This window comes from Macrosteles quadrilineatus, unplaced genomic scaffold (genome assembly GCF_028750875.1).
Source record: "Macrosteles quadrilineatus isolate MER2022 unplaced genomic scaffold, UCM_ALF_1.0 Scaffold_9__3_contigs__length_116548681, whole genome shotgun sequence".
Taxonomy (NCBI): Eukaryota; Metazoa; Arthropoda; class Insecta; order Hemiptera; family Cicadellidae; genus Macrosteles; species Macrosteles quadrilineatus.
This window is the reverse complement of record NW_026542602.1, coordinates 44,438,213-45,405,930: the sequence shown is the minus strand read 5'-3', so window position 1 is coordinate 45,405,930 and position 967,718 is coordinate 44,438,213. Positions and strand designations below refer to the sequence as shown.

The 967,718-nt window shown below is 33.2% G+C and overlaps 22 protein-coding genes and 5 long non-coding RNA genes across 49 annotated transcripts; 16 read left to right on the top strand and 11 right to left on the bottom strand.

Moving 5' to 3' along the window:
- Positions 1-11,006: 11,006 nt before the first annotated feature.
- Positions 11,007-50,345, bottom strand: LOC129002452 (longitudinals lacking protein, isoforms F/I/K/T-like). Of its 5 annotated transcripts, none has more exons than XM_054430267.1 (12): positions 50,301-50,345; positions 30,846-30,996; positions 28,973-29,137; positions 27,726-27,980; positions 26,619-27,110; positions 25,028-25,228; positions 21,134-21,266; positions 18,692-18,846; positions 17,773-17,875; positions 16,693-16,983; positions 16,043-16,322; positions 11,007-15,398 (listed from the first exon to the last, which is right to left on the bottom strand). In XM_054430267.1, the coding sequence occupies exons 2-12, from the start codon at positions 30,981-30,983 to the stop codon at positions 15,185-15,187; spliced, it is 2,427 nt and encodes an 808-aa protein (XP_054286242.1). In that variant the 5' UTR covers positions 30,984-30,996; positions 50,301-50,345; the 3' UTR covers positions 11,007-15,184. The 5 variants fall into 5 exon arrangements, with proteins under 5 accessions (XP_054286242.1, XP_054286241.1, XP_054286243.1 ...); XM_054430266.1 differs by lacking the exon at positions 50,301-50,345 and adding an exon at positions 37,269-37,415; XM_054430268.1 differs by lacking the exon at positions 50,301-50,345 and adding an exon at positions 37,269-37,415 and having other exon boundaries at positions 17,773-17,872.
- Positions 50,346-69,875: 19,530 nt separating this feature from the next.
- LOC129004233 (uncharacterized) lies at positions 69,876-84,074 on the top strand. Of its 2 annotated transcripts, none has more exons than XM_054432723.1 (3): positions 69,876-69,958; positions 78,500-80,335; positions 82,897-84,074. In XM_054432723.1, exons 2-3 carry the CDS (start codon positions 78,995-78,997, stop codon positions 82,939-82,941), a joined length of 1,386 nt encoding a protein of 461 aa, XP_054288698.1. In that variant the 5' UTR covers positions 69,876-69,958; positions 78,500-78,994; the 3' UTR covers positions 82,942-84,074. The 2 variants fall into 2 exon arrangements, with proteins under 2 accessions (XP_054288698.1, XP_054288697.1); XM_054432722.1 differs by lacking the exon at positions 69,876-69,958 and adding an exon at positions 70,637-70,729.
- Positions 84,075-93,671: 9,597 nt separating this feature from the next.
- On the top strand, positions 93,672-680,399 carry LOC129003810 (longitudinals lacking protein-like). 11 transcript variants are annotated; one of them, XM_054432122.1, is made up of 8 exons: positions 93,672-93,785; positions 100,185-100,371; positions 102,091-102,835; positions 104,609-104,704; positions 600,399-601,242; positions 602,466-602,696; positions 603,303-603,398; positions 603,625-603,757. In XM_054432122.1, the coding sequence occupies exons 2-8, from the start codon at positions 100,201-100,203 to the stop codon at positions 603,668-603,670; spliced, it is 2,229 nt and encodes a 742-aa protein (XP_054288097.1). In that variant the 5' UTR covers positions 93,672-93,785; positions 100,185-100,200; the 3' UTR covers positions 603,671-603,757. The 11 variants fall into 11 exon arrangements, with proteins under 11 accessions (XP_054288097.1, XP_054288098.1, XP_054288099.1 ...); XM_054432123.1 differs by lacking the exons at positions 600,399-601,242; positions 602,466-602,696; positions 603,303-603,398; positions 603,625-603,757 and adding exons at positions 604,622-605,084; positions 605,733-605,963; positions 606,590-606,742; XM_054432124.1 differs by lacking the exons at positions 600,399-601,242; positions 602,466-602,696; positions 603,303-603,398; positions 603,625-603,757 and adding exons at positions 159,442-159,561; positions 161,614-162,192; positions 163,343-164,177.
- LOC129003821 (uncharacterized) lies at positions 146,955-153,738 on the bottom strand. Its single transcript, XR_008491646.1, has 3 exons — positions 153,655-153,738; positions 149,573-149,743; positions 146,955-147,060 (listed from the first exon to the last, which is right to left on the bottom strand). It is a non-coding gene; the product is annotated as an uncharacterized LOC129003821 (long non-coding RNA).
- On the top strand, positions 154,179-159,435 carry LOC129003823 (uncharacterized). The gene is made up of 3 exons (XR_008491648.1): positions 154,179-154,265; positions 156,436-156,511; positions 158,287-159,435. It is a non-coding gene; the product is annotated as an uncharacterized LOC129003823 (long non-coding RNA).
- Positions 238,558-240,912, bottom strand: LOC129003813 (RE1-silencing transcription factor-like). Its single transcript, XM_054432136.1, has 2 exons — positions 240,599-240,912; positions 238,558-239,685 (listed from the first exon to the last, which is right to left on the bottom strand). Exons 1-2 carry the CDS (start codon positions 240,858-240,860, stop codon positions 238,616-238,618), a joined length of 1,332 nt encoding a protein of 443 aa, XP_054288111.1. The 5' UTR covers positions 240,861-240,912; the 3' UTR covers positions 238,558-238,615.
- On the bottom strand, positions 244,838-246,192 carry LOC129003816 (transcriptional repressor CTCF-like). Its single transcript, XM_054432139.1, has 2 exons — positions 245,989-246,192; positions 244,838-245,124 (listed from the first exon to the last, which is right to left on the bottom strand). Exons 1-2 carry the CDS (start codon positions 246,101-246,103, stop codon positions 244,913-244,915), a joined length of 327 nt encoding a protein of 108 aa, XP_054288114.1. The 5' UTR covers positions 246,104-246,192; the 3' UTR covers positions 244,838-244,912.
- LOC129003814 (zinc finger protein syd-9-like) lies at positions 335,337-337,623 on the bottom strand. Its single transcript, XM_054432137.1, has one exon. The coding sequence runs from the start codon at positions 337,530-337,532 to the stop codon at positions 336,414-336,416; it is 1,119 nt and encodes a 372-aa protein (XP_054288112.1). The 5' UTR covers positions 337,533-337,623; the 3' UTR covers positions 335,337-336,413.
- On the bottom strand, positions 341,242-343,077 carry LOC129003817 (longitudinals lacking protein-like). Its single transcript, XM_054432140.1, has 2 exons — positions 342,969-343,077; positions 341,242-341,545 (listed from the first exon to the last, which is right to left on the bottom strand). The coding sequence occupies exons 1-2, from the start codon at positions 342,970-342,972 to the stop codon at positions 341,268-341,270; spliced, it is 282 nt and encodes a 93-aa protein (XP_054288115.1). The 5' UTR covers positions 342,973-343,077; the 3' UTR covers positions 341,242-341,267.
- On the bottom strand, positions 363,577-369,842 carry LOC129003811 (uncharacterized). The gene is made up of 2 exons (XM_054432131.1): positions 367,801-369,842; positions 363,577-365,382 (listed from the first exon to the last, which is right to left on the bottom strand). The coding sequence occupies exons 1-2, from the start codon at positions 369,776-369,778 to the stop codon at positions 364,664-364,666; spliced, it is 2,697 nt and encodes an 898-aa protein (XP_054288106.1). The 5' UTR covers positions 369,779-369,842; the 3' UTR covers positions 363,577-364,663.
- Positions 415,627-427,215, bottom strand: LOC129003812 (uncharacterized). 4 transcript variants are annotated; one of them, XM_054432133.1, is made up of 6 exons: positions 424,432-425,782; positions 421,892-422,066; positions 420,658-420,803; positions 419,658-419,771; positions 416,294-418,283; positions 415,627-415,754 (listed from the first exon to the last, which is right to left on the bottom strand). In XM_054432133.1, the coding sequence occupies exons 5-6, from the start codon at positions 417,969-417,971 to the stop codon at positions 415,645-415,647; spliced, it is 1,788 nt and encodes a 595-aa protein (XP_054288108.1). In that variant the 5' UTR covers positions 417,972-418,283; positions 419,658-419,771; positions 420,658-420,803; positions 421,892-422,066; positions 424,432-425,782; the 3' UTR covers positions 415,627-415,644. The 4 variants fall into 4 exon arrangements, with proteins under 4 accessions (XP_054288108.1, XP_054288107.1, XP_054288109.1 ...); XM_054432132.1 differs by lacking the exons at positions 421,892-422,066; positions 424,432-425,782 and adding an exon at positions 426,925-427,215; XM_054432134.1 differs by lacking the exon at positions 424,432-425,782 and having other exon boundaries at positions 421,892-423,130.
- Positions 440,124-443,776, top strand: LOC129003822 (uncharacterized). Its single transcript, XR_008491647.1, has 3 exons — positions 440,124-441,097; positions 441,997-442,931; positions 442,979-443,776. It is a non-coding gene; the product is annotated as an uncharacterized LOC129003822 (long non-coding RNA).
- LOC129003819 (gastrula zinc finger protein XlCGF49.1-like) lies at positions 466,093-467,411 on the top strand. The gene is made up of 2 exons (XM_054432142.1): positions 466,093-466,126; positions 467,057-467,411. Exons 1-2 carry the CDS (start codon positions 466,114-466,116, stop codon positions 467,293-467,295), a joined length of 252 nt encoding a protein of 83 aa, XP_054288117.1. The 5' UTR covers positions 466,093-466,113; the 3' UTR covers positions 467,296-467,411.
- LOC129003815 (uncharacterized) lies at positions 614,125-618,427 on the top strand. The gene is made up of 3 exons (XM_054432138.1): positions 614,125-614,604; positions 617,502-617,726; positions 618,104-618,427. Exons 1-3 carry the CDS (start codon positions 614,255-614,257, stop codon positions 618,249-618,251), a joined length of 723 nt encoding a protein of 240 aa, XP_054288113.1. The 5' UTR covers positions 614,125-614,254; the 3' UTR covers positions 618,252-618,427.
- Positions 680,400-689,143: 8,744 nt separating the features above from the next.
- Positions 689,144-689,976, bottom strand: LOC129003824 (uncharacterized). The gene is made up of 3 exons (XR_008491649.1): positions 689,889-689,976; positions 689,552-689,689; positions 689,144-689,430 (listed from the first exon to the last, which is right to left on the bottom strand). It is a non-coding gene; the product is annotated as an uncharacterized LOC129003824 (long non-coding RNA).
- Positions 689,977-696,133: 6,157 nt separating this feature from the next.
- Positions 696,134-715,675, top strand: LOC129003378 (zinc finger protein 875-like). Its single transcript, XM_054431670.1, has 10 exons — positions 696,134-696,182; positions 696,610-696,876; positions 697,643-697,768; positions 701,982-702,149; positions 703,156-703,383; positions 703,641-703,840; positions 711,382-711,496; positions 712,442-712,655; positions 714,440-714,462; positions 715,479-715,675. The coding sequence occupies exons 1-10, from the start codon at positions 696,134-696,136 to the stop codon at positions 715,673-715,675; spliced, it is 1,587 nt and encodes a 528-aa protein (XP_054287645.1).
- Positions 715,676-717,476: 1,801 nt separating this feature from the next.
- Positions 717,477-718,372, top strand: LOC129002927 (longitudinals lacking protein, isoforms J/P/Q/S/Z-like). Its single transcript, XM_054431055.1, has 2 exons — positions 717,477-717,703; positions 718,129-718,372. The coding sequence occupies exons 1-2, from the start codon at positions 717,583-717,585 to the stop codon at positions 718,329-718,331; spliced, it is 324 nt and encodes a 107-aa protein (XP_054287030.1). The 5' UTR covers positions 717,477-717,582; the 3' UTR covers positions 718,332-718,372.
- Positions 718,373-742,282: 23,910 nt separating this feature from the next.
- LOC129003377 (uncharacterized) lies at positions 742,283-746,986 on the top strand. Its single transcript, XM_054431669.1, has one exon. It carries the CDS (start codon positions 742,283-742,285, stop codon positions 746,984-746,986), a length of 4,704 nt encoding a protein of 1,567 aa, XP_054287644.1.
- Positions 746,987-747,061: 75 nt separating this feature from the next.
- LOC129003376 (ATP-dependent DNA helicase pif1-like) lies at positions 747,062-747,469 on the top strand. Its single transcript, XM_054431668.1, has one exon. The coding sequence runs from the start codon at positions 747,062-747,064 to the stop codon at positions 747,467-747,469; it is 408 nt and encodes a 135-aa protein (XP_054287643.1).
- A 6,563-nt stretch (positions 747,470-754,032) lies between these two features.
- Positions 754,033-757,679, top strand: LOC129002930 (uncharacterized). The gene is made up of 2 exons (XR_008491604.1): positions 754,033-754,244; positions 757,422-757,679. It is a non-coding gene; the product is annotated as an uncharacterized LOC129002930 (long non-coding RNA).
- A 5,242-nt stretch (positions 757,680-762,921) lies between these two features.
- On the bottom strand, positions 762,922-764,475 carry LOC129003375 (uncharacterized protein K02A2.6-like). The gene has a single exon (XM_054431667.1). It carries the CDS (start codon positions 764,473-764,475, stop codon positions 762,922-762,924), a length of 1,554 nt encoding a protein of 517 aa, XP_054287642.1.
- A 335-nt stretch (positions 764,476-764,810) lies between these two features.
- LOC129003374 (uncharacterized protein K02A2.6-like) lies at positions 764,811-767,105 on the bottom strand. The gene has a single exon (XM_054431666.1). The coding sequence runs from the start codon at positions 767,103-767,105 to the stop codon at positions 764,811-764,813; it is 2,295 nt and encodes a 764-aa protein (XP_054287641.1).
- Positions 767,106-795,192: 28,087 nt separating this feature from the next.
- On the top strand, positions 795,193-906,336 carry LOC129002925 (longitudinals lacking protein, isoforms A/B/D/L-like). 5 transcript variants are annotated; one of them, XM_054431049.1, is made up of 4 exons: positions 795,193-795,452; positions 796,968-797,829; positions 807,410-807,481; positions 905,849-906,336. In XM_054431049.1, exons 1-4 carry the CDS (start codon positions 795,279-795,281, stop codon positions 906,238-906,240), a joined length of 1,500 nt encoding a protein of 499 aa, XP_054287024.1. In that variant the 5' UTR covers positions 795,193-795,278; the 3' UTR covers positions 906,241-906,336. The 5 variants fall into 5 exon arrangements, with proteins under 5 accessions (XP_054287024.1, XP_054287025.1, XP_054287026.1 ...); XM_054431050.1 differs by lacking the exon at positions 905,849-906,336 and adding an exon at positions 898,450-900,448; XM_054431051.1 differs by lacking the exon at positions 905,849-906,336 and adding an exon at positions 828,793-829,098.
- LOC129002926 (zinc finger protein 780A-like) lies at positions 849,396-853,990 on the top strand. Its single transcript, XM_054431054.1, has 2 exons — positions 849,396-849,471; positions 851,749-853,990. Exon 2 carries the CDS (start codon positions 851,949-851,951, stop codon positions 852,981-852,983), a length of 1,035 nt encoding a protein of 344 aa, XP_054287029.1. The 5' UTR covers positions 849,396-849,471; positions 851,749-851,948; the 3' UTR covers positions 852,984-853,990.
- Positions 872,335-875,108, top strand: LOC129002924 (zinc finger E-box-binding homeobox 1-like). Its single transcript, XM_054431048.1, has one exon. It carries the CDS (start codon positions 872,538-872,540, stop codon positions 874,173-874,175), a length of 1,638 nt encoding a protein of 545 aa, XP_054287023.1. The 5' UTR covers positions 872,335-872,537; the 3' UTR covers positions 874,176-875,108.
- Positions 906,337-921,170: 14,834 nt separating the features above from the next.
- LOC129002929 (longitudinals lacking protein, isoforms J/P/Q/S/Z-like) lies at positions 921,171-924,074 on the top strand. Its single transcript, XM_054431056.1, has 2 exons — positions 921,171-921,260; positions 922,756-924,074. The coding sequence occupies exons 1-2, from the start codon at positions 921,224-921,226 to the stop codon at positions 923,016-923,018; spliced, it is 300 nt and encodes a 99-aa protein (XP_054287031.1). The 5' UTR covers positions 921,171-921,223; the 3' UTR covers positions 923,019-924,074.
- A 2,168-nt stretch (positions 924,075-926,242) lies between these two features.
- LOC129003373 (oocyte zinc finger protein XlCOF15-like) lies at positions 926,243-931,163 on the top strand. Its single transcript, XM_054431664.1, has 3 exons — positions 926,243-926,369; positions 928,431-928,665; positions 930,210-931,163. Exons 1-3 carry the CDS (start codon positions 926,243-926,245, stop codon positions 930,481-930,483), a joined length of 636 nt encoding a protein of 211 aa, XP_054287639.1. The 3' UTR covers positions 930,484-931,163.
- Positions 931,164-967,718: the final 36,555 nt, after the last annotated feature.

Below are 967,718 nucleotides of genomic sequence, written 5' to 3'. Positions count from 1 at the left end.
GCTGGGCTATATTATTTGAACCTTTTTTGGAGTACCTGGTTAAAATCTCCCCTAAAAAATTATGTGTTTCCGCCCATTGGAACTTGTCATAGTACTTACTTGATGATTAATGAACTAATATATTGCCTGTCCTGAACGAACCTATTTCATCTTTATTCCCTGGTTGATTTCCAAGAGTGGCCGTTGAGGTTTATCCCTTTATACAATAATTGATTAAACACCACAATAAATTAATCTAAAATTAAAATTGGTAAAATAAAATATAAAAAAAATTGAATAAATCTTGAACATATGTTTTGAAATTAAAACAAAGCAAAAGTTTTCCATTAAATCCTGAATCGTTTATTTTTTAGTCAATGTGGTTATTTCATGTTAAACATTCCTTCAACACAAAAATAACCTTCAAGTTATAAGAAAAAACTTCATTATTTTTTCAGCTATTCTAAGTTAAATTCCTTTGATTTGAGCCATCTCCGATGATTCTACTACTTATCACGTGTTTAACTAATTTACAAAAAAATACACAAGTTTGTAAATTGCACATTTAAATAATGATTTCAACATTGTAAGACTAACTAAAAAGTCTGAATTATTATAAGTAAGGTTATTCGTGGTTTTATATTGTGTACAGTAGGCTACATTGCAGAATTGGCTGGCAAATAAGTAGTCCAAAGGTAATATATTTAATTATTACTAGAGGTTAAAATACCTTATAATCCGTCAGTGTGATCAAAAAGTCACACTGACGTATTATAAGGTATTTTAACCTCTAGTAATAATTTAGATATTGTGGGAGGAAAAAACAACAAAAATGAAGTAACATATTGCTTACTGGCTTGATGATAAATCACAATCAGCTGTATTGAAGTAAACAAAAATCAGCAGCAAATGACTTCCAATGCTATTCTTATGGAGAATATTTTACGTCATATATAATTTTGTGTTAACATTTCACTATTTTTCCCGCCGTCACGGGGTCAAGACCTTTAATTTGAGCCCTTACCCGTCGTTCTACGATTTCCCAGTCTCTCACCACAATTTTGACGCAAAGAATCTGCTTACGTAATTAATATATAGATAGAATAGATAGAGTGTAGATGTAACAGTTGCTCATACATTACTAGACAAATTTTACTTAAGCCAAATTCAAGTCTGGAAATGTATGAAGCGGCCTTTTGGTCTTTTCAGTTGTATTCCTATATGCTGTTCTTACCATGTACATTCTTAGCGGCCACTATTTACATCAACGTTATTAGTAATGTACAATATTTACAGTTTCTTAATTACAATTAATTAATTATCGCTCAATTCTGTTAGGTTTGAAGGTTTAACTAACCTGTTTTACATAGCTAAATGTAGTAACCAGCCAACGCGGAATACAACGTCGCAATCCCTTGTTAAATATCTTTAACTGTAAAAGTTATAGTAACATATAAATACTATTTTTAACATACACAAATCTGGGTTTCAATCAATGTTGCTTCAGATAATAACGTTGAGCTACCATTAAACATTATTAGTTTTAGGAGACACTTTATTTTGGCTACGTTATGATTTCTGGTCGCTATCTTATGCTGGACCAAAGGATCGAAAGAATACGCAAACAATACCGGTATCATTACAATAGAGACATAGCTCCGTGTTAACGAATACAAACTCGGATAGTAACTATATTTAACTATATATAAGTTTGTTAAGACCAAAAGAACTGACTAATGTAAATAGTTTTAATTTAGAAACTGTACTATTGTAGATTACTAATAACGTTAATTGTAATAGTAGCCGCTAAGTATTTACATAATCAGAACTGTAAATATGAATAAAACCGTCAAGGCCGAAAGACCGCTTATACATTTCCATACGTGACAATTCTGTCTAATGTATGAGCGGCTGTTACATCCAACAATCACATAAGACCAAGTTACATATACATTTATTTATCTCAATAGTAATAATTTAAAAGCGGTATATTTTTATTACTAAGTTTTATTTAATCAGTAAGAACTGATTGGTTGCTTTAGTCAAATGTTAGTCTAATAGTCAACACCTAGCCGTGGTTCTTGGTGGTGTACGCAAACTTCGCTTGTCAAATTCCACTGACACAAAGGCCAGGCCTTGTCTCACCCTCGTCAAACATCCACCTGGCGGGTCGTACGCAGTCTTCGCTAAATTCCAGCTGTACGCAAATTTCGCTGTACGCAAACTTCGCGTAACCTTTAAAGATCCCTCCACAGAGTTGTTTACATTTTGGCCATGTGAATAATACTTTTAGCGAATTTCCCTATAGGGAAGTAGCTATTACCATAGGTGGCACGGTAAGACCTAGACCCGGGACCGATTTACTTTTTCATTTTGATGTCCCCAGAGGCCAAAAACACTATTCGTTCAAATTTTTATATATGTATTTATATATAAATATATATATATATAGACTTATATATATATATACGTCCGTGAACGCGATAACTTGAGTAATTTTTGTCCGATTTTGATGAAATTTGGTTTAAAGGTGTAAAGCGGGATAAACTTGAATGAGTTCGCGAACCAGCACGATCGGACCATGGGAACGGGGCTTTACGGGGGGTTTTATGGGGTAAAAATTGGTTTTTCTCACTTTTGCCCCTCAAAACACAAAATTTCCCAATTTCTGTTTAGACCTTTTTAAAGAGCTTAAAAAAACAAATAATTTAGTATATAAAAGTATTTTTGTTCAATTATTAGTAACGGAGAAAATTTAAAAAATTGTAAATTTAAAATTCCCATGTTATTCTTATGGAGAATATTGTCAAATGTTGTAGTTTGCTTGTTTATGAATATATTTTGATCAAACTTGTCAAATTTATTTATTTTGTACTAAGCTATCAGTATTTTACTAAAAAACACACTTTATTTGTTTCCTTGTAGCAGCAAACCTAGGTACTCGTTAAACCTAATGTTATTAAAATATAATTTAACTGAAAATCAATTCAGACGAATAGAAATTCGCTTAGTCGGCAGGTTTGCTGCGGCGGGGGTATTTAATGAAACAGCTGTTTATTTTTAAATTGTATTTCAAACAACGGAGTTAATGTTATTTTCTTATTTTAAAATTGTTTTTCTTATTTTTCAGCCATGTTTTGCAATGTAACATTCCATTACGAAATCAGTGCAAAATCCTTTTATCACAGCAATTCATAAATTATTTCTTATTGAACTATCTTATATCTATTGTACTGGATGGTGTCTGCCTTTTTCACCACTTTTGCCTACATTTTATCATATTATTCTACACATATCAAATATTTATGTACAAATATCTGCTCTTATCATGTCCAATAAAATCCAAACATAGAAACGTTGCCTAAAATGGTACCTATCTTGACAAATTATTTGCACCTGCCTATATTACGAACTTTGGCGCACTGGGTTGATAACATTATTGAAAATAACACGACATGTTGGATGTAAGATATGGTACAGAGAGAAAATACTATTTATGCAGCTACTGTCATTACAGAAAGGTCATATTCCGTACTAGATCACATAATCCTTTATAAAATACGTTGATTAACAATATTTAAACGTCAATGTATACGTAACAGCCAATTTACAGTATTTTTTTGTTTTTGGAAATGTCCCATTGCTATGTCATTTGCATTATTTGCTGCCAATAAAGTCAAAAGGCCGTATGAACTAGGAGGCCCCTAACAGTTCAAGAATAAAATCCAACTTCACTTCAAGTATTACACTACACCTAACATTCCGTAGAGAGATTATATTGACAACTATATGTTATTGATAAGGCTGAGACAACTAACTGACATCCCCCATGTCAAGAAATTCCAGCTTCAACAGTAACCTCAAAATAAATTTCTCAAAAGTAAGCTAGAGGGTGCATTCGTTGGCACAGAAGTAAGATATGAACTGACGCGACGTGACGAAGGAAAAATCAAACTTACACTGTAACGGATATACCTCCCTTTGAATATGTCTTCCCAAAAAAAGTTTTCTTTTCAAATAAAATCATATTACACTGATGAAATCACGGAAGTGTTTAACTACAAAAGATCCACCAATACGATTTTAATACTATTTAAAGGTTCTTCCAAAGGAAGAGATACCAGATAACATACTTATAATAACTCCGATGACGTACGGTAAGGGGAATATTTTATTCATTGAATTATCAACCGAATTTGGCGACTAACGCAATTAATATCAATATTGTTTTTACATTTATTATTCTTTAAACAATGCTAAATTCTCAAAATATGTAGCCTATATTTTATCCAATTTATCGCAGTTAGGTGAATTAACGTAATCCTTGAAAGTAACCGTCGATTTCGACGGGTTTCACCTAGTTACTATTAAATAGTATTATAATAGTTAATATATCGATGAGTCATCAGCTCTATCCCTAGTCCGTCGGTCATTACCCCTCGAGGCACCGGCCGATGGACCAGGGAACAGCTATGATTTACACTATCACCCTCTACTACGACATTTTTTTTAGGTAAACATTCCAACGCTTATGATGACATCGAACACTCATGCATATTTGTATATAGGCCTAGCCAGTCCAAAACCTGAATACACTGTAGGTATGAATCAGACCGCTTATATCATAAACAACTAAATATTAAGGCTAGTTTCCTAACCAGAGAACACACAAGAATGGGACTTTACAAGACTTTTTATACCAAGCCTTCATAAACTAAAAGTATTTCATAAGTTACGTTGCCTGTGTAGATTTAGACTTAAAATCAGTATAAAATCAGTAATGGATTGAAAATCTAAGTGTTATTTACGTTTTGTTTGCACTATAATGTAGTGTACCTGTTTCTCGAAATCGACTAATTTTTAAGCTATGTGTATTACCAGGAATTATTTCAAAACTAATAAATAAATAACGTCTTTGTTGGGCAGCGTACATCAGATTATAGATCTGTTTTACATAAAAACTTTTGTCATTCAAGGAGTTTAAAAAACTCAACTAAAAGCTTATGTTATTAATAAAAAAATCACACTGTTCATAACAGTTTGAAATAATCAACATTTTTTTGAAAATGTTTAATACTGTGAGTGAAAGAGTTTTTTTTTAGCAACTACCACAGTACTACGTAAAATCAAAACAATATTTAGGTTGATTGGAGGTCAATCACTTTCTCGCAACTACGCGATAGAGGGCTGACCCAACACCCCAATAACTGGAATGGATTGTTGTGAAAGGAAACTCTAAGAATTTGCAAATGAAGTCCATTCGGAGTAACGTGTGGGGATTAACGGGACATTCTGTACGCTGTTTACAAAATATTTCCTTTGCCTTTCCAAGTACCGTACTGAATCTATATGGTTTTGCTTATATTAAACAATAAGTCAAATACGTTGTAGCAGATGTCTTTAGCTGCATTTTACAACAGGTATTTCGTTCACCTTTCTCAGAAATAGCTGTTCATGGCGTGTTCCTGAATCAACAATAAGGTATATTGTGTTATTGTCCTAATAAACACGAGAGACATTCGCCTATCTTTATGGTTGAATTATATAAATAACATTGAACTGATTAATTTAACAAATGATCATTGTTAATTTATTGTAACAATTAGGCTATTTATGTACTGTACATTTATGTTTTATGTTTTACATTTATGTTTTATATGTTTGTTTTGTGCTGTATTTATGTTTTAGTATATATATATACTGTTTAAATATTTATTTATTCAATCAATGTCCTGACTAATCAATACACAACCTAAACGATATTAAATAGAGATTTGATCATATTGTCATAGCATCTCTTTATAAGAAATCTGTCCGGAGTATGTGCAATTTTGGTTTATTAAACTTATTGGTAAATTGGTGTAAGATTGTTTTAGGTTTATTCGTAATCCGGACGCATACGAAGTTGAAGCTTTTTTGGTATTAACAGTCAAGTAAAATAAATAAATAATTAAAATAAATAAATAATTAAAATAAATAAATAATTAAATAATCTTATAAATTTAAGAAAATGGGTTATTCGTTTGGCTCTGCTACCCGACCATTTTTATTATTGAGGTCTCAAATTAAAGGTATGCACGCACAGATTTGCCATCAAGCATCGGCGTATATTTTTCCATTACTGTATCTCACTCGGCTTATACGTAAACGAAATTGCTCCCCATGTTTTTCTTATGGGAGTTAAATTTGGTTTTCATGATTTTCTTCGTTAGGCTAAACAAATCATGTTAACAATTTAATTTTCGAGTTGTTCTAATTCTTATAACGTAGTTTTCTAAAGTTATCTGTTGTGGCTGCCTAGAAATAATCGGACGTTTGTTTCTCCTTTGAAAATGTATTGATAATTATAGTAGTGGTATTTAATTATGTTACAAGACTATGACAAATTTCCAATTATTGAGTCAACTTGGTCCCCACGCACAGGCTTCGCATAGCCTATGTGGGCCCTGTCGATTTTCAGAAATTACGTTCAGTCTGTATCTATTATTCTTTTGTTATGAATTGCTTTTGATTTTATTTATTTGATTTAATTTTACTATGGTATTTTTCCGGACAAACTCCATTAAACATATAGCACGGGTCGAGGTTAATTTAACAACTTAAAACTAATTCATTCAACAATAGTTTACCTGAAAACTATTTTACTAATATTTGTTTAAAGTTTTACAGAATACACTTACACATGATGCTATTGTATGTTTTTATTTATACATGATATAGGTACTTACAACAAAACTTGTGAATTTTTGTGTTTATTTATACATTTATTGTATGGCAACAACGTAAACTTAAAGATAGGAGCGAGTGTATGCAATTCCAAGATAGAGTTTAGTATTCACCGATCCTGCGATAGTTTAAGAGTATATTTCGTACCTAGGGCCGAAAATGACTTTTTTTCAGCTCGGGATCATTTTTAAGTTCGAGACGAAGATGAAATCGGTCCGTGGCACGATTGCTGTTTTTCACCAAACTATACAAAACTGAGAAAATATATCAATAATGTAGGCAAGCATGTTTCTTTACAACCTTTTTATCAGCTCGTGAACATCACAGAGAAAATATCCGCATATCGGTGGAAATGTATTTTCCTGTCGATCTACAGAATGCCTTTATTAATTAAAATAGGCTAAAAAGACATAAAAAAAGAATTACAAATGTTTAAAACTAACATGGGTTTAACGGGTTGCTATGCTGGTGACGAAATAACAACTAATTATGAAAATAAAATCAAAACAAATGGAATATATTCCAATCACATTTATTATTTACAGTGTATGTTAAATGGAGAAGTATGTGTAGTACATTGCATAGTTTTTGTCGAGTTTTCAACCGCTGGACCTCAACTTCATTGTACACTTCATTGTTCATTGATCACTGGGAAATCCATTGTAAACTATAGGATATGCACACTAATCAATGCAAATACTTTAAGGTTATGTGAAAAAATATTTAAAGGAATCAGCAAAAATAGTAATACATAATTGCTGGGCAGCGGTCTATTGCAATTCATTAGGGATATACTGCTTGTATATTTAATGATATATATAAATGTTTTAATTAAATAAGCGATTTTCGGTACTAGGGCTGGAAAATTTTAATCACAACTATAGCTGCCATTTCGACCCTGGACAGCAATGCGTAGCTTTCAGCCTCCAATTAACGTCTGTAAAACTACTAAAACATCGTATTGCGGTGAAAAATATTTGCCAATCATACTCAATCGACTCGGAACACTGCAGTTCCTGATTTAATTAAGGGTATTATTAAAAAGTACTCGTGCAGTAATCAATTAAACAGGGTAACGAATTGAAGGATAGATACAACTAGACTATAAGGACGCAAAATACGCGTAGGTACAACTAGACGTAGGGACTACTAGACGGAGGGACCACTAGTCGTAGAGACTACTAGTCGTAGGGACTACTAGTCGTAGGGACAACTGGTCGCATCCGTACAAGCTAGGCGATACTACTTGTCGGTGGGATACACGTCTAGTTGTACCTACGTCTACTTGTACCTACGTCTAGCTGTACCTCCTAAAAATCTGCAGGTACAACTAGTCGGGTGAGCCACCGTCTACTTGTACCTACGTCTAGTTGTACCTACGACTAGTTGTCCCTAGGCCTCGAGGTACAAGTAGACGGAGGGACAACGAGACGGAGGGACAACGAGACGCGGTCCCTTTCCGAAGGCTATTTCACCTCACGTAGAAAAGTGAAATGACTCTAAAAGTATTAATGATCTAAAATGTGGTGGTTGCAGTGTTTACTATCGTACCATAAAGCCTGAAAATCTTTTGAATGTAGATGAAAATGACAATTTTAAACTGCAGTAACTTATTATAGAATCATTACGGTACTTTAAAACTCTGAAACCAGGATTGCAAAAGGTTGTTCCTTGTTCTTTAAAATCCCGTATATTGTTTTCACTAGAATTTATAGGTAGGTTACAAAGGCAGTTGCCGTGGCCCTCTACAACTAGAAATTTGAATCCGTAACGTACCGAACCTACCAAACGCAACATCGTTATGAGAAATCCGAGCCAAAGGTAGAGCCAAACTTAAGAGTCAAAATTTCAAATTATATTTATATTTCCATTATATTTCCACCCAGTAATTATAAACTCGAAAATTATGACGAAAACTACCTATTCTTTCTCCATACTATGTATAGAAGGAGAAGGTAAAAAAAAAATACCTCTTAAACAAATACCTATCTTAAGTAACCACCTACTTTGAGAATAAGAATAAGAATATCTTTATTGTCATAACAGACATTCTTTAAAAACTAACAAAGCTAGAACAGAATAGATGACATTGTCAATGCAGTAAAGTTATCATAATTGAGTACAACTAGCAATAAGTATCCAGAAAATTAATCAAACCTCACAGAAATCATTTTAAGAACATGAATTATCCCTTTACAAGTTGTTTTCTAAAACTTATCATTTAAAAATGCATCAACTGAATAATACATTTTTTTATCAAAAAATCCTTTTTTCTAAAGCTGTTCTCCTCTATTATTTCCTTCAACTCGATGGGTAGTGTATTGTAGAGTTTCCTCCCCATTAATATTGTGGTGTCTTTTCAGATAGTGTCAGACAGTGTCTTGGATAATGAAAATTTGCAAAATTTGGATACTTTTCATCTGATCAAAACAGTATATACCTACATTTTCAATTGAATAATTTTACATTAATCTGCTTATTTGTCGATATGTTAAAAAAGCCTTAGTGGATGATTTCCACAAGTAGTAACATATACCATTGTCTTTTTGATGCTGAAGTCCATCTCCTATGAATCCCCACGAAACACCTACAACCATTCAACCCTCCGAACTAAAAATGTGTATGTTGTGCTTTGGTGTAATTTTAAAAAGTGTATACTTTTTGCAAGCAATAAATATGTATTCATAACAAATTGTTTGACGCACCCTCAGATTTATGTATCCTTTATCTTGCAAAATGAATATATCGTAATTAAATAGATTCATAGCAAACTTACCTATATGATGAAATGAATAAACTCAACCCCAACAACCCGCCCAAACAAGCATGAACCACACCTTACGCCCAACCTCACCAATATAAATAAAAACCAACCAACCTTAAGGTCCATTTCCTATCCTGCGTTACTACTCTAGTCGCGCGGCTCCAGCCACGCAGCTGAAAAAATTGACAGCTTTCTGACTGAAGCCGTCGCGACTGGACTGCTCCATCCGTGAGCAGTTCAGTCACGCGGCTGTAACGAATTTATAGTTTATACATACGAATTTTGAAGTGTGTACCTTCATAGATGATTCAAAGTTGATGGAACTGGTTCGTCACCACCCATACGTTCACCCCCAATACTTGAAGATGTCTCTGAATAAGAATACTCTGAAACCCCTATTTTCACCGTACCATGAACAATGGATTAGGTTGTTCATTGTTTTTTACCATGCACATTAATAATTCCTTTTCCTCCTTTTCTCCAAGTAATATATTCACTGCCAACTGTGCTTATTCCATGACGGTCAGTAGTGCAATTTCACTAGTCACTAGTCGACTAGTCGTGGGAGTTGTAGGAGTCGCGGCATAGGAATTGAGACAAGCGTCTCCAGCCCAACGGCTCTAGACGCGCGGCTAGAGTCGTAACAGTCGCAGGATAGGAAATGGACCTTTACCCTAACCAGCGGCTGCGGCAGAATTTAAAATTGTAATTAAACTTTTTTTCGTAATGTACACACACGTACCTGCCGTAGCTGCAATCCCTTCCTTGGTGGATGAGGACAAACTAGTCCTAAAATTGCCACAGTAGGTGTTAACCCACTGTAACTTCACATCACGTCACGTATGAACTAGCTTGTAGCCAATACACACAGTTTCATGCAGTGGTGGTCCTAGGATCTTGTGAAGGGGGGCTACCGCGGGTGTGCCACATTCTCAAAGAAAAGAAGGGGGTTCAGGGGTCCCCCCTCTGGAAAATCTGGTATTTTTAAAGCCGTTTGGTGAATTTCCAAAGCTATTTTTAACGTCTAGAACTGTATCCAAAAAACTTTGTTATGTGTTTAGGACAAAATCAATCAAATTGATTTTTCCAGGTCCAATGGGGGAAAGCTTTCCTTCCCCAAAAATCGCTATTTTTAAAGCCATTTGATGATTTTTTTTAGTAATTTTAATGCCTAGAACTGTGCCCAAAAACCTAAATGGGGGGGGGGTTAGCCTCTATAGCCCTCCCCCTGAAACTACCAGTGACCATATGCAAGACCAACAATCAATATTTTGTAAACAACTTAGAACGTAAACTCTTCAGCAACAATTTTTAGAAAGAACCTTTCTCCAGACTTCTGATCCATTGAATTATCAAAAAGTGTATAAATTATAGATTATATGTACACATTTATATGACTTATTTTTTTATAGACCCCCATTTCATTAACTATTATTCCTTTTCTTGACAAATCGATCAAAAGTAATAAAAGTAAGTAAGTAGTTCTGGTAATAAAAGAACAACAAAAGTTGTTTCACAAGTTGTATATTTACAAATGTTACATATTTACAGATTTACAAAATATTTAAAAAATTATATGCAATATAAAACAATATTTTTATATAGAATATTTTACAACTTATATCAACAAATAATAACACATAGGTACCTAACCTAACATAACTTACCGTATTGAAAAGTGTAAGAAAATAGTCGTAGATGATATTTAAGCTTTTTCATTTATAAAAATATCTTTGGTTTGTAAAAAAGTATTTAATATCCGGAAGTTTTAACAAATATTTCATCAATTTCAAAAAAATTAAGTGAGTTATTGGATAGTTTAATACAGATTTCAGAGGTCCAAATTTGAGCAGGATCAATTCTTGCTATAAATACAAATTTTCATTGAGCTATCAATAATACAGTAGAACCTTGATAACAAGACTCTCATGGGGATTATTAAATTAGACTTGCTATCAAGGTTGACTTCTTTCTTATTGAAGTTTTTAATAACATCTGATTAGGCGTAAAATAAATTCAAGAGCATTTGAAAATTACACTTTTTAACAAGGGTGACTTGTTATCGAGGGTCTTCTTATCAAGGTTCTACATCAGATAAAAGGATTATTTTTTTACATTTTTGCTATTATTTGGCAAAAGTACAGTAAAAGCTTAACGATACCACCTCTCACTATACAAATTGAACTTTCTTAATTGCTTTCAGGAAAAATAAAGTAAACGTATACATACATGTACATATTTTAAACATCACAGCCAACGACCAAAATAAAAAGTTCAGATTGAGCCAATTAAAAATTAATAGGCCAATTTTGCTTTGTAACATCTTTAACAATGTATAATTTTACTAAAAATGGACACCATTTTACACATAATATGTATACACATTACATACTCGTTGTCCAGAAAATTACAAATAAACTGAATAGTTGAATATACACAATATGAAGAGGGGGGGGGGATCAAAATAGCACCATACAACACAACTTTGATACTCAAGACCTACTGCTACAAGCTAGATATGAAAAGGTAACTTCACAAAAATGAATATAAAATTCTTGAATATTGTCTAATTTACTTAAATAGTAAAAATTGAGTATTAGTTTATAGTGCCAGTAGGAATGTTGAGATGAGGAAGTTTTATCTAGTTTGGATTTCAAGATATATCAAAATCAAAATTAATTATGTAGCACCGTTATAGAAAACAGCCAGAAAGAAATTGGTAAATAGAGTTTTTAGAACCATCTGGATATAAATTGTAAAATTTGTTTTTATCTGAATCCGCTGATGTTAAACTACATTTTCTCTCATTTTAGAATAACTGTTTGAAGTCCTATATTTGTTGGTTAAAATTCCAGAGAATTAGCTACAGTTCACAAGTAGAGATTGTTTAAAAAAGTCGGTTATAAAAACCAAAAAATACATTGCAAACCGCAAAAAACACTTGACCCTTTGACACCCAATTTTTAATTTCTCTATTAATATTTTTTTAGGTTTTGTCCTTTTATCATATATTTCCCAACAATGTTTAAATTTTTAGCCCAAGTCCCCATCCAAACCAATGTAAAAAGAAACAATGTAAAAAAAGTTTTGTGTGCAATAATTATTACACTTTGGACACCGTTTAGTCTGCCCTCCACTCCAGCTAAGCCACACAATAGCAAATTCAATACGGATTGCACATGTACTGGATTCGAACCTGCTCATGTAAAAGACCTCAATGCTACACTCGTCAGTACAACGCCTTAGCCAACATTACCGAGCCACTGTCGGCCGAACGGGTTGATACCATGCGGTTGGCATTCTGGGTTATAGTAGTATGTTTTCTGTGGTACTACTTAGGGCCAGTGGGTTAGCAGTACGGTTATTTCACGGGAAAGTTTGAGAACAGGCTATTTTATATATTAAAATATTTTTTTTCTTTTCCGAGTTTGTTTGGCTCTGCTACCTGACAGATTTTCATGATTGAGGTCTCAAATTGAAGGTATGCACGCACAGATTTGCCATCATGCATCGGTATATATTTATCTATAATCCCAATCGGCTTATACATAAACGAAATTTGCTCCTCATGTATTTCTTATGGGAGTTAAATTTGGTTTCTCCTTTCCGAGTTCGTTTGGCTCTTCTAACCGACTGATTTTCAAGATTGAGGTCTCAAATTGAAGGTATGCACGCACAGATTTGACATCAAGCATCCGCATATATTTATCTATAATCCCACCGGCTTATATGTAAACATTATTTGCTCCCCATGTATTTCTTATGGGATTAAAATTTGGTTTCTCTTTTCCGAGTTCGTTTGGCTCTTCTACCCTACCCATTTTCATGATTGAGGTCTCAAATTGAAGGTATGCACGCACAGATTTGCCATCAAGCATCTGAAGCATTGACATATATTCATCTATGGTCCCACTCGGCTTATATCTACACAAAATAATCTCCCCATGTATTTCTTATGGGATTAAAATTTGGTTTCTCTTTTCCGAGCTCGTTTGGTTCTTCTACCCGACCGATTTTCATGATTGAGGTCTCAAATTGAAGGTATGTAAGAGCAGATTTGCCATCAAGCATCTCGGCATATATTCATCTATAATCTTACTCGGCTTATATGTAAAAACAAATTTGCTTCCTATGTATTTCTTATGGGAGTTAAATTTGGTTTTTCTTTCCCGAGTTCATTTGGCTCTTCTACCATGCCGATTTTCATTATTAAGGTCTCAAATTGAAGGCATGCACGCAAAGACTTCGCATCAAGCATCAACCAAACTTGACCAAAAAAACATAAGTTTATTCATTTTTGAATTCTTACTTCAATTTAAGATGTATTTCACCAATTATTATTATATAATCCTTAATATTTTGGTCTAAGAACCTTCAGTAAAATGTCCACTTTCATTTAAGCTATTAGTTATTCAAATTGGATGAGTTTCAAGCAAACGCAAGGTGAACAACCAACATAACAATTATTTTTCATAAGGTTTTTCTATGATTGAAAATCTATAGCTCCCATATCGTTCATATTTTTTTATATGTTTCGACTCAAAATAATGAGTAAATTAAATTATAAGTTTTAATTTGAGCTATTGATAGTTTGAATCAGTTAAGCTCAAGATACTGTATTACTCAATCGAAAATCATACCATTCCAGTGACAACAAAATTCTGTCCTCCTTAAGTGTTTTTTTTTCTTAAAGATTTTAAAAGAACACTGCACTTAATTATGAATATTGCCAAAGTACTAGATGAAATAAAAATGTATTTCTAATATATTTTCTCCAGAGAAAATATTTGTTTTTTTTTTCATTTTAACCATCTAAGTATAAAACAAACCTTTGAATAGTATCTAATCTACTATTAATCTAAGGTTTATTTGTTTTTAAAACCACCTATGTCACTATCTTATAGCAAAACCTAGTCTATGATTAAAATTACAAAATTTGTACACATTTGGGATAGGTAGTTTGTCTTTAATCAGGTCATAAGGAACAATATAAGGAACGCACTAATCAAGTAAATGTAAAATTACCCAGTAAATTTTTATCACAATTAGTTCTGATGTAAATTGGCCATTGAACGTAAACAAACATTACTTTATGTTAGAAGCTTCGGACACACAAGGTCACGGTATATATTTTTGTTGGTAAACCATTACAGTTATTAATGTATAATTTAAAATACTGTTTACAGTTAAAATATGTAAACTTCTTAAAATATTGTGCACAATAATAAATGCACTTAATAATAAATTAAAAATATCTATTCTCTAAAATGTACAGCATTTAAATTGATTTTAAAAACACAAATCATTACAAATTAATTTATTTCATACAATTAAAAAATATTTATAAGTTTTAATAAGTTCATAAATTTAATTTTGAACTCTTGAAACTTGTTAAAGGATTTTTTGAAGGGAGAGCACACAGCTTCCAACTATCGAACTATTTTATGAACAAAGGAAGACATTTCTTCTAGCTAAACAATTTTTGGAGGAAATTACGTAGTTTCCCACTAAGTAATTTTGACCAAGGACAACATTTCTCATTTCCAAAGAATTTCTTGAACATAGGTAGTTCTAGTAACCAAAGAATTTCTCAAAGAGCCTTTCGCTTTGACAAAGGAAGACATTTCTACTCGCCAAAGGATTTCTCCGGAGACGTCGCTTCCATTGATGAGTGGCTTACGATGGACTTGTAGAGGCCGAAGCAGTGAAGTATACTCAGCTAGGAGTGTGCTGGTAGAGTGTCGGCTGCTGGTACTGTACCAGCATGATCTGACCTGGTAAACTGTGATGAGTTACGAGTGGAAGTTCCTCATTCTCTCCAGCCGACGGGTGATCCGCCTCGTACTTGACTCGTTTGAAGCGGCCGTACAGAGACGAGTAAGGTAGGTTGTAGTGGATAGCTGCTTGATTGATACTCATCTGACCCAACCTGCAAGGAGAGAAGTGATAAGGATGAGTGTTAATTAATTAAAGCATTGTTGAATTTTATAAAATATAAACACTACAGTGGTGGATGTACCATATGGGCTAACGGGGCTTAAGCCCTCCCCCTTGGACTCATAAACTTACACTAGATAAAACGAGCCTCGGGCTCCTCAACTTACAATTTAGTTTCAACACTAGATCATGCTAGATAAAACAAGCTCAATTCTAAAAAACCCCCCAATTTTTTTAAAATTACGATAAAATAAATGTTGCGCATTAGTTTTGAATAAATAAACTCAAATAGGCAATTTAGGTTTATATTTTATACAATCCTTATAATTTAAAATGAAGCTATCGTCCGCTAGAGGACAATTAAACTATTAAACCATTGACTTCTGACTTGTAGTAGGCAAGCGTTGAGCTCACGCAGATTTTGATAGGAGAGATGGACGAGTCCAATCAGATAATCGAAGGGGAGTCCGCGACGTGATGAGCTCGTCCATCTCTCCTGTCAAAATTACTGCTACTTACACTACAGTACTGTCTGTTGGTCTTTGTTACTGTCACACGTCTGTCAGTGCTCGCACTATTTTCTAAATCTAACCACAGAAAATAAGAAAAATCAAAATAAACGTCACTTAACCCTACCTAACAGCCTCAAGCGCCTCAGTCATTGCATCTTCACTCCAAGGTGTTGGGTTGCTCCTGCTCAGTTCAATGCCTTCCCGCTTGCAACGCCCGTACAGCGTGCCGCTGGGGATGCCAAAGTCTGCGGCAGCCCGTTGCACTGTCGTCTGACCGCTGCGTATCGCCTCCAGCGCTCGCTCCAGGTGCTCGGGTGTCCAGGTGGTGGGGGCAGCGTTGAACGGAGCTGCCAGTCTGATACCTTCCCTCCGTGCAATCTTGTACAGCGTGCTGCTCGGAATTCCTGAAACGCAACAAACAAAAACGGTCAATGGGACAATATTGGAATCCTCATCAAAGCTTCTTACTTTTGGAATTTCACCAGAAATTTACTCATACCACACTTATAAATTTGTTTCAAAAAAATTTATTCACCCAACTTAGATATTTTCATAAGCTCATTGTGCTTAGATATGCATAAAAAAATCAGTATAACCAAGAAATAAAATTAAAGTAAGGATCTGGTACAAATTTTTCAACAAAAGGTAGAACCAGTAAAACATTCCTTTCATAAGTTAAATCACAGTCGCTCTAAGAAATAATTTGATAATGTTAATTGTTAAAAAAACAACAATACCCCTTTTTTGTTTCAACAATGTCCATTATGAACTCACCATAAGCTTTACTGGCTTTGTTGGCGGAGATGGATCCGTTACGCAACGCCTCGAGTGCGACATTGAGCACGTCCTCGGTCCAACTCTTAGCCGGGCCGTCCTTCTTGGGCGTGTCGATGCCGAGGCGATGCGCTCGCTGCCACAGTGTGGTGGACGGAATGCCGAACGTGATGGAGGCCTTGGTGAGGCTCATAGTGTGGTTACGTAGAGCCTCCAACGCAGCATCCATGTCCTCCTGTGTCCACGTCTTGGAGGTGGTCGCGTCTCTCTTCGGACAATCACTCACTTCAGCTGCAACATGCAATTCAATCTATGTGAATCTAGAAATAAATACTCAGGTGTTTATATCAGTTATGCAGGATATAGAGTGCATTTTCCCGGAATATTTGTTTAAATTACTTCACACTAGGCTTAGATGTTACGGTGTTATCACTTAGATAAAATCCATTGGTGATTGGGAGGATTTGAACCAGGGTCCTTAGAGAATGGAATCCCATGTTCTACTACAATACCAGCTCTCTACCTCATAAAGAGACCTAAGACAATCATAAGACAATAGGCTGGTACAAAAAAAGCTCTACTATTGTATCCCCATGGAACTAGGACTATGACAGTTAACTAAAACGGATAACAGAAACTACTTAAATTACGATAACTTGGAAAATTACAATGATTTTGGAAATGAGTAACAGTATGAGAGGAACTACACTTTAGTAGGGTACAATTTATTTATTGTATGTACATACTAAAATGCATGCTGGAAATTCTAGAGTAAAAAAACCTACAGTAAAAGTTATAAAACACACGTTTTCCAGATGACAGACAGAGTTTAAAAAAATGCCCGTTAATTGAGATGTGAAGTCCCATTGTATTTTACAGAGATCTTGCAAAATATCATTTGTCGCAGCTACAGATTACCAAGAGTACTATAAAGAGTTGGATTATCAAATCAAAATATGTTATCTTGTCTGTCCAAACTTTCTTAAGATGACAACATGCAATTATTTCAACAGAAAACAGGTGTTTGATAAAAATAAATAATCGATGTGAAAATCTCCAATCTGGTGACTGGTGACTTACCCTGGTGCCCCGGGGTGTTGGAAGGCATCAGTCCTAGCAGCTCTGGGGTGATCATCATCGTGTGCATCGTATGCTCCACACTCTCCTCTCCGTTCTCCTGCTTCTGACAACATGGCATGATTGTCACTATCACATCGGCAAAATCAGTACTAAGAATATTAAGGGGGAAGACATATGGCTGGATAAGAAGTTTTTTTGGAAGTGGTTAGGGTTCAGCTAGTTAACCTGAGAAAATTAGGTTCCAGGGACTTAAGTCTATAAAGATACACAATGAAATACGGTAGAGCTTCAATTATCTGCAGTGTGGTCATTTGAAACTAAAAGTTAACTAAATGAGAGAAAAAATTTAAATTAAATGGTGCGATGATCACATTCAGGGAGTGACCTCTGATTAAGTATTTCCTGCTTGGATAAATTCTCGTCTGCTAAGGCTGTTTTCACTCTGTTGTATTTCAATCAGGGCATTTCTGTAAGTCAGTTTGTTCTCTATTTTGAAGTGGTGGTCAATTCATTCTTGCGAAGTTGTGTATTGTTTCTTAAAAATTAGGAGTGTAAAAAAAGTATATAACATGTTAGTAAATGGTGCAAAACGATTATACACTCAAGATTACAAGCTAGGAAATGTCACAATATTTGAAAATAGAAATAACCGTGTAGCCATCACAAAATGTGTTTGTGTGCTCAAAAGTGAAGATGGGAATCTACATGCAAAAGCTATTTAAATTACGAAAACCCATTAAAAAATACATGTAAAGACGTAAAAATAAATTTAAATTGTATCAAATGAAGTTAAAATAATAAGTCTCATTTTCTCCGTCAATAACCAAATATCTGAAAATGCTGTTATCCGTAAACCCCAAATTCCTAATTGTTTTGGATCGACCCTCTACACTTTATATTTTATGACAACTGTACTCACCCTCTCGGCTGCACTCATGTGGGCATCCATATCCAGAGCGTCTGTCTGCTCCATGGCGCGCAGTGTCTCAAACTTGACCTTAACGTCTTCCCCATCGTGACCTTGCGAGAGAGGACTTGTGTCCACGGTCACTCGGCCCTCTACAGGCGTCAGGACTGTAACACGGTTATAGCTTGATCAATGTGAGCCTACTGTCGGGGAAAAAAGTTTAGACACTCGAGTTTGGAGCTCTACAGAATAGTAACGAAACTAACTTAGAAAAACACGTAGTATATATAAATTTTTGTTGTCTTATTCTACGTATTCCTGTGGAAACAAAAATTTTTTAGCTCGTTTAGGAAATTTTTTATGACAGTAGGAAGGTAAAAACTCCCTGTTTTTAGAGTATCAAAACCCATCTTATGACTTTGAAAATTCGTACAATGTAAACTAAAAGTCAAAACTTTATCAAACTTTAATACAATATAGACACATATATAATGAATTAATTTTTGTAGTTTCAGAATTTTTACTCTACCCAAAAAGTTTTTGTTGTAACTTTTGTAAATTAACTTTTTCTAAAAAACGGCAAACGCTAGAAAGAAATTGAAAAGTTTGTTTTGAAGGTGATTGGTTTTGTATTTGAAATATTGATACTGCTCAATCACATTGTTACGCATATTATTTATATAAGTTAACATTTTATTTGGATAGTGCGGAGGGCGAATACGGCACTTCCAGACCGCCGCCGGCTCTGACTGGGCGCAAACCCCGTACAGTGTTGCCAAATTGAACACCTGGACACTGGGCAGCGATGGGAGCACGAACTGTTAAGTCAAAACTGAACAGCAGTTATTATTAATTATTAACCATTTCCCATCACCTTTTATAATGAGGGCTTTGGACCTCCAACGGCACTCCCTCACTTCTAAAAAAACATATAGCTCTGGCAATCATTGCATATTCCGAATCTGACAATTTAGATTTAGCACCCATTTTTAGCGATGTGACACTAGCTAAAATTGAAGACAGACTGAGGTGGATTACTGATGACATATTTGGGATGGTAAAACTTTGGACCCTTTGGAAGAATGCCAAACCTGATATTTCCTGTGAGTTAGTCGTCAGTGACACACACTGCGTGAATCACCTTACGCTCGGTCAAGGTCCATCGTGGCAACACTGCACTGGATTCCTGAGCGTGCGATGGCGTCTGCACCCCTTGCAGGCGCGAGATCATCCAGTTTTTTGTTAATTTATATAAATAACATGCATCACAGCTTGGTTGAGCATTATCAATATTTCAAATACAAAACCAATCACCTTCAAAACAATCTTTTAAATATTTTCCTAGCGTTTGCCGTTTTTGAGAAAAAGTTAATTTACCAAAGTTACAACAAAAACTTTTTGGGTAGAGTAAAAATTCTGAAACTACACAAATTAGTTCATTATATATGTGTCTATATTGTATTAAAGTTTGATGAAGTTCTGACGTTTAGTTTACATAGTGCGAATTTTCAAAGTCATAAGATGGGTTTTGATACTCTAAAAACAGGGAGTTTTTAGCTTCCGACTGTCATAAAAAATTTCCTAAACGAGCTAAAAACTTTTGGTTTTCACAGGAATACGTAGAATAAAACAACGAAAATTTATATATACTACGTGTTTTTCTAAGTTAGTTTCGTTACTATTCTGTAGAGCTCCAAACTCGAGTGTCCAAACTTTTTTCCCCGACAGTAGAGTCTCAGTGAAGAAATGTTCAGTGGTTGCTATTGTTTCAATTTTGTTTGGTATGAGGAGCTGGCCTAATATAATGGTTGCTTTGGTTTCCCTCCCTGAGGTTCCAAGTTGAAATCGCACCAATTACTAATGGGTTTGGCTTTGTGATAATTCTACGACCCTCTAGGCATAGCCTAAGTAATGTTTAAAACGGTTTCCAGCAAGAGCTTTAGTATTCGAAGGTAGGACAAAAAAATCATGTTTGGAGCAAATATAACGTGGGTAAGCTTGTAATATCCTTGGCCCACAAATAATTTGGTAAACTCTCTAACAAAACTAACACTAACCCAAAATTAAGATAAGCAAAACAAAGATTAATGATGAAACCCAAAGATACAGTAGACTGAAAAATGTGAATAATTACTTTCATAAAAATAAGAATCTTGCTCCAAAAGCTGATAATTGAACAAATAAGTTACTCAACCAAAATGTCCTCTTACACTATCTATGACTCATCAAACTATAAGTTACTTGACATCTGCTGCAAAATGGAAGTCAATTTTTTTAAACTATACTTGTGCTTCTGGTTGACCAGTTTTGTTAGTGTGTAGTTAAGTCTACTCAATGGTCAAGCAGTCTAAAGCTTTGTCTAATGCCAGTTAGTCAGCATAGATTGAGAGATTTAATCCAGTTAGGTGCGTTGAGGAGTTCACACAATACACAAATATTGATTAAGATGATCACCTGTCATCTCCTGATGATGCTGAGGAGAAGCTAGCAGTGATGAAGAGGTGGGGGAAGTGTTCTGAGTGCCTACATCAGCTGTGAGTGAGTCCACATCAGAGTGAACACTAAGACCTGACGACTCCAAGAGTACCTGAACACCCAAAACCATAGATTAAACATAATTCCTAGTAGATCATCATACATTAGAAGGATAGCATGTAACATGAGTGCAAGACATGACATTACAAAAATTAGAATGCTTATTTATTAATTTGTTAACGGATGCACCATTTTTACATGAAGAATACAATAATCTACATACAGAGGCAGAAAAAAAGATCACAGGCCAGTACAAAAGTAGTGAAAAAAAACTGGAAAACAAGACTTCAATAACAAGACATAAAAAGATAAATAACAACTATAAATAACAAAATATAAATAACTAACTATGAATAACAAACTATAAGTAACAACTATAAATAACAAACTATCTGAACAAGTTGACAAAACGAGAGATTTAAAAACATGCAGTGCCGAGTGAAACTTCAGTAAGAGGCAGAACAAACTTCATAAAAAACAGATAAAACTTGCAGAAAAATTACAATATGATAAACTCTGTACAAGAACAAGATATAACAATAACAACAGGATAGACTATATTAACAAAAATAAATAACAATGCAATAAGCAGGAATTGGAGCTGATACTGCGGAAGCGAATTTTACACAGAGACTCCTTCCAGACAAGTAGCTGCCAAACCAGCTCAAGAGATTTCCTAGGATTCCATAGCTCTTCAATTTAATGAGAAGCGTTGAGTGGTTTAGTTTGTCGAACGCTTTTGCATAGTCCCAGATATATGACGTCGACCTGATTGCCCCTCTCAAAAGCATGCATGTATTCTGGTTTGAAGAGTCAGCAGATTGGTCATAGTTGAATGGCCTGCCCTGAAGCCATGTTGTTCGGACGCGAAGAAAATGTGTTTAGTTGCAGGAACAAGTTGAAGGAGAACAAGCTTTTCGAATACCTTAGAGGGGGATGACAATATTACCACTGGACGTAGGTTAGTCGCTACACTAGGATCATTTGACTTTGGAATTGGAACTATGAAGCCCCACTTAAATATTTCCGGGAAGATACCAACTTGCAGGGATTTGTTGAAAAGTACAGTTAATATTGGTGCTAAGATGTCAGCACAATGCTTCAGTACAGAAGGGGGTACACTATCTGGACCGCAGCCCTTGGATTCATCAAGACTTTTAAGTTCGGTGAGGACATCCTTTTCACATATCATTAAGGAGCTGATGTTTAAACTGGTGTTGACATCAAAAACTAGATTACTTGGGATCGGGGGTGCAAATACACTTGAGAAATAATGGACGAGCAGATTGCACATGTCGAGTGGCTCTGATGCTTCAATATCGTTGTACTTTATCTTTGTTGGGACAGTCTGGACCCTTTTCATCTTATTTATATGGCTCCACAGGGGTCTTGGATTGTTAGAGAATGTCGAGTCTAGATGAGAGATGTAGTCATTGTAGCATCTGGTGGCAAGGAGAGAACATCTTCTTCGAAAGGTCCTGAATTTATCCAGATCGGGATACTGACCATGTAGTTTGAAGTCACGGTGAGCAATTTTTTTCTCGATAGTAAGATGTCGAAGTTCCCTCGAGAACCCAGATGGAAAACGTGCGGTTCCTAAGCGTTTCAAAGGTGTATTCTTAAGTACAATGTGTTGAAGTTTTTCAATTAAAGCTTGAAACAAGAAATCCACATCGGTCACCGACTCGTCCATGGAGAGGTTTGTGGCGGCAAGATCATTTCTAACAGCTTTGACGTCACAGCGGCGAAAATCAGGAATGAAGGAAGGCAAGTCGGACTCAGAAGATTTCTGAATGTTACAGTCAATATCAAAGTTGAGAGCAGGGTGATGGAGTTCCTCCTCAACAATCGGGTCCAAAGCTCTTATGATTTTTAGTGAATGGTCTGAAGTGAAGATGAGGTCAAGTGTTTTACCTCGTGAGTTTAAAATATTATTCATTTGCTTGAGGTTAAACATATCTGCGAGGTTGACAAGACATTGTGCAGCAGGGGAACTAGCCGAAGTGATGGGGGTGGTCCAATCAGTCCCTGGGACATTGAAGTCTCCTAAGATTAAGCATGAATGAGTTGGATAATTTACCAAGGTGGCTGTTACAAGATGTGAAAAATTGAGATATGTAGCGGCTGGTTTGCTGGGAGGAACATAAGCTACACAGAACAGCAGAGGCCGAGTCCCAACGACGATAGAGAGAAAAAGAGCCTCATATTCGCCACACTCTAAACTAATCAGTGATGACTTAATGTCCTTCCTAACTGCAACAAGAATGCCACCACCAGATGTTTTGCTTGTTGAAATGAGGGATCTGTCACATCTGAATAGGTTGTGATTAGTGAAACCAAGCTCGCCATCACTAATTTCTTCCTGAAGATTTGATTCAACAGCAAATATGATATCGTATGAGGTAGAGGGGGCTTTTTGACGAAGGTTCTGAGTCTTAGACCGCAAGCCATTCACATTTTGAAAGTAGACACTCAACCTCGAAGAAGTACGAGTCAATGGTAAATCAATCAACTCTGAATAAATAGAGTTCAGAATAAATAGAGATTCATTGGAGTGTTCTGCCTGTTAATTATTATTATTTGTGCTTTACTCGTTTTTTGAAGGAGCGGGCATGGTGATGATTTTCGGGACGCCTTTGATAAACTTAATTGTCATGTTCTCCTCGCCAATATTCTTCCTTAGCTCGAGTTCATATTTCAAATTATTCAGAAGAGATCGTTGCTGTGGGGTTCGGTCTGGTCCGATAGAAATATTCTTCAATTTGGGATCAGAGCTGAGAAGGTCCTTAGAGAAATGCCTGAAGAAATCTTGATTATCGGCTTCGGTTCTGAAAGCTAGCTTGAGTGGACGGGGCTTGGCTGAATCTCTTCTGTCCAGACGGGACATTTTCACTCCTTCTGTGTTTAGTGACGAGCACACGCGCGAAAAACAAGTCTGAATGAAAGAGACTCTTATCTGAATGAAGTAGAGTCTAATCTAGCCCAGAAACAAAGTTTAGAATTTCAAAGCATTGGAAAACTTTCTGGATTAGTTGACCTGAAGACAACACTTTCAGTAACACATATCTTCTTTAGTTGAAAAAGCTGTCAGTGACAGTGAATATTCTAATTTTTTAATTTAGTGTAAAATATTTTTTTCTTCATTCAGGTAAGTCTGCTCTGATATTCTTGGAAAAAATCTCATTTTAATCTATGTTTATGATAAGTATATAGTGTGTCTTGATAGATACTATTATGTCTTCTTATTTCTGATCTAAAAACTATTATTTGGGCATAAAAACACTATTCCCGAAATTTGTACATGAGAAATTCTTTTAGTTGGCATCATCAGCACACATGAAACACTAAAATAGGTTTAGAATTTTACAATATGACAAGCATAATTGCATTTTAAAAAGTAAATGTCAAAACTATACATGTTGAAACTAGTAGCTCTAGCTAGTTAATAGCCACTAAACAGTTAAGTTAATTGAATTCAAATGGTCTGTTAATTTGTGGCTTAAAAATTAAATACAACTGATTAAGCACCTTTAAGTTGGATACCAGGTACTAATACCAAAACCTGAAAATCAATTTTGGCCAGGAATCGGTAATGCTAACAACACATTACGACAACAACACAACCCCCACAAACACAATCTAACCATTTAATCTAATTAACTGTGATATTTTTTGTTAAGTGACCATAATAATTTATTGTAAAAACATAGCCAAGCATAGGTGAGTATCTGTACATAACTAAAGCTATACACAACTAAAAAAGTAGGCCTAATATAAACATGCATTTCAATACCAAGCGTAACACCCACATACTTGCTGCGTGGAGGGGAGAGCGTGTGTGGACATGATAGGAGGGGGGCTTGTCATCATGATAGCGTCCGTGTGGTGGGGGGGCAGATGCCCCCCGTGACCCCCTACTCGGCTCTCCAGGATTACCACCCCAGAAACATTCTTGAGATCATCGTCTGTGCTCGTGGCAACTGTTATACAGTTGGCCAAACTTTCTGATGATATCTACAACACCCCGTATCGTACACTGTACACTTCTAGTCAACATGTAATTTTTTTTTAGTTGTTATTACGTATTAGAGTTATATCAGATTAAATAAAAGACATCTTCCAGATTTCCAAAATGGATTTCCAAATAGTTGTGTGGCGGAAGTAGTTTTATATCCCTGTGGTGAAAAAAAAATCAGATGGAGTCAGGAACATGAGCTCTCCGTGTTTTAATGCAGTAAAGATTTATCTGCAGTATGTGTAGTTTATCTGTTATGATAGTCGCACACAGGAAAACTTTTTATTTGAATGTGGGTCTCTGTTAACAATACTTTAAGTGTCAAAGACAAAATGTACATTACAAATACCGGGCACCAAAATTAGCATCAAAGCACCATGTATATAACAAACCCACAAATGAATAAAAACCCTAAATTAAGGATGGATGGCCTTAACATCAATAACTAATAAGCCTGTTACATATACATAATACAATAAGCATAATTAATTTATGAGATGTTTGATGCCTTGTCCAAGATACACTAAAACCTCGTTTATCCGGTATTCATTTATCTGCGAAAAGCTTCTGAGAGAAATAATTAACAAGTTTCTATAAAAGTATAGTGCGATACAAATTTACATAAATTAATGTAAGCAATTAATTAAATAAGAATGCCTTCACAAAGAAAACGCAACAACAACGCGCTCCTGTATTGCGGATATTGCAGTGACTTTCTGAAGGAGTTTTTAAATGTCTACATCTCAAAAATTGGTATTATCGGTTTATCTTGCAATTTGTTTATCCGTTATGACCCTTTTCCCGTCTATACCGGATAAATAAGGTTTTAGTGTATAATAAAACCACAAAATTGTTATTTACAAAAAGCATACCCAAACTACTCACTCGGTTTTAAGGTTTGCTGTTGAAAAGGATATTTGACTGGATGGGAAAGAGTCTGTTATGGCACATGAAGTAGAACACACTTTAAACTATAAAAGAAAATTGTAATCTTTCATTGTTACTGAGAGTATTTAAAACCAAGGAATGTTTGGGTTGGAAGGAAAGATGTCTTTAGGTCTTATTTAGGCCAGGATGTCATCGACAGAGTTGTCAATTATGCTATAAACATATACTGGTAACACTGTCAACAATATCTGGACCTAAAGACATCTCTCTCCCAAACTCGACTTTGGTTGAAAATTCTGTTGGTGTGAGAGAAATATTCCAATCAATTTACAAAGTGTTCAAGTGTTTGTGTGAGGATGGACTATATGTGAGGAGACTATGGAAAGAACTAGACATTCCACTCCCGTTGAATTAAAAATGAATGGACTTCTTCCCATTTAGGCAAACACATCCTCCAATTCTTAAACCCAGGCCCTAGAGCCCAATGTTAAATCAACATACCTGATTATGCTGATTTGACGGGTCGTGTACCGTGGTGACCACAGCCTGTATCATCTGCGTTTGCTGCGCAGACTCCTGGTGGGTATGATTCTGTGTCATATGCTGCGTTTGCAAATGCTGTTGAGTTGTCTGATGCATACTTTGCTGCGTTTGATGAAGCGTTTGCTGTTGCACTATATGAACGTTCTGCTGATGAGTGTTCATCTGATGCACTTGTGTCTGCGTGTTCTGTGTTTGGTGAATGCTTTGCTGCGTTTGATGCATGTTTTGCTGCGTTTGGTGCATGTTTTGCTGTGTTTGATGTATGTTTTGCTGATGCAACGTTTGCTGATGGATGTTCTGCTGGTGGTGTACGTTGTGATTAGTCTGTTGGTTTTGGTGGAGGTTTTGCTGCGTTTGGTGTTGAAGTTGATGGCTCTGGTGGTTCTGCAGCATTTGCTGCTGCGGTTGATGTATCGTCTGCGTTTGGTGGACCTGAGGCAGCTCCTCCACCTGTACAAAAAGATGTTATGTTACTTAGTTTTTATATTGTTTAACCTGATGATTTTTGTGTGTTCATTGCTATTAAAAAGTGAAATTACATTTTTGCATTTGGAATTTGTTCAATATTAAAAAAATTATAATAAAACAAGTGCAAATTGTAAATACACATAAAAAATTAAGTAGGCCTAAACATCAAACTTGGATAGTTAAAAAATAGACATTTTGTCCCTAGCTAAAGCTATAAGTCAGTTTAAAATCAAAATGAACAGTATCTGAATTGAAACACTAATAGATTGTGCTCTTTCTATCATAGTACATTCAAATATTTCAATGAAAATCTGCCTACTGCTGGTGCTTATGGATGAGACGTCTTTTTCTATAATAGTCCAAAAATTGAATGATAAAACACATTTATTATATTCTCTAATAATTTAAATACCCTCTGCTAGCCAAGTAATAGTAAAATATTTTTACTTGGCACATAAAGCTAGGTCCATAGGGGATATAAAAAATGTTAATTAAAACCCAAGAATAACTCTAATAACGTACATTGACAGATTCCATTCCGTATTTCCATGTTCCAAAACAATCCATTTTCTAACAAGCCTAATATAGCAAATTAACCTGTTGTTTCTGCTGTGGGTTCTCTCGGTAAAGTCGTCGCTTGGTGTCCAGTCTGCGCTTGGCCTGCACAGTGAGTCTGCGGAACTTGTGAGCTCGCGCCGCCGCAGAGATGGTAGACGGGGGTAACTGCGGGGGGGACGCTGGACGGGGAGGTAGAGGGGTCACTTCAGCTCCTGGCATGTCTTTGGTGTCTGTTCCTTCCGGAACCTCACACAGTCCCTTGATCTTCAGTTGGTCAGCTGTCTTCAGGAGTGACTGTAAAAAGTAGTGTGGTTAGTTGAATTTGCACCATTATTGAATTTAGCTATTATTAAATTATTATCCAAAATGTAAGCAATCTTCCAAAAACACATTGTGTTAGATGCGTTCTTTATTAATTTTCCTACAGTCAACTGACAAAGTGGGCTTAGCACTGATTATAGCTAATTGCTGTATTTACTTACTTTTGCCGAAATCTTATTTTTTTGCCGCACTCTAGTATACCAACCAAACAGTCTGTTTTTATTATGCACGTAATCTGTGTACGCTTCAAAATAAGTTGCCAACACTTAAAGATATTACGACTATGATCAGCTGGCGCAGCGTTTCCCATTTCCTTCAAATGTTTGGATTTAACCTAACCTAAAAACAAGTTGGATAGTGTTTGAAAGACTAAATATTTTATATACTGGTACTTTAATAGTACTGTAACTGTAGTGCCTTTGCTGCACTCACACTAGTTACACAAATAACTATTTACGAATTACTAAAATAATAGTAAAAAGTAATCTGTGTTGACAATAGTCAACCTCAGAAGTCAGTTAGAAATGTCTACTAACTTAAAAAAATATATATTTGAGAACTTTGTCACATTAGTTTTGACTAATGTGGCAGATTACTGATCTATATTTTTTTAATCCATGATTAATGGACAAACGTGGACAAGGATCCAAAAATCTAGCTAGACTACCTGATTTTTTAAAACTGGAGAAGTGAGTTTATAGTTATTCTGTCAGAAACTCCCTACAACCCCACAATACTTCAGTATTAAATTGAGAAGTATTGTTAGCTCTTGACAACTTAAACTGACAAAAATAAAAGATAAACTTCCAAAAACAAAATTCTACTAGGATCCGGACTCACATTTAAAGTCAAACAAGTCATAAATTAAACTCTAAAACTCATAGTCAATAATTACAGTCATTAAATATACAGCAAACATAATAACTTAAGCAAAAAAAGTAACTGTCTTGAGAGTGAATCCTAACCTGAAGTTCCGCTTGGGAAACATCAATCTCTCCTCGGTAAACAAACTCGATGATAAACTTGAGATCCGTGAAACACACATCCGCAGGCATTATGATGGTTGGATGCTGTGAGGGGTTGTCTAGTAGTATCTTTTGGAAGTAGGATGAACAGGCTGACAAAACCACCTGAAACAAACGTAGAAAACTGTCAGTGGCAAAAACTAAAAATGTTAACATTGAAAATAATGACAAAACGTTGGAAGTAGGACAAAACCATATTAAAATTAATAATAAAAATATAATGGGGAATTATAAAATGTTTCTGTACTGATTTTGTACAACCTCACAGAAAATTTAAATATTAAAAAAATCAATCCACAATAACTCTTAGAAAAGAAAATAGTAACTCTTAAAATCTCCTGAATCACTGTGAAAATATCTTGCCCATAAAGGTTTAGATTTTAACCTAATCTGACAAACATAAACATTTTTTACTCATTAAGAATCATAACTCTTTATTTGCTGTTGAAACAGTCACAAACTAAAACATCCATTCAGAATTTACCTTTAAGACTCCTGTAAAAAATTTGGAAATAGGGAAAAAATGTTTTTGCGATAGATGCAGCATTTTGCCTCAATTTCAAGTAGCGTTATTTTACTTTCAGTTTTAAATAATACTTGGATTTGGACTGTTTCTGATACATTTTAGTTTACTGTTGCCAATTTTTAACCATAGTAGTCGTAAATTTTCCAGTCCCTAACCAAGGTCGCAGAAAAATACCGGTCGCTCTAATATACAGGTTCTTTGGAAAAGTAAAGTGAGTTGTTTCCGTCCCACTACATCACTATTCATGACACCTTCATACATTTATTGGTAAATAGTAATTATTGTTCATGTAGCTTTTCTTGTACATGTAATAAAACAAAGGATTTTGAATAGTTTCTTTTCAAGTTGTTTTCACAGGTTACGGTGTAGATAAGCCTAACTTATTAGAATATATCAATAATGGAATTAAGACAATTGATAAGAAACATAACAACTTATTGAGCTGATAAGTCATTCAAGTGGATGCATGGATGAATCTGTCACAGAATGGACTGTAACAACAGTTTACTGATAAGATATTTTTATTCTCATTTATATAGCAACTAATTATACCAACAATTATTAAGGTTGATTTTATTTTTAGTTGGTTTTTGAGTTTTAACATTTATGTAATGCAATACCTTATAATTATTTTGATTTCATTTCACTCAATACTGTCAAATGGACTAGGGATCTCTCCCCCCCTCCCACTTTTAGGAGACAGACAATAAAGAAGCATAATTGCTACTCTAGACAGTAAAACGTTTCTAAGCAATAAAACACCACTGTTATTATGTTAAAGTACCTACATAATAACCTTAACCCTTTGACAAGATAATTTTGCTGATTTGCTGACCAGAATATCAATTTCAGCACGATAAGTCCATATTTAACAAAAAATTAAGTAAAAAAACAAATAATATATGTCCATCTCTACTACTACTACAAAAAGAAACAAAACCGGGGCGTGTAGTTCGTATACTCACTAATACCAACATCCACCCAAGCCAGACTAATCGTTTAAGGTGGATTCTTTCACTTGGCTTTCACATATTAGTTAGCACAATATAGATTGCAGACATACAGGAATTGAGCCTGCACATGTAGAATGAATTACCTCGGAGCTACACTCAAACTAGTCCAGTTAATTAAGTCACCATGTTATCATCGACCTTAGAAGACAAGCGCCACCAAGTCTAAATACAAAAGCACGTGATATTTAAATTACTTATGCGTTAGAGGATTAACGTCAACAAAATGCCTTGACGTACTGGGTAAAACATTGAAGGGCTAAGAGCGACGGCCTACCTTGTGAGCTTTCAGGGAGTCGTTGTTACAAGCAAGTGTCACATCTACGAAGGCCTCAGTGCGCAGTAGATGGTGAAACACTGAGGTCATGTTGGATTGGTAATTGTTCCAGCGCAGGCAGTAATGCTGCCCCGCCATCTCTACTGCCCTTCTGGAACAAGTAACATAAATTGTAGTTGTTGAAAGGAGTGACATATAAGTCATCAGTAGTCGCCCTCTAATCCGCAGGGCCGTCCCTAGGGTTGGCGGGGCCCGGAGCAGTAATAGTCGCATTCGCATATTTTAATACTATGTTAATACAAATAGCTACTGGTGGCGCCCGGGGCAGCTTGCCCCAGTTGCCCCTCCCCCCCCCTTCGGACGGCCCTGCTAATCCGGCTAACTTGAACAAGCAGACATCGTTATTCGTAACACTACCATCCTTTAAACAACCACATAAAATAAGATGTTTTATTAGTGAGGATCTTTCAGCAATGAAAAGTGAGAATGTTCCACTCAACTAATTTATACGACTCTGACGTACCCGTTCTACGAATATGCTTCTATGTTTCTTTGGCTCTGCCTCTTGTCCCAAAGCAAAAACTAATATACTAAAACCAGATTGAAGGTTGTTGAATGGGTACTTTCTTTTTATCTCAAACCCTTGATGTTTAATATTTAAATTCAGCCCAGTTAAGGTTGACACTCGAATAATATAGAATAGCAATAGAGAAATACTTTTCAACTATCTACACTCGTATATTTTGCTAGTTTTAACTTAGATATTACTGTTTTTATTTGTGGTTATATAACCAGGGGACGAGCTATTGTCTAAGATTGGATCATTTATTTAGTTAAACAAGGTTTTAAATAACTAAAATAACAAGAAACAAAATGTAAACGAAAACACGCCCCAAGAAGCACCGGACAGAACTAACAGTAAAATTTTCATCTGATCCATAAGGATGACAAATGACCTAGGGGAGTATGTTTAATCCATGGTTAGACTAACCTAAGTTATCAAAGGTAAAAAAAAATAGGTTAAGATGTTTGGAAGTACACACCATAAATGAACATATAGCAATGATAAAATTAAACTGTTAAGAACAATACCTATACCTTTGAACCATGGGACAAACTGTCACTGTATATTCTATATTCAAAAACACAACTAACAAAACAAATACAAAGCTAACACAGAGCAATAGAAGAATGAGAGACACAAGAGTTAGTCTTAGTTCCTCTGACTTTCACTCTCTCCTTTCTCCTTTCTCTTTCCCCTTCCTTTCCATTCTCTTCATGTAGAAAGAAACTGGAAACTAGATTGGACCACAACTAGCTGCTACTTTCCATAGTTTTTTATCAGTGTTTAATAGTGGAGAAGGAAATGTAAAAAATATTGTTTTGTGCCAATTCTTCCTTTCGTTTACATTGACAGAAACATATGTTTTAGCACTGATATGAAAAAAAGTAATGAACACTGTTCTGTAATTCAGCAGATTTATTCGGTTATTATAAAGCTGGACAGAAAATTGGTTAGAATGCCACATATTTAGGGATCACATATTTAGGGATCATCAATTTTTAAGTTTCGCAATTCTCTTTCATTTAATTTTTTATAGGTAACAGAAGGCAAACTACATGCATTTCATGTTCAAACCTTAAATTTGTAAATAAACCTTAAGAAGTAGGACAAAAATAAGTTTGATATTTCCCAAAGAAGTCTGAAGATTGTTTTTAATTTGTATACAAGATTTTGAGTGCACTACAATACAAAATTTTACAAAATTGTAAAATAAATTTTAAATGAATAATTTAGATAGGCCTAAGCTATGCAACTCATGAACATGTTTCCACAAAGATGAATACATTTAGAATAGAAGGAAACATATACCCGTTCCCGTTGTGAATTTGAAATGTTCCTCCACTCTTTTTATCTGATAAAATAAAATAAAAATTATTAAGTACCATGAGGTACCCATGCACTCTTGGAACCAGATCCAGGTATCCAAACAAAAATCTAACAACCTGAACTCCATTGAATTAGTGCGGAAAACAACAAATTATATCTTACTCGGACGTAATATTCATTCAGTAATTTGCTAATCAGATGCAATTATTTTTGCTTCCATAATAATATAAACAAACTTTTTCAAAGTCTATTTAAACAAATATTGTTTAAATTTAAACTGTTGGTATCCAAAAACTTAAATGAAATAGAAACCGAACATTATGAAACTTATCCGTTCCTTACCTCTGCGAGAGATCTAACATCCGCGGATAAGATTTCCAACGCATCTTCAACCATCAGTTTATATCACTTTAGGCTGTTTGACTTCTATACCATATGCTTACAGTAGGAGTTGAGCTATCAGACTATGCTTTGTAAGTGTTCAACTTTATCAAACACTCGTTATCTGAGCCATTTCATTTCACATTACTCTCAACCACACAATTATTCCCATTCTTTCACTTATCTCCTTCATTGCCGCTATCTCCGGATTATAGAGGTGCTTTGTCAAACTCATCAATCGTATGTGGAAAACAACTTTAATACTTCATCTCAACATAACCTTATTAATTAGTGAATAACTGAATTAATATAACCAACTTTATCAGTGTTAAAAAGAGAATCCAAATTCACAGTAGCTATACAAATCTTGTTTCGTAATTTGAAAAAAAAAAAACTTTAGAGAATATTAACTCTACATACAAAAGACGCACAAAATAGCATTCATAAATCTGTAGAGCTGATTTAGTGATCAATTAGCAGAAGGTTAACATCGGAAATCACAATCTTTTTTCTGGTTCAAAAGTAAACCCAGCTATCTTTATCATTGGACTTGTATGAATCCTCCTCCTAAGGTATAAATGAATAATTGGTCATTGAGAAATCAATAATTATATTTTTTTAACTTACACATTATAATAACGTGCAGAATACAAAAATGTTATCCTTCATTCAGCCTCCTGTGTGGTAAACCAACTCTTGGAACACCTTAGCAACCGTCAACTCTTCCTAATATCAATTGTTTATTAATTTTATATAAAATAAAATTTGAGGATGTCACTAATGACAGATTATAGACTTGCAATGGTGTAATTCTAAGGAATTTTATAATTTACCATTTGGTGTTGAATTGGTGGTTCCATTTGGTATAATAAACTGTGGAACCAAAACAGCAATGTCAATGTCAGTAATCGCGGGGAACGATGTAATGATGTCTTCGCGGCTGCAAGGGCTCAGAATTTTATGGTGATCACGCAACGATGATAATATCCACACGATTGCGGGAAAAGGTCAGTATTGTACCGAGCAAGGAAGAGCCTGAACGGCAATGGCCACATGCATTGATGTACAGCAGTTGTAGCACATGGTCTTACTACGGTGTGAGCGCTGTAGTACATGATGATGAGGGGGAAAGGAGAGTGGGAGGGGAAAACGAAAGGAAATTTGCTCTAGACACCAGCGACTGCTAGACAACACTTAAGAGTAGCATTAAATGTTTCCTCTGTTTCTTCCTTCTCTGTACTGGCACTAAACCCTTAACTCTGACTTCAGCTGAGCCTGGGCGAGCATGTTGCAGCAGTAAGTGGGACTCTTGCAAAGACGTTCTCCGATATTGTGCTCACCTTCACATCTTGAAGTCGATGGTTTGATTCCAGCAAGATCACTATGGACCCAGATGCTATTTGATATTGAGAAATCAATTAATATATCTCAATTAATATATCAATTATTAATATCTGTCAAAAGGTCAATGTTAAATAATTAGGATACCAAGGATTCAACCGTTCCCTTAAGCCCCTGTCACACGGAGCTTGTTTCAGCAGCTAGTTATCGCTGCAAGATTCAGCAGCTTTAGTTGCTAGTTCTCCAGCGCGCTAGAAGTCCTGTCAGACGAAGCTGGAGAACTAGCGCTACAGCTTACAAGTCTGGTGATGTAATTGGAACTGGGTGTGTATTTAAAAAAAATAATGTTGTCTATTGGTATTAGAAGTGATGTTTTGTCTATGATCAGCCATCATCAGGAGTAAAATAGTGCAAGGGAAAATTAATATCTTAAATGTATTTAAACACTATTATTTTGTCTCTACTACGGGCATGTAAATTAACAAATTAAAAACTAATAAGTTGTGGTAGGCCTATAAAAAAAGTGCTTTATCTTTTATCAACACAAAAAGAAACACATTCCATCTATATATATAAAATCCAATGTATGTTTGTTTGTCCTTTATGGACTCCGAAACCGCTCGACAGACTGTAATGAAACTTTCAGGTATTATTAAACAATATTCAAGGATGGTTTGTGTGAAGTTTGGTGCAGATCCGTCAAGAGGGCTCCACCCCAGTGGCTCTGGAGTTTCCCACGTTAACCTTATGAGTACTCATATTTAAATCGAATTAAAGAATCTTAACAGCTGGTTCAACTAAACAATTTGATTTTGTGATCTTCAATAGCATTAAAAAGTTAATAGGTTTACCAACAGGGTGCAGCACAATTATTTTTTTTTTTATTTACGACAATAGCTAATTTGCAACTGAAAGGTGAGTGAGCGTAGCGAACGAACTTCAACCTAGGACGTATTAGACATAAAACCACATTAGGACAGGACGACGTCTGTCGGGCCAGCTATAGTTTAGTTAATAAAGGTGAGATGTAGCAATCGTAACATTGAGAAAAGTATGGCAATGCATGAAAAAATTTCTAAACATGAAAGTTTGAATTTAATCTTGATTAGTTTGTATTAAATAAATTTTTCTTATTGCGAGAACCAGCAGGATATTGTCAGACGGAGCTGGAATGGCGCTAGAAACCACAGCTGGGTGATCACATGGCCTGCTAGTGACTCTTCAAGAGCTTGTAATATTAAAGTGTTTAAAACCTCCAGTGGCTGGAGGCTGGAGATACCAGCTCGCGAGTGTTCCTAGCAGCTAGAGAATCAGTCACACGATGCTGATTTTATGCTGGTTGTAGATGCTGGTTACTAGCGGTGAAAAAACTAACTCCGTGTGACAGTAGCTTTAAAAAAAGCGTAAAAAATCCACATGCGTAACTTATTTATGAAAAAATATCAAATCCTTGTTTTTAATGAAAGGAGGTGTACACATGTGTAGACAAAAAATATGTTTCTGAGTGATATAGGCCTACAAAGGTTTTCAAAAAAGGTGGGGACATAATTTACATAGTGATTCCTAGGGTAATATAGCCTAAAGTAAAAGTCAAGAATAACATTTTTTCTAAAATCGCTTCGTTAACCACATTTTTGTATTTTTTTCATAATTTTTATCTTTAAATTTCTTTCTACCAATCTTTATGAAACATTGGTAAGTATTTTAAGGTAGAAGAGACCCGTTTTAGAAAGAAAATTGTCTTAATTCAACTAAAAATGGCAGCCATTTGAGTTGTTTAGCTTAAATTTAAAAAATTGGCTGAATTTATAAGAAAATGCTAAGAACACTTTTATAAAGCAATTTTATTTTCCTATCAAACAATGCCAAGTTCAAAAAAATCGATAAAGAAATAGGTTAGCTGATATATTAAAAATTTTTATTTGTAAAATGGGATGGAATATGGCTAACTTATGTTAGCCAGGTTTGCCCCATTTTAAAACTAAAAATCTTAATATTTTGCACTGTAATCTAGTTGCACAGTATGAAACCCATTGTTATTTCAAGGCACAAGTGTTAATGGTCCTTCAGAATATTAAACTAGGTAAAATTAAATTATTTTGTTTAAAGTATGCCATAAGTTACCATAAGTGGCAATATTTAATCCAAACCAGCATTAAGTCAACAACTTCAATTGGAATCTTTAATTGAGGAGTTTTCTTAGTCAAGGTAAAATTGAAAATTAGTCCATTACTTTTTCAGCCTTCAATAACGTGGTTACACTTAGCCAAAGCTATTGAGGAAGCATTTATTTAACTATATTTTTTCATAACTTCACACTAGAGTCTAGAAGTAGAGATCGGAGGATCAGAAAAAATGATGAAGGCTAAGGAAAAGGGAAGGAGTCTCCAACGTCGTAGAAAAATAAAGAGGAAAACAACAGCAAATACACGTCTACAAAAAGAAATAAAATGAAAACAGAAAACAGATTTTACGGGCGCCGCAATTCACTCTCCCTTTGCGCCCTGATTTATCGATCTCGCTTTTAGAGTCGCGACCAGAGCATAAAATTTTCATTTTGCCATTTTCATTTCGCATAACCAAAGTTACATACTAAAAGAAAAAGTAAAAATATACGTCTTCTCAGCATCCTTCTGCGGTATAGATAAGGAAGGTGATAAGGAATAGTGTGTAATGTCAAAACACAAATCGATGAAGCTGCAGAGGGCGGTGTTGCATGCAGACGACAATACACTCTCACTTATTTTCAAAACATATGCCCAACTAAAACTGTGAAAAATAAAAATTAGGTATTAAAAATTTTTACTCACATCGTCTAAGAAGATAACACGGAAGAAAAACACTTTGAACACTTGTTTAAAACAAAGTAGAAGATAAGCTATTTTGTTGTGTGTCTATTTCCTCTCAGCTCTCTCTTTGGACTTTTCAATAATCATCGGTTTCTCTTCCACCCATCGCGTCCCCTTCTCACCCCCCTTTCTCCTGTTCAACCCGAGAACTGCGAACACCAACCGAACGGAACCCAACTCTATCCCCTCCAACTCGCCCGGGACGCCACGGAGCGGTCGTATGCTCTTGGAATCCTATCCGTGTTGTCCCGCAACAAGAAAATCAATATGGCGGAGGCAACGCCCCACGGGGAGCGTCTGTGCATCAGACTATATTGACGATTGATTTTTCTGTTAATAACTTCATAATCACGTCAACGTTTGAGTTTTTCTGGTTTTTTTATGGAACCATTTTATTTTTATGGTCGATCTACATCTACAGTACACATTATTGTTTCCATACCAGCATCTCTAAATTAACATGTTAGCCTAATACTGTAAACATATTTTTGATAACAGTGTCAGTAGTTCATGTTTCATAGTTACAATGTATTTACATCCTGAGTTTTTGTACCCTATTTGTCACTTATTTAATGCCTGTTCAATTTAGTGAGTTATTGTTTTTTGTTCATCACTCATCCTATTTATAATGTATCCTCATCCTTTTAGCGAATTTCCCCTATAGGGAATAAGCTATTAACCGTTGTACTCATGGTAAGACCTGGACCCGGGACCGATTTACTTTTTCGTTTTGACGAGGTCCCTAGAGACCAAAAACACCATCCGTTCAAATTAATATATATATATATTTATATATGTGTCCGTTAGCGCGATAACTCGAGCAAAAATCATCCGATTTTGATGAAATTTGGTAAAAACGTGTAAACCTACGTTTATTCGAACGAGTTCGCGAACCAGCATGATCGGACTATGGGAACAGGGGTTTATGGGGGGTTTTATGGGGTAAAAATTGGGTTTTCCAATTTTTTACAAAAAAAAACTTAAAATTTAGCAATTTCTTTCTAAGCCATTTTGTAGAGCTTAAAAAACAAATAATTTAGTATATTGAAGCGTTATTATGCACCTAATGGTTACGGAGAAAATTCAAAAAATCTGTAAATTTAAAATTCCCATGTTTTTCTTATGGAGAATAAGTAAACTGTTGTAGTTTGCTTGATTATGAACATATTTTGATCAAATTTGGTAAATGCATTCATTTCATACTAAACTATTACAATTTACAAAAAAAAACACCTTTTACCCTTCCTGTTGCAGCAAACCTAAGTACTCGTTAAACTAATGTTTTTTAGATAGGGAATAAATGTGATATTTTTAAGCAGACATTTTAGTGTAAATCCAATCAGGCAAATGGAATTCGCTTAGTCTGCAGGTTTGCTGCGGCGGGGGTATTATCATATACGTTATGATAAAACTCCCCCGTAGCAGCAAAAGCAAAACCAAACACTCATTAAATGTAATGTTATTTAGGGATGTCTAATTCATGAAAACTATTTTAGGTAAATCCAATCAGAAATATGAAATCCCACTGCAGGTTTGCTGCGGTGGGGTTTATTGTAATAATTTGACGTTTGATTATAGAGACAAGTCCCGACTTAATACCGGCTTTTATTTCTAAAAGTGTTATGGAGTCTCGTAACTGGCTTTTGTTCTTTGTTGGCAGTTAACAAAATTGACCCAGATTCAAATAATATATTTAGCGTTTCTCTAACAATATTATAGTAACTCTGTAACAATAAATAAATCATCAAAAAATGCGTAGCCTGTCCTATACCAGCTGAACACCAACTACTGTATATGCGATTTACAAAATTTATCTTATGTAGTAGTAGCCTGTGCTAATATTTTAAAATAGAGCAGTTCTCATGGTCGGCTCCGACGACTCTTCGTTGTCGGCATCGCAAATTTGTCAAAATCTTTTCGTCGTCGACAAAATCTCGTCGGCAACTCGAACCTTTGGGCGGGTCGCCCTCGTCGACTCATCGCTGTCGGCATCGCAAATTTGTCAAAATCTTTTCGTCGTCGACAAAATCTCGTCGGCAACTCGAACCTTTGGGCGGGTCGCCCTCGTCGACTCTTCGCTGTCGGCATCGCAAATTTGTCAAAATCTTTTCGTCGTCGACAAAATCTCGTCGGCAACTCGAACCTTTGGGCGGGTCGCCCTCGTCGACTCATCGCTGTCGGCATCGCAAATTTGTCATAAAATCTTTTCGTCGTCGACAAAATCTCGTCGGCAACTCGAACCTTTGGGCGGGTCGCCCTCGTCGACTCTTCGTTGTCGGCATCGCAAATTTGTCATAAAATCTTTTCGTCGTCGACAAAATCTCGTCGGCAACTCGAACCTTTGGGTGGGTCGCCCTCGTCGACTCTTCGTTGTCGGCATCGCAAATTTGTCAAAATATTTTCGTCGTCGACAAAATCTCGTCGGGAACTCGAACCTCTCCGCGGGTCGCCCTCGTCGACTCTTCGCTGTCGGAAACGTAGATTCTTCGCAAAACTTTTCTCGTCAACCAACGTCGGTCGTCGACTAGTTCTCGTCGGCGATTGCGAAATGCGAACTTTGGACGACCCGTCCTCGTCGACGCTTTGCTGTCGGCAACGTAGACTATCCGCTGTCGGCAACGTAGATTCTCCGTCGAGTAATTTTGGTCGACTCTCGTCGTTATCTCTATATAACTGACCCGTAGCGTAGACCTTTTCTCATTGTAAGAACTCTTGTGCATAAACAGCTCCTTCTGGTGGAACTTAGATTCAGGTAAGTCTTAGATCATATTATGTATCATATATGAAAAATAGAAAAATAGGGCTACTATATATAAATAAAGATTAAACATTAATAAACTTAGTACCCAAGTAAAATTATTTATTAAAATATTTACTGACTATAGTTTCGGCTCTAAGGCCATTTTCAAAGTAAACAAAAATCAAAATAAGATATGTAAATAAATAAATAACATATGATATTATAAAAATTTTCTAACTTGTAACATAATTTTGTCTTCATTGATTAATTTATATACTATATGATGTGTTGTACTTATTTTCATTAGTATTTTCTCAATTTTGCAATTGTTTCATATATTGGATTATTCAATTTTGGAATCATTGTATTTAAAATATTTGATTTGTTATTTTTATAGTTCATATAAATATTAATTTCTTCTTTTACATTCAATTTTTCTCTGTCTTTTTCAATTTCTAATATTGTTAAGTTTTCTTCGATCTTAGTAAACTTATGTTTGGATTTTAGTAAATGATCTGCAAAATTTGATTTCATTGATGTTTTGTTCTTCGATTTATACGCCTGTATATGTTCGTTGAATCTAACTTTAAAATTTCGATAGGTTTGACCAATGTAGTAGTTTTTATAATAGTTTTTTATAGTTAGAAAATTTTTATAATATCATATGTTATTTATTTATTTACATATCTTATTTTGATTTTTGTTTACTTTGAAAATGACCTTAGAGCCGAAACTATAGTCAGTAAATATTTTAATAAATAATTTTACTTGGGTACTAAGTTTATTACTGTTTAATCTTTATGTATCATATAATATACACTGAATAGTTATGGTTTATACCATAAAAAATAAATTTTGATTCATAGTAAATTATAATATTCGTAATATTAAGCAACCAGAGTAAAAATAAAAATAAAGAAGGGTCTACAATGCTTATAATGTTTTTCTGCATAATATATCATCCTAGTTTAAACAGTATAACCAACCATAACCAAATAAATATGTTTACTAAATGTGGATATGAGTTATCAATTTCATTAGCTATTTTTTTGCTAATTCAGACATGTAAACTTAACATACCAACAAAATTACCAAAAACATATTTCTACTAAATTTCACAATTTTGAACATGAAACATGACATTTTCTACTGAACTCATAGGCTACTTGTTTCAGTATATACCTATTTCATTAGGTTAGGAGTTTCATCATTAAAATCAGGGGCGTCATTTGGGGGTGGCAGGGCGGGCGAACGCCCCCCCCCCTGGATCCTGGGCTAGAGAAAAAAATATGCTGTACTAGCCAATATACGAATATTTTCTCCTGTCAAATCCTAAAAAGCACAGCAGACAAAAATCTGTATATTCTTTTACAGTAATTTGAAACAAAAATTATTATTGTTTTATTGTCTTAGATAGCACATTTTGAGTTTACATAAATTAGTTGTTTTGTTATTCAATTACTTTTTCTGTTTGGTGCTGTACGATAAACCACTTATTTCTAGTTTATATATATACATAAAAATTCAGATTTTTTAGAAGCATTGCTTTGTTATTTACTTTTATGAATTATTCAAGCATTAAAATTATACATGTGCATTCATTTTACGTAATTTATTTTGAACATTGTAGACTACCAATTTAATATAGTTAAATAGAACCTTCAACCTTTTGTACTTTTGTGTCAAATTATTTTATTGGTGATAAAATTTTATTTACTTTTAAGTTCTTAAATACATGTATTTTATTTAAAAACCAAAATAAACTGTTATAAACTATAGGCTATGAACAACCGTATTCATTGCTAAATGTTGTACAAGAGAAATTGGTCATGAATCTAATAACAAACATAATATTAATACATCATGGAACTATTGATCACGTTTCTTAGATGACTAACTTACCAACATAAAATTATTGTGTTTCTGTCTGTTGTCAATAATAGTTTCATTGTTTCATTAATTTTCTGCCTAAATTTTAAATAAATGTTACTCATATTTTTTTTATTTGAAGTGCTTTTACACAATTAAAATAGGCTTAAACCCCTCTTTTTTGTTTCAAAACTACTAAACTACGAATACCCCCCATGCCCACCGGTGTTTGCCCCTCCAAGGATTTGGTGAAATGACGCCACTGATTAAAGTATTATCCATCGTAATGTATCTTCAGTTGTGAATTTATTCATAGGCCTAAATCACTGCTCTACAGAGGAAAGGCCATTCTTCGTAACGGAAGTCGTCAATTGAAACTGATATTGTTCGATGTCGAAGTAACAGCATTGTTGCGGTGGACGAGTGTATCCATATAGCATGCATATAGCCACCTCTAGGTGGCTGTGGTGTATCACCGCGGTATCGCCGGTCGATGGGCGGGGGCGGGGGGAGGGGGGGGAGCTCCGTCGAGAGCATTGTTGAACTGGACGAGTCTATTTCGTGCGGGAAGGTTGAGTGAGGCTCTTTGAAAACCTATTATATGCAAAACAAAACGTGTACTGGTAAATTTTAATTTACGTTGGACTACCCTCTTGCTGACCTTCAAACAACCCCCTTCTCAATATGTAAACCACCTGCGGACTACCCTTCCTTTAAAGAACTAATATCTGATAAAAAAAAATAAAAAAATAGGTTGTAGTTGTACGCTTATTGGTTACGGAGGAAATAAAAAAATCCCACATTATTCTTAAGTAGTAAACTGTTGCAGTTTGCCTGTTTATGGATATATTTTGATCAAGCTTGTTACTTTTATTTAACTAAACTAATTAATCCTGATAAAAAACACTTTATTAGGTACCCTCCCAGTAGCAGCAAACCTAGTTAATGTTAAACCTAAAGCTATTTAAATAGAATTAATTAAAACTCATCAAAATGAGGCAAATGGAAATTCGCTTCGTCTGCAGGTTTGCTGCGGTGGGGGTATTTACTTTATGTGCCGGCTGCTATTTAAGACAGACTCGATCGTCGCGGTAGTGGTATTGATCGTTATTGCGGAAGCTGAGACAGACTTGTCGTGGTAGTGCGGGTTATTGCTCATTGTTGCGGCAGCTGAGACAAACTCATCGCGGTAGTTCGGGGTTTTCCTCATTGTTGCGGAAGCTGAGACAGACTCGTCGCGGTAGTTCGGGGTATTGGTCATTGTTGCGGCAGCTGAGACAGACTCGTCGCGCGGGGTATTGCTCATTGTTGCGGCAGCTGAGACAGACTCGTCGCGGTAGTACGGGGTTTTGCTCATTGTTGCGACTGCCAAGACAGACTCGTCGTGGTAGTGCGGGGTATTGCTCATTGTAGTGGCTGCTGAGACAGACTCATCGCTGTAGTGCGGGGTATTGCTCATTGTAGCGGCTGCTGAGACAGACTCGTCGCGGTAGTGCGGGGTATTGCTCATTGTTGCGGCTGCTGAGACAGACTCGTCGCGGTAGTGCGGGGTATTGCTCATTGTTGCGGAAGCTGAGACAGACTCGTCGCGGTAGTGCGGGGTATTGCTCATTGTTGCGGAAGCTGAGACAGACTCGTCGCGGTAGTGCGGGGTATTGCTGATTGTTGCGGAAGCTGAGACAGACTCGTCGCGGTAGTGCGGGGTTTTTCTCATTGTTGCGGAAGCTGAGACAGACTCGTCGCGGTAGTGCGGGTTATTGCTCATTGTTGCTGAAGCTGAGACAGACTCGTCGCGGTAGTGCGGGGTATTGCTCATTGTTGCGGCTGCTGAGACAGACTCGTCGCGGTAGTTCGGGGTATTGGTCATTGTTGCGGCTGCTGAGACAGACTCGTCGCGGTAGTGCGGGGTATTGCTCATTGTTGCGGAAGCTGAGACAGACTCGTCGCGGTAGTGAGGGGTATTGCTCATTGTTGCGGAAGCTGAGACAGACTCGTCGCGGTAGTGCGGGTTATTGCTCATTGTTGCGGCAGCTGAGACAAACTCATCGCGGTAGTTCGGGGTTTTCCTCATTGTTGCGGAAGCTGAGACAGACTCGTCGCGGTAGTGCGGGGTATTGCTCATTGTTGCGGCTGCTGAGACAGACTCGTCGCGGTAGTTCGGGGTATTGGTCATTGTTGCGGCTGCTGAGACAGACTCGTCGCGGTAGTGCGGGGTATTGCTCATTGTTGCGGAAGCTGAGACAGACTCGTCGCGGTAGTGAGGGGTATTGCTCATTGTTGCGGAAGCTGAGACAGACTCGTCGCGGTAGTGCGGGTTATTGCTCATTGTTGCGGCAGCTGAGACAAACTCATCGCGGTAGTTCGGGGTTTTCCTCATTGTTGCGGAAGCTGAGACAGACTCGTCGCGGTAGTTCGGGGTATTGGTCATTGTTGCGGCTGCTGAGACAGACTCGTCGCGGTAGTGCGGGGTATTGCTCATTGTTGCGGAAGCTGAGACAGACTCGTCGCGGTAGTGAGGGGTATTGCTCATTGTTGCGGAAGCTGAGACAGACTCGTCGCGGTAGTGCGGGGTATTGCTCATTGTTGCGGCAGCTGAGACAAACTCATCGCGGTAGTTCGGGGTTTTCCTCATTGTTGCGGAAGCTGAGACAGACTCGTCGCGGTAGTGCGTGGTTTTGCTCATTGTTGCGGCAGCTGAGACAAACTCATCGCGGTAGTTCGGGGTTTTCCTCATTGTTGCGGAAGCTGAGACAGACTCGTCGCGGTAGTGCGGGGTATTGCTCATTGTTGCGGAAGCTGAGACAGACTCGTCGCGGTAGTGAGGGGTATTGCTCATTGTTGCGGAAGCTGAGACAGACTCGTCGCGGTAGTGCGGGTTATTGCTCATTGTTGCGGCAGCTGAGACAAACTCATCGCGGTAGTTCGGGGTTTTCCTCATTGTTGCGGAAGCTGAGACAGACTCGTCGCGGTAGTGCGTGGTTTCGCTCATTGTTGGGACTGCTGAGACAAACTTGTCACAGTTGCGTCACGGTATTGCGGGGTTTCGATAATTGTGGTGGCTGATGATGAAAAATAGTTCATCACACGGACAATAGTGTCTTTTCAATCCTCGCTCATTTCCGACTTCGGTTTCGCCTCCTTCGTAAAACTTGGATTCGGTTTGAAAGGTTTTTTTTCGTCCTAGTGATGAAATATACTCTTCCTTTACCCGAGCAGTATCTTATAGATCGATTGATTAAAGCATTTAACGTGTCAAAAGTACTTTTTAGTTACAGTAAAGCTTGTAACGCTATATATTATATTATACAGGGTGTTTTTTTTTTAACTTGCTCCTCTATTTATGTAAAAACCGCAATAGATAATATGCAGTTTGCGGGAATCATCTATTGACGTAGGAGGCCCAATTGTTTTGAATTCAACGTTACATTAACATTCCCCCCTCTCCCCCTGCCCCCAACTTATTTTTTTAAATAGCAAGGAACCCATTGTGACATATCAAATGAAAGAGCACGAAAAGAGAAAATTTTTGGTGAAACAAATTGAATTTTTGAGATAATCCCCCCCTTTCTCCCTACCCATTAATTTTTTAAAATAGCAAAGTACCCCTTGTGACATATCAAATGAAAGAGCATGAAACAAGAAAATGTTTTGTGCCTCTGCGAATTGCCTTCTTGTCATGATAAAGAGTAAATTTAATTTAGGTTCTATTTATTAACCTCGCGTTGTAACAACTCAATTGATTCCAAAGCAGCATCACTGTACAAGGGGTGGAATCGGGCGTTATTCCTCCCACCCTTTATCGGGTTATCTCACCTCTCGTTGGTTCCTTCGTTCTATCCGTTCGTCCTTTTTATTGTCGTTCGTATAGTATTTGACCACTATTATTATGAAGTAAAGTGTTACTATGTTTAATATTCACAAACTAACGTAGGACTACGATTGTTCATAATACACAAAATAGTTAGTTTTTTGTATTAAATGTTGTAAACTTGTAGTGAGTTGAAAAAATGAATATTAACGTTTCGTGGCCCATGTATTTTTACAGAGTGTCGAAACTAACTGCACCTAGTTAATTTGTTGAAGATAATTTCAAAGACACGTAAATGTAAAGCTCCTAAAGCTTATTTTGTTGGTTATAGTTCATTTCTGTACATGTATTCATACATTGTTAAGAGGGGCAAGAGGTGTAGTGGTGTAGTCTGTGTGTGTGTATTTTTAGCGAATTATCCTATAGGAAAGTAGGTAATACCGTAGGTGGTACGGTAAGATCTAGGCCCGGGACCAATTTACTATTTTATTTTCTTGTAGTATAATGTGCTCGATGGTATTGAGCCGATTGTAATTTTCTTTCGATCACCTAAACATAAAGTGTTACCATATAAACAGTCCATAAGGTCCGTTTTGAATATTCGATGGTTCGTTATACACGCTATAGAGAAATACCCCCGCCACAGCAAACCTGCAGACTAAGCGAATTTCCATTTGCCTGATTGGATTTACACTAAAATGTCTCCTTAAAATATCACATTATTCACTATTTAAATATAATTAGTTTAACGAGTACTTAGTTTTGCTGCAACAGGGAGGGTAAAAAGTTTTTTTATGTCAATAGTTTAGTAAGATATGAATCCATTTTCCAAATGTGATGAAAATATGTTCATGAACAGTCAAACTTTAACAATTTACTTATTCTCCATAAAAATAACATAGGAATTTTAAATTTCTTTTTTTATTTCCTCCGTAACCATTATGCCCATTATATAACGCTTCAGTATACTAAATTATTAAGCTCTACAAAATGGTTTGGAAAGAAATTGCTCAATTTTATGTTTTTTGGGTCAAAATGGGAGAAACAAATTTTTACCCCATAATACCCCGTTCCCGTCACCATGATGTAGGCAACTTAGATACGTAGCTTGGATGCGAAATGCTTATGCTAGAGGAAGGGCTGATACAGTATCAGTTTTCTCACCGCATCCGCTGACGTCTTACCACTCTTATAAGTAAGACGTCAGCGGATGCGGTGAGAAAACTGATACTGTATCAGCCCTTCCTCTAGCATAAGCATTTCGCATCCAAGCTACGTATCTAAGTTGCCTACATCATGGTGACGGGAACGGGGTATTATGGGGTAAAAATTTGTTTCTCCCATTTTGACCCAAAAAACATAAAATTGAGCAATTTCTTTCCAAACCATTTTGTAGAGCTTAATAATTTAGTATACTGAAGCGTTATATAATGGGCATAATGGTTACGGAGGAAATAAAAAAAGAAATTTAAAATTCCTATGTTATTTTTATGGAGAATAAGTAAATTGTTAAAGTTTGACTGTTCATGAACATATTTTCATCACATTTGGAAAATGGATTCATATCTTACTAAACTATTGACATAAAAAAACTTTTTACCCTCCCTGTTGCAGCAAAACTAAGTACTCGTTAAACTAATTATATTTAAATAGTGAATAATGTGATATTTTAAGGAGACATTTTAGTGTAAATCCAATCAGGCAAATGGAAATTCGCTTAGTCTGCAGGTTTGCTGTGGCGGGGGTATTTCTCTATAGCGTGTATAACGAACCATCGAATATTCAAAACGGACCTTATGGACTGTTTATATGGTAACACTTTATGTTTAGGTGATCGAAAGAAAATTACAATCGGCTCAATACCATCGAGCACATTATACTACAAGAAAATAAAATAGTAAATTGGTCCCGGGCCTAGATCTTACCGTACCACCTACGGTATTACCTACTTTCCTATAGGATAATTCGCTAAAAATACACACACACAGACTACACCACTACACCTCTTGCCCCTCTTAACAATGTATGAATACATGTACAGAAATGAACTATAACCAACAAAATAAGCTTTAGGAGCTTTACATTTACGTGTCTTTGAAATTATCTTCAACAAATTAACTAGGTGCAGTTAGTTTCGACACTCTGTAAAAATACATGGGCCACGAAACGTTAATATTCATTTTTTCAACTCACTACAAGTTTACAACATTTAATACAAAAAACTAACTATTTTGTGTATTATGAACAATCGTAGTCCTACGTTAGTTTGTGAATATTAAACATAGTAACACTTTACTTCATAATAATAGTGGTCAAATACTATACGAACGACAATAAAAAGGACGAACGGATAGAACGAAGGAACCAACGAGAGGTGAGATAACCCGATAAAGGGTGGGAGGAATAACGCCCGATTCCACCCCTTGTACAGTGATGCTGCTTTGGAATCAATTGAGTTGTTACAACGCGAGGTTAATAAATAGAACCTAAATTAAATTTACTCTTTATCATGACAAGAAGGCAATTCGCAGAGGCACAAAACATTTTCTTGTTTCATGCTCTTTCATTTGATATGTCACAAGGGGTACTTTGCTATTTTAAAAAATTAATGGGTAGGGAGAAAGGGGGGGATTATCTCAAAAATTCAATTTGTTTCACCAAAAATTTTCTCTTTTCGTGCTCTTTCATTTGATATGTCACAATGGGTTCCTTGCTATTTAAAAAAATAAGTTGGGGGCAGGGGGAGAGGGGGGAATGTTAATGTAACGTTGAATTCAAAACAATTGGGCCTCCTACGTCAATAGATGATTCCCGCAAACTGCATATTATCTATTGCGGTTTTTACATAAATAGAGGAGCAAGTTAAAAAAAAAACACCCTGTATAATATAATATATAGCGTTACAAGCTTTACTGTAACTAAAAAGTACTTTTGACACGTTAAATGCTTTAATCAATCGATCACCCAGAAAGTTGTAGCTTGATAACTCCTGCTGGCAATCAAGAGGAGCCTGAAGATATGCCCATGTCTCTTCACAACCAAGTCGCTGCTTCAACCCCAAACCCCATTGGTGGCTTACCTCGTGGACCTTCGCCTACTCATAGCGAAGTATCGTCAATGGCAATAGAATACCCAGAAATTTGTAGCTTTATATCTCTTGCTGACCATCAAGAAGAGTCTGAAGATATTCATTTGCCTGCTCACAACCGAGTCATTGCTTCGCCTCCACACGTTGAGATAGATATAACCATAATCGTCGGTGCCGAAGTGGACTATGATATCCAGGATGAAAATCCCATACGCATCAGATTTCGAGTAAGTTAAACAATTTTTTTCTATCTTTACTTGTGAAGGTTAAATTTGACCATGCATGTTATTAAACAAAACCCTTTCTACATTTATTTGGGAGGCTATCAATTTATTGTACTGTATTTGAAAATCATTACTTGTAGCATATTTGATAAAATATAAAATGTAAAATAGATTAGTCAGTTGAATTTGATCAAACAACAAAATGCAGTTGAGGATAGTCAATTGTATTTGAGAAAGTCTTATATAGAATTGGAAAATCGTTAATTTAATTTCAGAGTGAGGGTTTTTCAATTAGATAAGTTGGCAATTAATAATTCAAAAAAATATCAATACAAAAATCAGCTGAACTTCAAGTTTCTCATTATCAAATCAGAAGTTCTCAAATACATTTCAACATTTCTTAAATAGAAAAATTACTGCTTCAAATTAAATTGATGCCTTATAAAATCGCTACCATCATATGGGTACCAAATAGGGTATTCAAAAAATATTATCAGGCAAGATAAAAGTTTACTTGAGCGTACTTTCGTTAAAACTGACTTCAGTTCTGAGAAAGCCTTGAAGGAACTGGTTTTCTACCACTCCTTATAACTTTAAAACTTGGCTCCAAGCCAAGAACAAACTTTCATGAAGGTAGCTCTGAAACTAACAAAGCCTGTCATCTCAAATTGGCTAAAGCTTCGATTTGAAAGCTTGGATTTGATTTTTTTGGGAAATTACGCAGGTCACTTACTATAACCTATGTGTGACTGTTGCAGACGTTGCAGAGGGTGACAGAAATGAATGAGCTCTCAACAAACGAGCTTCCCTAAACTGAAGAGCAGACCACACTAGTGCTGACAAATGACCGAAATATCGAAGTTGAGAAGAAAACCTTCCTACAACATTCGCTACCACTCACTAGGGCTGACATGCAATGCCGGAAAAACAAAATGTGGTTTTAGTGAGCATTGTATTTTTTTCAAAGTCTAGTTATCAGAGGTGCCCATCCCCCAAGGTCAGGTACGCAATGCCCTTCTCCCAATTTTGTACCGCCCCTTTTTGCAAAGGAATCAGCATCGCCTCCTGAAATCGCTGCAATATATTGACATCCCTCCCCGTGAAGACATTGGGCTGTTGCGAGGAACAAATTTTATGAATAGCAAAAGCTGTGCTGCAAGTGTTAATTAGATGTAAGCATTTTGCAAAAACCATGAGGGTTCTCATAAAAAAACATGATACATTTTTCCAAATACCTAGGAATGTCTTAGGCATATTCACTAACCTGAGTTCCTCTCCTTGGATGTCCTTGAAAGTTTCCAAAAGTAAATAATATTGTTTGGTCTACTATATTTACCTTTGCTTTGACATTTCAACTTCATACAGCTGATCCAAGCAAATATAAATAATAGTTAAGTAGGTTTATTTATGCTAAAACTTTGTGTCACAGATTATTTTTGGATTAGGCAATATAGTACATTCTCCGATGCGAAGCACGGGTACAACAGCTAGTTTAGAATAAAATCCCCTTAAAAATCCCCATCTCTGGGCACCACTGCTAGTTATCCAGACATTTATAATTGTAGTAAGGAATGTCATACCATCAAAATCACCATTCTACACTCATCCTTCACTCATATTTGGGTTAAAATACGCACCTATGTGGCGTCCCCATCTTAATAATGATTGATAATTGAAGATAATATCCTGTGTGCACTTTTTATTGGCTGTAGGCCTACTGTGTATACAAATTGTATTTACTATAGTAAGTTTTCAATTATTTGTATATTTTCAATTAAATAAATATGCTGTTTTACTTTTGAATGTTCTTATTAGATATCCATATTCTTGTTGGAATTTCTATATGTTAAAGGTATGTTTTGTCTATGATACTGATCAAAAAAACAGTAATGAGGTTAATTTATGTACAACATGTTTAGATATTTTGATTTTGTAATTTTGTATTATATTTTAAGGTAAATTTTAATCTCAAAAAGAGTGACGAACAACTTTTAAGTTAATATGTGTGAAGTGTGAGGTATTTTATTAATTATAATGCTTGTTAAAACACTCCAAATTTTTCCAACCACTTAAATTTACCCTAAAACAAAAACATTTTTCTAAGCTTTTAATTTCTGTTTAAATATAAGATAAAAATGAGTTTTTACATTAAATTTGAGAAGAATTATTATTAATTACTTAAACAAGAAATATTGGTTTGGTGGAAAGAGAATAAAAAGATGAGTGTTAAAACACATCAAACAACATATCCTAATAAAGGTGGTATAGTCGATTGATTGGAGTAACCAATGTACTGTATAAAATCTATGTTTTGCTCTGTTATCAACAAAGGTCACTGAGCTCATGGTAGCCATGTTGAGATAACCTTAACGATATCAGCAATTATTGTTTTAAGGTTACATTGAGACAGGCACATACGCATCACATTTTAATTTGAATACTTGAATGAGTGTATAATAAAGCAAGATGATTTTGTACATTGTTAAAACAAGCAAGATCAGCTGTTTCTATAGCCAGATGCATTTATTTACCTCAACAATGAATACAGCTGGATCTAGTGTTTTAAATTACCGCTATTAGTTTACAACTTCAAATCAAATCATTACATATAATTATATACAGAGAAAGAAATGACATAAAATGAACTAACATTGTGGTGGAAAATGTCTCAATAAACGTTTGAACAAAGAACTCACCAACAAGGGTTATTCAATATAGACTTTATGGTAAAAAGTTACACCATTTTGAGCGTTATGTTTATTGGGAAAGGGAAGTTTAAGTTTAAAATCAGTGTTTTTTTTTCGTTTATTAAATATTTAATGCATTATTAAAAAACATAATCTACCGTAAATTTTAAAGAAGAATGGACCTATTCTTAATCATGTTAAAGTGAACAGTTACAGAGTGAAAATGAAAATTTTTAAAACAGTTTTAACGCTTTAAAATAAAAATGACAATTATTATCTATATACAATATCTGTAGATCTGTATATAATAAAATCCAATGTATGTTTGTTTGTTTGTTTGTCCTTTATGGACTCCGAAACCGCTCGACAGATTGCAATGAAACTTTCTGGCATTATTAAGCATTATTCAAGGATGGTTTGTGTGAAGTTTGGTCCAGACCCGTCAAAAGGGCTCCGCCCCAGTGGCTCTGGAGTTTCCCATGTTACCCTTATGAGTAATTATATTTAAATGGAATTAAAGAATCTTAACAGCTGGTTCAACTAAACTATTTGATTCCGTGATGTTCAATAGCATTAAAAAGTTAATAGGTTTACCAACAGGGTACAACACTATATTTTTCTTAATATGTGAAAACAGCTTATTTGCAACCAAAAGGTGAGTGAGCGTAGCGAATGAACTTCAACCTGGAGGTGAGTTAGCGTAGCGAACGAGTTAATCTGAAGGCAAGTGAGCGCAGCGAACGAGCTCCAACCTAAAGATGAGTGAGCGTAGCGAACGAACAACGAACTTCAACCAGGACGTGATTGAGCCATGCGAACAAGCTCATCTTGAAAATGAACGAGCATTTGACAAAAAACACATTAGGACAGGACGACGTCTGTCGGGCCAGCTAGTACATTATAAAACTTTCCAGAGCAATGAGTCTCTAATCAATTAAAAAACTATTCTTAGCCTATATTATCCTCAGCTTTATTACTGTATATTTAATACTTTTGCCAATATAAACGAGTGATATATCTTAATTTTTATTTTTAATGGTTTTAATAAATTATCATCACTAAAATACTATCTTCCGTCTGATGTCGTGTCGTGTCGTTGTCAATTATGTCGTCTGAAGGTCGATTCACACACATCAGTCCAATAGTCCAGTCACAGTTGCATCCGCAATAGTAGGATACCCCCGGATCGGGCCCAAAACCACCCCTAGAGTGGCAGTTTAATCCTCAGAGGTAGTAAATACATATATGTTGGAATGTTAGGGGTATTCTTAACTGTTAGGGGTAGTTTTACCCTCTGTAAGTCATTATGTAGAAGTTGTTAGTTAATCATGTGACTTTTCTGTTAAGATTGTATTGCATACGTAGGTACTTTTATTAAACTATTTTATGGATAAAAAGTGTGTGCTTTGACTGAGGCTGGAACTCTGGTCTTTTAGATGATGGTTAATTGTTTAGCTATTGAGCTATGATAACAGTTATTAGTTTATGTTGGTATTTACCATATGTATAAATCAATAAAATATGTTGCTGTGTTGCAAGCAATTACGGCTAGTGAAAGTGAAGTTTAGGGGAAAGATAAGTATAGTATTGTGACAACTAGTGGTATTTAAAGGAATAGCTAATTAGTTTATCTAATTAGACTATCTGTCCTGTTATCCTTTTACTGCAACTTGAGTTAATTAACATACTACTATATAATTGAGTTACTGTGACATGACTTGAGTTAATTTGTTTTTGTGTCTTCAAGGAGTTTACATCATGAAGGTAAGCATTACTGTTGTAGTATTTTTATGTAATTCTAGGTACTATTAAAACTATTTATTAAAAACAATACCAGTTTGATTGAGTGGTATAGTTATTTAAATAATTGGTGCTGTACTCTAATGGTAAATCTTATAGCTTATATGAATATAATGTTAGTGTTTTTGTTTTAGGGAAAATAAAAAATGAGTTTAAAATGTGTAAGGTGTGTAAAAACTTATCATTAGGTTGTAGCTCCAACGCTGTGTAAATTTGTTTGTAAAATCAGCTGAGAAAAATGTATCAACTTGCTGTTAAAGTTTGTATTTATATATTCTACTAGCAGAGTACCCGTCCTTTGTACGGGGTTGGTATATAAGTATAAAATGCTTATTGCAGTTATACTCAAGCTTTGAGTTTGCAATGGGGGACACAGTTAGATAAAATTTGCTTCTTTAAATTTATAGTTTACTATAGTATTACACACCGACACCATAGCCATAATGTTCTACCAATTTACCTAAACAATAGGGGAAAAAATTATCAAAAATTCGCAAAAAATCACAAATTATTCATAAAATTAAAAACATAAACACAACTGTAAATAATCCTACTTTGACAGTTCTCATTGCGTAACACAGTTTTGTGTTGCTGCTTAGTTCAAATTAGCTGTTTTCATAAATGCAAAAAAATAATAGTGCTGCACCCTGTTGGTAAGTGTTATAACTTTTTAATGCTTTCATATCATAGAACCATCTTTTTTAGTTGAAACAGCTGAGTAAATTTTTTAATTCCCTTTAAATATGCAGTCAATTAACAGACTACAACTCCTACATACACAGTACATAAAGTGAGGTTATGTTACTTGGCAAAAACAGTTGACAACTACAATATTTTATTGATTTATACATATGGTAAATACCAACATAAACTAATAACTGTTATCATAGCTCAATAGCTAAACAATTAACCATCATCTAAAAGACCAGAGTTCCAGCCTCAGTCAAAGCACACACTTTTTATCCACAAAATAGTTTGATAAAAATACCTACGTATGCAATACAATCTTAACAGAAAAGTCACATGATTAACTAACAACTTCTACATATGACTTACAGAGGGTAAAACTACCCCTAACTGTTAAGAATACCCCTAACATTCCAACATATATGTATTCACTACCTCTGAGGATTAAACTACCACTCTAGGGGTGGTTTTGGGCCCGATCCGGGGGTATCCTACTCGCAATTTCTCAGTCAATTGTCCGTCAGTTGGTTAAGTCAGTCTTCCGTCTCTAATATTGACAGTAATTTACAGTCTATAATTTTAAATTATATTATATACCTATATTCTATTAAATTATCATTGTCCATCTTGTGTATTGTTACAACTAACAATACACTGTTAGTAACTTACTCAAAATACAAACGCAACCATTTAAATAACAATAACACTATTTTCTAACCTCAAACAGTTCCGTCAGGCGTCCGAACAATCAAAAAATATCGGTAAAAAGAAATCTGAAATTGACTGACGGATTCCGTCAGATAGACTGACGGGACTGCAACGGATGAGTGTAGATAGCACAATAGAAAATCCATCTATATAAATAAAATTATAGTTTTGTCTGTACATTGCTCAGAATTATAAATTTTTAGGTTATTTTTACGTTTTGTACATTAAAGAATCAGAAACAAGTTTTATCTCTATTTCTGTCTGTCTGTCTGTCTTTCTGTAACACTCAAGATGGCATTTTACGCAATCTTCTCCATGAAAACGAGAGTACCTATCAAGATCCAAGTCATTTTAATGTATTCACTGGATTGGCGAGAGTGTCTTTAGCCATTAAAACCTGGCCTCACTACTTTGTAAATAAAATTACGGACGTTAAAAATGCAGTTTTGTGCGATTTTTGCCAAGTTTTCGGTCAATTTTTATCACATAATAATCATCTATGAAATAACGAACAGCTTTTCGGATCAAGATTATTTTTTCTAGCTGTCACTGATATGTTTACAAATGTTGTTTACAAATACCGCAATCATTTCCGATCACGTTTTGAAAGCAAATCCCAAACAAAGTGAGATTACTAAAAACGTTTTTCTTACATAACGGATTTAATTAATCGCAAGTGCAATATTATAGTGTAACCGTAAATTAAATTAAACTGTACATGTTGCTCGAAATCGAGCAATTGCTAAGAAGTACAGGAGTTATTTATAAACAAATAACTTGTTTAAAAACTAATAACAGTCATAATTTCCGATGATTTTAAAAGAGTCGACTAAAAGATTATTAACTAATGGAAATACTCACAATTTATATAACAGTCCTTTTCCAGTTTAAAGGGTTAATTTTTAACTACCAAAAGGCTGTCAGCTTTATAATGTACCGTGTACTTAAGTTATTTAGCCAATTTATAGACAGTAAGGTGTAGGCTACTTTACTCTACAGAACAGATTTAGGCAAACTCTGAAATTGTGTTATTTATCATAGGCATACTCATATGCCAAATCCTTAAAATAAAAACTCAATAATTAATAACGTTTATCATTAAACACAAACCAACATCCAAAACTATACACATTTTTAATACAACCATAGACTAACCAACATGTTTTATCTATGATACAACATAGATAATTTAAACCTTGACTGTTTACAATTAACATATGTTCTTCTTCTCACTTTTAATTTTTGCTTTGCAACGGGAAAAATCTGTTTCATAATCATTGAAAAAGATTTATAATAAATAATCCATCATAAAGTTTAAGATTAAATAAACCTACCACATAGTTGTTTTATTTATTTTGGATCAGCTGTCTGAAATTGTGAAATAGGCATTTGACAGTTCTGGTTGTTTACATTTAAATGTCAAAGCAAAATGTAAACATTGTGAATTTTCTCATGCTTCCATGGAGACCAATTATTAATATTTAATTTCTAACAACAGCTGGAGTTTCAAAACAATGTTTGTTTTGTTTCCCATGCTAATCTTACGGAGAAATACAAAACTTTAAAGGGCCGCAGGGCCTCACTCTCCAATTATTTACCTAAAAAGAAAGTTTCCTGCACAACTTCACGTTACGCTCTTTCCAATGACACCAAAAATATGTCAATCAGTTCAGTAGTTTCGGAGGAGTAATTGTCACAAAAATCCTGCTTGCGTATTAAATAAGTATAGATAACTAGGCATCATCCAGGTCAGGAACCAGAGATTATTTGTGTATGAAATTGTTCTTGAGTTTTGATAACCAGAAAGAAGACCTTGAATCAGTGTTGTATAGGACTGGGACACTTGTAATGATCGTCGCCAATAGCGTACAAACAAGGTTTCCATTTACTGACGGCGCCTCAATGGCGATTGTGTAAAGTGTAAAGTAAAAAAATGACAACTGCAGTGGGTGATTGTAAGTAATAGAGGTTTACGGATGATGCTAAACTCGCTTTTCCAATGTGTCACTTTCTGTTTCTACTCACCGTGTGATGCAATCGCTGGACCATACAGCCAATAGGCCATAGCCCATCTCTTGGGTACGTATGCCTACCTATTTATTCTATTCATAACAACCTTTTCGATGACGATCCTTGATACCGGTACTTTTCCATGGAATACATGACCTACCTACTTAAGAAATAAAGTTACAAATGTCCAAAAACCCAACACATTTTGTGATTTTTGTCACATTCAACTGACTACTATAAGATCCCCGTGCGTAGAACGGGCACACAGCTAGTTAAAGAATTTTTTTGTTAACTGTGACGTGCCGTAACTGATGTGTTCTGATGGTTCTGACTGACGTCAGATGTTACACTGAATCACAGGGATAATAATTAATTGTAACCTACCACTAGCTTACCTAACTAAGTTTGAGTGTTGCAATGACCAATGTGGGATGATTGCACTGGATAATTTAGCTATCTATTTCAGAAACATAAAGTTTAAAATAAATCAAACACTAGGATCTGTTCTTAAGTTTTGGCCGTTTTGGGATGGATGCTTTCAGGACTCAAGTTAGCCTAGCCTGAAGAACTGGGTTAGTAGCTTGACTTAGTGGTTCATCCATGTTTAGTTTATTAACACTAAGCACCTAATCTAGATTATACGTGCCTTATTCTACTCCGTTTCAAAACTAATATACATAGGCATAAGCCTTAATTTTTGTATTAAATAATGGGTACATCATTAAGGTAACTCGGTTAGATGGTTTGTTTATAAAAATTAATAATTTCATGAATCACTTATACCCTACCTTCCGTACCTTCGTTGACACTGTGCTATAGGTGCTATCCTTATACACTGATACTAAGTCACTACGTCACCCTACACTACGGGAATCGGGAGGTTTAATAAGCACTTACGGTTTAACCCTGTAAAACTGCCAACGACCGAACGGGCTGGAGTTACTCAGGATGGAAGCTGGCTATAACTCAGGTATGGAGATGTCGGTTAACTTCCGGACTCATGGGTTGGGGAAGTGGCGTGACCCGATCGTCCAATAGCATTCGTTTATTCAAAAATATTTAAAACCGGTAGTGGGAAATACAAACGGTTACAGTTCAACGTATACATTTAGATTTTGCCAACATAACCTTGTAAATTATTAAATAGTAAAACCTGTTATATTACATATATAAATATACTAGCTGTACCCGCGGGCTTTGCCCCGTTTAATTTCACAAGTGAGCTCGTTCGCATGGCTCAATCACGTCCTGGTTGAAGTTCGTTCGCTACGCTCACTCACCTTTAGGAGTATTTTTACATATCGTTGGGTTTGAATGTATCACAGATTTTAACTGCGGTTCTCGCAGAAACCTATTTTTTACCATACTATGCCTATTCATGGCTTTATCCAAGGAAGCCAAGCTTATGTACAATGATATATGGTGTATACACACCATAAGCTAGGTGTGGCAAATGCATTTGATAGGTTATGAACACAGACAATGGAATAAACCATTAAAGTATTATATTGCCTGTGGTTATGAATTGCAGCTAAGTTGGTTAAAGGTTGGATCAGCATGATCAGCATGTGTCCGTAGGGTGTCGCCTGTCGACAAATGTCGCAAACCGACAAATGCCAATCTCTAAACTTGCTTTAGAAGCTAATCCATCAATATACTTAAGCATTGTACATACTTTAGTGTAGGCCAACATTAGATGATGATTTATAAAATGTCAAGAGATTTTGTTCTTAAAATAGCCAACACCTAAGTTAACCAACATTTGCTTGTAAATATTGTTTATAGAAAAAGTTGAATATACTAATAAAAATTTGATTATAATTTGTCTCTTTAATGAGATCTTCTTGCTAAATATCAGGAAAGTACTGCGGATAGTCGTAGTACTCACTCGTGCGGACGTTGTCGTTAATCCACACCAGGGAGTATCGCATCCACAGTGCATGCCTATAAATATCCACATCTGTGGTATGGTGAAACGTCTCTTCCAACTCTTCGGCTACCTTAAACCACAAAATACAATTAGCCTACTGTTTTGAAGGATTTGTTAAAGAACCCAATAAGCCAAATACCAAATACACACTCACACATACATCACTTTATCTGATCTAAAGACGATGGTATATGATGCTTGGAGAAGGTGTGAAACTTGTTGTGGTTTTGATATTGTTCCACCAAAGGTTATGGTGTTTGCAACCGATAGAAAAATGGAAAATTGACACATTGACAACAATGTGTCGCCAAAGCTGAAGGAAAATAAACTGGGAGTTAAAATTGCATGATCAATTTTTGATGACGCTATTATGCAGTTTGTAATCGTCAAAAATAAAGATATTTGATTTAATTTTGAAATGACACACACAATGGAATATAACCATACAATAAAATAATCAGACAAGGTTTATTTCCTTATTTGGTGAAAGGTATTATTTTCCTTGTTGAAGTTAATCCAAATCATGCAGCTAGGTTAACCTGAATTTAGAGGAAATATTTTAAAAATAGACGCTATCCCTTGACTATGCTGGCTAGTAAAAATGCAGTGATTCAGTTAATTTTGACAAACCCAATGAAAATGAATTGATATATGATATTTTATGGTACCTTTCAGGCAGGAAGTTACAAATTTATTGTATTCAATTATTAATTCCATATTAGTGGTTAATATTTCTGTATAACTCTAGAGTATATTTTATTTCTGTTCAAAGCTATGTAAATATTAGTTTTACGCTTAACCCGAAAAAATATTTATCATTCTGAACTTCTAATGGAAATACAATTTGTAGAGTTGTCAAACTACATTCATCATAAACAAATTGATATTTGAATTCAATATCTGTCGCGCTGAAAAATTGTGATATCCATTTCAAGGTCGATATCGTTATCAATGAAAACGTGATTTATCAATCTTCGCTGTCGAAGCATAGAAAAACCCCGCCACAGAAAACTCCTAGACTAAACGAGTTTCCATTTATGGTTAAATCAAATATTCCCTTAAAATTGTCAGATTAATTACTTATTTAAATAATATTAATTTTAACGAGTACTTAGGTTTTCTGCTACAGGGAAGATAGTCAAGTGTGTTTGTAATTGGTATGTTAATATGTAACGTAGTATTAGATATACCAAAATTGGTCAAAATATACCCATAAATAAGTTGACTACAACAGTTTGTTTATACCGAATAATAATAACTTGGGTATTTAAATTTAAAATTGGTTGGAAAACCCCCCAACCATTAGGCGTGCAACAATGCTTCAGCATCTATATAATTAATACGCTACACGAAAGTTTGTCGGTTGAACTCCTCCGCCATTTCCTAACCGATTTTATCCATTGACGTCTCATTGGAAAGAGCGTGTCGCGTAGATTTGCAAACTGACCTTACATTTTTGAAAAAGTCCCTTGGGCTCTGCCCCAGTGGCTTTGAAAGTTCCCATGTTATCCTTATGAAGAACATAATTGTTTACATTTTGATCAGCTGTATAATTTTATTGCTATTATTTACTTTTCAATTCAATGAAACACATTGAGTACATTTATTTACTATTTGAGTTTGTGTAAACATAACCCCCAAGACGGATCGTGTTAGTATGGTTGTATCTTAAATTTGTGTATTTATCGTTGTTTTGTGTCGCTATGATGGATTGTGTTAGCATGATTGTAACTTAAGTTTGTGCATTTATCGTGGTTTTGTGTAGCTATAATTTGTTTATTATTTGTTGTTTATTCCTTTTAAATGTCTCTGACGCAACGACAACGAAACATAGACAGGAAGCGCAATCGTGATAACGACCGCAACTACAGAACAGTGGCGCGTAAAAGTCTTAACTCATCTGAACCTGAACCTGGACACTATTAGGTTACAAATGCGCCCTAACACTACCCCAAAACGACTTTTCGTTCTCAATTGGCCCTCTATTAATGACCTGTGTTGCCTAGACAGCGAGGCATTTTGAGAAGGAGAGAACCGTCCGGAATGCTTTAGGTTTATCAATAACGAAGATAAACAGGGTCTGAGTTACACAACGGTAATACTGTATTTGAGTTGATCTTTTGAACTCATTGTAAATATGACTGTTATTCAATCTTAAATAACTCCTGTAATACTTTGTTATTGCTCGAATTCGAGCAACATGTACACTAGTATTAAATTATTTTTTTAAGCTCCACGTCCATATATAAATCCCAAAGTACCCATGAACTTTAGAGAAAACTACAAGTCACACCCTCCATAAACCGTATAAGTTACTTAAAATGTTCTTCATGACGAGAAAACTTCCAAAACTATTCATTATTTCATAAATTGCCCTTTAAGGTCGTAATTTCTTTCGAAAGGGGACTTTACATAATGTTAAAAACACCTCAACTGTACTTATCTGTATGTTATTCTTTCAATATTCATTTGAACAGATGGTGCTTTTTGTCTAGGGGACAACCAAAAAGTAAAGTGGTCCCGGGTCTAGATCCTAACATGAGATCTGGTGATAGCTTATTCCCTTTATTCGCTACGCAGTAAATAATGCCACGAATACTTGAACAGATCAGTAATACTCTACTGTTGGTTTTATTCAATGTCAGAAGCTCAATTTAGCCAATTAGCGATAACTCTTGCTTCCCGACCGTACAATAGGGCAATAGAATTACTAATGACATAACCACATCACAACAACCGAGCCAAGAGTACGATGTCGATGTCGATAGTCACACAAAGAAAAACTCCTTGGTTTGGTACACACACAAGCTGAACTAATTGTATACTCGATATTCGTATAGTGAAGTAGAGGGGGGGGGGGGGTGCAACAAAGAAAGAGTGAAGGCGGTAGAATGTGCATGTGCAAGAGATAATTAGGCTACTCATGACATAATCCCAACCACAACACGCCACAAACAAGTCAAGCCAAGCGGCGAGGCGTTGATGTCAAGTCAAGTCGAAGTCACAAAAGCTCAGTTGTTTCGTTGGAGTTATAGTGTGGCCTTGGTTATGACATAGATAAAACATAAGTACTGATTTGATGCACGACGATTGAACCGCATACACATGCAGCCTCAAGGTTCTTTGCGATGTATGAGTATAAGTGTCTTTAAATTCTGCAGCACGCCGCATCGGCCCTGTCAATTGTTGTCAACATGATCAAAACGAAACCCTCCCCAAAACGCACATGCTGACATGCATTATTTGTTTAGTTTCAAAGCATTATAATAATGTAGGCCTAGGCAAATTATTAAGTATTCACTCATATAATATTAAATGCACTCTGAAATAGTTTACTATTCATAAAAATATAATTTATTTACTATTATTGTAAACGAGCTAAATAATTTTGTGTATAAGCCACACAGTCTTAGTTTTAGCGGGGTGTTCCACGAAGTATAATTTGAATTCATATAATTATATTATTCCATCACTAAAATCAATACAAATCAAATCCCTTTGAATTTGGATAGAAATTTCTGGTAATCCAGACACCCTGGTTGCCACTGCCACCGCACAAACTTGCGGCGTCCACCGTCGGCCGTAGCGACGTGCGGCGCGCCGCAGAGTAGAGGGGTACATAAATCCCTTGTATATGCAGTAGCATAAGATAGTAAAAAAAAATGGCGAAAAACCTGTTATATTGGCGAAACCCCTGATGTAAAAAAACCCCACTTAGTTCAGGGAATACAAATCTAGCACTGACTTCTCATCTTACAATACGCTACGAAGCAGTCAGGATGATGTTTTTACTCAATTAGGCCTAGGTCAGGTCTGAAAATTTGAAATCATTGTTGTGTTAGAAAAGAACCCGACAGAATCTTCACTTCAGCGAAACCCGACGCATTTCGATGTGCCGACAGAAGTTGATTCGAGGCTCACATTTCCCGACAGTTAGTTATGACCTCGAGCAAACCCCGCTAGTTTGTATCGTGCGAGTCGCGACACCACGGCTCTGTGAAAAATTAAAGCCGACACATTTTGCTGTTCGTGCTGCCGACTGAATAACAGGTTTTGCGTTTCAGTCATTTATGACCCCTAGTCTAGATAACCCCGCTGGTTTGTACATCGCAATCGTGAAACTACGGCTCTGTGTAAATAGCTGATAGAATATTCGCTTCCGAAAACCCGACACATTTCGCTGTTCGCGGTTACGTCCGAATAAGAGGTTCGCGTTTCCGACAGTTAAGCAGTGGCTACACTTGCGCGATTTGGTCCAGTCCTCCAAAATACGGAACAATGCGTCCCGTGCTTTGAAATGGAGGCGGCTACACTAAAGCAGCGGCTACACTTGCCCGATTCGGTCCGGTTCGGTCCGGTCCTCAAAAATGCGGAACAATGCTTCCCATGTTTTTAAATGGAGGTGGCTACACTTACCCGATTCGGTTCGGTACGGTCCGGTTCGGCGCGGAACAATCGTCCAGGGAGCATTCATCCGCATTTTGGCGGAAGCATTCGGGGCGGACCGGACCGAATCGGACAAGTGTAGCCACCTACTCCCGAAATTCGGATGAGGATCGGGGGGTTCCGTGAGCGCTCGGCTATGAAAGTGATGAATTAAATTAGGAAAAATAGTTATTTCTAGGACATAGGCCTAAGAATTTAGGCAATAATGTTCATATATTGCCTCGATCATGGAAGACGATAATTATGTCTACATGACCGCGGAAAATAGTCAGAATTTTGTCGCAATATCGGGAGACGATTACAATGTCTACACGGCCGCGACGGATTATAGGAAGTTTACCACGATTGCATGCAAATACAACTACCATTTTTTAATTTTTCATTTTTTTTGGCACCCCCCAAAAAAGCCAATTGCCTCGCGCCCTAGGCACGTGCCTATTCGGTAAATCGGCCCTAGCTAAACACCTTCTGTATTGCTGCACTTGTGCCCCGTGCTCGTGTGTGTCCTCCAAAATATTGTACAAGTTTAGCTACCTCTTCCGGCCGGACCGAAACGATTCGTACAAGTGTAGCCACCCCTCACAAATTCGTGCCGGACCGAACCGAACCGGACCGGACCGAATCGGGCAAGTGTAGCCGCTGCTTTAATGTCCGCTCCGCTCCGCTCCGAACCGATTCGGCGCGGAACAATCCTCCAGGGAGCACTTGGGGCGGACCGGACCGAATCGGACAGGTGTAGCCACCTACTCCCGAAATTCGGATGAGGATCGGGGGGTTCCGTGGGTGCTCGGCTGTTTCCGGATAAGAGTTTCGCGTTTCCGACAGTAATGATTGAGCAAACCCACAGGTTTGTACACTGGAATCGCGACAATACTCTGTGTAAAAAGGCCGACCGAATATACGCTTCAGAAAAACCTGACACATTTCGCTGTTCACTGAGCCGCGGGAATATGAGGTCCGCGTTTCCCACAGTTATGACCTCGAGATAATAACGCTGGTTTGTAGTCTTGTACAGTGCAATCGCCACACTATCGCGTTTTCGTCGGATAGGTTCGCGTTTCCGACATTTTGACCTCGAACAAACCCCGCTGGTTTGTAGTGCGAGTCGCGACACTACCGCTCTGTGTAAAAAGCCGACAGAATATTTCGTTTCTGAAAACCCGACGCATTTCGCTGATGCTCAGTTTGCTGTGCCGTCGGAATTTGATTAGAGGTTCAGATTTCCGACAGTAATTACCTCCAGTAAACACCCCTCAATCCCGAAACTATATGGCCCAGTAAAACCCGACGCATCTCGCTGATGCTCAGTTTGCTGTGCCGTCGGAATTTGATTAAAGGTTCACATTTCCGACAGTAATTACCTCCAGTAAACACCCCTCAATCCCGAAACTATATGGCCCAGTAAAACCCGACGCATCTCGCTGATGCTCAGTTTGCTGTGCCGACGGAATTTGATTAGAGATTAGAGGTTCAGATTTCCGACAGTAATTACCTACAGTAAACCCCCCTCAATCCCGACACTATATGGCTCAATGAAACCACATTTCGCTGTTCGCGAAGCCGACGGAATATGTGGTCCGCGTTTCCGACATTTATGACATTGAATGAATATTGCTGGTTTGTACAGAGCAAATCGCGACACTTTGGCTCTGTATAAAAACACGATAGAATCTTCCATTCCGAAAACCCGACACATTTCGCCGTTCTCGGAGCCGACTGATTATGTGGTCCGCATTTCTGACATTTATGACACCGAGTGAATATTGCTGGTTTGTACAGTGCAAATCGCGACACTTTGGCTCTGTGTAAAAACACGATAGAATCTTCCATTCCAAAAACCCGATACATTTGGCCGTTCTCGGAGCCGACTGATTATGTGGTCCGCATTTCCGACATTTATGACACCGAGTGAATATTGCTGATTTGTACAGTGCAAATCGCGAAACTTTGGCACTGTGTAAAAACCCGACAGAATCTTCCATTCCGAAAACCCGACACATTTCGCCGTTCTCGGAGCCGACTGATTATGTGGTCCGCATTTCTGACATTTATGACACCGAGTGAATATTGCTGGTTTGTACAGTGCAAAACGCGACACTTTGGCTCTGTGTAAAAACCCGACATAATCTTCCATTCCGAAAACCCGACACATTTCGCCGTTCGCAGAGCCGACTGATTATGTGGTCCGCATTTCCAACATTTATGACGTCGAGTGAATATTGCTGGTTTGTACAGTGCAAATCGCGACACTTTTGCTCTGTGTAAAAACCCGACAGAATCTTCCATTCCGAAAACCCGACAGATTTCGCCGTTCGCGGAGCCGACTAATTATGTGGTCCGCGTTTCCGACATTTATGACATCGAGTGAATATTGCTGATTTGTACAGTGCTAATCGCGACACTTTGGCTCTGTGTAAAAACCCGACAGAATCTTCCATTCCGAAAACCCGACACATTTCGCCGTTCGCAGAGCCGACTGATTATGTGGTCCGCATTTCCAACATTTATGACGTCGAGTGAATATTGCTGATTTGTACAGTGCAAATCGCGACACTTTGGCTCTGTGTAAAAACCCGACAGAATCTTCGATTCCGAAAACCCGACACGTTTCGCCGTTCTCGGAGCCGACTAATTATGAGGTCCGCGTTTTCGACATTTATGACATCGAGTGAATATTGCTGGTTTGTACAGTGCAAATCGCGACACTTTGGCACTTTGTAAAAACCCGACAGAATCTTCCATTCCGAAAACCCGACACGTTTCGCCGTTCTCGGAGCCGACTGAATATGTGGTCCGCATGTCCGACATTTATGACATTGAATGAATATTGCTGGTTTGTACAGTGCAAATTGCGACACTTTGGCACTTTGTAAAAACCCGACAGAATCTTCCATTCCGAAAACCCGACACGTTTCGCCGTTCTCGGAGCCGACTGAATATGTGGTCCGCATGTCCGACATTTATGACATTGAATGAATATTGCTGGTTTGTACAGTGCAAATTGCGACACTTTGGCACTTTGTAAAAACCCGACAGAATCTTCCATTCCGAAAACCCGACACGTTTCGCCGTTCTCGGAGCCGACTGAATATGTGGTCCGCATGTCCGACATTTATGACATTGAATGAATATTGCTGGTTTGTACAGTGCAAATTGCGACACTTTGGCACTTTGTAAAAATCCGACAGAATCTTCCATTCCGAAAACCCGATACATTTCGCTGTTCACTGAGCCGATATTTATGGTGAAATCGAACTATCGGAGATTTAGTATTCGAACTGACTACAAACTTCTATCTCCTACTTACATCAAAATATAAAAAAATAATGTATGATACATGAAAGTTGGGGGTTTCATGTTATTTCTATTTTATTTACTTCCTATTATGACTGTTATCCTTTCTTGTGAGGTTTACAAAATTGCCCTGACTATCAAATTAGCTCACATGAATTATACAGTATTTATGAATACAGGTGCTCTCGCATGTTGTAATATTGTGTTCTCATTTGATACCTCTTTAATTGTATCTTAGATCTGTTATTTTGGATGTATTTTTTATATCTTCTGGTACTTTTTTGCATATTAGTACTAATAATAGTACGCGCATTTTCCATTAACGTTGAATTTATTTGTGGCATATGGCTAATTTTAGCTTGTCTTTTGTTGTACCGTAAGTCTTAGGACGACTTTATAACTTTTTAACTACAAACGATATCACAACCACATTTGGTATACCGTTACTGGAAATTGTAAGCTACTTTTCTGTGTACATGGTGGTCGGATATCACCTTTGGGGGACGGCGTCCCCGACAGAAAAATAACTTCGGGCGTGTTTTCGGGCGTCCCCCAAAGGTGATATCCGACAACCATGTACACAGAAAAGTAGCTTACCATTTCCAGTAACGGTATAGCAAATGTGGTTGTGATATCGTTTGTCGTTTAAAAGTTATAAAGTCGTCTTAAGACTTAACGGTGACCCTGTATGGTTAATTTTAAAACACACTGATTTTCGTCTCAGTTAAGACTGCCAATGCCGAAACTAAGGTTAAAGTAAATATTATGATGTTCAATTTAATGAAAAATTGTTCTGCAATGAGATATAAGTGTGTCCTTTATTGGTGATTCTTAGTTCCCTTTTTTGTAAAAGAAATATTATATTTGCCTCGGCACAGTGGGACTCCAAAAACAATGACATAATTCAATACACTGTCAAAGCAACAATAGCAAATTTTTAATCATACTTCTATTTCGAGATGTTTTGTAGTAGCCTTGTAACACTTGGGGTCTTATTATTTAGATAGTCTTTCGCTAAAATTAGGGTGAATTTTGTGGTATTTTATTATAAAACAAAACTATATTGTCTTTTCTTATTTAATATACAGTAATCTGATTCGAGCTGCACCATTGAATCCATTTCACCAATCCCACCTGTTTTTTATCGCAAACTGTGGGCCCAAAATCATCCGCAAAACAGCCAGACTTCCCTTCTGTTATTGCATCTGTTAAATCGTTTACAAAAAAGAAGGTACAAAATGGGGCCCAAATTAGAACCCTGTAGCACGCCTCTATTGGTTAGGATTTACTTGACTTTTGTACTTTTTTTTATCATGTCATAAACATCTGATATCCGTGTTTTTTTAGGTTGGAAATCATCCAATCTATGGGCTTTACTTTTAATACTACGTGTAGATAATTTTAATTCCTTAGAATTCTGTGGTTAGCTTTCAAAAGCATAGTCATAAAAGCTTAATTTAATAGACACAGTATTCCTTCAGATAAGTCAGATAAATCCGATATTTTGGAATCAAAGAATTACAGATTTTCCTGTAACATACTGGCTTTTTACAGCTGAATCGGTGCATCCTATTGCTATCCAGCCAGTTGCTTGCTATGCTAATTAATTTACTATGAGTGCGACAGAGAAGGTTGATTAGTTCCTCAGGCTGCCACTGTGCGCGCAGCTAGGAGGATTAAACATTAAGGAGAGGGCACGCGAATAGGAATACACGTGTTGCGGTGAAGCCAGCTTTAGCAGAACACTAGAGGGGCACGCGGAGCCGTAGAGTGGCAAAAAGCCTCGGCTATAACATGGGAGAGATAGGGAAAAACGCGACGCGCGCTGTTTCGAATTAAAATTGCCGCTAAACTAAAACACCCGTGTTATTCACCGATGGCATTCTTAAAGTAAATTAAATTTCCTATCGAACGGTGTCAATCATTCCTATAAAAACTATTATTTATTATTTATTATTGAAGATCAAAGTTGAAAGAATTTACCTGGACTTTGAACATATGATTACTATAATTACGTTTTTGAAAAAAATATGATGTATCTACACAAATTAACAATTTATTCATGTTCCTTAAGAGTTTCTCGAAATAAAAAATATACATTTACCTATATTTAAAAGTGGTATTTATAAAAATAATTACAATAAAGTTTTTTTTTTATTTTTCCAGTTTATAAAACAATCTTACTAATAATAGGTTAAAATGAAAATTTTAATTTGGGTGGTGAAATACATTTTAAATTTGCATTTTTCATAGTTTTCTCGATTTGTTTATATCAGTTTTTACTAGTTTTAAGTCATTGATGTGCTAGACAGGTGATTTTAAATAGCCAAAGTTAAGAAAAAATGCAAAGCCGCTCTAACTTGTTTTACACCAACAGCCGTTACAATTAAATTATAATCATAAAAAGTAAAACAATTTCTTGGCAATCAAATTCTTGTTTTTTTTTTTATTTCATATTGAACTATATTTGATCTGTTTGCCCAAAGAAACTTCGAGTAAAAAGTGTAAATGTTCAACAATCATCGCGTCTTCTGACCACCTAAGTGCGTTTATCATTATTTTAAAGGATTAAAACCTATTTTATTTCTCTTTAAGAAAATGTTCAAATACACATACAGTACTACTTATGATTTGAGTTTTAATTTATGAACAGTAAAATCCATTGGTGATATGGCGGGATTTGAACCCGGGACCCCATGAACCGGAGTCCCGCGCTCTGGTTAGAGTATTATAAATAATACACAATACAAGTATGGCAAAAAATAAAAACAAGGACAAAGAATTCTAAAATACAAGTCGTCCTTGTGTAAATTACTCACCTTTGAACGTACTATTGGTTCATAGATATGACTTTCCTCTTAATAGGTTCCTAATATTACTTTTAGAATTTAACTTTTTAATTTTCGTAGCATGATGAAGTCTAATTTTTAAATAGTCAATTGATATTTCTGTTACCAAATCTTCCAGTAACGCATACAACGCAGTATGAGAGGGGGGCGGGAGAGTAGCGCTGCCTCCCCCCCTCCTCAGTACGCTGGCTTCAACGAAACTACAGCGTGTCCTCTCCTTAATGTTTAATCCTCCTAGGCGCGCAGTGGTCGGCGTAGTCGCTCGCAAGGTCGCAAAATTTTACCCAATCCAATGGCTTATTGAGCTTCTTGAGCACCCTGCAGTCCTCCCCTCCTTTCCTTTCATCAGTCCGAGTCCAGGAGGAGAGTCACAGTCGGAGAGTCTAGCCTCTAGCCTCTAGCCCCCTGACTCCTTACTGAGTCCAGTCCCAGTCTGATTCTGATAGCCGTAGAGGACACTTGGGCAGTGTTATAGTCGCAGCCATACTGTGTCATTCCAAAAGTTTGGCCGGTAAGTTGAGTCTTTATCCTTACATCACATCTTCAGCAAATCATTTTGATTTTTAAAATATATATTTTAACGTATCTCATTTGGTTATATTTACTCTTGGCCATTTCTCCCATTAAGAAGTAACAGCAAAATGTTTTGTACAAAAATTAAGGCTCCAAACATATTAAAGAAATAAAGAAGATGGTGCATTTCTTGTAGACCGTTACTAGCACTTACGGTTTTGTAAAGTTTTGAAAAGTTTTGAAAAGAGTATAAATGCGCATTATTGAGTTAAGCCTGTCATTTACTTGTTCTATTTACTATTTCTTTAAAATGCGCAATATTGAGTTATTATATTTATAGGTTAGGTACTTGCTTCATTTATTTACTATTTCTTACAACAAGCCAGTATGTAAACGCGAACGTTTGAATACCTACTTAAAGAAGATGGTTTGTAACTTTGTAAGTAGGCCCTACTTTGTATCCACAACCACAACCTAAATTATTACCTCAAAGAATGACTATAGCGCTCCAAGTGAGTGATTGAGGAAGTTTTCGCATGCGCATGTGCAAATCATTATGGCGGGGCTAACATGATAGAAAAGGCGGGAATCCATTGTCACTTTCATGGCCTCCTCCCCCTCTCTGTTCCCTTTCCCTTCCCTCGTTCCCTGTTACTTGAGTTCACTTCATCACTTCCACTCCACTCCCACTTGTGATTCCGACTTCAAGAGTTAAGGTTTCGCTGGGTCGGAGCTAAAATTCTATGTTCTTGGAACTATTAATTCAAAGGTTAGTGTTTATTCTATTTTATCATTAGTAAAGGCTGAACAAATACGAGTTTATATAATACCACAGATTTGTATAACATAATAACACAATTTAATTTGCACCATTAAGTTCACCTAAAAAAATAAATTAGCTCTAAGACGTTGCTATATTTGACAAGAGCTGTGTCTAAAATCCTGTTTCCATGTTGAGATAACGCTTGCATCAATAAAGAATTTCTTAAATAAGTATAAAAATAATTCAAAATTATTATTTATACACTTATTTAAGACTTGCAGTTATGGAGGTGTTGAAAATGGCAACAGTACGTTGTCCAATGTTAACCTTATAGGGGATAAACAGTTTTTATATTTCGCATAGAGATATTAGAGAGTTAGGCAACTAGAATTAGGCCTAAAATAAATCATATTTAATAAGTTTGTACTGCTGAATTATTTTTATTGATACAATAATTTGTTAGTTAAGAATTATAGGCTATAGCACTTTAAAATAAACTAGTGTCCCTGTTGCTCGAATTCGAGCAATTGTTAAGTATTACAGGCGTTATTTTAAAACGAACATAATTTCTGAACAGTCATAATTTCTGATGACTAAAAAAAATTAAATACTCAAGATGTATATAATAGATCGATGTAATCAACATTTCTTGTAAATATCTAATCATTTTTGAAAAGCTAATTTTGTTTTTTCTACAAATATCCTTACTCATTGCCCCATTAGGTTGTACATAATAACGATTATAAATATAAAAAAATACCCCCGCCACAGCAAACCTGCAGACTAAGCGCATTTCCATTTGCCTGATTGGATTTAATAAAAATTAAATCCAGATTATCGCCGCGCGCCAGTTGTGCCTTGATTATGAGTACAACATACTACGGGGTAGTACGTACTAAGAGGGTAGTACGCGTACTAAGAGGGTAGTACGCGTACTAAGAGGGTAGTACGCGTACTAAGAGGGTAGTACCACAGACAAGGGTCCTTAGTCAATGGTAGTACATACTACATCATTTAGAGAACCCCTAGTACTTACGGGTCGTCGGAATTTTATCCCCCTGGAATATTACCCCCTGGGCAATGCTGACGTCACTATGGCGTAGTAACCAGAGTGGCAAAAAGTTTTGGGAATTTTACCCCCGCGGATTTGGAAGTCTAATGAAAATAGTCAGAGCGTGATTAATTAGATTAGCGATAAAAACCGGAATTTTACCCCCTGCCCATATAACTAGCGTTTAGACAACTGGAGATGAACGGACCGGTTTTTTACCCCCGGAATTTTACCCCCGGAATTTTACCCCCGGATTTTTACCCCTCGGAATTTTACCCCCTGGCCGATTTTAGAAATTGAATGATTGATTTTCTTATTTCTGTTTTTAATTAATTGTAAACATGCCATTATTTAGTAGCCTATCTTTATTCATTTATTTTGAAATCTCAACTAAGTAAACAGAATTCGCAGTTTTATTTTGATCAACCAACGATATTAACCAACGATCACATAAGACCAATCTTGAGGTTGGTCTTATGTGATCGTTGATATTAACCAACAGTTGGCTTCAAAGATCGAATCCTGACACTCGAATCTCAAAATTAAAATTAAAAACCTGTTCGATTAGTTAATGTTACAAATAAATTAAGATAGGCTACTTAATAATAAAATGTTAACTATTAATTTAAAACTGAATGAAGAAAATTAATCATTCTCACTAATTTATATATCTGTCCAGGGGGTAAAATTCCGGGGGTTAAAAATCCGGGGGGTAAAAATCCGGGGGTAAAAATCCGGGCCGTACATTCTAGGATTTTATAATTTGATGTGTTCTGATTAAATTCACAACCGTGAAAATATATGTTTAATTCCGCGTTTAATCCATCGAGCTGATGTCGCGAAACTCAAAAGTTCGCGGCCGGAATTTTACCCCCTGGTTTGTGACGTCACGTTTGCCCAGGGGGTAAAATTCCAGGGGGATAAAAATCCGCTACCCCGTACTTACTACCTAGTTCTAGCCGATTCTTATTCACTTAGATTTGAGCAAGTGCTAGAACTACGTAGTATGTACTAGTTTTTATTCACTTCACCCTGTCTTATTCTGACGACGCCGACACTACTCTCCATTTTGCGATCGTTGAGAATCCCAATCATTCAAATTCAAATCTTGTAACACTGTCTTCTTTCTTGAAGTACGGAAAAGAAATGACGCAATGTCCAGAGAAATTCGCGTACAAGGCAAAAGTCACTCACTGATGTTCACTTTTTTACAGAAAATAGGCCCAATTTTTAAAGAAATAAAGATTTTTATATACGATCTCCAGCCAGAAAAACGCAATTTTCCGCACTAGTAACGAAATAAAGCATATGGTTACCACATTGTAGCTTATAAGCAATGTACTATTTAAATATTTGTTTGTATTAAAAATTAAGAATTATAAATAAGTACGGAACATATACTGTGTTAAACATATATACACGAGTAAAGAGTTGATGTTTTGTAAAACTATGCTTTTTCCGATTTGAAATTTCTTCATGATCGCCATTTTGAATTGGTTGAACGTATACATTTGGTAGTCAACAAAAAGTTTAGAATTCATTCATGGATCGATTTTAAAGTTGATTCCAATAATAGTTTAGTGGAATTAAATAAAAATAACAAACAGTCCGACATGCAGAAAAGTAGCCATTTTAGACCCATTTTTTAAAAATAGGTATGTTTTTTATTGTGTTGACAAGAGGTTGACATAAAACACAATGGACAACATTTTTCAAGGGAGTTTTTATACACAAATAACATTAAACAGTTATAAACAATCTGGAAACCCCTATCTACTGAAGTTAGCAGTTGTATCGCACGTGACTTAGATTAGATAAAAATACCCCCGCCGCAGAAAACCTGCAGACTAAGCGAATTTCAACTTGTCTGATTACATTTTTACTAAAATATTTCCATAAATAAGACATATTTTTCCCTATTTAAATAACATTATATTTAACGAGTGCTTAGGTTTGCTGCTACGGGGAAGGTCAAAAGTGTTTTTGACCATATATCAATAGTATAGGATGAAATAAATAAATTTGCTAAATTTTATCAATATATAATTTTTTTTAGGACGCTAGGCACGAGCCTGGGATTGTTTTTCACATTACTTCAAGCTAGACCTAGGGGTTGTGGCATTATCACTTACCACTTAGATAAAATACATTGGTGACTTGGCGGGGATCGAACCCATAAACAAGTAAACTACAACAATTTTCATTTTCTCCATAAGAATAACATGGAATTTTAAATTACACTATTTTTTAATTTTTTCCGTGACCGTTAGGCATACAACAGCGATTCAATATACTAAATTATTTATTTTTTAAATCTCTACAAAAGGGTTTAGAAAGAAATCGCATTTTTTTTTGTTTTTAGGGTCAAAATGGGAAAAGCCCATTTTTACCCCATAAAAACCCCCATAAACCCCCATTCCCATGGTCCGATTATGCTGGATCGCGAACTCGTTCGAATAAACGTAGGTTTACATGTTTGTACCAAATTTCATCAAAATCGGATCATTTTTGTTCGAGTTATCGTGCTAACAGACATATATATATATGAATTAAAATGGATAGTGTTTTTGACCTCTGGGGACATCAAAATGAAAAAGTAAATCGGTTCCGGGCTTAGGTCTTACCATGAGACCTATGGTAATAGCTACTTCTCTACAGGGAAATTCGCGAAACACTAATGGACAGATTTTTACAAACGATACGTCAAAATTAAGTATTTTTTGTGTAGACACCCCCTTTCACCAATTCCTGTAATAAAAGTCATCGGGCTTTGCCCCACAGGCCATCAAAATCCCAATGCATTTCTTGTGGAAAAAGATTTTGTTTACTTAAACAGACGAATAATTTGTATTAATTACAGCTGATCATAGTTAACACATGATACACACATGAATAATCATGAACTCGCTACTTCAGCCGAGTATGTTTTTGTAGTCTGACGATGGCATTGTAATGCCGAAACGGCCGTAACATAGTTACACCAGAAGAATTTGAGCTGCAGCGACGAAGGTAAAGCCTATTTTAATATCTTATTCCCTATACTGTATATGGGAAATTCGCTAAAACTTCACTAATGTAGTTTGCATTCAACTAAATGATTGTATTCTGTTACAGTTATATTTAAGCTAATACAAAATTAATTAATGTGACCACTGTTAAATGTGTATTGCAGTTTAACATATTTTACGCAATGCGGTCAAGGTCAAAATGAGCAGCTACTATGGTTGTTTAGTTTTCTAAATCTAACCATTTGAATGTATGTAAATATTAAAACAGACATTTTAAATAGGGTATCCTGGAAGATGTCATTACGGGATATGTACGTTTTAATTTTATACACTTAACAATCACACGGCCTTTCCGCAAGAAACAGTGTGTCAAGTGCGCTTCCTGGCTCAAAAATTCAATTCATTTACAGTCAGAGGTGCATAACTGCATTCCTTTAAACACAGTCAGCATCCTGCCTGGTTTGTCCACCCCTAGCGGAAGCCACCCACACGGTCACGTGTAACCTCTCCCCCTCTCGCGCCCACCCCCAACCACCCACAACCGATGGCAAAAACTCCGCAGTATGATTTATGAGGAATGCGCGAATGGGGACCCTTTCTACATGATACCCGTTGACAAAACTCCTACAATCGAGCCGCCCGACTAGGGACTTGAAAAATTTAAGGTCAGTTTGCAAATCTACACACCTAGACGAACATTTCGGTACCTATATAATACTAAAAGGCATACCCGTCCTTCGTACGGGGTTGGCATACAAGTATAACAATACCCCCGCCGCAGCAAACCTGCAGACTAAGCGAATTTCCATTTGACTGATTTGATTTACACTGAAATGTCTACTTAAAAATATAACATTTATTCCCAATTTAAATAGAATTAGTTTAACAAGTACTTAGGTTTGCTGCATCAGGGAGGGTAAAACTGTTTTTTTGTAAAATGTTAATAGTTAGTAAGAAATAAAAACGTTTTCCAAACTTGATCAAAATATGTTCATAAACAAGCAAACTACAACAGTTTACTTATTCTCCATAACATGGGAATTTTAAATTTACAATTTTTTTGAATTTTCTCCGTAACCATTAGGTGCATAATAACGCTTCAATATACTAAATTATTTGTTTTTTTAAGCTCTACAAAATGGTTTGGAAAGAAATTGCTAAATTTTATGTTTTTTTGGTCAAAAATGGGAAAAACCTATTTTTACCCCATAAAACCCCCCGTAAACCCCCGTTCCCATGGTCCGATCATGCTGGATCGCGAACTCGTTCGAATAAACGTAGGTTTACACGTTTGTACCAAATTTCATCAAAATCGGATCATTTTTGCTCGAGTTATCGTGCTAACGGACACACATATATATATATATATGAATTTGAACGGATGGTGTTTTTGGCCTCTAGGGACCTCAAAACGAAAAAACAAATCGGTCCCGCGTCCAGGTCTTACCATGAGTACTACGGTAATAGCTTATTCCCTATATGGGAAATTCGCTAAAATGATTATTCCAGTTATACTCAAGCTTTGCGTTTGCAATGGGGCGTACACAGTTTGATAAAATTTGCTTCTTTAAATTTACAGTATAGTATAGTATGGCACATCTACAATAGTCATAATGTTCTACCACTTCACCTAAAAAATAGATAAAAACAAATTATAAAAAAATTTCTAAATATCACTAATTATTCATGAAATAAAAAAATAAACATAACTGTAAACAATCCTACTTTGACAGTTCTCATCGCATATCAGAGTTTTTTGCTGCTGCTCAGTTCAAATTAGCTGTTTTCATAAATATGCAAAAAAATAATAGTGCTGCACCCTGTTGGTAAATATTATAACTTTTTAATGCTTTTGCAAATCATAGAACCAACTTTTTCCGTTGAAACAGATGCACAACTCCAAAAGAGATTCCCCATAGTTACTCAGAATATTAAACACTTTTTTACTTATTAGTTTATAAATAAGAGTAGATGTCAGCTTAATTTGAAAATAAGCCTTTAAGTCGACAGTTTCAAACTTCCTCTAATCCCAACTCCTTCAAATACCCAAAATAGCATTCCCCTTAATAATGGAAAAATGTATATGCTCAACCAGCTCAAGCTGCTGCGGAGAGTGCTATGACGTCATCAGACTATCAGCTGGTGTAGGCGAGTAGGCCAAGGTGTAAGACACTTTTTCAGTCAATTGTGTTAGCTAGAATCAAAGGAGAAAGGATAAAATACTCCCCTCTCAGCAAACTTGCAGACTAAGCGAATTTACCACTTGCCACTATGCCTGATATTTGATGTTTACTCAAATATTTTCTCAAATGTCAGATTTAGCCCATTTCTCATTTAAAATACAAGGATTGATGCAAAACTGTAAGCGTACACCCATCAACTGCATACTTGAATGAAAGGTCTTAATGTGAAACTTCCTGAAAAAATATTAGTTTTTCGATAAGCCCTCTCCTAAAGGCACTTGTTAATTAAAGGGTTGTTTTGATTTGAATTAGGGTGCTGTTACATTTGTTTTTATTAATATTTGTTTGTTTACTTTTCCCCTTAGTTAACCTTATGATTCTTATAGATTGTCCATAATATGTTGACATATTTGTATTAGAAACAAATTACAGTATTTGGTTGATTCTGCTACCGGTACACATCTTATTGATACTACTAATAATAAGATCCGTCATTTTCTATGATCTCTTTTTATTATGTGTATTGTAACAGATGTTTCTTTAATAGTAGATTTTTAAACACCATGCTATTCTCTTGGGTCTGACCCCGTAACAAGCACAGGCAAAGCAACTAGTTAAAAAAAAATTTATTTAAGTTAATATCTTAGCATGACATTTGATAAAAATATATCCCAAAACAAGCTAAGTACAACAACAGTTTGCTAGTTTGTTTTATTCTTTACAAGATTAACAGGAATAAAAGTTTAGAATATTGGATACAATTTTGTTGGGGATTTTCTACTATTAAGTGTACAACAAGGCTTATTTTCTAATTACAACAGTATATGATTTTTTTATATTTTACAATATGCTTTTAACAGAAATAGCAACATTTAATGTGGGTCAAATTTAATGTGCAAAATTTTGTTATTACTATAAAATGTTGTTATGTTTTGGTACTACTACAATAATAGTTGATGAAGTAAGGAACACAATACTTTAATACTTTAATACTTTTTAATACTTTTCAATGAAATGGCGACCATACAAAGTAGGTATTTTAAGCCAAGTATGAATGGAGATGAGTGTAGGATGAGTGGCGCGATCTTGTAATCCTGTTAGTGACTAAGGCCGACATATTCCTTAGACACAGCTGTTGATTAATAGCCCATACAGCTAATGGCGACTAAGGGACCTACAGTTTATAGTGGAATTCAAACCACATTTTTACCTTTGGTATATACTAATTGGTCTAATTATCAGGATAGTACTGCGAATAGTCATAGTACCGGTACTCACTCGTGTGGACGTTAATCCACACCAGGGAGTATCGCACCCACAGTGCAGTATGCATCCAATGATGGTCGTAGATTTGTACTCTTGCTTGACTGCAATGGGAGATTGATGAAGACCTCAATTTATAACCGGATTTAACCTGTGTATTTGCATGATGGATTGTACTCTTTAGTTAAATGATAGTTTAAATATATTTTCTGACACATCTAAGTTAAAAGATGGAACTGTAATGATTTCACAGACCTTTCATTTGTTTCAGGTTGCTGCTTTGGGAGCCAATCTGTCATCCGTCGATAGACTGATCCTACAGCGAAGTTTACAAACCAACTACGTCTTGAACATCCGACATCAAGCCCAAGGTACACATCAAGGTCATCAAGGACATCAAGAACATCAAGGACATCAATGTTTGAAGTATCAAGCCCTTTCTTTAAGAAGTTGTGAACTACCAAAAGTTACAGTGCCTAACTAGTTGTGACATTTATAAGCCAACTACTCTATTCACAGTGACACATCATTAGTTGTGAACTACGAACAGTTACAATGCTTAACTAGTTGTGGCATTTACCAACTACTCTGACTATAGTGAAAATAGATAGATAGTTACACACAAGGTTTGAAGTAGCAAGTCTTTTTTTCTTCAAGAAGTTGTGAACTACCAACAGTTACAGTGCTAAACTAGTTGTGGACTTTATAAGCCAACTACCCTGTTGATAGTGCATTAGGTTTGTAGTGACAAGTTTTTTCTTCAAATATGAGAATGAGGCAGCGTGACCTCGAACGACGCAGGAGAAGACAATCTGTTGATCCGTGGCGTCATCGTACTAGAAATGTGATATTTGGGTCCCCTCGTCGAATCTCTGTGTGTGATATTGTGTTTCCATTGGGGTTTTATAACTTTATGCTGGCATTTATGAATCCAACTGTACAGACAAATTCCCCGGCATCTATTGTGGATTCTCATTCACCAATGTGGAATAGTCCCTGTCCTGAAGAAAATATGGAAATCCATCCTTCTAGCCCATCCATCCCGGAAGGTCGGAAGCAGAAAAAGAGACAACATGACCTCGAACAACAAGGGAGAAGACAATCTGTTGATTCATCCCCACGGCATAGTGGTAGAAATGTGCCATTCGGGCCACCAAGTCAAATCTCCACTAGTGATTTGTTTCCCGAAGACGTTCATAACTCTACGCTACCATCTTTGAATCCAACTGTACAGACAAATTCCCCGGCATCTATTGTGGATTCCCATTCTCAAATTTTGAATAGTCCATGTGCAGATGATAATATTGAAATATCAACAACACCATCTGACCCGCAAGTTTGGGAGCAGAGAAAGATACAGCGTAACCTCGAACAGCTCAAGAGAAGACAATCTGTTGATGCGTGCGGGCATGGTGCTAGAAATATGTCATTCGAGCCACCAAGTCAAATCTCCACTGGTACCGGTAATGTTGTGTTTCCTGAAGATAACTCTAAACTACTACCATCTATAAATCCAACTATACAGGCGAATTCCCTATCTATTGTGGATTCCCATTCTCAAATTTTGAATAGTCCATGTGCAGAAGATAATATTGAAATATCATCAGTCCCTTCCGACCTGGAGGTTTGGGAGCAGAGAAAGATTCAGCGTAACTTTGAAGAACGCAGGAGAAGTCAATTGGTTAATCCTTGGGGTCATCGCACTATAAATGTGTCTTTCGAGCCTCCACGTGCAATCTCCCGTGGTTATGGTGGGTCTCCTGTAGATTATGGAGATCCCCATTCACCAATCAGGAATAGTCCTAACCCATCATCAATCCCCAGATCGCACAGTAACATAGACTTCATTGGTGGCTTACCTCCTGTTCCTTCGCCCACTCATAGCGAGATTTTGTCCATGGCAACAGAATTTTCAAAAGAATGGCTCATGATATCACCAATACATTCCCCTGCTGACCATCAAGAGGAGCCTGAAGATATTGATTTACCTCCTCACAACCAAGTTGCTGCTTCACCTCCACACATTGAGCTAAACATAAACATAATTGTTGGTGTTCAAGAAGATAATCATGTCCAGGATGAAAATCCCATACGCCTCAGAATTCGAGTAAGTTCAACAATTTTCTTTATATATTTGCTTGTGATGACAGATTATACCATGCATGTGATTAAACACTAAACAGTATACTTCAAGATTGGTTATTGGTTTTTAAGAGGATGTGCTCTTGTTTTTCTCCACCTTAAAGTTGGTAACATATACTTCAAAACGTTTAATAAGATTTGGGCCTACAAAACAATTTTTAGAAAAAATCAACCTTAACTAACTTTTATCCCTTTAACTACTGGGTGGTAATACAACACATCATGATTGTGATAACTTGGGAGAAAACTTGTTAGCTGTTTTTCATGATTAACAACGTGTACTAATAGCATGCTTTAGTTTTACACTTTGGTTTCAAGGTAAATTTAATGCTGCCTCAGTATTACAAGGGAAACGCTAAATTCACTCCATTATTCTGTATTATGATTTAGTAGCCATCCCTAGCCAAGCTTTGCCATAGTTATCAATTGAATTGAACTAGAAAATAATAATAAAGGTTTGTTATTATGTAGCCTATATATTAGAGTTACCGGTTACCGATATAGTAGTAATAGTCATTACCTATGTCTATGTAGTTTTTTAAAGACAATTTATAAACAATGCATTTCAATTTGACGACTTAACTATGAAGATGGTTTTATTATTTTCAATGATTAGGTACCTTATAAACTGAACGCATTCCAATTTAATTCATACAATTAAATATTCAGATTTAATTTTTGTGCTAAATCACTGCCCTTGATAATTGACTCAAAAATGCAACAAATTAAATTTGATATTTTTAAAAGTGATATTTTTGTTAATTTTATAACATTTCCCATGATTAAAGACAATATTTACAATTCACTATTGATTGTGTACTGGTAATGTTTTAGTAGCAGCTTTAAAGAATTAGTTTTTATAATATTCATATTCTTTGCTACTAAAATATTACACTTTATTAAGCTCAATATATTACAGTTATAATCGCTGGTTGATTGCTTTGGGGAAGGGGAATTAAGTTATTGTTAAATAATCTAATTTTACAGGTTGTTTTTTTAAATGCAGGCCAAATTACAAGTACAATAGGACCCTGTTTAATTACAAAATGAGCTGACAATCTTTTATCCCTGTTTTCTTTTTTCATTGCCAATCAGCTGATATGCATTGTTGTGAGTTATTGGAAATTTATTGTGAATCAATCCCAACTTTTGAAGTTTTTTTACTTAAGCTCTATTTGAGCATGCAAAAAAACTGTATTACATCTTATAACAGAGAATAGACCATGGTGGTATATTTTCTGTGATCTTATTTACAATAAATTATCAATAACGCTAAGCCTTAACCTGATAACTGGAACTATCCATATACTTGATTGGCAATGAAGTAAAGAAAACAGGGTTAACATCATATGAGATGGTTTTGTTGTTAGAAAGTGTCTCACACTCACATTATAGTTGTACCGTTGTACCTAATTATTTGAGCTGTGTAAAAAACACATTTAGTGTAATTATGTTATCCTTGCAAAGCAGTTTATAGGCTAGCTCATTAGTGTAGCTTTTTTACTGATAAGCCAGGCATGGCTGGTTTGAGTAGAACTATGTATTATCTTATCAGAGAGGTCACCAATGGGCTAGCTTGGTCATGTAACTTGTACTACAACAATACTTCATCACCATCTTTAGTTCAGCACACAGATCATGCTATAAGTGTTTGAAAAAATAATATGATAACCTCTACTATCCATCCGTCAACGGTTGGACCAAAAATGACAGACTAGAAATAACACAATGCAATCTTACACTATTATTCCATTTACTGTACAAACATGTCAATTTATCTACAGTATATTATTCATTTAATAAGCTAGAACTGGGCAATCCCACTGAGCTAGAGATACAAGAGGAGGTAGCATTGAATGAGAGAATTGCGAGACGATGGCCACGTATGTACTAGGGGCATAGTACATTGTAGACGTTCTTACTTTGAAACTATAGGGACTGACTTGAGGATTATGGGATTGTAATGAAGCCTTGAGCTGGTTAATTTTTCTATTTGGTTCCAGCATATCAAAAATTATACAGTCTGTCGAATTTCTAAAAGAGTTGCCCTGCCATTGCTACCTCCAGTTTTATTTCTAGCTCAGTGGGCCATCCCCAGTAAAAGTTATGAAATACACATTTTTAAGGTGACAGAAAACGGATTGACAGTAGAAAGAGTGATTTAGTAGAGACCCCACTGTCTTTACAGTACAGAGTATTTTAAAATTATTCATATTGCTGTCTCCACTTTTTACGTAAATGTTTTGTTGGGAAAGAAATCTGTTCACAGTTGAACATATTTACTAGCTTTAAATAGAAAATGTCCAATCACAATCATCAATATACTTTTGATATAAAGCATTATATAATACTATTTTACGAGTTTATTTGATTTTTTTTGTTTGTTTTCCAGCGGTGAGAACTTTTAAAACTTGTTTGTAGTTCTGTTTTGTACGTCATCTGCCTGCAAGAACATGGCTTCTACAAAAAAGTTAATTTATGTATGTTGTGATCACAATTACTATAACCTATGTGTGTCTGTTGCAGAGTGTGCCAGAAATAAATCGTCTCTCAGAAGATGAGCTTCGCTAGACTTAACTGAAGAGCAGACTTCACTAGAGATGACAAATGATCGAAATATCGTAGTTGAGATTGACTACCACTCACTGTGCTGACATGCAATGCCGAAATAAGAAACGTGGTTTAAGTGAGCATTGTATTTTATGAGAAGAAAGCTTTCTTCCTACAACATTCGCTACCACTCACTAGTGCTGACATGCAATGCCGAAATAAGAAACGTGGTTTAAGTGAGCATTGTATTTTATGAGAAGAAAGCTTTCTTCCTACAACATTCGCTTACCACTCACTAGTGCTGACATGCAATGCCGAAATAACAAATGTGGTTTAAGTGAGCATTGTATTTTATGAGAAGAAAGCTTTCTTCCTACAACATTCGCTTACCACTCACTAGTGCTGACATGCAATGCCGAAATAAGAAACGTGGTTTAAGTGAGCATTGTATTTTATAAGAAGAAAGCTTTCTTCCTACAACATTCGCTACCACTCACTAGTGCTGACATGCAATGCCGAAATAAGAAACGTGGTTTAAGTGAGCATTGTATTTTATAAGAAGAAAGCTTTCTTCCTACAACATTCGCTACCACTCACTAGTGCTGACATGCAATGCCGAAATAACAAAATGTGGTTTTAGTGAGCATTGTATTTTCTTCAAAGTCTAGTTATCAGAGGTGTTCATCCCCCTAAGGTCAGGTTCGCAAATTTTAATTGTGTGGGTCCAAGGGTAAATAAGATGTATGCATTAAAAAAAAAAAAAAATACAATCAAGGCGTACTCATAAAACAATTAATATATTTAAACAAAAATAAAATCCCCCCTCCTCCTCTGAGCACCTCTGCTAGTTTGTATATAGTCATTTATGATTGTAGTAATTAATTATTTACTATTACTATTATTATTGTTGTTATATTATTATTATTTTTTACTACCTATATTATTATATTTTCTTCAAACTTCCATATACACTTGTGGTTGTAGCGTTGGGTTGTAGTGGTTGTAGTAAGCCATGTCATAACATAAAAATCAATACATTTCATGTGTGCACTTTAAAGGACCAAACTGTGTATACAAATTTGCATTTAATATTTGTTTTCAATTACCTGTAATTTGTATTTTTAATTTAATAAAAACCTTTTTTTACTTTTGAATGTTGTTATTGGATATCCATATTACCTTTAGTGTTAGAATTTATATGTTAAAGGTTAAGCATACCTATCTATCTATGAGACTGATACATAAAAAGCAATCATGAAGTTAAGTGCTCAAAATCTCTTTATAAATCTTTGAGTTTGTCATTTGAATTCTATTTTAAGGTAAATTTCAATCGTTCAAAAAGAATGACGATTTACTCTAAGTTAATATGTGTAAAGTATTTTTATTAATAATTGTTGTTAAAACATTAAATTTTTACAACCATTTGAATTCAGTCTAAAACAAAAATTGTTTAAGTTGTATCAAATATAAAATTAAAATGAGTTTATATACACATTACATTTTAGAAGAATTATTATTAAATGCTGTATTTAAATAATAAAAAATTGGTTTAGTGGGAAAAAAAGAAAGAGCTAAAAAATGCATCAACTATCCGAATAAAGGTGGATAAAGGGGGTACAGTGAATTGATTAAAGTATTAAATCCATGTTTTGCTCTATTATCAACAAGGTCAGAAGGTCGAGGTAACCTTGAAATGATATCAGTAATTATTGGTTAAAGGTACAATTGAGGAAGGAACTTGCTTCACATTTTAACTTGAATATGTACTTCGGTGAGTGTAGAATAAAGTAAGATGACCTTGAGCATTGTTGGACCAAGGACCAGCTGTTTCTTTAACAAGTGAATTGATTTTGCTTATTGTTCAAGACATCTGGATCTAGTGTTGAATTGAAAAGCAACTGCCTTTTCTGATCTGTTGTTTCTATACTTTTCTTCTCGATTCAGGAAAACATTAGTGAAATTATGTGAAATGAATCTATATAAAATACAAAATATGTAAGTCATAATTTGAACACAAAAATAATTAATCTGCATAGCTAAAAGTTAGTTTTTTTAGTTTCTTCTTTTAGTTAGTTCTTTGAAAGAAAATTTGACGATTGACATATTGAAACAATGTGTTTCCAAAGCTGAAGGAAAGATACACTGCAAGTTAAAATTGCATTTAAAAGCAACGATACAATATAATAACCAGACATTTCGTTGTCTGTGGTGGTAAAAGTTTCCTTGTTAACACAATCTCAAAATAATGCAGACAGATAAACTTAAATTTAGAAAAAAATATAATAAATATAAATTCAGACAAAACCCAATGAAAATTTAGATTTATTTATTTATTCTATACGGAATAACCATTTACAATAAAATAACAAAAATCTATTATTACGAATGCATATGGTTAAAAATGTAAAACATGGCCTTGGGGTTCGTCCGATAGGTGGCGACATATAATTGCTGCACAGTGCTGCTGATATCGGCACATCCCCCCAAAGTTCATTGCCTTCCAGCTCAGTGACATCGGGGTTTTGAGAGTCTTTATATAGTTTAAGGTAACTAACATTTATTGTGTGTTATTTATACAAATAACAATCTTTTATAACTTAAAAAAAGTTATTTTAAATATTATTTAACGTGGGTTCAAGGTTCACATTGTTTGTGCACAAATATTTCAATGTTTTTAAATAATGTTTACTTGTATAATGTATTTCATTATACACTTGCTATATAAATAAAATAATAATAAATAAATAATTAAACAAATACCTAAGATAATAATTTAATATGAAATATAGATCGTAGTTTATTTCAATTTTAAATAGAAACACTATGCACTTTAAATTTCTTATGCTATGTTATGTTTCTTTATTATATATACCTAGCTATATTTAATAAGAACTTGTTACATACTCATATCAAAATAACATTATAATTTAAAATTGCATTTGTAGTGGTAGTCTGTATTCTTCATTTGATTACCTCTAATAAGTTTCTGCAACCAGCGGATCTCTCAAAATAGTGAAGACAAAGTATCTTATTAAATAAATATTCCTCCATGTTAATCTTACACAGAAAACCCGAATCTTGTAAAAGTAAGTAGACATCTTAAACACTATTTTTGTAGTATATCTAGGTAAAGATTTTTCTCTGCAGAGTCCATTTTCAACCAGACATACTGTAATTAACAGTCTCTGTAGCATTACAGCGGAGTCACAGCGATAAATGCAAGTGAAAGTTACAACTGACGATGATTATGTAATGATTATGATTATGCAACAGTGCAACGGTCCGAGGCGACACATATTACATGACTACACTATCTTACACATATAATCCATCTACAAAGAGTTATTTTTGAGACATTGTCTACTTTTAAATTATATTTATTTGTAAACATTGTAGTTCTAAAGGTCTGACATTGGCCCACTTAAAACCCTCTGGGGGAAAGCCCTTTTGACGAATCTGCTCCAAACTTCACTCAAACGATCCTTGAATAATGCTTAATAAAGTCTGAAAGTTTCATTACAATCTGTCAAGTGGTTTCAGAGTCCATACACACATATATATATATACATAGTTCCTCTTTTATAAATATATCTATCTATCTATATATTAATAGGCAAGCATGTTTCTTTAAAACCTTTTTTCTCAGCTCGTGTGTATCGTAGGGAAAATCTACGCATACCGTTAGAAAGCTATTTTCCTGTAGGTGTGCAGAATCCCTTTATAAATTAAAATAGGCTCAAAAATAAGCACAAAAAATGAATTTGAAATTTAAAAAAATTAACATGGGTCTCATGAGTTGCTATGGTGATGACGAAATAACAACAAAATATAAACAGAAAATCAAAACAAATGGAAGACATTCCAATCACATGTTTTATTTACAGTGTGGGGTGAAAATAGAGAAGTTTGCACAAAACATACTTTTGGTCGATTTTTCGACCACGGGGCGTGCTCTCGTACTTATTTAATACGCAAGCAGGTTTTTTGTGACAATTACTCCTCCGAAACTACTGAACCGATTGACATGTTTTTGGTGTCATTGGAAAGAGCGTAACGTGAAGTTGTGCAGGAAACTTTTTTTTAGGGAAATAATTAGAGAGTGAGGCCCTGGGGCCCTTTAAAGTTTCATATTTATCCATAAGATTAACATGGGAAACAAAATTTGTTATGGAACTCCAGCTGTTGTCAGAAATTAAAAGTGAGACATTTATTGATGGTACCCATGGTAACAAAGAACAAACCCACAAAATTTAAAAATGTAAACAAGCAGAACTAACTGTCAAATTAATTTTGATTTCATAATTCCACACAGCTGGTACAAATATATTAAATACTGCATGATTATTAGAACAGGAACGGTATTGATCATAGACATAAATAAAATATGTCACTCGCCCGAATGTAAACATTTAACATTGATTAAATGGAACTGTCAAACTATATGTTAATGTCATTAGTATTGGATTCTTTCAGTTATGTCATTTGTTGACCGAGTCTGTCCAATATTTTTGAGCTGCTGTAATAATATTTTACAGGAAATAATTGTTATATAAATTCATGGATATAAGTAATAATTTAGATTCTACAATCATTGCTGTTATTAAAATTGTGTATCCGCAGCAAACCTTCAGACTAAGCGAATTTCCATTCACCTGGCTTAATTTCTACAAAGGTATTCCCTGAAAAGTGTAATTTTTTCCTATTTAAATAACATTAGGTTAATTTTATTATGAGTACCTAGGTTTGCTGCTACAGAGAAGGTAGGTGTGTTTTGTTGAAATGTCGATAGCTTAGTATGATTGTTATTCGTTTGCAAATCATGTAATACTTACTTTACAATTGCTCGAATTCGAGCAACATGAACACTAGTAGATAGTTAAAACCCAATGAACTCTATAACCTTCCACATGACTAAAACTCATTAGCTGAGATTTAACATCAAACACTCACTAACAAATTATGAATATAAACGAACATTTTCCGAAGCCCACAGATTATCGCACGGCTTATCGCAGGCTTGGTCTGGTCGGGGTTCGTAGGTTCAGAAACAGCTCGGAGTTCGGAGGGTCGAAACAGCTCGGGGTTCGGAGGGTCGAAACAGCTCGGAGTTCGGAGGGTCGAAACAGCTCGGAGTTCGGAGGGTCGAAACAGCTCGGAGTTCGGAGGTCGAAACAGCTCGGGGTTGGGAGGGTCGAAACAGCTCGGGGTTCGGAGGGTCGAAACAGCTCGGGGTTCGGAGGGTCGAAACAGCTCGGGATTCGGAGGTCGAAACAGCTCGGAGTTCGGAGGGTCGAAACAGCTCGGAGTTCGGAGGGTCGAAACAGCTCGGGATTCGGAGGTCGAAACAGCTCGGAGTTCGGAGGGTCGAAACAGTTCGGGGTTCGGAGGTCGAAACAGCTCGGGGTTCGGAGGGTCGAAACAGCTCGGGGTTCGGAGGTCGAAACAGCTCGGAGTTCGGAGGGTCGAAACAGCTCGGAGTTCGGAGGTCGAAACAGCTCGGGATTCGGAGGGTCGAAACAGCTCGGGGTTCGGAGGGTCGAAACAGCTCGGGATTCGGAGGTCGAAACAGCTCGGAGTTCGGAGGGTCGAAACAGCTCGGAGTTCGGAGGGTCGAAACAGCTCGGGATTCGGAGGTCGAAACAGCTCGGAGTTCGGAGGGTCGAAACAGCTCGGAGTTCGGAGGGTCGAAACAGCTCGGGGTTCGGAGGGTCGAAACAGCTCGGGGTTCGGAGGGTCGAAACAGCTCGGTATTCGGAGGTCGAAACAGCTCGGTGTTCGGAGGGTCGAAACAGCTCGGGGTTCGGAGGTCGAAACAGCTCGGGGTTCGGAGGGTCGAAACAGCTCGGAGTTCGGAGGGTGGAAACAGCTCGGAGTTCGGAGGGTCGAAACAGCTCGGGGTTCGGAGGTTCGGAACAGCTCAGAGTTCGGAGGATCGGAACAGCTCGGAGTTCGGAGGTTCGGAACAGCTCGGAGTTCGGAGGTTCGGAACAGCTCGAAGTTCGGAGGTTCGGAACAGCTCGGAGTTCGGAGGGTCGAAACAGCTCGGAAAACGTGTTATGTAACTGCATCTACCTAGTCAAAGGTTCGGAACGGGTCGGAACACGTTGTGTTATGTAACTGCATCTACCTAGTCAAAGGTTCGGAACGGGTCGGAACACGTTGTGTTATGTAACTGCATCTAGGCCTACCTAGTCAAAGGTTCGGAACGGGTCGGAACACGTTGTGTTATGTAACTGCATCTATTTTTTTATACCTAGTCAAAGGTTCGGAACGGGTCGGAACACGTTGTGTTATGTAACTGCAACTGCCATCCTTGACCTAGTCTGAACGCTTATTCTAAACAACTTTCACTGTCGAGACTATCATTCAATGGTCTTGTACTACATACTACCATAGATACAAGGACGCTCATAGATACTTCAACCAGGACGTGATCAAGCCATGCGAACGAGCTCATCTTGAAAATTAAGAAGTTAAACGGGACAAAGCCCGCGGGTACAGCTAGTCTTTTAAAATCAAACTTTTCAAATTATTTGCAAATCTACACGAATTATTATTTCCAACAACCCATAAATTAACAAAACCGATCCAGTAGATCTGTACATTACCATACATAAAAAAAAATTCTATCTCAGCATTTTTTCACTAAATTCGGAGTCGGTTGCTTAGAGTTTTTTGCAACTAACTTTAAATGCTGAGGAAATTGACCCAAGTCTTTCACTGCAAGAGAATAAAACTTCCTATAATAACTATTATGCATTTCTTTAAAATACTCAATTAGGCAGCCTTTAAACTAAGCTAAGGCAGGCTAAACTTGGCTACGTATAAAAACTGAAAAAATGAATTGTTAATGTATTCTCGTGTTTTTACTTTTTTTACCACAAATATTTGATAAAGTCAAACTCCCATGATAATTTGCAAATCTACACGAACACCACAATGCTTTCCAAAGACAAATTAACAAAATCGATCCAGTTTAGAACTGTAGATTGTACAATAAAGTATTATATTGTCTGTGGTACAATGATTGTACAAAAGAATCTCTAATTTAGTATTTTCTCACCACTAAACATTCCAAGGTCGATTAAAACTCTTTTGTCGAGAATATCGACCAAAGTGGAAGGTGATATTCTGAAAGGGAATGAAATGTCCTACAAATTACTACTGTATACAGGGTGTTTTTTCAAAGCTTGCTTCCTTATTTATGTAAAAACTGAAATAGATAGAATAGAAATATGCAGTTATAGCTGAATCGTCTATTGACGTAGGGGTCCCAATTGTTGAGAATTCTATAGAAAAATTGGGAAATGTTATGTTTTGAGAGTCAGAAACGAAAAATAACTATTTTTACCCCATAAACCCCCCAGTAAACCCCGTTCCCATGGTCCGATCATGCTGGTTCACGAACTCGTTCAAATGAATTTAGGTTTACACGAACTAAAACTTTATCAAAATCGGAGGATTTTTATCAAGTTATCTAAACGGACACATACTAAAAACTTGTATAAAACTTACCACAGCCAGCCTGGCCATAAGTTAAACTTACTACTGGACCGAATTAGCCTACACGCGGTTGGTACCAAATGAAAGACATTTTCCTGTAGATGTGCAGAACCCCTATTAAAAAAGACTCAAAAATATAAGGACAAAACATGAATGAAAAAATAACATGCATGGGCCTTATGGGTTACCATGTTGGTGACAAAATAAGAACAAAATAAAAACAAATGGAAGAAATTCCAATCACATGTTTTATTTACAGCGTGGGGTGAAAATACATACTTTGGTCAAGCTCTGCTCTAAGTATAGGCTAAAACACAAATTAAACGAACGGGTTTTTTATGGCCTCTACTCTAGGACTCGCTAAGGACATCAAAATGAAAAAGTTAAATTGGCCCCAGGTCTAGATCTTACCAAGACCAGCGACGTAATACAGCAGCTCTCTGCTTGGAAATAAGCTAAAACAAGGCTACAACAAAGCTCCTTAGAATTCCTTCCCCAAAAGTCCAAAGACAAATTCAAAGGGACGAAATAAGCTTGGAAGCTTTATGAATATTTTATGAATAAGACTTTCCATTACTCGACTGTATAAACTTAGATAGAAAATAGCTTATTCAAGTTAATGAGTTAAAATCGGCCATAGTGGCGAATATGTCTTTACCATTACCAGTACCACCTAAAGTTGCTAAATCCTATTTGAGTAAGTTAACTCTGGAATAGTAGAATAGGCAAGTTACCTACTGTTGTAGTAGATTACTTATTACGGATGGAAACTTCAGGTGTAAAGATGTGTGTTTTGTCAGCCAATGAGCCAATAATAAGAGTGTGAAATCGGAAATGTAGACTAACAAGTTAGCAGTTTTTCTAGTGGGCCTTGAAGCTAAAATCAAATCTTTGAAAATTTTGACCGATTAAAATTCTCTTTTGGGGAATTTGGCCCAAACCTTTGCCCTGGATTCTGGATTTTATGGAATTATTAAGACAAATGTTAATTATATTAGGCTAGAACTAAAGACATCTCCTTAAAACAACCTTTAAATAGCATAATGAATTCGGTAATTAGGTGCTCCAGCGTAAGCTAAGCTAACAAAGCAAAAATGGACACGATATAACTACTGTAAAGATAGGCTTGGTAATGAGGAGTCTAAAGCCGCGTTTACACCGGAGTTTCAAACAAAAAGTTGCAAACTTTTATTGCAAACTGCAGTTGCAAACAGTAGTTTCAAATAAATGTTTGCAATTTTTATTTAATGATTTGTTTCCATGTTTCATGAAATTGTTTGAAATAATTTTGACCTTGATTATGACTTTCCTCGTTCTGGTTCCTTGGATCAGTCCTTCTGAGGATGTTATTTTAGCCGCGGCGGCGTGTGTCGTGTTGTCAAAGCAACGTAGGCCGAGACGATGCTGGGTGAACATCGGTGATTGTATAAATCATCAAATTAAAATTATTTTTAATTTTTAAAGATTACAAGGACTTAATTATAACCCTTTTAATTCACATGAGACGTTATTGTTATATTTAAATTAGACGACCTTGTCATTTGAGATTAGTGTTAATTCATTGACAGTCAAACAGCATTTTTCCGAATAATTTAACACTGAGTCGAGACACAGGGTCGCAGTGATCACGTGAGTGAGAGTGGATGTGGCAGCGTAGGGGATGGCGGAGAAATGTTTCTGTTTCGTGTTTCAACCGCTCATAGTGACCGAAACTAGTGTTGCAAACAAAGAGTTTGCAACTCCCTTTGATCTTTACCGACTTCAAGTGGAAACAAAAATTTCTGTTGCAAACACTGAAAAACTGTTTGCAACAGCGAAATGTTTCGTCTAAAAATGTGCGTTTTTAAAAATGTTTGCAATTTCTGTTTGCAACTCGTGTTTCAAACTCCGGTGTAAACGCGGCTTAATAAAGAGTTATTTCGCAAAGGGCCGGTACCAGCATAATTATTCGTGGTGATTTAATTAATGTGTTATTGTCTAATAAACATTCATAATAATTATATATTAGCATTTGTGCAAGTAGAAAGTTAATGTTAACTTATATGATTATGATTTTGACAAAAAGCAACAAAGCAATATTGGACGGAGAAATGTAGGCATACGACCGCCACATTGCTGTTGAGCAGTGTTGCCAATCCAATATGGCCCAATTACCCCCTCCAGAGCAAAGAATTACCCGCTTTTTCTCAAAATTACCCTCAACAAACCAAAAATTCCCTTTTAACACACTCGCCTGGGTTAACAATGATTTTATAATTATTAAGTAATGAGTAAGTACTGTTAAACATTAAATTTTTTATTAGTTTTAGGGAGAAAATATAGTTATTATAACCAATAAATATTATTATTCCCCTGTTTTATGTTTTTCATCCTCTTTAGAAGTGTAGACTAGAGACTAGACTAGTACGGTATTTTCCTTCCACCATGGTTTCAGGCATTAAATTAAGGCCAGGCTACCAAAAGTTTTTCCACTCCAATCCAAAAGAAAAGACTACAAACAACCCACTGAGCTAAAATTATAACTGGAGGTAGCACTGCCATGGCAGAAGTCTGTCAAAAGCGAGTCGCTGATTTTGTTAGGTTGGTATAGCAGTAAGTTTTCTTACCATAGCAATAACATGGCTTCTTATAACTAGGTTGTATAGCAGTGAGTTTTTTTTGTCATAGCAATAACATGGCTTCTTATGGACACCCACCTCACGCAAACATGGCGGCTGGCGACACGCATCTTTGACATTCAGTGCTACCTCCAGTTAGAATTATAGCTCAGTGAAACAACCGTACTGACCACGATTACTAGAATTGACTGAAACTGAAACTGAACCGAACGAACCGACTGAACGCTGTAGCCTACTAGTGACTGAGTGAGAACTGAACCAAACTGATGAAGGTTAAGAGAAGTAGTGTAACACAATAAAAAGTCTATGAAATTACTTTAATGAAAAAAAAACACAAGGAAATATTTTTCTTTTTGTGAAATATAAAAGTAATAATACGAAAAACAAATAATATTTGATCAGTTGTCATTTACCCGCTTTTTACCCGCCTATTTGCCATTACCCGCAGCATTACCCCCAGGTAACTAAATTACCCGCTTTTCGGGTAATTACCCGCTTTTTGGCAACACTGCTGTTGAGTGGGGATAGAGATTGAGGCGTGAGCTATGCGCAGAAGCCTCAAATCGCCCTTCTGCGCAGACAAGAAACCGAAATCGGCAGAAAATTTCCGTTTTCGAGGTGTTGGAAGTTCTTGGGTTGAGCAACCGACGCCGCCCGATCTCTCCCGCTCTGCGTCATAGTTGCTTTGAGGGAAGAACGGACAACACGTCGCAGTAATGCTTGGAATCATTGTGATATTTTAAGGTAATTATTTACTTCAATCATTGTCAGATGGGTCCACAAATCATATCTTAATCCACGCTAATTCAATTTGATTTACAAATTGCTGGAATCTTTGATTTTTCTTTAAAATTTAACTCTTTGACGGTTGTTCATGTTCATCACTCATCATGGCGTCATGGCGTGCCTCGTGCTAGGCTTTGTCGTACGGGTCCGTTCGTGGTTCGATATATTTAGAAACTATTAGACCTAAGCCTATGCCCACACTTACTTTTGTTATGTGTTTTAAGCTGTGAACTTTGATAAATTTTGCATTTTTTGCGTACTTTCTGTGCTTGGGTGGTGGCAGTTGGGGCTAGGCCTAACTTAAGCTTAGGCCAGTTGTTTGCTAAAGTCGCGTCTACACCGGAGTTTGGAACACGTGTTGACAATAAATGGTCCTGACTCTTGTCAAACCAAGAAACAAATTAACTTGCTTACTTTTTGAAAAGAAACATTTTGGGAGTTTCCGACCTCAAGTCCTCGGAAACGGTGGTACAAAATGATCTTGGCCTTACTTAGCCTAATCATTTCAAATGAAATCTACCTATGTGGCATTCGGTTAAGTAGTGTCGCTACCGGTATCTAGCAGGAATGAGGTGGGACAAAGCTCTGTTCTAAACGACCCTGGTGGTGATTTTGCGAAACCATACTTATTTTCCATTGTCAGAAAAGTAAGTTACGTTGCAAAGAAATAAGATAGGCTAGGACGCTCGTGACAAGCTGGCTGATCCATGGAAATTAACACCTATGAATGGTGACGTTCCTGGTGCCGTGGCCCGGCTAACGTTCTGGAACGTCCGTAATGTAGCAGTGAACGTGTTTAACGCGGCTTAATCTTAGGGCCTTATGTAGCTAACTTCAGTAGGCCTGCTTCAAGTTTAACTTTTAGTTACTGGTAGGGTTTTTGATATCTAAGCAACTTGGGCTACTTACAAGTTTGTGTTAACTAAACTTAGACTTACGGTACTTGTTCCTATCAATGTCAACTTAGGCCTAGGCCTATAAGGCACCTATAGGTCTCTGAACATGCCTTACATTAACATACTTAGGGCTCTCTTAACTTGTATAACTTACAGTCCTGTATTTTTAGCGAATTTCCCATATAGGGAATAAGCTATTACCGTAGTACTCATGGTAAGAGCTGGACCAGGGACCGATTTACTTTTTCGTTTTGAGGTCCCTAGATGCCAAAAACACCATCCGTTCAGATTCATATATATACCTATTATACAGGGTGTCCTTAAAAAACTTCAGTATTTGGGAAATGAATCCCCATACTAAAAGGAAGAAAAAAGTTTGTCGGAAGGTATGTCCGAAAATGCATATTAACCCAGATATTCGCCATTTTGTTTTTTATTCAAAAATATTGTTTGTTATCTATCAAGTTATTTATAGGACAATTATGAAATTTGGTGAACATGTTAACATATTAAGACCTACCTAAGTATAATAGTAAAAATATGTAACGTAATAAAGTTGTTCCGATTGTAAGTTTCAAAATGGCGTTTGTGGGGGGATTTATAGTGATGAATTTATAGGGATTTTTAGAGCCTACGGAAGGAGGCTCTTAACCCTCCGAGTGTCATGCGTCGCTGCAGCGACTCACGAACACTGTTTACGGCGAAGGCTCTATGACTGACAAAATCGGATTGAACTGGATTGAGTTTGGTATCGTTCTTTTCATTATATTCTAAGCTTTCTCCAGAGGTCTGTCTCTAAGCGCTTTATGTTCTCCGAGCCGATCGTAATTGTAGCAGACAGCTGACGTGCGTATTTGTAAACAGGTTAGTTAACCTCGGACCGATGACTGATGTGTTTTATTATTGTTTTAGTGTTAAAAATCAAAAGTAGTGATATACGTGGTGCATTATAAGAAGATTTAAGTGATTTTGAAGAGCTGGTTGATGATCCTGAAGAAGTAGGTAGTGATATTGATGTAAATTTATCAGCCAGATTCCTAGCTATGGTTAGGCTATGCATTCTTAGCTAAACGCTATGTACTGAAATCTGTTTTTTGCCCATAACTTATTTATTTGCTAATCTACTTCCTTATATTACCTATTATATATTTGTAATCCTCATAACATTTAGAACAAAGTCGCTATTTTCAAATATTTATAGGCCTATAATTTATACAATTTCATTGAGCACGAACTTATTTTTTTTCTTTAATTTTTCAAAAATAATTTTTATTTTTACCTAAAAAATTTTTTTGAAACAAATATTCCTTAGGTTTTATGTATGATATTGAAGCCCATGATTTTCCAAACAAAATGGTATTTAGAACAGTAGAATTAACATTGTTTTAAGCTTTTCAGATCCGTTTTAATAAAACCTTGCAAATGCGCCAAAAATAGGCGGACATTAAGGCCTAAACTATGGACACTCGGAGGGTTAAATTTTCTGTTTTATTTTTAACGAAGTTTAAATCACACTCTGGATACATACAGTCCCTTGCACTTTTACATCAGGATATCGTGCTCCTCTCTACGCGCATGCTTGTTGAAATAGAGTTTACTTTTGACATCCCACAAAGCCTTCTGGTCTCTGTAGGGTTAAATAAATTCTGACCAGAACTGTTTATTATCGTTAAATGACAGTATGGAAAAATGGGACGGTTATCACGCACAACTCGCTAAATACAACTGAAAACTGTGGCTAGTCGGGCGAGCAGTTCGACGGTTTCCCACACACGGTCCAACATGTCAGGTGGATGGCTCGAGTCGGGTGGTGCTACCGGACCGAGCATCCGACCTGACATATTCGTTGAGCATGTCAGGTTGGAACCAACACACTGTCCAATATGTTCGAGAAGACGTTGGATCCCGACATGTCCGTCCAACATGTTGGATAGTGTATGGGGGGCTTTAGGACTAAAGATATCGCTGAATATGCTATTAATTAAATTTGAAAAACACTACATCTTTTGATAGAATTTTTGACATTTATAATTTATTTTATGAACCTTCATTCAATTTTTTCATTATCAGCAAGTTTGGTTGGTTAGGTTGGGTAATGACTGTAACTCCCGAACGCCTAATCCATGCTGCTAGTCTGCTACGTTGAGTGAAGAAAGTAAAATAGATGAGAAAAAAAAATAACTTAGGCACGTCATCCTTGATAAAAAATTATCATTGACTAGGTAATACAAATATTTCGAGTGATTCTCTAGACAATAAACTTTTGGTTACCTACAAAGGAAATTTTGGTTATTGTTCAGTTTCCACAACTCACCTAAAACGCACTTAAAAACGTTCTTAAACTGTTCTTTGACATCGATACTACAACTCGCTTAAATAACTTTTTTGTCGCCGAGCCTTCCTTACTCGCTAAAACAATTTAACTCGCTAAAACATCGAGACATCAGGGTAATTGTTATCAGCAATAATTCCTACTCACTAGGGGACAGAGTGGGAATCCGGGGTTTTGGGTGGGGGGAAAAAGTCTCTTAAACATCGAGACAAAAGGGTAATTCCATGGGAAGATGGGTAATTTGTACAATGAATATGGGATTTTTTAAAATTATGCGGGATAAAGTACCTAAAACGGGATAAACATCAAAATTACTGGGGATAATATCCCCATTTTAGGGATTTTATGCACATATCAGGGATAAATGGCTAGTACCAACCTAAACAGATGTCGATGTGGCAATGACACGTCACTAGGTTTGTTGTCGCGTCGTCCAAGGCAAAGAGTAATAATTCTCATCATACCACTGGGTTGTAGACTATGTAATATAACCTCGGAAATACTTTATTTAGGCATGTGGGGAAGGGGAGACGGGGATTATGCGGGTTCGTGGCTGAGTAAGGTAAAGTATAGGTTATAGTTGGCCGGGTTGTTTATTTATGTAAAATCTACAACGTTTTATCACTATTGGAACATTGGCTTAAACAACGAGGCTACGATTTCAAAAATGCAATGGATTATACGTACTCGTGATTATACGTTGTAAATGTTTACTTACGATATTACTTATTGTGCCTCGACTGTAATGTGACATTAATTTTAGAAACCTGAGACACTATTTTTTAGCCAGTTTTTGTGAACTTCATTGACTGTTTACCAACAACGAATATCACGGGTTTGACTTTATCACTTTAATCGTATTTATTAGTTGTAAAAATTGTACTTATTTAGTTTATAAACTGTTTTATGTGGATATACTTACTTAATTTGAGATCTTGGGCATTACATTTAGCCCGTTTTTGAAACATTTCGTCATAATTTAACAAACGATTTAATCGACAATTATAACTATGTAGCCTATATTCACATGGTGGAAGGAAAAAACCTTCCTGGTGTTTTTTCCTTCCACCATGGTTTATTCATGTAGGGGAATAAGTTTACTTTCATTTTATAAAATGAATATAGTTGGTTTGGGTTTTTAAAATAATATATACTGTGTACGTGTGAATAACAAAATGTTTTTCTAGACAAATATAAACATTTATTAAAAGTCATAAACATCTATTGAAATGATGATCAGTATACATAAACAATTCTTACTTCATTTGATCTCCAATATTATTGCCTAAAAATGTTTACTTTTACTTTATCTCTTGATAATACATTTATTTGGTTTTTATTTAAAATTTGTTGTGCAAAATCGTGATCTTGTCATTTTATTGTTTTTGGGCCATAACTTTGTATAAATGGTAATTGGAATCTTTTTACATTTCCATGTAGGGAAATAAATTCCAAACAATTTGTATATCTTATGAAACATTTTTGGTTCATGCAGCAATTTTTCTACCTACTGACAATATTTTCTAGAACATTTTTAATATTTATTTCGTTGCCATTTTCAAATTCTTCATTTCATTACGAACACTTCGGAAATAATACGGTTCATAATCAAAATCAGAATCATCATTTTTTTTTTTTTTTTTTTTTAGTTACATAGGTTTGATCTGTTGGTTTAGTTTATATGAATTTTCGAAAATATGACTGCAAAATTGCCAAAAATGCCTTGCCACTACAGAGTTCGCCCATTGCAAGTTGGAGGGTTAACGAAACCCACTTTAAAAATCACACTATAAAACTACATTATTATAAACACAATTATTAATATGCGCGTAGATGCCGGGCGACATATGCACTGCCGTGCTAGGCTACCGTCACGCCTCGCGCCGATGCATCTCCGCTACGTCACTGAGGAGTGGCGGGGGAGGGAAGTAGGATCAGGCGGCGACCGCTAACATCAAAGGAGTGAGCCAGCCCTTGTATATCTCTAGCCTAATACCTACGCGTAATATTCTTTCAATGTTAATAATTACGAGATGTTACATTGAATAACATTATAATTACAGTATACGTATAGTAATTATAATTTTATAATTATTATAAAATACGTACACTCTCAACGAGTAGTGCTCCGACAGCGCAAGGCATCAAAGATACAAATTCACAGCCCAAACAAGTTGTTAAGTTTACATCAAAATTTTTTAAAATTCCAACTTAAAAATAAATTTTCCCCAATAAAAGCTATTTATAGTTTTAAATTTTTTTTCTTAAATTAATAAAAGTGTTATAGGTATTTAAAACTAAAATTTAAATAAAAATTTTTTTTAAATTTAAAATTTTATATAGCCTAGCTAGTGATTATTATCTTATTTTTCCACACCTGAATGCCAATTTTGGTGAGAATCGTATTCCCTGTAAATTGGTACTAAAGATAAAAAAATTGCTCCTTTCAAGCTCCATATCTCGCTTGATATTCAAAATAAAAAATGTTGACTTGTATATTTATATCTCTAATTTATTATTAGTACAATTGAACAATTACAAAAAATCAGACATGAAAATTTTAAACCAAACATCCTTAATTCGGTTAACTGGGGCTTTACTGTATTCCTCTAGTGGCACAAATGGCTCAAATTCTCGGCGGTCTCGTATTCGGTGATACCAGTACCTTCGGTTGTAGCTCTAGTTCAGTGCGAGCAACTGTTGCCGCCATTGCCGGTATCGGGACATAATCTTGACTTGACTGCAATAAGTATTAGCGTTTGTGTAGCAAGCAATGGCGGAACTGTGCTGTAGTGTAGACAATAGACGGACAACATACGATTTACACAATACGATTCCCAATCGACACTCGGCTGTGGATTGAATTGGTTTAGTATTTAATATGTTATTTCAAATTTTATTGATAGCATCATTGACTATACTATCGATTAACGATTTTAAAATTGCGCTCCAGTGTAGTAAAATCTAGCACACGTGCTTAAGGGTTAAATGGATGGTGAAGGTAAGATCTTCATAGGCCTATTTTGCAAAGTAGAGAATTTTGCTTACAGGTCTTTACTGAATGTTTTCCATCAGCATACATAAATGTTTTTATGAGCCTATTATCTTATCCTTTTATTTTCTTTCCAGATAGTGACTAAAGAAAATGGCGGATCAACAATTCTGTCTGCGATGGAACAACCATCAATCCACTTTGATCTCCGTGTTCGACACCCTGTTAGAAAATGGGACTCTGGTAGACTGCACACTTGCTGCGGAGGGGCAATATTTGAAAGCACACAAAGTGGTTTTATGCGCCTGCAGCCCTTATTTGGAGGTAAGCAAGTTAAATTTATTTTTGCCTAGGCTTTAAATTTTAACCCATTTTTTGTAGTCAAGTTTTGATTGGCGGGTTGGCATCACTGATCGCGTAACATCTGTTTACAAAACAGGCTGGCTGAGTCATTATCAAGTTAATTCTTTTGAGCAGACAGTTTTGCAAAGCAGGGGTTTATGGAATTTTTAGTGTCTGGTACAGTTTTTTTTTTTAAATGTAGTAGGCCTACACCTCGGGGTCAGTCTCAAAATACATCTGAAATCTGATGTCTAGAAATTTAAAAATTATATCTGAAGAATCTGTCATAATAGATGACACTGAACACTTTGTAAACGAATCTTAAACTTGTGATGTCAGAAACCCCTTATAAATCAAACACTGCCAAATAACTCCAATGTTATTTGAAACTGTTTTGACGATATAAGTTAGTATTAATTTAGTTTGTAAATTTCTCATTTAACACATTCGCTGCTGCACGTCCCCTCAGCGTCGAACAAGCCCGGTTGCCGCGTGTAATTGGCTTTCCAATTTTGGCCTGACGAATTGCAAATAACGTGTGGTGATGTCCTGCTTTACAACTAGGGTCGACATAGTTCACTAAACACCCACAGATAGCAGCACTGCTTGGAACATAGCCGGTCCCATTGTAATTGTATTGACAAATGGAGGGAAAAAGACCGTGACAAAAAATAGGTTTTTGAGATTGCCAGACGGGGATTTTTACTACCAACCTAAGAAACAATTTACAAATTTACAAAAACAAACATTTAAATACATAAAAAAGTCCAAACACGACTAAACACAAGCAGACTAACATAAAGGCAAGCGCGAACATAAAAATCAGCAAAAAATCAGAGCGCACCCGAACTAAGTAGCGGCGGCAAAAACAGATTTCTATTGTATTTACAGACCACGCTCAGCAAGTAGTAACGTTCATCGTCAAACACTAGACTCATACTGGCTGCTTTTGTTTAACAAGGTTGGATGGCTCGGACCCGGGACATGCGCATGCTCAGGACGCTACGCGTGTCCCGAATCCGAGCCACCCGCAGCGAATGTGTTAATGCAATTTTTTTCATTGTTGACACTAGCTCATTTCCCAAGAGAAATAACTGTAAATGTCTGCTTTCTTGCAAACCACTCTCACGCCGAGCTTGATCAGGCATCCGCTGGACAAAAAATAGCGCCACTGGACATCACACTGGCGTGATCTTGGAAACCCCTAGCTTTAGGATCCACACTTAAATGTCTCCTTTAAAATAAAAATATCATGTTTATTTCCTATTGAAATAGCATTATTAGTTTAACGAGTATTCTAGGATTGATGCAACAGGGAGGGTATAACAGTTTGTTTGTAAAATTTCAATAATTAGTATGAAATAAATGCATTTTACAAATAAATCTACACTTATTTAATACGCAAGCAGGTTTTTTGTGACTATTACTCCTCCGAAACTACTGAACCGATTGACATGTTTTCGGTGTCATTGGAAAGAGCGTAACGTGAAGCTGTGCAGGAAACTTTCTTTTTAGGAAATTAATTTGAGAGTGAGGCCCTGGGGCCCTTTAAAATTTTGTATTTCTCCATAAGATTAACATTGGAAACAAAAATTGTTATGAAACTCCAACTGTTGTCAGAAATCATGAGCATGTTACAGAGGTTAAAAAAAACCATGTTGCATACAGTACGGTACTAACAATCTTTCTTGTATGTTTTAGGCACTGCTGAGCCAGCATTATGAAAAGCATCCAATCGTCATTTTGAAGGATGTCAAGTTTTCGGAGCTCAAGTCCATGATGGATTACATGTATCGAGGCGAAGTCAACATTTCCCAGGATCAACTAGGAACGTTTCTGAAGGCTGCTGAATCTCTACAAATCAAAGGGCTCTCGGATAATGGAGCTGATGGAGATGCACGAGATGTCGGATCGACGCCTAAAGCTCCTCCTCCTAGAAAACCAAATGTACCTGCCCCTTCGAGCCGTTCTGAACCTGCCAGACCTGACAGCCCGCTGACGGACGGAAGTATGTCGCCTTCTTCAAGAAAGAGGAGAAGAGTTAGAAGAAGCTCTCAGGATGAAGACAGTCATATAGAAAACAACTGTGATCTTCCAAGTCAAGCTCAATCCACCCCAGTTCCTAACATTCCCGCAGCGACTTCATCCATCACCACCACTCCCATCGTTAAACCGGCCATTGTTAAACCTGAACAGACTGAAATTAATAGGGTAGATACAAATTCGTTACCAGCAGATGTGCTAAAGAAGGAAATAGAGCCTATTAGTGAGCCCCTGCTAGAACCTAAGACTGAGTACCTGGAAGATGTGAATAACGAAGATAGTGTTGAGGACCTGACGCTGGATGATGATGACGACATGGATGGCATGGATATCTCCAATATGTCAAACATGAGCAACATGTCAAGGCCCGGACCATCCCATGGCAACGATATCTCAAATCAAGGTATGTTTTTACATTCAATTGTAAATTGTGTATTTTTTTTTGCAGTACTGAAGTGTCAATTACCAATCTTACTACCATTCTTCACCCTTGCGAAAACAACAAAAACATGCCTTGGACATCCCTTGCTCCGGATAGAATGCGTAAAGATATAATGTTAAAAATGTTCCCTTACATTCACCCAGGATGTAATGCGTAAAGATGTGTAATGTTAAAACTTTTCTCTTAAAACAGATTTATGTTGGTTCTAGGGCCCTCATACATGATATATCCAAGAAAATCAATAGTACAAGTACAAACAAATCTTAAAGTAGGCCTAAAGCAAATTGAGTAACTTTAAAACACTGCTAAAACAATTTTTTTTTAAATTTTGAAGTGTTTTGGTTTGTTGGATGCTACTGCAGCCTTTTACAAAACAGATAAATCACTGACGTTTTGATTTAGTAGTCGTGTGTTAACGATCTTTTCAGAATGGTGTGCATATTGACCTTGCGCTTCCTCCCGCCCATCTTCAAAACCTTGCCCCCCCCCCATTGGCATGTCCCAAAAAACACAACTACACCAGGGGTGAAAAAGACTTAATGGCAAGGGCAAATGTGTAATTGAATTTTATTTGAAGCCATAATGTATTTGCAAATTAGTATTTAATTAGTAAAAACATATTTTGGATGTTGATTTGAAGGGTTTCCATATCAGTTGTCAGATAACCAAAGTAAGGGTAGTAAAAGCTAGGGAGTGTAGGCTATACTGTGATATTTGTAATTGCCTTGTTAGCATTTGTTTATTTTTATCAATACTGTACATTTGTTTTCTGTGGTCAAGCTTGGTTACTAATTAACTGGTGGATGATTACTATTTAAGCTTCCTAAAATTGCAGTCATATTTTTCCTACAGTTACCATTAAACAAATAAATTGGTTAAGAAACGTGCCTTCACATTGCAAATCTCATGTTAACATTGTCTCACTGATAAGCGAATTGGCCACTTTCGTGCCTTCACGTTGCAAATCTGGAGTGAGACAATGTTAACGTTGTCTCGCTGATGAGTGAATTAGCCACTTTGCTTTCTCAAATCATTGAGAGAACATGTACATTGTTAGGTAACTGTAGGAAATAGTTATTTGTGACTTAACTTGAAACAAACCGAATGTCAATGTAAGGAGCAATAGTAATTACAAATAATTTTACTGCTCTCATATTTTGAAAGAAAACTTTTTATTTAAAATCCATACAGTAGACTCCCTCTTATCCGGACACCTTTTAACCGGACTTCACTCTACAAACCGGACAATTTTTATCAATGCATTGGTTTAACCAGACTAAATCGGCAGGAAGTGGGCGGTGGGAAAGATTTGAGACCAGTGACCACATGTCTAAATACAATGCTCTCCTAAATTTAAGTTGAATAACTCCGTAAACGGTCCGTTTTATCGTGTTTTAGGGACGTCAGCTTAACCGGAAAACCCGTTATCCGGACTGGCCTTGATCCTGAGGAGTCCGGATAAGAGGGAGTCTACTGTAATTATTTAAAGTGATGATATACTGTGGAATCTAGCAAGGCATTGTAGATTTATAATTGCATAAAATTCACATAGCTCTCGCTATTGCTTTAATGTCCCAATATTACAGACTTGATAACAAAATAATTTAAATAAAATGGCAAATTGAAATTAGTGATATCGCTTCATAAACTTGAGAGCACAAGGAACTAGAAAATAAGAGGTTGAATTTAAGTTTTTGATATAATTTACTCAAAATATATTGTTTTGTGTTATAGGTTTTGCGGCTTGGAATTTGGGTGCTAACCAGTCAGGTACAGATGAAGTTTTCATGGCGGCACAGGAAGCAGTTAACCAACACAGGGACTCACAAGGTATGCATCAGATTACATGGAATTCATATGGTGTCATCAACATTAAGTACAACTTTGAATTAATTTTATATGTGCAAGCTAACCCACCCACTTGGTGAGATTTATAATACAGTTTTTGTGAAAAATTTGTTATTGAAATGTTGATGATATCATATTCATTAATAGCAGTATTATAATATATAATGTCCTGGATAAATTAGTTGTAACAAAAATTCGGCATAGGAGTTTTGTTGATCATTTTAGCAGCAAATGATACAGCATGTGTTTAACGCTGTCGTTTGATATGCTTCAATCCTCTTAATTTCTTCTCAGGTGTTTATTGTTTCTCAAGTTGTTGATTGTTTTTCAACAAAGCGGGCTTAGTTGTAAAAAGGCCTATTTCAGCACACTGATAAGATTTATCCAAAATGTCTCATACAAGGTCTTAGCAGTGTGTGGAAATACGCTTTCTGTTAATTTTCATTTGGAAGTATGCTTTCTTTTAATTTTAATCCATGAAAATTGGTACTAACAAGCATTGCACCAGTCATCTGAGCAGGAGTTAATGTGATGCCTACTATTTAAATTTCCATGAATTTTGAAATATTTATCTTTGTTGCTGGGATGAATCAACTTAAATCCTTGCATTATCTCTATCTGAGTATATATAATAAGTTAGATTAAGTTTTGAGATTCATTGGAAAATCATTTTCCAACTTAAGATTGATTCTAAGCCTATTTCTAAGCTTAGATGTAAGTAGACTAGAGAACAGGTAAGGTGCACACAGAACTGCTCTCTATAGGAAGTTTTGCCTTATAATACAAGTAGGGCTAATAGTTGAGGTGTAAGATTTTGGTAAGGTAAATGTTCAAACTTTTCTGTGTGGGCCCAGCCTTAGATAAGTAGGTTAAGTTTCTTCCAATGTCTGTCGCATTCTTTCCACTCTTCTTTCTATAATTATTTAATTGACAGACTCGCAACGAGTAATTAGAGTAGATATATCCTAGGCAGGTTAGTTTTATGCTAGGGCTAGTAGGGTATTATTTAAGATGAAAAAGGTAGTTAAGGTTGGAGGGACAAATCGTCTGCAGGTTTAAGTAAGGTTAAACATTTAAGTTGGTGAGATCTTGAAGAAGGAAGAGGACAATTTTAATGGTAATAAGGTGAGTATTTAACTCCATGGTAAGAGATCCAAATTGGTAAACTGATATGAATTCTGAAATGCAAATACATTGTTGCATTTGGAGACGGATATTTCAGTTTTGTTTAAAACTTTAATGAATAACTTAATGTATTTTCAAACAGTTTTTTGCATTTTCATATTTATCCTAATTCGTATCAGTTTATCAGTTAAAAAACCTCAATGTTTTATTATATTTGATAACCGGTATTCTTTGACTCAAGTAGACATTCATTTCCAAGTGTTACAGTTGTAGCCAGATATCCTAAGCTGTTGAATGTAGCTGCTTTTAAGTTGACTTTCTATTACCAACACAGCTCCACCAAATTTAAGAGCAACTTAATATACATCATTTTTAATTAGCAAGAAGAGAAAATGGAACTTTGTGTACCTGAATAATAGACTGGCCTTACAACTGGTAGCCTAAAGAATGTCTACTTGAGCAGCAACGAGGTCTTGCATTTGCGGCGGCGGTATATCTTTTAAGCTGTAAATTCGAAGCTCGGTGTTTTTTGTAATGTTCATTTAATGACACTTTCCTTTATTAATCAATCAATTCAATTCTATGTTTGTTAATTAAACATAATTGACAGATATTAAAATAAAAATTTTCCTTGTGGCGGAGCTTAGTCTGGCTTTTCTGGATGGGAGATTATATTATTGGCAAACTTTTTGAGCTAGTAAAAAAAAAGTGTTGTAAAAAATTTAAAAGGGCGTGTGAATTGAACAAAATTAACATTTTTGGAGAAGAAGTTAGTTGTGTTGTTTCATTGTTGGATCTGCGGAAAGAAGAGTTGCTGACACAATGGCAACCTTGGTTGGTAGGTATAAAGGTCCCGGTATCACTTTCACTTCAAACATGATTTTTAAACTCTTGAAATCTTTTATCCATTTTTGAACTAGGATTACCAGTTAGCCACTTGATAAAAAATCATCAACAATTTCCCTTCCATAATAATAATAATGAGGGTAAATATATTTTTAAAAACTATAAAACTAAACATCTACCCTTTACACACAATCATTAACCTAATAAACACAATCATGCAAAACTGAACACATTCAACAACTATAGGTCTGCCTAACCCTGTATTAAAGAAGGTAAACACAACTAAACAAAACAGTTATATAAAAATGAGATCGACTGCGATTTTATTGGAATAAAAATATAATATATAAAAGGTTTAACACAACTAAAGAAATAAAAATGAGGTTGACTGTGATTTGATAAAAAAAAACAATGTTCTGCCAACTTCTCAAACTTGATTTTGAGCTCATTTTGCGAAGCAAGAGCATAGCTTTGAACGGGTAGGTCTTCAAAAAGAGGATTAATTAATGTGATTTTTTTATTCTTACATTGCTTTTTGAAAAGTCTTGCATTTCTTTTTTTAAAGTTTTGCAATTTTTACACTGATAGGGTATTCAAACTGAACTTATTTTATACTTGTACTCAGTTGTAATTCAAGTGGTGCTATTAATTATTCCTCTTTTGTAAGACTATGTTCTTAAAAATTAAATTTCTGAGAAGGGCAGTCTGGTCCTGCAAAGAGTTGGCAGAAGAGGTTATGGGCATTGTTGAGACATTTTCAACTTGACCAGAGCAGTAAAAAGGTTATGAGTGACCAAATGGCAGCAGATTACAGTAAACATACAAAAGAAGCTACTTATTAAACTGTTGTGAGATAAAACTTGAAACAAAATTGAATTTGCCTAAAAATATTTTAATTTTGTTGTCCCAAGACAAAATTGAAAATGACTGCGTTTTATTCAAAGATTAATGGTTTTTATTGAAACATTCTTAAGTCTTCTTTGTTAGTTCATTGCACTCTGCAGTCATTTGTGATTAGTATAAAAAGTGCACGAAGAAAACTTCAAGATGAAGAAAGTGCTCCTGGGAAGAAGTGTGAGAGTTGAGACAACACCAGGCGGTTTAATTAAACTGTTGGAATTGCTGATATTTTTTGACAGTTTTGTTAATTTGAGAAGATGCATTAAGAGTTATGCTACCACAGAATTATCGGTTGAATTTTTTCCACTGAAAGTCTATGGTCGAAAGTGAGGTTTATTTAAAACATTCTCTTGATAATTATATTTCTAAATACTCTGAGCAATTCCAATAGGTTAATTCAAGCAACACGTAAGTAATACAGTAGTGATAATGTTAGGGGCAATTTTACGGTTGATAGAGAAATTCATTCCATCTAATAAATATAAAGCTATTCAAGGCAATCCAGCTGAATTTGTTGGTGAAATTGTTAATTGTTAACAATTGAACAGTTGTGACTAAAGGTGAAATATGTAATAATTGCGTTTGATCAGTAAATCCAAGTGGAATTTATACCTAATATTTTGTCCTTGTAATTTTGTTGATCTAAATGTACCTCGGGGTTCCAAACTAAACGTGATCGCCTCAAATGACAATGAGCAATATTTCACCCCCTTTTAGAAAACTAAGAATATTAATAAATAGTATGCATATAACCTTCAGTTGCGAAACACCACTTGCAATTTTTCACAAGACAAATTTATTTTACCTTTAAAATTCAGCTTGGATAATTTTTAGTTTAAAAGTATAGTTGAGAAATTGGTCCCAATATTCTAAGTCAGTTGTCAAATTGACAAGACTTAAAAGTTCCAATGAAATAAACAAGTATTGAAGTGCAAATAAATAAGCACTAAAATTAACAAATGAGATTTATGAAGTGAATTTTGAGTCTCATCAAAATCGATGCATTTCCGTTTCTTAAATATAATTTACTGCTTTTAAATTAAATTAATGCCTTCTCAAATACACCTGACTGTTCTCAACTTGGGTGTTTTCTAATATATATTTGGCTAATCTCAAATACAATCGTTTTAAAAAAAAGCATATTTGTTTCTTAAAGTTTAAAAGAAGTAGACATAGTCCAGTCAAGGAATGAGGTGTAGAGAGTGCGTGAGCAGGTAACTAAGCGATTCCTTCAGAAACTTGTTCAGGGGGCTTAGGGTGTTACCATACCAAAAGTCTTGACTCCTAGGTGGAGAGGGGAAAAAGGGGGGGGAGAAAAGTTATAACTCGTAATCTGTTGAACCAAAATAAACACATTATGAACTTTTCTTGTAGAAAATTTAATCTTCTTCAATTTTATAATTAACTATAGTATACAAAAGGTTGATAGTTTTCGAGATATAATAAAAAAAAAACAAAATGCGTTCCGTTTTTCCCCCCTCCACCCCCTGGCTCACCACCTAGGAGTCAGGACTCAGGACTTAACACCCTAAGCCCCCTGAACAAGTTTCTGAAGGAATCGCTTAGTTACCTGCTCACGCACTCTACACTTACTTAGGATCATTCATTGACTGGACTAACACGAATAACTAGCTTCGAGATTCCCGATGAAAAGTGTGTTTGGGTCTATGCTCCTACACCTTTACTGGTATCATTTGAGAATCAGAAAACATTTTGCATTTGGAATCGTCAAATGTATTTGAGAGATGATAACTGTTAGTTGTATTTAAGAAAAGCTTAAAATGAATTTGTGAGCAGTGAATTCCATTTAGGAACTAGTCAAATGTGAGACTCATCTTACTCATTCACTGACATCTCAAATACAAAAATAGATGCTCAAATACAATTGATGACTTTTCAAATAATTTTGGAAAAGGTGTAGATTTATCGACGTATACAGATACGTTACACCATAGATAAAACATGGTTCCACTGAAAAGCAACACTGAGCCAACCACACAATTCACCTATGTAATTTAAGTTCCGGGTACTTTGGTAGAAGAGACAGTCCATATAAATCTATCAGGCTCTGTTGAAAACTTGTATACTTCGTTACTGAATTGAGAAGGTTACAGTCCTGTCGTGGGAATAGGGCGGTGAATTATCAATTCAGCTAAAAAAAAAAAACTGGTCGATTTTTGATGCCTAGAAGTTGTTCATACACGCTACTACATAAGCAGATGTGTTAATGCTGTCAGTCAAAATAGCATTTTTTCGCGCTACTCTTGATTCTTCCCGTTTGGCGAAATTCCCATATAGGAAATAATAATAAGCTATTACCGTAGTACCATAGATAAAACTCACTCCGTAGTACTCACGGTAAGAACTGGAACCGGGACCGATTTTTTTCGTTTTGAGGTCGCTAGAGGCCAAAAACACCATCCGTTTAAATTCATATAAATATATTCCTAAAATCCCGGGAATTGGATATAAGGCTTAGATTGCGACCCCTAATTGCAATCAATTCTTTAGAATACGGGGCTCCGATCGATACCTATACTGAATAGTGCTTAGTGATATTGGTTGACTTCTCATTCGATTGTAAAACCGGCTTGAAAATGCAGGATGTCCCATTAATTACCGTAGTTCGGATTATTTGGCAGTAGGGCTAATGAGTCTGAAGGAAGACGAGAATCAAGATTAATGAATGAGATTTTCTTAAAAATACTTTGGCGAGATCCACCATTTGGTTGTTTTGCTTTATATTCACATTTTAAAACTATTTTGGGTACCTCTATGGCTCTTTATATTGCATTTCGCATTCAAGTTTCTCTAGTCAGATGACTTATTAGACAAAAAAAAACATTATAATCTTTAGGTTCCAAAAGGCTCATGTTTTAATATTAGTGAATTTCTCATATAGGGAATAAGCTATTACCGTAGTATTCATGGCAAGACCTGGACGCGGGACCGATTTCTTTTTTTCGTGTTGTGGTCCCTAGAGGCCAAAAACACTATCAATTTATAATTGATATCCGTTAAAATTCAAATGTGTGTTCGTTAGCACGATAACTCGAGCAAAAATGATCAGATTTTGACGAAATTTGGTATAAACGTTTAAACCTCCATTTATCCCAACGAGTTCCCAAACCAGCATGATCGGACTATGGGAACGGGGGCTTATAGGGGTAAAAATAGGGGTTTCACATTATTGACCTAAAAAAAAAAATTACAATTTCTAAACCATTTTGTAGAGCTCAAAAAAACAAATAATTTAGTATATTGAAGCGTTATGCGCCCAATGGTTACAGAGAAAATTTCAAAAATATACATTTAAAATTCACATGTTATTTTTATGGAGAATAACGTTGTAGTTTGCTTGTTTATGAACATGTTTTGATCGAATTTGGAAAATGTTTTTATTTCTTACTAACTATTAACATTTGGCAAAAAAAAAGAAACTGTTTTATCCTCCCTGATGCAGCAAACCTAAGTACTTGTTAAACTAAGTCTATTTAAATAGGGAATAAGTTAAATGTTTTTTTTTAAGTACCGGTAGACATTTTAGCGTCCAATCAGACAAATGGAAATTCGCTTAGTCTGCAGGTTTGCTTCGGCGGGGGTATTTATTACTTTCCTGTGATAATTTAAGAACACGATTGGCACCTCTAGAGGTCACTTACCCAATAAAACCAAATAGGAACACATCGAATAAAACTGAGAAATCACTGAGAAATCATTTTTAGCTGTCAGTCAAGACAAAATAAGACCAAGCAGTTCACCAACATGTTTCGCCTTTTTATAACAGTGTCATTAAGATAGTTTTTTAATTACTCGTATTAATAGCTTAGTAATTTATTTGCCAAGTTTGATCAAATTATATCCATGAACAAGCAAACTACACTTTGCAATACTCTTCATAAGAATAACACGGGAATTTTAAATTTAAATTTTTTTTAGTTTTATCCGTTCCTAATTGCCGTACAAAAACACTTTGATATACTAACTACTTTTTTTATAAAAGTCTCAATAGAAATTGGGAAATTTTGTGTTTTGAGGGTCAAAAAATGTTAAAAACAATTTCCCCCTCTGTAAAACCCCGTTCCCGTGGTCCGATCATGCTGGTTCGCGAACTCACCCAACTTTATCTCGTCTTACACCTTTAACCAAATTTCATCAAAATCGGACAAAAATTACTCAAGTTATCGCATATACGGACGTGTATATATACATATAAAACTTTGAACGGATGGTGTTTTTTGCCACCATGAATATCAAAATGAAAAAGTAAATCGGTCCCGGGCCCAGGTCTTACTATGCCACCTACGGTAATATAGCTACTTCCTTATAGGAAAATGTGCTAAAACGATCTAAGCATAAACAATAACTCGTCCCCTAGTTATAGCCAATCAATAAAGCACAAATCGTCAAATTAACCCTAAAATAATAGAAACAAAATTTCGTCACACTTCGCAACCACTGTCACCGGACTTTTTATGAACTGGACACGTAAGACTAGCTTCAAAATTTACAATGGGATGAGAAGTCTACTTCTATGATACAGTACAACAGACTAAACAAAAACAGACAAAAGAAGGCCATTTAGTCCATATCAGTGCTTAAAGATGTATCATGATAACTTCGGGTTTATATTTTGTATTACAGTAGGTCTAACAAGTCTTATGTTAATGTTATTATACCACTTCGCTTTCATCCGCAGTTCACACAACATTAATAATGTCCAAAATGTGCTATTGAATCCAGTGCAAGCCAAAATGGGCGCCCATAGGATTTGGAACAGGGGGTGCAATAGATAACGAGTATCCGGGGGTCGGGGGACAATGTCTGAATATATAGTGTTTAATAATGACTTTTTATGTTATTTCATAGAAGCTACCAAATGAAAATACTCGTAGTATATTGTGCATCAAGAAAGGAGGTTAAGCCGTCATTTTTTATACCAACGTAAAAACAATTAAAGTTATTTTGTACAATTTATATGGTTAAATCCACGAGCTAAATAATCAAATACCCCCGCCGCAGCAAACCTGCAGACTTAGCGAATTTCCATCTGCCTCATTGCATTTGAACTAAAATGTCTCCTTAAAAATATCACATTTATTCCCTATTTAAACAGAATTAGTTTAATGAGTACTTAGGTTTGCTGCAACAGGGAGGGTAAAAAAGTTTTTTTTGTAAAATATTAAAAGGTAACTTACTGTGGTTTAGTAAGAAATTAATGTATTTTCTAAATTTGATCAAAATATGTTCATAAACAAGCAAACTACAACAGTGGACTTATTCGCATTCTCCATAAGAATAACATGGGAATTTTAAAATTAAAATTTGTTTGAATTTACTCCGTAACAATTAGGCGAATAATAACGCTTCAATATACTAAATTATTTGTTTTTTTAAGCTCTACAAAATGGTTTAAAAAGAAATTGTGAAATTTTGTGTTTTTAGGGTCAAAAATGGGAAAAACCTATTTTTACCCCATAAAACCCCCCATAAACCCCCGTTCCCATAGTCCGATCATGCTAGTTCGCGAACTCATTCATGTTTATCCCGCCTTACACCTTCATACCAAATTTTATCAAAATCGGACAAAAATTACTCAAGTTATCGATGGACATATATATATATATATATCTCTATATATAGATATATAAAAATTTGAACGAATGGTGTTTTTGGCCTCTGGGGACATCAAAATGAAAAAGTAAATCGGTCCCGGGCTTAGGTCTTATCATGAGACCTACGGTAATAGCTACTTCCCTATAAGGAAATTCGCTAAAAGGGACATAACTTACAGTTGGATAAAGCACCAGCCGGTAAAGTTGATGTTTTGTCTTCTGAAAAGTGTAGTAAATAAGTTTAAGCAATCCGACTTAATAACTATTGACTTAATAACGCATAGACCAATACAAGTAGACTTCTCGTCCCATTGTAAATTTTGAAGCTCGTTTCTCGTGTCTAGTTCATGTATGGCGACACTGATTGCTAGTGTCGATGAAATTTTGTTTACATTTTTTAGGGTTAATTTAATTATTTGTGCTTTACTATAGTTATATAACTGGGGGATGACTTATTATTTGTGACTAGCAGAGTACCCGTCCTTCGTATGGGGTTGGCATATAAGTATAAAATGCTTATTGCAGTTATGGGTGAGGACATGGTTTAAGAAAGTTTGGTTCTTTTGTTCTACCACTGCCCCTGAACCATAGAAAAAAGTAAAGGTCTCATTGTGTACCACAGCTTTTTGTGGCTAGTTGGTTCAAATTAGCTGTTGTCATAAATGCAAAAAAATAATAGTGCTGCACCCTGTAATTATGTAACTGAAAGAATCCTATTATAAATGAAATGACATTAGCGTCAGCTCCATTTAAGTAATGTTAAATAATTTTTACATTCAGGATAGTGACATCATTATTTTAAATATGATCCTTACCCTCTCTGTTCTAATATTCATGCAGTATTTAAATGAATGTTTGAACCAGCTGTATGGAATTGTGAAATCAAAATTAATTTGACAGTTAGTACTGCTTGTTTACATTTTTAAACTTTGTAGGTTTGTTCTTTGTTGTCATGGATACCATCAATTAAAATTTACTTTGAAATCTCTCACCTCCGATTTTTGAAAGCCCACGGGGCATAGCCCTAGGACAATATTGAAGCGGGAATAGTTCTATATGTATCCTCGGAACTGTAGCTTCATGTGTGTGCAATTTGAGCCCATTTGGTTCAGTAGTTTTTGAGATTAGCTCATACAAACACACACACACACACACACAGACACCACCTCTTCTTTATAATAGTATAGATTAGATAGTTTTATTTGGTTAAAATCGAGGTTTTAAATAACTTAGATAACAAGAAAAAAATTGTAAACAAAACACAGTGCACCGGACACAATTACTGTAACAATAAAATTGTCTTTTAACTGATCCATAAGGATGAGAAATCAACTAATGGGAAATGTTTTATCTATGGTGGTGTCTGTGGCTCAACTATTTACCTACTTGAATTAAACATTAATTGAAAATATTTTTTGTAAAAACCATTATGAAAATGACAGAACATTTAAGATAATAAATTTCCTAATTTTTTAGCCAGGGGGGTGCAAGTGCACCCCCCTGTGGGCGCCCATCGTGCATCTCATCCTGCAGTAAAATTCAACTGCTGTTTTATTAGATCTATGCTGCTCATTTGTCGAGGACGCTGATGCAGACTAAATTTTTCTCCCTTTTTTAGAGCACATTATTTTTAAGATTTGTGCTTTGTTCTTGTTTATACAACGTGGTCCAAAAAGAACTGACACATTTTAACATAAAATATAGGTTGTCCAGTGGCCGAAAACTCAACCAAATTATGTAATGCACAGGATTCCCTACTTTTCACCCCACGCTGTAAATAAAACATGGGGTTGGAATTTCCTCCATTCGTTTTGATTTTCTGTTTATATTTTGTCACCAAAATGGCAACCCATTAGGCCCATATTATTATTTTTTTATTTCAAATTCATTTTTGTGCTTGCTTATTTCTCAGCCTATTTTAATTTATAAAGGGATTATCCACATCTACAGGAAAATATCTTTCTCACAGTAAGTGTAGTTTTCTTTGTAATGCACGAGAGCTGAGGAAAAATAGTTTTAAAGAAACATGCTTGCCTATATTAATATATAGATTTTTATTTACAAAATTTTAACTACATGGTAACATTTACATATGTACAGATAAAAAAACTCAAAACGTTTTTAAAAGTGAAATTGAATAAATCTCAATATGGCCACTGTTTATAGCTCTGCCGGTGTTAAATCAAAATTTACACCTTTACTAACCTTTACTCCTTTACTCTGGAGGTTGCATTTCGATTTGATGCCAGCAGTCTTAAACGGTGGCCACATTGACATTTATTGAATACCGCCAAAAACTTCACCAACACTTTTCACCTGTACTTATATAATGTAAGTAGGTAGTTACAATTTTGACAGTAAAATTAATGTTAAAATGTGTCAGTTCTTTTTGGAACTATTTCTTTTAGCGAACTTCTCATATAGAGAATAAGCTATTACCGTAGGTCTCATGATAAGACCTGGACTCGGGACCAATTTACTTTTTGTTTTGAGGTCCCCAGAGGCCAAAACACCCTCCATTCAAGTTCATATATGTATAAGTTATTTATTTATTTATATATGTGCGTTAAAGCTATAACTCGAGCGAAAATTATCCGATTTTGATGAAATTTGGTACAAGCGTGTAAACCTACGTTTATTCGAACGAGTTCGCAAACCAGCATAATCGGACTATGGGAACAGGGTTTCATGGGTTAAAAATTGGTTTTTCCCATTTTTTTACCTTATAAACACAAATTTTGCAACTTCTTTCCAAACCATTTAGTAGAGCTTAAAAGAACAAATAATTTAGTATGAAGCGTTATTATGCGCCGAATGGCTATGGAGAAAATTCTAAAAAAATTTTACCTTATAAACACAAATTTTGCAACTTCTTTCCAAACCATTTAGTAGAGCTTAAAAGAACAAATAATTTAGTATGAAGCGTTATTATGCGCCGAATGGCTATGGAGAAAATTCTAAAAAAATTTTAATTTAAAATTCTCATGTTATTCTTATGGAGAAAATCGTAAACTGTTGTAGTTTGCTTGTTTATGAGCATAGGTATTTTGATCAAATTTGGAAAATGCATTCATTTCAAACTAAACTATTAAAATTTTACAAAAAAACCCCCTTTTACCCTCCTTGTTGCAGCAAACCTAAGTAATAGTTAAACTAATGCTACTTAAATAGGGAATAAATGTGATTATTTTAAGGATACATTTTAGTGTAAATCCAATAAGGCAAATAATGGAAATACACCTAGTCTGCAAAGTTTGCTACGGCGAGGGTATTTTACCTTTATTCCTTGTTATTTTCTGTTTGACAGCTTTTTAGGTAGATTAAATCATTCTCCTTACTGTTCAAACAGCTGGGAAATCTGAGTAATCTAGGAAATTACAGTTGAGAAATCTGTTAGGTTTTTTACGTACCTCCGTCAAATAATCCAATAAATTATATTGCTCTACAGCTTACATGTTTTGTTGCGAAGAGAACATTTTCAAAGCTTGCAGCTCGTCGAGCTTTGAAAATGTTGTCTTCCAAAAGGTGTAAATTATAAATTACCATGTTATTCTTATGGAGAATAAATAAACCGTTGTAGCTTGCTTGCTATGGACATATTTTAATGAAAATTTAACATATTTCTTTACTTCATACTTAGCTATCAATATTTCAAGAAAAACCCCTATTTTCTTTCCTGTAACAGCAAACCTAAGTACTCGTTAAAATTAATTATATTTAAATAGGAAATAATTCTGACAATTTTAAGGGAATAATTTAGTGGATTTCCAGCCAGATAGATGGTAATTCGCTTAGTCTGCAGGTTTGCTATGGCAGGGTATTTTCTTTTTGGAGTATTTGTTGAAAATTACTTATTTAAATTAGTTAAAAATATTAAGAAGAAGTAAAATACAAACTTCAAAGTGCATATACAACCCGAAGAGAAACACTTCATTATACGTGTCTTCAGCAGATCTATTAGCGTTGGCTGTGGATGGAGTAGACATTCACCTGAAATGAAATTGTACAAAACACCATACATATAGCTGAGCTCTCATTTGTAGAATGATTAGATTTGAGTTAAGTTCAAGGGCGCTTGCAAAAATTTTTCCAGGCGAGAAAACCCGTAAGGTGACAACCTGTTTCTGAGGCAGGGAAGTAAAGTTTTCCACCACAAACAATTTTAAGACCAAGAAGCTGTAAAACGCAGTTTTAGGGTTTTTAAGTCAGAATTATCTTACAAGACTTGAAAAATGTACTAAAATAAAATTCAATTCATTGATTCAGAAAAAATTAACATTACATATCACTTTTTTGAACCCAACACAAAGTTTTCTGATGTAAATTACTATTTCTGTCAAATGTGCCAACTGTTTAAGTTCTTATCATCACTTAACTCAGTAATAAGGAAACCTCTTGAGAGAAAGGAGATTTTTAGGTAGAAATTCTCTGACATTGGCTAAATAATTGAGCTACATGTTCTTTTTTTTATAAAAATCAACAACAGTGAGAGTGGCTCGATCAAATATGTTAAAAAAAGGGCTACGGCCACGGCTGGTATATATAGATGATACTTACTGTCTCTAATGCTGTAACGCAAACATTTCACATGTAATTACAACACAAATTGACCAATTTGATAGTTTGTTAAAATTTATTTTTTTATATAATAGCCGTTGTGGGGGCATTTCACTTAGGCAACAAATAATATAAAACGTTAGAACACACTAATTAATTGATGTTCTGTGGGGTATCGGGTTTTTCCTATACTTATTGTCTGATATTTTATCACAACTCACAAATCCTGGAACACTAAACTTTTGTTCAATTTTAACTTTAAGCAATTGTTCTGTAGGCCTACAGTTATAATGACTCAATCAATATCCAGACTATGAATTATTTTGTTTATTTCCATAGACAAAATCAATATCAAATCCTTTACCTGCTTGTTCAGAATAGGTATCTGTAATATCTGGATTTAGGGTCCAAATAAGTTTTTGCAACTTCCAAGTCGTTTAATAAAATTGGCAAATAAAAAAAAAAGAATATTTAGCTCTCATTTTTGCTGTTGCATCACTAAATGTGATGAATTGTATTAATTTTTTCAACTGAAATAGTGTGTCTATAATGTGGTACAGTAGGGAATTATTGTCTAGATTCACCAAACACCAATACAGGAATCACCCCAAACATTGATCTATCAAACTCCTTGGGGTATTAGATGAACAAGCGTTTTAGGTGGTTTGCCTGATCACTATATTTACATCAGTATTTACATATCAACACCAGGTACTGAAGACTCATCCACTAAGACTGGCTTACTTTATACTCTCTGCTGCACTTCACAATAAAAAACATGAAAGTAAACTAATTTAAAAAATACCCCTTTGCAGCTTGTATCTAATTTGTACTCTTAAGTTATATAGGGGTCAAGGGGTTATTATATACAAATACAAACAAATAAAAATTGAAATAGCTACCCATCAATAAGTTCTGATCTTATTAAGTTCATCATACTAGTAGTAGTTTGATGATTAACTAAAAAATACAACAAATGAGAATCAAATGTAACACTTAAAATACTGTACTAAGAAAAAAATAATAATAATAATAATCAGCTTACAGTATTTCAATATTAATATTCCATAAAAGTTCTATCCTGCAACTGATAGCCGCGTGACTGAAAAAATTGACAGCTCCAATGCAAAGTATAAAGGTCCAATTCCTTATCCTGCGACTGTTACGACTCTAGTCGTGCGGCTGAAAAAATTGACTGCTTCAATGCAAAGTTATACTGCTACCCATTCCTATCGAGAGTCCTGCAGACGAAGCGAATTCCCATCTAGCTGGCTGGAAATCCACTAAATTATTCCCTTAAAATTGTCAGATTTATTTCATATACTGCGCCGCGACTGGAGCCGCGCGGCAAGAGCCGTCGCAACTGGACTGCTCGAATCAGTCTTGCGGCTGTAACGAATTTATATTTTATACATACGGAGTTTGAGGTGTGTACCTTCATAAATGATTCAAAGTTGATGGAACTGGTTAGTCACCACCCATACGTTTTCAACCCCAAACACCCTCAATACTTGAACAAGAGGTCTCTGAATGAGACTACTCTGAAACCCCTCTTTTCGCCGTAACATGAAAAATTGATTAGGTTGTTCATTGTTTTTTACCATTCACATTAATATTTCCTTATCCTTCTTTTCTTCAAGTAATATATTCGCTGCCAACTGTGCTTATTCCATGACCGTCAAGAATGCAATTGCATTAGTCACTAGTCGTAGAAGTGGCAGGGGTCGCGGCATAGGAATTAAGACAAGTCGGCTGCAGCCACGCGACTAGAGTCGTATGAGTCGCCGCATAGGAATTGTACCTTAAATACAACCCATTCCTATCGAGCGTCTACAGCTGCGCGGCTGTAATGAATTTATAGTTTATACATACAGAGTTTGAGGTATGTACCTTTATGGATACCAGTAATTCAAAGTGTATTGAACTGGTTCATCACCACCATTCCATTTTCAACCACAAGCACCCCCACTACTTGAAGAAGATGTCTCTGAATAAAAATAATCTGAAACCCTCTTTTCATTTTTGTTCATTGTTTTTTAAACATACACATTAATATTCCCTTTTCCTCTTATTCTCCAAGTAATATATTTGCTGCCAACTGTGCTGATTCCATGACGGTCAAGAGTACAACTACAAGTCACTAGTCGCAGGAGTCGCGCCACAGGAATTAAGACGAGTGTCTAGAGCCGTACGGCTCTAAACTACAGTCGTATCAGTCGCCACATAGGAATTAGACCTTAAGGTTAACATGGCAACTTTGAGGGCCATTGGGGCATAGCCCACCAGGCATTGAGCAAATTTCATGGTTAGCAAAACTCCAGAGTGATCTCTTTTTAATGACGCAAAACCCGTCAAAATCTGTTAAAAACTCTAGTTCTAAGTTTTTTTTTACAAAATAACCCCTTAAAAAGTAATAATAGATGTAGTAAGTGGTACTTGGGTTGGGCTGTCCACCTCAGTTGTCACAAGGACTAAATGAAATCCAATGTACTTGTTTTATATAGCATTATAAATTTATGTCCAAACATCTAGTTCAGAATATCTGTTTGATCCTGGGAAATCTTTGGGGTAGCGGATTTCTACCCCCGGATATTTACCCCCATGAAAAAACGCCTACGTCATTTTGACGTCACGAGGGGCGGGGCCTATACACGATCGAGAAACAGCCCGCGACTGGAAATCTACCCCCGGACATCTACCCCCGGATATCTACCCCCAGACATCTACCCCCGGACATCTACCCCCAGACATCTACCCCCGGAAATCTACCCCCGGACATCTACCCCCGGAAATCTACCCCCGTGGTCAGCTACGCTACGTATCGGCCAAGATTCATTGATGTAATTTATTTTATTAATTGGTTTATGTAAATAAACGGCTCTTCGGTTATTCATTAGCTTCTAATATCCAGTATAAAGCATGCGATATGTTGTTGTCATGTTTAACATGTACATTGAATAGGTACAGTATTTTACATAGCCTATTTGATTTACGTAGCTAAATAAGGTTATAACAAATAACATTTATCTTATGTTATTGGAATTAAAACAACTACAAGATTATGCAGTTTAAAAAAAAAAAACTAGGTATTCTGGAATCAATATGTTTTTTCTAAATATGATATTATGAATATGCTTTCTTATTATTTACTTTTAAATATTTTTGATGATATCATCGTTTTGGTGACACACCTGTTGTGTTGGCAACGACTTGGGGTATATTATTGTCCAAGAAGAATAAAGTATTTTTTGGGTTTTGTTTTTACAAAAAAAAGTTAATTCGAATAATAAGCTAATGAATAACCGAAGAGCCGTTGACTTACATAAACCAATTAATGAAATCAATTACAACAATGCATCTTGGCCGATACGTAGCGTAGCTGACCATGGGGGTAGATTTCCGGGGGTAGATGTCCGGGGGTAGATTTCCGGGGGTAGATGTCCGGGGGTAGATGTCCGGGGGTAGATGTCTGGGGGTAGATTTCCGGGGGTAGATGTCCGGGGGTAGATGTCCGGGGGTAGATGTCTGGGGGTAGATGGCCGGGGGTAGATTTCCAGTCGCGGGCTGTTTCTCGACCGTGTATAGGCCCCGCCCCTCTTGACGTCAAAATGACGTAGGCGTTTTTTCATGGGGGTAAATATCCGGGGGTAGAAATCCGGCGACCCAAATCTTTTAGCTGCAAGATTAAAAAATCTGATATTTAGTCTGGTTTGAGTCCAGCCCAAATTTAACTGTGTAATAAAATGGCATCACAAAGTTCACCCATCATACTTTGAGTTAGTAGAAGACCTCAGGCCAATTTAGTAATTTAATTCTCCCAGCAATATAAAAAATCTCAAAGTTGATAAGCTATCTGGGTTGGGTATCTATACCTGAATGTAGGTAGCTCCCTGAAATTCAGTCAGGTTTTATGAGTAATAACACCACATACATATCATACTACATTGACAAATCTATTAGTGAAATGATGCTAGGACTTGATTACTAAAGCTTTTGACTCAATAGACTATAAAAAATATGATTGCAAAAACTTATTATTTTGGATTTTATTTGGTGCCCCAAACATATTGACTGACTGCGGGTTACCAAACTACCCTACTAAACCTACTGTAATTATCGTAATCGCACATCATACATAAGGGGTTATTGCCCCAAGACTCTGAATCAACCACTAGACGGATTTTCACGATTCTTCGTTTGAAAGAAAGATGATTTTTAGGGGGGGGGGGGGAATGTCCAAGCCATAATTTTGACTATGGTATTATAGTCTGATTATAGTCTGATAGATTTTTTTTTAATTCCAGCAGCTAACAATTTAATCTAGTTTTTCGTATAACGCCATTAGTTGAGTTCACAATTCAACAAGCGTGACCCAAATCCAGTAAATCATTTACTATGTGTATTATCCATGATAATGGTGAGTTTATTCTTCAGGTAAAAGGGTTAGCATCCAATTATATGACTTGCTCTGATATAATTTATCAAGCAGATGACTAACATTTTGAGTTTGTTTTAATGCAATCCACTTTGGTTTAACATGATCTGACACTATGGGAACAAATATTAGTCCAATTTAATGAAAGCTCATCAAAAGAGGGGTGTAGAGGACATGGACATATGGGAGGGAAAATTACTTGCGGGAATGTGTTCGGGGTAGTTAGCAGATCAAAATACTCCCTCAAAATAGTCCCTGCCCCTAGCCCTGCTGCTTCAGCGTTGCGAGGGGGAAAAGACAGGGCAAATTTTAGCGAATTTCCCATATAGGGAATAAGCTATTTCTTTTTTTGCTTCTACACTGAAAACCGTGCATCGTACAGATAAATGTAAACTATAAAAATAAAGAAAATACAATTTTCTACAAAAAGGTTACATTTATTTCTTCTGTATGTATATGCCTTAGTTTCCAACTTTAATGAATATAAACTCTTTTTATAAATTGAGTTTTCCCAAGTTTTTCGTCAAATAAGTTCATATAATCCATCAGCCTGTTGTTTTACATTAATCAGGATAGAACACAGGATTTAGAGCACTAACATAATATGATAATATATTAATCATAATATTTTGTTAATTATGCATTATTAATAAAATATTTTAGCGAATTTCCCTATAGGGAAGTAGCTATTACCGTAGGTCTAATGGTAAGACTTAGGCCCGGGACCGATTTACTTTTTCATTTTAATGTCCCCAGAGGCCAAAAACACCATTCGTTCAAATTTGTATATATGTATATGTATAGATTTATATATATATATGTGTGTCCGTGAACACGATAACTTGAGTAATTTTTATCCGATTTTGATGAAATTTGGTTTGAAGGTGTAAGGCGGGATAAACTTGAATGAGTTCGCGATCCAGCATGATCGGACCATGGGAACAGGGTTTTATGGGGGGTTTTATGAGGCAAAAATTGGTTTTTCTCACTTTTTACCCTCAAAACACAACATTTCCCAATTTTTCTCTAAACCTTCTTAAAGAGCTTAAAAAAACAAACAATTCAGTATATCAAAGTGTTTTTGTACGGTTATTGGTTACGGAGAAAACTAAAAATATAGTAAATTTAAAATTCCCATGTTATTCTTATTGAGAATATTGTAAAATGTTGTAGTTTGCTTGTTTATGGATATATTTTGATCAAACTTGGCAAATTTATTTATTTTATAGTAAGCTATCAATATTTTACTAAAAACACACTACTTTATTAGTTTCCTTGTAGCAGCAAACCTAGGTACTCGTTAAACCTAATGTTATTTAAATAGATCAATTGAAAATCAATTCGGCCAAATGGAAATTCGCTTAGACGGCAGGTTTGCTGCGGCGGGGGTATTTTGAATAAAAAATAAGAAATTTTGTTATTTATTTCCATGATAAATATACTTGTCTTATTTAAATTTTCATTAAAAAAGTAAAAAAAAATCCCCCCCTCCCCCTGCTGAAGCAGCAGGGCTAGGAGTGGGGACTTTAAGTATTTTAATCTTTTAACTATCCAGAATACATTCCCACAAAAAAATTCCCCCCCTCCATGTCCTCTACAACCCCTTTATTGACTGGACTATAATGGGAGTTTTATTGGATAAAAATTTGGTTTTCCGATTCTTTAACTCAAAAAAATAAAACTTTGAAATTTCATTCTAACAAATTTGTAGATGTTACTTTCATTAAATTGGACTTTTCATATGTGTCTTGTGTTTTAAACTACACAACGTTTCTGGAGCGTGGAAGCAATCAACTCCTCCTATTATCAAGTACCTAAGTGAAAAAATACCAATTCCACATTAATCTAAATTGACCCTCAAAATGTACAAAAAATGTTTTTGGGGAGGGCTAGTTTTGTAATTGCTACCTTTTTGTTCTTAGTGATAAAAACCGCTTGCTGAATAATGAATTACTGCATACTAAACTATGTAACATTTCACTATAAAACTCCGTATTATCTTCCCTGGAGCAGCAAACCTAAGTATTCCTTTGAGCTAATGTTATTTGAATAGAGAGAAAATATGACATGTTTAAGGAAATATAGTAAAAATCTAATCAGGCAAATGGATATTCACTTAGTCTGGAGTTTTGCTGCGGCAGGGGGCAGTGGCGGATCCAGAGTGGGGGGCGAAGGGGGCAACCTCCACTCGGGCATACATATATATATTATTTACTGCATGTAATACAGTAGTGCATCGTCAAATAATTTGTCACACCAACTTTGGACAAAGAAATGGTGTAAAAATGCCATTTTGGAGACTTAGTTTACACACTTATTTTTCCCGAACCCCCAGACTCCCCGGTTTGCCCCCCCCCCCTGTGACTGTTCTAGATCCGCTACTGCGTGGGGGTATTCTACTTGTTCTCTTGTCTCTGCCCATTTGATGGTATTTTATTTTCTTCAATCATACCATTCTTACCATCTTACTCTTTTTAGCGAATTTCCCATATAGGGGATAACCTATTACCGTAGTACTCATGGTAAGACCTGGACGCGGGACCGATTTTTTTTCGTTTTGAGGTCCCTAGAGGCCTAAAACACCATCCGTTCAAATTCATATATATATATATATATATGTGTCCGTCAGCACGATAACTCGAGCAAAAATGATCCGATTTTGATGAAATTTGGTACAAACGTGTAAACGTACATTTATTCGAACGAGTTTGCGATCCAGCATGATCGGACCATGGGAACGGGGGTTTACGGGGGGTTTTATGGGGTAAAAATAGGTTTTTCTCATATTTTACCCAAAAAACATAAAATTTAGCAATTTCTTTCCAAATCATTTTGTAGAGCTTAAAAAAAACAAATAATTTAGTATATTGAAGCGTTATTATGCGCCTAATGGTTACGGAGAAAATTAAAAAAAATTTTAATTTTAAAATTCCCATGTTATTCTTATGGAGAATAAGTAAACTGTTGTAGTTTTCTTGTTTGAGAACATATTTTGATCAAATTTGGAAAATGTTTTCATTTCTTACTAACTATTCACATTTTACACAAAAAAAAACAGTTTTACCCTCCCTGATGCAGCAAACCTAAGTACTTGTTAAACTAATTCTATTTAAATCAAGAATAAATGTTATATTTTTAAGTAGACATTTCAGTGTAAATCCAATCAGTCAAATGGAAATTCGCTTAGTCTGCAGGTTTGCTGCGGCGGGGGTATTTTTAATCTAAGCCTTAATTCAATTAATTTTAGCGAATTTCCCTATAGGGAAGTAGCTATTACCGTAGGTCTCATGGTAAGACCTAAGCCCGGGACCGATTTACTTTTTCATTTTGATGTCCCCAGAGGCCAAAAACACCATTCGTTCAAATTTTTATATATCTATATATAGAGATATATATATATATATATATATGTGTCCATCCGCACGATAACTTGAGTAATTTTTGTCCGATTTTGATAAAATTTGGTTTGAAGGTGTAAGGCGGGATAAACTTGAATGAGTTCGCGAACCAGCATGATCGGACTATGGGGACGGGGGTTTATGGGGGATTTTATGGGGTAAAAATAGGTTTTTCCCATTTTTGACCATAAAAACACAAAATTTCACAATTTCTTTTTAAACCATTTTGTAGAGCTTAAAAAAACAAATAATTTAGTATATTGAAGCGTTATCATGCGCCTAATTGTTACGGAGAAAATTCAAAAAAATTGTAATTTTAAAATTCCAATGTTATTCTTATGGAGAATAAGTCAACTGTTGTAGTTTGCTTGTTTATGAACATACAGTATTTTGATCGATTTTGGAAAATACTTTTATTTCTTACTAAACTATTATCATTTTATAAAAAAAATATTTTTTACCCTCCCTGTTGCAGCAAACCTAAGTACTCGGTAAACTAATTCTATTTAAATAGGAAATAAATGTGCTATTTTTATGGAGGCATTTTAGTGTAAATCCAATCAGGTTAATCAGGTTAATGGAAATTCGCTTAGTCTGCAGGTTTGCTGCGGCGGGGGTATTTTTGTTACTTAAAACCCATCTAAACTTATAGCTGCTTGAACATATATAGCTAGATGTGTTGTTAAATTCAGTATATTCATTCGGGTTGAAAAGGAAAGTTAAATCGTTTTTAATATAAGCAGCTGTTACCCGTTGGCTTCAACCCGTTTGACTTCATAAGTATTAATAAAACTATTTGATTGGAAGCTGAAATAAACAAAACAGAGTAGCCTAATACAGAAATACAAACAAATAATCAACCCTGATTTTAATAAAATTAATTAAGGTTATTACCTTATTAATTTATTCAATTTATTAATTAATTGAAAGAATACCATACAAAAAAGTACAGCTGAGGTATTTTTAACATTAGGTATATGAAAGTTCCCTTTAGTGCATGGGTACTTGGGGATTTATACAGGGTGTTTGTGAACTCTCTCGAAAAAATTCACAGGATTATTCCTTGGGTTAATACATGAATATTTTACATTATAAACATGGGTCGCCGGAGCCTCGTTTTCCGTCTGTCTGTCTGTGTGAGTTTTTTATAAATAACCTTATAACTCGAGTTTGAATCAAGGTACAAACTTTAAATTTGACACACTTGTGTAGTTTAACGTGGTACACAAACATGCAAAATTTCATTTCGTTGACTATAGCCGTTTCAAAATGGCGGCCATCTAAAATCTTTGACCTCAAATTACATGAAAACCACTAGAGCTACAAAAAAACTCAAGAATAACAAAATGTAGAAAATTGTATGCCAAATCAAATGACACATAGATCTTAAAGATTGGACAACAAACAGCTGAGTTATTAATTTTTTAAATAATTAATAATTTCTTTACTGGCTAACAGTTATTGTTTATTCATCAAAATCATCTGATACAGAGTACATTACGTAACCTTAAACAGATCTCAATAGTTAAGGTAAAAATAGGACACAAACATTTACCATCTAGTAAAAAAACTAAATGTTGTTGTTAGGGCAAACCAGCTGTCTTACATTGTTGTAACAATTTAGAAAGGATCAGATGATTTAAAGAATAAACAATAACAAATAAAAGCCAGGAAAGAAATTATTTATTATTTAAAAAACTAATAACTCCAAAAAATCATCTGATCATCATCTCAAAATCATCTGTCCAACCAGCTGTCTTACATTGTTGTAACAATTTAGAAAGGATCAGATGATTTTAAAGAATAAACAACAATTAAAAGCCAGTAAAGAAATTATTAGTTATTTAAAAAATTAATAACTCAGCTGTTTGTCGTCCGATCTTTAAGATCTATGTGTCATTTGATTTGGCATAAAATTTCCCACATTTTGTTATTCTTGTGTTTTTTTTTGTAGCTCTAGTGGTTTTCATGTAATTTGAGGTCAAAGATTTTAGATGGCCGCCATTTTGAAACGGCTATAGTCAACAAAATGAAATTGTCCATGTTTGTGTACCACGTTAAAATACACAAGTGTGTCAAATTTAAAGTTTGTACCTTGATTCAAACTCGAGTTATAAGGTTATTTATAAAAAACACATACAGACAGACAGACGGAAAACGAGGCTCCGGCGACCCATGTTTATAATGTAAAATATTCATGTATTAACCCAAGGAATAATCCTGTGAATTTTTTCGAGAGAGTTCACAAACACCCTGTATATGGGTTGTATCAAAGATTTTCAAAGGGCTTTGTACTAAAACCCCCTTCTTAGTTATTGTTAGGTTGGTGTTATTGTTGGTGGTACTTAATTAATTGTTGTGATTTATTTTTGTCATACTGCATCGAAAACAGCTGTTTTACACACATGTTTTGTTGGTCTTAAAATTGTCTTAAGTATCTCTTTTCTCCCCAAGGGGGGGGGTGTATTTTTTTATTTTTAATTTTAAGGAGATCCTGATGTCCTGTGATTGACTACTATGGTCAAAGCTAAATATCCCTTTTTTATTTCCATTTGACACTATTGTCATAAGATATACTCACTACTCAGCTAGTCTACACTATTGTTTATTTTTGTTAACTCTGTTTTTACTGAAGTTGTTTATTTTTGTGTAACACACCTTAAACTACTTTTGGTTTTACTTGTATGTTATAAACTCGCTATTTGTTTCGACAATGAGTTGGCATTGGATTGGCAAACATTTAGCACAGCCGCTGTTTTTACTCAGTACTGTATTTAGATCAAGCTGGTCTGTGCTGTGTGAGCTATAGACGATAGACCTCAAGTATTTGACCGACTCTGACCCTGACCCTGAAACAGCTTGGACCTATCTGCACCAACGATGTAAAAACTACTGGATTGCGCTCTCAGTAGCACTGCGGGCGCTGTTTTCGGTCTAGCTCCCCCCACCATCTACTGGCAGCAGCCGACGCAGCCAATACACTCACCATTGTAAAACGCACCTTTTTAAGTTGCTGCTCTGTTTACAAATATAGATATAAAATATTGCTAATGCATGCCAAACACTTTTTACTATTCTAAACTTTATGTCTTCTTCTTTTCTTGCAGAAAATAACACATTTGAACTCTTAAAAACCCTACTACATTTGTCCAGTTTTTACCGCAAATCTATGCTTGACATTAACGTGATAAGCATACTTTTTATGACCTATTTTGTAAGATACATTGTCATTAAGCATTGAAAGAAAAAAATATCGCGTTTACGTCAAACATAACGTTACCACTGTGGCAAAAACTTAGCAAAATTATTCTAAAAGTTTATGTACTATTATTTTGATTAATAACGTAGAATTTCAATTACAAATATTGTACTTTCTATTTCTCTTTTGTAATCACTTATTATTTTACCATGTACAATTTGGAACTAGCAATATCAGTTGCCTAAAACATCTACAAAACGGGTTTAGTGAATTTGTAGTTTTAAAGAATTCAGATGGGCTATTTTCTGCAAGAACAAAACAGACATAAAAGGTTTAACTAGTAAAAAGAGTTTGACAAGCGTTAGCAATATTTTATCCCTATAAATTTCAACAGTGCAGCAAATAAAAAGTGTGTTTTATAATGGTGAATGTATGGGCTGCGTCGGCTTCTGCCAGTCGATGGTGGGGGAAGCTCGACCGCGCGGCCAACACTGAGCCAGCGATCCATGAGTTGTTTATATCGTTGATCTGCACTGGACATCTGCAGTATGCGCCTGCGCGTATGTGAGTTTCAGGTTTCATTCTCTTCGGATTCAGTGAGAGTGGACAAGGTTAATCCGGTAAACGCAAACGGAAGACTTGGGCCTATCAGCGAGCTCCAGCGTTGTCTAAAATAAATAACTTAAAATTGGTCTATAATCCAATCTTTAGGATGATATATCTAAGAGAGTGTTTTTGTTTGTTTAATTTGCTTATATGAATGACTGGCTAAATGCTGAATGAATAAACAGTTTATTCCATATTGCATTGCTGCATGTAGACCTACATTATGTTGAACATAAAATAAAATAACATTAATTATAACGAAGATTAGAATATAACATACAACACAATAGAACTAAGTTACACGACTACCACGGGTCACAGGAATTTTATCCCCTGGGCAAAAGCTGACGTCACTATGGATTTTTACCCCTGGAATTTTACCCCCGGAATTTTACCCCCTGGCCAGCCAGATATAGAAATTATTGAGAATCATTAATTTTCTTCTTTCAGTTTTAATTTTAAAGAAGTAAACATTTTATTATCTAAGTAATCATTTTTTTTAAGATCTCTCACTTCCAGAACTTCAACGTTTGGTACTGCTACAGCAGATCAAACTGATCAAAATTCAAATTAAAAAGGAAACGTTACAGTTGGAACTTGGGAGTACTTAAACACCCTAAATTTACTATTTTTATTCACTTCACTGAATTGGGTGAACATTTCTTAAAAAATTTATTATACCACCATGGAAAAAATGTATTTCGTTTCTGTCGTAGAAAATCAATAACAAAATATGCCTTTTTGTTTCTTCATGCAAAAACCATGACCTATTTATAGTTTTTACTGAGAAAGGTCATCGAAATACCTGTTGTAAAATGTAGTTGTAGGCATCCGGTAAAAAGTATTCGACCAATTGTTGTGTTGATTATTGCAAGGAAACCCAAATGTGTGTATATACATATTAACCAACAGTTAGCCACAAAAATCGAATCCCGAAACGCGAATATTTTAAATTAAAATTCAAAACCTGTTTGATTAGTTGAGGTTACAAATAAATTAAGAAAAGCTACTTAATATTAAAAAGAAGAAAATCAACCATTCTCTCTTATATCTACTGTATATCTAGCCAGGGGGTAAAATTCCGGGGGTAAAAATCCGGGCCGTACATTTTGAGCTGACTTCATGAAGGGGGTAAAATAAGTGCGGGGGTAAAATTCCGAACCGTCCTTTCATAATTTGACGTGTTCTGATTAAATTCACAACCGTGAAAATATACGTTTAATTCCACCTTTAACCCATCGAACTGATATTGTGCAACTCAAAAGTTCGCGGCCGGAATTTTACCCCCTGGTTTGTGACGTCAGTTTTGCCCAGGGGGTAAAATTCCAGGCGGATAAAAATCCGCTACCCCTAATGTAACAATACCCAATTAAAGTTTTCGTTGACCTTTTCAACTAAAATAGCTACTTCCCTATAGAGAAATTCGCTAAAAACCCCGATTGATGATAAACTTATCAGAAAAGTTCCCGAAATTGTGATGTTGACTGAAGGACGAAATAAAAACCTCAACACAAATCTATTATATTATTAAAGTTATACAATCAAATTTTATGTAAACTGTTAAGTTCATTTACCAAATAAAAATATAGGCATATGGCACATCAAAATGAAGCATAGAGTGTATAGATTTGCCGAAAAGTATCGATATGGACGAATTTCCTAAGGGCTCTGCCCCACAGGCTGATTTCCAAAGGGCTACGCCTGGGATGCTTCCAATGTTTAAATGATTTAATTTAATCATAGACAAATAGAATAAATATTTATTCTATTTGTCTATGATTTAATTTAGTTAATGAAACAGCTGGTCAGTAGCCTACAATGAACTGGTGTTTGTTTATTTACTCGATAAAGATGTTTGTGACGCTAAAGATTGAGGAGGGTTATGTTTGGCTTTAAAGTGAGCTCTCTAGGTCACATTTTCTTCCCGTTGCAAAGCACGGGTATAGCAGCTTGTAATGTTTTAATAAACTACAAGGCTAATTGGTGTAGATTATTTATTGAGAATTAGTATTACCGGTATCGACCTTTGTTGATTCTGTAGGCTGATTGCAACGAAGGCGAAATTTTTACTATTGTGTTAATTACTATGAAAAGGACAAATAAATGTGATTTGGGGACAAAAATGAGTGATGGACGAGAAAGCGATTATTCCGGTGGACAGTAATTATTGCTTTCATGTCACAACATGAACAGATCGTGCCGGTCGCCCAGGTGCCTGGCACCTGCTGGACGATGCAGATGGTGAAGGTCGTGGACAGTGCAATAATTTATTTATGATTGGTTTGAATAAATTTATGTCGCGAATACATGTACACAGTGTGTAAGTATGGAATAAAATCTGTATTTTTAAAACCGAAATAGATATAAATATTCTGTTCATGGAATTGATTGTTAAGAAGGGTTCCGCAATATTTTACATAACAAATATTTTTAACTCCTTAACAGGGTCAGGTGACTTATTATTTTTCAAATTGCAACCCCTATTGTGTGACCTCTCATTTTGAAGAGTTTGACACGAGAAATGCAATGACGCAAACCCGAGGTAGGGGGAATATTGAACCGCCACGATCATTAGAGCGGGTTATAAGGATCAGTTTCGCAGGGTTGTAAAACAATTGAACCGCCACGAAGGTTCTCTGCCAGGTAGCAAGGACACTTTTTGAAATGTTTATCCCTCCAGTTCCCCACTTTGATTTAGGATGGACTTAAGAGTCGAGATTCAAGACTAGTGCGATCAACAAACTGTAGTTCTTAGAACAGGAACCCAATGTAAGTATGGAGGATATTAGTTTTCTCATATTTATTCCATACATACTAGATTTTTTAGAAACATACTACGTACCATATATTATATTTAATTTGTGTATCAAAATAAAAACAATACCTACCGGTACTTCAGATATGTTTGTTTATGGCAATATATAGCTTTGGAAGCTCAATATGGTACTGGAGTGTTGACAGATCTGCTTCTACCTAGATTTTTGAAACCCTAACTTATATCATCTATAGAAAGAAAGAGCAAAATATGATCAGGAACGTTTGAGAAACCATCCGCAAACCAACCACATACCGTACTTGAATGAAATGTTTTGATATGAAACTTCCCCGAAAAATATCAGTTTTTTCATAAGGGTAGGAACCTCTAAAGTTCTGTATTAAATCACATTTAAAATATTAAAGATACATTAGCTGTTAGATTTGTTTTGGTCTTGGTTTGTTTTTTGATTTTTTCTTGAGTTAACATTTTTATTCTACCTTAAGCCGCGTTTACACCAAAGTTGACAACCAGGTTTTCGATTAGTTTCGGAAACTTGTTGCTTTTTCTACAAAATGCAGCAACTTTTTCTGTCGTCAACTAGTGGAGCAACAACTTTTCTACTAAATTTTGGTTTCCCGCGGAGAGTCGGTAAGATCAAAGAAAGTTGACAACAAAAAGTTGAAGACTAGTTGCTACGCGCTTTGCGCAAGCAACTTGTTGAAAACTAGTGGAGAACTATTCCCCCTCCCATATTGTACACATATTGTAAATGTGTATCATTAAATTATGTTAATTATTATAATAGGGTAAATGTTAGCTATCTTTCTATTTAAATATCTTAATTACCGGTATGCCTAATAACTCTGTATGTGTACAGAGCTACACACCACGCCCGTGGTCTGATTTTGATTAAAATTTGTTTGTAGGTTAGGTACTAATCCATAATATCTCCAGGTATTTTTGAATTTTTAGAAATGTTTATTTTTAATTGTGATTTTTCCAAAATACGGAAAATTTGATCTTGAAATGGCCGACGGCATACTTGACACACTGTACTTATTATTACGCACCTATTCTTTGGCAACAAGTTTTCCACTAGTTGCTCTAAATTAGTGAGGAGCAACATTTAGTTGTCAACTTTTAGTTGTCAACTTTTGGTTGTCAACTTTGGTGTAACACGGCTATAGATGTCTTGTTTGCATCATGAGAAGTTACCGTACAATTGAAAATTTATCAAATAAGTTAATAACTCTTAGAAATCGCCAATTTGATCAAACTACATGGAGATAGGGAAAAAGTTAGCCCAACATAATATTAAATAGTTAGTACCAATATTTTATATTGCCTATTGTCTAAGTCTACTCACTGTGAATGCATACATTCTTCTATAAGAAACAAACATAAAATAAATCTTTTATTGATATCAATCGCTTATACTTTACACAATCCACCAAAAGCGTGAACTGCGATTATACAGCTACATGCTCAACTGTAATGCGTGATTGTGACATTTTGATTAGCCTATAGTATGTAGGAAAGGACCAAGGGCGGTCCTAGACATATATTTTGGGGGGGGTCACCGGGGGGTCCGGGAATAATTTGGAAATAACGTGCTAAAATGAGTGGTTTTTAAGCTATTTTGAGGACCTAGTTTAATGTGTTCAAGCTTCCCAGTTTATTTAAAGGTCAAAGAAATGTCTAAAAATAAACTTTTATAATGTCATGTTTTTGCATTATTGAGACTTGTGGTTTTAATATCAAAGGAATACCGCAACATTACAACACATTTAAGCATTATATTGATTTACGAAAACACCCTTCCAACTGGTGCCGATGTGCATGCTAAACAGAAAATGTCCAAAATCAGACCAAGATTTCAAAAAAGGGAACTTATTTTATCTAAGAAGTGTTTAAGAACTTGCACCAAACACGACTGCATTATACCTGCCCAGTAAGCAACAGTTAACCTATAAAGTACACTACCCAACTAACGTTGCGTCGGCGTCCCGTCACTGCTACCGCCTGAAGAATTGTTCTCAGTATTCTCATTTTTTTATACGCCAGTGTCAGTGGCATTTTACAAGGGGTCAACGTGAGAATAAAGTTTTTGTGCAACGTTTTTGTGGTTGTGTCGGGAAATAAATCCGTCCCTTCCACATCTAAGTCTGAGACACGACCATTTTGTTGTTGTTTTGTGGCTAGCAACATGCCTATTAGGTTGTGTTCTTAAATATGATATCACATATCAGGTACTCTAAATATGAATACTATTTAATATTGTAAGTTTTGAAATTTGCTGAGGTAATCATTGAATTACATTACTGTAATTACAAATTCCTAACGCTGAACTCAGATAAATTAATATTCAACTACCTTTCAAACTTTGACTATTGATACAACTTATTTTCTTTATCCAACACCCAATTCAAGTTTTCAATCATCTGGGTTAAAATGAATTATGACATTAAATGCCGAAAAATTAAATAAGAAGAAGAATGCAGCCGAACGTCGAACGCCAGCATCGATCACTGCCGTTGCCGAAAGCGTCCGTTGTCTGCCGATCTTCCCTACTCAACGTACAAAAGCATAGTCAGACTTGAATGATCCCAAGTTTTAGGTTAGGCTTTGTAATTATTAGTCCTTTCGTTCGCTTCAAGTGTAAAGACTACAACAAATTGAAATTTGGTAAAACGATTTGCAATAAAAATTATTAACGTTTCCCTGGTATAATAGTTTATGTATATAAAAAATATTTTGGGGGGGGGGTCATGACCCCCCTGACCCCCCCCCTGGGACCGCCCTTGGAAAGGACTGTAGTAAGGAGATTGTACTGATCAAAAACTTCTGATCTTCTTTCTTGAGCACTCATTATAAATAACTATAAAGTGATAGAAGGCAGGTGTCAAACCTTAATATAAAATAATAGATGCAACTCGATTGCAAATACTTTTTTGAAGGATAACCTGGAAACTTTAAATTGCACTGGGGCAGAGCCCAGATGGAATTTCTTGGAAACGCTTCTCATTGCACAGTATAATATGTACTGTACGTAAATTTGGATCGATAATATTGTTAAAAGTGTTATTTGTTGTGTTATGATTTAGCCATGATCGTACAAAATGGATACACAGTTTACGTTTGTACGTGTTTTGTGTTAGCCTCATTTTAGGGATGAAATTCAAGCCCCAGCCCGTACATCGCCTTTTCTCTGAAACCTTAGGGGGTAAAATTCCGGCAACCCGGGGAATCCACGCATAGTATGGACGGCATGGTATTCTATACAGGGTGATTTGTACTCAGTGTGACAAAAATTTTTTGATGTAAGTACAAAGTAAATGAAGTGTGATGATGCATATCAAATGTCCCAAGTCTCAAAATTAGCGTCCCAAAAAATTATTTTATGTTTTTCAAAAATAACCATGCTTTTAAACTTAATACTACGATTTCTCAATTACCTGTATATGTATTTGAGTAGATAATGTCATTTTCGTGTTCTAAATTAAATTTTGAACAAGAATAATGGAAAATGACGTAGGATCAGTTGTAAAAACTCCATTGTAAATAGATTCAAAGATAAAAATTATGATATTTGATAAACATTTTAAAAACAATGGTCTATTGCATTTTTCACACCCTGTATACAAGAAAGTGTCGGAATATGTTAAAAACTGCGCCATTTTATAAGCTTTCCAACGATATGCTACACTATTGAGGTTTAGATATTTTTTTGTTTGTTTCAGTGGTTTGAATACCAGAAAACAGGGAACGTTTTTACTGTTTTTACTGTTCAAGCTGAATCAAAAATACAACTTTTGCTTAATACATGCCGACTTTCTATGTTTTAAATGTTAAAGACACCATGCTTTGTAGTCTTCAAACCATTAAAGCGTACATAAGCAGACATAAACCTCAATAGTGTAGCATATCGTTGGAAAGCTTATAAAATGGCGCAGTTTTTAACATATTCCGACACTTTCTTGTATACAGGGTGTGAAAAATGTAATAGACCATTGTTTTTAAATTTTTTATCAAACATCTTAATTTTTATCTTTGAATCTATTTACAATGGAGTTTTTACAACTGATCCTACGTCATTTTCTATTATTCTTGTTCAAAATTTAATGTAGAACACGAAAATTACATTATCTACTCAAATCCATTTACAGGTAATTGAGAAATCGCTGTATTGAGTTTAAAAACATGGTTATTTTTGAAAAACATAAAATAATTTTTTGGGAAGCTAATTTTTAGACTTGGAACATTTGTTATGCATCATCACACTTCATTTACTTTGTACTTACACCAAAAAAATTTTGTCACACTGAGTACAAATCACCCTGTATATTCCTAGATTTTTACATGACTTTTGTTATGTTAAATTTGTTATTTTGTAATGTATGCAGTAAGCAGGTTACAACACACACAACATTGTTAAATCTTGATGAGATATTTGTTGTTGTTGTGCATCCAAAATCTACATGCTTTTTCAGAAATCCAAATTATTATTAAATATTTTTTGTTATTATATGTACAACACTTTGTTAATTCTATTATCTGTTATTGTTGTTACGTTGCTATCTTGTTGTTATTATTTTTTGTTATAATGCTATTTTGTTCAATGGTTATATGTAACTTCTCTTTATTTCCAATGCAATTAATTGTTATCTTTTCTGTTCATGTGCTTAAAACACATATTATTTTGTAAATGGAGTATAGTTTGAAATAAATAAATAAATAAACAACCAAACCAGTGCTTGCAATATAAGAAAGCGTAATTAGGGACGAAGAAATAAAAATAAGTTTCTTATATTTTGCAAGAGATACACTTTTTGCATCTTTATTTTTAAGGGTTTCTTCCAAAACATTGAATTTGGACATGCCTCAGGTAGTAGGTTATTTAAAGAATTTTAGCTTTATTAAGAACTTTCAGTGTTATACTGTGACAAATAACTCGGAAGCATTGTTAATTTTCACATACACAAATAATGCGCTATCTTGTCAGTCTGTCGAAAACTAACTAGATTGTTGAACCCCTAACATTAAACGTAATGTTTTAAGTTAGGGGTTTGAAAATCTAGAAAGCAGTAGATTTGTCGACACTCCAGTACCATAATGAACTTACAAAGCTATACATTGACATAAACAAATATCTGAAGTATTTTTTTTTACGTCGACGCACAAATTAAATATAATGTTAGTATGTTTTAAAACAATCTAGGAAGGAAAAATGAGAAAACCAATGTCGATTGGGTTCCTGTACTAAGAACTACAGTTTGTTGATCGCACTAGTCTTGAATCTTGACTCAGTATACTCAACTGACCCTTATAATCCGCTCTAATGATCGTGGTGGTTCAAGTATTTCGTGACGGTTCAATATTTCCCACAAGACTACAAAGAGGTCATTGCAGTGTTATATGCTAAACGACCTTGAATTTGAAAATCTGCAGGGATAGCGCTGGGTTCACAACGATATGGTAGGCATACGGTTAAGTATCGATCGTCGTAGTATGAAAAGAACTACTATCGAATATCGTAAATCGATTGGATTCCATAGCGCCAACCAACCAAAACGTAAACAAACAAGTTTAGCTGCTAACTCATGTTTTCAAATTTTATTTTATTTATATAAACGTCATCATACTTACTTATTGTTTAATGTAAAACAGATTGTAAATAAAACTTTGTTAAAAAACCAAACCAACCAACACCGGCAGACAGAAGAGAGACAGAGACAACAAAAACTAATAGCACTAGCCTAAAAGAAGAGGAAAATATTTTATTTAATTATTTAATTTATTCCAACTTTGTTCCTTTTGATTAGTTTCAAGGTGCATGGTACAATATTACAGTATGGAGGAAATATGCAAAGGACATCTAAACGCAAACCTTTTAAAAGTAAGGGGGGCGGTAATTTATCTGGCGTTAAATGCGTAAGTTACTGGAATATTAATTTTACAATTCATCCGTAATTTAAGTTCTTATATATTCATCATGCTGGTTATCAGCCTTACTGTACTGTAATTGGATAATAAACATTTTCATTGGAAAATTTTATGCCAGGTTCAGATATTATGTTGTACTTATTTATTTGCATTCACTCTCACTGTAATATTGTGAATTAAATTATGGCCTTCCGTCGTCAAGGCCACATTATGACGTTTGACGACAGACATAGGAGTTTGGAGCAGCGAGCAGCAGAAGCCACCAAGGCAATTAATACTTACTTCCACCGTTAAGTTTACTTAGTGAACAATAGTTTACTTCCACCATGAGACAGCCGGTGAGCCAGAGCCGATACTAAAAAGTCGATGTCTGTCATCCGGTAGAAAACAAGCTCGCTATTTAACCGAATGCCTACCATATCGTTGTGAACCCAGACCTATCCAACGCGCAGACCGGTCTGGGACCACGACCACTCACTCAGACAGTGAACCCTCGGGCCAAGGCCAGAGTCGGACTCGGACTCGGATGCTGAAGATAGGTAAGCGTATACACTACTTTACTATTGTACACAGGCCCAGACTTGGGGTAGGCCTCCAGTATGAATATACGATTATATACACAATATAATGTGTCTGACTTAAACTATCAAGCAATGTAATGGCGAAATAATATTTAATCCTGTTAGAATATCAGTAGGTCCTATGCTGCATTTTTGTATAAAGTAATTTTATACAGGGTGTTTCCAAATTGTCTGTACATATTTTGTGAACTTGTTCCTTGGGCTAAGACAAACATAAAATGACACATAAGTATGGGTCTAAAATGCCTAGATTTCATGCAATTTAGTAGTACTTACATATTGTTTATTATTTGTTATTTTACAGAGCAGTATGGTAGTCCTATTAGCCTAAATTGTGTAACCGAATGTAGAAAAAACTGATAACTCGGTTTATTGTCATTCGATATTAATAAACAAGGTCTCATTTGATTTGGATTTAAATTCTCTATCTTTTTGAATTGAAAAAATCTCAATACTTACGTTTTTCACGAAATTTGGTATTAAAGATTTTTAACAGCCGCCATATTGAGACGGTTTGAGATATTGGAAAGAAACTTTGTAAGCTCTTTTTACCTACTACAATACATATTTATACCAATTTTTAAATTTCTATATTGAAAAATGCACAAGGTATAAAATAATACTTAAAAATCACAAAGAGAAATCTAGGCATTTTAGACCCATACTTATGATACTTATATGGCATTTTATGTTTGCCTTATATTATTAGCCCAAGGAACAAGTTCACAAAATATGTCCAGACAATTTGGAAACACCCTGTATTAGAGAATTTCCCTATAGGGAAGTACAGTAGCTATTACCGTAGGTCTCATGGTAAGACCTAAGACCGGGACCGATTTACTTTTTAATTTTGATGTCCCCAGAGGCCAAAAACACCATTATTCAAACTTTTAAGCTTAAAAAAATAAATAATTTAGTATATCAAAGTATTTTTGTACGGTGATTGGTTACGGAGAACATTCTGTTAATTTAAAATTCCCATGTTATTCTTATGGAGAATATTGTAAAATGTTGTAGTTGGCTTGTTTATGGATATGTATTTTGATTAAACTTGGTGGATTTATTTATTTTATACTAAGCTATTGATACTTTAATAAAAAAACACACTTTATTAGTTTCACTGTAGCAGCTAACCTAGGTACTCGTTAAACATAAATGTTAATTTAATAGATTAATTGAAAATAAATCCAGGCAAATGGAAATTCGCTTAGTCGGCAGTTTTGCTGCAGCGGGGGTATACTATTTTAACACTGTTCAAAATATTTTCAATGTTCGATTTTATAGTATGTTGTAACTGTATTTATTTCAATTCAATATACCACATAAGCAGGTATCTTGCAAATTCCTTTGCAATCTATACTACATTAAACCATGGACAATCCAACACAAGTAGACTTCTCACCTCATTTTAGCGAATTTCCCATATAGGGAATAAGCTATTACCATATAGTACTCATGGTAAGACCTGGACGCGGGACCAGTTTACTTTTTCGTTTTGAGGTCCCTAGAGGCCAAAACACCTTCTGTTCAAATTCATATATATATATATTTTTAATATGTGTCCGTTAGCGCGATAACTCAAGCAAAAATCAGCCGATTTTGATGAAATTTGGTACAAACATGTAAACCTAAGTTTATTCGAACGAGTTCCCGAACCAGCATGATCGGACTATGGGAACAGGGGTTTATGGGGGGTTTTATGGGGTAAAAATTGGTTTTTCCCATTTTTGACCCTTGAAACTTAAAATTTAGCAATTTCTTTCCATACCATTTTGTAGAGCTTAAAAAAAACAAATAATTTAGTATATTGAAGCGTGATTATGTTCCTAATGGTTACGGAGAAAATTCCAAAAATCTGTAAATTTAAAATTCCCATGTTATTCTTATGGAGAATAAGTAAACTGTTGTAGTTTGCTTGTTTATGAACATATTTTGATCAAATTTGGAAAATGCATTAATTTCATACTAAACTATTGCATTTTACAAGAAAAAATACCTTTTTACCCTCCCTGTTGCAGCGAACCTAAGTACTCGTTAAAATAATGTTATTTAAATAGGGAACAAATGGGATATTTTTAAGGAGACATTTTAGTGTAAATCCAGTCAGACAAATGGAAATTCGCTTAGTCTGCAGGTTTGCTGCGGCGGGGGTATTTTAAATATATTTTAGTTTGGTAAGGCATTTCCCTAGAGAACAGCCATACCTTAAATCTGACACCAAAATTATAATTTTATAACGGGAAGGTGTTGCGGTCATATGTTTAACATTAGTCTTATTGGACTATCATCAAGGTCGGTGAAATGAGAATGCAACAACTTTGAGAGCTTTATTCTATAAACACTTGTGGCAACAAACTTGGCGCTTTCCCTGATTGTAGCAACATCCACGATGATTTATCGCTATTTTGGATATTTTTGGTGGTGCTCTTATATAAAAATCGCCCCAAAATATGTGGGGATTTGCTACAATCATCTCAACAATTCGTGATGATTCCCCACCATCACAGCAGTTACGTAATTATTACTTACTGCAGAATCCGCGAAAATCTCTCTTGATCACGGCAACACATGTGATAATGTCTTCGATCGTGGCAACATTAGTTTATCTTCCAAACGATTACAATCATCATGTGTAAAATAAAACACAACCGGGCAACTGCAGCAATCGGGACAACACCTGTAATGATTTCACACAATCGCAGCAAACCCGCGATCGTCTCCAGCGAAGTCGGGAAACATTTGTGTAAAACTCTAAAAAATAAGGTCTTCCAAACGATCACAATCATCATGTGTAAAATAAAACACAACCGGGCAACTGCAGCAATCGGGACAACACCTGTAATGATTTCACACAATCGCAGCAAAACCCGCGATCGTCTCCAGCGAAGTTGGGAAACATTTGTGTAAAGCACTAAAAAATAAGGTCTGCTTCTAAAAAATGATAAAACACTTTTACAATCTATATATATAAGATATATAATACGCTAAGCCGATTTTTGTAAACAGAACGCCTCCCACATCCACATTTTTGGACAGATTTTAATTCTTAAGGCTAAAAAATAGCCCTGATCTGTACCTGTAGTTTTGCAAAGTGTTTTTCATTTTTTGAAACCTTTATTAGTTTGGGCAGGAATTTTCTCCCTTAAGATTAACATGGGGGAATCTGTAAACTTTGTTTGTATCCACTAATTTGAGAGAACGGCTGGGCGTAGAAACTTGGTAGAGGTGTCCAAAGAAAGGTCTTGGTCTGTAGGTGAGTTATCAAAAGAAAACGAAGTAAATTCCCTTAGGGTTCTGCCCCAGAAGCCTTTAAAGTTTCCTTCCCAGATTTGTTTACATTTTGGCCATGTGGATAGTACTTTTTCAATGAATTTTTAAATAGTATTTTAAACAACACACATTTATTTGGAGTTACTGAATCCTCCAAAAGAAGTATTTGCAATGTTATTTTCTGATTTTAAATCCTTTTATCACAGTAACTCTTACAATTATTTCTTATTGAACTATCTTATATCTATTTTACGGGTTGGTGTCTGCATTTTTCACCACTTTTGCCTATATTTTATCTTATTATTCTAGACAGGTTCATGAGATTATTGTCATACATGTTATCAATCATTGGATGAATCAATCGATTGTGTAATGCAATACAAAATAATACTATTGCTGAGTTGCAGAAGGGCAAGATGCCCATTTGAGCCGTGTACATATTTTGTTAAATTAATAGTAGTCTAGTTTACAGCAACTGGATAAACCATTTTACAATATTTATGTAGAAATATATGAATGATTTAGAAAGTCATTAAGCTGAAAATTTTCATCTTAAACTAAACTGCAATATACTGCAGACTTTTCAGAGAAGTTACTTCGATGTATTCATTCAGCTTAGTGAAAGCATAATATAGATGTGTATACAAATAAGAACTTGAACTCTTAGAGAGCCTTTGAATGTGATTAGACTAACGAAAAGTGTTCTGCATGTTTACTAGCCCTACTCAGCAACAAAACCCATTTAATTTATCTCTAAAAATCTTCTATATATTAATAGGCAAGCATGTTTCTTAAAAACCTTTTTTCTCAGCTCGTGTGCATCGTAGGGAAAATCTATGCATACTGTTAGGAAGCTATTTTCCTGTAGGTGTGCAGAATCCCTTTATAAATTAAAATAGGCTCAAAAATAAGCACAAAAAATGAATTTAAAATTTTGAAAGATTTAACATGGATATTATGAGTTGCCATGCTGGTGACGAAATAACAACGAAATATAAACAGAAAATCAAAACAAATGGAAGAAACTCCAATCACATGTTCTATTCAAAGTGTGGAAAGAAAATAAAGAAGTCTGTACATTAAATATTTTTGGTCGAGTTTCGACCACTGGACGACCTCTAGTATATTATTAAAGTGCACTGAGCAGCAGCTTAAAAAAATGCTCAAACTCGCATTGTGACATTTATAATTCGGCTTATATTTCTCCAACAGATAATTCATGTGCAGAAGAATTTTATTTTGCTCTTACCGTGTCTAACAGCATCCAAACACAGACACCTAGCCTAAAATGGTACCTACATATCTTGACAAATTATTTGCGGTGACCTATATTACGGACCGTGGCCCACTGGGTTAGTAACATTATTGAAAATAACACGACATTTTGGCTGTAAAAAATGGCTCAATGAGTAAATACTATATAAGCAGCTACTGTCATTACAGAAAGGCCATATTCCTTTTAAACTAGATCAGATCATCCTTTATAGGATACGGTGTTTAACAATGCATGTAAACGTCAATATTTATGTAACAGCCAATTTACAATATTTTTTTTGCTTTTCGGAAATGCCACATTGCTATGTCATTTGCATTATTTGTTGCCAATGAAGCTGCACGACCATATAAACGAGGAGGCCTGTGGATTCCTTTAAGAAGAAAACGGTAAATTTAATCTGTCGTTAATTTATGGTCATTGTTATTGTTATTATATTGTTACGTAGGTACTGTTATCATATTGTTGTTATTGTCATAATTTGTATATTTGTCGTCTTGTTATTGTTACTATTTGTTGAAGTCTATTATTGTTATCTTTTTTGTAAAAGTTTTAAGTTATTGTTATTCTTTTTTCAAAGTCTTTATTCTTCATTTGTTATTGCTTCTTAAAAATGAAATGTTACGACTTTGCCTTTTTTGAACTAATTTGAAAATTTGATTGTTTGTTGGATGTAGTTGTTTTTCAATTCATTCTGTGTATAAATCAAACTGTGAAACTGGACATTGTTTTCAACGCTATCATATCTGTAATACTTTTGTATTGGTGTATCGCCGTTTGTAATAAATAAATAAAAAAAGGCCCCTAACAGTTCAAGAATAACAGCCAACTTCACTTCAAGTATATTCCACTACACCTAACATTCCGCAGAGAGATTATATTGACTACTTTATGTAGTTGATAAGGCTCGTACAACTCCAACTAACTGACATCCCCCATGTCAAGGAATTCCAGCTTTAACAGTAACCCCACAACCAATTTTTCAAATCTGTGCTAGAGGGTTATTTACTCCTGCTGCCTGGGTGCTGTATTCATTAAATACACTTTTTTTTAAACTATTCAACTATACAAATCAACTAAATAATTAGCGAATTTGATTGATAAAATAAAATCAAAACGAAATCATCTGTTTCAGTTATAAACTTCACACAACTGTATTTTAAAGAAGTAGGATTGCCGATATACAAATTATTTATTTTCATTTTAGGGTTCATTCTGGGGGGGGGACTATCTCCCTAATCCCCCCAATAGTTACGCCATGGATTAAAATTTCGGGCTCTTTTCATGTGCTCCGGTTACGCTACTGGTTTGGCGTATGCTTATGCCCTATGGTATGTTTAATGCTTTAACGATAAGATGCCATTTGACAATGTCAATTGCTTTTGTAGAGCTGAAAGACAATAAAGAGATTTGATTTCAAGTTTTGATGTAGATACTGGGTAATATCACGAATTGTGGATATTTATAGGCATGCACTGTGGATGCGATACTCCCTGGTGTGGATTAACGTCCGCACGGGTGAGTACTACGACTATTCGCAGTACTATCCTGATAATTAGACCAATTCGTATATACCAAGGAAAAAAAGTGGTTCGGATTCCACTACAAACTGTAGGTCCCTTAGTCGCCATTAGCTGTATGGGCTATTAATTAACAGCAGTGTCTAAGGAATATGTCGGTCTTAGTCACTAATAAGACTACAAGATCGCGCCACTCATCATACACTCATCTCCATTCATACTTGGCTTAAAATACCTACTTTGTATGGTCGCCATTTCAAAACAAAAGTAAAAAAAAGTTAGAGTGAAAATATCTTATTTCCGATAAAAGATTATCGACAATGAACCAATTTAAAAACCTAATAAATAGCTTATTCTCTATATTGGAAATTCGCTTGAACAAATAAAAAACAAATTGTTCGAGTTGCCAACTCAACATAAATAATAACCAATAATAACAAGATAACAATCAATGTAAAATACAACAAAAATCAAGTAGGCTAATTATTCTACGCTAAGAAACCAGATGCAACAGGAAATCATAAATTGATAATAGATTTGCATGTCTAAAACAAATTAAGTAATTGAATTGCGAAAAAAGAAAATAGTCCCAATTTCGACACTAGTTTAGTCGGCAATCACTTATCTCCTAAGCAACATGATTATTGCGCAATTTCTAAAAATAACTATTACGTAATTTTCCCCTATATCCCCACCACTAACTCCGAAGCGGAAGCGAACTTGGAGGAGGTCTGTTGTCGACTGAAAAATACAGCGCTGTGATTGGTCCGCTCGCAACGTCTGTAAAACGCATATAAGGCAGCGCGCAACTCGGCTCCGTTCAGTCGGTTTAGTGTCTTGTGCTTCAATAGGACCACTTGGTAGCATCGCTTCAAAATCGTTGGTGAGTACTAAAATTATCATAACATAACCTCACTCAGTCACTCGCGGGAGTTTGACCTTCACTTTTAGCCGCTCGGTCTCAGTTCAACTCAATACGTTTCGAATCGTTTGTGTTTGTGCTAGGCACTCCAAACATAACCTCACTTTTAGCTTCGGGTTCGTTCGGCAACCATCGCGAGCGTTTCAGGGCAGGAATTGGACTAGCCTACTGCGCATGCGCCAGAAAGAACCAATTCAGTTGTATTTGGTCTTCAACGAGTCGACTCAGGAGTCATAACTTACTAGTTCAGTTCAGTTTCAGTTCTGCTGTTAGCTACCTCTGTGACGATTGACGACTTGAGTCAGTCATCTCTGTCACCCCCATCATCCGTTGCATTTTAAGTACCTATTCGGTACTTTAATACTGACTATGGGAATTGACTAAAAATTGAGTTTTCCCATTTTTTACCCTAAAAACATTGTTTTTTGTATTTTTCAAGTTATTTTGTAATACTTGACAAAATTAATAATTTAAACTTAATATGTTCAGAATATACCATGAATATTCCAGAATATTCTGAGAATGTTCTCCAGATTTCTAGGCTATATAAAAATTTTCTTAGAATATTTTTTATGAATGATCTGAGTATATTCAAGGAAATTGCCTGGGATGTTGAGAATGATCTCAAACATTTTAGAAAAATTCCAGGAAATCCTATTATTTTTCATGTTGTATTTAAATGTTATACACGGTATATACAAGTGAGTTAACAAATTTTTAGATTTTCTCGAATTTGATGTTGGCAGATATTGATTGCAGTCCATGCCCTGGAATTTGAGTGGAGCAGAATCATTTCAACTATAAAATAAATTGAAACACCATCCAGAGAAAATATAGGAAATAAGGTCAACGATATTTGGTATCAAATTAAACTTACCAAATTCAAAATAAGAGTTTTTGGAATTTTGTACATACTTCAACCTCCTTTGTTTGAATAATCTTTATGTTAGTCTGGAATTTTCAGATTTTATTTAGTCCCTTTATACATTTAAACAGACCAATGCATCTGCAACTACGCATGCAACTTAACGATTGCAATACAAAAACACCAATAAATAATAACAATGGTATATAAAAAGCTGTTGTGTTTACTATTTTATATTTTTGAAAGTGCATATTATGCAAATATTGACTACATCAGAACTTATGTTTAGAAACAAAGTAAAAAATAATTAAAAGAAGTATAAAAAAAATTATTACAGCTGGAAATAGTGGCATTGTAAATGATCATTCAATTTTAATAGTTTATGTAGAACATTTATTTTAGAACATATAAAGTAAATCATAAACAGTGGTAATTTATCACAACAGTCCGTACTATCACACCTCACACTAATAACAAAACATTTTTAAGTCTTCAATCAGTTCACCAGCACCTCAATCAATGACTCTGTAACAAAAAAACTCTGTTTTAGGTTAATTTAATAAACATGGGCAACACATTCAATGTGAAGCCTACAGCGTAGTTCACACTAGTAAACATATTGTATGTGGTACTATGGGGTTATTGCATGAAGTTTCGGCTGTTATTTTTTTATTCGTGTCACTATAACATAGTAAAATGTACAGTACAATAGACTCCCTCTTATCCAGACTCTTGGGACCGAGGTCAGTCCGGATAATGGGTTTTCTCGTTAAACTGACGTCCCACAAACTCATTAAAACTGACCGTTTAAATGCATACTGTATATTGACTAAAATGTAGTAGAGCATAATCACTGTTCTCATATCCTTAACACAAGAACAGACGTTTCAGTAACGCTTACCTCCCACTTCCTGCCGACCTAGTCCGGTTAAACCGATGTGCTGATAAAAATTGCCCGGTTAAAGGCCTATTTTGCTTGGAGCGATTGCAGCGATAGTCGCGTGGCGATAATCGCTCCGCGATAGTAGCCGGGCACTGCTCTGACGGAGTTTGTGTTGTCCTGTTTTGCTTGGAGCGACTATCGCAAGAGTCGCTAGCTACAGTCGCGGACCACTGCCCTTGGGGACCAGTCTGAGCGATAATCGCGCCGCGACTGATGCGCAGAACCTCAAAACAGTGCAGTTCACTCAGTAGGCACATAATAGGGGTTAAATTAACCATAATTTACTTTTTTGTTCACATTAATTTTTCTATTCATGTGCTGTTACGATTCTACTGTTTTGGTTATATTTCATTACACATTAATTTCATTTTCTAAATTAAATTTTAGTAGAAACAGGCGACTTGTTTAAATTTGTTAAGGTAATTTACGTCTATTCAAATTTATTAAAATATAAAATGCTTGACTGTTCCAAGTTGTTATGTGTTATTTACGTAGTGTGGGCGTTAATGCGTTAATACTGTGTCAGTTTTTGTATGAATATTTTTTTTTTTTAATTTAGACTCCAGGTTTTATTTTCCGACATTCATGTACTCTTATTGATATCACTATTTTTTTATTTATATAAATATATTTTTTCATTGATATCACTACAGTTTTCTATTTATGTCCTATCTAGTGACCTCTAGTGATACGTATCCGTCCCTAATCCTACGTATCACTATGTATTTTCAATCGATCGTCCATTGATACTTCCGCTAGGGTCGAGTGGAGCCTCGTCTCCTAAATCCTCACCGAGGAGACGCTTTAATGACTTACAATTCGCACTCATGACTTCACCATTGTGAGTGCTGATATTTAACTAACCATGAAAAATCGCTGTGCGACCGAAAATCAATCGCTCTAAGCAAAACGGCCGCCTTGTCAGCTATAGTAGGTGAGCGATAATCGCTGTGCGACTATCGCTACAGTCGCTCCAAGCAAAATAGGCCTTAAGAGATGTAATTTCCACCGAGTGTTGTCTGGTTTAACCGATGTCAGGTTAAAAGGTGTCCGAATAAGAGGGAGTCTACTGTACCTTATCATGGTTATTAAACATAGTAATAATGTTCCCTAATATGCAGCAAGGAAAATCAATTTTACTTAGCCTAAATACAAAGCGAAGAAGACTGATTCTGAAAATGACATTGCACTGCAACAGCAATGTTATGGGGTAAAGTTCTGCAGAGAAACTTCAATGTATTATACTATTGTTATGCCTGACATGGCCGAGTATATAGTGTGATAACTAAGCATCAGGATTTATAGAAAAGAACGAGAATCTCTTACATGTTTTTAATTGTTCACAAAATAAAATATGACAAATACATTGCAATAGAAACTGAGTTACAAAATCTTAAGATTTAAATTTAAGCAAGTGAGTTCATCTCTAAAAGGATAGAAATTTAACAAGTCTCAAAATTAAACAAGAGAGAGAATGATTGGAGAGTTTGGAGAGAGAACTACTTACTAGATCGAAGTCTGATGTGAGAATGACATGTAAACCTCATCTAGGAGAGTCCGTCGATGGGATCCTCCACTACAATTATTTTATTAATAAAATATTCCTTATAAGGAGAATCCTTGAAAAGGATTGCTCTGATTGGTCATGGCTTTCTCAAACAGTGGGGAGGCCTCACAGGAAACTGGACTTCCTCTGTACTAGCGCGTGTCATGAGATAACTGAATCTAGGCTTTTAATAATTTTGTCAAAACAAAGAAAAACTCAAATATACTTATGGCAATTTTGAAATTAAAATCAATTTTGAATTATTAAAAATAATAATTTAGTTACTCAAATACAATTATAATTAAGGTACTATTGCTCATCATTACACTATCCTATCAAATTTTCAGTTTCTATAAATTAATAGGCCTACTGAAAATAGCTTCAAATTTATATAATATATATTGATTAAGAAATAGGCCTGCTTATTAATCTGTTAGCCTATGGGTCTTTTTAAAAAGAGGACCACCCGCCAATCTTTTACAGACCATTGCGGCGGCGTTTAGGTTATGTTAGCTTATAGGCCTACCACATAGAAAAAAACCACGCACCTGTATGAGTCGTGCATGCAGGACAGCAGGAGAGTCAGAGTGGTGGGGAAAGACACCTCGCCCCAACGACTTATCCCCACCACTGCTCCAGGCCCTTCCCCACCACACCCTTCACCCCTACATGCGCGAGACAGCCATAGTTCTGCGCAGGTTCTTTTGAAAGTGGTAGGCCTATAGTTTATAAACAAACAAGGTATCATTAACAAAACGTTTAGCTTTTTTCTATAAGCTAAGTTACTCATGAAAAGACACGACTAGGTATAATTTGGCGCAATCAGTTTTGATAGAAAACTGTACAACACTAACCCAACCCAATGATGATGCTATTGGAACAATTTGTATTTATTTAGGTGTTACCTGGTTTTTATTAACATAAACTAAACCAAACTGAACTAACCTTGTTTAACCACCACAGCACAGTGTGAAAGTCTATTTAAAAAGAATCTATGGCTTTAAATATTCATATCACGATACAGTACCTTTAATACTAAAAAAAAAAATCGGAATTTATATCGCAGGGAATAATATAAAGTACTATTTGTATAACGAACTGATATTTCACCCAATATATATTGAAGGTATTGAAGGTACTGATATTGCAGGTTCTCTAAAGGACTTTACTGCAGTTCTTAATAGCCTACATTGTTTATAGTAAAACATTCTAGCATAAAATGAAGACTGTAAATGTATTGTTATTTGTTTCATCAAAATTACCCCAACTAAAGAATAAATTGTAGGCCTAGTTATTTTGATCTTTATAATAATATGACCATAACAACCTGTATAATGATTTTTACATCACTAAGTAGAGGACAAATTGTTTATTCCTAAAAGTAGGTAACGGGACAACAGTTTTTGGCCGCTACAAATAACTAGCCTACAATTTAATCGTTTATAAAACTTAACGTATATTTTCCTGTCGTTGGAGTTTCAAATAGCATGTTTCTCATGGCCATGTTACTCTAAATAATTTCAAACAAACCGCTATTTAAATTAAACAAACGATGTTTTAATATTCTGACTATTACAACAGCGCGAGGAAATGCCTCTTTCAAAAGGTTACAGCATTCTTATTAAGTTAGAGACTATATGTGTGTATGAGTAGCAAGTATAATCATAGACAAAAAGAATTATATATAGACTACCAGCCGTGCTGTGGTTGCCATGGTTACCATAGGTTCCGGCGCACACCGCCGTAGTTTACGCAGCACGTACGCCGTAACTACCGTGGTGCTCCAAGCGGTGTGCGCCAGAATCTATGGTAACCGCAGCACAGCTGACGGTCTATATTTAATTCTTTTTGTCTATGGTATAATGTAAAGAATGGGTACTTTCCTGTCCGTTAAACAGCCATTCCCCATTCCTTTTCTGTTATTAAACGGAATTTTGAAACAGTAACATAGTCTATACAGCAAAAGTTAGTTATGTTATAACTTAGGTTAGATTAGCTTAGTTTGATTTTATAATCCAATAAACTAGGCTATTAAATGTTTGCCTAAACAAGGTTCGGCCTACTTCTAAATTAGTACCTAGATAATTTAAATGTGTTTGAAGATAACAGAAGGAATAAGTTATGAATCGTGAAGTAAAACAAAAATATTGATAAGCTTATATCGAAAAGAAATCATCGATAATAATGAATGTTCCCTTTAACAGGAAACTGCCAAAGAGTGAGAGACCCAATATAATATAGTAACCTAATAGGGTTCTATAGTGTAGGCCTCTCTATCGATAGCGGAACCTAGCCTTGCCCTACGCCAGGGTAATGCAAAGCCTAGCCAAGGCCTAAGTTATTTAAATTTTAGTTAGTTAGCCTACACATTTAATTGGCTTAAGGACCATATTTAGTCTACGGCATAGACTTTTTTCCAAACAGTTAATGGTTTACAGGCTATAGGTTTAAATGTGTCAACCTAAAGATTAGGCCTTTAAAATACAACTCACCCAAGGGTTTCTAATATGAAAGTTACACCGCTTGGTAACTTATTTTGTAAGTGCCTTTTACCACACAGCCTAGACAGTTCTTATATAATTATAAGATTCGTCCTTTTGCAATGTTTATGGGAAATGTCGGTAGTCCTAACTATGTCCTAACTGTGTGACCCCACAGGGGTACAACAGTTTCTTAACTGGGCTACCCTAATATCGATTGGAACTATCTTACTTGATACTTACTTACTTGATACTTGTGTGCTGCGCCGTTGACCGACAATGTCGGATAGACTGCGTTATTATATACATTTAAAAATAAACACTACTATTTACATACATATAAACAAAACAACTTAAACAGTCTGTGGCGGTAAATAAAATGTGTTCCCCATTTGTAATGAAGGCTTTTATGTGACTTTTAGGGGTTCTTTACTCAGCTCCTCCAGTGAGTACAGTGGCCTATCCACCAAGCTATTTCCGATGGCAGCTTTGAAGGAGGTGATTTCCATATCCCGCACCTTATCCGGCAAGGTATTAAAAAGCCGTATGGCATAGCGGGGATAGCTCTTGAGGGTGCGGGTGAGACGACAACGCGGCATGTCAAGGTGTAGTGCTTGCCGGGTGTCATAGCGGTGGTGAACTTCTCTTCGGTCAAACAGATGGACATTCTCTTTCAGGAGTACAGGAGTATTAGGATGTTCAATACATATTGACTGAAGACTGTAAGAATGCCCAGATCTTTAAAAAGGGGCCTACAATGTTCGTTGTAGTCGGCTGACATTATGATTCTTACAGCTTTTTTCTGGAGCAATAATATGTCCTGTGCTGCTGGTGAATGACCCCAAAGTACCAAGCCGTACATAAGATGGCTATGAAACAGAGCATGGTACACAGTTATCAAGAATTGCTTCGAGATGATGTTCCGAAGTTTCCTTAGGAGGCAAATAACCCTAGATAGCCGTGCGCATACCCTATCAATATGTGAGCTCCAGCTTAGTTTGGGATCCAACCAGAAACCTAGAAGTTTAACCGCCTCATCTCTTTCGGTTAGTGGCTTCAGTGTGCAGAGCAAGGACTGAGTCTTAGCTGCATTTAATTTCAGGCGGTTTGCTGTAAACCAGTTCTTGGCCAGCTCCAAAAGATGGTCAGCTTCAATATGCAGTTGCTCAATGTCGCTTCCTCTAGATATCAGAGTGGTGTCGTCAGCGAATAGGAGGGTGGAGCCATTCAGCCTCAAATCGTTCACCGCTACACTAAAAAGGAGAGGGCCGAGCACCGAGCCCAGCGGCACTCCATGTGAGATACTCCTAACGCAGGAGAAGGCCCCATTTATCACAACTACTTGCCTGCGATTTGCCAAATAACAGGACAGGGACTTCAGCACAGTTCCGCCCACACCATACTTTGCTAGTTTGCCTATCAGTAGCTTATGGGACACCACATCAAACGCCTTGCTCAGATCGCAAAGTCTGAGGAGGATTGACTCATTATGTTCAAAGGCGTCAGTAATTGTCTCAACAAGACTCAACAGTGCGGTGGTTGTAGATCTACCCCCTCTAAATCCATGCTGTGCACTCGAGAGAATGTTGTTTGTCTCAAGATAGGCCATGAGTTGTCTTTTCATGACCGTCTCCAGCACCTTAGAGAAGACTGGGAGTATAGAAATAGGACGAAAGTTTGATAACAGCGATGGGTCTCCCTTCTTAAATATAGGTATAGTTTTTGCTACCTTTAGGGAATCAGGAAAAACCCCACACTTAAGACAAAGATTTACCAGCCGAGTCAGAGGCTTAAGTATAAACTCAATTGTGCTCTTTAAGATGGAGCAAGAGACACCGTTTACATCTATCGAATACTAAGTTAATATTACTAATATCGAATTTAAATATTGATTAATAATCGATATTTTAAAATATAATGTCTATTATAAAATTAGGCCTAATCTATCATAACCTAACCTAACTAACCAAACTTGTTGATGGTGAAAAAATCGCAGTTTACTAATCGAATCGATAGTTTCAATCGATATTAGTGTAGCCAGTTAAGAAACTGTATCCTTGTTTTATTTGGACAACACTTGGAACAAATCACAACAAACACTTTTAAAGACTAGGCCTAGGCCTACAGTATAAAAACTAACTTTAACTTACAAGTAGGGTGCACGGGGATGGCACGGTAGAACGCATAACAATAAACAATACACCTAAATCCAACTTCAAAACATACGATACTTCGATAAAACCTCAAATTATTTAAAAAAAAAAAAAAAAACACAGCTTAAAGACTTTGAAAACAACAATCGCTGGAGCACAGCAGGGGCAGACAGATGACAGGACAGAACGACAGAACAACTCTTTTGCTTCAATTGTGTGAGTCGTTCATTTGAGATCAGCTCAATTTTACGGTTTGCGCATGCGCAGTAGGCTAGTCCAATTCCTGCCCTGAAACGCTCGCCAACCATCGGTACCAAAGTCAACGTTGGAACTTGGAACTCTTCGCGGGAGTTAGTTTGACGTTGACGCACTTGGCACTGGCGCTCAGTCGGATCGGAGTCGGCTCCCGCTCCGCTCGCGCGCTCGGCGCTCAGTCTCAACCATCAACACGCTTCCAATCGTTAGCGGCCTTGGCGCGTAATCGGCAGTCCGCAGTTCAACGACGTCTTGTAATTGATTCAATTCAAACTTGGTTCGTTGGTTGGAACTGTACTTAACGGTTTAGCACTGATAAATGTGTACTGTTGTTTTCCTCTTAAACTTTAAAGGTATGTAGAATCTTTGCTACCTAACTCTCTTATAAAATAACATTTCCTTTTTGTGTTTAGTTTAGTATCATAACTTGGAGCTATTGACATTTTTGAGTTTTTGAGACAAGTTTGAGTTTTTTTTGCATGGTTTGCACTGTATGATATGCTACTTATTTTATAATCTAAGTATTTTGACGATTGCAATGCATGTTATATGATGTTAAAAGCAATAAAGACATTTCATTTCATTTCATTTCATTTTTTATTTGTACTTGATTTTCTGAAACAAAATTAAGTAAGTTGAATTTTAGTTTGTTAAAAATTCATGTTTCCATTCCCTGGTTTGTTATGTTGAAGACAATATAGGCCTATAGGTTTTCTTTTTGCGTCTGTCAAACATTCGGATGATTAAAATTACTCAGTACCTAGCGATTATAACCTACACATGTTTCGTTGTGAAGGACCCATTTCAAAGCTTGCAACTCGTCAAAAACACAATTAAAACAATATCAATTATTGTCTTTTAGTATGTTCTTTATTGAACCTTAAAATTTAAGATGAGATAATTTCTGGGTTTGGGTTTTTGGGTTATTTATTTTAGATCGTAGTTATGCTACTGTATTATACCAACCAATAGTAAAATTGATACACTTACACACTGGACATAACACTGTAAAAATTAATATGATAAATTATTGAATGTAGGCCCAATGCCAAGAAATAGTATTTCCAGAAAGATATTAAATTAAAGGGTCTTTGCATCACTTTGTGTCTATTAACGGTATTTTGGTTCTGGTTACGACTTTGTTATAATGTCGTAGGTCCCAAAAACGTGTTGTTAAAGATGTTGCTTATGTGATACGGATCAGTGACTATTTTATGGTTATGTAGTAGTTTGTAGTTCTCTTGTGGTGTATCTTGTATTTTATTCCTCTCTTCATTTATTGTGTTCCATACCATTTTTACTTTGTTGTCAGCTTCTTGTATTCTTTGTATTGTTTGTAGTTTCTTTTTATTCCTCACATCCGTGTCGTATTCTTTCTTTAGTCTTGAGAAGTTTTCTTTATCCTCAGGAAGTCCAGTGTCCATATATTTGTGTTGGACCTTAAGCATGGTTTCTTTTAGTGCTAGTGTGTTTTCATCCCAGAATTTTCTTTTTCTATGGCCCGTTGTTTTTCTTTGTATCTTTGGCATTACTTCATCTATTTTGTAGGTTATGGTTTTTAGGAGTGAATTGTATTTGTTATCAATTTGTTGGGGTTCATAGATTGAGGTCCAGTCTGTGTGGCTCAGCTGCTCTTTAAGCTGCTCAAGGGTTGTCTTTGTGTAGCTTCTAGTGGATTTTGTTATAATACAAGCTAACTACAACAGTTTACGTTTTTCCTTATAAGAATAACATGAGAGTTTTAAATTTAAATTTTGTTAGAATTTTCTCCATAGCCATTCGGCGCAAAATAACGCTTCATACTAAATTATTTGTTCTTTTATTTAAGCTCTACCAATTGGTTAGGAAAAAAGTTGCAAAATTTGTGTTTTTAGGGTCAAAAATGGGAAAAACCAATTTTTACCCCATAAAACCCTGTTCCCATAGTCCGATTATGCTGGTTTGCAAACTCGTTCGAATAAACATAGGTCTACACGCTTGTACCAAATTTCATCAAAATCGGATAATTTTTGCTTGAGTTATCGCTTTAACGCATATATATAAATATAAATAAATAACTTATACATGAATTTGAATGGATGGTGTTTTTGGCCTCTAGGGACCTCAAAACGAAAAAGTATATTGATCCTGGGTCCAGGTCTTACCATGAGTACTACGGTAATAGCTTATTCCCTATATGGGAAATTCGCTAAAACGTCTCACTTATTGAGTTGACCTTCACTACAGTGTACCTACTTATAATGATAGATTACAGCCTCTTAAAATAAAATGACAAGTTCAAAAAATGATTAAGAAATTAGAGTTGAATGTTGAACTGAGACCCTTTTAGCGAATTTTCCATATAGGAACTGAATATAAACCTAAACCCAACAAACCTTCATTGTGTTTTTAAATTTCGAGCTTTCTCAGACCTCTCTCCCACTTTAGACGCACAGTGTTCTCACATAATCTAGTTCTATTAAAAGTAAACATAAACTATTATGTATAAAGATTGAAGACAGGTAATTTGTGTTTTTTTTTCAGAAGAATACAACAATGAATCCTAAGAAAAGTAAGATGGCCAGAAGAACTGTGAGTGGGGAAAAGAATCGGAGCACTGGTAAGTACACCTCAACACTTAATTATAAATAAGCTTGTTAAGGCAATATGAAAACATAAACTGCTGATTTATACAATGGCAACCATCAGTTATGGGATATGTTTAAGGTCTACTTAATCTCACAAACATTCTTTTATATTGCTAGCAGCAAGATGAATGCTGTGTTTGGCCATTTTGAAAAATTTCCATTCTTTTGGGTGGAGTAGTGCATAACTTTTGAGTTTTGGACCCGAACACACTTTTGGAAATACTATTAATATATCAACTAAACACACAATATATTTACTTTTTCCAGCATTAACAAATTCACTACAATACATTCAAGAATTCAAATATGAAAAAGTTACTAAGGACATAAGTAATTCCTTTCTAATGAAATAGCTTGGCTAAATTGAAAAAAAAAAAAAAAAAAAAAAACAATTGACAACCAAACACAAGATATGAACAGATTAGAAGCTAACTACTAACTATTATTTGTTCTGAAACAAACTGAAGTTTTAAGAAACAATCTCAGAATCATAGTATCGAGAAAAAAATGTAAGATCGGAAAATAAGAAGAAAATAAAACAACAAAAAACTTAGCAGGATTTGAACACAACATATGAGTTCAACAACACGAAAGAAAATTTAAAAATTCTAGATTTTGTGTGCAAAATATTGAATTGTACCTTAAAGAAAATTTATATCAATCAATCAATCATTTATACAATACACAATAAGCATCCTCAAAACTTACCCATCACAATCAACATTCAGAAATAAAATCCGATATTCCAAAAGATTCAATGAATTAGGAACATCTTTAAGTTAAATTAAGTCCTATATTTTTGGTAAGGAGAATGACTTTTATTTCCATTCAACTTTTTATTTATTTTTACTGTGTTTTTCTGTAAGCTAGTATTTTAAAAGTGTATTTTTTTGAAAGTCAGTATTTCAAAAGGTACAACTAACAGGTACTGATCAAGGTTTAACTACTTCTGGCGGATGGTTGACTCTTTTAATTTTTGTTTACCGTTTTATGGTTTGTTCAGCTATTAGTTTTGGAGTTTTGTATGGTAAAATAATGATATTACAGCTTAGTAATGGTGTATTAACAAGTTAACTGCCACATGGATACTTGGCCTTATCACCTTATTGCCAACTGTAAACCTTTTTATGTTGAGATGAAAACATTCTAAACATTAAAACTGTAAAATTCAAAGATATTGCACATAAAAGAATTATGAAAACCAATCTTTATGAAAAAAAACTATTTCTAGTATAAAAAATTATTGGGAAAACACCTTAAAATTATTAATGCCACTCGGCAGAAAACTCTGATGGTTGGAGACATTTGATTGCCTCAATGGAGGCATCTATTGATTAATCGTTAAACCTCCACTCTCCAGGTTATCTTGTGTTTTAATACATAATATAAATTTTAATTCAATTTCGAATTGGTAATATAGACTGGATCAAACCACCGTGGCAGTTAATATGTTAAAGTGAAGTATTCTGACCTGCTGTATAATCTTATAATAGTCAGAGCTGGCTTTAGGCATGTGCACTGGGCCCTGCAGTGATAAATACAAAAAATTGTTAAAAAGTCAGTGAATTTTACGTCAATTATGAAGAAAGAAGGGGGACTATAAATACTAATATTATACTTCGCAATTTTTGTTAGTATTTTAGGGATACTGCTTTTTTTGGTTTTGGATGTTTGCACTGTGCCCCGCACCTCCCAACGCCAGCTCTGCTGAGTATAACCTTGTTTAAAATGTTTTGTTTGTTTTCAGAATGCTGGCAAAAGTTAAAAGCGCTGCAGCGGTTTTATTTGCCTGAGCATGATGATTTATCACCTTTTTAAACTATTACAGAATTACACTGAATGACACTGAATGTGTTCAAATGAGGGGTTTATTAAGAGAAATGAATAGTTAAAAAAAGGAGAGACACAGCTATGCAGGAATAAGAACCAACTAAAAACCTTCATGATTTCTAAAAGATCATTAAAAAAGTAGAAAACCATACAGTTATATACTTGTTAAACGGTTTGGTATACTGCAACCTTGAATACTATAGGAGGGTATTTAAGCAAGCCTTTTAAAACTAAAGTACACTACCCGTAATAGCAATAAACTATGAGGAATGAAATATAACAAATCAGTGTCACTAGAATTACTTTGGACACATCAAACTTTTCAAAAGGCTTGATTTACAGTTACTTTTGATTGGACCTTAATCCCATGAATCTTCTTGAAACTTGATAATCATGATCAACTTTCACATAAAACCTAGTACGCATACTTTCAATCCAAACCCAGAAGAAAACATGTCTGCCACCCCTCAAAAATATAAAAAAAGAACAGGAGGGATTCAAGTGAACAGAATAACCAAACCTCTGCTGTCTTTGGACACTACACAAAATATTTGGGTTACTCTAAGCAGACGAGTAAGAATCAGTAAAATTCAACTTCAGAAAACCTTCCAAACCGCAAAGAGCAAAGAGACGAGATTTAATTTTGTCACCATGATGTTTGGACGAAATCAACATCAGCTTATAATACTACCATGTTGTAAAATAAATATACATTCTAAATGTGATTTTCTAAACCTTCCTTCATTTTTCGATATAATTTACAACCATTTTAAACATCATCTCTAATGAACGAATCCAGGTTAGTAGTTAGACGTTAGATTATAAATAGACCCTTTTGTATCAGGAAAGCTTTAAAATCAGAGAATATTTCTTACATTTCTCAATACATGTGATCTCTATGTGTTTTTACTGAAATCAATGTTATTAGATTTACCATCTACTATAATTTAGTGTAGTGGAGGTAGGTAAAAGTAATTATGTTTACTAAGAAGAGGTATACATAGATATACAGTATGTGTTTGTTCAATATTTCATAGTCATACAATATTGATACCCTTAACCTTTTTTACAGGTCCAAAGTTTGGCTGTAGGTACTGTGGCAAAGAGTTTATAGCCGAATTTCGTCGCAAACTCCATATCCAGTTTGTTTGTAGATATGGACCGAGCAAGATCCGCGGTCGTCGATTTGTTGGTGGGTAAATTCCTTTTGTATCATTGATAATAATTATACTGTAGCCTGTATGTAAAGCCTTATGCATCAGTCTATTAACAATGTTAACAGTAATTCCAAACAGGAAAATACTATTGAATACCAACCAGTGCCACCCCTTGCATTTGAGCCCGAACTAGTTTTTGTTTAACCATCCCTGAGTTGATCAAGATGATTTCAATGTTAAAGGGATGATAATTATTCTATAGGTCGGCCGGTTAGAAAACGACCTCCTCGTAGAATTGGTGCGAGAGAGAGAGATACCGAGCTGTGGGAGTGAGACAGACTATGGCTCTTTCCCCACTCCGCTGCCGCCAGTGCCGCCCCACCCCCACCCTTCCCGAACACCTTAAATTTTAAGAGCAATTAAATTATAAAGCTGATCAAAATGTAAACAATTACGTTAATCATAACTTGAGGAAAATAGATCCTGCAAAAAATTTTGTATGACCAAATTCGCATCAATATTCGAGCATCATGAAATGTTATTATATCATTGTGTAAGCAGTTCCATTTGGTAACTCAGGATTCCAATTCCCACAACACCGGGGCAGAGCCGTGTCGGTGTCGTGTCGTGCAGTGTGAAAACGGCCATTGGCGGAGAGGGGGAACATACCCTCCCTCGCCGTTACCTCCCCTACATGGGTTAAATTCGCGCAGGTCGTTTTCCAACCGACTGACCTATAGTTTCTTACTCGTACACAAATGCTGCAAATTTCTTATACAGTGGGGTTTTATAGTTGTATAAAGTGGCAGAATATTTCTTTTCTGGCGGGGAGCATGCAACTTGAGGTGGTTATAGTGTGCAATTTTTAAGGACCTCGGTTGTCCGTAATGACGTCATCAGATGGCGGCTGTAAGAGGATGCTGGGTCACAATGAATTGGTTACAATACCCAATTGCCTGAACCGATTTTAATGAAATTTGACATACAAGTACTTGAATACATTATCTCGGCTCAGGTTGTCAATGGTCATGTTTGATCAAGTCGTTTCAAATTGGGGTCTGTGCGGTTTTACGTTCAGGGACTTGTATACTATAACCACCTCAAGTTGCATGTTCTCCGCTAGAACTAAAATATTTTTCCGCTACCCATCCCCACTAATATTTTAATCCAAAAGAGTGGAACAGCGCTTAAAGTTTGAAGGACTACTATAGTGAACTATTGAGAAGAGACGGTAAAACACCTTCTTTGTCACCTTGTTGTTTATTGGTAAATGGTTTTTTTCACATATGGTCCTGTATGTGTATAGTAAGTGTATAGTCAATGATTAAGTAAAAAAAGCCATCTGGGTAAAAACCATTAAAATAAGGTTTAATAAAAGTTCTTGTACTTGTGCAATAGAAAAATAAAATCCTCATGTTGATTCTCTACACTAGTTATTTAGATTGGTTTTATGATTTACACAAGGGTGCGTTGTTAGGGCAAAGGCGAGTCGGCTAGTGAAAGATGATTATTTTAATGAATAATTGGAGATAGGTCAAGTTAGGAGCAGATTGAACCAATATCTCTCTGTATCTTGTGCTAATAAACTACAACTTTTTGTACATTTCGGTATAAATGCAATCTTTCGTAATTTCTGTTTTGTGAAAAGGAATACTGTTTTATAATAATTATAATTTACTTGTTTTATTGAGAGGGATTGTATCCTTGCACGATACTTTCTTGTTCACAGAAGTACAAATCTGTTGGGAGATAGTTGTGCTATTACCATTACAGGAAACATTTTTATTCTAATGTGACTGTTCTTTGTCCTTGTGGTCCTTCTAATGGGTAAAGTAAATTTAATCATTTTTTACTTTCAGGGTTTTTATTCTACCAAGATACATTTGGTAGTCCAAGCAAAATTTATATAGGAATGAACAGTAAGTAAGAGCATTTTGCAAGTCCTGATATCCTCAGGTTTAATTAAGACTGCCATTTAAAATACAAGTCTGTACTTATGGGCACTCTGTACTGTTCAGTGGAATTGAAACCGGTTTATGAGAGATAATTTAATTGCATTTTTCTAATGTAAAATGAATTTATTTCAGAGTATCCTCAGCCCTGCATCTTCTGTGGAAAAAGCGCATTAACTGAGAGAACTTTGAGGCGTCATATCATCAATGATTGCAACACAGATAAGAAGTATGCCTGTGACATGTGCAGCTTCAAATCGGCATGGTTACACAAAGTAAGGAGGCACATAGCCAAGAAACATATTAAGCCCAAAAATCCAAAACAAAATAAAAAAATGCTTGATATGGCTCTGGCTCAGACAGATGTACACCAACCATCAGCCATGAATGATGTTGGTGTATTTGATACAGAAGAGGAGCAACAAGCTGGAGTAGAAAAAGATCATTCAGTTGATCTAGAAATTGAAGATGGAACACTCTACGAAGAAGAATCTTTCTTTTTTAAAGATAGTCCAGAGCCTGAGCCTAAAAAGATCACTTCTGTTGATCTTATAGATTTAACAGAAGATGAAATGTTTGAATCACATGAGCTTGACAATCTGCCTCTTGAGATGGAGGAATTCCAATTCATGGATGTAACAGAAAACAATTTAGAGGAAGCTATTCCAAATAATAAAAGGGAAAAGGAAGCTGCAGTACCTGCAGTGGGATTCAGTAAGTAAACCTACTTTCTTTAAATAATATTTTGTGGACAAAATGTATATGGAAGGCCTAGAGGGGGTCATATTAACTAAGGTCTCGACACAAGCATCCAGCAAGTACAATGAAGGTATGAATTATTGATAGCTGGAATATAACGATTGCTAGATTTTTAATTCAAGGATGAGTGTTTGCCAGAGTTAGATTAAGGCCTCCTTTAATACATTGGCTCCACCACAGTCATGGCCTGCCAAAACAGCTGTTACTCAAATTAATAATGGTAATAATGCTTGTTATTACCATGGCAATAGTCTGCCACGTGAAACGTTGACACACACCAACATTGTGGCCTTGTAATAGAGGAGGCTATGGTTGTATCCTTGTGTAGTTTGTTACTGATGAAAAACCATCTGTTTCTTCGTCACATTTTACTGAAAGTTAAATGGTGAAAGAGAACTATGGGTCCAGTTTTGACCCATTTTCTCAGTTCAGGATCAAACTACAGTAGAACTCCATGCTAATAAGTTGGGACCATACCACATTCTGATGATAAAAAATTCAATTAACTGGATTTTTACTGATATTTATAGGGTTGTATAGAAAATATGTCAAGTCAAGCTGAGCTTTTACCATTACGGTCGCGTATGTGGAGATTTCGCAATAGAAAAATGTACGCTCTCGCCACAATTGCGGAGGCCGGTTGTGATTTTCCATAACCATGAGAGATGAAGGTATAATGACTACAAAACTGCGAAAGATATTCAATACTTTCATGCAATCTTGAAAAAGGATGAGGATGTTTCCATGACTGTGCGAGACGATGATCATGTAGGGTGACTGAGTAGGGGTTTTAGATTTGCCACGATCACAACTTCTGTCTTCTTTAAGAACAATTCTTGTTAATGTGGTTTCATAAGATTTTAAAATTCAGTAAGCGATTTGGATAATCGGTGATTTGATAATTACAGTTCTACTGTAGCAACTTCTATATTAGGACAACTCACCTAAATTGCCTCAATATTAATAATACTTTATCGTCTCCAGTATTTTAGTTGCTATTTATACATTACCATGTACATACTGGCAAGAATATTGTTTTCTGTGAAAGAGTCTTTGGATTATATATTTTAATGCTGTAGAAAAATCAAGGATTATCTTGTTCCAGACATGGACCAAGTTTTGGCTGGATTGGAGACATTGACTAAAGAAGAGTTGGACATCCTTGCAGCCAATAGCAAAACCCACAAGTAATGTTGATAAGTGAAGTTAAGTGAGCATCAGTAATTGTATCATGTCAGCAGAATTAAAAACATTAATACATTTAGAATAGATAAAATAATTGACTACAAAAACTGAATTAGACAATAGACTACCTTTGTTATTTAGGATTGTATATTTTTGGAGTCAGGGTTAAATATAGAGGGATACAAAATTAGATACACAGTGGAGTTATAGTTTGTATTAAATTGCCTTTCCGAATACCTTCAAGTACCGTATACTAAGAACAGCCCCAATACTTTTAGTTGTCGGCCTAATAAGTACCTAATAACTTTATACATTTTTTAAACCATTACAGTATGTCTACTTTTGCACCCCTCTACCAAGTTATTTAAAAATGTGAGTCATATACCTTCAAATGTTGCTTTTCTATCTCAATGTAATTGATGAAAACCTTAAACATCGGTACTTTTGTTAACGTAACTCGCAAAACAAATGTAATATTGAGAGCTGCCTACACTTAAGTAAAGACTTTATTTAGAGAAATTCACAAACATTTTTGTCGTGCCAATATTGTTAAACTACTTAAAAATGTGATCTTAACCCTGGCTGGCTTACTTTGGAAATAAAATTAAGCCTAATTGCACCACATAAGGTTTGAACTCTAAGCTTAAACCATGAAATGTTGTAATTTTAGGAGTGTTATATAAGTTTATCTTACTTTTGCAAACCGGTTGGTTGTTTATTTTTCAATTAATATCATAGGAAATATTTTTTTGTTATAGTAATTGTAAATTCTTAGCTGGAAAATTATTGCAATGGCTTATGTTTATTTGCCTTTTCATTCTAATGTGTATGTGTTATGAACTTGTGGCACAAACTTTAAATGTGAAATATTCTCAATGCAATTCCCAGGTTCTGTGTTGTCTTAGAATAAAGTATTGTAAAATATTTAAAATAGAAGTAGAGAGAAAATACCCCCGCCGCAGCAAACCTGCAGACTAAGCGAATTTCCATTTGACTGATTGGATTTACTGAAATGTCTACTTAAAAATATAACATTTATTCCCGATTTAAATAGAATTAGTTTAACAAGTACTTAGGTTTGCTGCATCAGGGAGGGTAAAATTGTTTTTTTTTTTGTAAAATGTTAATAGTTAGTAAGAAATAAAACATTTTCCAAATTTGATCAAAATATGTTCATAAACAAGCAAACTACAACCGTTTACTAATTCTCCATAAGAATAACATGGGAATTTTAAATTTACAATTTTTTTGAATTTTCTCCGTAACCGTTAGGCGCATAATAACGCTTCAATATACTAAATTATTTGTTTTTTTAAGCTCTACAAAATGGTTTGGAAATAAATTGCAAAATTTTAAGTTTTTGGGGTCAAAAATGGGAAAAACCTATTTTTACCCCATAAAACCCCCCGTAAACACCCGTTCCCATGGTCCGATCATGCTGGATCGCGAACTCGTTCGAATAAACGTAGGTTTACACGTTTGTACCAAATTTCATCAAAATCGGATCATTTTTGCTTGAGTTATAGTGCTGACGGACACATATATATATATATATATATAAATATATAAATATATAAATATATAAATATATATATATATATATATGAATTTGAACGGATGGTGTTTTTGGCCTCTAGGTCCCTCAAAACGAAAAAAAAAATCGGTCCCGCGTCCAGGTCTTACCATGAGTACTACGGTAATAGCTTATTCCCTATATGGGAAATTCGCTAAAAAAAGTAAATATAATTTTTAATAGAAAAAAAAGTTGTAGAGTATTTAGACAAAACGACTAGATTTGGTTTTAATGAATTTTTCAACTTTCACTTTAGAATATAACATATTTTATAATGTAGTTTTTGTGATTTTGTAAATTTTGTTGTTGTATTATTTTTTAATAAATTAAAATTTGTAAATATATCAGTTTTATTCTTGTCAAATCCAATTTTCTATGATTTTTAAATATTGAGGGATTAAAAAAAAATATTTTGCCAAAAGATTACACTTGATTTCAAGATTACAATAGGAAAAAAATACTTTCAATAGTAACATGAACAAACAAAACAATTTTAAATGTTTAAACTATATTGATGGCATCTTCTCCTTTAAGAAGATCATGATTATTCAACCTTATTGGAACAATTTGCTCAATACTGACTACTCCATCGAAGTTGAGCACTGTTCTCAATATTGATCGATGTGGTTCAAGTTTGTGTATGATTACTTCTCTCTACTCCATATATTGGTGGTATTTTGAAATCTAAATCTATAAAAGAGGAGTTATGTATGTACCCTATGGACTCCGAAACCGCTTGACAGATTGTAATGAAACTTTCAGCACAGAAAACGTACTACTATACCCAGAATGCCAACCGCATGGTAAAAAGCATTAAGCGGTTTGAGAGAGCTTTGCCTATGTCAATCCGTAGGCAGCGCCACCAACGTTGCTATGCTATTGCATGGCAACGCTGGTGGCGCTGCCTACGGATTGACAGGCAAAGCTCTCTCAAACCGCTTAATGCTTTTTACCATGCGGTTGGCATTCTGGGTTATAGTAGTACGTTTTCTGTGCTTTCAGGCATTATAAAGCATTATTCAATGATGGTTTGTGTGAAGCTTGGTGCAGATCCGTCAAAATGGCTCCGCCAAAGAGAGTTTAAAGGGGTCCAATGTCAGACTTTTGGAATTATAATGTTTACAAATAAATATAATTTAAAAGCAAATGTTTACTTTCACCAACTTTTTTTTAGATTTAAATAATCACAACATTCTGTATTAGTCATGATTTAAAATAGCCTAGTGCCACACTGTTTCCACAGAATGCAGCACAGAAAACTATTTTTATTTTGGATAGGTCCAAAAATATTAAAATCCAATCGCAGCACACCTGTGCACTCAACAAGTTTTAAATTAGGCTATCCACTATTATATTTTTTGTAAAGAACAAATAAATAATAGTTTTTGTTAACACGCACTAGTTCAAAATACAACCAAAAAGTACCTTACATTACCCTAGTAATGTGTATCGAAGCTTGTTTGAATATATGCAGCTGTTCAAAAATTAACCAGGGGGTGTGTATTATGGGACACCCGGTATAGAACACACTTACACTAGGACCATTAAATCCTGAATTGTGTGTGAAATGAAAAGAAATATTATTTATTCATACAGGCAAAAGTTACTAAATAAATAGGTGTGGTGGATCATGTTGAAAATAAATGTAGATGTTGATTATCAAATGTTGCCGTCTCACCTATGACTATAAAAAAGTACTTACATATGAACACCAATCCTGTTTGCCAATTGTTAACACATCTATACATTTTATTTTAGAGGAAACAACATCATATGGAGTCTAAGATGAACTAAAAAAATCGCTGCGCTGCAATGGTAAGACCACCGATTCGCTCACACTCATCAAGGCAAAAACAAAGTATTTCACTGTCTAATACACCATAATTTAGTTATTACGGCATAATACACATCAATGAAAGACACCCTACCCCGCCTTCCTCACAAATATAACTCTTACAAGTAGACCATCAATTTAACATTAACCAGGTTCCTGTCGGTCGCCCTGTAATATCAATTTGAAGTTACATAGACAATGTGGTCTGAAATGCCAACTCCGATACGATAACATATAAATTCATAACACGGTTTTCCTTAGATATCATAGCCTACATGTTTTGGACAGATTGAAAAGTGACGTTTTAAAGTTGTCTATGGGTTTGCCATCCTTTTGATTGTGTTAGTTTAATTTTGCTTTATCATAAAAGTAAATTGATTTTCTTTACAGAATACTCTTGGAAACACTCTACTTTGAACTATATTGATTTTGATCTTCAACCAATGAAATGAAGCTGTCCAGAATCATTTCAACTTTGGGACACAACACATTGTCAAAATCAGAGTGTTAACCTGATGAGATTCATCAGATTCAAAGATCAAGCTTGATGCTGACTTATATCTTCAAAGGAGCAAAATAAAATATTCCATTATTCTAATCAACAAACAAAAATGGTTTGGGTGGCTGACCATTAAATCTACTTGTTAAATTCTACTACTTACAGAACACTTTTTGTTCTTCAACAAGATTTGGCATTTTCTCCTAGACATGAAGATCTAACACTATATGTATTAAATTACTAACTAAATAATTCTTCTTGCTAATAGATCACACTCTATTTCACAAAAATGTCAACATAAACATCAACAATCAATAACATTTTAAACATATTTTTGCACTATCACATGACAGTTCCCATAGTGAAAAAAACAAAAAAAAAACACAGTATACATCTATACTCAGTGCTCGATTTGCGGGGAAACGTAGAGGAACAGAGTTCCGGTTCTTCTCTTTCAGGAAGATAAATATATTGGCATAAATAGGTACTGTACATAAATATGTACAAATTACATTGAATAGGTAATATGCAAATCTAATAATTGTGTCTGTCTGTGTGTGTTTGACCTACATTCCATCCCCATGTTAAAGTTGTAGCCAGGTTTTTAATAAAATTTGTCTTAGTTGATGTGAGCCACCTACAGATTGTGCTGATCTAAATTACTGATTTCTGCCGATTACACAATGGTTTTTACCAAGTCAAACTGATGGAATGACTCATTATGAGCAATAGCAATTGTTGTGACCCAGCAAATATGTCAGTAACAAAAAATAAGGTACAAAATAGAGTTTTAGACACTAGACACTAACACGATCTGTGACTGGCTCACACAACTACATTCTTTTTTAGTAAAAAATTGGCAACAGCTGATCCATATAGATGGGATGTCTTCTTCTGTAGTCAATGTACAACCTACCTACTGAATCCACTTGACTTATTTCACAAAAATGTAGCAAAAATGCACCAATAAAAAAATAGGACTATTCAGCATCATACTGATTGGAATTGCTTTGCCAAATGGGTGCCCACAGGGTGGTGCGGTGCAAGGGGGTGCACTTGCACCCCAAAATAGGAAATAAATTTCATAAAAAGACTACGACTTGCCCTCATTGATGCACAATATACAATTTTCTTTTTGTAGTCTTTATTAATTATCAAATAGAGTGAAAACTTGTTTTGAAACACCATATTTTCACAAATTTTGGTTAGTGCCCCAAGGACCTTCTGTATGTTCGTTAACTATTGCACCCCCTGTTCCCAATACTGTGTGGGCGCCCATATTGCCCCTTTAGCTTCCAAAGTATCTGAGGTAAGGTTTTTAAAAATAAATATTGATTTTCTCCATGGCTGCAATGAGTAAACTCCTAATTTATACAAATGCTATGAAATCTCAGTGTAAATAAGCAGAACTGTCAAATAGGTCTTGTGGCCCAAAGCTAAACAGCTGATTTAAGCAAATAATTAAAGATTTTTTGCAGTATTTCCTAGAATTTTGATATCTCAGCATTTGTTCATGAAATTTTTGATAGAGTACAGCACATTGCACATTGGACACCAAAAGGCAATTTAGCCCATATTTGAATTGGTTTTTTGTTTTTGGCATATATGATGCTGGCAGGAAGTTTGTTGAGGATTGTGATACCAATCTACGATGGCAACAGCTCGGACGCCACACGTCTATGCTGCAGAGTCCGGGAATTGTCTCTGCCCCTAGTCTCATTTAATCACGGACGTCTCTGCAGTCTGCCCTGCACTAGGGAGCATTCATACTTACAGTCATCTAGAGACAGGGTACAGCGAGCAATCCCAACTCCTGGAATCATTTCTTCGTGAGTCTTTCCTCGGCAACAAAAACAATAGATTGAGCATACTCTTGTTGGTTAGTCCATGCCAAAACTAAGGAATGAAATAAAACTTAAATCGGCAGTATAGCTTTCTGTGAGTGGCTCATTCAACTTTCAATTTCTTTCTCTCTGTGAATGTAAAATACCCCCGTCACAGCAAACCTGCATACTAAGCGAATTTCCATTTACCCGGCTTGATTTCTACTATAATATTCCCTATAAATTTTCAGATTTATTTCCTATTTAAATAACATTCATTTTAGTGAGTAGTTAGGTTTTCTACTACGGGGAAGATATTGAGGTGTGTTTATTTTATTGAAATATTGATAGCTTAGTATGAAATAAACCAAATTGCCAAATTTGATTAAAATATATCCATAAACAAGCAAACTACAACAGTTTATTTATTCTCCATAAGAACACAAACATGGGAATTTTAAATTTACAATTTCTTTAATTTTCTCCGTAGTCAATGAACATTCAAAAACACTTCAATATACTAAATTATTTGTTTTTTTAAGATCTTTAAAATGGTCTAGAGAGAAATTTAGAAATTTAAAGTTTTCGGGGTCAAAAATGGGAAAATCAATTTTTACCCCATAAAACCCCCCATAAATCCCTGTTGCCATCGGGAACTCGTTCGAATAAACGTAGGTTTACACACTTGTACCAAATTTCATCAAAATTGGATCATTTTTGCTCGAGTAATCGCGCTAACGGACACATAAATATATAATACATATACCGGGTGTCCAAAACCACCCGTACACCCCTTTAAAAACGAGGGAAACCTTTTCTTACAAACAACAACTAATACAGAACCAGAGAAATTGGACACGGTCTACCAAATGGTGATATTTTCAAATCCAAAATCACACCGGAAGTGGCTTTTTCAGACCGGAAGTTGACTTTTTTAAATATAAACTACCAATTTTGATTACAGAATCGGCTTCTACGTTAAAAATATATAACTTTTGTCTAAAACGTTTTTTGAAAAAAAAAACTTGTTTTCTACCTCTAATACCCCATTAAAGTCAATAATTTTGAGTCATTCATCTGTCAAAGTTACTCAAAATAATAGAGAAAAACAAATAACAAAGATTACATAAAGACATTATGATGAATAGAATCAGCTGTTTATTGTAAACACCTTAGTAATTGAGTAACAGCTGGTCTACACATTGCTTACTTCTCTGTGATTTATTTTTTTGTAATAATTTGTTTTTACATTTTACCACTTTAATGTAAAAACAAATGATTTATTTTAAAAATAAAATGAAATTAAGGATGTGTAGACCAGCTGTTACTCAATTACTATAGTGTTTACAATGAACAGCTGATTCTATTTATCATATGTCTTTATGTAATCTTTATTATTTGTTTTTCTCTATTATTGTTTCAAGTAACTTTGGCAGATGAATGACCCAAAATTATTGACTTTACTGTAATAGGGGATTAGAGGTAGAAAAAATGTTTTTTATTTTAAAATGTTTTGGACAAAAGTTATGTTTTTTTCAACGTAGAATCCGATTCTGTAATCAAAATTAAAAGTCAACTTCCGGTCTGAAAAAGCCACTTCCGGTGTGATTTTGGATTTGAAATTATCACCATTTGGTAGACCGTACCCAATTTAGCTAGTTCTGTATTATTTTTTGTTTGTAAGAAAAGGTTTCCATCGTTTTGTTTTGTACGGGTGGTTATGGACACCCGGTATATATATATATATATAATTCGCTTAAAGGATACAGCTGCTCTATACCATGGTGGAAGGAAAAAACATAGGTGTGCTATTCCCACATATTCTGACGTCACTCGGATTGCAAACAAAAGATCACCTGATTGTAACTGTCAAATTCGTATATGTATTTGTTTTGATTTGGTTGTTATTGTTTTTATTATTATAAAAACAATAACAATCCAATCAAAACAAATACATACTAATTTGACAGTTACAATCAGGTGATCTTTTGTTTGCAATCCGAGTGACGTCAGAATATGTGGGAATAGCACACCTATGTTTTTTCCTTCCACCATGGCTCTATACAGGGTGTTTCCAAATTGTCTGGACGTATTTTCTGGACTTGTTCCTTGGGCTAGGACAAACATAAAATGCCATATAAGTATAAACAGCCTAGATAATCTGTTCGTCGGTCTGTTTGTGATTTTTAAGAATTATTTTATATATTGGGCATTTTTAAGATGGAAATTTCAAAATTGGTATAAATGTGTATTTTAGTAGGTAAAATAGAGCTTACAAAGTTTTGTTCCAATATCTCAAGCAGTTTCAATATGACAATAATTTAAAATCTTTAGTGCCAAATTTCATGAAAACCGTAAATATTAGGAAAACCGTTCTTCAAATCGTAAATATTGAGAATTTTAATCCAAATCAAATAAGACCTTTTTTGTTAAAATCTGATGACAAACAACCAAGTTGTCAGTTTTTTTCTTCATTCGATTAAGCAATTCAATAGGACTACCAACTCTGCTCTGAACCATGTACTGCTCTGTAAAATAACACATAATAGAATAGAATATTTTATTTACGTTAAACATAATAAATTTAATATACATAGTGTCACATTTAAAATAGCCTAAATTAAGTCACATTCAACATGATTGTCAAAATTAACTTACTACTTAAACAGAATTGAGTCGTGCAATGACAATAAACAATGGAAGTCCTATTAAATTGCGTATCCGATTGTAGAAAAAAAACTGATAACTCGATTGTTTGTCATCCAATTTTAACAAACAAGGTCTCATTTGATTTGGATTTACATTCTCTACCTTTTTGATCGGAAGAAATATTCTCTTAATATTTACGGTTTTCATGAAATTTGGCATTAAATATTTTAAAAGGCCACCATATTGAAACGGCCTGAGATTTGGACCGAAATTTTGAAAGCTCTTTTTACCTACCACCGGTACTAAAATACATATTTATAATAATTTTGAAATTTCTATCTCGAAAAATGCCCAAGATATATATACATAATTAAATAATGCTTAAAAATCACAAACAGACCGACAAACAGAAATCTAGGCATTTTATGTTTATCTTAGCCCAAGGACCAAGTCCAGAAAATACGTCCAGACAATTTTAGAAACACCTGTATAGATGGGATGAAACTATACTTCAGTAATCAAATTCAATGGTAAAATATTATTTGAAACTCTTGTGTTCCATTATACACCTTAAAGTATATGCACCTTTTATATTAGCTTTTTTTGTCCTAGGACGCTAGGCACGAGCCTGGGATTAGGGATTGTTTTTCACATTACTTCAGGCTATACCTGGTTTGCTGCATTACCACTTAGCTGAATTCCATTAAAGAACCCATCTTCTAGTTATATTACTAAACATAGTAACTTAAAGTAGGTACAAATCATGAAATTAACTCTAAAATAATATAAACACAATTTCGTCAACACACTAAGCCACCAATGGTCGGACATGAACTAGACACGAAAAACTAGCTTCAACTTTCAACATCTATACATTATTTGATATATAAAGCCCAAAGTACACATTGACTTTTGAGAAAACTACAAGTCACACCCCCATAAACCATCCATCTATCTTCTATCTATATATTAATAGGCAAGCATGTTTCTTTGAAACATTTTTTCTCAGCTCGTGTGCATCGTGGGGTAAATCTACGCATACCGTTAGAAAGCTATTTTCCTGTAGGTGTGCAGAATCCCTTTATAAATTTAAATAGGCTCAAAGATAAGCACAAAAAATGAGCTTAAAAATTTGAAAAAATTAACATGGATCTTATGCGTTGCCATGCTGGTGACGAAATAACAACGAAATATAAACAGAAAATCAAAACAAATGGAAGAAACTCCAATCACATGTTTTATTTACAGTGTGGGGTGAAAATAGAGAAGTGAGTAAGTTTACATTAGGCTACATATTTTTGGTTGAGTTTCGACCACTGGACGACCTCTCGTACTTATTTGTAATACCCAAGCAGGTGTTTTGTGACAATTACTCCTCCGAAACTACTGAACCGATTGACATGTTTTTGGTGTCATTGGAAAGAGCGTAACGTGAAGTTGTGCGAAGCCCGTGGGTAACAAGCTAGTTTATGTTCAATGGGATGGCTATTTAAATGGTCTAACATCAAAATAAAAACATGTTATCCATCAACTGTACATATGGGGCAAAAGAGCAAAATCGGCTTGAGATTACAAAATAACTCATTTTGTAAGGTATGCTTTTTTACAAAATGTTTTTAGCGAATTTCCCTATAGGGAAGTAGCTATTACCGTAGGTGGCACGGTAAGACTTAGGCCCGGGACCGATTTACTTATTCATTTTGATGTCCCTAGAGGCCAAAAACACCATTCGTTCAAATTTTTATATATGTATATATATATATATATATATACGTCCGTGAACGCGATATCTTGAGTAATTTTTGTCCGATTTTGATGAAATTTGGTTTAAAGGTGTAAGGCAGGATAAACTTGAATGAGTTCGCGAACCAGCATGATCGGACCATGGGAACGGGGTTTTACGGGAGGTTTTATGGGGTAAAAAATGGTTTTTCTCATTTTTGACCCTCAAAACACAAAATTACCCAATTTCTCTCTAGACCTATTTAAAGAGCTTAAAAAAACAAATAATTTAGTATATCAAAGTGTTTTTGTAACGGAGAAAATTCAAAAATTGTAAATTTTAAATTCCCATGTTATTCTTATGGAGAATATTGTAAACTGTGGTATTTTGCTTGTTTATGGATATATTTTGATCAAACTTGGCAAATTTATTTATTTTACACTAAGCTATTAATATTTTACTAAAAAATACACTTTCCGTTATTAGTTTCCTTGTAGCAGCAAACCTAGGTACTCATTAAGTCTAATGTTATTTAAATAAATTTAATTGAAAATCAATTCAGACAAATGGAAATTCGCTTAGTCGGCAGGTTTGCTGCGGCGGGGGTATTTTTTTGTACTAAAATTATCCTTTATACCCATAAAACAAATTATGAGTTATTATATAATATAAATAACATTTGGGTCTCTAGTGAAATATAAATAACATGGTATGATTAGAAAATAATAATATTTATGTCTATAGAGTAAAAATTTTATCTTAACTATATTATTTAACTATATGTTTACATGTTCTTCAACGTACTCTATGAAGCTCATTTTATTCTTTAGTATTCGGTAAAACAAAACAGCTGTTTTTGATGTTAACGGCGTTAGTGTCATGGCGGTGTGTTGTGTTGTTTCTAGTGGGTGTCAAAAGATTATTATTATTCAGATAATTCACTAAAGATTGTATTTTTCGTGTTAATGTTAGTGCAAAGGATGTCTATAAAAGCAGTGGTGCTCTCCAATGGCCAGACCTTCACAACGCAAGTTATAATTATTAAGTTTTTAAATGAATGTTCGTACGTGGAGCTGAAAGGCTCCCTATTTTTAGAATCCCAGTATTAACCATTTACAGTTATTTTGAGTGAAATCAAAGGAGTTGTTACTGCATTGATATACCTAAGTTGCAAACAAGTTTATGGTGAACTGAACACCTCGGATGCATTTTAACATGACCAGGCCTAATTGAGTGAATTAGATTAAATTTTAAACAAGTAACTTATTGCATTATAGCATCTTAATGTTGTAGGTTAAGTTAGCCCTTTAAAGATGCCTAGGCCTATGATGTTAGATGCAATTCTTCTAGACCATCATGAAAGCTCAATACTCTCCACTGAGTCATGTGCAATACATAGACATAAGCTCAAGGGTCTTCAAAATAAACAACTAGACTTTAGGCCTTTAAAATATTAAATGTGCATAAATTTTTGAATGTTTTTCTGACACTGTCGAATAAATGAAATGAAATGATTTGATTGGCAATTCTATAGGCCTATGAAAGTACTTTTTATTTTGACACAACCTAAGATGTAGCAAATCAGTTAAATTGTTCAAAATTGGTGTAAGGCTACGAGGCTATCAGGTAGCACAGAGAAGTAAGATACAGAGATGCCTATGAAACAATCGTGCGCTTTAGCTCTGGAATGGTGGGGCGGAAATATACTAGAGTACCAAACAAGGAAGAGTCCGAATGGCTATTGTTTACAACAGCAGTTTTAGCTCAATCTTTCTATAGCGTGAGCGCTGTAGTACGTTTGGTGAGGGGTGAGAGGAGAGCGGAAGGGGACCACCAATAGAATTAGGTCTGGACACAAGCGACTGGTGCTAGACACGACTTAAGTGTATCATTGAATGTATCCTCTGTATCTTGCTTCTTTGTGCAGGTAGCCTATTGCTGTCATTTTAGGTTGCCATTCGATTATATACAGTACTCCTACGTACCGGTACACAAATTTCTTATGCGTGAAACATTGTGTATACTGTACACTGACAAGGGTTTTGGGGGTGAAAAAGTGGTTTTCTGAAATTTTTGGATGAGCCTCAAGTTAATTAATTGGCTAAAAGAAAAATTGTATTACATTGCAACAATTTATCACGTACACAATATCATTTATCTATCTTGCCTAGGGTAAGTAATTCAATTGCTTTATTTCTAAGCATGGTGTTTAAGCGCAAGAATTTTAACTACGGTAACAAAGTTTAAAAGTTTCCAATCTACAATCCAAATCTATTATAACTTAAATAGAAGTGTTAACTTATAGATAACGCCTTCCAAAAAAGATATAATACATGGGAAGTGCATCAAGAAGTACATTGTCTTTCCTCTAGAAGCACTAGAAGAGTGGATATTTTGTTGATTAAACAAATGGATAATTCTCGATCCAACGATTTTAAAATCAACCTAATGAAGTGAATGAGGAAAATAAATAAATTTATGTCACATTCGTTACGAGTGCAACAAACCTCCGCATTAACCTTTGAATATATTTCAAGCAAAATAGCCTATAAAAAAATGGAGGTGCTTGGATTGTTAGGTAGGTAGGCCTACCTAATTGGTTCTAGAGGAGCATCATCAAAATTTGTTGTGAACTTTTGGAAACAATATGATTTGAACAGATCCTTTTTGAAAATTATTATGATAACTTACATGAAACATGAGGTTCAGTGACTATAATGGGAACTCATTTTTATGGATAACATCAAAATTAATCAGTCTTATAGATGTAATAATCCTTCAATATTTTAAGTGCTAGCCTAGGCTATATGTTTTCTGTGTCATTGGCAACCTTATTTTTTTAAAGCAAACTAAGTTAGTTTATTTTTGTTAATAAATTCTTTTCTCTACAATCTTAATCTATTGTATAATTTAGATATTCAGTTCATTTTTCACAAAGTTTAGGTTTAGAATTAGTTGAGAACATTTTACCACGAGTTTGAATGTGTGGACTGTTTGATAGAAAATATGGATATCACACTAGGTAAGTTCCTTTATTTATCTAACTAGCCTAACCTTTTAGTGCTACAATCTTATAGGCTAATCTCATTTGTGTAGCCTACTTTTAAGCCAACTCAAAAAATTACTACCATGACCATAGTAAAAGGATACATATAACTTATAGGATGATTAAAAAAGAATAGCCCAACTATAAAAATGTGTATTTAATTAAAGAAACATAATAGAACCAGGGGCGGCTCCAGGAATAATTTTTTGGGTAGGCCTGACAAGGATCAAGAAAGCTAGTTTAATTAGGGGACGATAGGTTTGAAGGGCTTTCCCCGCAAAACGGGGGGAATTTTAAAATTTAAATGCAAAATAATTATTTTGAATGCTTTCCCTTTGTTTACATATAATTAATGTGATTTTTTTAGCCCGCGCCTACCTGGCCTGCCCTCTGGAGCCGCCCCTGAATAGAACCTTTTGTTATACCGTACATCATTATAAACTTATACATCTCTAAACTTTTTTTGAATGAAAAAAACTTGTTAAATACTCTTTATAATAATGTACAACAGAAGGCAGGCCGTCACGTGGTTTATTAGCGCCCGGGGCGAGATGTTGTCAAGCGCCCCCTCCCCAAACACACGATGAGTGATGATCGTTATACAAAGTTACGTGGCAGGTTGCGCTGCTATTTGCATTTCAATGCGCAACAACAGTGACGTGAACGGCCGTAAATGATTAAAACTTCATAAACGTAAATAAATTATAAACGTAATATTAAAAATTCAGTTATACATACAGTATCAAGGACAGCTGAGTCAAGTTCCAAATAATTGAAAAGATTTAGCTTTTTCTGAGGACCGAACTGACAACCTTCTGATCACTATACTAGCACTATATTAAGTAGGCAATATTCACTCAACTACTTAGCTTATTTTGTAATTCAAACTTAGTTGGGATCATTGCTGTTTTACATCGTACAATTTGATACCTACCATAAATAGGTATAGGTACTCTTTGACAATATAGTAACTGATGTTTTAAAGTAAAAGACTAACTTACGGATTTATATTATTGTTTTAGTTATTATTCTTTTTGATTATTGTTGTAAAATTAAATTTTTTTACAGAGTTTTGTTTCAGGTTTAGAAAGCTTGGAGGAGTTACGACACTAATCGCTAAGGGAATTCATAAATATGTTTTCATTTTTATTGTTCTCTACAAATTTCAACATTTTCAAGTAGCATAATGCATTTTGAGATGTAGGCCTCCAAATTATTCTCAAGCTTTTAATGCTTAGTGAGGATTAATTTAATTCATTACTTAAAATGTTTCGGTTTGCTATTTTTTTGTAGTATTTTGTGTGTGTGCGTCATTTTAATTAGTTTTCTGTAGTGTCCAGTAATATATTTGCTGTAAGTCAAGTACATTTTTGATCCTAAGCTAAACAAAAATTTAATTGTAATTCATAGGCTAAATGGTAAATTTGTACTTTTAGAATTTAAAACAATGATTGTTTAGATAGTTTAATCTTGTGTGTTGCTTGCAGTAGATTTAAATATGTATTTTTTTGTATATTTTTTTAGTTGAAATGCAGTAGATCAGTAATTTTTAGTATTCGTATCTACAAAAAACCAGCTACGCTCTCAAATCGCATTAATGTCATGCTGTACTAGAAGATCAATAGTAAGACAAACATGTATATTAACAGGTAGACTATTTTCACTGTCTTAATGTATAACGCAGCTAAACTAGTCTGATTATCGGTTTTGCAGTTTCAGGCAGCACTATAGGCCGCGCCACTTGTCAGACGTGCCACCGAAGCTATTCCTGCGTTGACTCGCTGAAACGTCACATTCGCTACGAGTGCAACAAACCTCCGCAGTTCCAATGTCCATATTGTCCGAGACGAACGAGACGGAAGGATGGACTGAAAGCTCACATTACTGTTTATCACCACGAAATGCTTAGAGGAATGTTATAGCCTTAGAATGTAACGTAATTGTGTTTGTCTCAGGTATTTCAGAATGGTGTAAATCAATGTAACTATTGGGTAATTAGTTTAACAGCTAAGCGATTGTATGTTTTTGAACTGTTTAACTTTATTTGTTAGGTATTGTCAAGAAGAGCCACCCTTTTACGGCACGCTGCTGCGTTTAGGTTAGGTAAGTTTGGTTTGGTTTGGTTTTTGTTCGTGATAGGCCTATACAATTAAGGTTTATTTTTGTGATCATGTATTTGTTAAAAATTTACAAAGATATCAAGTTGTATTCGTACCTTCTTTTTTTAAAAGGTAAATGTTGTATTATGTTTGTCATTATCATTAACTATACTGACCAAACTTGTGTAACTTAACCTAACCGCCACAATGTACCGTAAAATATTTTCGGTTGCCCCCTAGAAAAGACCCTTTTGTCAAACGTTTGTGTTATTTAAATATATTGATTGAAAGAGATTTATATATGTTTATTTCGAGGACGTTTCCAAATGTACTTTCTGAATGTCGAGTCCTAACAACCACACAATAACTCAATAATACTAAAAATGTATAGATTTAGCCGAGCTATCTATTATTCAAAACAATTTTTTTAACAAATTTTATCCTTGCCATGAGAAAATCTGAGCATCCTAACATATACTAGAAAATTTATAATAATAATATGAGTCTTATTCTGGGGAACTGTAGAAAAAATTGGTTTTTAATAGTACTCCTCTCAAGATGTTATTTTATAGGATTTGTCTTGTATTTTCTGAGCATTTATCTTAGATATTTTTAAGAAGTCAGAACTCAAGCTCATAAAAATTTCTAACAACTAAAGCTATCTTTTAAGATCATGTAGGCTAATTGTAAATTTTTCAAAATGTTGCTTGTACCTATTTATTTTTACTTAATCAGTTGAATTGGCTTTTTATAAAGATAATTGGTTATTATTAGCTAGGTATGCAATTTTTGAGTACCGTAGTACGTCACTGCATTTATTTTTACACGAATTTCAAGTATGTTTAAATATATGAATAAAAATAATTTAATCTAAGAAACTTGATACTACCTCATTTGTTGTTTATATGTTTGACAAAATGATAATTTATTGCTATAATTTGGCAAAAAACTTTATTTAAATTTTGCCCAGTATATTGTAGTTTAGGTATTTATTATTTCCTTATTTATTGACCCGCTATTTAGTAAGTAGCTTTGTATTATAGATATGACTGATTTTTACTTTTCCAGAATAGATTAAAAAATAAAGAGTTTAGTTTTTTATTGTGTGTTTATTTTATTCCTTTCCAAACTAATATAATTGTTTTTTTTTTTAACTTTTATGAAGTAAAACTTTCAGTGTAAAATTGCAAAGTAAAAGTAAATTACAATTTTAATTGTTCTAACTTGTTGCTAAAATATTGAATTTTTATTGTTATTTTTACCCTTCTTTTAACATTATTTATTCATTTCTTCACCCTGAAAAGTCGAATCTCGTTAAGATTTTGAGTTATTCAAGATTAATTTGTTTACGTGAAAAAAATCTGCACCATTGTTGAATGGCGATACTTAATTATTTCTAAAAGTTTTTTTAACATAGTTTTTATTCTGACCTTTTCTAAAATAGCAAGTTGAGGCTTTACAAGATGTTCGTCCTAAAATATACCTTTGGGTTCAATTTATTTACATTCGAGGAAATTATCTCTCTTTTGGAAATTCTATATACAAATTCATCAAGGTTTCATACAGGATGGACCTCTTTATTTTGTACATAATTTCTTTTATTTCTTATTTCATTCTGCATGTTCTTTTCATATTAATTTATTTCAATTTTCTGTGTTTTCCAAGCGAATTAAAAATTGGTTCTGTGTTTCAGCCTTATGTTCTTTTGGAATGGCTTAATAATTCTGCTTTATTTAAACATTTTCGTTCGAGCGGTTTGTTTTACAAAGATGACTACTTTCCTTGGTCTTGTGGTTTTTAAACCTGTTTTTTCATTTGTTTTTTTAGTGCAGGTTATTTTTGCTTTTTTTCCAAACTGATTCAGTTTTGACATTATAGAATACGAGGTTCATGTTTCATTACATTTTATTCAAAAATGTTTTGAGTTTAAAAACAAATTATTTATATCTTATACAGTAGACACAATTTTTCTTGGAAATATAGTAAAGAGTACTTATTATTCACATCTAAAACAAATATAGAAAGCTATAATATGAATGAAGTATTAACAGACTAAGCTATCGACATTTAAGATTTTAATTCAAGGTCGATCTTTTCTTTAAGGTGCTTAATCCACCTCAAGGTACCTTGTTGGACAATAATGTTCGACAATATCTCCACTGTTGTTATGTTAATTCAAACTATTATGAACAAAGATACAAGAAGAGGAACATTGCAATTTAATACCGTTTCCATTCAGTATGTGCAAAATAAAGTTATAGAGAAAATACAACTTAAAAAGTTACCGCATATTAAAGATTATCTTGGCTACTATTGGCAGTCAATAACGAGACCAAGAAGTTTCATCTGTCTTCTCTCTCTGTCGCTGCATGTTGCGTGATGCGGAGTTTTCAACAAGTTTTGTTCTAGTCGCCCAAGCTGTGACTGCGCTGCGCCACAGTCTGTGGGGATGGAACAGTTGGCGCCTGGAGGGGGAAGAGGGGGGCAAACGGCGTCGACGGCGCCACATCAGCATGGTTGACACCCCCTGGCGCTGTCCTGATTGTAACAAGAGCTACATCTACCAACGAGGCTTGAACTTGCACCGTCGCTTTGAGTGTGGCAAGGAACCGATGTTTCAATGTCCGTACTGTCCAAAGAAATGTCACCAGCCTGGAAACCTCACAGTGCACATCCGCAACAAGCACGGCCAGAACGGAAAAATGGCTTTCTTGGGGAATCGAGAGTTCCCGGAAAAACTCGGTTTGGGTAATATTGAGCAACAAGATTTTGTCAACATTGCTGCTAAGTAGAAAATGGCTTGTGTTAGTTATTAGCCTATAATGAAAGAATGAAAATACTTATTTATTCAAGGCGAATTTAGGATCAAATGGTCCTTTCTTACAATTTTCTAAACTGTTGTAAGCAGTATAATCTGGGTTACTAACAATTTTTGTCTCCATAGTTCAATAATTTGTTATTGACAACTGTATACATTTTGAAGCATGTAGCATCATCATCACTTCTGAATACTAAACTTCATTCATCTGCTAGATACTTCAAAATGCCACATAAAAGTTCAATGACTCATTACTACACACAAGAATAAAAAGTTGGTGGATTGGTGAGGCTAGAGCAAAGCGGAGAGCGTAGCTGACAGGTTTAAAATAATACTCGTAGATAGCCACGCCAAAACATAGTGGATCGTGGTTCGTGGAGCGTAGTGGGCATCCTAGTCTCTCCGTTCAGATATTCTACGCATATGTAGTGTAATCTAGCCTTTTGACTCGCTAACACTCGCTGTTCTGCTATGGGCATGTGAAGCGCTTCTAGCATTGGGGCTAAAAAACTCTCAGCTATGCTCTCTGCAACACTCTAGCCATTCTGTTCCTCTAAGTTTTCACACTAACACATATTAAACAGTTAGATGTTGCCGGTAGTTGACTCCATCTGACAAGGAAATAAGAGATAGGGATATTTCTACAGTCTACACATGGTGAATAACTTGAACTAAACAAAGCTAAATGCTTCAAAATGTACACAGTCAACAACTTTTGAACTGTGAAGACTAAAGGAATAGTAACCTAAATTATTATTTATCGGTGTAGCCAAGGCCACACAAAAAAAAACAGGCCGTAATGCTCATAAAGCATGGCGTCACGATAGAAGACGGAAATGACGTAATGTTTGCTGTTTGTGATCAGCTCCTTGTTTTAATCTTTCCTTGGAAAAAAAATAAATACCTGTGTCATTGCCGTCTTCTATCGTGACGTCATGCTTGACACGCATGATGGCCTGTTTTTTTAGTGTTGCCTTGGTCTAGCCTTTTTAATACTTCCAGAGGTAGGAACACGCACATTCAATCATTATTTCAAGTCAATTTATCACACTGTAGATTTTAATATATGGATATTTTTATTTTGGCATCCATGGATGTACTGATGGATTATTCAACACTTGGTTAAGGAACAACTTGTGTTAGGCTGATTGATGGTATTTTATTATGTAATTTTAACCAATTAAATTAAATTAGTTTAAGGACATTTTTGTCAAAATGTGTAAAATATTTATCAGCAGCAGTCTGATGAGAATTTCAACGTCATTAGATTTGCGTCATTATTGGTCATTGTGACATAGAAAGAAAAATTAATTAATAAATAAAAATTAAGTTTCAATGATAATAAGATCAATTAAAATTAAAATATTCTAACCTCTTATACTAACTATAAACAAAAAGATCCAGTAGCCTAAAATGTAAATGTCAAATAACTAAGACAACATTTAAGATCTAAAGAATTAAAAATTTAACTAATGCAATTAGAATGTCGCCATTTCAATTAAAATTTTTAATATAGATATCAATTGTTGCGAGACAGTTAAATAGAATAATCAAATTGCATACTATTGTTCATAATGAGAGTTAAAATATCTGACTAAAACATTACATTGTTTCAGTTATTAGAGGCTACACTAATAATAATAGGTTGTGTTATTGTATATTTAATGGTGTTTACAGTATTTTAAAATTATAATTTTACAGTATTGTTACTGACTGACAACTTAACATGTATACAGTAATTGTGTTTTCTTATTTTGATAAATTGTAGCTGTAGTAAAACTGTATAATCAGAGAACTAAACCAATAAAAACTAATTTTTGGTATAAATCAATAATTCTCTTGTTTATATAATAGTAGTAGTTTCAATAGTTACCTCTTAAACATTTTAAAATCAGTATTCCATGTCCATTGAAAAATAACCGATAAAATCCTTAGTAAGTCTAATATAAATAATTTTCTTTATTTACATTTAATTTTTAACCACAACTAAGCATATTGAAAATTGTAACATTTTAAGATATTTAATGCTAAAAAAGAAAGTCTGTAAACATATCACAATAGATCAATATATTCTGTAGAATTTTAAATTATTTTTTTACAAATTTTTGTAGGGTTTAAAGGAATTTGAATCTGAAAATATGTACATTTAAGCAAAGAAACCAAAGTGAGCTGTATTATTTTGTAAACTTTGTATAACATTAAAAATAATTTGACAACATTAGGATAATGATAAGTTAGGATAAAATGTATGCTTAATCTTCCTTAGCACTTGAGTTGTTAGGAACTGTATTTGACCCTTATGTAGTTTGTAGACGCCCTAATTTGTAGGTCAAGTAAAATTATTAAAGTTTGTCTGGAGAAAACCATATTTTACAAGAAACGTTTGCCGAATATTAGCCCTCAATTAAAATAAGACTAAGTTTTACAAATATACGATCTCACAATAATATTTATTAGTTTACAACTTAATATGTATATCATTTAATAATCATTTTAGCCTAATACTGTATATTAAGTATGTGGTTACTGTTTCAATGCCCACCAAATGCTGTCTTTCCTAGTTGTATATTTACTTATTGAACCGATACACCGTTTAAAAGGAATATATTTTCTCAAATAAGTCGGCAAATTATGTATTTTTTATGAAAATACCTAATATTGTATATTCTATGGTGGTATTAACGTTGAAAAATATTTTTGGATTTTGGGGGATTTTAGCTTAGGAAAATGTAGAGTAGGACATAAATTGGTGTTAATTGTAATTGTAAAAATCTTTTTTATAATATTTGTTCCTAGTTTAGGCAAAAGCCACCCAACTCTTCTAAAAGAGTTCTTTAATTATTTGTAAGAGGATGGTGTAAGCTATTTAAAATAAATTATAAAATTTAATTTTACAAGTTTTGTATTATAATGTCTAGGAATTATTCTTCAACTTTTGTAGAGTTATACTCTCTAACTTAATGGAGTGTTCAAATTATATATTTAATTATTAGCCTATATTTAATAAAATAATATAATTTGTAATAGACTGAAGGTAATTCTTTAATTTTTTTTTTTTGCTAAAATTCTGCTTTGTCAAAATAATACAGAATATTGAAGATAAAAATGCATAGTTAAAAAAAAACAGACTTGTATACTTTATCTATCAATTTTAGGTAAAAAAAAAAAAAAAACAAGATTACGATAAACATTTTCTCAGTTTTATTAATAGTAGAACTCTTTATACAACGTTGAGATTTTTAGACATATTGTTATGTTTACAAAAAGTATTATTCACTTCTTGGGCAATTAATTTGTTACTTCTTACATACAATGTAAGTTTACTTAATAAGTGTTTTTATACTTATGTTTATTATTGTGTGCAATTTTATTACCTACTAATTTTATATTCTGTGCAATATTTTACACAAGCTTTAAAGCTGTAATGTCATTTAGAATGATGTTTGTTGGCGAACAGATCTATGTTTAGCAGTTGTTTGGAATTAAAATATTTGAATAGTTATTTAAAGTTAAGTATTATAATATTTTATACAAAATATGTAATTTATTTTAAGATTTAGGGCAAGTATATTTAAGTATTAAATATATATAAGAAAAAATTGTATTATTTTGAACGTTCAGTATTTTATAATAAATTTTATATTCAATTACCAAAGTGTTTTTATAATCCAAAATAAAAAGTAATATTCTCTATTACTATTTGTGATTCAAGTAAAGTTAAAAATTATTTTTAGCTGCGATTTATTTAAAAAATCCAGGTTCAGGCTTTAAAAGTTATACTACTCACTCTTAAAATTGACTTAATCATTTTTGAATACTAACAAACACTTAAGTTTTTTTGCCTTTGGCCTAACAACAATAATGTTTTTTTTATTTAAAATATTAAAATATGAAGCAATTTTAATAGTTTTAAATTTAATTTTAAATTTAAATTATTTTTAGGGGGCAAGGAGGAGAGATTATGTATTTTCACAACAAAATTAACTTTATTTAATGGATTTTTACAAACATTGGTTTTAGGGTAATTATAACATCAAAATAGAATATAAACTGATATTCCAATTGAATCACTTTATGGAAGTGTACTTTTGAGACCAACACATTTGAAAATATTGAAAGTTGCTCAAACCAATTACTATTTATTTGTTCTTGTTGTTAAGTTTTAGGCCTACCATTAATTTACCTGTCTTTTTATTAAGGCCAAATTCAGTAGTTTACAAAAGTCTTTGCTTATTCTTTGTAAAGAATTTGATAAGATCATGAAAAACTGTATATCCATACAAGGAGTTATGCTGAATGATATAAAAGTTAGAATCTATGACATTTATATAGTTCAGTATAATTCATCGTATGGATATAACGTTAATTTTTATACGTTATCAAATTTTGTACAAAGAATAAGTAGTTACAATATACAGTACTAGAATTAATTTAGTATAACATGGTTTTACAATTTTTCCACACATTATGAAGTAATATTGAAATAATGAACCAAAAATAATAATTTAATCTTTTTCAAATTTAATAGGATTAAATTAATGTAAATTCAAATCTGGTAGTAAAAAAAAAAAAAATATATATATCACTGTCAAAAACAAATCAAAGCAATTTTATGGTTTCATATAAAATATTTCTTATCATGTTTAAACAATTAAGTAAATTATTAGTGGTTTTTACGGGGAGCGAGCTGGTCTAGTGGTAGATCGTGGGGCTTCAGTGCCCGTGGTCCCGGGTTCAAATCCCGCCTATGTGATAATGCCGCAACCCTCTAGGACTAGTCTGAAGTAATGTGTAAAAGAGTCCCGGGCTAGAACTAGCGTCCTAGGATGTGAAGGTGGGACAGTAAAAATAAGCGGTTTTAACAAAAGAACAACCAGTGAAACATTCTTTTGTGATCATTCATTCTTTACCAATTTTCTTCATAACCCAAAGTACTTGTTTGCATGTGTCTTCAATCCGTTTAAAGATGGTTGATAATTTGTTAAAATTTTACAATAGTTTTTTGTTTGATTTGATAGATAACACAGCATTTGATATCACCAATCCTACAATAATTAATATTTTCCCTTAGTTTTCTTCATTAACTATTTTTGGACACTTAACCTGCAACGTTAAAAATCAAAGAAAGCAAATTTAGTTTTATAAACTTAGAATAACCATTTCAATAGGAAAATCTTGTAAGTTAGAGCCTTTGTTTAAGATCTTAATTTATAACCTAACCTGCTAGTCACAGTTTAGTGTTATGTATTGAATGTTCCGTTTAAATAAGGTTATGTGTGCTTTAAGTTCTTCATACATAACCAATAATGGTATTACAGAGACTTACGCAGACAACGCAGAGCTGAACGACACCTTCTTCTCTTGTCCAAGCTGTGACAAAACATACAAACACAAGACAAACTTATGGCGGCATTTAAGGTTTGAGTGTAGAACATCACCACAGTTCACGTGTAACCACTGCGCTCGGAAATTCAATCGGAACTCTTCACTCCACCGCCATCTGATTCTCGTTCACCGAGAGACTGGAAAGAAACTGAAGCGAGGACGTCCTTCAAGCAACAATACTTGAAACACTTTTTGCTTTTAGAAAACATATTTTTCATTATTGGTGCTTTTTCCAGTTAATACATTGTGTTTATGAGAAGCTATAGTTTTATATTAGATTTGCTTTCTGTTATAATGCTTAAGTTTAGTTGAGATTATGTTGTATTATAAATGCTGATTTTGTGTGGCTTAAAATCGGCTGGTTTATTTTCCTGTGTATTTTGATTTTTAATTGCAAAAAGAGGAATTGTTGAAATAGTTAATGGCCACACAACAAACTTAAGGCGGTAAAAGAGATAACTTGAGAAACTTTGGTCTGGTTTTGATGAAATTCGGCATGAATGCGTAGGGCTGTATAACCAGTTAGAGAAATAATAACCAAAATTTTTAAATTTGGATTTTCTTTATGTTTATCCTATAATTTAGAGCATGAAAGTGGCCAATTTTCATTACAGTCCCCGCATAGAGCTTAAAAAAAAAAATTATTTTGAACTTATGTTACATAATTAAAGGTTACAGAGAAAGTTGAAAAAAACATAACAGTTAAAACTTTAGCAGCAAACTTTGGTAATCTAATGTTTATTTAAATTAGAAATAAATAAGACATGTTTTTTAGGAGATATTTGAGTTCAAATTTAATCAGACAGTTGGATATTTGCTAAGATTGCAGGTTTGCTGCAACGGATGGTCTTTAATTTTATCTGGTAATGAAAAAAGTAATCTGTTAATGAAGTAAAAATTAACAAATTTGTTAAAAAGATGCTGGTTTAACAATTATTTAGTTCTAAAAATAGAAATTAATCATTTCAATAAGAGGACCTTCCATTGTTCTTCATATTTAACCTCATTTGCTGCGTACCTCTTAGTCATTTAGTTTTATTAATTTAAATTAGTGGTTTAAATACAAGGGGTATGTGAGCTTTATGTTCGTAATGCATAATCGATAATTGTATTCCAGACAGCTATGCAGACATCACAGAATCGAGAGATCACACCTTCTCTTGTCCAAACTGTAATAAAACGTACAAACACAAAAAGAGCGTGATGCAACACATGAGGCTCGAGTGTACAACAGGGCCACAGTTCTCTTGTCAGTACTGCGCTCGGAAATTCAACCGGAACTCCACACTCAATCGCCATCTGATCCTCGTTCATCACGTAACTGGTCAGAAACTGAAGCGAGGACGTCCTTCAACTAATGAATTTTGATATTTAATTTGAGCTGAGAAAAAATAATTTCCATTATTAGTGCTGTTTCCAGTCAATAAATAAATTTTGTTTTTGAGAAGTTGTAGTTTCATATTTTATTTTTCTGTTTTAATGCTTAAGTTTAGGTTGGCAGAGTTATCTTTTAGGAAAACTTTCATGTTTACATTATGGAAAGAGAATTAGTTGTTGAGATGGTACATTGAAAGAAATTTAAAAGGTGTCTTTCAATGAACTAAAAATTTAATTATGTTTACATTTTAATTGAGGTTCTCAGGCACTCTATAAATGCATAATTAATTTTGAATTCGGATTTGAAACATTTTGATTTGAAATAATATTGCTTTGAAATTTAACAGGAACTTTTTCGTATTTGATAACGTATTTGGCAAGGCATTGCTTTGGCCAATTTATTTAGGTTTCTTCATTAATTGAAAATGTGTTATGGTAATTTTTAACCTTACATTGTTTGTACGGAAGGTTTTTTCCTCTTTATTTTATGCTCCATCTTTGTTTGTAATCCTTTAAATAATAATACTCATATTCATGCATTTCTTTGACTATCTTAAACGCATATTTTTCTTTTTCAACTCGTAGAATTTTTAACTTTTTACTATCCAGGCTGTTCACAATGTAAAGGTGATACACAATTTTTCCGTCACTGGATCCATGAAAAAAATCGTTTGAACTAAGGTTTTTTTGTTATTTCTTGTGTATGACAAAAGCAGTTTAAGTTTTAAGAATGACTAACGATTTCAAGAGAAAATACCTCAAACCCATCAAATTTGTTGTATAGGGATTGAATGATCCCCTCTTTAGTGTCCCTCATTCACTGAAGACTGAGATGCTAACCACTATGCTCCAAAACTGCTGTACACCTTTAGTAGATAACAGTTGAAGAATTTGTTTACCAATATGATGATTTCAGCCTCCCAGACCTTTGGCTGTGAGAAATGTGGGGCTAGATACAACTACAAACGCAACCTTTGGCGACATCAGAAATTTGAATGCGGCAAGGACCCTCAGTTTCAGTGTTCGTTTTGTGAAAGTCGCTTCAAACACAAGTGCAACCTCACCTTGCACATGGCAACACGTCACTTTAAACCCAACAATGGCAATGTGTTGTAATCAGTTTTGACAATTAAAATATTTTTGGAGAAAATGTTGTACTTCATTTATAAGGAATGGCTCGTGTATTTATCTCTATTGATTTTTGATTAGGAGTAGCATATATTTGAATTTTCCTGTCTTATAATCTGCTATTCCACCATAATTTACTGTTAATGTTACCCAATAGTTTTTTTATATTTTGACACTGGGACATCAGCTGTCCTCGATGATCAGAAGCTATAATTTTGATATCTTAAATACCAACATTTTCTGAAATATTAACATGAAGAGGTAGACCGAGGTCCCCAGGCACTTCCACGGTTGTTTTTTAGCTCTCTACAATGAGTTTATGTACTCAGAAGCTGTCCATACCCAGGTACCTGGTGAGATCCCTGAAGTCTACGTTTAGCTTCTCTCTACAATGAAGTCTACATTTAGCTTCTCTCGACAAAGAACAACTTATTGAGCTGCTCACGATGTCAACAGATGATCTGTAGTCCCTTCTGAACTACCACACTTCATATTGGGACAATAAATATAAAGATTTTAAATAAAAAATAAAGATATTATTTGGACAAGATGAGATTTTAAAAGGCAGAATGATGTCTCCATTACAATAAATAATTCAACACAATGTTATGCAAAAATACTTAATACCAATCATATAAAGGTATTAATTTTTTTAAATCTTTTTAGTACAGAAACCATACCCGAAAATCTCATCTAGAAAACAATAACTTTCCAAATTGAAATGCTAAAACGACCAAATTCCTGTAGTTTTGTTTGATGTTATAAAATTAGAGCAAAGTTCTCAAATTTATCATCCAATTTTCCTTCAGTGAAGCGAGCTAGTTTAGTGGTATGGAACTGGGCCCTGTTCCCCGAGGTCATGTGTTCAAACCTCACCAATAACCAATTAATGGATGTTATCTAGGTCTTAATGCCACGACCCTCTAGGCCTAGCCTGAAGTAATTTGTAAAAGGTTTCAGGTTAGCGTCCTAGGATGTGTAAGTGGGTACAAAAAACAGTAATTTAAATTTTGTAAACAACATATTTTTCCAGGTCAAGAAAGTTTCCCGTGTAACGTCTGTGGAGCGCAATACGCCCTGCGACGGAACCTTTGGAGGCATTGCAAGTTTGAATGCCAATCGGAACCAAGATACCCATGTCTTCTGTGTGGACTTCGGTTCAAATATAGGTTCCGCTTGAAAGCGCATATTGTTAATAAACATTAAAACTTTAAATGCTGAAATATATTTTATTCGCAAAACCTCTAAATGATGCTGTTAAAAATAATGTTAAAAACAAACTGGAGTGTAGCTGGTGAAATGGGTAAAGCACAAAACCTCCTTCCTGGAAGCTCACGGTCAAATTGTGCAATTCACCAACAACAACTAGCTGTGTGTTAAGCCTTGTGGTTCAGAGTCAATAAGCTGTAGATCTATCTTTCAAAAACAAAAATGGAGAGGTCTTTCAGGTGAGAAATTTTTCTCTATTGGAGAAATCCCAAGTAATAGCCAATGATTATTAATGTTCTATTGTGCTTCCTCAAACCGTAGCTCGAAACTCTTGTTACTTAACCATTTCGGCTGTATGATCATTTAAGTTGCAAACCATTCACCTCCGTTTGATTTACCCGTTCTTCGTATCAACGTCAGTGGTCTAAAAGATTTTTTGTAAGTCTTTAAATATACTGAAAATAGTTATACCCAAACTCAATAAGAAACCAAACTCAAATCTACAAAATAAATTTGAACACTAATTATTAACCCAATAAAGTAAATTTAAATAATGCCATTGAAAATATTGTGTTATTTGCCATGAAAACCGATCAATATTTATTTCACAAACTCCACCTCGGAACATTTTCCTCTTTGTGTAAACATACGGCATGTGCCATAATGTACAGTCACAAATTTTTCATCTCTACTTTTCCCTTTCTGCTAGCATAATACAAGGGCTGTTGAGAAAGTAAAGAACGTTTTGGAATAAAATAATAAGTTTGTATAAGACAAAAATTTAATTATGTACATTTAAAAAGATCAACAAAACTACTACTTTTTAAATGCTTGCCAAGTGAATCGAGGCACTTAAGCAGGGGATGAAATTTTCAAATTTCTTTATAAGATTTTGCCGTCCCTGAGCTCAGCCACCCGGTGGAGACACGCAATTGGAGCTGCTCGTCGTCATGCTGCTATCCAAGTCGGAATACCTCCTATTTAAATGAATGAAGGAGATCTTGAGTGCGATTTGCCGTGTAAGGTCGGGTTTTGTCATGGAAAAACAAGATTGTTTTTGGCAATTTTAAAACTGAATTCAGTAGGCCTACAACAGTTTCCTTTCATTCATTACATTATTTCCATACGCCTTATACAATTAACGATAAATTTCTATTGGTTTAAAATTGATCGCCAACAAATACCATACACTGCACCTCACAACCAGTTGCATTTTCAATTGCAGCAAACTTTTTAACATACAGTCAGCACGATGACACTTTCATGGATACAGCTGAAAAGTCATTGAGGAGGCAAACATGCCTGTACTAGAAATCGCTAGATCAGCCCGCGTCTATCAGCGTCAGACGGAAACGTTCCTTACTTTTTGAACAGCTCTCGTAGTTTTAGTAGCTGAATAACTGGCTGGAGAGTTTGTTCTAGGAGGAGTTTACAAGTGTGAACGATGCCAAATGTCGTACCGCCACAAGAGAACTCTTCAAAGGCACCTTAAATTTGAGTGCGGCGTCGCCCCCATGTTTAAGTGTCCTTTCTGCGGACTGGAAAGCAAACGCAAGTGCAACATGGATGTTCACGTTCAACGCTGCAAATTGAGGACAGAATATTTACAAGACGCAGAACTGCTTTCCAAAACCACATCTATTTTGTTTTAAAACCAAAAATGTATTTTTTCTAGTCATTGTAATGTGTACATTTACATATTTATTAGAGCGATATATACTTTGTTTGTTAATTTTGTAACACAAATTTAAATAAAAATGTTAACAGATGAGTAGTTTTTGATGTTTTTGCAAAGGTAAAATCTTGTTTTGTTTAGGTTACTTGTTAATTACAGAAAAAACAATTTGATAAATTTTTAAGTATGAATAATGTTGTATACCTTTTTTAAAAATCCATAAGTCAAAGAATACCAATCAACTAAATCTCAATCCTTAAATTTGTATTGTTTTAAAGAAGAAACAAATTCTGATCACATAATGCTCTCCAGGGAGTGATTTTACATAAATATCTATTGGTATTTAAAATTAATTGTTAAATACCACAAAAAAGTAAAGTATCAGTGATTGAAACTGCCCGTTATAAATAATATCAATATTGTTACTGTTTTCTGTAACAATTCAGACTTCTTTAATAGAAACTTATTAATTTTGATGGTGGTTTACCTCCGCTATTTTACTGCACTTTGCCTCCTGAATTGATCCGATGACTACCATAAAATAGGTGACATACCATGTCCATGTCCCAATCTACTATTTGTTACACTGATAAGTATTATGGGAATCTTGGATTGGCCACAAGAAATCACAAGTCGATAATTCTTGTCCCTCAATGTTTAAAGATTTTGGTAATTTTATTTCTGACTATACCTGTTTTTACGTTCAGATTTGGAAATAGAACTATTAAGCTTTGAAGCTAGTCATCAGAACAGTAGATTGTATAGTCTACTATAACTTTTATGCTATTGAACATCATAGAACAGAACCAACTTGTTTAATTGAAACAGCTGTTAAGATTCATTAATTCCTTTTAAATATGAAAAATCATAAGATTAACATGGGGAACTACAGAGCCACTGGGGCGGAGCCCGAAAGGGTTTTTGAGATAAGAATATGCTTTAATGTTAATCGGGAATGTGAGCTATCATCATGCCAAATTTCAGCCCAATCCGTCCAGTAGTTTATGCGTGATTGAGCAACACACACACATACACACAAACATACACACAAACTCACAAACTTTCAGATTTATAATATTATTTATTTATTTATTTATTTATTTTCCAATAATCACATAACATCATATTCAGACAGGTGATTCGTCATTGTTACAATATTTTATAGTCTCTATTATACTAAAATTATTACTAAAATAAATTTCATTGCTGAGCCTTAACATCTACATAGCTTCCATATATTCCTCCAATGAGAAGAAGGCCTTCTCCAAAAGAAAGTTTTTTAACTTCTTTTTGAATTCAGGGAATGAATCAGTGTCCCTAATTGAAGAAGGTAATTTGTTATATATTTTTGGGCCCATGTACTGAGGAGATAAATGGAATACTTTAAGTCTGTGTTGAACTGGTTTTATATTGTTTTTAAATCTAGTGTTGTGAGGATGGGCATGTTGATCTTCCATGAATGTGTCAAAATCACTTTTAACCATTAAAGCTAGTTTAAAGATATAAGAACTATACAAAGTAAGAATTTTAAACTGAATGAAAAACTCTTTACTGTGAGTAATTCGAGACACTTTCGCTAAGACTCTAACTGCTCTTTTTTGGAGGATAAAAATTTGTTCGGCATGACTAGAAGAACCCCATACCGTTAAACCGTAATTCATAATGGAAGAAAAATAAGCGTGGTATACTGCTAATTGTGTGTCTAAATTTGTAGTATGTCGAATTACCCGAAGAACAAGTATAGCTGATCTGAGTCTCTTTGATAGATTCTTAATGTTTGTTTGCCAATTAAGTTGCCAATCTATATCAATTCCAAGGTAATTAACTGAGTTTTGAGAATATATTGATGTTTGGTTTGAATTTACAACAATGTCTCTATTCTCATTAGTAAGATAACCTCTTTTATCATAATCAAAATATTATTTTTATAAACGTAACCACTCTACTATAATTCAAATATTAAAGTACAGTGAATATAGATTTTACAGAGGATTAAGCTCAGTCCTAAACACTGTGATGGAAATTATTCAATATTAGTATATTTTGCCCTTTTAAAACTACACTAAACTTTCAACTCAAAAATAAAACCTTTCAAGTTTATAGTTAACTTTGAGCGATTTGATTTTGATTTTGAATTCACCTCAATTAGTATTTACCACGCAGTTCTGGACAGCATAGTAAACTAAGGGTTGGCTGGGTTTGTGTCCTAAAAAGTCATTATCGTTAATATTACAAATACAACTCAAACAATGTGATATTGTAATTTCTTTTAAAATTCATGTTAATTTCATACAAAATCAACAGAGACTTTCAGATAAACTTTAATATTGCATTTTCTTATTTTTGTTTATAACAAAAGAAAATTACCTGTCGTTATTGGGCTCTCTAGACTACATTAGTGTGACCTCACTAACTCAGTCGAGTCAGTAATAAAGAACAGCAATGGTGAACAATACCCCACTCAAGACACAAACCCAGGCCTTCATTCACCATAGGCCATCTAGAACTATAATCCCGTAAACAGCCATCAAAGTCAATAATTTGTTGATATTTGCAGTGCTGTGGACTGTCAGGTCTAAGCCTCCGCCAAGTTTCCTGTGCCCCCGCTGTCACAAGGGATACCACTACAAACACCACCTACAGAGGCACATCAACTTTGAATGTGGGAAACCTCCACGCTTTCACTGTCCTCACTGTCCGCATCGGGCCAAGCACAAGTACAACTTGCAGAAACACGTTTATACTATGCATATCAGCAAACTCAACCCTGTCTAGCATCGAATGTCCTGCCTGTCATTCGCTTGGGGTTGACGATGGTGCCTTACCAAAAAATGTAGAGGAAACTTAAGATAACGATTTGCTTGTGACTTTTCTAAATACTGGTATGTTGTTTTGTGTGGGATACAAATGTTGAACAAAATGTATGTCAGGTATTATGAATACTTTTAATTGTATTGTTTGTAGAAAATACTGTAACTAGGAGTTTAACAACTGATTTATTCATTGTGGTTGTCTCCTGGACTTTTGTTTCAAGAATACTCTAGGTAACGTTGCAGACGACAATGAACTTTCGGAGCATGTAGCTCCATCATTGAGTGATATTTTGACAAGTCGTCCCAAACTGATAATGGGGCTATTAGCTCTAAAATGTACATTGTCGTCTGCATTGAATGATTAAACTGTCAAAAAATTAGTAACCTAGATTTTTCTTTACCTACTAAACTTTTAAATAAAGGTTTATTTTCTGGACAATTTTAACCACAATACTTGACCACAAGTACTGCATTCAGATTTCTCATACTAAGAACTGTGCAGTTTGTTTTGATGCAAGTGATTTATGCCTGGTTACGTGAAGGCGTGTTAATGTTTATTTAATTCTATACCCCGTTCAAAAAATTTAGGTGGGTTAGAGGATAAGTTCCCATGCTACTTATTTTGCTTTATATATGACACAGCTGATTTAAGTTTTGGAAAACCTCATCTGTTGAGCTATTATAAAGGAAGGTTTATGTGGAGGGAATAGGTTTCTTCGGCTAAAACCTTCTAAATTTTGAAATTTTGGAGTATAGGTAGCTAATTGTCTGTGTAGTTAAGTGGTTGTGCTCGTCTTCAAATCTAAAGGTTGCTGGTTCGATTTCAAGAAGCATAGATTCTGGATACAGATTATATTTATAGGGCTATCAATTAATTATGCTATCCATCTAAAGGTTGACTAGGTAATGACAAGAACAGGGTTTCTTTTTTGTCCTTCACAAAAAATTAAATTTTGGGATAATTATACTCTAGCTGTATCCCTTCTTCTCTTTCACTAGGAACCAGCAGGACAAGTGATAGTTTAAATAGATTATTTTATTTTGTCGAAATAGTTTTAATGTTATAATAACAAATGCTACATACACTTTCTAAATAATACAGAAAAACATACATAATAATTGATTGTCTAGATAGTTTACAAGACTGTCAAAATTCACTAAAATCAAGAAATAGAGACTTAGTCTTCCTGACCAGTTTTTGGTATGTACAATGGAGTAAAATAAATTTAGGTTCGTGAAATACTTACCCTTAAAAATTACCCATACAGATGCATATCCAATAAAATATATTTTTTAGTTCCTAATAGCCAAGGTAAGCTATTTACTTCTCTCTTTAATAACGTTTTGTTTAGAAATGTCTAAAAAAATGTCAATTAAACAAAAATTTAAACCTTTTCTAAATGTGTTATTCGAAAGCAGCTTTTTTAAGACAAGTAAAATTTGGTTCACACATAGCCTACTGTATCAATGGAATATCCCTGCCCTTCAAATAGGACCAATAGATGAATCAGGCTATCCTATTGTACAAAAAACTCTTTTCACTACGTTGTGAAGACCAGCAGGGTTTTGATGTTTGACACTCACCTATGCCGAAAATCAAGTTTTTTTTCAATAAAGGTTGGCTGCCTCTACCTTACAACCTTCTTAACAAATTACATGCAGCTGTAGTTTTATTGCCCAGCAGATAATCTTAGCAAATTCTAAATGCCTGATTAAATTTTGCTCAAAGTTTTATGCAGTTTTGTTCGTAATTAAAGGAACCTACAATATTGAGGTCTTTGGGTACTAAACAATGCCATATCACTGATAACCTTGAGCTGAAAGTCTGACCCCTTAGGGGATGACCATTTTCAGAGCAATTAGTTTTGTTCCTTAAAAATATTGTAGTTAAGTGTAACCATGGAAACCATACTTCTATATACAGGGTGTTTTTTTTAAAACTTGCATCTTTATTTATGTAAAAACCGCAATAGATAGAAATATGCAGTTTGCGGGAATCATCTATTGACGTAGGGGGACCAATTGTTTTGAATTCAACGTTACATTCACATTCCCCCCCTTTCCCCCCCTGCCCCCAACTTATTTTTTTTAAATAGCAAAGTACCCCTTGTGACATATCAAATGAAAGAGCATGAAAAAAGAAAATTTTTGATGAAAAAAAATTGAAAATCGGTTCATAAATTTGTGAGATATTTCCCCCCTCACCCCCCCGGAACTTAATTTTTTTTTAATAGCAAAGTACCCCTTGTGACATATCAAATGAAAGAGCATGAAAAAAGAAAAATTTTGGTGAAATTTATTTTTCATTTGATATGTCACAAGGGCGGGTACCTTGCTATTAAAAAACAAGTTATGGGTAGGGGAAAAGGGGGGTGATTATCTCACAAATTCATGAGCCGATTTTAATTTTTTTTTCACCAAAAATTTTCTTTTTTCATGCTCTTCCATTTGATATGTCACAAGGGGTACTTTGCTATTAAAAAAAAATTAAGTTCCGGGGGGGTGAGGGGGGGAATATCTCACAAATTTATGAACCGATTTTCAATTTTTTTTCATCAAACATTTTCTTTTTTTATGCTCTTTTATTTGATATGTCACAAGGGGTACCTTGCTATTTAAAAAAAATAAGTTGGTGGCAGGGGGGGAAAGGGGGGGAATGTGAATGTAACGTTGAATTTAAAACAATTGGTCCCCCTACGTCAATAGATGATTCCCGCAAACTGCATATTTCTATCTATTGCGGTTTTTACATAAATAAAGATGCAAGTTTTTAAAAAAACACCCTGTATAAAGACAAAAGTACCCATGAACTTTTGAGAAAACTGCAAGTCACACCCCTATAAACCATATACTTAAAATGTTCGTCATGACGAGAAACCTTGCGCAAAACTATCTATTATTTCATAAATTGCCCTTTAAGGTAGTAATTCCTTCGTAAAGGGAACTTTCCATATACCTAATGTTAAAAATACCTCTGTTGTACTTATTTGTTTGTATTACTGTATTCTGTTTTGTTTATTTCAGCTTAACTTAACCAATCAATAGTTTTATTAACACTTATCACGGTTATGAAGTAAAACGGGAAGAAGCCCGTGGGTAACAGCTAGTTCATTATAAAAGAAAATTGAAGCTCAATTGCAAATTCAGTGAGTAATCATGTTTGCTGCTAAAGGTGCCCAAACAAGTTTTTTCGTAACGTTTAAAAGGTAAACTGTGACAAAAAGAAATTTTGGCTAGTTGTATGAAGTCTTCTCCAGAACCAAGCTATTCTCAGGTCTGTACCAATCAATTGATTTTTCAACACGATAATGCGAGAGACAAATTCTGCGTTTTAATTTCTTGATATCTTGGTAATCAGTTGGCATGGAATAAAACTGTAACTTACTTAACTGTTTGCTGTTTAAACTAATCATTAAAATAGTAAAAAAAAAATAGCTTAAAAGTAAAGAAAAAGTTATTGGTGTACACTTAATCTGTATCTCTCAGATACAGTTATGATACTGATGATAAATAAGTTTCACATATATTATGTTATCAAATACACAGATTTTCATTTAAGTAAATGAAAGATATATACAAACAGTTTTGGTATTTTGTTCACAGATCTACTACTCCTTGCTTCTAAAACTAATAGCAAAATTAACTATTTAATTATTGTTAAATAAGACAGGTTTTAAATTTTACAACAATTACCATGAAAAATACCAAAGTAGGTAATCTCCATACAGTTTTCCTGGATGGGCGTCCACGGTCACTTAATGTAGAATCGTGGTCTTCTGGCGTCGACCGTTTCAAAACACTGACACTCACCGACGTTTCAGCCTCGATACAGAGTACCATCTTCAGGGCGACTGGACTCCGCACGGATGAAAAATTGGCGACTTGATTGTTCATCTGTGCGGAGTCAAGTCACCCTGAAGATGGCACTCTGTATCGAGGCTGAAACGTCGGTGAGTGTTAGTGTTTCATCGTTTTTGACACGATCGTCGCTAGAAGACCACGATTCTCCATACAGTTTCTTGTCCATATGTTTTTGTGCTCTTATCAGGTAAATCCACAAAATCCTGTAAAAAATGTACAACCTGTCTTAATAATAAGAAAACCAGTAATAAAATATTTAATATAAAATATTTAATGTAATATTTAAAACAAAATAGCATGCAGGAAGACAGCGTTATAATACTTTTTATTTTAAATGCATCTTGTCAGTGTAAATCTTTAAACATTTTTGTTTTCAGATGCTTGGGAGTGTGACAAGTGTGGCAAAACATACAAATGGAAGTCAAACATGTTGACACATCGAAAGAGACAGTGCGGCAAAAGTCCAACAATCAAATGTGACTATTGCGACTACAAAACGTTCAAGAGAAACCATCTTCGAAGACACATCTTTAGTCGTCATCTCAATCAAACACTTACTAATACATCACTAAATAACTATACACAGAATCAAATGTGACTATTACTACAAAACGTTCTATAGAAATTATCTATGGAGACCTTTCCTTCATCGTTACTTCACACAAACACTGACTAATACATCACTAAACAATTATACCCACTTAAAGATGACTGTGACTACAAAACCTTCAATAGAAACCATCTGCGAAGACACATCTTTAGTCGTCATCTCACTCAAGCACTGACTAATACATCACTAAAGAACCCAGAAACTAATGTGACTGTGACAAAACGTTCAATAGAAATCATCTATGGTCTTTAGTCGTTACCTCACACAAACACTGAATTATACATCACTAAATAACTATACTCACAACCAAATGTGACTGGGGAGCGAGCTGGTTAAGTGGTTAGAGCGTGGGACTTCGGTCCCTGAGGTCCCGGGTTCAAATCATGACAAATCACCAATGGATTTTATCTAAGTGATAATGCTGCAACCCCAAGGTCTAGCCTGAAGTAATGTGAAAAACAATACCGGGCTCGTGTCTAGCGTCCCAGAAAAAAAAATCCAAATGTGACTATTGCGACGACAAACTGTTTAAGAAATTATCTATTGAGACATATCTTTAGTCGCCACCTCAGTCAAGCATTGGCTAGCAAATAAGTATAGATATATGATCAGTTCTTAGTAACTATACCAAAGCAGTAAGATAAAGTGATACAATTTTCCTCCTTTTACCAAAGAATAGCCAAAAAAAGATTTGCTTTACCAAAGAATATTAATTTTAAAACTCATACCTATGGTAATGTGTAAATATTTGTTTACTATAATAAAGAAATATATTTTTCTCTAAAAATGTTAATACATAGTTACCATAAAATATGGCTCTGTCCTGTTCAGTCAGTAAGAAGGTTGTAGAACATGAATTGAAGAGTGGATTAAATATGTCTAAAAGCTATTACTTAGGAGGCCAATTTTGTTACCATAGGATATTTAATAAGTTTTCTACATTTAAGTTAACCACTTTTGTTTATGTATTACTGGTAGAAAATGCTCTTATGAAGTTGTTACCAAATTTTTATTTATTTTTAAAATTTATTAACTTTTAATTGTAACTGTTACCAGATATTATATTTTTATCAAAGTTTTGCGCTTAAAGTGACATAGGGAGTTCTTAAGAGCTTGTTTGTTTGTGTAGAAATTTATCTGCTGTAAAATGTTCGTTTGCATCTATTAAAACGTTTGTTGAGTGTTATTCTGGGGTCATTACCTAGCAACCACAGGTCATAAATATTCCTAGCACCGCCTAGGTTCTAATTTAAAAGGGTGTTGTCCCATTTCTTAGGATAAACTTTATTTCTAAAGAAAAGTAGGCTGCACAGAATGCATTTCGGTAGGCCCGGTCTGGGACTGACACTTTTGCTTCGCTACAGCCTTGTATTCAACATGATTCCACAAAAAAAAAAAAAAAAAAAAAAAACTAAGTGTGGTAATGATTGCATAATTTATATGCATAATCTTTTAAATTCAATCCATCCAGATATTCTCTACAGTGATGATGAGTAAGAAGTATTATTGGGAAACACTTTTGGACATTTTGTTATCGTTGTGATTATTATTACAACGTTGAAGATGTTAAGCCATTATTACAATAAAATCTTAAGAGACTTTAACCCAAGTTTTTTGCTCAAAACTTAATTTAAGCTTAAAAAATCACACCTCAATGTGGCAAAAAAGTCTAAAAAATAGCATGTTTATGGAAAGCTCATTAATCCCCATTCATTGGACATTCTTCATTAATTAACTTTATGGCCTTTTCGGATTGAAATTTTATGATTTGTTACAATTCCTGTTTAGGATTAGGTTATTTATTTTAGGTTAGGTTGGGGTAGACTAGGTTAGAGTTAGGAACCAACTTAAAAATTAAATTCTGTATTGTTATATACAAACTAATAGTGGTAGTAAATGAAGAAACGGATAAGGTCCTATTCATTTTACCCTAAAAAAAAAAATATTATAAAAATTGCCCAATATTTAAAAAAAATACATTCAATTTGATTGAAAATATAACTCTATTATAAGAACAGCCTCTTTACGAGACAACAACTCAAGACATTTCTAAGATAACTCCTCAAATCATTATTCTAAATAAAGTAGCCACAGTGTGTTTATTTGCAGAGATGTTCGAGTGTCCAGATTGCAGAAAAAGATACAAATGGCGGTGTAACCTGTTGAGCCACCGCCGACTAGAGTGTGGGAAAATTCCTCATCTCGCTTGTGAGTTCTGTCCGTACAGAACAGCGAAGAAGAATAACTTCCGTCGACATGTTGCGACAAGACACAGCCACTTCTTCAACCATTAACTTTTGTGAAACTTTTTGTTACCAAATACCAAATATTTTTTTTGTTAATATTGGAGGTTACTTTTAATTTATGTTTATTCACTGTTCACTATGTTGAACCTAAATATTAAAATTTGTTTGAAGGAAATTTGTGAGTGTATTGAATCTGTAGGGAGAGAAAAAAAGTTTTAGTGGTTCAAAGATGTCTTAACATTTTGAGAAATTTATTATACAATGTTTAAAAATAGTAATAGAGTACTTTACTTTTCAATGAAATGGCGACCATACAAAGTAGGCATTTTAAGCCAATATAAGTACTGTAATAGTTTTAAAGACTTCAAAATCTGGTGAACTTATTATTTTCTGTTGTGATTTTATGCCACTGGCAGTTTTTACATTATTATCGGAAACGGTCCAAACCCTGGTTTTAATACAAAACCTTTAGTTAGATAGCGTCAATGAAAAAATTAAAAATCGTCATCTGGATCCATAATTGTATTCTAACTAGTGACTTTCAGATTTGAAGGCAAGCACTATTTACCAATTGCCTACCCAGACAATTATTTCATACTTGTTTTCAAAATACTAAAACAAGAACCTTGATAGTTGGAAAGCCTTTTACCTCAAATGGCAATATGAAGTATTAAATGTAATAGTAACCATATCAAACCACTTTGACATAGTAATTTTAGCACAAATTGTAACATATTTCACTGTGGAAAAGACAATTTCAACAGGTATCAGTCCGTTCTTAAAATTTTGATTTCTTCAGGGATTTTCTAACGCTCCTTAATGGAGGAATACAAAAGTAGAGTTAAGCGAAAACCGATTGCAAAACTACTGAAACCCTAATTAAAAATTAATTGATTGGCATTGAAGCTGTAATTCTACATTCTGAAGTTAAAACTACCACACATATTAACATGTAAAACAATCTTGATGTCTAGGTCCGTTTGAGTGCCCTCAATGTCATAAGATTTACAAGTGGAAAAGTACCCTGAAGTCTCATCTACGCTTGGAATGTGGAAAGGAGCCGCATTTGATCTGCGAGTTCTGCCCGTATAGAACTGTGAAGAGAGCCAACCTGAAACGACACATCGGAGCTCGACACGGCCTTATTTTTGCGTGAACAATCTCGTTCTCTAAAAACCTAGCACTTGAGGTGTAAAGTGGAATGTAGTTACCTTGACATTCATTTGTCAATTGTTTTGTGAATTAAAGCGAAGACTAAACTTATGCATCCTAAAAATTACCAATAATTTATTTCCCTGCTCAATAAAAATTAAAAAGTGTAAATTTTTGTGTGTTTATCGGTGTCTTTGGCATTTAAAGTTTGTAAGGGAATTCAAACCCTGGTTTAGTTCTATTGCAATTTTGGTAAGCAAATACATCTTCTCTTAAACATTATAGTTCATGGGACCTTGTTTAATGGATTTTTGTATGAACAGGCTTACCCAAGTGGAAAAGTCTCATAATTTAATTTTTGCGTTGTGTTAAGATTTTGTATTGTTTGCACCTTGAACTCTTTCCCATTCAGGTAAATCTATACTCCTTAATTGTCAAATATTTGTTAGTATAAACACTTAAGTGTGATAAATTTGTTACTGATACGTTGTAAAGTTTACTCACGCTTTTTCCAAACATTAACTGTTTGTCACCAAGGACTACTGTACTCTGCGGTAAAGACAGTCTTGACTTTGGATCACCACACAGATCTGGGTTTATTTATTATAACTGTAGGCCCTACTACTACTCTTACTATCCTCTGATTTGTTTAGCTTGCCAGACTAAAACATTACCCTTAACTTCCCTGTCTGATTCCTCAATTTCCTTTGGCTCTTAACGGTCCACCCAATTACATAATTCCTCCTCTCTGCTCCTTACACTCTACCTGATCTCACAACGCCAATCTCTGATTGCCTGAGATGTGTATTAGCTCAAGACACTGCCACAGTGAGGTATTAAGTAGTAGTTGAGTAGTATTGAGAAGTAAATACTGAGTTTAATTCCTCTATTTTCTTTGACTCAGTCTGCTGAAATCCACATTCCCTCCTCTCTATTTACTTCACCTTTCCTGATCTGACACCACTCAATGTTCAATGGTAAACTCTGATTTGTATCGACTTAAGATGATACTTCTGAACAACTGTGTTCAATTTCTCGATTTCCTTTCATCCTAACAGTCCACACTACTCCAAAATTCCTCCTCTCTACTCCCCAGACTGCCTGATCCCACAACAATAATCATCCTTTGGTTGCCTAAATATGTGTATCAACCTAAGATCCTACCATTGAACTGTTGTATTTGATTCGTCCATTTCCTTAGTCCTCAACAACCCACTCCACAGTTTCTCCTATCTCCTCCCTTGACCTATCTCCTCCCTTGGCCTATCTCCTTCCAGCTGACACATCACTCACTGTCGTCTGCTTGCAGGAGATTGGGAGTGCATTCAGTGTGGAAAAAGATACAAGTGGCAAGGAAACCTCAGAGTTCACCAGAAGCTGGAGTGTGGTAGAGAACCTCACCTTTCTTGTTCGTTCTGTCCATACAAGACTCCTCACAAGTCCAACCTCAGACGTCACATTGGTGTACGACACGGCAAAGTCATCAGCATCAACGATCTCATTGATGCTATCAAATAAATCTACGTGCAGAGGAAATTCTACAAAAAGATATTTCAATAGAGAGCAACGTATTAAACTGAAACATGAGGGTAACTGTATTAAATTATAGGTTATTTGGGCTGACGTTTCAGCCTAAAGCAGATGGCCATCTTTTCGTAACCCTACTACTGTGTATTACGACTCAGTATTACTATAGTCCTCGCCACCCTAACTTGAGGCAGCTCAAGGCCGTACGCCGTATATCTGTGTGGTCTTGGGCTGCCTCAAGTTAGGGTGGCGAGAACTATATAAGCTGTAGTAATGTTCCATAACTATTTTGAAGATGACCTTTCACAAGGCTGAAAACACAGCTTAAGAAACCCCAAATAATAATTTGTGTTGATAATTTGACACAGTACTACCTCAAAGATCATGATATTATAGTTAACTGTGACCATTGAAGTCTTACATCCAGGAATGTCATAGTAAAATTTATATTAGCCTCAAAACTGTAACATTGAAAGATATGGATTTGCAATACCTTTTCAGCACTTTTATTTGTAAGCGAGGCTGGTATTGTGGTTAGTTCGTAGGACTTCTGTCCATAAGGCTTGGATTCAAATTTGGTCAACAAGCTTTATAGTACAGTGCAATTAGCTTAAAAAAATAGCAAACCGGGACATCCAAAAAAAAAGTTTCAAACCAGTGCCAAATTGTTGAATACACTTCCCTCAATATGTAAAAAAAAGTTACACTGATTTGAGTGTCGGGTTTGGGGGGGAGGGGGTGAAAATGGGGTGAAAATAGGACTTTTTTACTTTTTTGCAAATACCTCAAAAACGGTGAGTTTTTCTTAAAATACAATGAATTACAAAAATAATCTACATTAAATTTCGAACAAAATGATACCATACAATACCTATCTACTATGAACGGTTCCGGAAATATTGGGGGGTAAATGTGATTTTTTCTAAAAATTCAAAAAAATTGTTTTTAAATGGAGAAAAACCATGGACACTCATAAAAAAAGTTTCTAATGAGTGCCAAATTGTTCAATATTCCTCCCTTAATATGTGTAAAAAAGTTACACTGATTTGAGTGTCGGATTTGGGAAGTAGGGTTTAAAGAAAATGGGGTGAAAATAGGACTTTTTTACTTTTTTGCAAATACCTCAAAAATGGTGCGTATTTCTTAAAATACAATGAATTACAAAAATAATCTAAATTAAATTTAGAACAAGATGATACCATACAATACCTATCTACCATTTACGGGTAAGGAGATATTGAGGGGTAAATGTGATTTTCTTCTTTTAATTCTAAAAGAGTTGTTTTTTTTTTTAAATTCATGAAAACTATGGATACCCATAAAAATCTCCTAATGAGTGCTAATTTATTCAATAAACCTCCCTTAATATGTGTAATAAAGTCACACTGATTTGAGTCTCTGATTTGGTAGGAGGGTTTTTCAAAAAGGGAGGCTCGTAAAGGGTGCTTTTTTTATATAATGAATTACAAAAAAAATCTTTATTGAATTTCAAACACAATCATATTTACAATACCTATCAACTATGAACGGTTGTAAAAATTTCAACTACATTCTAATAAAATAATAAAATACGATAAAAATATTGATTTCCTTGTAAAAAAAATTGCCACCATTTTCCAAAATGGCAGCTACCTTTAATATTGGAACCTTCTGTATTTCATGGTCTGTTTAAGATATAAATGCGATTTTAACTCTTTTTTGTTCTTTGCATATTCTCTATAAACTTATTCGTATATGAGCTACAGGATGCGGAATGTATACAGCAAGCCTTTTTTCCATAAGTGTAACACGTTACGTTGTAACTCCCAAATGAGTAGTTTTTAAGAGAAAATGTCAAAATTAAAAATGTCTTAAAATTGCATTTGAATTATAAAACAATCATAAACCACAGGGTGTTCCATAAGAAATAACAAAGTTGTCAGCCATATTGGAAAATGGCAAACATATTTTTAAAATTGGAAATCATCCCAAAAAACATCTAAAAAGTAAAGGGGAGTGCTCCATAAGAAGTCAACTCTATAACTCATAATAAAAAAGGTGAGTTTCAACGCTATTGGTTCACTTTACGTGAGACATCCTACAGGGTGTCCCGTAAGAACAGCCAAACTCCAGAAAATGGTTCTATGGGTCAAAATAATAAGAAAATCAAGAATAAATTATTTCCCAAAATCACTTCGTTAACCAGATATTTGTCATTTTGTTTTTTTACACATAAACAGTATTTTATCTTTGAATTTTTTAACCGATCATTATGTAACTTGGTATGTATGTTGAGGTAAAATAGACTCTCGTTAGAAAAATAATGATCTTAATCCAATTAAAAATTAAAAATGGTGGCCATTTAAATTTTTTTAAATTGAAATTGCAAAAAATGACTAATTTTATGAGACTTTTATGAACTTCATTTAGCTTTTAAAATGATGAAAATAATAAAAAAAATAAATGAAATATCATCGATTTTTAGTTGTAAAATGAGGCAAACCTGAATAGCGAAGCCTTGATCTTAATAATTTTACAACCAAAAATAGTTATAATTTAGTTATTTTTATTCAATCTTATTGAGCTTGGTGTCGTTTGATAGGGAATTTTAAAACCTAAATAAAAGTTTTCATTACATTTTTCATAAAAATAGCCTTTTTTGCAATTTAAATTTAAAATATTTAAATGGCCACCATTTTAAAATTCTTTATTGGATCAAGATAATTTATGGGTGTCCATGGGTTTTCTCCATTTAAAAAACAATTTTTGTAGAATTTTAAGAAAAAATCTAATTTACCCCTCAATATCTCCTGAACCAATTATTGTAGATAGGTATTGTATGGTATCATTTTGTTCGAAGTTTAATGTAGATTATTTTTGTAATTCATTGTATTTTAAGAAAAACTCGCCGTTTTTGAGGTGTTTGCAAAAAAGTAAAAAAAGGCCTATTTTCACCCCATTTTCTTTAAACCCTACTTCCCAAATCCGTCACTCAAATCAGTGTAACTTTTTTACACATATTAAGGGAGGTCTATTGAACAATTTGGCACTCATTAGAAACCTTTTCTATGGGTGTCCATGGTCTTTCTCCATTTAAAAAACAATTTTTTTTTAATTTCAAGAAAAAATCACATTTACCCCCCAAAATTTCCTGAACCGTTCATAGTAGATAGGTATTGTATGGTATCATTTTGTTTGAAATTTAATGTAGATTATTTTTGTAATTCATTGTATTTTAAGAAAAACTCGCCGTTTTTGAGGTATTTGCAAAAAAGTAAAAAAAGTCCTATTTTCACCCCATTTTCTTTAAACCCTACTTCCCAAATCCGACACTCAAATCAGTGTAACTTTTTTACACATATTAAGGGAGGTATATTGAACAATTTGGCACTCAATAGAAACTTTTTTTATGGGTGTCCATGGGTTTTCTCCATTTAAAAAACAATTTTTTTTTAGAATTTTAAGAAAAAATCACATTTACCCCTCAATATCTCCTGAACCGTTCATTGTAGATAAGTATTGTATGGTATGATTTTGTTTGAAATTTAATGTAGATTATTTTTGTAATTCATTGTATTTTAAGAAAAACTCACAGTTTTTGAGGTATTTGCAAAAAAGTAAAAAAGTCCTATTTTCACCCCATTTTCACCCCCTCCCCCCCAAACCCGACACTCAAATCAGTGTAACTTTTTTTTACATATTGAGGGAAGTGTATTCAACAATTTGGCACTGGTTTGAAACTTTTTTTTTGGATGTCCCGGTTTAGGTCTAATTGCACCGTACTATTAGATTTCAGCCACGTTATAATGATTTGATTCCTCCATTTCTGAACTCTAACAACCCAGAGTTTCTCCTACCTCCTTCCTTGACCTATCTCCATTGGTGGTTTAAATCCCACATTAAGATGTAGGTTCTATCTAGAATCTACCTATCTAAAGAGCGAACAAAGTAAAGGTGTTTTAGGTGGAGACATTTCTTTGTATTAGAGCACTTGCTTTACCAATACTAGCCATTCTGAGAATTTCATTAGTTATCAAGTGTTATATGTTTCAGCGGGATTCCATGGTTAAACACCTTAGTTTAGGAAATGCATTATCCCAGCAAATTAACATATTTCCTGAACTGATGTCTTTGAAAACGGCATTCTGTTAAGACATAAATCTTTCTGTGTGTTAGTATTAGAACAGCTGAAAAGGTTTTGCAAATCTAAAGCCGCGTTTACACGAGACGAGTAGAGCAGGCAGGTTACGAAGTAGTTTACTTGCCTCTAACGTATTTCAAGTGACCTGAGGTAACCTGCAAGCCAACTGTCCTCGTGAAAACCCGGCTTTAGAGTGGTTAATACTACGATAATGAGTTTTATTAATTTACGATTTAAATAAAATTTTGGAGTTAAATAAGTTAACTTACGAATAACATTAAGATCCTAGGAGAGTGTAAACATAGCATACAAAATAAAACTAAGATAGAAATGCTAGAATAGAAATATTTTTCTGTATTGTGCACTACACTGCACAATATTTTTTTACAATAGTTTTTATTTCGATTTTACAACTATGTTTCATTTGTTCAGTATTACTGTATAGCTATATTTTTACTATTTTGCCTACAATTTTGTTACATCAATTATTGCAATTTTTGTATGTTAAAACTATATACTTTTTTATGTTGAACAATCAAAATAAATAAAGTTTGCTCATATACTATGTATATTTTCTCTTTGTATTTTTTTATTCGGTACTATTGAGAGTAGAACCTGTTTAAGTTGATAATTTCTGTACAGATCTCTGCTATCAAAATAAGATCTTTTCCGAACAACAAAATGCCAGTAGTGGTAGATGTTTTAGTAGCTATTATACTAGCATTCCCTATTTAGCAGTTACTTAAGACTAGAAATTGTTAATTAACTTGGAAGTAATGTAGTTTGTCAATAAACAAATTGTATTTTTTTACTATGTTAAAAATATTTTCATAATGAACTCTTTTTTTGATTCAATTACTCAACAGATAAGTATGATTTAGTTTTAAAACCAGCCTTGAAGGTAAGCTAGATTCGAACATACATCGATCAAAATAGAATATGATGTATTGATAAAAAAAACAATGAATAATTTTCGGTACGTTTCATTACCGACACAATTATCAACAACTCTACATTGTTCTGGTAATTGATATGTAATTTAGTCCTTGAATTATAATAAAGATATTTTTTACATCATCCTGTCTCAGACTTTATTTATCCTTACAGGAAAGAATGAGGTAATCCTAATTTTACTATCATAATTTGACCGTTCATAGTTTATTATAGTATAACATTTAGGTAAAGGAAAGTTTTAGGAAATAAGAGTTTAGGTTATGAAAGCAATCTCTTAGACTAGACTGAATCAGAAGTTCCAAACTGTTTTCTCTCAAAATTTTTTTTATAGAAAGCCAAGTGGTTGGTTAGGAATTATTTTGAAAATGTATATGAGTTTAGCTAGCTAAAATAGTCAGCTTATGGAGAAAGTTGTAGAGTCCAGGGACCAATAGATACACCAATAGTATGAGGGATATCATTGATCACAAAACATTACACACTTTTCTTCCTTATATAGAACTTCTCCAGAGAATACATTGAAGAGTAATCTGAACTCTATTTCTTTTCAAAATATTTTTTACTAATTGGTTCATTTTATAAACATCAATTTCAAAACCCTCTTTTAGTCCTTGATAGTATAATTTACTTTAAGATAAGATATTAAGCTACTCTTACAAACAAAATCCTCTACAAAACCTATTTACTAACAGTTGTTGTTTTCCAGACGTGGGCAGTCAGACGCAGATCCCAGCCGATGTCAAACCAGCCGTAACTCTCGCTCTGGAAGTTCCGTCCATTCCAATAATGCATTCCAGAGCGACTCTGACTCTCCCAGTGATCTCAACCCCTCAGATCTACCCTCCAGATATCCCTCCTCCCGGGGTACCCTCCCCCACTGCAGCCACCTGCACCCAGTGTGGAAAGTCCTTCACTACGGTCCGCGACCAATGGGACCACTTCATGTACAAGTGTGGGGGAGTTGGCACCCCTGAATATCACTGTCCCAAGTTCCTCTGTTCATTCGTCAGCGAACACACGTCCGAAGTCAAGACCCACATTGCAACCATGCACGACAAACAGGCAAAGTTCCTTCTGTCTTGTCTTGACTATTAGATTTGATTGTTGGATTTTTTTCACTTAAACTACCTTTCAAAGTGTAAACCAATTTGTGACTAAATTGAAAAAAAAAATCACTGATTTTCAATGCTTAACAGAAAAGTTTTGTTTATCACTCGACCATCGAATTGGATTGGTTTCCCCATTTAACAATTATTTTTTTACTGTAAACCAATAATTTTGAAAAGTTACTTTATTTATTAACATATTTTAAATTTTTTTTTTAGCAGAATAGGTTTTAGTTAATGATAATTTTCTTTTATTTATATTCTAAAGGTGTATTTGATTTTAATTATGTAAAGGAACTATCTTAATTTTTCTTACTATAATCAACTTAAAGATCATATTTTTATTTGTCTTATTCAAACCTTTATACCTTTTACTAAGGGTTGTAACTAAAAGTTGTAGACCTAATTTTCAAGTCAATTTATGGATTTAGAGAAAGATTTTGCTTTGAGTTTTTTTTATCATAAAAACTTTATGACTACTATTTCAAGGAAACAAATGTGATTATCAGGTAAAGTAGATGCATCTGTCGACAATGATCCTAGCATAAACATTACGAACGAACTGGATTAGGAATCCTTTAGTAGCGATTTTGAGCGACTGATGTTTTCATATTTTCTAACTGAAAATATAAAAAAATCAAACCGAGAACGAAATGCTTTATAATGAGAAAGCATTTTAAAATAATATTTAAATCTGTTTCTATTTAGTTGATAAATGTTTTACAGAAATTTAATTTATGATTTATTTTTGCTGTTGCTTTTTTGTGTTGCACCATTATATTTGAAGTAAAAGATTCTATGTTTAGTAATAATTGAGTTTGAGTTTTTTTGTTTTTTTTTGTCCGTATGCATTAACTTGTACATAACACACTATGGATGTTCCTTTTATTCACAGTTAACAATACATGTAATAGGAAATAGCAATAGCCAGTTTTGTTTCTCAATAACATGTGACATTTGTACATGTTTCAAAACATACATTTTTTACTGTAGAGCTTGGATCAGTAAAACAGTAATAAAATGTTAATTTTTTAAAGTTTTTTTTTATATTTAGCATTTGGCGATTTTTAGAGGTATGTTACCTTAAAAAAGTTTAAGTTATAAAACGATCAGTGCATGTTGGTTTCTTAAATGATTACCCATTAAAAATTTGTTAAAGAACAGAGTAGAACTAACACAAAACTTTACTTGCAATTTAAATTTTTTGTTTGAAATATGTATGAATGTATCACTGCCTGTTATATATAATAGATGTTACATGGGTAGAATCAGACTCTAACAAAATATTCAATGTACAATCTTTATTATGTTCATAATGCTTATAACAATAATTCAGAACTTATTTTTGTTCATCAACTAATATATCATTGACAGAATAATGTTTTGTAAACGATTTTTTTTTTCAATAACAAAAATTATTGATTTTCAATAAAAATACAAAATACAATGCTAATAAATTTACCATAGTTTACAATGATTTTTAAAATTTTCTAACACATATATTTTTGAAACATATGTTAAATTTTACTTACCAAAGATAATTTATAGATATAATATAATTTTATTTAGTAAAACAAAATTACAAGATGTAACCAATTACTAATGTTGACATATATTGTTTCTTAAAAGGCTGTGATAATAGTCCAAGAAATATTACTTTTTAACTAGTCATAAAAATCGAGGCTGTTTTTTTGTTCCTTAAAAAATAAACATACATTTTTAAAATATTTTTTATCTATTTTCATAAAAGGGTTTGTTTAGTTTTTGCTTTATGATATGTTGTATGCAACGAGATAAATGTATTTATTTTATGTTGCACGATTTTTCAATTAATAAATACTATCATGTCAAATAAGTATTTTTTATTTAAATCCTTAAATATAAAATATCTTAACATGCTTCTTACTGTACATTGTGATACGTTTTGTTATAAATTAATTGCTTACTATTATTTCAAGGCATCATGGTTATTAAGTAAAGACTGCATTATTACTTTAGACATAATTTTTTTCACTTAATTGATAAAGGATATGGCAATCCTCAATCATATATACCGTACTCCTTAATATATTTTTGAAGCAACTGAATTTCTCAATCAATAAAACATTTTAACAACCTACATACTGTTGTATGAATTTAATAACAAACAAATCAAAATAAATTAAACAATATTAGACAGTATTTAAGGACCGGAAGAGTCCTGCAAAGCTGGAAGAGTATTTCCAAGGACTTTCCGAGGACCGAGCTTCGAAACGAGGAGTGACAGTGGGTTGTTGGGGTCAGGGTTGAAAATGTGCTTCCGTATCAGATACGAGACCTGGAACAAATTTTACCACATAGATATAATTTAGAAAAAAACACAAAATAAATAGTACATTAAAAAAATAACAATGAACGTCTAAGCTAGTTTACAACCAAACCAAAATAATAACAAAATAAACAAAGACAAAAATCCTTAAAAATAATACACAATGGATTTTTCTTGATTTGGAACAGTTTAGGACTACAGACTGACTCAATATATTTGAGTCACTAAAAATTGGTTTTTAACTATTATTTAATTTTATTTATTGTTAGATTTTCTTATAATTAGTCAATAGTCAACAGTTAACTCAATAGTCTCAATAGGTTTATAAATGTATAAATTGGTGTAAATTACCTGCATTTATGCAATCTTGTTTGTAGCTGAGTTGCTACCGGTTTCAACTCACATTGGAGTCATGTTCAGGCAGTTACGATGTCTTCTCGCTTCATTCGAAGGTCTTCAATAGATAATAAATAAACAAAACACAAACACGTACACGTACACGGTTTGTGTTTTGTTTATTTATTTCTTCGAATGAAACGAGAAGACATCTTAACTGTCTGAAGATGACTCCAATGTGAGTTGAAACTGGTAGCAACTCGGCTACAAACAAGATCGCATAAATGCAGATATTTTACACCAATTTATAGTATTTAAATGCGATCAGGAGGCTAAAATTCAATATAATGAAACCATAAATACAGCTAAATGTCATGTTGTCACAAGTTTTAAACAAACATTAGCATAGGTAGTTGATTGAGCCACTGATAGAGCTGTAAATTACCGATAACTGTCAAATAAGCCGGGTTTACACGATGCCAGTGTCGAGAAAATTGTCTGTGCCAATTGGCATCACGTGGTTATGGAATTGTCGTAGGCCAGTCAAGTTGAACGAGAACCTGTTCACACGTGGCCGACAATTGCCTAGGAATTTGACAGAGAAACATGGCTGAGTGCTCGTCTGTCGTGTCCCGTGATAACTTATAAATAATACATGTGCCGGGAATTTACCAGTGAGTCTTGCAAAGTGTTACAAAAGAGTTGAACAAGAAGAGGGAGTGGACAAGGAGAAGGCTTTTAAAAAGCGACAGTCACGGTGCGTAAGGAACTGCGCATGGAAGATCCTTTAGAATTTAAATCATATTTAAGGATGAGTACGGAGAGTTTTGATGATTTTAACAAATGGTTGAAACCATAATATCAAAAAAGGACACGTTAATTATAAAAGCATTACCGTGCAAGTTTTCCAAAATTGCGGCGAGTGCTGTTTGTCGAGCGTTTTTATCTCTGTATAGGTCGTCTTGTTGGTCCCACAGACACCTGTGTTCTTTGTATAGTTCGACGAATTTTAAATTCATATCGCCGTTCCACTTTCGTCCCATTTTTGCTACGAAGAACCGGATGAAACAACAACACTTTTGCTTCGAGTGACACAAAGGAACTAGTGTAATACTGTCAAAAGGAATAACCCACCTGGTCTCTGAGGTTTTGCTGAGTAAGGTGAGTAAGGCCAGGATGGGTTCGGCACCAGAGTGAGTGAAGACGCGCCATGTAGCCCCGCTGGTGAGGGTCAGACGCTATGTAGCTCTCCAGCAAATCTTGCTGCAACTGCGGAGTCCAAGACACAGGTGGATGGCGGGGGGTGCGTAGCTGCGGGGTTTGTAGCACGACTGCTGTGGAGCATTGAGCAATGAGGATTTAGTAAATAATGAAAAATTACTGATAAATACACACTTGATTTTAAACGCTTCTATAGGTTTTCTACAGTCCACATTTTTATCACAGTGTCAAATTACAAACAATTACAAAATTGTTTGACAAATTACAAACATAAAGTAATTTTTCCACCACTTGATATTAAGGTCTTTAATACGTTTGCAACACTCATCACGTACTGAAGTACTTTTTCTAAATGGGGCGTAACCTACCCGTGTACCCGCACTATATAGACTACTGATGTGCATCTTGTATCGTAATGAGTAAATGCTACTCTATTCACAACATTTCAATGGTTTTAGGGAAATAAATCTATACCCTCGACTTGAACCTACCTTTAAAAACAATAGCTGAACAGCTGAGGTTTGCCAAAATGTCAATCAGCTGCAACATACATTAAGCAAAAAAAAAAGTGGTGGGGGAACTTCCCCTCAAACCGCCTAAATTTTGTAAACGGACTATAACAGGGTTGCATTTGGTGTTGACATGTGTTTTTGCGCTAAGCCTATATGTACCCATAAAGTAAATGCGAGACACAAAATACAGTAAGTCATTTAATTTTATAACAAAATGAATCAAAATACATTGTTATACACATGTTATAGAAGAAAGAGTCTAGATCTAAACTACTGCAGGTTTGCGCTGTGAATATTCTATACATGAGTGTTAAATGTTTGTGTTGTGTTAGTTAAAAAATATAAACGCTTTCAAATGAAGGAATGTTTATCATCTTAGTGAAGCCTGATGATTGTTCCATGAAAACTAAAACAATTTGCCCCAACAAACCTATTGGACAGCCAATAATATAGATACTAATACCACCTAGTAATCACAAGGCTATAATTAAAAATGAAGACATTGCTGTTGCAGTTTATAAACAAAATTTAATCAAAATTCATGATCATAAATTTTGCAAATGCCCAACCACAACTAACTGATGCTTGTCTTTGAAACAGTTTAGGCACAATGGCGGGTGGTCTGGACAGGTTCCGCAAAACGTAACCACTCTCTTGGCTCTATTTCTTGCTTCTTTGGTTCCGATTTCTTTCACAAGGGTTTCGTAACAAGAACGGCATCGTTTTCTGCTTTTTCTGATTAGTCCGTCTCCTTTCTCTAATTTGTGGGTCACCAAGTTCCCTCCATTTTGATCAATAGCTGAAATGAGTAATGATGATTTTAACGAACAAAATATTGGGAAAAATTCTATCTGAGTACTTAAACAGGTACACAGCCATTATGAGTTATTCAGTAGGTCATGATAGAAGGCATATAGCTTCACCCCTCTGGTGTTTGTTTTACTTATATAGTTTACTTTCAAAGATCCAGTGATGCTGACCAGCTTTCTTTATAATTATTTTATATGAATTGTAATTATCCACCTTAAAACACAACATTTACTCAACCATCAAAGGCTAGCCTGAAGTAAAGTGCGAAACGGTTCTAGAATAGAAAAAGGGTTCTACAATGGAAACATTGTTGGAAAAGGTAAAACACAACACAATTAATTATTTTGAAATAAATATATTTTTATAAAATACAAAAGTACAAAATTAAATTCAAACATTTTTAGGCACCCTTACGATCAGATTGACTTTAATTTTTCAATATAGGGCAAATTTGTGAAAAAGATAAACAAATTGTATGATTTTTAATGAAACAAAAACATGAAAATAAAATGACGTTGAAATTATTTTCCTGGTTTTTTTGTTATCAACGTTGAATTTTGTTGACGAGTGATGTAAAATAGATGAGGTATTTTCTCTTTTGACTTTGTAAAATGATACTAAACAAATAGGATAGTTACCTCTTACCGATGTCAATCCTATAGTTTTTAGCAGATGAGTATAGTTTCAAAGCTTCTTCTTGCTTCTGCTGAAGACTATCTGTTAAAAACTATAGGATTGACAACAGTGGGAACTAACCTGTTAATTTAATAACAATTTTAAGTCCTGGAGGCAAATAGTATGAATAAATTAGTTTTATTTCAAAGATGCTTTAACAGGTTTTATTAATTTGGTCCTGTAAGGCTAGGTTTGCCGTGTGGCGGACTCGGATGTGTTGATCTAAGTTGCTTTTGACCTTAGACCTATGAGGGCAAAAGGGACATTGGAACGTTGGAGGTTTTCCACACTCCAATCTCTGGTGTCTCTGCAGCGTTTGTTTCCACTGATACGACCGGCCACATTGGTAACAGACAAAGGGGCGACTTTTATCCCCCGTTTTTGATCCTGCAACAATAATTAGATAATTTATAATTTTCTGTTGAATTAAAAAATTAATACCTAGATAAATTGCTCTGACACTGACAAGAGTTACTGATGTCTTCAAGTACGCTAACTTTTCAAACAAGCCAAATTGAAAGGACAACTTATCGTTAAATAAGAATCTTCAAGGTTCCCAAAAATTTTGACAATTTGTACAACTAAAAGAGAAAATTGTTGTAGCACAAGAGGTTTAACTAGCCAACATAAAAAAATAAAACTGGCAACAATTGGTCCAAGAGGATGTCTATTTCAGTATTTAAAATCAATGCTAACAGATTTATATTTATCAGTTTCTCTTTTAAATTTCAACTTTTATAATTAAAGTCATCACGATGACGTAATGTTAATAATAAAGTCAAGTAGTAACGAAAATTATCTCTTAAAATATCCTGAAAGAAGTTATACTATTACAATGTTGCAGTTAATTATAATTAGATTGAAGAAGAAAAATAACGTAAAACCATTTCAATTTTAATTTAAAAAATGTTACAACTAGATAATTATTAATTTTACTGGAAGTTCAAAAAACCTAGTCCAACTAAAAGTGAAGTATTTCACCACCACCAAGCTATATTCATTAGTACAATGTTTGAAAACATATTTTACTGTCAGATTATTTTACTACTTTGCATTCCACTAACCTAATCTTTTTACCAATTGATCATCGACAGACAAAAAGATCAACATACCTAGGCAAATAAAAATTTGATTAGTGTTAAAATAAGCTTCAGGTAATGTAAGCCAGTAATTTGATAAGTAAAACTGGATACCTGAAATATAATAAATGACTAATATAAAAATAGAACACGAGAGATTTTTCTTAAGTTTTAGTAACGATGCATTTTTGACTTACTAACTGTTGTCTCTTGAAGACCTGTTATTGACTAAAAACTAAGGAGGTTAATTACAACATTTATTAGTATTTAGTGTTGTAAAACTGTTGAGCTTGAATTATTGACTTGAAACATTTTATAATTGAATATAAACATTGTAAACAATAATGTAATACCACAGCTGTTTCAGACAGTAAGTAAGGAATAAATTATACATTTATTATTGAATAAACAATACTAACTTGACAGGAAAAGATGAAAAAATCAAACAGTATTTATTAGTTTTATATTGAAATAATGGCTTGCATATCATTTGATTGTTGTTTAATGAAATAACACAATATTTAACAATGTTATGTTTTAACTAAATTTATTGCTCGATGCACTAAAGACAGAACAAAGAGAAAATGCATCTTAAAAGTCAAAAGTGTATTGCTAGAAACAAAATTACGATTTAGGTTTTGGTGGAAAGAGCACTAGGCTTGGGGACAAGTTAAAGAAGAAGGAATGGCCACACAACACTTTCCAGGCAGTTGACAGCACACAAAAAACTAAAGAGCTGATCCATAAGTTTAAATTAATTGTGCAGTGATCTTGTCTGCTGTCAACTGCCTGCACTCTTTTCATGATTAAGTTGTAGCCATTTCTTCTTCCAAAAATACAATTTTTATTGGTAAAGTCAATGGATTAAAGTTTGCAACTTATAGTAAATGAACCCAATTAGAGTAATTTTACCACTTAAAAATGGCATAAGTGGCTTCTCCGAGTGAATTAAAAACTGAAACACAACGTTTAACTCAAACTTTACTTATTACATATTTAACATACTGACAAATCTGGGAAATATGATCAAGTATTTGTGGAACAATAATCGTTGTAGCTTATTTTGTGCTTGATGCCCATATGTCGGTTGAGGTCGTTCTTGTGCTTCGTTCTGTAAGGACAGAATGGGCACGAAAGCTGAGGTTCTTTGCCGCATTCGACGGTGTAGTGCCGATGAAGACTGCGATGCCACCGGTATGTCTTCCCACACATGTTTGGGCATGGGAATAATCCTACAGAAAAATGGTCATTTGATGTTAAAGAGTGATTATACATCCTTATAAGAATGAAATATATTCATTAAATCACAATTGATAAGATTTTATGGATTTGTGACTAATCCATTTTTTACTTAAGTTTGGATATTATACAAATTATATTATAAACACATGAATGTGTAATTCACTCTTTAGTTGTATATGTAGAAAATAATTTATTCATTGATATGTTTCCTCTAAAGCTAATTCTGAGAGTATAAAACTTGTTATACAGTCAAAGCTTCGAAAATAATGCTAAATGCAAGAAAATATTGTTTTTTGAAGGTTTACACGATATTGTCACATGTGCACTTAAAATGTATTTTTCCATTTTGCATTCAAGCTTTATAATTTGGAAATAACGATGGACGTGTTAATGAATAAAAAAATCTTTTAAAATTTTTTTCCGTCTGGATAAAAAAAATTTGTTTGATTATGGAAACTTAAGACCTCCAGAAATTCAACGTAGAGAAGTGACAATAAGTGCCCGAGGGGCTAGCCATAGCTGACTTCTACCTATGTTATTGTAATTAATAATGCTATTTTGTTTCTAATATTCTACCTAATCTGTATAGCAATGCAATGCTGATCGGTTAATAAATTCTAAAAAAAAAAAAAAATTCCTGTTGATACTATGAGACTTGGAGGTTAAATAACCTATACAGTAGACTCCCTCTTATCCGGACTCCTCGGGACCGAGGCCAGTCCGGATAACGGTTTTTCCGGTTTAGCCGACGACCCCAAAAACTCGTTAAAATGGACCGTTTACAGTGATATTCGACTTAAATTTAGGAGAGCATTGTATTCAGACATGTAATCACTGGTCTCAAATCTTTCCCACGAGAACAGTTGTTTCAGTACCGCCCACTTCCTGCTGATATAGTTCGGTTAAACCAATGTGCTGATTAAAATTGTCCGGTTAAAGAGATGTCATTTCCGTCGAGTGTAGTCCGGTTAAACCGATGTCTGGTTAAGAGGTGTCCGGATAAGAGGGAGTCTACTGTATTATGTTTTGCAGAAAATATATGGTAAATAATTTAGAGAGAAAAAATAGCATGTTGTCAATGCACAGACATTCATATACACATATTGGATAATCAAAATGCTTGAAAAGAATACTTAAAGTTAAGTACCTTTATAAGTCATTAAATCTGTCCCTATTTTGCACCTCCAAGAAACCAATAAGTAGGTTAGTAAGACCTGTAATCTATATTTTTGATTGAGTTAAAACCCCAAAAATTGAACCATATTACAAACAAAGAATTTCATTAAATTGTACAGAAATTTAAATTTTTGAATGAACACACAATTTTTTTAAATATCTATCAAGGTTAACCAAAATATTCAAAACAATGTTTAAAGAAAGAATTCTTTAGTTTTGATGAATGTCATCTTTAATGTATAAATGGCCTTAGTAAAAGAGTTTGGTTTGATAAAAAAAGGAAAAATCTAAATTAAATATTTATTAACAAGAAAGAAATTGGTAACATGGTCCCATGAACAAATAGCATCAGTAAGCAGTCTTAAAAGTTAAAACATCATGAACACTTTTTAATACCAATGAAATAAGTTGCTCAACTTATTTTTAAGTTAATACGTTTCGGTAACTATTCCATTACGATTGATTAATCTCTTGTCATTTCCATTGTTCTTCTCAATCAAATATGGAGGATACAAAAGTCTTTGATAAGATTCCGTCATGAGTCAAAGCTGCTTGCTGCTATTGGCTCGCACCACCAAGTTGTTGAACTCTTCTGGATGACAGTTACGGACGTGTCTGATCATGTTGTTGCGTCGCTTGAACCTGTTGTCGCAGAAGGGGCATTGCTGTCGTGGTTCTTGGCCACATTCTAGTCGCAAGTGGCGCATCATGTTGTGTCGCAATGAGTAAACTTGCCCACATCGAGGACAGCGGCATGCGTCTCCGTCTCCGGCTGAAACAGATTAGCTGACCCTGTAATGTAACTTGTAGAGACATGAATGTTTTTACGAGTTAAGGTCTGCATGGTGATTTTTTTAGTTGAGTTTTTGAGTAAAAATTAATATAAGAGGTTTAAATCCTAAAATTTCTCTGGAATTACCTTAAGATAAAATTTTAAAACAGTTGGTAAATTTTAACTTGTGTATTTAATTTTTTTGGGGAAAGCAGGAGCATATTAAAATGATCTAAATTAAAAGACTAACTAAGGGTAAATTTTGTAAGGTTATAGATGGCTCAGTATGTCCAAAATAAATATGTGAAATTTTCTGTTTAATTAAAGTATAATTTTCACCTAAACAAGAAAAAACAAGTCAAAATATAGTAAACAGAAAACCGAAACTCAATGACCTTGTATCATGGTTTTAAATGATCTATATCTTATAAAAAAAACTCTTTACTTTACTTTAAATATAAAATCTTTGTACCAATGAAATAGCAAAATTATTTTGTTCTTGATCATATTTACTCATTGGTCAATCAATCATTTTTGAGCCATCACTTGTCTCCAATTTAGTTCAACATTTTCACTAACACTGTTAACTACTAAAACCTAAATTCTTAACTGAAGTTTACAAGCGTTTAATTTAAATGGTATTATATCGATAAGTAAACAAACCAATCAATCACAATAAATATATTATTTTTGGGTTTGAAATTAAAAAGAAATGAGATCTTACAAAAAATATCACAAATATAAACATAAAAAAATTCGAATGTAACTTAAACAGCGTTCAAGTTAGCCAACTTTCTCTGGGCTGTTAAGAATTGTTCTGACATGTCAGGATGGCAAGTTCGGACATGTCTGGTCATGTTGTTGCGTCTGCGGAACCGCAGGCTGCAGTAGGGACATTGTTGCTGCGGTTGTTGGTTACATTCGAGCCTCAGGTGCCGCAACATGTTGTACCGTTTTGTGTACGCAGTTCCGCATTGTGGACAGTAAGACTTCTCTGTGTCACTGAAAACTGAAGTTTTGTATTAGGGTTCATACAAATTGTCACCCGTTTTGTTGAACAAAGACAATCATTTAGTGACTTATGTTTGAAATATTTTACAAATAACGGGTAGTGTCATCTGTTACTGTTGGAACGATCTGTATAAGGTATAAATCAAGTACAGTGTTAAGATCATGGTAAAGTTGGTTAGATGCAAAAAAAAGTAAAAGAAACAAACACACAAATTTAATACTAGAGGACCAGAGGCAAGTTATACAAGAGGTATAGTTTCAGATCATGGGGTAAAGTTGGTTAGAAGTTTGGAAAAAGTAAAAGAAACAAACACACAAATTTAATACTAGAGGACCAGAGGTAAGTTATACAAGAGGTATAGTTTCAGATCATGGGGTAAAGTTGGTTAGAAGTTTGAAAAAAGTAAAAGAAACAAACACACAAATTTAATACTAGAGGACCAGAGGCAAGTTATACAAGAGGTATAGTTTCAGATCATGGGGTAAAGTTGGTTAGAAGTTTGAAAAAAAGTAAAAGAGACAAACACACAAATTTAATACTAGAGGACCAGAGGCAAGTTATACAAGAGGTATAGTTTCAGATCATGGGGTAAAGTTGGTTAGAAGTTTGAAAAAAAGTAAAAGAGACAAACACACAAATTTAATACTAGAGGACCAGAGGCAAGTTATACAAGAGGTATAGTTTCAGATCATAGGGTAAAGTTGGTTAGAAGTTTGAAAAAAAGTAAAAGAGACAAACACACAAATTTAATACTAGAGGACCAGAGGCAAGTTATACAAGAGGTATAGTTTCAGATCATGGGGTAAAGTTGGTTAGAAGTTTGAAAAAAAGTAAAAGAAACAAACACACAAATTTAATACTAGTGGGCCAGAGGCAAGTTATACAAGAGGTATAGTTTCAGATCATAGGGTAAAGTTGGTTAGAAGTTTGAAAAAAAGTAAAAGAGACAAACACACAAATTTAATACTAGAGGACCAGAGGCAAGTTATACAAGAGGTATAGTTTCAGATCATAGGGTAAAGTTGGTTCGAAGTTTGAAAAAAAGTAAAAGAAACAAACACACAAATTTAATACTAGAGGACCAGAGGCAAGTTATACAAGAGGTATAGTTTCAGATCATAGGGTAAAGTTGGTTAGAAGTTTGAAAAAAAGTAAAAGAGACAAACACACAAATTTAATACTAGAGGACCAGAGGCAAGTTATACAAGAGGTATAGTTTCAGATCATAGGGTAAAGTTGGTTCGAAGTTTGAAAAAAAGTAAAAGAAACAAACACACAAATTTAATACTAGTGGGCCAGAGGCAAGTTATACAAGAGGTATAGTTTCAGATCATAGGGTAAAGTTGGTTAGAAGTTTGAAAAAAAGTAAAAGAGACAAACACACAAATTTAATACTAGAGGACCAGAGGCAAGTTATACAAGAGGTATAGTTTCAGATCATAGGGTAAAGTTGGTTCGAAGTTTGAAAAAAAGTAAAAGAAACAAACACACAAATTTAATACTAGTGGGCCAGAGGCAAGTTATACAAGAGGTATAGTTTCAGATCATAGGGTAAAGTTGGTTAGAAGTTTGAAAAAAAGTAAAAGAGACAAACACACAAATTTAATACTAGAGGACCAGAGGCAAGTTATACAAGAGGTATAGTTTCAGATCATGGGGTAAAGTTGGTTAGAAGTTTGAAAAAAAGTAAAAGAGACAAACACACAAATTTAATACTAGAGGACCAGAGGCAAGTTATACAAGAGGTATAGTTTCAGATCATGGGGTAAAGTTGGTTAGAAGTTTGAAAAAAAGTAAAAGAGACAAACACACAAATTTAATACTAGAGGACTAGAGGCAAGTTATACAAGAGGTATAGTTTCAGATCATTCGGTAAAGTTGGTTAGAAGTTTGAAAAATAATATTAAGTAAAAGAAACATACACAAAAATCCAACACCACTGGACCAGAGGCTAATAAGTTATACAAGGGTTGTGTTATTTGTGACTTTTATAGTAAAAAAAGTGATCTCATTCTGACCTGAAGATGTACTATACTTATCGCTTCACGACACAGCTATTCCTTCAACAGATAGTAACATAAGTCTTTATTTGTTAATCTAAGTCAGATCCATAATGAAATCAACCTATATACTTCTTCAAGAATCAATTGTGTACAAACATATACAAATATTACCATTGAATATGTATTCCCATGTAGACCACCTGTACCTAGTTTTTTAACTCATAAAAGAGAGTTTAGTAAAATGAGTCTCTATTAGATGGCTATGCGTTGAGGTTTAGTTTTGTATTTAATTTTTTCTTTGTCATGAGAACGTAAATTGTTATGGTATAACAAGTGCCCTTTAATTTTTGCCTGGTAAAAAACCGATGGACACAGAAGAAAGTCCATTAAACTTTGGAGCCCATGACGTAAATGCTAATTTGTTAAACAAATGTTAGTTACTTTTAAAATTTATTTTAAAATTTGTCTAGAATTTACAATGAAGGTTTGTATTCTGAGTTTAGATAATAATTTAATTGGATTCTTTATTTTGAGGGTCATGATTTTGAAATACAATTCTAAAACAACTACACAGAAATAAGGAAGCTTCAAAACCTGACTTGTAATACTTTTTAATTTTTTTACAACATTGGGAACAATTTAAATTTATAAACGAAAATCTTACAAAAGTGTAAATTTAAATCTTTGTAAACTTGATCGGCAACTGAGTTGTAGCGTAGTGAATAGATAAACTCGTCATTACCACATGAGATTCTACAACGTCTCTGATCTGTGTACTTTCATGAGATGCACTTTGATGTAATACTTGCGATGGGTCTTGTACGAACACGCAGGAACAGGACACGAGAAGTGTCTCATGTTCCCACATTCTAGTCGGATGTGACGAGACAAGGAACAGTGGTTCTTGTATCGGCGAGAACATTGAGGACACTCGAACACTTCTGGAACAGGGGAATAGTTGTAGAACACAATTCGTTTTTTTGTTAAAAAACAGGGAGGGGTTTTCTAAATAAATGTTGGGGTTGATTCTCTGATTGGGTGTGATAATGTGACTGGTGGTGGTTTGAAATTAATCATCATTGTATAATTTTGTATGCATATTTACAGTCTTGTTATGTGTGTCAGTATGTAAGATGTGTTTTGTTGTATTTGTATAACAGTTTCAACATGAAAATATCAATCAAAATTTTTTTAGTGTGACATTGAAACCACTTTTATCAAAGAAGTAACTGTCAAGTTTATAGGCTAGTTCAAATATTTTTACTACAAATGAGTAAAAGGCTATGTGAATAAAATTTGTACCATAAATCTTTTTGAACCCTAATTTACATATAACAGGCACAACTCAATTTTTGAGTATTTTATAATTGTAAACTGGTTAGGAATCCTTCGAACACAGAATAAGTAAGTTTCATTTGCTCTACCATTTTAACAAAGTTAGTTTTAAATAGAAACAACTTGTCCAAAGAATCGGTCAGTTTTTGAACATTTGTCACTTATGTTTAATCAAGATATCCAAGATCAAGATATTTTATCAAATAAATTGGATAAAAAAATCCTTGAAACACAAAATAGTAAATTTTTACAAACTGCACCATTAAAAATGTTGGTTTTGAAGTGAAACTGTTCCTATTTTGTGTTCATCTCTGTCATTGGCATTTATTACGTTTTAGTTACGGAGTGATCCAAATCCTGGTCTTTTTACAACAGCTTGTACATCAATCAAAATTGCAAAAAAATCCTAAAAATTCTAAAAACATAGTGAATAATAAATTTCACTCAGCATACAGCTCTCTTAATGAAGTGAAAAGTTCAAAGGATCGTTCATGGTTCATGGTTGTGCATTTGTGCATGGTGTGTGGGGTTGTGGTAGCATTGCTCATGTTTCCTATTTGCTGAATAAATTTGATTCAAATCCTCACACAGAAAAAAATTAATTTGACTAACTTTACGTTGGTTTTTAAAGTGAAACAGCTAGTAAAATTCGGGAATACATTATAGTTGCTACAAAATGGAATAAATTCTTTAGAACACAGAATACATTAAATTTTATTCAGGCATTCACTGAAACAGCTCACTAAATGAAGAGAACAGCTAAAAGAAGCGTTTAAATATTGTGTTTGCATCGTTCATGTTTGATTAAGTTGCTCTTCTGAAAAGCTCTGAATGGACAGACTGAGCAGCCAAACATCGGTTCCTTTCCACATTCGTACTTGACGTGTCGCACCATCGTTCCCTTCGTCTTGTAGTTCTTGTGGCATTGAGGGCAACTGAAGTGAGGAAACACTGTAGAAACACGCAGCTGATTAGAAATTGCAGTAAATTTGTGTCATGAAGCCAAGATTAGGGTGCGATTGGATGTTGTAGGTTTAGGGTTTAGTATCCAAACGTACACCAGTATTTTTTCCCCAAAAAGAACTCCCAGGACATTAAGATGTATTGGATTATAAAAATTGTGAAATAATTTTGAAATTACTCTAAATTTAAAGTTAAGTTAATTTAGAAATAATTTTTTTGCTTCAGTGAGAAGATATTACTATGGCTTGTAATATTCACTATTCAAAGCGAATTTACTCGCTTATATGTACATGGTGAAATGAACATCATAGAGTTGGCTTTATTTAATGACATAGACATAATAAAAGTGAATTTCCCAGACATATTTCATGGTTATAAAATCTGCACAATTCTATAATGTAATAGGATATTACATTACTAGTCCTGAAAATAGGACAAGTGACGTACAATATTTTACGCCATAGTACTCTAAGTTAACTTAACAAAAAATCTGTATGAATCCTAATATATTCCCACCGACTAAAGGACTAACAATTTCAAGTGATGTTATGTTTTTGTTTATAACCACTCATTTCCAAATATAATCAGCTGGTTGGTGTCCGGTAAAAACTCATTACAGTACAGTAGTACGTAATGAAACCCCATTTGATTAAGCTGGCGGCAAACAGCTGTTTCCTGGACTAAATACTTAAGTGGGAAGCTCGTTAAAACAATGTAGTGTGGCGTAAAAGTATTTACAATAATGAGTAATGAGCCATAGTTTACAAAAAGGGAATAAGAATAAGAAAGGCACATTTTTAGGTTATAAACAAAGAAGATTTACTCTAAACATTTTTTTTTACCCAGCATATTTATTGATTTGAATATTTAGAGCACTTGCATCTTCGAAAGTTCCCTAAATTATTTTGGGATTAATTATTATTGTTATTATTTAAACTTATATTTTTTCAAGCAGAGGAGAATGAATAACACATTTTTGTTTGACTACTATTCTTTTTATTAAAATTTTTTTTTTATTAAAACAAAATGCTTTATATGTTAATCAATAAATAAATAAAAAATAATCCAGACTATAAAGTAATGCATTAGCAAAGGCACATTAATGTAGGTACCCTAATGTCATGAAAAATATTATGACTTACAAGTTTTCTTTGGAATTTCAAAAATTAAGATGGTACTGGATAAATATCAATGGAACAAAATTGGTCCCTTTATAAAAAATACATTGATCTAGTTTTAATACTCATAACTTAATTCAATATCTTAATTAACTATCTTTGGTTGCAAAAATCTTTAGTATTGTAACTAACATACTATTAATAATAACATATATTATTATTATAGTATAACAATATTTGGTATTACATAACTGTAAAATGTAAAAGTGAAGACAAAAATATATTAATATGTACAATATGTTACTATATTAAATCAGTATAAAAATATCTAAAAATAAAATTTAAATAAATGGAATATTTTTTTATGTTCATTACGATTGAATAGAATTTAATTCAAGAGGTATGTTTGAAAATAGTTACATAGTATAATTATAAAAAAAAAGATTAAAACAGAGAGTCATTGGCTCAGTCGATCGCTCTAAGGACTTGGGTCCAAGCACAGATAATATAACCCCTACTAGTAGGGGTTATAAAGTATTATCTGTGGTCCAAGGCAGCGATTTCCATCATTACAGTTCACCCTTGTATACCGGCTGACCACTTGGTTTGCTGAATACGTTACATGCCCTGGTCTCTGTGGTCAATGTGGACGAGCAAACGCAATATGAAAGAGGCCGCCAACCTCTTCAAAGAAAGTGATAAGAGTTCCACTTCTAGCAACTTTTTGAGTCTAATATTATCCATTTAGCGTTTAACCCAGGTAACAATACTTCAACAACAACAACAAAGCTTTAAGAAGACTACAAGAATTTTAGAAAATAATTAACTTTTAATTTTTTTGAGGTTTCATTTTGTGAAAAATTAGTATTGTTTATAATTCAGAACTGGACCCGCCTGTTTTTGATCATGAATAAATGCTGACTAAATAAACAGCTGATTGAAGTCGGTAGCAAATGAAAACTGATCACCTTACTCCATTTTACAATCACCCTCATCCATTTAGCTTAAAATGAGCACAAGAAAGTATGTTACTGAATTAAGTTATTTTACCTAACCCGCCATGTTAAACTTCCCTATCCCAAGCGTTATGTATACAACTTTCTTACTTCACGAGTGAAGTAAAGTTTCAAAAACTCACTCGGTGAAGTAATAAAACCCATTTAAATAACATTGAGGGCTCAAAAAATATACCTCTATGGAGCCGACGACGTTCAACGCTAGAAATCAGCCGTGAGCTTGAATTTTATTGTTATGCTTTAAAGAATTTTCCTAACCTAGCCTTTGTTTGTAAAAGAACGTTACTGTTAGAAAATGAGTGAAATAGTGAAAAATATTGTACGTAACCTCATGTATATTGTCGGGTCAGGTAAAATCTTGTTTGTTACACGTTACGCAAGAGCATGTTTACATCACTTAGGTGAATTATGCAACTCCCTTCGGCTCGTTGCACAACATTCACCTGCGTGATGTAAAAACACGCTTACTACATTTATAATCTAAATAGCTATAATTATTTAGAAAACAGCTATCTTAAAATTTGGAAATTTCAGTCAGGAGATGATTTTGCAATAACACCCAAACAATGCTACACAAAACTACTGGTTTCTGTGTGTTCATGGAGTTCCTGGTGTCTGCGGAAGATGTGCTTAGTGAGTTCGTCATTCCTCTTGGACTTGTAGTCGCAGTATGGACAGGGGAACCTTGGAACAACGCCACACTCTAGTTTAAGATGCCTCCTGAGTGTAGACATCTGCAGGTAGCGCTTAGAACAGCGGGGACATTGATGGGGCTTGGCGGAGTCATTGTAGGCTGGCGGGGCTTGTCTGTCTAGCCCCCACTGGTAGCTGTCTGGAATAAATTCAATTGTTGTAGCGTTTATCCTAAGTTGGTCTTCAAATTTAGAAATAGTTTTACAAGAAATAAAACGATGAATTAAAGTTTTACGTTAGCTTTGACTATGGAAGAGCTAAGACATTCAATTGTGATTTTTGTTGCTAGTGTTGGAATAAAAAATAAACATAGTTGAACTGATTTAAATTACAGATTTCTGCTGAATACAGGAACTTTTTAAACAAGCTAACTGAAAGGAAAATCTTTTTTGAAAACTACAATATCTTTATAGTAGGAAGAATTATGGTTGAAAATAAATAATTTTACACAGTACTGTCTGTAAGTTGTTCATTTAGAATCCTAAAGTCAATAATAGTAGACATCCAGAGTTAGAAAATATTTCTACAAATCATCTATTTCTTCTAGTATTTTCTATTAACTCGTATTACAAAAAAATTGTGACAATCAAATTTTGTATATTATTAAACACTTGATAGATCATTCTACCAAAATCTTATAACAATTTCAAAGATAGTTATGAGGTAACAATAGTTTGGTTTAAATGTTTCAGACAACTTTTTGGTATTTGAAAAAAAAACACTTGTACAGTAACACAGTATTCATATTAAAACTGTTCTTATTTATTTTTCTTCTGGATACTGGATATAAATCATTTGTGTTAACGTATTAAATTCCTTAGACTATGAACTTGTTTCAATAAAAATGTTAACCCCGGATCTGGAACTAAAGAATATATAGTTCTGTCACTCTACTAAGAAATGGACATTGGCACTTAATAAACTAAGAAAACTGTGGTAATATTGTCTCACTGTATTTTCACAGATTATTTTTATTCAGCTGAAGTTCATGACTAAAAGATAATCTTTTGATCCTAAATAAGATTCCCTCAAATTCAAAGATATTACATAAAATACACATCAGGGTCATAAAGAGGGGGTGAAATGGATTTTCTAAATTTGTGATTCACTCCTTAAGCCAGAGCATATTCTGCCCCCACTTGTTGCTTAAAAATTTAAGGGTAATTTGTAATATGTATGACAAAAAGTTATATTATATTATCAATTAGATTTTTCCTGCTAAGATCCGATACTCAGTTAGGTAAACGGTTGCCTACAGATAACCCAAAAAATAAAACACAAAGTAAGGCTAGTCAATATTCTTTATTGATAGGTGACATTAAAACTTCATATAAACATAGCTCATAAACAGCAATAAACTTAAAATTATTAATGAGATCCATATGAAACAAACATTTACTTTACAAGTACATAGATACTAAAATCAACAACAAATTTATAGTAGTAACAATAGCACCAAAACTGGCTGACTAGCAAAGCAAGTTTGTTGATTAAAACATTAGCAGTGTAATATTAAAAATATTGTTGAAAAAAGGAATGGAATGAAGTCACAAATCCTTTAATTTTATTAAAACTGTGTTTGGCAAATAAAACTGAGCCCATTTCACAGGGTACTGATTGATTTATTTGCATTTTTAATTAAGACACACACACCTCAATAGTAGAAGTACATTTGAAGAGACTAACGTACATTATAAATATATTTGTTTATTTTTGTTGTTGATGAAAAATAAACAAATATATTATTTTCTAAACTTTCTAAATAACCTGTTATTTTTTGGAGATAAAAGTTCAAAACGATTTTTATTAAAGTTATTTATTTTGGCGCATCACATTTTTTAGAATTTTAGTAATATTAGCGATAGATTATTAAGAAGTTATAAATCAAAGATTATTTGTAATAAAAGTGTAAATTAAAATTTTTGTGTCGTGCTTGATAAAACATCACTTAAAATACTAAACAAATAAACTAAAACAATATTGAGCTCACAAAAACAAGTAGAAATAAGTATTTAAATTCTTTGGCACTCATATATAACTGTTGGTAATATTTCCATAATCTTTCTCTAAGCGTAATAATATCCCTACTTACAAAAACGTTGCAAAAAGTCCCTCTTTACAAATTCTGTTATGATAGAATTTTTATAGTTTAATCTAGCACAGACAAATTTAAGACATTTTAATCTTAAACCATGGTGGAAGGAAAAAACATAGGTGTGCTATTCCCACAAATTCTGACGTCACTCGGATTGCAAACAAAAGATCACCTGATTGTAACTGTTAAATTAGTATATGTATTTGTTTTTATTTGGTTGTTATTGTTTTTATTATTATAAAAACAATAACAATCAAACCAAATCAAATGCATACTAATTTGACAGTAACAATCAGGTGATCTTTTGTTTGCAATCCGGGTGACGTCAGAATTTTTGGGAATAGCACACCTATGTTTTTTCCTTCCACCATGATCTTAAACAACTAATAAGAGATTCAGAAGAACTTAAACTGCTTGAATGTGACAAAAAATAGTAAAATTAATTTAATTTTCATGTTAGCAGAAACAATTTTCACAAAATATTAACGGATAGCAAGAGTAAAAATGCCATTTATATTGATTGACCTCTGTATAGCCTACCTAACACAAGGCTGTGGTGTTGGTGTGTGGCAACATTTCACAGAAGCTCCATTATGAGTTAGTGCAACAGCTGTTTCAGTAGGCCTGAACTGCAGCGTTGCCACTTTTCTCTTGCCACAGCCTTGTACTAGAGGAAACCATGACTGTAGCCAAAATCTTGTTCAAATAGGAAGTAGTTGAATGGGCCACGTACAGGGTGTGGTCCTGTCAAAATATTATTTACTTTCATGGTTGTTGATACTATAATTGTTTGTATAAAAGATGAAATTAGTTTACAATAAGTATATACGTTAGTTTGGTCTGCTTGAAAAGTTACTATATTCAACAACAATTGGTGATTGATATCAGACTTAATTCAACTACGTTTGTTTTCATCCTGAAATTAGCGACACCTTTAACATAATATGTACTATCAAGATTCATCACATTTTTGAGTTTGGTAAACAAATTTGGTAAAAGAAATGACTAGTCAACACAGTGGTTGATAACAGCTTGTACCATCTCCGTGATCTTGTGGTGTTTGAGGCGAACGTGACGGTCGAGCGTGTCTTTGCGGTGGCTACGGTAGCTACATTGTTGGCAGCAGTGGTGAGGTGCTCGGCCGCATTCGTCGCGTCGATGTCTCACCATCGTGCCCAAGTTGGAGTACTGTTTGCCACAACGGTCGCATCGATGAGGTCGCGACCACAGCTCTGCACAGATAGTGGTGTTAGGTTGTACACAGAGAATCGTAAAACTAGAGACAGTAATTTGAAATTCACTAAGCTCATGATTGTTAAGCGTGTCCAACATAGTAGAGAGGGTTTTTTAGTGAGTAGCCTTATCAATGTGGAGTCTTACACTACAGACTGGCCACCTGTGTGCGTACAAGCATTTCCCTTCTCTCTCTTGAAAATATATTTCAAGGAAATCAGCTGTGAAGTTTATAGAATGTTTTTTAAGCTGTTTAGGACTGAAAAGTAAAATCTTTGAAGCCAAAAAGTTTGGAATGAATATAATAAAATAGTTACATCATTTTACACCAAAATAGTAACAGCATTTTAAGAAAATTTTAAAGCTAGAGAAGAAGCAGAAAACAAATAATTTTTAAAATCAATGGCGTAAACAAAAAGATATAAAAGATCAGAAGTAAGCAAAACAAATCTAAAAAAGGAGCAAGAGTACAAGTTCAAAATTAGATCAATTGGGTTTATGCCTTTACCATTTTGCTCAACATTATCATTACTAACAAAATATAATGATTTGATAAGGGATGTTGTTTCTTTTTCATATTATCTACAAATAAATAAAGGAGAATTGTGTAAAATAGTCCATTTAACAAAAAATAACTTGAATACATTTTTTTTGTGGTAATGAAAGTATTTTGTGAAGAATCAGCAATAAATACACAATGACAATAAAAATACAATGAAATTAATTACTTGAAAAATAAATACCCTGTCATTAAGCTGTTGAGGTAGATAAAACACCACACAACATAATCACAAATTTATCAGAACATGTGGCAGAAATATGTAAAGAAATCATCATGGATTCCTATGTTTATCATCTATAGTTATGATGGAGTTTTAACTTTAAAGTCAAGGCAAGATAGCAATACCATATTGCTAAGGCATGAAAAACTGTTATTATAAAATAAATTATACTAACCAATCATCTCAATTTTGTAAAACAAAGTTTTCCTCAACCCAGACCTACGCTGATAAAGATGAACAAAGATTTTATAGTATTTTAGGATATCAAAGATGGGTCGCTTAACTCTTTTTTTTAGATTATTGATTGATGACTCAAATCATATTATGTACTCTTGAACAATAAAGTTACTAACCATTCAACCTGTCATCCTAAAAAAAATAAAAACTGTTATACAAAAACATCTGTAAATGGTGACAACTTAAACTATCAAACATTTAACAAATAAATTTAAGACAACCTTCTTGAAAATGGTTACTATTGTGACAACAATGTAAAGGATATTAATGAAGAATATAAGACACATTTATAGTGAAAATATTTATTTACAAAAAGCTTTAGCTAGTTAGTAAAATATTTGAGAACATTGTTTACATGTGCATTCATAATTAATGGCAAGAAACAATTATTTCAGTAAACTTGTACTCTTTGTTCGGTAACACAGCAGAATGAACTATTTTATTAATTAAATAATTAATTAAATTAATTAAGTAAAAACTTTATTTTATACAAAATAATGGCACACATTCTTATTTTATAAAGTACATAAAGTATACGTTGTGTTAATTACATGCAATCAGTTTTAAATGTATGTATGTTAAGAATTATTCTATTAATACTTACAAACATTCTTTATAAAAGAATACATTTGGCTCAAGACAACTTTAATATAAAGAGGAAATAAAGCGTAATGTTAGTTGAAACAAAATTCGTATTCCTTAACTTCATCGACAATAGTCTTGTAATTTTAAGTGAATACAAAGTTTATAATAGGCAAGGTTAGAAAACTTCACAAGTAATTTTACAAATTTAAAATAAGTTTTTAAGTGTCATAAAATATGAAGTTGTGGCTTTTTCTACATGTCATTATCTTTTGTGTGATTTTACTAATCAATTGATTTTGATCACACTTATCTATGGTAGTAGAAATTATCAGAGAATAAAACAATGTTTTGAAGTCTATATAGTTTGCAGCATCAGAAAAATTGAGAAAAGCACGAATTAGTTTTAATCAGATATTTTTCTTGGGTCTTTTGCAAAAGAATATTTTCTCACCTACTATTCTTTGTGTATTTATTTTGTTTTTATTAAATACAGTAATAAATTATATAATACTGAAACTTATGTTTTTCAATTCACATGTTTTTAACATACAATTAAAATGTTTTTTTTTCCATTTTTGGTTACATTACAACACTTTAATTATTTATACATTTAAATGTATAATTGAAATTTCCCTATATTTCTTAGTTAAGTAACATTGCAAACCCGTAATTATTTCATGTACTTTGTTTCAAATTCAGTTAATAAGTGGGTTCAGTTAGGTTGTGTAAAATTAAGTAACACAGTTTTGTAAAACGTTACTAACATTGTTATACAACAATTTAATGGTCTTGAGGGCTAATCCAAAGACTAATTTTTTATCATGATTGATTTGTAGCAAACGGATTGATGTTTAAATTAATAATTACAACTTACGTCAATCAATCCAGTTATGTTAATGGAGGACACACGTTTCGACCTTTGGGTCATCTTCTGCTCCGCTGTTGCACTAGGTTGTTTAGTCGTATAACTTTGCCTAATTTTTTAATAATTAGGCGAATTTCATTCTTTTTTTTTGCTTTAGCATTTAACTCAAACAGCTTAGCATATTTCGATGTACATTTTACTATCTAATTTGTTTATTATTTACACTTTCATTAAAAGGAAACAATTGAAGGTGCGAATACATTCCTTGTTCTTTGTTCAATATTCGTTTTTGTGAGGTAAAGTTTATATTTTCTCCCATATAGTTTCCATCACAAGTAGCATAAAATGATTAGTCATGTTTCTTACCTGTGTGTGAAATTAAATTCCAGATCCTGAAACGTCACAAAACCCTTTGTTTTCTTACTAATCGTGATGTAAATTGTACACATTAACCTGTTAAACATCCATCGTCCCTGAGACCAACAGATCACTCCAATGTTTTACACTTGGATGTTGCCATGTTTGATAGCTATGTGAGCGTTGATGTTGCCTTTCCGATTGGACACATAGTTGCAGTGAGGACATCGGAACGACGGAGGGACGCCACACTCCAGACGGTAATGTCGCTTCATACTGTGGAAATGGGAGTAACTGCGGTGACAGCGGGGACAAAGATGTTTACGGGGCTCTGGATCTTCTAGGTCTGTAAATAGGTGAAATGTAAGCGGAGAAGCGATATAACGGATTTATAGCAGAATGGTTGCAAAATAAATCTGCTTTCTCTTTACGTGTTGGGAAATAAGTTTTTGAAATTTGGAAACTGAACGTCTTATTAGAACGGTAATTTACTCAGAGAAATTTGCATTCTATCCTTAGCAGTGTTAGAAATAGGGAATGTAGGGTCATTTTAATATTGACACAATTTAGACATTTTCCACTGTACCTACTTCTGTTTATCTCTATACAACCTGTTGCATAAAAAACATTGTTTCGGAAAAAAATGTTGACCAACAATACTATATTTGCCATGAAACAAGAGCATGAAATACCTCAGACTTTTTGATTTAGCAAAATAGTAGTGTAAATGTTATCATTGACCCTGACTAACATTGTGTGAAAGTAAGTAAAATATTTGACTGGAAATAAATGTTTTAATAGACCTAATTGATGATACCTTGAAAAAACTTGAAACTTACTGGAAAAGATGACAAAATTGAAAATAAAATAAAAAATAATTTTTCCAGTCCATATTAGAATAATTGATCTAAGAGTAAAAGTGATAATAAAGGCATGCTTACGAATTATACAATTTAGTTGATTTGTATAGTTATGTTTACAACAAAAATCAAGCTAGGCAAAAATTCCTTATTTAAATTCATTTGTACTGAATTTGAATAATGTTTAACTTATTTCGTTCAATTGATTTTTATTTTGTTCAGTAATATGAAATAAATTTAATTATTTTTTAGAAGAATATATTGAAGGAAAACTTGAAGCCAAGCAACATATTTTTTCAGGCCCAAAACTAATAAAACATAAACTTTTATTCTGAAACGTGTGTAGATAAAATAAATGCTGAATAAATTCCTATAAATACATCCAATAATGAAAGTAAATGCAACATCTCACTACAGTAAAACATTTGATAGATAATTGAACATACTAACTCACCATCTCGTAATAAATTTTGTTTCTGTAGTAGTTGATGAATTAATGAAACAAAAAAACACAATGTAAAATAATTGTTTTAGACTTACATAAAAATATGAAATCTAAACAGTTTGATCTTTGAACTGAACAATAATTTTGTTGACATGTTTCGTAGAATTACATGTGTTAAAAAATTGTAAAAAAGAAAATGTATGTAAATGTTGATAGTCATTATTTTGACACAATATTCACATTACCAAGCTTCCAACCACAACTATATAATTTAATTGTAAGTTACCATTTGACTAACCTAGTAGTTTTAGGCACAAGCTTTTAGCTTTGTGATAATATCTTGGCCCAGGCATGTTTAAGAAGCCAATATGCTGTAGGTCCACCTATTAGGTACCATTCTCCAGCCTCAGCAAATTTGCAGACTAGATGAATTTCAATTTGCCTGATTAGATTTTCATAAAAATATTTCAGATTTATTCCCTATTTAGATAAAGTTAGGTTTAATGAGTACATATTTGCTACTAGGGAACATAATGAGTGTTTTTATTGGCATGTACAATAGCTTTTAAATAAATTAATATGCCAAATATGACAAAAATAAATCTATATTTAAGAGAACTACCTACAAAAATTTACTTATTCTCCATGATAATAAAATTCAAATTGTAAATTCAAAGTTTTTTTTTTATTTTCTCTGTAACTACTGAGTGTTTAACAACACTTCAAAAATAAAATGAAATTATTTGTTTTTTGATCTCCACATAATGGTTTATAAAGAAAAGCTAAACGTTTGTTTTGGGGGTAAAAAATGGGAAATAAATTTTCACCCCATAAAACCCCTTATAAAAAAACTCTGTTAACATATTCTAATTACGCTTAGACAAAAAGTTCTTTGTGTACTTTAGAAGTTTCTCCGCCAAAGGGTGTCCAATAATAACTATTATTTATAAATATCACAATCAACATTTGTAGCAGTTTATTTTTATACCTTTATACCTTAGTTTTGAAGATTTGTAGTACACATATCTAATTTGTAACATGACAAAAAACTGTATTCATACAAATGTTTTACCTTATGGTACTCTTGATATTGTAGTGGATTTTACTAATTGGGCTGTAAAATCTTCCGAATTGCTTTGAAATGAATTGTTATATTTTTACTAATATAATATTTCTCAAAGATGGTAAGGAATTAGGCAAATAAATATAGAAATCAATGTTAATTAGACAAAGTATATTTTTGTTTATAATAAATAACCCAATAATGTAGCTATGGTTAAATCTAATATGCTAACAACCTAATTGTATTTTTAAATTTGTTTAAGAAAATAAACACAATTTAAATTACAACTTAAAAAAATATGCAACAAGTCCTCTCCTATGAAAAATCATAATGTCCTAGAATATGTAATGCAGACAGCTCTAAAAAATAAATATAATTGCAAAATTTAATATTTTAATTGAAATAAATAAATATATTATAGATTTTTATTTCACAACACGATTGAATAGAAACTATTACATTGAATCCTAGTCTACAGTTTTTGCTCTTTTATTTTATACATAGGTAAACTGTGTGACAGAAAATATACAAGTTATATGATTTTAAACGTAGTAATATTACAAATATTCAACAATAGGTATTCCTTTCAAATAGTTAATTGATTAATCAGTACTAATATTATTAATGAATTACTTAAACTCAGTAGAAGTTTTTTTTTATAAACATGGTTGGAAAATACATAGAATTTTTTCAAAACTGTATATAGATGAAAGCCAGAAAAATTTACAAATAAATTACAACAAAAGTATGATTAACACATTGCTTACACATTGAGAAATTAAATATTTCATACAAATATAATACATATGTAAATTTGAAATATCAAATGTAACAAATAAATACATAAACACCATTAATTCATTTAGTTTTAACCAAAACATCTTTGAAACTGTTATTATTGAAACTCTAATTTGTAAGACATTCATTTATTTTCACACTGAGAACATATTGTAGTAATGGAGATAAGATATGAACATATTTACTACTAAAAAAACATAAAACACATAAAAAATAAAATGAGCCATAAAAATGATATATTTGATTTCAAATGGTCATGCAAATAGAATAAGATACAGCTGACACATTTGATCGTTGAATCAGTGCAACCCAATTTTTAAAACTGAAATATGGTGCCTCTAAGTCAAAATGCCTGATTAGAGGTTCCTATACACTCTAATCTTTTGGCATCAATCCAGATAACAATGTTGCATAATCTCCAATAACACCACCATCTGCTGTAGACGCTGGCGTTGTTTGGAATGGATCTCTTCCAGCGTTTGACTCCTCAATGGAGTAATCAGGATCTACATATTCTTCCTTCACTGTAACCGTCTCTATAGCATTCCCAGGGAAGGGCGGCCCTTCTCCTAGGTCTTCAGTGGTTTTTCTAAAGGTTTCAGAGTTTTCAAAGCCAGTAGGTGTGGTCAATATTTCTGAGCTTTCAAGAGTATCACTTGGCTCCTGCTTAATTGTGACCGTCTCTATATCATTACCAGAGAACGATGGCTTTGAAAAGTCTTCAGTGGGCTTTGCCAAAGTTTCAGAGTTGCCCTTTGTGGATCTCACGATTTCAGATTTTTTTGGCTTATTGCATGGAGCTTGAGAGATGGTCGCACTTGGCATTTTCTGAGGTTTAGATTTCCTACCACGCGATTTTTTGGGAGTTGATGTTTGGCCGAGTGCAAATTCCTTCACTTTAACTGCCCTTATAAGATACCCAGGGAAGGATGGTCCTTCTCCTGGGTCTTCAGTGGTTTTTCTAAAGGTTTCAGAGCTTACAAAGCCAGTAGGTGCTCTCAATATTTCAGAGCTCTCAAGGGTATCGCTTGGCTCCTCTTTTACAGTGACCATCTCTATATCACCAGGGAACGATGGCTTTGAAAAGTCTTCAGTGGGCTTTGCCAAAGTTTCAGAGTTCTTAATGCCCTTTGTGGATCTCACAGTTTGAGATATTTTAGACATATTGTAGTGAACTTGAGGGATAGTCATATTTGGCATTTGCTGTGATTTAGGTTTTCTACCTCGAGATTTTTTGGGAGTTGAAGTGTCATCGGAAGTATATTCAGGATCATCTGGGTCGTATTCTCCCATATCCATAGGTAAAGAAGAAACTGAGAGGGATTGTTCAGGAGCAGGAAAGTTAACTTTTTCTTCAGGATGGCAAAGATCATAATGTTCCAACAATCGACATTTGCGGACAAATACCTTCAAGCAGAACACACATTGAATCCTCTTGCTGGGATCTGCAACAAATTTGATGAAATTGAAATATTTGATTGAACTTGAATTTCTGCTTTTTGTGGATAGACAATGGAAGTAGACATTTCACATTTAAAAAATACATAATGTGATAAATATGAATTAGAATAATTTCTATTGAATTAAAATCAAAGTAAAGTAAAAACAATTCTTTATTCAATATATTGTTACATTATATGAACTTGAATAGAGTCACAAACTAAATACAAATAATAATTATATTATTTAAAGAATGTGTATTAATATTTTTTTATATCAGCAGATTTATATGTATTTTAGAAAGAGTTATGCAAGATATGACATTTTAAAACAGTGAAAGCTAGAAATATAAACTTAATACCTAAATGTTCTGAAACATTTGAGGTAATGATAAGTTTCAAATTTGAGTCTAAAAAAATCATAGATAGGCCTACAAAGAATTATCAAGTAAAAGTCACAGACAGATAGCTAAGTACACACTTACGAACCACGTTAAAAACAGAAAATATGGTTTTCTGAATAAAAGGAACAAATTTACAGAAGAGAAGCTCATTATTGCATCTAATTCTGGAAGTGTGATAAAAATCTGTGTTTTAGAATACCATTTGATTAAAATCAATAACTTTTCAATGAATCCCAGACTCTGTAGTGATACCAATGACTTTTCAGTGAATTTCCTGATCCCATAGTAAAATCAGTGACTTTTCAGTGAATTTCTTCACCCCAGAGTAAAATCAGTGTTGTTTCAGTCAATTTCCTGAACCAGAGTAAAATCAGTGACTTTTCATTAACTTCACCAATAGACTCCCCAACGGTCCATATAGTCCAATAGGCTAGTAAAGAAAGGTCTCTAGTTAAAAATATCCCATATTTGAACATTTTTCAAATTAATGCTACAGCAAAATACATAAAACCCACCGTGTTTCCAAAGGATGTGGCTCTTGATGTTGTCCTTGCGGTTAGTTCTGTATGAACAGTGTGAGCACTGGAACTTTGGCAGCTGCCCACATTCAAATTTGAGGTGTCTCAACAGAGATCCCTGGTGCATATAAACCTTCCCACACAAGCTATGGGGACAGGTGTATTCCTTCTTGCCAGTTTTGGGGTTCGTGCTCACAATGGTGGTGTTTATGTCTCGTAAGAACTTCTTGAACAATCTCGGATCGAACTCGCTATCCATGCTTGCCTCACTGGACCCACTGACAGATCCGCGGTTCACTTTCTCATATCTCTCATCTGAAAAGAAAAAAGTGTGTTAGTAGATGACAGGAAGTGTTTTGGATAAACATAACTGTTTAAACATACTTCCTGATTTTCATCCTTACGAATTAGCTAAAGAGAGTTTTAGTTCCATTTAATTCATTTAGAGGACATTATTGTATACTATTATTTCCTCTGTGTGGATGCTAGATTCCTGAAAAAGTTTAAATACTTGCCATCAGGCAATCCACTAAATTGATTAAAAATAATTTTTTTGCCTAATAGCAGGTATACAAGCTAATTATGAACAGTAGATTTTTCTATAACCAAGCAGTAAAACACACATCATAAAATCAACACTATAAGGGAATGAAAATTTTGTCAACACTAACGCTAAACACTAGGGGAGCGAGCTGGTGTAGTGGTTAGAGCGCAAGACTTCAGTCCTTGAGGTCCCGGGTTCGATCCCCACCAAGTCACCAATGGATTTTATCTAAGTGATAATGCCGCAACTCCTAGGTCTAGCCTGAAGTAATGTGAAAAACAATCCCAGGCAAAAAAAAAAAAAAAAAAAAAAAAAAAACGCTAAACACTAGGCTACAGATTTGATAAAGAGATCATACGATGAGAAGTCTACCCTAACTATTTAAAGTCGATGACTTAATGTAGTGAGTAAAAGAATCAATGATTATTATCTGACTGAGAGAAAATGGTCCTCAACCGTCTTAGTCAGTAATAAATCTACAAACCACTCAACCCACAATCTGTTTATAGTATTATTAGGGTTTTGTCTTTGTAGAGTCCATACAATTAAACCAATACAAATTTGTGAAAATTATAAGGAAATACCCAATATAATTTTTCAAAATCATTAATTTTTTTAAGTGTTGACATCACATTGGGCCTGCTTGTCAAGCCGGAGTATGAAACTTTTTCAGTAGGTATAAGAGTTGGTTAAAAGCAAGTCAAAAGAAACTTTTTATATTGAAATTTGAATTAGGTAGCCCAAAAGATGTACTGTAGAATGACTAGATTATGTTGTGACGAAAAAAAAAACAAAATATTTAGTGCTACAGTACAGTACAAAAACGATTTCCAACTTTCCAAAGGGGTCAAAACAAAGATACCTCGAGAGCTGGATCTCTACATTCTTATTGCCTCAAAATCAGCTTCATTTTATTTACCCTTATTTTTCACAATCTAAATTTGAACGTTAATAATATTTAAAAAATGGTGTACAAATTATACTGTAAAACATATTGTTACAATAAAAAGAAATAATTATAAATTAGGTAATTAGTTTTTAACTAAACAATGTAGTTGGTGTCCCAAACCATAACGATAATGTCTATGCATTTTGAAATACTGTATGGTAAAAAAATCTCAAAATATAAGTAAAAATAGATTTATTTTTCAAGCCAAATAACAATGATTGGTTTAAAATATGCTAGTTTTATATTAAGTACCTGCAAATTATCAATACAAGAGCCATATCAAGAAACATATAAAACAGTAAAATTGTTTTGATTAAAATCATAAAATAACTAAAATTACATGCTTCATATTAAAATAGAGTAAATACTGTACAACACAGAAAAAGATTGCATGAACTAATCTTACATCTAGATTTTAACCACTCATGATGATAAAACATAATATTTACAGAAACAATCAAAACTAAAACCTTTTAAAAACTAAAATCAATAGCACATTTTTTAAATGTGTAAAACCCTCTATACTAATAAAAGACTGGAGCTAAAAAACAAGTGTTTTATTTTATTTTGAAATCCTTATCACATTTTGAAACTACCACCTAATTATCTAATACCATTTCAGCAAAGAAAAACATTATTGCTTCCATTCAGCCAAGACAACTTGTTTTTGATTTAGTGATAATTAATCATGAATTTGTTTTGATTAAAGATTTATTATACTACCTAAAAAAAAAAAAAAAAAAAAAAAAACTGTTCTTCACTTGGCTGATAATATATAAATAGTTGAACTTGGATTTTAAAAATATAGTTCTATTAATAATATATTTTTATATTTTTTTAAAATTAGTAAAAAAATAAAGTTAAAAACATTTTCAAACAATATAAGACAAATTGGCTTCTTGATCATCTGAAATTCACAGAATTTATTTTTGATCACAAACCTAGAATTAGGGTTGTTTGTAACATGTCTTTATTGTAATACAAACTATGGCCGTATCCCAAATCAATGACAATCAAAATAAAAAATAAAACACACAAGTGCAATAATCTAAAATACTATTTACAAATATACATTAAAAAAATATTGAATATTAAAAGTGTGGCAAAAGAGGATTTTAAATTGTACATTCAATTAGTAGGCCTACAATTTTACAATAAATTAAAAAATAAATTTATTTACAAAATAAAAACATTTTGATTGTTATTATTAACTAGACCTAACACATAATTCTAACTTATTTTTTTACAGGGCATTCAACTGTATTCAAACAGCATGGTCTAGCATACCTATCGATGTTGTTATTTGTTCACTTTGTCTTCCAGGATTAATCCATGCAATGAATATAAGATAGGTCAAATAGGTTACCTTTTATCATCTATTACGAGTTAAAATCATTATTGTTCCATTGTCAAAACACCAGACATGTCTTCATATGAAATATTTAAACAACGTTTAAATGACTTATTACAAGAGGAAAATAAAAATTTGATACAAAATTTGGTAATGTGATCTTGACCGGTTTAATGCAACGATCAATAAATCAATAAATTAATAAATTATTTAAGATGGGGACGCCACTGTGTGCGTATTTTAACCTAAATATGAGTGAAGGTTGAGTGTAGGATGAGTGTGGGATGATCATGTAGTCTTGTTAGTGACTTAGGCCAACATATTCCTTAGACACAGCTGTTAATTAATAGCCCATACAGCCAAGGCTACTAAGGGATCTACAGGTTATAGTGGAATCCGAATCACATTTTTCCTTGTAATTAAGAAATTGGTCTAATTATTAGGACAGTAATAGGGATTCGTAGTACTCACTAGTGCGGACATTAATCCACACCAGGGAGCTTCACATCTACAGTGCATGCCTTTAAATATCCACAATTCGTGACCTCCTAGTAGCTGGATTACAGGATGACGCCACCGTCCCAGTCCAATAAGGTCCAACCAAACCACATTAATTGAGGTGGAGTTGGGGTAGTGAACCTTCTGTGATGATTTTGCTTTTAAAATCTATATATTTAATTCCGTAAGCAAATCGGTCCCCACAAAATTTCTCAAGCTAAGAATAAGGTAGCATGGCTCTTGAGGATTCATTTTAAAGTATAAGGTGCAAGGACGGTGGGAAAAATATCAGAAGCGTAAAAAATTACCCCTGCTCTGCCCCACAGGCTATCAAAGATCCAGTAATTTTATAATGAAAGTACTGCTACAGTTTTTTTTTTTTGGTGGTTGGTGACCTCGCATAGATAGATAGACTACGGATCTGTGCGCGTGGAACGAATCCAGCAAAGCAAGGGGTGAGCCAGTACAGTGCGAAGGTGAACTGTACTGATAAATTTTAGTGGCAGTGACCAGGATCCAAACCCACGAAATCACTGCCTTGGGCCCGAAGTCCGTGACACTACCAACTGAGCCACCGACTCACCAAAGTTGGTAAGGTTGGGATATGCTCAGTTGGGTAAGGTTAGATAGGTAAGATAAGGTTAGGTTAGGTGAGGTTAGGTTATGGTCTATATGGGCTATTAATTAACAGCTGTGTCTAAGATATATGTCGGCCTTAGTCACTAACAAAACTACAAGATCGCGGCACTCATCTCCATTCATACTTAGCTTAAAATACCTACTTTGTATGGTCACCATTTAATTGAAAAGTATTAAAGTATATTTAATACTTTTCATTCACTAATGTGTTCCTCTGTAACTCACTTCTATGTGTTTACAGTAATTGAGCACTCTAACAACCAAATCCAATTTAATTCTAAAACATTTAGACAATTTTAACATGGGGACTGTCTAGTTCGATTGGCAAATTTACATATCGTAGTGAGCCGATGCTATGTGCGTGTCCAAGTCCAAACTGCGACTTGCCACAAACTCACACTTGGGACAAGAGAACTCGACGATTACATTGCTGCGGCACTCACTGCGGTGCTTCAACATGGCTACCTTGTATGTAAACCGTTTGCTGCACTGAGAACACTGGTATCGCTGCTGCTGCTGCGGTGATTTTTCTGCTTCAGCGGCTACACAGAAAATTGGTGGTAATTGGTGGCAGAAAATGTTAGATGGTTTTGACCATTCCATGAAATGCCAATGGTATGGAAAAACAAAATAAGTTGTATTTTTACTTTCAGTCTACAGTGATAGCATTTGCCTAAATAAGAAAGATCCTTGAACAATTTTGATGCTTTCAAGAAAATTCTGAATGACTTGGGATGGTTTATTTATTACTGTACTATTAGTTGAGCAGAAAACAAATAAATGGACAGAGAACCATAGATAATTCTGAAGGTGTTGAAAAAAAAATATTGAACATACTCTTTGAAATAGGTCGCATCCATTTCAATTTGATTATGTAGAGAGTTATGTTTACCAATTATTTTTATTTGACGGTTTTTATCCATAAAAAGGAGTTTATTTACAAATTGTTGGTTGACTGGTGTTAACCAAGGCCCCACTAGAAAAACAGGCCATGCTGCCGCGCAACACTAAGTCACAGTGGTGGAGAGTTGTACTAAACTCTTACCATTAAAATCTTACAAACAGCCAGCTTATTTACATAAAACGTATGGGATATGGCAATGAATTTATCAATGAATCTATTCACTAGTGTGACGTCATGGATCCTGCAGCATGGCCTGTTTTTCTAGTGGGGCCTTGTCTTAACCCACTGTGAAAACGTTAGCTAAAATTAGAGAATAATATTTAGTTGACATCACACTCCACTTAACTGGACACAAAATCCATAATTGATTTTACACTAAAATTATAAACGAAACAATACAAAAGTTAAGGCTAATACTCTTGATAATTTAATAGATTTTAAGGATTTAAAAATTTTAAGATAAAAAACTACTATCGCTCAATATTGCTGTCATAGTACTTACCGTGTTTGATAGCAATGTGGGCGTTGATGCTACCTTTTCTGGTAGATTGGAAGTCGCAGAAGCCACACTTGAACTGAGGGGGTCGTCCGCACTCTAGACGTAAATGCCTCGTCATACTGTGCCAGTGCGAGTATAGTCTGTTACACTGTGGGCATTGGTGCTTGGTCTGACCATTAGCGTCGATTATAGTGTTCGCCAGCAAAGTTTTACCTGGAAATATATTGTTTGTATTAGGAATCAAATGGTTTTTCCAAGTCATGTCTATCACTTAATGAGTATTCGTAAAAATTTATACTAGTTAAAGTATTTGAGTTTGTAAAAGTACAAAAAAGTAAAAGGAAAAATAAAAGTATTGGTAAAAGTTTAAGGAAATGAAAAACAAGAGTAAGGTTAAAGTTTTCTATTTTCAATAAACGATAACAATTTTGACTAATTGCACCTACCATTAACAATAGTACCATCATGAACGCTTTAGAAAAGTGGCCCAAAGCATCGGGCCTAAGGCAGCGATGTCGTGGGTCCGGATCCTGGTTACTGCCACTAAAACTTCTCAATACAGTTCACCCTCATACTCCACCGGCTCACCCCTTGCTTTGCTGGATACGTTCCACGCACAGATCTGTAGTCTATGTGGGCGGGCAAATGCATGGTTAACCTCTTTAAAACCTCTTAAAAAAAAGAAACATTAAATCTGTTGTTGGTATGGGATATACTAATATTACATAGTGTTTTATATTTCCAAATATTTGAAGTTGAAATACAAATTTTTAAATTTTATCACCAATAGAAAAGTTTGCTATATGTCATATTTGAAACATTAATTTTTTAATTAAAATGTTTAGGAACACATTTTCAGAAATTCGGAATTCTAACAAAACCCTTGGGACTCAATGGAAAAAGAATGACAACAACAAATCTAGAGGTAGAAAAACATTGTGTATTTAATAAACTGTAATGCATAAAAATATTCTCACAATAATTTGAATTTAAACAATAGAGTAATGACAATATTTGTACAAACTTTAACAGTGATTAAGTGTTTTTTTGCCTATAAAATAGAGGAAACCTTATATAATGAACTGTTTCAATAAAATGTATAGTGCATTTATTTTATTTGATCACACAAGTTCCTACATCCCAAATGTTGACGAGGTAACTTTTATGAATATCAAAAAGTCGTAAATTTGTAGGTTAATTTACAGAACATAAGAACTTTGTCATAAGGTTTATATTTTATTACAACTGACTAAGAATATGTAAGAAGATAATACAAAATTACCACTAAAATAATTTTTCACAAACAGAAATATTGTTCGTACAATATCAAACATGTTTAGCAGTAATAAAATACCCGTGTGACAAGACATAAAAAGGATTTTCAGTCATAATTTTCCTATCAAGCTTTATAAAAAAACGTAGTTCAATTTACAAAATAAATATTTTCTCTTCTATGAAAACAAATCATAACCTCCATAAAAATTTAAACACCTTACACTTTAGCATCGTGTATTATCCAGTAAAGGATCAAATATTTGTAGGCACTTGGTAAAAAATATTCTCAATATATATTAAATGCCTCATTCTTATAAGTTTTATGGGCCAAGGTCTTGTGTTTCATCATGTTTTGCTTGCGGGGGCTCTGGAAGTTGCAGTGGGGGCAGCAATACTGCGGGGGCACCTTACACTCTAGACGGAGATGACTCATCATAGTTGCCTTCTGGGAGAACACCCTGTAGCAGCTGGGACATACGTGCTTAGACACTGCAAATTACAAAATCATCCAATAATTCCCTTACAGTTTGATTTATGTTAGTTTATAAAAACTAATTGCATACAAAAACTTAAGTAAAAGAAATATATAATGGTTAATATTTCTCAACCTTAAGTCCTAAGAAAAGTAGTCAAGGATTACTAGTTTATGGGCATTTTTGGAAAATTATGGATGAAGGAATGAATACACAAATAGCTTATATTCTTGAGTGTGGCGGATTGTGTAAAAATATGATAATAATATATATATGGTTCTTACCTTCTACGCAATCAGGGGTGATACTTCACTACGACCGTTTCGGAGATTCCATCGTCAGGTGCGTAGTGGTACACTAAACTATAGTCTTGTTACACTTAACCCGAAAAGTCTTCATTTGCATTGCCTCAGGGGTTGAATAAATATTAGACTTGTAAAAACAGGACGGATACACGAGAACAAAAACTGACGACCGACTGTCCTCTGTTGTCGGTCGTCAGTTTTTAAACGCACGTGCTCTACATTTTTTCGTGTATTCGTGTATCCGTCCTGTTTTTATAATATTTATTCAACCACTTACGCAATGCAAATGAAGACTTTTCGTGTTAAGTGTAACAAGACTATAGTTTAGTGTACCACTACACACCTGACGATGGAGTTATCTCCGAAACGGCCGTAGTGAAGTATCACCCCTGATTGGGTGAACGGTAAGAACCATATATATTATTATTACAAATAGCTTTCCTACCACTGAATGGGAATGATCATATTACCACACCTGTAAACAGAACGCAAACTAGCTAATTTCCGTTCTAGAGCGGGAATGGACTATTTCAACAAGCTGAATCAGTTGATATCACAGTTAAGAGTTTCTACACCAACTACAGAGAGTAATGTTAACATTAAGTAAGCAAATAACATAACCTGAAAAAATTGTATATACCGTATCACTAAAAAGTTAACCAACATAAAAAGTTATGACAAGTTAATTATGGTGGTAGAAAAAATCTTGTGTGTATTACGAGCACAAAAAGTTGTTGCCGCTCTCAAATTATAACATCAAAAGATTTGTGTGGTCATCTACAGTTCTCAAGCGGCAATAACGTACTTTGTTTTCTTAATGTTCAAATAGCTATACCTAAGAGAAAAATACAAAATGCAATTTATTTGATATTTTGTCCCTAAAAACTAGGGGGGGGGGGGGCACTTTTTCAGAAGGAAGTAATAGGGTTATGTATCCATTATTTATTTCTTAATGTAGTTTATGTTTCTGTTCATCATTCATTGTCAAATACAACATCATACCTTGGTTTAATATGTCATTTTTGAACCCTACAACATTCATACTTAGTTACCACAATAACACACTTTGTGCATTTTAAAACTGAATGTGAGTACAGGATGAGTGCACAATGTAGTCAATTAACTTGTACCATATTTTTCAATCAAGCAATTTAAAAATTAGGAAACAATAAAAAAAAAACACAGATAACAGACTAAAATATATTTATAAAGCAACATTGTAAACATACACTTTACAACATATTGTTCATGATATTTCCCATAATGCTTTTGATCGTTTCTTTGATGGGTGTTTGTTGATGACAGTAGGCCATGTGACGGTTTACGCTGCCTTTACGATGAGTAACGTAAGGACATTGCGGACAGCGAAACGACGGGGGTAGCCCACACTCCAGACGTAAATGTCTCGTCATGCTGAATCTTTGGGAGTAGCAGCGGTGGCAACGTGGACACTCAAACTTGCGCTTTCCATCTACACAATATACTGCGGTAAGTGAAATGAGGATCTAAGTCATGATGAATATTAGGCACTTTATTCTGCATTAATTACATTTTACCACAGGGAGAGGAAATGAATACACAACTTTCTTAAGTTCACGGACCAGGTGAAAATAAAATTAATTATGTTGAAAATTGTGTATGTGCTGCAAAGGATGGATATCTTTTATTGGGTAAGTTGGTTAAGTATATATTTATTCTTCCCTAATGACTTACACTTTGTTCACAATATTAAGGCGCTTTTAGGGGACTTGACAAGTGGACAAATTTACACACTCGAAATAAGCACAATTAAATTGATTTTTCACTCAATTTAAGTAGATAAATGTACAAACAAATGTTATAAGGGTAAAGTTTTGTTTGGTTCTTGCAGAAATTTCAAATCATATAAGTTGTGTTCTATTTTCTCAACAGGCGATATATGTTTAGAAATATGTAGTAGTTTTTAACTATATTGGTTTATAAATTGTACATGTTTTATTATGTGATGAACCAGTAACAAATGAATATTTTGGAATAGGGAAGTAAGGAATATGAAAATAAACAAACACATGGTTTTATAAAATTGTAAAAAATATAAACTTTTACTTTACAATAGTTATCACATTTTTCTTGTGAAGTCTTCTGTTATCACTTACATTGTTCAATAAATGTGCCTACAAACATTGTAAAACATGCAATTTAATGAACTTATAAATAATTTGTTATGAATTAATTAAAACAAAGTAACAGTGACTATTGTCTTCTGTTGACAGAAACAAAATAAAAATATCAAACAAAATATCACTGGACAGTACTATCAATTAACAAAGACATTCCAAGGAACCAACTTAAATATTGACATATAGAGAGCAACAGTAAAAGCACAATCAAAGATAAAAAAAAAACATAGAAAACTATGCATTTATAGGAACCTTCTTACAATGACCATCCTAGTATAGTTTCACAGCCACCTTGTGACTCATACACGTACATTGTCTTGAGTCATATAAACAAACAATTCACATGTTCTTCTAGCACTATAGATGTTTGCATTACTTTATTGTTCAATTAAATACTGTACTTGACTAATTTAGCAAACGTAAAGTGGTTTAATTCGCATACATTCATCTTATTATTGACTTCATAATATTAAGAGTTTTTAATTCATAATTTATCTGCTGGTATAGATAGCACTATATAAATGTTACAGCTATTTTTTTCAAATGTTGAACAACACTAAATTGATTTAGCACATCTGTGGCTGACAGTATCCATTTAGTATGTCACCTTTTGATAGGATGACTACAAGAGTTTACAAGAGATGTCTTAGGTATCAAGATATTTGAACAAGAGAGATTCCCCTATTTAGAAGTTGACGATGATCGACTTCTGACATTTCCGAATGAGAGTCCACTATTCTATGAAAAAGTTAACTTGTGCTGAGTATTGGGGTATATAAACAAGGGTTCACTGTAAATTGCATTTAGAAGTTCACAAGTTTAGCCGAGTGCATCGCCATGTGACGGGTTACATTCCCCTTCCTGTAGGACGAGTAGTTGCAGACCGGACATTGGAAGTTGGCGGCTCGGTCACATTCTAATCTCAGATGACGAAGCATGCTGCTGCGGTGGGAATAGACTTTGCAGCACTTGGGACATGAGGTACAGCCTGGACCTGTACGGCAAGTAGCAAGTGTGTAAGTGGGTCATTACAGACAGAATTTAACTTATGTTTTGGAAACAAATAGTAACTATTTATAGTACAAATGGGGATAGGTGCAGTGGCTTAGAGCATGAATACTGTCCTGGACTCCAGATGGAAATACTTCCAATCATCAATAGCTTTCAAGTGTATGTTTTTACTTTCTCTTATAAGTATTGTTTTAGACAACATTTTGAGTTTTGTCTGGATATATTCATTTTGTGCCCCCCCTGAACCCCAAAAAGTTGTTTTAGAAAAACATCATTGTGTGTGTGTGTCTGTGTATAAGCCTAGAGCTGTGGCACCACACCTATGGTCCGATTACGATAAAATTTGGTTTGCCGACTTAAAGATGTGGATTGGTTCTTTTAACTTTTTAGAAACCAAAAAAGCATCGGTCTCCCAGTCAGAGATAACTTCCACTATGTAGGAGGATTCCCTTCACTACAAGACCTACAAAAATTATAATTTATACTAAAAATATACCTTCATAATTTACTACTTCTGGTTCCTAGCAGTAAAGTTTGTCTAAGAGAAGAACGTACCTCATATACCACCCAAAGTAAAAAACACTGTAAACACCTTTCACTACTTAAAATGGTGATTAAAAGAACAAGTAATAAAAGCCTGACTAACCTCACTACAATATACACTATAAGCTATTTATTTACGTAAAAACTGTATTGGTCAAGGTTCAAAACCATTTGGAAAAAAAACATTATTTTATCTGGTTTACTGTAATAAAACATTTTCTTACAACTAATAGCTAGCCTATAGTTTTCATAAAATATAACCTCTTATTGACTTCAAATTTTTTCCTCAATGCCTGAGCAATTTTGTAAGTTAGTTGTTCATTAGAGTTTGGAATAAACACTAATTTTGTAATATGTAAAATGTACCAGTTATGTATTTATACATATTAAACTACTAACAAAGATGTTTAAACTAAATATTCAGGAAATTAAAAAATGTATATACTTAATACAAAAAGAAACCTGTAATAAACTAATTTGAAGATATAAATAAGAATAGATACACTAGACTTTCAATAAATACTGACCATTTCAAACTTTAAGAGGTAAAGGATGATTAGGTGTAAACTAATGTAAATATTAACTAATAACTGGTACAAAATTCGGCTTTAATCTAACCATTTCTTTTTAATACCAATTATTGACTGGGATACTCTGACCTAAATCAATTACTCCCAGAATCTGCCAAAAACTGTATTCAAGGCGAGTTTTAACTACTCCAAAACCCAGATTGACTTAGATAACAACAAGAAATTTCCCAACTATTAAAATATCAACTAACTAACAAATATACTCCACTCTATCAAACACAACAATTACAAATGATGATAATAGTCATTCTGGGCATTGAGCTCATGATAATATTGTTCGTAATTCGTAACAGCTGTTTGTCTCACTTAGTCAAAATAGAAATTCTAGGTATTGAACTTATACAATAAAACAAAGTAATCCAAAAATAATATATTTTGTTCAAAATTAACAGCTAATTGTTAGTCACAATATTCCCTTGCACGACAGAGTTTAGTACATTATCTAGAGAATGCTTTATAGCGACATGACGGTTGACGCTGCCCTTACGATGGGACGAGTACGAGCAGAATGGACACTGGAATGACGGCGTAACGCCACATTCCAGACGAAAGTGTCGAGCCATGCTGCCGTGGTGGGAATACAGCTTGTGACAGCGAGGGCAGGGAAACTTGGTACCTGCGGGGAGAAACGTTAAATGATTTCTGAACTAAAATGTTGAACAATATTTTTGGGGGTTTTTCTAGAAGAGGGTTGTCACTATTAAAATTTGCACTATGAAAATGAAGTTGATGTAAATTTTAACTTAATCAAATTCAACCTAACTTGCAGAGGATAATGATGGGAGCACTTTTCTTGAAAAACACCCTATGGTGTTAAAATTTAAATGTAGTGACCTATTTTTCAATCAAATATAACATTTCCATATTTTATATACTGTACATGTTAAACTTACCAGTTACCATACATGTTGTAACTTGAAATGTATGCGGCCAAATGACGGTTAAATGTTTTTAGAATGTCTATTTGTCAACCTAAAAAAGTACAAGTCCCCAGCTGCATTTACCTAGTTGTCAACTACTGTTTTGAACAAAATGATATGTTCATAAAATGATACCAGTTAGTTATAAAATGCTACACCACAATCAACAACCTTAACATTAACAACTTTTTGAAATGGACAGGATTTAAAATGGTAGTAGATAAATATTCAAATGTGAAAAATAGATTTTAATACAAAAAATATAAGGTATAAAAGTTAATTCTACCGTTCTTGTAGAAAAAGGTCTTACATGGTTTCATAAAAATTATATTCATTTAACATAATAAACAACTGATGTTATAGATCAAACAAAAATGAAAAGGATCACTTATAATTGCACATATTGTGTTTTTTTTTTTATTTGTGTAGTCTCTTGAACACATTAGCTAAGCTTTGTTTCAAAACAACTATAAAATTATGTTTTGGTGGACATTTAACGTTTGTAAATATGCTTGTATGTAGAACAAACTATATTTCAAACTAAAAGAACTGTAAAACAATATTGATTTTGCTTTTTAATTTATTACTAACATGGATCTTACTAACCTGGGTATTTTTACTTCCCACCCTAGCTCTTTGGAACTCTTTTTAGAACTAACTTTGCATAATATATAAACAAAACAAAAATCTAACTCTTTTTTCACACTGATAAAATTTTAGTCCTAGAAACAGGACAATTGTAAAATACTGTACACAATCAAACAATCCCTTATTACAATAACTGCAAATCTTCCGTCCTTCCTCGGCTTTTCCTCATATCCTCCGGTTCAGGAAGGTTCGGATGCTTCATCTTGACGTGGAGTTTGAGGCAGTTGTTGCGTTTTGTGACAAAGTTGCAATACTGACAACGGAACTTGGGAGGTTGATAGCATTCGAGGCGTAGATGTCTGTTCATGTTGTACAACTTGGTATAGGTCTTGTGACATTGAGGACAAGAGTAGCGGTTGGGGTTAGAGCTGGACTCGTCTGGAAGTAAATATTGTATGGAGTTATTAATACAAGAGCTCAAAACGTTCTATTTACTGTATTGATCAGCTTGTGGGCTTCACTCACCTTAATTTGTTAATCCAGGCAAACGTCAAGGCCAGTGACGGTGAGGATTAACGAACACGTTAAAAAGGTTAAAAATAAGGATAGGTATGGCTCGAGAATCTGTGAACATGTATTAGAGACAAATCATACAGTAAAATGGGATTCCAGCAAAATTCTATACAAAGAACCGGATTGGAGAAAACGGAACATGGGAGAGTCGCTATTTATGGCTATTGAAGATGAGCCTCTATCACGACCATCGGTGGATGTTAATACTGTTTATTTACCAATAATTAAAGAAGAACTAGAACAGCTGAGAGATAAGGCCAAGGATGTCAAAGGCTTATCTACAATAACCAGTACGTCCACCAACCCCCCTGCCCTCCCCCCCTCTACTGGAACAGCTGATCCGGCAGTCGTGGTTAGGCGTTCGGCTCGCGTACGCGAGAGAAACAAAGTTTTAATTCCCTGAGGAAGCGGGACGTTATCTCGGTCCCGCGAAACGTCGGAGTAAATTAATCCAAGGACGATTTTTATGTGCGTGTATGTGTGTTTGTGTCTTCGTTGTGTTACATTTGACGAGTCCTGGATTACCAAATTAAGGTGAGTGAAGCCCACAAGCTGATCAATACAGTATAATAAACCTCGCCTAAAAAACATGTCTTTCAAAAATAGAACGTTCTATTTAGTGTGTTTTGACGCATAGGGATTTTTAGTGAATTCTGCTTTCCAATTTTAATTACCTACAGCCATTGTTTAGAGCTTAAAAAATAATTTTGTATGTTGAAGCATTGTTGTACAATTTAAGATTACGGAGAAAATTCCAAGAAAACTGTACATTTAAAATTTCCATGTTGGTCTTATTTAGAAAAGGATAACTGACCTACTTTGGTTGCTTTTGGTTATATTTTGATCAAAGTTGGAAATTTATTTATTTAAACCTATAGGCTACTATTAATGTTTGATCACAAAACTGTTTCCTTTCAGCGTAGCATCAAACCTAAGTTCTTGTTAAATCTAGTGTTATTTAAATAGAGAGGAATTATGAATTGTTTATGGAAGTGTTTTTGTAATAACCCAATCACACTGATTGAAATTTACTTAGTCTGCAGGTTTGCTGCGCAACTGCGCAGTTCCTACAGGTTTCAGTGGGACACCATTGTCAAACACTTTATTCCAGGAAATACATTAAATCTGTGTGTTAAATCTTTGTTCAATAAATCAATAAATAGGTGATGAATAAGTAAGGAAAACACTTTTTAAAAACTTAAGTTTGTTATTTAAACTGAGTATGCCTGATTATCCTAAATATCATTAGGCAAGCATGTTTCTTGAAAACCTTTTTTTTAGCTCTCGTGCATCGCAGAGAAAATCTATGCATACTGTTGGAAAGATTTTTTCTTGTAAATGTGCAGAATCCCATTATAAACAATAGGCTCTAAAATAAGCAGAACAATAAATTCAAAATTTCCTTATGGGTTGCCATGCTGGTGACGAAATAACAAAATATAAACAGAAAATCTAAACAAATGGAAGACATACCAGTCACATGTTTTATTTCCAGGGTGAAGTAAAAATAGAGAAGTCTATACATTATATAGTTTTGGTCAAGTTTTCGACAACTGGATAACCTCTAGTTTCTTAGTTTCTAAATAAAATTACAAATATGTAAAGAAGAACAAAGATAAAAATAATAATCCAACAAGTTATTTAAAAATTAGCAAATTTATTAGTTAAGGGTTTGAACATTTACAAAAGAATAATACATTATAAGATAAATATTTAAAAAAATCTCTCTTTGACAAATTCACAGAGATAATATTTAAATACTTTTGATGAATACAAAGATACATTGTGAGGCAGACTATCCGTACCGTACACAATGTATAGCGGCCAAATCAATCGAGGTAGATTTGTTCGTAACGACTTAAACCCCCAATCTTACCCCATAGGGTTTAGGAGAATTATTTTAAAATCTCTAAAACACAGTGAAAGGGTTGTTTTTGGGGGGGTGGGCGTAGGTGAAAAATTTTTAAATGTGAGGGTAAGTTAAGTGATACCTCATTTTAAAGGTATTTGTTCACTGACAGTTTTGATGAAAACAAATTTTTACTTATCTTGGCGCTGTGTTTAAAAATGTCTAAAATTTAACAACCGCGTACATTAATGTAAGGAAACACATGTATCCCAGATTAATGAAAAGGTTGCCCTTTTTAAAAATACCCTAAAATGTACCACTATGCCAAAGTTTAAAAATACAGCAAATTTTGGAAAAAATAAGAGTTTACACGAGTTAAAACAAGTAATATTACAAGAACTCGTTTTCACTGAAAATCTGCAATGTTAGTATAGGGGATTTAAATTTTAATAAACAATTGTAATTTTACACTGAACATTTTTTATTTCATTTAAAAACAAATAAGATATAGAATATAAACATACATTTAAATTGAAATATCTAACGTGTTAACTAAACGTGTAAAATATACCTATATTTGTCCCTCATGCAAACAAAAAGTTGAAAGTTCTCATTTAATCTTCTTTGATTTTTTTCACCGAGTGGTATTTTTCAAAACATTCACCCATATGAAGTCCGGGATTGTGTGAACAAGTTTTACAAAAATACTTTGACCTCTTTCTTTCTTTTCTTCTATCGCTACACACCGCACAGTCCTTTGTTTTACCTCTCTGAAGCGGATAGGGCAGATGCAGTTTCCCATTTAGTCGTTCGTCCTCTACTAAAGATGGTCTTCCTCGTTTTTTGACATATTTTACTTCTCCGACCAGTTCTACGGGATAAAACAGTTTTACTGCAGGTCTAATTATAATCAAAGTGTAGGCTTATATGTAAACGTACAAGTTTTCTTATAATCACCTAAAATGTAGATTCAAACTTAAAACTTAATTAAAACTACAAATAAACACAAATCTCGCGAGAAAATCGCCAAAGCTCAATTAAAATCACATAAAACTGAACCAAAACAATGATGATTATCACAGCACTTGTGCCAGAACAACAGGTGTTAATTTGTTTCCACCATAAATTTTACGATATAATTTTGCAAACCTGATGATCATTAGTTTAACAATTCCTCACTAGGTTGCAGCAAGCATCATACCACAGTTTGGAAAATTACAAACAAAAATATTGTCGTCGGCCAATCCAGCTGGACGCCTGAGCGTTCGCCAAGGACAACTGCTGTGGAATAAATCTGTCTTCCACGCGCTAATGGCGGAGGCCAGTAGGGCTGGCTGCGCGACCATTGAGGAATAGTGGCTAATATTCAGTCCGATCGCTAAGGGTTAATTTTCAAAAATTCCCTGTATTTTTAAAATAAGTAAACTTTGGCTAAGTGGCACATTTTTGGGTATTTTTGGAAAGGGCGTCTTTCATTAATCTACAATAAAATTTTAATCCGTTACATTAATGTAGGCGGTTGCAAAAAACGAACTGTAAAAAACTGAATTTTAGACATTTTTGAACACCCTGTACTTGAGAATCAAGATAAGTTCATAAAAATGATAAGTGAACACACCTTCGACAACCAAAGGTAACACTGTGCTGCATTTTTGAACAATCATTGAAAGAGCCGATTTGCAAACAATGGAAACATAGGAAAGTCATAGAACACCAGCAAGTAGAAGAAATAGAAATAATGTTTTTTTTATTTTTATTTATAATTGTTATTATGGACAACCTAATGCGGCTATAAGTGGGAAACATTTGTAGAAAACAATAAAAAACAAGATCAGCTTTTAAAAAATGATAATAAATGTACAAGAAATGTTGATTATATCAAACTGTTATGTACATCGTAAGTATTTCCATAATCTTTGAGTTGACTCATTTAAATTCATTGAAAACTATGACTGTTATTCGTTTTAAAATAACACATGTAATACTTCGCAATTGCTCGAATTCGATCAACAGGTACACTAGTTCCTATTAAACTATGTTACTCACAGTTAGAAAAATAGCTTAGAAAACTTGTTTAAACACTTTAGAAATTGTTGATTTACACTTTTTGTAAGTCAATACAATGATTTAAAAACCTAGATTAATTTTATCACAGTAAAGCATAACTAAATAGATGAACAGAGCTCAAAAAGCTGATATGAATACTTAGACAGTTATTTTACTTTCAACTCTCAGATTGGCCTGTCACAAATACATTTTCTTAGTCCTCATGTTTTAAGGGACGAAACAATTACAAAATCTGTGAATTAAAAACACAAATTGAGAGGCAGATTGCAAATCAACTTCATCATATTACAAAAACGGTTTTTGACAAATTTTCACCACTCTTTTCAAAAATTTACTAAATTTACGATCAAAAACTGTTGCCTATTTCTTCTTTGCACTGTGGTGTATGAGCAGTATATGTTTAGCGAGATTGTCTTTCCGTTTGGACTGGTGTGGACATTGCGGACATTGGTACATCTTCGTCTGGCCACACTCGTGTCTATGGCGCAACAGAGAGTTCCGCCACTTGTAGTCACATCCGCAGACGAGACAAAGGTATCGGCCGGTCGCTGGGTTGTATCCATCTGCTACAGTATCTTGGCCGTCTGTCAAGTAAAACAAGAATAATGTCCAATGGATTTAATTATTTTTTCAGGAAGCCAGGTGGTCTAGTGGTAATTTTCTCTAGTAAGCTGATTGAACACTATCCCTTTCAAAACATTCCTTCTTATGTTTAACTTGTAATATTTATTTTAAATCTAGAAATATGATATATGTGACTTTTTAAGCATAGAAAACAGGTAGTAAAGACCGGTATTTGGCATTTATTACTTCGTTTTTTTCTCTCTAGTGATCATGCTACAGTAGACTCCCTCTTATCCGGACACCCTTTAACCGGACATCGGTTTAACCGGACTACACTCGGCAGAAATGACATATCTTTAACCGGACAATTTTTATCAGCACATTGGTTTAACCGGATTAGATCGGCAGGAATTGGGCGGTAAAAAAACGACTGTTCTCGTGGGAAAGATTTGAGACCAGTGATCACGTGTCTAAATACAATGCTCTCCAAAATATAAGTTGAATATCACAGTAAACGTTCCGTTTTAACAAGTTTTTGGGGACGTCGGTTTAACCGGAAAAACCGTTATCCGGACTGGCCTCCGCATAAGAGGGAGTCTACTGTACCAAGTTCGGAATTTGATTTTGAATAAAAAAATCAATCCCAATAAAAAATGTATTTAAGGTAACAGTTTGGTTCAAAAGCATTAGATATTTAGATAAAATAAAAGAATAGTTTATAAAATTATAACAAACATGCTATAAAGTGTGCATTAATTAAATGGTAGTCAAACTCTGAAGGATACAAACAATTATTCAAATTACCATCTACTAAAGTTAAATTGTTGTTAAACAATAGTTACTCAGCTTTAGGTCTCTTAACAAGAATTAGTCAATTTAAATAACTTTATAATTTTATGAGAGAGAAAAAAGACATAAGCAATTAATAAACATTTATTAATTCAATATCTACTTACCTTAATTCACAACTATATAATATCAAAGAAACAAAAAAAAAATGTTCTAATTTGCCTTTGAATATAGCGGTATTCAAATTCATTCTTAGCTTACACAATACCATTAAAAATTTACAATTTTTAAGCTGTAAGTTTATCTAAACTAGAAATGATTTTTTTCTCTTTAAAAGAGCCAGTTATTTTTATAATATTTGCTCATGGAAATAGCAATTTTAGTTTATTACGAACCAGGTGTAATATCAAATTTTGTAAGAAAATAAGTTGCTACTTCATAGCAAAAATATATTTGCTAGGTTAATTTGAATACAACCAATTTAATGCTTTAGGTAAATCAATTTATGTACAACACATAATTAACTTCAACAAATATGTTTATTTATTAATATTCTCAAAATATTACAAAACAGCTTTATACTGCCTAAAGTTCACATTTGATACGTATATTTTTTATAAAAAAATAATATTAATTTTATACTGATACCTCTTGTTATCGTATACTATGATAATTACCATTGACAGATTTTACCTTGAATATGGTCACCACTTTATTTCCTATGCAAATGATGTTAGGTTAAATTAAGGATAGGTTACGTTAGGATTGTTTACGTTAGTTAGGGTTCAGTTGGGTCACCCCTTTATATGCAAAGGGTACATTTCAATAGTGACAACCTTCGTCTTGAAAAGATTTCAGTTATCTTCAACAAATACACTCTAACGTAACATAGTCGCTCTTTCAAGTTATTTGTAGAGGTTGATTCTTCACGATGTTGCACTTGTGTATGGCTCGGATGTGTTGCATCCAGTTGTCTCGGCGCTTGCAACGCACCGGACACATCGGGCACTTGTATCCCGGTGCCTGGCCGCACTCCTGTCTCAAGTGGCGCCGAAGTGTGATCCGGTGCTTGTAGCTGCGATGGCATTGCGGACACTGATGGCGCGCTGACACAGCTGGTAACATGGCAGTGCAGTGTGAGTTATATGTTCAAATGTATCAATTTAATTTACAAGTCTTGTATGAAAAATATCTCTTTTTATGCAATCCTTGTGAAAATAATGATTTACTTCAAAGCCAAATGTAAGAGAACATTTTATTAAAGAATGATCATTAAGTCTATTAAAATGATGAATTGTTTTACTGGAAGAAGTTTTTGGATATTTAATTGTTACTAATATTGTTACCAAGAACAGCTGTTTCTCTAGCTAAGACCAATATTAAAACCGCAATAGTTTTTTTTTAAACTAAAGAAAGACTGTTTGATTATTGAATGTTAGAAGCAAAACATTAAAATCATTATTAATGTAGCTAGGGACACTAAACACCTATATATTTTGTAATGTTGGTAGCAAAGAGTAAATCCATAATTTATTAGGAACTAATAACATTTTAAGGTCAGTAAAATAAATTGGAACATCCAGCAACATTTAATTGTAAATTTTTACAGAGATCAATTCAATGGTTTTGTAAAATGATTCCACATAACTACTGCAGTTTATAGTAATAGTTGATTAGGACATGACTGATTTAGAAATTACTACAATTTCTTATTTTATAGTGGACAAGAGTTCTTGTACGTTTTAATAAAGGTTTTATGCATGCAAAGACACTCTACAAACTAATTTTGATGAAAGATTCTTCTGCAATTAATTGTCTTTAGTCTGGTAACTTGCAGACACGTCGAGATGTCTTATCATATGTCGTGTTAGATTTTCCTTCCTTTTGGTCTTGTAGGAACACTTTGAACAGCTGATGCTAGGAAGTTGCCCGCATTCCAACATATGACGTCGTAGGCTGCTTTTTAAAAGGTAAGTTTTGTTGCAAAATGAGCAATTTCCCCCTGAAAGTACAAAAGTTCACACAATATTAAGTACCACGTACAAAAACATTTTTGGAATATTAATATGATTTTGGAGGTTTACAACTATGAAGTTCTTCAATTTTTATGCTTTTACTATTGGTTCTGAATTTAGAAAGTTTATATAAGAATGTTTTATTGTAGTTTGGTTAAACTGAGAATCTGGTGGTAAATAATATTTTTTGTCGGAAATTATAATTTCACCAGTGTTTTCTTATGAAGTTCTTATGATGGTCATTTCTGATCTTGAATCAATGATATCTAAAATTCTTATGATGGATTAAAGGATTTAATGTGAAGTTTAATTAAACTGTAATCCTCAAAAATCACTCTTTAAAGATGGAGCACAGAAAAGTCTTAAACTAAAATGAATTAAAATTTTCCTTTGTCGTAAAGCATAAACTTTTTATTTCCAACTTTTGATTTATTAAATATTCTATCCGTGAAACAAACATTTGAAATATGCCAACATCCTTTACGTCCGTTCCCACTTCCAATGGTATTCGTCAAAACAGTTGACAACGCACAGTCCCGGCCGCTCGGGGCACAACAGACACTCGTACATTGTAGTAGCTCTAATCCCCTTGGAGGAGCACTGTCGGCAGCGCTTGCGACGTAACTGGTTCGATCCTGGAGTCTTCTCCGTCACCTTGGATGGTACATGTCCGTTTCTCCGATGTTCAGGTAGACCAATCTCCATGTTTTCAACAAATTGACACTCTCGGTTCAAACGGTTCATGCTCTTGAGCGAATACGAGTTTTGTCCTAGAAACATTTTTAGGGTGTTTTAAAAATTCAAATGCCTTGTATTGTATGCAATTTGGAAGAACTATTGAGTTTGAAAAACTTTATGAAATGTCTTTAATGTTTGGCTTTTAGTTGGGCGAAATCAGTTGCTTCATGATTAACTAAGTACCAATAGTACTAAGTGTATTAAGTAAGTGATTACTAAGTAGTATTAGTAAGTTACTAATATTTTTATACAATTTTACTTTTTAAATATTTAAGAGATTTTTGGGATATTTGAATTGTGTGGCACAATCACAAAACTCTTACATCAAACTTTTTTATTCGCTCAGGCCAAAGCTGTCAATAATACACTCATCTTAGCAAATTATCTAGGCGGGATTATGGGGGGCTGGTGACTGATTATCTTCTTGAAACTTAATAACTGAAAGTAAATGAATTTTTGAAACATTTCTAGAATAATTTAAACATTTGCTCTCAGCCATCACACTCCTCTGTATGTATATTGTATGGTCTAGCACCACCTGAGAGTTGTGAGAGTTTTAAGTTATTTAAGTGAACGATTTTATATCTTGCTTAGTACCGTAACTTACATTCTGTATAACACATTCTGTATGATTATAACTAGGCATGGAACAATGTCAACTCAGAAAGCAGACAATTTCAGATTTTGTGATTACTAGGTTTACCACTTGATAGCATTGTTAATACTTTAACCTAACTCGCCATGTTAAACTTCCCTATCCCAAGCGTAATGTATACAACTTCCTTACTTTACGAGTGATGTAAAGTTGAAAAAACTCACTCGGTGAGGTATTGAAACCCATTTAAATAACATTGAGTGCTTAACTTAAAAAATATACCTCTATGGAGCCAAAGAAGTTCAATGCTAGAAATCAGCTGTGCGCTTGAATGTTATTGTTATACTTTAAAGTATTTTCCTAACATAGCTTTTGTTTGTAAAAGAATGTTACTGTTAGAAGATGAGTGAAATGGATAATGAAAAATATTGTACGTATCCCCCTGTATATTGTCGGGTCAGGTAAAATCTTGTATGTTACACATTACGCAAGAGCGTGTTTACATCACTTATGTGAATTATGCAACTTGCTTTCGCTCGTTGCACAACATTCACCTGCGTGATGTAAAAACGCTCTTACAACACTTGTAATGAAAATAGCTATAATATAACAATATTATAAGTTTACTTTGTTAAACAAGGTTTCAAGGGTTCAACATCAAGAGAAAATTAAGCTTGGTTTTGTAGTTACATAGCAAATCAGCTTACCAAATAAGATAATGAAAAAATTAACCAAGATTTTTTTTTTCTTTGTGATATGAACAGGGAGGGAGAAACAATTGTTGATTATGATGCAAAGAAAAAATGATTTTGATAATTAATGTAAAACACACTTATGTATTTTATTATTGTAACACACAACAAAAACAACCAACTTCACAAGAGAAAACAGAATAAAAGTAGGTAAAGCTATCTTCAATAAACCCATTTATTTAAAATATTGGTAAAAAGTTCCAAACAACAAATTAAACTAATAAAGAACAAGAACAGCAATTGTTAAACTACCTCTTAAAACAAAATTGGTTAAAATAGTGTGAATCAACTTTTACTGCATAGTTAAAAAAATAATATTTCTTAAAAAAAAAACAGAAAAACACAAAATCCTGTATGTTTTATTGGCTAAATATATATTTTAACCAAGAAAGATGATACAGCATGGAAAATTGTTAGAATTCATAGATGGGCAATGATGGCAATATTATAAGGGGTATTTTACTATTGCCCTAAAAAAATAATCCAGAAGCAGCAGGGTAATATTTTAAGATTTGAAATTGCTGGGTAACTTGAATAATTAATATGAGAGTAATATAGCTAATAATTATTTCAAACAGTCAGGAAATGGTAACCACCAAAGGAGATAATGGTATCAATATGGTAAAATAATTGATTTGTTAAGATAAAACCTTGAGCATTTGAGGTAAAACATACAATTACATTAAATAGTATCCATTCTTCCTGAAAACAAATTATAACAAAACTGAAACACTTAGACAAATCGTAGTAAATCAAAATAACATTTTTAACAAAAATAAAAATCTAAAAAAGTAAACAAAAATAAATAAATCAACAAACTACAACTAAACCATAAAAACACTCCTAGTGGTAAATATTTGTTTCAGTACAACTTTTAATATTGGTAAGACATATTTTTCACTCGTTTTTGGTAACAAAGAGTTTACTATATATCTTTAGTCCCTATCAAAAATAACACTTAAGCTATACAATATTAAGTTAGTAACTTGAATTCCATACAATCATAAATAAATGTTAGCAAATGACTTCAGAAATATGAAGCAGAGCAAAATTTATAAAAACCATTTTAGTCAACCATTATTATTATACAGGGTGATTCAGCTAAAGTTTTGCAATAGGTAACTTGTTAGGCGTTTATTTTACAGAGAACTTTGAATAAACAACTTCCCTTATTTTTTGTAACATTTTGTCACTTTTTTATACACCTCAGCCGTATATTTGGCTGTATCTCCGAAATAGTTAGGAGTATCAAAAAAGCGATAAGAGTAAAAATGTCCTAACATTTTACGTAGAATCCAGAAATATCATAAAAAGTGAGGGTTACCATTGAAAAACTTAGTCTGCTATTTTGGAAAATGGTGGCAAAATTTAAAATGAAAAATAACATATTGTAAAATGTTACAAAAAAATAAGGGAAGTTGTTCATTTAAAGTTTTTTGTAAAATAAACGCCTAACAAGTTACGTATTGTAACAATTAAGGTATATATTTCACATTGGAAAATTTAAAATGTACAGCAAAAGCCTTTCAGAGGAATAAAACAAATTATTAAATCTGAAATACAATAAACCTTAGGAAAGGTTTAATAGCAACAATTTTTTTAAATCAGATTTGAGAAAAATGTTTTTGGCAATGTTTGACATAAAAATAACCATCCTTCTTATACAAATACCAACAATATGATAAATAGGATTTTAAGTTAAATATGACTCAAATGAACTAATTCAACGCAAATAAGAACTGTTATACTCAGTTCACAATATTTAGGTGGTTTGAGGGGAAGTTCTCCCACCACTTTTTTTGTACTTGATTTATGTAGCTTAATCAGCTGTTGAGATATTATTTTAAAGGTAAGGGTAGAGCGAAGGGGAAAAATTTATTCCCCTAAAACCGCCTAAATATTGTGAAAAAAGTGTGTAGGACACACACTATAGAGAACAAATCTCAAAGATATACACATAACAATTAGAACACCCCAAGTGTAAATACATAAAAACAAATCAAAGTTAAACAGGAATAGTTCATCCAGAACATAAATGGAAAACATATTATAAAACTAATAAAAAAAACTTTACAACCCATATTTTCTGAGACGTCAAGATGAATGTTGACGAAGCCTCATGTTGGTTTTTTGTTCTGGAACAAAAAAAAATAGAATCCTGCTTTATTATCTTCAAAAAACAAGTTTTTGTATTCAGGCTTAGTTTACAAATTTTGAAGTCAGCCGCCACCTTAGAAAAATAATGGATAGTGCAATACATTAAAAAAAAAACAAAATATAGACGGAGTTCCACTTTAGAAGTGTTTGGTTAAACTTTAAACGTGGGAATACTGTATAATGTCTAATTTCATTCATAGTCTAAACTGTTACTAACAATACCTATTGCAGTTCACTGACTTTTAGTTCTGCAGGACATTGTGTTTGCGGAACAGATGACTGAGCAGGTTATCCTTGCGGAACGTTCGGTAGCTGCAGAAGCTGCAGACCAGTGGAGGGTCGTTACCGCACTCCTTCATGTGTCTCCTCAACGCTCCCTTCCAATGGTAAACCTTCCCACAAGTAGAGCAGCCTACAGGACTGTCAAGACGACGAGGATCAATGAGTTTGTCTGGAACATTGGGTATAACTTTATTATTAATAGTTAAGATTGTTATGCTTTACGTCATAGCACCGCCTATTTTAATTAATATTGTAATATGAATGATATGAGAGCAGACAAAGGCTCGTGGTCAGTGGTGTGTCTGGAACATTGGAGGATATTTCAAATGACACTTTGCCAAGTACAGGATGTAGCAGATTTGACAGATCAGTTTGTCTTGCTAAGTACTTTTGATGCGATGAGAAGCAAACACTTGTGTTCTTTTTGTCTAGTTCTTGTTTGTAACACGCATTGTTTTAAACCCTGTAATGATTTCGACTGAACAACATCAAGTGTATGATGTGTCTGCGTTTTTGAAACAAGATGTCAGTGATTCAACGCATAAGAGCTTTTTCCTGTGGTTGTGGACGGGTGACGCTTCTAGACGAACACAGTACGATCATGGGCCGAAAAGTCAGAAGAAAGTGGTAGCAGTCTTTAAAACTGAGAAACAGATGATGAAAACTAATGAGAACACCTATAAATGATGAGTTGGTTGGAGCAGTGATGAGTTTGATTCAGAGAAAAAATTCCTTTATGATGGTTTTTAACTCAACCTTGCTATCCTTGACCATTTATTAAATTGTTATTGCTAGAGAAACAGCTGAACATACCATTAACAAAGCAAAATTAAAATCATTTCACTCAATTCTATACACACATTTGATAAGAAGATTTCTGGTTCAATTTTGAAAACAGTCAGAAGCTTTTTGATGGTTTAAACCTTGACCTAGCTCTCCTCGATCAATGGACTTTTAATAAACAATAGTGACTATAGAACCAGTTCATCTTACTCAGTAACAAAGCTGTCCTCTTACTCATTACACACTCATCTTTGCCTTCATGTACCATACCAGGGTGGCTAGTGAAATCACGTTGAAAAATTCCCTGACTTTTCCCTGACAATTCCATGATTTTTTTAAACTTTCCCTGATCGACAAATTCAAAATTACAATTTTAATCCTGACCAATTCTTCAAAAGGACTAATCTTTATCTGAAGAATATCTTATGTTTCAAAAAAATACATAAAATCTATAGATACAGGCTAGCTTATATTCAAACTTTGCAACTTGCCTTAATAAAATTAAACTGAGTTTGATAAGATGAGTTTGATGAGTTTATAACAAAATTTAATTTGTACAAAAATACAAAATTTATTTGTACAGACATTTTTCTTAGTTTTCACCCACACGGCATACGTACTCTCACCAGATAGACCTTTCCTAACAATTATTAAAATTATTTTAAACATTTTACAATTTTCCCTGACTTATGACAAAATTCCCTGACTTTTCCATGACTTTTCCAGATATTTAATATTCCCTGACATTTCCAGGTTTTCCAGGTTTTCCAGGTCACTAGCCACCCTGCATACTCACACCCTGGTGTTTTGAAGTAGTAAAGTTTTAATCGAATCTAATCTAATCGCCAACTGTGTCCATTGGCAATGGAAAACATTACAGCTTCGTAACAAGTATTTGACCTACCTAGGTCTCCACAGTAATCTGCAGGTGCACAGGTTTGTTCATCTTCCTCGAGAATGGTCTCTGGTTCCACTTTTTCCCTGGGATCCTGGTGGCTAGGGGTCGCTGGTGATGGTGATCCTTCCACCAGTTGCTGAGGAAATAGAGGTTGAGCTGCGTCTTCCTCTGTTGCTGCATTCTTCATGTGCTTCATGCTGTGTCTCATCAGGTTATCCTGAAAGAGGAAATCACAGTTAGTTTAAACTATTTAAATCTCCGAGAAAAAATACTAAAAAACCAAACAGAATGATTACTGCCCTATGTGTAATGAAAATTCTACTCAAACTTCAAGACTGTGAAAAGAAAGTTTCCAAGTGCAACTTTCTTTCCAAGAGTAAACTTTGAGGATTGATATAAATTGACATGTCATTCCCATGTCAAAGTAGTTGCCAGATTTTTAGTGAAAATACACAAACACTAAACGCGCAAACTTACTAACCAAGCTAAATTGACAGGATAACTTATTGGTAAAGGCAATTTGTCTCTCTTGTCATATGACAGCACCGCAAATTAAGGGTTTGAATCTTATTTCATCCTGGTTTCATCATCTTGTTCATCCTGGTTTCATCTGGTTATTTTTTTCCTAAAATAATCGACAGGAGGCTCAAGTGATAGTTGAAAGGATGAGTAGATTCTGTGTAAAATCAAGGATTTGGCTTATTTGTTTCTTTATGTGTGTATCCTGGACATGTTTTCAAAATTTGAAGTTTTTTACTCACAAGGTGATATAAAAATCACCCATAATTAAATAGTGGAGTTCAACAGGTTGAAAAGTATAGAGCAATGACAACATGAACATACAAACCTTACGAAATGTCCTGTAAGAGCACTTTGAACAACTCAGAGGAGGAATCTTGCCGCACTCCTTTATATGCCTCATGAGTGCATCCTTGCGGTAGTAGGACTTTCCGCATTTGCTACAAAATGCTGGAGTTTCTAAACGGTAACGATCTGCCATTGATTTGTCAGTCATCTTGTCAATTGGTAACTCTTTGTCATGACCTGAAAATAAAATTTGTTAAAATATGTCATGTTTAAAAGTGTGCCTATGCAAAATTTTTAAGGAATTCTTTAAGATAATTGTTTAGATAGCTATGAGATAAAAAAAAAATTATAACTGCATCTACAGGCTAAAATAAACATTTAATATTTTAGAATGGAATAAAAATATTTAAAAAAGTTTATAATGTTAAAAGTATAACACTTTGGATAAAAAATGTGTAGCCTTATCAATGTTATAAAGCTGTGCACTTAAGGTATTATTGCACTATTTGATTATTAGTCAACGAAAACTCCTCTTTTTTAAAATTGTTCTTACTCTAATATTGTAACTAGAAAAAAATTGTAAACTAAAACTTAAATAATGACAAATTAAAACAAATATATGTATGTGATGATATGTTTTGAGGAATACAGTAATGAGATTCTACAACTAAAATATAATAATCAGATAATTTATAAAAACAACCAAAAATATTGTAGTGAGTAAAAGCAACTTTGTAGTACATGTATCAAGATAAGGATGCCAGATTATGAAATTTCATAAAGAAGGTGTATTTTTCCTATAAAGTTAAAGGATTGTTTTTCTAAATAATCACGTTAATCACAAAATGTTAATAGCTGGTTAGATACAATGATTATGATTTTCTACCAAAAAATATTCTCTATGTAACTATTTTTATAAAGGATGAATCAAAGGTTTGTAGGTTAACCATTTAATAGATATACATAGTTTAAAGTTCAATATTAGAGATAATAAGTTTCTAGTTGTTCAAAGGTTATTTCCCATCATTGATAAAAAAAATATACAATACTCTAACCTGCAAATTTAGTTTTATCTTTATTCATTAACCCAATGCTAGACATAACGATTTTGACTGACCTGCCTAACTACCAAGTAAAGGAGTCCGGGTTTTCCAGTTTTCAACTCATTTTATAGAATATACTATACTTTACTGTGAAGATTTGGGATATTTTTCCTCATTGAAGCGTAGTCACCCTATTGTTCAAATCCATGGTGGTCCAAAAGAAAACTAAAACCTTCTAAACTAATCGTAGTTGGAATTGAAAAAGTCCCAATGATTTCACCTTGACTCTTCCCTCCCTAGATTTGGTTCAGACCATAACTAGCTTCATAACCAGGATGATCACTTCTCTTAACTTTGCAAGACGCACAATACTCTAATACACTACATTTTTTTCATAAATTATGAAAGTTTTAACATAAGTTATTCAAAGTGGTTAACGTCTCGGGTTTCTTCCAGAGAGGCGGGTTCAATCTGCAGTATATCCAAAAGATTTGAGGTTTTTTACCGCCCTTCTTTTCACAAAATTCCAAGCTATTCTTTCATACAAAATTCCACTTGCATACACATTAACATAAGAAAGGATAGATGGGCTAGGATTTGATGTTTTCTTGCCAATGATTTCAGTGGTGATTTTATCATGGTGTTTCCCATCATCAGAGCGACATAGTCACAAGACTATCATGTATTGTATCTTATTGTATTGTATGATGATAAAGTACTGTAATGTATCCAAACCCTCAGCAAGCTACATCATCCATCATCATTATCATCATCTTACCCATAATCTATCACAGTTACAACATTTCTAACTGTAACAATCTAGGTTTTATAATTAAAGGGAAGGTAATAAACAACTCATATGTGCTACATGCAGTTTATGCTACAAACAAGTTTTTATAAGAATGGTAATATTTTTTCTACGTCTACTTGAAAATTGTAGGATAGTTATATTACTAAAATACTTTTTATTGGCAACAAAAAATAACGCCAAAAGTGTATTTTTTGAAAATATTTAAAAGTTATATACAAAATTATAAAATACAATAAATATCATGTTTTGACTAGAATATTTCCTTACAGTAGTTTATAATGATAAAATATCACATTTTTAGTAATCTAGGACCATTTATAAACCTTTTCAAGGCTAACACAATTAACACTATAAAACTAATTTATCACATTTAGTTGCACAACTCTTTTGAAGTCCCAGACAGTAGGTAGTATACAAATATGTATATTATGAAAAGAAAAATTAAATATTATAAATCTCACTAACATAGCTGGTTATTTTTGCATTAGCTTTTAGTAATGGAACAGTTATGTAAAAATTATATTTCCATGTTTTAAATAAAAATTCCTTTTTTTTAACATAACACTTTTTAAGTTATTAGAATGAACAATCATAAAACACTAAATAACCTAAAAAAAAGGCATACTTTGTAAATATAAATATAAAAATAATACTATACCAACAACGGTAACGAAATATTAAATCTACAATTCATTAAATTACAAAGAGATTATGATAAATAATAATAAATCCTGTTAATTAAATCTACAAGCTATGTATATGTAGGAAGTATGTGTATCTACAAAAATTATTTAAAATCAGTCTATCACTTACCTCGATGTAAATTGTGTATAGTCAATGGTTTTACTGTATGGGATTGAAACATAGAAAGTTGCCAATTAAATACATATAAAACTCTAAGTATTCAAAATAAAATAAATTTGCTAAATTATGAACATATATTACTTTGTAACTATTAGCGAAGAAGATTTACTTGTGAGGGTAAATAAGTCACATTTAAGTTAAGCTGTAACTTTCAGAAATAAAGTGAATAGTTAGGTCGCACTTTGAGAAAACAAGTCCAGGATATTAAAAGCTAAGGTAAGTGATAATTGGAATGCAATATGGAAGCCGGAGAGGCATATATCTATAAAAATGGAGAAGAACTATAGAAAGATAACCTTAGGAACGGAATAAAACACAAATAAAACTAAAAGCAATTTAGGGTAGTTGACTACGACTCGAATTAGGAGAGGAGTTGGGGAAGATAGTGGCCGACGTTTCAGATGCATTGCAGCATCTTGGGGTAAACTACAACATTGTAGTTTGTATGTTGAAGTGTGCCCAAAGATGAATTACAGCAATGGGTACAAAACATCGGCCACTACCTTGGTCAATTCAACAACACAGTCATCTCATAGAGATTATGATTGGACAGTCCACTTTGGCCGTTGAAGCCTATTATGAAATTTACCTGATCATTTTTTAAATTAACTCAATAACATTTCTTTTAGTGCTTTTAACAACGAAATAATCCTAATCACTTTTTGTATTCATTTCACATTAAAAACAATTACTTAAACTCAGATAAATTTCTACTTCCCAAATAAAACTAAGCAGTGTCTTTGGCTAGGAACTGTGTACAGTCGACGAACGGAGACAAAGTACGTCGCCACGGCGGGTTATTATGCTTCAGCATGTGCCTCGCTAAATTATACTTTCTCTTGGTCGTGTAGATGCACACAGGGCAGTCGAACGTAGCTTGAGAAGCACACTCGCTCATGTGGCGACGAACGCTGCGTTCACAGGCAAACCGTTTGTTGCACGAGCCGCAGCGATAACCTCCATCGCTGTCTTGATCACACTCTACAAGAAGTATTAGAAAATGAGCTAGGTAATAAATAGAATTTTTTTTTATTAGTAAAATGGGTAACATGTGAGTAGACGTGGTATATATTGTTTCAAAAGTTCAAATTAATATCTTGGGGTATTATATGAAAATGTTTCATAAAGGATTTTTTAAACTAGGTTTGAGTTGGGAGGAAAGAAAGGTATTTTTTTAAACTCCAAACTTCCTCGGGAACTCTTATCAATAATAGTGAATTAATAATCTAAGGTTTGGTATAAAGTTTTTGTGAAAGAATGGACTCTTCACAATTCATGCAACTGTGCTATCTCAACAAAATCTTTTGAGTTTAGGTTCTTTAAATTGCCTTGAAATACACTATTTATTTCCTTCTATTGATTTTTGTTTTTCATTAATTTCTTACACAGTAAAAATCCTTATAGTAATACAAATATGTAATGGATTGTACGGAAGAGGATAATTAGCCTGTTTATAGAGTATCTGTTGGCCAAAGCAGAATTAATGATTTCATGAATGTTTTATTTTAATTATTGAATATTTTATACACATCAAAAACCGTTAAAAAAAATTCTTATTTGCTCAGTAAACTGTTTAATTAGAAACAGTTGATTGTTTTACCTTATTTTGGAGCTAAGTACAAAATCCATTAGGCCAGTTTTAAATGTTTTTCTTTTATTGCACTTTGACAGTTATTTCTAACATTTAAGAAGTACGCAATTGATTTTAGTAGGCAAAGCGCACATGCGCTTAATTATGTTGGTGAGGTATTTTGTATGGAAACACAATAGTAACATAAACAATAGAATTTTAATTTGATGAACATAACTATATAACAGTAATGATAACAGTGAATTAATAGTCTTTCAAATAAAAAATAACAAATCCATGACTAATCATTAATTAACAGTATTTAGAAATAATATAACAAGAAAATAGTATAACTTTCTTTCTATTTTAAGACCAAGTTTTTGCCTCTAAAACTTCAAGCTTTTAATTCTAAATCAAACAATTGGCTCTAAATAACTGGCCAAGATCACATTATTTAATAATTTCAAACCATTTTTTCTTTTATTTACCAACATTGTTAGGGCAAATTAAAGTTCAAGTGTCAATAGAGACCTATAATTAAAATGAAAGAACTAGATACTTTCAACAGTTACTTTCATTCAAGGCACTTAATTTTTCATACAAAACATAGATCAATCACATCCTTGAAAAAAAAATATAATAAAAACACAACGATGTGTGATATCTCTCTCTATTGATCTGTAAAATGCATCATATATCATATCCAATACCCAAAAACTAGAAAGACTAAACACCCGACAAACCTTTATATGCCTAATTCAAACAAATAAATACCCTGTTATTTAGGAGCTAATCAGAATTATTAACTAAATTGTACTAACAACTAACATTCATAAAATATGGTAATTTTAAAGACGATTATCATACAAGTTTTACTGTATGTATAAAATTAGTAGTTTTTTCAAGCGAAACGCTTCATCTCCAAGTACTTAATTTATTTTTACTACTTCAGTTTTCCCGCTTCACAGTGGAAATAACATTTATCTCATTAACTTTTATCAGAAACTTTTCTTCAGTATATTTGCTCATTTTGAATATTTACTCTCTGACCCTAACGAGCACCCTGCGGGGTACAGAATCCCGTACTCGAGGTTATGCCACTTCTTCAAGTGCGTGACCAAGTTGCTTTTCTGGCTGCACCTTTTTTTACAGATCGGACACTCGAACTGCGGCGGTTTTTGGCACTCGTACTTGAGATGGGCCCAGAGACCTTTCCGGTATTTGTAGACCTTGCCGCATTGAACACACGGGAAATGCTGAGGAGATCTCTGACCACGTGACTTCCGAGAAGGAAATATGGCGTCTATGAACTCAACTTGGTCTTGGAGGTCTGCATCATCCTCTAATTCTGCACCACACAACATGGATAAGGTGATAATGCAAGGGGTGTTTTAAGACCACAAAATAAAAACTAAACTAATTAAATTTAAATTAAAAAGTTACTTGAAATAATTTATTGTTTTTATAAATAAAAAAAATAATGCTTTTATAAAAAAGTTAATAAAAACCAGTAAAGTAAAAAAATAGTTAAAAGAATTAGGAAAATACAGTACATTTATATAGCTAGTTATTTTGAAGATAATTATATTAAAATAAATCTGAATGCACAATTTTGAGAAAAAAAGTATTAATGTGATAAAAATACTTTTATATGGTAATTTTGTAGATGAATACATCAAAAACGGATTCTAACAGAATATACGTTTTTACAAGTAACTTATTGAAATATGCATATGAAATGGCTTTAGCCATTATTTTTTGTATGAGTCATATTTTTCAAGTACATTGTACAATGAAAGTGCAACAGTTGTTAAACGCTTTTTCTTCTAGAAACTGATATGACTATATATTTAAAGGGTTTTGTTTATCTCCTTAAATATACACCACCACCCCAATGCACACAAGCACCATTCAAGGCAAAGACTTGGACAAAAGACAAACACAATTAGAGATATAAGGCTCTTTTAAAGAGTTCTTTTATATTATGTAGGTAGTATTAGTTCTTTATTTAAATTTTTTGTCCCCCCTTCACATCCTAGGACACTAGGTTTTAGCCCGGAACTGTTTTACACATTACTTCATGCTAGCCCTAGAGGGTTGCGATATTATCCAATAGTGGTAAAATCCATTGGTGGTTGATGGGATTTGAGCTCGGGACCTCGAGCACCGAAGCCTTGAGCTCTGCAACTAGACCAGCTTGCTCTCCGTATGTTGTATTAGGGAGATGAATTCAAATGGAACGTAATTTAGTATAAATTAAATTTTGGAATTACACTTGGAATATTTTAACATTATTATTTCAAATAACATACAATTTTAAATTTTTGTCAAGTTGTCTATGAATGTATAGTTTTTTTCATATTAGTTCCTAATATCTGCAGCCGGCTTCTACAGACAAAAAATCCCGTTTAAAATTGTTTAATTGACCATTATTGATTAAATTAAAAACAAATACTTGCTTGAAAATAAAAGGAAAACTAATAAAAAATAAAAAGTACTCTAAAAACATAAATTTATTGAAAGTGTCAGTAAAAACATCATAACTAAAACACCAAAGTCACTTAAAACTAATTTGATGGCACATACATCTAGAACTCTTTAAGAAATTCTAACAAAATAACTTTAATCAAAGGAAACTAAACATAGGTAATATGATGTTGATAGATATGAGACTCCAAACTAAACTCTTGAGAGAATCTTCGACTCATTGGGCATAAATGGCAGTAAAAATGAGGTTTCCGAGGACCACGATATTTCTTCCAATGCCAGGGTGGGCAACCTTCCATCAACAAATATCCATTGGACACTGAATCTGATAAAATAAAAATACATAACAATTCTTGAAATCTTTCTAATAATGAAGATGTTCATGAGGTTATTTAATTATTTTGAATCCAATGGTTAGTGTTAGAGGAAATCTTCCACCCTTAAAGGTTATTAAAATATTAATTTCATCGGTATCTTAAAATTATTAGTAACATGAAGCATTAAAAATAGGGGTAAAAGTAAGTCCAAATTCTTAAAGCAAAATGTTAAATAGTTATTATTTATCGAGGTTTAATTCATCAAGATTGAATTCTTTGGTTCTACATTTAAAAATATTTAAAACAACCTTTTTGAGCAATATGTAGTCAAATGGTTCTTTATTAATATTATCACAATTAACAAGGTGAAAGAAGCCAGGATTTAACAAGAAAAAACAATTTAATTGGTAACTAAACACAAAATTCATTTGGTATGGTTAGAGGTAACTTGACTGCTTGCGAGTGTTTACGAGCGAGGTGAGTATGCAGGCTGCTGCGTTGAGTGAACATATGGTTACACAGGTGACAGTGAAACCTCGGCAAGACGTTACATTCTAGCGAGAGATGTCGCTGAAGGTTGCGTTTATACTTGTAGTATTTACCACATTGTTCACATTGCCAGTTCTTAGGGCCTGGAAAGTGACAAACAATCTCAGTTTGAAGAAAATATAATTTATGTTAATAATAAATAATATAATATTTATAGGCCACTCTGGTATCTTGGACAAAGTTTAACCCTTTAGGCGTCGGGTATGATACGAGTGGTGAGCGATGCTGCTCTGATATTGGGTATCATTTAGTTGATGTAAATCTGTTAAAGGTGGCCACGATTCATCTGAGTGGTGAGCTAAGGAAAGCAACACCCCGTTTGGCAAGTATTAGGTTATGGTCCATGGTTTCGAGTCTAGACCAATTTTTGAGAAAACGCCGCTCAAATTAATCATGCTTCGGTTTGTTTTGTTATAAAACACACAGTGCTGTTGTAAACCTACCCTTATCCTCTCAATATTCTATTTCAATCTTTTCAAAATGTAGTGAAAAGTAGGAATGGACGACCTTTTGTATTCAAAGAACCTATCTCTGTCTTCCTTAGGCTACAGAATTAGGTGATGGTATTCCTCAACCAATTTCCCCTTTTGTTAATCGGTTGTACCCAAATTGTAAGATTATAAAAATAGATGCAATACTTCCTGTGGGTCTGCACAGTTTGCCATCTTGAACTACACTGACACCTACAACACGGGTGATATTCGACAAGCGCAAAGAAAATCACAGCTTGTATTGGAGCTACCACCGCCTAAGGTTGCTAAGGTTGCCGCTCACCGCCCGCCGCTCGTGCTGTTACTCCAGGCCTTATTGCTTAGATTATTTATATCTATATTGTCTAAGTAGGCGAGGATGCTGATGAAATGTTTAGTGGACCCAAATGCTGTCTGTTATTTGGATACCAGTTTATAATGCTACCAAAAAAACTTTCACTAAGACAGTACCAACAAATTTTGAATGGTTCCCTTACATCAAACCAAAATTGTCAATGGTTCTGATTATGGTAGTCAAATAGAAAATGAACATTTCTAAAAATTGAACACATAGAAGTTTCATTAAGAAATTGAGGCGTTTGGACTGCTTTCTCTCATAAGTATTTGAGTATTCATCAATAAAAAAGTGCTGGTAAAGAAATCACAGAAAAAAGTAACAAGTTACTTTGTCATCAGAAATATAAGTTTCTAACAATTAGCTAAACTAAAATAAAACCATAAAAAATTATGTCATCTATTGCTTCTTGATATATTTACTTATATTTTAAATATTTACTTGACAATAAATAAAAAAGATGTTACATTAGCGTTTTAAAATGCTGTTCAAGAAATTATCTTCTAAATTAAAACTAACCTAAGTCTTACCTAGGTCATTCGATGGCGAAGCCTTTGTGTTTACGGGAAACATGCGTCTTCAATACATACTTGTACCAAAACATCTGATTACAACAGGGGCACCGAAAGCGTGGAGGTTTTTTGCACTCTATCTTCTGATGACGAATTAGCTCTCGTTTGCGCACGTACACTCGATAACATACATTGCACTCCCAGCCTGCAAACAACAATGAATTGATTCCGTCCATCCCCTGAGGAACTAGACATTCTATTCTGTATTGAAGTTGCAGTCGGTTTTAGAATAAAATCAACGTAGTTGAGCCACCGACAGACTGCACTGATATAAATAACTTTTTAACTAAGCCTGACTGAATGCAAAATATTTTGTAAGCTTGTTTTCTCAGTAACAAAAACTAAAAGAGGAATTATACTTTAACACTGTAGTATATAAACTTTCTTGTTTTAGATTGGCTGCAGCTGCTCCATATATAGATGGAATACCGCCTACTTCAGTATTCATAAGTATAAATAGTCCAAATAGTTCAAATTAAATAGTCCTATTTAATTTGGAAAAATTCACAGCAACAATCAATAAACAAGGCTTAACTTTTAATTGATATTTTATATGAGTTATTTATTAACTATGAAAAAAATAGTTATATTGGACTGATATTCAAGGTGGGGATAAGTGGACCAACAATTGATCTTGGGTTGGCTGACCTTTCTTCAGTTTGGTTGGTCATCTTAAGAGAGTTTTTTATACATAGCATATTATTTGCATTAATAGCTATTGACTATTTGAGTGAGAGTAATAATCAGTTAAAACTGAACTAACTGCCTTTTCAGTAAAAAGATTAAAAAAACCATAGGCCTACTTATGGCAAAAAATGAAACTTCATTAATTATTAGGACCACTAACAGAACAAATTAGCAAGAATTTTATTCATCCTATAATAAAGTTTTTTATGTAATATAACAAGTATAATGCCACCTAAACATTGGGTGAGTCGGTGGCTCAGTTGGTAGCGTCGCGGACTTCGGGCCCAAGGCAGCAGTGTTGTGGGTTCGGATCCTGGTCACTGCCACAAACTTTTATCAGTACAGTTCACCTTTGTACTGTACCGGCTCACCCCTTGCTTTGCTGGATACGTTCCACGCACAGATCTGTAGTCTATGTGGACGGGCAAATGCAAGGTTAAAAGAGGCCTCCAATCTCTTAAAAAAAAAAAAAAAAAATTATCCTTATAATAAAAGGATGTAATAGAGTAACTTTACACTACACTATCCAGCTTCATTTCATTACAAAGCTATAGCTTTATTTATCTGAAAACAATTTTAGATTGTTTTGTACAAAAAGATTATTTTTAAACGTATATGCATTCACCTGGTTTGTGGCATACAAGTAAAGTTTTAAAATAATTAATTAACATTGTTACTGTATTAATCCAATTAAAATTGGCAACACACATATACAATATTTTTTACCAGAAGTGTTTGTTAGATATACACTGTCTTTTGAAATGGCTCTAAAAGTGTAAAACAACGTAATTTCATTCAATAAAAATAATTTGCAAAATTGCTACTCAAAAACATATTATTGAATTCCTTGGAATAACCATTGTTTACCAAGGCGTCCTCTAAAGACCTCTAGCCTCATTCAAGGTGGCTATGGTATAACAGATCAAATAAAAACAGATGTTCAAACAATAGACAAATTATTTATTTCCTCCAACAACAAACATACTGTAATTAATTAGTCAAAATTCAAATTAATAAAAAACGTTGTCTATGTGTTAACAAAATTATATTCTAGCCTATAAAATCATTTTGTAAGCAATTAAAAGGATTACTTACATACAAAGTTTCTCTTGTAATCTGTCTAAGTTAGCCAAGCTTTGGTAAAATTTAAAATAAATTATGTCCTTATACTTATGGTAACATCTGGTTGAATGTGAGCATTGACGACTTTACCCAAAGAAATCTAAAATGTTGGTCCCTACTAAAATAAGTCTCTATTGGGAAATCTGTTGGTAGCCCGTTAAAAGTCAAAGCCTATTGTCACGTATCTTTACCTTGTTAACAAATTAAAGTTTGCTGATGGACGAATGGGTCAACAAACATTGCTCTGGATGCTTGCGGGCAATATGGCAATAATGGCTGAATTTGTGATAAATCGCGTAAGGACAAATGTGACATCGAGCTTTCGGCGACTTCCCGCACTCTAACCTCTTGTGTCTATGCAAATCTCGCATGTTTTTGTAAACTTTTCTGCAATTACATGGGAATGAAAAACTGCTTTCACTTCCATCAAAATGACCAAGAAATTTTCAAATAGGATTAGGTTAATTTAGATTTGGGAATTTTGAAAAGATCAGAATCAATAAATTGATGCCGTGGCAAATAAATAGTTATTCACTTAAAATACAGTTGGTTTAGTAAACACAGAGTATTAATGTTTCAACAAAATGACATACGTATAGGTTTCACATTTCATGCAACTTGTATGTTACTTAGTCTTCAGCTAATTGTTTATACATCATTTTGAAAATATACCTATCACACTGTAACTATTAATAAAAGTAAAATTGTAGATCAATATTTTGCAGTTATCTTTATGAAGTAATCTTTATCATGAATAAATGTTGAGATAAAAATAATTAGCATCTAGTGTAGGTAAAGGTTTTATCTTTCAAAATATTTTTTTTAATTTTAATCAACCTTTCCTACTAGGAGACATGAACTTCTTAGACAACTTCAATGGGTAACTTTTTCAATTTTCCTTAGATATTTTGTGATAAAGACGTATCAACCTTCATAACTCTTATTTATAACCTACAACCTGTGTTAGTTAGGCTTAACTTCAATGTTGGCCTATTATGTTCTTAAATAAAATGTATTTTCTCCTTAAGTTTTTGGCCTACTACACATAAAAAATGCCATAGTTTGGTTAGATTAGTTCTATTCAATTTGGCTTGGTTAAAAGATTGTATACGTTTCTCAAGTAAACAACACTGATTTCATTACAAATGGTACAGTCTCAAATTGCACCTGGCGTATCTTATTCATAGTGTTCACTAAACTGTATTAGGCTGGTACTATACGGACGCTAAATGCGTCGCGTTAAATACGCTGCGCTATTTTTAATTTTGGATGGCAATGCAAGTCAATTTGAGCGACTATACGAGCGCAGTCTACGCGGCACGCTGCCCTCCAAATTCGGCGTCGACGCATTTTACGCGACCAGCCCTGGAAAAACGTTAGCAGCGCGACGTAGATAGCGCTGCGCAACGCTAGGGCCGGACTATACGGACGCTAGATGCGTGGCCCGCAGTCGCAGTCTTGAGTGAGTAGTTATTGTGCTTCTGTCAAGAATCAAGAATCAAGAATTTATTACAACAAATTACAAAAAAACATTTTGTATAGTTGAGGTCAATATGAAATGTCCAGTGGTTAGCATTAGGGCCTATAACATTCAATAACTAGGCTACTAAATAATTTAAACAACAAAGTAAGTTACACAGATTTAAGGCCTACATCAGTCAGAAACTAAAAACTAATATCAATGTCAGACATGAAAAATTCACTTAAACTATAAAAAGGGTGATTTAATAACCAGCAAAAAAGTTTACTTTTAAATAACTTAAGATCAACACAGTGTGCCTCAGCTGGCAAACGATTAAACATCTTTAACCCTATATAAGAAAAAGATTCTTGTGATTTTGTTAGCCTGACTAAAGGTAACTCTAAATTATTCCTATGTCTAGTAAAATAACTATGTGAATGTGATCTCAAGGCTACAGCATTAATATTAACTTTTACATAAACAAGACACACATAAATAAATAAATTAAAAACAGTGAGTATTTTTTCCTGAATAAACAAGGGTTTGCAATGGGCTCTGTACTTAGAAAAGGTAATGATTCTTAAAGCCTTCTTTTGTAGGAGCAAGATTCTGCTAACATCATGACCACAGCCCCACAGCAAAATACCGTAGCTTAAAATACTATTAAAGAAGGCAAAGTAGGCCATCCGTAGGTAGTGTCTAGGGATTAATTTTTTAAGCTTGCGGAGTAAGTAAATAACTCTTGATAGCCTACTACAAACATGGTCAATGTGCACACTCCAGCATAATTTTTCTGTGTGAGAGTCATCAACATGTTTGATACTGAGAAGTTCATTCTCTTAGAAGTAGATAAGCGGCCTCCACTTTATGACGTTCAGTCAAAAGAATATTCAAACAGAAATGTTAAAGCTCAGTGCTGGATGGAGGTAGGAGCAGCTGTGCACGACAACTGGGAGGAAATGACTCCCCAAATGAAGGACGAAGCAGGTAACTAAGTTTGATATATTTATAAACAAAGGTGTAATGATGTAAACATATTTTTTCTAAGCACCAAGTACAACTAACTATCTTTGTTGTTTTACAATAGTAACGAAGACAATAATTAATAATAGTACCGTACATAAATATGGAAAGTATATTAAGACAAAAATGAAATTACAACTTTGTTGTGATAATAACTTAAAACCGTTTTAAATTACTATGTTAAAAGAATCATTAAACTAAAAATAATACATATTCCAGAACTGTTTTTGCGTTTTTTATATAACCCTTACTTCAAACAAACATTCTTCTAGAAGGAAAAAATAATAATATACACTAAATGTTTAAAACCACTTCAGGGTCAATCCATCCCAAGGTCCAGGAAAAAAATATTGGTTGCTTGATAATCTCAGAAAAAATTATATTTGGTAGGTCAGTTCCTTATATTTGGGGGGATGCTTGCAAAGGCGAAAACAGCTAGCGGGCAAAACAAATAGGGTCCCCATTTCCAAATGGATCTACCAAATATGAATGTTTCTGAAAATGTCAAGCAACCACTGCTGGAACACTTGACATGGATCTACCCTTCGATTTAACCCATAAACGGCTTACCTGATGGTTATAGCAAGTCTTTCAGCTGGCTCAATACTCTTTTTCATGTTGGTATCTTTCTTCATCAGACCGTCACTGACAAGATGTAAAAGTTCATCAAATGAGCTAACAGACATCCTGTAATATTGGTAAAATTTGTCTTCATATTGTCTGTGCTTCTCAAACATCAAATGAAACGCACCTGTTGTCAATCTGCTGCTTAGAACGGGATGGGTACCCCAACGTCTATCCTGCCTTTTGGTCTTTTCCAAATACATCTCTAGTAGACACTGAAATCCTACAGCACCGATATGCACTGCATCCATATTGGCAACTTGGAATAAAGTGATCTGGGAAGCAACGTGGCGGTTTCTGCGCTCGTATAGTCTGGCCAGCGGGGCGTTGACGCAAAAACAGCGCGACGCATTTAGCGTCCGTATAGTCTGGACTACTTATGCGCCGAACTTTGGCGTTAACGCGACGCATTAACGCGACGCATTTAGCGTCCGTATAGTACCAGCCTTAGGAAACATACAACCAAGACAACCTTTAGTTAACAAATACCAAACAAATGAACACTCATTGGTGAAAACTGTCTGGAATGTGATTCGCAGATGTTAGGTTATGTATATATCTAAAGTGACAGAGCATTGAGTCTTTTCTGGTAAAACTCTTCAAACATATATGACAGTGAAACTGTGGCTCTTTCCCACAGTTGAACTTCTTGTGTCTGGTCAGATGGGTCTTGTGAAGATAACGTCGTCCACACTCACATTCGTGTCGTTTGCTCAAGTAGTTTTCTGAAACTGTAAAAATATTTGTTAGGAAAAACCTATTTTAAGATGAGAAAGAAAAGTAGTGTTCGTTTGATACTCAGAGAGATCTGTTAGATAATTAAAGGCTTTTAAAATAACAGTTTTTTTTTAGGGATTTGTTAATTACGTTTTGTTTCTCTTCAAAATGTTGGATAAAATAAATTAATATGGTTTTATACAAATTTGGTGAAGATGTATGTCTTTGTTTTTAGATCGTGCTCTTGGTGCAATAGCTATCCAATAATAATTATTTTCTAGTAAACAAAATTTTTTTAAGTAAACAACACTGATTTCATTACAAATGCTGATACAGTCACCCATATTGCACCTGGCATATCTTATTCATTTTGAGAAGGAAAGTATGACTAAATTCTTATACACATCATTCTTACATTATAACACTTATTTTTTACAAATACCACTGGATTTTACCTTTGACCATGCTTATTCCCGGAGTAGACATTACCTCTAGGGACCAGCAGTTCAGCCTATTTCTAATTAAAATAGTACATAGTTGAATGAGCTACTCACAGACTGTGCTGCTATCAAAAATGTATTTTCTCCTTAAGTTTTTGGCCTACTACACATAAAAAATTCCATAGTTTGGTTAGAATAGTTCCATTCAATTTGGCTTGGTTAAAAGGTTGTATACTTAGAAATCAGTAATTGATATGTAAACTGACTACAGCTTTTACGAGGGAAATAGTTAAAGTTAATAAAGTGGAACCTCGATAACAAGTCTCTTGTGGGGATTATTAAAAAGACTTGAAATGAGGTTTACTTCATATTAAAGTTTGAAAAATTAATATGTAATTAGGGGTGATATAAAATCAAGGGGTTTTGAAAATGACACTTGTAATTAAGGGGGACTTATTATCAAGGGCAACTTGTTATCGAGGGTCTTGTTGTTCTACTGTACTGAAATACCGTCTCCATAGCTACTAGACCTGATGGTGCTTCAGGGCGAGGTGTTTGGTGAGGTTCTCTTTCAGCTTGGTGCGATGATCACAGTGAGGACATTTGAACATCGGCTGCACTCCACATTCATACTTCAGGTGACGTTGGAGATGGTTTCGACGGACATAACTGCGATGACACCGATCACAAGGATACCTCAGGCCTGCATAGTGTGCAAAATGCAGTCATCATTATTCTTTATCAAATCCAATATTTTTTAACAGTTTTTACGTATTCAAAATTATATGAGACAGGGACACAAAGCTTGTAAAGCTGAATAGGATCGAACATGTTGAGCTAAAGATGTTTTGTAGTGTTGCTGTCTGAACAGCTGTTTTTTACCTAGACTGACTTTGAATTAGTGAGTGTGGTATAGCCTGAAATGTGTTGTGTTGCTTTGATACTGACTGGTCAACTATTTCTTTAGTTTGTACCAGAATATATCCAGTGAAGTGAAACGTTTTACGTAGCTTTATTACGGACCAAGACCATTTGATTTTTTACCCAGAATTACTTTAATTAATAATATTTTTCTCATTGATTAGAAGAATTCATAGGATTAGTATTCACTCTAATTCTTGATAGATATTAGGGTGAGAGATGTGAACATTTTCATCAAGCTGAATTGATTGATATTGTTTTTGAATCTTAGTACAGAAATAATTTATTGAATGAGTAAGAGTAGAATGAAGTAAAATTCTTAAGCAGCTCTTTAACAGACTAAAGCCGTGATAACATATTGTAAAAGGGGCGAGTTAGCCCGAACATCAAGGATAGGTGAATATCGGGTAAGTGAAATGCTTTGTGTTGCTTTCTTACTGACTAAGACCAGCTTTCTTAGACAGGACTTGGAGGGTTAATGTTTGTGACATATTCATTTTTTTCAAACAGGCTTCATCAAAAATCAAACAGAAATACAAATTTAATTAAAGCTTTATTGTATTATAAAGATCTTTCATTGCATTGACTCTTTAAATAATGTTTGTTCAGCTAAATTACATCAATTAAAAAATATTTGACTGTAGTTTTGTCAAAATACGCAGAAAATCATTTTACATTTTTTTATAAAAATAAAATGTCTAAGTTATCGTTTCTTGAAAAAAATACTGTATAATACTATTAATTGCAATAATACTGTTCGAAGACACATACTCCTTTACTGGTCAAATTATATATTTAAATACGAGTAATAATACTGCTTAGATAAAATAACCAGTCATAGGTTCTAGTTACATCCTTTAGTGTGAAAAATAATAATGTTCACTGTACCCTAGTAGACATGTGATACGGTTCACACCTTATATACCACAATGTTGATCATTATGATCATGGAATCCTTACTTTACATATTTCATGAAATTAGCATATTTTTATTTGCCACCACTCAGTATTGCTAAACTTTCATTGGTTGTTGCCTTTTCCGGATGTTGACCGTAAATGTGCACTTTGAGGTTGCTCTTTCGAGCGCAGCGCTTCGGACAGAACGGGCAGCAAAACAGAGGTTCAGTGCTGCACTCGAACTTGATATGCTGCATCAGATGACCTTTCCTGTGGTAAGACTTCTGACACAACGGGCAGCGGTAGTGTTCTAGCGTAGAACCTGGCAATCATAAATATTAATCAAAGTCTAGTTAAGATGTAAACATATTTAAAAGTTTTGTTTTTTAATACTTCGTGTGACGTTTGAATCATCTTTTGGAAAATAATAAGAGTGTTGTGCCTTTTTTCCTGGTACAAAATGCTTTGGTTACTTATTAGTGTTAGAAGGTAAAGAAATGTTTTAGTTTAAACTGGTTTTTTATCAAGCATATAGCTATCCTTTTTGAATAGGTTTTTTTTCTGGTTTCAATTATTATTCCCATTGATACAAGCTCTATACCAAACCAAAGTAATTTGTAGTCAGTTTAGGAAAATATGTATTTTACATAATACTGTATAGTTTGTAACCGTTTTTATCTATTATTTTAAATAACAAGTTTTTGTCAAACTAATTTTACTCAATAACATCAACATTCTTAGAAACATAATACAATATAACTTAACAACAGACAACCTATGTAGATAGTTTAAATTAAAGCTTAAAATATAAATTCAAAAATATCTTTTAAAAGCAATTATAAAATATTCACAGTTATATATTGGTCGGCATCATGTTATGAGACATTGCGCAGTGGTGAATTAACGTCTCTTTTCTCGTGTATCGCTTCTTACAAACTTCACATTCAAACTGTGGCCCTTTCCCGCACTCGTATTTTCGATGTGTCCAAATTCCGCTTTTGTACTTGTAACTCTTGCCGCAGTCCGAGCAGACAAACTTGTGTTGGGAATCATGATTGATGAAGTAGCCAGTCATTTGATTACCTTTAACACCTGGAAAGTTAAAAATAATTGCAAATAGGAAATCAGAAATTGTTTCATAAACTAATGATGTTGGATAAGATAGCTGAAATAGGTCCATAAATATGAGGTATAGTTAATGTGTTTTATGTAAGTTAATTTTTTTTAATATATAAAATTATCTTGAAAATGTTGAAAATGTTGCATAAATGAATAATACGAGCTATTTTAATAACTTTTTGTAATAAAAAAGATTTTTCCCTCCAAAACTCCTGAAATGTAGTTTTCATTGATTTTGAATTTTTAAGTAAACTGTGTTGTATTGTGACTAAATGTGGACAAAAATTTAAATTATTAAAGACCATTAAGTAATTGGTGCTATTTCCCTTATGAAGTTACTAGTAGAATGTTTATTTCATAGGATACAAATGCTAGAGTAACAACATTTACACCTTACATAAGACTTTGTTTTGTTTTGAGTTAAAAACAGATTTTTCCCTCTAAGTTTTTGTATACACACCAATACTGAAATTGAACCCTTTCAATAGAAAAATTGCAACTTGTATAACTTTTGGGTACAATTAATTTGAACATCAAACGATCTTTAAAGGGAATCAAGGTTTAATGAGTTGAATAAAATTATGTATCATATCGAAAAATGAGACAAAACTAGCTAACACTTTTGAAAAAAATCTTTGACTACATACGAAGATAAGATAGCCTATATTGACAAAAAAATTGTGACCTACAAAAATAAAATGGTGGATAAAATTATCCACCTAAAATGTAAGGGAGCATCTTAATTTACCCTTAGGTGAGCATCACTAAAAAAATGCAATTTAACCAAAGACTCAAATATTATCAAATAATATTTATTAACTCAGGTCATACAGTTTGATGATGAGGTAGAACATCGAGGGGTTCCTGGTTGTGGAATGTGCGCGAGTGCAAAACCAAGCTTTCTTTTCGAGTGAAGCTCTTGGGACAGTAGGAGCATTGGAAAGGTGGTGGTCGACCGCACTCGTAATGTTGATGTTTCCAGAGGCCGCTCTTGTATTTGTACACCTTGTCACAGTTGGCACACTCGAACTTGCCTTCCACTTTTCGAGCGCAGAAACGTTGGTATAGGCTATCTGCATCAGAGTGAAGTATTAATAACATTAAATACAAGGCAGTTTGGGCATCCACATTTGACTACAACCTGTTGAGCGGGTAATGTTGGTATTGATTGATATCAGAATGAGAATGAAATATTAATTTTATTTAGTATTTTAATAATATTTTTTTAAGAAGTGAAAATACTAGATTGCTTCATTTTGTGCACTTAAATTTGTCTTTTACTTTTCAAGTAGATACGTTGAAATATATCAGTAAAGTACAATATTAAGACTGTATAGCATTAAATTGTGTTAAATTAAGTTGTATATTGTTTTGTTGAATAATTATGAATGTTTGTGGAAAGTAAGGACATATAGAAATATTACAGCGCTTAAAATTTGCCTGTTTGAGCAAAGTTTTTTATTTAATTTAAGTTTATTTTAATTTTGTTTCATATGTATCACAGTACAGTCTAGCTATTTATAGACAATTTTTGGCTTTCACTTACTTGTCATAATATAAAATGAGAATGATTAGAACTATATAATTTACAATAATAATTTTTGCAGAGACAATGATTTTAATGAAACTTAAATTTAAGAAAAACTCCTATTTTAAAGTTTAACAAGACAATCTTGAAAAAATAAATGTCTTGGAATACCTAGTCATTTAATAAATCAACTTTTGTAAAGTGTTAGCATTATACTTTAAGTGATTTTGACAGTATTATTTAACCCCTTTTTACTGGATCTTTGTCATTTATTCATTATTATTACTTTCCTTTTTTTACTAGATTTTTTTCTTTTTTTACACCTTTCAGATATTTCCAATGTTTAAGTTATCTGCTGTGGCTTCCCTATAATTGTTTTTCCCTTTTTGTAAATTAGATTTAAGATTATGTTAGATTATAGATTGTAGAATGGATGGACTGATTAACTCGTTCCCCACGCACAGGCTTTGCCTATGTGGGGAGGATCCATTTTTGTTTGGAATTACTGTTTGTATACTTTATTCATGGAATAAATGATGTTTGATTTGAATCCACCCATCTTTCATTATTGTTTAAAACTTGATAACCCATTCAACTTCAGCCATCACTAAAAACATAGGTAAAACCTATTCAGGAGTAAACTTATATATTTAATTCAATTTACACAAATCACTCAATCAGTAAGCAGCAGCTAAAAGTGTCTTGTTGTGAAGCATTTTGTAATGTCTCGTCAGACTTTCGCTCTTGATGAAGCTTCGGAAGCAGATGTCGCATTGGAACACTTTCTTCCGGTTGCAGACGTATTTGCGATGGCGGGATTGTAAACAAGGTGTGTTGAAAGTCCTGGAACAATCTGGACATCTGTATCTTCCGTCAGGAGTCTCGTAGGCGGAGAAGAAGCTCTCCACGTTGTGAGCTATCGTCTTTGCATTCGCTTTTGTTCCTGGAAGGAGTCCAAGTATAGGTTAGAGGATTGAATAAGTTATTTGCTAGCGGCCATCTTGTATAATTTCATACAGCTGCTGAAGAGTTAATTGTCATCCAAAAATATTTTTTCAAACACCAAAGTGATTATAATTTAAATATTTAGGACACTGTGGGATTGTCTTTGTAGTTTTTAATTGTTTTCCAAGGAAATACATGGAAGCCAACGGCCATCTTGGATTTGCTCACCATAAGAGCAATGTTAATTTTGTTGATTTCAAACAGCCGCTGAAGAGCTATTTACTATCCCAAAATATTTTTTAAAATACCAAAGTGATTGTAATTTGAACATCTAGTGCACTGTGAGATTAGAATTTTTATTTGTAGGTTTTGAATTTTTTTTATGAGTTAGAACGTCTATGCTCCTAGGATTTTTAAATGCTTTACCGTCTTTAAACATTTTAGGAAATTATATTATTTTGATTCATTACATGGTGAAATAGACTCTGGATCACTGAATTTAAGCTGAAATGGTTAATATTAGTGTTACAAGTCAGGAGTCAGTTTACAGATCGCCGTGGAATCTTCCGGTGGACGTCAAAGACCCTATTGACATAGTAAGAAATTCAATTGGCTAGTAAGACAAATAACAACAAGAATAATTGTTATTAATTTGTATAATTTAATGAATCATAACATTAATTCTTTCTAGGATTATGTTGAACTTTGTACAAAAATATTTAATGCTTTACAGCTCCCGAGTTTTTGATGTTTCCAAATTCCTGCTCGATATTTGTAAACCTTTCCACAAGCTTGGCACTGATACTTGGGGACTGGTACTGAAAAATATCATAGATCATTAATAAACAATACTGTGAACAAACATGTATAAAATTATGATGGAGACTTCATCTCCTTCGGTAAGCATAAATCTATCCAATTTATAACCAAATAATTCAATATCGGAGAGCACTGTCGACTTCTGTTTGCAGAACTTGGCATACTTAACGTTCAAGGTCAGTTGGTTTTGAATTCAATGTTGCTGGCTCAAGAGAATCTTGAAAGCTACACAACAAGAGACCAGGTAGACCAGTACAACATTCATAACAGGGCCAATATGTCATATCTGTGCCCTCAAGATGTTTAATGCTCTGCTTCAACCAGTCAAGATCCTTCGTAGACAGTTGAAAACAAGAGTCGAGAATTGGCCGGAATTGGTTGGGAATTGGTCGGGAATTGGGAAAAATAGCCTTTACTCTGTCAAGGAATATTTTAAGAAATTCTTCACCGACTTATGAGACCTCCTTGTGGCCTTGGCAACAGAAAAAGGTAACTTTATAACTTTTTGTAAATAGTGTAAATAAATGAATGTGAAAATGAAATCGACACCATTATCAAGGATCAATGATTTGGTAATAGCAATGATGTAAGATATCCTTCATTACCATCCCTAATGCTTATGAGTAAATTGTTCAATACAAGAATTCAAATTTTTAGTTTTGCAGCACACTGTGTTGGAAGGGAAAAAAACAAGCTCATAAAGTTCTCAGCCCTGATTTCCATACTTATTTTCCAATAAGCTGACATGCATTAAATTATGCATAGTTGTCAGCACGGCCCAATGATATTGAGAATTTATTGTCAAAAGACTCACTACTGTGTTTATGCAAGCTAAAAGATCACCAGAAGAATACACTAAAAGTAAATCATTTGTTTTAAGTTAACAAAGGCTTACAATAATTCTTAACTATTAAGGCCCTTGGTCAGATTCTAGTAGCTAACACATAAACTACAGGTAATATAAATGTAAATATTAATAACGCAATATAAATTTTTTCACGAATGTGCATATTATAAATCTTTAAGACGGGTTGAGCATGTTGAGTTCATTAAATCATATTAAATCTTTAAGACTTTCAAGAGAAAAGCATATTGAGTAACATCACAATAAATTCTCTAAAACACTAAACCATGAACCGTGATCAGTAATAAAGTGTAGGATTCAGTAATGCCAACATTCGAGCTTATTTTGCCCCAAGCGACTCTCTGTATCTTGTAATTTCGGTTGCAAAAACACTCTGTATTTTTATATTGAATTCCTTGTTGATGATACACTTGTAGTGAAACACGTAAAATAATCACACTAACAAACTAATGACACAAGGTAACTGTAGCCTATATTATTCAAACGATCACAACTATTTAAAAAAATGAACATACACAAGTTAAACCAGAATAAATTTATTATTCAAACAACACTTGATGTTTGTAACGTTGGTGGACCTGCATGTTGTCTCTCCTCGTGAATGTTTTGTGGCAGAACTGGCACTGGAACTGAGGTAGTTTGCCGCAGCTGAATTTGCAGTGAGCCCAGAGCCCTCGACGGTGAGCAAACACCTTATTACATCGAGGACACTCGTGTACACCCGACGAACTGACGGGTAGTAACATGTCTGCACATACCCAAACAGTCACAAATATTGCCAGGAAATCAGGAATTTTTCCAACGGTGTGAAGTTAGTGACAGTGTCAAAACATCACAAAAAGTTTAAAAACTTTTGAATAAAATAATTTAATTATTTTTAACTATTTGTTTTGTTTGCATTTTAATGTCATTTGAGTTTTTAAAATTTTAAAATCATGTTATGCCATTGACTTTTAAAGTAAAACGTTGTTACCATTGACTTGAAGATACTATACTCCATTCACAAAATTTAGGCCGTTTTATGGAAGAAATCTATCCCTTCCACGTCTAGATTCTACCATTAAACATAGCTCAACAGCTGAGATCAGTCAAAAAGTCAATCAGCTGTAACACAAATTAAGCAGAAAAAAGAGGTGGGGGAACTTCCCCTCCTAAATTGTGAACGGACTAGACAATAGACATCCCATCTATATGAATCAGCTATTTTTGATTTAAATTGAAAATAATTGAATAAGTCTCTTACGGATTATTTTACCATCATAATTTGACTTTCTGCCTTAGTTTTTGTCACTGTGAAGGTTTTTTGTGGCATACAAGATGGTACAGTTACTCATTTGGATAAATTTGACTTCATACAATGAGGGAGAAATGATAAATGGGGCATAACCAATCGATTAAAACTCCTGAGCTCAAAGGGTAACAATAAATAAACAATTAATATTTTAAGATTGTGCTAAGTTTTGATAAAATTATACAGGGTGTCTCAGACCACCCAGCTGGCTTCTATAGCTCCAATATGAAAGCAAATGGAAACCTTTGCAACTGGATCACCCCTATTTTGACCCCAAGGAATTCAGCTAAATTATTTTCAAACCCAAAAAAGCACCCCAAAGGTCATATTTGGAGGTGGGGGTGGTTTTTGGGAAATTTTCAAATGTAAAGGTGTATAAGGTGTGTATGTTGTTTTCGTGTTATACCTAATTTCTAAGGTCCTTGAGTCCTGAGTATTTTAGTGGAAAAATTTAAAATTATGTTCATCCCTATTTACAGGGTGTTCAAAAACGCACAAAAAATTGGATCTTTGAACTATTTTCCACTGCAAAGAGGTGGAATTTCATGGGGGTACAGATTTTGATAACGCTTTGATTGCTAAATGAGCTTTCAAAAAACTCTGGTTTCATCCCTTTTCCTATCTTTTTACTTATGTTGCGCATTTTCAAACTTTTTGAAGTTTCAAAAGCTGTTATCTCAAGAATTTCAAATGGCATCATGGGTTTCATTACAAACGACATTGTAGCCCTTAAAATTAGCTACAATTTTTGTATTTAATGTTTTTTGGTATCTTTATTGGTTAAAGAGATGTAGCGAAATTAGTGTATTTTAATGTTTTAATAAATGGTATTCAAAGTGTTTGCTGTTGTAAATGTCTCAATTAAAACTAATTACCTACCTTACCTCCTTGGCCATTGAAACCTCAGAAGGTTTTTGGCCTCGCCAACGATGTTAAACTAATTATGTTAAAAAAATAAAATACTACCCAGATTGTTAAACTTGGACGATTAATAAAGGAAAAAACACAACTGCAAATATTCTTCGTTATTTTACAATTCTTAAGTTCTGATAAAGCTTTGAATGAATACTGTGTTTAAATGCTAATTGTAAATAAATAAAAAATCATGAAATCAATGAGTGTGTGCGTGAAACTGGTCATGTTTGATGAGATAAAACATATTATAAGGAACACTTACTGGACCTGTACGAGAGGTGAATGCACCTGTGGTAGTAAAATAGCAATACCATAATAGTGGAGAAGATGTACTACGTGACTACGAACAGAGTTGGGGTTTGCATGGAACTAAATGGAAGACACTTTAAGCATTTCTGGAAGTCAATGAGCCCAGCAGTATGTATGCTATAATTGCTGATTCAAACAAATTATTCATTCAAAGCACTATTAGAGCCATGGAATTGTATAATAACTAAGAATATTTGCAGTTGTGTTCTTTCCTTTATTAATCTTCCAAGATAAACAATCTGGGTACTATTTTATTTTTTTTAAACATAATTAGTTTTAATTGAGACCTAGACGTGTACACTTGCACCCAAAAACCACCCTCTGCCCCAAAATCTGCCCTTTGGGGTGCTTTTTTGGGTTTGAAAATAATTTAGATGAATTCCTTGGGGTCGAAATAGGGGGTTCCAGTTGCAATTAGGTATCCATATTCTTTCATATTGGAGCTTTATAGAAGCAGGCTGGGTGGTCTGAGACACCCTATTTAAAGGTAAGTAGAACAAGTTTTAAAATAAATTTAAAACAATTGTTATTTAATTGTAACTTATACAAATGTATAGGAAAATATTGACAGAAAACGTAAAACTGCAAAATAATAAATTCAGTTTATTGTAAATAATATATCAAAAACACTGGAATGATAGTTTTCTCATAGAAACAAAATACCTTCAAAACTAAAAAAACAAAGTTAACAAAAACAAACAAATCTTGCAAAATAAGTTACAAGCACACATACATTAGTTCACAATTTGCACTATCCACAATGACTGGAAAAATAAAAAAAATAATTAAATAAAAAATTAATATCTATTCCATATCTGGAGAAAAAACGTCTCGGTGCACCGTGCGAAGATGTCTTGTGAGATTGTTTTTCTGATGAAACCTCCGGACACAGATGACACACGGGAACCTCGGTTCTTTCCCGCACTCGTGAGATTTGTGTGAGCTCAGAGACTTAGGGTTGATGTAGACTCGACCGCAGTTGTCGCATTTGTAGAACTTGGTCGGAACTGCGGTTGTTCTTGGTCTTGAGATCACTGCAACCAATCCATCTTATGAGGACTCCTACGTTTGATGTTCAATGTACAATGGAATCTTGTTTTCTAACCTAACCAGCCACAATGAAGTAGGATGATACGTTATATATTACAAAACCACTGTATAACATGTTGAAAATTGTGTAATGATTTTATTAGAGACCTACTAATGGGGACATCTAGAAGTAGAGCACATGGCTTTGTCTCTTTAGGTTTCAGGTTCAAATCCCGCCAATCACCAATTTATATCTATGTGATGATTCCGTGATCCACTAGAACTGAAAGTTGTTTGGTACTAAAGCCATGGGGATTTGAAGGCGGAACAGAAAAAAAAAACTACTAGGCTTAAGTTTATCTCCCATTGAACCACTAACTTCTCTGTTTTTAAACCGTCGTAAATAATAACGTCACTAGATCTGTAAAAAGTAAGATATGGTTATACTCATAAATTTAGCAACAAGTCTCTATAATAGAAACCTCTATAAGGGGTATCAGAAAGGAATGCAGGCATGAAAAGTTGAAGAACTCTGTGGTATACTGTGTACTAAAATCAAAAGGTACAATCACACTCTAAAAAAAAACAAAAAAATGGCAGGTAATGTATACCTTGATAGAAAATATAATCTTAATCTTTTTCAAGGCCTCAAATTTATCTTGTTCACATTTCTTGTGTACTTTAAGCAAAGAAAGGTCTCGTGCACACACAAAGAAATTCTTTCATAATAAATAAAATACCCTTAAAATAATCTCATATATGAAATCAAATTGAACACATATTATTTAGATGGTGGGTATAGATTTTGATTTCAGTTCATTAAAGACTTATGGAAATTGTTTATATGACTAAGAATGTTGCATATTTGTTTCCAATTTCTACTAAATATTCCTGTAAGTATATAAATAATGCTGAGCTTAGAGCTGCATAAACAATTTAAAAATTTAAATTAAATTGAAAAGAATCATCAACAATCAGGTATCTAAACTGAAAATAAATAAAATTTCCATACATACACGAATTTACTTTTATTATATTATTTTCACAATAAAAACACATTATAAACTATATGAAACATTAACAAATAAATATGATAGACAAATTTTAAACACTTACAACAGTATAAGTTAAATTAATTACACTAAGTAACTGATAAACATTTCTATAAGCAATATTAGTGTTAAGATAACAATATGGAATGATATGTTATAACAAATGGTAACAGTGATAGACTAGAGCAACAATAAGAGAACAGTAATGTAATGTATATATTTCAATACAAAATTTATAACAACCTTTATACATATTATCATACCACAATTAATACTGATTTTTCCTGTAAATATTTATACAATGTGTCTTCTTGGTAATAAGTCTATCTTTTTGTAGCCAAGCTGGTAAAAAAAAACATTAAAATATATTATATATTCTAATTCATACCATATTTGCACTGACGAGAAATGCAATAAACAAAAAATAAAAATGTTTTCAAGATGTAAACATTTTAAATATTGTGGTTAAAAACATTGCTTATGTATGCATTATTTATTTATGTGATGTATTTTATCCTTATAGTTAGGAGGTAGTTTTGTTTTATACACATTACGGAAACCAAATGTGTATCACCTAATACCCTGTGTTAACAAATTATTTATTTATTTTAAGAGATACCATTACTTGACAGTTAACTTGTTGAAAACTGTGTTCCAACAAATATAGTACAAATCTTAGAATTTACGGTTTCTAAAAAAATGTCACACAGATTTATAAAATGAAATTAGATTGAATACTTTCTTTGATTATATTATGTTACATTTTAGAGACCCAAATTAAAAGTAGCCAGTCTTTTTAAAGAAGAAATCAGTCTTCAAAATTTCTTTGGACCGTCTTATGGAAACACATAAAGTTTTAAGTCCTAATAATGAAATTACAAAGAAAAATATATATTTTTTATGAACAAAATTTTTAAAGCTCCTTCTAAGTTTTTAGTGTTGGTTTTACTTTTTAAATGTCTTTTATCAATATCACATATATTTAAGATCTATATTAAACTTAAAAAGTACAATTGTTTATTTTGGTCAAATTTTTATAATGTTGAGAGTTGATTATCCAAAAGCAATAGTATTGATCTACTTCTTAACATTTGTAAGATATACAGTTAATATTTATTTTAAACAAATATGGATATAAGGTGTTTGCTGTACAGTGAGCCAATCACAAATTATAGGACGGAGGGATGCAAATAATATTTGTTCAATACTGCATTTTTCTAACAAACTTAGAATTAAATACACTGAAAAATTTTCAGTTATAATGTTTTAAATAATACAAATTTTAAAGTTTCAAATAATAACTAATTAATTAATGGCTACAGGATTGTGTGTTATGACAAATTATGGCTAAAACATACATCATCAAACAATTCTTAACATATAAGCTTGTAGACTACTTCATATATTTCAAAATTTATTTAAACTACAAAATCGGGAGGTTGAAACTATCAATATAATGTGGTATTGTCAGAATAAGTTAACATACACTACTGTATGCAATATGTATTATTTTACTAAAAGCTTACACGTCAAGGATCCTTCGACAGGTATGCTTCAGCCATTATTTTTTAAATAATAAATTGTCGGATAATAAACTCTCAGTAAAATTTTAGCTTTAGATGAAGTTGGCGTGTTTCAGATGTATGGAGCGAATATGCCTATAAAGGACTTGTTTCTGGTAGAAGCGTTTATGACACATTTGGCACATGAAGTGAGGCTGTTGTCCGCACTCGTAACGTTGATGCGCGACCAGGTGGTGTAAGTGCATGTAGGACCTGTCACAACGTGCACACGCGTGTCTGGACGTGTTGGAGTCCTCCAGCCTAAACCTCGGCTTGTATGCTCGGCCCCTCCCAGCCTCACCTTCAAAGGAAAAACATCAGCAACTAATTTAGCATTTTTGAATGCTTGAATATTTATTTGTGGACCAAGTAAATTTTGTATGGCAGGATTGGAGGATGCCGTACCAACTTAGGTTGATTTTTAAATACATTGAGGTTGTGATCGGTTTTATTCCATATTTTGTACGTAGTTTTGTTTTTAGAATGAATCATGCTTTTTAAAACAAATTTTGAAAGAGTTTCTCATTTTCTGACAAGAATGGTGTTTTATTAAAGTGATTTAATGATAGAAAGATGGTTACAAATACAAAATTCTTGCAAGATAAGTTAAGAGTTATTTATATTCAAAACAAATTTGCAAAATACTTCAATACTTCCCTTGTGTATAAAAACATGAAGTAAAATTTAAATTAACTGTAGTTTTTGTTCAGCCATAGTCTCAAATAAAAAAAAAGTTATAAAAAGCACAATGAGGTGCAAATTATTTTCTCTTGATACACAAAAATGATTACATAAAACTAAGCAAAAACATTTTAAGGAAGTGTAAAAACATTGATATTTTTATGCATGGTAAGCTGGTATGGAAAAGCAGGTAACAGAATCCGTTGCATCTTTGGTAGGTTATGTCTATTTACATTCGGAATATAATGGCTTCACAAGCAATTGGTCCACAACCAAAGCAAAATACATACTCTTTTTATCCTAACATTGAATTGTATACATACCAGTGTTATACAGATGATGCTTAATATAATCATGGTAAATGTTTAAGTTGCGAGTTTAATATTATTTCATTACCAAAAAAGTAAGACTTAAAGAGAGCAAATTAAGTGGTAAATAACACTATTGTACAGCTCCCATTGGGAGTATCCCTGTGCTTCTATAATTGGTCCATGGTTCTTCAAAGGCTTTTTTGTCAGTTTTTGTATATTTTAGTTCTCCATTTCAATCTTTAGGCACCTTAAAGGCTCGGGTGACTTAGTAGATTTTGCCAGAAATAACATTGTAATCTATGTACATTAAGATTTTCTCGTACATGCGTGTGCACAAAAAAATATGTAGTACAGGGTATTTTTTAAACGCAACCCTAATAACTTATAACTGTGGTGAGACAATTTTCAATAACTAAACCAGCTTGTTAATATCATAGTTTGTATGTAAAGTTTTGATCAGCTGGTATGCATTGTTCTATAGATATCTTAAGTAAATTTAATGTAATTATAATGTAAATTTTTTCATACTCAAATAGATTGTGTAGTGTAGGTCTACATTTTTGTTTTCTACAGATCCCATTAATTGCAATTCTATGATAAGTTGAAAAAAAAATTACAGAGTTTCTGAGCCAGTCACTGAGAAAACATTGCTTCTAGTTTTTGAAAAGTAGTTTTTAATAATTTTCTTTTTGGTAAATTCTCAAGAGACACATTATGAGAGATAAGGACTGTTATTGACGAATGAGTAAATGAGTCTGGATAGTATTAAGACATCAGATAAAATAATGTACAAAACTACAGAAATAAAATAATTCATCAATGTTTTCCTTTATTTTTTATTACAAACACAGAACACAATTTTAACTCTAATAAAATACAATAATACAAATTTTCTTTTGTATACATTAATTAATTTATAGTCCAAGCAAACTAAATAAACTGACATAGGGATCATTAAAAAAATTGATTAATAAAATTAAAGCCAAACATTGACTGAGTAATTTGAGACCAGAAAGAACTTTGTGACGTATTAACAACCCGAGTTATAAATCTTTTAATAAAAATATATTTCTAAAAAGTTAAAATTGATATTGTTCTGAGGTTCGAGGCTGGTCTTTAACTTGTCTGATTTTAATGCTCAAGAGCTCAAATGGAAGCCCTTACATTACTGAATATTTTAAGGCTAGGTTATTTTAACTGCAACCGTTAAGAACTGGAGATATAAGAAAAATAATTTAAAAAAATTATCAAACTACGAAACATCCATAAGAAATGTATGGGGGAGAGTTTTCGTTTGAATATATCTTCTAAAGGAAAAAATATATTTGAAAACGGATTTCGGCATTGAGATCATTGTAAAAATATAGTTTGAAATGATGTGTCACAACACTATCATTACATAAAAAAAAAAATATCTTTGTCCAATATGACAGATCGAAGATGGCGGCCAAAAACGTGTTCCCTATCAAAATGAAGTACTAACTACCCAATAAATATCAGCGGTGGTCCCAAGTCAATTTTTCAAAAAATGGTCATGCAAAATGCATGTGGTATCTTTTTTCAAAATTTTTCTAATGTAGGGAAAAGCCGCCATTTTAAATTGTGATTTTAATGGTTTTCTCGTGCACCGATTTTTGGCAACTTTTAGTATGTCATTCTGCAAACCCAGCACTTCAAAATAAAACCATAAAACGTTTTCTTGCAATTTTTTTAAGGTTCCTATATTTCTCTGACTATTAATTAATTTTTAACTTATGTACTTCTAAAGCTACTTGAAAAAAAACTTAAAAAATAAAAAAACTTAATTTTATTAGGTGTTAATTTACGAGTAACTCCTTGTCACGTCGTATTGCCTCTGCGCTGGTAAACGATGGCTTGGGTGCAGCGCTCGAATGTGCCTGGTCAGAGTCCCTCCCTGATGAAACCTTCGTGCACAAATGCTGCACTCGAACATTGGTTCCTTCCCGCACTCGAGTCTCAAGTGTAAACTCAGCCCGGCCTTGGATTGATAGCGGCGGCCACACTGAGCACAAATATATGGGCGATCCTTGTCATCTTGGTTGCGATAGCTTCCGGAACTCGATTGGGAACCGTCGGAGTGAATGTCGTTATAACCTGGAGAAAAAAGTTGGGATAGAGACACACAGAAAATTTGATTGGTTATGTTTCGACAAGACAACATAATAAGATATTGCACGATATTGACGATATTGGAAGATAATAAAATGTGTAAAACCAAATAAGATTTGATTTAGTGTTGATTTAGGTACATAAAATATTCAAAGTAGGAATAAGTTATTTAAAAAAATTAACCCTTTGTAATGTCTTATTTTTTAAATTAGGTATTGTATTTAAATGTTACTGTTTATTATTGTAGATAGAGCAACTAAACTAAGAGTCACTGTGTTATAGATCAATGTGTTATCAATATTTTTAAGTTATGTATTTTTCACCAATTAATTCCATTGAGAATTAATTTTACTCAAATCAATAGAACATTCTAACAAATAATATATTTATGACAGAATTAAAAAAAAAAACATATCTTTTATAAGTAACCTAAAATATTTCAAGTGGTATGTAGAAATGTATTTGTTTAGTTTATTCCCAGAAGAATATTGCCTGTCATTTGAAGCAATATTATAAGACAAATCTCTCACCAGACAAATGAATATAGCAAACACCTTATTTTGCTTAAAATGCATACAAAATATAAAGAAGTTGAGGAATTGTTAAAATACAAGTTTATAAAAACATAACAATTTATTTTTAATGAAAAATTAAAAAAATACAAACTCACAAATAAAAAATAAAACAACAATATTCATTAACAAAACAAAATCTTCAAACACATTTTAAAATTAACTCAAATTTAATTAGATCAAATTGGGAACTGTGTTCTTGTGTAGGGTGAAGTAATGTCTTTTAAGACTTCCCTTATGGTGGAACTTCCTCTCGCAGTATTGGCAGGAAAACGAAGGAGACTTTCCACATTCGAAGCGCTGATGAAGACGTAGAGACGTGAACAACTTGTATTTCCTTCCACAGCTACACTCGTGTGGGGCAGTTGTCGGTGAGTTTTCCACAAAGTACGATCCAGGTGGCATCCTAGCCAGAATACTTTTATCGCCTAAAAATAATCAAAGGTTTTTGTAAGGCATTTAAAGATTTGCTTCTAGTTTTCAAGACCAATGAAGTTTTTTAGCGGTTTTTTTGTATGAGCTTTAAAAAATATTAGCGTCCACAAACATTGAAACAACAAATAGAACAAGGTCAATATTGTATATAAAAAATTAAAATTTATCCATGTTTTTAAATTAGGGAAAAATATTAAAAGGCTGCACCCAGAATAAGACAATACCAAAACTAGAAAAAAACACTGTCTTGAGTATGAATGTATGTAATGATAGTTAAAAGTGCATTCACCCCATCAATGTCTTCAAAGTACAATTCACAATGAAGAGAATAGTCTTAATTCTGATCTTGCTACTTTGACTTTTAATTATATAGCAACATGATAGCTCAGTGACAAATTTAACAGTATCTCAAACTAGAACCAATGCTATCTCATAACAAACTAGACAACTTTAAATTTGGAGATTATCAAATATATTTCAATATTTTGTAAAGTTGCTGGATCCGATACCAAACTTTTAAACTATTTTGGTTTGGTATATTTAAGTAAAGGATATAATATTTTACATTTTCAATTAGCAACATTCGTAAATTTAGACTTAGGCTAGGATTATACTAGGACGCTGGCGTCCGAGAAGCCAGCGTCCGGGACGCTAGCGGGGCATTAAATTAAATGGGGGCGATTATACTATGGATGCTAGCGTCGGATGCTAAAAAAAGCCACCGAAAGCTCGAAGTTGTTACCGTAGGTGGCATGGTAAGACCTAGGCCCGGGACCGATTTACTTTTTCATTTAGATGTCCCCAGAGGCCAAAAACACCATCCGTTCGTATAGATTTAAATATTATATATATATGTCTGTAAACGCGATAACTGGAGTAACTTTTAATCTATTTTGAAGAAATTTGGTTTTAAGGTGAAGGGTGGGATAAATTTGAATGAGTTCGCGAACCAGCATGAACATACCTTGGGAACGGTTGTGCTAAAAAAGGGGGTTTGTCATTTTTTACCCATAAAACTAAAAAATTCACAATTTCTCTCTAGGCAATTTTAATTGGCTTAAAAACAAATAATTTAGTATATTTAAGTGTTTTCGTACTGTTATTAGTTATGGAGAAAATTAAAAAAAGTATATTAAAAATTGCCATGTTATTCTTATAGAAAATGTTCTTAAGTGTTGGAATTTGCTTGTGTATGGATATATTTTATTAAACTTTGCCAATTTGTTTTATACAAAGCTAATAATACAGTTTTTTATAAAAAACACACTTTATTAGTCCCCTTAAAGCATCAAACATTAGTACTCGTTAAACCTAATGTTATTTAAATAGATATAAACAAAAAGTGACTAAACATTGAAATGAAATGGCAGTCCGAGAGGCTAGCATCCCAACACAAATCATGTAATTTTTCGGCTCGAGGTGGGACGCTAGCCTCTCGGATGCCAGCATCCCGGACGCCAGCGTCCTAGTATAATCCTAGCCTTAGTCCTTAACCTGGATATTATTGTTTTTATTAAAAATCATCGTGATAGTCCTGAACAGTGAAATTATACTTGTGGACTAGACATGAAGTTATATTACTTTGCTCGTCCAATAGTCATCTCATTTCTTTAGACACTATGCACGGTATGTGGTAACAAAACATGAAATTCATAATACAGTATGAAGAGACATATGATTAAAAAGGCATAACAAGTAATCTTTAAGGGGGAAATTTAGAATTCCAAAGTAAGATTTTAGCATACAAGCTACATGAACGTACATAAAAAGTAAGAACAAATTACAAAATTTGAAATTTACAATTTTGAAGTTTTCCTAATATAAAATAACAGGGTGTAGAAAAGGTTATTAATAATCAGTATCAGCAATCTGACACATACTTTCTCCCATAAGCTTGTCAACAACCTTCATCATGGGTAAGCGGTGGGAGTAACTATGGTATTTTTTAAGGAAAAATCACAAAAGTTCGAATAACTTTTGAACCGTAGTTGTTACAGCATTGATGCTCTATTTTGTTTAGAATTATAAGGACCGTAACACATTAATTTTAATCAAAAAATAACTTACTAACTAAAAATAATTTATATGGAAATGGGATTTGTATAATTTTGTTCAAAATTTAAAGGGCTCATAACATACTCATTTTTATTGAAATCGGCTTTTTTTCTAAAATCAGATCTTTTGTTTATTTTTGGGGGTTTTTATGGGAAAATAAGTTACAATAACTTTTGAACCTTAATTTTTACGGAAATGGAATGTGTACCATTTTGTTCAGAATTTAAAGGACTATCAAAATCGTTAAGGCCATTTTTGGAAAAATATGATTTTCCCTTTATTTTATGTGAAAATTACCATTAAAAATAAAATTTTGAAGAAATTAAAAAAACTCATGGAGATACTATGGATTAGTACCTACATACCAAATTTAATCAAAATTTGACTACATTTGTGTTCTGTAGCTCTGTACACATCCACACACACACAGACGTTACTTCCAAAACCACTTTTTTGGGCCCCTATATCCACTCAAAACTCAAACTCAAAAATTTTGACGAAAACAATACTTTGATATGAACTATATACTATGATAGGGGGAGATAGTGAAAATGGACTGGATAAAAAATAGTAAAAAATGTTTAATCAACTTACAACCAGGTACAAAAATAGTTCAAAACATTAATCTTACACTATATTTATTTTTACCTTAACATAATCCTTAACAAGTATAATGGAAGATCGCCAGTTTTCTAACAAGTATGATTTTTTTTATTGATAAAATATTAAAAAATAACAAAATTTAATACAATATAATAACTAAACAAAAACATTAATAAGTTAATATGACAACATCATAATAGGTAAATTAAGAAACAGTAAATTACTTTTATGGTTGAATATATACAATACATTTCACTGTATAAAAAGTCTTATTTCAATACTGTACAGTTAAATAAACACTATTTACATTGATTTGTTTACTTAATGGTTCTCAAAGGCACCAAATTTTATGATTAGTTCTATTTCACATTATTTTACCCATTACTTGCTTTACTATGTCTAAATGTCTAAAATTAATGTTTAAAATGCCAAAATTAAAAAAATATTTTTTTGTTCAATATTACTTTATTAACAAGTTTGTGCTTGATTGTGTTTTAGCTTCATGTTATTAAAATAAACCCAGATAGTTAAAAATTTAAATAAAACCATTATCTTGATATGCTTATTGATTACTCCCTATATTAGTGGGTGTGCCTAAATAAAAAATATTTAAAAATCAATAAAAAAGTAACTTTTATGTTTCTTCTGGTATTTTAAACAGTAGTAAGTAAAAATTAAATGCAGCAAAATAATTTGGTCTGCTTGAATTGTTGGATAAATACTCATTTAATTTGATCAGTTTGTATAGAAATAGCATTATTGATTATAGTCTGTATGAAGTAACCTGTCTCCAGACCTTCAGTCTATTTGGGACTGATCTGGGCCTTAAATAATTGCCCAGTCCTGTAGACAGAGGGTCAAGGAGGAATTAGTTTGGTTGAACCAGAGTTTGGTTTGAAAGGAGTATAAATTTACTGTATATCCCAATCAAAACACTATAACTGAATCTGAGGATGGAAGCGTCTAATATGTTTCTTGAGTGTTCCTTTTTGATGACTCCTCTGATCACAAGCCGGGCACTGAAACATCGGAGCTTTTCCACACTCCAGTCGCAAGTGCTGCAGCAAACCTCCTCGGTTCTTGTAGCCTCTGCCACAGTTTGGGCACCTGTGTCGCTTCAACCAGTTGATAGCTGTTTGCCAGACTGCAACAAAATCTAGCATTACACTTTACTAGAGACAATTCTACTGTCAAATGACACTAAATTATATGATTACTAATTTAGATAATATGTTTTAACCGAAATATGAATAGATTAGTTTGACCGAGTTGCCTTGAAAAGCTTCGTAACCTAATGTTTCTTTATGTAGCAGTATTTATAAACATTTAGTGGTCAAAGACAGTTGGTTCCAGTTTTGAACCATACAAATGTTTATGACTTTTATAAGTGCTTTTTATTAGATGCTAGAATGAAAAAGGTTTTGGTCTGGTCGAATCTAATTTGTACCTAACCCTTTTGAGGGTAGGAGAAGAGAAGATGATTTAGTACGTGGAAGAATGAGCTTTGCTTTCCTGTTAGGTTAGGATTTAAGGTTAGGTTCTCATATCAGGATTACTAAATCAATCTTACAACTGAGCTTACAATCCTCACTGAAGAATCTGTTTCCTTAGTTTTGCTACAGGTTCTATATTATTGTCTTACAATTGTTTAGGTCAAGATGAGGTAAAAACAGTGATTCATTTTGAAATTTACGTGAATATAAGTGACTATTGCCATATTTAATAAATGATTCCAGATTTAGAATCAGTTTATCTTAGTCATAAAGCTAATATATTTATTCATGGTTCATCTTTGCCTTAAAACATGCATTGTAGTATGTAGGTGTGCAAAATTAATCCACTTAGGGTTATTAATTAACCTACAATAAGTATTTGTTGCTTGAAATGTCCAGGCCTATTTAACAACTCCCCTTGTGTTAGTTATTTACCAATAAATATATTCTACTCTACTTTACATATATCCCAGATTTTTATTAGGTAATATTTTGATACATACAGGTATTTTATAGTACAATATTAAACCGATACATATTCAATTTCAAATTTGCCTTAAAGCATAGTTAAGAAGCCCATAAGCAATGAATATCATATATTAAATATTATACATGTTCTTGAGTGTGGCAGATTGCGTGAAAATATAATAATAATATCTATGGTTCTTACCATCAACGCAATCGGGGGTAATATTCCTCTACGGCCGTTTCGGAGATGATTCCATCGTCAGGTGCGTAGTGGTACACTAAACTATAGTCTTGTCACATTTAACACGAGTTTTCTTCATTTGCATTGCGTCAGGGGTTGAATAAATAATACGCATATATGTACAGGACGGACACACGAAAACACGAATACACGACTGAGTCGGTCGTCAGTTTTCAAGCCGTGCACGCGCTCTAAATGTTTTCGTGTGTCCGTCCTGTACATATATGTGTATTATTTATTTAACCCCTGACGCAATGCAAATGAAGAAAACTCATGTTAAATGTGACAAGACTATAGTTTAGTGTACCACTACGCACGTGACGATGGAGTCATCTCCGAAACGGCTGTAGAGGAATATTACCCCTGATTGCGTTGACGGTAAGAACAGTAGATATTATTATTATATTATACATGTTACAATAGAAATAATCAAAATCTTCATTGTTAAAAAAGAAAACAGCTGATTGGATTGCATTATTGAAATTATGCGTGAAAGGAAAAAGGGTATTTTTGTTATGAAGATTTCTCAAGTACACTATTTAATGGATTCTATTACATTTGATACAAAGCTACTTAATGTAATTGGTGGAACTCAAGATCAATGGCAATTTTTGCTCGATAGATTACTACTTTTTTGAAATTTTTTAACTAGGTGCTACTACTGTACAATCTCTTGGGCAAATATAACTGAAAATTTATAAACAATCCAAAATGTTGGGCTACATGAATTGTGTATTTTTATTAATTTCATTAATATAATCTTATAAATATATGATTTTTATTGGTTTAATTAAAAGAAACCAATAAATTGTTATACTGCAGCAAAAACGGTCCAATTCATGCATTGAGGGTCTAAAGAAGCTCTTTTTCTCTCAAGAGAAAAAAAATTGACTAGAGTCAAGAAAATCTGCCCTTAAATTTTATTTACAGCTTTCAAATTTATCTGCTGATTTTTTTGAAAACAACAGTCCCCACATAACAAATAATACTGCGTCATTATTAAAAATAGGTTTGTATTTTCTCGTTGTGTACTATTGTATATTATCTCAAATATAAACCCCTTTATTGATTGGGAGGGGGTAAACTATGTATAAAATTTACATTTTGTTAATTTTGAAAATTTACTTTTGTGAATTTATTCTTAAAGTATTATGCAGTAAAAAATGACAAAGTTTATTACACAAACCAAAAATGTCTGAGCCCTCACTCAGTGCTTGAGCCTATTTAAAAAAGAGCCACTCCTAAGTGATAAAAAAATAGTAGTATAATTCATCACTAGAGCCTACTCTATTGATGAAATGTACTACTATTTTTTGTATTTTCTCGTTGTGTACTATTGTATATTATCTCAAATATAAACCCCTTTATTGATTGGGAGGGGGTAAACTATGTATAAAATTTACATTTTGTTAATTTTGAAAATTTACTTTTGTGAATACATTTCATCAATAGAGTAGGCTCTAGTGATGAATTATACTACTATTTTTTAATCACCAAACACTGACATGAAATAAAAATCCTCACTTTAGAAAAATATGTTTATTACAATAACAATTGTACATAGGTAGAAAATAAAATAAAAATACAATTTACAAAATATCACAAAGAATTAAGTACAAAGGTACCTAAATTAAGAAATAAACATAGATATGGATTTACATTTCCTCTTAAGATTGAAAATAGGGACTGTTTAAGCATGTGTAATTTTTTATATAAATAGAGGTGATTTAGTTGTAAGTTTAAATGTACTTCAATTTTCAAAAAGTTAAAAAAACCTATTTCAATCTGTTTTTAAACTTTTAAGCTATCGATGTTCATTAGAGTTGACATATACGGTTTTTGGATAGTTAACTAAATAATGGTTCTATCAGGTAAAGAAAGACTAGAAGAAAATGGAAATGATACAAGAACGGCTAAGGTAGAGGCAAATTGCAAAAACCTTTTACGGTAAGAGTTGCTTCTTAAGTAGGCTAAGTACATAAAAGAAAAAATGGAGCAACCCAAAACTGTCGCCTCACACTCTTATTTACAGCCCCCAAAGTGTTAAGCCTAGAGCACACAAGTGGTTATTTTAACGCAACTATTTCATCAGCCAATCTGTGCAAAATAGATGGGAAGCGTGAGCACAGGCGATCAAGAATCACGCCGATTTAAAAATCTGTGGCACGTCTCAGATTGTTAGGCGAGGCAATGGTCATAAAGGTCCACACAACTGTCCGCACACACAGTCAACTGAATAGTCGGCCAGTTACTCGTTGTTCTTCTAGCATCAGTTGACTGTTTTGTGAGTTGTAGTGTTTTTAATTGTTAAATCTCGGTTTGCATCTAAATATGGGTGATTTTGACACGGAATTGTTCATAGTTGAAATAGAGAAAAACCCACAGTTGTATGGTAAAATGTTAAAAGATTATAGTGACAGAAATGTGAAAGAAAAATTGTGCGATATGTTTATTCCAAACTTTAGCACCCTGCAAGACTCTGAGAAAAAGGATAAAGGCTTTTGTTCCTTACTCGAAGTAGTAAAGCACAAACACAATTCATTCGACAAAGTACATTGTATTTTATAATAAATTTATCTGTAGGTCTAAACAGCAACAGTCAACAAAATCCATTCCTCAACAAAAATACTTCTCAAGTGTGCGCCCAGACATAATCTTAAGGCGATTTTTAATCGACCGTTCGATAAATCGCCTGTGTGTGCTTAGCCGTAGTCTGAGATTGGAAGTCCTTGTGCACAGAGCGTAAATGTCTCCTCAAGTCTCCTCCGTGATAGAATTTCTTGGAGCAGACGACACACTCCTGACTGGGTTGTTTTCCACACTCTACTCGAGAGTGTAGTTTGAGAGCGGTCTGCGAGCGATAAACTCGTGGACATGAGGGACAGGCAAATGAGGCAAATGGTTCACCGAGGTTAAAACTTGAAGTAAAATGTGCCCAAGGTACAGCTGAATCTGAAACTGTTAGTATACGTTTTTGTTCAGTAAAACTACTATGACATCAAAAAGTGTAGGATATGCTTCCTATGTTTAAAAATAGTCATAGTCAGCCATGGCTGAGTAGTTGTTAAAGGTCTTAAAAGCCTTGATTCATAGAATTTAAGGTCGTGAACTTACTAAAAGTTATGACTCACCCTCCCCATCAATTTTAGGCTCTTATTTTTTAATAATTGCAGAAGTACCTTTTATATCTGCCAGGGACATTTTTGTACATAACACAGCAAAAACATTCAAACAAAACACAGCATCAACATCAATTTAAACATTTTTCTAACAAAATACAGTAAAATGACATAAATCTGGCATCCAAGGCACGGCACTCAATAATCCAGCATGGTATAAATTTGTAAACAATTTTGTATGCTTTTCTATCATTTTAATGGTGTTAGCCGAGTGGAGAACTCAATCATCAGACTTCAGTTGCACTCAGAGGAGTTGGGGGGTGTTTAATTTTTATTAGGCCTACTATTGTATATCACTTCTAAAATAAAACACAATAAAACACAAAAATTGGCCTGCTGGCCCTTTAATAAACTAACACTATTTTTAAGCTAGTTTCAACAACATATGAACGTTAACAAGAATATTTATATGAGTTCAATACAGAATGTTAGAAAATCATTCATCCAAAAATACAACCTTCTCATTTAGATAGATTTTAATAACCATTGCTAAAATATGAACCTCATTAACAACTGAAAACAAGGCACAACACTGTAAAAATGTTTGAAGCAATTTGATCAATCAGACATTTTTTAATTTTAAGACAAATGCAAGTATTGGTAAATTAACAACATAACAAATATGGATTAAAAATACCTTTTCAAAGTTCCAATAGTATAAAGCATGGTGATACATTTCGGCAGAATGCCGAAGTTAAACAACTCAATACAGAAAAACAAGTTATTTTGGGTACCTTTGTTTTCGGTTTATATAGGACACAACTGTTACATAAAAAACCATCAACAAAGCTATTTAAGGGGATTTAATATTTCCTGTACTGAGGCGTTTGCTATTGCCAATCTACTGAAACATGACACACCTTGCCTTAATATTTGATCTGCGGTCAAGGTATTGTTAATCCATATTCAACATAGTTTAGGAGTTTATACAATAAATGTTCACACAAGGAATCGCAATTGCTACATTTTCTTATTGAAAATGCCATGTTTGACACCGAGGTGCCTTTTTAGGTTGCCACGGTGATAGAACATTCTGTGGCAGTATTCACAGTTGAGCTGAGGGTGTTTGCCGCATTCCACACGCAGATGGAGGTTCAACGCAGTCCTGGAGCGATAGGTACGTGAGCACTGCGAACAGATGTGGGCTAACTCTGGGCAACAAGTGTCAATGTTAGTAGACTGATTACATCAGACATTTATTGTTAGCTGGGTGTTAACTATGAAAGTAAAAAAATATTTTCCATGGGACTTTGAACTGTGAAACTATATGAATTAGAATTTACTTTGAAAGGAAAAAAGGAGTCTGTCGTGAAATTTGGCTCAGAGTGAGGTGGAAAAAAACCAGTCAACTGAACTAATCACAAACAGCCTCCATCCTCATATGTCATTTGCTGCGTAAGTACCGGTATTTCTGTCAATGAACCATACTTTCGGCTCGCTTCACTATTTCTATACAAAATCTTTTAATTGAAGGAAAAAGGAAGGCAAAGACCAAATTTGAAGTCAAAGGATCAATTTGTTTAGACATTGGCTTTTAGATTAAGTGTAAACTGCCATGATTTACTTCAAATTTAAATTTATCAGGATAATAAAAGGAATTTCCAACTTGGTTATATTATCAGTTTAATTTTTTTCTTTAATTAAATATGTTTTAACTACTTCTAGCTTCTAGTGCCCACAGTGGACTCGTTGGTGAAGATTATTAATGCAGTTGACTGGTTCCGTCACTACCTGGGGGAATTTTGCTATAGGATATACTAATTTGTTTTCTTAAAAATAAATCTGTGAATCTTCAGGGACTTTTGCATCTAATGAGTTATAAAATATGTATGTTTTAGCTGTTACATTAGAAAAACTCAGTAACGTTCATAGTAAATTATAAGAGCGTATAAATGCATTGTTATTGCGACGGACATTCCTTAACCGCAAACGTACACAATCAGCAAATTATTGTTTTAATTTCCAACAGACTCTCAATAATAACAAACAAGTAAATATTAGCATTGAGAAGACCCTCCATGTGAATTAGTGATACATCTGGTTTGGTAGGTAGGCATTGCCACATTCCCCTCGCCAAGGTCAAATGACTATGGCTAAACCATATGGAAGTATGGCCATTAGTATATTTTACAAATAATACTATTATGAATTTAGGTAAAGCATTAGACAAAAATAAATAAAAGAAAACCTTATCATTTCTTGCATAACACTGCTCAAAGACAAATTGCCGAGAAGTTTCTCAGAAAGCATCCCGTGGCATGTTCTCTCATGGCGTCTCTGTGAACAAACTCTACTGAACTTTGCGTTGCATTGTGGGAAAGAGCACAAGAGACTGGGAGTTTTGCCGCATTCGTACTTCTGATGCCTAGAGAGGTTATGTTGATAGAGATATCGCTTGCCGCAGGGACATTGGAAATGGGCTGCAACGACAGCAACAATGAGAGAAATGTTCAAGACTAATCACAGTCAAGAAATTAATCTATCTCCAAATACAGTTTATTGAATGTAGATTGTAAGGTACCGGTACTGTATAATCGTAAAATTTAATTGTACAAAAATTGGTTTCTAAATGTTTTTAAGGAGTTGTAACATTGAAGTGAAAGTTTATCTCTTTTCATCTCTCCAGTATTAGATGTGTAAAGAAAATGATCTTTAAGAGTAAAGATTTAGTTGATTAAAAGATTACATCTTAACATTTAAAATTTTGGTAGGGGCTCAGTCAGAGCATGACTGACTCTAAAAACCAAGTTTTGTTGTGGGTTTGAATTACAGTGTTTCCACTTAAAGTTTATCCGTACAGTTCATTCTTGGGCATTACCGAATAACCTTCTGGTTAATTATATGCTCTTGGTATGTTTATGTGTAGGCTTTTGAGGCTTTGGAAGGCTAAGAAGCTATTCAAGGTTTTTTTTTCTCCTCCTTAAATATAAGTGTTTGTTTTCCAATGTTCAGGTACTTAGTCTTTTAGTAATCAACTCATGAATTTTGAGACATTGAACAGAATTTTCTAACTTGATTTTACCATCAAACTTTACTGAGTGAGTGGCATACACAATTGGGTAACTTTAACTGGCACTTTTCGTGTACCACATTTTACTCAGCAAGACAATTTAGGGTTTACCTATATGAACCTGCATGGGTTTTCTGAATAAAAATAGAAAACCAACAACAAAAATTATTAACAAATTTTTTATCAAAATAATTTAAAAAAACATTTAATGCCACTCTCTGGCACTACAATGGTAGGTTATGCACAGTGACCATGTGGCGCTTGAGTGATGGGACGTGATGGAACCTGCGCAGACACACAGCGCACTGCGCAGTTGGCTCTTTGCCACATTCTAGCCGCTGGTGTCGCACCAGATTGTGACTATGGCGATAACTCTTGCCACACAGACATTTATGAAGCCATTCGGACGAAGGAGAAGGTCGAGAGTAGACTGCTGCAACATCAAGAGGCTGGGTAACTCATGATATTCTTTGCGACTTTAACTTACCGAGAAAAAAAATGTGTACAGTAATACAGGTTGGGCATGGTTATTTGGTTTGCTAAATATGTTTATTTTTTATTGGATTTAAATAAATTTTTACTTTTCCATTGAATGCAGGAACCAGAAAGGAATAATATTAAATTAAAATAGGGATTGGAATGGTTATTGAGTTGTGAATAAAACATGGATAAACAATAATTATGCATACGGTAACTGTTTTATGATTTATAAAAATTTAAAACATTGTTTTCTTTGCTAATTTCAAATTCAATAGTTAGATTGTAAAAATAATTTGTTATAAGGTAGTGGGAAACAATATACTATTTTAATTCTAGTTTGAAAAATTAAAAAGCTACTGCCTTTTTGAGGGAGATGATCAGATTGTCAATTTGCCTCAATGAAAATGTTTCATAACCTTAAAATAGATTAATTTCCATAACAATTTCATTTAAAAACACTTTATTCAACAATCTAAAATAACAATTATTGCTGTTTCACAAGTGAGGGGGGCAACAGGTCCCGATGTATCACTCGTACGTGTCGGTTCATGCTGCTGGCGTGGTAGAACTTGCGCAGACAGAACGGACAGCTGAGCTGCGGCTCCTTACCACACTCTACTCTCTGGTGGAGGCTCAGACTGGTCTTGGAGCGATAAACCTGCAACGTAAAGTATAGGTGGTAACAGTTTTATTATTCTCAGGTATTAACTCATATTAAATAAGAAAACCACTTTTTAAAACATTTAAGTCTTTAAGGTGCCTTATTCGCGAGGGAGTAAACTACAGTAATAAAAAATCATACACTACTGCATAGTTTCTTTTTTTTTTTGTCTACTGCCCATCTAGTGTGTTCCGATTATTTAGATTATATTGAAATTACATGTATTTAAATTGAATCAAGCAAAGGATTGGTAAACTTACTGGCTGTCTGAAGCTAGAAAATCAGTATGGATAAACCTTATCACAACAACTAAACTGCATTTTTTTACATGACAACATTGACAATATTGTGTTCAGACAACTTTTTTGCTTGGTAAATATTATCAAATTTTAAACAAGTTGAAAAATGCATTTGAGGATTGAGTGGTTTAACACACTGTAATAATAAACTGTAACGTTGTGGCTGTGTGCTTTTAGAGAATTTAAAACTTTTATTTTTATTTACTTTTACCTCAATACCTCACTATCAATCTCCGATTAAATAAAGGCTGTATTGTAGACAAGAAAATTTTGTTAATGAGTACTAAAAATACTCATAACAAAACAAAACTTTTAACTGCCAAGTTTTTTTTACAAATTTAAAAGAGCGTTTTTAAAACACTGAAATAATGGTATTGGTCTATCTTTTTTGGGAGGCTTTGGGTTCAAATTCTGACAAACGCCAATGGTTTTAAGCTATATTGTATCACCATGATGGTTAAGCCTATCTTAAGCTATAGGTAAACAGGTATATATCTATCTCTCTTTCTCCTTATTAAATAATTTTCTCAGCAAAAAGTTTTGTGATTGTTCTTATTATTAAACTACTCAACAACATTAGAACTCAACAACATGAGCTCCAACTTGACAAGAGCTTCTGGCTATTCACCTTACTACACCCTGAGCAGGGCCAGGAGAGCTCAGAAATGGAGGTTGAGGATGTCCCAGAAGTCCAAGGAATCATTCCCCCTGCCAGGTATTTGCTGAAGAAACTGTTGTCTTTCCCTACAACATTCACAACAGTTAGTCTTAGGAGAATCATATCCAGGTTTTCTGTGGTTGAACAGTCCTAACTGTGTACAGGAGTCATAAAAAAACTGATGAATATTTCTGTTGATTTAAAAGCTGTAATGAACGATGTATTTTTTGTTAAGGATTTCAAGAGGAAATTTTTGGAAAATTATTCAAAGGGATAATGGTGAGTCAGTGGCTTAGACGTTAGTGCCCACGTTGGGCCCAAGTCAGATGTTGTGGGATCGGATACTGATACCTGGCACTACTTTTATCAGTACAGTTCACCCTTGTCCTATACCAGCTCACCCCTTGCTTTGCTGGATAAGTTACATGCACAGGCCCGAGGCCTAGGTGGACAAGCAAATAAGAGGTTAAAAGAGGCCGTCAACCTCCATCAAAAATTAAGATTAAGGATTACTGCCGAATTACTTAAATAATTAACAAATATTAATATTATTCAATCAATAATTCAATGAGTAAAAAATTTCTACTTTTGAACAATTGAAAGAATCAAATAATAAATTGACCTCTATTGTACCTTGTTGGTTTTAAGCGCAAACATGAAGTAAGTAGGGCTAAAAGTCTGATTGTAACAATTCCTGAAAATACTATCCCAAAAACAGAGAGGCATATTAAGTTGAATTACTTTTCCCTAAAATCAATCTCAGGTAGTGTATTTCTGACAAGTAAAAGTTTATTCTAGCAAATTTCACAAATAAAAAAAAACTGGTTGATAAAGTTAAAATAAACTTTTAGCAGAAAGACAGAGCAGTACACCTGCCGCTCCTTCCCACAGGTCACGTTGGTGTGGTAGTTGAGAGTCTTCTTTCCCCGGAATGTTCCTCCACAATCAGTTAACTAAGATAAGACTTTGGGCCTGGAAAGGTGTTACATCCTAAATGTCTATCTTTACTTATTTACTTAAATTTATTCTATAACTATTATCAGCTGGTTATAATGTTTACATGTTCACTTTGTTTTTAATATGTGTTGAATAAAGTTGGTTAAAATTGTACCTTGATAAATACATTTATTATTTGTTCTAAATACATACAGAACAATTTGGCGACGATGGAGGTGAGTACAAGTAATTCAAATACCTCTCAAAACATTCAAATGATTAACTCAGCATTGATTGGGCCCTTCAATGAAAGATATGAAACATGGGAAATGTATATGGAAAGACTAGAGATATCATTCATTTATAACAACATTTCGGAAGATAAAAAGAAAATTACGTTACTTCACTGTATTGGATCAGACACTTACAGTAAACTTAGGGATATATTGCATCCTGTATCACCTATAACTAAATCCTATGCTGAATTAGTTCAAACTCTTAATTCACATTTTACACCGAAACCAAATGAAGTATCAGAGACATTCAAATTTCATTGTAGACATCAATATGAAGGAGAAAACATTTCTGAATTTTCATTGGATCTTAGAAAGTTGTCTAGATATTGTAATTTCGGCACATTTCTGTCAAAAGCCCTGAGAAATCAATTCATACTCGGACTAAGGGATGAAAAAATACAGACAAGATTAATTACTCTAAGTGACAGTGATTTGAGTTTTGAAAAAGCTGTAGACATGGCTCAAGTAATTGAAAAGGCTCAAAACGATTCAATAACAATCCAATCGAAATTCAATCATGAAAACAATGAATTGCCGGTTAACTTAAATGTTGTACAACAGAAAAGTTTTCAAAAACCTAAAAACAAAGTGAACATGTAAACATTATAACCAGCTGATAATAGTTATAGAATAAATTTAAGTAAATAAGTAAAGATAGACATTTGCTTCCAAAACACTATCACAAACACAAAAACAGTACAGTGTCATACAAAAAGAAGCCCTGACAATTTATTTTGGAGTTAAACACTTTTACCAATACCTTTATGGACGTCATTTCACCCTAGTTACAGACCACAAACCCCTGGTATCTATATTTGGACCGAAAAATGGAATACCACTTATGGCCGCAACAAGACTACAACATTATGCTATATTCCTTCAGGCATTTTCATTTGACATAAAGTATAAATCAACCAAAGACAATGTTAATGCTGATGCACTTTCAAGACTACCTAAAAATGTTGAAGAAGCTGCTGTTATTGACTCAGCCGATGTTCATGAAATAGAACAAATCTACACTTTACCTGTCACAGCTGAAGAAATAGCAAAAAATACACAATCTGATCCAGATCTTAGAGATATTTATCAATCACTAATCAGAGGGGAGCCAATCCATCACCCGATGTCTTCTAACGAACAAGAATGGTCAATTCAGCTTGGATGCTTATTAAAAGGGAATCGTGTCGTGATTCCCAAACAACTTCGTGCAAGAATTTTGAAAGAACTTCATGAGGCTCATGTGGGTATAGTTCGCATGAAGGGACTAGCTCGTTCGTATGTTTGGTGGCCTAAAATTGATGCAGACATTGAGAATATGACCTTAAACTGTTTGGGATGTCAACGAGTACAGCATGAATCACCCAAAGCACCAGTTCACCATTGGGAATATCCTTCAAGGCCTATGCAAAGAATTCATGTTGATTTTGCTGGACCATTTTATGGCCATTATTTTCTCCTAATTGTGGATGCCTACAGTAAATGGCCAGAAATTATAACACTTACAACCATAAATTCACATAAAACTATTGAGGCTTTGCGTAAATTCTTCGGCTCCTTTGGAATCCCTGACATATTAGTGTCAGACAACGGAAGGCAATTTGTTTCATTAGAGTTTGAAAAATTTCTTAAATCAAATGGAATTAGACACAAGAGATCAGCACCTTACCATCCTGCTACTAATGGTCAAGTAGAACGCTATGTGCAAGACTTGAAAGATACCATCAGAGCCATGCACTTTGAGGAAGGCTCTATCGAAATAAAACTGCAGAGATATTTAATGGCCTATCGAAGAGCTCCACATAGTACTACAGGACAATCTCCTTCACATCTCTTTATTGGACGTCAAATTCGATCAAGACTTGACTTATTGTATCCTGATTTGTCACAAAAAAATGAACCAGAAGTTTGACACAGACTGTGACAGGCAAAAGTCCTTTAAAGCTCAAGACCGTGACAGGCAAAAGTCCTTTAAAGCTCAAGACCGTGACAGGCAAAAGTCCTTTAAAGCTCAAGACCCTGTCGCCTACCGCCTCTATGGAACCTGCAACAAATGGGGGTTTGGAAAGATCAACAAAAAAGAAGGACCAAGAAATTATGAAATAACCACAAGCAGTGGCCCAATCAGACGACATCAAGACCAAATTAGACGCTCAGGGAGGGACTTGTGTGAATTTTCATTAAGGAATGAGCAAAATCAAGTATTCATACCAACAAATTTTGGAGAAGTCAGAGAGGAACCAACCGAAAACCACGCAACAAATTATCACAACATTAATCCAGAGGCCAATGATCCCAACATACCAGATGATCCAGAGACCAGTAACAACATGTCAGATGTTCCAGTGGCACCAGAGACCAGTAACAACATGTCAGATGTTCCAGTGGCACCAGAGACCAGTAACAACATGTCAGATGTTCCAGTGGCACCAGCTTCCGCTATGACAGTGAGACGATCAAAACGGACACATAAACCCGTCGATAGACTTAACTTATGAAACTCACTAAGAAGGGGAGGTGTTACATCCTAAATGTCTATCTTTACTTATTTACTTAAATTTATTCTATAACTATTATCAGCTGGTTATAATGTTTACATGTTCACTTTGTTTTTAATATGTGTTGAATAAAGTTGGTTAAAATTGTACCTTGATAAATACATTTATTATTTGTTCTAAATACATACAGAACAAAAGGCAAGAGTGTTTCTTCAGATTGACCAACTGGTAGAAGAGTCTACTGCAGACAGAGCAATTGAACTGCGGCTCCTTCCCACAGGTCACTTTGTTTTGGTAGTTAAGAGTCTTGATGTGGAGTGTTCCTCCACAGTTGGTTAACTAAGATAGACTTTGAGCCTGGCAAGGCAAGAGTGTTTCTTCAGATTGACAAACTGGTAGAAGCGTCTACTGCAGACAGAGCAGTAGAACTGCGGCTCCTTCCCACAGGTCACTTTGTTTTGGTAGTTAAGAGTCTTGATGTGGAGTGTTCCTCCACAGTTGGTTAACTAAGATAGACTTTGGGCCTGGCAAGGCAAGAGTGTTTCTTCAGATTGACTAACTGGTAGAAGCGTTTACTGCAGACAGAGCAGTACAACTGTGGCTCCTTCCCACAGGTCACTTTGTTTTGGTAGTTGAGAATCATGATGCGAAATGTTCCTACACAATCCGTTAACTAAGATAGACTTTGGGCCTGGCAAGGCAAGAGTGTTTCTTCAGATTGACAAACTGGTAGAAGCGTCTACTGCAGACAGAGCAGTAGAACTGCGGCTCCTTCCCACAGGTCACTTTGTTTTGGTAGTTAAGAGTCTTGATGTGGAGTGTTCCTCCACAGTTGGTTAACTAAGATAGACTTTGAGCCTGGCAAGGCAAGAGTGTTTCTTCAGATTGACAAACTGGTAGAAGCGTCTACTGCAGACAGAGCAGTAGAACTGCGGCTCCTTCCCACAGGTCACTTTGTTTTGGTAGTTAAGAGTCTTGATGTGGAGTGTTCCTCCACAGTTGGTTAACTAAGATAGACTTTGAGCCTGGCAAGGCAAGAGTGTTTCTTCAGATTGACAAACTGGTAGAAGCGTCTACTGCAGACAGAGCAGTAGAACTGCGGCTCCTTCCCACAGGTCACTTTGTTTTGGTAGTTAAGAGTCTTGATGTGGAGTGTTCCTCCACAGTTGGTTAACTAAGATAGACTTTGGGCCTGGCAAGGCAAGAGTGTTTCTTCAGATTGACTAACTGGTAGAAGCGTTTACTGCAGACAGAGCAGTACAACTGTGGCTCCTTCCCACAGGTCACTTTGTTTTGGTAGTTGAGAATCATGATGCGAAATGTTCCTACACAATCCGTTAACTAAGATAGACTTTGGGCCTGGCAAGGCAAGAGTGTTTCTTCAGATTGACAAACTGGTAGAAGCGTCTACTGCAGACAGAGCAGTAGAACTGCGGCTCCTTCCCACAGGTCACTTTCGTGTGGTAGTTTAGAGTCTTCTTTCTGCGGAATGTTCCGCCACAGTTCTGACAGACCCATATCCTTGCAGACAAACCTGTATCACCTGAGTTTATTAGACTAGTCAGAAAACATAAAATGCAATTTAAAAGAGAGTCATACCATTGAATAAACTTATCCATATATGGATTTATCATACTGACCCGAAACATTAAACATGTAAATTAACTTTTCTTTTTCAACATTAAAAAAACATTAAAACACTCACTTCCACGTATTAGGGTGGATTTTTTTCTTCGAGGAAGTGAATGTTGTATAGTTTAGTTGGATAGAAAACTAAGTATTGGTATAGTTTAATTTACATTTTAATGTATATAAAAAGGAAAAATAATTGTATTGAGCCTTAGTTTTGTGTGATGTATACAGTGAAACCCCCCCCCATTTTATAAGATACTCATACATGATCTGGAGCTTATTTATAGACATTTTCTCTCTTGTATATAGAGTGTGTTTGGATGTATACTTTTATTTCTTGTTTTCTAATAATTAATTAAAAAATATTTCTATCATTTAGCTTGTCTGGTTTTGCCAAACAAGTTATATAAGTAATTTTATGGAAAACTCCAAGTAAAAAGTTCTTATGCAAATATATATTCAAAATTAGTAGTCAATACTATTTGACTAATGCAGAGAAAGGAATTTTTACTCTCAATCCTTAAAGTTTTAGACTTTTGAATCTGCAATTGGTAAAGTACTTTAAGGGTATGGATTATTTCCAATTTGAATTTAATTGTTTATTCACTGCTACAAACTGGAATATAATTATTCCACTTCCACTAGAAGTAAATCTATTGAATGCTAATGATTTAGACAATTGAGGGCAAAAGAAACTAGGACATTAGTAAGAACAAAATTTATTTACATTTATAAATCTTAAAAACTAAATGTTTTTACCAAATACTTTAGGAGGTATTATCTGGTTATTTCATTGTTTAACATTAATTAATAACTAATTTAAACATATAATATTTAAAAGTCTCAATTTTCATAATACACATTTTTTGTTTACACATTAAAAAAATAACAACATGAATAAAATATAGGAACATTCTTTTAATAATGAGCATCTTAAAACATATTCATGGTTAAAGCTTACACTACTAATTGGGACTTGTCAAAAACTTCGCTTAAAACAAAAGTAAACTATAATCCTAACAAAATTGCAACATAGTGGGCTCAAGTTTAAAAATGTATAACAAAAGTTAAATGATAAAGATTTCAACTTTATCTCTTGTTGATGACGTCTTACACTTAAAGAAGATCTTCAGTAAAACCCAGGTTGATTCAATCTGAAACAAAAATTATTATTTTGATTAAAAGAAGAAAAGATTTAAATACTATCTTATGCTGATTAAATCAGTCCAATAATCAAAATGATGTTTGAAAACGAATTACAAAAATAAATTAATAGTATATTTTGTACCTAGGGCCGAAAATGAGGTTTTGCCGGCTCCAGATAGTTTTTAAGTTCAAGATGAAGTCGAGAACTTAAAACGATCGAGAGCTGCAAAACTATTTCGGTCCGTGGTACCTACAAATGCTATTTTTCACCACACTATACCTTATTACCACTATTCACCAAATAATAATGCACACTGATAGTCAACACAACTACAACTTTAAGGTTATGTGAAGAAATAATTTGAGGAATCAGCAAAAATAATAATAAATAGTTGCTAGGCAGCGGTGACAATAAAACAATTCTATTGCAATGCTATGGATACTGATTGTGTATTTAATATGCATTCATGTTTTAAGAAAGTAAGCGGGCAGCTGATTTTGCGGCCCTAGGGATGTAAAAACCTGCTCAGCCCCCAAATTACGATGACAGCTGGCATGGCCAGCAAAACGTAACTTTCAGGCTCCAATTAACGTATGTAAAACAGCTAAAAACATCATAGTGTGGTGAAAATATACATACTAATGTTTGAATCGAATTGGCTACAAGCCATTCAAAATTAAACATACTATTATTTTGCTCACAAAGCAGCAAAAATCAGTATTTTGCAATCTGCACTGCATGTTACTTGTTTTAAAAAATAAAAGAATTGGAAGAAAATAATAAAAACAATGAAGAAGATTGAAAATGTACAAAATACACTCGCTTGGTAAACATATTGTTAATCTAGAGAGAGCTTTGACGAATAATAAAATATTGCTATAACTTTATTTGGATATAATTCAATTAATTAAATTAACTATTTTCAATACCTGTACACAAATATTTTTCAAGACGTAAAAAAATTTTTGAAATGTTAAAGTAGAACAAAATATTTACAAAATGTACAGACATAACCTAGACAAGCTTTCTTTATATTAAGTTTGTCCGCATGATAGGGTGTTGGGTGTTCTAATAGAAGATGATAATTAAATTTAAACTTTACATTTTTACCACAGCTATTTTTATTCTTTCCTTATCATACACCCAAACAAAATTATTAGATTTTTTTACATGACAAATGAAACTAAATCAAACCTAAATTACCAATCAATTGAGGATAATGATGAAACATAGAGCACAAGGGCCTGTTTTTAGGGCGCACTTTACCCCTGACGTGCCACCGAATGCAAGGGTTTGCAAGATTTCTGTTTTCACCTGCTACATTGAAGGTAGAATCAAAGTTAAGGTCTCATATTAAAGAGGATGAAATTTTCTATAGTTCTGCGTTTCAATATTTCAATTATTTTAAATACACACCTTATAAACTTGATTTGTAGGACAAGAAAAACGGTCTTTTCAACTAACCGTAACTCATTAAAAAAACGTTATTTGAAAATTTGAAAAACGCAGGCCTATAGATTGGTCTTTGAACTACAATAAGCTGTTTAGAGTGTGTAGCTATCATTATTGGTTAATTCGAAAACAGAAATCTTGGAAACCTCTGCAAACGCTTCTCTCGGCGCTGTCCAATGGTACAACATAGCAACTGAAGCCCGAGCTGAGATTTCCGATCTGAGGTAGAGCGCACCCTTAAGGGTTTCATTAGTATATCCAGCTTACCTAAATAGAAAGAGTTCACTCTGGCTAAAGAAAAACAAAATAAATATACAATATATATACAAACATTTAAATGTTTCACTGTCACTGGCAGGATGATAAACTAAGGGTGGTTTAAGTTAGGAAGTGAGATGTTTTTAGGTTTAATAGTGGCCAGGAACTTCCTTTCCTACTCTAACCTTTCTTATAATAAAAATAGGCGCCTTCCTTATAATAGTAATAGGCAAATATTCATATTTTTACAGTATACAGTCAATTTTTGTGTGTCACTTGTCTCAAAGTGGACTCTTTCACATTCCGATAGCCCTGCTATTCTGACAAAAAAATTCTCAGTTAATAATTGATTCAGTTTTAAGTATTTTACACCAGTATTCACCTTCTAGATCAGCTGGTCGGCCAGTTTGTGAGAGTATCGGATGTGGACGTTGAGATCGTACGGACGGAAGTATTTCTTAGGACACATCGGACACAGCATCGTAGGCTCCTTGCCGCAGAAAATCCTCTTGTGGTCAATCACCGAACGCTGGTTCTTGTAGGACTTGCCGCAGTTTTCGCAAGAGTACGGTTGCTTAGAGTTCCTGTTCCTATCTAAAAGTGCAGACGGAAATTGATAGGTTTAACTGAATTTATCAGATCAATTTTTAGGAATTTCAAACTCTGAAACACATCTTTAAAACTGTTGCCAGTAAAACAACCATTATCTAAGTACAATACCCTCATTCATTTTGGCCTCACTAGCATAAAAATTGTTCTTCCTGAAAAAAAAATCATTCATAGTGCTTGGTGCCAATAAATTTTCCTGTTGAATTCAAAATGTTTAATAGTACTACAGAAATTAAATTTTGCCTTGATGAAATTTATAAATTCAAGGTGCAAGATAAAAGCAACACCATTATTAGGCTTTCATTCTTGAATAGATTCTGATTTGAAACATTACATAATAAATTAGTTTACCAGAATATTCAACTTAATCATGTTTATTTCAGTAGATAGCATTCCTGGGCATGCATTTTCTATATAATGCAAACGGGTTTAACAGTTTTCTACCTTATAAAACCCACCACCAATTAATTAACTAAGTCCCGCATATCCTTGTTATTTATCCTCTGGTGCAAAAATTTAGAAAACATTAACTTAATCATTTTTAAAAACCTGAAGTAACATAATAAATTATCTTGTGCACTTTTATTTGTTCAAAATCACAAATTTCTAGACTTGTCATTAAAAAAAATACTACTTAAATAACTGTTTTATTTACGTTACAAAAGTATTTTAACTGTGCAACATAAATTGGGTAATTTTGTATAGAGTATTATTTTTGAAACTTGACCAGTAGCTCAGGCTGTTGTTTATATAAGTTGCTTTTAAAATTAAAATAACCAAAATCCAATAAACCTTTTCCTTTACACTGAAATATATTATTGAAATGAAAACTACTACTAAAAATTGTCCAGGACCTTATCATACCATTTCGTCATGCCAGAAATAAGTTTGCACATCATACAAAAAATAAAAAGGAAAAGTAATTTGTATTTGTAAGAGAGGAAAACACTTTTAACAATATGAATGAAAGGTTGTAATAAAAATTTATATTTGCACCAGGAAGGAATGTATTACTTTGGGAAAAGTAAGAAAATTAATGATATTAAAAATTGGAGGGACAGAATCTTCAAAAGAGTTTCAACATTATTTTCCAAATCTAAAAAGAAAGTTGACAACTGCTATGCAGTTGTATTACTTTCAATTAAACTACTTCCTTGATTTTTCAAGAATGACGCAAGTTGCTACTTAAATAGTTAAATGTTACAGGTTTAAATTTAAGAAAAAGAGCTTGTGATAACATACCTTTTTCTGATACGTTGCTTCAAAACCTGAGAAAACAAATCAATAACACACAAAAAGAACCCTAAAAATAAAATAAAATATTGACAAGACTTAAGAAGCAATATTTTGACCACTAAATATGAATATGAATATTTTATCAATGGAAATTTAAAAATAATAATAATATAAGTAACTTCAACTTGGCATATAAGTAATAACTTGACACACTGGAGCACAATAATTGCCCTTGAGAAAAGAATAAATTAAAACAAAATAAGCTTTGAAGGGGTTTAGAAAAAATAAAGTTTGTGACAACAAAAACAAACAAATGAGGGGGAGGGGTTTTTTCCAACCCATGGAACTAGATGAGGGTTTGTCCTCCTACCTGAGGAAATTTTCCGCAGGCAATCTCAAATTAATATATTAACAGAAAAATGAATAAATATTGACTAAAATAGACCTTACATTTTACATTAGTGTTTTTAAAGGTTTTACAGGTATACAGGTTAAAGGATCATGTTTTTTTAGTAAAACACATAACATACCTGATAAATAAAATTGCATAGGGTGGCTAAAAAAATACTTATTTTAAACTTTACATCAACAAACTTCTTAATATTTTAAAATATACTATTTTATATTTGCAAAAAAATTATTTAACAAGTTTGCTAACTTCTAACATTTTAAAAGTCATAAATTAGTTTAATTGTAATGTTAGAAGATGGAAATTATTAAAGTTTAATCAGGATAACATTATTAATGCTTATACAAATTGATGCACAGTGTAAAAATATATTTGATGAATACATAACTATTTTTATAACTTCTATTTAATGTTCTGAACAATTTTAAAATGAATATTTTTACTAATGCTTTAGTTTGTTGTGAATGGGGTCAATTTAAAGCAGGTAACCAAGGATCATTATACTGTATGTTAAAACATGTACGGACTGAGGCGCATTTCATCATAAATAAATAAGAGGCCAAGCCAACAACAATTTCTTTATTAATACATTTGTATACAAATATATTTCTACTGGTGTAGCCTATATCTTCACGTTTTAAACTATTTATATTAGTAGGAACATAACAAAAATTAAATAGCTCTTGATAAATTACTATTTACAAAAAATAAAAAATCCTGTGTTTTAACTACTTTTATGTACATTTCTTAAATATTTACACTGAATATGAAACCAAACTGTTTCATAAGATCTAACAGAATATGGCTAATATGTTAAACCAAATAAATAAAAACCTTTTAAAACTATCATACATATAAATAGTCAACATTTATAATAACTCTTATAGAATCTTTAGCAGTAATTTAGGACTAGAATTTAAACTAAATCCTTTTGTTTGGTTTCATAAAAAAAAACTTGGTAAATAAACATCACTGATCAAACAAATTTAAATGTTGGCATATTTTTATTGATGTCCATCATTTTACTAAATTCATATAATCAGAAATTATGTATACTTTTGCCAAAGCTACAAGCAATAATTTTATATGGTTTTTCAGTAGCAGACATCTACGGAAACAAATTATAACTTTGTTGCATTAAATACTATATCTGTTCTGATGTTCATTTACAATTAATAACTAAATTAAAAAAAAAAAAAAACTGGAAAAATGTCCTCATGAATTCATAAACTTAGAGAGCAATAAATTACTAAACATAAAATAAAAAAATAAATAAAAAAATAAATTGGTATGGTTAAAATCAGACTCTTAATAAAAATATTTATGGAATAAAAAAATTGTAAATACTTTAAAAGTAACTATACAACTAAATAAAAAAAAACTTAATTTAAAAAAATAATTAGTTACTGAAAAACTAAAACGTATAAGGTGTTTTACACAATCAGATTTTATTTTGCTATATGTCTTTACTATTAATCCTTACAGAATGTGACAAAAAATCCCAGGTCCAGACCAACAGAGTAGAGGGTATTTTTAATTATCACGGTAGTCTGATCAATTCAGGAGTCTCACACTACAGGCTGGCCAACTTTGTGAATAAAATAATTTTCTCTACTCTCCATTAACGAAAGATAATCTTTACAAAATTTCTCCAGTAGAGCCTATAGTCAGTAAATACCAGTACCGGTACACTAATTCAAAAGGAGTATTTTTAATAAACAAATATCACAGCTATTTACTTAATGGCCTTTAAGAAGATCAGTCTTGCTAAAAAGAATAAAAAGAAACAGTCCTACATGTCTTTTACTGTTTTGAAGTGTAATTTTGAAAAGAGAAAAAAGACATTTTGTTTTAGTGGAAAAAAATATACAGAGCTAAAAAGTATAAATATTTTAATAGTTTTTACCAAACAGCAATAAAAAAATACTTCTGGCATTATGCATAAACAAAATAAATATATTAAACCTACACGGTATGGAAAACTATAACTTAAGTCTTTGTTCATCATTAAAAATACTAACAACTATTTTACTTTGCATTATTTGGTGGGGGTGATTCATTGGTTTTATTTGATTTTTAGCAATTCCAACACATAATTGTTAATATTAAAAATTACTGTGTTTGTTAACCTTTAAAATAAATAAATATATAAATCTGTAATTTCATCATTTAGTACCCCTTTTGAACATTTAAAAAAATATAGTTAGCAGTTTTCATACTAACATTTTTATATGTTTAATAAAAAAAATAATGTATAAAAAACCACTTCAGACCAATAAGGACTAGAAAAAATAGCTTGTCTCATGGTTTCGTCAAATTTATAGAGATGTTGATGACAACCACAACAACTAACACACTTAAAACATCAAGGTGAATAATATTGGTTTAAATTGGAAAAAAGATAAAAAGACTACTATAAATATGATACTTAAAAAAATCATTTTCAAGGGCAACAACATTGCCACCGTTAATGCTTACTTCATTATTAATTTTTATTTCATATATTTATTCTTCATTCTTAACATTTTCATTGTGGATCTTTAATTTTAACTAGGTATAATGAAAATGGTAACTAAATCAACCAACAAATGGTAACTTAAAATATTTGTGTTAAAAATGGTAAACGTTAATTAATTATTTTTTAGGCTAAGTATTTGTAAAACCATAGACCAACCAACACAAGTAAACTCCTCACCCCATTGTAAGTTTTGAAGCTAGTTTTTTGTTTCTAGTTCATGTACGGTGACACTGGGCGCTAGTGTCAATTAAATTTTGTGTTTTTAAGGTTAATTTCATGATTTGAGCTTTACTGTTAGGTTATATGTTGGGGGACGAGTTATTGTGTATGATTCCATTGTATTATTTGGTTAAACAAGACTTTAAATGACTGAAATAACAAGAAACAAATTGTAAACAAAACATGGCCTCTACAATGTACTGTACAGAATTAACAATAAAAATGGCTTCAGCTGTTCTATAAGGATGAGAAATCTACCAAGGGAGTATGTTTTATCCATGGTAAAACCCATACCGTAATGGAATGGCATTCAGAAGACTTAGTATTCACTAACGGTAGGGTATACATTCTGCTTGGTTAACATTTTACCTAACCGCCAAATTGGGATTTTTCATAGATCAGCGGTCAGTGAGATCGAGAGAACAAATTAATTTAAATTAACACATTATAATACCTAATTTTTGGACATCTCTTTGAGTTTTACATTAACAGAAATCACAAATAATACAATGACTACTTTAGAATCCATAGTGCTTTTTGGTGTCAACTGAGTTGTCAGTTAGATATTTCTGGCAGATGTTGATCTTACTTTGAAGAAGTATCCTCAATCAATAGGTTGAAGACTCATTTTAGGCTTTAGGTCTTATCTTAGTCACTGAAAATGTCTCTTCAAAGTAAGGGTGAAATATCTAGCAACAATGTTAAACTGACACAGTTGAGACAAAAAGCACTATTCTAATCACACCGGCCCATAAACATTTTAAAGACAATTACTGTTAAATCAACAATCAAATTTCACAATGATACCAATAATACAACAGATGATTCCACTAGGTTCTAAAAGTGTTAGATGGCCTCGTGTCCCATGAAACATTGGTCTCCGTGTTTCATCCTCATGTGAGTCACCAGGTTGTACCTTTGGGCCGTTCTGAGCGGACAATATTCACATTTAAACTGCGGCGGGGTTCCACATCCGTAGCGCTTGTGCCTGTTCAACTCTCTTCTCCGACAGTAGAACTTCCCACATCCGGGATTATCGCAATAGAACGGACCACCAGGTTCAACCATATTCAACCTTTTCCTCTTTGGCTTCACAACTGTTTCAACAGCTTCAACCTGTACAGGAATCTCAGATTTCTTTTTCCTCCCTCGTTTCCTTTTGACTGTTTCCGGGATTTGCATTGTTGTAGCAGAATCTTCTGTGATCAGACATTCCAAAGCGATACTTGCCAGCATGCCATCGTTTTCCTCTTCTCTTCCTTCCAAAATGCCATCGTCATCTTCTTCTTTTTCGTCTCCACTAAACATGTTGTTCCACAGGTCGAAGGTGGGATAATGCAAGTAAGCTCCATCTGGAAAAGAGTTTTGTCAGAGAGGAAATAATGAGCTGCATAAAACGTTGGAGCTATGTTTTCAAAGACAGTTATAGGTCAAAATTATATTTTATACAATTTGTATAACCATTTTTCCAAATAGTTTCTTATTGGTTTACTTCATTTGTTGGGTACATTTTTTGCTTTTGCTACATTACATCAGTTAAGTAATAATGATTATACATATGAAAAATTACTGAGTGTCCATTGGTGTTGTGAATAAATTAATAGGTCCTTTTCAAAAATAGGCAAATGTCATCAGGTCTTGGCAATCGATATGGGTATGAAGGCAGAAGATTTAAACATAAAGATAAGGTTTACAAGATCGCGCCACTCATCCTACACTCATCTCCATTCATACATGGCTTAAAATACCTACTTTGTATGGTCGCCATTTAATAAGAAAGTATTTAAAGTATTTAAGTATTTAAAACTTAATATAAAATAAACAAATTAAGAAACAAATAAAAATTTGGATGTAAAATAAAATAAATGAAAATAAAAAAGGGAAAGTCTACTCATGTTCATTAATATAAATGTAATGTTTTCACATATTTTTGGAACTTTATTGTTTCAGTAACTAGGTGTCATTTAAAAATTTGAATGACTAAAATAAAAGAATAATTTTTGAAAACTCATTGTAAGATTTTTGTAATGGCTTTAGTGTAACCTAGGAATGTAATATCTTTAGGACACTGCTTATGGTCTAGTGAGTTATTTAAAAGCTAACAATGAATTATTTTAAGCTTTAAACTAGTAAGTGTAATAGTATACCCAGCTTAGGCATGTAACTACATACAAGTACAGTTGTCCATTGGTTTTCTTGACCAATTTTAAACAGCGTAAGTCTTAAACAATTAAGAATTACTTGACAATTGTTTTCTGTACCCTATTTTGGCCTCTGAACTGGTCTACACCAGTCTGAAAGACAATCAGGGATTTTAAACAAATTTGTATGCAACATCTACTTAAAGATGAATTAATCACACATAAAGTACCCAGTTTTTTAATAATTTTTAGTTTTAAAATTTTATAATGATGGGGAGAACCAAGATAATTGAAAAGTCCAAAATTAAAGACCTAAAGGCTGCCAATCTCTCCGAGGAAAACAAAGCAGTAAGCAATTGGAAAGAGTCACTATTACTTTTAAATGCTGAATCCTCAAGAGATCTTCCACTTTTCGAAATATTTTTGAACCCTCAGACCTGTTGAACACTTCAGTGGCTTGCGACTGACTTGGTCTCTGGGTACGTCACTGTTCATCTAGCTAACTTATGGACTGTTCAACGCAGATCAGTTTTCTGTTTGATTAGAGTACAGTCCCAAAGAGCATTTTATTTCCCACTTCATAAATCAAACTTTCTGTGTTAACTTTGTGATCAAAAACCTTAGGCAGTAATTTCAATTTTTCTTTGCAATTTTTACCTCATTCCCTGTGTTTGCTCTTTAGGTGTTCCGTTATAATGTTCACTACCACTAACGTCATATGTTGTGGAAGACTAAATAAACTACACATAGAGGTAAAACAAGTCCCACTGACAAACAACAATTGGCACACTGATTTTTTATTGAACACTTCCCAGATGCGCCGAGATGCACGCATATGGCTGCATGACTAGTGACGTGCCGGCCACTATAGTGTAACAGGCTCCTATACAGCTAAATGCTAAACAGTGCAATTCCACATTTCGGAGAAGCCACGGTCAGCTACTATATATTGAGAGCAGCCACCGTTTCCGTGGCCGTTTTTGCCACCCAAGTGGCCCATTTTCGGCCACACTGCTAGCCATTGTAGTGTAACTGGATTCAATTTGATTGCCTGTAGCCGGTCATCCGCTTGGTGAACCAGGGGTCTTATTGTTACCAGCTTTCACCCCTTACACACTGAAAGGGTTAACCAGGGATAAGACATGGAACCAAGCAGAGAACGGAGGAAAGGGAGTCCAGAGAACGACTTGAAAGAATTTAGCCTCTAAGCCCAAAAAAAAACTTTAAACAACCTTTTTTTATAATTTGTAAAAAATATGGGATTCAGGATGCTAGATACCTGCTCCCTCTTGCATTTCATCCAATATCATCTTCAGACATTGCTCTTTGGGTTTGATCTAAAATCTAGTTTAGACGATCCCCCTTTCCAACTTCGTCTGATTTGGTCTGGACTTAGTTTAAGCCTAATAGTCTTGTGCTTCATAGCATAAAGCTATTATAAAGCAATGCTGTATTTGAAAAAGATGGATTCACAATGGAAAATCAATTCAAAAGATGATTTTTATAGGGCTAGTTCAGGTTAAATAATTATATTTAGAATAAAATTAGCACATAATTATCTCTCCACTGGCTTAAAACCCCTGTTTTGTTTAATGAACTTGTTTTCAAATTTATTATGTATAGTAGTAAACAAAATTGTGTCAATAACTATTTGAATTGTTCACATCATCATTGATAAAAAAAGATGTGAGTATTAAGAAAAGAACTGCCCTACAAAGTTTCATGGCATAAATTAAAATGCAGAATTTTAAATAATCAATATTTTATTGTAATTATATTGCCTATAGTACAATGTGTGTGTTACCTATACAAAAAATATTAAAAAATAAAGGACAACAGTATATACTGCCATATGAATGATAGAATTCAGTAAGTTTGACTACAACGCAATGTTTTGAATTTAAAGGAAAACGTAAAAACAGGGGATCTATGAAATAATGTCAAGTGTTTAAATATTTAACTAAATTTATATTACATACAATATGTGTTAATAAAGACTCCCACTTTGTGAACATTACTTTTAAAAATCCTAAACTGTGGTTACTATGAATCCTTTAAAAAGTTAAACCTTTATTAAAATTTATTTCAAATTGGAATTTTAAATCCAAATTTATTGTTTATCTTACTAATATTATAAATCTGAAAGTTTGTGAGTTTGTGTGTATGTTTGTGTGTATGTTTGTGTGTATGTTTGTGTGTGTGTTGCTCAATCACGCATAAACTACTGGACGGATTGGGCTGAAATTTGGCATGCTGATAGCTCACATTCCTGATTAACATTAAAGCATATTCTTATCTCAAAAACCCTTTCGGGCTCCGCCCCAGTGGCTCTGTAGTTCCCCATGTTAATCTTATGATTTTTCATATTTAAAAGGAATAAATGAATCTTAACAGCTGTCTCAATTAAACAAGTTGGTTCTGTTCTATGATGTTCAACAGCATAAAAGTTACAAGGATTACCAACAGGGTGCAGCACTATTAATTTTTTTTAAATTTATGACAACAGCTAATTTCCAACCAAAAGGTGAGTGAGCGTAGCGAACGAACTTCAACCTTGAGGCGAGTTAGCGTAGCGAACGAGCTTACCTGAAGGCAAGTGAGCGCAGCGAACGAGCTCCAACCTAAAGGTGAGTGAGCGTAGCGAACGAACTTCAACCAGGATGTGAATGAGCCATGCGAATACTTATTAAGTCAAACGGGGCGAAGCCCGCGGGTACAGCTAGTAAACTGATATATTTAAATAAAAAATTAGTTATATCAAAATGTTCTTACTAATTTATAAATGACAATTATAATTTATAGTTGAAAAAAGAATTCACAATTTCATTCTAAAAAATACAGTAATAATAAATCCTTTGTAATGCTTTAAAAATAATACAAATTCAAGCACAGTAACTAAACATTAATTTAGTGCTTTAAACATTTTCCTATGATAAGACAAAACAAAAAAATGAATAAACTTTATAGAATAAATTCTATACATACAAATACTATTCAGCATAAGAGTACTTTGGTGTATCTTAAAAACTAGTATAAAATAATTTTTAAAACTAACAGAAAAACATTTAACAAGTAAGGGTTTACAGCCATACTAGCGACAAAAGAGATCAAAATTTTGAAATATTAACAAAAAATAATACTAGAAAACTAGAATTTAATTGGCACAGCACCAACGACACTATTTTAACAAGTTAATCAAGTAGAATTTGCAGGCATGCCACGGATGGAAATGCTGTGAATGGAAATGTGGTAGGAAATGATTTGCAATTTTTTTTATTTTCTCAATTTTCCCGTTTTATATTTAGCCTACATGAGTTGTTAGCAGAAAAAAACTTTTTTACATTTGTTCAAGTTGCACACTTGCAATTAGCTGCATTTGTTTTATTTGCCCGGTAAACCATTCATTTTAGTGTGCTTCATATCTACAAATTTATAGTAATAATAATACTTATACTTACAATAATATAAACAATACTTGAGGTAATTTATGCTTGAATCCTGTTATAAAAGAATAATTATTGGGCAATACTGGGTTGAATACACAATTAAAATGCAAGATTCTTAGATATCTCATCTCAAAACAAGAGCTTAACAGTCTTTACATTAGGATCTTTTAACACTTAAAAAACTCAAATTAAAATTATAAGTTATAGTGTCGAAAATATACCTAAACCTAGAAAATGTTATACTACTTAATATTGCAATATAAGCAGTTTTGGGTCAATCTCCTGTGTTAAAAAACCCCTAATATTGTATTTTACGCCACTTTTGAATACTTGATGATGTAAATTGTAAGTGTATAATAGGAACAATATGAAATTCAACAAAAATAATGAGTAGTTAAAAATGCATCCAAGCACTGGAACAACTAAGAAAACATATTTTGTTGATACAAAAACACAATGTCAAAATTCTAAAATTAAATAGTTATTTGTGTAACTAGTGGACAAAGTGGCACTTTGCTGCACAAAAGAGAAATTTTGAAGCAAAAGCCGTAGGCGAGTGTAAAAAATTTCTTGAGTGCAGCAAAGGCAGTTTAGCACTCGTGTTACACATTGTCTTTTTCCTACAGTTACTATAAATCATATAAATAATTAGTCTTTCAAAAACACTGTATAACACGTTTTTTGGTTAGGTTAAATTTAAACATCAAACGAAATGGGAAACGCTGCACGAGCTGATTCTTTAAGGCCGGCCACACACGGAACCAGGCGGGGCGGGGCGCGACAGGGCATTTTGCCCCGGGGCGTCTTGTGCGACAGGAATTGCACGGGTGCTTATGGAGCTCCACACACAGGACCGGGCGAGGCAGGGCACGTCGAAAAGACGCCCCCGGGCGCCCTCGGGGCAAAATGCGAAGGTCTCCAAAATTATGCCCCGAGGCAAGTCGCTGCCGGGCAGAACTTTCTGCGCATGCGCGGTCATGTGATTTATTCCCTTAATGGCTAATTTTGATAAGGATTATTTTACAACTGATACAATTTACATACAACACTAACAATTTATACGACCAAAGATTACACCCTTTGATAAGACTATGCAGTGATGATATTACTACAGTGGTTGAATTACTAATAATTTATCTTGGTTGAGAAAAGAGAGGGCCAACGTTCATATCTTAAGGATTTCAAAAACCACTCCTCTGGAGGTATGACTTTGAATTTTGTTTTCTATTCTGCTCCCAAGTATAAAGTCAAATTTAAAATTTGGCTAAATCGGCTCAAGGCTCAGAAATAAAAAATCCTATATTAATTTTCAGGTTTATGGGGGCTAAACTTTTTACTTGACGTGCCCTGCCTCGTTCTGTGTGTGACAGCAACAGGACAGGGCGTCTCGTCGTGCCCTGTCGCGCCCCGACCCGCCTGGTTCTGTGTGTGGCCGGCCTAAGTGTTGCCAATTTATTTTCAAGCGTACGCGGATTACGTGCATAATAAAAGCACACTGTTTTGTGTTGTTTGAAATACTGGTGTGCGCTAAAGTAAAAACTGTGCGCCAAAGTAAGGCTTTCTGTACTATAATCTGCGCAAGGAAGCCCACTTTGTCGGGTGACTGTAGGAAAATAATAGGTATGTCTACTTAAATACTGGTTACCACAGCTGTTTTTAAGGAGTGTGAATGTTGAAATTTGGCGAAAAAAATATTTACTAAAATACAATATAACAATACTGTCAAATAAACATCTTTTAAAAATAAAATAGTTTTGTCAGTCCATTACCAACTTATTTCACAATCTAAATTAAAATATGTACGATTGATATGAAAAATTTTAAATTATAAAAAAGTAGGCAATCTAACACTAAAAATGTATAGAAAATACATTAAACTACAAATAGGAAGACTGGTTTATAGGGTAAACTGTTGTATAAAACTATAGAAGCTGCACATATTATTGCATGGAAGCTTGTATTACAAAGTTTATCTAAGTGTACAAGATTATTTAGACTATTCACAAATTCTCTCAATAGAACATTAACACCAACAATAAAACATTTAAATGAAAAAAACTAACTTTTCTATAAACATGCTCAGAAAAACAATACAAAATAAAAAAAGATACTATCCTAAATGTATGATGTTTTTAATAGTCATGTAAACAAAACTCTAAATAAAATAAATACTGATTCTTACTATACTATATAAGAATTATTTATTAATGTATTTAAATACATTTAAGTCTTTTTCGTGAGTGAAAAATGAGTATTTGAATTGGTGGGACAGAAATACTCTTATCTTGGTTAGAAAGGAATAGAAATACTCCTATCCTTATGAGAACGAAAATAACAACCAAATACTGTAGCTGAGAAAAAATCAAAATGAAAATAATCTTCATTTACAGCTCTTAAAGAGAAACACTAAAGCAATTTTTTTTAAAAAGTAGATTGATATAAATAATATATATTCAGATTGTCTAAAAAAGTCTTAAAGTACCATTCGATTATAGCAAAGGAAAATTCTTTTACCTACGACCTTTTTTTAAAAATAGCCGTTTTAGCTCAGTTCTTAGAATTGAAAAGTTTCACATAGGCTAACAGCATTGTTTACTTACATAACAGCATAGATTTAATTAACAACACATGTAATGGACCAATGAGGTTCAAGGATTCAAACTTCAACTAATAGTGATTGGTATAACGAGTCGTTGCATCAATGTAATTTGCAATGAAAGGTTATAAACAAAAACATAACCTCTCTTAGAAGATTTGAAAAGTGATTATTAGTAATTTAAAAATCGGTCGTAGGTAGAGTAGTGTACACAACTCGCGTAAATAGTTTTTACGCGTAACTTATAGAAGTTTTTAAGGCACACTTGCAGAGGCTCATACCTTAAATTTTCTACTCACGTCGTTAACACTATCTTTACGCGATCGTTGTGTAAACTACTATAACAAAATTGAAAAACATTATACATATTTTATACCAGAATAGTGTGTGCATATGATAACATTTGTGGCAGCATGATAACTATACCAATCCAGCTAAATAAAAAAAGAAATGATTCATATCTTAAATCCAATGATATTCAATACCAAAGATACAGTAGATATTCAGTACAAACTAAAGGCTCATATGTACAGTGTGAAAGTAAGTATTTGCTAAATCAATAAATAGAGTTACCTTCGTCAATCAGCTCATAGTATAATATGGATATATACGGTACAATATGGATTTTAAGTATTTGCTCCTGTGATTGTTATATGTAAAAATCTTAAACATCGTTTTTGTCTGTTGAGTCGGGTATATCTTCATTTTCTACTTCTGTTTTGATAGTTGCTGATTCATTCTCAACATCGGAGGATGTTGAGGGTGCCGAAATAGAAGCATTGAAGGCTTCGACTATTGTTGGTATTGGAGGAACAGGTACGGGTTCTTGTGAGTTTAGTATTCTGGTAAGTTCGGGAAGTTTTTTATCTAAAGTCTTGCTTCTTTCGTCGGAATTATGTTCATTGGAATTTTCCAAATTATGTTCCTCGGAGAGGCTAAAACTCTCTGTTATCGTGATCGAAGGTGTGACAGTCGGGGTGATAGTGATGTCGGATGATAGTCTTTCACTTAAAGGTCGATTCTGAGTGATTGTTACGCCTGGTGGTATGTTTGCTATAGATCTAACTCTGATTTTCCCATTGTTTGAAGCGGGAGCACTGAATGAAGTTGATGCAGCTGAGTTTATCTCAGAAACTGATAATGGAAACTGTGTAATACCCCGAGCTTTGTTCGGTTGTGACAGAATATGACTCAGGTTTGGAGTTTTGTTCAGAGTAGAATTACTTGGACCAGTTGATTTACTTGACTGTGTACGAGTTATCGTCAGTTCTGAGCATATATCTTTGTTTATTCCCAACTGTTGGGCATTAACCTTTCCACTAGCATTAGTCATACCCAATTCTTGAGCTAAAATCGGATTTTTGTTTTTTAACGAATTAGAACTCATGCGGTTCACTTCTGCACTTTCATTAGTGTGTTTCTTTCTTATATGGACTTGCAAATTTCCTTTTTGATGAGTTTTCAAAGGGCAAAAGGGACATTGGAACGCAGGCTCTTTCCCACATTCTAGTCTACGATGCAGTCCTAAGCTCGTTTTCGATCTGTACCATTTCCCACAAAAGGTGCAATTGTGGAATGCCTGAGGTGCGAATTTTGTCTTTCGAGGTTTTATGTTCGCTATAGCTGGTACGTCTGTGGAACTCAATTCTTCTGAATCTTCACTTTTTACTGAGCACATGTCGTTTTCGTACCGGTTCAAAATGAAATGATCGTACATCCCCTTGTTCAGGAATCCGTAGTAGCTCAATATGTTTTGACCCATCCAATCTGCAAAAGTCCTCATTGTCAGTCTCAAGTATTGAAACAATCAGTGTTCTACAACTAACAGGACATGCAAAAGAATATTCATAATCTACATTTTTAGTGTTCACCCATAAAAGCTGTACTTACAAGTGCTGTGAAAATGTTTCATGAAACTGTACAAAATTCCAAACAATGGATCATTACGATATACCACCAGTAGACTAAAACAATGTATATTTGAAGAATATGTAAAAAGTCTTTAAAGCGTAATCTTACAGGTTAAGATTTAATTTTTTTATTGAAATGCCAGGCCAGGTTAGCCTTTAGATAAAAAAATAGGCTTTGTGCACAACAAAACTAACCAAAAACATCAAGCAACAATTCAGTATTTTGAAAAGGGCAAGTAGATATTTAAAAATCTATATCAGAGATTATTTAACTTTAAAAGTGGGATGATAAAAGGTGAACATAAAAGTTTAGAATGTTGTTTAAATATGAATGTCAAGATATTACAAATTGATACTTAGGCATTTATTTTGATAACAGGAAATTTATTTCAAGGAAGTGTCTAGGACTTTGCTACACCTTAACCAAAGAAATGATCACCAGGAAATTTCCCTGATTTTAGGACAATTTATTACATGTGAAAAATCTTGGTTTCAAAGAAATAACCTAGGAACAAAGTACCAATCAATGCACTAGAAAAGTCTGAAGTTACCTAGATTGAAGAAAGCTCTCAAAAACAAATCAAATCCATATTGTTTCTTTCTTCAATTTTTTCTAATTTGAGGATTCTTTTTGGCTAAATTGGGTTTCTAAACATGACCAGAGAATTCCTGTGGTCCATTTTACCTTGCATGAGCGAGTATGAAAAAAACACCCAGATTTGTATTTAGAAGTTCTCATCATAACATCAGATAGCTCTAACTGCACTGATAATTAATTCATTTTTTGTCATGGGAAGTGTATTTTGGAACATCTAAGCATTCAATGAAACTTCATGTGTGATATTTTATCTTCTCATAAGAAATGAAAGCATAAAAAAGAAACCAGGTTATTTGGAAGCTAACTGAAATAAGCAACACACTGTGAGCATGCTTCCCAAGAGTGATTTTAAACATAGTTAAACGGTGGTAAAATCCTTGAGAAAGTGTAGGCCTACTGAAGGGGAAGGTAGTAATAGGGTGTACAGAGGGATAGAGTGAAAGTTTTGGAAATAAATCAAAATAATTATACGCAAAAGTCCTGGTTTTTAGATGTTTCTTATAGCATCTTTTTACCTTAAAATTAGGAAACAATTTTAATTAATTATTCGGGGAGTGGTGGTGAATTAGTGTGTGCTGCAGCTTGTTATTTATTGTTGAGTGGTGAATATTTGAAGTTAAAATTGAACTCACTTGTCCACTACATTTTTGTACAAAAACTAAAAAAAAAACTTGCAGAACACTAACAGCTCAATGAGCCATCACGTCGTTATAAGCCTGGATTGAATGAGGTATTAAAAGGTCTGGATTAGTAATGAGTAAAAAAAAACTCAAATCCCGAACCAGCGAGTTTTGAGATTCAAAACTTCTTAAACTGATCATGTCAACAGTCGGTTCAGTTTCAGGTGTTTGTTGTTAAATGATCCATTCTCAATTATTTCAAATTGTGTTATTAATTATCACATTTACAGTATTTCTTTTTGTTACTGTATTCTTTTGTACATTCTCAAATTCTCTTATTAATATCAGTGTCAGAATTTTAATTTATTTCAATGTACTTTTGTATAAAAAAAGATGATTTGTATATTAGACAAGTACTATTATTCTCATACTACTATTATGTCTAGCTTACATTCTTTCAATTCAAGCGTGCTGCTAGCCTAATGGTTAATGTCTGACTTCAGTGCAGTTTTGATACCCAGCATATAACAAAACAAAATGGTTTTGGACCGCTTGCATTTGACTACTCTCTTCAATATCTCTTTAAAAAATGCCACCAGGGTAGACAACAATAAAGAAACAATAAAGTAGACAACAATAAAGATACACAACATAAAAATTTCATTATGTTAAGTATGAAAATATTTTATTAATTAGCTCAATCTATTTTTTATAACCAGACAAGTGAATTAATGTTCACATTTTTTTGAGATTTGAAATTTCTGGTTTTAAACATTATTAGTGATTTCTGTGAATGTCCAAAGCATCTATAAAAGATTTTCCTTAAACTAATAACACTAATAATAACAGTGAATGTTTCCAATGATGACCTTTATTTAACAGCGTTTATATTGTACTAACATTGATGTACTAAAAGGTTTACAAAAATAGATAATTACAATAAAAGATTCAATATCTACTTATGAATCAATGGACCTAGAACCAATGAATTTTGAATCCTCAAAATTATAGTTTCTTAAAACTATTTAGATATTAAGCTATTCAGGAATGCCAAGCAAAATATTAACTTCAAATTAAAACACTTACAAAAAATTATCATTACTTAAATTTTGATGAATAAAAAAAATATTTGAACTACAAAAAAAGGTAAATATAAAAAAAAACAGGATAAAAATAATATTTAAACAATTTTGCATCGGTAAATGTAATTAAAAGTTAAATCTATTCCAATGCAATAACATTTCCAGGCACATTTCCAACTTGGGTATCCACCTCATCAACGTCATCTGTCAAGTTAGTATCCAAAGTCAATCCAGGATGTTTTAATTTCAAATGCGTTTTCATATTTCCCTTGAGCCAAGTTCTGTGTGAACAGTAAGGACAAGTAAACTGGGGCTGTTTTCCACATCTATAAGTTCTGTGGTTATAGAGAGTTGTAAAGCGAGAATATGATTTTCCACACTCACAAACATATGCTTTCACATCATGACCTAGAATAGTTGAAAACTTTTATTTACTAAACTATAAAGAAAAAATTGGTAAATATTTATGAAAACAATGCAGAACATAAAAAAATGTGTGAAACTGTTTTAAAGTTATTTTTTTAACTAAAACAATTGTGATAGGTCTAATTATGATTATGAATTCTAAAATGAAAAGTAATCAAGGTTACAAACCTTATTAAGTCCAAGCAATTAGTTTGTTAGTACATTTGACTACGTATAAATTATCGTTGAAAAACTAGGAACCAGACAAGGATAGACTTCGAGCTCATCAACCCAACTTAAAATTTTTTTAAATGCTCTATTTTATGTTCAAACCGTTTTTTATGCATGTGTGAGTTATTAATCTGCAAAGAGGATGTTTCATGTTTCTGATGATGTGTTAAACCATCCAGAAATGTTATAATAGTGTTGTAATAGTCAAATGTATACCAAAAAGGAATCGTCTAGACTGAATAAGGTACGTAACATTTATTTCTAATAACTCAGAAATTTGGTGGCTTTCACAATGAAAGAAATTAAAACTTTACTGCCAGATAACAAGAAAGTCTTAAATAGTAGCGTTGCTATTTTGTCATGAAGAACAACTAGAAGCATATTGTGAAATAAACTTTGGAGGTTGTATTTCGTAAAGAAATGTCTTTAGACAAATATAGGTACTAAATGATAAGGGGTTGTGTGAAACTAATATTCAAAACTATACAGGGTAAAACCTTCAAAATTTGAGTTACTACTTTAGACTTTTTTGGGATTATTAGCCTATAAATTAAAAAAAAAAACAATCATTGTAAAATATTTAATTTAATATAGGCCTACAACTTAAAATATAATACAAAAAATTGAACAGAGTAAAAAGTATTTCCAACACTGAAAATTTGTTTCAATGACTCAGTCCAATGATATACTATTATCGGAAATTATCTCCAACTCGGAATCTTGTTCAGAGAGTATTCTGTTAGTGCATATAAACTGCACTTGAGGCTGATCCGAATGTTTGTTCTTGATGTGAACCTTCAAGTTTCCTTTGTGCCAGGTGCGGTGAGAACAATACGGACACGCAAACTGCGGCTGTTTTCCGCACCGATACACCTTGTGGTTGTGTAAAGAGGTCGCTAGAGGATAGGACTTGCCACACTCACAAGTAAACAGGTTCTGGCCGTCTCCACCTAAAACAGACAAGAATCAGAAAAATGCAAGTGAAAACAAAATTATCAACAAAAATTAGCTATAAAAAGTTATTTTTTCTTGTAACGTGTAACTGTTTTCAAAAATGTATTCAATAGAAAAAATCTTTTGGGAAATTACTACACCCTCATATTAAAAACCGCTCTGCCTCTTTAGGGAAATCCGCCAAGAAGTTACTAAAGAAAGAAATTTTTTTATAAAAATTGGATGTCCAATCTACAGTATTCTCTGTTTCATTCCGCCACATATACATGTTTGAAATAGTCCGGCATATAGTCTAAGATAAACTTTAAGCGGTGTGTATGTAAGTTATGCAATTACAATTGTTGATAAATTTTTTAATAAATTTTGTCAATAGGCACATGAAAAAATATCCTTGCCTTGAGACCAATTTTCCCTTTGGGCTTCAAGGAGTATTTTTTTTTTAACTAAAGTCTGTTTCGTGTTATTTTTTTATTCAATAAAACTATTGTGATGTTTTTAAAGAATGTTTTAATGCGATCACAGTTTGCAAAAGAATCTCACTAATATTTTTCATATATTTCTACCCTTATTTCAGGTAACCTAACCATGTCTCACAAAAGCAGGAGAGTCCCAAAGATCCTAGCTATGACTTTTGAAGTAAAGGTAACGAATCTTTAATACTTTAATACTTTAATACTTTACTTTAATACTTTCTTATGAAATGGCGACAATACAATGTAGGTATTTTAAGCCAAGTATGAATGGAGATGAGTGTAGGATGAGTGGCGCGATCTTGTAGTCTTGTTAGTGACTAAGGCCGACATTCCTTAGACACAGCTGTTAATTAATAGCCCAAACAGCTAATGGCAACTAAGGGACCTACAGTTTATAGTGGAATCCGAACCACATTTTTTCCTTGGTATATACGAATTGGTCTAATTATCAGGATAGCACTGCGGATAGTCGTAATACTCACTAGTGCGGACGTTAATCCACACCAGGGAGTATCCCATCCACAGTGCATACCTACAAATATCCACAATCCGTGACCTCCTAGTAGCTGGATTACAGGACGACGCCACCCGTCCCAGTCAATGATGACATAAGTCGACAAACTAAGATTTAGGTTATTTGTGTTGCTGTCAGAAATTACATTGTTGCCATTCAACTACATTTGTTTTGTTCCATTTTTATTGCACAAAAACCTGTATTAAATCACACTACAATTTATTAGTATTCTGACAACAACGGCAATATAACCCTTTATTTGTTAGTTCTAGAAAAATCTATCACAAAAATTGATTTAATTTATGTTATTGGCGTTGATGTCATATTTAAGAATTAACACTGTATCAAAGTCACTAGATTGTACTTTGATACAAAGTCCGTAACAATTATTTTTGCTGGTCAATCTCTTAAGTCTTTACAATATGAACTTACCCATCGTAAAATGTCGGAACAGAGTAATGTTTATTCAGCATTATTCAGCATTGCCAATAAGTTTTTACCGGAAAACATCCTACACAACCATTGAATTTTATTTTACATTGTATTGGCCTGGTTGTTGCCTCTTTGTGTTTCTTTCTGATGACTTATCTCGTCACAAACAAGAATTTTATTCTGTATTATTGCTTTACTGTGGGTGTTACCCCTTTAAGTATTTGGTAAGGTATTCTTTTGACTTCTCTTGTACCAAAGAATATATTTCATTTTGTATTGCTGTAATGCTGCGGATGTCGCCTATTTATGTGCTTGATGAGATTGCCTTTCTGGTGGCACTTCTTGTCACAGTAACTACATTTAAACTTAGGCTCTTGCCCGCACTCAAGTCTCTGATGCAAAGCCAGACTACGCTGATACGAGTAACTCTTTCCGCAATTACAGAAGAACGGAGCTCCAGGATCTGCAACAGTTCTTCTTCCTCTCGTCTGGATTCCAAGGCCATGTAAGTAGCTGATAGTTTGAGTAACACCTGTAAAAATTGACTAGTCAACTTGTTTCTCATTGGTTTTAATAGTTTTAGTTTATTTTATGAGATTTAATTGTTTTTGTTGTTTATAGGAACTCAAAAGTATAGCAAATCCTCGTTAATTTGTACTAGCTGGAGTTTTTAAGTGTATGCATTAAATGGACTATTCTATAAAGAAAGGCAGCAGTATTCTGGATCCTTGTGCATAATAACACGCCTACTTAAGAAAAAGGTTGCATTTTATATTTTGAACTGAAAAATAGAAACATTAGTTATGCTGTAACTATATACATAAGGTGTGTTGTGTGGTTTAAAGTGGAATAATCCTAACATGTAAAACTAAGTTTATTGTAAATGTCTTACAAATGGCTGTCTGGATTTAAGCTAAATCTGAATTAGCAGGTCCTTAATAATGAGGGTTTACCCTTTTTGAATCTATGTTTTTAGTTAATTTATAATCTGTATGTGTAAACTGATTTATAATTTTATTTATTTTATTTTATTTTGTAGATGGAAATAGGTAACCTATTTCAGAAAATTAATATCAAAAGTGTTATAGAAGTAATACTAGTTTTCAAAATAGGTAACATATTACTGTTCAAATTTATGTTCTAAACTTCTGTTGATATACCTAATACAAATTCCAAGCCTATTTATAATATTCATAAAGGATCTTGAAGTCAAAAAATAAAGAGAGAAATACTATTTTATTAATGTATATTCAAATTAAACAAACATATAGGAGGAAATCAAGGGAAAATAAAAAGTGAAGCCATGAAATATAAATATTATATCATAAAAATAATTGTTTTTTAATAATTGTTTTTTAAAGTATTTTATTGAATTTTTGTAAATTTTTCTTGTAACTTAATAACTCACATACACTTTCATTTCGGACTTCCTGAACTTCATTTTTCACTTGTTTTTATATCGGGTAAATCAAACAAATCTTAGTGAGATAACCAGTCAATATCAATCGATATAAGACTAAAAACAAAAACTATGTTAATTTAGTTTCAATTCTCTAGATGCTTAAATTTTGAAAAAACTTTCAAAATATATATTCACTCAGGTCTAATAATTACATGATTATTCTCCACTTCTTCACTAGATACAGAGATAAAATCAAATTGTTTTCTGATTCTGTATTGGCATTTTTTTTTAACTTTTTGTCAATTATTATACTATAAAAAATAATTATGTTCAACCACAATTTTATCATTCTTCTTTATGTCAAAGTAATGATGGTTCTAGTAAGGAAAAAATAAAACAAAATATGAAATAAATAGTCTATATTTGTCTGTATAAGGCAAATGTTTGGTATAAAAAGGCATCTTGTGATAAATACTAATGCTAAAGGAACAACAAAAGAGTCATGGTCTAAAAAATACTGTTTGATAGGAAATGGTCAACACCCTCAGAATGTGGTAGCTTCCTTGATTCTTTTCACTCACGGATTATTGATGACTTATTAATCAAAACATAAATGTTTTGTGTATTTTTTTTATTTATGTATTATGTTATATTATTTTTATTATGTATTATTATTTATGTCTTAATGACATCATTTTTATGTATTGAACATGAAAATAAAAAATAATTTTTAAACTAATTTTTCATAGACACACAGAAAGGGTGGTCAAACATTTGAAAAATTACTAATTAGTGGTGCATCTCACAATGAATCTACTCAGCTTATACACGAGCAGTCAATTTTAAATAGTGTTGCAACCGTTTATTTTATGTAAGCATGTCCCTAAATGGTCTGCAACAGACAGGTAAACTTCACAAAAACTGCATCAGATAAAAAATAAAAAAATATATATAACATAAAAAATATGACCGTGATAATAGAACCCTCAATATACAATGCTGACTCCTGGCTGGAAAGATAACGCCTTAGAACAATCGGCTATTGATCAGACCTACTGGGTGTGCTGTGCTGGCCTAGTATTTAGCGTCTCGGAATTCAGAGCGGGTGGGACACGTTCGATTTTCGGCACATCCATACCACATACAATATGGGTTTGGGTCGCTTTTCCGAAAATCGTTATTTCAGTACACTCACACAAATACATTTTCTCTTGTGTAAAAATGCCACTGGCGTCAACAAAGAAAAGAAGACCTAACTGTCTACGACCTTAACAGCACGGGATAACAAAAGACAAAATTGTGCCTAGTTCTAAATTTGAATCCTAGGTTTGCAGTACATGTACTGGTACAGATTTCAACCATTTTTGTTGGGTGATAATCGCATAAGTAAAAATTTTGGCTTTATTGTTCTTGTGTACAATATATATCAGCCTTTAGAGTTTAAAGGACATAATTTACAAATTTTAAAATATTGTAATCATTGTAAATTACCCTCAAAGAACCTGAAAAAAGAAGCTACCACATACTGTTACAATAACCAAAAATCATAGTAACTCAAGCAAAGCTTAATGTAAATAGGACAAACATAATATCACCTTAAACCTACAAATGAGTATAATTACATAGGATGAAAATGACAACAGAAACTGTGTCATATGCAACATAGTATACATAACAGGAACTACAAAACAACAAGCGGGTAAAAAATTCCTATAAAATTATACAAAAAGCTACTAGCAATAGCAAAAATCCTAATTTTCAAAGGTATGTCAAGCAATAAACCACTATTGTTCTAGTCTATAAAGATAACCAACCAATTTTTAATTGAAACTGCAATAGATTGCAGCGATACACAACCTTATATCAAGAATAGGCACTTATTAAGCTCTGAGTTACCAAAAATAATACTTTAACTAATATGAATTAAATTGCTTTTACACATGAAACAAAATAAAATAATACTGATTGCTTCTTGGACTACATAAAGTAAAACTGAAGTCACCTTAAAAATGATACTGTGAGCCTCTTTTCAAAACAATACATTTCATTAAAAGTACCAAAAATGGCAATTTATGTTATTTTTACACACTGGGCTTAAAAAAAACGGCAAAATTAGCTAGTGTCTATTTCTGTTCGAATTTACATTGTGTTAGTAAAACCAGCTGATTTAGAAAAAAAAATGGGAGAGAAACAGTAGTGTGCATGGTGGGGAAATTGAGAACTAGCCTAATTAAGTGCAAGGTAAGGAAAATTAAGACCTAGGGAAAATCATCTGATCGGTTTTTCCTTGCTGTAAATTAGAGAAATAATCATTTTCTATGATATCAGCTATCGTCAGAAGTAGTCTTTTCGGTACTAAGTAATGAAAGTTAAATTTTGAATTAGTTTTTTGAACCAATTCGGGTTAAGTTTTACAAACTTATTTTCACATTTAAAAAATACCCATAGTAAACGGGTTATTTTACATTGTATCACCGTATGATACATAAAGTCACTTTTTGTTGTTAAGAAATATATCCATTCCTTAAACAGTTAACTGAATACAATATTTCTTAACTATTTATCACACAACAAATACTATTAACCTTTTGTCATGATTGCTATTGAAGTACTTATCAACAGACTAAAATATAAATTATGCTGATACTGACATAAAAACAATTAAGTTTAAAATAGAACCATTTAATCATAGTTACATGTGTTACATGCACTTTAAAACAAGCATTTTAAAATCTAAACTATTTTGGGAATACAGTAAAATTCGTTTTGATAACAAAGAATTAAATAGGTAATTAAATTACATGAAATAATACTTCAGCTAAATACAATAATTTTTCACAGTCATAAAAAGTGGGATAAAAAATAAATTCAAAACAAAACATGAAATTGAATTAATTTTACAAACAATGTAAATACTGCATGCTTACAATACAAAATACAGGGTGTCCACAAAAGAACTAAAACATTTCAAAGGTCAATATCGATGTCCATAAAAAGACAATGTTTAATGTTTTATATGTGCAGGCCTACTTGAAGCTAAAATTCTCAAGTTTTATTATAAACTTAGTATAACTCAATGTGAGCACCATTAGAGCATTAACATCCATCGTTGAATTACTTTTTTTCAAATTTTAGACAATATTTTATTCCAAATTAATTTAACTGTTGGCATCCCTCGTTAATGTTTGCACGGGCTTCATTCTGGTTCTGTGTTTTAATTGTTAAACATAAATCAGCTGTTATTAAATTTAACATGTTACATTTTAACGAGTTCGAATAGACATGTTTATGTAAGTGCAATGGAAACTTCTCAGCAAAAGGTCCAGTGTGTTACCAAAACCTGGGAAGAGGTCAAATTTCACATAAATTTATGCCAGGCCACGAATGGTGCTCATATCAAGTTATACTAAAAGTTTCTAATAAAACTTGAGAATTTTAGCTTTAAATATGTATATAAAATATTAAACATAGTCTCTTATTTGGTATCAGTTTGCCTTTAAAAGTTTTCAGTACTTTTGTGAATGCAACCTAAGTATTATATCTTAACTCGATTTCTTTCAAATTCAACAATGATTGTAGCTTTTAATACACAATATGGAGGGCAAAACATTACATAACTATGAGTAGCCTACTGTAGGATCTGGCTAAAACTAAATAGGAATCAATAAAAGCAGCTCTTAAAACTATGTTTAGCTACAATACTAAAATACTAAGATAAAACAATTACATCTAAATATTACAATTGCACCACTCCAAAATTAGCAACAATAAATAATATCTACAATATAGATTGAACCAATATTAAATGGAAGACAGGCATTTCATTTACAATAAACCTATGAAACCTCTGTTTTGAAAATTGTCAAGCTTAAAAAAAAACATAAATAATTTTTAAATTTTAGTTGCAGGAGGTTACGGTATAGAAAAACTAGTAAAAATGTATTATATCAGTGATCAAATCTTGACAACAAAAATTATGGAACTTATTGCCTTTTACAACTGTAAAGTCTAAATTATAAAATATAAGAAATTTAACATGTTTTGGGTTAACAACTGCCTCCATTTTTAACCCGTTTCATACAGTAACAGTCAGTTTTACATTAACGATTAGTTAACTTAGAATCATAATATTAATTTAAAAGTATCTTTAAAAATAGTACAGTACTACTGGTATCAAGTTGTAAATTTTCAAGTAAGCCACAAACGTGATATTTTTGTGGCATAAAAGAAAAGGAAATAATAATATAATTTGTGCTTTGAAGTGATAGTAATTATTTAAAAAAAATCAATTATAAAGGATTGAGGTAGTAAATTGTAATGTATCACATAAAAAATGACATGATTTGCTTAAACCATAAATTGTAATCGAATCATAGAAAATAAACTTTTCATTTTACCCTGTCTATACCACAAAGAAGAAATCTGAGGACTCAAATAGTGCTTGTAAATTAACAGGACTTATTGCAAAAGGAAGGATAAATTAGAAAGAAATAATTTGACTAACTTCATGACATCTTAATTACCTAGATAACCGAGTGGTTAAAGTGGTCGTCTGTAAGCAGGGTTGCCACCATAGGCCAGGAAAAAATCGTGACGTTGCCCCCCTCTCTCCCGGATTAACATAGTCTTAAATTCGGGCATTAAGGAACCAAAATCAGGACTGTCCCAGCAGAATCGGGACAGGTGGAAACCCTGCCTTTAAGAGTCCTTGGAGGCTAGCGGCCATCTTGGATTATTTCAAACAACTGTTGAAGGGTTATCATCCAAAAATAATTTTCCGAATACTAAAGTGATTTTAATTCAAATATCTAGTGCACACTAAGATCAAACATTTTCTTTGTAATTTTGTAATTGTTTCCAAAGGAGTCAATGAAGGCTAATGGCCATCTTGGATTAGCCCACCATAATTTTCTTAATTTCAAACAGCCACTGAGGAAATATTTACTTTTGTAATTGTTTTATGAGTTATAACATCCAGGCTCCAAGGACTCTTATATCTAAAGGTTGCTGGTTCGATCTTGGAGTTCATTCTGGACTCAGATGCTATTTTAGATTGTCATATCAAGAACTGATGCTGTCTGGCAAAAGGTTGATTGTTAGATGTTGTAACAAGAACAAGACAATACCTACAAAAAAAAATTCCATTGACATTAAAACACAAAAACAGAAGTCCAACCTTTAAAATAAACCTGCTAAAATAACCAGCCCTCTGATTTTACCTTCTTTGTGATATAGCTCGATAAGAGCTTGATAAAACTATTAGGAGGGAGAAGGGGATAGCCCTGGAGTTTTAGGGCCGTGCCGATTTCTAATGTGCGCCAACAAGTTGCCCTTCTGTTTACACTTTTGCGGACAAAAAGGACAACAGAACATCGCTTCCTTGCCACACTCGAAACGTAGATGTCTGGACAGCGTTTGTTCCCATTTATAGCCCTTTCCGCAAGATGGGCAGATAAACGGCTTGTCATCCTTGAAGGATACACCCCCTCCGCCAACCCCCACCCCTCCGTTGCCCCCACTGATGGGCAGGATGGGAGGGGGCGAAGACCAGATGGGTCTACGATGCAGTAACTCCAGGAGATGCATCTTCTGAGCAGCCTGAATAAACCGGTGAGCTACAACATGAACGTAACATTCAAATCTGATCAAATACTACTCCATTACAAAACACCCATTTCAATATGTCTTTGAGGATGTTGATATGTAAAACTCCTTTTAGTCATAACTAGCCTACACATTAGAAATTTGTAAAAAATGTTATAGGGGTATTTTGAATTGTCAATACTGGAGCAAGAACTCAGAATTGGCAAAGGTGTGGTAGTATGAATATTACTGTCAAAAGATTGCAAATTTTAATTAACAACGCTTTGAGAAAGATGTTTGTAGTAACTCAAAATCAACACTTCAGAATTTTAGTGAGAGGAATAAATTATTTCTAAAAGGAAAAATTTTTTAAAAAAGGATACTAAAGGTATATTTAATGTGTATTATTTGTAAATTTATTGATTTTATTTTTATACCGAACCTAAGAAAATGTAGTACATAGGATGAATTAAACTAGCATTTATGTACATACAATATATATTTCTGAGTATTAGCATAAAAAGAATATGGTTTAATTGTTCAAGATTTTTTCTATGCAATTTTAAACTGTTGCAATAACCAATGACCCTCAAAGAATATTGAAACGGTTAAAATAATGGAAAATAAATACAAAGGTAAACCAAAGCGAAACTAGATGAACTGTAATAGCAGGAAATTCAAGATGTTATATAAAAACAAGATATAAAAGCCCTACAAGTATTATTAAGATCAATCAATCCAATCCATTTCATTTTTGCAATATTTTCTACGTAATATACTACAAAACCTTTGTCCAGAAAATTGGTTTTCATAAAGGTTCAATTTAATCTACTGGAAAAAAAAACATGCAAAAAGAAATAATGAAGGGTAACCTGCCCTGAAGACGTTAAGATAATATTTGTATCAAAACTGTTCAGCCAATCCTTTACCTATATGTTTACGGTACCTATGGTAAATAAATAGATAACATTGAGATTTGGAGGTGATTTTTTTTTTATTTAAGAACAATGGTCATCTTTTTGCTACTGCTATTTAAAAGAATAAAAAGTTCCAAATCTTTTTTACATTTGCTAGGAAACCAAACCCGTGTATTTACAAAACTATGTTGTATATTTACAAAAACAATCTTACCTTTTATCCTTGAGGGCATGAAAGAAAGAATCATAATAGTTTAAGTATTTACAAATCACCAAATGGTTGTGGAAAAATAGAACTTAATTTTAATCCTAGAAGTAAATTTTTGAAAGTTGAAAATAAAAAATGTACAATAGCTTGGTTTTAGATTTCAGTTAACAATAATACTTAGCTAAAAAAAGAAAAGACATATGATAAATATTTTTTGGAGAATGTTAAATAATATAAAATAAATGTCCATTGAAATAATAATAATAGCAGTTTGATTAATTTCAAAATCAACTATAGATGCCTTTTTATTATTTCTGTTTAATATCCTGATAAATAAAGACATACAAATTAGTTAATTTAAATAATAAATAAGGTAATCAATCTATGGCAAAATCGGAAATCAAAAAGGCATCATTTAATTGGAATTTGGCAAACATTTTTAACATTACGAGACAATTTCAATACTGAATAGATAAAAGATGAGGAATTAAATAAAACTCGTTGGAATATTGAACAATTTATTAGCACATAACAGTCAACATTGACTAGAGACACTGTAATGATAATCATTTAAAAAAACTTATGGTAGTTAGCCTGACCTACTGGACAGAATTACACGCGGGTTGTGCCAAAAGAAAGGTTATCAGTCCTATATGAGAAAGGTTATCAGTCCTTTATGTGCAGGTTTTATTTTCATTTTGAAAATATTTATGTTCAAAAATGGATTTGGTCAAAAATGGAAATTCAACTTTTTTATGGATATTTAACATGGGGTTAGCCTTGTCTATTAATAAGAATTATAGTAATACCAGAAACAAAAGAACCCTCGGCCGTTTCGAGCCGCGCAGGTTTGAATGGTACGGTCCACCTACCTGCGCGAACCACGTGATCTTTTCGTTTCTGCGCAGGTTGTTTTGTTTGTGGTATATCTATAGTTCTTATTAATAGACAAGCATGTTTATTGAAAACCTTTTTTCAGCTTCTGTGCATCGCAGGGAAAATATACGCATACTGTTAGAAAAATATTGCAGGATTCCTTTATAAATTAAAGACTCAAAAATAAACACAAAAATAAATTTAAAATTTAAAAAAAATAAAAAAAATTGCAACCACGGGGCGGACGAGCTTAGTCATTATAGCTTAGTCTTATGTATTAAAAAACGTTTGTAAAGTTTATGACAGCTAGCCTGGCCATACTATTGGACCGAATTACACGCGGGTTATACAAAAAAAAAAGGTTATCGGTCCTATATGTGCAGGTTTTATTGGTATTTTATAGATTTTTTATTTAAAAATATTATATCCATTTTATTTTTATTTTTTATTTAACTTGGAAACAGGTTTGAAAATATAATTAAAAAATACTAATCTTTAGAAATGAGGAATAAATGTAATAGCCTAAATATTAATATTCTAAGTGAAAATGAGTTACTTTTGATCATAAAGTGTCTATACAACAGATAGGTTTACAAATCAGCTGTCAGATTTTTAGACTTAATCGTGTTTTTCACAAACAAAAATTATTATAGGGCCTAATAAACCACACGTTTAAACTTTTGAGGTCAATAAAGAGTGTTACGACTTGGACGATTACTATGATTTAGGCAGCGTATTAATACACGAAACACTCAAAATAACACCATTTATAGCAGATAAATCTTTGAGGTTCGAGCTCCTTTCTTATGTTGTGATAGAACACTTGTCTAATACTGCGAAGCTGCTGAATTCTCCAGGCCTGTTACGACAGGTCCTAACGTGTTTGGTAAGGTTGTCACGTCTTCGCACTCTACGTTGGCAGAACTGACAAGAGAACGAACCCTCCTTCTGACCGCACTCGTACCTAACATGACGACGTAGGTTGTGCTCCCTGTTATAGGTCCGGCCACACATTTCACATTGAAAACAGCCCGCTTCTGCAACAACAAGTATATTAGCCCTAGTAACGTACACCTAACTTACACTTATATAAACTAGGCTCTATGGGATTGTTTTTTACATTACTTCAAGTTTGGCCTATAGGGTGCAGTTTTATTACTTAGATAAAATCGAATGGTGATAAGCGGGATTTCAACCATGGACCTCGGGGACTGAAGTTACACTCTACCTCGAGTCCAGTTTGCTCTCCACCCTCTCCACCTCACTAGCAAAATAATACAATACAATTTTTATCTAAAGGACCATTGCAGAGATGTTTTATAACAATTATAAAACTATGTTTTCACAATGTTTCAGGCTTTGGAAACTAAACTTGTCCTCAAGATTCATATTCCGGATTTAAATGGGGAGAAAATTTGTTTACAAGTGGAAACGGATTTATCCGTAATAGTCCTTTAAGAAACAAACTAACTGATATGTCTTTTTAATCCATCTATCTTCTATAAAATCCATACAATTAATGCAATAAGGTTTTTTGTAACATACTCTTTCAATTGTCCTTGCAGCACCATCTAGCCAATGATAAGTACTCTGGCAGCTGCGGTGTTTCCCAAAATCATCCTGTCACTAGGTTACAGAGTCTCAAACTTGGTCCTTTGACTATAACAATCGCTCCATTGTTTATGGAACACAAATGATGGATACTCTGTTTAATGGAGGATTGTTATAACGTTTCATTTGTTGTATTATTGCTATAAATGAAATAGGATTTTTTAACTAAAATTCATCTGATTTTTATACTGTTATTTTTTTACAAAAAATTATCAAACTAATGATAATACTTTATTATTTACAAAAATATTATTTCTTTATTTAGTACTACAGTACTTAAATATACATACTTTCTTAGGTTCTTAAATATAAGTATTTCCTTTGATAATTGTATCAAAATATCTATAATCCTACTAAAAAATGAGAATAGCTATTTACCTTACAAGTGTAGTAAGAGCGTTTTTACATCACGCAGGTGAATGTTGTGCAACGAGCGGAAGCGAGTTGCATAATTTACCGAAGTGATGTAAACACGCTCTTGCGTAACGTGTAACGTACAAGATTTTACCTGACCCGACAATATACAGGAGGTTACGAACAATATTTTTCATTATCCATTTCACTCATCTTCTAACAGTAACGTTCGTTTACAAACAAAAGCTAGGTTAGGAAAATTCTTCAAAACATAACAATAAAATTCAAGCGCACAGCTGATTTCTAGCGTTGGATGTCGTTGGCTCCATAGAGGTATATTTTTTAAGTTAAGCACTTAATGTTATTTAAATGGGTTTCATTACATCACCGAGTGAGTTTTTTTCAACTTTACATCACTCGAGAAGTAACGAAGTTATATACATCACGCTTGGGATAGGGAAGTTTAACATGGCGGGTTAGGTAAAATATAAAACATAGCTTTAACATGAAACGTTTATGTAAAAAAGTGTGGCCTGAAGGACCTCCCAGAGACTATGCAATAAAAATTCAAGAATCCATGCCCCCCTTGACCAATTACCCTAGCTCAACCCATGGTGCATGTGGAAGTTACTAGTTAAACTGGGAAAATAAAGGAAACAATCTACTTAACATGATTTATTACAATAAAAGTTATGGTTTTACAACCAAGCTTAGAATTTTAACTACCTTATTTAAACACAAAAATATCAGGGCATAATCATTATTGAAAACAAAAATAAAATAAAACTGCAACTTTCAGTTGGACTTTGTTGAAAATGGACCTTCAACAAAATAAAAGAATAGCAAAAAAATTATACTAATTAATTAAATTCTTAAAAATATACTGTGTGTAAGCTTACAATTGCGGTATGATAGTTTGTAGTTAAATTTTTTTAAGCCACTAGCCAGTGTACTGATTGTAAAAATATTAATTCTGATAGTATTTAGGTAGTAGAATCACCAGTTTGTTGGTTAATTGAAAACGCAAAATAAAATTAAATTACGTAATACAAACAATTTTGCATCCAATTTTATGTTGAATCATTGACTATTGGATACTGAAGTAGACATCTCCTCTACACGGATCAGTTGTTACCAATTATTTATTCAAAATTACATAGTTGAATTAGGCTGTCACAGAAACCTCTATTGTCTGAGATTCTGATTTTTTACTGAGATAGTTTAAGTTATAAAAAGATTCTATAGGTTGATAAATAAGTCATCCTACCAATATATCCCACCAATACTTGGTGAAAAAGACTGTGTACTTGACAGACATTGGTTATTTACATCAGCCCAATCTGTTGGTGGCTTAATTTTACTACCTTCATTTTTATTTTAAAACTGACAACAGCTTTAACATGGCGATGGAATGTCTATTTTTATCTAGTCAACGATTAAATCCATCATAATCCATATTTTCTAGCCCCTGAGCTCGTTCTATAACTAAATTGAAATTTTACCTTTGTCAGCCAGCTCCTAATTTGTTATCAACTAGTTACGGCCGTTTCAGCATCACTGTGCCATCGTCGGACTGTTCAGCCAAAAGGCGTCATTAAAACACAAAAACATACACACGAAACACACACATATTTGTCAAAAAACAAATATGTGTGTGTTTCGTGTGTATGTCAAAAAACAAATATGTGTGCGTTTCGTGTGTATGTTTTTGTATTTTAACGACGCCTTTTGGCTGAACAGTCCGACGATGGCACAGTGATGCTGAAACAGCCGTAACAAGTTGATAACAAATTAGGAGCTGGCTGACAAAGGTAAAATTTCAATTTAGTAAATCTATCAAGCGCACATGAGAGTTTCCTATGCACTTAATCGCATTATCGAGTGCACACAGAACATAACTTCCAAGTCCTTTCAAAAATCAACAAACTAAATTGATGTTAAAAACGGCGCATCGACTGTGATACATCTAGTTGAATACTGCAGAGCAGTCACGTTCAAAGTTATACAAAAACAATTTATATTATAGTTAGTTTTGCCAAATCTTTCCAAGTGTACAGTAACTCTTCTACACTGTGCGCACCATGGAAGGTTCCTGTAGTCTACAAATTCCCAACATAACAACATACCGGTATTCAATAATATATTTGATATACAGTATACAAAATAACAAAAATAAACGAATATTTAAAGTACTCTAAGCTGGTGGATAAAAATATGTCAGTTTAGAGCGATAAATAGCAAAAAAATTGTTTGAAAGATGATCATATCAAAAATTGCTGGTCAAGACCAACTCATTGCTAAAATGATACAAAGTAAGTAATGTTTCAGAAATACCTTCCTGTAAATTGTATTTATATTTAAATACCTGACACTTATTTTGTGTGAAAAAACTATACTTCAAGCCTTTCAATCTTCATTAGGGCACAACTAAGTCTCCATGTTTTCTGTTTATCTGCATATTTCCGCTTTGTCTTGTAAGGGCAATAATAACATCACTGCTTGGGTTCAATCCCACATTGGTTGTTATGACGACAAAAGGACTGTTTGAGATTCTTCGATCACATCTGTCACAAACTATCTTTTACGCGCCTCTCTGTCCACTTCTGTTTCATTGCGTTAACATTTCTTGGCTTGTTATTAACTTTGCCCAAACTTCAGGATGTTTGGTTTTGACATGTATCTTCATCTGAGATTTGAAATTGTATTCTTTTGAGCAGAACAAACATTTAAGTGCGCCACCTGTAATTTGAAATTGACATACATTATTGAGCAACTATGCAAACTCAAGAGATGTTAGGTTGCTATCAATCGGAAATATTAAACTAGTTCAGGAAATATACACTTATTGAAAGTTGCACTCAAAGATGGATGGATTCAGAAGGAAAAGAAGGAAGGAACTAAGCACTGTGAATCACTAAATTTAATCATTCTCCTGTTCCAGTACTAAAAAAGCTGCAGTATCGGCTTTAAGTAAAAATTTTAATTTTACTCTTTTTGAACTTTTAACAAAAAAAAAAGTTTAAAATATGCAGGTATTGATGGATGGAATCCTAAAACCTAAGAAAAGTATGTAACCAACAAATATTTTACATAGTTGAGCTTTTCAAGTTCATAGATTGAAAATTAGCAGAATAATATTAGCTCATTGCAATTAATGGGAGCCAACAAATGGAGGGTCAGCAGAAGGTTAAAAAATCAGGAACCTTCCACCATTCTATACTGAAACAGTTCTTTCCTCGTAAATGCAATATAATTATACATAAAGAGGCCTATCCAGGGTTTTTAAACGTCTGAATGCTAAAAATTTATAACCTTACCAAAATTTGTGATATAATTGTCCACTGATATAACTATTATATTAGGTAGAGGGAAGAGTAGAATTTTCCTAAAATAAAAGATGAACTAAGCTAAAAAAGTTTATCAGTGTTGGGAGGAAAAACACATTTGCAAGAAAATACAAACAAATATGATTTTCAAAATAGCAAAATGAAGAAACCTTGCAAGAAAGTTGTAAATAATCTGATACCCCCCACCGCAACAATCCTGCAGACTAAACAAAATTTCCATTTGCCTGATTTGATTTTAAAATAAATCTATTTCAATAACATTAGGTTTAATGAGTACCTAGGTTTGCTTCTACAGTTGGATGGTGTGTGTTTTTTTTGTAAAATATTTATAGCTTAGTATAAAATAAATAAATTTACCTAGTTTGATAAAAATAGATCCATAAACGAACAAACTATAACTGTTTACTTATTCTCCAAAAGAACAACATAGGAATTTCAAATTTACTATTTTTTGAATTTTCTACGTAACCAATAAGTCAACCATACAAAACATATCAATATACTAAATTATTTTGTTTTTTAAGCTCTTTGAAATGGTTAAGAGAGAAATTGGGAAATATTATGTTTTGAGGGTCAAAAATAAGAAAAAACTATTTTCACCCCAAAAATCCCCCCATTAACCCCATTCCCATGGTCCGATCATGCTGGTTTGCGAACTCTTCCGAATAAACGTAGGTTTACACGTTTGTACCAAATTTAATTGAAATCGGATCATTTTAGCTTGAGTTATCGTGCTAACGGACACATATTATATATATATATATATATATATATATATTTATATAAGTAAGATATATGAATTTGAACGGATGGTGTTTTTGGCCTCTGGGACATCAAAATGAACAAGTAAATAGATCCCGGGTCCAGGTCTTACTATGAGAATTATGGTAATAGCTTATCCCTTATGGACAATTTGCTAAAAAGTCCTTGAGCAGGCTTTGTGGTTCACAATTCGGATTTAGTGGTTATAACCTCGAAAACATTATCTGCGAGAAATAACAACTAAAATTTTAACTTCTAACTACATTAAAATGCCTTACCTCCTCTTGCCTCCCTTTTTTTGAAATGATTTATTTGTAGATGAAATTCTAAAATTGGAAAATCATCAGTTTGAAAACTGCATGAGTAACAAGAGTATTTTCCACCTTGTGTGCTACTACTAGATAGAGGTTGTTCTTCTCTTTCAATTCCAACATCCACTGTTTCAATCTTTTGTAAATTTTCCTGCTTGTCAACATTTTTAGTCTGCTTTTCAGTATAAAACATCTCCCACTGCTGAGGATGTTTCTTTTCAATGTGCCTACGCAACTGAAATTCATAACCCGTTGCCTTCCCACAGTAGGGACAGTTTCGTTTTGCTTCGGCTATCTTATCTTTTCTTTTTGGACATTGATGCAGATGGCGCACTATACTAGCATAGTTGGAATAACTTAAATTTAGAGTGCAGGAATCACATTTCCAACGTCCTGAAAAATAACACAGAACTAATTAAACGATGAAATTGGAATTAGTAGAAATAAAATATAAATATATGTTTCATCTGTGATTTAATATTTTAAAAAATTATTGAGATTTTATAATCAGTGATTGATGTCAGTTTATCAACGTACCAACAAGTTCTGGATTCATTCACGACCACAGCCTCCCTGATTTCATTTCCCCCAGACAATTGTTCCTCAGAATGGATTAACCAGTCCAACAGCATTTTTTAATGGACAAAAAGGCCGCTACAGAAGTTAATTTAGTGCTGCAATTTACATTAAAAGATGGCTGTTTAACGAGTTTATCTAGCTTACAGAATAACCCCAAAAAGTTGTACTTATAACATAACGACATCGAATAAGTTGATATAAGTTGTTGTTGTATAACGACATCGAAAATGAGTGCATAAGTTTTCAGAGCAAACAGGTTAAACAGTCTTATTAACAGGTTATTTCAAGTCTTTGTGAATACAAAAAGCTGTTAAATAAATTTAGCTGTTAAAATGTTTAAGATTATGCTCATAACTTGATTCCTACACTATCTCACTTTGCTTGAAAATTGTTTTTTTCTGCACTTTCTATGCAACATTCATGATCAACCTAGAAACACCAAGTACAGCGTGCTTTTGAAAAACATAGCCCGAATTAAACGTATTGTGAGACCCATTTTAATTGGCAAAAAGCTCATATATGTTGGTATCCCTGTCTTCTTTATTTCATTGTCAATCAGCTGATATGCAATGTTGCATATAATCTATGAGGTCTAGTGTAATTGGGAATTTATTGTAAATACAACACAATATGGCGCTTCCCAAAGTTCAAAGAGTGATTAGAAAACTTGAAAGTTATATTGATTTCATGCAAAGAAAGGTTTGTAATTAAGGTTTCAGGTATGATTCCAGTAGCTAAGAAATCAAGTATTTTTGACATGTGACTATTTTCACCCCACTCTCAATAAAACATGTGATTGGAACTTTTTTCATTTGTTTTGATTTTCTGTTTATATTTTGTTGTTATTTCGTCACCAACATGGCAACCCATAAAGTCCATGTTAATAAAAAAAAAATTAATTCATTTTTTGTGCTTACTTTTGAGCCTATTCTAATTTATAAAGGTATTCTGCACATCTACAGGCAAATATCTTTCTAACAGTATTCGTGGATTTTCCCTGCAATGCAAACGAGCTGAGAAAAAAGGTTTTAAATAAATAAAAACAATAAACATGTTTGCCTATTAACATATAGAAAGGCCTAAAACAATTGTGTTTGTTTTCTTGAATTTGTCAATTATAAACTGAAAATATTATCAATAACATTTTCATCACCTTTATTAAGTAGTCTCATAAAGAAATTAGAAACTTACCTCTTTTTATCTTATCCTCTGGTTGATGGCTTTTTGCAATTACAGGAACATTAATATCATTAGATACCTGTACTGTTTGCTTCCCTTTCACTTTCAAGGAATTTTCTTCAACTTTCTCTTTTGCCTTGACATTTTGCTTAACAGATGCTGTTTTTCTAGCTGTGTTTCTTTTGCTCTCAAGTTTCAATTCAGTATTTCCCTCCACAGATCCTAGATTTCTTCCAGTTAATTTTCTCTTGTACCTGCCTCTTAATGTCCTTTTAAATCCATGGCTAAATTTTTTGTGATAACTAAAAGTTTTGTCTCCTATGCAAGTGTATGAACAAAGTTTGCATTGAAAAAATTGATTGGTACTATTGGGCACTACTTTGTGCTTATTCAACTTATGACTGGTAATGAAAGGATAATAATTTGAACTAAAAGGACATAAGTCACACCAATACAGCCTACCGTTATTTTGCATTTCTTGAGATTGTGGTAATTGATCTTCACCATAATTATGAGTATCAGACAGCGTTTCCGCTTTGATGTATACAATTTCTGATTTGACAGGCAGCTCAGTGGAGAATGGGTAAGCTTCTGGTTCGCTCACTTCACTGTTCAGAACAAGCTCTTGCTCAACAGAACCAACAATCGAGAGTGGATCAACTTCTGGTTTGCTCACCTCACTGTTCAAAACAGGCTCTTGCTCAATAGAATCAACAATCGAGAGTGGATCAACTTCTAGTTCGCTCACTTCACTGTTCAGAACAGGCTCTTGCTCAACAGAATCAACAATCGAGAGTGGATCAACTTCTAGTTCGCTCACTTCACTGTTCAGAACAGGCCCTTGCTCAACAGAATCAACAATCGAGAGTGGATCAACTTCTGGTTTGCTCACCTCACTGTTCAGAACAGGCCCTTGCTCAACAGAATCAACAATCGAGAGTGGATCAACTTCTAGTTCGCTCACTTCACTGTTCAGGACAGACTGTTGCTCAATAGAACCAACAATGAAGAGTGGGTCAACTTCTGGTTTGCTCACTTCACTATTCAGAACTGGCTCTTGCTCAATAGAATCAACAATGGAGAGTGGTTCAAATTCTTGTTCGCTCACTTCATTATTCAGGACAGGCCGTTGCTCAATAGAATCAATAACGGAGTGTGGTTCAGCTTCTTGTTCACTCCCTTCACTATTCAGAATTGGGTCTTGCCCAATAGAATCAACAATGAATAGTGGGTCATCTTCTGGTTCACTCACTTCACTGTTCAGAACTGGCTCTTGCTCAATAGAACCAACAATGGAGAGTGGTTCAACTTCTTGTTCATTCCCTTCACTATTCAGAATTGGGTCTTGCCCAATAGAATTAACAGTGGATGGTGGTTCAACTTCTTGTTCGCTCAATTCATTGTAGAGAACAGGCTCCTGCTTAGTAGAATCAATAATAAGAATATCGTCTTCAAAAGTCTCAGATACAAAACTGCAACCATCGTCTACCACACTTTCATTGTCAGTGACAAAAACAGATTCTGCACCATTATCTACATCTATTTCAACAATATCTTCTCCGTCTTTGCTAGAATAGGAAAAACTTGTTTGTGTGCTCTCAACAGTGCTCTTCAACTCATTAGAAAACAGCAAAGTTTGTTTTTCAAACTCTTTTTTCTTTTGGCCTTTAGTTTTTTCAAATCCTTGTTTATCTTGGAACAGCAGTGTTTGAAGGTTCTTTTTGAGAGTAGCATTTTGAGATTTCTTTGTACTTTTGTTGATTTTACGTTCGTTACAGCCTGCAAAAAAAGGTATTGTTACCAAGATTCTCACAGAAAAATGATTATTCAAACAATGACGAACACAAGAGGACCTACTAAATAATATATAGAAAATATAATCTTTCAACAACCCAACCTCTCATTTATAAAGATCTAAACACAGAATGGACAGCCTAAATATTAATGTTTATGTGTAAAAATTATCCCTTTGACAAGATTGGTGTTGTTGCTTATCCCAATGACACACATTTAACTTTTTTCTGAAACAAAACAAAAACAACTTATTGTAAATACATTAATAAAATATATTAATTGCATATGACAATACATAATTGCATATGACAATTCACAAAAGTGCGTACTATTTACCTAAACAGCTATACAACAATCTAAATCTTTGACAAGGAAGATTAATATATCCTAGCATTAAGTTAGGTAAGTTATGTTCAATGAATTTCATGTCATGCAATTAAAATGGGAGAAATTCACTAAATAGGGGAGGATAGGGTAAAACACAAAGCCCAGTGTTCTTTTTATCTGGAACTGTTGATTGCATGCTTGTATGTGATTAATACTTCGAAACTACAGTAGTTGAAGCCTTTGACCAGCTATATTGGAACAGAAAGAATGACAAATTTTCATCCAAAAATTCAAAAATATACTTGTCCTTTAATTGGTTTCTAGCTGTTACAGCCTGTGTTCAAAGGTAGGACCAATAAGTGGTCACATAGCTTCTCAAGTGATTGGTAGGATTCGAACCAGGGAGACGTTAGAGCAAAGGTTTCACACTCAAACCAGTCATGCCTCCTCGGTAAAAGATGTAAAACAACAAGATGAATGTATAGTATAATAAGTGACGTATTTGGTTGAAGTGACAAAGCAAGTGTAGTCTCTCGCAAGTGCTGTGTTCATGAAAAGGAACTTTCTTCTTCTTCACATCAATCTGAATTTTATTGGTCAATGAATTTTTAGTGGTGTAACCACTGTTACCTAATCCATAGGCAAACAATTTAAAGGAACAGCTGAGCATTTGTTCTAAAATCATTACTAGAGTATGAAAATTTAGAAGTGTTGGATACCAAAGTAGACATCCCAAGGACCAGCTGTTGCCAAATTTTAGATAAAAAGGAACATAATTGCTTGAGCCAGTCGTAAAAATCCCCTAGTGTATAAAATTATATTTTCTATTAATATTTTGTGGCTGACATAGTGTATGGGTCATATCCTATGGCTCACAATAAGTTCATAAGTTTGACTTGTTAAAAAAGTTTGTGTACATTCTAACTTACATCAGCAAAATCTGTCATCGGCTCACATCAACTATGACAATTTTGATTTTAAAAAATATGATAAACTTATTGTCAGAAAAATGCAATAGATGTTCAAACGGTAGATTTCATGAGCACTGTACAGGTATAAAATAAAACTTTAGGCCTACTATTGTTTAAACAAACATATTATTTTGTTTTAAAACCTCCTACAAACATTCGATTCAGCATGCCAATTTGAAGCGAACAGGCAATCTGACAAACTAAGTAGAATGTGTGACTTTAAATGTTTAAATATTTTAAGTCTCTTTATTAAATACTCTTCTAAGTATTTATTAAATTTATGATGGTATAAAAATATTGTAATAGTAGATAGAATGAGAGTCAAAATGTATAGAGAGGAAAATAAAAAGCATAATGAGATATAACAAATTTCTTTGATTCCTCAATTTTCATAAAAATACAACAAATAATAGTAGTACAAATGTAGCAAAAGGTAATAGTACCAAAAGAAGATACAAACAAGCTTAACTATACTACATAATTAGTAATTAGTAACAATTTTATTTATCACAACAATACAGGAACTTGCAAATCTTTTCCTCAAGACATATAAAATTACGCCGACTGTATTTTATGATTAATATATAGATAATTGGTGGTTTTTTTAATCCAAAATCACTCATATAACGAATATTTAAAAGTCAAAATGTTGTATAACAATATTATTTATACTCTCTCACATTCTAATATTACAATAAAAAACAGTTTACTATTTTCTAATCTAGCAGATTTTGTTATCAATCTTAGGGCTTCTATAACACATGAAAATATATCTTCCATAATTCTTTTACAATGTTAACTTTTTTAGTCCTCGAGTAAAAAATTAAAGATCGCCTGAATGGATTTTATCAAAAAGAAATTACTACATTAAGCTACTTCCTATCGGGAAATTTGTTACATAATGATTCATATCTATCTAGTGAGTGAAAGAAAATATATTTCCCATTGTTGAGACATATAATCCATAATCTCATTATGGATTGTATAACAGTAATTGCTAGTTACTGTAAATACCTATAATATATACATATATATAGTAAATTACTGACATCATATAAAATAATGTATAATAAAGCTAGCCAATTATCCTGTATTGAGCGTTTGTTAGCTTTTGTTAGTTTTTTTCCTTTTTTTATGCTGACTACTCTAGACTCTACAATGTTATTTCTAGTATAACATACTAAAATATATAAACCATCAAAACTATTTGAAATTGATTAATACTACACCTGTTCTATTGACTTTTCACATATCACAAGGTAACAAATAAAGTCAGGATGAATTCAAGAACTATTAACTTTAAACTTTACATTGAGTACAAGTCTCAGTTAGTCAATTTGACATCTATCAATCGTTAAGGCACTTTCTTGAGTTGCTATTGAAAAACTTGATTTACTATTGGTTAAGAGAATGTCAAAATCATCCAGGAAGGCCAAATTTGGCATGTTATAGTTAAAGCCTGCATTCATACTTGTTACAACAGATGTAAATCAGACTTGTTTCTTAGAACATCTGGGTGGAAATCTATTACATGTTGGGCATAATCTTTGACACTTGTAGTCTGAAAAGTACAACTACTTGTCGGTTTAACATAGCAAATAAAAGGTTGCAAATTTCCTGTTTCCTTTTTTTGTTCATTCAGACTTTTGGAGATTTGCTCTTTTGGTAGGTTGGCATTTGGCTCTTTCTGGTGATTTTGAATGTTGTAATTTGGATTAGAAGTGCTGGGATTATAACACTGGGAGTTAACGTCAAGGTTTGAGGAGGTACTAACACGCTTCTGGGACTCGGACTTCTTGGAACCAAGCTGAGGAATGTTTTTCTGTTGGTTCTGACGCTTGTTGCCCTGGTTCTCGTGGTCGATTGGTCGTTTTCGGAAGTGGTCTTTTAAACTGACAATCTTGTTAGGACTTCTAGTGCCAAGCGGAAAGAAGCCAAATGGAGGAAATCTTCCTTGCTTTAGGCGCTGACTCATCAAGCTTTGTTTATTTAGTTTGGCTGGTGTCTTAAAATTCTCATCCTGGTTTTGAAGATTGTCAAAATGAATTAAGCTCTTAGGACAATCCCGTGCAACATGGTTCTTCATAGTTTCAAGTGATTGTAGTTCTAATTTGCAAGCAATGCACTGCAAAAATTGGTTATCCGGCAAAAGGTTCTTTCCTGTTGACTCTTCAGTGTTTTCCAAGGTTTTAGCTGAAACACATCACAAAAAAAAATTAAAAGATGGCATTTGTAATTTGAAACGGTTTATGACCAAAATTTAGAGTTTTTTTTAATCAGGTTTTCAAAATACATGGCAACAAGGGCCACAGTAGAGTTATACAAGCAGACGGATACAATTACAGACAACTTTAGGAAAAGGCGAGCAAGATTTTATGGTCACATTTATAGGATGAACTACAGCAGACTCACTAAGAAAATATTTAAATGAATAATAGTAAAATAAAATTAATAGTAAAATGAAAACTGCTTGGATGAAGGAAACGATGGAAGATCTCTGAAGAAGATATATGAAACAGGAGTGAGTACAGAGAAAAAATCTGATAACATAAATTCAAAGAAACACATAAAAAGAAAAGGATTGGAAAGAAGTGGACAGATGAAATTAAGAGAGAACACAGGGAATACATGAGAGGTGTTTGGGAAGAAAGAGAGAAAATACGGAAAAAGGGACCATGATGATGATGCTTGTGTTTTAGCACTCTCCTAAAGGGGAATTATCAATAATAATAATACGTTAAGGTAATTTATACGAAACAAATACTCCTCCGTTAATAGTGGACAGATGTTTTCAAACGATGTGTCCAATACCTGTAATTAAGTCCTCGGGCTTTGCCCCACAGGCTATCAAAATCCAAATGTATTTTTTACAAAGAAAAGATTTTGGTTACTTAAACAAACCAATAATCTATATAATTAATACGCTACATGAAACTTTGTCGGTTGAACTCCTCCGCCATTTCTTAACCGATTTTATCCATTGACGTCTCATTGGAAAGAGCGTGTCGCGTAGATTTGCAAACTGGCCTTACATTTTTGAAAAAGTCCCTTGGGCTCTGCCCCAGTGGCTTTGAAAGTTCCCATGTTATCCTTATGGAGAACTTAGTTGTTTACATTTTGATCAGCTGTATAATTTAATTGCTGTTATTTATTTTTCAATTCAAAGTCTTTTAAACTCATAGGACATTATGATGACTTTTATTTGTTTTTAAATAACTACTTTACTTCTTTGCAATTGCTCGATTTCGAGCAACGTGTTTACTAGTTTGTATTAATTACAGATGTTCATAGAAAACACATAATACCCACAAGAGCATTCGTTTTCAGTTTCGATAACTGGAGTGGAGTGATTGAAATTATTACATAATCTTTTTAAGTTATTGGAAATTATGACTGTTATTCGTTTTGAAATAACACCTGTTATACTTTACAATTGCTCTAATTAGAGCAACATGTGCACTAGTCCTTACAGGGTGATTGATATAAGTGTGCCAGTTATTTTATTCGAAAGTTATAAGAGATAAAACAAAATGTTAAATTGTAACTGCCTTGGATTTTTTATTTAAACAATTTTGGTCAAGTAGAAAAAATAATTTTAGCCACCATTTTTCCAATATGGCCGCCAACTGTGATTTTTCTTATGGAAGATTCTATATTTTATGATTGCTTTAGAAAGTTCTTAGCATTTTTTCTCTAAAGCTACTCGTTTAAGAGTTACAATGTGTTACAACTAAGAAAAAATGACACACAGTTTTCCTATTTTCAAATTTCCCTTCCATTTTTGAAAATGGTGGCCATTTTTTAAACAATGGAATCAGTATTTGTTACGTATGTTATGGTTTTAGAAATTTCTTTTTAGAATCTAGATGCAATTTTAAGACTTTTTTACTCTTTACATTTTCGCTCTAAACGTACTCGTTTAGGAGCTACACGATGCAGAAAGTACACCACAAGTCATTTTTTCTTAGTTGTAACACACTATAACTCCTAAACGAGTAGCTTTAGAGAAAAAATTCCAAAAATAAAAACTTTTTAAAATTGCATTTACTTTCTAAAACAATCATAAAATATAGGGTCTTCCATAAGAAAGTTCAAAGTTGGCGGCTATATTGGACAAATGGTGGCTAACTTGACCAAAAGTTGTTTTATAAAAAATCCAAGGCAGTTATAATTTAACATTTTGTTATATCTCTTATAACTTTTGAATAAAATAGCACACTTATATCAATCACCCTCTGACGGCGGTTTCTACGAAACTCTACTCCTCCATTAATAATTGACGGATTTTTAGAAAGAATGAGTTAAAATTAAGTATTATTTGTGTAGACCCCCCTTTCACCAATTCCTGTAATAAAAGTGCTCGGGTCACAGATCTAGGTCTTTCATGCCTATGTTAAAAGCTTATTCCCTAGAGGGAAAATTCACTAAAAGTCAAGAGTAAGCTTGTATTTTAGGTGTCAGCACATGACTGTCAGGGTATAGCTTTCAGTCATTTTTGCTGAGTTTTAGTTAGTTGAAAGTGGAAGTTTGGTAATGTTAATCTTGATAGAACTTTGGGGCTTACTTGGCTAAAAATCATTATATATCAAGTTTATTTGCTAACTAACTCACCTTTTGGTATGAAGATTTCCTGAATGTGGTATTTCACTCGATGGGCATTAATCCCACTCCAAGTGGACGTAATGAAATCACAAAATGGACATTTCATTTTTCTAATAAATCTGCAAGTGTGTGAACTTTTGTCCTTTATATTATCAGTGCACTTTTCACAGACTAATTTCTTTGCTGAAGGTTTAATAGACTGTAGACATTTCAAGGGTGATTTAGTCAAGGTCTTAGCAGTGTTAGTAGTTCCACTTGTTCCAGGCAGAAATTGAGAAGTCCCACTTGTTCCAGGCAAAAATTGAGAAGTCCCACTTGTTCCAGGCAAACATTGAGTAGTTCCACTGGTTCCAGGCAAAGATTGATTGTCATATTCATTAAGCATCGAACGTGAATTAGACTGCTTCGAGGTTGTGAAATTCAAATAAAAGAAATTATCTTTCATTCTACTCGTTTGTTGATCTGATACCGCTTCCGGCATATAAGAAGCACTGTTACATCCATCTAATCTAGCCGACTGCTCTAGTCTAGCTAACTCATCTAATCTACCAGATCTAATTGATTGTTTACGTGGAGTTGTATTTTGGTTTTCCACTTGATTTATTTCATCAGTAAGTGGGGAGTCTTGCCTAGTGCTAGCAATGTTAGTCACGGACGCATGAGAATTATTGGTAATTTCTGGCATAGAACTATTTCTATTCATGTTTGAAGTACGTCCATCTAAGCGAGCTAACTGCTCTTGTCTGAATAATATGGCAAACGTTTTTATACAACCTAATTTCTTAGATTGTTTACGTGGAGTTGTATTTTGGTTTTCCACTCTTTCTTTTTGTGGTGTGCATTTAGAAGTTGCTGGCTTTTCTTTTTTAGGTGTGCGTTTAGACGTTACTGTCTTCACTTTTTTAGGTGTGCGTTTCTTAACAACACCACTTTTTTTAGTCTTCGGTGGCTTTTTAATGATGGTTTTAGGATTCTTCTTTGTTTGATTTTCAAAACTTTCAACAGAAGAATGCTGCATATTATTATTCAAGTTTCCAAAAATATAAGCATTCGAAGGATTAGGCATTAAGTTCATAATAGCAGTAGAAGAAGGGGTGGATTTGGTTTTGGATGGTGATTTAGGTTTTCTCGAATCACTTTTGTGTTTTCTTGGACTCTTACTAGTTGACTTTTTTCTTGGCTTTTCCCCAGCCTTCTTGACTTTTGATTTTTTTACTTTACTCTTCATTAGTTTGAGACTTTGAACCTCTTTACTCTTACTCTCTGCTCTGTTTAAACTAATATTTGAATCCTGATTTATGTCTATACTAGATCTTGGTTCAAGCAATTCACCTATTGGTCTCAAAGAAAGGGTAATATTTCGATTAGGTAAATTCGGTTCTGGTTCTTGATTTGGTTCTACAGTATCTAATGAAATGTCCATCATAAACTCAGTTTGTATAGAGTCCATTGGCTTCTGCATGTCACTAGCTAAAAATTCATCAAGAGCTTTTTGAGCTATGATATCTGAAATTTCGTCAGCCATATTTTCCTTTTTCTGGACAACTAAAGTTTTTTCCAACATCTCTTCTAAAGGTCTTAAAGACAAGGTAGTCTTATTATTTTCACTATCTGATGATGGTTCGATTGGCTCGACTATCTCTAAAGGTTTTTGCACTGTTGACTCTGTCTGGGAAGATACGATATCAATGACCTCAGGCTGATCTTTGCTGCAACCTACATGAGCACCTTCAGGATTGTGCGAAAGATTTTGGGATGAATGATTTCCCTGGTTTCGTTGATTCAAAGCCACTTCAATTTCTCGATGCAAAGCTACCATTAGATTTTCTGGAAGACTTTTTCTCACAGATTTATTGTTATCATTCTTTGATTTTTCTTCTTTATCGTTATTAGAAGATGGTGTCACCTCTGTTCTTTGTTTATTTTCAACACAGCTGACAACTGGTGTCTTTGTTCCTTGTCCTGTAGAAGTGAAAGATGTTTCCATATCAAACCAAGGATCGTTGATGGTATATTTTTCTTTTGTAGAGTCATACGATTCTGTAAAAATCCAAAATGTTTTAGTAAATTGAATTTATTCTACACAAAGTAACACCAATTTTAGTTTAGAAAATGTACAAGTTAACTTATATAACCTCTGAAAGGTACGGTACATGTAAAATAGCTTATCAGATAATAATATACATAACCATAAAAAAGTAGTATTGTTATAGCTTAAAAATTAATATAACTTATCCTATTTTTATGTAAAATTAATTAATTATGTCTTATTTTACATTATCATTATATTTAATTAAAAATTATTGTATCTAATAGAAAAACAAAAAAAGGTAAAGAGTTGAAACAAAAAAAAGGGGTTGGAACTTTTTTAATGTTACAATTTTTACAATCCAAATCTAAATTTAAATAGTAGAAGAAAATTATTTTGCGAACATCTTGAAGAACAATTTAGATCGCTCCAAATCTGAAATTGTTTGAAGACTACAAGAAAGCCTGAAAAATAACAATAAACCATAAGTTACAATCTTGTGTTCAGCAGTTGTTACCAATTAAAATGCCACAAATATTTTTAAGACTGTCTTGGCGACATTTAAAATTGTTTTCTAATTTAAATCTGAAACCCATATAGCCACTCTGATGTTAGGAAAAATTAAAATGCTTCAGTTGTAAAATTTTGAGTGTACATCCGGAAGTTTTAGCAATTATAATTCATTTTTAATTAACGTTATTAATTTTAACCATAAAAAATCACTTTATAAAATAATCAAGACTAAGTGAATGAATTGTTATTTGCAAGCATTACCAGGTATTTATATTACCTAGATTAATAAATTATTTAGCATCAATTAACAGAACTTAGTATGTTACTTATAATTATTCTTTATTAAATTTTAAAGAATTAAAATGCCTAATTCATTTGGCACAGTTATTTTAATTATGGTACCACACACTTATCAATCCCTTGAGATGGTGACGCACATTTGGCTGAGTATTTAAAACGGAATAAATTCAAGGTGAGTGTAGAATGTGGTAAAATGGAGTAAGATGATCTTTGTAGCTTTGTTACTGTGAATATGATCAGCTGTTTCTAGAGTCGAGATCATTTAAGCCCAATGATCAAGCACAGCTGGGCTCAATTACGAACCATCAAAGAGCTACAATACTGGCGTTTCTAAAGATTGAACCGAGAACCAAATTATTGGTATTTAATGAACTTGGGTGTGAGAAAGTTGATTTGTAAGCATGTAATGGATTGGGAATTTTAAATTAATTTCTATTTAAAAAAATAAACTTTCCCAGCTATCACCTTCACCCATGTATTACTGATATTATAGTACTGAGATTATTTGAACACTTATAAACTTTTTAACTAATCACCAAGCAGTATGGGGCAAATTGATTAAATACAAGGTATTGAAAAGAACATTACAACTTTGACAACTTTTCTTTCTTTTATTTCAACTGAATATGAGCAATATGGCTTCCAAGTGTGATGCAGTAAGAGAAAGTTTTAGAAAAAAATCTATTTTTACAGGAATATATTTTTCACTATTTTGGTAAACCTTTTTACCACAGCCATGTCTATGAATGAAATGGTTAAATCTCTGCTGTAATAGGTGTTTAGCAAAAATCGTGTAAAGAAAGTGTTAACGACACAAGTAGAAATTTAAAGTATGAATCTAAAACAGTGCCTTAAAAACTTCTACAAGAGTCGTTAAGACTATTTACGCTAGTTGCAAACACTACTTTACCTACAACAGTTTTTCAATTACTAAAAATCACTACACATAACTTCTAAGAGAGGTTATATTTTTGTTCATAACCTCTCATTGCCACTGACAGTAATTTTTGTTCATAACCTCTCATTGCCACTGACAGTAACGCAACGAATCATTGTACCAAACACTAATTGCACCACTAATTAACAATTAAATTGGACTGAACAGCTGTTTAGTTGAAGTTTGATTACAATTTTCCTCCTTTTCAATCAATCCTTGAACCTCATTGGTCCGTTACCCGTGTTTTTAAGTAAAAAAAAAAAAAAACAATGCTGTTAAGTAAGTAAAAAATGCTGTTAAGAGATTTTTTTCAATTCTAAGAACTGAAGTGAAACGGCTAGTTTTCAAACGGTTGTAGGAAAATGTTGTTAAACACTCATTTAAAAACGGTGAATTATATTACTGGAAGAAAAGGATCGAATAACAAACAAATCTTAAAACACATTTATTTGATTACAAAATGTATATACAATATGGAAAAATAAACTCAATTGATTACAATAACAATTTTTACTACAATATTAATATAAACTACTTTCTTATGTTTGATATTGTATTTTAAATTAAGTTGATACTGTTGTCTTAGTAGAAAAGAAAGGCTTAATAAATTATTGTTTCAACAGCTGTTTGCAAACCGAATTATTTTAATAATTTGCAGATGATTGTTCTGGCAGAATTTTCTATAACTATAAATGTATTGGATCTTAAATAAATCACCTGTTAAACAATTATTTCATGGTCAAATTTGACAACAATTTTTCCCTTGTAGGTCTACATAATGTACAAAAAACATGTAGAAAACAGTTTTTATTTTAACCCTTAAAATAAAAATGGCAGCGTGACTATTATAGCCTAGTTGTAAAGGAATCAATGCAATTGAGGACAAAAGTGAACAAAAATTTCAAGCAGTTGCACCATGTAAGCGTCACAAAATTGCCAAGCACGGTATGTATAAAAAATCATAACAAGGGATATTACCTGTCTACAAAGAAATGGGTGATACCACTGCCATAGAAAGAGATTTTCAATATTCTGGTGCAATTATCATTTCGATATAGGCCTACATATGGAATTCTCAAGAAAGAAAACAATTCAATCATTTTTTCCTCAAAGTGGCAGTATACAATAGTTGGATTCGTAAAACACATGTTCTTCGCTGAAATATGTAATACACATAACATAGTACAGTAGGCATATCTCATTTGAAAGTGAATTTATTTTTCTCTTTTCTTCTCTTCGCCCATGAAATTCTTTTTTTTGCGGAATTTTACTTTTTTCCACATCAAAGGCATCTGGGGCTGGATTCAAAACTGCCAAAAGTGATTCAACCTTTTCTCAAGATCCAACCACTTTCGGTTCAAGGTACAGTAGAGGTCGTACGGAACGAGGTGAAGCTTGGAGGGGAATAGTGGTGTGGCGGGGGAAGTGTCGCTATTGTTGGCGACGATCGGCTCGTCTCCTACCCCCACCATGGATTTCCCCGCTTTAGACCGTTCCCGCCGAAAATCTCAGGCTTCACCTCGTTCCGCACGACCTCTAGCCAACTACAACCACTGGTAACTCACCTATTCCCAGTGGCAGTTCAAAGGGCATAAATTTTGCCATAAAAACATAACACAGATTTTTGGAGAAAAATTCCAGAGGTTAAAAATGGCTTTAACAAGTCACCGGACGGCTTGAAAATAGTAATTGTTTCATGTTTTAGACATTAAAAAGATTGTTTCACAGTTCAGAACAGAACAATATTACAAAAATTATCGCATTAAGAAAATCAATAACAAATTATCTAAAAAGGTTTTTTTTATTGATCAGCTAACTCGAATTATGCTTTAAATGCATTCTCATTTAACTGCCTGAAAGTAGTAATATTGTTTCTTCATAATATTGCCAAACGGCTTAATCATTTTCAAAATAAACTTATCACACACTTTTATTCTTCTAAGAAGAAGGCTAATGCCGAAATATAGAAATTTCTATAAAAGTGTGTGATAAGTTTATTTTGAAAATGAAAGTACAGTAGTAATAATGATACTAATTTGACTCATAATTGATGTAGAACAAGATGTTGCAACTTACAAATCTAAAACAGGAAATTAGGTATCAGAATAATACAAACAATCATTTCATGTTTAATTCAAGTTTTTATATACAACAATATACATGTGGTCATAGGCCTACTCTAATGTACAATAATTTATTATTTTATGTTGTAGAATAATAAATGTTAAAAACATTTATTTTAACACATTTTCACTCTTTACAAATTTTACAAAACATACAAAATATGTCATGAAACTCAAATGGACATTTTTGATAAATAAAGCAAATATGTAGCCTACTATAGTTTAGATACTAAGTGTTATTACTAAACATTTGACTATAAAAACCTAATCATCAGGCAGCAGACAAAGGTAAAGCTCACAGAAAAAGGAAGTTTAATGTTTTGTAACCAAACAAAATATTGAAATAAAATTACTAAAATACAAGAATATTAAACACTTTTTCAATACTTTAACAAGTTTGTATTCTTTGTAGCTACTGCAGTAAGCCTATTTGAAGCTGTTTGTATTATAATAGGCCTGTCCACCAAGATGGAGGTATCTTGTATTTTATTTTTTATCAGAAAGTTCATCAGCTCACTTATTATCCAATATCCACTAGTAGGTCTAATAATTAATGTACCATTTAAACATAAATATCAAATCAAATTAAACTACAGTATCAAATGATAGAAATAATGTTTAAATTTTCACTAAAACCATAGGTCTGAATGAAGTTTAATAAGACAATCAAACTTTTGTGCCAATAATTACTACCGGTACCTAGAAAATAAAGTATTTTTTTCCAGTCTGAAAAGCTGACTGTACTGGAATCTAAAATTTGTACCAAGGTATTTTGTTAATCAAATTCTATAGGAATATTTAGGATGTTCAAACAAATAATCACATTTTATCATCTTACCTCTATCAACGTGGATGACTCTTACTATACTCTTGAGAACTTCAAAGACTTGTTTCTGGTTGGCATTCCTTCTACCATAACATTCTAAACTTTCAAACTCATAATAATGTTACATGTAATAAATAACCACGACAAATTGAATTATCAACATTTAGTTTAGTACATAGTGATTAATGTTCAGCTAAAATATTACTGTTGAGCAATTGAAACGTAAAAAATACAGAACTGGAAGATAATCAAAATAAAACGATGATGATAAAATTTTAATTGAGTGACGACACTGTATGAAATATTTTTGTTAACATCTTCGAGCGTAGTAACAATATGTTAACGTGCAAAATGTTCTACGTACTTGAAACTAATTTTACATTCCACCCAGGATCACAAGCAGAAATAAAATGAAACACCTACCTTTAGAAGGTCTTGAAGAAATAGCGGAGGGGTTTACAGATCTTGATTACAAGTGTTGAAATTATCAATTTAATTAGAACCAAAAAAAATATATATGCAGAAAAGGTCCTGTGTTTTGTGAGTAAGCATAGGCTACTATTTTAAGACTAACTGTAAGACGCTAAATAAAGAAATATAAAACTTCTAAATATTTTTTCCCACACCTCGGCAAAAAACATAATATAAAAAATGTGGAAAGATAACGTTTACTTTATTGGCACTGAAAACCACTACAAAGAACTTCCTGAGTCTAACTAGACCTTATTATTTACGATTGAGTTTAATTATAAATAGTCCCATCTAAACAGCAATACACTAAAGAACAAATACCAAGATTTTACAGGATCCAAATTGATAGAAAAAAAGATTCTTGACGCAAACAAGTGCAAAAAGGTCTATTTTTCAGATTTGTACTCAATCATTTTTTTATATCAGTTAAAACCTCATAGTACAAGTGTAATACTATAGATAATACCTTAAAGTAGGCTAGGACTACCTAAAAATTCTGGGTGAAATGTAAATATGTGGCCAACTACTTGACAGTTTTTTATTTTTTTTTCAGTCTTACAAAATTATATGGGTAACTACAATAGTACCTAGTTGTTGAAAGGAACTTCATGGGACAGTAAATACATTAATTTACTTGGTGTCATCATGAACATAAAGGAAATTTAATTTATAGTCGGGGCCAGGTTAACGCTGGGCAGACCCGCAGGCCATAAAACCGATAAGACCCTATTCAGCCCGGTCCTCGCCACCGAACCCTATTATGCCGCTTCGCTGGGCGCGTGACTCACTGCATCGGCAGTACAGTACGCCAACGTGAAAATCTTTATTTTTTTAACTACGTGAAAAATAATGTGATATTCTTGTTCGTCTTAAAATTCTGACAAAATTGATATAAAACTGAAATAAATCGGCTTATTTAATAGTTATTAGTAAATAGTTAATTAATGATAAGTTATGTCATGTAATAACACAGACATTGTATGTTATAAATTATGATATAGTATAAAAAGTAGGTCAAAAAGCAGTCAAGGGGGGTCATTACTAAAAAGAAAATCTCTGTCTTTTAACATAAAAAACAATAAACGCGCGGATACTTCAATCCTGATAATGCTTTCCGTTTATTTAAAGGTCAAAAGAAAACTTGCTACTTATAAATGCTTATATCCTATAATAATAATTCTTTTAATTAATTTACAATTAATTAATAGTAAACCCGTTGCTCGAAATCAAGGAAATAAATTTTGATTATTGTAAAAAAAATAACAAAACAATTTATTTAAGAGTCCACTTTACTTGAAAAAAGGGGGTAGGCCTACTGAAACAAAGGTTGGTGGGAAATGACATGAGTAAATCGTTTAAAACCTATCTGATTGAATGTACTGTAGTTCACAATGTACATGCTTAAACGATTTGTTTTACTTCTTAGGCAACAATAATATTTATCTAAGAATCCACCTCACTTTCAGTAAAAATAAGAGTGTATCAATTTATTTGGGGGAAATGAGATTGGTAAGTTATTCAAAACTTGTCTGATAGAACATAGTTCATAATTATACATGATGAAACTATCTGTTTTACTATTAATCATCAATAATAATTATCCACTTCAATTTGTTTGCAAGTATTTTCGTTGGTTTCCAAAAATAACAGGTTTTTTTCAAATATCTTGACAAATGAAAATTCTTTTACGGTTACAAGCTATCATAATGTTATATAGATAGTAATTGATAAAAATAAATTTAAAGTAAGTTTATTGATTTTTTTTAAATTGGAGGTGGTTTATTTAAAAATAAAAACTTAAGTTGTTATTTTATTTTTCTTCTTATTCCTGTTTTCTCAAAGTCGCTGTATTTATTAATCCTGAGTCGTTGACCCACTCTCTTTGGCCGTTTTTTCCCCGGTGTGACCAATGGACCTTCTTCAAATTCTTTCCTTAGTTTCTCTATCGTGCCTCTTCCTGCTCCAGTCAAAACACCAACCCTCTCAGCAACTTCTCTCTTCGATAAATTTGGGTTTTCTTCACGTAACACACCGTAGACATGTAAAATGATCCTGCGTTCACCACTAGTGTAAGACGCCTGACTTCTTCCAACAATGTACTTCCGGGGAGACAATAACTGCTGCTCTGCCATAGCTAAACGTATTCGCAACAGAAACCAACAGCAACTGACCGATATCTCATACAGTGGCGATAAGGAAAACAAACGCCAGGGTAAAGTGCAACATAATCTGAACGCTCGACGAACGCGTTACTCATCGCTAATAACGCCGAACAAATCACCAATTTGTAGAAACGAAACGCGTCATCAAGGAATGAGGGAGACGCACGTCAATTTTGCGTGTTAAGAGACAAACAACTGTGAGTCACTCTTAAAGATCTGATAGTATTATGTTCGTAATTTTCATATAATTTGAAAATACTTGCAAACAAATTGAAGTGGATAATTATTATTGATGATTAGTAGTAAAACAGATAGTTTAATCATGTATAATTATGAACTATGTTCTATCAGACAAGTTTTGAATAACTTACCAATACTATATCATATACTATATCATAATTTATAACATACAATGTCTGTGTTATTACATGACATAACTTATCATTAATTTATTAACTATTAAATAAGCCGATTTATTTCAGTTTTATATCAATTTTGTCAGAATTTTAAGACGAACAAGAATATCACATTATTTTTCACGTAGTTAAAAAATAAAGATTTTCACGTTGGCGTACTGTACTGCCGATGCAGTGAGTCACGCGCCCAGCGAAGCGGCATAATAGGGTTCGGTGGCGAGGACCGGGCTGAATAGGGTCTTATCGGTTTTATGGCCTGCGGGTCTGCCCAGCGTTAACCTGGCCCCGACTATAGTTACCGAGAGGCTATAATTTTTAAGTAAATCTTTAAATCAATGAAAATGAGTCTTGAACCGCTCATAAAAATAATTATTGCACTGATTAAATTTACTGGTAATTACATCATAGCTTACTGACAATAGCCTATTTGAAATTTTAAATTGAATGACGCATTTCTGAATAATTTGCATTTTAAACCATTGTTAAATTATTTTGATGTACAGGGCTATTAAATAGAACCCGTTTCGGGACTTTGTATCTCGAAAAGTATAAATCGAAACCAAATAAGTTTTACATCTTTAGAAAGATAACATTTCCAATTTTTATTTTACACTGATTACAATGCTCAATGTGTCCCCCTGTGCTACACGGCAAACATCGAAGCGATAGCCGAATTTGCCCCACACACTGCCTAAACCAACGAGTTATGCTTTTTCTAGTTGGTGGTTTGATACGGAATTCAATGCGAAAAGCTCGCTACACTACACTGCAATATGAGACTCAGTTTTGGCAAACTCTGTCTCGCAGAAAATCCTATGCTGCATCACAGCGATCAAACAGACAACTGATGGTAAAACTACAGTAAATGGCTGTCCATTGTTGCGATAACTTTATCGGCCATTTACGGAAAACTATGGTCTAAAGAAACTTTTAAATTTCCTTTTTTTAATTGTGCATGTAGGTTTAAATGTCTGCCTGATTTATACTTGTTGGGATACAAACTCATGAAGTTACGTCCATATTTTTGAATAGCCCTTTATTGTGAATTGTAAATATTGCCTTGAACTCTGATCTAGGTGTTGATTATGGAACAAGTAGGCCTAATGATTTAGCTATTTTTAAAGGACTGTTCACACCAGCGTAGCCAGGCGTATTATTAAGTTTTCGGAATACGTCGCTGACATAGCTCTTTATTTTGTTTAAATGAGGGTGTTCACACCAGCGTATTAACACGCGAGCGACACGGGCGCCTTAGCTGCCCCGCTACGACAGCTATCACCGAATACGCGCATGAGCACTAGCGTCCTGGGCTGTCACCGTCCCCCTCAAACCTTTGATATGATCTAAACTTGACAACATCATTTACTAAAGCCGGTATTACACAGTTCCTTCATATATCTATTATCTAATAGGCTATGGTACGATTATTATAGGTTGATGAAAAATCATTCTGTGAAATATTACAAACATGTTTTTCCATTACACTGTCATATTAATTTGACCACATTGCTGTGTAAAAACGGATAAAAAACAATTGTTTTCTTTTGGTGATGGTGTAAGGTCTATATAAAGACTGATTGTTTATTATTACCCTAAAAACCGCAAAAATCAAATAAATAAAAGAAAAAATGTCTTTGGGTTAGTACGTGGAGGGATCGTGGGTAAAAAGGAAGGATCCAAAACGTTACAAAACTATTTAAAAGTATAGATGAAAAGGCTTTTTGCTTTATGGTATAATAAGTGTAAATTGTATTCAAGGGAAAATATTTATTTTAGAAACTTCTTCTTCGATTAATTGGATGGATTCATATAGAGCTTTGGGATTCTGAATACATATGCTGAATATATCAAGTATGGCGCAAGCGGGGCAGGGAGGGGAAAAAGCGGTGCTGGCACACCAGCCACGTAGCCACCAGACGTAGCTGCTGTGTGAACACTCCATGGCTGAAGTATTAATACACCGAACGTCTGCAGACGTCTGGGTATGCCGTTGTGAACAGGCCTTTAGGCATATGGCTACTACCATCCCTTATAGTATGGACTTTAGTACAGTATAGTCAATGCTACTACACTAATTTTACGTTTTAATGCCATTGACATGATTTCTGTTTTTTTATCAAATAATTGTTAGAAGCCACTAAGTATTTAGGTATATAACTTTTTAACAAGATGCCGAAAAACCTCTTATTTAGGTTTTAACAAAAACGTTCAATTTGAATCGAAATTGTCAAGGAAACTGTCAAGTAGTAGGCCAACTCATAATAAAAAAATGTACTTACCCACTCGTTGACAATCCAAACCTGAAAAAAATTTAAACAACTATTAGACATTTGTCATCTGGATCTAAAGCCCATTTGAGCACTGGAGGCGAGGCGAGGTATTGAGAAGCTCAGTCATTTAGGTGCCTAACTAGGCTACGCAAAGGCAAGAAGCAAGGGAACCAAAGCTAGATTGCATAATATTAGGTTAGGTTTAAAACAAATTTAGGCCTAGCATTAATTAATTTAATATTAATTTCATTTAACTTTAATGGACTGTTCCAAGGTTATTTGTTAACATCACCTGAATATCTCAGATTTCAATTATATTTTGTATTTACCGTACCAGTAAAACTTAAGTTAGACTAAACTGGTAAAGGCAACTACCACAAGTAAGGACTACTTTTAAAAGTGATAACAAATTTTAGGCCTATAGGTACCGGATTATAATACAATAAGGGTTCTCTGTGACACGTAACATCCCATTTCAATCGTTCTATTCAAGTTAACAATTTTTTTTTTATTGGAGGTCATTATAAAACTGATCCGCCTAAACCGACCTGATACCTGAAAACTAAAACAGTTTCATTATAAAACTGATCAAGCGGAGTGCCGTATCATAACTAAAAATGTAATTTCCTCTAAGGCTTTCAAACACAACATTGATGCCAACCAACTTCCTTTTTAATGGTTCGTGAATTGTAATCTAACAGCTGATCCTTCAGTTGATTTTTGATCACTGTCGTTAAGACAAGAGACAAAACATCTATGAACTCAGATTTTAAATAGGCTACCTTTTTGACAATTGTAATCTTGATTAAGGTAAGCCAACATAAATTGGTGTAGGGTGGAAATAAAAAATAATAAATTATTGTAAATTACCAGTAGTTGTTTTATTCATCAAATAACTGTCATAGACAGTAGGCCTATGAAAGGTAAGCGTTTGTACCTATTGCTTTATTTATTTTTACTCGGAAAAATGTTTTGAACCGAAATAACTTTTTAAGATAAACACTTAATTGCCACAGGTCCCCTAGTTTCAACATAATTTATCACAGATACAGTAGTTTCAAAGTTAACCTAAACTTTGTCAAAAAACAAAACTGCACTAGCACCTGTCTTAATCAAGGAACAAAGATCAAAGCTATGGCATGAGTGTAATTGTGCTCAAGTATATTGCCGATGTGATAGCCTACCCCTTTTGGTAGTAATTAATGCCTGCTTTGAGCAAGGGGTGTTTCCTCGTGCCCTCAAGACTCCACAAATTGTACCAATATTTAAGAAAGGTGATCCTCATGTAATGTCTAGCTACAGCTACAGACCTACCGTATCTCTATTATACCAGCACTGGTCAAAGTGTTCAGAGACTTTTATGAAGGACCATTTGGTGTCCAATTTTGAAAGGAACAAGCTATTGGCAGATGCACAACATGGATTCAGGAAACAGAAATCAACATTGACTGCCGTGTCAAAACATGTCTCTAATAATTTGGACACATTTGAGGAAAAGAGTTCAGTATCCCCAATTCTTGCCGATTTAATTAAGGCATTTGAGTGTGTTCCTCACAAAGTTTTGTTAAGTACAAAAATTGAAGAAATAGGATACTAAATAAGTAATTAGGCTACTGCTTTGAACTACCGTTTAATGGTAATACCTTACTATTAAACCTTAGTAGGTAGCCTACCGGTAGGTCAAGAGTGTGGGCAACTAACAATGCTTTTTATATTCTAGTCATTTGGGGCTGAATGTGCTTACCGGTACTGTACTTAAAAAGTTAGCTGTTGTACCAAACAGCAGCATAATAAGTAATAGGCCTAACTGTGTTAAAGTCATCACTCAAATGTAACTTACCTCAATAATATGATGGTGGCAAAATATCCTCCGGCCAAATATCCTCCAATTAACTTAGCACTTGACACAACACTGCACCGATATCACAATAGGCAGATGTAATTCTGCACAACCTTATGACATTAGCCTATTACTTTAAAATCCTGTACGTCCGTAAACTACGAATTTACCGGCCTATAATTTAAGTTAAGCTTATCCTGGCAAATAAGCATATTGAACACCTAGAAAATAAGCTGTTGACAGCAACATTCGCAATAAGAAGAATATGCTCTATAACAGACAAAAAAACTGCAAAAATAACTTAGCATATTTTGCATTATTTGAAAGCCATTTAAGATTCGGCATCATAGCATGGGGATCTGCTGCAGACCATCTCATACAAAAACTGCTTACAATACAAAAGAGGGCCATAAGAACAATAGAACAGCTTCAATATGACGAACACTGCAAACCATTCTTCATATCCAATGAAATCCTTACCCTACATACCAACCCTCTACATTCTGGAAACCATCAAATTTTTAAAACTCAACCCCCCAAAAGTCAGAAATGATTGCCACAAACTTAATTTAAGATACTCAAAATGTTCAGCAACACAGACGTAGACTACCAAAACTAGTAAAAATCCTCAAATAATAGGGTAAAAGTTATTTAATATGTTACCAGAGAATTTAAAATTAATCCACAATGACAAAACTTTCTTGAAAAAACTAAAACAATATTTGCTAAACAAACCATACTACGACCTAAATGAATTTTACGTAGATCACAGCATCTACTAAACCATTAAACTGCTCAACACCTACACTAATACACATATGTAGGCTCTACACAAACAAAAGAAGAATGACAATTCCCTGGTCTCAATGACTACGGTGAAGAGGACCTAGCCTAGGTAAAGGTAAAGGTCTAACTTGGAAGGCATAAGTTAGTTTGCTATGCTCAAAGCACACAAAATTAAGTTTTGTTCCACACAAAGGCGTTAAAACTATTGAAAGAAGTTTTGGCCCACTGGTAGCCTAAATAGAAAAAAATTAGCCAAAGTTTTTAAAAAGTTGTTTCAAATTATCAAAAACCAATTAATTATTCGTGCTCATGTTCAAGACATATCTGATTAAATTTACATTTGAAGGGAAAGAAATGTTTATGACAGGGAAAGAAGACTGTTTATGTTAAGTTGTTGACCTAAGCAAACCCCATCCTATTTTAAATGGCCAATAGGCCTAGGTGGTAGTTCTCTAATAAAATACACCACTAATTAATCGTACGATCCATAAAACCAATAATGATGAATCCAAAACATAATAAACGAGGTCATATTGTAATAGGTCTAGGCTACATCAGCCTCAATAATATTAACCATAAAAAATTACACTGGAGTAAAGAAAGACAAGACAGAACCAAAGCGGTAAGTTACTGGAATTCCAAAAGTGTGCGCAAATAAAGGAAATTATTCAAAGAATAAAAATGTTCGGTTTAATTTTAAACAAGTCAAAAGAGTATATTTTTATCTAGATTATTGATATAATTACAAATAACCACAAAGTAATTCACAACACACATTATCACAATATACGCGTGCACCTCCATTTTGACACAGCTGACATGATCATGTGTTTTTTTTAGTTGAATCGAATTCACCACCAGTTGACTAGATCAGGGCCGGGGATAGTAGCTGACTAGATAACCATGAGTGGTTGGTTATTAGTGTTTGAATCACGGCCACCTTTAACTAGTTTGAATCCTAATCAAAAGGTTGCCGAGTCCAACCGTCCAACCAAGGGCCCGCTAGAAATACCCTCCAAATAAAAGAGTCGGATTAGTTATCTTTTCGATGGTTTGAATTTAAACTTCATTAAAAATGTATCTCTAGGAATTGCAGCGGCTTAAAAACAACTCATTCTTTGAATACAGGTTCAATAAAGAGTGGCAAAAATATACTTATATTAGTACATATAGACAAAATGCGAAGGTCCGTAACCTAAAGCATATATCCGCGCTAGTTTACGCAAGGTCTGCGGCCGGCGGAGCATGAGACCAACAATCCCTCCCACTTGCCTCTGAGTCGCACAGTTTGGTTTGGCCGACCTAACCAAACGGTGAGGCGGACAACTGGAGACTACTTCACTCGTAACTACGCCTGCAAAATGTAGGATACTTTACCAAAACACTGCTGTATTGCGGGCTGACTAATGAGACCGTTTTCTGTAAAGTAGTAATTGTACAAATTACCGTACACTTGCTTGGCTACGAAAAATAATTATTCAATTATCATATCTATTCCACGATTATTAATGGTTTTAAATCCATACACCACTTTACTCACTAATATTAATGGTACAGATTAAGCACATAACATTAGAATGATAATTTACTTTAAACACAAATGCAAATTGTTAACGACAAAATTTAATTAAAGACAAATCAATCAAATAACAATAAGCCGTTTAATTATTAACATAAAAGGTTTCGTATGATTAGATTATGCATACTGATAAACCACCTATGGCCATCTATAATAATATTTGAGGTTTCTTTTCCGAGTCGGGTTAGCTCTTCTACTCGACCGATTTCATAATTTTGGCCTCAAACTAAAGGTATGGACGCACTACAGATTTGCAATCAAGAATCGGCATTCATTTTTATTTACGTATATTTCGAGTTATGCACAAAATGTGTCCCTGTACATTTCTTATGGGAGTTAAATTAGTTTTTTTTTCAAGTTCGTTTGGCTCTTCTGCCCATCCCATTTCCCTAATTTTGGTCTTAAAATAAAGTTATGCAAGCAAATATTTGTGATCAAACATAATCATTAATTTTTCTAATGTATTACCCAACGAAAAAATTTAATTTTTTTTACTTCAATTAAAGATGTATTTCAGCAGCTCTAACTAAATTACCCTATATGTTTTGGTCTAAAAACCTTTAGTGAAATACCAGCTTTCATTTGAGCTATTAATTATTAAGATTCCGATCTTAATAATCGTACCTAAAGCACTGTTTTAATCAGTTAACTTCAAGATACTGTATATAACTCAATCAGAAAACATAAATTTGATTATATCTTGGATGTGGAATTTAGTTTGTGATATTTTTACTCAATTCAAATTACGTTATTCTATTTGTTTTGACCTAAGAACCTTCAGTGAAATACCAGCTTCCATTTGATTTATTGATTATTAAGATCGGACGTACCTAAAGGACACAGCTAAATCACGAACAACACAAATTGTTCAAAAAATAGAGTTATTTATCATCGATTTATAGTCAAACGATCTTGCTTGCAACCTCAACAGTAACTGTCGACTTTGACGGGTTTCATCTAGTCAATCTTTAAAAAACCAAACTTTCATAGTTATTAGCAAATCTACACAAATTAGGCTTACCAATGACCTATTAATTAATAAAATCGGTTCAGTAGAACTGTAGATTTAATTGTACAAAGTTTAACAACAACATCTTTCATTCAGTATTTTCTCACCACTATAAATTGGGAGGTTGCTTAACGTTTTTGAAAATAGAGTAACTTTTAAATGGTGAGGAAATCGACCAAAGTGGACGGTGATATTCTTGATAGAGAATAAAATTTCCTACAAATTACTATCATGTATTTCCTGAAAATACTCAATAAAGACAGTCTAAAGTTGGCTACAAATATAAACTTGGAAAAAAGGCGTTTTAAATGTATTATTGTTTATTTTCATTTTTCTCCTCAAAAAGTAGTAAAATCACACTTTCATAACTATTTGAAAATCTACACGAATTAGGCTTTCCAACGATTAAGTAACAAAATTGGTCCGGCAGGAATTTTAAATTTTATGATTTTTAAATAGATTTGTTTTTCTAACAAAATATATGGATGAAGTATAATTTAAAACATGCATGTAAATTAATGGTATGTTTTGGGAATAAATAGTTTTATTTTAAAACGAGCTGTTGGCCCGTCCTACGTACGGGAATCGAGCAGTCCATTAAAATTGTATATAGTTATATCAATATGTATATTCCTAATTCAAGCTTAGTTTAAGCAGTTCAAAGTTTATTGTAAAGAAAAAGCTACCAAGATTAATTAAAACTTCTGGTCGTTGTTACTTTCCCAACCTGTCCTCAAAAATTCGGGTGGTAAAACAATTTTCATAAGCTTTCTTTTGAAGTCTCGTGAGCTTCGATTCGTATAAAGCAATGGTTATAGAATCTTACTTAATTTCTATAATCAATGACAAAATCACAGAGTAAATAAACTAACCTCATAGTTCTTAGAATATTTGTATATTCAACCAGGGGCCCATTTCATAATAAACTACAAGTTACAAGTTACAACTTGTAACTTGTATTTTCCATAAGATTTGCATTGGGCGATCAGCTGATTTACTAATAATATTAGTTTGTAGTTTATTATGAAATGGGCCCCAGCTGTTAGTTATAACAAATTATATTGCACTAAAACAAACTAAAGATTTTATAGACTGTTGAAAAAATAAATTAGAACATCTATTATTTTAATTCCACTTTGTATATTTAAATTATCTCTCGTCCTCAAACCGAATAAATAAACGTATCAATTATTAAAGCATTACACATAGTATAGAAAGTCAACCCTACGTATGTCATTTCATTTTCATCCAAATGCTGAATTTGTGTCGAAAACGCTGATTGTTTACAGCTGTTACGTTAAGCAAATTGTATTATACCATTGACTATTGGATACAGAAGAAGACATCCCATCTATATGGATCAGCTGTCGCCATTTTTTTACTAAAAAAGAATGTAGTTGTGTGAGCCATTCACAGATTGCGCTAGTGTCTAAAACTCTATTTTGTACCTTATTTTTCGTTACTGACATAGTTGCTGGGTCACAACAGTTGCTATAGCTCATAATAAGTCATTCCATCAGTTTGACTTGGTAAAAGCCATCATGTAATCGGCATTAATCAGTAATTTAGATCAGTGCAATCTGTAAGTGGCTCACATCAACGAAGAAAAATGTGTATTAAAAACCTGGCTACCACTTTAACATGGGGATGGAATGTCTAGTTGTTGTATTAATAGTCAAAGATTATACCAAAACCTAGAGTAGCCTAGAATGTTAGCGTCGGCTGCTGGACTTTTTAAAATTTTAAACTTAATAAAAAAAACTGAAACCCTAAACTAAAATTGTGGCTTCGACATTCCCTAGTTCCCAAAATTGGCTTCTTTCAAATCTTTCTTTCTACGCAAACATGATGAAAATCCGTTAAGTGGTTGATTCAGAATCGTGAAATAAAAAAAACCTGTTACGTTTTAATATATAAGATAACGTACACATTTTTGTAATATTCCTGGAATTAGTTTGGATTTTTATTACTCGATACTTAAATTATATAAATAGCCAAAGGCAAGACAACGTCTGCCGGCTTCAGCTAGTTTTTTGATAATCCTATCTCCTCTCTGGCATTATTTAATTCGAAAATGATTACATTGCATTATAAAGTGATTTCATACGTTGTAGGCCCACTTATTATGTCTTACAGTATACCCCTTCAATCACGGTTAAAAGATTAAATACACCTATAAAGAGTTATTAAATTGTGAGTGAAAATAGAATGATAAGTATTTGTTATTTAACTAGAAGAAGATTTACCTAAAAATGGGGCCCATTGGCTTCCTTATGGGGCAAGAATAAGTGACCCAATGTTCCCAGTGTCAATAAGCAAACTTTTTTTAATTAAAAGAAAACTGCTTTTCGTGGTGGGCCATCCATAATAGTAGGCTATTTTTAGGACGCATTCATCCCTTAACCACCTTCCTAAGATAAATAAATTATTACATATGAGATTATGAATTTCAAAATGGAAAAGAGTGTTTCTTCAGCGTGTAGATTCTTAATATAATAATAATACGACATATTATAATAACGAATAATATGACAGATTAAAGTGTTTTCCGTACGTAAATGTGAGTGAGTGTATGTATAATTGAAATAACATAAATTATGGAAGCAGCCAGATTGGGTAAAATAAATATGTAAAAACAACAATTCATTTAATTTGAATTTGAATAACAACCCCTAATTATTCGGTCCACAATGGAATGACATGCCGGGAACGTTATCGGTACTCTTACTTGAGTACCATCTCCATTAATAGAGAATAACTGTTGAGAGACAAATGCCCTCAAACACCAAACACCTACTACAAAACACGGGGTGGCCACAGGGGGTGCAAAGCCTCGTGGGCTGCATAACACCGCAGAAGCGGAGCGGCGCGGCGGTTCGATGACCAGAGGCAAGATGTATGGAGTAAAGGCCAGAGGGTCCAGTTTTGCGAGCAAGAGAACAAAGAGTTTGCGTTCCTTGAAACTCAAACAAAGACTGTTGTGTTGGGGTGCGAGCTTTCTCTCGGCGGCAGGTAGCTACAGCCGCGACAAGGGTCGCTGCAGTTGTAGCTAAATAATATCATCGACGCATTGACGGTGGTGGATACATATTGTTAAAATAAAAATGAATTATAATAATTATCATAGTTCAATGTCCTAATTAAGAGCTTAATTTTTACGCAAAAACCTTATATCAGACAAATGTGCTTTATGGACAGATTTCACGTTTAAGTCCCTACCACGTGCAACACTTGGTTTTTTAGCAAATTTCCCTATAGGAAATCAATAGTTTCTTAGCAAACGTATTGACTGTTTACAATTAACATATTGTAAGACTAGATTACTTACGTCAATAGCTCATTGAATTTCATTTCATGTTTCAGTACATGTTTCGACACATTGTCATCCTCAGCTGAGTACTAGTGAAGTTTTTATTCACCATATGGTTTCGTCGTGGTGAATAAAAACTTCACTAGTACTCAGCTGAGGATGACAATGTGTCGAAACATGTACTGAAACATGAAATGAAATTCAATGAGCTATTGACGTAAGTAATCTAGTCTTACAATAATATCTACAGCTCAGGGGCTTAACAATGAATTTAAATAATTAACATATGTTCTTCTTCTCACTTTTAGTTTCTGCCAACAGTGGTTGGAATCACGTTACGCTCTTTCCAATGATACCAAAAACATGCCAATCGGTTCAGTAGTTTCGGAGGAGTAATTGTCACAAAAAACCTGCTTGCGTATTAAATAAGTAATAGATATACTGTTATAGTGTCCCTGTTGCTGTTTTCTTTTTAGTATATCAATTCGTCCAGGCTCTCTCTCTTTTTTCTATTGTAATATTTGCGCCAACCCAAATTCAAATCTTTATAATTAATACGCTACATGAAACTTTATCGGTTGAACTCCTCCGCCATTTCTTAACCGATTTTTATCCATTGACGTCTCATTGGAAAGAGCGTGTCGAGTAGATTTGCAAACTGGCCTTACATTTATGAAAAAGTCCCTTAAGCTCTGCCCCAGTGGCTTTAAAGGTTCCCATGTTTTCCTTATGAAGAACATAATTGTTTACATTTTGATCAGCTGTATAATTTAATTGCTGTTATTTATCTTTCAATTCAACGAAACGCATTGGGTTCATTTACTGATTTTGGTTGAATAGAAATGAAATAAATGTACTACTTTAATTTACAATTTAAATAATCGAGAAAGCCTTGGCAATTTGATATATTTTACCTCCTATATAATGAAGAACACCTACATTATGAATATTCCCACAAAAAATGAACAAGGATGTTAGTCGAAGTGTTACTATTTTGTAGGAAACACGGACTTAACTTTATGATTATTGGCAAAGGAAAACACTCTAAGGCTGAATTAAACTGTTACGGCAAGGACATTAAATATATGTTTTATTAAAAGTCAAGAGATTTTAAAATAATATGACTACATCCAAAAAACTTTAATAAAACTTTCATTGAAGGATTTGCATTATTCACATTTAAGGGAAACAAAAAAACCATCTGAACAATATTAGGCCTTTCAATTCTGCATTTTTTCAGGTAAATTTATCCATTGAGATACACGTATATGTAATTGAATATACGTGTACTCAATTATATAACATACGTTATAACAGTAACTAGCCAAATTATTGCCAATTGAAGAAAATCAGGTAGTTCTTAAGTAATGTAAACAAAATTTTATCGTTGTAAAAAAATTACAGAAATTTGTAAACGTACTGGCAACAATGGTTAGTACCATGCAGACTACATTATCATTGACGAAGATCAACATGGACAACCTAATGCGGCTATAAGTGGGAAATATTTTGTAGAATACACTAAAAAACTAGATCAGCTTTTGAAAAATGATAAAATATTTACAAGAAATGTTGATTATATGGAACTGTTAGGTACGTGATCTATGATTTGAGTCTTTTAAACTCATCGGAAATTATGACTTTTATTAGGTTTTAAATAAGTTATTTGTTTTTAAACAACTACCGTACTTTACTTCTTCGCAATTGCTCGATTTCGAGCAACATGTACACTTGTAGTAAATGTTTCATTTCAACCAAGTGTTTGTAGCAAACTGTTAAACTGTCAAACTTCCATTACTATCCAAACTATCCATTATTTCGTAAATTGCCCTTTAAGGTCGTAATTCATTTCTAAAGCGAACTTTCCATATACCTAATGTTAAAAATACCTTAGCTGTACTTATTTGTTTGTTATTCTTTCAATTTATTTCCTTATTAAAATAAGTGTGATTTTTTTGTATTAGGTACTGTATTCTGTGTTAAAACATGTAGCACATGAAATGGTTGATATCACCCCATTTTCCAGGATTCTCTACGGAGAAAATTCGTTTGAGTAGGTTGGTGTATGTCTCAAATCAAAGAAATAAAATGACTCGACTTAAATTACTTAACACAGGTTATCAGTAAGGCATATAAGGTTTTCTTAAGTTCTCGATTCTGGAAACACTTTGTTGCAGCATGTTACCTCGAATTGAAGCAGATCGTTTAGCATTTATTAGAAGTCATCAGTTAAAACTGAGAGCAGAAATACCGGTAATGTAAGTGAGCCTTGACGACGCAAATAGAGATATTTATAATTAGTTTCTAACAAGTTTTCTAAGATGTAACTAAAACTATTCGAATTTAAGCTTAATGTTTTTCTTGGTGTTATGTTTCATACTATGCGGCTCATTGAGCCTCACGGGTTCTCTAGTACTATACAATAATTGAAAATATGATGTCATTTTGAAAAATTTTACAAAACTACAACATAGCAGCGCATAAAAAAAATATTATTAAAAGCAAAAAAGATTAACAATCCATTGATTAATGAATGGAAAAGGCGTTCCTATCATCCCACAATACGGCGGAGTTTGCAAAAGGTATACTAGTTTTTGCAGGCGTTGTTTCGTATGGTACTCAGCCATACATATGCAATAAGTGCCGGCTATGTATAACAAGCTTTATTTTTACATTGATTTCCTTGTAAAATTAAATAACTCAATTGTTAATATAAGTGTAGTAAGATGATTCGTTCACTCATCTATTATTACAATTAATACAATAATAGCATTCCCCAAAAATTTAAGTTGCCTTTAAAAAAAAAACTTATTATGATATCTTCTGGCCAAAAGTTTAACTATCGTTCTGATTTTAAAATATTTATTTAACATTACAAAGTTTAAAGTAAATTATTCACCTACTATAGGAGGGTTTTGAAAAGGGTAATTAACTTCAAAAAATACAAAAGGATTTTTTTATTCTAAGAAAATAAGCAGAAACCAGATTTATTTATCTTAGTAGCAAAAATGCTATACAAATATATAGCACGGGTTACTTTTGTATTAGTCTTACTCTTATCCCATTTAAATACTATAATAATGATAGTATCAATAAACAAATGCATATTAGTTATGTAAAGGAGACTTTGTCCTGACCGCACCAGCCTAGATGCGTTGGCCACTGACAACAAGGTCTACCGGCAGCAAACACGACTACATCCCCTTCACCCGTCACGGAACTGGTTCAGCTCGGACATTTCGCACCACCAATCGAAGGTCAGGTTGGTGGTCGTAGACCTTGTTGGCCGCGGACCTTGGCGCGTCCCCTAAAATAACACCCCCCCCCCCCACCAACACACACGCTCAACAGTGGGAATTGAAGTGCTGTTATTGTCATTGTTTTTGGCATTCGACCAATATAATTTATTCCAAACCCATACTTTTGTTTGTTTTTATATCTTACGTTTTTTTTTCCTTTTTTTGTCCTAGGACGCTAGGCACGAGCCCGGGATTGTTTTTCACATTACTTCAGGCTGGACCTAGGGGTTGCGGCATTATCACCGTTATAGTGATTTGGCGGGATTTTAACCTGGGGCCTCATTTGACCCTTTTATGTCACGTTGGCTTTTTGGTCACAGTTTATTTTGTTGTTACCTATTGCCATAGTTTATTATTGTTATATAGTGTTGTTTATTTATCGTTGTTAATTTATTCACAATGTTGTCATTATATTTATAATGCATCGACACTGGTGTTATGGTGTATATGTTGTCAATTTGTATCGTTTTCACACTGGTCCAATTAATAATGTCACTTCACATCAAATGCAAATATCTTTCTCTCACACACTATCATTGTAATCTCAAATCATCGTGTTATTTCTTATGCATCTATACAAGGCCCAACCAATGAAAACGTATAGTGGCCCAACTAGAAAAACTAGTTTTTCTAGTGGGGCCTTGATCCATATAATGTTTTCTTCTATATCTTGATGCATGTATGTCATTTCTCATGTAGTATTTTAGAAAAAGCCGCTTGCCGTTGAAACAAATAAATGTACACACTCCCTTAGATTTCCCATCCTTATGGAACAGCTGAAGCCAATTTTATCGTAGGTTCTGTTCGGTATAAATATACATAAAAGATGGTAAGAGGTGATCGATTTCGATTGGACACTCCAATCATCATCAGACCCAATACCTAGGTTAATGACAAGTGGTGAGTAAATTCAAAATTCCCATTTTATCCTTATGGAGGATGTTGTAAAACGTTGTAGTTTTTTTGCTCGTTTATGGATATATTTTGATCAAACTTGGCAATAATATCATAGATAATATTTTATTAGAAAACACACTTTATTAGCCAGCCTCCCTGTAGCAGCAAACTAGGTACTCGTTTAACCTAAATGTTATTAAAATAAATTTAATTGTATATCAATTCAGGCAAATGCAAATTCGCTTAGTCTTCAGGTTTGCTGCAGCCGGGTATTTTAAGGCAACATTCGAGCTTATTCGAGGCAGCTTGCAGAGTAATGGAAGCGACAGGATTCATATGACTTGACAACAGTGCAGTGTCATCATATCAGCAAACGTTGCAACGTTGGGGATCATATAGGGATGTCTGATGTGTAGTGTACATAAAAAATATAGCAAGGTACCATGGATCAGTGCGGATGTTATAAAAAAAACTCATTAGACAAAAACAGTACTGTTCTGCTGCATTTTTGGATGTACAACGGGCTTTTGACAAGGTGTGGCATGGTGGACTTTTGTTTAATCAAAACGTCTCTCCCTCACTCTTTGAACAACCTTCTAAAATCATTTGGCCAATCGATGCTCTCAAATAAAATTAGAAAATTCTTATCTGAGCTGAGGAAGGCCAATATAGTCTGGATCCAATCCTCTTATGTTATGGATTGTCAATCCCCTGTGGTACTCCTGACTATATTGGCCTTCCTCAGCTCAGATAAAGAATTTTCTAATTTTATTTGAGAGCATGATTATACAAAAGTCCACCATGCCACACCTTGTGCTGTGTGGGATAGTATCCAAATTGTTTGAAAAGATAATACTCAAAAAGTCAACCTCCACTGTAGTTAATTAAATTAAATTAAATTAAATATTAATCATCAGTATGGCTTCCACAAACAACATTCCACCATTACAAAAACTCACAGATTAGTGCGGATGTTCTAAAAAAACTCATTAGAAAAAAACAGTACTGTTCTGCTGCATTTTCGGATGTACAACGGGCTTTTAACAAGTTGTGGCATGGTGGACTTTTGTTTAATCAAAACGTCTAAACGTGTCTTAACATGTTTAATCAAGCTTAACCCAAGCTTGGGTCCACCAGCTTGTTATAGGCTTGGTTTTTAAGCTTAACCCAAGCTTGGGTAACCAGCTTGTTATAGGCTTGGTTTTTAAGCTAAACCCAAGCTTGGGTAAACAGCTTGTTATAAGGTTGGGTTTTAAGCTTAACCCTAGCTAGGGCAACCAGCTTGTTATAGGCTTGGTTTTTAAGCTAAACCCAAGCTTGGGTAACCAGCTTGTTATAAGCTTGGATTTTAAGCCTAACCCAAGCTTGGATAACCAGCTTAAAAGCTGAAACTAGGCTTGTTATAAGCTTGGTTTGTAAGCTGAACCCCAGCTTGGGTAACCAGCTTGTTATAAGCTTGGTATTTAAGCTTTCCCAAGCTTGGGTCCACCAGCTTGTTATAGGCTTGGTTTTTAAGCTTAACCCAAGCTTGGGTAACCAGCTTGTTATAGGCTTGGTTTTTAAGCTAAACCCAAGCTTGGGTAACCAGCTTGTTATAAGCTTGGTTTTTAAGCTTAACCCATGCTTGGGTAACCAGCTTATAAGCTTAAACTAGATTTGTTTTAAGCTTTAAAGTTTACACTTTTTCAACTGGTTTTAAGCTTGGTTTTAAGCCTAACCCAAGCTTGGGTAACCAGCTTGTTTTAGGCTTGGTTTATTAGCCTAACCCAAGCTTGGGTAACCAGCTTGTTATAGGCTTGGTTTTATAAGCTTAAACCAAGCTTGGGTAACCAGCTTATAAGCTGAAACTAGGTTTGTTTTAAGCTTTGAAGTTTACACTTTTTCAACTTGTTATAAGCTTGGTTTTTAAGCTTAACCCAAGCTTGGATAACCAGCTTATAAGCTGAAACTAGGCTTGTTATAAGCTTGGTTTGTAAGCTGAACCCAAGCTTGGGTTACCAGCTTGTTATAAGCTTGGTATTTAAGCTTTCCCAAGCTTTGGTTTACCAGCTTGTTATAGGCTTGGTTTTAAGCTTAACCCAAGCTTGGGTAACCAGCTTGTTATAGGCTTGGTTTTTAAGCTCAACCCAAGCTTGGGTACCCAGCTTGTTATAAGCTTGGTTTTTAAGCTTAACCTAAGCTAGGGCAACCAGCTTGTTATATGCTTGATCTTTAAGCCTAACCCAAGCTTAGGTAAACCAACTTATAAGCTTTAACTAGGCTTTTTTAAGCTTCAAACTGTATATTTTTCAACTGGTTGTAAGCTTTGTTTTTAAGCTTAGACCAAGCTTGGGTAACTAGCTTGTTATAATCTTGGTATTTAAATATAACCCAAACTTGGGTAAACCAGCTTATAAGCTTAAACTAGGCTTGTTATAAGCTTGGTTTTTAAGCTTAACCCACGCTTGGGTAACCAGCTTGTTGTAGGCTTGGTTTTTAAGCTTAACCCAAGCTTGGTTAACCAGCTTTTAAGCTGAAACTAGGCTTGTTATAAGCTTGGTTTATAAGCTGACCCCAAGCTTGGGTAACCAGCTTGTTATAAGTTTGGTATTTAAGCTTAACCCAAGCTTGGGTAAACCAGCTTATTAGCTTAAACTAGGTTGGTTTTGAGCTTTAAAGTTAACACTTTTTCAACATGTTGTAAGCTTGGTTTTTAGCTTAACCCAAGGTTTTATAACCAGCATAAAAGCTGAAACTAGGCTTGTTATAAGCTTGGTTTTTAAGCTCAACCCAAGCTTGGGTAACCAGCTTGTTATAAGCTTGTCTTTTAAGCTAAACCCAATTTTGGGTAACCAGCTTGTTATAAGCTTGGTTTTTAAGCCTAACCCAAGCTTGCGTAAACCAGCTTATAAGCTTTAACTAGGCTTTTTTTAAGCTTCAAACTGTATACTTTTTCAACTTGTTAAAAGCTTGGTTTTTAAGCTTAACCCAAGCATGGGTAACCAGCTTATAAGCTTAAAGTAGGCTTGTTATAAGCTTGGTTTTTAAGCTTAACCCAAGCTTTGGTAATGCAGCTTATAATCTTAAACTAGATTGGTTTTAAGCTTCAAAGTTTACACTTTTTCAACTGGTTTTAAGCTTGGTTTGTTAGCTAAACCCAAGCTTGGGTAACCAGCTTAGGCCTATAAGCTGAAACTAGGCTTGTTATAAGCTTGGCATATAAGCTTAACCCAAGCTTGGGTAAACAGCTTAAAGTGCTTTAACCAGGTTTGTTATAAGCTTGGTTTTTAAGCTTAACCCAAATTTGGGTAACCAGCTCATTGGCTTAAACTAGACTTGTTATACGCTTGGTTTTTAAGCTTAACCCAAGCTTGGGTAACCAGCTTGTTATAAGCTTGGTTTTTAATTATAACCCAAGCATGGGTAACCAGCTTATAAGCAAAAACTAGGCTTGTTATAAGCTTGGTTTTGAAGCTTAACCCAAGCTTGGGTAAACCAGCTTATAAGCTTAAACTTGGGTAAACAAGCTTATAATCTTAAACTAGGTTTGTTTTAAGCTTCAAAGTTTACACTTTTTAACTGGTTGTAAGCTTAGTTTTAAGCTTAACCCAAGTTTGGGTAACCAGCTTATAAGCTGAAACTAGGCTTGTTATAAGTTTGGTTTTTAAGCTGAATCCAAGCTTGAGTAACCAGCTTGTTATAAGCTTGGTATTTAAGCTTAACCCAAGATTGGGTAACCAGCTTGTTATAGTTTTGGTTTTTAAGATTAACCCAAGCTTGGGTAACCAGCTTGTTATAAGCTTGGTTTTTAAGCTTAACCCAAGCTTGGGTAACCAGCTCATAAGCTTAAACTAGGCTTGTTATAAGCTTGGTTTTTAAGCTTAATCCAATCTTGGATAACCAGCTTGTTATAAGCTTGGTTTTTAAGCTTAACCCATGCTTGGGTAACCAGCTTAAAAGCTTTAACTAGGCTTGTTACAAGCTTGGTTTTTAAGCTTAACCCAAGCTTGGGTAAACCAGCTTATAAGTTTAAATTAGATTTGTTTTAAGCTTTAAAGTTTACGCTTTTTTAACTGGTTTTAAGCTTGGTTTTGAAGCCTACCCCAAGCTTTGGTAACCAGCTTGTTTTAGGCTTGGTTTTTTAGCCTACCCCAAGCTTGGGTAACCAGCTTGTTTTAGGCTTGGTTTTTTAGCCTAACCCAAGCTTGGGTAACCCGCTTGTTATAGGCTTGGTTTTATAAGCTTAACCCAAGCTTGGGTAACCAGCTTATAAGCTGAAACTAGGCTTGTTATAAGCTTGGTTTGTAAGCTGAACCCAAGCTTGGGTTACCAGCTTGTTATAAGCTTGGTATTTAATCTTTCCCAAGCTTGGGTTCACCAGCTTGTTATAAGCTTGGATTTTAAGCTTAACCCAAGCTTGCGTAAACCAGCTTATAAGCTTTAACTAGGCTTTTTTTAAGCTTCAAACTGTATACTTTTTCAACTTGTTAAAAGCTTGGTTTTTAAGCTTAACCCAAGCTTGGGTAACCAGCTTATAAGCTTAAAGTAGGCTTGTTATAAGCTTGGTTTTTAAGCTTAACCCAAGCTTTGGTAAACCAGCTTATAAGCTTGAACTAGGCTTTTTTTAAGCTTCAAACTGTATACTTTTTCAACTGGTTTTAAGCTTGGTTTGTAAGCTTAACCCAAGCTTGGGTTACCAGCTCATAAGCATAAACTAGACTTGTTATAAGCTTGGTTTTTAAGCTTAACCCAAGCTTGGGTAACCAGCTTGTTATAAGCTTGGTTTTTAATTTTTACCCAAGCATGGGTATCCAGCTTATAAGCAAAAACTAGGCTTGTTATAAGCTTGGTTTTGAAGCTTAACCCAAGCTTGGGTAAACCAGCTTAAAAGCTGAAACTAGGCTTGTTATAAGCTTGGTTTGTAAGCTGAACCCCAGCTTGGGTAACCAGCTTGTTATAAGCTTGGTATTTAAGCTTTCCCAAGCTTGGGTCCACCAGCTTGTTATAGGCTTGGTTTTTAAGCTAAACCCAAGCTTGGGTAACACGCTTGTTATAAGGTTGGTTTTTAAGCTTAACCCTAACTAGGGCAACCAGCTTGTTATAGGCTTTGTTTTTAAGCTAAACCCAAGCTTGGGTAACCAGCTTGTTATAAGCTTGGATTTTAAGCTTAACCCAAGCTTGGATAACCAGCTTAAAAGCTGAAACTAGGCTTGTTATAAGCTTGGTTTGTAAGCTGAACCCAAGCTTGGGTAACCAGCTTGTTATAAGCTTGGTATTTAAGCTTTCCCAAGCTTGGGTCCACCAGCTTGTTATAGGCTTGGTTTTTAAGCTTAACACAAGCTTGGGTAACCAGCTTGTTATAGGCTTGGTTTTTAAGCTAAACCCAAGCTTGGGTAACCAGCTTGTTATAAGCTTGGTTTTTAAGCTTAACCCATGCTTGGGTAACCAGCTTATAAGCTTAAACTAGATTTGTTTTAAGCTTTAAAGTTTACACTTTTTCAACTGGTTTTAAGCTTGGTTTTAAGCCTAACCCAAGCTTGGGTAACCAGCTTGTTTTAGGCTTGGTTTATTAGCCTAACCCAAGCTTGGGTAACCAGCTTGTTATAGGCTTGGTTTTATAAGCTTAAACCAAGCTTGGGTAACCAGCTTATAAGCTGAAACTAGGTTTGTTTTAAGCTTTGAAGTTTACACTTTTTCAACTTGTTATAAGCTTGGTTTTTAAGCTTAACCCAAGCTTGGATAACTAGCTTATAAGCTGAAACTAGGCTTGTTATAAGCTTGGGTTACCAGCTTGTTATAAGCTTGGTATTTAAGCTTTCCCAAGCTTTGGTTTACCAGCTTGTTATAGGCTTGGTTTTAAGCTTAACCCAAGCTTGGGTAACCAGCTTGTTATAGGCTTGGTTTTTAAGCTCAACCCAAGCTTGGGTAACCAGCTTGTTATAAGCTTGGTTTTTAATTTTAACCCAAGCATGGGTAACCAGCTTATAAGCAAAAACTAGGCTTGTTATAAGCTTGGTTTTGAAGCTTAACCCAAGCTTGGGTAAACCAGCTTATAAGCTTAAACTTGGGTAAACAAGCTTATAATCTTAAACTAGGTTTGTTTTAAGCTTCAAAGTTTACACTTTTTAACTGGTTGTAAGCTTAGTTTTAAGCTTAACCCAAGTTTGGGTAACCAGCTTATAAGCTGAAACTAGGCTTGTTATAAGTTTGGTTTTTAAGCTGAATCCAAGCTTGAGTAACCAGCTTGTTATAAGCTTGGTATTTAAGCTTAACCCAAGCTTGGGTAACCAGCTTGTTATAGTTTTGGTTTTTAAGATTAACCCAAGCTTGGGTAACCAGCTTGTTATAAGCTTGGTTTTTAAGCTCAACCCAAGCTTGGGTAACCAGCTCATAAAATTAAACTAGGCTTGTTATAAGCTTGGTTTTTAAGCTTAATCCAATCTTGGATAACCAGCTTGTTATAAGCTTGGTTTTTAAGCTTAACCCATGCTTGGGTAACCAGCTTAAAAGCTTTAACTAGGCTTGTTACAAGCTTGGTTTTTAAGCTTAACCCAAGCTTGGGTAAACCAGCTTATAAGTTTAAATTAGATTTGTTTTAAGCTTTAAAGTTTACGCTTTTTTAACTGGTTTTAAGCTTGGTTTTGAAGCCTACCCCAAGCTTTGGTAACCAGCTTGTTTTAGGCTTGGTTTTTTAGCCTACCCCAAGCTTGGGTAACCAGCTTGTTTTAGGCTTGGTTTTTTAGCCTAACCCAAGCTTGGGTAACCCGCTTGTTATAGGCTTGGTTTTATAAGCTTAACCCAAGCTTGGGTAACCAGCTTATAAGCTGAAACTAGGCTTGTTATAAGCTTGGTTTGTAAGCTGAACCCAAGCTTGGGTTACCAGCTTGTTATAAGCTTGGTATTTAATCTTTCCCAAGCTTGGGTTCACCAGCTTGTTATAGGCTTGGTTTATAAGCGTAACCCAAGCTTGGGTAACCAGCTTGTTATAGGCTTGGTTTTTAAGCTCAACCCATGCTTGGGTACCCAGCTTGTTATAAGCTTGGTTTTTAAGCTTAACCCAAGCTAGGGCAACCAGCTTGTTATATGCTTGGTTTTTAAGCCTAACCCAAGCTTAGGTAAACCAACTTATAAGCTTTAACTAGGCTTTTTTAAGCTTCAAACTGTATATTTTTCAACTGGTTGTAAGCTTGGTTTTTAAGCTTAACACAAGCTTATGTAACCAGCTTATAAGCTGAAACTAGGTTGGTTTTAAGCTTTAAAGTTTACAATTTTAACTGGTTGTAAGCTTGGTATTTAAGCTTAACCCAAACTTGGGTAAACCAGCTTATAAGCTTAACTAGGCTTGTTATAAGCTTGGTTTTTAAGCTTAACCCAAGCTTGGGTAACCAGCTTGTAGGCTTGGTTTTTAAGCTTAACCCAAGCTTGGGTAACCAGCTTGTTATAGGCTTGGTTTTTACGCTTAACCCAAGCTTGGATAACCAGCTTGTTATAAGCTTGGATTTTAAGCTTAACCCAAGCTTGCGTAAACCAGCTTATAAGCTTTAACTAGGCTTTTTTTAAGCTTCAAACTGTATACTTTTTCAACTTGTTAAAAGCTTGGTTTTTAAGCTTAACCCAAGCTTGGGTAACCAGCTTATAAGCTTAAAGTAGGCTTGTTATAAGCTTGGTTTTTAAGCTTAACCCAAGCTTTGGTAAACCAGCTTATAAGCTTGAACTAGGCTTTTTTTAAGCTTCAAACTGTATACTTTTTCAACTGGTTTTAAGCTTGGTTTGTAAGCTTAACCCAAGCTTGGGTTACCAGCTCATAAGCATAAACTAGACTTGTTATAAGCTTGGTTTTTAAGCTTAACCCAAGCTTGGGTAACCAGCTTGTTATAAGCTTGGTTTTTAATTTTTACCCAAGCATGGGTATCCAGCTTATAAGCAAAAACTAGGCTTGTTATAAGCTTGGTTTTGAAGCTTAACCCAAGCTTGGGTAAACCAGCTTAAAAGCTGAAACTAGGCTTGTTATAAGCTTGGTTTGTAAGCTGAACCCCAGCTTGGGTAACCAGCTTGTTATAAGCTTGGTATTTAAGCTTTCCCAAGCTTGGGTCCACCAGCTTGTTATAGGCTTGGTTTTTAAGCTAAACCCAAGCTTGGGTAACACGCTTGTTATAAGGTTGGTTTTTAAGCTTAACCCTAACTAGGGCAACCAGCTTGTTATAGGCTTTGTTTTTAAGCTAAACCCAAGCTTGGGTAACCAGCTTGTTGTAAGCTTGGATTTTAAGCTTAACCCAAGCTTGGATAACCAGCTTAAAAGCTGAAACTAGGCTTGTTATAAGCTTGGTTTGTAAGCTGAACCCAAGCTTGGGTAACCAGCTTGTTATAAGCTTGGTATTTAAGCTTTCCCAAGCTTGGGTCCACCAGCTTGTTATAGGCTTGGTTTTTAAGCTTAACCCAAGCTTGGGTAACCAGCTTGTTATAGGCTTGGTTTTTAAGCTAAACCCAAGCTTGGGTAACCAGCTTGTTATAAGCTTGGTTTTTAAGCTCAACCCATGCTTGGGTAACCAGCTTATAAGCTTAAACTAGATTTGTTTTAAGCTTTAAAGTTTACACTTTTTCAACTGGTTTTAAGCTTGGTTTTAAGCCTAACCCAAGCTTGGGTAACCAGCTTGTTTTAGGCTTGGTTTATTAGCCTAACCCAAGCTTGGGTAACCAGCTTGTTATAGGCTTGGTTTTATAAGCTTAAACCAAGCTTGGGTAACCAGCTTATAAGCTGAAACTAGGTTTGTTTTAAGCTTTGAAGTTTACACTTTTTCAACTTGTTATAAGCTTGGTTTTTAAGCTTAACCCAAGCTTGGATAACCAGCTTATAAGCTGAAACTAGGCTTGTTATAAGCTTGGTTTGTAAGCTGAACCCAAGCTTGGGTTACCAGCTTGTTATAAGCTTGGTATTTAAGCTTTCCCAAGCTTTGGTTTACCAGCTTGTTATAGGCTTGGTTTTAAGCTTAACCCAAGCTTGGGTAACCAGCTTGTTATAGGCTTGGTTTTTAAGCTCAACCCAAGCTTGGGTACCCAGCTTGTTATAAGCTTGGTTTTTAAGCTTAACCTAAGCTAGGGCAACCAGCTTGTTATATGCTTGATCTTTAAGCCTAACCCAAGCTTAGGTAAACCAACTTATAAGCTTTAACTAGGCTTTTTTTAAGCTTCAAACTGTATATTTTTCAACTGGTTGTAAGCTTTGTTTTTAAGCTTAGACCAAGCTTGGGTAACTAGCTTGTTATAATCTTGGTATTTAAATATAACCCAAACTTGGGTAAACCAGCTTATAAGCTTAAACTAGGCTTGTTATAAGCTTGGTTTTTAAGCTTAACCCACGCTTGGGTAACCAGCTTGTTGTAGGCTTGGTTTTAAGCTTAACCCAAGCTTGGGTAACTAGCTTGTTATAGGCTTGGTTTTTAAGCTTAACCCAAGCTTGGTTAACCAGCTTTTAAGCTGAAACTAGGCTTGTTATAAGCTTGGTTTATAAGCTGACCCCAAGCTTGGGTAACCAGCTTGTTATAAGTTTGGTATTTAAGCTTAACCCAAGCTTGGGTAAACCAGCTTATTAGCTTAAACTAGGTTGGTTTTGAGCTTTAAAGCTAACACTTTTTCAACATGTTGTAAGCTTGGTTTTTAGCTTAACCCAAGGTTTTATAACCAGCATAAAAGCTGAAACTAGGCTTGTTATAAGCTTGGTTTTTAAGCTCAACCCAAGCTTGGGTAACCAGCTTGTTATAAGCTTGTCTTTTAAGCTAAACCCAATTTTGGGTAACCAGCTTGTTATAAGCTTGGTTTTTAAGCCTAACCCAAGCTTGCGTTAACCAGCTTATAAGCTTTAACTAGGCTTTTTTTAAGCTTCAAACTGTATACTTTTTCAACTTGTTAAAAGCTTGGTTTTTAAGCTTAACCCAAGCATGGGTAACCAGCTTATAAGCTTAAAGTAGGCTTGTTATAAGCTTGGTTTTTAAGCTTAACCCAAGCTTTGGTAATGCAGCTTATAATCTTAAACTAGATTGGTTTTAAGCTTCAAAGTTTACACTTTTTCAACTGGTTTTAAGCTTGGTTTGTTAGCTAAACCCAAGCTTGGGTAACGAGCTTAGGCCTATAAGCTGAAACTAGGCTTGTTATAAGCTTGGCATATAAGCTTAACCCAAGCTTGGGTAAACAGCTTAAAGTGCTTTAACCAGGTTTGTTATAAGCTTGGTTTTTAAGCTTAACCCAAATTTGGGTAACCAGCTCATTGGCTTAAACTAGACTTGTTATACGCTTGGTTTTTAAGCTTAACCCAAGCTTGGGTAACCAGCTTGTTATAAGCTTGGTTTTTAATTTTAACCCAAGCATGGGTAACCAGCTTATAAGCAAAAACTAGGCTTGTTATAAGCTTGGTTTTGAAGCTTAACCCAAGCTTGGGTAAACCAGCTTATAAGCTTAAACTTGGGTAAACAAGCTTATAATCTTAAACTAGGTTTGTTTTAAGCTTCAAAGTTTACACTTTTTAACTGGTTGTAAGCTTAGTTTTAAGCTTAACCCAAGTTTGGGTAACCAGCTTATAAGCTGAAACTAGGCTTGTTATAAGTTTGGTTTTTAAGCTGAATCCAAGCTTGAGTAACCAGCTTGTTATAAGCTTGGTATTTAAGCTTAACCCAAGCTTGGGTAACCAGCTTGTTATAGTTTTGGTTTTTAAGATTAACCCAAGCTTGGGTAACCAGCTTGTTATAAGCTTGGTTTTTAAGCTCAACCCAAGCTTGGGTAACCAGCTCATAAGCTTAAACTAGGCTTGTTATAAGCTTGGTTTTTAAGCTTAATCCAATCTTGGATAACCAGCTTGTTATAAGCTTGGTTTTTAAGCTTAACCCATGCTTGGGTAACCAGCTTAAAAGCTTTAACTAGGCTTGTTACAAGCTTGGTTTTTAAGCTTAACCCAAGCTTGGGTAAACCAGCTTATAAGTTTAAATTAGATTTGTTTTAAGCTTTAAAGTTTACGCTTTTTTAACTGGTTTTAAGCTTGGTTTTGAAGCCTACCCCAAGCTTTGGTAACCAGCTTGTTTTAGGCTTGGTTTTTTAGCCTACCCCAAGCTTGGGTAACCAGCTTGTTTTAGGCTTGGTTTTTTAGCCTAACCCAAGCTTGGGTAACCCGCTTGTTATAGGCTTGGTTTTATAAGCTTAACCCAAGCTTGGGTAACCAGCTTATAAGCTGAAACTAGGCTTGTTATAAGCTTGGTTTGTAAGCTGAACCCAAGCTTGGGTTACCAGCTTGTTATAAGCTTGGTATTTAATCTTTCCCAAGCTTGGGTTCACCAGCTTGTTATAGGCTTGGTTTTTAAGCGTAACCCAAGCTTGGGTAACCAGCTTGTTATAGGCTTGGTTTTTAAGCTCAACCCATGCTTGGGTACCCAGCTTGTTATAAGCTTGGTTTTTAAGCTTAACCCAAGCTAGGACAACCAGCTTGTTATATGCTTGGTTTTTAAGCCTAACCCAAGCTTAGGTAAACCAACTTATAAGCTTTAACTAGGCTTTTTTAAGCTTCAAACTGTATATTTTTCAACTGGTTGTAAGCTTGGTTTTTAAGCTTAACACAAGCTTATGTAACCAGCTTATAAGCTGAAACTAGGTTGGTTTTAAGCTTTAAAGTTTACAATTTTAACTGGTTGTAAGCTTGGTATTTAAGCTTAACCCAAACTTGGGTAAACCAGCTTATAAGCTTAACTAGGCTTGTTATAAGCTTGGTTTTTAAGCTTAACCCAAGCTTGGGTAACCAGCTTGTAGGCTTGGTTTTTAAGCTTAACCCAAGCTTGGGTAACCAGCTTGTTATAGGCTTGGTTTTTACGCTTAACCCAAGCTTGGATAACCAGCTTGTTATAAGCTTGGATTTTAAGCTTAACCCAAGCTTGCGTAAACCAGCTTATAAGCTTTAACTAGGCTTTTTTTAAGCTTCAAACTGTATACTTTTTCAACTTGTTAAAAGCTTGGTTTTTAAGCTTAACCCAAGCTTGGGTAACCAGCTTATAAGCTTAAAGTAGGCTTGTTATAAGCTTGGTTTTTAAGCTTAACCCAAGCTTTGGTAAACCAGCTTATAAGCTTGAACTAGGCTTTTTTTAAGCTTCAAACTGTATACTTTTTCAACTGGTTTTAAGCTTGGTTTGTAAGCTTAACCCAAGCTTGGGTTACCAGCTCATAAGCATAAACTAGACTTGTTATAAGCTTGGTTTTTAAGCTTAACCCAAGCTTGGGTAACCAGCTTGTTATAAGCTTGGTTTTTAATTTTTACCCAAGCATGGGTATCCAGCTTATAAGCAAAAACTAGGCTTGTTATAAGCTTGGTTTTGAAGCTTAACCCAAGCTTGGGTAAACCAGCTTATAAGCTTAAACTTGGGTAAACAAGCTTATAATCTTAAACTAGGTTTGTTTTAAGCTTCAAAGTTTACACTTTTTAACTCTCATTACATGAATGTCAACAACAACAACAACAACAACAAGGGCAACAGCAACCACAATAACAGCAACATCAGCAGCAGCAGCAGCAACAACGACAACAACAGTATGGCTGACAATGATAGGCTGCAAATGGTGGATACAACTTTGGATCCAGATCAGCTGCAGCGGCCTGCGCCTGTGTCAAGTGATGGGGGGCAGATTCTCTCTGGGGTTGTGAGTGATAGTGGCAAACATATTAAACCTTTTTTGGAGAAAGTGTTAAAAAATGTGATGATAACATGAGCTATAATTTATACAGCACTCAAAACCTCTCAATTTTCCATCAAAATGTTCAAAATTTACCGACACGCATTGGCATTTTAGAAATTAACCTTGATGAAATAAAACCAGATATAGTTGTTTTGACAGAAATAAATATGCGTGAAGAAGAAATACAATACTTAAATTTCAATAATTATAATATATCCTCATACTGGACCAGGTCAACAACCACAGGTGGAGGTGTCATGATTCTGACAAGCAAATTTATAAAAAATAAAAAATTATTAATTAAAAGAGCTCAAGAATTAACATTGGAGAAGGAGTTTGAGTGTTGTATGGTTGAAGTAACCGTAGATGCCTTTTCTTTTGTATTAATTTGTTTATATAGATCACCTAATTATAAATACAATGATATTTTTTTAGATAAGCTGGAAATTTTACTGGATATATTAACAAGTAAATATGAAAATATAATTTTAGCAGGAGATATAAATATTAATGTTTTAAAACATGACTCTTTGTACTACAATTTTATCAGCACTATTTCAATGTTTAATATGTCCTACCTGGTTGATTTTCCAACAAGGGTAAATGAAATAAGTTCTACAGCAATTGACAATTTTATTACTAATATAGAATCCAAACAGATGAAAGTAACAGGGATTATTACTCATATTTCCGATCACGATGCTCAGCTTCTTGAGATTTTAAATGTTAAAAAATGTGTAACTAATAAAGTAGTTAAGAGGAGATGTAGAAAATTTAATGAAAATAACTTATCCGTATTCTTAAACGACTTAAATGAGGAAACCTGGTTTGAGGTTTTTCAGTCCCCTGTGGATAAAAAATATGATGTTTTTATTTCTATTTTTAAGTACTTGTTTGACTTGAATTTTCCAAAGATTGTTAGTGTTGATAAGGGAACCAGGAATGGTGTATGGAAGTCAAATGAAATATTAGAGAAAAAAAGGCACCTCACGGATTTGGAAGAATTAAGCAGAGTGCAAAAAACAAAAGAGTTAAATAGAAAGTTGAAAATCTGCAAAAAAGACTTAAAAGAATCAATACTTAAATGAAAACAAACATTTTACAATGGGAAAATAAAAAGTGCAACAAACAAAACTAAAATGACATGGAATATAATTAAAAAAGAAATAAAATTAAACCCAAAGAAAAATTCTAACACCAACATTAGCATGTCTCAAAATGAAAAAATCATAACACATCCAATTGCTGTGAGCAATATTTTAAACAACTTTTTTGCTTCTGCTGTGGAAAAACTAATTTTGCCCTCTGTTGCTCAGCAATCTTTACAAAATTGTAATACTCAACATAAAGCTCCAAATAAAATCTTTAAATTTCAAACAATAACAGAGCATTATCTTGAGAAAACTGTTCTTTCTTTTGAAAACAAATTTTCCTCAGGGTATGATGAGATACCCATCACAATTGTTAAAAAATCTATAATTTTTATTCGTAAACCATTGACTCACTTAATAAATTCTTCTCTTATTTCTGGTATTTTTCCTTCTAAATTAAAATTGGCTAAAGTAATTCCTATTTTTAAGAGTGGCAATAGTACAGATCCAACATGTTATCGCCCTGTTTCATTATTACCAGTTTTTTCAAAAATCTTTGAACGTATCGTATATAACCAATTTTCTAATTTTCTTGAAATAAACAATTTGCTAGATAGGGAACAACATGGGTTTGGATCTGGTAAATCCACAATTACTGCCGCTGTTGAATTTATTGAATCCATCATAAATGCAATAGACAAAGGTGAAAATGTCATTGGAGTATTTCTAGATCTTAGTAGGGCTTTTGACAGTGTATCACACTGCAAGTTATTAGCTAAATTGGAGGAGTTGGGAGTTTGTGGTAAGGAGCTGAGATGGTTTTCTTCATATTTAGACAACAGAGAACAGTTTGTTGAAGTTGATTATATTGTCGAGAGTGATAGGGCTCGATACCTTGAAAAATCCAGGTCTCAGTGTCAGATACTGCGTTACGGGGTTCCCCAGGGGTCAATCTTAGGCCCTCTGCTCTTTCTTTGCTACATAAGAGGCATGCCGGAGATGATCCCTGGGCCCGATGCATCAATGTGTCTGTATGCTGATGACTGTATTCTGTTTTCAGGAAAGTCACATGATTATGTTGAAAAATCTTTAAATAAAACAGTTCAGTTTATCCATGAGTTCCTTGATCAAAAAAATCTATTAGTAAATAAAAAGAAAACAAACCTAATATCATTTTCAACCAAACAATCAAAAGTCAAAGTCAAGCCAAATATTTTCTTAAAATCAGATAGAATAGATCAAGTGGGCCTAACTAAATTTTTGGTTTAATCATTGATGAAAATCTCTCATGGGATGATCACATCAATCACCTAGTAAACAAATTATCTTCTGGTATCTATGCTCTGAGACAGATGTCCAGAGTCTGTGATTTGGAAACTTTAAAAATTATTTATTATTCATTAGTTCAATCCCACATTTCATATGGAATCACAGTCTATGGTGGAATAACAAAATCAAATCTTGATAAAGTACTTAAATAGCAAAAAAGAGCAATTCGCACTATTATGAAATTACGGAAAACCATCTCAGTGAAGAATCTTTTTCGTAAATTGGACATTTTAACTGTGTATAATTTATATATTCTTGAAACCATAATCTTTTTGAAACAAAGGGAACTAACAACACCCTCCAATCCCGGGCATAACTATAATACTAGGTTAAAAATTAGATTGCCTCAGCATAAATTAGAATATTATACAAAGAAAACCACCTATGCAGGATTGAAATTGTTACAATATTTACCAATAAACATCCGGCAGGAAACAAATTTAAAAAAATTCAAAAAACTTTTAAAAGTTTTCTTAGTAAAAAATCCTTTTTATTCATTACAAGAATTTGTAGATAAAACAAAATATTTCATTTGAATTTCCATTTAGTTTTCATAATGGACATTTGTGTAGATTTATGTTTTAATGTGTATGATTTGTATATAGATTTTGACTCTATTCAGATACATGTATGTTTCATATATGTTATATATTGAATAAAGACTATTTGAATCTTGAATCTTGAACTGGTTGTAAGCTTGGGTAACCAGCTTGTTATAAGCTTGGTTTTTAAGCTTAACCCAAGCTTGGGTAACCAGCTTGTTATAGGTTTGGTTTTTATGCCTAACCCAAGCTTGGGTAACCAGCTTGTTATAAGCTTGTCTTTTAAGCTAAACCCAATTTTTGGTAACCAGCTTGTTATAAGCTTGGTTTTTAAGCCTAACCCAAGCTTGGGTAATCCAGCTTATAAGCTTTAACTAGGCTTTTTTTAAGCTTCAAACTGTAAATATTTCCAACTTGTTAAAAGCTTGGTTTTTAAGCTTAACCCAAGCTTGGTTAACCAGTTATAAGCTTAAAGTAGGCTTGTTATAAGCTTGGTTTTTAAGCTTAACCCAAGCTTTGGTAAAGCAGCTTATAATCTTAAACTAGGTTGGTTTTAAGCTTTAAAGTTTACACTTTTTCTTATAGCTTATAACAAGCCTAGTTTCAGTTTATAAGCTGGTTACTCAAGCTTGGGTTAAGCTTAAAAACCAAGCTTATAACAAGCTGGTTACCCAAGCTTGGGTTAAGCTTAAAAACCAAGCCTATAACAAGCTAGTTACCCAAGCTTGGGTTAGGCTTAAAAACCAAACCTATAACAAGCTGGTTACCCAAGCTTGGGTTAAGCTTAAAAACCAAGCCTAAAACATTCTGGTTACCTAAGCTTGGGTTAAGCTTAAAAACCAAGCTTATAACAAGCTGGTTACCCAAGCTTGGGTTGAGCTTAAAACCCAAGCTTATAACAAGCCTAGTTTCAGCTTTTATGCTGGTTATCCAACCTTGGGTTAAGCTAAACACCAAGCTTACAACATGTTGAAAAAGTGTAAACTTTAAAGCTTAAAACAAACCTAGTTTAAGCTAATAAGCTGGTTTACCCAAGCTTGGGAAAGCTTAAATACCAAGCTTATAACAAGCAGGTTACCTAAGCTGGGGTTCAGCTTACAAACCAACTTATAACAAGCCTAGTTTTAGCTTTTAAGCTGGTTATCCAAGCTTAGGTTAAGCTTAAAATCCAAGCTTATAACAAGCTGGTTACCCAAGCTTGGGTTTAGCTTAAAAACCAAGCCTATAACAAGCTGGTTACCCAAGCTTGGGTTAAGCTTAAAAACCAAGCCTATAACAAGCTGGTGGACCCAAGCTTGGGAAAGCTTAAATTCCAAGCTTATAACAAGCTGGTTACCCAAGCTTGGATTCAGCTTACAAACCAAGCTTATAACAAGCCTAGTTTCAGCTTTTAAGCTGGTTATCCAAGCTTGGGTTAAGCTTAAAAACCAAGCCCATAACAAGCTAGTTACCCAAGCTTGGGTTAAGCTTAAAAACCAAGCTTATAACAAGCCTAGTTTAAGCTTATAAGCTGGTTTACCCAAGTTTGGGTTAAGCTTAAATACCAAGATTATAACAAGCTAGTTACCCAAGCTTGGGTTAAGCTTAAAAACCAAGCTTACAACATGTTGAAAAAGTGTAAACTTTAAAGCTTAAAACAAACCTAGTTTAAGCTAATAAGCTGGTTTACCCAAGCTTGGGTTAAGCTTAAATACCAAACTTATAACAAGCTGGTTACCCAAGCTTGGGGTCAGCTTATAAACCAAGCTTATAACAAGCCTAGTTTCAGCTTATAAGCTGGTTAACCAAGCTTGGGTTAAGCTTAAAAACCAAGCCCATAACAAGCTGGTTACCCAAGCTTGGGTTAAGCTTAAAAACCAAGCTTATAACAAGCCTAGTTTAAGCTTATAAGCTGGTTTACCCAAGTTTGGGTTAAGCTTAAATACCAAGATTATAACAAGCTAGTTACCCAAGCTTGGGTTAAGCTTAAAAACCAAGCTTACAACCAATTAAAAAAGTGTACAGTTTGAAGCTTAAAAAAAGCCTAGTTAAAGCTTATAAGTTGGTTTACCTAAGGTTGGGTTAGGCTTAAAAACCAAGCATATAACAAGCTGGTTGCCCTAGCTTGGGTTAAGCTTAAAAACCAACCTTATAACAAGCTGGTTACCCAAGCTTGGGTTTAGCTTAAAAACCAAGCCTATAACAAGCTGGTTACCCAAGCTTGGGTTAAGCTTAAAAACCAAGCCTATAACAAGCTGGTGGACCCAAGCTTGGGAAAGCTTAAATACCAAGCTTATAACAAGCAGGTTACCTAAGCTGGGGTTCAGCTTACAAACCAACTTATAACAAGCCTAGTTTCAGTTTTTAAGCTGGTTATCCAAGCTTAGGTTAAGCTTAAAATCCAAGCTTATAACAAGCTGGTTACCCAAGCTTGGGTTTAGCTTAAAAACCAAGCCTATAACAAGCTGGTTGCCCTAGCTAGGGTTAAGCTTAAAAACCAACCTTATAACAAACTGGTTACCCAAGCTTGGGTTTAGCTTAAAAACCAAGCCTATAACAAGCTGGTTACCCAAGCTTGGGTTAAGCTTAAAAACCAAGCCTATAACAAGCTGGTGGACCCAAGCTTGGGAAAGCTTAAATACCAAGCTTATAACAAGCTGGTTACCCAAGCTTGGATTCAGCTTACAAACCAAGCTTATAACAAGCCTAGTTTCAGCTTTTAAGCTGGTTATCCAAGCTTGGGTTAAGCTTAAAAACCAAGCCTATAACAAGCTAGTTACCCAAGCTTTGGTTAAGCTTAAAAACCAAGCCTACAACAAGCTGGTTACCCAAGCTTGGGTTTAGCTTAAAAATTAAGCCTATAACAAGCTGGTTACCCAAGCTTGGGTTAAGCTTAAAAACCAAGCCTATAACAAGCTGGTGGACTCAAGCTTGGGAAAACTTAAATACCAAGCTTATAACAAGCTGGTTACCCAAGCTTGGGTTCAGATTACAAACCAAGCTTATAACAAGCCTAGTTTCAGCTTTTAAGCTGGTTACCCAAGCTTGGGTTCAGATTACAAACCAAGCTTATAACAAGCTAGTTACCCAAGCTTGGGTTAAGCTTAAAGACCAAGCCTACAACAAGCTGGTTACCCAAGCTTGGGTTAAGCTTAAAAACCAAGCTTATAACAAGCCTAGTTTTTTAAGCTTATAAGCTGGTTTATAAGCTTAAACTAGTTAGTGCTTAGCTTTGTTAAAACTAGCTTATTAAACATGCTAAGCTTACACTAACATCCTGGTCATCCCGGGAGATTACGGGATATCTCAACGCTATCCACGATATCCTACAGGATTTCAAGGATATCGTGAGGACATCCAATGGATATCCTACGTTTTTATAAGATGTTTAGATACATTAATGATCTGATTACGTTGTCATTTTACAGTGTTTTTAAGTTTTTTTATGTATTCAATCCAATTATTTCTTTAACACATGCATTTAATCGTTACTCATGGAAATTATGTTAAATTATTAATTAACACTTATATAATATCTTCTGGACTACATCATGATTGTTGTTATGAACTACTATAAGCGCTTCCCTTAAGGGAGAAATAAGTCTTCAAATTATTTGACCCTCCTTCATTTCCTTGCTAATATTGTAACAAATATTCATAATTAAAAATGTGTAAATAATGTTAAGGTACAGGTGCATTTTTTGTGTTGATATTATGAATGGACCATTGTAAAAAATTATCCTTTGTTTTCAGTACTACGTTAAATATATTATACTTTTAAACCTATATTTAAGTGAGATAATAAGATATATTTATTTGTAACCGAATATATTATTTTGTTGCATTAAAATGGTGGTAGTGTTTTTTTTTTTAAGTACGGCAACGCTGGCTGGCAATCACTGAGCTAAAATTATAACTGGAGGTAAGGTAAATGCACCAGTAGCTGACAGTGCTCCAGAAGCTGACAGTTTGAGTTTCTTAACATTATAATGTGGTCTCTTAAAAATATTTACCCATGATTGCATTGTTAGAAGAACATATGTTTATTCTTGATTTGTTTACAAACAAATCAGTGAAATTTAGCCCATACTCGCGGAATGGTGGTGGTTTGAAAGCGACCCTGTCTGTACACATCACATTTAGTCGATTCCCTTAATGAAATTGTTAAGAAAGTAAGTTTGGGTTTTTTGTCATTTCGCTAAATTTCTTAAATAGTATTAATGATTAGGCTCATTATTTTTATCAATTATACCTTTGTTGACAATTTCATGATAAAATTGGGGTGTTAGGGGTTTTGGATTTAAAATTATATCAATGTCAGGCTTTGGTACACAAAAGCCATACAAGTTCCACTAGCTGACAGGGGATATTTGCTACTTGCACAATATTAAATTGGTTTTACCCATCGTAATTTGCATGCTATTTATAATTTATGTGATCTCACATTTTTATAAAATGATTTTAATTTTTTAATTTATAAGCCAAATTATCTTAAAAAAATGTAATTTTTTTAAATATATATATATATTTTTTAATGTAAATATTTTTTATTTTAAAATATGTAAAATAAATTTTCTTAACAGCGTTTTACATGATTTTATAATTTAATTATTAAGTTAGATTTCATTCGTCTTATAAATTATAAAACCCTTAGGTTTAGCAGCTATTACATTTATAGTTCCAGTGTCAGCTACTGGGACAACTGACAGTCAGCTACTGGTACAAGCACTTTTTTCACTGTCAGCCACTGAAACACGTACAAAGGTTGAATTAAGTTTAAAAATTTTATAAAATATATTTAAAAAAACCCTTTTTGTATGACAAATTTGAAAACTATACTAAATTTAGAATCACATAAAATCCGTAATATCTCTTAAGTTCCTATTTATTCAAAACCACGGATTATTAAGTGCGTATAGTTTCTTCTACTGTCAGCTACTGGTGCGTCTACCTTAGCACTGCCATGGCAGAAGTCTGTCAAAAGCGTGTCGCTGATTTTGTTAGGTTGGTATAGCAGTGAGTTTTCTTATCCAATAACATGGCTTCTATAACTAGGTTGGTATAGCAGTGAGGTTTCTTATTCAATATCATGGCTTCTTATAACTCACACCTCACGCAAACATGGCGGCTGGCGACACTCATCTTTGACATTCAGTGCTACCTCCAGTTAGAATTATAGCTCAATGCTGGCAATACTTTCTGTAGTTGTGGCATTTTCTTACACCCACCCACATCTCGGCATCATGTAGCCTATTTTTGTTTCAAATTTTAAATGTAACTGACCATAGTGGAAAATAATTAACATACAATCTGTAAAAAGAAAGTAAGGAAGAAATAACAATCAGAAAGAAGAAAGTGTAGCAGCATCTACGGTACACAAAAGAAATCTGTCCTAGAGGCTGCATGACAACTAGTAAAGCCTTCTGAAAAAGCAACGACGAACGAAGGAAGGGTGCCCATTTTATCACCAACACAGTGTTGACATAAATCGGTTCAATATCGTTCGTAATCATATCGACATATCGGTAGTCGATGTCATGTGGTTCGTGTCGATGTCGATTCGATGTCAACTGAACTCTGCCAAGCCAAGCCGCCTCCGCCTGCTGAACTGAAGCTCTGTCTTGATCTGACTGAGTGCCAGGCCAGGGTGCCCTGCCCAAGTGCCCAGTGCCCTTTGCCTTTTGAGTCGATATAGGATGAGATGTATTTATTTCTTGCTATTGATTTAACAGTCAACAACACAAACTTAAAAGAATTACGAAAATAATAAACAAAAACGAGTAATTAATGTTTCAACTAACTAATAACTTAATTACCACGTCTTGAGTTTACCTAACCTTTTATAATTGTATGATTTTGTAACTAAGTTAACCTAAACACCAAGTAACATGTAGGTACGAAACTTGATAGGCAAGGTTGACTCCAAACTCAAGAGAAGGGACTTACCAGTCCTCTTTTACACATAAACCCATAAGTTAACTAAAATATCAAATGTAAATTGAGATAAAGTTTTACTCAAGTCCTATGCTTACCATGTTCTAATGAACAACCTCAGTTTTTATTTGATTAGGCCAAACTTAATTCTAGACACGACAGTGTCAGATGTAGAGGAAGAGGACCTAGGCCCTAAAAACACTTGGCCGTGGTCAAGTTATGATTAGAATAGGTAGCACATTCGTAAATCTTTTTCTGAATTGTATGTGTAGCCAATTAAATTTGCTGTCGGGATTGATCAGTAGGAGTGCAATTCACCTAGCTGAATGTGTACTATCATTGGCTATTTACCATAAGTCATGGTATATAGCCAATGGTACTGTTCACGTAGCGGAATGGGTACTAGGCCTATCATAGATAAAACATACTACCTATTACCTACTATGCTTAGGTACCCCTAGCTCCCAACTTCAGTTAACTTACCATAGTTAGGCCTAACTTACCATGAGAGGACTCGGTGCTAGACAGCTTGAATGTTACTTGCCTTAGTAATCCAAAGGATCTTGGTCAAATACTATGAGAAAACGTGCCTCAAGTTGAAATTAGACCCATGTTCTGGGTTAGATGTAAGTTAGGGCCTATATCACTAGTCTCGAGCCTACTTTCAATTTATTTATGATCTTTTGCTAAATAATTGACCTCATGCTTTTCAGTATCATGTCAAAGTTTCAATTTTATTCTTCCAATATTTTATTTATATTTTTAAGAGGTCGGCAGCCTCTTTCCACCTTGCATTTGCCGCCCGTGGAGCTTAACTTATCTAGCAAAGCAAGGGTTGAGCTGGTACAGAAGAAGGGTGAACTATACCATAAAACATCTATGTACCGTCACCCTTGGGACTGGGAGCGTGACTGCTAAGGGTATAAGACAGATAGTAGGTATAAACCTGTACAGTAAGTTGACTCAAAAGGGTTTAGAAGAAATTAAACATAGTATACAAGTAAATTGTAAAGAACTGTAAATTTTGTATGTTGTAGACTACTTCTTTAATGTTCGTAAAGGCACACTTTAAAATAATCTAAGTACTGTAACCTAAGCGGGTTACGGAAAACAGAGTGGTGGTTATCAGGATCTGAACCAATGACATTGCTACCTCTTGGGCACAAGTCTGAAGCTCAGTCGCTAACGCCAGAGGCTCATCTGGGTGTTGCGGGCTCCAACAATGCTTGGTAGTTAGCAAAAAAATAGTGCATATGCTGTCCAAAACGATCTATGATACAAAAATAAATTCTGAAACTGTGATACACTATTCATTTCATTAACTAAGCTGTTATTGAGGGAGGTTAAAATAGTATAACAGTGCCTGGTAAAAATACCAGCAGATATTAGTAGCCTACATAGGCCTGTTAAATTAATTTTCAATTTACACCATAGGCTATTACAATAATTACTTCGTAAATAAAAACACTCGGTGAATAATACAAGACTTTTTATATTAAAAGGGTTTTTATTATAAAAGTAAATAAATTATTCGTGCTTCAGACGCTTTGCCCCACTACCTTCTGGAAATTCTATAATAGGCAGTGTACTGGCTTCTTTGAGTAGGTCTGCTGCTAGTCCCACTCTACAATTCTGTCCTGAAAACCAAAATACTTAAATCAATAATTTATCTGTCAATAAACCTTGGAATTAGAAGTAACTGAAATTTTACAGAATTATTTTCAAACCTCAGATATTGAAATTGTTAGTTATTAGGCCTACTTTTGTGTCTTGAGGAGATGTACAGCCCATATGTTCTATAGTTGTATAACAATAATGTCATAGGCCCAACTATTTTTTAATCTTATTCTTGAAAATATAACTAAGGATAGCAAATTGGAATTTCTTGTTTTGAAGGTAAAAACTAACACCCCATTAACACTCACCATGACAACCTGTCGCTATCGTCCGATCTTGCTGGTTTGTTCAACAAAATTTTAATACAAGGAACATTTATGTAACAAATGTCCTTAAAAGCAGATAATTTTTTCATGAGTTTAAAGTTATTTTGTATACGGACACAACCATTGATTGCTTTCAACATAGCCTACGTAAAATCATATCGTATGGGAGCAGTATATAGGCCTACTTACAAATATACTAAAACTAATAGATATGTAATCTTTGGCTAAATTACCTCTTTTTCTATGCAAGGCAAGCTTTCCATAGTTATCCCTGTTGCTAATTTTAGTGTTGTTGTTGCTTGTAGTGATGTTTAAACGGTCTTTAGATGAATGTTGAGGCGGCATTGGCAACCCATTGTCCTTATCACTTGTAACTTTAGCAGTTAAAACTTTTAATGCTTCATCCAATATATCGCAGCCTTCTTGAAGTCCATCTTCATCCAGGTTCCACATGACAGATTGAATTGATCTCAAGGTAGAATTCATCTTGTTGATCATTTGGCGTTTCTTACATCCCCTCCGAGGTAATTCAGCATAGGCGACTATCTCTTCACTGCGGATAGTGGAAGTCGAAGCTATTTCAGTAGCAGGTTCATCAACTGTCATTGATGTACAAATGCCAACATCAGTATCCAAACAAAAAATTGGGTTGTCAAATAACCATTCTTGAATAAAGTCAATATTCCATTCAGGATACTTTCTGCCAACATAAATTATGTGTTTGCAAACCAATCTTTCTTTCTTGAAATCTGGACAGCTACAGCTACCTTGTTTAGCTGGCAATTCAAAGGCTACTCTATAGCTTGTTGCAACTGTTTTTACTTCATAAACACAGCATGATTTCTGAATAACCTCAGTGCTGCTGGGTATACTATCTGCAGCATTTATTCTGCTTAAAATATGGTCTATAAACCATTTAGGTCTCTCTTTAAGAAAATTTGGGAGATCATCCGTGTATTTCCTTGACAATGTAGACATTTTTATATTCTCTCTGACATATGTTAGGAACCTTTCTGGTAAAAACTTGGTTAGTACGACAGAAATCATTTCGCTAAGCGAACAACCTTTAAAACCCTCTAGGAATCCATACTTAAGTTCCTTATTAATCCTTTCCACACCATTGTTGGAGTTTAAAAACATTTCAACAGGTTTGAAAAATAACGCCCAGCGTTTTATTTCTGGAAGCCAAGTTTTCTCAAAATAGTTTTTTAAAGGAGAGTTTTTGTAGTGTTCCCATTCTTTTAAATTGCTGATGGCTTCATTCAATTCTTCTTCACTTACAGCATAAGCTACTTTCCTTAACATTTCTAAGCATTGTTTTCTTGGGACTTGAGCATTTTTTGATTTGGAAACCCACCTAGTCCATGCCTGCTCGCGATGGAATGAGCATATGAACACTTGAATGTTACAAAATACCTCCTCCAAGCTTAAAATCTCCTCCATTGCAAAATCCACCATTCCAAATTTAGGACATATATCCGGATTGAAGGACTGAAAAATTCTCAATCCTTCACTGATAGCCTCCTTTGTTTCCATTTGGGTTATAATTACACCAACAACCTGAAAGTTGACATTGGTGTCAACCACTACAAAATATAGCGGTAACGCATATTTGCAAGTGCGGTAGGTTGCATCCAATAATATTGTGTTTGTGCCATATTTTCTATAGAGGAATTGCATGTTTTTGTTTTGAAAAACAAACAGCAAATGTTTTGAAGTTGCTGGTGTTTCTACGAGATACAAATTAGAGTTTTCATCCTCATCTTCAGCAACAGTGCACGGTCTGAAAAATATTTGATTAGAACTGTCTTTTTGAAACTCCTCTAACATTTGGGAACAATTTTCTTGATCAACAGGGCTCCTTCTTATTTTTAACTTTGTGGCCGATATTAAGTTTCTAATTGATGCCATGTCAGGAAAAAACTTTCGGCGAGATCTGTCTCTTTCTTTAAGGTCATTCTCTGCAAAGGCCTGTGCCAGCTTTGCAACCACTTGAGGATTTCTTTCTCCTTTAACAACTAGTTCAGCAATAAATTTCCTTATTTCCTTAGAAATTGGTTCAATAACTGCAACATTTAACCCAATTAAATGGTTATTGTGGTCTTCTAGTTTTGGTAAGCTATAAATGTAGCACTCCTCTCCAAAACAAGTCTCATCGAGGATCCCCTTTTTTAAAGCCTCAGAGGCAGCTCGCTTTTTCCTTGCTGTTATATCACCAGTCAACTGCAACAGAAAAATATACACTATGAAACATATAATAAATTAAACAAAAATATGTTAGCGTTTAGTGTGTGACTTGCTTTGTACACTGTTCAGTTGGTTCCCGTAAATTTCCCTGTAAAATACCCTTCTGGCAAGCTTAGAAATAAACTTCTTGTCTTGTCTTTCTCCATCCAATCGGCAATACAGTGGGATCTGCTAGTTCCAGACAGTGCTGCTGTCTGTGAGTATTTCAGGAGACTATATCGACTCTTGCAGCACATCACCGTAGGTCTTATCAAATCGTCAGACTGAAATATTTGAAAGCCAAACGAGTTCTCTCAACACTGCGCCACACCGGGGCTACGCCTGCCATTGGTGGGCTGCAGCGAACGTGTTAACAATTTATAGATTGCATGCAGCGCTTTATGACTTTAAACTTTGTACTTAAAAATATTTTTGTTGTTTTTAATCCAGGCCTAAGTAGAGTAGGCTATATTAAACATTGTTCTGAATAAAACTTAGTTTTTTATAAGTAAAATAAACAGTATCAGAAGACTGGCACTTTCTTTTATTTGTTTGACAATGTTGACAAATTATTGATGAAAGTGTTACTTTTTCAAATAGGCCTACTATGGAAAATCAGTAATTTTTTGTATTTTTCTGTGAGCCCCTAGTAAAATCCACATGACTTCAGTGATCGGTAGGCCTACCCTGTACAAAGGTTGAGTTTTCCACAGAGGAACTACCATACCGTGCTAACATGTAAAGTTCTCTGTTAAGGTACTATAGGAAGGAATCCTTTCTTTCGAATTGTACATTGGGTACTTTCCTGTTATATGGTATCTGCGTTTATTAATCAAACAAAAACAACAAACAATTATTACATCTGAGTTTCGGGTGGCCAGAAGTAACGAATTACGGACTCTGGATCGACGAAGTTGTACTTTGGTTAGGTTAGGTTAGGTTAGTTTATCAAAAGCATGAGTATTGTAAGTAACCTAACCAAACCTAGCCTAAACGGTAGTATGTGCTCCGGACTCTGGATCGACGAAGTTGTACTTGTGGTTAAAGAATTTTTTCGCAGGTACCAGATAACAGGAAAGTACCGTATATTGTCTTGCCGATGAAAATTCAATTACTGTGAGTTCCAAATCGGTCAGCCCTTTTTTTGGACTTTGTAATATGGAGTGTATAAAAATGAATAGGTAGTTAATCCTTAAATATTAAGAGATTCTTTACAGACTAAAATTTTATTCTGAATCATCAAAATTTTCAATTTAGGCTATCTAGTTTTTGAATTGCTAAGAGTAGACCGTAACACAATTGGGTGTTTCAGCATACTATGGGCTGCATGCATTTTTTTGTAGGTAACTTTTGTTGCTTTTTTGTACTTACCTTATGATTTTTGAATTGTACTACTCTTTTGACATTAATTCTAGCTTGACAATCCAGTTTTTTTGTTGTTTGCACTTTTTTGTAGTGTCTAGTAAACACATGATCATTCTTAGCCTGAAAAAAATATATTAATTCAATAACGGCACACAGAACTTTCAGCTTATTTCAGGGACATTTACTAAAAAAATCAAAGAAACGTTACAAGGAAAAACAATAATTAATCAAATTGACAGTAATAAAAGGTTGGATCACTCAATGAAAATTTGCTAATAGTATTTAGTTTATTTTCATTTAAGCTTAATAATTGTTGTAAATAAACTGTTTAAATACATTCAGTGTACAGTACTAAAAAATTTAATATTCGTAGCAGAATTCATACTACTTATGGTTAGAATTCTGCTTTAAGTTACAGTACAACCTCTTTAATCCAAACCCCCGTAATCCGAACGTTCACTAATACGAACACCTGATTGCTGTACTCTATACACAGTACAGTACTGTTTAAATTCACTATGTTTACTATTGTAAATAAACAAACTGTATTTAAATTTAAAAAGCATTTTTTAACTTTTCCCATAGCAATTACAATCCATTTTAGCCATGTTTTAGCTATTGTTATGTAAAGACAACAATATGTTCTGTAATCCAAACTATTCAATTGGTTGAACAACCCCCCAACCCAATTAGTTCGGATTAAAGAGGTTCTACTGGTACTTATTCCCCGAAAACAGCAACAGAAAGAGTTAGGCAATGAAGTTTTACAAATGTAATTAAAAAAACGGTTGTAGGGAAAGCAAATTGCGAAATTACCGTTTAACTTACCACACTTTTAGAAGTTTTTAAGGCACTCACTTATATATAACTGTACTTGTGACATAAATACTATTAGGCTAAGATTTTCTGAAATTAAATTACCAAAGTTGGGCCTATTCTTTTACAAAAGTAAAGTTAACATTCTGTTTCAGTAGGCCTAATATCTTTCACTAGTAATAAATTTTACCTTTGATTCCCGATCTTCTGAATACTTCTTTTTCTTATTGGCATTAAAATCTTTTCCTTGATGGCAGACAAACAATGAAGATTCTAGCCAAATATGTGGAATATTTTCTTGCCAATGAATCCTTACATTTGGTTTGGAGATAGCAGCTGTCAACAATAACAGAAACCAAAGTTATAATACATTAAGATAGAGCCAGCTACATTGTGTCAACTTAGAGATTTTTTCAGAGTTTTGATTAATCTCCATACGTACTGTAAGTTAGGCCTATTTAGTTTAGAATCTGTTTTACTCAACAGTTATACGCAAGATCGAACCATTGAGAATAACTATGAGAATAGTATCAGGACTTAAGGATTCCATAAGTTAGGCCGTAAGCGTATACAAATAAATGAGGAACATGAGCGCTTGTGGCACTATCAAGGCTGATGGATCAAATCAAATCATTTATTGATCATGGACATTTACATGCATTGACATTGTCAGTGGAGCAGAACATAAAATTTCAATGTTCATTGTCTAAATAATAAGAGGTAACTTGGGTATGAGTCTTTGTTGTACAAATTCCTTTTCCAAAATCCATTCAATATAAGTTAGGCTAGGCCAAGCTTCTTAATACCTCAATAACTCATTTATTGAACCAAGTATAATAGACATATTTACATCTAGGCCTACTAAAATCCTGTAAGTAGACGATGTCATTTAACTAATACCTAATACCTAATAATAAAATTAACATTAAACATGATCTTTACCGGTACTAATCACTTTGTTTACCGGGATTAAGTTATTATGACTCTAGCCGTCAGTCAGGAAGTCAAGGACGCTGTCACAGTATCCTACTTAGAATTTATTTAATAGAAATTATTTTCACTTCCTTTTGAATTTCAGATGATCTGACCCTGCCTTTAGCCTAAATGTGTTGGAAGATTGTTTAAGAAATTTAATGCATTTTAAGTTAATGGAGATTTTTTTGAACAAAGTTCTTAGGTAGGCTAAACCGTTAGGACTAGGCCTAATTTAATTTAGTTTTCAGGGAGACAACCTGTGATAAATGATAAATGATAAATGATAAATGATTTATTCAGCCATTCAGTATTTACAAATATACAATAGGCATTGTCAAAAAACAGCCAAAATAAACAATACAGAAAGCTGCAATAAACTAAAAACTATAAAATCAGCAAAACCATGCAGGTGCACAAGCAAGCAAAATCAATAAATATAGTACATATACCTTTCAGATTCCTATTCTAAGGTACAATAAATAAATGGGCCATGCTTCATAGCAACAAAAAATTCTTCTGTCTTATAAAAAGGGTTTGCCAATAGCCACTTCTTCAGAATGATTTTAAATTTTGAATTTGGAAGTGATTTCACTTGATCTGGTAGAGAGTTGAAGAGATTGATACCTGTAACAGGGAAGCATTGTTGGGTTTTACTTAGTCTATTATAACTTATGTGAATATTGTTACAGAATCTAGTGTTATACTGGTGTACATCTGAATTTCGAGCAAGTGTGTTTTCTGATTCTTTAATGGCCATGAGACACTGAAAAATATAAACGTTGATAACAGTCATGATCTGCAACTCACAAAACAAAGGTTTACAATGAGCTTGATACTCAGTCCTACAGATTACCCTGACTGCTTTCTTCTGTAGCAACAGAATCTTCTGAGCCTGGGGGGAGTGGCCCCATAGCCTGGTTCCATAAACAACATGAGCCTGAAAGAAAGCAAAAAAGGCAAGTCTTACAAAATCAAAGGGCATCTCATATGAGAGCTTACGAAGCAGACACGTTACTCTATTCAACTTGGAGCACAGTGCTTCAATGTGGTCACTCCACCCAAGCTCAGAGTCAAGGGTGAAACCCAACAATTTTACCGCCTCTTGCTTATTCACATTCTTGCTAAGACTGAAAAGGATTTCCTGTGTTTTCCCTTGGTTGAGAGCTAGTCTATTGCCTGAGAACCAATCAGTGGCAGTATTAAACATTCTACTTACAGCTAGTTTAGCAGCTACAGGATCTAAATCGCTAGCAAACAGGGTTGTGTCATCTGCGTATAGCAGCACATCATTTGACACATTGTAATAAATGTCATTCATGGCCACAATAAAAAGGAAAGGCCCAAGTATCGAGCCCTGAGGGACCCCATGCTTCACTTGAAGAGGACTGGAATGGTCACCAGCCCAGCTTACCACCTGAGACCTGTCTTCAAGATATGAACGGACCACCCTGAGTGCAAACTCCCCCAGTCCGAGTCTCTCAAGTTTATCTAAAAGAATATTATGCGGCATACAATCGAAGGCGCGAGATAAATCACACAAGAGAACAGCAGTAGAAGACTGCCTCTCGAAAGCGTCCAAAACAACCCGTATGAGGGAGTCCACAGCGGTGACTGTGGAAAAGCCTCTCCGGAAACCATGCTGAGCCGGAACAAGGAGACCATGCAACTCAAAGTGGCCATACAACTGGTTTAACATTAAACCCTCAAGGATCTTACTAAAAACTGGTAACAGAGATACAGGTCTATAACTAGCCATGCTATTTCTGGGCCCCTTTTTGTACACAGGTACAGTCCTTGCCCTTTTTAGGACTTCCGGAAAAACCCCTTCTAATAGGCAGCTATTGAACAGATGAGCTAGTATTGCGGCAATATAAGGTACAATTTTTTTCAAAAACTCAGTGGACATATCAAACACATCCTTACTACATGATGGTTTAAAACTATTTACAATATTTACAACCTCAGTGGGTGTAACCATCATCCACTCAAAGGCTACTTGTGACATAGGAATATTATTTAAATAATCCACCTTATTTCCTACAATACCACTCACGATATTGTCTACAGAGTCGAGGAAAAACAAGTTGAAGTCCTCCGCAGAGGCAAAGTCGGTCTCAACATCACTTCTGGGACTGGACCTGCTCCGGTTGATAAGACCCCACGCTGCCTTGCAAGGGTTGGCAGCCCTTGCTACCATGTCAGCAGCCGCAGACTGTTTGGCCACCCGCAGCTGCCTACGATATTCCTTTCTCAAACCCTGCAGATGAGGGAGCATGGACGGATCTGACTTGGTCAAGTCACGCACAGACAGAATATATTGTTTGAAATTGGCAAGCTCTGTAGAGTACCAATTTTTTAAGTTTATTAGGCCTATTCACACTCGACAATGCACTGCCCACAGGGCTTACCGGTACCGTCTTTTGAATTAGCGGAAAATGCAGATCAAATGTATCCTTGAATTTCGAAAAGAAATCCGTAAAGGCCACCTCTGCCGGAAGCGCACACACATCATTGAACCATATTGGCACATGGTTTGCCACGTCATTAATAAAAAGATTCATTCTAAAATCATTAGAGAGTCTAAAAGTTACCAGTTTAGGCGAACGCTTTAAAATGTTACGGGACTTGAGCATTAAGAGAACATGCTTATGGTCAGCTATCTGTTCATCACTAACAACTACATTGTACTCCCATACGTTTAAATTAGTGAGAAAGGAGTCCAAAGAAGCATTGTTCCTTGTAGGGACTAAGACACTGCTGTACAATCCAAAGCTACGTAGGATATTCAAAAAGTCTACAGAATCATTATTGTGCTTCAATAAGTCTATATTATGGTCCGTACCAATAACTATCGATAGATTGAAGGTAATTAAAAATGTCAAACACAGTTCCAAAAGGGAGAAGAATCTTTCAACAGAACCACTAGGGGATCGATACATGGCTACTACGATAAGATCAAAATCATGCATCAAAATTGCAGAAAACTCACCCTCAAACTCTTCACAGTAGTTGCTTAGATCCAAACCTGTACACTTAAGACCAGGCTTAACATATATGGCAACACCGCCACTAGGATTTTTCCTGCAAAAATGAGAGGCAAGACCGAGTTCACCAATGTTGCTGTAACACTGAACTTCTCCGGACACCAACCAGTGTTCAGACACCACCAAAACATCAAGACTATTATCAGCACAGAGTAATTCCAACTCAATAGTTTTATTCCTTAAGCACTGTATATTGATCGAGCACAGGTTAAGGGCAATGTCACTAGGGACAGTGTCTAGGATATCGCTGGGTTGATTTGGTTGCTCGGTAAAAAAGTCTGAGACCTCAAAAAGTTAGGCCTAAACCGATTAACCACAAACTCCCGAACTAGAGTTCCTTGGGGCCAGAAAGCACCGTCCAAGATCTTGGTGAAATCCTCAGGTTTAACACCTATCTTAAACGACCTGTATGAGCTATGTTTCGTTTTCAATTCCACACAGTCTACCTCAATGTCACTTTTCCTTGTATATTGCAGAATGTCTTCTTTGCTCACTTCTTCAGTGAATCTGGAGACAAATATCCACTCCTTCTTCTCAAAGATTCGGATCTTTAGCGAATCACCAGTATCAACTTTAGTGCCGATGATAGGGTCACTCTGCCGTTTTTTTACACTCTTGCGTTTACGATCTTGCCTACTAGGGACAGTTTTCCAAGCCAGTTTACTATTTGAAGTTTCAATTGAAGGGAATTGCTCTTCATAGTCAGTAATAATATCTTCACACTCACTGTTGATGTCGATAGTTTCACTCAGTGTATGAGATTCCGTGTCACCACCACGATTACGATTGAGATTGAGGTTATTGCCTTTTTTCGTCTGCAGCTTCGTCTGGTGGACCCGAGAACTGGCAACTACTGCCGAGGTCAGGTCAGTTTCTTTCGGATAAATCGTAGTACACTTGACTTCGTCAGTATCCGGTTTCACTACTTCTAGACGTTCACATAACCTTTTGTTAGTAATCGATAAATCGTTAATTGACTTATTGATATTAATATTGTCCTGCAATAAGCCGCTCACAGAAGTTACCAACTTTTCTACACAACCACGTAGACTGAAAAGTTCGTCAAGAATTGGAGCACTGGCAATCACATTGTCCACCTTCCCAGCACATGCATTGCAGTACCACTTAACAATGTCTGATAACTCCGTTATTTTGTCATAGCACTCATCCTCGATGTTAACACACGTAGGATGATACCATCCGTCACACAATCCGTCGCAATAAATACCACGACTACCCTTTTTTATCAGCTTTTTACACGAATTACACGGAGCAGACGAGGAGTTAGCACTGTTGTTCACCATATTCAAACCGGGGATGATATATTAAGCTTCTCAGAGGAATAATGATAAAAATATTGTAGGCCTATGTTTATTTATTTCTTTATTTAAATGGCCTAAGTTAGGTATTGTTACTTTTATTTATTAAATATGAATAAACACATAAACAAATCAAATTCAATGTAAGTTAAGTTATACATTGGAAAAAAACAATAAGTTAGGCTAGGCTATTTTGCAAGTAAGTTAAATTGATAACTTATAATGGGTTAACTTTCATAAGCAGGGCTTAAAAAAACCTACACTCATTCGAATTAAATTTTCGATACATCGATTATTTCATTCGATAACTTAGGGTAACTTAAGTTATATCTATTTAAGTTAGTTTGGTTGGATAAGTAGGCCTAGCCTAGAACCGCAAGAAATAATTGATAACTTAAGTTAGCCTATTTCGAATAATCAATTACAGTTTTCATTCGGTTATTTGGTGTCCTGCTTTGAAAGTACCCCTAGTGCCTAGAAACGGTGTAAAGCTCATGAAATCATAGAAGCTGGCACTTGGCCTAGCGCGGGCAGTGTTGGCGGGAGGTGGGTGGAGGTATGGAAAAGACCGGACAGCAAACATTGCCTCTACCTCATAGGCCTAGGCCTAGGACTATTTATATGATACGATTTCTAAGCAAAATAAGTTTAATGCTAATGTAGGCCTAATAAAGTTCCCTCTCTCTCTCTCTCATTAATAAATATGATAGGGCCTAGGCCTATTAGTTAGCCTATTACGAATAATCAATCACAATTTTCATTCGGTTATTTGGTGTCCTGCTTTGAAAGTACCCCTAGTGCCTAGAAACGGTGTAAAGCTCATGAAATCATAGAAGCTGGCACTTGGCCTAGCGCGGGCAGTGTTGGCGGGAGGAGGGTGGAGGTATGGAAAAGCCCGGACTGCAAACATATCCTCTACCTCATTTTTATTTCGGCTTAGGCCTAGGCCTATTTATATGATACGATTTCTAAGCAAAATAATGCTAATGTAGGTACTTAGGCCTAATAAAGTTCCCTCTCTCTCTCATTAATAAATATGATAGGGCCTAGGCCCAATTCTTGTTAGATTTTAGGCTTAGTGGAATTTTTTACTGCTTCAGTAATTTCGACTTAACTTACCTTTCACATCTAAAACCCTTTTGGAACATTTCTGGTAAACAAATCTGCTCTTAGTGGCCGTTTCATGTTCCGCAAGAACGCCCAAAAATTCTTCATACGTGCGGGAATACATGTCCTGATTTTCTGACATCAGTGACATCTCTTCACACTCCATCTTTCTTGACACCTTGGCTTAGTTCCACAACGAGAACGAACGAAACATTAACAGTTAACAAAACATAAAAGGTTCAATTCAATAATCAAACTCATAACCAAACTTAACAACGACCGACATCAACAACAGAAAACTTAACAGATATATTAACAGAAAACTCAAATACGATTCTATTCAACTACCACATTAGATTGCGAAATGCAAACTTGACAAGAACACAGACACCGAAACCGAAAGGAGGACGAGGACTACAGAACAGGACTTAGTCAGTCTTCTCTTCTTCAGCAAATAAAACGATGGTTGACATCGATCACTGGTTGACTAATCGAAAGAAATCAGTTCGATTGGTCGAAATGGTTACGCAAAAAAATGTCAACACTGTGTAGGTGATAAAATGGCCACCCGAAGGAAGACATCAGGGACCATGGATCAGTGCGGATGTTATAAAAAAAAAAACTCATTACACAAAAACAGTACTGTTCTGCTGCATTTTTGGATGTACAACGGGCTTTTGACAAGGTGTGGGATGGTGGACTTTTGTTTTATATTGGCCTTCCTCATTTCAGATAAAGAATTTTCGAATTTTATTTGAAAGGATTGACTGGTCAGATGATTTTAGAAGGTTGTTCAAAGAGTGAGGGAGAGACGTTTTGAGTTTAAAAAAAAGTCCACCATGCCACAACTTGTCAAAAAACAGTTTTACATAAAAAAAATGCAGCAGAACAGTACTGTTTTTGTCTAATGAGTTTTTTTTAGCACATCCAAACTAATCTGTGAGTTTTTGTAATGGAGTGAAAATTTAAAAACGTACGTTTTCATGTCCCTGGCCTTTTACTTCGTAGATACTGGATTTGTAGTTTATTATTATGTGTTTTAATATTTTTTGGGACGGGGGCAACATGTTACACACATTTATTTGGTTTTAAATAGGTTCTAGGTATTTTTTTCGTATTTTTAAAGTCTCAAAATTCACGACCATGACGTGTCCTTAGGGTACATGTTCCAACTTTCACGCTGTTTTTAGACTATTCATGCCGAAATATATAAAGCCATATTTTTATGTCATCAATGGTTATTAAACTTACAAAAAAGGAGCATATTATAATTTTATTGTCATCGCAAACTGACTACCATGACAAAATAAGTCTGTCCCTCGATTTGGAGTCACGACCATTTGGGAAAAAATTTCAACTTTGGAGCACGACAGTGGCAAGCCTGGCGTCGATGGAGTCAGTTGGTTTGAGAGACTAGTTCGAGGTGGGTACTTTCCTGTTAAAGGGAACATTCATTATTATCGATGATTTCTTTTCGATACATCGATTTCTTTTTCTTTACAATACTGTACATTACAAATTGACAGCTGATATTTAGGCTAAAATATAGTCTGTTATATGTAAAGAAATTAATCTGTTCTAAGCTAACCTAACATAACCAACCAAACTTGCTGTACCATTTAAAAATTCCGTTTGGTAACAGAAAAGGTGAGTGGAGAATATTAAATGGAGTTTTTAAATGTTACAGCAAGTTTGGTTAGTTTTGTTAGGTTAGTTTAGATCAGTTTTATTTCAATATTTTTTTAAAATTTTTGTTTGTCGATTCTGAACAATATTTATTTATCGTAGTGTCAGCTGATATGTTTCAATTTGTTAATATCGATATATCGGGAAAAAAATCATCGATAATAATGAATGTTCCCTTTAACAGGAAAGTACCTCGGGGTGTACGTCAGGATTGTAGTGCCGGTCGTTTCGAGTTGAAAGGATGAATTACAAGATTAATAAAGGAAAGATTGTGTTTTTTGTAATTTTGGTGTGTCCATGACCGTACGTAGTCATTCGATGAAGTAGACATGGTGTTCATTTTTGTTTATAAGATATTTCAATCAATTGCTAGATTAACCTAGAAGTCCACTTTATATCCTCGAACATGAGGTGCAGGGCTACCGCCAGAACAGAGCCAAATAACACGTAATTTCACGACCAAAGTTTCACGACCATCGCGGGTTTTTTCACGACCAATGCTGCCTTATGGATTATAGTGTGTTTGGTCATGACAATAACTTTAATATAATTGTAAATTGAACAGTTTAGTTAAATTGAAACACATATTTTTATTATAACTAACAGTATAATTGAAGGATTGCTTAGAAAGATTTAAATTATTCCAGAAAATTCACGACCGTACCGCTTGTCCCTGACCATCACGTTTATGATTTCTATCATAAAAATTTCAAAAATTAAAATTTATAGCAAAACATAGTTATAAAAATAATATTAACCATTTTTAATAATTCATTTAAACGTCCGTTATGGTCGTGACAGGATTTTGTGTTTTTCCACTAAAGATGCTCTTTTAAAAAATAGCTACCAAAGATATTGCGTTACCATGGACATTTTATAAAACTTCAAATGTTAATGAAATAAAAAAAATAATAAAAGTTTTGAAAAAAGGGGAAAAAATTTGCAAAGTGTTTTTCCTGAAAACGTACGTTTTTAAATTTTTACTCAATGGTGGAATGTTCTTTGTGGACTGATGATTAATATTTAATTTAATTTAATTTAACTAATCTACAGTCGAGGTTGACCTTTTGAGTATTATCTTTTCAAACAATTTGGATACTATAGGAAGCGGGCTTATGGGTCTGTAAGAAGATACGCCATTATGGGGTTTGCCTGGTTTCGAGATAACAACTATTCGTACAATTTTCAGTTGTTGAACTAATATTCTAATCGTAACAACATTAAATATAAATTTGGAATGCCTTTTCGGAGTAGTTTTTTATGTAGAATTTTGAACTTATCGGATCAACTTAAGTCAACTATCATTCAGTATAGTACCATCTGTTTTTGGTAGTCATATTACCATATTTTTTATTGTAAATTATTATTATTGTTACTATCGCTATAGTTTCTCATGTTTTATTTCTTGTTATTATTGTATTAGTGAATTTCCTATATAGGGAATAAGACCGTAGTACTCATGGTAAGACCTGGACCCGAGACCGTTTCAATTTTTCGTTTTGAGGTCCCTAGAGGCCAAAAACACCATCTGTTCAAATTCATATATATATGCGTCCGTTTAGCATTATAACTCGAACAAAAATGATCCGATTTTGATGAAATTTAGTACACACGTGTAAACCTACATTTATTCGAACGATTTCACGAACCAGCATGATCGAACTATAGGAACGGTGATGGGGTAAAAATAGGGTTTCCCATTTTTTACCTTAAAAACACAAAATTTCGCAACTTCTTTCCAGACCATTTTGCAGAGCTTAAAAAAAACCAAATAATTTAGTATATTGAAGCGTTATTGAGTGCGCCTAATGGTTACGGAGAAAATTCCAAAAACTTGTACATTTTAAAATTCCCATGTTATTATTATGGAGAATAAGTCAACTGGTTTAGTTGGTTTCGTTTGTTTTGTTTATGAATATATTTTGATCAAATTTGGAAAATACATTCATTTCTCTTTAAACTACAGTAGGTACTTTTTTACCCTCCCTGCTGCAGCAAACCTAAGTACTCGTTAAACTAATCCTATTTAAATAGGGAATAAATGTGCAATTTTCAAGGAGAAATTTTAGTGTAAATCCAATCAGGCAAATGAAAATTCACTAAGTCTGCAGGTTTGCTGCAGCGGGGGTATTTTCCACTTTGAAGTGGCTATGCCGTTGGGAAGTAAATACAAATGTAAATAAAAAAGTAACTTTATATAGTACTTTTGATAGTCTCTGTACAATATTCAAATGGCAGCTTTAAATGAATGAGGCTAGACTCGACTGGCTAGAGGCTGTTTTTTAGTAGTGTAGTTCTGTTCTGGGTTCGTTTTCGTTACGCGAGTGTTGTGTGTTATGTTTGTGCTTCTAGATAATATCTTTGGAAATATATTTTATTTTAATACCATTGTGTGAAATTTATCAATAATTTTCACTAACAATTTTAATTTACGTGATAGGATCCTTTAATCTTGTATTAGTTTGAGCTACTCACCGACGCAATGCAGTGAAATAATGCTCGTGATGGGATATGCTCGCAATGAATGTTCTCAATAATTGTGAAATTTTTAAGATTATCTTTGAAAATTCAATTGATATGGGGTCTTAACATGTCAACATTCTCAAATTTAATCGGAGGATAGTAAGTGCCTTAGTGTTAACCTATAATTGCCGTGAGTGTTTTTAGTGATAGCCTAGTAAAAGTGAGTTGTTCCTGAACATAACCTGGACGCAACTTCAATACCATTTGAGGATCTTGAATTCTGATTAAAGTCACATTGCAATCATCCATATGAATAGAGGTAAGTTTTAATTTCTGTTTTCTATCGATAGTTCAATCTTCATCTTACATCTCTCGTCCCCGTAATGTATGAATTAGGCTATGTTATGCCTATGTCCTAGTCAAGTTTAGGCTAGGCTACTTTAGTTTCAGAGGCCTCTTGTTAGTATGAATCAAACTTTCAGCTACTTTTAACATGCTGTGTCGGTCAAGTTAATTTAGGCCTATGTTTCTTATTTTCCCAATAGGCTAACAGGCCTCTTCATTCAATTTTTACTATCCTCAAGGTCCGAGGTCGCATATTTAACAACATTTATTCGATACAGGGGCCTCCAAACAAATTTGTAATTTTGATAGGCTTAGTTGGCCTATTGTTTATTTATTTATGGTTAGGCCTACACCATTTTTTAGAGTTGACATGCTGATTAATACAAATCCTACAAATACAATATTGAAAAATTGAAAGCCTAGCCTATCTTACTTTAGGTAGGCCTACCATATTTTTTGACTCCTGAATCCAAATAACGGCTGCACTTTACTTTATGTCCTACACTCATTCGAATGAAAATATTGATTATTCGATTGTTTCATTCAATATATTGTTTGGTTAGTTAGGTTAGGTTAACCTTACCTAACTAACTACTTAAATGATATAGCCTATCAAATGAAACAATCGATATAGGCCTATCGATCAGTATTTTCATTCAAATGAGTGTAGGACCTAAAGTAAAGTGCAGCCGTACAAATATTTTACCTTGAATACAGTAAGGTAAAGTTTAGGTTATAATGAATCGAATATAAGCCTGCTTATTCGAGAGAAGCCTCTGTTATTACCGTGGGTCTCCTGGTAAGACCTGGAACCAATTTACTTTTTGGTTTTGAGGTCACCAGAGGTTATAAAAACCATCTGTTCAAATTCTTGTATGGCCTAGGCTTAGAGGTTATGATGCCTATGACATTTTGTCTGAGGTTGACCTGAGCTATAACTTGACACAATCATGTCTACAAAACATCATAGGCCTAATGTCAACGACTGACACTGCCTGTGTTTACATTCTGCAGACGGGTTGTCCAGCTTGCCAACGGCTAATGGCTAGTATTTTTTTATTTATTTTTTTTTTTTGGTGAGAAGGGAAAATGCTTTTACGCACATAGGTAGCCAGCCTGTAGTGTGAGACTCCTGAATTTATCAGACTACTCACTAAAAAAATCCTCTATGCTCTGTTGGACACAGACCTGGAATTGTTTGTCACATTAAGTCAGGCTAACATGTGACCTAAGCCCACTGGTCTCGCACCGTTTCTGGCATTATTATTTATTTTTTTGTTATGACCTACACCGCATCCCGGTCAAGGTCGATCTTCTTGGCGCGAAGAACACCCTGGATGTAAAGTGACACACAGGTCCAATTGTCCTCACCCTCCATCATCATCGGTATGACCGTGTCCACCGACAGCAGTCCTACGAACTGTCGAGCCTCCTTTCCCAACGCTGGCAGTGGAAGAAAGTGTGTTCCACGTCATTGGGAATGCCTGGGCAGTAGCCTATATGCAATCGGGTGACACGGCTTTGCCCATCCTGAACAAGTACGACCGGAAAAAGCCGTGACCCGTCAGAAATTGGGTGAGGTAGAAGTTCACCTCTCCGCACCGCCGATTAACCCAAGGTTGGACTTGCTGTATCAGTCGCCTGGTCCAGAGCCCCCTTGTCTCCTGTTCCCAGCTCTCCTGCCACAGCTGGAAGGTCTGGGTGCGTTCCTCAATTCTTGCCTGGTCCTCCCCACGGCGCTGAGAAATTCCCTTCCTTTCCGCCGCCAAAAGTTTGACGGGGATGACTCCAGCAACCACCAGGACGGCGGGTTCGGACACTGTTCGATAGGCAGAGCCAGATGCTACCCTTAGTGCTACCTGACGCTGCACTCGGGCGAGCCGCATCCTATATCTCCTTATTGAGAGCGTCTGCCCACACTTCTACACTGTACAGGAGCACGGACTGGACCGCAGACATCAACAGCCTACTGCGGCTGGACCGCGGACCTCCGACATTGGCCATTAACCGAATGGCTAGTAATGAGAGATTTTCATTTATCGGTAATAGGCCTACTGAACTTAAATACCGTACTACTTATGTTCAGTTATTGCATTTTTTGCCTTATCTAGGCCTACCAAAATTAGACTATTTTATTTTTTTATTAATTAGGTTTAACCCTCCGAGTGTTATGTGTCGTAAAAGCGACTCATAACACATCCGCTGTAATGTGACTCACAAACACTGTTTACGGCGACGGCTCTGGGACTGACTGAATCGGATTGAACTGGATTGAGTTAGGTATCGTTTTTTTCAGCAGATGATGTCTGTTTCTATACGCTTTTCATTTTAGTTCCAAAAATATTGTAGCAGACAGCTGACGTGGGTATTTGTAAACAGCTTGGTTAACCTCGCACCGATGACTGATGTGTTTTATTACGTTTATCATTGTTTTAGTGTTAAAAATCAAAAGTAGTGATATACGTGGTGCATCATAAGATGATTTAAGTGATTTTGAAGGGCTGGTTGATGATCCTGAAGAAGTAGGTAGTGATATTGATGTAAATTATCAGCCAGATTCCTAGCTATGGTTAGGCTATGCATTCTTAGCTAAACGCTATGTACCGAAATCTGTTTTTTGCCCATAACTTATTTATTTGCAAAGGAACCTACTTCCTTATATTATTATATTTTTGGAATCCTCATAAAATTCTGAACAAAGTGGCTATTTGATCTTATCACGTTTTGAATCCCTACGGCTACTCGGACTCAGGAGTTGTTCCACCGAGATTAAAATATTTGTAGACCTATAAATTATAACAATTTATTGAGCGCAAACACATAAATTTTTTCATTTATTTTATAATTTTTTTAAAGTGTTAACCCCACAAAAATTGTTGAACATTTTTTTTGTAATGTTTTGTATGTTACATTGAAGCCCATAATTTTCAAAACAAAATGATATATAAAACAGTACATACTTTACATTGTTTTTAAGTTTCAAAGCTATACATTTTAATAAAACCCTGCGATTGCGCAATAAATGGGCGAACATTAAGACCAAAACTAGAGACACTTGGAGGGTCAAATAAAGGAGACATTTTTTAGCAACAGTAAAAGTTTCTATTAAAAAAAAAATAACAAGAACTTAATAGAGCACTTTATAGGCTACCTTTGGCACTTTTGGGGCCTACTTCACCCTGAAAACTGTATTTGAGAATCAAGAAAAATGCTAGAAATCGGCGGTTTTAGGTGCATGAAAAACTTCTTGGGTTACAGTTTCTTAACTGGGCTATGCTAATATTGGCTAACTTATTAATGCTATTCATTATAGGCCTATAACATTTTTTAATTGATTGTTGAAACTGAACAATATTTATTTACTGTAGGGGCCTATCCTTATCTTAGTTGTCAACTGTTATGTTTCAATTTGTTATTTAATCAATGTAAGATATTGGATAGAAAAATAAAATTTATCGATAGGGCCTATATAGGGTATGTATAAATCATTGATGATAATGAATGTTCCTTTTAACAGGAAAGTAGGCTACCCAAATGAGTTAAGGCAATTTAACAAAACCACAATTTAAGTTAGGCCTACTTGCTATGTAAATAGGCCTAAGTTATTAGGCTACTTTTTTTGCAACAGGGTCAGTCCACAATCAACACACTTTTAACATATTTTTTACCTTGCCATCATAGATTATGATGGAAATTGTGTTTTTGGTTACAGAGGAAATTAAATCAATTTAAAATTCCCATGTTATTCTTATGGAGAATTTAACTTAGTTAACTGTTGTGTAGTTTGCTTGTTTATGGATAAATTTAGATCATACTTGGCAAATTTATTTACCGTAGGCCTATTTAATACTAAGCTATCCATATTTCACTATGAACACACTTATTTACCATCTCTACTTATTTACCCAATCTTATAGATTTAATTTAAAATTCAATATTGGTAAATTGAAATTTGCATAGTCTGCATGTTTGCTGCGGGGGGGATTTATTTTGATCTCTCATTTCTTAACACAAACAAACAGTTCAACAAGAAAACAGTCCGCTACTAGCACAAAGCATTTGTCTCCGCACGTAAACTGACTGTTTATCCCAATAGTAGATGCGCGAGCATCCATAGTGGCGGCCACTGGTGGCTTTGTCTGAAGGCTCCCATTTATTATCGCTTGTCAATGTTCCGCGACGAGTTGCCGCCACTCCGGTTGCCAGCGATTACCAGCAAGCAGTTGCACGAGGAGACACTGCTCGGCCACTGTCCTGGTTGGCAACCAGTGGCGGACATTGGTGGCCACCACCAGTGGCCTCGTGTGATAGGACCCTAAGACTGAGTGACAGCTTGAGCATCACTAATCGTATGTGTGTGTCTAGACTTGTTTCAATGGATACCAAGCCTGGAGCGACAATTAAGTCGCAGAGCTGTCTCTGGTAAATTGGGTCCAGGAACAACAGTTGCGGGACTTTCCCTCGAAACTGTTTTCTTAGTGTGCGCACCCCAATTTAACTAGGCTTTTAACTAGGCCTCCTTAGTATTTAACTAGACCTAATATGTATATCTTCTTGACAGGTCTTATGTATAAATCACCAAAATATTAGCTAACTCTCATTTTGGTGTTTCAGGTACCTACAATGTGGATAGTAGGCACACCTCTATACAGGTAAGTGAGCATGCTTTTGTAGTACTCTTAAACAGCAGATTTTCTGAGAGAACCAAATATTTGTATTTTGTAATGCATTTCCTCTTCTTTGAACTTCAGGAAATCTTCAGCAGCACTACAGAAGAAAACAATTGACACTCTGATCCCCTGTTAGGTTTTGCTTCGTTTTAGGTTGACATTATGTCTGACTTTTAATCACTGTAGGCTATTTATTAGACATCATTCTTACAGTTGGCCTAGTCATCGAATAAAAATAAAACATTTCCGGTTTGAAATAGGTTTAAAATTCTTTTAGTCAAGCTATGTAACTATTTAAACAGCTTTAAGGTTAGACATTTTAGTTGAGTGTTTAAAAATACTTAGGCTACCCTAGTCTATAGTGTAACTTAATAGACATGTTAAGATTGGTTAATTTCCAATACGCTTTTTGCTTTTGGTGTTAAATTTTCTACTTTTCAATATTCCAGAAAGTTTTCACGGTCGGGCATGGTAACATTTTTGAAGACTAGCCTATAAGTTGATTACCGGATAATTAACCTTATTATCGTATGGAATGTAAAAATTAGAGTAGGCCTACATGAATTCTATTTAAAATTCATAATTTATTTTGTGTTAGGGAATTTTTAGTGAGGGAATTTGAAGATGGAGCGGGATTCCATATCTTTTATAGTGCAAAAATGTATTGTTGAGTTCTAATTGTACTCTACTCTTTTTTGTAAAATTCCCATTTTAATAAATACTTACGTTATTTAGTGTTAGGGTAAGTAGCCTACAATAGGCTAAATAATTGTCCCAGAAGATGCTGCACAGCAAGAAGTTAAGTAAAACGCTTTTCTTAGGAGAAAATATTTGGTTCTCATGAATAACTCAGAATATTGGCCTAATCCTAATACCCAAAATAATATACAAATAATAGGTAATTCAATTGTTAAATCAAGCCTGACTCTTTTTAATTTTTAACATCTCTAAACAATTTTTACCGTCTTATACTGTACAATTTACCCTGTACACTTCAATTTGGCGTAGAATACATTTTAAACTTTTATCACACTTATCAAAATCAAAATTTAACAATTTTATGAAATTGTTACAAAAATTACACCGTAAAAAATTAGTTGATTTTTAAATTATTAAATGTTTCATCAGTTTAAATATCTGTGTTTTACATTAGCTGGATGAATTCAGTTGGTTTGTCAATTATTTGGTCAGTTGTTTTCTGAGTCTGATAGTTGATTTATAGAAGTTGTCGATGATAGGGACAGGTTGATTTCAGTGTTGTCGGTTGGAATTAGACTATAATTTGTTGCTGTTGTGGTTTGGTATTTAGAGTCTTGTTGTGGGTGTCAAAAGTACGGTACACTTGAGTTCCTTAATCGAAAATTCTGGCAAAAGGTTAAAACATAAAATTTGTTATATATTTATGTAACATTTTAAAATAAAATTAATACTAATTGTGTATGTGTTCAACTATAGGAGAATGCATAAAAAAACATTTCCATAAGCTAATTCTTTACAAAAATTCTCATTTTCTCATAAAGTAAACCCTCATTAATCTTGACTTGGGTATTCAAGTTGTCTATTAATCAATTCAATATTGTTTATTCAATTCAAACACAATAACAAAGGGCATTATAACACTAACATACATAAGCCTCATAAAAGGCTTGTCCGTAGCATTTCTAGATTTAACTTAAGTGTCTTATTCACGCATCACGTTGAGTCCTTTTAAAGTGCTGTTCTGAGATTGTTTGGACAACCCTTTATAATGTAACACCTTTCATAGAAACAAAATTGAATAGTGTATACTAATTTAAAAAAGCCGAACAGTGTTCTACGAACTTTGTAACAAACGTTTTTTCATACCTCTACTCCTTCCTTAGGAAACACTTAATTTTTTCTTTAAATTGTTTATTTCATAAAATTTTCAATGGTTTCTTCCATTCTCTAACAATATGATTTTTAATAAAATTGTACATATCAAATGGCTTAGTTTCCAGTGCATAAGCTTGTTGACAATTTTACAGACTGCTAGAAAATGGCTGTTCATTGAGCCAATAGCATAGTAAAGGGGTGCATCGATTAAGGAGGGTTTACTGTATACAAACAATTTTGGGGTTTTTGGTGGGTTATGTGAACAAATACTTTAACTGAATGAATGCTTTTAAACATTTTTTCCTTGCTAATTGGGTCTAGTTTAGGTTAGTGGAACTCAAGTGTATATCTGGGTTTTGTCAGTTGTCGTTGGTTATTCTTTCTGGAAGGATATTGGTTTGATGTTAGGGTTGTTGGATGTTTTAAGGCCTATTTGGGTGGATATTGATAGTTGTCAAATTGATGAGATTGTTGATGTTTAGGGAGTCAGCTCTATGTAAACACAGTATAATGTTTTGTTTTAACTGTAGCTTAAATCAATATTTTTTTACAAGATAATAATGGTGAAATGTTAAAAAACTATACACTAAATACAATTTTAAAAGTTTTGAATGTTTTTTTTTAGCTACTGTACAGTATTTATGCCCAAGCAAGTTGAAAAAATGTAAAATTCATAAATAACCCCAAAATGGCAATTTAAAATAATAGAGTAAACACAGTATAATGTTTTGTTTTAACTGTAGCTTAAATCAATATTTTTTTACAAGATAATAATGGTGAAATGTTAAAAAACTATACACTAAATACAATTTTAAAAGTTTTGAATGTTTTTTTTTAGCTACTGTACAGTATTTATGCCCAAGCAAGTTGAAAAAATGTAAAATTCATAAATAACCCCAAAATGGCAATTTAAAATAATAGATAAGGGCTTAATTCTTTTTAATATGTTCACTGGAACAGATAGCTTAACAGAGTATCATCACAAAACTTAAACTAACCTAGATACATTTAACATAAATTCTTAAAATATTTTTATCAATTGACCTATTTATTTAGCTGATGAAGCAAGTTTAATAAGAACTTCTCTTAAGATTTGTAAAATATTGTCCAAAATTATAGTTAAATTTGATTGAGTTTGTAAACTGGAAATCTGCTGTCTTTAGAGTGCATTTGTGTGACTTCTTTGTAGACTTTATTTTTATACTTTTCAATAAATGATTTCGGTGTTTTGAATGGACAACACTCAAATGTGTCAAATGTCAAATTTGTAATTTTTACCACAAAATTGTTTATGTAAATATTTAAATCCACGGGTTTTCAAGAGATTCTTATTCACATCAACATTTCAGTGTGACCTACAGTATACTCCCTCTTATCTGGACACCTTTTAACCGGACATCGGTTTAACTGGACTACACTTGGTAGACGTGACATCTCTTAATCCGGATAATTTTTATTAGCACATTGGTTTAACCGGACTAGATCGGCAGGAAGTGGGCGGTACTGAAACGACTGTTCTCGTGGGAAAGATTTGAGACCAGTGATTACGTGTCTAAATACTATGCTCTCCTAACTTTAAGTCAAATACTGTATAGAGTATGCATTTAAACGGTCCGTCTTAACGAGATTTTGGGGACATCGGTTTAACCGGAAAAACCGTTATCTGGACTGGCCTCGGTCCCGAGGGTCCGGATAAGGGGGAGAGTCTACTGTAAAATGTAAAAAATAATCTTAACAGTAAATCTCTGTTGCTTGAAGTGTTGTCCAGTTATTACAGTAAAACTTGTTGTACCACTGTACACGTGTACAATGTTCGTGTTTTATTTATAATTACAAATGTACAATGGAAATATTACTTACTAAATGCAAATTTGTATAAGAAAGCCAGAAAGTCGTTGGTGTTTGTTGAATCATTTAATTCAACAGTTTGACCACTGATTTCACCAACTTAACCATTGAAATTCTTCCTTTAACCTGATTGTTTATTTAAGGTAAGTAAATTAGCATTTAATTTTTAAATATAATTATATTATTTACAGCAATATTTTTCATTATTTTGTCTGCTGTAAACTTTCTTTTAAGTACCTACTGTCTAGTTACTTAAGGAGATAATTTTAGCTTAATTTATTTGTTATTAGGCTACCCACATTTACCCTAAGAAGGTCCTTTCCATATCTGTAGTTTTGATTGTGTATTAATTGTTTTACTGTCAAGTAGTTTAAAAATTATTTTGATCTAATTTCATTTTAAAGAGGGACCTTTTAGGTGAATGTGTTACACCTACTAAAATATATGTAAATTTCTCCTTAGCTATATGCAATATTTAAGCATTTATTTTCATTTCTTTAGGTTTTTTGTCATAATAAAAATTTTTCTATTACTACGCTGATACTATACAGTAGGCCTAATTGTATACTAATTATTATGATAGGTTATTTTTATTACGATGCTAAGATTTCGATCATTAGATTTAAATGTGTTTTTGTTAATGTTAATATTTATCATATTCAGTAAAATATTCAAATCAAAATGTTTAAATCTTGTGTTTTAGCTTGAGAAACATATTTTACGGTCAGAATCTGTTTATAACCCACCAACAGTTAAATAACCCCATGAGCAAAAGTTAACTCATCAAAATGGAAGTTTTTCAGGCTGGATAGTTATTTCACTGTTACAATTAAAAAAATATTGTTGGCCTATTTAATATTAGGCCATTATAATAATAATTAAGGTTATGTAACTTATTTAAATAAAATATACTGACTAAACCTTACAGGTTCTAGTTGCTTTTAATATATTTTACGACAGGTAACAGATTCTGACCGGTTTGGGTTTTGTAACTTTTATTCTAGTTCCTGCAGATTCTGTGATGCTATTCGACACAGCAATGCTACAGATCTTGCCTACTACATGAAACAGGCTTTCCATATTAATATATTTTTCAGGTCTTGAAGTTTGCAGCGTTGTCTAGAATTTGTCATAGTCAAAAAATCATTTCTTTTAAAGATGCATGTGTAATTCAGACCCAAAGTGAATGAGTTTTATAGTATGTTCAATTGTTTGAAACATTTAATTGTAGTTTATTTGTTTGGATTGTAGATTGTACTGTATTTAATTGCCTGGATATTTCAAAGGTTTTCTGTTTGGTCAGCCTGACAGGTATAAAGGTATGTTTATTTTAGTTACCATTTTTATTAACCTGATAGACAAACATTTTTATTCATAAATCTTTAAAAGCTAATCAAAAAAATTTAAATGTTTGCAGTTTACTTTTGTTAGTACTGGCCCCTTAACTAAATGAGGGAAAGATTTAGATTTTATATGTTTTTAACAAAATAATATTTAATCATAATTTTTGCTACTTTACTGATTTTTTTGTGTTGAATGTGGTGTCGTTTGATAACAATAAATAATGATTAATTTAAATTGCTGTAAAAAATATGATGGACTGTAATTTTTTTGTCAACATAACATTTTAAAGCTTTCTTATGATTTGAATAAATATACATAAAATTTCTGAATTTCATTTAGAATTGTCTAACATTGGGGTTTTAAAACTAAGTACAGTATTTAGAAATAGCATTTACTATAAAATTAATTTATTAAAGTGTCATATTGTTTCTATCAATGTTGGTTGGGCATTAGATGTTTGGTCTCTTTCTACATCTAAATACAATTATTGTTGATTGGTTAAATAAAACTTGCTCACAAGATGCGATTTCCACATCTTTTAAAACCTCACATGAATTTTCAACAAAAGACTCAAAAGGAGAGCTATAATCATATTTGAAGGTGCAGTCTGAGAACACATTTCCATAATTTAGTATTTATATTGATCTTATTTAACTGTAATACCGGTATGGTATTTTAACACTTAAAAAAAATTTCCCAATAAAATCCAGTGAGCAAAAACACATATTCAAAATTAAAAATTTGTAGATGCAGGCTGCTAACATATACCAAATACTTTCATCTTCCCCTCCAAAATACTAAAGATGGAGACAAATCCTCATCTTTCCCCCCATAGTTTCCCGCTGTTTGCTGGTGGTTTGCGGTTTGCTTGCAGGTGTGAAAGGCGTGTACAAATGTCAACGTTGTCACCGTGTTTACTCCGTGCAGACAACGCTCAACCGTCATATGAGGTACGAATGTGGCGTCAACAACCTCTTCCATTGCGGCAAGTGTCCGAAGGCGTACAAACGTCGCTACTTGCTGGCTGAACATATTAACAAGTATGGCCACTATTGAGAACCCTGAAGAAGCGTGGTGTTAGGTTTAGGAAATTTGAATACGTTCCATCGATATCTATAACTACAACTGGAGCACACGCTCTGTGCTACGTGATTAGTCCAGCCGCTCGGCTCCAAATAATACTAAACTGTCTCTCATTCACATTTCATTACATCTTTTGCTTTAATATTAGGCCTACTGTCCACAATAACTGGATTTAAATGCATTACAGTTATGCATTATATCTGCATGAAACTGCAGATATAATGGTACAGGTTTTATATCAAAATAGTTTGGTGCTTATAATGACGTAAACTATACGATCTACGTACTTTTGTGGCGAGTAAAACAGTGAATCCTGCATTTAAATGGAGCAATATCAGTAAAGATACATAAGTTTTTATCAATGAAAACAAAGTAGCTTTGTATGAAGTGTATTGCTGCAGCCGTACACAGGTGGTTGGACTGATATGAGCCTAGTTTTGAGCGTTATGGCTTGCAATCCAGTCGTAGCTATAGAGATCGGTGGTTCCCTCTGAAGCTATCAGTTTTGACCAATGAATGATTTAAAAGACTATCTTTATATAAATAACGAAAAGTTGTATAACTGGAAGTTGTGACTGTAAAGTATTATAGGAGAGAATGATTAAAGACTGTCAAGCAATAACTTGTCCGGATTTGGTTGGTTTGTATGGGCTTAGGAGGGCACCTTTGAATCCTATTTAGATTTAGTCTGTTTATAAGAGGTCTCAACTCCAAAAATAAGGTTAGGTTGTGAATTTGCATTAAAATCACGTCAACTTCAAAAATAAGGTTAGGTTGTGAATTTGCATTAAAATCACTGAAGTATACGTTTTAATTATTTTACTTTGTTTTACAAGTTAATTTTAACTTGGTACTTATTAGTATTTTTATAAGACAGTATTTTAGAGTCAGTTTTTCTAATCCCTTAGTAGGCCTACTCTGTGATAAGGTTATTAAATTAGTCTGAACTAATGATAAATACTGTTGAGAGAAAACTATTTTATACTGTGTTTTCAACTATCATCAAAGTGGTTTTGCTCAAAGTAATTTCTATTTCTGTAAAAAACCAATGTAATAGGTTTCAATGAGCAAAACATTTTTAATTGTAGGTTGTAGGATTTTGATTGTGTATCATTTTGTATTTTCTAGTCCTATGTAGTCTTTTGTGTGGGTTTAGTTTGTAGTTGTTTTACTATGGTTTAATTTAAATTTAATTTAATCATTGTGTGTTTAGGAAATATTTGTATATATTACTGTTACCATTGAAAACTCCTTTTACAAGACTGATCCTTAACCACTGCAATATTTAAGACTGATATCCATTAGCAATATAAGTTACTATACTGAACAATATGTTTCAACAAATAACATTTATTGACGAGCTAAATAATTTTGTTATTGTCAAAGCCTATTGAAAAACATTTGAGTTTTATAATGGGAGTGCTTTGTTGAATTTTTACGACGCAAACATTATTATATAAAAGATAAGTAATATTCAGTATAAATTAAAAATATTCTTTAATGATTGAAACACATAATGTAATAAATAATTTGTTGATGTCTCATTTAAATTTACCATATTTTACCATTCACAAGACTGATTCAGAATTTGATATTCTGAAAATGTGTTACTTTTCTTTTAGTCCATACTGTAGTCCATTTATTAATCGTTAATGAAGCATAATAGAACATATTGTATGAAATATTTTTTACTTATTTTTTTGAGCATGATTTAGCCTACAATGATTATACAGTAGCTGGATATAATTTGTATACATTAGTTTATCCTAATTCAATTAATAAGACTGTTTACTTATCGTTAACAAATATTTGTGATTTACAAATAAATTATGTGCCATCTATACTCTTATTTATTTTACAATGTAAGTTATTTATTTACCAATAAATTACACTTTATAAATTTTGGTAGTTTTATTTAAACTTTCCTTTAATCATGTTAGTTTTTATTTAAAATCTATAAGGTTTTGGAAATCTCATTCTTACATGCCACCAAGTATTAATGTTTATCAAAAAATTTTTTTTCGGTTGAAAACCTATAGGCCTAAACAAGTTTTGAGATATGCAATTATACATATTGAAACGTTTGAAAATAAAGTTTTTGTGGCTGGTAGTGTTTATTTAAATTAAAATTTCAAATTTCAAATACAAATCGTCAATTCCAAATAAATTTGAGGTTTATTTAAACAAAGGTTTGGATGTGGAATTGAGTATGTGTGTGTTTTAAGGCTAATCACACTCAATGGCTGCTGTTAATCGTTGTCAAAAATGTTTTCATGAGTAATTTTTGATAAGACATATATTTAATTTTTCAGTGCAGCCAGTTCAAAACATTTCTTTTAAAAGAAAGTCGATACCTACCGGTATTTGGTTTAGTAGGCCTTGATACAACTTCATATAAATTATAAGGATATTTGTGGATTAGCTAATGCACTCTATACATGCACTCTATATATTTGGTTGCACAATCTTAGCAAAATTTACTCAAGAACGACCTTAGCATGTATTTATTGTGACAGCAACATATTTTTGAAACAGAAAAAAAAATGGAAAAAATATCCATGTCAAGGCATTACATGTCACGTTAGTTATCACTAATTTGAAACTATTTTAATTTCAAAGTACTTAATATATATTTTATAATTATTGAATGTGCCTCAATAACTAATTATCTTGTGATGAATAGAAGACATACTGTGTACAAATGTATACAGTATTTTATAATTACAAATATAGAAAATTTAAACAAAAAAGGAGAAATGTCTCAAGTGGAAACTGAGAGAGGAAAAATCTAAAGACATTTTTAGCATTTTATAAGCAATGTCAGACTAGCAGGTCAGATGACTTCAAGGCTTAACAGAAACTTGGATTGAAAGTCAAAATAATTTCACCCAAAACTACCAACTTTATGGGACAGATAAAAATGTGTTTCTCTAAAGCCTATCATATGATAAAAGCTTTTAGATTGCTTCAGTTACTTAGTGTATACCCATAATTCTTGGAAATGTAGAGTTAATACTTAGAGGGTAGCCTATATGGAATGTAGGTGCCTACACACAAAATTTTAATATTAAATCTTAAAATAAGTACCATTAATTTTTAATGTAAAAGGTTATAACTAATTCATAGGGTGTTTTAAAAAACACAACCCAATTTTCAAGCACTGCATAAGACTGATTGGTGACAAAATACGCTCATATGTTGGTATGCCTGTTTTCTTTACTTGCTGATTAGCTGATCCTGTATTGATGTATAGTTATCTGTGAGGTCTAATAGTGTTATTGGGAATTTATTTAGACTCAACATGGGGGTTCTGCAAGCTCAAAGTATGTATTAGGTCAAATTTTTTTTACAACAATAGATCTGGTTTTCTTAAACCTTTTTTACCAAGTCACTCTCTATAAATTGTTTATTTATTAGGTACTCGAATCACACATGGAATCTTTTCAAACCTTTCTTAGCTTAAAACCATAGATTTACTTTTAATGTATTTTACTAGGCTACAGTACATACTCTTTGACCTTACGAAAACACCATGTTGAATATTATTTACAATAAATTCCCAATAACTCTTAACCTCATATAATCATGCTACAACGCATATCAACTGATCGGTAATGAAGTAAATAAAACAGGTTTTATGAGCTTGTGTCATTAAATGGTGTCTCACAGTAATTTAATTTGGGTTGGGTTTTAAAAGAAAACACCTTGTTAACTGTTCTAATAAATGACTTCTGGAGATCTGTCATTGACACTACTTACAGTAAAACCTTAATAACAAGACTCTTATGGGGATTATCATATAAGACTTTTTGACTTCTTATTGAGGTTTGCAATAACATGTAACTAAAGGGTAAAATAAATTCAATTGGATTTGAAAATGACACTTGCCAACAAGGGTTACTTGTTATCGAGTGTCTTGTTATCAAGGTTCCAATGTATTACAATAACTGTTCTACTAAGTTGAGGTGAAGATGAAGCTAAGTGAAGGTGGGGTGAAGAAAGTTGAAGAGATGACGAGAAGAAGAATGAGAATATAATTTTTCATTGATTGATTTTATAGTCAATGTGCTTTCTTTAACACGTTCGCTGCTACAGACGTTCCGGAACGTCAAACGGGCCACGGCGCCAGGAGCTAATAAAGTTCCGGAACGTCGCCGTTCATCGATGTTTAACGTTACCATGGATCAGCCAGCTCGTCACGAGCGTCCTATATTTCTTTGCAGCTCGTGGGGATGTACTTTTTTGACAATAAAAGATATAGTTTCCCAAAATCACCACCAGGGTCGTTTAGAACAGGGCTTTGTCCCACCTCTTTCCTGCAAGATAGCGACACTACTTTACCGACTGCAACCTGGGTAGTGCTGCTATCTATCAGAATCACTTAGTACTATGTCCAAAGCCAGTTTTATTGCAGAACATTGCCATCAAACAACTACTGTTTTTACTGTAATTCAGTGTATCGGCAGCAATGTTTACGCAGTGGCGAGCGTTAGTTCAGCTCCTGGCGCTGTCCCGGCATCTAGCGGTCAGCAGCGAACGTGTTAAAGGGAATTTTGTCCCATTAAGGGGTTGTAGATGGACTGGTAGACCAAAATATGGTTAAAATGCCGTACAGTTAATGTGCTTCACTACTTACTTAAAAAAAATCTGAATGCTCCATTCAACCCAATGAAAGGTAGAAGGGGTACCCAAACAGTCCCAGAATATTGGGAAATTCCTTCATATTTAGTATATTTCACTAAATCCAGACTGTCATCAATCCAGATGCTTATCAAAGTTGGCTGACACTGTAGTTTTATGTTAGCGGTTAAGTTACCTACTGAGCTTGTATTAAGTTCAGATTTATTCTACCTATTTTATGTAGAGTATGATTTATTTCAAACAAGGAGTGCTCAAATTGTTTCCGTAAGCTACTGCCTTTCTTCATAAAAAAATTGGACTTGCATTACTTTGCACTACTTAGAACCCTAATTATTAAATTAAATGGATCCTAATCATAAATCACGCTATTTCAAAAAATACCAAACAAATGTTAAAGTCTTATGAAATTACTAGATGACCTTAAACAATAATTTTACCTACAACATATAAACTTGGATTAACCATACTTTCTCATAAATTTACCATTCAGTTCATGTTGAAGGTGTGTATAAATTTACTTGTTTTTGTTATTTCACCTATTTCAATACTGGTTCAACCAAAAATAAACGGATATAAGAATAGCTCGTCCTCTGGTTTTGGATGGTAACCACATTTCACAACCACCGGCTTTATAACCATATTTTGGATTTTTATCAATATTTTTTTTATTTTAATTTTGAAATTAACTCTTGAACTTGATTTTAAGCATTCTTTTTGTAAAATATTATACTGTAAATAACTGTATCTTTTCAAGAACAAATCATAAAGTTGTCCCAAAAATTAGAGAAAATTCTTAAGAAAATAAGCTTCACATTTTTTGAGATGAGAAGTTAACTCTTACACCTATAGTCAATCTTAAACTAAATGGTTTTATTTTCATTAGGAGTCCGCCACATTTGCCCTGATTGCAATAAATCTTACTCTCTGGCCACTAACCTGAATCGCCATCGCAAGTTCCAGTGCCGCCAACAACCCAAGTTTAAATGTCCCTTCTGCCCGCAGAGAACTTGGCTTAAGTTCAACCTTTTGCCTCACGTGAGGAGCAAACATCCCGACAAGCTCGATATTTACTTCATCTTAGACAAAGGAGCGGCTCTTCAGCCCATGGACGTAGAGTTGGGATCAAGTGGAAGATGAAATGTTCTGGTTAAGGGAGGTGAAATGTTGTCTTGATAACCAAGGGAGATTTTTTTAATTGAAGACTCATTCAGTGATTTTACACTTTAGTTTTCGTTTTCTGTTTATTAAGTGCATATTGTTACAACTATTCAATGATAAATTGTGTGAATTGATGACCAATTTACTTAACAACAAAATTATAAAACACAGGAAATTTTTTTCTTTACGGTTAGCGTAGGTAGGTTCACAAAGAGCCAATTGAAATCTTGCGGTCAATCAAATAAGTCAACTTTTTTTTAATCCAACAAGTATTATCAACGTTGATCATAAGATTCCTTCGGCTTAAATAAAGAGAAAATCAAGAATAATAATATCATAGATAAAACATAACCTACTACTAGATTTGTCATCCTTATGGTACAGCTGAAGCCAATTTTATTGTTAGTTCTGTACGTCCAACTGTCGAGGTTGTGTTTTGTTTACTTTTTGTTTCTTGTTATTTCAGTCATTTAAGACACATTCAAGCAAATAAAACGATATAATTATAAACAATAACTGGTCCCCTAGTAACCAATAGTAAAGCACAAATCATGAAAATAACCCTAAAATAATAGAAACAAAATTTTGTCTACCCCAGCGATCAGTATGGACGTACATAAACTAGACACGAAAAACTAGCTTCAAAATTTACAATGGGATGAGGAGTCTACGATGATATTTTTTCCAAAAGGCTTCGTTAACCAGATATCTGCCACTTTGTATTTGTATTTTTTTGTATTTTATCTTTGCATTTTTTAACCGATCTTTATGAAACTTAGTACCTATGTAAGGTAAAAGAGACCCATGTTAGAAAAAAATTCATCTTGATTTAACTTAAAAAATGGCGGCCATTTAAAATTTTTAAACTAAAATTTTAAGGACACTTTTATTTAGCATTTTTAATTCCCTATCAAACGATACCAAGTTCAAAAAGATCGAATAAGAAATAGCTAAAATATTACGATTTTTAGTTGTAAATGGGGTTGAATAAGGCATAAACTAGTCAGGTTTGCCCCATTTCACAACTAAAAATCTTAATATTTCAGCTATTTCTTATTCTATTTTTTTAACTTGGTATTGTTTGATAGGTAATTAAAAGTGATAAATAATGTGTTCTTGACATTTTTTCATAAAACCAGTCGTTTTAGAATAATTTCAGTTTTTAAAACTTAAAATGACACGCCAAATTTTGAAATTGTAAGTTGAATCAAGATGAATTTTTTTTCTTTCATGGGTCTCTTACATACATACCAAGTTTCAAAAAGATTGGTTGTAAAATTTCAAAGATTAAAATGTTAATATAAAAAATACAAAATGGCGGATATCTGGTTAACTAAACGATTTTTGAAAAAATATTATCTTTGATTTTCTCTTTATTTTAACCCAAGGAATCACTACGTAAATTATGTTCCCACCTTTTTTGAACACTCTAAAAAAAATCAAGACCAATAAAAAAATAAAAAAAATAAAAAATCAAATCAATAAATAAAAACACATACAAATATGTGTAATCAAGTCAAAACACGATAACTGGGACTCTGGTTTATTCCAACGTGAAAACATTTTCTCCAACAACTGAAAAGTATAATTCACTATGACATTTCAGGAGGCAATCGCAGAAGTTGTGGCAAATGTGGCAAAACGTACAGCAGACAAGACTCAGTTCTACGTCATCAACATTACGAGTGTGGCAAAGACGCAATGTTCAAGTGTCCTCATTGTCCTTTTAGGACACACTACCGTCACAACCTTACGAGCCACGTGTGGAGAAAACACGGAACTGCCCCAACAACCGATATTGCTGAATTTTTACACCAACTTGTTTAGTTTTTTTAAATCGGACACATTTAAGAATTTTTCTTTCAAAACTTGTTAGGTTTAAAGTTTTTTGTTTTAAAACGTTTGTCCAATCAAAAATGTTCTTAGTTCAGGAGATTGGTTTTACAGGAAATTATTATTTGGGTTAAATGATAGTCTGTAAATCTTTGTCTTTAGGAGGTGACTGAACTGGCACAATTAGGCCTACTGGTTTATGTTTTGGTTTAATGATTGGGGTGGGGTTTTGTTGAATTGTAGCCGGCCCTAGGATGGGATTACTTTAACGCAACCCCAACGTACAGTATTTTGTTATGCAAACATAATTTGTTGAAATAGCTTTAATTTTTTGTTTGGAGAAAAGCCACAGATGATAATGTTAATTTTTTCTTTAAGATGTCATCAACTGATTGCTTTTTTTGGATTTTTACCCTGAAGGCAAAGATTTAGCAGGCTACCAAGACTGAGGAAACCAATTTCTGAATTTCTGAATAAATAGTTTAGGTTAAAATGTCCTAGGAGACCCAGGGTTAAGGATTTATTTTGTGTTTAGTCCTTTTCTGTTGTTTTATTTGTTTGCACTATTAGGCGATATACATGTTACCTATTTTAATAAGCACCTTTTTTGCACAATTAGGCAATATACATGTTACCTATTTTAATAAACAACTTATTAATAAAATGTTTAATTAGATTTTTTAATCTTTAATATGCCTTTTCCAGTAACAATACTCAGGAAAATAAAGTACTGTTTACAAGAATATCAAGTCTCAAATATACTGTATTTGAGAAGTAAGGGTACATTTAGTTTCAAACAATTCTAAAATTTTGTTGTTAAATTTGAAATAAAAAATATTGTAAAACCCAGTTTAGAACAAGTTTTTGCATTGAATTTAATTCAAATGATTAGGTTCTTAAACTGAATTCAGCCTGTTCAACCAGTCCAGTTATCAGTTGACAATCTCGGTTAACAAAGTGAAGTGATTTTCCATTTTAAACTTACCAGGTTGACGTTCTCAGGCATAATAATCTGGAAAATCCAATTTAATTAAAGACCGTACTTACCACTTTGCTAACCATACATCATTGCCTCCTCATCTTCCCTGTTATCACTAAAATAACAAAACGTTGGCAGGACCAGCCAGCCGAGTTATGAACTTGCAAACGTTCAACAACATGTTGGGTCTCGGAGAGCAACATCGATGCACAGTCTGCGGAAAGATGTACAAATACAAACAGTCTTTGGCATTGCATCAGAGAGTGTTTTGCTCCAAAGAGCCGAACGTGGCGTGTCCGTTGTGTACGAAGAAGTGTTACCGCAAGAGAGACTTGCAAATGCACGTTCGCTCTGCTCACCCTGATAGACTACATCAGTTCAACTTCTCAAGGGAGAGAACTGGAGATGTGAATTCCAAGTTTAATTCACAAGATTTCTTCTGATTTTGTAATATTGAAATAAAATATTTTTTTACTGTGTCGTTTTTGATATTTCTTTGTCATTGAGTTGATTTTGAGTTAGAGGGACTTGGAAGGTAGATTATACGGTAATGCAACGTAGACTACGTTAAAGAATGCAGACATTATCCTTTCCGAAAGTTTTCACATTGGACGAGGAATCTGATTCTTTCCTCAAGTACAAAAGTATTTACATCACAACAAGTTATATCTAAGAAATCATTGCTGACATTTGCAATTACGATTAGTAAAAATACATTTTTCATGTCGTTTCCGCATCTTTCTGTTCCCGTTGTGAGGTATGAAAGTACTTATCATAACAAGAACAGTACAAAAGCCCAGTCAAAGCTGGGTGAAAAATACACATCTTGCAGTAGAACCCCTCTTAACCGACCCTGCATTTACCGATAATCGGAATAACTGCCCTCGCTTGTAAAATATTACAGTTTGTTTTAACAGATCTTGTTGTGAGAGCAATCCGGTTTAACCGCTCCTTTCTAGGAATCTCGGCATTTCCACTCCCCCGCTTGGCGATATGAACAATACGCTAAACTCCACAGGATGTTACAGACTATAAACATCCTGTCTCTTAAAGAAATGGTTGCTTGTATCTTTAATTTTGACAATAAGTCCTTTACTGTATTACGATGGATTTGGAAAGCATAAATTAATATTCCTAAAGGTAGGCTATTAAAATAAGAATTTTTATTGACTCTTGACAACAACTATAATTTATTCCACTGTAAGTATTGATAGAAATTTCACATTGATTTCTTAAATTTAAAATTCATCATCACCAAAAAAATACCATAAAAACAAAGAAATAAAAAGAATAGCCAAGTAACAAACCAGTAACAGCTAGAAAATCTTAAAAGTAAAACCACTCGTAGACGAAAAAAATAACAAATTTTATTCTTTTTTAAGGATTTTCTTGTCTTTTGTTTCCATAACTTGTACTTACAATAACAGAAACGTACAATAACATAGAATTTCTATTTAAAATGTTTAGTTGGGTAAGTAAGTAGCCTACCTATATCTCTAGCAGTAAGTTATTTGGCAATTTTTCTACATGAAATTTTTAATTTTGAAGTTTAATTAATAAGTTGTGGGTTGAAATTCAACTACTCCTAACTACTCCTAATTGAAAAACATAATCAATTATTAAAATATTTCTTAATGTTTGATATTGAGAATAGAAATAGTTCACATTTTTGTAGGTACCATACATAGGGTATGATGAAACCTATTTACCCTTTACAAGACCTTATTTCACACATACAAATAGTTTTACTAATCCCATGAGTCAGTAATTCATTCTCAACATATAGAATTAGTAGTATGAGAACAAAATTTGATAGTGCATAGACAACTAGTGTTAGTGTCCTTGCCAGGCTTAGGTGAGTCGGTAGCAATACAGACTTCGGACCCAAGGCAGCGAGGTCGTGGGTTCGGATCCTAGTCACTGGTGCAAACATTTTATCAGCACAGTTCACCTTTGTACCTTACCGGCTCACCCCTTGCTTTGCTGTATAGGCCCCTACTTTCCACGCACGGGCAAATAGTCTATGTGGACGGGCAAATTCAAGGTTAAAAGAGGCCACCAACCTATTTTCTTATTTTTTTTTTAAAGCAATGCAAACACCCAAATTCTTGGAATTCAAGTGATTAAACTCATCTCTCCTGCACCAAGGTCTAAGACACTAACCACTAAGCTAGCAACACAAGAAACCCTAACCGATTTGTAACACAGTGCCCAAAAAATAACAAAACGTCTCCGGGTGTTTTCAGATTCCTGGGAATATTACCCAATCACTCGGGGCCGTTGCGATGGTAGTTACTTCTGTGAAGAGTGTGGCAAACGTTACCGTTACCTACGAGGTCTCCAACAACACCAACGCTACGAATGTGGCAAGGAGCCACAGTTCAAATGTCCGTATTGTCCTCGTAAATGCAATCAGCCGATAAACCTCAAGTCCCACCTTAAGAGATGCAAGTTCTCACCAAAGTCGCAAACGCCTGTTACGTAGCCTCGGATTTTAAAGCTTTACTTTCTAGTCAATTTACAAAAAATGTTGTTAAGTTTTTTTATACCCAGCATTGTTTTATTTTAGGTACTTTATGGTGAAGATGTTACTAACAATTCCATTGGTTTTAATTTTACGTTTGTGCTGTAGCAACACATAAATCTTGGTTTCTATACTCCGTTCACAAAATTTAGGCGGTTTTAGGGGAAGAAATCTATCCCCTCCACTTAATCATACTTTTTAAATAATAGCTAAACAGTCAAACAAACCATAAATCAGCTAGGTCATATAGATTAAGCAAAAAAGTAGGAGGGGAACTTCCCCTCAAACTGCCTAAATTTTGTAAACGGAGTATAAGATTCTTATTTCGGAAAGGTAACCAATATTTTTTACAAATATTTTGTAAGATGTTGATTAAATATTATTTTAACTTTGATACCGCAATTTCACAATACTTTGTTCAAATTCATATTTATTGTAATAATTGGGATGAATGGTAAAATCAATTTAGTTTCTAATACTGCTCGTACTGCTTGTACACTTTGATTAGGAAACTAATCCCAAAATTTATTATTTAAGTGTTTTGAAATTAAAAGAAAGTGACCATTGATGTAAGTTACAATACTGTAATTTTGTGATATGTTGTTCAAATTGAATTGTTATTTTGTTGTGTGCAATATTTTAATGTTTAATAAAGTTTTGTTTTCTATGTAAGGGATGTTATTTACCTATAAATTGCTATAAAATTATTGTTTAGCAATACCTTTTAATGTTGAGGAAGTTATAGTTTCTTTTTACAATTTACATAGTTAACTGCTAGTTTTTCTTTTCTATTTCTGTCATTGTATACTTCAATAGTAGTACATACATACAGATTGTGGGTTGTAAATCCATACAAAAATTGATCATTATACTTCAAACCTATTTATTATTTAAATTTATACTTATCTCATACACATAATAGTAAATACTGTATATACAAACCCGATAAGTAAGAAGATTTTTTCAATTAAACTAGACTGACCGGTATCATATTTTCTTATGTAGTAGAACCTCAATAAGAAGACCCTCAATAACTGTGGCCCTTGATTACAAGTGTCATTTTAAGACACCCTTGATTTCATTTTACCCTTAGGCCCAGCGCACACGGTGTGACTGTAACTGTTTTGTAACCTCGGCAACGTATTGCAGTGGGGAGGCGCACACGGCGCAACTGGTTGTTGGCGTTCTCAAAAAACTTTGGAAACCAGTCACATACAACCGTGGGCCCGCGGTTGCAGTTGCGTTGCAGGTTTCAGTTGTATGAGACCATGGGGTGTTTTGATGGTATTTTGACGGCCGTATATTGTTTATCTCAAAATGAATGATCAAGAATTCAACTTGAAGCTCGTTGTGAGAAGTGGAGAAGCATGAAGTTCTGTACAACTACAAACTGCCAGTATATTCAAGTAAAGATGTGAAGGAGAAAGCATGGCAAGAGATGTTGAATTGGGTTTGTCAGGTAAATATTATAAATTTAATTTTGCCATAACTGAGGTGTTAACAACATAACCTCACAAACACTAAATATACATTAATGACAGCCAACTCTTGCGGACTGTTTCATATTTACTACTTTGCTATACTGTTACGTTTCTGCTCTCGGAATATTTTTTTTCGTTTGTCTTGGAGAATTATGTCTAGAATAGAGTTGACAAACAATAACTATGAATAATTATGATTTAAATTTCCTATCCGACTGTGACAGCTCTCTAGCTGCTACAAACAGCCTAGTACTAACATTCTTGCTCAAATAAGAGTGAACCCAAAGCTCTCTCTGTATCCTTCGCTGTCTTCGGTATTGATAATAGCTAAACGTCTTCTTCGTCTGAGTCTGACATAGTAAGCGCACTTATAAGGCCTTAAAAACAACTTAATTGCATTTTAAATTAACACTCCACTGATTACACAATAGATGCAACTGTAGTTGTAAAACAGTCACACCGTGTGCGGACAGAAGCTTTGTTTCAGTTGCAAACTGGATTCAGACGCAACTGGTTTGCAACAGTTGTTGTAAAACAGTCACAACAATGCGCTGGGCCTTAATTAAATAATTGCAAACTTCTATTAGGTGTCAACCTTGATAACAACTCATGATAATCCCTATGAGAGACATGTTATCAAGGGTTTACTATTTGTATTCAATTAAATTCGCCTTTGACAACTCAACAATCATATTATCCCCTTGCTGAATTTTCATAAATGTTTAGTCAGGAAATCACACTATAAATATAACCTAAATGTTGTTTACAGGTGTTGAAAAACAAGCAAGAACGGAAGTAGGAATTCCCACTGGTTCAAATACTTGTAATACTTGTGGGAAGACATATAAACACTCGGACGGATTGAGAGTTCATTTGAAATGGTATTGTGGACAAGAACCACAGTTCGGGTGTTCCATGTGTCCTAAGAAATTCTACCAGAAAGTACATGTAAAGAGCCATATGCTTCATGCACATAGAAATTTAGGCCTATTCTTATAGAATAAAACGGAAATCCGAAATGTAATACATTGTATATTTATGTTAAGCTAAAGAATTTGGAAGCTTTGTTTTCACTTGCTATAATGTTCGTCTTGGTGCTACGGTACTGAATATAGAAGTTGTTATCAACCAACTTCGTCAAGATTTCAGAATTTCCAGCTGGATTCGTCCTCAAGCTTGAAATTAGCATGTAAATGGTTTACGCTTAGGAAATAATATTAGAAATAATAATATTGTTTTATATAAAAAGAAATGTTTAATGTTTTGCAACATATCATACTGACACAGAGTCCCTCCCTATACATAAATTAAGTCTTATCAATTTACAATTTTTAAAGCTGAGAATAAGTGTTTGGTAAGTAACAGTGTTGATAAGTTTTATTTGTCCGGAAATCTGATATAAAAAGTTTGTGTTCAGAATATTCAAATTGTAATTATTACTTAACAGTTAATATTTCTTTTTCTTATTAACATGGGGGTGTAATCTTATATTCTTTATCACTGAAACAGTGAGAGTTTATTTCCAAGCAGATAGAGATATTAAAATCCATGTTTTAGCACCTGAGCTGTATTATTTGAGCTGCATTGACAAAGGTAAAGCCTATCTTTAGATAGATATACTTATTATCAAGGTTTGCATAAATATCAGGGTTAGTTAAAATCCAATGGGATTTTCTATATTTGTATTATGTAATAGGTAGTTTAATATTACAGTATTAATTTATAAGATATTTATTTGTTGTTTTTATACAAGACACTTTATAATACTTTCTTGGTAATTAAATTTAGTTAATTAAAGTCATTGGGTTATTTTAGGAAATAATGTGTTTTGTTTAATTTACCATTATTATCTTTATTCTCGCTTGTTCATGGTTAAAGCTTTTTAATCTGAAAAACATATTCTTTATTTTTATACCGTATTCCAATTATAAGCAACTTTTCTTTGTAAATTTGTAATTTTTTTTGTAATTTTTTTACTTATGTCTACATGTTGGAGCAAAAAAATGTTGACTGAAGTCCTTTGCGAAATTCAGTATTAAGCCCCTTCTAAGGTTGGGAACCACAAAAGAAAAGTTACTCCGTTATTAAGTAGAAGCTCACTACTATTAGTAAATCATACATCGATGGAAAATCCAAGAACTTTATATAGGTCCAAAGTGAAGATATTATGCAAGAATATTCACTTGAATGCTCAACAAAGCTAAGGGCTGTAGACGTTCAATTTCCCTAAAATTATAAGTTAAACTTCTGGGCCTCTCTGTTACAAATGGGGGTCAAGTGAACCAAAATAGTACATTCTTATATTTGGAAGACACATTGTGCTTTATGGTTTTTCAGTTTCGCAATTCAAATGTTGATACCAATTAATTTTCCCTATTAGAAAAATCATCTTTAGTTAACTACAGTAGAAAAAGCTTTAAACTGTAGGCTTTCACTAAAATTAACAGATTTGAAATTCGAGAAAGTATACTTGTTTAAAATACTACTCAAGCACTACTTTTTTGTGTTAGATAGTCAAAAGAGTCCTAAAATTAAACAAAACAATAACTTGGCACACTCTTGAAGACAAGAAGTCATAAAATGGTATGTATTTTAATTGAATCTACATAGATTTAATGTAAATATAAAATGTACATTTCTCATATAGTTTCATGCTTAGTTGCACCCATTGCTTACATACTGCTTTTGATTAGTAATAAAACAATAAGAATTTTGGTATCACTTCTTCACTGTGTTATTTTTTCAAGGGTGTCGTTCCATTCACATTTCCACCGCACTGTACATTTTTATAGTTAATAGTAAAAAGTTTTATATTTAAGTTCTAGCGTTAATTTTAAACCAAGAAAATTTTTAGAACGTTTAAGTGGGGAAGCGAAAGTTGCTTTTTAGCATCATTGTTACTGAGGTACCCTTTTAATATTCAATGGATCTTTAAAATTTTCTTTAGATAATTTCTTAGAAATGAACATTTCTTATCACTTTTACCAGAAGTTTTTTAACAGTTTTTATTGTATATTTGTTAATTATATTGAGTAACTTAATCATTCTACTTGATCACATGACTACTTTTCATAACTTTTAGGCTACCTCAGTTTTAATAGGGAGAAAAAAAAAATACATATTTGCTCTCCTTGTACAGTACATTGAGAAAGAATATATAGGGAGAACTCAAGTAAAAATTGTGGTTTTAATTAGCCTTACTTTGGGGTTAAGTAAATTTTTGTCCGTAAAAAATCATAACTTTTTAAATTTGAGATGAGTAAACTCTTAAATGTTTCTTTTAAATATCAGCTAAAAGATTTGTCAACACCTTAAGTTTTTGCATGTTTCCAAATTTATCACCGTCATCTCACTGTTCTAGCCCCGCCTGTTTACGTCTGCCCGACGTGTGGTAAAACCTACAACACACAGGCCGGACTACGTAACCACATCAAGCTCTATTGTGGACAAGAACCACGCTTCAAATGTACCGAGTGTCACAAGCGGTTCTACCAGAAGGTCCACGTCCGCAGTCATATGTTTTCTGTCCACAAAGTTACCGCGTTTGAACTGAAAGACGTTGTTCAGGTTAAAGATAATGCTTAGACGTTATTTTAGATAAATAAGTTCACAGTAATTTTTCATTGTTAAAAAATTTTTTTGGTTGAACTGAAAAATTACCTCAGGTTTAAGAAGATGCTAAATAATTAATCTTGAAAAAGACATCTACAGTTCCTGGGCCAGTAATTTAAAATTGACATGTAAGCAAGTGTATATGCCTTACAAATTTCTTGAATTTAAAAAATATCATAATTAATGCACTTTTTTTACCTACTGTTACAGGCACGTGTTGTTATTGGGCATGCCTTTATCCTTGAAACAAAACTTATATTGTAAAAAATCACAGAGGGTTTCACACTTTCACGGATCTTGAAAGATCCTAAATCCAAAATATTATAAAATTATTTGTAAATACAGAATAATGAGTAAGTTGTAATGATTTAGTTAGAAACTCAAGCCTTTACTTTAAGAATGCTACTGCTCTCTTGTTCTCTTATGAACGATTTTAGTATTTATGTATTTTACTAATTTACTAGAAAAATTCACTGATAGAATGTGTTAAATTTGTGTTAAATTTTGGTAGAATAGCTTAGTTGCAGCAAAAAAGTGTGTACAATACATTGTTATTGCTTATTATATTGCATATTTTTTATCAGCACATTCTATTTAAGAGTTCACTAAAGCCATAATTAGGCCTTGTATTTTTATGGGATTATAAGTGTGCTTTATGACTGGCAATTGTGTTTATAATATAATTGTTGATACAGATAGCTAACAATTTTACTTTATAATACATTTATGTATTGCCGGTATTTAAGCTTATAGTTCCACATTTGTTATATCCTAATACATTGTAAATTGTCCAATCATATATGGAAGTGTTTTATGAATAAAGTCATAAAAGGTTCATATGTGTTTTGTTTTATCTTCACTGAAATTTATATAAGTAAATTTTGGTTCCTTGTATTACAATTGTGGATCATTTGAGAGAAGGCCCTACTCTACTATTATAAAAATTATAAATACATGAAATCTCATACAGATGTTGTAAACTACATCAACAACAACAAACAAATTCCCTTCACCTAATGTTTTCACTATCATACACCATCACATTATCAAGGAACAACATTTTGACATTAGTAATAATTGCTATTTAAAACCATTGACAAGTGGAAGGAGTGATTTTTGAGATTTATCAGAAACATTTATCTTGATTGGCAGTTTGTGTAGAATCAAATTATCTTTTCATGCTAACAAAAATAGGGCCTATGGCCTTTGTACCCTAACTACAACAGAGAAATGTTTAACAGCAAATCCATCCCACTTGGAACTGCTGGCCAGGAAACTAGTAATTTTTGTTTGTTCAAAATTAAATTCCCTCGTTGAAATATAAACATCTACCCTAACTTAACAAGACATGTTTAACAGCAGGTCTATCTGCTATGGAACTGCTGACCAGGACTATGACCAGTCAGCTGTTCAACTATCAGCTGATTGGATCAGCTGACTCCCCATTGCAGCACACCTGCAAGCAGTGTGGTCGTCAGTACAAGTACATCCAGGGCCTCAGGGCGCACATCAAGTACGAATGTAACAAACCTCCCAGCTTCCGATGTCAGTTTTGCCCCAAAGCGTTTCATCTTGCAGGAAATCTCAAGAAACACATGGTGTTGATGCATCGACAAACACCTCTAGCCAGTTTACCATTAGTGTAGAATTAAATTTTGTTGGTTATTAAAGTGTTTTTGTTATTGGAAAACCTTGGTGTGACTGGTATGGATGCCGAAGGTTACTTACTGGCCAAAGATAATTACATTTCGTATCACACAATTCAGAAAGTAGCCTATAATAGTTATATTCCTAAATAATATTTGTAAAGAGTTGCATACATAATATTACTGTTTTAACAAAATTCGTTCTTACTTTTGACTGTATGACATTAAACAACTGAATTAAGTAAAAATGGTAAATGTATCATTGCATTAATTGCTGGTATTTTCTACTTCATAATTACACTTTAAAACTACAAATGAATATTAAAAAATGTCTCTTTGTATACCTAATTAGAGAAATTTGCAATAAGTTTTTATATGTAATGGTTTTATAGGCTAGCTTGATTTCATTGTTATTTGAAAACACAGACGTACATATTAATGGGATAAAGATTTAGAAAGTGTTTAATTTTACTACCATTGATCATTTCAGTATATTTTCAGTCGAGCCTATCAGCAGAATTAAATAGAAACAATTATTTTTAATATCTAATTTTAATTATGAATGTAATTATAAATTCTCTCTTGAAGTTTTTCATTTAGCCTATAAAAAAAATGAAAACCATCAAATGAAAGAAATTTCAGCCAACTCGTCTAACCATAATAACACTATGCATTGTTCTTTGGATGAATCTAATCCAAACTACAATCAAATCTTAACTAGTTTTAAAGTATATTTATTGTTACTCATTAAACCTTTTTTTCAGGACAATCGGCTCATCATGTCAATGGAGTTTCTTCTAAGGACCAAGAACTAAAAAAACGCATTCGACGCAAGAAGGGAGAACTCTTCAAGAAAAGAAACCTTGCTAAGAGAAAACTCAAGAACAGAGAAATTGTTACTTTCCACTGTTCGTTTTGTTCTAGAATATTTTATTTGAAGAAGACCTGTATGAGACATATGATCTCAAGCCATCACCTATGCCAGAACTAAATCTAGGCGGATCTAGGTGGGCTACAAGGAAAAATTAGAATGGTTGAAAATTATTTTTGATATTAACTTTTTTGTTTCCTTCCTCTAATTTGTACCAACGAATTTATTTGATGAACTAAGTCGATTTTGATGTTTTGTATTTGTTGTAAACTTAGTATAGGCAATACAGTATTTTATGCAAGTTAAAATGCTGATTTCTCACTTGGTTTAGTAACAGTTTTATGATATTTTAGGTTTATACAAAACTGAAATATTTCCAGCTCTCTCCGGTAGATTTATTCTTAAAACGGGTATATCTTTAAGTTTAATTGTTTGATTTGTTGTAGTTAGCTATATATACACAGATAGCTTAGCAATTTCTTATAACCTGATTTGTTTTACGTTAAGAAAACATGGGTAATATGTGGATATTATTTTAAAATTTAAGAAACTATATTTTTAAGATAGGTAGCAACTATAGGACTTAGGACAGCAATATGTTTGACCAAAGTATTATTTTACGTTAAATTTTCCATACAAGTTTTGTTATATTATCCTTTCCAATAAACGTACCTAAACAGAAGACAAAATCAGCACTTAATTTTACTACTTAATTTGTTATTTTATAAGTCAGACCCATAACTTCACATTCTGTTTGTCCTAATTTACAATCACATCACTAATCAATCACCAGCTGTTAAATTCCAAAAATTAATTTTAATATAATTATAAATCAGTGGTATTTTGTTCCTATTTTACTAATCATAGAACTCGTATATTTTAATTTTTTTTCAAAATTTTCACAACAACCTTTAGCCTATTAAAGACAAATATAAAATGTCTGTTAAAAAAAATTAACTATACATTCTTTTATAATGATTGCTCAATTAAACAGACCAAATATTTAATTGCGCTTTAGATTTACATGTCTTAATCTCATGTTATAGTCAAATAATCCTTAGTTCCTATTTTCTTGAGACTGAAATTGAGTTGTAATTAATTTTACATTTAGATTCCCTGTTTTGTGAGCTAATATTTTTTGCTCACTTTAGTGTTAGTTGTTGTTTTACTATTCATATAATTTTGTAATTTTTTATTGGTCATAGGTTGATTTGTCGTATTCAATGTATGGATACAATCAACATATTATGTGAGTGCCATCCATAAGATAAAGCCTATCTGAAATTGTAGTAATTAGTGAACAATAATTGTTTAACTTGTTGATAATTTAGTGACCTTAGTTCATGAGTGACCTACCATGATTAGAAAGTTCCTGAAATGTCCGTAGTTTAGTTAATCTTACTTTAATTACCAAATTTGTAACCCAAACTTTGAAATAAAATGTTAAATAAGAGTATTTGTTAAACTTCTCCTTTTGCTTTACAAAAATATTTCTTAACAGGTTATTTTCACAAATATTTTATGAAATAATTATTAACATACATTAAATCTTTTTTCATAAAACAATTTGAATATAAGGTGAAATATTTGGTGAGTAACTATATTGTGTTTACTCTTTCGTTGGACTTTTTTAGAAAAGTTTAAATGCTTGCAAAATATATTTTTTACGTTTTCATTTTTCTTTGCCTAACTTATGTGATTATTACGTCTACAAGTTGTCACTAGGTTTTGAGCATTAGTTATTGTGTTGGATATTTGTTTCATGTTTTTAATGATTTTCCTTTATTTCTTGTAATTTGTATATAATTTAATATAATTCCCAAACGTAAGTATGTTAAATTGTTTTCAAGTTCATAAATTGTAAATAAGGTTTTAATCAAACGCCTTTAAAAAGCTAAAACTAAGTTAATTAAACTTAACTTAAATATAAAAAATAATAAATGTTACAAATTTTACAATCCTTGAATTAATTTTTGTACAGAATAAATTATTAAAACTTGTCCTCATTCTGTAAATTATCCCATCGGACAGGGATGAAATAGGCAACACAGGAAAAATCAAAACATTTGAAATAAACAAGGTAAGGAATTATATGAAGTTTTTGTAAACAAATAATGTAATTACATTTTTGCTATTTATTAAGGTTTCAAATTTTAAATTTTACCAACAAGTTTTTTTACATGTTTTAGGTTATAACTTTAGGTGCTGGCGCTGTGACCGAATGTTTCCAACAAAACGAGGCTTAATTACTCATGATCATTACTGTTCAAAATGGGTTCTTGATCTAAAAGCTGAACTTATTGCGAAAGCTAGGACAGGAGTTGAGAGATTTGAAAACAACAATAGTTGAAGAACGGTCATCCGATTCTTTTTTTATCATTATGGTTTACACGCTGCATCTGTTATGTCAAAGGTGTATTTCTTGTTTTGCTTACATTCAGTGCAATAAATATATTTTATGTTACCTTTAATTTTTCTTTTTATCTTTCCTTTTTATGTTTATTTCAATTATTATAATTTTTTAAATATTTATTTTATTATGTTTATTAACAACAAAGGTATATTGAATAATTTAGTAATGCGTTTTGGAAGGATCGCTATTAAACTATTTTTTTCTGTCATATTTATGAATTTAATATTTTTTGAAATAATAAATCTGCGTTATTTGAAAATAATATTGGAGCTTACAGTGGATTTGAATGATTTTAAATTTTTAATTAATTTACTTTTATCATAGAAAACATTAAAAAATTGTTTAAACTCAAAAAAATTGTTGATTACCTTTACAAGATTACAAGGTTTATATTGTCAAAAAATTTAAAATATAGGTTAAAAGGTGAGGTTAGCTTATATTTTTTTTAAACCTCATATCATTCTATGATAACAGTAATAGGTGTAATATAATAGTGTCATAAGGCAAACTGCTAAATATATTTCATATTGTTTGGACCTGGTTTATAAGTTCATACTTTTTGCTATCAGTTCAACAATCCGAGAATTAATATGTTTGTTGCTTGACTCACTAGAGGTGACACAACGAAATGCTGCATACAAAACTCTTCTAATCATTTAAAAATAACCTAGCTTTTCCCACAGGTTTGTTGTTAATTTAAACAAGAATTTTAATTTATAATTGTAGCATTCTAATTTCTTACTATTTGAATTTGCGCTGTATGATTTCCATCCTGAAATGTTGTCAGATATACATTTTAATGACAAATGTTATGAATTAATTTGAATTATGCACATTTTGTTCTAATTGTAGACAATATTTAAATAATGTATTAAAATAAATATTACAACAATTTATCTGTTTTAAATCCAATTCTTTAAGGTCGGCAAGATACAGGAACAAAATTATATAATACCCATCACTTAATAGTAATATGATTTATTTACCTACTAAATCTACAAGGTACTTGTAAACAGAACTTAAACTACTTCTTTGAATATTGTTCCAAGCAGCCTATTTCCAAGTTAAGAATACACTTAAGAAAACATATATATATAACCTTGACATAGGTTTTATGAGTATGTAATTTTACAGGCCTGAAGTGTGTGAAGTGCAATCGGAAGTTTTCCAGTCAAAGAGGACTTTCATCTCACAAGAACTTCTGCGGCAAAGATTCAGCTGCGGAATCTCCTATCCTCACGTGCAGAAAATGTTCAGCAACATTTAACCACACTCGATATCTTCGGCTACATCATAGGTATTGCTTGTTCTGACATTGTTAAATTATTGTTTGTTATTAAACATATTTTTATATTCATGATTGTTTATTCACCTAATTTTTCCATTCAACAAAAGTCCATTGATGCTTGGAGTCACTTGTTCCAAGAACATACTTATCAATACACCAGGAGGAGTGATCACAATTAATTCAATCATTGACTTTTTTATACTACTCTACTTCAGATAATCATACCATAATGGAAAAAAGTTTAATAATAAACCAACCTAACCCAACCACATTATTAAAATATTATTACAAAATAATAAATAACATACCATGTCTATTATCATTTGTCATATAATAAAATCCAATTGATAAAAATATTGTTAAGTTTGAAAAGCTAGGTAATCAATTATAAAAATATATATTATTAAAATTTAATTACAAAATAATAAATAGTATACCATGTCTATTATCATTTGTCATAAAATAAAATCCAATTGATAAAAATATTGTTAAGTTTGAAAAGCTAGGAAATCAATTATAAATATCTATCCATATGATGGAGTCGTATTTCATAGTTCTGTAGACTATGTGATTTGTCACACTATTTTATAGCTACATGACAAATTATGTGACATTTCCGATACTAAACAAAAAATGTTATTAACCAGTGTAAACTGTTTGCTATGAAGGCAAATTCCACCGTCTCTTTCCCGATGACTTGGAGCTTTCAATATAAAAGGGAGAAAGTCAGAGAATTGAACATTTCTTCATTGAGACCATAAAAATTCAGTGGATGTATTTATGACTATAGAATCAGTCTCTGCTTTACATTTTTTAAATTTAAATATTCATCATTGTAAATACTGTACTTAAATGTGTTAGATAAGTAAAAACATTTTTTGTGGGAGGTGTCAATAATATGTGAATTTGAAATATTCTTGAGTTAAACACAGTAAGATGTTGCAATATTGTTCCAAAGCAGGAATGCACTACTGGTAAGTTCCTGTCTATTATTTAATTTTCTATTTTTTCAAACTCAAATTTAAATTGTTGATATCTTAATTGATTTAATAGCAATTCAAAAGTTATCATAAAATATAGAGTAAGATATTTTTTTACTAAAAGACAAAACCAAGATTTTGGGAAAAATTATTTTTGTACGTAGGTACTAATATTTAATTCTTTTCTACACCACTTTTTTAAACAAGTATTTACAGTGTTATTAATTTGTTTTCCGCAGCAGTGGGGGGGAAACCTCTCTATGTGTGTAATGTGTGCAGCAAATCCTACACCACCTACAACGGTCTACGAGTCCACCGGAACCTTTATTGTGGCAAGGAGCCTGCGTACTCTTGTGAAGTTTGCCTCAAACGATTCTACCAGAAGGTGAACGTAAGGAGCCATATGATCAAGGCTCACAGAGCTGTGCTCGTCAACATGAACAACTCTTCGTAAAGAAGAACAAATGTAACAAGTGTGGATAATGTTAAAACTGAGTGAGTGTATGAATTCTGTGGGTAAATTATGCTGACTAACCCCTACTGTCTACTGTTCCTTGTCCAACTTGAAACGGTGTTTGAAAATATTAAATAACTACCTAACCTTAGGGAAATGTAAATAACACTCAACAGTTGAATTAAAATAAATAAACAAGTTTTACAACAATGTTGATGTTGAACAATCTTTGAGCAACGGTTAGAACAAGGAAACACATCAAATTAGTTTTCTATGTAATTACGCTGATGGGGGGAAGAAAAAAGATGAATTGTATCAGTCAATGTTAAGTAGTTATTAATGGATTGTGTTAAATTATTTATTTTATTTATTTATCAGAGGAGTTGATTAAACGTTTATCCAGTCTTTGTGGGTGTGTCTAAATGCTATTTTATATTAATGATCTAAATGCTATTTTTTTTTGGATGTAGAAAATCTTCTACTGTATTTTGTTTTAAATTGTTGTGTTTACAATATTGTATAATGAACTTTTTTCCTGGTTGAATTACGTTTTCAATTTTGGGTAGGGTGGTAATAGTTTTCTAAGAAATAGTATTCTTCCTGTTGGAACATTATGAAGCAGGGAGAACACATTAATTACACCATTTGTGATTTTTTTTAGGAAAAAAACACTTCTACATAAACAAGACTGTGGAAAGTTTTTAACAAATATCAAACAATATTTAACCATTCCTTTAGGTTGGCGGAAATAAACAAACCATAGGTCAACTGATAATTAAAAAATACTCTATTTTATGTTATTTCTAAATTTGTATAAAGCTATCTTAAAATAATAAATGCTTCTTTCAAATATACATTTTTTACTGTGACATGCATAATTTACACTCTACAAAAACCACAATTAACCACGTACATTAATGTGTAGTAGTTGTTTAATTATTTCTGTCAATAATTGACCTCTTGACATTCAGGGTTGTCGGGAACAGCAAGCAACCGGATACACATCGGATCTCGCAACTTCTTCTGTGGTACTTGTGGGAATAGCTACACCACTGCCAACGGCCTCAATATTCACAAGAAGCTGTATTGCGGCAAAGAACCTAAGTTCTCGTGTAAAGTGTGCGGACACAAGTTCTATCAGAAAGTGAATGTGAAGAGCCACATGCTTGCCCTGCATCCTAACATTCCGTTTAGCATGAGCGAGTTGTAGATGTATTGTGATATTGGATCAGTATTATTTGTTGGCTGTTGATAGGTTATTTTTTAATTTTGTTTTTTATAGGAATTTGTATTTATTTTGTCATTGTGTATGCCTGTCAATTTAATTTAAATGATAAAAAAATGTTGATTTTAATTTGTTTATTTTTTATTTTATTGTTATAATTTTTATTTTGTATAAAATATTTGAATGTTCATATTATATTTCTTAGCCCTAAGCTTTATTTTTATTAACTTTATCCATTGGCACTAAGTGCTGTGACATCTAATATGATTTTATTTAAATTGTTTATAAATGTAAGCAGATGTCACAATATTGTACCTATTATATCTGTAAAGAATTGCAAAATGTATTAAGAATGTACAAAATATACGTGTTTTTAATGCAAACTATTGTATTTATTATATCGAGAGATTGAACAAAAAAATTTACGAATTGTAATAATAAAAAAAAATGCTAATTGTGACTGATAACAGTTTAAATTTTTTTGCAAAACCTTCACAATATATTATGTGGTAAATAGCTACAAATAATTTTGTGTGATTTATTATTATGTCCACAAACATATGAATATAATATGTAGTAAGTACTTTTGGAATCATAAAGTAGGCCTAATTATTTGTGTACTGTTGTGCATATTAGGCACACGTTGATTTAGATTCATATTATTTATTTTATGATGTGGTTCTGTTCCTTCATATTTTGACAGTGTGATTATTTATTTATTATTTTTTTATTAAATGTTAGTTATAAACCTACTGAAGATTAATTTATTTGCATATTTACCTCTTTGAATTTACTTTAAACCTAGTTAGTTTACTAACTTTTCTATTTGCACAGTCTGTATACACATAATAGTTTCTATGTAGCCTATTAGAATAATGTGCAGCCCAATTTTATTAATTTAGAAAAGTACGGACACGTTTTACATAATAAAAGATGTTAAAAAAAATCATTAATGATAAATAATAATTAAATAACAAATAATTAATCTATAAATTATAATAAACAATGATAAATTAAATAGGCCTTATAACAAATAAAAAGAGTGCAATGTAAGAAAAGTCTTTCAAATTGCTGTCTCTTATAAAATTTGATTTTGTTTTTAAATATTTTTAAACACAATGTTAGTTAATATTTTGCAGGTGTTAATAACATTACCCTTAAAACCATCCAACTTATAGTTTTATGCACAGATTCTTACATAGACAGTAATGAGGATTTGACGAGGATTTTCAAATGTGACAAATGCTTCAAGTCCTACACCACGAGGCACGGACTGCGGAAACATAGAAAGCTCTACTGCGGAGGACTTCAGCCTCAAGTTTCTTGTGATGTCTGCGGGAAAAAGTTTTACCAAAAGTCAAATTTGTACACTCATCAGAGGATCCACAGTAACTATTCGACTTCCCTTAATTTATCTTCAGTTCTTTAATACTAGGTCATTATTTATTTATAGCTTTTTAATGTTATTTAAACAATTTTTATTTGTTGTTAAAGAAATGTTGAGGATGATGTTTTATTGTTTATCTAGTCATTGTTTTCTGTTGTGAGAAAAAATAGTTTTCCCAATTTGGGATGATGCAATATTTAATATTTAAAATAAAATTATTCTTTTTTGTTTCCTGGAGTAAGCATTAAAATAAAATTCAATGAATTTGTAGTAAAAGGAGAGTTTGCCTGAAAATAAATTCTCTCCATCAATAATAGATATTGGATGTATTAGCAGGCTGTAAAATATTTTGATTAAATCTGTGATCCAATCAATGTTGTGTTTTATTAGTTTCCAAGGATTTTCATATATGCCATAATAGTAATGTTATTCAGTAATTTTTAGTGATAGGGTATTAACCCTTGCCGACAGACTGCCACCGCCCACCACTGCTTGAGCGAACACCTTACCGCAAAGATACGTTGAACAGCTGTAGGTCTCGGTAGTGTAGTGGATAGCGCACCGGGCTGATAATTCGGAGGTAGCCGGTTCGAAACCCACCGGAGGCATTAACTTTTTCACTCAAATTTTTCTTATTATCAGCAAGTTTGGTTGGTTTTGGTTAGGTTATGACAGTTAAATTAATTTAAATTTAACCTACAAACGACATGTTTTGACAGCTACAGTGATAGAGCTAACAATTTCGCACGAAAAGTTTGGCTATGCACGGTATGATGCGTTCTGCACGGCGTGGTGGTGGGCGGTGGTGGTCTAACGGTAAGGTCTCGTGGTAAATATTAGTTACCGGTACTTTGCAGTTTTTACTGCCTTTTTGGAAATAGACATTTTTGCAGTTGAAAATCCATTTCATATTCATTGGACTATTTAGTGTATCAAAATGTTATTAATGACTATCAATATGATAAAACATTACGATACTATTAATAAGAAACATGACTAAAGCTTAAAGAGACTGCCATAATAATGTTCGGCTAAATTTTTGATTTAATTGGTGAACCAGTGTAAAAAACCCCTATATTGTGTTATTTAGTAAAATTAAAATTTATTACTAGAAGCTTTTACTACTTTTGGCATATTAATTTAACACAATTGTTTATGTTACAAGCTATTAAATCTTCTGTTGTGCTTATTCTTATTTAATATGAAATCTTTGTTTACAATTATGTTCTATTAAATATCGATTTTACTTCTCTTTTACATTTTTATAGATAATTCCAACTGGAGTCTACTACAGTGTGAAGTTGTACTTAAAGAGGGTAATGAGGGGGAGGAAAACTCCAGTAAAACAGCTACTTCAAAAAATTTCAAGGCAGAAGTGGATGAAAATATGGAGGCCCGATTTCATTGTCAATCCTGCGGACGAAGTTATAAACACATATTTCATCTACGAGCACACAACAGAGAGTGTAGTAAGGATCCTTTGTTTGAATGTCCTCATTGTGCAAGAAAATTCTTCCACGCGAGAAACCTAAACAGACACCTCACCAACGTACACAAGATACCACAAGATCCACCGAAGATGAGAAGATCTTCGAGGAAATCCAATGAAAACGTAGAGTTCAGGAAGATTAAAAAAGACGAAGCTTTAGAGGATTTTTGATAAATGTGTCTATGTGTACGCCTTTTTGGCATTTCTAACATTTTTTGTTAGGGAACGATCCATATCCTGGTCTTGTTCCTATCTTACTACCCTTTTGTTAGGATTACTAATTGATAGTCCAACAACAAATGGCGTCTTTGACTGGAAACGATCTTGCTTGGAATTGAACCAGCGACCTTCATATTTGAAGGCAAGCATTATTATCACCCAGCTAAATAGATAGATAGTTATTCTTAGTTTATATGGCTAATTGTTTCTTTTACTTGTGATTAGCTTACATAACATCTAGTTTGTAAATTATATTTTGTAAACCTCTTGTTTACAAATAGTTTATAACATTTGAATTGATACTTATTGGGGTTCCAAAACAATAGGTTTTTTTAGGGGCAAGGGGGAAATACAATATTTAAAACATAATGCTGTGTATGGTTATAACAATTTTTAAAACATTTAAAATCAATCCTGGAATATTTACTTTTACTGGGTTTATACACATGACTTGATCATAATTTAAAAAGTAAAATTGGTTTATTTTACATTTAAAATTTTAATCCTCTTCTGTCTGTAAGAAATTAGATTTAGCTCGTTTGTATTACTTTTTCTTAATATTTAATTTGTATCACACACAGGTCTCCCTAATGGCTATAGAAACTATTTTGTTTGTATTTTTAATATTGTATATAAACTGTAAAACTGTTCTTAAACAATTTTCTAATTTTATTTGCTTAATTTGTATCTAACTTATGGTGCACCATTGACTTTAGCTATAGCTTTATTATGTTAAGTTCTGTTTATATATTTAATTTATTTATTATTTTAAAACAATATTTTTCTTGTATATAGGATCAGAGCCAGTGATATTTTTTCCGTACCATTTTAATAAGTATTTATTTGAAAAAAACTTCCTCTGTACAAATTGTAAATGCATCACAATTTATATCCCATCTTTAAAGGTTTTTAATAGTGCCTCCAATGTACATACTTAAAATTCACTATTTAACACGGTTATTTTTAATTCCTACATAAATTAATTAATATTTAAATTACCTTAATTAAGAGAAGAGTCACAAGTTTCTAAGTATCCTTGTTAAATTATGTTATATTTGTACTGTTAAGGACTTTGTAGTTTGTATTGTTTTTTTTTTAATAAAGCTTTTATATTAAATATAATTTTTCACATAAAACCTCTGCATCATTAACAGAATGAGAAGTGTCAAATTTAATTGATAACAAGTTCACCAAATACACTTAGAGTTTTATTGTATGCAGTGTTACCATAGTTATGAAATAGTTTCACATTTTGGTATGTAGCCTTCTCTATTATTTCTTCAGATAATATTGTAATCAAACAGGTGATGTTAGTACATAAGAAAAATTATTTACTAATATTATTTAAATAAGAAAAAAATATTTACTTACTTTATTTAAATAAGAAAAATATTTACTTAATTTATTTAAATAACAAAAATATTAACTTAATTTATTTAAAATAACAAAAAAAAAAATTACTAATTTTATTTTAATAAGAAAAATCATTTAGGCTACTAATAATAAGAAAATTTATTTAAGTAGTAATTAAAAAATTATCAGAGAGATAACTAGCACATAATTTATTTGCAATACTTTAACCAAATTCTGAAATTGTGATTTATGGTAAGGTGCTCAGTTGGTAGCACTACAGATATTGTTAGTTGTTCCAGTTCAGTTTATTATTAGTTATCGATGAATTTCATTTTGACCTAGTATCTTTACTTGATATGTTCCACTGACCGTTTTGACACCTATCTTGATGGGGAAATTTACGATTAAAGAGCCGCCATTTTTAATTAATTATAAATAAACCCAGCTGTTGCTTATTCTGTTATAAGCTACCTAGAGCTATGAAAATAAACTGACATTTCTCACTTGTAATAACAATCACAGTAAAGCTGAAGAAGATGGAAAGGTAAGTGTAAAAATAAAAGTGTAAAACTTTTGTTATAATTTTAAATTTTAAGTATAAATTATTTTCTTCCTTGTATATATTCCTGTTATTTAATAGTTTAAAGTAAAGCCTAATTATTTATCTAATTACTAATTATTTTCAAAGTAATAACAATTAAAATAAGTAATAACTAATTGAATCTTTAAATTTTACATTCCACTTTATATACATTTATATAAATTTTAATAAATAGCCTACAATTTATCGCATTGACATAAAAACTCAACTGATCTAACTGTAATATTGCTTGCAGGTTATGCTTTGTTGTATGTCCTAAGTTGTATATCCCACAAGTTATAACAATACTAGGTTTTACATTATCAGTTATAGACCTCCAAATATTTAGGATCATGTTTACATGATTTAGCTTGTATTTCATGGTCAAAACATTGTATTTGAACACATTAAATATTTGTAATTATAATTAGTAGACTAAGTTATGAAAAGGTATGTAAAATCTAGCTGGTGCCTTCAATGTCTCATGTTGCCTACTGTTTTGTCTAGACAAACCGTTTGTCTGCGATTGTGGGAAGAGCTACAGGTATAAGCGAGGACTATCGGAACACCAGAAGTTGTCCTGCAAACGTTCAACAGATGTCCCTCTGCAGTTTCAGTGTCCTGAATGTCACATCAAGTTTGCCAGACCTACTGATGTCAGTAACCATATACTCAGCGTACACGGACACACATCGCTGTGAAACTGACATCAATAGTCAATGTGTTAACATCACAAGTTTACATAGATTACAGATTCAATTTCCACTTTACATTGAAAAAATCATTGAAATCTGTAATTTATGTTTTTTGAAAATAGTTTAAAATAATTTTAAGTTATTTTTGGACATAGTTAATTCTTGACGTTTATCAAAATATTGAGTTCAAAAAATGTATGTCCTTTCTACCAAAGGTTCTGCATAGCTCATCTCACCTCATCAAAGCGCTAAAATGCTCTATCCATTTGTTCGCCGTTATATTTCCTACTGCGTTACTACACTTTCTCTTAAACTCTTAAAATTTAAAATTGCTTGCCACATAGCTTTACTGTCTGTATTACTATTGATCAAATCTGAAATAGTTTTGTCGTTATATAACTTCTTTTTTAACTTGCACAATTTTTTGTATAGATTTACTTGAGTAAGATACATTCGAAAAAGTTTTGGGATTTGAATTGTTGCGGTAACTTTTTGTTATAAATAGTGATGGAAAATGCCTGTAATACTCTTAAAATAATGTCATAAACTATCTGCTACAAGAAATTAAATTCAAACAGACAACACATATTTATTTTGTTGTAGTTTCTGGATGTAATAACATTTACACTCTATTAAGGGGTAAACAAATTGATATATTGTGTTTTATAAGAGGTTGTTCATAGTTGGTAAAGTTATGTTATGTGTTACTGTATTAAATGTTACATAAATTACAATTTTATGATTAATAATTTAACCTGAATGTGATTGCCATTCTGTTACATATTATGTGTAACTTTAAGTATTGATGTGTTTGTTTTCCTGTTTTAAAGGAAATATTCATCTTCCAGTACACATATTTTTATATTTTTTCATACCTATGACTATTTTAGAAAAATAAATTATATTTTTCTATGATTCAACTACAAATTTTAATTAATAACCCTTTTTATGTGTAATTTTGTAGGTTTAGTGTGGGCTAATATCTTTACAAAATGTAGTACGGAACCTTCATTTTCCTGACTTAAAAAAGTCGATAAGTGGATTGTTCAAAAATGACTTTCTTAGTCATTTAGTGTGGCATAATTATTCATTGAGAAATCTTCATAGTTGTGTTTCAAAATTTAAAATCTAAAAAAAGTATGATATAGTCTTTAAAAATTGTACATCTGATTTTTGTAATACTATTTTACATGTCATTACCACTCAAAAGCAAACTCAATTAAAAGATAAATCAGTTTCAGTATAGAATACTCATGAAACGTAAATATTTTAAATAAATCCTTTTAAAGAAATTTTAAGACATAGAGAACCAAACCTACATCAAATAAGTTAACACAAATTGAGCCCAATAAACAAAAGTCTCAATTAGATTTATTGCAGCCAAACAAAAACATTTTGTAACGGGATTTTTTATAAATTTAACTTAAAACTACCAACAAATGTTTTATAACATGAAGTATCAGTGTCTAAAGTACGTAAAATCACTTACTGATCCGACAATCTGCTATAAAATTGAGATTTATAGATCCAAAATCGGTTAAACCCTAATTTTTAATTTTAGATATTTGCTTAAGCATAAATCATCCAGTGTACTTTCTACTAATGAAATACTCATAATAGCTACTAATACATCTTTTAAAATTTTACAGTATTAGTACAACCTGGAAGACCTCTTCTTCTTCTCCCAAGGTCTCCTCTGAAACTACAGAATATTCGCCGAGTTCGAAGACCTTGCTCCACCAAAGACGTTCCGTTTCAATGTGATATTTGTTTTAAAAAGTTTTGGAGTTCACTTATATTGAACAACCATGTTAAAAATATTCACTGGAAAGACTCACTAAAGAAGAACAAAGAAGTTTCTTAGTTTTACTAAAGGTTTATTTATTTATTTATTATTTTTATAATCAATAAGGAGAGTGTTATAGTCATTCATATGTTTGTTAATGTAATGTATAAAAGAAAGAGACAAACTATCCATATTTTACTATTATTTCATTATTTATATTTAAAAAATGTACTTTTGATTCTTTTTTAAATTTTTCAAGTTTGAACAAATATTGGTTTATGTTTTCAGTGGTGGGAGAAAGCAAAGTTATTTATTTTTAAGAATTCACACAATTTTGATTAGCAATCTTCAGTGTTGAAGTGCAATAGATGTTCATAATGTATTTATATTTGTTTTGTTATTAAATATATATCAATTGTTCCTTAGGGGTAATTTTCTTATTTATAATCCAACATAATAGTTGCAAATCGCAAATTGATTGACAAATTTGTCATATTGGCAGTGAAATCTTCCTCTTTTGTTCTTGTTTGTTAAATATCAATGAATTGGGATTTCCCCCTAGTAAGTTGTTAGAAGTTTATAGGCTGAACTTGTTAGCTCTGTATCATCCAATCAGTAAACCTCAATAGGACAAAACTTTTGAAAAAATAAAATGTATAGGCCTACCGAATTCACTATGAATCCTGAGACTAAATGATACGATTCTAAACAACCTGACAATTTTTTTTCTAGAGTACAGAAGATTGCTCGATCAACTAAGGTGCAACGTTTTTCCACCTCTGAGTTCTTTGCAGTCTCCACTCCACCCTCAGCAATTCCCCTGTCTTCAATGTGGCAGAATGTACAAATACCGTCGCAACCTTCTAGCCCATGCTAGACACGAGTGCGGCAAAGGCCCCATGTATCATTGTAAACATTGTGATCACAGCTTTAGGCAAAGTGGAAATCTTACACGACACATGAAGATGGCCCACAATGATCAAGTCATGGTTTCTCCTTGAACATGTTTTTCGAGATCAGTGTTGACGTTTTATGTTGACTCTTGTAGGTATGTGGAAATAAAGCGATTATTTATGCAACTAAGCGTTGTTCTAAAGCCTGTAAATCAAGATTGAAATTCCATATTGAAGATGTGCAGGAAACACGCATTAGGCATATTAAATTATAAATAGGCTTCCATGGTCAAGATGGACTTTAGTCTTGGGGGACGTTGTAGTTGAACTGGAAAAATCAGGTCAATGTTTTGGATTGCTGCGTTGATTTTTATCAATTATCAATTATCAATTATTTAAGATGGGGACGCCACTATGTGCGTATTTTAACCCAAATATGAGTGAAGGATGAGTGTAGGATGAGTGGCGCGATCTTGTAGTCTTGTTAGTGACTAAGGCCGACATGTTCCTTAGACACAGCTGTCAATTAATAGCCCATACAGCTAATGGCAACTAAGGGACCTACAGTTTATTGTGGAATCCGAACCACATTTTTTCCTCGTAATTAACAAATTGGTCTAATTATTAGGATAGTACTGCGGATAGTCATAGTACTCACTAGTGCGGACGTTAATCCACACCAGGTAGCATCGCATCCACAGTGCATCCCTATAATTATCCACAATTCGTGATCTTTTAAACAAACTACAGTTCAACTTGTTACTGAATTATAGCTTGTCCCGAAGATACACCTGAAATACATCCACAACTTTGGCCAGAATTTTGGCCAGTTCAACACAGTCATCTCTTGAAGACGTGCATAAGATGTTTATTAACTGAAATTCATGTTAAATCACAACACTGGAAGCCTGTCTAACATGCATTAAAGTTTCCATGTAATATATTTTTTTTATACAATTAATTACATTTTCTTCTTGTAGGCCTATAGATTAAAGTATCTTAAACAGTGATTTAAACTCGGTCCTCCATAGAGAATTGCTCAGTCATCACATTCTTTCAGGTTGTCCCAACTATGAAAATCTACCTGCACCACCAGCTGCTGAACTTGTTATAATGCCTCTCAACCCAGAGCAAAGCTTCCCTAGCTGGTCGTCAGAATCGGACCGGTCGACCCAACCAGGGGATTCCTCGCAGGCAAAGTCAACCCGCCCAGTCTACTACTGTCCGGGCTGCAATCGTCCGTACTCCTGGCGGCAGAGTATGCTGCTGCATTACAAGAATGCTTGTGGTAAAGATCCACAGTTTTTATGCCCTCACTGCCCATATAGGGCGAAACAGAAAGGGAATTTGGATAAACATATAGAGATCAAACATTCTTCCAGAACGCTTACTATTTTATAAATATAATTTTCTAAATATTTTTGTTATATGTTTAATTTTAATGACTCATGTGATTCAGTTGTAAACGCTGCAGACTGAAAACCAAGGCATTTTTATGGGCATTCAGGTTCCCTAAGTTGAGTGGGACAGTTGATCTAATGGCTACTAATCGCTACCCCCAACCACATGTTATGTTATTGCAAACCTCGATAAGAAGTCAACCTTGATATCGAGTCTTATTCAATAATCCCCACGAAAGTCTTATTATCAAGGCGCTACTGTACCAATCTATAAAAAAAGATAAGTCTCCGAGTCAATGAACTTTTTTTCATTTTGAGACCTCCCTCCACTAAAAGAGTAGGTATACTGATAATTAATGTAACGTCATCAGTATACATCAGCTCATTGCTTTGCTTGATATAATCTACATTTCATCCGCAAGGCCTACATGGGTGTATATTTATTATTAACCCAAAAAATATGTTTGTTTTTTAATTAACAATGATGGAAACTCTGGCATTCGTGGGTTAATGTAGATTTAAGCATTTTGTTAGCTTTAACTAGTGTCCAGTATTTTTTATAAATTGTGATATTATATAACTATTGAGGTTATTTACAAAATGTATCCTTTACCAAATGTTCCTTCATTTTTATAATTTTATACTTTTATAATATTTATTCTTTGTTTACAAGTTATTTATGTATTATTGTTACTTAAATAGAGTTTTATTACATTTTGTACCATGTATAGTGTAAAAACTACTTAAACGTAAAAGTAATTGATAGTTCCTAAAGATAATGGAATCATTCCATTTAGTGTAATCAGCCTATGATATTATATGCCATTAACACTATTACTAAGCTGATACTGTAATACTACATGTAAAACCAGTTTTAATTGTTAAGTGTTTAAATTGTTTTCAAAAACTTAACCTCCAATGTTTATATACGTTTTTCTTATGAATTTACATTACCAAAAATAATATTTATCTCGCTTGAACAGGTTTTACACCTATGAGTTAAAACTCTGGATAATATATTTCCAGTAGTTATATGATAAAAATATTGTGATTTTACCAATTAAGAATATTTTTGAACTGATGATATATTTTTTAAAACATTCTTTATGTTCCGTGAAAAAAATACACTGTGGAGTCTCTATTATCCGATCTTAAGTTTATCTGATCTTTGGTTATCCGACCATCACTGTGATCAGTTGAGTACTGTGAAAAAGCATTCTATTCCGCGTAGTATGATTGTTAACCATAGCAAAACTGCAACAATACCATTGCTTGCTCCTGCCATTGTTCAGCAGTCTTGATTAATTCTTCTTTGCCATGGCTTGTGTGTTAGTAAGGATGCGAAGAGATCCTTGTGGAGGAGTGGATATGTATTGTCTTATTTCATTTAACTGTCTCAGTTTTTCGCTTTCAGTTTTTTCTTTGTTCTCATGACTTCAGAACAAAAAATATTAGTTAAAAAAATAATAACTTTAATCCCCAGGCTTAACAATGGAAACAATTTTTAAGTTGTTTTCCTCGACGAAGACGATTTAGTAATAGAGACTACTGCCTTTCAATGTATATGATGCATACTTCTGTCAACTTCAAGGCTACTGTATGTAATTTACTCTATCTTTTATGTTAAGGCAAGAGATTGAAAGACTAGTGTACATTTCTAGTTTAGCCTAACCCCAAGTATCGTCCTAAAGTAATGTTTGTGCAATATTGTTCCAGCTCATGTGATGCTTTTTACAGTTTTTTATGTGTCAATTTTTGTTATTAAAATTATTTTATTTTACAAGTTTCACAATTATTTATATCCAAAGTTTTCATACTGGATCCTGTTAAAAGTTACTATTGTTAACTTATGTAGTTCTTGAAATTTTTTAAAGCTTTTGTTATGTGCTGTAGAGAATATCATACAATATCACAAATAAACTACTTATTTTATTTTTGTCATAACCTTTAAAGAAGGAAATTTCTTTTTGTTTTTATCTTTTCTTAGTTATAAAATAATTACTTTGAAAAATATAAGATATTTGAAAACAATTTCAATGTAATTTAGCATATTTGTGTTTGCCATTTTGCTGTTTTACATATTAAAAGATTTTCAGTTTCTTCTGAAGTCTATAACTGAATTCTTTTAGGTGTTGAACAAGTTGGCTGAGTTTAACAGCGATAACAGTTACGTTTTTTTATTTAAGTCACTTACTTTTTTGAAATTATACTTTACTATACTCTTTTGCTTAATTACAATATTCCATTTACTAGTTAAAGCCCACAAGTTTTTTTTTGTGTGAAGCTTTCATTTAAAAAACTTAAGGAAAATTATGTGGCATTTTTCTATGCAAGTAGGCTATAGCCTATGACTAGCCTTAAACACGTTTTAACTGTTAGTCAAATAGTGTATCATTTAACAAAGTTAGAAACACACTAATAACAAATTTATATATTTTTTTGCTTTATATTTAAATAAAAAAAATCCATTTAAATCTTGTATAACTCTAATACACGATTAAATCATTTAAATCTTTAGAAAATAATTGTATAGCCAAACTCAATTACTTGTGCCTTTAAATAATACATGACATTTATTACAGTGTTACTTGAAGATGTTGATTTCATTAAGAAGGAGGAAGCAAGTGGTGTACGATATTGCTGCCTAAAGTGCAACAGGACGTACAAGAAGAGGTGTAATTTGAACAGGCATATTTACTACGAATGTGGGAAGAAAAAGATGTTCCAATGTGATAAGTGCTACAAATGTGTGACAAGAAAAGAGACTTTGATTATCCACATGCATACAATGCATAACATTGATGCTAAAACTGGGGCGTCGCTGCGTTGACAAGTCATAGCAAGATTTCACGATCACTCTAGTTTCACAAAATCTTTATATTATGTATATTATTCAGCAATGTTACGAAGTGTTGAAGAGATTTTTTTCTCATGCTAACAATGCATAAAACAAAAACAGGTCGCTGCATTGACAAGTCATAAGTAAAATTTCACAATCACTCAGTTTTCAAATAATTTTATGCGGCATGAAGTTTTAAAAAGTTCAATACTTTTGGAACAACATCTGCTTGAGGAAAAAGTAAGTGTGGTTGACTTTTGATATTGCAAGTAGACTTTTGATCTTTTTGTAAAATCTGAAATATTGTGTAATTTGTCTCGACTTATTAGATCAACCTCAAATTGCAAGTAGAGTTTTCATTCTTTTCTAAAATGTGAAGTGTGTAACTTGACTCTGACTTCATAAGTCAACCCCAAAACTTTCTTCCAACTTGTTGATTTTAAGTCTTCTGGCAATGACCGTGTCAACCTCCAGCTTATACTAGTTACTCTTCACCATGAGAAAAGTAAGATAGAAAGTGTAAAAATATTGTTATGGGGATATGCATTGTAGTGCAATGATTCCCCACGGTTATAAAGAGAAATAAATTCACAGTGAAATTATATATTTTTTTAGCTGTAGGCCTACTATTTTCTTTGGCAAAATAGGTTAACAAAATGAACAAAGGGATAAATACAAAGATGGTGTCCTCTTCTATCAAGTCGAACCTCTTATGTCCATTCTAAATCTTTTGTACTTGAGAGAAAACGAATCACTTTAGACTAGCAACACATGTTTAAATAGAATGAAGACCATCAGTGTAATCAATAAGCTCATCTACACCAAGTCTCTCTTACTTTCACCCCTTTCCAATGAAATGGCTTAATACACATAATATATTAGACTAATTTTGTTTTGTGCAGCAGGCTACAAATGCCCGAATTGTGACAAGATGTACACGATGATGTGCAACCTACGACGACACCAACGCAACGAATGCGGCGGCCTCAAGCGCTACTTTTGCAACATTTGTGGAAAAGGTTTTACACGGCTCGGGACTGTGAGGTACCATCAGAGGTCTTATCATGATGGTGAAGAGAGCCAAACTACCGATACATGAGAAACTTGTTTTCTTGAAATTTTGTGATAGGGCCTATAGGTTTGAGGAATCGTGAGAATATCTATTACACTTATTTAAATAATTTTCTTGATTGTTATATTAGTTGTAATAGCATTTTATATCTGAAATGCTTGGAGTTTAGAAAAATATAATTTGTTTATAAAAACAATATTATTATTTCCTTCACCCTAATATTGACCAGTAGGCTAGTAAGTCTAATATTAAAATTATATATTATTGACAATTGACATCTAGGTCTAGAAATAATTTTGCTTGGAATCGAACGAGGGATGTACAGTTAATCACATGCGATGCAGAACTACACTACCACAGCAATATGACAGTGAATCGGGAGATGGAACTCAAATACCCTTCTTAAAAAGCTCATAGAATAGTCATCACTCCTTGATTGAAAAAAATGTATTGTTATTATTTTTCCTCAATGTTCCGACTTATAGCCCTTCATTTGGGGGATAGCATTGTTGCAGGAACTTTGGCTATATCAAATTCACTAATCAATGGTAATTTTGATTTACAAATGGTCTCTATTTATCAGGCCTTTTCCTAAATCCAGTCTACCAGTCGGCCGTTTATGCCAGATTATCGAGGTTCTACTCTAATATATTTTAAACTTTTCTTATCTAAAAGTTGTCATTTCAGCTCCTCGGTATTCTTGTCCTGTATGTGCCAGATCCTACTCTTACAAGGCAAACTTAGCTCGTCACATGAAGTTTGAATGTGAAAAAGAACCCCAGTTTTCCTGTGACCTCTGCTCTTATAGGGCGACTCAGAAAAACAACCTTATAAGACACATGTACTGCGCCCATGCTGATAGGCTGGATCAACCAACTATTGTGAAAAATAAATAAACAATTTGTGAAATCTTGTGTATTTTTTAGTTTTGTTTATTATAGGTAAAAAAAGTTCAATAAAAATTTGTAATATAATTGAGTTTGAAAATTCGTATTACATTATCTTCACAGGGTGTTATCTCATTTATGATCTTCTAAAAACAGGTAATAAAACTATTTCATTTCAATTAACTTTTAGTCAGGGACATTTTGAGATATTTATTTCAATGTAACATTCCATAATGTTATATAGTTTTTGTTATGCTATGTTGTTTTTGGGCATGTTTGTGAGTTTAATCATTGTAATACCATGTTTGACTTTTTCTTTTTAATATATTGGAATGACAAATGTAAAAATAAGAAGTAATTTTTTTTTTGTAATGACTATAAAAATGATTTTATACTGTATTAGAATTTTTGAGGCTAATTTAAAATGAGATAAAAATTCTACATGTAGGATTTGGCATTGGATAAAGTAAAAGCTGATTAATGAAAAAAAAAAACAGTTTAAGATTATCTCTTAGCAGTTATTTATAATGGCAATTATTTTTGACATTTTATTTTCTTATTTAATCAATGCTTCAAGTAATAGTTAATAAAATATTCAGGAGTGTAGCATTATTTTTATAATATAGGCAGCTGAATCTGCTACCTTTTTTGGTAAAGTTAATTTTTGTTAAATATTTAAAATTAAAATTATTTTGCTGAACATGATTAAATTAACATAATTTATGTTGTGAAAGTGGTATGTAAAAGGATACAAAAAATAGAATTTAGTTTAGCTAGCTTATCTAAGAAAATTAGAGTCCAGGGGCATACAGGGTTAGGCAAAAGTGTGGAACCCCCCAGTTAACTTTTTAACGCATTGCAGTAGGAAAACCAAACTTGGCACATATTTACAACATAAAAAATTGCACTTTTTCATCTAAGTTACAACTTTGCCCCAGCCCCCAAAATGGGGTATTTTGGGGGCAGTCCCAAATTTTATAAAAAAAGAATTCAACTTTTGGTCTGTATTAAAATATTAAATTTTTAAAGTTAACTGGGGGTGTCAAGACTTTATCTTGCTTGCTCATCTTAAATAATTACAATGGCTGCCATTTTGATTAGGGGTGCGATATTGACTTCTAGTTTGCGCCATTTAATTCGTCTTAAGAAACCCTTTTAAATGAGAGGTCACTTGATAGGTGTTTACATTAGAAAATTTGGGGCTGCCCCCAAAATGGGGTATTTTTCTGGGGCAAAGTTCTAACTTTAATGAAAAAGTGCATTTTTTAATGTAGTAAACATGTGCTGAGTTTGGTTTTCCCATTGTCACATGTTATAAAGTTAACTGGGGGTTTCCAGACTTTATATTACTTGCTCATCTTAAATTAAAATGGTTGCCATTTTGATTAGGGCTGCGATATTGACCTCTGGTTTGCGCCATTCAATTTCTCTTGATAAACCCTTTTAATGTGAGGGGTCACATGATAGGTGTTTTCATTTGAAAAATTTGGGGCTGACCCCAAAATACCCCATTTTGGGGGCTGGGGCAATGTTGTAACTTGGATTAAAAAGTGCAATTTCTTATGTTGTAAATATGTGCCAAGTTTGGTTTTCCTACTGCAATGCGTTTAAAAGTTAACTGGGGGGTTCCAGACTTTTGCCTAACCCTGTATAGATACACAATAAAAGAACACAAAACAGATACTTGTATTTCGTCCTGATGTAAGACTTGTTCAGGGAGTAGGTTGAAAAAGAACTACCTAAAGAGGTCCTATATAGGACCAACCATATCGTTGTTATGTTTTGTGTTCTTTAGTTGTATCTAATAGCCCCTGGGCTCTAATTTTCTTAGGTAAGCTTGCTGAATGCTATGCTTTTCATAATAAATCCCTAACTAGCCAAATAATTTTTTTTTATAAAAGTAGTTAAATACCTTTTGCTTTTTGAAGTCTTTATATTCCAGTGCTGAGTATGGTGCGTACTACTTACCGTGGAGGGATTTGTCAGTTGGCTTCGTCTTCTGCCAAGTTTCAGTGTCCCTGCGGCAAGTTTTACTCCAACCGAGCGTCCCTCAGACGACATGTACGGTACGAGTGTGGAATCGAACCCAAGTTCGGATGCTTCTTTTGCAGCAAGAGATGCAAGAGAAAGAGCAATCTCCTGTCTCATATGAGAATTAGACACACATCTGAAGAACTAAGTGAAGAACAGATAAGGCTTTTGGGGAAAATGAAGAGTTATTAAGTTAAATAAATTTTAGGTTTCCTCAACTATTTCTGGCATGTTATTTTGGGGGCTGAGTCAGCAATAATGTCTGAAGTTTGAAAATTTACTTTGAATACTGCAAGTATACTATTGTATAATCAAAATCCTGTATATGTTTCATGTTGCATTGATGTCATGCTTTTGAGCAAGCTGGTATGAACTTTTTAAATTTTGAGTTAATTTGACTGTGTATGCTCAACCTATTTTTTAGAATACCAAAGTACTAGCGATAGTTGAAAACTTGTATTGGTTTGTGAAACGTAATCATAACGGAATGTTATGTTCAGTAAATATGAATACTCAAAATACTTGGAACAGAAAATCCAAAAGAATGACAAAATGATTAAACATATAGAATCTTTGGATTGAAGTATATATGATTTCAAATTAAGTATCTGTATACGTTTAATTAATTTTGAATATTTTATGCTGTGATAAAAGAAGATATATGTATAGTAATTTTCCTATAGCAACTACAAAAATGGTACAACTTTGAACAGAAAATAGTAATTTTTGGACCATCTAATAATAACTTATATCATATTATGTTTGATAGATATCATCTAATGAATCTATTATTGAACCTAATGCAATTCTGTGTGCATAATTGATGTAATTCTTTTTTTTATTTGATCAGTTCCTACTTTATAAAATGGATTATTTTAGTGAAATCATGTTTTTAGTCCATACAGTTTACCTCAAATGTTTAAAAATTGAAAAAAAAAGTTTTGGCCTATGTGTATAATTCCATATTATTTGTTTTTAATATATAGGCCTAATCAATTATGTCTGGGGACTTTTCAATGTTAAAGATGTATTTATAACTATAATATCTGCGAATTACCTGTGAATAAATGTTATTTTTGGAATTTCCTGGTATTCCACCTTTTTCCCCATTATATATTTAAGTACATTTCACGAAATATTGTTGTAATTTTACTGTTGTCTACAAGTAAACGGCAATATTAAAGTAATGTTAAATTTACATTTTTTACAATATTGTTTCAGTTGTGGTTAAAACAAAGTTATTACGAACTAATTGAAAAGTATAATTTATATATTTACGCATTTAATTAATCTAAACTATTCTATGTATGTAGTTATGAACTCCTCTAAAAAAAGTTTTATTTACACAGAGAGATAAAGTTAGCTAAAAATTTTCTGTTTCTCTGTAAATATATTGTGGCAAGTTATATATTGAAGAGGTTGACACTTAACATGAACATAGGTTGCCAACCTTTTGAACACATAAAAAAAAACAAAAAAACAATGGAAATTAAATTGTCTTACATTTTCCCCCAGAAGTCTACTCTACCAAAGCGTTGAACATTTTATTTACTAAAACAGAATAAAACAGTATAGAACATGTTGAAATCATATGAATTACAATAACAACAAGATTGGATCAAGTCTATATGCGTCCTTTATTCTATGGTTCTGGCAAGAAAACCAATAAAAATAATGTTTTAAATCACTGTACAGATTCAGTTGCTAGGTAGGGTAGTTTGTTTTTTATTTTGCTGGTTTTTAAGTATATAAACAAATATAACTTTACCATGTTTCTTTGTTTTATGAGCTAAACTTATTCTTATTAATTATTTAGATTTGCTTCACTATCAAATTAAAAACCCTGTTAAGATTGACAAAGCATCTGTACCCATATTAAGTGTAAATACCTAAAGAATATTATCTGTATCATCATTAAGTTTTGTTTGATAATATAATTTATCTAAACTTGCATCTTAAAATACTGACTGACTCATAAAAACTCTGAAGTAGTATAAAATTTGCTATTACTGTTTTATAATTATAAAGTTTAGGATTTTTTTAAATCTTATATTGTCTAGCTATAGATTAATATTTTAGTCCTAAACAATTTATTTTTAAAAGGATGGTAACATTATTTCCATTGAAATATATTCCAGGCACAGTACACACTCTGTTAAACATCTGGAATAGTCAAGACAAACCTCAGAAAAATAATGAAGAATTAGAAAGCTTGACTTGTGCACAATGTTTGAAGAGGTACACAAGCAAAGGAAATCTACGAAGACATGTGTTGTACGAATGTGACAAGCAACCAAAATTCAAATGTGACGTTTGTGGGACTTCTACTACCAGAAGAAACACATTACGAAGACACATGAGAGATAAGCATCAGCTGTTTGATTTTTGAAAAAAAAATTTTATTAAGATTTTTTAGTTCCTATTTAACTACGTATAAGTTTATAGTATTTCTAATTTTAATTGTTTGTTTGTGTAATATGTTTTTCTGGAAATTATTTGATTATACTTGAACTATCAAGAATTTGCCCTTTTTAAATATGAGTATTATTATAAACTATAGTAAAAGTGTTTCCCAAAAAACAAATTATTGTTTCATTTTAATTTTTCCTTATTATATTTTGAAGATATTTAAAAAAAAAATTTAAGAATATTAATCCTTTATTATTAAAGTGCATTAATAAAACGAATAATGTTGCTTAATAAACCTACCTACATTGATAAATAGGGTTCAAAAACTATATTTACTCACAATATTTTACCTTTATTTAACACAAGCTCTCAAAAATAATTTTAAACCAGGCTTTGAATTTTGCTGTAAGTCTTATTACTTATGACTTATGTTTTATTGGGACATAACAAGCCAACGTCAGTAACGTCTGGTAAAAAGGGGGAATGAAATAGAAGGGGTCAAATATTGTGAAGTAGAAGTGTTCATTGCCAAACATTGTGCAAGCAAGCAAGTGTTGTCAAAGAATAAGTTGTGCTGACCTACGGAATGTGGCTTTAAATAGGCGGTGTACTTGATCGGGGGTCTGTGTAGTGGTAGTGTTGTGTAAAGGAGGACAGAGTCCTGGAAAAGTTCAAGTGTTTTCAAAATTGGAGTTGAGTTTCTTTTTCCAAATTGGATTTTCTGTTGAATACTATATTGTTAACACTGTTTCGTTTGTTATTAATCTTTGTGTTCTTTGTACGTTTTGTAGGCTATTAATTACATTTGGTTTTGTACTTGAGTGCTGAGTTCAATTACTGATTTATGTTGTTCAAAATGGCTGTGGGTAAGCCTTCAGGTAGCCATGAGTTTTGCCCGCCTTTACAGCTGTTAGAGAAATTTCACCTAGTCCACACTCTCTTTTATTTATTTTTAGAAACAGATTGAACCTTTGAGACTACTTTCGACTTTCATTCTCACTTTAATTGTGGTTTCTCTTAGGCGCCTATAGACTGACTGACCGTAGTGGCCGGTTTGAGTGTGATCAGTGTTCGAAGACCTACAAGAACAAAACACCTGTGCCGTCATCTTTTTTTTCAAACAGAGGTTGGCGGCCTCTTTTAACCTTGTATTTGCCCGTCCACATAGACTAACCGCCCAAGCGTGTAATGTTAACAGCAAAGCAAGGAGTAAGCCGGTACAGTACTGGTGGAGAGCTGTGGTTCAAATGTCCTGTCTGTCAAAAAAATTACCGGAGAAAAGATGTCCTTCACAGGCACACCGTTCTTGTACATTCCATGCTTTTTTGATTGTCGGCTGTTTGAGATATCACAGAAATTTGTAGCTACATGATATAAATTTATTTGAAGTAAAAGGTTTCCTATGTACAGTGGTAAAATTATTTGACTTAAAATTTCTTTTATAGTTTTTGTAAACAGAATACTAAACAACATACATTTTATATCATCATAAATTTTTTTAAATAAATGTTCCTAGTATTATGAATAATGTTTATACTGTCATCTTTTTCAGGTTATGAACTTGTTCCTTACTTTAACGAAAACCTCGAGGAGGCTCAAAAATTTATCTGCACAAAATGTTCGAAAGCCTACAATCACAAACGCGATCTTTTACGTCACGAGAAGTTTGTGTGTGGGAAAGAACCAACTTTTCAGTGTCCATTTTGTTCCAAAATGTGTAGATTAAAATTTAACCTGAAGAATCATGTTGTAACAAAGCATACAGACCAAATTAAAAGTTTTGATGATCCTGCTTTGAAAGACATCTTTAATATTAGGAGGAAAAGATAGTTAACTCAATTTGGATAGATGCATATTATTAGTGGAATTGTTTTAAATAATATTTTTTAATTACCTGTTCTTGAGTTGCTTTCCTATTGAAGATGTTTATAAGTTACCATACTTATGACTACTTATACCAAATATACAGCCAAAACTATGTTTGTTTACATAAAACTTATGTCGTCTCAAGAATAAATTGTCAATGTTTTAGTCATACCACATAACTCAGTGTAGAAGATATTAAATAATTAAATTTGACAATGATGCAAAAAGCACTGCTCATAGAAAATATATGCTGTTTCATACTTTATAAACTTGTATTTCTCACCCACCTTGAGATTCTGTACCTTCTCCCATGAAAAAATACTAGAAGAAACTAATAAAAAGTTGAGTATTTTAATCACATTTTATTGAATTTACTACCAAGTTAAATGTTAAATGAAGAAGATTTGTATTGTTATTTTCAGAAGAAAGGTTATTTATCTGTACGCTCTGCATGAAGACATACAAGAGTAGCCATTCCCTGCGTCGCCACCAAACCTACGAGTGCAACAAGCTACCACAGTTTCAGTGCCCTCATTGTCCAAAACGTTGCAAGCTGCGAAGCAATCTTCAGAAACATGTTGTCAACATGCACTTGGCTGAATCTTTGATCTCCAGCGGAACTCCGCAGCGATGAATTGATATCTGTTACCAAAAGTTGTGTTTAAAATCCGTCGGATGGAATTTGACCCCAAGATTGTTCTAGATGGTTATGGTGCCCAAGTTGAATATTTTGTAAATATTTTGCCAATATTGATTTGATCTCCGGCCATACTTTTCCATTGTTACCTTGTATACTACTATGTATTGAGCTATAATTTTGCCTTGAAGTTTGATGTGAAACTTGGAAAATTAACTTTTTTGACCTCCATGATTACGTATTCATTGATTGATTATAATGTATTTTTTGTCATGATTCAACTCTCTCATAACAAACTAGAACCAAAATGAATTAAAAAAAAATTGTAAACCGACACACACTAAGAAAAGACATAGCGAAATTACTGACAGGGTTGCAACTCGCTAAGTAACAATTTACCATTTCCAATTTCTAAGCTTCCACAGCCTAAGTCAGTTTATCATAAGTATTGATTTAACCCTACCAAACTTTGAGCAAATCCTAATTTGATTGTTCTGATTTTTTAATACAGGAACTTTAAATCAATTCCTTATCTGGGGAAGGGTGCTCATATAAACCAAAAATATATTTTAGTGCATCTGTTAACTGTATTATTATTTAAATATTTTTTTTTGTTATTTTATCATTGTGGCCTACTGTATTTTACTTTCGAAATTCCAAACGTCACATCTAGGAAAATTGACCGTTTGGACTGAAAAATTTAACATCTTTTTGGCTCACGTTGAACATGAGGTCATAAGCTGTACAGATTGTACCCCAATAATTATTAATACATTTTCTTAAATTGAATTTGTATTCATACATTTCTCGATGAGTAAGGTATCTACCACATTTTAACTGTAAGTTTAGCTTAGGATTAAAAACTAAATATAAAATTGTGATATTAGAATACTGTATTTAATAATATTGTATTGTTTGTTATTGCCTACTAATTTACATTTAATAATAAAGTGAATAAAATATTAGTTGTTTTTTTGGTATTCTTACCTTGCACTGATACAGTCTGCTTCTAGGTACCATTGATTGTATTTATAAAATTATTTTTATTCTTCGGTTTGATTTGGAATAATAAATTAAAATGTAATTTGTTTCATTTTGTAGTTAAATTCCCTATGTAATGCTAATGTCAACTGTGCTGACATAAAATAGTGTTCTTAGTTTTGGAACATATTTTAATGTATTTTTTGTAAATTCCTGTTGTGTTGGTGCTCTAATTATTTTGAGAAAACTGTTTCAAACAAGTTATGTTTTATTTTACAATTACACAATAAAATACAAATTTTTGGAAGGTCACCATCATTTAAATTATGATCGATAAGTAAAATTATTTTGATAAAACATTAGTAATATAAACTATAACAACAAACTGTAAATGCAATTAAATTGGTAAATTTTGTAAGAACATCCGTAATAGTCTACCAATTGTACTTTAATTACGTTATTTCTTACTATTATCTTCTAAAGTTAAATAACAACCGCACACACTTTTAACTTTGATCTCTAATACAATTTATTTACTTCTAGCAAACCGTACTAAGAGAAAAAGAAAAAGAACTGGGGCAGATGGGAAGAAGACAGCAAAGAAACTTACCAGAAGCAAGAAACCGGGAGAACACAGTTGTCACATTTGTGGAAATATATACAGATACAAACGTGGACTGCAGCGGCATTACAGGATATACCACAATGAGTACTACACCAGTATTCTTCCGATGGTGGAGACTATGGTGATGGTAGAAGAAGAATTGGGTGCTCCTGACTTTCAGGGTTCGGAACTTAACTTTCAGATGTCAGAGCTCAACACGGACTTAAGTGATCCTGAGACCGATGGTGGTTTAGGTTCCTCCAATAGTAGAACTCCTTCCAAAGTATCCAATAAAGATAGTAATGATAAAAGTAGTCCCTCGTTAAAAATCATTAAATGTGTTTCTATTTGTGAACAAAATAATCTATAAGTGGCGGTGCTTTCAGCAATTTAAGTTTGAAATATTACCAAACTATTATGTAAGTGCATGATTTCGGTTGCATGGAATGTTCTAATGGATTTTAAAAACAAAATACAAATATTTTTCCTCAAAGTGTAGTTGTGTTAATTTGATGAAAACTGTTACAAATTCAATAGGAAGTGGATATATTAAAAAGTTTGAGTAAAAAAATGTTTTCAGTTAAAAAATCCTACAATGTAAGTAAGTACTGACTACAATTTTCCTTAAAATTTTGTCCATTTTATAAATTAGACTTTTCTAATAATAAAATATAAATTACACAATTATTACAAATAAAAGCAATTATTATTGACAAAAAAAGTCATTTGTATAACAATAAATCTAGTAATCATTATGTATCCATCCACTCTCCAACCTATTTATCTGAACTTTTTAATAGTAAAAAAACATACGGAAAGTAAATAAAAGAAACGTCTCATAACACTTAAAACATATATTTACGCTTATACTGTTACTCACAAGACGGTAAATATACAAAAAAGATGGTAAGTGGTGATCGAATTCGATTGGACACATACATTCGCCTATTGGGTCTGATGATGATTGGAGTGTCCAATCGAAATCGATCACCACTTACTATCTTTTTTTGTATATTTACCGTCTTGTGAGTAACAGTATAAGCGTAAATATATGTTTTAAGTGTTATAAGACGTTTCTTTTATTTACTTTCCGTAAATTTAATAACACGTACAATGCTGATCAAGAAGTTATTTAAAAAAACATTACAGAATTAATTTGTTAGAACAATAAAAACGTGTTTTCTATATAATATTAAAACTTATTATCATGACGTACCTGTTCTCTGGAATTCTAGACTGCTAATTAAGTTTATAGTTTTATAATTGTAAATTTATATTTATACTTTTATGTTCAAGCATATATATAAAGGGTGTCCCAATAAGAACGCCGGATATGAAATGTTAATGAACCATATATTTTCACGCTAAATTTACAATATGAAACATGAATCTTAAAGCATAGTATCTCCGATTAGTAGAATATTATGTCTCGTAAGTGTCCACCTGCTGCCTGCTGACAAGCCCGACATCTCTTGACAAAGTTTTCCATCACTTTTTCACACACTTCCTGTTGAATGACAAGATCAATTTCCTCCTTCAGGTCTTGGATTGTTTGAGGATTATTGGCGAAAACAAGTGACTTTAAATATCCCCAAAGAAAGTAGTCACACGGTGTTAAATCGCGCGATCTTGCTTAGATGGCTATGCAGCGATGTGTGCTTCATCGCTGAACAGCAAAGTTTTTGTCATTTTCTTATTGATTGCCAACCACCCAGTTTACAAAATCAAGCCGTTTTACGGGATCTCTTGGCTTGATCTCTTGTGCGAGTTGAATTTTGTAAGGGAACATGTGAAGGTCTTTTACCAAAATTCTTTGTACTGTGCTCCGAGTTAGGCCTAACTGCTGACTACGCCGACGAATCGATGTTCTTACGTTGTCTTCTACACTATCATGTACAACCTCAATATTTTCAAGGGAGCGAACTGCCCGACTGCGCAATGGTCTTTTAATGTCCAAAAACTGAGCAAATTTTTTCGAACTTAGAAGTTAATCTTCGGACAGATGACTCATTTGGTGCATTGTCCCGGCCGAAAATAACGCGCATCTTCCGCACCGTTTCAGCAAACCGTTTCCCGTATTTGTAGTGCACTTTAACTATGATCAAGCGTTGATCCGTCGTGTAGCGATTCATGACAAAAAATGGGACCTAATACTGATAACATAGCTGATAATTTGGGAATTCCTATCGAAATACATATAAGGATAAGACGCTCTTGAAATCCGGCGTTCTTACTGGGACACCCTTTATTTTAAGAACATACCAAGGAAATATTTCATATATGTATAATATATTTTTGTTGAATTTTTCTGCAAATAACAAGTCCAAAGAAATTGTAAATAGTTTTATGTAATAGGCCTACTACCATTTACTTAGCTTAAATTTATTTCTTGTGTACCATGTCTGTTTTTAAATAATATATAAACTAGCAGCTTGTGTCAAACCACTTAATAATGTCCCTTTCCAGGTATTTTCTAGCACTAGTGCCAACCTTTTAAATTTGATTACTAGAACTTAACTCTTTGAGGTCGAATTTTTTCCACATTTTTTGGAGAATCTAGCTTGCCATTCAAGCAGTCAGAAAAATGGCGCCCAGTGACCTATACTCGCCATTAGACCAAAAAAATTAACTTTTTTGATTTTTGAATTTTTATTTTATTTATTTTTTTTTTGTCCTTGTAGGTCGCCATTTTTGAGCAGTCGGCAAAATGGCGGGCGGCGACCTATACTCGCCATTCGACCGCAAAGGGTTAATCTATAACATTATTAGTCTTCAATACTTCAGGTGAAATAATATTTAACTTATAGTAACCTTGTGATGATTAATATTGATGAATAAGAAATTTAATTGCTCTTTTCAAATTTCCTATGTTAATGCAGTGGAACATGTAATAAATATATTTATCCGTACGTTGGGGTGTTAATAAAGTGTGTAACTGTAAAGAAATGATTATTTAATACCAAATTCCTTTTATTGACTTTTTACTGATAAACTATACCCAGTATAATGGAACATGTCTCCTTAGCCTGCGTCTACCTGGAAACTGGCCAATGGTTTAAGGCCCGGGCCTGTATCATCTAAATATATAAAAGGCAAAGCCCTCACTGACTCACTTACTCACTCATCACTAATTCTCCCACTTCCCATTTACCTAGGAAGCTGAAATTCGGTACACCGATTCTTTGGGCATTAAATAGGAAAACTAAGTATTTTTTATTCTGATCGGGCTTTCGGGCTCCGCCCCAGTGGCTCTGGAGTTTCCCATGTTAACCTTATGATTTTTCATATTTAAAAGGAATTAATGAATCTTAACAGCTGTTTCAATTAAACAAGTTGGTTCTGTTCTGTGGTGTTCAATAGCATTAAAGTTACAAGGATTACCAACAGGGTGAAGCACTATTATTTTTTTTAATTTATGACAACAGCTAATTTGCAACCAAAAGGGGAGTGAGTGTAGCGAACAAAATTCAACCTGGAGGCGAGTTAGCGTAGCAAACGAGATAACCTGAAGGCAAGTGAGCGCAGCGAACGAGCTCCAACCTAAAGGTGAGTGAGCGTACCGAACGAACTTCAACCAGGACGTGATTGAGCCATGAAAATACTTATGAAGTTAAGCAGGGCAAAGCCCGTGGGTACAGCTAGTACAGTATATAATATATAAATTCACTGAAGAATATTATACAGTCCCCATCAGAAAAAAACACTGATTGTTACTGAATAATAAAAAACTCTCTTTTAAGGAATTTAAATTTTTTTGTCAGAACATATTTTGCACAATTTATATACTGTTATTAATCATAAAGGAGCACTGGTGGTTTAATGAAAAGAGAACGATTTCTGCCCTTAAGTTACTGACTTAAATCCCAGCCATCTCCGACGACTTATGGCTGGAAAGTATACCATAACCCGATAATCTGGAGCCCACCTAAAGCTTTTAGGTCTACATATTATGTAAAATCCAAAGCGTTTGAGGCAAGGAAAACTTTCCTTTTTTTAGAGATCATCCACAATTTAAAACAATACTAATACTTATTGGCCAATCACATAAAAAAATTTATTTACCTATTAGTGGCACATAGGTATACATGGTGGTATATATTTCCCATAGCTTAGATAATGTTTTAGTACAAACATAACTAGTTTTAGCTTAACGGTAAACACTAGCCACTTCAAAAATATTATAATGCAACTTAATTCTGAACACTAAACATTATGAAACTGAGGTTACATTAATTGAAATAATTAAATCAATCAAACCAAATTAAATAAAAGATAAATAAAATTGATCATAACAACTTATGATTAGGTTTTAAAATTCTAAAACCAATCGTAATAATTAATAATAAATAACCAAATTACTTGTAAAAACTAATAAAAAATTTTTAAACAGATAATTAAATAATTTGCAAAATTTAATTAGGTTACAATAAATGATCAATGAATGAGTTAGTCAATTAAATATAAAATATAAATTAACCGTCAGGATTAATGAGATAAATTTTAATAATTAATAAATTATAATGTAAATATTTAAAATAACTAAACAATTAAAAAGTGATTTTAATATAAGAATAAAAAAACTGTAAAAGTAATAAAACTAATGAAAAAGATAAACACAACTCCAATAACCATAAAAAATAAAAGAAATTTATTTATGAAACCCACAAATACAAAAAATTAGAATAATTAAATATTTATAAAAAAATATAGTTAAAAAAGAAATCTGAGCCGTTAGAAGAAACAAGTCATCAGAATTGCAACTATTGTGGTATGCTCTTTATTTTTATTATCTTTGTACTACTTTACTCCACTACTGCATTTCTTTTTTGCTTTACTGTACCTAATTCACCATTTTTAATTTTAGATGTCTATCCGGAAGAAAACTTGGATTTGCTTATATGTTCGGTTTCCTCTCTGGAAGATCCTCTTGGTGCTCGCTACGGGGCAGGCAGTTACAAGTGCGAGAAGTGTGACAAAGTTTATCGGTACCGCCGAGGACTTACAAGGCATCAACAGTTCCAATGCGGAGGAAAACCGCCCACATTTCAATGCCCAATATGTCCCAAGAAATCTACACTCAAAGATAATTTGTACAAACACATAGCGCTTAAACATAATTGCAGCGTAACAGATAACACATTATGTAATAACAAAGATTAATTATTAATTTATTTTTTGAATACCTTCTGGTGTTGGAAGTTTTTTTTTGTCAACTAAAATAATGGAAATTATTTTTTTATGTTGAAGTAAGATTGTTCTTTTGTCTTTTATATATGTAATGTTGTCTATTTAGAAAATTTATTACGTTGGAACCTCAGAAACAAGACCCTTGATAACAAGTCACCCCTAATGACAATTGTAGTTTTCTAATCCCTAAGACCTTGATAACAAGTATTTTTTCAATAATCTCTATCTCTTGTTATCAGACTCTAGTATCAAGACTCTTGTATTCATTTTTAATGCTTGTTAAATGTTTATAGTTGTTAAAAACTACCCATTGTGCAATATTGTTAACTTAATATTGTACATTTTAGTGAGATTGTTAATTAGTTGAAAGCCTATGTTTTAATTTGTTATCATTATTATAGTTTTTAGTATTATGTTACAGTATGTCATCAAATGATTTATTTGCATTTTATGTTTATTTATTCTTTTGGCCAATCTATTTCTTCTTAGATATGGAGAGTTTAAAAATGTGTTTATGTTGTTTCTTTTAAGTTTATTTATTGGATTGTGAAGTAATATGAACAAAACAATATTGAAATGTTTAACTTGTTGTCTATCCAATTATACAATTAGGCCTATACACTAAAATAATATAATTTCTTATTTATTTGTTTATCTTGTATTTTTATTCTTGCCTGGAAACAAAACAATTTTGCCATGCATCAAGTTTCAGTTTCTTCAAATATTTTTGAAGTGAAAATGTTTTAAACACTATGGATTTGCAGTTATCACAAGTAAGTTTGATTCCTTGCATTTTTAGTTTATATTTAAAGGGTTAATCCTTGCGTCTCTATCTTTAGAAATTTAGTGCATGGTGTCTTCTGTATTCTATCCTTTGAAATTTTAAAATTACTTTTCTCGTGATTAACATGATATCTGTTCCCAGTGACTGCATGATGTAATGTGTACTTTATATTCTTAATTAATTTAATCAGTTTATTTATTATGAAATCATAGATTTTGCTGATGAGGGATTAAGAGTCAAGTTGGTTTTTACCCAGGACTGTGATTTTAAATAATAATAACAATTGTCAAATTACTGAAGAAAGTTTGGATTAGTGTGTTTTCTGAATTGAATAATTTGAAATAAAAAAAATACTAATGACCATTATTTTTAAAGATTATTTTTTTATTTGTTTATAGAGATTCGAGGGGAGTTGGAAGTAATTTAAACATCAAACATCTATTTAAGGGTGTAAATGTATATATTGTTATCCCCTTTAGTTTTAAACATTCTTATATAAAAAAAAACTTAAAATGTGTTTTAATGTGAGATATTGTTAATAAAATACAGTTTTCCGTATACACACATTTCTATTCAAGATTTAAGAAATCTTAAAACATTTTACAAGTACAGCTGGAAAAATAAATAGCAAATAAATCAGTTATTGAGAAAAAACTTTCAATAAAAAAATATTAGTATTACTATTTAAAATAATTTCTTTATGTCAGTAAATTAAAAATTTAAATAATATCAATATTGCTAACACTACAAACTACCAACAAGTATATCAAAAGTTAATTGTTGTTTGCTGATTTAATGTGTTTTGTCTTGTAATGTCTTGTCTTTTTCATGAAATATAATCTATACCAAAAACACAAAAAAAAAACAAAAAAAAAACAAAAAAAAACAAAAACTATACCAAACTTAAAATTTTACACCAAACTAATCCTTTCACTAAATGTGTATGCTGGATAATTTAGTTCTACTTCACTTTCAGAGCTGCCCCCCAACTTCAGCGCTAAGACGTCAGACTACCAATGCAAACAGTGCAAAAAGTTCTACACCAGCAAGCAGGGGCTGGCTAATCATATTCGATACATCTGCGGCAAGACGCCCAAGCTTCAGTGTCCGTTTTGTCCGAGAATCTGCAAGCTGAAGCATCAACTGGAGAATCATGTGTATAACAAACACATGCCCCGAGAATTCCTCGGCCCTCCTCCTAATTTGGACTTTGCCGCTAATTTGTTGTCCCAAAATCTTCCCAGTTTGCCGAACATACCCGGGTTTCCACCACATTTGTCTATCAGTCCTGTTCAACAGAATTTTGGGAATTAGGGTTTTCCAAATTGTCAAATTTGGATTTATGTGCTGGTTGCTTCAAACATTCGTTAGTCTGGAAAACATAATTGGATCTATACTACTTGTCTATTAGTGCTGTCCAAAAGAATTTTTTGAATTGATGTTTCTTTAAAACTGGGAAACTCGTACTGAAGTTGAGTACATGCAAAAATAAAATAATTAATAAAAAAATATTAAAACTCATAAACACTTAAATAAGAGCCGTCTTAAAATATGTTAATTTTTCTACAGCAATGTTTAAGTAAAAAAATAATTTCTTTTGCACACATAATGGAGTGGTACTCAATTATATTTAGTCATCAATAGACAAGGAGGAATTTGAAACAGGGTAATATTTTGTGTATATATGAGATTTACTTTAAAATATGGATTATGGGTTGTGTTTTTACTTCCTGTAAAAATTACAGGATAAATTTTAATGATTTTAATGAACTTTAAATAATTTTATTTACAGATAAATTATTGTTTGGTAAAATATCCAAATCTAGTGCCATGCCTGATCAATCATACCGCAATCATTCAATCTTTTAATGTAGATAATTTAATTTGAAATGTTTTACGGCACAGCTGTTATATTACCTTGCGATGTACAGTTACTTAGAATGTAAAGTAGCGCTAGTACAATATTATAACTATCTCAGGTAAACGCACAAATATTGATATTTTTGTGGTTACCCACGTTGTAAATACACAGGAAATACAGGGACGGTAGGTTAAGATTATTGTCATATATTAGCTCAAATATAAATATCGGCATTACTTGATGTAGATACAACTTAGGTTGTTGGATACAACTATTTAATAACAGAATTTTGTAAAGGTTGTGTAAGAGCTAAGAAGTGTTTGGAAGTGCTCATTTTAATTGATCGTTTAAAGCGATAATTGTTTTTATAATGGATTTTTCTGATCCAAGTAGTGAACGTTTCATTATTTTATTATGTGGTTTTACAGAAGTAAACATGTATACGTTTTGAACAATCTATTGTGATAAGGATATATTTTATTATTTCATGTAAATGTGGGCATTGTTTCTTAGTTTTGTAAGTATAAATGTATCGTAGGATTTAGTTTTAAGTATTGATGTGTCATTAAGTAATCAAAGGTCTTTTGAGCTTGTGTCTGATGAAATGGCCTCAAAATCAACCGAATAAGGAAATTTTAGGTTACCTGTGTCACTTTTAGAGCGATTCATTACAGTTTTATTGTAACTACAATTTATTCGTGTAACATGAAATTGAGCACATATTAAAACAATATAAATCAATTGGTAAAATTTCTCTAAAATATTAAAATTTGTCCAAACACAAACACTTATACAATTTATAGCATGCAATAAAATTTATTTTGTTTAACCTGGAGCTGATGGGTACCTACAAGATATGGCGCCTGTGAAAGGGAACCTGCTTGTTGATGCAGTGATTTACTTTATTCTGAAAAACTCCTCAACTTTTTAAAGCAGCATGGTGTTTTAAATGGAGATGTGTTTAATTTTATTAGCACTTAAGAGCTGTGGTTTTAATTTAACTGAAAAAAAAAACTGTCAACAGTAAAACAGGTCTTTAAATTGTTATTTATAATATAAGTTTTTAAAATTAAATGAATTTCTTTACTACTTCATTAGTTATTCTATGTTTACAAGTCTGTGACTCAGTGAAAAATTTGTTGATATACTTAAGGTCTCATCTAAAAATTACTAAAAAAAACAAAGAAAATATTTAGTTTTCAAGAATTTTTACAAATCTGCTTGAACTTTGTGAGGAATACCAGATTAATTGATGTAATTACTTAGTGTAAACATAGTTTCAATTGTTAAAGTGCCTTTAATGTATGGTATATGTTGAAAATACTCTTATAATGTTTGTTCATTAGTGCCATTGTACGTATCTATGTATCAAATATGTTCTTAATTTTACTGATATCCAAAATGTATTGATAACATCACAAAATCACAGCTGATTCTAAAAACATATGTTAATGACAAAAAACGAACTTATGATCTCGAGTATTGAAAGTGGTAGTTTTATAAATGTAATTCATGATGCATGAAAACAATTTAGTAGTGTGTTTAGTAGTTGTGGTTGACTTTAATTTTACCCTTAGTTATGTACAATTTTGTTTGGTGCTGTAACATTTTATTTTTTAGACAGTGTTTTACAAACAAGATAGGCTATTAAACATCTTGTAAAATCATTAAAATAGTAAGAAATCATGTTTTTATATAATAGTTGAATAGGTTTCGCAGCTATTTAGATTTATAAGGTCCAGCAATTTAGTTTATTGAACTATGTTTGTGTTACCCAGCTAAAATTTAATTTAAAATTGTCTTACAGGTTACAAATTAAAATTTAATACTCCTAGTTTAGTGTATTAAATTGGTTGGAGATATTTATATCTCTAAATTATCGTCTTAAACTATCAGATAGGCTATTTTCCATTTATCCAGCTGTTAAAGTTTAGTAATCTAAAATTCAATCTTAATTATCCTGGATATAGGTACAAATTTAATTTATATTTTAATATATCATACATATATCATTTGGATCCTATATAAATATAATTGGAAAATACTTGTATGGCTATGTGTAAAATTAGATAAAACACAGTTTGTTACTTAGATTTAAATTTAATCAAAGAATTGCATCTACAAATATTTTTACTTTCTTTACTTCTCTTGCTTTCAATATTTTTTCAGGTTGTTTATTATGTACACTTACATCACAAGCATAAGATATATTTTATAGAATGTATTTCTTATTTTTATCTTATTTTATCTGAATAAAGATATTAAAATAATAGTTCTTTTATTAAATACCCTTTTCTATGTTTTAATGTGTGACTAATTATTAATATGACTTAATATAAGTCCCTTCAATATGTATTTCTGTGTAGGTCATGGCAAAACAGAAATAAAAATTTTTAATAATAGACCTATGAATACCCGAGGTTATGCAGACTCTTTTGCTACCTCTAGTTTATTTTTTGTCAATGAAGTTGCAAGCAATAAAAGTATTGTTTTAAGATTGCAACTACATTAACTTATCTTAAGATAGAAATCAAACAGTTTTCTCATTTGTGAAATAATATGGAATATTAGAATAGTTTGATAAATACTGCCTCATTGAAAATGTTCTGAAAAATTAGTAAATTTTATAAGTTGTTTAAACATTTTATTAAGCAGATTTAAAGTGTTTTTCACAGTTATAAACTACTCAAAAATACTTTTAATCAATCTCAGCAATTTTATACACTTAAACGATATAATTGCTATTGAGAGATGTTTAAGCATTGTTTTTGGTGGGATGTACTAGTACAAGTTTTGGGGCTTTTGGCTAAAGGTTGTGATGAAATTTTGTATTATCCATTTGTTTACCATTTTACATATGAGGGGTTGAGAGGCCAAGGGAGATATGTGACTTTTAAAAAAATGTTGTCATGGTAACGGGTTTTGTTAAAAAAGGGTGGAATTTCAACAAATAATTCATTTATATCCCTTGGCCTCCAAACTAAACACCTAAGAGTTGGAAGCCAAGGGGTATAAGTGAATTTATTTTTATTTTTATTTTATTTTTTATGACTCTGAAAAAAATACAATGACATTTTTTAAAAAGTCACTTATCTCCCTTGGCCTCTCAACCCCTCATATAGCCTAGTATCATTTTGGATGGTTTAGTCCTATGGTTGGTTTTGAAGCATGTGGGTGAATTTTGCATCTTCAATTTGTCAAGAAGGATTATGGATTTAACAGTAGGTATCAAATATTATTATTATGAATTATGTTTATTGCAAAAGTATAATAAAAAAATTACCATTATATGTTTTATATAGGGAATTTTTCTCATTCATATAACGTTATTGGAAGTATAAATGTATTTTTTCAAGTTCACCTCAATATTTATTTGAATTTTCTATCAACTAAAAAAACTTCATAAATTTTTTTGTTTATACTGTATTTTAATTAACTTCTCATTTATTCTCAAAACATGATAGAAAAGATTATTTTATCTAGTCCAATTCATATTTACTTTCTGGTAATTCTTTCCTTACCTTTTGAAGTAGACATCTGTTATAAATAATAAAAAAAAAAACATAATTGAATATGTCACTAACAGAGGACTGAAAAATATACTTTTGACTATATAGCACTCACGTTAAAAGTTTCATTGAACTATGTTCTTGTTAGATAAAAAAATATTGCAGCTCCTCCATAGAATACGTCTTGTAAGTACAAGTAATTCAAAAACAGATTTATGAATAAAAATCCAAAATTTAGAATAATATTTTTTTAATACTTTGATATCCACCATTGAGTTTTTGTATTTAAAATTTATATAATTACAACCATTAAAAATATCTTTATCAAAATTTGTAGGCTTATACAATTACTAGTAAGAATACACTATGTGAAAAAAAGTAATTAAAAATGTCATTCTTGATTTTCTTTTCTTTTAAGCGGTCGGTGTCTACTGAATTCTCAGTCTTCTGGTGATGCACAAAACCAGACGTTTTATCTATTATATGATGTGGCCACTGAGGATGCTACATCATAGAATGGGCACTACGTCTGGTTTTGTTCAGGAGGTGACTCCCACCTCAAGACTGAGAATTTAGTAGTCCTAAATTTGTTGTATTAACTTACAGGACACCCTGTAGATGGAATGTCCACTTCAAATAGTCAACGGTTTTGTGCATTTTTTCATCCTAAATCTGCTTCTGTTGCAGACTCCTGGTTACTCAGGAAGGCCATTCTCTCGGCCCATTTGCTGAGAGAGCGCAAGTGGCAATGCGATGCTTGCGACAAATCCTACTACAACAGTAGCGACCTGCGCAGACACCAGCGCTACCAGTGTGGAAACAAAGAACCTCTCTTCCAATGTCCAAAGTGTCCCAAACGCTGTCGGATAAAAAGCAATCTCAACCAGCACATGTTAACCCATCTCAAGTTTTAATAAATATACAGATTGTTGGTGATTTGATTTTTTCCTGTTCCTCGATGCTGTTTATATGATGAATGAATGTTTGTTAAGGCGGTCCCAGACATGCACCATTCGCCAAGCACCGAGCATCGCGAGTAGTGTGGATTTGGCAAGCAGCAAACACGTGTACTCAAGTTTTCCCATTCATTGTCGGTATTTTTTTGCACACATCAAAGTGGACGAATATTTGCTATTCCCGAAACAAACGAAAAACTAACAGTCGCTCGGTAAACAACAAATGTGTGTTGACGTCTACTCATGGCTCAGCAAATAGCAAGACAACTAGATCGTCGAACGTAAAATATATTGGGATTAGCGACTGGCGCTTGTCTGGAAATATTTGCTAGGCCTATATTAGATATATTTAGATATAAAAGCTGTTGCAGCTTACAGTAGCACTGATTCCTAACAGTACGAACGCAAAATTACCAAGGTGTACTAGCTTTGCACTTAGTTTGTAAGAGACTTTCGATCCAATTTTTGTCCATACAGGTTAACAATATATAGAAAGCGTTTTTTGACATCCTTCTGTGACATTTAGATGCAAACTGTCATGTAACTAAAATTAAAAATAAAGCTTTTAGTAAAGTTGATCTGAGTGAACGTGTATTAGGTTTGCAGGAAAGTATGACGTATTAAGCATATTATTTTCAAACCAACTGGCATTGAGATTTACAAGGCAAGGTACACAAAACTTAAGTCTCTTTTTTGCAAAGAAGTAAAACTAGCAAAATATGAGCATATTAGAAATTTAAAAAATTCGTCAGGCAATGTTTCAAAAAGTGCATGGACATTTTTTAATAGCATTAGAAGTAAATCTGGGTCTAAGAGAAACCAATCCCTAGTAAAAGATAATGAGATGATTTTGATTTTTTATCCTGTTGCTGTAAGTTAAAAAGTAAGCTTAACTTATTTAAAAACCAGGGTACTGATTATATGAATATTTACTGAGGGAATCCACTTACTATTAGGAATGAACCTATTGTTTCAATTATAATTAGCTTAAACAACAAAATCTCTTCTGGCTAGGACTTTATTTCTCCAAATTTCATAAAGAAATGTCAATTTTAACCGACTCCTATTTTGGTGTAACTTATTTTATTCAAACTGTATATTCTACATCCATCTTTCCTGAGCTACTTAAACTCACCGTCATTAAACCATTGTATAAGAAGGGGTTAAAGACAGATTTGCACAATTATAGGCCTATTTCTCTCCCGTATACTTTAAGTAAAGTACTGGTAATCGAGAAGATTGTCCTTGGGTGCCTAATACTGTACAGTTTTTTGATAGATGCAAAATTTTATCAGATTATTAGTTTGGCTTTGGAAGGGTCTGAGCATTATTACTGCTGCTGTTGATTTTGTTCTCATTGCTCTTTAAAAGCTTGATGGGGGTTGTAAAGTGGCAGCACTTTACAATGCTAGACTTTTTGAAGGCCTTTATTTGGGTTTACGATTCTATTTTATTGACGAAGCTGATTGGTTATTATGTTCCTGGATAGTTAGTGAGTCTTGTGGAATCTTATTTTTAAAATTGTCAAGAATTCACCACAGTTTCTTGATGATGGTATGATAGATAGAGAACATAGGTCTGAAACATGGGTGGTAACCTCAGGGGTCCTCCAGGGCTCGATTTCAAGGCCTTTTTTTTATATAGTCTATGTAAATAGTTTTTATGTTATGAATTATGTTTTGCATGTATATGTATGTAGCATGCATGTAGCAACAACATTTTTGTTTCAAACAATGTTATGACTTGTATCCAAGTTATATCATAGATAAAAGGAGTCTTTTAATATATGGTTATATGTTTTCTAAAATTTAGCTGCACTGGTAAGGTAACTTTTAATGTAGTACAAATTCATCACTATTAAAGAAGGCAAGGTACAGTCCTCCTGTGAAAACAGTCCTTATGTCAAAGAAGCAATATTTGTCAATAAATTGCCTAAACTTATTAAGGAACAAAATTGTCAAAAATCTAAACCATTATAATAAATTGGCTTATCAACCAATGTCCAGACGTTGAAGATTTTGAGTACCGTAAGTAAATAGTTACCTGTAAAATGCTGGTTTGTTTAACATTGTAGAGTATAAAGAAGTAGTATGTAGAAAGCATGGCCTTGTACTTTATAAGTTTCTCTTTTTGCATGCTTTTCTTTGTATTATATAATAATTTATCTTTATTTTTACAATTGCAATGCATGCATTTCCATGTTACCAGCAATAAAGATTTTTGATTTGATTTGACTATGAAAATCTTAATCTCTCTCAATGGTAAGTTGTGGGCAATCATAAAAATGTTTTTAGTAATTTCATGTAACTTATCTAAATTAATTGCTTGCAAACATAAATCTTGGTATAAATAATTTAATTTTCATATTAAGGTTTTAATACTAGAAAATGTCATGGATCTCTTGCCTACAGATGAAATATTTTTGAGAAATCAAACAAAAAATCCTTACACTAAAAATGTATTCTTAACCCAATATTAAATAAATTACTAATAAATTTAGTAAAAACAAAGAGTACAAAAATGCTACTAGCGATATTTTTCCAACCAGCTTCAAAAATAAAATTTAAAAACCCCAAACAAATTAAAAGCTAAATTAGATTAGCTTCCCCAATAGGCCTTTTTTCTGTCACACAAACAACCACGCACCTGTCTTATCTTACAACCTGATTCTCAGATCAATTCCACTGACCAATTGTATGCAAAACCTTCTTAAGCACAAGTAGTTGTTAACACCTTCTAATGAAAATTGTCAAATACTTCTAGTTTACGATAAACACTTTAGATTAGCCTACTTCTTGTTTTTAAATTTGTGTTTGTTATGTTCCTGTGTTTCTAGGCTCCCTCACAAAGACAAACTATTTCTTCTGCAACAATTGTAATCACTTTTATACCAAGAAAAGTGACCTTATGAAACATCAGAAATTTGACAATTGTGGACAAAGGGGGGAAGTTATTTGCTCAGAATGTAAGAAAATATGTGTTAGCAAGAGTCAACTTAGAATACACATGTTGGTGCATAAAAGACAAAAGAAAAGATTTTGACATATTCTATTGTCGTTTTTTAAGTTGGAAAAGTGTAAAGCAACTAACAAAGAAACAGTTTATAATAGCCATAAAGTTTTTAGTCTGTTATGAATATTAATTGACAACATTTTGGTGCTACAAATATTTCAGTGTTAGGTTGTGGGTGAATTTATTGTCACTACATTGTGACTTAATTGTTATATAATCCTTAAACTTTATAATTTTGATCATTTAAGAAATAAATGATGGAAGTTGTGAAGACGTTTATTAAATAGCTACCCACATTCAATTTGACCCTGAACAAAGCAGTGGCTTTAAAATGGTTCATAACAAGACAGCTTATCTAATAATAAAAACATTAAAAGCTGTGGTCCACATTTTTCATTTAACTGTTTTTGATTTATGGTTTAATTATTTTGTTGGTATAAAATACCTTGATTTATGGACAACACGTTTAACTTAAAACGTTTAAAAGAAGTGAATGACAAGGAATTATTTATTACATGGTTTGATTTATATTCATCTGGCTCCTTAGTTGAATTTGTTTACATACTCCGCTTTGGAGCAGACAATTGCTCAATACATAATTTTTTAAACTGTTTGTCTAAGAATATCAGATCATATAGTATCTTTACATTAGAATTTTTTAGATTTTTTCCAACACCAAAGCAAGCTACAATTAAAAGCTGTGCTCTTTCCAGCATTTCTAATAATCAAAATATATTAAAAAATCTTTAAGATGGTGTTACTTAAACTAATGCTATAAAACCATCAAATATACCCAATAATAAAATGTAACTCATAAAAATGGTCTATTAAAACTTCCATATTGTAGTCCGTTCACAAAATTTAGGTGGTTTAAGGGGAAGGTTTTCTGGGTTTCTCAACATTTTTTTAGTTTATATCACCCATCTGAATTCAAAGCTTAGCACCAAGTGGATTTCAACAACCCCAATGGAACATTTTTCTTGTACATAACACCACTCCATCTTACTAAATCCACAGATCAATTTTACTGACTAATTATGCGAAACCTTCTGTGGACCAACTCAAGTAGTTGTTGTAATACCTGCTTATGAAAATTGTTAAACACTCCCAGTTTACAAGTAACAATTTTTATTGCTTTAGGGATTAAATAACTGTTTTATGTAACCGAGATGTTCTTGTTTTCTAGGCTTCATGATGACCACAGGTCTCTACTGTCGGCGATGTAATCGCTTATATACCAAGAGAAGTGACCTTATGCAATTCCATGAATTACAGTGTAAGACATATAAATGTCCAGAATGCCCAAGACAGTGCAGATCACAGAGTCAACTTAGAATACACATGTTGGTGCATGCAAGAAAAAAGTATAAATTCTGACATCATGTGGTTTTTACGTTTTGGAAAATGTAAATCAACTAACAAAGAAGTAATTGATAGCAGTAAGAACCATAAAGTTTTAAGTTTGTTATAAATATGGTTGACAACATTTTAGTGCTAAAATGTTTCAGTGGTAAGTGGTGAGTGAATTTATTTTCACTAAATTGTTATTTTTACAATCTTACTCTTTATATTTAGTGTTTATAGCTTTGATAAAAGTTTTAAATAAATGGTGGAAGTTGTTACTGAGCTGTATTTTTAAATACCTAAAAATTTATTTATTTTATCCTGATAAAAAAAGTGGCTTTTATATGGTTTGAAACTAGCTTATCATAATAAATAATCTTTGGATTTTTTTATTGATTGAATAACATTTAAAGTTTTGCTCCATATCAACCTTTTCATTGTTAGTGGGTGAAATTTTTTGTTTGCAACAGAACGCCTCTACTTAATACGCGTTCAACACAAAGCACATACACAACACGTTCATCTCTAATCGATGAAAAGACGTACCGGTAATGAAAATCCGTTTTTTCTGGCACCTTAGTTGTATTGTTTACATTCTTTGCAATGGAGCGAATATGTGCTCAATACACAATTTTAAGAATTGTTTGACTAACATATCAGATCATATGGCATGTTGAAAATTGTGTCAGATAATTTTTTTACTATAAAGTAAGTTGCAGTTAATAGCTGTGCTCTTTCCGACATTTTTTATTAATTGATAAATTATATTTTTAAATAATTATTACTTATATTGATTGCGTTACTTGAAACTTTTGCTTTAAAATTATCAAACAAACCCAATTATAAAAACTCTTTATGAAGTGGCAATCAAAAGTTCCATATTAAAACTTGAAATGTAATTTGCAGAATAGCTCAAACACTAACCAGTAATTCTTCTTGCAGAACGTTCCAACTCTTACTTTGGGGAAGTGATATCGTCAGGGAAAACAGAACGTTTCTACTGTGACCAGTGTGATTGCTCGTACAAACAAAAATCTCACCTTGTGTGCCACAAGAGGTATCAATGTGGAGGAAAAGCCCCAACCTTTCAATGCCCGCATTGCCCAAAGCGATGCAGTATACGCAGCAATCTGAAAAGACACATGTTGATTCATATGCCCAAGTGGTCAAAAGTAACGGACTTGCAGTGAGTTGTGTCACAAGAGATATCAATGTAGAGGATAAGCCCCGACCTTTCAATGTCCGCATTGCCCAAAGCGATGCAGAATACGCAGCAATTTGAGAAGACACATGCTGATACATATGCCCATGTGGTTGAAAGAAACGGACTTGCAATGAGTTGTGCCATAAGAGATATCAATGTAGAGGAAAAGCCCCGACCTTTCAATGCCCCCGTTGCCCAAAACGATGCAGAATACGCAGCAATCTGAGAAGACACATGCTGATACATATGCCCATGTGGTCGACAGCAACGGACTTGCAATGAGTTGTGCCATAAGAAATACCAATGTGGAGGTAAAGCCCTGACCTTTCAATGCCTGCATTGCCCAAAGCGATGCAGAATACGCAGCAATCTGAGAAGACACATGTTGATTCCTAAATCGCCTAAGTAGCCTAAGTGGTTGACAGCAACGGACTTGTAGTGACTTGAACGTGTGAAGTCTTGGATTATGAATGATAATGAGAAAAATCTATTTGCAGTAGTGATATTTGGGTGACAATCATGTCACAGCAGGATTGCTGTATCACCAGAATGCAGACTGCAATTTCTCTATGCAAAGTGCCATTTCCAGATGAAGAGTGCAATTTTTCGATACAGATCGCCATTTCCCACACAGTTGAAGTACAGGAGATCGAGTTCAATCTTCAGAAAGGTAGACTAGACAAATGCACTCTGTGCCAAAACAATGAAAAGTGATGGTCCTGTTTTGCCGCAACTGTCATCCAAAGCTTGTCCATGAAGATTAAGAATAAGAATAGTCTGTCAGCTATAGTGCATCTGAAGTCAAAATCTGTGTACCATGGTGAATTTCATAAGTATCCCAGTCAAAAAATTCATCAACTGCATAACACAGTTTGCTGTTCTTTATACAAAAATTGACAATAGGTCTACTCTCTGTAATGCTGGTAATTTTGAACAACTCATTTAAAAAAACTATATATTATATTTTTTGCTGTTAACTAACTCCAAAGAAGATCAAGCTTTTCATATTTATTGATAAAATATGTAGGTAGGCCTACCAAAATCACAAATCCATTAGTTCATAAGCTAATTTATTTATTTTCTTCCACTTAGAAGATTATGTAAAACACCTCAAAAGACAAGAAGCCTACTTTAATCCTGCCCCAACTAAAATGCTGACTGCTATTTGATAAAACCTAGGTTTTACTAAAACAACAAGACAAATTACTTTCAAGATATTTTTAAACTGAAAAAAAAAAATCACTAGTGAAAGTCAGACTTCATGGTACACAACATTTAACATGACATAGATCTAAACAATTTTAAAAAGACAATGTGGTTTCCACATAGCAAGTATTAATCTGTTACCATTATTATATTATGTTACCAATATGTTATCAGATAATATTTTAAGAATTTATAATAAAGACTAAAATACTCCATTTGTATCAACTTTGATTCCTTTACCCTCTCTTAAAAATATTACAAGAGAAGTTCATTAGTTTTAAAATGTTTTTGAAATGTAGTATTATAATTATTAGCTACTGTTCTTCAGAGACTTGTTTATTAAATTGTTAAACCACAAAGTTAGTTTTAATATTATAAGAACAATTTTAGCAAACAAAAAATTAAAAACTTTCATTTCTAGAAAACATTGCAAACTGACATTTACAATTTTTTTTAGTTATAGAATTTATATTTTATTACTATGTAACAAGTGAAACACTTTTTCAACCATTATAATAAACTTTGAGACTCAACTTTAATAAATGAACATCTGCAGGGTACTCAAATGAGTTAAAATGTAAGTATTCCCTTAACAAATTAGTAGTTGTAACCCGCATGTATGCCGTTGTCTAACAAATTTGATTGAATGATATGATACAATATTTTATTTATTTTATATTTAGGATTATTTATTTTATATTTACAATAACATTAAAAACTTAGTTGTTTAAAAAATATTTTTTTTACATTATAGAAAGATAATAACTATTGGTTGTAGTGATAAATTATTTAATGCGGTTCATGTGAATAATTATTTAGTACTCTAAATCTTTACTAATTTTTTAACTCGCTTTTATTTAAATTTAATAAATAATTTAAATTTCATATTAAATTAGAAAATAACAAACTCTTATGGATATTGGAAAACAATTAATTGAACAAAAATATTGGTTCAAGAACCATACCCTTTTAATATTGTTACTGTATTTTAATTTTTTTTTTAGATCTTCTTAACATTGCTGCACATTTTTGAGACATTTAAATATTTTGATTTAAAATATATACAGTTTTTGAAATCTTTTAACATTATGTAATGTTCATGAGTAGCATTTAGATTTAGCTAAATGCAATTACTTTAAAATTTAAAATAAAGCTAAAGGTACCCTTGTTAAATTTATTTCTTTAATAATGCGTAACTCAAAATCGAAAAACGTGACAGTTGGATACACATTTTTATTGTTTTAATTTTCTTCTAAATATATCCATTAAAACAGTCTTGCATTAAAGTAATCAACCAAGGACTACCTTTGAATTACTCAGCGAGAACTCAATGGCTGGCGTCTTTCAGTTAGATATACATTGAATAGATTTGGTATATTTTAAAAACATATTTTCCCTCTTCTGTCTCTAAATCAAGACTTCCTAGACACTTTTTTTCTGAGTTAAGAAGTAAATACATAGGCTACAAGTTTAAATTATCAAACAAGAAGGAAAAGATCAGAAAACACGTTAGCATACCAATTTACAGCTTGGTGCCAAAATTGGATAAAGGGGGGTCATAACATTGTAGGTTTATTAAATAATGAACATTGCAGACATCCATTTTATAGGTATTTTCACGTAACAGTAGATTATCTTTTCTGCTTCCCTCAAAAAGAAAGACTATATCTACTAAACAAAATTTTTGAGTTGTGTTTGCTTTTTGCAACTTACTTTAAAATAAAAATAAACCTTTGTCACACAGATAAAAAAAATCCATTGAGTGTTTTGTTGGACAAATTCAAAGGTACATATTTACATACAAATATTTGTCACGGGCCGCATTAGTTACAGGGGCGCTTAAGTGGAGCATCGTCAAGAAACAGCAGGTGATGTGTTTTCCGGACCTTCTCAGCGGAAATCCGCAGCGTATGTTCCCGGACTTCATGCGGTTCAAGCCTTCATACCCGGACCTGAGCCGGACAACTTACTCAGAACGACCGCGGTTCTCCATGCGGAACGACCCGACTCTCGAACGACCTTTTACTTGTAACCGCTGCAACCGGTCATATTTGAGGAACGCTCATCTGCATCGACATCAGAAATACGAATGTGGGAAAGAGCCGCAGTTTAAGTGTCCGTTTTGCAACAAAAGATGCAAGATCAAGAGCAATTTGACACAGCATATCATTACACATTTTCCGAAAAATGATGTTTTCAGGGTTAAAAAGTAGTGGATTTGTGAATCAAAAGAATGGGCATTATGTGAATCATTTTGTAATGTTAACTTCCAGTAAATGATTGTTGTAACAGTGTGGTTTCAAAGGTTAAAAATAACTAACTATTGTCAAATAAATCATATGAAAAAATTGTTCTTAAATCTACTACAGTAGTTCAATCTTGGAAAAAAAATAAACATTCTTATTTGCATCTATAAACTACTATCCTTTTAAAATTTAATTTTCTACTAATTTATTTGATGATTTAAATAAATAGGCCTATTTGTAGATGAAATATTTGGATTTCTTACTTAACCACACCTTTGACACACTCACTACGCTTGCCATTTTTACACAGTGTTTACTTTAATACTATGGTTAAGGAGTTTATGTATCTATTATATTTTTATTTGTATTCCTTATTTTTTTTATTGTGGTGACCATGATCAAGATTGGACTTAAACTCTCTTCTCTGATCAGCAAATAAGTGTAAATGTCATGTCAATTTTAATTAAAATATTAGTTTAAATATGAAATATAGTATAACAACCTTAGACACACGAGTTGAGAATTTCTGATTTTTTGGGGTGTTTTACAAAAACAGATAACTTACCATTTTCAATAAATTATTAAATAGGCCTAGGCTATATCTAATGCTGGATTTTTTTGTTTACTCAATTTGCTCAATATTATTTAAATTTGAAGATTAAATACTTTTTGTGAATTACCACAATTTAGTTTTTATTCTATTAAATTATTAAACCGTGACTTGTTAACATTGTATTTATTGTTAAGACTATGTGCCATAAGGAAGGTTTAAAATATAGTAATTTGTGATATGAAAGAAATTGCAACGCACTACTTTTATTGTTTTAGACCCTAAATGTATTATTAATCTGTATTATTGTTTTTTAACTTAAACTGATGAATATTACTTTTGTAATGATTTGTGATTGGTTTTTACTATTGGAACATAAAAAGCCAAAAATAAATAAATGTATTAGGTTATTACCAGTATTTTATATGCAACTATTGTAGTAATTGATCAGAGCATTTGTTAAGATGCCAGAATTGTAAATTAAGTAGAATCCATTCCACATATTTTACACTATTATTGTCTACACAATCCAATAATTTATAAACAATCAATTAGTATTTCAATTTTGAAATTGATTAAAGTATTATTTTCTAAATGAATTTATGCAATGAATAATTCGTTATAATGATAAGTCGCTAGTCATTAGTTTTGATATTGTTGCCAATAATCAGTGCCATCATATTTTATGTGGGGCTGTTTTCATGTATAAATGTTTTTACACTTTCCATATACAGAAAGATATATTTTATATGATAACACAATCAAATGCAATAGACTGCCAGGACTTTTGTTTTTTTTCCTTATTTTATACTTTTGATTAGTATTTAAACTACATTCTTTTTAAATTTATTAAGTAAGTGATATCAAATTTATTTCTGTACAAGATTTGAACTGTCAACTCTACATATATTAATTTTATTTGCACAATATTTTATAAATATATAGACTTATAAGTTATTTATATTCTCAGTACTTTAGTGATCATGTACAACATTTTTACAGAACAATATACCTCACAATAGCACATGCCTTAGTAATGTCTTAAGACAATATCAACAAATATTTTGTAGGTTTTACCAGATTTTATCTCATCACGATGATTTTTAGATTAATCTAGTCGTTTTTGTTACAGTGTCAACTTTTTATATTGTTCTTTTTACACAGAATAATAACTGTATATAAGTGTACCATAATACTCCTGGTAATCAAAATGTTTTCATTTTTTATGTGGTTGTTTTTGTTAATGTGTTTTGTTTGAGTTTGTTCTCTTATTACAAGAGGTGTGAGGGGAACATTTACAATTTTGTATTAATTGATTTATTTCTTCGTTTATGTGTTGATACATTTGAACATTTGTTTTAGTGAATCATCTATTGATAAGCAACAGTTTTAGATTTTTTTGTTAACATTTTATAAATAGAGTGTTTGTTGAATTTCACTGGTTGTATACAGGGTGCTGTTTTTGGTTTTGTTATGTTTTAACCTGTTATTTTTAATATCTTCAATATCTTGTTAATGGAGGTGGATAGTTGGTAATGTTAGTTAAATAGTCATAATTGTAGGTTATTAATGTATGGTCGGTGTCCATAACCCATATCAAGGAAATTCTGCTTCATAGTTCTTCCCTTGCATGAAAATAAGCAGGCTAGAACATTTTCATGTCTATATGTAAAAAAAAAACTTAAACATAAGACTGAAAGCTACAGTTTTTTATCCTTTAATTTCTCAACTTGTTAGTTTTTAAATAATTTTTATTAGTATAATATTAATTAAATGTCTGACTGAAACAGTTTTCCTTTGAAAATTTCAGCAATAATTTTTAAATTAATTTCTTTGATCACCAACACACTTCTTGGACCATAATTTGTTATTTCTTTCGGTGTACTTTGAATTACACACTAACTTAATTATTTCCTTTGAACTTAGTTTTACTTTTCCTATTTTAATTTTCCTGTTGAGTTTACAAAAAAACTTAAACTCACAAATTTAGGAGGATAAAAATTGTATAGTATTTAAGTCAAAGTATAAAAAGTATTTTAAATTTTATATTAGTTAAGTCTTTTTCATGTCAATATTATTTGTGATTTTTAGTTTTTATTTGTTTTGAAATTAAGATCAATCGAATCTTGGCTTATTGAAATATATCTTATTTGGTTTTATACATATTTTAAACAACATTTGATCTTTTACTAAAACAAATTGTACATACTTACTATGGTATTATAATGTTACTTCCCTTTCTTAACATCTTATGTACAGACTTAGGATACATTTATGTGGTTGTATTGGTGCTTTTGTAAAATACATTTAAAGTTAATAAATATTGCTATACATTCTGAGATGCACTTATTTCATCCCTTACAACAATACCACAACTACAGTTATGTACTACAGTACAGTACAGTTGTGTACTACAGTATTGACCAAGATATATAAAATCATATTTTGGGGAAACAAAATTTTTCAGATGCCTGAAGTATGTGTTAAAGGCTGTTAATATTACCATATTAATGTGTTATGATGCCAGTGAATCTAGTATTTTTTTATTAAAAAAACTATCAATAGATCTTTTAAGAGAATAAAGTAGACATCGTGAAAAATCTTATAATGGAACTAGAAAGGCATGATAAATGTACAATTAATTTAATCAATGCAACTCATGATTGTTTGAATATAAATATTTGCGGCTGAAGAAGCTCTTTTACCAAATATATTTTTAATTTACTTATTTTGTTAGGATTAACAATAAGAATACAACATTTTTTGCGTCATAACTGTATTGTATAAAATCAAAACATTTGTTTTCATTGTAACATGATTTATTTATTCACATCATTGCTTAATTAAACTTTAACTTCAGTCTAATCACCCAATAAACTTTTTTGAATAATGCTTATAAAGTGATTAAACTGTACTATAATTTATTGTACTACTTTGATAAAAGTGGAAGCAATATGTGGTTTCTTGTAAACGCAAATTCTCACAAAACAACTTTCAAAGGGTATTTTCTTTCAATATGACTGCTAAGAAATGGACTTGTATGAAATCTGTGGCCAAGTTATAAATTAACTTAATGTATTAGGCTATATTACATTACATACATCAACCAATTATCCTTAAACAAAATTAACTGCAAAAGAAAAAAAATTGGTCCAAGGTAACCAAACTTAATTAGTTTTTTATTTCATCATAAATAATTATTTTATAATAAGGTATTAATAGTAAGAAATTTGTTTAACAATTAATTTCAACTTGCGAATCGTTCATCTTTTATACCTCAAAATTAAAATGTAAGAAAAACAAAACCATACAGAAAATACAAAGAAAATGAACTAAGATGCAAAACAAATTAATAATAAGTAAGATTAAAATAAAAACCAAAATAAAAAATATATTAAATTTGTTACATTACATTTAAGAAAATTTTGAATCAATCATTATTATCTACTTTTTATAAAAAAATTGTTTTAAGTCAAATATTTTGGTTTAAAAAAACAGTTTAGTTCAAACTTGAAAAATTCTGTCCTTGTTAATCTCAAAACTTAAGTATGTAGCTTGCAAAACATTTACTTGGTGGTTTTCACTGTCTATTTTACTAATTTCAAAAAGTAAGTCAAACTTGATAAATTTATAAATTAATCTATTTAACAAACCAAATGTAATGAGTTAAAGACAAGTTTTGATAATTAAATTTGTTTTCAAATTCTCATTTTCAATTTTCTTAGAAAATAGAAAAAAAAAACTTACAAATTATAACAACAACTTTGACTAGTTTTGTTAACAATATGACGACTGTTTTTACGCCAGGCCACCACTACAGGTGTACCAAGTGTGGAAGAGGATATGTGCATAAGGGAGATCTCTCACGACATACACGTTACGAGTGTGGCTTACCTCCAACCTTCAGCTGTAGTGTCTGCGGAAAGATGTTTAGGATCAAGACAAGCTGGACCAGACACATGGCCACTGTCCATGCTTCTCTAATACTGTCCAATGCCAGGGAAGTTATGGATGCGTAGGTAAGTCACTTCTTAGGTTTTCAAAATATTAAAATTTATTTAAAGAATGTCGTTGCTGTTATGCCGGTTTTCATGTGCAAAAATATTTTTGAGCTCTAAGAAAACACATTTTTGTTTGCCAGATTTGTACTTGTGCAATTTAATCGACAACCCAAAAAGCCAGCAGGTAACAAAATCAACAATAACGGTAAAGTTATTGTTACACAAGAAGACAATGTTTTTTCCCTATACAAAATCCGATGATATTGAATAAAAAACTATTTCAAATTCCAATCATAGTTTTTTTTTCTGTGAGTAATTTAGATTTACCTGATATTTATTGTTTTTAGTATAGAATTGTATTAGGCCTACATTTAAATAAAAACCGACTGGTGAACCTAGTTAAAAGTATTTTTTAAGAATCTAGAGCCTAAATTGTAGAACAAATTAAAATAATCGTTGACTAATTCGTAACATAGCTTATACATGGTATTCTTAACAATCATAACCTAAATGCCATCCCATTTACTAGCATCACCTATGTTTATGAACTTACAATTAGCTTTTGTAAAATATTTTTAAACGTTATACTAAATGGGATATACATACATTTGTCTGTGCAGGATTCCTGGAAGACTTTAACAGATTGGAGAGGTTCGAATGTGAAATCTGTGGAAGGTTTTACAAGTACAAAAGAGACAGAGACAGACATTCCAAGTTCGAGTGCAGTCCGTTCCCCAAGTTTGAGTGCAATGTGTGCGGCCGAAAGTTTAGACAAAGGCGAGGAGTCAAACAACACATGCTGGTGCACTCGTCTGACACAACTAAAAATCTGTTGAAATCATTTTGTAACCAGACGTGAAAAACTTTAAGTACAATATTGTTGGAATTATTGATTAGGCCTACTGTTTATTTCCCTTTATATGTTGTTTTTAGATAAATAAATTCCTTTTGATATTACATATATCATGTTACAATATGTGAATGAGATAAACATTACAAAACTTATCATATTTGAACTAAGGGTTCCGTTCCCTACAATAATAATAAATGTATTTTCATTTTAACATAAATTGATTTCAATTAATTTACAATAAATCACCAGCTTAGGTTAGTTATAACACTTTATTACATAATTTTTTAGTCTCTTCCTATTATTTTACGAAGAGTGATACCTATGGTGACATAATGAATTAGAAAAAAATATTTCGATGTTGTAGTGAATTTTTAAAACTCTAAAGACTTTTACATCATCACAAATTATATCATCCTATCACTTTACCAAGCATTTAGCCAAGTGATAGGATGATATAATTTGTGATGATATTAGATATAATTTGCCATTACTTAACACCTATACAAATTTTTTCTAATATTTAAAATAATAGACTTACATTTGTATCCATACAACAAGTGAAACAGAAATTTGAGGGCATATACTTTATATTTTAATCCAATGACGATTTACCTAAAATTTGCTAACAATACTGTTCATCATATTTAAATACATTTTCATACAATACTTTGTTAATACTGTTCATAACTACAAAAAAATACATAAGTTTTAAAACGTTCCAGACTTGTCATCTTGGCTTGCTTCAGTGTCGACTTCCCTGCGGAACTTTATCTGTGAGACCTGCGGGAAGTCTTATCGTCGGAAGGAGCATCTGAAAAGACACACTAATTTTGAGTGCGGCCAGCCAGCACAATTCGAGTGCCCTGTTTGTGGAAAGCGTTGTTCACAGAAAAGCAACTTAACCCGTCACATTCATCTGAGGCATGGAGGGGTTGGTTTGGTTACTTGATTAAAAATTGATTAACAAACCTTTCTGTTCGTTTACCCTTTCTCAATTAGAGAAATTGTTTAATTTTTTGAGAAGTATATCAAATATTTGATGAGTTTGAAAGTTTCGGTGGGCACCTGATCTGTAACTTGACAGTCCACATTTTCTCACCTTTATATCTGAATGTTCCTGTTTTGGTCCTGTGCTGATTTGGTTCTCGAACTAGATGCCATAGTGGCGTATTAATGATGTTGTTTTCATACAAAAAGTTCATGTTAGATCATAAAAAGACCAACATTTAGATTGTTTCCTTACAAAAACGTATAAATTTCATAAAAAAAATACTTGATTATAAGTAAAATGTCTGTGCAGTCAAAAAATTGATAAATGATTTCATAGCTTACATGTTAATTTCGATATTGTTATAATTCACAATATACCCTACATTCTCTGGTTCTTAAGTGGTGGATCATCAAGTGCCGACTGTAATAATCGGTTGTTAAAGAAATAATAAATGCTAATTGCTTGCTGAACTTGCAGGGGCATTCATGGGCAAAACAATCTGTTTGACAGAAAACTTGGAAGGAAGTATCGTCAAGTTTCAGTGTCCAGTATGTAATAAACTTTATTTGAGTAAGCAAACTCTATCAAGACACTTAAAATATGAATGCTGTAAGCAGCCGAACTTTCAGTGCGGGTTTTGTGATAAACGATGTTCACAGAAGAGCAATCTTAGAAGACACATGATTTTGAAGCACAACTTTTCTATCCCAAAAGATTGATTTCTAGAAAAATTTTAGGGCCTAAAGGTACAAAGGTTTAATTTGATATAAAATTGGTAAGAACTGTTAAAATTTTATGATATACAAAACAAATTAATAATTTATATTTTTTCAGACATTTTCATTGTAAGCCATTTTATTTTTTCTGTCTTTACCTAGATTACAGGTACTTTAAAATGTTGATGAATTAAAAATTGGAAGGTAAAAAATGTAACAGCATGCGCATGTGTGTTTTAAATTGGAATATAAAACCTGACCATCTCAATAAATAATTACTTCATTCCCAATTGGTTACATTATCCCTGCTTTCCTTTGGAATGAGGATTTATAAGAGAATAATATATGATTCTTTGTATGTATTGTAGAACTGTTACGCGCGAACCATTGATCTTCATAAATGAAACTCAACTTTTCTAGTTTTCCAATACATTTTTTTTATTAGCTGTATGGCAGAATTTGTTTTATAATTTTTTGCCATGTAAACAAAGTAATGGGAAAAAGTAAACTTCTAGTTAAGTTCACTTACTCTGTGATAGAGACCCAACAACATTTAATTCCCAAAAGCTCCCTTTTGAAACTTAAGACATCCATTGGGCATAACATGAGTATGTTTAAAAACATAAATTCTTCTATCCCTCCTTTACCCCTTTTGCCTAATGTAGCCACCCAAAGATCAGTATTTACCACCTTCAGGAATTAAGTGGAATCTTGGGACAATGAATATTAATTATGTAAAAAATTAAGTTTTAAGCTTGATTGAGGTACCAAGTTTCTGACTACAATGTTCTCTGCAGATATGTTACAGTGGAGTTTTCTCAGCCGCAAGTTTCCATGTGATAAGTGTCCAAGGTCGTATTGTCGCAAAGAACATCTCCGTAGACATCAGCGTCTAGAGTGCGGCCTGGAGCCGATCTTCCAGTGCAGCTTCTGCAGTAAGAGGTGTGCCCACAAAAGCAACCTCACTCGGCATATGGTCTTGAAGCATTCGGAGATGAAGGTTCTAGGTTAGAGGCTAACCAGTGAGTTTCAATTTTTTTCATTTTAATTTCAGTAGGGTATTACAATTTGATTTTAAAAAAAAATGGATTTTCTTTTTGTATTATGTTTTTTTTACACTTTGAAGTTAAAAGCTTAGATTTAGTTTTTATCCTTAAGGAGCAAACAAATTGTGTATTTTAAAGCCAATATGAGGATGGGTGCTAACTGAATGGATGTTTATGTAATTTTGCTACATAGTTAAATGCTTTTCGTAGTTAAAATCAGCTGATTCTATGGTCACAACTTTTTAAAAGCCAAATGGTCAAGGTATTACCTAAAGCAAAAAGTATATAACAAGACAACGCAAATACCTTAAAATAATATATAAAAGAGATATAATATATTCCTACATTTCCTTTATTTCTTTTGTTGGAAAGATTGAAATAAAAACTTAATAACTATACAAATAAATCTATGTAGATTTTTGCTAAGAAATATTATTTTTAACGTCAACATTGAATGCAGTAAAACTTAAAACAAAAAAAAGGTATTCAGACGATTCATTAACTAATAAATTTTTGCGTAATCATTTCAAGATTTATAATTAAATTTATCCACACACATTAAAGGTCAAATATAATAAAAAACAATAATAACGATGAATACACATTACCAGAAACAGTTTAGAGTGTAGGAATAATGTTAGAGATTTGTTTTACATTTAATTTGTGTACATACAAGGTAATTCTGACTAACAATTTTGTTTTGTTTTAGGCTATCAGCTCAGGCAAAGAAGAGGTGCAATGTATTATGATCTCGCTTCTTTGTCTTGTGAGGAAACTTATTGGCAAAGTTATCACGAAATATGTGATAAAATAATGGAAAATTGTATCTGAGCGCTGTCCAATCCTGAAGAAATGTGATGAAGGCGAAAAAACCATCTCAATAATATTATATTGTATTTAATTGAATTTTGGTTTGTCAAAAAATAAAATATGTTGAATGTTATGAAGTTTGGTTTGAATTCAATAACACATAGATAGATTTCCCTCCTTTTTTATTAAGAGGGAAGCCTATAAACATTTGCTATTAATGACATGAATGTAACTATTGAACATAATATAAAAACTAGTTAGTTAAGTATGATGGGCATAAAATGTATGTTACTTTCGTCATTTGTTATCCCCTCATTGATGTGGATCTCATTGCTACAGACTTGGCTTAAAAAGGACAGCTATTTAAAAGAAGTTTATTAAAATTTTGTACTGCTCTGTTAAGAAAGTAATAAATTTCATAGGTTACAGTGCTTATTAGCTTACTATTGAGTTTTTACATTCAGAATATGCCATAGTACTTTTCATCCTGAAAACGGTGTTTCATTACATTCAAATGGTAACGAAATGGTCCCTCAATACTGCTGTGTTTCTTCATATTATTATTTTTTTATCTGAACCAAAACTTAAGACGACTTAGGCCCTCAATTAGCGCAGATCAATTGTAATACCTGTAGTGATTCTGCGAGAACTATTTCATAAAGTTTGTTCTTTAAATTGTGTGATGGTTTAGGCCTATCTTAAATTTATAAGATTGAAGGAATATATTGGCAGTGTAAATAACGATATTATTATGTATACCAAACAATTTTTTGAAGTTATCCTTGGTTTGCATTACAATGGTGCTCACTAACAAAAAGAAATAGCATTCTTTTACCCCAAAAGCAAATTAATTGTATTTACAATATGCTTGCCTACAAACTAGGGAATTATTTTTTAAATGTTGGTGCAGTTGAGATTAATATTCTTGGTATTTTATTTTTAGACAACATTTTTTAGGTCGAATAGGTAATAAATTTAACACACAAAATGTATACTCAAATCCCTTGCTATTTTTCTGCCAAATCATTTTGAAAAAAAAAAATCAATTTCCACTCTTAACCAAAAGTTTTATTTGGTTAGTTGGTTCAACTATTCTAACATTAAACTTTTCTTTAGGTACGAACTTGTTCTCCGCGTCACCTGATTTTAGCAAAACCAGTCAGTACGATTCATATGTCGACAAACCATTCAAGTGTACCAACTGTGGCAAAAGCTATTGGAGAAAGAAGCATTTAACGCGGCATTTGACCTTTGAATGCGGCAAAACTCCTCAGCTACAATGCCTTCACTGCCCGAAAAAGTTTACGTACAGGACTCAACTTAAGCATCATGTCGCAAGAAAACATTGGCTTGATAGGTTGAGTAGTTAACGAAAGGCTGAAGTGAAGAAAATGTGTCAGCAAATATTGAGTGATAAGTTACCCAATAAAACTGAAATGGATTCTACATGTGCTAATAATGTTTTGTGAATTCAAGTGTTTTTTGTGAGATACTGTTTAAAAAAACCAAATTATTACCTACATTGATAAGTGCCAAGAAAGATTTAGCTAAGACCAACAATTTTATCATTGTTTAAGTTAGTAAATTCATTTAATATATCCGTGGTTGTAAAAAAAAACATGATCGCCAGGATGATATTTGATGGCTCATAAAATGCCAACAGAGTTTTATTTTATCCAAAGTGAAAACTGTTTTGACCATCAATATATGTATTAACAGAACATTATATTACTTTATATTGATTTCCTACTGCTCTGTCCAAACCTGAAAAAGTGTGATGAAGGTGAAAAATCCATCTCAATAATACTATATTGTATTTCATTGAATTTTGGTTTGTCAAAAAATAAAAATATGTTTAATGTTATGAAGTTTGAATTGAATTCAATAAGACACATAACTCATGAGACATAGATTTCCCTCCTTTTTATTTTAAGAGGGAAGCCTACAACCATTTGCCATAAATGCCATGAATGTAACTATTGAACATAATTTAAAAACTAGCTAGTTAAGTATGATGGGCATAAAATGTACGTTACTTTTGTAATTTGTAAACCTCTTATTGATGTGGATCCCATTGCTAACGACTTGGCTTAAAAATGACGACTATTTGAAAGCAGATGATTACAATTTTGTACTGCTCTGTTAAGCATTAATTAATAATTAATGTGATCGAAGGTATACGATATTATCGTCGCACCCCTATCAAATTTATTTCATAGGTTACAGTGCTTTCAAAACTTAAGACGACCTAGACCCTCAATGAGCGCAGATCAATTGTAATACCTGTAGTGATTCTGTGAGGCACAACTATTTCATAAAGTTGGTTCATTAAATTGTGTGATGGTTTAGGCCTATTTTAAATTTGTTAAGATTGAAGGAATATATTGGCAGTGCAAATAACAATATTATTATGAAGGCCTATACCAAACAATTTTTTTGCAGTTAGCCTTGGTTTGCAATTTTGCTCAATAACAGAAAGAAATAGCATTCTATTGCCCCAAAATAAAATTAATTGTATTTAAAAGTACGCTTACATACAAACTAGGGAATTATTTTTAAAATCTTAGTGCAACTGAGATTAATATTCTTGGGTGTTTAGTTATAGCCAATTTTTTTTTTTAGATTGATTAGATTGACATTAATTTAACACAGAAAATGTATACTCAAATCCCTTGCTATTTTTCTGTCAAATCATTTTGAAAAAAAAATCAATTTCCACTCTTAACCAAAAGTTTTATTTGGTTAGTTGGTTCAACTATTCTAACATTTAACTTTTCTTTAGGTACGAACTTGTTCTCCGCGTCACCTGATTTTGGCAAAACCAGTCAGTACGATTCATATGTCGACAAACCATTCAAGTGTACCAACTGTGGCAAAAGCTATTGGAGGAAGGAGCATTTAAAGCGGCATTTGACCTTTGAATGCGGCAAAACTCCTCAGCTGCAGTGCCTTCATTGTCCCAAAAAGTTTACGTACAGGACTCAACTTAAGCATCATGTCGCAAGAAAACATGGCTTGATAGATTGAGTAGTTAACGAAAGGCTGAGTTTAGGTTCTCAATTTCTCTGGATTTGTAACATTGGGTTCGGAAGTAAGATGTCAGGTCCAATTATGAAAGTACTGCAAGAGAGATTGTCTGGCATTTCAAAGGCATAAGTGAAGAAAATGTGCCAGCAAATATTGAGTGATAAGTTACCCAATAAAACTGAAATGGATTCTACATGTGCTAGTAATGTTTTGTGCATTCAAGTGTTTTTTGTGAGATACTGATTAAAAAAACCAAATTATTACCTACATTGATAAAAGCCAAGAAAGATTTAGCTAAGACCAACAATTTTATCATTGTTTAAGTTAGTAATCAATGCCTTTCAACATGTATATCTTTAAATATTTATATTTAAACTCGATCAGTATCAGTAACTGAAGGATCAGTTCATTGTGATCTTCACTGGTTGGGGAGTTTTCTGATATTCAGTGGAAATATTTAGTTTATACAGTATCATCATAAACTAATATTTTTCACTCAGATTTTATATTCAAATCGGAAAACGTCTTAACCATCAAAACTAAACCATCGGATACTGCTACATTGATTAGCCAGAATGCAGGTGTAAATGATTCATTATATCTGTGGTTCTAAAAAACATCACCATGATAATATTTGATGGCTCATAAAATGCCAAAAGAGTTATTTCTATCCAAAGTGAAAACTGTATGACCATCAAAATATGTATTAACAGAACATTATGATTACTGTATATTGATATCCCAGTGTGTGGTTTGAATATAATTTCAATTAGGGTGGTATGACAGAATCAATAATTTATTTTGTCAAATGTTGTTAAATAAAAGTTTTTAAAACTTCATTTAATTAAGGGTCTGTTTATGTTTCAATAAAGTGTTTGTTAAAATTTAACACTTTCTTTGTCCAAGTCCAACTCAGCATGAAAATATTTGGTCAGTTTCAAATGGTCACTATTATCACTTTTTCAAATATACCCCTGACAAGTACAATATCAAGGATTCGTTAGCTGTCATTTCACTCTAATTTTTACAACCTCAAAGTATCCTTATAGAACAGTTGTGAAAAGTATGAAAAATTCAATTGGATGTGTTATTTGATATTTGTTTCATCAAGTAGACAGTTTAGCTGTGCAATTTTTCCTTTTTCATAAAAAAATAAATAAATATAAATTGTAAAAACTATTACCTAACTGATCAAGAGCTTCATCAACTAGACAGTTTGGCTCAGTAATTTTTACATGATCCAAAAACTCTTTTCCAATAGTTTTTAAAATTGTGAAAAGTTTCAAGTGTACGATTCAACGTAGTAGAAAGTTTGAGTTAACATGGGAAGAGCAGGCTACGGTGGCTTGGGCTAACCACTAAGGAGGAGGTAGAACTAACAAAAGCTGGACTGAAACGCTTAGACGTAGTTAACTTAACGTCGGTGCAGGTAACTCGCTGCTTAGTTAGGTATTGCTCTAGTTATAGCGTAGTCTGTGTGTGGTCCGGGATACAGTAAATTGCTACCTGTATCTCGGATACTTAGCTACCCCTAGTGACTGTCTTTAAATTGTCCCTACAAATTGATGTTTGTTAGTATTGTGAAAGTGAAAAACTGTTGATTTAAAATAGCTTTTGTAAGCATAGGAGGGTTTTGACTAGGTCTGCATTCAAAAAGATATATTTTAATGAAATCATTGAATGATATGAATTTGTGGTAGGGATTTAAAACTGTTTTAGGAAGAATTTAAAGGTGTGAAATTTGTATAAACCGCTTTAAGAGTGAGCAGATGTTAACTAGTGCTAGATTTAATTATTTAAATCCAATCTTTATAACCTTAAAAATTTGCTATTATTGGGGAAAGGCTAAAATAAATTTCAAAAATTGGTTGGGATTTTAAAAGTTTCAAAAATTCATTCCTAATACAGTTTTTATATAGACTACTAAAAATTGGAACTCAAAAAGTAATAATAAATTGCAACTGCACACTCAATTTGAGGTTTACTTAAACTTCACACGTTTAAAATCCTGGCTCACATGGTGATACAATTGTCAATCTCCAATATTTTCATAACAATCTATGGTAAACTCAATTTTATACAATATAAATAAATATATTTGACATAACCATACAACTTGTTGAAATTTCTTTTAAGTTATCAAAGAGTTAGGCTATCTTTTAGTTATAATTTTCTTTTCTTTACATACCTAAATTTACTTTCCTCTATATCCTGATCTTAAAATATTGAATGATTATTGCAACGAATTATTTACTTTACAATTTTGTACATATTCTTTAAACATTGATGATTACTTGAAAATAAATATTTACAAGTCGTTTACTTTTCCAGATCTTCGGATTCAGTTGTGGACCCCGCCGAGGAAGGAAGCTTTGCCGCAGTTTAAGTGTGAGACTTGTCATCGAATGTACTGTCGAAAGGAGAGTTTGCGACGGCATGTGACTTTCGAATGTAATAAAGAACCCCAGTTCCAGTGTACAATTTGTGGGAAGAAATGTAAACTAAAGAGTAACTTACAGCAACATGTTAGATTGTGCCATAAAAACCTTTTTGAAGCTTATAAAGCATTCTATATTCACCAAGGAAGTGACAGTAGTAGTGTTATTTAGGTGCCATTTTATGTAAGGAAATGCAAACTTTTAGTTCTTCTAACCAATTACATTTACATTTTTGGAACAAGCAACAATGTTTTTTTATTATTTTCGATCTGGGATAAAAATGTGGTTATAGTCTTCCTTTTACTGTTTTGTCTTCTCTAAGAAATCAATCTTGAGTTTTAGCTGTAATAACTTCAATAATATCCCGTAATACATTTATTTATATCTAAAACTGCAAATAATAAATTGTGTGCAACTATTCAGAATTAAAAATGAAATTAGTAGTTACCAAACTGTTTAAATTTGTTCTGAAAGTTTGCATTTCTAACAAATTCAGCACTACAAGAGCGTGTTATTTCAAAATCGTTATTTATTTAAGTATTGTTAGTCGGGATTTGGTGACAGTTTAAGTGATTATGTAGGGTGCTTAACAAATTTCCTAAGTCGTCAAAACATCCCTATTGGGATTATATCTCAATGGTGTTAGTTATTTTATTTTTACTGTTGTATCTTATGTAAAAATGTTTATTTAACATTGTTTATAGCGTTAGAAAATAATGTATCAGAAATAACCAAGTAGGAGTATTTAGCATAGGATATTATTAAACAATGAGTTTAATTCTAGGATAGGTGTAACATTGAAGGATATAGGCTTGAACTCTAGTCTGATTGTGATACTGAAATGTTTGATTTTGTTTTGTTTAATTGAGTATGTAACTAAATTATTGAAATAATGAAATGTTAGTAGCCTAATTAGTAAAACTATCATACCCTAATATTTTCTTCAATATTGAAAATAATGATATTTTGTTACTTCACAAACACAAATTTTGGAACAAAAATGGAACAAATATAATCTCGAGTAATACTCATTATCATTAAAATCTTATATACTAGGTATACCGAGGTACAAATAACAACTACAACAAATAATGAGTAAAATGTTAAAAATTATGTGTGGGGATATTTACTAATAATACATTAGCAGATCATTTTAGTGGTTAAAACAAATTGCAACTTATTGGCAAATTACCAAGCATCATTAGAGTTTATTATGTGGAAAGCTTATCTTAGTATTTCTGTTATTTTTATGACAATACTTTTATTATCTTAATTATATCAAATCCCAGGAATTCTGTTATCTTCATAGTATATATGAGGAGTTCTGTTATTATCATAGTATATATATTTGAGGAGTTCTGTTATCTTCTTTCCTAGCTTATCTGACACATTCTGCTATCTTTAAATAACATACCAGAATTTCTTTTGTATCTTTAACACTTATCTGAGTTTCTTAAGTACGATATGTGATAAAAAAAGCATATTATTTTGATAACACATTTTCATGTATGTACAGGATGAAGACAATCATTTTTACCCTTCTTAAAAATGATACGTTTTTAAGAATCTCTCTTTTTATGAAGTCTTTTTTTATCTTTTCTGAAGTCTAATCATTTTTTTTACATTCTGTCCAGGTGCTTTGTGAACAAATTGCATTTTACAAATACCCCCGCCGCAGCAAACCTGACGCCTAAGCGAATTTCTATTTAGCTGAATTGATTTTCAATTGATCTATTTAAATAACATTAGGTTTAACGAGTACCTAGGTTTGCTGCTACAAGGAAACTAATAAAGTGTGTGTTTTAAGTAAAATAATTATTGCTTAGTATAAAATGAATATATTTGCCAAGTTTGATGAAAATATATCCATAAACAAGCAAACTACAACATTTTACAATATTCTCCATAAAAATAACATGGGAATTTTTAATTTACCATTTTTTTAGTTTTCTCCGTAACCAATAACCGTACAAAAACACTTTGATATACTGAATTGTTTGTTTTTTTAAGCTCTTTAAGAAGGTTTAGAGAAAAATTGGGAAATTTTGTGTTTTGAGGGTCAAAAGTGAGAAAAACCAATTTTTACCCCATAAAACCCCCCATAAAACCCTGTTCCCATGGTCCGATCATGCTGGATCGCGAACTCATTCAAGTTTATCCCGCCTTACACCTTCAAACCAAATTTCATCAAAATCGGATAAAAATTACTCAAGTTATCGTGTTCACGGACACATATATATATATATATATATATATATATATATATATACATATATAAAAATTTGAACGAGTGGTGTTTTTGGCCTCTGTGGACATCAAAATGAAAAAGTAAATCGGTCCCGGGCCTAAGTCTTACCATGAGACCTACGGTAATAGCTACTTCCCTATAGGGAAATTCGCTAAAAATATTGTAATAATTTCTTCTAGAAATGTAGCCTATATGTTGAAATTTTATATTCATTTTGCTGAATTATTCTGCATTTCATCATAAAATAAGTGGTTTGGCTAAAAATCATTGTTTAACATTTAATCAAAATGATGTTAGTCAAAAGAAAATGGTCAAGTAAATATAGTAGTAGTCACTGAATGTTAACGTTTAATCTTTCGATGAATTATATTCTGATATGTTATTTGCTGTGTCTTTTTAAACTTGCTGTTTGAAAAGGAGGTACAGGACTTGGTAGGGGCTTGATAAAAAAAATTCAGTTTCATTAATACAGTTTTACTAATTCAGAGCCCTCTTTAAGAAGTAGAATTGTTTCAAAGTAGAGAATTAGACATCAATATACAAATATTGAACTCGAATGTAACAAAAATAGGAATTGGTTAGTCAAGAAAACATTTTGATTTTTTTCTAAAAATTGTCTATCAATGATTGGTTTCTTAAAAAAATATATTTATAATTAAATATTTTTGGCTTAAATGGGATCTATGTTTTTTTTTCAATTTGAAACATTAATATACAGTAGAATGTCAAAAATCTGTAAACCCGACAAATTGTAAAACAATAATTGGTAAAACAATTGTAATTGGATTTGTCTCCGTGCTAATTCAATATTTTAAAACCCTCTGGAACAGTTAGGATTTTAGACGCTCTACTGTAGTTAAATTGTGTTATGGGATTTTATTTATATCACAAGAGATAATCTAAAATAATGTAAAGACACCAGCAATGTCATAGGTTCATGTTGCGGTGCTCTTAAATGTACATCTCAGTTTTATTCTACGACTTTTCTGGCTCTCACCTTTCTTTACTTGATACGTACACCTTAGGCCCATATAAACTGGAATATGCAATATATATAGAATACATATATATTTTAAAAAAACTATTTTAATTAACTCTGTGTAAATCAGTATATCAAAATAGAAAAAGCTTGAGCAAAATATTGCAAAACTATGTTACATTTTTGTATTTTTAGAAACATTTTTAAAGAGTTTTATTTCCAGGGAATGCATATGAATCATATGATGAATCGATAGATGTTTACAAAACATGCATTCAAATTTGTCTCGTTAGTTATTTCTTTATTTGCACGTTGGAGTCTGTTCTTTGTTATCCTTAGTTATTTTGTTTTCTTGTTTTCCAAATATTTTTTTAAATATTAAGACTAGATACTTTATTAAATCCTTTATTCTATTATGATCCTTTGTTTTATTATGATTCTTACATCACAATTAATTTTACTTGTAATCATGTAACATTTGTTTAACCTTTCTCAGGAACTGTTGAAATAAAAATAGGTCTACCTGCTTAGTTTTTCAATATTTTAATCCTTGTGTAAAATTCAACAGTAAATATTTATTTCCATTAAGCCTACAATTGTTGTAGTAAAATTGTGGTATTTTGTATAAGATGTTACAATATAGTCAAAATGTCAAAAGTAGTTGTAAAAATCAAAATCAATAATCATTAATGTAAGAACACATGTAATTGAAACCAACTAACTTTGCTACAATCAAAATGTTGTCTTTGTAATCAAAATTGAAATAATCAATATCATTTTTACTTATGTGTAATCAAAATGGAAATTTCTATTTCCCTGTATATATGTAAAGGAAACCTGCTGCCATGTTAATGAGTCATATTTGGCTTGATTTGTATAAAGCAATGTTGTTAATATTTTATAGTTTATAATAATAGTTTTTACTTTTTATAGGAGTTTTACACCTCCATTCCCATGTAAAGCTAACCAATAAATTAATTCAAAAACAGTTGTTAATTCTTTAATATCCTGTTGTTAAGTTAAAATACAAAGAATGTGTAGTTCCATATCTTGTATTTAGTATACACGTGACCTATTTGTAGTAGGCCTGTGCATAATTTAAAAAAATCAACAGAAATCTTTCCAAACTAAATAGATTTGAAAATTTGTGAAATCCAATTGTCGTGCAAAGACAGTAAATTGTATGATGCAGTTCTCAATGTTATTTTTAGCTGAATAATTTATTTATTTTTCCAACTGAAACAGGTAATCATAATGTAAGGATTTCATTGAATTAGTAAAATCCAAAATGTAAACCTGGTCCATGTTTTGAATTGAACTAACGTGTTAATGATGCTGTATGTAATTTAATTGATCAATGTTTAATCCTACGGACCAAAATATAAACATAAACTACAAATTCTTCCACATAGACTTTATTGTTCCATAAACTTTAGCAGGTAATATATCGAAAGAGTATGGTGTATACCATAATAAGAAAAGAAAATACAACAAAGTTGATATAAAAATACCCAGATGTAACAAGACGTGAAGATTCATATATTAAGATATATAATAAATATACATCTATTTGGAGTGTCGACAATTAGACACTATTGTCAAACCATGAATTTTAACTCATTCTTTGAATTCATTTCTTTTAAGCTTTGTTGCCACAAATACTGATTGTACGAATAATACAATTGACTTACCAGGACCCGTAGCAATGTTTATCAATTTCTTAATCCGTATGAATATTTTACTTCAAGTGCAAGGTTTACTGATATTTGACATGTTTGTTTTCATCTATGTTCTGTTGACAGTATTACAAATCGGCCAAAAAGAGATGGGTGTCCTCGTACATCCTCATGTAGGCAAAATCTCTCTCACCTCTTTAAGTTTAAATGATGAATGAATTTAAGTGACCTTGCTCAGTATGTTGGAAAAAGTGCAAACTAAACAAAATCCTCCTACCTAAGCATATTTTTTTAGGTATTATAGGATTTTTTTCAGTTGTCTTGTCATTATAGTTTTATCTGTTTCGGGTTATCATATTCTGTCTGTAAATCACCTCATTAAATGGAAAGCATTGTTCTCCCTACAAAATCATTAAATACTGTTATATTATAGTTTATTCCTGAATAATTAAACTTAAATTATTGACTGTTTTAATGTGTTTAATTTTAACAGAACAAAACTTCTTTAAAACATGGTATGACAAAATCTTCATGAAATGGTAAGTAAAGAACTTTGAAAAATGTTCACACTTACGTATATACATTTTATACATAAATTTTTAATACATTTATTTAGTCCATTAAGTTGAATTTTGTACAACTAACTTGTAAAGGTAGATTTTTGTAATGTTTTCCCAAAATACATAAATTTTTGCTTTAAAACAGATAATCATACCACAAACCTCTAAATGTCTTGTTAAAAAACAATAAAAGAATTTGCTAGACAAATAAAAAAATTGGTGAAAAATTAACAGTCTTATACAACTTGCAGGATACATCTTGTACGGGAAGACCGGCCGCAACAAGTCCTTTAAGTGCGATGCTTGCGACCGAGCGTACTGCAGGATCGAACACCTGCGCAGGCATCAAACCTACGAGTGTGGGAAGCCTCCGAGGTTCGAGTGCCCTCATTGCGGACGACGAGCAAAACATCGAGCAAACTTACAAGCACACATGTCACGATGCAAGGCCAAGATCTCGGAGTTCCCTGCCGTACCCGTTGTACCACAATTGAACGATTTTATCTATCAGAAAAGTGTTGATTTTCTGTGAAGTCTTAGTATCTGTGATTTTTTTGAATGTGATAAATAGGTTTTAAGTTTATAGTGTAATTTTTCCCCTGCAAAGAATTCCCTGAATTATTGTTTATAACAATTTACAAGAAAGGGCCTTAAAGTTTGCTGTTAAAGAAAGTAATTTAGGCCTTTGGAATTAAAATGAAAGAATTAATAAAGCACAAATAAATTGTGCACTTGATTTAAACGTGGTGCTAGAAGATTACCATGAAGTGGAAGCTGTGTTGTTAACTCCCATTTCAACTACTTACCACAGATAAATTTGATTGGCAACTGGTACAATTATTTGCTAAATATTGACAACTCAAGATGCATTTATGATACCATTTAATTTTATCATGGCTGTTCATTTCATTGTGTAAGCTTCTAAGGTAATATTTTTACAAAGTAAATAAAAAGTCTACTTCCTTTATGAGAAATGGCTGATCCTTTACATAAATTATCTGTTAAAGTCAGTCAATAACTAAACATTGCCAAGATAAGATAAGTTGGTACTTAAGTACCTACCTACCATGATTTCTTAAAATGTATTCATTGTAATCTCAATGTATTATACTATCAAAACTCATCAACCTTTTACGGTTTTAGGTCCGTTTTTAAGCTTTTAATCCCCTACACAATGAGTTTACTAAATATTTTCCTTCATCACTATTTTGATGTATCCACCACAACTATGAGTTGTTTTTTCAATGTAAAGGTCTCATAATCATCACAAGTTATGAGTTTAACCTGCTCTTTTTAGTCGGTGGATGGAAGACTCAACTGCATGAATGGGAAAATCAAGACACTTTACACAGGTTCAAATGTGAATGTGGAAAGTCCTACACACAGAAAGGAAACTTGAAAAGACACAAAAACTACGAATGTGGACAACTACCAAGGTTCAACTGTACAATCTGCTCCAGGAAATTCAAGTTCAAGTTTGACGCGTTGAAACATGTCGTAGGTGTTCATAAGATTGCTGAAAACTTTGAAAAGTTTGTAGAAGGGCAATAAAAATAGTTATGAATAGTTTTGAATCTAATTAATTCCTTGTCTTAAATATGTTTTATGTTTCATATTGAGAAGGGTTTTTTTGTTTAAATATACTTTTTATATTTTTATAAAGAATGGTCCAAATCTGGTCTTGTTATGGTTTACAGACAACTTTTTCTGAGATAGCATCATTTATTGGTAACCCAATGACAAATTGTATTTCGATCCAAAATTAATCCCATAGGCCTCCAACTAAATTAATTTAGATCCACCTGAAAATCAGGTTTTAAGAAAACTTTATTCATATTCAAATTTAAAATTGTTGGTATAACCTAGCATTCCTTTTTACCAATATGTAAAAGATTAAAGTAAAAAAATCCTCAATAACTTCCAAATCAAACAAATATTTGCTTTTAGGCTGCAAAACTAAATTTTTTTATCAATTTATCAGGATTTTCTTTACGCTTTTCATTCTGAATAAGAATATTTTATACTATGAAACTAAATTTTGACTTGTACATGAATTGCAGCCAGGAGATCAACCGATTTGGTGCAAAAGATAAATTGCAGCACTGGTAAAAACCACTTCACGTGTACCAACTGCGGGAAAACATATACACAGAACTATAATCTGCGGAGACATCAAGCCTACGAATGTGGACAGGAACCTAAATTTTCATGTATAAATTGTGGTAAAAGATTCAAACGAAAATCTGTCCTTCAAGAGCATCTCATTGTTATTCATGGCTTCACCAAAGAGAACGCAAGAGAAGTCTCCAACATCAGTTGATGTTTAATCTGAAGATATTCTTGGTTTGATTTGATTTACCTTGATTCTTATTTTTAATAAAATACAGACAACATTCAATAGAATTTCCTTAAAATGTTCTTACTAGTTTTATCCTCTTTTCTTAGTGTTTACGCCACCTAGTCCACATTATTTTAAGACAGTTTTGATTTTTTACTATCTAAAACATACAGAAAATGTTTGTTAAAGAGTGAGAAAAGGAAAATTATTTACATTTGTGAACAATAAATAATTGAATAGAATGTTTTATATTTTGTGCTTGTTAAAACCATTACTTATTTGTTAACATTTTAATTCTTGTACACCAAAAGTATTGAAAAAATTAGGAGCCTACTATAACGTTTGATAAAAACACCTTGTTCACGAATTGTTCACATTACAATCAAAACAATGAAATACTAGCCATTTGAAACAGCTAAACAACTAAAAAATCTTTGTATTTGCTGTTACAGTTTTGAAGTTAGCTTCTTCTAGGGTTCTTACATGGGTATTACTTGTGAGCTTTGTTTTTTCAAATAACAAAAATTTAAATTGTCTTGAGTACCCAAGGTTAAGCCTTACGTTCTTAAATACTTTTGCAAAATAGCTTTTTGTAAAATATTAATGTTAGAATTTTGTTCACAACAGTGTTATTTTGTTCACAAGTACCATGGAAAACGAAATTTTGATGTTGTGAAAGTTTTTCAAATAAGAAAATATTGAATTTTTTTATCCAGTTTTTCTAACTTATTGTATGATTTCAATTTAAATTAAATGTTTTTTTTTAACCTTACAATATTTTGTTTGTATCAAAAAAATCATTCAGCGCCTGACATTTTGTCTGCTAATATACCTGCTTTGCATTCGATTCAACTTCGGTTTATGTTTTGTTTTGCATGTATATTTAAATGCACAGATTTTTCTGTGATTTGCAATTATGCTTGTAAATGCTGCTACACAAGAAAGAACACTAATTTTTACTAAATTTGTTATGTTGACTTAACCTGGCACAATTTGTTTTCTGCACTTTGGTTTAAACAATGGTTCTGAAACAATTTTAAAATAATTTTACGGATTTCCTGTGTTTTTAGTCTGCTCCCTATCCGATGTTTCGGAGAACTCACCACCCTTCCGTTGTGGAAATTGTGGCCGAAATTACTCGATGAGACAGAACCTAAAACGACATGTGATCTTCGGTTGTCATCAACTTCCAAGGTTCACTTGTGCCTTCTGCCACAAGAAATTCCGACGAGGCGATTATCTCAGAGAACACATCCGAACCATTCACAACCAAGAAGTTACCGTTCGCATGGCTGATTATGTTAACGAAACCAAATCTAGTTACTAGACCAAAGATTTATTTAACATCCACGTTACCAAAACATATTTTATAAAATGTTATTGTATTAAAGATTTATGTACACATGTTTCTGTTGGATTATTTATAGGTTGTACCATTTATCTTTTTATGAGGGGTAAATTATGACTGTTACAATATTTTGTATATACTGTGTGTTTGTTTTCTATGGTATTGAGGTAAAACTTAACTACTGTTAAGCTGTTTTATTGTTACTAATACCTTTGTTTTATAATGTTTAGAACCTTATTTTAGTTTCATTTACTTTCTCCATACGTTTTAAAATATAAAATGTATTCCCATGTTACTAAGATATTTTTGTAAACATTGAAATAGCAAGATACTCAAATTACAAAGAACAAACATTTTCACAAACGTCAGAATTTCCATCTAAAGTCATGTTGGCTCTTATTCTAGAGTGAAATATTGAAAACAAGTATTTACACTTTGAGAATCTTGCTAGTGACTTTCTGGATATCAGTTCTGGATATCAGTTGAACACACTTCCAGTAATAGTACTTAAACCAATATATATTGTATTTTTTCGCTTGATAAAGAACTTTCACTAACTCTATTTTATTTCCAGGTAACATGCAAATGACGCAAATGGTCAAGATGGAGCAGATCACAATGCCTCCTGTGATGCCCACCATGGAAAACCAGCCGTTCTCTGTGAGTGCACCGATCGTTAATCGAGTGTCGACTCCCATACAGACCGGAATGCAAACCATGATGTCGGAAGTGAAGCCGGAACTCGCAACTTCACTTTCTCACACTGCGCCTACTCTTCCAACCTTCGAAAGTGTGTATGTGGTCACCCCTTCGTCCATGGGAGAGCATGTCAAAATGCCTTTGGTCCCAGAGATCCAGTGTCAACTTTGCCCAACAAAACTGTTCAACAACGTAGAACTAATGATTCACACCAGCGTGCAACATCCCGGAGTGCAAATACAGCACACCCGAGTCAACAACATCCACCAGCACCAAAAAATTAAACCTCTCATACCACAGATGCCGGTCTTCTCTTGTCCCAAGTGCTGCAATAAGTTCAATTGCCAGAAGGAACTGCAGGTGCACCAACAGCAAAAGTGCGTTCCTGACGTTTGGTGTGCTTTTTGCTCCAGTAAGTTCTACAGCAAAGCAGATCTGCAAGCACATTGCTTGGCTGCGCACCCGAACATACGGAATATCTACAATATGTAGTCCGTGTAGTCGTGTTCAGTCTATGGTAATACCTGACTGACTTGTGGAATTCAGTTTGATTTTGAACAACTGAACACAAAACTGAGTATTTTATGAATATCTTTTTATGTACAGAGTGATTTGGCTCAAAGCTGACTAGATTTTTATAAATATAAAGTTCCTTAAGGTAAAATTTTTTATTCATCAAATTTTATAGATAAGAGATTTTTACTTTTAATGTTTGACTCATTTAAAATCTTTACTTTGTATTTTAACTACAAACATTCTTGTGTAAATGTTCCACTATGACTTGATTGTTCTATATTTTAATCATTAGGGTCCAAAACGATTCAAAATCGTTTTTATTAAAACATGTTTTTTTTTAATTGTTATGTAAAAGAAGAAGCAGGGCTTTCAAATTCTAAATAATTCTTAAGTAATTCATACATTCTATTTGTAGTATAAAACATAATTTAAGAGTCTTAAAATGAAATTAGGTTTTTAAATAATATGAGTAATAAGTTGAATTTTTGAAGGGGTTTTTCAATTTTACATTCTTACGATTTTAGATTTAAGTGTCCTTGTATTTTGTGTTCATTATATTTAAGATTTGTTTGTTTCTTTGACTTTGTAGTTTTGTAGATTTGCAGAAAAAAATCATTGCTTGATTTAAGATCATAGATTAAGTTGTAATATTTTTTGTAAAAATTGGAACCTTGTGTTACAATGAATAAATTTGTACTTTTCTTAAACCTCTGTAAATTTATAATCCCTATTTCTTGGCCTAGATAAGATGGCTGCACTATAGTTTACGTCATACACTCATTTGAATGAATATATCAATTATTTCATTTGATATATCAAGTTTGGTTAGTTAGGTTGAAACCTAACCTAACTAACCAAATTAAATAACCGATATATCGAATAATCGATATTATTCATTCGAATGAGTGTAGTACGTAAACTAAAGTGCAGCCGATAATATTGTTTTGAACACTTCACTTATTTTAATTGTTAATAATGATTTTAATGTGGACAAATCCGCTATTTAGGTATTTTTACATAAACACCAAAAGATCTTCCTTTTGATCCAACATGTACATTGCTCATAATTCCTTTTGTATGGTACGGTAAATAAAAATATTAAACCAATAGGGCAATAGATACATATTTACAAAATGTCAACCTTTGACTATTGAGTATACCATAGGTATAAACTGTCTAATCCCTCATTGGGTGTAAGTTCTGTATGATGCAAGTTTTGAATATTACAAAGTTGTTGGGAGTTTGAATATGTGTCTATTTTTCTTTCAAAGTTAGACGCTATTTACTTTACTCTGCTAGCTTTAGGTGTATGTTAAAGGTGTACATTATTTTATTGTTATTTCTTCCCTTAATTTGCAGTTCAGACATGAAATAGTATTTAGAAATCATATACATTAAACAAAACTGGAGAATGATGGACATTTAAAGGAAATATTCATAGACGGAAATAATTGTTTATATTTAGTAAATACATGCTAAAAAATACATAGACACTTTCATATCATTCATACAGCCTCTAAATAATGAAAGAAATGTATTACCAAAATTACAAATCATTTTATAGCCTGTCATTTAGTTGATGGATTAGTCATTGGACATTGGTTTGTATATGTTTAGATATAATAATTTAAAATAAACATAGACTATTGATATTGACTTTCTTTATCGTCATATCACTTATATGTAGGTTTTAAATCAATCATTTCAAATAATATTTAAAATACATGATTAAACTGCATTCAACACGTTGAAGTGTTGAATATTTATAGCTGAATGCAAGATACCAAAGTGGAAAAAATGAGTCTATAAAATTTATGCACCATAGTTTAAAAAAATGGGTTGCAAAAAATTAAAAAAATCCTCTTGATGGGTTAGAAATTAGTGGATCCAAATTACCTTGACTATTGGACTTAATTTGGACTTAACAGCTGTTTTTGCCAGTAATAGAAGCCACCCAGATCATCTCACTCCATTATACTCTCATCCTTCACTCATATTTGGGTTAGAATAGTCAGTCGAGTATTCAATTGGTAACATAATAAATGTTTTAAAGTTTACAAAATGCTTAAGTGTATCAATGTGTTGTAACCCGAATATACAAGACAAATATTTTTACGGAAAATTTAACTCTAACAGCTACCGAAAATAAATCTTGATTACTAACCTACTTCTCTCTTGTGTCTAGCTGTGTGGCAAGTTCCAGTTGATACAGAAGATTCGGAACGACTTTACCGATGCGAGGATTGCTCCAAGGTTTACCGCCAAAAACGTAATCTCTGGCGACATCAGCGTTTTGAATGTGGCCAAGAGCCGAAATTTGAGTGTCACATATGTTTTCGACGCTTCAAACGTAAGAGTCACGTACAAAACCATGTCAGGTTCCTTCATAACGCTGCCATCAACGAGTCCCCAGGATTGCCAACTTATTAAACTTTATGATTAAGTTATAGTTAAGTTTTGACTTCTAATTAAGTATAACAAGTTATTGCCTATGTTTGACTATATATTTCAAATTTACTTCATTGGAATGAAATATTCTGAAACACTACTAGTAGAAATACTTCAAGTCTTCTTACTTCAAGATTCTATTTCCAGCTTCTTCTAGTGAGTCAGTCGCTCAATTGGTAGCACAACTGATCACGAGTCCATGGCAGCGATGTCATAGGTTACTGTAAAAATGTCGCCAATACAGTTTTTCCGTACAGTTCACCCCTTTTCCCTTGTACCACACCGGTTAACTCTTTGTTTTTCTTGACAATTCATGTACAGGCTCGAGGCCAATGCTAGATGGGGAAATGCTGGATAAAACTAACAGCCGCCGATCTGTGCTTAAACAGTTTTCGTTGCTTTGTCCCTCATGTTTTTTCTAAACCATGTTATAAAACATTATCCTTTTGCTTATTTATTTATTTTTTGCTTTACATTCCAGATTACTAATTTTTTACTGAAAGGCAAAACAAAACAAATTCTAATTTTTACCTATTGGATGGATAATTTATTCTTCGTTGATTTTAGAATTCCATGAGGATCAGCAAAATGAATTTAGAATTATTTAATTACAACTAAAACAATCGTGCAATTTATTTACTGTTTACAGTACCTTTTTATGACTTGTTAGGAGTTACAGATTAAAACTACATAATGTTGAAACACTTTCCAATATTAAAAGAAATACCATATAATAATACATTACACTGTATTATATAATAATATAATACCGTATATTCTGTGAAGTAGGGACCATCGTTTGAATTTCAACTGAAGTTCTTGTATAGGATATAAGTTACTTATGTTTTGTAAAATTTATACAGTTAACTGTTAATATTTTGTTCTTGTAGATTTTATTCCATTATATTTAATTAGTTAACAAATATTTTAAATATAGCTAGATATATTTTGCTAGTGTTATACTATATTAAAACTTAGATAAACCAAGTTATATTTAATTTTAATAATTTACTTAATTTAGATTAGGTTCTATAGAATCCTTAAGACCAAAGTTTAAACTATTGCCTTCACATATACAAAATAGTAGAGTTTAGAAATTATATTTACATTTAAATACATTTCCATCTAATGGATTACTATCTTATCCATTTTTAAAATAAATATATATAAAGGGTAATTAGTTTTCATATATACATGTTTATTCCTATGATGTATAGATGTATAAAAATATATGTAACCTGTTTGTACAAGGTGTTTAAAAACTTTCTTGAAACACATTAAATAAGTTTTAATTCTGAGGGGTTCATAAAAAAGAAAAGTGAGCTAAAATAAGGGGAAAATGTTTTTATGAATGTTAGAAATACTGCACTGGTTGAATTAACCTAATTTTAGCAGTATCTACTTGACATGATTTTAGGATTTAATTGTTTTATAAGTGTTAATATCCCTTTTAGTTCTGTTACGATTTATCGCTGTTTACTAAAACCTCTAAAGGGATATAAAGAGGAAGTACAGTAAATAAAAACTACTTATTTGATCAAAACGGCCAATCAATATCATATCGACAGTATTCACATTGATTACTTTAAATAAATTTGATTCAGATTATGATTCTTCAATTAAACCCAAAATTTGCTCAATCAGGGTAATAGGATACTTGACTGTACTTCAGGCATTATTTACATTGTACTTATTTAACTATATCCAGAAGCCAGATGCTACAAATTTTTAAATATCCATTTTAAAATCTATGTATAAAAATTGGGAAGCGTGTTCAATTAGTTTCTAAACACCTTGTACTTTTATTTATTCACATTTTCACAGCACTGTATATTGAAACCCCTTAAACACCTCACTTTTCGTAAGTTATAGCGTCTGTGTATCATATAACCAAGAACACCATATTTTTCAATATATTTCTTACCACTAAAACGTATTTTCAAACTATGAAATATGTAAAAGTTTTATCTGTTTTACTTTTGGAATTTTCTTAAGTTAGTAAAATATACTACAGTCACTGGTTGAAGTAAAAAATTAACCACTTTATGCAACTTTATTATTCACTGGAACCAAATGTTTATACTGTAATCAAATTTTTTTGGGGTATTTTCAAGAAGCTGCCACTATTAATTGTTCTGCAAATGAAGGTAGTGTGTAAATTAAGTTAGGTTAGGTTAGGTATGGTTTTGTTAGGTTGGGTAATTCATAATTTTTAAAATTACATTCCTACACCTATTTACAGAGTTTTTCAAACTTAACTTACGTTAATTTAGTTTAAGTTTGTTTAGATTTTTATCATACTACTGTATTGATTACACTAGTATTTTCCTAATTTCTTACTGTTCTTTAGTATGGATTAGCATATGTTGAAGCTATATATAGGCCTACCGGTACCTCCATATACATATTATTTTAATGATACTCTATACTTCAATTAAATATTATCATAGAGATATTTACATCTTTAAACTAGACTTGTTTTGTGCCTTGTGACTCTAAAATATGTAATCTTTCCTGGTCTCTTACATTCTAGTCTTCGTACTTATTGTGATATATAGAACTATTAGCAAAATTGTATTCAACTTTATATAAAACTTGTTCTCTATTTCCTACTTATGGTGTTAAATTCCTTACCCTCCAGTTAAAGAAAATATGCAAGTTCTGTGTAAATTTTTATTTGATTTAATTGATTTCATCACGTTCTCATTTGCAGTACCTATAGCTATTTTTTTATTTAATACCTGACAATAATTGTAATCAACCTTAGATGAATCTAGGTGATAAGGCACATATTATTTTGTTACAGAAGTTATATTTCTCCCAAATCCTTTTATTGGAATTATTTCTACAACTCTATTAAAATTTATTTAAAAATGTTTGATAGAGAACAGGCAGCAAGTGAAAACGGGTTTTTCGTTCCATAATTATTTGTTTATTTTTGTTGTTGATGAATTTGACACTAAGCTTAATTTTTTTGGCTCATAAGGTTTTAAGTAAAATATAATTGTCTGTAGTGATTCTGAAAAGCAAGAGCAAAAACCATTTAATTATATACATTGATCGTTGTTACAAAAACCATAAATTTTATTCAGAAGAAATTGTTCTTTTACATGTATGCAGTACTGTACTGTAGTCAATATCTAGTTTATTTGAGTAAAGTCGTATGAAATTTCTTTAACCAGTGTTTGTTACAAGATCAACAAGCGAGAAAACAAACAATGAGTTTATTGGATCTGTTTGAAGATTCACTGTTTGATTGAATAGATTAATTATACTCAACCACTTAATTATACCTAACCAAATTATACTCAGCCCATTTAAACAAGCTAAACTTTGTTAAAGCTTAAAGATAACTATTAATATATTTGAGCTTTTTATAAAGGTCTTATAAATAGAGATGTTCTGCAAAAAGAAAATCCACAGAATCAAGGATACTTCATGACTTCAGGTAATTAAAAGCATTTAATTATTTTTGATGCATTATGCAGGAATCTTAGACAAAAATTTCACTTAATTAGTCAATTTAATTAATGTTTAAAGAACTGAAACACAAAAATCTCAGTAAGTCCACTCAATTTTTTTACTGTACTTATCTGTTGATGTTGGATTTTAGTTTTGGTCACTAGTTTTATATTTAGAACTATAAAATCAAAGCTTTTCATTCATCATATATCTTTATATTACACAGTTTTTCAGCGTTAAATTCTCTTCATACAGTCTGATTTTTAAGGGAAAGCGGCTGGAGCTTGGCCCTACCTGGGACCCGACTTACGCACGCACACTCACCATCACACTAATACCTGAAAGTCCCTATTCGCTCCACTGCCTAGAAATATAACATCTGTTGTATGATGCCTCAAAATCGCAAATCATTTAAAATAAGTTACCGGTATACAGTAAAATGCGTAGTGTTAGTGTATTTTTTTTAACTCCATGAAAAATGTGTCCAAATACAAAATGATTATAACAAGAAATAGTAGAAGAAAATATCTATAACTTTTAACTACATCTTGCAAGCAAAAAATATATTGTTTGGAATCATTTTACCTAACATTTTGAGTTGAAGTCAAAAGGATTAACAGATTTTATAACAAAGGTAAAATAAAATAAAAAATAATAAACCTAGTTTAATTTTTGTTTGACAGTGATAACTCACACGGCAGGTCCTTTGAGTCTGTGTGTGTGAGGCCTGCGTGTGTGTTAGTAGGGGCGACCCTTCAGCCAGCCACATTCCTTTAACAATCAAACTATAGTCAAAAATTGCAGAAGTAAAGGATTCTTAAAACAAATAATATCAATATTTTACCTATGTCATATTACATAGTCTTTATCAACTTAACGTTTCAATGTTTCTAGCCCGGCAATCATCGACTGAAGGACCTTTCGAGTGCGGCAAGTGTAGGAAGCTTTACAACTACAAACGTAACCTCGATCGTCACACAAAGTACGAGTGCGGCGTCAGTCCTCAGTTCGAGTGTCCTTTCTGCAGCAAACGCAGCAAACTGAAGAGCAACCTGTATAAACATATGGCAATTTGTCGTAAGGGTGAACATTCAAGGTTTTTTGATGTTTTTATAACATAAATCTGTCAGAGAAAACGCTATCAGTATCAAAAAACGGTTAGTCAATACGGAAGTATAATTTGGCTCCTAAATCATAACAGTCACTGTAAAGCCAGTGCTTTAAGCTTAAAGACATTCCAAGTCACGGATCTTCATTAGATTTAGAAAAATAATATTCCAAATTATTAAATGTTAAATTTATTAACGTTAAAAGAGAAAATTTGTTCAATTTCTGCTGTTACAAATACCACTGCTAATATTGAAACATATTAACCCGATTGATTTAAAAAATTTCTTGTTTTAACACCATTGGCATTTTCTATATTTTTGTTAAGAAACAGTCCAAAGTTTAGTCCTTTGCTTGGAATCCAACCAATGACAGTTTTTAAAATGGGTTTATATTTTATCCTACTGTTATTTTTTTATAATTTGTGGCATTCCAGTTACAGAGTATTAATAGTGTAAGTTGTGCGGATTTAAAATCCAGTCACTGTGGTTTACGTGTTATCCAGAAATATAAATAATTAGGTACTTATGTATTGTTGGATAGACTCATTAATTCGCAAAGTATTTATTTTCAGAAACATGTTTTTTGAAACATTTATTTGCTGAAAGAATGCAATAACAAAAAATCATTCAAAGAGTTTTTAAAATGCTGTATTATAGGTCATACTACATTACAATATAATTTTGCTTGTACATAGATCAATTGAAATATGAAGTTACCAGTATTTTTATGTCTCCAGATAAATTAAGAGTTTTTATTGCTATTTACCTATTTACCTTAGCATTGCGATTCTGCACTTCAGTTCCTATGTTATTTATTGATTAACTTATCTTGGCATTTGTTGTAAACAAATGGTGGATTTCACAATAACATATATGTTTTTGTTTGTGATGTTTAAATAGATGTAATAAAACACAATTGTTCTAACAATAAACATTTGTTTGCTTTTGTTTATAACCGTGTTTTAATTTCAATCGTAAAAAGCTCTCTGCATACATTTTAGCATGATTTCATGAATTGTATATAATGCATGTGAATGTCAACGTCTGTGATTGCAAGGAATTTAGTGGGCTTAAAGTTCATATTTAGCCATTTATCTGTAGAAAAGGTGCATAGACTAGCAAAACAAAATCTTGCAGGAGGAAAAATAATTGTTCAAGAGTTTGATGAAATCTTTAGTCACCATAATGACATTCATACGAGGTAATTGAATTTTGCATATCAGTGTTGTTTTGGTAATTGCATAAGCTCGATGGATAGTGTACAAAAACAATATTTAGAAGAAGTAAGTTTGTATTATAAAAAAATAGATGGTAATATTTTATTGTATGAATCACGCCCTAAATATTCATTAATCCTCAATAATTGGAGTCAAATTATGAAAGGTAGCAGTGTTCGGGACCGTTTGGATACTTCTTGAATATAGCTAAGCACCTTGCCAGAAAAAAGCTTGACAAGTTTTTTCTAAATTTGCTAAATATATATTCTGTGAACTTCTAAACTAATTCCCAAAATCAACTCTATTTTCTGCGAACTCTTAAAAAAACTGCTTAATAGTGGTATATTCTCAACTTAGACATTTCAAAGAACTGCTGCCCAATGGGCGTACAAATTAAGTAAACTCTACAAGAGTCTAGGTTCATGAGAATTTACTGTACGTATTTCAATGTCAGAACAATCAGTGAATTTTTAAATGCTTGAAACTACACAGCATTACGGTTACACAGTTTATATTACTAAACTTACATGTTAAAACATTAACAGTACCATTAAGTTTATGCACTTACTGAATTTCGCTTTTAGAATAGTGTTTTCATCAAATTTAATTAACTCTCAAAAAACTTTCAGGCATAGACTTCCAGCGTTTGCAAGGATTGTTGTACCCTTTTTGGTACAGAACGCAGAAAGAGGGAACCTTCGAGTGCAAAAATTGTTCAAAACGATATATTCAAAAACAGACTCTAAATCGGCACCTACAGTACGAGTGTGGACAACCTCCACGATTCTTCTGCCCTTTTTGTCAGTATCGGGCAAAGCAAAAGTCAAATTTACTAACTCATTTAAAAAATCGTCATCAAGACCGTCTATTGCAAGAAGAATTAAAAGATGGAGAGATAAATTCTATACCTAATCAATAAATGTGTGTGAGATCAAACTCGTCTCATTTATACCCTTGCCCTTTTTAAGTGTTCCCGGTAAAAAAATAGTTTCATAACACTGGAATGTACATGAGCAACACTTAATTATAGTAATTAAAATATACTAAATGTCAACTTAAAGTTTTTTGAAATTGCAAAATTGCAATACATGTTTATATTAATTGTATAATTTAAAACTCCTATGTTGCTTTTAGCAGAGGCTTGTTCAAACTCATTATGCTTACAATACTAAATCACTGTAATTGCTAAATATAACCTCAAATTTATTATTGATATTGTATAATCAAATCTTTTACATAATAATTTTAATGGCTAACCTTAATGATGTAATTCTTTAAAGATAATTTCTGCTCATTTTGTTTAAACAGAAACTGAATTTCATTTTACAGTGTGGTGAAAATTAGCTTTTGCACCTTAAGTGAAAATATCATAAGATTATTTATTTTATTTTTTTTATCACTGTCAATAATAGTACACCTCACAATCCTGCAGATCTATATTTGGTCCTTTAATTCGAAACATATTTTTTTAGTTGAAATTTATTACTAAAAGCATAGAAGGGAAATTTTCTATGGATCAGAAATTAAATTTACAATGGTGCATTTTATAGGTTGGGACTACCTTAAGAGGTTTTCAAGGCAAAGAACTGAGAGAGGAACTGGGACCTTCAGTTGTGAACGATGCAACAAAACCTACATTCAGAAGCAAACCTTAAATCGACACTTAAAATACGAATGTGGAATTTCTCCTCAATTTCAGTGTGCAAATTGTTCTTACAGAACTAAACACAAAAGTAGTTTACTAATTCACTCAATTCGTTGCAAAGGAAGTTCTGTTTAATTTTAGAAAATGTTTTGGGAAATAGAATGGCATTTTATTTTACAGATTACGTGTAATTATGTACATATATGCAAAATATAATTTTGGTTTTCATACATATTTTAATAAAATTACACTTGGTTTATACCCCATCTCAATTTGTAATAATTGGTCAAAAGAGTTTCCTTCCATGTTTAAGAATGTGAAGAGATAGTTATTACTTTATCTTTATTTTAGCTGGTGATTCCAAGTCTTGAAAGTAATTCTTAAGTGTATGGTATTTGGCTTTGAAAATGTAATAAAAAGGCTGTAATATTGCATACGGAAACAATTAAAATTTAGGAATGAAAAAAGTAATACACCGTTATGGTTTTTTAAAATTCAAAACAACACCAAATGCATATCTGTAATAGTGATTTTTGAATAGTTTTCAAATAAAAAAATATAGTTAGTAAACTATATTTTTTTAATACATTTTTTTACTTTTGGAAGTTTATTTAAAAATTTTTGTAGTTTGTTGAAAATTTGCCTTACTTCTCCACAAAGAAACCTTCAAATAAAGTAAGTCTTGTTAGGTCAAAGTTGTGTCTAAACCTTGCCTTTTACACTGATGAATTCAGTCAGTTCTCAAATGCTTTATTGTATATTTTGCTGCAAAACCTGTATAAACATTTGTTCTACTAATATTCAAACAATATTCTTCCAGATTTCAACTTTTCTCACAACTCTTCTAAACTCGCCCCATATATATGTGTGAACTGTGGGAAGAGCTACTGTGCAAAAAGGAACCTTTGGAGACATGAGAAATATGAATGTAACAAATCTCCGAGATTTATCTGTCCTTATTGTATGAGAGGGTTTAAACATAAACATGTGTTTGACAATCATCTTAAATGTTGTAAGTTGGCTCCTTAACATGAGGAGTAAAAATGTTGACATGTTCTCTAATAAAAATGTGATATTTGTGATATAAAGGCAATGAGAAAATTTACTAAACATTTTTATGGTTTGGTTTGGAAATGTCATAAATTGGTTTTTACTTATAATCTTCTTCTGGGAAAGTACAACATATTGTTTTATGGTACATTAATTGATTATTGTACAAATATCTAATTGTAAAAATGATATTGTGTATACCCAAACAGTGCACAATTGGATTGGGTATATAAAAAAAAAGTTTTAATGGATAAGTTTTTAAACATAATTATCCTTTTCACATTATAATTGTTAATATTCTGTTTATTTGTGGCTTTTAATTATTTGTCCTCTATACTTTAATACAAAAATAAAGTACATTTTTACGTGACTAACCAGATAATAGTTATCACCACCATAGTCAAGTTATAAAAACTAACTTACAACAAACTTTCTACAACTCTTCTTCATCATTTCACCTTATATAAAAAAAAGGTTTTTCAAATCTCAGAACAAGAACTGCTGTGGTTGAGCAACAGAGAAGTGGAGAAGTAAATTTACATTAAGGAACTTTTATAATATACATTATATTGTATTAATTTTATGGAAAAACGTATGTATTAAGACAAATTTAAGAGATTATTATTAAAATTTTTAGTTCCGTTTTAATATTGAAATTTTGTAATATTTTTTTACGATACCAAGTATATTTTTTTCCAAATCAAAACCTAATGTCTTACTCATTAGATTAATATACCTACCTTTAAATTTTTTAACATTTTAATACTCTTTCAGCTCTCTTAATTTCAAACACTAATAAACTTAACTACTTAAGAGGGGCACAAGTTTTTTTTACACATTTTCCAGTAAAATTAATTTTTTGACAAGTCGGTAAGTCACAATTCATTAGCAACAGTCTTTTCTCATTGTTCAGTTCTCTAAATTTAACTCAAACAACTTTTCTAGACTGGAACTGGTTGAGTGAAGCAGATTCAGAACTTATGCAGGTTCCGCAGCAAGTCTGCAGCAGTTCGAGGAGACGGATGCGTGAAGCGGTGTACCGTTGCGGACTCTGCAGCAAGAGTTACTGTCAAAAACAACATCTCCGCAGACACCAGCTCTACGAGTGCAATCAAGAACCGCTCTTCCAATGTCCGTTCTGTCCGAAAAGATGCAAACAGAAAATACATGTTCAGTGCCACATAAAGAGAAAACACGAAAAACTTGCAGAGAACAGCATCATATTATGAGTGTTGGTTTTAGAGTATTTATTTTATTGTCTGTGATGTATGTAAACCAGAGTTTACAATGAATTGTTATTTAAAGTTTTCATTTAGACCTTACTAATCTTCCTACTCGAAAATCCCAGGATTTTATTGTAATAAATTAAATATTCGAGAGTTAAACAAAAAACAAGGTATTAAAAAAAAAAAATTAAAAGTAACAAAAATAAACCAAGCAGTTTTGACTAAACATTAGAAAGGTACAAATTCATATGATGCATTTTAACTATCTTAATTTTTATTTTAGTATTTATACATACTAACACTATAAAATATATATTTTCCAACCGAAGAATAGAAACATTAAAATAAAATGTTAGGGTTAGCCAGTAAAAAATAAGTAATTTAATTCAGCCATTACCAGACTCACTGATTTACAGATTTTTGTTGATTAAGCCAAATTTTTACCAACTCAAAATTACCAACATCTTATATGTCACGTAAACTATCAAACTAACGGAACATAACAAAGAAAATACAGTTTAGACTGTTGCACACTCGAGGCATTATCGAAGTTCTGTGTATATAAATAAAATTGCAATCTGGCTACCTAGATGGAAGTAATCTCTCCAAATTTAATCACTTTTAGTATCCAAATTCGATGATACATAATTAAATAATTTAATGTAATAATTTAATAAGTATATAAAAACTATTTCAACTACATTTTTGAAATATCACTATCTTGGTTTGTAAAAAATATTATACTCATGTTTAACTTGAATTCGTAACTGTTTCAGCGGCTCAATCGGTCAACACAGACTATTCTGGAATGTCTCATTTCCTTTGCCCGAAATGTAACAAAGTTTACAAACTGAGGCAAACGTTGAAGCGACACCTTACTTATGAATGTGGTCTAGAACCGAGATTCGAATGTCCGATGTGCCATCAGAAGTTTAAACAGAATATTCACTTGAGATCTCACATTGTTCGGAGACATTCTCAAATTGTTTCCCCTTCATCCGTGGAACTTTACCCATAGTGCTTTGTTCAATTTAAATAAATATTTTTCTTATCGCTCGAAATTTATTTAATTCCTCCTGTGGTTCTTCAATCATGCAAGTGTCATAGTATCAAGCATTTATGTACGACGGCCCTGAAGGGACACTCAGTTTCTTTTTGTCTTTCATTTTACTTCAACTTTTTTCTCGAAGTAGTTCGAGATTACGACGGCCCTGAAGGGACACTCAGTTTCCTTTTGTCTTTCATTTTACTTTGACTTTTTTCTCGAAGTACTTCGACATTTCTATCTAGTCTAGTTTTACTTTAACTCAACTTTAATACGAATACGTTAATTCTATTCTGTTTCTGTTTCTGATTCTTTCTCTGTCTGCTGTCTCCACTGTCTCTCGTCTCTGTCACACTCAGACCTAATAAAATCCTTGACAGATTCAATATCAGAAAAGTGTTTCCTTCTATGAAGTCCGAGCTTCTTGGTATACCTTTTAAGTGTTCGCTCACTTATGCAAATGTTTATGCTTCAATAAAAGAATTGCAAGCATTTCAGGCTGTTGAAGGCCTAAACTAAAATATTGTTCAATCAGTTCATTAATGTCATATTCCATTATGTGTACTAAAGCTCAAACCCCTTTCTATCTGCCAATTCTTATAAAAAATATGTCTACAGCAGAAACACCCCTACATCAACAGTTAGTTGGGTTGTGGTTGCCGTAAATTTATAACAAACTATAATAAGCACATTCGAGAATAAAGTCGAAGTACTTCGAGAATAAAGTCGAAGTACTTCGAGAATAAAGTCGAAGTACTTCGAGAATAAAGTCGAAGTACTTCGAGAATAAAGTCGAAGTACTTCGAGAATAAAGTCGAAGTGAATGAAAGACAAAAAGAAACTGGAATGTCCCTTCAGGGCCGTCGTATTTATGCATCCATTCAATTTTATTTTTTAATTTTTTTTTTCAAAAAATGTAGCCTACTTTGGGTACATTAAGTGTTACATTAGTTTACTTATGTTTAAAACATTGAAGGTAAGCTAAAACTAATTGATACACAGGAATATATTAATTATACTAAAATATGAAACAAAATGAGAATGACCTTCTAAAAAATAGATTTTCCTAGACAATAAACCCTGTTTTTGAGCATTTAAAAGCAAATTAAATAACAGTAAATTTAGAAGAATCAATGGAGAATAATATTAAAATGTCTTAATGCTATTTTCACATAGGCTACAAAATATTTTGAATGGAGTAATATGCTGGTTCAATAAAAGCATTTTTAATTATGTTTAACAATTATTTTGTAATGGAGCCTTCTTACAAACTTACTGATGTACTTAAATGTTTTGTGAAATCACAATCTTGTAATTGTGCTCTTGTATGTAAATGTATCCCTTTTGGTTAACCTCTTCTGTAACCCATTGTTTTATCTAGTTTTACGTTGTTTTGTAATTCAATTTGTTAATTTCACCTGTTTAGCTTTTGCTGGTTAAATTGTAAACGTTTACCTGAAAATAAATCATACACTTTACTTGACTAGATGACAAATGTTGAACTGAACAAAATTCCTTTTCTTTTATTGTCAAAATCGAACAAGATTTATTGCATACATCGTATGATTAAATTTAATTTCATATTGCTTATTTTTCTATGTCATTGCTAAAATATAGTTTGTTGGCTTATACTAAGTTGTACTAGTTTGATAGTAGTATCCCTTTCAAATTACCATGTAAGTGAAGTCATGATTGAATAATCAATACTTTTAAAAGAGGTTAAAGATTCAAATACATTGTAATGCAGTTTTTACGAGATGAAGAATTTGTCATAATATTCGAATGTTAATTAATTTTTATAATATGAGTTTTGATCAAATTTCCATCCTATGATTTCACTATACATGTTATGATTTTGTTTTAGAAATAGGATGCCTGCCTTGCTAAAATGTAGCCAAATCATGTGATATCTTCTTTAGACCAAAATATCAAGTAAAACAATAATATTTGAACCTCTCTAGCTGTATCGCCTTCTCATAGCTTCTAATAAGTATACTACATTATGTGTGTGTGTTTCTTTACTAAACAGTATGTAGTTTATATATAAGTTTGTTTTTTTTACTTTATTTATATCTAAGTGTTATTCTTTTTTTTCTAGTCCATTAGTGCTTAACCATGGCAATTCTCCAGATTACTAACTTAACCCAAACTAATCATTGGACGACTAATATTTTTATGGCTCAGAAGCTGAGCTGTTATGAGTGTGATGGCTTGTTTTTATCTGTTATTGAGTTTGGTATATTTCTGTTTGCTTGTTGTTGGCTAATTCTTTTAGACCTTGTTCAGCTAAGGTTTTTTGTGCCAGGGTTCAGGCGATGTTTAATGGACTAATATGAAATTGTTTCCAACTGCACTTTATTGCTTTTTATTAGTTTTTTTTTTTACTCTTTGAAGTTTATAAACTTTTATAATAGGCTTATGTATATTTTGTTTTAGGGAGTAAGCAGAAGAAAATCTACTGCTCCCCGAGATCAACAAGGTCATCTCCTAATTCGTTAAATTTTTGTCAAAGTGGATCCAAAACCAATGAAGATGAAAAGCTCCCTCCCCTTCCTCGTGATAATCGGTCTTCTCAAGATATTCCTGCAAATACAACTGGAAATTATGCAAGAAATTCCAATCGGACAAGTGCAGTAAAAGGGAAAAGGGTAGTTTGTTCCAAGTGTGAGGAGTATGTTCCTCTAAGAGTGGTTAGACTTCACAAAAAATATTACTGCGGGAAGACTTTTGATGAGAAGGAATGGAAGTTATCAGGATGCTCAGCACTGTGCTTACGATGCAAAAAGTACCATGATCCAGAATCTATTGAGTTCCATGTAAACTTTGTGTGTGACAAAATCCCTATAATAATACAATGTTTCTATTGCCCACGTTTGTTCAAGGATCATGTACTTTTTCTTAAGCATATAAATGCATCTCATAGAAAACGTCATTGTCTGCTGGATTTGCTCTCTGTGCTACCAGCAGCTGACTCAAAATCATCCAAAAATAAAACTCCCAAAGTTGTAAAAAACTTCTTCAGCAACATGCTCAACACAGAACAAGAAGCAGTTGTGTTGGAGGATGAGCCATCAAATACGCAAGTCCAAATTAGAGACAAGGAGGCTCATACATGCGAGACATGCGGCAAGATTCTGTCAGGGACTCACGAATATGTGAATCACATCAACACAAAGTGTGGAAGAGAAAATCATTATCCTTGTTTTTACTGTGCTTTCAAGTCTATTTTGGCTTATGAAGTACTTGATCATATGGAAGACATTCATGGAAAATTGTTCAATACCTTTGACATAATTCAGGCTATGTTGACTGGTATCATTCCATTTGTTGATCAAGAGCAAAACGTTTCAGAGACAGAAGTTGTAACGAAAAAACCAAAACTCGAACTGATATCAAAACAAAGAGAGAATATCGATTTGGTCAATGAATCTTCATCAGTTGAGGATACTAAGCAATGTGACCATGAAAATTATTGTAAAGTTGAAAATCATGAGAATGTTGAAGAAACGGAAGATGCAAGATCAATAGAAGATGTTTCTACAGAGGATAGTGATGTTAAAAAACAAAGTGGATCCAACAATGCAATTTTTCAGGAAGTAGAAATGAGCGGTGTACTCAAGAATTTCTTTAATTTAGAACTAAGTGTGGATGCAATCAGTGATAACCTAGCTAATAAACAAGAACCAGAGGAATCAAGAATGGATCCAATAGAAGAACCAATTTGTGATGAAAACTTAAGTGACACAATAGATTCTACACTGAGCAGACAACTAGATCTTTTGGATTCACAAGCTGAGTCATCACCAGGAAAAAACCCAACTTTAGAAGAAACTTATTCAAAATCTACAGCATCTAATTCTACAAGAAATTCTTCCGAAAAACTAAAAAAGAATAAGGTTGAGAAAAATGAAAAGCACCAAAATGGAATTTTGACTAAAACATCTCCGAAATCAGCTCATATAATAAGTGATGAACTTTTAACAGAGGACCCAGAAGTGGAATTTGCCAACAAGGATCTATTCGAGCCCAATTTCTCTTCCCGAATGTCACGATCAACAAGTAATCAGATAATGAATATTGAGGCTAAAAATAAATTACTACTGGCACAATCCAGAAATAATGATTCTAAGAAAGTATCTGTAAACAGTGTGCCCTCCGATTCGGAGATCGATTTTGCTAACAAAGACCTTTTTGAACCTTATCAATCTTCGAGCAAAAGAACCTTGTCCAGTGAACTTCCAAAAACTCGAACGCAATGTTTACCTGAAAGAAAGCTAAAGAAAGCTGATTTGAAAGGCCTAAACAAAATGAAAAATAACCCTCAAACAACAAAAAGACAAACTATTTCTAGAGCAAAAATCAGTTTAAAAATTTCTAAAAAGCGCATTTTCATTGGAAAGAAACCCATCAACTCTGTAAACCGCAAGAGTTGTCTCGAAAGAATCACCTGTAAGAAATGCTGCAATGATGTTCTTTTAACCAATGTAAGGACTCATAAAAAATATTGTCACAAAGAAACGACAGAGAAACGATGGGTTCTCTATGGAGTAAAGGCTTTGTGTTTGAAGTGCCGAAAAAGTAAATCATCAGATATGATTGATTTTCATGTCACATATTTGTGTAACCAGAAGAAGTTTGCAATACAGTGTTTATATTGTTCGAAAATCAGCAAGAACTTTAAAAGTGTAGTTGTACACATGTTCAAAGCGCACAACAAGAAGCACTACTATCAGGATTTCATAACTATCATACCAGCCAAAGAAGCAGACAGTTCCCAGATGAATGGCCATGCTCAGTTGATCAGAGGAGAAGGAAATTTAGAGTTTTTTGCTCACCCAACCACTTACAATCCCAAAAAACTTGACAATGAAATTGAAGATGTGTCTCTTGACAGTTCAGGGAATCGTGATGATTTCTATAATTGTTTCTATTGCAATTTCAAGCATTCCATTGCATATAGAAGTTTGGATCACATGGAAGAGGTTCACAGCAAGACTCACAACCTTTACCATCTGTTAGACGCTAAATTTCCAATTTTGGATCAAGGAAATTGTTGTAACGCCAGTAAAAAAGACGGATGATGGTTGTAAATGTTGAGCTTGTTTAAGATTTAGGTGTACTGTTGTAATGATTTGTGTTTTCTAATTATAAGAAATGATTTGGTTTTCTTATATTGTCTTGGGGTTGTTTTGGTTTGTTAAGTTAAGACATAAGAATTCTTGAGCAATAGATAGGCACAGTGTCCAGAAACACACCTATAACCATAAATTTAAACAGATTCAATGAATTGCTCATTCTAGCCTTCACATGTTATTCATATAGTTAAATGTCAAATATAACTTTTGCTTCAAGAATCACTGATATGTTCAAATGCTTGATAGGAGTGTGTAAGCTTCTTGTTTTTTTTTTCATTTAATCGACTAGACGTTTTGAATTTGAAAACTGTGAAATGTCACAAGTATTTGTTGTCTTGTTCAATATTGTTTCAATTTATAGCATGGCTTTATTTAGATATTTTATCAACAATTTTTTTGCAAACAAATGTTGTTATAAAAATGATTATGTAATGCTTTTATAGTGTTGCATTTTGACTTTTAATAAATAAAGTTAGAAAATTCCATAAATTATAATTTATTTATCAACCCATTAGCTTATTTAATTATAATTATTAGTACAAAAGTCTATATTGATCAATCTTTTTAGGTTTAGCATGAATTAGCTCGTAAATGATATTTATTAAATATATTTATATTATTTATAACAAGAAACAACTATTTACATAAACACGCTACTTATCCAGCCTTGATCAGATTTCAGTATTGCAAAAGTCATAATTTTAGATGATCCCCGAGTACAACACAGTGATGTTGGTATTGGTTAGCATTATTGAATAAATGATTATTTAGTTTGAGGATAAGCATATAAAGTAGACCTAGGAGCCTAGGGTTTAAGGACTTTTGCTAAAAAATAGGTTTACCTGAGTTAACCATTGGACTTGAAGCTCTATTCTCAGCCCAAACCTTCCTTTGTTGAAAATTCTATCAGTAAATGTGAATATTCTATTTGAATTATGTGAAATATTTTGGATTTCTTGTCCCTGAACCCAACTGGCATTGACTGAAATTCAACTGAATTCATTAAAAATTACTATTGATGATTTAAAACCAGATATTATAATCTTGACAGAACACAAATTGACAATAGATGAGATAAATAGTTTTGTACTTAGTGGCTATAAAACAGTTAGTTATTTATTATGTTAGGAATAATAACCAAGGAGGTGGGGTTATGATAATGGTCTCAAATGTGATTAAATGCAAAAAAATTACCAGTAAATGTATAGACGAATTAAATATTGATAAAGTTTTTGAATCCTGTTCAATAGAAGTAAAAACAAATAATGTAAAATTTATTTTAGCTGGTATTTACAGAACCCCATCTAGGAATATTGATAGTTTTTTAGAACATTTAAATAAACTTTTACATTGCTTAGGAGATATTAATAATAATATCTGCGTTGGTGGTGATTTTAATATAGATATTTTGTCTGAAGATAACAGAAAAATAGATTTTGTTAATTTATTAAAGTTGCACAACATGTACTATACATTAAACATACCAACTAGAGTTACAGATACAAGTGAAACAGCAATAGATAACTTTATTACTAACATTGACAAAGCCTATATTAAAATGCTGTGTTTAGTAACTGCACTCTCAGATCATGATGGGCAATTGCGCACAATAAATACTATGAGTAAAGAAAAATCCAATAACCCTAAAATATTATTGGAATCAAAAAGGATTTTTATCAAAAATAACATTAATGGTTTTATAAAAGATTTAGAATTTGAGAACTGGGCACAACTTTACCAAACCCCTATTGATAAAAAATTTACATTTTTTTACAATATTCTAAGGTTTTACTTTGATAAGAATTTTCCTGTGACTAATGTTCGTACAAAACACAGATTTAAGAATTGGATAGATAGAGAGACCAAAGAAGAAAGGCAAAACTTATTAAATGCTTGTAAAAACAAAAGGACAAATAAAAATATGATAGTTAAATTGAACATAAAGCAGCAAAAAAGAAGGTTAAAAAACTCATAATTGAAAAGAAGAAACAATACTTTCACAATAAAATCACTTTATCTGAAAATGTAGCAAAAACTACTTGGAATTTAATCAATACTGAACTTGGAAGAAATTCTTCTAATTTACCATCCCAGATTATTTTAAAATATAATGGAAATTCTGTTACTGACCCTGTGGAAGTTGTCAACATAATGAATGATTACTATGCTGACTTAGTTGATAGCACAATAATTCCAAATTTGAATAATAAAGATTCCTTTGGGGATAGCCCCAAGCAGTCCAATGCTGTTATTGCTGATAAGTCTAGATTTAAGTTTCATACTATATCTGAGGAACAGTTAGATAAAATAATTAATTCAGTAAAGAACAAGTGGTCATCTGGATATGATGACATCCCAACAAAACTCATTAAGGCTTCAAAAAGAGCAATTCTTAAGCCTCTACTGCATGTTATAAATGCTTCTATGATATCTGGAGTATTTCCCACAGAATTAAAAGTATAAAAAATTATTCCAATATTTAAAAAGGGTCCTGCCAACTACAGACCTATTTCAATCCTACCATCATTATCAAAGTTTTTTGAAAAGTGTATGTTGATGCAACTAACTGATTATTTTGAAAAAAAATAGCTTATTAGATTCGGAACAGCATGGTTTTAGACAAAATAAATCAACTATTACTGCAGTCATAGCTTTTGTTGAACATATTGTGGATAAATTAGACAAAGGTGACAAAGGTGACTGTTTCTGCATTTCTAGATCTGACTAAAGCGTTTGACAGTGTATCCCATTCTATTTTACTAGAAAAACTAACTTCTAATGGTATAATTGGCAAAGATTTAGCTTTATTAAAATCATACCTAATAGGTCGAAGGCAATATGTGGAAACTAAACACGTCAATGGCAATAGATTATTTAAAAGAAAGTCAAAAACTAGATTAATTAAATATTCCGTTCCCCAGGGATCAGTCCTGGGACCATTCCTATTCCTTGTGTATTTAGGAAAGTTACCAGAATGTCTTACAAACCTAACATTAAATAATAAATTTTGTATTTTTGCAGATGATATTAATCTAACGATAGCTAGTAGCAATAGAAGTAATGTTTTTGATCAATTATCCCTAGCAACAAACAAAGTTAACGAAAGACTAAATAACTTGAACCTTTTAACTAATAAAAATAAAACAACAATAATTAAATTCTCTTGTAAAAATGGTAGTTCAAGGAATGACACAGAACTAACAGACTGCCTTAATACTGTTGACCTTGCTGAAAAGTCAAAGTGCCTTGGTATTTTACTGGATAGAAAACTGTCTTGGTCAGATCATGTAAATGAGGTCTGTTCAAAAGTTAGTTCAGGAGTCTTTGCTCTGAAGAGATTGTCCTCTTTTTGTGACATCAAAACATTGCAATCAATGTATTTTTCAATGGTCCATACCCATATTGGGTATGGTCTTGAAGTATATGGAGCAACATCAAATTTTAACCTCAAAAAGATTTTACATCTTCAAAAAGAAGCAATAAGATCAATGCTTAAATTTGATTTTGATGCACACTGTAAAAAACATTTTATTGGATTGGGTATCATGACAGTTTATAGCCTTTATATTTACAAGACTGTTCTTCATGTTAAACGTAATATTTCAACATTTACTAGAAACGTCGATAATCATAATTACAACACAAGAAACCGATATAATTTCCAAATTAATAAGCATAAAAAAGAAATTTTTAAACAAAAACCATCATACATTGGAATACAATTTTTTAATCAATTACCAATAAAAATAAAAAATGAAACAGATGACAACAGATTTAAAAACGCTCTAAAATTACATTTGACACAAAATGCTCTCTATAAATTCAAAGATTTCTGGGCTAAGCAATAACAGCATTGACTTAAAATGTTTTAGGCCTATTGCTGTTTCACTGAACTATATTTTTGTTTTTTGTTTTCACTGAAGTATACTTTTGTTTTATACCTACTTGAGAGAGGACTGTATTGTTTTGTTGTTTTTGTTCTTGTCTATTGTATTTGTCTTTTATTTGTGTTCATATTTTATGTAACGATGAATTTGACACCATTCTTGTATATACAATATATACTAATGAATAAAGATGTTTTGAATTGAATTGAATTGAATATTAATAAATAATAATTTAGAAACTTTTATGAACATTTCAAAAAAATGTTTAGCTATGTATCTTCGCCATTGATCTTCTCGTCAATCTTTTAATCTTTACAGTTGGATTTGTTCCATTAGAGTATTTTGCATCTTTTTTCAATATTGCCTACTTATGCTGCACAATCTGCACAAATCAATTAGTCATCTGGTGTAGTTTTAAGTGGGCTACAGTTCATTCAAAGCCACCAACTCCTGGTGGAACTGGCAACGCCGCAAGTAGTGCTGTGTAAGTGCCAGCCGTCCCATAAGCTAACATGGCAGACAGGTGACAGAGCTTGACAATAATATTAAGAATCATTGGACTACTCATTAATATTATGAATCAAAGTTAGGGCTATAGGACTATCATATACCATAGACAAAAAGAATTAAATATAGACCGTCAGCTGTGCTGCGGTCACCATAGGTTCTGGCGCACACCGCTGGGATCGCCACGGTAGTTACAGCGTACGCGCCACGTAAACTACAGCGGTGTGCGCCGGAACTTATGGTAACCATGGTAACCGCAGCACGGCTGACAATATTATATTATATTATATTTAAATTCTTTTTGTCTATGCATATACTCACCTTTAAGCTTCATAGGTACTTCTAGCTTATATTGTTATTAATTTGCTTATATTCCGTTAGCGAAATTTAGGCAGTTTTAGAGAACGTAATCTATCCCCTCCACTTAAACCTACCTTTAAACAATAACTCAAAAGCTGAGTTTAAACAAAATGTCAACCAGCTGACCACATATACAGTAAGAAAAAAAATAAGTAAGGCGACTTATTTTCAAACCGCCTAAACTTTTTGAAGGGACTGAAGCTGAGTGGTAGTTAACTACTCATTTTCTGTAAAACTAGCTAATCCATCTCCTTTGTTTTGATAGGTATCAAGTCAGTGGGAAGGCCTACTGCTTTACAGAACAATCTAGTTACAAAGCAGCAGCTTCTAACTCTGTCAGCTGACATGAGTAATACACAAAGACAAGCTGTGGAAGATGAGCCTAAGTTGGAACGAGTCAAATGTCAAAATTGCGATCAAACTTATTATCCAACATTTGTTGACATACACAAGCAAGTTTTCTGTGGAAAAAGTTTGGAGGAACGTGGACTTAAAATGAATCCCAACTGTAGGCGATATAAATGTTTAAACTGTAAAAATCTGCCAAGAAAGTATACACAACATTTAAAAAAAGATAATACTTATTTTTCTAATTCATACCCTAAGGCATTTGTGCACTACAACTTCTTTTGTGGTGGAATTAAAAGTGTAGCTTGTTTTTGGTGTGGAAATAATTATACAGCTTATAAAACTTTTTGGAAACATACAGAAAAAATACATGGAAAAACTCCTTTAGATGTTTTGTCCATGTTTGAAAAGTCCATTGTTGAAACAGCCCAGGGTATTCATCTTAACCTCTAACTGATCTTTAAAATAACAAATGTATTGGTAAGATTAAATTTGTAAAATAAACATTATGGGCACAAACTTTCATCTTGAACACTCAAGAAATAAATTTGTATTTTCATAGTGTTTTACACCTATGTACTATAATAAACAACCTAATTGTTTTTATTCCTCTAATTATTGTTGTTATTATTTATTTGACTTCCTTGTAAAACATGTAATGTTAGCATATTAAAATAAGCCACTACCTACTGCATAGATTAGCATAGTATAGCCATATAGTCAAGTATTATCTAGTTTTTAAATTATAATTTTCTTTCGTATATAGTTATCTTCTTTTGGATTACTGTGTTTAAATACTATTTATTGACTCATTTGTTTGATAGAAGGTGCAAAGTTAAAATACCCCTGCCACATCAATCCTGCAGACTTAGCAAATTCCATCCACTTGTCTGATTGAATTTTCATTTAAATATCTCCTTAAAAATTCATTTTCATTCCCTATATCTGAATAACATTAGTTTGAAGAGTACTTAATTTTGCTGCTACAGGGAAGGGAAAATGTGTTTTTCGATCAAATGCTATTAATATAGGATAAAATAAATTAATTTGCCAAATGTTATCATAATGTAGGTCTCATCAATAAAAACACAAACTAGAATAGTTCTCCAAATAAATAACATGAGAATTTAAAATTTATAATTTTTGTATTCTCTTCAAAACCATTTAGTGCCTAATAACGCTTCAATCTACTAATTATTTATTTTTTAAGATCTACGTAATGGTTTGGAAAGAAATTGAAATTTTTTTATTTTTTAAGGGAAAAAATTTGAAAAACTAATTTATACCCTATAAAACCTCCCATAAACTGCTGTTCCCATAGCTTGGTCATGCTGGTTCACAAACTAGTTCGAATGAATGTATGTTTACACGTTTGTACCAAATTTCATCAAATTCGGATAATTTTTGCTCAAGTTAACGTGCTAACGGACACGCATACATAACTATATTTTATATGAATTTGAACGTGTAATATTTCATTTCATTTCATTCATTATTTAGTATTAAGTTTTTTTTTAATGTTAACTTCTATTCATACACCTAATAATCACTCCTCAGAAAGACTATCCTAATATTCATTTTCCTAATTTATATAATTTCATTAATATGTTCAATTAATCATTAATAATATTCATTCCATAGCCTATATTTTTTTTACAACGCCCACAACCTAATGATTTATTAAATATGTAAGAGAATTGCAATACATAAAAATTTCTTATAATATCATTTCAAAATTAGTCCTTAAGGAATCAAAATTTAAGAAGCAGTGAAAGTGATCCCATGTGTTCAACAATGAGTGATGTGAACATTGAAATTGAGAGAGAAGGAAGCCATTTGAGAAGTTGAAATTGTTAGAAGAAGGACTCAAAATTTTACCTAAATCAAATTCATTCATCAAGAAGACCAGTTTCAAGTTATATCACAGTAGCCTAAACCTCAAGAGGACTCAACTCAATCATTATCTTCAAAATTAAGTATAACCTTTTCTTTAAACTCTTTTAAATTTTGTGCTAATTGGACTTACCTTTTGGACAACACCAAAATTAGATTTTTCATTGTTGGGATTGTGTAAGTTTAACACTTTAATTAGGCCTATTTGGACACTATCAAATTTATTCATTCTTAGCATTCAAGCCAGCACGACACCCTACCCTGAGATAAATCACATCTAAATTATTTGAACCTTCAAGTTATTATTCAAATTTATCTTTTATTTCATTTTAATTTCAACCCCATACACCATTGTCAATCCTTTCATTGTAACGTCAAGCCTTTTCTCATTGCATGTTAATTGTTCATTTGTTTAAATTAAACATCTTTTGTAATCCATATCTTTGTTAACTTATTAACTTTAAACATTTATACAGTAGGCCTAACCTAAATGAATATTATAAGGTGAGTTTACAAACCGATAGTGTTTTTCTTCTCTGGGAACCTCAAATCAAAAAAGTAAATCAATCCCGGGTCCAGGGGCCCATTTCATAATAAAGTACAAACTAATATTATCAGTAAATCAGCTGATCGCCCAATGCAAATCTAATGGAAATTACAAGTTACCAGTTGTAACTTGTAGTTTATTATAAAATGGGCCCCAGGTCTTACTTACCATGAGACTTTCAGTAATAGCTTATTCCCTATATTTAAAATTAGCTGATAATAGTTACTAGAAGCATGGTAACAGGGCTAATATACACATACTGCAATTGCAGTTACAATCGTTACCAACTTGTTTACCTAACTGATAGTAGGTAATTACTCATTTAGTGTAAAATTAATCCATTTACCTCTGTTTTGTATCAGGTATCAATTCCACGGTTACTGCTGTACAAAACAATCTAGTTACGAAGCAGCAGCTTTTAACTCTGTCAGCTGACAACAGCAACATACAGAGACAAGTTGTGGAAGATGAGCCTAAGTTGGAACGAATCAAATGCGAAGATTGTGACCAAACTTACTATCCAACATTTGTTGACATACACAAGCAACTTTTCTGTGGCAAGACTTTTGAGGAACGAGGCCTTAAATTCCATTCCAAAAGCGGTATTTTGCAATGTTTAAACTGTAAAATTCTACCGAAAAACCCAAAACATCCACAAAAACATTATATTTTCAAATCATACCCAAAGGCTTTTGTACACTACAACTTCTTTTGTGGTGGGATTCAAAGTTTAGCTTGTTTTTGGTGTGAAATGTATTTCAGAACTAATATAAATAGGTCTTTTTGGACACACATAGAAAAAACTCATAATAAGACTCATTTAGATGTTTTGTCTATGTTTGAAAAATACATTGTTGAAACAGCACCCTGTACTGATTCTAATGTGTAGATTATATCCATGTTGAGTTTATTGGATCGAGACAATAAATGTTATCATTAGGCCTGCAAATAAATTGACTTTTCAATTTGAGAAACTATTTGTGCTCAGTGTTTTGCATTAATGCTTGGTAAAGAAATTTGTAGTTCATTTTATAAATATAATATTTTCTCTCTTGTAGTTCCAATCTGTAATTTTCATTTGTCATCCATGTACAAACTCTTTTTAATATTACCATTAATTTATTAAAATGTTTAATCTGAATACAAATGTAGTAGTCAGAACTGAAGCTTATTTACTAACTATTACCTGGTCATACAACTTGACTAAATAAACATAGACCATCATTTATCTATATTGTAAGACATATCTCATCAATATCAATGGTATGGCTTAGTTTGAGACATGATAGAAACACTATTAATGAGTAACATACACTGCACTCGCTTTAAAATCTTTGCTTGATTCCCATATCTAGGGAAATTCCACTTTTATAAATTAAACTTCAACCGTATCTTACTAAACCATTTTATAGAGCTCAAAAAAGCAGATAATTTGGCAAATAATTTATAACAAATTAAAATATATATATATAATATTTATAAATAATAATTTGTAGAAGTAATGTAGGTTACCATTATATTTAAAATTCTTATGTTTTTCTTACTGAGAATAATATAATCTTCCTAGTTTGCTTGTTTATTGTTAATTTTTGCTAAATTCGGTAGATTTGTTAGTTACATAGTAAGCTATTAACATTTAACTAATAATTACCTTTATTAGGTTTATTGTAGTAGAAAAAAAACCAAAGTGACTAATATTAAACCTAAAGATTCAATCAGGCGGATGGAAATTTACTTAGTATGCAGGTTTGCCCCGGCAGGAATATTAGATACATTTTTCAGGTTTAGTTCATCAAGGGCTGGGTAGCTGAGTGGTTAAAATACTAACCTAACATTCAAAAGGTTGCTGGTTCTTTCTTTATAGAAAAGTCAGCAGCTTTTTGATCAGGTTGAACCCATCCGTCCCTGATCATTGGGTTTAAAAATACATGAACATGACTGATGAAACAGCGGATATTAGTCAGTCACAAAGTTACAAAAATAATTTCTAAAATTTCTACACTCATCCCTCACTCATATTTTGGTTAAAATACACACCTAGGTGGCGTCCCCATCTCAATTGATAATGATAATAATGATATATTAATATTAAAATATTTCAATTCTTACAAATATTATTTTTCCCTTTACTAAAAAGCGTTTCCTTCATCAATAAGCTCAAATGTTGTTACTATTGGCTACGGTCGTTTCACATCACAATGCCATGGTCAAAGCTAGAACACACAACACACACGAATATTTACAATACAATTACAAACTACAAAAACAAAGAGTATGTTGCACATTTTTAACAATGTTCATTTTGTAATTTATACACGTATTGTAAATATTCTCAGGTGTGTTTTTTCGTGTTCTTGCTTCTACCACACTGCTTCAGCCGAGATTTATGTCTGATGCCATTGTAATGCTGAAACATTTGTAACCAACGATTGAGTTTATAAAAAAAAGGCTTTTTTAGTTGTGTTTCCAGGAGCTAAAACATGATTTTAAAGTCTCCCTTAAGCTCTAAAGTTTAAGTTTAAACCTACGATAACTATAATAACTAAAAGCAGTTTAGTTTGGTTGTTATACGTGACCAACATAATATGATACTATTATTATAATACTATTATACCCATTTTGTTAACAATTACATTAATTGATCCACATATCTCTGTTTTGTAACAGGTTTCAATTCAATTGCAGGTTTAGAGAGCAAGCTAGTTACAGCAAAGAAACAGCTTCTAACTCTGTCAGCTGACAACAGCATCATACAGAGACAAGCAGCGGAAGACGACCCTAAGTTGGAACGAATCCAATGTGAAGATTGCGATCAAACTTACTATCCAACATTTGTTGACATTCACAAGAAACTTTTCTGTGGTAAAAGTATAAAAGAACGAGGCTTTTGGTCCTCTAATCATAACTATTATTCATGTGGGAACTGTAGAAAAAAAAGAACAGACGCTAAAGTTTATAATACTTCATCGTACCCCAAAATGTTTGTGCACTACAACTTCTTCTGTGGTGCAGGAAAGTCTTTTGTTTGTTTTTGGTGTGAAAAGTCCTATTGTCCTCGTAAACAGTTTTGGAAACATATAGAAAAGGCACATGGAAAATCTCCATTGGATGGTATGTCCATGTTTGAGAAATACATGGCTGAAGCTACAGTATCCACTAATTAAAATGGTTGACTGAATATGACTATATTCAATTTATTGGATCTCGATTTTTTAAATTCAAAAGACTAAATAGGTTTTAGTGAAATTCCTGGATAATCGGATTTTATTTTACCAATTTTTAAACTTAAAAGTTGCTAGTGTATTTATGTGAAATTTTGGGCCTAGTTTATTTTAGTTTATTATATTATGGAACATGCAAGTCAAGCTTCATTATAATGTATAAAAAAACATTTTATCAGTAGTAAAATAGTTTGGATAAAATTTAAAAAATCATTTGGAAAAAGTGAAATTGTTGAAAAGAACATGGTAGAAATAGTCCAGGATGATGATTTTTATTGTGTATTTTATTGTATTGTATATATGTAATAAACATTATAAATATAATACATAGTCTTTTAGAGTTCTTGGCCCATATTTACACAGTGTTCCCCACTAAACTTATGTTTTGTTATGCATGTTATTTTTTGGGTGATGAAAAACTGATAAATTTTGTTCCAAGAATTGTGATCTCCATCAACAATTTTAGTAAACATGTTCCTATTACTGTTGTTTAAAAATTAATTTTAAATCTACAATATCTGTAACAAATAAAACTAGGTTAATAATTATTTTTATACTTGAAGAACATTACCTGGTCAATTAATTCACCTTAGTGTTGTAACAGGTCACATTTCCACGGCTACCAGTGTTGAGAGCAATCTACATACAACAAAGCAGCAGCTTCTAACTCTGTCAGCTGACAACAGCAATACACAGAGACAAGTTGCTGAAGATGAGCCTAAGTTGGAACGAATCCAATGTGAAGATTGTGATCAAACTTACTATCCAACATTTGTTGACATACACAAGCAAATTTTCTGTGGCAAAAGTCTTAAGGAAAGAGGGCTTAAAGTTAATGCTTGTGGCAAACAATATAGATGTATAAACTGTAAAAACAGATATGTACGTAAATGTCGAACGACCCAAACTTATATATACGACTCGTATTATTCTAGATCATATCCTCAAGCGTTTGTGCATTGCAACTTCTTCTGTCGTGGAATTAAAGGTATACCTTGTTTTTGGTGTGAAAAGAAATTTCTGGCTCACAACCTTTTTTGGAGACATACACAAAAATCACATGGAAAAACTCATTGGGATGTTATGTCTATGTTTGAAAAGCAAATGGTAGAAACAATGCAATAATTCTTATGAGTAGCAAACTACTTGCATATAGAGTGTATTGTATCTAGACAATAAATGTTAATAAGTTGTCTCTTTGATTTGGGTTAGGTTAAATTCATTTGTGTATCCTCATTATATTAAAATTATGTTTTATTGACAATAATATGTAGTTTTTGTGTTATTATAGCGCGTTAATAAAAACAAAAGCATCCTGAAGTTCATTTTATTCTATTTTATTAATACTTATGTAGTTTTTTAGTTTAATTCAATTTCAGTTTTTTTAACTTATACATATTTTGGTTTATTATTTTTATTTATTATATGGTTTTTACTATTTCACTTATTTATTGAAAAAGTAGCCCTAAAAAGTGAACAGAACTATAAATAAAATATAATAACAGACAATAAACATTATTAATAGAAATAAATCGTATTATTGAATCCTTGACAAATTTAGTGCATTTTCTCAGTTTGTATCAAATTGCCCCCGAATGTTCTTTTACCATAGGCCTCATGGTGAGACCTAGTCTTGAGACCTACTTACTTGTTAGTTTTGTTGTCCCCCAAATGTTCTCAAACCAGCATGATCTAACCATGGGAAAGTGTAAAAGAGATTTTAAAATTTTAACTTACTTCTTTAACCCTCCACCCCCATACACCAGCTGTGCTGTGCTATCGATTTGACAGCTTTGTTTATTTCCCATTAAGTAATCAACACTTCAATAAAAACACCTCAGTGCCATACCTGTAGTAGCAAACCTTAGTACCTATTAAAATAATGTCATTAATAAAATAATGTCATTGTTATTTCCTATTTAGGAAATAAGTTTATTTCCTATTTAGGAAATAATTTGATTTCCTACTAATAATATTCTATTATTTTTTTTTTTTTTGTGCTGCGGTGGGATTATTGTTTCTGTGATAGTTGCAACAAACATTCCATAGTTTACAATAGTTATTTGTGTAACTAGTGTGCGAAGTGGCACTAACAACACGTTTTAGTTTAGGTTTAATCCAACAGTTGAACTAAATAGTATACACTGAACCAGCTGATCGCAGTCTTAGTATCGAGTATGTTATCAGTAGTATGTAATAAGTAGCCTTTGATGCCAACTTAATATTTTCAAACGTATATGTATATGTACCTGATAAAAGCACATTGTTTTGCTCTGTTTAGTAGGAATACTAAACAGTATTCCTATGATGTATTCCTTTTTAACTGTAATTAACTTGAAAATCAAATTTTGTTTTATATAGCTTATCAGTTATTATTTTTTAAGTATGTTTCTCATCCTTAGTATGGTCATGCCATGGCTAGTATTGTAATAAGTGATGTTGTAAACAATTTAATGTAAAAAAATGGGAAAATAAATATCTTATTTCTTTCTTATTTCTTATTTCTTATTTTATTATGTGTTCCTTTTTTTCCGCACAGTTTAGTGTGTGGAAAAAAAGGACTGCGGCAAAAGATGTTTTATAAGGATTTGGCTTCATTTAAACTTTCTAGTTAACATAGGATCACTCGGTAGGTCTCTAAATTCTTTGGGAAGCGACCTGGTCTAGTGGTTAGAGTGTGTGACTTCAGTCCCTGATATCCCAATTAAATCTTGCCAATTCACTATTGGATTTTTTCTAAGTGATAATGCCGCAACCCCTATGTCTAGCCTGAAGTAAAGTGTGCATTGAATCCAACACTATTTTACTTTCCTGCATTCATTTTTACTTTCCGGCTCCCTACTTTTCTACACTCCAGATTTGTAATCAATTTATTGATAAAAAAGTTCACTTTGATAAGATAAGTTTTGTATTTATAAAAGTAACATTTTCTATTGCCTATGATGGAGGATAATGAATGTGTCAGATTTTAGTACGGTCCATACAATAAGAATTTATTAATTATATGATTGTAACTATATTTTAATTGCCTCCAAATGGTCTTTAAAATAGTCTAATTTATTCATAGACATCTTTTTAAAAGTTATCCTTTAAGGTTTTTTAGCTAGTGATACCTTGTTTGTATTTTCTTTTTAAATATATTGAATGATCCATACTTGATCGTTTGTATGTACCAAGTTTTAAAATTAATTTTAAAACTACCATCACTATAACAACTAGAACTAGATTAATAATAATTGTTATACTTGACCAAAATTACCTTGTCCACTACATTAATTCACACATTAACCTCTGTGTTGTAACAGGTCTCATTTCCACGTCTACCAGTGTTGAGAGCAATCTACATACAACAAAGCAGCAGCTTCTAACTCTGTCAGCTGACAACAGCGATAGACAAAGACATGCTGCAGAAGATGAGCCTAAGTTGGAACGAATCCAATGCGAAGATTGTGACCAAACTTACTATCCATCATTTGTTGACATACACAAGCAACTCTACTGTGGAAAAAGTTTTAAGGAACGAGGACTTGTATATTCTGCTGGTATATATGCTTGTATCAATTGTTTAAATGAAAAAAGAAAAACAACTTATAAAAAAGTTTATAGAACTGTATTATATCCTAAAGCCTTTGTTCACTACAACTTCTTCTGTGGTACAATGAGAATGAATTATGTTTGTTTTTGGTGTGAAAAGCTCTTTTTAGGTTATACTCGTATGAGGTTTTGGTCACATATAGAAAAAGCACATGGAAAAACTCCAATAGATGTTTTATCCATGTTTGAAAAATACTTGGCTGAAACTGAAGCACCTGAAAATTGTAATGTTTTTTCTTTTTTATGTAGACAATAAACATTATTAATAGAAATAAATCGTATTATTGAATCCTTGACAAGTTTAGTGCATTTTCTCAGTTCTCATTTTGTAACAAATTGTCCCCGTACCATATGAGGAGACCTAGTCTCGAGACCTACTTACTTGTTAGTTTTGTTGTCCCCCAAATGTTCTCAAATCAGCATGATCTAACCATGGGAACGTGTAAAAGAGATTTTAAACTTTAACTTACTTCTTTAACTCTCCACCCCCCAGCTGTGCTCTGCTATCGATTTTTCATAAAATGTCGCTGAACATAAATACAGAAAAATTATTTATATAAGAGTATTAAATTAATTAATATCTTCATTAGATGTTTATGGCGTGCAAGTCTCAGTTATCTGGAAGTAAAAATGATTCTTTATTGCAGGTAATGTATTTTAATTTACAAAAAAATCATTAAACTAGCATAACACCTTCATATTTAATATGGTGAATATCCACTGTGTTAAATATTGAACTTCAAAACATAAAGACATCAATTAAAGTTATTTATCACTTGGACATACAGATATTTGAACTGTCTAAACCAAACTGCTGAAATATCTAAATATGATCTTAAAAATTAGCATTTACTATGAAATTCAGAGCTAAAAATGCATGTACGTTTTGCTGACTGTAATCAAGTGTCATTCATTGATTTGCACAACAAATGTGATAAGGAAAAAGGTGTTACTAGAGAACAGTTTTAAAATGTATGTGATAAAACTGATATTAAAAACTCTTGCTCTTAAACAACAATATTAAATTTAAATTAAAAAATTCTTAAATGATTTATCTAATTATGCTTATATTCGTTTTTCAGACATTTGTATCAAAGAAGAACAACATGATATTGCATTTGTAAATGTGGAAATGGATTGTGATGAACCAACTGTTAACGACAGTTTGAAGGTAAAAAGCACTTATAGCCTTACAAATGAGCCAAATCCATCCACCATCAATAAAGGTAACTCCCCAGCTTTGACATTTGGATGCAGAAGTATATATAAACCAGGTTAGGGCAACTTATTGCTAAGTTTAAACATAGTTGGATGACCCACTCACAGACCATAATTTAGTCCAAAATTATATTTTATTCCTTGGTTTTGTTTCTGTGATTGTTGATGTGACATAAAAATGCCATAGTTTACTGAATGTATTTTTTGCTGCATTTAAACATTGAGCGTATTCCACAGAAATCAGTAGTTACTCTGTAGGTGGTATGTGATCAACATGTTCATTTTTACTTTCTCCCTCTGTACCATAGCATGTGGAGAAAAAAATTGTTTTCTTCAGCATTTTCGAGTTTGAGTTTTGAGTGGTTATATCCGTTTTGGTGGAAAGTGGTTTTCAAAGTGATGTCTGTCGGTGTGTATGAGTGTGTGTCTGTCTCTGTATGTTTGGTTGTTTACAGACTGACAGACCACACCTGTGGTCCGGATTTTGTTTAAATTTGGTATGCAGGTTTTAACCTATGGTATATAAAGGTGTTTCTTTTAATTTTTTGGAAATTTTGATTGAAATTGGTGATTTATCCGTAATACCCATAAAATAATGAAAAAATCCAACTTTCTCAAAAACTGCTTTAACGATTTTGATACAAATTATTTAGTATGTTATAGCCCTTGAACTTCTGAACAAAATGGTATAACTCCCATCGTTGTAAAAATTACGGTTCAAAAGTTATTGTTGCCTGTATTTTTTTCCATAAAAAAATAATCTAATTTTTAAAAAAAGCCGGTTTTGATTAAAATAATATAATATAATGGTCCTTATAATTTATTAATTCTAAGCAAAATAGTACGACTCCCCATTGCCGTCAAAATTATGGTTCATAATTGATGCAAATTTGTGATTTACCCCAAAAAATTAGAATAGTTCCTCCCACCGCTTACCCATAAAGAAGGTTGTTGACAAGCTAATGGGAGAAAGTATGTGTCAGATTGCTGATACCGTTTATTTATGCTTAATTAATGAAGTGTTAATCACAGCCAAAGCAACCATGTAGATTTTATCCTACAGCTGTAAAGCTTCAATATTGTCCTGATAATAACTTGCAAAATAACTGATTCCTGCACAATTTCACTTTCCTGCATTCATTTTTGCTTTTCTGCTCTTTGTAATTTCCCGCCGGTAAAAAAATATTAATTTAAATAAATTGTATAGCATTTTGAATCCTTGAGAAGTTAATTTGTATTATTATTTCAGATTTTAACAAATTTTCATCAATAGGAAAGAGCTATTACCGTAGCATGGTAAGACCTAGACTGGGAACCTATTTACTTTTTATTTTTGTTGTCTGAAGAGGCCCATAACATCTTGGTGTTCTAGAACCAGCATGGAAACATGGTTTATTGGCGGGTTATGACAAAATTAAATAAAGGTTTGAGTAATTAGACTAGCAGAAAAATACAAATTTGTTTAGCCTAAAGTTTTGCTACAGCAGGAGTATTTATTTGTAATTGATTTGTAAATGTTTCCTAAGTTAAAGTTTATATTTCTGTAAAGGTTACGTGTTTATCCAGCCACACAGTTGATAGCAAAAAGGCTAAATAATTCATAGTAATATTTGTCAAAATTAGCAGTACAATTGAGCTTTTCATTTATAATCAATGTTCCCTTTCAAATACGTGATCTTAAAAAAGCTAGCCTTAATATGAAAAAGCAGAGCTTAAAATACAATGTGCATTTTCCTGACTGTAATTATCAGTCGTGCATCGATTTGCACAACAAATTAGATAAGAAGAAAAGTACTAGACAACAGTTCTAAAAGTTATGCGATAAAACTGATATTAAATGCTCTATCTCTTTCTAAACAACAATGAAGTTTTTAGTTTAATAATTTCCTTAATAGTTTATCTAATTATTCTGTCTTTTTAGAGATTTGTATCAAAGAAGAACAACAAGATGATATTGCATTTGTAAATGTGGAAATGGATTGTGATGAATCAACAGTTAAGGGCAATTTGAAGGTCAAAAACATTTGTAGCCTTACTAATGACTCAATTCCATCCACCAACAATAAAGGTAATCCTTTAGCATTGTCATTTGTGTACTGAAGTATATCTATAGGCCTATTTTAATAGGCAAGCATGTTTCTTTAAAGCCTTTTTTTCTCAGCTCGAGTGCATCGCAGGGATTATCCACGCATACTGTTAGAAAGACATTTTTCTGTAGATGTGCTGAATCCCTTTACAAATTAAAATAGGCTAAAAAATAAGCACTAAAAATGAATTTTAAATTTTAAATATTTACATGAAGCTTATGCGTTATGGGCTGCTTATGGATTGGTGATGAAATAACATCGAAATACAAACAGAAAATCAAAACAAATGAAAGAAATTCCAATCACATGTTTTATTTACAGCGTGTAGTGAAAATAGAGGAGTCTGTACATTACATATTTTTGATCGACCTCTGGATGACCTCTAGTTTAATTAAATGTTAACCAGCTGAGGCCAACTAATTGTTAACAAAGAACATAGTTGAAATAGTCTATGTGACCTGATAGTGGCATTTCAAGCGCTTGGAATACTAAATGGCTTAAAACCTCCAGCGGCTTGAGGTAACAGTTCATGCAAATGTTTCTAGCCGCTGGAGGAACAGTTATACGATTCTTGAGTGTGGCAGATTGCGTGAAAATATAATAAATATATCTATGGTTCTTACCGTCAACGCAATCAGGGGTAGTATTTCACTACGGCCGTTTCGGAGATGACTCCATAGTCAGGTGCGTAGTGGTACACTAAACTATAGTCTTGTCACATTTAACACGAACATTCTTCATTTGCATTGCGTCAGGTGTTGAATAAATTTGGATTTCCGCTGGTTCTAGCTGCTTGTTGCTAGCGGTGAAAAAACCAGCTCCATGTGACAGGGGCTTAACTGACTAAGACCAGTGGTTTCATTAGTCAGGACTATTAAATAGTCCTGACAAATTTTGTTGAAAGGTCAATGATCAAGGACAGGTGGGTCCAGTCTATAAAATTATGCTTATACACTTTTTTCAGAGATTTGCATCAAAGAAGAAAAACAAGATGATATAAAAGTGAAAATTGAGTGTGATGAACCAACAGTTATGGACAATTTGAAGGTCACAAACATGTATAACTTTACAAATGAGTCAAAACCATGCACCACCAATAAAGGTAACTCCTCAGCATAAACATTTGGATACAAAAGTATATTTATTTAAAACTGAGGTCAACTAATCGTCAACAAAAAACATAGTTGAATTAGCTACTCACAGATCATCCTATTATTCAAATATATATTGTTGGGGGCGTAATGGGTGAAAATGAAAATAATTAATAACTCGAAGGACCAGAACTAATTAATAGTTCAAGAGAAAAATAATTATTTTAAAGAAAATGGCGAATCTGCAATTTGAAGGGCACTGAGGTCCCGAGATGGAATAAAATGTCTTGTGAGGGGCAAATGAGATTAGTTTTAGAGTCTAATTAAAACACACACAAAACTTTAAAGTTGTACCTTGAGTCCAATTATCCAAAGGTGGAGAGTATGGCAGCGGCGTCGTCTATGGTGGAGCGATGGCGGATGGCGGAGTCCTTAGACCGAGTGCTTCTGTTTTGTAGAATTTTGGAGAACGCAACGCACCCAAGTTCATAATCACAAAGAGCTCACTAATACGCGGAAGTCGCGGTGAAAACGTACGGAAAGTCTAGAAGTAATACACGGACGCGCACACACTGTCTTGAGGTTTGAAGAGTCTGAAAGCACTAGATCACAATTTAAGTAATTTAATCACAAACAAAAGGGGGAAATTAAAATGTATATATAGTTAAATGTACTATAGAGGAGAGGGAGGCCAGATATAATTAATCTATAGCCTAAAAATACGCTTAAGAGAGGTAAAATGGGCAATTAATGTCCCGAGATACGAGAAACGGAATACACCGTGAGTTATGGACGCCGACCGTGGACAGACAGACGCCGATCGCCGGTTTCACACTTTTAAAAATGCAATTGCGGTTTAGAGGGGTCTAGGAATTCGATGGCCAATAGGAAATGCGATTGAAGCAAACACGGCGTCAGGTGATTCATGGGTATGTAGTACAGGAAAATAGGCCTTACTGTGGCGGGAAATTCGAGCAGGCTTAGCAATCTCATTTGAATATTGAAAGCGGGAGTCTATTTACAATAAATTGTTACTGAGACTAAATAATATTACAATAAATGTGGTGATTTATATATACATTAGCATGATTAATTAACCAGTGACTTAATTAACATAATGATTAATTTCTAAATACTCTAAAAATATGAATACCGAACATTCCGGCCCCCTTGAAGCATTACAGCTTCAACAGACAATTAATTAAAAAACACAAGAGCAAACGTAAACCACACTTAAATCTAAAATGTACATAGAGTAGGTTTCTTGGACTTAGTCTTCATTGCATGGCAGAGGGAAGACCTTGTGAACAGGCCGTGTGAAAGTCCCAGAAGCTGTCTTCACTGTGACGACTCGAACTGTTCCATCAGCGCCAGGGTGAGTGGAGACGATGCGTCCAAGAGGCCAGGTGAGTGGAGGTGAATTGGAGTGAATGAGCACCAAGTCTCCGGTCTTCAAATTCTCATGAGGGGTGGTCCACTTGGATCGCTGCTGGAGGGAGTGGAGATATTCAAGCTGCCAACGCCTCCAGATACGCTGGTGAAAAGCCTGGACAAGCTGCCACTGACGAAGACGATTGAAGGGCACTTCAGACAGGCGAGGTTCCGGCAGGGCAACTAATGGAGCTCCGATGAGGAAATGTCCAGGGGTCAGCACAGAAATTTCGGAAGGGTCTGAACTAAGAGCTGTAAGAGGGCGCGAGTTTAGCATTGCCTCTACTTGAATGGACAAAGTTTGAAATTGGGTTAAAGTTAAAATGGTTTCACCAATTACCCGTTTCAGATGGTATTTTGCACTTTTAACGGCACTTTCCCATAAGCCACCTTGATGAGGTGCAGAGGGGGGGTTGAAATGGAAGTTAATTCCTTTGGGGGTGGTGAAATGAACAATTTTGTCCTGCGAATCAGGTGTAAGGATGGTTTCACGGATTACCTTGTGTAATTCCGAGTTTGCACCAACAAAGTTGGTTCCGCAGTCAGAATACAGATCGGAACAGAGTCCGCGTCTCGACACAAAACGTGTGAGAGCGGCAATGAAGCCTGAGGTGGTAAGATCGGTGACTACCTCTATATGAATAGCTTTGGTAGCCATGCAGATAAAAATACACAAATAGACCTTAATCTGTCTAAGAGCTTTGAGACTGCAAACGCGAACACTAAATGGTCCGGCGTAATCTACGCCTGTAGATGAGAATGGACGAGTAGGATTGACCCGATGAGCAGGTAAATCACCCATTAGAGGGATTTTGTTTCGTGGTTTATTTTTAAAGCACACAAGACACCTAAATATGCGCGAGCGGATAACGCTCCTGGCCGATAGAATCCACACTTTTCGGGCGAGTAGTGATTGAGTTAGTTGCGGACCTGAGTGCAAGTGTACCTGGTGGTAAAAGTCTATAAGCAAATTCACTACAGCATGAGACTTGGGTAGAACAATAGGGTGACGTATGTCATGAGCAAGCGAACAATGTGACAATCGGCCACCGACGCGTATGAGACCATTAGGGTCGAGGAAGGGGGTGAGTTTCTGTAATTGTGCAGAACATATTGAGCCTTTGTTCAATAATTTAATATCCGCACTGAAATGGAGTTTTTGCACTAGTTTAAAAATTGTCACTTCCGCTAGATTTAATTCACTGAGTTTTAAGTGTCCAGAGAGTTTGTTTTTAGACCTGGAATAGTTTATGAATCGTAGTACATAAGCTAGCACACGGGTTAGTTTCAACCAAGATGAATATTTAGACAATAAGTCCCATTCCGAAGGGGCGACTGTTGCACTAAGTACACTAAGAGGAGTTTCTTTAATTTCGTCCGTGGGAGTGAGTTCAGACGGCGAAAAACATGAGGGGGGCCAGTTGGCCGCAGGGAGCTGTAACCATGGTGGGCCAGTCCACCATAAGGGATGGTCAATGAGAGATGAGGCTAGAATTCCTCGTGAGGCACAATCAGCGGGGTTTTCCGTCCCTTTTATGTGCCGCCACTGATAACTGGGAATGATTTCTTGCACTTGGGCTACACGATTAGCCACAAAGGTCTTTAGTCTGTATGGAGGGGTTTGTAGCCAAGTAAGAACTACAGATGAGTCACTCCACAATACAGTGGTATTCATAGTAACAGAGTTAAATTGTTTTTCACAATAATGCACTAGTTTTGATAAGAGGTGAGCTGCACACAATTCCAAGCGGGGTAAAGTTACCTTTTTTAACGGGGCAACACGAGTCTTAGACAATATTTGTTTCACAATGACTGTTTTGTCACTAAATTCACACCGGAAATACACTACCGCGGCATAACCGCATTCCGATGCATCACAGAAACCGTGAAGCTCGATATCAGAGGAGTGAGCGAGCGGAAATGCTCGGGGGATCTTAATTTGACCGAGGTGGTCTTTAGTGTTACTAGTGAACACATGCCACTTATGTGCGAGATCAGAAGGGAGAGGGTCGTCCCAATCAAGACCTTGAGTCCATAGTAATTGCATGAAGCATTTTGCTACCATGATTAATGGGGACAAAAATCCACAGGGGTCATATAGTTTGGCAATAAAGCTGAGCACGGAGCGCTTAGTCAGCTTTTCAGACGGGGAGTTGAAAGCGTAACAGAAACAGTCTTCTTCAGGAGACCAATGGAGGCCTAGGATGGAGTACTGGGGAAGCTGAGCGTCTTGCAGGAAAATTGGAGTCTCTAGATGTTCCGAAGGAAATTTTTCTAGAAGAGCAGAGGAGTTGGAGGCCCACTTGCGAAGTTCAAAGCCACCACGATGTAGAAGTTGGATAAGTTGGTCCTGTAGTTCAAGAGCAGCCTCAACGGAGTCAGCACCCGTGATAATGTCGTCCACGTAGGTGTGATGACGTAGAGAGTGAGAAGCCTGAGGGAAGGCATCACCTTCATCTTCCGCTAACTGCATTAAAGTTTTGATAGCAAGGTAGGGGGAGCTGTTCATGCCGTAGGTGACGGTAGTAAGTTGAAACGTAGAGATTTCCTTTGAAGGGTCGTCACGCCACAGAATCAGTTGAAACTTTTGATCGTCAGGGTGCACTTGTATTTGGCGGTACATTTGCCGAATGTCACATGAAAACACAATTTTATGAGAGCGGAAGTTCAAAATTACGTCACAAATGTCAGTTTGTAATTTACGTCCTGTCAAAAGAATATCGTTTAAGGAGTGACCGGAACTGGTTTTGCTACTGGCGTCAAACACTGTCCTTAAATTGGTCGTGCTAGAGTCCTTCAGTACCCCATGATGAGGTAGGAAGTAGTGTGGGTGTATGTCTTCAACAAAATCTAGTTTTGTCATATGGCCGAGAGTTTGATATTCAGACATGAACGTCTTATACAAGTGTGAAAAATGGGGTTGAGCTTTAAATTTCTGCTCAATAGACAACAAGCGCTTTTCAGCAATGGGCCTAGATTGGCCTAGAATGGAGGGGTCCGTCTTGAACGGAAGTCGCACAACATAACGACCTGATTGATCACGAGAGTGTGATTTTTTATAGTATTCATCACAAAGAAGCTCTTCCTGTGACTTAACCTGGAAGTGAGGGGGTTCCTCCTGTTGCCAAAAACGTTGCAGGGAAGAGTGTAGTGAATTATCACTAACAGAGAGAAGAGAGATCGCAAAACCTGACACGGGTTCCGAGTTAGTTGCACAGGGAGTTTTACCCATCAGAATAAAGCCAAGATGAGTACCTATCACATGAGGCATGTGCGTGCCGAGGGAGTAACTTTCATGAGTCCAGAGGAGGGGTAGCAGAGAACTACCTATAAGCACGTCAATGCCACCAGGCAAGTGAAAAGTAGGATCAGCTAGAACATAGGGCTTGATTTTTGTTAGCACTTCCGGTGATATAGGGGAGCGAGGTAAGTCGACGGAAATCTTATCAAGAATATGGAATTGATGGTCAGTGGCTATTACTCGACCTGAGAGAGTTTCAAGATTCAAGTAAGTTGACCCTTTAGTACAGGAAGCCATTTGAGAAAGACCAGATATTTTGAGTTGAGAAGACTGGCGTTTTATATTCAGGAGATTCGCAGCGCGTTCTGAGAGCAGATCACACATACTGCCAGTATCTAGTAGAGCACGAAACACATGAGAGATACCCTGAGGGGAAGTCAACTTGACCAAGGCGGTGCCGAGTAATACAGTATAATTACCCGAAGTCGTACATGAGTTATTTTGGGCAGAATAATTGCTTACATCCGCGACAGTGGCGGAGATAGAGGCTTGTGAATTAACATCACCAGTCTGAGTGTGAGATGGACCTGAAGTGGTCGGGGAAGTTCTTTGACCTTGAGGTCGAAAAGACATCTGAGAGGTTTGATTATTATCACCAAGGTGTAAGAGAGAGTGGTGTCGCTGTTTACATGTGCGACAAGTGAACTGAGAGCGGCATTCTTTGGAGCTATGTTCACCCAAGCAAGAAAAACAACGATTATGTTTTTTAACAATGGCGTGTCGCTCTCGAGGAGATTTATTTTGAAATACGTCACAAGTGTAAACTTTGTGATCATTTTTGTTACAAACAAAACATTTGTTATAGACAGGACTATTTTTAGTCTGAGAGCTATGAGAGGGGGGAGCATTAGATCTCGAAGTAGCTACCATGGCTAGGCCTACGTCAGACCGGAAATGCACCTTTTTTGGTATGGTTTTGTGAGGTGAAGGTTGAACGCATCTGTGGGCCGATGACATGTTATGTATGTTAGCATCTTCTGTCTGCGAACATTCTTGGTTAAGAAATTTTATTATTTCACTAATTTCTGGTAATGAATGAGTAACTGGATCTTCGGTTTGACTGGAACGGAACGATTCAAGTTTTTTACGTAGTTCCTGGTCCATTTTACACAAAAGGAGTGCGGACAATAGGGGGTTGTTGTCACTAACGTCACAATTTAATGCCTTAAGAGCTTGTGTGTGTTCCGTAAACAGGTTTACAAATTGGCGCAAACCTTTGAGTGAAGTTGCCGTAATGTTTGGCAGGTCCAACAATTGGTTAAGATGCAATGATTGCAATCTTCGATTGTTGTGATATCTGTCACGTAACAATTCATAGGCGACTAGATAATTAGGAGCGGTGAGATTTAAACTCCTTATTAAATTGAGAGGCTCTCCATTTAAGACAGAGAGTAAGTACTGGAATTTCATAACAGAGGATAATGAAGCATTACGGTGGATTGCAGTGTCAAAAAGATTGATAAAACTTGTCCACGTTAATGGATCGCCAGAGAATTTTTGTAAGTCCAGTTTAGGTAATCGTACTTGTGAGCTTGGATGAGTTTCTGAAACAGAAAACGATTCACTGAACGCGGAAGGGGTTTTTGGTGGTTCTGAGGGAACCAGGGTTTCAATCGTAGCTTGAATGTGAGAGAACATGTCTTCAATAGCATCTTGATCATTGGAAAGAGTCTTATCATCGATCCCTTCATCTTCCAGAACGAAGGCACGTTGAAGGTTATTTTCAAATTCACTGCGTTTCTTTTTTATTTCCAACGCGTAAGCGGATAATTTCTTAAGTTGTAATGGTGTTAGAGGGTCGATTTGAGTTGATAATTCATCTACTGTAGCCTTAAGTTTTTCAAAACGTGATTTAATCAGCGCCGTAGAACGGGTGTAGATTGCGGACTTAAAATCAGATGCTTTAGGAGGCATTGTGAAGTGTTCACTTGAAAGTATTCACACGAAAATGGAAGTTATGGGTACACAAAAGGCTTGTAGCTAGGCCTATGAATGGTATTAGCTTAACAATGTAGTAATTAATTGTCCGCTGAATAATATAGAGATAAAATATTATAAATATCTAAAACATATATCCACCTACTTTGTAGCTTAATTGAGGCAAATAGTGAAAAACACTAAGTTATCAACACGTTAAATAGCAATAAAATATTTTTAAATGAGTGTGGCAGGTTTAATTCGATTTTCAAACTATAAATCAACAATTGAGCTTAGTTGAAAGTATTCAAGTACGGTAATAATAATGCACAATAAAACAAGAGATATGATAGAACAAATGAATGAGTCACATGAAAGTTCACCGTTATTTACAAAAATAATAAATGGATCTAAATAAGTTTAATGAGAGTAGGCCTCATTAATGAAACAGTGTAGAATAATCCTTAGTAAACAAGAATTGCAACATAAAGAGTAAGTTATTACCCTAATAAATGAGAAAGGAACATAAAATTATAACCATCAATGAAATATGAATCACAATACAAATACGCTAGCTAACAGTTTTGTTTATATGTACAACACTAGTAATAAGAACCAGTAAAAACGGTTATTTTGAACTATTTATTAAAATGTTAATTGACAAGATAAAATTACCTTAAATATAATATCGCACGTTTGTCAACCAAAATTACAGAGATGAACTAATTTAACTTTACTTCATTTAAAATCAAAATTCAGAAAGCATAAACAATGTTAAATAACAATGACAAATTATTGTTTATTTAGTATGATATTCAAAAGAGCAATATTGATTCAAAGAATAATAGTAAATACCTAATAATAACCTAATAGTTGGTTATTAATAATATCAATCAACCTTATTACACAATACACCTTAAATGAGAAAATGTAAACAACAACAAACGCTGTACAGTGAGTGTGAGATATGCGTCTGCTACTAGTGTCGGCCGTCTGCACGCGACTAAATCCCGCAACTAAAACTAAATCCCGTTTTCGGGATAAAAAAGCCAAGTAGGGAAAAATTGTCTACTACTAGAGAGAACAGCAAATTGTACATGATTGTGACCTGCGCAGACGCGCGAGTGGAGAGAGATTGCTAAACCACGCCCACGAACGGAACGAACGCGAGCCGATATTTTACCAATATGGCGAAAATTGAAAATTGCAGATCGCTAAAAATATGGTTGATGATGAAAATTGGCTGAAATTAATTACCACAGGACTTTAGACAATGAATCCGGCTCGAAGGACCAAATGTTGGGGGCGTAATGGGTGAAAATGAAAATAATTAATAACTCGAAGGACCAGAACTAATTAATAGTTCAAGAGAAAAATAATTATTTTAAAGAAAATGGCGAATCTGCAATTTGAAGGGCACTGAGGTCCCGAGATGGAATAAAATGTCTTGTGAGGGGCAAATGAGATTAGTTTTAGAGTCTAATTAAAACACACACAAAACTTTAAAGTTGTACCTTGAGTCCAATTATCCAAAGGTGGAGAGTATGGCAGCGGCGTCGTCTATGGTGGAGCGATGGCGGATGGCGGAGTCCTTAGACCGAGTGCTTCTGTTTTGTAGAATTTTGGAGAACGCAACGCACCCAAGTTCATAATCACAAAGAGCTCACTAATACGCGGAAGTCGCGGTGAAAACGTACGGAAAGTCTAGAAGTAATACACGGACGCGCACACACTGTCTTGAGGTTTGAAGAGTCTGAAAGCACTAGATCACAATTTAAGTAATTTAATCACAAACAAAAGGGGGAAATTAAAATGTATATATAGTTAAATGTACTATAGAGGAGAGGGAGGCCAGATATAATTAATCTATAGCCTAAAAATACGCTTAAGAGAGGTAAAATGGGCAATTAATGTCCCGAGATACGAGAAACGGAATACACCGTGAGTTATGGACGCCGACCGTGGACAGACAGACGCCGATCGCCGGTTTCACACTTTTAAAAATGCAATTGCGGTTTAGAGGGGTCTAGGAATTCGATGGCCAATAGGAAATGCGATTGAAGCAAACACGGCGTCAGGTGATTCATGGGTATGTAGTACAGGAAAATAGGCCTTACTGTGGCGGGAAATTCGAGCAGGCTTAGCAATCTCATTTGAATATTGAAAGCGGGAGTCTATTTACAATAAATTGTTACTGAGACTAAATAATATTACAATAAATGTGGTGATTTATATATACATTAGCATGATTAATTAACCAGTGACTTAATTAACATAATGATTAATTTCTAAATACTCTAAAAATATGAATACCGAACATATATTATATTCTTTATTTTTGTTTCTGTGATGATTGCAACAAAATTTCCATAGTTTACAATTGTTATTTTTGTAACTAATGTGTGAAGTGGCACTTGGCACTCGTGTTATACAGTACATTTGTTCCTACAGTTGCTATAAATCATATAAATAATTAGTTCATATAAACACTAAATAACATTTTTTTGTTTAGGTTTAATCCAAGAGTTGAACTAAATTGTAAACAACACTGCACCAGCTGATTGCAGTCTTAATATCGAGTATGTTATAAAGTAGTATGTAATAAGTATTTTGCCAACTATTTTCACACGTACATGTATATGTGCCTAATAAAAGCACATTTTTTTTGTTCTGCTTAGTAGGAATACCATATTGCGGCAAAAGAAAGTTAATACAGTAATAAGCTAGGCCTACTTTGCGTTCTATAACCAGTACAAAAAAGCCCGTTTTTACTGTAGGAAAATTTATTTTTATTTGGCTTCTTTAAACTTTGTATCCAACATAGGATCACTCTGTAAGTGTTTAATTCCATGGGAAGCAAGCTGGTTTAGTGGTTAGAGTGCGGGACTTAGGTACCTGAGGTCCCTGGTTCAAATCTCCCCAAATCGCCAATTGATTTTATCTAAGTGATAATACCGCAACCCCTAAGTCTAGCCTGAAGTAATGTGTGCATTGAATCCTGCACTATTTTACTTTCCCGCATTCATTTTTACTTTTCAGCTCTCTTTACTTTTCCGCACTCCTGATTTTTAATCAATTTATTGATCAAAACGTTTACTTTGATTGAGTTTTGGATTTATAAAAATTAAATTTTTCTATTGGCTATGAAGGAGGATAATGAATGTGTCAGACTTTGGTACTGTTCATGACAATAAGAATTTAAGAATTATAGAGAAAAGAATTTATTTATAAAAATAAATACCTCTGCCTTAAAAAATAAGGTTGCCAATGACACAGAAAAATAGCATACATAAAATATCGAAGGATTATACAGCTATAAGACTGGTTAATTTTGATGTTTGCCATATAGATGATTTCTCATTATGGTCAATGAACCTCTTAATGTTTCATGAATAATAATTTTAATAATAATAGTAAAGATATATTAAAATGTTTCTGTCAATGTCAGAGTAAATGTTATGCTTATATACTCTGAAGAAAAGCAAGTTTTTCTAGGTAATTCTACTACAAGAAACAATATTTTTAGTGCAGGCAAACCATTTGTGGTTTTTGCACTTTTGTAACCTATCTATTGGTAATTATTGTGTAAATAAATTTCTTGATTGATTGATTGACATAATTGATGAAATTTTCTAAAAGTTAGATAGCAATGCACTCACTTAATTTATGTAATCTTAAACATTTTCATTTATTGATGATTGTTTATGGTAAACCTTTTAAATATTTTCAGATGCAGCCCCAGTTAAAAAGGAGGTGAACATTATATTGCAGTTAAAGGAAATTGTGAATAATATTTTTATAAATGATGAATCAGTGCTATCCTTAGTGACAAACGCAAGGGAAAAGTCGTTGGAAACAAGGGTCAAATGTAAAAACTGTATAGACAAATATCACCCTGAATTTGACACTTTGCACACTAAGTACTTCTGTAAACAAACCTTGGAAGAACTTGGGCTTTCTAGAATCAGTCCAGGTAATATGTTCCGATGTATTCGCTGTGAAGAGTTGAGGAAGAAGAACAAATCAAGATATAGCATGATCTGTGAAAACTACAACTTAGCCATGTTCCACACAAGGTAACAATATAATAATATGCTATATGAAAAGTGTGTGATTAACTTGATCAGTTTAAAATCTTTACATATATCTTTGTGGTAATAGGACCACATCTTTGCCATGGTATTTACTGAGCCACCAACTCATAAACATAAAGCACTTTCTCATAGCTTGAAAATTTTATTAGACTTGTAAAGTGGCGGCTGGTGGGTTAAAGTAGTGGAAGATTTCCTATAATTTTTCTAAAGGTCCTTTAAAGTCCGTCAAGCCAAAAAAAGTCTTTAGGGCTAATGAAGAGCACTAGCCATTCTAGTGTTATAGAGCCCTTAAGAGCTACTGTACTAAGTAAGTCTTCAAGTAACACGAAAATCCATTTTGTTTGTCTTTAAATTGCATACCATATTTTATGTAATAGAAAACATACTACTATAACCCAGAATGCCAACCGCATGGTAAAAAGTGTTAAGTACTTTGAGAGAGCTTTGCCTGTCAATTCGTAGGCAGTGCCACCAGCGTTGCTATACTGAGTGCATAGCAACGCTGGTGGCGCTGCCTACGAATTGACAGGCAAAGCTCTCTCAAAGTACTTAAAGCTTTTTACCATGCGGTTGACATTCTGGTTTATAGTAGTATGTTTTCTGTGACATAAGGTACGGTATGGTGGCACTGCCTACGAATTGACAGGCAAAGCTCTCTCAAAGTACTTAACGCTTTTTACCATGCGGTTGGCATTCTGGGTTATAGTAGTATGTTTTCTGTGCTTATGTGCAGCTTCGAGGTTGCTAAACTTTAAATCAACATCACTCTACTAAGAGACCCCATGGACTTAAAACTCCAAAGCCACAACAAACATATATTTAAATACCCCCGTCGCAGCAAAACCTGCATACTAAGCGAATTTCCATTTACCCGGCTTGATTTCTACTAAAATATTCCCTATACATTTTCAGATTTATTTCCTATTTAAATAACATTAATTTTAATGAATAGTTAGGTTTGCTGCTACGGGGAAGATGTTGAGTTGTGTTTTTTTTAATTGAAATATTGATAGCTTAGTATGAAATAAGCCAAATTGCCAAATTTGATTAAAATATATCCATAAACAAGCAAACTAGAACAGTTTATTTATTCTCCATAAGAATAACATGGGAATTTTAAATTTACAATTTTTTTAATTTTCTCCGTAGTCAATGAACGTTAAAAAAAACTTCAATATACTAAATTATTTGTTTTTTTAAGCTCTTCAAAATGGTCTAGAGAGAAATTTAGAAATTTAAAGTTTTTAGATTCAAAAATGAGAAAAACCCATTTTTACCCCATAAAACCCCCCATAAACCCCTGATCCCATGGTCCGATTATGCTGGTTCGCGAACTCGTTCGAATAAATGTAGGTTTACACGTTTGTACCAAATTTCATCAAAATCGGATCAATTTTGCTCGAGTTATCGCGCTAACGGACACATATATAAATAAATATATATATATATATATATATATATATATATGAATTTGAACGGATGGTGTTTTTGGCCTCTGGGGACCTCAAAACGAAAAAGTAAATCGGTCCCGGGTCTAGGTCTTACCATGAGACCTACGGTAATAGCTTATTCCCTATATGGGAAATTCGCTAAAAACAAACCCAAGTCCTACCAACCAGAACAAAATTGCAGAAAATCAAATAATGTACAATTGGTTAAAGTAATTTTATTTGCGACACAATTTAAAATAATATCTCGGTTGTTTCAACCTTACTTAAGTGAACCAAATTGTTTCATTGTTGTTTCACAAAATCAGATGATATATTTAGATTTTAAAAAATATTGTTTTTACGCTTTATAATGTTCTTATAGTAAATGTATGTAGTTTTACACAAAAGATATTTTCTAAATACTTTTTTCCGCATTTTTTTGTTATGATGAAAATCAGAAGTTTATAGCTTGTGCAATATATGGGTGGTATATTGAAGCAAAACTGGTGAACTCTTGGTAAAAATTGTGTGGAACACCGAGTATGATGATAGTGTATTTCTTACATTTGCATCATAAAATTGATAACAAACCTTGGTACCTAGTATTGATTTCAAAGCTTAGATGCTATTCGACTAGATTATAAGCTCACTTATATCTCAAACATGAGATTTTCTGCAGAAGATTTGATCTAAACTTTGAAGCTATTTAATCTGTTACGGTAAATTTAATAAATATTTATACTGACAGGAAAAAATAATTATCATTAACATAAGTGTATTTATCAAACATCTTGTCTGTCATATGGTTGTTCTCTTCTCTATGTAATCTTTGATGCAAGACAAAGTTTCTGGATGGAAGACTAAGAAAGTTATCAACCTCAGCTGTTTAAGGTACAGAAGTCCATTAATTTTATGAAAGTCCATATGGTTAAAATATTACAGGTGATTCTGATTTCCATTAGGTATCTGTGTAACTTTGACGGTGAAGGAATGACAGACGTCAGTTGCTTCTTCTGCCATCGCACGATGAAGAAGAAAGAGTTTTTGCCGCATGCAAAGAGAATCCATGAGAGAAATGTTGAACAAGTCATGTCTTTTATTGAAGTAATCCTAGCTGAAATTATAAAAGAATAGTCTTAAACATTGATAAAGCCTTTTTTGTAATATTTTGTTTCACGCATAAAATATTTTTCTCTATCACAATCTATTTTTATACAATTTAACAATATATTTATTTGATCTAAACAATATCCAATTGTGTTATGTTTGTAAGGAACTTCATAATGGTTTATCTTTAATGTTAGTGTTAGTGTTAGTGTTAGTGTTAAATTAGACTATGTACAAACTATATGTTTTTTTAATGTTAAAAAAAATAGTCTCATTTAGGTTTATTCAAATACATCTTTTAAAAAGTTATCCTGTAAGGTTTTTTTGCTTGTGATGCCTTGTTTGTTGTTTGTTTGTTGTTTCTTTTTAAATATGTTAAATGATTCATACTTGATCTCTTGTAGTCTTGTTTTATTAATGAACCTACCCCAATGTACGGGTCACCGGAATTTTTTGCCCCTGTAATTTTACCCCTTGGGCAAACCTGACGTCACTATGACGTATTAACCTGAACGATCTAAAGTTTGTTCGCGGGCGGAATTTCACCCCTGCGGATTTTGAAGTCTAATGAAAATAGACAGAGAGTGATAAAATAGATTAGCAATAAAAACCAGAAATTTACCCCCTGCCCATATAACTAGCGTTTAGACATCTGTAAAAGTACGGCCTGGATTTTTACCCATAGATTTTTACCCCTGGATTTTTACCCCCCCCCCACGGATTTTTACCCCTGGAATTTTACCTCCTGGCAAGATATAAAAATTATTGAGAATGAATAATTTTCTTCTTGTGTTCTTTTAGGGTTAAAATTAAATTAAGATAAGCTACTTAATAATAAAATGTTAACTATTAAATTAAAACTGAAAGAATAAAATTAGTCATTCTCACTCATTTCTATATCTAGTCAGGGGGTAAAATTCCGGGAGTACAAATCCAGGGGGTAAAATTCCGGGGCAAAATTCCTGGCCGTCTGTTTTGAGCTGACCTCATGAAGGGGGTAAAAGTCCGGGGGTAAAATTCAGGCCCGTACACTCTAGGTTTTTACAATTTGATGTGTTCTGATTAAATTTACAACCATGAAAATATACCTTAAATCCACCAAACTGATGTTGTGCAAGTGTGCAACTGAAAAGTTTGTGACCGGAATTTTACCCCCTGGTTTGTGACGTCAGTTTTGCCCAGGGGGTAAAATTCCAGGGGAATAAAAATCCCCTACCTCCAATGTAATACATTAATACTTTAAGAAACCTTTCTAAAAATATTATGAATACCCCTAGTACAAAAATTGAATATAAACCTACAATTAATTACAGTAATAACTAGCACCAGGTTTACAGAACTATTATACATATCCATAGCCTATATAAAGCCCAAAGTATCCATGAACTATTGAGAAAAGTCACACCCCTATAAACCATAGGCTCACTTGTACTTATTTGTATGTTATTCTTTCAATTTATTACTTACTTACTTACTGCTGTGGCCACTGGTACCCTAGATGGTACTTGGCCTCCCCAACACACTGCCCCCATAGGTCTCTGCATCTTGGATCTTCCTTCCTTCACCCTAGCTTCCTCAGGTCTTTCTCCACTTGGTCGAACCGTCTAAGTTTCGGTCTTCCAAGGGGTCTTCTACCTTCTGGGTTATTTCTCAATATGTTCTTTGATAGGGAGTTGTCATCTTTTCTTAGAATATGCCCTGCCCATCTCAGTCTTCTGCTACGTATTTATTATCTTTCAATTTATTATCTTATTAAAGTGATTATCAGGTGTGATTATTTGTTTGTGTTAGTGTATTCTGTTTTGTTTATTTCAGCCTAACTTAACCAATCAATAGTTTTATTAATACTTATGAAGTCAAACGGGGTCAAGCCCGTGGGTAACAGCTAGTTCAACATACATCTTATTCATTAAAAATTACATCAGTAAGTTTATCCATTAATCTATGTTACAGGTATCAATTCCACAGCTTCCAGTGTAGAGAGCAATCCAGTTACAACGAAGCAGCTGCTTCTATCTCTATCAGCTGACAACAGCAATACACAAGGAAAATTTGCTGAAGATGAACCTAAGTTGGAACGAATCCAATGTGAAGATTGTGATCAAACTTACTATCCAACTTTTGTTGACATCCACAAGCAACTTTTCTGTGGCAATAGTTTAAAGGAACGTGGAATTAAATTATTTCCCAGTGGCAAGATATATACATGTTTAAACTGTAAAAACAGATTTAAACATTACTGTCGAGCAACCCAAAGTACCATATTTAATAGATCTTATTTTTCTGGTTCATATCCTCAAGCGTTTGTGCATTGCAACTTCTTCTGCAATGGTATTAAAACTTTACCTTGTTTTTGGTGTGAAAAGAATTTTTTGTCTCAAAACCTTTTTTGGAGACATACACAAAAATCACATGGAAAAACTCATTGGGATGTTATGTCTATGTTTGAAAGGCAAATGGTAGAAACAATGCAATAATTCTTATGTGTAGCAAACTACTACATATAGAGTGTATTGTATCTAGACAATAAATGTTAATAAGTCGTCTCTTTGATTTGGGGAATTCATTTGAGTTTTCTTTGTTTTTAAACATTTGTTTTATTGACGAAAATATGTAGTTTATGTGTTAAATAAAATATTTTTCTTTTTTGAGTGATTTTTCCATATAGGGGAATAAGCTAGTAGCTCTCATGGTCAGATCTAGACCAAAGGCAGATTTACTATTTCGTTTTGATGTCCCCAGAGGCCAAAAACACCATCCGTTCAAAATTCATTTATAATTTTTAGTGCTACTTTTTCAATTAATAAGCAAAATAATAAAAACCAGAGTACCCTGAAATTAATTTTTATTTAAACTGATACGTATTTCAGAACCAAGGCCATGATCACAGTATGAGTTATAAAAATACGTATCAGTTTGAATAAAATGAATTTCAGGGTACTCTGGTTTTTATTATTTCGCTTATTCATATATATCTATACTAATATAAAAAAATGAGATGGTGTGTGTTTTTGTCTGTTACTCAATAACGCAAGAACCACTGAACCGATTGAAATAAAATTTTGTGTGAAGGTAGCTTATATACCTTAACAGGTTAACATATAGGCCTATTTCTGTTATCATATTTCCCTTGGGCTACACCCCATGGGCTTTCAATGTTTACATTTTGGAAGAATGTATATAGTAAAAAATATTAATTGAAGTCAGCTGTAAATACTATGATTTGACAGTTCAAACAGCAGAGGTTAAGAGGTACAGGTTTTGTTCCCAAGATACTAAAGCTTTATGATTATGAGAATAGGCTAGTTTGATTAAAAGATTTGGGAAATTCATTTGTGTTTTGTCAGTTTATTAAACTAATGGTTTATCGAAAAAAATATGTAGTTTGTGTGTTAAATGAAACATTTTCCTTTTTTGAGCGATTTTACCGTATAGGGGAATAAGCTATTACCATAAGTCTCATGGTCAGACCTGGACCCGAGCCGATTTACTATTTCATTTTGATGTGCCCAGGCCAAAAACACAATACTAAAACCTGATCACTCTGAAATTCATTTTTATTGAACTTAGGCCTGTACGTATTCTGGCACATATATCATACTATTATTTATATCATATTATACTATTGTCTAATATACCAATGTATATATAGTATTTATATATAGTAAGAGAGAAACAACTTAAAAAGGTGCGTTTTATAATGGTGAGTGTACGCAAGGCCACACTAAAAAAAACAGGCCGTAATGCTCGTCAATCATGACGTCACGATAGAAGACGGCAATGACGTAATTAAGGTTATATTTTTGTTTTCCATGAAAAGATTAAAACAAGCAGCTGATCACAAACGGCAAAAATACGTCATTGCCGTCTTCTATCGTGACGTCATGCTAGACGAGCATTACGGCCTGTTTTTTAGTGTGGCCTTGGTGTATGGGCTCTCCGGCTACTGCCATTAGATGATGGGGGGAGCTAGACCGAAAACAACGCCCGCAGTGCTACTGAGAGCGCAATCCAGTAGTTCTTTACATCGTTGGTTTTAATAAACATAATAAACTGCCCCATACCACCATTCCAACCATTCCACCATTCCAAACCCATTTAGTAAAGTATTTTATTAAATTAAGAATTGTGTCTTAATATAGATAAAAATCATTACAATTAATATGAATATTGTATTCCACTTAAGGTTAACATATTTAAGCCTCTGATTACTGTTGTAACTAAACCAGGTTACCAATTACATTAATTCACACATTAACCTCTATGTTGTAACAGGTCTCATTTCCACGTCTACCAGTGTTGAGAGCAATCTAGATACAACAAAGCAGCAGCTTCTAACTCTGTCAGCTGACAACAGCAATACACAGAGACAAGTTGCTGAAGATGAACCTAAGTTGGAACGAATCCAATGTGAAGATTGTGATCAAACTTACTATCCAACCTTTGTTGACATTCACAAGCAACTTTTCTGCGGAAAAAGTTTTATGGAACGAGGACTTGCATATTCTGCTGGTGTATATGCTTGTATGAATTGTTTAAAAGAACGAAAAAAAATCACAACTTATAAAAAGGTTGTATATAAAACTAAATTATATCCTAAAGCCTTTGTTCACTACAACTTTTTCTGCGGTACAGTTAGAATGAATCATGTTTGTTTTTGGTGTAAAAAGTCCTTTATAGGTCATACAAGGTTTTGGGCACATATAGAAAGAGCCCATGGAAAAACTCCAATAGATGGTTTATCCATGTTTGAAAAATACTTGGCAGAAACCGCAGCACCTAATTGTTTTAATTCTTTACCTATTTTATGTAGACAATAAACATTATTAATAGAGGATAATGAATGTCTCAGATTTTAGTACTACCCATGACAATAAGAATTTAATAATTATATGATTGTAACTATATTTTAAATGCCTCCAAATGGTCTTTAAAATAGTCTAATTTATTTACAGACATCTTTTTAAAAGTTATCCTGTAAGGTTTTGTAGCTAGTGATACCTTGTTTGTATTTTCTTTTTAAATATATTGAATGATCCATACTTGATCTTTTGTAGTCTCTTTTTATTCATGAGCCTACCCTATGTATGTACCAAATGTATTTCATTACTTTAGGAAACATTTCTTCAGATATTATGAATACCCCAAGTACAAAATTGAATATAAACCTTCAATTAATTACTGTAATAACTAGAACCAGGTATACAGAACTATTACCTATACATATTCAACATACATCTTATTCATTAAAAATTACATTAGTAAGTTAACCCATTAATCTCTGTTTTGTAACAGGTCTCAATTCCATGGCTACCAGTGTAGAAAGCAATATAGTTACAACAAAGCAACAGCTTATATCTCTGTCAGCTGACAACAGCAATAGACAAAGACATGCTGCAGAAGATGAGCCTAAGTTGGAACGAATCCAATGTGAAGATTGTGATCAAACTTACTATCCAACATTTGTTGACATACACAAGCAACTTTTCTGTGGAAAAAGTTTGAAGGAACGAGGCCTTAAAATTAATCCCAAAGGCATTTCGTATACATGTTTAAATTGTAAAAATAAATATAAACGTGTGAGTAGAAAAACCCTTCTTCCTGTAAACTCCTCTTACTATATTAGATCATACCCTAAAGCATTTGTGCATTGCAACTTCTTCTGTGATGGAATTAAAGGTGTAGCTTGTTTTTGGTGTGACAAGAGTTTTACATCTTACGGCATTTTTTGGAAACACACAGAAAAAACACATGGGAAATCTCCTTGGGATGTTTTGTCCATGTTTGAAAAACAAATGGTAGAAACAGCACAGTGTAATAATACTGATATAGAGTGAATTGGATCTAGGCAATAATAATGAAGTAAATACAAAAAATTGTCTCTTGATTTGGGAAATTAATTTGTGTTCTTTCAGTGTTTTGACCTTATGTTTTAATGACAAAAATATGTAGTTTGTGTTAAATAAAATATTTTCTCTCTCTTTTGTTGCATCAGTGTGATATTTATTTAATATCCTTACTTAGAGTGAAGCAGGTGAAGGACTCTAAGGGATTACAGCCCTCACACACACACACACACACACAAACATACACACACAAAGGTCATGGGGTAGATAGGAACAAGCTGGCGAGTGTGTGTGTTGGTGGAAGGGATGTTAATGCCTCAGAGTCCTTCGCCTGCCTCTCAATGTATAAGCACATGCTATACAATACACTACCAAAGTACTGCAGTCAAAGGTTTAACCTGAATATGAATTTAATGAGTCAGTTGACTTGTTAACCTCAATATTTTTTACAATATATAAATTTCCAATGTCAATTCCTACTTATAACAAATAATATATCATTGTAGAAAATTGCAATTCAATCTTAAATATAGTTTTACTAGCAGAGTAGTAAAACTCTGTTCTATGTTATATGTTATATGTCAACCCCGTCCTTCGTACGGGGTTGACATATAACATTTGAGTATAAAATGCTTATTGCAGTTACTCAAGCTTTGCGTAGTCAATGGGGGAGGACACAGTTTGATAAAATTTGCTTCTTTAAATTTACGGTATACTACTATAGTGTTACACATCTACCATAGTCATAATGTTCTACCACTTCACATAAACAATAAAGATAAATTAAAATTATTAAGAATTTGCAAAATATCACAAAGTATTCATGAAAATAAAAACATAAAAAACTATAAACAATCCTACTTTGACAGTTCTCACTGAGCATCACAGCTTTTTGTTGTTGCTTAGTTCAAATTAGCTGTTTTTGTAATTGCAAAAAAATAATAGTCCTGCACCCTGTTGGTAAATCGTATAGCTTTTAAATTCTTTTGCATATCATAGAACCAACTTTTTTAGTTGAAACAGCTGACAAAATTCTTTAATTCCCCTTAAATATGAATACTCATAAGGTTAACATGGGGAACTACAGAGCCATTGGGGCGGAGCCCGTAAGGAATTTTGAGATTATGCCTATATCTTAATCGGGAATGTGAGCTATCATCATGCCAAATTTCAACCCAATCCTTCCAGTAGTTATGTCTGTATGCGTGATTGAACTTTAAACAAACAAACACACAAACTTTCACATTTATACTAACTTATTAGTAAGATTTTTCAAAATTAGTCCAAAGTAAATCAAAATTACTGTGATCAATGTGGCAAGTGTTATTTGAATTCACCAGCTGTATTCTTCAACAATGGTCATGTGACTTCCAGAGCTTCAACCATTGCCTCTCCCGGATCCTGCCAGCTCTTTACAGTGTTACCATCACTTTATAGGACATTTTACCTAAATTACATTAATTCCAAAATGTGGTCTAGGTTTTAAATTGCTACCAATACCAAAAGTATTAGGGACAAGTGCCTAAAAGTACCAAACTTAAACCAAACCTTTTTTTATGTATTGCTTGTGGTACAAAGGTGAAAACTGAGACTCCAAATTGGAAACCATCTTCCATTTTGTTATAACTAAGGACAAATTTACATTGTACATTTTAAATCAGCATGCCCAATGGGCATAATCACCAGCCCCAATCACACTAAATAATATAAGTGGGGTTAAAGTTCATCAAGATCTATATACTTCAAATTGAACCTTTATTCCAAATTTAAGTAATTCATCTATTATAAGACTAAAATTAAGACTTACCTCATCATAAAAATAAATAAAACAGTTAGGAATGATCTCTATTAAGAAATAGAGTTCAATGTAGGATAAGTTAACAGCCAAAGAAATTTTGTAAATCTCTAAAAGAGCCAGCCAAAAATAATAAATAGACTTATAGAAAGCTTTCCTGTGTGTAGCAACCTTTAGTTTTTTATACAGTAATTATTTATATAGATTAGCTGTTTAGTACTCACATGCTAAACTCAAACCTTTTTAGTAAGGTATTTAAGATATAATAGTTTAAAAATTGTGTTTCTATATTAAAGCTTACAATTATTATGAGCATTATTCTACTTTAGGTAAACACTGATATTTAAGCCTACAAGAACTGTAATAACTAAAACCAGGTACTTTGTAGGCCATACATGACAAACCAATTTTAATTCAATAACAATTATATTAATTGATCCGTTTATCTCTGTTTTGTAACAGGTATCAGTTCCACGGTTACTGCTTTACACAGCGATCAAGTCACAACAAAGCAGCAGCTTTTAACTTTGTCAGCTGACAACAGCTATACACAACGACAAGCTGCAGAAGATGAGAATAAGTTGGAACGAGTTCAATGTCAAATTTGCGATCAAACTTACTATCCAACATTTGTTGACATTCACAAGAAACTTTTCTGTGGTAAAAGTATAAAAGAACGAGGCTTTGGGTCCTCTGTTCATGGCTATTTATCATGTGGGAACTGTAGAAAAAGAGGAACAAACGCTAAAGTTTATAAAACTAGATCATACCCCAAAATGTTTGTGCACTACAACTTCTTCTGCGGTGCAGGAAAGTCTTTTGTTTGTTTTTGGTGTGAAAAAACCTATTGTAATCTCAAAATTTTTTGGACACATATAGAAAAAGTACATGGGAAAACACCACTAGATGGTTTATCCATGTTTGAAAAATTCATGGCTGAAACTGCAGCCTCTAACAATTTAGGCCTAAACTTTTGACTGAATCCAACAATATTCAATTTCATGGATTTTTAACGTTAGAAGGGCAATCAAATAGACTTTACTGATCCTGGAAATAAACTTCTATTTTATAGTGTAAACTTAGGCTTTAAAATTGTATATGTAGATTGTGTGAAATTCAATACTTATTTTTTTATATGGAATTTACTACTTAAATTTCTTTATACTATATGGAAAAATTTTTGCAGGAACAGCCCAGGATATATTGAATTTAATTTTCAAAGGAATTACAACCTTGTTTATTGCTTTCGATATAAGTAATGAATGGTATAATAAATTGTTAAACTATTAGTTATTAACAACGGTATTTTGGCAAAAGCTTTAGGATTATTCTCAAATATTCAGGCTTTCATAATATATATATATATATATATATATCAGTTTCTAAAAAGACCAAAGAAAAAACACATAAAGTAGCTTCACAACTTTTTTGTAGTGCAGTGAGAATAAATGATGTTTCTTTTTTATGTGAAAAGTACTATTTAGGTCATACGAGGTTTTAGGCACATGTATAAAAAGCACATGGAAAAAGTCCAGTGAAAGATTTGTCCATGTTTATAAAAAACTTGGCAGCAACTGCAGCATCAAACAATTTATATGTTTGACCCATTTGATGTAGACAATAAACATTATTTATTGAAATAAATTGTAGTCTATTTTTGAATCCTTGAGAAGTTTATTTGTATTTTTGGATATTTCCCCACAGATCCCATGATATCAACTATATCAAGTTGATGAGAAACCTAAATAGAGTTCAAGATTGGTTGTAGCTCTTTTTGGCTCCTTCACTATCAAAGCTGACTCTGGTCAATCTGTCATTACAGTAGACTCCCTCTTATCCAGACACCTTTTAACCGGACATCGGTTTAACCGGACCACACTCGGTGGGAATGACATCTCTTTAACCGGACTAGATCGGCAGGAAGTGGGCGGTACTGAAAGGGCCGTTCTCGTGGGAAAGATTTGAGACCAGTGATCACATGTCTAAATACAATGCTCTCCTAAATTTAAGTCAAATACGCATTTAAACGGTCCGTTTTTACGAGTTTTTGGGGACGTCGGTTTAACCGGAAAAACCTTTATCCGGACTTGCCTTGGTCCCGAGGAGTCCGGATAAGAGGGAGTCTACTGTACCATGCCATTGTACCATTGTACAAACTACTAAGGAATTTCCCTTGAAAGTTACCTTTGCAATGATTTTAAGTAAGGCACATGGGATGGACAGACGTTATCGAAAGGATTGTATGTGCCGGACTCCATTTTTTACACATTCAGTTGTTTGTGGCTTTGTCGAGGGTGCGTTTTTAAGTGAAATCTATGTCTGTACCAAAATAAAACCATCAACACAAAATGTTTATATGGCCCCTTCATTACTTCAAACATAGTATTTCTGTAAACATGTAAACAATTAAATAACTTAACATTGCATGTTTAAAAAGTTAATTATCTCAAATATAAACCGTCATCTATGGCTGAAGTAAGGACCCATTCTTAAATTAATCATGCACACACGAAGTAGTGCACATGCGACTAGTTCATCAAAATTACCAGTACAGTTGTGCTTTCCCTTTATAATCAAGGGTGGGTGTGTAACTTTTTATCAATGAATTGTTACTAGATTGATTATTCTCTTCTGTATTATACAGCCGTTTTAAACTACAGGATTAAATACAAATTTAGCTTGTGTACCTTACAAAATGCACAAAAAATACTGAAACATTCTAACAAATTTTCAGCATAAAATTTCTCTAGTTTGTATATTTTTTGGTTTAAAATTATTTTCCTATGATTATCGTATTTAAGAAAAATATTTTAATCACTTCATCAACTCCCTCAACCAAACTCAAGATGTTTTCTCCATTAGTTTTTGCATGAAATGCCACTGAACATAAAAACCAAATTTTTTTATATGGATGTAATTTTTTTAAATGTTTTTGTGAATGTTATTTTAGCTACAGTAAACTGATCATTTATTCATATGCACAACACATATGATAAAAAGATATGTGTTCCAAGAGAAAGATGAGATAAAGGAGATATTAAATATTCTTTTCCTACAGTTACCTAACAATGTACATGTTCTCTCACTGATTTGAGAAAGCAAAGTGGCCAATTCGCTCATCAGTGAGACAATGTTAACATTGTCTCACTCTAATTACTTTGTCTCACTCCAGATTTGCAACGTGAATGCACGAAATAGTAAGCGCGTAACATGCAGACGAGGTTGTAGGCGCGTGAAATACGTTGGCAGCACTGGCTGTAAATCAGCTGGTCAGCTGATGTATTGTTGTATTTGTCACTTCACATTAAATATTATATTAAAAGTCACTTCTGTGTAAAAATATGTTACGTTTCTTCACCAATTTATTTATTTATGGTAACTGTAGGAAAAATATAATGTGCAACTCGAGTGCAAAGTACAATTGCCTCACTCGAGAAACCATTCCTCACTCGCCTACGGCTCGTGAGTAAGTATTTCTCTCGAGTGAGTCAATTGCTCACTTTGCTCACTAGTTACACAAATAACTATTTTCTTAAACATCTGAAATTTAAATGAAAAAGAAAAACTTTTAATAATTTATCTAATTATGTTTGTATTTTTTCAGAGATTTGTATCAAAGAAGAAGAACATGATATTGCATTTGTGAATGTAAAAATGGAGAGTGATGAATCATTCGTGGACAATTTGAAGGTCACAAACATTTGTAGCCTTACAAATGATTCAAATCCATCGGCCACCAACACAGGTAACTCCTCAGCATTGACATTCCAATAAATTACTGATAATAAATTGCAAAATAGCTTATTCCTGCACTATTTTACTTTCCCCCATTCATTTTTACTTTCTGCTCTTTTTAATTTCCCACACTCTTGATTTCAATCAAATCATTGATCGTTACGATCACTTTACGTAATTAGTGATATATTTTTTCTTGTGTATACAATTAACTTTCTATTTTGTGTACCAAGAAGGATAAAGAATGTTTTAATACTATTCGTGTCAATAAGAATTTAAAACGTATAAATGATTATAAAGATATTTTTTTTACAATGTGTCCGTAACTTACAATATTTTTTACTTTTTCAACTTTATGGTTATCGACTCAGAAGAAAAGCAAGTTTTTCAAGGCAATTCATTCAAAGATGACACTTCCAAAAAGATAAATACCTAAGCACTTACCTAATCTATGTGATCTCTTAGACATTTTTATTTATGATTGTGTGTTGTATTTTTTATTTTTTATTTTCAGATGCAGATCCAAATGAAAAGGAGCTGAACATTGTATTGAAGCTAAATGAAATTGTGAGGAATATTTTTACAAATGATGAATCTGTGGTTTCCTTAGTGGCAAATGCAAGGAACCAGTGGGAAAAAAGGGTCAAATGTAAAAACTGTATTGACAAATATCACCCTAAATTTGAGTTAATGCACACAAAGTATTTTTGTAAAAAAACCTTGGAAGAACTTGGGCTTACTAGAATCGGTCCAGGAAATGTGTTTCAATGTATTCGCTGTGAAGAATTGAGGAAGAAAGACAGATCGAGAATGAGCGTTTTCTACGAAAACTACAATTTAGCAATGTTTCACACAAGGTAACAATACACTAATTAGGTGTTGTAAGAAAAAGGTGTAATTTATCACACGATAAATTTTAAATATTTATTTTAAAAATTAAATGGTAATAAAATATAGATAAAAATATTTTAATTAAATAAAATTATTTGGATTTAAAATCTAAAATCAATCAAAACTCACCAAACATAAAATACTTTCTCGTGTTTTGAACATTTTATTAGACTTAAACGGTAGTGCTTTTTTAAAACTCACCACATTTCCTATAATTTTTTAGGTATAGTAGGTTTAACCAATTTCCCTTAAAGATTATTGAAGATCATTAGCCATTCTAGTTTTTTAGAGCACTTGAGGACTATTAAAATGTCTTCAAGGTAAGACAAAAACCAATCTTTTTTAATCTTTTTTATCTTCGATGTCAAGATAAAGTTTCTGGATGGAAAATCATGTATTTTAAAACTTTCTGTATACACTATACCAAGGAAGTTGTCAATCTTAGTTTTCTATAATACATAAGACTACCATTGTATGTTTACAAAAATACAGTTTATTCTGATTTCCATTAGGTATTTGTGTAACTTTGATGGCGATGGAATGACACAAGTCTGTTGCTTCATATGCCAACGCACGATGAAGACAAAAGAGTTTCTGCGGCATGCAATGATCCATGGGACGAATGTTGAAGATGTCATGTCGTTTATTGAAGTAATCTTGTCTGAAATTATAAAATATTAGTTTAAACGTTGAACAAGCCTTTTGTATTATTTTGCACCATGATTAAACTATCTTTCCCTACCCCAATCTTCCTTTTTATTAGTCTCTACCTAACAATTTATTATTTATTTTATCAAAACAAGATCCAATTGTGTGAAGGAACTTCATAATGTTTGTGTTTAGTGTTAAATTAGTTTATAGTAGATACAAATTTGATTTCATATTTTCAAATTTGTTTAGTCATATTCTCGTTTATTCACAGGCATCAGTTTATAAGCTATCCTGTCAGGTTTTTTCTGGTGATGCTTTGTATTTTCTTTTTAAATATATTGAATGATCTATACTTTAAATGTTGTAATCTTGTTTTATTTGTGAGCCCACTCCAATTTACGAAATGAATACTTTAAGAAACATTTCAATATCAAATGCAATATATTTATGGGCATAGCCAACACATATGATATTAATAATATTTAAGAATATTTTGTATTTTAGATCAAAATCAATGTACCAGTTTGAATTTAAATTAACCTGTCTTCATAGTGTATTATTTTTCAGATCAGTCAATGTGCTTGGAGTCTCAACTGCCTTCAAAATCGAATCCCCAAAAGATGAAAAGTTGTGACTTAAACATTCCAAATCCAAAGATAACGGATAACTCATTTGTATCCTTGGAAATGCACGTTTCAAATGAGTCGTCTGATGATGAGTCTGACGAAATTTCCACGGTGGAGGTGTGTAATGGGATTCCATTGAAAAGAGCATTGCCAATACTGGAGCTAGTTCCTAAGTTGAACTTGAAAGCCAAAAAAGGTCATCTTCCCTTGAATGCCAGTAAAAGCCAGTATCCGTCTGATATCACCTTGAAGGCTAGTGAAAGTCGTTCTTCTAAATCGAACTTGAAAACCAGTAATGGACATCTTTCCTCTTATTTGACCTCGAAGGCCAGTGAAAGTCAATCTCCCTCTGATATGACCATGAAAGCCAAGGAAGGACATCTTCTCTATGAATTATTGACCTCGAAAGCCAATAAAGGTCATCTCTCCTCCGATTTGACCTTAAAGTCCAGTGAAAGTCGGTCTCCCACTGATACGACCTTGAAGGCCAGTAAATGCCAGTCTCCCTCTGATTTGAACTTGAAGTCAAAAAGCAAGTCTCCATATGATAAGACCATGAAGGCTAGTGAAATTCATTCTTCCGTTAAATTGACCTTGAATGCCAATGAAGGACATCCTCCTTCTGATTTGACCTTGAAAGCCAGCCAAAGTCAACCGCCCTCTGAGGGCAGTGAAGGTCCACCACCCTCAGAAGTCTTGCCTGGGAGGAGAGAAGGCCATCTCGTTTACCATGATGGCAGAGGGTACTATTACAAAGCTGAATTAGTCAACAAGTCTAACATAAGGTAAATGTCATACTGTAATGCCTGAAGGAAACTGATTGAAAATGGTCCACTAGTAATTGTACTACATATTTGTACCGACTAGTTTTGTGGAAATACAAAAATATTGAATCAACTGGTGTCAGACCATTTTCAATTGGATTGCTCCATTGGCTTTACTAAAGTATTTCATGGTTTTGTACAACCACACTTTATTGGTGCTCAATTTGTGTTTCTATTCTAAAACGATTTACACCTTGGAATTAAATATCTACTCCTTGGTAGAGTATCTTAAGTCAATTATGTAGCTTGATAAAATAATATCCAAGTGCAGATGTATGGTAAAGTTTTTACTTGAAATAAATACTAATTTTGAGACTACATGCAGTCATATTATGATACGTTTATTTTTATAATAAGGCTTATAGTGATTGAAATAATAGTAAATAATTAAAGAAATATTTTGCATATTCCCAAATCAATTCAAAAGCAACAATATTATTGTTAAAAAATTTCAGAAATGTTGCGAAGAATAGAAAAAATATCTCTTGTCAATAATAAATTAGTAGTTCTAAAATTGTATATGTAGCCCAAAAAGGAATTCTTATTGAACATCTGATTTACAATATGTACATTGTTCAGTTGTTATATTTGTATCTGCCTAGCCTGTAATTAATTTTGAATCTATAACATACCGGTAATCTAGTTTTCATTTATACAACTATTTTGTCATAGAATCTTTTTTACATAAAAAAATTATGTCTCATCCCGAACTAAGAAAATTTTCAATAAGGTTTTGTAAGAAATTGAATGTTTTGTGGAAGTACGTTACCGTATGTAAATTAAAACATCTTAAACCCTTATAGCCTAATTCATCATTTTATGGTTATTAAAAATAATATTTCTCCAGAATACATCTCCACAAAGATAAATAAATATTACACCCTAATATTAACCTGTATATTATTATATATACAATGTAGCTTTTTTAAATCTGAACACATGTTTGCTTTTGAATCAGCTCTAAATGTAGTATGTTTGTCGGTTAAATTAAAAGAATGCTACTGTTTAGGCCTATTGGATATAGGTTTCACTATATTCCACTTTTAAAATGAAATAAGTAGATATTTTACAATTGCATGGAAATATTAATTAACGCCATGAAATCAACATCTAAGGAGTTCAAGGTATGAAATCATACTACTCTTTAATTTTAAAACAATACTTATTCAGTGATCTCTTTTCAGAAGTCTTCAATGTCTATGTTATGGAAATAGCAATCAAAAATGCAGAGCCAGAGCTGTAATGCATCTATTTGAAGGAGCTCCTATATTGTTGAAGAAACCTCACAACCATCCTCCAGACTTTGGCAGAAGGGATTTATATATCGTCACTCAAATTTTGAAAGAAAGAATAAAATCAGAACCTAACATGTCTGTCACAAGACTTATAAGACGAGTAGCCCGCAAGAATAATGTGTAAGTATTATTGTCCAGTAGAGCTGATTAGTAAGCAGTTTTGTACAATCACAGAAAGCATACAACTATAACCCAGAATGCCAACCGCATGGTAAAAAGCGTTTGAGAGAGCTTTGCCTGACAATTCGTAGGCAGCGCCACCATCGTCTGTGCACTCGGTACAGCAACGATGGTGGCGCTGCCTACGAATTGACAGGCAAAGCTCTCTCAAAGTACTTAACGCTTTTTACCATGCGGTTGGCATTCTGGTTTATAGTAGTATGTTTTCTGTGGTACATTAGAGCTGATTTGTAAGCGTTTTTGTCCAATTGAGGGTTGAAAGTTACCCACTATATATTATCTCAAATTTGAAGATGATAAATTGAATGATTAAGGGGAAATGTTTTCTATACAATGAATAACTTATTAGAAATTTTCTGGGAATGATTTTGAATTTTGAAATCATTGAAGCGTTTTGTTATTAATGTATTTTACAAAAAATAAAGATATTAATGTTTTTGTCAAAATTGTTATTTATTATGAAACATTTATTATGTTTATGAAACATTTATTTTGTTAAATTACTATTATTAAATGTTTTTTATAATTTTATTTATTCTGTTTCAGTCTGAAAAAAATCATTGAAAATGATGACAATGAATTTAGAAACTTGCAAAATATGTTATTTCTAGAACAACGAAGGTTGCAACAAAATGGAAAAAGGTAGGCGACTAAAAAAAATCTTAATTAAGTATATTTTGCTTGATTTATTATAAATTTGATTTATATATTTTTTGTTGAACTACAAATGCGACTTGTTTTATTGCAAAAGAGAATATAGCTATTTTGGTCTGATAAGTCAAGTATTTTGCTTCTATGAGTGTAACAATATAGTTAGAAAATATAGTATTTGTGATATGTTATTTCTCACATTTCCTTCATTTTTCAGACCTCAAGAAGCAAATGCAGAAGAAGACAGCATTACAATAGAATAGTTTTCAATAAAGACATTTTATTTTTGATAAGCATATAAACAGGATTTGTAATAATTCTACTTTTCGTCAATAAATTTGTTCTACAAGGATTGTGTACACTTTTGTATTTTCTCCCTATCACAAATACCCAAAGAAAGCAATCTACTGTAAATACATGAAATGGAAGTATTGCCTGTGCCTAACTTTAAAAAAACATAGTAACTGATTCATTAGTAAGTTTCACAAACATTGTTAATTGTCCAAATCTGAATAAAGTTAAAATGGAATAGTTCATGAAAGAAATAAACACTAGAAGTATTAAAATTTAGGGCGATCAAATTAGCAAAGGATCAAAAATATAAAAGAAAACAAGGTAATGTTATTAAATGTCTAACAAAATATTTTACAGGATAGCAAGAATGAAATTGTTTGTAATGAAGGTACATTTTTATTTTTCTACATGTTTCCTTAAGAATTTGTTGAGGGTATATTCTTTTAAGTATTTTTATTTCTAGTTTAGTCAGTTACTTACTGGTAGTGACAAATTTGGGACTTTTTCAGATAGTTTGGCAATAGCCTTATAAACATCAGGTTTTCAATATCTTCTATCGATTGCATAAAACTTTTTAAAATGAAAAAAAAAACATTATGTTTCTAAATAAATAAATAGAACCCTCTGAAATTAAAATTGTTTTTGTCTTTTTTATGCTCCAATCTATATTTTTCTTGATTTGTTCATAAACTCACTTAACTTGTTTCCAAATAACTATTTAGTATGGAATAATAAATATTAGTATTTAGTTAACCTTAAATTTATACCTTAAAAAATATAATATCTTAAATTTAATGCAGTTTTTAAAGAAATAGTTTTACCCTTTTTTACATTGTTATTTCACAAAAAAATAAGTAGTAGTTAATTAATCGTTCCTTTTTGTTTTTACAGCCTTACTAATAAATTTTGTTTTCCTTTAGATGACGCAAAGAAAAAGTCCTTAGATATTGATCCTCTCGGAGAAGAAAATCTTGGAACACATATCCGAGATCTGGCAGAACTTGATCTTAACTCTCTCAAAGAAGAACATTTTGAAATGGATTACTTAAATTCTGATTTGGATAATTCATACGAAAAAAGTCCTAATGAAGAATCGACAGAAATCCCTACAAAAGATTTATCAGAAGAGAATACACAATCGAATGATGAAATTGCAAACGAAAATGCAATAACAGTGAAGGGGTCATTTTCTCACGAATCCCTACCCATTAAACCATCAATAAATATTCATTGTGTAGATGGTCAGGCTTCAATAAGAAATTTGTCAATCTCTGACCAATTTCCCCCTTCTGAAACACTCCCAGGAAGTCGAGAAAATACATGCATATACCATGACGGAAGAGGCTATTATTATGATGGCGAAAAAAATACCAAGACCAGAAGGTAAAATTTGTTTCAATATGGGTTTATAGAGAGTTATACACTTATTATTATTTTTACGCTCATTCACATTTCCACATTGTTTTTTTTATTTTTCTTGCTCAGGCTTTTCAACTTAAATCCACAAAATAGTAAAAATAGACACGCAAGGTCTTTTGAAAACAAGTTAGCAAAACTGACTTAAAAAACTTGTAGAAGACGTTTAAGTGTACATTTTGAGTACTAAACAGTGTACTGGTAGTTGACTGTTTAACTACGGTAGGCTGCAAAATTATGCTGTCCCTTCAAAAATACAATATAATTATTAAAAAAAAGACTTACTAGAAAATTTAAAATTATATGTTTTAAGACAATATTTGTGTTTCTTAATCAGTTAATTGTTTCTCATTGTAAATTAAGCTTTACTTCATATTCCTTTACATTTTCCATCTCTATTTTTTTCACATACTTTCGGGTGCAATGGAAACAATTATTGTGATACTATTTAAAATGAAGTTTTAAAATTTCTTGATACTTTTTTAGGTCATCTACCTTTGTCTGTTATAAGGTTAATAATTATAAGGTTATTCTGTATAGGTAAAAATATCAATCATGTAATAGTAAAAGTTTTCTTCGTCATTGAAACTAAGTTATTTTTACTCTTTATTCTAGACTGCTCAGATGTATCCATCGTCGTAAGAAGCCAAAATGTCAAGCAAGAGCTGCGATGTTGCTCAAGGAAGGCTCGCCTATTTTTTCGCTGAAGAGGTCTCCTCATAACCATCCCCCAGATTTGGAGTTGAGGGAGCAGAAACTAGGAATACACATGTTTAAACAACGAGTCCGATCAGAGCCTGACAAATCTATTGATGAAATATTGAAGGAGGAAACCGAAAAGAATAAGTGAGTACGGTACTTAACTTGTCCAACGTTCTATGTTTGGAGGCTTAACAAATTCCCAAATTTATATTGTCAACAATTGTTCAAACAATTTCTGTCTGATTTTCCTTATGAATTTTAAATCAAAATAAATGGTATCAGCAATCTGACACATACTTTCTCCCATCAGCATGCTGTGCCGATCCTAATCATGATCAAACCGTGGGAGAAAGTATGATAAATCCCAAAAGTTGCAATAGCTCTTGAATCATAGTTTTTACAGCAATGGGGATTGCACCTTTCTTTTAGGATAAAAAGAACCATAAAATACTAAGCTTTAATGAAAATCTGTTGAGGTTTTTGTTCAAAAATTAGTTTGTTATTTTATGGGAAAATCACATAGGTTATATAGTAACACATAATAAAATAAGGAAACAAGTTGAGAGGCAGTTATCAAACTGAAACTGTTTATAAAGACTAGTTTTTTTTTGTTTTTTTTATCGTGTTTGTTATGAACTTTTTCCTCCCTCCACAATGGCAGTCCAATGCTTGTTTCTCCCAAAACTAACAATATTATAAATACATATCAACATAAAGACCACATATATTTAATATGAGCTGCCAACTTAAAAATATTGCTCTGATTGTAGTGTAGAGAGAATTGTGAAAAACCCGAGAGATTTGCTAAACCTAAGGAGGGGCTTGTTGAGAGAAAGAAGGAACATGCTTCGAAAGCACGAAGGGCCGCCAGAAGAAGAACTTGTTGACTTTGAATGGATTGTTTAATTTTTCTAACTTGCACTAACAATCCTATTTTGTGTCATAAACATATAGTTTTGAATGTGTTCTAACAAATAAATAAACATATAAATGTAAGTTATGTGTATTTTATTTCCATACTCCAAATTTTACTGAATAAATAGGATAATTGTTATCATCAATCTTCTTGTTATTTTAACCTTGGTAACAAATATCTAACCTATTACTATTAAGTATTCATTTGATCCAGGAATTAAAATGTTTGTTTGTGTTTAACTGTTTGATAGAAAAACATAAACAATTAATATATTCTTGTATGGTAAAAATCACAGAAAACAATACTTTGCCTGTTAAAAAAAACTGTTTCCTGTCTCAAACAAACAAAGTTTCAGTTTAGCATATCAAGAGCACTGTTGTAGGCTATGTATTCTTTATTCATATAAATCTTTTTTAATCAGCTAACTTTTAATAATATGTAAAACTATGCTATGACAACTTAAAATAAAATGAATTACTTGATGGAATAATATATTATTATTTAAAACCAAGTAGCTGTGGGTAATTATTTGTATCTTTGACTACTCATCATGAAAGCAGAGGGCAAATCAGATGATTTATATAGAAGAAGAATAGAAGGAGACCAAGTAGCCTACTTATCTTTCTGGAATACCTCATTCTATTGCCATTTTATCTGACATTCTTCCTTTTCTTTCAAACTGCTTGTTTACAATATTGTGTGTAGGTTTTTAAAATATTTAATGGACTACCATTAAATACAGATTCAGTTTTCACCAATACAGATTACCAACACGTAACATTCTAGAATTAAATTATATTTGTGTTATTAAGGCTATGTTAAAATAAAGACTTTCTTGATAGGAACTATTTAGGTCATATTTTATGATTCGCTATTTACGCTACGCTAATTAGTACAATTATTGTTTGTTATAGAATAATAATTTTAAGTATTATACAGGGTGGTAAAAAAGTCCCAGGACAGTTAAATATTTTAAAAAATAATGCAGATAGAGCTACAATACTTGGTACAAAGTTACAGGGCATAAAACTCTATTTTAACACATATTCAGTGATCCAATAACTCTTCAGGGGGAAGGCCCACAAGGAGTCGGAAGAAAATCTTAAACGGAAGCATAGGTCAATATGCACATCAAATTAAAGGTCTTTTTTAGTAGAATACAATGCAGAAAACCGCACTTCAAAAGGTTGATCGTGCGCAAAATGGCAGATGTTCAAAAATTTCTTGAATCCGCCATTTTGAATCTTTGAACGACTGCCATTTTTTACTCAGGCATTCTTTTGAGCTTGAATTTACGGCATCGTAATCTACTAGTGAAGACCTTTAATTTGATGTGCATATCGACCTATGCTTACATTAAAAATTTTCTTCCGATTCCTAGGGCTGTGCCCCCAGAGGAGTAAGCGTATAAATAGCAATGTAAATTAAATGAATCTTTGAACAACTGTCATTTTGCGCAGAATCAACCTTTTGAAGTGCGGTTTGCGGCATTGTATTGTACTAAAAAAGACCTTTAATTTGATGTGCATATTGACCTATGCTTCCATTTAAGATTTTCTTCCAACTCCTTGTGGGCCGTCCCCCTGAAGAGTTATTGGATCACTGAATATATGTTAAAATAGAGTTTTATGCCTTGTAACTTTGTACCAAGTATTGTAGCTCTATCTGCATTAGTTTTTAAAATATTTAACTGTCCAGGAACTTTTTTACCACCCTGTATATAAATTACATGTGTTATATTAAATTTATTTACAAAGTAAGAAGTTTACACCATTATTTTTTTCCTATTAGTGCACAAAAAATATTAATATTAGCTCATTTCTTGAGTTTACGACATTGCTAATGAAAATCACTATTCCAGATGGTGAACATCAAGAGTCTTCTCCAGACATTGATGTTGATCCTCTCAAGGAAGAAAACTACGGAATAAATAGCTCTTATTTTGAAGAACTTGATTTTGACCCCCTCGAAGGAGAAAATCTTAAAAGGAATTTCCAAGATTCTGATGTGGTTAATTCAGATGAAGACAATCCTGATGAAACATCGACCGAATCCTCTTCAAAGAAATTATGGGAAGAAAATAGCTCAGAAAATTCACAATCAAAAAATGAAATTGCACACTTAGAAATAGTAACAGTAGAGGGATCCTTTGCTAACGAAGCTCTGCCCATTAAACCATCAGAAACTCGTAGTAAAGTTGGCCAAAATGTTTCAATTCCAAATTTGTCAAAGTCTAACCCTCCTTCAGAAGCACTGCCAGCAAGCAAAAAAGGAAATTACATATACCATGACGGAAGAGGATATTATTATTGTAGTAATGCTACTACCAAGACCAGAAGGTAACATTTGTTACTGTTATTACTGTTCAATGAAATGACGACCATAAATAGTAGGTATTTTAAGCCAAGTATGAAGAATGGAGAAATGGTGATGAATGTAGGATGAGTGGCGCGATCTTGTATTCTTGCTAAGGCCGACATTCCTTAGACACAGCTGTTAATTAATAGCCCATACAGCTAATGGCAACTTAAGGCACCTACAGTTTATAATGGAATCCGAACCACATTTTTTCCTTGGTATATACGAATTGGTCTAATTATCAGGATAGTACTGCGTATTACTCACTCGTGCGGACGTTAATCCACACCAGGGAGTATCGCATCCACAGTGCATGCCTACAAATATCCACAATTCGTGACCTCCTAGTAGCTGGATTACAGGACGACGCCACCCGTCCCAGTCAATATGAGTTCACATGTTTAATATGTTTATCAATATGTTTCAACATGATACAATCTCAAGAAAATATTCAGCTGTTGCGTATTTTCATAAAATGTTCAAAATACTACTATACTATAGTCCATTTACAAAATTTAGTTGGCTTGAGGGAAAGTTCCCTATAACTTTTTTAGCGAATTTCCCTATAGGGAATAAGCTATTACCGTAGGTCTCATGGTAAGACTTAGTCCTGGGACCGATTTACTTTTTCATTTTGATGTCCCTAGAAGCCAAAAAAACCATCCGTTCAAATTCATATATATATATATATATATGTGTGTGTGTCCGTTAGCACGATAACTCGAGCAAAAATGATCCGATATCGATGAAATTTGGTACAAACGTGTAAACCTACGTCTATTCAAACGATTTCGCAAACCAGCAAGATCAGGCCATGGGAACGGGGTTTTATAGGGGGATTTATGGGGTAAAAATTGGTTTTTACTCATTTTTGACCCTCAAAACATAAAATTTCCCAAACTTTCTCTAGACCATTTTGAAGACCTTAAAAAAACAAATATTTTATTATATTGAAATGTTTTTGTATGGTTATTGGTTACGGAGAAAATTGTAAATTAAAAATTCCCATGTTATTCTTATGAAGAATAAGCAAACTGTTGTAGTTTGCTTGTTTATACATATATTTGGATCAAACTTGGCCAATCTATTTATTTTATACTAAGCTATCAATATTTTACTAAAAAACACACTTTATTACCCTGTAGGCAGCAAACCTAGGTACTCATTAAACCTAATGTTATTTGAATAGATTTAATTAAAAATCAAATCAGGCAAATGGAAATTCGCTTAGCCTGCAGGTTTGCTGCGGCGGGGGTATTTATTTAATATATAGGCTATGCTGCAGCTGATTGGTGTTAGGCAGCTGCTGTTGAGCTAGCTTATTGCTTTAAAGGCAAGATCAATGGGTTGGGAGAATCCCTTCCCTAAAACCGCCTACATTTTGTGAATGGAGTATAGTTACACCAATAACAGCCTTATAGAAGACACAAACAAGTGGTACATATTGAAATTGAGTGAATGAAAATTCTCCTAAAGTTGAAGGTTTAAGTGAGTAGACTTGTTAATAGCTATTTACCTTACAAGTGTAGTAAGAGCGTTTTTACATCACGCAGGTGAATGTTGTGCAACGAGCGGAAGCGAGTTGCATAATTTACCGAAGTGATGTAAACACGCTCTTGCGTAACGTGTAATGTACAAGATTTTACCTGACCCGACAATATACAGGAGGTTACGAACAATATTTTTCATTATCCATTTCACTCATCTTCTAACAGTAACGTTCATTTACAAACAAAAGCTAGGTTAGGAAAATTCTTCAAAACATAACAATAAAATTCAAGCGCACAGCTGATTTCTAGCGTTGAACGTCGTTGGCTCCATAGAGGTATATTTTTAAGCACTCAATGTTATTTAAATGGGTTTCATTACATCACCGAGTGAGTTTTTTTCAACTTTACATCACTCGAGAAGTAACAAATTTATATACATCACGCTTGGGATAGGGAAGTTTAACATGGCGGGTTAGGTAAAAGTTGTTGTTTCTAATGGTCCCTAACTAACAGAAACTAATATAGATTTAATTAAAATGGTATTTATAAATGGAATAAATATTTTAATTGGTAATCATGTGGGCTTGATAGTAATTGACAATTCAAACTTTTGAAAGGTTTGAGCCAAGCTATACAATTTTAATACAAAAAAAAAATAACCAAGCAATTCTAGGAACAATTGTGGTATTAGTGATCAATGATTATTTTGCCATTGTTAATAAATTTGTCAGGTCATTTACCATTTCCTATTGTATATTTTATGCCAGGTAGAACTTTTTTTATCAGTCACCAGTATACTGTTCTGTTTAAAGCTATTCGTTATGTAACACTTTGTTCTGCCATTAATAATACATTCTTTTCACATGTTATGCCAGAATGCTGAAATGTATTGAAAATAATAAGTATAAAAAGGATGCATCATGCAGAGCCAGAGCCACCATGCTGATTGAAGAAGGCTCTCCTATTTACTCAGTAAAAAAGTTTCCTCACAATCATCCTCCAGACTTTGAGCTGAGAGACTATAAACTAGCAATGTACTCTTTGAAACAACGAGTCAGATTGGAGCCTGGAAAATCTGTCGATAAGATATTGGAGGAGGAATCCAAAAAGGATAGGTGAGTGTTTTTATGTCGACTCATGTTCTGCTTTGCCTTTACCTAGTAGATTAGACTGAAATTAAAATAAAATCAAAATAAGATTTCGCAAAAATAGTTTTACAAATTTGTAATTTCTTTTCTGTACAAAAAAAAAAAATGTGACCGTTGTCCGCTTCTGACTCCTATTTGGTTTTGTGAGCCTCCTCCCTTGAACAGCTGTTTGTCCTGCAAGCTTGCAGTGAGCTTTCAGGACATCAATGATGTCACCCTACGTCCACACAAATAAATATCACGAACCAAAGACGTCAGTTGAAGTTCAAGAGCATGGACAATGCTCTGACCTTCCACAGCTGACTATTTCAACATTCCAGTTCACCCAAGACTTTGGTGAATGAGCTCCTCCTTGTGAATAACCAAGATTGTGATGCATCAAAGAGTCCTATTGGCAGGGCAAGGCACATCGGCCCATCTGCACAGGAGGGTCACTTTGAGGGCTCACTCAAGTGGGTCGGACAAAAAAAAGAAAAAACTCCCTTAACGTTGTTGAAGGGAGAAAAATGAAAGGAGAGACAAAAGGAGGGCCAAGCAAAAAGATAAGAAGACATCTTGGCCTTGTAGAAAGTTGTATGCATGGAGAGAAGGATCTCCTAACCCCTGTTAGTAGCCTCTTACATAAACCTGGTGAAGACATCAGTTCTATCCCAAACCAGGACACCATACGGGGAGGAAGTGGTAGAGTGGCAGATAGGAAACCAAAATTGTTTGAACTTTTTATAAAGATTAGTTATTTAGTTTTTTCCTCACTCTTTTCATATCTTTGAGGTTATTAGTCATGAATCTATTCCTCCTAAAAATCTATCTTCTTCCTAAAAAAAGTGCAAAATGGTCAGGGTAACTGTCGTAAGCTTAAAAACTTGACCCCGTGTTAAAAATCTCCGTAAGAATAGTTTAATTTCCATTTTTGACCCAATTAACATAAATATTCTCAAAATTCAAACAAAACCTGCACATATAGGACCGATAACCTTTCTTTTGGTACAACCCGCGTGTAATTCGGTCCGTTAGTATGGCCAAGCTAGCTGTCATAAGTTTTTTTTTTATATGATGACATATGTTTGTATTTGAAAATTGTGAGATTTGGACAAGTAAATCTCAGTTTTTGGATCATTAATGTATAAAAAAAACATTTAAATTAATTTAATGTAATTTCTTGGAGTATGTCTGAAATTAATGATTTACCCTTTATATATGAATTTTAAACTTGAAAATGAAACTCATTTTTATTGCTTAGCAAAGTATTTGTAATCTTACCTATAATAGTATATTTCATCACTAGGGTGTAAAGTGATTTATTTCCACCCAAGCTCAAGTTTCATGACACAAGCGAGGGTTGAAAAGACACTTTTTGGCTATGGGATAAACTATATTTTTTGTAATTTTGCACCATTATTTAAACAAACAAAGTAAAAAAAAAACCTTTCATGTAAAGATAACCTGCCAAACTTACTTGTTTTTAATTTAGCTGTTGTAAACAAGCAGCTGATTAGAATATGGTTTAATCATTTTGACTATTACGATTGTGTAAGTATACCATCGTCATGACTAACTGTAAACAAGAATGCAACAATAAGCAGCAACGGATTAAAACAAGCGATACACATTTTCAATACATGATATTTGAAACAATCCTGACTTTTACTCTTTATGGACCAAAAATGCTGTTTACTCCCTAAGGAGTAAAAAAGTTAGGTACTTTAGACCTGTTTTTGCTGCAGAATGACCAGGGCTGCGTTAAGGGTCAGTGGTGCCCTGGGCAAACCCAAGAGCAGCCCCCCCTTTTTTCCTAGTGCTGGCAGGTGGTGGTTTGGGGGCTCCCAGTGGGCGCCCCCAAACCACCAGCGCCCCTGGGCATATGCCCAGTCTGCCCGTTTATAAAAGTGGGCCTGAGAATGACAAAAACTATCTTTAATGTCTTTTTAACTATATTTGAAAAAAATTTTAAGTACTTAACAATTAAAGTTATAGCTTATACAAAAATATCAGCCAATTAATTTTCCAAACTCTTTGTACAGTGTTTTCAAATGATTATTAAAAACAAAGTATTAGTTTTGGTAGAAAACTTTGTTGTTTTTCAATGTTTTACTTAATTTATGGAACTGAATTGAAGTATTATTCTTATCTCTAGTGTAGATAAATACAATTTCTGACTTAAATAATTATATTTTCTAATATTTATAATAATAAATTAATGTAAAAATAAAATTACCATTAGAACATAGTCAATTTTCACATAAACATGATTTTAATTATATTTTAAGTTTTTCTTTGTTTACTATTTAGTACAATGCATGTTGGATATAAAATAACCATTATTAGTAATAGTTAGTTAACTGTGGTATCTTACAATTATAGCAGGAATAGTATGTAGTTTTGCCTTCTTTTTACATAATTGCACTAACTTTTTATTAATAGCCGCTCTTTTGTTGATCCTAATGAAAACTATCTCTTCTAGATGGCATAAAGAGAGAGTTCTCAAACAAAGACTATGATCATCCAAAAGAAGAAAATCTTGAAATGAAAAGCCAAGACCTTGCAAAACTTAAAGAAAGTATTGAAATGGATTACCAAGATTCTGATTTAGATATTTCAACTGAAGAAAATCCTCATGACGAGTTAGAGGAGTTTAACAGTAAAGTACCAGAAGCCAATAGCTCTGAAAATATTAACACGAATAATGCAATTGCGAACACATTTTTACTTATAGTGGACAATTCCTTTTCTAATGAAGGAATACCTGCCTTTTCTAATGAAGGAATACCTGATCCGCCTTCAGAAACCCTACCAGGGATAAGAGAGGGGACTTCCTTTTACCATGACGGCAGAGGGTATTATTATGATAAAGATAAAATTTGTGGGACCAGAAGGTAAACTTGTTTTTTTATTATCACTCTTAGAATTAATTTTGCAGATATTTCCTAAGTGATTATAACACAAAAATCACTGATTGATGTACAGTAGACTTCCTCCTATCCGGACTCCTCGGGACCGAGGCCCGATAACGGATAACGGGTTTTCCGGTTAAACCGACGTCCCCAAAAACTCATTAAAACGGACTGTTTACTGTGATATTCGATTTAAATTTAGGAGAGCATTGTATTTAGACATGTGATCACTGGTCTCAAATCTTTCCCACGAGAACAGTCGTTTCAGTACTGCCCACTTCCTGCCGATCTAGTCCGGTTAAACCAATGTGCTGATAAAAATTGTCCGGTTAAACAGATGTCATTTCCGCTGAGTTTAGTCCGGTTAATCCGATGTCCGGTTAAAAGGTATCCGGATAAGAGAGAGTCTACTGTACTCTTTCACATTGCAACGCTATAGTATTTAATTTTAAACATAAAACGCCAAATAGTAAGCATTATAAACAGGCCTTATAATTGCAAGTTGGGGAAAGAGTAGTACTATAGATAAAACATACTCTCTTGGTAAATTTCTCATCCTTATGGAATAGCTAAAGCTAATATTGTTGTTAGTTCTGTCCAGTGCACTGTGTAGTGGTTGTGTTTTGTTTCCAATTTGTTTCTTGTTATTTCAGTTATTTTAAACTCGTTTAGCCAAATACAGTAGACCCCCTCTTAACCGACCCAAATGGGACCGGACCTAGGTCGGATAATTCAAAAGGTCGGATGAAACGGACAATCCCTAAAATCATAACATAATGAAGTGCTATTCATTTGGAATTATATGATCATTATTTTGAAATCATACTTGCATTATTTATAAAATAAACTACTCTTATCTCCTTTTTCGTATTGATAGAAAAGTCACAAATAAACACTAAACACGGTTAAGTCAAATAGGCCTACTTTCAGTGGAAAATATTATAATACTAGGCAAGAGTCAATAAAATTCCTATTTTAATAACTTTAGTGCTGTAATTTATTGATTGATGCTTTCCAAATCCATCGTAATACAGTACAGAACCTTTTGTCGACATTAAAAATACAATCAACAATTTTGTTACAAGACATGACGTTTGTTTATAGCCTCTCACTGGAGGCCGAGGCACAAAAACTATCTTGACCTTAGAGTTGTTAACCCCCTTTCCCAGCCCTCCCTACAAGTTGCGTTGTTTGTTTACTCCAGCTATAAGATAATCAGTTCTCAAAATCGTAACACACTTTATGATGTTATAAATTTGCCGCACAGATAACAAACAGATCAGATGAGCTCGAGCTACAAACGATGATGACAAACTGACAATGCAGCTATGCTATATTTTTTGTGATCAACACAAAATAACTTATTCTTAGTCATATCCTGCGGAGATAAGCGTATGGTTCAGTTCTCATCGCCCAGCGTGGGAGCGGAAATGCCGAGATTCCTAGAAAGCGGCGGTTAAACCGAGCTGCTTTCAAAGCAAGGTCGGTTAAAACAAACTGTATTATTTTACGATCGAAGGCGGATAATCCGATTATCGGTTAATACGAGGTCGGTTAAGAGGGGGTCTACTGTAAAATGATCTAATCGTAAACAATAACTTGTCCCTTAGCTACATAACCAAACAGTAAAGCACTAATCATAAAATGAACCCTAAAATAATAAAAACAAAATTTTATCGACACTTAGCAATCAGTGTCACCGAACATTAACTAGACATGAAAAACGAGCTTCAAAATGTACAATATGATAAGTAGTCTACTCGTGTTGCTTGTGTTGTTTAGTCTATTTTTATTTTATTAAGGGAGAGGAGGGAAAATGCTTTTACACACACAGGTATGAGCATCGGGCAGGGCTCTTTCATCGGGCAGGGACACCACCTTTTAGGCAATCTTTTTCATGGCCAGGCAAAGACGAAGCCAAGGTCATCCTCTAATTTGGCCATTTTATTTTTGGCCACTTGATTTACGGGTTTCTGGGTCCGGAAGGTGTCCAGCATAGCCCTGATGGTCTCCTCCATATCACGGAGCCGGGTTTCAATTTTACTATCTGATGTTACTATCATCTGCGTCAAAAATATCTTGACGCAGAATCACCATCTCAGAAACTCCTGACTGTGACGTCGCCGTGAAGTTTTCCTTCGGCATCCCTACAGCGGAACTGATCGGCAGCAGAGTTCCCGGCAATGCCTGTTCGGCGTCTACATCGCCATTATTTTCTAAACCATTCCCAGCTCCACTTGCCGATGGAGACCCTAAAGGGGGGAATGTAGAGCACTTGAAAGGTGCAGGTGGCAGAGATGTCCTCACGTTTTTTTCGGTGGTGGCGACCTCTTAAGCTTGGAGCTTCGGGCAAAAGGGTTCTGCTCTACTTTAAACGTATTTACTTGCTCATTTGAGCCGTTTGCCCAGCACCGGAAACCTGACGTGCCAGGGGTCGCCCGTCACAATGCAGAGTCCAACCTCTACATCCATGCACTCCCTGACCAAGGACCGGAGTGGCTGGTTTCTCACGACCCACTGAGAATACCCATCGGCAGTGCAGAGCACACATCAACCCCTGCAACCCAACAGGGGCACTCCCAGTGAGTTTGTCGGTCACCCTCTTAGTCGCCTCTTACGACAAGCCTGAGAAGGATGCGGTCCTATTCTAACCCGGTACCGCACGGGGATTATACTTGCACTTTTACTTTTAATATTGTGACATTAGTGACAAGGGATTTTTTTTTTAATCCTTGATGATTTTAAGGTCGCCTAATATTGCCCATCAAATATTTTATGTGGGATGGAACTTATTTTATATTACCCTGTATTAACAAATATTAATAATGTAATACCTTTCTTTGTCTCTGAAACTTAGCTATTTTTATTTGTTATTCCAGACTCCTCAAATGTGTCAGGATTTGTAAGAAGCCTAAATGTAGAGCCAGAGCTACTATGCGGAATGAAGAGGGCTCTCCTATTTATGCAACGGGACTTCACAATCATCCTCCTGACCTCAATTTTAAAGAACAGAGGCTAGCTATACACAACTTGAAACAGCGAATCAGAATGGAGCCTGACAAATCCATAAATGAGATATTGGAGGAGGAATCAACAAATGTTAAGTGAGTGTTTTTATTTTGACTAACGTTCTATGTCTAAAACCTTTTACACATTACTTCAGGGTAATCCTAGTGGGTTGTGGCATTATCACATGGATAAAATGCATTGATGATTGGTGGGATTTGAACCCAGGACATCGGGCACCGCAGTCCCGCGCTCTATCACAGCAGATCGCTTGCAAAACCTTAATGGTAGACAGAATTTGGTTTGATGAAATCAAACAATTTAGTCAAATTTCTATGGAATTCAATTGTGTCATGTACGATTCATTTCCAGCCATTTATGTCTGCTTTTCCCATAAATGTTTTAGCCTCAAATGTTAACTAATAACGCTTGTTTTATTAACTGTTTATTAAAAGTTTGCTGATTTTTGTTACAGTATACAGAAGATTCTTACCGACCCGAGGGAGACCGAGAACCTAAGGAGGACATTAAAGAGAGAAAAATTAAAGGTGACACGCCAAGAAGAGCAGAGACGGCTTAAAGAGCAAGATACACCAGATGAAGAACTTGTTTACTTTGGATGAATTTGGATTTTTATACTTGCACTAATAATACTATTTTGTATTAAAAAACTTTCAATTTTATAACTTTAATAAGCAAATATACTGAATCAAATAAATGTGTTTCCTTGCTTGTCATGTGTATTTTACATCCATACTCAAATAAACACACCATAAAATTGAAAATCATGTCACATTTTTTGTGTAACATTTTTTAACTATAATTTTGTATTATATTGATTTTAAAAGAAATTTAACACTGACATTGGCAAAAACCTAATGAGGACTACATAAATTGGTAATTAAAACCTTTAACGTAATAATGGATACGGTGAAATTTTGTTTTGAAATCAAAGCTGTAATGCAATTAATATAAACTAAACATACACATTTGGTAAAATTGGTTTATTTCATGGTTGAAATTTGTCACCAAAATATTAATTCCTGTATTTATTTATGGTGAAAACCCACTTATTCAGCCAATATTTGGTTAATAGCTTCAATAATCTTTGATTTTACGCTTTTTTGAAATATGAAAGCCATAAACTGGGAATTTACTTAATTTAGGATTTCTCTTCGATTGTTAAAAATTGCAGTTAAATAACCAACTGTTTAATAAGTTGCAGCAAATGTCTTGTATGAAAACTTCCTTACCCAGATCAGGCCTATGTTTGATGTTTCATCTTCCTTAAGCATAAAATATTGTTGTCTTCTTGCAAAAAAAAAAAATATATCTGCATAAATTTCATCTAATGCGTCACCTTTACTATGAGTGCAAAGTTGAACCAAAGTTTCAGTGTATTGGATGTGGATATAAGTTTAAACAAAAGTATATCCTTCAGAGGCATCAGACAATGTCTTGCAAAGTACTTCAGGTTTAGCCTTTTTGTATTATTACTCAAGAAAAGGTGGTCAAATTCTGTTTCAATCTTTGAATATATAAATTAAACATTTTTTAAATTTGTTTATAATTCATTCTACCTTTCATGCATTGCTTTCCTGGCTGGGACAAAATCTGCTGTGGAAAAAATCAAAGAGTGTAAACTGTAACTGAGCCACAATACTTATAGCCATCAATTTTATTTACGGAATACATTATTACTGTAGTTCATTGTATACTACTGAAAATTAATGTTTGATTTCCAAAATTTAAACTATTGAAACTCACTGGCCTCAATTTGCTTATAGAATACAGTATTTATAAAAGGGTATTTTTATATACTTTTCTTAACTTTTCATTGCACAAATAATGTCTATACATGTTTCAGACCGACTAATATTGGACCTCTTTAAAGATGGCTTTGAAGTCGATGACTACAGAGGAACTGGAATTTCTATCCGTCCTGTGGAGAAAATGTTTGAAGCCACAAACTCTAAATGCAATCAAGGATTTGACTATGAATACATTCAAAGAGTGTTCAAGAACTCTTTTAATCCGGAAACTAGCGTTAAACCGCTTTCACCAATGTTTTTGTGCGAGTGTGGACGAAAGTATTCCAACAGAGGAACCCTTTTGAGACATCGCAGGTATGAATGCAATAAGGAACGGCAATTCCAATGTAACTACTGCAACAAGAAGTTTTTCCGAAAAGGTCATCTTGGCGACCATATCACCTACGTACATTTTGGAGGGAAACATTCTCGGATGACCTTGTGATAAGGTGTCCAACTACAATCAACCAATCAGAGCCTACAAAAGAACATCCTTGAGTAATTGCAAGCATGGATCTATAGGCAGGCAAATCTTATATGTCTGCACAATGAGTGATTATGAAAAGATTATCTTATCGACCATCACTCTTTTTGGCAAAAAGAGTTCTCCATGTAACAATCCCATACAAACACTCTACTGTTCATTTATTGGAGATACACCTTTATGTAATTTTTAGTGAAAAAAAGCCTTTTGATACCAATTTAGTACCGGTACCTAGCTCAAATGATTTAATGTCAAAGATTCATTGACCCATGAACATTTGCTTGTTTTTACTGTTGACTGTATGTTTATTGTTTTTTTTTTTGTTATTGATGTTGTTGTGTTTTTTATGTTTTGTGTTATGTTGAGTACTTATTTATAGGCTGCTTATGGGCTTAAAGGATAACTGTTAGGATGTGTCTAGTCCAGTTGTAAACTAAATCAATTTGGGAAAGTGTAAACAGAATTGTTTTTTTTTTCAAACAAATTTTTCCAAACAAGCATAAACTTTCTTTTTTATTTTCTTATTACCTTCATATTTTCTGTTACATTTTCAAATGACAAATTAAGTTTGAGTTGTATTGGCACCTTATAAATAATATTTTTCATATTATTTATATTGTATTTGCAGTTTTTGCCTTAAAACTGGCTTTCCAAATTTTCCAATTTACTATAACGAACTTGTTCTTTTCTTTTTTGGAACAGAATCTAAATTAAGTAATTGTTTTTAAAATATATTTGTATATTTAGTTCCAAGTTTCCCTGTTAAATATAGTTGGATATAAGAAAATAAAGTTTTTTATGTATTTTTCTATATAGGGATAAAAGTGCATAGTCTTTTAAGATATTTGTAGAAACATTTTTCCGCGACCAAATTAGACTACAACTTTGAAGGTTTTATACATAAATAGGAGCTCTTACCAAACTACACATAACTAAATAATAATTAATGGATTAAAGATATAATTTCTTGTTGAGATTGAAATGAAAACATTGTATTATGTGTAAAGTTCTATATAGTTACCTATTAAAATATATATACTGTAAAAATAGTTATTAAATGGTTTGCAGATTTGATATTTCAAACCTTATCCTAGTTTCTTGTGCCAAAGTAGTAATATTTTTAATTTTTGTTGTTGCACTTTTGTTTAAAATCAAAACCAATACTTTAATATATAGACAAGTATTTCATTTTGAAGGAGGTGTTTGATTTAATAAGATATATGTTTTGAGGACCAGTGTGTTTGAAAACTCTTTAATGTGATATGTAAAATAATGTATATTTGTGTAATTTAAATAAAATACTTAAGTTGTTTTGATTTTTAGTTTAATGTTGTTGTCAAACTTCCTTTCAAATGTCAGTTATCCCTTTTTAGTTCCCTGAGCTTATCGGTCCCCCAATAATAAATCTAATTAATATCTTGCGATACTACACATTTCTGAAAGTTTGTGTCAAATTAGGTGGAGGAAATTAAGTTTTGGTTAAGGAATTTCCTTCAGAATGTTTAAATGAGATTATGGTCTGACCATTACGCAATGCTACAATGCACAATGTTACAATGTTGATTTTTTGTCCAATTATATTTTTAAGAATTTATAAACTTGAGTGTGTGATTTATCCGTCAACCTTTTTTTAATGCAATGTATTAGATTTAACTGGCTTTTTTTGCGTTTTTATTAGGGAATTAGAAAGATAAATATTTCTGTATACTTCTTACCAAGATATAGTTGTCACATTGTAAATGAAACTCACATTGAATATGTCAAAATGGAAACCTTCCTGTTATTTGACCTGTCAAGCAAATTTCCCCATAGAAAAGTCCAGGCAGATGTCTCTTGTTCACTTTGGGTTACTACCCAAAGTTTTGGGGCTTGAACATTTTATACTACTGTATAAAAAGTGCTCAAGAAAGAGCTTTAAGTAGACAATTTCTGTAGAGTAGAGCTGTTCTGTAGTATTTTGAGCTAGCAAGTTTTGAGATCTTAGCGAAAATAGAAGTTAACTTAAAACGATTTTCATATTTGATTATTTTAAATACACAAAATTACAATTTTATAAGAAGTAGGTACATTTCTCTAAAATTTATTGTGCATTTACTGACCCTTAAAGTAAACTAGTAATGTTTCTTTATTGAAATTTATTATCTGTAAATTAATAATCTGTGTATAAAACAGGAAAACTTCTTGCCATTTAAACATTGCTTGAATCAAAAGTTTGAGCCAGGTTAAAAATTAAATCTTTGAAGTTTTTACATGTAGAACATTCTTGTACTTGTTATTCAGTAAAAATGAAAGAATACTCATTATTATTATGAAAAGAATACTAAATATTATTTGAAAAGACATAACACTTTTTGCACTGTAAAATAAATGTACCTGTTGACAGAAACGCACATTAATGTTGTCATAATACAGGACTATTCAATTCCTCTTGTTTTTTTTTCTACAAGTTTCAGTCATCTAAAATTCCATATTGTAAAATATTTTTTCTTCCAGGTTGGAATGCAGGTTGGAAGATGGATCACTTATCACAATCTCATCACATATCTCATTCGAACCAGTCCAGTTTTAAATGTATCAACTGCAACAAACACTATTCTCAGAAAGGAGGACTATCAAGACATTTGAAGTACGAATGTGGACAAGAACCAAAGTTCCCTTGTCCGCACTGTCCAAAAAAAAGTTCCCGAAAGTGTAACTTGTTGCGACACATTTGGGCCAAACATAGTGGATCAAACATACTACCGGATAAAGACTGTTTAGCTGGCACAATCGCAACCGTTTAGCAGCAAGCAAAGAGAAGTAATATACTGAGGTAATATTCTAAATGACACACTATGTGGTGTCCAGCACTAGTCGCTGGTGTCTAGGGCAAAGTCCAACTCTGGGCCCTTGCCGTTGCGTACTACAACATTTGCAGTGGACCCTGTGTTGTGCAATAGTAATCTGCACACAATGCTCGCCGCTCAGGCTCTTCCTTGCTAGTCACAAGTATATTTCTGGCACAAGTTACTATAGTCCTCGCCACCCTAAGTTGAGGCAGCCAAACGCCGCACTAGATATACGCCGTGCGGCCTTTGGCTCCCTCAACTTAGGGTGGCGAGGACTATAGAGCTGTTGTCCCGTAAGCGCATTACCTCTGTACCTTACTTCTCTGTGCAGCGAGCCAACCATTTGGGTTCTATAAATTCCTTTGGTACATGTTTTTACATGTGACTAAAGATAAAGGTCGAATACCTCACTGATATGAGCTGTAAACGAAAACAGATGACAACTAGTATTGTAACAACTTTTTCACCACAAAATGATGTTTTGCTGTGCAACGTGCATGCCAGCTGTCATTGTCGTTTTGGGGACCAAACAGGTTTAACATCCCTAAGGCCGCAAAATGAACTGTTCCCTTATTTACTTAAAACAATTATGTATTAAATACACAAGGTGTATCCATAGCATTTGCAATAGACTTTTTATGTCACTGCTGCCATGCAACTGTTTATTATTATTTTTGCTGATTACTAAAATTATTTCTTCACGTAGTTGTGTTGACTGTTAGTTTACATTATTATTGTAGTGAAAATGGGTAATAGGGTGTAGTCTGGTGAAAAATAACGTTCATACCACAGACCGAAATGGTTTTGCAGCTCTTGATTGTTTTTAAGTTCTCGACTTTGTTGAAAACTATTTTGAGCCAGCAAAACCTCATTTTTGGCCCTAGGTACGATATAAACTATTATGTCACTTAAGAATTATAATATAGCCCGTTGCAATCAATTATTGAGTATGTGTTTTTGATTTGTGTGTAAACTAGTACATTTCCCAACCAGTTATAAAAGCTGGAGCATTACAATGTCCAGTAGGCCTAAGAATAAAGGTTGTTTATATATTTTTCATTTATTTAGTGTGAATTCTGGTCATTGATTCCCATATTGTGTACAAATTTACTTTGGTGATAATAAAAAAAGATAAGTTGTAGCTACAAATAGATCAACTTGGAATGACATTTTTTATTTTATTTTATTTTGTAAAGTAACAAGAAATAAATTTGCATTGTTAATCAAACTAACTAATCTGACTAATCGGTTAGAACTGTACTTCAAAATTTCAATCTATAAGAATGACAATTCTACAAAGATTATGTATGATTTATAAGTGCACTAAAATAAACATGTTATCCACCATACAATTTGTATTTGTTTTTCTGTTCGTGAATGTACAAAATACCTTTAAAAATTCGGCCCGTAATTACCCATGTTAATATAGTTGTTGATATAGTTTAATATTTAATATAAAAGGCTGTTATATACTCTGTAGTTCCTTATAGGAGCATTTGACTTATTTTTATACTATTTTCTAAATGAGTAATTATTTTAAATAGTTTTACCTTTTCTTAGAATACGCAATTGTTTTTTCAATTTTTTTTCTTATCAACATTTTCATTGTTAAAATAATGGTAGTTTTATATTTTTTACTGTTATTCAATAAACATCTAAATCTAAGAACTGTATTTTTCTACCCTTCTTATCCTTACTTTCTTAATTTTTTTTTAAGTTAACACTAAGTTTAGTACACACTCATCACAGTTCTAATGTTTTTGAAAATGTCTATGTTCTAAAGTTGAGTTAATGTTATACTCTATTTATGGATAAATCTCCTAGTCTAAGATCAGTGTTTCTTACACCAACTCTTTAGCTTCCTACTGTTTTTTTATTATAAAAAAAATCCTTTGCTTGGTAAACAGAAATATTTTAGAAATAAATCATGCAAGTTTATCTTTTGAGGGTTAAGATTATTATGTCTTTCATTAAAATCTAATATTATAAATTGGTATTTTTAAACTCCAGTTACCCTTATCACATTTCTATAATATTTCACTTTGTTATTTTTCAGATGATGTCAGTAGAAGCCAGTATTCCCCACCCGACGCTGAGCTCTGGAATCCCCTTTCGGCCATTTTGATCCCTGTTCCTCCCGATCCTCAGTTTATCAGTCAAGTTGAGGACCTTGGACTGGATCTTTCTTCATCAGACGAATCAGACATATTTGAGGAAGACACTAAACTTCCTGGGATTAAAGTTTTGAAACCTCAGCAAAAGAAAGCTGTTGCAGCAGACCAAACAGAGTCGTCTGTTGATCAGGTTAAAACTGCAAATGTTGACGAATCTGATTGTGTTAAGCCTGATCCCGTCCCAGAAGAAAAGCCTTTTTCTGCAAAAACTGACAAAATATTTGAATTTAAAACACTTCCCGTTCATGAAGATTGCGTTGGGCCTGATCCGGTCCCAGAAGAGAAGCCTGTTTCTGCAAAAACCGACAAACTAGTTGAATTTAAAACAACACCTGTTCATGAAGATTGCGTTGGGCCTGATCCTGTCCCAGAAGAGAAGCCTGTTTCTGCAAAAACCGACAAACCAGTTGAATTGAAAACACCTCCTGTTCATGAAGATTGCGTTGGGCCTGATCCCTTCCCAGAAGAGAAGCCTGTTTCTGCAAAAACCGACAGACCAGATGAATTGAAAACACCTCCTGTTCATGAAGATTGCGTTGGGCCTGATCCCTTCCCAGAAGAGAAGCCTGTTTCTGCAAAAACCGACAGACCAGATGAATTGAAAACACCTCCTGTTCATGAAGATTGCGTTAAGCCTGATCCCGTCCCAGAAGAGAAGCCTGTTTCTGCAAAAACCGACAAACCAGTTGAATTGAAAACACCTCCTGTTCATGAAGATTGCGTTGGGCCTGATCCCTTCCCAGAAGAGAAGCCCGTTTCTGCAAAAACCGACAGACCAGATGAATTGATAACACCTCTTGCTCATGAAGATTGCGTTAAGCCTGATCCCGTCCCAGAAGAGAAGCCCGTTTCTGCAAAAACCGACAAACCAGTTGAATTGAAAAGACCTTCTGTTCATAAAGATATTTACGGTAAATCCTCAGTGTTGCTTACTGCAAATGTCAAAGAAAAATATGGGGCTGGCTCCAACAAATCTCCCAAAAAAGATTATAGAACTGACACAGTTAATGATTCTGATGGGTCTCACCAGTCTAAACCGACATCTGACTTTGTTGATGGCAAACCGTCCTTTAATGACTGCACTTCATCAGAAGAATCTTTAAAAAAAATAGATTTTCAATCAACTAAAACCACATACAAACTATCCAGTCCATCTCTAAAAGAATTGTGCTCTAAAAAATTGGAAATTGTTTTAGATAGATGTGATGTGAACATGCCAAAGCACCCAGGCCAATTTAAAGCCTACGATGACAAAGGTAGACCAAGTAATTCATTGAACATGTTATTATTGACCAGTGAAAACACATTCATGGATTCCATGCCTAATATACCCGAAGTCGAGTCTTCGGAGAATAGTAGTGGTGAGTTTGTAAATAATGAAGTTATCAAACTAGGAAAGATGTCTACTGTAAAAGCTTCCAATTTTTCTGAGCAAGAAAAAACAATTGATGGTAACTCAGGTGAAGTTGTGGCAGAAGAAGAAGATATTGACTCTGCTATAAAAAACAACAATAAATCCTGTAAGAGAAAACAAGAAGAAAATAACCAATCAGATTCTTCTACTGTAATTCAAGGAAAGAATTATCCTATAGATGGGAATGATATCGAAACTCACAATGCAATTGAAGACACATGTACTCAATTAAAAGTTTTCAACAAGAAACCTGCCTCAAATCTTCGACAAAATTCTTCATTCAAAGGAAGTTCAAAGTCGCAGATTAAGGAATCGCAGGATTTTGAGGTTGAAAACAAGAAACTTGTTCAACCTGTTATTTCCCCATTGAGAAAACCCCTCAAAAACAGCCCAAAAAAGATTGCAGAAAAGGAAAAGGAAAATAAAAATATTGAAATGGATGAAAGCACTCAGGACTTTTTGATAAGCTTAGGCATTTTGAAACCAAATCAGTCTGACAATGATTTTGAGAAATCTACAAATAAAAAGCGGGATAAACTTATAGTCAAGTTTGCTTCTTTTAATACAAACAAAAACCAACGGGCAGACATTGAAACACAAAAGAAAAGAGCTGCAAGTAGTTCCCCTGAGAAGCGAACTCCGAAAAAATCCAAAACTGTTAAAACCTCACCATTATTTACATCCACGCCGTACCCAACCATTTCAAAAGCTACGGTAAAGCTAGAAACTGACAAAGCATTAGAAGCTGGTGATGCTTACAAAGAAAAAGATAATGGTGTTGCTGATTCAATGAGAAAATCAATCTCTGATCAACAAAAAGCAAACAAATGCACGACAGTGAAAAAATCAAACAACGATGAAATGTTAAAATTCTTGAAAAAAATTAACATATCTGAGGAAACATTTCCAGAACTATGTATCAAAAAAGAACCTACTAACGAGATACAAAGAATAAAAAAAGAACCGGTGGAGGATGATTCAGATGGAGGATATGATAACAAATCTTTTGATAGGTTTTCTTATACCACTTCAGTTAGCGAAGACTTAATCAAAGCAGGAACATCAAAGATGGCTCGGCAGCAAACTCGACCTCAGAAGATGAAAGCCTCCAAAGTAAAGAGAACAGAGGTTGCTGAAAATCCTCCCTCTCCTCCTATATTTGCCACAATATCTTGTCCAGACATTAATAGTGAGAAAAAAGACATTTTCAATGTCCCACTGGAAACAGAGGATTTCGAAAAAGCATGTCCAGTAATACTCAATGCAAAGCCAAAACCACAGAGTCCTTTCGCGAATGTGGTGCCTGGTTCAAAACTCAAATCTCGACACAACAAACCAACTAACTTCACTTGTCAATACTGTTGCAAGGAATTCAGTACAAGAAGAACTTTAAAAAGACACCTCGAACATCGTTGTAAAAACAAATTTTTGTTTCAATAACCATCTTTTTAAGCTGTCAAATAAGCTGTAATTTTATAAACACATTATTTAAATGATACGCAACATTTAAATGACTTTTCAATGTGTTGAAACAATACAGTTAGCAAACACGTATTTTTATAAGAAATCTGTTGTACAGTTTGTACATTACCTTATTGTAGACTTTACTAGGAACATGTATTTTATGTCCTAAATTTTGTTTGCAAAATTAGCTACCCATTTGATTTGTGTTGCATATGATAAAACTTTTTCCTAATTCAGAGAAAAGCAAAAATGTATACCAAAATGTGTTTTTGGATAGTTATCTTTCCCAGAAAATAAGAGTTTTGTTAATGTTATTTTGCAATAATAAATTTGTGTTATCCTTTCACTTTTACTTTGTTTATTTATCAGCCTATAAACCTGATTATCCTTATTTTCTTCAGAAAGCAGACTTTTTCTTTGTAGTATACACAAAGAAAAAAGTGAAAGAGAAAGACGAAAGTGGAAGTGTATTGATACACTTTATGTTTTTCATACACAGGTACATTTTAAAAACCCATTAGCAAATACTTTAAAGAAATGTTCAATTTGTTTAAACACTACATAGTTAGTTAGAAAACACATATTTTTATAAGAAACCTGTTGTATACTTTGTTAATAGTTTGTAAATTAAGTTACCTTACGGTAGAATTTCCTAAGAACAGGAAACAAAATGTTTAAAATAAATTTGACTTGACAATGGAAATGCTGTTTAGAAGGCTTATCGTGTAATAATTTTTGTATTTAACAAGTATTATCTGTTGTATTGTATTGTATGTCCTAAATTCTGTTTGCAAAATTAAAAGACCTATGAAATTCTCCTGAATTTGGAAGACATATAACTAAGTTTCTCTTTTAACTAACGCTAATTAATGAATAATGAAAGACATGGAAACATGTATTTAAGTGTTTTGGTACTTATTTATCATGTAAGCCTAAGGTTTTTTTATATTTAATGGATAGTTTCTGTTTTTACATGTATGCTTAAAGTTTTCATTTTTTTATTAAATTTAAAAAAAATTACAAGGTCTCTGTTTAACATTAAAGCTATATGAACTATGTGCCTTAGCTTACATAACCATTTAGTAATTCTGTTATATTTGTGATGCATTAAAATTCAGTATAGGCCTAAGTAAAAGAAGTTTAAAATTTTCATCCTTAAAAAAAATTTTGCGATTATATTTTACAAAAATAATTTTTTTTCCTTTCACTTTTTCAGTCTAAGAACCTAATTATCCTTATTTTCTTCAGAAAGCAGACTCTTTCTTTGTAGTAGTGATAAATATATGTGTTTTACAATGATTTTACTGTCATGTTTATTTGTATTTTTTTTTTATTTGTATTTTTTTTTATTTGTATTTTGATATATTCAATGGAATGCTCTTTACTTCTGAATATTGGTTATTTAAATATGTGTCATGAATTAAGACATGACTCCATAAGGCATGATAAAGCTTTAAGTGATTCTAAAAAATGTGCCTCAGCGTTAGCTTTATTACCTGTATATTTATTCATGACAAAAGTACTATTTTTAGCCTACAGTGAATTTATGCATGATAATATGAGGATTATAATTAATGATGGATCAACAAAGTATTTAACTATAAACTTATTTAACTAAAGTAGTAAGTAGTTCTGATAGATTTTTAATAGATCCTGTGAGTCAATGCAATCATCTTAACATGAGAAAATTCCTTGCAAATTTAAAATTTATAAAACTAGCTTTCCTCATTCTTCCTATATAGTTCAGCTATAGCCTATTTTTAATTCAAAGGGAACATTCTTGAATAAACTACTCTTAAGAGTCCACAACTGTCTTAAACACTATTTTCTCACTTGTTTCTTTCTTATATGTGTTTTTTAATCTCTTTGTTGAGTCATATCTTGATTTGTATGCAACATTTTCGTACAGTCCATCAGTTATTTTTTCTATGGGATCCACAGAGTTTTTGCCAAACAATTATATATTTTTACTTCCAGGTACACCACAATGTGCCGATCAGGTAACGGCAACTAACTTTACTTGTCAATACTGCAGCCAGGAATTCCGTTCAAGAAAGACTTTGAAAAAACACATCAAACTTTGTATAAACAAATTTTTGTTTAAATGATCATCTTTTAAAGCTTACATATTATAAAAAAATTGTGTACTAGTAAATGTTTACCTTAGGTTATTCATAGGTAACAATGGTTTTGTTTTTCATACACAGGTAATTTTATAAACGCATTATCAAATATTTAAATGACCTTTCAATGTGTTGAAACAATCATAGTAATTAGCAAACACATATTTTTATAAGAACCCTGTTGTACACTATGTACAGTTTTATATTACATTATAGTAGACTTTACTAGGAACATGTATTTTATGTCCTAACTTTTGTTTGCAAAATTACCCATTTGATTATCCCATAAATTTGGAAGACATACATTTTTAGTGAGGTTTTATTGGTGCAGTTAGTATTTTCGCAAAAATGTTAGAAAAACAATTACTTTTTAAGTTTCTCTTATACCTAATGCCAATGAATAAAGAAAGACATGAAAACATGTCTTTAAGTGTTTTGGTGCTTATTTATCATGTAAGGGTTTTTATATTTAATGTATAATTTCTATTTATACATTTTAAAATTTTAAAAAAAATCTTGTAACAACATGTATAAATAGTCTCTGTTGTATTTTTTACATTAACACAATTATACAAGGTATTCCCATAGATTACATTTAGTACTTACCATTTATTAATCGTGTTATATTTGTGTTGTATATGATAATTTTTTTCCTGAGACAGAGAAATGCAACTGTATACCAAAATGTGTTTTTCGATAGTTATCTTTCCCAGAACATAAGAGTTTTGTGACTGTTTTTTCAAGAATAAATTTGTGTTATCCTTTCACTTTTACTTTATTTATTTATCAGCCTATGAATCTGATTATCCTTATTTTCTTAAGAAAGCAGACTTTTTTTGCATTGTTGATACATAATGAAAAAATTTACTGAGTAAGTGTATTGATACACTTTGTGTTTTTTCATACACAGGTACTTTTTATAAACCCAGTTCAGCTGTAGCCTATTTTTGATTAAAAGTTAACATTCTTGAATAAACTACTATTTTCTCACTTGATTCTGTTTTTTAATCTCATTGTTCAGTAAAATCTTGATTTGTATGCAAAATTTCCTTTGTTCAAAATCGGTGGACTTACATAACTTACATTTAAGACCACCTCTGAGCCCCCCACCCAGCACTTGCACACATTTTCTACGTACATATACCTTGCTCCTTTCAGGCCCGTCAATTGGCATTGGACTTCAATAGAAGTGGACGACTGATATCACAGAAATATAATTACAGAACGGAATTCTTCATAAATTCATTCCATAGGGGAGGGAGCTAGTTAGAATAGGAGTGGATAAAGAAGGAATATAATGTTAGTCTCAGATTTGAAAAATCTCACTAATCACTAGGATGTAAAGTAAATCTTTTCTCCTTGAGCTCAAGTCTTACGAGGCGAAGCTGAGAAACTTTATTTACGATTTAATTTTAATTTTACTCTTCTTTGATAATTTATCCAATGGGTATTTAAAATGTGCTAGTAACTTTTAAATACTTTTATTATTAATATCTAGTGATTTATATAGTTTGTACGTACCTTGAAGTTTAATATAAGAGCTGTTTTACTATTTAATTTCACTTAAAGTCCATCAGTAATTTTTCTATGGGATCCACAGAGTTTATGTCAAACAGTTGTATATTTTTACTTCCAGGTACACCACAATGTGCCCATCAGGTAACAGCAGATTCAGCAACTCAACCGTCTTCAGTTTATGCAAAAGAAGAATCAAAATCGAAAACTGGGTGTCATGGTGATGCTAACAATGAAATGGAACCAACAAAGCCAATCATAAGGGTCAGATCTGACCTGTTTAAAGAAAACCACCAACCTCTCCCAGAATCTTCTACAACTGCCAACCCACGTGCCAATAAAAATATGAAATGTGATTTACCGTTTGTAAAAAAGCCTATCAATCTAAATGTAATGAAACCCTCTGATGTAAATTCAAAACCGATGGAAAAGTCTAAAATCAATTTAAAAATAGTTCAAAAACCCCAAAAAAGCATGCTCAATGTCCCACCGGAAACGGAGGATTTTGAACGAGAATGTCACAGCTTACTCAATGCAATACTCAATGCAAAGCCAAAACCACAGAGTCCTTTCGCGAATGTGGTGCCTGGTTCAAAACTCAAATCTCGACCCAACAAAGCAACTAACTTCACTTGTCAATACTGTTGCAAGGAATTCTGTACAAAAAGGAGTTTGAAAAAACATGTTAAATTTCGTTGTAGAAACAAATTTTTGTTTCAATGAACATCTTTTAAAGCTTTCAAATTATAAAAAAATAGTTTACTGGTAAACGTTTACCTTAGATTATTCATAGGTAAAATTGGTTTTGTTTTTCATACAGAGGTAATTTTATAAACTCATTTTATAACATATTAAATGACTTTTCAATGTGTTGAAACAATACAGATAGCAAACACACATTTTTATAAGAAACCAGTTGTACAGTTGTACATTACATTATAGTAGACTACTAGGAACATGTATTTTATGTCCTAACTTTTGTTTGCAAAATTACCCATTTGATTTTCCCCTGAATTTGGAAGACATACATTTTAGTGAGCTTTTATTGGTACAGTTTGTATTTTAGTCAATTGGTTAGAAAAACAATCACTTTTTAAGGTTCTCTTACAACTAATGTCAATGACTAAAGAAAGGCATGAAAACATGTCTTTAAGTGTTTTGGTGCTTAGTTATCATGTAAGGAGTTTTACGTATAGTTTAAATTTATAAATTTTAAAAAATTCTTGTAACAACATGTATGATTAGTTATACATTAACACAATTGTACAAGGTATTCCCATAGATTACAGTACTAACCATTTATTATTTCTGTTATATTTGTGTTGCATAGAAATTTTTTTTCCTAAGTCAGAGAAATGCAAATGTATACCAAAATGTGTTTTTGGATAGTTATCTTCCCCCAGAATATAAGAATTTTGTGACTGTTTTTTACAAAAATAAATTTGTGTTATCCTTTCACTTTTACTTTGTTTATTTATCAGCCTATGAACCTGATTATTCTTATTTTCTTCAGAAATCAGACTTTTTCTTTGTGTTATTGATACACAATGAAAAAAGTAAAAGAACAAGTGTATTGATACACTTGATATTTTTCAAACACAGGTAAAATTATCAATTTCCTTGAATACTCTGTCAAGACTAATCATTAATTCATTCCATAGGGGAGGGAACTAGTTAGAATAGGAGTGGATGAAGAAGGAACACGACGTTAGTCTCAGATTTAAAACATCTCACTAAGCTGCAAAGGAGCTTTATGGAGCTTTTATTCTATGGACTAAACTATTTAATCTATCTATTTAATTTCACTTATAGTCTATCAGTTTTTTTTTCTAAGCTCCACAAAGTTTTTGTCTAACAATTATATATTTTTACTTCCAGGTACACCACAATGTGCCGATCAGGTAACAGCAGATTCAGCAACTCAACCGTCTTCAGTTGATGAAAAAGAAGAATCAAAATCAAAAACTGGGTGTGAAGATGATGTTAACAATGAATTGGAACCAACAAAGCAAATCATAAAAATCAGATCCGACCTATTTGAAGAAAACCACCAACCTCTGCCAGAATCTTCTACAACTGCTGACCCAAGTGTCAATACAACTATGAAATGTGATTTACCGATTGTTCAAAATCATATCAAACTGAATGTAATGAAACCCCCTGAGGTCGATTCAAAATCGACGGAAAATTCTGAAATCAATTTGAAAATAGTTCAAAACCCGCAAAAAATCATGCATTTATTGAAGATGAATGTGAAAGGCGGGGACAAGATTGGATTAATTCAAGATAAGAATGATGTTAAAATATTGGTAAACAACGGTTTAGACTCAAAAAGCACTGAATCCTCAAACACTTCCAAAACTGTACCTACAAATACTGTTCAAGTTAATCCAAGCCTAGTTGAGCTTGTTGAATCAAAATGTATCCAATATATTGAGAAGGATCAACAAAACGCTGTTTGTAAAAAGAAAATATTACCGTCGAAAAATAAAATTGGTAAAGTAACTCCTGGGATCTCTAAACTAAATGTACACGGAGAAAAAACGCCCAAAATAAATCAACCTGCTAAAGGAGGTGTACCTGACGCAAAATCTGACACTACCAAACCAAGAACATCTGACTCTCCGATACCAATAGATCCTCCTCCAATGTTATCTCAGTGCCAATTAAATCAAATGAAATTAAACAGAACTAAACTATACCAAGATTCACTTGCTGGTATGTGCTTTTATGATGAAAGGCCAAATGAAATCAATGCAATTAAAAAGCAAAACGCCTTTTGTCCTCATCTGTATAAAATAAATAACTTTGGAATAGTAAAAAGGTGTAAACAATGTCGACCGCAAAAATATCAAACCAAAAATGTTATAAATGATTCACCCTTTGTAACAGGGGTACAACCAAATAACCCCAAACAGATCTGTAAAAGTTACAAGACTAATACGAGCAAAACCAACATGAAGTACAAGTGTGAAACTTGTTACCAGTACTTCCGAAACCAAAATTTGGTCACAGAGCACAATAAAATCTATCACTCTGATACCAGTCTGTTTACGGAATAGTTTTTTCACATGATGCAATTTTATATTCAATGAATAATTAACTGGTTAATGTATTAAAACTTTATGAATTCTTTTAACCAGTTAATTTTGCATTGGAGACATGTTGGACGGTTATATAAATCTTGATACTATTTTTATAGTTAGATTGGGTAGAAGGGAAAAATGTGGTAGATTGTTTACTGTTGACTTCTGAAGTTTGTTCTCTTATTCGTTCAGAAAAAAGTCTTTTGTTGTATCAATAACTTAGCCTGGTTAAAGTTGATACCCTAAAATTGTCATGTAAAATTGAAGCACATGAAATGTAAGCAATTTAAATAATTCAAACTTCAATTCAACAATCAGAGTTTTATATGACGGTTTAAAAGATTTCTTGAGTTTAACACATTTTGTGTGGTTATAAATCAAAAATTTTAACAATTGTTTGATAAAAAGTTGTAATTTGATTAAATTTGTTGCTATTGTACGATTATATAAAATACCCCTGCCACAGCAAACCTGCAGACAGCAAATTTCCATTTGCCTGATTGGATTTACACTAAAATGTCTCCTTAAAAAATATATTTCAGGGGCTACAAAATGAAATTTTATAAAAATATTACATTTATTCCCTATTAAATATAATTAATTTAACAAGTACATAGGTTTGCTGCAGCATGGAGGGTAAAAAATTGTTTTTGTTGTAAAATTTTAATACTGTAGTTTAGTAAGAAATTAATGTATTTTTTAAATTTGATTAAAATATGTTCATAAACAAGCAAACTACAACAGTTAACTAGAGAGCACAAAATAGAGGGGCTATGTACATCCAGCAAGCATTGCATTGATCCTAGGTAATAGCTAATTCCCTCAGGGTGATTGATACAGTTGATAAGTTGTGAAATTTCTAATAGTTTTCGAATAAAACAGCTGGCATGCTTGCTTAGCCCTTAACGAAACTCTTTCTCATGCCGAAATTTCAAAACTTTAACCATTATTATCTTTGAAACGGTTAGATTTATGAAAAAGATCACAAGAATAAAATTGTCTTAAAATACATTTTCTACCGGAATACATCATAAAATACGTTCCATAAGAAAAATCAAAGTTGGTAACCATATTGAAAAAATGGGGCTAAAATAATTTTTTCGACTTGACTAAAAATTTTTAAATAAAAAATCCAAGGCATTTACTATTTAACTTTTTTTAATATCTCTTATAGTTTTCGAATAAAACAGCTGGCACACTTATATCAATCACCCTGTATTGGGAAATTCACTAAAAAGATTCTATTGTGTTAAAAAACTGCAGTGTTCTGGAAATAAAGTCTGTTAATAGAAATTTGGGAAATTTGTTTGCTGTTAATTTTTTTAAGTTTGATGTCTTAAGTTTATGGTCTTATATATGCTGAGTAATCATCTTGTGTTGTGTCTGTATTCCGTATCTTTGGTTGGTTTAAGGTATACTTTAATATTATATAACATGTAAAATTGAAGGACATAAAAATGTTAACAATATAAAAAATCTCAAACTTAAATTGACAATCAGAGTTGAATTGTAAGGTTTTAGATTTTAATTGTAACTTTTATGTTTCTCATTGTGTGTATGTGGTTCCAAATAAAATATTTTCATAATTTTTTATGAGTCTTGGAGTCTTTCATTATCCTTTTTTAGGAGTCCTCCCCTTAAAACTCTCTATAATTTATTTTAAGGGGGGGGGCTGAAGCCAGATTACTGGGGTTGTGGATTATTGAGATATTGTAGAAAAATCATACCTACCTTTTGGACTATAATATTTAAGCCAACCATCTATTTCAATATTTGAATTGTATCGTAAGTGCAACAATTCTGTTTGGCAAATTTTTAGTCAATTTTTTTATCTAAGTCAAATAATATGTTATTTCCAACTTTTTTCTAAATTTTACTCTTCTTTGATAAGCTATGCTACATGTTTCAATCTGTGAAATAAAGTTCTTAAATTCTCTTATTAATATCTAGCGATTTAGAAAGTTTGCACCAACTTTTTCAGTTTAATATAAGACCTGTTTTCTTATTTAATTTCATTTATAATCAATCAGTTATTTGGTTTAAGCTGCGACAGGAGTTTGTTGGAGCTTTTATTCTATAGAACACCTTCAGTTTTGGGGTTGGCTTCTCTAAATGTAGTATATTTCATCACTAGGGTGTAAAGTGAATCTTTTTGCCTTGAACTCAAGTTTTACAAGGCGAAGCTGAGTCACTTTATTTCCGATTTTATTTTAATTTTATTCTTCTTTGATGAGTTATGCAATGGAATTAAAACCGTACAAGTAACTTTTAAATACTTTTAAGCTGTTTTACTATGTAATATCACATATAGACCATAAGTTATTTGTTCTATGGGATCCACAGAGTTTTTGTCAAACAATTATATATTTTTACTTCCAGGTACACCACAATGTGCCGATCAGGTAACAGCAGATTCAGCAACTCAACCACCTTCAGTTGATGAAAAAAAGGAATCAAAATCGAATAGTGGGTGTCAAGATGATGCTAACGAAGAATTTGAACCAACAATGCCAATTATAAAGATCAGATCAGACCTGTTTGAAGAAAACCACCAACATATCCCAGAATCTAATACAACTGCTAATCCATGTGCCAATCAAAAAATGAATTGTAATTTACCAATATTGTTAAACAATGGTTTGGACTTGAAAAGCACTGAATCCTCTAACACTTCCAAAACTGTACCTACAAATACTGTTCAAGTTAATCCAAGCCTAGTTGAGCTTGTCGAACCAAAATGTATCCAATCTATTGAGAATCAACAAAACGCTGTCTGTAAAAAGAAAATATTACTGCCAAAAAATGAAACTGGTAAAGTAACTCCTGGGATCTCTAAACTAAATTTACAAGGAGAAAAAACGCCCAAAATAAATCAACCTGCTAAAGGAGGTGTACCTGACAAAAAATCTGACACTGCCACATCAAGGACATCTGTGTCTCCGATACCAATAGTTCCTTATCCCAAATTATCTCAATGCCAATCAAAGCAAATGCAATTGGACATAACTAAACGATTCCGAGAATCACTTGCTGGGAAGTTGTTTTATAATGAAACGCCAAATGAAATCCCAACATTTAAAAGGCCAATTAACACCTTTTGTCCTCATCTGAAAGGATACCACACGGGAATAGTAAAAAGGTGTAAACACTGTGTGCCGCCAAAATATCAAACCGAACGTAAAGATACCAAGACTGTTAAATCCAACCAAATAAAAAATCTGAAAAGAAAATCCATAAATGATTCACCCAGAGCACTACAAAATAACCCTAAACAGATCTGTAATAGTTACAAGACTAATACAAGTAGTACCATTGTGAGATACAAGTGTGAAACTTGTTACCAGTACTTCCAAAGCAAAAAATTGGCCACGGAGCACAATAAAATCTATCACTCTGATACCAGTCTGTTTACGGAATAGTTTTTTCACATGATGCAATAATTAACTTGTTAATGTATTAAAACTGTTTTAATACATACTGGATGTTTTTTTTCAACCGGTTAATTTTGCATTAGAGACATGTTGGACAGTTTTATTAATATGAAGAAAATGTTGATTGTTTACTGTTGATTTATGAGGTTTGTTCTCTTATCCGTTCCGAAAAATCTCTGTCGTAAGACATCAAGTCTTATTTGCTCAGAAATATAATTTTGTGTTATATCAATAAAAATTGAAGCAAACAAATTTTAACAATTAAAAGATTTTGAACTTCAATCAGCAATCAGTGTTTATAATAGTCGTTAAACAATTAGTTCAATTTGAATTTTGTGTTTAACTCATTGTGTGTTGTTTTGAATAAAAGATTTTCATTATTTTTTTATTTTGAGGAGTTGTTTTTTTTGCATCTGTAACATGTTATAGTGTTTAATAAAACATTGTCATATTCTTTAAATAAAGTTGAAATAAAGTTTGTTAATTTTATAGTGTAATTATTTACGTATTATTCTATAGTTTGCTGTAGAGGCCTTGAAAGAGAACACAATTTTTGCTAACACTTTATCTGTTGTAATTCTCTTGAGAAACTTTCCTAATTCAGACAATTTTCTAAAACTTACCTAGTTGGAATATGTGAGAGAGGGATGATTTTTCAATAGAAAAAAAGAGCTGTAAGATAAATAGCAAGAGTTCCTGGGAAAAAAAACACATTGCAAAGATTTTTTTCAATCAGTTCATCCTAGTAATATGAATCACACTTTGTGACTATATGTCTGTGGCCGGGTCTGAAATTGAAAACGAGCCAGTTAAAGTTTAAGTAAAAGAAACAATATTCTCAGAAATGAAAGCTACCAATAATTTATATTATAAAATGTATGGTGTTGTGGACAAGGCTATCACTCTGCCTCCACTGTTAAAAAATATTTCTGAAAGTGTACTACAAACATAAGGTGCAAATATAGTGATTTCAGTCTGTTTAACTTATTTTCATTGGTTTCAAATAAATGATTTTCATTATATTTGTACCAACTAGTAATATTTTTTTTTTTTTTTTTTGCAACTGTAAGAATTAATTTTAATGTCCTTAAAATTATGTTTTTGTTATTTTAAGTATTCCATTATATCTATACACTCATCTTTCACTCATATTTGGATTAAAATATTACCAAACCTAGGCCATATTACCTAGGCGGCGTCCCAATCTCGATTTCTAATAAAATTGTTTGTTACACAAGTCTTAAAAAAAAAATATCTTGTTAACACTTTTACTTATTAACACCTTTTTAGGGCTGTTTAGCTGGTAGCAAATCAAATATTCACAACTCCAACCATTCAGCAGTAAGCCAACTTTATATTGGCTAGTAATAAAAAAATATACATACATATATATATATATATATATTTACCTTTTTTAATTAAATTTTCATTTACTATTTTAATCTTTTGAGAGTCATGTGTACAGTCTTTCAATTATGCAATTCCAGCTATCTGACTTTCCGCGTTTGAGTAACTTAGAATTACCTACCATTTTGGTGCAGATGACTAAACATTTTTGTAGGTACTGTAAAGCTCTTGTCATTATTGTCTAAAAAAAAATAGCATCAAGCTTTAGGGGAAAATGAGCAAGTGCTGTTTTATTCTTTGCTGTGGGGAATTATAACTGTAAAAAACGTGACATAGGCCCGAGTGTCGTTTGACTCCCCAGAGCATAAAAGTGATTCAGGGGAGGGGTATTAGTGGTAGAGAACTGGGCTACCCTAATATCGATTGAAAATTATTGTCAATTTGATTACTATACCTTCATTCAAATGTTTCATAAGCAGCAAGTTTGGTTGGATAAGGTTAGGTTAGATTAGGTTTTAATAGTTTCATTTTATCCCTAAAACAAATTTTGCTCATCCTCCCTGGTCGATCTTTCCAACCTCATACCCGCCGCACTGTGGAACTGGTCACTGATACCTGTTTGGCACTCGCCCTGCCAAGCCTCAGGCTGTAAAATGACCCTTGTCAAAGTGTAAGCAAATGACACTCGGTCCTGCACTCAAGCTTTAGGCTCCTTCACTTAACTTGATAATATTAGCTCACTGTACAAATAATATCTTTACTTTGCCTGAATGAATAAATATTTTTTTTTTTATTCCATGACAAAAAGTTTGTTGACTCCTGAAGCATTCCACATTGCTATCCTTCACGTCCATAGTCGAGCTGCAAACAAATTCTGTCGCTGAAAAGACTTTTATCGCCTCACCTTTAATAGTAACCATAGTGGCTTTACCTTATCAGTTTAATATTATACTTTTGTTGCGTCAAAGTGTAAAAAACTATTAGTTTAAAAAAAATACACCTATATAAAGCCTCAGATAGGTTTTATAACAAAAATATTAATTACCAACTTTAACATGTTTACGTTTTTTTCCTGAGGTTTTCAACTTTGCCACTTATCCAATCTTGCCGTACCCAATTTACGTAGGATAATCGAGCCTACTTTTTTACATTAGGCCAGGCGTGTGTTGGAAATTCACCCAGTCTATTAACCAATTGCTGTCGTAGGTTGGGAAGTTGGAATGTGTGTAGAAGCCGTAGTCAAGACCTTCGCTTGCGACCGATGTGAGCGAAGCTACACATACAAGCGCGACTTGCAGAGACATCAAAGATTAAGCTGCGGCAGAGAACGACAGTTTCCGTGTCCCATGTGCGACTATCGCGCAGTATACAAGCATGACCTGTCTACACATCTGCGCAGGAAACATGGCGGCTGTGACATCATACTAGTCTCTTAACCAATTGTCTGAGGTTGATCATTTGAAGTGCATCCACACTTAACTTGCTATGTTACCAAGAGTGGGATTAATTACCTCAAATGCTTTTATACGTGTATAAAATAATAGGGTGTCAATATATCACTGAAGTCAGAGGAAAATTATTGTTTCTTTTTAGATGCTCACAAAAATCTCCGTAAGGTCACGGATATTTTTCAGGAGGTGACCAAAATTACTGAGAAGTCAGTTATATTTTTTAAGTCACATTTTTATTATAAGAGCTATACCAATAAAATGTTTAAAACATTTAATTTTATTCCCATACTCTGTAAGCTACAATGGGAAATAGATTTTTTATATGAACCTATATATTTAGATATCAAAAAGAAAATTTTAGCTGCTTTTACATAGGTATACATTCTCCAAACTCACTTGCAGTAACTTATCTCTACCGAAAGTTTGGAAACTTGACCTTCTGATAGATAAACCAATGAGCTCTAAAACGCTTATTGAAAGATTATTTGAAATAATATTTAAAACTTCACCTAATGTTTAAGCTTCACTACAAAATTGATATGTAAAACAAAATTGTGTGTAAAAAATTATTTACCATTCATCGTACTCAAAAAAAATCCTTTTGCAGGACAAGTAAAACTAAGTTTAACCGATATAGTTGTTTAATAGGAGTTATTTTCCTTGCAGCAAAAACACATTCTTACCATACATGTCCTTGACGCTAACTAGTGACTTGAAGTCTAATGAAACTTTTATAATTTTCACAAATAGTTCTAGTCAAAAGCCAAAGCAAGTATATTTAAAATATGTACCTTATCTCGCTCACAGTGCTTTATTCATATTTGTACGTTTATTGATTGACACCATTTAGTAATTGATGTTACCTTTTGTTATTGTATATGTTTTAAATATTCAGTTCTTCATCAGTTTGAAAGTGTAGTTTTTATTGAGAATTTAAAAGTTATTTGCAAACAATTCAAGACCAAAGTTAACCATTTAGTTAATTTAATCTAAAAAAAAATATACTGCTTAATTCTTTTTATAAACACACTACAACCTTTTAAAATTCGGGGTGTTCAACAAAGAAGTTGTTATTTTTTAATTGATACAGGGTGTTAATCAATTCGCTACAATAATTGAAATTATTCATTTATAACAGATACGAATAGAATACTTTTTAGTCTCATTTTATTTAGATTAATCATAACAAAATAGTGGAGTAAAAAATGTTTTGAAAATGTTTGCTAGCATTACTAAAAAAGTGTATAGCGCATATAGACAATTCTAAGGAAGGGTTACATTAATCAAATTAATTTCATTCAAGATTTACCACCACCCACCATCCTATCTGTTGAATTAATTTGGTTTTATTGACTTATAAAAAATTATTAAAAATTTATTATTTTGAAGTGGTTTTGCAAAAAGAAAAAAAATGCACTATCATTTTTATGTCTTTTCAATTTTGTTCTCATTGATTGGCATCAAGCGACTCAAAATGTGTATTTTTAAGTGTTTGTCATAGTTGTAGATTTTTGAAGTATTGTAGCATGATCGATGTATACATTATTGTTTCTTTATGATTTACTTTACCAGCTGGTATTATGATTAAAAAATAGCAACTTCTTCTTGGGACATTCTTTTTATTGGTAACTTAATATCATTCAAGATTTGATTAAAAGTATCCTTCTTTGTTGGTTTTATGTAGTGCAATTTTTTTATTTAAATAAGAAAATCAAATGTAGACAGGAAACAAATTATTCATGTTGATAGTCTTAATTTACTTCACTTGCAAACCAAAACTGTAAATCATTTAAATTAATGATTTACAATGAATATAATTTTTTAACATTATTTTAACATGATTTGGTTGATTCTATAAATTCAGGTAAGAACGACTGGTACATTTTACCATTATCATTTGCAAAAAAGGTGTAATTTGACCGTTTCCTTAACACGTCTATTTTGTGTCATCGGAATTTATGTGTAACCATACTAGTCAGTCATCTATATTAGTGAAAAATGTTAAAGAAAATGCAGAAAATTGTAATTATTATACGTTTATTAATAAACTTAATTTTATACCTGAGTACTATTTCCTCTTCTCCTAATATTTTCAACAATAAAATTTAATATTAAGTAATGATTAAAACCTTATTAGATTATAGCCCATTTATCTAATTGAGTATTGATGTGGAAAACATTTGAATATTATTCAAATGTATACAAGCAATAAAGGCGAGCTTAATGTAGCCAAAACAAAATCTTTATACATTCTTAACTTAAATCAGGGTTCCGAGCTGGTCAAGTGGTAGAAAGTGTGGGAATTGTCCCTAAATTCCTAGGTTCAAAGTACTAATGGATTTTGTCTTAGAGTAGGGACCACATAAGTTTGCAGTTGAGGGAGGAGCCTATTTACCATATGGGTTTGAATGAACCAATGAGAACCGTGCGGTGTTGCCAAATCTAATAATACCAGCTGATTTGAAAATATTGCTCAGTATATTTTATTAGTGCGATGTGGCAACGTTGCACTAGCCTTGTCTTGTGATTGGCTGCCACCAACTGCAAACTTACGTGGTCCCGACTCTAGTGATAATGCCTAAAAATAATGTTTAAACAGTTCCATGCTGTAGCTAGTGTCCATAATGTGAAGGTGGGACCAAAAAATTGGTTTTGATCAAATCATTAAAATCCTTTTAAAGCTTTATGCCCAAAACCAATAATCCCACCCCCTTCCCCCTCAAAAGGAAGGGATGAGGTTTAGAACTTGTTTCAACCTAAACCTTTTTGTAACTTGTTTGAATTTCAAATGTTCAATTTGTTAAAGTTTGCTTATCAAAATAAAAAAAAATAAAAATAACAAATTAATCAACGAGAAAGTGTTTTGTTTTTGTTTTGGAAGTGTTTCTAAAATCCCAACAGACTTTGCATGGTTTCTACTTCTATTGATAACCACAAATCTTTTTACAGCCAAAGACTCTTCATATTTTGGTACAGGAAGATATCGCCAGTTTCCTTGTGAAAACTGCGATCGATCTTACAGATATCACCGAGACCTAGTTAGACATCAGAAGCAAGCTTGTGGAGTACAGCCGAGATTCGAATGTCCATTTTGTGACAAAAGATGTAACTATAAATATGGCCTTAACAGCCATATTCGACACAACCATCCGGAGCAAGAGATTAACAGCTGTGAACAAGTGCAAAAGAGTTGCTGAATTAATTCACAGATGTTTAAGAGATGATTTGTACTTCAAGAAATACACAGTAAACCGTCAATACTCGGAAACTCAGTAATACAGACTTTGCTTAGTTGCTATGGAATTCGTTAATTAAACATAATCTATGCTTCAATACCTGCTTAACACATTCAGTAACCATCATTATTTGTATTAGTAGTTAATGATGATAAGAAAATCTCCACTCCTTGAACTAACTTATTCCATTACGACAGACTTGGAGAGCAGTCGTATTTATCAGAAATAATCCTAACCCAATTTAGGTTTGATGAACAACCTGTTTTGTGGTTTAAAATAATAAATGTACGCTTTTCAAAAATCTGTTATTTTGTTTTAAGTTTATTCACAAACACCCCGATTTGTATATTCTGTCAGAATTGTACACAATTTAAGATTAGATAAATATTAACTGTAAGCTTAGGCTTAAGACTTTTTATGTGGCTTCAAAAGCTCACATGATTTGTCCATTAGGGTTAGACTGGGCAATGCTAAGAGCAGCTCAAATTGCGGCAACGAGTCGGTTCCAGCATGATATGGTATTGAGGGAACGAGGCTTGGAACTTGGCAGTTCACATCGGCAAACCTCGGGCTCCGATGTTGTCAGACCTTCGGTAATCAGGCCTGAACCGAGAGTCCCGGAGTGGAGGGGAGAATTGAGTGATTCGTCTCGCAGCGAAACGAGCACCCTAAGAGGCTCGTCTATTCTTCCACCTCAGCTGGACAAGTCTAAGCGTGCAAAAGCATTCAGCTGTGCCATGTGCAAACGCTCTTACACTCACAAATGCGACCTGATCAGGCACCAGAAGCAGGTATGCGGCAAAGATCCTCAGTTCAAATGTCGGTTTTGTGAAAAGAAATGTTTCTACAAGTACGCACTCATGTCTCACATACGCCACCGGCACCCAGAGACTCTGACATCCGACACTTTGTCCTCTGAACCGTCCACTTCTAGTCATGACTGAGTGAAGAGCCAGGTATACGTAGCTCACTGGGCCCGCAACACTGTGCTGACTAAAGATTTGGTGTGGCATAACATCCCGAGTAAGTTACTTGTACCTGGGTATCAAATGGTTTAAGCCTAGACACTAAGTCCACTTCTAGTCATGACTGAGTGAAGAGCCAGGTATATGTAGCTCACTGGTCCCGCAACACTGTGCTGACTAAAGATTTGGTGTGGCATAACATCCCGAGTAAGTTACTTGTACCTGGGTATCAAATGGTTTAAGCCTAGACACTAAGTCCACTTCTAGTCATGACTGAGTGAAGAGCCAGGTATATGTAGCTCACTGGGCCGGCAACACTGTGCTGACTAAAGATTTTGTGTGGCATAACATCCCGAGTAAGTTACTTGTACCTGGGTATCAAATGGTTTAAGCCTAGACACTAAGTCCACTTCTAGTCATGACTGAGTGAAGAGCCAGGTATATGTAGCTCACTGGGCCCGCAACACTGTGCTGACTAAAGATTTGGTGTGGCATAACATCCCGAGTAAGTTACATGTACCTGGGTATCAAATGGTTTAAGCCTAGACACTAAGTCCACTTCTAGTCATGACTGAGTGAAGAGCCAGGTATATGTAGCTCACTGGGCCCGCAACAACTGTGCTGACTAAAGATTTTGTGTGGCATAACATCCCCAGTAAGCTACCTGTACCTGGGTATCAAATGGCTCAGTAAACTCCTGAACTCTAATTTTCTGAGGCAAAGTAGCTAAACTTTACTCCCTTTTAAAAATAATCTCCTATTCATCCATTTTTTTTATGAAAAATGTTTTAAAAATTAGAATATTTGCTATATTGAAACAAAATTCTGAAAACATAAGTAACACTACTCTGTTTCAATTAACTTTCCACCCATGGATTTAGTTCGTAAAACAACTGTTTGCTGCCTGTTAAATGAATTGAATGGAATTTCATATTATGTACTACTGTATGGTAATGCATTTTGTCGGACATGAGCTAATTATAATTTTCCAATTTTTAGGCAACCAAATTTCCAAATCAAACTATATACATTGTTTTTTGCATTGAAATATTTTTATAATAGTAGCATCAAAATGCTTAACCTAAAAACAAAACTACTTTAAAATATAATATGGTATCTCAAAAGTAAAATTAGTTTTGATTCAATGGATAAAAACTACCAGATTAACATAGAAGGTAAAATGTTGAATGTTTAATGTTATCTGTTAACTCTGTAAATGATATTGACTGACTATCTCAAAGGATAATTTAACCTGATCATTGCAGATTAGTTACTGTTAACTGTAGTTACTCTGATTAGTAATAATGTAAAGGTAAAACATTGTTTGGGAAATATAGAAATATTACATGTTTTAGCCATAAATGTGTCGATGTATAATTATTGTTCAAAACTTAAACAAGTTTTTGTCTTCTGCATAGTTCTCAATATGTTTTAAGGATCTTCAGTAATTTTTCTTGTAGGATAAAAAGGTTTAATAGCTTGTCATGAAAAAAGGTTGCAGAACATTGGTGTAAAAGGTAAATTAATTACATGCAACCTTATGTAACTCATCCCAATTATTCGTTATTTTATGTGTTTTAGGTGTTTACTTTAGGAAAAATGTAATATTATCTAAATGTTAGTCGTTTTCAATGAATGTGTCCCACACTGTTAAATAAGTGTAATAACTGAACATATCTTAAAACCAATTTTTGTGTTTCCAGTGATTTTGATAAATAACGGAACAATCAAAGTATATCAGTCAAAAAATAAAATGATCTCTTACTGGTTTGAAATTGTTTAAGCTATTGAAACCTTTGCACAATCAACTTAATTTTGTTCTTTATAACAATTAAAACAGCTATATTCAAGTTGTTGCATATGTGATAAATGTATAGAACAATAGTCTCCTAAATGTTCTAATGATCACTGTTTTATTTGTTTGTTGTATTTAAGAGTTTTATAAAGAAATGTATTTTTAAATCATCTATGGTTAAAGAATTGTTAATGATTACAGGTAAATAATATATATCTTTATCATTAATAAATCAACTTTTTGGTTTGAAATATGTTAAATCCGCTGGCTGACAAATAAGCTTTACCTGGTTATTTCCCCCAACTATTTTAATAAAATGTTTTTTTAGAAAACATTATACATTATCAACAAATTATAAATCCCCATTTTCATAGAGTATACAATGTTGTCAATTAAGCACATTTTGAAATGCTAAACTATTATGTTTATTGAACACAAATTTTTATTTTTAAGCTAATTGTTTTATTTAATCTTAAATTTAAAAATGATCATATAATTTATCTTGTCCTGTTTAGTGTTCATACAGGGTCCTGCACGGGCATAATATTTTCTAAACGACAACAGATAAATCAATAAGATTTGGTACATCAACACCACACCTAAAAATCTACTTTTTCAAGGAACTATGAATTTGCTGTCATATCATGGGGACGTCCCGCAAGGAGTCAGGAGGAAATCTTAAACGGTAAGTCCCCATGATATGACAGAAAATTCATAGTTCCTTGAAAAAGTTGATTTTTAGGTGTGGTGTTGATGTACCAAATCTTATTGATTTATCTGTTGTCGTTTAGAAAATATTAAACCCATGCGGGACTTTATATACACCCTGTATAGTCTTACTATTTAGTTTATTGAGGATCATCAATAACTTTATTTTACAAGTTGTATTTACTAAATCCTTATTGTATTGTATAGAATTTACAGTATAAAAATATATATATTTTTGAATTTTGATGTATTGCAAATGGTGAATGATGTATTCATGTTTTTTCCTTTGTGAACAACTAATTGTGATATTTGTGATCCTAGTAATAATTAGTTTTTAATTAAACTAATGATGTATTGTCATTGTTATGTTTTTAAGGTTTTATAAGTAATAAGTTTTATAATCTTTAATCACAGTCATCATCGCAGTCTTATTATTTTATCATCAGTTTTTCAGTAAAATAAATAAATAATAATACAACTACAAGACTGAATAAGAGCTTACAGACTGACATTTTTAAATTTATAATACTACTCTCTTTATCTTAAGTGTATCTATATTTTAGTAACTTGAAAATTATGCAAGCTATATAGATATGTTTGTTAGAACACTTTGGTTTGATCAAAAGTCATAACAAAGAACGCATGTGTGCTCAAGCTTTAGTCTATCTAAAAATAAAATCTGAATAATTTGTACTCGATACAAATATTAAAATTAAGTTTTATTAGGTAATTAAGATAAAATATAAGGTTAATAAACCCAAGTTATTTTCTTGGAGTTAGGAATGTGTCATTGAGCTTAATATCAAGTATTTTCATAAAAAAAATTATAATTACCGGTAATTAGGAAATAGTTAATTATATAAGTTACAAGAAAAATGTATGTACAAAGTAATTGTTTTATACATTAGCAATAGTGTTATCTTTAGGATTTTAATATTATAATTATATGTTTTTAGATATTCTGTATATGTTTTATGTTACCAATATATAAATCTTCCTCCTTTGTTAAGGGTTTTATTGCATGTAATATAGTTTATTATTTGTTATAACATCCCTAAAAGTGATAGAAGTATGTTTAGGATACAAGCTAATATTTTAGTAATTTTAATTAAAAATTCAGGGTAAAAGATTATTATGATTAGTAAAATAGCTTTTTTATTTGAAGACAGAATAAATGTTGATTTGTGATTTCCTGAATGTACTTTACAAAATATGTTAGTGTTTAATCCCATATAGTTTCTAAGTAATAGCATTGAGAATTCCCATCCGATGTAAACATTTGGAATATAGAAATATATGAAGTTCAGGGCCATCCCACCAGAGGGAAATAGTGTATTGGGTTAAATATTAATTAAAATTCACGCCAACAGCTGATTGATTCATCCCTTGACACAGAATATTGTCATTAGAGTTCGGCCGCTTAGGAAGCGACCTCCTCCAGCATTGGTTTAGCATTAGCGCGCAGGTCGTTTTCTAAGCGGCCAAACTATAGTTAGACCATCTCAACAGATTGCACCATGTTGGTCTTCAAATTTTTACATTGGATGGGAAGTCCAGGCAATAATGTAATACAATTCTTTTTATATTTTATTTAATGTATTAATTGTTATCTACTTCATATTCATGTGATCCTGTGCATTATGGTAAATATATTTTTTGACTGTACATCATTGTTGTTTTTGTTGGAATTCCTTTCTCAAATTAGGAAGATGTATTTAATTTATTAAAATCAATTTTCAAAGTGGTCTAACTTCAAATTGTGATTTTTAGCTGCAATATAATTTGTTGGCAAGTTGGTAAATATTTTAATACCAACTTTCCAATTTACAATATTGTGCTTCTCAATGTTTAATTTTCCACCAAAAGATAACGCTTTGAGTTTGAATTAATGACCATTTGGTTTCTTTGACAGCCAAAAAATGAATATTTGTTCAGTAAGTAAATACTCTTCAATGCTCACTCAAAAGTATATAATTCCTCCTATTGAAAAACTACCATTACAATATATATTCTGCTGTTTAAGAACAAAGTATCATATATACAGCTAAAAATAATATTGTTTTTTTTCGAGTACAGAATATTTAGAAACGTCATTTTGAAAATTGCTACATAATATTGAATGTTAAGAAAATAAAATTAGCAAGTTTTGTCAGTCCTCTTGATTGTGAATTTTTACCAATGATGAGTTAGTTTATGTTGTACAAGTCTACGAAATAATGTTTTATGTAATTATTTGGGATATTCACACAGTAAAATAATATTCAGTATTGTGAAGTATTTTGAAAATGAATGGTAATTTACAACATCATAGCATAAACCATGTTTTGATAAAATCTTCACACAATTATCTTATTTATATTTACTTATCACCAAACTTTTATCAGCCGTTTCTTCAAAACTACTCCTATTTCCTTATCACTAAACCTAGATGTTTTTATTTCACAAACCTATTCCTATGTCCCTCATCACTAGACATAAATATTATGTATGTATTTTTAAACCTGGTCCTACATTTTTACAAGCCCATCCCTATGCCTTTATCATTTAAGTTTTTCCTCTAGCGTAATCACTAAATCTAGTCCTAAGTCCTTATCACTAAACCTAATCCTATGTGCTTATCACTGAACCTATTCCTATTACCTTGTTACTAAACCAAACTCTACGTTCACATTTTATTCAAAGCTGCATATTTTTTTGCTTGTCTGTCTATTTTCCTTACAATTATTGTTCTGTAGACCAGCAGTTGCCGTTCGGCTGTGCGTGTGGCAAGTCTTACCGACTTAAACAGCTGTTATTGCGGCACCAGAGGTACGAGTGTCGTCTGCGAGGGTGCGAGCCGATGTTTCAATGTCCCTTCTGCGGCAAACGGATGAATCGAAGCCACAACCTTACCAGACATATTGTCCTGAGACACCAGAAGGAGAATATAAATATTGTCAGATGATTTTTGTGTTTCTATCTTCCAATTTGTTTTTAGGAAATAAGTCGTATTGAAAATCTTATTCTAATTTAACTGAAGGAGATTGAAATGGCCGTTGTGAGTGTAAAACTTGCTTGGAAAAAGATGACAGACCACATTAAAAAATAGGCTGAAAATATTTAATTTCATCGATTTAAGATGACACATTAATGAATCCAAATAGACGGTCAACCGAATGTGTATGTAATGTATACACATTTTGCTAAAAAATTCATATTGCATATTTGCTCAAATTTCAGAACCCATACATTGTAGAACCATAAAAAGGAAAGATCTCTTATCTGTGGTAAACTTTCGTATTTAAGAACTGCTTCCACTAAAAATCATTCAATTTTCAAAGCATTCTACCTCAATCATTAGTTCATGGTTGGTAAACGTAAATGTGTATTTATAAATATATTTATAAACATTTCCTAAACCTCTTATTGTAACTGCTCGTGTTTTCAGCCTTGCTGAATCTGTTGCTACCTCAGTTTGTCTGCAGTTGTGGAAAGTCCTACCGTCTTAAGCAGCTGCTCGTCAGACATCAGCGATACGAATGCGGAAAACCTCCGATGTTTAGCTGTCCTCATTGTCCAAAGCGATTGTCACATAAACATAACCTCAACAGACACATCAAGTTTGTCCATGGCGTTGAGACAATAAATGCTACTGTTCTTTAGACATTGCATCATTGTTACCTGCAAAACCATAAATAATTTAAGTTGATGTGTTGTAAATACACATACAAGCAGGAACTGACAGTAGGTTCGATTCAGTACCATCTGGTCTAATTGTCTCTGTATCAATGTGGCTGTGGTCAGCTGATCCAGATATACACTGGAACAGCTGATATTATTAGGATTATTATTAGGAAATAATTATTGGGTACAGATTTTATACTGTAAAACAAAGAGGTTAGCAGCTAGCATACCTTAGTATAGAAATAAACACACAATTCTTTGTCCCTTAGAAGACTTTGTCATGCTAGAAAACAAACAAAAACAGTTGCTGTCATCGATTTTGCTACATATACATTGTTGCCACTTTTCACTAATTTACTTAAAACTATGTACAAATATATAATTTTACACATATATACACTAGACCTGTTATGCATTCAGATAGCTGTTGTGGATAATATGAATTAGTTACCCGACTTATAATTTTTTTTTCTTTTATTTGATGACAAGATATACTAAGTAAACTAATTTAACATTTCATAGACTTTTTCGCTCAACGTTTTTGCTTTGTTATTGAATTAACAAATTACTAGGGTTAAAACTAGGGGGTGTGTTGCTAGCCTAGTGGTTAGCGTCTCACACATCGCTGTGGGAGGGACTACTGGATTCCCGACTCATTATCATTATTATCATTTATTTAAGATGGGGACGCCACTATGTGCGTATTTTAACCCAAATATGAGTGAAGGATGAGTGTAGGATGAGTGGCGCGATCTTGTAGTCTTGTTAGTGACTAAGGTCGACATGTTCCTTAGACACAGCTGTTAATTAATAGCCCATACAGCTAATGGCAACTAAGGGACCTACAGTTTATAGTGGAATCCGAACCACATTTTTTCCTTGTAATTTACGAATTGGTCTAATTATCAGGATAGTACTACGGATAGTCATAGTACTCACTAGTGCGGACGTTAATCCACACCAGGGAGCATCGCATCCACAGTGCATCCCTATAAATATCCACAATTCGTGACCTCCTAGTAGCTGGATTACAGGACGACGCCACCCGTCCCAGTCATCATCCACAATCATATAGGTTTGACCGCTTGTATCAAATAAAAGTATTTGAATACTTCCACCTGTTAAAAATGCCACAAATGTTGGTAGACAACAAGTAAAAAACTAACATATGTTGTTAGTTTTAGATTATAAAACAGTTTCTTAAACATTTTATGTATCATACCATAGACAAAAAGAATGAAATATAGACTGTCAGCCGTGCTGCGGTTGCCATGGTTACCATAGGTTCCGGCGCACACCACTGTAGTTTACGTAGCGCGTACGCCGTAACTACCGTGATGCTCCAAGCGGTGTGCGCCAGAACCTATGGTAACCACAGCACAGCTGACGGTCTATATTTAATTCTTTTTGTCTATGATCATACTCAAGTTTGTCGCTGTGAATAAATGATACATTTTGTCCTTTCTAGGATGGTTTCCTTCGCCAGCTACGTTGGCCAATGCCTTCAACTCCTTCAAAGCGAATACGTCCCTCGACAAGACCCAAAACCGATATTACTGCCCAAAGTGCAACAAATCCTACAATCTGAAGCATCATTTGACTCGACATTTGAATTTTGAATGTGGAAAAGACCCCACCTTCCAATGTCCGCATTGTCCTAAGAAATGTCGACATAAATATCATTTGACTTCTCATATGCTGAATAAACACAAAGACCTCTTACTCATACACTGATTTTGTTATAATTTCTACAGAATAGTGATGTTATCTAATTGTGATACTTAATTTAAACGTGTTTGCTTTATTGTTTGGATATGAATGTTCCTTCTGTAAGGTTTCAAATGTGTAAATATGTTTTTATAATTTTTTTATAGTTTTTAGTAAACTAGCTCATTGTTGTTATACAGAAGAACTTAACTTAATTGTTGTTATATTATAACTAACATAACAAAGATTTAAATCATAAAAAACATATAATAGTAAAATTTAATCAGTTGTAATTTTTATTATTGCTAATTATATGATTGTTTAACTCTAATCTTTCAACTATTGTTTGGTTGGTGACTGATAAATTAGAGCGAATCAATTATATTTTATTATTATGTTTAAGGGGGGGTTTTGTTCATTGAAATAGTAAAATCATTGCTATTAAGGATGCAGTGAAAATAATCCACAGGTATTATTTTGCTAATACTAGTCCCCATAGTCGGACAATATTATGTCATTACTTTTCCGGAGGTTTGTTATATTTGCTCCAAGCAAAGTTAAAAAATTGTTTATCCAACCTATCAACTCTAAAAAGAATTATCTTATTTAGCTTAGCAATACAATATTTAGTCATTTCTCAACATAACTATAGTGAGCTCAGAATTACTGTATCAAGTCAGTATTATAAAAATACATTCATAAACATTAACATGTGATACAATAAAATTGATCTTAATGAAAGCTTCTGCTCTATCCTTGTTCCTCTCTTTAAAAATAATAAATAATTCATTTAAGATGTGATTTTAATCTGTTGTTTTTTAATTACAGATTTACAATAATAGTGGTTACTAATAATTTTGTTGAACATTGGTTATATTAACCGCACAATAAAAAAATTCAATTTACATAAAACTGTTGATTCACCATATTATAATTTAGTAAAATCATCCTCGACTTAATTTTATTAAAATTACAAGTGTTATAAATAACATCCTCATAGTGGCGGATCCAGAGGGGGCCGACCCACTTCGGGCATACGTATATACATATATATATATATAATTTTTATTGCATGATGTACATACACATTGCGTAATATAATTTGTCACACTAACTTTGGACAAAGAAATGGTATAAAACTGCCATTTAGGAGATTAGTTTGGTCAAATTTTTCAGGGGGGTGCCCTGGAACCCCCATACCCCCTGTTTCGCCCCCCCCCCCTTGTGACTGTTCTAGATCCGCCACTGCATCCTCACCAGTTTTAGATTGATTATTTTAGGTAAACATGACACAAAATCACAAAGTTTGTTGATTCACACACTTGGAAAACAGAAATACAGAGTGTAAGAATGACTCATGTAAAAATATTGACAAATACTTTAAAGAGTTTTTTTATAAAAACATGAGCTGCTTAATATTTTTAAATAGACATTTTGTTGAATGGAATTCCCATTCAATATAATTATTTGTACTACTACTCCAGTAGGTATAAGTTTAAAATTATGGAAATTTGTAAGGTAAAAGAAATCGCTGTAAAGTATAGATAATATATTCTAATGCTGGAAATTTAATATGGTGAATAATCAGAAAAGAACGTAGATCCTGGTCTAAGTAACATCCTACATCAGTGTAGATAATTTATGCAGCTAGCAAGAACTATAATGCACAGGAAAAAGCCCATTTGGTTATTTCTCTAGGCTACTTTATTAAATAATTGTTACAATTAAGGTTTTTACCTACCTGATTAGTTTACAGTACAGTAATTCTTTTGTTTTGATTGATGACATCTTAGATAGATGGACTTAAAAAAACTAAGCGTTTATCCAAATAGTCAATAAATGTACAAGAATTACCTCTTATCTGTCTACAATGTCACTGACAATTTTAGGTGGTGCAAAGAGGTTCAAGTGTAACAGCTGCGACCGAGCGTATTCTCGAAGCTCAGACTTGTCTCGCCACAAGAGAATGGAGTGCGGAGTCGAACCTCAGTTTCAGTGTAGTTTCTGTCCGAAGCGATGTAGACACAACTACCATCTGACTTCGCACATCCTCAACAAACATTCTGGGCTCCTACATTGACAACTGGAGGTGGTCATGGATTGACACAATGTCACATCATCGTAAATCTGGTTTGTATGAGTACGTTTAGATTTAAAAATTTTTGTTTGTATACTAATCAGTGGAGTTCTTCATAAAGTACTTTGAATTATGTTAAAGGGAAATAACAAGTGTTGCCTCAATTTTGTGTAATATTTATGCTAGTGGCTTTTTGTATGAAAGAAAAGACGTATTAGAATTAGACACTTTTACAAAGCTTGTGCTCTATCCTCATGTGACAATAATTTATTTGAGAAAACCAGGTTCTTAACAAAACTAACTTGCATGGCAATTTTTCTATTTTATTACCAAGTTTATTAAGAACAGAAGTCCTTAGAATTATAGATATGGTCAATTAAGCCAACCAGTTTTAAAATTTTGGTCGGATGAATTTCTATACCTACAAGCGGAGGTGTTAGTTTAGGCTACAGTTGATCTGTCTAACTAAGGAGGGTCTATTTTATAGCTTTACTGACTAACATATTTTCCAGACCTTCTGGACCTGGTGGAAGATCTGGTGCCGTACGTACCTACCAGTTCCGACGCCAGTCGCTACTCTTGCTCCAACTGCGGCAGATCTTACAGTTACAAAGGAGATCTCAACCGACATCATCGACTGGAGTGCGGCATCGAGCCTAAGTTTCAGTGCCCTCATTGCCCAAAGAAGTGCAAACGGAAATATCACCTGCAAACCCACATTATCAACATCCATCGGGACAAATTAAACTTAACTGATCTTTAAGTGTATTGATTTGTTGTATTGTTGGGTTTTAAGTAAAGATTTAACAAGTTTTCATAGTTTTGTGATTTGACCTTTGTAACAACAACAGGAGTTCAATTTCAAGGGGAAACTGAAGAGCCAAAGGGGATTTGGTTATAAAAAGATTTTGAAAATTAATTACACAAATTTCTTAATATTGGTGCTATCTTCTCCTCCTTTTAACTTTATCATTCAATTGTCTATGCAATAGAGAGAAATGTAGAGGTAAAAAAAGAAGAGGAGTAGCTAAGATTGCATTTGAGAATACAGAATTTAGGCACTGCCGACAACCATAGACACAAACTATATAATGGGGTAGCTTTGTGGATTTTAATCTAAGCCTCATCAGCACTTCTTTTGCTCTAGGTCTGTCTTCATTATTGAACATTTACATACATCAGCCACAATAATTAATTACTGATGGTTTTAATCGTTTTAGTGGAAGCCATGGAGAGTTATACTGTCTGTAGATAACAATTACTTAACTCAAGTGACTCAAACTAAATTCTTAGGACTAATAATTGATCAACATTTATCTTGGTTGTACCACATTGATAAACTAAAAAGTAAAATTTGTTCAGATCTATTTATGCTGCACAACTTGTCTAAACTCTGCTCGTTGAATGTTTTACTGAAGGTTTACTATGCTCACATAAACTCACATATTGCATTCGGCATTGAATTATATGGTGCAACAACCATTCAAAATTTAGATTGTATATTAATTTTACAAAAGAGAGCCATACGTATCATGTTAAACTTAGGAGAAAACCAATCGGCAAAACAGTATTTTGCTAAATTAAATATCTTTACAGTGTATGGATTATATATTTATAAAACTATAATTAATCTAAAAAGTGAAATGAATACACATACACTTCCAAAATTGGGAATGTCACATAATTATAATACTCGGCATCGGAACTACCCAGCCATCCAGAGGCATAATTTAGAGTTTTATAATAAAAAACCCACTGCTGCAGGTACTAGGTTTTTTTATGCTCTGCCTAAAGATTTAATGGAAATTAATAATATTAAGACATTTAAAAAGAAATTGAAAATATTTATATTAAGCAAATGTTACTACTCATTTAGTGAGCATTTTGATAATATTTTATAGAATTAATTGTATTTATTGACGCCATTCTGCATTTATATTTGTAAAATGTAAATCTTGAATAAAGTGTTTCTGAATCTGAATCTGAATCTGTAGTAGAGGATCACATAACATTAATGGTGTACCTATATAGAAATCTAAAACCTGCCCAAATGGAACTATTTTTTTCACTTGTGAACAATTAAGATGATAAATTACACATTGTAAAACAATTAATAAAAATTTAGTTTTTTAAGAAAAAAGATTAAAATTTTGAAAAAAAAACATACATTTGATCATGATTTTATGACTTAGTTTCACTGTAGCACATAAAAATGGTCTGGTAAAAGTTGAACTAATGCAATGTTGCCTAATTTATTAATCTTTGAAATCTGGGTGAGGAGTTACTATTTTGACTTTTTGTACTTCCAGTAGACTTTTTGTCCTAAGTTTAATCAGACTGATAACAGCGTGCTCTTAAATCTTTTGTTAGAATACCATAGCAGAAGCAGTGGTAATAAATTGATCATTTTATTAATAATAATACAAAAGTTTTTAAAATAACCTATAATAAAATAAACACTTTGCTGAGATATAAATATTTCTAAAAAAATTTAGTTGATTCATAACTCACTGATTATAAGTAACTGTATAAGATAATAATTTTTGGTTATGAACTTCAACACCTTCAACATCAAAGGACGCTAATTCTTTCCACAAACGAGAACATAACACTTGAAGTGTTGTAGATGGCGAGCTTGTTTACCACCACGGTGTGATGAGGCCGGCCCCTTACAGCTGTCCGAACTGTAACCGAAGATACATAACCAAGGCATCACAGTTGCGACACCTGAAACTAGAGTGTGGCAAGGCTCCGACCATAGCGTGCTGTCACTGCGGCAAACTGTTCAAGAGGAAATGTCACCTCAACCAACACGTCAGGAACATGCACAGACTTGTTGATGACTCTATGTAATCGTGCGGAAAGTGTTCATTTTAGATTTTAGTTGGTTTTAAAGAATAGGCAAGAGGCTGATTTAGAAAAGGGACAAACCAGAAGATTAAAATATGTGTATGGTAAAATTAAAATTTCAATCCTCATTTTACTTTTCAGACTGAAAATATGTGTTTTGGATCTTAAACTAAAGTTACATTGTCTCCTCTTTTGTTGAAAGAACAATTGGTACATTTCAGTGTTATATTACCTACCATTAATGTTTGTTAATTAAGAATACCAACATGAATCTATCTTTTGCCTGACAAACGATTGGTTTTCATTTTCACAATGATGGATTTTAAGCCAGTATCCAACTTCAAAAACACACTCGTAAAATTTTGGTGATAAAAAAAAATTCTGCTTGAATTGGTACAGTAGTACTGTATAAAAAAAACAAAAAAAAACACGACATAAAAAAACTATTCTAGTTTTTACTATGTTTTTAAATTTACTAAGCTTCAATAAAATATTAGCTAAATATTTGTTACAGCAGTAAGTATAAGCTTATTTAATACAATTTAATAAATCTAACTTTCCTAGTAAAATGACTCAGAATAATTGTGTTTTATTTATTTAATAAAATGCTAATAAATAAAAGGCAGTAGAAAAGATAAAGTACTATTTAATCCTAGCTAATGAATTAAACAAATAAGCTTGATTTTGGCTTAAATTCAATTCCATAGACCTAAGTCATACAACCTGTCATCCACTAACAAACCAATAAAGTAGCATAAAATTATTCAGATTTTAAAAGCTCATGTTATTGTAATATCTTTCTAAGAGTTATTTGTTTTACGTTTTTTCTTATAGTTTGAGTCATTCAAAAATAAAAAAAATATCAATTACGATCACCTTCATGCATCTACCATTACCTTTCAGGTATGCTGAATGATCAAGCTTATGCCCAAAATCAGTCTGACGGCATCAAGAACTTTCATTGTTTCAAGTGTTCCCGATCATATATGACCAAAGGGGCTCTACAGCGTCACATAAACTACGAGTGCCAGAATGTTAGGTTGTTTGCGTGTCCCGTCTGTAGCAAGTCGTTCAAGCGGTCGTGCCACGTGAAGAACCACGTCAAAGTGGTACACCTCATGAGTCCAGACATCGTCCCCTCCTTTCCTTGCGTGGGGAAAATGGACTCTGAAAAATCGGTGGAACATTTTTAATACAGAGGTGGATATTGGGAGTTCAAAGTTTGTTGAACCTTTTTTGGAGATGGAAATTAGGGGCTTTATGTGTTTGCAATACTAGCTTTATAGTGTTATTTGTTGGTACTATAAATACTGAAGTAGGGTTGGCTATGTCTGAGATTTGTTTTCAAATTGTTTAAGGATAATGTTTTAAAATCTTTTAGGGAAAGTGATTTTTAAAGGAATTCATGTCCATCCTTGCATAAGAAAAAAAAACGTATCACACTGTGTAAAAAAACATTAGAATATTTCACTGTCACTGTTGGAGTTTAGAAGAAAGACCAAGAATAATTCACTCCATAATAACCGTATAATTGTTTGAAATGCAAGAGACAGTGATAAATATTCTAATGTCAGTAAGACCAAGAATAATTCACTCCATAATAACCGTATAATTGTTTGAAATTCAAGAGACAGTGATAAATATTCTAATGTCAGTGTATAGTGTTAACATTTTGTTTTAATTGTGCTAGGATGAACTGTTTGCAATTCAAGCAAGTCTGCTACGAAAAAAACCTTTTTAAACCTAGGCCACTTGAGCAAGTTTAGGCAGTTTGAGGGGAAGTCCCCCCACTACTTTTTTCCTTGATTTATGTTGTAGCTGACTGATGACAAACCTCAGCTAAAGAAAAAAGCAAGGAAATTAGTTGTTTTTTAAGCTGTCCCTTAATTAGATACTGTTAGCATGGTTTGAATTTTGAAAAACGATTGGATAGGAATAACTTTGGTTATTATCATAGATTTATGGTTTTAAAAAACTTCATCATATAGCAGAAAGTTTTAGCTAACAGCCAAACATTCTTAGCAGATTTACGTTATCCTTTGATGTGAACTGGGCATGAAAACGTGAAATTCTTTACAGCCATATTGACACAATTCTTCAGTATTTATAGTGTAAAGGTCAACAGTTTATCAAGTGTTATTAAGTATAGAGTGTTGAGATTTCAATTATAAAATATGTGTTATGTTTGTTAATATTTATAAAGTTCCGTTAATTATTAATGGTTGTTTTTTATTTCTGTGTTTTTTAATTTTTTATTAATATTTCTTTATTTGTTACTATTCGATGACAAACATATGTATGTAAACTCGAGGTCCGCATTAATAAATGTTCATACAGGTAAACTGTGATTAAAATAAAGCAGTTATACCTAATATAATTGTATTTTTGTACATGACTTCTCTACTTGAATTAACATTAAGAATTGATGTGGTTAATGGTTATACAACTAAGTATTTTTCTTGGTTAGAACAAATTATTTTGTGTTGGATGTAACTTTTATACAAGGCTTCAAATAGTATTGTTAGTTCTACCAACCCTGGAAGGGTGACAAACTAATACCCCGATTAATTTCTTTATTACCATTACTCTTAGATCGTAGAGATTTCACATATTTTGACTATTAAATTTTATTAAAAACTATTGTACAATATATTTTATTCTATACCCATCTATTATCACTCATTTATATATTGTATGTTTTTGCTTCAATTTCTTTATACTACAATTAAATTAAAGTTTTTTATTGTTACTATATTTGAATCTGCTTTATTTTGTATGACCTCTAAATTCTGTGTTAAGTAAAAAGGAAAATGTGTAAATAATTTGGATAATCAAGCAATTCAGTCCTTTATTAGAAGAAAAAAAACACCCTTCCTATATTTCAAACTTAGATTGATAGTAGGAAGTCTTTTAATAACTAACTATAAAATACTCTTTTATTGTATTTTTATTGACAAGTTTTAGAAAGTCTTTTGTTAGTTTTCTTGACAATCGTAAACAATAAATATTTTTAAACACTACTTTGTTTTTATTATTTTGTATATTATTTTTTATTTAATACATATTTTCTAACACTAAAAATAATTTATAAAACAATAATAAATCTGTAAAATATTTAATGGTGATTTTTAATGATCAGGTGCTTATTATTTGCTTCCAATGATATTCAGTAGAGTTTTCAGTTCGCCAGATATCAACTCTTTTATTCTGAAGAAAGTGTTCATCCTCACTAAGCTCAATATAAGGCAATATTAATGAGGTGATTTGTCAACTTTTTTTCATTGCTTACCCTTATATCCTAGGAGACTAGGGTCTAGGGCAGAATCTATTGGAGGATTCTGCCTCCAGTTTTGTAACCGTAAAATTTGTATTTTTCTTTAAAATGTTAAATATACTATCACAGAACGTTTTACTGGATCTTTCCGTCAATTCACTACCACTATGTAAGATCTATGATAAAATACACCAAAGGCTTAGGTAATGACGTGGTTCTAACCTAACTCATCCTAACTTAAAATTACCTAATCCTAAACAGGATTTATAAATAGTTTTAAAATTTCAACCTGAAAAAAACATAGTGGTAGTGAATTATCAGAAAAGACCCGATTTTGATGAAACTTTGTATACGGGTACTAATCCATGGTAACTCTAGGTGTTTTATTATTTTCTTGAAATTCAGAACAAATTAATCAATAGCCAATACAAACAGTACAAACCATCTTACACTTGCCTCATTCTACATGTTCATAGGCTATGCCTTGACTCGTCCGGATACGTACGAGCGGCAAGTTTTTCTCGACAGAGAGTTTCCATGCGTCAGTTGCCACAAGAGAGCCTACAAGACTAAAGGAGCTCTCGTAAGACACCTCAAATACGAGTGCAACACACAACGAAAGTTTCCCTGCCAATACTGCGGCAAGATGTTCAAGCATAAGACGCATCGGAAAGATCATCAGCAGCGGATGCATCAGAATGAGCAGACGACGGAAACTGACAAGAACATCACTCTAGATAGCATGATAATGTTGTAATTTAAGCTTTTGAGGTATTATTTAGGGCAGACTTGTAAATATTGGTGTAAATTTGTAAATAAATTTTAAACTAAAATGTTGGTTTTGTTGTTAAGTTACCTTGGGTTGTACTTCTTAGATGGGGCTGTAAAACGAGAACGCTATAACACTTGGCTATCCAGGCAATTCTCGTATATCATTTACTTTCTCCCCTGTTAATAGCATAGGGAATATGGAGAGAGTATAGTATTGTTTTTGTCAATATTTTTGAGTTAGAATTTTAGGTAGAAATATGGGTTTTTGAAAAGTTGTTTTCAAAGTGCTTTGTCTCTGTTTGTGTGTGGGTGTGTACAGAGCTACAGACTTCACCTGGGGTCCGATTTTGATGAAACTTTGTATACGGGTACTAATCCATGGTAACTCTAGGTGTTTTATTATTTTCTTGAAATTTAGATATTTTTTTATGACTCAAACTACTTAGATAAAAATTTAGTATGATGGTTCTTATAACTCAAAAATGTTTAACAACTCCCAATTTTGTTTAATATTCCGGTTTAAAGTTATTGCAACTTTTGTTATTTTCCCCATAAACTATCATAGTTACGCCCACCGGTAACCCATAATAAGGCTTGTTGACAAGCTAATAGGAGAATGTATGTTCAGATTGCTGATACTGATAATTTTGATAACTTTTCTTCAACTTTCATGGATTTATTTTATTTATTTATTAAAGTAAGACCTCAATTCATATTTTAAAGCAATTTAAAGACTTCATCCTGTTTGAAAAAAACTGACTTGTCCTGTGTAAAAAATATTAGGTACCTATTTTTTCCTAGTTCTCTAGTTAACATTTTAAGTTTTTGGCTAGCTAAGAAAATGTTTTTTTTTATACTCTTCCAGAGCTTTATGTGCTTTTTCATGATTTTTAATATTTTTATAATGAAAGTGAAAAAAATAGTCCTTTGACCTTATCTTAGGTGCTTGGGATATGTTAGTATACGTGACTGTAATATAGTTTATTAAATTATATGTATTCGTTTATATGTGTGATCGGAAATGAACCTGATATTCATATCTAAGTCTAAAACACTTACAACTATACATTTACTAAAAGAAATTTTTAATTTTTATGTAGAAAATATAACACAATAAATATACAGCATGTCACATCTTTTAAATTATAACATAAACTTAAGGCACTAACACAATTCACTTGCAGATTGGTTTGAACAGCCTCAAAAACCCAAGAAACGCTCCCAAAACACGTCCAAAGAGCGAGTTTGTTGTATGGACTGTGGACGAAGTTACTCTCGGCCTGCGCATCTACGCAGACATCGGCTCTACGAGTGCGGCTCTGTCACCCGACGCTTCTCCTGTGAAATCTGCGCAAAGAAGTTCAAGCATAAACATCACCTGACTGACCACGTCACCTTCATCCACCTTTACCCGAAGGATAAATACATAAGGAAGAGAAAAATATGTTTGGAATCCCTTATAGAGCAAGTGGATGCTTGAAATGTTTGTAAACAATCCTTCAAGATTATTTAGTTAGACAGTAAAACTGTTGCAACTCATTATAATAGTGTAGAAATTGTAGAATTTAATTTAAAATTATATATACGCTGGATATTTTTTAGCTCGAAAGCTATATGTAGGGCGTATTAATTTTCCATGATTGTACATAATATATATTCTAGTCGTATGTTTAGTTACAATAAACATCTGTTTTGAAAAATTTTGGGCAAATGTGAATTATATCTTTTTAGTTTGCTAATAATACAATTTTTTCTTAATCAACATCAATTTTTAGTAAGCAATTTCCTAAAGATGATAAGCTTACTTTTTATTATATACAAAGAATTACTACAAATAACATACTGTGTATTTAAATTTTAATTTTATATCCACATTTTTTATTTTTAGAAAACAATAATTGTTAATTTGTCTCATACTGAAATTCCTATTTAAGTAGTTCTTTACACTAACTTTAGTAGAAATCAAAATTAGTAATTTTCATGATGGTCATGCGTGAGATGGATACAAATTCATTGTTTGTGCGTGTATTAAAAAAATGATAGACTCATGTGATTTGAAGTCCAATTGATTAAATAATATGACTAAGTAAGGGATATTAATCATATAAAAATAAATCGCTTAATCTTGAATTTTACTATTATTTTGAAAATGTCTTATGTAGTCACATATAAACATAAACAAACTATTATGCTATATCAAGTACTACATCATCTATAAAACTGCATGTCTATAGTAAATTGTATATCTAACTGACTTGTATACTTTGATGTTAACTGTATCTAGAAGGAATAAATAAAGTACTAGGGTAATCATATTGAATAATACAGTTTCTTTATTTTCCAATTATATAATGTTTAATATTTTATATTAAAAACACATTACATTTACAAACAATATAATATCTGTCACAATAATAATGTAAAAAATACACATTTTAAAGTGTTAAATCAAAAAAATTTTTTAACAGTAAATCTTGCCTGTTTTACTTTATTTATTTTTTTTTTTTTTTTTAACTTTGCCTGTTTAAATAAATCATTTTCATTTAAGATATAATTTCAACCTCTCAATGTGTTACAGTATATGTAAAATAACAGGTCATCTTCTTCCAATAATTCCCTGCCCTATACTTTTTAATTTAAGTTTATTTGCCTTCACATAAGTTGGTTTTAAGTCTGATATAATTTTAGTTTTGTTATATTTGAGAGAGATAATGTTAGGCATTTTTGGTGTTACTGAACTGCAATACCATTTTTAATTTGGTACATAATATCGTATTGGGGTTGGACAAAATATGTTTGGTGTTAAAAAAATTACAATCAGGTTTATTATTAGTTGTTTATTGATCAAGAAGTGTGTCTGAATAGCGGCAATACAGACTAAACACTGCTTAACGATATAAGATTGGTACCAGGAATTCTAGATGTACAATTTGTATGATAAAAAAAATTATTTGTAATAATGATAATATGTTCTCTTCAAAAAGCCAATTAAAATAATGGCAGTGAATGAGCGGAAAATATTTATTTTCTTCACTTGATTCGGTTTTTATTGTTTTAATCAACATTCTCATTTCTTAACTTCTTGTCTGATTGAAGGGTTTGTGAACTTTGTCCGCACGAAGGACTTTGTCTGTACGCACTGCCGTAAGTCCTACTACTACAGAACCACGCTGAATCGCCACATCAAGTTTGAGTGCTCCGTCGTCTCGCAGCCGCTGTTCCAATGCCCTCTGTGTCCCAAAAGATGCAAGCTGAAGGCTCATCTTCAGTCACACATGGTCCACAAACATAAACATCAAAATACACTTTGAGCATTTGGAATTTGACAATGTTTAGTACAGAGGGGTCTCGATTATTCAACCTAAGCCAGCCACGGTAAGATAAGAAAGGTCAAATAACACATCTGATAAAATATATTTTCTTAAGCATTATAAAAAACTACAATAGCTAAGATAATACAGTCTTTTGTATATAATATTTATAAATTTTTTTTTTCTTGTTGTAAACCTATTCAAGGCCTCAAATTTACAGAGAGGGTTGGATAATCTAGACTCTTCAGTAGTTCTATAAAGGGAAAATGTTTGGTTACTCTTATTGGACTTTTTCAATTGGGCATTACTATTACGGAACAAAGACGTTGTACTTTTATACTCCTATTATAAATTGTTTTATATTTTAATTTGTCTTTATCTATATCCCTGAAGTCCTTTTACCAAAACTGAACTATAAGGATTAGCTGAAACAAGTATATATTTTTAATTAGGCCTACTATGTTTTTTGTACCCATTCTTTAATAAAAAATTGCTTTAAAATACTGTACATTGGTTTATACTTTATAAATGATATTTTATTTTTATTTGTTTCGTGAAACTTTATGTACCTGGAAAAATAACTGTTAAAAGCAAATAATGTGCACTTAGTTTGTAATGTCTTTAAAATAATCACAAAAGCGAGAAAAAATGTTTGATCTTTTTTGTAGGATAAATAATCTTTTTTATTTCACTTTTTAATAGAGTAAAGAATATGCCTATAGTAGACAAATCAAAGCCAATAAACTAGTATTACTAACATGAGGTTTTAAAAATCACAAATTGTAAAGATTTTCAATATTAGATAACTCGCCTGTGTTTGGAAAGAATCTGTGCCTAAGTACTAATTAGATTAAAGATATTTATTCACTACTAAGTGTAATAACAATAACAATAGGCTGAATTACTCATACAACAGATTAAGCATTGAAACAAGACAGTACCATTTAAAATGACACCTTCCATGATAATGTTTTTGTTAGCTTTCAAGTCTCAAGCTTATATAATTTTTTTTATGTGATTAAGAAAACAAATAACATCCACCATCCCATAACTAGTTACAAAATTTGAATGCCTTAAGTCTCTCTTATCAAATTAGTATATTGAGCAGAATCCAAATAAATCTTCCTTAGTGCAGATGGCTACCATTTTAAAAATTAGTTGGTAATGTTTCCAAACAAAAAGATATCAACTTGAATGTTATGTTAACAGAATTTTGATGGAAATATAAAATTTCTTTAATATTGAAGAACAATTCTCAAAGACAAAACCATTATTCAAAATAAAATAACACTGATTTAAAGACACAAACATTTTACAAATTTATCTTGATTTCCTTATTTCAACTCTTGCTGGATGTTTTAGTGGCGTTGAAGAATGGAAGATATTCTTGCACCAGATGTCCTCGCAGTTACGCTCACAAGGGTGACTTGGCAAGACATCATCGTCACGAGTGTGGGGTTGATCCACCCTTCCTCTGTCCCTACTGTCCCCACCGCAGCCGACGAAAAGCTAACCTCAAAACTCACGTGCATATTATTCACAACATGCCTTTTAATGAGTAGTTCACAACACTGTAAATGAACTTTTAAAACTTCTTGTCAAAATTGTCGTTGATTGAATGCTCAAGATGTTTCTTTGATTTCTTTATTTCATTGATATTGAAATATATTTTTATCATGATTTTTTTCAAGTGTTTGTCCTTGAAAGCTAACCTCAAAATTCACTGCATTTTATTCACAACATGCCTTTGAATGAGTAGTTTACAACACTGTAAATTAACTTTTAAAACTTTTTTGTCAAAATTGTCGTTGATTGAATGCTCAAGGTGTTTCTATGTTTTCTTTATTTCATTGATATTGAAATATATTTTTATTATGATTTTTTTTCAAGTGTTTGTCCTTGAAAGATAACCTCAAAATTCACTGCATTTTATTCACAACATGCCTTTGAATGAGTAGTTCACAACACTGTAAATGAACTCTTAAAACTTTCTTGTCAAAATTGTCGTTGATTGAATGCTCAAGATGTTTCTATGTTTTCGTTTTTTCATTGATATTGAAATATATTTTTATTGTGATTTTTTTAAAGTGTTTGTCCTTACTGGTGTTCTCTTATAAAAAAAAAAACATGGATTATGATGTTGTAAAACTTATGAAAAAACTAACTTCGCCTCCTGACTTCAGTGGATGACACTTCATGGTCAGAAATATGATTTTTTTTATCAACACAATCTGCTACATTAACATTTCACATCAAATGTTTCTACCAATCAGTATGTTTAGATCCACTTGTTAGCTAAATCTAAAATTCTACACACCAACTGAAATAACATGAAAATATTTCATTCCCTATCAACACAAACCTTTGCTTAAAACCAGACCAACATTTTTACATAATTTTTAATTTGATTATTTTGTATTGTGAAAACCCTAAAACTATTCCTAACTAGACGTTATTCTTGTGTAAACAATTTTATTTATTGCTCTTCCCCTTCACAGATCTCTACATCTACAACTGCACTCAATGTGACAAGAAATACAAATACAAGCGCAATCTTCATCAGCATGTAAAAAATGAGTGCGGAAAAGAAGCATCCTTCTTCTGCTCCTATTGCGACTTTAAGTCCAAATTGAGTTTTAACCTTTATCGACACTTGCGCTCTGTCCATAACCTTCAAGTAATCTGCAGCCGCAACAACAACTCAGCGGTTGTGTGATCTCAATTATTGTCATGTGTGATATCAATTTGCTTTGTTATGACTGTCTTTGGGTTCTATATAGAGTTTTTTTGTATATCAAGAAGAATGAAAAGATTTTGTCACAAACACTTAATATTCAGACACATAAGACAGAAAATCAATACAATTTCAAATGAATTAATAAAAAAAATAGCTTCAGACCAAATTTCAACTGTTTTAGGGAATTAGTGTTACAACTATCTTCAGATAGAATAAAATCTTAAATTAGTAAGTTTTGAAAGAAAGATAAAAACATGTCTTGTGACCCGCTGTACAGTTTTGAAGAATTTTTCTTTGAAGAAATAGATTTGACTAACCTTTGGTATAGAGTACAAAATACAAATACAGTAATTAGAGGCCACCAAACTAAAAAAAAGTAACTTTATTTTTTTTTTGTTCCACTACTATAGCTATGTAATGATGCATTTCTGTATGCTATAGCCATTCATATTAACCTCTGTATATTTATTAATAAAGCACAACTTAATTTAAATTAAATTTGTTTTTGACTATTTAATGACTAATTCTTCCTTGACCTTCCTTTTATATTTTCAAATAGGCTACCTCAACAGAAGTCACCTTGGACTAGATTGTATGGTAATCTAAAGACAGGGCAGTACCGCATAGTTGAAATATTCTTTAGGTATACACATCGAATATACACAGAGTAGACACCCCATTCAATGTAAAAATTGGAAACTAAGAAAATAGATGAAATTCAGGGTCATCCCACCAGAGGGTACTAGTGTATTGGGTTAAATATAATAATTCAAATCCATGCCAACCGCTGATTGATTTATCACTTGACACAGAATATTGTCATTAGTTGTTAGACCATCTCAACAGATTGCACCACGTTTTTGGGCTGTGTAAAAACTGTGGTTGTAATGGAAGATAATATATGGGTCTCTTAAGCATATTTGGTCTCCGAATTAGTAATGCACTTTATGCACTGAAAGCTTTGATACTTTACACAATTCATAGAGTAGGTTTTAAAATACTCTGTAAAGAGTTCATTCAGCTTTAAACATTTTTAGCAACGTTATGCTCAATTTGTTGATGGTGTTATATAAATTTTACCAATTTTCTTCCCATTCAAACTATTTTTTTGTTACCTGATTTGTTTATTGAGTTGCAGAGTTTACAATCTTATTTTTGCACAGCTATTCAATTGACAAATATCACTTGAGCCATAAACACACAACTTAACCTCTTAAGAGTATTTTAACTGAAACTGAAGTTTGAGGATTGACTTTTTTGTTCAGTGAGGTGTTGTGCATAGAATATTCCTTTTGGTAACAATACAAGCAGTTGACAAATGCAGGTTGCCCATCCAGTAGTTGAACAACCTAGTAATCCAATAATAATTAGTGGACAAATATTTTGTTAGAACTGCTAGTGTTGTACAGTAATTTTCAAAACCTACTTCACCTATTCACCAACACTTATAAAAACAAATATACAAAATATTTTTTTCAGGCACAGAGATAAAAGATCTTATGACCGAGGTTTGGCGAAGACTTGAAGGGTTTCCTACAAACCAACTGTGTGTGTCAAACATAACCCAGTACAACTACAACACACTGTCAAGGCCACAGACATCGCAGAGTAACCAAAACCAGGATAGCTCCCCGAAGTTCACTTGTCCAAAATGCAACAAAAGTTACCACTGGAGAAATAATTTGTCTCGTCATATGACCGTAGAATGTGGCAAAGAACCGAGACAACAGTGTCAAATCTGTGGTTTCCGCACAAAACACAAGAGTTCACTAACTAGTCATATGATCTCACAACATAAGGTCGTACCCAAGTGAAGAATGTGGGGTATGATTCAACAAAAAAATTTTTATTCTTGAAACATTTTTTAAGGTTAGAACTTGAAAAAAATGCATTATAATGGGATAAAATCGCCAAGAGGTTCCGGGAATATGTATGACATGTTTTTAACAGTGATTCCAGCAGAATTTTTTTGCAAATGTGGGATTTTCTGATGGAGTGGTTAAACCAAGTTACCTTATACAATGAATTACATAGTTTTGTTTTATAACAGAGCTATATCCAATGTAATCTTGGTAAGATTTGTCTTACTCTGAATTGACTATGGAGTTTCTACGTTCCTACATTTTAAAATGGAACGATAATTTTATACTGATTTAAATTATAGAAAAGAAAGTGCTGTATAAATCTAAATATTGTGTTTTATCAAATATATCTGATACTTTTATATTCGTGCCTAAAACATTTTAGTAATTAATATGTTCGCCATAATGATTTTAACTACGGTACTTCAATTTGTTTGGATAGATGTTTGATTTTAATACTGCCAAAGTTTGTAAATTTGTTTAGAGTTTGTGCAGTAAAAATATCAAAGTGTATTCCTTTTTCACAAATTTGTTTAAAAAAGTTTTGTATATGTATGACTTTTATTTTAGTAATTTATTTTATTCATTTTTAACTATTATTTTGCCACTTTTTATGGTTAACACAAATAATTTGTGCATTTAAAAATTGTAGGCCTAAAACATACCATTTGTGTTTTAAAAATTTAAACCATCCTAAATTATGTTTAATTTATTTATTATTTAATTTTTTGTAGAAGACCAAATCAATTGTAGAAAGGTTTGAAAATATTTTACAACTTCAATCAATTAATAAATTTCAATTTTTAATATCTATCTCTAAGTATGTTTAGATTTACCTAGGAAGAATTTATTTTCACAGGTTTACAGGTTTTTGAAGAAAAATATACGATTCCTCAATCACAAGTTGTGCCATTTAGGCATCTGTTTTGTAAATTGTCCGTAGAAGTTCTGTGTGTCACTTTAGGCTTTGCTTTGTTAAATTGTCACAGTATTTAGGTCTATTGATTGTTCTTTAGCTGATTGTTGTCACGTTGCTTTTGCTAAATTCTTGTTCAAATCTTCGTAGTAGATAGATGTCACCTTTGAGTTTTCCGATAAAAGTTTATGAAAAATTTGGATTTTGTTACGGGAGCAATTAATTGCTTTTCCGTTTTTTGTACAACATATGAAGTCATTGACCCTTAGAAAACTCACAGGTTGACATCTCTATTTTAGGTATTGTATTGTTTCCTCAAAACCAAATGAATCTTATTTTCCAGTTTTTCAACTCAATGGGTCCGTCTTCTTTTGCCAGAAGTGCGGCAAAAAGTACAAATGGAAGGGGAACCTGACTTATCATTTGCGCTACGAATGTGGAAAAGAACCGCAGCACTTCTGCACGCTATGCAACTACAAGACCAAACATTCGTCTTCATTGTCACGCCACATGAGAAACATGCACAAGACTGAATCCGGCTCGGAGTGGACCAAAAATTTTGGGTGATTTGGTTACTTAGCTTATTTTGTTCGAATTTAGTGTTAAACACTGTCCAGTTTGATGCTCAGCTAGTTAGTTTAGTCATACTATACAAAAGGTCCGGATTTAAGAGTTACTTTATCATTTTAATAGTTATATATATACTGTAATATTTAAAAAATAGTTTTAATTAGATATCTGGATTGAAAAACATTTCTTAGTTTAACAATATTGTATTTCATTATTTTCAGTAAAATTCCAAGTATACTCCTAGTCTTAAAAATTCTATTTGGGTATTTAGTGGCAGCAGAATTTATATAAATTTCTATTTTTTAGTGATACATTATTTATTATGTATTATACTTATTATATCTTAATATGAGAGGTATTGGCCACTGAATTAAACCTTCTAGAAGTCAATACTATTTCTAGTCAATAATTGTTAGTGTATCAATGGGTTTTTGTAAATAATGTAGCTTTTATTGTTACCACTTTGAAATTAGTGTTGAAATTTAGGACTCCTCAACTATCTGCTTGACAATATAACCAATACATCAAGCAGAAATTGACCAGCAAATAATAAAATGATGATTTTAGATGATAAATTGCTAAATTACAAAATTAGGTTAACGTCAAATGTTTGGTTTTTATGTACTTTTATGATATTTATGTTAAAAAAAATTAATGTCCGCTATTTTGAAACCATATATGATCAGTGGCGGATCTAGAACAGTCACAAGGAAGGGGGGGGGGTGAACTCGGGGGTTCGGTGGTAACCCCCCAAAAATTTGTGTAAGTGTAAACTAAGTCTTTAAGTACTGTATTACTATAAGTACTATAAGTCTCCAACTACTATATTACATGCAGTAAAATATGCCCGAGGGGGGCAGTCGCCCCCTTCGCCCCCCCCCCTCTGGATCTGCCACTGCATGTAAAAGAAATCATATTTTATCAAAATAGGTATTCACGTTATTCACCTATGCACTGAATTTTAATAAACTACAAAATGCCATTATTAAATAAAAATAGTTTTGTGAAAAAAGCAAAATGACGGCTTTAGGGGTAGTTTTTGAGCTTTTGAAATTTTTAATGTGGTAACTTAGTTAAGTTTGTTTTAAGAAATAAATTAAATCTTAAAAGGTAGGTAGAGAGCTCAGGGACACCCTGTATACTTTCAAATTGTAGCAATTATTTCTATGCCCCCCTGATGCTGTAACTCCTTGAACTCAATACAAATTGTCCAACCTGAACTAAAACTTTCTCTTTGAACAAATTTTTTATGCTGTCTACTGCTGCGCTAAGTCTGAATATATTTTACTGTTTGAACAGCCTTATATAATGTGTATTGTTGATTGTAGAAACATTACAATTAGTTCCAAACAAGACAAAAATTGCATTTAAGAGCAAACTGATGACACCTGTATATGCAGCTTGTATATGCCTTCAAAATAAATATGTTTAGTAAATTACACAGGATTTAGTTTAATTTAGAAATGTATTTTTTACTCATTATTTACTACTTTCGTATGATATATGTTATCAACATAAAACATGTCAAGTGACCTTACAAAAATGTAGTCCCAAGTAGTATTGAAAAGTACATTGCTTTGATGTAATTTTAATCAATTTATATATTTTACTTTTACAATAAATTTAAGTTTCACACATGTAAATATTAGTTAGCAACAATTAAATGACAGCTACGGTACTTAATATTTTATTCATTTTTTATCCTATTTCCATGTTGATTTTCTTTGTAAATATCTTGGAAAAACTAAACTCCTGTATACAAAATAGCCTTTTTGTACTAATAGTCTAAAGGATAGTTATCTAATTGTGTCAATTAATTGTGAAGTGTGACAACTGAAAATAATGTTTATATTATAACCTAAAATTTTGAATACTTTCCTTTTTTGTTATAAAAACAAAGATAACAAATACAGGGTTTACTATTGGACGATTAATTGTGCTATCTTACAACAGGTTGATATATAGTAGAACACTCTATGGTTTGGACAGTTTAATTAAAAACTCTTAAAATGTACCAATGACTTAGATAAGCACAAAATAAAAAATCTGTATCCAAATGTTTTGCATAAACTCTTAAAAAAGTAATGTCTTAGAATCCAACTAAAACAATTTGCAGAAAACCAACTTATTAATAGAAATCTTAGCCATAATTTAGTATGATTCACACTTTGTCAGCTACACCAGAGTCTGTCAGCCTCATCTCAACCTCCAATTTAACCACCTCAGGTCTAAGTCAATTAAGATGTGTCCATACGGTTTACAACAAGGTCCATTCTACACAGATGACAGACTAATGAATCTAATGACCTAATGATAGACAACCATCCCGGACACGGAAAGTAAAGTAAGTATGATAGACAAGCTAGTCAGGAATCTTTTATCATAGTACTGGGGACCGAACAATACAAATAAAAACTGGTTTACAAGTGAGCGATTTTTAGAGCTATATACTCTTGAGTCATGATATTATGAAATGTACGCTGTATTTACCTGTCCGTTTTGTAAATTAAGAAGGGTGTAATGCGTCTCTCTCCATACTTTGAAGCAAAGCATTCAGCCACTGTAGCCCAGATGCTGCAGTGATGCCAATTCCTGCAAGGTTGCTTGGAAGTTTGTTAGCAAGAGTCCCAAAGGGGAGCGGTTGCAGAGCCTGATTTTACTACAGCTTATAGTGCTTAATTTTTGTTCAGAAAATATTTCTGTATTTCCAACAGTATTATCTAAATATTTATGTTCTTTTAGCGAATTTCCCTATAGGGAAGTAGCTATTACCGTAGGTCTCATGGTAAGACTTAGGCCCGGGACCGATTTACTTTTTTATTTTAATGTCCCCAGAGGTCATAAACACCATTCGTTCAAATTTTTATATTGTATATATATATATATATATGTGTCCGTGAACACGATAACTTGAGTAATTTTTATCCGATTTTGATGAAATTTGGTTTGAAGGTGTAAGGCGGGATAAACTTGAATGAGTTCGCGATCCAGCATGATCGGACCATGGGAACAGGGTTTTATGGGGGGTTTTATGGGGTAAAAATTGGTTTTTCTCACTTCTTACCCTCAAAACACAAAATTTCCCAATTTTTCTCTAAACCTTCTTAAAGAGCTTAAAAAAACAAACAATTCAGTATATCAAAGTGTTTTTGTACGGTTATTGGTTACGGAGAAAACTAAAAAAATTGTAAATTTAAAATTCCCATGTTATTCTTATGGAGAATATTGTAAAATGTTGTAGTTTGCTTGTTTATGGATATATTTTGATCAAACTTGGCAAATTTATTTATTTTATAGTAAGCTATCAATATTTTACTAAAAACACACTACTTTATTAGTTTCCTTGTAGCAGCAAACCTAGGTACTCGTTAAACCTAATGTTATTTAAATAGATCAATTGAAAATCAATTCGGCCAAATGGAAATTCGCTTAGACGGCAGGTTTGCTGCGGCGGGGGTATTTAATTTCATGTATTAACAATGTTGGCACTTAGAAAAAAAACTGGTCAGCACTTTTTTTATAGAAATTTTGAAGTTTTACTACCCAAAACCAGAACCAGCTCAGAGGTGCAAGCTGCTGTAAACATGTTTTTCAGGATCTTTGCCACAAGCCCCATCTATAGAGCCTTAAAGTCATGATTCCTTTTGACTCTAAAAACTACACTTCACAACTTTAAAAAAATGTAAATTCTACATATAATTAAAAAAATATTTCAATGTTTTGATTTGATTCAAGTGACTTCCGTCCTCTAGAAAATGATTTAAATATTCTCTTACACTGACTAATTGACTCATTGACTAATCTGATTTAAATCCAATCTAAATGCTAATCTTCTTTGTTTTAAATCTAATGAACTTTTCTTTTCAGAAAAATCTGCTGAAGTCTTCAGATGCTTTCAGTGTCCTCGAAGGTACAAATACAAAGGAAGTTTGATGAAACATCTTCAAAACGAGTGTGATCAGGAGCCTAAACATCGCTGCCAACTGTGTGAATACAAAACTAAACAAGTTTGTCATCTTTACAGACATCTTAGAGGAGTGCACAATCTTCAAATGGACTCTAAGGATCTCAAAAATCTTCCAAGACTAATGGACATAAACAGTGCTATCTCTAAATCTTAAAGATATTATCGATTTACAATTTACCATATACGTTATATTAGGAGATTTCGTAATGCTGTTATAACATTTTAATTTGTGTTTGATGTCAAGTTGGACAAGAGGATGGTAAAATGTTTCTTCCTTAGGCCTATTTTTTGGTATTTTTAACATATTTAGCTGGATTTTAAAAGATAGGTCAAATAACAACAATTGTTTTACAGTTTCTTAAACAACTATAAATTAATTGTTAAAAGCTAATCTATGAGGTTGGCAAATTTAGTAGGGAATGAGTTTAATTTATATTATTCCTTTCAACTATATAAAAATTAATAATGTTTCAATTTAATATATTGAGTAAGTGTTGGTTTAAAAAATTATGCTATATTGCAGTGGTTTTTACTTCATTATCAGTTTATGTTATTTAAGAAATTATGGCAAATATTCAACCAACAAACTTAAAACAAAGAATAATCAGTTTATCATTCTTTATAAGTTTTGGCATTCTGGGTACTTCTATTTTTTAAAGCCCGTTCACAAAATTTTGGCAGTTTTAAGGGGAAGGTTTCCTGAGTTCCCCCACCACTTTTTTAGCGAATTTCCCCTATAGGGAATAAGCTATTACCGTAGTACTCATGGTAAGACCTGGACCCGGGACCGATTTACTTAACACCATCCGTTCGAATTCTTATATATATATATATATATATATATTTATATATGTGTCCGTAAGCGCGATAACTCGAGCAAAACTGATCCGATTTTTATGAAATTCGGTAAAAACCGTGTAAACCTACGTTTATTCGAACGAGTTCGCGAACCAGCATGATCGGAATATGGGAATAGGGGTTTATGGGGGGTTTTATGGGGTAAAAATTGTTTTTTCCCATTTTTGACCCTAAAAACTTAAAATTTAGCATTTATTTCTTTCCAAACCATTTTGTAGAGCTTAAAAAAACAAATAATTTAGTATATTGAAGCGTTATTATGCGCCTAATGGCTACGGAGAAAATTCCAAAAAACTGTAAGATTAAAATTCCCATGTTATTCTTATGGAGATTATAAGTTAACTGTTGTAGTTTGCTTGTTTATGATCATATTTTGATCAATTTTTGAAAATGCATTCATTTCATACTAAACAATTAACATTATAAAAAAAAACACCTTTTTACCCTCCCTGTTGCAGCAAACCTAAGTACTTGTTAAACTAATGTTATTTAAATAGGAAATAAATGTGATATTTTTAAGGAGACATTTTAGTGTAAATCCAATCAGGCAAACAGAAATTCGCTTAGTCTGCAGGTTTTTCTGCGGCGGGGGTATTATCTTTAATATATCACCTGTTGGTTATTGTTTCAATGTTAGTGTGAGATGGAGGGGATGAAATCACTTCCCCTCCAACCACCTAAATTTTGTGAACGGAGTATAGTGTTCTTCATTTACTTCATTTGTAAGGTGCTACCTACATGTTAACCTACAAACCTTACAACTCCTCCTTACTCAATCTTTCACCTCCTCCCTTATTTTTATTCTTTTCCTTTGTCCAAACTGTAACTTCTAATTCTGAACTTTTTTTACCTGTTTCTATCAAAACCTTTTATGCCTTTTATGTAACCTAAAAAGCATTTTCTGTGATAATATTAAACGTTTAAAATGTATTACCTTTTGTTTATTTTCAATACAAATTACCATAACACATTTCATAGAAAGTACCAAGTAATACAGTGTCACGATAATTAAGTTCAATAACTGAGAATTAAAAAATATTACTCAAGTGATTCTAAATCATGTAGTTGATCCCATTATACAAATTACAAAACTCAACATATACTGCATATACATATATTGTGCTTGATATTTTCAAAACAAAAATCGTGAAGAGTATTTGTTTTACATCAATTGGAGATATGCTTAAACGCTCTCAACATCTTATCTGAATAAATAATAATAAATGTTATGAGTATTTCTGAAATCAGCAATGCCCGATCCAGGATCAAGGTTAAACAAAGTATTTTACAAACATTTATGTTTATGGCTATTCTTTTTTAAACACTCAAATCATCAACCAGTTTTAGCATAATTTAAAGTGAAATCTTATCATTATAATAAAACAAACTTTTAGCAGAATATGGCAAATATTATAATTTAAACAAATTATAGATACACACTTGCAAATTATTGCCTTCAAATTTTTAATGAGCCATAAATTTAGTCAGATATGAAAATAAAATTGACCCTAATAATTTATATATTATGAATTGACCAATTATTTATTATAGTAAATACTGCATTGAAAGGATCTTTCGTCAAAGGTAAGTCAAGCTTGAAAAACATAGAAATAGAATGTGCAAAAGTTGCTTGAGCATAGTTGACCTGTAAAAAATGTCAGAATCTAGGAAATGAAAAAATTCAAGCATGGCTTTTGAAAGAAAATTGCTTTGAATGTTCAAAATAAAATATGAATTAATCAACCATTTGTCTTAAAGTTAATTGGCTAAAATAATTCTAAATCTAACCTATAAGCTTTTTTTTAATTGACCTGTCAGTCAAACTGAAATGTTTTCAATTCAAATGTTGTATTACTTAAATATTTATAGCTATGATCATTGATCAATATCAAGAAATGAATACACAGAATTTTTTGATGAATTGCTTCTAGACAAATTAAAATACATTTGTAAATTTTATTACTAAAAGGTGATAATTTGTAATTTGTATTAATTTACCAAAACTGATAATTTCTTAGACAATGTTGCTCTATATTTGTTAATTAAATTAGACTGCAGGATACTTACTGTTTTTGTATCATTTTGTTTTAATATTTTAGTCTATCTTGTCTTCCTTTGATTTATGTAATTTATTACCCAAACCATTATAAAGTCCTTGTTAATGTATATATCATGTGCTGTTAAAATGTATTTGTTTAAACATGCTTCCTAGTATTAGTGGCATGACAGCAATTGTGTACGTCCTTCCAGTTAAGATACAAAAACAAAATATTTTCAGAGTATTTTAGATTGTTAAGATGATATTGGAAACTAAAATATGCATTTAGTGTAATAAATATTGCCAATCCAGCAGAATTTTCCAATAATTTTAAATAAAATATACAATGCCAACAAATTGGATATACAAAGTATTTTACTTGCATTTTTCATTGTTATTCTTGAAATAAATGCTACTTTTAATGCAATCTATTGAAAGGACATTTTTGAATTTTATTTAATTGTTTGAATGCTTGCTTTTAGTAATCTTCAGACTGAAGTCTTCAAATCTTTATTTTTGCATTCATTCAAATTGGAATATTATGACTATAATAAAACATACTTTTAGCAGAATATGTCAAATATTATTGCACAAATGTAAACTGAGGATGGCCCTACTTAGGAGCCAACATTAGTTGCTGAATCAATTTGTGAATTGTCATAAGCATAATTTTCTCAATTTTCAATATTGTTAATAATCTGGAGTACATAATAAATCAATTACCGGTACTAAAAAAAGTAATAAGAAACCCAATATTCTACAGAGAACAGAAAAGTAAGATACAGAGGAAACTTGGTTATGGGACGACCGTGCATTTTCAGCTCATGTTGAGCCAGAAATATTCTTTTGACAAGAAAGGAAAAGTCGGAACTGTGAGCCCTGCACAGAAATTCCTATCGCACAGGGCACAGGGTCTTCCTCCACCAAGAGCATTGTAATACATGATGGCAAAGGGGCGTGGTGCAGGACTTTGCTCTAGACACCAGCGACTAGTGCTAGACACCACTTAGGTGTACCATTGAATGTTTCCTCCGTAGCTTACTTCTCTGTGTCCTACTGTTATCACTTTTCTACTTATGGAAACTATACATAGAAAATAGATTAAAATCAATCTGGTGGTTTTCAGATGAAGATGACATGCAAGATGGTTTCGGAAATTTGTGGCACGCCCGTCAGTATTCTTGTGAACAATGCGGCAAGAAGTATAAATGGAAGGTAAATAAATTAGCTAAATTAATTAGTAAAGTAATTTGTTTAGAAATAGTATTAGTATTTTAGTATATAAACTGAAAATTGTGTATGGTGTGATTTTCCATTAAACATTACGTTTGAACTGAAAGAGACATCACTATATGGACCAATAAGTTAGTTTTCTTTCAAGAAATCATGGTTAAAATAACATCATTTATAATTTTACTTAAAATTTTTATAAACCTAAGATAAACATTTTTTGGAACTTTTTCACTGGTGCTTTTTAATGAGGTATGAGACAAAAATATAAATATAAACCCTTTCAGGGTGCTAGAAAAGTCTGCTATTATTATCAATGATAACAAAATTGTATTTATATCCTGTAATCAAAGACATAATTAAGTTTATTAGATAAAAATGAACTATCAGATCCACAAAATGTTTGATCTGATTATGGGAAATTATGTAGCAGTATAGATTAGAAGGAATTTAAAAATGCAAATAAATTGAATGGAGAATAAATTGAATGGAGACATTTAAAATGTTGTACTGACAAGAAATTAATTGTCATAACCTTAACAAGGAAACATAAAAATTGCCAATTGGGTAGTGACCTGGGGGATTTTAAGATAAGGAACCCTCCCAGACCACCTATATTATCCCACCTGGGGTTCCTAATTGGGTGGAAGGTATCAGAATGAATTACATAATTGACTTTTATACCGAAGTAGAACATCCCATCCATATGGGACTGAAATAATATGTAAACTATTTTGGGATAGGACTTTGCATCCTGAGATGTGAAGGGAGGACATAAAAAAGTAAAGAGTCCTAAGGGAATTTCCAAAACTTCTCCAGGCCATCTGTATACTTGATAGGTCATGATTAGGTCATGGGGGAGACCGCTTCTCTTGATGGACAAGGATCGAATTAAATATTTAAATAGTTAAAGATCTGTGTTTTTCAGGGCAGTCTGGTACAACATCAAAGACACGAGTGTGGTAAACCGCCCAAGTACTCGTGTTCTATCTGTGGCTACAAAACACATTTCAACAGTCCTCTGAGGCGACATCTGCGGACGGTTCACAAGCTGGAGCTGCAGCGGCTCAGAGAACCGAGAAGTGCACACTGAGACTCCCATGGTCTTGCGCCTTATTTACACACCCAGTTTAGGGTGATATTATGACAAAATGTTTTTTGGAATTGCAATTCAAGTTAATGTTTATCTTTAAGATGAAATGAACTCAGGCACCATTTATACAAAATATTGTTGAAAAAATCTTCCGGTTGGAAAATTTGCTAAAAGGCGTATTTGGTGTCTACTCAGTAGGCAGTAAGGCGACTTGGGAATAAGATAGTCTTATATTATACTAAACAGTAGAAGCTCAATAGCAAATCTCTCATGAGAATTTGTGAATAAGACTTGTTATCAAAGACTTCTTATCAAGGTTTACCAAAACATGTGACTGTGAACATGAAGGGGTAAGACAAAATCAAGGGTATTTGATTCTACATTTGTTATCAAGGGTGACTTGATATTTTTTTGTTACTGCTTATTAATTAATTGGTTAAAATTCAATTCAATTCCTTGAGACGGTGAGTAATTTTAAACTGACTATTAATGCAGTTAGAATGAAATTAGGCGAACTGTATAGCTTTTATTCGTCAGAAATTTATTATAAGTGCGATGATCACGGATATGAACAAAGGTATCAAGTTCTTTATTATTATGGTTATCATTTTTAGTTATTATTATGTCAATTTTTGTATGTTATTGACTTTTTGTAAACCATTGTAATATTTACTGTGGAAATAACTTTATTTTGAATTTAGTTTTTAGTCTTAAAAACTTGGTCCAGTTTTGAACTAGATACAAAAATATTCAGCAGGAATATAATATCCCCTTTCTATCCATAAACCATTTCATCCAAGCGAAATATGATGGCTATGTTGTTTAAAGGTTTATTGCAGACATTTTCCATCACGATTGTAAAAGACAATACACAACGTTATGGGATCTGGAGTCTGATCCAGTCCTCAGGTGAAAAAACTTAACTAACACATTACAACTAACAATACACAAACGCCCAACCTAAGTTGGAATACACTACAGAAGGTAGCAGTCAAAAATATGCACTGTATAGCAGTCAAGTCATGATACAACATGCAAATAACACCCATCTTGCGGCATTGTATATCGCTCCACTTTTTGTTGGTTTTACTTTTCCAGGGACCGGAAGCCATTTCTGCTGTCTCCGTGTTTCCGATTGGTCGGCCATGTTGCATCAGTCTCATTGGTGGAGGCATTGCGAACGGTGCTATTAGTGTTTCATTGTGTGAGCTTTTTCCGTTACACCTTTTATAGATTATAGTGTTTTGTGATTGGTTATTATTTGTATGTTGTATCATAACTTGACTGCTATACAGTGCATATTTTTGACTGCTACCTTCTGTAGTGTATTCCAACTTAGGTTGGGCGTTTGTGTGTTGTAATGTGTTAGTTAAGTTTTTCACCTGAGGACGGGATCAGATTCCAGATCCCGAAACGTTGTGTATTTTTTTTTACAATCGTGATGGAAAATGTCCGCAATAAACCTTTAAACAACATTAACTCACCATCACCAACAATGAACTTCAAACAAAGAAACGATGGCTATACTGTTATCATAAATAAGTAGCGCATGACACGATACATTGTTGCAAAAAAAGGTAACTTAAAATGTCACTCTTGAAATTAATTTCATGAACACAAGTATGTAATCATAGACAAAAAGATTTAAATACAGACTGTCAGCCGTGCTGCGGTTACCATGGTTACCATAAGTTCCGGCGCACACCGCTGTAGTTTACGTAGCGCGTACGCCGTAAATACATGGCGCTCCAAGCGGTGTGCGCCAGAAGCTATGGTAACCGCAGCACAGCTGACGGTCTATATTTAATTCTTTTTGTCTATGATGTAATCGAACTATTCAAACATATGATTATGAGTAACAGATTATTGTAATGCCTTAGCTTTATTATATACTGGATTTGACATTTTATAATTTGAAGTTATATTAGATTGTCAAAAAAAAAAAGAAAGAAACTACAGTTAAGTCCTGGTTGGTCTTACATCTGACCTTTCCTGTCAAGGATTGGGTACTGTAAGGTACTATTTTTGCCTAACATATAATTTTAATATTTTTACAACAATTTTTTTTATATTTTTTTCATATAATCTGACCTTTCCGTATCTAATACTGCAGCAGCTAGCTTATGTTGGATAATAGGGTCTACTGCATAAAGAATCATGTACCACAAAATGCAATGAAAAAAGTGTTACATTTTTTTGTTTCTTTTTACTGGGTTTTAATTTTTAAAGGCCTTTAGCTTAGTTCAATAATCAATCATTTAGTTTATTAAATATCGTTATCTTGCTCACTGTGTAAACATTACCTATTCTTTTAAATTTTTAATTTATATAATACTTGTAGACATACCGCATATTCATATAACCTAATATTCATAGATATGTCTATGCCCCATGTGTTAGTTAGTTAAAATAATGATTTATTGTAATCTGTTATAAGGAAACTAGATTACAATTTATCCGCATTATGTTTTCTTATTTATGTGTACATTTATTATGTTATCATTTTTATTGTTGCATACCGTGACAATCTTATTCTAGTTAACCAACATAGTTCCTATATATTACACCATAAGTGACCATATAGAATATGTGTGATTTGAAAGGCTGAATTAAAACAACATGTGTAAAATGAATTTTTAAACCCTGAAATACTGAAAGATTTAATTTAAAGTTGCTTATTATTATTTAAGTTGAAAATTAATTATTTTTTTTATATTAAAGATTTACTTTTTCAAAATTTAGTTTTGGGTGGCAAATAAATTTAAGTGAGTCGGTGGCTCACTCGGTAGCGTCGCGGACTTCAGGCCCAAGGCAGCGATGTCGTGGGTTCGGATCCTGGTCACTGCCAATAACATTTTATCAGTACAGTTCACCTTTGTACTGTACAGACTCACTCCTTGCCTTGCTGTTATCGATCCACGCACGGGCGCTTAGTCTATGTGGACGGGCAAATGCAAGGTTAAAAGAGGCCGCCAACCTCTTTAAAAAAAAAATACATAAATTATGTTTATTGTTTGTTTTGTAATTCTAGATGTTGTTTTGATTTGTTTTGCACGTACTGTTTTATTTTGAATGCCAAAGACAATATTTACAATATTCAGGCATATGACCTATAATAGCATATATTATGAAGACTATATGTTAAAAAATATATATATATTGTATATTGTAAAAAATAATAATAGCCTATGTAGATAAACCTATATTTACTTTCTAAGATGAATACTTTCCATGATAAAACTTTGAAAGTGTACTTTTTAAATTTCTTATATATAGATTGAAATAAGCCGAATGAGTACTGTATTGGTAGATTTTGTATATTTTGGATCTTGAACCATATAAAAATTGTAATGTTTTTTTGCTTTAAATCAGACCAAGACTATATTGTGTTGCTACATGAATTTGTTTATATAAATTAAATTATTACGTATAAAATTAAGTTAATCTCCACTTAAAAAATGCACTATTGAAAATAAAAAACACACTTAATTCATCGTAATTGCAGAGATTATAATAAAATTATTTTAAAATAAATAACTGTCAATATTTATTTGAAAATATAGATCATTTTAAAAGTAGTTTTAAAACAATTTTGCAGATTTTTAACGGAAAAGTTCTAATATTATTTAAGTTATTCAAGCTGTAATTTTAATTATGTTCCTGGATATGATTAAACTTTATCTATTTCAATCAAAGGCTTTTTTCTTTGAACATCCCAGATTTTTTTTTCCAGAGATTATAATTCTCATTTGAAATATATAAAATAAGTGTAGATTAAATTATAATATTTAGTTACAAAACAAATTATTTGTTGCAGCTAACAAATATTCTCCTAACATTTTACTTGATTGGTCGTTATTCTCTTTGTACCTAAAACATGTATAAAAGCAAATTGATGGAAAAACTAAAACATTCATTTTAATGTATAATTTACTCATAAAATGACTACTGTTCCTTATAAGTTGAATTAAAAAATGTCAAGATTAAAAAGATATTTTTTTATTGATGGTAATACGTTTGTTCTTTATTTTGTAATTTATTGATCATCGACTCCCCTTTGGGACAACGTGCATCTGAAATACAATCTAATTCTAATACTATCCTTTTTGTTGACTGGGTGGTAGTACTGTAGTGATAAAAAATAAAAAAAATAAAAAAAGGTTAACACTAAACAATGAATACAAACCCTTTATTCATCATAAAACATTAAGGAAAGCATTAAAAGGTTAAAAATAAAAGGCAGACTGTGTAGGATTAAATGTGCAGGGGCGGACTGGGTACTCTATTAGGGCGTAAACCTTGACCAGCCCGAAGGCGCCAACCGGGGGGTCTGGGGGGTATGGAATACCCCCCTGTGGTCCTCCCCCGGGCCATTTTTTAAAAATTATACCTGTAAACTCGCATTTTTAGGCAATCTAGAGGCATTAACAGTGGAAAATCAGAAATCTGATAACTGACACTATTGGTTAATGTTTGGTTTACAAAATTTAGACTATTTACCCACACGACTTGGTGCTATTCTGACAGTAAATATCCTAACAAAAATAAAAATACAAATGATTTTCGTAGGTTCTTTCGTATTATATTTGTGTATTTTCTTTGTTTTCCCTTGCATGGCTTGGCTGCATGCATACAATATAAATCATTTGCTTCCTGTTTACAGCATGAACTTGCAACTGTTGTATTTTTTGGCACTGTAAATAACAGAAGTTATATATTTTAGATTTCTATGAAATTATTTTAACACAAACAATATGCTTTCACTGTGAACAAAACCAATTTATTGATTAAAAAGGTTTAAATACCTGCTATTAAGCAATCCATTTAATTGCAGTTGCAACTAGTTTCGACTCCTATGTGGAGTCATCATCAGGCGGTACAAGGACTTCTTCTTTCTTCACATGAAGAGCGTCATATTTAACAAATAAAAATAAAAAAACATTTACACACGACACAAAACACGTTACGGACACGAAACATTTACTGATCAGTTACGACAACAGACGACGCTAACCCGACGGAGTTTAAGTCCAGTAACATTTGACATTTGATCAGTAAATGTTTCGTGTCCGTAACGTGTTTTGTGTCGTGTGTAAATGTTTTTTTATTTTTATTTGTTAAATATGACGCTCTTCGTGTGAAGAAAGAAGACGTCCTTGTACCGCCTGATGATGACTCCACATAGGAGTCGAAACTAGTTGCAACTGCAATTAAATGGATTGCTTAATAGCAGGTATTTAAACCTTTTTAATATTATTTGGCAATCCGGAGGCTACATCCACAATCAATTTATTGACTTAAACTTTTTAGCATTACATTAAGTCAAAACTGTAACCCTAAAGTAGGCCTACCTAACCTATTTCTACAAACGAAATAGCCTAGAGAGAACTAAGAAGGTATTTTAGGCTGGCTATCTGTAAGTAAAATAGGAAAGTTGACCACATAAAGTAAAGTAAAGTAAAGTAGCCACATATTAAAATACTGTTTACTGTTTAACCTTTACTGTGTAATGGTTAAGTTAACAAATAAATACACTGTCACTAAATCTATTTAAATTTTGTAAAAGTAGTGATTCTACAATACTGCTTTCGTTCATGTTTCCTGTGTAGGTAAAGAATATAAAAATAAATTGAAGCTTTCGACACAGAGACACAAATCAGACACTCACTAAAGAGAGTCACATTTTAATTGGCACTGGCCACTGGCTTATACACTCTTTATTTATTTATTACATGCACGGCAAACGCCATTTTACAAGAGAGTTGAGTTGATATAAATAAAATTAAATGTGACTTAAAGTGAAATAGTTGTAGTGTGAGCAATAATTAAATATTATAACAAAAATATGAATAATATTAAATTATCTTCACTAGTTGTTTACCACAGACGACATCGTGACACCGACCGATGTCGGATGTAGTTGCAGTCACGAATACTAGAAAAATACCGGTATGGATCACAAACATAAACAAATGACGTTGTTGGCCCGAATCCTATACTGAGCATTGAACATATGATTTGGCAGTTCCATTTAAGCAATGTTAAATAATGTTTATTTTCGGGCCAAAAACGTAATTTGTTTATGTTTATGATCCATACCGGCATTTTTCTAGTACTCGTGGTCGCAGTGCAGTTTTTTTCGGGATCGGCGTAAAATGACGCGGGAAGAGGACAGCTGTTTGCTCAGACCACAGAGTAAAGGAAGTGCCTTCCACTCGGAGTAGGCCTACACGTACGAGAGAGAAGAGCTGCTTTGCTCTCGCTTGTCGACAGTGTCTATTCAGGTCTCACACCCGACTTTATGTTTTGCTATTCACTGCTGAAACTTTAACTCTAAGTTTTTCCTCTTGCTTTCAAAAAAATACATCTCGTCTCATTTTTTAAAATCTTTTTATGAATTTTTCCTCTAACGAGGGCGCAAATATTGGAATGTTGAGAAGGCGCATCGGCCCTCCGGCCGGTGGGCCGGCGGGCCAGTCCGCCCCTGTAAATGTGACATTTTAGTCATTTGACAAAGCTGGTGAAGTGGTCAGAGAAAAGTTTCAAAGGGTGCCGTAACTGGCAGTGAAATCCACCTATCTACAGTAGATACGCCTTTTGAAGAAGAGAACTCTCTCCTTACAGTATTAGGGATAGAGAACATCGTCTACTGTACTCAAAGCTAAGGGTTTTATTTACTTATTTTTGTTGTTATACATGGTTTATTTGACTTTCCAATTTTCTCCAGTCACATTCCTTTTGAACTAATCAAATCCTTGTCATGTAGAGTCCATGTAAGCCATGTGTCTTCCACACATCTATATCTATATTTTTGATCCACGAAACATAAACTTTCACCTAATCCTCGTTTATATTGTTTACCGTAGAGTCATCACTTTCAGTGAATACCGTAGATTGGGGTTACTTTGTGACAGTTTTAAGACATTTTGTCATTTTACTGCCAATGTATTGAACCAGATTAACTTCAAACTACCTCAAACTGTTCCTACACTCTCAATTAACGCACTGCTGCAGTTAACATAATTTTATCTATTTGTATAAAATAAATATAAAATATATAAAATGTCACAAATTAACCCCAGGGCCTGGGGTTACTTTGTGACACAATTATTTTTCATATAAAACAACAGGAAAATGAACAATTTCACAATGTTACCCCAATTACTTTATTATTACAATTAATTAGGTAACAGATTATTACAACTTTAAAAACTTTAAAACAAGAGTTCAGCGAAAGAGTGTTGGAACGGAGAACACGCCCCTTTTACCAACTGGCTTGGGCGGATTTATACCGTAGAGAACCTCATCTTTTTGATACAATATTTCATCTGGTCGGCTAGGCCATTTCCAATTCTTTTTGGTCTCTTCCATGACTGAAACCTTATATCCATTCTCGTACACTTCTGTTACAACACCTGGATACAGTTTACCTTCAAAGTTAACAACAACAAAGTTGTCAACTGAAAATGTTGCAGGCTCTTCATGAGTGCTTGTTCCAGGGGTTTGGGAAGAGTTTTCAGCACTAACTGGGTTCTCAGCAGGTGCTGCAGGGTCGTCCTCATTTTCTGAGCTTAGCCTCTCATCCCAAATTAGGCTTTGGTCAGAATCTTGGAGAGAGAAGTTTTCATCTGTGTCGGTTTCTTCCTCGCTGGTAATGCCTAAATCTGAAGTCCTTTTCCTTTTTTTATGAGTTTTTGGTGTTTTTGGTGTTTTTGTTTTATTGTTTCCTCTTTGTTTCCGAGTACCACTATGCGTTTCATTAGAATTTTCGTGTCGTGCTAGAATGTCTGCAGATGAAATGCTTTTTCCTGCTGGCACATTTAGCTTCTTACGCCTTTTTTTCTCACTTGGTTTGGTCACTTCTTCTCTTCGTTTCTTTAGCTCGTCCAAAAACACATTACTGATACAGTCTGTCAACGATGTCAAATGATTCTCTGCTGTGGACGTTGGAAGTCTTGCTGTTACTTCTTCCTTATTCAAAGGTACGATTCCAGTCTTACGAAACCCTGACAACATGTTATTCTTCATGTTGGGTTCCATGGCATTCATCAGATGTTTTAGGAGACCTGGAAATTCATCCTTAGGTATATTGGTACACTTGCTACCAGAAGGACTCATCTTCCAATCTCCCAAAATCTTTCTCCAGTTGACTTTCAATGGTCGGAAGAAAGCAACGTCGAGAGGTTGCAGAAGGTGAGTGGAATTCGGCGGAAGAGCAATAAACTTTATGTCATTTTCTTCGCATAAGCGCAACACCTCTAAATTTATGTGTGAGCTCAAATTATCTCCAATGATAACTTTTTTGCCTTGCTGTTTCTTTAGAATGGGAAGCATTAGGGATATAAACCAATCCTCGAACACTTGGTGGTCAAACCATCCGGACTTAGTCCGGTTGTATCTTGCCCCATCTGGCCCATTCTCGGTCCACGTAGTCCACAGCTTTTCTGATTTGTAGTTAACATATAAAGGTGCTAGCTCCCCAGCACCATTGCCACAAAACATCAAAGATGTACAGGCCTTTGAAGAATTGCGAATTTGTTCAGGGTACTTTGCTCCTCGCTTGGTTATCACCTTTTTGTTGCCGGGATCATCTACAAGATTGGTCTCGTCATAGTTCCAGATGTTTTTTGGATCCACGCCGCTTATTTCTTTTTCTAGGTGACTAAAATAATCGTCAATTATCTTCTCATCTGTTGAGGCCCTGGAGTAAGTTATATTCTTAGCAGTACGCTGGGAAATGATTGCAGAGTGCCGCTTCATAAAAGCATAGGCCCATTCTAGTCCAGGAAAGTTATTTTTGAATCTAGCTACCTTTCTCCCACATCGATCGAGATAAGCCTTCACTGTACTTCGTAAATCAAACGAGGTGATTGGAAATCCGTATGTAGACATTGCAATAGCGTGGGCGACAAATCTCTTTTCTTCGTCAACTGTGAAGACAGGCTGCGAACCTGGGCTCTTGAAATATTTTAATCCATTCGGATTATTCACTTCATTTTTTTCAGCTTTTATTTTCAACCAAATTGTGTTTCTATGGATATTGAATCTAAAACAAAACCATATTGTTAGGTACAGGCTACATTACTGTAATTTCAGTATACACTAGTAGCTGTTATATGCTATAGATCTAATTAGGTAATACACAAATACAGTACTGGGTTTAATACCTCTGTGATGCTTGTCTGAGAGACAGTTGTTTTCCTTTCACTAATTCGATAGCTTCATTTAGTTGGGCTTCAGTGTAGTTTTTGTAGGGTCTAGACCCAATTTTCCTCACATATTTACGTGGCATTCTGGATAACAACCTAAAATCCAACCAAAAAGTATTAAAAACGGAAAAAAAACACCCTGGGGTTACTTTGTGACAACTACAAGCTGTCACAAAGTAACCCCAGTGAGTAGCAATTTTTAGGTTGAGTTTAGATAAAATAAAAAATAATAATTCAAACTAAAATCTAATTGCATGGTTTCTTAACTATATTATGTAGTTTCATAAATAAATACCTGATTTGGTCAGAAGGATGACACGGGTCACTGCAGGATACAAAGTTTGAGCAACTTCTAAGAATGCTGTTTTTGTTTACTATTTTTCAGCGCCTTTAAAGGAAAGAAGAACATGAAGAAAACGGATGCATTGCACGACGTCCAAGTGCCACGACGTCCAATAATATTTATTCAGTGCCACGACGTCCAAAACATAATTTTTGAGTTGTTGCACGACGTCCAAGTGCCACGACGTCCAAGAGTACAGTAACTGCCAAAAATATAGTCTTTCTACAAGCTTTGGACGTCGTGGCACTTGGACGTCGTGAAACAGCGCACTATAGAATTGTAAAAAAGTAACATTTGCACGACATCCAAAGTCGCTGCCAGTTGCACGACGTCCAAGTGCCACGACGTCCAATAAATATTTGACTGTTGCACGACGTCCAATATAGCTCAGCGCTGTTGCACGACGTCCAAGCTCCTTCATGATGACCGGTTACGATGACCGGCTACTTGCCGACCAGTGTTCTCTCGTGTAAAATGCTTATGGAACCTTTATTAGTTATATATACATGGGTATATGTTCTTGTTTAGAAATATATATACTATGAATATTTGTACCATTAACTGAAACATCATAAAGTAAAAAAAACATAAAAAAAATAAACAAAGCAACAGTTGGAAAACTATAAGGTTTACATGGTTTGAAAAATGATGACATTTTGTTAACAACCGACAAACTTCATTATGTTTGGAGTAAGCTTTTAATTACTTATTTTTTCAAGACTAGATGAATGTACATTGATCAACATGATCTTTGAAAACTATTTTTTATACCCTCATTTTAATTTTTACTAGTATAAAGAATAGAATGCCTTTTTCGAACTGTTTATAGGCTTCAATTAAATGTTCTTATGTCGCAAATATGTTTATTAACAGTCTTCACTTAACATTGACTTAATTTTATTTCAATAAATTTTGTCTTTGTGTTTTGCTACACTACTGCAACAAAAAAACCCTAAATTTAAATTTATTTAATTTAAATTGCAACCAATGAGAATATCATATAAATAAGTTATACACAGGGTTCTTTTGTTTCCCCAACTCTAAAATACAACGCACATGAATTGAAAATGTTATAGGTTTCAATAGTAGGCCTACTGTAGCAAATCGAATACCAATAAAGTTAACGTATAACAATAAATTTACATATTCTTAGATTGTAATTGATTAATTGAATGTGTTTACGAAGGAACATCACAGCCTCAAAATTCAACATTACAGTATAATTACTCAAGATTTATTGTTTTCATGTTGCCAACTAGCGTGGGAGCGGAAGTAAGGCTGGTTCTTGGAAAAGTAATAAACTTGTAGTTTGAATGAAACCTTTTTTTTGTTTTGTACAGGATTCTTGGGATCCTCAGCATAAAGTACAAACCACATACAAACTGCAAAATGTGTGTCGAAGGTCTGATTAGACCTTCCGAGATTTAGACCTTCAGCAACTGATCCGTTTTTACCTTCCTTTAATTTATTCTTTTTCATGTTGTGCTTCATGTAACCATGATGTAACATACACAGACTAGAGGGCCGCTCATGTCCTTGACAAATAAATTAACATTTTCGCACAAATACAAATCAATATCGTCATTAGACAAGAATTAAAAAATAAAATTTATAAACAAAACCTACAACGGCATATTCTTGAACAAGTATGCCTACAAACCTAAGATAAGCACGTTTTTTATTATTATACTTAACCTACAAATGCTATGACTTAGGGCATACCTGCTTTCCTAGATAAAATATCCGAACTAATTGCGAGTGCAACGTGAACTTAGAAAAAGACTAGTAAGAATTTACAACTGTGAATTTCTCAGAATTTATTGACAGTTCAGACGAACCTATGGCCACAGACTACGGAAACCTACAGTATTATTGTATTAGTATACTGTATTTGTATTATTGTGTTACTAGCAGAGTACCCGTCCTTCGTACGGGTTCGTTACGAAAGGTGTATCCCGAGATTGTGTGACAATCGAGCAATCTCTGTAAACATTATTTTTAATGTTTACATTCGGGCTAGTAACATCATTATTTTTAATTTATAATCCTTACCCTCTCTGTTTTAATATTCGTGCATTATTAAATATGTTTGAACCAGCTGTGTGGAATTGTGAAATCAAAATTCATTTGACAGTTAGTCTGGTTGTTTACATTTTTAAATTTAAATTAGGTGAACCGACATATTGGCCCTCTGATCGTCAAAAATACCAGACCTTCTTGATTTTTTCGTTACGAAAGGTGTATCCCGAGATTGTGTGACAATCGAGCAATCTCTGGACCTTTCCTCAGACCACTCACCTGTAATTTTAACGATCGCTTCAACTGTTATATTCAAACCTATTCCACCACATTTATGTAACAAAAATACAGATTGGAATTATTTTCGTGAATTATTAAATCAAAATTTAAAGATTTCTGTGTGTTTGAAGAGCGAAGAAGATTTGAATCTTGCTGTTGAACATTTCAACAAAACAGTTCAAGACTCCGCTTGGAGAGCAACTCCAGACCAGAATAAACTTAATATAAAATCTGGAATAAGCTATCCAATTAAAATTAATAGGAAAATTTCCGAAAAACGCCGACTCCGTAGAATATGGCAAAACTCTAGAGATCAGACGGATAAAAGAAATCTAAACAGGGCCACTCAACAACTAAAAAGGTTACTGTTTAAATTAAACAATGGGAGATTTCAAGATTTCACATAAAACCTTTCTCCATCTGAAGCTAGTGACTACTCCCTTTGGAAAGTTACAAAAAACTTAAAATGTCCACAAATTTGCATTCCGCCTATTCTAAAAGAAGACGGTTCTTGGGCCAAAAACAACATCCAGAAAGCAGATGTCTTTGCTTCATACTTCAAAGAAGTGTTCAAACCATATAATATAAATTCAAACGTTAAACAAGAAATTTTGGAATTCCTCGATTCTCCAAATCAACTTGATTTACCGATAAAATTGTTTACACCATCCGAAGTAGCTAAAGTAATAAAAGAAGATTTAAACGGCAAAAAAGCCCCCGGTTATGATCTGATAACAGGTAAAGTGTTGAAAGAGCTGCCTAGAAAAGGAATAGTATTCCTTACAGTACTTTTCAATGCAGTTTTACGCCTCGAATACTTCCCAATACAGTGCCCAATACAGTGGTTTCACAAATTGTTGTTATTCCGAAACCTGGTAAACCTTTGAATCAAGCATCCTCGTATCGGCCTATATCTCTTCTTCCCGTGGTTTCAAAAGTTTTTGAAAAACTTTTTTTTTAAAGACTCCAAATTATAATTGACGAAAAAGAATTGTTGCCTTCCCATCAGTTTGGATTCCGCCGAAAGCATTCCACCATTGAGCAAGTGCATAGAATAGTGAATGTAATCAAGGAAGATCTTGAAAATAAACGTTTTTGTTCATCTGCTTTTTGGACGTAGCCCAGGCGTTTGATAAAGTCTGGCACACAGGACTATTGTTCAAAATTAAAACTTTGCTGCCCCATACACACTATGGAGTGTTGAAATCGTATTTGTCCAAACGCTTTTTTCAAATTAAATATCAAGATGTAGTTACAGATGTACATGAAATTGAATCAGGTGTACCACAAGGCAGTGTTCTTGGACCTATTTTGTATACATTTTGTTCACGTATGACCTTCCAAGTACTCAGGGTATTACAGTTGCAACATTTGCAGACGACACTGCTTTTTTGTCATCAAATCAGGATCCTATTCTAGCATCATCAAACCTTCAGGCTGCATTAGACGATTTGTCTCAGTGGCTACAGAATTGGAAAATTAAAGTAAATGAAACAAAATCCGTTCAAGTTACATTTACTATGTCTACAAGAACTTGCCCCCCAGTAACATTGAATAATGTAATGCTTCCACAATCCAACGAAGTTAAGTACCTTGGTATGCATCTTGACAGACGGCTTACATGGCATTCACACATTTGGAACAAACGACTTCATTTAAATTTAAAAATAAACAAACTAAATTGGCTTATTGGTCGAAATTCAAAATTATCTGTTGAAAATAAATTACTTTTATACAAAATTATATTGAAACCTATTTGGACCTACGGTATCCAACTCTGGGGAACCGCTTCAAACTCGAACACAGAAATAGTTCAATTTCAATCTAAAACACTAAGAAAGATTTTACAAGCACCTTGGTTTGTCACAAATAAAGTTATTCATCAAGATACAAAACTACCCTATGTTAGAGAAGAAATAAAAAACCGAAGTGAAAAATATCAAAGAAATCCATCCAAATTTCCTGGCAGTTAACCTCCTCGATAATAGTGAAGCTATAGGCTCAAAAGAGTTAATCCAATAGACCTTCCAAATCGTTTTTACTTCAATTTTTTAAAATTTTTTGTATGTTAGTGCACTTGATGGAGTGTTTCTAACCCATGTTAAAATGGTCATGAAATTTACTTATTGTTCTAGTATAGAATAGATTGTAAATAAATACTTGTTAAAAAAAATATAAATTTTGTAGGTTTGCTCTTGTTACCATGGATACCATCAATCAATATTTTAAAATCTCTCACCTCAAATTTTTGAAAGGCCACGGAGCAGAGCCCTAGGACAATAACGAAGAGGGAATAGTTGTATAATATCATTGACTATATAACACTACAATACTACTGTAGTGTTATATAGTCAATGATAATATATATCCTCGGAGCTGTAGCTTCATTTGCGTGCAATTTGAATTTGAGCCAGTCGGTTCAGTACTTTTTGAGATTATCTCATACAAACACATAGACACACATACACCAAGACACACATACACACAGACACCACCTCTTCTTTATAATAGTTTAGATAGATAGATAGATTACTATTATAGTATTATATATTGTCTGTGCTATGCTATGGCTAAAATACGTTTTTATTACTGCATCAGCTGGAGAAACTCTCTGAATATCTACTTCAACCATTTGTTGTCAAACATTGATCTCGTAAAATAGTGAAATTATTTTTCGTATACACTAAAAGAGCAAGGTTTGTACTAAAAGAAAACCTTCTTTTAGTTTAAAAAATACATGTTTCACAGGAAACAATTTTAACCATTGTAGTAACACCATTATAGCTTAAAAAGTTGATGATTGATAGTTCACATAATATTTAAAACATTTGACGGATAAACCTTTTTTTGAATTCGTCATATGAAAATTCATATATCTGTGTATCAATATCTACTTATCTCATTTCTGGTCAATGGAAGTTATGCAATTTCAATGATACCGGTACTTAAATGGGAAGTCTTACAGCTGTTATAAAACTGTGCATACATTTTATCTTACGAGTAAATTCGCTACCAATTGATATAGTACGACAATTCTATTCTACTGCAGTACTTATAATTCTACCACTACTCACATTAAACCTACCATATTTACTTTTGGGCTAGTGATTAATTTATTGTATTAATCATACAATATAGTGAATAGTGTAGTCATTTATTTATCTCGTTTCTATGACTTAGCTCTATTTTGTAGAAATCAATTATGCAATCATAACAACAGAAATACTGCATCATTACATTTTACGGTGACATAGTATTTATTTTACATATAAAAAATTAAGCTAATGCAATAATTAGTTCAATTAGAACCATTGAATATTGAATAATTTAAACATTAATCGAAGACGTAGCGGTTGACAACTTTCAAACAGTTGACTAGGCCTAGTTGCCTTCAATAATTGCAATGCGAACTGTATGCACTGAGGTCGGCAAACAGTGTTCACAGTGTGCAGGCACTTTGGACGTCGTGGCACTTGGACGTCGTGCAACAGTCAAATATTGATTGGACGTCGTGGCACTTGGACGTCGTGCAACTGGCAGAGGCTTTGGACGTGGTGCAAATGATACTTTTTTACAATTCTACAGTGCGCTGTTTCACGACGTCCAAGTGCCACGACGTCCAAAGCTTGTAGAAAGACTATATTTTTGGCAGTTACTGTACTTTTGGACGTCGTGGCACTTGGACGTCGTGCAACAACTCAAAAATTATGTTTTGGACGTCGTGGCACTGAAAAAATATTATTGGACGTCGTGGCACTTGGACGTCGTGCAACACTCCCAAGAAAACAACAATGTTTGTAGTCTACAGATGTAACTTTTCATGGAGTAAGAAATAGTAGCAATCCTATACCATAGTTCAAAACCGTTTTGGTACTATATGAAAAATAGTAAAAAAGGGCATGGTGTCACAAAATAACCCCTGCAGGCACAAAGTAACCCCAGTCTACGGTATGTGTTTTATTTTTTTATCTTTGGTCCATGAAACATCAATTTCTCAAAATGTGTTTTCTGTTTGATCACATAGACATCAACTTTCAGTGCACAGGTACATAAGGTTTTCTTTTTTTTCCACATAATTGGTATTTTTGATGATTAGCTTTGACTATTAATACAACAACTTCTGTATCCAATAGTCAATGGTATTGGTAATGAAACACTCCAACATAAAACATCAACAATTGTTAGATATCAACCATAATTTGTAATCAACGATTAATCAACCTAAAGTGTACCCTTGTGATTTTCCTCATTATTATTCATCAAACGTGAACTTTCAACATGTGTGTGTTTTTATTATTTAGCTATGATTCCAACATTAACGTAAGGTGTACTTACGTGATTTTCTTTATCTTTGATTCATCATCTCAACTTGCAGCGTTCACCTACAGCTGTGATCAGTGTGGTCGCTTCTACAGCTGGAAAGGCAGCCTCCGCCAACACCAGAAGTACGAGTGTAACCAGGAGCCGAAGCAGTGTTGCCACTTTTGCCAATACAAATCTCACACTCCGAGTCATCTAAGACGGCATCTCCGCAACGTCCACCAAATACCGATCTTCAACAAGCGAAGTTGCCCAGAGAAACATTTGCTACAAGTAATCAACGAAAATTCATGGACTGAAGAGAATGATGTTCAAAATATTTGTGGATAATTATACTGTGATTTTTGTTATTGAACAGTGCAATTTAATGTTCCATAATTTGTTCCTACTGTTTGCTTTAAATTTTATAGTCAAGTATACCAAAATATGTACTGTTATGTTTTCATGATGTCATTTTATTTTAATAATATAAAAAATAAAACAATTATTTTGTTTTTGTGTTTAAAAACGTCTCTTGACTCATCCAAAAAATTTGCATTGTTAACAGGAACACTAAACATCAAGGCCAAATCTTGCCCTTACAATTTTTTTTTTATTTTATTCAACATCATCGCCTCAACAACAAGATAGTTCATATCCCTCTACAGTAATATCTTAAAAGTGTCAATTATTAGAGTTTATGGTCTTAGTCCATCCTAAAACCTTCAACCTTTTTTCCTGTCATTTATAGTCACACTACTCTAGATTCTCATTTCTTTTAAAAAATCTGATTTTATACATGAACAAATATATTCAAGCCATAGAATAGGAATTGAAAGAGTTTAATCACTTCAGAAATATTTCTTTTCTTGCAACGTCAGCACTTCCAATTTTTTTTACGGATGAGCAATGTTTAAAAATCTCTATATGATTTTACAAAATTGTTTAGTATCTAGCCTAGTGGTTAGTTTCTGTGACTTCAGTGTTGAAGAGATGAAGTTGAACCCCAGGTTATCAAAAAGATTAAGGGTTTAAATGTTTTCCCTTAACCCTTTCCGCAAAACGCAAACCTAAAATAAGCATTATCTATTTCCACGTTTGTCTCACAGGGTTCACCTGCTGTTGCGGTCGGTCGTACAAGCAGAAGGGCAACTTATTGTGGCATCAGCGACACGAATGCGGCCGTCAACCCCATCAGCTCTGTCAGTTCTGCGACTACAAGACACACAAGAGATGTAACTTGTTGCGCCACCTGCGCATGCTGCACAGACTTGACATCCCTCTTGAGCGCATCCGCAGACCTACAAACTCACTCAACGCCACGGCATAATGTCACTAAACACAAAGTCTACTCACTTAAAATCAAACTTAATAACTCAGAGTTATGACCAAAAACTTAGAACTTGCTCAATTACTCCGTGTAGCGATGAATGCAGATAATATAAACTCAAAGTTTAGTTATCAACACTGAAATTTCACTACACATCAACACACTCTAAACTTACTCAACAATGTGTAATGTAGTTGCAAGGCAATGTCAGAAAAGTTGAAAATCAAATCAAAATTCACTCAACAAAACTGTCTAATTTAATTACAGACCAACTAAATATTCAATCAGCAACCCTTTTGTAATTCATGCTGTTCAATAAATTCAAAGTCACAGTGTTTAATGATACAGGTCAACAATATAAAAACTTGTTCAGCAACATTTTAAAATGTCATTGTATGTCATCAAAGTCATTGTAATATCGTAAATAAACATTTATATTTTTATAAACTGTGTTTTCTTAGTCATTTGAACATGTAGTTGACCTTCATGATTTTTTTTGTTCCAATAATTTAAGAACACTAGTTGCTTCGGCGTAGAGTTTTCTCTACGTCAATTTGTCTCCTTTTACTGGGATACAACCTGACGGTAGTGTCACATAAAGCTGTCGCCATAGAGTTTAAAATTGGACAGCTTGGCATAAACAAGAAAGGATGCAACGTGACAGCCACCTCAGATTTTTGGAGGTGACAACTTGACGCCTGTTACCAAAATGCAGAGGAGAAATTGACATCAAGACAACTAGACAGCAACTAAACATTAATTATACAGCTTTACATTGAAATAAAAATGAGTTTTGTTATCATCTTTCAACCAAGATGTCAAGATGGGATCTTTATCTCAAATTTTAAAGAGCCAATCACTTGCATAATTTCCGTACTCTCCCTGTAGCAAACCTAGGTACTTGTTAAACCTAATGTAATTTAAATAGATTTAATTAAAACCCAATCAGGCAAATGGAAATTCACTTAGTCTGCAGGTTTGCTGCAACGTTTTTTTTATACTATTGGCAACATTGTCTCAACAACTCACTGGCCGCCATAATGGACCTAAAGAAAACTCTTTCTTCCTTAGTTGAAAATGCTGTCAGTGACAGTGAAATGTTCTTATGTTTTGTGTAGGTATATTGTGTAAAGTTTTGTGTCTCTTGTGTAATTTGTGTTTATATTCCCTAATTGACTGTAAATAGTTAAAACAGATGATCTTTTATTATTTTGTCATGTTGGAAATTGTTGTAGTAGTTAAAAATAAACAATAATATGGTAAAATTTGATTTTTGTTCAAGAATTAAATTATTTATTAAAGAATAGACTCTGCTAAAAGGGTAAGACTCATTCCCATTCAGGTACGCCTGCTATCCTCATAAAAACATCTTAAAAATCCTAGTGCTCTATGTTATATCCTTATCCTCAAACTGATTCATGAAAAGTGATACAGGTAGTTAATAGCACACTAAAACTTCACTACAAATTAATTTGATTTTTTCCCCTCTAAGAGGAAGATTGCTTCTTTAGAAATAATTAGTAGAATGACAGTGAATTGCACTGCGAACTCTCCATGTGTTATAACTGTTTAGAATGAAGAGGAGGTCATAGATCTTGATAGGCTTCAGTTACATCTCAAATTCTACAAACGTAGAACTGGATATACCTCTTCTCAGTAGTAACGATAATACTGTAGCATTTACAACTAAAAATAAAGATTTAGTATTTTTTTTATGGTAAAGTATTTTTACTATTTATCCAGTTACCTAATACTATGTTCTCAATTGGAATTTTTACTTCAAAGTTATTTATTTTTAATGCATAAATAAGTTGGTTACCTCTTGCAACTACGCATTTGCCAGTCCACAAGGCCTGTGAATGGATCGTATCCAGCAAAGCAAGGTTGTGAGATGGGGTATAGCCAAGGCCACACTAGAAAATAGGCCATGCTGCAGCACAGGCAGCGCAACACTACGTCACAGTGTTGAGTTGTACTAAAGTTGCCAGCCGCAAACAGCCAGCTGATTTACCTAAACTTATGGGATATGGCAGTGAATCTATCCACAAGTGTGACGATATAGATCCTGCAGCATAGCCTGTTTTTCTAGTGGGGCCTTGGTACAGCCTTATAATGAACTGATAAATTTTAAATGGCAGAGATTTTTAGGTTTCACAGTCGTTTACAGCACCAGGTCAGCCACCAACCAAACAAATGTTCAAAATCCAAAACGGACCTCAAAAATATATCACAGTGGTCAGATGTTGAAGAGATTTTCTATTTTAAGTCAATAGAAAAGCTAGATATTTTTATGCCACACTACATTATTTTGACGAACATCCCACGCAAGGATTTAGTCCAGAAAATAGCTGTTTGCCGCCAGCTTATTCAATGGGGTTTCATTGAGTACTACTGTACTGTAATGAGTTTTACCGGACACCAATCAGCTGATTATACTGTATTTAGGTGGCAATGAGAGGTTATAAACAAAAAATCTCTCTTAGAGGTTATGACTTTATCTTATTTTTAGTCCTTTAGTTGGTGGAAATATATAAGAATTTATACAGATTTAGTAGTATGGCGCAAACTATCGTATGTAACTCGTCCAAATTGTGTGTACCTGACTCGTATGGTAATCCCGTGCTAGACGAAACACTCGTCCGGTAAACACTTATTTTCAGGACTAGTAACGTAATATACTATTATATACTGATCTTCTGACAACAATATGCCCAAAAAGGTAGGTAGGCCTAATTATTGTAACAGGGAGTGTTGCTATGTCATAAAATTGTCCTTTGTTTTGCTTCTTGGACTAACCGTTATTGACTTGGTGAGGAAAGTTGACTCAGTGTTAGGTTTTTATGTGTTCAATTTTTTGTGAATCTAAAATTTTTAGATTCACTCTAAGAAATGTTATTCGTTTTTCTACAGGATTCTGATGCCACTAGGTACATACATATCAGTACATATCAGCCTATGCTCATATTTAAGATTTCCTCCTGACTCCTTGCGGGACGTCCCCATGATATGACAGAAAACTGACAGTTCCTTCAAAAAGTAGAGCTTTAGGTTTCGTGTTGATGTACTAAATATTATTGATTTAGCTGTTATTTTTTAGCATTTATTTCACCCCTGCGGGACTTTATTTACACTCTCAGAGGATGAGCTATAGTTAATAATTACATTGTTTTATTTGCTAGGAATATGTTTTAAATAACTTAAATTATAAGTAACATCACAAACACACGCCCCTTTAAGCACCACACGGAATTAACACTAAAACTGTTTTAGCTCATCCATAAAAATAGAAAACTTATGAGTATGTTTGATCTATAATACGCGTATGAGTCGTTTGGGGAAAATCCTATACTTCTTTTCTATAAGGGTGTTTAAAATGTGTCTATGCAATTGTGTAATATATGTACATACATATGCACATAATTATGGTTGCTTTGGTTTAAAATTAAAGGTTTATAAACTTTATAGTAATAAATAGTTCATTTTTAAACATTATTATCATTAGCAATTTAGATAATTCATCACTATTATTTTGATTAGTTGCCAATTTAGATTATTCATCAACACTACTATTAGGTACCGCACCAATTTAGATTATTCATCATTCATATTATTCATTTAGATGGAGGCAAAATAGGCACATTTCAACCTAAATATGAATGGTAAATGAGTGTAAATTGAGTGAGGAGCTTCATAGCTTTTTTACTGACTTAGACCAGCTGTTTTTTCCTCTAGGACTATTTAAAAGCCCAATAATCAAGGACAGCGCTAAACTCAGTTTCAAAACATTGCAAGCTTCTCAGGCATTTCTGACATTTTCTCAGGTGTGCACAGGAGACCTTTTTTGAGATTATTAGGGTAGTGCCATAACTACTCAGCTACCCTCTTCCACACACTTAAAAAAAAATATATTTTATGGTTGTTGATCTTAGTTTTAAGTGATAGAAAATATTCAGTCGGGTCTCAACAAAATTTAAGGGGTTGAAAAACGCTTTTTGCTTTGTAATTATTGTATAGCTTATATCGATGCAGCTGTAAATAATGCAGGTATAATGAGTGCATTGAACAATTGTATATTTTTGTGGTGATAATCCACTTAATTTTAACATTGAATGTTCCAGATTTCAGGGTGGCCATTTATTGCAGAGTGTGTGGTGACAGAAGCACAGGAATGCACTACGGAGCTTTGACGTGTGAAGGATGTAAAGGATTCTTCCGACGCAGCCAGTCCTCGACTGTCTACTACGCGTGTGTTGGTGATGGGAAATGTGTTATCGATAGAGTCACTCGTAACAGATGTCAATTCTGCCGACTGAAAAAATGCTTTGAAGTAGGAATGACAAAGAAAAACCATAATCTTCAAATTTAAATATTTAGACTGAGAACGGAAATCACCAACAGAAAGAGGGTACAGTTTGTCACATTGTTCAACATGTGAGTGGACAATCATATCATTGACGATTGGATACTAAAGTAGACATCCCATCTTTTGGACCAGCTGTCGCATTTTTTTTTTTAAGAACATAGTTATATTATCCAGTCACAGATTGCGCCAGTATCTAAAATCCTATTTTCTACCTTATTTTTGGTTGCTGATGTAGTTGACTGGACCTAAAAGTTGCTATAGCACACAATAAGGTGTTCTATCAGTTTGACTTGGTAAAAAAAATTGTGTATTCAATGGAAATTATTAATTTAGATCAGCACAATTTTGTCAGTGGCTCACATCAACAACAACGATTTTGGTTAAATCTGGCGATAACTTTTAGGGATCTGATGTTTAGTTGTATCACCAGTCAAACGTCCTTTCTACTAAATCTAAACATATACGGTAATTAAGAATAAGGGGTATTCCTTCAAACTATCAGAGTATATTTTATTCTTGTATGAGGTTATCTACACAATAATGGCCTACTTTGGAACAATTTTGGGGAAATATTAAACAGATTGTAGTTTTAATAAACATTTTTTTCATACTTTGTTTTTTTATTATACTTCCTTTTGCATACATAAGTTACATACATAAGTATACATAGGTTTAGCAATGGAAATAAATAGTTTTTTTTCAATAGATAAGAGCACATTTTTAACCTCAAAATCTTAACAGTACAATCTATTTAATGTAAATAGGCATAGATCAATAAATAGATAGATATTAAATAAATAGATTAATTAAACATCCAACTTTCTTAAATATTTTTAACATTTTTACTGTGTCCGTCTTCTTTGTTAGCATTTATTAACATATTTAAAAAAAGGTCAGTGTTACATAACAAATTTTGCATGTCCAAGCAGGGAGACACATCTGTGCGTGCGGAAAGCATTACAAGTTTAAGGGAACGCTAGCCTGGCACATACGCCATGAGTGTGGCCGAGACGCCAACCACGCTTGCCAACTGTGCAACTACCGAACCAAGGTGCGCAGCAGTCTTCTGCGTCATCTGCGCAACGTGCACAAGCTGGACGTTCCCGCAGAGAGAACCGTCACGAAACACCAGAATGGCACTTCGCTCTCCTCAGCGAGCATGTTATCACAGACATTTATTGCTTAACGTATGGATAAATGTGGTTTTACAAGCATAGATCAAAACTATTGGACTCTTTTCTAAAAGATTTATTATTTTGTATCAAATTTTATAACCTCTAGATACATGTTTATGTATAACGATGTTAGATAAATTTAAATATTTTGTTTAAAATCCTTTCTAATTCATAGTATTCAAAAAAGATTATGTACCATCTTACAGAGACAACCTATTCTAGTGTCTAATGGTTTCCAGGGAACTCTCGGTATGTGTGTGAATGTGGTAAAAGCTACAAGTGGAAGAACACACTCCAGTGGCATCAGAAAAATGAATGTAACCAAGAACCTAGTCACTTCTGCGAAATATGCAGTTTTAAGTCTTGTCGACGCAGTCATCTACTGCGGCATCTGCGTACTGTACACAAACTAGACCTGCCTCCTGAACGAGATCGTTATGTGATGCAAAAGTTTGCTGTGTAAATTGTTAACATTATTCCTCAAGGAAGAAGGAATAGAACTAAATTTACCTAAGCAAATATTTCAGGCAGTTGATACCACACATAAAGATCCCAAAAAAGAATTTGATATTTTGCCTCTTTAGAGGTAAACGGGGCAACTAATATTCTTCAGAAGGAATTGGTAGAGCACAACAAAACTATTAAATGAGTTCTTTGTGAATTTTTTTGTTCTATCAACTGCCTGGAAATCATTTATTAGGTTAGTTAGTTGTGCATACATGCCTTCTTCCTTAATGTATTCCTAAGCCACCAAGTGATCATTCCTAAAACTAATATTGTGCTTCAAAATTTAAATACATAATTGTCTATATATATATATATATATATTTATATAATATTTATGTAAAAGACCTGAACTAACATACACCACTCAGCAATGCATTACTGAATTAAATAATTAAAAAAAACTTTTCTCTGATATGCAAAACATGCAGGCAAATTATAAAAGAAACCCACTTAAAAACTTGGTAAGCCAAAGCATACATGGTAATTGGTTTTATGTGTATAAGCTCAATCATTGACCTAAGCTAGACTGGTACCTGTTGATATGACCATCCCTTATCAAAAATGAACTTAAATTGTTAAATAAAGTTGGTTTTAATGATTGTTTTGTTATTTTTGTTATGTAAAAATGATTTTACTGTGGCTCCTCTAGTCGTCTCAAAGAAATCGCAAAATATCAACAAAAAATCTGCATTCAGTTTTCTTATCTAAAAGTATCCAAGTGTGTTTAACTATTTATTTTACAAATTAACTCTTAAAATCTTGATTCGTAAACATTGTACTACTACCACCCTTTAGCTATTGGTAATCATATTATAGCTCATAGGGATTTAATATTCAAGTTTTTGAGTAGGCCTAATTAGATAATATTCAATAAAGTATTTCAATTTTGTGTTTTGTATAAGAAGTTTATGTTTTGTTTATCTTACTATTACATAACCACAATGTGTTATCGGATTTCCCCTTTTTTATTTATCATTATACTTTATAAAATGGATAGGATTAAAGAAAAGTGTTTTAATACGTTAGTCTAACGTATCTTGTTACAGTTTATAAAAAATTAAAATAGAATTTATTATGTTTCAACATAAATATAATTGTTATTCTTCCAATTAACTGTGATCCCCCATCGTAAAAGGTGTTTTGTATTGTTTATAAATAAAATATTAATTTATAAAAAACAAATTGTTGTTATCCTTTGCATGGTATTATTTTAATTGTAACTATAAGTTGTGCATTAACACTTATTTCAGCAAAAATTTAACAGTGTGTGTGTTCGACTGATTTATCCTCCATAATGTCAAAGACGTAATTTTGAATACCTACAGGATTGAAATGATACCTTTTGGGTAATAAAATAACAATCAATTTGTAGAAAATTAAAATGTAATCTAAAGTTGAAATTTGCTTAGTATTTTGCACTTGAGTTTTATTTAGCATATTATTAATGAGAAGTTATTTGAATGAATGAATGATATTTGTGAAACTTCTCTCAGGGAATTTCAGAATTTTGATTACCAAATTTTCAGAATTTCCTGTTGTCATCAACGGACAAGAAAGGTTCCTTTGCGGTTGTGGGAAGAACTACAAAAACAGAGCATCATTGACGTATCACTTAAAACACGAATGTATGAAGAAACCTAATCAATTGTGCCAAATTTGCAACTACAAAACACGCAGACGCTGCGATCTCCTACGGCACTTGCGGAAGACGCATAAGCTTGATGTTCCTCTGGAAAAACTACATTGTAAAATGAATTAGAGTTTTTACTTGACATGTTATTAAAATGTTACCAACTACGAAAAATGCAATAGTTATTTCAATAGCCTCTTCGTATTCTTTAACAAGTACCTTCCAGTAATTGCATAAAGAAAGTATAACCATAGAAAGTTTTCAAAAGCAAGGCTAGTCTTGAACAATTGGATTCGGTTAAACATTTTGAAGCGCCTTCCAATCCAGAATGCTCATGGCTTCTATGTTACGATAAATTAAATGAAAGCACGTGGCAATGATGATAATTGCTGGTTAAAACCAATCACTGTTAAAACAATGCTAACAAGTAGTTTTTACCAATACTGTCTTGAGCTTCTTTTAACAAAGGAATATTTTGTCCAGTTTCTGAAGAGCATTTAAAGAGTACAAAATCATGTATTTTACTGCACTAATACTTGTATAAACTATTTTAGTAATAAACGTCTTAGACACAAACGTCAAAGCTGTTGTATTTGTGAGTTTATTTTTATTTGGATATTGTGATTGTATATGAAAGTATATTAAAATGTTTTTATTAGCTCGCTTTCTTGTCCGGTAGAAATTTTGCAATTTTTTTTTATAATGAACTAGTTAGAGTAGGTGTGTTGCACTAACATGTGAAAATAAGCCTGGCCCTATAAAAAACATTGTAATGAAGCTAGCTGATTTTCAGCATCTATATCCGTTTTAAACTATTAAAGAGCTCCTGAAAGTCAGTAGCATTTTGATAATTGATTTTGTCTTTGTCCATTAGGCTTTTGTATAAGTTCCTGGCTAAAGAACACACTGACTTTATTTAGTTAACAATACTAACATTTTATCAATTCTGTACTTATCTGTATTCATATTCATAGCTTACAATACCTACATGAAGTGCGTAAGCAATATACATGTGCAAAGTGTTGAAGTGTATTTAGAACAAGAAGCTCAAGTACATTTTTCCATGATTTCTCATGACTGAACCCATGGGAGTGATACCATACCCTTGTCTGATCACAACTGTCAAGTTCAGTTTCCTGCATCCTGCATGACCAACTTATCTCACATTTTAAATATTCTATCAACCATATGTAATGTTTATAAGCATTTCAAAAAAGCGCTGCAGAACTTGTAACAATTATTACTTTTTTTTCAGAACAAAGTGAGTTTGGGACGAGATATTCATGTTCTTGTGGTAAAAATTACAAGTGGAAAGCGACTTTAGTGTGGCACAAGAAGAACGAATGTGGCGGCAAACTACCAACTCATTGCTGCCAACTTTGCAGTTACAAGACATTCTACCGTTGTCATCTGTTGAGACATCTGAGGTCTGTGCACAAACTGGACTTACCACTGGAGCGGCTTCGGTCAAAGAATTATGAGGAAGTAGCTCAACAAACACTTTTGTAACTGTGACATTGGAAGTAATAGGACCCACCGTTGGAGCGGCCTCTGTTGAAGAACTACTAGGAAGTAAACCAAATAACAGACACTTTTGTAACTGTGACAGTAGAAGTAATAGGACCTATCATTGGAGCAGCTTCGGTCAAAGAATTACACGAGCTAGTTACTCAATAACTCAGTGACATAGTTCCAGAGTATTTGTTATAATTTTTATTTTAGTAGTGGATGAACAAGTTTTACGTCTATATGTTACATTCAAGAATCACTTGCAGATACTTCAAGTAAATATTAGTTCAGTGCTCATTTTGAAACTTGCCAACATTTGTTTTAAGATGCATTTGTTAGAGTATTTTGTTGGTCCAATTAGAATGTAAAATTACTGGAGGAAGTATTAAAAGAACAAAAGTTGGTTTTGTATTAATTATTATAAATATTTGGCAACGTGTTAGTTAATGATTGATGATGGCTGTGATATATTTAATAGGGAGAACTATTAAATTATAATCTTGTACGAATGACAATCTTGTATGAATTATAATCCTGTAAACATGACGATTTCTGTATTTCAACATACGATGATTGTAGCTGGGTTAGTATTATACCCCGTTCACAAAATTTAGGTGATATGAGGGGAAATTCCCTCACTACTTTATTTGCTTATTTTATATGTACAGTAGAACCTCTTTAATCCGAACCCCTGTAATCCGAACGTCCACTAATCCGAACGCCTCATTGCTGTACTCTATACACAGTACAGTAGCTCTTTATTGTAAACTGTATTTATTGATATACGCACCGTTATTATTTTAATTGTAACGTACAGTACTTTTTATTCCCTATGTTTACTACTGTATTAAATAAACACTGTATTTTACTTTATAAAGCATTTTACACTTTTCCCTAGCTAATGTTATGTAAAAACAACAATATGTTCTGTAATCCGAGCTATTCAATAGTCCGAACTACCCCCGGTCCCAATTAGTTCGGATTAAAGAGGTTCTACTGTAGCAGCTGTTTGCCATTTTGACAAACATCGGTTGTTGAGCTATTGTTTTAATGGTAGGATGATAAAGTGGAGGGGATAGATTTATTTTGTGAAGGTATAATAAAGGGTTTTTACATTGGTTTTTTTTCTTATCTTGCAGTTTCTCAAGATTTTTAAAATATTATCATCTACGTTGCATTACAGTACTATTTTTGTCGGAAATAGATTTTTTTAATGGTTGTACTTATAGGATCTCAATTGTATATAAGATAAAAGATATCCATATACAGGGTGGCTGAAAAGTAACTTGCACCCCTACTTAACTTTTCAACCAATTGAGATATTTGAAATCGGTTTGCGGCAACCTTCTTAGATATGAGGGGCTACAATAGTTATGTTCAATTTTGAAAATTTTGCCCTTAGGGGTAGCGGGGGTAGGGGGTAGCTCCAAATTTTCAAATGACAAGTATAGTCGAGTTTGGCATCATTTTACAGGTCTTGACAAAACATAAACATTGACATAAAGAAAACCAAAATTGGCTCACTAATAACAAAATGGCGCCCTAAAACGTTTCAAATCCAAATAACCATGAGGGTGACAAAAAAATTAACTTGCACCCTCTTTAACTTTTTAACTATTTGAGATATTTGAAATACCTTTGCGGCAACTTGTTTGGAAATGAAGGGCTACAATAATTATGGTTAAGACAATAATAGGTTTTTTACATACCTCAGTCAAATAGTCCAAAAATGGTATTGCTCAACAGCTTACATGTTTCGTTGCGAAGACAACATTATCAAAGCTTGCAACTCGTCAAAAACACATTTAAAACACGAACACGAACACAGAAGACATTAATACGGTACGAATACACAATTGACATTTAGATAGCGCTATCATAATACTGATTTGGTCCGGCGCGGCGCGGGGCTGGTAGCAGACTGCCCCGCGCCGCGCCGGACCAAATCAGTATTATGATAGCGCTATCTAAATGTCAATTGTGTATTCGTACCGTATTAATGTCTTCTGTGTTCGTGTTCGTGTTTTAAATGTGTTTTTGACGAGTTGCAAGCTTTGATAATGTTGTCTTCGCAACGAAACATGTAAGCTGTTGAGCAATACCATTTTTGGACTATTTGACTGAGGTATGTAAAAAACCTATTATTGTCTTAACAATATAGTCCAGGGGCCGAAAACATGAATTTTAATTATGGTTAGTTTTAAAAATTTTGCCCTTAGTGGTAGCGGGGGTAGGGGGTAGCTCAATTTTTTCAAACGGCAAGTATAGTCGAGTTTGGTATCATTTTACAGGTCTTGACGAAACATAACAAATAACATAAAGAAAATAGAAATCGGACCATTAATAACAAAATGGCAGTTCAAAATTACTTGAAATAACCATAGTCTCAATCATTTTTAGCTGCCATTTTGTTATTAATGGTCCGATTTCTATTTTCTTTATGTTATTTGTTATGTTTTGTTAAGACCTGTAAAATTATACCAAACTCGACTATACTTGCCTTTTGAAAATTTTGAGCTACCCCCGCTACCCCTAAGGGCAAAAATTTTAAAACTGACCATAATTATCGTAGCCCTTCATTTCCAAACAAGTTGCCGCAAAGCGATTTCAAATATCTCAAATAATTAAAAAGTTAAAGAGGGTGCAAGTTAATTTTTTTGCCACCCTCATGGTTATTTGGATTTGAAACGTTTTAGGGCGCCATTTTGTTATTAGTGAGCCGATTTTGGTTTTCTTTATGTCAATGTTTATGTTTTGTCAAGACCTGTAAAATGATGCCAAACTCGACTATACTTGTCATTTGAAAATTTTGAGCTACCCCCTACCCCCGCTACCCCTAAGGGCAAAATTTTCAAAATTGACCATAACTATTGTAGCCCCTCATATCTAAGAAGGTTGCCGCAAACCGATTTCAAATATCTCAAATTGTAGAAAGGTGGGAGGAGTCTTAAATTAAAGGTCTTGACCCTAGGGAATCGGTAAAAATAGCATAATTCCCATAAAGATACCAGAAAACGAGATATAACGTAAAAATATCCACCATAAGAAAAGCATGGGGACTGACATGCTAGTTACTAGCCAGACATGCCTGTTACTAGCCAGACATGCCTGTTACTAGGTAGACATGCCGGTTACTAGGTAGACATGCCGGTTACTAGCCAGAAATGCCTGTTAACTAGCCAGACATGCCATTTACTAGCCAGACATGCCAGTTACTAGCCAGACATGCCTGTATTTTGTATGTTGTGTTTCGTGGTGAGTTTTTACCTTCATTAACATGAGTAAGGATTTAGGTATTCAAGAAAACATTGTTATGTTGATACAATTGTATAAATCACTACAAAGCTGTCGTGGGACACTACTACAGTGAATCCCAACCAATGTTTCAAACAAAGGGTGTGTGGGTATTGCTACTGAGCTGGGAGTGGAAGAAGTAAAAAGGTTTTAGTTATGTAGCTTTACTATGAAAAACAGAGCTAAAAGTGCATAGGTACATTTTCCTGACTGTAATCAAAGTTACGAGAAACTGAGTAATTAATTGATTTGCACAAACCATGTCAAAAGAGAAAGTGATCCTATAGAAGAGGCGTAAAAGTTATGAGATAAAACAGATATTAAATACTCTTGCTCAAAAAAAGATATAATTATTAGTTCTAAGCATAGTTCAATAGTTTATCTACTTATGCTTGTACAATTTTTTCAGAGAATATTTCTATCAAAGAAGAAGAACAAGATGACATTGCATTTGTAAATGTGGAAATGGATTGTAATGAATCAATAAGTGTTGTGGATGAAGGTCAAAAACATTTGTAGCCTTACAAATGAGTCGAATCCATCCACTATCAAAAAAGGTAACACCACATCATTGGCATTTGGATATAGAAGTTTATATATAAACCAGCTTAGGGCAAATAATTGTTAACAAAGAACATAGTTTGGAACCGGTTAAATTTTTAGTTTGGAGGTCCCCAGAGGCCAGATACAACATCCGTTCGGCATATTTATCCTCTGAATATAGGCCTATATATCCGATAGCACCAAACTTGAGCAAAAATGATACGATTTTGAAATTCTGTATAAACGTGTAAACCTATAGAACAATGGGAACAGGGGTTTACGGAGGTAAAAATTTGGTTTTCCCATTTTTGACCACCAAAACACAAAATTTGTGATTTCTTTCTGACCCATTTTAGAAAGCTTAACAAAAATTTAAACATTGAAGCACTACTATGCGCATAATGGTTGTGGAGAAATTAAAGAAAAATCTTTCAATTTTTTTAAATTTCCATGTCATTTTTATGGAGATTACAAGTAAGCTATGTGCATTTTTCTAGAATCGTCCGAGTCGGCCAGGATATTCAAGTGTGAAAATTGCTCCCGAAGCTATTCCTGGGCTGCGAGTCTTCGGCACCATCTGCAGAAAGAGTGTGGCAAACCCAAACCCTACAAGTGCAACGTCTGCAGCTACCGATCTTTCCGGTCAAACGACCTCAAGCGACATAAAGCTGCAAAACACGTCTTTTGAAATGGATTTTCTGTACCTCAATGACAAGGCCGAAATTTTAAATCAAAAAAATTTAACAGACAAAATTTTAACATCAGGGTGAATATCGCCTTGGGTCGCAAGCACCTTTGGTGCCTTCCTTCCATTATCAGAAGGCCTATCTTGGAACGTTTTTGAAATATAATTAGTTGGAAACAAGTTTTTTTTATTTTTTGAGGTTTAAAATACTATTGGAATTTGTGTATTCTTCAGCAAACAAAAATTTTATTTTAAAATAAATATTTTTGAGGATTTGGCTTCCCTAAAATGTTGGTACCTTGAGCTAAGTCAGCCCACAAAGTGAGGCCTGTTTACAAAGTGTAGACCCAAAGTGTAGATGCACACCTAGCAATTAGGTATTTGATTTTGGAAACACTTATTAATTAGTTACAGAAGCTGACTGGAACATGTATTTTATCTATTTTATATCCACGTATTGACTTTGGCGGAAACTACCCAATCTTTAAAGCCTGAGCCTGGGTCTTTAATCTGTCCAAACTTGCAAAATTCATTCTCCCAAGTTATGCAGTTTTCATTTTCTTAAAATCAATAAATTTAATATTCTGCTTCAAAATGAGAAACACACGGTATTAGAACTCATGATTATTATTATTTTTACACATACAGTGGATGACTGTAAAAGCCATATACCATAAACATAGGTAATTCATTTTTTCCGCTATTGATTTTAAACTCAACCACGTAATCTTTAATCCGTTCAAAACCTGCAATACTTTACCCTACACCCAATTAATGTTTATTTTCCCGTCACAAAAATATTCAGCCTCAAGATTGGAAGAAGCATAAACTTCTTTCTATGTTTACCACAACCAGCTGTTTATTGTTCCTAGGATCAGCTGGTATGAAGCACACCTGTATGCAATGTGGCCGCAGCTACTCCTGGTTGTCTAGTCTGAAGCAACACCAAATGAAGGAGTGCGGTAAAGAACCAACCTTCAGCTGCAGTCACTGCGGTTATCGAACATTCCGCAGCAACAACCTGAAGCGACATTACGCAGCCAGGCACAACTTTATACCACAGGAAGTGATGAGCGGGGCTACGCAGTGAATGAAGCAAAAGATTTCTCAGTTCCTCATTTTATGATGTAATGTAACATTAAAAAATTAAGTTTGTTGAAATATGTTAACGTTAGCGTACTTTTTTCGTCTTCAGTCCCATTATGTATGCAAAGTAATTTATTTATTTAAGTAATTTATGCAAAGAATTTGTGTGGAAAACGCTGAATGTTTACAGCTGTTACGTTAAGCAAATAGTATTATACCAAAAGCTAGAGTAGAATGTTAGCGTCGGCTGCTAGACTTTTAAAAATGTTAAACTTAATTTCTAAAAAACTGAAACCCTAAACTAAAGTTATAGCTTCTTCCACATTCCCTAATTCTCAAAATTATCTTTCTTTCAGCACAAAAATCATAAAAATCCGTCAAGTGGTTGATTTAGAATCGTGAAATAAAAAAACCCTGTCACGTTTTAATATATGTGATGGCTGTAAAAGGTCAAAACATGGCACTATAAGACAAAATTCTGTCTAAACCAAAACAAAGTTCAGTTGGTTTCAATTCGTTCAAATTAGCAGGACACAACCAATTGTCCATTGAATGTGTTTTATATATAACAGTGATATTTAAATATGATATATTGAGTGGTAAAGTAAAATAAATATAAGTTACTATAGGAAATGAAAGTTACTATTTTGCAAAACTTTTATAATAATGTAATAAAATGTTAAAATATATATGATTGATGTAAATGAAGAGTCTAAACTTTTTCTAACCCTTTGTCATTTTTTTTTACTTTGCAAAATTTTCTAAAATATTTGTATTTGGTCCATTCACTACATTTTCGATAGCATGATTAAATTGCATCCAGGAGTAGATTTGAAATGTTTCATTGATTTTAATGTTCTTTTGAATGATTGTTTTTCCTAAATGTTTGCATTGTGGAAGTATGTGTTAGATACGGAAGTAATCATTTTCAGCATGACTGATAAAAGAAGCATTTAATTCTTTTTTTTCTTTGTTTATGTACAAATAATTGGGGTACTTTTTTGTCAACCATATGAAAATGTAATTGACAGACATCAAATCCCTTTTACTTTTATAATTGATATCATTAAATTCTTAAAATCTCTATCCAAACACAAAATAAAGCATAATTTTGAAAATATATATTTCAAAATAATTTTTAAATGCATTTTATTTCAGAATATTACCAAAGTAGAGGCTTTTTGGTATGAGCTCAAATTTAACAACAATTTAACAACATGTTATTGTTGCTATTCTTAACAATCAGCTGTTGCAGTTAAAATTCAATTATTACAGTATTTTTAAATTTAATCTAGTCAGTAATTACAATTAAGTAATATAATATTAGTAAAGTTTTTTTAATATCACAATTTTGTATACCTACGCTACCATAATTAATCTAAAGTTCACTTTTAGATAATACAACCCTTTCTTTAAACATATTTCAAGCATTATTGAATAACATTTGGCATGGTGTGTGTTTTACTGATTACAGAATGTGTAAATTATTGTTTTTTGTTTTTTTATGACAAAAAATATTCAGAACTTCAAAACACAAATGGATATTGTATTAGTTCATATCCATACTTATATAAAAAAGAAAATGCAAGGTTAAAATTTCTACCATCAAACACATAAAGAAAATCAGGTAGTTTACCAAAGATGTTTCTAGATCCTACTTCTTGATGTTCAAACTAAACTACCATATTTTCTCTACATTTTATATACGTTTTCTAGATTTAATACACATAAAATACAGCTGTACATATATTGTTGAGTGTTTGTCGATTGTAATTCAATCTTAGATTGTCAGTAGAAGATTTGTCAGGTATGAAAACAGTTGGGAAGGGTTTGATTACTTGAATAACCAAACTAATCAAATCAAACTTATACTACTGCAATCAAACTTATTGCAACCTTAATAGGTTGGGCCTGTCCACTATAAGTACACTACTGAGAATTCGACTTTCCATCCCCATGACAAATCTCTAGGCGGTTGAGTTTAAAAACTTGTTGAAAAGAAGACATTGATGGCAAGAATATATATGTAGTTTTTTTCTTCTTCACTAATTTTTAACCAAACCAAACAGAAAGGACAATACATTGTAAAATATGACAATATCATGTCACTTCGGGCCCGTGGTTTGTATGTGATGCGCTATGGACCTGGGAGTTAATTGCGCCTCCTCTTACCTTGTTGGAGAAATTTTCTCTCTTCTTGTGCCCCTAACAAACCTAAACACCCCTTTTGTTGGAGCAGCCCTATGTCTCTTCAACTAACACAGTACTATAAAAAAGTAAAGGAGAAAACCCTTTTCAACAGCAACACACTGAGTGATTCATTCAATAATGCTCTTTTTGGTACAAAATGTACTGCAGCTATTCCACATATTATCTACTTCAGTATCGAAAAGTCAAAGTTGCCAAACTATTAAAAAAACAGATGTTCACTTCAGTATAGTCTACAATTCAATGATTTCACAGAAAATAGAACTTAAGAGTTATTACTTTTAACAGCTCCATTCAGAATTACCTTTGTCATTATTTACCGGCTACAGCTTACCTTTACGCTAGTCTACTGAATTGAAGCACCTACAATCGACAACCACTTTCTTACACATTTTTCCGTTAATTCACTACCTCTATATAACTGGTATGTAATACAGAATTGAATTTTGGTTGTCTGAGTTCTAACCGAACCAAACATAACATAATCATTTTCATTCACAGTTATTAATATTTAAACTTTAAAAACATAGTGGCAGTGAAGTAACGGAAACGGTCCTCTTAACATTTCTAAATCATTATTAGCTGAAACTAGGAGTTATGTGTTTGATATTTCAGAGCTGCCTATTTTTGTGTGCCCGTTTTGTCGGAAGGGGTATAAGCACAAATACAGTCTGAAGCAGCACATGTTGCTGCAGTGCGGGGGCAAACCTCCGCAGCAAGTGTGTCACATCTGCAACTTCAGAACGTTCCAACGCAGCACGCTGTATAGACACCTGCGCTGCATCCACCACATAGACCTCGTCTTCAAGTAACGCCTGGACAGAACTGCAGAGGCTGATATAGCTGCGGAATTAATGTTTCTACTGGAAGCACAAAGCTGGGAATGTTTACAGAAATAATAATTTTAATGTATTAATCGGGAGAAAAGTTAAATCAATAATCAGGTGTTAAAAATGTAATGAAGTTGCTGACACCACCATAGTCGATTAAATTGAGTTTTATCAATCCATATATAAATCCCAAAGTACCCATGAACTTTTGAGAAAACTACAAATCACACCCCCTTAAACCATATACTCAAAATGTTCGTCAGGATGAGAAACCTTGTGCCAAACTATCCATTATTTCGTAAATTGCCCTTTAAGGTCGTAATTCCTTTCTAAAGGGAACTTTCCATATACCTAATGTTGAAAATACCTCAGCTGTTCTGAATTATATTGAGTTTTAATCAACTACTTGATTCCCGTTCCTAGGACGGGCCAACAGCTAGTTACATGTAATTTTAAATTTGTTCAATCTTTCAAAATAACTCAGTGTAATAAAATCGATAATTTAAAAGGACGAATCATAAATTATATAGTCCTCGCCACCCTAAGTTGAATCAGCCAAAGGCCGCACTAGATATACGCCTTGCGCTGCCTCAACTTACAGTGGCAAGGACTATAGTATCTAAGATTTTTTTAAGTTTTTACAAGGATGACATTATCTAGGAGCTCTAAAAATCAAAAAAATCTTTGATTTGATGTTTTAATATGCTTTTGCGTTTTTATTGAAAGCATTTTTTATGTTATTATATGGGATTGGTCCAAACCATACTCCTGTTACCTTCTTATTTTCACCACTTGATAGATATTAAGGACTGATAGCCCAATGATAAGTGGGCTTTACCTTCCAGTAATTTTTCCCCTTGTGAATATGCAAAAAGAACATGATCATGTGAAAAATAGAAAACAACACTTCTGTATTACTAATTCTCTTCTTTTCTTATTTTGCCTGTGGGAAGGAAAGCAATATGTATGTTGACGTTAACAAATTATACCTCATAGGGAGTAGAATAAGTGTGCCATATTTTATTGTATCAATAAACCACCTACAATATATTTTTTCTTGTGAGTTTTTTCTTACCGTTAATCCCTACAAAGTTACATTGATGATTTCTTACTTCAAAACAAATATATATACAAAAACAAGAATATTAAACAACATTTGAATGGTTACATTGCTCAACCAACCAGAGTAATTTTTAAGTATTCATCCAATTATCAGTGTTTCCAAAAACATCGTAAGGCAGTCAGTTAGACGCATTATTTTGTAATGATCGATTAAAAGCAAAATATAGAATAGTTAACACATTTGCAGTAAAATATTAATTTGTATCAAATTAATAGCAATAATGGAAATATAATTAAATGGTTAGTAAACAAGAAAAAAACCCTGTTAGTCGAGTTTGAACATGAAAGTTAATAAAAACTGGTAATGAGAGACAAATCTAGTGAATAATTATTAGTATGATTTTAAACCATACTGATGGTATACTGTATAGAATAAATTTATTTTCGTGATAAAATGGTAAGTATGTAGTCAGCATTAATGAAGAATATTCTGGGAAGAGGATATTACTCTATGTAAATGAGTTACCAGGGTTTATTATGAATGTATGACTATAAATCCTCAGATATTCAATCAATAGTAAATTTTCAACAGACTTAAATTTTGTAACAAAAAACATTTTACTGGATTGAAAATAAATTAATTTTAACAGACTTAAATTTTGTAAAAAATTAATTTTCACAGTAAAAAATACAATTATTACCAACATAGTTTTACAATTTTCTAATCATGTTTTGACAGGAAGAAAGTGTGAGCCAAACTATCCCTGTCCTCAGTGTCCAAAGGCCTACAAAATGATCAAAGGCCTTCAACAGCACATGAAGTTGGAATGCAACAAAGCTCCTTCCCAGTGGTGCCACCTGTGCAGCTTCAAAACACATCGGCCGCCGACGCTCTACAGGCATCTGCGGACAGTACATCGCATGGAGATTACTTTCAACAAATAAACTGTACGTTTTTGCTTCCATTGTTCCTTTATTGACCTTGATTGAATGTTTTATAAGAACTTGTAGGGTTAAATAAATTTAAAAAATTGTTGAATGTGTTGGGCAGAGTGTAAATAGAAATGCTCAGAATTATTGAAAAAGTCAATCGTTCCTTAAATTAAGCACAAAATTGTATTACCTAAAGCAAAAGTAACATATACTTTTATAAATCAGTTATTTTCATGCCTTAATTTCCTGTGTGGTTTAAAACTTTAAATTAAACATATACAGACATGATTTAAACAAGTTTGGTTGATCCAACGACTATTCGTGGCTTCATTCTGGGGATAAACCAACCTCTACGTTACACCCAATGCCGATGTTTTCAATGCAGCAAGTGCTATTTTACTGTAGAGGTTTTCTGCAATGAGAGATGATTTTTTTTCCAGACCACCAATGTCCTCAATGCCGCAGGAGCTACCGAACTGTACAGGGTGTACAGCAACACCTACGTCTGGAATGTGGTAAGTCGCCCAGCAAGTGCTGCACTCTATGTAGCTACAAGACGTACTACACGAGCCACCTCAAACGTCATCTGGTCACCAAACACTGGGACTATGTAGTGACTGACCCGGGGCACCTCAAGTTGTAATGTTTCCTTTGATTTATGTATGTTTTAGCGATTGTTTCATGAATAAACTTTGTAGCAAATGTATTTCAATCTTCTGCCTGTTTTACACTTAAATTGATACAAACGTAATTAACATGCTGGAAGGATAAAACCTGTAAAACATAGGTGTGATATTGATATTCTCGTCTCATGCTGACGTCACCCAGATTTGCAAATGTCATTTCACTATTTAAAAAAAATATATAAAACAATAACAATCAAATCAAAACAGTATATACTTATATGACAGTTCAGGTGACTTTCTTTTTGCAATCTGGGTGACGTCAGCCTATAATAGGAGTATCAAACCCACGATTACTAGAAAAATACTGGTATGGATCATAAACATAAACAAATGACGTTTTTGGCCCGAAAATAAACATTATTTAACATTGCGTAAATGGAACTGCCAAAACATATTTTCAATGATATTAGTATAGGATTCGGGCCAACAACGTCATTTGTTTATGTTTATGATCCATACCGGTATTTTTCTAGTAATCGTGATCATAGATAAATCATACTCCCTTAGTCTATGTCGTGATCAAACCTATGGTTTATCCTTCCACCATGGTAATGAAAAGCTTCTTCCTACATTATTTGATATATCAACACTAGTTGTGGGCGAGTTCTATAGAGAATGTGAGAAAATTTTATTGAGAAACAAAAGTGAAATCCACACTTTAATTTATAATCCATATCTTAAAATAGAGGACATGTCAGAGTAATACCATGGACAAAAAGAATTAAATATAGACCGCCAGCAGTGCTGTGGTTAGCATATGTTCTGGCGCCCACCACTAGGAGTGCCGTGTAGTTACGTTGCACACTGCTGCAACGTCTCCTGGTAGCATACGGCAGCAAATCGAACAATGAGCGACACATTGCGGAACCTTCCTTTGACATTCTATATTCATTCTATTTGTCTATGGTATTACCAATAAACTAAATTAGTAAACACATAGTTACTTGACATTTGAGTGAGTTGATATGGTGAAGATGTCTAGCATTAGACTGAAGCGTAGTAGATGAGAAGCACACAAAAGGGAGACAGTCTTAAATGAGGTATGAATCTTCTCCAGGAGAGGGTAGAGAGAATTCTCCGTAGCTGTAGAATAATAACTTGAAGCTGAATATATTCTCACTTTCGTTAGGAGGTCTTCCACACAACACTTTACTTGAAGTACTTTCACATTTAACCCATGAATCTGCCATCTTCCATTTACACTCTGCCTTTTGAAGAGGAAGAGATGAGAAAAAACATTATTTTACCAACATAAAGCTACTATACTGACGACTAATTGAATGAACAAAGAGTATATGTTGATACTAAGAGACAGAGAAGACCATTGAGCACATAATATTCAATACCTATTGAATATTGCAAAAAAAGTTTTAAAATGCCATTGGTGTCTATCTATTGTCATTAGATTAATTATTAAATAATTGTACAGAATTCATGAAAGGTTGTGTATTTCTATTTTAACAAAAACTCAATCCAAATATAAACAATAACACACAAAACATATGTTGAACAATTACCATATGTTATTGATATATTAACTACTACTGTCATCCCTCCTTCACAAGTCAAATTGATTTGGTTTTCTTCTAATCCTTTCCCCTCGTCTTACAACAGGAGTTGAATCATTGTTATGTAATTCTGACCTGGACAATTTACCTTTATTCACATCATGGGAGATTCTGAATGACTTGTCTCTTCTTAGGAACCATGAGTTCCTTCGGTATTCTCGTCCATCACCAGTCTGGATTTTGTACGATCGAGGTTCAGGACCAACTTGAACAATCTTTGCCCTCAGCCAACACTTTGGTTTGAATCTAAAGAGCACTGGTTCATCGAGTTTAAATTGATCAGGCTCTGTTTTCCTCACATCACCGTACAGCTTCTCTCGTCTTTTAATTTTTTCTAGCTGTTTTGAAACATTCTTTATGACCATCGGAATAAGGTGGTTGTTAAAAGAAACAAGGCATTTAGTTGCAGAAGGTACAATGTTCAGATTACAAGCTAGTGCCAAATCATGGGAAATAACATTGCACTGAGCCCCAGTGTCTAATTTAAACTGCACAGTTTTGTTATTTGGCAATTCCAATAATTCTGTCCAATCTTGATTCTTGACTGGGTTAGAGATGCAATCAACATGCAACGGATAATCAGAATCTTCATTCTCTACAACCTCTAAAACATCAGTATGTTTACTTTTACTAGGGAGATTCTTTCGAGTTTTACACATCTTAGCAAAATGACCTTTAGTCAAACATTGATTGCAAGTTCGATTAAAAGCTGGACATTGGCCTCTAGAGTGTTGTAAACCACAACGTTTACAGTCAAAGACTGAATTTTGTAACGTAGGCCTAGAAAAGGAATCATCCCTTTTAACAACATTAACATTTCTAGGGCTGTCAGAGGATATTTCTGCTAGCTGTTTCTTAGCTTGTTCATGTGCCCTACACTTACTAATTGCATTATCTAAGGTAAGGTTCTCAGTAGAAAGTAACTTTTCCCTTAAGCTAGATTCTGATATGCCAATTACTATTCTATCTCTAATCAAACTGTTTTTTAGTTGCTCAAAATTACAAGAATTAGCTTGGTTAACCAATTTTGTAAAAAAATCTTCAAAACTTTGATGGGTTTCTTGTGTAATTTTGTTGAACAAAAATCTTTCAAACACTTCATTAGATTTACCAACAAAAAACTTATCAAATCGTTGAACAACTTCATCTAATTCAATATCTTCATCATCCATGAAACCAAAACTGTTATATATATCTATAACATCTGGGCCTAAACTAGATATAAATGATGCTACCTGTACTGCATTAGATTTCCTATCAAGGCCAGAAGCTGTGTAGTACCAGTTCCACTGTTGCTTCCATTTCTTCCAAGAAGGAGCCATCTGAGTACTTGAAACCACAAGACATTTTGGTGGCTTTACATTATTATCCTTGTCTTCTGGATGGTTTGTATGGATATCGTCATCTTCCTTAAATTCATACCTTTTATTTCTATTCCGTGTGGGTTTCGGCACCATGTCATTAGATTAATTATTAAATAATTGTACAGAATTCATGAAAGGTTGTGTATTTCTATTTTAACAAAAACTCAATCCAAATATAAACAATAACACACAAAACATATGTTGAACAATTACCATATGTTATTGATATATTAACTACTACTGTCATCTATAACATAAAAAATGACTCATTTTACAACAATGTTTACTTAGTGCAATTACCCCTCACCTACCTAGACTATCTTCTACCTGTTTTAGACTACAAATTCAAATTCTTTCTTTATTCATAATATCTTGAATGTACAAAGTACAAAGATAAGACCATTGTGTTTGTTCACTTAACTTGAATATAATAAAAAAAACATCTTCCAGTATTGATATATCCAAACTATACTGTAAACATTTACTAGATGGTAAATACAATGTGTAAATTAAGTCTTGAAACAAATCTGTATTTTTGAACCGAAATAGATAGAAATATTCTGTTTTTGGCGTTGATTGTTAACAAAGGTACCGTAATTTTTTACATCAAAAATATATTTTAACCCCCCTAACAGGGTAGGGGGTTGAGGTTGACTTATTTTTTCAAATAGCAACCCCTATTGAGTGATCCCTCAATTTGAACGATTTGTCAAAAGAAACACAATGTCGCAAACCCGAGGTGGACATCTCAGCCCTAGCCAAAATGGCGGGTATTTTTTTGGTGAACTACCGGTACTACTCAACTGAAGAGCTTAATAGTAGTTTGTCTTGAAGATGGATAGCTGCTACGCATCCAAAATGTCGGTCTATACTCATTCGGCCATCACTTGAAGACCTAGATTTGACTATCTTGCTGTGACCATTGTATTATCTAGATTACATTATACATTCAGTTTTATTAGATTACACAAATCAAGCAAAATAAACAGAATAATAAAACTGTTTCATAGAATAGCAATAACAGAATAGTATGTAGGTACTCTATAATAAATTCTTCAAATTTGTGTATCAGAGTAAAACAACATAAAATTGGAATAGTTAATTTCCGGCGAATAAGTTATTTTATAAACTTAAATCTTATTAGATAGAATACAAAGATCTCATTACAATCTAATGCTTACCTACTCTCTGGTATTATAACCATAGAAAATAGCTCACTGTAAAATTAAACCTAAGAGATAAATATTTCGTAAATATCAAAACTAAACACTAATAAATTTAATTTCAACCAACAATTTGTACATCTCCCCAAACTAATTTGTTCAAAACAAATTTAAGAAAAAATATAACTTAAAATAGTGGTAGAACACTCTTTAACTAAATAGACACTCTTTATTACTTACAATTTCCATCCGCCAGTTGAAGTGTACTATATAAATGTTTGATTTTTAAAACACCTAAATAGGCTAGGCATATTAGGAATGTAAGTGGCAGTTAGCGGAAAGTTTAGGTACAGTCCTAATCATCACTATTCTTTATGTTTTTTGGGTCGCTGAACACGAATATGAGGTTTGCTGACAGATATTTTGCCCGGAACATTGGTTATTTTGTGAAAAACCTTAAAATTTGGGCACTTTTTTTGGTTTTTCGGGCAAATCTCGGTAAGTATGGGTTTTTGAGAAAATCCTGCTTTGTAAAATTAAAGATGACAAAATTTACTACAAGTTTCCTATATAATGTTTGTTTCTACGACGAACCGTTTCGCCACTAGAGCACACTAAAAAAGGCCAGAGCTACAAAAAATTAAAAACATTGCTAAATGCTGCCGTTTTACATTAGGTTTCCATGGAAACAACCCATATTACGATAATTTTAACTATTTATTCATGATAACAAACTGAAACACACTTAAAAATACCCCCGCCACAGCAAACCTGCAGACTAGGCGAATTTCCATTTCCCTGATTGGATTTACACTAAAATGTCCCCTTAGAAATATCACATTATTCCATATTTAAATAAAAGTTTAACGAGTACCTAGGTTTGCTGCAACAGGGAGGGTAAAAAGGTGTTTTTGTAAAATGTAATAATTTGGTATGAAATGAATGCATTTTCCAAATTTGATCAAAATATGTTCATAAATAAGCAAACTACAACAGTTTACTTAGTCTACATAAGAATAAAATGAATATTTTAAATTTACAGATTTTTGGAATTTTCTCAGTAACCATTAGGCGCATAACAACGCTTTAATATACTAAATTATTTGTTTTTTTAAGCTCTACAAAATGGTATGGAAAGAAATCGCTAAATTTTAAGTTTATAGGGTCAAAAATAGGACAAACCAATTTTTACCCCATAAAACCCCCCATAAATCCCTGTTCCCATAATCCGATCATGCTGGTTCGCGAACTCGAATAGACGTAGGTTTACACGTTTGTCCCGATTTTCATCAAAATCGGATGATTTTTGTTGAGTTCTCGCCCTAACGGACACATATATGAATTTTCTCTAGGGGCCTCAAAACGAAAAAGTAAATCGGTCCCGGGTCCAGGTCTTACCATGAGTAATACGGTAATAGCTTATTCCCTATAGGGGAAATTCACTAATAAACTTTATAACTAGTGTGTCTTATGACCACAATGTGTTGAGATATACGGGTAAGAATTCTCTACTTTCATCGCGTTATTCACTATGGCAAGTGGCTGGACACGGTCTACTCGTCTGAATTTGACGTTACCAAAGTTAAAAGTTATCTACAACTCTTTTATTGTATTTCATCCTTTTTTCTCAACCACTATAGCAGTCAACCCGGTGACCAGCAACATCCCTGTGCTGAGAAAATAAATGGGGGTTTTGTGGGAACGGGAAATGTTTCAGCAGTCAGTCATACATCTTGGCATAGATTTTTCAAGTGTGTTTCAATTCATTATCATGAATAAATAGTTCTAATTATCGTAACATGGGTTGTTTCCATGGAAACCCAATGTAAAACCTTTGTAAAACGTTAGGGTTTATTTTCATTTTTGGTTTTGCCCAGCATGATCGTACTATGGGAACAGGGATTTATGCGCCTAATGGTTACGGAGAAAATTTCAAAAATCTGTAAATTTAAAATGCTCATTTTATTCTTATGGAGACTAAGTAAACTGTTGTAGTTTGCTTGTTTATGAACATATTTTGATCAAATTTGGAAAATGCATTAATTTCATACCAAATTATTACATTTTACAAAAAACACCTTTTTACCCTCCCTGTTGCAGTAAACCTAGGTACTCGTTAAACTTTTATTTAAATATGGAATAATGTGATATTTCTAAGGGGACATTTTAGTGTAAATCCAATCAGGGAAATGGAAATTCGCCTGGTCTGCAGGTTTGCTGTGGTGGGGGTATTTTTAAGTGTGTTTCAGTTTGTTATCATGAATAAATAGTTAAAATTATCGTAACATGGGTTGTTTCCAAGGAAACCTAATGTAAAACGGCAGCATATAGCAATGTTTTTAATTGTTTGTACTTCTGGCCTTTTTTAGTGTGCTCTAGTGGCGAAACGGTTCGTCGTAGAAACAAACATTATACAGGAAACTTGTAGTAAATTTTGTAATCTTTAATTTTACATAGCAGGATTTTCTCAAAAACCCATACTTACCGAGATTTGCCCGAAAAACCAAAAAAAGTGCCCAAATTTTAAGGTTTTTCACAAAATAACCAATGTTCCGGGCAAAATACTGTCAGCAAACCTCATATTCGTGTTCAGCGACCCAAAAAACATAAAGAAAAGTGATGATTAGGACTGTACCTAAACTTTCTGCTAACTTTCCTAATATGCCTAGACTAAAAGTCTAAAAAACTTTGTTTATATCTACGACATTGAACATACTAACAATGTTGATTTGTCACATTAAATAGGAAACTAGAATTAAGAAGTTGTTACTTAAACCAATTTTTAAATTATAGATATAACCATTAGTTTTTAATTGTTTTTCATCAAATCAAAAGACACATGGACTGATGGACTACTGGTACACAAACGAATCATCAAGGAGCTGTATCATGCTGCAATGGATTGGAAGTGATCGAAACTGTCCACATACAAAGGTAGGTAATAGTATATTTCATAACAAGAGTAGAAAGTGAGTCATTTCATATTTGAGACCATGTTTGAAGTGCGAGATTTATCGAGCATTTTAAATGGTCGAGAATATGTACCTATGTACTTCCTACTCTTCACAAAACTCAAAATTATTACTACTGACATCAAGTAAAAGCCATGACAGTATGAAAAACAACAAATAAGATCAAAATTCTGCTAAAATTAATAAAAACTATCAGGTATGTATTCAACGTGAATTTAGTTTGTAAAATTACATTATTTCCCGTCTGTTAAGAAAACATCAGAATAGAAATCTTCTATTTTATAATATGCATTTTTAAATAACTCGTGTAGTTTTTTTGGAGTATGTTTTTTGGATTTTTGGTGATTCTTTTTGGTAGTTTATTAAAAAATTGTACAGCCCTGTAAACAGTGTAAACCATCACTACAAAGACTAATTATTTTCTTAATAATTAAAACCGTAGTTTCTTTATTACAGTTAAGGACATCACAAAACTTATAGAATCTTTTGGTTATGCCTTCAATTTAAAGTTAATATTTACTTTGGTTGTACAGATTTGTTTTTTGAAAATTAAAACCGGTGACAAAAAATAACAAATCTTTTTTTTTTTACGTCGGCAAAATCCAAAAAAAGATAGTCAACATTACTTTCGCATAGCAAACATTCTTTTTCGTAGTAAAAATGTAATGATGAATTTTTGCAGGTAATAAACATGTAACGAAAACAGTTCATTTTACAGTAGTGTAGCAAAATAGTAGTTTACGCAACGATTGCGTTAAGTGAGTCTTTACGACACGAGTAGACAATTTATGGCACGAGCCTTGGCGAGTGCCTTAAAAACTTCTACGAGTGTCGTAAAGACTATTAACGCGAGTTGCGTACACTACTTTACCTACGACCGTTTTTTTAATTACTATCAATCTGGATTTAATTACTAACAATCACTAATGATAACTTTTTAGAGAGGTTATGTTTTCGTGTATTGTCATTGCCACTGAAAGTGATGCAACGACTTGTTGTATAATCAGCTGATTTCCTGTAATTACGTGTTTGTTAAACTTCGTTAAATATTACATTGCTAGCAGCATTCTTACCATAAATAATATTGTATCAGGTACAATTCGGCAAATATTTCATTTATTTTTGGACTTCCGCCAACTTAATTAAGAATACGCGAGTATCAACATGAACAAGTTGGATCAACAATTAAATTGGTCAACTGATCAGCTGATCAGCTGATTAGTTGACGTTCGAAGCAATACAATTTTAATTCTTTTCTCTCAATACTTGAACCTCATTGGTCCGTTACCTGTGTGGATATGAGAAAACTATGCGGATATGAAATGAAACTATGCGGATATGAAAGTAAACAGCTGTAAAGTGAAGCTTTTCAATTCTAAGAACTGGACTGAAATGGCTACTTTAAAAAACGGTCGTAGGTAAAATACTTTTAAAGCCACAATGAAGATATTATGGTAAATAATAATAAATACTACTACACAGCAGATATTATATATGGTAGCACACCACCAACAGTGAAGATTTTCTGTGTATGTACTTCAAGAAAGTGATGTTTATTTTAAAATGAAATTATATTAGTTGATCTGCTATATCAATTAAATAGGTAAATTTGAAATATGTCACGAAACAAAAAACTATAAGCAATAAATTGGTATCCATAGAGAAAAGTCACTCCCTAACCACCCACAACAATTTTTAATTTTTGATTTCATATTTTATTCTGTAACTTTGTATTTGCGATGTTACTAGGCGTAGGCTCTTTGGTAAGCTATTGGATGAAGTATTCAGACCGCCGATTCCATCTAGGGGTGTTTCCCCCTATGTTTTTAGGGTCAAACATTTTACTGTTCGTGGTATTTCATATTTCATTACAAATGTTTTTGGAATGCCCCAAAGACAACATAAAAATTTTTTGTTTGACTATTACTTGATGGTAACATTTTTGTCCTTAGCAATCTTTGGATTTAAATTAAGAAAAATGACAGTGATGAAACAAGCGATTTTAAGTTAGTACAAACAAATAAGTTTAAACTTAACTACAAATAGTACAATCAATCAATAAAAACAAAAAGTACAGGCAAATATTGCTGTACTGCAAAATGTGATGTGACCCATATTACATAATGACCAACAGTTGTAGAAAAGTGAAAAGAAAACAATTCAGAGGTGGTTGCCAGGCTCATTTTGGCATAGTTCTGCGTATAGCAGTGGTTGGGGTAGTAACAACATTTGCCGTAAGAAGCGCCACTAGCCGGAGGTGATAAAGTAGATTATTTATAGCACACCCTAGTACATTTAAGAGTCTTCCTTAGTGGAAGCCATGTTGGATTTCTTCCCCATAAGAACAATGTTAAACATTACATCATTTGTGGACACGTAACGGCGTTATTTGTTAAGATATAGCTTTGAAATTTATAATTTGTATTTTTAACATAGTAGACTCGTGACTGAGGTTTTTGAATTTCGAAAATCCATTTTCATTTCCTTTCAATAATTAGCTTAATTTTAAGCTAATTAATAATCAATTATTCATTATAAAAATTAAAAATTGTGAAATAAAAAACGTCAATCTCTAGAGGACCGCAATTCCTTAAATTTAACTCCTTATCCATAGTTATATGACAATTTGCTGATGAGATATTTGGACCCAAAGTTAACATTGTTCTTATGGGGAAGAAATCCAACATGGCTTCCACTAAGGAAGACTCTTAATAACAAAAAATTCTCAAGTTAAAATTCAAATTATTATATAATCATAATCATGGCGATACTAAGAAAACAATTCATAAGCAAATTAAATTGGTAACAGTATCAATAATTTATAATCACTGAAATAATTACGTAATTTTTTAATGGTATCGATCACGTCTCAACAAGGAACGCTCTTAGTGACAATGTACTGTGTTTAGCCGACGTACGCTTAGTATTCGTATTAGCCGCTAGGAGCAGCACCAGTCGGTGCTGGTAATGCAGTTTATACTACAATACAAACCCCAGTAGAAGGCTCTTTAGTACCAAATTGTAAACCCTTGTTTATTCAGGAAAAAAGACTCGCTGCTTTTAATTAATTTATTTATGTGTGTCTTGTTTATGTAAAAGTAAACATTAATTCTGTAGCTTTAAGACCAGTCATTTTACTAGACATTGGAATAATTAAAATTACTTTAGTCAGACTTAACAAAGTCCCAAGAATCCTTCTCTTATAGGGTTAAAAATGTTTAATCGTTTGCCAGCTGAAGCATGCTGTAATTAATTTAAATGAGTAAACTTTTTTGCTGGTTATTAAATCAACCTTTTTATAGTTAAAGTGAATTTTTATGTCTGACATTGATAATAGTTAAGTTTTAGATTTCTGACTGACGTACATTTTCTGGAAATGTACGTCAATAATTCAATGATAATTTTACACAAAAATTGTATACAATAATATATAAACTGGAATTTATTTTCTAACAAACTAACGTAAAATAAGACATTTCATGATTATTATGGGTGAAATAAATAGACTTGTAAGTGTACAATTAAAATAAACCATGTTCTCTGTGTAAATTATACACTGTGTCATATGCACTTTTTATAATACATTTACATATAGAGTGTCAGTATGTATTAACATTATCCATCTCGCACAAATTAGTTGTACTCTATTCAATTTCTCTTTGGTAACAATACCTTTCAAGTTCAAAAGCCAACGAGTAAGACATTCACTCATTTTAATTTTATTTGTTTTGTGTTAAGTTGGACTGGGTGTAGCCCTTAAAAGCTTTAGAAAATATTAATTCATTACCAAGATAGACTATTTTATTAGGACCCCCCTTACTTTACATACCGTGAAATGATTTATGAAACAATACACATTTTTACTGCAGCAGGCAGTGAATTGAATGTTCACGACAAAAATGCCATGGATATTAAACTGGGTGAGTCAGCGGAAAACTAATAACCATCATAAAACGATTACTGCCACGATAACATTTAAAATGGGGTTCGGATTGCATAATTACTCTAGTTGTCAATAAAAGAAGTCGTAAACAAACAATAAAGTGATAACCGTAAAAGAGTGATAAAACTTTATCAGCTAAAATACTTACCTCGTTTTACGAGTACTTGGAACTACTCAACTCGACCTCGACTATAATAATTCGATGGGAGATGGGACCTACAATAATGAATACACCTACTCGACTCGACCACGAGTACTCACAATAACTCGATGGGACCTACAATAATGAATACACCTACTCAACTCGACTTCGAGTACTCACAATAACTCGACGGGACCTACAATAATGAATACACCTACTCAACTCAACTTCGAGTACTCACAATAACTCGATGGGACCTACAATAATGAATACACCTACTCAACTCAACTTCGAGTACTCACAATAACTCGACGGGACCTACAATAATGAATACACCTACTCAACTCAACTTCGAGTACTCACAATAACTCGACGGGACCTACAATAATGAATACACCTACTCAACTCAACTTCGAGTACTCACAATAACTCGATGGGACCTACAATAATGAATACACCTACTCGTCTCGACTTCGAGTACTCACAATAACTCGATGGGACCTACAATAATGAATACACCTACTCGACTCGACTTCGAGTACTCACAATAACTCGACGGGACCTACAATAATGAATACACCTACTCAACTCAACTTCGAGTACTCACAATAACTCGATGGGAAACACAATAATGAATACACCTACTCGACTCGACTTCGAGTACTCACAATAACTCGATGGGACCTACAATAATGAATACACCTACTCGACTCACCCTCGAGTACTCGATATATTTCGAGAAACTACAATACACTCGAATACTCGCAATGACTCTAGTAAATACTTGACACTCGAATAACTACTCGACACTCGAGTACTCGTAATAACTCGAGTAATCACTCTACGAATACTCGAGTACTGTAGTAGAACTCGGGCAGTTACTCGACACTCCAATATTCGCAATAGTAATAGTTTAAACAATTACTAGGGCACTCGAGTAGTTGTAGTAACTCGAGTACTCGCAATACCTTGAGTAATTACTCGACTCGACATTCCAGTACTCGTAATAACTCGAGTAATTACTCAAGGACACTCAAGTAGTTGTAGTAACTCAGCGACTCAGGTACTCGTAATAACTCGAGTAGGTAGTTACTCGACACTCGAGTACTCGAAATAACTCGAGTACCAATAACTCGAGTAATTACTCTAAGACACTCAAGTAGTTGTAGTAACTCGAGTACCCGTAATAACTTGAATAATTACTCGAAACTCGAGTTTTCGCAAATAATCGGATTCGAGTAATTTTAATCGACACTTTTCGTGTTGCATTTCCGGTTTTATATTTTAATGCGTTTATGTAGATTTTACAAAAAACCTCTTCTTTCTTTGATTATAATAATTTTAAAGTTGGTTTAGTAAAATCTTGCGTGCGTGTGTGATGATTTTAACGTTTTATAGTTCACTGATGTCTAAAGTCATGTTTCTCTAATATTTCAGGGTAGACTTGTGTGCTTTCATGCTTAGTTATACTGTACAATTGATCGAACGAGTGGCAGCTTGCGATATTGCATTGTTTTATTTGGAAAAATAGTTTTAAATTAGTTAAATCACCTGAAACAAAAGATACTGATACAAAAGAATTGCATAATGCATTATGAAATTCATAACGCATTATTTGTGTGAATAGATAACAAATCATAAAACGTAAAAATTACAAAAATTCTTAATCTTTCAACAAGGTGGCTAAAAAAATCCCTTATAAAGCATTGATGTCGAAGTGTTATTAGCGACTAGAGGGGTCAGTGACCTGAGATTTTAGCAGAGAGAGGAATCTTGGCTGAACTGTTAGAGAAGTAAAGCGATGTAGCAATTGCAAAGCATCAATATACACCTCCCCTCCCCCCTTACAAACACAACTCCCACTATACCTTCCACTGCCTTCATTAGTGCTAATGACATTGTCTCTCACATACTCCCTGCAGACAAACCGAGTAAACAGGAACCAGCGGTGCCAACTTGAGAACACCAAAACTGAGAAGTGTTTGAATATGATGGTGTATAACAACCAACTTTGCGATGTATTGTATTGCATAAGTAAATTTGTGAAGAATGTTTTTAGTTGTAAATTCCTAAAATCTAATGACTGAGTGACTGCTTTGATTAGGGTTATATAATTAGGGTGGTTATAAATAGGGTTTTATAAAGTGGACACCTATATGGCCTGCTGGGTGCACTTTTTTACTCAACATTATAGTTGTCAGGGACGTAAAATTTTATATAATATTTATTTATAGCATGCGTACAGCCAACACTAATTAAATGGATTAATGGATGACACACACAAACAGTAGTACTTATTTCATTATCTTAACCATGATTGAACTCAACGCACCGAATATGAAGCAAAAAGTAAAATATATATATACTGGAGCAACGACAATGACAATATTAGTAGTTTTCATCACATAGCAGCGAAAGTGGCTCTTTTGGCGAGTTTGTCTTGTAGGGAATAGCTATTACCGTATTACCATTGACCATATAGTCAATGGTAGGGTATTACTCATGGTAAGACCTGTACCCGGGACCGATTTTGTTAAAATCTTAACAACCTATCACAGCTTTACAAAAACCTCTCAAATGCAGGAATAATAAAATACACTCTCAAGAGACAATAATAAATACAGAAAGCATTACTAGGGACACACACGAACAAAAATAGTTTCAGGAGGATTATCTCTCTGTTTAGCTTATTTTTATATTAAATTGAATTTCGACGACGCCACACCAAGTTGCGTATGTCTAGGATAGGATGAGTGAACGAAGAGTGTTGAATAAGAGTATAGGGTTGATTCAGCTAGGTATTCTATATTATATACAGCCGCTTGTGTAACTGACTGACTCACTGATTCATCAGGTATACAAATGTTTGGGCACTTTTAGAATAGCTAGGAAGCTGAAATTTTTTGTGGAGGTCCGTCTAGGTCCCAGACCACCAGGAAAATCCCAAAAAGTTACATTTTCAAACCGCAACCCCCCCAAAAAAATTCCATTAAAAACGCCCTTTTTTGGGAAAAACATGTTTTTTTAAAACAGCTGTAGCTCGAAAACGGTAAGAGCTAGAATCGATTTGAGGAAAAATCGTGAGTTTGGAATTAAATTTTCTACAAGACACTATTAAGCGTTTTTCGAAAATCGCACTCCTTCACCTTCAAAAAACGCTCTACTTCCAAAAATTGTAAAAATTCTTTATTTTTTTAAGCGTTTTTAATTTTTAAAACGACTTTTCGCACATATATTTCTACTTTTTATGCTCCCAACGTTGAAAGGAAAGTCCCTAGAGTGACCTTCTATAACTTAAACCTACTAAAAAAAATTCAAAATGGCGGATTTTCGATTAAAAAGTTCGTTTTTTAACGTATTTCTTATGGAAAAATTAACATGTAACGACAAGCAAACTAGAAGTAAACGTCAGTAGGTGAAATATGGGCGTTTGGCGACAAAAAAACATTTTTGTCACTTCTAGAGTAGCTACGGAGCTGAGATTTTGTGTAAAGGTTTGTCTGGGTACCAAACCACCCAGAAGGTCCCAAAATTTGGTTTTTCCAACTGAAACCCGCTAAAAGTAATTCCGTAAAACCCTAGTTTTTTCGGGAAAAACATGATTTTTTAAAACTGCTGTAGCTCGAATACGGTAAGAGCTAGAAACGATTTGAGGAAAAATCGTAGGTTCAGAATTAAATTTTCTACAAGATAGTTTTCTCGTGGAAGGAGTCATATCGAAAATCTTACTCCTACACCTACAAAAAACGCTCTACTTCCAAAAATTGTGAAAATCCTTGATTTTTTTTGTGTTTTTAATTTATAAAACGAATTTTCGTACATATATTTGTACTTTTTATGGTCTTAACGTTAAAAAGAAAGTTCCTTAAATGATCTTCTATAATTTCAACGTACTAAAAAATTTTAAATGGCGGGTTTTCATTGAAAAAGGTAGTTTTTAACGTTTTTTTTAACGTATTCCAATCCCATTCCAACCCCCTCTCTTTCATCCCCATTAAAATTTTTTAATTTATGACAATAGCTAATTTGCAACCAAAAGGTGAGTGAGCGTAGCGAACGAGCTAACCCGAAGGCAAGTGAGCGCAGCGAGCGAGCTCCAACCTAAAGGTGAGTGAGCGCAGCGAACGAGCTCCAACTTAAAAGTGAGTGAGCGTAGCGAACGAGCTAACCTGAAGGCAAGTGAGCGCAGCGAACGAGCTCCAACCTAAAGGTGAGTGAGCGTAGCGAACGAGCTAACCTGAAGGCAAGTGAGCGTAGCGAACGAGCTCCAACCTAAAAGTGAGTGAGCGTAGCGAACGAGCTAACCTGAAGGCAAGTGAGCACAGCGAACGAGCTCCAACCTAAAGGTTAGTGAGCGTAGCGAACAAGCTAACCTGAAGGCAAGTGAGCGCAGCGAACGAGCTCCAACCTTAAAGTGAGTGAGCGTAGCGAACAAGCTGACCTGAAGGCAAGTGAGCGTAGCGAACGAGCTCCAACCTAAAGGTGAGTGAGCGTAGCGAACGAACTTCAACCAGGATTTGATTGAGCCATGCGTTTAGTTTAATTTTTTTCTCATCTCCACCCCGAATTCCTGTTTAAACCTGAAATTATCACGGCTACTATTAAAAGGGGGCCTGGGGCGGAGTAAATATTGTTACCTCCTCAAACCCTTTGTATTGTGACGTTATATAATTGTGGCTAAATATAGGTTTACAGTAAATGCCTTAGAAAATTTTTGTATTAGAGCACCAAACACACATCGAGACTTTAATATTTTTGGGCTTGTTTAATCACCCCCTTAAACATACTCTTTAAGAATTACCTAGCAACTGCAAAGTAATCATTATATTAAAACGCAGAAAATATTCCTAAACAAAATTCTGTCCCCCGAGGAACATTCCCACTGACCCCCAACCAAAAAAGGGGGCCTGGGGGCGGAGCCCCCAGCGAGCACAAGGCGAGTCTATATTATATACAGCCCGATGTGTAACTGACTGACTGACTGATTCATCAGGTATACAAATGTTTGGGCACTTCTAGAATAGCTAGGAAGCTGAAATTTTTTTTGGAGGTCCGTCTAGGTCCCAAAGCACCAGCAAAATCCCAAAAAGTTACATTTTCAAAATGCAACCCCCCCAAAAAAATTCCATTAAAAACTCCCTTTTTTGGGGAAAACACGTTTTTTTAAAACGGCTGTAGCTCGAAAACGGTAAGAGCTAGAATCGATTTGAGGAAAAATCGTGAGTTTGGAATTAAATTTTCTACAAGACACTATTAAGCGTTTTTCGAAAATCGCACTCCTTTACCTTCAAAAAACGCCCTACTTCCAAATTTTGTAAAAATTCTTGATTTTTTTAAGTGTTTTTAATTTTTAAAATGACTTTTCGCACATATATTTCTACTTTTAATGCTCCCAACGTTGAAAGGAATGTCCCTAGAGTGACCTTCCATAATTTTAACCTACAAAAAAAATTCAAAATGGCGGATTTTCAATCAAAAAGATCGTTTTTTTAATGTGTTTCTTATGGAGAATTAACATGCTACGACAAGCAAACTAGAAGTAAACGTGAGTAGGTGAAATATGGGCGTTTGGCGACAGAAAAAGCATTATTGTCACTTCTAGAGTAGCTACGGAGCTGAAATTTTTTGTAAAAGTTTGTCTGGGTACCAACCCACCCAGAAAGTCCCAAAATTTAGTTTTTCCAACTGAAACCCACCAAAAGAAATCCTTTAAAACCCTAGTTTTTTTGGGAAAAACATGTTTTTTTAAAACTGCTGTAGCTCGAAAACGGTAAGAGCTAGAAACGATTTGAGGGAAAATCGTAGGTTCAGAATCAAATTTTCTACAAGACAGTTTTCTCAAAGAAGGGGTCATATCGAAAATCTGACTCCTTCACCTTCAAATAACGCCCTACTTCCAAAAATTGTAAAAACTCTTGATTTTTTAAGTGTTTTTATTTTCGTACATATATTTGTACCTTTTATGGTCCCAACGTTGAAAACAAAGTCCCTTGAGTGACCTTCTATAATTTGAACGTACTAAAAAATTAAAAATGGCGGGGTTTCAATCAAGAAGGGAGTTTTTAAAGATTTTTTTAACGTATTCCAATCCCATTCCAACCCCCTCTCTTTCATCCCCATTAAAATTTTTAAATTCATGACAATAGCTAATTTGCAACCAAAAGGTGAGTGAGCGTAGCGAACGAGCTAACCTGAAGGCAAGTGAGCACAGCGAACGAGCTCCAACCTAAAGGTGAGTGAGCGAAGCGAACGAGCTAACCTGAAGGCAAGTGAGCGCAGCGAACGAGCTCCAACCTACAGGTGAGTGAGCGTAGCGAACGAACTTCAACCTAAAGGTGAGTGAGCGTAGCGAACGAGCTAACCTGAAGGCAAGTGAGCGCAGCGAACGAGCTCCAACCTAAAGGTGAGTGAGCGTAGCGAACGAGCTAACCTGAAGGTGAGTGAGCGTAGCGAACGAGCTAACTTGAAGGCAAGTGAGCGCAGCGAACGAGCTCCAACCTAAAGGTGAGTGAGCGTAGCGAACGAACTTCAACCAGGATTTGGTTGAGCCATGCGTTTAGTTTAATTTTTTTCCCATCTCCACCCCAAATTCGTGTTTAAACCTTAAATTTTACCTTATTTTCCCTATTTTTCGTGATTTTGACTGCGCAAGGGGTCCATTCTTCACGCCGATAATTTTCACCAACCCCCGCCCCTAAGATTATTTTAAAATATTATTTTACATCACTCTAACTCCTAAGATTTTATATCGATGCTTATTGATGTGAAGAAAGTTTTTTGAGGTTGTGACTTAGCAAATTTAATTTATCATAGCACCGGCCCTACATCGAGACACTAACATGTCAAGACTGGTTTGGTTTGCACTTAACAACCCCTCTATAGAATACTTCGCAACTGCCAAGTTATCACTACGTCTTTTACGCAAAAATGTTTCCGGACAAAAAATGTTTCCGGACAACATCCTGTCCCCCGTGAACATTTCTCATCACGGCTACTATTAAAAGGGGGCCTGGGGGCGGAGCCCCCAGCGAGCACAAGGCGAGTCTAAATAACTATACAGCCCGATGTGTAACTCACTCACTCAATGGGGATACAAATTCTAGACCACTTCTAGATGAGCTAGAGATCTGAAATTTGGCACACTTGTAGGTCTTGGGCCCAAACCCACGGGAAAATCCTAAAAAGTTGCATTTTTTAACATTAACCCCCCCGTAATCTCGAATTTCCCCCCCTTGTTATTCTTATGGGAAATAACATTGAAAATTCCCGACTTTGGTATGGTCATATGAATCGTTTAGAAACGTGCTAGAGACTTCAAATTTGCGTAGTATTGTAGTAAGAGACCTTACATTACCGGTGGAATATGCAAAAGTCCCATTTTCAAACTTTAACCCCCCCAAAAATCCAAAATGGCGGACCTCTGAAAACGACAAAAACACTTTTTTTTCAACCGGATGTAGCTTGAAAACGGTAAGAGATGGAAAAGATTTGAAAGTATATCCAGGAATAGGAATTAAATTTTATACAAAATTCTCTTAGGCGTTTTCCAAAAATCGCACTCCTTCAGCTTCAAAAAACGCCCTACTTTCAAAATTTGGTAAATTTTTATTACATTTTTACCGGTTTTCGCCATGTTTTCATACTTAAATAATTTATTTTTTCAAAAATTATTATTGCTTTGTATTCTCCTTACTTTACTTTAAATTTTACTCATTACATGTTTTTTCGTAACTTTACTCCTTGACCCCCAAAACTTAATTTTAATCTCAAAATTTGAAGCTTTTTTGCCACTTTTACAAGCCCCATGTTATTCTTATGGAGAATAACATTGAAAGTGGTCGACTTTGGTGTGCTCATCTGAACCGGTTAGAAACGTGCTAGAGACTTGAAACTTGGTATTATTGTTGTAGGGGATCTTATATTAACGGTGAAATTCGCAAAAGTCCAATTTTCAAATTTTAACCCCGCCAAAAATCCAAAATGGCGGACCTCTGAAAACGATAAAACACGTTTTTTTCAAACGGATTTAGCTCGAAAACAGTAAGAGCTAGAAAAGATTTGAAAGTATATCCAGGAACAGGAATTAAGTTTTATACAAAACCCTCTTTGGCGTTTTCCAAAAATCTCACTCCTTCAGCTTCAAAAAACGCCCTACTTTCAAAATTTGGTAAATTTTTATTAAATTTTTACCGGTTTTCGCCATGTTTTCATACTGAAATATTTTTTTTTTTTCAAAACTTATTATTGCTTTGTATTCTCCTTACTTTACTTTAAATTTTACTCATTACATGTTTTTTGGTAACTTTACTCCTTGACCCCCAAAACTTAATTTTAATCTCAAAATTTGAAGGTTTTTTGCCACTTTTACAAGCCCCATGTTATTCTTATGGAGAATAACATTGAAAGTGGTCGACTTTGGTGTGCTCATCTGAACCGTTTAGAAACGTGCTAGAGACTTGAAACTTGGTATTATTGTTGTAGGGGATCTTATATTAACGGTGAACTTTGCAAAAGTCCCATTTTCAAATTTTAACCCCGCCAAAAATCCAAAATGGCGGACCTCTGAAAACGATGAAACACGTTTTTTTCAAACGGATTTAGCTTGAAAACAGTAAGAGCTAGAAAAGATTTGAAAGAATATCCAGGAACAGGAATTAAATTTTCTACAAAACCCTCTTTGGCGTTTTCCGAAAATCGCACTCTTTCGGGTTCAAAAAACTCCCTACTTTCAAAATTTGGTAAATTTCTTTCAACTTTTTACCGGTTTTCGCTATTTTTTCATACTTAAATCATTCCTTTTTGCAAATATTATTATTGCTTTGTATTCTCCTTACTTTAGTTTAAATTTTACACGATACGTGTTTTTTCGTAACTTTACTCCTTAACCCCCAAAACTTAGGTTTAATTTCAACATTTGAAAGTTTTTACGAGCCCCATGTTATTCTTATGGAGAAAACATTTACCCCATAAAAACCACCATAAGTCCCCGTTCTCATGGTCCGTTCATGCTAAAGATTTACTCTGGTTTACTTAAGGTTTTATCCCCCTATCGTATTTACAACCCCCCCCCCCACCAGATATTAAATCCCCCCAATGTTATTCTTACAGGTGCATAAGTCTAAATCACGTTTACACATTTCTAGATTAACTGGATATCTGAAATTTTGCATGATTGTAAATCTTGCGCCCTTTCCGAAAAGTGACATTTTACAAATATAACTCCCTCCACCACGAAATATAGAATCCCCCCCAATGTTATTCATACAGGTGCATCGGTCTAAATCAATTTTACCCACTTCTAGAATAGCTAAAGATCTGAAATTTGGCTCAATTGCAGGTCTTGCGCCATGGCCCATTTCTATTTACCCCCTACCAAAAAAGGGGGCCTGGGGGCGGAGCCCCCAGCGAGCACAAGGCGAGTCTATATTATATACAGCCGCTTGTGTAACTGACTGACTGACTGATTCATCAGGTATACAAATCTTTGGGCACTTCTAGAATAGCTAGGAAGCTGAAATTTTTTGTGGAGGTCCGTCTAGGTCCTAAAGCACCAGCAAAATCCCAAAAAGTTACATTTTCAAAATGCAACCCCCCCAAAAAAATTCCATTAAAAACTCCCTTTTTTGGGAAAAACACGTTTTTTTAAACCGGCTGTAGCTCGAAAACGGTAAGAGCTAGAATCGATTTGAGGAAAAATCGTGAGTTTGGAATTAAATTTTCTACAAGACACTCTTTGGCGTTTTTCGAAAATCACACTCCTTCACCTTCAAAAAACGCCCTACTTCCAAAAATTGTAAAAATTCTTGATTTTTTTAAGTGTTTTTAATTTTTAAAATGACTTTTCGCACATATATTTCTACTTTTAATGCTCCCAACGTTGAAAGGAATGTCCCTAGAGTGACCTTCCATAATTTTAACCTACAAAAAAAATTCAAAATGGCGGATTTTCAATCAAAAAGATCGTTTTTTTAATGTATTTCTTATGGAGAATTAACATGCTACGACAAGCAAACTAGAAGTAAACGTGAGTAGGTGAAATATGGGCGTTTGGCGACAGAAAAAGCATTTTTGTCACTTCTAGAGTAGCTACGGAGCTGAGATTTTGTGTAAAGGTTCGTCTGGGTACCAAGACACCCAGAAGGTCCCAAAATTTGGGTTTTCCAACTGAAACCCGCCAAAAGTAATTCCGTAAAACCCTAGTTTTTTCGGGAAAAACATGTTTTTTTAAAACTGCTGTAGCTTGAATACGGTAAGAGCTAGAAACGATTTGAGGAAAAATCGTAGGTTCAGAATTAAATTTTCTACAAGACACTTTTCTCTCACAAGGAGTCATATCGAAAATCTTACTCCTACACCTTCAAAAAACGCTCTACTTCCAAAACTTGTGAAAATCCTTGATTTTTTTGGTGTTTTTAATTTATAAAACGACTTTTCGTACATATATTTGTACTTTTTATGGTCTAAACGTTTAAAAGAAAGTCCCTTGAGTGACCTTCTATAATTTAAACGTACAAAAAAATTAAATGGCGGGTTTTCAATCAAAAAGGTAGTTTTCAACTCTTTCTTAAGCTCCATCCTAAAAGTGAGTGAGCGTAGCGAACGAACTAACCTGAAGGCAAGTGAGCGCAGCGAACGAGCTCCAACCTTAAGGTGAGTGAGCGTAGCGAACGAGCTAACCTGAAGGCAAGTGAGCGCAGCGAACGAGCTCCAACCTAAAGGCAAGTGAGCGTAGCAAACGAGCTAATCTGAAGGCAAGTGAGCGCAGCGAACGAGCTCCAACCTAAAGGTGAGTGAGCGGAGCAAACGAGCTCCAACCTTAAGGTGAGTGAGCGGAGCGAACGAGCTAACCTGAAGGCAAGTGAGCGCAGCGAACGAGCTCCAACCTAAAAGTGAGTGAGCGTAGCGAACGAGCTAACCTGAAGGCAAGTGAGCGCAGCGAACGAGCTCCAACCTAAGGGGAGTGAACGTAGCGAACGAGCTTACCGGAAGGCAAGTGAGCGCAGCGAACGAGCTCCAACCTAAAGGTGAGTGAGCGTAGCGAACGAACTTCAACCAGGATTTGATTGAGCCATGCGTTTAGTTTAATTGTTTCCCCATCTCCAACCCAAATTCGTGTTTAAACCTGCAATTTTACCTTATTTTCCCTATTTTTGGAGATTTTTACTGCGCAAGGTGTCCATTCTTGATGCCGTGATTTTTAACAACCCCCCACCCTCTTTATGAATTACCTAGAAGATGTATTCACGAATAAAGTCCTGTCCCCCGAGGAACATTCCCACTTACCCCCAACCAAAAAAGGGGGCCTGGGGGCGGAGCCCCCAGCGAGCACAAGGCGAGTCTAAATACTATACAATCCGATGTGTAACTGACTGGGGATACAAATTCTAGACCACTTCTAGATGAGCTAGAGACTTGAAATTTTCGGTGGTTGTAGGTCTAGTGCCCAAACCACCCATAAAATTCCAAAAAGTCGCATTTTCAAATTTTAACCCCCCCGAAAATTCGAATTCCCCCCCCATGTTATTCTTATGGGGAATAACATTAAAAATGGCCGACTTTCGTGTTCCCATCTGAACCACTTAGAAACGTGCTAGAGACTTCAAATTTGCGTAGTATTGTAGTAAAAGATCTTACATTACCGGTGGAATATGCAAAAGTCCCATTTTCAAATTTTAACCCACCCAAAAATCCAAAACGGCGGACCTCTGAAAACGAAAAAACACTTTTTTTTCAACCGGATGTAGCTCGAAAACGGTAAGAGCTAGAAAAGATTTGACAGTATATCCAGGAACAGGAATTAAATTTTCTATAAAACCCTCTTAGGCGTTTTAAGAAAATCGCACTCCTTAAGCTTCAAAAAACGCCCTACTTTCAAAATTTTGTAAATTTTTTTCAAATTTTTATCGGTTTTTGCTATGTTTTCGTACCTAAATAATTATTTTTTGCAAATATTATTAATGTTTCGTATTCTCCTTAGTTTACTTTACATTTCACCCTTTACATGTATTTTCGTAACTTTACTCCTTGACCCCCAAAAACTTAATTTTAATGTGAAAATTTGATTGGTTTTTACCGGTTTTACCAGCCCCATGTTATCCTTATGGAGAATAGCTATGTAATTTTAATACTTTGGTATGCTCATCTGATTAGTTTAGAAACGTTCTAAAGACTTTAAATTTTTGTAGTATTGCAGTATGGGATCATCCGTTAATGGTGGAATTTGCAAAAATGCCTTTTAAAAATTTTAACCCCCAAAAAAATCCAAAATGGTAGACGTATAAAAACGAAAAAACACGGTTTTTAATACCGACTATAACTAAAAAACGGTAATAGCTAGCAAAAATTTGAAAGAATCTTCATGAACAGGAATTAAATTTCCTACAAGACACTATTACGCGTTTTTAGAAAATCGCACTCCTTCACCTAAAAAAAACGCCCTACTTTCAAATTTTGGTAAATTTTCTTCAAATTTTTAACGGTTTTTGATAATTTTTCGTACATAAAAAATTTTTTCTTCAAATATTATTAATGTTTCGTACTCTCCTTAGTTTACTTTACATTTCACCCTTCACATGTTTTTTCGTAACTTTACTCCTTGACCCCCAAAACGCGTAGGTCAGTAACGCTGTATAGTCATTTGGTTCTCGCTCTAATTTTTGCTAATGGATTTGGCTACCCATGATTAAGTTTCACTGTCACTTCTTCCTATTTATTGGACTTGTTATTTTGGCGATTTTGCTGCAATTTTCTGTAAGCATGGAATTCTCTTGCGTTGCTGCTGGGTCGTTCCACCAGGGAGATCCCAGATTTACCGAGAGCAACAACGCTCAATGCATGGCAAATGCAACCTGTGCCCTCGCATGGCAAGCATTCTGCGGCGGATTCAGTACCAACGCTATTGACGCTATACTCATGGCGGGCGATAGCTTGTATACACTATCTCGCCGTGAGCATAGCATCACTAACCGGTATCTGTTCCCTGAGGACCTCGCCAGGCACTTCGTGGTTGCACACCATCGTGTTACCATCGAAGAAATTTCTTGTGTTTGGGACGGGTTGTATCCGTTACGAAACGATGGCCTAGATGAGGTGACCTCTTCCTTGTCTTCGGTTTTGGAAGCAGCTATGCCCGGTGACTCCGTTGATAGCGGTTTTTTGTTTACGGGACAGTTGGTGACAGTCGCTTTTTGGCGTTTCCAAGGGCGGCTGTACCTCTTTGATTCCCACGCGGTAAACGAAAACCGTCGTCGAGACATTGATGAGGCGAGAAATAAGGCTAGGGTGTTCGTCTGTAATAGTTTTCGTTCTCTAGCTTCCCTCATTTTGGTGAATTCTGCGTTCGACGGTGGGCAGTACTCCGTCACAAAAATAAAGTTTTCCGTCAACGAAACTCAAACTGTCCACACGGTCGACTGTTCGGACAATGACTTAACTCAGTTATCAGAATCTGCCTCTGAGACAGTTGTTCAGAAAACCAAATGTCCTGGTAGACCAAAAACAATAAAGCGTGGTCGTCCAAAGCTTTTAGACACGACCCGAGAAGAGCAAGTGGATGCGGCGAAGAAGAAGTATAGGGAGACGCACGCTGACAAACTCCGGGATGACAGTCAACGTTACACTCAAACCCACCCTGAGGTGCACCGAAAGGCTGTTCAGCAATACGACCTGCGTAATCCCGGTGCTTCTGCTGAGAGAGTTCAGATTTTTCGCCTGAAAAATCCGAAAATGTCTGAACTTCGCTATATGCCCGCATCACTTGCTCGGTCCGTAGTCAAAAATGGCCCCATGTCTGTTTGGAATGGGGAGCCACTCAATGAAATACAACCATACAAATTAAAAAAAGTCAGTCTCTGGGTTGACGACGTTTACAGATGTCGTCATTGCCAAGCACGGCTCTTCGAGGAGGAGAAGAATAGAAAGCAATGGTGCTGCGGGGAAGGAGCGTTCAATGTTCTCGACATTCCTCCGTTGCAAGAACGCTTTTATTCCGACCGTCTCTTCCTGGAAAGAGCCCGTGCGTACAACGACCTGTTTGCTTTCTGCGCGCTCGAAGTGTCAGGCGGGTATCGTCATCCCAGTGGTCTTTCTTTTTTCAAGATCGAGGGAAGAATGTACCACCAGGTCTACAATCTGGACGCCCCAGGACAAAAGTTCACCACTCGTTCTGGGAACGTTCAGTTTGTGAATCGGTCCCGCCTGTATATTGACGATGGCGAAGAGCGCCGTAACATTGCGATGGGTAGATCGCTTGATGCCGAGATCATCGACGGTATTGCTGATTTCCTGTCTAGGGAAAATCCTTACATTGAGCATTACCGTCGATTGAGCAACGAGCCTTCCGTAACAGCTCACTTGGCTTTTGAAGTAACAAGCAGGTCTACCCATGGCCCTGTTCTCGGTGATCGGCAAACAGGCGTCGAAGTGCACGCCGTGCTCAGCAATGATGAAAACGACACTGAGCCCCGGAGACTGACTATATGGAAATCCGGTTCCGATAGACCTACATTTATTGATCTTTTACACCCCCTAATGGAACCTTTCCAATATCCCCTACTTTACCCGCAAGGCACTGTGGGATGGCACGTTGGCCGCCTTGATAACAAGGGTGCCAAACTGACTCAATTTAAGTACTCGCGGTGCCTCCTACTTTCTGAACCTCGCTTCTCTCACCTAGGCCGTCTCTCACAAGCTTGGCAGGTTGAGATGTTCGCGAGGTACGAGGAGGAGAAACTGCGTTACATTAAGTTTACGCAGCTGAAGAACACCGATAGTGCCTTGCGGGTGGGGCCGGTTGACGAGATTCGGAATGCACAGCAGGTCTTGAACGACATCGCTCGTGATGAAACCGTCCAAGGCGAGGGTGGGGTGCAGGCAGGAAAAGTCTACCTCCCAAGTTCGTTCACCGGGGGGCCCAGGTACATGAAAGTAAAATACGAAGACGCTATGGCAATCGTATCGCGCCTGGGTTCCCCCACTTTCTTTTTGACGTTTACTTACAACGCGACTTGGGAGGAAAACAAGAAAGCTTGCCCTCGTGGAGGTACTCGCAGTGACCCTAGCACTGCTTGCAGAGTTTTTAGGATCAAACTTCTGGAACTTCTCCGAGACCTGCGCAGCGGAGCAATGTTTGGACGCTCTGTCTATATCGTCTACGTCATCGAGATGCAAATGAGGGGCCTTCCTCACGCCCACATTGTATTCAAGATTGACGGCGACGGACCAGTTCAGGCGTCCGAAATTGACTCCATCATCCGCGCGGATATTCCCTCGGAAGAAGAGGCCGGAGGCCGACTGAGAAAGTTGGTCCTCAAACACATGATCCACGGTCCATGTGGTAATGATCATAGGACTGACTTTCTCTGTTGGGACTCTGCAAAGGGTTACTGCACCAAATACTTCCCCAAGCCCTGCTGTGAAACCACCCACGTCGACGAGAGGGGATTCGTCCAGTACAAGCGAGATTATACCAATCGGGGGACAATTGTATCACGCAATAAGAACATTATCGTACATGACGGTTGGGTTGTGCCTTATAATCCCGCACTGATGTTGAAATACGAGGCTCACATCAATTTGGAGCTGGCGTCTACTCGCCGCGTGATTAAGTACCTCTTCAAATATCTTATGAAGGGAGGATCTCTCCAGAACGTCACAGTTACTCCCTTCAGTAAGCAAGATGATGAGGTACAGCATTACGTGACGAAGAGAATGGTGGGTGCCAGTGACGCGTGCTGGCGTTTATTAAACTTTCCAGTATCAGAATCTGAGCCGGCTGTTGAATGTCTTCCCGTCCATCTGGAGGGCAAGCAGTCCGTCCTGTTTAGACCTGGCCAACTGGCAGAGGCAGCCGCTAGGAACAGCTCCAAACTCACCATCTACTTTGACCGGCCTCGTATTTCACTGTTTGACGACCTGACTTATCAGGGGTTCTATGAAACGTTTGTGGTTCATGTCAAGCGCCCAAAAACTGCGGAGATATACGAGCACCCCGATGGCGTCCATTTTATCACTGCCCGACAGCGTGGCGAGAAGGTGTGCAGACTGTTTTGGGTCTCACCGAGCAGGACAGAACAGTATTACCTGCGTATCCTGCTTATGACTGTATCTTGCCGTGGTTATGCCGACCTCCTGTCCCGCGGTGGACCAAACTGCCGCACTTTTCAAGGGGTCGCGCGGCATCTTGGCTTGGTGCAAGACGAACAGGAGTACCACTACGCACTGCGCGAGGCCGCCACTTTCATGACTGGCCCGAGACTTCGTTCTTTCTTTGTGATCCTCTGCAACATGGGGGCTCCTGCAGCTCTCCTGTGGGATGCTTTCCGTGATTCCATCTGCGAGGACCACATAGAGCGTAATCCTCTCGATGTTGAACTGGCCTACAAGCTAGGTCTCATCGATATTGATCGGAGTCTTCGTCGGCAGGGTTCTTGCGTCGCAGATCATGGCCTCCCCGATGTACACGATGACACGACGGAGTTGGGCAGAGAACTGCTCTTACATGGTGAAAATCAACAGAGAGTGTTTGTGGAGGAGTGGGTGCCAAAGCTCTCTGAAGATCAAAACCGCGTATTTGAGTACGTTACCTCCGTTCTCAATGCCCCTGCCAGCGGAACGTCGTCGAAAATCATTTTTCTTGACGGCCCGGGAGGCTATGGGAAGACCACTCTGATTCGTGTCATTCTCGCATACGTGAGAGGTTGTCGTCAGGTTGCACTGGCAGTCGCTAGCTCTGGGATCGCCGCGGGTAACATGCCTGGTGGAACTACAGCTCACAGCATGTTCCGGTTGCCACTCGACTTCGGTGACGGCACCGGCTTTTGGAACATCACCAACGGCTCCCAGCGAGCAGAGCTCATCAGGGCCGCAAGGCTCATTGTCTTTGATGAGGCCCCGATGGCACATCGGTTCGTTTTCGAGGTTCTTGACAGATCCCTGCGAGACCTCATGCGTTCCAGTGAGCTATTCGGTGGTAAAATATTCCTCTGTTGTGGCGACTTTCGCCAGATCGCGCCTGTCGTTGTAAACGCTCGTACTCCAACTGACATTGTTTGTGTCTCACTTCGGGCTTCCCATCTGTGGCAGCATTTCAAAATTTTTGCCCTGACAACAGCTCATCGGACTAGTAGTTCCACAGCCTATTCCGAATTCCTTCTTAGGGTAGGCAACGGAACTGTCAGTTCGACCACTTTCTTGGAGGGACGGAACGAACAAAGTCTAATTCCGCTGCTCGGGATTAGACAAGTGACGTCTTTGACTGATTTGGTCGATTCCGTCTTTCCCGCAAACGTCCTACTCGACTCTGATATGTGTTCGCGACGCGCAATCCTCTCGACTCTGATAGTGAACGTCAAGGAGATCAACGACCACATCTTGAACTCCCTCGACGGTCATCTGTACGAGCTGAGGAGCGCCGACACAGTCGACAGAGAGAACGACGATGGCCTGGATGTCGACGTTTAACTCCTGAACACGGCTACTGGCAAGGGCGTACCAGACCATGTTCTGCGGCTGAAGATCGGTTCTGTTTGCCTCATTATGAGGAACCTCAACATCGCTGAAGGACTCGTCAACGGCACTAAAGTCATCGTAATCGGCATCACCAACCGCCTGATTACAGTGAGACTTCCCGGACAGACGCAACCTATCGGAATTCCCCGGATTACCTTTACTTTTGCGTTTGTCGAGGGTTCGCCGTTACGTGTTCGTCGACGTCAGTTCCCACTGATGTTGGCCTATTGCATGACCGGACACAAGAGCCAAGGTCAGACAATAGATTCAGTCGGTGTTGATTTACGGACCGATTGCTTCACGCACGGGCAACTATACGTCTTGCTCAGTAGGGTCAGACATCCAGACCATATTGTTGTTCTCGTACACCCCGAACGTGTCCGAGATGGAATCGCATACGCAAAGAACATCGTGTATGGCGATCTCCTTCTCTAAACCTGATTTGACATTAGCAGTAGGCTAGGGGATCTGCTTAATCAAAACTCCCCGTTGTGACTTGACAACATCGGCAGTACGATAGGGGGCCTGCCTTATCAAAAGTCCCCGTTGTTGTATAAAGTAGTTAGTAAAGTTTACTAACTTGTACATTTGTAAATAATTGTAAATATGGTTCCGACGTTTCCTGGCCTCCCCGTGGCGGAACTGGATATGCCATAAATTGTATGGCTAACCGACAGGGAAACAAACATTACTTGATCTATTTTCATAAATATATACATGAATATCTACTATAATCTATTTAATTCATATGATACCTTACTATTATCAACTTATTCACTTATCAATCGACATACTAATCAATCTACTCATCTTATACAACAGTTCTCTAATTTGTACATTTGTAAGTAATTGTAAATATGGTTCCAACGTTTCCTGGCCTCCTCGTGGCGGAACTGGATATGCCATACAGTTTGTGGCTAACTGACAGGGAAACAAACATTACTTAATCTATTTTCATAAATATATACGTCATGAATATCTACTATAATCTATTTTCTATTTACATCATATATACATGAATATCTAATATAATCTATTCACATCATATAATACTTTACTATTATCAACTTATTAACCTATCAATGAACATCAATATAAATTTACTTATCTTGTACAAAAGTTTACTAACTTGTACATATTCAAATAATTGCAAATATGGTTCCGACGTTTCCTGGCCTCCTCGTGGCGGAACTGGATATGCCATAAAGTTTATGGCTAACCGACAGGGAAACAAACCTTACTTAATCTATTTTCGTAATTATATACTTGAATATCTACTATAATCTATTTACTTCATATAATACTTTACTATTATCAACTTATTAACTTATCAATCTCCTCTAATAAATTCATGAAATCGTTATTACTTTAATGTCGATTTTTACTATAACGAACCCTTCTCTCCTCATATTATTACTTCCTTTGACCAAAAACTCAATTGTAAAAATACTTGACTAACATACTCACTTACCGCAACTTAAAAAATGATTTTTTTATGAGGTGTTCCTTAAGCTAGAAGTTATCTTACTCAAAGTTAACTTATATAACTTAATATTGACGGTTTCACTTCTTGCTTTGTTACAACTTAACTCTAATCTACTAATGACGACTAACAGCTAGGGGGCCTGGGGGCGGAGCCCCCAGCGAGCCAAAGGCGAGTTTAGTTTCTATATACTCAATACGGGCTTATCCCAACTCCGCGCGGTGGTCACTTCGGGTCCCTCGCGGCACATGTCCAACTCCGCGCGGTGGTCAATTGGCTCTAACCGCCCTGACTGCTGAGAGTTTGTATTTGAAATTTGTTAAAGTTATAAATGTAAATGATTTAGAACTGTACGAAACCACAGTAACAAATAAAATAAAGCTAACCAATTCAAAAGAGAATACCTATATTTCATTTAAATTTACATATCATTCCTAACCTAACCAACCCTAACCTGTCAAATGAATAAAGTAGCTATGCACAAATAAAAAAAGTGTAACATTACTTTTGAGAAACAAGGTATATATAGAATATTTTGTATTAAACATATCTCATCCGATAGCACAACAAGTACAGGTTAAATATTAGTTAAATATTAATGGGTAGCATAGGGATTATATGTGGCCACCGCGCGGAGTTGGGCTATCCCTCTTAATACAATACGGGGGTTCTCTGTTCTCTGTTACATCCCTTATTAAGCCGTTATAATATGAAATCATAAACAGTTTATGGCAGTAGGCAATGCCCAGCGGCGAATTGATTGTTCGCGATGAAAATACTTAAAATACTGAGTTAGAGGTGAAATGTAACAGCCATTATCAAACTAGGCCTATCATTTTCATGTTCAAATACGTTTGTGATCTTAAAATAATTATTACGATAGGAATAGATAATGGAAGTCGTAAAGGAATAAAAGTGATAAAACTTTATGAGCTAAACACTCACTCAACGAGTTCTTTCTTGGAAGTACTTGACTTGCCCTCGAGTACAACGATTATTGTCGTGATAAAATATTAATGGGTTTGGGACTGCTAATGGGTTTTTTATTGCATCATTACCCTAGTAATAAATTATGAAAATCGTAAACAACCATCTGATAAACCTTTTATGTGTTCCTTAGTTTCTTTCCAACTACGTTGACTACGATAGTGAATTGAAAGTTATTTTTATTATTGGCTGTACCGAACCGAATTTGTACCGAGTAAAGTGCTGTACCGAACCGATGACGGTAACTAGGCTAGAACCGTACCCCATAAAACTGACTATTTCTGTGTACCGCAGACCTCTCCCAGTCAATATAGGTTTGATGTCGGAAGTAATTCTGGGAAAGCTGGATTTTTCTATGCTGTTAGACCATGTTGAGATGAGTATTTTCCCAAAATTCCTCACTCCTTCCCCTTGTGCTTTCCTCTTAACCTCCCCTTTTTAGAAACATTTACAGGCTCTTAGAAAATTAGCTATAACTTTAAAACCAGTAAGGATAACAATGCAATCTTTTGTTAATCCTTTTTGCGATAAGATTTTCTACAAAAAGTGTATTGACCATGTTAACCTAAATATTTATAGTTTTGTCATAAAAATGACATGAACATAAAAACTAATTTTTACGGATCAATTTTACGAATAATTTCATTGTAGATTTGTTATATGAGGTCGCACGACCAAATGTTTCATTGTAATCCATCATTTAGGCTCTAAAACCAGATCGGAGTAATAAAAAGACGAATGAATTGTTTGTATTTTGTTTTTAATTTCCGGTTAGATCTTTGTGGAAACTCTCCTCCTTCCCCTCTCATGGCATCACAATCGACAATCTCACGAGTGTCTATGATTCGCTCAGCCAAAATATGGCACCGTAAATAAATACAGTATATGCCTTCCAAGGATTCTTGCAGAATTAGTTAAATCAATGACTTTACACTTGCAGTAAATGAATGCAGTAATATAATCAATGTTTAAATCTGTGGCGTTCGCCAGCTGGTAGTCCAGTGTCAACGCATGGGGTCGATCCTGTACATGTGTCATCATTAATTAATGACAGTGACAAACAGCGAGTTGATCCTCACTGTTGCCAATATAACCTTTCAACATTTGTTTGGCTTTATTACCAACCTTCCGGCACATCATGGCTTCTAGCTTTACATCTTTACGAGATTAACTTGGTTGTTACATGTTAGTCACACCTCGAAACGATTTTCTACCTGAAGTTTTACTTTTTACAACATGTAATAAAATAGATTATATTTTATGACGCTGACACACTATGTTAAGGCGATGAGTGAATAATCAGTGAAGAATGAGTGAAGAACGAGTGAAGGATGAGTGAAGAACGAGTGAAGAATGAGTGAAGAACAAGTGAAGAATGAGTGAAGAATGAGTGAAGAATGAGTGAAGGATGAGTGAAGGATGAGTGAATGATAAGTGAAGAACGAGTGAAAGACGAGTGAAGAACGAGTGAAGGATGAGTGAAGAACGAGTGAAGAATGAGTGAAGAATTAGTGAAGAATGAGTGAAGAATGAGTGAAGAATGAGTGAAGGATGAGTGAAGGATGAGTTGAGAATGAGCGGAGAATCAGTGAAGAATTAGTGAAGAATGGGTGAAGGTTGAGTGAAGAATTAGTGAAGAATGAGTGAAGAATGAGTGAAGAAATGAGTGAAGGATGAGTGAAGGATGAGCAATGAGTGGATGAGGCGAGAGCCTATTCCACCATCTATTTGTCTATTGTTGTCCACTATCTATTGTTGAGAATCTATTTGTTAGTAAGATCAGCTGTTTTTAGCCAAGATAGTTGAGAGGATATAGTCATAGCCTCATCTACGGTTGTATGTAGCGAGAAAAGTGGCAACGCCGCATTACGGGCAGAAACTGGTGTTATGGAGCGTCCGCGCAATGTTTGTTATAGGCCGGCCGGTGCGACGTTGCCATACACAGTTCGTTTTACGTATTAGCTTAAAATAAACGGCATAATAGCTTGCTTGGCTGAATTTAATAGTTGAATTTTTTTTATAAGTGGAATAAGCCTTCTCAGTTGCGTTTTAGTACGCATGCTATTTACAATTTCTGATAAGAAACACGTGTGTGCATTAATTAACAAACCTATGACAAATTGTAATAAGTTACCTAATAAGCATTTCCCAGTTATACAAACATACTGATATTGAAATTACGCTGATATTGAAAAAAAAACATATAATTAGCCAAAGAATCGTATAACACTGGTATATTTACATAAAACTTGTTTACAAACTAAAAATTTAAATTTTGTTTATTACTAAAAGGTACAAGCTAGAACACAAATGAAAATTTAAAAGCCAACAGTACAATAAAGAATATACACAATTGCCACTTTTAAACTGTCGTACTGTTTTGGCATATATATGAAATTTAAACATCGCGTTGGGCTTAGAAGTATGAATACGCATCCATCCATTTACTTTCCAATCCATCCTTTGTCCATACATCCTCCCATCTAATGCATATGTCATCTTATCCCGTTTATCCATAGCTAGCGTTACAGGATATGCACAGTCTGAAACAAGAGCCCCTCGAACAGAGCCCAAACTGCACATCGAGGCTACAATACTGTGTGCATAGTTGATGAGTTAATGAGTTGATCTCCCACTGGAGTTGAAGGCCATCGTTTGAGGTTATGTGCAATAAACGAGAAAAAAATGAACGATGGTCTCAATTGGACCGTGGAGGAAAATTTTCGCTTTCATGCCAGCACATTTGCAACAATATGCAAAATGAAAACTAGACACTTTATTGAATGTTTTGCTAACTACTTCTATATTTTATTATTAAAAAATATTGATTGTGAAAGGAATTTATAACGAGAGCAATAGCCTATACCCCAAAATTAATAACTCTGGATCAATAGGTGTTTAGTGCTACGAAAATAACATAAATTGTTATTTTAATTAAATGTTAAATGCTACAGTGAAATAAAGATATTTTCCAAGTTGTTTGAAGATATAGTTTTAAATAAGATATCTTATTAATTTAATTATTCCTCCTTAGGAGGGGACAATACTATAGTTCGGCCGCTTAGAAAGCGACCTCCTCCAGCATTGGTTTCACATTAGCGCGCAGGTCGTTTTCTAAGCGGCTGAACATTTTTTTTAGAGAAGGACTGTGTTACATATTATATTATTAGGGTTCTCAGATGTCCTGAATTAATTGTTATTGTGTTTGTTTAATTCAATGTTTTTGTTAAGTTAAATTTTTACAAAAACTTATGAAATGATTAAATTGAGTTTATACAGTACTTGAGGTGCGAGAAGAACTAACGTTTGGTAAATATGGGTATATATTTGGTATATATGTAATGTATGCACTTTCATCAGAAAACGGTGCGCACTAGAAACCGAAAGTGTGAAGTTAGCGTACCCACACTTATCATCGGCTATAATTTATTTTTATTTTTAGAGAACTAACGAAAATACTGTATTGGTGAACTATCGAGAACTAACGATTGGTATGAGCTAAAGTGGATATGCTAATATGGGTACGCTAACTTCACGGACCTCAGAATTGTAACTATAATAATTGGCGACGAGCTGTTACATGTGTTATTAGGATTCACAGAATGTTCAGAATTAATTGTTATTATGTTTGTTTGATTTAAATTTTTGTTATAGTTAAATGTTTACATTATAAATTGATTTAATTGAGTTTATACAGTTCTTGTTTAATAGACTTGATTTAGAATGTTATATCTCGCGTAAAAATTTTAATAATTTTTATTATGATTTGTTTGAAATGATGAGGAAGTTTACTAAATCTGCTTTGTTTGTGATTTGAACTAAATTTAATAATGGAACAATTATATTAGAAAGTATTATACATTATTTTGATTTAAAATGCTAAATAATGCTATTTTTGGTACAAACCCCGTACTTCCCAATCTTTGGATCGGGATGATTCGCAAACTTATTCGAATAGGTGTTACTGTACTTTAAACTTGTATTCCATGTTCCGCGTAAAGGGTGGGAAACATGATATTAATATTGTTTGATATATAAAATATCAAACAATATTAACGAACTTAATTTAATCCACAGTTTGAGTTTAATAGCAACTAACATATTTCCTTCGAAAATCGGTCATTAAATAATCTTATCACACCCTTATCTGTGCTTACAACCAGAAGGAAATATTGGGCCCTCTCTCTCCCTCTAATCCGTACACAAAACTTTCTTATCGACGTTTTGACGATAAGATGAACGACAAATTCAGAAATAAAATTTTATAGCAGATAACTGTAAAGTGTAAAGCAAGATAAATGTTGGAGCCAGCAGACGGGGTGTGATTAGTTTAACAGTCGTATATCTTTGTTATTAATGACAGCAGTTCTCCCTTCTCCCGCCGTAAGCTCGGCTAATCAATCAATGACAACTTGTAAATGGTCTTTCCCTCTCTTTCTCACTCCCTCTCTCTCTTCCTTGACAGTAAATCAATAGTGACGTCACGAGCGCTAATGACAACTGCGCACCAATGTTGCGCACCAGCTGTTTTTTTCGCGTCATTCATCTTTATAAATTAATCAGCTGTTAGTATTTAATTGTACAACAGACTTCTTTTGTTGGCGTAGGTTATGTTTTATTAATTAATAAATTAAATTATGATTCATTCTCATCGTGAGTGTTGAAAAGTTTTAGTGTGGTGCTGTGCTACAATGTTACGCCAGTGTAAAAAGACGGTCTGGGAACAGAGAGATTAATTGGGTATTTATAATTTTATCGCCAAGTTGGTATTTTTTGAAATAGGTTATGTTTGTAGTTTAGGTCGTGATAATCACATGCATATTGTTAATAGAGGTTAAGTTAGTGTATTTTGTGTATTTTTTATTGAATTTGAAAAGGAATATGGTGATTTTATACACCTTTTCATAAGTCTTTGTTCATTATCGGAGTTGGTAAGTGAACACTCAAGTATGGCCCACGAAATTGTAAGTTTTCTCCAGTTCCATTTATTAGATTATTCTAGCCCAGTTGGGTCTTGCTCAAAATGCTTAATTTTCATGCAAAAGTGTGTCTAACAGCACTTAATAATGTAATTAATCTGTGAAAAGATATGCTTGTACATGCTAAAAAGTGTAAGGCTATCAAGGTGCAATAATTAATTTATCTTTGTAGGCCCAAGCCTATTTATTTTAATTTTATTCAGCATTGAAACTATCTGCTTTTATATATTGATACAGTTTAATGTTGGTGCTGACACAGGGGGCACAGAATGCAATGTTTAGAAATTTTGAAAAACGTTGATATCCGACTGCATTGTACCTATGCTAACTTAACTTATTATTGAACATCAAATTATCGAGTCTATCGATGACTTAACCAAGCTTAGCCTAGCCTAGTCAAAAATCGAACTTCCATATAGTCTATTGGTATCGTATCGGGTACAGTTTCTTAACTGGGCTACGCTAATATTGATTGAAACTATCGAATTGAAAATATTGATTAATAACTTGATTGATATTTTAAAATATATCTATTATAAAATTAAACTGTCATAGGTAAACCTAACCTAACCAACCAAACTTGCTGATGACGGTGAAAAAATCGCATTATTAAGGTTTAGTAATCGAATCGATAGTTTCAATCAATATTAGCGTAGCCCAGTTAAGAAACTGCACCCATAGTATCCTGATTATAACTTAAGTAGTCCATTTTTTTTTCTAAAATTGTAAGTAAACCGACATTAACTTGAGGTAGGCCTACAATTCCCCAGAGAATCTGCGATAGGCTAGGGCTATATTATCAGATGAAATATTAGTCGGATATTTATATCGTACCGTAAGTTATTGGATATAGTAACTTAGTCCTTTTTGTTAGGTAATTCACTAAGTTATGTATATCGAATTGCTATGTACATTGTGAGTATTTCCATAGGTAGGCCTTATACTGGCGTCCATGATTGAGTTGAGACTCCTTTTAAAGTCTTTGGAAATTATAGCTGTTATCCGTTTAAAAATAACACCTGTAAATACTTCGCAATTGCTCAAATTCGAATTAGGTACAACTTAGTTTTTGTTACCTCTATCAATTATAAAATGAAACTATTATAAACTAACCTCACTAACCAAACTTTTGCTGATTATGAAAAAAATCTGGTAGCCTAGTGAATAAGTTTTAAACGGAATTGCAATAAAAAAAGTACTGGTATAGTAAGTTAACTTAGTGAATTAGGCCTTTAACGAAAAAATGCTGATAAACTTCTGTATAAGAGTGGTGGGCGGTACTCTCTTTGAAAAGACCCATAACAGAATAGGCTAGGCTATAAATATTTATTTCCATTGAAATATTTGATTACATATTTGTATCCAACTGATATTTTTATCCCATAGACTTATTTTGTAGGTTCTCTGAGGAATTCTTAACCTGGGTGAAGCTTGAGTTAACTTTTTCTTAATCCTCTTACTCATAGCTTCAGCGGCGTTTGGTTGGACCAAAAACTTGGTCATGGTCATTCAAGTAGGCTAATATTGTTTTGCTAAAGTAGGCCTAAGTTACTAAGTTATTAAGATTAAAAACTTTGCCAAAATTATGATTTGTGGAGTCTGAGGGGCTTAGACTAGGTACGGTACGGTATCAAAATTGTGACTTTTTAACAGATGAAATTTTGAATATATTTTATTAAAGTAGGCTAAAAGAAATTAATAGGCTATACTGGTATATGCTTTATAGTGCACTGTATTTTAATTCTGATTTCTTCATATAGAAACATTGGGTAGGCCAGAGGCCACCCTTATACAGCACGCTGTGGCAGTTATGTTAGGTTGGGTTATCATTAATATGTTTGTTGGACTTTTCTTGTTTTATTATTAATCAAAAAATACCAGATGTGTCATACTTTTGCTCGCCAAATCCCAGAGAGGTCCTTGACTGGCGTGCGCGCATCACCTGTAAGCCTACCTGGTGTGGCAGCTAGCGGCAGCGAGGCAAACTATTTAACTTAATCCTCGCCGACATCGCTGTCTTCTGGGAGGCAGAACTCGAAGTCCGCTAATTGTAATCATGTCAAATACGAACAGTAAGTTGATTTAAGTAGGTATGTTCTTTCCATTTATGATTACCCAACCTACCATAACCGCCGCAGCGTGCTGTATAAAGATGGCCTCTGGATAATGTCAAAGTAGGCTTCCAAAAATTGTTCTAGAATTTGCTCAAGACACCGGCGACTGTTGCCCGGCACAACTTAAGTTTACAATTGAACTTATCCTCTGTATCTGAATTCTCTGTGGCTTAGCCTAGAATATTACCATCTTATTGTTCATGTGGTTTGCTTATTTTGTCGTCAAATTTTGAATCACATAATATAGGCTATATATATCTGAGTGTAGGTATGTGGCTGGTTTTCTTGGGCAAGGGCTATTGTCTTTTAGCTATTTGAGTTTCACCCACTCCCCTCCCCCCATAGTTAAATAAAAAAAGAATAAGCCTATCTGAGGTGTCAAAGCACAGGCTTTAAGTTTTTTTTTTTTGTGTTAAGATAGAATATTACAAATTAGTAGGCTAATATCTCTTACAAAATATAAGTAGGTTACCTATAAATATACCGGTAGGTAGGTATTTATTATATATTTTTTTTTTTTGTAAGCTAAGGGGGAGGGCCCTTCCTTTAGAGTTTTCACTGATTAAAGTGGAGTTGTTATTTGATTGTAGGTAATGACTAATAATATTATTTTGTAAACTTTTGTATTTCTTGTATGTTTCATAACTATACTCAAACTGTCTAGTGTCTACGAACTACGAGCCTTAAATCAAGATTAAGGTAAGAGCAGGACATTTTGTTTAGCTCTTAATATTAACTTATTTACCTTTTCCTATTCAAATCTCCCCATCAATGTTGCAGCTCAAAGTTCAAGTAACAATCTACTTGTTGTGTTTTCTCCGCAGGAATCCTTAGTTACTGCGGTCCTCTGTTTCCGTGTGTGCAGTGCGGGAAGGTTTACAAGTCCAAAGCTTGTTGGTACAGGCACACTCGCAACGAGTGTAACAGGGAGCCTTCCATAGCTTGTCCACGTTGTGAGTATCGCACGCACCAACGTGCTCATCTCCGCAGACACATGTTCACAAGGCACAACGAGATTCTACCTCCCGTCTTGCCGGGGCGGAGGCCTTTGTAACTGATTATACGTTTTTGGTCAACTGTCACTGGTTTGGTCTTTTACCACTGTACTTTGAAATCACCTCTATTCAATATTGTCATAAAAGACATGAAATTGTGATATTGATTTACAACAATAAAACCTCAAATCACAGTTCTGCAGAGAATCTGCAATATAATTATTATCGGATGACATATTGGTTTCATACATAAATTGTATCATATGTAGTCTTTAACATCTTTAAAAACAAAAGTTAGTTGTAGGCCTATGAGTTTAAAAAGTACAAATTTACGAAGACTTAAATTTTTATTGGTTTCTTCTTTTTTATGAGTTTAGAAAAAGGTAAATATTGTAAATAGTACCTTGTTGTCATTATCAAGAACTTACAGACTTTAACAGACCCAAACTCTCAGAACACTGAAAGAGTGGTGGACAGCCTCCATGAAAATACCTACAGAACGGTAGCCTATATAATAGAAAATCAATATTTATATTTAAATACCCTGAATATTTTTTTATATTTTATATTGAACTAACTGTTGCCCGTCGCCTTCGCCCGACATGCTTTTGAGTTTTATTATGAACCGGCTGAAGTTGTGACTTCACTACAGGCTAACATGACCTTTTAGATTATTTTTCCTGTAATCGTCGAAGATCAAGAAGCGTTATTTGTGAGCCCAAAATCTTGCTGATGGTTTTACAAGAAAACCGTTTATGTAAGTTTTACGATCAGGCATTTTGATCCTTTTAGGTGTTCAACAAAACCATGTCTTATACAAACTTTGATTTTTGTGTTCCTGAGATTAGAAAAAAATAAAAAATAAAAACGTTTCACAAATCAATCAATAAATAACCCCTGACAATTAAAGGGTAAATGTAGAAGTGTAACTAAAAACTAAATGATTAATTTAAGCCTGCAAACGTGTTAGGTATAGCCTAGTTGTCTTTGTTATGGAAGTGGTAAAATTACAGAATACCCTTAAAACTAATATTTTATTTTACAATAATATAAACATTATTAAGAATGCATGCTACTAATTTTTTCAACTATCGTAGTCTGTTGCCATTCTATTAAGTATTTTTCCTATAATTTAATTCATTATAATAATCCTGCGTAGATGCAGTTCTGTAACTACAGCTGTCTCGTTCTCTTGGGTAAGCCTACATCAGTTGGTCTAAAAATTCAAGGTTTGTCCTTTTTTTAAGTCGTCTTTGAATTAAAAAATAAACTCAGCATATGGACAGATAAAAATCTTTAGTAACACAGAATTGATGTTCATTAATTTGTGTGTGCTTGAGTCAATTAACCTGTTTTATCCAAACCCCTACGTTTTTATAGACTATTTTGGACCTAAAGTAACAAAAGTTCTTCAGACCTTGTACTCACGAGTTCTAAACAGCTGTAAACAACTGTATCTACTCAGTATTGTTTTACCGCACACAAGTAGGCCTAAAATAAACCTTCACTTTTTTACGACTAAGAGACTATTTCATATTATTAATAGTTACTTAATACCGCTCTAAATTAAGCTCATAAATTCCACCATCTCATGTACTAATTTATCTATTCTACCTTTAGGACGTTTGTATTACGAGTGCGATAGCTGTGGAGCAAGATATTCCGACAAGAGCAGGTTAACGTTTCATATTAAACGTCAGTGTGGCAAAGCTCCGGATCTGAATTGTAGCGAATGTGACTTCGCCACTTTTTGGATCTCACATTTGCGGAAACACATGTGGAAAAAACATCAGATTCACCTACCTCATGTGTATTCCAGATAAGTTGTAGACATCCTTACGTAATCACACATGTATATAGACATGCATAGTGAATGAAAACTCAGAAGCATATTTATACAGGTAGTAGAACATAATGAATGAAGTGGAACCACTGTTTGTGAATCAATAGGACTTGAGACTAATTAATTTTCTGGCAACAGAAAAAAGTAAATTTAGAGTAACTTATTAAAGAAGAATATTTTATACTAGTACCGTATCCAAATTCAAAAATAAACTATAGTTTTTTTTTTAATTTTTTATTTAAGGTTAAGTTTAGAGAAAACTCTTGGGCAACATCCATTATTATTTCAAATATTAACTTATTTGTGCACTTTTAAATTTGAGGTGAAAACTAGTTTTGATAAGTCTATTGCTAACCCCTACTGTCACAAAACAACTATGTGTTGCAAGTTTTGTTTCTTATGTTAACCGATTTCTTATCAGCCAAGCATAAAATTTGATGTATTGTTAATTCCAATTTATTTTTTAAATTTTGGATTTGATAGTCTTACTTTTAGTTATCCAAATTTCATTAAAATCTATTACTAATTTCATAAAAGTACTCGAGTTATCAGACACGAATACTTTATTGATATCAAAATGAAAAAAGTAAATCAGATCCAGGTTTTTCCTTGCCTACGGTAATAGATTTTTCGCTACAGGAAAATTCGCTAACAGCCAAGAGATGTAAAGAGTTTTTTTGTATACTCTAATTCTGAGACATTTTCAAAGGCAAATTTGAGTAAAATCAATAAATATAGATCACAGTCAAAACTCAATAAAGCAATTCAAATTTAATTTTACTAATCATCTTCAGATCTGTTATAGGAAACATTAACTATTTGAACAAAATAGATATTGTAATGATATCTACAGATATTTTCATTACAACATATAACTGCCATATTGATTGACTGATAAATTACTGATGTTTTGAAATTAAATTATCCTATTGATTAGGTTTGATATCTCATGTCTAATAAATATACTTTTACAACTACGGTTTTTATGCATCGGATACTCACAGATTATTTAGTCGTTGATCCATTAAGTGTGTATATCTCGTACAGTCTACATTATGTGTTTGTTAATATTTTTGTTTTAAAATATTTGTATGATGTAAATCATTAGTACTTTGTTGTGTGGTGTTAATTTTGTTAAAACGGTTTTTAACTTAATAAAATATAGCTTGTGTTTTTGAAGATTAGTTCCACTACATAGTTTAATTAAAGAGACAGTCTTTATTTTATGACTCCGTTTATTTAGTGTTGACTTCATGCTTCATAAATTTTTTCAGGTATGTTATGTTTGACAATTTTGTCATATTGTAATGGTTAATTACAATGTTTTAGTGTTATACAATTTTTTAAATAGTTAATTTTTACCTAAAGTCTTAAATAGGCCACACCATGCACTGGATGAACAAGTAATTGCTCTCTAAAGCCGGGCTTACATAAAGCCAGTTGGCGAGCAGGCTACCGGCCTCAAGTAGGCTACTTGAAATGCACTAGAGGCGAGTAAACTGCCCCGTAACCTGCCTACTCTACTGGCCCCGTAAACGCGGCTTTAGTAATCTCAAAGAAATGCACATATCACATGTTCGACCTGTTAGCGAATTTCCCATATAGGGAATAAGCTATTTAAATATGTTAAGGAATTTATATCAGCTATTGAAATTCACCTACTATGGCTTAAACATCTAAGGTGATTTAATGGTTAAGGTAACAGCTTTCATTTGTCCAGTAATAGCCGAAAACTCTGTTTGGACTGGGTTTTATTTCAAAAGCCTTGTAAATAACATAGTACAGTAGAGTATCATTTGTTTGGATCAGTTTAGTTCGCACAACCACCTGGAAAGAAATTAGTTTGATGCTATGTATCAAACATTTTATAACTTAGTAATTTATCGATTTTTGTTACATGCCTATCATGTTTTTGTTGTATTACTCTAGTTTATCGATTTTGACACAATTTTTTTATTTTAAATGCATTCATTTATTTTTGTATCTTCTGTCAGTTAAACCTTTTCTTTGTTTGGACCAGAGTTCAGCAGTCTCTTGACATTAGTTTTCGAGACTGGAATGAAATAAATTCTGCTGTAATTTTGTCAGAATAATAATAGCCTAACTTTTATATGTCTATCAGCTATTAATGTGTAAGCTTTTTTAACTATTTTGTTAACATTATACTGGTCATAGACATAAAATTACTTAATTTGGGTCATCCTCCACAAAAACTCATCAAATTGGGGTCTCCAAAAGTTTCTCCTTAAATATTGTCCTAGGATTTTGATGATTTTTTTTATTCTAGATGATTGAAGCAAACAAGTATGGCATATTTGTTCATATTCGTCATCAGGGCAAGATAACTGAGGAAAATATGTAAATTTTGTGTACAAAATAATACAAATTTATACATAACATAACTAGTTTTTTATTTATCTACCCTACAATTTTATTCTCTCAATGTAAAAATTAACTATTTTTAGTGCAGTATTCGTCTATTCTTTGTACTACGATGGAAGCTGCCTCAAATACTATGGTGAGTATCTTATAGTAATTTATCTAACCTTATTTCAAGCTATTAACACTACTCGCTGCGGTAACAAGTAATGTATATAGTAGACTCAGATTTGGTGTTATAACTTGTGTGTTTTGGGTTTGAGATTTGGGTTGAGATTAGTTTTGTGAAAAAATACTCATTTTTAATGTTTTTTTTTTGCAGTTACAGCCTGCTTTCAACAAGCTGCCGAGCTTCTTCAAGTCGTGAATAAAATACATGGTGAGTCTTTAAACGAATTAAATTTGAACTTATACGGTTAGAACGGTACAGCCCATCAATTTGGTGAGAGATGAAAATGGTGTAGGGTTTGAGAAATAACTGGCTGTCCATGACCACATTAGACTTAAACTTGCACGAGTTGAGTATTACCACCGGCAAAGTAAAAATGGAAATGTCCCCGAAGCCTGCCTCAGGTTCTCCCTGGCCATTCCATCATCACAGCTATCTTAGCCAGGAACACAGTTGGATGCATTCCCACAGAAAAACATAAGTCCACCCTATTCTGAACTCTATGAATTTCAGCCCCTGTCCCACTTCTTACCTTTGAACCGTCAGTATATCATTCAAGGTCACCCTGTGAAGAGGATTTCTTCCTAAGGGTGCGTTCACAAAGAAAGCTGGTTACAAGTAACTTACTTTCAGCGCTTGTTCCAAGCGCTTGAGAATGCTGTTGAGTGTTCACAACAAATAACGCCAAACGCTTGCATTTCAAGCTCAGTGTAGTCTCAGCTGCAGCTCTGGTTGAGACAATAAAATGACTCTTATTAATTACAAAACAATTAATAAATGCACGCATATTAACTCAACACAAAATCTATTTCATGAATGTTTACAAAACAAAAACAATAGAAAAACATATGATAGTAAAAATATGTATAAATGAATTATAAACAGTCTTAGAGAAGACATAACAGTCTCCCCCACTATTTTGAACTTGCAGTGTATTATTATGAAAGCACAAAGTCCTTGTATCGGCCCGGCATTTGCCTTTGTCGCCTTGATCTTTCTTGATTCTCAGGAATATGGCTATTGTTCGTTTCTGTTCCCTGAACTACTGGAACCTCTGCATTGTTTGCTTTGGGAGTTGGTGGTCTTTCGGAAATTGACGGTCCTTCGGAAGTTGATGGTCCTTCGGAAGTTGATGGTCTTACGGAAGTTGATGGTCTTTCAGGAGTTGATGGTCTTAAGGGAGTTGATGGTCTTTCAGGAATTGACAGTCTTTCAGGATTAGAACAAGTAACAGCCTTAGAATTTTCTTTTGTGCTGTGTTTAGAAGCCCGTGGAACATCAAATATGTGGATTGGTCCCGTGGTAACAATTTTTGGTTTTGGTATCAAAGTAGACCGCAATTGATCAATGTGTCGTTTAACAAGTCGGCCTGACTTGTCAAGGGAAACTAGATAGTGTCGAGTTCCCAACTTTTTGTTTACTTCTCCAAACTCCCAAACGTTCTTGTTGTTTATGAAGAGACAAACCTGAACTCTCTCCCCCTCGTTGAATGAACGTGCAGATGGAGCATTTCTAGTTGAAGCTTTTTGTACGTTGGGAAAAATGGCATCCATTCGTATTCTTAACTTCCTGTGGAGGTAAAGTTCAGCCGGTGATTTGCCACATGCTAGAGGAGTTGCCCGGTACCGCATTAAGATCTTCTGGACCTTTATTGCCATTGGTATGTTTTCCGAAGCTGTGGACTTCAGGCGGTTCTTCAATGTTTGAACAGAGCGTTCTGCTAAGCCGTTTGTTGCTGGATGTCCTGGAGATATGAATTTCTGGAAAATGCCGTGCAATTTGCAATAAGCTTGGAATGTATCACTTTGAAAAATTGAGGCGTTGTCAGATACCATAACATTCGGGTAGCCGTGTGTTGCAAAAATCTGTTCAAGCAGATTTATGGTATTGGAGCTGGATGGTGCATCTTTGATTACTTTTATCTCCGCCCATTTTGATCTAGCATCAATACACACGAGGAAGTTGAAGCCTTGAAACGGTCCTGCGTAGTCAATGTGTATTCTTTCCCAGTTCTCTTTTGGGATTTCCCACGGGTGATTGGGAGCTTTGGGCGGATTTGACCGTGTTAGTGCACAATTTTCACATCCTTTCACAAGATGCTCAATGTCCTTGTCAATATTTGGCCAGTAAACATAGCGCCGTGCTAGCTGTTTCATTTTTGTGATTCCAAGATGACTTTCGTGAAGTTCATTTAGAATCTTGTTTCTAAGTAGTGATGGAATGTAAACTCTTTCTCCCCGGAAAATAATGTTTTCGACCAACGTAAAATCAGAATCAGTTGAATTGGTGAGTAGGTCTTTCAAAATCTTAGAGAGCACTGGATCTTTGGCTGTCTCGTTCTTAATGATTTCAGCTGTGATTTCATGGCTTGAAATTTGAAAAATAACTTGGCTGCAGATTTGGTGTACCTCTTTTCCGATTTTCTTGTCTTTAGTAGAGTGAGTCTGTGTAAGAGGAGCTCTTGAAAGACAATCCACGTTTTTATTTTCCATGCCCTTTTTGAACACCAACTTGTAATTGAAACCTGACAGATATGATGCATATCTGAGTAAACGAGCTGAAGTCATTTGTGGTAGAGCCTTGTCATGTCTGAAGATCCTAGATATTGGCTGATTATCTGTTACAAGTTGAAATTGAGTCCCGAATAGGTAATAATAGAAGTGGGAGACACCAAAAACTATGGCTAATGCTTCCCGGTCTAGTTGACTATAGTTACATTCGGCATCAGTGAGTGAACGTGAGGCGTAAGCAATTGGCCACTCAGTACCATCTATTAAGTGGCTAAGAACTGCAGCTAGTCCAGTAGGTGAAGCGTCTGTGGTGAGGACTAACGGTAGTTTTGGATCGAAAGGTACGAGTATCCTGTTACTGCAGAGCTCAGTTTTGATTCGCATTTCCCATTTCCCTGTGTCCATTCCCATTTCTTATTTTTGCGTAACAAACGTCGCAAAGGAAAAGTTACAGTTGAAGCATCTGGAAAGAAACGAGAGTAGTAAGAAACCATTCCTAAGAATCGTCGTAATTCTTCAACTTTTGATGGACGTGACATTTCTTTAACAGCTTGAACTTTGGTAGGAGATTTCTTTATTTTGTTTAACTCCACCACTCGTCCTAGATATTCTATTTGTTCTTGAAAAAATGAACACTTCTGTTTGTTTATGTGTAAGTCAAAATCTGAGAGTCGTTGAAGACAGGCCTGTAGATTTCTTTTGCACTCATCCATTGTTGAGCCATGGCAAATTATGTCATCAAAGTAGGCCTCGGTTTTAGGCAACCCCTTCAAAATTTGTGTAAGAATTCGGTTGAATTCAGAAGGTGCTGTCTTTATTCCGAAACTTAGACGATTGACACGATATGTTCCACGGTGTGTTGACATTGTCTGGATAATACTGGACTCTTCGTCGACCTTGAGGTGCAGATAAGCTTTGTACAGATCAAGTTTACAAAAGTAACGAGATCCTCTCAAACTATCGAGTACATCGTCAATTTTTCGAATAGGATGGTTTGCCTGGACTATTCGTTCATTCACACCACACTTGTAGTCGACACAGAGACGAACACTTCCATCTGCCTTAGGTATCACGACTAGTGGTGACCCCCAATCACTTGACGTAACAGGCGAAATGATTCCTTCATTTTCAAGTAAATCTAGTTCCTTGTTGACCTGATCAATAAGAGCATGAGGTACGTTCCGTTCACGATTGAAAATAGGCTTTGCTCCTGATCGAAGATGTAATGATACTGTAAAGTTTGGAACGCATCCAATTTTTGGCTCGAAAATTGGCGCAAATTTTTCAAACAGTTCCTCAACTGAATTTACTGGTTGTAATTGAAGGGTAGTAGCTGGTCGGTTCATTTCAGCGTCAATTTCACACAGTTCAATACCCAGTCCTCGGATCCATTGGCGCCCTAGAAGTGCATCATGACCTGAAGGGACGATGTGAAGGTCACCTTTGAACTGTTTACCCTTGTATGATACAGAAACTGATCCCTTTCCCTCTGGTTTGATTATGTCTCCAGAGTAAGAACGGAAAGCTAGCTTTGATGGTTCTACAGGTACGTTCAGATGTAGACGTTCAAAGTCATTCTTCGCAAGGAGAGAAAATTTAGCCCCACTGTCAACTTCAAAACATTGCAATTTTCCATTTATAGTGACAGAAACAATGTACTTGTCTGAATCATATCCAACTTCAAATAAATCTACGACATCAAAATTCTGGTAGATCGAATCAATTTTGTGCACTCCGTAATCAGAAGAGTCGTCACTAGAATAATCGTCATCATTTGATCCTGAATGTAGGTTGTTGGTTGAATTTAACTTTGATGTTGATTTCTTAGTCCTTGACATCAGTGTAGTTATGCAGACTGCAGAGACATGTCCTCGTTTTAAACACTCCCCACATTGGAGTTTATACTTGTGTCTGTTACAATTTGCAGCAATGTGTTTGTTACTTCCACATCTAAGACAGAGGCCTTCTATTCCGAGGGCATTGAAGTCAGGTTTTTTGTTATTTGAACGTTGTTTCCAGTTGAGAGATGTCTTGTTGGATGAGCGATTGTTAGAGAACTGGTGGGATCGTCTGGAAGACCTTGTAATTTTGTGCACTCCAGCCGAATCCATATTAAAGTTGTTAGAACATGCATGTTGGTGAAATTCTTTGCTTTCAACCTTTGATGCTTCAAGAGCAATAGCTTTCTCTAGAATGTCATCAAACTTTGTGTAAACGGATTGTAAAAGGTGTTCCCTAAGCCAATTGTCCTTCAATCCTCGTATGAACTGTGCCCGCAAGAAAACATCAGCAATTGACACAGATGTTCCACATTCATCGTTGGAGCATTCTACTGCAAATTCACATTCTTGAAGATCACGTCTGAGGTCGGCCACAAACTCTGAAATTGACTGGTTTTCTTTTTGAAAGATATTTAAGAAATAATGTTGAGCAACAACAACACTTTTCTTTGGAGTCAATAGTTTCTTGAAGTCATTCAACAGAGTTTCATAATCTAATGATTTGAGTGGCTTGTCTGGGCCCAAAAATGCAGATAGGTTGTTATAATGTTCACTACCTATAGAATTACACAAGAGCTGAGCAATTTTCTTCTTATCAGTCAAACCTTTCATTGTATAATAGTTTTCGAAACGTTCTAAATAGCTGGTAAACTTTTCTTGTTTGGCATTGAAATTTTCGAATGTAGCAACATTTGACATTGTAGATTGACAGCTTTCTTCTCTGGGTTTTCCAATTGATGTAACAATTGTTTGAATTTGAGCTTGAAACATGTTTGACATCTCACGTACAAGTGCTTTTTGTTGTTCATTGAATGTGTTTAGAAGTGGTAAACTGTTGTGCATCCATTATAGTTTGAACTGTATAAAATATTAATGTATCTTGAAACTAGAAATTGAATGTAATTTTTAAAAGTAAATGTGTTGAATTTTTCAGTGGCTAGTTGATTTTCACACTCGTCGCCAATTAAAATGACTTATTAATTACAAAATAATTAATAAATGCACGCATATTAACTCAACACAAAATCTATTTCATGAATGTTTACAAAACAAAAACAATAGAAAAACATATGATAGTAAAAATATGTATAAATGAATTATAAACAGTCTTAGAGAAGACATAACAGACAATATCTTCCTCAAGTGATGAAGGGTTGTTTTTTATTGAAAATGTAGAATTAAAAATTCGTAAAAGGAAAGTATGTGTTCATGCAATTAACCGCGGAAGAGGTAGGTTCGGGGAATACCACCACCATCTATTTCGTCAATTGAAATTGGTCAGTGAGATTTTTTTCTTATATGAGAATGGAGTTAACCACGTTTAATTACATCCTCAAGAAAATTTAAAGTGTTTTAGTAAAGTTTTGGGAGAATTGGCATAAGCAACATATCCGTGCACCAGAACGAATTTTGGACCAATAATAAAACCTAAAAAATACTCGAAGGGAGTTTTAAACGCCCTATTTAGCTGATTAGTTATGATGCAAATTACTATTACATATTCAAATGTTTTAATTTTCAAGGTCAATAAAGTAAAAGTATACAAGTTTTATCCATTAAAAATCCAACACTTAATTAATATGGAATTAAATGTGTTTGTCATCTTAATACATGTATTTTATATTTTTCCTATTGGTTACGTTATTGAACATTCTAGAGAAAAACCACTATACGTGGGTAATATATTTTTTGGAAATTGGAAGCTCTAAATACTTGAAGTATCAACTAATCGACATCCTACTGCACTGTTAGTAGTTTGTAACTGACTGGTTTGGTCAACAAGCGCCGGAAAACAAGTACGAAACGTTCTTGCGTGCTTGTCAGAGCTTGTAACAAGCGCTTGCTAGCCGGCACAAGCTTTGTCTGTGAACGCACACGCTTGATACTATGTTGACTTTTCTCACGCCGATTCGAGCTTGCAAGCGCTTGTAACCAGCTTTCTTTGTGAACGCACCCTTCCACGACATCCACTCCTCTCTAGATGGGTGAAGGATGGTGAATGGCTTGGCGAAGAAGAATTGTATCAGCATGTGGTCTGAGCATGATGGAACTCTTACCACCTGAGTGATCCGAGAGTGGCCTCAGGATCTTGCATTCAACCAAAGGGTTTTCACTGTAGAGGTTCTCCACAGTGATCTTGATATACAGGTCAATCGAAGTTAGGTTGAGAAGGCAGTCTAGTGAAGCTCCTGGACTCCAGGACAGCTGCTCATTGCGCCAGTGATGATATCTCTCACCGGCAACACCGAGTCCATATTGGGCCAGCACAAATGATTGATGTGTCATGGTAGGCCTTACCACCACAAAATAGGGTATAAGTAGGGATGCCATCAAGGTTCTTGTCATTCACCTAGGGTCTGATGATGATTGCAGTGTCCAATCGATCACCATTTACCATCTTTTGTGTTATATTTATCGTCTTATGAGTCAATAGTATAATAAGTGCAAATGTAATATGTTTCAATTGTTTTAAGGTATATTTTTTTTATTTACTTACTGTAAATTAAATAACACATACAATGCTGATCAAGAAGTTACTTGCATTTTCTAATGTAGCATCTATTTCACTTTTATTTGAATGTATTTGACAACAGTTTTCATGTAAAACAGAACTTTGTACCTGATGTATGCTAAAAAAGTAAAAAGGGTATTTATTTATAAATTATAAGTCACACAAAATTAAGTCTTCAGATTGTTGTTGGGAATTTTTCTACTGTAGTTTCGGCATCAGAAGTATAAATCCATTTTCCATCCATTATTTTTTACGGTTTTGTTTGCAGACCTATCACGTCCGCGGGTTGGACAGAAAGGCAACAGAGTACCGTACCGTCGTCAGCAGATCCTGGAGCTTGAGAAAGAGTTCCTCTACAACCCATATCCGGAGAGGCTTCGGAGAATGGATATAGCCAAGTCTCTACAGCTGACCGATCGCCAAGTCAAGATATGGTTCCAGAACCGCCGAATGAAAGAGAAACGATTGAAGAATATGACGTCTGAAATGAACTCAGACAGGGCATCGAACTCGTCTCCTCTCAATTACTCAATACATAACAGCTCGTTAAGTAACAATCACTCGTAATTTAGCATTTTTAATATTTTAACAATGGTAACAGCGCTGTCTGAATACGTTTGCTGGCGGAAAATGGTTTGCAAACTTTAAGCATTCAATTGGTTGTTTGGTGGTTCACAGATTACTGCATGACATTGGTCTTTTCTAGCAAAATAATTGAATAGCAAATACCAGATAATAGTGTTGCGATTTTATAATATCATCAATAAATTAAAAGCAGATAACTGTTCATGTTGGTCAAATAATCATTTAAATGGTTAGTATAAAACATTGAGTTCATTATGAATAATTATGTACCATAGTTTACATAAAGGAGGTTAGAAAGAAACAAGTTCAGTTTCAAATAAATTTCTGAGAAAAACCGTCACTGAAGTCAGTCATGGCAGATAAAAGGTTAAGGTGAATCGAACAGTTGTTCATTCACTATATAATCTATGTGCTGTCTTTGCAGAATTTTTTTACTAAATCATTTGTGAACTATATTTTTAACAATTATTACAATCAATCAAATTGTGTTTTATTTTTGTTATGGGATATGTTTCAATTATATATAGATTATTTTGTTATATATCATATACCGTTGCAAAAAATATTTTTATTTTTCTTTTTAGCGAATTTTCCATATAGGAAATAAACTATCACCGTAGGTCTCGTGGTATGACCTAGACCGGGACCACATACATTGTACCAGCAAACCTAAGTACTCACTAAACCTAATGTTATTTAATAAGGATCAACATGTGTTTAAGGGAATCTTTCAGTAGAAATTTGATCAGACAAATAAAAATTTACTTAGTTTGAAGGTTTACTGCGTCAGTATTCAATAAATGTGTTTTTAGTCCTAGTTATTTTTCATGTAAGTCGAAACAATTTTCTGCCAGCAAACACTTTTTATTTCTGTTTAAAAGTAATTTGAATCTGTTGATGTGTATGTAAGAAATATTTTGTGAGATTATTTTTGAAGTAGGTATTGGAATGGATCAAGAAACGTCAATATCGGTATAATCATAGGTAATTAATAATATTAATAGCATTATTAGAAGTGAAAAATATATGTTTTGTTATACTCAAGTACAAATATTGCTAAAGTATTATTTTAATGGGAATTGATTTAGTAAACCTTGGTGTCAAAACTGTCGGATTGTTGATGGTAAATAACTTTATTTGGACACGTTACTAGAACCAGCAAAGCTAAATAACTGGTGAAATAGTAATAATTAATAAAAATACATAACTACAATAATTGTAACCTATAATCTAAGTTATTCTAGAGGTTAAATACCTTATTTTTGCCAACGTAATCCATTGGTCGTCTGGATACCGACCGGTTCCGACACTCAAGGTGTCATTGTCAAGCCTTAAAATAGCCTTGTTTTAAAGACTTCTTGACGACCTCTTAGGAGCGACAACACATCTTTTAAGGCTTAACAGTGACACCTTAAGTGTCGAAACCGGTCGTTATCCAGACGACCAATGGATTTTACATTGGCAACAAAAACGTATTTAACCTCCTATTGTTAAATCCGGAAGGCAACACCACAAAAAAATTATCGAAGGCAGGTGAACTTATCATGCCTTTACACTGTGACTGGAAATATCTGAGAATGCTGTCAAATACTAATAACAAATCAAATTTCAGTAGTTTATTTCACAGATATGGTCCGTGCAGTTGATTAATTTTAATTTATCCCAGTGTCTTTTATAGTTTAAGGGTTTTTCAGAAACCATCGAAAGACTATGTGTTTGAAATCCTGTATTGTTTAGCTAAATTTATTTGAAGATGAACAAATCAAATATTATTCAGATATTCATATTTTAAAATAAATAAAATGATTAAAAACAAAACTTGTTGATCACTAAGGCAACTTATTCCCAGGTTGTTTAAGGTAATTCAGCCAAGTTCATACCAAAATCAGGAAAATTTATTGGTAACTAGGTAAATTTTGAAACCTTCAAGGAGAGTCTATATATTTTTTATTTTATCAGTTTGCCTAACATTTTTCCCGTAAAATTATGGGAACACCAATGTTTACTAAAAGTAAACAAAATGTTAAAAAGATAATACACTAGTACACTAGTATGAAAATAGTATTAATTTTATACCTGAAGTTGTATGTACTTTTTTTGCAAATTTTTCATGGTTATAAGTTAGTTTAAAATTATTGCATTAAACAAAATAAATCCTTATTTATATAAGTTTTAAGTATATTTCGTTGACCTTGTATATATCTCATATGTGAAAAGTTATTTGTAAATAAGCTTAAACTGTATTATTTAAAATACATTTTTCGAATCAAATTACGTTGGACGAAATTATTTTTAAGTATTTCCCCACATTTTTTCAGAACTCTCAGTACAAATCAAGTGTATTATTTACAAAATGTATTGTTGAGAATTGTGTTGTTGAAGTTTGTTAGATCTGTTGTAAATAATCAGAAAACAAAGTACAACATGTAATCTTACAAAAGCCGTGGTTTACACAATAGTTTTATATAGTGGTAAAACGTATCGTTAGTAGCTTATACTATATTGTTACCAATTGCAAATGTGGTTACATTGATATATTTTGGAATATTTTAGTTGTGAAAGAGTTGTACATAGTTTTGTAGAATTTGTAGAAAATAGTATTACTAGGAAACATAGTGTTGTTTTGTTATGATTTATAAGCTTATTGAGGATTTATTTATTTGACATGCATATTATATTGAGTTATAGAACAGTTATTGTGGTAATAAATTACAACAGAGAATTTGTAATATATTTTGAAGTTTTTTTATGTCTGGAAGAAATGTGTGCTGAATAGTGTATCTTTATCTTTTAGTTGCTTCTAAATTATTTTATAGGAGCCTCCTTCAGCGAGAGACTTCTTAACAGAATTCACTATGTAGGCTATAAATACTTTTGCCTTTTTATTGTACAAAAGTCGAATAACAGAAGATCAGTGTATTTGGGTGGTTTTAATCATTACTGTCTATATTTGTTAAGTTCTTGACTTGTACCTTGTTTATAACTTATACCATTCATGCCTTTTTTAATAGTAATACTGAGATTTGTTTAGTCATAGATAGGATTCTTTTGATTGTCAAGTTAATTAAACTAAAGCTGAATATTAAGTTCAAAATATAGCTGAGTGATTCAAACTCCTAAAAATCTTAAATTCCTATTTCAAATTCACTGAAAAAAGTATAAAATCTCTGTCAAACAATATTTAAAAATGATGATGTAACTATAATTTTTTTCAAATGTTGTTTGAAAAAACCTTTGAATATAGTATATTTCTTCACAAGGGCTTAAAGTGACTACTTTCGATCCAAGCTCAAGATTTTCGGAAAATGAGCGATGGTTGAAAAGACACTTTTTGCCCGTATGATGAACTAGCCTATATTTTTTGTCATTTTGCACGATTATTAGAACAAACTATGTTACTAAAATGTTTTTAATTTAAATATAACCTCTCAAAACAACTTCCAACTTGTTTTCAATTAATTGAATTTGCTAATGTATCAGGGATTCAATTGTTTTTTCTACTACGATTGTGTTAGTGTACATTATACTATCGATATGTCAAACTATTTACAATGAGGCAACAATAAGCTACCATCGACACACACTTTCGATTCATACGATTGTCTACAATCTAAATTAACAACTGAGTTAACAACAGCTGATTTTTACTCGCTATGGGCTTAAAACTCTTTTACTCCCTAGAGAGTAAAATGCTACTTTAGACCCGCAACGCATGCATTTAAAATTATTGTTTTTGCTGCAGTATGATGAAAAATTCTTTTTATTGTTAAATTAAGGTAAAACACAGTAAAAAAACATTTCCAGTTTTAAACAACAGTTGAATATTTTAAATAAAATTCCACATGTAGATATAATCAGATTTATTGTCTGTGCTATCACTATTATGGCTCTAGTTTATATTTATTGCACTATATAACAAACAATAAATCAAACTTTATCTGGGGTTATTGAAAATGTCTACACTCACTGTGGGTTATAAAAATGCCTGTTGATAAGTTTTCAGTTCATTGTTTAAATGCTCTATTTATGTTGCAACTAAATGGAGACTAAATAAAATAAAGCAAGGTTTTGTCGTTTTATACTAAATGGAGTAGGTATTGTTTTGATCATCATGAACACATTGTTTATGAATAACACTCCAAAGTTTTTGCAAAAAGATGGGGGGGGGGAGAAATATTTTTGTAAGAGTTAATTATGTTTGGCCTGGAGTAAAATGTGAAAATTAATAGCAATAATAGTCAATTAATCCAAATCTTATAATCAACAGACAGAACATTCTTTAAGGAAACCCTATATTGTTCCAATCAATAAAATAAATCTGTTGCCCTATTATTATGAAAACCCTGATAAATTGAAAATTCGCTCTTTCACTCAATAGTTCAACCTCTTATTATGGCAGAAAAAGGGTAATATTGGTTTACTACTCCTAATTTATTAAAAATACATCACTAAAACAAATCTAGTAAAAACACACTCTTTTTGATGAAATTAATTTAACAAACAAAATTGATGATTAGAGATATTGTATTACATTTAAAGCCAATAGTGTTACAGCGAATGTGGTTTGTCGATTTGATTTTAGCCAATTGAAAGGGGAACAATTCCCTCCTTTATTTCCAATCCTGATTCTGTTTCAGAACAAGCGACGAACCAAAAGCTAGGAAATCGTGAATTTCTTACTTCATTTCTCAATGTATATCATTAAAGATTGATTGGTTATACTAAATTTGTATTGTGGAAATAATAACAATATATTATTAAAAATAAACTAAAACAGTGAGGAGTTAAGGACATTTTATCAGTATTTATTCTCTTATTGTTCTACACTTCTTATTTCAGTGTTTTCAATTTTGACTAATTTTACCATCTCCACAATTAAATAAATTATTCAAACTCTGTCTTCCATTTTTCTTAACCACACAATTTCTAATTACTTAAACTAATTTAATTATTCATGGTCTAAATTATTTTTTTTACTAAATCACAAAAGTTATTTTCCTTTATAGGATACTGGGTGCATCAGTTAAATTATCAGTTAAAAATCAATTCTACAATTAACTTAATTCAATGTTACTCACATTCAAGAGTATATTCACACCAACATTACTGGAATTACTCCTTCAATGAAATTTATTGTGTTCATTTAAAGTTATATTTAGGCAGTTTAAACACAAAGCACATCAGTTTAGTGTCACATTAAGCTGTTTAAATAACTTTTAAACAATGATTTTTCAACAAGAAATCTAAATACTGTACTCATAAAATTCTTGCTCATCATGTTTGTGTGTTTTTTACTATCTGATTCTGACAACTCGGAAAACAAAAATAAATAAACCTAGCAATCATTTCTAATAGTGCAATCATTTACAAAATACAGTGTACTTTAAATTTTTTTTAAATTCTTTGTATTTAAAGCCTTATTATGAAATATTTCGGTCAAAACCCATTGGATGCGGTCATTCGTTGGTACCATCAGTCCTGATCAATTTAAACGATAAGACTTTCTTCACTACCACTCAAGCACATCCATTTCAACCCCAATCACTTTCACTTAAAAAATTATTTGTAATAAAATTTCTCAAAAATCCGTGTAAATATAGGTAAGGAAACATTTATACGTATTAGCGTAAGAACGTAAATGTTGTGCTGTCGTGAATGTGCATCCGCTGTAGCCTAGACAGTTATCTGTACGATAAATGTACAATATTATTGTACTCTGTACAATAAATGTACAATATTGTACTCTGTACAATGAATCAACGGTAGAGTTCCTGTTCAAGCCTAAACTCAATGTCAGATTCAAGATACATCATATTTTGGTAACGTAAGCCTCTACATTGTGTATATGTAAAATAATGTATTGTAATTGTGTGTTATAAAGTGAATAGTTAAGTGATTGTGTTATTTATTTATTGTACCTAAATGTCTAAATTTCAAAATATAATTTTTAATGTTTACAGTCATTTGTTAATATTTTTATTTCACATAAACATGTCATCTTAAGCCTTGCCTAGGGAAGAGTTATAAACATTTTCAAGATGTTTGAACATTCAACAAATGTCGGCCTCGGGATTACCAATGAATACTATTTAAGTGTTTTAATTGCCCAAATACCTTTACTATTGGCATTGGTGGTTCCAAGGGGGAAGGGGCTAAATTGCCCACACCCCTGCAACCCTAAGACCCTGAAAAAATATAAATATATTTCGTCCTAAAAACGTAACGTAGGTTTATGGATAGAGTTGAGAGTTAAATTAAGTTTACACTAATTCAGTATAAGTTGTCGTTCTGGTAAATATCGGCTAGATAATTTATTTGACGCTTTATAAAGTCATCAAACAGCTTTAAAAATACCAAAGCTTTCAGGCCACAGGGGTGGTCATCTTCGAGAGTGAAAATTGAAAAACGTACGTTTTCATGTCCCTGGCCTTTTACTTCGTAGATACTGGATTTGTAGTTTATTATGTGTTTTTATATTGTTTGGGACGGGGGCAACATGTTACACACATCTATGTGGTTTTCTAGGTATTTTTTTCGTATTTTTTAAGTCTCGAAATTCACGACCATGACGTGTCCCAAGGGTACATTTTCCAACTTTCACACTTGTTTTTGCCATATTTTTATGTCATCAACAGGGGCCGGTCAAAGTCGTGCAAGTCAAAAATCATAGTTTTGAGATAAACAGTTTTATTTACAAAATTGTCGTACGTCAAAGTAGTTTGGATTTTGGAGGAAATTTTTTGACACATGGTACAGACCATATGTTAGTACCTCTCTAAATTAGGAATGTACAAAAATAATTGTTTATTTAAAATTTATTAGTGTTTAAAAAAACTTACACCACTTTGCCTTAAATAATTTGTGCATTTTGATATTCATTCTCATTAAAGTATATGTTCACAACAATGGTCTAAGTCAGACTTACACCACTCTGAAAGGGTGACTTAGTTCACTTTTACTTTTAAATATTTGTGCTTGTGAATTTTAAAAAAATAGATGAAAAAATATGACTTACACCATTTTGCTAAAAAAATAAAATGGATCAGAGTAATTGAGTTTAATAAGCAATAAAAGTCAGTATTGTTACAAAGATTTTTTTTTATTAACACAATTTGTTACTAAAATTGTCCTCAAAGTGTTTCATGGAAATGTCCTAAATTATTTTCAATATGTTATATGCCATCGTCCTCTTCGTCGTTCACTTGTTCTAGAGGACCAATGTCGTTCTAGAGGACCAATGTCCTCGACACAATCACTGGTAATAAGCATGATAAATTGGTGGTATGTATGGCAACAGCTCTATCATGTTTTGTTTTAGCGAATTTCCCTATAGGGAAGTAGCTATTACCGTAGGTGGCACGGTAAGACCTAGACCCGGGACCGATTTACTTTTTCATTTTGATGTCCCCAGAGGCCAAAAACACCATTCGTTCAAATTTTCATATATGTATATATATATAGGCCTATATATATATATATATAGACTTATATATATATATATATATATACGTCCGTGAACGCGATAACTTGAGTAATTTTTGTCCGATTTTGATGAAATTTGGTTTAAAGGTGTAAAGCGGGATAAACTTGAGTGAGTTCGCGAACCAGCACGATCGGACCATGGGAACGGGGCTTTACGGGGGGTTTTATGGGGTAAAAATTGGTTTTTCTCACTTTTGACCCTCAAAACACAAAATTTCCCGATTTCTCTTTAGGCCTTTTTAAAGAGCTTAAAAAAACAAATAATTTAGTATGTAAAAGTATTTTTGTTCAATTATTAGTAACGGAGAAAATTTAAAAAATTGTAAATTTAAATATCCCATGTTATTCTTATGGAGAATATTGTCAAATGTTGTAGTTTGCTTGTTTATGGATATATTTTGATCAAACTTGGCAAATTTATTTATTTTGTACTAAGCTATCAATATTTTACTCAAAAACACACTTTATTAGTTTCCTTGTAGCAGCAAACCTAGGTACTCGTTAAACCTAATGTTATTAAAATATATTTAACTGAAAATCAATTCAGACAAATGGAAATTCGCTTAGTCGGTAGGTTTGCTACGGCGGGGGTATTTTCCTTTGTCACTGGTAGAGGTGCTTCATAGAGGCAAGGCTGCTCAATTAGATTAAGAGATACCTGTTCAGAGAGGTTAAGCTTTTTCTTCTTTAGATTTGACCGGACAAGAGAAACACTGTTAAAAGGTACATCTTCTTGTATTGTTTCCTTATAGAACAGTTTGAAAGGTTCTTCCCTTAAAAGCCTTATGGATTGAGTGGACCAACTAAATTTGCCTTTATCCTCATTTTTAGTTCTCTGGGTCACTGCATCACATAGCTCTTTTGCTGATTTAAACTCCTCACGTGTCATAGAAGTTACGTGGAATTTGTTTTTGGAAGTTGTGTGACCAGACCAGCTGTAAGTAACTATTTCCAAACACAGTGGTGTAAGTCAGACTTGGGCCACTTTGCTTACTTCGCATAAGTCATGAGTGAAAATTTAAAAACGTACGTTTTCATGTCCCTGGCCTTTTACTTCGTAGATACTGGATTTGTAGTTTATTATTATGTGTTTTAATATTTTTTGGCACGGGGGCAACATGTTACACACATTTATTTGGTTTTAAATAGGTTCTAGGTATTTTTTTCGTATTTTTAAAGTCTCGAAATTCACGACCATGTCGTGTCCTTAGGGTACATTTTCCAACTTTCATGCTGTTTTTAGACTAATTATTCATGACGAAATATATAAAGCCATATTTTTATGTCATCAATGGTTATTAAACTTACAAAAAAGGAGCATGTTATAATTTTATTGTCATTGCAAACTGACTACCATGACAAAATAAGTCTGTCCCTCGATTTGGCGTCACGACCATTTGGGAAAAATTTTCAACTTTGGAGCACGACAGTGGCAAGCCTGGCGTCGATGGAGTCAGTTGGTTTTAGAGACTAGTTCGGGGTGTACGTCAGGATTGTAGTGCCGGTCGTTTCGAGTTGAAAGGAGGAATTACAAGATTAATAAAGGAAAGATTGTGTTTTTTGTAATTTTGGCATGGACACACCATGAATGACCGTATGTAGTCATTCGATGAAGTAGACATGGTGTTAATTTTTGTATATAAGATATTTCAATTGCTAGATTAACCTCGAAGTCCACTTTGTATCCTCGAACATGGGGTGCAGGGCTACCGCCAGAACAGAGCCAAATAACACGTAATTTCACGACCAAAGTTTCACGACCATCGCAGGTTTTTTCACGACCAATCCAGCCTTATGGATGGAATGGCCTTATGGATGGATGGTGTGTTTGGTCGTGACAATAACTTTAATATAATTGTAAATTGAACAGTTTAGTTCAATGGAAACACATATTTTTATTATAACTAACAGTATAATTGAAGGATTGTTTATAAAGATTTAGATTATTCCAGACGATTCACGACCGTACCGCTTGTCCCTGACCATCACGTTTATGATTTCTATCATAAAAATTTCAAAAATTAAAATATCGTCATATTTCAATGTTTTATACACAAAAGAAGCACACCTCTATACAAACATAACGATTTTTCGGGTCTCAGGTAAGTTTTTTCAGAGTTATACAAACTTAAAAAGATTTTATTGGCTTTTTTTCAATTTTTTTTATTTTTTTCTAGAAAGACCAAATATACCAAAAGCTCAGTGACCTTTTTATTGTATAATATGGTCATAAAAGTAAATTAGTTTATAGCAAAACATAGTTATAAAAATAATATTAACTATTTTTAATATTCATTTAAACGTCCGTCATGGTCGTGACAGGATTTTGTGTTTTTCCACTAAAGATGCTCTTTAATAAAAAAACTACCAAAGATATTGCGTTACCATGGACATTTTATGAAACTTCAAATGTTAATGAAATAAAAAAATAATAAAAGTTTTGAAAAAGGGGAAAAAAATTTGCAAAGTGCTTTTCCTGAAAACGTACGTTTTTAAATTTTCACTCTCATGTGTTTATACCAAAAAAGAGACATAATGTTCTAAGGCATAGTGGAGTAAGTCAGACTTGGATCACTTTGCTTTGAAACAGTTTCATACCAACACAATGTGGAACAGTAAAGTGCTGCCTCCTAGTAACGCTAGAAATGAACTATGACTTAGCTCATTGTGCCAAAAGATGAATCAGTGAACAAGGAATCAAAATATGGACTTGACTCATATTTGCCAAAAATTGACTTACACCACTTTGACTTTGACCGGCCCTGTTATTAAACTTACAAAAAAGGAGCATATTATAATTTTATTGTCATTGCAAACTGACTACCATGACAAAATAAGTCTGTCCCTCGATTTGTTGTCACGATTAGGAAACAGCTTTGGAGAACGACAGTGGCAAGCCTGGCGTCGATTGCGTCAGTTCGTTTTAGAGACTAGGTAGTTCGGGGTTTACGTCAAGTTTGTTGTGCCGGTCGTTTTGTGTTGAAAGAAGTAGTTAAAAGATTGATAAAGGTAAATTTGTGTTTTTTGTAATTTTGGTGTGTCCATGTCCGTACATAGTCATTTGATGAAGTAGACGTGGTGATAATTTTTTTTATATGATTTTTAATTGCTACATTAACCTAGAAGTCCACTTTGTATCCTCGAACATGTGGTGCATTGCTACCGCCAGAACAGAGCCAAATAACACATAATGTCACGACCAAAGTTTCACGACCATCGCAGGTTTTTTCACGACCAATCCAGCCTTGTGGATTATACCGTGTTTGGTTGTGACAATAACTTAAATATCATTGTAAATTGAACAGTTTAGTTCAATTTAAACACATATTTTTATTATAACTAATAGTATAATTTAAGGATTGTTTAGAAATATTTAGATTATTCCAGACAATTCACGACCGTACTGCTTGTCCCTGACCATCACGTTTATGATTTCTATCATAAAAATTTCAAAAATTAAAATATCATCATATTTCAATGTTTTATACACAAAATAAGCACACCTCTATAAAAACATAACGATTTTTCGGGTCTCAGGTAAGTTTTTTAGGAGTTATACAAACTTAAAAGATGTTACTGGCTTTTTTTATTTTTTATATGTTTTTCTAGAAAGACCAAAAACAAAAAAAAGCTTAGTGAGCTGTTTATTGTATAATGGCTATAAAAGTAAATTAATTTATAGCTAAACATAGTTATAAAAATAATATTAACTATTTTTAATATTCAGTTTTGCGTCAGTGATGGTTGTGACAAAATTTCGTGTTTTTCCATCAAAGATGCTCTATTATTAAAAAATCACCAAAATTGGTAACTTAATGAAACTTCAAATGTCAATAAAATAAAAAAAGTTTCAAAAACGGAAAACAAAATTTTAAATATTGTGCTTTTCCTGAAAACGTACGTTTTTAAATTTTCACTCCTGAACACATTTTGTTGTAGGGTGTGGGACACCCCCTTGGTAGCCCCTTGACACGGTCCTAGAACCACCACTGACTAATTGGTAATCCTATTGCTTGCCGTGGCAACTAGTTTCCGCTCACTTTTGAGCCATCAGCATCTATCTATCTATATATTAATAGGCAAGCATGTTTCTTTAAAACCTTTTTTCTCAGCTCGTGTGCATCGCAGGGAAAATCTACGCATACTGTTGGAAAGATATTTTCCTGTAGATGTGCAGAATACCCTTATAAATTAAAATAGGCTCAAAAATATGCACAAAAAATAAATTTAAAATTTTGAAAAGATTTACATGGATCTTATGGTTGCCATATTGGTGACGAAATAACAACGAAATATAAACAGAAAATCGAAACATATAGAAGAAACTCCAATCACATGTTTTATTTACAGTGTGTGGTGAAAATAGAGAAGCAGTCTGAACATTAAATATTTTTGGTCGAGATTCGACCACTGGACGACCTCTAGTTAGGTATTAATTCAAGGACGTTATCCCTTTTTTTTTTTTTTTTTTGTAACAACCAAACTTATTGAAGCCGATGATCAAGGATAGCTGAGCCTGGGCGTCCTTCTAACTGCCTTTCCATAATTAAGGGTTCAACTGGGAATTGTATTGAATAATACCCAAGAGAGGAAGGTCTTGAAAACGTTAAAATTTAGGTACAAAATTGTTAATTTTACATTTTTTTGTATCTTTGATTTGTCAACTTTTTGACAGTAGCTTTTTAAATAAAAAAAAAGGTTAACACAGGGCCCATATAGAGGGTGGGAATATTGCCCCTTTAGCCTAGTATGGACACCCATATGCAGCTAAGACCTGTTTCAAACCAGCAACATCGTTAAATTACATGGAATTTGATTACACCATAGATTAAAGCAGGAGTAGACTTACTGCTCATTTAATCTATTGTGACGGTCAGGCAGTTATTGACCGTATTTTTTAGTGTTATTATGGATAACAGCTCAAAGCCCAGAATTGAATATTGCCGGTAATATTGGCAATCGTGTCGCAACTCCGCTAGCCAGCAGTGTCTTGCAATTTATTTGGGGTTTTGTTGAGTGTCACAAAGAATTGAGTACATCGATTGCTAAATCACGTTCGGTTGTTTGGATCGTGGCATGGAATGCATGGCCTGATTGTTTTGCTGACATGAGGTGTCATCATTCTGTGTGACGTGAGTGGGACCGCCGAACCTGGGGTAGTCAATCAGAGTCGAGATCGAGGTGTCGGTGAGTCGCGGTGATGCGCTACCTCTCCCTTCCCCGCGGTCGGGCATGTCCGTCTACTTTAATACTTTGATACTTTAAGTTCCCCGAACATGTTCAGTTTCAAATAGTTAAATCTAAATTATCTGTATTTTTAATTCATAGTAACTTATTACAAATCATCCTGTAAATTAAACATATAAATTAAGTTCTGAATTCTACTCGGCATTCGATCTTTTTGATCAGTTTCTGCCTTTCCCGTGCGCGGTCGTTACACTATAACCAAATACTATCCTTAAATATACCAGACAAAACTACAAAACTGACTTAACCTATTAGTTTTATTATTTCTTAAATTTGTTTAAGAACTTCAGTATGAGCCATGCTTTGAACAGTTTGCACGTAGACTACTTTCTTATCTAGTCGTCTGTTGTAACATCTACATAATGTTTTTACGTGCGTTTCGTGTTGGGGGATGTCCGTTTTAAATCCCTCAAAGTCCTCAGAGTTTTCCTGGGGAACTCCCTGCTTTATCTAACCCATTAATTGGATGCAATAAACTATAAGCTGAATATGAACTGTTGTATGAATAATATATTTAACCCCTGTATGCTTGCTTGCAAGTTTATAGCAGTGTAAAGGAAATAAAAAGCGAAAGGTGGTTTCTTTCGTACAACGCACGGTCCATTAAAAGTTGATACAGCTAACATACAGGGTGAGTTTTTTAAAGTGATCCAATAGCTAACTTTTTAATTACACGACTTAGCACCACACTTTAAATTTGAAACTTGCTCAATTTTAAGTTTCACTCAAGAATACGATTTCAGATTTTTTCATTGTGGCCGCCATTTTCCAAAATGGCTGCCAACTTTAAAATTTCTTATGGAACACCCTGTATATTATTTTGTTTTTAGATTTTACTCTAAAAAATAAAACATTTTTGTTCTTGAGATTTTTTCAATATCTCTAACGGTTAAGGAGCTACGAGGACTTAAAGTTTTCATACAAAGTTGCATGAATTCTAAAGCATGTTTTAAAACAATGTTAGTTTTAAGTGTTGTTACTGTTAATACTTAACAATTTTTCCTCGTAGCTCCTTAACTATTAGAGATATTGAAAAAATGTCAAGAACAAAAATGTTTTATTTTTTAGAGTAAAATCTAAAAAACAAAATAAAATACAGGGTGTTCCATAAGAAATTTTAAAGTTGGCAGCCATATTGGAAAATGGCGGCCACAATGAAAAAATCTGAAATCGTATTCTTGAGTGAAACTTAAAACTGAGCAAGTTTCAAATTTAAAGTGAGGTGCTAAGTCCTGTAATTAAAAAGTTAGCTATTGGATCACTTTAAAAAACTCACCCTGTATAGTGATTTGATGTAAGATTAAATTACTTATCAATCCCGTAACAGCTCAATATTATGTCAATAATTTTGGACATGTTTCGGTGTTAAAACAACACCAGTCAGCGTCAGGTACTTATGCAGAGTTGATAAGTTTTTAACATAATCAAAAGTTACCACAGCAGTAAACATTTAAATGATTGACGTAATTTTATTGGTACCGTACCGTAGTCCGTAATGTGTTTACCTTTTGACGAATTTAACATTATGATCAACTCTAAAAGTACCTACCTAAAGCTGACTATGGTTCTTATACCGAAACCTATTCTCAATTGTCATATTCTGTTGAGTGGTGTGACGGGAGACGGGGTAGCCTTGTGGATTATACCGTGTTTGGTTGTGACAATAACTTAAATATCATTGTAAATTGAACAGTTTAGTTCAATTTAAACACACATTTTTATTATAACTAATAGTATAAAATTGAAGGATTGTTTAGAAATATTTAGATTATTCCAGACAATTCACGACCGTACTACTTGTCCCTGACCATCACGTTTATGATTTCTATCATAAAAATTTCAAAAATTAAAATATCATATTTCAATGTTTTATACACAAAATAAGCACACCTCTATAAAAACATAACGATTTTTCGGGTTTCAGGTAAGTTTTTTCGGAGTTATACAAACTTAAAAGATTTTATTGGCTTTTTTTAGCTTTTATATTTTTTCTAGATAAACCAAAAAAAAAAAAGCTTAGTGAGCTGTTTATTGTATAATGGCTATAAAAGTAAATTAATTTATAGCTAAACATAGTTATAAAAATAATATTAACTATTTTTAATATTCAGTTTTGTGTCAGTGAAAGTTGTGACAAAATTTCGTGTTTTTCCATCAAAGATGCTCTATTATTAAAAAATCACCAAAGAAATTGCGTTACCATGGTCATTTTATGAAACTTCAAATGTCAATAAAATAAAAAAAATAAAAAAAGTTTCAAAAACGGAAAACAAATTTTAAATGTGCTTTACCTGAAAACGTACGTTTTTAAATTTTCACTCCTGAACACCTTTTCTTGTAGGGTGTGGGACACCCCCTTGGTAGCCCCTTGACATGGTCCTAGAACCACCACTGACTAATTGGTAATCCTATTGCTTGCCGTGGCAACTAGTTTCCGCTCACTTTTGAGCCATCATTAGGTATTAGTTCAAGGACATTATCCCTTTTTCTGAAAACCGTCATATTCCACAATTATTAAACATTGCAAAACAAACACATAACAACACTTATGACTAGAGATCTTTGTGATGTAAACTTAAGGAGTTTACATCTAGACGTAGTTTTTTTATACCTGTAATGTCGAGGCATTTCATGAAAATTAAATGACAGGTGTTATATTATGCTCTATAACTTTATTGGAAAAATTGTTGACCACTGCTTTTTTGGTGTACTCTAAAATTCTAAATCTCAATCAAAATCATTAGACCCATTTTATTTGATTGAGAAGCAGCTTGAAGTTTTTGATTCCTCTTTTAACTTATTACTTTCTTTAGGAAGGTGTCACTAGATGGGGGACACTAAAAAAGGCATATTTTAAACCCGAATAGTGTGAGGTAGGTATAGGATGAGTAGATCACAGACTATACAGTAGACCATTTTATTGTCTGCGGTCTATGGTATGGTAACCCAGACAGCACACTTTCTCCTCAGGACATCCCACGGATATTGCGATAGGATATGCAAGATATCCCATAGTGGTCCTATGGTCAACTTGGGATATCACAGGATATCCACAGGAATGCCTAATGTCCCCGCCCGGGGATGTCCTACGGATAAGCTCACACGCATATCCGTGGGACATCCGAGGTCATCCCAGGGTAGTCCTCAGGACATTCTCAGGACATATGGGACTACTATGGGATGTCTCTGGGATAAAGTGTGGTCTGGGCCTGAACATAAAAAACACAAAATAATATAGATTTAGTATGAAAAGCTTATTATAAGTTTAGTAAATTGATTAAATAGTTAATAAACACAAATTTTGAAGAAAAAAACGAGAAAAAAGTTTTTGGCCCAGACAGGTTTCGAACCTGGTACCTTCGCCTTGTGAGCCTCTTACCTTACCTCCTGAGCTATCTGCGCTTGTTGATTATGGGTGTTTTCAAGTGGTTAAAGAGTAGCCGACAGTTGCAATGGTCGCAATACTTAAAATATTTTTTATACTACAGTATAGGCTATATATGATTCTGCTAATCTATTTAGGCCTCAAGTAGTTGAATTGTTTTTCTGGTAGTTGGAGAGGATACTGGTATTTGAATATAGATTATTTAATCACCATTAGATTAGCACTGTAATAATTGATTGTTATATGATTAAAATTAGTTTTTTGTTGTTTTATTAATTTAAAGTTGGAATTAAATTCACATTTCACACAACTATGATAGAACTCTAGTTTTCCTGAACTCAGTGGTAGTAATATGTCAGTAAAGTAAAGTCAACCCTTGCTAGCCATAGTATTAACAAGACATATTTTCAATCTGGGAAACCTTAAACTTTTAAAATAAATTATAAAACCTCAACGTCTTAATGGGTGGAAATCTTATTTTTAGAAAAAAAAAACTGACCAAAATTATTTGTTAAATAATGAAGAAGGCCCAATTATAAATTCGGAATTACTGAAAATAATTACATCAAGAACAACACTGTAACATATCCAAAATTCAAAAGATTAATTTTTCTAATATTATTTTTTATTTTCCAATATCCTTTAAATCATCTGTTTTAACTTTGTTTAAAATTAATTTATTAAGTAAATATTTACTTTTTGTACTAGTGTAAACACAGCCTGAAGATGGAAACCAAGTTTCTGAAAGCGCTAGTGAGAAAAACAAATTATTATATATTGGCCTTGTTGAACATTAAAATTTAGATATACTGTACATTTCATTAGTGGTAGTATTTTTTTTCTTCAGTTTGTTACCGGGACAATACGGGACATTACAGGATATCCAGTGGATTTTGTACATGTCCCGGGATGTCATGGGACATTCTGGGATATCCTATGGCATTCGTACATATCCCGGGACTTTACAGGATATCCTGAGGTTAACTTACAAATCCCGGGACATTACGGTATATTGTAGGATATCCTGTGGATTTCGTACTCGTCCCGGGATTTTGCGGGATATCCTGAGGATAGCGCACATATCCCGAGACATTCTCAGGACATATGGGACTACTATGGGATGTCCCTGGGATAAAGTGTGCTGTCTGGGAAGATGTATTGTTTAAGGCTTTGTCACTTAAGATCAGCTGTTTATTTAATCAGGACCAAAAATCCAGATCAAGGACAGCTGGGTCCAGTTTGATTCATATTTCTACAGTCTTTACCAGAGTAGCAATTAACTTAATCAGATTGGGACTGGAGTCATGAGTTTTCTTGGATATTATCAATCTTCAAAATAATCCTTATTCAAGCACTGAAGTTAAAGATATAAGGTAGTCGTAGATGAAAACAACTCTGGTAACTAGTAAACATAACTCAATTAGATAGAGTATAAAATATTATTTACTTTTAAGAATCTAGTACCATTGTTTTTATATCCTCAGTTTGAACAAGCTCATCCAAATATCATAATGCTGTACTGATTTGTTTGTATACAATAAAGTTTCGGTATGAAATAACTGCAAGTGCTAGAACTGCCCCAGAGTAAGCTCATCACCCACTACGATCACTTAAAGTCAATATGAAATGGCTGCAAGTCCTAGAACTCACAATAATAGTTGCAAGTCGGATCATCCATGGTGATGATATCACCCACTATGATCACTTCAAGTCATGAAGTGAGAGGTCTGTGTGTAGCTCTGTTGATCACTAATAAGATCGCCTGTTTTTTTTTTTTTTTTTTTTTGTAAGAACCACTTATTGAAGCCGATGATCAAGGATAGCTGAGCCTGGTCGTCCTTCTAACTGCCTTTCCATAATTAAGGGTTCAGCTGGGAATTGTATTGAATAATACCCAAGAGAGGGAGGTCTTGAAAACGTTAAAACTTAGGTACAAAATTGTTAATTTTACATTTTTTTGTATCTTTGATTTGTCAACTTTTTGACCGTAAGCTTTTTTAGGGTGGGAATATTGCCCCCTTAGCCTATTATGGACGCCCATATGGGGAACGCGCCAAGGCGCCACCACGTCAACCCGCCACCAAGTCAACCCGCCATCAAAAAGAAGAAGAAGTTTTAGGTGGTGGGTTGACGTGGTGGCTCGTTGTCGGGGTGGCACGTTGACTCTAGCGGGCACGACAACCCGCCACCTCGGAAAAATGTGTGGTGGCGGGTTGTCGAGGTGGCACGTTGTCCTGGTGGTGCTTAGACGTGTTCATACACGTCAACCAGCCACCTCTTTAGTGTGGTGGCGGGTTGACGTGGTGGCTGGTTGACGTCTACGTGCGAGGTGGCGGGTTGACGATACCGAACATTGAGCGTACTCGACAACCCGCCACCTTATAAAATAGTGATGGTGGGTTGACGTGGTGGCACGTTGTCTCTTACATGCGAGGTGGTGGGTTGACGAGAGTTAACATGGGGCGTACACGACAACCCGCCATCTTTGTTGGCAAAAGCCGCTGTTGTCTGTGTATTATAAAATGCATAACTTTTTGCAGTTTACCTGGACATGTGTTATCTAGTTAAATGTTAAGTTAACTAGACATTAGTTATTGTGAATTCATTACTTTTCGAATCGTTTTCCTAAAAAGATCTGCCATAGAAATAAAGTACATGCGCATCCACGCAAGACAATTTTTCCTTTTAATCAACGGTTATTGTTAAAAAAAATTGTAAGATTAACTCACTACAAATTAACGAGGGTCATTCTAGAATTAAAATAACAATATTTTGTTATGTTTTCGCATATTTTTATTGAAGACAAAAACATGAAACTTTAAAACAATTTTGAAAAATAAGTTATTGGTTTCTTAGGATTTTTTGTTGGTGATACCTAATACCCATACTTATTTTCTTTTTCAGCATTATGACAATGAATTACAAAATAAGTTACCTAACAACTTCATTAATTAATTGTAATTCACGTGTGTATGGCCTAAACAAAAATGATGAAAATGTATTGTTCGGTTATAATTTCTCTTAAACCCGTATTGTGGTGAAAATAATAATACATTCAACCAAAAACATAAAACAAAATATACATCGTTGATACAGAGTACAACAGACTAAAATGTACTTTGTGTGGAGCGCGCACCTGTTTTTCTATTTAGAAGAATTTGAGAAAGGATACAGAACTAGAAGACTCGACCCAACCGGTAACGCACTTTGACCTCTGAGTCAAGGGTATTGCCCAGAGAAGTTTATACCAGACAGATATATTCCAAAAAAACTCATTAGGAGATATCTTAAACCAAGATTTCTATTGAATTTATCATGTTCTGCTTGAAATTCCATTTCATGCTTCAGGAAATACCGTACTGTTACTTTAGTACTATTTGGAGGCCACTTGTTTTCTAGAGGGATTTTTTTACCTAAGGCCAAAAATAACCACATAATTAGAAAGAACATACTTTACTTACTGTCCAAATTTGACATGGTTGCAATTGCAATTAGCGGTTTTTGAGTTCTGCTTCCCAGAAGGCAAGATTGAGTTGAATGGTCACCGTCCCTAGCTGCCACATGAACTCCGCTGGAGTATGTATACTGCGCGCTGTGGCGGTTATGTTAGGTTGGGTTTCCTCGTTTCGATATGAATCGAACGATACACCATGAGTGACGATACCTAAGATACAGGTGATGCACGCGCTCCGGCCATTGGTCAAAAACGACCTGACCTTGGGCTACTTGGAGGGGATTTGGCGATGGTATCACTCATCTGGCATCATTCCATTCATAACGAAACTAAGAAAGTGCTACAAACATATTTATAACCCAACCTAAGATAACCGCCGCAGCACGCCGTATAAGGGTGGCCTCCGGATAATATCAAAGTACCATTAATACCGTACTCTTGGTACAATGGGTTCGGGCATTCCACTAATGTACTGTTGAAAATTGTATGAAATAATTTATTCATATTTAACAAAAGTATCTTTACTAACTAAACAAAATCTTTGTCTGTGTACAACTTGTAAACAAATCAAATATAAACAATAACAATAATCACATAATAATGACATCTGTCTATCCATCTATCATCTAATAAATCTATCTATACTATTATAAAGAAAAGGTGGTGTATGTGTGTTTGTATGAGATAAACTATAAGCTACTGAACCGATTGGACTCAAAATGGACAAAAATCAAGCTACCGCTCCGAGGATTAGAACTACCCCCCCCCCTTCGATATTGAACTAGTATCTGCTCCACGGGCTTTCAAAATTCTGAGGTGAGGGATTTTTAACTTATTTAATACGCAAGCAGGTTTTTCTTTGACATTTACTCCTTCAAAACTACTAAGCCGGTTGGCATGGTTTTGGTGTCATTTGTATTTCTCCATAAGATTCATGGGAAACAGACATTGTTATGTAACTCCAGCTGTTGTCAGAAATTAAAAATGAATTAATTTGTAAAACTATAGTTTTATCAACAGCAGAATATTAGTTTGGTTCTCTTTTGTGACTACTATTTGAAATGAAAACAGTATTTGGGTTGGAAATTAAAGGACAATCGTGATCTCGCAACTAAGGGAAATTGAACTGACCTGAGTGACCCGACACCCCAATACCTGGAATTGATTAGAAAGAAAAATCTAAGAAATTTCAGATTAAGCCCATTCGTAGAAAAGTGCGAGGGGATTAACGAGACCTTTAAAAGTTCCCAGTACTGACTGTTATGGGTTTGTTTATATTAAACAATCGGCCAAATACTTTGCACCAGGTGTCCACGTCACATTTTACTACATGCATTTCGTTCACCTTTCCCAGTAATAATTCGTGGTTCGTTTCTGATTTTTTAATAATGAGGCATATTGTGCTATTGTTCTAATACATACGAGAGATATTCAAAAAGGCAAGAAGGAGAAACAAGTTTTGAGGTAATAACAAGCCTATATTTTTATCAGGAAAATGTTATCATCATGCCAAATTTTAGCCTAATCCCAATGTGCCCAATGAATTGTTCTTGAGTGATTGAACCCCAAACAAACACACAAACTTTCATTTGTAATATTAGTATAGTAGCACTGTACTTCAACGTATGAATCAGGCCGTAGCTTGAAATAAACACTTAGGCCAGTTACATTTTTACCATCCAAATCTATTTACTTATTTAATACGCAAGCAGGATTTTTGTGACACTACTCCTCCGAAACTACTGAACCGATTGACATGTTTTTGGTGTCATTGGAAAAAGCGTAACGTGTAGTTGTGCAGGAAACTTTCTTTTTAGGGAAACAATTAGTGAGCGAGGCCCTGGGGCCCTTTAAAGTTTCGTATTTCTCCATAAGATTAACATGGGAAACAAACATTGTTATGAAACTACAGCTGTTGTCGGAAATGCTGTTCTGCTATTTAATTTAATTTGTTTACAAGGAGAATTGTTTATTGGTGCAATGTGGTCAATGAATTATACTTTTGCATATATTTTAAATGCTATACACTATATAAAATGATAGTACTGTAATACATTAACAGATCTTTATTTAAAAAAAATCAATAAGCAGGATTGAGCTTTTGCCTATATGTTTCCTGGTAAGTGTGTTGTAACTGTTTCTCATAGTACATTATAGTATCTTAAAGTAAAACCGAATTATTCTTTTCTGCATTCTCACCCCGTAGCGAAGCACGGGCAGAGCAACTAGTGTAATATTAATCCGCCAAACAGCGTTGATCAATTATTAAACGGAGGTAAATGGTACCAAAAGTCATTATCTTGCGAAAACCCCCTTTTTTACAAAAATCAGGTTAACAAAAATAAAGGACTTTGGCTTTGACTTTTTTCAGGTTATAATTCTAAGTCAAATTTGTATCTAATCGTATAATGAAACTGCTTGATGCGTAATTAATGTTCAAATGAATCAGTAATATTATTTTAACCTATGAATATACGATATACTGCACATAGTGAAAATTGTTTAGTCGAGGATACATTTACACATAAACATCATAATTGTTTAAATATTTAATTGGCCAACACGAATGTTGTGATTATTGTTTTGAAACTGCTACACATCCGATCCATGCATCCGATCATCAAGTTTAAGGTGTCGTTGGATAGGTCGTGACATGTAAATTTGCCATAAAACAAAACACATTTGAAATTCCATCAGGGCTCTGCCCCAGTGGCCTTCAGCCAATTGAAAGCGTCAATATACGTGATTCAATTTATTTCATATCACGGACGATTACTTGATATCAAACATTATAAATTACAAAATAAATGTAAAAATAAACGGTATCAGCATTCTGAAACATACTTTCTCCCATAAGCTTGTTAACATCCTATATCATGGGAAAGCGGCGATAGTAGGCCTATAGTTCAAAATCACAAAAGCTGAAATAACTGTTGGACCATAATTGTTACAGCAATGGGGTGTTGTACTATTTTTTTAAAACATCATTTGTTTATGTCTATAATCCATACCGGGTCTCTTCTAGTATTCGTGGTCTAATCACAGAATACCGATAATGGCGATAATTTCACCCAATTGAACCCATTTGAATTCAAGTGAATACAATTTTCTTTGCGTCTTGCTTTCGCAATCACCATTATATGGCACAAGACTATCCCTGACTATCGCCGGTTTAAATTTATAAAATGCATGCTTTTCACGCGTATGTTGCGTGCGCACGTGGTGGTAAGTGCGCATATAAACTTATATATTTATACGCCTAATGAAAAAAAAAATTGTTTATTCACTGGCAATTAAGTAAAATAAATATTCTATTTTTGTTTTTGATATACGTTTTTATCATCTCATATTAATACGCGAGAGCTGTGTTTTGTGAACACTACTCCTCCCTTATTTGTGGACAAATTTAAACGTTTAAGGTGTTTAAGAATTCGGACCAATTCGTAGTTTTGCATTAAGGTTTTAGAATTTAAAAGTTCCTACCCTTAAGGGCGTGAGACCTTTTCAAATGTCGGGTTTTCACCATGTTAATAATTGTATTACCTATCAATCTTTCTTCCGAAAATAAACTAAAATTTCCAGAAATGATATTTAAGAGTTAGGTACATTAACTTTCTCTAAATTAACTGAATCAAAGTACAATATATTTAATGCTACAGAATATAAATCCAACCGATTTACGACAAGAGTGCATGGTGGCGGGTTGTCAAGGTGGCACGTTGTCGCCTATGAGCGAGGTGGCGCGTTGACGGCACCGAACACTGGGCGTACACGTCAACCCGCCACCTCGTAAAAGAGTGGTGGCGGGTTGACGTGGTGGCACGTTGTCACCTACGTGCGAGGTGGCGGGTTGCCGACATCGAACATGGAGCTTCACGACAACCCGCCACCTCTGATAAAAACTGGTGTTGGCGGGTTATCGTGGTGGCATGTTGTCGTGGTGGCTCATTGACTTGAGTGTGTACGACAACCCACCACCTCGGAAAATTGTGTGGTGGTGGGTTGTCGTGGTGGCCTGTTGTCGAGGTGGCGGGTTGACCTGTACGTACACGTCAACCCACCACCTCGGTTTTTTTGTGGTGGCGGGTTGACGCCTCTGACCAAAACACCGAGGTGGCGGTTTGACGTGGTGGCGCATTGACAGCGACCCCCCATATGCAGCTGAGACCCGTTTCAAACCAGCAACATCGTTAAATTACATGGAATTTGATTACACCATAGATTAAAGGAGTAGACTACTGCTCATTTAATCTATTGTGACGGTCAGGCAGTTATTGACAGTATTTCTTAGTGTCATTATGGATAACAGCCCAAAGCACAGAATTGGATATTGCCGGTAATATTGGCAATCGTGTCGCAACTCCGCTAGCCAGCAGTGTCTTGCAATTTATTTGGGGTTTTGTTGAGTGTCACAAAGTATTGAGTACATCGATTGCTACATCACGTTCGGTTGTTTGGATCGTGGCATGGAATGCATGGCCTGATTGTTTTGCTGACATGAGGTGTAATCATTCTGTGTGACGTGTGGGACCGCCGAACCTGGGGTAGTCAATCAGAGTCGAGATCGAGGTGTCGGTGAGTCGCGGTGATGTACTACAGTACCTTTCCCTTCCCAGCGGTCGGGCATGTCCGTCTATTTTAATACTTTGATACTTTAAGTTCCCCGAACATGTTCAGTTTCAAATAGTTAAATCTAAATTATCTGTATTTTAAATTCATAGTAACTTATTACAAATCATATCCTGTAAATTTAACATATAAATTAAGTTCTGAATTCTACTCGGCATTCGATCTTTGAGTTTCTGCCCTTCCCGTGTGCGGTCGTTACACTATAACCAAATCCTATCCTTAAATATACCAGACAAAACTACAAAAGATATTTTCTACTGACTTCAACCTATTAGTTTTATTGTTTCTTAAATTTGTTTAAGAACTTCAGTATGAGCCATATGCTTTGAACAGTTTGCACGTAGACTACTTTCTTATCTAGTCGTCTGTTGTAACATCTACATCATGTTTTTACGTGCGTTTCGTGTTGGGGGATGTCTGTTTTAAATCCCTCAAAGTCCTCAGAGTTTTCCTGGGGAACTCCCTGATTTATCTAACCTATTAATTGGATGCAATAAACTATAAGCTGAATATGAACTGTTGTATGAATAATATATTTAACCCCCTGTATGCTTGCTTGCAAGTTTATAGCAGTGTAAAGGAAATAAAAAGGGAAAGGGGGTTTCTTTCGTACAACGCACGGTCCATTAAAAGTTGATACAGCTATAGTGATAAGATTAAATTACTTAGGAAATCCCGTCACAGCTCAATATTATGTCAATTTTGGACATGTTTCGGTGTTAAAACAACACCAGTCAGCGTCAGGTACTTATGTAGAGTTAATAAGTTTTTAACATAATCAAAAGCTACCACAGCAGTAAACATTTAAATGATTGACGTAATTTTATTGGTACCGTACCGTAATGTGTTTACCTTTTGACGAATTCAACATTATGATCAACTCTAAAAGTACCTACCTAAAGCTTACTATGGTTCTTTTATACCGAAACCTATTCTCAATTGTCATATTCTGTTGAGCGGTGTGATGGGAGACGGGGTAGCCGTGAGTCTTACATTGTGTCCAACAGCTCAGGGGTTACAACCATGGATTTTAAAGTGATTAATATACATGTAAAACAATTTTTTCCAAATAATTTATTTACAATAATGTTGCAGTTATTGTATTAGGTACAAAAATCTCAACTTTACTGTCAACATGTCGCTTAATCAATGTGGCTTATTATCTATTGCATGACATTTGTTGACTCTAATAGCTGAAAAAGAGTTTTTTGTCAGTTTGTCCTATTCAAAGATTTATCTTGTTACTTGCCACTCATGTATTTATTGATTGTAAAAACGGTGTTTACCGTTTGAATAAATAAATAAACATATAGTATGTTGTAGCGTAGCCCACAAGAAACAAAAAAGGTTCAACCCCTCCGTTTTGATTAAGATGGCAGTGGCAAATCTTCAGTTTTTACAAATGGCCTCCCGTGGGCTTGTGTGATTTTCGTTGAACGGTTTATTTACGTTTCGTGATTATTAAAATTTTCTTTGCTTTTGCATTAAATTATGGCTTCAAATCAACAGTTTTGTTTAAGATGGAACAATCATCAAAGTACTCTAATATCCGTGTTCGATCATTTACTGGAAAGTGGTACACTCGTGGATTGCACTCTAGCTGCTGAGGGTCAGTTTTTGAAGGCCCATAAAGTTGTTTTGTCGGCATGTAGTCCATATCTTGAGGTAATTATTGCTCATTTATAGTTAAAAATTACGCCATCGTATGCCTAGGGCATTAGCATACTTCCAAATATCAGAGCGGTTTGTCCAACCATGCCTTGCAACACAATAACATCCACATTCCTGAGTGTAGGTCAACAGCCTCTTCCACAAACAAAAGTAGGCTACCCTGAGGTTTCATACAAGAACCATTATAGAATGTAAATAAACAGACATATTAGTGACATCTAGTTCTCTGATTGATGAATCCAGGTCAACAAATGTTATTGTATGGATATGCCCCCATAACCTCTAAAGTTTGTTTTGTTTTGTTATCTTTAGCCTAGGCCAAACATGTTTGTGAGAATTTCAAAGTTGTTTTGCAATAACAGTTTAGTCAGTTAAACTTTCATGCAGAACTAACTTATAAAAGTTTTAAGAGCTAAGCCTAAGTAGGTATTTATAAGAAAGATCCAATATGCTACAAAATAGGCCTAAGCTGACTTATGCCATTAACTAATTTTGCCCAATATGCTTAATCTTGGGAGGTCCTAGAGAGAACCTATGCCAATAAGTTAACTTAAACCAATTTTTGATCCCAACCTTTTTGATCAGGGCTGCTTAAGTTTACACCCCACATTTACTCACGTAGGCTAGGCCTACAGCATGTTTGGTTAGTTTAGGACAGTTTCATTTTAAATCAGCCTAGGTAGGCTAGTAGTTGTCTAGGCCTAATCTAAGTTATAATAGTAAATGTGGGGGTAAACTAAAGTGTATTTATGATCAGGATTTGTTCATAACTCACATCTTACGGGAGGCCTCGAGTTAATGCACTGTTTAAATAACTTAACAATAAACTATGTAGCCCCAACTCCTAATCTAAATTCAATGCTAGGCCTATCCTAGATGACTCTACATACCTAAACTTAACTTCTTGTCCCTGAATGAATGGGTAGAAGTATTAAAACTAACTTTAGCAGCTTTTAAACGATTGCTGGAAGGTCTTGACAGCTGTAAACTTAGGATAACTTATTCACCAAGCACCTAAAAAAAGGTTAAAAGGTTATTTAACCTTTTTTTTAGTAGGCTAGGCCTAGGTACGTTGACTTATTGCTTAACATTTGGTAAACTTAGGCTAGGCCAACTAACTCAGCCCTACAGTTCATCCCCTTAATAGGCTAAAGGACATATTATTTCAAAGCTTTTATTTCTAGAAGTAGGCTATTTCAAAGACCTGAGACATATTCTAGCCGAAACGACTTGAAAAAGAAAACCAATGTTTTAAATAGGGTACCGGGTAACCTAAGTTTCAAAGATAGGAGGTTTCAACACAACATAGGAAATCACAGAAGAGCCGACTCATAAAAACGCCAAAAGAATGTTAGAAATGTTTGTAACTTAATGATTCAGATAGCCTTATGAAAAAGTTGCGCTACTGGTAATTTTTTACTCATTATCTTAATATCTAGGTTTTATAAGACTAGGCTAATAAGACTAAACCTTGTTCTTTCTAACATTGTTTTCTCTTTTGTGTTACAGGCTCTTCTAAGTCAACATTATGAAAAACATCCGATTTTGATCCTCAAAGATGTATCATTCCATGAGCTGAAGTCGATGCTCGATTACATGTATAGAGGGGAAGTTAACATATCACAAGAACAATTGGGCACCTTCCTTAAAGCAGCTGAATCCCTTCAGATCAAGGGACTTACTGATTGTGGAGCCATGAGTGAAAATCGGGATATGGAACGTTCGCGCGATATTGAACATGGTCTTTTACCAAGTGACTTTGCTCGAAATGATCGGTCCTTAACTTCAACTCTGCCTAAGAGAAACGATATCAGGAAACAAATTCCAATTCTACCTCGTCCTCGCTCACCTCTAGTCGGCCTTCCTGCTAACTTCATGATTAACGCTGACTGCCGGAAAGTTAACAGACATTCTTTACAAAAAGATGGTAATCTAGGAACGTCAAATGCAGTCCGTAACCGAGAAGGAAGCTTATCTCCTACAATTAAACGTAAAAGACCCTCATCTTATGTTTCACAAAATGATGATCCCAAAGTGCCAACTTCTCTTGAAAATAATGTAGAACAAAACCACCAACTTAAAAGTGACAAATTTCAAAATTCATCATCACATTCTCAAACCCTTTCAAATTCTACGTCAGTTTCATCCTCTATCGGTGTTTCGGATGCGAAGAAACCGTCGGAAAGTGAAAATTCAGTTGACAGTGAAGTGATAAAACGCGAAGTGAAAATGGAAAATGTGGAGTTTACTGATGAAGTACAAAATGAAGATAGTGTTGAAGATTTGACTGTGGATGAAGAAGAGGAGGAAATGGATGAAATGGATCTTTCCCAGCCTGGACCAAGCACTGCATCTAACAGTCTCGTTGCTGGTGAGTTTGTTTTCCTTTATTAAGCATAGGTAGACTAACTTCTTGGAGTTGGTTTGGATTTAGTCTTTTAACAGTTTAACATGTTGAGTACGGCCGTTCCCGATCGGGTATGATGCTTGGCCCCCGTAGGGTGCGTCTGTACCCGTTCGGGAACCCTCGGCAATGCCATCCGTAGGCTAGGCCTATGTCTTTGTTTTCGCTCTAGTGTCGGTCGAAGGCAGACCTATACCATGTTAGCGTGTACCTAGTGTGTAACTTGTTTTTTGTTGTCGTTTAGGTTGGTAGTAAATTTCCCCGTAAAATCTCCGTCTGCCAAGCCTAAAAATCAACTTGTTATTTCGCATTTCTCCCTCCAAATGGCAATAGGCCTACAATCACTATGGGTTCCAAAGTGCAGCTATCTGTGGGTGTTTAAGCGAACAACATCTACTCTCGTCGTAAAGCAGGACATCACTGTACGTTATTTGCTATTTGTCAGACCGAAATTTGAAAGCCAATCACACATGGCAATCTGGTGTGTTCGATGCTGCAGGCTGCGTCGCACTCGGGATACCGTACGCCTGCCATTTGATGTGACACAACTAGGGGTCTCAATCCCGGGATCCCGGCCGATTTTTGATACCTAGAAATCCCGGGATTGGTGACTTTTAATCCCGGGATCAACGGGATTGCAAATCCTATGTTTATTGATTTTTTTTGTGAATTTGAGGACTTTTTACTTGAGGAAAACAATTAAAAATAGTCCAATAACACTTGAAACACATATAGGCTACTCTTTATTTTTAGGACGATTATAATACCTAATGGTATAAGTAGGCCTAATGATCTTTTTGATTGGAAAATTTAATTATCATTAAAATCAATAGGCGAACGAATGTAGGCCTAAATATATGTTTAAGTTTTTAGACGATTTGGATTAGTTAGAACTTAATTACAGTAGGCCTACAAGTTATTTTTAGTTTTACTGTTGACATTAAATGTAAACAACGCAATGCGTGTAGCAAACATAACATTGTAATCGGAAATTTAAGTATTATTTTCATTGATGCCATAAAATATAACTATTAACACATGATTATAATCTCATTACAGTATTAAGATTGCTTATATTTAGGGTCTATAGCTTTATCTTCGTATTTGGTTATAAGTGTGGTGATTAAATTTCTACGTTTTTCATACACACGCTACTACTTAAGCAGATGGTTTATTGTTTTACAGTATCTTATATTTTTTTATTGCTGTCAGTCAAAATAACATTTTAACGCTGCTACTCGTGATTCTTCCCATTTTATCTTTTTCTCTTGGCTATCTTTAATCTATCTATTAGCGTGACGTATCTAGGCTACGTGCGAGTGCGGTTGCTCGTGATTTGTTTAAATGTATTTTTTATATTCTAGAGTGACATATCAACATTTATACACTGTAAATAAGAAATACGGGCGATGAAAGTTCAGCGTGGTAATATTTATTTACTTAGAAAACGGAAACATTGCGCAGTGTAACACTGGTAAGGCCAGATTTTTTTAAAACATTAGAGTACTCAACGAGGAGACTTCTCGCTCATTTAAATTGGCTAAAAATTTATAAATTTTAATATTATATACCTACCCGGGATCGGCTGAGACGAATCCCGAAATCCCGGGATTGTATTGAAGGCCCGGGATTGAGACCCCTAGACGCAACGAACGTGTTAAGGATATAGGCTACTGTAAATAGGTTTTGAATTGTCATTACGATGTGGAGATGATCATGATGATGTTACAGCTAATGTAGGCTTATGATACCTATATGATTGTGAATTATAGTCAGGATTTCGCTTTGTGATAAATGCCCTTAGACTAGGAAATTTACAAAAGCCAAGTGTGCTATCACACTTGTAAATAGGCCTATATATAGGCCTATGACCAAACATCCAAACATGGATTAAAGGGGGGGGAGGCATGGGTGAGCTCCCCCCTCCTGAGACCCAAGAGGCAGATGCGGTTTTTACAGAAAACCTGGCAATATATTATCGGATTAAGTATCAAAGCATGTACCGGTACATTGGTTTTGATTTGGTTTGATATCGCTTCTAAAATTTTTTCTTGCCTAATGTAACTTAACCATTGAATTAAGCTAGGCCTCCATGATCAGTTTTTTGTTTATTGAAGGTTGATAACTTAATTGAAACTATAAATAGGCCTACTTATCAATAGGTAGGCCTATATAGGCTAACTAGAAACTAAATATATTTAATGCACGTCAAACCAAACTAACAATAGGCCTACTTATCAATAGGTAGGCCTATATAACTAGAAACTAAATATATTTAATGAACGTCAAACCAAACAAACAATAGGCCTAACTAAAACAGCAATTAGGGTAAATACATAGTTAAACAAAAACAAAAATAAATAAAATAAATAACTTAGCTTAAAATAACCTACAATCCCAGAGGGAATAATTTGGTAATTTTGCTTTTAGAAAATGGAGAAATGGATCTTAATAAAGTCTGTAGAGGTATTCACATCTAGGTGATTCGAAAGATTAAAGATGGTGTAACTTAGACACCATTTTTTATTGACCTCTTTAAATTTAGAAAAAAACTTTAGAGGTACCGGTAAGTTATTGTAGGCTACAAATTTAGGATAAAATAAACAAACAACTTTAATGGGCCTCCCGTATTATTGTTGTTTTTATGGTATCATATGGTACAGGTATAAAATTAAATTTGAAATCAATTAACAAATTAAATTAATCAATGAAATTAAATTAAATTTAGCTGAATCAAAATCAAGTATAGGCCTAGGCCTACCTGGTTAAAATCTTCCCCAAACAATATTACTTTTTTCGCCCGGACGGAACTTGGCATTGGGTGGAGTGGGGTAAGTGGGGTCACGGGGCAAGTGAAGCCAGTGGCTACCTCGACCTTATAAGTGGTAAATTAAACAAAAATAGGCTACACCAAATTATGTTTATTTGGACCTTTATCTAATATATTCAACATAAACATTGAGTTTAACTGGACAAAAACTAGCCTAATTTTTTTTTTTACTTTATAAAAGAACCTTGCGTTTTGTTGCCAAATGGAAGTGCACTTGTCAAAGTTTGCAAAATTATTACCACTATATTACTGTCAAATTTTTAATCTCTTGTCATGGTCTGTAACTTTTGTATTTCTTTGCTCGTCGCTCAATTTCAATTTTAACTCTTGTATTATATTGACTGTATTAACTGAATTCCTTGTTATATATTTATACATTTATTTACTCAAGACTGAATACGAGATGTATTTAACAATATTTTGACCTATCTATGCATTACATATCTAAAAAATGATGAATTAATGTCTGATGTCTTATGTCTTATATGGAAAGTCCTAAACTCAAAGTTGTGAGTGTTTCTAGTAGTTTTTTATGTGTAGATTAAGCCTGTGTAATCCATTTTGCTCAAAAATGCTTGGTAAAAAAAATAAAGCCGTGGCCTCACTTACCCCAGCAATTTTTGATGTGGGGCAAGTGCAGCCACAGCCTCCGGGGTAAGAGCAGCTAGTAAAAATTGTTTTTATTTGTACTCTTTACAACTGTTTTATTTGTGTCATTAACAATTAAGTTTATTTAACAAAGACAGTAAGGTGTTTTTTAGTTGAAAAAGTGACTTTCAGTTAATTTTTATACAAAACATACGTTCCAAGTGTGAAATTTATGATTACGGTACAGTACACATTTTTTTTTATTAGGCTACAAAAAAATTGTAAGGCCTAACATCTAAGTTTTAATAATTAACAGCAACAAGGAGTTTTTAGTGAAAAATAATTAGCCTAGTGATTTTAAGTGGTTTTTTAGTTGAATTTTAAGGCTACAACCATGAGACTGGCGTTCCAAGTGTAGAATTTTGTTAACACAATGTAAACAATTAATAAAATGTAATAACAAATCATGTTTGTGCATAAAATCATAGACAAAAATAATTAAATTATAGACTGTCAGCCGTGCTGCGGTTACCATGGTTACCATAGGTTCCGGCGCACACCGCTGTAGTTTACGTAGTGCGTACGCCGTAAATACATGGCGCTCCAAGCGGTGTGCGCCAGAAGCTATGGTAACCGCAGCACAGCTGACGGTCTATAATTAATTCTTTTTGTCTATGATAAAATGTATAAGAAACCATGCAGAAGAGGTCAGACAATAATACTTATCATGTAAGTACAACAATTAGGTGTTATTTTATCAGTTATAGGAAAAAGTAATATATTTGAAATTTTTAAGATTTTCACGTTGCCGTGGTTTAGATCACAAAAAAGTTTGTAACTCATGAAAAAATAAAGATATTTCAATGATTTAAAAATTGCCAAACTCAGTGAAAAATGGGCTATAAGCTACTTGCCCCCATGTCTCTATGTGTGTCTTAAAGGGGAAATCCAGGCCCTGGCTGCACTTACCCCGAACACCTGGGGAAGTGCAGCCACTGAACATTGTCACAAAAAAAATTAGTCCATTTTCCCTAAATGAAGTAAAAAATAGCTTAGGTACCGTAAATGAAATAGATTTACTGTATCTAGCAAATATTATATTGAATGAATTATAAATTAAGTGGACCATTATTCCTTTGTGTATTGAGTCATGTAGCAAAAATCATGCATTTTAAGGGTAATGGAGAACAGAGTTATAGGTTAATAAATTACTTTGGAATTATACAGAAAAAATAGATAAATAATATATGTATAAAATAGGCCTATAATAGAATGGATGAATAAGAATTTCTTACATGCATGAATAATTTAAGTTTCTACGAATACCTAAGATACATTATTTGTCGAAGACGTCCAGTTCATGCTGTGCGGTGATCCTAATGGCATCGTCGTGTTCCTTGGGTTTGATGAGTATTTTCCCATTGGTGTAGCCGGCCTTATGGATCTTCCCCTCACGCTGCATCCTTCTCGCTCGTCCCAGGAGAGTCTTATTAAGAATGGTCAGCTGATCGTTGATGTAGACATCGCTTGGCACAAGACGTCCGTTGATATCCGTAGCATTTAGATTTTTCTTTTTTCTCGCAGCGATGAGCCACATCTCTTTGGTGCTCCTAGAAACAAACTGCGCAATGATAGGAGCGAACGTGTGATTTTTAGAGTACTGGCGCAGTCGATGGGCGATGGAAAAATCCTCTCTGTTGAAGTTAATTCCAAGGGCAGCGGCAATGTGTTGCAGAATGTCATATACATTTTCATTTGTAGTCGTAGGTATACCCAGAACCTCGATGTTGGCGCAGCGTGAATGCTGGTCAGCGTCGTTCTTACTAAGCTGCAGCGCGCGGACCTGCTTGACGAGCTTGTCGTTTGCTTGTTCCAACTCACTGCAGCGTTCCTGTAAAGCTGAATGGTTTTGCACCAAAGAAGAGACTTTGTTGTTAAATGTGTGAAGTTCTGCAGTTAAATTGTCAATTCTAGACATCACACTTCCTACAACAGAGTCGGTGTGCATTTGTATTTCTGTTTTAAATGAGTTTAGTATTTCTATCATACTGTTTTTGTCCAAAGCAGAACTCACGATTGTCTGTTGTGAAGCAGATGAACCTGACGCAGATGCACATTTTTCACACTTCCACTGTTTAATTTTAGACTTTGTAAAGTTTCGATGGGATCCAAACTGCGTGCACGCTGGATGATATCCTGTCTTACACTCAACACATTTCACTGACAAGTCACTTTGCACAACGTCACTTCCACACTGTCCACACTTAGATACCATAATTATAGATTATAAATAATAAAAATAATAAAATTCTCCATTGTCTTTCTTGCATGCGGAACAAAACCAAGTAACTATATCACAAAGGCTCACAATACGCTCATAACTTTCCATAACTTAATACAGTGAATGTGAAACCAATTTTTATATTTTCCTTCACATTGCAGGGCATGGTCATTATTATTAATGATATTGTAGCAGACGCCACATAGACAGGTATCCTCATCTGCCGCCATCTTGATGACGAATTTAACAAAAATAATATAACAAAAATATGTTTCTCAAAATCTACATTATAGGCCTACAGCTAATTTTTAGAGATATTATTAGAGATACAACCTCGGACCTAATAACCATTATTGTAGTCCACATTTTTAGGATTAGGTGTACAATGACGTTTTATCCGATGATCCTATCTTTTACCATTTTCGAGATATCATCGTTTTAACGCATTATTCCCCCGCTATGTTTGCCCCCTCTCCCACACCTTATCGACCACTTTTGAAATAGGCGACATACGTAATTTTTTCACCACAGTTCATTACAAAAATCAGCAATAATATTGCGTACTACTTTCATGCATGCTCAAACCCCCTAACTCCTGGATTATATGATCGCTGGTGTTTTCATGATTGCGGTGGGAAGGTGTTCAAGTATTGCTGTGTCTGTGAAAGATGTTTACAATTTTTTTCTTGATAGGCCTATCTAAGTTACTATAGTGGCATTTTTAGACAAAGCAGAACTACGGGCGAAATTGCGACATTATCGCTTAAAGACGCCAAATGCTGCAGAAAGCCTAGTAGTCAGGTTGGGTAGCAGGAAAATATTTCAGTTCTGGCAGACAGGCTGCAATTTTAGGTGGTTACAGTATTGATACAAGTTTCTGAACCTAAAACCGCCCAGACCCCAATTTTTAAGGACCTCGATCGTCCGTAATGACGTCATCAAAATGGCGGCCGTAAGAGGATGTTGAGTCCCCATGAATTGGCTATAACGACCGAATGCCTGAACCGATTTTCATGAAATTTGGCACACAAGTGCTTGAATACATTATCTCGGCCTGGGTTGAAAATGGTCAAGTTTCATCAAGTCATTTCAAAATGGCGTCCATTCAAAACTAAAAAAATTATGAGGAAAATAATTGTGAATTGTTTTATACAGGGTGAGTTTTAAATGAGTTCCCCTCCCTACTTTTTTATACATTTCTTAAGATATCAACTCCGAACCTCGTCAGATAATTGTAGTGTAGCGATTACTTCATTTCGACTAGTTTTTATTTTATCCGTTTTTTGTTATCAAGCTTTCTTGATAAAATATAACAATTATTTTGATTTAAAATGTCAATATTTCAAAAACCAAACATGACAATGAAAAACAGATTGCGGCATTGAATTCAACATAAAAAAGTAGTTCAAAATGATGGGTCACAACACCCCCTTCATATTTATAGTTATTTGTGCAACTATTGAGAAAAGTGAGCAATTGACTCACTCGAGAGAAATCCTTACTCACGAGCCGTAGGCGAGTGAGGAATGGTTTCTCGAGTGAGGCAATTGTACTTTGAACTCGAGTTGCACATTATACTTTTCCTACAGTTACCATAAAACAAAAACATTTGTGAAGAAACATAACCTATTTTTTACACAGAAGTGAACTTTTAATATAACATTTAATGTGAAGTGACAAATACAACAGTACAAAAGCTGACCAGCTGATTTACAGCCAGTGCTGCCAACGTATTTCGCGCGCATACGACGTTGCCTGCATGTTACGCGCTCACTATTTTGTGCCTTCACGTTGCAAATCTGGAGTGAGACAAAGTAATTAGAGTGAGACAATGTTAACATTGTCTCACTGGTGAGCGAATTGGCCACTTTGCTTTCTCAAATCAGTGAGAGAACATGTACATTGTTAGGTAACTGTAGGAAAAAATAATTTATCACATTTCAAAATGGCGGATCCAAGATGGCGGCTGAAAAAAATACATCCGTCATAACCGAGTGAAAATAGGTCAACAGTGAATGGTGGTGTCCACTTATCTTTATCTAGCACTATTTTGAGATTATGGCCTTAGTTTGTAAATGCACAATGTTATAATGGACTAAAAATAAAGTTATAAAAAGTTCTCATAACTTTAGAATGGATCAACATTTTTTTAAACCGATTGCAGCATTGCATTCAGCGTAAAGGTTTTGTTTGAAACGGTGGGTCACAAGCATATCTTTACATTTGAAAAAATATTTTTGTATCCAAAATGGCGGATCCAAGATGGCGGCCAAAAATGTTAACCCAGTCAAAATGAAGTACTTGCTACTCTACAATGATCTGACATGGTTCAAAGTTGATATCTTAAGAAATGTATAAAAAAGTAGGGGGGGAACTCTTTTAAAACTCACCCTGTATAAAACAATTCACAATTATTTTCCTCAGTTTAGTTTTTTTAGTTTTGAATAGCCGCCATTTTGAAATGACTTGATGAAACTTGACCATTTTCAACCCAGGCCGAGATAATGTATTCAAGCACTTGTGTGCCAAATTTCATGAAAATCGGTTCAGGCATTCGGTCGTTATAGCCAATTCATGGGGACCCAGCATCCTCTTACGGCCGCCATTTTGATGACATCATTACGGACGACCGAGGTCATTAAAAATTGGGGTCTGGGCGGTTTTAGGTTCAGAAACTTGTATACTATGACCACCTAAAATTGCAGCCTGTCTGCCAGAACTGAAATATTCTGCCACTATATGCAGCTATACGACCCCACTATAGCTTGCCCAACTGGTTTTTTCTTTTATATATTATAGAGCATGCATGCATTATTGGGCTGTATATTTTTTTTATTAAAAATTAAGTTAGCCTACTTAGGCCTATTTTTACAAAATTAGGGCCACATGGCTCTTTCTTTTAACCTGTAGGCCTATACAAGTTTTCTGCAGAGTTAACCCTAATAAAATTTCATGGTGGGTAAGCCACTGGATCGTAAATTGCAATATAAAAGTGGTTTATGTAACCTTTTTGCGTCAAACGATCCGTGTGTAGTTAGTGCTAGATGCGTGAACATCTCTTCATCGTGGCGCCATCGTGAACATTTCCAGCCATCGCCGTTATCATTGCCACTCATGACGCTGCAGAATCGCTGATGGTTGGAGCAAATCCTTTCCCGCGAAAATCCCAAATTAAATGTAATTCCCTCTTAAAGATGAAAAATATATCTTCCCTGAAAATTTCATTAAATTATGAAACCCATCTGTCTCTTGCCTATTTCATATAGCCTAATAAAATTTTCTTTTCATTGATGGAAAACACGTTTAAAACTAATCTCAAGAACTTCTGATAATTATTTGCAATTCATATCTAAACCATTTTGTAGAGCTAAAAAAAATTAATATCCAGAAGCGTTGTTGTAAGAACGGTTACAGGGGAAATTCCAAATAATTGAAAATTTTAAATTCTCTCGTTATTCTTGAGTTAAATAAATTGTTGTAGTTTGCTAGTTGTTTGATTTAATTTGGCAAATTCATTTATTTCATACTACGCTATCAACAATTCTTTAAAAAAAAATACCTCATTACCTTCCATGTTTCCCTACCCTACTCATTAAAATTAATGTTTTTAAAAAGGAAATAAATCTGACTATTTTAGAGGGATATTTTGTGAAAATGGAAATTTGCTTAGTCTACTGGTTTCCCGTGGCGGAGGTATCTCTCTTTTCCCCACTCACATAATATGATAAAGAGAGGGAGTCGTGTCACTGGTATCAGATTTTCCCCCAGCTTGCTTGGCTTATTTATGAACAACCCTTGTTAGAAGTGGTTTTTAATCGTGAGGTTTGACTGTTGTTTTCTGTTCGCAGCTGTCCCGTGGCACAACGCCGGGGAAGGTAACAGTGAGGACGGACTGTTAGCTTCTCAGCACGACTCACAAGGTAGGACCACATTCTCTATATCTTGTAGGGTACACAAAACTAACCTCTCCTCTTCCACCCTCCAGTGCTGAAGTGAAGTGATCAGTGACAAGTGATCAAAGTGATGAAGAAACAGAAGACCAAGTGAAGTGTTGAGTTAAACCAGTGGTGGAATTTATTGTTTGCAGATGAGGTTAGATTGCTTTGGGACTTTTTCAACTATATTAACAGATCAGAAAAAATATTAACATTAAAGAAATTTTACAAAATTTTTTGTGTTGGTTCACTCAGAATATAGTTGTTTCTTGGATTAATTGTAAAAATATTACATATAAGCCATCCTTAGTAAAAGTCACCTGTACAAAGGAAATAAAATGTCTTTAATTGAAGTTCCCCATAGAGAAGAAGCCACCCCAGAGGTTGAATCAGTATTTTTTCAAATTTGAAGGTGAATACATATCAATATCAGTTTTTTTTATGGGATGGACACAAATCTGAAAAATGCGTTCTTTAGAACTGCTGTATGAAATTGTTAATCATTCTTTTTGGAAACAAAACTTATAACTTATTTTGATCTGATGTTGATGAAATTTGCCATGAATCTATAGGGCTGGTTAAACTTGATAAAGTTTGCGAACCAGCAAGATCGGGTGATGATGGGAACAGGGTGTTATGGGGTGTTTTAAATTAAATATTTTAGTAAACCAGACGAATGGAAAACTGCTTAGCTGCAGATTTGTGTTAATGTGTGGTGTTTTTTGTTTCCATGTCACAAACAGGCCTAGGTATTACAAACATTCTTAAATTTTTATTAATGTAAAATAAGTTACCAGCAGATCAATCTTTTAACCACAACTGATATGTCAGAATGGACTAACCATGGTTAACTACATTAACTTTTTTATGATGACCCAGAGACCAATAGAAAGAAGCATTGTATAGTTTTTTTTTCCTAGGACGCTAGGTACAAGTCCGGAAATGTTTTTCACATTACTTCAAACTAGACCTAGGGGTTGCAGCATTGTCACATAGATAAAATCCATTGATGATTTGGCGGGATTTAAACCCGGCACCTCTGGAACCGAAGTCCCGCACTCTAAACGGCATGGTATAAATGAAAGAACTGCAATCATAGACAAGTTAACTTGCCAAGGGGCTTGGACTGTGTCTTAAGCCACTACTGTTCACTGGTGTGGCTGGTTCCTTATCACCACCATTAGATTTTATTCCTACACTTGTTACAAATAAAAATGTGTTTATGTCAACTGATATTTGCGTTACATCCGTAGCTATCAAGTGAATGTAAATTTTAGAGAAACCACACAATGCATTTTAATATAAAAGAAATATACTTTTCACAATTGGGCTCCTTGATCCTAGTTTGAGTTCTTTTGAAAGGAAGTTATCATTCAGCTGTCTCAAAACCTGCGAACAATGAACTCATAAATGGACCCAATAATTAGGTCTACGTTTACTTGATCACACCTATATGAATTAGTAGTTTGTCAATTAAGTTTTTTCATATATATTTTTTTAATGTGATAATTCTAGTCTAAAACTGGAAAAGAAACTTTCCATCTGCAGGCAATAAATTATTTTCTACCATTGAATTGCGTGATTGTTAAAAGTGTTTGTGATTTTCAATAAGAGTTTCAGATAAAAGTGATTAACCACATTCCTTTCCTTTTTCCTTTTCCTCGGTTTGTTTTGAGTGCCCTACATTGCATGTTGGATTATTTTGGATGATGTGTCATAACACGGAGCAATCAAGTAATGGAAAGCCGTAATATATTTTAGATTCTAACAGAACTAAAACAAATTTGTGAAACAAAATGTTTTTGATTATTAGAGGGACAGTCAAAATTTATGATTTTATTTAGCCTAGTTTATTAACAGCATTGCTGTCTTTTGCCAATCCACAAATCAATAAACTACTCGTTCTAATGAAAAATGAGACGTTCTAATTGCTGTGATTATTTAGTAATCCTGAATGATATCTTTTATAACCTTTGGAAAGACCATTGTTGAGATCACTGCATTGTAATGTTTGAAAAATAAAGCTGTTGGTAATATTTAGTTAGGTATTGTTTCAGAAGATATAGGTTAGGATTTATTTGCGGACATGGACCTGCAATTAATCCTGGTTTTGTTTAAAGAATATTACTCCTTAATTTAGCTTAGTACATGTTATTAAATTTATGGAGATTAAATAGAAATATATCTGAAACATTTAAATCATATTTACAATCATCCTGTTTAATTACAAGTTGGTAAATTACATTGTAGATGGTAAGTGGCAATTGATTTTGATTGGAGGCTCCATCATCATCAGACCCAATAGGTGAATGTCATATTGGTATATTGGTTTGATGATTGGATTGTCCAATCTAAATTGATCACCACTTGGGACCATCTTTTATTTTTACCGTCTTGTAAGTAAACAGTAGGCATATACAAGTAAATTGTTTTAAATGATATATAGACAACTGTATTTACTTTCTGTAAATAATATTAATGTCTTATACTTTAGACGAAGTACAGTGAAATGTTAGTAATTCAACCTCTTAAGGCTTTATAAGAATCAGTTAGGCAAATCCCAGCAATTATTCTGAGACTCTTTTGTTGTGCCATTTGATAATTTTCCTACAAAATAAACGTTATACTGTAAAATCAATTTAGGATAATCACAATTCAACCATATTTGTTTACTATTGATTTCCAACGTATGACACAGCATCTGTATGTAACCGTAGTGTAGCGTTTGTGTTTTGCTTGTTGTGCTTGCCTACTTCTACTACTGTCTGCATGTTGGTGTTTGGTTTGCCTGTTGCTAACATACTGTAGGCCTACTGTGTCCTTTCACTCTTGTCCTCTTGAAATGGATTCCTGTACAATAATTTGCTTCGGATCGACACTTCGGATCACTTCATTCATCATTTGTCCACTTATTTCCAGTATTGATACTGTATGGATTCCGGAAGTAAGTATTTATTTTGTAAGATTTACTGGTAGGTTGTCTAAAATTATGGTTTTCATCGATGATTGTAATCAATTTTTATTTTATTTAAATTATATTCAAGTTTAATTAAACATAGACGCGAATGTTTAAAGTTTGAAGAGTTCTGGTAATCTTATTACAAAAAAGATGGTTGCCACCATTTTAAAGTTATAAAATGAGTTTCATACACTGTTAATGACTTTATTTTGTAACTTAGATTTTTTTAGCTTATAATGCTGAGTCACCATGTTTAGGCCTACACCGTAATTTGTACTTAAATCTATTTGTATTTTTAACACCAACCGTTGGGAAAAAATTATTTGGGCTTTCACATTTAGGTAAACTTATATATAACTAATTAATTATTATTATTAATTGATATCCCAACCAATAATATAATTCATGACCGATAGAAAATATTTAAAAATATGGTAAATATATAATTTTGTTTTGTAAGTTATAAATACTGATTGAATAATGCGAGAGTTCTTCAAATTTATATTCTCAATAATTATCACAGAGTAATCAAGATAGTGAAAACGTTGTCTGATTTTGTTAGTAATCTGATTTAGTCAATCATTTTGTGAGAACTTGAACAGTTTAAATATTGTTTAACTTTATAAGTATTTTGAGTTTTCGTGAAAAACCGCAAAAGAGATGGCTCTAGTTCCTACAATTGTAAGGTAAGTGCATTTTCTTCATCCAATACAGTATTTTTATCCGTAGGCTTATAAAGCTAAATAGCTTAATTTAAGCTAAAATTAATACCAATTTTGGTTTGTATCTCATTATGTTTAATTCATTTTGAGTTAATACGTACAAAAACCAATAGTCTCATGTTAGATAACTTAAACATATTTTAGCAATTTTACGTTTGATATGAAAAAATTAGATTTTCTTGTTACAATGCAATCTCTTGTATCAATTATTTAACAGATTAAGCCTATGTAGTTTTAAAAATAAGTGTTAGTCTTTACATTGTAATGCTTAATTTTATGTGAATTTAAAAGATCAACGATTAAATGATTAGTTAAAATTGTTATTTTTTTTAGAAGGTGTAGATTAGAATAAAAAAAATCTTGTTACATAGGCTACCTACTTTAAGTGACAACTAATACATACATATAGGCCACTGTTATTCCATTATGGCTACTGTAACCTTAAATAATAAGGCAATCAGTTATTCCAATGAATGTTTCTTAGGTTGTAATTTTAATTAGAGTAGGGTAATTAATATCTATTTTTGAAATTATTTAGCCTAAAATATTTAGTTTAAAGTTTTGTGTGAAAAAATACTAGGTAGGCGCCTGATAGCTTTTAAATTTTGAATTGTTATTTTCATCTAATTACATAGAAGTTTTTACAAAATTTGAATGGTAGTGGGCTGAAAGAAATGCCAATAATAATTAGATTTAGCTATAATTAAGAATATACCTTTAGCTGTACAGAAGTTTTTGTAGATAATAAAATACTGTTTTTTTCCTTGTTACAAAATTGAAGTGGCTTTAGAAGTAATATTGAACTTAGTGAACCAAAATATTGAACACGTATAGAGTACAAATTAAAAGCGTTCATTACGCACTTTGATTTATAAATGTCCTTAAGCATTTGGTCTGCAGGCCTATTTTTATTATTTGTCCCTGTTCATCAGGTAAGTATGTATACTCACATTTTCCTGCGTCTTTTTGTTTTGCAGGAAAATACAATTTAATCTAATGTTACCAGTTCAAGTTAAAATGTAAATAAATAAGATAGAATTTTTAAATATTGGTCCAACAAACAAAGAATATTAAACAGCAGGAAAAGATCTTGTTTGCCACATTACGCAAGTACACAGTAAGCAGCTGGCTTATGGACTTTTGGACAAGAAAGTCATTGTTTAAAGAAAGGGTTCTATATAATCAGCTGGAGTCCCCATTTACCGAGCCCTATGGGTCACTTTTAACGGCATTATATGATGAGTTTCTTTAGCATAAATAATAAATTACAGGTTTTGCCAGGTACATTGCAATTTTTTACAATAAAAAAAGGTTTAACACGTTCGCTACTGAGCGTCGCATATATGCGACGCCGCGGTCATTGCCACAGACCGAGGTATAAATTTGAATCTTACACATAGATCGACTGTCACTTGGATAACAGTACACACAGACCACGGGCGAAAACCTGTAAAACAGCGATCATTTACATTGTAATACGCTACAATGGTGTTTGTAAATAAATTATTCTTGTTTATTTGTATTTTTTATAACCTTTTGTAATGTCGCATATTTGCGACGCCCGGTCTACAGCGAAGACAATAATGAAAATTATCATAGTTTTCTTGAAATAGACTAAACGTCGCATATATGCGACAGTTCATTTTTTTGTGTTTTAAGGTGAAAGTAAGTAAAGAAATAAACAGATTATTCAAGAACAGTTTATAACTGAACAAATATAAAAGCTACATAGGATAATGCAGCATACATACTGCATACATACATACAGTGATGCAGAAAAGTAAAGACCAGTTTTTCCAACTATTATATGACGTCACCAATCATCATATCCACAGACCAAGCGACGCAGTTGTGCGTCAGACATCTCTGTAGACCACTGCAGGGAATTCAGTGCCTTCAAATAGACCACTACAAAGATATAAGCATTTTAATAACATTAGAACCCCGACGCAAATATGCGTCGGCAGTCTATTTTAATGTGACTAGCCGTCGCATATATGCGACGGCAGTCCATGGGTGGAAACCGGCCGTCGCATATGTGCGTCGCTGGTCCATGTGAATGGAAAATTTCGTACTATTGCAGTAGCGAACGTGTTAAAAATATCCATTAAATTTTTTTTTTATCTGGTCAAAATTTTAAAAATACATTAGTGTATTATATGTGTGTGTGGGCCAGGTTTGCCACCCGTCCCGATTCTGCCGGGATAGTCCCGATTTTGGTTCCTTATGCCCGTATTTAAGCCTATGTTAATCCGGGAGGGAGGGGGGTAATGTCCTGATTTTTCCCTGACCTAAGGTGGCAACCCTGGTGTGGGCTGTGTTTTACTTAACCTGCATATTGGGCGTTGGTGGTTGGTAGTATGCTAAAAAGTATCAGACATTACTCAACTGGAAACCTTTAAAGAATATTCACGTGGAAACTTGTTTGGGATCTATCATGCTTATCCTGTAAACACCCAATGTCAGGCATTGGGGTGATGGTACTTAACGCTACAAGTCCTTGAAGTAGGTGTTAAAACTTATTTTTGTACTCCATTTACAAACAGTATTATTATAAAATATTATAAAGTTTGAGTAGGTTTTGTGTAATGTAACCTTTTGGGAGTTTACAGTATTTTCGCAAGTCTATGGTAAGTACTTAAGAATGTACACAAGTGTAAACCTCAGGTTCTCAAACAATATCTGTCCCGGTTCTCTAAAAAATCTTTTCATGATTTTAGACAGGGAAACAAAGAAGAAAGATGTGACATAGTTTTACTCAGAGTTTTATCACAACTCAAAACACCAGCTCTGTTTTTTAAAAGATGAAATAGTTTATTGTTAGAAACTATTAGGCCTATGTATGATACTATATTTAACACAGATATCTTTGAACTAGATAATTGCAGTAACAGTTGGACTCTGATATTTAAATAAGTCCTATTATATTTAGGGAAGGAACTTCATGTTCAATTTCTTTCATCCAGCAGTATTAATCATAGGCCATTGTAAAATATTAAAAAATTGGTTTAAAAAATTTAATATCTTTGCAACTTGCTTTTCAACATGAGTGTCACAAAACTTGTAGTTTCACACTACCTTTTTATGTAGTTCCAAAACTAAGAGCAAAGTAGTAGTAATTATTGATAAATGCAAAGAATTATTATTTATTCCTTTCCTCCTGTGGTGAATTGGTGATATTACTTATTAGCTTGCTTTGAGAACCTCTGGTATAAATAAACCATCAAACTTATTTCTATTGTCACAAGTTGTTTAAGTTCTTCAGACTCCTCTTGCTTCAAGAATTTTGGACTTGTGTATTAGTCCAAGTATAATAACGGAAGCGACAAAAAAATGAACTTTTCATTCCTCACTATTAAACCACTAAAATAAGCAATAATATATATAGTAAATAATTTTTCAAGTTGAAATGATAAAGATATCCATTTTCTTTAAGACAAAATTAGTCAAGGTTTAAAACTTGTTTTTACCATTTTACATTAATTATTTATTATTTCCCCTTTTCTATGAAGAGCTAGCCTGCCAGTAGAACAAATTTCCAAATAAATTTAGCCTAGGCCTAGCTACATTTTTTCTCGAGTAAGTATCAAGCTGTAAGTTTTAATTCTTAAGATTTGTTTTCACAAACTCTTTCAAGGAAAAATGTTCCAAAAGTAAAAAAAATTCTCCATCCCTGAAGATTTAATAGTTGCTACAAAGTCCTACTTCAATAACTCCAAAATTAGTTTACAGAAAAAATTATCTGTAGGAATATCATTTTATTTCATAGATAGTTAGAAATGTTTTATGACTACAAGACTAGGTTTCACTTGAAATTCTCATCACGCCTGAAAATCATACTTAGCACTGACTGATTTTTAGGTATCTTCCGATAAATGATGAATTTATATTGCTTGCGGGAATGGGCTGCCTGCGGTTCTTAGGCATGAAGTAGTCTGTAAACAGGGTGTGCAGTCACTTAGTAGGACCTAGGTGTTATGACCAAAACGTAAAAAAAGTTAATTTAGTAATTTGGAGTTCAAAATTAAGAACTCCAACTTATCAAGACTATCATAACTAATCAAGACAGCAAACTTTAAGTTCACACAAGTTTTCTCTTAGTGAAGGTAGAGTCTCGATCATCCGACTTTTAAGTGCATTGGCAAAAACGGATAGTTAGAAAGATCAGAGAAAAAGACAAATATATAAAAAAAACTATCGAAAATATTTTTAAAAAATCATCACAAATAACATAAAACATAACTGAAAATAAAATAACCTTTACTGAAGAAGATAAAGGAATACTTTTTCACTCAGCTAATAGCCTCTTTTCACTCTCTGTTGTCCACTCGACTTCAGAACTTACACTACATCTAAGACGTGAGAAGGTACTCAAGGAGGTACGCATATATGAGGTATGAACTTGGGTATACAGCCTGGTTGTGTATCTTCCAAGAACAGATAGGGCAAAATATTTTGTCTCAACGTACCCGATACAGTGTACAGTCAGACAACACAGAAATAGATTTTGCATAACCAAATATCGGATAATCGAAATTCTACTGCAATACAAGTACAGTAAACTCACTCTCCTTAGTATCCGTTGGTCCAGGTGTTAAGTGAACTGGATGATCTTGTATGACTCACCAGGGCATCTATATCGCTTGAAACTCAATCTTTTAGAGAAGTTCCCAATATTTCAGTTGAGGCAAAAATTAATATAGTTAAAACAGTGGATTTTTCATGCCCCAACATTTGGTATTTACAATTGGATCAACTCATAGATTTTTAAATCCAAGAAATTTTAATCAGAAAACTGGTAGACACTCAGGATTTTTTTACTTGATCAAAACCGAACAAATTAAAACATTATCATTTTTTATGAGAAAGTAGTTGGGACTCGCACACCCTGACCGCGCTCTAAGGAAGGTTGCCATCCGGTTGTGTCTGTTGCAGAAATCGGCCGCACGATGCTCAGGTGCCCAAAATGCCAAAGGATCTATAGCAGCTCGCACACGCTCAGACGACACATACGACTGGAGTGCGGCCAAGAACCGAAGTTTATCTGCCCATACTGTCCTCACAGAACCAAGCAACGTTACAACTTGATGCTGCACATCGGACGTACGCATCGGGACATCATGTCAAACGCTGCGGTCTCGGTGAACACTCAGAATGTGGCGTAGCTGTGGATCATGCATCGTGAATAATGGACTTGAATTCGCAATTTGCTATGTTTTATTGGAATAAAAGTTTTGATGGACTTTGGATTTTATGGAAAGTTTGTTTATGCTATAAACTTTGTGCCTACAATTGATAAATTAAGGTGTCTACAATGAGGAAATCCCGTTTTCGGAAGTGTCCCTTATTTTTCAGTTTGGTCCAGAATGTCCTAAAAACCCTCGGAATTTTATAGTGTGTTTACAAGATCGTTTAGTTTAGTTTCAAGATTGTTATAACTTATTGCAGATGTTTAAACAGTTATGAAGTAATAAATTGTTTGCCAAATACCATGAGGTATTCTGGTATATAAAGTTGCAGAGTTTGAGCTTAAGAGAGGTAGAGGTAGCTTGGTAACTAATCTGTTTTTACTATTAATTGCAGCCAAGCAACAAACGTCTTTTGTCAGCTGACAACAGTGTGTTTTGTAATTTTTTTGTAAATTATTCATTACACCTAACTGTGGAGAGTTAAATATCACCAAATCTGTTGCGCTACTGTAGTATGAAAATTGCATTCCGGTACTTACTGTTTTTCTCACACATAAAATATCCCTGAAAATTGCTAGGTATGGTCCTCGGACACGTTCAGTTCCGTGGAGTCCCTGAAAATTCCCTCCATTATTTTATGTCAAGCGTTGTAGACACCCCATTTTATGCAACTTTGTATATATGCCAAATATACTTAAAGTTTTAGTTTGAAAAAAACTTAATTTGAAAATTCTAATAAGATGTATATTTTGAGTAGGCCTATTAGATTTCTATAATTTGAGTTATAGGCCTACAAGCTTAGTAGAATAAGACTTTAAAATACATAACTTGTTCAATTCTTGTGTATTTTAAAATTGTTTTTATTTATGTATGCCTATATTTAGAATCATATGGAATCTCATGCAAATACGTTTGTAAATCTTTGAACACCGTAGCGATTAAAAAGTGTATTTTTGGATAAACCATATGTCTTGCTTTTTTGAATAAATGGAAACTCAAAAAATTCAGTAACAAAATTTTTAATTCACAACCTATATTAGGTTTTGTACATATTTTTTATATCGTTTTTCAAGTTAACGTCGTTTTTCATAGTTTGTACTTCTGTGAGTATATTTTTGTTTTGTTGTGAAAAATTCACGATTCTATCTCTTCTAGGCGAATAATAAACATAAATGTGATTATTAAAATCCGAGCTACTCCTAAAAAAGTATTACAATAATTATATAGGCTAGTATTGTATATAGGTTTATAAGAGACTATGATTCAGAGAGAGAAATTGTCAAAATATCATAATTGAACTAATATGTTACACATTTAAATTGGATATTATATAAACTAAACATTTATGTAGGCTAGTTTGATAGTATTGAACTGTGTAAACTAAGTTTTGAGCCATTCATGTTTCTTCATGTAAGATTTCCTCTTTAGTTTAAAATGTTTGAATGCCGGTAGTAATTGATTATAAAAAATAGTTAATAATAATTTTGTATGTTTTTGCTAATTGTAAATTAGGTTAGGCTATGTTAAATTGTGATCTTGAAAAAGTAAATTCTACAATAGTGCCTTAAATTTTAGAACTTTTAGATAAAAATATATATATGTTTTAGGAATTATCTCTATCGTCTTATGACTAACTGTAAAAAACTTAACACTTAAAGGCCTATTAACTTAGTAATTTTACAAATTTTGTCATTTGTAAAAAAAAAATTGTATTCATATTATATGTATGTTGAATTTTATTTTAATTTTGGAATTTCTATCACAACTGTTAGGCTTGTTCACAATTTTCTCACAATTATTTTACACTTAAATTCTGCAGTTTAAACTTTTACCTATTGAAAAACACAGTTGCGTTTTTAAAACTGTGTCCATATTAGTTATAAAAGATGAAGCTGATTATATTCACACTTCCTATATAAATCATCTAAAAGACTGTGATAGTAGATGTTGGAGTTAATTTACTCTTTTACTCTTCATGATAACTAGTAACATATTTATGAATGGAAATGCAAGGTGTTACTTTTTAGTAGCATAATTTATTATTGTTGACAGTCATCAATTTATAAACAGTTAGCCGATTCAATAAACAATTTTTTACAAATGAGAATAAATCAAGTTTTGACAATAGATCACTTAACTTGATTGACAAATTGGCTACAGCTGGTTCATATAGATAGGATGTGAACATCAATCTCTGTTATTACTACAGAGTTAGTTGTAATAATAGAGATCGATGGATGTGAACTCTAATATTCAACAGTTAATTGTAGTTTCTTTACAATTTCAACCAATAATTAATTGTCCAATTTTTTAATTAAGTTTAGGCTGTACTGTAAAATACTCAGGGCTCTCTTTTAGGTATTATTGTGTATTATTACTTAAGACAATAAAATGTAAGATTTCGATCTCTTACTGTGTATTAATTGTAAGAAATTGTTCCTATTGCTATTGAAAAGACTTTTATGCGATAATTAATCTACAGCCTTGTTGTTGTTGTCAAGTGTAAGATAGTTTGTAAATATCGAGTATTACAGTAGTCCTATTGCTCACTTAGTTTCCTAAATGCCTACGGTATGTAAAAAAATAAAATTATTTTTCTAATAGTTAAAAAAGTCTTTTGAATGGTAGTGGCAGGAGTATATTGAACTTTTATATTCAAATAATGGTTTTTAAAACTATACCAATTTTCATTGTTTTTTATATGAACTAATATTTCTGTTTCTCAAACCTTTTATGATGTTAAAGCTAATTTGTGTTTTTTTATTAGCTTTCAGCAGTAACCGCCAATTTAATTTTACATTTTTATTTAGCATCGATTTGAAAATAAACCGTTATTTCCAATCTGTGTTTTTTTTTTAACTCGCCCAAAACCTGTGTAAAAACCAATTTACCTACAAATAACAAAAAAAGAAAAAAAAAAACAATTTATTGATCACTGAGTTAGCACTTTTGTCATTCTTATGTTAATTTAAGCATTTATACTGCTTCAGTGGATCTCACTTAATCTATTCCTGGATTAACTTAATTGCTTGGGTAGAAACCAGAAATTTACTAATACTGTACCTCTCAGTGTTGAAACCAATGAGATGTAATTGACTAAAATTATGATTATAGAGGTGACCTACAGTGCGTTCAAACAGCCGTGGCACCTGACGGATTATTAGATCCCATGGAAACCCTTGGGGTCTCCTAATCCCTCAGGTGCCGCGGCTTTTTGAACGCACTGTAACTTGCATTCTGTGGTGTTAGGAAACCTAAACCTACAAATTCATCTGATTTTACAAACTAAAGATAAGTTGTTTAAAACTGCAATATGCAATAATTTCCAAAATGTTCACCTTTTTAACACCAAGCCTGAAATCTGTAGATCTTGATTGTCTATGCAACAGCCAGGCTCCATTAATTTTTGTTAAGAGGAATTTGTGCATTGATCAATTCTGAAACCATTTCATACTGGTTTTATTTTTATAGTTATACATTTTAATATAGCCTACTGTAATAATTATTGCAATTTGCTCTAAGTAAGTTTTCTCAATACAAATTGCCTATGCTTTTGGTTTAGGAATGTGTTATAATTGCAGTTCCACCAACAAAGAACACTATTTTTTTTATTGCCGCTTGTGTCTATAGTCCTCGCCACCCTAAGTTGAGGCAGCCCAAGGCCGCACGGCGTATATCTAGTGCGGCCTTTGGCTGCCTCAACTTAGGGCGGCGAGACAGGGCGGCGAGGACTATAGGCCATTGGCATTGTTATAATGAAGAAAACTCTCTTTTAAGGGAAAGTGGTCCAAATACTAGTATTGATATACAATAAACCCACCTATTTAATTTAACCATATTTACCACATTTATTTTAACACTCCTTAGCATAACCTCTTTGTTGAGCCGTAGGAGTTGTATTTAATTTGTTCACAAATATAACATCAAGTAGCATAGTTGATGAAGGCTTTGTTTTAAAATCAAAGAGTTTTTATTACTTAGGCTACAAACCTTTTAGCCTTTACTTTGGAATAGACGATTGAACACTTTTTTTCCAAGGCCTTACAAACTTATTTTCAAAGTAAACAAAGACCCAAATAAATCAACCGTCAACAAATTAGTCATAATCAATATATTTTAACTCAATCAAAGTAAACAAACACCCCAATCAAAATAATTCGTCCTAAGCAATGTGTTTTAAATCAGGAATTGCAAGAAGGATTAACATGGGAGAAAAACTGTATGTGTGTGACGACTGCGGTAAATCCTACAGCAGTTCGACGTCACTGCGGCTCCACAAGAACTGCTACTGCGGGAAACCTCCGCAGTTCGCTTGCCCATGCTGTCCTCTGCGAACCGCTCACAAGGGCAATCTGAAGACTCACTTCCTTATCAAACACCCCAACGAGCAATGGCCTTACTGATGATAACATGTTCATGATATACGTTAATGAAATCTTTAAATCTTTCTTTTTCTAATTTAATTTCGAAAAAGGTATTGTTCTGTTTTAGGCCTATATTAGATTTTCAAAGTACTTAATTTTTTTTTTTATTTAGCCAGCTGGATTTTTCTTAAATTTGTGTAAAATATTTATTGTATCTTTTGTTTTTGAACAATAAAGTGTTTGTACTAAATATAGTGTTTTGCTTGAAATATCATTCATGACAACATGGAATTTTCATGAGGGTTGTGTGTAAAATAAGGTCACAAATGAAAACTCATCAAGACCAAGCAAACTAGTTTGAATCTGATACCATACCAGCGGCATACTCTCACTATTATAGCCGTTTATTACCTCTATGTTACGATTAGTCTTTTCAGGGTGGTTGAACAAGGAGATCGAAGCTTTTACCGTGCATGAATTGCCTTCTGTGGGTATAATTCTACGTGTGTTTGAAGAAAATGTATGTAAAACCTAGCAATAGTAGTTTAGGGAATTCACAGAAGGCTGTAGACATTTTTAGAAGTCTGGCGTTTACCAGTTATATCTTGAGACAGTGAACAATGTAGGACAAATTACTATGCTAAATGGCATGTTTAAGACTGTTTCTTTATGTCCATGGTACTGTAGTTTAAGAGTTGTCCCTTATTAGTACAAACATTTCTCGCCCTTTCATACTACGATCCTGTAAAATCAAATAAACAATGTTCTGGACTACCTCAATCAAAACTCATGAATGCTTTGTGTCGACATAAATTTGTTTACAACCCTATTTGAGCTCATGCAACCCCTTACTAACATAAAGTCTATACAAACACTATTTTTAAATATATCCTTCACCTTACGATGTACTTTTAAAGGGGTTCATCCCTTAAACCGTAGAAATTTAATCACAGAAGCATATTTGGAGTATAAATTTTCCATTTTCTTGTGTTGACTACGACCGAGCTTGACTAATGATTGTATAAGTGTGGGAACCAGCTAGTATAGAGCCGAAGAAAGTAGAGAATGTGGTGCTGGTGTCAAATTTAATATAGATAATTTCATCTTGGTGGAGACTATGGAGTTATTAATTGGCAAATACCCCTCTTATAACAGGTACATAAAAATATATATTTGTTATCTATTACAAGTTATAGACTTGTGTTATTTTTGGTTTTTATTTTTCTGTTCTTTTTTGATGAATGTATTAGTGTAATAACTTGCGTTTGTTTGCAAACTGTTTTTTGCCTCGTCTTTCACTTTTAATAATTTATACTTTTATAAAAGCCAAGATTCTCTGGAATTTATCTGCGTGATTTTATTAATTATTTCTTAACGTTTATGCGAACACTGAGTCAAGGCTTTGTTTATGGAAAACAAACTACTTTAGGTTACATAACCTCATACCACACAATTTTTACCACCGAATGAATCTAGCTATTCCTTTGTTAGCAAATACTCAAAGTGTATTTCAAATCCAATAGTCATAATATTTTTTTGTCAACTGGAATTTCAGGACTGTCACCAATTTTTGACACATCAGAAGTTGGAATGGGAAGAGACAAACGATTTTGGTGTCCTTGTGGCAAGTCGTACGGACTGCAGTCGTCTCTTCTGAACCACAAGAAAGAATGTGGGCAAGATCCACAGTACAAGTGTACGTTTTGTCCTTTTGTAACATTCCGCAAAGGGAATCTGAAAAGACATGTTTATCAAAAACACGGAGCAACGGTTATTGTTATCTAGTACAGTATAACAAATTTCTACTTGTGTGAAAATCATCATTGTTAATTGTTTTGTTCAAAAGAAAAATATATTTTTCCTGTTGGTTATATTTATATCTCTTTCCACTACCTCTGAAGACAGATAATTTGAAATGGTTTGAAGAAAAGTGATTTTGTGACCATCTGATGACATTTTGAGGGTTTTTTTTGACAACTAAGTATAAATGAACATTTAATAAAACACGTGTACAAAGAAATACATACCTGTACAAATAATTACATAGCAATGAAGGAATCTCTTAAAATTTTAGTTTATAGGATATGTTTTGTTGGAGAAAAGTGTCAGTTAAGGTAAATTATTTTACATCCATGTATGCAGATCTAAACTTAGACTGTTTGACATATTTGAACAAATTGTATAATCTTGTACAGGGATGAAGTTTAATTTACCAATATGAAATGTCAAAAAGAGTTTAAATGTTCGATTTTTACCCTCGAGATGATAATTTAACTTCTTGTTGTAAAGACTGTACTCAGTGTATTTAAACCTTGTTGTAGGTGATATGAGATCCCCTCGTCCAGTTTACAGCTGTGAATGCGGCAAAACTTACAGTCTACAGTCTTCTTTGCACAATCATCGAAACCAATGCGGAAAGGAACCAAATTTCAAATGTCCTTGTTGTGATTATTGTTCTTTCAGAAAAGGAAACCTCAAAACACATTTCTTTTACAAGCATCCTGGTTCAACAGTGCAATTTCCTTATTAAGTCCACTAGCTATATTCAGTAAAGAATTTATATACTCTTGTACAAAAATATATGTTTGTACTAATTTATTGTTTCTTTATTATTGTTTAGTTTGTTTGCTTGCTAGCGTTACGCCTACAAGGAGAACTATGTTGAGTGTTTGTACTGCGTTGCTTTTCACTAATATTTATTTATCGGGCCAGCTCTTTCTTGAGCTGTATTAGCTCTTGTATTGTTTCGCTTTGTTTTATGGATAAGGCTATAGAAGCCTGGGGAAGAAAAACGTCAAACTCCTTGAAAACGTTAGGCAACCTGTAATAATTTATCCTGAGACTGCTTCTGGGTATTCACTGTGCCTCTTCTTTGTATAGTAATATCGCTTTCTTTTAATTCCAGTTGAACAATTTCTCATAACCATAGTATCATAGCCCTGTTCCATATAGGGTATATTCTGAGGTTTGATTAAATTTTGATTGAAAAGCTTAAGAGTCAGTGTGATACCAAAATGTTAGCCTACTTCAGTAGCCAGAGATATTGCAGATACTGTATTACAGATTAACCTTGTTGGCTAGCAATAGTAGTTTGGCTGTTTCTAGTAATCTGTGTCGAAAATACCTTGCTCGAAGAGTTCTCGGTCTACTTTTCGATTGTCGTTTCGGAAAGAGTGGTTGATCCCTGACAATGTTTTTTTTTTATAGGGAAAGGATGATGGGTAGGGTTGAAACATTATTGCTAAATCTAATAAGATGTAACTATTTTTATTGTCCTGACTTTTCCAATGTTTCTTGTGTTTAAAACCACACAACGTTTCTGGAGGTGGATCAACTCCTCCCATTCTTGAGTGAAATATCATTCCACATTATGTACTTACCTGAACTTACTTAAGATAATTCTTTACACATTGATTCAAACACAGTGGTGTAGTGGAGCGGGAACTATTCCAAAGAACCTATACAGGGTGATTGATGTAAGTTTGCCAGCAGTTTTATTCAAAATTTATGAGATAACTTATAAAAAATGTTAAATTGTGACTGCCTTGGATTTTTTTATTTAAAAACCTGTTGATCAAAATTAAAAAAATAATTTTAGCCGCCATTTTTTAAATTTGGCCATCAATTATGATTTTTCTAATGGAACTTATAATTTATGATAATTTTAGAATTAATAATAATAATAATAATAATAATAATAATAATAGAATTAATAATTTTAAAACTTTAATTCTTGGCATTTTTCTCTTAAGTTACACGTTTTTAAGTCACAGCATCTGTTACAACTAAGAAAAAATGACTTGCGGTGTACAATCTTAGCCATGTAGCTCCTAAACGAATAACGTTTGGATTTGTAACTGGTCAGTAACATGTACAGACTTGCAGGTTCGTTTGTTTGCGATTGTGGCAAGCAGTACTCGCACAAGAAGTCCCTGTGGAACCATCAGATGTTTGAGTGCGGAGGGAAAGTGCCTCAGTTCAAGTGTCCGGCGTGTCCGCACCTGTCTGCTCGCAAAGGCAACCTTAAGATGCACTTCCTGACACAACACAAGGACTCGGGGCTGGTCTGGCCTTATTGAAACTTTGTAACAACCGTTATGTGATAACTTTGTACCAAAGATGAGTAAATTTGTGATATGTAATTGTGTGTGTGTAATTGTGTTTTCCCCATTCTATGAATAGAGTTTTGTTGGAAAAAAGTAGCCTATAAGACGTATAAATGAACTTTGTTTATATTGGAAGGTTTAGATATTTTACTACCGTATTTAATTTTTTTAACTAGAACAGGATTCCCCCCAAGATAAACTGTCAAACAATTAAAACAAGTTTTTATCTAGTTAGCTAATAAGAAGAACTATATGATTTGATTACTTGGTTGAATGTGTTTACCTAATACTTTTATATCTTTTAATGTGTTATGACGGGTTCCAAAAAACAGATATTGCAAAACTCTAACAAAATTTCTAACAAAATAAAAAGTAACATTCTTTACACTAGAAAATATGTTTTTTTCAAGTAATAAATCTTTATACATTGGCCTATTCACTTATTATAACTGTGTACTGTATCAGAATTGAGAAGAAATAAATTTATTAAAAAATAAAAATTTATACAAAGTTTGTGCATTGACAAATCGATTCTTCAACAACTTAAATTTCTTAACAGGTGATTAGTCCTACTTTTGTGGTTAATTTTCACAGTATTAAACAAATAAAATAATCCATTCAAACTCAAGGGAGAAGTAGTAAGTTACATTTTAATCTAATAATTGAAGCCTATAATAATAATCATATATTTTTCCCAAACAATATTGTAATAATCAAACACTAAGCCATAATATAATTCAAAAATAAAATTTTCTAACCTTTAATGTACTTTATCCTTGCATTGATCTCCATTACATTTCTCATTTTCCAGAATTGTACGGAGGCAAATACCCCGAAACAGTGACTCAAGACGGAGTAACTATGTATTTGTGCAAGTGCGGAAAGACTTATCATCATAAAGCCTCTTTGTACAATCACAGGACCTATCACTGCGGAAAACAACCTCAGTTCCGCTGTCCTCACTGTCCTCATAGGACTTGGCAGCGAGGGAATCTAAGGAAACACATATTCTCCATACATAGAACTAACGATGACTTTCTCGGAGACAGCAGTCCTGCCCGAGGAAATTCCGAGAGTACAACTGAATCTCAGACTTGGAAAAGAGCACATGAGTCACACTTTGAGAACGCATCTAGTTCTATGCAAAAATAATGTCAATTGGTTAAACTGTACCTCAGGTTAACTGTATATAAAAAATATATTTTCACAATTATATTTTAATCAACCAAATATCCTAATATTTTAATATTTTTTCTAATTAGACCTAATTATTTTAATATTTTCAAACTATTTAAATACATAGGCCTATATATTTATTAATATTTAATTTTTATTCAATATTTTAAGTGAACAAAATGTTACATAATCGTTAAATTACAGTAAATTAATAATATTTTTTTTATTATTTACAGGGTGAACATGATAAAGGGCTGATCATAAAATGTGATTTTACATTAATTAAATTTGTTTTATTAAAATTAATTTTTAATTGTTTAAATTTGAAAGATTGAAATACCAATTTGAAACAGGGTTGAACAGGGGCGAGTAGGGTAATGATCTAAAAAAATATTTGCAATAGTTAAGTCTTTTCTTGGTTAGAAAATTTTAATGTGTTAATTTATGTGTGATATATAAGATTTTCAGTGTTATCCCAGTAATAAATAATAATCAAGTTTTAGTTTGATTAAAAATATTAAAAAGGATAAATTTTGGTCTAACAGGTAATTAAATAAACACTATTTTTGTTTGTTGTTAAAATGTAGGTTTTATACGTTTTAGACAAACAATTTGGGGTTGTGCACATTGCTTTAAATATATTATATTTATTTATGCACAAGTGTAAAATAAACCTTTGTTTTTTAAAATTTAATTGTTAGGTTATAGGTTTTATTATTTGTTGAGATTCTAAATTTGGATGGCCATGTAACTAAAAGTAAAATATAGTTTCAGCCAGACATATTCATACTTCTTTAGCCACCAAGAAATAATTGTTAAAAAGGAGATGAACTTTAACCTATAATGTAACCCATTCCTATATTTTCTTCTTTAGAAAATAAGAAAAAATTAATAACTAAGAAAATATAGGTTAAAATCATTTGATTCAATTGTTATTACAGGGTATATCAAATACTGTAGTGGGTTTTCTTATGGTAGTTATAGTAAGTTATCTACAAAAAATGTGTGTGTGTATTGAGGAAAGAGAAAAATACATATTGTTGATTGTTTCTTATACATTTTATTGATACCTTTGCAAAGTTTTCAGTTTAGTAATGACTCAAAATAATCATTAAAAATATTTTTTTGCCCAAGTCTTATTTTATGGTTTGCAAAAGTCTACAAAATTCAGTGCATTGTATTTCTATTGTATTAATCTTTTAAAATACTAAAACAATAAAAAAATAAAAAGGAAAATTCTAATTGAAATTTGTAATTAAAACTTCAGATAATAAATAAAATTTATTGCAAATTTTGTTTCTGTACTAGCACTAATGTTGTTGATAATCCACGGATCAATTCAATCTGCTTTTAAAATTTGCACATATGTACTTTACCCAAAGAATTTTTTTTACTCGTGTACGTGCAGAAATTGGTTGAACATTTTCTAAGAGCTGGAAACATAGAAAAGCAAGAATCCCATAGATCCTGTTCGTATTGACCTCCACATTAGAAAAAAAGATAATTCATGAGTTTTTTATCAACCATATACTTTGAAGGATCACTTCATTTTGAGTTTAAACATTGAACACCCACTTTGGATTAATTTAGAATGGTGACATCATTATCATCACTTTATCCGAATTTATTTGATTGAATATAATATCGAATCACATTTTAAAATTGGGAATAAAAATGCATGATGATCGGTTTTTGTGCTTTAGTGTGTTTTATTTTTGATTGATCATCAGTTGCTTTTTCAGTGGTTATTATTGTACTTTTTTCTCATGCTGTATTTTAAATTCACAATTCATTCACACATTTAACACAGTTTCATTTTACGTGTAAATGCTTTTTATTTAAGTATTAGCATAGATAAAAGGAGTATAGACATGTCTATACTCCTTTTATCTATGGTATTAGCAAATATATCATCTGGTATATTTTTGAGTCAGGTTATTTACTATTAAGTCCTAATGAAAAATTTAAATGATGAAAAAACACTTTAGATGAGGCTTATAAGTTTTAAATATTAAAAAAAGTGATAGGCCATCACAAAATCTTAAAAACCATCCATTATGGAATCGGTTCATTCAAAGTAAATCAGCTCAAAAACTAAAACACTTATTTTGAAATTAGCTCTACACCTTTTTTATGCTTCAATTCACCACATATTACCTTTTCTTAAGATTTCTAATTATTGCACCAATGTCCTAAGAAGTAAGATGAATTTCAATCTAACTCTTTATTAAATCTTCTTTAAAAATTGTAAATACCTACACATCTCTCATAAAATTCCAATCCAATACAAAATTTCATAAAAATTCAATTCACCTTCCATTACAAACAATTCCATCATCACATATCCCACACAACCTCCATCCTAGAAAATTCCATTACAGTAGACTCCCTCTTATCCAGACACCTTTTAACCGGACATTGGTTTAACTGGACTACACTCGGCAGAAATGACATCTCTTTAACCGGACAATTTTTATCAGCACATTGGTTTAACCGGACTAGATTGGCGGGAAGTAGGCAAGGCAGTACTAAAACAAATTTTCTTGTGTGAAAGATTTAAGACCAGTGATCACTTGCCTAAATACAATGCTCTCCTGAATTTAAGTAGAATAACAGTCCGTTTTAACGAGTTTTTGGGTCCGTCGGTTTAACCGGAAAACCCGTTATCTGGACTGGCCTCGGTCCCGAGGAGTCCGAATAAGAGGGAGTCTACTGTACTTCACACTTTATTACACATTTAATTATAGTAAGATATCCTTTCAAAAGCTTTTGTTTTTCAGACTTGCTTTTCTGGCAGAATGCTACTCCCAAACCTCGTTTGAAAATGTCCACTGCTAACAACTCAGCAGACAACCGTTGTGAACTCTGCGGCAAATGGTTTGAACAGGTGGAATCGCTGCGGAAACACAAGCAGGCCTACTGCGGAAAAGAAGCAAAATACGCATGCTTGTATTGCCCTTACAAATCCATTATGAAGGGCAACTTGAAGCGTCATATGGTAGTGAAACATCCTGAACAACCTCTTCCTTTAGATATTTTTAGTAAAAAATAAATTTGTTTTAGGACTTTTTTTGTTCACAGCAATTGATTTTAGACTAGTAACGCATGTTCCTTTGAAAAAGGTCTTGACGAGTCTATTATATTTAATTTCTAAGGCTTTGGATAACCATTGTACTGTTTTTTTTTTTTTTTTTTTTTTTTTTTTTGGGAGGCAGCTTTTTATTGTTGGTATTTGAAAGCACAAAAATATGTCAAATAGGCCTAACACATGTAATAATATATTTACACTTTGTTTACTCACAAGACTGTAAATACATAATAGGCTATAAAAGATGGTAAGTGTCCAACCAAAATCGATCACCATTTACCATCTTTTATATGTATTTAACATCTTGTGAGTAAATAGTATAAGTGTAAATATATAAATTACAAGTGTTATTTGACGTATTTTTTGTGCGTCCAGGTAATTAAATAAAACATACAATGCTGGTAAAGAAGTTGTTTTGTTTGTATTTGTGTTGAGTCTTCTAGCTTTAAGATAAACCAAAGTATTTCGGTCTGAATTAAGTTTTAAGATTTGTTTTATTCATCATTTTGGGAAATAAATAATTGTTGATAAATTTGTTTATGATTACTTAACCCAATTTACTTGTGTGGATTCTTGGTGCTCATTATTTTACACAAAAAAATGTTCTGCTTTGTCAGCAGCATAGCACTCTTGTAACTTGACCATCAAGATTACTGCAATCCAGCTGGCTTTAATGTACTCCAGCTGTCTTTGCCTGTCCCTATTGTAAACAACGACTTTCTGGTCTAAAAAGATTAAGGTAGCCTAATAATCTGCTTAGTGTGTAGTGAGGAAAAAAGGTTTGCACATTAGAAAGACTATGGTATTTTACAGTAGGCTATACACTTTTTCACAGTCCGATTGAAATTTCTTTTCCTAAAACTTGGTCATAATTTATGGAAATAGAACACAGTACAACCTCATAACTCAACTGTAACTGGCAAAAAGGTTGAACCATCAAGATACCATTCCAATTAGTGAATTTGAGACAGCCAAATTTCCTGCAAAAAGTTAACAGCCAATAATAAAAGGAAATAATTGCAGTCTAAGATCAATGACCTTTTGTGTGTAATTTTTAAGAGCCAGTTGCAATGTTTCAATTTCCAATCACCAGTTGCCAGTACTTTTGTACTGAAGTTCAGTGTTGTGTGGGATTCTACCTGTACGTACTATAAAAATATTAGCATACAGTACATCACAGAGAAGTAAAGTACAAAGAAAACTTGCTTATGAAACTACCTTGAGCTTCAGTTCTAGGATGTTGTGTGGGAAATATACTTGTCACGAGCAAGAAAAAGCCCAAGAAGCAATCACTTTGTGGGAATTTCTATCGCACAGGGTTTTCCTCGTTTAAGTAAATGGGGGGGGGGGGGGGAATTGGAGTTCGTCCTAGACACCACTTAAGTGTACCATTAAATGTTTTTCTCTGCCTATTACTTCTCTGTGAGTACATACAATTTCTTTTAAGGTATTACTTTTAGAGATGGGATCTAGATGGATTACAGCAGGCTCCAGATTATTTAGGTTATTGTATCTATTTCTCAGTAGTGTAGCTAAAAGCAAGTTTTCCAAGGAACTATGTTTGTATTTTACTATCCAGCAGACTTTACATGTGTTAATTGCAGAAAACTGGAAATCTCTTCAGTGGTGTAGTATGAAGATCTCTGGGATTTACCAGTGTGATTGTGGAAAGAGTTACCAGCACCAAGCGTCGCTGTACAACCATAAGACTTATCACTGCGGGAAAGAAAAGCGATTTGCTTGTAACCTGTGTAGTTATCGAGGACCTAGGAAGGACACATTGAAGAGGCACATGGTCACCATTCATTCCGACAACTTTATAAATCTTGAGACTGTATTTCCTGAGAAGAAACCACTGAAAAGGGTTTCATAGATTTGTTTGAGTTTGCATATTTGCAATAGCATTCATCGTTAAATTTTCATTTGTTTAATCACATTTTACATTTTTTGTGTTGAATTTGATGTTAAATTTTTAGTTTTTCTTCAGTTAAAGAAAATTGAAGTCACGTAAAATTTTTCCGCATTCATATATGTGATAGGCCTATATTTTCTTTTATTTTTGAACCAAAGTTTGACAAGCAAAAATTTGAAATTGAGTTTTGCTAAACAATGTAGGGCTACTATTCACTACTAAAGTTTGTGTGGCTTAATTTTTTGGGGGCCAAGTTGTGCAAATGTTTTGTGCTATAAAATATTTTGGTTGGAAAAGTCAAATTACAATTATTTAGCCTAGATATTACTATTAATAAAAGTTGATGTTGCCTTCACACTCTATTTCTTGTTGAAATGTATATAAAAATGTGGCCTAAAAATGTTTGAACTTTTCCTTCCTTATCATGGTAGAATTCCTTGCAAACCAATAGACTTGTTGTTAGTTGTAATTATTATAAATATAAGATCCAAGTTTAAATAGCACTTAAATTTCTTGCTATCATAGTATGTCAAGTTACGTAAATGCATCTAAAGAATAAGTATGATAAAATCTGCCAACATTTTTTACTAACTTTTTATAGAGATATTACCAAAGTTCTTGATACATTGGGATTTCTATATGTGATTATGAGTACGTCTTGACTAAAGTAATAATTAATCTTTGGTAATGAAGCCCATTCTATAGGTAGGCATTATTTAACACAATGGGGTTAATAGGACTACTGAAGTGTCACCAATTACCTTGGTAGTAGATTAGTGAGAGTGTCCTTTCATTTTTATCAGAATTGGTTAAAACAGGTGAATTAAAAAACAATCCCGCTTATACAGTAGTGTCTTTCTATGTAATAGCGAGCATCATGATTAATCTTGATAATAAATGGCTTAGAATACCGCATTATTTTTGTTACGTTGTTTGAACTATAAGAAGGCGAGTGAAATAACACTGATCTTGCCCTCCCATTAACAGCGACTGGACGAGGAAGTAATAGATGACAAAAATAATAGTATTGTTTACCTTTTACAGAAAATCTAAAGAACGTTCCTGACTTTCCCATTTTCCGGTTTTAGTTCATTCTACACTCACGAAGGCTTGAAGACCTAAATATGTCTTTTTTTAAATTGTGTACAATTAATTTCTAAGTCTCAAAAAATCTATTTTAGGCCAAATTCAACATTTTAAAACAAAAAATCTGTATCAAAAATTTGTATATGTTATGAATTTGGATTGACTTGCAGATTTGGCATCCTTACTGACCAGCTTGAGCAAGAAGAGTAACAACGGTCAGTTTCGGTGTGATTGCGGCAAAACTTACCTTCATCAAAGTTCATTGTACAACCACAAGACTTACCATTGTGGCAAGGAAAGGCAGTTCGGCTGCATGTATTGCCCTTACAGATCTTCTCAGAAGGGAACTCTTAAACGTCATGTGTGCGGAAAACACCCGGAAAAACTGTTGTATCCGCAGTTAAGTGGGGATGTGTTAACCCCGACAGATTTGACTCCTCAAAGGTCCCCGCTGGAACTAACTAAGTGAACTAGTGTCGGGTTCATTTGTACAGTAGAATCTCGATTAAAAATCTCTCACGGGGATCATCAATGTTGACTTTGTTAGAGGTTCAAAAAAACTTGTGATTAAGGGTAAAAAAATGTCAAGGGTGTTTGAAAATTACACTGTCAATTCGACTTGTTCTCCTAATATTATTAGGTTCTCCTAATAACATGTGTATTAGGTTCTCCTAATACGTTCTGTTATATTGTTGAACTTTTACTGGATCTTTTTTTGTATCTTTTTCTCAGCTGGTTTATATTTTCGCAAACCTCAGCTGTCGAGCTATTATTTTTAAAGATAGGTTTAAGTTTAGGGCATAGATTTATTCCCCTAAAACCTCCTACATTTTTTGAATGGAGTATAGAAAAAACTTGTTTCAACAAAAGTATATGCCTTTTCTTTTGTTTATTTGCAGACTTTAATTTCTATTGAAAAATACAAATCATCTGTGTATGGTTTATTTCCTACTTTTTACTTTACAAAAAATTCCTTACATTTTACGTTTTACTCTTGGACTTTTTGTTAGCTACAACAGTTAAACTTTGATGAATACTTTTATAATATTATTTATGTAAATGATTTTTTTTAGAGTACTCGTACTTTAAATATATTCTGTAATATTTACATAATTAATACAGTTGAAAATTAAGAATACTCATCTCTTAAATAACCAAAGTTTCTTTTATAACAATTTATGATAAATTAATATCATCACAGCTTAATGCAACATTGATTCCGTAATAATGTGCAACATATCATATTGTACTAGGAAAAGCCTTTTTCAGATAGCAGTTCCTTATGGACAGGGACAAGTAAAGACGCCAAATATGTTTGTAAAGAATGTGGAAAGTGCTACCTCCACTATGCTTCGCTTTATAACCATAAGAAATACCACTGCGGTATTCAACCCAAGTTCTCCTGCCCATATTGTGAATATCGGTCATGCCAAAGAGGGAACCTGAAGAGACATATTTACTTTAAGCATCCAACGCTCTATCGTCAGAACGCCACTGACTAGTGAATGCCCATGTGATGTTAAAAATCAACTAGGTTTTTCTAATGTTAGGTTGCACGTACCTTGAGGGTAATTGATTTGTATTATCATTTTCTATTTGTATTAGCATCGTTTTTGCAATTGTTACTTAAAATGTTAATTAAAATGTTTAACCCTGTGATAATTAAAGTATAAAACAATTTTGTTTGGTTGATTCTTTCTAAATCCTTATTGATTTTGCTAATGCATTTGAAGAAATTAAATGTCTTCCGAGGGAATTTTCTAACTGCTTCATTGGCTCTAGATTTGTATCATAGGAACAAGTAAATGTTTATGGTTTTAACATTAATTTTACTCCTGATAATGATTCATACAGTATTAATTTGTCTCGTAATTTGGTCATTTCAGTAATCATTAGACACTTCAAAGACCAGGAGGATTTGGATAAACCTTTTGCGTGCAGTTGTGGAAAATCATACAAGTTAAGGTCTTCATTAACCAACCATAAGGCTCAATGCGGCTTGCCAAAGCAATACTGCTGCCCATACTGTGAATACAAAGCACAGTATAAAGGGAACTTGAAAAAACACGTCGGAGCAAAACATATGGAGAACTTCCAACAGTTTCTATCTAAAAAATAAACATGTGCTTTTTAAAAAATTACTGACTTTGAAATAATTTGTAAACATTGTTTTGTTTTTTACTGAGATGATATTATACCAATAAATGTGTGAACCATTGTAACATTTAATTTTAAACCTCTTTAAACTTAAATGACTAGAAACTGCAAATTTCTAATGATAATGGACAGGGGACATGCAAATTTCTAACAGATATGGAGTTCAGGGTAACAATCATAATGATGTGTTTAAGAAATATAAAGTTTATAATTAATTTACTTCAACTATCATACACTACAGTAATATTCTCCAAAGAGGCGATTTGGTATTTTGGGGCACAATTTTGTTTTTCAGAAAATGAATTTTATAAGCTTGATTAACATAGCCTATTTGGGTGACCACTCAAATCCAAGGACTCTGCCCAAAAAAATAAATTATTGCCATTAGGCCTACATTTTTAAAATTTACTTTAGAAAATCTTACATGAGAAGAGATTTTACAAAATACATTTTTTACTCCCAGTTTGCACTTAATCATATGTAATTACATTTCTATCGTACCTCTTGAAACTTAAGTTTCTACTTTGCACCACTACATAAAACTCCCTTGATACACTGCAATTTAGCTGCAAAAAATGTAAAATCCAATTTATTCTTGCCACACCTGAATCATTACTATGAACCGAACCTTAGCCTCTTGTTGTTTTAGGTCAAAAAGTGTTTGCATGTGTGTGCGGCAAAACTTACTCCCATGCAGCTTCTCTGTACAACCACAAGACGTATCATTGCGGAAAACCTCCGCAGTTCCGATGTCAGTGTTGCTCTTACCGCAGCAACTATAAAGGCAACCTGAAGAAACATATGTTGATGATGCATCCCTCGGATATTAACACTCTTGTTGCAAGCTTAAATAAAATTATTTAAAAAATTTTCAATTGTTTTTATCCCAAGTCAACGATTTACTTAACAGTTGTAGAAATTTTCTCCAGTGAAATGTTGATTATACATCACAGTGTTAAATTAAGTGTAGCAGGGTTACGTACATTTAAGGTTGATTATTTTATTTTAAAGATTAAATAAAAAAGATGTATAAAATACCAGTGATCCAGTTTGTTCCAATCTCTAAGAAAACCAAACACATTTAAGACCTTTTAAAATGGAAAACTGGATTGAAGGTCATATTAGCTTTTCTTTCTAAAGACTTGTAATATTTATTCCATAACTTCTAACAACTCTTTGACTTGGCTATAATTTATTAATAAATCTTAAGCTGTTACAGTTTGTGACTACAAATTTAATTTACCATGTTTTTACAACACAATTTGGCAAAAATTGTTTCAAAACTGAATCAATAAATTGAATTTTCCAAAGACTACTGAACATAATGAATTCCACGACTTATTGAAATTAGGACACATATTTTTATCCTTGGTATATTCTTAAATAATTATTATAAGCTTATCCTTGGTTCAAATTTGCTTGCTAATACAACCCATATTTAGACCTAAACTAGCCTTAAACCGAGTCATTTGAATTTTTTTTCCAATAAAAATCTCGATCTATAGAAAAAAAACCTAAACTTTTTGGAATGTCAGTAGCCTAAATGGGTTATATCAAAATTGTAATAACTATCGGTTTTAAAATTTTAATTAGCTTTACAAAATTATGATCAGTTCCAAGTGATCTGGTATGTTTTAAAACGTTTATATTAGCTCGCTTTCTTTTCTGTTCGGTAGAAATTTCGCAATCAATTTTAAACTAACTTCCCGATGTGCTAGAGACTTGAAACTTGAAACATAGCTCACAAAAGGATGACAATGCAATACTATATCATTTTATTTTCATATTTTCCATGGGCTACGCCCCATGGGCTTCAAAATTTTCATTATTTACGTTTTGGAAGAATGTAGCCTAAATATATCAAATGAAGTCAGCTGTAAATACTTTAATTTGACAGTTTGTTCAAAGAGCAGAGGTACAGGTCCTGTTTCCCAGAGATTCAAAAGTTTAAGGATTAAGAGTAGCCAACAACATCTAAATACAGTTAAAAAGGTTTTGGTTACATTTTAACTGGCTATATAAAATAGATTTAATATATTTACACATTAAAGAATAAAAAATGTAAAAATTATCTATAGGCTAAATAAAAAAAAAAATTATAATACCATGTTTTTAAACAAAATAATAAGTAGAAAACTATTTATAAATATGTAGAGAGAATAAATACTTGTAAGATTTAAAACAAATAAAGTGGGGTGCATACAATAATAATAGTTCAATAGGTGAAGATAATAATTTTAAATTAGCTATTGCATGCCCACCTTTTTCGCTTGAAATCTTACAAGTATTTATTATCTCCACATATTTATAAATTGTTTTCTACTTTTCAGTTTGTTTAAAAACGCAGTGTTTAAAAAGTTTTTTAAAATTTATATTTCATGTAATGTGTGGCTTTATGATGAAAGATTTTTTGACTTTCCTACAGGATCAGTGTTTCAATGGAAGAAGCCTCAAAATTTGAAGTATGTCTGTGAATGTGGTAAAATCTACTCACACACGGCATCTTTGTACAATCATAAAACTTACCACTGTGGAAAACTGCCTCAATTCTCCTGCCCGTACTGTCCCTTGAAAACTGCACGGAAAGGAAATTTGAAAAGTCATTTAGCTTTAAAACATCAGCAACAGTTGCAAGATAGTAAAACTGTGAAAGTTTCTAGTGGAGCTCCAAGCATTTTCACTTAGCTTTAATTTTTTTAGATTTGTGAAATTCTTACCCAATATACATTGGAGTTAAAAATAAGTGAAGCATTTTTTGTTTGATATTGGGCAAAGGAGGTTCAACAGACAATGTTGGTTTTTGTGAGATGTTACATAATGTTTAAGATAACGTTTCAAATTAGTTGTTTATAAAATACCATTATTATAAAAATCTAGCGTTTTTCATTTTTTACCTGACTTATCTTTTTCCCTTTCAATCCTCACTCTTATATTCATCTTTGCCTTCATCAATCTGTTTAAACTCAATTACAAGTTATTTGTTAAGGCCACAACGAACTCTGGTTTTCACCATTCTTTAAGTTTTTGAAAACACTTCAAAACGAAGTGTCACTAAAAATGGGGAATTACATTTAAAAGTTTTGAGTGCCCCCCCAAAAGGGGGACTTTGGGGGCAACTAAAAATGATTCAATGTAAACCCCCATCAAGTGACACCTCACTTTGAAGTGTTTGCAAAAACTTAAAGAATGGTGAAAACTAGACGCTATCTCTTCTCTATTCAAAATGGTAACCAATATTACCATTACGACCCAATTTTACCATTGATTTTCCACAACATTTGATGGGCTACCATTTTGGATAGAGAAGAGATAGCGACCTCTAGTTTTCACCATTCTTTAAGTTTTTGTAAACCCTTCAAAATGAGGTGTCACTTGCAGGGGGTTTACATTTAAAATATGTGAGTTGCCCCCCAAATCCCCCCTTTTGGGTGGACACTCAAAAATTTCAAAATCATAAAATGAAACTTCCTGCTAAGATTGCACGACCACCTAAAGGATATCTCTGTAATATTACTTGGAAAAATATTAGATGGGGGGGGGTCTTGACTTTTTATTCACCCTGTATTCAGTAGTCATAAGATAACAGGTATAGATGTTGGGTGATATTTTCCTATGCCTTCAGTTTCCTTAAGTGAGAAATATTGTGATATTATTGACAAAGATGTAATTTGTTTGCATTCAGAAATGCAAAAAGACAGTTGCCTAGTGTTTCTTTTTTTGTCTCTTTCTTAGTATTTATATTAGGCCTAGTTAAGATTTAAAAGAGTTAATGTGCAACATAATTATAATTTTCAGACAAACAATAATCAGTTTTTCTTATAATATCAACAATACACAATGCAAAATAAATTAAATGGTTAATTTACATCTTCCAATTATTCAATTTTTAGCCATTTTTAATGATTTCTTACTTTTTGTTATAACCAGTAATTTTTTTGTAATTATATTTGGATCAGATAAGCTGTTTTTAAGACTCAATCCAATTAGTGAACTTGACATTTAACATTATTTTAACATGCACAAATTGTAGTTACTGTATTGGATTTACCTAAAACTATACAGAATTATGACCAATCTATTTCTCAGTTTTAAATTCATGATATAAGTAATTAGGTTTAAATAAATAAGGAACCTGTTTTGATTGTAAACTTGTCAACAAACTCATATCCATCTGGTTTAACTAATCAGAATAAGTATTTGTTTAAGGTATTTTTACTTTATTACTACCTATTCTTATGGTACCTTAAGTATTTTGCACATATCTGTAACCAGTATGGAATCGATACAAAAAGTGCCTTTTATGTTTTTCCCTGATTATCCAGGTTTTATCTTCATTTTACTAATATTGAGAGATTTGTTAGTTTACTAAACACAAAAACGCATTGCTTATAGAAACTTACTTTAGTTTTCTACTGTTATCTAAGTAGGTAACTGTATTTATTCAATGTTGTGGTTCACGATTCCTATATGTTACAACTGATTGACAATACAGATGCCATCATTTGCGGCCAAATTTAGGTTGTAAGGAACTTAAAACATATAAACAAATACCGTAGACTTTCTAATCAGCCAGTTATTTCCTTTGCTCTGTCATCCCCACTTTTGGTTGTGCCATTGAACTTAAGTTTAACGATACAATTATTAATTGAATGTGTTATGCGAAGTGCCCTCCTTTGTACCACTAATTCCAAACCTTTTATGGATCCTTTAAGATGTCATACCTTCTGTACCACATCGGCCTCCACATAGATAGTTATGTAATTGTAATTCATAGATTCAAAACTGACCTGTTTGGTCATCATATACTTAAGAACCATCCTGATGTTTTATATTTTCCGCTTAAAGTTATATAAAAAAAAATCTACAACATTGATTTAATATTTTTTTTTATAGAACCATCGGCATTGAATGTGGAAAGCTTGACTTCATTGAAAAAGGAGAAGAAGCGAGTGGGTGCGTTCTGCAATGACAGTGGGGACGGATCTGTTGTCAACAGTACAGTAGTTCACAAAGATAATTGTCCGAAGCAAGGAGTTGTCGAGCTGTACATTTGTTGGTGTGGAAAGTTCTTGCCGTCCCAAAAGGCTATGGACCTCCACCAAATAGTGTGTGAAAATCAAGAATTGATATGTGAAAAGTGTAAGATGACTTTTAAAACTGAAAAAACTCTCATTCTCCATAGTAACTTTTGTAAGTTCAGGCAAAATGAATTGGTTTGCATATGTGGAACACCGTGTAAAAACAAGCAAGGTTTGAGCTACCATAAAAGATTCTGTATATTTTTCAGTTTGAAAAATAAAGATAACCCAGATGGTAAAATCAGTGAACAGGAAGACATTAAGTCATTGGGCACAAATAAAAAAGAAGATGTAAAGTCAGTGAACATGATTAAAAAAGAGGACGTTAAGTCACTAAGTACAATTGAAAAGAAGGATGTTAATTCAGTAAGTAAAAGTAAAGAAGAGAAGCAGGGAGATACAGAATTAGTTGGTGCCAACTTGAGTGATGCCTGGGACAGTGATGATGATAGTAAAGTTAATGATGACAATTCAACAAACCCTTCAGAAATAGTGAGTAAAATCACTGAAGACTTTAATGATTGGTCTACACCAACAAAAGAAGTTGAACACGTGAATTCTGTCCTTGTGTTTCAAGATGACGGGAGTTCTGACGATGAAGAGGAATATTGTCGACATATTCCCTCCATATAATTAATATAGATTATAGAATAAAAACATTCTATCGATAAAAAGATTAATAAATCTTTGCCATTTCAAAAAGATGAAACCCATTGAAAAGGAATAAAGTTAAGGAATAACAGTTATAAATACGACTAAGGAAGCAGACAGATCAAATCCTTTAACACACTTCCACAAACTACTGGACCCAGCAAACATTATTATGTCTAAAACATATTTTTGTATTTGGTCAATACTGGTACTAAAGTGTTCAGAAGATAACCATACAGTAGTCATACTTAACATGCATAGATGTTGGGTGAAATGTTCCTGTGCCTTCAGTTTCCTTAAGTGAGGAATATTGTGATATTATTGACAAGATGTCATTTGTTAGCATTCAGAAATGCAAAAAGATAGTTGTGTTTCCTTTTTTCTGTCTTAGTATTTATATATTACATAGTTAAGATTGAAAAGTTAGTTAATGTACAACAGAATTATAATTTTCAGACAAACGATAATCAGTATTTTTAGTAATATCAACAATACACAATGCAAAATAAATTAAAAGATTAATTTGTTTTACTAATATAACATTTTCAATTTTTGTAACTTCTAACCATTTTTAATGATTTCTTACTTTTTGTTATAACCAGTAAAATGTTGGCAGTAATTATATTTGAATCAGCTGTTTTTAAGGTTCAATCTAATTAATGGATTTATATAACAGCATTCAACGTTGTTTTAACATGATCAAAATTGTATAGTTCGGCCGCTTAGAAAACGACCTGCGCGCTAATGCTAAACCAATGCTAGAGGAGGTCGCTTTCTAAGCGGCTGAACTATAGTTACTGTATTGGATTAAAAACCTTTACAGAATTATGAACAATCTATTTCTCTGTTTGAAATTCTGTTTGTAATTAGGTTTAAATAAATAAGGTACCTGTTTTGATTGTAAACTTGTCAAAAAACTCATATCCACCTGTTTAAACTGATCAGAATGTGTATTTGATTATGGCATATTTACTTAATTACTATTCTTTAAGTACCTATAAGTATTTTGTACATTTGTGTAACCAGTATGGAACCAATACATAAAAGTGCCTTTTATGTATGTGCCTGATTATTCCAGGTTTTATCTTCAAATTACTAATATTGAGAGATTTGTTAGTTTACTATACACAAAAACACATTGCTTATAGAAACTTACTTTAGCTTTCTACTGTTATCTAAGTAGGTACTGTATTTATTCAATGTTGTGGTTCACGATTCCTATATGTTACAACTGATTGACAATACAGATGCCATCATTTGCGGCCAAATTTAGGTTGTAAGGAACTTAAAATTAGGTCTTTAGATAAACTGTTGGTTTTTAAAACCACTTTACCCATGTTAACTGTTAAGTTACCTATGTTAATCCTTGTCATATACATTTGTTCATTAGATTTTATATCCTTTGTTTTTATACATTTTCTATCATTTATATTCCAATTGTTAGTATTATTCAGTATTAGTCAGTATTATTTTCTTTTTATTTAGAAGTATATGTTTATTTTGGTTTTCACCCTTATTTAGATAGCTACATGGTTGTAAAATAAAATTATAGACTGTAGCTTGTTATAACAGTTTTTACACAGACATTTTTAGATCTGAGACTGACCACCCAGACATATATAGATTGTTTAATAATTGACTGTTTATATAAGATGTGATATATTTATAAAAGTTATACAATCACAATGATACATAGTGCCTATGTAAGGAATAATACAATGTACAGTAGACTCCCTCTTATTCGGACTTCTCGGGACCAAGGCCAGTCCGGATAACAGGTTTTCCGGTTAAACCGACGCCCCTTAAAACTCGTTAAAACAGACCGTTTACGGTGTTATTCGACTTAAATTTAGGAGAGCATTGTATTTAGACATGTGATCACTGGTCTCAAATCTTTCCCACAAGAACAGTCGTTTCAGTACCGCCCACTTCCTGCCGATTTAGTCCGGTTAAACCAATGCGCTGGTAAACATTGTCCAGTTAAAGAGATGTAATTTCCGGGGAGTGTAGTCCGATTAAACCGTTGTCCGGTTAAAAGGTGTCCGAATAAGAGGGAGTCTACTGTAATGACAAAGATCTCTTTAAAGACTGTTGTGTGTGTAGGGAGAGTCCTTTTTTGTTGCTCACAAAGACTTAAAATAAATTAACCTCAACATACATAATTAAGACTGACATAATTACAATTTACTAGGCTCAACCCTGGAAGCCTCCGCTCAACCTTTTTACTGTCATTTGTAGTTAATTGTTTTGTAATTAACAGTTATTAGTTTTATATAAAGTGTGTGATTCTTTATACTCTAAAATTACCTTTTTTTGTTACATTGTGATAAATAAAATACCATTTTTATGTTGGTTAGAGTGTGTTTTAATCTAAGCCTTTTTGCAAATTTTAAAGGTGTTTTTATTTTATTCTCTTCCTTGAATTTTTTAATTAGGTTATTTTACTACCTAAATCATAGCAAGACAAATATGGTTTTTCAATTGACCAACCAATTTAGTACCAGTAGGCCTAGCTTATACTTTGAACCAACAGCTGAAAATTAGGTTTACTGGTTTATAATTATTTTTAAATCATAAACTGAACTCAAATGAACCACTCTTAGTTAATTCCACATAATAAAACACTAAGGAATTTTCAAAATGTGAAAAAGTCAATCATAGACTAAAGAACAGTCAGCTAACAAAGCACACATCGTTGAAGAATTATTTGTAAGTATATTGGGTACGGTACTTTGGTATCATATGGAGCTCACATACTTCACGGAGTGCTGTAGCGGTTATGTTAGGTAGGGTTATCATAAATCTCGTTTCTTTATGAATCCAATGATAGTAGTCATACTTTCTATTTTATAACCCAAACTAACATAACAGCTGCGCTTTGGCCTTTGTAATACCAAAGTATCGTTTATTGAAAAGCAGTGCACATGTTTTTAACCTTTATTTATGTAAACAAAGAACTTGTTAATAATCAGGACAAGACCAAAATATTCAGTCTGCAAATCACTGCTTTTCATTGTTCAAATGGACAACTGAAAACATCTTTAAATGTTTAAGATAAAATAAAATAAACACGGAATAAGTATTTATTATTTATTTCAATGCAATTTGTACATTAATAACCCAACCAACCTGTTACATATTAAATAATAGTTGTGTAAAATAAAATAGGTGTATTCTGAATTGAATCCTAAATAACAATGATTGTAAACAAAAACAAAGTTAACTTATTAAACATAACATATGGTATTTTGTTAAACGTACAGTATGTTAGAAAAGACACATCAATTTTCCCCCTTTAAAGTCTTGATCGCAGTATTTGATCTACATGTCGTCTGCATGTTACTCCGTTCTCCAGTTCAACGTTGTAATGTAGATTTCCATCTCTTGATGTAACTTTTCCGAAACTCCATTTTGTCTGACCCTTGTAGTAGTTTCTCACTTGAACACGGTCTCCCACCTTAAATATGCGTGTTATACCTTTAGGTTTGTCTTTTGAGTCCTCGATTCTAGAAGGTATCATAACACTGAGGTATGTTCTTACTTGTCTGTTGAACATGAGATAGTATGCCGAGTTTCCTGTTGAGTTTGGTACTTGACGGAGTTGAATTAACGCCTTGTGAATTTTACTGTCAAGTGTTCCTGGTTCATCTAATATCGACTTCAACATCTTCTTCACTGTTTGTACAAAGCGTTCAGCTTGTCCATTAGATGATGGGTGGAACGGAGCAGTCGTTTTGTGTTGAGTTCCACATGACTTAAGAAACTCTTGAAAAGTAAGAGAAGTGAAACTTCGTCCATTGTCTGAAATTAGGAGGCTTGGAAGACCAAAAGTACTAAAAAGTTTCTTCAACTCCTTAATAGTCCAATCGGTAGTTGCTGTTTTTGTGGGTATTACCTCTACCCATTTGGAGAAGGCATCAACAACAATGAAAAATTGTTGTCCATTTGTTGGGCCCATGAAATCTATATGTATTCTCTCCCATGGCTGAGTTGCTGGTTCCCAAGGATGGTTGATCTCTTTCGTTGGAGAATTTTGTTTCTCACGACAAGGCTTGCAAACAGCAATCATGTTTTCAATGTCTTTATCCATTCCTCTCCAAAAGCAGTAACTTCTTGCCAAAGCTTTGGTTTTTACTATACCAATGTGCCCGTAGTGTAGTTCATTGAGAATTCTTTTCTTGAGGGAATTTGGGATGATTACTTTCCACCCTTTGAAGAGGCATCCTTCATGTAATGTAACTTCATTATCGTGAAATCCCAATGGCTCTAATGATTGACCCTCCTCAAGAGCCTCAAGAATTTGTTTTAGATATGCGTCCTTCTTAGTTTCTTCGGCTAGTTCTTTGGGATTGATAGTTATGGTGTTCAATTGGTTTGTTTGAAAATGTCCAAACTGGTCAATACTTGTAAATTTTGAATCTTCCACAGGAAATCTTGAGAGGAAATTTGCATTCCCATGGTCACCAGTTCTCTTGAATTCAATTGTGTAGTTAAATCCTGATAAAAAATGGGAGTAGTTGAATAGTCGCGTAGCTGACATTGACGGTAGGCTCTTGTTGGGATTGAAGATTGACACTAATGGTTTATGGTCCGTGATGAGTGTGAAATGACGTCCGTAGCAATAAGAAAAAAATTTCTTCAACCCCCAGTATATACCTGTGGCTTCTTTATCGATTTGGCTGTAATGTTTTTCAGCATTGGTCAATGATCTTGAAGCAAAAGCTATAGGCTTTTCACTTCCATCTGGGAAACGATGTGATATCACTGCTCCAAGTCCCACTGGTGAAGCGTCAGTTGCAAGGATCAATGGCAGGTCTGGGTTAAAGTGACAAAGAACTGTGTCACTTGTTATTCTTTTCTTGATGTTTTGGAAACTTTCTTCACACTTACTGTCCCATATGAATGACTGCCCTTTTTTTAGAAGTCTATGTAAAGGATTTAAAACAGTGGCCAAATTCTTTACAAACCGGTTGTAGTAATTAACAAGCCCTAGGAAAGATCGGAGTTCCTGTATGTTTTGAGGCCTTCGTGCATTTGTAATTGCTGTGATTTTATCCTTACTTTTGTGGATTCCAGTGGCGTCAATAACATGTCCTAAGTATTCAATTTTCTTTTGAAAAAATTTGCACTTGTCACGGTTCAACTTCAAATTTTGACTCCTTAAACGCTCAAACACTTGATTTAGTCTTTCTAGTAGTTCTTTTGATGACGTTCCTTGAATTATTATATCGTCGAAGAAGCACTGAACACCTTGAAGGTCTTGAAGGATTCCGTCCATCACCTTTTGCCAAACTCCTGGAGCAACTTTTACACCAAACATCAGTCTGTTAACTATGTATTGTCCTTTATGAGTGCTCAAAGTTTGAATTTCTGCACTCTCAGCATCCATTTCCAAGTGGAGATAAGCGTTACTTAAATCCAAAGTACAGAACAACTGTCCTCCATTCATTTGAGCAAAAATGTCTTCAATCCGAGGTATTGGATGATGTTCTTCTTTGATTTGTTTATTTACTGTAACCTTGTAATCAGCGCATATTCGTATGTTACCATTAGGCTTTACTACAGGTACAATTGGAGTACCCCAATCGGACTTGTCTGTTTTGGAAATGATTCCAGCTTCTTCCAGACGATTCAACTCGAGTTCTACTTTTTCAGTTAGTGCATATGGGACTGGACGAGCCTTCACAAAAATAGGTCTTGCCCCTTCAACAAGCTGTAAGTGTGCTTTTTTGTGAGGTATGAGTCCTACTCCTGGTTCAAATAATTCCTTGAATTCATCCAAAAGATCTTCGAGTGCAGTAGATGTAGTATTGTTACTAACTGTTTTAAGTTCTGCCCAATCCAGTTTGACCTCTCTAATCCATTCTCTTCCGAAAATGGCATCGAAATTTTGGTTCACTATGTAGAGTTTCCCAACAAACACCTGATCATTGTAAGTGCATTCTACAAAGACGACACCCCGGGGTTTGATTATTTCGCTTGAGTATGTCCTTAGTTCTATGTTTGTGTGGAAAATCTTTTTATTTATGTTGAGACTTTTGAAGGTAGAGTATGGTAGAATACTTATTGCTGCTCCAGTATCTAACTCCATCCGCACAGGTTTACCTTCAATAAGTATCTCAACCATAAACTTGTCATTACCGGCACTCTGGTTGTGTATCTTAAAAACCTCTTGTTTCTCTTCCTTATAATAGTCTATAGTATTGTCAGTTTCGGTACAATGAATTTCTGTTTGTTTTGTGCCTAAACATACGCTAGCAATATGCCCTTGTTTGTTGCATTTCTTACATATTTCTCCGATAAATTTACACTGATGTGCTCTGTGTCTAGGTGATCCACAACGATAGCATTTACCTTTGAGGCGTTCAAATGGAGACTTTAACTTTTTGTTCCAAGTAGGAGAAAAATGGGGTGGTTTTGTTCCTGTACCTGCTATCTTGTTGATTTTCTCATTTGAATGAATGTTTTCTTCTACTATATAGCTTTCGTTCTTTGCCAATTCCATAATGGAGGCAAGTTTCACTACATCTTGAAACGATGAAGCAGATCTTTCTTGTAATAATTTTGTTCTTATGTCTGAATTTCTAATACCTCTTATAAACTGCATGCGTAGTAATGTGTTTGCAATTGATTTCCCACAATTATTACAGTTGAAGTCACAGTCTGAAGATAACTTTTGAAGCTCAACGGAATATATTTTTACGGTTTCTTCAGATTCTTGCGTTCTTGTCATAAATTTGTGTTGTAAGGCCCAAGTACTAGGTTTAGGGTCAACATAATCAGCCAAAAGACTTACTAATTCAGCATATGTTTTATCCAAAGGACTTTCAGGAGCGCACAAATCATACAGTTTCTGATGTAAATGTGGCGTTAAGGCATGTAGCATTGTGTACACTTGATCCTTTGGTTCCAATTCTTGGCTATGTAGATATAGAAATATCTCAAATCGACGAATGAAGTTCTTGAATGATTCATTTTCCTGATATGGTGTGAAAATCATTGAGGAAGTAGTGGATCGACGTAGTGGAGTAGACAAATTTGATGTACTAGGCACAATATTTTGAGTGTTCACTTGTAGTTCTGCAAGCTGTCCCATACGTTTTTGTAACTCATCCATTACCTACCTTGTAATATTTGTCCTCCATTTCTACTCTGTAATCTATTTCTTTCTCAATTTCAGCTTCTTCAGTTTTCTCTTCTATTAATTGTTGTACAGAATTAAATCTTACCCAATAATCTTCAATTGTTGTTATCCTGGTTTTGATTACTTCTTTTGACATGTTTTGTAGGTTTGCTAGCCATCTTTCAGCCTTAGACAACTGACCCTTCACTACTACTCTAATCTTCTTTAAATCAGTCAAACTTTCAGTGTAACTTAGGTCACTCATATTAAAAAATAAATTGTAATAAATAGAATGTAAAAAAAAATTAAAAACTGGTTTTCCTCGTCGCCAAACTGTTACATATTAAATAATAGTTGTGTAAAATAAAATAGGTGTATTCTGAATTGAATCCTAAATAACAATGATTGTAAACAAAAACAAAGTTAACTTATTAAACATAACATATGGTATTTTGTTAAACGTACAGTATGTTAGAAAAGACACATCACAACCAAAGCAAAGAGGGTGAGGCCAGTTTGGATTAGGCCCCTACCTATTTTTTTTGCTATCAATGGTTGTTATTTAAAATCTTTTTAGTTCAAGGGGTCTACACTAACATTAGTTGTTCTTTTATCCACTGTCATTTTAAAATCTCCAACAGGTGCCTAGCTAATTTCCCATAGATTTGAGTGCTTATCAAGCTTTTGGGTAACCTAGGGTTTCATTCAACAGGGTCAATTTTAAAGGATGTTTATTGTATGCTTTGTTATTTCAATTTGTATATTTTATTTTATTATGTGATTGATAACTTTGTTTTATCCTCAGTCCTAACTTAAAGATTCTGCTTCGTGTGTTTTTATTTGTTAGATAGTGTAAATATCTATATTAATTTAAAATAATACATAGTGTAGTTTATAAAAATCAGGGGTAGTGGATTTATACAAAAGATAAGGGACCGTAACAAAAACATTGGTAAATCAGGACTAACTGTCAAGTATAATGGTATTGAAAAATTATACTCATCATACCACTTATCACAGCTATGTTTGACTTTTGATTAAATTAAAAGACAATACTCTAAAGCTACTCTTACAGGTCTTCAGCTGTTAAACAGGCAACATGTTGTTTATTTTAGAAGAGTTTTTGACGTTACCTATTGTATTTATTACTTAATCGTACAATAAATCTCTTGAATCTCTTGAATGTTAAGTTAGCTTCCCTGACTAGCCAAAAGGAAATCAGAACTAGTTACCTTTTTTGTAATACAGACTTACGCTACGTACTTAATTTATTAGTTTTATAAACGAATAAACTTTCTAATCAGCAAGTTATTTCCTCTGCTTATCTGTCCCCTTCTCCTGATTGTACTATTGAACTTAAGTTTAACAAAACAATTATTAATTGAATGAGTTGTGCATCGTGTCCTCCTCTGTACCTGACACACTGATTCCGAGCTTGTTGTCGGATCCTCCAGAATGTCATACCTTCTCCTGCACCTCATCGGCCACCTCATAGATAGTTATATAATTGTAATTCATAGATTCAAAACTGACCTGTTTGGTCACCATATACTTAAGAACCATCCTGATATTTTATATTATCTGCTTAAATTTATACCGTATAAAAAATCTACAACATTTAATCTTTTTGTTATAGAACAATCTGCATTGAATGCGAAAATTTTGACTTCATTGAAAAAGGAGACGAAGCGAGTGGATGCGTTCTGCAATGACTGTGGGGACGGATCTGTTGTCAACAATACAGTAGTTCACAAAGAAAATTGTCCGAAGCAAGAAGTTGTCAAGCTGTACATTTGTTGGTGCGGAAAGTTCTTGCCATCAGAAAAGGCTCTGGCCATCCACCGAGTAGTGTGTGGAAATCCTTCTCCTCCTAAGGTGAAGGTACAAGAATTGTTATGTATAAAGTGTGGAATGACTTTTAAAACTGAAAAAAGTCTCATTCTCCATAAAAACTTTTGTATGATCAGGCGAAATGAATTGGTTTGCTTATGTGGAAGACAGTGTAAAAGCAAGCAAGGTTTGATATACCATAAAAGATATTGTCTATTGTTCACTTTGAAAAATAAAGATAACCCAGTTGGTAACAGTGAACAGGAAGACGTCAAGTCAGTGGGTACAAATGAAAAAGAAGATGTAAAGTCAGTGGGCACGAATGAAAAAGAAGAATTGGTTTGCAAATGTGGAAGACAGTGTAAAAGCAAGCAAGGTTTGAGCTACCATAAAAGATTCTGTATATTGTTCAGTTTGAAAAAAAAAGATAACCCAGATGGTAACAGCGAAAAGGAAGACGTCATGTCAGTGGGCACAAATAGAAAAGAAGATGTAAAGTCAGTGAACATGATTAAAAAAGAAGACGTTAAGTCAGTAAGTACAATTGACAAGGAAGATGTTAAGTCAGTAAGTATAATTAAAATAGAAAAGCAGGAAGATACTGAATTAGTTGGTACCAACTTGAGTGATGAGAGGGACAATGATAATGATAGTAAAGTTAATGATGACAATTCAACAAACCCTTTCAGAAATAGTGAGGGAAATCATTGAAGGGAAATAAGTATTCTGCACATTTGTGTAACCAGTATGGAATCAATAAATTAAAGCGCCTTTTATGTTTGTCCCTGATAATTCCAGGTTATACCTTCATTTTACTAATATTGAGGGATTTGTTAGTTTACTAAACACAAAAACGCATTGCTTTTCGAAACTTAATCAGACTTTAGTTTTCTACCATCATCTAAATACTGTATTTATTCAATGTTGAGGTTCACAATAATTATATGTTACAACTGATTGACAATACAGATGCCATCATTTGCGGCCAAATTTAGGTTGTAAGGAACTTAAAATTTTGGTTGTTAAACAAACTTTAGGTTATTAAAACCACTTAACCTATGTTAATTGTTAAGTTAGGCCTACCTATGTTAATCCTTGTGATATACATTTGTTCATTAGATTTTATATCCTAATGTTTTTATACATTTTCTATCATTTATAAGTATATATATAGGCTATATATATTTTTTTCAAAAACAAACTTATCACACACTTTTTAAATAAGTTCTATATTTCGGCATAAACCTTCTTCAGGAACAAAAAAACAATAACAAATATAAGTGTTTACATTATAATAGAACCTATAATAACCTTATAGAATATCATTTATATCCTAATTGAAGTATTATTCAGTATTATTTTCTTTTTATTTAGAAGTATATATTTATTTTGGTTTTCACATTTATTTAGTTGTAAGTAGCCACACAATGAAGGCTAAATTGTATTGGTTTACTGAATAAAATATCATTTTTACGTTGGTTAGTGTGTTTCTTTTATCTTAGCCTTTTTGCAAATTTTAAAGGTGTTTTAAATTTTTTTCTCTTCCTTGAATTTTTTCATATGGTTATTTTATCACCTAACTCGTAGTACGGTAGCATTTTGTACTTGGACAAATATTGTTTTTCAATTGACCAACCAATTTAGTACCAGCAGGCCTAGCTTATACTTGCAACCAACAGCTGAAAATGAGGTTTACTGGTTTATAATTATTTTCAAATCAGAAACTGAGGCCAGTTTGGATTAGGCCCCTACCTATTTTTTTTGTTATCAATGGTTGTAATTTAAAATCTTTTTAGTTCAAGAGGTCTACACTAACAATAGTTGTTCTTTTATCCACTGTCATCTTAAAATCTTCAACCGGTGCCTAGCTAATTTCCCATAGATTTGAGTGCTTATCAAGCTTTTGGGTACCGGGTAACCTAGGGTTTCATTCAACAGGGTCATTAAAAATAATTTTTATTGTATGCTTTGTTATTTCAATTTGTATATTTTAATATATTATGTAATTGATCATTTTGTTTTATCCTCAGTCCTAACTTAAACATTCTGCTTTGTGTGTTTTTATTTGTTAGATAGTGTAAATATCTATATTAATTTAAAATAATACATAGTGTAGTTTGTCAAAATCAGGGGTAGTGGATTTATACAAAAGTTAAGGGACCGTAACGATAAGATTGGTAAATCAGGCCTAACTGTTATGTATAATGGTATTGAAAAATTAAGTTTATAAACTATCCTATCTCATCATACCACTTATCACAGCTATGTATGACTTTGATGAAATTAAAAGACATAATAATACTCAAAAGCAAATCATAGGTCTTCAGCTGTTAAACAGGAAATAAGTTATGTTAGCTTCCCTCACTAGCCAAAAGGACATTAGAACTAGTTTAGTTTCTTGTAATACAGACAATTTACACTACATACTTAATTTATTAGATTTATAAACGAATAAACTTTCTAATCAGCCAGTTATTTCCTCTGCTTACCTGTTCCCTCTCCTGATAGTACTATTGAACTTAAGTTTAACAATACAATATTATTATTAATTGAATGTGTTGTGCAAAGTGCCTTCCTGATCCAGAGTCCCTGACACCTCTGATTCCGAGCCCTTTATCGGATCCTCCGGGATGTCATACCTTCTCCTGCACCACATCGGCCTCCACTTAGGTAGTTATGTAATCGTAATTCATATATTCAAAACTGACCTGTTTGGTCACCACATACTTAAGAACCATCCTGACATTTTCTATTATCTGCTTAAAGTTGTATAAAAAAATCTACAACATTGATTTAATCTTTTTGTTATAGAACCATCTGCATTGAATGTGGAAAGCTTGACTTCATTGAAAAAGGAGAAGAAGCGAGTGGGTGCTTTCTGCAACGACTGTGGGGACGGATCAGTTGTCAACAATACAGTAGTTCACAAAGATAATTGTCCGAAGCAAGAAGTCGTCAAGCCGTTCAGTTGTAGGTGCGGAAAGATCTTGCCATCACAAAAGGCTCTGGTCATGCATCGAGTAGTGTGTGGAAATCCTTCTCCTCCTAAGGTGAAGGTACAAGAATTGATATGTAAAAAGTGTGGAAGGACTTTTAAAACTGAAAAAACTCTCATTCTCCATAATGACTTTTGCATGTCCATGCCAGATGAATTGGTTTGCAAATGTGGAAGACAGTGTAAAAACAAGCAAGGTTTGAGCTACCATAAAAGATTCTGTATATTTTTCAGTTTGAAAAATAAAGATAACCCAGATGGTAACAGTGAACAGGAAGACGTTAAGTCATTGGGCACAAATAAAAAAGAAGATGTAAAGTCAGTGAACATGATTAAAAAAGAGGACGTTATGTCACTAAGTACAATTGAAAAGGAAGAGGTTAAGTCAGTAAGTATAATTAAAAAAGAGAAGCAGGAAGATACAGAATTAGTTGGTGGAATCTTAAGTGATGTCAGGGACAGTGATGATGATAGTAAAGTTAATGATGACAATTCAACAAACCCTTCAGAAATAGTGAGGGAAATCACAGAAGACTTTAGTGATCGGTCTACACCAACAAATGAAGTTGAACAGGTGAATGCTGTCCTTGGGTTTCAAGATGACGAAAGTTCTGACGATGAAGAGGAATATTATCGACATATTCCTTCCAGCCCAGAGACCTCTTTGCCGCCAACTCCAATAACAGTCAACACAAAAAGTCCTGAAAAGCAATCAAATATTAAAAAATCTTCAACCTCTTCGATAAGAGCACTAAAGAAGACAGCTAAGAGGCCTCTTTTATCACCAACCGATGGTCCCAGCTTTAGGAAAGTACTAAATAAATTGTCTAAAAATAAAAAGAGAGAGGAAGATTTTCGTTGTAAGTGTGGAGCAGCTTTTAAAACTATGATTGCATTAAAAAAACATAAGATTGTTTTTTGCCCAACAAGCCTGTTAAAGTGCAAATGGTGTCCTTTCCAAACCAGGAAGAAATTATCTATGAGAGACCACGTTTTGAAAAAGCATTGTGACGCTGTGAAGATGTTTCTAAACGATAGCACATCAGAGTAGAACAAGACATGTGTAAGAATAGGAAACAATTATCAACGTGGACATATTCTTTGTTCTAGATGTTTTTGTATGCAAAGGTAAACAGGCGATTGTCAATTGTAAACAGGCGTATCAAATAACCTATTTTGTATTGGGAAAGGAAAGAGTCTTTTAAAACCCTTTAACACTCTAAAAACTTTCCGGTTGTCTTTTTAAATTTACTAATCCTGATGATATTCAATTTAATATTACTAACTAATAAATAGAAGTCCGAATGAGTTCATTGATTTAAGTAATCGCCCAAACATTTTTTTCTGTCTCAAATTTGTTGTGTCATGTGATGAAATAAGTTTTTAATACTAACACTTTCAATTGTTTAACTGAAAACTGTTCTAGGGGTTTAGTCTACTATGTTTTTGTATATTATTAAGAATGTATAATGAAGCAGGTAGTTTTTGGAAAGTTAATTTGCTAATTTATGATAAAGTAACTTCTTTAGTATGTTTGTTCAAAAAAACCTTTATTTTCCATTATGTAAAGTTTACACAAATTTAACATGTAAATATTATTTAATTTTGTCTAACTTACATGAACTAATTGTTTGTTACCAGGTATTTTTTTACAGATTGTCTATTAAGGGTAACAAAAGTTGCTCATGTGGGTTTCCCATCTAACCTTAAATATCAGCTTTAACTGTATACAAATTGTACAGTTACGGTTTATGATTTTTCTCTATGTTTAGGATTGATGGATTTTTATATTTTTTTGTGGCATTATACTTTAAGTCTTTAGTTATACTAAAAAATTCAGATTGTTGCAACACAAAACTAGTTATTTGTGTTATGATTTTTTAAGTGAGCTTTTAAGTGAATTTCATTCACATGCAATTTTTTTGTATTAATTTTTCCTTCACCATTTTAGTTAAATAAAATATAAGTGTATAAAACAACTGTTAATAGGTCTTAGGTATAAATTGCCATAATATGTACATTGTACAGTGAATAAATATAAAATTGAGTTCAATACGTCTCTTACTCATTCCAATTCATTAAGTTACCCCGTTTATTTCCAATCCATGAAAGCTATGAAATAATTATAACGTACTTGTTTCATATTTACAGTAGTTAGTTAAGGTTCTCAAGAATAAGTCATACTTCATCCTGAAACTCTTAAAGAGTAGGATTATGGCTTTGTGTTTAGATTATTAGCTGTTTAAATTACCAATATGAGAATTCTAATTTTTTACGTTACTCTCAAAGTCAACCACAATTTTTTGCATTTGTTAAAGACATTCAGTTTTGCCATTGTATGAGAAAATCAAGGAGAATTAATTTTGCCTTTATCAAGAACACAAAAACTATTTTGTCATAAAACCAGTTTTTCGTTTACATACACGCTGTAAGGGTAGGCCTTGTTCAAAAGTGTCAAGAGGCTTTCCATAAAGGTGCAGCTTTCAATGAATCCGACCTGGTTTTTCTTTGCTGTGTATTTTAGATGGATCTCTCTCACCAAACTTTGCCAAAGACAGGCAAACCTCTTATGAGTTGCACCCTAGACCTGAATGAGCTGGGATTCTAACACTCAATCTAAGGTTCTGTCTCGCTGGGGAGACAATGTATTACTGCTTTTTGGAGGATCAGACACATATTTCTATTGCACCAACATTACCAGTAAACCAAAAACCAGAGTGTTACTGATTCAAAGCAGAACTCATGCACAGTTTACAGCCATTTTGATTGACTTCATTCATAAATCGTAAGCGACGGCATAACATTCATGATGGAAAGTAGCCTATAATATTTGTTTATACTAAAGCTCTTGCCTGGGATTGTTTTTTACATTACTTAAGACCAGGCCTAAGAGGTTTTAGCTTTATCACTTCTATTCATTAGTGATTGGTGGGATTTGAACACGGGACCTTGGAGACCAAAGTCACGAGCTCTACCACTAGTCCAGCATTATCCATAGACTTTAGAGCGTGAATATTTAATTGTCCAGTACCACAGTCATGTTAAATCCACTCTAGGTTCTAAATAGCTGGAAAATTCTTCAACAAACTGTACCGGTACTATGAATTTAATATTGAAAAGTTTTTCAGCCATTGTTGATTTTGAGTTAGGGCCATGAGATCATAACATTCTACAGTAGTTTATTGTTTGTCACCACAACTAAAACTTCAAAACCAAAATTTCAACTTAAGAAAATATATAACTTAACAGTTCAAAATAGTCTCGTAAGGTTTGCCAAACAAATATATCCAGTCAAGATTATTAAGCAGCATAAACTAACTAACTGTAAAATCAAGCATTGCCATATTTGATCTATCTTGATGCAAAATAAATTTTAAAAAAATCATCCCCAAAGGAATTCTTCACTAAAAAGACAGACTTGTTATTCTTAAATTTGGGTGGATGTGACTTTGGAACTTGAAGATGTTTCACTCTTTTGGTTAAAATATAGCTTCTTACTTTATTTCACATAGCTTGTTTTGTCTACTTGTGCACTTCTCAGTAACTGATAATTTGAGAAATGGAAGCTCAAACCTTACCCAACATGATAGCCTGTTTTTTTCAAATAATGTTATTGTTAACTTACTGTTTCCTAGCCAATACAATTCAAGCTGTGATAGATTAAACACAGCCTTTAGTTACTATAACATTCACTGAGCAAACATGTCCCAGCTAGAATAGAGGTTCAATGTCTTCAAACATCTTTAGGAGGGTTCTGATACATTATTAAGATGGACTACCTTCAATATTGAATGAAAATGTGAGAACCGTATCTTATTGATACTCAAAAGGAAAAACAAGTACGGTAATATTAAATAATAAAAAATCCTTGATGAAGTCTCATCTTACCTGATTTCTGTCAAGAACAACATATATGAAAATTCTAGGTATTAACGTTTTTAAGGGACATCTAGAACTGAAAAAAACACACAATTGAAGTATTTTTATCTTGAAAAGGACATATGAAAAATTAATATACACTAAATCTATTATGTAACGTCATAGATAAAACATACTCCCTTAGTAGATTTCCCATCCTTATGGAACAGCTGAAGCCAATTTTACTGCTCTGTCCCGTGTACTGTAGAGTCGTGTTTTGTTTACAATTTGTTTCTTGCTATTTTAGTAATTTAAAACCTCGTTTAACCAAATAAAGCCATCTAATCATAAACAATAACTTGTCCACTAGCTATATAACCAAACTGTGAGGCATAAATCATGAGAAAATAACGCAAAAATATATAAACAAATTGTAACCAAAACACGACTACAGTACACCGGACAGAACTAACAATAAAATCAGCTTCAGCTGTTCCATAAGGATGGGAAATCTAGGAGTATGTTTTATCTATGGTAACGTTTACTTTTTTCTACTACAAGCAATACTTTTTGTTCTAAGATTCAAGCAATATTTTTTGGGGCTGATGCAGGTTTTGCGGAAAGAAATAGTAAATAAATATGCACTGAGTGATTTTTGAAATAAGGTCCGTTTTTGCCTAGAGCTCCGTAGTTTGCAAGTACGCCGCAAAAAGGCTCCTTGCCACCTTCTGGCATTGTTTGTGAACAGAATAACATCTGTCTGATGTACGCTTTGCTGTATGATCTCAAAAGGTTTAAATGGTTGAATCTCCCGTTGTGTCAAGATAAGGATTACAAGAAACATATCCAATGTCGACATTCATCGCCAGATGATTTAAGATTATGCCCTTAGGGCAATAATAGAGGCGATGTGCGTAAGTGGGCTATGGAGTGTAAAAATGGCCTTGAAAATGTTTATTTTGAAAGGAATTGTGTTTTTGGTTGGTACCCGAACTTAGAAGACCACAAAAGATGAAGGTTTCCACAGCCATTTTTACGCTCCATAACCCATTTCTGCACTTAACCCTATGTCATTGCACTAGGGCCATAACCTTCAATCCTCTGGTGTAAAATGTTGGCATCGGATATGTTTCTTGAGGTGAAAAAAACCTATCACTGACCTTATCTCACATAGGGAGAGATTTAAGAGTAAACAATTGTCTAAACAGACGGCAAAGCGTAGGCCTACATAACAGCTACAGAGTTAGAAAATGGTTTCATTCTGTTTAAATATGATGCCGGTGATCCGGTGAGGGGCCTTGTTGCGGCGTACACACAAGCTAAAAAGTTATGACACAAAAACGACCTTTACTTTATAAACGATTTTCGTACAAATGTGAAATGAATGTACATATATATATAATAGGTTACGTACCTTGTTCCGTCTTCAGTCTTAACTTAGTCAATGGATGACTAGTTTCGGGAACAAAGTCCCATTATCAAATCCTTATTTAAAACATCATATTGAATATGGTCAAATATCCGACGTAAGTCTTCATCAATCTATACATGCAGGTTGACGACACATAAAATTTACACGTTTTACAAAAATAAAAGTTACAAATACATTTACGATAGGCCGGCCACATTGAATACAGGACAAACCGACGCAGGTTACACGACGGACACGACAGAACTATAGTTCGTCGGTTTGTCCCGTATTCAATGTGGCCGGCCTATCGTAAATGTATATGTAACTTTTATTTTTGTAAAATGTGTAAATTTTATGTGTCGTCAACCAGCATGTATACATTGATGAAGACTTACATCGGATATTTGACCATATTCAATATGATGTTTTTAAATAAGGATTTGATAATGGGACTTTGTTCCCGAAACTAGTCATCCATTGACTAAGTTAAGACTGAAGACGGAACAAGGTACGTAACCTATTATATATTCTATTATCAGTCTTGGTGGCAAAGATGTTTAAATGTACATATATATACAAAGAAGAAAAACTGCATCTAGTTTTCTCCCAGAGATTAACATGTGCTCATTGGTAAGTGTCAAACATCAATTACTATTCAAAATGAGCAAACAAGTATGTGTGTTTGTAACCTCCTCAGAATACATGTGTTACAGGAAAACAAATCTGATAAACAATATATTTCAGGATACATTTCTGCGTATTCAAGTTCCAGCCAGGTTCAAAACACAGTTACTAAACTTCCTCAGAGTCAAGAAGACTGGGAAGTCTACATGAAGAAGAGAGAAGAAACACTGCGAAGGAAAAGAGAGGCGGAGAAAAGAAGACAACAAAGAATAAAGCAGAATGCAGAGTGGCTTGCATTAGAAAAGTATAAAAAACATCTCCGATATTTGAAATACAAAGAGAGGACATTAAGTTTAAAATATTAAAATTACTTTTACTTTATGTTAATATTTTTCTATTGTCTTTCACTAGGAACTGAAATAAGAAGAATTTACCCTAATCTTAAAAAATCTATTTTATAAGTGTATTTAAAGGTGTGTATAAAGAATATTTATTTGTATCAAAACATTCCATAGTAATCAGTTAGGGTTTCTTTCTTCATGTCTCAAAACTTTTATTTGATAATATAAAAATCTAGTATTGTGTGTAAATTTTTTATTGCATTCCCCACCATGTCATGTCAAACATAATAAAAAAAATCAAGGTTTTAGATTAGGCAGAATTTTCATACTTTTTTCCATTTCTATTTTTGCTTTACAATAATGAAAATTAGAAAATTGACATTATTTATGTATAACAGTATGGCTATGTATAACATTAAAGTTAATCTTTAAATTTTAAAATAAGTAGGCTAACCATTTTATTCTTTATGTTTCAATCTTGTTGGTTGTCTTTGTCTCTAAGTCTTAACCATGTAGTTTCTACATTTTGTGGCATGATAATAGATTTTAGATCGTATAAACACACAAAATTACAACATACAATGTATTTCTTAGCCAGTAATTTTGTAAGAGGGATCACAATTCTTGACAAACTGTACTTTTACTGACGTTGGCTGCCAAATAAATAATAGGCCGTTAGATTTCTTAAAACTACATTAACAAGCATGTGTTTTCTTAACTGCCGATCATACAGAATTTGCATCAAGCATACTTTAAACAAATCGATGAATTTCAGGTTATCTAGGACTCGACGAGCTCTATTGGAATTATTTTCAAGGCCAGAAACAGACGAGTTTCCGATGTTCGTGTGGAAAAACATATCCGAGGTACACTTCTTTGTGGAACCACAAGAGGTATCGATGTGGAAAAATGCCTCAGTTCTCCTGCGACTTTTGCGACCACAAAACTTGGCACAAGTGTAACCTAAAATCCCACATGGCTGCTAAACACGGGGACAAAATGGAGCATGACCTGAAAAACGAAAATGCCCAGAAATCAGATCAAGTCAAAACAGCACTTAGAGATATTGCACCTCAGCAATTGAAACATTTGCAGCAAAATTTCTTTAATTCTCAGTTCGTTCCGAATAATCAAAATCCAATATCGCTACCTTCGTCGTTCCCTTCCCTTCCTCCTGGGTTGACAATATCACTTCCCAAGCAGGTTAAACCTCAAACATTTAACCATCATCAAAATTTGGAAAATGCAAACTTTTCAAAGTCTGGTGGAAGTGTTCAGAACATACAAACACAGTATTTGCCTAATCAAGAATCGTCTCACAACTCAACATCTTATCCTCAATGCTCCGTTACTGCAGTGCCTCAACAAACTACGACCATTGCCCCAAGTGTTCCAATAATCTCCAATGTGACTAGTTTAACATTCCAGGACACGAGTGATCAAAATAGTGCTCAGGGCAACAATGAGGCCTTTTCTGTCATGTAGCCATACTCGCTCAGATGTTTCACGTAGCTAGTTGTAATCAGTATCTTAGGATTATTAGCGATGTATAATATTTTTTAAGTCTTGAGATGCAATAACCAATAATAAATTTGTTTTGTAGTGACTTTTTTGTCATTAACATGTAAGTTAAAAACAAAGGCTATATGTTAATACCTGTCTTATTTATTTTTAAGTTAATAGTAAAAGCAAGTTTTGAAGATTGTATGTTTTAATTTAATCTGTTTACGAGATGCTGACACTATTTTTTAAAGTTTTTGTGAAAATTAACTTATTTAGGCTTTTTAGTGCATTTACAAAGAATTGTATAGCTGAAATTTGTGTACCTAACATTTTGTTATGTATTTTCTTAACTTATATGTAAATATTCCCTGTATATTACCTGTTATATCTTGTTAGAAAATATTCAGTCAAAATGTTAATAGTTTTTACTGAATTTGTAATAATTTTAGTCATTTTTACTGAATAAACATATTTTTAATCAAACAAGAATCCATTAACACCTTTCATAAGTAACTCTTTGAGTGTTAATATTTATAATTTTAAATTCTACTTTCTGAGTAAATGACCAGTCTGTGTCCTGGTTCAGTTTTTTATATATATAGGATATTTTCTATATTACAGTATGATACAAGTCAAATCCCTTTAGTGCGTTCAAAACTTTTTAACTTAGATTAAACGATTTTAAGACAAAGAAAACAATAATATTATTACGATGATTCATTAGTCAATTCTAGATCACAATTGAACACATGTTCCTTTCCACACTTTCAACCAGATGATAAAAATTTACCAAAGGCAGTATCTAGACTATCATTATTTATTTTTGTCATTATCAGTATGTTAGATAGTAATGTGATCAGGTTTTTTTGCTCCTTTCACGTATCACTAAAGCAGTGTTGTAAATATTGGATACACATACATCGTTAACATTTTTTTGATGATGTTCGTTTGTTTAAAGCTCAAGCATTAATAGGTGACCCCATTTTTAATTGTCAAAAAGCCTCTAACTTTTTTCGGATCAAACCAGAGATCTTCTCATTGTTATCAAAACCTAAAAAGACTATTGTAAAGAAAAATACAGTAGGTACCAACTTAATAAAAATTAATAGTTCATGTATGCAATCAGCTATTACTTTCCAACTTGATACTTTCTACAAATACTTTCCCTCCTACAGACATTTTAATATGAATGTCAGTCAGGTGTTTTCAAAGCACTTGTTTTATGCCCTTAAGATTTAGCGTAATATTCCAACCAGATGAAATAATGAATGTTAATTTTTCAGGCCTCTGTAAAAAGACAGATGAAAGTTTCACATGTGAAAGGTGTGGTAAAGTTTATTCAGTGTATAACAGCTTTTGGAACCACAAAAAATATTACTGCGGCAAACAACCGTCTTTCAACTGTCCGTTCTGTCAGTATGCGACCTGGCAGAAAAGTAATTTTAAGGTACATCTCAAAGTTAAACATCCAAATGAAGAATATCCTATGGTAGGCCTATATTGAAAAATTGTGCTAGTTTAGGAATAAAAGTCAAAGAATAAATGTTTTGGTTTTATTTTACTGTTGTAAAACACAATTGATTGAAAATTGTAGTTACTGAATGTGTGGAATTTTATATAATGCAATAAAAGTGTTATAACATCAAATGTTGGTAGGCATACAATGAATTTGTCTTTTTGGTTCAAACGATTTTGTTGTTGAAATTGGCTTTTTGAATAATTTGTAATAGTTTGGAATTTTAGGTTGTTATTTGTAGGCCTATACAAAGTGAAACAACAGTTCCGGCTCATGAATTAAGTTCAATAGACTATTATTGCATTAGTTTATGTTATCCTACAATAATTTAGATTAGAGGTCATTCTATGGTCGAAAACCCAACCAAAAATATGTAATAAACAGTTTTATTTTAACCCCACGCTGTAAATAAAAGATGTGAATGGAACTTTTCCATTTGTTTTGATTTTCTGTTTATATTTTGTTGTTATTCGTTACCAGCATGGCAACCCATAAGGCCCATGTTAATAAACAAAAATTCAACTCATTTTTTGTAATTATTTTTAAGCCTATTTTGTTTATATATACAGGAAAATATCTTTTTAACAGTACCGGTATGCGTAGATTTTCCCTGCAATGTGCACAAGCTGAGAAAAAAGGTTTTAAAGAAACATGCTTGCCTATATAGAAGATATTGCTGCATCAATCCTTGCTTCAAGATCCTATGTTAATCTAGTGTTTAGTGATAAAAAATTCATAAACCCAAAATTATTCAAATTTTAATGTAAAAACTATTAACCCCTAAATGCCGCAAATGCATCCATGACCTTGATTAAATAATGTGGTTTTACTTTGTCCTCTATTATTCCATGTGCTGTTGTTCATCGATGATGTTTTCCAGAGCATAGATGTGAGTGTGGAAAATCCTACAGTCTGTACAATTCTTTGTGGTACCACAAGCGTTACTACTGCGGCAAAGAACCGACATACAAGTGTCCTTACTGTCCGCATACCACTCGGCTGAAAGCTAACTTCCGAGTACATCTGAGCTTGAAACATCCTGAGAAACCGGTTACTTTGTAGTAGTACCATGTATTTATCATGTCTTGTATTGTATCCAAATTGAATTACTTATACCAGGATAAAATCTGATAGCTGTGTTATATTGAACATTATTAACATTATACATCTTTGAATTTAATTTGGGCGAGTTTTAAATTCAGGGTAGGCTAACTATTTCTTTCGATTGGTGTATTTTGAATAAAACCTACTTCTTTAAATGCAAGCTTAAGTTTGATCAGGTTAGGATAAATATTTATTATGTTACATGTATTTTGATTTTTTTATATACAAATTTAAAAAAAATTGTTACATAACTTTACCTAACACAAGTTTTATGGCAGCTAACAGATTTGGACCCAAACCTATTTCATAAGTATTTATTATATTATAGACTGAGTTAAACAACATTGTATTAAGTTATAGGTAGTTTTATTACAAAATACATTTTTGTCTTTCATATACATTTTTACTTCTTTTATTCGTTGTATTTATACGTTGTAACAAAAACATTTAAATCATCACATTTGAATCATCAATACCACCTGAATATATTTTTAGCTGAGTATGAATTTATATGTTGAGTATAGTGTAGGATAATTGGTAGAGTGTTACTGCTAAGATCGGTGTCTTTCGCCAGGACCATTTAGTAAAGATTCAAAGATTAAAGATAGCTTGGCCCATTTTTGAACTATAAAAACCCTACAGACTCCTCCAGATGGAACTGGTTTGCTACTGATTGTCAGGAAAGCACTTAAACCTAGCTACCTAGCCACTTAAGTTTATAGCTTTTTATGACACATTTGGGAAATATATCTTACGGTTCTAGGGATACAATATCTGAAGGCTAAAAGTGAATTTAATTTTGTATAAAGTAGTGAATTAAGTAATATTCAATCCATTCAAGTTTTGTGTACTATTATAGTGTTTCTTACAGATAAAATAATGAATTTTACTTTTTCCAGGCCTATGTAAAAAGACTGATAAAAAATACGAATGTGAAACATGCAGTAAAGTCTATTCAGTTTATAACAGTTTTTGGATTCACAAAAGGTATTATTGCGGCAAACAACCGTCTTTCAGCTGTCCGTTCTGTCAGTACGCAACTTGGCAGAAGAGTAACTTTAGGGCTCATCTCAAAATCAAGCATCCAAATGAGGAATATTCAATGACGTTTTAACAGTGTGAGCTAAGAAATAAAAAGTAAACAAAATAATTGGCTTGTTTTCTTACCATTTTTCAAACTTTGGGCATATTCAGTCTTTAAAAAACTCTCTTATCATTTGACTAATGTTTTGTTGTGAATATTACTTTTCAACTAGAATGCTAAACTGCGAAAGTCTTTTTTTGTTATTTTTTAATCTTATTTCAAGTCAAATGTATTAGGCCTAAACATATAGTGATGTTTGGTACATTGATTAATTGTTTGAGCTTCAAAAAGTAATATATGATATATCTTTCGGTAGACTCTGTACTCTGGTACCTGTTTCCTTATCTTCAGTCTATCTGAGGACAGGCCAATGGTTAAAGGGTGTACTAACGGCTCACAGGCGCTGGGATTGTGTTAGTTCCAGCGTTGGCCACTATGTGCGTAACGTGTAATAAACCGAATTCCATTGGCCTGGTCCAAACCCAGGTAAACGAAGGTTCAGGAGGCAGGTTCCATCATGCGGACTATAGCAGATTATATGAATAACAAAAGCCCACCCTGAGACAAGCTACATACAGAGTATAAATTGTAGAATATTGTACCATAACTGATTGCATATTCATCCAACAAAAGAGAAGAAATTCTCCTTCCCATTATTTAATGAGAATAAATTCTACATACCTGAGTTTAGGAAAGTATTAATCCTTTGCTTTCAATCATCCCTGGTTGAAAATGTACAGAACAGATATGAAATAGTTGAATTATTGTACACAAATTTACAATTTTTACATTCCACGAGCCAGGATGAAATCATTCCAATTAAATTAAGCCTGCATTCTCAACAACAATCCTTAAAACCTATGACCTTGTTACATCATTGTTGTTTGAAGTATATATTTTTTAATGCCATTTTTATTAACTGATCAAATTTAAAATATAAAAATGTATTTATGGTATTAGTTTAATGAAAAACACATTTCTCGTAAAAACTTACAAATTTCTTGACTATGAAAAAATTGAAATGTATATCTTTTAGAAATTAATCTTTAATACATCTTTGCTATATTTTTGAAATCACTTCATATTTATTCAATCCACCAAGTTTCAATAATTTAAAGTACTACACTTAGCCTATAGTTCATTTATCCGTTTAGTTGGGATGTAAGGTAAACTTAATTTTATATGTTTGAAAATATAAAGATAGGGTACTTTTAAATTACATCAACATATATTTGATAACATGAAACCATCAATTCCACCCAAACTGACAAAAAATGTATAGTAACACAAGTTGTGTCAAGATAGTTTTTAACTACCAAATTCAATCCCATTGCACTTCGTACGTGAGAAAGTAAGTTAAGCACATTTTTGAAAGCAATGAATTTTATCTGAATAGGTCAAAATCCGTTTTCTACCCTCAACCCCTTTAAATACAAGTTTGGTCGGATAAGTTCAAGATAGTTTTAACAATCACAATTTTTAAAAATATATTAGACAATATTTAATATTCTAAATGCATACATAAAATAAAATAATCATCCCAACCTAACTTCTCTAACCCCTACTTGCATTTAAAGAAGTTGGGGGTGGCCAACAAATTTTGATCAAACTATTTCCTAATTTTTCTTTTCAGTATTGAAGAAATATGAGTGCTCCTGTGGGAAACAGTATTCTCATCCTCGGTCCCTCTGGAACCACAAGACCTACTATTGCGGGAAAGATCCGATGTTTGCTTGTGTCTATTGTAGCCATAAATGCCATCTGAAGGTCCATCTGAAATACCACACCATCTCTAAACATCCGGGAATGCCATTCGGTGTACTGACAACATAAATTAAACACACTCCCTTAGTAAAATTTGTCATCGTTAAGTATAATCTGAAGACAATTTTAATGTTAGTTCTGTCATTACGGATCAGCTGAAGACAATTTTAATGTTAGTTCCTGTTCCTGCAATAGTTCATGTTTATGTTAGCCCTAACAATTTGTTTTCTTGTTATTTCAGTTATTTCATTTTAGTTTAGCAACATAAATTGGTCTAATTATATAAACAGTAGCTTGTCATTTTGTTTTATAGCTAAAAATTAAAGTACAAATCATAAAATTAACCCTAAAATAAGATTACAAATTGAATAAAAAATAAAATAAAATGAAATAAAATAATAACAATTGGTGTCAACAAAGCAAACTAGCAAAAATACAAGTTTCAGAATTTACAATGGGATGAGAAGCCTACTTATGTGAGTTAGTCTATGATAACTTTTACTGTTATGTATTAAATAAGTTACTATACTAATAAATAAATTTTAAATAATTTTATATTATGTTTATGTTATTAAGGGTACCCCTGTAGCCAAATTTGGTCATTGCACACGGATTTTTCAAGTGATCACATTGGCCTCAGAGATTTGAATACTGATACTTTGCAAGTTTCGACAGTAATATTCTTCAACTTTTTGCTAATATGTGAAATAATTTTTTTTTCTTCTATTCCTACCTCATCTAGCTGGTCATTCTAACACAAGGTTATTGTGTTATTTATAATTCAGCTATTTATCGTTTTAATAGTAAACATTGAAAGCCTATTAATGTTATTTTGTGATTCTTATTAAACCATAAAACATCCATAAACCTTGTAAAACATTTAGACAATTCTTCACATTTTGTTTTCCTCTATTAGGACGTTTTGAATTTCTTCAAGAACCTAAAACGAACATATCAAGCAGAAAGACGTTCACTTGTCAAGATTGTGGGAAGATACTAATGTCGAGACAAAGTTTCTGGTCTCACCGAAACTTTCTGTGTGTCAACAAGAAGAAAGAGAAGTTTAAATGTGTATATTGCAGTCACAGCACCAACCTCAAGTCAAACCTTAAAGCTCATATGGTTACCCAGCACCCTGTACAAGCATTAGAATCATCTTTGCTTGAATAAACTTCTGAAAATAGAACTGTAAGACATTTGATTCCTAAGACATTTATTCACCTTGATTCAAGGGCGCCCCCAGACATTTTCACAGGGGGCAACTTACCGAAGGGTTTGTGGGAAATGGGTAAGAAAGGGTTTGTGGGGAACGGGTAAGAGAGGGGTGTGGGAAACGGGTAAGAGAGGGTTTGTGGGGTACGGGTAAGAGGGGGGTGTGGGAAACGGGTAAGAGAGGGGTGTGGGAAACGGGTAAGAGAGGGGTGTGGGAAACGGGTAAGAGAGGGTTGTGGGAAACGGGTGAGAGAGGGGTGTGGGAAACGGGTAAGAGAGGGGTGTGGGAAACTGGTAAGAGAGGGGTGTGGGAAACGGGTAAGAGAGGGGTGTGGGAAACGGGTAAGTGAGGGTTTGTGGGGAATGGGTAAGAAGGGGTTTGTGGGCACTCAAGAAATTGTAATAGATATTTTACATTTTATATTTACATTTTACATTTATATTACATTTTTTGTGTGAGAAGATGCTTATACTTCATACAGCAACTATTTCAAAAATAGTTTCTGCCCCTTTCTAGTGGCGCCCTTGCCTTAATCTGCTTTAAGTTTTTTTGTCATGTACTAAAGAACACCAATAATGATTTCCTCTTGGGATGAAATTTATCTCAAATCAAAGTTACCTGCTTCTAAAAACTACATTTGTTTACTTAGGTACCTAGACTCGACATAAGATTGTAATAGCTATGCTAAATTCATGGAAAATACATAAGAAACGTCCATTAGTTGAAAATTTTCTCTTAGAAGGTATTTAGCTATAAAGAAAAAGATATTAAGCAATAGTTAGCAATTTTTTGTTGCTTCAAGAACAAAAATATGTGAATGCTAAGAAATCATTGGTTAAAGACCTTGATTTGATAGTTTATCACAGAATTAGTTGGACCGCGTTCTTTTTAACACATCTTGGGTTATAAGTTTATGCAGTATTTTATTATGATGTCTACGTCAGCATCTTAGGTTTAGGATAGGCTTTCAAGCAATATTTTAAGGGATGTAAAATGCACTTGTTTTATTTTTAAAATTACGTGTTTTACAATTTACTAAAACATTGCTTAAAAGTAAACACTGGAATATACAAGCCCGGAATTGTTTTTCACGTTAGACCTAGGGGTTGCGGCATTATCACTTAAATCAAATTCCTCGGTGATTTTGCCGGATTTGATCCTGGAACTTCGGGAACCGAAGTCCCGCGCTATAACCACTAGACCAGCTCGCTCCCCTAGAGTAGATTGATGAGAATTTATTTTATACACCAAAAATATCCGTCTTTATTGTGTGGCATTTTTTATGTAACTAATCCTTTTACTGGATGCTTTTTTGTTAAAGAAAAATTTAAAACTCATAAGCCTATTGCCAAGTCATGGTTGTTAGTGTTCCCAAAAATATATTTTTTGTTAATGTAAGTTATTCTGACTCTACTGATTTTTTCAGATGAGTTTTCTCTGGAGCAAAATAAATCTGCTAAGAAACAGATTTTCACTTGTTACTGCGGGAAAACATACGCACACAAACGGTCCCTCAACACCCACCAGAAATTTCAGTGCAATGACAAAAAGATGAATCCTCAGTTCAAATGTCCGTATTGCGACCTACGGACGACTCTGAAAGGCAACTTGAAGAGTCATATTCTTACCAAGCATTATCAGGAATCTCTGCAGCATAATCACAATTCAGTGCTGCAGAATCATAATGGCTGTGAAATGATCAAAATGTGATGTGGGAGAAATCTAGGCACCAATGATAGTTTTATGTTTATCCACCGCCTATTTTATATGAACTCAAAGGCTTGGCGGAATGTAGAGAAATTTACTTTTTGTGATAAATTAGTGAAATTAAGTACAAATCTGTATGTGCTGTTATTATGTTTAAGTTTTATTCTGCCTTACACAAATGGACTCAAAAGGCAGATAGGAAAATGTTATTCTTAATCTAGTCACTTTTATTTGCTCCAACTAAATTCTATTCTTGAATTCTAAAGTGAAGGATTTAATTTTTTTATATGTTGTATCACTAAGTATGTGAACCTTTGTTACCTGATAAAATGTGTTAAAGTTTATTTTATTTATTTTTGTACTAACTTGTCTCATCCTATTCCCTTTGCCATTGTTATAAATTTCTCTTTGCGACTTGAATGTGAGATCTCAACAAATTTTGAAGTAAATGTATGCAAAACGTTGATGTTTTCTCAGGTGTTGATATGAATAGCTTAGAGATAAAAATTATTTCACCAATTAAGAAGATACAGAGGTAAATTAGTTTTATATCCAAAAGAATTATTCACTTGCGTAAATACTAGCAAATTAAACAATTTTCGAGCATTTATTAAAAATACAAACTTTACAGTTTTCTCAAGTTAAAAATAGTAATCTGTGTGTTAATAAATCAATAAATTAAAAAAATTACAAAATTAGTTATATAACTCAAGAAAATAATTTTCTAATGTGACTAGTTTCATGAAGAGTTTCATTTGAAGTTTTGTATTTGCACAACTCAGTTCTTATATAATATATTTCAATCGTAATGACTGTGACCTTCCCTTGGAGTAATAAAGGGATGCTTTCAGGATCATTACAGAACCAAGGTGAAACCGTTTGGGTGGAAAAAGGCGGCTGGACGGCCAAAAAGAGTGGGAATTTTGTCTGCGCGGAGTGTGGGAAAACTTACAACCACCAGACCTCGCTGTCCAGACACGTTAAGTTTGAGTGCGGTAGAGCACCTCAGTTTCCATGTGACTTCTGCACTTACGTAGCGAAACATAAACACGATCTGAAGAAACATGTTGTTAAACTCCACCAACAAAAACCTGATCCTTCTAGTGCACAGGTTTCCCAAATCACCGAATTTTCTACTATGTAAAAATTCTATTTCATCTGTTTAAAATTTAAGTTTGATTAAGTTTACCATTGAAAAAATAAATGTGTAAATGAAATTTATTGATCAATGAATAGAATATTTTGTTAGACCCCCTAAGATTCAAATTTTAAGAAATTAGTTTATCTTGATTAAATTGTTACATTAAAATACAACCATCAGGTTGATGTCCAAACATAAATGAATACAAGTAAATTTGTGTTTTTATTTTTATTTTTATGTAATCAAATTGAATAAAAATTATGTTATTGAAATGTTAGTTATTTCACCTGGAAAATTTGTTAATACAGTGAATAAAGTAAGGCTGTTTTAGTTCTGTTAAAATTTTATTTTCAATAATTACTCAGCAGAAATGCTATACTGGTTTAAAAATCCTCTTTATATCAAAAATAATTTGATGTTCGTATTTTGTTTTTGAATTAATAGAAAATAAATTCAGAAGTGAATAAATACTGAAAATATTTAAACTATAAATATTCTTTAAAACACTTTTTACTTCTAAAACTCAATAAAATATAAAAAATAAAATACAATAATCCAATACAATTATTTCCCAAAATGAATTCAAGAAAAACACTGTGGTTGTGTCCAAACATGTAACTTTCATAAACAAATTTGTTAATAAAAAAATAATCATCAAAACCAACATTATCATTATAAATTGAACTTATTTATAAAGCATCTTATTTTTACAGTGATGGCTACTCAAGAGATGTTCTACGGGAAGATTGACTGTAAATCAAAAGTAAGACAAGAGAACGGCAAGTGGGTTTGCGAATGTGGAAAAGCGTTCCAGCATAGAAACTCTGTATGGAATCACCTTCGGTATCAATGTGGCAAACAGAAGCAGTTCTTGTGTACTATTTGTCAGAAACAGTTTGTCAGAAAGCACGGTTTGCAGAGTCATATGTACTACCAACACGACACGTCAATCTGAAACTACATCTACTAGGTCACATCGAATATTATAGGATTAAAAACTAAAAAGCTTGCAAGGCTACAATAGCACATTCGGAAGAGGTTCGGTTAACTTTTCTATCAGAGTAAAAATTGGCTATTGCTAGTCTATGAATATTGGATGATTTCAATATCCAAAAGTCAGTTGTATTATACTACAAGTATCTGGAAGTTGCTGAAGAATCGAGGAACACTATCTCAACAGTGCAGAGCAATTATATTCTGTTGGAGATTTATTATACATAGAAATTGTGTTGAAACTATTATCTACTCAACTTCACATTCAACAGTCAGAGAGGTTTGTGCAGGTCTTGTGGAAGATTTCTGTACCATAAGCATTGCTGGAATCGTCTCTCTCTATTCTCATGAAGGCGTTAAAGGACATTTTACATATTTTTGTAATTTTATGCTCTCTATAGATTGGTATTTTGACTGAATTATTTAAATTTATGTCCTGGTATAGAAAATAAGTATGGTAGTAAAAAATGCCGGCTAATGTACCCGGTACTGCCATTTGAAACTCGTAGCTTATGAACTTTTGTCAAGGTGTGTATTTTTGATTGAATGTGGAATAGAGTATAGCTATTATTTTTTTCTTATATCTCAGGTCAAATAGTAAAAAAATCAGTTACCCTTTTACGAAGCCTTAGCAGAAGGAATACCTATAATTATTTATATGTTGAATAACCATATTTTTTGTGAATAGATTCTGTGAGAGAAATGTTTGTTTTATTTTTTAATTAAATGAATTATATTTTCTTCCACTGATTATTCGTAAACATGACTTTAAGGACGTTATGTTGTTAAGCTTAAATATTTAAAATAAATCTTTGACATTTTATGAATCTCATGTGCCTAAGTAATGTAAGTTTATAATGGAAATAAAATAATTTTTAACAAAAAGCAGCACTTTTGATCTTAAATTCAACTATACATTTTTAATAATTTATCGTTTGAATAACTAGTTTTAAATTTCAAGTGATTTAAACTTCAATATCTATATTTCTTAAAATTATATTTTTACCTCTAGCTAATAGCTAGTTTGTGGTTTGTATCTAGGAACATTAACTTGACTAGCTTAAGATACAAGTTAATTTGCTCAAAGCACTTAAAATGTGACATTTTGTTACTATTTTAAAATTTTATATCTATATGATCATTAGGAATTGTTCTAAATTAATCTAATATGATAGTTTTCATTATTCATAGTAACCAAATCTTGTTGAAGCAAACTAAAAGTGTTGTTAGCTATTTAAAAATTCATATTTTATGAAAAATGGTACTTTTTCACAAAAAGTGAAAAAATGCAAACTTGTTCACAATATGCCTTACTAACTGGTTTTACAGTCATTAAATATAAATTAGCTACTTAAATAAATTATTTTAAACCAAAAACCAAAGTCTTACATCAATTATTAACCTGATATTTTATGAACCACAGTTTAGTTAATACAATAGACTATAGTTAATTATCCTCCCACATAGATAAACAGTCTTTTTGTGGACATATCTTCCAAACAAATAGTTGTTTTATTTTTTGTTTTAGTTGTTACTATGTAATGTGTTTGTACAATGTATGTTGTATGTGTTTTTGTTTTATGCGACCATACATGTAGGTACAGTAGAACCTCTTTAATCGAAACTAATTTGGACCGAGGGTAGTTCGGACTTTTGAATAGTTTGGATTACAGATCATATTGTTTTTACATATCAATAGCTAGGGAAAAGTGAAAAATGCTTTACAAAGTAAAATACAGTGTTTATTTAATACAGCAGTAAACATAGGGAATAAACAGTACCGTACATTACAATTGAAATAATTACGGTGTGTATATCAATAAATACAGTATAAAATAAAGAACTACTGTACTGTGTATAGAACACAGCAATGAGGCGTTCAGATTACAGGGGTTCGAATTAAATAAGGTTCTACTGTATTTTAAGCCAATAATTACTGGAGATGAGTGGTGTGATCTTGTAATCTTGTTAGTGACTAAGGCCGACATGTTCCTTAGACACAGCTGTTAGTTAAAAGCCATACAGCCAATGGCAACTCATGGACCTTATAGTTTATAGTGGAATCCTAACCAAATTTTTGCCTTGTAACCAACCAATTGGTCTAATTATCAGGATAGCACTGCGAATAGTTGTAGTACTCACTAGTTACATAACAACAAAAGTTGCCTACTATTTTTATTATTTGATTGGAACTTTCTTGTTCTAGATGTTGAAGACTTTGTATTTCCATCTGGCTGTTCTTATGTTGGAGAAATTGAACTGAATTTAAACGATACGCCGAGGGATGTGGAGTTCATAACACCAGATTCCATCCCAGACAACTTCAAAGAAGAAAACTACTCTGAAATGCTGTGTCAACCGCTTAGCACCATAAAATCCTCTTCTGTGAGAGATAACGCCATAGATTTTGTCAGAGCCAACGATCAAAGTTACTTTTCATCTGAAATTTACAGAAGTCCAAGGCCAGCACCTCATATACCTTACTATAGTGGTTTTAATTCCTGTTTAGAGAAGCTGGATTCTTCTACCACTCCTCCTTTACAGATCTCAGAACCACCAGATGTTAAAAGAGGTCGTGGAAGACCAAAGGGATCATATAGTAAACAAACTTTATGTACTTCGTATTACCAATCTGCAAAAGTACAGCCAAATGTTAAAAGAGGCCGTGGAAGACCAAAAGGATCACAAAGTAAAAACTATTTGCTTGCTATGTACCACCTCTCCGATAACATACTATCAAGTAAGAAATTAAAAACAGAGGATGAACCCACTATTAACAAACCAAATGAAATGCAGCAAACATCAAAGCATTTGAAAAATACAATGATTCTCAACAAAGAAGAAACCTGTAACTTAGAAGGAATGGATGGAAATACAGTTTCTGACAACTATAATTCAAATGAAGACTCTCCAATTCCGAGCCAAGATCAGTTACCAGGCTGTAAAAAAGACTTGCTCAACAAAATGAGGTACATTCTTAGGTACAGTATGAGGAAAGGAGCTGCTTTGAAGAAGAAAGATTTATATAGAAATCGAATGCAGTTTCTACAACAGCGCATCCCACAAGAAAAAATGCTATTTGACCAATCGCTTCTCAATAGTGATCAGAAATCTTTATCAGGCAAACATGAGACATCTAATAAAAATGTATCAGAAGACAAAAGTCCAATTATTGACTACCAATCAGATAGCATTAGTTTCAATCAGTCAAGTAATAGTCAGTTTGAGGGAAATTCATCAGGTGGAGCAAAAAGTAGTGCAGGAGTTGGAGGGATTACGCCTCAAGAATGTGAAGCCAATATTGAATCCTCAAGTTTAACTGTTGAAACTCCTGGACAAGTAAAGAAAGCTGAAGGATTGTGTGTTTCAGTAAGAACTGATATCTTTTGTTCTGACACTGCTTTAAAAAATGTCAAGAAAAGTGCTAAGAAGATCACTAAATGTGTTGAACTTCCTGATAAAAATTCAATACCAGATATCAGTAAAAACTTAAATTTAAGTTTGAACCCTGTCCCAACAACTGTTGATGACAGTAATCTAAGTCTTAGCAATGATACAACTAGTAAAAACACTTCTAAAAAGATGCCTGTGTTAGAGATTGCTACGATAAACACAACCAAAACTCATGAGCCCAATAGTAATTCAGAGCTAGAGGCTTCTGTAAAAGCTACCAATGTTAACGATTTCAAAATCTTGAATAAAGAAGTAGCTAAAAATTACTCATTAGAAATGCCAGTCCTTGAAGTATTCAATCAAGCAACGTTTGACGGGAAGATTGACTGTAAATCAAAAGTAAGACAGGAGAACGGCAAATGGGTTTGCGAATGTGGAAAAGCGTTCCAGCATAGAAACTCTATTTGGAATCACCTTCGGTATCAATGTGGCAAACAGAAGCAGTTCATTTGTACCATTTGTCAGAAACAGTTTGCCAGAAAACACGGTTTGCAGGGTCATATGCAATACCAACACGACAAGTCAATCTGAAACCACAACATCTACTATGTTGCATCGATTATCATAGTATTGAAAACTATTTAATATGCAAGCCTACAGTTGCACATTATGGAAGAGGTTCGGTTAATGCAAATATGGAGCCATTATTTGCTGGAATCTTCTTGCTTATTGTCATGCAGGTTTTGTCAACTGTTCTCACAACTTCAAAGAATATTTTACACTATTTCTGTAACTTCACGCTCTTTATCGATTGGTATTTTGACAGAATTATTTAAATTTATGTCCTAGTATAGTCAAAATAAGTATGGTAGTAAAAAATTTCGGCTAATGTCCCTGATACTGCCATTTGAAACACGTGACTCATAGGCTTTTGTCAAGGTACAAGTATTTTTAAATGGGGAATAGAGTACAGTTATTATTTTTTCTTAGGTCTCAGATTCAAGACAGTATTGCAAAGCAAAGTGGGATCACTTTTATTGAAATATTATTGTTTTTGGTTCATCTAATAACTATTATTTGAAGTTGAAGGAATTTACTTTCAACCAATACATGCTGTGTACGCATAATTTTGGCGAAATAACAGATCAATAAATTTTACCAACTATTTTTTATTGTGACTGGTTTAGATCATTTTGAAAGTTTCTTTTATTTTGACTGGTTTAGTTTGGAAGTATTTTTGTATCGTGGTCCTTACACAGTAAATGAAATACATTAAATTGATAAAAATCTGTTACCATTTTTCAAAGTCTAGTTTAGCATAAGGAATACCTATCATTATTTATTTGTTGAATAATACAATTTTTGTAAATAGATTCTGTGAGGAATGTTTCTTTTTTACTATTCATCAAATGAATATTATTTTCTTGGAATTAAGAATATTGGTGAGCATATTTTTAAGGAGATTATGTTGTTTTTAGTCAATGACATTTTATGAATCACACGTGCCTAAGTAATGTAAGTTAATAATGGAAATTAAGTAACTGTTTACAAAAAGCAGTATTTTCATTTTAAATTAAATTATTAAAATATTTCTAATAATTTCTGGTTTTAAAAATTATTTGTAACTTTGAATCTTTTAAACTTCAATCAATATTTCTCAAAATTACATTTTTACCTCTAGCTAAGTATGGTTTATGGAGCTTAAACCATAAACCATACTTAGCTAGAGGTAAAAATGTAATTTTGAGAAATATTGATTGAAGTTTAAAAGATTCAAAGTTACAAATAATTTTTAAAACCAGAAATTATTAGAAATATTTTAATAATTTAATTTAAAATGAAAATACTGCTTTTTGTAAACAGTTACCGGTACTTAATTTCCATTAACCATATTATTGTAGTACCTCTTTTGTACATATGGTCAATAGGAACTTTTACAAGCTCAATATAAAATTTTATCTGCTCAGTGAACATAAAATGTTACTTTTTGTAAATATTTTCAAATTTTATTACATCCTAGGAATTAGTTCTAAATGATTGTGATTCTATTAACTTTTTATTATTGATGGTAACCATATTTGAAGTAAACTAAAAGTAATGTATTAGCTATTTAAAGATTCATATTGTATGGAAAATGGTACTCTATTGTCAAAAAATAGAAACTTCTTCACAATGTGCCTTACTGGTGTTATTGTCATTAAAATAATTTAGCAGATTTAATAAATATTTTTTTTTAAACAAAAACAAGTCTTTTATATCAATTATGTCCCGATATTTGATGAACGACAGTTTTGTTAATACAATAGACAACAGTTAATTCTCCTCAAACATAGATAAACAGTCTTTTTGTGGACATAGCTTTCAAACAAATAGTTTTTTTATATTTTTTGTGTTAGTTTTTACTTTCCCCGGTATAGTACCTTGTGCTATGACTCTTTTGCTTTCTGAAAAGTAAATTATCCTATCTATTAACTTTACATACTATTGCTTGGGGAAAATGTTATAATATTCTGTGATATTTAACTACGCTCAATGTTATTTAACCCTTCAAATTAACTTATATTTACACCGCTTCCCTAAATACGCAAAGATTCTATTCACAGTTTCTAATACTAAATTAAACAGTTATTCAATTACAATGATAAGTTCAAAAAAGTTTAAATTGTCAATTATTTCTCTTATATAACAGTTTACATTTTAGGTGAAAATCGTCAATGGTTTTTATTAACTAAACAAACTAATACTTAATTACTAAACACAGGCAAACACAAAAATTTTAAAAATTATATCCATTTAAGTGTGGTACTCTTTGTTTATTAGAAGATTGGTTTTTAAAATTGGAAGTGATTGGATTGTTAAATGAATTTTGGTAGTTATACTTTTTTTATATAATTGGTCACATAATTTGGTTGTTGTGAAAATGTACATTGGTGGTAATAGATTATTCTCCGGGTGGTTAAATAGTATACATTTATTAATTCAGCAAAACCATCAATACAACTGGAAACATTATTCTATTCTGGGTGATTTTTAATCTGAGAAAAATTATAAGTGATCGAAATAATTAATGCAACATTAAGAAAATTAATCAATTTGTACCACCATTAATGGCTGTCAAACTTTGCATCACATTTAGTATTTATTAATCTCTTGAATGACTTCAACATCCCTAAGATATTTTAGTTTAGTTAGTTGTATCCTAACTTTAGTGTGTTTAGCATAATTTTCCTCTTCATTATTAAACTACAATGCTCATTTATTAAAAAAAAAGTTGGCTACGATTTTTATTATTTGATTGGAACTTTCTTGTTCTAGATGTTGAAGACTTTGTATTTCCATCTGGCTGTTCTTATGTTGGAGAAATTGAACTGAATCTAAACGATACACCAACGGATGTGGAGTTCATAACACCAGATTCCATCCCAGACAACTTCAGAGAAGAAAACCACTCTGAAATGCTGTGTCAACCACTTAGCACCATAAAATCCTCTTATGTGAGAGATAACACCATAGATTTCATCAGAGCCACTAATCATTCCAAAGATTCAAGTTACTTTTTATCAGATATTTATAGAAGTTCAAGGCCAGCCCCTCATATACCTTACTATAGTGGTTTTAATTACTGTTTAGAGGAGAAGATTGGTTCCTCTACCATTTCTCCCTCTTTACAGATCTCAAAAAGTACAACAAAATATGTAAAAACTTTGAATACATCAGTAAAGAGAGGTCGAGGAAGACCTAGGAAGATAGCAGTTAAAAAAGAGAATGAAACTTTGGCTGCTGGAGTTGGTAATGAAATACAACCATCTCCAACTAATAACTTGTTAGTAAAACAACGTTTTAAAGGATCCAGAAAACAAAATATTGATCCTGATCAAGATGGAATAGTTATCAGGGGAAAGAATGTCACAAACATCCATCAAAATGATGAAAATAAAAGTTCTAGAGCCAAAACAGATGGAATACATAAACAACTTTCCTCAGATTATACAAAATTGCGAAAGCAAAGAGGAAATCAGGTTAACAAACAACTTCCAACACCAAGAGTAGGAGTTTTTCATCCCGAGGAAGAGAATTTTACAGACTCCAGGAAAGATATTAGTAAAGCTAAAATTATAAATATAAGCAATGCACTTGATAATGTTAGTGACAACTTGACCTCCTCTGACTCATTTTTAATTTCAGAGAGAGTTCTTCGACCCAGGAAACGACAAGGAATTTTACAAAAAAATGAAGTAGATCTTGAGGAAGATAGTTCAACTGATTTAGAAACAATTTCAAATAAATCTTTAGATGTGGATTTTACCCCTGAACCAATCAGCATGAATAGCAACGCCAACCAGTCAACAGATTCACTGAAACCTAAAATTGGGCGGCCTAAAAAACAAAAATTAAATCCAGAAGAAGAGATACCACATGAGAAAGAGAGTTCCATAGGTACCTACAATGTTCATAGCCAAGAATTGTATACTGCAGGACTAAGCACTAAAATAGGTACATCTAGTGATGATGGTTTTTCCACAGATGACTTACTGTCAATAGAACAAAGAGTTTTGCGACCTAGAAAAATACAAATAACTCCACAAGAAGATAATAATGTTGATCAGTTGGATCAGAGAGCTTTACGTCCTAGAAAAATAGGATTGATTTTACGAGAAGATAATGAAAATGATCTTGAGAGTGAGAATTTGACTGATTCTTCTAGAAATGCTGATAAAGCTGAGAACAGAAATCCTTGTAATAAGTGTGATGAAAATTTTGAAGACCAATCTACAAACAATAAATCTACAATTCATTGTAGATATTTGCGGCAGAGAAAACAAGACCTGATTTTACTAAAGCCGGAGGAGGAGAATGAATTAGACAATACTACTCCTGAATCTAAAAATACAGTTTTAAGCAATGAAGTAATAAAAAAGAGAGGAAACTCTCCCTTAGGTATCTCATATTCAATGCCATCTAGAGTTGTGCTGACTAGAAAAGAATGTATTACTCCTACTGCCAATTTGATTAAAAACCGCTCAAATTATGCCTCGAAAAAAATTGACAGTGTTGAAAATAGAAGCTGTATCACAAAAAAGCAAACTTTCCCTGCAAATAATACCACAGATAATAATACTTTATCAGAAAAACGTAGAATCGGACGTCCTAGAAAGGACGAAATCATTCCAGAAGAAAACGTTGTTGTCAGTCTTAATGATGAGGATGAATGTGAAGGTTGTATATATACACCACCAGATGTTAAAAGAGGTCGTGGAAGACCAAAGGGATCATTTAACAAACATACTTTATGTAATACGTATTACCAATCTACAAGGGCACAGCCAAATGTTAAAAGAGGCCGTGGAAGACCGAAGGGATCATGTAATAAGCAAACTTTATGTAATTCGCATCACCAAACAGCAAAAGTACAGCCAAATGTTAAAAGAGGCCCTGGAAGACCAAAAGGATCACGTAACAGAAACTATATGCTCGCTATTTATCACCTCTCCGATAACATACAAACGAGTAAGAAATTAAAAACAGAAGATAAACCCACTAAACAACAGAATGAAATGCAGCGGACATTGAGGCATTTAACAAATTCAACAATTCTTAACAAAGAAGAAAGCTCTACCTTAAAAGAAATTGATGGAAACACGGTGTCTGAAAATAATCTTTCAAATGAAGACTCTTCAATTCCTTACAAAGATCAGTTACTAGGCTGTAAAGAAGATGGGCTCAACAACAGTAGCGACATTCTTGGTCGCAGTATGAGTAAAGGAGCTGTTTTGAAGAAGAAAGATTTATATCGAAATCGGATGAAGTTTCTGCAACAGTGCATCACACAAGAAAAACGGCCTTTTGATCAATCCCAATCAATGTTCAAAAGCGATCAGAAATCTTTATCAGGCAAACATGAGACATCTAATAAAAATGTATCAGGAAATAAAGATAAGCCAATTAGTGACTACTCAGCAGATAGCATTAGTTTCAATCAGGCAAATAATGCTCAGTTTGATGGAAATTCATCAGGTGGAGTAGCCACAAAATGTGGTTCAGAAGATGGAGGGATTTTGCCTCAAGAATGTAAAGCCAATATTGAATCCTCAAGCTTAACTTTTGAAACTTCTGGAAAAGTAAGGAAAGCTGGAGGATTGTGGGTCTCAGTAAGAACCGATCTCTTTTGTATTGACACTGCTCTAAAAAATGTCAAGAAAATTAATAAGAAGATCACTAAATGTGTTGAACTTCCTGACAAAAATTTGAAACCAGATATCAGTACAAACTTAAATTTAAGTTTGAACCCTGTTCCAACAACTGTTGATGACAGTAATCCAAGTTTCAGCAATGATACAACAAGTAAAAACACTTCTCCAAAAATGCCTGTGTTAGAGATTGCTACGGTAAACACAACCAAAACTCAAGAGCCCAATAGTAATTCAAAACTAGAGGCTTCTGTAAAAGCTACTAATGTTAGTGATTTCAAAATATTGAATAATGAAGCGGCTAAAAATACCTCACTAGAAATGCCAGTCCTTGAAGTGTTCAATCAAAACATAGAAAAAATTGGTCACCCAATTCACAAGAGAGTTCTTGAAAATAATCAAAGTAAAAAATCAATAACTATATCAGAGCCTGACCCTAAGCCAGTGGATAATTCCATTTGTGGAAATTCTAAGGAAATGCCTGTTGAATTGTTAGGAAAAGACTCAAATGCTGAGGACACTAATGCTGGAGGAATCAACACTGATGACACTAAAGCTCGAGGAATCAACACTGATAAAACTAATGCACAAGGAATCAACACTGAAGACTACAGTGCTGAAGGAGACAACACTGATGACACTAATGCTCGAGGAATGAGTACTGAAGACTCTAATGCAGGAATAATCACCTCTGATGATGCTAATGATCAAAGAATCAACACTGACGCCACTGACAATAGAGTAATCAACACTGATGACACTAATGCTCAAGAAATCATCACTGACGACACTAATGCGCAAGGAATCAACATTGACAACACTAGTGCTGGAGGAATCAACACTGACGCCACTGACAATAGAGTAATCAACACTGATGACACTAATGCTCAAGAAATCATTACTGACGACACTAATGCCCAAGGAATCAACATTGACAACACTAGTGCCGGAGGAATCAACCCTGATGACACTAATGCTCTAGAAATGAGCACTGACAAGATTGATACTAAAATATTCAACACTGATGACGCTAGTGCTCGAGGAATCAACACTGACGCCACTGACAATAGAGTAATCAACACTGATGACACTAATGCTCAAGAAATCATCACTGACGACACTAATGCCCAAGGAATCAACATTGACAACACTAGTGCCGGAGGAATCAACCCTGGTGACACTAATGCTCTAGAAATGAGCACTGACAAGATTGATACTAAAATATTCAACACTGATGATGCTAGTGCTCGAGGAATCAACACTGAAGCCTCCAATGCAGGAGGAATCATCACTGATGACACTAATGCTCGAGGAATCATCACTGATGACACTAATGCTCGAGGAATCAATACTGATGACACTAATGCTCGAGGAATCATCACTGATGACACTAATGCTCGAGGAATCAACACTGAAGACTCCAATGCAGGAGGAATTAACACTAATGACACTAATGGTCAAGGAATCATCACTGATGACGCTAATGATCGAGGAATCATCACTGATGACACTAATGCTCGAGGAATCAACACTGATGACACTAATGCAAGTGCTAAGCTTGGTAGAAACTTGAACACAGATGTCATTGACGAAAAGAAAAATTAATAATTCATTAAATCAGAATGTTTCTTCTATAAAAAAAACATGAGTATAGAGAAAGAAAAAATGTCAAGAGGTTTTAATAGACAAGTTATTTTTCATACAAAAGTAGATTTTGAAGCAACTTGGTGTTAAAATATTTTTGGAATGGCTACCGGTATGATAAATATACAATGTTTAAAATATTCGACTCTCAGTATTATTGAAAAAACATAACAAAATTTAGTTTTGCGTATAATGTTTTGTTAACATTATTTATGTACTGGTAACTATTTTGAATTATTTGGAAATATTTAACTATAGGATTTAATAGGCAGCTGTAAATAGTCAAACATACTCTATTGTTTTTGTGTTGATTTAGTTGTTGATTCGAAGTATTTTTATTGTATATTGTTGAATGGTCATTTACTATCAAGTAATCCTGATTAACATCATCGTTTAACTGTTTTGTTGGCTGTGTTAAGTATAATTTAGAGAACTGTAATTTTTATTACAGTAGTTCATTTTATTATGGATAAGATGCACTGGATTATTCTAGAACAAAACCCAATTTCTATCTAACAATTACTATATTCCCCCTTTTATTGAATCCATTTATCTTTTTAATTTTTAATGTAAAATTTGTATGTTGCTCACAATAATCACACACACATTTCATGGTGCTTCATTATCAAAAGGACTTTGTCTGATTGTATTAATGTAATCTTGTCATGTATAAAGGCAACATTATCATTATATTTTTGTTTTGTTTATGTGTAAATTGATATTTCATCATTCCTGTAGCATGGTTAAGTAGTTTTGTTTATGTTATGAGATTGTTCTACTCGGTCATATTTTAAGAATGTTAATCGTTTAATATTTTGATTAGTTATGAATTAATACATCACTATAATGTGTTTTATCATGAATTTTTCCTGTTTTATGATTTGTAATTTTTTTGTATGAATATATAGTTTCACTTTGTTAATCTTTGTTTTGATTTCCCTTGATAATCTTCTTGAATAGTTATATTGTTTTTGTTACTTCAATTATTTTTGGTAATGCCAATGGCTTAATCTTATTAAAGTTCCGATTAGAATTGTTACTTAAGTAAGACTTCCTACCTTTGGAACCCTAGAATATATTCATTCGTTTGATTATATTTTTACAACCTATCAGTACAATACTGTAATACTGATGAACCCATTGCCCAGTGTTAAGTTGTTAGAGAGAAATAAATATATTTAAGAATTCAATGAAAACATCAATACAGCGTGGCTGCAAAATTAATTATTACAATAATATAATATCAAGGAAATAAAAGGGATTTCATGTGAGTTACTTTCATATTTTTATGACAAAAAATGTACTTTTTTTACTTAACTACTTATTTACTTTCTTACTTCAGCTTATGTTTGGCATGGTTGCCACAACTATGTTTTGTCATTAGAGTTTTTTTTTTCTTTCATTTCCATGTCAGCAAAATTTATTTAGGAATTCTGAAATATAAATAAGGCAATCTTGCCTTGTGCATTGCAGAAACATTGTGCATTGCATATCTTGCAAAATATAAAATACCCCCGCCGCAGCAAACCTGCAGACTAAGCGAATTTCCATTTGACTGATTGGATTTACACTGAAATGTCTACTTAAAAATATAGCATTTATTCCCGATTTAAATAGAATTAGTTTAACAAGTACTTAGGTTTGCTGCATCAGGGAGGGTAAAACTGTTTTTTTTGTAAAATGTTAATAGTTGGTAAGAAATAAAAACATTTTCCAAATTTGATCAAAATATGTTCATAAACAAGCAAACTACAACAGTTTACTCATTCTCCATAAGAATAACATGGGAATTTTAAATTTACAATTTTTTGGAATTTTCTCCGTAACCATTAGGCGCATAATAACGCTTCAATATACTAAATTATTTGTTTTTTTAAGCTCTACAAAATGGTTTGGAAATAAATTGCTAAATTTTATGTTTTTTGGGTCAAAAATGGGAAAAACCTATTTTTACCCCATAAAACCCCCCGTAAACACCCGTTCCCATGGTCCGATCATGCTGGATCGCGAACTCGTTAGAATAAACGTAGGTTTACACGTTTGTACCAAATTTCATCAAAATCGGATCATTTTTGCTCGAGTTATCGTGCTGACGGACACATATATATATATATATATATATATATATATATATATATATGAATTTGAACGGATTGTGTTTTTGGCCTCTAGGGACCTCAAAACGAAAAAAAAAATCGGTCCCGCGTCCAGGTCTTACCATGAGTACTACGGTAATAGCTTATTCCCTATATGGGAAATTCGCTAAAAGATACATAATGAAAATATGGATCAGTAAAAGATTGAGTCATGCCAATTTGAAAGTGAAAACATGAAGATATGTGGATCAAGAATTGGTAAGATGATACATAGCAAACATCTTGTTTATTGTTACTGCTGAATCAGTTTAAATGTTCAATCTACTGTTGATGATAATTGCTTTTTCGATTCTAACGTGTAAACATGGGTCTCGTCAATTAATTTGTCTTCCTCACTTAAGTTATCATACTAGTAAAAAATCGTAATCTTAAAATATAAGTAGGCCTATAAGTGATGTTTTAGTAAATCTGAATGTCAAATCAAATGGTTCCTTTTCCCTTTAAAGAGTTAGAAGTCTAATCACAATTGTGAGCTAAAGCGACACAACCTCAAAGGAACGTAACCATAAAGAAACATAAACTTAAAACAACAAAAACCCAATCAATTATGAAACTAAGAAACCTTAACGATAATACAACATTATTCAAATACAGTGGAACCTCGATAACAAGTCACCCTTGATAACAAGTGTCATTTTTAAATCCCCTAGAATTTATTTTACCGCTAATCACATGTTATTGCAAACCTTGATAACAAGTCTTATTTTATAATCCCCATGAGAGTCTTTTTATCAAGTTTCTACTGTAAAACCTAAAATAACTCAATCTCAAACATACACAACCATAATCAAATACAACCTCAAAAAACCTGTAACTAAACATAGCCTAACCTTAACCAACACAACCTCAAAAATATTTCCCTAACTAATACAACCTCAACTTAACACATAGGCCTATCTAAAACATATACAAACTCAAATCCTTACTTAAGCAAAAATAGCCTCTGCATCGTTAAATTTAGCAAAAATTAAGATTAATTACCTGTGTTATTTTCAACCAATCCCTTGTCATTAGTTTGACTACAGCTGTTTAGCACTCATAGTACATCATCTGTTCCAAAAACTTTCTAATGAAACAGCCGTAGTTGCAATAACTGCAAATGATCGTTTGGCAGTAGCACAGGTATAATATCTGCTAAATTTAACAAACTAGAGGCTATTGTATCAGTACCTCACTAACATTAACCAAGAACCCGTTTCAACTTCCTAGTCCACCATAGCTTCCGAAGAGAGAAGTCTGATGCAGGTATTTTTACAGTTGCGTCTCATGAGTGCCTAGTGTGTCACAAACGCTACTCGTGGCCAGAGTCTCTACGACGACACATCAGGCGAGAGTGCGGCAAACTCCCTACATTCACTTGCCCTACGTGCCATTACAAGTTCAAACATAAGTATACATTGTTGCGCCATATCAGATGTTGCCATGAATCTCAGGTCGAGAACAGCTGATGTCTCGTCCAACAGGGATTTGTTGTAAGATGTTACTCAGCTGTTCAGAAAGTATCAGACGTTTTGGTCGTGGATGGACTAATGCAGTCAATTTGACGTTGGTGTTTTTTTTTACTCAATAATGTATGGGTAATTGAGATTATCGTGCTCACTTCAAATATGAAGGCTACTAGTTCGATTCTGAGCAGAACCGATTCTGAATAAAGGAGTTCTCCGATTGATTCTATCCTTAGAAGAATTTCTCTGTGAAATTCATACAATGAAATTACTTTTTCCATAATTTTCGTTAGACTATCGAGTTGAAATCTCTGGTAATTAGGATAAAACAATTTCTCAAACAATTTTATTTTGTTACGAGGTGATATAAAGGTTGGCACGTTATACAAATGTTTGAAAAAGTTTTTTTTTTATGTACAAGCCTATTTTTGAAAAAAAGACTTGTATTAAATGCTACCACTTGTATTAGTTCATAAGGAAGTTTGTTATTGCATGTGCTAAAAATAATCAGGTTATTAAAATGTTCAAAACATAATAAAAAATCAAATGGTGCAACCATATATTTTTTAAATGTATATTTCTTGAATATGTGAATTATATGCAGTATATAATTTTAAATAAGCAACGTTCACTGCAATATTGGTATGATTGAAAGATTAAAAGCTTTAAAATGTGTTTTATTTAAATATTTGACAATAATTTGATGATATTTGTATGTATAGTTCAGTTTTTATTCCTTAATTCTAAAGCAATAAATAAATTACCTACCCAATAATTTATTGACTTTTTAATGATCCATTTTTCCCACCACAACACAAATATTGGTAGACTTCTGACAATAATTAACATAGACATATAAACACATTTTCTATATGTGATAACTTCAATAAGTCAATATCCTTCTTTTCTTTTTCCTAAATATTTAGGTGATCAGACAATTTACATAAGAACGTAATATTTAAAGATATTAAAATTTTATTTCCAACTGTCAAAACATTCACTAGGTATAAACGTAATGAAATAATTTACTTAAAGTCAATATTAACTTTTAAAACTAACTTGCTTATGCTCTTTGTTATTTCCTGTTTTATTGCTTTAACAGTCTTTTATTTTAGTTAGTTAATTTTTGGATTGGTTATGTTACATTGTAAACAATATAATTTACTGTTAGAAGAGGCTATGAAGGATTTGTTGTTATTGCTGTGAGATTATCTTTCCTAAGGTGTTTCTAAAACACATTTTCACTTATGAATACTTCCTCAGTTAGTCATTAAGTCTTATGAACACAATGAATCCTTAAAAATACGGCCCGGTATACACATAGGCTAGTTATCAAAATCAAGTAAAAACAAACAAATGATATTAAATGGGTAAAACATTTTTATTTATCTTGAGGAATATCTTATGTTAAACTACATTTAAATCAACCTAGCCGATTCAGGATTCACATACAGTAGGCAATGTCGAGTACCGTAGCCGATCTATACTATCATCCATTTCACCTTAAATTCGCTTGAATTAATTTTCAACCAAATGTTTAACCTAATCCATTTGATGGGTGGTGGACATTTTATTATTCAATAATACCATAGTTAAATATTAAGGTTTGTTTCTGTTGGTTTAGCGTCTGGTGTGCAGAGGTTTGCTTGTGACCAATGTGATCGCTCGTATCGGTGGATAGACAGTCTCAACCGACACAAGAAATACGAGTGTAATAAAGAGCCGATGTTTGGATGCTCCATGTGTAGCTATCGAGCAAAACTCCACGACAACTTGATCAAACATATGCGGCGGATTCATAGGCAGCAAATATGTGGCAAGGAAACTTTCGGTTTGTCCAACGGCCGAATGAGACATTTCAACCTGAGCTGAAAAGTAAGAGGTTAAGCCACTTGTTTTAGAATTTATTTGGGTTAGAAATTTATTTGGACATATACCTGGTAAATGAATATTTTACAATTATTCAATCAGGTGATGGGTCATGAGTTCATGGGGTATTAGGTTCTGGATTAGTGTACCAATAAATATTAAGAAGACATAAAAAGTTTGAAAATAGTGTTCCTGCTTATGGTAGTCCTATAAACTACATTAAGCAACTAGTTTTAATATTGAATAGGTACAATCTTAAGGCTGTACAAAATTTTTATTAAAAATTCAAACTACACAGTGGTTATGTTTAGGCTGTCCTACAAAATCAGCTGATTTCTCAATGGTTCTGTGTGCTGTTTTCATGTCGTTTGAACACCAATGTATATTTTAAATTTTTTCCAAGCAATTGTCTTCAGCAGGAGATGACTTCATAGACAAACAGGAGATTGACATAGATTCTATATACCAAAACTAGTTTCTTCGTATATTTTATAAATTACCATAAGCACATGATAAAATGTTCGATCTTAATAGTTTTTCTTCATTTTTTTTTTAATAATCCAAATTGTGATGCTGTGTGGAGTCTTCTTGGGTGAGTATTTCATTGTTTGATTGTGGTTGAATATCGTGTTTCTGTGGTACACATAATATTTTAATATTTTACGTGTTGCTCATGAGTGTATAGTTTCGTAAGTTATTTGTTTTGTAAAAAGTTCAATTTAAGACAGTGATATTTAACTCTTAGGTTTCATCACTGAATTATTGTTTTCCTTCAGGTAACTACTACTTGCTGATAACCAATCAAAAATAATATAAACAAACTATAAAATTGCTCTAATAAATCACAACAAATTTTTTTCTTCAATTTCTTAGTTTACTTGTGTGCATTACGTTACTCTGGTAAAGTTCTATTATATATTTTTGATCTGCAATATCTGCAATAATAATGTCTAAATTATATTTTGTCCTAAACATAACATAACAGTAATAAATTCATAATCATAATTATTAGGCCTTCAAAGAATTTGACCCTAAATGACCCTTTATGACAACACATATAAACTAAGTTTAGGCCTATATAAATTATATTTTTGATTTCAAAGCCTGGCAACAAATTTATGGGGATGAAATATATACTTCTATAAATTAATTGTCAAGTTTTAACTCACACAATCTCACTATTTATTCATGACAAACATAAGCAATCCACAACTTTAAGTCCAGAATTTTTTTACCTAAATACACATGTTATTGATTCATTCCAGTATGGTACATTGTAGTAGATTCCACTCGTTTAAAATTTTTGTTTACAAGTGATGGTATTAAGCATTTTCAATTTTACTTTTGCACCACTAAAAAATTTAAAATTGGAAAATGGTCCAGTCTAAAGTTTCCGAACGAGAGGGAGTTACCTACATTTCACTTCGAGTTTTGATAGCGATGCCCTGATTTTTCTGCGGCTGTGTTTCAGTTAGGAAGTTTGAACAGCTGATCTGGACCTCTTGGCGGGGGCGAGGGGCCAAGTACCGCTGTGATCAGTGTTCCAGAGGCTACCGGTGGCCTGAGACTTTGCGGAGGCACAAACGCTATGAATGCAACACCATTCCGCAATTCCCCTGTCCCGTGTACGACTGTTCTTATCGTGCGAAGCGGAAGAACACTTTAGAATCTCATTTGAAATGCAGGCACAAAGTGTAATGTTGTATATTTACGTATTCATTTATTGTATTGAATAAACTATAAGTTTCGAAGACGTTTATTTTTCCCCATGAACTGATTTTACGAGTATCATAGGGAAAGAATGGTTGATCAAAAATATTTTCTATTATTTGAGTTTGACTTTTAAAAATGATATACTGATGTGAAATAGAGTTATAGTAAAATAAATTTTTTCAATTTGAGATGCTATAGGCCTATGATAAGTAATTGATTACAATTTGTAAAACCAAGCTTTCTATCCTTTTTTCATTTAAATAATGTATTATTGATGCATGTGTGTGCTGTACATATAATTAGCTTCTCTGCACATTAAATGCATCTCAAGGAAATTGCACAATTTATTATTATTTGTATGAGTATTAAAGTGACTTTTTCTAATTAAAAACTTTTTTACTAATGTAACATGAAACCTGTAAAGAAACAATCTAAATCTATTTAACTTTGGATGATATTTTTACTAAACTTTGCATACTGCTTAGTGATATTTAATTTTATTCAAAACTCCTTATCTACTCCTCATACTAATAAAAAATGTATTTACTCTATCACATCAACATTAACGTATGATTACTATTATTGCTCGAAAAATAAACATGTCAGTAATGCAGTTTTGTTACTTGTGCCCTATGTGAATAAACTGCTTAAAATATTGTATATTATGTAAAATAAAAATAGTCAATTGATTTAAGACAAAATGTAAATGCTTTTGGGTAGAAAAACTATAGCATGATTTTCTAAAAGCTCTCTTCCACGCTTGTATATTTTATTACTGAATATGGTTATCTAGACAAAAATAGATAAAAATATTTATTGTATTCAATATTTGTAGTTATTAATTGATTAATGAGTATTTCCCATAATTCAGAAATAATATGCTGATTACCTCAATCTCTCGATCATATTAAGCATTTGTATTTTATTTATACAAAATCATAGGTTTGAAATACCTAGAGTACTCAGTCAATCCAAGTTAGGGTGACAACCATTGGTTTTCATTTTAAAGTATAATACCATATGAGTAGACTTAATCATCTTCATTACGAGGGATGTTGAAGTCGTCTTAAACTCAAACATACATTCAGAAGGCATACACTAACAAATTTAACATCAATTTTGCCCAATTATTACAAAATTGATTGTGTGTAGTTGTCTGCGACTTGTGAGTTATGACTTACTCATGGTCTAACACATGAGGGGGGAGAGAGCTGGTCTAGTTGTAGAGCGTGAGGTTGAGGTTTCAGTCTCCAAGGTCCCAGATTAAAATCCCGCCTATTACCAATGGATTGCATGTACAGTATGTGATAATGCTGACTAAAATCAGCTTGAAGTAATTTGTAAAACACTTTCAGACTAGAACCAAGCATCCTAGGATAAGAAGGGCAGACAAAAAAATTATTACACTGAAAAATAAACCTGTAGGTTAGAAACCATTGGTTGTCACCAGAACTAAGAGAAACTGAATGTAAGTCAGTTTGTTAACATTTTTCCCTCTTTCTGTTCCATTTTTCTCAATGAACACGTCTATCCATCATACTCAACTTTTCTTTTACCTAGACATTTCTTTTATGATTTTGACCATCCTTTTTTGAACCATCTGACCGTTTTCAGCGAGGAAGGAAGACTTGGAGAGCAGGATAGCAAGATATTCCAGCGGAGGTGGAAACGTTTGCGATACATGTGGCAGAGTCTACCGTTGGTCTACGGGACTCTCGCGGCATAAACGGCTCGAGTGCGGCAAAGAAGCCAAGTTTCAGTGTCCGCACTGTGACTATCGGGCGAAACAAAAAGTCAACCTGTTTGCTCATATACGACGGAAACACAGCCTTATGAGTTTTGCAACAAATCCTAGCCTAAGGCAAAACAACTTCGCCCCACAGCGTGAAACTTACCCGTTCGCTAATTCTATTTCCAAAGATCAATTGATGTCGCTACGAGACCATTTGGAAATAAGAATTTGCCCGTCAGTTCCTAAATAGGTTTTTAAAACTAGGAAGTATTAATAAGTGATAATCCGTCCATGAAAGGTGTTCTAGAGACAGAGAAGACACATGTTTTAGATTATCATGTGTGAATCAAATACAATTGATATTAATACATTGTTTAAAATACTGACAAAAATACTCATTTATTCTATCAGTTTTCATTTATAAATTAAATCCTAAATATGTTATATCATGGAAAAGTTCTGCATCCCATTGTTGAAGTATTGTTAAAACATGGTGTCCTTTTACAGTTCAAGAAGGAAATATATTATTTATTTAACACAATTGGTTATTATTTTATAGTGTAGAATTAAGTATATTTTTATATACAAAGCTTTAATGGGAATGGTATCATACTAGATTGCTCAGGTTGTTATAATTAAAGCCTTAAATATTAGTTGTTTAGTAACTTATATCAACTTCAGATAAACATATAGGTTTTCTTATTTTCATTATTACATTTACTAGGCTACTTATGTCTTAGGTTTAAATCAAACTTATGAATATAGAAAAAAAAATACTATTTTGTAAACTAAGTCTTGTTGCAATATATTTTAAGGTTTTTTTGCATGGAATTTAGATTGATTCAAGTCAACATATAAGTAGTAGTTGAAATGTTTCTAACTAAATCAATTAAGATTGGTTTTGTCTTAACTGTGATTACTTAGAAAGATTGATAACAGTCTCATTATAAAATTATCACAAACAGTATAATACATTATTTTATTAATTCTTAAATCAGTATTTTCTACAATCAGGTATCAGTAAGCAATTTATGTGAAAAATTCTACATCTGGTTTACTAAGTCATATAGGTTATACACATTATTTGTAAGCCAATGTAGGCAACTTATACCGTCAAGTCTTATAATTAAAAAAAATATTACACACTTATATTTTTAATAGTTAAATTGAAAGCTTGGTTTGAAAATTAGTTATAAATGTGTAAACTTAACTATTCTGATTCATTTGTGTCTTCCTTATTAGGTCTGATGACTAGTGTTACTTGCCAAGGTTGATAGTCGATGTAACATCAGCTAAATATTATATATATATACCGTAGATTATTACAGGTAGATTTTAATTCATAGAGTAAGTTGGAAGAATTTTTTTTACTATCAGTATAATACCACCAATAAGTAAAAGGTTATTGTGAAGGCAGTCTGAAAGTATTTGTAATATTGTTTTAATGATAACCTTAAACTTGCTAAAGACACAATACTCCATTCTACATTCACTTTGCAGTACTTACAGAGCGTTTTTAAGCCATTTTTTTTTTCAAATGGCAGTCTCAGCATTCAGCAATACTACCCAGAATATACAATACTAAACTTGTAAGCTTTTTTTATATTTTTACCATCCGTCAAAACTGCATCTAGAAAAGGATAAAGTTGCAGAAACAAGTAAAATGTACAGTAGCTTTTTAAGGGTGGGAGGACAGCAAAAACAATAATAAAAATAACGTTTACAGTAATTTAACAATAGAACCTCAATAACAAGAGTCATTTTCAACTACTCTTGATTTTATAATCCACACCTAATAACATGTTATTGCAAACTTTGATAAGGAGTCTTATTTAATAATCCCATGATACTTGTTATCGAGGCTCTACTGTAGCTTGACCATCTTTAATAACATCATTACTGCACAGTGAATATTGAATTGGGTACTGTATAGGCCACAAACGTATAAAAACTAACTGGGTTTGTTCGGGTGAAGGAAACGAGAAGAGCTTTTTCTGCGATGTCTGCGGCCGCGGCTACCGTTGGGCGACGGGGCTGGCTCAGCATAAACGTCTAGAATGTGGTAAAGAACCTCGCTACAGCTGTTCCATCTGCAATTATAAAGCCAAACAGAAGGCTAACCTTATAAGTCACATGAGACGTAGACATAGTACAACCCCAATAGTCGAACTTTACAGTTAATCGGGAAAACAGAATAATTTTGAAATTAAACATTTTGTTCGAAAAGCACACATACATACAGTAGAACCTCGAAAAGAAGACCCTCAATAACAAGTCATCCTTGATAACAAGGGTCATTTTGAAATCCCCTTGAAATTATTTTACCCCTAATCATATGTTATTGCAAACCTCGATAAGAAGTCAACCTTGATAACAAGTCTTTTTTATGATCCCTGTGAGAGTCTTGTTACCAAGGTTCTACTGTATAAAATAGGTAGTCATTGTTATACATATCTCACCAGAGGGAAGAGATGTGATATGTTTTGTATTAACACATGTTTCCATTTACTATCATATGTTATGTTATTAACAATTATTGTGACTTGTGTTTAAAGTGCCCTTCAAAGCAAAACTGTGTATGTGATTTGAATCAAGAACAATTTTCAGATTATTTGAGAAAACGTCTCAAACAACAACAACACAATTATTAATCGTGAAAAGGTCTTGACAATTAATCGTAAAGACCAACCCTTCTAAACTAATCGTTTAATCAACATATTTGATAATGATATGTATCGATTTTTCGTATGAAACATGTACATTTAAGATTGCGCAAACCTTAGCAAACTACCTTAGACTACCTTTAAAAGAAAGCTGAAATTGTTCTGTAGGTATGCTCTTTTTTTTGTTGAACACCACTATTCACATTAATTTAGCCAAAGATTAAAATTACTCTTTGTTTTTCTTTTACTTTTCAGTTGTGAATAATTTTTTGTCAGTTCAAATGCAACAAGCTCAAGATATTTAAGATAGTTTAATACCATTTTTATATATTTTTAAAATGCATATCTTTCCTTGTATTTGTCAGTTGTTTTCAGTGAGCCAAAGGGTTGATCTTAGACATATAGCTCTCTGGGTAATTTCATAAAGGCAAACTAGGTTTTAATTCATATTTGTTCCTAAATTTATTTGTAATTTACTTTGTAAAAGTTGAGGACTAAATGTTATAGTTGTTTATGATCTGATTGTTATCAATTTAAAGTGGTAATAGTGTCCCAAACTGAGTATACATTATGCAGTTGAAGGCTTAACAATATTTGTCTCAATGTTTAGTATGACTTTAAACTCAGTAGAATATAGTAATTGTAACACCTCAATCATCTTGGATTTTTTTTAAATAGGCTACAAAGGTTGTGAAACAAACAAATTAATCACAAAATGTTTTCTTCGATTTTCTAATTTTATTTGGTTTTCATTTCTATTATTTTTCATGGCCATTAACTGTTTTTTCATTAAAAAAAATATTATCAGGGTTTAAATTTAAGAACAGTAACTAAAATTTAAAAACTTTTCCATTGATGAGAAATTGATAAAATTATTTTATTATTTTATTTTTACTGTTTAACAAAAATCTTACATAACTTAGATGCCTTTTATGTGTACTGTATTTCTTTCAATCCACTGATAAAATACATTTTTATCACTTTCCTATGCTAAGCCAAAGAACTTACAGGTTTACTTATGTAAATATAGAACTATTATTTTTGACTTACTATTGTGAGTAATGATTCATGACTTGTTTGCTATTATAGTTAGGTATCTTAAGGGTAATTTTTATTTACAGAGGAATTTATTTATTTAAATATTAAAACTGTGTTTACACAAGCCAGTTGGCTTTTTACCTGCCTCAGATCCAGTAGACTCCCTCTTATCCGGACACCTTTTAACCAGACATTGGTTTAACCGGACAATTTTCGCAGCACTTCGGTTTAACCGGACTAGATCTGCAGGAAGTGGGTGGTACTGAAATGACTGTTCTCGTGGGAAAGGTTTGAGACCAGTGATCACGCGTCTAAATACAATACTCTCCTAAATTTAAGTAAAATACTGTATACAGTATCTATTTAAACGGTCTGTTTTAACGAGTTTTTTTGGGGACTTCGGTTTAACCGGAAAACCCGTTATCCGGACTGGCCTCGGGAGTCTACTGTAACTTGAAATACACTAGTGGCAGGTAACCTGCATGCTTATTGACCTCGTGCAATCATGGTTTAGTTCAAGTCAAAATTAACGATTATACAAATCCTATTTAATTTAGTTAGACTTATGATTAATTTCCATAACAAGTGTTAGTTATCTCTTATACTTTTTAAAATAGAAAAATTTTATGGCATTATATTTTGACATATTGGAAAATAAAGCTTTGTAGAAAACGTGTTAGAAATTATTTCAAGACCCAGGTTCTTTATATCAAATATTGTTAACATTTTATTCGTGGTATGTCTATTTTAAAACTACATCTCTTTTTTGTTTCAAACTCACTTCAAGCCTTCCTAGAAGACCATATTCTATACAGTAAAGTAAATGCTGTGATTTAGATACTCAACACAAAAGAACGTTATGCCAAGTCAAAAGTTTGAAAAAAAATTGTATTTTTCGCCTATTAGTGGCAAGTAAAATCTAATACTTAGTTGACATAGCAAAACTTTTCATTTGATCTAATTTTAGTGGAATAAGTTTTGAGATCATATCTAGTAAATTTTGTTTTTGTTAAGTTTTCTTCAGGATATCATTATAAAATGTGGATGCAAAATTAGTTTATGATGGTTATGCCAACCATTTTTTATTATTAGGGCCCATCCTAGGTTTTTATACAGCTACGGTAACTTAGAAAAATAATTAAAAATTTATTAAATTTTATTTTAAACAAGACAAATTATTGAACTCAAGATATTGTAAGTTATTTTTTTTTTACTACCTTTGGATTTCATTACAGAAATTACTTTTGAGTTCTTTCTCTTACATTGGGAAATTTATTTTTAAATATTACTCTGTTTGGATTATACAAATTCTATACACTGCATTAGGAGAAAAGGAAAATTGTAGACTACTTTACTATGTATTCAATGGCTTTATAACTGATGAGCAATTTAGCATATTTACCAAAAAACTTGCAAAATATTAAGAAAAATATTTTTTTTCCTATTTCCCTTAGACTTTAACATAAAGTTGTCAATAGTCCACTATGAGAGAGTCAATATTTTGATCTGAAGTTATTATAAAAAAAAATAATAGGTTTCCACATGAGTAAAAAATTAGTTGAGTACTAAACAATAAACAAGGGAGCTAGCTGGTCTAGTAGTAGAGCTCGGGACTTCAAAGCCCAAGATCATTGGTTCAAATCCCGCCAATCACCAATGGATTTTATCTATGTGATAATGCGGTGACCCGCCCTCACTGCGCGTGTACTGCGGGGACAAGCCTGAAGTAGTATGTAAAACAGTTTTGGGCTAGCGTCCTAGGATAAAAAGGTATGATATAAAAAAATGAAAAACAAAACAAAGAACAAAACAGTTAAAATGTATCCAAGTACTGAGCAGCGTTAATGAACAGGTTATTACTTGTTTTCACATGACTTTGGGTATAATTGTGTGTGAACAATCAAGTGAGTGCAAGCCATTCAAACTAAACTGATTCAAATTCAAATGAGTCTATTGTATTACCACAGTATTTGTTAAAGACTTTCTGTCCATTGAAATTCAATTTTATTGAATTCAACGCTAAACTATCTCGGCATAAGAGTTCAATAACTTTCTGCTCTGGTTGCAGCTTTGTTAAGGTCTCTACAGGGATTTCCATGTCTAGTATGTGGGAGAACGTATCGAGCGCAGCGCTCTCTCTGGCGACACTGCAAGTTCGAGTGCAACACTCAACCGAGGTTCACTTGCCCTGATTGCGGATATAAGGCCAAGCAGAAAGTGGTACTTCTCAACCACATGCTGAACAAACACGCAAAAGTTCTTACGGAAGAGGAGAGAAATGCTTTGTAAAATGTAAAAATAAAATATGTTCTTGCATCAAAGATACCGTTTCTTCCCGTTTTGGTCACTGTGCTTACTGTGTATAGTCCTCGCCACCCTAAGTTGAGGCAGCGAAAGGCCGCACTAGATATACGCTGTGCGGCCTTGCGCTGCCTCAATTTAAGGTGGCGAGGACTATAGCAGTGTTGGTTGGGTTGGATTTGATTGTGACAAAACAGGGTGTGTTTTTTAAGGGGAAGATGAAAGATGAAATAAAAGCTTTTACCTAACCCGCCATGTTAAACTTCCCTATCCCAAGCGTGTGATGGATACAACTTCTTTACTTCACGAGTGAAGAAAAGTCTCAAAAACTCACTCGGGGAAGTAAAGAAACCCATTTAAATAACATTGAGTGCTCAACTTAAAAAATATACCTCTATGGAGCCAACGACGTTTTGGTTTAACTCTAGAAATCAGCTGTGAGCTTGAATTTTATTGTTATGCTTTAAATTATTTTCCTAACCTAGCTTTTGTTTGTAAACAAACGTTACTGTTAGAAGATGTGTGAATTGGATAATGAAAAATGTTGTATGTAACCCCCTGTATATTGACGGGTCAGGTAAAATCTTGTACGTTATACGTTACGCAAGAGTGTGTTTACATCACTTAGGTGAATTATGCAACTCGCTTCCGCTTGTTGCACAACGTTCACCTGTGTGATGTAAAAACGCTCTTACTACACTTGTAAGGTAAATATCTATTTTACTGATTAAGATCAGCTGTTTTAATAATTATCATTTATTGGCACAAAAGTGGTTCCAGTTTGAATAATCACATATTCTGCTGTATGGTAGAACAACATTCTTTCATTAATTCCAAGTTAGCTTCTGAGGCAGCGTAACCCATCAGATTAACCTTGTGACTATTGGATGACTGTCAAGTGACAAGTATTTTTCCCTTCATAAAGTGCCTGGATTTTGTGACAAGTGGGGGTTTATATTTTCCAAACTTTTTTAACATGATATAGGCCCCTACAAATTTGTTTTTATAAACGCATTTCTTATAACTTTTATGGTGTTGGACAATCTGTGGACTGTTTTGGTCATGTTTGTACTGTGAGAGACAAATAACTATTTAAAATATTCTTTTACTGTATTTGAAAATTTAATTTTTAAATGTAAATAGCGATTAAAGTAATTAAGTAAGGAATAAACCTAAACCAAACTGCTATGTGTGGTATTATTTGTCTGTTTAAATAACTTATAAGGAAACTGATCTTATGTATGTTAACACTTAACTAAATATTAAAACACTTACATACACCTACTATGTTTGTAATTACAAACACTTTAACAGACTCTGTATGGATCATAAACAAACAAATTGTTACTGGCCTGAAAGTAATCATTATTTAACATTGCTTAAATGGAACTGTCTATACCATATGTTAAAGTGATGTTCAGGCCATTAACGTAATTTGTTTATGTTAATGATCCATACCGCTTATTATTCTAATATTCCTGTATAATAATAATGGTTGATTTACCTTATGTGATCTAAGTATATTATGCAATCATTAGCTAACAAATTAAGAACTAATTTTAAGACTTATATTTTTGTAGAGACACAACTTAATTTGTTGTGTTAAGCTGTACAAGAATAATTTTAACTGTCTGTTCTATAAAATTGAATAACTATTAAGCCATTATTTTACTTGTTTGCCAAATCTCAGTGTTTTAAGTGTTTCATTGTCTTTTAAAATAAGTGATTGGATATTGGCCAACAAAAAATAAGTAGGTAATGATTATGTCAGATTACACAATTGAGTTAGTGGTTAAAATTATCAATTAAAGTTTTAAGAGTGTAAATATTTTACATTGGACATTTTACTTCACTGATAATTAAAACTGAAATTTCATAATTTTGTTATATGAATTCTGATTACCGGTATATCCAGTGTCAATCGTAATCCAGATATTAAAAAAAATCATTTAATTTATGTTTCACTTATCAGTTGTAAATGTTTCCACATTCTTAAACCATATACATGTACTCCACATAACCAGCAATAGTTAAACTTATTTATATTTTTCTTACTTTTCCTTATAAAGATCTTGCACCCATCCAACACTTAGACTGACATCCTCCATTGTTTCAGACGAGAACAACCCTCGCCCTTGGAGTGGTTTTTCAAAGACAAGAGGTGATTGTATCGCAGAAGGTGAAATAAAGAAAGAGGTAAAAGAAAATGTGGAGAAACCAAAGCATCCGAAGAGCAAGAGAAACTACGGAGCGTTTAGTTGCCAAAACTGCGGAAGATCTTACATCAGGAAGGACTCGCTCCAGCGACACACTCTGTGGGAATGCGGCGTAGAACCGAGGTTCCAGTGTCCATTTTGTCCGCAGAAGTGTAAACGGAAAAGTCACTACGTGCGGCACCTCCAACGGCAGCATCAAGACACTGTGTTGAGTCCGGAGATAAAGTTAGAAGGATCAGATATAGAGGGTATATTCGGCAAGTAAATGTGCCAGCTTTACCTCAACTTCGATACAATTTGTTGTTTACGAATTTACTTTAAAGTTATTTATGTAATGGTGTTCAATTTTATAATATTTTGCATCGTAAGGCTTCATTAACTAAAATGATTAAATCTTATTAGTGTGAGTAAAGTTCTCGTTCCGTTGCAAAATTTAAAGCCTGAAGCATACATACATACATACATACATACAAGCAAACATTGCTCGTATTAGAGTATAGGATTTATAAGTATTTTGTAATACTCCAAGTAAGGTCCGAGGATATTTTTATATTTCTTGCTAACATAGCTCCTTGTACAATTTAAACCAAGTACACAATATGCAACTAGACCAAGTATTTGAACAATGCCTTAATCGTAACAGGTCTTCTAATATTTACAGGGTATAACTGACTTCATTATTTTTTGTAAGCACTATCTAACTATACACAATGCTTATATATATTTTTTTAATGCTCACCAAGATGTAAAGTTTAATTCTCATCTGGTGTTAGCTCTATTGTTAACACAGTGACCTTATCAAGGAAGCTTCTGCCAAATGTGCCAACATGATATACTTGATCTTAATATAAATTGAAGCATTTTAATATGTCTTAGTATCAGATTTTTGTAATGTGCCTAACTTAAAACAAGTTTGGATAACTGTCAAGGTGCCTTAGATAAATAGATAGTTGACAACAAAATATAGTTTTTATAAGGCTATTATAAGATAATCTTGAATCTTAAAAAATGAATGATATTAAAATGTGATGCACTGTTATTTGTTGCAGCTATTCAAACTTAAAAATAATATTTTTAGTGGTGGTATTGATGGATATTTTTATACTAAATTAGTTATAAACTAAGATCAGTTATAGAGTATTGAGAACAAAGTAGAATATTAGTTGTAATATTTACAAGTATTAACATTCCTTTTTGGCGTAATTTTGTGGACTGCAAAAATATTTTAATTTGATTATATTTTGATCAAATTTGTTAAATACTGATTGATAGAAATTTCTTATAATTTTATACTGTGATTTTTTTCATAATTTAAAAAAATCGTTTAAATTTATTGGTTTAGCGGTTTTAAAAGAAGTTATAATTTACTTAAGAGGGTGTTATCCTCAAATACATTCCTTAAAAGTTTAAGTTTTGTTTTGCTTATTGAATTCTAAGTTTTTTGTTTGTTTTTAGTTTTGTGTTTTAAATGGTAGCGATTCTGCGATTAACCAAGGCAACAATCCACATTGTTTTTAATAGACTGAATAATTTAATAGACTAAGATGAATAGTAAATTTGTACCACATTTATTATTCTTGGGGACCAAAAAACCAATCCTTGCATCCACAGATTTTTTATTTTCAAATTTTTTTTGTTAATTTTACACTTGTTAGTATTTTAAATTATCTCAATTAATATTCACAAAGTATTTTAAATTGTTGGATAAAATGTATATGTATAATGCTTTAATAGGGTAGCTTATAACATATTTTTATACATGACTGCTAGGCTATAATAGCATGAATGATATTACTGAATTACATACTCAACGAATTTATTAATTATTAGATATTAAAAGGTAATTATCAAACTAGCTCATTGATAATCATGTATTGTTATTGGTTTTGTTATATATCTTTGTACTTTTAACGTTCCATATGTAATTTTCTGTTAAACTGGGTCTGTTAGATTTGACTAATAAAGTTTTAACATATTTAGGAAGACTTTTTTATTTTTCCTCTGTTAAAAATTTGGTTTAGTTCGGTTACTTATCACTATTTAGAAAAATAAGGCATAAATACTATATTATTTTACAAAAATCTCATTCATCTATTCCAATAAATAGCTTATTTAGTTTTGAGTTGGTTAACAAAGACCAAAGAGAAAAATTAATAAAATAGAAAATTTTTGATATTATTGGTTATAATTTACTTTTTACATGTTAAAATAGTCTAAACATATTTCCAGAGTATATTCAGAATTAAATAAGATATAGATATACAAAAATCTGTTTCGGTTAATTTCTTTTTTGGCTACACCAAAACCATTTTAGATAAGTTGGTCTTTTGACACATCCATTTGAACTTGAAAACATTTTAATTCATATTACTTTGGTACACAATCTGTTGCTAAAATAAATATTTAAAAACTATGTTATGTTTTTAGTTTATTGTTAGCATTACAATTTAATTATTTTTCCGACTGTTTACTTTTAGTTACCTTGTGTACTTAGTTAAATTTTCTTCCTATATATCCTACTTAATTAGGTATAGTTAAGTAAAGGTTAGTGTCAGTCTTATACCCTAAGTTATATAACCTAGTAGTAGGCCTATACCATTTTTCAACCTTAAGATTCGAACCCTTCATCAAAAAGCCTCAATGCTGATATGGGTTGATTTTTATTAACTTACATACAGCTAGAGGTACATAAATACAATACTTTAGCTTCAGCTTATGGCAATAATAATTTTAAAAAGCAACACGTTACATTTAATACTGGTCACTAGTGTAGCTACATTTTGCATAAGTTTAAATAAAACAGGGGTTTTTTAAGAAATGGAGGTTTTTTTCTGGATGCTTGACATTGACTATGGGTAGTCTTAGATATGTTTTGTATCTTGCTAAAATACCCATTTAGTTTTAATACATTGAAAAACAACTGCATGTTAATGCTGTAACATTCTGACGAGTAGCTGCTTTTGGTTTTTAATTTTTTGTTTAGAATAGGCCTACTAATTGTTTAAAGTTAAATTTTTCCGTTAGCTTTGGTTCAGGCGGACTAATCGTTTTTTAAAAGTAGCATAATTTGCTTTAATTGCAACATTTATGTTTCACATTAGTTGTTACAGAGAAAACTCTTTAAATAAATAACTAAGGTATGGAAATTTTTCATGAATACAGTACTTTATATTAGGATTTCACAGGTTGCAATCCGTATCCCCTTTCTTGATAATCTTCACATAGTCAGGTTACTATAAGTTTAATAACTTTGTTTGTATACGGATACTTTGCTGCTTAGTTTACTTGTTGTCAAGTTGGTCTGCAAGAAAACTTCACTTGGACAGTCTTCCTGACGATTTTATAGTCAATACAGTTAGTGTAATGAATGCTTGGACTCAACTGGATTTCATCTTTTCGTTTTGTCATTTAAATAAGGGTAATTTTATTATTTGAATGAATTTTAAATCTTTATTTAACATCTTTACTTTTAAAGATAGGTATGGTACTTTATAGATTCGTATGTCTCAATACTGTACCTGTTATACCACTGGAAGTTGAGCTTCATTGTCATTTCATAAAGATTCTTCATTACTTAACAGTTATCGTGTTTAGGCCTTAAATGTTTAAGGTGGCCATAATTATGTTATATTTATTGATTTAATTTATTTTCAAATACCTCAGGTTTGTTACCTTTGAAATGGAGTTTTAAGCTATAATCAACAAACTTTACGGTAATTCAAATTAGTAAAATGTGATCATGTTAAATTATATAGTAGTTTGTAAACATAATTTTAGTTTGTTTTAAGTCACTATTGGTTAAAGTGGGAATTTAAAGTTGTTATTTTGTTACACAGTAATTTTAAATGTTCTTTTTTAGGGTTTATTTTAAGTCCCTAAAAATTGTTCATGGTCAACTCTTTAAGAGTTCAATAGTTATTCTATCATTAGGAAATGGTAAAATTATTTTGTACTCAAACTATGTAAGTTTTCTTTTTAATCTCAATGTTAGGAATAAAGTTAAAATTGAGACCTCCAAAGACTCATATAGTTTAAAGAGAATATTTAAAATTGTCTCAGTCATTAATTTAGTCATAAATAACGGTTTCATTAAGCATTATATTTTTCCTATTGTACCGTCTATAATAATTTCATAATATGTGAATTTTAAATTATGAAAATAATCATTCATCTTTTTCAGGTTCTTACATAAGGCTACTCTCATTCTAACTTTTACATTTCATACTAACTGCATGTGCATTCGCATCAAGTATCGTAACATTTTAAGCTGTAATTAGTTGTAAGGTAAGGCATATACATACTTTTTGGTGTAGTTTCCTTAAGTTAATATTTGGGTAGGTTCTTTCCTTTTTTCTATTCTTGTTCACAAGTTCTTGTTTCTTCTATATATTGTAAGGTTATCTCGATGTATTTACTGACATCGAATTGTATGGTAGAAACACTGATAAGAAGTAGAAATTCCAAACCTAAGTTATCATAGGTTGAGAATAATAAATAGCTATAAAATGCTGTTTTCTTTAATTTGTATTCAAGGGAAACATTTTGTAGACTAAAGCATCTTTTATCTTCCAATCAGCATTCATAGATTCATAGATAAAGTAAAGAGAAACTTAAATAAACTAGTGGACAAGGTCTCGGGCTGCAGAAGGAAATGGTTCAAACGTAGCACATTCACAAAGACTGTAATGTGTTTAGACCGGTTTCTCTAAAAGCGTTTGAAACTTAATTAGGCTATGAAAATAGCACTGGCGTAGACATGAAATAAAGCAGAAGTTTACTCTACGGAAGCTCATACTACCTGTCTGATCTGATCAATAAAGAAATCTATAACTAATCTAACTACAGGATTTAAAGTCAACATTGAAACTTAATTGAAATATTTTTTTAAATTTTAATCAATGGACATTGGAGGCCAAGTTATTTGCTTTGCGGCTTCTGTCCTTAAATTTCCGTGGTTGAGAAGAAAAACAAATTTTGGATTTTTTGACACGTTATCAGAGTAAATTTGTCTTTATTTTATCAGTGTTTTTCTTTTTATAATACGTAATATTTATTGTTTTCCCACCTAGAGTTTTACACCTAAGCAATACTTAAAAAAAATTTTAAATACTCAAAATAATTCATTGTATAAGTTAATGACATGGTCTGTCCAGAATGATAAATCAATTTTCGTAGGTTGGTTTATTATATTGAAACTGAACTGACCATTTATATAAATAAATCTTAATAAAACTATAAGTAAAAAGTAAAGAGATTACATTCATTTGTTTCAAACAACTCTAATATAGGTATAATTTTTAAGCTGAATTGGTAAATTATTGTTTCTTACAAAATAACAAAAACCTAATGAATGTTGCGTTCTGGGGTTTCAAAATAATTAACAAACACACACAAATAACAAAATATGTTTGTATGACATAAATTGCTTAGTGACTTTTCTAAATATATTTTGGAATGTATTTACTTAGAAAATACACAAACATATTTATTGGTAATTTTCTTTAAGAAATACATTAGTGTCAAAAGATTCTCACGAGCCATTGGCTTAATATTGTTGTTAAAATACTGTATGAAGTTAAGTTCTTAAATAGTAAATAAAAGAAAATCTTTGTGTACACCATATTACATCCAAAGTAAACAAACAAACAAAACTAATTGAAATTGGTATTCTTGGGTAAACTGGAATTGAAACTTATGCTATTATAACATTTAACAATCCCAAAACAATTGTGAAAACAGATCATTTCTCAGAATTGAAATTGCTTACTATTTATGAATTAATTACCAAGTTAAACATTACAGTAATAACCTAAGACTAGTTTAAAGTTAATATAAATGAAAAAGTAACTCATTGACAGTTATTGTACAATAATTTATTTTATTATATAGAAAATTATTAGTTTAAATTAATAATTAATCAATCTATTTTAAAAAGATGTATTCCCTGTTCCTAATATGTAGCAAAAGATTGAACCATGTCAGCACAAAACCTGAGAGCATTCTGCTATATAAAATATTATTTAAATATAATTTTACAATTTTCAAACCTACTAGATATAGACAAATCAGTAGATATAATACATTGAATTAATAATTGTTTGCCAGCAACCTATAATATAGCGTTAAAAATGTAAAAGAAAAAGTATAACCAGTAGTTTTTGATTATAGATTTTATAACATTTTGCCTGGTATGATTTTAAAACTTTTTGTAAAAGCTTAGATTAAAATATGCACCTATGTGGAGTCCCCATCTCAATTATTGGTAATTGATAATAATTAATTGGTAAGTTCATTATTGGTGTTAGTCAAAGGCAATTTTATCCAATGACCTAAATTATCATTGTTAGTTATCATTGACATATCATTGTATGGAATTTGTAGTATAAATGATCTAGGATGGGTTATTTTCCACTTGTTTTCGCTGTCTGCTATAGTTTTCGCACAACTGCTAACATCTCTATTTCTCATAACACTCAAATAGTTTGGCTTGGTAATAGATATGGCTATGCATTTCATGATCATAAGTTGGGCGGTTTTCTTCTCCTATCCTACCCAAGCAAGAATCCAGATCCTTGGGGCCTTGAGAAATGTGAGTTTTGGGTTCTTTTATGCACAGGAATAAAATATGTATTTTTTAAAATTATATTACCTGACTTTTAAAGCTCAAATATCTTCGGTACAGTAGTTGAAATAATTATTGTATACTGTTTATATCTTCAAAGTAGGATAGTAAACCTATACAATATGATGTGGATGGATAACATTTTTAATAGTACTAAAGGGTGATAAAAAAAAATAAAACAAACACAATTATTTATGTGTATTATTGTTAGGTTGATCCATAATAGTTTAGCTCAAGTACAGCTTTTTTTTAACAAAGATATTTCAGAGGCAAATTAGAAACACTTTTAAGCCGAAGATAAAATTACTTTAAAAAATTTAAACTCAGAATCAAATTTTAAGGGAAACAAAGTTGAACTGTGTTTTTATGAAGTATTCATTCAATAATTGTTGTTAAAAGAGAGTACATAATCAAAATTCACCTTTTTCCAAAACAGCCCTAATAAACTTGAATTATTACTTTTAAAAACTTCTTAAAATTTATTACTTTAATTTTTTTTTACGGAGGAAAGGGGATTATTTTTAAAAAGATTGAGCTATAATAAAAAAAAAAATTCTGGGAATGTATAGGAATTTACTGTTGACAACTACTTCAAATTTATCCCTCACAAAACTCACATTTTCAACCCTTGGGGTCCCCCTTTAACCTGCCTCTTCTAATCTATCTCCTTCTTCCAGGTTCCCGGAAGTTCTCACCACTACAAATGCGTAACTGGGAGTCCTGGTCAGCTGTGCTCCACCCGGCCATCCCTACCATTCCTCCATTGCTCCATGGAGGTGTAATGTACTCAAACACCGCCTCGGAAGAACCTAAAGGCGTAGAATGCAACAAGTGTGGCCGCCATTACAAGTTGAAGAGCTCGCTGCGCAACCATCAAAAGTGGGAGTGCGGTAAAGATCCGCAGTTCCGATGTCCGTACTGCAACTACCGGGCCAAACAGAAGATGCACGTTGCACGCCACATCGAACGGATGCACCGGGAGAAACTGGATTTGTTGGAGATGTGCCATCAAGGCGCTAAAGAAGAGAATGCCTACTTCCAACAGGACGTTCAGCAGGATACGGCTTGATTTGGGAAAAATTTTTGCTCACTGTTTCGTTGAGGATGTATATGCAACTACCTATTTTAGATCAGATTGTCATTTAGATACTGCAGGTTTTAAGCTGTCCAGGACAAAATTGTTAACTGTTTGTGAATCCTTGAATATTTATTTTGGACAGGACGTAATCAAATCGTAAAAACTACTTATTTCAGACATTATTTTAACTAATAAATCTGTATTGGCAAAATCTTAATTGTGTTTCTCAAGTTTTTGAGAATATTACTCTTTGTATTAAATATGCTGTTTATTTTATAATAAAATAAACAGTGATGAATAAAATAAAAAATATTTGTGATTAACAGAACTGGGTTATAAAAAATTAAAGCTCTTCTATATAGTTTGCCTTGTTTGAACATCTTAATAATAGATTTTTATTTAATTGATTCTATTAATAATACAATTTAACTATTCTGTATTCATTTTAATTCTCAAGTTTCTAAATGCACGCTTTATTATTTAAATAACTGCCCACCTATTTGGCTGTTTTATCTTTTATTTCATGCATATTCGATATTTTGGCCAAGCCATTATTAGGAAAACATGGATCTAAAAAATTACAATAAAAAAATACAAATTTGACTGTCCTATAGTTTTGATTTTTATTTATTTATCTTGTGCCATAAAATAAGTAAAATATAAATACTCATTACTAATGACACTTCATAAGCAAGTAAGTCGTAATTCTTTTGAAACTACTGCCATTACTTAAAGATGATAGGTTGAGAAAAGTTAATAGGCCTAGAATATACTTTTTAATAATTAAAATTGTTATATTTAAATAATTTTGCAATTTTCATAAAAGTGTTATTATGTATGTGTTATAGAATTGCATGGTAGAAACCATCTAAGTCATAAAATAACTTTAGTTGTAATATCTACAAACTTACAAGTACTATTGGTAACTTTGACAACTCCTATAAACCTTATGATGTTTGAAAATTGATGATTTATTGTCTCATTTTGTTGTCTTTTGACTGCCCAACGAACTAAACTATGATATTTTTAAGGTTTTAATTTAATAGAATATAACTTTGTTTTACTGCCTTTGAATACATATCACGATAATTTATCATAATAATTTCAACAATGCATATCTTATTTTTAATTTAGCTTTAAGGTGTATTTTTTATAAGTTGTCATGTTTATCTTCTAATCAGCGTTGGGCTGAAATACAACCAACCGAGTCACCATCAGACCATCAGAAATAAGGATGTATATTTTTAATAGCGTAATTTCATAAAAGAAAAAGAAATACCGTACTGAGTTCTCTTAGTTTATTTGAAACCGGTGTCATATATTAAGATTGCAAATTTGATGTTTGGATAATGTCAGAAATTTGGCGAGTTAAAGATTAAACTGTGTAGTCATTTGAGATATTAGTATTTACCATCTGAAAAAGGTGAAATAAAAAGGTATAGGTGAAATATGATCTAGTTGGAACATTATAAACATTAATGATTATCAGATATAAATCAAAATTATTTTTATGCTCAAATAAAATGTTTAACTTTTTATAAAATAATTGACAAGCTTAAATAATTTAGCACAATTTACAAATTGGAAAGGTTTGATAGTTGTGTTTTGAACTAATCCAAATCAAAGGAAATACTGTATGTGTGAAGTCCTATAGGTAGTTTGCAACAAATTTACAAAAAGTTTACTTTGCAAAGATATACATTTATTTTAATCAAAATAAAACTTCACTGCCATTTATTTTACATAATGAATATAATATAAGATTAGGTTTATTTGATACTCATTTGATTGAAAATCAAAACCACTGCCATTTAATAGTTAATTATGTTCATAAGTACACAGACAAATTTTAAAATAATCCAAGTGCCTAAACCTACAACTAAGTTTTGTAGTATGTATGATATGATTTTATATTATTTGAGTGTTAGAACTTTGTGTATTATTAGAAGATCCATGTATATATTTTAGTGTGCCTTATATCATCGAAGTGAGTAGCTATACATCGATTCCACCGGTTTTCATATTTAGCGATAGAAGTTTTGCATTTATTTATAAATGTTACTGAAATACTCCATTTATATAATTCACGTGTTTATGTGTAATATAGCTCAGTATTTTTTTGTAATAAGAATGTGCATGTGTTAGTGTGTTTTTTTTTTATTCTCTTAAGAAGTTCTATGAGTTCTATTTCATATCAATTTGGAATAATTTCGTTTCAATTCAGTTCAGAGATTTTCTAATTATAAGCAAATCTAGTAATCCTTAAATTTGCAATAATTTCAATTTGAAACAAAACATGTTTAAGTACCTATTTATTAGATTTGTTCTTGCTTGAGAAAAGTACTCCAAAATCAATTTTCAGTAGATTCAAAAAATCGTGTGAACCCCGCTTATATTTAATTAAAAGCAAGGATAAAAATTATTCTCCAATATACAATTAACCATGTAATAGGAAAGCATCACAAAAATATCATTACAGCATATTTTCTGGTAACAAGTTGAGTTTCACACTTTATTTCTTTAGTCATACATAGTTACAAAAAATATTAAGGTACGAGTAAAATAAAATCAAAATGTTGTGCTATATTTATCTACTTTTTGTTTATTATCATATATATGTTGTTATTTTAAGTTTATTTATCGATGTGCCAAAATGTTTTTGTTTAACAGTTACATATTTTGTATGTTGTTTTGTTAAGTGTTAGTGTTTACTTTGCTTGGTATAGGCCCTTATAATACCAGTGGTGTAGCTCGGTTTGTCTTACTACCTCGATTTTGTATTTTTTTGCTTTTTATATATCACCAGCCTATTATTGTTCAGGGATTTTGTGCCTTAACACAATTTTTATAAATGGTTGTTGTTATTGTTGTATTATTACCCACCTGCCATATTTATGTTTGTTCCTTAAATCAAACAGTTTTTTTATTAGTCATTTAAAAAATCAAATGTACTCTCTTGTAGAATAGGTTTTAGTTATAGTGTATTCATTTATGCTTGTATATTTTCTTGTACCATTAGTTGTCGTGCCTTCTTGTTTAAGGATTCAATATGTTAAATTCAACAGATTTTTCAGCGTTACTATTCACATCTTTCCTCAATAGAATTGTATTGGAACCTTCCCAAATTTTATAAATAACTCCTTTAAAAGTTCAAAAACACGTTTTCAATTTTCATATAATTACATTTTGTTAAATTCTAAATGTTAAAACTGTTAAATGTTATAAATCATTATACTGTAGGAGATGTTAGTTATGATTGTTGTATAACAGTATTTTAGCTTATCGTTAAGGTAATATTATTCATCCTCTTGTATGATTTTTGTTACATTAGCGTTAATCTTTATTTACTCCCTATATTCTTAAAGTTGTTTATACAAACCATCAGTTGTATTTTTATGTTAGCTGGAATAAAGGAGTGTAAAGGATTGAATAATATGTTTGATTAATCCCTTGAAAAAATGTGTGTGTACAAAAGATAAAAAAAAAAATGAATTAAAGTTTCAATTTGTTTAAAGATTTTTTAATTTATAAAAATATTAGTGCAAAAGATTAAAACAATTTGAGGTTATATAGATCAGGACCAAAGAAATATCTAACTCACTACCTAATCATCCATCAGACATTCTGCAAACTCACATAAAATGTCTAATGCTTGATGGTATTACATTGTCAGAAATTAAAATTTATTGAATACAATATTAGTATTACTTGATAGCTCTATTCCCTTTTTGCTGGAGAACAAACATAGTAGGCTACAGTTTTGATTTTACCTCTTTTATGTAACCACCAAACCTACAATACATAGAGTACTTAATCCAATGGTAGAAGTCTAAGGATCTTTTATTTCACTCTTACAAGTCTGAAAAAAATACAAAAAAATTTGTATAATCAGTTTATTTCTAAATTAACTGACACAAAAAAATCCAAGGTTAAATACTTTTTGTGCAAACTGCATTACTATATTTAAATTCTCTAGACATTTCATTCTTACTTGAAGGTGGAGTTTTCATTGGCTTGGCTGAGGCTAATTCTTGGGTTTGTCCAGTAGTCAGGAAAAGAATAGGATTTACATAATATTCATGATGGCACCAGGAATACATAAATGCCTCCTGCCCTGGGCGCTTTCCAGTACCTTCCCTAATTATGACTCCTGTCCTTCCTCTTATTATGCGTGTCCCAGTCATAAAAACATCCTCTTAAGCCCATACAAATTTGTTTTGTATGTTAAAGGAAATTACAGACAGAAAGTACTTGAAGCTTCCAGAGCAGCCGATATTTCAATATGCTTATGATTTTATTACCGGTAAGTCTCTTTTTAAATGATATGTAGTTGTAAATGCTGTGATTTTTCAAAAGTTGAGAACCCCTTGTAGAATCGATCTTTCTTTTAGAATCAATCTCCCAGGTCTAAAGTAAGTTATTTTTGTTACTTATCAGTTACCCTTGCAAATCTACTGTAAGATATGTACACCAATTGGAACTGAATGTACTTACATAAACAGGGTGGTAATAAAGTCCGAAGACAGTTAAATATTTTAAAAAATAACGTAGATAGAGCTACAACACTTGGTACAAAGTTACAGAGCATAAAACTTTATCTTAACACATATTCAGTGATCCAATAACTCTTCAGGGGGACAGCCCACAAGGAGTCGGAAGAAAATCTTAAATGGAAGCATAGGTCAATATGCACATCAAATGAAAGGTCTTTTTTAGTAGAATACAATGCCGCAAATCGCAATTCAAAAGGTTGATCCTGCGCAAAATGGCAGCCGTTCAAAGAATTTTTGATCTGCCATTTTGAATCTTTGAACAACTGCCATTTTTTATTCAGGCGTTCTTTTGAGCTTGAATTTATGGCATTGTTAGTGAAGACCTTTAATTTGATGTGCATTTCGACCTATGCTTACGTTAACAATTTTCTTCCGATTCCTAGGGCTGTGCCCCCTGAGGAGGAAGCGTATAATAGCAATCAAAATTAAATGAATCTTTGAACAACTGTCATTCTTGGCTCGGTTGTCCGTTTGAGTTCAAATTTGCGGCATTATATTCTGCTAGTAAAGACCTTTAATTTGATGTACATGTCAACCTATGCTTTTATTTAAGATTTCCTTCTGACTCCTTGCGGGGTCCCCATGATATGACAGAAAATTGTTATTTCCTAAAAAAAGTAGATTTTTTAGGTGTGGTGTTGATGTACCAAAACTTATTGATTTATCTGTTGTTGTTTAGAAAATATTTAACTGTCTTCGGACTTTATTACCACCCTGTATATATATCAATAAAGAAGAGGGAATATCAGTCATATTTCAAAAGTGATATTTACATAACCATCAAACACTTCAATCTTATAATTCACCAAATAGCTGTACATGTAAACATGTGGAACATGTGGGTCATTTTATATCTAACTGCCACATAATAGTGATTTCATTCAAATAATGAAAAAAATCTAAAATGTAAATATAAAATAGTTGTTAGTTGTTTTTGTCCCAGAAGCGATAGAACTGGAATAATATGTGTTGGGTTTCATCATAGACAACTAGAATGAATATAGACCGGCAGCAGTGCTGTGGTTAGCATATGTTCCGGCGCCCACCGCTAGGAGTGTCGTGTAGTACCGCTGCAGCATCTGCTGGTATCATATGGCTCCTGCGCTCCTTGTCTGCAGCGGTGTGTGCCGTAACTACACGGCACTCCTAGCGCTGGTTACCGGAACCTTCCTTTGACAGTCTATATTTATTCTATTTCTCTATGGTTTCATATGACAATGAAGTCTCTAATACCAATCTGTTTTCAGAGGCAGTGAATGGATTTGGAAATATAGAAAACCCTCCAACTACTTCCTTAGGCTCTTAAGCTGAACAATTTGGTATCTTATAACAGAAGAAGATCTTAACTAATGCAAATTGTGTGACAATTTTACATATTTTATGTATGAACGTTATTTTGAAACCAATTTTAATCAACTGCCATGATCATTATGTATTATTTTCAATGGTCAGTAAAACTATTTTTGTTGTTAATAATGCAATTTATGATAGTTGTCAAGGTAAGTCTAAGTATGTAAACTCTGTCAGCCTAGAGGCTTTTATAAACTGCAACTTGTGTTGCTTGTAACTTTAAAATAAACTCCACATCCTATGTATGCTCATAACATATAGCCCTAATGTATTAGGCAAGTTAAAAGCGTGTCCACATTTATTTTGCCTTTCGCTTTATTATAGGTAATTAAAAATGTATTTATTTTATTTTATTGTAGACGATTTTAGTTCACAATTTTGTTAAAAATTCAATCAGTTTGTTAGTTATTAATCTCACACATTTTAATGATAACAACATTACAAGTTTTGAATAACACATCAAGAGGATTTAAACAGCCATCTCTACAAGGTAAATTCATAAAATAATTTCTCAAATGTTTTTTCTTTTGCTTGGCAAGGTTTTCCCATAATTGTGACTATTACTGCCTACTTCACAATCTTTTGGCTTCACGAAATATGATTAAATTAAACATAGAACAAAGGTATAGTCATTATTTTCTGAAAAATTTTAAGATATTTGTGTATGGTACATATTTTGCAACCTTATCTAGTTGGCCATCTCATCACACAATAATAAACAAGTATTTCATAATTTTTGTTCAATCTACTAGTGATCTTTGCCAACTGATTTTGAAGCAAGCAGTAACCTGCATGGCATGGTCTTCACGGTGTTTTCGTTTCTACATTCTTCTACTTCAGTTTCAGGATTGCCACCGATGCGACCGCCATTCTTCCCTCCTTGGGGTTTACCTCCGTATTTCTTCCACCGTTGGAATTTGAAATCGGAAAACCTCAACCTTCCGGTACAGCCCAAACTAAAGTGCCACAGTTGCCATCGGCTTTACCAGAGCAAGTTTACGCTTTGGAGACATTTAAAGTACGAATGCAACAAAGAGCCTAAGTTTTCATGTATGTTCTGCCCAAAAAGAGCATACTACAAGACGGAAATCTGGAGGCACATGAAGACAAGACACGGACAGTTTTTCAACGAACCTCCGAAACCTATCCCTATAGGAGGAGGTCCTATGGCTCCTCCTCCACCTCAGGGGGTGAATTTGTAAAGCTTTAATGGTGGAGTTGGGTCTGTAAATTGCTGTGCTGTTTATTTTTTTATTATTTGTCAAGTTTTCTTTGAAATGGTTTGAACAGGATTTTCTTTTTTTCTGCAAACAAAAGTAGATAGTATAGGTTGAGGGTTAATTAGAATGCTGTAGGTCAAACGTTCAACCTAACTTAACATGAAACAAAGACACTTTATCATCGTTCTGTTTGTAAGAATAATATTACATCCATAACCTTTCGTCCACACTAAAGCACAATATTACAGGAGGATATTATCTTTCCTCCAGAAAAGATTTTCCCACTTGCATTCGTTAAAAATTTGCAAGCTTGCTCACAATATAAACTAATTCAATCACAAAACAGAAGATTTAGGAAATTAGTCAGCTTTGCTTCCAAATTATGCTCTACCTTTGGATACTCAATTTACAGGCCCAAATCAGCCAATAGCCAAATCAGGTTCAAATTGTAGTTAAACTGTATCACAAATTAGCTTTATGGAATCTCATCTTTGTGATTTGGGTTAAAATATTAAAACTGTGATTGTATATTAGATTATACTGTCTTAGATTAGATTTGTTTATTTTTTGTGTATAAAGTGCTATGTTAAGGATTTTAAACATTTTTAGTTCTGTTTGTTTCCTTATTTTCATTACTATATCAGATTGAAATACACCTATACGGCAATACAAATTAGCACAAAAAAACTTTTGTTAAATAGGTACATTTTTTTACTTTGGGTATTTATTTTATAAGTTTAATTCATTTTGTCTAATCAAATCATTTTGCCAAAAAATATTTTATGAGGTTGAAAAAATGTTTTTTATTAATTTTTTTTATAAAGATTTTTGCTTTAACAGGCCATATCATAGGAATTATATAAAAAATCTTAATTCACAATCTTAATTTTTTATATATTTCTAAAATGAAAAAAGGTTATGTTTTGTTACAGATTTTATTACTGGTTATTACTTTTGTTAGTTTAAATTGTTGCTGTAAAGTTTTGTAATAATCCAACAGTCTTGTTTCATTGTTTTGTTTAAACCTAGTTACTGTACAAATATTCATTACCAACATTAGCCATTGATTGTTAATAAACAGGGTAGTAATACATATTATTCATGAGTGAAAATCAAGTAAATAATTTACAATAGTGTTAAGTGATAAGAATTTACAGGGTTATACAATGTACAATTATGTAAAGTTAGCTTTAGGGAGTGTAAAGAATCTATTCTGTAATGTTCGGTTGTTCTTTGGTCAAAGAGAAATAACAAGTGCTGTTACATTGATAATTAATATAAAACAATACTTTATATAAAATTTCCATAGTTAACTTTCTATCCAATATTGAAAATATAATAATATAAAGAACTGTGTGGGTTTATTTCTAGAGTTATTATTAGAACCAAAATTCTGCAGCGTTAAATAAGTTGTCCTTATTACAAAATTGCTCTAGCCTGATTTGTTGGTGCTATCCCAACTTAAACACCTAAGGTAACTCTAAAAGAATTAATTTAGTTTTACTGACGTATTTGGTATTTTTGAAATTTTTTTGTAGCTATTTACAGCTTAACCCTTTCCACTCGTATGTCACCGCTACTGCGACATTCAAGTCTGACTGTTCCACTCGTATGTCGCGGCCGCCGCAACATTTTCAGCATCGGTTTTTTATTAATAAATTCTTTTATATAGTGTTTGCATGTTTTGAACTTATATTGAATACAAACTTATGATTTCCTTATTCATTTTACATGTATTTGGTAGCACGAAAAATATTTATAAGTTATTTAGTAAGCTGTGGAGTAAAGAATAAAAGAAGTGACGATAGTAACCATGATGACCAAAATCATCAAGTTTGAAAATGAATTTTTTCAGTAAAAATATTCTCGAAAATTATTTTTCCCCCTTATTTATGAACCGATTTTCTTAATTTTGGTATCATAATATTTGTAATTGAATTATCTTTAAAAAAACATAATAGTTAAAAATATTTTTTCATTTTCAGTTTTTGAGATATTTACGTTTTAAACTTTTAAGCTGCCGCCACTTTGAAAACTCTATAAATCTAAAAAAAAATTTCAATTAGCCCGGTAATAACACCATATAAAATTTTTTTTAACAAGCCGTTCTTGAATTTAAAATGTTTTTGTGAAAAAAAAACAAAATAGCAGATATATGAGTAACCTTTGAGTTTCTGAAATTTTGAATCTGATATTTTAACTTAACTATGGTCCAGGAATAATACCTGAAAAAGTTGGTAGAGAGTTCGTGGAAACTTTGTAGATTGATATACATATATGTATGCAGTTTTCACTATATCCACTAACCAGATATTATATCCTATTGTAGTTAATTAATAAAAATGTGGTTTTATTGATTTTAAGTAACAGTACTAATTATTTCTCTCAAACCAAACAACTTGAACACAAATGGTACATATTGTAATCAAGGGCATTGTCTAGCTTTATTTTATATTCTTAATATATTTTTGTAAGTAGCCTACTTTATTTTACAATTTTTTAGTTTTATACACTAATTTAACTTAACCATGTATCCTAGCTTACATGATAATTTTTAGCTCGACAAAGAGTTGACAATACATACTAAGCACATATGATTCATAAAATAACATAAGTTTACATGTTAAAGATTTGTTTTACCATTGGTTTTTTTCCATGTACCGGTAATTTATAAACAACTTAATGCAGGTATCAAAGTACAAATACTTACGAATAGCATCTGCTAGACAAATACGTACAATACAATTTTTAAACATGTCACAATATTAGTTGCAGAATTGTAATACCGTAACTAGCATAAGTTAATACAATGGTTAGTGATAGTTAAGTGAGCCAGAATCGAGTTCATATGATTTTTGAAGTCTTGAATAATAGCTGAGTTATTTCCCAAACAGTACTGTTGCTAGTAAGTGAATTGTTTAAAGATAAAAAGTTCTGCCATGTGGAGTTATTTTGTGATCCAATACGTTCTTGTGTTATGACCACACTGTGTGCCCTTACACAATTAGTTTTAGGCAAATGAATACTCACTTTTTTTAAACTAATTTTTTAATGGTCGGTTAGAACAATAACCCATGCTTTAACAGATTACTCGACATTAATCTAGCTGATGGCCTCTTCTAAATTAGCAACTACAATTATTACACAACACACCATACTTTTCACTACACATTTTAAACAACATTTTTCAACAATCCTAAGAACCATTTTTTTATATCCATCAGCTAATAGGTTTTTACAACAGAAATTTAGTTTTCCACAAGAAGCTGTAAACATTCATTTAAGCCATGCTCAACTCGGAGTATGCAACAAAAAGGTTAAAACGTTTGTCGATAAAACTGGTTGTCAAGTTTTAAACATTTTGCAAATTGTGATTGCAAAAAAACAATTGCCAATCGGCCCTTAATGCTAAATCCAACCAATCCAAAAAAGGGGTTTTCATTTTTGCTACTATCCTCTCTTAACCCTCTCTGTATTTGGATAATTTTGAACTTTATCTACTTTTTCAGCTTCCCGTTGTGGTAAATATCCTATTCATTACTCCATCTATGCTTCATTTTAGTAAATATTGCACTCCTTGACATTTGACTTGTTTGAATGTCCTCAATATTGTCTTCCCACTCTTACAGAAAAGCAGTTTACCCACCTAGATGTGCATGTTAAATTTTCAGAAAAAATATGCTCTCTCTAGTCATCCTACTTTTTCCCTTTGATAATTTATCTCCAATATTATTTAACAGTTTTTCATTTATGACCAGACAATTTTGAAATAACAGGTCTTAATATCATATTCAGACTAAAATATTGTGAACTTAATTTCTTGTTGTTGTGTGTAACCATAGGTAGCTTACAGACTACAGTATGAATAAAGTTAGCTTTAAAACTCATCCCTAGAATTTGTTTGCACATATCAGTACTTAAATATAATATTTTAGTTTTGTTTTTGATCAATTTGTCTCTTCAAAATGTTATCATTTAATATTTGTTCGTAAATATAAACATTTCAAAATTTAAATAAAATAATACTTATGAAGAAGTTTTATGATAGTTAAAAATTTTGTTATTGTTAAATTTTTTTAAAGTAATTTACAGTTCATTCACAATAATTGTAATAACAACTATCAGGCTGGAATTTTAACGTATAGTATCTTTTATAGTATAGGCCTATGAGTTAAAAAAATATATTTTTAATTATAGGTTGTTTTAAACAATCTTTACTGTTAATCTAAAGTTGAACTATTAGAGCTTTTAACTTTAATACTTGGTCCAAATTGTGTCGTCCATGTATGTATACTTTGAAAATTGTCATAACAAAGTCAACAAGCATAAAATGTAATTGTGAATTGATATTGTATTTTTGTATCTTTGGCCAGATTTGGTGCCTCTTATGAATTAGTTAATGTAGTACAAATTATACAATTGTCTCTGTATACGAAGAAAGGGCCCAATACAGTTTTGATCGTATATAAAATTTTGTTTTTATTTATCACCCGTCAGTTTTGCACTACTTTAGAATAATTATAGTATACTCGTTCCTGAAATTATTAATTTTGAAATAAGATCTTGGTTATCTTTAGTCGTTAACAGTTATCTTAACCTTTACTGGTAATCAAACATGGTAATTAGAAAAGTACACTTACAATCCCTGTATTTGAAAATACAAAAAAAGACATATATTATAGCCACTGTTTACAGAGCATGTCAATGATCTAAAATATAGGTACCAAAAATAACTTATACATACTGTACTTACATAATTAAAATAATGTTTTATGTATGTCGGAAAGTAAATAAAAGAAACGTCTTATAACACTTAAAACATATATTCACGCTTATACTGTTACTCACAAGACGGTAAATATACAAAAAAGGTGGAAGTGGTGATCGATTTCGATTGGACACTCCAATCATCATCAGACCCAATAGGCGAATGACAAGAATCTTGAATGGCGTCCCTACTTATACCCTATTGGCTACCGGAAGCACCGGCCAATACATTTTTATAAGTACAACTGGAATCAAAATGTATTTGTTCATAAATCAACTTATTTCTATCTTTACATTTTTCCTTATAAATATACAATTCTTCCCAAGCATTCATTACATATCCTTTCTTACAATTCTTTAAAATATCTAGACTATCCTCCATTTTTCCTACAACCTTTTTTGTATATTTTTCTGTCTTGTGAGTAACAGTATAAGCGTGAATATATGTTTAAGTGTTATAAGACGTTTCTTTTATTTACTTTCCGTAAATTTAATAACACGTACAAAACTGATCAAGAAGTTATTTATGTATGTCTTAAATGTAACTTAATATTAATTTGTATTTCCTACAGTTAAAAAGGACTTATCCAGGTTTTTACATTCAGTACTTTTAATGAACTCTTGAGAATCAATGAACATGAGTTGTTCTTTACAAGTAAATTAACAATCATATACACTCTACATGTATATAAAAACTATCTGACCATGAAGTCAATCAATGATCAGCGTGTGTTATACATCTCCGTGACATCATTGGTGAAATATAAATAGCCAAAATTACTTTCGGAAACATCATTTAGTGTCTAAATATATTTTTATCGTTCTTATCAATGGTTAATGTCTTGAAATGATCGACTAGCTGGGTAATAGAGACTCTTATTGACGTAGAGCGCTACAGTATAAGAATCTCTTTGTAATATTTGCTGGTTGACACTATATTAACTGTAGAAAATTAATCTGAGTTTGCAGCCACAAAGTTAGTATTTTTGTATTAATTTAATACATACATAATGGTATTTAAATGTGTGGCTTGTTGTATATTTCATCAATTGAGACTAAAATGACTATTTTGTCATAAAAATAATGAAATTATTCGACAAATATAAATCCTTTATTGCCCTAAACTTGGCTATAATCAGACCGGTTTATACGGACATTTTTACCGGGGCCCAGGCCGGACCCTGCCAAACTTGACTTCAAAGGGAAGGGAGCCCCTAATATCTTTACTGGGGCCTGCAAAAGCTGGGTACAGCCCTGGCCCTAAAAACCAGAACACTGACTTAGGAAAAATATTCTATGTCATAATAAATAAATAATAAATAAATATAATATTATATAATATAAAAAATAATAATATATAATTAATATAAAATAAATATAATATAATAAATAATATCAATGCAATTATATATGCATATAATTTTGCATTGATTGACGAAGTCATATTAGTACAAATCAAGTGTATGGTCTTAGAAAAAAGGTCATGGAAACACAGTATACAGTATGACAAAGTCTACCAAATTTTACCAATATCTACATTTTTTAGTTTAAGAAGGTTGACAAAACATTATTATAGTAAATACAATACAAAATCTGTCCATATCCTTGCACTTGGACCATATTATATAATTGAATGGGCTTAGACTTGAAGGCCAGTTAAATAACATTGGAAATAACACATGTGGTGTGGTGTAAGATGATGCAATTATAAACAATACGACATAATCAAACTCCATCAGCCAGTAGCTTTTATTGTGTTACCTAATTAATTTAACTTGCAAGCAATAAGCAATTGGAAAATTTGACACTGTATTGAAAAAATTGATATAGATTCTTTATTAAAATCATTAGTAATGTTTGGTTATTTTACCTGAGCATTTGTAACAAGCAGATAATATTAATTTTTTTTATATAATTCATTGAATTCGGATAATGACACCATCTATGTGGAGGAGACGTTACACGATTTTTTTCAAAGAATTTGATTGTGCCTCTGTTGTTATATTTTCTATAAACATTTTTTTCAGTTTTTATTTTTTGTAGTGAAAAACGATGCTAGAGTTAACCCTTTTCGCTTTTAGTTTAGCTTTTTAAAAGCACTCTCTATTAAAAAAGAAATCAATTCACAATGATTATGTTTTATAATAACTCCTATGTTTAATGCAAGTAATTTATATTCCTATCATTCTGCAAGTAATTTAAACTCGAAATGTTTAATTACGTTATTTGATCAGCTGAAACAAGTGAATTGAATTAATCAAAACAAACGAATATTCATTTCTCAGTCAACATTGTATATAACTTATTTCAATTGAGTTATAGACACAATTTTCTAATGTAAAGAATCATTTATTTGTCTATTAAGTGCCCATAAACTAGGATAAAAACTATAAAAGTCTTACTCAAATCTATTCTCTTCTCTTTGAGTAAAAACTGGTCAGTTTAGATTATATGTCAGTTTAAATATTAAAAGTCAATGGTACAGTATAATAAATTAAACTTTAGTTCTTTTAAATCAATTTTAGTTCTGCTGACAAATGTTTATAAAATTAATAAATATTGCCTGATAAAATATTTGAGCAACATTTGTTTATTACTTTATTTGTTTGTGTTTTATATACAGTACATACACAAGCATATTTGCATCAAACTAATAATGCTGTGCAAGAAATTTGTTTTTCAAATTGTTATCTAAACTGTCAAGTTCATGTGGCAGTTCAAAATCTGTTAAAACTCTAGAAATATATTTTGCCTAAACTATTTCGGTATCTTGAAATAAAAATAAAAATAGGCCGAGTTATTTTATTCATGATTAACATTATTACTGCTCGGGGCTATAGAATACATAATTACTGCTACCTAAGACTATGACTCATCCCATTGGTGGGAAACTTACATTTCCCTATCCTGTTGGCCTCAATCAATTTAATGTTCAGATCTAGTGATTGTGAGAGGTTGACTATTTTCGGCCTGATAAGAGGAGGTGTCTGGTAGGCTTGGTGGGAGGTTTATAACTCTGTGGTGACTTCGGTTCCCCCTTCATTACACTAGTGAACACAGACAGACACACTGGCATCCACCAACATGTACGGCATCTACGACTACTGGAAAAGACTTGCAGGTTAGTCATTGATTAGTATTAAGTAGGTAATTAGGCGTTGATTATCTAGGAGAAAATTGTTGATTATATCAAGAGCGGTAAGAAATATATTTTGATTCCTAAATGTTATAATTAGTGAAAAGAAGGAAAATATGTGCTTTTGACTCGTAGGAAGTGATCAAACAATCCTAATAAAATCATTTATTTGCTATCTAGTTTTGCTTTAATTTTTTGATAATTTGTCAGGTTTGATGGACTGAATTGGAATTTTGTATAATGTGCACTTGTGTAATGTGGAGGTAATTTTTAAATAATATATTGAAAATTTAAAGCTGAATGCACAATACATTGGCCATGACAAGAAAATTGATTTTTTTCTGATCAATGGTCTTAAAGCGTTTTTCAAACACTCTTAGACATATTGGAAGTTGGACAAATTTTTCGGGAGTATTGGAGAGTAATTTTTTATAACTAACAGTGCATGCATGCATAATTATATTTTTCCCGACTTTGCTTTAAAGCATGATGCACATCATGTCCCACGCCCTTGTCAAAAGATTAAAAAAATGCTTAAACTTTTTATTAATATGTCATATTTTGTTCAAAGTTATCTGCAGTATCTCATTTCAAACGTCCCAATTATCTCGGGTTTGATTTAGTTCATCATTTGAATAAAAAATAATGTATCGGTATATTTTAAAAGTTTGCAATTATATTCAGCATGTGTTCATGATTTAATTCAGTCAACATGTTATCAAACATTATAAAATTCAAGAAAGACATTATTTTAATCTTGTTTTGATGAAAGACCACCAAACACCAGTTTTATCTGATTGGCAATCTATCATTAATTACATAATACTAATACACTCATTGTACTTATTATTTTATCTTTGTTAACCACAAACTTAAGATAGGTTTTATTCAATATCATGCATCTAATTATGATCTATATAGGAATTGAAATATGGTTTACATATTCACATGAAATTAAAAACAAAGTTGCTCTTAGAGAAATGCATTGTATTTCTGTAATACTGTTTCAACCTCATAATATGGGTAAATTATTTAAAATTTATCGTAGACATTGTTCAATCTTTTGCTGCATTGAAAACTTTTGCTTCGAAACTATGATGGAAATAAGGATTTAAACAATGGAAGGAACAATTAAAGGATTTAAAATAAAAAGGTTTTTTTTTCGAATGAAAAAATAAAAAACATCATTTTTTGCTACTTGCTGTATTGTTTTACCTACTGTTAATTTGGTTTTAAAGTCATTTACAGCAGTACACCATTAGCTTCTCAAATAAATCGTTTAACAACATAAAGAACTTCAAGTAAAAAAATTAAACGTGATGATGTAGTTAAAACTTTCCCAATTTCAATATTTATTCAATCTTTATTTTAATTGTTTTTGTTTCCTCATGATATTAGTTTTACTGATTTTTAAATTGATTTGGTTTTGGTGTTTTGGGTGTTTGGTGTTTTTATTTATGGTTGTGATCTTCTGCTCCAGGACTAGCACACAGAATGGGGAAGTCGATGACCAGTTTTCCAGTTGGAAGGTTCGAGTGTCCGAGATGTTCCAAGGTATACTCTTGGAAGAACCGCCTCATGCTTCACATCCGGATGGAATGTGGCAAGAAACGCAACGTCACATGCCCCGTGGGATGCAGGTATCGAACCCATCGACACAGCCTTCTGGAGCAACATCTCTGCTGTAAACACAACGAGATCTTCTACGAGTATTACGACGCACTCAGGATAATATCTTCATGAATCAAGTTCCTTGTCCATGTCTTTCACAGCCAGGCAATGAATTTTGAAAAGAATCTTTCACAAACTATTTTTCCCCAAATAAGTGGTTTGTCAAGTGTAAATACTATTTTGTTCCCAATTCTCTTATTTTATAAACTGCAATGAACATGTTTAAGTAAAATATTATATACTGACTGATTTGACATTGTTATAAAAAAAGCTCTATTTTCCTGCTTAGGGGCACAGCATTCAAAGTCAAACTAGATTCTTATTAACCCTTTTGTGTAATAATCGGCACTATTAAATTAGTTATTCCACTGAACTGCGATTTTTAACTTTGAAATAATCATGAATTGTCCTTGAATTCTGTTTTCATTTTTTGCTAGACACCATAAAAAATCCCAATGTTATTCTCAAGGCAAATGACAGACACGTGTCAATGATAGATATACCGTAATCAAATGTGAATAAATTACAGCCATATAAATAGTTTTGTTAACAAGATATCTATGACCATAGAATACAAACTTTTCTTTGTTTTTTGGACGGATGATAATTGTTGCCTGGCTGTGTACCTTTGGGAATTCACTGTATTATTGTCATTTGAAAATATTTAATTTGAATTGAGAATACAATTAATTTCAGGACGAGTAATTGCATTAAAACTTTTTTAATAACATTTCCATTTAAGTGAATTAAATTATTGAACTTATGAATTGATAATTATTAAATTAACAATATTATGTGTTAATCACTTTTGAAGGCATCAACTATACAGTAAACAAATGCTTGCAAATGTTTTCTACTGATAGATAAATGTGTACCGGTATTGTGAAATTTGTAAATAACAGTATTGATGTATTAATCTTTGATGTACATATTTTGGTTTGATTTCACGTGTGGATTCCCTGGTAATGGTTAATGTATTAGTAATTAAGGTTGCTCATGAACATGAATTCCTATTGATGTAAGATTTTGTGATATTAAATTAAACTTCCATGATAAGTTTGTGATATAGGTGAATAACGTTATGTGTTTTTATACATTTTATTGATGTAATAAAATATGTCTGCATGTTTTACAAGAATTTGTTGAGACCCATGTCTTTTCCTCTTAAAAATCTACATTTGTGATCTCCTTACTGCAAGAAAAATTAACATCTTAGTTTAATTATAATTTACTTCACAGAGTAATAAGAGTGACATCTGCAAAAAAAGCTGTTCTGAGTCCTTTTGGAAAAACAATACTCATAAAATGTAGGCCTACCAGATTAAGAAGGGGTTTATTGATGTAAGGGATTGATGAAGTCTGTTATAAGTGACGATTGTGGCCAGCAATTGCAATTCCATGATGGGTTTTTAAAAGCCTTCAAGAAAGTGGTCTCCAACAAAATTGGATAGGTCTTAAAATTAAAAACTTTGCAATACTAACACTAGACAAGAAAACAAGGCTTAGCGAAAAAACATTAAATTAAAGTCAAACGACAGTATAATAGCATTTAGTTCAAATATTTATAAGGGCAGAGTCAATGTCAGCAATGTTCAGCTCCTAAATTTATAATGTCATTGTTATATGTACTTCTAAGGCTATCAAGATACCAGTAGACTCCCTCTTATCCGGACTCCTTGGGACTGAGGCCAGTCCGGATAATGGGTTTTCTGGTTAAACCGATGTCCCCAAAAACTCGTTAAAACGTACCGTTTAAATGCATACTGTATACAGTAGTTTACTTAAATTTAGGAGAGCATTGTATTTAGACATGTGATCACTGGTCTCAAATCTTTCCCACGAGAACAGTCGTTTCAGTACCGACCACTTCCTGCCGATCTAGTCTCATTAAACCGATGTGCTGATAAAAATTGTCCGGTTAAAGAGATTTCATTTCCGCGGAGTCTAGTCTGGTTAAACCCATGTCCGGATAAGAGGGAGTCTACTGTACTAGTTGCCTACCTTTGTGCCATACACAATAGACAAAACATACACAAAAAAATTTACAAAGGTAACGCTAAAACATCCAAAGCCTGCATAGAGATGATTTAGAAGCTTTGTCCATGAGAGCATGGACAAAGCTTCTAAATATTGTGATGCCGCAAGGATTGTTAGAAAGAATATTGTTACACGAACAATTTAAATCCTATTCAACGTTCCAAGAAAAGTTAAGAAAACAGTTAAATCTTATTTCGTGAACAATTGCACAGGGGCTAGTTCTAGATTGACTATTAATTATAGTCAATGATTATACTCAGATTTTTTATGGATATCAATTATGTAGTGTTATTTAGCTATGTAAACTATGTAATAAAACAGATGGCATCAGAAAATTCACTTACAAATTGTTGTCTTAACTTACAATTGAAATACAATAGTAAACTGTGACTAGGAAACTGAGGAGGTTTTTTTAGTGGTTAAGAGGGGAGATTTCTATAGGACTACAGATTATAATATCCTCTTTTCAACCCAGTTTGTGGTAAGAGCTCAGGATCACTGTCCTATCTATCTAGAAATTAAAATATAATATAGGTAATTCCAGTGAAAATAACTATCTTTGTACAGAAGAACTCCACTAAAACCCATAAAATAATTAATTAAAAGAATGTGTATCTGCTCCGCTGGATTCCAGCTAGTACCATCAGTTTTACAACTTATTTGGTTCACAACTACATCCTCCTTAAATCAAGAAAAATACTGTTGATTTCATGATGGGTTAGCCTCTGGATCGAAAATTGCAATATAAAATGGTTTAAGGTACCTTTTGCGTCAAACGATCCGTGATGTAGTAAATGACTACAGCTGTTTCGTGCCGCTGGGGCACATCTTCAGGTTGTCATCCGTGGATGAGTTTGTCAAAATAAATAATTACACAAAATACACGGTACGAAAAATGCTCGACCTGAAGATGTGCCCCAGCGGCACGAAACAGCTGTAGTCATCTACTACATCACGGATCGTTTGACACAAAAGGTACCTTAAACCATTTTATACTGTTAATTTCATTCACAAAATGGTTGCTAAAACTTACTAATGTAATAAAGAGAAAAAAGATTTACTGAAAATGTTTAATGAATCAAATCCGATTCAAATATTTATAAAAAGTCCAAGGATGTAACTACTGGGGATGTTTTAAAACATCCATCCACAGTCAATCGTTAAACATATACTGTCATCTATTTCCCCTTCTACAGTATTTTCATTTTCTACAACAAAGTTTCATTACAGATTACCTACAGTTACGAGCAACAGGACGTATGGGGGATTCAAGGCCGCGTAACTTCGCCTGCGATTCTTGTGGAAAAGCTTACATCCGCAAGGATACTCTTCAGCGACATCAGACCCTGGAGTGTGGGAAAGATCCCCAGTTTAATTGTCCCTACTGTGATTACAAAGCATTCCAAAAAGTTCACTGCTTGAAACACATAATTCGTAAACATCCACAGCATTCGTAAGATGACAATATTGGTTGAGTCTAAAATTGGACCAATGCTTCAAAAACTGTTCTGTATTAGATCAAAATTAAAAATTTGTCTTAGCAGATGTAGCTTTAATGTTTCTAAGAATGTGAAACCGGTTTAAATAAAGTAAATGTATAACAAAATAAACATTTTAAATTTAGACTATACATTTTTGTTTTATATCATACTATAAGGGTATAAGCTGATTTAAAGGTTAACGTACCCTTCTGTCTTGAAGTCCCAGGTCAGAATCTTGCTAATCCCCAATAGTTTGGAGCCTCCTCTATTTTGTTACTCTATTTATGAAGCAAAAATTAGCGCTCATACGCCAAGATAACTATCGATTACATTTTATTTCATCGATCAAAAATAATGTACATTATGGGTGACAGTTGATAATTTATGGAGGATGAAAACAATTTCTTAACAGTTCAATTTAAAGTATTGTAATTCTTTAAATTGCAAATTAATGTACGCGTACCGTCCGCCGCGCAGTTAATTTGTGGCCACACGTGTGTTTGTAAATAATGTATCTATGTGTTGTTTCTCGTGACGTATTTATGGACTGTATGACGACCTCTTCGGAGTGATATTTATGTTCCTTCATCGCCTGAAGATGGCCCCACAGCTGGGCTGAAACCGGTCGCCGCTCATCGGTGACGTTTGATCACTTTGACGGATTAAAGGTATTTTAACCTCTAGATTAATTTAAAGTATTGTAGTTTTTACAAGTCATTAGTGAAACAAAAAACTTCTAAGAAGTTATGTATCTCAGGGTGTCCACATTCTAGAAAGTCAGGGATAGTCATGGAAAGTCATGGAAAAAAAATTTGGTCATTGAAAGTCAGGGAAATAGGCAAGAAGTCATGGAAAGTCATGGAAATTTCCAATTATGGATGGATTTGAGGGGACCATTCAATGCTCTAGTCAGCTGTAACCCGGACTGTTGTAGCATTTTTCAGGATTTTTCACAAATGTTCGACAATTCAATTTATTACAGTTGTATTATTTTATGAGTCTTCGGTTCGTTTTAGTTCATTGTTGTACCTATTGTACTCCATTGTTATCTGTTATTACATATTTCAGTATTTTCTGCAAAATAACATGTCCAGGCAGTTATATTTGTGTGTGTATGTTATATTATAATTTGCGTGTAAAGTTCGTGAGTCATGGAAATCAATGGTAAATGGTCATGGATAGTCATGGAAAGTCATGGAAATTAATGACAAATTTTTTGTGGACACCCTGTATCTTATTAAAACAAAATTAAAATCTTTGTACAAGAGCTTTTTTTAACACAACCAAAATTAGAAGTATCATGAGAGACTTTTTAATAACAAAACAAGCTCATTTGTTGCTATCTTGGTTTTCTTTACATTGTCAATAATTGTGCATTGTTATAGTTATATTTCAGGCTTAAGTGTTATTAAGAATTTATTGTGAAAGATTCATAATGGTACTTTATCAAGCTCAATGAGTGTGTGAAGAATGCATTAAAAGTAAATCATTGGTCGATGCCAAGGAAGGTTTGAAATTAAGTCTCCATGTGTGAAAATGAAATTAAGACTCCAGTACCTTATAAATCAACTAGCCTAATAGACTTGTCAAAAGTTTAAGGTTGCCGGATCTGTAGAATACATACTCTATTTAAGTTTGAGAAAACACCATGTTGAATCTTATTTACCATAGATTCCCAATAACACTAAATGTCATAAATAACTATGCAACAATGCATGTCAGCTGATCAACAATGAAATAAAGAAACCTGGGGATATCAACTAACATATGAGCTTGTTTTGTTGTTAAACAGTGTCTTGCATTTCTTTTAACTTCTGTTGCCTAAGAAAATATCCTATACAATAGACTTGATATTACCTCTGTCCTTTTCTACAACTTAAGATTTTTATTACCGGTAAATTTATTCTATTTTATTTTAATCATAGCTTGCTAAAATTTTACCTTGAAACATTTTGTTTCTTCTCAGGCTTCAACTGGCCTGAAATATTCAGCGGCCCAACTAAGAGTCGCCCTTTCGCTTGTAAAGTCTGCAGCAAGTCTTACACTTGTAAGGGTAACCTGAACAGACACATGTCCTTCGAATGTGGGCAAGAACGGCAGTTCCTGTGTATGATGTGCGACCAGAGGTTCTATCGGAAGTACCACTTGGAGCGCCATCTAGTACTCAAACACAACGTCAACTTCCGAGAGATTATGGAAGAGTCATGAACTTAATGTTATTTGTTATAAATAAAATTGTTTTGAAATAGTTAATATGTTTGCAGTTTTTCACTCCCACCATGTTAGGAATTAAGTAAAACAAGATTACAGATTTTAGAGGGGATAGAGTTTAGAGTTACAGTTTTAAGGTACAGAGGAAACACACTTATAGGACGACCGTGCGCATTCAGCTCTGGTATTTTGTGTGGGAATTATACTTGTGACAATCAAGGAAGAGCCTGAGTGGTGAGCACTGTGTGGATATTCCTATCACACAGAGAACAGGGTCTTCCTCCACCGCGAGAGTTTTAGTAGCCTACTTGATCGAGAGGGGGGGGGGGGTGTTGGATTTTTCCCTAGATACCAGCACTAGTGCTAGGTACCATTGAGTGTTTCCTCTTTACTTTACTTTTCTATTAGTAGTTAGTTTACCAGAGAAATTTTAAATGCAGTGGCTAAAAGATATACATAAAAGCTGATATATGAGTAACACCAACATTTGGTTGAAACTGTTCTTGATCATTCGCTTTATAACAGTGAAACTATACAAAAGTCATCTAACTCCATTTTACACTCACTCTGCGCCCTGCATTTATAGCTACAATGAGTGGATGTAGTGTTCTTTAAATAGACAGAAAATTGTTAATTTTGAGAAAAGTCAGTAAGTTTTTGATAGTTCAATACTGTACCAAACTATCCTTAATCATTGGGCTTTTTAAAAAGTGGTGCTGGCTAAAAAAAATGTAAACCTAGGTTTTATTAGTTAAAAAGATATCATTTTATTAATTCAACACATTCTTTGTTGTAAAATATCTCTATGCGTTATTGTGTAGTGTGTTGGGGAGTTTGCTGTTCTAGGGTTAGGACTTTGGGATCCTGGAAGTCCCGTGTACAAATCCCTCTAATCAGCAACAGATGTTATCTGAGTGATAATGCCAAGTAATGTGAAAAACAATTCTGGGCTAGAACCTAGAAACAAACTGTATTGTTTCGGTGTATAGTTTTAATCTAATTTAATTAATTTTAATTTAGTTAGCTGAGTTTATAATCATCAAATATCATTGTCTCAATGATATAATTGTGTTGTATCAGCATTATCAGGCTGTGCCAAATAACATTCACAGATTGTATAGACAACGTGGATGAAAATCCTAGTGCACATAATTTAACATAATTTTAATTTATTTATAATAAACACTGTTCTAGTGGATTTTGAAAATGTTATACTTACAACCCACAATAAAGTAAAGCCAAGCTATTAAGTCATTCAGATTTCCTTGCATTAGAACTATTTCAAAGAGTAGATTAAACCAGCTAAAAAGCTCATATAAATAGATTTAAAAGTAGAATATATGATTACACAGTTCTGCTATGAGAAGTACTGTCTTCAAGAATAGAGTTTACTATATTTTTTTACCTTTTTTTCAAGATTCACAAATTACCCAACAAATACAACTGTTTACCATTTGCTTACTTTACAGTAGGCAGTTGATCTAAAACTTTTAATTTTCATGCTTAACCTAGTCTAAACCTTACCTAACCTGAGTGTTTTGCAAGCAGGCCTCGTCAATCTGTCGCAGCTGTACCTGTCACAACTCAGTGGAAATCGGAGTCGCAAGTTCGTCTGTCGGTCGTGTGGCAAGTCTTACATCAACAAAGACTCGCTCCTGAGGCACATCAATAAAGAGTGTGGGAAAGAGCCGAGCAACCAGTGTCCTGAGTGCCCTTACAAGACGTTCCATAAGTTTCATCTGAAAACCCACATCGCTTTAAGACACAAGATGTTCATGGACTCAGTGAACGCCTCCAGCATCCGGTGAACTCAATGAGAACTCATGACCTTGTCAATTCCGCAAAAATAGTATTTCTAAAGTTGTGAAATTTGTTATAAGACTAGTAATGTAATCGCAAATTCTCTCTAAAGAGATTTTATAAAAGTAAATTTTGCAGAGTGATAATAATTCATAGGCATATTCAGTATCCAAGAAATTCTTTCAAAGAGAGTTCATGAGCTCATAAATTCAGTTAGAATCCTGTGAATTATGTCAGAGAGAATCAATGAACCTTTAAATTTGTCCAGCACCTGGTGAATTTTTCCATGAAGAATTTGTGATCTTGCTAATTCTGTTAGCATCCAATGAATTCTTTTGAAGAAAATTCAACTCGTTGATGTTTTTATTTGACTTGGTTTGTAACTCAGTGATTTTAAATGTACAGTAGGCCTAATCAGTTTTAAATATGTTTACGATGAACATTATTTAAAACTCAGTTAGCATTCAGAGGTTGTTCAAATGTGAAGAGTTGTGACAGTATTAGTGAATTCATGTTTCTATCATGAATTATGTTAATTCTACTATAGTTGGTCCTTTCAATTTCACTTGTATTGTTGATTTTGTATTAATTTGTGCTTTAAGCCATATTAACCTTGTCAAATTGACATTTGATATTGTTATTATTCCATTTACTTCATGTTCTCTGTAATTAAAAATTTATGTGTTTTGTATAGCTTTTTCTGTGGTACTCTACACGTTATTATAATAATTATAAATTGTTATTATAAATCATACCAATGCTTTTTGAAGAAATCCTGCCTTCTTCCTAACATTTTTAAGGGTCAATTTAATAAGTCCATTTTCCAATCAAATATCTAATTTTATTATTATTGAAACAAAAGTCCAACTAAAATATTGTCTTGTAATTTACTTAGTCTTGATTTTTTTTTATCTGTGCATTAAAAGAAGTGTACTTTACTAATAGACTCGTCTAACAATATTCATAAAATCAGGTTCATTGGATTTATCCATTGACAACTTATGACAGGGGTTTAAAAAATAGATTATTAATTAATTAATTGTGATACGTTGGAAAAAGGTGTTAATACAAACAATAATTCATAAATGAACAAACTACTACAGTGCAACCTCAATAATACTACAGTGCAACCTCAATAACACATAAACCTCAATAACAAGTCACCCTTAACTGGAATTGCAATTTTCAAACACCTTTGATTTTGTATTAAACCCCTTATCACTTGTTATTGCAGACCTCGATAATAATTCTACCGTTATATGAAGCCTTTTTTCATAATTTCCACGGCGACTTGTTATCAAGGTTTCCACTGTATAGGCTAATATAAAATGGATAAACCATTTTAATGAGAAACAAAAGGAGCTGTTGCTAACACTGGGTGTGCATTTTAATTCCAATGACACGTTTAACCTTTTTTTTTAGAAACCGTCCAAACCCCCTGGCCTTTTGTTCAGTGACAAACTTATTTCTACATTTGATTACAGAGAGTTTTTGGAACGACCCAACTGCCAGCCGATTTGTGTGCGACTCTTGCGGAAAAGCGTATGCTCACAATCGAAACTTAGGAAGACACAAACGACTTGAATGTGGCAGAAATCCTACATTTCCTTGTTTTTTATGTCCTTATAAAGCATTCAGAAAACAACACCTCCAAAAACATGTGTTGAGAAAACATGATGTTCAAATTTGAAATAAATATGGTTTAACTTATATTGCTGATGGATTTTGTATGTTTCTAAGGTCTATCTATCTTGTTGATTTAGTTGACTTTGCTATTTTTTTATGAGATGTGTAAAGCTTTCCCCTTCAGGGGAAATTGTTAAAACGCCTTGTGAAACTAAAAATGACGTAACGAATATTGTATCTTTGAGTAAGCCTTTTTCCTTTTATTTCATCTGCAAATGTTTTGTAGGTAATTAGTAAGTCTAGTGTCTAAACAGATTATTATATTTTATTTCTTCTATTTTCACAAAGAGTAAATATTACACAAATATTCAGGAACACAAAAATGTTTAGTAAAAAATTAAAGATAAAGAAAATAATTTATGATCATTTTTTTACTAGAGGTAGAGTAGTGCAAAAATTTGTATAAATGTGGATATATTTCATGTTGAAAAATGTAGCTTGCCTCTCGAAAACCTCTGTAAAAATTAGCCTGAAAATAACCTAATCAAAATGTATTTCTGCTGGAACACTGCATTAGAACACACAAATACTGAAAAACTGTTTTTTTTCTACAAATAGGAAACATTACTTTTATAATGCCCTAATTTAAAAGATTTTTGTTTCAGAATACGGCAAAAAGTTTACTTGCGAAAACTGTGGAAAAGGATACTCACACGTGCAGAGTTACCGTAGACACATGTCGTTGGAATGCGGCAAAGAAAAGACCTTTTTCTGTACTGAATGTCCTTATAGCGCATTTCGGAAACATCATTTGAAACTACACTTTCTCAAGCATCATAAGAGTATTGGGGCTATGTCTATTGTTCTTTGACTTTTCGGTGTGTACAAGAATAAATGTATCAACAAACACTATGTTTACAATCTGATTATTTAAATAAAATTCTCCATACTTACATAATTGTTGAATATAACAATTAATTGTGATGCATACTAAAATCAAATATATGTTTCATTTTTGATAAGTTGGAGTAAAGATTCATCTGACAGAAAATGTAACTGTGACCTACGATTTTATCAAAACTCCAACAAAATCAAGAAAACATCAATTGTCTTGGTTTCCAATCTCACCCTATTGAACATCATGAGTAGACGTTGAATAAACTCTCATCCAAAAACAGCTGATTTTGGGAAACACCCATGAAACCCCAAACAGACAGCTGACCTTGCCAAACATTTCAGTTAACTAAGATAAGTTCAGGTAATCCCTAATTTCTATTAGGCTATCAAAAAATATAAATTTTTCTACTGTAGCCAAATTTATCATTTCAATACATGTTTCTGGATGATAACTATGTCAAAAAAAACGACTAAGTTTAAACAAATTATCTCACTAATTATGTTTGAGGACTATTGGAATAGTTAACCAATTTTAGAAACATTGTTATTCGAGTATAAATCTGCGTCATCCCTGTTAGTAGATTACAAAAAATGATTAATTTTATTGTATCTGTGACTCCTTGAGTGGGGAAATAGACTTCCTTTCTTCTATTCTAGTTTACCCAGACACCATAAAAAACCATTGGTTTTTCAAATGTCACTTTTGCGTGAAACTAGTCAGCTATTTTTAAAAATTTAAATTTCAAATACCTTTAAACAGAGGAAAGGAAAGGAAGACTCTTTTCATCAAAACCCCCCTTTTTCACACATGCCCTCTTCCGAATAATATTTGTTCCCTTTTCTTCCACTAAAACTGTATCTCACCCACTGTTGTGTCACTTCACATTTCAGACAGCCAAATCATGGAACGAGATCGACTGTTCTCTTGTGACAAGAGTGGCAAAGGCTATCTACATTTCCGCAACCTCCACCGTCACCTCAGACTAGAGTGTGGCAAGGACCCTGGGTTTGTGTGTTCCGTGTGCGACTACAGGGCGTTCCAGAAAGTCCATGTACAGAAACACATGCGAAGAAAACACGCAAACATGCTCAACGAGTTCGACAACATTAACCAAGCTTACCTTCCGACATTCCTTTAAGGCTAGGGAAAGACAGTGTGGAGAACAAAAAATTGTATGAGTCAAAGTAAGAAAATAAACATGGTTTATAAATATCGCTCTTTTGAACCATTCTTCATTTTGTTTTGTTATATTAGCCTCTAAAGAATAAAGAAATAAATAGGAAATATTATCATTGCATATTAAATTTCAAAATATGAATAATGTACACTTTTACCATCACATTTTATTGGTTTCAAAAAATTAAGATCAAAGTAACTATTCAGGTGGAAATATTTAAATTTTAGGTTAAAGCAAGTAACAGAATTTACTTCACTTGATTGTGAAAAAATGTTTATGTGTAACACAAAATTTCTTAGTAAACTGGTTTTCAACAAAATACATACTTTTACATCAATGTCTTAACATGCATATTCTACAAAAATCATGGGGAATGTTATCTAGTGGTTATATCCTAGTGCTTTTGTGTTAGTAGCACCAATTCAAATCTTGCTATTCGCCAATAGCTTTCAAGCGCCTAGTATAGTAAAAAAAATAAATAAATAAGACGGACAACAAAATAAAATAGTTTTCTCGGACAAGAACATTTTTGGCATTTAAAAAAACTTTTGTTATAGACTTTTTACCTGGAGTGGTCATAGTACTCGCCTAACAATCAAAAGGTTGCTAAGTCGATCCTGAGGAAACTGAGGTCCAGAGTAGCTTTGGACCTGTAGTAGCTAGCTGTTGTTGTTCATTGGGATTTGAATAAGTGATCTAACAACAGCTGATCTTAGGAACAAAGCCACTCAGATAATCTCACTCCGTTCTACACTCATCTTGTATTCATATACAGGTGAAAATACAAAGGTGGCGTTGATTTCTCAAAAGCTGTGGCAATAAAAATAACATAGGTAGCTCACCTTTCTATAAAGCCAAAAATAGGACTCAGACAAAAACTATTTGATATTAGAGAATCTTGTACACCATAAGCCATGCGATATCTTTTTCTTTCTTTACTACCAAAAATATCCTCTAACTAAGGAATGGTTGCAGGTCTGCATCTGACTCTGGTAGAGATGATGATCAAACGGCGCAGACCGGTGCCGGATGCCGTGCGGTTGTCCGGCGTGGGCCACACTCCGGTGCCGACGAGTAAGCGCCGGTGTGGTCTGTGTGTGGCGCAGAAACGCACCAGTTGGATGTGCCAACTTTGCGAAGTTCCGTTGTGCCGCCTGAGACATAGAGACTGTTTCAAACGTTACCATACTGAAGCTACTGTTATCTAGTTACCATTCTAGTCATGAAATATAAATACAGTAAATGTTCAGTCTTTGTTTTATTGTTCCTAATTTGTTGAAAAAGTGTAAAGTTAGTAGAAATAAATTGTATAGTTTTGTTATTAATTTTTTTTTATTAAATGGATAAAACTCTCAAATTGTTTTCAGCATTGACTAATAAAACACACATTTTAAGTACTTTCTTAGAAACATCTGTTACAACTAGAATAATTTACAACAATATGTATCAAATCAATAAACAATATCCTTACTGTTCCACCTTAAGGTTGTCAATGTTTTGAGATTTGTAAAGTCCTCATTGAATCATTTACATCAACCAATACTTTTAATTAGGACCTTTCTTAAAGTCCCTTTGGGGAAAAAACAATCAGCCAATGGCATCACAATGTCAACACTTACTAATAATTTCATAAATCATGTAATAACAGTGTAATATAGTCAGAACTGCTTTTACAAATGGACCCAAAGAGCATAGGTCTAGGGGCGCAAGGAGAAAAATTCCCCCACAATGTAGGTGGAGAGGGGCGCAATTATCCCTCGGGCCCAACACCATTAGATTTTTAATTTTTTTTTACCTACGACCGTTTTTTAAAGTAGCCATTTCAGTTCAGTTCTTAGGATTGAAAAGTTTCACATAATAGCATTGTTTACTTTCATAAAAGCATAGTTTTACTCATAACAACACGAGTAACGTACCAATGAGGTTCAAGAATTGAGAGAAAAGAAGTAAAATTGTAATGATTTTATCTTTAACTAGTCAGCTATCCAGACCCATTTAATTGTTGAGTGGTGCAATTAGTGTTTGGTACAATGTTTCATTGGATCACTGTCAGGGGCAATAAGAGGTTATAAACGAAAACATAACCTCTCTTAGAAGTTATGAGTAGTGATTTTAGTAATTAAAACACTGTGGTAGGTAAAGTAGTGTACGCAACTCCCGTAAATAGCCTTAATGCCAAGGCTCGTACCTTGAATTTTCTACTTGTGTAACACTATCTTTACGCAGTCATTGAGTAAACTACTATTAAGTTATCAGTCATGTCATAGCCCTATAACTACCCGGCAGAGGTGTAGTCGTAAAATGTCCAATGTTGGAACGCTCACCATCATTTGAGAACTGATTCATGATTAATATAGGGCCCTTGGATAAAGCAGAGTGGAAACCCAGTTCTGACTCATTCCCGCTCCACTACACCACTGCTATTCTGTTATCCAGACGATTAATTGACAAACGTAAAATGTCAAATTTGCATAAACTCTTCTCAGATCTTTACCAGGAATCATTTTAGCAAACATTTGACTACAAAGCAAGCAGTAATGTTTACCATTTACTAAGCATAAATCACATTAAAATAACTCATCATTTCAATCCTTTATTAACCAATTAAAATGTTCCCACAGATGATGTCTCAGCTGATATTGTTTTTTCATCACAAGCTGGATTTTACACCAACCAAAAGCTCAAACGTCAACGATATCTGCCTCTGAATCTGAATATGGACAAGTCCGCACACTTTGCTATATGCACCAGTGCGCGCAGATGTGCACATTGCGCACCTGTAGAGAAACGCACACAGTGGATGTGCGCTGAGTGCAAAGTACCTTTGTGCAACAACAAGTTTCGCAGCTGTTTTGCAGATTACCATACTGTACTGTTTGCTTCTAAGGGTAAAGAATAAATCAAAATATGATTGTTAATGATTAAATTTACCACAATTACCATTTTAATCATTTTAGTTCATTAGAATTATTTTTTGTCGTTTTCAAAATGTTAATTATAGATTTTAATTAATATTTGTGTGTTTATTTCCCATTGTGTTTTAATCATTATACTCCTTTCACAAAATTTTGGCGGTTCTAGAAGAAGAAATCCATCCCCTCCACTTGATCCTACAGTAGACTCCCTCTTATCCGGACTCCTCGGGACCAAAGCCGTGATAACGGTTTTTCCGGTTAAACTGACGTCCCTAAAAACTCATTAAAACGGACCGTTTACTGTGATATTCGACTTAAATTTAGGAGAACATTGTATTTAGACACGTGATCACTGGTCTCAAATCTTCCCCACGAGAACAGTTGTTTCACTACCGCCCACTTCCTGCCGATCTAGTCCGGTTAAACCAATGTGCTGATAAAATTTTTCCGGTTAAAGAGATGTAATTTTCACCGAGTGTAGTCCAGTTAAAAGGTGTCCGGATAAGAGGGAGACCTTTAAAACAATAGCTCAACAGCTGAGGATAGTCAAGAAGTGAATCAGCTGCAACAGATACTTTAAGGAAAAGAAGTAGTGGGAAAACTTCCCCTCAAACCGCCTAAGTTGTGTGTACTATATAGTTTTGTATTAATTGAAGTGGATAATTTTACTGTTACTGTAAAGTATTAGGTAATTTTATGAGAAATTGTTCCTGCAAAACTCCAACTTGGTCCATTGAAAGGATCATATTTTTAAGGATGTTCAAACCCAGTATTACGTAACATATCAATTTTCTATGAATTCTAAGTTCTAAAAAACCTTTGAATATAATCAAAAGGTTTAACTCTAAGACCGAAAACTCAATTACAAATTATGGTCATTTTGGTATGTTTAAAAATAAGCTTAGCCTCGCGGTTTGAATATAACGTGCTATGGGCCCGAGAGACGTTTGCGCCTCCGTCTTCCCCTTACGCGCTAGGTCAATTTTCTCTTCTTTGAGCCCCCAAACAAGCTTGACATTTAATTTAGCGGCCCTGAAAAAAACTTGGGCAAATCAAAATTGTTCATAGTTATTTCACAAAATTGTTCATAGTTATTTCAGTGATCTCAGTAAAATTGAATTCAATACTTCATTATTAAGTGTAACAATTAAATAAAAAGTCTGTTTTACTATATACTTCTGCTCACAAATAATGCAAGCTTACATTACTTATGGTTAAATTACCTAAGAACCATTCAGTCCTTGTTTTAGCAGGGTGGTGCTGTTAATGATCACAAGATAATGAAGAAAGTCAAATATCTAAGACCAATCAAAATTTAAATTGTTAATGTAGATATTATATTATTCTTCCAATTGCATAATCATTGAATCCATACAATCCATTTCAAGAGCAATTATATTATTTTACTTTTACTATGTTCACAGTATTTTATGCATGATTTCACTATAGATTTGTTGTGTTTGTAAACCATAAGCTGTTGATGTGCACCAATAAAAGGCTTTAGTTGTCATGCAAACTTTTGTTTCTAGTTTCTCGGAGCATTTTTTCAGTTTCAATGTTGTTGCTAGATAAATTTTGTCTGCTATAGAATATTGATTTGCTATATATTTCGTGATATGTTTTCATTAGAGAATTTCCCATATAGGGAATAAGATATTACCGTAGGTCTCATGGTAAGACCTAGACCCGGGACCGATTTACTTTTTTGTTTTGAGGTCCCCATAGACAAAAACACCGTCCGTTCAAATTCCTATGTACAAAATCCTATGTGAACTAAGTGTGTGTTCGTTAGCACGATAACTCAAACAAAAATTATCTGATTTTTATGAAATTGGGTACAGGTACAAACATGTAAATCTATTAATTCAATCGAGTCGCGAACCATCATGATTGGACTATGGGAAAGGGGTTGTATCGGGGTTTTATGGGGATGAAAGCTGGTTTTCTCATTTTTCACCCTAAAAACATAAAATTTTGCAATTTCTTTCCAAGCCGTTTTGTACAGTTAAAAAAAAAGTGATAGTTTATTGTACTGAAGCGTTGTTGTATAAATAACGGTTAGGGAGAAAATTAAAATACATTTTAAGTTTTAAATTTCCATGTTATTCTTATTGAGAATAAATAAACCGTTGCACTTGCTTGTTTATGGATTAATTTGAATTAAATTTGTCAATTTTGTTTGATTCTACTAAGCTATCAACATTTCAATAAAAACTCGACCAAAAGGAAGTTCAATATAGTTAAATGAATGTTTCAGATTAAATCATTACCAATTCCCCCCTTAAATGACATTAATACTATCTCAAACCCTCATGGAGGTTGATGATGTTAAAAGTCATGTACAAATTCCACCTTTTGAAATTATAAAAAAAATTTATTCTTTAAAGAATGATTTGCTAATTGCTTACATAAATTTAATTACATAGCTGCACTTGCTGCAATAAAAAGTTTGTAGGCATATGTAATAATACTTAGAGAGGTACTAGGATGAGTTTTTTTTATTCCAAAATTAAAATTTGATTTTTGTGACATCATTTATCCAGTAATTGATTATTGGCTCATACAGTAGTGGCTTTACCTAAAAGATTCCGATACGCTGGTGACGAAAATTTCCTTTATTTGATAACAGGTAGAGTATTTCACTGTGTGCTGATTTTGTGTGTGCATAAAAATGAATTTATTTTTGCCTCATCACCCGCTAGTATGTAAATAATCGATGTTGCTTGTGTGTGAACTTCGCTAGCTTTGCACTGTTTGTTGACTGTACAGCACTATAGAGGTGAGTAGATTCACACTGTTTTGTAGCTTGTGTTTTTCTTTTCGCACGTTAATCTTTTTTTTGTTTTCAGACAAGATACAGAAGTACAAGTGTACTCTGTGCAACAAGACGTACCACTGGCGTCAGTCGCTGACGAGGCATATCCGCGAGGACCGATGCGACAAGGGCAGTCAGCACTCGTGTCCGAATTGCGGCATGAACTTCAAACACACTTCTCGACTAGTCAAGCATGTTCCTCTATGCTCCAACGTAATCATACAGATGGATAGCATCGTCAGCAGCATCACCAAAGTCGAGACTTCCGCAGACGCTTCTACCTCCACCACATAAGTATCGCTTTATTTAGATCTCTTGGCAGTGGTTGAAATTGGTCAACGTTATAGCTGTGGTTTGTTGGAGGGGTTTTGAATGTATTTAATTCAATTTGCATTACCTATGTCCATTATTTTTGTGTCCGTCTACACTATAAAAGCGCCTTCAAGTTTTTTTTTTTTTAATTGATGGTATTCCTCGTCTTTTTTTGCTAAATTCTTTTACTAAGATTTTCTGTGAGGCGACACACACTTGGGAGCCTATTTTAAGCTCAGCCATGAAAGGTGAAAATAAAGTGAGATGATCTTTGTGGATTTTTTGCTGGTTAAGATCAGCAGTTTCATTAGTCAGCATCATTCATTAAAAGCCCGATTTCAAACCATCACAAAAGATCCGAGTGTTATTAATAATACTGTTAGCCCATTGAAAAATGGCATAAATCTAAGATCTCAAAAGCAATGTGAAGCTACCAGTAACTTTTTTTACATTAGAAATAAGTTCAGAATGAAAAAAAATAGGAAGTGGAGGCAGAGACAAAAGCTCGGAGAAAAACAATTAGTTGAGAAAGAAAAAACTGTATTTTTCAGTAATGGTGAAAAACCACTGGGTAAACAAATAGAAAAGAAGTTAAAAAAGTATGTACCAAGTTACAGGAAGTTTATAAATTAAAAGAAATTAACCATTCATACTTAGGGTCATCTTTCAAAGTTTTACAAATTGTTATAGTAGTTAAAATATGATTTAAGAATGTGATAAAAATTTCAAAATATTATATATGAGCTCCTGTACGAAACCAAAATAAAATTCTGCTATCATACAATCTCACTAGTTAACTTGGGCTATACAATGATATTTGTTTTCACCTAATAAAATATTTTTTAGATTTAGTAGAACTGTTGTAGTGTTTGAAATTGTACTTTCGTTCTAAAATATCCCACCCAGAACCAATGCATTTTCGCTGTGTTGTAAAGCAAAGTCCCAATTGGTTTGAGCCCATTTTAAGCAATTAAATCAACCATTAAGTAAAAAAAATATAGTCTTTTGTAAAAGTGGAACTGTCTTTTATAATTTTTGGAAAAAGTCAAATTTGAATTAGTTTAAGTATTTGGTCTGGTTACATATTTATCATTACAAAGTCTATTAAAGGTCGCTATTGCATAAATTCTTATTCATTGCTGTGCTCTCTCTACCATTAGCCTAATGGTTTAAAAACATTTTAGATATGTATTTTTTCGTGGTGTAAAGATGATTACCGGTAATTTATCTTTAGGTGCATGAATATATCAGTACAAAAATTCCAGTTAATTCAAGACCCCACGAAGTTATAAAAAATCAAATTAAATATGTCCGTCAACACATTTTGCCAATTCTTCATCGTTAACAGTATTATCATAAATGATACATTCATAGGACAAAAAGCAAACCCTGCCAAGAGTGATGGGTTGAACAGTATTCAAAGGCCTTAACCTGTGTAGTGCACGATATAATGCTTTTTACTAGTCAGTTTTTTAGTCAAAGTGTTCTTTTAGTTTCTACAGTTAAGTCAGAATAGTACCATGTGTAAAGAAACTAGCACAAAACATTGTATCCTGTATCACTAGTCAGCTCAAATATTTTTTTTCTATTTTTATGAGTACTAATAAAATACAATGTATTAGATGGTTGATAAAATATGCCTATTTTAATTCTTAATGTATATTTTTAAGTAGAAATCAACCTATAAACACCCAAGATAAATCAGTGGTATTGAATAGTCTCACTGTCCCACAAAGTGTCTTAAACATTTTATGAGATAAAATGTATAGTTACTTTATTTAAAAAAGAAACAGTATGAGAATAAAAAGAGTATTAATTACATCACGTTCTGACTAACAGTATGTCCACATTTTGAATATTTTTATGGCCAAGTCAAATACTAAGTTAAAGTTTTTTTTTATATATTTGCTTATTAAAATGATTTTTTAATAAGCTGGTTATTTATTTGAATGTATTATGATTATACTTAGTTATTATGATCTCTTTTTAAATACACAATTTTTTATAGTTAAGACATAATTTACATTTGTTCCTTACAGTATGCTCTGTCAGTAAAACATAAACCAGAACTCAGCCAAATATTTAGAATAAAGGACTAAAAAAACCAAAGCTTTCCAAAGTTAGAATGTATTTTAACATAATTGCACCCTAGTATTAATGATAAAAGCTTTATCATTTTAGGTATTTTTTATAGAGTTTACTGCAACATTTCTTACACAACCTTACTGTTTATTATTATTTTATTACCTATTTTCTTTGATAATTATTTTTAGTATTTATTTACCCTTGGTATGAAGAAGTGGTTTAGGTTATGTTTAATAAATATAAACTTGAAATGTATTTAATATATATTTTGTGTGGTTGAATGTTAAAACCATTAATTAAAAGTGTGGTTTGTTTCTATAAACAATTTTTGAGCTGTACACATCTTAGTATTGTATTTCATGATATTTTTAAGTTACAGTTAAAATTTTTGGGAGAGAATTCATCAGCTTTTGTTGTTGGCCAATCAACAAATCTATTCCTTGTTTATAATTTCAGGCATGACAATTAATAGAGTTATATGTTTGGATGAGATAATATTCTAGACAGATATATTTTGCAAAAGTTGGTCTAATTGACAATATTGAAAGTGTTGTTACTGCTGGCCTGCCTTTCACAAAATTAAATGTCACCTTTTTTACTCTCAGTTTTCACTTGGAATAGTTTCTAGATAATTGTACACTATAAATACGTTGGTTTAGTATTTAACTTTAATTAATTTATCATTGTTTTGTTTGTTTTTTTATTATATTTATTTAAAACATTGGACTCCTCAAAGTGTTCTTTTGTGTTTGCAAATCATGCTAGTCATTTTGTTGTGTGCTTTATTGAGAGTTTTATCTTTGTAATTTATTTTTATTTTATGGAATAAATTACTATTTTAAACAGACTTGAAACTTTTTATTTTTTGGAATCTCTGATTGCAAACGTGTTATTTTTGTGGGATATGTGTTCTGTGTAAAAAATATTTTAATTAGATGTGACGTTATTTTAAGTTATCAATTTTATTTTAAGAAAATTATTTTCCTATTTTATGCTCATCCCTTTTTTAAACAATAATACTGTACGACCTTCCCTAACTTTAGAGGGCCTCGTCTCTATTTCTGAGTAATATAGTTTTTCTGACAGTATTGCTGTTTTGACAATTTAAACATTTCATTAAAAGTGTTTTTTAATAATTTATGAAAAAAATTAAAGTTGAAATAGGTATTAATATTTTAATGATGCTTATATACAATTTTTTACAAGCCAGTAGTGTAAATGGGTAAAAACCTAATCGATGCATTTTTCAATAAAATATAAATCATACATCACAGATGTATCATTGATGTAGATCATCAAAAAAAAAATCAAAAAGTTTGCTTGGATCCAGTTCTTGAGAGGATGTTTTGTTGTTTATTGTTATTTACTTACGTAAAACAGTATAAAATCTACTTGTAAAACTTTGCCTACATTCTTGTATTACAACAAAATAGTAGATTACACATTTTAAAATCTACTCTATAAAAAGAGAGCAAAATCTAGATGACATCAGCTAATTTAAAATCATCATAAACGTACTTTAAGTATAGCCTACTTTATAAGATTCAGAAGTCTATTTGCACCATCAAAAACCAACATCTAGTCAGTTTTTTTTTTCACATAAAATAAAGACAATAAGACTCAATATAAATAATAATTATCATTAATAAAGGTTCTTGAGATGTTATCAATCAGGAATGCTGCATTCAAGTTTAATTTGTATCTTTAATGGCTTTTCTAACTAGGTGCCAAATTACAACCTTTCAGTACAAAGTACTTGTGTTAATTTGTCTAAAAAAATAAAAATAAAATAAGAAGAAAATTTGTTTAAAATGGTAAAGCCCAAGTGTCAAGCCATTCAAATATAGCTTTTTAACTCGTATAAAGGTTATTGCTTTTGGAAACAGCTAATGAGTTATTCCAACAATAACATTTATACTATGATAAGTCAGCAATGATAGACCAAAGAACATTGCAAGGTATGTTGCTATTCTCCAACTATAAGAGTGTCAGACTTGTTTCGGTGACCGGTGGCGTAACCGGTAAAAAATATAAAAAGAACTTAGGTGAGAGGGGAACACTATTTTTTTTCAAAATATCATATACCAATAATACCAATAATTAGACTAATTAGGGACTTTTGATTACCAACTAACTGTCTCAAGGAATATAGATTTTTAAATTGTTCCTACTCGTCTTTAATGCGATTCAACCTCAAATTGTGTTTACCTTTCTTTTTTGCTTGTCCTCAGTCCAATAGAAGCTTCTTAACATTGAAAACTCGGTGAACCTGAGCAATGGATAAGGGAAGACATTGAAATAATCAAACATTACCATCAAAGGTAAGCTCCCACGAACAAATCTTATCACATCTTGATCTTAGAGAGATGATCACATTGTTGAATGATAAAAGAATGGCCGACGTTTAGAATATTTTGCAGCAATCCATTCAAATTTATTTAAGGCAAACTGCAATTTATGCCAGCTGCAGTGTAATGCGTCGGCCATTATTTTGCCAGTTCATCTCACAAAAACCAACATGACAAACTTTTTATGTAACTAGGTCTGATAACATGGCACATTGGCCATGAAGCTATAATTTTTTTCCTTTACTTGGTTCCGTAGACAAAAATTTAAAGGATTACAATATTGTAAGACCTCATAGAAAGAAAGCTACACTTGTATATGAGCTACTTCCATTTTTTTTATTTACTAATTTTGTTACGTTTTTTCCCCCAATAGAAATACATTCTAATGTTCAATGTACAAGTTAAACTTAATGGTTTTGGGGGTATTACCTCTTATACCTCCTTTATTTTCCCATATTTCAGTCTTTGAATTAATTCAATTTAAATGTAACCATTACATTGTTTTCCACCTTGATGACAACCAATTAATTGTTTTAAGCAGTGATGCACTTGGTTTTGTATTTCAAGCTGACTATTAATGTAAAAGGGTTGTAGACTGGAGTGAGATGATCCGTGTAGCTTTCCTACTGACGATTAGCTGTTCCTTTACCAAACGATTTTTGAAAGCCCAACTAAGGACTGCTGGCTTGAGTTTCGAACCATCAACTTTCCGAATTTTCTCTAGATCCAGCAACAATCTTCTGTCCACATTACTGTTTTACTATGTGAGTTTCTATATTATAGTTTTAAAATAGGCCTATACTATGTATTATTCAGAATACTTAAAAACTTGAGATACATAATTTACTTTTAAAAACTAATCAATCACCAACTTGGTCAATTTTTAACTAATTTTCAATACACCCTATCAATTTTATTTCAAATCAACTTTTTTGTTTTCAGATTGTTTTTGATTTCAGTTTTAAATCAATATTTATTAACAGGTTGTTTTGTTTCCGTAGGTTCGCTAGCGTTTCCGTGCCCTCAGTGTGGAAAGATGTACCAATACAAGAGCACACTCATCAGACATCTCAAACTTGAGTGCAACCGTCCTCCAAGTTTCCGATGTCAGTTTTGCGACTTCTGTTTCAAACACAAGCATCACCTGCGAGATCACCTGCTCGGCAAACACAAATACAATATGTAACCTGCGTAGATGTCTTTGAGACACTTGCGTCCATCTTTTATTATCAAACCAACAAATTCTTTATTGCAATATAGCACTGTGATTTATGTTACTTTATGAAATATATATATTTTTGTTGTTAGTTGAATTTTTTTACTCCTAATTTTCTTTTTCAGTTGCACTATACTAGTGAAGCAGATGATTTTAGGTTGTGTGATTTCCATAGTGGATCTCGCAATGTAAATTTTGTTTCAAATAATTATTCATAAGGTAAGACTTTTGACTGTTGCTTAAATCAATACATTATATTTTTTTTAAGTTTTTGGAGTCTGTTTTTTTTTAACTATTCTCCAGGTGAGTTTAGCCATGATTACTATTTCCATTCTTAACAAAAGTTTTTAACAGGCTAACGAAGCCTGTACTTGCCTTTACAGTAATTGATCTTAAAGATTAGCTTATTTCTTTTATTTCCAGCAATCAGTCGCTTGTGTGTAAGGGGGATTTTTTAATTGCGACCGGTATGTTTTTAAGAAATTGTAAAAAAATGTTCAATATTTCTGTAAAATGCTTTTAATATTTCTAATAGGGTTATTTTGCCAGGGTTAAAAAGCTTTGCATTCACAACGTCATCATTATTGTGCAGTGGCATACAAATTTTGCCAGAAAATTTTTGCCAAACAAATTTACAATGATTGATACATATCTAATACGGACATAAAAAAGATTCCTTGTACTAATTTATATACCACCAGATGTCTTTTATAATGAGAAAAGATACAAATGTAATTAATTTATAGTTGAGCAATAACATTATTTTAATTACCAACTATTGAAACAGATCTATATCTCTTTGTCTATATCACAAAATTTGTTAGGTAAGATGTTTGTGTTCTCGAGAACACAGGCAATCAAATATATTTTAAGTTCTTGAAACTGGGATGGAAAAAGTATATAATTGATAGTTAAACTCAATTACAAAGTCAATAATTATTCGGGTAAGCCAGCAGAAATTTTAATCAATCGTTAATCATGATTCTATAATGATATATCGATTATAGCATATACTGTTTTACTATTTAATGTTCGAGAGCCAGCCCTACAGTCACAAATGCTGATTATATTTCCAGGAGAGTAGCATCCACATTGGTATGTAATGAAGTCCAAGCCTTTTCAAGGTTGTTTTTACTTACTTTTGTTGTTAGGCTGAGAATTAAAACTTATTATTGTTAACAAAAAAATACCGAATGTATATACCAAATGGTATTCCTGATGAAGATAATTATTAAAACACACACACACACATTGTATCAATAAATGCAATGCAATAACATGAACGTAATGGATCAATGCAAAACTTATTGACTTAATTTGTACTTTTCTTTATAAACTTATTCGTCTCCTTCTTCTCTTTAGTAGGCAAACAATTCTTTTTTTTCACAAAAATATACCGATGCCTTTTCTTATTTCACAAAAATGTCTTTCTATTTTTTTTTATTGAAGACAGGTTTTAGATCTTTTATTAATTTTTTTTTGTTTAGACTTATGCCTTTTTATATGTAAATTTATTTCTGCTATTTTTTGTTTTGTAATTTCTTTTTTTTTTTTGTTTGTCTCCTGCTGAACATTTGTTTTTACAATGTAGTATAAAATAGTTAAATGTATTTTGAATTGTCTTAAAAATCTTATTAACGTTGTCTCAATTGAAATTAAACTGTAACTATACTACTAAAATTATAACAAATGTTTGTGATTAGGAACCAAGATTCAAAATGGATAATGTATGATTTTATGTCTGACTGGATGCACTATAAACTTATACCTATTTATGTATTTCAAACTTCTAAATTAGTTCTCCTTAAGCAAGTGTACTTAAAAAAAAATGTTTTACTAGTACAATTTCCAAAATATGTCCAAACGGACATTTAAATAAACATTACACACTCTTTTTTCAAACCTCATCCTATTTTAATCCTGTTCCACAGTTAAAAGGCCACTTTCAACAAAAGTGACCACGGCTATAATAATCTTTGGGCCATAGTAATACTGATTACTACTTCAATAATTTACCCCATAAATACAAACAAATCTAATCCAAAAACAATTAATATTAATTCTCCCTGCTTTTGTCTTTTGTCAGTGTTTCATGTGGTACATAGACCTTGGACGTGAATGTCGCAGCTAAGGTGCAGTAGGCCTACCTAACCTAACCTCTATGTGCTTGCATGCTGCATGACCAAACGTGTTTGAACCTGTTGTGACTCGTCGTGTTTTCTTTTGCAGACGGTATAACACCAAGTGCCCAGATGATCCTGACGCCAGATATATACGCTCGACTGCTCGGTTCTGCCTTTGCTTCAGCCCGTAACAGCATTGGGGGGCTGAGTTTCAACTGTCCACGCTGCGGAAACTCTTACGCTCGACCGCACAGCCTCAGCAGACACATAAGGTTTGAGTGTGGGGTGGACCCGAAATTCGAGTGCCCGATTTGCCACAAGAAATCAAAACATAAGCACAATCTTATGCTCCATATGAGGACCCATCAAAATCGATAGGGTCGGTTGGTTAGCTTAGGTTAGATTGAGGAGTGTGTCTTGATAAGTCACTGGTTTTATTTTTATTTTAAACATGTTTGAGTAGAGGACGGTCTAAATGTACTTTAAGAACAATCACGGTAAAAATTTCAAACTATGTCTCAATTATATTTATAATTATAAAAAAGATATAAAAATAGCTTATTCCCTATATGTGAAATTCGCTGAAACAATCCAAAATTGGTGTTTTTTTTTAGTATAAGTAAGTATTCAAACTGCAATAGTTGTACATTAATAAACCCATATTCTATACATTTTTAACTGTCAAGAAAAGTGTTTAAAAAAATTGACGTTGGAATTAATTTATCTGAATTAATGTTACATACGCATTTAAAAATGTTTCATCGGGCTGTATGGTTTTCTACTCTTTATATACATTTTAAATATTAATTTGGGAAAATGAAAATCAATGGTATATTCACATGATCAATAAATAATAATCAAAATGTAGTTTACATATAATGAATAGCTTTCAGTAATATTAATTATCAAGATACACTCCTTTAAAAGAATTTTACAACCCAATTTTGTATAAAAGGTCATTTATAGTTTTTAAAATTGATATACAGGGGATAGTGAATAAGAGGGTGAATATTTTCTTACCTGAAATTAAATGTATAGCAAGGTTTAGAATTAGAATTTAGATGTACTGCAGTGCAGTAAGAACTTATAGAATTTATTAGTATAGTTGAGAAATATTAGTTACCATTTTGTTTTTGGTTGTAAGTTTCTAGGGTTGTTTTTCTATTTATTGAAGATTTTTATATTCTGTTTTATTTTTCTTGATTTTAAAGAAAACTAATTAATTCAAAAGAGTTCATATTAGAATGTGTCGTAGCAATATTTTTTACTAGATTTTCAGTTTTTATCAGTAGAGTTATTTACATTATTTCATGCACGTCCATCCACTCAACTGTCATTTTAGCTTGTATACAAAATCATTTGTGCTTTCATCAAGGACACTTGGGAGTTTTAAATCCTTTTATTGTGCTGGAAGTTAAAACAATGTCTCGTTTGATAAAATATTTACAAATCAGTAAACAAAATTGTTTATTTTCCATCAAACATAAATGTTATTAATACATTGATGACACCAACATAACATCAACAAAAGACAATCCCTTTCAATCATTTCACGATCAAATGTTAGACTGCATGATAAGTTACAATGTTTTAAAATATTTTGTTAGTTGGTAAGTACTGATGTTTTAGACGAGTGTATAGTATAATTTTTATAGATTTACAGGGCATTAGTGTATACCATAGTAAATATACTTTTCTGTCAATTTTGTCAATGCAATAAGTAAATTTTACCTTCAAGTGAATTAACGATCATATGTTGAGGTAATATATTTTTAGTTATAGTTCGGCCACTTAGAAAGCGACCTCCTCCAGCATTGGTTTAGCATTAGCGCGCAGGTCGTTTTCTAAACGGCCGAACTATAGTTGTTAATTGCTTAAAATAGTGTGTTGTGTGATCCTGTGATAGTGTTTTGTTATTTGATGGAATATTACGAAAGAATCATACAAATGTATTTTTTGTAATGTTTCACCAAATATTTATTGTAAAACTCCCCTGTGCCATTATTACACATCTTAAGAGTTCTCATTTTGAAGTTGAGGTGAACGATTTTTACAAGTTATTTTCAGAAGTAATTACTCTAATGTTTTATTTCAATTAATAATTACAAGATCAATGAATCTAGATTTACAAATGTTACTCAAATAATGACTCTATTGTATTTCTAACTAATTGTTCTGTTTGACTCAACATACAATCTTTTCTACTTTTGCAGGACAACAAATATTTGTTGTACTTTATTACCAGTAGGAGTATAAATTTTATCATTAATTTTGCACCAAAAGTGGCATAGTCAGTTTTGTAACAAAAGTAAAAACATTTTATTTGTAGTGTGTAATTTTAACGGTGTAACATATTTTTTACTGATATAGGTCAAGTAATGAATGATACTTGTTATATCAATGATAGCAATAAATTTCTACTCTTACTATCACTTTTTTATGCCTTAGGGGACCCACGAGGAGTCAGGCTAAATTCTTTAATAACGGCATAGGTCGAGTTTGGAATCAAATTAAAAGGTCTTATTTTCTCAAATACATTGCCGCAAACCCACACTCAAACGGACAACCCAGTCAATTATGGAAGCCGTTCAAATATTTCTTGAATCTGCCATTTTTAATTTTGAACGACTGCCATTTTTTACCCAGCTGTTATTTTGAGCTCAAATTTGCGGCATTGTATTCTACTAATAAAGACCTTTAATCTTATGTGCATATCGACCTATGTTTATGATTTTCTTTGAGTGGGCGCCCCACAGTATGCTAAGCAGCTGTCATTTTTTAATCCATTGCCCGTTTGAGTTTGGATTAGTGGCACATTGTGTTTTACTAACGCAGACCTTTAATTTCGTGTCGTAACACTTCGGCCCAAGTAACACTTCGGCCCAGTAACATTTCGGCCCGAAACCCTCAGATGTGCGTTCCTCAACCCTTGTCAATTTTTCGTCGGGCCGAAATGTTACTCCATTAGCTTATTTAATCATCTGTAAAAGCGAGTGGGACGAAGTGTTACTGTTTTTCTAAGAAATTTGAGTTTGGCCGAAATGTTACTGGGCCGAAGTGTTACTACATCTTTAATTTGACACCCAAACTCAACTTGTGCTGCTATTTAAGAATTTTGTCTGACTCCTCATAGGCCGTCCCATTAAACTTTTGTTAACCTTAAGGGATAATAAAGTGATAATAGCTTAAAATAGTAGACATTATGGCTATTATTGATATACCAAGTCTCATTACTTGATCTTTATTGGTAAAAATTATATTACACCTTTCTGTGACTTATCAAACACACTTAATACAAAGTATATGCCTATATTGTTTTTAATAATTTATTTTGAGCTTATCTTAAGTATTGAATTTTAATACATGACTTTAAATGGTTTAATATTTTGAGTCCTAGAGATTTTAAATAAGCATCAGATTCATTATCTTCATTTATCAAGTACATACTGGTAAGCTGCGGCTTGAAAAATACTGCATCATAAAAATGTATTTATTTAATATATTTATTTTCCATGTTATATTCAACTGTGTAGCTCTTTATATATAGTGTTTATAAGAACAATTAACACAACATTTACAGTTTAAAATAGAAAATAGCGTTAAATGACATCCACATTTTCATGTAGCGCCAGATGATGCACAATGATTTGTTACCGACCAATACACTGTAATCTACCTCATAATAATTAACAATAGACTGGGTTTAGTTACAATAGTCACTTTTTGTGAACCACGTTATACAACAGAGCTTATAAAATATTCTGTTAGTAATTTGTAGTACAATAGAGACTGGTAGTATAGGATTGATTATTTTATTATGGTTTATTTATGTAATGGTAAGCTGTAATCAATGTTGACAAAATAGAAGTATGTTTATAGATTATTTACAAAACATTTATTTACAAAAATTTGCCATGGTACTTATGTTATTTATTTTTAGAATATTGAGAGAACCTATGTTGTAATATATATTTTGTTTTACGCTGAAAATTATGGATTTTTTCCCAATATTTTGTGCCATATATACAACTTAAGGATCAAGTTTTTTTGTCAATTTAAACTTTAAATGTTATTTACTGGACAAATTTTCCTTATACATCACATTTGTTTTTGCCCCTCAATGTAAACTATGAAAAAAGATTTATCGTATTTTGAAATTTAAAACTACACTTTCTGTAGTTTATAAAAATAAGAACCTAGAGCTTAAAAAGTCAAGGAATGGCAATAGGTTTACAAATACTGTACCTAATAATTATCATATTAATTTACCAAACTGATATTTTAATATACTTCTTGTTACTTGATATTTACGTTAAGTAAGGAGTAAGTAATTTAGTAAACAAATTAGAACAATAAATAACCTTCATCAATCTTAGAAAATATTTTATTTATTGTCATAGTCTGAGCCAATATTATCATGCATTATTTAAAAGCATTATTTATATTTATTTATACAAGCCATTTATTTTCTTACACAATTACTAAGTATACTAAAAACTGGGTATAGTTCAAGATTTTACAAAAATACATTTTCATTGTGAAATTGTCAAGATTTCATCCGAAACCATTTAGATAAAGTAACATTTAGCTTTGTAAAACTTTTGTCAGTTCTTAATAATCTAGCAAGTGATTAAAAATGTAATAAGTATTTGGCATTCTAACAAAGTGCTAAACAAATCTGAGAATTGTGTTTGCCAAACAACATTGCAAGTGACAAAAAATATTATTTTCAGAAAACACAAAATTATCTTGGCCAGCCAGTTTCCAGTGCATTCAATCGCCTGTAAGTGATGCAACCTATGTATTAAAAATATATATATATATTCCACACAATAGAGAATGCGATTTGCATTACGTTGTTCATTAAAAATGTTGGTTTCAGAAAATATGTTGTTTCCCTTGCAATTTTGTTTGGCAGAGGTATTCATTTGAAACTTTAGAATTTGAACAGTTAAATTCCTCAAGTATAATTTTAGATTCAAATTAAGCACGCAATTTTGATAATGTAGACCAGTTTTATGGTAATTAAATAACTTATGTTCTGTTGTTGAAATGCAAATGAATGAGCAATAATTAATTTAAATTCTAAAGATTTATTTGCCTATCACAAAGTAGAATTTTCTAGTTTATTTAGAACAGAATCATAAACACAATACACACACACACACATATTGGATAGGTACCACACTTTCTCGAATAAAGGATATAATTAGGCTATGTTTTACCTGAAAATAAACATAACTGTAAGCTAAAATTCTGTTTGTATATCAAAGGTTGTTTTGAAATCTTAAAATATACTTTTTTATATTGAAAATTATTGCATAATTTTTCAAAGTTTTGTAAATGGACCATGATATGTATACGAGACTCTTATATTGAAAGAAACAAAAGGCATTACAGTAGACTGTTGGATATTGTGTTGATTATTATTGGTTGTTGGTGTTATTTTAGATAAAAAAATCTTGTAAATTTAACTATGTATTATTTATGTTATTTACCTTTCCTCTATCCAATATTTACACAATTGGGTGTTAAATATTAGTAAAAAGATATATTGGATGTCAGTTTAAGCATAGACAAAAAGAATGAAATATAGACTGTCAACCGTGCTGCGGTTACCATAGGTTCCGGCGCACACCGCTGTAGTTTACGTAGCGCGTACGCTGCAACTACCGTGGCGCTCACAGCGGTGTGCGCCAGAACCTATGGTAACCGCAGCACAGCTGACGGTCTATATTTAATTCTCTTTGTCTATGGTTTAAGTGACTGCTTTTCCAGAAGTAGTATTTTTTCACATTATATGTAAAAATGTCATGTAAAAGTCCTTCAGAAATAGTTAGATAGCTAATCAAGAAATGAGTGCAGGGCCAAGTGCCCTTTACCTGAACACTTTGACGAGGGTCATTTTACAGCCTGAGGCTTGGCGGGGCGAGTGCCGGCCAGGTATAATTGACCGGTTCCACAGTGTGGCGGGTATGGGAGTGGTAAGATTGACCAGGGGATGAGCAGAATTTGTTTCTTGGATGAAATGAAACTGTTATAACCTAACCAAACTTGCTAATTATGAAAAAATTGAATGAAGGTTTAGTAATCGATTCTATATTAATTTTCAATCAATATTAGGGTAGCCCAGTTTGGAAACTGTACCCGTTCTCCGTTACATCCTGCCCACTACACCCCTTTCCACTAATGCCCCTCCCCTGTATCACTCTTACGCTCTTGGGAATCAAACGGCACTCTGGCCTATCTGATGGTTTTGACAGTTTATGATCCCCACGGCAAAGAATAGAACGGCACTCGCTCCGTTTCCCTCAAGAAAGTATCTACGGATTAAAACTATTTTTCAAACTGATTGCGATTGCTTGTTGATTATGATGGATTTTAGATTTTTTTGTAATCCTTTGCTATAAAGATTTTTTTCCTTTTATTAAAAATGATAGACATTATTAAATTATTACACTTAATGATGATTGACACACTAAATTATGGACACTATATTAAAATACATTTTGCCTGAACAACTAAAATAAGTTTTAAATAGGTAATGATTATTTTATCACCATTATTAAACAATTTACAATTTTCACTGGTCCATGTTCCTGTCTGAAACGAGATTGCTGCTTTATTTAATCAGCTGTAAATTCACCAGCTGTTTACAAAAGCATCATTTGTTTTTTGTGCAAGCATTGACTATTGGACACTGAAGTAGACATCTTATCTATATGGAAGGTGTTACCAATTTTTTTTATTAAAAAAGAAAACAGTTAAACAAGCCACTCACAGATTGTGCAACAGATGTGTCTAAAACTATATTTTCTCCTTAATTAACTGTTACTAAGATAGTTTATTGCCATAACAGATGGTACTCTAACAAAGCTGCAATAAGTTTTACTTTTAGTTTGGTTTGATTAAAACGTGGGTGCATTCATAAGAAATACATAATTTAAATCAGCATACTCTGCCGGCTCAAAAACTGGTTACAACTTTAACTTGGAGTGGGGTTGTCTAATTCTATCCATATAGTCAAAGGTACAAGGTTAACTTCTTTTATATGAGTACACACACAAATTTTACTATAAGATAATTACTGCATTGTTAAACTTGTATTGTGACAGTATACTGTGTAGATGTTGGCAAAAATACTTTCTGTTTAAGAGCTTACTTTTATGTCCAGGTCAAAATGAGAGTGGCAAAAGTATGTGGCCACTCTTAGAATGCTTATGTGCCTAATTCTTTCTAAAATTTTGGAATGTGTGTTAAAAGTTGATGTAACAAATAAACGCATATTAAACAAACTAAAATTGTAATTCCATGAAAGGATTATTTTGACTTTTATAACGTTCTTTTTACAAATTTAGTCCAATTTTTCACAATTTTAATTTTTTACTTCTTATGGTTTTATTGGTAATTAATTGAAAATTACTCTTAATAATGCAAAATGACAGAGGTGTAATACAGATAAATTCTGTTTAGTAATAAACATATGAATATAAAACTCATCCTAAGATTTTACTGCATAAGAAAACGCTATATCAAACAAAAAATTTACCAAATTAACAAACAAATTTTCCCTGCATGACAACTCTTTTACGTCTGTCAACTAACTCTAATGTTCAATTATTAACTCGTAGCTTGAAATAGTCTGACACTTTCAACAAAAGCTCTAATATTTTGTTGTTTTTCAGTGCTGATTAAGATATTGAACACCGTCTCAAGGATGACGCAGGATTTTTCGTGTCCGAGGTGCCACAAAAGTTACGCAACAAAAGGGACGTTGACTCGCCACATGACGTACGAGTGCGGTGTCAAACCAAGGTTTCAGTGTCCGGTTTGTCAGCGGAAGTTTACGCACAAGTTTAACCTTCACGCTCATCTGATATGCCATCAGAATCAGAAAGGCTTCACGGAAATGGGTGGTTTAAGGGAGACGCCTCAATGCCATCAGAATCAGAATCAGAAAGGCTTAATGGAAATGGGTGGTTTAAGGGAGACGCCTTCGTCATTGACTATCTCTGAAACTCCGCCAAGAGAGGCTTCATTCTCATGGATAAAGTCTGAAACTACGTGGAGAAAAAGTGAGGTTAACTCCACAAACAACTCAACTCTTCCGATAACTAGTTCTCATTTGGATAACTTGAACAAGTGTTTGCCTTAGGAAAGAATACTGATCGTAAATGAAGTGAAAATGGTGTTGTTTACACGTGATGGTAATGATTCACAAATTGACTTATTACACTCAATATTTCATCTTATAACTAAATAAAGATTATATATTTTGTTTTGTAAAAATGATAAAAAAAATAAATATATGTTAAAAGTGAATTACATAGAAACACAAATTGTTGATTATAAAGAAGTTTGTTTAATGAATAGTTACAAAAAAAATTAAACACTCTGAAATTGATTTTCTTTTTTATGTGCATTTATTTATTTTTGTGAATTTGATTAACCATATATGAAGGAGCTTTTTCGTTAAGAGTTAGTTTTATGGATATGGAATTTAAAAGAGTGTCTCTATATATAATATAATATTGTTTTGTTTGGTTGTGAAAATGTATTGCTTTTCTTCTTTTAGAAAGATACACATTTACTTTGTTGATGTGGACAACAATGAGTGTACACATAATGTACAAGTTTGTTATAGAATTTTAACATTCTAAAATTCTTCACCACTAGAAGATGCACTGTAACATAGTGTTTAAGTTGATAATGTGTCATAAATCAATGAGCTTCTTACATCTTTACTTTTACCCATTTTTTGTGTGTTGTTGCCTAATTTTAGAATTTTCTATTGAACTTATCTTTATCTTATAGCATGTGACTAAAAAAATATTCGATACAATATCTGGTATCACAATAAGATGAGAAACAGTTTGTATCATATATCTGTTGGTTTATTAATACATTTCAATCCCAGCATAATTTTATAAAACGACCTAAAGCTTTACTTTTTTATGCATTGTTACATTTTTAAACAATATTTGCTTTTTTCCACTTATTTATTGCCAGTTTACAAATTTCGATTTGATATTGTTATTTCTGATTCATTTTGAAGCAAATCAGAACATAGTTTATATTTATTACTGTGCCATTATGAAGAAGACTGAGATTCGCAAATAACCAGCAATAAATTCTGTTTTGTGGATAGCAGAAAATTTATCCTCTTAAATGATTGATTCTTCAGTTTGTATTATAGACCAAACATTAATGCCAATTTAAGTTAAAATTCTCTGTCACCTGTAATTTCTAAGTTTTCAAAAACATGTTTCATTCAAAGTTCTTGTTGAACAAGGTCAATACAGTATACTTATTATTTTATAGATCATAATCAAAGTACAAATATTTGTATGAAACAATCAATATTAAAAGTCTTGTATAGGGTAATCAGCAATAAAATGTACTAATCTTTACACAAGAGTTTTTGTGTATGCACAAAACATTGTATTCTCAGGTATAAACGTAATGTATTTATAGTTTTTATATATCGGAATGTAAATCATATAATACATTATGATAAAAAGTTCCGTAAGTCAACAACCAATAAATATTGCTGTTAATCGAAGAGCTTTGATATTATTTGAATATTTTAAAACTTCTACTAAAAGCTGTGAAATATAAATTTTTCTTTTCTTTTACATTCAATGAGACAACAACTAGATAATATTTATGATATAACCCAGTTACAAGAACAGTTTTAATCAATTAATTACCTTTTTGGTTTTTCTTGCCTTGAAGTTCTTGTTGGTTTTTGATACCTGATGCGCATTTCGCATCAGGTATCAAAAACTCGCAAACTGTGTATATATTAGAATGTAAGTGTAAGATAGTGAACTCTGAAGATGCCACAACCTGTGGCGAAATGCGCATCAGGTATCAAAAACCAACAAGAACTTCAAGGCAAGAAAAACCAAAAAGGTAATTAATAGATAATATTTTTCTAGACTGTGTACAGTTCAAGTTATTGTACATATTTTTTATAATAACTCTTAAGTTTTTGTAATGTCAATGTCTTTCTATACAACAAATAAATCTTTTGTACATATTTTTTAATAAAATTAGAGATGCCATTATTATAGAATGCCTTTTATTTTGCCCATTTTAACGTAGACTATTAGTAGAATAAATTTATAAACAATGAATACCCCCGCCGCAGCAAACCTGCCGACTAAGCGAATTTCCATTTGTCTGAATTGATTTTCAGTTAAATATATTTTAATAACATTAGGTTTAACGAGTACCTAGGTTTGCTGCTACAAGGAAACTAATAAAGTGTGTTTTTGAGTAAAATATTGATAGCTTAGTAGAAAATAAATAAATTTGCCAAGTTTGATCAAAATATATTTATAAACAAGCAAACTACAACATTTGACAATATTCTCCATAAGAATAACATGGGAATTTTAAATTTAAAATTCTTTTAATTTTCTCCGTTACTAATAATCGAACAAAAATACTTTCATATACTAAATTATTTGTTTTTTTAAGCTCTTTAAAAAGGTCTAAAGAGAAATTGGGAAATTTTGTGTTTTGAGGGTCAAAAGTGAGAAAAACCAATTTTTACCCCATAAAACCCCCCGTAAAGCCCCGTTCCCATGGTCCGATCATGCTGGTTCGCGAACTCATTCAAGTTTATCCCGCTTTACACCTTTAAACCAAATTTCATCAAAATCGGACAAAAATTACTCAAGTTATCGCGTTCACGGACGTATATATATATATGTCTATATATATATATATACATATATAAAAATTTGAATGAATAGTGTTTTTGGCCTCTGGGGACATCAAAATGAAAAAGTAAATCGGTCCCGGGTCTAGGTCTTACCGTGCCACCTACGGTAATAGCTACTTCCCTATAGGGAAATTCGCTAATAGCTACTTCCCTATAGGGAAATTCGCTAAAAAAGTAAAAATGTTTATCCAACTATAGATGTATAGAAATGTAATAATTCCCCAAGAACTTGATGGATATAAAACAAATTATTTACAGGTTCAAATAAATTGGAATTACTGTAAATTATTCATTATTTTAATTGACTAAATTTTAAACAAATTAAAATTTAATTTGGGGGATTTGGAACCTGGAAATTTGGCAAAATAATTTCCAACATAACTGATCATTTTAAAATATTCTATGGACATAGACATGTTATGTTACAGACAACTACTAAGGATTCATTTTAAGATAAAAGCTGTGACTTTGACTTATGAGAAAAAAAATTTGTAAATTGAATTTTATGTAACATAACATAACCTTTATATCTAACTACAGTTTTTTTAACATAATTTAGTTTAAATTACTGAGAACTGTATCTGTTTTTTGGTGCAAAAATGGAGAAAAATTTGAAGAGTTGGGAAACTCGGCCTAGGTCTGATAAAATAATGCAAGTGTTCCCAGGCCAGAAGAGGTTTTGAGTGAGAAGAGTAGAAAAGGTTTTGTTTAAGGTACCGTACTAAATCTGTATGTGGCCCAAACACTACATGCTGGCAGAGGCGGCCCTACATAAAGGCGGGCCCTAGGACCCCGTGCTTTTCAGGGGCCCCGTGTAGCCGTATTTCAGGTATAAGTAGAGGCCCGCTCTTCGGTTGGGATTGAACTCTGCCTTGGGCCCCGCAAACTCTACGGCCACCACTGCACGCTGGCCACCTGTATGCGTGTTTTCCCAAAACCCTTCCCCAAAAATAAATAATGTGGAGACAGTAATGTTGAGGTTACCAGTATTGTAAATGCAGTAGACAGTCATGTCTGATCAAAGTCAATTGGTCAAAGGCGTTTACTCCCTGGCAAGGAGACAACTGAAGATTTGCAGGTTCATACATCTTGGTCAGGTCTGGTGTGTTCATAAGGAGTTCACCTTCTTGTTTGTGGCAGAGCTTAATGAGAAATAGTGACCAGGTAACATGTAAGCTTATGGCAAGCCTTGCCTTTAGTTTGCAACAAAAAACCTTATCTGTCAAAACTTGCCAAACACCTGAGCCAAGTTCTCCTCAGATCCATGGATGGCTTGTTAGGATGGATATTGAGATAAATAGCTTCTTGGTTTCTTTGAGAATTAAACATCAAATCAGGTATTTTGATTTTACCAATTTTTACTGTCTTTATATAAGATAAATGTTTTGTAAAAAACTGTAGTTTTTTTACACGATAGGTGTTGTTTTTAAATGAATTAATTTTATATTTTACAATTGGATACGTTTATTATATCTTGTTTGCTCAGGGAGTACGGCTAGAGCTCGGCTATACCTGCGAAGAACCCAACTCACGCACACACTATCAATGGCCCATCCTAATTCCCTGTGTCTTTGCGTGCGAGGCCTGCATGTGTGTGAGTAGGTCAGATCCTTCGGCCAGCCGTACACCCTGAGCAAACACGATGTATTATTATTATTACTATCAATTGAGATGGGGACGCCACCTAGGTGCGTAGTTTAACCCAAATGTCAGTAAAGGATGAGTGTAGAATGGAGTGAAATGATCTGTGTAGCTTTGTTACTATAACCAGCTGTTTTATTAGCTAGGATCATTAAAAGGCCAATGATCAAGGCCAGCTGGACCTGGTATCAAACCATCAAAAAGCTACAACAAACTTTTTGCAGGATCGGACCAGCGACCTTTTGATTACTAGGCGAGCACTATAACCACTCAGCTACTCACATTATTGTAGCAGCATAGTATAAATTATTGTAACTATCCACAAAATTGATTCTCAAACAAGTATTTAATTTGGAGTGAAGATCCAGAGGAAACATTTTGATAGTAAAAATAAAGTAATATAAAATATATACTGGATATAGAGTGAATCAAGTAATGTCAACTCACAGTCTAGATCATCTATAATTTGAGTCAGAAAATAAAGCAAAAGAAGTTCATATGCAGCCTGACATTCACACTTCCCTATGGCTACAAAAACAGGACAAAATCAGCATGTTATTGGTTAAGTTTGTCCTACAGGTAAACTCAGTTCAGCTTGGCTTCTGTACTAGATGCTGGTACAAACTAACTGCTTTATAAACTAATTTTACAATTTTTGAACTTACAATAATCATTTGGGGATTTGGGTACAGATTACCAACAAAGTTTTAACACTTTAAACTTGTAGTAATTTCATTTATAACTACCAGCATTAATTCTTTGTGATTTAGAAAAGTGATGTAAATTTACTTTCTAAGAACTTATAGTTAATCTGTATACCAGTGTATTTATGTTTTAACAATATTTAGGTCATGAGTGTATTTTTCAGTGTTAAAGCCACATACTATATTTGACAATAACTTATATTGGGCAGAATATGAGTCAATAATTTTTTTTATGATTGTACTTATCACTTAAAAGAATTTATTTGAGTACTGTAATAAACCGTGGATAAAATATTTTTTTAGATTTAAATTTTGTTGATAGATTTTGTTGATCTGTTTTTCCAGAGTTCTTGATGCTAGAAGATCACTATTTCCACATTTTGCCAGCAACATCTTCCGGATGTTTTTCTTATATTGCTTTCAATCTTCTTAGATCAATATCAAAAGACGACCTGAACGTACCACTCATGCCTGCAAAATATGCATATGTTGATAAACTTAAGCATCTAAGAAATCAGGCAAAAAAAAATTAAAATCAGATATGGGTAGGGGGCCAGTGGGAGCTACATTCCCTTCTGAGGAAAACTAAATTTGAAATTCACTATGCTCTTTCTGATTGTGAAACTATTGAAGAAAAAGAAATAAGTAATTTGAAGATGTTTATTTAAATACTGTTCAGTCCAAAAATTACGTTTTAATACTAATATACTGGCTTGCCTCCCACCGAAATTTATTTCCTGTGGGTGCCCAAGAACACTTCTGATTACTCTTACTTATGATATTTCTGATATTTTGAGCATCCATGTAGCCTATCACTGGTGCTTTCTATTTTCCAGGTGGGCTGTTTGCGTGTTCAAAGTGTTCACGGACATACCAGGTGAGGCCAAGCCTTTTGCGTCACATGAGATATGAGTGTAACATCCAGCGCTGTCATCAGTGTCCCGTCTGCTACAAACGATTTGCCCATCACTTTCTCCTAGTACGCCACCTCGGACAAGTGCACAAGGTTCAAGTCCCACATATCGGTAAAAGGCGGTCGTTCTTGAACCCCTTACCTGGAAATTCAAGTGTTTAATAAAGATTTGAAATACACAAACTTAAAGTTTTATTTTATATTGTATATATTTTGCTTTTTTACTCAAATAAAATATACAAGTTCATTATTATGTTAGATTGTGAGTGAAAATTTAAAAACGTACGTTTTCAGGAAAAGCACTTTGCAAATTTTTTCCCCCTTTTTTAAAACGTTTATTATTTTGTTTATTTCATTAACATTTGAAGTTTCATAAAATGTCCATGGTAACGCAATATCTTTGGTAATTTTCTTTTTAAAGAGCATCTTTCGTAGAAAAACACAAAATCCTGTCACAACCATAACGGACGTTTAAATGAATATTAAAAATAGTTAATATTATTTTTATAACTATGTTTTGCTATAAACTAATTTACTTTTATGACCATTATACAATAAAAAGGTCATTGAGCTTTTGGTATATTTGGTCTTTCTAGAAAAAAATAAAAAAAAACTAAAAAAATAGAAAAAAACCAATAAAATCTTTTTAAGTTTGTATAACTCCGAAAAAACTTACCTGAGACCCGAAAAATCGTTATGTTTGTATAGAGGTGTGCTTCTTTTGTGTATAAAACATTGAAATATGACGATATTTTAATTTTTGAAATTTTTATGATAGAAATCATAAACGTGATGGTCAGGGACAAGCGGTACGGTCGTGAATTCTCTGGAATAATCAAAATCTTTCTAAACAATCCTTCAATTAGACTGTTAGTTATAATAAAACTATGTGTTTCAATTGAACTAAACTGTTCAATTTACAATTATATTAAAGTTATTGTCACGACCAAACACACTATAATCCATAAGGCTGGATTGGTCGTGAAAAAAACCGCGATGGTCGTGAAACTTTGGTAGTGAAATTACGTGTTATTTGGCTCTGTTCTGGCGGTAGCCCTGCACCTCATGTTCGAGGATACAAAGTGGACTTCTAGGTTAATCTAGCAATTGAAATGTCTTATAAACAAAAATTAACACCATGTCTACTTCATTGAATGACTACGTACGGTCATGGACACACCAAAATTACAAAAAACACAATCTTTCCTTTATTAATCTTGTAATTCCTCCTTTCAACTCAAAACGACCGGCACTACAATCCTGACGTACACCCCGAACTAGTCTCTAAAACCAACTGACTCCATCGACGCCAGGCTTGCCACTGTCGTGCTCCAAAGTTGAAAATTTTTCCCAAATGGTCGTGACGCCAAATCGAGGGACAGACTTATTTTGTCATGGTAGTTAGTCTGCAATGACAATAAAATTATAATATGCTCCTTTTTTGTAAGTTTAATAACCATTGATGACATAAAAATATGGCTTTATATATTTCGGCATGAATAATTAGTCTAAAAACAGCGTGAAATTTGGAAAATGTACCCTAGGGACACGTCATGGTCGTGAATTTCGAGACTTTAAAAATACGAAAAAAATACCTAGAACCTATTTAAAACCAAATAAATGTGTGTAACATGTTGCCCCCGTCCCAAAAAATATTAAAACACATAATAATAAACTATAAATCCAGTATCTACGAAGTAAAAGGCCAGGGACATGAAAACGTACGTTTTTAAATTTTCACTCTTGTACAAACCATACCTTACTGTCATTCTTAAAAGATACATAATGAGTTTTAACAAAAATGTTGGTAAGTATCCTCACCAATGGCATTTTTGAATGAAGGATCGCACAACACTTATAAGAGAAAGCAGTTTAAACCACTCAAATGTTTTGGATTCCTGGGATCAAACCTTTTTTCTGCCATCGATGTACAAGATACTACCACTAGAACAGCGGTAGACGGGCCGAAGATCCCAGATCCCAGGGTTAAAATTGACCTGAGAATTGTTTACCTGTTTTGGCGAGGCTTGACCGAAGATCCCAGCACCATGAGGGATCAAGCGGGGATCTTCAGTCAAGCCTCGCTCCTGGGATCTTCATTTAGTTTGATGAGGGTTGACAAGGGGCACCGATAACACCTCACACCATGGGTCACTTACATTTTGCAGTAATTTAAAATAAAATATTAAGTAATAGTTGGGGGCCATGGGAAGGCCAGCAGTCAGTTTATTTATATGACTTGGAGTAATATGCCAACAATTAGCAATTGTTGTGCTTGAAAGCTATATCTATGGGCTTGAAAGAAAAGACAAGTTGCGAAACATCTGCATACTAAAACAGTGAGCAGTGAGATAATTCGGGTACAGTTTCTTAACTGGGCTATGCTAATATCGATTGAAACTATCGAATTGAAAATATTGATTAATAATCGATATTTTTAAATATATTTATTATCAAATTAAACTATCTTAAACTAACCTAACCAACCAAACTTGCTGATGGTGAAAAAATCGCATGAAGGTTTACTAATGGAATCGATAGTTTCAATCGATATTAGCATAGCCCAGTTAAGAAACTGTACCCGATAATTCTTCATCAATGTCAGCAGTGTAAATAATAAACAACAGAGGCCGAGAGGCCCCAGTACACTTCCTTGAGGTACTCTACAGTTCTTAGGAGAGGCTTCGAAGGGACACCATCATCCACCTTAGTTATCTGCGTCCTATTTACAAGGTAAGATTTTGTAACCAACTTTGAGCTACTTCACCAAACCTATAAAATCTTTAACTTGTCCATCAGGTTTTTACTTATTTTTTTATTTTTCCTCTGGAGAGGTTCTTTTACCGACAGAATTTATGCTTAAGAATTTTAATTGCGAAAAAACATCAAAAATTTCTTTAACTGTACTAAAGAAGGCTTATACTTGCTGAACTGCTTGAACTGTACTAAAGAAGGCTGTAATAATACCATCGAAGTCTGAAGTCTTCGCCGCAGTCCTTGGAGACCGGGGAATTGTCAAAATTTGAAGTCAGTATCAGCTCAGGCTCTGAAGAATTACTAGGGACAAACTAGCAGTACTTAGTATCCTAAATTCCTACGCAACAAAGTAAAACAACCTAAAGCTAATGGCTGCCGTGGTTTACAGTCATCTCATGGACGTAGTTATATATTATGATTAGGCCTACTAACTCACCATCTGTTGTCTCACTCTCACGTTCAAGACCACTGCCACGGCCACCATTATTAACTTTAAGGGGTTAAAGGTGGTCGTGCCACTCTTGGTCAGCCACCAGGGACCAATTTCATAATAAAGTACAAACTAATATTATTAGTAAATCAGCTGATCGCCCAATGCAAATATAATGGAAATTACAAGTTACAATTTGTAACTTGTAGTTTATTATGAAATGGGCCCCAGGCCATTGACAACTTAGACTTTCACAGCTTGCTTGTAAAAAGTACATTGACAAGCTTACTTACAAAAAAATATTTCCCTCTCATTCATTTTATTTATTTATTAACCTCTTAAAAATGTAAAAATGTGTAATGTAAAAATGTAATCACGATTACACATATACATGCAACAACTGTAAAGATCAATGTATTAAAATGCTAGCATAGACTAACCAACGTCTATCCCCTAACCGTCGTGAAGTTAGCGGCTCTTTTCATCGGCGCTTTTTCGGTTTGTAATAGATGTGGGTTGGTACGCCTGTGGGTGCCACAAACGTGTTTTGCAGGGATGTCGGAAACACAATTCAATGACAATACGGTGCGAAATGATGTTTTTCATTTATATAATGTCAATTATACCTTGATAAAACGTGTATACACGTTAAAACTAATTAATTGGCGTATTTTAAAAGGATATTTGAGACCGTACTGTACATTATACGTAGCTATGGCTTATCATAACGCGATCAATTAAAACTCCGAACATAAAAAAGTGCATAATCGTTTTCCTAAGCCCATCACACCAACTTTAAGCTATTATAAAGGTAATATACAATGTCTAGAATACTCAGTATAAATATGATTGAGGCAGTCCCCTAAATTACGAACTTATATGGCAAAATGTATATGGTTGATAGGAACTTGCATCAGGAAAATGTGCACAATGTTGACCCTAAGCCCATCACATCAAATTTGAGGTATTCTAATGGTAATATACAATGTGTAGAATACTCAGTATAAATATGATTGAGGCAGTCCCCTAAATTACGAAGTTATATGGCAAAATGTATATGGTTGATAGGAACTTGCATCAGGAAAAAGTGCACAATGTTGACCCTAAGCCCATCACATCAAATTCGATGTATTCTAATGGTAATATACGATGTGTAGAATAATCAGTATGAGTATGATTGCGGCAGTCCAGTAAATTACGAAGTTATATGGCAAAATGTATATGGTTGATAGGAACTCGCATCAGGAAAAGTGCACAATCTTTTTCCTGAGCCCATCACATTAACTTTGAGGTATTATAATGGTAATATACAATGTGTAGAATAATCAGTATGAGTATGATTGCGGCAGTCCTGTAAATTACGAAGTTATATGGCAAAATGTATATAGTTGATAGGAACTCGCATCGGGAAAAGTGCACAATCTTTTTCCTAAGCCCATCACATCAACTTTGAGGTATTCTAATGGTAATATACAATGTGTAGAATACTCAGTATAAATATGATTGCGGCAGTCCAGTGAATTACGAAGTTATATGGCAAAATGTATATGGTTGATAGGAACTCGCATCAGGAAAAGTGCACAATCTTTTTCCTAAGCCCATCACATCAACTTTGAGGTATTCTAATGGTAATATACAATGTGTAGAACACTCAGTATAAATATGATTGAGGCAGTCCAGTAAATTACGAAGTTATATGGCAAAATGTATATGGTTGATAGGAACTCCCATCAGGAAAAGTGCACAATCTTTTTCCTAAGCCCATCACATCAACTTTGAGGTATTCTAATGGTAATATACAATGTGTAGAATAATCAGTATGAGTATGATTGCGGCAGTTCTGTAAATTACGAAGTTATATGGCAAAATGTATATAGTTGATAGGAACTCGCATCGGGAAAAGTGCACAATCTTTTTCCTAAGCCCATCACATCAACTTTGAGGTTTTCTAATGGTAATATACAATGTGTAGAATAATCAGTATGAGTATGATTGCGGCAGTCCAGTAAATGACGAAGTTATATAGCAAAATGTATATGGTTGATAGGAACTCGCATCAGGAAAAGTGCGCAATCTTTTTCCTGAGCCCATCACATCAACTTTGAGGTATTATAATGGTTATATACGATTTGTAGAATACTCAGTATAAATATGATTGAGGCAGTCCAGTGATTTACGAAGCTATAAGGCAAAGTGTATATGGTTGATAGGAACTCGCATCAGGAAAAGTGCACAATCTTTTTCCTAAGCCCATCACATCAACTTTGAGGTATCCTAATGGTAATATACAATGTGTAGAATAATCAGTATGAGTATGATTGCGGCAGTCCAGTAAATTACGAAGTTATATGGCAAAAAGTATATGGTTGATAGGAACTCGCATCAGGAAAAGTGCACAATCTTTTTCCTAAGCCCATCACATCAACTTTGAGGTATTCTAATGGTAATATACAATGTGTAGAATACTCAGGGTAAATATGATTGCGGCAGTCCAGTAAATTACGAAGTTATAATGCAAAATGTATATGGTTGATAGGAACTCGCATCAGGA

What these genes read in the sequence shown, in the direction of transcription:
- LOC129002452 (XM_054430267.1), bottom strand. Translation starts at nt 30,983, where the DNA reads ATGGCGGGGCAGCATTACTGCCTGCGCTGGAACAATTACCAATCCAAC. An exon ending in TTTCCCAAGCGGAACTTCAG is followed by an intron (nt 27,981 to 28,972) that starts GTTAGGATTCAC and finishes TACTTTTTACAG; the next exon opens with TCACTCCTGAAGACAGCTGA. An exon ending in CGTCAAATCAGCATAATCAG is followed by an intron (nt 25,229 to 26,618) that starts GTATGTTGATTT and finishes GGGGTGTTGTAG; the next exon opens with ATATCATCAGAAAGTTTGGC.
- LOC129004233 (XM_054432723.1), top strand. Translation starts at nt 78,995, where the DNA reads ATGAGAATGAGGCAGCGTGACCTCGAACGACGCAGGAGAAGACAATCT. An exon ending in CCATACGCCTCAGAATTCGA is followed by an intron (nt 80,336 to 82,896) that starts GTAAGTTCAACA and finishes TGTCTGTTGCAG; the next exon opens with AGTGTGCCAGAAATAAATCG.
- LOC129003810 (XM_054432119.1), top strand. Translation starts at nt 100,201, where the DNA reads ATGGCGGATCAACAATTCTGTCTGCGATGGAACAACCATCAATCCACT. An exon ending in CCTGCAGCCCTTATTTGGAG is followed by an intron (nt 100,372 to 102,090) that starts GTAAGCAAGTTA and finishes TGTATGTTTTAG; the next exon opens with GCACTGCTGAGCCAGCATTA. An exon ending in CCAACACAGGGACTCACAAG is followed by an intron (nt 104,705 to 624,807) that starts GTATGCATCAGA and finishes GTTATTTTTCAG; the next exon opens with ATGATGTCAGTAGAAGCCAG.
- LOC129003813 (XM_054432136.1), bottom strand. Translation starts at nt 240,860, where the DNA reads ATGGATAGCGAGTTCGATCCGAGATTGTTCAAGAAGTTCTTACGAGAC. An exon ending in CCACATCCTTTGGAAACACG is followed by an intron (nt 239,686 to 240,598) that starts GTGGGTTTTATG and finishes AATTTGTTGCAG; the next exon opens with ATCCCAGCAAGAGGATTCAA.
- LOC129003816 (XM_054432139.1), bottom strand. Translation starts at nt 246,103, where the DNA reads ATGACGAGGCATTTACGTCTAGAGTGCGGACGACCCCCTCAGTTCAAG. An exon ending in CCACATTGCTATCAAACACG is followed by an intron (nt 245,125 to 245,988) that starts GTAAGTACTATG and finishes TTTTCTGTGTAG; the next exon opens with CCGCTGAAGCAGAAAAATCA.
- LOC129003814 (XM_054432137.1), bottom strand. Translation starts at nt 337,532, where the DNA reads ATGAGGACTTTTGCAGATTGGATGGGTCAAAACATATTGAGCTACTAC.
- LOC129003811 (XM_054432131.1), bottom strand. Translation starts at nt 369,778, where the DNA reads ATGGAAACATCTTTCACTTCTACAGGACAAGGAACAAAGACACCAGTT. An exon ending in GGAAATCTTCATACCAAAAG is followed by an intron (nt 365,383 to 367,800) that starts GTGAGTTAGTTA and finishes GATGTGTTTCAG; the next exon opens with CTAAAACCTTGGAAAACACT.
- LOC129003812 (XM_054432132.1), bottom strand. Translation starts at nt 427,078, where the DNA reads ATGGAGTGTGAAGAGATGTCACTGATGTCAGAAAATCAGGACATGTAT. An exon ending in CAGAAGATCGGGAATCAAAG is followed by an intron (nt 419,772 to 420,657) that starts GTAAAATTTATT and finishes TATTTTTTTCAG; the next exon opens with GCTAAGAATGATCATGTGTT. An exon ending in TGCCTTGCATAGAAAAAGAG is followed by an intron (nt 415,755 to 416,293) that starts GTAATTTAGCCA and finishes TTTGGTTTTCAG; the next exon opens with GACAGAATTGTAGAGTGGGA.
- LOC129003815 (XM_054432138.1), top strand. Translation starts at nt 614,255, where the DNA reads ATGAAAAGCCAAGACCTTGCAAAACTTAAAGAAAGTATTGAAATGGAT. An exon ending in AAAATTTGTGGGACCAGAAG is followed by an intron (nt 614,605 to 617,501) that starts GTAAACTTGTTT and finishes TTGTTATTCCAG; the next exon opens with ACTCCTCAAATGTGTCAGGA. An exon ending in GAGGAATCAACAAATGTTAA is followed by an intron (nt 617,727 to 618,103) that starts GTGAGTGTTTTT and finishes TTTTTGTTACAG; the next exon opens with TATACAGAAGATTCTTACCG.
- LOC129003378 (XM_054431670.1), top strand. Translation starts at nt 696,134, where the DNA reads ATGGTGTCACAAAATAACCCCTGCAGGCACAAAGTAACCCCAGTCTAC. An exon ending in CTACAAGACACACAAGAGAT is followed by an intron (nt 697,769 to 701,981) that starts GTAACTTGTTGC and finishes TGAATGTTCCAG; the next exon opens with ATTTCAGGGTGGCCATTTAT. An exon ending in TGTTATCGATAGAGTCACTC is followed by an intron (nt 702,150 to 703,155) that starts GTAACAGATGTC and finishes ATGTCCAAGCAG; the next exon opens with GGAGACACATCTGTGCGTGC.
- LOC129002927 (XM_054431055.1), top strand. Translation starts at nt 717,583, where the DNA reads ATGCAACAAAGCTCCTTCCCAGTGGTGCCACCTGTGCAGCTTCAAAAC. An exon ending in TTACTTTCAACAAATAAACT is followed by an intron (nt 717,704 to 718,128) that starts GTACGTTTTTGC and finishes TTTTTTTTCCAG; the next exon opens with ACCACCAATGTCCTCAATGC.
- LOC129003377 (XM_054431669.1), top strand. Translation starts at nt 742,283, where the DNA reads ATGGAATTCTCTTGCGTTGCTGCTGGGTCGTTCCACCAGGGAGATCCC.
- LOC129003376 (XM_054431668.1), top strand. Translation starts at nt 747,062, where the DNA reads ATGAGGAACCTCAACATCGCTGAAGGACTCGTCAACGGCACTAAAGTC.
- LOC129003375 (XM_054431667.1), bottom strand. Translation starts at nt 764,475, where the DNA reads ATGGAAAATAAAAACGTGGATTGTCTTTCAAGAGCTCCTCTTACACAG.
- LOC129003374 (XM_054431666.1), bottom strand. Translation starts at nt 767,105, where the DNA reads ATGAAAGGTTTGACTGATAAGAAGAAAATTGCTCAGCTCTTGTGTAAT.
- LOC129002925 (XM_054431049.1), top strand. Translation starts at nt 795,279, where the DNA reads ATGGCTTCAAATCAACAGTTTTGTTTAAGATGGAACAATCATCAAAGT. An exon ending in CATGTAGTCCATATCTTGAG is followed by an intron (nt 795,453 to 796,967) that starts GTAATTATTGCT and finishes TTTGTGTTACAG; the next exon opens with GCTCTTCTAAGTCAACATTA. An exon ending in TTCTCAGCACGACTCACAAG is followed by an intron (nt 807,482 to 905,848) that starts GTAGGACCACAT and finishes TCCTTCTTCCAG; the next exon opens with GTTCCCGGAAGTTCTCACCA.
- LOC129002926 (XM_054431054.1), top strand. Translation starts at nt 851,949, where the DNA reads ATGCATCGAGTAGTGTGTGGAAATCCTTCTCCTCCTAAGGTGAAGGTA.
- LOC129002924 (XM_054431048.1), top strand. Translation starts at nt 872,538, where the DNA reads ATGCTGTGTCAACCGCTTAGCACCATAAAATCCTCTTCTGTGAGAGAT.
- LOC129002929 (XM_054431056.1), top strand. Translation starts at nt 921,224, where the DNA reads ATGTACGGCATCTACGACTACTGGAAAAGACTTGCAG. An exon ending in CTACTGGAAAAGACTTGCAG is followed by an intron (nt 921,261 to 922,755) that starts GTTAGTCATTGA and finishes CTTCTGCTCCAG; the next exon opens with GACTAGCACACAGAATGGGG.
- LOC129003373 (XM_054431664.1), top strand. Translation starts at nt 926,243, where the DNA reads ATGGGGGATTCAAGGCCGCGTAACTTCGCCTGCGATTCTTGTGGAAAA. An exon ending in CCAGTTTAATTGTCCCTACT is followed by an intron (nt 926,370 to 928,430) that starts GTGATTACAAAG and finishes GTTTCTTCTCAG; the next exon opens with GCTTCAACTGGCCTGAAATA. An exon ending in TTCCGAGAGATTATGGAAGA is followed by an intron (nt 928,666 to 930,209) that starts GTCATGAACTTA and finishes ACCTAACCTGAG; the next exon opens with TGTTTTGCAAGCAGGCCTCG.